The 1,153,433-nt window shown below is 45.5% G+C and overlaps 2 protein-coding genes across 20 annotated transcripts; one reads left to right on the top strand and one right to left on the bottom strand.

The window, feature by feature from the left end:
* The first annotated feature begins 128,784 nt into the window (after positions 1 to 128,784).
* Positions 128,785 to 672,530, top strand: MAP7D3 (MAP7 domain containing 3). 17 transcript variants are annotated; one of them, XM_069212462.1, is made up of 21 exons: positions 128,785 to 128,951; positions 239,730 to 239,825; positions 239,923 to 240,003; positions 261,814 to 261,977; positions 275,102 to 275,216; positions 288,147 to 288,242; positions 290,411 to 290,515; positions 297,558 to 297,656; positions 298,330 to 298,431; positions 299,408 to 299,533; positions 301,007 to 301,164; positions 324,660 to 324,793; positions 341,633 to 341,877; positions 358,886 to 359,021; positions 391,072 to 391,252; positions 452,474 to 452,578; positions 496,704 to 496,757; positions 516,814 to 516,898; positions 572,771 to 572,894; positions 615,883 to 616,172; positions 671,166 to 672,530. In XM_069212462.1, exons 1-21 carry the CDS (start codon positions 128,906 to 128,908, stop codon positions 671,171 to 671,173), a joined length of 2,550 nt encoding a protein of 849 aa, XP_069068563.1. In that variant the 5' UTR covers positions 128,785 to 128,905; the 3' UTR covers positions 671,174 to 672,530. The 17 variants fall into 17 exon arrangements, with proteins under 17 accessions (XP_069068563.1, XP_069068565.1, XP_069068564.1 ...); XM_069212464.1 differs by having other exon boundaries at positions 301,031 to 301,164; XM_069212463.1 differs by having other exon boundaries at positions 298,330 to 298,428.
* Positions 672,531 to 767,234: 94,704 nt separating this feature from the next.
* FHL1 (four and a half LIM domains 1) lies at positions 767,235 to 1,059,802 on the bottom strand. Of its 3 annotated transcripts, XM_069212483.1 has the most exons (8): positions 1,059,481 to 1,059,548; positions 1,024,894 to 1,025,066; positions 1,010,239 to 1,010,307; positions 803,887 to 804,068; positions 797,974 to 798,148; positions 790,940 to 791,109; positions 788,763 to 788,949; positions 767,235 to 769,494 (listed from the first exon to the last, which is right to left on the bottom strand). In XM_069212483.1, exons 4-8 carry the CDS (start codon positions 804,040 to 804,042, stop codon positions 769,340 to 769,342), a joined length of 843 nt encoding a protein of 280 aa, XP_069068584.1. In that variant the 5' UTR covers positions 804,043 to 804,068; positions 1,010,239 to 1,010,307; positions 1,024,894 to 1,025,066; positions 1,059,481 to 1,059,548; the 3' UTR covers positions 767,235 to 769,339. The 3 variants fall into 3 exon arrangements, with proteins under 3 accessions (XP_069068584.1, XP_069068582.1, XP_069068581.1); XM_069212481.1 differs by lacking the exon at positions 1,024,894 to 1,025,066 and having other exon boundaries at positions 1,059,481 to 1,059,802; XM_069212480.1 differs by lacking the exons at positions 1,010,239 to 1,010,307; positions 1,024,894 to 1,025,066; positions 1,059,481 to 1,059,548 and adding an exon at positions 844,823 to 845,210.
* Between the last annotated feature and the right edge of the window lie 93,631 nt (positions 1,059,803 to 1,153,433).

Consider the following 1,153,433-nt stretch of genomic DNA (forward strand, 5'->3'; position numbering starts at 1 on the left):
GGTTTCCTTTATGTCTCTATAACACAGTCTCTGAGTTCAGCAAAATGCACCTTGCTCAAGTGGGACATGAGCCAAACATCCACATTATTTTTCACTTCCAGTACCTGCAGAGGTTCAGAACATTTTGACGGTGTTTCTGTACATGCTTGAGTGATTTCACTCTGACCGATTTTACAATTTTTCAATCTGTTTTCTTCACTCCATACTTTTAATGATACCAGGATTTATATCTGCTCTAATTCTTGTGAATTCTCTGCATCATCTCTACTTTACCGTTACCTCTCCTCATCTCCTTGTCCCACAATCATAAAGATGACAACTTTTCACTAAGACGCCTCACTCGTCATTTCAAATGGAGATACCAAACTCACTGGGTGGAGTGCCAAGCACAATACCTCGAATTGCTCTCTCAGCACCCATTTAACAAATATTCAGCAAGCATCCTCACTGATGTGCACCTGGGAACTGTGCCACAGTATAAAAGGTGCACCCATTTTAGAAAGATCGTCCCAAAGCACATTCTGGTCAGTACTTCAAACATGTAGGTCCACTCCACCCTATCAAACACCATATTGGCATCTTTCAAGAGTACTAGAGTGCTTTCCTGGAGATTATTAGCCTGATTTAGCATGCTATAACGGCACCTCAGATTAAGGGAGGTATTTTGGCAGGGCATAAAGCCTGATTGCTCTGAGTGAACCAGAGTTATGATCACTTTTTTAAAAATGGGAAGCCAACACTTTAGCCAGAATCTTAACTTCTGCATTGAGGAGTGATATTGGTTGCTATGAGGAGCATTCATCAGGGAGTTTGCCCTTCTTATGAATAACCACAACAGAGGCCAACCCTTGGTCTCAAGGAAGCATGCAGAGTGGACTATCACCTTCGTACATGCGAAGGAGCGAGGGTGGAAATTTAGGGACCACCAGCTTATATAATTCAATTGGAAATCCGTTAGGACGAGGGCCTTACCAGATTTTAGAGCATGTATTGCCAGTACTATTTCCTCTTATGTTATATTCTCCTCAAGCAGGGCTCTATCAATTAAGTGAAAGGCTTGGGAGAGGGGTGTCAGCAAGGATTTCCTTAGAGTCCTGTGCTGTGGCAGAAACTGGCAGTGAATAAAGCTGGGAATAATAGATGGCAAAGGCATGCCCTAACCCCTGCTTGTCTCTAATTGGGCACCATTGTTAGCTTCAGTACCCATGACTAGTCTGGTCTCTTTTGTCTTTCCGGCCTTATCTCCCACCTCATAGAGGAGATGCTGGGTGGCTCATTGACTCACTTTGGCTCTACGGCTGCATCTTTGTATTCTTTCTGCTTAGTGTGGAGAGCATGTTTGGTATCGGGCATGGCCACTTCAGTAGCATTTGCTCTAATGCCTGGATTTTTTTCTTTAGGTGTTCCATTTCCTCTCTCTTATCTCATTTATGCCCCACTATCAAGGAGAGATAGTGTCCTTTTATAAGAGTCTTATACGGCTTCCATAATATGGAGTAGAATCAGCTGAGCTGTCATTGTCTGTAAAATATTGCTTTGTCACTGCAAGGAGACTTTTCCTAATATGCGGTATCATGAGGTACCTTGGATTGAGCACTATGTGTCGAGGGGCTGAGCTTCTATGTAAAATAAAGTCCACCCACACGGGGAGTGGTCGGTTATTCCTCGTGCTAAATGTCGGGCTCCTAAATAGAATTGTAGTTGATGTGTGAGGGTGAGGAGATAATCTATACATGAGAGGCTACTATACACTCCTGAGTGGAAGGTGCACTGCTTGGGATTCAGTGCACCCCAGAAGTTGGTCAAGCCTAGGGCAGTCAAAAACTCTGCAAGCGGGCGACGGGTAGAGCCAGCCGGTTTGTGAGGCCACTGATTTTGTTGATCACAGACGGTCGCATTGAAGTCAACCCCCAGTGACAATTTACCATCTGGCATTTGAAGAAGTATGGCACTCAAGTCCAGGAATGTGATACATAAACCCAGAAAATGTTGAGTGTTATTCCCTCACAACTCCCAGTAAGGGCCATATACCTCCCTTGTGTGTCTAACCAAACCTGATGGAATATGAGCGGCAGTGACTTCCGTATTAATATGCCTACACTTCTGGAATCTGTTTTATAACCTGCATGGGCAACTGTTTTATATCCCCATCGATTTAAGGCACAATATGTAGGACCTAAGATATGAGTCTCCTGGAGGAGGACCACATCAGGCGCTAGACATTCGATGTACTGTAGGACTAGCCCCCGTGTTATCTAATCCCGCACATTTGAGGATAACACCTTCACAGTTGAGGTATCATAGTGTGCTTCTATAGCAGCTTGGAGGCCTGGTGGTACAGTAGCTAAGGAACACCGGTACAAGTATAGGTGGCTGTGATAGGTTATCCAGCATATGCATGACTAAGATTGTCATCACGGTAATGTAGTTAACCACTAAATTTTCAAACAAAAAATTAACCGCAGCAAACAAACATTGCCCAAACAGACCCACCCTCCCTACATCCCTACACAGCAGACTCACAACCACCCACCCCCCAAACACTGCAGAGTGTCTGTCACCCCAAATCAATACTAAAACAACAGGAGACAGTGTCCACCACAAACAGTCCCCCCAGAAATGGTCTTTACATAAGCTTTACTGAGTGTCTTCAAGCATGGATTGGCATTATCAGTCATCCCTTGCTGCCCGGGCTGGCTGCTTCAGTCCAAAGGGAACAGTATCAGCGTCATGAGTGCATTCAGGGCTGCTGCGGTTCAAAGAAGTATCAAGGTCATCCATCCCCATCAAACCAGTCTGGGCGGTGGTCCTGTTAAGCTTCTGCCTCCGCAGTTCATTGCTGGAATGGTCTCTGGGATTGCTGTGAACCCCCGTGTCTCCACTTTGTGTCAAAGGATCATCATCGCTTCTTTGACCGGCTGGCCCCCCCCAGCCGGTCTCCATCCCTCCAGCCAGTCTCACATCTAATCCGGAGTCGAAAAATACCAGGTCTTGCACTCTGCTATGCCCGCAGTTGAGATGAGAACATTATTGAGTACTTCAGGTTTTGGTCTTGTAGGGCTTTTTTGACCTCAATAAATCAATAAAGATGCAACACACTCTCTGCACACAAAGCGTGAAATCCAGATAAAAATTGATGATTGCATTGTCATATTTAACTTGAGTGGCAGTGCGTGTCACCTGAAGGATTACATCTTGACCCCTGTAATTAAAAATCCATGTTATGATTGTACGTAGCGGCGCCCCAAGTTTAGGCGGGGTTCTTGGGATTCTGTGGGCACATTCCACAGAAAAGTAATTGGATAGACCTTGAGCTTGCAGTCCCTTAAAGATGAGGTCCTTCACAAAGAGGTCCACTACTGGATCATCTCTGGGACCCTTACTATGTGGCCATTGTTCTTTCTCGACCTTCCTTCATATTCATCCAGCTTTGCTCCCATGGAATCCGCAGCTGGTGCAGTTCCTTCACTTGCTGTTTCAGAGTCGCAATCTCGGATTTGAGGGTCAAGAGGGAGTCTTCTGCATCTTGCAGTCATGTATTCAGGTTTTGAAGGTCTGCTCTGACAAACCTGACTTAGGTGGAGATAGGGTCTATTTTCATTTCCAGGGAACCTTGGACTCCTTCAATCGCTGCCTGTATGTTTGTAAGTGAGAGCATCACTGTCCATCAGAGGCTGGTCCACAAGATTTTGAACTTCCATGACCCTCAATCTGGGTATTTCTTCACCACAGTCCTCAAACACTTCATACACAGGGAATTGTTGCAACGTGCCCTGATTTTGAGAGAAATCTTGATTCAGATTCTGGACCTGATTCAAATTTTGTCCATGATCACACATATTCCACTGTGGCATTGAGGCTTGTGGCACCTGCATCGCTGGAGCTTGGGGCACATTGAAATTTTTGATTCTCTGCCTCTGCATAGTCTGCGACTGTACACGATTATTGTTATGGGGTTCTGCAAATACTGAATTTTGAGGATTAATATGACATTCCTGTGTCGAGTGCCCAAATTTATTGCAATAATGACAAGGATTCATGTTTTTCAAGGTAATCCCATTGATTCACATACTCGGATCAATCGGAGCACCAAGTCCTCTACCCTGCTGTGGTAACCCATTTCCACATTGCATCATCATAGCTCAATGCTAATACACTTGTTGCATCTAACCAACATTCCTTACATAAGATTGACTCTGACTTCCGCTCTGTGCTGCTTTCATCTGTGCCATCATCAACTTTTCCTTCATTCACCTCTATTTCATTTCCATTTCATCACTGCAATATTTTACATACCTCAATGTCTCATCCACTGACTTGTTCTGCCAACAAATCAAATGTTGCTGAGTCATCAGCCTGATATCATGTCTCAGTCTCGTCACAAATCCGGACACAAAATTTCCCATGTCTTTAGGTTCAAGAGTCTACACTCCACTATGCTGCTGAAACACCTGTAACAATCTCTCATAGAAGGTATGCACTTACTCTTTGGGTATCCGGGTTGTACTTTCAATCTTAAGCCAATCCATGTCCTTTGCTGGTATCTTTCCTTTCAGAAAGGTCATCACTTGTTGATACTTTTTCATCATCAATGGTAAAGGGGCATTTGTTATTGCATTTCTATCATGTTTTCCCTCTGGCTACTTTGTAGCCACTTTGATTCTTCCCACAAGTCACTCAGTACCACAATATCACGGAAGTTCAAATCCACACAGAAAACTTGTGATTTCCTCAGAAATCGCTCAACCTGGTTGTACCATTCAACGGGTTTCTCTCTCAATCTGGGAAAATCATTGGTGAATGAAGCAAGATCTCTCTTACTCCAAGGCACATAGCTTCCACCAGGCACTTCCCTCAATGGGAAAGCTGAAGTATCCTCTCCGTCCTTAAGGATGGAGACGGTCCTCTCTTTGGTTTCTTTTTCGTCCATCTACTTTCCCATCTGTCAAACTCACTCCATTTTCGAATGCTCCTAATTAATTCTTTAATTTGGATTTTCATTCCTGCTGTCCTCATGCTGCATTCTCATCAAAATATGCACAAAAACTTTTCTGCAATGACTTAGTTCAGTTTAAAACTCATATGTTTGAGCCAATTCAGACAATTTATCATGAGCTTGTCCTGCATGTCTTTACACATGAATACAGGCTTGTTCTCTTGATAGGTGTTTAATCGGAAAAGATGAAGATTCATTTATATCATCTCATCTAATTCTAGCATTAATTTGACCACATCCATTGCATTTCCCTCACTGGAGTCTGAACTGTTTCTCTGCTTGATCCTGAACCTTCACCTTCTTCTGGGGACCCATTAAGCAATCTAATTAAATTGTCTAGGACTTGAGAATTTGCTCCATTCTGTACAATAGGGATGCTGGGTACAACTCATTCTCCCGGATTACCACTAATGGCACCCAGAAGTGGACTCCAATCAGACATTTATGTTTTGCAATCTTGGGGTGGACTCCTCTCTAGGAATCAATTTTGTCTGATTTACAATTGAGTTCAGAGAGGCACCATGAGGATTACTTATCTGTGTCAAGCATAAAGGATATTCTCCTGTAGGTACTGTCAAACTATGTGTCACAGCTCCTGATGACTCAAGTTTGCATAATGGGACTGCATGACCAATATTGACTGGGACAGTAATTATGTCTGGGGCATTTGGAATAGGAGAGTTCAAAGGGGAATTAATCCATAAACTTACTCCCGTCAAGTTCTGACTCACATTCACCATTGCAGTTAGTGTTCCTGAACTTATGCTAGTAGCTGCACCTTCTACTCCCTCAGTTTGGACCAGAAGAGGTATTTTCACATCTCCCCGCAATAGGTCTCTCAAAGCTTTAAAATACTTTTTTTTTCAACAATATTTCCCAGCAATTGCAATTTGAAAACCATTTCGAATTCAAATTAGTCCTTCACCAACAACTCTCGTCTGACCATAACAGCCAATAGTAGATCGACTCTCTATGATGTAGACAGCCAATACCAGCGGTCAGCCCTAACCAACCAATACCAGTGCAACAGACCATGACATCAGCCTGACTCCTTGCAGCGACTCACCCTCCTTTACAATTTTTCATGAATGCACTCTTCTCACACTAAACATGCATGTTAGAAATGGGGTCTCTAGTTGGTAGTGATTTGCACCCTGTCCAAGTAGGGATCCTCACTCTAGTCAGGATATGGAAGCCACACAGCTAAGATAACCCTTGCTTACCCCCTTGGTAGCTTGGCTCAAGCAGTCAGGCTTATCTCAGAGACAATGTGTAAAGTATCTGTACACACACACACCGAGTAACACAGTGAAAACACTGCAAAAGGACTCCACCCCAGTTTAGAAAAATAGCCAATATTTAGCTGAATAAAACAAGACCAAAACAACAAAAATTCCAACATAAATAAGCAAGGATCTGAAAGATTAAATCTCAGTAAAGCACTTAGAAACTCAATAGCTCCAACTCTAGCTATCACAACGTCATTGACAGAGTCATTCCCAACAGTTCGCTGCCACTCGCAAGGGAGTGTGGGACGGTCAAGGAGTCTCATGTACCTCCAGATACAGTACTTTGGAAAATGATGAGGAAACAAAAACATTGCACAGAGTCGGGGAGGTGAGGCATCGCTGGAGTGTGTAGGGTGTTGGTTCCTTTCTACTACCAGGGAAGTGAGGCATCGGTTCCTTACTGTGAGGCAGGGAAGGTGAGGCATTGGCTCCTTACCATCCAGCAGGGTTACTGAATCCAGAAGGTCAAGGCGTACAGCGTCAACTTCGTGGTGTCGCGATCACACCACGGGGCACAGGTGCTGCGGCAGGGTCAGATTCGGGTGTCCCGGATATCGGTGACACAGCACTCAGAACTCACGCTGTGGCAGGACTTTGGAGGTGCTGCAGCAACATCGGACCTGTGGTGTCAAATGCGGTTGTTGCACTCAGTGGGGAACACGTCTACTGGTGCAGGCAGTGGCACAGAGTCAGAGAGCGGCTCCGGTTCCGAAGTCACTCTGGAGTCAATGCACTTGGTTTCTTCTTGGTTTCACTAGAACTCACTACCAACGGTCCAGGAACTAGATTTGGCACCATTTGGCAAGTCAGGACTGGTAGATGAAGTCTTTGATGTCCCTGAGACTTCTAACAGGAGGCAAGCTCAGTTCAAGCCCTTGGAGAACCTTGGAAAGCAGGATGTAGAAAGCAAAGTCCAGCCCTTTCACTCCTAGGAAAGAAACAGCAAGCAGCAGGCCAGCAAAGCAAAGCAACAGGCAGAGGGGCAGTCGCTCCTACAGCATCTAGCTCTTCTTCCTGGTAGAATGTCCTAAGTCCAGAAGTGTTCTGAAGTTGTGGTCTCAGAGGCCCAATACTTACACTTATTTCTGCCTTTAGAGTAGGCAAACTTCAAAGGAAAGTCTTTGCAGTGCACAAGACCCTACCTTTCCTGCCCTACCGCCACTCGCAAGGGAGTACAGGCAGCTCACGGAGTCACACAGACACCCAGGTACAGTACCTTGGAAACCGTTGAGGAAGCAAAGACATTGTACAGAGTCGGGGAGGTGAAGCGTCGCTGGAGCCGATCCTTCGTCGATTCCTTGCTGTTACCGAGTAGGTGAAGAGTTGGTTCCTCACTGTGAGGCAGGGGAGGTGAGGTGTTGGTTCCTTACGGTTGCAGAGGAGGTGATACAGCATTGGTGGTGAGGCATTGGTTCCTTACGATCCGGCGGGGTCAATAAATCCAGGAGGTTAAGACGTGTGGACTTTGCGGTGTCGCAGTCACACCACAGGGCAACAGGTGCTGCAGCAGGGTCGTACCCTGGACGTTGGGGACACACTACTCAGGACTTGCACTGTAGTGGGGCTTTCGAAGTGCTGCAGCAGCGTCAGGCATGCAGTGTTGGTCGCAGTCATTGCAATGTCCAGTCCTTCCACCCCCAGGACAGAAGCAACAGGCCAGCACAGCAAAGCAACAGGCAGAGTGGCAGTCCCTTCTATGGCATCTAGGTCTTCTTCCTGGCAGAATGTCCTCAGTGCAGAAGTGTTCTGAAGTTGTGGTCTCACAGGCCCAAAACTTATACTCATTTCTACCTTTGAAGTAGGCAAACTTCAAAGGAAAGTCTTTGTAGTGCACAAGGCCCTGTCTTTCCTGCCCTGGCTCCAGACACACCCCAGGGGGGCTAGAGACTGCTTATGTAAGGACAGGAACAGCCCTATTGAGATGCAAGTGACTGCTCCTCCCTCCACTGTAGCCCAGGAAGAGCCATCAGGATATGCAGGGCACACCTCAGCTCCCTTTGTGTGCCTGTCTGCAGTGAATTCACAAACATCCCAACTGTCATCCTGACCCAGGCCTGATTCCACAGCCAGGCAGAGGTACCCAATGGTTAAGCAAGGAAATGCCCACTTTTTAAAAGTGACATTTTAAAACTTGCAGTTCAGTTTTAAAATCAACTTTACCAAAAGATGTATTTTTAAATTGTGAGTTCAGAGACACCAAGCTCCATATCTCAATCTGCTCCCAATGGGAAATTACACTTAATAGATATTTCAAGGCAATCCCCACGTTAACCTATGGGAGAGATAGGCCTTGCAATAGTGAAAAACGAATTTAGCAGTATTTCACTATCAGGACATGTAAAACAAACACACCGGTATGTGTCCTGCCTTTTAATTACAATGCACCCTGCCCATGGGGTTGCCTTGGGCCTACCTCAGGGGTGTCTTACATGTAGTAAAAGGGAAGGATTGGGTGTGACAAGTGAGTGCACTTGCGAGGTCAAACTAGCAGTCAAACACTGCAGTGGAAGGTCTGAAACATGGTTACAGGGCTACTTATGTGGGTGGCACAATCAGTGCTGCATGCCCACTAGTAGTAACCAATTACCACAACCATTTAGACAGAGCGCACTTGTACTTTAGCACTGGTCAGCAGTGGTAAAGTTCCCATAGTCCTAACGCCAACAAAAACAGGACAGAAAAAATAGGAGGAAGGAGGCAAAAGGTTTGGGGATGACCCTGCAAAAAGGGCCAGGTCCAACAAAGCATAACAAAATGCAAAGCAAAGTTCAAGAAACATCTTTGTATGCTCCACTACAAAAATGTAAGTAATCAAACACACAAGAAATGGTTCGGAGTGACACTTTCTGACTCACTCTGATTTACACTTGAATGAAACCTCGACCTGTGGGGAATCACCAAGACTGGCGTAGTTTCTCCATGTGCACTAGAAATTTACCATGTTACTCACACTTTGCTTTCATGCAAAGATAATTGTCCCTATCTCAATTGTGCCGTTGATGACATCTCACGAAAACTAAAAACAAACTGCGGTTAAAAGCATGAGGTCTCAAATAAGCACCTATAACCATAGGTACTGTGAGCCTGTTGAATTTTTCAAAAGTCAATCCACAATTTCGAATACAATGTCGACGTTTCGACCCCAATCAAATAAATTAATTCAGGCGGGTCATCATCAGGACAGAATATTGAAATAGGAAGCACCCCTATTTGATTGTACTCAGACACATCCCAGTCGTGTTAACAATAAAACTATACCAATTTGCCTTCCATCTCATGTAGCCCCAGTGTGTTGTTAATAATACCACTTTTTTACTTTGCCATATAATGGCTTCAGGAAGATCCTAGATCGTTCCATTAAAATGAGCCAAATGTTTAAAGTCCTTTTTAAAACTTGTTGACATGGTCCTATGTTAAAGTTAAGAATCTGCAGCCCTGATTTAATATAGGTTAAATGCTTTGGCTGGTAGTTCAGCAGCACAGTGAATCTATGAAGAGAGCAGACTGAAGAGGCCCCAACATATCGGTGCGAGGCAAGCCCTGGTGAGGCACATAGGAGCTCAAAGTGCCTGAGCAGCAAGAGACCAAAGGAAAAAATAGTACTCACAAGAGAACGCCCCCGTGCCAAGCCAGACTGTCTGGGGGACAGTGCAGTTGAGAGTCCAGTGCGCACGGACAGCCCCAAAGGATTGTGTAAGCACTGGGAACCAGGACTGTTTGTGCATATGCTCAGCAAAGGGCTGACTCACTGCATGAAGTAGCACTACACCCATAGTTGGACAGGAGAGCTACACACACACAGCGGAGCTGCCTGTTGTTGTGGAAGGGAGAGATTGATGATCCCCACATGAAGCACACATCTGCCACAGCCAGGGGAGCTGCCAAGAGCCCTGTGACAACACAATGTGCTCAGCAAGCGCAGCCCCAGTTGTGGTGGACACCACTGTACGCCCGGAGAAAGGACATGCAGAGCGCCAAAGGAGGGCGCCCGGGAAGAAGGGAAAAGCGCAGTGTCAGAGATGCATTGAGGGCCGCACCGTCGAACCTGATGGGGCGGTCAGGAGCCCGAGTGAAAGGGAGAGCCCTTATGGACTGAGACAAAATGTTTAAGAGAACGAGGCCACGCCAACCGGTCACACCCCAGCAGTGACTGCCGCCGTTAGCTGATCAGTGACCTTGTCATGAGAATTTACCAACACTGCCAAGAAAACAGAAGTGAAAGCGAGTGCTGCAACGGCGCAATCGCGAGGCGCAAGTGCTGTGCCCTCGAGTGAGGACAGGAAGAAGGGAACGGTGACCCTCCAGTCACGGAGTGGACTACCCAGAAGATCCCAGAAGGGACCGGACCTGCAAGAGGTCTGCAAGGAGAAGGAATCAAACCCTAATTGGCAGCACTAAGCCTGCAAGAGGTTGGAATGGACGAGGATGCACCGCCCGAGGTGCAGCACACAAGCCAGCGAGAGGTCCATGTGACACAACATGCGACCCGTGGCGCACCGCCACATCAAGAAATGAAATAGAGGGGAGAAGAGCAAGGAATGTGGCACAACGCCACGTCATAAAGGTTTAAGAAAGAAAAGGGTATGTCATCCCTGCTGGTAATTCCACATGCTGAACGAGAACCGCAAGTGGCTACCAAGTCCCTTGAGTCATCCCTTCTCCAAGTGAGGCACCGACACCTGTTGATCTAATTACTATTTGGTAAGATCATCATCCTTACCAGGTGCATCACCTGAACCACCTAAGGAGCAGTACACCAACAGTGTGGTGCCGATGTCAGCGAAAATACCAGAGGTTGACAAGGCATTCCTGGCATCGAGGGAGGCAGACCACCCGGGAACTCTGCTGTGAGTCCCGTGAACATGATACCCGCCGAAGAGAGCATATTCGACCATTGGACCATCCACCCTTGGGGTTGCACGAGGCTTGGATGTGGCCCCGTTGGGAGTTCCACAGCGACCCCCTTGGCATTGCCTACGAGAGACCCTTACAGCCCATGCAGTCCTGTGACGATTTAGGGGCAAGTACCTTAAGATAATTCCAATGAGAGGGGAATCCCAACCAGAGAGATGTGTCAGAGGCAGCTCCACGACAGGCACCAGGAAGGACTGAGGTCACGGACGGAGACTGGTCACCCAAAGAGTATCAGACAAAGGGCAATACAGCCGAGTCCTGATGGCCAGAGCACACAGGCCTGAAACAACCACCCTTTGTGGCTGCACAAGCGACTTGAATGTGGTCCTGTTGACGGTTCCTCAGCGACGCCTTCGCTTGGCCTGCGATAGGCCCTGCACAGTCGACACATTTCCGTGGCAGCCCAGCAAAACAGCCTTGAGGAGACTCCTGTGCATTGGAGTCCAGGCATGAGAGGGAAGCCTGATGCTGCTCTACCAGCGGACGTTAGGAAGCACCAAGGCCTTAAAGGACAATGCCTTTTTCATCCAGGCCATCCATAGTCTTTGGAGCTTCGCTATCCCTGAAGCCTGAATGCCTTCCAAGAGATCCTTGCAGTGGACTCCCCACCACTCCTGATGCACTCGCATTGAACTTTGAACGTAGACTTCACCACTGCTCAGGATGTGACATCCCAGTTAGCTGTGTAAATAGACTACAACACTGTGAGCCCAGGCCGGACAGGACCAACAGGGCCCAAGTGAACTGTCATGTCATGGCCAGGCGATTGTGGGATCTGGACTTCAACACTGCCATTCGTGCCCAGAGTAGTCTGGTTAAACTACGGAGGAGTTCCGTGATGCTGAGTGCCCCAGCTGTACCTGTCCACGCAGCATCTCCACTGGACCACCTCAAGAGACTCAGTGGTGTTTATTTTAGTGTTTATTTCTCTCCCACAGGTTGGACTTGTTTCTTTCTTTGAAATTAAGTTTGGGAGGGCTGTAGAGTCCAGCTGGACTCAGACTAGTGTTCCTAAGTGACGTGTTTCCACCAGCCACTCTTCCAGGACTGGTGTCACACTCACCCCACACCCATCCATCACAGGTGTTACCGGTCAGGTGTCCCTGCAAATAAAAGGGTCGGGCGCATGTGCCCGAGGCCACTTCCTGCTACTATAACGCTGTGTCCGTGTTGTTACTTTCCCTAGCATGAGGGCCCAGGGCCCCCAACCATACAATATCCACACAAAAGTGGAGAGAGAGATCAATCAGTTTCACTATTTTTTTCTCCCAAAGGCACCACACATCACACAAAATAATATAGTGAGACCAAACTAGTGTAATACTTATAAACTGCTTCAACTATAGAGGAGATCTCTCTTTTTGTAGAAGAAGCCCTCACACACATCTTGTTTTTGGAAGGGCACTACCGTGAAGTGAGAGCTAAGGGTTTTAAAATTAGGAAACAGATTTGTTTCCAAAACATAACTGATTAAAAATGAGTAGGGCATAAACCAACTCTGTGTGTTTACTCTTAGCTGCCCTGACAAAATAAAGAGTTATACATTACGAGACGGAAGTGGGGTTTAATTGATCCTCCACCCTCAAGCATGAAACTGTCAGCAGGTGTCGACCGATTGCTTGTGCCCAACCTGAGGCAGCCTCGTTTGTCGGGACTTAAAGATGCCTGCGTGAGGTCAGGTTCACATAATCAGTCAGTCAAACTCGTGGACAGGCGCATAAATCCACAAAAAACACCAATAATGCTCACTTGTAATTTTTTCACAGGATTTTTTGTAAACGAGAGGAAACCAAACATCACAAATTAAAACTTGTCCCACAGTGTTTAGTGGAGTCCTTTCATGCACAATCAAGTTAATCACGCAAACAGTGTGACAGTGCACACATATGTGAAAACGTGGAAGGTAATGTGTGCCCTAGTGAAGGAACTCACCCTGCGTTATTTGGGGAATATTTGAAATAGAGCAAGAAGGGAAACATCTTTCTGTAGTCACACACTGCAAGACTGAAGCATAGTTTTTAGCATAATGCACACACAGTAAATGACAGTGGGCTGGTAATTAAGGTACAGCAGTGACCACAGATACAACAACCCTTTGACTTGTCATTGTGGTTGTTACTCAGGTCATCAAGGGATGGATGTCTCCTGGTCCAGTGTGCCCTTCTTACCCTCCGAGAATAGAGGAGGGGCTGGGCTGCCAGTCTTTTGTGTGTGCGGTGCTCACGCCTCGTGCTTTCGCATCAAACATCAGCGTGTGTTAGCTAAAGCATACCCCTTTGTACACACCGTATCCAATCCCGACATGGGATTTCAGTTGCTAGGCTACGGATGTAAACACCAACTGAGACGTAGTCTTGAAAGATATGTTCGTTTATGTTTGCCGAGCAATTAGATGTTGTTTATTTTATTACGTGGTCTATGTTACCTGGTGGACAGAAAACAAGATGTTCTGATTATGCAAAAACGACTCTCAGTTTATTATGTGACGGAGGTGTAAAATGCAACGATGAGAGCCAGAGAGCGGCTATTGGCCTATGTGTGATTCAGAAAAATAGTTCCTGCAAGACCAAGGGGTCTTCCTGAGTGCACATTTTATGTAACGTTTAACTGTCATATTGACCAACGCTCCTACAACCTTAGTGTTCAGTTGAGAGTTGTTCAGCCAGTCCAGGTGCCCAGCTGGGAATGAGGGATAGCATTATTGCAGCAGTAAGAAAACCTCAGGAGTAGTCAGTGTGAGAAAATGTCCCTTTTTGATTGGCTCTCCCCATTTGTTGATAGGGACTGCACTCTATCCCCTAAAACATGTAGATATTGGCTAATCCTTGTTTGCCATATTTAGCTCTTCTAAAAGGCCACAGTATATGGGATACAAACTGCACCCATGGCACTGAAAGTTAAATGTCATCTGTGGACTGCAGCACTTTTGTGTTGTCCACTAGTGTGCGAAGGAAAATATGGCTTGGCTTCTAGCCTCCCATTTTACCTTGACTGGCAGTTTAAACCTGCAATGCCAACTGTTAAATAACTTCTTTTGACAGGTAAAAAACCTCCCTTTCAAATATAAGTCACCCCTATATAGGCCACGTACCCCTCAAGATAGGGCTCATGGAATTTACATGGGGGACATGTAGAAAATTGATTTTAACTTGTCTTTAAAGTGACAAGGCCCTAAAAGCTATTTTAATGCGGCAAGCCTAACTATTCCCTGTAGAAAAACAGAGTGCAGGTTAAAATAATACTGTATCTCTGGGGAATAGGGGCAGCTTGAAAAATAATTAAACAACTATTTTTAATAATTATTGAAAATCCATTTCCATGATGAAATCATTTTTTTTTTATATATAACTACTTTATTTAGAACTGGCATTAAATATACTTGGAGCATCAAAAACAAAGTTATGGATGAAATGCTTGAATTAATCTCAGCCACTGGCGATCACTAGGTCTAGATCCCATTCCATCATTTTTTGCCCATCATGCCACCTCAATTTGGACCCAGCCATATGGAAATCATCTCAGACCTTGATCCACCTTGACCAGTCGACCCTGAACTGTCAAGCCAGATATTCCCTAAACGGAAACACAAGTAATTCAGAACCAGTTTTGCCCTTATTGTGAGCTCATCAGCCATGTATAGCTTGATTCCAGTAGCACAGTGAGCATGGGACCCACATAGGGGTATACCCATCACACTTGGGCCATCAAAAAACAAAGTGATGGATAGAATGTTTAGTTAATCTCAGTCATTGACGATCGCTCACAGCTGCATCCCAATCGATCGTTTCTTGCCCACCATGACACCTCAGTTTTGACCCAGCCGTATGCAAATCAGATTTGATGGATGGAATGCATGAATTAATCTCAGCCACTGGCGATCGCTTGGGGCAGCATCCCAATCCATAATTTTTTGCCCACAATGCCACATAAGTTTGGACCGAGCCAAATACAAATCACCCTTGACCCTGCTCCAGTGGGAACAGTCCAGCCCAGACTGCCAAGTCAGGTCCTCCCTGAACTAAACACAAGCAACCCAGGGGTGGGTTTGCCCTTAATACAGGCTCATCAGCCAGGAATAGCTTGATTACGCACAGGACCCAAGTGTTCGCATAACCGTACCACTTAGGGCATCAAGAAACCAAGCGATGGATGGAATGCTTGCATTAATCTCAGCCACTGGCACACCCATGTGCAAATCAGCATTGGCCCTGCTCTAATGGGAACAGGCCACCCCAAACTGCCAGGCCAGATCTTCTCTGAACCAAAACATAGTCAACCCAGGACCAGTTTCACCCTGCTTAGGGCTCATCAGCCAGGTATAGCTTGGTTCCAGTAACACAGTGTGTATAAGACCCACGTCTGCGCATACCCGTCCCACTTAGTGTGACACATGAGCGTACACAAAAAAGTGATAGATGGAATGCTTGTATTAGATCCATGAAACACGACTATAGCACACCTCCACACTTCATTCTCAACATTAAACAGTCAACACATAAGCTACAGTACAAACAATACACGCCCAATCATGCTCAATGAACTGAGTATCTACTTCTTCGTCCACCCAAAAAGCGTTTTGGGGCTTTATAAGGAGTAGGAAAGTGTTGTACATGTGCTACAACACCATACAATACAATGAAATACAATTTACAGTGGAAGTATGATAAAATACATCATTATTTATTAATAACATATCAAACTAAAAACAATCCCACCTAAAGAAACTCACCAACTCCTGCATAAATCCAAAAACAATCCCACCCACAACATCCACCTATCCTTCTTGTTAAACCTAAAAAAAAATCCACTCTCACATACCCTTCCCATCGCAAGATCTGACAAGATTCACACCCACAATGCACACACCCTCTCTACAACCTACAATACCACCCACAAGAATCCAAACGTATTTCCTCCTACACACAATAATCACACCACCACTCGCCCTGGACCTAACAACAATCCCACCCACCGCAACAAACATCCACCTGCACCCAAACAATATGTGAAAAAACGTCGGCCTGGTACTTTCACTACTAACGACATTTCAAGAGCAGAATGGATGTATGTCTAGCTAGTATCTGTTGCTGCATTTGATGTTGTGTGTAAACGTGCTTGTGAAACAAGCAGTTGCATGGAATTATGACCTTCATGAAGGCCACACTGTAGAAGGGCTGAGGATTGCTAGTGTTGGTGCCTTTGCTTCAGCAGCAGTCAGTAGTTCCCAGCTGGTTGAGACTTTGTTAGATGGCGCAGTGATTTATGCCATCACAGCAGATTGGTGATTTCACTCCAGATCCACCGCTGCGGGTGACTCTCCCTCCCAGCCTTTCACTAGAATGGACTCTGGTGGTCCCAATGAAGGACGGAAGAAAAGACCCTGTTTAGTAGTACCCACAAAGTAAGCTCATTTATTTCTAATGTTAACAAAGCTACTGGTTCAGTACATTTGCCATACTGGTTCCACACCCCATCCCCTCGTTTATTATACTACCAGTATTTTTTGCATCTTTCTCTGTTGTTCTACTAATTGTATTCCTGGGTTAGGATTAGGTTAACCTTAGGGGTTGGGCTAGTGTTAGGATAAGATTATGAACTTGCCTAAATCCTGGTGTTATCGTTTGTACCACAGCAGTGTTTAGTGGGGGCACAGTTTGGTTTAGTGTTAGAGTAACGAAAGGGGATCAAGTAGCCTAGATTGCCTAGCTTCTCTATGAACTTGCTGCTCACCAATCCACCAAATTGAGCAATCGTAACTAGCTCACCCTAGTGCTCTTCTATCTATAAAAGCGCCTTGAAGTAATTGCGGTTTGCAATATGTATTATACAAACATTATGGTCATGGAAATAAACATGGTCCTGCAGCCTAAACTCGAGCAGCAGGCGATCAGGCTGCAGGAAATCATTGTCCCCGTTGTCACTGAGGGATGCTCTCAGCCCCAAAAGTGGTAAAGAGGAAACACAACTGTCACCACACGTCAACAAGCATGATACCTCCCCATCCCCCTTGACCTTCCTCTGGAATTCCCTCACCAGCATAAGAATTGCGCATGCGCAGCTCATCCGCTGACTATAACAGGGAGATGGTGAGCTGCAGTTGCCAAGCAGCTTTGTACTGCCCTGCTCGGCAGCAGGAAGGCTGACACAGACAGGCAGCCACCTTCTTCTTGCCTCTGTTTCATTATGTAAGACTTCACCAGGGCCACAACTGTGCGAATCTGTCAAAATCTGAAGTAGGGAAGTGTGTCTCTCTTTACATCCAACAAAAAATGGTAGAAGCAAGGGAGGGCTGTGAGAGATCATTCTGCTCATTTACAGGCAGTGAAAATGGTGAGCCGGTATTAAAAAAAGTGGAAAGCTACCGTTTTCACACTGAAGCCTCAGGACTTCTGTGTGCACCTAGTACCCTTCAGTCCCATAGCTCACATGAAGAATGCGTACTTTAGGGAAAAAAGCTGAGTAACATTGCAGAACTCAATTGCTACTCCGGCTATCTCGCTTTGTGGCGCAGTGCTGTTTCCATTTTCTATTTACCCCCGTCTACTCGGGTTCAGGGGCTTCTGTCTTCTGCAGCCGGCCTCCAGTACTGCTTCCTACACCATCATCAGGTACACCAACAAGCTTTAAACCTGATCACAGTGGATTCTATGTGTGGGTCTTGGCAACGTTTCAGGAACTGTTTGCTTTCAAAGTCATGCATTATTTTTTTTAAATGTCTTAGTACTTTCACCCTAAACTCACAGAATTAAATAGTTGCAGTTTACATCGGGAGTGCTTTAATCAGCAGGACGTTGATTTATTGTGGTGCTTTTCATTCTGGCTTCGGTGGTTGCCGTGCCAAGTCAGAGTGCAAGGTGTTGTCTTCTCTTTTACAGATTCTCTCCCCATTTGTCTGTCCAAGGGCCATATTGTCTGTCTCAAGACTGGTCGACGCACACACCTCGACTGGGTAACATCTCAAGGTAAGGATTTGTAATCCATCTAGAGCCACGTTCATACTGCCATCTGCTCGCAGCACCACAATACCGCATCTTGGTATAACATAGGTAACGATAGTGAAAAGGGAAAACAAGTCCAACGTCACAGGGAAGATGGCACCAGTGGGTCTGAGTTTAGTGGAGTTCAGAGAGAAAGAGAGGTTCATAAGTAGGTATTACTAGAGAAAGGGGTGAGAGGCCCTGGGTGTACCCGCATACCAGGCCCACCTCGGGCAAGGCCTTTTCTAATGACATCCGCATTTATTTACTCACTGGTCTGCAGACATATGACTCACCTGCATCATTATCGCCAACAAGACACGTTGAAGATGTATTTTAAGAGGGTGTAAACAAATGTTTTTGGCTGGCACTTTCTAAGCATGTCAGAGTCGAGCTCTTTAACCCTGTTCATGACCATCCACAAAGTTTCACCTGTGCGCAATATCTGTTACATGGGTTGCTACTGTCTGTTACATGGGTAGCTACTACCCGTTACCTGGGTACCTACAATTACAAATACATTTTCATTGCGCACACATTGAACCTTGATTCGTCTCTTGGAAACAGGCAGTTGTTGCAGAGACTAATAGTACCAGACTCGATGCTACTTCTTGTCAGAAAGAGATGAGGTCACGTTGATCCCTTGGGATGATTCGCTTTACACACAGACGCCAGCAGTGGATGTGTAAAACGCACATACAACCTTTTATGGAGAGGCCATTCGATTGAGACCTCTGCGCAGTCGTATTTTCCAGATGTAAATAAGAGGAGAAGCTAAGTAGGCAAAATATATTATGGCTAAGAAGAAATGCTTTCCGAAAGTAAATATCAGTCTGTGTTAATCATATCTCGCAATAAACAAGATCTGATCGGGGTTATGTCACTCCCCGAGAAGTGAAAGATAAAACACAGACGATAGGGCTGACGCTGAAATAAAAAAGTTAGGAGCTTTATAAAAAGTGTTGGTGATGCGGTATTAATTCCCTATTGGCTAATTTGAAGATCTAATTAGAAGAAAAACACACCAGAGAACTTGCTGTGCATGGTCTCCAGGGAGGACATCCGAGACTGTGGATTCAGGAGGCTTGAGTTATGCTTTCAGAAAACAAGAAAAGGAAACAAACAATGTAACATCGGACCGCAGTGAATTCGATCAGCAAGGCCTTGTGAAACCAAAAGGAAGCGAACTCAACGTTTGTTTGTTGAAAAACAATACAGCTGCTGCGGGAAAAGCAATGAACACAAGAAGCAGGTTGATCTGAATTCCTTATGCAACTAATAGCATAAATTGTTGTCAGAGATGGCTCCATTACTAAATACTTTCGTGGCCATCTGTACCTCATGACCTTCCAACGAGAGTCTGGGACGCAGTTCCCTCTCTTCAGCTGGCAGAACCGGGGGAAGCGCAGCCTGAACCAGTGAACCAAAAAGGCTTGTTCCTGAGGCCTGAGCCGTGCGCATCTCACTCGTGTGTTTTATGATGGACGTCCGCTCTCCTGTGTCTCCCAGCACGAAGTACATTACATACTGTTCTTTCACTTCGTTTAAAAGACTAATAGCTTATCATACAGGCAAGAAAGGAACATTTATTGCAGGGAACTGAATGGGACTGCACACCAGGACAGCTTTCTGTTGTTGGAAGTTACCTACAGTACACTACATAGAATAGACTTTGGGGCAACCCCTTGCTCAAGACTGGATGGCTTTCTTGTCTTTCTCAGTTCTTTATGTGACGACTCTCCTCCCTTTTCTTGCAGTTTTCCCGCCCGTGGAGCATTGCTGCTTTACGTTGGTTCTTACTGGATGAGTTGTATCATTCTACTGCTGCCTTGAGGGGACTCTTTTATTTCTTATCTACCATAAAAGTGCATGTTTTCTCCTTCATCCCCTTCTTCTTCCTAGAATCCCTGCCTCCCCAGCAATCTCTTTCTGCTATCCCCACCCCTGCTCGTATGTTGCTCTCCTGGTGTCCAGCTCCCTCTTTGTTTTTTAGTTCCTTTTTTTTCTCTAGACCACCATTTAACCCCTGACGTGTCTGGTGCTCCCCGACCCCTCCTCATCCCGCTATCCATGTTTTGCCTTTTGAAAACATTTTTTCAAGGGCCCAGCACCTGCAATACGCTACTGGAAATTGCTACTGGGGCTCTTGCTTCTCTTTTTGCATGCTGTGATTTGGGGCCAGATGTAGCAACAAACCAAATTGCGAGTTGCAATTTGCGAGTCCATCCGACTCGCAAATTGCAACTCGCAATTTGGTATGCAGTACGGTGTCTCAGACACCGACTGCAAGTCGCTATGGGGTCGCAATGACCCACCTCATGAATATTCATGAGGTGGGTCGCAAATTGCGGCCCCATAGCGAGTCAAGGCACTCGCAAACATGGAGGCCTGCTGTAGTCAGCAGACCTCCGTGTTCGTGACTGCTTTAAATAAAGCAGTTTTTTTTTTTTTAAGTGTAGCCTGTTTTCCTTAAAGGAAAACGAGCTGCACTTAAAAAAAAAACCGAAACCTTTAGTTTCGGTATTTTTTCAGGGCAGGGAGTGGTCCCTTGGACCACTCCCTGCCCTGAAAAAATATTTTTGGGTCCATTCACAAAGTGGAAGGGGTCCCATGGGGACCCCTTCCAATTTGCGAGTGGGTTACCATCCACTTCAAGTGGATGGTAACTGCGACTCCATTTGCGACCGCATACGCGGTCGCAAATGGAATTGCATCCCACTGCGAGTCGCAAATAGGAAGGGAACACCCCTTCCTATTTGCGAGTCGCAAATGCAATTTTTGCCGTTTGCGAGTCGCAAACTGTTTCCTACATCTGGCCCTAGGTTCCTGAAGGTTACTGGACGGAAATGGACGGATACGTCCAATAACCTGTACGAACCAACCCACAGCGGCAGTCCAGGTATCATGAACTCAACACTTACTTATTAATCAAAACAAGGTACATAGGTGCATGCCATAACTTGTGTGTGTGTGTGTGTGTATATATATATATATATATATATATATATATATATATATATATATATATATATATATATGTATTTATATATATCTATTCACTTAAAAAACAAAGGTTACAGGGAGGTTATAGTTAGGATCCCATCTTAAACGTACAAAACCGTAGGCATTCACCTCTTAGGGCTATCTGAAGTAACTATGACTCATGCCCTAAGATAACTATAACTCGCACCCCCACCATGCACATTTTTTCATCAAAATTTTAACTGCAAATGTTACATTGATATTATAAATGATGCTATCAAAGACGTCATGAGTGCCGTAATTTGTGGGGAAATTAGGAGTGCATGGGGAGGGCGCAAGTTATTATTACCTTAGGTCACGAGTTATAGTTACTTTAGATAACTATAACAGGTGAATTTCTATTGTTTTGTAATTTTTTAAGTGAATTTCTATGGGTTTTATTAATTCTATTTCCTAACTATTACATCACTGTAACCTTTGGCCTTTTTAGTGGATTTCGATGGGTTTTTTAACATTTAGAAATTTTCATTACTATACGTTAATCCAACCACCACTGCGCATGGCCTTTCGTCGTGCACAGCAGGGATTGTCCACAGGGCCTGGCCAACTCCTATAACCACCCAGCCCCACATGGCCCCCCTCCCCAGGCTGATATTGGCCCCTGGGACCCCATCCTCCGGGGCCGAGTGTAAGTATATTTGTTTTTGGGTGGGGGCTGCGTTGCCCCTCCCTCCCAGGCCAATCTTGGCTCTGGCAATCCCATCCCCCATGGCCTGGCCTAAACATTTACATTTTATTTTTTGGAGAATGGGGACTGCGTGGCCCCGTTGTACAGGCCAAGTTAAGCACTGGGGACTGCATCCCCTGGGGCCCGGCCATGTGACCTGGGACCCCCAGGGCACCCAGTCACAATGTTGGGGACCGTGGGAGGAGACTAAAGTCCCCCACTGTCCCTCATTGCTGTCACAGAGAGGGAACATCTATAGCAGCTCCCTCTCTGAGAGAGCAGTTTCCTCTGTGTGCCTGTCTGCATCTCCGCGGGCAGGCAGACAGAGGAAAGCTCTGCTCCAGTGAAGGGAGAGCTGTTTGACAGCTCTCCATTCATCGGAGAAGAGTGTTTGCTGTGGCTTGGTGGCAACAGTCAAAGCTGCCACCAAGCCACAGCAAACAGCTGAGTCCCAGGGGTGGGCACACCCGAACATAGCAGGAGCTGGCCCTTGGGGGTGGCGGTCCCCAGGGCCATCAATGGCTCTTTGAGGGGTGCCGTGTGGGCCCCTCCAACACAGAATAGCCCCAGGGAGGTAGTGGCCTTCCCACATAGAATTACATTACAGCCCCGGGGAGGTGGTGGTCCCCGGGGATGTGGGGAGGGCAACAGCCCACCCCCTCCAAATTTACTTTAACAATAGCCCTGGGGAGGTGGTGGTCCGTAGGGGGGGGGGGCAGGAGGCCCACCCGCTTTTAATAAAAACAATGCCCCCAGGACCTGGTCCTCCCAGGAGCTTTTTTAGAAAATAAGCACAATAGAATTTTTTTCCAGCGAATTCGCGATGACGTCTCAAGTTCTCTGTAAAATATATTTTAATAAGAATGCTTTTTAGCTCTGGCGAATCCCTCTGGGACCCCAGCACCAGAGCTAAAGTGTCAGGGTGACGCTACCCTGGCCCCTTGTCTTTATTTTACACTTTTTTGTGACTCGCCTCAAGCCCAGTCCCAAGATGGCTGCCAACACTTCCTGGTTTGAAGTGTTGGCAGCTAATCAGAGCTGTGCATTTGCCATGCACAAGCTCTTAATCTTCAAAAAGTCACCAAAACCCATTACACATTTGTTTTCCCTTTAATATCTCAAAAACGACTAAATGGATTTACACCAAATAAGCAAAAGCACAATCTGTAAACCGAATGCTAGCTTTCTGCCAAATTTTGATCCCTCCTTTTTTGATGGCTTATGGGGGCAGATAGCAGGCCTTGGGTCTTCTTATACACTCTGGAGAGAGCGATTTCAACATGGCTCTCAATGCCACGCTAGATAGGATGAACATCACCGCGGTTCTCACGAAGCCTCGGCCGGTCACCGTCAGGCTGTGTTGACTGAGCATGTCCTGGTTAATGGCTGGCTCTGGCTGCATTCTCAGGACCGAGAGGGAACCTACTACTCAGGGGCCCATGCCAGCTGGACTAGATTAGACTACTGGCTTCTGTCCTGAGCCCTCAGCCTGTGGGTAAGAGATGTCATACACTTGGCGCGCACCTGCTCAGATCACGCCAGTACTTCTGCTATTGACTCTGCCAACTCACACCTCAGCACTGTTTGGTTGGCCACTGTCTCCCACCCTTCTCTTCGATCCCCCTTTTCATAATGGTCTACAACAAGACATCACAGAGTTCTCTGCTGAAAATTGCGGCACAGTGACCAAGAAATGAATGGTTTTGGAGGCTTTCAAAGTCACGATTCACGGCCTGTGCTTGTCCAAAAGTGGCAGTATCCTTCGGGATATTCACAACATATGAAAAAGATGGAAGAGACACTCTGCTCCTTAGAAACTGCTCTCACAAGGCCCCACAATCCCGAGGTCGCTCGGCAGCTGTGATCAACTTTGTCCAACTATCAGGAGACTGCCGAAAGGGAAGTCTTACACCATGGTAAATATGCACAGGCTTGGATCTATTGGGAGGGAGAGCACCCACGGCAGGCTTCGGCCATGGTTATTCATATCCCTCAGTTCACCACCACTATCTTTAAGATTGAAGATAACATAGGGCTGCTCATGCAGGAGTCTTCCGATATACTCAGGGCATTCGAGACATATTATGCACATCTCTACACCTCCACCAGACAACAGTCAGTGAGTGTTGACATCTAATTGGAAGATGTTGCACTGGGCTGGCTTAGTGATGCGTAGCAAGAGTTTTTAGTGGCCGATATCGAAAATGATGAGATACACAAGACCATAATGCAATTACCTCAGACCTCAGAACATTATAGAGTATCTTTACTTGTTTTCTTTCAGTAACATATGATGTTTAAACATGCCCATATGGAAGTCTGTTTTTGTATAACCTTTGCTGTCTTAATGAGCCATATAGAGCGACGCCAGTCCAATGGTCCGTTCTGTCCCAAGGAACTCGATCTCTAATATGGGAGGGTAAGGAGTATTGTAATTATGAATTGGTTCACGCTTTTGCATGGCAGCACAACTTACCAGTGTGTCACTACACTATTTGGTGTTTCTAATACATTTTGGTGTTTTACATTATGTTTTGAAACATACTTTGTATTTTTTCCTGCACAGGGTCACCTATTTAGACTATAAGTAGTGTAGCGTTCCATGCAAGTAGTTTCTTTTCTTTAAACCCAATTAAGGAGTTTTTTCCTTTGTCTTAATGAAGCGCCGCACGATCTTTAGGGACATTGGGGAGTCACAAAACATGTTGACCTTAGAGATTAGCTAAAGGGAGACTGTCCCTATTAGCTTGGTTTTGTATGGAGAGAGGTGGAACTTTATTCCTTTTCCACTCCCGACTGTTTTTAATATTGACCAAGGGCCTCCACACCAATTAAAACTTATTGTTCGTAGGTTCATGAGCCAATTTTACCATCTTTTTTCTCTCCTGCTCTCTCTTGGGGTGAGGTCTAAATTAATTCCTACCTCCACCACGGGACACACTCCTGATAAAGATCTCCGGCAAAGCGTCCCCTTGTGGGGCCCGTCAGATATGCAGCACCGGTCTGATGAGGAGCTGGCCCTTTGATGAAGCATGACATCCGTTGGATGTGTGAGGGCTCTTGCTTATAACTTAAGAAGTTTTTTCTGAAACTGTGCCTACTTTTTCTTTTCCTTTTAGGAACAGTGTACTCTTTTGACTTATTCATAATGCAATTACATTCATGAAAGGCACCAGACAGCCTACTGGCAAATTTTTACAAGGCATAGAAGGGTATCATTGCGCAGATGCTGGGGGAGGTCTACTCCGAGGCTTAAAAGGATGGCATCCCCCCACCATCTATGATAGAGGCCCTGATTATCACACTAAACACACCAAATAAATCAGCTTATAGCTGTGACTCATATAGACCATTGTCCTTCATCATGTCAAAATACTAGCAAAAATATTGGCCAATCGCCTTAGCCCATTGATGACTTTTCTGGTAAGGCCAGACCAGTCAGGGTTCATCCTGGGTTGAGCCATCTCACATAATTTGCAAACACTTTTCGTACTTATGCAGAGTATTGATCCAGACTTCTCAGCGGCGGTGGTATTTTTAGATGCCTCAAAGGCTTTGATTCCCTCAAGTGGGATTACCCAATGGCTGTATTACGCCACATGGGCTTTCCATCAGCGTTTCTGGCCTGGATTGCGCTACTCTACACCAACCCAGTGGCAGCGGTCCAGGTGAACGGTGCCCGATCAGCACCTTTCTGCATTACTTGTGGAATGCGGCAGGGATGATCACTATTGCCGCTGCTGTTTGCTCTTGCGATGGAGCCCTTGTTTGCCAAACTGTGCCAACGCCACAGGCATTATGCGATCAGAATGCCAGACAGGCATATCCTAACATCCCTGTACACAGGTTACATTATACCTCAGGCACCCCGCAGACAGCCTAAATGAGGTTCTGCATGAGATTATTAGATTTGGCAGTCTATCAGACATACAGATAAATTTGGAGAAGTCTCAGATTTTCCCGCGAACTTTCAAAACCCAGACATTCCAACCGGAATTTCCTTTGCGCTGGTGCGACCTGAGTTTGCAATATCTAGGCATAGAGGTGACAAGAGACAGAGAGGAGATACAAAGTGCAAACTATGGCATCGCGTTAGCAAACGTTACAGACAAGATTACTCGCTGGATTTCATTGCCCCTATCACTGGCAGGACGCATCTCCCTCATGAAAATGGTCATCTTGCTGAAAATATTATACTTGTTCCTTAATATTCCGTATTCACCGGGACGCCACTTCCTTAACATGCTTAAGACACAGCTGATCTGTCTGGCTTGGGCGGGGGGACAGCCATGACTGAAGTGGGAGATACTCACTCAACCTTCCAACGAGGAGGTTTTGAAGCTCCTGATACGGAATTATATCAAGCCTGTGCATAAGCCCACTTTGCAATATACTGGTATCATCTTCACCCCTTTATGCCACACTTGGCGGTAGACCAGGGGTATATGGCCCGACCCCTCCTTCGGCATATCTAGGTCCTGTGGCCCGAAGCGCGGCACCCCTGCATCCACAGTAGCCTGTACTCAGTGAGCTGGCCCGTACCACTCACTGTCAGACAATGGCATTACTGCTGCCAACAAACAGGCCGCATTGCCTCGAGCAGCAAATTGTGAATTATTCACTACAAGTTCCTTCATAGAATATATTACACACTGCCACGCCTTCATAAATATGGCCTACGCCTGGATGATCATTGCACAAGGTGCGGATTGGGAGGGGTGGACTTCCTGCATTTGGCCTGGGCTTGCCCCAGGTTCTTAAGTTACTGGGGAGAAGTGGAGCCTGCACTGTCCCAAATGATCTCAACACCACTCACCCTCTCCCCCGTAATGGCAGTGCTGGGATACACTGCACTGCCCCAAATGATCTCAACACCGCTCACCCTCTCCCCCGTAATGGCAGTGCTGGGATACACCGCAGACACAGAGGCAAGATATTGGATATATACATCCCTCAGCCTTTTAATCGCTAAGAGAAGAATAGCTTGCAGATGGGGCAGGCACCCAAATTTAAAAAGTGGCTGTGTTACTTGATATATTGTGAGGATCGACTCAAAGTATATGCTGAGCTACTGCCACCCAGCTCTAGACCCAGAGACATTTGGGAACCACTGGAGACATATTTGCTTGCTCACCTCCCAGATTATATAACTATCATCGACTAACCCCTTAGACACTGGATGGTCGCTTGTGACCCACTTCTGTGAAAATATGTTACACATTACGGTGCCCACATGGGGTACCAGGACTTGTCGCAGACCTGGACACTAGGGCTTAAGAGGGGGATGGAAGGGAAGAGGGGGCTAGACCAGGTGAGGGCTGCTGTGTTTCTACTGGAGGTGAGGGCTGCTGTGTCTCTGCTCAAGGTGGCGGCTCCTTGCCCTCTGCTGTTGGAGTGGGCCTCTTGTCTTTCATTGGTGGTTGAGTGGGAACCTTCACTTTCATTGGTGGTTGAGTGAAACCTTCACTTTCATTGGTGGTTGAGTGGGAACCTTCACTTTCATTAGTGGTTGAGTGGGAACCTTCACTTTCATTGGTGGTTGAGTGGAAACCTTCCTTTTCTTTGCTGGTGGAGGGGGATCCATGTGTCCCCTCTTGTGACGGGTCCCCTTGGCCTTAGAAATGTCACTTGTGTCCTTGCCTCCAGGACTTGGAGGTGCTTCCACTGTCCCCGTCTCACGTCCCTTGCTTTTCACCCCCCTAGTCCTCCTAGTGGCAGCCGTCACATTCTGGGGCCCCTTTGTGCCAGCAGCTGATGATTTGATGGAAACAGTGGCAGACTGTTTGGCTGAGGTGCTGGGCTGGGTCGTGGGACCCTGCTCTTATGGGCTGGACGGGGGCGGAGAGGGGGGGGGAAAGGTCAAGACATGCAAGGAAAAGCTTCTTAGGGGTGTTGAGGCGGGATGTGGGAGGAGGGATGGGAGTGGAAGTTGAGGGAGTGGTTCTCAGAGGTGTAGGTCTGCTGGACTTGGGTGCAGGTGCATGGACAGTGCGTGTGTGAGGTGGATGGCTGTTGGGTGTCTATGTATGTGCGTTTGTGTCTCTTAGGAGGGGGGCAGACAGGGTGGGAGAGGACAAAGGGGACGTGAGGATGGATGATGTGGAAGTGTCTGCAAGTGAGGTGTGGGTGCTGCATGATGTGGTGATGGTGATGGTGGCTGTTGATGCAGTGCATGCAGGTGTGAGTGCGGTTGTGACTGTGAGGGAGTAGGAGGAGGGGAGACAGTGGAGGCAGTGGATGTGGTTGTGTGTGGAACTGTCTGTTGTTTGTGTGAGTGCATGTGGCATGAAGTGTGCTGCCTGTGTTTGACTGTGCTACTCCTGTGTGATGTTTTGTGTGCATGCTTGTCTGTATCTGTGCCTTGGATGGGTTGGGATTGAGGACTGAGAAGTGGTAGTTGGGGGGGGTGGTAGGAACAGGGACACTGGCTGCCATCAGTGAGGAGGCCAGAGCCTGAAACGATCTCTGTTGGGCCGCCAAACCCACCATGGATGCCCTCCAGGTATGCATTGCATTGCTGCATCTGGGATGCCAGCCCTTTTGATGGTATTCACAATGGTTGACTGCCCTACAGAGATGGATCTCAGGAGGTCAATAGCCTCTTCACTGAGGGCAGCAAGGCTAACTAGTGCAGGGCCTGAGGTGCCTGGGGTAAAGGAGATGCCCACCCTCCTGGGTGAGTGGACACAGGCAACTCAGTGGGGTGTTACTAGGATGGAGGTGCTGGTACGGGGGTGGCAGCTGTACCTATAGCTGGGGTAGTTCCAGAGGTGTCTGCCACCACCAGGGAGCTCCCATCAGAGGAGGAATCAGAGTCAGTGTTGTCATCTCCTGTCTCCTCCGTGGTGCTCCCCTTGCCCTCCGTCCCACTGGTCCCTTCAGCGCCGGTGGACTCTGCCTCCTGGCTCCTGTGGGATTCAGCTCCCTCAGTCGCCTGTGCCCCTACTCCTCCACCAGATGTTGCTAATGCACATATGGAAAGGATGACAGAAGATAATGGGGGAGAGAGAGAAAGGGAACACTGGGTCAATTTCAGCAACAACACCGCAGTTGGCATACACATTACCATCACACACAGGGATCAGGATTGAGCACTATACATCGCACTGGCATTACATTGGCTAAGTGCCACAGCAAGATGAGACCCAACCACTGCCAACTGCACCCCTCCAGGGACCCACTAAGCCCTTTCTGACATGGAATGCTACCTATCTAGGTTACCAGATTTACCTTGAGCTGGATCACGCAGCAATGGCTGAGCTGGCATTAAGGGGCGCCCACTAACTGAAACCCACCACCAGAATCCCATGCGACCCAAAAATAATTGTTGTCATGCTCACTGTACTCACCCCCTTGTGGCTGCTGTGCTGTCCTCAAGTGCCCATCCAGCTCTGGGTAGACCACCGCCAGTATGCAGGCCCTCAGGGGGTTCAGGGTCCAACGGGCACCCCACCCTTGTTGGGAGGCCATCCCCAGCTAGGCCTCTGCAGTCTTCCGGGCCCAGCGTCTCAGGTCCTTCCACCTTTTCCTACAGTGGGTGCTCCACCTGCTATAGACCGCCAGGGTCCACACGTACTTGGCAATGACATGCTACAATCCCTTCTTCTGATGGGCGGTGACCTGCAGAGATAATACAGACAGGAGGACACCATTAAGTGTACAATCCAGCCAGTCACACATATGGCCCAAAAATACCATTTCCATCTCCATTGGCACACACATCACCCAGAGAACTGCATGTACCAGACCAACAGACATATGCCCCACCCAAATTACACACATGCTAGCACACACATCTCCATGCAATCTTGTCACATGCATCATGCCCATGGTGTACTGACCTGTTGGTTGGACCCCATTCACCAGGCACTCTAACTCCTCCGAAGTGAAGGCAGGGGCCCTTTCCCCTGTCACACGGGCCATGGCAGGATCTAGCCACAGGTCAGAACAGCACATGCAGTGGATGTGTTGCCCTGTGGAAAATCAGGAATTCAGTGAGGTTTTAGACAGAAAATGGCAGCCACGTCCACGGTGGTGTACACTGTCACCACCACGAGTGATCCCCATTGGACGCTGTACTCCATAGATCCCCATTTTAGTCAATGAGGAATAGCACAGCAGTGCAAGACCGCCTTCTGCTATGTCACCCAACACTGGCGAAGTTACATCACTTCTACCTGTCCATACTTACAGGACAGGCGGTCACCATTTTATGTTGGTGGACAACATTCAGAAATTGGGAACTGCGTCATTGCTATAAATTGCACATACATTGCCATTCACAAATTTCCGATTACATACATGCTTTATATGCAATGAGGTGGTGGTTCCATTGCTCAGATTGTGGCACCCTCCTCACTCTTATGTCCCTTAGATACCTACCACTTTGGAGGAATAGGATGAGGAGACAAGAGCCGGTGTACAGATCCCTTGTGGACTTGGCTACACTGGAGGACAGGCACATAATACTGTCCTATAGACTGGAAAGGGCCACAATCATAGAGCTGTGTACTCATTTGGAGCCTGATCTGAAATCATCTATCCGTCATCCCACTGGGATCGTCCCTCTTGTGCAAGTGCTATCAGTGCTCCATTTCCTGGCAACTGGTTCTTTCCAAGTGCTAGTGGCTTTGGCAGCAGGAATGTAACAGCCAATGTTCTCAATAGTCCTGGCAAGGGTTTTGTCTGCCTTGGTCAAACACATGTGCAGCTACATCGCTAGTCCCCAAGTGGAAGATTTGGCCACTGTGAAAGTTGGATTCTATGCAATTGGACATATACCAAATATTATTGGGGCGATTGACGCAACACATATAGCATTTGTCCTCCCCCAGCACAATGAACATGTATTCAGGAATCAGAAGAGTTTCCACTCACTCAATGTGCAATGTGCAAACGGTGTGCCTGGCTGACCAGTACATCTCCAACATCACTGCCAAGTATCCTGGGTTGGTGCATGACGCCTTCATCCTGAGGAATAGCAGCATCCCAAATGTGATAGCACAACTACAGAGGCACAGGGTGTGGCTAATAGGTGAACCAGAGTCCCCACCCACTGTATGTCAGTGTATGCCTTCAGGAGTCATTCCCCATGCCATTGTGTAAGGCTAATGTTTGTCCCTCAATACTTGCAGGTGACTCTGGCTACCCAAACCTATTGTGGCTTCTGACCCCTGTGAGGAATGCCAGGACAGGGGCTGAGAATCGGTATGATAGAACATACCTTTGGACTCCTGAAGGCCAGGTTCAGATGCCTCCATCTGACAGGTGGATCCGTGTGCTACTCCCCTGAGAAGGTTTGCCAGATAGTTGTTGCATGCTGCATATTTCACAACCTGGCCCTCAGACAACATGTGCCTTATCTGCAGGAGGAGGAGATTGGAAACGTCCCTGTGGCAGCAGTGGACCCTGAAGACAGTGAGGATGAGGAGACAGAGGATGAGGATGTGGTCAACAGAACATCAGTTATACAGCAATACTTCCAATGACACAAAGGTGAGACAGTGGAACTGACTATTCCTCTGATTATATATCCTTTTAGTGTGGCTGTAGCATGATGGCAGTCAATTCCTTTGCATCTCAACTGACTGTCACCTATGACTTCTCATTTTGCAGATGCTGGTGTTATTACTACTGTGTACGGATGTGTTGACTACAGACAGCTACAGGTCATTTTTTTATGCTATCACAGAGTTCTGTTGCGCCGCGGTGCGCGGCGCGAGCCAAACATTGGGCTCGGGCCACAGCGCACGGCACAGAGACACGCCGCTCCCCCCAGCCTCTTGTGCAGCATACGAGGCCCCGATTTGGGCATGGGGCCTCGTTTCTTCCTAGCGCGGCACACATTCAAGCATATTCAACCCTTCCCCACTTACCTGCTATCGTTGGCTTTTTTTTTCTGTCGCCCTCATTTGTGCCTCCCTTTATGTTTTTCCTCCTTTCCCATTATTCCCCTCTCTTCCCAGCATGCTTTGGTTCCCTACTTTCTATGGCTCCTTTTCCATTACTTTCTATGTGTTTTTCCCTATCTAATATGGTGTCCTTGCACTTCCTGTTGGTCGCTTCCTGTTTTTGGGTATTTAAGGGCTGTGATTCTTTCCCTCCTTGCGGTGCAACACTTTCTGTTTGGATGGTGTCTTCGCTCCTTCTTCCTTTCAGATACTGGTTCCCATCAGTTCCAGTGTTTTTCCTGTTCTTTTTGATCTTCTATTTACTTTTTGACTTTTGCTTCTGTTCCAGGAAATTTTCCTTTTTGGAGGTTTTTTCCCCTTTTTAGGTTTTTTTTCCCTCTGGCACTAATTCTGTAGGACACGGCCTGCCCTTGGCGTTCCTATCGCCTGCAGCACCGTGGCTACCAGAAAGAGTCGCCCCTACCTGGCCCAAAGCGGAGCATTCAGGAACAAGAACCTCGCCACTCGTTCAGCGGACTCCAGGTTAAAGCAGCACGTAAGTCGGGACAGATTGCAGCGCCCAATACACCCGACGCCATCTAACACCATGGATGATATAGTGGCGGCTGCTGCAGATCCTGATCAGTCCCTTCTGGCAACCATTCAGCAACAGGCTCAGGAACTGCAACAACTACGGCAATGAGAATGCTGTTTTACGACAGGCTTTGGCTTTCCGCAGTACTGATGTTCCTACTCTCTCCACCTCAACTCCTCGTTACTCCGGTGAACCAACAAAACTGCGAGAGTTCCTAGATGCATTAACTGTTTACTTTGCCTTCTGGCCCACACAAGTTTCCCACGACAAGACAAAGGTGGGTTATCTTATCAGTGCTCTATCCGGTCCTGCCTTGGCCTGGGCAACTCTGATGGTATCATCCAATGACCCTGTATTGGCTGATTATCCAGCTTTCGTGAATCGGTTTAAACAGATGTTTAGTTGTCCAGGATTAGAGGCCTTGGCTGAAGAAGCACTGTGTGACATCCAACAAGGCTCTCAAGATGTCCTCCAGTATATTACACGCTTTCGACAGCTTGCGGCCGAGACAACCTGGGTGGAACGAACTCTGGTTACTCTATTCCATAGAGGGCTAAAGGAGGAGATCAAAGATGAGTTAGTGCACTCCACCAGAGTTGAAGATCTTCACGGTCTGATGGATCTAGCCCTTTCCATTGAATATCGTCTCCAAGAACGATGTTTGGAGAAAAGAAGAAACAGAGGACCATCCCAGCCAAGTACCTCACGTGTCTTTTTGCACCGTCCAGAGGAACCTTGTCCTCCCGTCAGAGAAACTGAAGGTGAACCTATGCAGGTGGATACTACTCGTGGCCCACTTTCCACCAGTGAGCGGGAAGAGAGACGTAAAAAAGGACTATGCCTGTATTGTGGTGCTGCCGGTCATATGCTTCGTACCTGCCCCGTTCATCCTCTAAGGCCATCGGGAAACGCTACTTCCCGTCCTCTGTAAGAAGGGAGGGGACGGGATCATCTGCTATACCTTCCATTAGTTCATTCAAGGACCATGCCACTACTTTGTTTATGCTTCCTGTGGCTTTGCTGTTACCTGACGGTCGCAAAGAAAGAAAAATGGCCTTACTTGATTGTGGTGCTAGTGGCATTTACATGGATAAGTCTTGGGCCACGACACAACAAATACCAACGCGACCCAAGGAAGTCCTGGAACAAGTACACACAGTGGATGGGTCTTTAATCTCCTCTGGTACAGTCGATACTGTACCACTCTGATTCTAAGTTTACAATTTGGGAACCACCAAGAAAACATCTCATTTGATCTAATATCATCTCCCAACCATACTATCATCTTAGGAATTCCGTGGTTCATAAGACATAATCCTTATGTAAATTAGGAAACCAGGACTATTTCCTTGTCCTCACAGTTTTGTCATGACAGTTGTTTTGCATCAGACACATACTGGTCACCCAAGAAGTTGATGCCTACTGAACTTACTACAGGTTGTTCCATCAATGCAGTCCAAGGAGTCCCCGATCACTATCTAGAATTTCAAGATGTATTCCAAAAACCACCCAGACCTGTTTTACCCCAAAATCGAGATTATGACTGTACAATTCCCCTGGAACCTGGGGCGATCGTTCCCTTTGGGAGAATGGATTCTCTCACAGAACCTGAAAAGGAAGTTCTCAAAGATTATCTGCAAGAAAATCTGCACCGTGGTCTTATTGTGCCATCATCCTCTCTGGCGGGGGCTCCTCTCTTCTTTGTACCCAAGAAGACTAAAGATCTTCGTCCCTGTCTGGATTTTCGTGGTTTAAATAAGATCACTATAAAAGACCGTTATCCTTTGCCCCTCATCAAGGATATTCTGGAGGCAGTCAGAGGGGCTCAACGATTTACCAAATTAGATCTACGTGGAGCTTACCACCTTTTGCGCATCAAAAAGGAGACGAGTGGAAGACCGCCTTTCGAACCCCATTTGGTCATTATGAATACAGAGTTATGCCTTTTGGTCTCACTAATGCCCCATCAATTTTCCAAAGATTTATGGACTCTGTGTTTTCTGATCTCTTGAACCAGACTGTAGTAATCTACTCAGACAATATCCTTATATATTCTAGACGTCCTGAACTTCATGCTACACACGTGAAACAGGTCCTCCAAAGACTCAGGTTACATAAACTGTCCTGTAAACTGGAGAAATGTGAGTTTGATAAGACCGAAGTCAAATATTTGGGTTATCACCTTAGTCCCACTGGAATAGCTATGGATCCGGAAAAGGTACAAGCCATCCTAGACTGGCCTTCCCCTTCCTCCATTAAGGAAACTCAATGTTTTCTAGGACTGGACAACTTTTATCGAAAGTTTATTTTTGACTTTGCGGAACAGACCAGCCACATTACGCAAACATTAAAGAAGGAGAATTTAAGTAAAGGATTTGTCTGGACAAGGGCAGCTGAAACAGCTTTTCAAAGTCTAAAAAAGGCTGTCACTCAAGCACCAATACTGAGACATCCAGATACCAACAAACAATTTGTTGTTGTTACTGATGCGTCCGAAAGAGCCATCAGAGCCGTCTTACTCCAACAACAAGATGATGATAGTCTAGAACATCCTGTGTTCTCTTTGTCTCATGTATTCTCTGTGTCGGAACAACATAACTCAGTATTGGAAAGGGAGTTATTAGCCCTGAAGACTGCCTGCCAAGAGTGGAAACAATTCCTAATGGGTTTCAAAGAGCCCTTGGAGGTGAGAACGATCCATCGTAATCTACAATGTTTACGTAACTTTCAATGCCAGAACAGTCGTCAGGCTCGTTGGGCCTATTTCTTCAGTCAGTACAACTTCTATGATACCTACGTTCCTGGATCCCAAAATATAGTGGCTGATGCTCTGTCTCACTATTATCCAGATCGTACTACTACCCCATCACAATATCTACTTGAGCCTAGCAAGATCATCGGTGTTGCTCAATCATTCCTGGATGAGGTACAACTGGAATATTTCAACCTTTCCGCACAAGAGCTAGAGAACTTAAAACCCCTAATACATATACAGCAAGGGTATTATTAGTATAGGAACCTGTTGTTCCTTCCCACTAGCAGAGTAAGAGAAAAGGCGCATCAGATGTGCCATAATTCTCCGGTTGCTGGTCATAGAGGCATCAAGGCCACGCAGGAATTACTCTCGCGATCTTTCTGGTGGCCTACCTGGAAATCGGATGTTGAAAAATACGTTCAGGCCTGTCCTATATGTGCCCAAGTAAAGATACCCCGTACCAGACCTGCAGGATTACTACAACCATTACCTGTTCCACCTGCTCCCTGGAACACCATTTCTACCGATTTCATGTGTTCACTACCTCCATCAGCAGGAAACCGGGTTATCATGGTCACAATAGATTCTTTTACAAAGATGGCTCACTTCACTGCCCTGAAGAAATTACGTACCTCTCAAGAACTAAGTCAGATATTTATCCATCATATTTTTCGTCTCCATGGACTCCCACACAGCATTGTATCAGACACAGGACCTCAGTACATCTCCCGGTTTTGGAAACATTTCTGTAGAACTTTGAACATCAATATAGCATTATCATCTAGTTTCCATCCCCAAACCAATGGGCAGACCGAACGTCTCAACCAAGGACTAGAGCAGTACCTTCGCTGCTTTTGTAATTCTACCCAGAGCAACTGGAACACTTACCTTCCTATCGCTGAATTCTCTTACAATAACACTGTCCATAGTGCCACCAAGGTCACCCCGTTTTTCTGGTCCTATGGCTATCATCCTACCTATTTTCATACTGCTCATCAGTCTACCTCTTGTCTTCCTGCCGTCACCTCATTTTCCAAACGACTTTTGAAAATCCATAGATTGATTCGATCTCACTTGCTGAACACAAAGAGATACATGAAGATAATGGCAGATAAGAAGAGCAGGGATGCTCCAGTATAAAGTCTGGCTTTCTTCCAAATTTCTGCTTTTGCGTCTTTCTCAGAACAAGTTTACACCTCGTTACTACAGTCCTTTCCGTATTCTTCAGCTGATTAATCCTGTCACTGTCCGTCTTCATTTACCTTGTACCTGGAAAATCTATCCAGTCTTTCATGTTTCCCAGCTCAAACCCTATGTGCCTGATCCTTTCTCTCTGCAGTTTCCTTGTCCTACTTCTTTGTTGGTGAATGATGTACCAGAATATGAGGTACAAGAAATGTGTGACTTTCGTATCTTTCGCAACCGTCTTCAGTATCTGATTCATTGGAATGGTTACCCCCTTTGTGAATGCTCTTTGGAAGATGCGTCTTCTGTTCACGCCCCTCTTCTGATTCGTCACTTTCACTGCTTGTTTCCGCACCAACCTGGGACCTCGGCGGACCTACTGTTGCGCTGCGGCGGGCGGCGCGAGCTGAACATTCGGCTCGGGCCGCGGCGCACGGCACAGAGACATGCCGCACCCCCAGCCTCTTGTGCAGCATGCGAGGCCCCAAATTGGGCATCGGGCCTCGTTTCTTCCTAGCGTGACACACATTCAGGCATATTTAACCCTTCCCCACTTACCTGCTATCGTTGGCTTTTTCTTTCTGTCGCCCTCATTTGTGCCTCCCTTTATGTTTTTCCTCTTTTCCTATTATTCCCCTCTCTTCCCAGCATGCTTTGGTTCCCTACTTTCTATGGCTCCTTGTCCATTACTTTCTATGTGTTTTTCCCTATCTAATATGGTGTCCTTGCACTTTTTGTTGGTCGCTTCTTGTTTTTGGGTATTTAAGGGCTGTGATTCTTTCCCTCCTTGCGCTGCAACACTTTCTGTTTGGATGGTGTCTTCGCTCCTTCTTCCTTTGTGTCAGATACTGGTTCCCGTCAGTACCATTTATTTTCCTGTTCTTTTTGATCTTGTATTTACTTTTTGACTTTTGCTCCTGTTCCAGGAAACTTTCCTTTTTGGAGGTTCTTTCCCCTTTTTAGGTTTTTTTTCCCTCTGGCACTAATTCTGTAGGACACGGCATGCCCTTGGCGTTCCTATTGCCTGCAGCACCGTGGCTACCAGAAAGAGTCGCCCCTACCTGGGCCAAGGCCGAACATTCAGGAACAAGAACCTCCCCACTCGTTCAGCGGACTCCAGGTTAAAGCAGCACGTAAGTCATGACAAGTTCAGGTAATTTGCACAATATGTAACTGTTACCATAATTGCACATTTTCTTAACAAAAAGCACTATCACTCAAGTTGTGTTTAAGGGTGTTTATTGTAGTGAAATACAAGGAAGACAGAATAGTGGAATGGAATGGGGTGATGGTAGAGGTAAGTCCAGGGTATTGGTCGAGTCTGTTTGTAGCACAGGTCCGGTATCCAAGGGGCCATAGGAAGGGGAGCATAGGCAGTTCAAAGTGGACAAGGTGACATTCAGGAGGGTCTCATTTCCTGGTGGTGAGCTTGGTCTTGGCAAGTGTCCCTGGCATCTGCCTGGGTTTGCGGGGTGGTTTACCTTCTGCAGGGGGAGGGGTGCTGGTGTCCTGTGGGCCCTGTGGCAGGGGCTCCTGTCTACTAGCTGCAGATGTGGTGGGCTGTTCACTTGACTGGCTAGTGGAAGGGGCCCGCTGATTTGCTGTATATTCCCTCATTATGTTGGTCATGTCAGCCAGCACCCTTGCTATGGAGACCATGGTGGTGCTGATGGCCTGCAAATCTTTCCTGATCTCCCGATGGTGTACCTCCTGCAGCTGCTGGTTCTCCTGCATGATGTCAAGAATCTGGCCCATCTTGTCCTGGGATTGTTGGTAAGCCCCCAGGACATTAGTGAGTGCCTCCAGGACAGTTGGTACCCTGAGCCTGTCCCCCCCTGGTGCACAGCTGTCCTCCCAGTGTTCCTGTCCCCCTGTGCCTGTGTCCCCTGAACTGTTTCCCACTACCACTGACCCCAGGACCCTGACTGTCTTGGCTGTGAGGTGTGGACTCGGGTCCCTGTACAGGGGAGCACAATGCTGATTGACGTGTCCTGGGGACAGAGGTGTGGGGATGTTGGGTGGGTGCTGTGGTTTTGGATACTGAGGGGGGGCTCTGTGGTGGACTGGGAGTGGGCCGGGGTGGGCAACTGACCAGTGGTCCCTGATGGGCCAGGTAGTTCATCCAGATCCAGATGTCCAGAGTTACTGTCATAGCCAGGGGCATTTTCAGTTGGGGGACTGGATAGCCGTGGCACCTCCTCGCCGCTGGGATTGGCTGGGGCACCTGCGGGGATGTAAGTGATGTATTATACTTTATGCTGGGAGGGCTGTACATGCAGTGGGTGTGGGATGCAGGGCTTGGTATTGAGGGTAGTCATGTGTAGGTGCACTGAGTGGGATGGAGTGGAGTGATGGGAGTCAGGGTGAGGGGGTGAGATGGCATGCAGGTATGGGGGGTGATAGGTCGTAAATTTTGACTCACCGGTGTCCAACCCTCTGGCTATTCCAGTGAGTCCCTCAGGATGCAGTATTGCCAAGACTGGCTCCTCCCATGCTGTCAGCTGTGGGGGAGGAGTTGGGGGTCCACCACCAGTTCTCTGGATGGCGTGCTGGTGCCTTGCTGCCATGGAACGTACCTTCCCCCGTAGGTCACTCCACCTCTTCCTGATGTCGTCCCTTGTTCTTGGATGCTGTACCACAGCGTTCACCCGGTCCACAATTCTCAGCCATAGCTCCATCTTCCTTGCAATGGATATTTGCTGTACCTGTCCTCCAAACAGCTGTGGCTCTACCCTGACTATTTCCTCCACCATGACCCCCAACTCGTCATCCGTGAAATAGGGGTGCCTTTGTGGGGACATGGGTGTTGTGTGGTGTGTGTTGTGCAGTGCGTGTTGAATAATGTGGTGCATGACGGAGACTGGGTATTAGTGGGGTGTGTAGTTGTGCCTGTGATTTGCGTGTCTGTCTCGTGGCTATTTTTTGTGTTCATAAAGGGTTGTAGGTAATGTGGGTGTGTGTTTTATAGTGCTGTTGGTGGGTGGGTGTGGTGTGTGTATTGGTGTCAGGTGTGCTTTTTTGGTATTGGCCAATGTTGTGTTGTTTTGTATTTGTATGGCCATTCTGACTGCACCGGTGTGTACCGACTATGGTTTATAGCTGTTGAATGTCTGCCGTGGTGATTCGTGGGTCCTAATGTGGAGGGCTTTGTTTTGTTGGCATGACGGTGTGGGTGTTCATGCCGACAGTTTAACACTTACCTTTGTTCAGGCAGATATGTGTTTGTGGCTATATTCTGTCAGTTTAGTGTGTGTGTGTCTTAATATGGTGGACGGATGTTCGCCTCCACGACGGTATGTTGGCAGCCGTTACTGCGGCGCTAAGTGGAATTTACCGCCAATGTCATAATGACCACCTTAATGTTATTTTGTTTAACTTTCTTGGGGGGCTGCTGTGCCTTTTGTAGCCCCTCACAACAAATATTTAGATAGTTGGTCATGCCCATGCCTCTCCTTGTAGCACCACAAGAACTCTAATATTGAAATCAGTGCTTGTGTAGGGCAATATGGGGCACTCCAAGGCCTGAACAGTGACTATGTAATGAGTGATTTCACTGCTTCCTGAAGCAGCAGCTTGGTCACAATTAGTTTTGGTCCTTTATTTATACATATCTATATTGTGAGTGCCCTAGTACAGCAGCTCTTTTCTGTTTTTTTCCTACTGCCAGTTGCAAAGCCCCAAGCTGTGTTTTTCCTCCTTTAAAAAAAATTATTTTGGCACCACAGGGAGCCCACTTCTGTGCTGCCTCCCCCTTGTTCTTTTGCATTTTGAGTGCCCAAGTCCCAACATCAGCAACAAACACTTTTCTTTAATGCATTGGCAGTACAGGGAGCCTTCTCCTGCACTGCCAAGCTGGCTCCCAGTGCAGCCAGCAAACTCAGTGGTGGCAGCAGGACCTGGCAGCTTCCTGCTCCCTACCCACTCCATGCGGGCAGAGAATGCATCTGTGGTGTGCCATGCTCCCCAGGTCATGATGAGCAGGAGGGCACACTGGAAGTTCAGGGCCCACACATGCCCCTTCCCAAATTGTATTAATATGTGCTTGGGTTTCTGGGTATGAGGTTTTGGGACACCTTCAAACAGAAACACCCCCAGGGTGTATGGGGTCCCCAGTGGGCAGTTACAACTGTGGGGAGGGGGCCCCACACCATTTTTTTCATAAAAATGTGAAAACCTGCTGAACCCCAGGCCCATTCCAAGGGTTAATTCATTCACAAATGTCATCCTGCCTTTTTTCTTCATTTCCATCTGTACCACATGGCGTAGGGGCTAGGGATGCCCTGCCAATATTTTTGGCCCTCCCTGCCAATATTTTTTTTTCATTTTCTTCAGGACTCAGAAACGTAGCCCCCGTATCTTAAAATGGCTGCCAAACAGATCTTCTCTTTTGAACTGCCTGCCCCTAGGTACTATCCCTGCCTGAAACATCTATAACTGTTGAACCTTAATGTCTTGAAAAACTTCTGAATGGATTTACACCAAATCACAAAAAATATGTTTTCTGGATAAAACTTTAGCTTCCTTCAAAGTTTGGTGTAATTCTGTTGAGCAGTTGTGGCTGTAACTGTATCCCTGGGACAGACGTTTTGCCTGTAGCTTTAGCTATGAGTAATTGCATTGGGAAAATGTGTTTTGGGACACCCCCTATTTTGTTCGGCCCCCGCTTGATGGATCACCCTGAAACTTTCCAGGAAGGGGTTGAGGGAGATGAACCTTTATTTTGGAAGGTTTCTTGAAGAGTTATCAAATAACACCAAAGTTATTAGCAAACTAAAATAATAATTTCCAATGATCTTAGCTATAACCACACAGCGCACGCAACTGCAACTGTGTAATGTATATGTGTGTGATGAATGTGTCTGCGTGTGCGCGTCTGTATGTATGTGTGTATGTATATATATATATATATATATTCACTGAAAGAAACAAATATTATAAAGTGGAGTTACATGTAGATAGGTAGGCCTTTTAATAAAATAAAATCTACTGTTTTAAAACCAAAAACACCACTGAAATTTACCAGTTATATTCAAATGACCTAAGTATAATTTGCACTGCCATAGATTACACATTATTGGTCAATAGGGTTGTACTATGTGAGGGTACAGCAGCGCATCACAGAGGTGCCAGTTATACTTAGATCATTTACGTATAACTGGAGGATTGCAGTGTTTTTTTATTTTTAAAACAGTAGTTTGCTTATTATTATCAGAAGCCCTATGCATAACTCCATATTAACCTTTTGTTCTTTAGTGAATGTTGAGGTTTTTCTAACATAAGTTAAAATCTTTCTACCTTATGTACATATAACTCCACTTTAACCTTTGTTTTTTCATTGATTTCAGTGGTTTTTAACATTAAGTAATATCTTATTACAATACGTCTGCACCCAACCCCCGCCAGTGGAGAAGCCGTGCACCCCAATTCCACATGGGCAGTCAACCCTTGCCATGCATGGCACTTGTCTCTGAGCGGCATGGGGTTGGCTGCAGGGTCTGGCCTGTGCCCAAGCACACAGAGGCAGCTAACCCCCTGTGAGCAGTCAACCACCCACAGACTCCAACCCCACATTCCTTTCATTTTTATTTGTTTTTCAGTCCAGTGGGACTCCTCCAGGAGCACATGTGTCCAAGTTGGCTTATGTGGTAGTTTTGCAAGCCCACAAGAAGGCCATGCTGCCTCCAATGGGCGAGTCATGACCCCCCAAAAAAATATTTTTTGTTCATTTTGGCACCTTGGGGGTTTCTCTGGAACACCCTTATAAAGGTTAAGCAGTCGTGTTTCTATGTTTTCTTAATTGATTGCTCCTGACTCAGGTCCCTTGGGGCCTGAGTTCCCGAGTCCGTTAATGACACCTGCAACATTTCTCCACATGTTGCTGATAGCCAATCAGGGCTCTTGGTCCTGGAGGCCTAGTCAATCAGAATAGTTTATTTTGATGGTTTTTTTTTCCGGTCGGACTGCCACAGGAATCCAGTGTCAATAGATATCACACTTTTTAAAGTTTAATTCCTCTAGAAAAGTGAACAGATTTACACAAAATCACAAAAATCAATCTTTCTGAGTAAAGATCTAGCTTCCTGCCAAATTTGATGTAATGCTGTATAACCATTTTCTCTCTTTCGCTGTTCAAAAATCCTTATGGAAATTGCATGGGGGGAAAAAGTGTTTAGGACCAACATTTTTCTCAGCCTCTGCTCCACAGATCACCCCAAAATATTCCAGGAAGGACCTGAGGTTGATGAACTTTTATTTTAGAAACATAAAAACACTCTTCATACACATACACATATGAATATACATATACAAACACAACATTCCGTTTTCGGGAGACCCTGTCCCTCACAGGGCAGCCTTGTTGCGCAGAAACGGACACCAACTGACAATGTACTTTCACCTTTCCCTCCAGTGAAAAAGAAAAGCTCGTACACCCAACTTCAGTGGGTTCTGTCAGATATTTAGGTTTCCTCAGTACAACAGATATGGGATACTTCCACGGGCCCAACATGTTTCTGCTCACACTGATCGACCCTTGCTCACGGATGGGCGTGGCCAGTCTCCTCCTCTATTCTAAAGTGACAGTGCAAAATAAAATAAAAATAAAGAAAAGATGTATTTCATGTCCTAAACTATTTCTTTTAGTTTCCATCCATGAAGGAATTAAATCTTGGTTAAAAATACACTAATACCATGTAATTGTACATATATAACTCATAATAATTTTTATAATTCCTCTAACAGAAAAAAGGGGACTGTAAATGTAACTGTGTGTTCAATTCCAACAATCAAACCTTGATGGGTAGAACTTCCTATCACGGAGTAAACTAAACATTTCTACTACAAACAATCACGCCCATAAATGGGCAGGGACTCTCTCAAAAATAATGGAAGAAAGCATAAACAAAGGCCAGCCGTAGGCTCCAACCGCTGAAAATCCATCTCAGAGACTGTTATTCCAATCATCAACCTCTCGTGACATTGCTAATCATAATTCACATAATTGTTTTACGCGCTAATGTAAATATGAATTAGGACACATGAACAACAAGTACTTTTGAGTCCAATAGTACATCAAAAGTGCATCTTACACGTGAAAAACCCAGTGAGAAAACAGACCAATATACAGACATGAAAAATTAAAACAATTCTAAAAATTCTCTACAGTTGACTGAAGTCATGGAACCTCCACCCTTCAAACATCTATACCACACTTCCCCTATGGTTGTCCCTGGAGGGCAGGATGATAAATAATTAAGAACCTAAAACACTTGAAATGGGGAGCTATATACCCCCACAATCAATCATTCATTCAGATTTACTCTTAATTCCTCATTGATGTTTAATTCATTGGGTTCTACTGTCTCCAAATTAATTGTGTATTTTGACTCCAGTCTCCTCAACATGGAACATGTCGCCCCGTCTGTTTTTTCTTGACCACATCAAGACCAAAAAACGTCATCTGAGGCCAATCATTCTCATGAGCAATCTGGAAGTGGCGTGCTAGTGATTACTTCTGATTCTGGTTCACAATAGCTCTAATGTGCTTCAGGATATGCTTCTGTACAGGAAGGATGGTACTCCCTGCGTATTTCCTGGCACAGGGGCACTCTACACAGTATACCTCATACTCAGTTCTACATATAATGTAACTCCTTATCGTATATGGTTCATTTTGAAAGGGAACCCCATACTTTGTTCTCTATGGACTGTACCTGAATTCTTTGAAGATTTTGCAAGGGAAGAATATTGTGGGTTCTGTGTTGAGCTACATCTTTCCTCTGGGCGGTTGATAGTGACTGTGTAGTAGCATATTACCTGAAGTCTTGCCTCTCCTATAGGTGATCCTAGGTTTCTCACATATGTACTCTCTGATTGATAGTTCGTACAACAGAACATCTGAACAAGTCTGAGGATATCCTGAATCCTCTTGGAATCCCGACTGTTGTTGTTTTGATCCTTACTGTTTTGGAGCTGCTCTTCACCATGTCTCACTGGGGTTCCAAGCAAGAGATTCTCCCAATGTCTGGTTTCCACTATCCTTATCACTGTGCTCAATACCTTCATAGGGTATCCCCTTGCCCTGAATCTGTCAATGATCTCCTCCTCTGCCTCCTTGGATTTCATCACCGTGCTGCATATTCTCTTCGCTCTCATCATTTCCTCATATGGAATGTTCCATTTCATGAAAGCTGGATGGGCATGTGCTTCATGTGGCACTGTATTGCCTGCTGTGTCCTTCCGGAATAGGGAGCTCTGTAACTTCCCATCTCTCACCTCAATATGGATTTCAAGATAGTCAGTCTCACTGTTGCTGCAGGACATAGTAAAATTTAGACTCAATTTGTTTCTATTTAAGTCTTCTACAAATTGCTGTAACTCTTCCTTCATCCCATTCCAGATGAGGAAGAGATCACTGATGTAGCAAAGCCACACCACAATACAGTCATAGAATCTTTCCAAGTCCGGATCCATGGACACATTTTCCTCCCACCAGTCCATCACCAAACTGGCATAGCTGGGGGTGAATCATGTGCCCTTGGCCGTACCTTGTAGTTGTCTGTATAGTCTTCCATCAAATAAGAAAACATTCTCATTCAACCAAAATTGAATCATATCCAGAAGCAAATTGTTGTGTTCAAACAGTTCCAGGGGTCTGGATCTCAAATACTGATGTGTTGCCTTCATCCTGTCACTATGACGGATCCTGGTTTAAAGTGCTTATACTTCTATAGTTACCAGCATATAGGCATCCTCTTAAGGGATGAGACCAATCCTCCTTAGGAAGTCTGTGCTGTCCTTCCAATTTGATGGTAAAGTTTCTACAAATGGAAAAAGAAAATGATCCACATATACTGATGTTTCTCCAACAGACTACCCATAGCTGAGATGATAGGTTCCTGGTGGTCTTTCTCTAATTTGTGGATTTTTGGTAGCAGGTAGAAAGTGGCTGTAAGCGGATTAGTTGTCTTCAAGAATTGGAATTCTTCCAGCGCAAATATTCCTCTTTCAAACCAGACTGACACTTTCTTGTTATAGTCCTGCTCCAATTCCTTATAACAGTCTTTTTCAACTATCTCATAAGATGTTTGATCTTTCAAGTGTTTGTGGACTTCCTCTACATAAAATCCTTTATCCCACAGGACAACATTTCCTCCCTTATCAGATGGTTTAATGACAAAACCCTCTTTCTCCGTAAGCCGTTTTAAGGTGTTATACTGTGTCCAGTTCAAATTTTGATCTTTCTTATATTTTTCTAACACTGTCTCCTTGTGTTATTCAACTTTCTGACTATTGCCTCTTCGAAGGCATCATCCAGTCATATGGTAAATTCAGAACACATTGTGTCCCGGGTTTAAATTGCGTATCTCCACTTCAATTAGTTACTAGTCCCATTTCTTTTACAGTGTTGACCATTGCATCCATATACTTTATAAGTTCCACATCCTCTTTTGAACTCAAGTTCCGGTCTAGACTGTGCACCGCTATTAGTCCTGTGGTGTCTTCTGCAATCTATGGTCCCATCCTCATACTTGGTATATGAGTTTTCATCTCTTTTTCTATCACCCGTAAGGATGTGTGCCTTTAAAAGCTTCAGTTTCTGGATAAACCTCAATAAGTCAATTATTGTCTCTACATAGTAAAACTCCATTGTGGGGAGAAGGATAAACCCAGGCTCCATACTCCTTCCTCCTCCTTTGATAGTGCTTTCTGAGTAAAAGTAATGACTGGGTTCTTATTCGTCATCATTAGATATTGTTTGTTGCTCTGCCCTTGGCCAACCTTCCTCCTCTTCTGGATCCTCTTCCTCTTACTTTGCCTCTTACCGGTTCACCTTCATTCCTGTTTTTGTATACTGGTGTGCTACCATCCTTTCCTAGTACAGCACCCTGTATTTGTTTAAATGCACCCCTCTGTTATCGGGATGTTTTGTTTTGCTGATGTCATTGCTGGTGTCTGAGTAGAGTCCGATTCAATATCAAGGATGGCCACTGAGCTGTCCTCTGAGACATCCTTCGTTTGTTTTTGTGTGGACTGTTCAGTCAAAATGTTTGTTGCCACTTGATCATATCTTTTCACAAATGGTAGGACATGTTCATTCTCATAGTATGCCTGATCCCTAATAAACTTCCACAGCTTCTGTTTCCTGATTTCATCATCATATTTCCTTATCCTTGTTTCCATTTTCTCATTAAAAAAGACTTTAGCCCTCATTATGACCCTGGTGGTGAGTGATAAAGTGGCAGTAATACCGCCAACAGGCTGGTGGTAAATTCCACCAAATGATGACCATGGCAGTGATAACTCCCATAGACAGCCAATGTACCACACCAACCGCCACGGCGGAAACAACATTCACCACGACGGTAGCCAACAACAGCCAGGCGGGAGACAAAGTACTGCCCACCATATTAAGACACACGAAACCTCCACCTTTTCCGTGGTGGTACCAACACCAACAAACGCCTGGCAGAAACAGAGCCCATAAGTGAAAGGACTCACCATTGGAGACACAGGGAAGAAGCACGCTGCCATGGAACCCGAACAGCAAGTTTTCCCAATGATCTTCTATGTCATGCTCCACCTGGAACACCAACGCCGACGAAGACAACGACGATGAGTACAGCCACCTAGCACACAAGGGAGGGAGGGTGGAAAACGAGAGTGACACACACACGCACTGCACACAACCAAAACACACACAACATACACACAACCAACTGCACATGTAAACAAATGGCACACGGCATATTAAAACACGGACCACATTGCTGGAGTACTGACAATGTATTAGCATAGAAAAATCCACCACATGAACCAAATATATTTACAGATGTACATGAAGGGCCAATACCTAGTCCAAAGTCAAAAGGGCACACAAGGCCACAGGGCACAGTCCAAGGCCTAAGCTTTATCCTGACACATCCATAGAGAACACTGCAGGGGCATCATTTTGCAAGTGGGAAGGAACCTCAGGGGGAGGGGGGCACCTCAGCTGAATACGGGAACTTCCGCACTGGTTCTGGTTGGGGCTCCATGCCCATTGCTCTCTCCTGAGGAGTGCAAGGCCACAGTCTCTCAGGTGGGTGACTTTCCCACTGGTTCTGGAGGGGGCTTAAAGAAAACAAAAATAGCCTTCCTTAGCTTCCTGTTTCTGGGAAAAGAATTATCAAGTGAAGGAAAGAGCCTAGAGCCACAATTCTTAGAAAAATGCGCACAGTTACAACCGCCAAATACCATTAAAAAATTCCAATCCCTATTTGTTTTTCTAAATTTTGCCAGAACATACATTCCAGATTATGCATCATGCATCAAACCCTTATATGACTTGATACGTCCTGACTTTTCCAGTAAATTCTGGACAGTCGGACACACATGCATTCTCAGAGCATTACAACAAGACATGCTTGCAGCACAACACCTACACACAAGGGACAATAAAAACATCTGGTCATCATAGTAATTACTGGTGCCATTGGTTTCATCTATGTAACATTCAATGAGGGTGAGACAGTCCCAACTGCATACAAATCACATTTGTACTCAACAGCAGAACAACGCTTTGCTCCCACTGAGAAAATCCTCACTGCTGTTCAGATGGCTGTCATTAAAGAAAGCCCACTGCCCCAGGATAAACACATTATTGTCGTATCTCCAATCCCAGCCCTTGAGGCTGTTACCAAAGCCAGTGTTCCAAACGCTAAAGCATTACATCCACGTTGAATCCAATGGGCAATGTATCTGACAGCCGCTGATGTTGATTATATTTTTGACCCAAAATTACAAACTCAAGAATTTTTGCAATATGAACTAGAATACCCAGTCCTGGCAAATACATTGCCTATTATTCAATATCAAAGAGTCATGTACACCGATGGCTCAGCACAACCTGCAATAGGCACTAAGCATCAATACTCCGCTGCTTGCGCAGTCGTAAACAGCCATGGAGGGTAGTAAATTTTATCCACATCATACCTTTACGCAAACCCTAGGGGTTTGCACTGCAAAACTAACAGAGCTAAAGGCTCTGGTGATGGCACTGGAACACACGGATCCTGACCAGCTAACGCTGATTGTCTGTGATTCATACTATTGTGTCCAGCCTTTATTGAGTATCTGCATTATTGGCGCCAGAATGGGTTCAGAGATTCCAAAGGTAACACCATCAAACACAGACTTCTTTGGGGGAAGTAGCAGATCTGAAGGAAACGCTACCAAATGTCCATGTTGTACATACACTTGGACACCAGCGCATTGGAATACACATTGCTGGAAATACACTGGCTGATGAAGCAGCCAAATCAGCATTAGCTACAGCTTCTGTTGCTGCAGTAACTCTTTCTAGAACCAACTAGACGATGAAATATTGGCTGCCGTGGAAGCCTCGGCTGACGCGGCACACCTTTACCTAAAGGATATCCCATTAAATATTTCTACCGGATGGGAGGTTTCCTAAACGCTGAAGTAAAAATACCAGGCTTGGGGATTCAAGTACTTCCCAATAAAGACCTAAGACCAGAGTTGATCAAAGCAGCACATGAGAAGGTTGCCTCTGCCCATGCTGGTGTGGCAGCTACAATATCATTATTGCAAGCTCGTTATTGGTGGCGAGGTCTATACAAACAGACTAAGCAGTATGTCCTTTGTTGTGATATCTGCCAACAAATTAAGGGGTCCACCGTCAAACGCCCACCGCAGACACCCCTCCTAATTTCTAACAAACCATTACAATGTGTGTACTTGGGCCATTGTGGTCCCTTGACTTCTGACAGTGCATACAAATACATCTTAGTTGCATTTGACGCCTGCTCCAGATTTCTATGGGTGTAGCCACAATGCTCGGCTGACGCTTGGACTGTTATTAAAGATTTGCAAGTCTTTATCGGCACATATGCAGTTGCGGCTTTCCACTCGGACCAGGGTCCTGCTTTTGCCTCAAGGGCATTCAGGGACGCCATGGCTTAGTTAGGGGTTCAACTCCATTACTCGTCTCCATTTCATCCCAAGAGAAATAGTGTTGTGGAGCAACGAAACTGAGATTTAAAGCAATCCTTAACAGCCAGAGTACTAGGTACGGGTCATAGTTGGCCTAATCACCTGTATGGAGTCCAGTGAGCACTTAACAATCTGCCTAAAAGGTCCCTGGGGGGGTCGTACTTCATATGAGTGCCTGTTTGGATCTTGAATGTATGTTCCAGATCTTGATTGCCCTGGTGTGGAGGGAGCAGAAACACCTTTTGACATAAATGAATGTGTCAAAGTCTTGCAGGAATTACAACAGTTCCGTGATGACAACGCTTCTGCCAGTGCTGCCACTGTAGGAATTAAGGATGTACCAATAGCATCTACTGACCGGATTCCAAAGGTTGGGGTTCTAGTACGTGAAAAAGTTGCTGTGAAAAAGGAGTTTGGTCCTTCCTATCGTGCACCAGTTCCAGTCCTGGGACTACAAGGTACCAGAACTGTAATTCTACCACCACTGTCTGGCTCTAAAGAAAACCGCTTTGTCTCTATTGACAATGTCAAGTTACACCATGGGTCCGATCCTGCACAGCAGACCAGGAGGAACAATCAGTAGTACCCAAATCCCTCTCACTACTGGTCATGATGTCCCTCTACAAGTTTTGAGCAGCAACGTTGACTCCGCTCCGAGCTTGGGGAGGGTGGAAAATGATCTTGCATTAGTTTCACTAACATCTATTGCAACAAGCAACACAGAAATTTCTTATCGATTTGACTCGACTTCTACAGAAAAGGATGGCGTCATTTATTGTGAACCACTGCGGGAGCCTTCTACCAGTCCTTCTCCTTCAAATAAGGCTCCAGTTTTGCACAAACTGCTTCTGGATACTTTGCCGACATCACTGACACCTTTTTGGACTCATTTGCCTCTTTTGCATCTGAACTGCCAAAAACATATAAGCTGATAAATTGGCTTAAAACAAAATACTTTATTTTCCCATGGAACTATCTGTGGCTTTCCTTGACTGTATTAGCTTTCCTCTTTTGGATTGGTTTTGTTCTTACTTTGTTTCTATTGATAAATGGTCATTACCTTCCTGAACGATCAACAGTTGAACTGGTGGATGAGGTTCTAAAACCCCATTTTTCTTCTCACAAAGTCCGCAGAGACTTGTCTTTCGTGAACATTTCCGTTATATCAATTCCTGATGGGATTGTTTGGGATAAAGTCACACTTGATATATATGGGCCATCGGAGGTCATTCAAATACCATATGTGTTTAAACTTTCTATGAACTATGTAATAATACCCGGAGTTGTTTGTGATGATTTGGATGTGAAAACAATTGATTCTATGGTGACTGATTTGCAGTATTATACTGTATTCGAAAGTGAGGATGTTTATCAATCCAAAGAAAATTTTGGTGACCTGTTTTGCTATAATTATTATGGGCACCATTTCATTCACAGAGCAAGTACCCCAAAGACTATCTTTAATTACACACAATGGGAACATTGTCCAACTCCACCACAAGGGAGTTCTAAAACATATTCTGAAAAATGTGCATCTTTTTCTGGCAACAATGTTAGAAATGCTGAGTCATATTATTTCAAAGTGCCATTTATGGAAAATGCACACATATTGTTGACAGATACAAAATTCATTTATTCAGATTCCTTTGTTTCCCGGTTGGCTATAGAAGGCTATGAATATTGGTTGAATTCGATTGACTTAAAAAGTGTGTGGGGAACAAAAAATAACCTGTTCAAATTATATTCTTAAATAAAACTGTACAACAACAAGTTGTTTAGGCTTAGCAAAACAAAAGGAGTTGAATGCACCCAGTATTCCTGCCCATGCAAAATTTCACAAATGGCAAAAGTATATTACTGCGACTGAAGATCAGCTCGATGAATGGGTCCAAAATGGCATATTTAATGCTTCCCTTTCACGTCCTGGTGGGTGGTTATTGTGGCCAATAAATACCAATGGATGTCAGAACAAGTAGGCCTGACCCTCACTATGTGCCATCTGAACACGCGGGTATAGTAACAACATATAGTGTAGGGAAACTATGCCAGCAATGTTAGAGAACACCTTAGTCTCCTGTCTAATAATACTGACTTCCAGGATTTCCTGTTAGGCCCCAGAAAACAACACAGAAAGCGCTTCTTATATGCAGTCTATAATGAAATTTGGAAGCTTTCTCAACAAGAAGCTGGTGTCCGGTTAAGGCAAACAGATCAGGGACACTTACAGAAGGCATTAGCTGTTGTAGATAATGGGATTAACACCCTTTCCGACTGAATATACACTTTATACAACATTGTTTCTTCTGCAATATACATAGTACAAAGCAACATGTCCTCTTTACATCATGGATAGAGTCAACTAAGATCCATTATGCAGTTAGGTTGGACACTACAAACACTGAAGGCAGGTCACGTTCCCTGGCAACAAGTCAGTGTGAGGGACATATTTTCCACATTTAATTTAACGCGACAACAACAACTAATGGCTAAAAAAGAAGCGACTTATGTCATGTTAAATATTGAGAAATTCGAAAAACTTCCTTTTACTGTGGCTGTAATAACAACTGCTGAGTGGTTATCAATCCGCCTATTTCAACACTTCACTTCACGTCCTGCTTAAAACACATTCCAGTGGGCAGGTATGAAAGGCTAGGAGATAGTTACATCCATGAGTTGTAGGACCTACCCTTCTCGGGCAAATGTCTCAGTGGCATGAAAGAGGTCTTTCTTAGCGGTAGTGGATGCAAGACTTCTGTCAGCCATTCGATGGTTTGTAAACAGCTGTCCTTGCACGTGGCGTGTAACTCTTCGTCAGCAAACTTGGCTTGTTATCTAAAGGGAGTCCCAGTCCCCTTGATTAGACCTGCGTTCCTGGTGCTCTTGAATGGCAGCTATGTGCTCCTTAAGAGTGATAGCCATTGTGGGATGCAAGCAGGAATAGTTTATGTTGTTTCGGTCTTCAAAATTGTTACATGCTGCTGGAATATACTTTTTCCTCCTACACGACAGAGGGAAGTAGCTGAGATTTGGCCCCATAGCGCTACTTCAAATGTGAATTTTGACAAGTTGAGCAGGCTCAAGGCTTTATTGTTTCAAAAACATGTGGCGCTTCCATCTGCATGCAAGACCTACATGCTTCAGTTTGCGAGGTCATCCGCAGAGATACAGTCCCTTTTAAGTACAAATTTTCTGAGACACTTTTCGGTTTCGGTCACACCTTCTCCTCTATATTTGGCTTAATACCTTCAGCCATCAACTCAATATTCTCCAGTATTTTCTGGGGATTTCTGATAACTTTGGCTAAAATAGGTGGCATCTTGCTATTGCTACATTTTAGGCGCAATGGCTGTCCCGTTGCAAGAAGGAGGACTGATAGCGCTCCCACCAGTGCAGCTGTGTCGTGAACGCATGATGCAGTATTTTGGAGCACCACCCCTGGAGCGATTGGAGTGTAACTGGTCTCTGTTATTCAGACCGGTTTTGCATTGTGTGCAGCCCGTGTTTCGGTGCCTTAGGTGCCCTTCTAAATGTGCACTGAAGGTTTGTCTTTCTACGCAGCGCTTGCTTTCATTGGATGCTCATCTGTTGATGTTCTCGCTGAGGGCCCATTACCAGACATGCGCGTTGAGGGTGCGTTTGCTATGGGAAGCTGTTTATGAGTTGCCCTTTATGTATCATGCAACGCTAAACTCACTGTTGGGCACACCATGGAACGCTGCTACTTCGGCTGGAGCTCAGGCTTTGGAACACAAATGCTCCTTGGTTTTCTTTGGCGATGAACTTCCTATTTTACCACCTGCCGAAGTGGAAGATTTCCTATCTTCAATTATACCGAATTCAATTGGCGACTTTAAAAATGACTTTGACTTTAGAAATTTGGTTTTTCTTGACACCACAATTCACATTTTAAATTGTCCTTTTAAATACATGCTCAAATGTCTTTTAACTTGTCATTATTGACATTCCGATATGTATGCCTTAGGATAGATTTTAGTGACTTTTACATATATAATTAGGCTTTGAACCACCTTTGAACCGGCAAGGGGAGGGTGTAGTGGAGCCATTTTAGCTATAGTTTTACACACAATATTTTAGTATACTAGGCCTGCCGCTGTGCACTTTAACCTAGATATATTTTATTCAGCTTCCTTTTTATTATTCTAACAATGGCCACATTTGCGGTCTTGTTTTATTTTCTCTATCTAGGTGTCCTTCACCTAGGTCAGCACTCTGTGCTTTCTCAAGGCTGCAGCAAGATAGGATGCCGGCAAAAATAGTACGCTTTATCTCCAATGTTCACAGAAACATACACATTCTTATGTGAGGATCCTTTCTTGGAACATCAGCTGTTTTATTATAAAAACACTACTTTGACCCATGTACATTAGGGAGAGATTTCAGACAGATGAACACTACTGTATGCTGATTGCTGAGTGCTTTGTTGAAGTTGCTTATATAGACAATAGGCCTCTTGCTCAGGTATGAGGGATGATGTCTTCCCAGGGGAAACCTAAATGGCAGAATTAGAGCTTAACATGCTGTGTTCTAACATTGCCTGGGTAGGAACTATCCTTAACAATCTTAGTGACACTATGGTAGCGTTATTTTTGTGTTTTACTCTCCTTGTCACAATCTTAATCTTAATGTGCTTCATCGTCCTAGTTATTGCAGTACATGCCTTATTATCTAAGATGCAGTTACTTCAATAAAACCTTATTGAATTATACGCTGCCTCTGATTGTACTTGCATATGTGAGACTAATGTAACTGAGAGAAACAATGAGATCTGAGTGACCACGAGTTCCCTGAGGAGTCATTTATGACATGCGTTCGGTTGCCCAATCATCCCAGCTCTTGGGTGGAGGTCAGGCACTGCTAGTTAGCCGGAACAAAACCCGGATTAGGCCGACAGGTGTCACATGGTGCGGGATCAGACTCAATCCCCGGCAGTACAGGTGATTTTGCCGTCCAAATCCAATAGTCTCATTAGGATAATGAGAACCTACCAACACTTTACCATGCCCAAGAAACTCCGAACCTCTGTCTCGCTCGTGGGCTGGAGAGCGTTATTCATGTTGGCAACTTTATCAGGGTCGGGAGCAACCCCTTCCGACGAGAATACATAGCCAAAAAATTGCAGCTTGTTCTTTAGGAATTTGCATTTCTCCTATGAAGGGTGAGGCCAGAGTCATGCATGCGCTGAAGGACTTTCTTCAGTCATGCGTGATGTTCTTGGATAGTCTTAGCATGGATTGGAATGTCATCTCTTGCATTGTTGACACCAGGGAGGTATCTCAAGAGTTCATGGATAGTGTTCTGAAATACCTCCGCAGCACTGGAGATACCAAAGTTCAACCTCTGATAGCGGCGAAGCCCCATGTGGGTTGAAAATGTGGTGATATATTTAGATTCTTCAGCTAAAAGTAATTTGTAATAGCCAGACTGTAGGTCTAACTTTGAGAACCACCTGGCTTCGCTCAACTCCCAGATTAGGTCATCAATGGTGGGAGTGAGGTGTCACTCCCTCTTTATTGTGGCATTGGGTAGCCTCAAGTCAACACAGATTCTGACTTTACCAGGTTAGTTTATTTATTTGGCTACTACAATTGGTAAATACCCACAGTGTTGAACCTTCTACCTTCTCAATAATACCAGCTGCCTAAAGCTTTTCCAGTTCTCATTCCAAGAGGGGCCTCAGGTGGAAAACCATCCATCGGTGTCTGAGGGCCACTAGTTGAATCGACCGGTATATATGTAGGGTGATTTTTTTGTCTTTCAGGCACCCTATCCCTTCAAACACCTATGGCAAGGCTTCTATAATATCACAGAGAGACGCAAGATATACGTTGAACGAGAAGAACACTATGTCTAGAGCTTCTGCCGTGTGACATCCTAGGAGGGTGCGCTGGCACTTGTCAGCAACGTACACCTGTGCTTTTGTTTCATTTGACCCAGGATGAATTGGAGTCCAGAACTTTTCTTTCATGGAAAGTGACTGGACTTGCCCATGTGTTTGATTTGTGTTGGCGTCAGGGGAGGTAGAGTCTAAAGGTTTTGGTACGTGGCATTTGATGACATTGATGGACTCCCCTGTGTCCTGTATGGCAAGGACTAGACATTGTGCTATTTGTACCTTGCACTTGGGTAATCTTCTACTCCTCTGTGTAGCAGTGCTGACGGTGAAGACTAAGGCCCTCATTACAACTGTGGCGGTAAATGCCGCCTACCGCCATGCTGACGGCTGCCAACATACCATGACCATGACGGTATTCTGCTACGGGTATTATGACCCCACACCAAGAAATCTGCCACTATACAGACACCCACACAAGTCCGCCAGACCAAAGGTCAGTGATAAACTGGTGATAGTAAAACCCACACCGTTACGCCAACAGGTATACACCCGCAGTATCACGAATCACCACCGCGGTAAACCATTGGCGGTACACACCGCTGCGCTCAAAATACACACACACTTACAAAATTACACCACATTGGACAATTCAAACTACACACACCTGACACACATACACACGCCACACCCCTACCACTATAAAACACACACCCACATTACCCACAACCCCTTACAGCAAAAAAAAGATAGCAAGCAGAGAGAGACAAACCAGGAGCACCCACTCAATCAGAGGCACAATACATCATCACCCATACTCCATCCATGCACCTCACAACACAACACCTCACACATCACCACACACATCCTCACACATACCACTCACACCACATCCATGACACCCCAAAGACACCACAGGTTTTCAGAGGAGGAGCTAAGGGTCATGGTGGAGGAAATCATCCGGGTAGAGCCACAGCTATTCGGATCACAGGTGCAGCAGACGTTCATTGCAAGGAAGATGGAGCTATGGTGGAGGATCGTGGACAGGGTCAACGCCGTGTGACAGCACCCAAGAACTAGGGATGACATCAGGAAGAGGTGGAACGACCTACGGGGGAAGGTACGTTCCATGGTTGCAAGACACCAGGTAGCCGTACAAAGCACTGGTGGTGGACCCCCGCCTCCTCCCCTACAATTAAAAACATGGGAGGAGCAAGTATTGGCAAAAATGCATCCTGAGGGCTCGGTGGAGCCTGTGGACAGTGAGGAAGAGGAGGCAGAGGAAGAAGATGTTAACAACAGAAGCAATATAATGCAGCAGTACTTCCAGTGACACACAGGTAAGACACTGTAACTTCACTTAACTTATCAGTTTTCTGTTGGATATTGTACAATGTACATTGTCTTCCACCTGTCTGTCCGACCGCCGCGGTGTTTGTTGCTACTGCCGTGGCGGTCGGAGTGTTAAAGTAGCTGTCTGTGTTGGCGGTTTCCACTGTGGTCGTGATCCCATTTTTTTACCCGTGGCCTGTTGGCGGTATTACCACCACTTTAACACCGACCGCCAGGGTTGTAATGAGGGCCTAAGTATACAGTTTGTGTTTCTTCCGCATTTTTGTCCTTATCACTGCCACGGGTCTCAATCTCAAGGGCAGTGTTTATCATGGTCTGGGTTGTTATGCCCTTTGTCGAATGGCACATTCTTACGTAGTGGTCAAGTTTACCACATCCTGCGCATTTCTTTCCTCTGAAAGAAATTGAGCAAGTTTTGGGGGTACCATTATCTCCATCCAATGGTTTACTTGTTGCCTCATTAAGATTGTCACCTTAGAACAGTTCTCACGTAGTTTATTGGCTTCTGTAATTGACGTCTCCGACGGGTAGAATGTCAGTTACAATTTCATGTTCTCGTAGTCCCCTCACAGTCCCAGTCAGTAGTTCCATTGTCTATACCAGTTCAGGCTACCTTGTACCTGTTGCAAGTTTACACTGTTGCATTTGGCAAGAATGTCTCCTTGAGCAAGTCGAGTCTCATGAGAAAGAATTTACTACGGTTACACACATCTTCTAGCTCCTGGAAAAGTACGGCTACATGCCCTTCAGCAATTGAGCCATTGCACGTTAGAAAAACACATTTAATATGAAACCGGGCAGCTAGGCTCCGACTCATGCTAACTAAGGCCTAGTGATTAATTAGCAAAACCTTAACATATAACTCTTAATACTAATACAAAATCATACATTAGTACATTAATATTTCATTATTAGTCAGTTTCATTTATCATCGTATACATTGGTGGCCACTCCCCGTGGGCACATTTCAAGCACACGTTTAGTAAAAGCACATTAATACATTTTCTATGCGGCATCATTATGCATTAATTCGTAAACATTTCATGTTAATTTTGATTATAAAACTACACTCCAACACTTCCCATAACCAAATGGTAGTGCTCACGGCTCTGTTCCACCACGAGCGTGACACTACAAGGGGGCACATAGCTCCCCTTTTCATGTGTTTTAGGTCCTGAGTTCATCATCAAAATTACTGGAAAAGTTTGAGCGCAGCTCACGGTTAAGCAATTTGTTGGATGTTAAACTAAGCCCGGTTTATTCTCAGCTCAAAGCCATTGAAAGAAGCCTGAGGAAACTGTCCAATATTGGGGAGGCAGTATCGATCAGCTCACAGAAGTTTTCACCACCTCTTCCGCGTTGAAATCTTTTGTCCAAGCCTGCATTACCTGTAACGCAACAACTGGAAAGTAATGAAAGCGTAAGGAACAAGGGTCTTCCCACAACAAATCTGTGATTAATATCTACACCAGCTCAGAGGGATAGGCCTCGAGCAACATTACCTGCCGCTGCCAGTCGGGGAGGATAGAAACATAATTATTCTGGTTTTTAGGGTCAAGCGCAAGCATTCTGATCCTGTTGTAATCTCTCTGTGGGCTTTTAACCGCTCCCATGTCGCGCACATCACTTTCGCTGGTTCGTGGACTTGCCTTGATTCGCTTGTTTTCATTAGTGAAAGGCACGCATACGTCATGCCTTTTCTGGTGTTTAGCTCTCTTTGTGAGCACCAGCCAACTATGAAAACATACGAGGCTCCATGGTTTCTGGACTACTTCTCTTTATTTCATGGGCAGCGAGATCTCGCTGGCCAGTAATCAAAAGCTTTTCACGACTACCAGTTTAATTCTGTTGTTTATCCTAGTGCTCGTTCGTAAATTTAAGGTTTTACACAACGCAATCATGCTCGTTTTTTTTAAATTACTATGCAAAGGCGAAATCGGACTGATTAGTCACCTTCATGCTCATGTTGTTGTGCTCCCTAATGTGAAATTGTATTACTTTTCAGTTTCAGTTTATGTGGCAAGAAAAGTCCGGTTAGGAGTTTACAACACTAATAGCTCTAACTCGAGCAAACGCGAGACCCATTGCATTGCAAATGCTTGTTCTTCCTGTGATTGACCTTCCCCCAGCCTCCTGCCCTTACGTATTAGCCAATGTCCCTACTGTGGCGAACATTTCATCTGAATCAACACAGGCCCTTAAGGATTAAGGGCCAGATGTAGCAAACTTTTGCGAGTCGCAAATGGCCCGAATCGCAATTTGCGACCCCGCAAAATCGGAAATGGGATGCAAAAATCCCATTTCCGACTCGCAAAATGTGACGCGAGACATTACCGACTCGCAAAAATAGCGACCCCATTTTGCGCCCCGCAAATAGTAAGTCGCAATTTGCGAGTCGCAAACCAAATGCAATAGCCACTCGCAAATTGCGACTAGCTGCAAAAAGCCCATTTTGCACTTCCAATTTACCACTAACTCAGAACAGGTGGTAACCAGAACCAAAGTATAAAAGGAGACCCAGAAGGCACCTGGGTTACTCAAGATGGCGGAGATATATGTGATAGCAATAAGGAGGAGAGCCCACGCCGCACAGCAGAGGAGGAGGAGGAGCCAGAGACAGGAGAAGATATAGAGAACCAGGCAGACACTTTTCCAACAAACAGAGGAGGAGATATATGATAAATATAGACTCAGCAGTGCAGCAATACTAGATTTAATAGATTTACTCAATCCGCAGTTTCAACGCCAGACTGTGCGCAGCTGCGCCATCCCTAGGCATGTGCAAGTGCTATGCTCACTGAACCTCTTGGCCTCGGGTAGCTATCAGGGGGTCATTGCTGTGGCAGGTGGGGTATCCCAAAGTTCACTCTCACGGTTCTTTAAAGCATTCCTAGATGCCTTAGTCACACACATGTCCAGATACATATACCTACCCGGGAATGAGGCAGAAATCAACAGCACCAAGTTGGAATTCTACAGGATTGCCAACTTCCCCCATGTCATTATGTGTGTGGACGGGACACATACAAATCTGCCCTCCTGCAAATCTGGAATATCTGTTCCGCAACAGGAAGTGTACCCACTCACTGAACATCCAGGTGGTATGTGCGCCCATTATGTTATCACTGACATGGTTGCCAAATTTCCAGGGAGCACACATGACTCCTACATTTTCAGGCACAGTGGGATACACCAACGCCTAGAACGTGGGGAGTTTGGAGACGGATACCTCCTAGGTATAGCTGAATACACCTTGCAGACATACACACAGGTCAATGTGGAAACCATCTATGCCCAGCTAACATTATACATTTTGTGCCAAACAGGTGACAGTGCATATGCACTACAACCATGGATACTCACCCCGTACCTAACACCCAGCAATGAGAAAGAGAGGCGATACAACAGTGCACATAGGAGGACCAGAAATATCATAGAGAGGACCTTTGGACTGCTGAAGGCACGATTCCGATGCCTCCACAGAAGTGGAGGTGCCCTCCAGTATACCCCAATAACAGCTTTCAAGATCGTTGGCGCATGCGCTATCCTGCACAACATTGCCACCAGACGTGGGCTACCTCTCACCCCAGAAGACCCAGATTCGGAGGATGAAGAGCAAGAGCTACCACAGGGAAAGATCCTGAACAACTAGGTCTAAACCACTACTTGCCTGAACCACTACTACTAAACAACTAAAAAGTCTCTACAACTAAGTACTGAACAACTACTGTCTAAACAACAATTGTGCCTGAATAACAATTGCCTGAACAACTAATTTTAAGGTAAGGTTTTCTTTTTGGTTTTTATGGTTTATTAGTTGTTTAGAATATATCAAAATTAGTTGTTCAGGCAATTGTTATTCAGGCACAATTGTTGTTTAGACAGTAGTTGTTCAGTACTTAGTTGCAGAGACTTTTTAGTTGTTTAGCAGTAGTGGTTTAGGCTGTAGTTGTTTAGGACCTAGTTGTTCTGTCACATATTCGCTACCACATCACCATGATGGGGATAAAACCATTGCAAATCAAGGCAGACTGAGACTGGACCACATTGCAAACCAATACTTTGGAAGGTACGTGCTAACTGTCACCACACTCACTAATGTCACACACAAAGAGTCCAGGTGTGAAGTGGAACTAACAAGGAATTTTAATAATGTGCACCAAAAAAACTATATACATTAACTACAGTTCAGGGGCTGTAAAAGTCCACCTGGCATGAGACACATTGACCTCATGTGCCTCTACTCCAGGACAGTGCAGAGCTCACACTCTACGCCGGCCTCGCCCAGCATGGCTGGTGCCTGGTGTGTCAGCAGTTCCCTGCCTTGCGCTACCACTGCGCAACACCCTGGTGTCACTGGCTGAGACACTGCTGACGGTGGAGCCCTCCTCGCTGTCCTGCGGCGTGTCAGCCGCGCCCCTAGCCACCTGCCGTGCCTCCATGATATCTACGGCGTGGCTGAGATGTCCCAGTCCACATGCCACATCACTGGCAAAGTGGCCCATGTCTACCTGGGGGCTGACCGTGCGCCGTGAAAGGCCAGTGGTATTCACTGCAAGCCTGACGATGGAGGCAGACATTCGGTCCAGCTGGTGCGTTAGCTACCTGTCACGGCGCCTTGCACCCTCTCTCTCTGTTATGAGTTCTGCCACCAGTTGTCTCATTGAGAGTGCAAGGTCGCCGACGTGGGTATTGAGTTGTTGCAGCTCTGTTTGTACCAGCTGCAGGCCACTGTTCTGGTTTTGCTCCATGCGCCGCATGGCCCCTGATATTCTCCTTATCTCCCGTGTCTGACCCCGTAGGAGTGCAGCCTCGGAGGCCGACATGGAGGTGTCCCCTGACTCAGCCTGCGGCACTGGATGGACATTTACACGTCACCTGCAACGCTGTGGAGGCTCTGTGTCATCTACAACGGCACTGTGGCTGGGACCAAGTGCTGGCTCACTCACCAGTATGGCAACTGGTGCATCATGAGGGGACTGTGTGTGGGTGGTGCACGTCCCTGTGGTGGCTTGTCCTGAGTCCTCTGCAGGCTGGTGGCTGACCTGTGGCCCCTGGACGCTTTGGCTGGAGGTGCTGTTGTGTGGGAGACCTGTGGGACATAGGGAACACACTGTCAGTATCTACCATCTGTTATCAACTTCCTAATAAACTGTTGCCTATCAACTGCCTACTTGACTACATTGCCCATAATGCACCATGCAGGTGGTTGCTACTCTGAAATGGAGCTATTTTGGTTGTGCATGCTGCTGTGTACAAGGTGGGTGGGGGTATGGCATATATGGGTGTACATGCATGTCTCATGGCACTCATCGGTTGATGGTCCTGGCTCTGAAGTGTCCAGCTCTCCCATCCCGCACACTGCCTCTGTCTCCAAGGTCTCCTCCACTCTTTCCTCCAGGGGTGTGGGTGGTGGTACAGTGGATGGTCCACCTCCAGTGCCCCTCATCTCCCGGAGCCGCTCTGCCACCCTCTCCTTGGTCCCGGAGCGCAGGTCATACCACAGTTTCTTTAACTCTTCTATACTCCGGTGGCTGACACCCATGGAGTTCACCTTGTCCTGTATTTCGGTCCAGATTCTTTCCTTCTCCACCTCTGGCACACTGAGGGCTGCCCTACCAAACAGTTGTTCATGGTGCTGACAGCATTCCTCAGTCAGCACCTCCAGCTCTTTTTCTGCAAATTTGAATTTGCGCTTTCTTGGTGTCTCTGCCATGGTAGCTGCTGTTCCTCTTGTTTGCAGTGTAGCAGTTGAAAATGGGTGTGGTCCTCCCAGGTGTATTTGTAAACTTCCTGGCTGTGATGTCATCATCAGGAGCCAGGAAGTGTTTTCCAGAGTGTTCTGCTGCACCTGCATTCAATTTCCAGAACAGTCGCAATTTGCGACACCCACTCGCAATTTGCATGTTTGTTTTTAGCGCGGTCGCAAAAAGCGACCTCGCAAACAGCAGACTCGCAATCTGCGGTGCAACTTAATTTGCGAGTCGCAAATTGAAGTCGCTTTTTCTTCTTGGATGCCATTTAGCGAGTCGGAAATTGCGAGTCGCATCGACTCGCAATTTCCGACCTACATTTTTCCTACCTACATCTGGCCCATAGTATCATTGGTTTCGCAGTAATGTGAGTAGCCAATAGATCTTATAATGACATTCTTTTTGTGGGAAGGGTTGGGCTCATTGGTTGAATTGGAAAACAACATTCTGCTGACACGATAATTATTAAAGTCGCACTAGTAACCTCACTTCCCGCTACAAAATAGATTTGCATCTCTCGCAGGGCTGGAGGAGAATGCCTGACGCCATGCAAGGGAGAGTGTTTGCGCATCTGGCGCTGAGGGTGATAGGACAAATTACAGTTGCCCCTATCACCCCTGTTCATGTGACCTCTCTCCCGGTGGAGGCTAATAGCAGCCTTGCTGCGTGCAGGCTCTGGCGTGGATTCTTCTGAGCTGTCATGCGATGCCCATAGAGTGGGGGTGCATGGTGTCACCTCAAACAGGAACAGTTTTAATATGATTCTTCTTAGCTAGAGTATCACTGGCTTGGCCACTAAAATTCAAATTGAGGACTGTCAGTCCTGCATCAAAGACCATGACCTCGTACTTACACAGGAGACAGGGGCTGTACTGGATATCTTTTTTGATGGGTTTGCATTTTTTAATCTTACTTCTTTACTTTTACCGGCGGGTCGTGCTAGACGGGGCCTGCTAGCCTGGTCTAAGGTTAATACCAGCTGCAAATATCTTCCCATTGCAACTCAAATGGACATGGTGCAGGCCTTTAACCTCTGTTTGGGGAGCAAATTTAGCTTTTATGTGGTGAATTTTTACAATAACGACTATACGGCTAAAGGTAATTTGAACTTCCAAGAACTATCTTTATTGACAGGTCCGTTAGCAAAGAAGGAGTTGCAGGCCGGAAGACCCTTTAATCTCCTCTTGGCAGGTGACTTCAACAGCAACTTGGGCTCTTTGCCCACATTGTCTTCATCTATTTTTGACCTGCACCATTTGGACGTGGACCATATTGCCATGGATGCTAGGGGTCGCCATTTGTATTTGCTTTTGGCAGCTTACGATTTAGAAAATGAGGTCCCCCCTTATGATACTTCAATTACACCAACCTTCACCAGGAGGGGACTTGGCTCTACTACTGACTATGTATTCACCTCATGGAGTTTTCACCCTTTAATCGCGGGGAGAGGTGCTCCCCCTGGTCTATAGCAATCATAAACCCCTAGCATTACGGATCGTGGTTCCTTCAAATCCTTGATATGTTAAAGCTGGGAGTAGTAAGGTGTTAAACACTAACAATGCTAGGTGCAGGCCGGTTTGGCGCCATGAAGATATGAAGCTAGTTATGCACAAGGTAGTTGGTACTTGCATGGAGTTGGTGAATTTTTGCTCTTTGGCTGCTCAAGACTCCGCTGCAGTAATAAGGAGTTTTGAAGGACTTCTGTTTCTTGGTTTGACAAAGACTGTAGGGTGGCAAATGAAAGCCTGCGTAGGGCTTTAAAGCAAGGAGTTTAAAGTAAGTTCCTAGAAATTAGAGCTTAATTTCAGCGAGCAGAAAGGCCTATGCTATGGCACTGAGAAAAAGGAAGTCGGCAATTAAGGATGAAAAGTGGGAAGGCAGATCAGACAGGACTATCTTCAGCCCTGCCCAACGATAACGTTACCCTCCATATCTGTCCTGAGGCCTGGATGAGCATTTCTCTGCAGTCTAATATTCTAACACTGTGATCTCAGACAAGGCGCCATCTGAGAGGCCTGCAGGTAGTGCTCTGTCTTTTGAGATAGAGGAGGTTTTCAAAGCCATCCAAGAAAGTCCTTGCAAAAAGGCACTGTGCCTGGACCGGGTCCCTCTGGATTTATTCAAAACAGACCCCTGATTCTGGTCCCCCTTGCTTGTCAATGTATTTAATTCAGCATGTCAAGATGGGATTCCATCTTCATAGGGCATGTCTGTTGTAGTATCTATCTTTTACAAGCATTTGCAATGCAATAGGTCTCACATTTGCTTGAGTTACAGTTATTGGCATTGTAAATGCATAACTGGACTTTTATTGGCACATACATTGGTCAACCCTGCCGCATAATTTGTCCCTGCATATAACTAAAGCACTTCCATTTACCTTCTCCCTCTAACTGCAGCAAACCATGAGAATATTGCCATTATTTATTTTATTTCTTTATATTATTATTTTGGGGTCCCCCCAAACCTAATGTGGGGACCCTGAGATGAACTAAAAAGAAAGGGCACGTTGTGCAGTGAATTATGGGCAAAAATGTTTTGTAAAAGGAATGCCCTGCAAAGCATTATGGGGAGATTTTCAGAGTGCAACAAATATTACAGTATCTTGACTGTAATGTTTAGAACATCCTGTAGAGGGCACCACTATAAAAATAACATTTGTAAGAAACATGGTCATGTAACCATATAATCAGCCCCTAGAGAGCATAACTACTTGAAAACAGAATGGCAGAACGTAATGCAGTGTAACCATATATTTAGCTCCTAGAGGGCATAGTGCATTACACATTTCCAGGCCTACTAAAAAAATATTACAAACAAGACCCTTAAAACAAAAACTACTCCCAGCTGTAAAACAAAAGTTCCAGCCATGAGAAAACTTAAAAAGACACTGACTGTTGAGAAGTATTATTATGTCCACCACCCACAACCTAGTTTGGGGGCCCAGAGATGCCCTAGACAGAAAGAGTGTGCTGGCTGAACATTTTGATGGTGTCCCATTCTCGTAGGACCATCACACGGTGAGTTATGGGTAAACATGTTTTGTAAAGGAATGCTCCAAAAGCATTATGGGGCATGTTTGCGACTACAGTGAATATTGTAGTAGCTTGTTTGTAATGATCAGAAGAGCCCCTAGAGGACACCATAATAAAAATAGCATCTGTATGAAAAATGGTCATGTGACCATATAATCATCCCTTAGAGGGCATTACAACATAAAAACAGAATGGCAGAAAGTAATGCAGTGTAACCATATATGTAACCCCTAGAGGGTGTAGTGTCTTACACTTTTTCAGGCCTACTGCAATACTTTTACAAACTAGGCCCTTAAAACAAAAAGTACTCCAAGCTGTAAAACAAAAGTTTCAGCTAAGACAAAGCTTAAAAAAACATTGAATGGTGGAAGAGGTTACTATTTTAGGATACCGCCAAACTAGTGTGGGGACCCAGTGGTGACCTGGAGAGAATGAGCGTGTCATGCTGAACAGTTTGGTGGTGGTCCTATTGTCGTAGGACCACCACAGGCTGAGTTAGGGGCAGAAATGTTTTGAAAACGAAATGCCCCACAAAGCATTGTGGGCGAGTTTCCAAGTGCAGTGAATATTGTAGTATTGGTTCTCCCGCTATGCCAGGAGAGCCGCTTTGTGGGTCTCTGTGTTTTTTTCTGGGTTAAATGCTCCAGTTTGTATATTTTTCAACTGCTAATCAGATCGAGGTTGCACTATATGAAGCTTCACGTAGTCATGTAAAGCACTTCTCCAGTCATGGTCGCGCCAGATGAAATTTCACGCTCTCATGTAGTATTGCTATATGAAGCTTTTAAAAAAAAAATTAAATCAATGAAAAAGAATCCCCCTCTAGCTGGCAGGCTTTGTGCGCAGACACCACAAAGAAACCGAGGCATGCCCAAAACAAGGAAGAGGAACAAACAACATACGGACACACAACGCGAAGCGGCGAGGCAAAAGAAAAAAGTAGTGCACCACTCTAAGGTATATGGTTGATCGTGCAATAATCTATGTAACAGGGTCAGTCTCCAAGGTAGTAACAAAGCAGCCTCAAGGCAAACGTAAAGCATTTGCCTACGAAATCAAGGTAATTTTGAAAGGCAGGCCAAGGAACAAGTTAAAGTGATGGGCCTAAGATGGGCATGTTGCAAGCTGACAGATGTAGATTACAACATGCTCATCCTAAAAAGCGCAATATTCAAGATCCAAGGTGCTACCGGACGATTTTACTGCTCGATTCCACAGCCAAAATAATTGGCAGAGTTATTCTGGAACGGCTGCATTCCTGGCTAACAGAGAGTAATATTCTATCTCAGGTGCAATTTGGTTTCAGGAAGGGCCTTGGAACAATCGAGCAATGCCTGGATTTACACCTTATTGTGGCGAAATATAAATATGCAAAGGGCACTCCTATCAACCATGCTTTTATGGGCCTATCGAGTAGTTTTGATTGTGCCAATAGGTCAAAGTTTTGGGCAATTCTTGTGTCCTTGGTTCTTGAGGCTCCCGCCTCAAGATCTTTCAGCCACAGTGAGATTTGGGGAGGCTGGAGAGCATACTGCAGCATTTAAAGTCAACCGTGGTATATGCCAAGGCTGTGTTTTAGCTCTATATTAATGAGTTGGAGAGTACCTTGGTGTCTGTTGGGCTGATGTACCGTGTGTTGAGAATAAAGCTATACCTGCATTATTTTATGCGGATGACATAGTGCTTCTTGCCAGAATGGCTAACACCTTAATGGATTTGATAACCAGCTTTGTGGCATTCATGAAGGGGATCGACCTAGAGACAAATTTTTCCAAGATCTTCATAATGGTGTGTGGCCCTAGAAACACCAAAAATCACACCCTTAATACAGGTCGGAAAAAACTGGATAGAGTGATCTCTTTTGCATATCTCGGTTAGGATTTTGATGAGGCCTGCACCTGTTCTGTTTGTCTCAGAAACAGGGTGTCTCACTTTTCATGTGCTGTTGGCTCTACTTTCTTGTTTGTTGCCTCTATTGGCAGAAAAAACAGTTGCCCCGTTTTTTTAAATTTATAAAAGGAAATGCCTCACAATTTTGACATATGGCAAGGTATATGCGGCTACAGTGGTGTTGGGTCTATCCAAAGAGAGGAAAATCGATTTGGAAATCGCCTCTTTTTCGTGCATCAAGAACTAGGTTAGTTTATGTTCAATACCTCTTTAATGCAGCTCCTTTAGTTCTTTGGTGCTCGATTTGATCGAATAAGGAAGCGGAGCTTAATTGGGCCATTATTATAGATTGTCTCTCATGTGAGTGTTTTACTTTATTGCTTGATTAATAAAAACCATTACAATACAATACAAAAAAAAATCAAATTTAGGACATTGCTAAATTTAAACAAATTATCAGATACAGAAGCTAGAATCTTAAAACAGTATAAAAACAATAGGGAAGGTAATTACGGTCATTGGAGGCCAACCTGACCGATTTCAGAGCGAAAACTATTTATCTACAATGTCATAAGAAAGGAGAATTCCTAGGAATACGTTTTCAATCTCTTGGGCATATTAGCTGTCATTTGCTAATTATCAACGTTTGACTTATGAAACAGTTGTCCCTGGTTGGCCTAGGTCAGTTTCTTACGGGACTGTTGTAGGAGCTTCACCCCCTGCAACAGAAAGTAATTGACTCACCATTGAGCCAAGTTATTACAGCCAGTCTGCATCAGCGAATGCTATTGGTTAAGAACTGCTGTTTTAGTAGCTTTCTTCTTTCCAAACCCAGTGTTGGGCAGGTGCAAACGACGTGTAGCAGGGATTGTTCGTTATAGCCACATAGGCGGCAGAGTTGATCAGGAAGCTGATTTTTCCAGGACGGACAAGCGTCTTTTGTGTCGAAGAACCCCATTCTACATAGCAAGAAGTGATGTTTTAGTTGAGTGGAAAAATGTTCGGCTAAGTATCCTTGTGGGGATAGAGCAGTGGTCTTCAAACTTTTTAATGCTGCGCCCCCCAGTTGAAAACTAAAAATCATTGCCCCCCCCCATTGCAGTTAAGTACTGCTACCTTTTTTTAAACTGCAATAACATGCTTCTGCTTAAAACAAAGGCCTGTTATCTGTATAATATTTCTTTTGGTCAGAGTTTGACGCCCCCCATAGGATCACTTGAGGCCCCCCTAGGGGGGCCCGCCCCACATTTTGAAGACCTCTGGGATAGAGTTAAAAAAGACCCCAAAACTGCCCAGGCAGTTCTGGGGACAACAGTTCTGTCTTTTGGACAACAGGGCCTTGTCTGTGATGAGTGATAATAAGTGAACTGAGCTGTTAACCACTCTATTGAATGCAGATTTGTCTATGTCACGCTTACATGCTTCTTCCATGCCCACACATTGGATGACTTGGTTTAAGTAGATGCCCTAAGTTCCTTTTCTGTTATTGTTTTTTTGCTCCTGCATTTCTTTCCAGCAGGAATGAGTTATGGAGGTGTTGTCCACAGATTGTAGTCTCCAGTATGATTTGAGAAAGGCTTCCTTTTGCTGAAAGACCTGATTTTCAGGCCCATCTCTAGTCCGACTTGGGCAGGGGAGGCACTTTTCGGAATATTAAAAACAGTCTTGTATACTTTTGCTTGTCTGGCATTTAAAAGAGCGATCTCCTGGCCCTGCAGGACTTTGGTCCCGTAGAAAATAGCTGGAAGCAACTGGGCTAACATAACTTTTAAGAGATGAGCGAGATTTGGGAAGTCCAAGTTCTTCTTAAGAAACTTAAATCTGTATAGTAGTGGTAAACCTATGCCTTGACCGAGAGCAGGTGGCGCTTCCATTTCAGTCAGGGTTCAAGGTGAACTCCTAAGTATTTGTATGACTGCACCACCTCAATTTTTTTCCCTCCCAGGAAACAGATGAAAGAGTTGTAATTCGCTCCAAGGAGGCGCATCAATTTTGTTATGGCGATGTTTATTTGAGGCCTTGCTGGTCCATAAAGGTTTTAAGGCCCCCATTATGAACTCAGTGGGAAAACCCGCGGAGTTCGGCGCTGGCAGTCTACAAAAGACCACCAGCGCATTGAAGACCCCGCCGGTCACATAACGATCATTCTGCCAGCTGGCCCAGCGGAATGCAGGGCCTGTACTTTGACGCCGGCTCCACATGGAGCCGGCAGCAATGTAGCAGTGCGGCGGGTGCAGCAGCACCTGTCGCGCATAGACATGCGTGATGGGGCTGTCCAGGGGGGCCCCTGCACTGCCCATGCCAAGTCAGGTAAGCAGCACTGCCCTGTCGTATATATACCTCCGCCATCGCCAGGCTGCCTGGCAGAGGAAGCCTGACGGTGGCAGAGTTACGCCTATTATATGCCATGTTCATAATGAGGGCCTAAGTTCTGTAAGACTCTGTTGTAGACCCCTTTGTGTATGACGCAATAATATGATGTCGTCGGCATATTGGAGGCATCTAACTTTCTCTGAGCCTAAGGTTGGCGGAAGGCTGTTTGCTTGTGCTAGCGCACGATTATGATCCGACAGGTATAAATTAAACAATAACTGAGCCAAAACACAGCCTTGTTTTAGGCCGATCCAAGTAGTTATTTTTTTTGTTAGTTTGGTGCCGTCTCCGATTTTAACCTGAACCCAGGTGTTAGTGTAAATGTTGATAATAGCGCTTAGCAGGTTGTCAGGGATCCCACATTTGGCCAGCTTGGACCAGAGCCTTCCCCTCGGGATCTGGTTGAAGGCTGCCTTAGAATCAATGAAGCAAGCATAAAGACTCAACTTCTTGTGTCTGGCCTTTTCCACAATGAGGGAGAGAGCAATTAGATTTGTTAGTGTGCTCATGCCCGCCCTGAAGCTTCTTTGGAATCTTGGGAGTAGATTATTTTCATCTGCCCAGGCTTGAGATGCTGTAACAGGCAAGATGCATACAACTTGGCTTCCACCTCGGTCAGGGCTATTAGCCTGTAATTCGAGGGCAGAGCCGGATTGCTACTTTTAAAGATTGTGTGCATAATGCTGCCTCTTCATGATTCGGGGATCTGTTGGGTTTCAGTAATGGTGTTGAAAAGTGGTGAAAAATACTGCACCCACTATTCAGGGTCACTCTTAAACCCGTTGGGTCCTGCAACCTCTTCTGACTTCATTTTCTTGATCAGAACGACTAGTTGTCCTTGCTCCCAAATTTGATCATGGGCTGCCTCCTCCACAGTGGCCGGAAGCTTCCCCTCTGCTTGTTGATGTGGGGGCTGGTTGTTCCCAATGTATAATTGTACACCCCCCCTCTTTGACTAAAGGCTTACTTGCAGTGTTTCCACCGACTGGTAGGCCGTACAGGCTACAGATATGGCCTTCCCATGAAGCTGAATTGATTCCAGAATTGTGATATCTGTTTTTGCCAAGTGCCAGTTCGTTCACAAGGCTCCATAAGTGCTTGCTGTTTGGCCTTTTGCTTGTCCAGAGTAGTTTTGACTATGCCTTTTCTAGAAAGTTTTTCTTTTGTGTCCAACAGTCAAGGTGATACATTTTTTTCATTGCCCGCAGGGAAAGTTTCTCTCCATGCTTGTCCTGGAGTGTCGCTTTCCCAGTTTCCTGGACTGCTGCACAATTTGTGTTTTCTGAGTACACAGGGCCTTGTTGAACCAGGGCTGCCGGGCTTGGCACTTCTTTGGGACGGATACTTGACGATGCCTGGTTAAGTTGGGAGTAGCTGAGAATTTTGCCAGCAGACCACGTTTTAGCTTCGCGCAATCTTCGCCTCAGTCACCTTTAAATGCTGGCTTCCTTTCTTGCCTGACTGCTAAATTTATTCTCACTTCAAGGGGCCCTGCGATATGACGCACTTCGTTCATCACGGCCCCTATCCCTTGTTGATGCCATTTTATTCTTTTGAGATTGAACGTGACTGGGGGTGTGATTTTATCATTTGAAGTTTGCAGCATTTCTATTTTGAGTGCAAGTTCCATTGTCTGTGGGAAGTTATTGTTCTCTGCTCCACAACTGATTTGGAAATTCCACACCCGGGGCACCACAAGGTTGTTTATACATGTGTAGTCAATTGTTGAGCAAGTTTTTCTGCTTGCGAAGGTTATAAATGCTGGGGTGTCCTTCTCACTGGTTCCATATAACAAAGTTCAACCTACATTTTCCAGATGTTTCCTATGTGCAAAACAGGATTCGGTTCTTTGCAGCTCCCCCTTTTGTGGCCAACAAATTGAGACTGAAATCTCCAGAAAGAATGAATATATTCTCATGGTACTGTCATTGTAAGACCTTAACTAGTTCGATCAAAGCTTCCACTTTGCCCCCCTTGTGTGCTTTTTATGGGTGGATGTACATGCTTGTAAAAACTAGTTCAGTTTGACTGTTGTGTAGGCTGCATAATGTGACCTTGGTTGCCTGGATCCAGTTTGATCCTGTGTTGATTGTAACTATGGCCCTCAGTACAACCCTGGTGGTGGGTGATAAAGTGGCGGTAATACCGCCAACAGGCTGGCGGTAAGTTCCGGCGGTGATAACTCTCATAGACAGCCAATGTACCAAACCAACCGCCAGGGCGGAAACAACAGCCACCACGGCGGTAGCAGCCAACAGCCAGGTGGAAGACGAAGTACCGCCCACCATATTTTGACCCTGCAATCTGCCACCTTTTCTGGGGCGGTACCAATGCCAACAAAAGCCTGGCGGAAACAGAGCTCAGAAGTGAAAGGACTCACCATCGGAGACACAGGGAAGAGCCACACCACTATGGAACCCGAACTGCATGTTTTCCCGATGATCTTTTATGTTATGCTCCACCTGGAACACCAACGCTGATGAAGACGATGACGGTGAGTACAGCCGCCTAGCACACAATGGAGGCTGGGAGGAAAACGAGAGTGACACGCACACGCTCCAAACACACCCGACACACACACACCATACACACAACCAGCTGAACAAGAAAAACAATTTGTCCCTGAAAAATGGCAGAATAATGCAAGGACAACAGGAATTGACTAAAGTGATTGTAATCAGATCAACAGCAAATTAATAATTTGATTTGTCAATGAAACAGATATGTACATATGTACACAAAGGGACACTGCCCAGTTCAATGTTCAAGGGGCCCACATGGCCACAGGGCACAGTCTAAGACCCAACTCGAATCCTGACCATATCCCAATAGTACACTGCAGGGGCATCAGTTTGCAAATAAGCAGGCACCTCGGGGGGCACCTCAGCCGGATGCGGGAACAAGCCCACTGGTTCTGGAGGGGACAACAAACCCATTGCTTTGTCCTGGGGAGTGCAAGGCCACAGTCTCTCGAGTGAGTGTCTTTCCTACTGGTTTTGGAGGGGGCAACATGCCCATTGCTTTGTCCTGGGGAGTGCAAGGCCACAGTCTCTCGAGTGGGTGTCTTTCCCACTGGTTCTGGAGGAGGCAACATGCCCATTGCTTTGTCCTGGGGAGTGCAAGGCCACAGTTTCTCCAGTGGGTGTCTTAACCACTAGTTCTGGATGGGGCAACATGCCCATCACTTTGTCCTGGGGAGTGCAAGGCCACAGTCTCTCGAGTGGGTGTCTTTCCCACTGGTTCTGGAGGGGTCAACATGCCCATCGCTTTGTCCTGGGGAGTGCAAGACCACAGTCTCTCGAGTGGGTGTCTTACCCACTGGTTCTGGATGGGGCAACATGCCCATCGCTTTGTCCTGGGGAGTGCAAGGCCACAGTCTCTCGAGTGGGTGTCTTTCCGAATGGTTCTGGAGGGGGCAACATGCCCATCACTGTGTCCTGGGGAGTGCAAGGCCACAGTCTCTCGAGTGGGTGTCTGTCCCACTGGTTCTGGAGGAGGCAGCATGCCCATTGCTTTGTCCTGGGGAGTGCAAGGCCACAGTCTATCGAGTGGGTGTCTTACCCACTGGTTCTGGAGGGGGCAGCCTGCACAGTAGCCCCTGGAGGGTGGACTACATGGTGTCTGCCGGCGGTGATGGCTGCACTGTGGTGGTGGTTGGAGGAGGCTCCTGGGCAGCCCCTGCACTCACTGATGGCTGTATGGTGGTGGTTGTTGGAGGAGGCTCCTGGGCAGCCCCTGCACTCACTGATGGCTGCATGGTGGTGGTTGTTGCAGGAGTCTCCTGGGCACCCCCTGCACTCACTGATAGCTGGATGGTTGTGATTGTTGAAGGAGTCTCCTTGGCAGCCCCTTCACTCACTGATGGCTGCATGGTGGTGTTTGTTTGACGAGGCTCCTGGGCAGCCCCTGCACTCACTGATGGCTGCACATCCACAGCTGGTGGTGGGGGCCCCGTGACAGCAGGTGGTGGTGTTAGCCTGACAGCTTCCACTGGCGTAGAGTGCCTCGTCTCTTCCTGTTCATGGGTGGGGATCCCTTACCCTTCCTGGCAGGGGTGGAAGGGCTTTTCCCCTCTCTGCCTGGGGGTGCAGGCTCCTTCCCCTTCTTCACAGCTGGTGCAGGCTCCTACCCTTCACAGCTGGTGCCGGCTCCTTCCCCTGCCACACAGCTGGTGCAGGCTCCTTCCCCTTCCTCACAGCTGGTGCAGGACTCTTCCCTTTCATTCCTGGTGGTGCTGGCTCTTTCCCCTTCAGTGTCATAGGTCTGGTATCCTTACCACTGTCCCCGTGAACTGTTTGCCTAAGGTGCTGGGCTGTGTCCTTGGTACCTTGCCCACACGGGCAGGATGGGGGGAGGGGTAGGGAAGAGGTCAAGTTGGGAAAGAAAAAACTTTTTAGGGACGTTGGGGCGGGAGGAGGGAGGAGTGATGGGAGTGGAGGATGAGGGAGTGGTTGTTGGAGGTGTATGTCTGCTGAATTTGGCTGCAGGTGCATGGGCTGTATGTTGATGTTAGGTGAATGGCTTTTGGGTTTCTGAGTGCTTGCGTTTGTGTCCTTTAGGCGGGGGCAGACACGATGGGAGAGGACACAGAGGACATGTGCATGGATGTTGTGGAGGTGTCTGCCAGTGTGGTGTGTGTTCTGCTTGGTGTGATGATGCTGATAGTGGATGTAGATGTAGTGCATGCAGGTGTGAGTGTGGACGTAACTGGGAGGGAGGTGGAAGAGGAGAAGGAGGGGGAGACAGTGGAGTCTGAGGATGTTGTCATGTTTGCAACGGTATGTTGTTTGTGTGAGTGCCTGTGGGATGAAGTGTGGTGCTTGTGTTTGCCTGTGCCACTCTTGTGTGTTGCCTTGTGTGCACGCTCGTCTGTCTGTGTGCCTGGGATGGGTTGGGGTTGAGGAGAATGGGACTGGGAAGTGGAATTTTTTGAGGCTTGAGATAGAAAATGGTGCCATGTCTGCGGCGGTGTACACCGTCACTGCCGGCGTAGATCCCCATTGGCCACTATACACCATAGGGCTCAATATTATCCAATGAGGAAATGCACGGCGGTTCCTGACCGCCTACCGCCACAGCGCACAACGTCGTCGGAATCACTTCACTTCTGCCTGTCCCTCCACACAGGACAGGTGGTCACCATTTCAGGAGGGGGTGAACAGGCCTTTCGATAATTGCTGCACAGGATGAATGGGCACATACTTTTAAATTAGACTGTCCCAAAACATGATTGCACGATATGGACTGCTGTTGTGGTACAGTTGTTCAACTTGTGACAGCCTACTCATTCTTGTGTCCCTACTGCTGTGGATAAATAGGAGATGGAGACATACCCCTGTGTACAGACCCCTGGTGGACTTACCTACACTGGAGGACAGGCACATTATACTCACCTATTGACTGGACAGGGCCACAATCACAGAGCTGTATGACCAGTTGGAGCCTCACCTGATATCAGCTATTCATCATCCCACTGGGATCCCCCCTCTTGTGCAGGTTCTATCAGTGCTCCATTTCCTGGCAACAGGTTCTTTCCAAGTGACAGTGGGCTTGGCAGCAGGTATGTCACAGCCAATGTTCTCAATCGTGCTGGCAAGAGTCTTGTCCACCCTGGTAAAATACATGTGCAACTACATTGCTTTCCCCCAGGTGGAAGATTTGGCCACTGTGAAGGCCGGATTCTATGCAATTGGACATATCCCCAATATTATTGGGGCGCTTGACGGTACACATGTTGGGTTTGTCCCCCCCCTAGCAAAATGAACAGGTGTACAGGAATCGTAAGTGTTTCCACTCCATGAATGTGCAGATGGTGTGCCTTCGGACCAGTACATATCCCACATCAGTGCTAAATATCCAGTGTCGGTGCATGGTGCCTTTGTCCGGAGGAAGAGCAGCATCCCAAATGAGATGGCCCAACTACAGAGGCACAGGTTGTGGCTTATAGGAGAGCCTTGGTCTCCACCCAGTGTATGTTGGTGTATGCCGCTGCTGTTAGCCAAATAGGACAGTGTGTGGCTAAATGTTGTCCCTCAATACTTGCAGGTGACTCTGGCTACCCAAACCTATTGTGGTTGCTGACCCTTGTGAGGAATGCCAGGACTAGGGCTGAAGAACGTTATAATGAGGCACATGGGCGAACCAGAAGGAAAATTGAGTGGCCTTTGGTCTCCTGAAGGCTAGGTTCAGGTGCCTCCATCTGACAGGTGGATCCCTGTGCTACTCACCCAAGAAGGTCTGCCAGATAGCAGTGGCATGCTGTCTGTTGTACAACTTGGCCCTCAGACGCCATACACCTTTGCTGCAGGCGGAGGAGACTGGAGATGCTCCTGTGTCAGCAGTGGACCCTGAGGACAGTGAGGATAAGTAGGCAGAGAATGAGGATGTGGACAACAGAACATTAGTGATCCGTCAGTACTTCCAATGACACACAGGTGAGACAGTGCAACTTCACATTTCTATGACTATTGTATTCTGTGTGGCATTGGCATGCTGGCATTACCCACTTGTTTTCTCTACTTACTGTAGTGCTAATAAATTGAGGGGAAAGTACAATGGAATGGGGTGATGATGGAGGAAAGTCCAGGTTATTGTTCTAGTCTGTTTGTAGAACATGTGCATTGTCCAAGGGGACATAGGAAGGGGAGCAATGGCAGTTCAAGGTGGACAATGTGACAGAGTGGGACACAAGGGAGACAATCAGGAGAGTCTACTTTCCTGGCGGTGGTCTTAGCAAGTGTCTCTGGCTTCCGTCTGGGTCGCAGGGAATGTTTGCAGGTGGTTCACCTTCTGCAGGGGTAGGGATGCTGGTGGCCTTTGGGTCCTGTGGCGGGGCCTCCTGGCCACTAGCGGAAGTGGAGGGATGTTCAGTTGACTGGCTAGTGGTAGAGGCCCGCTGTGGTGCTGTTGCCTCCCTCATGATGTTGGCCATGTCTGCCAGCACCCCTGCTATGGAGATCAGGGTGGTGTTAATGGCCTGAAAGTCCTCCCTGATCCCCTAGTACTGTCCTTCCTGCAGCAGCCTGTTCTCCTGCACATGGTCAAGGATCTGGCCCATCCTACCATGGGAATGTTGGTAGGCTCCCAGGATCATGGAAAGTGCCTCCTGGAGAGTCGGAACACCAGAGATAAAGCGTTACCCCATTTACTGGCAACCTATCTTACTGCAGACTTGAGAAAAGCACAGAGTTAAAGAAATGTCTGGTTTAAGAATGCAGTGCTGGCCTAGGCAATGAACAGCTAGATAGAGAGAAATAAAACAAGACCCCAAATGTGGCTATTGTTAAAATAATAAACGAAGCTGAATAAAATATTTCTAGCTTAAAGTGCACAGCTGCAGGCCTAGTTCGCTAAAATAACGTGTATGAAGCTATAAATAAAATGGCTACACAACAAGGTCACCAAGCAGCACGTAGTGGAGGGAGTTGATGATGAGGGGGGCAATGATGTTGCCAATGGCGTTGCAGAATAATGGCTGAGGTCCTGGTGGTCTGTATGCAAGGGTACCTCTTATGGTTGTCTTGGCGTCGATGTGTAGTAGGAAGTTAGGGTGCATTATAAAAGGTGTTGGGTCATTGTTAGTGGCGGAGCATTGGATGGTTTCCTTGAATTTTATGGCAAATGTTCTGCATGCTTGTTGGGACGGTCCCAGTGTATCATCATGTATCTGTCAGGGGTGGCAGCGGAGTTGAGGAGTGTGTTGGTGATGAAGGCGATGTCTGGCGTGAGGGTGGTGATGGTGTCCCAGATTTCTGTGGCGTGTTTGCTGAGGGAGCGGGTGTTGAGCAGGATGCAGTGTAGTGGTTCCGGGTTGATGGTGGCCTTCTGGGAGGTCGAGGCAGTGGTAAAAGGCGAAAGGTCCTTCAGTGAAGCACAGGGAGGATGTGCAGCAGTGGGAGTCTTGGTTCCGGTGTTGAGGTACAGAAGCTCGTCTGCAGAGTAGCTGCAGATGGTGGGAAGACCAGGGGTCCTGGCGCTGGGTGCGGTCCAAGCACAGATGGGCACAGACGGGCTTGCACTTGGCATGCCGGCGGTGCAGCCATGCTGCAGCCTTCATTAAATAGGCCTCGGGGAGGGGTGCTGTGGAGGTGGGAGCTGGGCAGAGCGGGAAGAGGAGGGAGCGGGAGAATGGGGAGGGGCTTGGGGGCAGGAAGCCTGGGGATTGGATTGGGATAGAGTGGATGGATTGGAGTAGAGTGTGGTGCATTGAAGTGAATGGAGTAGATTGGAATAGGGTGGAATGGATTGAAGTGGGGTGGATTGAAATGGGGGTGGTGTGTTTGATCGGATTGTGGTGGATTGGATTGGATTGGAATGGGGTGGACAATGGGGTGGATTGGATTGGGGTGGGGTAGGCTGTCTGGGTTGGACTAGAGTGTGGTGGACTGAATTTGGATGTGGTGAGCTAGAGTGGGGTGGTGTGGGTGGATTAGATTGAAATGGGGTGAGGTGGACTGGATTGAGGTGGGCGGATTGAATTGGGGTGGGTTGGACTCAGGTGGGGTGGATTGGACCAGGTTGGATTGGTGTAGGGTGTATACAACTGTGGTGGATTGCCCTGAGGTGAGGTGGATTGGTGTGGCATGGGGTGGACTGGATTGGGGTAGATTGGGGTGTATCTGACTGGAGTGATGTGGAGTGGATTAGAGTGAGGTGGATTGGATTGAATGGGTAGATTAGGGTGGGATGGTGTGGATTGGATAAGGGTGTGGTGGATTGAATTGGGGTAAGGTAGGGGGGTTTGGACTTCGCTGGGGTGGGTTGGCTTGGGGTGAATTGAAGTGGGGTGGGGTGGATTGGAGTGGGGTGGATTGCACTGGAGTGGGGTAGATTGGATTGGAGTGGGTTGGAGTGGGGTGGGTTGGATTGGTGTAGAGTGGATTGATTGGATGGGGTGGACTGGATTGAAGTGGGGTAGGTTTAGGTGGTTTGTAGTGTGGGTGGATTGGAGTAAGGTGTATTGGATTGGAGTAGGGTGGGTTTGATTGGAGTTGAGTGGGATAGACTGAGTGGGGTGGGTTGGATTGGAGTAGGGTGGGATGGATTGGAGTAGGGTGGATTGAAGTAGAATGGGTTAGATTGGGGTGGGGTGAGATGGATTTGAGTTGGGTGGGATGGGTTGGAGTGGGGTGGGATGGATTGGACTGGAGTGCATTGGGGTGGATTGGATTGTAGTAGGGTGGATTGGATTAGGATGAGGGGTATTGGATTGGAGTAAGGTAGATTGGACTGGGCCTGGTTGTGGTGGATTGGATTGAAGTGGGTGGACTGGGTTGGTGTGGGTTGGACTGGATTGTAGATGGGTGGATTGGGGTTGAGTGAGTGGATTGGATTATGGGTGAGGTGAGGTAGATTGGACAGTGGGACAGATTGAAATGCATTGGAGTGTGACAGGTTGTTTTGGATTGAAGTGGGGCAGATTGGAGTGCAGCAGATTGTTTTGGATTGGAATGGGGCAGACATCAGGGGGCGGATTGGAGTGGGACAGATTATTTTGGATTGTAGTGGGGCAGATTGGAGTGTGGCTGATTGTTTTGGGTTGGAGTGCAACAGATTGCAGTGGTGAAGACTGTTTTGGAATGAAGCAGATTTGAGTGGGGTACATTGTTCTGAATCTGAGTGGGACATATTGTTTTGTATTGGAGTGGGACAGATTGAAGTGGGGTAAATGGGAGTGGGGCATATTGCTTTGGATTGGAGTGAGACCTATTGTTTTGGATGGGAGTGGGGCAGATTGTTTTGAATTGGAGTGGGGCAGATTGTTTTGGAGTGGGGCACATTGTTTTAGATTAGAGTGGGAACGAACTGGAGTGGAGAAGATTAGAATGGAGTGGGTTTGGAGGGCTGAAGTGGGGTGGGATGGATTGGATTGGGGTGAGTGATTTGGAGTGGGGTTGATTGGTGTGGGGGTAAAGTGGGGTGGATTGGGGTGGTTTGTAGTCGGGCAGATTAGAGTGGAGTGGAGTGGATTGGGGTGTACTGCACAATTATGTGTTAAAACATAATTTCATGAGTTACACATAATAAAGAAACAACATCACATTGGAATATTTCAAACAAGATTATCTTTTGAGAAGAGCGCCCAAGAGCAAAAACAAAATAAAACATCAGTGGAAAGTGAGAAAAGGCGACTTGGCAAAATGAAAGAAAGCTAGCTAAAACAAAGACAACTTTGGAATTTTGTTTGTCCTGCTGGGCATGTTTTTGCCAGTTACAAGCCTGTTTGCAGTGCACTAGAAGTTAAAAATAACAAAATAGTACCTCAATGACTTTGGGAGCAGCGGACAGGCACTGATTAAGTTGAATCAATCAGTGCTTGGCCCCTGAGCCTCAGAGAGGAAATCAGAAATGACGCCAGGCCTGAAATGGATGAATTATGAGGCTGTAAAGAATAGTGCCATGCAAGCCAGCAAATAATGTGCGACAGACGGACTCCAAGCCCTTTACTGTACACAACAGAGTCTCGCAATCAAGACATATGTGCAAGCACATGCACTCGCAGGCTCGACTCTAAAAAAGGAACTTCAGACCCTCTCTTCATTTCATCACTGGACCTGCGGAAGGACTCTCAGAGGACTGCCTTCTGCTGTGACCTGCTGTGGACTCTGCTAGACTGCTGCTGTACCTCGAAGGACTGCTTTGCTGCCTGGAACCAGCCTTGGATCCTCAAAGGCCAGCCCTGCTGTTGAGCCCTGCATCTTCACCTGTACCCAGGACTACCAGAAGTGACTCCAATGGCGAATTTGCTGGCCTCCTGATCAGAGCCACAAGGACATAAGAGGCTCCCACCATTTTGAACCTCCACATGCACCCAGCCTGAGTGAGTCCTGAACCCCCAAGAGGTGTCGGACCATTCCTGTGCCTTTGGTTGTGGTGCTAATTTTGCCCAGATGACCAATTTCCAAAGCTGAGGACTTGGACAAAATTTGGCCAAAAATGTCTCTGAGATTCAGGAGGAGACTTGGATCAATGTGCTAGTCTGTCCGCTTGAGGAGCATCACCAGTCAGATTGACTTCACAGCTTCTCCTGCTACATTATTCTCTGCAGCAGCAAATCTTTTTCAGTTGTGTTACGTCAAAGGGGTATCATACCTCGTGGAACTTCCTTTGGCTACAACCCTCTACCTCGTCCAGCTGGAGTTGTCAGCTTACATTTTGGTGCTTAAGTTCGAAAGCATGAATCTTCAGTGAGACTTCGACCTAAGTCCATCCGATGACAAAGCTCTCTCCTCTGACACTTCCTGCAGCTTTGCCCAGCTTAGCTTTACCTTCTCAGACACTTTTTTTTAGAATTTCTTCTAAGTCTGAAGTTAAGTGCTGACTGGTCCCAATCCACTCCTTGTATCCAAACCACACTCCATTGTGGGCAGCCATATTTTTTTACTTTTACCCGGTCTCAGGCGACTAGATGTCTATAGTTGGTGCGTCAATCTTTTGGATGTTAGTTTTTACTAAAAATTGAACAATTATAAGTGTGGTTCTTCTGGTTGGATTTTCGTCATTTTGGTGTCAAATATTTTATTGAAATTTTGTCTTTACACATTTCCTTTATGTTAAGCATGACTTCTTTTAGTGCAAAGTTACCAAAGGCTAAGCACAGGTTAATTTAGTGACTTTTTGTGGTTCACCCTGCAAGGGATTGTGGCTGTTGCTTGACCCAGGCTTACACCCTGGTCAACGAACAACCCTACTTCTCACAACCTCTTATACTTTTGTGCTTCATGCCACTGTGTAAGGCGTAATGGAGAGCACCAGCAATTTTTCTCCTTGAGTCAATACTGACTTCTCTGCTACATTTATCTCCTCTGTTGCTTTTGGTGCTACGCCCAGTAGAATGTTATTTACTCTTATTCTTCCCTGCCATGGCAGCTGTGAGCACTGCTCAGTACCAAACGGTGCTTCTATAAGTGGAAGTCTTTATCCTGCAGGTATGACTCTCACCGTGGCCTCAAGGAAGGACGAGGCAGTGCCTGTTATTTGTCAAGAAACAGGAATACTTTTCCTAACTCCCTCGCTGACCAGCGCCGGCACAGGCTTAATCCTCTGTAGATCCTTCAATAATGAGGAGCTCCTAGAGTCTGTGTACCACAGCACTGTCACCAGGCACTCAAAGGAGATGTTGCCGGAGCACGCCTTCCTCTCACTCTGTGTGGGGGAGCAGCTATCTCATGTTGCCACAGCAAGTGCATTCCTTTCATCAGAAAGGGTCAATCCACAGGAGCAGTGGGAGGCACACTGGATTCAAAACTTTTCCAAAAATAATTTACCAAAAGGCTCTCCCTTTGTCTTTTTCTTATGAGGATTGCTAATGTAGCCAGAAAAAAATAGAATGAAACAGAAAATCAGTTGTATGTTCTCAGCACATAAATTGTTTAAAGAAACAAATCACGATCCAGATGAAAAAGAAATAACTAAATAATTAGCTCATTTAGAATATGTAACAAACAGTGTTGGCTAGCAAGACTCTAATATTGTGGGGCGTGATGGCACCAGACTCACTATATATACGGCTCCCCTGATGTACACAAGCAGAAATGGAAAAACGTCCTTCCTGCTCAGTGGAACGGGAATCCAACAAATCCTAGAGCTGCTCTCCTGCTGTTTCCAGGAGACTGGGAGCCTGTTCCAGCAATCCCCCAGCTGTATCACAGACCTGGTATTGTTGGGTCTCAGTGCGCATGTTGGGCTGGCTGTTATAAGACAGCAGACTAATCCGACATGCACACTGAAAGGGGCAGAAGTCACACTGAAAGGGGCACGAGTCAACTGCAGAGTCCCCTGAGGATCCTCACTTAGTCCCACACTGTTCAACGTATACATGGCCCCTCTTGCTGGCATCATCAGAAGCCACGGTATGAACTTTGTGTCATATGCTAATGACACACAACTCATCATTTCATTTCATTCACCGAAGACCCGGACACGGCCAAAAGGAACTTTCATGCAGGAATGGAAGCCGTCGTCACCTGGATGAGAGAAAGCTGCCTCAAGCTCTACTCCAACAAGACGGAGCTCATCATCTTCAGAAACGCCACCTCAGATTGGGACACATCCCTCAGCCCTCCTCCTCCATATCAACCGAGCACGCCCACAACTTAGGAACCATCCTCAACTCCAACCTATCCATGACCAGCCAGGTAAACTCTGTCACCACCTCCTGCTGGCACACACTCCGCAAACTCCAGAAGATCTTCAGATGGATCCCAGCAGACTGTTGCAGGACAATCACCCACGCCTTAGTCACGAGCAAGCTCGACTACAGCAACACCCTGTACGCCGGCACCTCAACTAGGAACATCCAAAAAGTAAACTCATCCAGAACTCCGCCACCAGACTCATTCTGGACCTCCCTCGCTGAGAACACATCTCTCAACATCAGAGGACCCTCCAATGGCTACCGTTCGAGAAGCGAATCACCTTCAAGCTTCTCACCCACACATACAAGGCCATACACAATGCAGGACCAGCCTACCTGAACCACGGCGTCTCCTTCCACACCCCGCCAGATCCCTCCACTCCACCCAGATGTCCCTCACATCTGCAAAACCACCGCCGAAGGACGATCTTTCACCTACACTGCAGCAAAGAGTTGGAACAATCTCACCCTGCACCTCAGACAAAGCCCGTCGCTCACCATCTTCAGGAAGAACCTCAAGATGTGGCTCTTCAGATGAGGCCCCTCGCTCAACTCCAGCGCCTTGAGACCCTCACGGGTGAGTAGCCACGCTTTACAAATACTGATTGATTGATTGACCCTGAAATTGCAGGATTCAGCCCCCGCCCGCCCTCTCTCTTGCGCTGTATACACCGTGAGCTGGTAGGCAAAATAAAATGCCATTATTATGGTGTTTTATTTATCTATGTTTGTCTGCTGCACTCGCAGCAGGAGGGGAGATGCTCCTCCGCTCTTTAGGATGAACCGCCCCTGGTAGTAAATACTGAGCACAAAGACAAATAACAATTGCTCAAAGAAAAAAATGTTTCACGTTGAGTGTTTGACATTAAGTTAAACTAAGCAAACAGTACTAAAATTTGAAGTGAGCTTTCAGTAAATAGAGCTCCAAAGCAATAGTAATGCAAATATGCAAAATATGAACAAATGCACCAACATGAAGCGCTGTAGCAAAAATCACTAAGAATGAAAAAATCAGTGCAGACTAACATCGACAGGGCTGGACTGGAAACCCGAAGAAGTCTTGGCAAATTTGTCAAACAAGCCCTAATAGGCACAGTGCATAAACAGCATGCACAGCGAGCAACCCGGACCACTTCGAAGGGGTTTTGTGAGGGTTCTCCTCCCAAGAAACGTTTAAATAAGTGAATAAGTGCCAAAATAGTGCATTCTGCAACACATTTTTTCAATATCTATTCAAATGTATTAAATAATAGTAAATTATCTCACTGTGCACCAGGATACCCAGTCATGACCACAGATATTCTCGCAGAGAACACAAAAAAATCAGAAAGACAAGTCAATAGAGACCACAACGCAGAAGACAGGCAAATCCCAATATGATGTGCAGCAACTGAGCTCAGCGAATGAGCCAAACCACTGAAATGGGGATATGGGGGTTAACCCCCAAAGAAAATTTGAAAGAAATCACACAAATTGTGCATTTTACAACACAATCCGGGCCTGACTCCCACACTAACAGATCTGCTCCTTATAGAGGATCTACATGTGCAGCACGGAGGAGTTAAGAACGTTCTGGCCTAACAGATGGTACAAGGAATGTGAGTCAGTGTTTGAATATGTGAGATATCCTTCTTGATTATAATGCCTTGAAGTAAACAGAAGTAAAGTGAACAATCTATAGGCACTGTATACCTCTCAACCCATTCACTTATCAATCTAGGTTTGAGGGACTGGAGACCATTCTGAAGTCCATGAGACAGATTCATTTTACTGGAAGGGTGAATCTGTACAAGGAGCATCTGTTTAATTTGGTCTTTTCACAGTGCCACTTGAGCAGCTAATCCAGTCCAGGTTTTTACTTTACATTCTTGAACTTGCAGGCCTAATTTTATAACGGTATACATTCCAAAATACCTGGTTCAAGTAGTATTCTTCAGATTTTTAAAGCCAAAAAATACACTTTTTCAGCGTATCCCCTCCCCCTCTTCCACCCAAGATTGCCTCCACCTCAATGCAAGTCAGTGGGCAAATGTAATTCCCATTATTATTTTTGCAAAATCTCTCACTCACAGAACCCAGCTCACCTGGCTCGCTACACACCTGGGGGTGCAATTGTCTTTCCTGCTGCCAGGATTCTGGAGGCTCAGAGGGGCAGAGCCCAGCACCAGAGCCCTGCAGCCAAGGACCCAGTCATTCACATCCCAACCTGCGCCATGTTATACAGCGGTTTGGATCAGCTTAAGCATCTATAATTACAGGCAACGCTAAGCGCTGCCACTCGCTATCACTAGCAAGTGTTTTATTTTTAACAATGCTCTGGGTAGCGCTCAACCCACGTTCCTGAGTGGAAATCGTGTGATCTTCTTTGCTGCACATATAATACAAGTTTAGCATGCCCTTTGGCGGTTTCATCACCCCTGGGGCTTGTTTGGATACCGAGCAGACATTGCCAACTGTCCTATGAATATTAATTGAAGTGCCTCAGAATCGCTTCACTGTGAACGAAAGCAGTTCTGCTTTTACCAGGAATCAAAAAGGTTGGGTTGATGCCTCAAAGCAGAGTTTAATAGTACCTTTAATTCATGACAAGGCTGATAGATTCCAACAGACATGGATTCCAACAATGCTATTGAAGGAGGGACCACCTGCATCGCATCTGCCACCATCTGCATTACATCTACCACAGCATGAGTGGAGATGAGTGCCTTGGCCTGTATTTTATTTATATGGCGGATGTAGTGGAAATGAAAGAGGGACAAGAGTGTTTAGTTCTGTCTGTCCAACTCAGAGTGCTGCGATAAAGCCAGCACCGAAATTTGATGTAGCAGAAATTTTAGTACTGTACCTCATTTCACATTGATCATCTATATGTACCAATTTAATCATTAAGTTAATCAAAGTACTAATCTGTGGTTGTAAAGTGATGCACTGATAATGCCATATTAGTGTGCATACACTCTAGCCTAACTGATGAAACCCATATGGTAGAGCTAGCAAGTTTCATGACTGAAGAATTAGTTCGTCATCATGTTATATTTTAGAGTGGAAGTTAACAGTCTGCATTAAAACGATATTCGATCTTTCATGGAAAATGTATTAAACTCATGTGCAAAAGTAAAGAAATGTAGTTCTGTGCCATATTGACAGAAATGTATTAACAGAGTTATTTTCACTTAAAGTTACTGTAACATGAATACTAATGGAAGTTTATTATTGTTGAATTTCTAATTTGCATATTAAAACAGTGTGTTTTATTTGCATGATTTAATGTGCTGCTTTAATCCTCTTGCATTAGCTTAACTGAGGACTGTTAGGTACTGCGTTCGTGACTGTGCAGAAAATGTTTAGGCATCTTGTTAATCCAGATTTCATTCTCATGAGAATGCTAGTTTGGTAATAGTTGTTTATTGTTTTACCAACACATAGTGAGTCTGGGAAGTTTTCCTTCAGTACATAACAACTAGGACTGTGGACTAGCAACATATACAAATGTTACAATTTCGAACGGAAGAGCACCGTCTCATGATAACCCTGCACAACTTCACAATTGTTGCAGTCTGAATCGCATGATCATTTTCTATTGGATGTTACACTTTCAAAGTCACATGGAACAATGAATTGACAAATCATCTTGCCCTATAACTTTAATATACCGTTCCGCTGCTGGACTTTTTCAGAAGATGAGCTGTCGCTCTCCAGACCCCAATGAAAGCTGTGTGCCCATGCCATTCAGTTTGTAGAACCCTTTGGACTCTGAGAGGTATTGTCCTCTCTACCCTTGCCCTTTTGAAATGTCTTGCTGAGAACTAGTCATTTTTCTCCTAACCCCAAGAAGAAAACTCTTGACGGAGCTTCTGAAAATCTGACACCTTCCTTTTTTATTTACCTTTTGCCCACTTTAGTTACTGACCTATTGCCCAAGATTTCCTTTTTTCAAATTCTTTTTATTCTTTCTGTCCGCATGTGTTCCGCCCAGCACATGTTAATCCCTGATTGGCTAATCTGTAGGGATTTCCCTTACCTAATCTATCTTAATTTAGATGATTTAAATTGCCTTAATGCTTACTGGAACTGAGCGATGCTTGTTTTCTGTACATCAAGTTATTTTACTGATGTTTTGTATTGCATTTTTTGAGTGTCTAGTTCTGTTAATGTTAGTTTGCCTATTTCGCCACATTGGTCAACCCTTGGTGATGCTGTATCTTTATTACTTTGTCTTGAGAGTGTTTGTAATAAAACTCCTTAACTTTCAGGGGTGTGTAATTCCTATATCTCAACACCCAGGACACATTGTATGTGATCAAGGACACTATGTTTTCATGTCTATTTTGTCCTTGCACCAAGTAGGCCCAACCCTCTACAGCACAAACCCTTTGGCTGTCAATTTATAGGAAAGAGAAGTGTCTACAGTTGAGGTAATATCTGTGTCCATGTGACATTGCTGTTCAAACTTGTATTTATGGTTAATTAATGCATGGTTAATTAGGGTGAGCTCTCTAAATAAACACTGTAAGGTCACACTGCACTACTGACAGTGGTTCCAGTACAAAAAAGTTTACACACTTTTGAAATGTTTAACAATACGAGGCTACATATAATGCTCCCAGAATGCTCTCAGATTAGATGCAAATGTTTGCAGAAGCTTGTAAGCAAAATTGGTGATTATTTTCTTTCAAAATAAAATGCTCAGAAAAAAATGGAAGGAGTTAAAAAACGTGTTGCTAAATTACTGTGAAATTGTAGGTACTATTTCTTTGAAGCATTCTTTAGAAAATATGCTGATGCATGCTAGTATTTATGAAAAATATTCATAATGGGAAGTCAGTGTAACCATTTTCAACAAGATAATGAAAACATGAAAATAAACAAGCACTGGCAAAGCCAACCGATCAGACATCGTTTGTCAGCCTTTTGGCTTTGTCGATGCATGTCTTGTTTTGACATGACTTTTCTAACACTTTCTTGTTGTGAAAGCTGCCAGGCCCCCACCATTGTTGCAAACATTGACAAAAACGTTTAAAGTCCCGAAAAGCACACATTGCCACAGTTGTTTCTGGCACTAAACAAAACTGCTTTGTGTGCCAATATGCTCCTTGTAGAAGAGCAGAATGCGATCACTCACAGTAAAGCCAGCCAATAGATAGAGAGAGAAATAGATTTTATATAAAAACAAAATGTCTTGGTTAATGCCAGTACCTAATACCTAATTAGGGGCCAAATTCTTAAAGAAAGTCACAAAAGTGCATCCATGGTATATTTCTTTGAATTAGTGGCTTTCATGAATTTACAGAAATAGAACAGGACATCATACTCCTAGAAAATATTTGTGAACTGTATTTTAGAGTGAGCAAATGTGCATGTGTAGATTTGCTCATGCGAAAATATATTGAGCGTTTATAAGTCTACTTTCCCTCCAACCACTTTTTTCCCAACCCTGGAAAAACAACTTCCTCTGCTCATATCAGGAATACATTTCCAACCTTTCTCAATAAGGTAAAATGTTAGGGAAGAGCTGTTGAAAATCCTTAAAACATGCAAGTTAGTAGGTTTGCACAGACTAAAAGCCATTACAGCCCTGGAACTATTGCTTACTGCTTCCTCCAGCCTCAGTATGTAGATCTGCGGAAAGGTGGCAACATTACTTTACTAGGGCTTGCAATTGCCAGTATTCAAGCCCTATTTTAGTATGAGCCCTGGCATAATCATAGAGGCTATTATCAGAGCTCTTACATAACAAGATTGCTGCTATATTATGTCACCACACTACATGTCACCAAAGGGAGAAGTAGATTTTTTTCAAAGGACAAGTAGCTTTAAGAAGCAACCTGTCCCATGGACAAGTAGAAATTTTATCAAATTCCACACCCCTGCCTTTATTCCCGACGGAAGTTTTCTTTTTGTAGCCACTTTGGTCATACTGCGTAGATGAACTGGTATGTATTGAAATTTAATGACTTCTTCTCCACACCCTTATGCTGGGCCCAGAGATTCATTGACCTTGTCAGGCATGGATTCCTGCGAAGGAAGAAATGTGTTAACAAATCTGATAGCAGAGGCCTGATTCATCCCATGGGGAGGCGGGGGACAATTTAGGCATAGTATTAGGGAGATAGGATTGGTTCCATGTGATTGCCTGTCCAATTTTTGCCCACCCCGAATTCTGACCCATGGTTCGTTGACTGTGCCAATAGTTTCCTTCAATGAGTGTGGGTTTGGTTGGAGTGCACATGAGGATCTGCATCAACTGGAGTGAGAACTGCTGGTCAAGTTTCATTTGTTGTGTAATTGTGAAAGCTATAGTCAGAAAGTGTATCTCAGTACTGCTTTGAAGTGTTTGATTTCCTATCCTGCAGTACGCAGACAGCTTTTTGGTATCTTTTGCTTTAAATATTTTCACATTGTGTGTGTGAGCAATTGGGTGAGAGACAATTGCGAAACGAGTGAGTCACTGAAAGGAGTAAGTTTGACGTAATTGTGTGCTGGCTGATGTAGGTCGGTTAGTGTGAAGCCGCGTTGCGTTGCTATTGATGAGAACATTGAGAGAAACGGATTGTGGGATTGAAGGCATTTCCTGATTCAAATGAAAAGGTATTGTGATTTGTTGAATTTAATTGAAAATGAAATTATTTAAAGCGTTAAAAAGGAGTCATGTTTATTCCAATTAGACAGGGAGTGGAAACCCAACGGAAGGTATTATATAGCATCTGCAAAAGGTTTTCAAGCGTGTGTGGCTTAAACAGTGGTGGAAGATTACTGAGAAGGAAGGTGCATTAGCATTTCCCCATTATGGAACATTTAATTTAAGGATTCTAGATAATCTGAGGCAAGTGCTTTATGAGATGAAACCACCTCTGATACCTGTACAATTTGAAGTGCTCAATATTTGGGAACACATAGCACAACAGAAACTAAAAACCAAGTTTGAAAATAAAGTGCAGAGAGCATTAAAGACAATTGCAGAAGCAAGATGGTTGCAGAGCAGAAAGCTTGGAGAAAAGACATAATCGAAGGATCTAGATTGTATCCATCTATTTCTAAAGATTGAGAAAACACTAAACCCAAGTCTAAGGGAAAAACCAGAAACGCAGAGCAGACAACAGATAGTGAGGATAAAAAGACAGTGACATATGAGAGTGATTCAGATAATGACTTTATAAATCAGATTTCGTTAAATTGTCCGCCTCCATACCATTCTGTTGAGGTAGGAGCCAGAAATGAAGCTGCAGAAAATGTAACCCCCAAATATGCCTTCTGCCCCAGTTGCACAAACCCCGAAGCAGGTAGCACCACGTACGCCTGTTAATTCAGTGACACAAACTCCTGAAGTGAATCAACCGGTTCAGAGCTTTAGCACAGTTCAGCCTGCACCAAGTCCTAGTGTGAATCAGATTGTGCTGAATTCTAATGTGAACCAGATGGTGCAGATCCCTTATGAGAATCCGTCTATGCTAAATTTTATTCCAAATCAACCTATGCAAATGTTCAGTCCAGGTCAGTCCATATCAAATGTTTTGCCAACTCAAACAGGATAGAGTTTTAGTACCATCTAGTCAGGACATTGTGTGGGAATAACAATGCCTCAGAATCCGACAGATCACATTGGTCCAGAATGGGTGATTTAAGAAATGGGGTCTATATTTGGCAGTGGTTTTCACCCTGTCCAAATCAGGACCCTCCTTCTTGTCAGGGTAAAGGAGTCACATAGCTAAGATAACCCCTGACCGCCCCCTTAGTACCTTGGCACGAGCAGTCTGGCTTATCTCAGAGGCAATGTACAAAGTATTTGTACACACAGACACCCACAGTAACACAGTGAAAACACTACAGAAGGACTTCACACCAGTTTAGAAAAATAGACAATATTTTTTAAGTAAAACAAGACCAAACTAACAAAAATCCAACATACACAAGTAACAATACAAATTTTCAAAGATTAAATGTAGTATAGCGCTTAGAAACACAATAGCTCCAACTGGGGCTATCAAAATGGCTTGACAAAGTAGCTTTCAACAATCCAGCACCAACCGTGAGGGAGCGCAGTGCAGCTACTGAGTCGAATGGACTCTGGTTACAGTACTTTGGAAAACAATGAGGAAGCAAAGACAGTGGTGTGGGTTCCTTACTGCTAGGCAGGGAAGGTGAGGCATCGGTTCCTTATGGTTGCAGGGGAGTTGATGCGGTGTTGACAGCGAGGTGTCGGTCCCTTACCACATGGCAGGGTCAATGAATCCAGTAGGCCAAGACGCTGACTTTGCGGTCATCTTTGCGGTCATCTTGCGGTCATCGTTCTTCATCTGTGTTCTTCTCTGCACCCCGTCCTGCGTGTTCTTTCTTCTTCTGTGTTCTTCTTCTATGTTCTTCATTTCTCCTCTTCCTCACCGCGTTCTCTTCCTGCTTTGCTCTTCATCTGTGTTCTTCTTTCTCCTCTGCACCCCGACCTGCGTGTTCTTTCTTCTTTCTTCATCTGTGTTCTTCTCTGCACCCCGTCCTGTGTGTTCTTTCTTCTTTCTTCATCTGTGTTCTTCTTTCTCCTCTGCACCCCGACCTGCGTGTTCTTTCTTCTTTCTTCATCTGTGTTCTTCTCTGCACCCGTCCTGCGTGTTCTTTCTTCTTTCTTCATCTGTGTTCTTCTTTCTCTTCTGCACCCCGACCTGCGTGTTCTTTCTTCTCTTCTGTACTTTTCTCTGCGTGTTCCTTTTCTTCCTCTGTGGCCTCTCCTCATCTTCTGGACGCTTCCCCTCTGCTTCTCAGGTCTCTCCTCTTCTGCCTGACTCTTCTTCTTGACTCTTCTATCTTCTCCCTTAACTCTTCTCTCTTCTCTCTTGACTCTTCCCCTCTTCTTCTTGACTCTTCTCTCTTCTCTCTTGACTCTTCTCTCTTCTCTCTTGACTCTTCTCTCCTCTTCTTCTTTACTCTTCTTCCTGACTCTTCTCTCTTCTCTCTTGACTCTTCTCTCTCCTCCTCTTCTGTTCTTCCTGACTCCCCTCCTCCTCTGTAATCCCCCCTCCCCTATCTTTTGTCCCCTCCCCTCTACCTGACCCCCCACCCTCCGCTTTCCCGCCGCCACCTCCTGCTCGGCCCACCCCCCCTGCTCCCATTCGCCGCCCCCCTCCTGCCCCCAGCTAACCTCTCCTCGCACCCTCCTCCCTCTTATGGCGGCCGCTGCGCAGCAGAGTCAGCGACCCTTGACTCGAGGGTAGGTCGCTCCCCCTGCCGCTGCAGCTCCACCACCCCAGGCTCCTGACACCTCCCAGCAAGACCTGCTAAAACAGTAAGTACTCCTCCCGCCCAGCCCCTCGCTACTCACCTCTCTTTTCCTGTACTTCTGTCTTCTGTCTTCCGCTCTCTCCTCCAACATCTCTCCGCACCTCTGCTGTCCATTTCCCTTCGCTCCCTGCTCCTCTTCTGCAGCCCACATGCTGCGTGTTCTGCTCTTCCTCGGCCCGCTCCTCTTCCTCACCGCGTTTTCTTCCTGCTTTGCTCTTCATCTGTGTTCTTCTTTCTTCTCTTCACCCCGATCTGTGTGTTCCTTCTTCTTTCTTCATCTGTGTTCTTCTTTCTCCTCTGCACCCCGACCTGCTTGTTCTTTCTTCATCTGTGTTCTTCTCTGCAGCCCGTCCTGCATGTTCTTTCTTCTTCTGTGTTCTTCTTCTGTGTTCTTCATTTCTCCTCTTCCTCACCGCGTTCTCTTCCTGCTGTGCTCTTCATCTGTGTTCTTCTTTCTCCTCTGCACCCCGACCTGCGTGTTCTTTCTTCTTTCTTCATCTGTGTTCTTCTCTGCACCACGTCCTGCATGTTATTTCTTCTTTCTTCATCTGTGTTCTTCTTTCTTCTCTGCACCCCGAGCTGCGTGTTCTTTCTTCTTTCTTCATCTGTGTTCTTCTTTCTCCTCTGCACCCCGACCTGCGTGTTCTTCTCCTCTTCTGTACTTTTCTCTGCGTGTTCTCCCTTGACTCTTCTCTCTTCTCTCTTGACTCTTCCCACTCTTCTTCTTGACTCTTCTCTCTTCTCTCTTGACTCTTCTCTCTTCTCTCTTGACTCTTCTCTCCTCTTCTTCTTTACTCTTCTTCTCTCCTCTTCTCTCTTGACTCTTCTCTCTCCTCCTCTTCTGTTCTTCCTGACTGCTTCTCCTCTCTAATCCCCCCTCCCCTATCTTTTCTCCCCTCCCCTATACCTGACCCCCCCACCCTCCACTTTCCCGCCACCACCTCCTGCTCGGCCCTGCCCCCCTGCTCCCATTCGTCGCACCCCTCCCGCCCCCGCCCCCAGCTGAACCCTCCTCTCCACCTCCTTCCTCTTATGGCGGCCGCTGTGCGGCCGCGCTGCTGGCGCGCCAAAGGCAAGCCCGTCTGCGCCTGTCCGCATCCTGGACCGCGCCCAGCGCAACGACCCCTGGCCCCCAGCACTCCCAAACCCCTCAGCACCACTACGACCCCAACACCCTCCACGCCCTCAACCCAGGGCGCTCCAGTACCTGCTTCCAAGCCACCCTAAACGCACCCATGGACCCTTCGCATGCCTCACCTGCAAACTCACCTTCCACCGCGAAACCACCCACCCGCCAGCCCACGCGCCAACAACCACCTCAAATGCATCCTAATCAACGCACGCTCCGTCCACAAGCACGCCATTGAACTATGGGACCTCCTGGACTCCACTGCACCAGACGTTGCCTTCATCACTGAGACCTGGATGAACGCCTCTTCGGCCCCCGACATCGCCATAGCCATCCCTGACAAGATCTCCAGGAGAGACCGCACCAACCAAGTCGGTGGAGGAATCGCCATCGTCTTCAAGGACTCCATCAACGTCACCACCTCCACCGAAGACACCCCCCTCGCCGCCGAACACCTGCACTTCCAGATCCACACCGACCCCAGGACCACCCTCAGAGGAACTCTCATCTACAGACCCCCTGGACCACGCGCCCTCTTCAGCGACTCTATCACTGACTTCATCTCCCCGCACGCCCTTGCCTCGCCGGACTACATCCTCCTCGGTGACCTCAACTTCCACCTGGAACAGAACAACGACCCCAACACCACCGCCCTGCTCGACAACCTCGCCAACCTCGGTCTCAAGCAACTGGTGAACACCCGCACCCACATCGCCGGACACACGCTCGACCCCATCTTCTCCGCCAGCAACCACGTATCCTTCAGCCACTCCGGAGGCAACTCAAGACCTGGCTCTTCGAGCAGCAGTAACCCCCTGCCCCTAGCGCCTTGAGACCCTCACGGGTGAGTAGCGCGCTTTATTAATGTTTTTGGTTTGATTTGATTTGACTTTGCGGTGTCACGATTCCACCACGGGGCCACAGATGCTGTGGCAGAGTTGGAGTTGGGTTTCATGGACTTCGGTAACTTAGCACTCTGGACTCACACTTTGGTGGGACTTCAGAGGCGTGGCGGTGGGGTCGGTGTGACTGGGGTAGGTCAATGACGACACAAAGAGAAAGGTTTTGTGAGTTCATGTATGGTTTATTAGGTTTAGGAATATCTGGCGTGACATATGAGTGCCTTTCCTGTGCTGTTTCCTCTTCGGTTTCCTTCTACTGGGCTTTCACCTCTTCTTTGGTTTTCTCTATTGCAGGGCTCCCAGGAGGCGCATGTGGGAAAAGAACAAGATAAGATATCGGTAAGTTCCTTTCTTTTATCTTTTGGTTCTTTCTTTCCCTACTATGCTCTCTTTCTTCTCTCTGTTCTGAAAGGGTTTTCTCTCTCCTTCTTTTCTAATGCTTTTTTCCGTTACTTATCTTCCACTGGCCCTTTTTCTGTCGTGGGCTATAGACTTCTGTTTCTGTCTTATTTCCTGTATAAACTTCCTGTTGTAGTGTCCTTTTCTTGGTTCTTCTCCTCTATTACTCTTCTTGCATTAGTTTTGTGTCTCTCTGTCTTTGGGGCCTCTGGGTTCTTTTCTCTTTATTTTCTTTATACCCTTCTGTCCTTTATGTCTGGTTTTGTCTTAGTTAGAAGTATTCCAGCGTCTTGTCTACTGTCCTTGGGTTTCTTGCACCTGGTTTTGTATATGAACTCCCTCTTCCCCATCTTCCACGTTGTTGCCTTCCCGCTCCTCCCCTGTTCGTCCTCCCCACTTCCCCTTAGTTTCTAGTTCCCACCCCCCCCAACCGCCCTGGTTCCCATTAACCGGTCCCAGGACGCACCTGAGTCTGTCACACTTTTCCTGAAGCGTGGCTGGTTGTCTCGCGTTGCGCCTCCTGTGCCGCCGATGTTACTGCAACGTTGTTCAAACACTCTCCTCCTGGATTCAGTCTTATTTCGCCGTTCCATCCTCCCGTGCTGCTCCTGGTTAAGCCGCCACCGCAATCCTCTTCTCTGCCATCCGCCTCCTTTTCAGCTGTTCTCGTCCCCGCGCACCAACCTCCCGGCTCCTCCTTTGATGCCGGAAGTCTTTGGGGATTCGCTGTCATCTCTTGTAGATCCGGGTTATCCCTGGCAGCGCCAGCACAAGTTGGAGTTATGGACGGGCCACACCGCGCCGGCCCGTCACAGTCGCGTAGGTCACAGTCATTCCATTGAGCGGGGACCACATCTCAGGTGCAGGCAGCGGCGCTGGGTCGGGTAGCGGCACTGGTTCTGAAGGCGCTTTGGAAGTTGATATACCAGTTTTTTCCTGGTTGCACCAAAACTCACTCCCAAGAGCCCAGAAACTGGATTTGGCACCACTTGGCAAGTCAGGACTCTCAGCAACAGAGCCCAGATGCTGGCAGATAAAGTCTTTGATCACCCTGAGACTTCTTAACAGTAGGCAACCTCAGTTCAAGCCGTTGAAGAAGAAAGCATGATGTAGAAAGCAAAGTCCAGTCCTTTCACTCCCAGGACAGAAGCCACAAGCAGCAGGCCAGTACAACAAAGCAACAGACAGAGAGCAGTCCCTCCTAGAGCATCCAGCTCCTCTTCCTGGGAGAATTTCCTCAGTCCAGAACGATTCTCACTATGTGGTGTCAGAGGTCCTGTACTTGTCTTTGAAGTAGCGAAACTTCAAAGAGGAGTTGTTGTAACGCACAAGACCCTGTCTTTCCTGCCCTGGCCACAGACATACTTCAGGGAGTTGGGGACTGCTTTGTGTGAGGATAGGCACAGCCCTATTCAGGTGCAAGTGTCTGCTCTTACCACAACTCTAGCTCAGGAAGACCCATCAGCCTGGTGCTGGGGTATCAGGATATGCAGGGCACACCTCAGCTCCCTTTGTGTGACCGCCTAGAGTGAATGCACAAACAGCCCAACTGTCATCCTGACCCAGACATCTATAAAGCAATCAGGCAGAGAGACAAACTGGTTAAGAAAATAAATGTATAGTTTCTAAAAGTGGCATTCTCAAACTTACAATTCAAAAACCAACTTCACCAAAAGATGTATTTTTAAATTGTGAGCTCAGAGACCCCAAACTCCATTTCTCTATCTGTTCCCAATGGGAAATTATACTTAAAAGATATTTCAAGGTAATTCCCATGTTACCCTATGGGAGAAATAGTCCTTGCAATAGTTTGAAAACTGAATTTATAAATATTTCACTATCAAGAGATGTAAAACACACCAGTACATGTCCTACTGTTTAAATACACTGCACCGTGACTCTGAATTTATAAATATTTCACTATCAAGAGATGGAAAACACACCAGTACATGTCCTACTGTTTAAATACACTGCACCGTGACTCTGGGGCTGCCTTGGGTCATTCTTTCTGCATCAAAAGTCAGTCTCAAGAGATGTACCCTTCCTAATCCTGCTACTCTTTTACCTACTTCTGTTGAAAATGCTGATTAATGTATGGATGTCACTAAATTGTCTTGATGTCACTAAATTGTGCAGCAAACCAAAACCTGACATTCAAGACATTCCCCTAAATGAAAATGACTATATCATGTTTGTTGATGGCTCAAGTTTAAAAGACAAAGATGGTACATTCAGAGCTGGTTATGCAGTTTGCACAGTCTCAGGTGTGATTGAAGCCTCTTGGCTTCGAGCAGTCTTTTCTGCCCAGGTAGCTGAATTGGTTGGTCTTACTAGAGCATGTTGTGTTTCTGAGCAGATAAAAGTGACAATTTTCATTGATAGTATGGTTTTAGTGTTGTTCACAACTTTGGAGAGTTGTGGTCAAAGAGAGGGTTTATGACCTCCTCTAGATCGCCCATCTGCAACTGCGATAACATTTATAATTTATTGAATGCATTACAGTTGTCTGCAAAAATTAATGTCATAAAGCATGTTGCTCATAAACAATCTACTGACTATGTATCTTTGGGAAACCATATGCAGATGAAGCAGCAAGATATTGCTCCCTAACCTGCACCTCCTTTAATGGAGAGTAGAACAATGATACAAATGATGAGACAAGTCAAAGTTTCTTGTTGACTGCTGTTGATAACTTGGAGGAGGTTCAAAGATTGCAGGAAGAAATGACAGAAGAGGAACAGCAGAGATGGGTTAGAGCAGGATGTGTCAAGAGAAATGAGGATGATATTTGGGTTTCAAGTGATTAAAGAGCTGTGCTGCCAAATAATGTGTTGTCACCCATGGCTAGACACTATCATGGACAGGCACATATAAGTAGAGACCCAATAATCAGAGCCTTCAGACAGACATGGTCTAACCCCAGATTTAGAGTGATAACAGAAGCCGTATTCCACAGGTGAGTCAAGTCAAAATGACAGTGATGCTGAGGATCGAGCAAATAGAAGATCAAAGAGAAAAAGAGTACCAAACCAAAAATACTCAGCACTTGAATGGACATATTTTGCTGCCAATGACTGGGAGAAGAGGTTTGCAACCTTTCGCTTTAACAATTCAAATCCAGTTCAGTATTCTTGAGTTCGAGATTGCATTGGAACTGAACTTTGAAATCTCATTGCCGCTTAATGAACAAAGACATTGGTTCTCATTATTCCGCCGCCCGCCAATGCCATACCGCCATCAGGCCGCCTCTGCGGCCTGAACCTCGTCAACCCTATTATGGCTTCCCCGCTGGGCCGGCGGGCAGAAACAGTGTTTCCGCTCGCTGGCCCAGAGGGGAACAGGGCCTTAACATAGCAGCCGGCTCCTAATGTAGCCGGCTGCAAAGTGACAGTGCAGCGGGTGCAGGAGCACCCGTTGCGCATTCCGCTGCCCATAATTTGGTCAGTGGAATGCGCAATGGGGCTGTGCATGGGGGTTCCTGCACTGCCCATGCCAAGTGCATGGGCAGTGCAGGGGCCCCAGGGCCCCCCGACTCCCCCATTCCACCAACTTTTCCATGGCGGACGGGCTGGCAGATGGGGACTCATAATTCCCAAGGTGGCGCTGCTTGCACCGCTGCCCTGGTGGATTACATCTGCCGGAACCACCAGGCTGCAGGCCTGGTGGTGTCGGCAGTTGGACCGTGGCGGCTCTGCCACAGTCATAATGTCGCGGTTGGACCACCACTTTGGCAGCCGTCCAACCACGACTGTGACCCTGGCGGTCTAGTGACCGTCAGGATCATAATGCCCCCATTATGTTTTGGAAGCGATTATTAGTGATTATGACCTGTGCTTTTATTGGAGACATTTGAACTTTTATTATAAGCCTTTTGAACATTTGCAAGTAGAAACACTTGATGAACATTCTAGAAGATCAAAGAACATTTTGTGAACAATTGAAACTTTTGAAAGGAGACTATTTTTTTTATAGTTGCTTTGCTCATAAATAAAAAAGTATTGAAAGAGATGTCGTGTAGGCTCTCATTATCCTAATGAGACTACTGGATTTTGAGAGTCAAGATCGTTCACAGTGTGGGGGACTAAGTCTGACCCACGGTGAAGGACCCTTGTCACTCTAAATCCAGGTTTTTGCTCTGGCTAACTAGCAGTGCCTTATCTCGCCTGAAGGGAAGAGACAATTAGGCAGCCGAGCGCATGACATCTTAGTACTTCCGAGGGAAGTCGTGGTCACTCAGGTCACAACCGGTTCTCTCATACACAGTGCGGTCTCATATATAAATGACAAAGGCTGTTTAAGTTTTAAAGATTGGTTTAATAAAACGACTGCATTTTAGATAGCAAAGCATGAGCTGCAATAACCAGAACTACACAACACAGTAGGATTAAAATAGTAACAATGAGAGTGAAGCAGAAGAATAAGGCTATTATAGTGCAACTAGATTAGGTTCTCTCTAAGTTATATTCTGAGCACAGCATGTGAAGCTCTAAGCCTGCCTTTCAGGTTCCCCCGGGAGGACATCAACCCTCATGCCTGGACCACCCTGGGCCGTAAGGCTGTGTGCTAACAAGTGTGCTGTGAGCGGTTGTCTCATGTTAAGAGCTATTTGTACAACCTGGGGATTCGCCATTATAAAAGCACCAGGAATTCAGAGAAGGCACACCAAGACGGGTTTTTATCCTTTTAAGGTTCAAGCTTGAACAGCCACTCGCTGCAATTAGGATTACCTATACGGCAGTGGTGGGAATCCTCAGTACCACGGACATCTCTGTATAAGAAACTGAGGGATCATTATATTATATGAGACCGAGATATACCGGTGGACCCGAAAATTAGAACCAGACCAAACGTTGGCGGCGCCATGTCGCGTAGGCTCTCATTATCCTAATGAGACCATTGGATTTTGAGCGGCAAGATCGTTCACAGTGTGGGGGACTAAGTCTGACCCACGGTGAAGGACCCTTGTCACTCTAAATCCGTGTTTTTGTTCCGGCTAACTAGCAGTGCCTCATCTCTCCCGAAGGGAAGAGACAATTGGGCAGCCGAGCGCATGACATCTTAGTACTTCCCAGGGAAGTCGTGGTCACTCAGGTCACAACCAGTTCTCTCATACACAGTGCGGTCTCATATATAAATGACAAAGGCAGTTTAAGTTTTAAAGATTGGTTTAATAAAACTACTGCATTTTAGATAGCAAAGAGTGAGCTGCAATAACCAGAACTACACAACACAGTAGGATTAAAATAGTAACGATGAGAGTGAAGCACAAGAATAAGGCTATCATAGTGCAACTTGATTAGGTTCTCTCTAAGTTATATTCTGAGCACAGCATGTGAAGCTCTAAGCCTGCCTTTCAGGTTCCCCCGGGAGGACATCAACCCTCATACCTGAGCAAAGGTCTGTAATCTGCATCAGCATCTGCAACGGGGCCGTCAGCATCTAGCTGTAGGTTCCTAGTCGGAATCTTCCTCTGACGTTTACTAGGACTAGAAAGTGTTTTATAACTAACATGCAGAGTTTCTAAGAAAATGTCCCTACGTAAGGATACGTATTTTCTACGAACACTAGAGACTAAACTTCTACCATGTTTACCAGCAATGTACCAGACTGCAGCCTTGACTGAAGCACAGGGTGAGCAAGAATGCATTGTTTGAGAACACAGTGGTGAACTAAGCTAAACAGTGTGATAGAAAGAAATAAAACAAGACCGTAAAACTGGTTCTTGTAAAATAACAGTGCGAGGCTAAATAAAATGTATCTAGGGCAAAGTGCACAGCGGCCTAATTTGTTAACCTAACGTGCATGAAGGTATATTAAAAAATGGCTACACTACAGAGACAATGGTATGTTTAAGCTGCTTTGCATTTTTTTTTTATTTGAAGTTTTGGATGAAACTAGGCAACACATGGAGTCAAGCAGAATTAGTGGAAGTAAGTGTAAATACATATGTGAATGTTTAGTGGTTGTGACAGCTATTCTGAGTATATTATTGTTCATTTGATTGAATATACCAACACCAAATGATTCAGAGAAAGTTAAATCTACAAGTGCCTGAGAGTAGCAAATGTATTGCCAGATCAAAATCCCTTATGCAATAAAGAGAACCATTTGCACACTGATGGTTCCAGAGGTGATTTGTCCGTAAATGTATAATATAAGTTGTTATATGAAAATGCAGATATCATGAAAGCTAGAGACTGTTATGTGTGCACACAGGTGTCTTAATCAGGGAGTGAGGGAAATAACCTATCATAGTCTTCCCCTAACCTGCAGAATTTCCTGTAGCCTGTTGCTAACACTTTTGCATCAGGAAGAATATTATCAATATTTTCCCTCCAACTATGACCATGTTTTTTCAAATGTCCCAATCATGAAACATTTGAGCAATATTGCAAAATTGAAAAACACTGAGACAGTGGGAAGTTTCTTTGAGCCTACATTGACATTTGGTACAGTTTATGCCCATTACAGTAATGTGACCGTTATTTTTACCATGGTTGGAGAGGAGTGCATTGAACATGTCAAATAAAGGAAAAGGGCTATGGAGGCTAAAGTAGAAAAGGGAGTAGTTTTACAAAGTTGGGAAAAGAATGAGACACATTAATTAGATGGAAATCAAGGATCCTTTCCTATAGATTGGCAACATGTAGGGAAGTTATGTGTATACAGAGCAAGATCAAAGACTGATACCCATTTTGTAAGGACAAGTCAATGTAGATGTGATTTTGTTCAAGGGTGTTTGGACTTTTATGTTGAATGGACAAGACCTTGCCATACCAGTTGTTTATTTTATTTGTGGAAAGAACACCTATTACAAACTGCTGAAAGGCTTGTATGGTACATGTTACCTGGGAGTAGTTTTTCCAAAGATTTAGCTTGTGGACCATTTTAATGGTCCAATTTCGGATGAGAAATCAAATACCAGAATCAAGAGAGGTGCTAGTGCTCCAGAGATTGTAGGAGATATCTTTGGTGCCATAATTCCATTGGTTGACATTATTGGAATGATTTCAAGATAAGAAAGTTGTCAACCATAATAGATAAGTTATATGCAGACACCACAGGTGCCATCTTCTTAATTGACACAGAAATGGTTGCCGCAAGATCAATGGTTTTACAAAATCACCTTGCGTTAGACATTCTTCTCGCAAAGAAGGGCAGATTTTGTATAATGTTGCAAGCCTAACAGTGCTGCATGTGTACCCCTCACGATAGTAGGTAAATTAGGAAGTACGATGCACATAGACAATTTTGAGATACGACCTGAAGGAGTTAATAGCAGGTGGCTGGGAAGCAGTGGGTAATGGTTTTTCAGCTATTGAAAAGTGGTTTGGAAATCTAGAGAGAGGAATTCTTGGAGCCATTATGAGACCCCTATTGATAATGGCTTTCTGCGCACTAAGTGCAGTTGGTCTTTACAAATTGTTCAAGAAGGTGAAATAAAGAAGAGCAAAGAGTAAAAGGAGACAGGAAGAGATTGCAATTGAGACTAGGAGGAGCATATACTATAGTAACATCAAGCAGTTAGAGGAGTTCAGAGGACCCTTCCTGCAACAATCTCTGAAATGTTTAGCTATCTCATTGAAATTTAGAGTTTGGAGTTTTGTGTAATGACTTGATTTAGCATCAGAGGGGGGGACTGATGTAGCAGAAATTTTAGTACTGTCCTTCATGTTACAGTGATCATCTGTACATGACATTTTATGCATTATGTTAATCATAGAACTAATAGTTTGGTTGTAAAGTGATGCACTGAAAAGCCATATTAGTGGGCATACACTCTAGCCTAACTGATGCAACCCATGTTGTATAGCTATTATGTTTCATGTTTAAAGAATTCATTTGTTATTATGTTATATTTTAGAGTGAAAGCTAACAGTCTGCATTAAAATGTTATTATATTTTTAATGGGAACTTTTTAAATTTGTATGCAAAAGTAGAGAAATGACGTTCTGTACCATATTGACAGAAATGTATTAACAGAGTTATTTTTGCTTACAGTTACTGTAACATGAATGCTAATGGAAGTTTTTTAACAATGAATTTAATAATTTACATATTAAAATGTGTTTTATTTGCATGATTTAACTTGAATTAGCGTAAGTGAGGCCTGTTAGGCTCGGTGTTCGTGACTGTGCAGAAAATGTTTAGTCATCTTCTTAAAGTGGACCTTTCTTCCAGATTTCGTTCTCATGAGAATACTAGCTTGGTAACAGATGGCAAATGTTTTACACATAGTGAGTATGGGAAGTTGTCCTTAAGTATGGAACATCTAGGACTGTGGACTGGCAAGATATACAAATGTTACAACCTTGCATGGAAGAGTACAGATGGACACCGTTCCCGTGACAAACTTGAGAAGCTTCAAAGCTGCAGCCAAGTCACAGCAAACAGCTATGTTTTGGGGGTGTGCAACCCAGGAGGAGCCGCTGATGGCCCTGGGGGGTGGCAGTCCCCAGGACCACCAGTGGCTCCTTGAGGGGGCTGTGCTGCCCCCTCCAACTTAGAAGAAGCCCTGGAGAGGTGGTTATCCCTGGGGCTAAAGGGGGTCGAAACATACTCCCTATAATTATTGGTAATATAGCTCTGGGGAGGTGGAGATCCCATGGGCTGCAGGAGGGGTTGTGTGGACCCCTGCACACTATTAAAATATAGCCCCAGAGAATTGATGGTCCCCAGGGCTTTGGAGGAGGCAGATGTGCCTCAACCACACCAGCTATTAATTTAGCTCCAGGGAGGTGGTGATCCCCCGGGCAACATCTCCCAGCCCCCCACAACATAATTTCGACTTTGCCCTGGGGAGGTGGTGGTCCACAGGGCTGTGGGGGGCCAGGCGGCCCCACTGCACTCCAATAAAACAATGTCTCAGGGACTTGGCACACCCAGGGGCTTAAAAAAGATGAAGCCTGGGATCCTGCCCTTCATTTTTTTTTTTTTTCACTGGATTCATGGATCCACCTTGAATGTGGACGACAATCTAAAAAAAAACAGTTTAATCCTGGAGGGAGTTCCTTTGGGACCCCATCACCAGAACAAAGGGGTCAGGGTGTCTGTACCTTGGCTCCTTTTCTTTTTTCTTTACATTTTGTTTTGGCTCACAATACTTCCTTGTTTGAAGTGTTGGCAGCCAATCTGATTTCAGCACAAGATCCGGAATACTTGTGAATCTTTCATGTCACTATGTATACAAATTTCGGTTTTCTTCAATTTCTCCAAAACAACTGAACAGATTTACTCCAAATAACAAAAGGACTCTTTCTGCACCAAGAGCTACCTTTCTGCCAAATTTGGTGTAATTCCGTCCAGTGGTTTTGGCACTATCACTGTTCAATTTTTCCTATGGAAATTAACATAAGAAACATTCTAATTTTGACCCCCGCTTTATCTCAGCCCCTGCTTGATGTATCACCCCAAAACCTTCCAGACAGCAGCTCACGTGACTGTCAAATGTTTTGGAAAACTTTGTGAAGATTTCTCAAGCGATGCAAAACATATAGGCAAGTAAAAAACATTTATTTACATATTAGATAGATAGATAGAGTAAAAGGATGTCACAGACCACCACCCCTACTCAGAAAACAGTTCAGACTCAAATGCTGATCACCATCTGCCATGTTTATGGGCAGGTAACTATCTTGGCCACACTCCGACATCAAAGGACCTGGTCAAGGTTGTGATGTTGGCAAATAATTTCTATTATTACACTAAAAAATCACTGACACCTCATATTTTTTCAAGCTAGGTAGGTCACAAAAGTTTGTCATTCTAAAAAATGGGTTGTGGCTCTAAAAGATTTGGAAAGCATGGGCTGCACTTTAATTCATTTAGGGTGTTGAGTATAAGATATGTTGTGAGCCTGTGTTTGCCCTATAGCTACTTCCTCCCCGAGAATCCTTGGACTGCTCAACTTGCCCTATCGTTGAGAGTCAAGTGTGGAAAGGGTACTTGGCGGAGTTACTCAGTGCCCTTAGAAGGCAGAGCCCCAGGACATCAGAAGTAAAAGGCTTCAACCACCTTGTTTGGGCCTAGTAGTTCCTGCTTGAATCATGCCCTTCTAAGAGAGGTTCTGACACATAATATTTAAAAGTAGGACATGTAGAAGTTTAATGGTAAACATGTCCTTAAAGTGAAAAAGCCCACAAAGCTATTTCCACTGTAGTTGGGTTAGCTGTTCCATAGCATAGCACTGGGATATAACATTAAAATTAATTTATCTTAAATTAATTTATGTTTGCCTAAGAAACAGCTAGAAAGTTATTTTTACTTTTTAAAATATTTATTACAAGCCCAATTCGTTGGCAAAGCCAGATGTGTAATCAATATTTTAGAACAGGTATTTTTAGAAAATTGCCTGTTATCTGCCTAAAGCCTCAGGATGCCCATTTGCATGAACTTACAGCTGTTTCCAGGAGCTGAACATGAGGTGTGGATTTGCTCTCAGAGCTAAAACAAGGGCCTTGAGTGTGGTGAGGTGTTCTGCTCCTCTGGCAGGTTCAGTATCTGGGTTGTGCCCAGGAACTAAACTTCAAGAGGTCCACCCTGTTACAAGAAGATGTAGCCTACAACAGAGCCTGTCACCATGGTTTGTCACCCTAGCCAGTCAGACACCAGGCCCAGTGAGAAAAGAGGAGCACCTAGAACTAGTCTAGAGTGGCCATAGGGCAGGTGTGGCTAATTTCCCTGGCCACACCTCCAGGGGTGAGCATTGGAGCTCCTTGCAGGGGATGAGTGGTTCTGTAATGTTAATATTGGGCAGATAGGGGCACTGTGGGAGTGTTTACATTAAAACACACAGAAAGTGCTACAAAAGTGTGTAGGGTCACCTGCTGTCCATGAAGACAGCTGAGAAGAGCACTGAAGACTGGAACTCCTCCCCCTCTTGTGCCCAGGACAAACAAGTGGCTTCCAAGGGTCATGGGGTGGACCTCCTTTTTTGGCTACAGAGACACAACAAACTTTCAGAGGCCTTTTTGCTGCATTCCCAGGTGATAGGTTCCAACTGGACCGGCCCTGGACCCTACTGCCAGCCTCTGCTAGAGTGAGTTTTGACCCCCAAGTGCTGTCACAAGGATTCTGGACACTTGGCTGGTGCCAAGGACTACTTCTTCCTAACATATTCTGCAACCTCTGACTTAGAAACTTTTTGCCATCTTTTTGCTCAAAGAACGCTCTAAAAAAGGATGGGGGACAGGGACCGAAGGATCCGAAGGCCCAAGTTGCACCCGCTGTGTTCTTCTCTAAAGCTGTAGACCCAATACAGCAGGCCCTCATGAAGAAGGTGTTTATCTTCATGGAGCCCTCTTCGGCTATGGCCTGCAGCCTTAAAACACTGGAAGAATGCAAGCTCCTTATGACATTGGCGGTAAATCCCACTTACCGCCATGCTGACCGCCGCCAACATACCACCGCCGCTGCGTATCTGTTCACCATATTATGATACACACACACCAATCCGTCACTATTCAGCCACAGATACAAGATGCCAAACCAAAGGTCAGTGATAAACTGGCGGTATCCAAACCCACACCGTTACGCCAACAGAACTACACATATCAAATTATGACCCACGAATCACCACAGCGGACATTCAACCGCGGTAAACCGCCGCGCTCAAAATATACACACATGCAAAACAACATTACATTGGTCAATTTAAATAACACACACCTGACACCCATACAAACACTACACCCACCCACTCACACCACTATAAAACACACACCCACATTACCCACAACCCTTTACATCTACAAATAATTGCAACCAGAGAGAGACAGCAAGATCACTGACACAACCAGAGCCACATACCACTCACACTACACCACACGTGCACCCCACATCACACACCCCAAAACATTACACTTCACACCCTCACCTACACACCATCAGAAGAGGAGCTAAGGGTCATGGTGGAGGAAATCATCAGGGAAGAGCCTCAGCTATTTGGAGCACAGGTGCAGCAGATATCTATAGCTAGGAGGATGGAGCTATGGTGGAGAATCGTGGGCAGGGTAAATGCCGTGGGACAGCACCCAAAAACTAGGGATGACATCAGGAAGAGGTGAAACGACCTATGGGGGAAGGTACGTTCCATTGCTGCAAGACACCCGCTTGCTGTACAGAGGACTGGCAGTGGACCCCCACCTCCTCCCCCACAACTCACAGCATGGGAGAAGCAAGTCTTGGCAATCATGCACCCTGAGGACCTAGCCCGGAGAAGGAGGAGGCCTGGACTCTGGTAAGTCAACTCTATACTACTACTACCCCCCTACCTGAATGCCATCACATACCCTCACTCCCTTCACTCCACCCCCCCCACACACCTCACCATCACATCCTACTCATTTCAATGCCAAGCCCTGCATGCACTACCAATGCATGGATATCACTCACAGCCCTGAATGGACACCTATCACCAAAGCATGCACACTAGAGAGAATCAGCTAGCCCACCATTTACCAACTTACACAAGTGAAAGCTGCCAGGGCAAATACAACCGAATAGGGCAACCCACCGATGCACAATATGTCACACACAGAAACAATAACACATTGTTTACATCCCCACAGGTATCCTAGCCAATGTCACTGGAAAAGAGGTGCCAGCACCATCCAGTCCCCCACCTGAAGAGGCCCACAGTGATGACAGCAACTCTGGTTGCCTGGATCTGGATGACCAACCTGGCCCATCAGGGACCTCTAGACAGTCATTGCCCGGGCCCAGTCACATACCACCACAGAGCCTCCCCCATCTGGAAACATCACCACAGCACCCACCCAGCATACCCACACCTCTGTCCCCAGGACACGTCAATCAGCAGTGTGTCCACCTCTACAGGGACCTCAGGGCACACCTCATACACAAGACAATCAGGGACCTGGGGTCAGTGGCAGTGGGCACAGGGTTCAGGGGACAGAGGCGCAGGACAGCAGGGAAACTGGAAGGAGTGCTGTGCGTCAGGAGGAGGACAGGCCCAGGGAACCGACTCTCCAGGAGACACGCACCAAGATCCTGGGAGCATATCAACATTCCCAGGACACGATGGGCCAGATCCTGGACAATGTGCAGGAGAACAGGCGGCTGCAGGAGGGACAGTACCAGAGGATCAGGGAGGACTTGCAAGCCATCAACACCACCCTGGTCTCCATTGCAGAGGTGCTGGCAGACATGGAAAACATTATGAGGGAGGCAGTCTCACAACAGCGGGCCCCTGCCACTAGCCAGACATCTGAACTGCCTTCCACCTCCGTTGCCGCTAGTGGACAGGAGGCCCCGTCACAGGACTCACAGGCCACCAGCACTCCTCCCCTGCAGAGGGAGAACCACCCCGCAAACGTTCCCTGTGATCCAGGCAGAAGCCAGAGACTATTGCCAAGACCCCGCCAGGAAATGAGACTCTCCTGATTGTCACCCTTGTGTCCCACTCTGTCACCCTGTCCACCTTGAACTGCCATTGCTCCCCTTTCTATGTCCCTATGGACAATGCACCTGTGCTACAAATAGACTGGAACAATACCCTGGACTTTCCTACATCATCAACCCATCCCAATGCACTTGCCCCTCTTCTCCTTAGCACTTCAATAAACAACCTTTGGAAAAAACAAGCATGTAGTATGTTACATTTTTTAAGTATGTGTAGGAAGTTGGCTCTGTATGTACTATTTCAAAGTAAGAAATAGCATGCACAGAGTCTAAGGGTTCGCCTTATAGGTAAGATAGTGGTAAAAAGAGATAATTCTAATGCTCTATTTTGTGCTAGTGTGGTCGAGCAGTAGGCTTATCAGAGGGTAGTGTTAAGCATTTGTTGTGCACACACAGGCAATAAATGAGGAACACACACTCAATTCCAGGCCAGTAGATTTTTATATAGAAAAATATATTTTCTTAGTTAATTTTAAGAACCACAGGTTCAAGATTTACAAACAATACTTTAAATTAAAGGTATTTCACTTAGGAACTTTAGGAACTTTGAATTAGCAAAATAGCATATCCGGTTTTCACACAAATGGCAATAAGCAATTTTAAAACTGGACACAGTGCAATTTTCAACAGTTCCTGGGGGAGGTAAGTGTTTGTTAGTTTTGCAGGTAAGTAAACCACCTACAGGGTTCAAAGTTGGGTCCAAGGTAGCCCACCGATGGGGGTTCAGGACAACCCCAAAGTTACCACACCAGCAACTCAGGGCCGGTCAGGTGCAGAGGTCAAAGTGGTGCTCAAAACGCATAGGCTTCAATGGAGAAGGGGGTGCCCCGGTTCCAGTCTGCCAGCAGGTAAGTACCAGTGTCTTCGGAGGGCAGACCAGGGGGGTTTTGTAGGGCACCGGGGGGGACACAAGTCAGCACAAAATGTACACCCTCAGCGGCACGGGGGCGGCCGGGTGCAGAGTGCAAACAGGCGTCGGGTTTGCAATGGAGTTCAATGGGAGACCCAGGGGTCTCTTCAGCGAAGCAGGCAGGCAAGGGGGGGGGGCTCCTCGGGGTAGCCACCACCTGGGCAAGGGAGAGGGCTACATGGGGGTCGCTTCTGCACTGGAGGTCGGATCCTTCAGGTCCTGGGGGCTGCGGGTGCAGTGTCTTTACCAGGCGTCGGTTTCTTAGAAGCAGGCAGTCGCGGTCAGGGCAGCCTCTGGATTCCCTCTGTAGGCATCTCTGAGGGGATTCAGGGGGGTCAACTCTGGCTACTCACAGGGTCGCAATCGCTGGGGAGTCCTCCCTGTAGTGTTGTTTCTCCGCAGGTCGAGCCGGGGGCGTTGGGTGCAGAGTGGAAAGTCTCACGCTTCCGGCGGGAAACATGCAGTCCTTTAAAGTTTGTTTCTTTGTTGCAAAGTTGTTTTTTCTTTGGAGCAGAGCCGCTGTCCTCAGGAGTTCTTGGTCCTTATAGATGCAGGGTAGTCCTCCGAGGCTTCAGAGGTCGCTGGACCCTGGGGAACGCACCACTGTTGCAGTTTTTCTTGAAGTGGGGAGACAGGCCGGTAGGGCTGGGGCCAAAGCAGTTGGTATCTCCGTCTTCTCTGCAGGGCTTTCAGGTCAACAGTCCTTCTTCGTCTTCAGGTTGCAGGAATCTGTCTTGCTAGGTTGTGGGAGCCCCTAAATACTCAATTTAGGGGTGTGTTTAGGTCTGGGGGGTTAGTAGCCAATGGCTACTAGCCCTGAGGGTGGCTACACCCTCTTTGTGCCTCCTCCCTGAGGGGAGGGGGCACATTCCTAATCCTATTGGGGGAATCCTCCATCTGCAAGATGGAGGATTTCTAAAAGTCAGAGTCACCTCAGCTCAGGACACCTTAGGGGCTGTCCTGACTGGCCAGTGACACGTCCTTGTTTTTCTCATTATCTCCTCCGGCCTTGGCGCCAAAAGTGGGGCCGTGGCCGGAGGGGGCGGGCATCTCCACAAGCTGGAGTGCCCTGGGGTGCTGTAACAAAGGGAGTGAGCCTTTGAGGCTCACCGCCAGGTGTTACAGTTCCTGCAGGGGGAGGTGAGAAGCACCTCCACCCAGTACAGGCTTTGTTACTAGCCACAGAGTGACAAAGGCACTCTCCCCATGTGGCCAGCAACATGTCTGGTGTGTGGCAGGCTGGTAAAACTAGTCAACCCACACTGGAAGTCGGGTATGTTTTCAGGGGGCATCTCTAAGATGCCCTCTGGGGTGTATTTCACGATAAAATGTACGCTGGCATCAGTGTGCATTTATTGTGCTGAGAAGTTTAATACCAAACTTCCCATTTTTCAGTGTAGCCATTATGGTGCTGTGGAGTTCGTGCATGACAGACTCCCACACCATATACTCTTATGGCTACCCTGCACTTACAATGTCTATGGTTTTGCTTAGACACTGTAGGGGCATAGTGATCATGCACCTATGCCCTCACCTATGGTATAGTGCACCCTGCCTTAGGGCTGTAAGACCTGCTAGAGGGGTGACTTATCTATGCCATAGGCAGTGTGAGGTTGGCATGGCACCCTGAGGGGAATGCCATGTCGACTTAGTAATTGTCTCCCCACCTGTGCTGAGTGAGGGGTCTCCAGGGTGGCATAAGACATGCTGCAGCCCTTAGAGACCTTCCCTTGCATCAGGGCCCTTGGTGCCAGGGGTACCAGTTACAAGGGACTTACCTGAATGCCAGGGTGTGCCAATTGTGGAAACAAAGGTACAGGTTAGGGAAAGAACACTGGTGCTGGGGCCTGGTTAGCAGGCCTCAGCACACTTTCAAATCATAACTTGGCATCAGCAAAGGCAAAAAGTCAGGGGGTAACCATGCCAAGGAGGCATTTCCTTACAGTATGTATTCGCTTAACCAGGTTCAAACATTGCAATTCAACTGTACAGTAATTGTGCACATAGGAAAGACATGTAGTTGGCTGCAGTGATCACACCAGGAGCAATAGTGGGGCAGAAATGCCTGTAAAATGGATTGCCAAAGGGTACAGTAAGTGGGCATAGAAGTGGGAAATAACAGCATGCCAGTGCCAAAGATATTCAAAATAATGACAATGAAATATGAAGTAACACTAACTTACCTGTGTGTCATTGGAAGTATTGTTGTATCACTGCTGTTCTGTTGTCCTCATCCTCATCCTCTGCCTCCTCATCCTTACTGTCCACAGGGTCTACTGCTGCCGCATGGGCATCTCCAGCCTCCTCCTCCTGCAGAAAAGGCACATGGCGTCTCAAGGCAAGGCTGTACAACATGCAGCATGCCACGATTATGTGGCAGACCTTCTTGGTTGAGTAGCACAGGGATCCACCTGTTAGATGGAGGCACCTGAATCTGGCCTTCAGGAGGCCAAAGGTTTTTTCGATTATCCTTTTTGTTCACCCATGTGCCTCATTGTAACGTTCTTCTGCCCTTGTCCTGGCATTCCTCACAGGGGTCAGTAGCCATGATAGGTTGGGGTAACCAGCGTCACCTGCAAATATTGAGGGACAACATTTAGCCACATACTATCCCATATGGCTCACAACATACACATATACCAACATCTGCTGGGTGGGAATCAGGGCTCACCTATTAGCCACACCCTGTGCCTCTGTAGTTGGCCCATCACATTTGGGATGCTGCTATTCCTCAGGATAAAGGCATCATGCACCGACCTAGGATACTTAGCATTGACATGGGAGATGTACTTGTCCACCAAGCACACCATCTGTACATTCATGCAGTAGAAACTCTTACGATTTCTGAACACCTGTTCATTGTGACAGGGGGGACAAATGCAATATGAGTTCCATCAGTCACCCCAATTATGTTGGGGATATGTCCCATTGCATAGAAGTCAGCCTTCACTGTGCCCAAATCCTCCACCTGGGGAAAAACAATGTAGCTGCACATGGTTTAATCAGGGCAGACAACACTCTGGTCAGCAATATTGAGAACATTGGCTGTGACATTCCTGCTGCCAAACCCACTGTCACTTGGAAAGAACCAGTTGCCAGGAAAGGGAGCACAGATAGAACTTGCACAAGAGGGGAGATACCAGCGGGGTGACTGATAGCAGATATCAGGTCAGGCTCCAATTGGGCACACAGCTCTGTGATTGTGTCCCTGTCAAGTCTATAGGTGAGGATGATGTGTCTGTCCTCCAGTGTTGCCAAGTCCAACAGGGGCGTGTACACAGGGGTATGTCTCCATCTCCTATTCATCCACAGCAGTAGCAATCTTAGGGACAAATGAGTGAGGAGCCAGTCACAAACTGAACATTGGAGCCACAACAGTACAATGCATGATGTCAATTTGTAATGGGTAAGTGGGATTTGTCCTGCATGTCGAAATTTTAACTGTGACGCAGTTATTATCCGGGGCCGGTTCCCGCCACCCCCCCCCCGAAATGGCATCCGCCTGTCCTGTGTGGAGGGACAGGTGGAAGTCTCCCCCCCTTCTCATCCCCCACCTCCCTCCCAGTTCTGTCTACGCTCACACCTGCATGCACTACATCTTCAGCTGCTACCATCACCACCACACCTAGCAGAACACACACCTCACTGGCAGACACATCCACAACAGCCATGCACACGTCCCCTGTGTCCTCTCCCACTGTGTCTGTCCCCTCCTCCTAAAGTACACAAATTCAAGCACTCAGACACCCAACAGCCATCCACCTCACAACAGCATCCAGCCCATGCATCTGAACCCAAACTCAGCAGACAGACACCTCCTACAATCACTCCCTCTTTCTCCACTTCCAAACCTTCTCCCTCTTCCTGCCCCAATGTCCCTAAGAAGCTATTCCTCTCCACCATTGACCTCTTCCCTTCCCCTACCCCCGTCCTTCATGTCTGTCCAGGGTGGAAAAACCCATTCAAGCACCTCAGCCAACCATTCCATGGGCCCAGTAGTCTCCACACCAACTCGTGGTGGGAAAGGATCCAGGGCACTTGTGCAGAGGTTGAAAGAGCCTGCACCAGGAAGCCTCAAGGAAAGGGTGCCTGCCCCAGCTGCTGCCTGGAAGGGCAAGGAGCCAACCCCAGCTGCTGCCAGGAAGGGCAAGGAGCCAGCACCAGCTGCAGCCAGGAAGGGCAAGGAGCCAGCACCAGCAGGCAGGAAGGACAAGGGGCAGCCGTCTGAGGCTGCAGGGGATGGGCTGGAGCCTCCCCCCACCAGCAGCAGCAGCAGCACCACCACCACCATTACTGGGCACCCGTCTGGGCTGCAGGGGATGGGCTGGAGCCACCCCCCACCAGCAGCAGCAGCACCACTACCACCACTGGGCAGCTGCCACCGGCGTCGGACTGTATGTAATCCTGCGTCCATGGGCTACTGTGCGGCCTGCCCCCTGCAAATCCAGTGGGTATGACACCCACCTGAGAGAATGACCTTGCACTCCCCAGGATCAAGGCAAGGAAGTCAAGAGACATGTACTGATAACATAGCTAGAACATTCAAGCTTCAGGTTATTTAAACACTGAAAGGTGGGTGAGGGAATTTTGAAGCTCGCAGATGGAGTTATGAAACTGTCATCTTCAGACCCAGAGCTGCCTCCCTGTTTTGCTGTTCCAAAACCGTGACGCTCGAGGGGGAAGAGAGGTTCAAGCGGGCGGTAGAGGGCTTCCCAGCACTCGTGGACTAAGTGACTAAGTTAAGTTCCACCCAGGGATGAAAGGCTTTTCGTTTCTCTGCTCTATTATTATGATTGATTATTATATTTGCACTGTGTTTATAATCTGAGAAATTCAGCTTGTTTATAGTTTTTTCCTGTTTTACTGAACATCGTAGTGTAAGTCTGCCACAGTAATTGAAATGTGCATTTTAGTGTGCAGTAAATCAAAGCTATTTCTGAAGTATTCAACTCGTTAATATTCTGCTCCCTGAACATCATAGTGTATCGCATGTTGGTATACAGTTATTCCAAGTTTATATCTGTCAATGAACTTTTTACTCAGATGTATGCATAGATGCTCTTTGTAGTGTACTTATATATAAACATTTATATAGATATTTTTTTTATTTACTATTCTTACTCTGTCAATGAACTCTTTGCTCATTCGTATACATAGATACTATCTGTAGTGTACATATATATGAATAAATGCTTTTCATTGCCATTCTTATTTCACTATTGTTAATGTGCTAAATGCATGCATTTATCTGAAATTATAGTAAAGCTAAATTTATTCATAATTGGCGTGTGGTCCTTCATTGAGCGTCCTTATTGACTTATACAGAACAGGTGTCAACCAGCCACCTGGATAGAACAACCAGTTACATTGCATATTTCATTTTTATACTGTGTTGATCTTATTGCACTCACTTTAGTAAATTCCTGTTGTCCTTGCATTATTCATCCGAGGTACGGGGCATATATGTTTTATTACTGCAGCTGATTGTGTGTATGGTGTTGGGAGTGGGGATATGGGATGGGGGTGTTGTGTGTGTGTGTGTGTGACTCTCTTTTTCCTCCCCCCCTCCCTTGTATGCTAGGCGGCTGTACTCACCGTCGTCGTCTTCACCGTCATTGGTGTTTGTGGTGGAGCAGCACGAAGAAAATCATTGGGAAGACATGCAGCTCGAGCTCCAGAGCGGCGTGGTTGTTCCCTGTGTCTCCAATGGTGAGTCCTTTCACTTCTGTGCAGTGTTTCCACCAGGGTTTTGATGTCGTTGGTACCACCCCAGAAAAGGTGGTGTATTGCAGAGTCTTAATATGGTGGGTGGGACATTGGCTTCCGTCTGGCTGTAGGCGGCTACCGCCGTGGTGGCTGTTGTTTCTGCCCAGGCAGTCGGTGTGGTAAAGTGGCTGTCTATCTGAGTTCTCACCGCCCTGGTCATAATTTGGCGGTAATTACCACCACCCTGATGGCGGTATTACTGCCAGTTTATCACCGACCGCCAGGGTTGTAATGAGGGCCCAAGTCTGAAGATAAAAATCTTCACCAAGTGAAGACACTCGAAAAATATCTGGCTGGCAAGGAACCTTATCTGGTTGTGAAATTCAAATTTCTTCCACTCTGACCTTTTCTGCTAAATGTCACTGGCTTGATTGAGACCCGAGAACAGCTGTCCAACAATGTGCACCTCTCTTCCACTGCAGCCCGCTGCCTTGCCCCGCTAAGGATTTTTGACTTCCATTCCAAAGATTAAATCTGAAGGTAAAACTCCCTACTGGGTCAAACCTGGTTGTTGTATCTGACCTATGCTCTATTGTGGTTGGCCTTAAGTTTTTTCTATATACAGGTCTAACAGAATGAGATGGCCACCGTTCGTGCCCAATGCTTTTTAGAGCTAATTTTAACCTTAAATTGTAAATCATCATAAAACTGGCTCCCCTTGTTGGATTTTTGTCATTGGGTTTGTTAAAATGTATTATATTTTATCTACATTGGTTTGGGATTTTTTCTTGTGTGGTGTTTTTACTTTATTTATGTTTGAGTAATGCATAAATATGTTATACATTTCCTCTAAATTAAACCTGTCTGTTGTGTGCCATAGCTACCAGGAGGTTATACTCAGGTTTAATGAAGTGACTTCAGGGGTTCACTTAAAGCACTGTAGTTATTATTTGAAGTGAGTACTTAATCCCCACAACTAATACCATCAAGTTATTTCACCATGGGACTGACAAGAGCCTGCCTGCTGGAAGGTGCTATTTTGCCTGGTAGAAACTTGCTCTGAGGAGCCTGAGTGCTGAGCAGGCTTGGAGGATCCTGTGATGTGAGCAAGCTTCTCAAAGAAGGTTTTCAAAGAAAAATGCTACTTGCACTGTGGTTTTACATCTTTTTATTAACATTTTAAATACTACTAGCTTCAAATGGTACTGTTCAACCTTGTGCAGCTATATAAACAAAAGTAATGGATAATATCATTTTATTTCTATTTATAGGTGCTCGCCTACATCTGAAACCCAGCAAGGAAAAGATAATATAACCATTATCCAGGTACCAACACCAAAACATAACATCCCCGTTGTCAGATCCTGTTTGGTGGACCAAGTGCAGTGCTTTCCCCTGGTTACTGGTCTTTGTCAGTAACTGTGCTCATTCTCTCACCCTTTTCTGGGGCTGCACTAGCCCTTGTGTTGTCCCCCCTCTTCAGTCTGTTTTCTTTTCTGGTAGGGGAAGTATGTAGACAGTGGTCAGGCTAGGAGGCTGATTTAATCCTAGTGAGCGAGTGCAGGTCTCATGGCAATGCAGTGGAGGCACCAGTGGCCCTCTTCTCTCTTGAATTCACACTTGTATTTTTGTGATTTGTCAATATTCCTCTATAATTACATGATCTTTGGAACACATATAATGGAGGTTCTTTATAAAGTTCACCAAAATCTGGTTCTTTCTGTAACATATGCCATCTTCTGGTGCTAATTCTCTTAATTTTGGAGCTACTTGTGTAAAATGTTGACACAAAAGTGAATCTCAATTTCTCATTACCAATAGACTTCTGCATTAGTTGTGTTCTATTTTTCATAGCCACTCTCTCAATGGAGCTCATTATAATGCTTTCAAGGTAGCCCCTAGTAAAGAACCAATTTAAATATTCTTATTGTATATCAGAATAATCTGCTGGGTCTTCCCAACACCAAATGTGATTTAGTGTCTGAGCCTTTGAGGTTTTATGTTGGGGCTCTGCTTATTTTGGAGTGTACATTTTGCCTCTTCTTCTTTCCACTTGAAATGCTATCTGTCACAGCAGGCAGGACTCTGAAGCTGATTATCACACAACAGACTTCATGGGAGTGACCAGAGTTCACACCTGGATGTCAGCCACAGTGATATGTACACCTAAAGGTCAATCCTGTGCTTCCACCACTACTCTTTATGATTTCCATATCAGTCCCATCTCATCTCCTTTCCTAAAATGTGTCCAGCCCTCTCCTTTTGGACCTATCACCGAATCAAAGAGCCACCTTTTGCAGTGTAAAGGGATAGTCCCTTCCTCCCTTCCACCCAGCTCACAGAAATGCAGCAATACAGAAATCTGCCTGGGGAGATTTCTCTACTCTTCATGTCTTCACCAGGCAGATCTGGTCTTCCCAAAATGGAACCCGGGGTCCTCCATGTAATTGCAGGCACATTCACACTCACCGCACACATGCTTTCCAGTTCTGTAACCTCCATGCATTGTGCAAGTATAGACACACACACATTCATACTGTTCAGTACTGTAACTTTTCTGTATTGTATCAGGGTGTGCTTTGTACAAACATGCACACTGCCAGCACACACACTTCCCATGTGGGCTCTGTAGAACACTTCACCCTTCATGTATTATACCTCACACAAGCACACATACACCCAGCACATTCTTTCATTGTGTACGCTCTGCACAGTACAACATCTCTCACTGAATGTATTCCTCGCAGGCATACAAAAACCCAGTACATGCACTAACCACACATATACTGCAGAGTATTGCTCTATCCCTATATAATACCCTTCCCAGGCACACATAGATTCAGCATAGGTAAGGTCCTCGGTAAGAGAGGACTACTCCTGCTCTGCACAGCACTCCACGTGTACCTTATGCAGGCCAAGGATGAGTTAAATACACAGCAGTGAAATGTTTTAAAAGGTGATGAGCCTTTAGGCCTCATTCCAGTGACACAGGGTAAAAAGATCTGTTTATTACTAATGATCACTTCACAGTGTGCTGCCACTACTGTCCATGTGCTGTTTAATTCTTGGCGAAGGTGACAGCTTTCCACCAATATGAGGGTGCACTTTGGGTGCCCCTCATAGTCCAACAAGACTGCAATATGTGAGGCATGCCAATGCCATGGCACACATGCTGGATCTGTATTTATCTATGACACAAAATCAGCATTAGCAATCAAGACAACACTGCAGTTTGGCAATCGTGGTGGGGGTACACGTCTTTAACCACGTGGAGGACGTTTTCGTCCCAACATTCCTCCGCTACAGCATCCTCAAAGTCTGCATCAAAAGGCAATGAAGAATCAAAATCAAAAAATGATGACAGGCCTGCCCTTCTTAAAAACATTGCTGCTTTCACTCTAGGGGCAGGCCAGCAACATGAAGCAGGACCTTTGATGGGCAATTCCATGCCATGTTATTTTATGAACTGATCTTGTGTTGTTCACTGCTTTCAGGTGTCCGGGCTGAAGCAATTGCCTATAATGGTCGGCCAGGTGTTGGTGTGTATGAGTGTTTGTAGCCTAAATTGTGGTTTTACTGTACGTTGATGATAATAACAATCTGTTGTAAAAAACATGAAGCAGTACTGCTGTAGGTAGCTCTTTCACACTACAAATGATTAACAGCCCTGATTTGAAACAGTGGGCTGCAGATAGCTTCAGATTCTGCATGGAAATTGCAGAGCAACTGAAGATGCCACCGCATTCTATAAATATTGCAACCAAAGGGGAAAATGACGCGCAAATATACTCAACCTGCGAGGGGTGTTTTTTACCGCACAAATGGGAAAAATATCACACATTTGTGCAGGAAATAACCCCATCTGGTAACACAGGCCATCCACCTAACATTTCGATGGAGACCAACCCCCATACCACAATTGTTGATTATTGTTTTAGGTACTGCGGTACTCGATTGGTACCGCAGTTCAAGTGTCACCCCACAGTACTGTGAGTCTGAAAAAGCTCCACTCATTGAAGCTTGTGTAGTCTTATAGTGCCATTCTGCTGCAGGAGTCCTGCAGTACCTCAGGGTGGGCCACGCTGGGTTCCATGTTTCAATTTATTTTTTAATGTTTGGCCCCTGGGAAGATCCCTCTGGATCCCCCCCAGAAGTGCCAGGGTACCCTTACCCTGCCACCTTGTATCTCAAATATTTATAAAATTCAGGACACAGAGATAAGGGCCTGATTTAGAACTTGGCGGACAGGTTACTCCGTCACAACAGTGATGGATATGCCGTCCGCCGAAATCTAAATCCCATTATATCAAATGGGATTTAGAACTCAGCAGATGGCATATCTGTTACTGTTGTGACGGAGTAACCTGTCTGCCCGTCCGCCATGTTCTACATGAAGCCTTGAATCTGCAGTGCCAGCTGTAGCATTTCTTTTCATTTTGTGGATGTAGGAAAGTGAGATCTTTCTGACATAGCTATCCCCGCTTTTTGCCTGGTGTGTTTTGACTGTAGTACACTGGGATCCTGCTAACCAAAACCCCAGTGTCAGTGTTCCCTCCCCTAAATGTAGTTTGCACATAGCTTTTACACCCCACAATTGTTATACTGGTGTATCCCTGTAAGTCCATAGTATATGGTACTTAGGTACCCAGGGCATTGCTGCACCTGGGATCCCCCATGGGCTGCAGCATGTATTAGGCCACCCGTAGGAGCCCATGCAAACTGTGACTACAGGCCTGCCCTTGCAGCCTGTGTGAAACGATGCATGCATCTTTCACCCCAGATATACTGAACCAGCCTCCTACAGTGGACAGCCAATCAGATTGCTCGGTCTTGTGGGACTGAAAGGCGCATATGGAAAAAAGCCCTCTTGACCACTCAGAATGCTCTATTTTGTAAATTTGTGGTATGGCAGAAGTTTTTCCAACTATGCAAATGTGTGTGATAAATTATATGTGCAAATCTCTGATTTTTAGGTTGTATATAGATGTAATACATGAAATGGTAATATTGTGCAGCAAACGACAAAGAGATGCAGTTCAGAAGTGTTTTTTGAAACATAAACTAATCATGTAACAATTTTGAGTGAGGCACCACTTTATTAGAAATGGATGTTGTTTTTTCGATGTATTGCTTACACTGCTCCTGCTCATTCACCCCTCCCAGTCAGAGAGTCGCTGCACACTTTCTCTCCTGGCGGTTTCCGCAGACATAGCAGGTTTGACGTCAGTTGTACTACTGGTTATAAAATGTGTATTGTGATTAAAACTATCTTTGTTTTCCCTGGACTTCCACTGGAAATTGAGATGTAGGCCTGCTGAAGACATTATTTTGTATGAGCGCTTGCCTAGAAATGTTTCACAATGCATTCCCTCATCTCCAGACTACTGTTGCTGAGGGAGCGAGGAGAGATTTACCCATATCTTAAGAAATGGGTTAGTGCTAAGAATTATTATTTGTGACACTGTTTATTCTGATTTCCCCAAAGTGAGCTAACTATGATCATGCCAACCTGAATCTGCAGTTTTGCTAATTGTTTATGCATAAAATGTGTATAAAACCCCTGGTTGTTAAGGATTGGGGATGACTTCTCATTTTACTCCGAAGACTCTGTTTGATTTTATTGGGATGTTCCTTTCATAGAGCACTGTTAGAACCTCTTTATGAGTATCACACGTAGACTTAGAGATTTCACTGCTTAACTAGGAATTAAAATTCTGATGCTCATTTTGTATTCTGTATCTGAGCCTTTATGCCATTTCTTACCATATTTTCTGTAATGCCATATGAGATTACTTTTAATAAATCTTTAAATTTAGAGCTCAATTATTGAATAGTCCCACTCAATATTTCACCATATTTGATTTATACTCCCCTAGATTGATGGGGTTGAGTAAAGAGGGCGGTGTCTCTAACTGATACATCAACTGGGGTCAAGGCACCAGGTTGCCAAGGTAAAACCTGGGTGTCTGAAAATATTGGGGCTCACTTTATTATTGGGGTTTGACCCCCACAGTATCATGGGATCAACAGTCCAGATATCACTATAACTTAAACTCTAATTTCTTGAAAAACCCTGAACAAATGTACACCAAATCACAATAAGCACATTTTTTAGTAAAGATCTGTTTGTCTGCAAACTCTAGTGTGATTCTGTTTAGCCATTTTTTCTGTATTGTTTCCCAAAATTCCTATGGGAAATAACATGGGAAAAAAACACATGGCTCTCTCTTGATGGATCACCCCGAAACAAGCTCTGCCTTGGAATAAGGCAAGCACCACACATGGCTACTCTCAGGTACTGCAAAACACTCCCATAGAAAACAATGGAGGAAGAGAAGTAAAATAACACCCCATAGGAACTGAAGTTAAAATATTTTAATTAGTTTGACATTTACATAATATCCTATTATTTTATTCGTTTTTAAAAATAATTTAAATGAATAAAACATGTAACTTTCCAAAATGCATTACAAATTAAAAATAAAAATGCTAGTGAGGGAGATTTGTTTTTAATTATTTTTTAAAAACCTTAATTAATAAATTACATTAATATATTTAAATTATTTAATAAGCATTTTATTTGACAAGTTAATGTATTGTAACATTATATTTGTTTTGGGTTGAAAATTATTATTTCAAACTAATTTTACACTTATATTTTATATTAAAACATTTTGAATATTTTTAAAAGAATAAGAAACTTTTATATTATTTTCTATACTTCCCATCGGGAGGTCTCCTCCACAGTGGTGGTGATCTTCACCTACATGTGCAAAGTTAGTAACTTTACAGTAGTAAGCCCTGTGGTATGAGGCTCTGCCTCCCCTTACTTGTGGTGGTGGGGGCATGTAAATCTACACATAGTTGAAAATCTGATGCTGAAATAGCAAAATAGCATATGTAGCTTCTTTCTCAGCCTGGGAGCATGCAGATGAATTATGCCACATGGAGCTGCGGTCAAACATTGCGTTATTCTTCAGGAGACACAAACTGTTCATTACATCATACTTTCTGTTAGTGACATCCTAACACCTCCCTGCACATTACATACTTTCTCTTCAGAGTTCACCCAGAACCACGAGGATCCTAGTGTGCATAACATCAATATGTTACATCTCCCCCTTTGTTTAATAAAAAGGAGGCAGACATCAAAATCACATTTCTTGATTAGTCGGTGAGGCGCTCTCACTTGTCTGCCAGCTCGGGTGATCTGAGATGATCGATGTCCACCCTGATCAGGCAATGGTGACATATCCTCAGGCACCAGAGCTGGACCTGTTGGCGGGGTTACCGTCTGTATGGTTTCAGGACTCGACAAGTATTGCAGTAGCTGCTTAAAGTGTAATGTGAGGGATTTCCAGAACAATATGCTGTCACCATATGTCCTGGGTATGGCGATGCTGATCTGCCTATGTTATCATTGTTCTTTTCTGAGCCTTGTAGGTGTCTCAGATCTTGTCAGTATCCACTGATTGATTCGGGGTCTATTGAAGTAGTTTTGTTCTGATGGCTCTAACAAATAGCAAGGTGGCTGGACTCTCACCCATTGTGCAGTGAAGAGTTGATCAATAGGCCAGGAGGGCCTGACACGTGGTTTGGTTCAGATCGATTCGCTCCATGGATGCTCATTGAATAACCCTCTAGAGGGTGCCCATGAATCGTTCAACTACACCATTGGCTTGTGGTTATACTAGTGCACTTCTTTGGTATTTGACATTGTGTTGGATGAGAAATTCTTTGAACTCTTTGCTGTTAAAGGGCAGGCCATTATCAGATTTGAGGGCTTTGGGGATGCTCCATGTTAAACAGATGTCATCAAGTCATTGTATGACTTTGTCATGGATTGTTGAAGATAGGTCTTCCACCAAAGGAAAACTAGAATATTTATCTATAACTGCCATGAGATGGTGTCCATTTCCTAAAGGTCCAAAAACGCCAACTGCAACTCTCTCCCAAGCCTGGGCAGGAAGATCATACATTGTCACTGGGTGCGGTGTCACCTTGGTTGGTCAACCAATTGCAAATGTGGCATGCCTTCAGCTACTTCTTGATTTGCTCATCTAGCCAAGGGAACCACACTTGATTACTTAATGCACTTTTGGTAGCTGCAACAACGCAATGTCATAGATGGGCCAGCTCGATAACCCGCTGTCTTAGACTTCCAGGTATGACAATTCTTGAGGTTCGTAGTGTTATGCCTTCTTGAATGACTGCTAACTAATACTGTAAATTTTTTAGCTTTAGGAATTCTACATCGTCAACAAGCGGATGGGTACTTCTCCTCCATGACTACATAGCAATCAGTTCTTTAATTATGTTCATCTCTTTATCTGCATTGGTGACTGCAGTGATTTGTTCCACAGACAGAGGAGCTGGTGTGCTGGATTTCATAATAAAGTTGAAATATGTTTTAGCTGTCTTGGGTGTCAAAATGTGACGAAGCAGTGGCACTCGTGAAAAGAATCTGCTGTGTCTTGATCCTTCCATGATTTGTGCACAATCTCATAATCATTTTCTTGTAGTCTTAACCACTACCTTTCGATGCGAGGTGGCATCTTAGCCTTTGGGATCCCAAAAATTGTAAGCAACACCTGATGCTTTGTGATGAAGGTGAATCATTTTCCGCAGAGGGATACATGAAAATGTTTGTAGGTCCACATCACAGCCAGATTCTCTTTCTGTGGCTAAGAGAAAGCACAGTCTGTATCAGATACGCTTCAACTGGCATAGGCCACAATGTGTCCCTGAGCATTCGGATGCCCCTTTTGTTGAGCAAAAATTGCCCCTAGCCCTACTGGGCTTGCATCAACCATTATTTCAGTTTGTAATGGGGTCAAAGGAGGCCATTTCTGTTGCATTCACAATCGCATGCTTAATGTCTTTGAAACTCTAGTTGTATGCCAGAGACCACTTGAACAGTACATTTCCCTTTGTCGAGTCTCTCAAAGAGGCAATCCCGGCAGCAAAATTGCATATGTATCTTGAGAAATAACTTGCCATGCCGGCACAAGATCGCAACATGCTAACATCTTGTGGGGGGCAAGTGGATGACTGTGCATGCACCCTGTCTTGGTCTGGAGTCATCTCCGCATCAGAGAATATGTGCTCAAAATAATTGAGTTTGGTTTTGTGAAACTCACACTTTGCAGCACACAGAGTGAGACCTCCATCAGTGCGTAGCTGGCACATTTGGGTAAAGGCTTTGTTGGGTTCTTTTTGTGTTTTCCCAAAAACCAGTATGTGATCCCTGTAATAGAGAGCATGTGTAACAGGATGGGTCAATCTGCAAAAAAAACATCATGAACTATCTCAGGAGCAGAGTATATTTCAGAACTCAGGGCCTGATTACAACTTTGGCGGAGGGGGTTAATCCGTCCCAAATGTGACGGATATCCCGCCCACTGTATTACAAGTTCCATAGGATATAATGGACTCGTAATACGGTGGGCGGGATATCCGTCACATTTGGGACGGATTAACCCCCTCCGCCAAAGTTGTAATCAGGCCCTCAGTCTCTTATATCTGAACAAACCAACATGAGTTGAAAAGGTGGTAATGTAACCGCAGCTCTCCTCCAAACTCGAGTTGATGGTGTCCTTTATTCAGGTCAAGGAGGGAAAACACTTTGGCTCCATTCATTCGCATGATCATGTGTGGGATGTGGGGAGCAGGGTGTCTCTTGTCATGCCATTCACCTGGCTCTTATCTGCAAAGACGATGCAGGACTTCCTATCTCTCCTAGGGTGGCGGGGTAGTGTCTGATCAGGGAAATGTAACTGTGAATCAAATGCCCCCCCCCCACCCAGAAGGGAAAGGGACTTGGGACTACATAACAAACAGAGAGACTAATGTACTTGAGATCAGCCACCGTCTTCTTGGATTTGTATGTATGTCTCTTTTCAGTCTTGGAAAGCATCGCCATGTTATGCGTGTAATGTAGTGCGTGGTAAGCTGTACTGCAAATACAAGGAGAGAGGTTATTCAACAAATGAAGAGTTTCTGAAATATTCCCTCCTTTCTATTGATATGTGTACTAACAGTCACTTACATGATAATGAATCTATTGCTGCATAGGCTTCCAATAATCAGCTTTTACCCTTGGAGTTGCGGCACTCCCGGCAGAAGCTATATTGCGTTTTCACATCACGCACTAAGGTACACCTTGTTGGTTGAACACTATGCACAAGGCGTGCAAGAGTGTGCTTTTGGATTTCACAGACTATATTACAATAAAGGATGGTACATCAAAATGTCACTGGGCGCTAATACCAAGACTTTGGTGTATGTGTTAAATAATACCTACAATGTCTAAATGTTCAAGAGTTGTCCTGTTTTCGGATTTTCAGCATCCTAAAAACAAGTCTTTGTTTGATACGTGTTCTGTTAGTGCACTAACCTTAAGGATGGTACTTAACCATGTTTTCTCCTTTTATTTTGTAGGTACGGCATTGCAGTTCGCTGTGTTGCTGGATTTGCAGGGAAAAAGATGTCTGCAGCGTCGGAGATTCGCAGGAGAGCTATGAGGTGTTGCAGGGATGGTGTTCCCTGCGTCAGTGGATGTGCAAGGGAGATGTACGCAGCATTGGAGAACCACAATGCAGAAGATGATTGGCCGGGTTGTGGAGACATCCAGCTCAGCGGGATCGCTGAAGAGGATACGTCCTCTTTAACCATTGGTTATGCCAAGCACTGCCTCGCAGTTTGAGTGCAGTAAAAATACTGTTCCCAAATCCTGATGAGTCAGCCCAAATATCTCCATAGTCATGTGCCTATGAGTCAGCCCAAATATCTCCATAGTCATGTACCTATGAGTCAACCCAAATATACCCATAGTCTTTGGTGTGTCATGACTTGGTGGCTTAGGGCCCTGGGAGCTAATTACCATGCCAAGAACGCTGTCAAGCCTACAGGGCAATGAGTCCCATGAACAGCCAGGAAGGCATTAAGACCTGTGCTCGATCCCGCAGGTTCCTCACACACAAAGTATGGGAGGAGTTAGAACACAAGGAGGTCAGGGACATGACATCTCTCTCTCTCAATGACTTTGTTTGCCTGGTGCATATCAACGCAAAGGCGCACCACTCCGCTACTGTCCTTTTTAAATACTACTACTATGAGTGAAACCCATGGTGTGAGGCCTGTGGAGAGTTTGATGATGTCATGTTTTAAGAGGGCTTCCAACTGTTTGTCCACAGCTTCTTGTAGATGGGAAGCAACTCTGGGTGTCCCTAAGAAACAGGGCCCAAGTCTTCATTAATATATTAATATGAAGCTATACTTTAATTTTCTTTGGTTTCTCCAGGCCATGGAACAACAGTGGGAATCGGCTTGTGATCTCAGTCTGAGAATAGAGATTATAGTTCAGGGATATCAATCTCATGTCAGCAGCGGCGGCAAAACTGAGTAAACAGGCACTCAATGAAGTCCCTTGTAGAAGATGAATGGTGGCTCGCACTGATGTCTTTCTGTGTTGCATTGTCGCTAAGAACGACCCTTGGCTTTGCAATGGCTCAGAAGATGCACAGGTAGACACATTTGTGCCTGATGAGGTGAGGCAAGGCACAGGGGATAGGCTGTTAAACTTTTCTACTGGCATGATGTTAGTTGATGCACCACTATTAATGCTGAAAGTTATTAGATGATCGTTCACGTTCAACTTGATTCTGGGACAAATTATGTTTGCCACTCTGATTAGTAAGCTTTTTTTTAAATCTGATCTTCTTTACAGCTAGCCAATCCCACATGTGCACGCCGACTTTTGGTAGACATCACCAGTGCACATTCATCTTCTTTGGTGACAATAATAATGACATTGATGAACATTTTTACGATGAGCTTGACGACAATTGAGTTTGCCTGGTTTCTAGTTTCTGGTTTGTAGCTGATGTTGCTTTTTGGTTTTAGAGACGTGGCACAAATGCTTGTGGAATGTTCTTGTGGCCATTTTCTCTTGCCATTGTGACACATTTGAGTTTTCTTTGGCTTGGCACACAGTTATGAAATGGTTCTCTTTCCCACAACCTTTGCAAACTTGTCCTACAGCTGGATATTTACCTTCATGAGGAAAGCAAATCCCATAGTGGAAGCAGTTTTGTTTTCTTTGAAGATTCATGTTTGAACATTATCACTACATGTATCTTGTTTATGCTTGTGCTTGCTTTTCACAGTCAATACCGATTCATGGTGTGCTGTTCCTGCTTCCATGTCAGCAGCTTGTCAATCTGCTCATTCTTCTGCTCTTGCAGCCATCAGCATTTTCTCTAAACTGTGTGCTTCTCTTAGTATGCACCTTTTAAACAGATCTAAAAGTCAGCCATCAATGATTCTGGGGCGCATGGCTTCTTCTTCAGTGAAGTCACAGAACTTTCACTGTTTAATGAGTGCATCAAGTCTTTTTAAAAAACGTATCCACTGTTTCACCCACCTGTTGTTGCACTTGGGTGAAGATATTTCTTTCATAGTCGACATTCGGCATTGGATTGAACTTGGCCTCTAATTCTTCTTTTAGCTTTTGGTATGATTTTGCACCAAGCTGTGAGATTTTCTTTAGCACTTATTTCACTCCATCACCTGCAAGTTTTTTTTTAAAATATTTGATGATCTTCTTATCATCTTCCTCCTCTAGTAAATCTATGCAGCCATCAATTTTTTTGATCCACGCAGCCCACCTGGCACCAATGTTTTGCTTCTTAGAAGTGTGGAAAGGCAGTGGTGACTTCAGGAACACAGCACCATTGTACTTTGCACTACCTTCTGCTGCCATTGAAAGCATGTGTTGTTCAGACAGCTTTCGCCACACAGGATGGCACCAACAACCCCTGCAAACAGAGGTTGCTCCCAAAGTATGTGCCACCATATGCTTTAATTGCTCGTAATGATGAGCAAGTTTTCTGTTTTTCCTACCTTGCTGCTGTGATGGTCACTTCCTGCTTCCTTTAAATAATGGTTTTGTATAAGTTGCACGGTGCAGCATCTCTCAGTCACCTCATCAGCAGTTTTAACTGGCATTTTTAATGTGCTCCTCTGTAGGGTCTTCGATCTTTTCAGCGGCTGTGTACGGGCTGGAGAAGGGCTTTGACTCCACATGTGCCAGTCGCAGATAGCTCATTGTCGATTCTGGGCACACATGGCATGCACAAGCAGTTTGCTATATCACTGCAAACTTTTGGAGAGAGCAGTTTTGTCTTATCAGGCACATATAGCCTATTCATTGGCAGCTGAAGCGTCTTCCCCAGCCCGGGAGCATGCAGATGAATTACGTCACACCAGAGCTACGGTCAGACATTACTTTATTCTTCAGCTTAAACCCACAAACCGCTTACTACATCATTCTTTCTGTTAATCATACCCTAAAACCTCCCAGGACATAATGTACTTCCTGGTCAGAGTCTGCACAGAAACACAAGGATTTTAGTGCGTATAACATAAATACGCTTCAGTATAGACATATATCTAGTAATGCTACCTTATCAAAAGAAAAACACTAGCCATTGTTCTAGTTTTAAAAGTCTTCAAAGGCCCAGACATAATACACATAACTTCTGTTAGAAATGGGGTCTTTGGTTGGCAGTCAGGTTACCCCCTGTCCAAGCAAGGACCCTCACTCTAGTCGGGGTAAAAGAGAATCACCCTCAGCTAACCCCTGCTTACCCCCTTGGTAGCTTGGCACGAGTGTCCAACACACATCAACAACCTGGGAAACAGAGGCAAAAAAGTTAAGGGAGACCACGCCAAGGATGAAAAGTTTAACAACTTCATATAAAATCCTCTGTTTTTACTTGTAACATAACTTTTCCCTTTCTGTTTATTTTGCTTATCAGTAAGGGATTATTAAGGTAGCTCTCTAGAGCATGTGTTTAAGTATTTACTCTTTTATTTGCTGTTTGAAGTACTTAGTGGTAAGTGGGGAAATACGTTCTGTCTGGGGGAAAAGACAGGTGATACCACTACCTACAGGAAAGTATATTAGTAAATATGCATATGTGTAAATATACAGGATCTTAATTTTGCTAATATGCTCTTATAGTTGCGTGGGCATAGCTGTCTCGTATAAGTCTTCTGTAACTCCTCCGTGATCTTACGTGTACCCCATCCCTCGTTTCAACCACGTCCAGTGTTTAGCACCGGTAGCTTAGCCACAGGGTTCCCTGCAAGAACACTTGTGGACAATTCCCAAATTCCATTCCCATGCAAAACTCCGTGGTCATTGCCTCGCTAAGGTGTCACCCCTCGGCTCCTACGGGCAGGCGCGGCAGTAAAACCACGACCTACACGTTGCTTCTAGTGACACTACGACTCGGGCCCGTCTCCGAAGTAACGGTTCTGCGGGTCTGGGGAAGGCGGGGCTGGGCAGCACCTGGCAACAGCCAGCAGCATCCGCCGTCTCCGCGTCCGCTCGCGCCTGCGCGCCGTGACCCGACACTGAAGCGCTGGCGGCAGCGGAGGCGGGGTGAGCGCCTGGCCCAGGCTGACGGAAGATGGCGGACACCAGCACATCCCTGAAGGGGCTGCGGGAGCAGATGGGTAAGAAAACCTCGTTAGGTGCACCCTGCTTGCTGAAACGGGTGTGGGGGGCGGCGGCTCCTCGGGCGGCAAAAGCCCTGCTGTGAGGCACATAGGGGAGGGGCGGGAGGGCTGTCAGGCGGTAGCTGAGGGAGTGACAGGAAGCGGCAGAGCCCGGGAAAAGTGACCGGCACCGGGGTTTTTGGGAGGGGTGTGTACGGACGGGAACTGTCACAACTCCCGATGCAGCTGTTCTTAAGCAGTCTGGGATTGCGAGTGGATTTTCTACTTTGCTGCTCGTCCATTTTGCAGTAGACACGGTTTGTGCAGCGCCCACACCCCAGGCTGCGCTTACTCTGTGGGACCTGACAGAAGCAACACCCCCTTTCCCGGTCCCACTTCCCGGGTCTTTCCCCTTCTTGTTTCTGTGTTACTCTGCCTGCTCGACGCGGGCCCCGTGATTCTCCCCGGATTCTCGGTACGGGGCTGGCCGGGGGAGGCTTCGCCGAGTTTCACTGTATCCTCATCCGACCGATCGCGCGGCTGGGACCCGGGTCTCGCCTCGCAGCAGGCTGTTTGGTTGCTTCAGTCCAGTGCTCGGGGTTTCTGCTCTTATATAGGTCATGCGGCGGCAGTGTGTCCATTAATCTCCGGATGGGGAGGGTGCCGACCCGCAGCAGAGCTCTGCGACCGTCCCTTATCTCTCGGCCGTCCTCAAAATCACGCCGGTGTCGGGCGGAGAGTGGGAAGTTGCAGCGTGTGACTGAACTCGTACCCCTCCCCGCCCAACTGTTGCATCCTACCAATGCTGCTAGAACTGCCTGTCCCCTTACATCCCGGGTTTGGCCTGCATACAGTAGGAGGGTGACAAGAAGGGGCACTTGAAAGAGGCACTGCGCTGATCCCTAGCTGTTGACCTCGTACCACTCACTGCCCTTTTCATGGCCTTCCCTTAATGCACTTTTCAGTGTCATTATAGCGGTCCCCAAAAGCGATGAATCCCGATTCGAAAAAAGTATAACATGTATTGGCATATTTCACCCCAAAAAGCTCTAAATACTGCTAGTCAGAAAATACGTGGCGTTCATCGACGTGGGCAAAACTGTATTTAGGAGACGCATTTGCTGGTAGCGTTTCCGGGAAATATGCACTCTTATTCGCTAAGTATCCAAATGCTTAACAGCTTGAGGTATTTACTTGAGTAACTGCTATGCGTTGTGCTTGGAAAATATTGTTATGAAGAGCAGCACATTGTATACTTTACCTGTGGGTCAACAACACAATGTAAACGAAAAGGTATTTTAAATGTTTTTAATAAAGATCGAAGTTTGCGTTGAGTGGATCAAATCAGTGTCTGTCATGTTCATTTAATGCATATATTACAATTGAAAGCGTTAACTTCATTTGTCTATCTTTTTTAAAAAACCTTTATTTATAAATGCAAGTGAACCAACATTGCAGCAATTAAGTTGTCCAGCTACCGTTGTCTAATTTTTCTACTTTTATTGTATAGCCACAAGACCTTTGAAGATGCCTCAGAAATATAATCTACTACAATTTAATTATACCAGTTTCTGTTGCCCCTGAAACAACGAACGATCTCGTTCGTTGTCTGTGGGTATAATCTTATGAGTGGGTGCGATAAAAAAATCATTTTATGTGTGCTGTTTTCTGGTACGACAGATACAGAGAGACTAATGCCCCTGATTCAGAGTTTGTTGGCATCCAGATATTTTTTTTTTTAATCACACTAGATGAATAAAGATACTATCGGTTAAGCTAGTTATCGGGTATGATAAATAGAACCTATTCTGAGTTTCTGTGTAATAGCATGCGGATTTTGATGCTTTCTGTATCAAAATCCGCATGGTACGGTAAATACCATACACTGTTACCCTGTTAAAGTTCGGCAGGTTTGACCTGTCAAAATGTATTAAAGTGTGAGGTATTTAATGTGCCCAGTAATTACAGGTGCAATAAATACCACCCAAATCGTAATTCCAAACCCTGAGCAAACTAGGGTTGAGCGAGCCTACAGATTAGCAGAGAGAACTGAGACAAGGCTTGGATCTTGAAGCCTGTGCACTGAAAATGTTTGTATAGGATTTGCATAGCAAACATCAGGTCAAATATGACAGTGCCTCTTCAGAATTCAAAAAAGTATTTTGACATGTGGAAGCTTTGGCATTATTATGTCACAATATAGCAGTACACTGAGAAATACTTTTTAAAAGTAAGTTTTTAAACACAAACCATTAGTGAACTAAGAGGCAGGACAGTTGCCATTGAAACCCTGTACATTGCCAGATTATTGTAGAGCAATATTATTAGTCTATTAAATCAAATCCAATAGGTTTTGTACAACTGGTATTCTGAACTCACATATTTGAAAGTGCTTTACTAAGCAATACAATATTTGCCTCAGATCACACAATTTATTCATTAATTTGTGATTTATCGTGGTATCCAGGTTTCACTTTGTACAGATCAACCACTAAGTGGGTGTCAGTTTGTATTTCTATTTTTCTGTAACTGCTTTTTTTCCTATTTGTGTATTTTTCTTCAGTTTTTATAGAGCGCATACTTGTCCCGAAGTTATTGGAGCACTTTGCGTGAGCACCTGTAATGTTACACCAGGTGACATTCCTTTCTCAAAGGCATTGGAGAGATTGTGATTTGCTTAGAATCACAGTATGCTGAGCTGACGTCAGGACTCTAACCTTGTATCCCATTTACAAAGTCGGCAGTTCTGGCTGTAATTCCACATTCTGGGTAGAGGTAGGGTGGCAGGCAGAAGCCTCTTAAAAACTTGGCTCATTATGGGCTCGAGGTTCCAAGAGGACCTTAAGCAAGTCAGACCCAGGCTTCAGGCACTAGATTTCAGTGGCTCGCCCACCACTATAGCAAACAGTGGTTTATGCATGGGTCATAAAATAGTGACTCACTTGTAATTGGGTCCAGTGCTCCTAGGGCTGGATAATGGGAGGTCATGTGTTGGATGAAGGTGTCTCCTGGGAGATCTGACAAAAGGAATCCCAACACTGGTGCTCCTAAGAGTGTCAGTGAGCATCACCAGTGGCCACTTAATGCACAGAGAGAGAGGACAGGGCTGTTGGTTGGACCTCTGAGCAAGGCATCTGTAAGTGAAGAAAACACCTAGCGATCGTAACTGACACAGTATGTAATAATTCACAACACTGCAGAGTAAGACAATCCATGTGACTCATGGGGGTGAAAAAACCTTCCTTGTAGTAAAAAAACGTAGTTTCAAAGGGCCTAATTCATAAAGATTTTGCTTTGATTTACTATTGTAGTATTCTTGTTTTACTGGTGAATTCCGTAAGTAATCAAAGGCTCGTATAAGAGTAAGTCATACCAACTCATAACAATGTTTTTATGACTGTTTCCCTTATATCCTATAGAATTTAAACACATACATTGGATTTAGCATGAAAGTAGCATGCTCCAGAAATCTGCTGCAAAACCTGCATCAACTTAGGTGACCATCTTCCTTCCAGCTTCACTCTGTATGCAGTTGTTTTGCATTCTCTGCTGGCCTTGAGCTCACAGCATGCATGTGCACAGTATGCTGGCAGATAATTATTTTTTCCTACATTTTTTGCAATAACGAAGTCACTTTTGTTTAGGGTTTTTGGATTGGACAGCTCCTGGTATATGTTGACGTTTTGGTTTATGGCTTTGGTTGCAATTGGCAAATTAGCCGTTCCTCTCTCTTGTTGGCTTTATAACACCCTCTCTTAGGCTCAATAACAAATTAGGTGTAGTTGGGTGCAGCTATACCAGGTGGAATAATTGAACAAGTCCAGGTGGTATCAACGCACCTAACTATGCCTATTACGAGCTTATCCTCATGGAATCAGAACTTAGTATTTGGGGGCCATTGTTTTCCAATGCAGAATTCAGCATGGAATTCCCAATTGCTCGTGGATTAATGGTCACGGTTAACACCTGTCCAGAGCAGTCGATAAATGTGAGTAAGTGGTGAGAAGGAGGTTGGAATGAGGTGGAAAGGCCAGATGTGACCTGACAAGGGGAGGATTACGTTTCCCCCCCACCTTTACTTAGGACACAGGGAGTGGACTGGGCAGGTACGCTCAGCCAGTCCTGGAGGGGACGACAAGCTCCAACTACTGTGTATCTTGGGCTCAACTGAGAGCACATCCCACAACCCCACACTATCAATTGGAAGTCAGCCACACCTTTGTCGTTAACTGGAGAACCAGTAGTGGCCTAGTCCTATTCCTCTTTCCATCATCATTGAAGTTACAAAGACTGCATAAGACATACTTCTGGCTTAAGCTAAATGTGCACCATGGTCCAAATTATTTTAGCAGCCAACAATGGAGGTCTTTCTTAGTTGATTGTGAGGTTCACTGTCCTTGGTAGCAACCAGCATTCAGTGCTCACAACTCCCTAATGTGGCGTGTGTTGGAGGATGTACCCTTTACCATATTGCCTGCTGAGGGCTAAAGATGACCTTCCTCTACTAATCTGGGAACAAACACACCCCTGCAGAAGATGGGATTAATTTCACCATCCCTTATAAAATGCACATGGCATATCCGTACTCAAAGTACGGTCTGGGGGCCACGTGTGGCCACCTGATCAACAGCAGCACTGGGAGCCTTTTCACTCAACTCAGCACTAACGTTAAAAAAATAAAATAAACAAACAGGTGTTTATTTAAAGGTTAATTGAAGTTTAAAAAAGGAGGTAACTAAGTTGTCCTGCACTTCATTAAACGTAGGAACATTAATTTCAAAGCCATCTTGCGGTAAAAGTGTAAAAATATGATAAGGTCTCTTTAAAATTAAAAACTGTATTTCCTTAACATACAGAATCAATTCACTTTAGTACATCATATTATGTCAGTGCATTGAACAGTATTTTTTTTTAAAGTGATGGTGTTCAAACATGAATTTCGAAACATTCATTCTTCCCCATACACTGACAATATTGGCAATAGTGAAGAGGCAAGTCAGTTTTTATGTGCACTCATGGGGTGGCCTAGGTTCCTATTATACATGGATGACATCACAGTTTATTAAATCGAACACAGGAGAAGGTTTTGTATAGCACACATCCTGAATTCATGCATTTTCCAGATCTTACGTGATATTTAAAAAAAAAGGAGGGAAATAAAACAATTACCGTGGATTACAGAATTTGGTAAAGTGGGGAAGCTGGGATTAATCCCAGGTTTTCTAGTTTCACATTGTGCAGTTCAGCACTAGATGTATTTGCTTCGCCTATACCCACCTTACCGCCCCTCTGCTGGCATGAATGGGGCCCTTAGTCACATCACAGAACATCCTCTGGGACAATGTTTGTGAGTACCATTGGCATAGCTTTTTGCTGAGAGTGTGGGCTTCACTGATGACCAGGGCCCTTATGGTGCCATTATTTGTGTTTTACCCATTAGTGCCTTTAATCAGGGTGTCACCTGCGGGCGCTGAGGGAAATGGTGGAGGATGGCACTAGCTGTCATATGCTTCTTAGCCTTTGTGCGAATGGCATCCTCCAGCTGCCATATTCTTTTTTTGTCGGTCTCCGCCGCCGTGGTTCCATGGAGTTCTGTACCAGCTTACCTGTGTTGTTTATAATTGGTTCAGAGACATCGTACATCCTAGTTTCTGGTGTCTGTGGTTTTTGCTACATGTTAATAATCAGTAGACTTCAGGTTGTATTTTTATTTCTGTCTTCCTTGCAGTGACAATGATGGGTGCGGCAGCCCACCCCACTAGCAGATACTGTAAGAAATTAGCATAACAAGAGCCTGCGCTTCTGTGCCAACGCCACCTTTGTTGCAGGAAAATTAACACCGACGAGAAGGCGTTAGAATGTGATATGGGTCTGGCAGGCAAACCTTTATACTTGGTTAATAGTAAGAGGTTTTCAGAAGCCCCTGCAGTAACAATTTTCACATGTATAATAGTTATTCTTCTCTTTTGTAAGCAAGAATCGGAATTGTCACATTAAAGCAAACTGATTGCATATTTTGGGACTTTGGGATTCAACAGCCAAAAACAAAACCCATAACTCCTGCCAAAAAAAAAACACCAGTACACTCACACTCTGTTCGTTTCCCATCCAGAATGAACAGTATTTTTTACTAGGAAGACGTTCCTTGGATCATTCAAGTGAAAACGCCACCAGCTTGCAGTTAGGCATTTCAAAGCAGCATATAACCACCACGTGTGCCTCTTCACCACCAAAAGGCCAGTGCGATCACTAGCACTTTGATTTCGCTTTGAAATGTTTTTTTTTTTTTTTTTTTAAATAGATTTGCTCCTCAATTGTCCAAGGCCATTTATTCGGATTCCCTTCTTTCTTGGTGTTTTGCTAACTGGCTTATGTTGAATTGTGCCCTCTTTTAAAAAAAATAATAGTTTTTCAAAGACAAACAAAAACAAAATAAGAGCACGACTCTCCAAATACATAACATGTTTGGTCATGTTCTTCAAACCATTTTATGAAATCCAAGTTTGCTGCCCGTAATGGGTGGTAGACAGAGCAGCAATTTAGTTTCATTTTCTTTTGTAGGTCTTGTGTAAAAACATTTAGCTTTCTTGTTGGATGTTTTATGAATATTCCATAATAATATTAAACAAAATAAGGGATTTGGGACAGTCCCCTTCGGCTATTGATTGCTTGAAATGTCACCTGCATTTTGGTTTTGCCAAGTTAGCATACATGGTGTGGGGCTGTTTGTCAGCCCTTTTCTGCCATTGGCGTTGCTTGTCATTAACAATTTGTATCAACGCATATGACAGCAAATGCTGCTTTAGATTATCAGACCGTGTGAGTAACAGTGTTTTGCCTTCTTAAAGTACCACAGTCTCTTATTGGTCTTCAATTATTGGAGCTCCACTATGCAGTCTGTTTACAGTTCTGAAGTTTCAGAACTTGTTTTCAAGTACATTCCAACTTCATTAAAAAATAATAATAAAATCTTCTCATTATTGTTTCACTGCTTTGTCCATGTTTTGCAATGTAATTTTAACCAGGCATTGGCAAAGCCAGCAGGTTGGGCATTGGCTACCAGATACTTGGCTTTGCCAATGCTTATTTTGTTAAACTGTGGTTTTTGTAAACCTTTTTGCTGGTGGAATCTGTGTGGCCCCCAGCATAAAAAATAAACATCGGCTAAAAGCAACAATATGTTTTGATCTCAAAATGCACGGTGTCATAGTATTTGATGACGCAGGAAAGAGACTTTTTAGGTCTGTTATTAGCCAAGACTTTTTGAATTTACTAAATTTATATCCATAATAATATACTAGCTTGAACAAGCTTTCAACCAGCTCTCTCCATCCATTGGTCTGTTGTCATTCACATTTTGCTTCCATGTACTACAGCAAACAGCATGTGGCAGTGAGTCAGCCCACTTCAAACACTGGTTAACTTCACTTTGAGTGTCTGCATTTTGCTGTTTCACAATAAGCACATTAAATATTCAGGGAACTTATTACCATTACGTAAAAACAATGTTAGTAAATGGAACAATGGTTGAAATGCTAGTTTGCGTATAAAAAATGGCGAAAGTGTACTGAAAACCCATTTTTGAAAGTTTAATTTTTGAAGAGCCTGCTGTTATGTGTTAAAATGCTGTAAGGTTGGACTGTGTAAGAATGTTATTGTGAAAGAACCTTCATTGTGAAGGATTATGGATAGAATGTAGATGGTAAGGGAGTGGGGTTGAGGATCATTACTGTAGTGGACTCGAGTGAGGGAGTATTGTGGTAGAAGAGAATAAAGACATCATTACATTTTACATCTTGCGAGTGGATTGGATCATTACAAGTGGCGACGAGTTGGAGGAACACTTGTCACTCCCTAATTGCTGCAGCACAGCAGAAATGTCACCTCTGTGGAGCCCATATTCAACAAGTATTCAACGAAAACGATGAGTGCAGTAATTGATTTTCAGTGATGCCACGCTGGTAATGTACTTTTGTTTTTAAACTGACATATTTATTATTAGTGAGGAATTGCCGGAATTGTCAACGCCTTTACGCGTTTAGTACTGAGAGTTTAATTGAGGCGTTTCCAAGCCTTTGATGGTCGTGTGCATCAGGGAACAAGTAACGCCACCACACGTTTTTGAAAAGATGCATACGCAGGTGTATGTATGTGAATTCATCCACCCGTGCGCAAGAGAAAGAATTGCTGCCATCGAGCGTCAGTAGTTTAAATAGGCTCACCAGTTATACGTGTGTGGAAGAAGCACTGTGCATGTTGTTTCGTCCTATTACACGCGTGCAAAGGTACTAATACGCGTGTTGTGCACAGGAACAAAAATTACACTTCAGTGCAAGACTGGGAATAAAGGAACAATAAGGAATAGGTTGACTCACCTGTTATCTGGATTTCACGGGCAGACTGAGTCTACCCAGAAGTTGTTTATTGCTCTTCCTGACCGTTTCCTGTTTTTTTTTTTTGGGTAGTAGAAAGTGTAAAGAGACTAGACTGAAGTGAGTTTTACAAGGATTTGACTGTTCAGTAATGGTCAAGCCAATACTCCAGTGGTTTGCACACTTGTAGCAGTAATTACATTGCACACTTGGAGCAGTAATTGCAGATCAGCATCTAGCCTTTGAGAATTTGTGTTTCTAATTTTAATAACATTGGTCCATACATTTTTTATTGCTTCATATATTATATTTTCAAGTTATTCCCATAAATATGCAGTTTAAACCTCCCACTAAGTTCTTTCAAAATAAGGGTGATTTTCCTACACCTTGGTTTAAGTGGAAAGAAGAATTTCTAACTTGTATGAAAGCAATTGATAATGATGATATGTCACAGGAGAAAAAGAAAAGTATTTTATTGCATTGCTATGCTCAGAAGGACAAATGATTTTCAGAACTATACCGCGAGTTGTTATTTAAGGGCAACAAGATGAAGAAATCGACGTATTCAATGAAGCATTATTAAGGCTAGAAAATAGATTTTAAACCTAGAGCAAACATAGCCTTGAATATATTCAAGTTTTATACAAGAGCACAACAGTTGGAGGAAACACTTGATTAATTTCTCACAGCATTACAACGAGTATCTATGTATTGCAACTTTGGAAAGATGACAGATGAGATGATTCGGGATCAAATTATAGTGCATGTTAAAAGTAAATGGATTCAAGAGCAACTGTGGGTGATGGGTGACCCAAAATTACAAGAAGTTATTACTACAGCGAAAGCTCTAGAGCAATCGGAGAAATGGATGAAATCTGTACAGGAATCAGACAAACTTAAAAGTGGGGAATCAGAAGTTGTAGGTGCTATAGGGACCAGTAGTTCTTGTAGTAAGCCAGAGACCAGGAACAGTATGTTCAGTAGAAAATGGGATAGACATGATAAAGCTGTACGATTATCTTGCTATAATTGTGGTAATACTAATCATATTGCAACTTCACCTTTGTGTCCCGCTGTTGGGAAGGAGTGCAAGAAATGTCAGGATTGGTCATTTTGCTCTGTTGTGTAGAGCTATAAAGAAAAGGTAATAGTAGCACTAAAGGAAAAGTATCCTGCAAGAGCAATGGTAGGGAAGAAGGAGTTTGGCATAAGTGTAATTTGAGGGTGGAAGATAAGAGGCATGGTTTTGTTACTCAAAAATAGTGAGCATGTTATAGAAGACTGTGCAGGTATAAGTCAACCCAAGTGTAAGGTACAAGTAATGGGGACAGAATTGGAGCTTATGGCTGATTCAGGGTTCCCTTGGACGATTATTACACTAGATTATTTTGCTAGAGTTAGGTTGTGTTTGGAAAGTGACTGATTTAAAGGCATCAAACATTATAGCTGAAAGTTTTGATGGGACAGAAATTGATGTTGTTGGGTATATTGAGACTGAGATACTATTTAAGGGAAGATCTGCCAGTATAAAGTTGTATGTCGCAAGGAAAGGTGTCAATGTTCTAGGATGGAGAGACCAAGGTAAATTGGGAATTATATTGAACCCTAGAAGTTGTGAACCTGGGTTGGTAATAGAAGGTTGTGAGGAGAGGGAACGGATTATATCCAGATTTCCTGAAGTTTTCACTAATAAGTTAGGGAAACTGGAGGGGTACAGTCAAAAGATTAGGGTTAGGAACAGTGCCAAACCAGTAATACAGAAACTCAGGAATGTGCCAATTAGCGTTAGAGAAGAATTGAAACATATTTTATTGGACATGATTAATGAAGATGTTATAGAAGAGATTAAGTCATCTGAGTGGGTATCTCCAATAGTTTTGGCACGGAAGGCTGATAAATCTTTGAGGTTATGTGTAGACCCGCGGGCTGTGAATTCGAATAACATTGTAAACTGTCATCCTTAACCCAACATAAATGAGGTAATTAGCATGTTGGAAGGTCCTAAACAATTTTCCACACTGGATTTGAGGTCAGCATACCACCAAATTGAGCTAACAGAAGATTCTAGGCATTTTACAGCATTTATCATGCCGCAGGGGTTGTTCCAGTTTAAAAGGATGCCTTTTGGTTTAGCCTCTGCGGCGTCTGTTTTTCAGAGAGCAATGTTTCAATTATTTAAGGACATGGATAGATATGTGAAATGTTTTCAAGATGTTGTATTACTATTTTCAAAAAATTAACGAGCACAGGGAACACGCTAAAAATATCTGTGAAGTGTTAGAGTGGTTTGACATTAAAAGGAGAGAAGTGTCAGTTCTTCTCTAAGTCTGTGGAATATTTGGGACATACTGTATCAGGAGAAGGAGTAATACCAAAATGTTAATTGTTTGAAGCAATTGTTAATGCTCCTACTCCTGACAATAGGGAGAAATTATTGTCATTTGCTGGTCTTTGTGAATATTATAGCAAATTTATTGCGAACTTCGCTACTAAAATGGAACCACTGAGAGAGCTTACACGGAAAGGAGTTGAGTATATAGGGACAGAAAAACAAGAATGCGCTTTTGAGATGATCAAGAGAGAAATTCTTGAGGCTCGTACTCTTAAGCGCTTTTGTGTGGAGCACAATGCTTTGTGACGGTTGATGCTAGTATGTATGGCAAAGGGGCAGTGTTGTCCTAGAGGTGTGGTAAAGAGACATGGAATGTTACTTTTGCTTCACGTACATTAACGGATGGCGAAAGGAAGTATGCTGTTATAGAAAAAGAACTATTAGCCTGTATTGAACATTTTCGGAATTACATTTGGTGATCAAGTTTTATTCTTCAAACTGATCATAAGCCGTTGGTGGGAATCTTTTCTCCTTGAGGGGGATGGAATGCTACTGCTCGTTTTGCAAGATTAATATCAAGAATGCAGGAATATTGTTTTGTGGTTGATTATGTTCCTGGAAAGAGTAATGCAGTGGTAGATTGTTTGTCGCGTCTTCCTCAAGAGGGAGCAGAAAGGGCTGATGTGCAGTGTAATGATTTGGGAATAGATGTTGTGTCTGTTGCACCAGAGTATATGACTAGTGAATTTAAAGGTATAGAAGAGGTGGAATGGATGAAGAAGATTTGGTTCTGCAAGAGGTGAGGAAATGTATGAGGTGTGGTTGGCCTGATTAAAAAAACAAACAAAAAAAAAAGATTTCAGCAGAAATAGCATCATTTTACAAAGTGAAGAATGAATCGGAGGTTGAGAATGAACTTGTGTTTAATAAAGAGAAGTGTATTCCACCACGAGGAATGCAAGAAACTATTTTAAAACTGGCACATGAGGGTCATCCTGGTATGTCTTCCATGAAAAGATGAATACGTACATGTTTCTGGAGGCCAGGACTGGATAAAATGGCAGACAGAGTGGTGAGGGAGTGTGGTGTGTGTGTCAATGTAAAGAAAATGCTGAAGACGGTGCCAGCTCCTCTTATACCAGTGCCTTGGCCGGATTCGCCTTGGCAGAAATTAGGGTCTGATATTTCAGATCCGTATTATTCACTGCCGGCTGAAGCTCAATATGCTTTGGTTCTGATAGATTACCATACTAAAGGGCCAGAAATTAAGTTAGTACCAGAGGTAGCTTGTGAAACTATCATTGAATTTTTCAGGGTAGTGTTTGCCAAAGAAGGGTATCCTGAGGTATTGATATCTGACAATGGTGTACAGTTGATGGCAAAGGAAATGCAACGTTTTTTACTTATATGTGAATATTAAACATGTTACCACTCACCTGTATGAACCGCAAGATAATGGGCAAGTTGAGAGATTCTACCGCATGCTTAAAGAAAGCATTATATGGGCATGTGGATTTGGAGGTCAGTGGAGGGAAAAACGGAGAGAAATTATGGCATTACTGCATCACTCTCCAGAGCACTACAGGAGTTAGTCCTTTCAAGTTATTGAAGGGAAGACATCTGGTGTCCAGACTGGGTCCGTGGTGGTTCAAAAAGGCGTAAGGAAGAGATTGGGATAAAATGTGTATTTAGAATGTTAAGGAAAATGTAAGGAGAAAACAAAAGAAATTTAAGGAAATGTATGATACCAAATAGAAAGTGAAAGAACCCATAATTGTGGTAGGAGATTGTGTTAGGATATGCACACCAGGCTTTGTGAGGAAAGGTTAATCCAGGTTTGGTAGAGCCATGAAAGTAATTAAAGTATATAGCAAGAGTGTAGTTACACAAGATGGAAAAGTGTGGAATGTGAGGAGGGTGGCAAAGGGCAAGGCTGGGTGTGAGCTATCTTCGAATGAGGGTGGTATGAGTTCTGTGATGAAAATAGGATCTTAATGTGATGGGACGGTTCAACCATCATTTGGAAGGATCAGTATAAATCAAAATGAGACCAGGTTAGAGAACAATCTTTTATGTGAGGATGAAATTGCAAGTACACAAAGTAGTGATGGTGACATAGTAATAGAACATGATTCTGTAGCATCACGAGTAAAAACTGGTGCACGTACAAGATGTTTGCCAGCTAAACAGAATGACTTTGTAAGATAATGTATCATTTTAATTATTCTGAGGCATTGTATATATTTTACAGTTTTATTTCTTGTATTGTTTTAATCTTGGTTTAAAGAAGGGAAATATGTTATATGTTAAAATGCTGTAAGGTTGGACCGAGTAGGAATGTTGTAATGATAGGGCCTTCATTGTGAAGGATTTTGGATAGAATTTGAGTTGGGTTGAGGATTATTACTGGAGTGGACTCGAGTGAGGGAAGTACTGTGCTAGAGGAGGATAAAGACATCATTACATTTTGCGAATGGATTGGATCATTACACCTGCTTATGGCAGAGTTGCAGCTTTTCCACATAGGTCATAAAGTGCACATTTCCTTGTAACAGCATTGTACGGCCCATAGGAAAATGAGAATTATGTAATTTTTGAGCCAGTGGTGATGTATGCTATCCTGGTGTATGCACTCCTTTATACACAGACACTCGTACAGTGTGCGAAAATTAGCATATGAAGTCTACGTGAGCCTTGTTATTTGAGGCTTTAAACAGCCATCCATTGTCTATGTTGGACCTCCCTTTCCCACGCAGTGGTCTTACCACACGTCAGGGGTGTCGTGTTCAAACGTCTGTGTATGTCTTCAGACAACAATGTATCTAAATGTGGGCACCCAGTGACTGGAGTCACAGTGAAGAGACTCGCCGCTTTTCAGCCATTGTACCCTCCTCTTTTATCCTTCCGTCTTACTGCTCAAAATTCTTACTCTATACCTTGTTGCTTCCCCCCACCCAACTATCTGTTCCACACTCCCCCTGTGCATCAGTCTTGATTAATAGGCATCAGTAAAGCCATTCGGTCTGGCTTTTAACAGCAGAGCATGCAAACACAGTCCTAGTCAAATTCTGTTTGCATGAGTTAGCACACTTAAGCGCAAGTAAGGCAAAGCTTTTCCAATGCTTTATTTATAATTCAGGTAACATCAGTGATAAGGGTTGACCTCAGATATGCATACATTTTACAAGCAGCCCCAATGTACGTCTTGCTTTTTATAGACCTCAGTTTATAGTTCCCGCTACAGATCTATTTCTTCAGTAGGCTTTGTTTGGACAGGTCATTGCACATACAAACTTGAAAAAAAATTCATGGGCATCTGACGACAGTGGCATTGTGCCCCAGTGTGTCTTGCTCCTCTGTGCCTCACCATGTAGCTAATTAGGTTCTGTTCACCCAGGGCTCTAATTACTTAAGTGTCATTGATTTCCAGCCAGAATAATTTATCCAGTGGTGCTCGCTCCCATAGTGACTGGTAACAATACATTTGTTACTTATCAATCATCAGTGCTCCATATTGATGTGTTAGAAGGCAGGTAAAGTAAAGCAGTCTTTGGAGAAGCACCCTCGTATCTGCCAAATCTTATGGCAATTTTTATCTTTTCTACTATTGACCATGAACAACTACCTTCCAAGCCCCCATTCCTGAATGTCCTTAGTTAAGACTCTACGCTCAGCCTCTGCATCCAATGCATTGTCATTCTTCCTTTTACCAATAACATTCCCATTGTCGCAAATTCATGTCCCGTGCTGTCCACTTTTTGGACCCTAACATCAGGAAGCAGCCTACTGTTCTTTCCAGTTTATCTTCCCATTCCTTCCAGGAAATGAACGATTTTTAACAATCAGCCAACATGTGTTTTACCCTGTTCAATGGCAGGCATGCCTGGGACTTTTTCAAGCTGTAATCATATTGATGTGGTGTAAATGTTACATATATTGAACATTTTCGGGCACTCACTATAAATTAACAAAACGCACAAAATGAAATGAGAAAAACTATAGCGATAAAAGTAAATTACTCAAAGTTATACATAACATTCAACAATAAACAAAATCTTGGTTAAACATAAAAAAGTTGAGTTCAAATTGAATATGGCTAAAAATCGGTGATCACACTTGTATTGCAGTACACTTGTGAAAAAAAAAATGTGTACTGAATTATGATGGTGTGAAGCAACCGTGAGCAAGCCATGGGGACAGGATGGAGAGGGATCCCTCATGGAATTTGTAGAAACCTATCCTATTCAATAACAGGTTCAATATTTTGGATCTACAAAGTAATATGTCGATGGGGTATTATATTCAAATGTTATATAGTACAGGCTTGGGCAGTAAAGGAAAAGAAAGATAATCCCAGTTTATCTGTCAGTGTATAGCGTGTATTATCCTCCGTTTGGAAAAAAAAGGGGTGGCAACTAATCCTCTCAAAATGTTCGTAAATTGCTGATATTCAGTAATCTATAAGCCACAGCATCAAGGATTGGGAAAATATAACATGGTATGGGTTCCCTGTAGGGGATGCAAAACAGGATAAGCAGAGATTTAGTAGACCAGTCATTTCGGCTTACCTTTTGTTCAGTAGAAATGGTGGAATGGTGGTCATGTACCTAAAAGCGAGGGCAACAATCAACTCAGGAGTTGCTCATAGAAGGACATTTTAATTGTGCAATGAAGTGAGGTAGAATAAAGTGGAATAGTTCATTTGTATTTGAAAAATATCTCCTAATAGCTATACAATGTAGTGGGTATTGAGGTTCAGTTTTAACCAGCTCTGGAGAAATAAACATATGCATGTTTCTAGCTGAAATTGGTGTAAGAGAATTGAAGATGTCTGGTACCAACTAATACTTCAAACAAAGATTATACAGAGAATCGGTTGTCCTAAAGTACTTCAAGTTCTTTTGGAGGTACAGAATTAAATGAAGTTGAATCGGCAAGCAATAAGGCACCATGGTTAGAGCTGTTTGTTTGTGCTGTACCAGAGTTATGAATTTTTCTCTTTTTATGTTGAGTAAACCAGAAATATCAAACGTACATCAGAGGGTTGAAGATGTGTAGTGAATGGATGCCATCTTGGAACTTGGAAAATACATATCAGGACACTTTGAAGGTGTATGCAATACTGAAATTAATGTCCAATATGTATTGCTTATTAAAGATAGATTTTTTTTTAAGGTGTAGATCATGTATAACTTAATAACAAAGTTCTCTATAAGGTTGTAAGCACGACAATTATGAGAAAAGTAACATTTGAGTGGATCTAAGTATCTCATAAATGGTGCATAAAATAAACAATATTGTGTGTGTGTGTATATGTGTGTATATATATATATATATATATGAGTAGGTAATACAGTTAAAGTATCTGGCATTGCTCCATTTAAAATGGCACAAGTGTATGTTTGTAGAGCATTGTGGTGACCATAGAGGCAGGTGTCTTGTAGAATGTACTTCATTCCTATTGGTAAGAATTCCCAACTTTTAAGTGTTTGTAAACAATAATCCTTTTTAAATTTGTTACAACCATATAATGATGAATATAATGATGAATCCTCTAGTGTCATATCAAAAAACAAGTTATCACAGATAGTTGTTCCTTCTGAGTATGCTACATTTATGTATCAACAAAGTTATTCAGTTCAGTATAAGAATTATGTAAAGAAAGGGGGGGGGAGGTGTCACACCTGTTCATGAGTCTTCAGGACAAAAGAAGAAAGGGGGTAGTAAATAAATAATATTATGATAAATACAGTAATATAACATTTTGAAGAGAAAAATTAAACAAAGTAGGTGCTAACTGAAACATAAAGAGTATTTCTAATGTCCTAACATGATTATGGTATTGGTAATATAGTATTTTTATATTGTTGATAGTAATGGATTTCATAAACTCCTTGGGTATCATGGCAACTCAGTCCATAGTGTGATGATAAATAGACAAAACCGAGAGTGGTGTGTTTATGGACGTGAAAATGAGGCGATTTCATCAAGGTTAAAGTAACCAGTAGTAACCTGCATCTTGGTTGAGGCCTAGGGTGATTGCAGAGTTCATTTGCTCTCCTTTCTTCTACGGCTAAGTTCTCTATTCCCCCCCACAGGGTTTAGCTTTATTCTGATCAACTCCTGCAAATTCAGATGTCTTTCTCTGAACCCATGGGTTCCGTCAGGAAAGTTTTGGACAGCATCTGGTGCAATAATATGCAGTGAAGATTTCTCTGATTTGGTGGTGATTCCAAAGGGTTTTTACAGTAAATCGACCATTCTTATCTTTCTTAAAGAATGTAGTGACATAATCATATACCTAAGATAGATATTTGTATCGCTATAAGGTAGAAATATTTAATACAGGCTACGCTGTTTGTGTTATAGGAACTTTTATTTATGTCACTACCCGGAGGATATAGCATCTTCTGTATGTGACTACTGGGGAACATGGCATCTTTATATATGTCAATAACGAGGTCATCTTTACACATTAGGGGAAGAAGGATGTGGCACATTTGTGGGTCAAAGGGATGTGACATATGTTTCGCTAGGAAGGTAAAAACCACCATGTTTTAAACCTAAGAAGCAAAAGGTCACCATTTTGCTAGTAGGCCGAAGTCCAAATGGAGTTCCAATCATAGACAAAAGGATTTACATGACAATTGTTTGGTGCTGTCATCTCATCACCAGTGTCAACACTTCACCTAAAAAGTTAGAACATTGAGACGCAGGATCAGGACCATCAGTTTCCCCAGGGCGGCAGGTCATGACAAGAAGAAAACCCTCACAGGACAAAATGTAAAGTCAGAACCATAAAGGTGTATACAAATTTGAGTCATTGCAGAAGGCAAAAATAGTTAATCTGATTCAAATCTGTATTATTAATGCATCAAGTAAAGCCAATTGCGAAGGGTCATAACATAAGGTTGCTCTTCAAAGCCACTAAATAGCCAGAATGAAAATATAGTTGAGCAAAGGACTACTATAAATCTGTTCAGTTCAAAAGTCAAGAGTCTAAGTATAAACCAGTAGCAGAATGACAGAGACTGCTGACATAGTGGCAGAATGACAGAGTTTCTGATGGATACAACTACCTGTGGATTCCTCACCTCATGAATACTCCCATGGCGCCAGCATTCGACGGAAATCTTCTTACTAGTCTCTGCACGTCGACGAGGACGTCACTGTCGCCTACGCGACGCCGTCTGACGTCATACAGGCAATAAGAGGTCCTCGACGACGTGCGGACGTCAGTTCCCTTTTTTCCGTGCATTCGAAACGGTTATCTTCGAGGGAGCAACTGTTACTCTTGCGGTTACAGTGTATATCTTGCTGCGTACTCTTTCTCTGTGGAAATAATGTCGCAGAGAAAGTCTGGATTTAAGCCTTGTCGTGAGTGTGGAGGCAAGATGTCGGTGACGGATCCTCATTCCGATTGCCTTTGGTGTTTGAGCTCCGACCACGACGTCTCGACTTGTGATTCATGTCAGCACATGAATCCGAAGGCCCTTAAAGAACGTGAGGCGAAGCTGTTTATGGCCAAGTCAAAGGAGAAGCATCACAAGAAGTCTTCTCCAAGACATCGGCGTCATCGAGACTCCCGGCGCCGTAGAGAATCTCGGCGTCATTCAAGGGAGGCTCGTTCCAGGTCTCCGGATCGGCGCCGAAAGACATGGGAGGTCAGCCCCACGGTGACGCCGCATCCTTCGACGCCGTTGCCCTCTCCGGCGTCACCAACTTCGCCTGGACAGGCGTCGGTGATTGAGGTATTGGAGCCTCAAGTGTTTTCTCCGGCGCAGACGCCGAGGCCGGCGTCGGGGTCGCCTCCGAGACAGGCACCCCAGTATCCGGCTTTTCCCACCCCTGGAGCCGATAGTTCCGCATTCTTGAATGCGATGTATGCCATCTTCCAACAGATGGCTCCAGGGGGTGCTCCGGCTGGGCCTTTGGCCTTTTCTTTGGGTGATCCTGCGCCTCTTCGGCCGGCACCCTTTATGCCCTTTCTCCCGTTTGGGAACGTGGGCTCGGCGCCAGTGTCGGCGCCGGTGGCCGCTCCGGTGGCTTCGGAGGGATTGGCCCCAGGGATTTCCATCCCGTCGACGTCGAGATTTCGGCCTGTGACTCCGGTGGGTCCATCTGTTTCAGCTGCTCTTCAGTCGGCGCCGAAGTTACCTGTGGCGCCGGATGCGGCGTCGGTGGCTTCGGAAGATCGGTGCCGATCTCCGACTTCGGCGGAGGCATTGTCGACTCCGCGGATTGAGCAACGACTGCATTCAAGGAGGCGTGCTCTCCGGGTACTAGAAGAGCAGGAGTACCAACGAGCCCTAGAGGAAGGAGAGCTAGAGGACTCGGGTGATGGGCTGCGTGGACTGGAGTCGGCCAGTGGGCTGGACACTTCCCCTGAGTGGGACCTTTCGTCCCCGGGGGAATATACTGAGGAAGCTGCTTCCTTTCATACAGTGGTACGGAAGGCAGCTAGTTTTTTGGACCTGCCTTTGCCGGTGGTGGAGGCGAAACAAAACCTTTTGACGGAGGTGTTGCATCCGGCCTCAGCCGCGGCGGAGCCTCTGTTACCTTTTAATGACGCTCTGCTGGATCCGGTTTTAGAGGTGTGGAAGAGGCCGGCATCTTCCCCAGCAGTTCACAGAGCCGTGGCCAGGAGGTATCGGACGGCTCCAACTGATCCTGGTTTCCTATCTAGGCACCCTACGCCGGAGAGCTTGGTAGTGCAGGCCTCCTGTTCATCCAAGTCAGCGCCTGGTTCTTTCCCGACGGTGCCTGGGGACAGAGACTCAAAAAAGCTAGAGGCGCAGTCGAAGAAGATTTTTTCGTCCTGCAGTCTGGCGTTAAAAGCCACTAATGCGACCTGTATCCTGGGGAGGTATATTCATGCTCTGATGGATGACATCTCCTCTTCGTTTACAGAGCTTCCCCAGGGTCTTTTGGATCTTGTCTCTGATGCCCAGGCTGCTGCGACCCAAATTATCCAGACGGGACTGGATACCACCGACTCGGTAGCCAGAGCAATGGGCACAACTGTGGTGGAAAGGAGACAGGCCTGGCTCCGTAACTCGGGCTTTTCGGCAGATGTACAGTCCACATTGTTGGATCTCCCGTTTGATGGGGACAAACTGTTTGGGGCTAAGGCTGATTCGGCCTTGGAACGTTTTAAGGAGAGCAGGGCCACGGCTAAGTCGTTGGGACTCCAAGCTCCTTCTTCCACGGCCTCTTCCAGATTCTTCAGGAGGTTTCGTGGATTTGGGCGTGGCTCTTCCTCCTCTTCCTTTCGGGGAAGATATCAGCAACCTGCCTCTTCCCATCCCTATAGATCTTTTAGGGGGAGGGGTAGGGTCCGCACCAGGGGAGCCTCTCAGCAGCACTCTGCCTCTTCCTCATCCTCTGGCGGGGTGCAGCAGGGGAAGTAGCCTTAGGCTTCCACCATTTCCCACTCACTCCTCTCCTGTAGGGGGAAGATTACAGCATTTTCTCACCAAATGGGAGACTGTTACGTCGGACACTTGGGTTCTCAGTGTTGTGGGAAAAGGCTACACCCTTCCCTTTCGGGAGTTTCCGCCCCTCATCCCGCCCCGCCCTTCGTATTGTTCACAAGAACACCTCCTGTTGCTAGAACAGGAGGTAGAAGTCCTCCTTTTAAAGGGCGCGGTGGAGTTGGTCCCGGAGCAGGAAAGGGGTCAAGGAGTTTACTCAAGGTATTTCCTGATTCCCAAGAAGGATGGTCGTTTGAGACCAATTCTGGACCTGAGGATCTTGAATTGGTTCCTCAAGCAGGAAAAGTTCAAGATGCTGACCCTAGCACAGGTGCTTTTGGCGTTGAACATGGAAGACTGGATGGTGTCTGTCGACTTGCAGGATGCTTACTTTCATATCCCGATACTCAAGTCACACAGGAAGTATCTCCGGTTTGTGGTGGGATCGCAACACTACCAGTTTGCGGTCCTTCCGTTTGGTCTTACTTCAGCACCTCGAGTCTTGACGAAGGTGATGTCGGTGGTTGCGGCAGAGCTCAGAAGGAAGGGGATAGCAGTATTCCCTTACTTGGACGATTGGTTGATCAAAGCCAAGTCCCCGGAGCTTGTGTTGCGTCATCTGCAGTCAACAACCCAGTTGTTGTTCGACCTGGGCTTTTCGGTGAACGAGCCCAAATCTCACCTAGAGCCCTCTCAGCGCCTCCTGTTCATAGGGGCAGTACTGGATACAACATTGGGTCGGGCCTTTCCTCCGCCTCAGCGGATTCAAGATATTCAGGATTTGGTTCCAATGTTTCGAAATGGAGCGGTAGTTCCAGTCCTCAAGGTCCTTCGTCTGCTCGGTCTTTTTGCCTCCTGCATTCTGTTGGTCACGCATGCTCGCTGGCACATGAGGGCTCTTCAGTGGTGCCTCCGAAGGCAGTGGTCTCAACACAGAGGGGATCTAGAGGGTACTGTCAAGATCTCCAGAGATGCTGCTGTGGATTTGAAGTGGTGGATTGCAAGCAACAATCTTTCACAAGGAAAGCCGTTCCAGCAGTCGCCACCAGTGGCCACAGTCATAACGGATGCTTCCACTCTAGGGTGGGGAGCTCATCTGGGGGATCTGGAGATCAAAGGTCTTTGGTCTCCAGAGGAACAGATTTTTCACATCAATCTGTTAGAGTTACGGGCTGTACGTCTGGCTCTCAAGGCCTTCCTCCCTTCCCTTCGTGGTCAGTCGGTACAGGTCCTAACGGACAATACTACCACGATGTGGTACATAAACAAGCAGGGAGGAGTGGGGTCGTACCTTCTCTGCAGAGAAGCTCTTCGACTATGGTCCTGGGCAAAGGACCATCGGATTTGCTTGATAGCAAACCATCTGGCCGGAGTTTTGAACGTGCGTGCGGACAGTCTCAGTCGCCACTTCTCGGCAGACCACGAGTGGCGTCTCCATCCAGATCAAGTCCGGTTAATCTTCCAGAAGTGGGGGTTTCCTCGGGTAGATCTGTTCGCCACTCGAGAGAACGCGCATTGTCCGTTGTTCTGCAGCCTTCAGTATCCGATGCAGGAAGCGTTGGGGGACGCGTTTCAAATGACCTGGTGCGGCCAGTTGCTTTACGCGTTTCCTCCCATACCCTTGATTCCTCGAGTATTGAGGAAGATTCGCCAAGACCGGGCTCTAGTAATCTTAATAGCTCCGGATTGGCCAAGGAGGGTGTGGTACTCCGACCTTCTCCAACTCTCAACGTGCCCGCCGCTCCGTCTCCCTTTCAGGGCAGACCTCCTCTCACAGTCGCAGGGGCAGGTTCTACACCCCAACCTCCAGAGTCTGCACCTACATGCCTGGAGATTGAACGGGGCAACCTGAGTTCCTTCTCTCTCCCGCCTGAGGTAGTGGATGTTATATTAGCGGCCAGGCGACACTCCACTAAATCTATCTACGCTAATAGGTGGTCTAAATTTGTTGCGTGGTGTGGAGAGAGGCAGATTGATCCTTTACATGCTCATCTATCGGACGTTTTGTCTTTTGCTCTATCTCTGGCGCAGAAAGGTTGTGCAGTGGCTACCATTAAAGGTTATTTATCGGCCTTGTCAGCCTTCATATGTCTTCCAGACCAACCATCTTTATTTAAATCCCCTATTGTTATCAGATTCTTGAAAGGTCTTCTAAATCAATATCCTCCAAAGCCATTCGTTATGCCGCAATGGGATTTGTCCTTAGTCCTGACTTTCCTTATGGGGTCCCCTTTTGAACCTATGCATTCTTGCCCCTTGAGGTATTTGGTTTTAAAAACAGTCTTCCTGATAGCTATAACATCAGCAAGGAGAGTGAGTGAGTTGCAGGCCTTATCAGTAAAACCCCCTTATACAACTTTTTATGGGGATAAGGTGGTGTTGAGGACCAAGGCTGCTTTCCTCCCGAAGGTTGTTTCACCCTTCCATTTGGCTCAGGCAATTACTTTGTCCACGTTCTATCCTCCGCCTCATCCTTCCAAAGAGGAAGAAAGACTGCACCGTCTGGACCCAAAGAGAGCGTTGAGCTTCTTTATCGATAGAACAAGGGATTTCAGGCTGGAGGATCAGCTGTTTATTGGATACGTGGGCAAGAGGAGAGGAAAGGCAGTCCACAAGAGAACACTATCCAGGTGGGTTGTTCTTTGCATTAAAATATGTTACTCTTTGGCAAAGAAGGATCCTCCTGAGGGCATTAGAGCTCATTCCACCAGAGCTAAGTCGGCCACTTCGGCCTTAGCCAGAGGTGTTCCTGTGGTCGACATCTGCAAGGCCGCAACTTGGTCGTCCCTTCACACTTTTGCAAAACATTACTGTTTAGATTCTGAGGTTAGAAGGGACGGCCATTTTGCACGGTCAGTGCTGCAGGATTTCTTGGTTTGACCATTTAGGCACCCACCGCCGGGCGTGGTACTGCTTTGGGACTCTATTCATGAGGTGAGGAATCCACAGGTAGTTGTATCCATCAGAAGAACGAGTTACTTACCTTCGGTAACGACTTTTCTGGTGGATACATTAGCTACCTGTGGATTCCTCACGGTCCCACCCGCCTCCCCGTTGCCTTTATGGTCTTGCCAAGTAATCCTTGAGTGCGCTCCTCTTGGTCTTTGAGGGTGCAATAGATGTATATATATAATATATTTATATATATATAGGTATATGTGTATATATCTTTATGTATATACTTGGTGTGTGTATATATTTTAAAAGAGAGAGTTTTATATATATATATATATATGTGTACATAAAAAGATTTACAGTTATTCATACAATGTGGTGTATTTTTACAATATAATGGATGTTGCTTTGTTCTTTCTTTGCATTGCCTGGTTGTTCTCATGCACGTAAAAAATGATTGGTACTGACGTCCGCACGTCGTCGAGGACCTCTTATTGCCTGTATGACGTCAGACGGCGTCGCGTAGGCGACAGTGACGTCCTCGTCGACGTGCAGAGACTAGTAAGAAGATTTCCGTCGAATGCTGGCGCCATGGGAGTATTCATGAGGTGAGGAATCCACAGGTAGCTAATGTATCCACCAGAAAAGTCGTTACCGAAGGTAAGTAACTCGTTCTTCTAAGACAAAAAAATACAGGAACTCTCAGTACATGGCTTACTTCTCAAGTAACACAAATTAATACATTTCATACAATACTAGAAAAACACCACAATGACAATGAAAATGTACTCTGTTTTGCTTAATTTCTGAAATAGAACAAAACAGGTGAGAAAGCATGCATGTAGGTACAGTTGTTCACAAAACAATGAATTTTGCATTCTCTTTGGTATCTTTAAAATTGATGTTAGTGCTAGAAAGCTGAAGCCCCGTAATACTAACTTGAGGCCTAGTTATTTTAATTAAAACTCACTTAAAAACATTATTTTCTGTGTATTATTCTCTAACATTTCCTCTCCGATTTCTGAATCGTCTCCAGGCTACTTGACACTACAACATGTCTTCAGTCATTCTTGATTTACTCAGTTTCATCTTCTCGAAAGTTTCAGCTCATCAAGCAGTTCAATCTCCTCTTTGTTCCTTTTTGAGTATTTGTCTTCTTTCACAACTACATTGCAGAGCTCTTTAAACCAAATAACTCCTAAACTTAGTACTAGAATTAGACCTGTAATTGTCTCTATCATCTAATCTATCTCACGTAAGCTTATTATGTTGTAAAACATTTGTTGTTTGAAGCATATCCAACTGGATAATACAGACTCACTGATATATGTATTAAAACGAATAAAATGAAAATCATGCCAATGTGTTTAAAAATCAGAAACAACTTTTCTTTACACATATCAGAACCCCTTTCAGAGGGCCAGGCGGCACGTGGGGGCTAGTGGGCTCACACGTGGTGGTTGAGGACTTTTACTCTGGATTCCCCGGTTCGTGACCTACTGTGAATTGATGTTTCAAAGCTCCACTTTCAACGCTGCAGTCCTTCTCGACTGTGTTGGTCTGCATGCATCACACACAGCAGCCACATCAGGCGCAGGCTCTCCCTAGGCTGTGCAGCTGGCTCCCACAGTGATCAGTGGTACTCCTAGCTTTCATTGGCGCTGTAATTTCACTGCTTCCCCCAAACGGGTAGGGAGGAGAAGCAGGGGGTTAATCTTGGTGCTCTGATTGGGTCCCAGCAATGAAGCAATGTCCTCTTGACGCCCTCCTGAGTCCACTGGACAGGTCAGGGACAGGTCTTGGTGCTTATTTCTGACCTTGCAGTTCGCAGCTTCTGTTTTCCCCTTGACAGCCCAAACTTCACAGTACTTGGTACTGGAAACCCCTCCTGGCATACAGGGTTGCTGTGGTACCTGCTGGCAAGGTGTCAGTCTTCTCTGTTCAGTACTGTAGCCTTTCTGTGTTGTACTGTGGTGTGCTCCTTGTAAACCCACAAACTGCCAGTACACACATTCATCATGCAAGCACTGCACAACACTTAACCTTTATAGCTTTGTACTTTTTGCAAGCACACATACACCCAGGGCATACTCCCACTGCACACGTCACTGCACAGCACTACATCTCTCATGTAATATAGCCCTCACAGGTATACATACACTCAGTACATGCACTTACTGTGCATGTACTGCACAGCAGTGATCTATTCCTGTCCCTTTTACAGGCACACATACAAACAGCACAGTCTTACCACTCCTGCCCAGTACTTTATATTGCACTGATGTAGGTCATGATTGAGTTAAGAACACAGTAGCTGAACTTCTTAAAAAATGAGTGAGGATGTAGGCTTCACTCCATTGACAGGGGTTAAAAAGGACCTGCTCACTTCTACTGATCATTCACGATATGCTTCTTCCACATGGTGCTTAGCTGCTGCTGAAGGCAGTACCCTTCCCCTACTATAAGGGTTACACTTTCGATGCCCGCTGCCTCTGGTGCAACAAGACTTCAATCTGTGAGATAGGCCTATTTTATGGCGCACATGGATAATCCGTTTTTTGCCTATGGCAGCAAAAATCAGCATTAAGGATCCAGACAGTAGTACGATAGGGCACTCAGGACAGGTGTACACATGAATTACCATGCAGAGGACTTTTCATCCCAATAACACGCAGTCATCTTTTTATAATAATGTCCTCACAATAACAAATCTACATTTCAAAAGCAAAATTCTAATAATTTCAAAATTTTATCACTTAGATGTAAGCAGTTCATCTTATATGAGGGCAATATAAGCAGACTTCAGAGATTATGTAGGCTGAAAGTAAACCATATGCTTGCAGCACAATAAACCATATGCGGGCATGTAATTTCTCAGGTCAAATGCTTCCAAAGGTTATGTGAGCCAGACTAAATTCCTAAGTTGATAAATCAATTTTATTTTAAAGCAGACAGTCGCAGTCTTCAAATGCAGGCAGAAAAACAAACATTACTCTTAAAATGCAGGCATAATATAAAAATCTCTAGCCAAAATCTCTAGTCTCAGTTGTGCAGGCACTCAATGAAAAATTAAAAACATCATAATTTCTCTTCTAAAAATCAATTTCATTTCTCAATCTCAGTGTTATACAATAGTATTCATCTTTATTCTCAGTCCTTTTCAGTTCATGGAAGCCATTCAAACAGAAATTAGTAATTTCTCAGATCAGTGTCTCTTTCTTCTGGTTCAAATATACGCATTTAGGAGCTGTGTATTACTTGTTAGTCACTCTTTTTGTCCTTGTACCTTTAAGCTTTTCAAACACTCTATCATTCATACCTGTTACTGCTGCAGCTAAGTTTTCTCTTTTTTCAGATTGTCAGATCTTTTCAACTTTTTTCCGTATCTCTCGCTTTCAGACCAATCAGCTTGTATTAAGCTGTCATTTTCATCTTTAACTCTTTTTTTGATTTGTGCACCTGGCTCCGTGAACACCTTGTTTTGCTCTTAAATTCTTCAGAATTTGAGTTTTAAAAGCGTATTCATTTTTTTTGGTTTTGATTTTGCTGCTGTTCTGCTTGTTGCTGTGTTCTTTGGTCATCTTTAACAACTTACTGTTTTCCCTCTCTGGTCCCATATAGTGAACTGGGGCTTGACCCTGTGAATTGGTGGTTAGTGCCAACACTTCTACAGTCTTCACTTGTAGTATGAGGTGCATGGATCCACTGTGACAAACCTCCAGATATTACAGCAGTATTCATCAAACAAAATGCAGTTTGTAAGGGCCTTTACCATCAATGCTCTAGATAGTTCCTACAGAACTGTCTCTTCACCACGATTCATTCTCCTGGCACCAGGTTGTGGCAGGCCTCTTCTGTTGCTCAAGGTATTGCAAGCATCACCTGGTGAGGGATTGAGCATACTAAATCAGCCAAGATCTTGCTGTTATTCAGAACTAGGTCATGTGTAATATTAAGTAAGGGTAGCTAAAGAAACACCAGGAATATTCATGGCCCACCCCATTAGTACCTCATGAAGTGAAAGCTCTGTTGATCTTTGCTTTATTGCGAGTTCTTTTCATGCGGAGTAAAACTAAGGGAAGGGCATCTGGCCATTTCAACGCAGGTGTTGCACAGACTTTCCTCAACTTGTCTTAAAGTAGCATTGGCCCTCTCAATGATTCCTGATGCTTCTGGATGGTAACCACAATAGAACACCTGCTCCACCTTCTGTGCCATGACGGCCTCTTAAAATAAATTCCTCTATCTGACTCTAAAGAAGTTAGAAATGCGAATCTAGGCATAATCTCTCGTAATAACAGCTTTGCTACACTCAGTCACACCTCCTTGTTTGAGAAGCTTCTACCCACGTAGAGAAAATGCAAACAACTAAGCCATTTAAGGTTGTTGCTTGAGGTTACATTATTAAACATATATGATGCTTACACAAGACAGGTAACTGTACAGGCTGCATATGATGCTTGGAGGGTTCCATGATGGTGTTTTAGACAAGAACCATCCAAACACTAAGTCAAATAAGCAGGTTTGAGTGGTACATCTTCAATGCCTACTATTGGTAGGGTAGCCAATTCTATCAAATCAATACAAACATGGTCACTTCATTAATTGTATCTTCATCCCTCTCCCTCCTTGGCAAAGAACGAAGTATGGCAAGATTCAGTGTTTGATCAAAACGTTCTCTGCTGCCAGAATAATCTACTTATACTTACTCAACAACTTACAAACAGTAATTTGATTATGTGTACAAGTTAGCAATGTCTCTACTAACTGGAACAAACCTAATAAATGCGTACCCCATCACAATTGCTTCACTTACAGCGATTGCCAAGGATGTTTCTAAAATGCTGTTCATGCGTCAAGGAAGAATGGTGGCCACTGGATCTAATGTAGCAGAAAACTGTAGAATGGGTTGTTTTCCTTCTTCATGTTATCATTCTTGTAATTGAGCATTCCTAGAACTAGGAGTGCTACACAAACTGCTGAGCTCTAGGAAGGCGTACATACATTCATTGTGTTAAGGCACTTGATCCCTCATATCACTGTAAGTTAGCCGCTCTAAAGGCTTTACGTTCAGAAATGTTTGGAATCCACTGGCAACAGTATCAGCCATTACCAAAAACAAAATCAAGAAAAATCTTTAACACACATCGGTTATAGAAAATCCCTTGGTGTCGTAGTTTGGACTCTTGCTCTAGGCAAGACTGCTGGTTTAAGGATGACAGTACTTTTGTTTGTAGGCGACTATGCCTATCCTACAACAAGTCGCAGCTGTCATCCCAACCCTTCCGGCTCATTAGGTGCACCTCACCAAGCACAATAGTAAAAGGTGATTTGTGGCAGCCTTTACGCATGGGCTCAAGAGTAAGACATCTCAGGGAGTGTCGTGGTTAAATGGAGATTACCCCTTTCTCACAGATACATTATGTCTCAACCAAACACAGGCAATAACGAAGATGCAGTAAAGTTTCAATAGTTTTTGTTTAACACAACTGCAAAATGCGATATGTTGCATGGGCTGCAATGATTAGGATAATGAACAGTGCAAGAAACAGAATTGTGAAGACAAGAGTCATTATTACAAAGACCCCCCACCAACTTGCAATAGCATGTAAAAGACATAAGAGATGTAATATGCCCTAATACCCTAATATGATAGGCCTAACCTCCTACCTAAAGGAGAGCTGGGTTTGTTAAACCTAATCTGCCAATGCCATGTCCATGAGAGGAGCCCCCAACCCTTGTTACCTTGGAATGAGGTCTCTATCTCAGACTCCGCAGGGACATGAAGACTGAGTCAGCGTCAAGACGACGTGCAGCATCGATATCCGCGATGGTGGTGATGCCCTCTGGTCGGAATCCCTCTGATTATCTGTCTAAAGTTCGATGTATTTATAGAGATCTACCAGGTCCCCTGACATAGGTGTGTTCCCAAACAATAGATAACAGACATGCTTGGGACTGCAATTATTATAAGCAAATCCCTCGAAAGTATAGAGAGGGAAAATCCCTAAGTGTGAACACCTACTGTTTGTTTGTCTTTGTCGCTTGATCTTAACGCCTTAGCGCGGTGGCACTGATAATGCAAAGCATAACAAGTGGCCTAACTATAAACAAGGCAGCCATCTTAGATGAATTAAATAATTAAATGGGCTAAGACAGAGCAAGCTAAGTAGGTTAAAAGTCACTAGGTGATGGGGGGCACGAGTCTGCAAGCCAAAGGCTAAGCTAACTCCTTTTATCCCATTAAAACAAACTAGGAATCACTACACCCTCCCCATTGCTGTAACAGGTATGACGAAGGTACAGGAACCCAAACGCTAAAACTGCTCTGAACTAAAAAAGCTAAAAACGCAAAAACTAGTAAAAAAACACTTAAAAATATGTTACAAAAAGGATTAAAAAAAGTTCAGCTAAATACATAGAGATGTTAATGTCAACCATGACATGCACAGCGTGCCAAAGCAAAGTGCCAATTTAAATGCATAATTTTAATCGGGAAATGGCAAGCCTATTCATCAAATTATTTGCTGTAAGTGTGATCTCGAAGAGTGTCATCGAAGTCACCAACCAAGGCCCTCAAAAATGAGTCCACATCATCTGATGTTACGTCAAGTGCTGGGCAGACAAACGGGTTCACAGAGCAGTAGTGAGCAGTAGTCTCTAGTGTAAAGTCATCCGTTGCAGTGCTGTCGTCCATGGTAGACCTTAAAACGGAAGGCTCATAGGTGACCTCACGGAGCAACCTCAGTCTCAAGGGGCATGACCGTGTATGAACCCTCATCGGGACATCAGCAGTTCGTGGTCCACAGGAGATGTTGGTGCAACAGCAAGACAGACCATAGGCAGATGTTCAAAGAGGCACCACACGCAGCGGAAAACTGGTTGTACGCACCAGAGAAGGGACCGAAATGACAACGACCAATCATGCTCCAGTTCCACCAGCAAGGGTGCACAGAAGATCCGAACCATGCGTTCACGGCACAGCGGAGTTGGTGGGAGCGGCTCCATTGCTCTGCGTTGCTGGAAAGAAACAACCACTGCGGATCAGAAGAAATAGCAGTAGTAGTCCGCCCATCAAAGCCAAAATTATTGGAAAGCCACCAAACACACTTGAATAGAGCGAATGGATGGCTGACGGGATGACTCCGAAGACAGTCTGGAAGATGGACACGAAACCAGACCCGACAGCCTTAAAGAAGTGTACAATCCCAGTAGTGCTTGAAGCATTGAATATTCTGGATACCAGTTCTCCAAAGTGCTTGGGGAAGTTGGTATTTAATAGGAATTGTATCTCGGCTGATGATGTCGCAATCTGGAGAGCATACGTCTCTCTGGCGGATGTCAAGGTGACCTGTTTTTGAAACAATAGCGCCTTTAGCGTGCTCAGTTTTTCATAGTTCACATTAATAGTATCTATGTGGGGCCACATGTCAGATACTTTTATCTCTCGTGTGGGGGGGGGGGGAATAAAACATGCCCACAACACGTACCGACCTTCAAGACCGAGATTGCGTAGGCAATTCCTGGTTGCATGCCGCAACAACTTTGATCATTCAGTACCACATAACTTCCATTGGAAAGTACGTGAAATATCGGGTGAATCAAAGAATGGGAGTACCCTTCAGAAAACAGGCCAAGTTTGCTACCCCCCCCGCATTGCAAAGACCGTGAAGGGACACCTGCTTACATATAATCGAATGACTAACAGTAGTCTCACATTCGTTCCGCTAAGAAAGACCTCTGTTTCGCCGTTCAGATATTTATTTATTATCAAAGGGCAGCTCTCACTCTTCCTTAAAATAGCTATCGCCTAGTTTCTCGTACCTTCCCACTGCAAGATGTTTCAAGCAGCTTGAGAAACAAAAGGTCGAAATGGGTAAATTAATTATGCCATGTAATAGCCAAATAGTTGAAGGACTCTCTGCTACTGTGAAGGGCAACTTTTCTAACTTTCCTACGTGAAGCATGGTGAAACTAGCTTCTCTTTTATCCATTGTCTGTTGTTCCCTGGAAAAGTTAAAAGCAGTGAATAATTCACTCCCGTTAATATATTTCCATAGAATGCGGCCATTTTTCAGTGTCTGTATTGTCCAACCCAGCTGTATGATGGAACATAGCTGTGTCTGTCCATGATATAACCAGAACAAGTCTGTCTGAGTGATATCAATAGCAGACAACAATATATTTGATAGTGAATAAATCCTGTTGGACAGAGTATTCATGCCGTTGTCGACAACTGCTAAAGCCTTCTCTAAGTTTTCCTTATCTAATTGCCTTAAATGCACAGTAGCCTCACTCTGTGAAAGTTTCCAGATTTCATTATACATGGCAGATAGCAACCTTTTCGAGCGCTGCTTTCTAGGACCCAGCAGAAAATTCGGCAAGTCTACATCTTCAGAAAGAGTATTCAGATGTTTCTTAACTGCGGCTAACGTGTTAGTCTGTACCCATTGTTGGCACAGTTTACCCACACTGTATGTCGTAATTATACCTGTATGTTGACCCGATACAAAGCGAAGGTCTGGCCTGTTAATTGAAAAAACCCCTGAAGAGTTTAAAAAAAAAAAGCGTTTGACACTCATTAGTGTAAGTTGGCCATATTAACCACGCACCGGGACTGGAAAGTGAAGAATTATAGGTACCAGCCCTAATCTTTGCATCTAGTCTTTCCCCGGTGATGTTAAGGAAATATTGCCAATCTTTAAACCCTGCTAACCCTGGACAGGATGTCTGCTGAATGGTGTCATTTAAGAAAATCATTTGCACAGGAATCAGGCATGCCTCCCTACCCCAATCTTGTGTACACTTTTCAAGTCAATAGTGCTCTTCCACTATTTGTAACCTTCAACTGCGAGCCGGGAAACAAAGGGATCTGAATAAATCAGTTTTGTATCAGTTAGCAACATTTTCCTAATTTGTGCTGGAGGTAATTTAAAATAATACGACTGCGTTTTTTGTGTCATGCCGAGAAAAATATGTAAATTTATCCGTATAGTATTTTGGGCTCCCCACTGGTGGTGTTGAACAGTGTTCCCACTGTGTGTAGTTTAATACTGGTCTGTGTCTAGTGGCACGGTGTAGGTAGTAATGTCCCCAATTGTTATCACAGAACATTTCCCCATAATTCATTGTTTGTTCATATACATCATCACTTTCAAAAGCGGAATAGTCCCTCATTTTAGTTAGCATGGAATCAACTGTTTGGACATCCCAATCATCAGAGACAACATCAGGTGTAATTACATCTGTCATAGATATTTTGAACACGTATGGTATTTGAATAATCTATGTAGGCCAGTATATATCAAAGGGAACTTTGTCCCACACAATCCCATCAGAATTCGGTATTGCTGTAATATTTACAAGGGTCAAGTCTCTTTGGACCTTATGCGAGGAATGATATGGGGTTAAAACTTCATCAACAGGCTCTACAGAGGAGCAATCAGGAATACAGTGAATATTTATGAGCAAAAAGAAAACAGCCACAAAACCAACCCCCAAAAATAATGCTGAAAATGTCAGACAGAACCATAAGTAGTTCCACTGGTATATTAAATAGTTCTTTTTAAGCCATTGATGCAGCTTATTTCTTGTTGAAACATTGCCAATCACAGTAGTGGATGAGTCCGAAGAAAAGTCATCAATGTCTATGAAATAGCCAGAGGCAGTCTCTGCAAAAACTGGAGCCGATGCATTACTTGTACTTTGATCCACTTCGCCTGAGGTTCTTGGTAGTCAGTGTCATCAGTCTGTGAAGTGTTCGTGTAAAAAACAGCCAAATCTTGGACAGGAGTTGTCATTGAAGTGGTGACTAGAACTAGCAAAAGTTTGTTTTCCGCCCTCCCCATGGTGGGGAGGTGTATGGAACAGCGGTGGACAGTGTTGCATAGTCCGTAGTAGTGTTGTTCATCCTACTATGTAGATGTATGTCCTGTTGGGTAGTGAGAGGTGATCGGTAACCACCCAAGGGACCTCTTGGTCTACTGTGAAGGATCGGCCACATGGTGTAATTTGATGTCATCAATGGAAATTAATCTGTTCGTTTGAGAACCATACAGTGGTGGTAAGATGACAGTCCTGGTACCTTGAGTTCCCAAGACCGGTACAGGTGCTCTGCATGATGGACCGAATTCCTTCTTCACAGCGATCTTCTCATGAACCAGATCCCCAACTTTAGGAATCCAGCTAGTCGAAGTTTTCGCTAAATCCCTTATTCCTAAGGTGGCAGCACTGGTAGATGATTTATCATCACGAAATTGCTGAAGCATATGTCGCAGCAAAGGACATATTTCTTTGTCCGTCTGCATAGACCAGGCCACCAGAAGCGTTTCTGTAAGAGTGTTATCATGGCCAATATGCCAGCATGTGCAGAAGCGACACCCTCGTGCACTGCTTTTACCAGATCTAATCTCTGCGCTTCGTTGGGGATCACACGATCTCCAACCCCAGGGATTGTTGCGTAGGCATCATTCTGTGCACTGATATGGTAAGAATAGCTTGTAGGGTATCCCTTTGGAAGGGGCTTGCCTGCAGCTGAAGCTTTCACGGCAGTTAGTATGTCATTATCCAAAACCATTTGTGAACTATTCCAGCAGCCACAGAAGCCGTAGCTACTGCTGCTTTGGCCGCTTCATCAGCCAATGTGTTGCTGGTAGCGTGTACTCCTACACATTGGTGGCCCAATGTATTGTAGTGTGGTTAGTTTTAAGTATTAATTGCGCTTTAGCTTCAGGCTTTAGGCCTTTGTGCACTTTGCCCTGAATATATTTTATTCATTTGCTGACAGCTTAGAGCCTCTGTGCACTTTGCTCTAAATGCTTTTTATTAGGCTTCGTACTGTTATTTTTCAAATAGCCAGTTCTACGGTGTTGTTTTTTATTTATATCACACTGTTTTGCCTACTTCAGCACTGGAGTTCTCCATAACATATTTACTCTGTGCTTCAGTCAAGGATACATTCTGATGGATACAACTACCTGTGGATTCCTCACCTCATGAATACTCCCATGGCGCCAGCCTTCGACGGAAATCTTCTTACTAGTCTCTGCACGTCGACGAGGACGTCACTGTCTCGCACGCGACGCCGTCTGACGTCATACAGGCAATAAGAGGTCCTCGACGACGTGCGGACGTCAGTTCCCTTTTTTCCGTGCATTCGAAACGGTTATCTTCGAGGGAGCAACTGTTACTCTTGCGGTTACAGTGTATATCTTGCTGCGTACTCTTTCTCTGTGGAAATAATGTCGCAGAGAAAGTCTGGATTTAAGCCTTGTCGTGAGTGTGGAGGCAAGATGTCGGTGACGGATCCTCATTCCGATTGCCTTTGGTGTTTGAGCTCCGACCACGACGTCTCGACTTGTGATTCGTGTCAGCACATGAATCCGAAGGCCATTAAAGAACGCGAGGCGAAGCTGTTTATGGCCAAGTCAAAGGAGAAGCATCACAAGAAAAAGTCTTCTCCAAGACATCGGCGTCATCGAGACTCCCGGCGCCGTAGAGAATCTCGGCGTCATTCAAGGGAGGCTCGTTCCAGGTCTCCGGATCGGCGCCGGAGGACATGGGAGGTCAGCCCCACGGTGACGCCGCATCCTTCGACGCCGTTGCTCTCTCCGACGTCTCCAACTTCGCCTGGACAGGCGTCGGTGATTGAGGTATTGGAGCCTCAGGTGTTTTCTCCGGCGCAGACGCCGAGGCCGGCGTCGGGGTCGCCTCCGAGTCAGGCACCCCAGTATCCGGCTTTTCCCACCCCTGGAGCCGATAGTTCCGCATTCTTGAATGCGATGTATGCCATCTTCCAACAGATGGCTCCAGGGGGTGCTCCGGCTGGGCCTTTGGCCTTTTCTTTGGGTGATCCTGCGCCTCTTCGGCCGGCACCCTTTATGCCCTTTCTCCCGTTTGGGAACGTGGGCTCGGCGCCAGTGTCGGCGCCGGTGGCCGCTCCGATGGCTTCGGAGGGATTGGCCCCAGGGATTTCCATCCCGTCGACGTCGAGATTTCGGCCTGTGACTCCGGTGGGTCCATCCGTTTCATCTGCTCTTCAGTCGGCGCCGAAGTTACCTGTGGCGCCGGATGCGGCGTCGGTGGCTTCGGAAGATCGGCGCCGATCTCCGACTTCGGCGGAGGTGTTGTCGACTCCGCGGATTGAGCAACGACTGCATTCAAGGAGGCGTGCTCTCCGGGTACTAGAGGAGCAGGAGTACCAACGAGCCCTAGAGGAAGGAGAGCTAGAGGACTCGGGTGATGGGCTGCGTGGACTGGAGTCGGCCAGTGGGCTGGACACTTCCCCTGAGTGGGACCTTTCGTCCCCGGGGGAATATACCGAGGAAGCTGCTTCCTTTCATACAGTGGTACGGAAGGCAGCTAGTTTTTTGGACCTGCCTTTGCCGGTGGTGGAGGCGAAACAAAACCTTTTGACAGAGGTGTTGCATCCGGCCTCAGCCGCGGCGGAGCCTCTATTACCTTTTAATGACGCTCTGCTGGATCCGGTTTTAGAGGTGTGGAAGAAGCCGGCATCTTCCCCAGCAGTTCACAGAGCCGTGGCCAGGAGGTATCGGACGGCTCCAACTGATCCTGGTTTCCTATCTAGGCACCCTACGCCGGAGAGCTTGGTTGTGCAGGCCTCCTGTTCGTCCAAATCAGCGCCTGGTTCTTTCCCGACGGTGCCTGGGGACAGAGACTCAAAAAAGCTAGAGGCGCAGTCGAAGAAGATTTTTTCGTCCTGCAGTCTGGCGTTAAAAGCCACTAATGCGACCTGTATCCTGGGGAGGTATATTCATGCTCTGATGGATGACATCTCCTCTTCGTTTACAGAGCTTCCCCAGGGTCTTTTGGATCTTGTCTCTGATACCCAGGCTGCTGCGACCCAAATTATCCAGACGGGACTGGATACCACCGACTCGGTAGCCAGAGCAATGGGCACAACTGTGGTGGAAAGGAGACAGGCCTGGCTACGTAACTCGGGCTTTTCGGCAGATGTACAGTCCACATTGTTGGATCTCCCGTTTGATGGGGACAAACTGTTTGGGGCTAAGGCTGATTCGGCCTTGGAACGTTTTAAGGAGAGCAGGGCCACGGCTAAGTCGTTGGGACTCCAAGCTCCTTCTTCCACGGCCTCTTCCAGATTCTTCAGGAGGTTTCGTGGATTTGGGCGTGGCTCTTCCTCCTCTTCCTTTCGGGGAAGATATCAGCAACCTGCCTCTTCCCATCCCTATAGATCTTTTAGGGGGAGGGGTAGGGTCCGCACCAGGGGAGCCTCTCAGCAGCACTCTGCCTCTTCCTCATCCTCTGGCGGGGTGCAGCAGGGGAAGCAGCCTTAGGCTTCCACCATTTCCCACTCACTCCTCTCCTGTAGGGGGAAGATTACAGCATTTTCTCACCAAATGGGAGACTGTTACGTCGGACACTTGGGTTCTCAGTGTTGTGGGAAAAGGCTACACCCTTCCCTTTCGGGAGTTTCCGCCCCTCATCCCGCCCCGCCCTTCGTATTGTTCACAAGAACACCTCCTGTTGCTAGAACAGGAGGTAGAAGTCCTCCTTTTAAAGGGCGCGGTGGAGTTGGTCCCGGAGCAGGAAAGGGGTCAAGGAGTTTACTCAAGGTATTTCCTGATTCCCAAGAAGGATGGTCGTTTGAGACCAATTCTGGACCTGAGGATCTTGAATTGGTTCCTCAAGCAGGAAAAGTTCAAGATGCTGACCCTAGCACAGGTGCTTTTGGCGTTGAACATGGAAGACTGGATGGTGTCTGTCGACTTGCAGGATGCTTACTTTCATATCCCGATACTCAAGTCACACAGGAAGTATCTCCGGTTTGTGGTGGGATCGCAACACTACCAGTTTGCGGTCCTTCCGTTTGGTCTTACTTCAGCACCTCGAGTCTTCACGAAGGTGATGTCGGTGGTTGCGGCAGAGCTCAGAAGGAAGGGGATAGCAGTATTCCCTTACTTGGACGATTGGTTGATCAAAGCCAAGTCCCCGGAGCTTGTGTTGCGTCATCTGCAGTCAACAACCCAGTTGTTGTTCGACCTGGGCTTTTCGGTGAACGAGCCCAAATCTCACCTGGAGCCCTCTCAGCGCCTCCTGTTCATAGGGGCAGTACTGGATACGACATTGGGTCGGGCCTTTCCTCCGCCTCAGCGGATTCAAGATATTCAGGATTTGGTTCCAATGTTTCGAAATGGAGCGGTAGTTCCAGTCCTCAAGGTCCTTCGTCTGCTCGGTCTTTTTGCCTCCTGCATTCTGTTGGTCACGCATGCTCGCTGGCACATGAGGGCTCTTCAGTGGTGCCTCCGAAGGCAGTGGTCTCAACACAGAGGGGATCTAGAGGGTACTGTCAAGATCTCCAGAGATGCTGCTGTGGATTTGAAGTGGTGGATTGCAAGCAACAATCTTTCACAAGGAAAACCGTTCCAGCAGTCGCCACCAGTGGCCACAGTCATAACGGATGCTTCCACTCTAGGGTGGGGAGCTCATCTGGGGGATCTGGAGATCAAAGGTCTTTGGTCTCCAGAGGAACAGATTTTTCACATCAATCTGTTAGAGTTACGGGCTGTACGTCTGGCTCTCAAGGCCTTCCTCCCTTCCCTTCGTGGTCAGTCGGTACAGGTCCTAACGGACAATACTACCACGATGTGGTACATAAACAAGCAGGGAGGAGTGGGGTCGTACCTTCTCTGCAGAGAAGCTCTTCGACTATGGTCCTGGGCAAAGGACCATCGGATTTGCTTGATAGCAAACCATCTGGCCGGAGTCTTGAACGTGCGTGCGGACAGTCTCAGTCGCCACTTCTCGGCAGACCACGAGTGGCGTCTCCATCCAGATCAAGTCCGTTTAATCTTCCAGAAGTGGGGGTTTCCTCGGGTAGATCTGTTTGCCACTCGAGAGAACGCGCATTGTCCGTTGTTCTGCAGCCTTCAGTATCCGATGCAGGAAGCGTTGGGGGACGCGTTTCAAATGACCTGGTGCGGCCAGTTGCTTTACGCGTTTCCTCCCATACCCTTGATTCCTCGAGTATTGAGGAAGATTCACCAAGACCGGGCTCTAGTAATCGTAATAGCTCCGGATTGGCCAAGGAGGGTGTGGTACTCCGACCTTCTCCAACTCTCAACGTGCCCGCCGCTCCGTCTCCCTTTCAGGGCAGACCTCCTCTCGCAGTCGCAGGGGCAGGTTCTACACCCCAACCTCCAGAGTCTGCACCTACATGCCTGGAGATTGAACGGGGCAACCTGAGTTCCTTCTCTCTCCCGCCTGAGGTAGTGGATGTTATATTAGCGGCCAGGCGACACTCCACTAAATCTATCTACGCTAATAGGTGGTCTAAATTTGTTGCGTGGTGTGGAGAGAGGCAGATTGATCCTTTACAAGCTCATCTATCGGACGTTTTGTCTTTTGCTCTATCTCTGGCGCAGAAAGGTTGTGCAGTGGCTACCATTAAAGGTTATTTATCGGCCTTGTCAGCCTTCATATGTCTTCCAGACCAACCATCTTTATTTAAATCCCCTATTGTTATCAGATTCTTGAAAGGTCTTCTAAATCAATATCCTCCAAAGCCATTCGTTATGCCGCAATGGGATTTGTCCTTAGTCCTGACTTTCCTTATGGGGTCCCCTTTTGAACCTATGCATTCTTGCCCCTTGAGGTATTTGTTTTTAAAAACAGTCTTCCTGATAGCTATAACATCAGCAAGGAGAGTGAGTGAGTTGCAGGCCTTATCAGTAAAACCCCCTTATACAACTTTTTATGGGGATAAGGTGGTGTTGAGGACCAAGGCTGCTTTCCTCCCGAAGGTTGTTTCACCCTTCCATTTGGCTCAGGCAATTACTTTGTCCACGTTCTATCCTCCGCCTCATCCTTCCAAAGAGGAAGAAAGACTGCACCGTCTGGATCCAAAGAGAGCGTTGAGCTTCTTTATCGATAGAACAAAGGATTTCAGGCTGGAGGATCAGCTGTTTATTGGATACGTGGGCAAGAGGAGAGGAAAGGCAGTCCACAAGAGAACACTATCCAGGTGGGTTGTTCTTTGCATTAAAATATGTTACTCTTTGGCAAAGAAGGATCCTCCTGAGGGCATTAGAGCTCATTCCACCAGAGCTAAGTCGGCCACTTCGGCCTTAGCCAGAGGTGTTCCTGTGGTCGACATCTGCAAGGCCGCAACTTGGTCGTCCCTTCACACTTTTGCAAAACATTACTGTTTAGATTCTGAGGTTAGAAGGGACGGCCATTTTGCACGGTCAGTGCTGCAGGATTTCTTGGTTTGACCATTTAGGCACCCACCGCCGGGCGTGGTACTGCTTTGGGACTCTATTCATGAGGTGAGGAATCCACAGGTAGTTGTATCCATCAGAAGAACGAGTTACTTACCTTCGGTAGCGACTTTTCTGGTGGATACATTAGCTACCTGTGGATTCCTCACGGTCCCACCCGCCTCCCCGTTGCCTTTATGGTCTTGCCAAGTAATCCTTGAGTGCGCTCCTCTTGATCTTTGAGGGTGCAATAGATGTATATATATAATATATTTATATATATATAGGTATAGGTGTATATATCTTTATGTATATACTTGGTGTGTGTATATATTTTAAAAGAAAGAGTTTTATATATATATATATATATATGTACATAAAAAAAAAAAAAAAAAAAAGATTTACAGTTATTCATACAATGTGGTGTATTTTTACAATATAATGGATGTTGCTTTGTTCTTTCATTGCATTGCCTGGTTGTTCTCATGCACGTAAAAAATGATTGGTACTGACGTCCGCACGTCGTCGAGGACCTCTTATTGCCTGTATGACGTCAGACGGCGTCGCGTGCGAGACAGTGACGTCCTCGTCGACGTGCAGAGACTAGTAAGAAGATTTCCGTCGAAGGCTGGCGCCATGGGAGTATTCATGAGGTGAGGAATCCACAGGTAGCTAATGTATCCACCAGAAAAGTCGCTACCGAAGGTAAGTAACTCGTTCGTCTGGTACATTGCCGATAGACGTGGTAGGAGTTTAGACTTGGCATTCCTGCGTAGGGACATTTTGTGATCACGATGACATGTTAGTTATAAAATCACTTCCTTGTCCCAATACACGCAAGAGGGAGATTCCGACCAGGGAACCACAACTAGACGCTGACTGCCTCGTTGCAGATGCTGAACCAAGATCACAGGTCTTTGCTCAGGTATGAGGACTGATGTCTCCACAGTGATTCTAATAGGCAAGCTAGAAGCGTAACATGCTGTGCTCTAAATAGAACAACCAGAGGGAGAGTAAAAACTGTTAGACAATATGATAGCTTTGTTCTTATGTTTTACTCTCCTGGTGACTATTTCAATCCTACTGTGTTGTATGGTTCTGGTTATTGCGGCTCACGCCTTAATATCTAAAATACAGTCGTTTTATTAAAACATTATATAAAACTTATACTGTCTTTGTCATTTGTATATGAGATCATATTGGAAATAAGAGAGTTGGTTTGGATCTGAGTAACCACGACTTCCCTGAGAAGTTCCAAAGATGTCATGCGCTCGGCTGCCGAATCATTCTTTCCACATGGGAGAAATGAGGCACTGCTAGTTAGCCGGAGCAAAAACCGGATTTAGGGTGACAGAGTTCTTTACACGTGGGTCAGACTCAGTCCCCTACACCGTTATCGATCCTGCTGCCTAGAAATCCAGTAGTCTAATTTAGAATAATGAGAGCCCACGCGACATGGCGCCGCCAACCTTTGGTCTGGCTCTAATGATTAGGTCCGACTGACTCTCTTGGTCTCATATATATTTTGACTCCTCGGTTCCGTATACGGAGACGTCCGTGGGGCTGAGGGTTTCCGCTGCCACGGCATAGGTGCTTCCTATTGCTTAGTGGTTGTTCAAGCTTGAACTTTGAAAGGAAAACCCCGATATTGGTGTGCCTTCTCTGACCTGGAGCTATTTTTTTTATAAATGGCGAATCCTAATGTAGTGAATATAGCAATTAATATGCGTCACCCGCTCACAGGACATCTGTTGGCACATGGACTGACGGTCCAGGGGCGTCCAGTCACTTTTGTGGTGGACGCCCATGCAGCCTATAGAACAGAACTTTTTTATTCTTGGGTCGGATTTCCAGCAGTGGATGGGGGAACAGATACTTTTCACGAATACACTGTTGCGAATGTCCCTGGACAATACAGGGTTTACGCTTATTTAGAAATACCTCTATCTTATCAAGAACACCATAATTGGCTTGATGGCGCCCTCTCACACACAGTAGCACAAGTTAGGTTAGGTCCGCTGAGTAATGATGGTCCTACCTGGCCTTTATTGGCTACATATACACCTCATCCTGCGGTTGCTCAATTGGCAGTGGTTGAAGTTTGTCGTTTATATACAGACTTAACGGCTACATATAGACGATTAGTTCAGTTTGTCATGCAGACACTAAATACGAATGCAGCGCGTGCTGCTCCGGCGCACCCACAGGCAGTAGTACCGGGTATTAATCCGGCCACTGTACATTCAGTTATGGGTAAAGTACCGGCTAAACGAGAGGAGACTCCATTTTGGCTGGCGCAAAAAATAAACACGCTGGAAGCAGTATTTCCCCATACGGGACCTCAGGATAAACATAGAATTTTGACGATGTGTTTGCCGTATGGGATGGTTCCTCCGGTGGACCTTTGTAATACCTGGGGCACGGTGTTTGCCGCGCTCTACACTACGGCACACGGTACACCGACATTAGCTAATTTACTGGACGTGCTTAAACAGATTCAGGATGAATATGGGGCTGCCCCTGCCTTAGATTTGGGCATGCAGTTGCTGGGCAATTTTGCCACAGTTTCTTCTATTATTTTGAGTAATCTCAAAGGAGAGGCAGTAGCACTAGCAGTGCGAATGCGTCTTCGGGATGTTCCGCTGCTTAATCAGGAGCGGGAGCTTCCGAGAATAATAGCGGAAACATATTCTAGTATTGGTCGTGATAGCCTAGGGGCTAGACCACAAAAACCCCAGTTACAGGGTAAAAATAATAAAGATAATGCTAAACAACAGCAACCTGAGGGTTCGAAAAAGCGCTGGGAAAAGAAACAGCAAACACCTAAAAAAGATGGTGGGCAGTCTCCGCAACCGGAGACCCCACAGAATAAGTATAATCTCAGGAATAGGGATACTTTGAAGACGCCTGATAGATATCAATATACTGATACACGCCAATCTCGTTCCTTTCAGGACTCCTCGGAAAAGAGAAGTGAGAGAGGTGGGCGGTCAGAGCGGAGGACGGAGTACGTGAAACCGAGACAGGATTCACAACGCTCGGCGGAGGTTTCTATTAAACAAGAAGAGAAACCGCTGCAACAAAAACAGCATTTTAAAAACAAGAAGGTGGCAGCAGTCTCAGTTAGACATGCCGCTCAAGAAGAGAGTTCTCTTGACGAACAAGACATGGGCGTTAGCACTGTTAGACAGCGCGGCAGAGGTCACAATAGTTCGCCGGAGTCTTCTAGAGCATCTGGAGGTGAAAGCAACTGATGACTTCATACAAGTCGAGACGGCGGACATGCGAGTCTCTGATTCTGATAGAGTATATGAAGTGACTCTGCAATTGGAAGGGGACATTGACTGTATTATAAACGCCATTTTTTGGGACCATGTGGTAAAATCATATGATGTTCTGCTGGCCGAACAGGATTCGCCACCTGACTTTGTTCGCAACTGTCCGGTTGGGGAGGAGGTTATCACACCTTCCTTCTCACCACTTGTTCCGAGAGAACTAGCGGAGTCCTATAGTACATCATGGGCTCTGGCACAGGCTCCCGCCCTGTATAGAAATTACGTGGGGTGGGATAGACAATCACCTTATCATGTAATTCCGATAAAGGGCGAACCTCAGCCACAACCGCAGTATCCTATCAAATTTGAAGCAAGGGCATCGGTTAGGAAAATTCTTCCACAATTGGAGTATCAGGGTGTAATTGAGCCCTGTGTCTCGCTGATGAATAATCCCTTATTTCCGGTTGCTAAACCGGACCATTCATATAGGATAGTGGTGGATTACCGACATTTGAATAGTCATACATGCACATATGCAATACAGAATTCACATAGCGCAGCGCTTATGAATAATATCGTACGTAAGAAGTACAAGACAACATTAGATATCTCGAATGGATTTTTCTGCCAGAATATAGTGCCCGAGAGTCGGGACTATACCAGTTTCAGTGCGTTTGGCTCTCAGAAATTTTTTTGTCGTTTGCCTCAGGGGTATAAGAATAGCCCAGGACTGTTTTTGGCTCGTGTAACTGAAATGCTGCATGAGTTCGACCCTGAAGCGTTATCATATGTTGATGACATATATTTGACGGACGATGAGATTCTGCAACATCTAAGGCGTGTATCGCGCATCGTTGTGGGGTTTGCTGATATTGGCTATAAGTTTAATTTTAAGAAATCAAAGATTGCCTTCCTCAGCGTCATTTTCCTGGGATATGAGTTGTCGAGTGAAGGCAAGAGCCTAGCGCCACATTTTTTTGAGAAATGTGCTTTATTGCAGCCTCCTAATACGGTTCGGAAGCTCCAGTCATTGTTGGGGTTTCTGAATTTTGGCAGAACTTACATTCCTGATTACGCGACGCGTATAAAACCCTTATACGAGTTGATTCGCCCGAATTTATCGAGTAGGGTTTGGACAATTGAACATACACACATACTACGAGAGTTACAGAGTGATCTCTTAGCAGTTAAACACTTACACACTCGGGACAATAAGACACATTTAGTCATCAGGGTGATACCTGGGGCTGTTGGGTTTACTTATGTCACCTTTAATGAGGGGGAGACCGTCCCGATTGCATACAAGTCTCACTTGTATTCTGCTGCAGAACAACGATTTGCACAGACTGAGAAAATTCTCACTGCAGTACAGGTGGCTGTTATTAAAGAAAGACCGCTAGCCCAGGGCCAACGCATCGTTGTTGTTTCCCCAATTCCGGCCTTCGAGGCAGTTACAAAAGCGAGTGTTCCAAATTCGAAAGCTTTGCACCCGCGATGGATACAATGGGCTACGTCTTTGACAGCCACTGATGTAGATTATGTATTGACCCTAAACTGCAGACTCAAGAATTTCTTCAATATGAGATGGAATACCCTGTTCCTGCTGGTACATTGCCTATTGACCAATATCAAGTGGTCATGTATACCGATGGCTCTGCGCAACCAGCAGTTGGGACTAAACAACAGTATTCTGCTGTATGTGCGGTGGTGAGCGGCACTATGGAGGGGGAAGTGTTCTGCCCCCGACATACTTATACTAAAACCTTGGGAGATTGCACGGCACAGCTGGCTGAGCTCAAAGCTCTATTGTTAGCGTTGGAGCACGCAGATCCGGCGATTTTAACCTTGCTGGTCTGTGACTCCTACTACTGTGTACAGTCTTTCAACGAATATTTACACTATTGGAAGATGAATGGGTTCAGAGATTCTAAAGGTAACACCATTAAACATAAAATGTTGTGGGGTAAGGTTGCGGATCCGAAGGAAACGCTTCCTAAAGTCCATTTTGTGCATACACTTGGACACCAGCGCGTTGGAATACACGTTGCTGGGAATACTTTGGCTGATGAAGCCGCGAAATCGGCAGTGGCTGTTGCCACTGTGGCCGCAGTGACTCGTTCGAGTTCCAAACCAGACACAGAAATTTCGGCTGCCATAAAGGCTACGGTTGATGGCACGCCCTTTCCTAAAGGATTTCCTTCTAAATATAGTTACTGCTTGAATGGTGTGCTGAATGCTACTGTTACAATTCCAGGCATTGGTGTACGTGAAATTCCCACTAAAATTGAGAGACCTCGATTAATTTCCTGCAGCACATGAGGGGGTGGCTTCTGCACATGCTGGTGTGGCTGCCACAATTTCACTTTTACAGGCTCTTTATTGGTGGCCTGGGCTCTATAAAGAGACGAAGCAATATGTCCTTTGTTGTGACGTTTGTCAACAAATTAAAGCGTCGTCGGCTAGACGCCCGCAGCAGACGCCCCTTCTGATTTCAAATAAACCATTACAGTGTGTATACTTGGATCATTGTGGTCCGCTGACACCAGATAATGCATACAAATTTATATTGGTTGCTGTAGATTCGTGATCCAGATTTGTGTGGGTATGGCCACAACGCTCGGCTGACGCTCGAACTGTTATTAAAGATTTGCGCATCTTTGTCGATACATTTGCAGTTGCGGCTTTTCATTCGGACCAGGGCCCTGCTTTTGCCTCTAAGGCATTCAGGGACACCATGGCTTCGTTGGGGGTCCAACTCCAATTCTCGTCTCCATTTCATCCCGCGGGAAATTCTGTCGTGGAGCGTTTAAATCGTGATTTAAAGCAATCCTTAACGGCCAGAGTTATAGGTACGGGTCGTGGTTGGCTAGCCCACCTATATGGAGTACAGAGAGCACTTAATAACTTGCCTAGAAGGTCACTGGGGGGTCGTACTTCATATGAGTGCCTGTTTGGAACACAAATGTATGTTCCTGATCTAGATGGTCCTGGTGTGGAGGCGGCAGATACGCCCTTTGACATAAATGATCGTGTTGCTGTTTTGCAGGATTTACAACAATTCCGTGAAGATAACTCTTCTGCCAGTGTGCCTCCTCAGGAATTAAGGATGAGCCAGGAACACCTACTGGTTGGATATCCAGGATTGGGGATCTAGTGCGTGAAAAGGTCGCAGTTAAAAAAAAATTTGGTCCTTCTTATCGGGCACCTGTCCCTGTGTTAGGGGTAAGCGGCACGAGAACTGTGATTTTACCGCCGCTGCAAGGGGCTAAAGGAAATCGCTTTGTTTCCATTGATAATGTCAAGTTACAACATGTGGCCGATTCTGCACAGCAGACCAAGAGGGACACCCAGTAGTTCCGGAATCCCTCTCACTACTGGGGAGGAAGTCCCGCTGCAGGTGATTTTCACCGACACTGTTTCCTCTCCGAGCTTGGGGAGGGTGGATGATGATCTTGCGATTGTTCCACCGACGGCAATTAATATGTAATCTTTTGAACAACTTGCTGTACGTTCTACTGATGTTTCTGAACATGTGGTTTATAGCATGCCACGGCGAGAGCCTCCATCTGCTTCTTTGTTCACGGTTGCACCTTTTGCTAGAACTGCTTCTGGCTGCTTCAACGACTCTGATAATGATATGTCCGGCTCCTCGTCCTCGATGTCTTCTGTCCACGGTCCACGACGGCTGCTGGGTTGGCTAAAGCGCACATATTTTGTTTTTCCTTGGAACTATTTTTGGCTGTTTTTGGCCGTGATGACTCTTTTATTATGGTTGGGATTTGTGGTTACTTTTTTTCTGATAATACATGGTCATTTTCTTCCTGATCGATCTGACATTGAGCACGTGGAGACTGTGTTAAAACCGCATTTTTCGTCTCATATGGTTTGAAGAGACTTGTCCAATGTAAACATTTCTGCAATACCAATTCTGGATGGGATTGTGTGGGATAAAGTAATGTTTGATATATATGGTCCCACTGAATTGATTCAAATACCGTATGTCCTCAAATTATCAATGAATGATATTGTTATACCTGGCATTGTTTCTGATGATTGGGATGTGAAGACAGTAGATTCTATGCTAACGGATTTGCAATATTATACTGTCTATGACGATGAAAATGCTTACCAATTTAGAGATAATCATGGTGACATGTTTTGCTACAACTATTATGGACACCACTTTATTCATAAAGCTAGTAGCCCTAAGTCCATGTTTAATTATGTGCAATGGGAACATTGCTCAACTCCTCCACAAGGGAGTTCGAAAACGTATTATGATAAATTTGCATATTTTTCTGGGCATGATCAACGAAATGCTAAGTCTTACTATTTTAAAGTTGCCCCGTATTCTAACAAGCAAATGTTGTTGACCGATACTAAATTACTGTATTCAAATTTGTTTGTATCTAAACTTTCGGTCGAGGGGTATGAATACTGGTTTAAAACTGTTGACTTGAAAAGTGTTTGGGGTTCGAAAAATTGGCAAATGCAAGGCAGGGACACGTTATTTAGAGCATGTATTATCCCTGTGCAGATGATTTTCCTCAATGACCCAGTACAACAGACTAGCTGTTTGGGCTTAGCGACAATTAGGGAGTTTACTTTGCCTAGTATACCTGTCCCTTCTAAATTAAAAAATTGGCAGCACTATGTGAATGCTACTTTTAGTGACTTTACACATTGGGTCCAGAATGGTACGCTTAACACTTCATCGTTACATCCGGGCGGGTGGTTATTATGGCCTGTAGACACTAATGTGTGTCATCAACGTTTTGTCACCTCTTCAGGGGGGTTCAGGACTAGTAGGGCAGACCCTCGTTACGTATCACCAAAACATGCTGATATTATAACTACATACAGTGTGGGGAAGCTTTGTCAGCAATGGTTGAAGTCATCCACGCTGGATGCAGTTAAGTCACATCTCAAGTTACTGTCTAATGATACTGATTTGCAAGATTTTTTGTCAGGTCCCAAAGTACCACGGAAGAAAAGGTTCTTATACGAAGTTTATAATGAGATTTGGAAGCTTTCCCAACAAGAGGCTGCAGCCCGGTTGAGGCAGATTGATCAGGAAAATCTGATGCAGACTTTGTCTATTGTTGATAATGGCATGCATACCCTTTCTGACCGTGTTTACACGATTGACAGCATTGTTTCCTCTGCCATTGACATTTTTAAATCGGACATGTCTTCTTTATATCATGGGCAGAGTCAGACGCGGTCCATCATGCAGCTGGGTTGGACTCTTCAGACCTTGAAGGCGGGTCGCGTTCCATGGCAGCACGTTCGTGCCAGAGAGATCTTTATCTCTTTTAATTTGACTGAATATGTTATGTTAAATATTGAGAAATTAGAGAAACTGCCTTTCACGGTAGCTGAGATTCCGTCAGCTGAGTGGTTGGTTCATGGGGTTATTAATTTGCCTATCTCCACTTTGCAATTTACTTCTTGTTTGAAGCACATTCCGGTGGGTAGATATGAACTATTGGGAGACAGTTACATACACGAGGTGTGGGAGCTTCCCTTTCAGTACAGATGTGTTAATGGTTTGAAGGAGGTTTTTCTTAGCGGCAGCGAATGCGAAGCTTCTGTCAGCCATTCAATGGTTTGTAAACAGCTGTCCTTGCAACAGGGCGTGTAACGCTTCGATTGCTAACTTAGCTTGTTATCTGAAGGGAGTTCCAGTCCCGGTTATTAAAAACACTTTCTAGGTGCTTTCTAACGGCAGTTACATTGTTCTGAACAGCGAACGCTGCTGTGGCATGCGTGCCGGAATAGTTTACATCGTCGTTGTCAAGAAGGCCGTTGCGTGCTGCGGGAATGTGTTGTTTCCCCTAACTCAATTTAGGGAGGTAGCGGACATCTGGCCTCATATTGCTACTTCCAAGGTTGATTTCGACAAGTTGAGTCGGCTAAAAGCTTTATTGTTTCAAAAGCATGTGGCCCTTACATCTGCTAGCGAGACCTACGCACTTCAGGTGGCAAGGTCATCGGCGGAGATACAGTCCCTTTTGAATACTAACTTTCCAAATCACTTCGGTGAACTTGTGGGACGTATATTTAATGCATCCAGCACTGCTGGTATTGCACATTTTTTCAAAGCCGTTGGTGTTGGTTTTGCTCATACCTTCTCTTCCATATTCGGTTTGATACCTTCGGCTATACATTCTATTTTCGGTAGCATTTTTGGGGGTTTCCCGATTACTTTGGCTTTATTGGCTGGAGTCTTGCTGTTGTTGCTATTTTTTCGCAATGGCTGTCCCGTCACGACGAGATCCTGTATTGCTGCTCCCGTCAGCGCAGCTGTGTCGTGAATGCATGACGCAGCATTTTGGAGCAACACTCCTGGGACATTTGGAGTGTGACTGGTCTCTGTCATTCAGACCGGTTTTGGATTGTGTGCAACCCGTGTTTCGATGCCTTTGGTGCTCGTTTGAACATGCACTGCCTCTCTGTCTCTCACTGCAGCGCCCTCCAATGGTCGATACTGATCTGTTGATGTTCCCGATTATGGCTCATTCCCAGACTTGTGCACTACGGATGCGCTTGCTTCATGAGGCGGTTTATGAGATTCCCTTCCTGGAGGAAGATGGTATTGTCTCTTTCATAGGCCCTGCACGGGGTGCCGCCCTGAATGGTTTTGGGGCTTTGGATCACACCTGCTCCATGGTACTTTGTGGCGTGGATCTTCCGATATTGACATATATCGAAGTGGAGGAACTCCTGCGTTCTATCGCTTCTGTCTGACGATTGGATTTTTTACGAAATTGACACTATATTGAATTTGGCTTTATGATCACATGTTACCTAAATTTATGACTTTGTTGTCTTCTCACCTTGTCGAAATAATTGTTTTAGATATTGTTTATATTTGGGGCATCCTTTTATATTATTGGAACCACTTGCTACCGACAAGGGGAGGGTGTGGTGTGGTTAGTTTTACGTATTCATTGCGCTTTAGCTTCAGGCTTTAGGCCTTTGTGCACTTTGCTCCGAATATATTTTATTCATTTGCTGACAGCTTAGAGCCTCTGTGCACTTTGCTCTACATGCTTTTTATTAGGCTTCGTTCTGTTATTTGTCAAAAGCCAGTTCTACGGTGTTGTTTTTTATTCATATCACACTGTTTTGCCTACTTCAGCACTGGAGTTCTCCATAACATATTTACTCTGTGCTTCAGTCAAGGATACAGTCTGGTACATTGCCGATAGACGTGGTAGGAGTTTAGACTTGGCATTCCTGCGTAGGGACATTTTGTGATCACGATGACATGTTAGTTATAAAATCACCTCCTTGTCCCAATACACGCAAGAGGGAGATTCCGACCAGGGAACCACAACTAGACGCTGACTGCCTCGTTGCAGATGTTGAACCAAGATCACAGGTCTTTGCTCACGTATGAGGGCTGATGTCTCCACAGTGATTCTAATAGGCAAGCTAGAAGCTTAACATGCTGTGCTCTAAGTAGAACAAGCAGAGGGAGAGTAGAAACTGTTAGACAATATGATAGCTTTGTTCTTATGTTTTACTCTCCTGGTGACTATTTCAATCCTACTGTGTTGTATGGTTCTGGTTATTGCGGCTCACGCCTTAATATCTAAAATACAGTTGTTTTATTAAAACATTATATAAAACTAATACTGTCTGTCATTTGTATATGAGATCATATTGGAAATAAGAGAGTTGTTTTGGATCTGAGTAACCACGACTTCCCTGAGAAGTTCCAAAGATGTCATGCGCTCGGCTGCCGAATCATTCTTTCCACATGGGAGAAATGAGGCACTGCTAGTTAGCCGGAGCAAAAAACGGATTTAGGGTGACAGAGTTCTTTACACGTGGGTCAGACTCAGTCCCCTACACCGTTATCGATCCTGCTGCCTAGAAATCCAGTAGTCTCATTTAGAATAATGAGAGCCCACGCGACAGTATGTACTACATGGACACACGGTAGCTTATCCTTAAGATCAGCCACCCTCCCCCACAATGTCTTGTGTTTAATGGTGTCCCCTTTAGAATCTCTAAACACGTTCAGCTTCCAATGATTAAGATAATCTTTGTACGACTGAATGCAGTAGTATGAGTCGCAGACTATTAAAGTCAGGCTTCCTGGCTCTGTGTGTTCTAGCGCTAGTATAGGAGCTTTAAGTTCAGCCAACTGAGATGTGCAGCCCCCTAGGGTCTGAGTGTAGGTACTGCGAGGGTGGAAGACGCCATCTTCCATCACTCCGCTCACTGCTGCGCAATCGGCTGAGTATTGATGTTTAGTACCTTTAGTAAAATTGGGCTGAACCAAGTCATAAAGTGGCTTGATAATTTGTGCATAGTCTGGGATATATGTTCTGCCAAAGTTAAAGAAACCCAGTAGTGACTGTAGTTTCTTAAGGGTGTTAGGAGGGTGCAGTTGAGCACATTTCTCTAGAAAGTGCAGGCCAGGCTCTTCTCCTCGTTTGATAGCTCATATCCCAGGAACAATATACTGAGAAAGGCGCTCTTACTTTTCTTAAAGTTGAATTTATAACTGAGGTCTGCAAATCCCCAAATAATCTGATCGACCTTTACAAGATGAATGTCGAGGTCGTCGTCTGTGAGATATATGTCATCCACGTAGGATAACGCCTCGGAATCAATATCGTGTAATATTGATGTTTCAAGGGCTGAGAATAGTCCCAGGCTGTTCTTATAGCCTTGAGGTAAACAACAAAAGCTTTTCTGAGAGCCAAATGAGAACGCACTCAGGTCCCGACAAGATAGGAGAAAGAAGGCAAAATTACATCTTCCCCATGCGGGAGCTTTACGACGTGTTCAGGTGGCTAGTCTCTTTCGGCCAATAGTATGTCACTAGTAAGTTCATCCCAAAATATCACACTAATGGTGCGCTCCATGTCTCCCTCTATCTGAATTTTTAAATCGTAAACCCGGTTGGGTGGGAGAAGGCGGCCGTCCGCAGTTTCAACTTCAATAAAATCGCTAGTTGCTGTCGCATCCAGATGACATATCGCGACCTCTGCTGCGCTGTCTAACAGAGTCACTGCCCACGTCTTGTTCCTCAACATAGTGTACTGGCATTTTTAGCTGTCAGTGCTGCCACCTTTTTCTTTTTAAACTGTTGCTTTTGCTGAGGAGTCTTTTCTTCTTTTTTAATCGTAGACTGCAGCAAGTCTTTCTTTTGTTTCATGTATTCAGCACATCGATCAGGACGGCCCCCTCTCTCGCTACGTCTATCCGGTGCGTCCTGAAAGGAACGACAGGGACGTGAATCAGTATATCTGTCAGGAGTTTTAATATTCTCCCTATTTCTGAGATTGTATCTCCTTTCGGAGTTCTCTGGGTGTGGAGAATTAGCTCTCTTATTCCTTCTTTCCTTGAAATCTTTTTGTTTTTCCCAGCGCTTTTTAGACCCCTCTTGTGCCTGCTTTGTACTCTCCTTAAGGACAGTAGCTTGTAACTCTAATTTCTTTGGTTTTGCCCCCAAACTATCCCGCCCTATACTAGTATAGGTGTTGGAAATTATTTTTGGTAGCTGTCTCTCTTGTTCCAAGTGTGGAGTTTCCCAGAGACGCTGGCGTATTGCCAGTGCTACCGCTTCCCCTTTAATATTACTGAGTATTTTGGAGGAAACCGCGTCAAAGTTACACATTAATTTCATCCCCAAATCCAAGGCTGGTGCAGCCCGTGCTCATTCTGTATTTGTTTTAACACCGCCGGTAAATTGGCAAGTGTCGGGGTACCATGTGTGGTGGTGTAAATAGCAGCGAAGACTGTACCCCATGTGGCGCAGTCATCCACCGAGGGAACCATCCCAAAGGGCAATCACATAGTGAGCAGTCGATGTTTTTCCTGTGGTCCCGTATGAGGCAACACAACTTCCAGCTGATTAGTTTTCTGGGCAATCCAGAACGGTATTTTTTCCCATTCTGTGGGTACTTTACCTATGATAGTATGCACTGTTTGTGGATTAATCCCAGTAGCCAATTGGTAAACACCAGGTGCTGGACGTGCTGGTTTGGTGTTCAAAGTTCGCATTACGAACTGAACTAGTTGTCTATATAATGTCACTAATTCATTATATAAATCTCGCTATTGCCATATTTTGTATGCCTGGGTGAGGTGTGTATTACTTAAGGGACCTAGCCTCACTCTTTGTAATATGTGTTGTAGGGCGCCTTCAAACCAGTTCTGATGCTCTTGGTATGTGAGCGATATTTCATGATACTGGTATGCTCGGTACCGTTGAGGTACGTTCGCAATTTCATATGTGTGGAATGTATGTGTTCTTTGGACTACCTCAGGAAAGGTGACCCAACAATAAAATGTTTGTTTGGTATGCTTCATTAGCATCTATTATAAGAGTAACATCCCGGCCCTCATTTGTCAAGCCATGTGCTAATAAGTGTTGTGTTAGTGCTTGTCTAGCATTTTCAGGAATGTCAAAGGCGTTAGCCATATTTGTTTAGAAAAACGGAACACCAAATGGGGAGCAAAGTCCTTTTATGAGTTCGAGCTCGAACAACCTACAACTTAATCAGGTGTTACCTTTTCAGCTGAGGAGAAATTTCCCCAAAGACCACGGACGTCTCCGTATAATGGTACTTAGGGTACTTGTTGTCTGTGAGACAGTGATAGTCGGGGTATCCGTAAATTAGCGCCTAAACACCATCGTTGGTGGCGCCATGTCGTAGTTTGGACTCTTGCTCTAGGCAAGACTGCTGGTTTAAGGATGACAGTACTTTTGTTTGTAGGTGACTATGCCTATCCTACAACAAGTCGCAGCTGTCGTCCCAACCCTTCCGGCTCACTAGCAGCACCTCACCAAACACAATAGTAAAAAGTGATTTGTGGCAGCCTTTACGCATGGACTCAAGAGTAAGACATCTCAGGGAGTGTCGTGGTTAAATGGAGATTACCCCTTTCTCACAGATACATTATGTCTCAACCAAACACAGGCAATAACGAAGATGCAGAAAAGTTTCAATAGTTTTTTTTTAACACAACTGCAATTTGCGATATGTTGCATGGGCTGCAATGATCAGGATAATGAACAGTGCAAGAAACGGAATTGTGAAGACGAGTCATTATTACAAAGACCCCCACCATCTTGCAATAGCATGTAAAAGACAACAGAGGTGTAATATGCCCTAATACCCTAACATGATAGGCCTAACCTCCTACCTAAAGGAGAGCTGGGTTTGTTAAACCTAATCTGCCAATGCCATGTCCATGAGAGGAGCCCCCAACCCTTGTTACCTTGGAATGAGGTCTCTATCTCAGACTCCGCAGGGACACGAAGACTAGGTCAGTGTCAAGACGACGTGCAGCATCGATATCAGCGATGGTGGTGATGCCCTTTGGTCGGAATCCCTCTGATTATCTGTCTAAAGTTCGATGTATTTATACAGATCTACCAGGACCCCTGACGTAGGTGTGTTCCCAAACAATAGATAACAGACATACTTGGGACGGCAATTATTATAAGCAAATCCCTCGAAAGTATAGAGAGGGAAAATCCCTAAGCATGAACACCTACTGTTTGTTTGTCTTTGTCGCTTGATCTTGACGCCTTAGCGCGGTGGCACTGATAATGCAAAGCATAACAAGTGGCCTAACTATAAACAAGGCAGCCATCTTAGATGAATTAAATAATTAAATGGGCTAAGACAGATCAAGCTAAGTAGGTTAAAAGTCACTAGGTGACGGGGCACGAGTCTGCAAGCCAAAGGCTAAGCTAACTCCTGTTATCCCATTAAAACAAACTAGGATTCACTACATTGGCTTCTGCATGAATCTGAAACAAAGTTTGGTGCCATGGGACAAAAATCATTAATTTTGTGCAGGTTTACACTAAGCACAATTTTCTGCTTGTTTTTATTTTCCCATTTTTTTGGAGAGTTAAATGTGCTCCCTTGTACTTCCATTGAATGCCCTCTTCATTTATTTTTATCCTGTGACTTATCAAGTAGGCTTTCTTGAGTGTGGGAATACACTAACTCTGCACTTTCTATCAACTTAATTTCTGTTCTTGTAAAATCCCAAACCTTCTTAATTACAGTATGTCTCAGTTCTGGAAGTACGTTTTCTGTAGTGAGGACTAGAAGCATGATAGCTCTATTCTCTTGTGAATTTATTTTAGAAATCAAAATCTTCAACTTCTGTTTGAATGCAGAGATCATCTGGTGTACAGTAACTCATCCTATTTAGTTTTTTATTGAGACATGTATATTGAGAACCGCCACTGTGCGAACTGTGGAGCGGCTAGCAACCATTGATTAAAAATTATACTGAATGGCCATTCACTTCTTCCACAAAAGGCCACCTTAGTCTGTCTCTGACTGCACCAAGCATGGAATCCTGTGCTCCCCATCTCAAGCACCGTCATTGTGTTTCACCCGGTCCTGTAGGAACTTCTAAGTGTAGGTACAAACTGTTGAAATCTGTCACTAATCATTGAAGATTTTTGCATGTATCTGTAACTCTGTTTGCAACCCTGCATGTTCTTTTGCATGGGCTATTGCATTACCGAAGCTGAAGGGATATTTCCATTGAACCTACCTTGTATTCTGCATATTTTGCACAGAGGCCAGTAATGCTGGGACCATTGACTGTGCCATCCTATTCTGTGTCATCTGTTTTATATTTTGCTGCGTGGAATCATTTGCGTCTTATTTAAAAATCTGTTTGGATTGAATGTATACTCCTTTTTCCAGTGCTCGATTGTTTTTTTTATTTTTTTACAGCATATGTGGCAAGTGCCACTTTTCATCTGTACATTAATAATACATTTTGAGTAGGTATGTTGTTAGTAAAGACCTTACCTCTGCCACGTGGACCACTATTATCACCTTGCACAAATGGCATTCCATTTCCTTGCATACTGATGCCAGAATCTAAAGCAATACCAGATACTTGAAAATCACCTCAACCACCCCTTTGAAATAACTTTATTTGACCAACCACCAACTTTTCTCATTACTTTGCATTGGCAAGGGTGTCATCTAACACTTTTGCTTGCCAATATGTCACACTTTGAATATCTGCACTAATCTCCAGATGCAAACCTAAGACAAATGCAGCAATAGATCCGGAAATGCCCTCTTTCTTCTTGGGGTCTTCATCTCAGCTATTCTGTCTGTAGATCTTCATCAAACTCTCATAATATTCATGCACTGAGTCATCTTGATTTTACGTCTCTCGCTCATGGTTTTTTACTAGTTAACTTATTTCTGAGGACCTTTGTTTTCAAATGCTCAGTAACCCAATTATATTTCTGCGTCATACTCTGGGTAGGCTTATTAGAAGGATTCTCCCTCTGGGGTTCTTCTGGCCACTGTACTTCAGCTTTTCACTCGCTATACACATCGTGAAGAACAACAGTTCAGAATAAAACATCGACGTTTTTCCAGTGCACCTTTGAAATAGTTTTAGATCTTTCTCCATTCTTAGGTTTCTCTCTGAATTTGGTGATTTTCTTTGTAAATGTACAAAGATCATATCTTGACCGGGGTGCATGCACATATGTCCCTCCTTGCACTTCTTTCAACACTTCACATTCAGAATCACCCACACCTACTTTTTTCCTTCATTTTACTCTTTTTTTTTTTTTCTTCTTTTTTTCTACACTTTAGACTTATCAGAAGTCTCAGTCCACTTGTTGACATGTTGTCACATCCTCCCATTCTCTAATCATTTCTTATAACTCCTAAATATTCTCACAGTGTTTTAGGACTGTCATGAATTCAGTTTCTGCCAACTCTATCTTTAATGAATCACAAATTCTATCTTGTTTCAAATCCACTTTTAATTATTTAGCCAATTCATCAAGTTTCTCAAATGCACAATGAGCAAGGCTTCATGCGTCCAAAATAAAAAATCAAGTTTTTTGCGCTGTAATTTTATCTGTGTAATTTCCTGTTTCTACTATAATTTTCAAATCCCCTTTGAGTTTGAAGGTGTTAATCACTGTTGAGTCACCCTGTGACAGCAAAACAGACTGTGATGTTGTACTAAAGTGGTCTTGCGACAGTCAACACTGTCCATAAAATTGTCCTCTCCCTCAGTCACACTCTTTCTCCTCTGTTTCCTTATTTTTCTAATTCTAATTTTTATTTTTGTCTTCTTTTTTTGTCTGACTCATCAGTAATTGTTGGAAAGGTATCCACAAGTTCTAACACTTGGTTTCACCTGCTTTCTTCTGTAAACCCAATCTCATATCCCACCAATTGTTGACAGCCTTTCTTAACCAGAGTCTTAGACATTGACTTATGTGCTGTCTCAATCCCCACAATCTGATTTATACAGGACTTTGTATTGCACAAGTCTAGGATGCAGCTTTATCTCAAGCAAGACACAACTCCAGTTCTCAATCGTTTTTACAGACCATGTCCCAGGCACAAGAAATTACAACTTTTTATCATTTGTAGGAGTTCTGTCCCATTCTTGCAGCCACAGGCATGCGGGTTCCTGGGTTCACTGACATTTCACGGGCGGGGCTTCCAATTGAGGGGCAAAGTCTCTCCTCCAGTGGTCAGAATAGCGCACTTATTCAAATGCTCCTCCTTTTGTAATTTCCCCATGATTCAAGGCAAACAAGAAAAATGTAATTCAAGACAAACAGGACAGAAAATGAAACTCCCCACAGAAAAGGGATAACACCTTCAGTGCTTCCAATCACCCCATTATAGGCTCTTGACCAGTGGCAACCTACCTTTAGAGTCAGAGTGTTTGTTTATCCTTGTTTCTATAGTAAACAAGACTACCCAGGATCAGTTCTCATACATACCTATATTCACTGAGAAACCAACGGTTAAAGGGACGCCACAGTTAGGAAATAGAATAATAAAAAATAAAAAAACATACAATTTCACTTTAAAAAAAACAAAGATTACAGGGACGTTATAGTTAGGCTCACATTTTAAATGTACAAAACCATGGAAATTCACAAGTTATAGTTAGTTACCTCTAGTAACTATAACTCGTGCCTTAAGGTAACTGTAACTCCCACCCTCGCCAGGCACAGTTTTTTAATCAAAAATGTTATTGCAAATATTACATTAATATTATCAACCATGTTATCAAAGTTGTCATGAGTGCCGTAATTTGTGGGTTAATTAGGAGTGCATGGTGAGGGTGCGAGTTTTAGTTACCTTAGGGCACGAGTTAGAGTTACTTGAGGTAACTCTAACTATACCTGGTGAATTTCTATGGTGGGCACCCTGGGACAAAGCAGGAGCCGGCCCTGAGGGGTGGCGGGCCCCAGGGCCATCAGTGGGTCCTCAAGGGGGTTCATGTGGCCCCCCTCCAACAAGTATAGCCCTGGGGAGGTGGTGGTCCCCGGGGCTAAAGAAGATCGGAAACGTACCCCCTTTACTTTAAAAAAAAAATATATATATATTTGCCTGGGGAGGTGATGGTCACCGGGACAGTGGGGGAGGCCACATGGACACCCTGCACTGGATAGTAAGAAAGCCCCGGGGACGTGGTCGTCCTTGGGGTGGGGGTGCTAATCCCCCCCCCTTATTTAATTCATAAAGTCTTGGGGAGGTCGGTCCCCGGGGCTACGGAGGAGGCGGACTGGCCTCCCTCAAACCGAAATGAATTTAGCCCCTGGGAGGTGGTGGTTTCCCCTCCCCCCCCCTTGACTACCCTCCCCACACCAGGGCAGGGGGAGCCGTGCGTCCCCCTGCACATAATTTCTTCGTTGCCCTGGGGATGTGCCAGTGCCGGGGGGGGGTGAGGGGGTTGGGTGTGTGTCCAATAAAACAATGTTCCCCGGGATATGGCCCACCCAGGGGCTTAAAAAAGACAAAACGCAGGCTCCTGTGCTTCGTTTTTTTAAAAGAATTCGCTGGATATGCAGCTCCACAGTGATTTGCAGTGACAATTTAAAAAAAAGCTTTTTAGGGGGGTGCGGCGGCAGAGCTAAGGGTTCAAGTTGTCTGTAACTTGGCCCCTTTTCTTTCCTTTCCTTTTTTTTTTACATTTTTTTCCGGAACTCGGCTGTCGAGTCCCAAGATGGCTGCCAACACTTCCTAGTTGACGTGTTGACAGTCAAACTGATGTCAGCATGAGATCAGGAGGGATCGCTAATCCTTTGCGTACTTATATGTATACAAATTTGTTTTCCCCTTAATTTCTCAAAAACTACTGAACGGATTTACACCAAAACAAAAACAAAAAAAAGTCGCTTTCTTGACCAGGATCTACCTTTCTGACAAATCTGGTGTAATTACGTCCAGTAGTTTCAGCGCTATCGCTGTTCAATTTTTCCTATGGAAAAATGAATGGGGAAAATGTGTTTTGAAACCCCTGCCCCCACAGTTTTCCCTCTACCCCCCCTCCCCCAAAAAACCCCCCAGGCAGGTCAGCCCAAAACCTTTCAGACGGCAGTGCGCATATTGTTTTCTTGGAAACGTTTGTTAACTTTGGCACCGCTTGACAAATCTTATCAGCAAAACAAAAAACGCTTTTTCAATAGAAACGTGGCTCTAACTATAACTACATAGTGGCGACTGCCACTAGGTAATTATTAAGGGATTCATAGGACTGCAACCTATAACGTGAAATGATGCCACATGCCTTAGTTCACAATGTAAAACATCTCAATATCTTGTATTTACATTAAATCCGTAAACTTTTCCACAAAATATTTCCGTATAATGCACTTTAAACCTTAATATTTCTTCATAAAAATTTGCATTTTCCAAAGCTTCAGATTCGCACAATGCAATGCAATAATATCCATCTTCAACTTTTCGACGCTTGAACAAAACAAAATACCACTGACATAACACTCTAAATAATTTCACTAAAAATATCAGGTCTCAAAACAACACATTTGCAGTTCGTATAAGACAACTCCTCTCTCAAGACAACTCATTACACAAGGCCGTTTTGATTCTCAGGTGTTGCAACTTCCGCTATCATTAACAGGTGCACCAGCATAAATGCAACGGATTCCAGGATTCCCAAACTTCTGATAATTCTTGGGTTTTTGATTTTTGACCCACATATTTTCACTAATTATGTAACCTAATTGTGCAAAAGAATGCAATTTAATTGGCATATTGCCCAAGCATAGGGCTAACAACATAATTCATATAAACTGATGCATGAAACATTTAGGAACATCTACTTTGCATGAATAATTAAACTTAAGAAATCAAAAAATAACGATGTGACATTTATGAAAAAAAGGATAACACTACACAATGAACCGTTTAAAGCAAACCCGGTTAAAGGACTTTGTGTATGTAGAAAATACAAAAACGCTCAGCACATGGCTTCCTCATCGAGAAATACAAATGAGCAAATTTCAGACATTACAACCCTTACTTTTGAAATAACATCTATTTTGCTTGTTTTCTGAAATGAAGGAAAACAGGACTGAAAACATGCATGTTGGAAAACTGTTTCACAAAACCATGAGTTGTGCATTCTCTTCAGCAGCTTTAAAATGGGTGAAGTGCGCGCAGGCTAAGACTTAGACCTGAGACCTAGTTATTTCATTTAAAACACATTTAAGTGAAGCTTTATTTTCTGTTTATTAAAAACGCTCTAACACCGCAAAAGTTCACAAATCCAATGCCCCCATCCTCCACACCTTCACTGCTACCATTTTTGACCAGACCCCTGTGAATGCACAGTGCCCAGATCCCAATTCTTTTTACCTTCTATGTTGGCCACCCTGCAAAACTAGTTTGACACCTTAATGGTATTAAATGCCTCAACTTCCCTTGGTCGGCTTGCCAATATTAACCCGCTGACCTATATGAAGGCCACAGCCTTTGGCTTCCCCAACCAATCCACTCCTATTCAGGTAAGACTTCCATCCTACTCTAGGGCCATAAGATACCTTTATTCTTATTTCTGACTATCATCACACACATAAACCCTTACTATTTAGCCTGCCAGTAATCTTCTGAATTGTGGTTCTCATGTTAATGAATAAGGACGTTTACTATGGAAGCAAAGTAGACTCAAGTGACTCTGTGAATACAAATTTGATGTCAAGAGCTCGATCCTTTACCTCTTTCTTAGAGGCTTAAGCTAATGGGGAACCACTAGCAGTGTCTGACAGCACAAGGTGGGAATAACTAAAGGCACAAAAAGCCTCCAAACTCCTGGGTCCCAGTAGTAGGACAATTCATGTGAGGCTGAAATTTTGAATTTGGCTATGACGAGGACTGTAGGAGAGCTAGTGCTGGCAGCTTTGGAGCACGGTATGAATAAGACCAGTACTGGGGCAGAGCTGGACTAAGACCAGGACTAGAGTAGACCTTGACCATGCAAACCTGGAGTAAAACACGACTTGAACATAGCTGGACTAGACAGGCCTGGAGTAAAGTTGCAGTAAACTAGGACTAAAGAAAAGCTGAAGCTGTAGGCCTGTAGCAGAGCTGGCGTAAGATCTGAACTGGACTAGAACCAGAGCAGTGAATCCAACAGAGTGAGCAAACTGGAAGAGTTGCAGTTCTCTGGGACTCTGACTAAACACTGTTTTTATATTATTTATACAGAGACCACTTAACACAAAGAGGCTAATCTCTTCACAGGTAGTGCCCGAAAAGCAGGGACTGGTCTCAGACAGGAACATACTGGAATAGTGTTGAAGTTTGGTGCCTTATTGGAGCAAATTCTCTGTTGGCCATCTTGGTATGGAGATCCACTAAAGGAGGGTTAGACTATAGCTTCCCTCTAATAGCCATCCTCTTTGCTTGGCTGGAACCATAATATTTGATTTCACTGCTAATTGAATTGCTTCCTTTATTTATCTCTTGATACTGTCCAGGTGAATATTGCTTTCTAGCAAAACAAAACTCCCTTCGTATGCACAATTCCGATCGTCAACAAATTCCACATCTTCTCACAAGTAAACGTGACACTTGTTTGATATCACTTCCTGGGGAATACCTTCCTGACAAAATAATTTAAGAATCTTTACAAATTTATTAACATTTGTAATAACACTTTGTGCCACCTATGACTCTGGAAACTTTTTTTTTTTTTTAACGATTCTTTTTATTGGTTTAATTCCTTGAAAGTAGATATTAACATACAGCATTACATTAATGTTGGAAGCCATAAAGAATAAGGCAAAACATAACAATCATTGTCACCTGTAGCAATCGTCTTGCGAGGTCATCGTATACATGCTCATATTAGTACTAACATCATGCTGTATGAAGTGATGAGTTATATTCCATGTGTTGCATTAGCATTACTCTTTTATGCGTTCAGCCTGAGGAATCGTCAAAAATCTGTACCTCTATAGTGCTACCCGTCTCTCCCTCCAGCCTCATCCTGTCTCTGCCCTCCATCCTCATCCCGTGTCTGCCCTCCAATCCCATCCCATCTCTGCCCTCAAGCTTCGGTAATAAAGCCTCCCATTTTTGAAGGTCCTCAGCTGCCCTACTATCTCGTCTGCATTTCCGCAGGCAGATTTTGTCCGCCACCACGCATTCAGTAACTTCTCTTTTCTATCCATCCTATTGGGGCCCTGCTGGCCTAACCATATGATAGCTACTCTGTGTTTGCCCAGTAAAAGTGTCAATTGAGTGAACTTGTACACCATTTTGCTACCCTTACATGGTTTAATGTCTCACAACAGTGGTTCTACATTTACAGTGTCCGTCGTCAGGAAAGCTGGCAAGTCCCAGAAGTCAAGCTCCCGTGCAAATGGTGCTCTCCCCAATACTACCTTCACTGCTCTTTCCCACATTGATGCCCTGTGGCTGATAATCTATGGGATTCTATTCGGGTCTCAGCCCCCAGATTGTAGGAGTTATGACAGAGTTGTATGTCGTTTTGCATCTGCCAACAAGGCCTTCTCCCAATTCCCCTTCTCTAAAAGCCAGTGAGCTGCATGGTGGAGTTGTGATGCAAGATAGCAGAATTCCATATTTGGAACAGCCAATCCGTCCTCCGCTGTAGGGATATGTAGGTACTTCGTAGGCACTCTGTCTACCTCCCGCCCAAATTGAGGGTTGTGAGCATGGAGTGCAGGTGTCTAAAGGTTGGCTGTGGTAATGTATCAAAGGAGTGTTGTAAGGTGTACAAGCATCGTGGTAGACCATTTTGGCCACAGCCACGCATCCCATCTCTGGGAGAGAGCTCCAAAATTGCATTGACGCCCGAAGTCCTGTCATTATTCTGTCAATACTGTATTATTTCTGTTTCTGTAGGGCTGGGGCAACAAGTATTCCTTAGTATCTGAATCGTCCCAAATGCATTAAGATGATGCAATATTATGGGCAGAGAGAGTCTTGGGGCTGTAAGGTAGAATAATGTATTCTTCCACAAAAAGCGACACAATATGTGTCTTATCACCAACTCGTATATCCCACTCCACCATATCATTTTGTATCTGTATCGCTAGTGGTTCCAGTCTATGGCGAATACCAGGGGAGATAGAGGACACCCCTGTTATGTTCCCCTACTCACCACCCATGAGGTCAAACACATTTGACCGACTCGGAAATTGGCTGTGGGTGAATTGTACAACTTCTTTATCCACGTCCTAAAGTGCTAACCAAATCCCATCGTCCGCAACACAGCCATTAAATATTGCCAATCTATGGCGTCCAATTTCTCAAAGATAACTTTTTTATTACCTCTCGCACAGATATTACACTTCATACAGCCCTATCAACCATCTTTCCAAGCCTTAGCCACAATAAATGTTGACTTATTCTTCGATTGGTCCCAGACATAACCGCATGCCCTTTATGTCTTTTGGCTATATCCATTTTCCTAAATCCAAAAGGAGAAATCACTTTATCCCCACATACCAGGACATTATTTGCCACAGCTAGCTAGACTTTGAACTTCATGAAACGTTCTTACCTTCTGTTTCGTATTCTTTTCACTAGGTCAGCTTCTCTGAATAGGCTTCCTTTCCATAGCCGAACATTAGTCCTTCCCACATTGCTCTTCCTACTTTTGTTCTAGTATTTTGCCATTGTCCCTTGTCATTAAATCCTCTACTAGGGCCATACTGTTAAAAGCAACATCACACCTCGTCGTAAGGAAGTACAGTGCTAAAATGATAAAGCAATAATTTTATTGGGACTACAGACCAATTGGCACCCACAGTACACACCACACGAAAACAGAACACATTGACATTCTAGGACACTTTAAAGGCATAACAAGTCTCCTTCCCTTCTCATAAAACGTAAACAACCACACAGCAATATAAACTCCCAAAAAACCAAGGAGAAACAATTAAGTGCAAACTGTCTTACATGCATCTTCACAAGGAGCGTAGTGTAACACCACACATTATCTCGCCGTGTTGTTAGCACCGTATACTTTGTGAAGGAGAGAAGGTGTAGTGGAGTGGTGAGGTGGGAGACAGGCCACAGGAGATTGTGGGAATGAGGTGAAGTGTGTAGTAGTGAGGAAATCAACACTGTGATGAGTCTTGCAAAGAAATCTTGAGCATAAAGTACAATTTTGAGATTGTGTGCTGTTTCATTTTTGCTTCCTTTTGGTCATACTTTATTGAGAGTTGACCTGCCCCTCCCTACTGTGCTTTACCACACCTTCCTATTTGCCCCCACCTCCTCACCCTGGTGACAAAGTAATATACAGTTAGCTTGAGCATTACGTTTCCTGAGTTCGTGTTCCATTTGAACCCAGAAGAATACACTTTGGTTGCAAGGATAGCTTATTCCCTTCCTGGAAAAAGCATATTTATTACATAATTGTGTTCAATATGAATGCTAAACCTTATGGCCAAAAGAAATATGCTTAAGTGTTGTAAGCCAGAGACCATACTAATTTCCTTTTCACTCATCATGTAATTTATTTCACACACTCTTTAAACCATACTCTGCCACCCACTCTCAACAGCAGGCTTCTGGGATAACATCAACCTAATCTATTATAATTAGTAGGGTTAATAGTTGGAAACATTTCCTACCAACTGCAAAGAACTTTAAGCAAGACTTTTTTTTATTTTTATTGTTTGTAACATTTCTGTTTGCTTAAGTTTCCAACCAAGCTTAGCATTTGTGAGAAATTGGGTTGTTGAGGGGGGTGAGCCTTTCACAATTCTTATCAGGGAAACCACTAAAATCACTAAATTAATCCCTGCTTAACCCTCTGGTAGTTTGACACACAAAGTTTGGCTTAATTTATAGGTGTGGACAATGTGTAATCTATTTATGCAGAACTCAAACAGTATTTAAATGGAAATACAACTGAAAACAAATCCCACACTAATTTAGAAAAATAAAGTAAAATTTAATAAGTTATTTGACACCAAAATGCTAATCAGAGCTGGAGTTATGATGTTTTAAAGTAAAAAATAGTACCTCAATGATCAAAGCCCCAACTGTGGACATCTTGTTGCGCGATACAGGGGTCGAAGGTAATGGCCGACTGCGATGGAGCACAGTTCGGATACACAATGTGGATTGGGCCCAGTCTCCGCTTACCTTTGGACTTAGAAGACATTTTGAGAACATTTGTCTAAGAAGGTAAAGTTCAGCAGAGCAAGGCGTACGATGGTGTCCGAGGAGGAGGCAGCGTTGTTGGGGAGCCATTGGGAATAGTCTTGGTTAAGATTTCTATGTTTAGACTTCGACTGTTTAAGTCAAAAACCTCCAGTGGGACAAGGCTGCAGGCTGTAGCAGACAAGGCTCCACTAGACTGAATACCCTTCTGAAGAGGAGCTGCTGAACAGGATTTGCTGCTGCGGAGAAGAACATAATGGGAGCTGCCGTGAAGTCAGGCCAAATGACGATGCACCTTTGGCAGATCGATGAGCAGGTAGTCCCGGTCTCCTCTCGGTTTTGAGATCACATTTTGGGACGACATTCAAAGTCCCAAGTTTTGGATGTGGGATATCTGAGCATCCTTAGCACCACTTCCAGTGCCTAGGATTGGAGGAGAGACCACTTGGAGAGTCAGAACTCACTTAGGCTGGGTCCAGGTGTGGGTCCAAGAAGGCTGGAGCCTTTTATGATAGAGGCCAGCCAACTAGCCCTCGGAATTACGCTGACAGTCCTGGGTTCAAGCAGGACTCAAACAGCAGGGAAGCTCTGAGGGCACAAGGCAGTCCCCACAATTATTGAACGACCTGAAGCCTGTGGTGAGATCACTCCGAAATAAATACACCATAAGCTAGATTTAATGCAACATTAAAATTGCTGTACTAATAACATTGCCGTATGATACGTCTATTTTTATAATAATAACATGCCACACTAGAAATGTTATACCTTAATTTTGAAAATTGATAAAAATCCTATGTATGGCACTACTTTTGGACAGTGCTCCCAAACCGGTTGGCAGCAAGAAAACATGGATGGATTTCAATTCAATTTATCATTTGAATGTCAGCTGTTAATGGTTTCTCAAGTTAATACTACCACTTGGGAAAATGTACTATATCTTTCCGCTTTCATTTTCAAGCAGAGTTGTCACTGCGTAGGATTTGATTAAAGCTGACATTATCTTTGGCAACTCAAATGTATATTGGGCCTCCTATAAAAACAAAACTTCCCCTGCCTGCAAAACATTACAAATGCTATGGTAAGCGTGCTCTTTAAACTAAAAAGTTTGCTTGTACTTTGGAATACTACTGACAGCTCAGTTCTCTGCCTCTGCTGAAGAGGATCTTGTTTAAATCTGCTTTTATAATGCAGAAGATTTACTACTACAAGGGACATCACTTTTTTCTTACATTAAAGTTTAGATATGTGCCCCCTTGAGCACCCTGAGATCTAGTTACCAGTTTGCATGATTCCTTGAATCAGATATAAGAAGTGGGCCATAGAGCTTTTAAGGTGCACCATCATTTGTCCTATAGCTCATTGCCTTTTGAAACTATGGCATAATCGTCTCTGCTTACATTTACAAAGATTCTTAAGATAGGACAGGTTCTGTACACTGCACAATGTGGTAATCTGGTACTGACTTTAAAGAACATGAGACTCCTTTGAGGTTATTTTTAAAGTGCAGCATCACACTCGCTAATAAAAAATAAATAAAACTGTATTCCTATAATTTTCACATTAAGCTGTTTGAATGTACAAATTATTGTTCCTTACATTGTGACTATTGTTTCTCTAATTTCAGTAGTAATTTATAAATGACTGCCTCACTAAATTAAATGTATACAGTAGGTTGTTTAGTAATATACAAGCTTGAATATAAACAAAATAAAAAACACCATTTATCCAAGTTTGTTCGTATTAAACATAAGATTATGACTTTTTACTAGCATTCTTCTGATGTCTAAAATTAAAACATTAGTGCATTCTCCATAGATGTTTCAACTAATCTACTTATGGCAAATTCTTAATGTTCTCAAAGGAGAGTTTGGGGATTTAAATACCTAAATTAGTATAGATGTAGCCTAAATTAAGCACTACCTCTACCAGTTCAGGCTTCTAAAAATCTCTTCGCCCTGACCGTCACTTCTGGCAAGTTAACAAAGAACAGGTGTTCTGTTCAGTCAGAAAGTGAGGGAGCATAAAGACACCTTTAAATCTTGTCACATTTGCTCTGTGTTCAGAGACAGAGGTCAAAAGTCAGTTTGTCTTAAAATTAATTTTCCTTCTGACTGCAGAGATTTAGGGTTTAGTCAGATTTTTCCTAACACAGCATTTAAATAGCTATGTCAACTGTACAAACATTTCAATATATATTTCAGTAGTTGTGAATGCACATTGTTTGTACTTCTGTGTGATGAAAACATATTTTAATAGGATGAAAACTAATCTGAACACTTTACTTGGTTATGTGCAGAGAATAAATGTTTTCAGCAATCTGATTTTCACGGATTGTTAATACATTATATAGTTTTATCATTAAAGCTGCAAGTTAGTTGGAAGGTTTTTGGACACTTCTTGGAAAGTTCCTCTCTGTAAATAACAGGTGCAACCACATTTTGCTTTGGTAATTTATTTACTAAAAGTGAGTGTTTAAACATAAACTTAGAAGCACTCCTGCCCTGGTAGCAATGGTATTAGTAAACTAAGAGGCAAGTAATGGATCATGTGTCCCCTATATGTGGGCTAGATTCTTTTTTTATATATGGATTAAACGTTTAGTCTTTTTAACCAAACAAAGATGCTTATTTGTACAGCAGATTTATTTCATTTGCCACATCCATCATCTGCAGCATAATCTCCAGCTTTTTAAAAAAATAATGTGTTTCTGATGGATACCATTACACATGGAGAGAGGAAGAGGGAGGAGGGGGGATAAATATGGAGGAACACTCCGTACTTAGCTCCCTATAATTCAAAATACACACGAAAGTACGGGGTTCTCTAAAAGAGGACGTCGCGGATATCAGCGTAGCCCTGGGTTGTATGTATTCCTATTTGGAAGGGTAATGTCAGTGAAATGTCAGTTGGAAACTGCCGAGTACATATACGGAGAGGAACAACGGGGGGGAAAAAGGGATTTCCTTTTACGGACTAGGTGGTCTCACACACTATATAGTGTCATGCTTCATCATTTGACCACCTAGACCCACCCAGGTAGGACAGTGCCACCTGGGCGGACTCAACCTCACTGTTAAAGGAACAGGAGGGAGTGCGTAAATAAACTTGTTTCTGGAAAGATCGGGATCCAGCTAATCTACTGAAAAAACTAAAAACACCTAAGCAGACACCTGTGAAGAGCAACAAATTTAATAGTGGTGTCTGACTGGTCTCAGCGGTCCAAGGAGAGGACGAAATAGGCGCACGGCGAGCGTCCCCTTTGATGTATGTGTGACTATAAGGGGACACTCCCCCTCCTGGATACCAGAGGCTAGCAGCCTCTAAGAAAAGGGCCGCCTCAAGGTAATTCCTTGGGTAAGGTAGATCTTTCATTTTTCATTTTTTCACTCTTTGATTTTCACATAGAGTATTTTCCTCCAACGTGAGACGTAGGGATCCTAGGCCCTGACGAATGCCCCGAGACCTTCATTGGCTCACTTCTGAGGGCAGAAACATGTTGGCTATTAGTTAGGTGACCCTGTGAGTCCTTGTCCTCACAGAGGTGTCCCAACCCCCTTTTTAACTACACCAGTCAGACACCACTATTAAATTTGTTGCTCTTCACAGGTGTCTGCTTAGGTGTTTTTATTTTTTTCAGTAGATTAGCTGGATCCCGATCTTTCCAGAAACAAGTTTATTTACGCACTCCCTCCTGTTCCTTTAACAGTGAGGTTGAGTCCGCCCAGGTGGCACTGTCCTACCTGGGTGGGTCTAGGTGGTCAAATGATGAAGCATGACACTATATAGTGTGTGAGAACACCTAGTCCGTAAAAGGAAATCCCTTCCCCCCCGTTGTTCCTCTCCGTATATGTACTCAGCAGTTTCCAACTGACATTTCACTGACATTACCCTTCCAAATAGGAATACATACAACCCAGGGCTACGCTGATATCCGCGACGTCCTCTTTTAGAGAACCCCGTACTTTTGTGTGTATTTCTGATGGATACACCTACCTGTGGATTCCTCACTAAAAGAATTCTACCCTCGCGCCAGCTTCGATGGAAATTTTCTTCTAGCTCTGCACATCGACGATGACGTCACAATTGCCCGACTCCACGCGACGCCGTATGACGTCATCCAGGCAATGAGAAGCCTTTGTCGACGTGCAGACGTCAGTTCCCTTTTTTCCGTGCCTTCGAATAACGTTTTTTCTTCGAGGCTAACAGGGAGCTACAGTTGCCCTTTGGTAGTTACTATGTCGCAGCCAAGAAAATCTGGATTTAAACCTTGTAACCAGTGTGGGGGTCGGATGTCGGTCACTGACCCCCATGAACATTGTTTATGGTGCCTTAGTTCCGACCATAAGGTCGAGTCATGCGGTTCGTGCCAACGCATGAACCCTAAGGTACTTAAGGAGATCTCGGCACCGATCGAGCAGAGGCCGGTCCAGGTCCAGATCTCCGTCAGCTTGGCGCCGCCCGACATGGGAGATTAGCCCAACCATCACTCCTACGACTCCAGCTTCTCCGACTTCATCGTTGTCGGTGTTTGAAGTCGAGCCTCATCAGGAACCGGCGGCTTCTCCGGAGCAGGAGATGCCTGGTCCATCATCGGCTTCTATGCCGGCGCCGACTCCGTAAGCTTATCCGGCTTTCCCGGCGCCGGGTACGGATCCTGCTGCATTTTTAAATGCAATGTTTAATATCTTTTCCACCATGGCGCCTGGTGGAGGACATGTGGGTCCATCAGGCCCTTTTGGCTTTTAACTTGGGTGCTCCGGCTCCTTACAAGCCAACACCCTTTATGCCATTTCTGCCTTCTGGAGCTGCTTCAGCGCCGATGCCCTTGGCGTCGCCCAGGAGGCCTGTGACGCCTACAATGTCTGCTATTCCGGCGCCAGTGGATTCTCCACGGATCCAGTCTACAGTTAAGTTGCCTGTGGCGCCGGAGGGTCCGGAGCCGGATGGATCCGAGGATCGGCGCCGGTGAAGATCTTCGGTGTCGGCCGATGCCTTATCGGCGCCGGTACTAGAATCCAGGCTCCGTTCCAGGAGATTGGCATTATGCCTCCTGGAGGAAGAGGAATATAGCAGACCGCATCTGGAGGAAGGCGAAATCTTGGAGCCTTCAGGTGATTTCCAAGGCTTGGACACAGCAAGTGGCATTGACACTTCCCCCTGAATGAGATTTGGCTTCCCCAGGGGAGTATACTGAAGAGGCTGCATCTTTTCGTGCTGTAATAAGGAAGGCTGCAGACTTTTTAGATCTTCCTCTTCCGGCTGCTGAGATGAAAAGAAACCTTTTGACTGAAGTGCTGCATCCGGCTTCAGTAGTGGCGGAGCCTCTCTTCCCCTTCAATGAGGCTCTCTTGGACCCCATCAAAGAAATTTGGAGGAAGCCAGTGTCAGTAGTGGCGGAGCCTCTCTTCCCCTTCAATGAGGCTCTCTTGGACCCCATCAAAGAAATTTGGAGGAAGCCAGTGACTTCTACAGCTGTCAACAGGGCGGTAGCGATGCGCTCTCGTGCGGCTCCAGGTGACCTGGACTTCCTCTCCAAACATCCAACTCCGGAGAATTTGGTTGTTCAGGCATCGTGCTCCTCCCGGTCAGCCCCTGGTTCGTTCCCCGGGACCCCTGCGGACAGGGAGTCTAAGAAAATGGACCACACAGCAAAGAAGGCCTCTTCTTCGTGCAGTATGGCCTTGAAGTTGACCAATGCAATTTGCATTTTGGGGCGTTACATTCATGCCATTATGGAGGAGGCGAAAGGTCATCCTGACTTGCCACAAGAGGTGTTGCATCTGTTAACGGACGCTCAGGCGGTGGCGACCCAGGTGATTGTCTGGGTTGGACACCTCAGACTCCGTGGCAAGGGCTATGGGTACATCCATGGTGTTGAGGCGTCAGGCTTGGCTGCGTTCTTCAGGTTTCTCCTCGGATGTGCAAACTACTCTTCTGGACCTGCCTTTTGACGGGGATAACTCTTTGGGACAAAAGCAGATTCTGCCCTTGAGCGTTTCAAAGAGAGCAGAGCCACAGCGAGGTCGTTGGGACTTCAGGCAGCCACTTCCTCTACCTTTAGGTCATATAGGAAGTTTAGAGGTTTTGGATGTAGCTCCTCCTTTCGTGGCAGGTTCCAGACGCCACAACAATCTGCAGGATCCCTGCCTTACAGATCCTTCAGAGGCAGGGGTAGAGTACGTACAAGAGGAGCCACCCAGCAGCACTCTGCCTGTGCCTCTGCCTCAGGAGGGGTGCAGCAGGGAAAGCAGCCTTAGTCCTCCACCACTCCCTGTTCACATGTCTCCGGTAGGGGGGAAGACTTGCCCAATTTCTTCCCATGTGGGAGTTTATAACATCGGACTCCTGGGTCATCGACATTGTGAAGAAGGGGTACAATCTTCCCTTTCGGGAGTTCCCTCCTCCCTACCACCCCATCCTTCTGTTCGGAAGACCATCTTCAGTTACTGCAACAGGAGGTGTTATCCCTATTGTCAAAAGGCGCAGTGGAGCTGGTTCTGGAGCAGGAGAGGGGTCAGGGCTGTTATTCAAGATACTTCCTGATCCCCAAAAAAGATGGTCGGTTGAGACCAATTCTGGACCTGAGGATTTTGATTTGGTTCCTCAAGTAGGAAAAGTTCAACATGCTGACCCTTTCACAGGTTCTTTTGACGTTGAATGAAGGAGATTGGATGGTGTCTGTCGATTTGCAGGATGTGTACTTCCATATTCTGATCCTCAAGTCGCACAGGAAGTATCTCCGGTTTGTAATGGGGTCGCAGCATTATCAGTTTGCGGTCCTCCCATTTGGTCTTACTTCAGCACCTCGAGTCTTCACAAAGGAGATGGCGGTGGTTGCGGCAGAGCTCAGAAGAAGAGGGATAGCAGTGTTTCCCTATCTGGACGATTGGTTGGTCAAAGCCAAGACTCCAGGGCTCGTGCGGCGTCACCTGCAGTCGACAAGTCAGTTATTGTTCGACCTAGGTTTTTCTGTCAGTGTGCCCAAATCTCACCTGGAGCCCTCGCAACACCTCCTGTTCATAGGGGCAGTACAGGACACAACATTGAATCAGGACTTTCCTCCGCCCCAGCGGGTTCAGGACATTCAGGCGTTTATTCCAATGTTTCGAAATGGAGCGGTAGTTCCAGTCCTCAAGGTCCTTCGTCTGCTCGGTCTGTTTGCTTCTTGCATACTGCTGGTCACTCATGCACGCTGGCACATGAGGGCTCTTCAGTGGTGCGTCCGCAGGCAGTGGTTTCAGCACAAAGGGGATCTCGAGGATTCGATCACGATCTTCAGAGACACTGCGGTGGATCTTCAGTGGTGGGCTGCGGTCGGCAACCTGTCGCAAGGAAGGCCGTTCTCGCTGCCTCCGCCAGTGGCCACAGTTGTAACGGATGCTTCCACTCTAGGGTGGGGAGCTCATCTGGGGGACCTGGAGGTCAAAGGCCTTTGGTCTCCAGTGGAACAGAGGTTTCACATCAATCTGTTGGAATTGCGGGCAGTACGTCTGGCTCTCAAGGCCTTCCTCCCTTCCATTCGCGGTCAGTCAATCCAGGTCCTGACGGACAACACTACCGCGATGTGGTATATAAACAAGCAGGGAGGAGTGGGGTCGTACCTTCTTTGCAGAGAAGCTCTTCGACTCTGGTCCTGGCTTCAGGACCACAAGATTTGCTTGGTAGAAAATCATTTGGCCTGGGGTTCTGAATGTACGTGCGGATGTTCTCAGTTGACGCAGCTTTGTCGACCACGAGTGGCGTCTTCATCCGGATCTGGTTCTTTACATCTTCCAGATTTGGGGGTGTCCGCAGATAGGTCTGTTTGCTACTCAGGAGAACGCGCAGTGCCCATTATTTTGCAGCCTCCAGTATCTGGTGCAAGGAGCTTTGGGGGACGCGTTTCAGATGTCCTGGAAGGGTCAGTTGTTTTACGCGTTTCCTCCCATACCCCTGATTCCTCGAGTTCTGAGGAAGAACCTCCAAGACCGGGCCCAGGTCATCTTGATAGCCCCGGATTGGCCAAGAAGGGTGTGGTATTCGGACCTTCTCCAACTCTCTCTGTGCCCTCGGCTCCTTCTCCCTTACAGGGTGGACCTCCTCTCGCAGTCGCAGGGGCAGATTCTACACCCCCACCCCCAGAGTCTGCACCTTCATGCCTGGAGATTGAACGGGGCAATCTGAGTGCTTTTTCTCTCCCGCCGGAAGTGGTGGATGTTATTTTATCGGCCAGGTGACACTCCACCAAATCGATCTATGCAAGTAGGTGGGCTAGATTTGTACGTTGGTGTGGAGAGAACCGAATTGATCCCTTAAAGGCTCACTTGTCTGATATATTATTATTTGCTCTTTCCTTGGCACAGAAGGGCTGTGCAGTTGCCACAGTTAAGGGCTATTTATCAGCACGGTCGGCTTTTCTGTGCCTCCCAGATCAACCCTCCTTGTTTAAATCTCCACTTGTTTTGAGGTTCGTTAAGGGTCTCACTAATAGATTTCCGCCCACACCGTTTGTTATGCCACAGTGGGATCTTAACTTGGTATTAACATTTCTAATGGGATCGCCATTTGAACCAATGCATTCTTGTGCTTTGCGTTTCCTGGTCTTTAAGACTGTATTTCTGGTAGCCATAACATCGGCCAGAAGAGTGAGTGAGCTTCAAGCTCTTAGTGTAGAGTCTCCATACCTTTCCTTCTTTAGAGACAAAGTGGTTTTAAGGACCAAGGCGGCTTTCCTCCCGAAATTTTGTTACACCCTTTCACTTGGGGCAGTCTATTACTCTCTCTTCCTTTTACCCTCCGCCTCATCCATCCAAGGAGGAAGAGAGGCTCCACCGACTGGATCCACGAAGAGCATTGAGCTTCTTTGTCGACAGGACGAGGGAGTTCAGGCAAAACGATCAGCTCTTCGTTGGATATGTGGGGAAGAGGAAAGGCAGCGCAGTCCACAAGAGAACGCTATCCAGGTGGGTCATTCTCTGTATCAAGCTTTGTTATTCCTTAGCGAAGAAAGAGCCACCTGTGGGGCTTTGTGCTCATTCCACCAGAGCTAAAGCTACTTCTTCGGCCTTAGCTAGGGGTGTTCCTGTGGTTGACATCTGCAAGGCGGCAACTTGGGCATCCCTCCATACTTTTGTCAAACATTATTGTTTGGATTCTGATGTTAGGAGGGATGGCCATTTGGCACGCTCAGTGCTGCAGGATTTCTTGGTTTGACCATTCAGGCACCCACCTCCGGAGGTAGTACTGCTTTGGGACTCTATTCTTTTAGTGAGGAATCCACAGGTAGGTGTATCCATCAGAAGAATAAGTTACTTACCTTCGGTAACGCTTTTTCTGGTGGATACATTAACTACCTGTGGATTCCTCTCGGTCCCAACCGCCTCCACGTTGCCTGATTGGTCCTGCCACAAAATCCGTGGGTGAACACCGTTGTCTTTTTTGTGTGTGTGTTTGTGTTTGTGTGTGTGTGTATGTATGTGTGTGTATATATATATATATCTCCTTCGTTCATGTATATAGTTATAGCATCTATATATGTGTTTCTTTCTCTGGTTTTAATAATTCAAGTACACATGATTGAACTTGACTGCCATATTTGGTTCCATATGGAACAGTTATTGCTGTTAGTTTCTTTCCATTTTTATTGTAATAAATGTTGCGTTTTCACTTCATTTGATGTGATTATGTTCTCTTCAAGTTCAATGTTCACCTGTTCGCCTCAAAGGCACGTAAAAAATGGTGATAACTGACGTCTGCACGTCGACAAAGGCTTCTTATTGCCTGGATGGCGTCATACGGCGTCGCATGGAGTCGGGCAATTGTGACGTCATCGTCGACATTCAGAGCTAGAAGAAAATTTCCGTCGAAGATGGCACGAGGGGAGAATTCTTTTAGTGAGGAATCCACAGGAAGTAAATGTATCCACCAGAAAAAGCGTTACTGAATGTAAGTAACTTATTCTTCTAGCTCAAACAATTCAAATGTTACTAAAACTGCAGTGACCCGTTTTGCTGCGCAGTGGAAGGTCCTTTGTAAAAGTGGCCTGGTCACCTTTTTGTTACTTATTGTTACGTTTGGGTATTAAAATGGTACTAACGAGGTGCAGCCAATGCCCAGACAGTGTTCAGTTTTAAAATGTTGAAATAATGCAGTAATATTATTCCGAAATGTGCCGCATTATGCAGCATAATTTACTAAACCCTGCCGCATAATTTGACCCTCTTGTACCACATAATTCCAGTTGCCCTGCATATAAGTGATAAGGAATGTCCACAGGCGCAGGATCTTCTGATCAGTGTAGTTTAATTTATACGTCATTTGCTCCATGGCTATGGTATGCCAGAGCTGCGTGAACTAGGATGTGACCGGTGGAGCTGTGTGTGATTTCCAAGCTCTGGCTATGAGCTGTTTAGCTGCTCCGGGCATGTGGTTTACAAGGTACCAGTCTACATATGTCATGCCCTCTAAAGAGGTTGAGCGGAGTCTCAGTATGATTGTATGACAGTCTGTCAGTATTGGTAGCCCACAGTGCCCTTGATATGACTCGAAATCTCCTTTAAAAAAGAAATGGTGAGGGAGGAGCAAGTCCACCAGATATGTTGAAAGTCACCTTTTTGTGTGCCACAACGCCAGCACAGGGAAGAGGCCGTGGGATAGATAGTATGTACACAAGCAGGAGTTTAATACCATTTCATCATAATCTTCTAGGCTATGTCTTGTTGGGAACAGCTTTTATAGATATGCGGGATGTAGCTCCATAATTAGTCCCATTGCTATTGAGTAATATCTGGCAGAGTGCTACGGACCCTTTTCCACTGATAGGGGTGATAAGGCAGGAGACATGATCGTTAGTGGACTTCTTATGTTTTGGATATTAAGCCCCTTGTACCTTCAAAGCTTCTAACAAGTGTCTCAAAAGGAGTGAGAGGGTGAATGGTGGCTCTCTCGTTGGTGGGTGCAAATCCAAGTGCCTCAGTTTGAAATACTGGTGTCGGACAGAGTCGGGAAGATGGAATTCGGCTTAACACTGGTCTAACAATCTTGCGGTGACACCTTGAAATAGGTCTTGTAGGACCCTGCATTCACCTCAAACCTAATCCAGGAAGGACTCCTGGAGTAGTGCGGGTGTGAAATCAGGATTGCGAGCAATTGGGGTGTGTGGAGATGGATGTAGTCAACCCCTGTGCCGTAGCTAATCTGTCACGTACCTCCAGAACAGTGCATGTGGGGTGGCTGTATATGCGCTATGATGACGATGTTGTTTCAGTAGCCAGGCAAGAGCCCACAGTGAGAAGCAGGCCAAAGTTCTGTCCATGTGAATCCAGTGTTTCTCGCTTTCATGCACCACCTACTATGAGAGATACCGCAGGTGGGATGCCCACTAGTAATCTTCTAAATTAGGGCAGGCGAGGCCGCCCCAGTTTTTGGGAAACATTAGGAGTGTGGTGGATATCCTAGGGTTTTTACCCTTCCAGATAAAGGAGAGTAGGTCGCCATGCAGCCGTTTGATGTCATCAGAGGGGATAGTGGTGGACAGTGATTGGAAGAGGTACAGTAGTCGGGGAAGAGCATTCATTTTTATAATGTTAATGCGTCCCAGCTAGGAGATCTCTCCATCTTTGAAAATCTTCCAATATTGGCTTACTGTAGTGTGACTAGGTGACTTTAGTCCATGTGGTCAGGGAATTTGTAATGGTGAGTCCTAGATATTGTATAGAGTGTGAGGACCATTGACAGAGGGTGAGCACCTGCAAGCGTTGGATATGTTGCGGAGTTAGGGTGAGGTTGAGTGTGTGGGATTTAGCCAGATTAATTTTGTAACCAGAGACCTGCTCGTATGCATGGAGGGCATGGACCACAGGGGAGGAGGGAAGTGCCTGGCTCTGTTAAAGTAAGGAGAAGATCATTGGCATAGGGGACTACTTTGTGTTTTTGTCTGCTGAATAGGATGCCTTTTGAACTCTGGGGATGAACGAAGAAGGAGAGCCAAAGTTTCTACTGCAAGGACAAAAAGCAGGGGGACAAGGGTCATCCCTGCTGGGTGCCTCAGTAAAGCAGGAAAGATCGGGTGGTCAGACCGTTAACTCGAATGGAAGCAGTGGGTGTAGCATATGAAGCCCATGATTCTGCTAATCATAATGGGTCCCAGTCCCGCGTTGTGTAAGACGATCTGTCGAAGGCCTTTTCAGCATCGAGAGATAGGAGGGCAGGGATGGCATGTCTATGCACCTTCTCCACTAAGTGTGCCAATTACCGGGCACAGTTTGACCCCCGTCTGTGGGTTATGAAACCCACCTGATCAGGGTCGACCAGGCCCTTTAGAAGAGGCGCTAGACGGTTAGCCAACATTTTGGTGTAAAGCTTAGCATCTGTATTTAGTAGGGCGATTGGACGGTAGGAGGAATAGAGAGTGAGATCTTTGCCGGGGTTGGGAATAAGCGTAATTTCAGCATTTGACATGGTCAGAGTGAGGCCCATAGAGTGTGTGAAGGAATTGTAAAGTTTAAGCAGTTGGTCTTGGAACTGCAGTAAACAAATCATATAGAAGGATGCTGGGAGGCCAACCGGGCTGGGTGATTTGCCCTTAAGGCGGCCTTTCATGGCCCTGTGGAGCTCTGCTATTTTTTAAAGGGCTCTTCTAGGACCTCGACCAGGGTGGAGGGCAGTGTCTGCCTATGATAGATCTGAAGTTAAGAGTCTATTGTGGCCTGTCTTCCCCTCCCGAGATGTAGAGGCGTTGATAAAAGGGCAGAAAGGCATCTTGTTTGTCTGATTCTTGGATAGCCCATCCAGAATTCTCCATCCGAAGTTTGGCAGTATGGGCGCTGGTTTGTTTTTGGTGAGGCCTGCGTGCTAGGACAGTTCCCACATTATCTCCCCCCTCGTAATATTGTTGTTTAGTACCAGGAGAGAGCGCTCTGCCTTATTGACTCTGTACGCTCGAAGTTGCCCCTGCAGAATGGCGAGTTGGTGCTTCAGATGTCGTGTGGGATGTTGTTTGACGGAGCGCTCTAGGGTGAGTATATCTTCTGTGAGCTTTGCCTCTTAGCGGGTGAGCTTCTCTACTTCTAGCTATGGCGATAAAGGTGATGACTCCTCGGAGAGTGGCTTTGAAGCCATCCCATAGAGTGTATGTGAGGGAGGTGTATCGGGAAGAGCATTAACTGTGAAATATTCAGCGATGGCCTCTCGTATGGTTTCTCTGTCTACTGGGGCACGTAGTAGTTGGGTTGGGGGGGCAGGGGGAAGGCATCAGCGTGGAAGGGTGGGAGCTCTGCTAGTGTAATGTGCCCAAGAAATTTCAACGTGTGTGTGATCCGATACAGAAATATTGGAAATTTGGGCAGATGTTAAAGTGAATAAGAGGGTGGGAGTGACAAAAAGGTATTCAATGCGTATTCAATAAGAAAGGTGAACATGGGAATAGAAAGAGCAATCTTTCATGTCAGAGTAGAGGTAGCGTCAACTAGTCCAGCATCTGAGAGCTCTTTCTTAAGCAATTTACACATAGCCCCTGTGTATGAGCCAGGAGGAAAGAGACCCTTTGCTGGGCCCCGCCAGTTGATTCACCTGTCCCTGCAGGCGTCTGGGCCCCTCTTGTTGGTGTGGGGTCTGAGACACATTAATGGAGCCTTCAGGCCCAGGAGCCCCGGGTCTCAGCCAGGCGCCGCTCAAGAGCCTTGCACTTGTGGGCGCATCCGGTTAAGTGCTGTTACTGGATAATGCTGTGGTGATGGTAGGCGCTGCTTGTTAGTGGGAGTTGATAGTCTGGTTCTCTTAAGTGATAGTGCTTTGATGGGATGTTATAATATGGTGGTGGGAGCTAGTAACACATTGGAATGATTGGCAGTATGGTATTTAGATTGTCGGTGGTAGTACTGCAGTGGCATCACAGTACAGTGAAGGAGTGTGGTTGTGTGGTGATTGAGTAAAGCCATGGTGCTGTGAGGTGGGTTTGTGGTGAGGTGGTAATTGGGTTTTTGGGTTGTACAATTCTGCTGTGGGTTGGTTATGTGGTGGACTGGTTGAGTGGTTTGAATTAGGTAGTAGTTCAGTCCTATGAGGTGGCCATGCAGTGCTTTGGTGATAGTGGTGTAGGGTCAGATGGTACTATTACGTTGTAGTGTTGATGGTGGGAGGACCTAAGGTAATTTCAAATTATAGTGTCAGTGTAGATGGTACTTTCAGGTAGTAGTGCCAGTGTGGTTATGTTGTTGGTGTTTTTGCCTTGCCTTGCCTGGTGTTTTGTTGTGTTATGAAACTCCTTTCATAGTTTATGTAATATTCTGTTTTGTCTTTGGTGCAGTCTATCTTCATTTTAGATTATGGTTTAGTGTGGGAGTTATAATGTTGGTTTAGAGATAGTAGAGCCGAGGTAAGGATAACCTATTGCTATTGCTTGGTAAAATGGTTGCAAATGGTGGTTGAGGGTGCAGCTCTCTTGAGAGGAGTTAATATGTGGCTGTTAGGTGACAGCACCTTGGGGTGGTAATGTAGTGTTTGAAGTGCTATCATATTGTTGGAATTTGGCAGTGTGGTGAGTGCTATGGTGGTTCATTTAGATGATAATACATTGGTGAGTCACAGTGCAGGCGTGGAGTGTGGTAGTAAGAGGTGCATTACAAGTGCTGTGAGGTATGTGTGTGTGTGTGTGTGTGTGTGTGTGTGTGTGTGTGTGTGTGTGTGGTGGGGGTTGGTAGTGTACTGCTATGGGTTGGTTGGTGCTCTGCAGGGGGTAGTGCTTGGGACTGCTTTTTTTGGATGTTCTGTAGTGGTGTTAGGTAGTCTGGTTTAGTGCAGTAGTAGTACAGTAGTAGTAGTACAGTGCTGTTGGTTTGTTAGTAGTGCAAGTGAGGAGGGTAGATCAAGAGTGTCATGTGGCAGTTTCCGGGCGCTGGGTGATGGTATGCTTCTGGGTAGTATTTTTGTAGGTAGCTAATTTGAAGTACAGTGATTGTGGAGTAGTGTTGCGATAATGGACTTGCATTGTGATATAATGGGGTGGTTGTTTCGTGTCAATGGGTCGAATCTGGCTAATATGAAGGACTGATTTTTGCAAACAATGTTGTGATTGTTTGTTTTTGAGATGTACTGAAGTCCCTTATGCGCTGTAAGGGAAGCCCTTCCAGGGAGTCCGAGTGTTACACAAAACAGGCAGTATTATTTTGGGGTGACAGGTTTGAATCCCTTTATTAAAGTCTGTCTCTAATTTCCTTGTAACAGGTGACTTCTATAATAAAGATGTGGTGTAGCTGCTCAACATCACTAATTTATTTCAGTTGACTTCTGCCTGCTGCCAAAGCCAACAGTTGGAGTGAAAGGCAGATCCCATAACTCAATTTTAGCTGCACTTAAAACGAGGAAAGTGGGAACCACCGCTCCCTCCTTTTAGTCTATTTTTCTAAAAAGAAAGCCTAATTCACAGAAAGGAGATATTTATGACAAGTTTATTTTTCATCATGAGGTCCTTATGAAAAAAAAACTGAATTCCCTCCCCCATGTTTGCTCACATTCTGAGGTACAGCGTTTATTAAATCTGATTTACATTAATTTGAATCTAACATCTTTTTCCCAAAACATAACTGCAATTTGGTGTGTTTAATTGAGCAGTACTGGTTCTGTTTATGTTCTTGTTTCGAGCGAACATAAAAAAGCAAGACGCAAAGGATTCAAGTTCATAGAAGAAGGGAAGGGTCATGGTATGACCATGTATATAAGAAACAAAAAGACCCACTACTGTATGTTAGAAGCATATTACAAGTCTTCTAGAGTTTCCTGACCTTCGGCCTTGTTCCTCGTCCTTCAGCCTTTTTTTCCTCTATATGTTCATGGATCCACTTGCTGTCTTGCAGAATCCTTATAATATGTGGCGGTGGCACTTTATTCAATTTATTAGTGATAAAAGCTGGGCCCGACAGCTGCACTGTCAAACCACACCTAAAACGTAGATACTTTTACACCTTCCACATATTATAGCTTTTACCAAATGGCTGTACCTTCAGAGTTCATAACCCAATGGAGCAACCTGAAATGATTCTGTTGATTCAGTGTCCTAATAAATGCTATTTGCATACATTGAAAACTCAGACATTCACCTATTTTTCAGATTACGCACTTTTGTGCAGCTTTCCTACTTTTAGTAACTTATTTAGGTCAGTATGCAGCTGTGCTTCATAATAGTTCGGCTTTAAAAGTCTCCTGAAATGTAGTAGGAAGATCCTTAGAGGAAACATGGCAGTCTTTGAATAATGTTTAGAATAGTGTTCCTTATTTGATTGCAGCTCTTATTTACTAAGTGCTAACCAAAGAAGATTACTGTAGGTTTATCTGTGAACGGGTCCACAATGTACCTGGGGCCTGTAAGCTAGAGTGAAGCTGATTGTCTTTATTAGTTTAGTTTAGTGTATCTGTACACTGGGCCGTGTGCCAAACTTTAAATGAAGTAAAGCAGAAAAGTGTTTGATTTCCTGCTGTTGTTTAAATAGCCATGCTCACTTAAAAGGCTCAACGTCTTTGTTAATAACTGTAGTGTTTGTTGGTATGGCATCACTGATCTTCCCTATTTGTTGTGATGAATGCCACTTGAACGCCGTATGGTTAAGCAGGCTTTATTCCAAATACAACCCCAACCGCAGTACATAAATAGACTCTACATTTCCACACCCGTACCGACCAACTGCCTCCCTCGAATCCTCCCACCACATTCCATTCAAAACATTCCCTAGCTTGCGTTAGTTACACAGAGCGAGCCCAACTATTAACATTCCATCCCCATTATAACACATCTCCCCCTTTACATTTATGCAACCTCTATATATACATATTTACAACAAAAGCCTTTGCATTATAGCACTATAGCCCTAACAAAAAAAACATGATGTAATAATATTATTAAATCTAACATTTTCTAAAACAGTTGATGAGATCAATTTACCCATTAACACACATAATCACTAAGCTTTCCTGGTCTTGAGATTCTCCTACCACATCTACTAAACCTATTTTGTTTTCCGATTGTGCCACCTTCTTGTACCTGAACTCCGTTGGTAGTGCTACCCTCTTGTACCTGAACTCTTATCTCTATCTGCCTGTGCGACACTAATTTGTTGTGTTGGAACATTGAACTCACTCTGCGAATGCATGTTATTCTCCATTACCTCATCCATTAACCATTTGGTTTTAGTCACATCATAAGTTTCTCTACCCCTGTATGGTGAGACTGCTTAAATGCCACACTTTCCCATGCTCAAGCAGTACAGCATTACACAACACTTTAACAACTTTTAAGGGAGGATAGAATTTTCCCTTCCCGTACTTTTTGAAATCAGGAACTTTCACCTTTACCCAATCACCCACCTGTACATTTACAACCTTGCATTTGTGTTTGCTGTCAAAATATTTCTTTGACCGAGTTTGTGCAATTTTAATATTTCCTTTAACATCTTCAATGCTCCAGTTGCTCTTTCTTCCACCCATCATCCATCCTGTGTTGTCTTTTCTGAATGGAATAATTCCTCTCATTATCTCAAAAGGACTATGACCCATAGCGCTGCAAGGTGTTGTCCTATACAACCAAACCGTTCTCCACACCTCCTTTTACCAACACAATTTTGCACTGTCTGCCAACTTTATACTATTCTTTACTACCCTGTTGAAAGTGTTCAACAGCTCCATTACCTGCAGGATGATAAATTGACGTAGTCATATTTTTTATACCACACCTCAACAAAAATGCCTTACATTTATCAGACATGAATTGCGGTCCATTATCTGGAACTATAATCTTAGGAAAACCTTCTCTCAAGAAGACCTTATTCAAAAATTCAACTATTGTCAAGGAATCTATTTTACTTGTAATTTGAATTTCTGGCCATTTAGAGAAATGATCAAATACCACAACAATGTATCTGGACTCTTTATCCGCATGTATTGGTCCCGTGATATCTAGACCTATCTTCTCCCAAGGCATGTCGGACATTTGATAGGAACCAAATGCAGTTTAAATGTAAACAAAGCATTCTCCGATTCATTGCACAGAACACATTCTCTCACTTTCCTCTCTACGGCCACATCTATCCCTGGCCACCAATACAACTGCTTAATTTTGTTTTTAGTCTTAGATATGCCTAAATGACCATTGTGGCAGATATCCAGTACTTTATTCCTGAGCACCTCCGGTGGAATAAGCCTACCATTACGCATTAATCTTCCACACTCTACTGACAATTCCTCTTTTACTTCCCAAAACATCTTTACATTCTCTTCAAGATTTTTTTTTATGTGGCCACCAATTACATAACCACATCTGAACTTTACTCAAAACCACATCTTCATCCAAAGCTTTGTTCCACTTCTCTTCACTGATCCCCTGAACGTCTTCTACAATATCAGCCACACAACAATCCTCCAAATCATTCACTTCTTCCTTGGTTCTAGCCAAAGGCTTTCTACTAAAACAAATCAGCAGTTTTATTTTTGACTCCTGGCATGTAACGTACCTCATACTTATAATCTAAAAGTCTTATGGATAAACGGGCAATACGTGGCGAAGCTTTAAATAAGCCTTTTGTTGTCAACACTTTAATGAGTGGTTTATTGTCGCTTCGCAGGGTGACATTCATACCCCATACGAACGACCGAAAATGCTCCAAACCCCATACTCATGCAAGAGCTTCTCGCTCAATAACAGAATATTTCGCTTCCGTATCTGTTATTGAACAGGAAGCAAACGCAATAACACATTCTTTACCACGATCGTCAGCTTGTGAAAGAACCGCCCCCAACCCTCTACTACTGGCATCTGTAGTAATAATGCATTGCAAATTTGGATCAAAGCCTTGTAGAGCAGGTGCTCTAATAATGTCATCTTTAATGATTTTTAATGCTGCCTCACACTCCTCAGACCACTCAAACACACATTTCAATTTCAATAACTGTCTGATGGGAAAAGTCTTGTGTGAAAAAGTATGCACATATTTAGCATAATTTTCAGCCAGACCTAAAAATGCTCTGACTTCATCTTTATTAGTAGGCGCAGGTGAATCTTTATCGCGGCTACTAAGCTAGCTTTAGGTTCAACACCCTTACCGCTAATCTCACGTCCTAAATAGGTTACAGTCCTTTTAACTATTTTACAGTTGCTGTATTCAGCCGTGAGCCCGTTGTCCCTCAGCACCTGAAGAACCCTCTTAACATTAGCATCATGGTTTGAGCTAGTATCCCCCATAATTAAAATGTCATCTTGAAAAAAAATTACATCATGAAACTTGCTAAATAATTTAAACATTAGTCTTTGAAACATAGCTGTTGCTGATGCTAATCCAAAAGGAACCCTCACGAATTGATAACAGACGAATGGTGTAATAAAAGCGGTCAATCTCCGGCTATCCGGATGTAACGAAATTTGGTGATATGCTGAAGTAAGATCGATTGAGGTAAACCATTCTTTACCTTTAGTCAGAGCCACAATTTCATTGATTCTTGGTAAAGGGAATTGGTCTACCAAAATGTTCTTATTAAGGTCTCTAAGGTCCACGCATAATCTCAATTTACCATTAGAGTGTCTAGTCACTATTAATGGAGAAATCCAATCAGGCGCTTCAACATGCTCGATAATACCAGCCTGTAATAATTTATCTAACTCACAGGAAACTTCACTTCTAATACTTGAAGGTATGTTTCTAGCTTTGTGGACAAAAGATACTGCATCCTCCTTCAGCAAAATCCTGTGTTGAAACCTTTTTAAATTACCAATGGTACCAGAAAACACTTGAGGAAATAGATCTTTTATGGATTTCTCATTTACTACTCCTTCCTGAATCACAGATACCGGTTCTGCGCTATTTGGGTCTAGGATCATACCAAGCACACCCTGGTCCCACCAACCTAGAACTGAAGGTCCAGACTTAGATATGTACATTTTGCATTCAGCTTCACGATCTTTAAATACAAATAGCAATTTCTTGTAACCTAATAAATGGATTGGTTCCCCAGTAAAACTTTTTGGTTAAATATCCAGTGTAACCAGATCTTCAACAACAACATTCCTACATTTTTTTTAACCAAACTATTTCATTCACAATTGTATACGGTGACCCAGAGTCTGCAGTATCCATGATAGTAACTCCTCCCAATGATATCTTGCATTTCGGTTTTTTCCATTGTCCATCAGATACAGAGGACTCAGTATCTTTTATATTAAAAACCCACATATTCCCGTCATCACTGTCCAAGGTTGAAGCTGAATCAGTGGTACTTTCTAACAATTTAATCGCAGACTCTTTTTTTTTTTTTTTTTTTTTTTTTCTTTCTGCAAACTTTCAAAAATGGCCCATAATACCACATCCAGAACATTTTTGATTCTGGGCTGGACAGTTATTATCATTTGTGCAATGTCCCAACATCCCACACCTGAAACACTTAACCTTAGTCTTACGATCCTCTTTCTCCTTCTTGAATTTACTGGGATTATATTTTTTCAGTTTACTGTCTGTCTCACCCGAATACTACTTCGTCTCAGTAACCTTGTTGACAAGAATACCGGACTCAGCTCTGGAATCATGCTCATTTTTGTTTCTCTGCAAGGCAGTTTTTGCACATCTCCCAGTCAATTCTGCTTTTTTGACTACCTCTATTACCTCTTGTAGAGGCGATTTCCCCTTTAGTTCACAAGCAATCCTGTATACTCTGGTTGGCAGCATTCATAACTATTTGATCTCTAATGAGCTCATCATGCAAAGTACCGGATTTACATGTCAATGCCAAATTCTTCAAAGCAGAAACCTATTATTCAATTGTTTCATCTTTCTCCTGCTTTCTGTGAACAAATTTGTAGCGATCAATGCCAATGCAAACAGTGCGAGCATAGTATCTATCCAAATCCTCTAAAGCATGTATGAAAACATCTCCATGCTCTTTGTATTTTTTTCAATTCTGTTGTACGTTTTAAGACCTTGTGGTCTCAAACAATGTAATAAAATCTTCTTCTTTTTCTCCCCTGAGAAGTCATTATCTTCATCACATGCAGAAATATAGTTTAAAAAATATTCACGCCATTCTTGCCATTTTGTAGATATATCACCACTACCAGGTACAAAAGGTTGTGGTGGTGGTAATTTCAAATTATTCAATGCCATTGTATGTATTGTACACTGAATTTGCTTATTAAACACAGTGAATATCTTATAAATATTCCTAATTTGATTTAGTTCCAGTGTTGTCCCAAAATTTGTAACCACCTCCACTTAGGTTAGTGGTCTAGTTGTACTAATACACAATACAGCTTCACCAAGAACGGTCAGCGGTCCATTCGTCAGAATTCCCAGATGTTAAACACGAGGAACAGCTGAAGCACAAAGAACTACACAAACAGGGCACACGGTACACGCTCTGCTGTACGGTTGGCAGTCTAGTTGTCAGACTTTCCGGTCTAACATGACACGGCATAACATTGCAATACGGAGGAGCGATGGCCAGTCGCAGCATGAGGAACAGCAGAAACAGGACACGCGATGCGCGCGTGCACCGTAATAAACAGTATGGCTCCAGAAGGCCGTTGCAATACGGAGGAGCGATGGCCAGCCGCAGCAGAAACAGGACACGCAATGCGCGCGTGCACCGTAATAAACGGTATGTTTCCGGAAGGCCAAAACGTACTCAGGTACTCTTCTCATACCACAGAGTAACTTACTCTGGAAATGATTCTCTCCTAGTAGACCGCTCTCCTGCTGATTCTGTAGATGTAGATTTGTGTAGATCACCAGAAATTCATAGTACGTGTGGTCGTCGGGGCTGAGAGTCACTTGTTGCCAACTTTGTTGTGATAAATGCCACTCAAATGCTGTATGGTTAAGCAGGCTTTATTCCAAATGTAACCCGATCGCATTACATAAATAGACTCTACATTTCTACACCCGTACCGACCATCTGCCTCCCTCGAATCCTCCCACCACATTCCATTCAAAACATTCCCTAGCTCACATTGGTTGCACAGACTGAGCCCAGCTATTCCATCCTCATTATAAGACATATTGCCGCTGTCCTACAGTTTTCATTTAAATAGTATACACATTAATTCTTCTGAAGTTACCACCTGTCTGAGGAAATTTACCCTTCCTTCCTTTTTTAAATAAACACACGCCTTTATTTTATTGGTAGTTAATCAAACCTAAAATATTCAGCTATATTGCCTAGACATCGTATACGTAATATACGAGGGCCACGGGACAACTATCAGGCCGGCGATTTGACGATGCTCCCCAGTTGTACATTGAATTACTTACTTATAACCTTCACTAACATTAACCTCTTGATAGCGGGTTACTGGTCGGGGGAGTTGAAAGTGAGAAACAAAAGAAATAATGCTATTATTCTAAAGAGATATCAAGAACCTAGGTTACTTATTTAAATAATAAATTATTGAATATGGGTATTTGAGATATGAGTTACATAGGTTTACCCGGCACATGTGAAACTGAATTTGCAATTCCTATGCAGAAGGTTTGTCTCTCTGAACAGAACAATGTCCTTTGTATGAAGTCTCCTTTTGAGTCCCCACATCTCCGATATTAAGGGGCAGTATTGTGTCGGAAACTCCATAGCCTTTTGTGTGTTAAGTTAACGTGGTGGAAAAAAATAAATCTGATCAGCTTAAATTGGGGCGACATTGTCTTTTCCATAGGGCCATCTAGACATTGCACCACTGATCCTCTTCAAGTTAAAATGAGCCAATCTTGCCCACCATCAGTTTAGCCTGGAGAGGCTAAAATTCAAGTAAGGTGTAGTTTTCTCTGGTATAGGGAGAGGACGAAGCTGGAAGTATCTGAAAAACCTTATTTATGTAGGACAATCTGCAACTGGATGTCTGTAAACAGGCCAATAGTGTCTTGTGTCACTGCGTATTTAATTTTGGAGATCTCTGTGGATCCCACTCTGAGTCCCTGACTGCGATCTCAGTAATACACCCTTCCACCATGGAGTCTCCCTTGTGAAGCAGGGGTGCCAATTAGTGGTCCTCTGGTTTTCTTTCCATACTCAAGATTGCTGTGGCTGTTGTGGGGAAAATATTGGGGGAACCTTCCTTTCATATAGAAAATATAATGGGTTTTTGTCACCCATGGAACACATATGTGAGTTCGAAGTTAGGGCTGTGGATCAAGTTGATAATTACTGTTACTGAAAAGCACGATAATAGGATGACGTGTTAATCATGTCTAGGCCTCCATCAAATGAGGATTTCTTCATTGCTACTTTGGGGATACCTCCATCTCTTATAAAGAATCCCATCATGGAGTTGTCACCTGAAGTTGTTTAAGGGATTTGGGGAGTAGTTTTAGGATAAGAGAAGTTTTGACATAGAGATACAAATTGAATTATGCCACCTGGCCCTACCAAAGATAGTTGGGACTGTGACTAATATAGAAAGTCTTTCTGGATGCCTTTCAGCAGGAGAGCTATATTTCTCTGCCAGCTCCTGTACTCCTTTCTTAATACGTACATTCCAGGGTATACACAAGCCCTCCACTGGTACTGTGTTCTGAACTCGACACATCTTGGCTGTATCTTCCTTAATCAGTTAGATCAAGGATTTGAACGTATTAACCTTAAAGCTTAAGAATTTGCCGTATATATGTAATATTTGTAGTGCCTGTGGACCTGATCAGGGAAGATCCTAAAGATAGACTAGGAGGTAATCTACGTAGTTTTCTCTTCTCCAGTTGAATGCCTGAATTTGTGTTACTAGCCCATCAGTGCATCTTTGGCTGCAGCAAAAAAAGATTTAGAATAAGGGGAATTTCTCTCTGGTCCTTCATTCGATAGGGAACCGTTTGGACAGTGCTCCATTAACCCTTATCCTGACAATAAGGTGCATATAGAGGAGCTGGACTTATTGGGAAAAACAAAAGCCATAGTTCATCTTGGCAAGTAGAGGAAAAAGAAGCTCAAGCCAGTTGGGTCATACGCCTTTTTTAAATTGATCATGAGTAGGGCCACAGGGCTATTGGAGTGGTGTGCACTGTGGAGTCTGCAGATATTAGTTTCTTTGGACCTGTCTGGCAAGAAGCTTTTTTTTCTGGTCACACAGGCCGGGCTGTTCACAAGGGCCTTAACAAGACATTTGGCTCAACATTTAGGAGGGAGACAGATATTTATTATGAACAGGATTCAGAGGCCTGTCACCTTTCTAGATCACTGCAGTCTCAGCTTTTCATAGGTCATCTCGCAGAGGCAGAGGTCTCAAACATCACATGTATGTGTGGTGGTATTTCACCCCCACACATACATGTGGCATTTGTAAAGGCCGATTCCTGTTTGAAAAGCCATGTCTTGAGGTGTTTTCTGAAGAGCAGGAGGTTCTGAGTCTTGCGGAGGTTGGTGGGGAGGGAATTCCAGGTTTTGGGGGCGAGGTAGGAGAAGGATCTGCCTCTGGTGGTGGCGCGTTGGATGCGGGGGACTGTGGCGAGTGCGAGGTCGGCGGAGCGGAGGTGGCGAGTGGGGGTGTAGAATTTCACTCTTTCGTTGAGGTAGGTTGGTCCAGTGTTGTGGAGGGATTTGTGTGCGTGGATGAGGAGTTTGAAGGTGATCCTCTTGTCGATTGGAAGCCAGTGAAGGGTTCTGAGGTGTGAGGAGATGTGTTCATGGCGTAGGAGGTCCAGGATGAGGCGGGGGCTGCGTTCTGGATCCTGTGGAGTTTTCACTTGAGCTGGAGTGTGGTGCCGGCGTAGAGGGCGTTTCCGTAGTCTAGCCTGCTGCTGATAAGTGCATGGGTGACGGTCTTTCTGGTCTCTATGGGAATCCATTTGAAGGTTTTTTGTAGCATGCGGAGGGTGTTGAAACGGGAGGCGGTGATGGCGTTGATTTGCTGGGTCATGTAGAGGGAAGGGTCTAGGATTATGCTGAGGTTGCGTTCCTGGTTTGCGGGCGTTGGTGGGGATCCTAGGGCGGTGGGCCACCAGGAGTCGTCCCATATAGTTTTGTTGGGGCCGAAGATGATGATTTCGGTTTTATTGGAGTTTATCTTGAGGTGGTTTGCTGTCATCCATTTAGCGGTGTGAAGGAGTCCAGCGTGGAGGTTAGTTTTGGCGGTGGTAGGGTTTCGGGTGAGGGAGATGACGAGCTGGGTGTCATCTGCGTAGGATACAATGGTGATTCCGTGTGGTCGGCGGATTTTGGCGAGCGTGGCCATGTAAATGTTGAAAAGGGTGGGGCTGAGGGAGGACCCTTGGGGGACTCCGCAGGTGATCTTGGTGGCTGTTAAGTGGAAGGGAGGGAGGCGGACTTTCTGGGTTCTTTTGATGAGGAAGGAGGCAAGCCAGTCTAGTGCCTTGTGTCGAATCCCTGCGATGTGGAGGTGTGTACGGAGTATTTGGTGGCAGAAGGTATCGAAGGCAGCGGAGAGGTCCAGGAGGATGAGTGTGACGGTTTCGCCCTTGTCGACTCTGGTTCTGATGTCGTCCGTACAAGCGATGAGAGTGGTCTCAGTGCTGTGGTTCTTGCGGAATCCAGACGGGAGGCGTCAAGTGCGTTGCTTTCCTCTAGGAATTGAGACAGGCGGGTGTTCACTAGTTTTTCAGCGACCTTGGCGGAAAAGCGAAATTGGGCGGTAGTCGGTGAGGTCATCAGGGTCTGCTTTGGGCTTTTTCAGGAGTGCGATGACTACTGCGTGCTTCCAGGAGTCTGGGAAGGTGGCGTCGTCGAAGGAGCTGTTGATTATGGCGCGAAGCTTGGGTGCAATGTTTTGGGCTGGCTTTGTTGAAAATGCAGTGGGGGCAGGGGTCAGAGGGGGAGCCTGAGTGGATGGAATTCATCGTTTTTTTGGTTTCTTCGTCGTTGGTAGGGGCCCAGGTGAGAAGTAGGTTGGAGGGGTGAGTCTTTGCTGATCGTGTCGGTGGTGGGGGGTGTCGAGTGCCTGTGGTGTGAAGCTGTTGTGTATGTCTGAGATTTTGAGGTGGAAGTGGTTGGAGAGGGAGTCGAAGAGGTGTTGTGTGTGAGTGGGGTCGATGTTGCTGGCTTTGGGTTTGGAGAGCTCTTTGATGATGGTAAAGAGTTCCTTGCTGTTGTGTGAGTTACTATCTATTCGTTCCTTGTAGTATGCCCTTTTGGTGGTGCGTATGAGTTGGTGATGTTTGCGTATGGTGGTTTTGAGGGTGGAGAAGTTGGTGGTTGAGGGTTCCTGTCTCCAAGTTTTCTGTGTTTTGCGGCATTCACGTTTGGAGGCTTGGAGTTCAGTGATGAACCAGGGGCCGTTCTTGATATTGAGGGTGGTGATGTTTTTTCTAAGAGGGGTGAGTGAGTCTGCGCAGGTTGTGATCCATTGTGTGAGGTTATGGGCGGCAATGTTGGGGTCGTTGGTGTTTGGGAGGGGGTTCTGTGCAAGTTGGGCATTCAGGTGTTCCGTGGGGATCTTGACCCACATGCGGTAGGGTGTGGGGTGTGGTGGTGGTGTGTGGGGGGTTTGGAGAAGAAGTGGACGCAGTGGTGGTCAGTCCAGTGGAGTTTGGTGGTGAGTGTGTAGGTTATGTGGTTGCTCAAGGTGAAGATTGGGTCTAGTGTGTGTCCTGCTGAGTGGGTGGGTGATGTGACCAGTTGTTTGAGTCCGAGGTTCGTGAGGTTGTCTAGAAGGGATGTGGAGTTGTGGTCTTGGGGGTTCTCGAGGTGGAAGTTAAAGTCGCCAAGGAGGATGTAGTCTGTGGAAGTGAGGGCTGATGGTATCAGCGATGGCGTCACAGAAGGGGGGGCGTGGACCTGGTGGTCTGTAGATGAGGGTTCCTCTGAGGGTGGTGGTGGTGTTTATGTGAATTAGGTATTGCATGTGTTCTGCGCTGTCTAGGGTGTCGTGTGTGTTGGTGGTGACCTTAATGGTGTTTTTGTGTATGATGGCAATGCCACCTCCTGGTTTGTTCAAACGGTCTCTACGATGGAGTTTGTAGCCATCTGGGGTGGCAGTGGCTATGTCTGGCTCAGGTGAAGGGTTCATCCAAGTTTCCGTGAGGAAGGCAATGTCTGGTGTGTTTGATGTGATAAGGTCCCAGAGTTTGATGGCATGTTTGTGTATGGAGCAGGTGTTTAGGAGTATGCAGTTCAAGTGGTTGTGGTGGCTGTTGTTGTGGTGTGTGATAGTGTTGGTGTGGGGGGTGTTAGTAGCATTGTGGGGTGTGTTGGTGTTGGGAGTTTTGGTGGTGTTGTGGAGTGTGTTAGGGTTGTGGGGCTTGTTGGTGTTGGGGTAGGGTCTGTTGGGGTGGGGTGAGGATTTTGTGGTGGTTGGTGTGGGGTGTGTGGTTGTTTCTGGTGTTTGTGGGGGAGCAGGAGAACCGCAAGCGTGGCAGGTAAAAGGTCCCTGCGTGTGTTTGGGGTTGGCTTGGGTGCAGGTGGGGAGTGGCCCTGGGTTGAAGGACTGGAGTGTGATTGTTGAGTAGTGTTGTCGGGGGGGGTTGGGGGTCTGGGTTAGGTGGACCAGGGGGACTGGCGCTGGGCTCTGTCGAGGTGCGGACGGGCGCAGACGGGCTTGCCTCTGGCGCGCCATCCGGGTTCTGGCCAGGAGTCCACTTGGCTCGACCAGCCCGCCTCTCCAACCCCTGATCCTGCCGACTGGACAGCAGTTCGAGGCCCTCCTCAACCTGCAAGCAACCACCTGCGCCTCATCCCTGGTGCCTAGTGGTAGGCATTCCCTGGTTTTGTTGCATAAGTAATCCTTTGGTGTTTTTTACTTTTGTAATTTGTATCGCCGTTGTATTGCCTTTTTGTGCGTCCTTATTGTCATAGCCATACTTTCCTGACCCGTTGTGTTTTCTGCACTGGTTCGCATAGCGCGTTCTGCACCCCCCCCCCCGGTATTTCTTCGTTGACTGTTTTTCCCCGCCCGTTTCTTCCAGCTCCGGCCAGTCACTGTTTCCCCCTGCCACTGCCTCCCCTGCGGGCCCTCCCCCCTCGCACACCCATTGGCCCTTCCTCCCAGCTGCTCCTTCTTAATGTCGGTAATGCATTATCTGGTAGAGAATCTGTCTAGATGCAGGTTCCTTACCTTTAGGATTTCTTGACGTCAGCTGGAATCCTGAACATTAGCATAGCAATACCCTTGCACGTGGCGTCGTTCGGATCCACATGGCTTCACCTGCATTGTTGTAGCCATCTGTGATGTCACTCTCACCTATAAAGGCACCACCCAGGTGCGCGTACGTTGATCTTTTTCCACAAACTTCCACACCAGAAGCGCGGAGCCATGGAAGGAACTAACAGCTTGTCTGACAAAAAACTAGGGCCCTGAAACGGACAATCTCTAGCCCTACCAGAAGTGTCCGCAGGGCAGGGAGGCATTGGTGGGTGTAAGAAATCTGCAGCTAGTTAGAGTCACTACCAGATAATGCATTACAGAAGGTATGTAACTTGTTCATCTGATAGAGACATCTAGCTGCAGACTCCTTATCTTTAGAATAGATACACAAGCCATAACCTCCTAGTGGTGGGCTGAGGACGGATTTTCTCACACAAAGAAGTCCTGCAGGACCGAACGGGCAAAGTGCCCGATTCTGCGGGCCCGATTGTCCAGGCAGTAATGTCTTGCGAACGTGTGCAAGGACGTCCATGTCGCTCACCGGCAAATGTCCAGGACCAGTAGATCTGAATGCAGAGAACGACCCAGCACTAAATGGTTCGCTTCTGCACTGCCAGACCTTTGTACCCCACAAAGAGTTGGTCATCCATCTGGAACTCTTTTGTGCGATAAGGGTAGAACGACAACGCTCTATGTGGGTCCACCTGGTGGAGTTGCTCCTCTCCTTTAGAGGGTTGCAGTGGAGCAAAGAAGTTGGGAAGGGTTATGTTCTGGCCCAAGTGAAATGGGGTCACCACCTTGGGGAGGAAAGAGGCAAAAGTTCGAAGTACCACCTTATCTGGGAACATGGTGAGATACAGTGGCTTGGATGAGAGAGCCTGCATCTCACTCACCCTTCTGGCAGATGTTATTGCCACTAAGTAAGCTGTCTTGGTGGTGAGCAGCCAGAGGGGACAGTTGTGCAAGGGCTCGAAGGGAGCACACTTGAGAAATGTGACAACCAGATTTAAGTCCCTTTGAGGCATAACAAAGGGCGTTGGAGGATACATATGTACAAGCCATTTGAGACATCTATGTACAATAGGTGATTTGAATAACGAAGGCTGTTAGGGCAGGCGAAGGAACGCCAATAAGGCATAAAAGTACCCTTTGAGAGTGCCCAGTGCAGACCACTGTTGGGCAAGGGATAAAACAAAGAAGGTCAGAGAGAGAAGCAGAAAGAGAATCAGTAGTTCTTTCTGTACAATAATTTACAAAGTGTTTCCAACAGCAGGCGTATACCGTGTTAGTGGAAGGACGCCTGGCTTCCAAAATAACTTTACAGACTTCTGGAGGAAGGTCGAAGTCTGTCAACTGTTGCCGCTCAATCTCCACGCATAAAGGTGCAGAGTTGACAGATTAGGGTGGAGAACCTTCCCCTGCTGCTGTACAGAAAATTTTCCTGAAGGGGCAGCCTGATCATAGGATTGATACTCATTTTCAGAAGCTTGGGATACCAGACTCTCCGTGCCCAGTCTGGAGCCACCAGGATTGTTTGGGCCCGGTTGTTTCTGATCTTCTTGAGAACTCTGGGCAGAAGTGGTATGGGCGGAAAGGCGTACAAGGGGCTTGAGCTGCATTCGCGACAAAAAGCGTTGGTGAGCGATTCACCAACATGCAATACTGCTGACGTGCCTTCTCTTCGGAGGCGAACAGCTCTAACCAAGGCTCTCCCCAGTGTTGAGAGTCCTTGTGTCTCCTCTGGATGGAGACACCACTTGTGAACTGCTAGGCATTGACTGCTGAGTTCGTCTGCTCTGGCGTTCAGAGAACCTGCCAGGTGTTGAACCACCAGGGTTATGCCCTGCTGTTTCAGCCATGTCCAGAGATGCAGGGCCTCTTGACAAAGGGTCCACGACCCTGCACCACCCTGCTTTTTGCAGTACAGCATTGCAATGGTGTTGTCCAGAACACCTGCACTATCTTCCCTTTGACAACAGGAAGAAATGCCTTCAGTGCTAGTCAGACCGCCTGGAGCTCTAGTAAGTTAATATGGACTCTAGAGTCCGCCGGACATCAGAGGCCTCTGATCTCCACCTCTCCTAGATGGCAGCCCATCCCAAAAGTGATCTGACATCTGTCACTAATGTGAGATCTGGTTGGGGAAGAGAGAGGAGTCTGCCTCTGAACCTATTGCAGTTCACTAAACACCACTGCAGATCCTTTGCAGATACCTTCGAGATCTGAACCATGTCAGTGTGATTTCCCTGATGCTGTGCCCATTGAAACTTCAGGTCCCACTGCAGAGCTCTCATATGCCATCTGGCAGGTTTTACTAACAGGATGCAGGAGGCACTGAGGCCTAACAGACTCAGGGTCTGTCTCACCGGAATCCAGGATAGAGGCTGAAAAATTTGAATTATTACCTGAATATCCTGGACTCGCTGCTTGGGAGGATAGGCCCGAAACTGCAGTGTCCAGAACAGCTCAGATGAAGGGGAGTGTCTGAGAGGAAGGATGGTGTGACTTCTACACGTTTATAGTGAACCCCAGCAAACACAGGAGGTTCGCTGTAGACTGAAGTTGGGTGACAACAGTCTGGGGCAAAGGAGCCTTCAACAGCCAGTCTTCAAGGTAGGGAAAGACTGAAACCCCTGGCCTGTGCAGATGAGCTGCGACCACCGCTATCACCCTGGTAGACACCTGAGGGGCACTGGTAAGGCTGAAGGGTAGCACAGTAAACTGAAATTGCTCGTGGCCTACCTTGAACCGCAAGTAGCGCATGTGGGCAGGCATGATGAGGATGTGAAAATGCGCATCCTGAAAGTCCGATGCTACCATCCAGTCTCCTTGGTCTAGGGCAGACAAGACCTGAGCCAAAGCGAGCATTTTGAGTTTTTCTCCTTTTTGAGGAAGAGATTGATGTCCCGCAAATCCAGAATAGGGCGAAGACCCTTGTTCTTTTTGGATATCAGAAAGTAGCGGGAATAAGAACCACTTCCTCCTTTTGATATTGGGATCCTTTCTATGGCTCCCTTGACCAAGAGAGCCATAACCTTGCAGGGCAAAACTGAGTGATCCTCCATCAGCTGTTCTTTTGAGGGAGGCCCTGGGTAGGAAAAAAACTGGAAGGTGAGGGAAAAGCCCATTTGTATGATCTGCAAGGCCCATCTGTCCAATGTTATGACCGCCAATCAGGGAGATGAAATTGAATGCTCCCTCCAACTGGACGTACATGGTCTTGCAGAATCATATTAGGAGGGCTTGGTTGCTGTGGAGGTAGGGGGCTGGGTGGTGGATGACTTCTGGCCAGACTCTCTGTGTCTGAGGCACAATGACCTCCTCCCCGCATAGGATGCTGACCTGGCCGAGGACCGTGGCTGGTCTGTGGATGGTGTGGTACCCCGCCCCTTCCAAAGCCTCAAAAGGGCGATAGACAGACTGTTGGCGGGGGTCGCCGAGAGGCTCAAGGACTTGGCCATAGCCCGGGAGTTGCGTTCCAGCACGGAGTCTGTCTTTTTTTGCAAAAAAAAGGCAGGTCCCATCGAAGGGCATGTCCATAAGGTTTGCTGGACATCCCCCGAAAAGCCAGAGGTAAGTAGCCAGACGAGGCATCGAAGGGCCACTGTCAAGGAAATCGACCTGCCCAGTGAGTCCGTTGTGTCCAAACCATACCTGATGGTATACTTGGCTGTATCTCTCCCATCTTTCACTGCATATGAGAGAGTGGCCCGCACGTACCTGAGGCAGCACCTGCACCACCATATCCCATAGTGTATGGGGAAAAACTGCCCAATAGGCATGAGATGTTTACCGACCTCAGTGTCATGCTGGAGGAAGAAAACATCTTCTTTCCCAATTGGTCTAGCGGCTTGGATTCTCTCTCTGGGGGTAACAGCCAGGAAGGCGCCATGTGAGGTGGTAGCCTAGACCCACAAGGTTTCCAGGGCTGGGTGTTGCGTGAGGAAGCTAGGGTCGCCCGGAGCCGGGTGATGGCAGCGGCCAGTTGTCCTGTTTTGGTCCCCTGTGCTGGGTTTGGACCACGTCCCCAGCAGGACATTGGTGAGAGCCTCATTAAAGGACGAAATCCGTTCCCATGACAAAGTCCCGGCTGAAGCACCTCCGTCAAGATGATAGTCTTGAGCTGCACAGATGGAAGCTCAAGGACCAAGACCTCAACTGCCCTGCGTACCACCATTGCATACGATGCACCCTCCTCCATAGCCAAAGATGGTGAGAGCATGCCAGTATCTGGAGATGTGTCCAGTCCACTGGACTCTCCTAGCTTCTCCTACCAGTTCATAGGCTCTAACTGGGGCTCTGGAGAGTTCTGATACCCCACCCATTCCTCACCAGTGCTTGGCTGTTAGTAAAAATGCTCAGGCAGTGATCTGGCACCTATGGGTGCCAGAATCACGGTTGTGCAATGCTGTTCCAGCTCATCGGTTATAGAATGAGACTCGTGCCACCGGTGGGCGCTGGTGGAGCTGGGAGGTTTGACGTCAGAAACAACGCCAGAGGGGGTCGACTGTGCGGACCAGTCATCATTCCGGATCTGATATCAGATCCAAGAGACCACATTGGTGCTGAAGCCGCTGGCGTGGAAACTGGTGTGGCCTCTGCCAGCCCCGCAGGGCCTGAATGCGATCCGGTGGGGCCAGCCCACTGGAATACGAGATGCATGGCCTTGTAAAACTCTTTAAGCTGAGCGGGGGGTCGCTCTGACACGCGGAAAGGGGAGAAGGCTCAGAGTCGACTCTGGCAGTGGTTCCACGGACAGTGCCTGGAACGTCGACGGACAAGGTGAAGTCGCAGTCCTCTTGGACTTCTTTTTGTACCTCTTCCCCGAGTGCCTGGAGGACCTTCAATGGGATAAAGAAGACTTAGGGCTCCTGGAGCGGCACTGCGACCTCCTTCGGGACCATGACCTCAGAGTCGTGCCAGCTGGTGCCGCCATAAGCTTCAGCTTTTGAAGCTATGACCCGGCAGTCAGAACACAACTTTGAGTTATGGTCTCGGTCTAGGCACCAGAGACATGCCTGTCACATGGCTTGAACCCCGTTTACTAGAAGCCAACCTTGCACAGATGCAAAAAAGTCTTGAAAAAAAGGTAGGAAAAGGCCTGTCAAAAAAGGCAGAGGGTAGCTTGATTCTGGATCTGCGTTTTAACTGGCGTGGAAGGAGAAGAACTGACGTACGTGTGCCTGGGTGGTGCCTTTATAAGCAAGCGTAACGTCACAGGCGGCTCCAACGACTCAGACGACGCCACTTGGATCCAAACAACCCACCTGAAGGTGCGTGCATGGCTATTGCTCTGCAAAACGTCTGGATTCCAAGCTGTTGCTAGGAAATTCTAAAGGTAAGAAATCTGCAGCTAGACGCCTCTGTCAGATAACATAATGCAGTGAGCCACAATGTTAAGAAATAAATGTATTAGTTTAATATAACCGAATGAGACAGATCTCAGCATATAATTACATAGTTATTGAATTTTTTTATTTTGTCATATAGGGAATATTTTGATTTTGGGTAACTCTTTATTCTGCTGCTTTGTCTTGAAGATTCAAATAAAATCCCCAAATATGTGTTTGCTTTGACAAGCTGAAGACATATTTTTCAAATAACGAAAGCTATTGAGAAAACCAATGAAAAAGGGTATTGTTGGATTTGAACCATGATATTTGGAGGGTTATTGTTTAGGTCAAGCCTAGGCAGTGCATGCACTGTCTCCTCGAGACATGCTGTATACACTCTGTGGGCTTAGAGCCCGCCTATTGCCTTTTTATTCATTACTTCGATTGCCCATCAAAAAGGCTTGCTTGCTTCTAGGCATTCTTTCCTCTTTCTCCCTTCTTGTGTTAATTTGTTTCCTCTCACGGAGCAGTGCCCAACTACTGGTACTGTTCCACTTTTGTGGTTATCTGTTGGTGTCTGGGACTATTTTTTTCTTTCATTCTTGCATCCAGCCTCTACCCCATATCCTCACAGCACTCACTCCAGTGACGACACAGCACTCACTAATCTCCCTGTGCCGTCCCCCTCCACGTGAAATGTCAGCGGACCTGTTTTTGTGGTGAAATTCACAAAGTTTTAACAGCAGACACACAAAGCTATATTGCTGCCTTATGTTGTTTTTGAATTTAGGTGAAAAAAGATATGTCATGTAGACCCACCTAACTAAATGTTTTTGTTTTGGTGGGGAGCTCAGTTCATTTGCACGGCTCTCTCCTTTCAGCTTGCAGACAGACAGCTTGTTTCGCTCTCTGACCGTCGTCCGCACATCCCCAATTTCCTCTCCAAGCAGCGTGTTCTTAGTGTTTTATTGGTTTAAGTTATCGGCCTTTGTGTAGCATATCTGACACGATTATAAAGTGCCACGAGACAATACAATTAATACGAAGGAACTGGAGTGTGTTTCCTGCAACAAAGCTCACGATTTTCAGGCTGTCCACATCAAGTTATCTTCTTAGCGATCACAGGTTGTCACTTTGGGGACATAATAGCAAAGCATAAGATACTTTTATATTTTAGTAGCATTTTGGGATTTAGGCACAGCAGAGAAGTTCAGTGCATGGCGCCATCTATTTGTAACAGTAGAGCTTCTACACGCTAATAAACGATACTGTGAACAAAATGCACACAAGGGTCGGAGGCATATTTTTGAAATATTTAATCCTGTACGTTTATTTCCTACTGATTACGTTCGACTGCAAGTTGTTTTTATAGGTTTTCTGTGGGGAAAAGGAAGAGGACAGGCACATTTTCTTATAATGCCGCCCTATAGAATTTTGCTCAGAGATACACAGCACATGCTATAAGAACTGTAAGCACTGATTAAAAGCCCTTAGGATGGCTTCCTGTTGGTTTGTTCCCATAGACAACTGACCCCATTGTTAGTACAGCTGTCTAGCCTTCCTTTACAGCAGTGAGGCCGGGTCAAGGGGTGCAGGAGGCAGGGTGTGTCTTTGGGGGTTGGCAACAGTTAGATGAGCTGTCCTCTCCCTACGCAACACACATTTAACACGTGGTCAGATGAAACTGGGTGTATCTATTTATTTACTTTTTTTTTTCTTTTTTAATTACACCAAATGAAATCGACCCACCCAGTACAATATACTGGATCAAGCCCCCCCCCCCTCATTCCTGCTGTACACATCACAAGCACAGGCGAGAACACTGAAATGGAACACTTGTAAAAATATATTTTGCACACATTTACGCCAAAATTGTTTGTTGTTAACAAGCATTGGCAAAGCCAATAGGTCTTGCCTATCCAAGATCTTTTGTTTTTGTTAACAATTTTTTTTAGTTATGTTGGACAGTCTTGGCCTCTCGCATTTTTCATTCTCTCCCTTTTTGCTCCTCTCTGTTCTGCTAGTTAATGCTCGCTCAATTCAACAGTCTCTTTGCTTTCTCAATTCCCCCTCCGAAAATCCTACCACAACCTCTCTTATCAAAAGCCACAAAAACCCAAATATTTTCCCTCATACTATCTGTATTATAAGTCTTACTCTCTTGGAGCATTTCATGTTGCTGAGTTTCATAGAAATATATTCTAATAAGAAGGTTCACTTAGGAATCGTGAGTGTTAGTGGTATTAGTTTGCTATTGCAAGGGCTCATGTATGATCCCTTACCTCTAAATGCCAAGGAGATGTCTGCGATCTCCCGTTTTGTCAGAAGGATTCATCTGCTAGCGTTCGGTAAAGTCTAAGTCCACCCCTCCAAAGGAGCACACTGGGTAGGAGCTTTTGCATAGGAGCTTGAAAAGTATATGATTCAGTGTTATGGGCAGATTTCTCCTCAACTTTTATATGAATTTTGCTTGATTTGCTTTCATGTGACATCCTTTTCCAACACTTGATCTGCTTTGTTCTTATGCCCTTCAATAATGTGTGCCATTTTTCTTTTTAGATATATCTTTCCTTTTCTGCTTTACACAGTAATGCATTTCAATAGTAGCACAACAGACCTTATAAAACAGCACTATCAATACTTCAGAGGTCAGTCGCCTCACATTTAATTTAAATGAAGTCTACATTGCACTCAAAGCTGACGTACATAATCTCAACTGCTGTCTGCTTTTGCAGTGTTCTCACAAGGATATCGAATTTGTGGAGTACATTAAGTCAATGATATATGTCCTTAAATCTGATAGAGGTTATTTTTTTCATCTGCATGAATCCCTTTTGATTTCTTCCACCATTGCTTCAGGTGGTGGAAGGGGCACAGATACCCTGTGGCCTTGCTTCACTGAGAAGAACTTAAACAGAACCCTTGGTTTCTGGGGTCATTGGATCCAGTCCCCCGTTAAGAGCTCAATGGTCTATTGTTCTACTTGATCTGGAAGGCCTATCATCGGGATGTTATTATGTCTTGAAACCTCTCCTCTGGTCTCCAGCACTTTTGTCATTTCACACAGTTATTTCACCTTTTCGCCACTGCCTCTTGGTGTTCTCTCTTCAGTCTTCTCTACCAGTATCACACGTGCTTCCAGCGTACTTGGATCTCTCCAGAGCAGATTGTTTGATTGACACTGTATGTATACTTTTTGGGCCAAAAGGGTGCTGAAGTCATTCATTGCCTGGAGAGCATCTTCAATGGAGTGAGCATAGCATGTACCTCAAACCTGCACCTTATTCCCTCATTCCCCATTTTCCTTCTTCCATACTGACTCTAAAGTCTGAGCCAGTAAAACAGAGCATGTTGCCTTGTCTGGGTTTGGTTCAATCTATTTATCTGCTTTGCTTGCTTCTGTTAGCCTGGGCGCTTTATCCGCAATTACACTGTGATTTTTTTTTTTTCTTCTCCCTGTATCACTTCTCACGGTTGTGCTTTGCTGACACTTGTTCTCACTCCCTGTCTCTTCTATCAGAAAGTCTGTGTATCTGACTTTGAGGTACATGGGGTAGAGCCATATATTAGAATTGTTATTCAGAACACACTATGTAGAAGGTGCAGATTTTCTCTGCTGCCACATATCCCAGCATTACTACTTCCCAGAGGAGGAAGAAGTAATTGCCATTGAAGGCCGAGGTAGCCACTCTAAAATGTGCAGCATTTCCTATATCAACACTACTTGCATTGTTAGAAAACATGCAGTTCTCCTTTAATTTCTCACTCACTTCTATGTGAGATACCTTCAATTATGCAGCTAGTTCATCTGTGCGTTATGTACTGTGCTTGTTGCAAACCCTCACCAGGAATTCAGGGCACCCAGGCTCAGCTTGTTCATGTCTCCATTTCTGTAATGGTCAAAGCTTCAGTTGCAGCCTTCCTTTGGAGGTTCCTTGTCTTTGCAGTGACACCGGTGCAGTGACCTTTCAAATGAGGGGGAGCTATGCATCAGGGCTCACCACCCCAAGGGGCCATCTCTCCATCGGCCCAACACGCTGTGCTGAGATTCACTGGCCTCATTCAGGCCCAGAGACCTCAACCAATCTTTCCTTTTTTTCAGTGACTGTTCTACATTCCACCTTCTTTGGCATACAGGATATTCACTGCAACGTTCCCTGTTGCTCCATTTGTTTCCTCAGGCACTTCTGCTCTTCTTATCAGAATTAGTGTATTCAGCCTTAAGGTCTGTTGGGGTGTTCTGCCAGAAAGCACTTTCACTCCTTCATGTGAGACCACAACCCTCATTGCCTCTGATTTCTGAGAGCCCATAATGGGTGCTACAATCTCATGAGTAGCATAAACAGATTTTTGGAGTGGTGAGTAAATTGAGAAATATATGAAGTTACCTGATTGATCCACTGATCTCATCCAAAGTGTCTACCTATTACCCTGGTCAGTGGAGTTTTTTTTTTTTTTTTATAACATGGGAGGCTTAGCAGATTTAGGCTTCCAGCAGATTCCAATTACTGCTATGTGTTCTTCACGCACCATTGTTTGCTTGTTTCCGCTTTACTACATTCTACTTTTTTCCTTCAGATTCGATGAAAATTAAGTATGCTAGCAAGGCAGACTGCTACTCTGTTTCTTCTTTTTAAATTATTTACAGGCTTCCACCACCCTGGTTATTTCCCCTGCCAAAGAAACTTAGTTATTTTGTTTTACAGTATCTTAAGAGTATCTTTGATGCCCTAACCAGCAAGGACTCCAAGATAAATAGCATCTATGGACAAAGGTTAATTTTAAAAGCTGCTATCCGGTCTCTGCAGGACCCGAGAAGCTTTCCGCCATTTACCCATGTTTCTGTCAAATTTTTCAATAAGCATTTGGTAGTTAACCTTATAAAGAGCTCCATATTTGGCAGTCAGGAAAACTCCACAATTTTCTGCATATATCTGGTGGCTTATCGAAAAGGAAAAATGTCTTCAGACATTAGATTAATGATCTTGTATTTATTCACACTGACCTTTCATCCTGACACTTGATACGACTTAAATTGTTCACTCTGCAATCTATAGGTTGACATCGACAAACTGAAACAGCCCTTCGTAATTTTTAGTTATAATGGCTAGCATACTATCATTTTCTAGTATACCTGGTCTTAATGGTGTCACCTACTCTCATGTTTTAAATTATTGCCCATAAATCCCCAATATAATCTGTTGAGTGCTTTTTAATGCCAATGGAGTGTACTACCACTTGTTTCTGAAATATATGCACATAGTGTATGAAGTTGGCAGCTTTCTCAATATTATATTCTCCCTGTATTATGAAGCCAAATTTGTCTGCTTGGAGCAAATGGGCCACGATCCCCTCAAGGTAAGTAGCAAGCATTCTGGATCAGCTTGTAGTAATTCTAGGAATTTGATGCAAATAGGTTCTTGCCCAGCTTGGGGATAACCCTTGTTATTGACTTTGGCATAATGGAACTGTCAAAGAGGGAACATATCACTTGAAGGACTTTATTGGTATCTGTCACTATAGCTCGTGGATCACCCAGATATCATGTTTTACTGTTTGTTTAAAAACCTGGTGTTGGGGTCAGTAAAAGTCCACTTTGTTGTAGCCCCACACAGCCCTACTTAACAGACTTGCCTATGTGGTGTCTGTGCTTTCTGGGTTACTAACAGTATTTAAACTCAGTTTTGTTCCTTAGATTGTCACACACAAATCATCTGCTAAGAAAAATACACTATATCTAAAAGTATTTATCCAACAGTCTCATCATATTTGCTTTAGTACATGAGTAATAACTGCACACTATATAATTAAAGCAGCACTAATACATATCACTAATAGCAGGAATAATATGAACAATTTTAACATGGTTGGAATGTTCTTGGCAACTTCACACCTTAAAGTCTACTTCAGTGTGCTACACCAGTGGTTCCCAACCTGTGGTCTGGGGACTGCTAGGGGTCCGCGAAGCAGCCTCAGGCGGTCCATGGTTGCTTAGAAAATTAACTAATATTAACTGATTAATAAAGTGCATATATATGATTGCTAAATAGTACAATTGTACATTTGAAAGCAAACTGTAAATATCAAGGAATTTGAAATTGAAGGCTAAAAATTAAATTAGTATCCTCAGATTAAGTTGTGGGACCAGTGAAAGTGCATCAAAGAGAATATAGTATAGACGGTGTGTGGCTTCAATAGAGTTTAGAAAAGCTCCAACCTTCCTATTAAAATGTTCATATTTTTAATCGTATTTGTTTGAAAATTAAATGTGTTATCATTTGCATATGTGTTTGATGGAATTCTTGTTTCTGTATTTTGTGTGTATTGTTTTGTGGCTCAAATCATTATCAATCTTTAAGCCGGTGTCCCCAGCTTCCAGTAATGACTCAGTTGGGGGTCCCTGTGTTTCAATAATGTATCAGTGGGGATCCCTGGGTTTCAGTAATGATAAATTAGGGGTCCACAGAAGTCAAAAGGTTGCTACACTAGGAGTCTACGGAGTAACTAATTTGCCTTTAGAGTTTCTTGGGATACAGCACACTGCATAGTCTTGCAGAAAACTGCTTCAGTTTTGATGGTCACATGATGGTGTTTTTATGGTGTTGACCACTGACCTCTTTCCTACTTTGAGGGCTTTCCACTTGATCCAAGGCTTATACGGTATGAATCAATATGGCGAAAATACTCCTGTTTCAGACTACAAGTTTATTGTGCACATTCATCCTTAGACCTTGAAATGTAGACTTGTGTTGCCATAGGTGTTTATCAAAGTCATTTTTTGGACGGCTTGACACTTTTAGGAGTTCTGTGAAATTATTTTTATAAAAAATTTATTCTATTGAGTTTTAACAACAAAAGTAGAACACGTAATGTCCCATTCTTTTCCTCCATCCCCATGGTCTTTTAAGTGAGTTCTTTGAAACATAATGACAGTCGGCATATGGACCGTTCTCAAAATGGAGTCTGGCTTTGGTATCTTTATGACAATTGAGTACTGTAGTGTGTAGCAGTGTCCCACTCACACTGTTATAAGCATGGATCCTGCATGCCATTATGCCCATCTCAGGAATGTTTGTAATGTATTTTACTAAGCAGTGTCCCATGAGCCTGACATAATCCAGTGGCAAATGCATGCCTGTCAAACTCTCGACTTAGTTCCAGGTCATGCGAAGTCTAGAGGGGTAAACACATTAAGGTAAATAAAAAATAGTGTAGTGGTGTGTGTTGAATTACTTTAAATCCACAAACATTACAGGATAGTGTCACAGTGATGGTATGATGTGATCAGTGATGCCATTTGAGATGTCATCAGTTATGTTAAACAGGTCATGAGTGACGTAAAATGTGATGTTATAAGTAGTGAATGGCTGTGGCACGATTTAGTTTGCTCAGTAAATTATAATTAGTAAATAGAAAAGGTCACTTTTACATTTGATTTTTTTTTTCAGTTCTTGGACATAGTCGTGAGGAGGTTTATTACCATGATAAAAACTTTTCCATGCAAGATGTGCTTCCTGCCTTTTTTCAGTTGAGTTCTCCGAGTGATCCCCGTGTATCTGTTTAATAAACTACTTCATCACGAGATCACCATAAAATTAATATGATTGCTCGTTTAGGGTCTGACAATTTTTTTCTAGATCTCTGTGTGCTCAGGTAATATATAATGTGAGAGGCATTCTCTTGGTGGTGATAGTATATTTTATGCGCAGCAGCGTGTCTCATCAGCCACTGCCTAATTGTAACTGTGACTTTTGACGTATTGAATTTTAACATTACCCACTTTGTAAAAGACATCCCTCAATTTTTTTTTGGTTCAGCAAAGACATGATCACACATATGGAATGGCGACCTCTTTTCCTTGTTTTGTGCAGCTTTTTTATTTTTGTTTCCCACGTTGGAAAAATGTTCGGAGAGATGTTTTTCTTAGGGAAAACAGCCAAACAAAATGTCCTGTTAAAATCTGTTTTTCGCTTTCTTTTAACCCGAAGTCAGAGGATCCAGAACGCAACCTGGTTTAGTTTTAGCAGTGTATGAATCTTTGTGCCTTTCTGAGTAATGCTTTTAAATTAGAATAGCGCTCGGGAGGCAGATGTAGGACTAGCCACTAGAGGAATGGGAGAATTCCTGACAGGCAGGTGCAGCTGAAAAGTTAATCTGTTGAGGGCAGTCACTCAGAAGTGAGTGAGGCTCCAATCCACTAATCTCAACTCACAACCTCCTTGCATGATCCTCATTCTGTTGGAATAGTTCAGTTATCAGACTGAAGTGGGCGTGTTTCTTTCCGCACTCAAATTTGATGCTCGAGCATTCCATAGCATCAGTCCTTTCCCACCTCTCCGTTTCATCTACTTGAAGAATATTAGTGTGTTCAGGTGAGCAGCCGTGGAGAGTTGAGGCTATTTGGCTCTGACTGGTTTGTTGGTTTCTGCAGATATCCTGGCCATTGCATTGTTTTCCAGATTCTATGTATAGTACAAAGAACCGTAAACTTCATCTGTGCCCCAAGCGGGGGCCCTTTGAGCGCTTTTAGGGTAGGGTTTTATGTGGTCATTGCTCTGCAGGTTCAGGTGCATTCTGGCAGCCTGAGTTTGGAGTTTTGGTAGCCTATGGAGGAATTGCTAAGGGAGCCCGATGTAGATGTTGCAATCACCCAAAAATACTGCAACCAAGGACTGTTTCTGAAAGGGATGCTTTAATGGAGTACCAGGTGTAGTTGTCTTTATACAAGTAGGCACTGTTTCTTTAAGTCACTAACGGAATCAGCAGCTGACATATTGATATGCTTCCTTTCCCTTTTCTTTTTATTACATTCAGGTTAGACCAAATCTACATTTTGCGCTAGGTGACATAACCCTTGTTTCCATTGCAACTAATAAACAGAAGTACAAGCATGTACTAATTTGATTGTCTCAAAATGCGATTTTGAACATTTTCCATTTTAATTTGTCCTATAGCCCTCTCCTAGCTTAAGGCCAACATTATTTTTACATCATAAACCCGGGGCGTTTGAGGGCATTTGTTTTTCAGACTTAAATAGAAGCAAGCCGAAAGCATCTGTTTGTGTACGCCACAACTGATTAAACATTTTACCACCAGATACTGATAGGATTTAAATAGGATTTAATCTCCTCCACCTGTAAACGTGAGACACTACATCGAGTTGATTGTTACCCAAAATGTACAACCAGGTTCATGTTATTCACCTCTACATAGTCATCAATTATATTAAACATTTGCAGCACTGATAACGAAATAAGGCACCATCTTCAGCATGTAAAATGTTGCTAATTGGATAAAGTTCAGCATTGGAGGATCATTAGGCCAAGTGGTTCAGATTTTCTAAAAGAAGACAAATAACATCAAAGGAGGCCAGCATTGAATAACCTTGTTTTCCTTTTTTGTGAGTAGGGTAGAACTTGTACCGTGGCGACCATAAAAGAAACGGATGGTGTAGTAGTGCCTTGGTACACAATTTGTGTCAATAATTCTTTCAGCAGCACATTTTTCCTTTGTGTAGTTTAAAGACGTATGCCACATTAAAAAACTTACATATTGTATCTGCTTCGAAGACATAAACAATAGAATATCTGTCTGTTTGGGGGATCCCAGGACATTTGAATATGTATACTGCTGACATGTTTTTAAATACTCTCCAAGCAAATTCCATATCAGAAGGGCCTGGGGAGTCTTTTGTTGTTGAATAGCCATTGCAACTTAACCATTTTGGTGATATAAATGTATTTACCTTGCAAGGCCACTTTCATTCTTCTGTCCCGTAAAAAACCTGCAAAACTGTACAAATTGGCATGGTCTGTTTAAACAAATCATGTGCTCCATTGTGCTTTCTGATGCAGGTGTTCTGAAGACATTGTAACATCAGCAATCCTAATGCACTTTTGTTTGTTGAGAATTGATTGCTTAATTATTTTAGTGAGAACTCCTTTGCGGTTGCAATGCCAACACTGTTCAACAAGGGCCCTTCGGTGATTTAGTCTGGGAAAGGCCGATTCGTACTTTGTAAAGGTTGTCTTCTAACTCTTTCACTGGTCAGTGTATTGTATAGCGAGAGATTCCATTTATGATGTTGAAAGAAAAATGATATCCTTACCACTAAGCTGGGCTTTTAGGAGAAGAGAGAAGATCCATCTCCCTTATGTTTCCATGCTAAAAAACGGCCAGGGAGAAGAGGCAGTTCCTCCACTACAGAACGTGATTGTATTAACTGTGGCATCATGAGAGTTACTTTAAAGAAAACTTTCGATTAAAATGATTTGTGTTCCGATTTGCCATTAATATTCAACATTAAGAATCTTGGTAAAGTTCTGCTCAGTGCTGAGGCACCATTTCCAGTTGAGGTACGTTTTGCAGTTGAGACAGTTTTTGCTCTGGTTATTGATCCATTACCACTGGCTTCACAGCTATTCATTATATTCAGGCAAAAACTGTTGCTGAGTGTAAAGATAAAAGAATGGGTGCCCAAGTATTTCGGACATGGCGAGTCTATAGCAGAGGCCTCAAGTAAACCACTTCTCCTGTCAGAACATCTATACGTAGTACAGGAGCAGCTTGAACAGTAATCCAGAGACTATGCCTAGTGCACTATGTTGATCCAACATAGACTGAATCACAATGATATACATTTCTAAATTATCATTGAAAAGGATGCATGTCCCATACCTATGAAAAGAGAAAGCCCTTTGCTTTCCACAAACCGTTTAATGGTGATCCGCCTACTAACAAGGAGGGTGTCTTAGGACCTGCTGAGTTAGCTACACATACATTTTGTGCTTTGAGCCAAAAGATGTGTACATTATTTATCTAAAAAACGTAATCGGAAGCAATGTGAATTAAGCAATCTTGATGGTTAACAGTAAGGCTGTTTGATCAGTTTGAATGCAAGGCAAATGCTATAGCTCACTGACTTGAAGAGAGTGCACCACCGAAATTATAAACTAACATGTTAGAATCATTTTGTGGCAAATTCGAGAGCCTTAGATCCCATGCAGAAGAGCTGTAATAAATCAAGTTGGAAATTTGACTTTCAAACCCCCCCTGTGCACTCAACACTGGGCATGGTTGAAAGTGGTAAAAGTGGTTGTGAGGGGTTAAGGGTGCATCTTCAAAACTACTGTTTGACCTAATAATAATTATACTGTTGATGGTCAGAGGAAACACTGATTTTGATACGGACAGCTGGAATGCTGAAGTCTTAGTGTAAGGCTGCTGTGAAACGCCTAGCCTCAAGAATACCACGTGGAAGCAGCCTCACACCCGGGAAGCCCCGGTTGCAAACCAGGGTTTATTTATCCATGGTTTTCTTGTGCTTACTAATAGTATTGCTATTGTAGTATGTAAAGAAACTTCATGCTAGTACATACCATGCTGATAAAAATTAAAAAAAACTACATACAGCCAGAAAATGGCAAATCATTTCAGATACTGCAACACATGCTAATGATAATCCAAAATGGAACTGATTTATGAAAGGGAAGCAGCCATTGAAGTGGGTCAATAGGACTAATTGGTCTAATGTCTTACATTATAGACCAGCATTATGTTCTCCGAGGGGCATGAGTTGATCTTGTTGTGCATTTTGAAGCAGTGGTGCATATATATTCTTTAAGAACAGAACAGTAACAAAGTTCTTCTTTGTAATGGGCGATGCCTACATGCATCATGTCTTACCTTTTTTGTATTTTGGGGACAGTTAAAGTGTAAATGTATTTTATAGTGTCCAAATGTAATCGCCTCCATTTAAAAAAAAGTTTCTGTTTATTAGCCCTGTTTCCTTTGAGGTTATTTACATATTGATTTTCCATATCTCTCACACGTACTCAGGCTGGCAGCACCATTGCTAATACCAGCATGCTTGATGCATGTCCATGTCTCATGCAAAATTGAGCACCCTTGCCAGATTTGCTTTTTTTTAGTTAAATAGTGGGTAAATGTGGCCTATAGCAGAGAAATTGTCTCACAAAGAGGATAGCGCTAAGGAGTACAAACGTCACCATGAAGGCAGCTGAAGGATATGGTCATAAGGGATATGCTCGGGAAGAGATTGTGATGCTTAGCAAAGTTGCCTAGAAGCTGTGGTGTTGGTACAGGCAGACACAAGAGGGAGTCTTAGGATTAGGCATGGTAATTAATACATATGCAAGTAGCCTATGCCAAATGTACTACACAAGTGAAACGTCAAAGACAAAAAAGGCCAATATAACAGAAGTTGCTTAAGGTTTCTGTGGAGTGTCTTATAAAGTGATGCTCATGCTTGTACTAAAAAATCTAGTTTCCAGCTAGATTTATTCATTCTAGTGCTCTTGTTCATATGCAGGTGATCACCAGTTTGTTTATTCTCACAGTACTAACTCCTAGGGTTTTTGCCATTTTGTCATAGTTGCTGCAGCCCAAGCAGTAGCTGATGAAAGAAGAAACCAAAGTGGAAATAGCCCAGTACCTTCCTCAGGAAACATAAAGGCAACCACCAAACCCGGTATAACAATTTCCTAAATTGTACATTTTCCCAAATGTTGTAGTTGTAATTGAATGTTATGCTCAACTCGTTTTCTCATCTCTACCTCCTTTTGCAGTGATAGATGGTTCAACTCTCAGAACGGATGAAAGACAACGACTAGCCAGAGAACGGAGAGAAGAGCGGGAAAAGCAAAATGGTAAATTTAAAAGTAATCATTTGCTTTTTATATTGTAACCTTTTTTTGTGTTTACTGTAGGTCTCCGTTACAGGATCTAATCATAAATATTCTTAAACAATGAGTATAGCCACCCTTGTTTGGGGATCCCAAACACAAACATTTGTAGAAAATGTGTGAAGTAGCAGCAGTGAAGTTGCCTTTCTAAGCACAACTCTCTTGATAAATCTTTAATGTGGTATGATAATTGAAGCCGTGCTCATCCTGAAGATTCTGTTATTGGTGCTTGTGTTAGCTACCAACAACAAGCTGTTCCAAATTTCAACTCCTCCTTGGCCCTCTGGGAAGAGAACATTGCATCCTCTGGTACTCATAAAAGAGGTTGCATGGAACCATATAAAAAGAAGGTGGATTCGGCACTAACTGGATTGCCGTTTTCGTTTTCCCAGTAAGTGGAGAATGTTTTTGTAATAGATTCAGTGATAGTGACTGTAATTATTGGTATAAAGAGTTTTTCATTGCTAATAACGTTTCCCTTGTTTAAAGAATCTGTAAAAACCATTTCAGAAAAATTCATGCACACAACTATGTATTTGTGTTGTTTCTTGCAGATTGACGAAAAATGAGGCTGTAAAGTAATTGGGGAGGTCCCAAATGTGCATCATTTAAAACTTCATAGGAGCATGTTGATTAAAGCAGAGATAATTTGTTCTCTGTGCTTGTTGTGATTTGTTTTCATTCGATTGTGATGTTATGGTATGGCTTGACAGCATAGCTATTGCCAGACAATTGTGTGAGAACCACCAGGACAAGGCTTTGGCTCCGCCCACATGTTCGGAGCCAGAGTACATGTTTTGATTGGGCACAAGTGTGCTTCCACAAAAAAAGCTTGCCCTCTTGTGATCATTTGTTTCTCCAACATTGGATCTTTTAAATATTCACATGCTTGAATCATTCCCTGTCATCTGGCTGGGAATCCTTGGTGCATTAAAATAGCAGCATACATTGTAAAAATATATACAGCATACAGTATATAATGTAAATGTACATAGACCTGAAAAACACACTTTGTTTAGTAACACATGTACTTAATTTGAAAGAACCCAAACTTCAGCCAATGAGTTGAAATCTTAAATACTCTTGCTTTCCTTAGAGGCCACCGTCTCCTGTCAGAGCTCTGTTCTAACCTTTCAGTGAATCTCAAATTGTTTCCATTTAGGTCTGTGCTGGACTTGAACTATCTTCAGTGCTACAGTATTGGGAGTTGTTTTTAGGGAAAATTGTTATAATTTGTGAACCAGGGACATCTTTTAGTCTGACAAGCAACTGTCTCCAGCTGTCACCATGGCTGACAAGGAGAAGATATCTCTTTTTAAAACGTTTGTCTTCTGCTAGCAAAAAGATTTACACTGATAAAACACATTCTTAGTTTATTTACTTTCTTTATCCTAAGCACAAGTCGGAGAAATGTAAGATTTGTAAGTCTTTCTCCACTAAGACTCGTAAGGACAGAGAAAGGAGGTTGGCATTATTCCTTATGAAAAAAGAGAATATTCCTCCTTCTAAAGGAGATGCAGTCTCTTCAGGAGAAGATTCTGAGAGAAGTGCCTCACACCCGCATGCACTTCCACTAAGGAAGCGCCAAATAGACGTTTGCAGCCCCTTCCTCTGCTGACTAATCCAGAGTCTAAGTGCTACAGAGACTCGCCTGAGGCAAAAAGAAAAATCTTCAAAGGAAATCTTGTTGACGTGGAGACTGTCCATGTCGAAGTCATTGCTCGTCGAAGAGTTTGTCGATTTCAGTACCGCTGACACCACCATTGACGATACTGTGGACAATGAGCAGGCTGTCGACAGTGAAAACCATACCGTTGATGCCTACTTTGTTGGCAGGGAAGACCTTACCTTCTACTTCGAAGGACATGCCGTTGAAGACCATGCAGTCGACGGCATCACTGTTGGGAACCTTGCAGTCAGTGCAAAATATGGTAGGAGATGTTTTTTTCACCTTTTCAGAGTGATGGATGTGCTTCCAGTGCAGTTATTGTAGTCCGATCAAGGAGAAGAGGCTAGTGATTATGCCTCAGTGACAGTTTATAGTCCAACGCAGTTGAATGTAAGGTAAGTCCCAGATTTGACAAAGGATGTGATGGATGAAGAGTCATATAATGAATACATGTTAGCAGGAATATAAGTCTGGAAGTCCTCAAATGGATTTCAGTCAGAAATCACCTTATTATTATTATTGACAACCAGAGGTGGTCCAAGTGCCAGTGGCCTTTTTCTCTACGTTGCAACAAACGATGACTACTTTTACTAAGTTATTAGTGCAGCCAATTAATAATCTTAACATGGGGTTACCTGCTGTTGCCATTCTCCTGCCCCTTTACCAGCTTCACCTCCTAGACAGCCATCAACGCTCCCTCCTCCAAGAGGGTCGTTCCACCAACAACGCATGGATGAAGCTAGTTCTAATGGTTTTACCTATTCAGCTATAGAAGGAGAGGAAGGTGAGCCCACCCCTAGACGTGATGGAAGAGATGACAGTGGCTGAGATTTTTTTTGGTCCAAGTGGAAACGCTGGACCAGTTTCACAAGATACTACAGATCATGTATTTAAATGTGCCTACCTGCACTGCCTGGACATCACCGAGTGTTCTGGAGACTGTCAGCAGCTTGACAATCAAGACTCCAATTGACTCCAGTGAAGAGTTCTGACGTCACTTAGCCCCTATGCACCTGGGCTCCCTGGTGTAGGTACTTCGGTCTTCTGGGTATTCACGGGTTGGGGTACTATCCAACCTTCTTTCTGACAACTGGTTTCCTCTGTGTCCACTGGGAAGGGTCCTGGATCCATAAAAATCCAACCACGCCGGTTCTTTCTTAGCCTGTGGGACACTTGGCTTGATAACAACTCTGCACCCAGGCGCTTGTGGGATTTCTGGTACTTACCTCTGATAATTTCTTACTCCCCCAGCCCCTGGGATTCTAACACTCTTACCTTGGGTGGGCACCTCCATTCTTAACCCACTTTTTTAGTATATGGTTTGGCCCGCCCATAGGGTCCCATGTGTTTCTGTGCTTTTCCTGCTTGTTGCTTAGTGTATATTTTGTATGTAGATAACTCCAAGTGGAGATATACCAATGTTACTATAGAAATAGTGTTGTAATAAAGAATACTTTATTTTTGTGATACCTGGTATAGTTCTTTCTTGTGTGACAGTCACTGACTATTGTGGTATTGCAAGTGTTTTACACTCCTCCTGGATAAGCTTTAGCTGCTTACCACAGCTACCTCTAGAGAGCTTTTGCTATCTGGACATCTATTCACTATCACTAAGGGTTGCCTAGACTCCGTATAGAGTGCCTCACCATAAGTGTACATCATAAACTGAGCCAGTCTCCTACAAAAGGGCTGCCAAAAAATGTAACTTATCAGTGGGCTCTGTAGTTAAACTATGTTTTCTTAATGATTTTAAGGAACAACCTCAAAAATAAGTTAATCCATTGTCAAAAGGTCTGAAATTAATGAAAACACCTGCTACTGTTCCAGCTGTGATACCTAGTCTGGACAAGAAGTACAAGGCCCCGGTTTCAGCTCTTGCCTGCCTCATTGGTCATACTAGATCAGATTCAGTAATTGCTTCAGAGGCTCAAAGAAGATTCAAGACCCAATAACCTTGTCATCAGTCTGCCAGGCAAAGATACCAAATGTATTGACATTCTTGGCCGGAGAATATCCTCCATGGCAGCAATCTTAATGTGGGCACTAGTGCTGTGGCAATTCTAGGTCGTTATTATAGTCACTTGTGGCATGACATAGCTCCATTGCTGGATCTTGTTCCAGAGGATGAGAGAAACGGCGAGAGCTACCCTAAAGGAAGGGGAATGACCCTCCTTTCATTATTGATGCAGTGATCGAGGCTTCCAATAAAGGCTTTCACCAGTTGCCAGGAGGTACTATGCTAAGGAGTCAAGTCTGGTTGAAATATACAGCCTTCAGTACTGATGTCCACTCTAACATCTTTGATATGCTTTTTGATGGCCCAAACTTCTTTGGAAAACATGATGATGAGACACTGCATGGCCTTAAAACTGACACTGATATTGCAAAGGTGTTAGGACTTTTGCAAAATCGCAGATTTGGGATCTCTAATTTCCATTTCCGACTAGGATCGCAAAATTTCAGAGAAGTCCTTCTGTTGATGCAGGAAGGTTGATCTCTTGACCTCCCTGGATCTTCGAGATGCTTACTTCGACATTCCCATTCATTAAAAAACAGAAAGTACCTTTGATTCTCAATAGTGGGTCAGCACTATCAATTTAAGGCGATCCCTGATGTACTCGTATCAGCTCCAAGAACATTCCTCAAATGTCCTTCTCCAGTTGCTGCTTTTCTCAGGAGAGAAGGTGACCAGGTGTTTCCATATCTGGACAACTGATTAGTCAAAGCGCCATCCAGGGAAGAGCAACAGATTCCATGATTTCTTTCATCAATCTCTTCCAGTGATTAGGTCTCGTTTTGAACAGGGAAAAGTAATCGTTGGAATGCCGAACGAACGTCCAGTTTCTGGGACCAATACTCTACATTCAATTGGGGAAAGTCATTCCATCGGCAGAAAGAGTGAGAAAACTACAGGCTAACAATCAAAGTGAGGCAGTACAAGTCCCTGATAGGCCTGACATCATTATGTATATGCCTCATTACGTTTTGCAGCCTTTATGTGAGACCTGTTCAGCAAGAGCTGGATTTCCAGTGGAAACAGACAGAAGGCTCAAGGGAGGATACGATCAGCATCACAAGGCGCTTGAAACAAGCTGCAATGTGGTGGAGGATTCCAGCGAACCTGAATGCATGTGTCTTTCCTGCAAATAATAGATTATGTAAGGAAATGCCTCCTTGGCATGTTTACCCCCTTACATTTTGCCTTTGTTGATGCTAAGTTATGATTTGAAAGTGTGCTGGGACCCTGCTAACCAGGCCCCAGCACCAGTGTTCTTTCCCTAAACTGTACCTTTGTCACCACAATTGGCACAACCCTGGCACTCAGGTAAGTCCCTTGCAACTGGTACCCCTGGAATCAAGGACCCTGATGCCAGGGAAGGTCTCAAAGGGCTGCAGCATGTCTTATGCCACCCTGGGGACCCCTCACTCAGCACATGCACACTGCCTCTCAGCTTGTGTGTGCTGGTGGGGAGAAAATGACTAAGTCGACATGGCACTCCCCTCAGAGTGCCATGCCAACCTCACACTACCTGTGGCATAGGTAAGTCACCCCTCTAGCAGGACTTACAGCCCTAAGGCAGGGTGCACTATAACACAGGTGAGGGCATATGTGCATGAGCACTATGCCTCTACAGTGTCTAAGCAAAACCTTAGACATTGTAAGTGCAGTGTAGCCATAAGAGTATATGGTCTGGGAGTTGGTCAAACACAAACTCCACAGTTCCATAATGGCTTCCCAAAACTGGGAAGTTTGGTATCAAACTTCTGAGCACAATAAATGCACACTGATGCCAGTGTGCAATTTATTGTAACATACACCCAGAGGGCATCTTAGAGATGCCCCCTGAATACCTACCCGACTTCTAGTGTAGGCTGACCAGTTTCTGCCAGCCTGCCACACACCAGACATGTTGCTGGCCACATGGGGAGAGTGCCTTTGTCACTCTGTGGCCAGGAACAAGGCCTGTACTGGGTGGAGGTGCTTCTCACCTCCCCCTGCAGGAACTGTAACACCTGGTGGTAAGCCTCAAAGGCTCACCCCTTTTTGTTACAGTGTCCCAGGGCATCCCAGCTATTGGAGATGCCTGCCCCTCCGGCCACTGCCCCCACTTTTGGCGGCAAGGCTGGAAGAGATAATGAGAAAAACAAGGAGTCGTCACTGGCCAGTCAGGACAACCCCTAAGCTGAGGTGACTCTGACTTTTAGAAATCCTCCATCTTGCAGATGGAGGATTCCCCCAATAGGATTAGGGATGTGACCCCCCTCCCCACCGGAATGAGGCACAAAGAGGGTGTAGCCACCCTCAGGGTTAGTAGCCATTGGCTACTAACCTCCCAGACCTAAACACACCCTTAAATTTAGTATTTTTGGGGCTCCCAGAACCGAGGAAGATAGATTCCTGCAACCTGAAGACGAAGAAGGACTGCTGACCTGAAGTCCTGCAGAGAAGACGGAGACACCAACTGCTTTGGCCCCAGCCCACAGGCCTGTCTCCCCACTTCAAGAAAAACTGCAACAGCGACGCGTCCCCCAGGGTCCAGCGACCTGGGAAGCCTCAGAGGACTACCCTGCATCTAAAAGGACCAAGAAGCTCCCGAGGACAGCGGCCCTGTTCACCAGAAACTGCAACTTTGCAACAAAGAAGCAACTTTTAAAGATCACACGTTTCCCGCCGGAAGCGTGAGGCTTTCTACTCTGCACCAGACGCCCCCGGCTCGACCTGCGGAAAACAAACACTACAGAGAGGACTCCCCGGCGACTGCGAGCCCGTGAGTAGCCAGAGTTGACCCCCTTGAGTCCCCACAGCGACGCCTGCAGAGGGAATCCAGAGGCTCCCCCTGACTCCGACTGCCTGCTTCAAGGAACCCGACACATGGAAAAGACACTGCACCCGCAGCCCCCAGGACCTGAAGGAACCGAACTCCAATGCAGGAGCGACCCCCAAGCGTCCCTCTTCCTAGCCCAGGTGGTGGTTACCTTGAGGAGCCTCCCCTGTGCCTGCCTGCATCGCTGAAGAGACCCCCGGGTCTCCCCATTGATTCCTATTGGAAACCAGATGCCTGTTTGCACTCTGCACCCGGCCGCCCCTGTGCCGCTGAGGGTGTACTTTCTGTGCCTGCTTGTGTCCCCCCGGTGCCCTACAAAACCCCCCTGGTCTGCCCTCCGAAGTCACGGGTACTTACCCGCTGGCAGACAGGAACCGGGGCACCCCTATTTCCATTGAAGCCTATGTGTTTTGGACACCACTTTGACCTCTGCACCTGACTGGCCCTGCGCTGCTGGTGTGGTAACTTTGGGGTTGTCTTGAACCCCCAACGGTGGGCTACCTTGGACCTAACTTTGAACCCTGTAAGTGTTTTACTTACCTGTGAACTTAACATTTACTTACCTCCCCCAGGAACTGTTGATTTTTGCACTGTCCACTTTTAAAATAGCTTATTGCTATTTTTGCCAAAACTGTACATGCTATTGTGATAATTCAAAGTTCCTAAGATAACTGAGTGAAATACCTTTCATTTAAAGTATTGTTTGTAAAGAAAATATATTTTTCTATATGAAAACCTATTGGCCTAGAATTGTCTTTGAGTGTGTGTTCCTCAATTATTGCCTGTGTGTGTACAACACATGCTTAACACTACCCTCTGATCAGCCTACTGCTCGACCACACTACCTCAAAATAGAGCATTAGAATTATCTCTTTTTGCCACTATCTTACCTCTAAGGGGAACCCTTTGACTCTGTGCATGCTATTTCTTACTTTGAAATAGTACATACAGTGCCAACTTCCTACAGCAGCCCACCACCGAGGATGGCATTGCTTGGGTATCTATTCTAAGGTAAGGAATCTGCAACTAGAAGTCTCTATCAGATGTACAAGTTAGTTACCTTCAGTAACTAATTATCTGGTAGAGACATATTCTAGTTGCAGATTCCTTACAGCCCACCCATCCTCCCCGCTTGCGAACTAATTTCTAGGGACAGGGATCCCCCCTTTCAGGTCCTCAGCTCTGGTGCACCAATATCAGTGTTCTTAGCGGCTCTGCGCTCTGGTGTGGAAAGTCGTTAAAAGAAACTGATGTCACTGTGCGAGGGCGGCGTCTATGTACTACTCCCGATGTCACGATGGCGACCACAACGCCTATGACTCCTGCGGAGTCGACCGACGCCACCTACCGACACGCAAGAGTATTGCTCTAAGAAAAAATCTTTGAATCCATTCTGACGCCTGGGGGAAAATTCTAAGGTAAGTAATCTGAACTAGAATGTCTCTACCAGATATTTCGTTACCGAAGGTAAGTAACTTGTACGTCAAGGACAATCGTCTACGATGATTATTGACGGCGACAGTTGGCTACGACAGCTTCATTTATGATGATCGTCTACAACGGTTGTCTGCGAAAGCCTCATATACGATAGCCTTCTACGATGGTTGCCTATGATGGTCAACTATGACAAGCTATTCTATAATGGTAGCCTACGACAAAGGCCTTGTCTGCAGTAACCTAGTCTGTGATGACCTCGTCTACGATTGCCACATCTACGATGGCCTTGTCTATGATTGTATCCTCTCCGACGGCCTCGTCTAGGACTGCATCCTCTACGACTCGTGGGACTGCATCCTATACGTCAGCCTCGTCTGTGAGTGCATCCTCTACGACGGCCTCTCATACGACAAACTTTGTCAATGTCAGCCTAGTCGTCGACAACAATCTCAATGACAATACAAACAACTACGAAGGCACATAATCGTCAACTAGAACAAAACGCAATCCAGAAAAACTTAATTTCAGTAATTAAGGGGACTAATTTGAGCATGGCTACAGTAGTCAGCAATATATGGAGAGGCGGTATGAGGAGCAATTTCACCACTTCGCCCGCCTTTAACTTCAAAGCATAGGTTAGGTCCATGTTACTGTGTTACTAGACCTACAGGGCATGTTACACCCACAACTGGTGGATCTCCCTCCAGACTTTATTTTGTGTGGTTTCCATACCCTCTGGGAATGAGCAGCTAAACTCTTCCAGCTTCCACCATCAAACAACCAATCACTGTCTTTCTATGTGATTTTAAATAGAAAAGCCGTGAGACCTATTCCAGTTGTTGATATATCCAGGAGGAGTTAGTCATGGAAAACCCTGCCACTCATAATTCTGCCTAACCAGCAAGGAAATGCTCTCCACTATGTCTGGTTCTACTGTACGGACCGCCAGTTCTCTGGCATTATGGGTTAGGTATAACCCACAGATGTGGTCAGACATTGCCACATACATACAGTTTCTGCCGAAAGACTGAAAGGAAGAAGATTAAACATTTTTTTTATATATATGTTCGATGGCATGTGTAGCTGCAGATACACATGCTGTGCACAGTCCGCCATCTGGTGTTGGGCTCGGAGTGTTACAAGTTGTTTTTCTTCGAAGAAGTCTTTTCGAGTCACGAGACCGAGGGACTCCTCCCATTTCGAGTCCATTGCGCATGGGCGTCGACTCCATCTTAGATTGTTTTTTTTCCGCCATCGGGTTCGGACGTGTTCCTTTTCGCTCCGTGTTTCGGGTTGGAAAGTTAGTTAGAATCTCGGAAAAAAACGTCGGTATTGTTTGCGTTCGGTATCGGGTTAGTTAGAACAAATCGACACTGAATTCTGAAGAGCTCCGGTGGCCCTTCGGGGTTTTTTTGATCCCCCGTCGGGGCCTGGTCGGCCCGGCCACGTGCGACTTCAAGGCTCATGGAACGGACCCCATTCCGCTTCTGCCCAAAATGCCATCACAAGTATCCGTATACGGATCACCATCTGGTCTGTAACTTGTGCTTGTCCCCCGAGCACAAGGAGGATACTTGTGAAGCCTGTCGAGCGTTTCGGTCGAGGAAGACGCTGAGAGACCGAAGAGCCAGGAGACTGCAAATGGCGTCCACGCCGACAGGTCAAGAACGCTTCGAGGAGGAAGAAGAAGCTTTCTCCATCCGCGAATCGGATTCTGAAGAACTCAACGCCGAAGAAACACACCAAACCGTGAGTAAGACGTCGAAAATAAAGACTCACGAGAAGTCTACAAAAGCCCAGGGGACGCCACCGCCAACAGTCCATGGCTTAACCCGAAAACTAGGTGACCCATCCAAGGCACCGAAAAAGGGCATGCTAGTGTCGAAGTCATCCGACTCCGGTCGAGATACCGCCACACAGCAACCTCGGAGCCGAGACAGCGGCTCCGAGAAACTTCGGCACAGAGACAGCGGCACCGAAGAATTTCGGCACCGAGACACCACGCCGAAATCAAAGAAGGTTTCTTCGGAGCCTAAAAAGACTTCCGAAAAGGTTTCGGTTCCGAAACAACCAGCCTCGGAGCCGAAAACTAGTTCCTATACAGAGGAACAAGGATTAACCTCCCAATTACACAGATTTGGAGAGGAGCTTCAAGCTGTAGAGCCTGACTACACACAAAGAAGGCTTCATATTCATGAGGACACAGGGAAGATAACCACCCTTCCCCCAATCAAAATAAAAAGGAAACTTGCCTTTCAACAAAAGGACAAGCAACCACAAGCAAAGGTGGCAAGGAAAACAACCCCACCACCGTCTCCACCACCATCAATACATGCATCACCAGCAACAACTCCACCACTGATGCACTCACCAGCTCATACCACAATGAGTCAGGATGATCCCGATGCGTGGGACCTCTACGATGCTCCAGTGTCTGACAATAGCCCAGACTCTTATCCTACAAAACCGTCACCACCTGAGGACAGTACATCCTATACACAGGTGGTCGCAAGGGCAGCTGAGTTTCACAATGTCTCCTTACATTCGGAACCAATTGAGGATGACTTTCTCTTTAACACCCTATCCTCCACCCATAGCCAGTATCAATGCCTTCCCATGCTCCCAGGAATGCTAAGACATTCAAAACAAATTTTTCAGGATCCAGTTAAAGGCAGAGCCATAACTCCAAGGGTGGAGAAAAAATATAAGCCACCGCCCACAGATCCAATATATATCACAACACAACTAACACCGGACTCGGTAGTTGTGGGGGCAGCTCGTAAGAGAGCCAACTCTCATACCTCAAGCGACGCGCCACCTCCAGACAAGGAGAGCCGCAAATTTGATGCTGCGGGAAAAAGGGTTGCTGCACAAGCAGCAAATCAGTGGCGTATTGCCAATTCACAAGCACTTTTGGCAAGATACGACCGGGCTCACTGGGATGAAATGCAACATTTCATCGAACACTTACCCAAGGAGTTCCAAAAAAGAGCGCAACAGGTGGTGGAAGAGGGACAAAGTATCTCAAATAATCAGATACGGTCTTCCATGGATGCAGCAGATACAGCTGCAAGGACAATAAACACGGCAGTCACAATACGAAGGCACGCATGGCTCCGCACTTCTAGGTTCAAACCGGAAATCCAGCAGGCTGTGCTCAATATGCCGTTTAATGAACAGCAATTGTTTGGGCCGGAGGTAGACACTGCCATCGAAAAACTCAAAAAGGACACCGATACAGCCAAAGCCATGGGCGCACTCTACTCCCCGCAGAGCAGAGGCACATTTCGGAAAACACCTTTTAGGGGAGGGTTTCGAGGTCAACCCACAGAAACCACAACCTCGCAAACAAGGCCTACCTACCAGGGTCAATATCAAAGGGGAGGTTTTCGGGGGCAATTTAGAGGGGGCCAATTCCCAAAGAATAGAGGAAAATTCCAAGGCCCCAAAACCCCTCAAAATAAGCAGTGACTCACAAGTCACACACCCCCATCACATAACACCTGTGGGGGGAAGACTAAGCCAATTTTACAAACTTTGGGAGGAAATAACAACAGACACTTGGGTCTTAGCAATTATCCAGCATGGTTATTGCATAGAATTTCGCCAATTCCCTCCAAACGTCCCACCGAAAACACACAATATGTCAAAACAACATATAGATCTTCTAGGACTAGAAGTTCAAGCATTGCTACAAAAAGACGCAATAGAATTAGTTCCAATACAACAGAAAAATACAGGAGTTTACTCACTGTACTTTCTAATACCCAAAAAGGACAAAACTCTGAGACCAATACTAGATCTCAGAACACTAAATACCTACATCAAATCAGACCACTTTCACATGGTCACGTTACAAGACTTAATCCCACTGCTCAAACAGCAAGACTACATGACAACATTAGATCTAAAAGATGCGTATTTCCATATACCAATACATCCTTCACACAGGAAATACCTAAGGTTTGTATTCCAAGGAATACAATACCAATTCAAAGTGTTGCCATTCGGAATAACAACTGCGCCAAGAGTTTTTACAAAATGCCTGGCAGTAGTAGCTGCACATATCAGAAGGCAGCAAATACATGTGTTCCCGTACCTAGACGACTGGTTAATCAAAACCAACACGCTAAAACAATGTTCACAGCACACAAACTACGTCATACAGACCCTTCACAGGCTAGGTTTCTCGATCAACTACGCGAAGTCACACCTTTTGCCGTGTCAAACACAGCAATACTTAGGAGCGACAATCAACACAGCAAAAGGGATTGCCACTCCAAGTCCACAAAGGGTTCAAACATTTCACAAGGTAATACAGGCCATGTATCCAACACAAAAGATACAAGTCAAAATGGTAATGAAACTCCTAGGCATGATGTCTTCATGCATAGCCATTGTCCCAAACACAAGATTGCACATGCGGCCCTTACAACAGTGCCTAGCATCACAATGGTCACAAGCACAGGGTCAACTTCTAGATCTGGTGTTGATAGACCGCCAAACATACATCTCGCTTCTATGGTGGAACAGTACAAATTTAAACCGAGGGCGGCCTTTCCAAGACCCAGTGCCACAATACGTCATAACGACTGATGCTTCCATGACAGGGTGGGGAGCACACCTCAATCAACACAGCATCCAAGGACAATGGGACATACATCAGAGGCAGTTTCACATAAATCACTTAGAACTGTTAGCAGTATTTCTAGCGCTGAAAGCATTTCAACCCATAATAACCCAAAAATACATTCTTGTCAAAACAGACAACATGACAACAATGTATTATCTAAACAAACAGGGAGGGACACACTCAACACAGTTGTGCCTCCTAACACAAAAAATATGGCATTGGGCGATTTACAACCACATTCGCCTAATAGCACAATTTATTCCAGGGATTCAGAACCAGTTGGCAGACAATCTCTCTCGAGATCACCAACAAACCCTCTATTTGCAACAAAGGAAAACTCAAAATGCCAAAACTTTGCATCCAGGTACCCACAAGATCAATCCCAAGGCAATGCTCTATGGATGAACTGGTCAGGGATATTTGCGTACGCTTTTCCCCCTCTCCCTCTCCTTCCATATCTAGTAAACAGGTTGAGTCAAAACAAACTCAAACTAATACTAATAGCACCAACATGGGCAAGGCAACCTTGGTACACGACACTACTAGACCTTTCAGTAGTACCTCATGTCAAACTACCCAGCAGACCAGATCTGTTAACACAACACAAACAACAGATCAGACATCCAAATCCAGCATCATTGAATCTAGCAATTTGGCTCCAGAATTCGGGCACTTAGACCTCACACAAGAATGTATGGAGGTCATAAAACAAGCTAGAAAACCTACCACTAGACACTGCTATGTAAATAAGTGGAAAAGATTTGTTTATTACTGCCATAATAATCAAATTCAACCTTTACACGCATCTGCAAAAGAAATAGTAGGATACTTACTACATTTGCAAAAATCGAACCTAGCTTTCTCTTCCATTAAAATACATCTTACGGCAATTTCGGCTTACCTACAAATTACGCACTCAATTTCATTGTTTAGGATACCAGTCATAAAGGCGTTTATGGAAGGCCTAAAGAGAATTATACCACCAAGAACACCACCAGTTCCTTCATGGAACCTCAACATTGTCCTAACACGACTCATGGGTCCACCTTTTGAGCCCATGCACTCTTGTGAAATGCAATACTTAACGTGGAAAGTTGCATTTTTAATTGCAATCACATCTCTAAGAAGAGGGAGTGAAATTCAAGCATTTACCATTCAAGAACCATTTATTCAAATACACAAAAATAAAGTTGTTCTACGGACCAATCCTAAATTTTTACCAAAAGTAATCTCACTGTTCCACTTAAATCAGACGGTAGAATTACCAGTGTTCTTCCCACAGCCAGATTCAGTAGCCGAAAGAGCACTACATACATTAGACATCAAAAGAGCACTAATGTACTACATTGACAGAACAAAACTAATTCGAAAGACAAAACAATTATTTGTCGCCTTTCAAAAACCTCATACAGGAAATCCAATTTCAAAACAAGGCATTGCTAGATGGATAGTTAGGTGCATTCAAACCTGCTATCTTAAAGCTAAAAGAGAACTGCCTATTACACCAAAGGCACACTCAACCAGAAAGAAAGGTGCTACCATGGCCTTTCTAGGAAATATTCCAATGAACGAAATATGTAAGGCAGCAACATGGTCTACGCCTCATACATTTACCAAGCACTACTGTGTAGATGTGCTAACTGCACAACAAGCAACAGTAAGTCAAGCTGTATTAAGAACATTATTTCAAACTACTTCAACTCCTACAGGCTGAACCACCGCTTTTGGGGAGATAACTGCTTACTAGTCTATGCACAGCATGTGTATCTGCAGCTACACATGCCATCGAACGGAAAATGTCACTTACCCAGTGTACATCTGTTCGTGGCATTAGTCGCTGCAGATTCACATGCGCCCACCCGCCTCCCCGGGAGCCTGTAACCGTTTAGAAGTAGATCTTAAACATTTGTACATTTGTAAATATATTACTTAAAACTTTATTATGTACATACACATTCACTCCATTGCATGGGCACTATTACTAGCATACACAACTCCTACCTCACCCTCTGCGGGCAAAACAATCTAAGATGGAGTCGACGCCCATGCGCAATGGATTCGAAATGGGAGGAGTCCCTCGTCTCGTGACTCGAAAAGACTTCTTCGAAGAAAAACAACTTGTAACACTCCGAGCCCAACACCAGATGGCGGACTGTGCACAGCATGTGAATCTGCAGCGACTAATGCCACGAACAGATGTACACTGGGTAAGTGACATTTTCCATATCTATTCTGCAGAGGGTTTTTTTTGGGGGGGAGGGGGGGGGGGACGTCCTCATCAGACAGCATAGATTGCTCTATAGATATGGCTTCGATAGGATTCCTACAACTGGCAGGGTCAGTGGTACTTAGATGCCAAAGTTGGTTCAAGGCCACAGCATTTAGAATCTGAGGTGCAAATGTATCTAATATTTTAACCTTTCCATGCTGGTGTTTTGTTCAGCAAGCACATTGACACTCCAACATCTTCTGGCACATTGCAATTTCAAAAGAAACAATCTTTAGAGGAACTTACGAATGAGACACTCATCTGAATCTAGGAGAATCCCACAGGTATCAGCCTTCTGAACCCTCTCAGTAGCCTTAGACTAACTTACCTACAGTGACAATGTTCTGGTGCTGTTTACGCCATCCTGTGGGAGAAATAATTCCCAAATGTTGTCATCTCTGGCAGAAAATAGCATCGGACAAATAAGTTTCGAATCTCATCACATAGTCACATGTTAAAGTTCACCCAGATTCTGCAAACTACTCCACCATCTGCTTTGGAAGGGAGTGCTAGCTAAGCTAACCAAAGGATCCATCGAGTAAAGCCCATTTTCTCAACGAGGAACGGGCTACTATTCTCGGTTTTTCCTCATAGACACGATAACATAGGAGTGGATATCCATCATAGACCTACGGAAATTAAACAAGTATTTCCGGAAACAGTCCTTTTACCAGGTCACTCTTTCCAACACCAAGTGATAGCTCTGAACTTGCAGGATTCATACTGTTGCGTTCCCACCCATGCATGAAAGTTCTCCCATTTGGCTTCAAATTATATTTTTTCCAGAAAGGACGTCATCTGGTATTCTCCTATTTCAACATTGTTTGATAAAAGCACCAATGGCATTTTAAGTGTCCAGTGCCATAGAGGCTTGCCTAAAGTTGGTTTACAAACTAGGTCTGCTTGTGAATTATCAAAGATCCTCAACTCCTCCATCCAAGAAGATCCTGTTCCTTTGCTGCAACACTAGGTTCTGTCCAAGACAAGCCTTTCTATCCCAATACAAGCAATGAAGGAGCTAGGATCTGGCTCTAGAACAAGAAAGAAAAAAAACAAATTCAGTGCGTCTGTTTTTATTTACTTTTTTGGCATCATGTCCCTAGCGATCAATATGATCCCTCTTGCATGCCTGAAAATGTGAGCATTACAGGAACAGTTACAAAAGCAAAAGATTCAAACAAAAGAATCATTCAAGGACCTGGTGAATTTCGCACAGGTATGATGGAAGCTCTAGCCTGGCGGTCTAAGAACGCCCACCAGTCAGATAACCTCACGTTCTTACCTCAAATACCTCACTTCATAGTAACTACGAATACCTCCCTGTAGGGCTGGGGCAGTCATCTACAGAACCTGCAACTTCAAGAAAAGTGATCTCCGCTCCAGATGAGCATACGTATCAGTCACCTGGAGCTCAAAGTCATCTACTCAGTCTCCAAGCTTTCCTGCCAATGACAGCAGAGTAGTTTGTGTTAGTTTGCTCGGACAATACCGCCATCATGCAATAGGAGAATTGACAAAGCATCACAATATTACTGGTGCTGTCCAAGGAAGAGGAGCTGGCTAACAACATATAAAATTACTCTTTGGGCTGAACATGTGCCCGGTACTAGAAATCTATAGCAGACATGTTAAGCAGAATTGGATATGAATAGGAGTTTGATCAGTCAGTGCTAAGTATGATGATCTTGTTCTGGGGAAACGAGCTCTAAATTTCTTTGCAACAATTAAAATCCGTAAATGCCAGGAGGAATGCCTTTTGACAGATAGTCTGGGATCTATGCCTACCTTATTTCCCCCCCATGCCTTTAATACCAAAGGTTCACAGCGAGAGGAAAGCAAAGTGGTGTCTTCTCATCCTGATAGCCCCCAGGTATCCCACTCAGCATTGGTTCACTGAGCTTCTCCTGCTATCGGAATACAACCACATTCACCTACTAACATCTTGTGAACTTTTGATAATGAACTAAGGCCAGGTTCTTCATCCTGACCCGACGTCTCTCCTCTTACGCGCACAGCTCCTCAATTCCATGAATTGAAAGATATCAATATTCCTCAGGACTGCATGTGTTTTCTCTCCATGACAAGACGGAAGTCACAATAAAGATAGGTAAATGGTAATGGAAACGTTGCTGCCCATGGTGCTAGAAATCAAACTTACATCCTCTACTAGCTTAATCTGGCAAATAACTATCCTATCTCCTCTCGCTAGCTCAGTCACGGTTGCTACATGCGTCCGTTAAGGTACAGCTTGCAGCCATATCAAGATACCTGCGATCATCAAATTTTCTCTTTCTGCTCTTGCAGAATCATCAAAACAGCTCATAATAGAATTATTCACAGTTTTCTTCCAGTAAGTACTTCTTCCCGAAACTAACACCTTAACATAGTTCTATTTCAAGTCATGAAGAGTTCATTCGAATCCACAGAGCACATCTCATTTCTCACATGGAAGGTCACCTTGTTACTAATGCTCATTCCGACCAGGAGGGTAGAGGAGATACAGGCTTGCAACGCAGGAATCTTTTTAGTCTCAAAGGCAATTTAGTACTTCTCACAACCAATCCAAAGATTTAGTCCCTCGTTTCCTTTGGATTTCGCCTCAATGATCCTATAATATTTTGGATTTTCTTCCTGAATCCAACTTCACCAGCTGAGGGGTCTATTCTTATGGTAGGTATGAAATGATATCTAAAATTCTACTTACATCACACAAAACAACTTGTGAGAACTGACCAACTGTTGGACTCGGATAGACATACTCGTAAGGGTGCTCCAGTCACGATGGTAACCATTGCACAATGAATTTCAGCTGCAATCCAGTACTGCAACTCAAAGGCTAGCAAGCCCCTTACAGAGAAAACCAGGGTGCACTCAACTAGGGCAGTTTCCACCTCAATTACTTTGTTTGCTGAAGTGCCTCTTTTGGTTCCTTGTGTTTATGTATTTATGGAGATGTTAATATATGAGATATATATATATAACGTATTAAATTGCATATGAAGGTTGTGTATATATTTTCTACCCACCATCCAATATCTGCACTAATGCTATAAGATATACATGTACAGTAACTGCTTGCTATTCGGATTCAAACATGTGACTCTATGAAAGATCCAATACTGGATACTAGTTACTTACCTTAAACTGCAGTTCTCTAGTATTGGTATCTTTCATAGATTCACATGCGACTCCCCCTCCTCCCCGGAGAAGCTCCCCTTATATCTCGGGTTTATTTATTCCCACTTGTACATGACAATCTGAGGGACTCTGCCTCTGCTGGGAGTATTCTAGATGGTCGCCTGGTTGGTTATAGTTCACGTTTGGTCCTTTTTAAAAAGTCAAACTGACTTTGTCATTGCTATTATAGCCTATGGGAGTGAGATATACTGCTTTATTATGGTACCGTGGGACTCCAACTTCAACATCGGGGGAATGATTCAAGCATGTGAATGTATGAAAGATACCAATACTGGAGAACTGCAGTTACAGGTAAGTAAATTATTTTTTTCCTGATGCGTCTTTATCCAGAAATGTGTGAGAACATGAATCCTCCTATAGAGGGACCAATGAGACTACAAAGATGTAAATCTCCCACAAACCAGGGTCCTTACTATTATCTCTATAACATAAGTGCTTCTTTGTTTTATGGAAATGTCTTCATATTCCTCGGAATTCGGAACGCACCACGTGAATCGGTGTGAAACACTCAGAGACCCTTTGGTGACTGCCGATCCTCCTGGCAAAAGGGGGAAGACCTTTGCATATTACTAAGGTGGATGGGCTTCCAGGTGGTTTGCATATTTGCATGCTTGTAGCAGTTTAAAGGGAAAACCATAGACTCTGCTCTCACCAGGAGAGGACAAGAAATAATTTATTTGTCACAGTCACAGGTTGCACTCCAGTAGATCAACAATGCATTCATCCCCACAAAGGATATCAGATTATTTTTCAGTATGAAACTGCTGAGAAAACACACTTGCTTTGCCTTCGCCAATCCAGAAGTTAGAATCATTCGTCTTTTACAGAAGTGGAGCTTCAGCTGGGGCACCTGCTATGTTTGCAAAGACAGGAGCATGCACTGGGGCTGGTGGTCCCCGGGGCAGTTATTGACTCCAGGAGAGAGGCCTCTGACACCCCTCCTTTTTTCACGGGTTGACCATGGGGAAGTGGTGGTTCCCGGGGCCATAAATGGCCTGGAATGGGGGCCACGTGGCCCCGCTCTGTCATTTGAAACAAAGCCCAGGGAGGTGGTGGTTCCTGGGGCTTCTTAGAATCCCAGGAGTGAGGTCCAGAAGACCCCCCTCTTATTAAAAACAAAGCACCAGGGAGTTGGTGGTCCGGGGGCTTTATTCAAAACAAGCGTGGAAGCCCATGCACTTTAAGTATATGATGTTGCACATCATAAAATATGGTAATTGTGAAATTGCAATTTGCACTTCTATGTATTACATCTTGAAAATTGAGAGGGAAGAATTTTAAAAATGATATTGTACATTATTAGTCTTGTTGAGATTGTTATCATGAATCAGAACATCTTGATATAGTTTGATGAATTGATTATATCTGAACATGTTTGACATGTATCATATTACTGTATTAAATAACCTCTCCCCTGGTGTTTGCGCTCTGCTCCTCCAGAAATGTTTTTCTAATTTCAATGATGACAGACTTCTATTTATAAATGATTTTTGTTATGATGAAATTTATTGGACTGATTGATATGTAACATAATGGTATAGATCTTTTATATTTTAAAATTGATCAATTACTTTCCAAATAACAAATCAGACATATCTTGCAAATTGGAATATACTAGAGATAGCATCAGACTGCCCCTCAAGTATAAAAAGAAAATGAAGGCTGTAGAGAAAGTCACTGTAACAGATTTCAGTCATGCAGTGGATTGTATTAGAGTGACCATTTAAAAATAAGTATAATGATATAGTATTTTACTGGTATATGAAAAATGTAAAAAGTAAAACAAAGTGAACACATCAATAACTGTATAACTCTCAACAATTCTGTTTGTATATGTTTGCAGTCTAGTTGTTGTTGGTAACAACATGGATGAAGTACTAATTGTTGTTGGACACTTTTTAATGGAAACATTCTATACGGCGGAATTCTATAGTCCTGTGGAAGGCTAACTCTGAAACGTGTTGACTATCCTTTATTTTGCACTGTTGGTGAATAATAAATAGGGCTCCTGGTTTTATGGTACTTATTTTTTTAACATTTGTCTGTATTTATCCATATTTAAGTTTTTGCCCAACTTATTTGTAATTGTCCATATTTATTTTGTATTTGAGAATAAAACGAGTCGGAAAATGCTATATTTCCACACTTATCCAGCATGCACGCCTACTTTGATTCTTGTTGTGTTCAGAAATCTTTTAAAGGAAAACTGAGAGGAAAGCAGAGCACTGCATGCAGCTGAGAGTCTAGAAACCAAACTCTTCTCCCTTAAGGAAACATACTCTTTCAGTTTCCCATCTTACCCCGTCATTGTCAGTGCTCCAGTTCTTTTTGCCAGCTCCGCTCAGCATGGTCCTAAAGTACAGATCTCTGCCTTTTTGGCACTCTTCTATGAAAAGATCTTGAAACAACTTTATTTCTCAGTTTTCAAGATAATAAAGCAAACCAACAATACATTAGCCATACAATTATCAATTGAGACAATGCAAAAGAGAGCAGATGAGCAATATAGAAAACTTTCAGCCATATATGAAAACACTTTGTAAGAGGGGCTGGAGGGTGGTGTGGACCCATCGTCATGGTGACACGGGTAGTCCTTTGATTTAACCCAAAGTTCCCACTAAGGTCATCTCTTTTCCACCTCCAACAACTGAACTCCCAGTGTTCTTCCGACAACCAGACTCAGTAGCAGAAAGAGCACTTCATGTTAGATTTAAAGAGGGCCCTCGTACTACATATAGGACAAAATCATTTTATAAAATGCAACTATTATTTGTCACCTACTCTAAACCACAGTTCTACTTTAAAAGCAGGGGTAGCTCGCTATGCCAAGGGCAAAAAAACATCTCCCTGCTCCACCAAGGCCTAATTTTGCCCATAAAAAACAAGCCTCTATGGCCTTTCTAGGTAATATCCCAAAAGATGATATCGTAAGGCAGCTGTCTGGTCCACACCACACACGTTCACCAAACACTCCTGTGTGAAGGTCCTAACGCGACAACAAGCTCAAGTTAGCCAGGCTTTCTATGTGCACATTTTCAATACTCTGCAACATCCTCTACCTAGCCACCGTTTAGGGATGAACTGCTTTACATTCTATGCAGAGCGTATGTATCTACAGCTACACATGCCGCAACCTGAAAATGTTACTTAACCTGAAACATCTGTTTGTGACATGTAGTGCTGTAGTTTCACAAGCGCTCGCCCTTCTCTCCGGAGGCTTTGTTTGTTGCAGATATCCTTTTTCTTTAATTTTCATTCCTACATGGTCAGCATTGTGCATTTTCATGCTCCATCTCCATCCCACTCTCCTTGCGGGAAATAGAGTCGCTGCCCGTCAGCGTTATCATTCATAGGAGGAGTCTCACTATACCTTGTGACTTGAACGACTTCTTCAAAGAGAAACAAGTTGTGCACGTCAGAGCCCAACACTAGGTGGCAGGAGTATACAGAACATGTGATTCTACTGCACTACATGCCATGAACAGATGCTTACAGGGTAACTAACATTTTCCTTTTAATTTTTTGCCTGCAGGCAAATACTTATAAAATAACACTCACCTCAGTTGAAATGTAATGCAAGGTCAGCTAATCAGTGGTAAATACAATACTTTACATTATGAAACCTCTATTATTTGTGCTGTGCCTACTTGTGTCAATATTTTTTTTATTTTATATGTCAGTAAAGCTCTCCAAGGGAGATAAATCTATTTATTTTGTTTATTTGCAAATATTATCTTTGTAGCTGCCAAAGAATCTCAGATGATCGAAAAGGAGAAAAAAGCAAAACTGCAATATGAAAAGCAAATGGAAGAACGACAGAGGAAAATGGAAGAACAAAAGATGAAAGAAGAGCAGCGAAGAGCAGCAGTAGAGGAGAAAAGGAAATTGAAAACAGAAGAAGAAAGAGTATGATACCTATTAGAACATTTATGAAATCTTGTGTTTAGACTAATATTTATTCAAATTCCCACGTTGAAATAATTTGTTAAATCTGGTATGCAAAGGCTGAAAAAAGAATGTTAGAAAACAAATCCTCCAAGGTTAAATAATTCAAATGATTTTGTGACAAATCATTACTTATATGGCTGGATAAAGGCTATAAGATGTTCCGGCATTACATATAGTCCTTCATTTTCTCTCTTGACATATAGTTAAGACTTTAACATTGTGTAGACTCCTCTAGACAGTATTTTGTTTCCATCATCTGGATAGATTCCCAAGAACAATCTGGGGGCGGGATCCTTATAGAGTCCTGTTCGAATGACATTTCCTTTTTCCAGATGACAGGGCTAGAAATCTTTATATTCCAAGTCATAATTGCTCAGTTCTCCTACCGCCACTACTACTACTACTACTACTACTACTACTACTACTACTACTACTACTACTTTCATCCTCCATTATAAATTCTTAGTGCTCTTATTTAGCTTCCAGCTCTTTACAAAGCCAGCAATACATCAAAAAAGTTGTTGAATGGTGGCATGTACACCACCTAGCATGAGTGCCTTCTTGGATTTAAATTTTTAAACTCCATACATTTCCAATTGCAGTATAACGGTGGTACATTTATTGAAATCATATTCAGAACATTGTATTGTACCACTCATTCATTTAGTCTATATCTATATGCACTTGCGAAGATTCATGCCAGACACAAATCAACAATCCCTTCACTGTCATGACGGCGGAAAAAGATTCTTGTGGTTATACAGTGTTTCATTTTTGTGAAATATGATGTTGTGCTTTACACAGGCAACCTCACTTTGGTCTTATCTGTCCAAAGGACATTGTCTAGAGGTCATGTGGTTCAGTCACATGCAGTTTTTCCATCCTGAGCCTTACAGTGATGTTTCATTTGGAGAGAAGTGTTTTTTTCCTGGTGACCCAACCGAAAAGCTGCATTATTAGGATTTTAGGTCAAGCTACTAGACCTCACATGCTCTGTGTGTTATGATTCATATTGTGGCTTACAAAAAACACTGATGCGCTTGCAGCCCACCCTTTGCTTACCATGGGCTTGACTTCTTTCTCATTCTCGGTTGCCTGCTTATTTGTGTCCCAGTTTGTCAATCTTGTTTGTCCCTTTCATGGACCATTGCCTCTTTACATACTTTTCGATTGCATGGCATCTCTGTTTGCTTTTCAAGCACTATTGTTTTCTTCTGTGTGAAGCACCCCATGAAAGTGCATGTATTCTGGAGTTATCTCCCTTGCATATGTCTCTCCCCATGCACTTGGTGTTACTCTCTGTCACCTAACTGCTTCTATCCTCCCCCTCCCTCTTGTTCTCACCCGTATGATTCTACCCATTGCTACTCCCCACCTGCACCATCCAAATTGCTTCCCTCAGTGCCCTTGTTGCTATTGTGTCCCCTCCCATCCTTCCTTCACTTGATTTCACTTCTGCTCTTGAGTTGCTTCAGAGTCCCTCCCTCTCTGCTGTGTTGCTTCGGGGGCCTGTCTCTCACCTTGCCCCTGTGCCACTCGACGGCAAAGTCTTCCTCTTTTCCAAGTCACCAAAACAGGGTCACCTTTTAGTTTCTTTAAGAAACCTCCTCCTCTGTTTAGCAAAAAGCAATGCACCATTTTTCTGGTTGGTTCCTTTTCTTTACGCTTTGCATTTCCGCCCCCCCCCCCCCCCCCATCCCCCCCCAACAAAAAAAAAAAAAAAAAAAAAAAACGTCCTCTTCTCTAGAGGCCCTCACCTCGGGTAGGATGCTGGTTTGCTGCTGTCAAGCCTCTCCCTGCAGCTCTGAGCCCTCTCAGTCTGTTTCTTTAGCCCAGTGTTTTCTTCACATACCCACTTGCGATCACAGAACGACCACCACTTCCCCTTCAGCTCTCACTGTTTCTGACGCCAGGTGGGGGCCTGTTTTTATGTCTCATGGTCCGGGATAAGTGAATCCCTTGCCTGTGATTTTTTTTTTGGGGTATTTTCCTGCTTGCAGCTTTCTCCTGTGGCTGCCAGTGTTCCGATCAGATCTTGCCTCTTCGCTCGCTGCTGCTATGTATCAGAGCCCTTTACCCAAAGAAACACCTGATACTTCCACACGTGTGCCACTCTACACCCCAGTTGCTTAGGTTTACTACATAGAAGTGCCTTGTTTGCTTATTTTGGATGTTTTGTGTATTTATTTGCATTTCATTCTTCCAGCACCTGCATGGAGTCTCACGCAGTCCTTCCACTATGAATGCACATGGCAATCTCTCTTCAAAGATCAGCCATTCTACCCCTTTTTTGCCAGAATTCCCTTGTCTTATTTGCCATGTTTTTTTTTCTCCATTTGTCTGTTTATAAGCCTGTTCCAGAATACTCACAGCCATGCATTCCTGTATGCCTGCCTGTATGCTACACAGGCACTTAGTCGTTTTTAAAGCCTTCTAGTTTAAACTATGTTTCCTGTTTGATTTTTTTTAAACTTTTTTATTTTTGCTATGAAATATTCATTCCAAACTTATAATCATCTCACTGCCTGATTGTTCCGCAATGCCATGATGCCCTTACTCCTTTGCAGCTCAGAAGTGTGCATTCCTTCATTTTTCTCACTCTTTCCCAGCCACTGGTCGCCTTGGTTCACATTGGCCAGGAAAACTTTTATTTGTGAGGCTGGTGATTTGCCTGGCGCTGTCTGTTACAGGCATCTTGGGACTTAATAAGGATATAGACGGGCTTGAAGCCTGCCATTTGCCAACCATTGGTTGGCTTTACTTGTTACATTAATTTGTCTGCTTCGTATATGTGTCATAGCTTCTCAGTCGTGTTTTGTTGCAGAAGTTGTGCAGTGTGACTAAAACCCATTGACAAAGGCAATAGGTTGCAAAGCACAACCTGCTGGCTTTGCCAATGTGTTTCTTAATAGTAGATTCAGGAACTCTTAACTTGCTATGTATTGACCGTGGCCTGTAGACCACAGCATGTGGTTTTGACTTTCTTTACAATCTTTAGGAACATAATACTGCCAGAGCTTGGTGCCAATTTGCTGGAAAGTGCAAATATGTAGACTAGCATCTGTGTTGAACTTTCTCAATTGAAGATATTTTTTAGTAGCTTTGGATTTTTCAGATATTCACATGCTTGAACCACTCCCTGTCTTTAATCTGGGAATCCGTGTAACTTTAAATAGCAGTAAATGGTGTTAAAATTGCCATAGGCATCAACAACAGTGTTTGTCTAGTAGCATCTCTGCCTCATTTGAAAGAACCCAAACAATGATGCGGAAGTGCTAATCTCTCAAACTCTCCTTAGAGGCGACCAAAGCTCAGATCTTTACCACATGCCATGTGTGAAAGATTACTCCAGTATTCAAACTTTCATAGATTCACTTGCTTGAATCAGTCCCCGCCGTCGAGATGGTAGTCCCCGGTGTAATACAAAAACCATATTCAATTGCATGTAAAGCTCAGAGGCACTAGGCCTCTTAATTTACTAACATCTTATAGTCCTTTTATAAAAAAGGACCAAACCTAAGAGACAACCAATCAGCTCTCACCACCCTTTAGAACCCTCCTGTGAGGAGCTGATTTCCGTCAGATTTTCCACCGCACGTTGTGCTAAGGAGTCTCCTCTGAGCTCTGCTCAGTTTTTTCTCAGAAATCTTTTCTGAGTGGATTTGGATATTTTCTCTCTTCAGGAATAGTTAAAGCTGGTTCAAACTAATTACAATGTCATACACACCTAAAAAAGGGCTTTTTAGAGCCTGTGCTTCCTATGTGAAGAAAAGGCTGCATGTTGATGATAAGCATAAGGACTGTATATATTGTCTCTTTCCTAGCCATAAACCTAGAGACTGCAAGGTATGTAAAACATTTTCTACTAAGACTCTTAAGGATAGAGAGGGTCGTCCTCTCATCTGGCTAAAAAAGTTGAAATCCAGGGACAATCCTGTCTCTGATGAGGGCAGTGCCTCTTTTTCTGTTTCTGTGGTGAAAACGCATGTCAAATGACAATCTGAAGTTTCTTCAGAGGAAAGACCACGGAAATTGTTAAAAAATCTACTGAGGCATCCTCAAAAACTGGTAGCCCTTCAAGGATGACTTTAACACCTCCTCACTCCTCAGACTCCCCCCCTGAGGACATCAGGGGTTTCCACAACTTAATGGACAGGGCTGCAACATGTTTTCATCTGCCAGCGTCTGTTGTAACTCAGACTGCTTTCTTCATGATTTTCAGAGGCATACCAGAAAATCAGTGAGAGCCTCACCCCCATCATTGACTACATCTGGAGCGAGGGGCTTAAAATTATGAAGAATCCAGCTACAGTTCTTCCAGTTCCACCTCGACTGGATAAGTATAAAGGCCATGGAAGATTCCCCAGCTTGTTTAATTGGCCCATCCGAAGCCTGATTCTGTCATCTCCCAAGCTGCTCAAAGATGCTTCAACAACCCTTCCATTTCGATACCTGCTCCACCACATAAGGAAGGCAGACATCTAGATGATGTGGGAAAGAGGTTCTCCAGTACATCTGCAATCACCATCTATGCAGCCAATACCTCGGATGAGATGACCACCAGATGTGGTCAGATGTCAGCAGCTCGATCTACCTCATCTTGGAGGACAAAAGATAAGTGGCGAAAAAGATACTGCAGGAGGACAAGCGTACTTTTTCAGAGATAATCATTTGCGCCCTAGACTAGCTTCCACCAGTTAGCCAGAACAGCGGTCTTACGGCATCAAGGATTCTTGAAAGCCTCAACTTTATCTAAAATCTTGGAAATGGCCTGCGATGGCGAAACCTTATTTGGAAAACACATTGACAACGCCTTACTGCCAATTAAAATGGACATGGACTCTGGCAGCTCTTTCTGCACTTTGCAGTTCACGAAGTTGCCTTTTCAGGGTGCCATAAGAGAGGTTTTTCTTCTTACAGAGGTGGCTACTAGCGACCAACAACAATTTTCTTCCCAATACAGGCCTTCCTACCATCAGGCCTAGCGCCACCCTCCCATGGCAGCCTATATCAGGCAAAGTGCATGACTTATACAACACCCCACAGTTGTGACACAAGCCGTAAACAATTACCTTGACCAGGTACCGGCTACAACCCCTCTTTCCACTCATTCCACCGAACATCTCAAACTGCCTCCATCGATGGAAGGAGATAAGGAACAAATGGGTTTTGTATTTAGTAAGCTATGGTCATACCTTGTAGTTTGTGCAAAGACCACCAAAACATCCCCCGAAAGGAGCACTCCCACCCCATCTTCACTTACTGAAGAAGGACGCATTACTGATGCTTTTCCAGGGTGCAATAGAGAAGGATCCCCCTCATCAACAAGGATTAGGTTTTTACTCCTGGTTCTTCCTTGTAAGAAAGAAATCAGGGTAATGGAGACCCATACCAGACCTCAGAAACTTGAACACATTTCTGCACAAACAATCTCTCCGTATGATTACTCCTTCAGGCATCCTTCACCTTCTGAACAGTGTAGACCACATGACATCATTGGATTTGCAGGATGCCTACTTCCACATTGCCAAGCATCACAAATACCTCCGCTTTACCATAGCAGATACCCATTATCAGTTCACAGTTCTTCCTTTCAGACTAAAGTCAGCCCCTTGAATTTTCATGGAATGTCTCGCCCCAGTGGCTCCTACACTTCGCAAACAAGGTGATCAATTGTTTCCCTACCTAGACAATTGGCTGCTGAAAGCTTCATCACTGCAGCAAGCATCCCAAGACACCAAGGCTTTTTGCAGACATGGCCTCACTGTAAACTACTAAAAATCATTTACCAAGCCAACTCAAAGGATGATTGTAGGAAGTTGGCTCTGTATGCACTATTTCAAAGTAAGGAATAGTATGCACAGAGTCCAAGGGTTCACCTTAGGGGTAAGATAGTGGCAAAAAGAGATAATACTAATGCTCTATTTTGTGGTAGTGTGGTCGAGCAGTAGGCTTATCAAAGGAGTAGTGTTAAGCATTTGTTGTACATACACAAGCAATAAATGAGGAACACACCCTCAAAGACAATTCCAGGCCAATAGGTTTTTGTATCGAAAAATATATTTTCTTAGTTTATTTTAAGAACCACAGGTTCAAGTTTTACATGTAATACTTCAAATGAAAGGTATTGCAGGTAGGTACTTTAGGAACTTTGAATAATCAAAATAGCATATACACTTTTCAAATAAATCACATATAGCTATTTTAAAACTAGACAGTGCAATTTTCACAGTTCCTAGGGGGAGTACGAGTTTGTTAGTTTTTGCAGGTAAGTAAACCACCTACGGGGTTCAAGTTTGGGTCCAAAGTAGCCCACCGTTGGGGGTTCAGAGCAACCCCAAAGTTACCACACCAGCAGCTCAGGGCCAATCCGGTGCAGAGGTCAAAGTGGTGCCCAAAACGCATAGGCTTCAATGGAGAAGGGGGTGCCCCGGTTCCACTCTGCCAGCAGGTAAGTACCCGCGTCTTCGGAGGGCAGACCAGGGGGGTTTTGTAGGGCACCGGGGGGGACACAAGTCAGCACAGAAAGTACACCCTCAGCAGCACGGGGGCGGCCGGGTGCAGTGTGCAAACACGCGTCGGGTTTCCAATAGAAATCAATGGGAGACCAAGGGGTCTCTTCAGCGATGCAGGCAAGGGGGGGGTAGGGGGGGCTCCTCGGGGTAGCCACCACCTGGGCAAGGGAGAGGGCCTCCTGGGGGTCACTCCTGCACTGGGGTTCCGATTTTTCAGGTCCTGGGGGCTGCGGGTGCAGAGTCTTTACCAGTCGTCTGGATCTGGGAAGCAGGCAGTCGCGGTCAGGGGGAGCCTCGGGATTCCCTCTGCAGGCGTCGCTGTGGGTGCTCAGAGGGGGCAACTCTGGCTACTCACGGTCTCGCAGTCGCCTGGGAGTCCTCCCTGAAGTGATTGTTCTCCACAAGTCGAGCCGGGGGCGTCGGGTGCAGAGTAGCAAGTCTCACGCTTCCGGCGGGAAACGCAAGTTGTTTTAAAGTTGCTCCTTCGTTACAAAGTTGCAGTCTTGAGTGAACAGAGCCGCTGTCCTCGGGAGTTTCTTGGTCCTTTTAGAGCAGGGCAGTCCTCTGAGGATTCAGAGGTCGCTCGTCCCTGGGGAAAGCGTTGCTGGAGCAGTGTCTTTAGAAGGGGGGAGACAGGCCGGTAGAGCTGGGGCCAAAGCAGTTGGTGTCTCCTTCTCTGCAGGGTTTTTCAGCTTAGCAGTCCTCTTCTTCTTAGGTTGCTGGAATCTGAGTTCCTAGGTTCTGGGGAGCCCCTAAATACTGAATTTAGGGGTGTGTTTAGGTCTGGGGGGTTAGTAGCCAATGGCTACTAGCCCTGAGGGTGGGTACACTGCAGTGCAGTAACTGCAGTTTTCCAGTATTGGTACTTTTCATAGACTCGCATGGAAGCCACCCTCCTTCCTTGAGAGACTCCCCTTATAATTAAGGATTTTATTGCCAATTGTGCTTGAAAATCTAAGGGAATCAGCCTCTCTTGGGACTAAAGCGCCTGATTGCTCCTTGTTCAAGTTTGATTCTTTAAAAATAAAATAAAAAAATAAAAAAAGATTTGGATAGGCTAGTGAACTGATGGCCTACTGCCTTTATAGCTTGTTATAGTTCTTTTATACTGCTTATAATGGTACCGTGGGAATCCCTCATTGGGGAATGATTCAAGCATGTGAATCTATGAAAGAAATCAGTATTGGATAACTGCAGTTACAGGTAAGTAACCCATTTTCGTTTTGGGCCTTGTCACTGTAGGGACATTTAAATACCATGCATCCTGCCTTGTGGACTCCAAGGTTTACATAGGGGTGATTTTTATTAATATTTAAAAATAAGTTTTTCTCCTGTCAAAAAGAATTATTGTGACAGGTCTCCCTGCAGGGTTTACACTGCAGCAGTCTGGCTACACTGAGTAGGCCTGAAGTCATGTATGTCTTGCCACTGTAGAGGATGGCACAGTTGGTGCAGCAGTCCACTAGTGGCAATTCATATACAGGCCCTGGGTAGGCTTTGTACACCATATACTAGGGATTTAATGGCAAGTTAACTATGCCATTCTGATAGAGACGACTAGATTTCTATATATTTCTCACCTTTTCAGTATTCCCCAGGCATCAGACTGGATTTGAAAACTTTTAAGCAGTACCTCTGTGCGTCAGAAGGTGGTACTGTGCAGGTCCATTTTTTAAATTCTGTGCATATATAGGCACCACTTCTGCGCAGATGTCTGTTCCACCAGACGTGGGTCCGGAGTTCCCTCTCGTCTCTAAGACACACTTGCTGCTATTTTTCACTAATTTTCTCCAGTGTTCAGGCAATGGCACCCCCTAAAACAACTGGTTTCTCTATGGAATGCCGCAGGGAAATCCCCATCAGGTGTGCCTGTGGTCTAGCCACAACTCTAAGGCTTACGGTGACTGTGCGTCGAGCCTGAAGGCTCTTAGAGAATGGAAGATGAAAATTTACATCATAAACCATTAGAGGATTCCCTGCCAGGAATTTTCTGAGACCCACTCTGAGTCCAACGTTTGAGCTCTGTCCCATTCCCTGAGTCAATGGAGCTTCTCCAGAGATCTGTCTTCACAGTGCCCCAGGTGCTTAGGTAAGCAAAAGAAACACAAGAAATTGAAGCAGGATCCCGCTCCCTCGTGCTACTCTCATTCTCCTGAGCAAGTGCAGGGGGCAGCACTACCCTTCTCGATCTCTCTCACAAAGTCATCTGACTTAGGAGCTGATCCCATGGCTGGTTCTTGCACAACCAAAGTTTCTAGGGCCTTCAACCGAATCAGACCGAAAAGTTTAGCTTAGCCTGGCTGTCTGAATCCTTGCTGCCTCCCCCTGGCCTAGCTTTGGGCCCTAAGGAACAGAGGAGCATTTCACCTGGGAATACCGCAGGCGGTTTCACCCTTGGTGCCAGCTGGGTCCTCCAGTTCTTGTTCCAACTACGCTTCTGATGGTGAGACCCACCCTGGCCAATTCTAATGCGGACTTCATTGCATGAGGAGGTGGCCCCAGTTGTTCTTCCAAGTGCTGAGTTGACATTAGTTAAATCTCAACTGATGTGCTCCAGGCTGCCCTTAAGCACCACTTTGATCTGTTAGAACCAGCTGTTTGTCGGGACTCTACTCATACACCATTTGGATTCTGTGGTACTGATCCTCCCTTGTGTGCCTGAAGGCCTCTGGCCTTTGCTTTCTCAGGCAATTCAAGGTGGTTTTGATGCAGCCAAGTTCATGATTCTTTGTGGCTTGTTCATCACAGATTCAGTCAGGGGGAAGCCATAGGCACCATTGTTGACATTCACCTCCATTAATATCTGCGATTGACTGGTTTATGTAGCAATGTCCAGTCCTCCCTGATGGATATGCTCTTTGATGCGATTCGCCTGTTTGGGGGTAAAGCTGATTCCACCTTTCAGCGTTAAGGAAAGCTATGCTTCCGCTCGCTCTGTGGGCTTCCCTCCACCTCACCAGCCATCCTCCTTTTTGCGGTTTTGACTGCCAACCTGTCCAGCTCCCACAGAGAACCCAGCAGTTGTGCGGTAGAGGCCGCATTAGCAACCGCAGTCAAGGTCCGCATGCTGCCCTGCTTATACCAGGCCCCACTCCCACCAAACTTCTTTAGCGTGTCCTTGCTGGGGCACAGCCACCTGATGGAAGGCAGATTCCACTGACACTTTACGGGCTGACAAGCGATCACAATGGAGAAGGGGAGTCCTACAGAGTGTTTGCGGGGGCTATGCTTTACCCTTTCTTTCCTCTCTGCTGCTCATTCCACCATCCCCTCCGTGGCCAAGAATCATCTCTCCATTTTGCTACAGCAATTACAAGCCCATTTGGTCAAAGGGAGGTGCTGAGGGGGTGTCTGAAACAGAAGTATGATGTTTTCTCGCTACTTTCTAGTGCCCAAGAAAGACATAGGATTTTGGCCATTTCTACACCAGCGCTCTCTCTCAATGCCTCCTTCTGTAAGTATAAGTATTAAATGCTCACCCTTACCCACCTCTTGTCTTCCCTTAACCGTGGAGACTAGATGGTGGAGTTGAACTTGCAGGACACCTAGTTCCATATTCCTGTTCTGCTGGCGCATCAGCACTACCTGCGATATGTGGCAGGACAGGAATATTTTCAGTTCGCTGTACGCCCCTTTGGTTTCTCCGGCGCCCCTCAGATGTTCAAGAAAGTGATTTCAGCAGTGCCAGTTGTCCCCTACCTTGACGACCGACTGTTGAAGGCGGGCTTGCCCAGGCATTCATCAACCACCTCCAGACTACGACAACCCTCTTGTAATCTATGGGGTTCGCTACCAGTGTGCCAAAGTCACACCTGTCTCCTTGGACTCTTAGCCTTCATCAGAGCCGTTCTGGACATGGTTCGGTTTTGTGCTTTTCCCTCAGTAAAGAGACGTCAGGACATTCACGGTCTTTCATCTTATGTCTGTGATTTCAATGAGGTCAACTATGAGGCTGCTGGGACTGATGGCCGCCTCCTTTGTGCTGTTTGAGCATGCCAGATTGCATATGAGGGCTCTGAAGTGGGATCTTAAGTCTGAGTGGGCCCAGTGTCAGTGGGACATCTCCCACCACATTTAGATTTCAGTGGCAGTCCCATCTCTCTTTACTATCCAGAACTGACAGTGATGACTGATGCATTGCTTCTAGGTCGAGGAAGCCATCAGGGAGAAATGGAGAGCAGAGGCCTATGGTCTCCAGCGGAGTCCTAGCTCCACATTAAGCTTCTGGAGATGAGAGCAATGTGCTTGGCATTGAAAGACTTCTGCATGTTCATCATGAGGAGGCTGGTACAGGCACTCATGGACAACAACAACGCTGTGTGGTGCACCAACAAACAGGGCAGACCTTGTGCCAGGAGACCTTGCACTTCTAGAAGTAACTGGACTACCAAGGAATTGTCCTGGTGAAGATGCACCTGACAGGATCCTTGAATGCAAGAGAGGACAAGCTCAGCAGTCGACCCCTTGTGGATCATGAACTGGCACTTACACGCAAAAGTGGCCCAATGAATCTTCAACGAATAGGGAGAAGCTTGGCTTGGTCTATTTGCCACTGCTGAGAACACCCAATGTCCGCACTTCTGCGTGCTGGTGTTTATACAGCGTATCTCGCTCAGAGACGCAGTCCACCTCAAGTAGAACTCCTGACTTCTATATGCCTTTCTGCAGGTAACCACTGCTGCCCCAAGTTCTCAAGAAGATTAGGACAGACCCGGTCCAAGCAATCCTAGTGACTCTGGATTAGGCACAGTGTGTGTGGTATCAAGAACTCCTGGGCTTGAGCATATGCCCTCCGATCAGGCTGCCCCTCATGGTGGACTTGCAGTTGCAGCAACAGGGGAGGATTCTGCACCTGGGCTTTTGACTCTCCAATTTAATATCTCAGAGATTGAGCGACGACAGCTGAACACCTTCGACCTACCTCCGGAGGTGGTTAATGTCATCTTGACAGCCAGGTGTCCCTCAACGAAAACTATACATGCTGCTGGTTGTTGGGGTAAATTTGTGACTTGATACAGCCCACTCAAGATTTAATCCCCTTCAGGCTCAGTTATTGAAAGTTCTTTTACTTGTTCTGTCTCTTGCCCAGCAAGACTTTAGGCACAGTTGAGGGTTATCTTTCGGTCCCCTCTGCCTTTTTTACGTTTCTAGATCAGCCCTCATTGTTTTAAGTCATCATTTGTGAAGCAGTTTTTGAAGGGCTACAAAATTTATTTCCTCCTCCTCCCTTTGTCATATCCCAGTTTGAAGTCACTCTGGTAGAGCCACTTCCAGCTGCCCTTTAGGGTTCCTTACTGTCAGAACTGTGTTCCTCATTGCCATCACCTTGGCATGTGAGTGAGCTTCAGGCTCTCTGTGTCAATGCACCATACATGTCCTCCTTCCCAGACAAACTGATGCTGCGGACTTGGGCATCCTTTCTGCTGAACGTTGTAATGCGGTTCAATGTCGGTCAAACCATCACTCTGCCGAAGTTTTCATCTCCACCTCACCCCTTTGAGGAGGAGGACTCCATGCCCCCAAGAAAGTGCTTAGCTTCTACATATATTGTATCAAAGACCACCAGGTGGCCGATCAGCTCTTCATGAGGTTCTCTGGAGTGAAAAATGGCAAGGCAGTGGGGAAGAAAACCATCACCCACTGGATTGTGTTCTGCATTAAGATCTGCTACACGTTAGCGTTGAAGCAGCCTCCGGAAGGACTATGTGCCCATTCCACCAAGACCAAAGCTGCTACCACTATGTTGGCACATGGAGTCCCAGACATTTGCCAGGTGGTTATGTGGGCATTTCTCTATATGTTCATGGAACACTTTTGCCTGGACAATCTAGTTTGTAGAGGGACATTTTGGCTGCTAGGTCCTGCAGGACTTTCTAGTTTGAGTCCATTCAAAGACCCACCTGCGCATAGCTATTTCTTTGGTATCAGTTAGAAAGGTGAGTAATCGAGGCTAGAAGTCTCTATCAGAAGAACAAGTTACTTACCTTCTGTAACACTTTTTCTGGTGGAGACTCTATCGAGCCGGAGATTCCTCACTGACCCTTCCCTCCTCCCCGATCTCTAAAGGAACTCTTCTCAATTAATAGGATCCCAAGTTTAGGAATCTGGACACTGTCTGCCAGTTTGTTTTTGGGGATCTGCCTCTGAAGGTGAAAACAGTATTGAAGGAAACTGGCATCAGCGCACAGGAATGGCACTACGTAGGCCCTGCGTGCCATTTCTAGAGCGGAACGTTGTCAGTGTTGAGCCACCTTACTTCACCTTCTCGCTCGTAGAGGTACTGCTGAAAAAATGCCAAATTCAGTTTGACATGTGGGCAATATTCAAAAGGTGAGGAATCTGCTGCTAGATAGTCTCTCCCAGAAAAGTGGAAACTTTTTCATTAGATACAAGCCAATTCACCCATAATACAGGGAGAGCTCAAGCATTTTACCCGTAGTTAGCAGTAAAGAGTTCTGTTGCCTGCAAAAATATAGGGACCAGTAACATGTGGAACATCTAGGATAACGATAAAGAAAAGGCAGAGTTTCTAGACTATGTTTTAACACAGAGGTTATATTCTAACAGGAACGCAGTGAAGCAGTACTTCGTCGAACTTTGGAGCGCAGCCAACGTCTGGAACAAAGACAGAAGAGGTGGTCTTGGGGAGGGGCTGTGCCATCTGATACGGACAGCCAGACCGGTAATTGTGAACACTTGACCTGTTCAAATACTGTTTTGGAGTGTGGAAATAGCCATTATTTGTGCATGCTCCCTTTTGTGAGGAAGTAGCTTGTATGCTATTGATTATTTCATAAAGCTGATTTGTGAATGACTGCAAATATTAATCTACATTGAACTAATGTGTTATGATGCTCATGGGCTGCATTTTTTTTAAATTTAATTAAATTTACGTGCATGACCTCCAGAAAGCCTTGATAATGCGTAAACAGAGCCCCCAAAGACCACACAGATGTTTAAAAAAAAATTAAAAAACAAAATGTTTCCTTCTAAATACCAAGTTGTTCTCAATTTTTCCTGAGCTTAAAGGGGAGGATATTCCAGAGACTGCCATCTGATAGAAGCCCAAACTGTTCTTGTTCTTTTGATCTGAGAGCTGCACTACAGAGTAATCTCATTAGACCGCAAAGAAAGAGATGGAGTACAAAGACAGAAGGATTTGACAATTCAGTTTGTACACATCATAGAACGGTTGAGATGTCAGACACAGACTCCTTTACAACCGACCAGTGTGATTCTCTCTCTGTGGAGACATGATCATATTGGCTGAGATCACATACTGTCCTGACTTTAAAGTTCTTCACTCTCACAGTATTGTGGCTTTATGGTAAGCCTGCAATCTAAAGGGCAGACTATTACAGTAATCACATCTGAGGATATACCCAAGTTCCATGATGATACTTTTGTCCCGAAGAAAAGGGGAGTTCTTCCTGTGAAGGCAAAGTAGGACTTCATTTTTTAAACCGGTGTCATGGGCTTCTGTGCATTCTGGCCACAGTGCTTCGTCCCAGTGTTCAATGTTTGTCCCAGTGACCACCAGCTCAGTCTTATTGGCATTCAGTTTCAGGAAGTTTTGACCCACCCATGGATGAGTGGCCCTCAAGCATCTCTTTTAACCTCTGTGGCAACATAGCAGTATGTTTTTCCAGCTGGACGGCAAGCTCAGTGGTCATCAGCATAGAACAAGGCCTTGCAGCCAAACGACCTTATCAGGTTTGGAGGTGAATTGGCATGTATATTAGAAAGAGTGGAGCTGTGTAGCAGCCCTCACAACATTTCTGACTTAGTTGACCTGAATGGGGAAAGCCCAAAAGTCTGGGAATGCCTTGCCAGAAAAGAAGCAACAACTTCAGCTCTGTGCATCCACTTCATAGGAGCTGTATCAAAATCACGTTTCAACTATATCAGAAGCAGGAGAAAGATACTAGTTCTTCTGTAGCTACATCATAAAGAATGGACTTGGTGCAATGCAGAGACATGACCAGCACTGCTTCTGTACTATGGCCTGGATGGAAAAGCAGTTGCAGTGGATTGAGAAGCTTGGATTCCTCAATTAAGCCAAGACAGGCACTTACCAAACATCTTTCGCAGATCCTCTAAATGAGTCAAGGAACTGACTGGTGTGTCTGTCTCCTGAAATTAACTTCTCCTATATTTACCTAGCACAGAGGCAAGTAATCAATGTCATCAGGGTCTAGGCTCGTCTCTTTCAATAGCCGGGAAGCCAATTCAGCTCCCAGTGGTGAGGCACCACTCGAAGCCACTTCAGCTCCCAGTGGTGAGGCACCACTCTGAAATACAAAAGGTGGTGATGAGCAGTCAAACCGTTTTGACATTTCTTGTTGCGACAGCCCAGAGGACGGCCACAGGGCAAGGTTCATTTGGGAGCCAGACTTAGGATGAATGATCTACTTTCCTTCTCCATGGTAACAAAGATGGATATCTAAACTGGGCCTGTCCAATCCTTCCCTTTCCCCAGGTTGTTTGGTGTATTTGATACTCACACAAATCCACCCCTTAGAATTGACCAGGAGTAGCAAGCCAATTGTAGAAGGCTTGAGCTAAAGCATCTGCAAGACAGCAAGTTTGTTCACAATTGATTTCGTGTTTGAGAACAGTAACACTAAGAAAGTATAATTTGATGTGCATCATAGCTCTTTTATAGATCTTAGTTTTTTTTAGGGCAGCTTTTGTGCCTCATGATAAGATCTCATCCATTCATGCTTTAAGTGCATGATCTTCAGTTTAATAGACCAGTCAGTCTGTTAGCCAGCTAATCTTAGTCTTCTCTGTTTTCACAGTGTGCTTTTTTGTGGAATTTTGCTCAAGTGGAATACAAGTTGGCAACCATAATATTGCAATTGTCTGGATTATAGTTTGCATTCAAATGATTGTTGAGATACCTGGGGGTGTGTTGAACTTGAATCTTCCCTAATGGTTTAGCTGGTGGGATGTTCACTTCAACTATATTAAATAATTGTTAGTGCGGCCCAAAGAAACAGACGGCTCCAAATTATACATGTTTCAAACTGAACGCCCCCACTGGTGATGATGGCTAGCAGTCAGCTGCAACAAACAATAGGACTTGAATTTCTTCTAGAATTCCTAAGCTCCACCGTACTTGTGGTCAAGGATAAAGGCTCTGCCAAACTGCAACATGGTCATTCCTCATAGCTTGGAGCAATACTCCGATACAAAGCAAGTGTCCTCCCTGGGCATGTAAAAACATCCCTTTAATGTTTGTAGTTAAGCACCTTACCTTAATGGTATGCCCAAAAAAAACAGAACTAGAGCTATGCGTATGTTCTTTTTACCCAGGAGAAGGAGGCAAGTTGTAAATATTCCAAAGATTTTCTGCTATGCAATCACAGTCAGTATTTCAGCAGAAGAAATTTTGGAGGGAGATGAGCCATCCTGCTTAACTGAAGGCTGGATTTACATAGCAGGGAACCGTCCTCCTGTGGATGCAGAATAAATCCTTCAATGATATGTCAGAACCGAAATTTCACATCTTTGGACAAGTGTAAACGAATCAAGATTTCATCATTTAATAGCCACAAATCTTGGACATTGCCACTCATATCTGTAACTCAAAATCTGTTGCTAGGGCTTACATTTTTTGCTCTGAGGAGATTCTACCAACTGAGTTTTTGGCATCCGAAAAAGAGAGAACATGCGAAATTGGTTTTACCCCACTAAAACTCAGTACATTTTTTTGTTAGAATGTGTTTGCTCCTGCACAAATGTATATAAGTGTCCGAAATTACCCTTTAAATCAGAATGAGGGTTAAAGAGTTGAAATGTCACTACTTGCATAACCTTTCTTTTGTTTATTAAATGTTCACTTTGAATATTGTATATTGTTTTTATGCCACCTCCCGTGCATCAATGAATTCTACTAGCAATTGCAAAGTCAAATAGCAATGAGATCACAGACTTGTGTATTTGGTTCATATTTTTCATAGTGTTTCATACGTCCCCGTTTGCCCTCGCTATGGGCTTATTTAGCCCTCTCGGCCTAACATTTGTTCTCTTGTAGTGGATTTCCATGTATAGTCAAAAGCGCTGAATAGTTCTGCCTGCTTTTGGGGACCCCGGAGCACTGTTCTGAAAATGTCTACTTAAGTGTTGATGTTCGCCTTTCTTCAGGAAGGCCTGCAAAGTCACTTAAGAATGTCAATATGCAGCCTAAAGAAGAGGCTGCAAAGGCCAAAATTCTTCATCCTATTTGGTTGGAAAAAAAGGGTACTGTAAAGTAGATATGCATTCAAATTCATGAATATTTTAAAGATTTCGCTGAAAAAATTATTTCACAAACCTTTTTGCAATGTTATATAAGGATGGAGGAATGTAGGTCAGTGTAGCCCATAGGCTGCCATAATACAGAATCAAAATAAAGCTGTGCCTTTAAGAGCAAATGGTCCTCCCATATCCCATCATGCTTAACAAGAGGCAGTTACCTCAGTTCTTTTTTCCGGCTTCTTCTGACAGGACCCTGAAGCATTGAGCTCCACCTATTTATAGGTTTTTTTTTTTTCACAAAAATTTCACATCAAATCATTTTGATTACACTTTTACTTGATGTTTTTCATCTTGCTTGAATATTTTCTGTCTTTTTTTGTAAAATCCTGACAGAAATTTAAGGCATTTTTCCATCCAAAATGCCTATACTTTTTGACAAGTGTCCTCTCTGTAGCAGAAAGGCGGCCAAAACAGACCCACACAAGGTCTGTATTATCTGCCTTCCAGCTTCATATATACCAGATGCCTGTGAGATATGGTAAACCTTCTCCAGACGCACCCTCCGTGACAGGGAGAAAATTCACCTCCAGGCCAAAGAGGACAGCAGACGAAGAAAGCACCCTACTGGTAGTACCTTAGAGTGAGGGGAAGGTCAGTCTTCCACCAGGGCTCTTACTTTGTCGACCATTGCAGGCACAACATCTCAGAAACGCAGGTCCGGTCAAAAACAGCGCAGGTCCCGGACGACGTCTAGAACATCGACGCTGAGGCAAGTAACAGCGCCAACATGTTTGCCGTTGTTTTGCTTTACTTTTCACTGAGCCAAAATATACACACTCAAAGGAGTTGAAAAGATTCTGTGGAATGCACTTCTTAATCTGAAGAAGACAGTCATTATAGCTTTTCGCAAGGTTTGTGAAGGAAGGCTTGAATAGCAAAAAGTGTACTTTGAAAATGTGTAACAATGAAGTAAGACCATAAATAAATAATCTTTAATCTATAAACAGCAAATATATACATGCAAGAATACAAACACTGTTATTGATATCTGTATATATATTCGTACACACTGCGAAGCAAATAATTAATAAAAATGCATCACCGTAGGGCCTGTCAGGTGCTTCATCTTTCTCATGCCAGCAAGCCTATGACCCTGTTCGTCTGCGAGAAAGAGAGGTCTCCGCCCTCTCGGAAAATCTATGTCAGGCATTTGATGTCTGAATCCTGATTGAGGTCCCTCCATCTGCCACTGACGACCAGGGTCATCTTTTATATTTTAAAGAACCGGAGAAGGAGCTTTCTGGAAAACCCCTCCAATTGGAAAAGTATTCAAAATGCTGGCTAGTTTAGGTAAGCTTTGAAAGAAACATGTTGGGAGTTGGCAAAATTCCCATGGCGTCCCTCCCAAAGTCAAACCATTCCCTGCTGTACCATCCTTATCGTGCTGATTGACTAACTCCTTCATATTATGTCCTAACTCTTCAGTGATATGTCCTAGGTCTTCGGTGAGAAAGAGAACACGCAGAAATAGAAAACACGTTGCAAAACATGTTTGTACGGAAAACTACTCCCACCTCTAACGTGGCAATGAGGCTAAGCTGAATACAAATTAGAGTCTATAACTAGTGACCACTAAAGAGATGGTGGGCAGCTAAGCCAAGTGCAAAGTGGTGCGACACGAAGTCAGTGGTCAACACACAAATATCACTAAATCCGCGAAAGCAAGCTCGCCGGTGACGAAGCGACACCGCTTGCCGTCTTGTCGCTCTTCGACATCAAGAGTTTACACGCAGTCGAGACGACATGGACTTCTGACGCCAAGAAGTATCTGTCTGCCGAGGTCACCGTCGATACAGCATGGAAGATAGACGTCGAGGGTCACCCGATGTCACAGACGATCGAATTCTGGAGAGAGCGACATCGAGGAACACGTCGACGTCGTACATCGACATCCAGGAGTTTGTCAACATCGAGGAGGTCACCAAGGAAGAGAAGGAGGATTTACTCTACATCTGAATCCTCTGCCTCTCTTGTGATATTACCATCTTCTCCTCAACCGTCTCCTACTCCACATATGACAATGTCTTTGCCGCTTTCTCCACCTCCACCAGCTCCTCCTGCTCCTGTTGCACCTCCTTCGGTACCGGCTGTTACAACTCCTGTAGGAGCCTTCAGACATTCACGTCATCAGTCTTTTAGACGCTCCTATAGATCTAGACACCACCACCTTCATGATTATAATAACAGATCAACATCTCGCTCCCATAGTCTGCATTCCTCATCATCTACCAGAGACTATTCTCCAACTCTAACTCTCCTTCGCCACAAATCTCTCCCATTGATGATGTAAACACTTTTCAGGAAGTCCTTGTCCGAGGTGCTACTAAACTTAACACCCCTGTGGCAGTACCTACGCTGACAACATCAGATATCTTTGAACCCCTACACCAGCGGTCTTCCGCTGGTCCCAAGTCTTCTAGAGCCAGTGATGGACCAATTCTTGACACCAGCCACAGCCAAAACTGCACCTTCTAGACTCCAGAAGAAATATCGTCCTCCAGAACAGGATCCTTTATTTCTAAGGGCAGACCCAACACCAGATTCTGTAGTTATTGTCGCTGCCAATAAGCTACATTTGACTTCTCCTTCATCCTCTTCTCCCCCAGACAAGGAGAGCAAAAATCTAGATGCAGCAGGCCGCAAAGTTTGTTTAACATTGGCCATTTCTATGAAGACAGCTAGTGCCACGGCCCTTTGGGCAGATATGATCGCTCTCTTTTTGGGACTCCATCATCCAATTTGTTGATCATCTTCCCAAAGATAAGAAAGGAGACTTCCTTGAAATCATTAATGAAGGTGTCATGGTTTCTAACCAGATTATATGTGCAGCAGCGGATTTGTCTATTTTAGTGGTGCATGGATATTGTCATGGAATATCCCTGAGAAGGTGTTCATGGCTACGTCTTACTTCTCTCAAACCAGAAGCACAGCAAAGAATACAGACCCTTACATTTACAGGTTCTACTCTGTTTGGGTCTCACGCGGATGATGAGATGTCTAGAATGAAATCAGAACTAAAGGCACTGAAGGCTGTAGGCATTGAAAAATCGAGAGTGCAGCGGAAGTCTTTCCGTTCCTACCACCTCAGGTTTTTCTCATAGAGAATCCAAACTCTGCAATGGGTGCCAACTAGATCTCGGCAGCAACAGCACTAGAGTCCTATCAAACTCAACGCAAACAGATGCGGGGTCGATCCACTCCACAAACCGCTCAAGGAGGACGTCAAGCATCTGCGTCTAAACCCTGAATCCTTTTCCGCTACCCACTCCGGTAGGGGGAGAAGTATTTCGCATTATCTGAAAGAGTGGCAACGCATAACATCAGACTCCTGGGTTTTGAATGTTGTGCAAATTGGCTAATGTCTCAGGTTCCCCAATCCCCCACCTTCTATTCCAGCTAAGCCATCCAGATCCCATGTTGATGCTCTCAAGGCAGAGGTCAAAATCCTATTACAAAAGAAGGCGATAGAACCAGTCCCCACAGATCAGTGTGGAAAAGGGATTTACTCAAGGTACTCCCTAGTGCCAAAAAAAAGGACAAGCACAAATTCAGACCCATTCTCGATTTAAGAATAGCCAACAAATGCATTTGGAAGGAAAAGTTCAGAATGCTGTCTTTGCATTAGATATACCCCCAGCTTCACCAGGGAGATTCTTTGTTACATAGATCTTCAAGATTTTTACTTCCACATTCCCGCTGCCAGGAGGCATCAGAGGTTCCTAAGATTTCTTGTGGGACAAGACCATTACCAACTTGCAGTGCTCCCTTTCGGCCTCAAGTCAGCACCCAGAACGTCTAAGAAAACATTGAATCTTCGTCTATCCCTATCTAGACGATTGGCTCATAAAGGCATCCACATCTCAAGAGGCCCAACTACATTTCAATTGGACCTACCAACTTCTTTAACAATTGGGCCTTCAGGTCAACCTCACAAGTCAATGCCATCACCTGTCCAGAGGTTGCACTACTTAGGCGCCACCATTGACACCATTCAAGCAAAGGTGTTTCCTTCAGAGGAGCGACGTTCATCGATCCTTCTGAAATGTCAAGCTCTCTCTCCAGAGAGAGAGAGTCTCATTCAACGACAAGAATAGTCTCATCTCTGCTAGGGTCGATGGAGTCCTGCATCTACCTCATTCCCAATGCTTGCCTCCACAAGAAGCCCTTGCAGGAGTGCCTGGAAAACCAATGGAATAAGCTGATTGGCAAATGGGAGGAAAGGATTACTCTGTCTTCACATGCAATGCAATCCCTCAAGTGGTGGTGGTCTCCAAACAATCTTCTGAAAGGGATGCCATTCCACCAACAGGTTCCCACACAGACGATAGTCATGGATGCATTGTTACTCGGATGGGGTGCCCATATGGATCATCTACAGATTCAAGGCTCTTGGAAGTAGGGATTGTATCACATCAATCTCCTAGAGTTATGTGCAGTCCATCTCACACTCAAAGCCTTCTTTCCAGCATTCACCACAAATGCTTCTTCAAACAGACAGTACAGCCACCATGTACTCCTTGAACAAACAGGGGGGCACCAGATCCAGGACTCTATCTCTGAAGGCACAAACAATCTGGAACTGGCTTCTGGCCAGGAACTTATAAAATAACAGTCACTCGCCTCCCTGGCATAGAGAATGTTCAGGCAGACGCTCTCAGCAGAGCGATAGATGAAAACCATGAATGGGTTCTACACGATGACGTCGTACACTGCATCTTTTCCATGTGAGGCACCCCTTCTATAGATCTAGTCACAACAGCAGAAAACAAAAAAAGGCCTAGACTTCGTCTCCGGGTATTACCATCCAGGGACATTGGGGAATGCCCTATGGATAGACTGGTTAGGAAAATGTCTTTACACTTTTCTGCCTCTTCCCCCTGATGCTGGCAGTCCTGATCAAGCTGTCCCACTCCAAAACCAGGATGATACTCATTGCTCCGGAATGGTCACAGCAGTGGTGGTTTCCAGACCTCCTTCATCGGTCACTCCGTCCACATCAGACTGCCATGCAGGCCAGACCTGCTCATGAAATTCAGAGGTCAGATGAGACATCCCAACCTCTTGTCATTGAATTTGGCAGCATGGCTCCTGAGCTAGTGTAGTATGGTCACCTTAACCTTCCTCAAGACTGCATGGACATTCTAAGAGAGGCAAAGCGACCTTCTACCAGATCAGCATATGTCTTAAAACGGAAAAGGTTCTGCATGTGGTCTCTGGACAAGAGCATAGATCCAACAACATGCGGAGAAGATGTTATTCTTCCATATCTATTACAGCTAGCAAAATCTGGCTTGCAAATCTCATTTATTAAAGTACACCTGGCTGCTGTTACTGCATACAGAAACAGTCCTCCACAAACCTTTTTCTTTAAAATTCCAATCATTAAAGACTTCCTACAGGAATATCACTCTATTCTGTCTACTCCACCGATCTCAGGGGATGGGTTTGCTAATCTATTAAGCGCTTATGACTATACATGGAAATCCCCTACGAGAGAAGGAATAGTTTCTTACCTGTAGCTCCAGTTCTCTCGTAGGGGTATTTCCATGGTGGTCATAAGCGACCCTCCTTCGTCCTCGGTGGACTAGACATAATGATAAATCACAGACTCCATCTCAGCTAGTAAAGCTTACAATAAGAACTGAGGTAACTGCCTCTTGCTAAGCATGATGGGATATGGGAGGACCATCTGCTCTTAAAGGCACAGCTTTATTTTGATTCTGTATAATGGCAGTCTATGGGCTACACTGCCCTGCATTCCTTCATCTTATATAAAATTGCAAAAAGGTTTGTGAAAGATTTATTTCTGCTAAATCTTTAAAATAGTCATGCATTTGAATGCATATCTACTTTACAGTACTCTTTTTTCAACCAAGTAGGATGAAGAATTTTGGCCTTTGCAGCCTCTCCTTTAGGCTGCATATTGACATTCTTAATTGACTTTGCAGGCCTTCCTGAAGAAAGGCAAACATCAACACTTAAGACCTTTTCAGAACAGTGCTCCAGAGTCCCCGCAGGCAGGCGAAACTATTCAACACACCCAGAAAGCCTCCGCACGCCTCATCCTGGACATCCCCCACCACTGCCACATCACAGACCACCTGCGAAACCTGCACTGGCTCCCAGTCAGCAAGAGAATCACCTTCAAACTCCTCACCCACGTTCACAAAGCACTGCACAACAGCGGACCAGAATACCTCAACAGACTTCTCCTTTTACACCCCGACCCTGCATCTCCGCTCCGCTGACCTCGCCCTCGCAACCGTCCCACGCGTCTGCAGAAATACAGCCGGCGGTAGATCATTCTCACACCTCGCCGCCTAAATGTGGAACACTCTTCCCACCCACCTGTGCCAGACCAAAGACCTCCTTACCTTCAGGACACTTCTCAAGACCTGGCTGTTCGAGCAGTAGCAGCACCTCCCCTCCCCCCAATAACCTTAGAACACCTAAGTATGTTTTCTAATTTCTTGGTGTCCCGTTTACAATCCTTTGGAATATTTAGTCCATATAGCAAAAGATATGCTTACCAAATGGGACACCAAGGAACAAACAAATCTCTTCTATGCGGAACCTATGGAGCATCACTTTTAACTTTAAGAAAAGTGTGATTTTGCCTTTCAATCGATTTCGAACCGTGTGGATACCTTGAAATAATGGTTTGAGTGAGATGGAGGTATGGAATTTGATCATGACTTTGTAGACATGCAGTTCTAGTGATCCCCTTGGCTTGGAAGATTAGCAAAATCCAGTATGCTCTCTTACCCCTTCTCTAAGAAACGACGGTCACACGGATGCTTAAAAAATTAATTTTCAAGATGGTGGTGGACATTCATGTTACTCGGTCTATTCCACTGCCATCTTTGTGTCATTGTCCTTCACCTTCGGCAGAACGGTCTTTGCACACACTTGACGTCAGGAGTGTGTTTAGTGTATTTGGAAAAAGTTTCTTCTTTTAACAACCACGAAGATGTCCCATCTGCTGTATTACAAGTGCATTAGATAGAATATGACACTTGCAATATGGTAGAACAGATATCCGTCATATTTTGATAGAGAATCCTGTCTGTTAAACTTTAAATAAGGCCCTTAGTGCTTGTTTTCCACATTGTTTCTTGTACAGTATGGTGGTAGAATAAAAACATAAAACATCAATTAGTGGTAACTCTGCAACTACTGCTTTTTTGTGAACATCCTGACATCTCTGAAATTTGCAGTTGCTTGGAGGTAGGTGTGTGTAATCTGCAACATTGCTGTTTGTGAGAGTGAGATGAATTAGGTTGACATTTTTTAAATAGGCAAAGGGTTCAGTCAAATCCCAAAATATTGCCCTGATTAGCTTGAATTACTATTGTTCCATCGCCATAGATGTTTTTAGTAATCTGGGTTTATTAAGAATATAGCAGATATTGTTGGCTTTCACAGCCAGTGCAACAGAGACACCCTTGTGGTTCGAAAATCACATCTGATGGACCATTTCCATGCATTGTGATCACTGTAGAATAAAAGGTCAGTACTAATTGACTTTGCAAGCGTCCCATTCATCAGATTTTAGTTTAATATGATTCCGTAAGTGCAACATGTATGAGCAGATATAGGTTCCATGCTTTATGTCCCATACATAGTATCCAAGCTACACCTCACTGATGCTATGCATCAAATCTGAAATCACTCTGGTTTTGCTTCTTATCACATTCATTGTGGCCGTAAGCAGTTCGTACTGGACTGTTTCTCTTGGAGCAAGTTGCTGCCAGTTCGTACTGGACTGTTTCGCTTGGAGCAAGAAAGTAACTGATTTGCCTAATTTTGCTCCCTGCCTGGAGTGGTGCTTTGGGCGAAAAAACAATGGTGTGGAAAGCAGGCCTCAAAGCTCAGACTTTTATTAGTATTTACCCCTGGTCACCTTGATTTTTGGGTGAAACTACCTCTGTACGAAATATTAAATATACTGTATAATTACCCCTCACACTTGAACTGTGGTAACTTAGAGGTTCAACCATAGTTAGCGGATTATTTTCAGCATTGCCTATAATAGTATAATTATAATAATTCTATATTTACATTCTCCAGTTTACCGACATATCCCAAGGGTGAAATAACTAGTTCTCCCCTCCCACACTGACCAAAGAATAATATACATGCTCTATAGCAGCAGACACAGCAATATGGTAATGGTTACCATGGAGTTCACTCAACTGGGCGACCCATAAAATTACACCTGACACTAGAGATCCTCAACAAAAAGTTGTCAAATGAACAGGAAAAAACCTGTGAAACAGTTCATGGTCTGCCCTATATCAGGAATGTATTTAAAACAAACATTTGCAATGCAACGGGTCTCGCGTTTGCTCGTGTTGGAGCTGATAGCGTTGTAAACTCCTAACCTGACTTTGCACCTATCGGCAAAAGTGTATTTGTTTACGTAACCCGAAAAAGTGCAATTAACTGTGTAAAGCGCTCGACTTCTGCCAAGAGAGATCGCGCTGGGAAAATAGAGAAAAAGTAGTCCAGCGAGCCTCGCATGTTTTCTGTACTGGGGCGATGCGCTCGAGGAGGGCTATCCACCGGAAAAGGCATGACATGTGCATGCCTTCCACTAATGAAATGAAGCAGATTCTAACAGGCACGCCCACAAGCCAATGACAGACACTGATGTGACGTGGACAGGGCTCTGAGCCCTTTTTAATTACTAAAGCGTCTCGCTTAGCGAACACATGCGACGCAGGCTCGACCCTAAAAAGGAAAGATACCCATGGTTAACATTTTGAACCACTGTTACAGACTAGATACTTTTACTTTGTTGGCTCTGCTGAATTGTTTAACCCAATATGTTCTGCGAGCGATGATACTAGGAAGTTTAATTGGTCATGGCAGATATTGCTTTTTCCCTGTGCTTATTCATTGGAAAGATGCAACAGCTTCGTGGTGGCTGTGCTGTCCTATTTAGTTGCAACCTACTGGGGCTGATAAATCTCACATCTCGCTTTTGTTTTTTTCTTATCAGGGATTCACCTTTATTAAGATGACATTCTTATGGTAAAACGTCATTACAATCCATACTTAAAAATGAATACCCTTTAAATTGTTACGACTTGGTACCATGCAGTTCTGTGGTAGACGAGCATATATCCTACGTAATGATTTATCATGCGTCTTTAAATAGAAAAAAAACATTTATGTAACTTAGTTAAACTTTTTGTGATACTCTAGTGAGTACTTATTCCCATGGTTAAAGCTTCTTGTCAACTTTTAATAGAAACACTATACCGTTATGTTCGACATGTCACATTTGTTTTTTCTTTTGATTTAGGTAGTTCAAGACTTAGCCCTTCCAATCCTGTAGATTTATTTGATAACATCCCTTGTACTGCTGGACCACAAACTTCAGATGAAATTGGATCTAGCGGTATTGATTTAAGAAATAACTGCTTGCTTTCTGTTTGTGCCAGTACTAATCATTTTCATCATTTAACAAAATGAAAGCAGTGTGGTATAGAACATACTTTCTTGCATGAAAACTGCGCGCTATTGGCGCTCTTCTTACTGCTGTAACATTAACAAGCATGAGCTTAAAAGCTGTACAGTCATGCACCATAAGCAGCATAAACATCTAACCATTGTTCCTTCTGCATAATGAAGGAGGCAATCAATAAACCAGATTCGGACATGACATATAAGCTTCATCTTGTTCTTGATTTGCTAACTTGTCATTTTATGTTGTATATTTAATTATTACCTGGTTGTCCGATAGGTTGATGAAATGTATTTTTGTGCGAAATACATTTAGCAAGCACACAGACAGCGTACTTGTTAATTTTTAATCCTCAAAAGGAAAGTGTGAAAAGATGAACTATGTGACCCTTTATTTAAAAACGATGATAAATTATGTGTACGATAAGAAATGCAGTAACGTAATAAAATAATCTACCTAGACACTAACAATTAAAAATTAAAATAGCAATGCAAGCTATATGCATTAGAGTGAAGAATGTTAATGAAATTAAATTTTTCTTAATAATGCACAGCTTATAAGCAAATGCAGAAAGTCCATCTCAACAAATGGTTTCCAGAATGAAGTTGCAACGTGGATGCTTAATAGACTTGTGTACCACACTCTGCATCTAGGGATCCACTGACTTTTAATAGAACACATCACCTCATCCCTGCATTCTCCTTTCAGTTATGCTTGGTGACAGCAAGAATTCTGATGACTTAACAATTTCAACATTGGTACAAATCAGCATAGAATCACATACACCTGAATGAAAAATACCTCCAGAAGAGAGAGACAGACGCACAAAACCGCTAAAGGTGTAGAATGTGTGGCAGCTTGTGTGTGGCAACTCATATGATGTTAAAGTTCATGAGTTTTGGCTGTGGAAGTTCAGATTTACAAATTTAACTTTTTTTTTTTTAGGCTTACAAAATCAGCTTACTAGACGTCGGCAAGCATTACACGCAGGGCCTTTCATTGGCATAGACAACTGTTCCTCAGTAAGAAACTGTTTAGAATATTGCCATCAGCATCCGAAAAAAAGATGGTGGTACCTAGAGTCCAACATACTAATTATATTGGGTGATAGATCCTTCTCCCACCTAAAGGCAAAAATGGAACTGGCTTACATTGAATGTTTGCTAAGTGGGAGATCACTAGATAGTGTTTAAAAACAATATTGTTCCTCGAATCACTTTCATTTATGCTATTTTTAACCGTTTTAACATTTGCTTCCATTAGCGCCATTTAATGATTAGATACCTACACACTCTGAAATAACATAAAGTTGGACTTGTTTAACAGATATTTCCTTGAGTAACTGCTATTTTAATTAGCCCCTGAGCCGAATTCATCCAGTTTTCAACAATATTCCATGTCGTTCGACCCATGTTAAAAAGGACACTAAATCCTGACACGTAACCATGTTCTAGTGTGTCCCCGGGCATGTTGTGCCATGCTGCTCAAATCACTTATTAGTATAAAACAAAATACGTAAGTCTTATTTGTCTAGAATTACCTTTTTAACCTGTAGGTACGTATTATTCAAATCTTTAGGCAGTACGTTGTAAACCACATAAAAGGTACTGTAACCAATAAGGTTTTATTTAATTTTCTTGATAAATTGGTTATTTTACTTTACAGTTAACCACACAACCTCTTTTAAAGTTTCCAGGTTCCCAATTAATAATCTCTTTCTGAAGGAAATTGAAAAAGCAGGTGTGGCAGACAGGAAGCAAACGATCTAATACACAGTATAAAAGAAACGTGATGGAGGGGTTTTCTCCTCAGAATCAAGGCACTGACTGCTATTGTGCTGTGGAATGCCGACCTCTCAGCCATAGTGAAGTATAATAATGAGCAAAATGGTCAGAACGTTCTGAGGCAAATACAGTGGCACTTTAAACATGGACTTGTTCCATTTGGTATATAAATTGCGCTAACAGAACATGATATTTTTTTGTTTCGTATAGACGAACTATCTTTTTCAAGTGCTAAAAAAAATGAGTCTTGGATAGTCTATAAAAATATTCTATTCAGTGCACAGCAAATTTCTTTTTGTGTTCCAATTTTACTTGTAGCTACTAAGCGCTCTACATCCTCGTCCAACCTGAAGCAAGCAGAAATAGTAATAAACAAACGATTGTCCTCCTCTTCTGCAACATTGCTGAATGCACCTGACAAAGGTGAGTTAAACATTTTCCTTGTTTTAGTTTCACCTAATCCTTCATCTTTCATGTCTGAAGTGCTTTTCTAAATGTGTTTAATCTGATCATATGAGGTAGAGTTCTATCCTCATTAATTATCTAAGAGAATAACTTGTCTGGTAATCCACATCATTAAGTGTGCCTTTTCTGGACCACAATTAATCTGCTTTACTTTTTGCTTAATATAGCATATTATTCAAAGTGTGCTCACTTGAACTGCTCAACAATTTTGTTTTAATCATGTCATAGTGTGACTGCCTAATCTTGACTGAAATCTGAACGTGAGGAGCATGTTGAGACACTGAAATTTCAGTTAATGCTTAAAATTAGTGTATTGTTTGGTGTGTGTGTTTTACATGAACATCATGTTCTCTGCTATTTTCACTGATTTTGAAATGTATTCCTTCAGTCAGCTCTGTCTGTCATCAATGTTCACAGGTTCTGATTGTTAGTAGTTCTAAATTCACAGGTACAGGTGTAAAATGGACACTGAAAGTAAAACACTTTTTTAAATGCAGAGCTTAATCATTGTCTCTTGCCCTACTAGAATGGCAAGCAAAAGAGGCTCTGGCCCAGAAAGTCCAGACTTTTCCGAGATCATACCTGGAAAGAAGGACTGGCATGTGTGCAAATATCACCCATCGTGGTGCCATGCCTCACAAAGAAATACAGGGCACCTGACTCTGCAGCAGTATGTTTTATCAACCACCCTAAGCCAAACTCTGTATTGTAGCAGCTGCACAGTGGTCTTTACAGAATCTTTTTTTGCTGGCTTAGGCTCCTCCAGATATAGGTGGGAGAAATATGCACAAAAAATTCAATTTATGGCCAAGTCTACTCATCAGACAGGGACCAGACTGTGTAGGCAAAGAAGAGGGGTTCTTCTCATTTCCGCTCCAAAGTTACTGCATAGGGAACCTTACTTGCCAATGCTGCCCCCATGCTAACCCACATACAGGCCTCGGTGAGGGGTGGCTTCCTATTTTTCTTCTACATGGGCACAGATTCGGACTAAACATTGGGTGCTCCAACTGGTGCAGCCAGGGCACACGTTGAAATTCATCTAACAACTTCCCAGTTATCCACCTAGGAAAGAGCACCATCTGCACATGCAGGAACTACACCACAAAATTGTACTTCTCCTTCTCAAAGGAGTGATGGAAAGAGTGCTGAAATCCCAAAGAAATCTGGCCTTCTAAGTTTTTTTTTTTTTCTTTCTATTTTTGGTCAGGAAGAAAACAAAAGAATGGCGACCTATTTAGGACGTCAGAAAAATAAACAAGTTTATGAAGAAGCAATCTTTTCTGATAGTGAAGTTAGATGAAGTTTACCTTTTGCTCAAGGAAGGGGAGTTCTTTACCTCCCTAGACTTACAAGATGCATGCATTAGTGCATGCATCCGTGTCCCTATTTACTCTACATCAGCACCACAGACAATGTGTTTGGTTCTCTTTGACAAGGCAGTTATAAGCTCTTCCTTTTGACTTTCCTTTTGTCCACCCTTCCCTAGATATTCACAAAGTACCTTGCGCTCGTAGCAGGCTTCCTAGGCAGACCGTGCCACCAGATGTACCTGTACTTGGATGACTGGTTTGCCGAGACAACCTTGGAGGAAAATGCTTGTCCTGCCAAGGTCGGGGTGTCCATGTTTCTTCAGCTGGGTCTGACACTAAGTGTAGAGACGTCTTCCATTCATCCATAGATATAACTGGGTTTGTTTGGTCTAGTCTTAAACATGCAACTCAGCAAATCATCCACTCCAGAACTGGGTGAAAAACTCATAGCGCTGGCACCTATCAACTGACCCAGTCAATCGATCCCAGTTGTGTACTTGTAAATCATTACTGGACCTTCTGTCGTCATGCATGGGACTGGTGCTTTTCTGCCAGCTCCAAACTGGGCTGATTCAGGAGTAGCTCAATCAGCAATTGTAGGAGTCAGTGGGATTCTGTAACAACACTGCAATAGTCTCCACACACCTCAGACAGGCTCAGCTGTGGTGAAGCATCCAAGATAACCTGAGGGCAAGCATCCTCTTTTAATCCACCTGCACAGGATTATTATGACACATGTCTCGGTGTAAGAGAGGAGGCACTGGGCCATAGTGAATAGGGTGAACGGTTCCATGGAGCACCTTCCAGTGATGCAGAATGACTAGGCAGATATGCTGAACTGCATACTGTCAGACTTCTGTGAGTGGGACCTTAACCGGGATCAGCTGCAATATATCTACCAGAAATGGTGGCATCACGTTCTACACCTGTTCCGCCATCATGCACAACAAGAAATTCCTGTACTACGCCAGCAGTTGCTGACAACTGGTGTCCAAGGCCAATGACTTACTGATGACATAATCAAACGGTTTTACTTACACCTTTCAGCAATTTCCTCTCATTCCCAGAGTGCTGAGGAAGGGTGAAACAGATCACTGCTCACGAATACTGATTACCCCATCATGGCTGTGCCAATTCTAGGCAGTGTCATATCTGATAGAGATTTCTAGTTGCAGATTTCTTCCCTTAGAATTTTCCCCAGGCGTCAGACTGGATCTGGAGATTATTCTTCAAGCAATACCCTTGGGGTTGGTCGACACCCGCGGGCGTCGTTGATGTCGTAGTCGGTGTGATGACATCAGGAGTAGTATATAGACACCGCCTTTGCATAGTGACGTCAGTTCTTTTCTTTCCACACAATGCGCTGATACGGAGAAGAGCTACCCTGATCTCTTTTTGACCAATTTCCACCGTTTTGGCAAGTTTTTGTGAGAATTTTTGGTGCGTTGAGGATGTCCCCAAAGACAGGTTTCCAGCCCTGCGAGGACTCTCACCGCACGATGTCGGTGACGGATACTCATCGGTTTTGTCTATGGTGTCCCGAGCACGACCTCGACCCGAAGTCGTGCTCCGAGTGCTGGGCCATGCACCTGAAGGCTTTGAGGGAGTGATCTCTAAAGCTAATGGAGGCCCGGGTCTCGACTCTGCTTAAGTCCTGGTCTCGATCGAGAGGAAGGTCTCGAGACCGTTCGCGGAGCCATCACCACTCGTCTTCTTCTAAATCTTTGGGTGCAGCTAAAGTTGTTGTTGAAGAGGTCCCGTCGCTCGGCTAACGCAGCAGAGGGTGACGCTCAAGGCCTCCATCCTCAGAGCCTGCGTTGGAGTTTCCCTAAAGAATCAAAGCATCCATCAACATGATCATGCTATGCCCTCAAGTGGAAATGTGTTTTATATGTGGTGTAAAAACAATGGCCATGATCCTCCTTATGTTCAAGAGAATGTAATCAGAACTTACTTCACTTGGCCAGGTCAGGTTTATAATTCTCTTCCATTAAAGCCCACTTAGCAGTGATTACTGTGTACCGAAAATTTCCAACACAACCCTCTTTCTTCAAGGTTTCTGTGATTAAAGATTTTATTTAGAAGGGATTAAAGATTTTCCTCCAATTAGGAAACCATCTCCTGCTTTTGAATTAAACTTTGTGCAAACAAAGTCAATGGGTCTTCCATTTGAAACCACCACGACATTGCAACACTTGTCATGGAAAACTGCCATATTAATAGCTGCGACCTCTGCATGTAGGGTTAGTGAGCTACAGGTATTGTCATCTTCAGAACCCTTCAGATTTGTTGTCATAATAGAGTAGTTCTGCATACACATTCTTCACTTATACCTAAAGACCCAGATTTTTTTTATATTAATCAATCCACTGCCTACATTTTTTCCTAACCCTACTTCAGCATCAGAAAAATCCTGCACTCTTTGGGTGTGCTACGTTTCTGTTTAGGCAAATAGAAAGGTATAAGAAAGTTGGATCATCTTTTTATAAGTTATGGAGCTTTAAGGTAAGACTTAGCTGCTTCAAAACAGCCTTTAGTAAGATTATTAGTTTCTTTTTTCATTTGTGCTATTAAACTCTCACCAGGCAAACCTAAGGCTCACTGTACAAGAGTTAAAGTGGCAACAACAGCTTCGGTCAGACAGGTTCCAATCCAAGATATTTGTATAGCAACTACTTAGAGATGTATGCACACATTTACAAGACACTATTGTCTAGACACAGTCCCTGAAACAGAAGCAAAGATCGAACATGAAACATTGAGAAATTTGTTTAAATGGTTACAAACCTTTTGGCTTCATGCATTAGTGCAGTGTGGTTGGACTGTTCTAGCCAATGCCAGTAAGATTTTCCTCTCATACTATTACGTATTCTTGAGAGCTGCGACTATGTTTTCTACAACTGGCTACTCTATTCAACGTTTGACTATCATGAAGATCCTATGATGCTGAAGGAAAAGTTATGCACCTGTAGGTCCACTTCTGCAACGTTAGTATCTTCTTTGAAGTCATAAACAACTCTCCCGCCTCCCTGGCTGTCAGGGCATATTTGTTTATAATTCATGTAAAAAAACTGGCACTACAGTGCATTGTGAGATGGGGGCTTCTGTGGTTCTTAAAGGAAAAGGGGTCTTCTTAAACTCTCATTGTTAACCTACTAGACTGCCTTTAGCCTCATGCTTTTGCTATAAAGGTAGCCTTTTCCATAACTGTTGTACAGTCAATGGCTACTTAATAGCTTCAACTGTTTTTCTACAGCATTCAGAAGGAAAATACGTTCTCTGACAAACTACAGTGAGACTATGCAAAATATTTTGAGTGGTGAACATTCTTCATGTACATTTTCCACAGAGTTTAAGTATATTAAAGAGGGTGTTCCTGGGGTCAGTGGAGGTTGCAGGGAAAATATTCAATGTTTATGGCTTCAATTAAGGTGCCTACAATGCAGAACTAGAACTACAGGTATGTAACTTCTCCTTTGGTGTCACCCACCAGTTGGTCACATGTCCACCTCCTCCCCCTGATTCTTTGATGGCCATCGTACATTTTTTTTTTTTTTTTAACCATATAATGATGGCCGACTGTGTGTGCGCATGCCCACACATGCGTGGCGGACATATTTTGAAGTATTATGTTAATGCTTGAACAAAATTCATTAAAATAGTTGGTGCAGAAATGCATGCTTCTGCGCAACTGTCATTAAATGTATTTTGTTTACTGCATTTCCAGATGACCACTGCGGATTCATGTGTATCCTCGGCAACCATCTAAAAGATTAACTCTGTGTTTGTGCTGCTAAAACAAAATGACTAGAAGTGACATATGTCTTATCTGCCTTCTACAGACATTCAGCCGCATTGGAATATTTTTTCTTTTTTTTGTACTGCAGTGGATGGTAACACGGAACATGCAGATAGTGTCAACAAATGTTCTTCATGGAAATAATTTGTTTCCAGTAAAAACGTGTTTCTGTGATTCGATGTGTATTGTTGTGTTTACATTGGATGATGCTATGTTGAATAAACGCTGAAATAATGCAGAAGTCAGGTGTTTGTTCCCCTTTGAGAGAAGGGGTTATCATTGATGTTGATGGTGATGTTAGATGGTCATTGCCTGTAGGCAGGGATGGAGTCGTGTGGTGTGAGGGCAACACAGGTGTTGTTCCACCAGTCAAGCACCGGGCTTCAGCCTCCTGTTAGTAAGCTGGGGCTTGACATGGCAGAGCTGATGCCACTACCACTGTGCCTCAGGAGAAAATAGCAGCCCTTGTTAAAACAAGCCAGTGCGACACCCACGTATAAGCTGCTAATGGCTGTGGCTATTGATCTGTGTGCTGATGTTTCTGTGGTGTGGCTGCCGCAGATGGGTGCCCTCTACTCTGTTCCGTGAGCTGAGCAATGGCCATGGGCAGTGAGGTGAGCCAGGTACACATTTATTTTACCGGACAAGAAAAGTAGAGTTTATGCTGAGCCATCCAAGATTCTCCTCCCCAGTGGGCAGTGGAGGCGGCTGAAGAGGGTTAACAACCTGTTCAAACTGATGCTGGGGGAGTGGAACCGACCGCCCTTTAGGAGGACTGGTAAGCCTATTTTTGCAGCTCTTTCTCCTCCCTATGCACCCCCGCCGGTCACCAACAAAGAGAGACTCCCTTATGCCTTTGCTACTTCTTATTCGTCATTACCCCTCTACATTCCAACTTCCTTCAAATGGATTGAATTTGAAGCAGTCCGAAACAGTCAGCATTTGCTTTCTCTTCTCCAACCCCAATAGTTTTCATGGCCAAGACATATTGGCTTCGCCAGTACTCGTTTTTTTTTATGTTGAGCATGCACTGAAGTGCATTTGTTTACTTGCTTTGTACCGCTTTTTCCACTACATACCACACCTCTGCTTTTTCTTTTCCCTTCCCTACTGCCCATCTTAAATTTTTTATATTTTATTTTTATTTTTTACAAGCGGCATTAGCTGCAGACCAGATTGCTCTTAGGCTGCCAGCGCCCTTTATCACGCACATTTCTTTTAAAGTTTTTTTTTACATTTTACTTTTTTTAATTTACTGTTCTAACATTTCACTTTACTGTGTTAGGAAAGTAAATTAAACATTTCCGCCTACCTCACAGATCATGATGTACATGTGTGTCAAGACGCATGCATGGTTTTCAGGGTGGCCTGTTGGAACGCAAGATTGCCAGCCGTGTGTGCCTGTGTCCTGTTGCTACAAACATTGAAAAGCCAGTCACTTTGCCTTTTACAGCAGAGAACATTTAGCTTTGCCAATGCTTGTATATAAATAGCTTGTAATTATTTTTTTTTAAAACGGTATGCCATAGAAGGAAATCACAGTTATTATACAGCATGGGTATATTTTGTTGAATCAATAGTGATATACTTTTCTTTTGCTTTTGAGGATAAAATATTTAATGATTTACCACTAGTTAACGTAAATAGTACATTTGGTAGGGAGGGTAAAATGTGACGAGTGGGCATTGTTTGAGAAAGTTTAGCAGAAAATAAATAATTTTCTGCTTGGCTTTACACTAAAACAGGTACCCATGCTGAATAACTGTTGCTCCCTTTTAATGCTGCCTAATTGCTTTTAAATGGTATGGTGTTGGGTCCTGACGTTGCCTATCAAAGATTATTCTTACAAACCTTTGTTTAAACACATGATTTGCGCTTTGACTTGCAGGTGTTAAAACGAGAAGTTCCTCCTTAAGCAGACTGAGTAACAAAGTTCCTCTTCAGTCTCAGCAGCCACCAACCAAAGGGTCACAGGTGGAACTGAAAGGTGCAGGAAACAGATCACGTGCAGACATCTTGATTTATTTATTTTTATTTTATTTTGTAAAATTCCAAAACTATGGGAAGTATAGTGACTGTAGGTTATGAAAATGGCTGCGTTTAAAAGGAGCAGTCTACATAAATCCTAGGTTTTTACCAGGTCATGTAATATATGTTTACAATTAAAGCATTTTACCACAAATTGTGTTCATGCCTAGCCGAATTGAAAAAAATCTTACCAGCACGTTGCTCGATAAAAGCCCCAATATGCTTCACAACAGTGAGACATTAATGTACTTGAATTTCAGTTCTCCTTGTCCCACATATGAAGGGCTGCAATATTTGCAACTCATGTCTCATATATTAGATAGTACGATATGTTTACAGAAGAAAGCAAATGAGCCATATTAACAAGGCCTAATTATAGTGTTATCTCACTGTACCCATTTATCTCTTGTGCTGTGGTTATGGATAATCCCCTTCTTTAAAATGTAAGTACTGAAAATGAACAAACAGCATGGCATAAACTATACATGCAGACTTGGAGTGTAATATTCCATTTATTACCACTGTTGAGGTATGGGAGGGACCTCTTGATCCTCTCGAGGCTTTGTATCTTGTGATCCATGGCCTCTCCTTACATAGAACAATGCTAATATGTATTTGTCCTTGATCTCTAGGCGGAGTGCCCAGCAAGCGAAGCTCGTCTTTGAATAGACTGACTAACCAGTCTAATTCTCCTCAACAGTTAGAGAAAGTGAAACTCGAAGAAAAATCAGGTGGTTAGTTATCCGTAAAGTCTAAATAGAAATGTTACCTTGTGTGAAAGAATATCCATTAATAATCAAATATTTTAACATGAAAAGCTCTTGTCTGTTGGGTCTTATTTTTGGCCAAACCTTGACTAGGCTGATTGCTACTACCATGTTTCCTTAAGAACCTGTGTTACACATGGTTGTACCATATACAAATAATGACTGCTAGAGGATTGATGATGGTCCACACCCTGGTGTACCTGAAGCACCTTACAGTGTTTGCTTGTAATACCTAACTTTTACTTCATCGTCCTGAAACTGCACTAAACTGCACGAATCTGTTCTCTTACTGTTTTCAATGTTTCCTGCACCCTTTCGGAAATGTCATGCTGTGACTAGTTGCTTGTGTGTTTTATGTTGCTAGATGAATGACTTGATACCACTAACTGATAGTACTTCTAACATGCTTTAAGATACGGTGGTGCTTGGAAACATTTCTCTTATTTTACTTCTGATAATGCAAGGCACTGCTCTACACCTCAAACACTAATACCGCCACATAACCAAAAGCACTTGAAATCAGTCGGCCAGCATCATTTATTTTCCAGGTGTTTTATTTGAAAACGCATTACTAACCAATGTGGGATGCTTTGCATTGTGTGTCTTTCTTTAGCAAACTTGCCTGGGTATGTTTTTCTTACTTCTTGCTTATATTGCATCATCACGTTTTTAACTAAATTACAATCACATGCGCTGCCTTTAGAGGTTAAACGTTCAAGTGAAAATAAGTTACTCTATATTCAGAAAACGTCACAAAAAGGCTATGATTTAATTTACATAGCTGCTGTAGCTGCAACTTGTTTTTTGTTTCATTACTTTCTTTTCCTCGAGATTCTTGTCAGAATACAAAGGCCCTAGCATGTCACCCCTACCTTTCATACTGTTTCCCCTTTCATTCTGTAGCTTCACGTTGAATCCCTTTTGATTTGTTCCCATCATTCAGCTCGCCGCTCCCAGACCAGTCCTCTGGAGAGTAATATAATCAGTCGCCTCCTCGCCCCCACACAGGCCTCTTTAGCTAGAAGTAAAAGTGCTGCTGCATTACCGGCTGATGGAAAAGATTCACCAGGTAACAGGCGCTATGCACGCCTGAAAATAATAGCAATTTGCTTTGTGCAGTATACAGCGTTGCATCTACTAACTGCGCTGCCTTCAGGCACAACATTGCTTATAACTGCTAAGCCATTCCTCATTGTCGAGTGCGTTCTGTCTTTTATGAGATTCCGAATAAAATAATGCAAACAGTGTTGTGATCAGTAGGGCGGCATTTGTTTGTTGATCTTTACAGTATATTGCTTTAAAAACTGTGGAAATGGTTGCCACTTCTACATTCAGAATTGGCGTAGGGTACGGGTTGGTGCTAATATGAATTCATTCTATGAGTGTCTAGGGAGATTATTGTCTAACTTGGGTAATTTGTGCGTTGTTAGGAATTCATAAAATGTGTTTTAAGATTTCATGAAAAAGCTTTGGATAAGACCATCTGATTTTACATTAAATGAGTTATAATTAAGATGGGAACCTAAATGTGTACTGTTTTTACAGACATTCACTGTTGATGTATGTCATCCTAGCTGTTTGTAAATACACCAGCATTTTATCTATGTGATCAGCCATTACTGCTCTGCATAATTAATCATTTTCAATTGTTATATGTATATATCATTATGTGCATTTTATTCCTTCTTGTTACGTTGTATCTTTTGATATCACTGTCTGTTGACAATTTTGACTGGTCGCTTCTGCAATCCTTTCTGTTTGAGATTCTTAACTCCACAGGCTGACTCCCGAATGTGGGTTTTTTCTGCAGTTGGTGTGTTGTCACGCTTTCATTCCATTTCCCTCTCTTCAAGGAACACCGTTAATTTTTTTGCATGGGTGGGCAGGCCTGTTTTAGAAACGTTCTCCGAGTCAGAGCTGGGAACCTAGAGTTTCTTCATGCTTAATCCACTCAAAGAATCATAATTCTGAAAGTCAGAAATAATCTATAAACCTGTAGAGCACCAATTCCTGAGTGCAGAGTACACCTTCCAGTGAATGATTGCTGTAGATATTAAAGTAAAATATTTGAACTGTAACCGATTTCGAATATCCACTAATGACTTAAATTTTATAACTATTGTCTTCTTGGAAGGAAACAATATATAATTTTTTTGAAGGGGGGGGTTGTTACCGGTTTTTATCACCTAAATCGTAGACCTTGCAACTTTGCACAGGATGTTGCAATGCAAGTTGTACTTTCTGTTAAAGTTTGATAATAGAGAAAACTTACTGAGCTGCAAACCTATTTGCTAATGAACATAATATAATGGACTTTAATGTCTACAGTAGTCGTGCGTCTTTTGTAGCTATCCTTTTTTGCATTCGCTGCTAAAGTACTAATCATGTGGTGATGGATTCTTGTCTCTGATCTGCTGCAATGTGCTCTTGATGTTTATTTCTCTAGAAATCTCTAACCTAGTACATTTCTCTCTTCTTTTTCTGCTTCTGTGCTCTGCACGTGTTTCTTTGTTTTGTTCTTGTTAAATTCCTAACTTTATAGACTCTCACCTCTGTCCTCGTTCAGCTTCAGCCAATTCCATGACCACCCAAGCACATACTCCTAAAGGACCCATGCGCAGCCGTAGCATTGACAGACAGACGTCTGCATCAGTTGCCAGTGCATCTTCAGCTGAGTTCAGCTCCCCAGAATCTACTCAGGTTTGTTGAAAGGTTTCTGGTTAAAAAATGAAGCACGTTTTTCATATACAGATAGCCCTGTGTCAAGTTAGATGTAATTCTAAGTCATAAATGTGTTCTGTCAGTCCTTTCTGTGTATACTACAAAAGGTATCAGTGGGTTATAGATTTGCTGCACATTCTATTTTATTTTTTCAGGTACTCCATGCTTGTTATGCATTGAAAACATGCATGTCCAGGCATATTGTGCATTGAACTAAATGTGACAGATGTTCATACTAGTGCTATTGAGCCAGTGGGCTACCACAGTATCCAATATCCTGCTTCCATGGGTATGTAACTATCATCTACCACAAGGGTTCTGGTGCCTGAATAATGTAACACGATATGTGAGCACACAAAATAGTTTACTATGTGATGCTTGAAGACACAGCTTGTTAATGTGTATTTAGTGAAGATGGTTTTAATCTTTTCTTCAGCAGGTTAGTAGTAGCACTCCTTTCTCAAACATATGTGTAAGTACAATCAACTTCTGACAGCCAACGTGTTTCATCTTACAGACTTTTTCAAGGCTGCCATTATAATAGTGTGCTAATTTAGGGAATTTCAATACGGAGTATGGTTTCATTAACCCTTCAATGGGGCAAGAGAATAGTCTTTAGGGTCCGGAGTCAAACTGAGAGTGTGCCCATAAAACAACGTGCCTGAGATGCCAGCTATGTGTAGAGATAAAGCATACCACCACGTTTAACTATGTAGGTTAGCTAAAACAGAATGTTTTATTAAAAATTGCACAGTGCACCGTAATAGGTCAGGGTGATTCCAAAACGTACACCTGAAGCTGTTTGGTAAGTGGAATCTTGTGTTGAGAATCGTGCGTAGAAAATAAAGTGTTCCAAATAGAGATTCATGCAGGTGCCCAGGAAGCGGCGCTACTTATGTAACATAGCAATGCAGAATGAAAACGTATACCTTGAAAAATGAGTTGGTCATTAGAGATCAGTGATAAAATCTGTAATTCACAGATAAGGATGTGTTAATGAAGAGTGAATTGTTCAGCCATGTAAAGCTTTGGAAGATAAAAACAAGTTTTTTATTATTTCTTTAACATCTATGTTGTTTACTTACTGATGACATTGGTTGAGTAAGAGAGAACAAGTGAATAGTTCCCAAAGTTTTCAAAAGTAGCCTATTTCCATGCCGGCAAGAAAACAGATCAAAAGTAATGTGCTAATATAATTGTATTGGAAAAAAAAAATCAGTAAAGGTAAGGTTAAAGTAAAAGCGGTGAAGTAGAACAGGAACTAGGTCTGTGTGTATTAAAGATGATATATACTGAACCAAGCTTGATAACTTCTCTTTTTTCTGACAGTGAGGGGTTTATCAATAGGGCTCCCAATCAGGGCTGGAACCAAAGTCAGACAACACCCATCTGGATCCAAGTCAGAGTCGGGAATTATGAAGGGGGTGGTGCCGGCAGCCCCAGGGACATTCCCTCTGGAGAGGGCAATGAGTAAGGTCTCAGACTCACTAGCTGCTCTGGATCCAACATGGGGTCTGTGGAACTGGCCTGGTACTAAGGGTGAACCCGCCCGCGGGGATCTAGTGCCTATGGGGCCCAGATGCGCTCCAGGGGATCCAGCCCATCCAAATACGAGGTGCATGGCCTCATAAAATTCCTTAGGTTGGGCAGGAGTCGCTCTGGCTTCAGGAAAGTCAGGGAAGCACAGAGTGAACCCTGACTCGTGCTTCATGGAAGCACGAAGCCTAGAGTGCGGACAATCCTATGCCTTATCCTAGGACTTTAGATGGGAACTGCAAAGTCAAAGACTGCTTCGATGACTTTGATTATTTTGTGCTTGTTTGAATTTCCTGATGACTTTGAATGTGCTGGCAATGGCTGGGTGTGGCTCCACAAACAGTCTTGTGCCCTTCTGTGCAACCAAGATCTTGAGCGTCGCGGAGTCTTACCAGCTTCGCTCCCGCTCGAAGTACCATAGGCACACTAAGGGTGGGTCTGTGACAAGCACCACATGTTTTGAAACCAACCTGTTTCTTAGAGGACATCCAATCTTTCAAAATAAATGTCAACAAAAAATCGAGAAGAAAGCCAGTCAAAAGTCACTGAGATTAGCTCTGTACAGATCAGTGCGCGGATAGGAAAGAACAGAGGCCAGCAAGCTGGGGTTGTGCCTATGTAGGTACTGCACACATAAGTTCTGCCACAGACACTGGCGAAGTAGAGCCAAACAACGCCACCTACTGGCACACATACAGTCTGAGCCTGAGGATTATTCTAAGGGAAGGAATCTGCTGCTAGTAGCCTCTATTAGATTGGTGTGGAAGGCTGGCCTGGCTTATAGTGGGTAGGGTACCCAATGGTACTTACACCTTGTGCCAAGTCCAGTTACCCCTTATTAGTAGAGTGCAGTAGTGTTCTAGCAGCTTAGGCTAATAGAGGTAGCTATAGCAGAGCAGCCAAGGCTGAACTCGGAGACATGCAAAGCTCATGCAATACCACTCAAATCATATAGGTACTATATCATAAGAAAGACAATACTCATAGTTACTAAAAAGAAAGGTACTTTATTTTAGTGACAATGTGCCAAAAATATCTCAGAGGATATACTCCCTTATGAGGTAAGTAACATACACAAAATATACATAACAATCCAAATCAGGTAAGTAAAACAGTCAGAAAATAGTGCAAACACTGTAGAATACAATAGGATGCAGTAGGTCTAGGGGCAACACAAACTATATACTAAGAAAGTGGAATACGAACCACAAATGGACCCCTAGGCTAGTGTAGAGGGTTGCTGGGAGTGTAAGAAAACACTAAGGGTGTAAAAGATACCCCACCCCAAGATCCTGGAAAGTAGGAGTAAAGTACTAATATTTCCCCAGAAATACACCAAAGTTGTGATAAAGGATTTTGCAAAGACCACAGACTGCAAAACACTGAAGACGAATTCCTGGACCTGAAGACCTGCAAAGGAAGGGGACCAAGTCCAAGAGTTGTTAAAGTGTCCCAGGTGGGGTGGGGGGGTGTTGAGGGTGGCAGCGGCAGGAAGGAACCCACTAAACCCCGGTTGAAGGTGCAAAATGGCTGCCTCTGGTTGGAAGAAGCTGCAGGTTTTGCAACAACGGAAGGTGGTAGGAAGTTCCCTTTCGTGCAGAAAATGTCCCACAGCGTGCTAGAGAATGCAGAGTTGTTTCCTTGGCAAAATACTGCAAACAAGCCTTGCTAGCTGCAAGAGTTGCAGTTCGAGGAAAAGGGTGCTGTCCGGGCCCAGGAAGGACCAGGATGTCGCCACTTGGGAGAGGAGACAGAGTGGGCCCTCAGCAATGCAGAGAGCCCACGCACAAGAAGGAAGCACCAGCAGGAGTCCTTGAACACCGGTTCAAGAAGTCTGAACACGGCTGTTGTCTCAACACTGCAAAGGGAGGTCCCATAACACCGGAGATCAACTCAGGGAGCCGAGCATCGCAGGAAGGAGTGCTGGGGATGTATGGTCAGCTGTGCATGCAGGATTTCTAGGAAATGTGCACAGAAGCCCTTGTAGCTGCAGATCACGTGGTGCACAGGATTACTGTCTGGTGAGGGGAGGCAAGGACTTACCTCCTTCAAATTTGGACAGTTGGACCACTGGACAGTCTGGGTCACTTGGGTCCACCACCTGTGTTCCATGGGCCACACTCGGCAGGATGAGAGGGGACCCAAAGTACTGGTGAAGCTGAAGTTTGGTGCCTGCTAGAGCAGGGGGAAGATTCCGTTGACCCACAGGAGATTTCTACGTGGCTTCCAGTGCAGGGTGAAGGCAGACCGCCCCCAGAGCATGCACCACTAGGAAACAGTCGAGAAAGCCAGCAGGATTAGGCGCTACAATGTCACTGGTAGTGTTCTGGCTACTTTATTGCAGTTTCGCAGGTGTCCTGGAGCAGTCAGCGGTCGATCCTTGGCAGAAGTCGAAGAGAGAAGTGCAGAGGAACCCTGATGAATTCTTGCAAGTCGTAATCTGAGGAAAAGCCCACTGGAGAGACACTAAATAGCCCTCAGAGGAGGATTGGCCACCTAGTCAGGTAAGCACCTATCAGGAGGGGTCTCTGACGTCACCTGCTGGCACTGGCCACTCAGAGGCCTCCAGAGTGCCCTCACACCTCTGGAAACAAGATGGCAGAGGTCTGGGACACACTGGAGGAGCTCTGGGCACCACCCCTGCATTGGTGATGGACAGGGGAGTGGTCCCCTTTCCTTTGTCCAGTTTCACACCAGAGCAGGGACTTGGGTGTTCCCTAAACCGGTGTAGACTGACTTATGCAAGGAGGGCACCATCTGTGCCCTTCAAAGCATTTCCAGAGGCTGGGAGAGGCTACTCCTCCCCAGCCTTTAACACCTATTTCCAAAGGGAAAGGGTGTAATACCCTCTCTCAGAGGAAATGCTTTGTTCTGCCTTCCTAGGACTGGGCTGCCCAGACCCCAGGAGGGCAGAACCCTGTCTGTGGAGTGGCAGCAGTGGTAGCTGCAGAGAAAACCTCAGAGAGATGGTTTGGCAGTACTGGGGCCCCATAGTGGAGCCCCCAGGATGCATGGAATTGGCTCCCTGATACCAGATTTGGAATGGGGGGGACACTTCCATGATCTTAGACATGTTAAATGGCCATATTCGTAGTTTCCATTGTGAAGCTACATATAGGTATTGACCTATATGTAGTGCATGCATGTAATAGTGTCCCTGCACTCACAAAGTCCGGGGAAATTGCCCTGATTATGTGGGGGCACCTTTGCTAGTGCAAGGGTACCCTCACACTTAGTAACTTTGCACCTAAACTTCAGCAAGTGAAGGTTAGACTATAGGTGACTTATAAGTTACTTAAGTGCAGTGAAAATGGCTGTGAAATAACGTGTGTGTTATTTCACTCAGGCTGCAGTGGCAGTCCTGTGTAAAGGTTTGTCTGAGCTCCCTATGGGTGGCAAAAGAAATGCTGCAGCCCATAGGGATCTTCTGGAACCCCAATTCCCTGGGTACCTAGGTACCATATACTAGGAAATTATAATGGTGTTCCAGTATGCCAATTGAAATTGGTAAAAGTGGTCACTAGCCTATAGTGACAATTTTAATAGCAGAGAGAGCATGAGCACTGAGGTTCTGATTAGCAGAGCCTCAGTGACACAGTTAGGCACTACACATGTATACACATTCAGGTCACAAACTATGAGCACTGGGGACCTGGCTAGCAGGATTCCAGTGAGACAGTCAAAACATATTGACATACATGTAAAATTGGGGGTAACATGCTTAGAAAGATGGTACTTTCCTACAATTAGTCTGATTAGTTTTGATTAAATTATTTTATATAGATTTTCATGTGCCAGCTTAATGTGACCAAAGTCAGCAGTTTCATCTAAGGGCAGGTATTTACATCAGTGATTACCATAATCACTGTAGGTACTGGCAGAAAGGAGATTATTTATATAAAAGGAGATCAATTACATCAATGTTTGTAATCTATTTTGGTGGTTTCAAGTGATCAATTAGTATCATATTTAGGAAGTGTTCTGGGTACAGTGCAGTTTCAGGCTTTTCCTCCAGAACGACAACTCCAGGATATTCAGGCTATGATACAGATATTTCAGCCTCTATCCTGGATTTCGGTGAGACTGCATCCTGCTAGTAACTCATGCCAGGTAGCATATGCCTGCTATGCAGTGAGACCTGAAATTCCAGTGGGCGCAGCATCAGGGAAATCTCTCCGACATGGTCCAAAGCTCAGAGGGAACTGCACAAGATCTGCAGTGGTGGCTCACAAACTGCAATTGGCTCAGAGGCAGACCTCTCTCCCTTCCCCAACCAGATACAATAGTAGTCACAGATGCATCACTCCTGGGAAGTTACATCAATCTGGGAGAGATGGAGATCAGAGGATTCTGGCGGAATCTGGATTCCACATCAACTTGCAGGAGCTCCGAGCGATCAGACTGGTAATAAAAGCCGTTCTACCCTCCATCAAGGGAAAGATAGTGCAGGTGTTCTCGGACAACACCACTGCCATGTGGTACTTCAACAAACAGGGCGGGGTGGGATCATAGACCCTTTGTCAAGAAGCTCTGCACCTCCGGACATGGCTGGAACAGCAGGGCATATCCCTGATTGTTCAACATTTGACAGGTCCTTGAGCAGCAAAGCAGAGTGGCATCTCCATCCGTCAGTGACATGAGGTCTCTTTTAGCAGTTGGTAGAGCCTTGGTTAGATCTGTTCACCCGCCGAGAATGTAGTTTTGTGTGCTGGAGTTTCCAAGGCAGCTATCGCTCATAGACACTTCATCTTGAGTGGAGCTCAGGCCTCCTGTGCGCCTTTCTGCCCATACCACTCCTGTCCAGAGTTCTCAAGAAAATCAGGAACAACTGGACCCAAGTCATCGTTGTGGCTTCGGCCTGGGCACAGAGGGTCTGGTATCCCAAGCTTCTGAACATGAGTATCAATACGCCAATAAGGTTTCCCCTTCGGAATGATCTTGTGTCACAGCAGCAGGGGAGGGGATCCTCCACCCAAACCTGTCAGCTGTCCACCTTTTTGCATAGAGATTGAGTGGTGACAGTTGACAGCTTTCAAACTTCCTTCTGAAGTCTTATTCTGGTAGCCAGGCGTCCCTCTACCAAGACAGTATGTATCTCTGACATCGTTTTTATTCTTACCGTTGCTCAGCAGGGCTCTGCTTTGGGTACTCTAAAGGGTTGCCTTTCTGCTCTGTTTGCCTTCTTGTGGCTGCCTGACCAACGCTCTTTATTTAAGCTCCCTATTATAAATAGGTTCCTCAAAGGTCTTGTACATGTGCCCCCCTTCCCCTTTTATTATACCTCAGTAGGACATTAATTTGGTTTTTACATTCCTAATGTGTGATCCTTTTAAGCTTCTACACAATTGTCCCCTGCAGCTCCTCACAATTACAGAAGCATTTGTTATGGCAATAGCGTCTGTCCAGAAGGCAGATTAGCTGTAGACTATCATCCATGCCTTCTTTCTTCTCTGTTTTTCCAGACAAACTGGTGCAACACACTAAGGGCCTCTTTCCTGCTGAAAGTGGCAATACCCTTCCATGTGGGTCAGTCTGTCACCTTGCCCGTTTTCTACACTCCTCCACATATCTCTAAAGAAAATGAGCAACTCCACCGTCTGGACCCAAAAAGAGCATTGTTGTTCTACCTTGACTGCATGCAACATTTCTGGGTAGATGACCAACTGTTCCTGGGGTATGTTGAAGCGGAGAATAGTCAGGCGGAGCAGAAACAAACCATCTTGCAGTGGGGTGTTCTTTGCACCAAGATCTGCACATTTGGTGTCCTCCTTGCATAGACCAGTTTGCACCAGTGCAGGAAACCCCAGTTCCCACTCTGGGGCGAAACCACACACAGGACAGGGGAGTGATCACAATGTCCAGCTCCTCCCTTAGGAAGGTGCACAGAGCTCTGTCAGGTGGCTGGTTGATTCTGCCATCTTGGAAACATAGTAGGTAGAGGCCCCTGGTAGCATCAGACTGGTCAGACCAGGAAAATGACATCCCCGACCCCTTTGATAGATAGGTCACTAGAGTGACCAACCCTCTTTTAGGGTTACTTAAGGGCTTCTCTGAGGGTGGGTGCTCAGATTTGTCAAGCAAAACACTACAAGGAACTCTCTGCAAGACATCTTCTGCTCCTGGGTTACAGAACCGCTGCAGGTCTTCTTTTAGTTTTGAAACAAATCTCCAGATCCTGCAAGATTTCTGCAACCTATGTGGCTGTGCATCCTCCAGGGTCACAGGACTCAGTATGCATCCAAGAAGGAATCTCCCTAGGAGTATAGTCACTACCCTGCATCAAGAGGCCCCTCAAGACAACAACGACCGGCTGCTGGATCCTGCCATCCCGTGGATATCGAAAGGCTCTGCAACACAGTTGGTGGTTCTGTGGTCCTCTCTGCATCCCCCTTGTCTTCTGACTAACTTGGGAGACAATGAGCCCTTGCTGCATCCACTGGAACGGAACCCCTGTGCACCACAGCTGTTGCCCTTGCCAAAGCTTGATGCCTCTTCTTTCAGGAGATCTTCAGGCTCCAGGAACCCTCAGCCTCCAGCACTCTGGAACTCCAACATAGGTTCCCCTCTGCAGCTCCTGGACTCCTGTTTTGTTGTGCTGCTAAGGCCTCCCTACATCTCCATGTGCTTGCTGCTAGTGGGTCACTCATGGGAACTCCTCCAACTTCAGCTTTCATCCCTGCTGAAGACCTGCCCTGACTCTCTTTGAAGGGTTGAGTCACTAGGACCTTGCTGGTCCTCAAAAACCTACAATCTTCCTTGCAACAACCATTTGCCAAGGCTTGTTGGTAGTCCTGCTGGCCACTGATCCTCCTTCAGTCCAGCGACTGACGTGGGACAGCTCGTGGGCAACTCCAGGGATCTCCAGCATCCCCTGGACTCCTTCCTTCACCGTTCTGCAGGAACTTCACCTCCAAGAGGGAGGGCATTGCCTACCTGCACAATCTGGACATCTCCGAGTGGTCTGGACACTGTCCCCTTCTTGTTTCTGGTTCTTCATGTCTAGAATCCACCTTTGGGTTCCACCGACCTGGTCCATGGGTCGCGACAGCAGCTGCACAATTGGAGTTCCATCGAATTCAACAAAGGTTTCCGATGTCACTTCACCCCTATGCACCTGGAGTCCCTGGTGTAGGTACTCCAATCTTCTGGGTGTCCACAGGTGCGGGTACTATCCAACCTTCGTTGTGGCAACTGGTTTACTTGGGGTCCACTGGGAAGGGTCCTAAATCCATAAAAATCCAACCACAACGATTCTGTGTTAGCCTAATGGACACCTGGCTCGATGATAACTGCACCAGGGCGCCTGTGGGATTTCTGGTACTTATCTCTTATAATTTCTTACTCCCCCAGCCCCTGGGATTCTAACACACTTAACTTGGTTGGACACCTCCATCCTGATACCACTTTCTTAGTACATGGTTTGGTCCCCCACCCCGTAGGGCCACATGCATTTCTATGTTAATCCTGTTTGGTTCCGAGTATCTATTTTGTGTGCAGGTATCACCAAGTGAAGATATACCAAAGTTAGTAAAGTCTTAGTGTTGCAATAAAAAATACTTTATTTTTTCAACACTTGGTGTGGTTCTTTCTTGTGTAATAGTTACTGACTGACTACTGTGGTATTGTAAGTGCTTTACACTCCTCCAAGATAAGCCTGAGCTGCTCTCCATAACTAGCCCTAGAGAGCTTTGGTTATTTAGATACCAAAACACTGTTACTAAAGGTTGCTGGACTCAGTTTAGGGTGCCACACCATAGGTGTACACCATAAACTGAGACAGCCTCCTACAGCCCCTATATAAGTGACGTGGACGTTAGTTCCAACGCAGACAGCTCGGCGTCGCCGCACGGGGGCTATTGACGCCACCTACCAAGAACGCATGGGTACTGCTTGCAAAAAATCTTCTGGAACCAATCTGATGCATGGGGAAAATTAAAAGGTAAGGAATATGTGGCTAGATATTGGGCCTTATTACAACTTCGGCGGATAGGGTTAATCCGTCCCAAAGGTGACGGATAGCCCGCCCGCCAAATTACGAGTCCATTATATCCTATGGAGCTCGTAATAGAGCGGGCGGGATATCTGTCACATTTGGGACGGATTAACCCTCCCCGCCAAAGTCGTAATCAGGCCCATTGTCTCTACCAGAAAAGATGTTACCGAAGGTAAGTACCTTGTTTGTCTGGAAATTTATATCAGATGAACCAGTCACTTACCTTCGGTAACTCCTTATCTGGTAGAAAGACTATCTAGCTGCAGATTTCTTACTGACCATCTCATCCTCACCGCAAGCTAATTGTAGTGTAAGAGACACCCTTCTCAGGATTTGCAGTGTGTGCCACATGGAACTGGGAATTCCTTTTATCGAAGACACATTGAACTACAAGCCAGTTCAAGTGTGGCATGGTATTTGGTCGAGGCAAGAATTCCCTTTCTCTAGAGGAATCCTGAAGGATTGTTTGTCTCTAGGTAATGCAATGGAAATACCATGGTTGCATCACATTAAAGAAAACTTGGGTGACCACAAATATCCTTCACTTCTCGCAGACTCGGAGTCGTGCTTTGTTTTCAAGTAAGAGTTAAAGATACCTTTGAGAGAAGCAGTGATCCTGAAAGATTACTTGGAGATGTGGCCATTACCTCCAAAACAGATTATCTAATGATACATGAATCTGTGGGCATTCAGCCATATTCTGTCTGCATAGAAAATCAGTATTGTAGATTAATTCTCTTGCGCTTCAGAATTAGAAGAATCCACAGCTGGTCTCTTTTCTGACAAAAATGCCCTAGCTGGTACACCGAAATGCCTGTGTGATAGGTATTCATCCCAGTCAACAATGCACTTTGCTCTGTTTTTGTAAGTTTTACACGAAACCAAGAAAATGCAATTTTAAATTGTTATTTAAAGATGGTAATGTAACTGATTATAAATCTGCCCTTTTCTACTTGCTTGAATTGGAAAACGTCAGTTTGTAACTCTTTACTTCCCTGTGGTTAAGAGCCATTTTGAAAGTCTGCAATGGCAGGCCTGAGACATGTTTGAAGTGCTACTTAAGTGGGTGGCACAATCAGTGCTCCACCCCCACAAGTAGCATTTCATTAACAGGCCCAGGGCACAGGTAGTGCCACCGTACTAGGGACTTATAACTAAATTACATATGCTATTTAGGTGTAAGCCAATCTTACCAGGTTCTAAGGAGTTGAATGCAAGCCATTTAGCCCTGGGAAAGTGTGTGGAATCCTAAGGCTAGCAAAGACAAAGTCGATAAAAAGTTAGGGGGGAACCTCACCAAGGATGCCAGATCTAACAATCTTTATCTGTGAATTAAAAAAATTTGTCATTGATCTTTGACGATTAACTTATTTTTAAAGGTATTTCTTATCATTCTCTCTTCTATTACAAAAATGTCATCTGTTACTGGGCTCCTGCATGAATCACTATTTGGAATACTTTATTTTCTGCCCTCGTTTCTGAACATGAAAATCCACTTACTAAATGGTGTCCGATGTGTTTTGGAATCATCCTGCTTTATTGGGGTGCAATGGACAATTTTTTAATAAAACATTCCGTTTTAGCTAGAATACACATACAAATGTGGTGACATGCTTTGTTTTTAAACATATGTGTCATCCCTGGCACTCTACTTTTTTGTGCACGCTATCAGGGTAACTCAGTACCCTAAAGACTTTTCTTTCAGTTCTAAGCATTGAAAAAGTTCTCAGTATGAAACACGTGTTGGCTGTCAGAAGTTGATTGTGCTTGCACATATGTTTTTGAAAGAAATGACAACACTAACCTGCTGGAAAAAAAAGCTTAAAATAATTTTCAAGAAATACACATTTACGGAATTACCTTTAAGTATCACCTACTAAACTGTCTTTTGTATGCTCCAATAGCATATATTACACCTTTTAGTGTACCTTTCTAATTGAAATGTATCAGTTTGAAGTGAGTGAGAAGTGTGTGTGTGTGTGTGTGTGTGTGTGTACGTGTGTACGTGTGCCTTGTTTCTGTTGCTGCTACCTTCAAGTTGTCTATTGCTCCAAAACTCTGTTCAGTATGAGAGAGTGTAAAAAGATTTCCTGTTTACTTGATTACTTTCTACTGATTTGCTTATCAAACCAAGCATTGGCAATATCAGTAGATCTGGCTTATACTTGAAAGTATCTTTTCAGTACTGGTAAGTTTAAGTACTTAACTCATCATTCATGCTCTGTTTCACTCATATTTGTACTTGTGCATCTATCACTGAAACATCATAGAACCACTGTAAACTCTTGTGAACACACTCAGTCACCTGGGCATCCAGGTAAGTCCTACAGGTGCAAAAAGAGCAAGACATTGAAGAGATCTTCAACTTTGCCCCATCTGTCAGTCATCCAGTGAGACGGAGTAGCGTCCGATCCCGAAGATTGGTTTGGGTGTTAAGTCCCTCCCCGAGTTTCCAGGGCTCAAGCGATCCCTGCCTAATTCTGAGAATTTTTAGGCTGTGCACCTTATATTTGGGTAGTCCATCCCTGTTGGAGCACCTTCGGGCCTTGCTCAGGAGAGGCTTCTACTGGTCTTCCGCCAGCAGGGTCACCCCCAGAGCCTTTCGGTCCCCTTGGATCCCCATACAGATCTGCCCTGGTGCCGGTCGAGCCACCTTGACTTTCTTCTGCACCTACCCACTGCTTATATCCACGACATCGCCACTCCCATACTCATTCCCGACTTCGGCACAGAGCCGGATGGGTGTTATCCAGCCCAAACTAAAGGCATTCCATTGAGGCTGGAGCCTGTGCCTTATTCTGATGGGCTAGGACTTGGGGATGACTGGGAGGGGCCACTGGACCCCGATGGATATCAGCCCCTGCAAACACCTAGTGTGAGGATTTGGCGGATGACAATGAACTGGACACATCCCCAGATAGTGGCTTGATCTCTTCTGCTACTGTGGCTACAGAGGAGGGAGTCTCATTTGTCTATGGTGCTGAGAAAGGCTGCTGAGGTCTTGGATCTTCAGCTGCGCTCCGTGGCTGTCGAAACCAGTGATGTTCCATGAAACAGAATACTTGTCTATAGACTTTACCACAGTGTAATAATCATCCATCATAAAGCCTGTTGGCTTTAACAACAGTGCTTTTAAGAAGAAATAGTTCAGGCTCACTGTTTTTATCTTGACTTTTCTTCATAAACAAATCCAGACTTATGGCATCTACGTATTTTTTCCCTCTGAACCAATTGGGCTTTTAGCCTTTATCATTGGTTTGCCACAGTATTGACTATAAGCCTTTGCATGAGGCAAGCATGGGGCATACAGTCATAAAATTACAAATATTTAACAAAGCATAGTGGGCAAAACAATATATGTGCCTAACAAGGATTGTCACACTGTAGCTCTTGTACTGCCATGGCTTGTCAAAGGAGATAACTAATACTGTAACCGTTGGCTACTATGGTATTCAGTGAGGTTCCATGTAATAATATACCTTCCTACAAGTTCTGACAAAGTGTCATAACAGTACACTGTTAAAGGCCTATTAGCTTTAATATGTTTTTCATAACCGGTTTGATCTGTGGGATCTGGTATATCTCAGGCTTGGCTTATCTCCATAACCAGCTCAGTCTTGCTGTATTGAGTATTAGCTTTGCTAAACAAAAAAAGCAAGAAGCGTAAAACATACACTAATTTTTCAGAGGAAGCATACAACTGCTTCCAAGCTAAGGCTGTAATTAGGAGGAATCAACATGTTGGCAACCAAAACCCCTATCCCAGTGGTGCTTAAAGCTTTTTCTATTGATTACATTAGGGCTAGACAAAGCTGGTCTTTGAATGCATATCTCAAAAACGAGGTAGGAATGACTTATATTAAACTCCCACCTGTGCAGGGCTTTCTGCATACACATACATGCAGGGGGACTCTAATGCACAGTCTCAGTGCATTTAGCTGCTTTGATAAGTAGCAATGGCATACTGCCAGTTTCTCACATGATTTTGAATACAGTTTGCTGCATAACACTGTTAAGATTAATACTAGCTTTCCAAGATTATGACATTGAAAATATCTAGCAATGTGCTCCTTCTACCGAAAAGGATTGCTGCAATTCAGAATTTGGTAAACAGTGCAATTTATAGCACCAACAAAATGGGTGAATTGAAGGCTCGCATTATTAACCTGACAATGGATCCTTTAGATGATTATGTACTCCCATTGTAAATATATTCCCTTTCAAGCGGGTAGTCATATTAACATTTTCTTGCTCTTTTTCTTACTTTAGGCCTTCATCCAAAAAGTCAGATATTGGTAGGCATTTCCTTCAGAAATTTTGTGTTTTAGAAATAATTTTCACTCCTCCATAATGTACACCAGCATTACCACTGCAGTCTTTATCCTTGACAAATAAGAATCTCTTAGTGATGCTTAAGTATGAAACTATTGGACAGAGTGCTACTTACGAAACACCTTATTGATTTCCCCCCACCTGTAAAATGTCATAATCGTATTTGCTGCACCTCTCAGGAACATAAATTGAACCAATGAGTAGAGTATTGGATCATTGCACATGGGTAGTTTCACAAGACAGTCCCTTTACTCACTAGTGCCACTAGCAGCACAAATTTCAGTACCTGTGATTAAGCTTCCCTAAGGAAAGCTTTACTCCTGAAACAGTCAGGGGGAGTTCGTATATATTTATTCTTCTCTATCAATTCTTCCAAATATCATCATCAGTTGAAGTGCTATATGAGATTTTTCTAATTGCAGTAGATATTGTATTCTTTTACAGACAGGATCCTCTATCACTTAGGTTGAAAGTCACATTTCTGCATCATAGGATCTTCACTGATCGTCATAAGCGTTGAATATTCCTGCGCGAGGACCCCAGAATGCTTCATTCCAACATATGTGTAGCCATAGAAGGTATTAAGCTGCCCTTTCTCAAAAGTAGACAAATCCTCCAAAGCCTTAACGTGCTAGATAGTTGTTTAATTCATTCTTTTAATAAAACACAAGGCAGCGTTGCAGCATGAGCCCTCAGATGTGCTTCACGAGTCAAAGATATAAACTTGCGATTGAAAAATAAATCTGATGGGCTTAATGCATAGAAAAATTAAAATATGCACTGTCGTTTAAGGAACTAACAACCCTATATTACTCCAGTATTGGAACTTTAATAGATTCACATGCTTGAATCCTTCCCTGTCGTCAAGATGGGAGCCCCTGGTACAAATTACACAAGTAGAGTTGAAATATAATAACAAAAGGGCCCTATTTATGTCCATCGGAGTCATTTTAGGAAAAGGACCGAACTTGAGCATCCACCAATCAGACGACACCATCCTCTAGAATCCTCCTGAGAGAAGTTCCAGTACCTCAGATTTTCTACCGCACGTCGTGCTAGGGAGTCTCCTTAGAGCTCTGCTCTTTATTCACACCTTTTGGATTAGCTTGAACATATTTTTCTCTGCGAAAAACCTTTTTTTAACTGATTGGAATAACACCTTCAACATGTCTGACAAACAGAAGAAGAGTTCACTCAGAAATTGCAAAACGTGGTAAGAAGAGACTACATTCTGAAGATGCTTATCAGGATTGTATATACTGCCTCTATCCAGACCACTCTGCCAAGGACTGTAAGGTTTGTCGTACCTTTCCATCTAAGACTCTTAAGGATAGAGAAGGCAGATTATTGATTTGGCTGCAAAAACTTAAATACAGAGAGAATCCAGTCTCTGACTCTGATAGTGATGACTCTTCAATATCTAAAAAGTCATCAAAAAGAGCGAGATCAGACACAAGATCTCGCTCCCAACAATCGAGAAAAGCCCACAAAAAGACTGCCTCAGGGACTTACAAGGGACGCAGCCCATCTACTTCACCTCAAAAATCTTCCAGAAAAGGGGAGAGCGGTCATGCCAGCAGTTCTGAGAGGCATAAAAAGTCATCCTCTGTACCTCCATCTGTGCCTCTCAAGAGACCGTCCTCTACTGTCGGTGAGTGCTTTTTCACCGCCAGCGACAACTTGCACCCTTCCACCATTGACGACAGTTCTGACGACGACATAGTCAACGACGAGTGTCCCACCATCGACGAGAGCGGCATCGACGACCTCGTCGACGAACGTCTACACCTCATCATCGTCGACGGCGGTTATGACGGTATCTGCTTTACCATCATCGACGGCCTCGTCGATAGACTCTTTGGTAAGGCTGTCTTCGATCAAAATCTCCATGCGTTCCACATCAACGACACCACCGTTGACGAAGACTATGTCTGCGCTGTCGTCGACGAGGGAAAAACATCATAAAACATATGAACTTACCCCAAAGCACACCTCACCTAGTAAGTTCACCTCTCTCATTCCAGTGCATTTGTTAGAGGGAGATGAAGACTCGGACGACGAGGTACCATTTGGGACAGCCCATAGCTCATCGCAATTAAATGTCAAATATCAGGACGAAGATGAATTTGATGAATCTTATGACCCTTAATGTTATGGAGGAGACCAAAAATATCAAGAAGGGGCGTATATTCCATCCTCCCTACTATCTGACCTCAGAGCAATGCTGGCTGATTACAGCAGGCGTTTTCCTCCTCAAGGGGAGCAACCTCCTCCATTGCCCGTCTCCGGGGTTACCACTCCACGTCAGAGACCGGTTTCTTTACCTCTAACAAATGTGGCTACGCCGGATATAACTCTACCTCAGGACACTGACATGTCAGAAGGTGATCACGAAGAAGGGGAGCTCCTTATGAATACATCCTGCTCCTCCTTCCCAATCAAAGGTGGAGTCCCCTCCAGACGACATCAGAGGATTTCATAATCTCCTTGAAAGAGCAGCTAAGCGTTTTGCTTTGCCAATGCCTTCAAAACAGACAGATTGTTTTCTTTATGATTTTAAAGAGGCGTTTCAAAAATCTGTGTGCTCTATTCCGCTGGTCAGTTACTTATGGGAAGAAGGCCTAAAAGTGATGCACAATCCTGCTACTGTCACAGCAGTGCTGCCTCGTTTAGACAAAAAATGCAAGGCACCAGACGATGCACCGGCATGTCTAATTGGTCATCCTCATCCAGACTCAGTGGTGGCTCAGGTGGCACAGAGGAAGTCCAAGAATCCGTCTGCTCCGATTTCTGAACCCCCAGACAAAGAAAGTAGATGACTAGACAACATTGTGAAGAGGTTTTCCTTGATGGCTAGCCTAGTGGTAAGAGCTGCTAACTCACTAGCGGTGTTAGCCAGGTTCGACACACAGCTATGGGGAGACATCGCCCCACATATTAACCAATTGGCCGAGGATGGAAGATCAGAGGCAAAGAAGACGTTGCAAGGAGGTCAGCGCACGTCAGTGGAACTCATAGACTTTGCAATGGACATAGCCACTACGGCATTTCGGCAGCTCGCAGGTGCGGCTGTTCTTAGGAGACAAGGTTGGCTAAAGGCTACATCATTCCGGCCTGAGGTACCGAATAAGATTTTAGATCTACCTTTCGATGGCCAGGCGTTATTCGGTAAACATATTGACAAGGCTTTACAATCTATCATATCTGACACTGAAATGGCAAGATCATTAGGGACTCTCCAGTTTCGAAAGCTTTCCTATCGAGCTAGAGGACGTAGCCAACTTTCATATAGAGGAGGATATCAGTAGTATAGATATTCCACCTATCCTTCCTCTTCTCAACAGTTCTGTCAATATTACCCACAAAGGCCGCCACCGCAAGCAGCTTATGGTAGATCTCGCACTAGGGGATGCTCAACTCGCCCTGCTAGAGAGACTGCTCATAGAGGCTGATACATCCGAGGCGCTGGCTACACCCAACTCTCCTCCTCTGGTTCTAGGCGGAAGGCTATCCCCCTTCCTCATGCAATGGCAAGTCATCATATCAGACAAGTGGGTCCTCCAATTAGTAAAACAGGGCCACACTCTGAAATGTATCCAACTGCCTCCCCCCAATCCACCTCGCAGGACTCCTTCAAGGAACCCAGGACAACTCAAGAGGGAGATCAACAAGATGCTCCTCAAAGGAGCCATAGAGAAGGTACCTCGGTCACAGCGAGGAAGAGGGTTTTATTCCAGGTTCTTTCTCATTCACAAGAAGTGGAAAGATTGGAGGCCGATCCTCGACCTACGGGAACTAAACATTTACTTAAAAAAGCAATTGTTCCGCATGATCAGCCTGCAGGATGTCCTCCTGCGTCTGAACCAGGGAGATTTCATATCTGCACTAGACCTAAAAGACGCATATTTCCACATTCCCATCCACCCTGACCACAGACAATACCTGAGATTCATGGTAGCCGGAAGCCATTTTCAATTTCGTGTCCTCCCGTTAGGCCCAAAATCAGTTCCCAGGATATTCACCAAATGCCTAGCGCCAATCGCAGCCTTCCTCAGGAGGAGGAAACACCAAATGTTTCCATATCTCGACGATTGGCTGATAAAAGCAAGCACCTACGCAGGAGCGCACAGATCAACAAGAAGGTGCATTTCCTTGCTAAGCAGTTTAGGCCTCACCATCAACTGGGAGAAGTCCAAACCTCTGCCAGCACACAGTATCACCTTTTTAGGGGCAAACCTGGACACGCAATCCACCATGGCATGTCCCACAGTAGAGAGGCAACAAAAGTTACTGACACTAGCAAAGTCAATACAGGGAAGAAGCTGCGTTTCTGTCCGCCTGTTCAAATCTCTGTTGGGCATGATGTCATCATGCATACCTCTGGTTCCTCCCTGGAGACTAAAAGTGCATCCGTTACAGGAGCAACTCAACAGTCAATGGCTCCAGGTTTCGGGAAGCTTTGAAGATCGAATAGACATAACCCCAGCAATAGCCAAAGCCCTGACATGGTGGTCTCAAAAGCATCATCTGTCCATCGGCCTTTCCTTTTTATATCGTCCGGCTCCGTGGACCATCACTATGGATGCATCTCTGGGGGGCTGGGGAGCCGTTTTGCAGGATCTTCAAGTAAGTGGCAAGTGGCCACTAGAGTTGAGATTGATGCACATCAATCTGCTAGAGCTCAGAGCAGTGTATCTCGCTTTGCAGACTTTTCTCCCGAAAATAGCAGGCTCATACGTAGTAATAAGAAAAGACAACACCGCTACGATGCATTACCTCAACAAACAGAGGCAGGAGATCTCTCACCCTCTCCAAGGAAGCCCAAAGAATTTGGAATTGGGCCTCGCAGCAAGGCATCACACTCACAGCTGTGCATTTGCCGAGGATAGAGAACAAGATAGCGGACTCGCTTAGCAGGCAAAGATCTAGCTGCCATGAGTGGGAGCGGGACCAGTACATAGTGGACTACATTTTTTCCCAGTGGGGAATGCCAACAATAGACCTGTTTGCCAACAAGTGGAATGCCAAATGCCAGTACTTCGCAAGCTGGCATCACCAAAAGGGATCTTGGGGGGAATGCGTTTTCCATAGTTTGGTCAGAAGTCTTTGCTTACGCCTTTCCTCCAATTCCATTGATCCCAAGAGTCCTCATGAAGATGAAGACTGAGCCTACACCCTTATATTGATAGCTCAGTACTGGCCTCGTCAATACTGGTTTGCGGAGCTTCTTCTATCAATCAACCGTCACATTCCACTGAAACCGTCTCCACAATTACTAACAATGAGCAAAGGACAAGTATTGCACCCGGATCCTCAGTCAATGCTATTATCAGCATGGCTCCTGGGCAAAGGGAGTTTGCGCATCTGGATATCCCACAGGAATGTAGGGACATTTTGTCCAGAGATAGAGCAGATAGCACTAATAAGGCTTACTCTTGCAAATGGAAACAATTTTGTGTCTGGTGTCATCAGTGGCAAATTGACCCACTATCTTCACTGCCGGAACAAATATTGCCGTATTTATTGCACTTGGCGCAAGCAGGCCTTGCACCTTCCTCCATAAAAGTACATCTGGCGGCAATAGCATCATACAGTCGCTCAGACTCTTCACCCTCGCTGTATTCCTCGTGTTTAATCAAACGGTTTTTGAAAGGACTTTTCAGGGTCTTTCCTCCATTCAGACCTCCCCCTCCCTCGTGGAACCTGAATATTGTTTTAGCACAGTTGATGAAGAATCCGTTTGAAACGATTCATCGTGCCTCTCTGAAATTCCTTTCTTTGAAGGTTGCTTTATTGGTGTCTCTCACTTCAGCCAGACGTGTCAGTGAGGTACAGGCCCTCTCTATACAAGAGCCGTTCTTACAGATTAAACAAGACAGACTACTGCTGCACACAACCCACATTTCATCCCGAAGGTCCCTTTGGACTTCCACATCGAGCCCTTGGTTTTCAAAACCTTTTTTCCAAATCCTTCTACTCCTGCAGAAAGAGTTAGACGTTAAGAGATGTGTTCAATTCTACTTGGACAGAACTAAGTCCTTTCGCCACTCCAATCAATTGTTCGTAGCTTACAGTGCACCTAGACGAGGCCAACCACTCTCCAAGCAGAGTATATCCAGATGGATCGCCTCAGCCATTTGATTCTGCCATCAAGCAGTGGGTAAAACTCTGCATTCATCAGTACACGCTCGTTCTACGTGGGCAGTTTTTTCCTCCACAGCGCTGTTTGCGGGGGTTTCCCTGCAAGACCTTTGCAGAGCAGCAACATGGAAGAGCTGCCATACATTTACAAGGCATTACTGCTTGGAATCACTATCTCAAGGAGAGATAGCAGTGAGCCAAGCAGTCCTCAGGAACCTCTTCAGGTGAAGGTGAGCCATCTCTTTCATCCTTTCATCCCCCCATCTAGATCAGGTATGCTCATTGTTTGTCTCTTATGTTCGGCTACAGAGTTAAAGCTTATCATGTAAAAAAAAAAAAGGGAGAATAGAGAAAAGTGAAGAGAAGTAAGGATGGTATTGGCATACGGTATTTTGTTTGAAGTATTCCTTGATATATTTATGTATGTATATATATATGTGTGTGTATATATATATATATATGTTCGATGGCATGTGTAGCTGCAGATACACATGCTGTGCATTATCCTGCCATCTAATGTTGGGCTCGGAGTGTTACAAGTTGTTTTTCTTCAAAAAAGTATTTTCGAGTCACGGGACCGAGTGACTCCTCCTTTTCGGCTCCATTGCGCATGGGCATCGACTCCATCTTAGATTGTTTTCCCGCAGAGGGAAAGGTAGGAGTGATAGAGTGTCAAGAAAGAGATGTCCATGCAATGGAATAGAGATGTATATACATATGTACAAATGTTAAATGTAACTTAAACGGCTACAGGCTCCCCGGGAGGAGGGAGGGCGCATGTGAATCTGCAGCGGAACATGCCACGAACAGATGTACACTGGGTAAGTGACATTTTCTGTTCGATGGCATGTGTAGCTGCAGATACACATGCTATGCATAGACTACAAAGCAGTAATCCTCCTCTAAGCGGTGGTCAGCCTGTATGAATTGAAGTTGTCTGAAATAATGTTCTTAGTACAGCCTGTCCTATTGTTGCCTGTTGTGTTGCTAACACATCTACACAGTAATGCTTGGTAAATGTATGACGTGTCGACCAAGTGGCTGCTTTACAAATTTCTGTCATTGGTAGGTTTCCTAGAAATGCCATTGCTGCTCCTTTTTTCCTAGTGGAATGTGCCTTTGGCGTAATTAGCAGTTGTCTTTTAGTCTTTAGGTAACAAGTTTGGATACATTTCACTATCCACCTGGCTAGGCCTTGTTTTGATATAGGATTACCAGTATGGGGTTTTTGGAATGCGACGAACAATTGTTTAGTTTTACGAAACGATTTTGTTCTGTCAATGTAATAAATGAAAGCTCTCTTAATATCTAATGTATGTAGTGCTCTTTCTACCACCGAGTCTGGCTGTGGGAAGAAGACTGGGAGTTCCACTGTTTGGTTTAAATGAAACGGTGAGATGACTTTAGGTAGAAATTTAGGGTTTGTGCGAAGTACAACCTTATGTTTGTGTACTTGTATAAAGGGTTGTTCAATAGTAAATGCTTGTATTTCATTAACTCTTCGTAATGAAGTGACTGCCACTAGAAATGCTACTTTCCAAGTTAGGAACAAAATCTGGCAAGAGTGCATAGGTTCAAAGGGTGGACCCATGAGTCATGTAAGTACAATGTTAAGATTCCATGAGGGTACTGGGTGGCGTTCTTGGAGGTATGATTCGTTTTAGACCCTCCATGAAAGCTTTAATGACTGGCACTCTAAATAGAGATTTGGTTTGTTTATTTTGCAAATAAGCAGAAATTGCTGTGATGATAAAGTCACTGTTTGTTATTAGTGGCTTGTTTTGAGGTTGTTTATTAGCTGCAGTATGAAGTGTGGAAAGTGGTTCACATCTGCTAAGCTTCCTGGTGGGCAATATGGGTAAAGTGATGTTAACAGCACAGATTGAAGTCCTGGAATGTGATTTCTTCAGTCCAACCCTTCAGCATTTTTTGTGAGTGAGAATTCCCGGGCTCTCAGGGACAGATTGTGCTGTGGCACGCATCTCCCTCCTCCGTCTTCTGTTGCCATAGTTACTGATGCAGTGGCTGATGTACAGTTTTGGGGCTGCAGCAGGGATACCTAGGTCAGATCATTTGCCAGTAAATGGACCGTGTGTAACCTGAAAGTGTTCCCAAACGCCTAAAATACATATTCCGTACTTCTCCACTCGTGCATTTACTGTGTAATGCATTTTTAAAGAGTCTCCCTTAGCTTGTCTTTCTGGCTGAAACGAGAGCCCACTAGCAGTATTGACAAAGATATTAAACATCAATAAACTTTATAAATATGTATAAATGTCTTACTTCAACAAAGCTCTTCTCTGCAGCAATCCTGCTACCATCCCACTGAAGGTGGTACAACAGCAATATTAACTAATTTCCGTATATTGCTTGGTGGCACTGTTTTACAACTTCAAAACACCTGATGTAACAGATGCTCCTTATACTATAGTATTCTTTTAGTGATTTTAGGAGGCTGATTTTCTCTCCGTAATACATCAACCTATGATCTGGAGGTGGCATACCGATCTCTGCAGTAGGTAGACCAACCAATCAGGCTCTCTGCCATTGACCGATGCCTCAGACCAAGGCATTTCTCCATTATTGCATATTTAGCCCTATGTATAAGGGCGGGTGTTGAGTGAACTGTTGTGTGTGGATACTTGGTGAGAGAGTAAGAGAATGCATGAGTTGCTTTGAGTAGGTGATTGGGGAGAAATCAAGTGCATTGCATGAGTGTGTTGCTGTGTAAGTGAGGGTTTTTAGTGAGCTGATGTGGGTGGGTGTTGGAGTGAGTATTAGATAGTCTTGGGTAAGGTGCAGTAATTGGAAGCTTGGTGAGAAAGGGGCACAAGTGTTGCTGTGTATGAGAGGGCTGTGAGTGCACTGGTTTGAGTCAATTAGTAAGACAGTGAGTGCATCAGTGAGGGTGTTGGGTGAGCTGTTAATGAGTGTTGTTGAGACAGTCAGTGAATGCCTGAATTGGGGTCTTGGGTGAGCTGGTGTAAGTGGATACTTGTGGAGATAGTATGTTCGTGCATTGCTACAAGTGAATGCATGTGGCCTGCAATGCAGCGCCTTTTATTATGTCCTAACACATACTTGTGGCAGCGTAGTTCTTTATTGGCCTAATTATGTTTCACATTGAAATACAATACTGTTACGCCACAGGCATTCTTAGTTCATTTGACATATCAAGTGCATTTTTACCAAGCATTGGTATAGCTAAGCCAGACCTATTGCTTTTGCCAGTGATGGTTTCCAGAATGGTGTCTAGAATACTTGCACAATGTTACTGCAGTCATCAAAACACTGCAAGATTGACACCTTCTTTCTCCAGCATGTGTAACAATTCAACGAACCTTTCAGTCCATTTGAAAAGTAACCAAGTTATTCACTTTGGATGAACTGCAGAGTACTATATAAACCAATCAAGTTGTATACAGTTTCATAAAAGATAACCTATTGTGCTGACATTTTATTTTTGATACAGAAACCTGAGCTTGGAAAACAGTCCCCATCCCTTGTTCAGAAGCGTCCTCCTTCGCCATCTAATGTGACTAATCGGAGAAGATCGCCTTCTCCCGCAAATGTGGCAAAGCGTCCTCCGTCTCCTTCAACAGTGAAGTATGTATAGGTGTGACTCAAATTCTTTCTAAAATGCTTATGAAACAATCACTGTAGTTCACACTATGTACTTAATATGAAATGTATCCAGTATTGAATCTTTCATAGATTCACATGCTTGAACCATTCCCCGTCGTCGAAGTGGGAGTCCCACTGTACCTTTTGAAAGCAGTATGCAGGAATCACCATAGGCTATAATGGCAGAAGCTATTACTCAAATAGCCCATCTATGGTCTTTTGAAAAAAGAACCAATCATGACCTATGACCAAATCAGGAGCCAGCTGTAGGAAAGTACCCTCTTTTTGGCATGATTACCCTACTTTTTGTCTGCTGTCAGTGTGTTTTGACTGTTTTCACTGGGATCCTGCTAGCCAGGACCCCGGTGATTGTGCTCTCTCACTCTAAATTTGGTTGCTTTTGACTTTCCACACCCCACAATTGGCATACTGGTGCCCATATATAAGTTGCTAGTATATGGCACCTAGGTACCCAGGACATTCGGGCACCAGGGATTCCCCATGGCCTGAAGCATGTATTGTGCCACCCATAAGAACCCATGCAAAATGTGTCTGCAGGCCTTCCATTGCAGCCTTCCTGAGAAGGTGCATGCACCCTTTCACTACAGGTCACTGCACCAGGTCACTGTAAGTCAGCCCTATGGTAGGCCCTCGTAGCCCAGAGGGCAGGGTGCAGGTACCTGTGTGTGAGGGCACCCCTGCATGAGCAGAGGTACCCCTGCGAACTCCAGCTCCATTACACTGGACTTCGTAAGTGTGGGGAAGCCATTTTACCAGTGTACTGGACACAGTCACTCACTACCTGTGTTCAGCCACATAATTGTAACTCTGAACCTGGGCATGTTTGGTATCAAACATTTCGGAGTCATACCCCAAAACTGTTGCCAGTATTGGTTATATGATTCCATGTACTCTGGGGGGCTCCTTAGAGGACCCCTTGCATTGTTCCTACCAGTCTTCTGGGGTTTTCCGGGCAGCCACGCTGCTGCCACCCCACCAACAGGTTTCTGCCCTCCTGCTGTTTGACCAGCTAAGGCAGAGGAAGGCAGAACAAAGGATTTCCTGTGTGGAGAGGGAGGTAACATTCCCTCTCCCTTTGGAAATAGATGTGACATGGCTTGTGAGGGATAGCCTCCCCAAGCCACCAGTATGCTTTGAAGGACACATTTGGTGTCCTCCTTGCATAAGCCGGTTGGCACCAGTCCAGAGACCCCTGGTCCCTGCTCAGACATGAAACTGGACAATGGAAAGGGGAGTGATAGGTGGTCACCTTGCTAGGTGACCAGTCCCCCTTTCTTAGCTATTTAGGGTCTCCCTCTTGGGTGAGTCCTCAGAGTCGATGTGCAAGATTCCAGCAGGACCCCTTTTGCATTGTTTACTTCATCTTCTGTCCACTGGGACTACAACTGGACCGTCCAGGAACCGACGATCTGCAACTCCAGCGATGACTCCGCTGTGCTACATTGTTTCTCCGGCTCCTTCCAGCAATTCCAACATTTCCCCGGCTGTGCATCTTCTAAGGGCGACGAGTCTTCATCATGCACAAGAAGTAGGAAGGAATCTCTCTTGGAGTGAAGGAGTCACTCCCCTGCGTCCGCAGGCAACAACTACAACGATGACCGGTTTTGTGGATCTTCTGTCCTCTGGAGCTGGTTGGATCCTGCATCACAGGTGGTAGTCTGAAGTGGTCCCCTTGGTTCTCCTTACCAGCTATCCAACTTGGGAGACAGTAAGCCCTTGCCTCTTCTTGTAGGACAGTACCACTGTGTAAAGCGAATCTTGCAACTACCAAGACTTGTTTGTTCCTCCTCAAAGGTATCTTCAGGCTCCATGTAGCCCAAGCCCCCAGCACTCCTTCCTGCAAAGCACAGTCTCCTGCCTGCTGCTCCAGCAACATGATACTCCTCTTCAGGTGTGCTAAATGGGCCTCACTGCAACTCCTGTGCCTGCTCTTTTTGTGACTCCCAGCTGCTGAGGGTCACCCCGGACTTCCCTCCTTGGGTTGAGTCCCTGGACCTTGCTGGTCCTCTTCCGCCTTGCAAACCTTTTTTCTCCATCTCTTGCATTTGCCAAGGCTTATTGTTGTTCATGCACCACTAACCGCCTGCATCTCGACCGCTGAAGTTGGACATTACCTGCATCGTCTCCTGGACTCCTCTTTGGCTCCTGTGCTGCACTGCTGGCCTTCTTCATCCACCATTGACCTGGTCCTGGATCCACAGAAGGGTGGGTAGTGACACCTGTCACAATCGGGCACACCATCTTGAACTGGACTTGGTCCCCTTCCTTTGCAGGTTCTCTTCTGTCAGGATCCACCTTTGGGTTCTTCCAGTCTTGGTTGGGTCCTGCACAAACGTTGTTGGTTTTGGGGAAAACCAGGAACTTACCTCTGCTCTCCTGGTTGCTGGGGGGCACTCTAGTACTCAACTCTTGGGGTTCCTATTTCCTCCAGCTCCCTTCTACAGACCCCACTTCCTTGGGTGGGGGACTGGCTTTCACATTCTACTTTTTTAGTATGTGGTTTGGCCCTCTCCTAGGACCCTTATTATTTGCTATTGCTTTTACCAATGCCTATTGCTTTCTATGCTATTTACTGATTGCTAATGTGTATATAATAGTGTGTTTACTTACCTCCAGTTGGGGGATTGCCCATTCAGTATTCTAGTATTCGTGTTACTATAATAAAGCTACCTCTATAGAGCCGTGGCTTCCTAGACACTGTCTACACTTCACTAATAGGGGATAACTTTACCTGGTATAAGGTGATAACACCATGGTTGCTCACCACACACCAGGCCAGCTTCCTACACCAGCACTCTCTAGAATACTCCCAAGAGAGGCTCATTGCCTAAGATGTTTTACCACACGTTGTGTGAGGGGAGTCTCCCTGAGCTCTGCTCCGGTTTTTTGCTCTGAAAGCTACTTTCTACAGCCAAAGATGTCATTCTTCTAACAAAAAAAAAAAAAAAAAAGCCTTTTTCGTTCCTGCAAATCCTGTGGCAAGGAAAGGCTGCATATTGATGATCCTCACAAAGACTGCCTGTACCCTAAACATCCAGTGAAGGACTGCAACATTTGTCTCACCTCCTCTAAAACTCTGAGGGGCAGGCAAGCAAGGCTTCTCTTATAGTTACAGACAAAGTCCAACACTTAAAGTGAGGACATTGACACAGCTTCAAAACCCCAGAAAAGGTCAAGATCATCTGCCCGGCGGCTTTCTGAGGTGAGTGGGAAGGATGCTAAAACTCATCATGTGAACCCTTCAAGGGAGAAAATTTATATGTTCTCCGCAGGGTCAGCCTCCTCATAGCCGTGCACTTCATAGTGCAATAAAAAGGTGACTCGTCATCATTCTCCTACCTCTGAACCATGGACATTTAGAAAAGCATCACTAAAGCTCTTGTTGACGACGGCACGACTGTTGACAATGCTGTCGATGACCACAACATCCACCCTCACCACCATCTCGTCGACGAGACCATCATCATCACTAACGCACAACCTTTTATGACCCGGTGGACTTGGCATCGCCACCAGTAACGAAAAACTTCTGTTGAAGATGATACCTTCAGAACCGTCTACGAAGTCTCTTCCACATTTACGTCCCTTTCGTTGACTAAGCCACCTTCGACAGACATCACCATCAACGACAACAGCACTGACGACAACACATCTGCCAGAACAGAGACATTGTTTGCCTAATACACTATTGTTGCCACCGCTTCTGACTCTGATGATCATTACACTACAATCAGAATTTCTGAAGTCACAAAGACCACTTTGCATCCTGACGACACATCGCCTAGCAAGGTTTCAACATTACTACCGAGCCACCTCTTGGACTAGGAAGAGTCTGAGGATGAAGGACGATTCTGGTACTCGAACAGTCTATCAGAGCTGCACGGCAAATCAAGATGATGATGAATATGATCAGCAGGATTATGTGTCGTATTACACCCCTCATGGCAGACAATCAGGCTGTCCCAGTAGTCTCAACCAGGACGCAATACAGTGCAGATGCCTCCATCCCTGATTGAAGTCCTTCAGGCTATGCTTCAGGATGTCAGACATAGGTTCCCGGGTTCTACTCTAGACCAACCACAGCAGACTCCAGTCATTCATATTTCGGCTCTGCCAGACAATGAAGGCAGGTGCCTGGGTAATGTAGGGAAGAGATTCTCCCTGATGTCGGCAATCACTGTCTCTGCAGCCAGTACCCTAGCAGTTTTAGGGTGCTGTGACTACCAGGTGTGGTCCGACGTGAGTAGCTTTATCAACCTCATCCGGAAGGATAACTAACTGGAGGCTAGAAAGTTATTGCAGGAGGGTGAACGCACCTCTGCAGAAACTACTGTCTGCGCCTTGGACATCGCCTTTACAAGCTTCTGAGGTAGCAGTTTTACGCCACCAGGGTTGGTTAAAAGCCACCTCGTTTCTGCTAGAGGTCCAATCCAAGATCCTGGACATGGCCTCTGATGGCGAAACTTGTTCGGCAAGCATATATGCGATGCTTTGTTGGCTATTAAAACAAACACGGACATTGGCCTGTCTCTTGGCAAAAGATTGCCCTTTCATGGAGCCAGAGGCAGACGTTATTCTTTATTCAGAGGTGGTTACCAGAGGGAACACCTGCCTTAATCGTAAACCAGGACTACCATTAGCCACCCGCAGCAGCAGCCGCCTATAGCAAAGAAGGCAGCAGAAGGAAACAGCCCCTCCAAGGTCAGGACACCAGCCACAAGCAATGATTTTTGTTGGGTACCGACGGCAATTCCTCCTTTCTCTCCTAACCAGGTGGGCGTGAACATCTCGAATTACCTACATCATTGGAAGGAGATAACATTGGCCAAATGAGTGTCCATTTAAGCTCCTGTCACACCCTGGAGTTTGTGCACAGACCCCTAAACCCTCCTCCGAAAGGGGCGCATCCACCTCATTTTCACTCGCTAAGACAGGAAGCATCTCAAATGTTCTCCAAGGGTGCAATATGGAATTTTCCCACTCATCAGAGAGGACTAGGTTTCTACTCCCTAGTAAGAAGAATGGAGGTCAGTTTTGGATCTCAGGCAATTAAACACATTTCTGTGCAAACAATCGGTCCGTATGATTACCCTGTTGGACATCCTCCACCTTCTGAACAGCAGAGATTACATGACCTTGTTGGATCTCCAAGATGCCTACTTTCACATACCCATTCATCCCAGGCATCACAAATACCTTTGTTTTAACATAGCCGAGGCGAACTATCAGTTCAGCGTTTTCCCTTTCGGAGTTCAGCTTCCTGAATATTCACAAAGGGTCTCGTGCCAGTGACGGCTGCACTTCACAAACAGGGCTTTCAAGTTTTCCCCTACTTGGGCGACTGGCTGTTAAAAGTGACAATACTGCAGCAGGCTTCCCAAGTCACCAACACCTGTCTTGCAATATTTCACAGTCTAGGACTAAACGTAAATTACCAAAAGGCATCCACCTTTCCAACATGCAAGATTTGTCAGTGCAAAATCGATAGTCGAAAACAAAGCCTCTCTCTTGGACGGAAGACAGCAGAAGTTATCCAATTTAGCTCCAAGGATATCCAGAAAAAAGTCAGTTTCTGTGAGAATCTTCAAGTTGCTTCTAGAGACAATGTCTTCCTGAATAAACCTAGTATCTCTAACGTGGCTGAATATGAGACCATTGCAGGAAGAACTGCAACATTATTGGATCCACTCTCCAGGTTCCTCAGTGTTACACCAAGGATGATAAAGACATTGCAGTGGTAGGCTTGCATCAGTCACATTTCTCCTCCAGAATTGACTTTTCTTACCCCAGTTCCAGACTTTGTCATCACAACGGACGCCTCTCTGGAGGGCTGGGGTGATAAATTTGCCAGACATTTGCATCCAGGAAAAATAGTCAAGCTATCAGAAACTGATGCATATCAATCTTGGAGTTCAAAGCAATATTTCTCATGCTCCAGGCTTTTCTGCCACAAATATCAGACTCATCGATGCTGGTCCGTGCAAACAACGCAATCAGCATGTACTACATAAACCAACAGGAAGGAATGCGGTCTCTCTCCCTTTTCACAAGAACTGCAAGCTCTCTGAGATTGGCTTACGTTACACAAGATTTCTGAGGGCAGAGCACGTGTCTAGCATCAACAGCGTTCTTGCAGACACACTCAGCAGGATATTTGCCACGAATGGGAGCTGGATCAACAAGAGGTGGACAAGTTCTTCTTGTGCTGGGGCCAACCGGTGTTGGATCTCTTTGCTGCAAGCAAGAACGCCAAATGACAGTTCTATGCCAGTCGATATCCAGTCCTCGGATCGTGGGGGAATTACCTTTCGATGCAAGGGTCTGGGATCTTGGCATACGCTTCCCACCCCGTTGCTACGCAAGGTTCTTAGGAAGATGAAAACAACGTTGCTGGCTCATCTTAATAGCTCCCAGGTGGCCCAGGCAACACTGGTTCACAGAGCTAATTCTCTTATCTGCAGCTGAACCCATCCGGCTTCCCAAGAAGCGGGCACTACTGATGAAGATCCAAGGCCAGATATTGCATCCAAAGCCAATCTCTCTCCAGCTGCATGCATGACTCCTGAGTTTAATGGATTCCGAAACATGAATATTGACAGGAATGTAGAGTGATACTGTCCAGAGCACAGGCTGAAAGTACGAACAAGACTTACAAGCTAAAGTAGTGAAGAATCTGCCTTTGGTACAAACAAACCATTTGAGGCTTCTCCTGAACAAATTATACCTTATTTCCTCTCACTAGCCAAATCTGGACTTATCCATGCCTCCGTTAAAGTTCACCTGGCTGCAATCTCTAGATTCAGGCGTGTCACAAACAAGACTTCACTCTGTTCGTCCAGACTCATACAGCAGTTAATGAAGGGAGTGTTTCGCCCCTTCCTTCCTGTGCGACCAGCTCCTCTGAAGTGGCATGTCAACATTGTTCTTACGATACATAAAGCTGAGCTGAAATTTCTCACATGGAAGGTCGCAACTCTTCTTTCTCTTACTTCTACCAGGAGAGTCAGTGACATACAGACCTTTACGAAAAAGAACCGTTCCTGCTTTTCACAGATGACTTGGTCCTTCTCAGAACAAATCCAAGATATATCCCAAAGGTTCTTTCTCATTTCCATTTGATCAAACCAATCCTATTGCAAACACTTTTTGCAGATCTGTGTACCCCAGCTGAAAGAACTCTTCACAGACTGGACATCAAACGATGTTTGAAATGTAATTTTTACTGCACTAAACTGTTCCGCAGAACAGATCAACTGCTGGTCTCTTATAATAGCGTGGTGAATTTCATCAGCCATTCAGTTTTGCCACTCTAAAGCTGGGAAATCACTGACCAGACCGCTTAAAGCACACTTCACAAGAGCAACCTCAGCTGCTTTGTTTTGCAGTCATCTATCTGGACAAGATATGCTGATCTGCAACATGGAAGACTACTCATTCCTTTACATAGCACTACTGTCTTGAGTCAGCACAGCGATTCGGCTGTGGGACTGGCTGTGTTGCACCATCTATTTCATTAAGTTGAGCCTCTTTCTTAATGCAGATTAATTTCATACTGTCTAACGCTTGTTTTCCTTGTGTTGCCTAACCAGGTATTCATGAATGAATGTTTATAATCTCACAAGTTTTTGCTATCAGATTAACTATTATTTTAAACACTGCTTATGCATATCTATTTTATTTCTTATGAGAAACAAAATAGATATGCATAAGGGTTGTGACAGTTGTTTTAAGTACTGCTTTCTATTGTGATTCAAGCATGTGAATCTATGAAAGATCCAATACTGAATAAGAAAACAAGTTCCTTACCTGTAACTACAGTTATCAAGTATCTCTTGTGCTCGAAAACCTGAGGGAAAGAGTCTCTCTTGGGAGTGCTCTAGAGGGTGCTGGCGCCTGATTGGTCATAGGTCAAGTTTTTGGTTCTTTTTCCTAAAGGACATAGGTAGGCTATTTGATTGATGGCTTCTGCCAAAATAAACTCTGGTGATTCCTGCATACTGCTTTCCTAAAGTACCATGGGACTCCCACTTCGATGACCGGTAATGATTGAAGCATGTGAATCTATGAAAGATACTAATACTGGATAACTGTAGTTACAGGTAACTTGTTTTCATATTGTCCAAAACGCATAGTCCAATGCGTGTACTGCAAACTGTGGATATATTTGGCCTTCTGAATATGGACTCGGTGTTTGTTGTCAATACTGAGTAGCAGTTTCATTAAAAGCATATTGGATTATCAACTTCAGAGAAAATCTTAGTGTTTCAAACCTAACTACTACATGTATAATGAGGCACAGCTCAAAAATCTTAAAACAAGGCTGTTCCAAAAATAGACAAAGTATATTGCTTCTGGTGTTGTTAAAGGTAAGCATCAGTTACCAAATTATTTAGAGAATACAAAGAGCAGGCCATAGGTGTAGTTTATAAAATAATGGTGTCTTAAAGGAACACTTGTTCTGTATTGTAGGATCTTCACTGATAGTTATAAACATTAGAGTATTTCTCTGCTGTATAAGTGGACCCTGGAATACTTAATATCCATGTATTTGTTGATATTTCAACAGATAGGATGTGAAGTCCAAAATGTTTTTATGTTATGAAGTACCCTTCAGGAGCCAATCAAAGTCAAGAATTTTACGATATAGGCTGGACTGCGAAATTCTAAAGGGGGTGCCAGAAAGACTGTTTCCATTTTTTTGGGGTGGGGGGATTGTGGACGCATGGCTATGCCCGTGCTTTGCAGCCTCTACCAATACAAATAAAGTAATCCTTGGTGTCTAGTGGACTTTCTGTTTATCTTTTTGGGGGAGAGCGGGGGCATGGCTGTGCTGGGGAGCACCCACCCCTAACAGATAATAAAAAAAAAAAAATAATAAAAAAAAATCCCTGTTATCTAGTGGCCTTTCTGCCTCCATATACCTACCAGAGGGGCAGAAAGACTGTATCATCTTTTGGGGAGGGTGGGGGATTGGCCATGCCTAAGCTGGGGAGCCCCACCCCTACAGATAAAAAAAATAAAAAAATCCTTGTTGTCTAGTGGGCTTCCTGTCCCTCCCCCGGGGTCAGATGGGGTAATTGCCCCCCCCCCCCCTCCAAGTGGCAGAAAGACTATCATTTTTTTGGGGTGGGTGCATGCCTTTGCTGGGCGGCCCCACCACTAAAAATAATAAAAAGTGTAAAAGTGCCTAAAAATAAGACCAATCTGCCCCCTGAGGGGAGGGTGGGCAGAACATGGCTGCTCACCAACATATATAGTTTGTAAAATCTCTCATGTCTAGTGGTATTCTGCCCCCCTGGGAGCAGATTGGCCTAAAAATAAGGCCAGTGTGCCCCCAGGGAGTGGCAGAAAATGGTCAAAAGATAAATCCCTGGTGATCTAGTGGGTGGATCCCTGATTGGGGATTGCCCACCTTGGGTGATCCCCAAGCAGGGATCTACTTGGGAAAGGAACCATTAAATTGGGGAGAGGCTCCCTTTTCCAGCACTGCTGCTCCCATTTGCTTTGGTGCGCTGGTTACTGAGATAGCCGCATAAGCACCAAAGCAGTGAAAGTGAAATGAGCCAATCTTCTCATTTCACTTTCAAAGTAATGAAGTCAGTGCGCCATGCGCACGATTGTCATTACATTGAACACAATAAAATAAATGCTTTGGGCAGCTGGGAAAACTGTTCCCCGGCTCCTGTAGCAGAAAAACAAAAAAACTAAATCCAAGGGATTGGGCTCACCACCAATCACCGAGCCAGGTCTCTGAATTTCAGAGTGGATAGTCTGGGTTAGCATTAAGTTGCCAACCACGAGTGGCATTTTCTACCATAGGTAGTGCAGGGCATCTTCGCCCAGTGGGCACTCCTTAGGTGGATTTGTTTGACTTCTCTGAAAATGCTCAGTGTCGGCTGTCCAGTATCTGTCGACGGGAGCCTTGGAAGATGCGTTTTAGTTGAGGTGAAACTCTTAGCTGCATTACGCATTTCCCCCAATAACCCTGATTCCTCGATTTCACAACCATTGTTGTGTTAAGACACAACCTTAAGGGAATTTTCTGAAATTCTCCCCATGCGAGGTAGTGTGCTACGTTCCCAGAGTCCCCCCTTCTCCTCTAGCCTCCCCTCCTCTTCTGGCACATCAATAAGGTATCTCTCATGTAACAACAAAGGAACAATAGAACATAAACAACTGGGAACCATGTTTCCCAGCATTCGGGTAACAATTGAGTAAATTGTTTTAATGTATTTGTGTCAGACGGCACATGAAACATTTGTGTTACAGTTAGTATTGCTCACGGGATCCAGGTATATATTGAAGCAAAAAAGAAGCATTTGTTAAGTTTTCAGGGTGCAATTAACTTCAAACATTCCCATATTGGGGGTCAGTGCAATACAAATCAGTCAGTAGATTTCCCTTAATTTGGGCCTGCTATACTACTAAACAACAGCCTTCGATAGTCATAGAGGTATAGAAAGTGATGTCATCAGATCATAAGATGTCTTATTGCAGTTAAATGCAGATGTCCGCCTCAAGTAGGTATTCCGCGTTTCCCCTGTTGCTGGGTATGATGTTGTGGGAGCCATTGTCTGCGTTCTGGACCAGTCTTGGAATTTGGGGGAAAGTTCCTCCATATGTCCTTCAGATTGTTTGGAATCTGAGGAATTCACCCCGAGCAAGGTCTCCTGAAGATCAGTGAAGTAGTATGTCTTGTTCTGGTAAGGAAATGCCAAGCCAAACGGATAGGTCCATTTGTACTTAATATTGTCCTGTTGCAGTTTGTCGGTGACTGGTGTGAAGTGTAATCTCTGGGTTAGGGTTGCTGGGGCAATATCCTGGAACATCAAGCATGACATCCTCTGGAAGGTCACCTCCTCCATCCTCCTTGCTGCCTGCAGGATGGCCTCTTTGACTTTGAAGGAGTGCAGTTTTGTTAAAACATCTGTGGGACTTTTTCCCACTTATTTAGTGGGCTGACTGTGGGCTTGATCTAACTTGACGTTAGTGCCACCGTCTCGCAGAAGCTCAGAAAACAGACCCACTACAAAGGCCTGTAGGTCTGGGCCCTCTGCTACTTCCTCCAGACCTCGCAGTCGAATTTTGTCGCGCTGAGAGAGGTTCTCCAGGACTTTGCATTTCAGAATTGTGGCATGCAGTTGCACCTTAAGGCAATCAGAGGAGCTCTCCAGGGTTCTACTTGCTGTGTGAGGGTTTAACAGGTAGTATTGAGATCAGGTGTCCATGTTCCAGTAGAGTCCACATCTTGCTGTTAAGCTGGAAATTTGGAAATGAGATCTGAGCAGTGGACCTCCCAAGTGACGAGGTCAGCTTTGAGTTCTTTTTGTAATTCCTTTTTTAAATCTTGAAGGGAGGTAAGGAGATCTTCCTTAGTTAAAGCCAAATTTCCTTCTGTATTAGTAGATAAATGTGAGTCCTGGGCTCCAGTTGGCTGGAAGTAGCTTGACACTCTGAGATTTTTTGAGAGGTAGAGTGTGGCTATTAGTGTATATCTAAGGTTGTATGGGTAGTGCAGTAAGACATACGGAGATATATTGTACAGGGTCTGTCCATTGGATGTGGCCCATGATAGTGTCACTGTATTTACTTATAAGTAGGTAGGAGATTGTCATGCAGTTACAGGGTTGGTAGCTTGCTCTCTGGAGGTGAACAGTCAAGAAGGGAGAAACCACTCCTCGTCTGTTGCTGTAGCTGCGGGTGCTAGTAATAGGGTAGGGAGGGGTGGGCTCTGCCAAAAATAAGAGGACTAGGAGCTGCCAAGTAGTGTTTTTTGGTTAGGAGTTGTCCGGCACAGTGGGCTGTCAGTGTGTGTTGTATTCCTCACGTGGCAGTGCTCTCATGTCCCAAGCAGTAGAACCAGAGTAGAGTCTTTTTGGAGGTTTGAAAGAGGGACCTTCTGCCCCTTTTCGTGCCCAGTTTCAGCATGTTTTGTTTACTGATCTTTGCAGATGGTTCTGAGGTACTTTTCTCTTCCATTTTGGGACTTTTAATGGTAGATGACATCTACGAAGAATCATCACTCTCTTCCTCACATAAACGTTTTTTTGTTTTTGGAGCCACAGTAACAGCCTGCCTCCCCTGTCCTTTTAAGTTTTTTGAGAAAAGGTGCAACATATTTTAGTCTCTCACCTTATGCTCGAGATAGAGACAATAAATTCATTGCTCGTGTGGGTCCCCTGAATGTAGTCTTTTCTTGCCACAGGTGACAGAGGCTCTGAAAAGTCCTATCTTGGAAATACGGAACATAGTGTCCAGTAAAAAATTAGTAGGCAGAAAAAATGATGGTCTTTCAGAAGTAAATTCCTTTGAAAAAACTGAGGAAACAGGTCGTATGAGCAGAGCTCAAGGAGTCTCCCATCACACGGCATGCGCTACAAAATCTGAGGGAATCAGCCTCTGTTAGGAGTGTTCTAGAAGGTGCTATCATCTGATTGGTTATAGTTCAACACTCATCCTTTTTTAAAAGAGGACAGAGGCTATTAAACTGACTTTTCATTGCCATTATAGCCTATGATAGTGAGATATACTACTTTATTAAGGTACCGTGGGACTCCCACTTCGATTGGGAATGATTCAAACTTGTAAATCTATGGAAGATCCAATACTGGAGAGTTACAGGTAAGTAACTCATTTTCTTACTACAATAATATACTGACTAATAATAACTATGGCACACAGATGAAGCGATAATTTTTCCAGTCCTGAATTGAATACTTGTTATAAGATAGGTAAAGCCGCCTCTGTGACAGTTACTGACATCAGCCAAGCAGTGAACCCCTTCTTAAATTACAGAACTGTGTTGGTGGTTCATGAGGCTTTTGGGGCTATATGCACCCTACACATCCAGTCCATTTGTAAGCAGCAATTTCTGCATTTGTTATGTACATTTTTCAAGTCCACAGTGCCATTTTTGCATGAGACAAGACCAGCATACGTTGTCTCGTCCTCATATTTCTTCTATGGAATGCATAGCTAGCAAGTTTTTTTTAAGTGACATTTTTATGTTTTCTCTGTGTTTGTGTGACATTGCAATCCTATGTGTGACCTCACCTAGAAAGTTGCACAGAGCTCTGCCAGGTAGCCGGTTTATTTTGCCATCTTGGCAATAAAATTATGCAGAAGGCCTCTGGGAGGCCCCTGGATAACATCGGTGAACCCTTCTGATAAGTGGGTCACTACAGAGAGTGACCAACCCCCTTTTAGGGTTACTTAAGGGCTCCCCCGTGGGTGGGTCCTCAGATTCGTCAAGCAAGACCCTACAAAGAACTCTCTGCAAGGAATCTTCTCGTGGCCCACGGAATCGCTGCTGGCCTGCTTTGGAACCGAAACAAGTCTGCTTCTGTTTGAAAGGCTACCATTGCAACATTGTTTCACCGCATCCTGCAAGAATTCTTCAGCATCCAAGGCTATGCATCCTCCAGGGTCACAAGGACTCTGTTTGCACTTGGAAGCATGCAGAAATCTCCATTGCAATGAAGGATTCACTCCCCTGCAACTGCAGGCATCTCAAGGCAACGACGGCCAGCTGGTGGATCCTGCTGCCCCACGGGCACTGTGATTGCTCTGCTCACAGCTGGTGGTTCTGTGGTCTTCTTCGGGTCCCTCCTGTCTTCTGATCCACTTGGGAGACTAGGCCCTTGCTGCAGCCACTGGAGCAGCACCCCTGTGCACTGCGACTGTTGCTCTGGTAAAGGCTTGTTGGATCTTCCTACAAGAGATCTTTGAGCACCGAGAAGCCCCAGCTTCCAGCACACTGCAATTCGAAAATCAACCTGTTACGTGGGCCTTCTGTTTTGTTGTGCTACTAAGGCCTCCTTGTGACTTGGGTCACTCATGGGGGCTTCAACAACTTCTGCTGGCCTCCCTGTGTGCGGAGGGCCAGCCATGACTCCCCCTCAAGGGTAGAGTCTCCTGGACCTTGCTGGTCCTCAACAAATTGCAAATCCATCTTCAGCTTCTGCTTGTATATGCCAGTACTTGTTTGTGGCCTTTCTGGTCCCTGACCCTCCTGCAATCTGGCGGCTGACATGGTACAGTTCGTAGGCGACTCCTAGGATCTTCGGAAGCATCTGGACCATGCAGCAGCATTACTTCTTTCACCAACCTGCAGGAACTTCACCTCTAGGAGGGTGAGCATTGCCACCTGCACCACTTGGACACCTCTGAGGGTGCTGGACTTTGTCCTTTTCCTGTTCAAGTCTTCCACGTCCGGAATCTATCCTTGGGTTCCACCGGCCTGGTCCACGGGTCGTGACAGCAGCTGGACAACCGAGGCCACCACTGACTTCAACAAGAGTTTCCAATGTCCTTTCACCCCTATGCACCCGGGTCCCCTGGTGTAGTTACTCCTGTCTTCTGGGTATCCTTGGGTGGGGACACACTCCAACCTTCCTCCTGTCTTTGGGTTTCCTTGGCGTCCTTTGGTAAGGGTCCTGAAACTCATGAATTCCAGCCGCAACTTCCCTGTGTTAGACTATGGGATGGGCGGGTAGGCAACCTGTCTGCACCCGATTGCTGAGGATACTTGCTGTACTTACCTCTGGTGTTTTCGTCTTCCCCAGCCTCTAGGCATTCGACTTACTAAGTATATGGTTTGGGACCCTCCCAGTATTGGTCATACCAGCCTTTCAGGGTTTGTAGGCAGCCCATGCTGCTGCAGCAGCCCCTCAGGCAGGTTTCTGCCCTCCTGCTGCCTGACCAGCTCAAGCAGGGTAAGGCAGAGCAAAAAATGTCCTGTCAGAGGGAGGCAACACCCTCTCCCTTGGGAATAGGTATTTCAAGACTTGGGAGGGGTACCCTCCCCATGCCACCGGCTTGGTTTGAAGGGCACATTTGGTGCCCTCCTTGCAGAATCTGGTTTGCACCTGTCCAGGGACCCCTGGTCCCTGCTCTGGCACGAAAGCACTCAAAGGAAAGGGAAGTGACCGCTTCCCTGTCCATTTCCCCCAGGGGTGGTGCCCAGAGCTCCTCCAGGTGGCACTTGATTCTGCCATCTTGGAAACAAGGTGTTCAGAGGCCACAAAGTTTTTTGTTTTCAGGGCCCTAGTTCTGGTGCAGCAGAATGAGTGTTCTTCATGGCTTTGGACTTCTGACGTGGAAAGTTGTGAAAATCAAGTGCATCAGCGTGCTGGGGTGGCACCTGTATACAACCATGACATCATAACGGCGATCACAACGACAAATGCTGAGTTGACCAATGCCACCTGAGGGCGCGCAAGGGTACTGCTCGAAAAAAAATCTCTAGATCCTGTCTGACGCCTGAAGGGAATTCTAAGTGCAATAATCTGCAACTAGAATATGTCTGTGCCAGATAATTTGTTACTGAAGATAAGTAATTGTTTTTTTAATATACATCATATCCTGGCATCTGCACAGACAAACACTGCACATGTCAACAATTTAATTGAAGCCTTTAGGACAACATTATGTAGACATGCAATGCCTAAAAAGCAATATGTGCACTTATGCGATATGTTTTTACAAGCATTGCATATTTTTTCCACACTAATCTGTACAAAAGAAAAATTTAAAGCACTAAAAATGATCATATATAACGCCCTACTCTATGGCCTACTTGACTTCACAGTGGTTCTCCTTCAGACTGCACCATGTCTCATCAAGGGATTGAAAAAATATTATAACATCACCTACGGTCCTGATGGACTCCATTGGTTCTCTTTTCCGGCTTGTGCCATCTTAAAAACCAGCTGTGTCATTTGCATAGCCGTCATGACCAGGAACCCCGCTTATCTTGCAAACAATCTTAGGCACATCCGCAGTCAGAACCCCTTCAAAGTCTGAAAAAAGGAAAAAAAGACAACAGGCCTTTTCTGTCTATGCTCCCTGAACCTGGACCAACATCCCTGTATGCAGCAGAACTGCTGCACAATTGCTGTCATTTAGAAATTATTTTAAGACTCACCGCTTTAAAGAACACAACATAACAATGCACTAGCCATCCAAAACCTAGCTCCTTCTCTTATACCTCGTCGACTTTATTTATGTCTTTGTCTCTGTACAGAGCTCATCTTCCCTTTTGGCTTAGTTTCCATTAAAGAAATAAAATATACGGAGATTCCTAAATTCTATCACGAAAATAAGCTTCAAACCTCTGAATAAACATGTATCCCGGTTCTTTTTGCCTTATTGGTATGACCCTTGCTGCTGTATCACCTTCTTTGGTAAGCAATGAGGTTGTTAATTTTTTCAGCTTTTATGAATTTCAATTAATACCAGTTGTGCTTCGTGAAGAATATACATAAACTTAATTGTCCATTTCTACTTGATGGAACCCTAGAAATGGAAATGGGCGGGTGTGGGTACTGGATCCTTGAGTGGATCGTGTAAAATGACTGAAGGCGTATTGGGTCCGTACGGTACGGTTTTATTGTGGAAATCCTTGGTCAGCCTTAGAGTGAGTGCTCTGTTGTTCCACTGTCAGAAAGCATATCTACGGAAATCTTTCTTTCCTTTTTGAATGCGGAAATTGGAAATAGGTTTGGGCAGCTATGAAGCACTGCTTGCCTTAGCCATGTTTAGTCTTCCTCCGAGTTATATCAATTACAAATCTAGTGAAAGAAATAGAAAGCAAATGTTACCTATACATAGGCATTGTTTTTTCCTTTATTTATAGGATTCTTTCTGTTTCACATGTATGTCAACTTCCTGCACACTGGCAGAGATATTTAGTGTTTGCTAATTTATATTGATGCTTGTGACTAAGAACTTTTATAAGTAAAGAATTGTTCTTTGTTAAACATCTTTGCAACATTATTATTTTTTGTTCTTACTTTTTAGACCAATAGCCCAAAGGACTCGCCCTCCTTCACCTAGTTCCTTGAAGCAAAGGCCATCTTCTGCTTCTCTCAAACAACCACCTATTACACGACCACTTCTCACACCAACTGTTACAAATGTTACCAAAAAGAAATCTGATGTAGAAAGTAAACCAAAGGACAAACATGAAGGACTAATACAAGAGAGTGTTTTATCACCAACCTCTGAGAAGGATATGCCAGTAGTTGCATCAAAGTCCAAAGAAGGTAAGTTTCTCATCAAAAAAAGAAAAAAAAAAATCTACATCATACTCAGTAAAGCTAATGGATTAGGACTTGGTGAGCCAGACTCAGCTGGCATATTCATTGTTTGCCATACCACCTTCATTGAGAATATGTGAAACATCATAACGTCTCGAAACATTTGCATGCAGCAACACTTTGGGGCCTATATATAGGCTTTATATTAAAGAATAGTTGTTCCCAGATGCGTTTGTTCTTAGTGATGCAAGTGTGTAAATGTGTTGTAATGCATCTGTGCTATTTTGACATTTTTAATTTACCATTCCCGCAGGGCTGAAATTCGTATTAGAATGATAAATTAAAAGTGAAAAAGAAAGTGTGCAAAAGCATCAAAATGCTAGAGAGCAAGCTGGTAGCACTTTACTGCGCAAAATAAATGAAAGCGAAAAAGATAAAAGTTGGGTGAAATGGCTGATGTCAAGATTGTTGATAGAATAGAGAGCTAACTAATTCTTCAATATATGATCCCAACGAAGAGAGAAATGCTTCCTATCAGTCCTTATTCCCTCTTGTAGAGGCATTTATTGTGGGACGGTGGAGGGGATTTTAGAGCGGTCTTTATGGGACCCTGGACAAATCAGTTCCGGGAAAAGGAATTCACAACTCATCACAGGCCCTTTCGAGGGCATTGAAACTATTGGGGTCTTAAGTGCCTGGTGTTCACAACACTCAAATGAGAGGAAACTATATGTTCCTATGGATGCAGTGAACTCATTCCAGAATCAACTTGTTCCTCACAAATCAAGAAAGAGGCATTGAATTAGTGTTAGACACAGAGATCAAGATTTGCACTTCATGTGTCCTCTCAGCCATGTTGCTGAACCTCAGACTTTTGTTCCCCACTCCTCAAATATTGACAGTGTAGGGTATAAGTGAGATTGCATTTAGGGTCATTTCCATTAGGCTCACAATAGCTGTTACCATTCTTCATTACTTTTAAGAGAAAAACACTGGGATCTCCCACCTGGGGCAGTAAGGATGTAGTAAAGGTGGGTCTGAGAGGTAAACTGATCTTGCACAAGTCTACATTTCAGAGACTTGCAAAGACAGGAGGCGTAAGGTATAATCCCGGAACCTGGCCTTAGAACAACAGCATAAGACTGATTACCATTCCAGAATATTTCTGTTCTTATGCAAGGCACAAGGGGAACTAGAGCACCTCTAGATTGGAGGAACCGCTCAGAAAATGTTAAAAGCTGGCCAGAAATATTATGAAAAGTGTAGGAACTACCCTCTTCTTGGCATTCTTACCCCTACTTTTTGCCTGCTGTCAGTATACTTTGACTGTTTTCCCTGGATCCTGCTAACCAGGACCCCAGGTGTTGTGCTCTCTCCCTCTAAATTTGGTTGCCTAGAACTTTGCACACCCCACAATTGGCATACTGGTGCCCCACATAAGTCCCAGGTATATGGTCCTTAGGTTCCCAGGGCATTGGGGCACCAGTGGCTCCCCATGGAGTGCAGCATGTATTATACCACCCATGGGAGTCCATGCAAAATGTGTCTGCAGGCCTGCCATTGCAGCCTACTTGTAAAGGTGCATGCACCCTTTTACTACAGGTCACTGTCACCCCTATGGTAGGCCCTCCCAGCCCAGAGGGCAGGGTGCAGGTACCTGTGTGTGAGGGAACCCCTGCATGAGTAGAGGTGGCCCTATGAACTCCAGCTCCATTACACTGGACTTCATAAGTGCGGGGAAGCAATTTTACGTGTGTACTGGACACAGGTCACTCACTGCCTGTGTCCAGCCACATAATGATAACTCCATTGGTGTCAAACATGTCGGAATCATACCCCAATACTGTTGTCAGTATTGGAAGTATGATTCCATGCACTCTGGGGGATCCTTAGAGGACCCCCAGCATTACTTCTACCAGCCTTCTAGTCCAAGCTGCTGCCACCCCTCAGACTGTTTTTGCCCACCTGCTGCTTGAGCAGCTCAATCCCAGAACCCCCAAGGAAAACTCCCTTTGGAAAAAGGTGTTACATGGCTTGGGGGTAGGGGGTAGCCTCCCCAAGCCACTGGTATACTTTGTAGGGCACATTTGGTGACTTCTGTGCATAAACCAGTCTACATTGGTTCAGGGAGCCTCAGTCCCTGCTGTGGCACCAAACTGGACACTGGAAAGGGGAGTGACCACTCCCCCTGTCCATCACCACCTAGGGGTGGTGCCCATGGCTCCTCCAGAGGGTCCCTGGGTCTTGCCATCTTGAATCCAAGGTTGGCAGGGACGTCTAGAAGTGTCTGAGTGACCAGGTCAGGCAGGTGACGTCAGAGCCCCCTCCTTGTAGGTGGTCACCTGGCTAGGTGATCAGTTCTCTTTTTAGGGCTATTTAGGGTCTCTCTTTTGGTTGGGTCCTCCGATTCAGCTTGTGAGATTCCAGCAGGACTCCTCTGCAGCCTCAACTTCAACCTCTGGCCACTAGACCCTCCAGGAACCGACAGTCTGCATCCATGACGAAGACTCTGCTTGCAACATTGTTTCCACTGCTCCTGCCCACTTCTGCAACATTCCCCTGGCTGTGCGTCCTCTGAGGGGCGGAAAGTTTTCAGCCTCCTTGAGAAGGAAGAAGGAATCTCCCTTGGAGTGAAGGAGTCACTCGCCCTGCATTCGCAGGCACCAACTGCAGCAAGACTAGCTATATGGATCTCTTCTCATCCGGAGCTGCGTGGGTCCTGCATCACAGGTGGTGGTCTGGAGTAGTCCTCTTGGTCCTCTCTGCCAGCTGTCCAACTTTGGTGGAGGTAAGCCTTTACCTTCCCAAGCAGGACCGTACCCCCAAGCACTGCATCTCTTGTAGCTGGCAAGGCTTGTTTGCCCCTCCTTCAAGGGATCTTCAGGTGATGTGCAGCTTCCTTCTTTCCTTGTGGGTGGTTTGGGGGAAATTCCAGTGATTTACTCCTGCTTGCCTGGTCGCGGGGGGGTAAAGCTCCCCTTAACACATTCCACTTTCCCATGTGGGAGTCCTGTGTTCGCATTCCATTTTTTTAGTATATAGTGAGGGCTCCCCATTGGATCACTATTGGTTATTTACATTTGCGCTATTGTCTAACATTTTCATAGCCTATTACCGTTTACTAGTATATATAATTAGTGTATTACTTACCTCCTATTGGAGGGTTGCCCTTTTAGTATTTTGAGGTATTGTGGCCCAAAAATAAAGTACCTTTATTTTTGTACAACTGAGTGTTTACATTAATGTTTGTAAGTGCTGTGTGACTACAGTGGTACTGCATGAGCTTTGCATGTCTCCTAGATAACCCTTGGCTGCTCATCCACAGCTACCTCTAGAGGGCCTGGCTTCTAGACACTGCCTGCACTACACTAAAATTAGATACCTGGACCTGGTAGAAGGTGTAAGTACCTTAGGTACCCACCACACACCAGGCCAGCTTCCTACATCCTCTCTCCATCCCTCTTATTCTTCTCCTCCCTTGCATAGATTTCACTTCATATTCAGTGTCTGGTTGTTTGATTTGTTCTTTATTTTATTAAAGGAAACAAACAATCAATCCATGTAAGTGTGAAAAAAAAAATTTAAATGAAATCCAAACCAGTTTTTGAACACATTTAAGAACCACCAATACATTAAAAATGAAGAAAAAACGAAAATAAACCTACCCAAAATATTATTGCAGAGTGGGCTTGTGGTGAGTGTTCGCACCCAGAACGTTCTGTACATGGCAAAATATAATTTTTTGTTTGCTCTGTGTGGGAAGACCAGGCGCTGCGTCCAGTGCTGCTTTCCACGAACGGTGCTACTACCAGAGCTTGCTTCACGCAGAAAAGGTTCTGATGCCATAGGGAGTGGAAACCGGTTTGGAACGAAGGCCAAACTCAAGTCCAGTGTTGCTGCGCATGACCAAGTTGTGTGCATATCCGGTTAGTGTAATTGGTAGACCCCTAACCATATCATGTGTGATTGGTGGGAACACAAAATGTCATGCTGAGCAGTGCCTTGTGCGCTACAGTTATTGGGCATTTGACATTGTCAAAGGCCCTTTCCTGACTCCAATGAAGTAGAGCATGTTCCGCAGCATGCTCTGTAGCCCAGGGGTGTGGGTGTTGTGTATGTCTACTGGCATACCAAGAACCTGCTGCTCACTTCCAGAGCCCATGCATAAAGACTGTGTTGTCAAGGGGAGTGAGTTAAAGTTACCTAAACAGAAACTCATCCAGATTGTATTTTGCACATTCTGTCCACAGTATGTGGGTTAAGTTTGAAGATGTCCGTGTAAACTTTGAAAGACAGAGTGAATATCAGGCTGTATGGACCAGTGTAAGCCTGAAGAGTCAGCATTTGCAAAATCTGAGGAATGCAGATAGGGTGCTTGTTCTTCCTCTGCTCCTTCCTCCGTTTCCGTAGACACCATAGACAATGAAAGCTACCACTGGGGCGTCTACCTCGACTACAACAGTGACCACACTATCTACAGTCACATCTTCCTTGATGACGACCTTCTCATTGACGTCTCAAGCTCCAATACTGTCGACACTAAAGATAATTCCTGCCTCCGCCACAGTCCTGTTGATGACGAATCAGCCCCAATGGCTTTCACTGAGAACCTCCATCAAGGACCTCTGCGACGACCTCATCAGCGAGAGTAAAATATAAAGAAAATCTGCAAAGACAAGAGAAATGGAGATGTCTCAGTGAGGATGATGACGATGGTCTCTTTGGCATTGCACATAGACCATCGGAGCTGCACGTCAAATACCAACATGATGATGACGGAAAATATTATGACCAAGGCTATTATCCTCCTCAAGAACAATGTTACCTGCAGTATCAAGATGAAATGGTATCACTCTCTAGATCGCTAGTATCTGACCTACAATTTATGACGGCAGACTACTGAAAGCACTTCCCACCGACGTCACCTTTGCCTAGGCAGACTCCTCCAACTTCAAAGACTCTGCCTTGTTCGGGCTGGACTGTTCCCATGGGGAACAGGGTCAAGGCTGATTTGCATATGGCTGGGTCCAAACTGGAATGGCATGGGCAGCAAAAAAACGATGTTCGGGCTGGACTGTTCCCATGGGGAACATGGTCAAGACTGATTTGCATATGGCTGGGTCCAAACTGGAATGGCATGGGCAGCAAAAAAACGATGGATTTAGGCCCAGATCACTGTACTGGGGATGAATGTTTGACAATGTTCAGCATTCCGTCCATCACTTGTTGTTTTTGCTCTGCCTTTGCAGGTGTCAACCCCTCAAGCACCACAACCATTTCCTCCACCTTCATCTTCTAGGCATACTCCGGAAACCCCTTCCCTTCAAGATTCCTTGTCTTCAGATGATAAAGGAAAGTAGGGTAAGCAACGGGACGCTCATAATGAGTGGAATGACTGCCTTCTGCTAACACCATCATCTTCAACACCGACTCCTGCGGATTCATCTCCCAGGGATATAGAAGGCTTCCATAATCTTCTGGAGAGCAGCAAGGAGATTCACACTCCCCCTGCCTACAAAACAAACAGACTGTTTTTTCTACTCTTGAAAGGAACTCTTCCGAAAGAGTATCAGGGGCATATTAATTTTTGATTACGTCTGGGATTAGTGCATCAAAACGGTGAAAAATCCGACCACAGTAGCTCTTGTATTACCACGCCTGGATAAAATATAAAAAGCCCCAGAAGATTCTCCTCCATGTCTCACTGGGCATCCCTAACCAGATTCATTGATCCCACCAGCGGCCCAGCATCACTCTAAAAACACTTCAGCACCTGTATCAGCATCTCCAGACAGAGTAGATGTCTTGATATCATCGGAAAACGTTTTTCCTCAATGTCAGCACTGGCAGTTAAAGCGGCAAACTCTTTGGCTGTTCTTGGGAGATACGATCACCAGATGTGGTTGAATATTGCCCCATTCATCATAAACTTCTCAATGAAGTAAAGGTTGAAGCAAAAAAGATATTGTAGGCAGGAAAGCACACTTCATCCAAGATCATTGATTGCGCCACGGACATTGCCAATAGTGGTTTTCAGCAATTAGCAGGAGCGACAGTTCTAAGGAGACATGGCTGGCTCAAGGCGCTTTAGGATGGCAAAGCTCTCTTCGGCAAACATGTTGACGGCTGTAGCAGGCTGGCCTGGTGTGTGGTGGACACCTATGGTATTGGCATCTTTTACCAGGTCCAGGCAAACATTATTAGTTAGTATTAGTGTCTAGGAAGCTAGGGCTCTCTAGTGGTAGCTGTGGTGAGCAGCCATGGCTTAGCTAGGAGGAGTGTGAAGCACTTGCAATACCACAGTAGTCACACAGTAGCTTATCACACATAAAAGGAACCACACCGTGCTACAAAAATAAAGGTACTTCATTATAGAACACTGAACTAGAGTACTATTGGCAATACCCCCTTTCTGGAGGTAAGTACACACAAACTATGCACAGGTAAGTACTAGAAATTAGCATTAAAATATTAGAAATAGCAAGGGCCCTATGGTGGGGAGGGGGCAAACCATATTCAAAAATATTGGAATGCAAGATTGGGTCCCCTATCAGAGGATATGTATTAGGTAGCCACGGACTGGTAGAGTACGGAACACCAAGAGGTGAGTATGCAACCAGGCGAGCATAGGTAAGTTACCTGGCAGTCCCGTAAGCTAACATGGGGACTGGGAATTAGAATAGTGCAAGATCAGGACCAGGTCGATGGAACCCAATGGTGGATTCTGGATGAAGAGGACCTGTAAAAGAAGGGGACGGAGTCCAGTCCACACAGGAGTGTACAGGTTGGGCAGGAGGCAATGACCACCCTTCTGTGGGTGAAGATCCATGTCGACGGTGGTGGATGAAGTCCAGCTATGGAGTCCAGGAGCTGCAGAGTAGCCCCTGGAGTCTCCTAGGAGCTGTCCCTCAACGGTTGCCAGATTGCAGACATGTCGGTGGTCAGGAGGACCACCAACAAGCAACTGCAACTGGAGCTGTTGGAGATTTGCAGAGCTGAAGAGGACCAGCAAGGTCCTGGGGGACTCAACCCTTGGAGGGGAGTCTGGGCTGACCGTAAGAAGACAGGCGAGCCAGCAGAAGCATTCAGAGCCCCCACGAGCAACCCACTGGCAGCTGGCACAGTAAGTCACAGTGAGGCCCAGGCAGCACACCTGAAGAGCAGTCCCACATTGCTGGAGTAGCAGAGAGAAGACTGTCCTTGCAAAGGTAGAGTGCTGGGGGTTTGGGCTATTTGGAGCCTGAAGATTCCTCGGAGCAGATGTCAACAAGCCTTGGTTGCTGCTGCAGTCACAGTGCACAGGAATACTGTCCTGGAAGAAGAGAGAAGGGCTCACCGTCTTCCAAGATGGACAGAAGGCAGACATGACCCAGAGGACCCACCTATGGAGAATCTTCGCAACTCCACAGGACAGCAGATCTCAGCAGCCGGACTTTGTTGCCTTAGGTGCCTGCGGGTACAGGGGAGTGACTACTTCACTCCACGGGAGATTCCTTCTTGCTTCTTTGGTGCAACTGAAGTCTTGCTGACCCCAGAGGATGCACAGCTATGGAAATGTTGCAAGTTGCTTACAGGAGCCGCAGAAACAATGTTGCAAGGCGAGGTCATCTCAGTGTTGCAGTTTTATTCGGGGCGGGTGGAGTCGAGCAGCAGTTCCGGTGGCAGGAGCAGAAGAGATCGTTGGAGAGTAGTCCAGGTGGAGTCTTGCATGCCGAAACTGGGGACCCACCTGCAAAGGAGTTCCTAAGTAGCCCAGAGAGGGGCTTGGTTACTCTGCAATGTGGCCACCTATCAGAAGGGGGTCACTGACGTCATCTGTTTAACCTGACCAGTCAAATCCTTGCAGGGGCCTCTTCCCATCGTGATTTCAAGATAACAGAATCAAGTGGCCGCCTGGAGGAGCTCTGGGTACCACCCCTGGGGTGGTGATGGACAAGGGAGTGGTCACTCCCCTTTCCTTTGTGTAGTTTCGCGCCAGAGCAGGGACTGGGTGTCCCTGAACTCGTGCAAACTGGATCATACTCATTCCCGACTCTGACCTGTAGCCGGAATGACATAGATTCTGGCTTCGACAGGGATCCCCTTCCCCAGGTTTGATCCAGACCCTTATGCCTATGTGTACGCTGATAGTATGGAAGGGTCGCTGGACCCTCTAGAATACCAGCATAAAGATCCTTATATAGACTGGACTCAGTAATTGGGTGAAGCCAGTGGTCTAGAAACCTTCCCTGACTACATTGCGTGCTTTATCCTCCCCTACAGTGGCTACAGAGAAGAGCCTCATACTCTATGGTGGTGCAAAGAGCAGCTGAGGTCCTGGGCCTCGAGCTGCCTTCATGACAGTCAGGACTAAGCTCCTGACTGAGGTTTTTCAGCCCAGGGCTTCCACATCTGAACCCCTTTTGCCATTCAATGAATCCCTCACTGATGTCCTGCTGGGAATGTGGTCTGAACCCAGCATACGGGCTCCTGTCAATAGGGAAATCGCCCGCCTAAATCGACCCTAAATCCCTGACCCAACTACCTATGCCTGAGAGTCTAGTCATCCAGCTATCTTCCTCTTATGGCTTACTCCCCTCCGCACCCTGGGGCAGGGAATCAAAAAGACTAGATCAACTTGGGAAGAAAATGTTCTCTTCCTCCAGTCCAGCTCTGTGCTCCATGAACACCACATGCCTTTTGGGCTGCTACTCCCATACTTTATGGGATGCAGTCACGCAGGTGCTGCCACAAGTCCAGGGAGAGACCCTCCATTCTCTTCCAAGCTGGTGCTGACGAGAGGGATGCAGCCAAGTTCACGATTCGTTGTGTGCTGGACACAACCGACTCACTGGGCAGATCTGAGGCATCTGGTGTCCAGCGCAGTCCGTGCTCCACATAAACCTTTGAGAGCGCAGAGCGATCAGGCTTGTATTGAAAGTATTCCTTCCCTCTCTTAAAGGGGAAAGTGGTGCAGTGTTCTCGGACAACACCACTGCCATGTGGTACTGCAACAAGCAAGGACGGGTGGGGTTGTGGACCCTTTGTCAAGAGGTCCTGTGTCACTGGATGTGGCTGGAACACCAGGACATAACCCTGGTGGTTCAACGTCAGACGGGCTCTCTGAATGCCAGAGCAGACGAGCTCAGCCATCAGTGCACGGTCAGTCACGAATGTCATTTCCATCCAGAGGTGGCACAAGGTCTCTTTCAGCACTGGGGAGAGCCTTGGGTATATCTGTCCGCCTTCTCAGAGAATGCGCAATGTCAGCTGTTTTCTGCGTTTTAGTTTCCAAGGTGGCACTCCCTCGGCAGTGCTTTTCGTCTTGAGTGGAACTCAGGCCTCCTGTATGCCTTTACGCCAATACCACTTCTTCCCAGAGTTCTCAAGAAGATCAAGAACTGGGCCCAAGTAATTCTTGTGCCTCTGGACTGGGCACAGGGAGTATGGTATCCAGAGCTTCTGAGCATGGCCATCAATCCTCCACTCAGACTGCCTCTCCGGGACAATCTTCTGTTGCAGCAGAAGGGAAGGGCTCTAAACTTGAACCTGTTCAGTTTCTGCCGTCTTGTCTGAAGATTGAGCGGCGGCAGTTGGTAGCTTTCGACCTTCTGCCCAAAGTCTGTGATGTTACCTTGGCAGCCATGCGTCCCTCCACCACAACGGTATACGGTTGTTGTTGGCATACATTTGTCGCATAGTCTACCAAAAAAAGGGTTGATCCTCTTTTTGCACCTCTGCCTGAGGTTCTTTTCTTTATACTCTCTGACCAGCATGGCTCTGCTTTGGCCACCTTTGAATGTTATCAGTCTGCCATCTCTACTTTCCTCAGACTACCAGACCAACCATCCTTGTTTAAATCTCCCATTGTTGCGGGATTCCTCAAAGGTCTTACGCACATGTTTTCACCTACCCCCTTCATATTGCCCCAATGGGATCTGAGCCTGATACTGACTTTTCTCATGTGTGCTCCTTTTGAGCCTCTTCATAATTATCCTATTCTGCTCCTCACCTCAAAACATCCTTCCTTGTGGCCATCATCTCTGTAGGAAGCTGGTCTGGGGTGTTGTGCGCACCTATGGTGTTATCACCTTATACAAGCTCCAGGTATCCCCTATTAGTGAGGTGTAGACAGTGTCTAGGAAGCCTGGGCTGTCTAGCGGTAGTTGTCGATGAGTAGCCAAAAATGATCTAGGAGATATGCAAAGCGTATGCAATACCAGTATAGTCGCACAGCACTTACACATAAGAAATCACACAGTGTTACAAAAATACTTTATTATGGTAAAACAAATACTAAAATACTGTATAGGTAATACTCTACTAGCAGGTGTGAAAACACACTATTATAAACACATTAGAAGTCAGGGATGGGAAGAGAAATCAACAGAAAACCGTGAAATAACAATAAATAATGGAGACCCTAGGGGGAGACCAAACCACATACTAAGTAAGTGGAATGCGAAAGTCCGTCCCCCACACAATGAGGTGGAATCTGTAGAGGGGAGCTAGAGGAATTAGGAACCCTCAAAAAGTAAGTACCAGGGTGCCCCCCCAGTGACCAGGAGAGAAGAGGTAAGTACCTGTTTTTCCCCCAAACCCACAGGTAAACTTTATAAAAGGACTGTGCAAGACCCAAGCAAGACTGGAAGAAACAGAAGATGGATCTTGACAGAAGAGAACCTACAAATGAAGGGGACCACGTCCAGTTCCGGTCGGGGTGTCCGGGTGGGGCAGGAGCTGCTACCCACCCTTCAAGAGCTGCAGGACCAGGTCGATTGTGAAGAGACCTGGAGTCAGCAATGCAGCACAGGAGCAGGAGAAGAGCTCCAGGAGTGATGCATTCGATGTCCCACATCGGAAGAATGGTTGCAGTATGTCAGTGGTGTGAAAAAACATCAAGCAGCCTTGGCAAAGACAAGAGTTGCCAAGCTGCTGGGGACCAGGAAGGTCAGAGGGGAATCAACCCAAAGAGGGGAGTCCCAGGAGACCCGCAGCTATGAGAAGAGTAGGAAGTCGAGAATGTAGCCCCCCACAGGCAGCAGGCACAGGAGTTTTAGTGAGACCTACTCAGCACGCCTGGAGGGGATTCCCTCGTCACTGGAGCAGCAGGCAAGAGACTGTGCTTTGCAGGGAAGAGTGCTGGCGGGCGGGGCTACACAGCCTGAAGATCTCTTGGAAAAAGCTTACAAGCCTTGGTAGCTGCAATAGTCTGGGTGCACAGGGGTACTGTCCTGCAAGGAGAGGCAAGGACTTGCCGTCCCCCAAGTTGGTAAAGGGGGCCACTCCAGACCATCACCTGTTTTGCAGGATCCACGCAGTTTTGCAGGATAGAAGATCCACGCAGCCGGTCGATGATGCAGTTTGTGCCTGCGGATGCAGAGGAGTGACTCCTTCACTCCAAGGGAGATTCCTTTTTGCTTCTTGTGCAGGCTGAAGACGGATGCCCAGCCAGGGAAATGTTGCAGTTGCTGGAAGGAGCCGGAGAAACAAGTTAGTGACCTGTGTCCAGTACACAGGTTTAATGCCTTTCCAACATTTACGAAGTCCAGGAAAATGGAGCTGGAGTTCGTAGCGGCACCTCTGCACATGGTGGGGTGCCCTCACACACAGGTACTTGCACCCTGCCCTCTGGGCTAGGAGGGCCTGCCATTGAGGTGACTTACAAAGACCTGGTGCAGTGACCAGTAGTGAAAGGGTGCATGCTCCTTTTCACGCTGGTCTCAATGGCAGGCCTGCAGACCCATTTTGCATGGGCTCCCATGGGTGGCATAATACATGCTTCAGCCTAAGGGGAACCCCTGGTGCCCTATGCCCTAGGTGCTTGGTACCATATATTAGAGACTTACATGGGGGCACCATTATTCCAATTGTGGGGTGTACAAAGGCAGGAACAACCAAATTTAGAGGGAGAGAGCACAGTCACTGGTATTCTGGTTAGCAGGATCCCAGTGAACACAGTCAAAACACACTGCCAGCAGGCAGAAAGTGAGGGTAACCATGCCAAAAAGAGGGTACTTTCCTACAGCCTCTGCACAGAGAGCGAGTCAGCTGCAAGCTCTTTCTACGAAACTAGCCTTCATCTCTGTCCATGCTGACAAAGTGGAGCTTCATACTAGTGCCTCTTTTCTCCCTAAAGTGGTCTTTCCCTTTCATGTAGGCCAGTCCATCACCATGCCTACTATTTACACCCCCCCATATTCTTCTTGTGAGGAAGAGATTTTCCACCATCTGGATCCAAAAAGAGTGTGGCGTTCTATCTTAATCATACCAAAGACTTCTGGGTGGATGATCATCTCTTTGTGACTTATAGGAGTGTGAAGAAAGGACAGGCAGTGCAGAAGAGAACCATCTCTGGATGGGTTGTTCTCTGCATCAATATTTGCTATGCTTTGGCTAAGAAGCCACCCCCTGAGGGTCTGGGTGCTTACTCAACCAGGGCAACAGCTATACCACTGTGTTAGCACACAGAGTTCCAGTCCTGGACATCTGCCAGGCAACAATATGGGCGTCCCTGCACACGTTCACTAAACACTGCTGCCTGGACAGTCCGGTCCACAGGGAAGGCTATTTTGGCCGTTCGGTCCTGCAGGACTTCCTAGTATGATCTTAGTATGCAGAACCTCCTCAGGAGATGGTAATGCTTGGGTATCTATCTCATCGTAAGCAATCTACTACTAGAAGTCGCTGTCAGATGTACAAGCTACTTTCTGTAGAGAGTCTAGTTGCAGATTCCTTACCACCGCACTCATCCTCCCCGTTCTGCAAACTGATTTCTAGGGACAGGTACTACTTTTCAGTACCTTACTTCTGGCACACCAGTCTCGGCATTCTTCAAGGCTCCACTCTTCTGGCGTGGAAAGTCGTGAAAAGAAACTGACATCAGTGCACCGGTGTGGCACCTGTATACGACTGTGACGACGATGGACGCAGAGTCGACCAACGACACCTAACTGCATGCATGCAAGGGTATTGCTTGAAGCAAAATCCCTGGATCCAGTCTGATGCCTGGGGAAAAATATGCAAATAGAATGTCTCTACCAGATAATTTGTTACCAAAGGGGAAGTAACCTGTTCTTTTTGACATGCCTATATCTTTGGTTGCGTTTGATGAATCCTCATAACATTTTTCTGAAAGAGTTTCAAGTTGAGTGGCGTTGTACATTGAAAGTTTCAGGACGATCCGTCAAGCGAGAGAGAGAGAGAGAAAAAAAAGAAACAAGAACAAAAACACATTTCCTGCGTTTATTCCAATAGACCGTTTAGACATGCCTGCAGCCCGAACTGTGTAAATCCGTTCAGTAGTTTAAGAGAAATTAAAGGAAATACAAATGTTTAAATATAGGGTCGTGACCACTTCACAAATACTCTTGCGCAGATATCTGATTGTTTGCCAACACTTCAAACAAAAAATTGTAGGCAGCCATTCTGAGACTCAGCTTCAGCCGTCTCAAAAACAAATGTAAAACAAAAAAAGAAAAGGGGGTAGGGTACTTTTATCCTAAGCCCTTAACGTGGGCACCCATAAACATGAGGCCTGGCCCAGGGGTATGGGGCTGGAATCTGTCTAGGCGGGGGGGGGGGCACATGTCCTCCCCCACCCTGTCCTTTATTACAATATTTATTTGGCCCTGGGGAGCTGGTGGTCCCCTGGGCATGCAGTTGAGGTGGGTGCCTACACGGGGTTAGCCGCAGGCCAAGCTCTGAGGCCCCTGTCACGTATGGCCGAAGGTTGGATTAACGTAAGCTAATTAAATATTACCTAATGCAAAAACAAAAAACCTATACATTCAGAGAAAACTAGAGGTTACAGAGATATTATATTTAGGTTCAAATTTTACATGCACAAAAACATACAAATTCAACATTTATAGTTTCTTGAGATAAATATAACTGTAACTCGTGCCCTTATGTAACTTTAACTCGCACCCTCCCCATGCACTGCTACTTACCCACATATTACATCAGTAATGATATCTTGTATGACATCATACATATTATAACTGCAACATTTGGAATAAAATTAGTGATGACAAAGCTGTGCATGGTGGGGGTGCGAGTTATAGTTACCATTGGACACAAATTATAATTTCTTAAGACAAGTATAACTGTTCATTTTCAATGGTTTTGTGCGTGTAAAATTTGAACATAATGATAAAGTCCCTGTAACCTTTGGTTTTATCTGGGGTCCCACATATGGGCAATTCATTGCTTTCAATGATAATTGTAATTCCCTTGGAGGAGAACTAGATTGTAGGTAAAGAGCTATTTCTTCTAAGTGGTGCAGCCATTTTGGAACGTTAAAACAGTGACACACTGCGCCACTACCGTTCCGAGGTATTCGACAAGTGCTACATTTACGTTTTAAGTTATGCTTTGTTACAAGCATATGCCTTTATTTTTTTTTATTCTTTTTTATTTTCTTTTATTTTGCAAATGCTTGCTGGGTTTGTGTATTTTAGAGTAGAATGATGAATAATTGAATAAATGAATAAGTCGATTTGTGAAAAGATGCACCAGTGCAAGATTGCAAGATAGAGTGCATATTTGATGATTTTTGCGAGCGTGTAAATAAACTGTTGACTGAACAGACACTTGCAATTATAAGCCAGCCTTATCGACATTGATGCTGCTTGTTTATTTGTTGCTTGAAAAAGTGTTCCAGGATCCCACACAAGTGTGGGTATATTCTAATGTTTATGAATTTATATATTTATGATGGAGAACCAATGGTATTGCATATACCTATTTCTTATTTTTGCAACAAAGAAATGTAAAAGTACCAGAGCTTACCTAAACAATAGAAGCTACTAGTTTCTGCAGAAGATTGATTTTGATTCCGTGACTGGAAAGACTTCTCTGTGCTTCTCTACTGATTTCATTGATTCTGAGGCTGATCGACATCATGAACAAGCACTGGCAGAACCATTTGGTTTGGCTTTGTCAAGCTGGTGTGATAGTTATGTTTTTGTTTCTTATTCATTGCATGTGTCTGAAAAGTAAAAAGAAGGAATACAGGAAAAATGCCCTCACTAAATGTAGTGGCTGTATGCTTTAATAAAGTCTTTAAATAAAAATGCAACTATTTTTAATAGAATAGCATGGTTCATTCATAGTAGACAGATACAGAAACCCTTTTAATTGTAATTTACACTACAGGAAAGTATTGCGTAGTAGACATCAAGTTGACATCTTGGAATAATGCTAGCCTTCTGGCTTTGTCAGGTAGGAGACTTGCTGACCTTTCCATCGTTGAAGCCTTCACCAGATTTTTTTTTAAATATAGTGGCTTTCGATTTTCCATCTACATTTATTTATACCTAAATTGCCTTTCTGATTCCATGGTAATTTTACACTGTTATTGTCAGCATTTGGTTAGAGCCATGCTACCTCAGCAAAGAGTTTTGCATGGCCCTAATGCAAAAGGTACAGCATATTGCCTTGAGTAAACCAAAGATCTTTGGAAATTTGGCTTTACTATCAAAGGTGGGCTTCCACTCTGTAAAGACTGTGCACATCCTCATGCCATTGAAACTGAGACATATATAAGGAATATTGTCTTTGCACACAAATTCAGTACATGTGTGTTATGCAGTAAACGTGTGAGAAGTAAATCTCACTCCAAACTGCACTGAACTTGAGTTGGTTCTTATTTCTACTGCTCATGTTAGATCAGTGTTCTGTTGCTTTTTTGTGTAAAATCCACACATGATCCTTTTAGCAAAACAGCAGATTAGATGTGTTAAGCATTCCTTTCTTCAACAACCCCCACGGAGACCAACTCTGGCTGTTTTGAAAAAATGAAAACCTCAAAACATTAAAAGTTTAGAACCACATTTAATGGCACTTTTTATCTTGCAACATCCGGACCATTTTACACCATCCTCAAAACTCTACAGTGGCTTTCAGTAAAATAAAGGTTGTATCTTAGAATTGCACTGCATGACCAGACTCGCCAAGAGGATGCATGACTCGCCAAGAGGTATACCAGACATAATAAAGAAGAAGCGAACAATACTGCTTCTACTGATGTATGACTCTTTGAGAGTAGGCAAGGATTTAAGGGAAGCAGTTGTGACAGCAACAACTCATTCACCCCTTGCCAGATGCGTTCCTGAAGAACCGAAGCAAGGCACGGAGCACCTGAAGGAGTTGATTTGCAGTGATAGAAAAGCCTGCATTCATGTTCCCTACTGAGTAAATATTCTCAATGGGTAGACAAACCATCACTGTTCTGGGATGTTGTGAGAGCCCACATGAAATATTGGAAGCTCTGAAACACGAGGCCACGTTAACCTCGAAAGTCCAATAGCTCCCTCTCTGCTGATCCTTTAATGCTTGCCTTAAAAAGAAGTATTATCTCAGAAGATAATATTAGTCTTGCAATTCACATTGAGTTGTAAAGATCTTCCTTAACTGAACATAAAAGAATGCAAAATCATGTACTAACATGGACCTGCCTGGGGACATCAAATCTTTTAACACCATGTTGCAAACCATTTCCTGACACAAGATCACAATCCACATAGTTTTATAGTAACTGCCCTCCTCATGCCCTGTTACATCACACACTCATCTTCTCAATTGTTTTACCCTTTTTCTTCATTTATTTACTCACTGTTTCTTGAGATACACCCTTTATAAGTACCTGGGAGATTCATGTGGAACTCTCCACCTGAGTATTTCCCTTGACCCATACTTAAAGAATATGGGCATCTGATGCACCTGTTTGAACTACTGCAGAAAGTACTTAGACATTCTTGAGTACATTGTTCTCTTTAGGACTCTGATTTAGAGGGCTGCTAATGTGTGTTAAGAAAAATTTAGTAAAAGTGAGAGTTCAGGAGAGACATTTGAGGAAAGGGTGCCAGCTATGATTCAAATAAAAGGTATAAATAGCAATGGAATGTTGGTTAATTTATTTCTCCTTGACTTTTCACTACACTTGCAGATACCAGCAGGTTTTATTGCTTCTTGCGTGGACATTTTACATACTTTTGACACTTTAATTAATATCACAACTTACATTTTACAGAAACGAGTAGTAAAGCGTTTTCTGGGACAATAACTGCTGAAGAAGCTGCCAAAACTTTGGCAGAGAAAAGACGCCTTGCAAGAGAGCAAAGAGAGCGTGATGAGCAAGAAAATATACGGAGAGCTGAGGAAGAAAGGTAAATTTCATTAATATTGTTTTTGTTCCATATTCACATTCAGGTGCTGAATTTACAGTAAAGAAAATGATTTAGATCAATTTTAATCACAAATAATGTAGGTGGAGGCATGCACCTCTCCTTTAAGCAGATTTTTAGTGAAAAAATGTTAATCTCCTTTTCCAGCCTCAATAATCCCCTGAATGATGTAACATACTAATGAATGGTGTTTGAACAGGTGCAGTGGCACACTGTGAAAAGAGGTTAAAAGACTAGGCTACTTGTCTTTGCAGAAATCTTTCTGCTGGATAAGTAGGCCACTGCATAATTCTTGTATGAACCCATCTCAGACATCAGGCTAGGTCCACAAATTGTTCTTAGTCATAGATCACACCACAGTACTTTGTGGATAGTTGCTTGCATTTGAAGACTTTCTTGAAGGTGTGCCTCAGCATTCCTTGGGGATTTGCCTTTGGCCCTTTACACCATAGCTTGATGCCTACTGTCTGGTCTTGGAAGAGGGCCAGGGGTATTGCCTTTTCTCCAGAGCATGTTAATCACTTGGCTGAATGGCATTTACACACCCCTGTTGAAGAAGACAATACACATTTTCCACAGCAGTCAGAATGGCTGTCTTCCCCCAGGCACAGTGGAACATTCAGCTGAGAAGTCTGTATTTGCTCTGCCTATTCCTCCTTGACCTCTTCTTTCCACGATCTAAAGAGATTACAGATCAGAAAATAGTTAATGAAATGACATTCAGAGAAGGTATTGTGTATCTTACAAGACTTTACAAAGAGAACAACAATCTTATGAGAAACCTTGAAAAGATTCCCACTGAGGTAATCTTTAGAAGAACATTGCCCTCCATAATGGTCCAGACAAGTACTTTAAATAGATGATATCCTTCTTGATTCTTCAGCTGAATCTTTGCCATCAAACACACTTAACACCATTGATTAAAAAAAAAAAAAACTGACATTAGATCTTACCTTGCAAGAACTTCGGAAACTCCGGCTTCTCCGATTTTACCTGTAAGTCATGTGCTTACCATCCTCAGTGGCGAAGAAGCACAATGTTCAAGCCCCACCCCCTTGAGTCCTCAGGTTTTGAGACCCTACTTCAAAAGCCTCAAGCAGGACCATTGGTGGCTTTAGTTCCGTGTTTATTGGAGTGAACTATGCATACTCTACTTGCTTCTGTTTTTTTTCTCAAAGATTTTGCAATTAATTCTTCTCAGTCAACTTCCAGGATCCCTGACGCCTACTGTGGAGTAGTCTAATGCAGTAGGTGTGCACCATGCTAGAATTACTGATGACAACTCTGTGCTTTGGGCCCTCAAACTTAGTTGGCTGTGATCCTACTGGAAGCACTCATGTCTTCCATGCTGGCTCTTCACTTCTCCTTCTGTGAAGCCCCCTACAGTCGTAAACAGCAGTCTCAGCAAGTTCTAAGATGCCTGAAACCTCTGTAGCAACTATTCTTCACAAAATGTCCTCTACTAGAAGATGAACAAACTTGAGGCTAATGTGACCAACATCTCTTCCAAACTCCAGTTTGTCCAACAGGATTAGGCCTCTTTCCACCACCGTCTAGACTCTACTTAATGCAGATGTGGAAGCATCTAGGATTGACTCTCTGCAGTTCCTGAATTGCTGGAGCAGGTGGATGTTATAGACTCTCCCTTGGTTATTAGACCTGAAATTCCAGGAACCTCTGGAATTTCAAAGGGTGCATCACATCAGTCTTTGTTCACAGACTCTTGTTCCAAATCAAATCCCATAGTCAGATTACATAGTCAATACAGCTGTCACATCCCATAGTCAAGTTACGTAGTCAATACAGCTGCATGATCCTACAAAGAGCCAGAAAGAAGTAGTAGTTCATTTCATCCTTCAGCTAACTACTCTGCTAACACTACCCAGACTGGAAATTGAATGTTAAATATCTCATGGATCTAGCAATCATGCTTATTACAAACAGCAGCAACAGGTTTGAGTACTCTGACCCAGATGCGCTGCAGTACGTCCTCAACACTATTAATTCAGCACTGATAGAAATTGGTCCGGTGATTCAAGAACACTCCAGTACCTATTTGAAATCCCTTCCCTGTCTCCTTTGTGTCGAATTATTAACAACAAACATTGCTTGTAGAGGCTCATGTAGAGAGGATCTTCATCAAGTTGTTTAAGTACTATCAAAGGGCAAAGATTACTCCTGTCCTCATCTGAAAGCCTGTTTGTGACGTATGATCGGCTCGGCGAGCCCTTTTTGGAAGTGCCACAATATCCTTTTGGCTTGTTGTACAGCTTATTGTTGTTTGGGCAGTGGAGTGTTGTGGCTGTGATTTGCATGGTGGTGTTGCTGTCGTGCTGCTCCAATATTTTCCTGGCCGTGCACAGCAAATAGTTCTAAAATTGTTTCCCAGTGTAACCTCCTCTAATCTTACACCTTTTGCCTATCCCCTGGTACACCCTGCAAATTCTCCTGGGCCGTAACCAGGCATGATTCTTTACCGCTGTTCCCTTCATGGGGGCCTTCTTCTTTCTTCTTTTCATCAACTCTCCCACTATGCTTTCTGGGCACCACCATGGGCCATTGACTTTCCTGTTGTCTCCTCTACAGAGTTGAGCCCAAACTTCTTATTTGTTGGTTCTAAATTTGGCCCACAGGCAGTCGCTTGCTGCTGATGGAGTTTGGCCCGCGGACTACAGTACAGTACACTCTCCAATATGTTTATTACGCCCCACATATTTTCCCTTTTGCCTTTTCTCCCATCTGAACCCCTGTTTTCCCTTCCCTAGGGCTACACTTCAACAACTCCTGCCTCTCAGGCTACCCCTGTTATGATCATATCCCTCAATGTAAATGGCCTTTTACATTATGTAAAAAGAAAAAAACCTTATCTCTGTAGCAGGTGGCCAGATGTTGCTTGTCTCCAAGAGAGTTACCCATCACACCAGAAGTCCGTAAAGTTTAAATCGTATTGGGTGGGTAGAGTGGTTGGCAGTAGTTAGCTGCACCCTTTTTGAAACCCCCTTTGATGGTCCTCTTAGTTTGAAAGAATGTCGGTTAGTAATTCTCTTTCATAAAACATTATGCCAAAAGGTCTTTAAACATGGACAGTTGTGGCAGCAGATATGGTTTTAAAACCCTGGATTCCATACTAATTGTAAGATTGGCCTATGCGCCAGTTACTAACAAGAAGTTTGTTTTGTCTGTGCTTTCATGTCTACTAACTGATTTTGGGAATACTAAGATCATACTGGGAGTGACATGAACTTGGCTCTTGATCCTTGTGCCAAATGAACTGACACTGGATCAGTGTAGTAATGGTTAAAGAGAACTGTCTGGGGATGTTATAGGGAATCTCAGATTTGTGAACATCCAGAGGTTATACCCACCTGGAGAGAAAGTCTATTCTTACTCCTGTGTACATTAAGCCTCACCCCGTATTGACCACTTCCTTGAATGGAGTTCTCTGCTCTCCTGGATTCTGTCTAGTGACATCTAAGAGGGAGATATTTTGGAACACTTCTCTATCCAAATGCACCTTGATCTGGGTTGCATATGTTCACTCCATGGCCTTCTGGTGGGTGCAGGCATACAGGTATAGCTCACTGGAGGATAAGGAAATATTGAATTCTCATGTCCATGTGTACGTATTTGAGAAAAAATCCTCAGCCTCTTATGCTCGAATCTTAAGACTGCTCTTAACCGATGGATATGATGTCAACCTTTGTGGTTCACTCCAGCATTGACAGGAGTTTGCAAAATTATGCCTCATCTCACTCTACATGGCTAAGGCTGAGAATGCATTGGTCAACCTACGTCAGTGCCACTGTGAGCGCAGTGAAAACGCTGTTGTCTTGCTTATCAGTTTCTTGACCATTTGTGGCTCTGTTGTCGGACTTGCAATTCTCCTTCCCTCGAACACCCCCCCTCCAAATTATCCCCAGGGGGTTCATGGTCTGCTAGGGGGAGAGATTTCCATAGAGAACTTTGGGAACCTATAACAGTCTTTATACTATCAAATCTCCATGGGAAGAATTTTTCACCGTGTGATTTTATACAGTATGTAAACCTATGCATGCTCTAATGCTACTTGGTGTTTTGAAGAAAACCAAACAGACTAGCCCTCTGGGCCTCATCTCTGAGAAAGTTGTTGTGTACTGTGTGCCGAAGAACTGCAAGGATTCCCTTGATTGCGCTAGTTACTGCCCTTTCTCCCTGATCAGTTCATACTTGAAGATTCTAGGGATGTACCTAGCCAACAGGCTTTGGAATCTCATCGCTCTCTTAGTGCAAGAGATGCAAGTGGGTTTCTTTCAAGGACAATTGACTTGCAACCATCTCAGACTGCTAGCTCATTTCCTTTCAGACTCCAGGACCCAGAAGGATGAGGTACTAGTAAGTTCCCTGGATGGCAAGAATGTATTCATCTTTGTCAAGTGGGTTATCTTTTTTTGCATGCTTGAGGAGTTAGGCCTGCATAGGAGCTTTAGTTCAAAGGTTTGGTGGTTAAATAACTTGTTCAATGGCATATGTTGCTGCAGATACACATGTTTCGCACAGTCCGCTGCCTGGTGTTGGGCTCGGAGTATTACAAGTTGTTTTTCTTCGAAGAAGTCTTTTTTTGGTCACGGGACCGAAGGACTCCTCCCTCTTCGGCTCCATTGCGCATGGGCGTCGACTCCATCTTAGATTGTTTTTTTCCGCTGTCGGGTTCGGACGTATTCCTTTTCGCTCCGTGTTTCGGTTCGGAAAGTTAGTCAGAATCTCGGAAGAAAGCGTCGGTATTGTTCCGTTCGGTATCGGGATAGTTAGGTACATCGACACCGATCATCGGAAGACTTTGGGGTAGCTTCGGGGCCTGGTCGGCCCGACCGCGTGCGACATCGAAGCCGATGGAACGGACCCCGTTTCGTTTCTGCCCAAAATGTCACAGTAAGTATCCTTATACAGATCAGCACTTGGTCTGTAACTTGTGCTTGTCCCCCGAGCACAAGGAGGATACCTGTGAGGCCTGTCGAGCCTTCCGGTCCAGAAAAACACTCCGGGACCGAAGAGCCAGGCGTCTACAAATGGCGTCCACGCCGACAAAACAACGTTTCGACGACGAAGAGGAAACATTCTCGGTTCCGGAATCAGAATCCGGAGACTCCGACGTCGAACAACAGCAACAAACAGTGAGTAAGACGTCGAAAATTAAAACCATCGAGAAGACAAAAGCCCAGGGGACGCCACTGCCAACAGGCCATGGCTCGACCCATAAAACCGGCGACCCGTCGAAGGCGCCGAAAAAGGGCACGCCCATAGCGAAGACACCCGACTCCGGTCGAGGGACCGCCATGGAGCAACCTCTGAGCCGAGATAGCGGTTCCGAGAGGCAAAAACAAGATGCCGGCACCGAAAAACATCGGCACCGAGACACCCTGCCGAAAGCCACAAAAATTCTGTTGGTGCCGAAGCCGAAAAAAGATGCTCTCTCGGTGCCGAAAAGTTCCACACCTCCATCCTACACAGAGGAACAAGGAATAAGTGGCCAGATGCACAGATTTGGACAAGAGCTCCAAAGTGTAGAATCAGACTACACACAAAAGAGACTGTACATCCAGCAAGACACAGGGAAGATATCAACCCTTCCCCCAATAATGAGAAAAAGAAGGATCGGACTTCTCAAGGATGACGCACAACCACAAGCCAAAGTGGTTAAAAAAGTCACGCCTCCGCCCTCTCCACCACAACAGGCATCGCCGGCACAAACACCGCCACAAATGCACTCACCAGCGCAAACTACCATAAGTCAAGATAATCAGGATCAAGACGCTTGGGACCTATATGACACCCCAGTGCCGGACAATGATCCCGATTCATACCCCACAAAGCCGTCACCGCCAGAGGACAGTACCTCATACTCGCAACTGGTGGCTAGGGCAGCAGAATTCCACAATGTCCAACTGCATTCCGATCCTATAGAGGATGATTTTTTATTTAACACCCTCTCGGCTACACATAGCCAATATCAATGTCTCCCAATGCTACCAGGGATGTTACGGCACGCAAAACAAATTTTTGAAGAGCCCGTAAAATCAAGAGCCATCACCCCAAGGGTGGATAAGAAATACAAACCACCACCCACAGACCCAGTGTTTATTACTTCGCAGTTACCACCTGACTCCGTAGTAGTAGGGGCAGCTCGCAAAAGAGCAAATTCCCATACATCTGGCGACGCCCCACCTCCGGACAAAGAAAGCAGAAAATTTGATGCGGCAGGAAAAAGAGTAGCATCACAGGCAGCCAACCAGTGGCGCATCGCAAATTCTCAAGCGCTGCTGGCCCGATATGACCGCGCACACTGGGATGAGATGCAACTTCTCATAGACCATCTTCCCCAGGAATACCAAAAAAGGGCGCAGCAAATAGTTGAAGAGGGACAAACAATCTCAAACAATCAAATCCGCTCTTCAATGGACGCAGCCGATACTGCAGCGAGAACAGTCAACACTGCTGTCACCATAAGGATACACGCTTGGCTCCGCACTTCAGGCTTCAAACCTGAAATCCAGCAGGCTGTCCTTAATATGCCCTTCAACGAGAAACAACTTTTTGGCCCTGAAGTGGACACAGCCATTGAAAAACTTAAAAAGGACACAGACACGGCCAAAGCCATGGGCGCACTCTACTCCCCGCAGAGCAGAGGCTCTTTTAGAAAAACTCCATTTAGAGGGGGGTTTCGTGGCCAACCCACAGACACCACCAGCCAACAAACAAGAACCACACCATATCAGGGTTCATTCCAAAGGGGAGGTTTCAGGTGATATAGAGGGGGGTCAATTCCCAAGGAGTAGGGGAAGATTCCAGACTCCAAAAACACCTCCACCTAAACAGTGACTTTCAAGTCACACAACCCCTTCACTCAACACCAGTGGGGGGAAGACTAAGCCAATTCTACCAATCTTGGCAGCAGATTACAACAGACAATTGGGTATTAGCAATAATCCAACATGGCTATTGCATAGAATTCCACAAATTCCCACCAAACATCCCTCCAAAAACACGCAAAATGTCACCACAACATTTAGAACTTTTAGGACTAGAAGTTCAAGCACTACTGCAAAAGGATGCAATAGAGTTAGTACCAGTACAACAAAAAAACACAGGAGTTTACTCCCTGTACTTTCTAATTCCAAAAAAAGACAAAACATTAAGACCAATATTAGATCTCAGGACACTAAATACCTACATCATATCGGACCACTTTCACATGGTCACACTACAAGACATCATTCCACTGCTCAAACAGCAAGATTACATGACCACATTAGACCTAAAAGATGCGTACTTTCATATACCGATACACCCTTCTCACAGAAAGTACCTAAGGTTCGTATTCAAAGGAATACATTACCAATTCAAAGTGTTGCCATTCGGAATAACAACTGCACCAAGAGTATTCACAAAATGTCTATCAGTAGTAGCAGCACATATCAGGAGACAACAGATACATGTGTTTCCTTACCTAGACGATTGGCTAATCAAGACCAACACAGTAAAAAAGTGCACAAACGACACCACATATGTCATACAAACCCTTCACAAACTGGGTTTCTCCATCAACTATACAAAATCACACCTCGAACCGTGTCAGACACAACAATATCTAGGAGCAACCATCAACACATCAAAGGGAATTGCCACTCCAAGTCCACAAAGAGTGCAAGCATTCCACAAGGTAATAAGTGCTATGTTTCCAAACTAAAAGATACAAGCAAAATTTGTGCTAAAACTTCTAGGCATGATGTCATCATGCATAGCCATTGTCCCAAACGCAAGACTACACATGCGACCCTTACAACAGTGCCTAGCATCACAATGGTCACAGGCACAGGGTCAACTTCAAGATCTGGTGTTGGTAGACCGCCAAACATACCTCTCGCTTCTATGGTGGAACAGCAACAATTTAAACAAAGGGCGGACATTTCAGGACCCAGTGCCTCAATACGTTATAACAACAGATGCTTCCATGACAGGGTGGGGAGCACACCTCAATCACCACAGCATTCAAGGACAATGGGATGTACACCAAACAAAATTTCATATCAATTACCTAGAACTGTTAGCAGTATTTCTAGCGTTAAAAGCCTTTCAACCCATAATAACACACATATACATTCTTGTCAAAACAGACAACATGACAACAATGTATTATTTAAACAAACAAGGAGGAACACACTCAACACAATTGTGTCTCCTAACACAAAAAATATGGCAGTGGGCGATTCACAACAACATTCGCCTAATAGCACAATTTATTCCAGGGATCCAAAACCAACTAGCAGACAACCTTTCGCGAGACCACCAACAAGTCCACGAATGGGAAATTCACCCCCAAGTTCTGAACAAGTACTTTCAAATTTGGGGAACACCCCAGATAGATTTGTTCGCAACAAAAGAAAACGCAAAATGCCAAAACTTCGCATCCAGGTACCCACACCGCGAATCACAAGGCAATGCTCTATGGATGAGTTGGTCAGGGATATTTGCATACGCTTTTCCCCCTCTCCCTCTCCTTCCATATCTAGTAAACAAGTTGAGTCAAAACCAACTCATACTGATAGCACCCACATGGGCAAGACAACCTTGGTATACAACTCTACTAGACCTTTCACTAGTACCGCATGTCAAACTACCCAACAGACCAGATCTGTTAACACAACACAAACAACAGATCAGGCATCCAAACCCAGCATCATTGAATCTGGCAATTTGGCTCCTGAAATCCTAGAATTCGGACACTTAGACCTCACAAGAATGTATGGAGGTCATAAAACAAGCTAGAAAAGCTTCCACTAGACACTGCTATGCATCTAAGTGGAAAAGATTTGTTTGCTACTGCCATACCAATCAAATCCAACCATTGCATGCCTCTACAAAGGACATAGTTGGATACTTACTACATTTGCAAAAAGCGAATCTCGCTTTTTCATCTATAAAAATACACCTCGCAGCAATATCTGCTTACCTACAAACTACTCATTCATCGTCTCTATTTAGAATACCAGTTATTAAAGCATTCATGGAAGGGCTAAAAAGAATTATACCACCAAGAACACCACCAGTTCCTTCATGGAACCTTAACATCGTCTTAACAAGACTCATGGGTCCACCTTTCGAACCCATGCATTCCTGTGAAATGCAATATCTAACCTGGAAAGTCGCATTTCTCATTGCAATCACATCCCTCAGAAGAGTAAGTGAAATACAGGCATTTACCATACAAGAACCATTTATTCAAATACACAAAAATAAAATAGTTCTAAGAACAAATCCAAAATTTCTACCAAAAGTAATCTCACCATTTCATTTAAATCAAACAGTAGAATTGCCAGTGTTCTTCCCACAACCAGATTCCGTGGCTGAAAGGGCACTACATACATTAGACATCAAAAGAGCACTAATGTACTACATTGACAGAACAAAGCTAATCAGGAAAACAAAACAACTGTTCATAGCTTTTCAAAAACCACACATAGGAAATCCAATCTCTAAACAAGGCATTGCTAGATGGATAGTCAGATGTATTCAAACATGCTATCTTAAAGCCAAAAGAGAATTGCCTATTACACCAAAGGCACACTCAACTAGAAAGAAAGGTGCTACAATGGCCTTTCTAGGAAACATTCCTATGAGCGAAATATGTAAGGCTGCAACCTGGTCTACGCCTCATACATTTACTAAACACTACTGTGTAGACGTACTAAATGCACAACAAGCTACAGTGGGCCAAGCTGTACTAAGAACATTATTCCAAACTACTTCAACTCCTACAGGCTAAACCACCGCTTTTAGGGGAGGTAACTGCTTTATAGTCTATGCGAAACATGTGTATCTGCAGCAACATATGCCATCGAACTGAAAATGTCACTTACCCAGTGTACATCTGTTCGTGGCATTAGTCGCTGCAGATTCACATGTGCCCTCCCGCCTCCCCTGGAAGCCTGTAGCCGTTTAGAAGTAGATCTTAAATCTTAAACATTTGTACATTTGTAAATAATTATTATAAACTTTTTATGTACTTCGTATTCACTCCATTGCATGGGCACTATTTATAGCAAACAACTCCATCCTCACCCTCTGCGGGGAAAACAATCTAAGATGGAGTCGACGCCCATGCGCAATGGAGCCGAAGAGGGAGGAGTCCTTCGGTCCCGTGACCAAAAAAGACTTCTTCGAAGAAAAACAACTTGTAATACTCCGAGCCCAACACCAGGCAGCGGACTGTGCGAAACATGTGAATCTGCAGCGACTAATGCCACGAACAGATGTACACTGGGTAAGTGACATTTTCATTCTGTGGCACACATTAACTGTGGTGGTTTCTTGTTAAGACCGATCTTGGTGGGCAGTGGCAGAGGCATGTCCTCCTCTCCTCTTCTTCCATTTCCTAGAGCCCTGCTTTGCCATAATCAGAGTATTTTTTACTATGCTGGACTGATGAAAGCATTTATGCCCCCCAACTCTTCTCTTCCATGCTCTTGATATACTAGTATGCTTAATTTTTCGGCTGTTAGGTTAAATGGGGATGAGATGCTTACCACGTTGTCCTAGTTCACTGAGGCCAGACTGGGCTCCAGCAACATGTGAGGGGTGGTCAGTGGCCTGGATTACCTTGGTATATACTTGAATAAGGATCTTACCGGTATAGTTGAGGATAGTCTTGCACCGTTGATTGCAAAGACGTAGTGTGACTTCCTTAGCTGTAAGAACTTTAAATTGTCACTATGGGTCAGAGTACAGGTTATGAAGATGGCCATAGCTCAAGGTAAAATTGTCTTCAAGATGATCTTTGCTAGTTCCCATATCCATCTGTGAGAAAACAGGGCTGATTGCGGAGGCTCCCTAAATTTTGCTCCCATTTTTCACTTTTTGCTGGTGGTTTCCTGACTATGATGGTGCCCTGGGTACTTCTGCCCAGTCCCAGGGCTTGCACTCTCGGTAAAATGGGTATGCAAATTAGGCTAATTAAAATTTCCTATGTCAGCCTACCCATAAGTCCGTAGTATATGGTAGGGCATGTAGTTTTAGGGACCCCAGCATTGGTAGTGCTCCCCTAGGTGCACTGCTGAGGTGCCCAGTGTCATTTTAAAGACAGCCTTGCCTTCCTGGCTGCTTTTAAGCTAAAGTTCTATGCAAATTCGACTTTGGAATGAAAAATAATTCCTAAGTCTTAAACTACCTTATTTTTTACATATGTCACCCCTAAGTTGTACCCTATATTCCCCCAGGGTTGGGTGCCAGGTAAATATAAGCAGGGACCTTATAAACATAGTTTTATAAGCCCTGGTGTGGTAAAATAGCCAAATTAGTTTTTCCCTTATTGTAGTGAATGGCCTCCATAGGCTAAAATGGGGGGGACTTTATTTTAATCAATAAAGTCACCTTAAGTGTTAGATACCTTGGGTTTGGTATAAAATTAATTGTTATAATAAATCCCACAATTTACAATTGTTGGATTTAATATACATAGTTCAGGTAAAGAGTTTTAAAACTCTACCTGAAAGTTGTCAACTTCAGCTCTGTAGTGCCCTTCTCTGATTGGCCAGCCTGGCAGAGGCTGCCTTGATGAGGTGTGAAGTGGCCTGGGCTGAACACAAAGGATGTGCCTGGGGGGAAAGATCTGCCTCAGCAGATGGGGAAGCAGAAAGGGGGGAGGGTAGCCAAACTGGTCTTCAAAGGCAGGGAAGGACATTCGGGGCAGCCCAGCACCTCCATCATATCCTGCAACCCCAGACAATTAGGCTCTTGATTAGATTAGGTGAGGGCAGGAGAAGGGTGTGTTCAGGATTTTTAGCCACACCAGTGGGTGGGCTCAGCCAGATCTAGCCTCCAAAAATCCCTTTCAGCCAAGTTGGATTTTTGAGGAATGTTGCTCCCTGGTATTGCTTTTGCCACACTTCCCAGGAAGTGATCATCAAAGGGGGAAGGAGCCTGCCTGTGATTAGATACTCAGGACCCACTCTTTCCCCCCCACCCCCCATTTTTCACCCAGGAGCAAGGATAAATATAGCGGAGCTGTACCCACACCTCAGATCCTTACAAGGAAGAACACCAGAAGAAGGACTGCCCTGCTGGACCCCTGACCTGCACCTGGATACTGCACTTTGAAGGACTGCACCAGCTGCACACTTGGGCTGCACCACAAGAAGGACTTTGCCTGGCTTCAGCCGGTTCAAGTAGGGACTCCCTGTTTGCTACAGGTTGAAAATAGCTAAACAGAATCCCCTGCATCAAATCCTGAAGAAACTGACCAGCTGACCACTGTCCAGTGGCCATTTTTGGGTTTGAGCCATGTGCATTCTGGGAGTTGGAGCCCGCACCGTCAAGGAGCAACTCAGAGCTTCTCGAACCTTGGGGTGAGCTGTGGACTCCTAAAGAACCTTCAAAGACCTTCTGGAAGAAGATCCAGAAGATTGGGGAACTTTTTGGAAAATGCTCCATACTCGCAGCGGTGAGTCTAGCCGGCTTGTCTAAACCGTGATCCGGCGTGACTTGCAGTCCAAACGTAGAAAGATGACCAGGACCTCCTGTGCAGTGTATCCAAAGAGGGCTCCAGGGATGTCACATCAAGATTCAGGCTTGGCCCGGTCGAAGGATTTTCATCTGGAAAAATAGTCTAAGTCTGACCATAGAAATCTTCACCGAGATCTCTTGCAACGCATATCCGAGGAAGGTCTCCAGAGTTTGGATCGGACTGGCGACTTCGTCCCGCTGAAGAAAATCTTCAAGAAAATTACTAAGTCTGAAGGTAAACTTTTGACAGAGTCCTCCTGCTTCCTGTAGCCGAGCAGGGCTCCATCACGCTCGGCCTTAAACATATACTTTGCCCCGGTCGAGGTGCAACCAGATGACCAGATTGGCGCTGTTCGTTTTTTTATGCATTAAAAAAAAAAAAACACACACAAATTTAATAAAAATTCATATCTTGGGTTCCCCTTATCCAATTTGAATCATTTTGGTGTTATTTTAAAGATAAAAATATAATCTATTGTTATAAATTGGTGTTGGATTTTTATTGTGTTTTACTTATTTACTGTTTTGTGATTTTTAAATGCTTTACACACTTGTCTCCTAAGTTAAGCCTTGTCGCTCATTGCCAAGCTACCAAGGGTTGAGCTGGGTTTAATTTAGTAAGACATACCTGGACCTAAATGGAGGTTAGTGTCCTATTGCTAGGTGTAGGTACGTGCCCTTACCAATAATCCACTTTCAAACACCATCCCTTAAAAAACAAATGCAAACATTAAATTGTTTCTTTGAGGAGGGAGTAGACTGTGTCAAAACAGGGGGAGTCATTAACGGCGTAGTGTTTGGACTCTATAGTGTTCTCATTGATCACACTTCTGGAAGCCCTCCATATCTTCTGACAAGACTGCCTTACACATGGATTATAGAAGGGATGATTGAGCATCTTTACTCTTGTCACACAATATTTGTTCTACACGTTAGTCTGAAATTGCTTTATTTCAGCTGTTTCCATAACTTGCATTGGATTACCCTTCGACTGAAAAGGACACCTTATTCTACGCTAAAACTCTTGGTCCTATGGCCGGCCAAATTGTGATCTTCTGCACGTACTTTGCTGGTGCTCATCCTTCTCAGATTACTGTATGAGTGTCAGCTATTTGCAGTCCTGCAACCTCGTGGTTGGGATTCCCTGCTTTCACCTGACCCATTTGCACAATGTATCTGACTTAAGGGACCTTTCCAGCACAGACATAAATGGCTGATGACTGTGAAAATGTTTAGGGTGACATCCTCTAAATATTTCACGTACAGCGCTCAAGAACAGATGCCATATTTTTACAGATTTGTGATGCCTTCATCCAAACCTTGTCTTAGGGATTTAAATTATTTTTATTTAGTTTTTCCTCAGAAGACAATGCGTTGGTTCCTTTCTGGTACTCTGCTTTCTTTGAATGCCCGCAAGGACAGCTGGCGAAATGATCTGAAGTAATGGATGGGCTGGAATGTATTCTTTGGTGTCTGGTGTTTATTGCTCATCCAGTTACTGTGATTCCATGTTACTGTGGCTCCACAGTTTGGGTTTTTCCCTACTTGTTGTGTCTCGGGACTTGTGTGTCATGCCTTTAGTTCTCCCTGGTTTTACTTCTGGGTGTGGGATCAGCTATTATTGCCTGCTTGATTGGAGATTGTTTATCATGTTGACCTATTACCTAGCTGCACTTCCCCAACCCTCCCAGTTTCCATTTCTGTTTTCCCCTCTCCCCATTTTCACCCCATCATTTTTTTCCCCATCACTTCCTGTTGCCATCTCTTCATTTTCCTCCACCCCTCAACCCTGCCCTCCTCCTCTTTCATTTTCTTTCCTCTTCCGCCCGTCTGAGCTATGTCTTCCTACTCCCCTTTTTTTTGCTGGCTCTCTACCTATCCAACTTATATAGTGCGTGACCCAATGAAGAACGTTGTTTTAAAAAAAAAAAAACACACTTTCTTCAAGTTCCATGGCGGTTGTGGTGCATTAAAAAACACTACCACTCTTTTCATTCTATTTTTGCTCCTCCAGAGAAGGAGTGCAGAAACATAGACTGCATGGAATTGTGCCAGGTATCTCGAGAATAATGATTAGCTCCTCCACATCACTTTTGTAGGTATAATAGTCCTTTGGGACCCGATGGGAAACATACCTTAGAATACTAAAGGAATTCTAAAAGAAGACATGATCACTAACTTACAAGTGCTTCAAAGACTTGCCCTTCCAGAAATTCAGGATGCTGGCCTGTCATCTGAATCCCCACATTCTGATGGATACTTCTGTCTGCAGAGTCCTTACCGTTTGAGTATTCCCTAAGCCTCGGTCTGAATCTTAAAAGCACAAAAGCGGAACTCCTGTTTGCTGGCAGATGGCGTTGTGCAGCTCTGTCAGCTGCGTTCCGCTTCAGAAGTTGAGATGGGAGACACATATAGCTGCCACTCGTTCATGCTGATATTAGTTATTTTCTTTCTGCGCCTCCGGATGCTTATCTGGAACACTACTACTTGTGTGACTAGATTTTCCAAAATTTTACTTAGACTTTCCTACATTTTAACAGTGTGCAAGGAAAATGACCTTTTTTTTAAGACGATGTCTGTGAGAGATCCCCACTAAGAAGGTCTCTAGTGCTTGGGTAAGTCAAAGAACAAAACACAAGAAATCCAAACTGGAATTGACCCCTTACCTGCCATTTTCGAGCTCCAAAACAAGCATGAGGGTGCCAATTTGCCACCCGGTTTGGCTCCTGCACTTCGGAGGAGACCATTCAGAGCATGGTCACGATGCACTCCTACTTTTTGGGTCTGTTGGTGACGTCACAGCAAGTTGATGTCTTCAGGAAAGCTGTGCAGTGAATTTTTGGCACCCCTCTGGCTCTCTCTAGTACACCTCTGGACTCCAAGGACCTGCAAGGGCCTCCAGTCGGATTTCTTCTGGTGGGTTTGCCATCTGTACCTCTCAAACCTGCCTCAGGTTCCTCACCGGCATTTGTGCTGACTTCGGTCCTGGCACCACACACTGCACCGCTTCCTTCAATATCAATGCTGTAGCCAGGGGAGGATCTACACTCTAGAGTAGTCTAGGAATCTCAGACACACTACCTTTATCATGCCCCATGAACTTTTACTACATTACCTTTTTGGCCCCAGAGCCAGAATTACAGTGATGATGGGGACAAATTTATCCCACAATTTGATTAAGACAATTGGTGTGAGGAATTGATCATATCAGTGGCTTAGACACCTCCCCAGACAGTGGATTTGTCTCTCCACCAGTCCTGGTGCTCAGGAGATTGCATATTTGGTGTTTGATAATTGGAAGGGTAGCAGATGCCCTTGACCCGCAACTCCTCACTATGGAGGTTAAAACCAACATTCAAGAGGAGATCCTTCATTTTAGCCGGAGCCTGCTGAACCTCTCCTGCCCCTTAATGAGGCCCTTACTGATACTCACTTGGTCAAAACCATCTTTTGATCCTCTGTTTAACAGGCAGGTCGCTCGTCAGCACAGACCAGCTCCAAGTGACCTTGAATCGCTCACTCATCCAACACCAGAGAGCTTGATGGTTCCTGTGTCCACCTGTAAAGTTAACCCTAATGCCTTTCCTATGACTCCACCTGACCATGAATCCAAATGTATATAAAACTTTGGCAAATGCATGTTTTCTTCTGCCCACCTTGCCCTACGTTCAGTAAATGCAAGCTGTCTTCTTGGTCTCTACAGCCATGACAATGTCAGTCAGATCTTACTGGCGGTCCTAGACAAGCTATCGGCACCTTTAGCCAAAACCATTAAGGACAGCAGGAATGGAGCAAAATTTTATAGCTGGGCTGTCCTGGACACAACTGATTTTTGGGTTGGACAATTGCCACCGGTGTGGTGCTTCGGCTTCATGCATGGATGAGGCATACCTCAATGGATATACCATTTGATTGCTCTTGCCTCTTTGGTGAAAAGGTGGTTTCAGCCTTAGAACAATCTAAGTAGACTAGCACTGCAGCTTGCTCTCCCTTTTTTCACACCCACCAGACAGTTTACTCTGATATTTTGCCCATTTCGGAGGTACTCCAGGGGCTTGGCATTCTGTCAGCATCAGATCCCGTCACCAGCTCAGCAAACTTCCCAGCCTTTCAAGGTCAAGGCTGCGGCTACAAGTTAATACTATGCATACAAAGGACAATAATTAATGTGTCCTTTCCGTCAGAGCTGAATACCACCGACCAGCAGGATACTTCTGGATCCTGTCTGATGCCTGGTGCCTACTCATAGGGTGAGGAATGTGGATAGAGTATCCACCATAAAGAGCATTACTGAAGTTAAGTGAAGTCTTTCTCTGTGACATTCTACAAGTGGAAGGCCATGTTAGCAGCCACTCTCCACTGTAAAGAATCATAGTTATACTGGTAGGATAAGGCCTGAAGTAGCAACAAGATCTTTCCAACTTTTTCTGCTACAGGACTTGACTCTTCAGACCCAGGAGAGCACCTGCTGAACCCAAGGGGACCGAAGGCGCTTCAGATGAGTCATTTGCCCAAATATGAGAGAAAGCATGTTGAGAGGGAGAACACATCAGCAGTCATTGACACAGCAACAGAGGGTTTCTGATAGTTGGCCGGTGCAGCTGTCTTAACGCAGACAAGGTAAAAGGTGTTCTTGATCATTTAGGTACAAAGTTTACAGACATACTGACAATGGACATGTGATGCAGTTGTCTCTCTCAATAAGGAGAGCTCGTTTTTTCTTCTCATTGTCTCCCACTATGCAGGCACAACTTTATATTGTACATTTACTCCAAGATACTCTGATTCAAGCATGTGAATCTATGAAAGATCCAATATTGGAGAAGGAAAAAGTACTTACTTGTGACTGTAGTTCTCCAGTATTGTTATCTTCTATAGATTCACATGCGGCTCATCCATGTTATATTTTCTTCTTTAGCACTTAGAGTACTAAATTTGAGAATGATGGTCTGCGTAGAGAAGACTGTGCTGTGTGCTGATTGGTTGAACTTTGGATCTTTAAAAATGATGTGAATAGTCTACTTCTGTGACTATGCCAAGGCGTTTCTACCTATGTTTAGCATAGCTTTCTAGGTGTATCATGGGACTTGCAGCTCATTGACTGGGATGATTCAAGTATGTGAATCTATGAAAGGAACCAGTGTTGGAGAACTACAGTTAAAGGTAAGTAACTTTTTCTTTACATGTTTCACCATTTACTGAAGTCTTTACCTTTGGTGCTTGATATTGCACTTTAACCATATATATAAATTATACCTGTGTCCAAACCTATCTATTACCATTGTGATAAAGGACTATTCCACTTTGTTGAAGGCTTTTTCAGCATCAAATGAATGCAAAATTGGTTTTAATTTATTTTCGACAATGTGAACCTACCTAAGGATGTTATTGAAGGCCTGTCACTTGTGGACAAACACAGGTTGTTGCTGGATAGCCTATTGCTTTCTTACGTAATTTTGAAATTGCATGGCTAGATAAAAAGAAATCAGGTCACTTCTGGAGTAGGTCCAGTGTGTCAGAGAAAGTGTGTAGTCCTTTGCCCCTGTGTGTATTGCTCTCTGTTGTTCTTGCACATTTTCCTTATTGGCTGTCCAGGTGGTGAATCACCTGTCCAAATCCCTTTTCAGTACTGTTAAAGTCTCCCATAACCATAAGGGTTCCTTCTGCAAGTCTTGTGATATTCCTCAAGACGTTCCCCAAACTTTTATGCGTACAAGGCTATGTTTCTTCTCTCACTGCTTATTTCACCATCACATCATCTTCTGGTGATTCCTATTAATGTTTAAATTATGACAAGTCTAGAGAATTTTGAGATCAGGATCGCTGCTCTGATTGTCTTAGAACATTTAGAGTGAAATTACTTGTATACATGCTGGAGCGGGATATGCCTGAATCCCTTTCTGTAAGTGCTTTTCTTGTAAGGTAACTATCTCAGCTTTTTCAGAAGCTAAGAAATTGTGTACATTCTGTCTCTTATATGTGGAACTTAATCCATTCACATTAAGTACTAAAATTCAAAATGTGGCCAAGTGCAAATGTGGGGTTATGTAAGTTGTAAAGACCTTGTTGTCTGTTTGTGTATCTCCCCTTTATCTTGTGTTTCACATTTCCTCCCGCAATAACCACTGGCGACCCAAAATTAAACCCAAAACATTTACAGTTTATTTCTTGGATTTAGCAACCCCTGATCTTGTGGTGAGGTCCTGTAATAGAATAAATTTGTCATCACCAAATAATACTGGAGATATTTTCCAAGCTTCTTGCAGAACTGGTTCCATTTGCATGTTGTATAACAATGTTGCACTCATCTCTCTTGGTCGGACGTCATAGTTTGAACCCTTAAGCCCCATCCTGTGTGCTATTTCTATTCCATTTGTTTCTCCTCTTTTCATGTTTAAGAGTTGCCTAAGTTCTTACCGTCCAAAGATGCAGACACTAGAACAATCCGATTCGTCTTTTGCGTTGTGTATCCTTACTATACCTTCTCTCCCTGTTTTACAAATCTCTTAATTTTCATTGGAGCATGTTGGGTTTGCGAATGTAGTATTTTATTTGTTGACTGTGCTTGCTTTGTCATTGAGTTGTATTGTTGAATTCTCTGTTTCGTCCACACTTGTTCAGATCTGGTTTGAGTCTCTTCTGTTGTTCGTTATTATGTTGTTCAGGCTCTTGCCTCTTCTTCATATTGTTGCCGTAGGTCTTCGTTCTATTTTGTTGCAGCGCTTGTGAGCGTATGTTCCTGTTACCTTCCTATCTTTACTGACTGGGTGACACAGGTTTTGGTCCACAGTTTGTTTTTCCCCATTAGATATTAACGCATTTTCTTCCCCTTTTTTAGCAGCTTACGTTGACATTCGGACACAACTGGGTGTGAGTCACAGTGACTTTTTACCTTTTATTTTGTGCTAAAAGGGCTATCCCAATTGGCAGGTTTATTCCATTATAGATGAGTCACCAGTGATGGGACTATTCACGCCTTATACATTTATTCCCCATTAATATTTCCCATACTCACTGACAGAGTCTATAGCTTTGTGTTAACCTGGAGATAAACCATCCATCTTCAGATGCCTTTCTTGCTGTTCCACTGTTATAGTCCATTTTCTTCTTGCCTTTTGAGCTCTGCCTTAATTGCCATTCTACTAGTTCCAAGAGGCCAGAAACAGTGGGGACTGGAGGTAGGGAAGACAACCCGTCTGCCCCAAATATGATGAGTCCCTGGGTCACCGCATCCTTCAAACCCTACGCCCGCCAAACACAACTACCCCTCTTCCTGACATGGCACTTTTGACTAGTTGCTGAAAGAATTTAATTGCTTTTACAAGAGAGTAGTCACAGTCCTATTCCATATTCATTCTGTTGTTGCAGGGCATACCAGATTTACAGGTAACTGGAAAATTGTATTTTTCCAGTATTGAATCTTTCACAGATTCACATGCTTAAATCTTTCATCGATTCACATTCTTGAATTATTCCCCATTGTCGACATGGGAGTCCCACAGTACCATGACATAGCAGTATGTATCATTACCATAGGTGTTAATGGCAATGAACAGTCTTTTTTAACAACATATCCATATACTTTTTTTTTTTTTTTTTTTTAAAGGACCAAACTTGAACCATGACCAATTAGGTGACAGTACCCTCCAGAACACTCCCCAAAGAGGCAGTTTCCCTCAGAATTTCTACCGCACGGCGTGTGAAGGGAGTCTACCTGAGCTCTGCTCAGTTTTTCTACTTCTGGGGTTTATATGCATCTCTAACATATCTGGCACCTCTAAAATAGGTTTGTTCAGAGCCTGCATGTCCAATGGCAGAAAATGTCTACATCTGGTTGACCCACATAAAGAATGTCTTTCCTGTCTCTACCGAAGTCACCAGGTGAAGAACTGCAAAATTTGTAGAACTTTTCCTGCAAAAACACTGAAGGACAGAGGAGGTAGGCTGCGTCTGTGGCTTCAGAAGTACAAGGGTCAAAAGGCGATCACCTCTGATGACGACAGCACGCTTAAGAAAGGTCAAAGAAAAGGGCGAGGTCCTTGGAAAGGACATCTGAGGAAGTTAAGAAGGCCTTCAAATCACGTCATAAAGACTCTTTGAAAAAGGAGAACAAACCTATCTCCTCAGTGAAAGCGTACTCTCAGCCTGCTACTTCATCTAAAAAAATTGGAGAAACTTCCATCTCCATAACTGTTAACAAACCGAAGTTGATGAGATCATCGTCGACAGCGCTCATGGACTACTGCAACAGCGATGGTTTGTTACTGTCTCACCCATTCCGTTAACAAGGATTTCTCCATAGTCTACCCTACTGTTGACGATGCACAACATCGAAAGCACTATCATTGACGGCACCACAGGCGAAGACACCACCATCTACGAAAGGCAACACCAAAGCCATTGATGACAACAAGACCTGTGCTGCTTGACATACCATTGACGGCGACATTGTCGATTGAAAGTCACAAAGAAGTCTATTACGCCATCTGTTACGTCACCAAGTAAACTCTCTCCCTATCCTCCATCACATCTTTTGGGTTTGGAGGAATCTGACGAAGAAGGACCATTGCGAACTGAGCATAGTCCATCTGAGCTCCTGGTTAAATGCCAGGATGATGATGATCACGTTTATGAGGAAGAGGACCAATATTACCAACATTATTTCACCCCTCAACACAGGTCAGATTATTGACATTATCTTTATCAGAAAAGGCAAGATAGGCATTTGTATGTTATCTCCTTAGTACAGGACTCGCAAACAATACTGCAAAACTATAAGAGAAGATTCCCTGGCATGGCACAAGAGACAGCTCCTCAGACTGCCCCACCATCTATGCCTCCGTCTGTTCCTCCCCCAGTAACCTCAGAAATAATGCCACTTTTCAGCAATGGCAACACCAGCAAGAGAGGACCTTTCTTCCTCTGATAAAGAGAGAGAAGGAGAAATACAATAAAATCTTCAACAGCAGAATGATTGGCATGACTATCTCATTTCCACACCTTCACCACCACATCTATCTGATTTACTGCCTTAAGACATAGGAGGGTTCCATAACTTGATGGATAGAGTATCCAACACATTTCACCCCCCAACTTTGCTCAAACAAGCCGACTGTTTCCTCTACGACTTCAAGGAACAGGCAAGGAATTTGTCAGGGCCAGCCCCATAACAGACTCCATCTTGTAGGAGGGGATACAAACTATGAAAACCCCAGCTACGGTGATAGCAGTGCCATCACGGATAGATAAAAAATATAAAAGAAGCTCTCATCATGCTTACAAAAGGAACAATTGGAAAAGTTCAGTTTTCTCAAAGAGGCATGGGCTTGTATTCAAGATTCCTCCTTATAAGGAAGAAAGCAGGAGAATGTAGACCCATCTTGAACTTAAGAAAATTGAACAAATTCCTTTGCAAACAGTCATTTTAGACGGTCACCCTCACCGACATCCTGAACCTCCTCAACAGCGGGGATTTTATGCCAATTCTCGATTTGCAAGAGTCATACTTCCACATTCACCCCAAACACAGAAAATATCTCTGCTTCACTGTGGCTGGTACCCATTACCAGTTCAAAGTTATCTGATTTGGACTGAAATAGGCACCTTGCATATTCACAAAGTGCCTGGCACCAGTAGCAGCCACTCTCAGGAACCAAGGTCATCAGGTGTTTCCTTACTTGGTCAATTGGCTTCTCAAGGCTTCAACAGCGAAACAAGCAACAAAATCCACAAAAGCCTGTCTCAACCTATTCCTCAGATTAGGTCTCATGGTCAATTCCCAGAAATCAGATACAACCCCAAAACAGAACATACTGTTTCTGGGAGCTCTCTTAGATGCTGTACACAAGGCGTATTTATCCCAGAACTGGCACAAATTAAGGCATCTTGATGTCAAACTTTCAAGAACAAGGTCCCTTTCAGGACATCTGTACAAATCCTTGCTAGAGGCATAGGCTTCTATTCCAGATTCTTCCTCATAAGCATGAAAGCGGGAGACTGGAGACCCATCCTGGACTTAAGCTAGGCATGATGTTGTCTGCAATAAATCTAGTGGCTTTTGCAAGACTGAAGATGAGACTACTTTAGGAAGAATTGCAGAAGCAATGAATACATAAAGAGAAATCGTTCAAAGACATTGTGGCCATCACTCCGAACATGAAGAATGCCCTGGTGTGGTGGTCCCATGCTTCTCATTAATCTCAAGGTCTCACATCTCATTCTCATGTTCTCGACCTCGTGATCACTACAGATGCCTCTCTGCATGACTTGGGTAGCCATCTGCAGGGCTTGCAAATTCAGGGGAAGTGGTCGACGTAACAGAAAGCCTTCCATAGCAACAGTCTGGAGTTGAAGGCCATCTTGGTCACCCTTCAGGCTTTTCTTCCAAGGATAGCAGGCTCATCAGTGCTGGTCCTTACGGACAACACGACCAGCATGCATTGTATATGCAAATAAGGAGGCACACATTCACTAACACTCTTCCTAGAGGCACAGGATCTCTCGAATTGGCTCACTGTTCATAACATATCGCTAAAGGCAGAGCATGTGTCAGGAATCAGCAGCACTCTAGCAGACCCACTCATCAGGACAACAGACAGCTGTTATGAGTGGGAGCTGGATCAAACGCAGACAGACAAAAAATATTCTCGCGCTGGGGCACGCTGGTATTGGACCTCTTTGCGATGGACAGTAATGCCAAATGCCAGTGCTACACCAGTTGCTACTCGCTTCTTGAGTCATGGGGGAATGCCCTTTTGATGAGATGGTCAGTGATTTATGCTAACGCTTTCCCCCCCTTCCCTCTCATACCAACGGTTCTCAGAAAAATGAAAACTGAGCATAGTCGCCTGATCCTCATTGCTCTCAGATGACCTAGGCAACACTGGTATATGGAACTTCCCTTCATATCAGAATGCAAACCCATTCACCTTCTACCACTTCCAACATTACTGACCAGGGACAAGGGCCAGGTTCTCCAACCACACCCCACATCTCTCCACCACATGACTCCTGAGTTCAATGAATTCAGAGATCTAGACCTTCCTCAGGAATGCACAGATATCTTGGCTAAGGCAAGAGCTGACTCCACCAACAAAACTTATAGATTTAAAAGGAAAAGATTCTGCATTTGATGTCATCAATCTAACTTAAATCCTTTACAGGCATCACCTGAGCAGAGTCTGTTGTATCTCCTATCTCTGGTCAAATCTAGATTGGTGCATGCATCGAACAAAGTCCACTTTGCAGCAATAGCGAGATACAGAAGGTCATCTCATTCTCCATTCATCTGCTCAGACAGACTAAACAAACAGTTCATGAAAGGATTATTCGTGGCTTTCCCTCTGGTCAGAGCTCCACCTCTGGCATCCCAGTGTAGTACTTTAACAGTTAATGAAACCACTATTTGAACTCGTTCACAAAGCTGACTTAAAATTTCTCACCTGGAAAGTAGTATTATTGTTAGTGCTCATCTCTGCAAGAAGAGTCTTCGAGATACAAGCCTTCACTACACAAGAACCATTCTTGCATGTCACACAAAAGTACCAACTCACTTCCATCTGAATGAACCAATCATTCAACACACTTTCTTCCTCAATCCAGCGACCCCAGCTGAGCAATTGCTTCATACTCTGAATGTCAAGAGATGAATAAAATTATGTTTGCATAGTACAAAAAACGCACGCCAATCTGATCAACTTTTTTGTGGCATATAGTCAGGCATATCAAGGAAATGCAGTTGCCAAAGCCACGATCGTAAGATGGCTTTCCACTGCAATCCAGTTTTGTCATTCAAAGGCGGGTAAACCGCTTATAGCTGAGCCCAAAGCACACCCAACAAGGGCAGTATCCACCTCAGCTGCTCTTTTTGCGGGTGTGTCATTGGAGAAGATTTGCCGTGCTTCAATGTGAAAGACACTTGCTCACTGTGCTACTGGATTCAAGCTAGCCTGGCTGATGAAGGGTGATACCCTGAAACCGGTCCCAGGATGCTTGTTTCCGGTCCATGGAGGACCTGGCTTGTCAGTTTGGGATGGACTGTTCCCATGAGGAACACGGTCAAGACTGATTTGCACATGGATGGATCCAAACTGGGGTGGCATGCTGAGGAAAAGAACAATGGATTTAACGCAGATCTGTGACTGGGGGTGAGTGTTTGCATGGTTTAGCACTCCGTCCATCATCCTTTTGTGTTGCTAAAGTTGCCCACACATTAATGCAGCACTACTGCCTGCAGCGAGCACTCCGAGAAGATGCAGCTGTAGGACAAACAGTGTTACTGCATTTATTCCAATAAGGTGAGCCTCTTTTTAGAAGGACATTTCTTTACAAAATGAACTGTTTGTTCATTACATGCTATTATTAGAATAACTGTTATTCTATTCATAATGTATTATAATTACAAAAGGATATTATATTGCATTGTTTTATTACCCACCATCAGCAAATATTATTTGAATTGTTTCATAACTCAATGCTGGAAACTGCTGGTAATTCTGATTCAAGCATGTGAATGTATGAAAGATCCATTACTGGATAAGAGAATGAGTTACCTGTAACTGCAGTTATTCAGTATTGGTATCTTTCATAGATTCACATGCGACCCACCGTCCTCCAGTAAGAGGCTCCCCTTACGACTCATACAAATTCTTCACTTGTGCTCGAAAATCTGAATGAAACTTCCTCTCTGGGGAGTGTTGTCACCTGATTGGTCATAGTTCAAGTTTGGTTCCTTTTACAAAAGGACATAGATATGTTGTTAAAGAGACTGTTAAGTGCTATTAAGGTCTATGGTAATGATACATACTGCCTTGTTATGGTACTGTGGGACTCCCAAGTCAATGACGGGGAATGATTCAAGCATGTCAATCTATGAATGATACCAGTACCGGCTAAATGCAGTTACAGGTAAGTAATTCATTTTCTTATCAAATTTGTAGTCCAATTGCAATAGTTTGATGTTTCAGTCCTTATGTGGACCGGTATTTTGCTCTGTCGGCTCAATCCCACCATGTCCCACTCGTAAACCCTTCATTTTTGTACGTTCTTCCAGTTTACCCCCTGCTACTAAAATGGTGTCACCTTAGCACGTCACAGTTCTGACCACAATTCAACAATGCAGTACAGTAGTTTCCGCCATTCTGTTAGGATACTAAACTTTAACGTAGACGATTATTAAATAAACTCAGTCAAGCCAGTGCTCATAATCAAGTCTGATTCACTTGAGCAACTCAAGCCTGATATTAAGCTGAGGCATGCATAAAAGTTAAGGTTGGACATGAGGACTAAAGAATCACCCAATGGGTCAACTATGCACTCCCCCTTAAGCATTTGCTTTCTTGTTTCACAAATATAGTAGTTGGGTTGGGGAGGGGGGGTAGTGAACTTGGATTGGTAGAATTGTGAAACCATTGGTTTAGTGTATATGTGTGTGTGTATATATATATATGTATGTTCGATGGCATGTGTAGCTGCAGATACACATGCTGTGCATATCCCGCCATCCTGTGTTGGGCTCGGAGTGTTACAATTTGTTTTTCTTCGAAGAAGTCTTTTCGAGTCACAAGATCGAGGGACTCCTCCCCTTTCGGCTCCATTGCGCATGGGAGTTGACTCCATCTTAGATTGTTTTCTTTCCGCCATCGGGTTCGGACGTGTTCCTCTTCGCTCCGTGTTTCGGTTCGGAAAGTTCTCGGAAAATTCTACGGTATTGTTTGCGTTCAGTATTGGTTTAGTTATCGCAGATCGACACCAAATTAAAGAAGAGCTCTGGTAGTCCTTCAGGGCTTCTATCCCCCGGCGGGGCCTGGTCGGCCCGACCGCGTGCGTATTCAAGGCTCATGGAACGGACCCCATTCCGCTTCTGCCACGAATGCCACAACAAGTCTCCTTACACAGATCAACATCTGGTCTGTAATTTGTGTTTGGCCCCCGAACACAAAGAGTATACTTGCGAGGCCTGTCTAGCATTTCGGTAGAAGAAAACAATACGGGACTGGAGAGCACGAAGGCTTCAAATGGCATCTGCGCCGTCAGGACACCACGACGTCGAAGAAGAGGAGCCCGAAACAGAGCAGCCGATGAAAACCGTGAGTAAACTAGCCCCGGCCAAAACTCATGCCAAAATCATCAAGGTCCAGGGGACGCCACCGCCGGCAGGCCATGGCTTAACCCATAAAATCGGTGACCAACCATCGGCACCGAAAAAGGGCACACACGTGTCGAAGTCATTCGACTCCGGTCGAGATCGCGGCACAGAGTATACTCGACACCGAGAACCTGGCTCCGACCAAAGTCGGCACCGAGAGATCGGCACCCCAAAACTGAAAAAAGACGGTTGAAAAAGTTTCGGTACAGGAACGCCCAGCTTCGGAACTGAAAACAAGCTCCTACTCCGCAGAACAAGGCCTTTCAGCACAACTACAAGGCCATACATTTGGACAAGAGCTAGAAGCGGGGGAGCCAGATTATACACAAAGGATGCTCCATATTCAAAAGGACACAGGGAAAATAGGAACTCTCCCTCCTATTAAGATGAAAAGGAAACTTGCTTTCCAAGACGCAGAAAAACAACCAAAAGCAAAAGTGGCAAAAGAAGTAACTCCACCTCGTTCTTTGCCACAACCATCACCACACCACTCACCGCAACTGTCACCAATTGCAACCTCCCCTATGATGCAATCTCCAACGCACACAGGGATGAGCCAGGATGACCCAGATGCATGGGATCTATATGATGCACCAGTATCAGACAATAGTCCAGACTGCTACCCAGCAAGGCCATCACCACCTGAAGACAGTACTGCTTACACGCAGGTGGTATCCAGAGCAGCTGCTTTTCACAATGTGGTACTGCACGCTGAACCCATTGAGGATGACTTTTTATTTACTACTTTGTCGTCAAGACACAGTCCGTACCAAAGTCTTCCAATGTTACCAGGGATGTTGAAACACGCGAAACAAGTATTTCAAGAGCCCGTCAAAGGCAGAGCCATCACACCTAGGGTGGAGAAAAAGTACAAGCCTCCCCCTACAGATCTTGTGTACATCACGCAACAACTGACACCTGACTCAGTGGTAGTAGGCGCAGCACGTAAAAGGGCTAATTCACACACCTCTGGAGATGCACCACCACCCGACAAAGAAAGTCGAATGTTTGATTCAGCAGGGAAAAGAGTTGCAGCACAGGCAGCCAATTAGTGGCGCATTGCCAATTCACAAGCTTTATTGTCAAGATATGACAGAGCTCATTGGGATGAAATGCAGCACTTTATAGAACATCTTCCCGAGGAGTTTCAAAAGCGTGCACAACAAGTGGTGGAGGAGGGCCAAAGTAATTCCGACAACCAGATACGATCGGCACAGTCGACGCAGCGGACACAGCCGCAAGAACTGTGAATACAGCGGTCACTGTTCAGAGACACGCATGGCTACGCACCTCCGGATTTAAGCCAGAGATCCAACAGGCTGTGCTTAATATGCCTTTTAATGGACAGCAGTTGTTTGGGCCGGAGGTGGACACAGCTATAGAGAAGCTGAAGAAGGACACTGATACGGCCAAGGCCATGGGGCGCGCTCTACTCCCCACAGAGCAGAGGCACATTTAGGAAGACACAATTTAGAGGGGGGTTTCTGGCTCATAGCACAGAACCCTCAACCTCACAAGCCAGACCCACATACCAGGGCCTGTATCAAAGAGGAGGCTTTCGGGGACAATACAGAGGTGGACAGTTCCCTAAAACTAGAGGAAAGTTCCAAAGCCCAAAGACCCCTCAAACTAAACAGTGACTTCAGTGTCACAAATCCCCAACACATGACGCCAGTGGGGGGGGGAGACACCGATTATTACAAAAATTGGGAGGAAATAAGACTCGTGTGACCTAGCCATTATCCAACATGGTTATTGCATAGAATTCATACAGTTACCACCAAATGTGCCTCCAAGGACACACAGCATGTCCAAACAACACTTGGATCTATTACAACTAGAAGTCCAAGCGTTATTACAAAAAGAGGCAATAGAACTAGTACCCAAACATCAGAAAGGAACAGGTGTCTACTCCCTGTATTTTCTAATACCAAAAAAGGACAAAACTCTGAGGCCCATATTAGATCTCAGAACATTTAATATTTACATCAAATCAGATCACTTTCACATGGTGACACTTCAAGACATAATTCCATTGCTCAAACAACAAAACTACATGTCAACATTAGACCTCAAGGATGCTTACTTCCATATACCTATACATCTTTCCCACAGGAAATACTTAAGGTTTGTAATCCAAGGAGTACATTACCAATTCAAAGTGTTACTATTCGGGATAACAGCACCAAGGGTATTTACAAAATGCCTTGCAGTAGTAGCTGCACATATCAGAAGACAGCACATGCACGTGCCCTTACAACAGTGCCTAGCAACACAGCATCCAGGGACAATGGGACACTCAGCAGAAACAACTTCATATAAATCAGCTAGAACTACTAGCTGTGTTTCTAGCGTTGAAAGCATTTCAACCACTAATAGCCCACAAGCCCATTCTTGTCAAAACAGACAACATGACAACAATGGATTACTTAAACAAACAGGGAGGCACACACACTCATCACAACTGTGTCTCTTAGCACAGAAGATTTGGCATTGGGCGATTCACAATCGCATTCGCCTAATAGCGCAATACATCCCAGGAATTCAAAACCAGTTGGCCGACAATCTCAGTCGAGATCACCAACAAATCCACGAATGGGAAATTCATCCCCAGATACTGCAAACCTACTTCCAAAACTGGGGAACACCGCAAATAGACCTATTCCCAACAAAAGAAAACGCAAAATGCCAAAACTTCGCATCCAGGTACCCACAGCCTCACTCCAAGGGCAAAGCGTTATGGATGAGTTGGTCAGGGATATTTGCTTACGCTTTTCCCCAACTCCCACTCCTTCCGTATCTAGTAAACAAATTGAGTCAAAACAAACTCAAACTAATACTAATAGCACCAACTCGGGCACGACAACCTTGGTACACAACACTACTAGACCTGTCAGTAGTGCCTCATATCAAACTACCAAACAGACCAGATCTGTTAACTCAAAACAAACCGCAGACACCCGAATCCAGCATCGCTCAATCTAGCAATCTGGCTCCTGAAGTCTTAGAACTCAGACATCTAGAACTCACACAAGAATGTATGGAGGTCATCAAACAGGCTAGAAAACCTACTACAAGACCTTGCTAAGCAAATAAATGGAAACGATTTGTTTATTACTGTCATAATAATCAAATTCAACCATTACACGCATCCGCAAAAAAACATTGTAAGCTACTTACTACACTTACAAAAATCTAAGTTAGTTTTTCATCCATTAAAATACATCTCACAGCAATTTCTGCCTATCTGCAAATTACACATTCAACTTCACTATTTAGAATCCTAGTCATAAAAGCATTTATGGAGGGTCTAAAAATGATCATTCCACCAAGAACACCACGAGTTCCTTCGTGGAACCTCAATATTGTATTAACACGACTCATGGGTCCACCATTCGAACCCATGCACTCTTGTGAAATATATACTTAACCTGGAAAGTAGCCTTCCTAATAGCTATCACATCTCTCAGAAGAGTAAGTGAAATACAAGCCTTTACAATACAGGAACCATTAATACAAATACACAAGCATAAAGTGGTTCTACGCACAAATCCCAAATTTTTGCCAAAAGTTATATCACCGTTCCACTTAAACCAAACAGTGGAACTCCCAGTGTTTTTTCCAGAACCAGACTCTGTAGCTGAAAGAGCATTACATACATTAGACATAAAAAGAGCACTAATGTATTACATTAATAGAACCAAACAGTTTCACAAAACAATTGTTTGTAGCTTTCCAAAAACCTCTTGCAGGAAATCCAATATCCAAACAAGGTATTGCCAGATGGATAGTTAAGTGTATTCAAACCTGTTATGTTAAGGCAAAGAGAGAACTGCCTATTACACCAAAGGCACACTCCACTAGAAAGAAAGGCGCCACCATGGCCTTTCTAGGAAATATACCAATGACAGAAATCTGTAAGGCAGCCACATGGTCTACACCTCATACATTCACTAAACATTACTGTGTGGATGTGTTAACAACACAACAAGCCACAGTAGGACAAGCAGTATTAAGAACATTATTTCAAACAACTTCAACTCCTACAGGCTAAACCACCGCTTTTGGGGAGATAACTGCTTATTATTCTATGCACTGCATGTGTATCTGCAGCTACACATGCCATCGAACGGAAAATGTCACTTACCAGTTGACAACTGTTCGTGGCTTGAGACGCTGGAGATTCACATGCGCCCTCCCACCTCCCCGGGAGCCTGTATCCGTTATTAGTTGATAAAAATAAAACTTGTAAATTTGTAAATATATCACTTTTAGTCACATTATGTACATACATACTTACTCCATTGCATGGGCACTATTACTATATACACAACTCCTACCTCACCCTCAATCTAAGATTGAGTCGACGCCCATGCGCAATGGGTCCGAAAGGGGAGGAGTCCCTCGATCTCGTGACTCGAAAAGACTTCTTCGAAGAAAAACAACTTGTAACACTCCGAGCCCAACACTAGATGGATGGCGGGAAATGCACAGCATGTGAATCTGCAGCGTCTCATGCCACGAACAGATGTACACTGGGTAAGTGACATTTTCCATATATAACAGTGGTCTTAAACTTTTTAACACTGTGAAACAAAAAAATCTGGTCCCCCTCCCTCCGCACAAATATTCTCTTAAATGGCAACATTTAAATATGTCTAGACTTATTTAAACCTTGAAGTTATGTTCTGTTACTGCTTTAAAAAATGCAATACATTGTGCCAAACATACTATTCTGGTGCGGCAGGCCTTACTAACATGTAAAAGTATCCGCAGTGTCATTGGGGCTGGTGGTGGGGGTTTTGAAGGGTATTTTGAATCCCTTCCCTTTTGACACACACGACCCACTTGGCTATAAATGACAAAACATGTTAGTGATGGCCCATTGTAGATCGGTTTACTGCTGCTCATTTTTTTCTGCTTAGAACAAAGCCCTGTTGTCAGCATAATGCTTCTTTTGGCCAGAGCCGGGCTCCTCCCCTTATCCCCCACACCTAGGATCATTTGAGGCTACTCTAAGGGGGACTGCCCCCCAGTTTGAATAACCCTGACCTAGAATGTGTGGATGAAAAAACAATAAAAAAAACTGCAGCATACCTAAATTCTGGTCTTGTTTTGTGACACTACCTTTTTCATTTAATCCTTGGTCTCTGCTGACATTTCCCATTCATACCTACAGCTGTAATTCTTAGCACTCCTTCTAACCTGAATTTAGAAGGAGCTTGACAGTAATACATCTTCATTGCTGAACTTAGTTGGTTTAAAACATGTGCCCTTCATACTGTATGGTCAGAAAGGTAAAACATTTTATTTCACCAGTATTGATAGATTGTTTGCTTGGCACATTTTCAGAATACAAAAAGAGGAAAGTGATAAGAGAGCTGCAGAAGAAAAAGTGAAAAGAGAGGAAGAACTTCTCAAACTGGAAAAGAAGAAACAAATGGAAGAAGAGGAAGAGTTAAAAATAATAGAAGAGGAACGAATCCGAAAAGAACTGGAGGACCAAGAGAGACTTGTGGAGCTTCAGCAACAGGTTGTTTTATTCTGAATATGTTTTAAGATTTTTAATTCGACAACATTCAGTCGTTCAGGTAATCCAAAATAGTGTAACATGACCTCTCTGCTATAGATAAATTGTAATTGTAATTGTAATCGTATTTATATAGCGCTTATGCCCTACAAGTATTTCTCATTCACATTTGTAAACGCTGAACGTCTCCCTTACATGCTGCATTCCAACACACTTCTACAACAGAGAAAGAAATTTAAATTACCAAAAACAGGCTATACAGACAGATTTTTACTTTTTTTTTTATATTTCATTCTGTCTCACTGACACATAATTGTTGAAAACCCATTTGATAAATGTTATGGTTGCTACTAAGATCTGTAACTTCTCAGTAATGGTAATAAAAAAGTAGAAATACCATCCAAACCTACATTTGAAAGCATACTAGGATTAAAATGACAACCTTAAAGTAACTGAAGTTCTTCAGTATACTGCTCATGGCAGCAATAATAACATTGAGTGTTGGTTACATCATACATGATGAGGTAAAAAATATCAGTCTTAAATGTAGCAACCCACAGGAGCCGTTATTGCACAGCTAATACAGATAAAACACTGAAGTTACACTGGTTAGTTATTGCCCTTGCTCACACCAAGTGGTCATAAGAAGGTAGTTGTAGTAACCTGGCCTGGTGTGTGGCGGACGCCTATGGTGTTGGCACCTTATACCAGGTCCAGACAACCCTTATTAGTAAGTGTTACAGTGTCTAGGAAGCCAGGGCTCTCTAGTGGTAGCTGTGGTGAGCAGCCCAGACGTATCTAGGAGGAGTGTGAAGCACTTATAAAACCACAGTAGTAACTTATCACACATAAAAGCAACCACCAAGTGTTGCAAAAATAAAGTTACTTTATTTATAGTGACACTGAATTAGAATACTGTTGGCAGTCCCTCTTCCTTGAGGTATGTACACACAAAATATACACAGGTACATACTAGGAATTAGCATAAAACCATTATAAATAACAAAAAGCAAGGGGCAGGGGACCAACCATATACTAAGATAGTGGAATGTGAGAATGGGTCCCCTACCAGAGGATATGGAGTTGTTAGCCAAGGGCTGAGAGAGTATGGAGAGAGAATCTAGAAGACCCCAGCGACCAGGAGAGCAGAGGTAAGCTACCTGGTCGTCTCATAGGCTAACAAGGGGACTTGGAATTGGAACAATGCAATAATAGGACCAGGCCAGTGGAACCCTATGGTGGATTCCTGATGGAGACCTGAAAAAGAAAAGGACAGAGTCCAGTCCACGCAGCTGTGTCCAGGAGGGGGGGAGGCAGGAGGCATTAGCCCGCCCTTCTGTGGGTGAAGATCCGGCTCGACGGTGGAGGATAAAGGCCAGCTTTGCAGTCCAGGAGCTGCAGGGGAGTCCCTGAAGTCGCCTAGGAGCTGTCCCTCGACGGATTGCGGACAAATCAGTGATTATGAGGACCACTAACGAGCACAAGCAAATGCAAGTTGTAGCTGAAGAAGATTTGCAGGTCTGAAGGAGGACCAGCAAGGTCCTGGGCAATCTGTCCTTGGAGGGGAGTCCGGGCTGACCCTAAGACACGAGAGCCAGCAGAAGCAGTCGGAGCCTCTACGAACAACCCACTGGCAGCAGCCACAGTAAGTCGCAGTGAGGACTAGAGAGCGCACCTGAAGAGGAATCCCACGCTGGAGCAGCAGAGAGGAGACTGTCCTTGCAGAGGTAGAGTGCTGGGGTCCAGGGCTACTTGGAGCCTTAAGATCCCTTTGAGCAGGAGTCAACAAGCATTGGTTGCAGCAAAAGTTATGGTACACATACATTCTGTCCTGGAGGAAGAGGCATGGGCTCACAGTCTCCCAAGGTGGACAGAAGGCAAAGAGGAGCCCTCCGAACCACCACCTGTGTTGGAGAATCTGCGCAGATCCAGAGGACAGGAGAACTCAGCAGCCAGACGTTGTTGCCTTAGGTGCCTGCAGATTCAAGGTAGCGACTCATTCACTCCAAGGGAGATTCCTTTTTGCTTCTGTGGTGTAACTGAAGTCTTGCCGACCCCAGGGGATGCACAGCCGTGAAAATGTTGCAAGGTGCTGACAGGAGCCGAGGAAACCGTGTTGCAAGGCGAGGTTGTGGTGTTGCAGTCTTGTATGGTTCCTGTGGAGTCCAGCAGCGGTTCCGGTGGCCAGGAGCAGCAGAGGTTGTTGCATAGGAGTCCTGGTGGAGTCTTGCACGCCGAATCTCGGTACCTACTCGCAAGAGAGTCCCTGAATAGCCCAAAAAGGGGCTTGGTCAGTTGGCAAGGTGACCATCTATTAAAGGGGGTCACTGACGTCATCTGCTTAACCTGACAAGTCATATGCTCCCAAGGGCATTTGCCCATCTTGATTTCAAGATGACAGAAACAAGTGGCCACCTGGAGGAGCTCTGGGCACCACTCCTGGAGTGGTGATTGTAGGAAGTTAGCTGTGTACATACCATCTCAAAGTAAGAGAGTTTGAAGTTCTCCTTAGAGGTAGATAGTGGCATTAATAGATAATACTAATGCTCCATTTTGTGGTAGTGTGGTCGAGCAGTAGGCTTATCAGAGGGTAGTGTTAAGCATTTGTTGTACACACACAGGCAATAAATGAGAACACACACTCAGACTTAACTCAAGGCCAATAGGTTTATATATAGAAAACAGGCACACAAAATACACCCGCAGCGGCACAGGGGTGGCTGGGTGCAGTTTGTGAAGTAGGTGTCTGGTTTTAGGTAGGAATTAATGAAGAGACCCGGGGGTCACTGTGGCGATGCAGGCAGGGCTCAGAGCGGCTTCTGGGGCCAGCCACCGACTGGGCAAGAAGGAGGGCCGTCTGTTGGTCACTCCTGCACCAGTAGTTGGTTTCTCTCGGGCCTGGGGGCTGAAGGTGCAGTGCTTCTTCCAGGTGTCGGATCCTTCGTTACCGGGCAGTCGCGGTCAGGGGAGCCTCTGGATCCTCTCTGCAGGCTTCGCTGTGGGCGTGCAGGGAGGTCGACTCAGGGTGTCCATGTCGTTGTAGTCGCCTGGGGGGGTCCTCTCTGCAGTGTTGGTTCTTGTGGACACGAGCCGAGTCTGGTGCAGTGTGTTGGGGACTCATGCTTTCAGATTGAGGCTGGAGTCCCTTTAAAGATGGTTTTGTCTGTTTCTGTTTGGACAGAGCCGCTGTCCACAGGAGTTTCTTGGTCCTTTGGGTGCAGGTCAGTCCCCTGAGTCCTCAGAGGTCGCTGGTCCCGCTGGATTCGTTGCTGTGCAGGTTCTTTGAGTCTTTAGACAGGCCGGTAGTGCTGGGGCCAAGTCAGTTGTCTTTCAGGTCAGCAGTCCTTGTTGTAGGTCATCAGGAATCTGATTTCCTGGGTTCAGGGTCGCCCCTAAATACTAAATTTAGGGGTGTGTTTAGGTCTGGAGGGCAGTAGCCTAATGGCTCCTGTCCTTGAGGGTGGCTACACCGTCTTTGTGTCTCCTCCCTGTGGGGAGGGGGGAACATCCCTAATCCTATTGGGAGGAATCCTCCAAAGCAAGATGGAGGATTTCCTAAGACAGGGGTCACCTCCGCTCAGGGAACTTTAGGGGCTGCCTTGGCTGGAGGGCGGCGGCTCCTTATTTTTCTCTTTATCTCCTCTGGACTTGCCGCCATTGGGGGCTGTGTCCGAGGAGGCGGGCATCTCCACTAGCTGGAGTGCCCTGGGGCTCTGTAACACCAGGCTTGAGCCTTTGAGGCTCACTGCCAGGTGTTACAGTTCCTGCAGGGTGAGGTGTGAAGCACCTCCACCCAGTACAGGCTTTGTTCCTGGCCACAGAGTGACAAAGGCACTCTCACCCCATGTGGCCAGAAACCTGTCTGGATGTGGCAGGCTGGCAGAAACTGGTCAGCCTAGCACTAGTAGCTGGACTGGTATACAGGGTGCATCTCTAAGATGCCCTCTCTGTGCATTTCTCAATAAATCCCACACTGGCATCAGTGTGGATTTATTGTGCTGAGAAGTTTGATATCAAACGTCCCAGTATTCAGGGTAGCCATTATGGAACTGTGGAGTTTGTGTTTGACAGACTCCCAGACTATATAATCTTTATGGCCACCCTTCACTTACAATGTCTAAGATTTGGCTTAGACACTGTAGGGGCATAGTGCTCATGCAAATTTGCCCTCACCTGTGGTATAGTGCACCCTGCCTTAAGGCTGTAAGGCCTGCTAGAGGGGTGACTGACCTATGCCACAGGCGGTGGGTTGTGGGCATGGCACTCTGAGGGGAGTGCCATGTCGACGTAGTCTTTTTCTCCCCACCAGCACACACAAACTGTGAGGCAGTGTGCATGTGCTGAGTGAGGGGTTCCCATAGTGGCATAATACATTCTGCAGCCCTTAGAGACCTTCCCTGGCCAAAGAGGTTCCATTTACAAGGGACTTATCTGTGTGCCAGGGCTGTGCCAATTGTGGAGACAAAGGTACAGTTTAGGGAAAGAACATTGGTGCTGGGGCCTGATTACCAGGGTCCCAGCACACTTAAAATCATAACTAGCATCAACGGATGGCAAAAAGTTAGGGGGTAACCATGCCAACAGTGGCATTTTCCTACAGGGTTGGACAGGTGAGTGGTCCCTCCCCTTTCCCTTATGCAGTTTCATGCTAGAGCAGGGACCAGGGGACTGGTGCAAATCAGATTATGCAAGGGGGGGGTACCAAATGTACCCTTAAACTTAAAAGTAAGCCGGTGTGTGGGGAGGCTACCCCTCTCCAGCCTTGTAACGCCTGTTTCTAAGGGAGACAAGATTGCATCCCTCTACCACAGGAAATTCTTTGTTCTGCCTTCCCCTGCTTGAGCTGGTCTAGCAGCAGGAGGGCAGAACCCTGCTTGGGAGGCTGCAGCAGCGTGGGCTGCTCTCAGACCCTGGAAGACTGGTAGGAACAATGCTGTGGGGGTCCTCTAAGGAGACCCCAGAGTGCATGGAATCATGCCACCAATACAGGCATTAGTATTAGGGTATGATGTGGACCTGTTTGATACCAAACATGCCTATATTCGGAGTTACCATTATGTAACCGGACCATAGCTAAAATGGCTTCCCTACACTTTCTAAGTCCAGGGAATTGGAAATGGTGTTCGTAGGGGCACCTCTGCTCATGCAGGGGTCCCCACACTCATAGGGACCTGCACGCTGGTCTTCGGGCCCAGAAGGGCCTACCATAGGAGTGACTTAGAGTGACCTTTTGTAGTGACCAGCAGTGAAAGGGTGCATGCACCTTTTCATGCAGGCTGCAAATGACAGGCCTGCAGACACAGTTTGCATGGGGGCCCCATGAGTGGCATAATACATGCTGCAGCCCAAGGTAGACTCCTGGTGAACCAATGCCCTGGGTACCTAAGTACCATATACTAGGGACGTACAGGGGTGCACCAGAATGGCAAATAACAAAACAACCAAATTTAGAGGAGAGTGCACAATCACTGTGGTCCTGGTTAGCGGGATCCCAGTGAAAACAGTCTAAGCACAGTGACAACAGGCAAAAATTGGTGGTGACCATGCCAAAAAGAGTGCCTTTCCTACCCCCCCCCCCCCACCACCACCACACACACACACACACACACACACACACACACACACACACACACCCCTCGAATTTAGGACACTATAACTATCCTTCCCCAGTTGAGTCTTCATTGTCTAGGTGGAAATATCTAGAGTGTCCATCTCCATTGGAGTGGTTACTCCCAGGTCTTTGTTCCACTGTGTAGTCCATTTCCTGTAGGGAGATTGACCACCAACAATTTGGGGTTCTCACCTTTCATTTGCTTAAGCCATAGAAGGGAATTGTGGTCTGTTTGAACAAGGAAGTGAGTCCCAAATAGGTATAGCCTCAGTTTGTTCAAGGTCCAGCCCACAGCAAAGGCCTCCCTCTCAATGGCTTGCTAAAGCTTTTCTCTCGAGGTCAACCTTCTACTGATAAAAGCAACAGGTTGATCCTTGCCCTTCTCATTAAGTTGAGAAAGTACTGCCCCTATCGCTGCTTCAGAAGCATGTCTGGACAATGAATTGTTTTGAATAGTCAGAGCTTCTTAGAATAGGAGCAGAGCACATGGCCTGTTTCAGGTCATCAAAGGCTTTTCTGTCCATAAGACTTTCTTGGGCATCTGTGAAGATGACAGATGACTTGTATTTTCACACAAATCCTTTATTTCTCTTAACGTAAAAACCTCCAGCGTACAGCACAACAACTTCTGCTTCTCCTCAGTAACTGCTCTCGAACCCCCACTTTACATTCTAAAGATGCCAGTAGAATACTAAGGTTGCCTTGGTAACAACTATTGTTCCATCTCCCCCCTGTCAACATTTTTATAATAATTTCCTTTGATAACCAACCATTGTTTTGATAACACTTACATTGTAAATATACATAATACATGCATAGGAACTTGCTGTCAAAAGTACACAGATCTCAAAATACAGATGATCGAATGAATATGTATTACACTGTTATAAAATACAGCAATAAATTATCCTCCTGGTTTGTGAACTTTGCAAACATTGCCTATACTCCACATAGTGCCATTTTCTAGTATTATAATATTTTGTTTAACTTTTTTAACTTGACATGGAGCAGAATATTTGCTATCACCTTTGCGAACAATACCATTCTTTCGTACTACCACTCAATCACTACTTTGGACCCACCACTTCTTTACGCACTTCCCTCTATTATATGTTGTCTCATAATCTCTCCTGTTTATTTCTGACTCCCCTCTTCAATTCACTCCGATCAATCCTAACTCTCTCATTCTCTCTCAACCATACCACACACTCCCTTTTTTCTGGTTCTCTTCCTTTTAGAGCCACAAAAGGTGATACTCCCTTTACAGAATGAGGAGTTATTCTGTGCACCCATATTATTCTCCTCAATTTATTTTTCCAAGACAACCCATTTGCAAGAGAAAGTTGAATATTGTCCCTCACAAGGCAATTAATGCGCTCTACTAACCCATTAGCTTGAGGTCTGAAAAAAATCCACCTTATCATGTTTGATACCCATTTTCATTAAATCATTTATCTCCTTGGATATAAACTGTACATCACTATCAGACACTATGATTTTAGGTATTCCTTTTTCAAGAAAGACTCTTTGCATATATCTAATCACACTGGCAGTACTCATCTCTTCTATAGTGTCCAATGCAAGTGTGAGTATGTATGTATCCCGTCTGTCTAATGTTTCTACTGGTCCTTAAAAACCAAAGCCAGCTTTTCCCATTGTCTATTAGGAAATTCAGTACATGTTAGTGGAGGTTGCCTCAATTGCTTGGATTCATCGCTGTTAGCACACATAAAACACTCCTTCACTAGATTCTCTATCTCACTATCCATCCCAGGCCACCAAAAAGAGTTTCTCACCCTCCTTTTAGTTAAATCACGACCAGGATGCCCTTGATGAGTAATAGATATAATGTGTTTATGAACACCAGAAAGAGGCACTATTTGTCGTCTTCTTTTCACCTTTCCTTCACATATACTCAACTCCCTTTAACCTTTTAAAACTCTTCAATGCCATACTATCTTCAAAACTCCACCCTTGGACATTTTTTTCCCACATTCTTTAATACTGAATCATTTTCACCTGCACACTCCGACTCTTCTCTACTCAACGCTGTCTAGCCTCCTTCGCCATCAACAATATCCAAGCAAATGTCTTCACCATTTTCTGCAATAAGCATCTTAGACAAAGAGACTGCAGCTATAATTTTTTCCTTTTAGATATTGTACCTTAATATTGTAATCCATCCCAGATAACCACTTCAAAAGTTATTCCTTCTCCTAATCCTCTTCCTCCATTATTGAATATGTATGTTAGAGGTTTATGACACATGCGGACTTTAAAAGGCAAACCCCACAAATAAAATCTAAAGTGATTGAATGCCCAACAGCAGGCCAAAGTTTCCCTCTCAATAACAGAATAAGAACATTCTGCCCCCTGCAATCTCCTTGATGCAAATCCAATGATAAGTTCTTGTTCTTTCCCTACTTGCATTAACTCAGCACCAATTCTAACTTCACCTGCATCAATAGTCAAATATGTTTTCCCTGACACCTCAAAGTGCCCCAGTGTTGATGCTTAGATTATACTTTTCTTGATTAGTTCAAAAGTTGCCTGACACACCTCATTCCACACAAACATCACATTTTTTTCAATATTTTTCTCAAAGGTTGTATTACGTCGGAATAATTTCATACATACTTTGCACACTATTCTGAAACCCAGAAAAGATTTGAACTGTTCCTTGTTCGATGGTTCAGGTGCCATCTCTGCAGCCTTTATGATACTTTTCTTTGGTCTTCTACAATTGGATGATATTGCATGTCCCGAATAATTCAGTTTATTTCTGTTCCTAGTGTTTCTCTCTTTTAATCGTCAGCCATACTTTTCTTGACGCAGTATTACCTCATGACAAAATATTGTCATGGTCATGCATATTCTTTCCTATTATTAAAATGTTATCTTGAAAACACAATACCTGTTTCAGGTCTCCAAATATATATTTTTATCACTCTTTGGAACACCGTGGAAGCCGAAACTAATCCAAATGCCATTCTTTAATAGCGAAACACTCCCAGGGGTGTTGCAAAGGAAGTCAAATGCCTGGATTCCTCGTGTAGATTTATTGGATGGTAGGCAGGCAACATATCTAGTACACTAAAAATGTCCCCTCTTCCCATGATAGATAACATTTCAGATATATTGCGGAAGAGGTTGTTTGTCTACCCATAAGTTTTTTCTAAATGATGCAGATCTATGAATAAGCAGATGTTTCCTCCCTCCTTGGGCACTATAACTATAGGTGCCACCACTTTGACGCCTCAATGGGTTCAATGATTTCCTCTTCTAACAATCTTTCTAGCTCACAACGTAATGGTTCCTTCATTAGATTTGGAACATTTCCTACCCTATGGAACACAGGTTTAGCTTAATTCTTCCGAATAATTTTATGTTAAAACCCCTTCAATAACCCCAACACCTCAGTAAATGCCGTTGGACATCTTTTTCCACATTATAATACCAGTCACTGACTATTCCAATATTTATCTTTTTAATTACTGTTACAGGTTCTTTGGCAATCGGATTTATAATGATGTTCAAATCTTTTTTGATGTCTCCATCCCAATCAGTCTGATCCATAGTTGGTAACATATACTCTTCCTTTTACTACTTCATTCTTAAGTTTCAGTATCATCCAGCTCATTCTGATTATCTCTATTATTTTACCTGCATATCCTACTGCCCTGATGTCTGGATCACTCAGCTGAGGATCCTCACCCACCGCCCATGTTTTTTCATGTTTTGTTAGAAATGAGGGTATCCAAATTTCCAGAATCAGCTAACACACTAATGTGCTTACCGTTAAAAGATAAATTACAGTGAGGCCTATCTATATAGAGATATATTCCAATGAGGCTTATCTATCTTATCTGAACTTTCCATTTTTATACATGGTGGCATCATTATCTCTTCTACCTTTTTACTAGTACTTGCGATTACTTCTGCATTTATTGTTACTACAATCTCTTGTACATTCTCATGTATATCATCAACTTCTTGAATCCTTTTTTTCTGGTATCTTAGTTTTACACACTTTCACAAAGTGTCCTCTCTTACCACAGTTTCTACATATAGCATTTATAGCCCCACAATTTAAACTTGAAGCAATGTGTCCTGCAGCACCATATCTGAAACTTTTTATCTCCCTGGAACGAACATTTTATCTCCTTCCAACAGGAAGCAAGTTCAGTTTAAGCCCTTGGGGAACCTTGGAAAGCAGGATGTAGAAAGCTAAATTCTCTCCTTTCACTCCCAGGACAGAAGCAGCAGGACAGCACAGCAAAGAAACAGGCAGAGTGGCAGTCCCACCTATGGCATCCAGCTCTTCTTCCTGGCAGAATGTCCTCAGTCCAGAAGGGTTCTGAAGTTGTGGTCTCAGAAGCACAACACTTATACTCATTTCTGCCTTTAAAGTAGGCAAGCTTCAAAGAAAAGCCATTGCAGTGCACAAGACCCTGCCTTTGCTGCCCTGGCCCCAGACACATGCCAGTGGGTTGGAGACTGCTTTGTGTGAGGGCAGCCACAGCCCTATTCAGGTGCATGTGTCAGCTCCTTCCACCACTCTAGTCCAGGAAGACCCATCAGGACCTTCAGGGCACACCTCAGCTCCTTTTGCGCAACTGTCTAGAGTGAATTCACAAACAGCCCAACTGTCATCCTGACCCAGACTTGTATTCCACAAGCAGGCAGAGGCACAGAATGATTTAGCAAGAGAAAGCCCATTTTCTAAAAGTGGCATTTTTAAACTTACAATCTAAAAAACAACTTCACCAAAACATGTATTTTTAAATTGTGGGGTCAGAGACCCCAAACTCCTTATCTGTATCTGCTCCAAATGGGGTTAATTACACTTAAAAGATAAGATATTTCAAGGCATAACCGTGTTAACCTATGGAGAGGTAGGCCTTACAATAGTGAAAAAGGCCTTACAATAGTGAAAAACAAATTTAGCAGTATTTCACTATCAGAACATGTAATACACACCCGTATATGTCCTACCTTTTAAATACACTGCACCCTATCCATGGGGCTGCATTGGGCCTACTGTAGGAAAGTGCCACTTTTGGCATGGTTAAATTCTCTCTGCCCCTCCCCCGGAAACACTTTTTTGCCCGATATCTAATGCTAACTTGACTGCGTGTGTGCTGGGATCCTGCTAACCAGGCCCCAGCACCTGTGTTCTTTACCTAAACTGTACCATTGCTCCAACAGTTGCCACACCTGGGGCACACAGCTAAGTCCCTTGTAAATGTTTCCTGTGGTACCATGGGCCCTACGGTCGGAGAGGGTCCCCAAGGGCTGCAGCATGTATAATGCCACCCTAGGGAACCCCTCACCAAACGCAAGTACAGTGCCATTGCAGATTGTGTGTGTTGATGGGGAGAAGCAGGTAAAGTCAACATGACATCCCTCTCTGGGTGCCATACCCACAAACCACTGCCTGTGGCATAGTTAAGTCACCCAATTAGCAGGCCTTACAGCCCTAAGACAGGGTGCTCTATATCACAGTTGAGAGCATAGCTGCATGAGCAATATGCCTCCTCAGTGTCTTAAGTGCAGTGTAGCCATATTGAGTACATGGGCTGGGATTTTGTCATTACGAACTCCATAGCTCCGTGATGATTCAATGAATGCTGGGAAGTTTAGTACCAAACTTCTCAGCTCATTAAACTCACACTGATGTCAGTGTTGGATTTATTGTAAAATGCACACCGAGGGCATCTTAGAGATGCCCCTTGAAATTCACCCAACTCTCTAGTTTGTGTGTCTGACCAGTCTATTGCAGCCTGCCACTACCAGACAAGATTCTGATCCTATGGGGTGATAGCCTTTGTGCTTTCAGGAGTCGTGAACAAAGTCCGCTCTTGGTGGAGGTGCTTCACATCTCCCCCTTGCAGGAACAGCAACACTTTGCAGTGAGCCTCAAAGAAAGGCTCCTGCCTTTTGTTCTGCTAACTCCGGGCACTCCAGCGAGTAGAGATTCCCACCCCAACCTCCCCCTTCCCCTTCCCCACCACCACCATCCCCACCCCACAGACCATACTCTACCTTTGGTAGCAGGTCGGGTGGGAAAATTAGTCAATACCAGGGGGGACCCTGGTATGCCCAGAGCTGAGGTGAACCCCTCCGGGTGGGAAAATTAGTCAATACCAGGGGGGGGACCCTGGTATGCCCAGAGCTGAGGTGAACCCCTTCTGGCAGAATCCTCCATCTTGTCTTGGAAGATGATAACCAATAGGGTTAGGAATTTGCCCCCCTCCCCAAAGGGAGTGGGCATAGGAAGGGTGTAGCCACCCTCAGGATGAGTAGCCATTGGCTACTGCCCTCTGACACACGTAACACCCTAAATCTAGTGTTTAGGGGCATCCCTGAACCTTGCTCTTCAGATTCCTGGTGACCTGAAAGAAGGAAGACTGAAGAGCCGCTCCAGCAGTGAAGACTCCAGATGACAACCGACTTGGCCCAAGCCCTACCAACCTGCCTGCAGCTTCAAGACTCCTGCTACAAAAAGGCAATGCATCCTGCAGGACCAGCAACGTCTACAAACTCAGAGGACTGCCTGCCTACTCAAGGAGCAAGATCTCCTAAGGACAGCTGCCCTGACCACAAAGAAACCCCCAAGAAGGACTCTGGAATCTTTGGATCCGTGAGTCCTGCCCACTATGAACCTGACACCCATGGCCCGAATCCAAGTGGCCAACTGGTCCAGAGAAGGTCCCTAGGCGATTCCGATCTCCAGTCCACCCTGGGTTTGACCACTCCTGACCAACATGACACATGTAGACGAGAACCATCCCCCCCCCCCGACTGCAAACGGCTCTGATGAAGATACCAGATGTCTAGAGGTACCCCTGAACCCACAGTCCCCTGGCCTCGAGGAACCCAGCCGACAGTCTTTCTGCTCGAAAAAGACTTTTCAAGATCGAGTGCATCTTCTGGAAAGTTTGCATACTACCATCAACAACACTACAGATATCTTCGGTGAAGAGCACTCCGAGGAAGAAGAAAGCCACTGTCAACTACGGAGGAAGAGGCATGTTCTATTGAGACCAGTTCCCTCTCTGACTTAGAAGTCGACCTGGAAATGGAGCATGTGGTGCCTGCTCAGCATGTTGCGAGTATGTTCTCCCCTGCCCCCATGCATTGCCGAGATGCTACCAGGAGACTCACGGCTCCTCTGGATCCACATTCATAATCCCTCAGTCCACCACTGCCTTCGGGCCATGGTCTGCGCCATGCATCTGGTTCAGGGGCCTGCTCTATCTCTGGCTTGGCGCTGAAACCTCCATTGAAGCAGAAGCCTTTGGCATTGAGTACTTCGGCCCTGCAACATCCCCCGGCAATGACTCGATCATCTGTACTGAGTCGACCGTTGACGTCTGCCAACTCAACGCTGAGCGGAGCTTTGATGCAGAAGCCACGTTCGGAGCAGAAATCTTTTGAACCAAGAACTTCAAAACCAATATCCATGCGCACTAGTAGCATTTAATTTTACAGGTCCTGGGCACACACTGTGCACTGTACTGACTTACTGGTAAATCAAATATGCCAATCAGGGATAAACCAGTTACCATTACAGATCAGACAGAGCACTTTAGCACTGGTCAGCAGTGGTAAAGTGCCCAGAGTCCTAAAGCCAACAGAAACAGGTCAGAGAAAAGTAGGAGTAAGGTGACAACAAGTTTAGGGATGACCCTGAAAAATGGGCCAAGCCTAACAATGACCATTCTTAAAGAAGCTCTTAGACCTACCACTAGAGTTTGCAAAATGGAAAAGATTTGTCAGCTACTGTCGTTCAAAACACATTGACTGTTTCAAAACCAATGTACAAGACATTGTCTGCTATGTGCGCCATTTACAAAAAGCTGGTTTAGCATTCACACCTATAAGATTACATCTTGCTGCAATGGAGGCTTATCTACGAAATAGACAATGTTTCTTTATACAAAATACCAGTCATTAAAGCTTTCATGGAGCTCAGAGTTATTCCACCACAGGTTCCATCCGCACCTTCATGGAATCGTAATGTTTTTACACACCTTATGGGCTCTCTATTCGAACCACTGCATACATGCCCCCCTTCAGTTCCTTTCCTGGAAAGTAGGATTTCTAGTTGCTATCACCTCACTTGAACGTGTTACTGAGCTAAGGTAGACAAGCGCACAAACCCTACATTTTTCACTAAAGTTGCCTCCCATTTTCACTTCACTCGGTTGCTACCAATTTTTTCCCACAGCCAGATTTAGTTGCTGGGGAGCTGTAGCCAAGCACCAGTGTGATTGGACGCATTACAGCTGGTCTCATGGCTGAGCTCCGCCATCTGGGCCCATCCTGGCACAATTTTATGCTTCACGCCCCATGGGAATGTTGGGGAGAACGTAACTCTTCCCCTACACCACACTTCTTCGCAGAGCGGTTCTGCCAACCCAGTAACAAAGGAAGAAAACAGCATAGACTCGACTAGCTGTGCAGCGGCTTAACAAAATAGCGGCGGTCCGCACTCAAGCAACCTGACTTCCGACAGTGGCATCCTTGCTGAGGTCCGGAATGATGCAGCCCCAAATCTGTAACCTGGGCCTATATCTGAGTTCCACTCCTGACCTGTACATTGTAAGAGGGTTTGTGGGAGCAAAACTAAGCAGAACCACGTCACCAGTGCGGCAGATGCATCCCTCCTCTGCACACGGTGGACCTGGGTGTGACAGGGGACCGGGAGGAGGTATAGGAGCTCCTGGGGCATGGGACTTATTGTGTGCCCTACTGTGGGCAAAAGCCCTCCCCTTCACAACATAGAGGCCTGAATGAATTGCTATGTGTGCCAATAGTAGGACCCCCTTGCATGGCGGGGGGGATACAGTGGAGGACAGAGCAAGCTTGGGTACTGAGGCAGCATGCGCCGGGGCCGAATGCCGGTGCATGAGGAGGCACTGAACAATAAAGGCAGTCCGCCAAGCCAGTGCGCGACCCTGGGAGGGGGCAGGCCTGAGTCTCAGAGGCTTTGCCTGAGCACGGCAGTCTCCATGTGAACTGCAGTGGCGCGCTTTGGGGGCATTCGGAAGGGGTGCCCCCTCAGTACCTGACGACCTAGCCCAGACTTCAAAGAGAGTGCACTGTGCTGCCCCCAGAGCGCTGGTCCATGCTCCCACTCCCCCCTGGGGCGGGCGGAGTTGTGAACATCACCCCCCTTTGCTCTGTGATGCCGGACTGAGGGGCTGTCTCCTGCTTCCCGGGGACATAAGAAGGAGGGTGCCCACACTGCACACCTGGAACCTGGTGGGAACTGGACTTAATCACCCACGCTGATCCCTGGTGATGCTGACTCCGCTCTGCGCGCAACTCTGTCTACTGTATCTTGCCATCTATTGACTGAAGCAAGCATTTGGGCCCATGACTTGACACCATGATGGGCAAAAGGGGTAAGAAAAAAGATGCGGGGAACCCACTCAATCCAAAGACACTCCTCTGAAGAATCAGGCACCCCCTTGGAGTCCTACCATCATTACCCAGTCGTGCAAAACAGGGCAACCCTAACGACAATCCTGCAAGCCATAATAGCTTCACAAGAAGTGCTGGTGCTCAAGATCCACACTAAAGTCGCAGACCTGGGCCTACTCCGGGATGATTCTAGACGATTGGCAGAGAGAGTCATTACTACGGAACGAACCCTAAGCACCATGAACTGTGAAATTGATTAATTGGGAGATCACCTAAAGGGTATGGAGAGCGGGGTGAAAATCCTAGAACTATGAGCAGAAGATGCTGAAAATAGAGCGAGAGACAACAATTTGGGTGGTGGGACTTTGGGAACACATTGAGGGCTCAGACATGCTCACTTACCTGGAGACTTGGCTTTGCATTGCTGTCGCCTCAGATGGCCTCTCACCGTTCTATGCAATTGAACGGGTACACAGAGTTCCTGCCAAGCCTCTGTCACCGGGGTCTGGTCCTTGCCCAGTTGACGCCAGTTTACTACATTTCAAAGACAGGGCTCATACCCTGTGTAGGAAAGTGCCCTCTTTCTTGGCATGGTACCCCCATTTTCTGCCTGTTGTCGGTGTGCTTTACTTTGTTCAGTGGGATCCTGCTAACCTGGACCACAGTGATTATACTGTGTCCTCTAAATGTGGTTGCTACTAACCTTTTCTTCCCACAATTGGCATACTGGTCCCCCCGTGTAAGTCCCTAGTATATGGTACCTAGGTACCCTGGGCATTGTGGTTCTAGGGGATCCCTATGGGCTACAGCAGTTATTCTGCCACCCTTAGGGAGCCCATGCAAAGGCTTCTGCAGGCCTGCCATTGCAGCCTCCATGAAACGGGTGCATGCATCAGTTTTTACTACAGGTCACTACACCGGGTCATCAGCAAAGGTTCCCCCCCCTCCCCCCACCCAACTCAAGATTCCTTTTTCCGGGCTTTGTGAGTTCGCGGGATGCCATTTTACGCGTGTACTGGACATAGGTCACTACCTATGTCCAGCTACATAATGGTAACTCCGAACCTGAGCATGTTTGGTTTCAAACATGTCGGAATCATACCCCAATACTGTTGCAAGTATTGGAAGTATGATTCCATGCCCTCTGGGGCCTCCTTAGAGGACCCGCAGCATTGCTGCCATCAGCCTTACAGGGTTTTCCAGGTAGCCCAGCTGCTGCCCGCCCCTCAGACAGGTTCTGCCCTCCTGCTGCTTGATCTGATCAAGCCCAGTAAGGCAGACCGAAGGATTTTCTTTGGGAGAGGGAGATAACACCCTCTCCATTTAGAAATAGGTGTGACTTGCCTGGGAGGGGTAGCCTCCCCAATCCACTGGTTTGCTTTGAAGGGCACATTTTGGTGCCCTCCATGCATACGCCAGTCCACACTGATTCAGGGCCCCACCAGTCCCTTCTCTGGCACAAAACTGGATAGTGGAAAGGGGAGTGACCATTCCCCTGTCCGTCACCACCCCGGGGTGGTGCCCAGAGCTCTTCTAGAGGGTCCCTGGGTTCTGCCATCTTCTTTCCAAGATTGGCAGGGAACTCTGGGAGCATCTGAGTGGCCAGGCAGGTGACGTTCGAGCCCCCTCCTGATAGGTGCTTACCTGGTTTGGTGAACAATCCCCCTTTCAGGGCTATTTAGGGTCTCTCTCTTGGGTGGGGTCCTCAGATTCGGCTTGCAAGATTCCAGAAGGACTCCTCTGCAACTTTCACTTCGATTTCTGGCCTTCGGAACTGCAACTGGAACCTCCAAGACCTGACAAGCTGCTGCCAAGGAGAAAGGACTCTTAAGCAACATTGTTTTCAGGGCTCCTGCCAGCTTTGCAACGATTGCCTCGCTGTGCATCCTCCGAAGACTGCAACTCTTCAGCCTGCGTAAGAAGAAGGAATCTCCCTTGGAGTGAAGGGGTCCCTCCCCTTCCACCGCAGGCACCGACGACAAGTGAGGCTTTTTGGTGGAAACCCTGCACTGACACCCGTCTGCAATCTTCCTTCTGGCGTGGGACATCCTCTGCATCCATCAGGAACTTAACGGCTCCAGGGCTGCACTGTGGAGCTGTTCTTCCTCACCGTCGACCAACTCCTGCATCAACAGCTTGGTTGGTAGTACCTCCTGCTCCTCCAGGACTCCACTGTGACTCTTGGACTTGGTCCCCTCTCTCCACAGGTCTTCTTTCTTAAGGAATCCACCGCTGGTTTTGTTGCAGTCTCCTCTAGATGTCTTCTTTTTCTTCTTTTCCTCCTTTTGGGTGGTTTGGGGGAAAATCCTTCTGCATTTATGGTTTCTGGGGGGGGGTACTGTTACTTACCTCTGTGGTTTTCTAGTAATCCCAGCTCCCCTCTGCACACTTACGTAGGTGGGGAAACCTTGCTTGCATTCCATTTTTTTAAGGATATGGTTTGTCCTCCCCCTAGGATCACTCTTGGTTATTGCTATTTGCACTGTTTTCTAACTTTTTCTGTGCGTATTTCTGATTGCTAGTTTATAGAATATTACTTACCTTCTAAGGCCGGGTTACCTGTCTGATATTTTGTGGGGATTAGTTCCAAAAATAAAGTACCCTTAATTTTGTACAACTGAGTGTTTTCGTTCATGTGTGTAGCCGCTGTGTGACTACAGTGGTATTGCATGAGCTTTGCATGTCTCCTAAATAAGCCTTGGCTCATCCACAGCTACCTCTAGAGAGCCTGTCTTCTAGACACTGCCTACACTTCACTAAGAGGGCGTACCTGGTCCTGGTATAAGGTGTAAGTTCCATAGGTACCCACCACACCCTGGCTAGCTTTCTACACACTGGTACAGTTGCGACTTAAGAGGGAGATTTTAGTCAACAACAAAAAGGTCACGATCTTCCAGGATTTGACAAAAGGTGTCATGCAGCAAGAGGGATCCTTCACTGATGCTAAGAAACACCTAAGGAAACTGAACATTACTTACACCATGATGTTTCCTGCATGTCTCCAGGCCGCACATCATGACATGGTGCAGTTTTTCACAATGCCTCAACAATTATGGGACTGGATCGACCAATTTCCCTACCACGGGGAAAACTCTGTAATGAGTTCCAATCAGGAAATACAACAATCATGCACTACGAAAAAAGAAAATAAAGGAACACACTCCACTAGGACAATCCCATCTCAATTGCAAGCAGCACAAGAACGCCATTGGGTGGTTGAACATGCTGCGGCCTTAAGCAGGAAGGGATGTGTAGAGGCTGGCTCAGTTTATTGTGTGCACCTATGGTGTGGCACCCTATACTGAGTCCAGGCAACCCTTATTGATAGTGTTTAGGTGTCCAGGTAGCCAGAGCCCACTGGAGTAGCTGTGGTGAGCAGCAAAAGCTTATCCTGGAGGAGTGTAAAGCACTTCCAATACCACAATAGTCAGTCAGTAACTGTTCACAAGAAAGAAGTACACCACATGTTGCAAAAATAAAGTATTCTTTATTACAACACTAGGATTATACTAACATTGGTATATCTCCACTGGGAGATACCAGCTCACAAAATACAGTTAGCAACAAGCAGGAAAAGCATAGAAATACATGGGTCCTTATTTTTTTATTTTTTGGGGGTGGAGGAGGGTTAAAACCATATACTAAGAAAGTGGCATAAGAATGGAGGTTCCCAACCAAGGTAAGTGTGTTAGAATCGGAGGGGCTGGGGTAGTACGAAATTACCCAAGGTAAGTACCAGAAATGTCACGGGCGCCCGGGTCAATTATCGAGCACAGTGTCCAGTAGGCTAACAAAGGACCGTCACAGTTGACTTTTTATGGATCCAGGACCCTTCGCAGCGGATCCAGAGGAAATCAGTTGGCACAAAGAAGGTTGGAAAGTGCCCCCACCCATGGATACCCAGCAAACCACAGTGCCTACACCAGGGAGCCCAGGTGCATAGGGGTGAAGTGGCTTCAGAAACCCTAGTTGAACTTAATGGAAGCCTTGACTGTCCAGCTGTTGTTGCGACCCGTATACCAGGTCGGTGGAACCCAAAGGTGGATTCCGGATGAGAAGAACCTGAGGATGTAGGGGACAGTGCCCTGAGCACTGAGAGATGTCCAGGCGGTGCAGGTAGGCAATGCCCACCCTCTTCGAGGTGAAGTTCCTGCAAGACAATGAAGGCAGAAGTCCTGCTGCTGCGGAGTATAGGGGATGAGGAAGATCCTCAGAGTCGCCCACGAGCTGTCCTGCATCGGTTGCCCGATTGCAGGAGAGCCAGTGGCCAGCAGGACCACCAACCAGTCCTGGCAAATGCAAATAGCTGTTGCAAGGAAGATTGTAGGTTTTTGGGGACCAACAAGGTCCTGGTGACTCGACTCTTGGAAGTCAGTCAAGGCAGGCCTTCAGCAATGAGGACAGACAGCCAGAATTGGAGGTGCCCCCTTGAGTTACCTACTGGCAGCAGGCACATGGAGTTGCAGGGAGGCATCAGCAGTACAACAAAACAGGAGTCCCATATTGCAGGAGCTGCAGAGGGAAGAGTGATCTTTGAGTTGCTGAATGCTGGGACTTCATGGAGCCTGAACATCATCTGGAAGAAGTCAACAAGCCTTGGCAAGAGCAACAGTCGCAGTGCACACGGATTCCGTTCCAGTGGCTGCAACAAGGGCCCACCGTCTCTCAAGGTGGTCAGAAGAACAGGGTGGCCCAGAGAGGACCACAGAACCACCACCTGTGAGCACAGCCTTTTCGGTGTCTGTAGGACAGCAAAATCCACCAGCTGACCAGGTGACTGCAGTTGCAAGAAAGTGTCTCCTTTACTGTAAGGGAGATTGCTTTTTGGATGCAGGCAGAGTGCTTGTGACTCTGGAGGATGCACAGCCACAGAGGCTGCAGAAATCTTTCAGGAGCTGGAAAAAAGTCCTCCCAACTAGGTACAGGCCTATTTCAGTTCCAAAAGAAGACCAGCAGCAGTTCTGGAGGCCAGGAGCAGAAGATGTCTTGCAGAGAGTTCCTTCTAGAGTCTTGCTCAGCGAATCTGAAGACCCACCTTCGGGGGAACACTTAAGTAACCCAAAAAGGGGGGTGGTCACTATCTGCAGTGACCCATCTATCAGACAGGGGTCAGGGATGTCACATACCTGGCCTAACGAGTCACATGCTCCCAGGGGCCTCTGCACCTGTTATTTTCAAGTTGGAAGAATCAAGTGGCCACCTGGCAGAGCTCTGTGCACCTCCCTAGGGGGGTGGTCACTCCCCTGTCCTTTATGTGGTTTTGCACCAGAGCAGGAACCTGGGGTTCCTGAAATTTATGCAGACTGGATTATGGAAGCAGGGCACCAAATGTGCCTTTCAAATCATTCTGGTGGTGCTTAGAGGCCACCCCACCCCAGCCCATAGACATCTATTTCAAAGGGTCACACCTCTCCCTTGTAGGAAATCCTTTGTTCTGCCTTCCCCTGCTTGAGAAAGGCTCATCAGCAGGAGGCCAGAATAGTGTCTGAGGATGACAGCAGTGTGGCCTGGCAGCCAGACCCCATAAGGCTGCACAGGCAGAACTGGAGGAAGAAATATCATTGACCTGGTCAGAGCACTGCTCTGCCTCTGACCTGGTCAGTGCACTGCTCTGCCTTCGTGGCTCCACCATGCAAGTAGAGCCCTTTCCCTGGCTCCTCTGAACTCCTGAGCCCTGTCAGGAGTTTGAGGCCCTCCTCCACCCGCAGGCTTCTGCCTGTGCCGCAACCCTGGTGTCTAGTGGGAGAGCTCTGCTTTCCTACTCGGCTACCTTCTGCCTCTCGCCTCCTTTCTCTGCTTTGCTCTCTGCTCTGCTTCACTTCTGTCCCTTTGTGCTCCTTTTGCTTCGTGTTACTCTCTTCCCTGCTCTCTCTCTTTCACTTTTGCTCTCCTCCCTCTCTCCCCGCCGCTGCTACCCCGCGGCCCCACCCCCTTTTTACAGCCTGCCCTTTTTTTGTGCCTTTTTTCGCTCCCGCCTCCCAGCTGTCCCCCCCGCCTTCCTACTTAATGGCAGCTGTTGTGCAGCCGCGCCGCTGGCACACCAAAGGCAAGCCCGCACCCAGCACCCGAACCTGTGGCTCCCACCACCCACCACTGACACGCATGTTTTCACTACAATGCCACCACCTTCTGCTTCCTCAACACTGGCCACTCTCCCGCCTGCCTTCAAGCCTCCCCGCAGCCCACCCACGGACTCTTCTCCTGCTGGCACTGCACCTTCACCAGCCTCCACGCCAACGACCCACCCATCAAGGCAGGACACAGGCATCTCAGATGTATCCCCCTCAACACCCGCTCCGTCCACAAGCACACAGAGCTATGGAATCTAATCGACTCAGCCTCCCCAGACGTTGCCTTCCTGATTGAAGCCTGGATGAACCCCTCTTCAGCGCCTGACATCGCCATAGCCATCCTGGACGGCTACAAGATCACCCGCAGGGACCGCTCCACCAAACCAGGAGGAGGCATTGCCATCATCCACAAGAACACCGTCAGGATCACAAACACCTGCCCTTCCAGATCCACACTGACCCAAACACTACCCTTCGAGAAACCCTCATCTAAAGGCCCCCGACAGCAGTTCACCTACTCCATCATCGACGTCGTTAGTACACGTGCTCTTGCATCCACTGACTACATACTCCTCTGCGGGGACTTAAACTTCCACCTCGAGAACACCAACGACAACAACACCGCCACCTTGCTTGACAACATCTGCAAGCTCTGCCTCAAACAGCTCGTCACAACACCGACCTACTCCGCAGGACACACACTCGACCCTATTTTCTCTGCCAGCAATCACGTCTCCTTCAGCCACACCACCGAACTCCACTAGACAGAGCACCGCTGCATCCACTTCTCCTTCAAGAAACCCACAACACGCCACCACTCATAACGGATCCCTCACCGCAGTTGGAACAAGGTCACCGAAGACCATCTTATTGCGACCCTCTCCCGGAACCCACCCATCGACACTACCAACACTGATGCAGCTGCCCGCAACTTTAGGCAGTGGGTCGACACCTGTGCCAATACTCTCGCCCCAATCAAGAATGAACAGATGCACCAACAGAAAGGCCTTCTGGTTTACTGCCGACCTTCACGAATCTAAGCAAACCTGCTGAAGACTCGAAAGAAAGTGGTGCCAAGATCAGACTATGTACAACCACACAGCCTTCAAAAACGCCATCTGCAGACACCAATAACTCATCCGAGCCGCCAAGAGAACTGCCTGAATCAACAAGCACGCACACAGCCAGAAGGAGCTCTTCAACGTCGTGAAGGAACTCTCCAACCCCAGCTCCAACGCCAACGATATCCGGCCATCCCAAGACCTCTGCGACTCCCTAGCCTCCTACTTCCACCGCAAGATTGCAGACATCCACGACAGCTTCAGCACCCAGACACCCCGGGCAACCACCAACACCACAGATTCACCTCCGACCAACCTCCTGCTCGCCTGGACGCCCGACAACGGCTCCATCGAAATCATGAACACCATCCACTCCGGCTCTCCATCTGACCCCTGCCCTCACCACATCCTCAACAAAGCAAGCTCCGTCATCGCACCCCAACTACGGAAGATCACTAACAGCACCTTCGAGTCCGCCACCTTCCTGGAGAGCTGGAAAGACGCCGAGATCAACGCCCTCCTCAAAAAACCCAAGGTGTACCCAAAGAGACCTCAAGAACTTCCGGCCTATCTCCCTGCTCCCCTTCCCGGCAAAAGTATTCGAGAAGGCTGTCAACAGATAACTAACCTGCTTCCTCAAGGAGAAATGCACCCTGGACCCTTCCTAATCCGGATTCTGCAACGACGACAGTACCGAAACCACCCTCATCGCCGCCCCCGATAACATCAGAACCATACTGATCAACGTCGAAACCGCAGCCCTCATCCTCCTGGACCTCTCGTCCGCGTTCAACACCATCTGCCACCTCATCCTACGCTCATGCCTCATCAACGCAGGAATACGCAACAGAGCCCTGGACTGTCACCTCCTATCTCACGGCAGAACCCAGAGAGTCCGCCTCACCCTCCCCATTCTGCTCGGAGGCCGCAGAAATCATCTGCGGCATACCCCAGGGTTCATCCGTCAGCCCAACCCTCTTCAATGTCTGCGTGGCTCGCTCGCCAACATCGCCCGATCCCACAACCTCAACATCATCTCATACACCGACGACACCCAGCTGATCCTCTCCCTCACCAAGGACTCCGCCAAGACCATCCTCCACAAAGGAATGAAGGCCTTCGCCGAATGGATGAAGAGCAGCTGCCTCAAACTCAATTCCGACAAGACGGAAGTCCTCATCTATGGCTCCCCCCCCTCTGCATGGGATGACCACACACGCAACCTAGGACTCATCTTGGACTCCTCATTATCCATGACCCAGCAAGTCCACCCAATCTCCTCCTCCTGCTTCAACACTCCTGCATGCTATGAAAGATCTACAAATGGATACCCACCGAAACCAGGAGAACAGTCACCCAAGCCCTCGTAAGCTGCAAACTGGACTATGGCAATGCCCTCTACGCAGGAACGATGTGCAAACTCCAGAAGAGGCTGCAGTGCATCCAGAAAGCCTCTGCACGTCTCATCCTGGACATCTCCCGCCACTGCCACATCACAGCCCACATGAGAAACCTGCACTGGCTCACAGTCAACAAGAGAATCACCTTCAAACTCCTCACCCACGCTCACAAAGCACTGTACAACACCAGATCTCAACAGACGGCTCTCCTTCTACACCACAACCCGGCATCTCCGCTCTGCCGACCTTGCCCTCACAACCATCCCACGCGTCCGCAGAACTACAAGCAGTGGTAAATCATTCTCGCACCTCGCTGCCAAAATGTGGAACATGCTTCCCACCCACCTGCGCCAGACCAAAGACCTCCTTACCTTCAGGAAACTTCTCAAGTCCTGGCTGTTCGAGCCCTATCCCCTCTAGCCCCCTTCCTCAGCGCCTTTAGACCCTCATGGGTGAGTAGCGCGCTATACACATCCCTGATTGATTGATTGAATAAGGAACCCCCAGAGTACATGGGATCATGCAGCTAGCACTGGAATTGGTGATTCCAACGTGTTTGATACCAAACTTGCCTAGGTTTGGAGAAGCCATTATGTAGTTGGACCACCCTTACTGACCAGTGTCCACAACATACCTTAAGATGGCTTCCCCACACACAGGGAATGGAGTCTGGGGTTTGGAGGGGTACCATGCTCATGCAAGAGTACCTTTACACTTGGGGACATGCACTCTGTCCTTGGGCAGAAGGGCCTACCAGAGGGGTGACTTAGTGTCTAAATGCAGTTGCCGCGATTTCAGTATGAAAAGGTGCATGCACCATTTTACGCAGGTTGCAATGGCAGGGCTGCAGACACAGTTTGCGTGGGTTCACATGGGGGCATGCAGCCTATGGGAGACCCCTGCTGTACCAATGCCATGGGTACCTAAGTACCATATACCAGGGACTTACATGAGCGCCCCAGTATACAGGTTCTGGGGTGTAAAACTTTAGCAGCAACTAAAGTTAGAGGAGAGAGCACAGGTACTGGGGTCCTGATTAGCAGGACTCCAGTGTACTACAGTCTAAACACACTGACACCAGGCAAGAAGTGGGGGTAACTGTCAGAAAGATGCTACTTTAGTACAGGATCCGTGCCCCACTCCGACCGATACACAAAAAAACCTGAGAACTGTGATATAGACCATGAGTCGGCGAGTTCTCGTACTACGTCACTTCCCTCCCAAACATTACCCCTAGAATAATGGACACTCAGATTCTCTACTGCATGCTATTGGCACTGTTGGTATGTAAAGCAGGAGAGAACTGAAGACGATTCACTGCTACTGGAAGCACTGTTTACAGTACTCTGGCTGCCCCCGCCCTTACTGTCCACATAACTCTACAATTGTTAGTGGTAACATAACACTGATGCACTACAAGGAGCATCCAACTGGGCGGTTCTTGGACTAACACTGGTGGGCAACCTATACAGAGATGGCAAGCTGCTGCCATTTCGTCACTTGGCGGAGGCATCTGACCTGGACCCAGGATAGTTCTTGGTGCATGGGGCAATGGTGCTGGCCCTAAAGGAAAAGAGGCAAGCAGGGGTGACAGAACCCCCAACCCACCAGTGCACAAGGGTACTGTGCACCAAATCCGGTGTAACTAAAGTAATATCAATCATTTTCCAGGCACTCAGGGCTGATATTTCTAAACCACTGAGTGAATTACACAGGAACTGGGAGGAGGATATTGCGCAGCCCATCCCCGATAGTCTCCCCTGTAATCTCTTACCCTTCTTTTATCAGCTATTCCAGCTTAGACCAGTCTGTGCTGTCTTTGCCAGCCTCCCCATATCTTCTCGAATTTCTTCATATACTACTCTTCTCAAGCACCACCCTTTTGATCACCATGCTCCATTCAGTATTTCATGTCCATTCCATAGATATTGGTGGAATTGGGTTCCACCAGTGTCGTGTGATGTTTTGTTTGGCGTCTATCAGTACTAAATCAATAAATATTGTGTTACTGCTTTACTGCCTGTTGCCTCCTTATTCCAAGTACTACTATTACTGTCACCTGTGTCCAATAGTAGCGCCCACGTGCAAAGGAGTTGCCCTGGAACTGTGTGTCTCGAACTATGATGCTTGTTTGCGTGCTGAATGTAGCTGTCCGGAGGGGAATTTCTCCTTACAGACTAGGTCGTCTCGCACATTATATAGTGTCATGCTTCATCATTTGACCACCTAGCCCCATCCAGGTAGAATAGTACCGCCTGGACAGACTCAACCTCACCATTAAAAAACTCTGAGGGAGTGCAGAGATTAAGGTTCTCTGGATAAAAGTGGGATCCAGTTTTACTACAGAAAAAGTAATAAAAATACCTAACCAGTCACCTGTGTTATAATACACCTTTATTTGTGGTGACTGCTGGTGAGATTAAAAACAAGCGGTGGGACACCTATTGAGGGTAATGACTCGAAGGGTCACCTACCATTCACTGGCCAACATTTTTCTGCCCACTACTTAGAGCCAAAGACGGTCTGGGGGCATTTGTCAGGGCCTAGGATCCCTAGGTTCGAGCACTAGCGATTCGAGTGCAGAGGGAAAGAGAGAGCGGCTACCTCAGTAGGAGGTGGCCAAATAGTGGTAATGGGAAAAAGGGCCTACCTGTGGAACTCTTAACCACGGAGGCCTATATATAAAAAGGAGAGAGGTATGTTTAATTAAGACATGCCGACTAGGTGCTACACACCAAACCACAGCGCACTAAGTGAAAAAGCAATGCTCAAACAAGCAAATAGTCATGCAACATCTTCACACTAGGAGCTCCCACCTGTGCCCAAAAGGTGCTCATGCCTGTGTGCAATAGCTCAGCCATGGGCACTCCTATAGTGTCTGCTTTAATGCCCCTTTCTGTTTGCAACTTATCTAGCATGTTTATGTCTGTGAGTATGTGAATCTGTGTAATTCTAGTCTCATAATGTAAGTTTTATGTAGGATTTGTAGTTAAACCCATTGGAAATGAGACCTTACTGGCACATCTTTTGGTTATGTTAATGATTCCAGTCGTTCTATTCTGTGCCCGAGGTGTTTCTCCAACCAGAGTTTAAGGTTAATGAATTCCTTCTGAGTATTTTCAACATATCATTTCTCAGGGAGTTTGCTTTCTTTTGTAATCTGAACTCTAGTAATCTATGTATTTTATACAGACTTCTAACTGCAGATTCCCTACCTTTGAATTCCCTGGTGTCTGCTTCGACTCCCGAATCTTTTTGCTGAGCAATACCCTGCGCGTGCCGTCAGGTGGTGTTGTCTGGTTCTGCGTGCGCTGTACGGCTCCGCATGGCTTCGTTGGAGCAGTCTACGACGTCACAGTCGTCTATACAGATGCCACCTCGGCGTGCGTACGTCAGTTCTTTTCCTTCTGCGCTGGTTAAGCGCAGATACGGGATCGAGCTACCCATTGCCTTTTTTGGCAAGCCTTTTTCAACGTTTTGTCAAGGATTTTTGCCGTCTATGCCAGTATGTCCTCTAGAAGACTGGGGTCAAGCCATGCAGCGCCTGCCATCGCGTGATGTCGGACCCCCATGAAGTATGTCTCTTGTGCCTTGACAGGGACCAGAACTCGAAGTCGTGTTGCAGCTGCCAGGCCATGGCCCCGAAAGCTTTGATGGAGCAGTCCCTAAAGCTCATGGCGGCCCGGCAGTCATTTTCGGTCGGTGTGACTTCTCTGAGGTCACAATCCCACTCAAGGAGGTGGTCGCGGAAAAGCTCCAGGTCCCGAAGTCCTCTTCGACCCATTTGAGGTCCTCTGAGCACTCATGGAAGAGGCACAAAAAGAAGTTGTCCAAGCCGGCTTCGCCGTCGACGTTCTGAGTACGTTTCCGCAGAGCCATTGCCAGGACCGACTCCACGACCTACCAGTCTTCGACGGTGGCAATTAGGCCCAGATCAGTGCCTGAGGCTTATTTTGACGAGCCATGCACAGGTGAGGAGTGGGAGGGGTCTGAGGACCCTTTAGAATACGGATTGGAGCATGAACATGACTGGTATGAAGATCTAGGGAAAGCCATTGGACTGGATACTCCTCCAGATGCTGGCATGCCTTCACCTCCTGCTGTGGCTACGGAGGAGGGGGCATCTTATGCAATGGTGGTGCGTAGGGCAGATGAGGTCTTGGACCTAGACTTGCCTACGGTGTCGGTCAGGACCAATCTCCTCATACAGGTGCTTCATTCAGGGGCTGCTACATCAGAGCCGATGTTACCCTTCAATGGAGCTCACACAGGTGTCTTTCTGGGAACGTGGTCCAAACCCAGCACAGTGGCTCCTGTGAATAGGGCAATCGACCAGCTCCAAGCGACCCTAGTTTCCTCACCCAACACCCCACCCCGGAGAGCTTGGTGGTCCAAACCGCCACTTCCTGTGGTGCCTTCCCTTCCTTTCCCCCGGATAGGGAATCCAAGAGGCTGGACAAGCTTGGGAAGATGTTGTTTTCTTTCTCCAGTCTGGCATTGAGGTCGGGAAACACCTCTTGGCCCGTTTTTCCCATACTTTATGGAATATGGTGGCACAAGTGCTGCCCCAGGTCCCAGAGGGTGTACGGGACACACTCACCCAGGCTGTCGAGGATGGGAGAGATGCAGCCAAGTTTACCATGAGGTGTGGCTTGGACACAACCGACTCACTGGGCAGGGCAATTTCTTAGACAGTTGTCCTCCGACGGCACTCCAGGCTGCATACCACTGGCTTTTCGGGGATGTCCAGTCGAGCTTGATGGACATGCGTGAAAAGGCAGACTCTGTGCTTGAGAGATTCAAGGATTCTCGTGCTATGGCCAGATCCTTGGGTCTCTCAGCACCTGTTGGCCAGCAGTCTATAACCCCTTTTGAGGCTTCGGGAGGGGTGCGGTACCACGCCAACAACAGGTTAGCCACCGTCCTCTGGCATCACAGCATCCAGTGCGAGGATGGGGTCATGGTACCTTCAGACCCAGAGGGTCTAACCAGAGGTCTGGCACCACCCAGCCCTCCGTCTCTTCTGCAAACGCCCAAGCCCTCCTAGTATGGTTCTGCAAGACCATGTCTGTCCAGTTGGAGGGAGGATTCAATTTAATCTCCCTCTGTCAATCCATAACATCGGACAAATGGGTCTTGCAGATCATACAGAAGGGCTATTCCCTCCCCTTCCAGTCTTTCCCTTCCTCTGTCCCTCTGGTAAAAGAACGGCTGATGGAGGATCACTTACTCTGCGAGGAAGTTATGGCTCTCTTGGCCAATGGAGCCATAGGAAGGGTCCCGATACCAGAAGTAGGCAGTGGTTGTTATTCCTGCTACTTTCTAATTCCTAAAAAGAACAAGGGTCTTCGCCCTATTTTGGATTTAAGGGACGTCAGTCTTTTCCTCATGAAGAAGAAATTAAAGATGCTCACTCTTACTCAAGTTTTGTCTGCCTTGAGACCAAGGAGACTGGATGGTAGCGTTGGACATGCAGGATGCGTATTTTCACATCCACATCCTGCCCACCCACAGGTGTTACTTGCGGTTCAAGGTGGGCCACGAGCACTTTCAGTTTACCATGCTCCTCTTCGTTCACACCATTGCCCTTCGGGTGTTCACCAAAGCGATGGCTGTGGTGGCAGCTCATCTGCGCAGGTTAGGGATTTCAGTCTTCCCCTACCTAAGACGACTTGCTGATGAAGGCTCCTACACCCCAGGCTCTCGTCATCCACCTTCAGACTGCGGTGGACCTCCTGCACTCACTGAGGGTTCACTATAGACATGCCAAAGTCACTCCTGACTCCCTCTCAGAAGCTCCCTTTCATCGTAGCTGTTCTGGACACAGTGCAGTTTCGGGCCTATCCTCCCGAGGAGCGAGTCCAGGATATTCATGTTATGATACTGATGTTTCAGCCTCTATCCTGGATCTCGGTGAGAAAGACTCTGAGGCTGTTGGGACTCATGGTTTCCTGCATCCTGTTAGTCAAACATGCCAGATGGCATATGAGGGCTCTGCAGTGGGACCTGATATTCCAGTGGGCTCAACATCAGGGAAATCTTATTGACATGGTTCAGATCTCAGGGGAAACTGCAAAAAACCTGCAGTGGTGGTTAGGGAACTGCAATTGGGTCAGAGGCAGACTCCTCTTCCTTCCCCAACCAGATCTCACAGTAGTGACAGATGCATCACTTCTGGGATGGGGCGGCCATCTGGGAGAGGCGGAGATCAGGGGTGTAGGAAAATGGCTCCCTGTTGCAGTTACCACCCCTCTTTTTGCGTGATTTTGACGCTGACTTGCCTGAGAAGTGTGCACCAGAGTTCTTTCACTTAAAATGTACCATTGTTCCACAATTGGCACATCCTTGGCATACAGATAAGTCCCCTGTAAAAGGTACCAGTGGTACAAAGGGCCCTGTGACCAGGGAAGGTCTCTAAGGGCTGCAGCATGTGTTGTGCCACCCTTAGGGACCCCTCACCTCACACATGCACACTACCATTGCAGATTGTGTATGTTGGTGGGGAGAAAAAAGGCAACGTCGACATGGCATCCCCCTCAGGATGCCATGCACACAAAATACTGCCTGTGGCATAGGTAAGTCATCCCTCTAGCAGGTCTTACAGCCCTAAGGCAGGGTGCACTATACCCCAGGTGGAGGCATAGCTGCATGAGCAATAAGCCCCTACCGTATCTAAGTCCATTCTTAGACATTTTAAGTACAGTGTTGCCATATTAAGTATATGGTCTGGGAATTTGTCAAAAACAAACTCCACAGCTCCATAATGGCTACACTGAATACTGGGAAGTTTGGTATCAAACTTCTCAGAATAATAAACCCACACTGATGCCAGTGTTCGATTTATTACAGAATGCACACAGAGGGCATCTTAGAAGATGCCCCCTGTAATTTACCCAATAGGGGTTATGCCCCCCTGGGGTGAGAGCCTTTGTGCTCTCTGAGGACAAAAACAAAGCCTGCACTTGGTGGAGATGCTTCTCACCTCCCCCTGCAGGAACTGTAACACCTGGCGGTGAGCCTCAAAGGCTCATGCCTTTTGTTACAGCACCCCAGGGCATCCCAGCTAGTGGAGATGCCCACCCCCTGGACACAGCCACCACTTTTGGCGGCAAGTCCAGAGGAGATAATGAGAAAAACAAGGAGGAGTCACCCACCCATCAGGACAGACTCTAAGGTGCCCTGAGCTTAGGTGACCCCTGCCTTTAGAAATCCTCCATCTTGATTTTGGAGGATTCCCCCAATAGGAATAGGGATATGCCCCCTCTCCCCTGAGGGAGGAGGCACAAGGCGGGTGTAGCCACCCTCAAGGACAGTAGCCACTGGCTGCTGCCCCCCAGACCTACACACACCCCTAAATTGAGTATTTAGGGGCGACCCAGAACCCAGGAAATCGGATTCCTGCAACCTGAAGAAATAAGGACTGCTGACCTACAAGCCTGCAGAGAAGACGGAAGACAACAACTACTTTGGCCTCAGCCCTACCAGCCTGTCTCCTGACTCGAAAACCTGCAACCAGCGACGCATCCGACAGGGACCTGCGACCTCTGATGCTTCAGAGGACTTCCCTGGACTAAAGGACCAAGAAACTCCTGTGAGCAGCGGCTCTGCTCAACAACAGTAACTTCTTTGCAACAAAGAAGTAACTTTTAAAGAACTCATGTTTTCCGCCGGAAGCGTGAGACTTGCCACTCTGTAACCAATGCCCCCGGCTCGAGATACAGGGAGGACTCCCCAGCGACTGTGACCCTGTGAGTAGCCCAAGATGAGCCCCCACAGCGACGCCTGCAGAGAGAATCCAGAGGCTCCCCTGAATGCAACTGCCTGTAACAAGGGACCCGACGCCTGGAACCAGCACTGCACCCGCAGTCCCCAGGACCTGAAGGAACCGAACCTCAGTGCAGGAGTGATCCCCAGGCAACCCTCTGCCTAGCCCATGTGGTGGCTGTCCCGAGAAGCCCCCCCCGTGCCTGCCTGCACCGCTAGAGTGACCCCCGGGTCCCTCCATTGTTTCCTATCTGAAACCTGACGCCTGCTTTGCACACTGCACCGGCCTCTGTCCCCCCCCCCCCCCCGGACGCGGGTAGACTGGAACCGGAGCAACCTTGTTCTCCATAGGTGCCTATGTGTTTTGGGCCCCTCTTTGACCTCTACACCTGACTGGCCCTGAGCTGCTGGTGTGGTAACTTTGGGGTTGCCTTGAACCCCCAACGGTGGGCCGCCTATGCCCAAGTGATGAGTCTTGTAAGTGTCTTACTTACCTCACAAACTAACCTTTACTTACGTCCCCCAGGAACTGTTGATTTTTACACTGTGTCCACTTTTAAAATAGCTTATTGCCATTTTAACAAAGGCTGTATATGATATTGCTTTTATTCAAAGTTCCTAGGTTACCTGTGTGAAGTACCTTGCATTTTATGTGTTTACTTCAAATCTTGAACCTGTGGTTCTTAAAATAAACTAAGAAAATATATTTTTCTATATAAAAACATTTTTGTCTGTAGTAAGTCTTTGAGTGTGTGTTCCTCATTTATTGCCTGTGTGTGTACAACACATGCTTAACACTACCCTCCGATAAGCCTTCTGCTCGATCGCACTACCACAAAATAGAGCATTAGAATTATCTAATTTTGCCACTATCTTACCTCTAAGGGGAACCATTGGACTCTGTGCACACCATTTCTTACTTTGAAATAGTATATACAGAGCCAACTTCCTAAAAGGGGCCTCTGGTCTCCAGCGGAGTCCGAGCTCCATATCAACTTATTAGAACTGCGGGCGATCTGGCTAGCATTGAAGGCATTTCTTCCTGTTGTAAAAGGGAAGTTAGTGCAGGTGTACACGGACAAAACGACTGCATTGTGGTACTGCAACAAGCAGGGCGGTTTGGGGTCGTGGACCCTTTGGCAAGAGGCTGTGCGTCTCTGGACTTGGCTGGAGCAGCAGGGTATAACCCTGGTGGTGCAACACCTGGCAGCTTCTCTGAACGCCAGGGCGGACTAACTCCGCCTTCGATGCCTAGCGGATCACGAATGGTATCTCCATCCGAGGTGGCACAAGGACTCTTTCAGCAGTGGGGAGAGCCTTGGTTAGATCTGTTTGCCTCCGCAGAGAACGCGCAATGTCAGCAGTATTGCGCATTGGAGTTTTCAAGGTGGCAATCGCTCGGCGACGCTTTTTATTGCGAGTGGAGTTCAGGCCTCCTATACGCATTTCCGCCCATACCACTTCTGCCCAGAGTTCTCAAGAAGATCAAGAACAACTGGGTCCAAGTCATCTTGGTGCTCCGGATTGGACACAGAGAGTCTGGTATCCCGAGCTACTCAAAATGAGCAACAGTCCTGCGATCAGGCTGCCCCTTCGAGATGATCTTCTGTCGCAGCAGCAGGGGAGTGTTGTCCACCCGAACCTGTCAACTCTGCGCCTTCATGCGTGGAGATTGAGCTGCAGCAGTTGTTTGCTTTTGACCTTCCTCATGAAGTATGTAAAGTTATTTTGGCAGCCAGGCATCCCTCCACTAAAACGGTATATGTCTGCCATTGGAAACACTTTGTATATTATTGTACAGGAAGGTCTATAGACCCAATTTCTGCTTCTCTTTCTGACATTATTCTTTTCAGTCTGTCTTTAGCCCAGCAGAGTTCTTCCTTAGGGACTCAGAAGGGCTATCTTTCTGCCTTATCAGAATTTCTTCGACTGCCCGACCAGCCTTCCTTATTCAAATCTTCCATTGTGAATAGATTCCTCAAAGGGCTTGTACATATGTTGCCCCCTATGCCCTTTGTTATGCCGTCAATCGGACTTCAGTCTTGTCCTCACATTTCTCATGTGTGCTCCCTTCGAGCCTTTACACAACTGTCCCCTCTGGCTGCTCACCGTCAAGACAGCCTTCTTAGTGGCAATAACATCTGCCAGGAGGGTGAGTGAGATGCAAGCCCTGTCATCAAGGCCACCATATCTCACTATCAATCCAGATAGAGTGGTTCTCAGAACTCGTGCCTCTTTCCTCCCCAAGGTGGTGACCCCCATTCCATCTTTGCTCCACCGCATCTCTCTAAGGAAGAGGAGCGACTCCATTGAATGGACCCAAAAAGAGCGTTGTTGTTCTACCTTGACGGCACAAAAGAGTTCCGGGTGGATAACCAAATCTGTGGGGCACGTTGGAGCAAATAAGGGTTGGGCAGTGCAGAAGCGAACCATTTCGCGCTGGGTCTTTCTCTGTATTAAGATATGCTATGCATTGGCCAGGACGCAGCCTCCTGAGGGCTTGTGGGCTCATTCTACCAGGGGCAAAGCTGCTACCACTGTGCTAGCTCAAGGCGTACCAATCCTGGAGATATGTCAGGCGGCAGCGTGGGTGTCCTTGCATATGTTTGCGAAACGTTATTGCCTGGACAGTCCGGTACAAAGGGACGGTAACTTTACCCGTTCAGTCCTGCAGGACTTTCTAGTGTAAGGAGTGGTATCCACAGCCCACCAACAGGGGGTTATGGCTTGGGAATCTATTCAAAGGTAAGGAATCTGCAGCTAGAGGTCTCTACCAGATAATGTGTTTCAGAAGGTAAGTAACTTGTTCATCTGATAGAGACTTTATCTAGCTGCAGATTCCTTACACCCACCCATGTCTCCCCGCTCTTCGGATATGACTAGTAGGGTTAGGGGTTATCCCTTCTCAGGGCCCTAGTTTTGCACAGACAAATGTTGGTTCCATCCATGACTGCGCTTCTGGCGTGGAAGTTTTGTGGATAAAAGAACTGACGAACGTGTGCTGAGGTGTTTTCTCTATAGACGACCGTGACGTCATAGACTGCTCCAACGACGCTGACGAAGCCAGGCAACTCCACCCGATGGTGCAAGCAGGGTATTGCTCTGCAAAAAGATTCCAGATTAGAAGCTGATGCCAGGGAATTCAAAGGTAAGCAATCAGCAGCTAGATAGTCTCTACCAGATAATGCGTTACCAAAGGTAAGTAACTTGTTCTTCACTGGGAAGTCATCAGCAATGACTGTTCCTTTTTTTTAGTATGAGTTTAGAGTGGGCCATATCAGTATGTGTAGGCAAATAGCCCTTTTCTAGGATGGTTACCCCCACTTTTTGCCTGTTTGTCAGTGTGTTTGACTGTGTTTACTGGGATCCTGCTAACCAGGACCCCAGTGTTTATGCTCTCTCCTTTTAAGCATGGTTGCTGGAACCTTTTTCATCCCACATTTGGCATACTGGTACCCCCATGTAAGTCCCTAGTATATGGTACATAGGTACCAGGGCATTGGGGTGCCAGGGGATCCCCATGGGCTGCTGCATGTATTATGGCACCCATAGGGAGCCCATGCAAAGTGTTCTGCAGGCCTGCCATTGCATCCTGCGTGAAGGGTGCATGCACCCTTTTCCACCTTAGGTCACTGACCCTCCTAGCCCAGAGGGCAGGGTGCAAGTACCTGTGTGTGAGGGCACCCCTGCACTAGCAGAGGTACCCCCATTTTCCTGGACTTTGAGTGCATAAATGCCATTTTATGTGTATCGTGGACATAGGTCACTACCTGTGTCTAGCTACTTAATGGTAACTCGAAACCTAGGCATGTTTGGTATCAAACATGTCGGAATCATACCCCAATACTGTTGCTAGTATTGGAAGTATGATCCCATGCACTCTGGGGGCTCTTTAGAGGACCCCCCCCAGAATTGCTCCTACCAGTCTTCTAGGGTTTTCTGGGCAGCTCAAGCTGCTGCCACCCCTCACAGGTTTCTGCCGTCCTGCTGCTTGATCTGATCAAGCCCAGGAAGGCAGAGCAAAGGATTTCCTTTTGGAGAGGGAGGTAACACCCTCTCTTTTTGGAAATAGGTCTGACTGGTTTGGAAGGAGTAGCCTCCCCATGCCACTGGTATGCTTTGAAGGGCACATTTGGTGCCCTTCGTTCATAAACCAGTCGACACAGGTTCAGGGACCACCAGTCCCTGCTCTGGTGCGAAACTGAACAATAGAAAGGGGAATGACCATGCCCCTGTCCGTCAGCACCCCAGTGGTGGTGCCCAGAGCTGCTCCAGAGCGTCCCTGAAGTCTGCCATCTTGTTTCCAAGGTTGGCAGGGAATTCTGGGACCATCTGAGTGGCCAGTCCAGGGAGATGACGTCCGTGCCCCCTCCTGATAGGTGCTTGCCTGGCTAGGTGATCAATACCCCTTTAGGGCTATTTAGGGTCTCTCTTTTGTGTGAGTCCTCTGATTCGGCTTGCAAGATTCCAGCAGGATTCCTCCGCAAACTTCACTTTGACTCTGGCCTCCGGAACTGCAACTGGACCCTCCAGAACCCGACAATCTGCCTCCAAGAAGAAGAACTCTTCTGCAACATTGTTTCCAGGGCTCCTGTCAGCAACTGCAACATTTCCACCGGCCAGTGCATCCACTGAGGGCAGCTTGTCTTCAGTCTGCACTAGAAGAAAGACGGAATCTCCCTTGGAGTGAAGGAGTCACTCCCCTGCATCCACAGGCATCTGCTGCAACGACGACCGGCTGCGTGAATCTCCCCTCATCTTGAGCTGCGTGGATCCTGCATCATGGGTGGTGGTCCGAAGCAGCCTTCTTGGTCCTCTCTGCCAGCTGTCCTACTCTGGTGGCGGTAAGCCCTTGCCTTCCCACATAGGACTGTACCCCAGTGTACCTAGTCTCTTGCAGCTGCCAAGGCTTGTTTACATCTCCTCCAAGGGATCTTCAGGGGACGTGAAGCTCCAGTCCCCAGCACTACTTCCTGCGGACACACCGCCCACTGCGTGGTTCTCCTGTGGCGTGGGATCCTTTTTGTAGTGCTGCGTGGGCTCCTTCTGCGATTTCTGTGTCCCCGCCCTGTGGGGGCTGCCTCCGCTCCTGGGCCTTGCGGGTCCCCGAAGCACCAATTTTCCTCTAACCACGAGTTTGCGTTTGCCAAGGCTTGGTGGAATTCCTGCACTGACACCAGTCTGCAATCTTCACTCCAGCTTGGGACATCTTCTGCATCCTTTGGGAACTCTCCTTTGGCTCCAGAGCTGCAGTGTTGATCTGATTTTCATCACTGTTGACCTACTCCTGCAAGTACAACTGGGTGGGTAGTAGCTCCTACTCCTCCTGGACTCCACTGTGACTCTTGAACTTGGTCCCCTCTCTCCACAGGTCTTCCTCTCCTGGAATCCACCGCTGGTTACTTGCAGTCTTGCCTGGGTGTCTTCTTTTCTTCTTTTTCTTCCTTTTGGGTGGTTTGAGGAAATTCTAGTGATTTACTCCTGCTTTCCTGGTCGCTGGGGGGTACTGTGTCACTTACCTCTGTGGTTTTCTGATACTTCCAGCTGCCCTCTACACATTCCACTTACCTAGGTGGGGGGTCCTGTGTTCGCATTCCATTTTTTAGTATATGGTTTGGGCTTCCTCTAGAGTCACTGTTGCTTATTGGTATTTGCACTGTTTTCTAAAAATGTTTATGCCTATTACTGGTTAGTAGTGTATTTATTTAGTGTATTACTTACCACCTAATGGAGGGTAGCCCTTCTAGCAGTTTGTGGTATTGTGTGACCAAAAATTAATTACCTTTACTTTTGTACAACTGAATATTTACTTTCATGTGTGTACGAGCAGTGTGACTATAGTGGTATTGCATGAGCTTTGCATGTCTCCTAGATAAGTATTGGCTGCTCATCCACAGCTACCCCTAGATAGCCTGGCTTCTAGACACTGCCTACACTTTAGTAGCTTGGGATACCTGGACCTGGTATAAGGTGTAAGTACCTTGGGTACCCACCACACACCATGTAAGTTTTATACAGTATGTATTTATAATTCTTAGTCTTTTCCACTGTATAGTCATCCGGTAGCTGCCAGTAAAGATTTAATCTCTGTCCCTCCCCACATCCTTTTCATGTTTATATAATGGTCATCCAGTTGTTTAGATGCCTCCAACGTATTCAGTCATAGTATTCTCATTTCTACGTATAATGGTTCTTTACATCTGTTTCCCTGATGGTTTTATCGCTACTTCTGTCACTAATGGGAGGTAATTCCGTTCCCTACCACCTTATAATGCATGTAGGTAGCCCTTCTCTCACAGGGCGTTATCATTTCGTACTGCGGGTACCTCCTGTGATGTAAATGCCCATTTGTTCACTGCCAGAAATTGAGACACTAGGTAATGGGTCTCGATATTCAGAAATGCAATGCCCCCTTCATGTGGGTTTCTTTGTAGAGTTGACAGTGTGATCATGTGTATGCCATTATGCCATTTTAGTAACCTAACTAAATAGTCTACTTTCTTTAAAAAAAACATTCTGGTATGGTGTATGGCATCTGTTGCAGGATATACTTGAATCTTTGGAACGCAATCATATTAAAAATAGCATCCCCCATCCACTAATCATCCATTCTGCCAATGGCTCCACTGTGAGTGTGAATAGTAAAAGTGACAGGGTAACCCTGTCTAGTCCTCCTGTGCAGTTGGAATGTTCTGAATTTTGTGCCATTCACTCTTACTTTGGCAAGTGGAGAATCAGAGAGTAGTTCAGTCAAAGACTTTAATTGTGGTCTCAATCTCATTTTTCTAGTATTGGGCTCATAAAGGGCCATTATATGAAATCATATGCTGAAATAGCTTCTAATTATATTGTCAATATTGGCTTTGTCCCTTTCTGTGCATTCCCTTGGTGATTGTGCAGGTTGAGTCTATTTGCTTTCATCAGCATAAAACCTTACAGGTCTTGGTAGATCAGTGCAAAAATGATTAGTAGTATTCTATTCTCTATTACTTTCAGAAATATCTTTCTCTTGTTGTTTGGCTGTGATACTGTTTTATATCTTTAACTTATGTGCAGTCATAACTGTTCTAAGATTTGCTGGATGTCTGTTTTTCCCCTATCCCTAGTAGCCTTGGAGACACTGTTGAGCTACTAGTAAAACACAATGTGGAGAACAACTAGGCACAATTAAAACCCAAATCGCTTGAAGCTCTGTAAATCCAATGAATCACAAGGAAGTAAAAACACATTTTTTGGGGTGCTGCCACAAACATGTACTCTTACAGACAATCCTTATAGTTTTTTCACTCCCATGTGATTTATTGACATGTAATGTTGGAAACTGATTGAATTCACAAAATAGCTTCTCCCTCCCTCTGATCGTGGGGAATTCTAAAGCCGCCAGTAAAACACTAACTGAGCTCCACCCAAGCTCAATAAAAGCCTCTAAAGGCACTGTTATGCCACCAGTAATATTTTAAGAGCATCTCATAATTCAGTCATGGGATAGCCATCGATAGATGTGTTTATTTGCACAGATTCTACCTTTATGATTTAGCTAAGCTCAGTTGTAGGCGGGAGAGGCTAGACCTACACTAACAGAAAAGAGAACTGGGGATTCATGAAGTTAGTGTTCTGGGTAAGTGGTGTGGGTTCTGACCTTAGGCCCTACCTGGTACTAATGTGTCAAAAAGGGAAGGCATCCTTAGCCTCCACAATTAGTCTTCCACCTTTCACCTGGATGCCCTGGGTGGAAGTAGGGCTTGCATGTGAGGAGAGGTCCAGAAAGCCAAAAACGGTGGCACAATCTGCTCAACAGGTTTTCTCCTCAGCTGCCTTGAATCCCCTTGATTCTTCCCCTACACCACCATCCATTTTTCTTTTGCTCTGATCGGCATGTCAAGAATCCCTCCGGATGTACAGTGGATCCTCCTTCGAGCAGTAATTAAGCTGGTGCTGCTCCTTGAAAGGAGCAGCAATTCTAGTCAAATTGTTTAATTGTGAAGGAAAAGGTGGATGTCATCTTGCATCACTTCAGTGTCATAACTATATCTGCTGAAAGTTTGAATTGCTGACTTGGTCTCAGATGCTAGCAGCTGTCCAGAATGCCTGGCTGTGTTCTGTTGAATTCCACAGTGCATTCTCCTGCCATCCCTAAAGCCTTCACCAAGATCCTGGTCTTGTGGTGTCAGTTTTGACAACAATTTCAAGAAGACATGGTATGTGTACCTAAAGCACAATTAAACTTACAATTGATGCTCACAGATTATTATAAGATTTCCTACTACATCGGTCTCACGTGGTCAGGTTACAGTGCCTCCGCAATCTACACAAACATAGCCTTCACCTCCACAAACGCCACGTAATATGCCAACAGCCAACTCTCAAAAGCATATTCCAGAAACTAAAAATATTCCAGTGAATGATCGTATGTCTTCAGAGGAAGAAAGAGAAGAAGGGGAAGTGAGAGACGTGAATATTGAGTGGGATGATTATTTAATTCTGGCTCCATCATCTCCAATACTACACCCAGCAGATTCTCCCCCTGAAGATATAGGAGGATTTCATAATATCCTAGAAAGGACAGTAAAGTAGTTTGACCTTGAAAAGACTACAAACCTATCAGACTGTTTCTTGTATGATTTTAAAGAGCCATCTCTCAGGACCATAGGGGTTATTCTGATTGTGGACTACATATTGAAGGAAGACTATGAAAAATCTGGCAACAGTTACTGCAGTATTACCACATCTAGGTAAAAATATAAATCTCCTAAAAATTACCCAGCTTTCCTAAAAGAACACCAAGGCCTGACTCTTCAGTAATGCAAGCGGCCCAGCGCCATTCCAAAAAACAGTCAGCACAGTTGTCGGCAACAGATGATCGGGAGGGGGAACACTCTTGGAAAACATCGGACAATGTTTTTCCTCAGTATCACCAATAACAGAGTGGGCAGCTAATTCTTTGGCGATACTCCGACATTATAACTTGCAAATGTGGTCAGACATAGCACCATATATAGATCACCTGCCAGATGACGTTAAGTCAGAAGCCAAGAAAATCCTCCAAGAAGGAGAGCAAGCCTCCTCAGAAGTCATTGACTATGCTATGGACATTGGATCCACAGACACCTAGTAGGAGCAGTAGTCCTAAGAAGGCAAAGGTGGTTAAAGGCCACTTCTTTCAGACCTGAAATGCAAAGTGAAATTTTGGATCTACCATATGATGGTGAAGTTGTCTTCGGGAAATATATTGATTAAACTTTACAATAGATAAAAAGGGATACAGACACAGCAAAGTCCTTGTGTATTCTAAAATATAGAAAGCCTCTTGTTCGTGGAGCACGAGGAAGAGGACAGTTCTCTTGTAGGAGAGGTTATCAAACCTACAGTTGTCAACCATACCAACTTGCATCACAGCAATTTAGCCCAGCCTTTCACCAAAGACAATCTCCTTCGCAGCCCATACAAGGCAATACCAGAAAAAGAAACAAGGCCTGTAGGTAAAGGATGCATGAAGGCAACAGTGATGGAAGACAGGCACCAGCTACAGCTACATTTCCCCTTCAGTGTCTTGGAGGAAAAATCACCAATCATCTATCCGAGTGTACAAAATAACAATACACCAATGGGTGTTGAACCTGATTACACTGACATGCATTGGAATTCAATAAAAAAACTTCTGGCCTCCCACCCCCAAAAACACCACCACAAAACACCTGCGTTTTCTGAAGTTAAATGTCCAGACTGTGCTCAGCAATAGGGCTATAAAAGAACTCCCTGGATACCTGGAAGAAAGGGGTTTTTACTCCTGTTTCTTGTTAATCAGAAAGAAGTCAGGGAAATGGAGACCCATCCTGGATTTGAGATACTTTAACAAATATCTAAGAAAGTAGACATTTCTCGTGGTCATGATTCAAGACATCCTTCAACTTCTGAACCCTCTGGATTATATGACTACATTAGATCTCCAAGATGCTTAGTTCCATATTCCAGTTCATCCATGCTATTGGAAATTTTGGGAGTCACAGTAGCCATTATCAGTTCAGAATTCTCCCCCATTCGGCCTCATATCAGCTCATAGTATTTTCACAAAGTGCCTGGCTCCAGTAGCTGCATTCCTGAGACAGGAAGAACACCAAGTCTTCCCATACCTTGACAATTGGTTGGTAAAAGCACCCTGTTGTCAAGCTGAAGAGAAGTCAACCAAGACATATTTACATCTTTTCAACTAATCAGGCCTTAAGTTTAACCCACAGAAGTCAGTCCTTCAACTGTCCACAAAAATAACGTTCTTGGAATCTATTCTGCACACAGTGAAGAACGTGGCATATCCAACAGCAGATAGATGAACAAAATGAATGCACTTGACCAGTCTTGTGCAAGAAAAGTCACTTTCAGTTCACCTATTCAAATCCTTGCTAGTAATGATCTCCTCATGCATCTCTTTGGCACCGTTATGTCGTCTTTGAATGCAACATTTACAAGAAGAGCTAGACAGGCAGTGGATCCAAGTGCAAGGATCCTTCGATGATGCAACTTGTGTCACTTCAGAAATCCGAACAGTGGACTCTAGAAGCAAATCTCTCCACAGGCCTAACCTTCATACTCCAAGTGCCACGCCTGGTGATCACAACAGATGCCTCCTTAGAAGGTTGGGAAGCACAACTTCAAGATTTAAAAGTTAGTGACAAATATGGATCTCAGTTACTTCTGCATATCAACATTCTAGAACTCAAAGCAGTACATCTAGGTTTACGAGCATTCATGCAACGGATACAACAGTCAGCAGTGCTCATCCACACAGACACCACAACTATGCATTTTATCATAAAGCAAGGGGGCACAAGATCCCAAGCACTGTCCCAAGTGGAGAAAAATATATGGGACTGAGTGATCCACAACCAGATAAGCCTGAAAGCAGAACTTTTCCCTGGGAAACAGAATGTCATAACAGACACTCTAAGTGGGATGAAAAACTGCCACAAATGGGAAATCAGTTCTGACGGAAATTTTTCATCAGTGGGGCACACCAAATCTTTACCTGTTTGCAACTTCATGAATGCCAATTCTACCAAGCTGGCACCCACAACCAGGATCGAAGGGGAATGCATTTTTTCGATAGCATGGTCGGGAATCTTTGCCTACGCTTTTCCTACACTTCCTCTCCTAACAAGGCTTCTCAGAAAGATGAAGGCAGAGCTTCGCAGGATAATTCTTATAGCTCTGAGATGGCCAAGAGGCATTGGTTTCACAAAGCTACTTCTATCAGAGAGATGCGGTCTCTCATTCAACTACAGCCATTTCTGTATCTACAGATGATTAATCAAGCCCAAATACTTCATCTGGACCTGACATCCTTACACTTATCAGCTTGGCTGTTGAATGCAACAAGTTTGCACGCTTCAATATCCCAAGAGAATGCAAAGATATTTTAGCTAGAGTAGATAGTACGAGCAAGACTTAAAGTCTTAGATGGAAACAGTTTTGTATCTGGTGTCAACAATCAAAAATACACCCTCTCTCATCCACAATGGAAGGAAATATAAGTATTCACCATTCAGGAGCCTTATATTCAGTTCAGAAGTGATAAGTGATCTACAAAACAAATCCAAAATTAATTCTTATTGTTCCATCTCCATTTAAATGAATCGATAATGTTAGACATTTTTCCGGATGTAGCGGAGCGAACGTTGCATTCTGTAGATATTAGGTGTTTGAAGTTTTACTTTTTCAGAACAAAACAATTTTGTATATCAGATCAATTGCTAGTAGCAGTTAATGCTCCTATGAAAGGTTTTCCTCTCTCCAAAGAAAGTATAGCAAGGCGGATAGCGTCAGCCATACATTTCTGTCATCAAAAAGTTGGCAGATCTTTGCAGACCAAAGTGCAAGCTCATTCTACTAGAAGTGTATCAACTTCTATAGCTTTGTTCGCCTGTGTGTGTATACAAGGATATCTGGAGGGCAGCAACATGGAAGAATAGGCACACTTTTAAGCAGTACTGCTGCTTGGATTTCACAGTGCTCAAAGTTGCTGCAGTGGGTCAGGTGGTGTTAAGTCATCTTTTCAAGTAAAGGTGAGCTGTCATCATAATTTATGCCCGCCATCCGCTGATATATTGTGCATGTTTAACGTTACATATGTTCGTGTGTGTGTGTATATGTATATATTTATATATATATATATATGTGTGTGTGTGTGTATATGTATATATATATATATGTATATGTATATATAATATGTTCGATGGCATGTGTAGCTGCAGATACACATGCTGTGCACATCCCGCCATCTGGTGTTGGGCTCGGAGTGTTACAAGTTGTTTTTCTTCGAAGAAGTCTTTTCGAGTCACAAGACCGAGGGACTCCTCCCATTTCATAGAGCGAGAGAGAGAGATACACTGTGCTATTTAACTGCTACTAATTCTGCATGCATGTGTAGCTATGAAAGCTCCTACACTGGAGAAGAAAATAAGTTACTTACCTGGAATTGTGGTTCTCCAGCATTATCTTTCATAGATTCACATGCTACCCTGAGAGGCTCACCTTGTCCTAGCTACTGTTTCATGCTCACACTTGTGCTCTAAAAAAAAAAAAACCTGAGAGAGACAGCCTCTGAAGGGAGTGTTCTAGAGGGTCATGTGATCTGATTGGTTGGAGTTTGAAAAGATAGGGATATGTTACTAAAGTGAAGCTTTTTATAGCCTTTCAAAGCTATGTTTAACATTACACTGCTTTTCTAGTTGTACAGTGGGACTCCCACAGGGAATGATTTAAGAAGGTGAATCTATGAAAGATACCAATACTGGAGAGCCACAGTTACAAGTAACTTACTTAGTTTCTTGCAATTATTCACAGTGAAGCCAGCTGATAGGGGGATTGGGAGAGAGAGAGAGTTTTAATAAAAAACAAAAGGTCTTGGTTGACACCAGACCTAACTAGGGGCCCAATTCTTAAAACAAAGTCACAAATGTGCACCCATCGGATATGTCTTTGCATTAGTGCAGATTTATTTGGCTCATGAACTCACACAAATTTGCAGAAGTAGACCAGGAAATCGTACTCCTAGAGAATATTTGTGAACTGTATTTTAGCATGAGCAAATAACCATATGTAGATTTTCTCATTGAAAATCTGTTGAGCGTTTACAAGTTCACTTTCCCTCTAACCTTTAACCACTTTTTCCCCAACCCTGGAAGTAGTTTTACTCCTGACCCTTGTTAAAAGTAAATGTCAGTATGGCAAATGATAAGAGAAGAGCTGGTGAAAACTCTTAAACCATGCAAGTTAGTAGGTTTGCATGGACTCAAAAGGGCATTCCAACTGTGGTACTATTGCTTACAGCTACCTCCAGCCCCGGTATGCAAATCTGCAAAAAGGTGGCAAAATAAGGAACTTGCTAGTATTCAAGCCCTACTTCAGTAATAGCCCTGGCATAATCAAAGAAGCTATTATCAGAGCTCTTTTGTAATGAGATTGCTATCATAATTTGTCACCGCACTAGCCGGCACCAAGGCACAAGTAGATTTGTTTTTTTTTACAGGACAAGTACATTTATGAAGCAACCTGTCCCATCTACAAGTAGATGTGTTATTAAATTCGACACCTCTGTTTAGGGTCCTGAGAGTTTCATTAGAGCAGCTACCTCTGCTGCTGAGGGAACCAGTGAGTCTGAGTGCGCAGATCGTAATTTGGTGAGTTTATCTCATTTCTCCTGCTTTGGAGCTGCAGTGCATTTATCCTTTACCATGTTTGGGTACTCACTGCCCTTGTTGAGGTCAATAAGTATGCTTGGGTCCTATGAGGCTGCTTGTAATATTACCTGGAAAATTAATTTTTGTCTCTTTATAGCCTTGGCAAAGTGGTAAAGCCCTATTTGTCTGCCAAGATCCAGTCATTGTCCAGAAGTCAAGGTCCTGCGTTTCGACCCACCAGCCCTTGTACCTACAAGTGGCACAATCACTCGTTGAGGTGTGCACACAAAGTTGATGTGGGCTTCATTTGGATGTATCAACACATCTTACAACTAAACAGCTCCAGTTTAGAACTTTGTATCCACAGTGCATATAAAGCAACACTTTTGAGAGATGTAATAACCTGTGAGCCTTGTGGCTATCCGTTCCCAATAGCAAAGAATGTTAACAAAATATACTTGGTGTGAGCTTCGTCTAGGTACATCTTCAAATAGATTAGTGCTGAAATCAACTCCTTCTTTATCATCTGAGTAGTTTACAGCGCATCATCCCACTTCTCTTCAAATGGCTATGGTGGAGATGGCCTTTATTCAAGTTTTTTGCAATTCTACAGTGCCTTGTATATTTGGTATACAAGCTAACTACATACCCCTCCTGAAGAGAGCGCAAATGCATCTCCCTGGCTTGGTTTGGTGTTCAGAAAGATCACATCATACCAGAAACTATTTACATTGGCTGCTGTTGAAAGAAGGAATCTTGTTTAAAGCTGTGCTACCTGGTTTTCAAGTGTACGCATAGGCCACCCTCACCCTGCCTCATGGAATGCATCCACATTGTTGTGCCTAATTCTAAAAAAAAAAAAAGAAAAAACACTTATCTCCACTTGCTAGCTACACCCTGGATTTAACTTCATTTAGGGGGCTCTCCTTATGAAATGAACTCTGCTAGACTTGCCACAAAATTACTTTTTTTTGGCAGCCTTAGAAAAGTCTTTCCTGTGTGTAGGTTGGATAGTATTTTAGTAAATTAAACTGAGCTGGGGATTCAGGATTTACCTCACTTCCTAGCCTACCGGAATCAGTTGGGAGGGGGGGGGGGCTGGTGAAGGTGGAGAGACATCTTCTCTGTGGAAATTGAGACTCAAAACCAATCTGATGGGCTAAATACACTTGTTTCCTGCAGTACATTATACCACACTCTATTGGTATGGAAACCTGGTACTGGCCAGGCATGTTCACAAACCTTTCTAACCAGTGGCCTCTTCAGTCATGAACTTCTTTGTGAAAGACAACGAACCATGACTTCTATGTCAGGTCCTTTGCACTTAAACGCCCTTCCTGATCTTCCATGTGGACAGAGTGGTTCACTGGACTTTTCCTTCCTTCATATCCAAAGTGCTGTTTAAAATCTCTCTAAATGAAGACTGTGGTCTCCTTAGAATTGTGTTATGAAACTTAAGGGAGGTTGATGAAAGGGGACAAAAATCGTTCAAGAGATCTGCACAGCTTGCACAGCTTGCAACGACTTAGTATTATTTAAAATCAGTTTGTGTGGTGTAATTGATGAGTAGTTCTGGAAGTATAACCATTTAAATGGAGCCCTGTCAGTTCTTGAACCTCGTTTGCAAAGAAATTCGGATGTGCCTACCACTCACTACACATCCCCAGAAAGGACTGTCAACTTCCTTATCCATATACAAAATGGCATTATAATCTGTTTTTTTGAATTGGGGGGAGTAGAAGGGGGCAGGTGGGAGGGGTCCTAGATCAAAAAACAGTTTGTGGGTTGCTTGGCTCAAGAATCACTGTGCATTGTGTAGGCCTGGGTTTTCACTCTTTGAAAATCAAGGCATGAAATATAAACTTAAAAAAAAAAAAATGCAAATAATTTTAAAATGTATATTCTCAGAACCCCGTTTGGGTGAGGGGGGGGGGGGTGGGGTGGGGGGGGGGCACTGAGCACGCAGGAGTTACTAGGCCCATCCGAGGTGGTTGAGGCCTTTTACCCCTGATGTACCTCGGCCTGCCTTACCATGGGGCCTGCCCAACCGTGTCAGGCGCCCCCTTCTATGCCTAACTCTCAACTGGGTAGTGTAGCTCGAGCAGTTATAGCTCTCTCAGGGGAAGCTCCGTTACAGTACAGTGAACACGACTCATAACAACGTGCAGGCAGTGCATGCAATAAATCAGTGTCCAGACAAATACTTATTTTTGTATAAAAAGTAATATTTTGATTTTAACTCTATGCATGCAAAGGGAAACGACATTCAAAAAGCAATAACACATTTTCCTTGAGGTCAGGGCTCTAGTAGTTGTCAAGCCACTCCCTGTCCTCCCACCTCTAGTGCAACGGTTTCACTGTTATTCCCCCTTCGCTGACTGCACCATTGAATGGATGTAAACTAAAAGGTCATGCTTAAGAGTTTCCCCCCCTCTGACTTTGCAAGTAAATTCAGATTTTTTAGAGTCCAGGGATTTGCTTGCAGCACGAATGGTTGTATGTCCCCGGGGTCCGCAAAGGCCCAGTTCCTGGCTTACCCACTCCAGCGGTTAAATAAACTGTAGAGGTGCAGTGCGGCTTTCTCCTGGATCGGCTGAGTAGGGCTGATTGTAGTCAAATGTGACAACACCTGGCAGGCGCAGCTCTCTTACCAGAGCTGCGCTACCTGAAGAATCTGGACTGGAGAGGTGCTCCAGCGGTCATGCTGTAATTATTTCTTTACCTTGGTGGATGGTGAGGGTGGTTTCCTTGCTCTAACGGCATCCGTTAGGGCAGTCCACAAGTTGAGGTTGAGTCTTCTTTGGTTCCAACAGTTTACTGTTCCGGATGTTGACCCGGACCTCTTGGCTTTAGCGTCTTAGGGGGCCCCCATTAGGGCATACTGGATCACTTCTCTGGCTTCACTCTCCGGTCACGCTAACCTCATGCGGCTGGTCATGCGGCCCCTCCTGGCATATGGGGTTGCCTAGCCACTTCAAATATTGCATGCAGTGCTATGGGACCTGGCACACTGTGATGTGTGACTGGTCGAGTTTTCACTTTTGTCTGCACCAAGACACGCATCCTGCGATGGCAGCACTGTGTGCATTTTGTGAGAGGTTCCTGGGGGTGGCACAATTTGTGCTGCAGCCCATAGGGACTTTCTTAGTACCCCTGGCCATAGGTACCAGGGGTACCATTTACTTAGGGACTGACAGAGGGTGCTAGAGGTTTTTACAATTGGGGAAAACAACTGTGCAATTTGTAGGGAAGAGGTCTGGCAGTGGGGCTCTGATTAGCAGGAAGCCTGTGCACTTTCAGTCGAAATCACATCAAATACCGGGCAAAATTTTGAGGCTAACCATGCTAGAAAGAGTGCTTACCTACACCAGGCCTACGTGAGGAGGGCGGCCGAAAGGGGCAACCCATCATTAAAATTAATATTAAATGATTTTTATCATGGGATCTGTAATTCCTGTGTTGTATTTGCCAATCCTAAACTCTCCTGGGATCCTGTAGATCTTAATCGTTTTTCAGCTGTGCTTGGTTAAAACCCCTCTGCACACATACAAAGGCTCTGTGTAGCAGAGGTTATGTGCCTGCAGTGGGTTGTGTGCGGCCCCTGGACTACAAGTCTCGTCGCCCACTGGCACCCCTGTGTCACTGACGGCCTGGTTGCATGGTCACCTGTCATTTCTTTGATGGCTGCCTTCTTGCCGGTTGCCCTCATCTATGGCCATATTCTTGTTGACTTCAGTCTTCTCACCTATAATACAGTAAGTTCACAACCTACCCACAACATCATTCATCTCTAGTGCAGATTTTGCAGATATTAATTTTGCCATCGTTGGCAGTACCCATAAATAAGTCTTACACACCCTTCTGTGAAAGCTGCAGCAAGTTAACCCACCCATATTTTGCACTTTGAGGCAGAGGGAGGCAAATTGGACAAAAGTTTGTTGGAAACAAAGCAGTTTTAGATGACCTACTGTTCACACCAGTTACATTTATTAATACCTACCAGCATATGAAGCCAATCTAACACAAAACTATTTTGTGAATGAAAACTAGAGTTAACAATTTCAGAATGAGAAACCTCTATATTAGAGGTGCTACTAAAAGGGATCCACAAATGTATAAGCTCTTGTGAACTTCTTCAAATCATTTCAGCCACCAGTTGAAAAGGTCTGCTAGAAGCATGCAACACCTCACCCACTCCCACCTTAGTCAATGCAGTCAACCATCAGCTACTCTTATGGTCATACATCTACCCTTCTCATAAGAGACTCCTATTTCACCACGTACGCTGCCTCCTAACGTTTGAATCCCACTGACACTGGATGATATTGGCAAAGCCCGTGGTCAGGGCAATGCAGAGAACCAATGTAAAGATGATGGTTAGATGGAAGGTCTAGGACAATGCCACTGTTGACATGGTTACCCCCTAACTTTGTCCCTTTTGTTGATGCTAGTTATGATTGAAAGTGTGCCAGGACCCTGCTTAACCAGGCCCCAGCCCCAATGTTCTTTCCCTAAACTGTAACTTTGTCTTCACAATTGGCACAGCCCTGGCACACAGATAAGTCCCTTATAAATGGTACCCCTGGTACCGAGGGCCCTGTGGCCAGGGAAGGTCTAGGTCTTATGCCACCCTGGGAACCCCTCACTCAGCACATGCATGCTGCCTCACAGCTTGTGTGTGCTGGTGGGGAGAAAATGACTAAGTCGACATGGCACTCCCCTCAGAGTGCCATGCCCACCTCACACTACCTGTGGCATAGGTAAGTCACCTCTCTAGCAGGCCTTACAGCACTAAGGCAGGGTGCATTATACCACAGGTGAGGGCATAGCTGCATGAGCACTATGCCTCTACATTGTCTAAGCCAGTTCTTAGACATTGTAAGTGTAGGATAGCCATAAAGGGTATATGGTCTTGGAGTTTGTCAAACACGAACACCACAGTTCCATAATGGCTTCACTGAACACTTGGAAGTTTGGTATCAAACTTCCCAGCACAATAAATCCACACTGATGCCAGTGTGGGATTTATTGAGAAATGCACACAGAGGGCATCTTAGAGATGCCCCCTGCATACCAGCCCAACTACTAGTGCTAGGCTGACCAGTTTCTACCTGCATGCCACACCCAGCTGGGTTTCTGGCAACATGGGGTGAGAGTGCCTTTGTGCACTCTGTGGCCAGGAACAAAGCCTGTACTTGGTGGAGGTGCTTCACACCTCCCCCTGTAGGAACTGTAACACCTGGCAGTGAGCCTCAAAGGCTCAAGCCTGGTGTTACAGTGCCCCAGAGCACTCCAGCTAGTGGAGAAAGAAAGAAGAAACCATCTTTAAAGGGGCTCCCATCTCACTCCTGAAGCGTGAGTCCCCAAAACTCTGCACCCAGCGCCCCCGCCCGTGTCCAGAGAAACCAACACTGCAGCGAGGACCCCCAAGTGAATCCCACGGCGTGTCTACCCTGAAACGACCTCCCTGCACCCCCCCGACAAAGCCCGCAGAGAGAATCCAGAGGATCCCCCTGACCGCGACTGCCTGGTAACAAAGAACCTGACGCCTGGTCGAAGTACTGCACTCGCAGCCCTCAGTACTGAGAGGAGCCAACTACAGGTGCAGGAGTGACCAGCAGGCGGTGCTAAGTCGGTGGCTGGCCCAAGAAGCCCCCCTGTGCCCTGTCTGCATTGTCAGAGCGACCCCACCGCCCCCCCCCCCCCTCCCCCCCTCCGCCCCACCCCGACCGGGTCCCTCCATTGATTTCTATTCAAAACCCAATGCCTTGTTTACACACTGCACCTGGCTGCCCCTGAGGGTGTATTTTGTGTGCCTGTTTGGGACCCACCCCCATGCTCTACAAAACCCCCCTGGTCTGCTCCCCGAGGACACAGGTACTTACTTGCTAGCAGACTGGAACCGGAGCACCCCAAGTCTCCTTAGGCGCCTATGCTATTTTGGCTCTACTTTGACCTCTGCAGCTGACCAGCTCTGTGTTGTCGGATTCCCGAACGGTGGGCTGCCTATACCCCGGAGACTGAGGTTGTAAGTGCTTTAACTTACCTGACAAACTAACCTTTACTTACCTTCCCCAGGAACTTGTGATTTTTGCACTGTGTCCACTTTTGAAATAGCTTATTGCCATTTTTGCCAAAACGGTGTACATTATAGTTTTTATTCAAAGTTCCATATTTACCTATGCCAAGTACCTTCCAATGTATGTACTTACTTGAAATAAGAATCTTGTGGTTCTAAAATAGATTAAGAAAATAATATTTTTCTGTATAAAAACCTATTGGCCTGGAGTTAAGTCTTTGCGTGTGTGTTCTCATTTATTGCCTGTGTGTGTACAACAAATGCTTAACACTACCCTCTGATAAGCCTACTGCTCGACCACACTACCACAAATAGAACATTAGTATTACCTAGTTTTGCCACTATCAACCTCTAAGGACTCTGCACACTATCTCTCACTTGGAGTTAGTATATACAGAACCACCTTCCTACACAAGGCAACCCTGTAAACCATGGATTAATGCTTAACAAGGTCTTCTTACCAGATAATGCTGCAGACTTCTAGCTGCAGGTTCCTTACCTTAGAATTCCCTGGCGTCCGCTACGAATCCGGAATTGTTCTGCTGAGCAGTACCCTGCGCGTACCATCGAGTGGAGTAGTTCGAATCCGTGTGCGTCGTCCGGCTCCGCGTGGCGGCATCAGCGTCGTTGGAGCCGTCAGTGACGTCTCGGTCTTCTATATAGGCACCACCCCGGGGCGTGTACGTCAATTATTTTTCTTCTGCGCCGGTTAAGCGCAGATCCGGGAAGAGCTACCCTTTTTCTTCTATTTTGTCGAGGTTTTTTGATTGTTTGAGATGTCTTTGAGAGAGACAGGATTCAAGCCGTGTGGTGCATGTCATCGCACCATGTAGGTCACGGATCCACACTGAGTGTGTCTCTGGTGTCCGAGAAGGACCACGATTTGATGTCGTGTTCCGACTGTCGGACCATGGTTCTGACGGCCTTAAGGGAAAGATCTCTCAAGCTTCTAGCAGCCCGACAGCCGTCTTCGGTCGGTGCGGCTCCAAGGAGGTCACGGTCCCGCAGTAGGAGGTGGTCGCGGCACCGCTCCCAGAACCCTAGTCCTCTTCCTCGCATTCAAGGTCATTGGGGTACTTTGGTAAGAGGCACAAAAAGTAGAAGTCCAAGCAGACTTTGCCCTCGCCATGCTGGTCGTCCGACGAGGCTTCTAGGTAACGTTGACGTTCCGAGCGCTGCTCCGCCGAGCCATTGCCAGGGCAACTCCACGTCTTCCCCCTTTTCCGGGGCCCGGAGCGACCCCCGCTCAAATTAAATAATTTTACGAGGTTATGCGCCTTGTTTTTGAGAGGGCTGCACCCTCAGATGGGTCTTTGGGCCCTGCACAGTCAGCAGGGGCCTCATCTGGTTCGACGTCGGCGGCTTCGGCCTCTGTGCCGTAGGGGTCCCCGGGATCCGATAGCAGATCTGGACCGGTGCCAGTCTCTCACAGTCGACCTCCTGCGCCGGGTCAGACGTCGACGCTTCCTCCACCACCGGCGCCCACCGGTGGTGGTAGCCCCATCATTATTCCAGATGATCCGGAGCCGGAACAGCGCCGTACGACACAGATTCAGTCTTCGACGGCGCCGTCTAGCCCCAGATCAGTGCCTGAGCCTTAGTCAGAACAGCCAGGCACAGGAGAGTAATGGTAGGGGTCTGAGGACGCTTTAGAGTACGGATTGGAGCAAGAACAGGACTGGTATGAGGATCTAGGGTAAGCCAGTGGACTGGATACTTCTCCAGATACTGGCATGCTCTCCTCCCAATGTGACTACAGAAGAAGGGGCTTCTTTTGCCATGGTGGTGCGTAGGGCAGCTGAGGTCTTAGACCTAGACTTCCCTTCGGTGCCAGTCAGGACGAATCTCCTGATGGAAGTGCTTCAGCTGGGGGTGAATACATCGGAGCTGATGTTGCCCTTCAGTGAAGCCCTAACGGATGTCCTTCTGGGAACATGGTCCAAACCCATAACAGTCGGCTGCCGCCATAGACCTGCTTCAAATGACCCTAGTTTCCTCACTCAACACCCCACCCCGGAGAGCTTGGTGGTCCAAGCCTCCACTTCCTGTGGTGCCTTCCCTTCCACCCCTCCGGATTGGGAATCTAAGAGGCTGGACCAACTTGGAAAGAAGTTGTTTTCTTCCACCAGCCTGGAATTGAGGTCAGTAAACACCTCTTGGCTGTTTTTCCCATACTTTATAGGATACGGTGGCGCAGGTGCTGCCCCAGGTCCTGGAGGGCCTACGGGACACTCTCACCCAGGCTGTCAAGGATGAGGGGGATGCAGCCAAGTTTACTATTAGGTGTGGTTTGGACACGACCGACTCGCTGGGTAGAGCGATTGCGTCAACATTGGCCCTTCGTCACCTTGCCTGGCTACGTTCTACTGGCTTTTCAGGGGATGTCCAGTCGAGTTCGATGGACATGCCTTTTGATGGCTCTCGCTTTTTTGGTGAGAAAGCAGACTCTGCGTTAAAGAGGTTCAAGGAGACTCGAGCTACGGCCAGATCCTTGGGCTTTTCTGCGCCAGCTCACAGCAGTCTGTCTTCCGTCCCTTTCGAGGCTTCGGAAGGGGTGCAATGCCACGCCAGCCACAAGTTAGCCACCATTCTCCGGCTTCACAACATACCATGTGAGGACGAGGTCGTGGTACCGTCCGACCCAGAGGGCCTGGCCAGAGGTCGGCCACCACACAGCCCCCCGCCACAGTACCCAAGCCCTCCTAATGTGGTTCTGCAAGACCATGTCCGTCCAGTCAGAGGGAGGATTCAATTTCATCTCCTTCACTGGCAATCCATCACATCGGACTAATGGGTCTTGCAGATCATATGGAAGGGCTAGTCCCTCCCCTTCCAGTCTTTTCCTCCCTCTGTCTCTCCGATAAAAGAACGGCTGATAGAGGATCCCTTGGTTTTGCTCTGCGAGGAAGTTACAGCTCTCTTGGCCAAGGGAGCTATAGAAAGGGTCCTGATGTCAGAAGTAGGCAGTGGTTGTTATTCCGCTACTTTCTGAGCAGGAATAACTTCGCCCTAATCTGGATTTAAGGGACGTCAATCTCTTCCTCAAAAAGGAGAAATTTAAGATTCTCACTCTTGCTCAGGTCTTGTCTGCCCTAGACCAGGAAGACTGGATGGTAGCATTGGACTTGCCGGTTGCGTATTTTCACATCCCCATCCTGCCCGCCCACAGCCGTTACTTGCGGTTCAAGGTGGGCCATGAGCATTTTCAGTTTACCGTGCTCCCTTTCGGTCTCACCAGTGCCCCTCGCGATTCACGAAGGTGATGGCAGTGGTGTCAGCTCAGCTGCGCAGGTTAGGGATTTCAGTCTTCCCCTACCTAGACGACTGGCTGTTGAAGGCTCCGACGCCCCAGGCTCTCGTCACCCACCTCCAGATGACGGCGAACCTCCTGCATTCGCTAGGGTTCACTATAAATGTGCCGAAGTCATACCTGATTCCCTTTCAGAAGCTCACTTTGATCGGAGCTGTTCTGGACACAGTGCAGTATCGGGCCTATCCTCCTGAGCAGCGAGTATAGGATATTCAGGTTATGATACCGATGTTTCGGCCTCTATCCTGGATTTCAGTGAGACAGACTCTGAGGCTGTTGGGACTCATGGCTTCCTGTATCCTATTGGTCAAGCATGCCAGATGGCATTTGAGGGCTCTGCAGTGGGACCTGAAGTTCCAATGGGCACAGCATCAGGGAAATCTTACTGACTTGGTTCAGATCTCGGAGGGAACTGCAAAGGATCTGCAGTGGTGGTTAGTGAACTGCGATTGGGTCAAAGGCAGACTCCTCTCCCTTCTCCAACCAGATCTCACAGTAGTGACAGATGCATCATTTCTGGGATGGGGCGGCCATCTGGGAGAGGTGGAGATCAGAGGTCTCTGGTCTCCGGCAGAATCCGGGCTCCATATCAACTTGTTGGCGCTTCGGGCGATACATCTATCATTAAAATTGTTTCTTCCTGTTGTGAAAAGGAAGGTAGTGCAGGTGTTCACGGACAACACTACTGCAATGTGGTACTGCAACAAGCAGGGCATTGTGGGGTCGTGGACTCTTTGTCAAGAGGCTCTACGTCTCTCGACATGGCTGGAACAGGAAGGCATTACCCTGGTGGTTCAACACCTGCCAGGGTCTCTGAACGCCAGGGCGGACGAACTCAGCCGGCGATGCTTAGCGAATCACAAATTAAATCTCCATCCGGAGGTGGCGCAAGGACTCTTTCAGCAGTGGGAAGAGCCTTGGTTGGATCTGTTCGCCTCCGCAGAGAACGCGCAATGTCAGCAGTATTGCGCGTTGAAGTTTCCAAGGCGGCTATCGCTAGGCAAAGCTTTTTGTTGCGAGTGGAGTTTAGGCCTCCTGTACGCCTTTCTGCCCATACCACTTCTGCCCAGAGTTCTCAAGAAAATCAAGAACGACAGGGCCCAAGTAATCCTAGTGGCTCCGGATTGGGCACGAAGAGTCTGGTATCCAGAGCTTCTCAAAATGAGCATCAGTCCTCCAATCAGGTTGCCTCTTTGGGAGGATCTTGTGTCGCAGCCACAGGGGAAGGTTCTCCACCCAAACCTGGCAACTCTGCGGCTTCATGTGTGGAGATTGAGCGGCGACAGTTGATGGTTTATGACCTCCCTCTGGAGATCTGTGATGTCATTCTGGAAACCAGGCGTCCTTCTCCTAAGTCAATTTACGCCTGCCGTTGGAATCGTTTTGTATCATATTGTATAGAGAGGTCTATTGATCCTCTTTCTTCTTCTCTTTCTAACATCCTTCCGTTCATTCTGACACTCGCCCAACAGGGTTCCTCCTTAGGGACTCTTAAGGGCTATCTTTCTGCCTTATCGGCTTTTCTTCGCTTGCCTGATCAACAATCTTTATTTAAGTCTCCCATTGTACAGTGATTCTTAAAATGGCTTGTACATATATTTTCACCTACGCCTTTTGTTATGCCCCAGTGGGATCTTAATCTAGTGCTCACTTTTCTATTGTGTGCTCCTTTTCAGCCTTTTCATAACTTTTCTCTCCAGCTGCTCACTATCATAACAGCCTTCGTAGTGGCGATCACATCTGGCAGGAGAGTGAGTAAGATGTAGGCTTTATCATCGAAACCGCCATATCTCACGATATATCCTGATAAGGTAGTCCTCAGAACTTGTGCCTCTCTCCTCCCCTTCCATCTGGGCCAAAATATCACCCTGCCCACCTTTGCTCCACTGCATCCCTCTGACGAAGAGGAGCGTCTCCATCGGCTGGACCCAAAAAGACCAACTTTGGTGCAAAGAAGGGTCGGGCAGTCCAGAAACTAGCCATTTCGCCCTGGGTCATTCTCTTTATTAAAATTTGCTACGCTTTGGCTAAAAAGCAGCCTCCTGAGGGCTTAAGAGCTCACTCTACCAGTGGGAAAGCTGCTGCCACTGCGTTAGCTCGAGGCGTACCGGTACTTGATATTTGCCAAGCGGCAACGTGGGCTTCCTTGCACACCTTTGCAAGACACTACTGCCTGGATAGCCAGGTGAGAAGAGAGGGGCATTTTGCTTGCTCGTTCCTACAGGACTTCCTGGTGTGAAGTATATTTTCGCAGCCCACCACCAGGAGTTATATCTTGGGCATCTATTCTAAAGTAAGGAATCTGCAGCTAGAAGTCTGTATCAGATGAACAAGTTATTTACCTTCGGTAACAAATTATCTGGGAGAGAGACTATTTAGCTGCAGATTCTTTATACCCACCCAAGCTTCCCCGCTCTGCGATTATATACATTGTTTTTCATATTTTTTCCCTTTCTCAAGGGCATGTCTTTTTACTCAAAAAGAATAGTAAATAATTGTCAGTTCTCCCATGACTCTGCACTTCTGGCGTGGGAAGTTGTGGAAAAGAACTGACGTACGCGCGCCGGGATGGTGCCTATATAGAAGACCTTGACATCACAGATGGCTCCAACGACGCTGACGACACCATGTGGAGCCGGACAACACACACGGATCCAGACGATGCCACCCGACGGCAAGCGCAGGGTACTGCTCAGCAGAAAAATTCCAGATTGAAAGGTGACGCCAGGGAATTCTAAGGTAAGGAATCTGCAGCTAGATAGTCTCTACCAGATAATTTGTTACCGAAGGTAAGTAACTTGTACTTCTGTACGTGTGACCTCTCCAAATTCCATGCTTTTTTGGAGAGAGCGGCAAAGAAATCCGACCTAGTTAAAGCAATGTTTCCAAGGATAAACTAAAGAATTCCATTAAGTCTTTTCCCATCCTAACCTTTTTTTACTGGCAGGAGGCCGTAAGACTAATTAATTCTTCAGCTACTGCTTCAGCTATGTTTCTTCATCCGGAGAAAAACAATTGGGCTCCGGATTAGTCACCATCTTATTTGTCGGCCATCCTTGTCCTTATTCAGTGCTAATAGCTGCAGCAGTGCAACAAAGATCCCAACAGCAGTCACCTCTATGCTGTCAGATAGGGCAAAAAAGTAAGCTCCATGGCAGCAACAGTAATATAGGTGGCAAACGCCCTCCCGTTCTGGGCTGTCATAGCAACTAGATATGGAGCAACATTGTTCTCTGGTAGGATTTGTTTTCAAAGGACATGATGAGGAAAGTAAGTAAATCAGTAGCCGTCTTTGATACAGTGATGGATGTCTCCACCATGGTATTCAGTTAGCTTGCAGGGTTAGCAGTTCTTCAGAAAAGCATCTCCTTCCTTCTTAAGTGCAACAAAAAGCAATGGACATATCATTTGACAGCTAGACGCTCTTTCGCAAACATGGGGACAAGGTACATAAAGGAAATAAATGTTAACACAGTGGGGTCCTTTGGGGTGCTTCAGTTTTTTAAGCCCCTTGGATTCTTTTGCCACACAGTCTCAATCCTACAGAGGTTGTTTCTCCTATTTGTGTTTCCCAGAATAAGCAGCATGAACAATACTGCCACTTCTTTAATGATCAGTCTTACTCAAGTTCCACATAGCAGTTGTATACCAAAAGCCAACAAAAATAATGAAGAGATTGGCATGTCTGTAGCCAAGACACACAAGCAAGTCTAACTTATCTACACTGCCAGCTTACCCCACTTTTCATTCTGTTGGGAGGATAATATTCAGATTTTGATCCAGAGTGAGACATCACTACTACACATCAATGTGTACTTCAGATTATCCACAACCTTGAGTTTATTTAAAAACAAAGAAGAAAAAAAAGCACCCTACCATCCACTGACCGTGGAACATCGCAACGCTTTAAACTAGTTGCAGCAGGTGATTCTCAAACCGCTTCTCCACGGGACAATAAAAAACTCTCTAAAAAGCCAAATAAATCACGGGTTTACTCATAGTTCTTTTTAGATAAGAAAGCAGCAGGCAATTGGAGCCCTGGACCTTTGAGAATTGAACAAGCTCCATTGGTCGCACTTCTTCAGAATGATCATGCTTGAGGAGGGCCTTCCCTTGTTCCTACAAGAGGAGTTCCTGATGTACCTTGAACATCTGCGCAGCTTTTGACACTGTATCCAACCACACACTCATGAAGACCCTGCACTGCGTAGGGATCTGGGGAGACGCACTCAAGTGGATTGTATCAATCCCCACGGTACGAACGCAGAGAATCCAACTATCAACCTTCATTTCGGAACCCACGAGAACCATCTACGGCATATCTCAGGGTTCATCCCTCAGTTCCACTTCAACACTTACATGATGCCTCTAGCCAACATCATCAGAACCCACGATCTCAACATCATACCCTATGCTGACGATACCTAGCTCATCCTCTCCCTCTCAGCAGAAACCACCACCATTAAGACCAACTTCCATAGCTGCATGAAAGTTGTTGCAGACTGCATGAAGGACAACTGCCCGAAGTTCAACGCTGATAAGTCCAAAAGTGCTGATCTTTGGCAACCATGCCTCCCCCCTGGAACGGCACTTGGTGGCCCGCCAAACTCTGATCCACTCCCACACCAAAAGTCTACACCTGGAACCTCGGCATCACCCAGGACAGCGAACTCACCATGAAATGACAGATCAACAGTGTTGTCCACCTGTTTCCACACACTCAGCCTACCCTGAAGAATCTTCAAATGACTTCCCATCAGCTGAAGAAAAAGTCACACAAGCCTTAATCATCAGTTGACTGAACTAAGGAAATGCACTGTAGGAAGCACCCCCCACCCCCCCCCAAAAAATAATACAAGAAGGGTACATATGCTACAGAACTCAGCAGCCAGATTGATCCTGAACCAGCACAAATGGGCCCACATCACCCAACACCTGAGAAACCTCCACTAGCTCCCCGTCTAGAAAAGATGCTTATTCAAGTTACTGTCACTCCTACAAAGGAATTACCAAGGACCAGCAGACATGAACAACCACCACCTGAACTTCCACCATCCATCCAGAAACCTTTGCACCTCCCTTGCCCTTGCACAGACACCGCACATCCGCCATAACCACAGGGGAGCCCGCTCCTCTCTCCTCGCTGCCAAATCATGGAACGCCCTCTACCTTCGAACATCACCCTTGTTGATTGACTTTAGGAAGAGACTCAAGACCTGGCTGTTCGGCTAAGCCCAACAACCCTGCGCCTAGATACCCTCATGGGTGATAAGCTGTGCTCTATAAGTATTGATTGATTGATTGATCAGGATGCCTATTCTCCTAACCCTAACAGCCAACATCACTGCGGATATCTGAGATTGGCACCCCTATACTAGTATCTGAGGTCCCGGCTCTGTCCAAGATCATCCCCATCAGTCTTCAGAAAGTGCCTATCCCCTAGTAGAATCCTATCTAAACAAGGGTGAATTTCAGGTATTCCTGTGGATAGACAATTGGCTTTTGAATGGTGCAACAGAGTAGGAAACAGAACAAACAACTAATCTGATACTCTTCCATCACTTTAGGTTTAGTGTAAACTAGGTTAATACATTGTTATTCCATGCAAAGACTTACCTTCCTGGGGGCATTTTCCAAAAGGTCTCAGGATGAGGCATTGCCAACCCCTGACAGTAAAGCAAAGTTGAGGAATTTAGCCACATTCACATCAAGCCTCTCCACTATACCAGTCTGACAGTACAAATATCTTCTGATACTCATGTCCTCTTGCATCAAATAGATTCCCTGTTGCAGACTCTGAATGCAGCTAGTTAATTAGAAATTAGATATTTACCAGTGACAGGCAAATGGCTTTTGGGAAGACAAAGCTGAAAAAAATAATTTCTTTGAACATGTCTACGGCATGTTAAATAGAACTTCCTGAACTCAAACATTCACCCACAAAAATTGTGAAAAAGGGCTCACTGCTCCTTTTCTTTCTGCAGATGAAGTTAAAGAATGCTTTGAAAATGAAGGATTGTTGAAAAAAAGATAAAGAAAGGCAGTAGCTCAGCTCCAAAGGTTTTTCTCACCATTGTCATACAGCATAGAATCTGAGCAGTTGAGCCTCTTAGAGGAGTTGTGCTATGATTCTCCCCACTTCCTTACATGGATTTTAGCTCAGATAGGCTGTTTTGTCATTAATTGAGAGTATATGTACCCTATTGTAGAAACACTGACCAAGGAGGATCTCCGGTTTATTAGAACTAATGTATTCATGTCAATCTGTGAAAGATCCAATGCAGCAGAAGTGTTACTATTTTAATGCACAGTCAAGGCTAGACCAAGATCACGAAAATGAGGCAACAGACAACTGAGCTGAGCAGAAGAACCATTTTTTTTTTTAGTGTTTTTGTAAAAAAAAAATGAAAGAAAAGAAAAGTGGCTTAAATGAATTGGTAGACTGTTCCACAGATGAAAGCCCAGTGCACAAAATTATTGAGCTTCTCATCACTTAATTTGATTTTCTGGTTACTCTCATATGAGGGTGGGCTCAAGAACACAAAGGGCGCTCATATTAAGTGATATTGTTTACAAGAACCATACAGGTATGTGTTAGTCTGAACAAGTATTGTAAAGACTGGGGTCTGCAGACTTGCATTACTAGCAATACAGTTGGGAATATTAAATTACACACCTGTTACCATTTTAATAGATGTTTGAACATGCTTAAAATGTATACCACAGAATATATTTCTGATTGATTTTGTGTTCATCTGTGTTCTCTAGATTCGTTTTTGCGTTTTAATGTATTTTAATTAAATTTATTATCTTTGAATTCTAGAAAGAAGAAGCCGAGGCTAAAGCTTTGGAAGAAGCTGAAAAGCAAAAACTAGAGAGGGAAAAAATAATGCTACAAAATATGCAGGAGAGGCTCGAAAGAAAGAAGGTTAACATTAATTCTTTGAATGCTTCAATTAAACTGAATTGAGTCAATACATTTTTGCGTAATATTGCAGTATATGGTGGCCAAAGGTTCCCATAAATGAATAACTGGCTACCACTATTTTTCTGCAGTCTAGCTTTAGCTGTCCATTTAACTGAGGCACCTACTACCTGTGGCATAATAATAATGATGAATTTGTTTAAAGGAGTTAAGGCAGGCGTGGGGCCACCATAAATGTTTGACCCGTTTTGTTATGTTCTATTTTCTGTAATGAGCATCATTCAATCATAGGGAATTCTCTGAAAAATAACCTTTCTGCAGAGTGATTAACCTAATTCCTCATCTTCATAATACTCCCCAGACTGGATCTGCATTTTTGTCCTCAGCAATGACTCTCTAGCACTACCAGCTGTGCCATACAGCTTCACTAGCAGCTTGGTCCAGCCAGGACGTGACAACACCAAACTATATACAGTGCCACCTGGTGCACTAGTGTTGATTCCTTCTTCAGTGTTGGTCAAATTTCTCAAACGTTTCAACAGTGCTTTTACACCACCTCTTACAGTTTTGTGGTTCAACCCCTGTCAGTGCTATTGAAAAAAGCTGTCCCTGTCAAATCCTCATGCCATGTGCCTATAGTGTCTGGGACTTGACCACAACCCCTCGACTTGTGACTCCTGTACCTCCATATATTTGAATTCCATCAGGGAGCAGGAAGCCAAACTATTTCTGTCATGTGCCCTTAAGGGTATCCTCGTTCTGCCCCTTCCTCAGCTGAGGCTCCAAACAGATAGCTATTCTCCAAAGGGTTCTTCTGCCAAAGACACCTATTCTATTCTTCCTCCAGAAAATTGTTCCTCCCATGGTGCTGGTTTGTTTTTCTTTGACACTGTGGTATCTCTTTTCCAAAGCTTTCAAAAGGAATGATACTGTTGTGGGAATTGCTGAACGAGCAGATATTTGTTGGAGGTAAGCAGAAAGATCACCAGGGATTGCAGGCAAGATATCACTTACCATGTCCCACACCGCATGCAAGAAACGCCCCAGGATGCAACTTGAACTGCATTGAATTGCCCAAGGATGCAGCTAGATAGAAGGCTGGCAGACCAGTACATCTGTTTCCCGAAAACCTCCAAACATTTTGAATCTGTCTGGCAGGGTGGTTTGAAACGGATTTGGGTTTAGAAGACTGATGGAAGTCTGAACCACAACTTTCTTTGGGCATGGTTGCTACAGAAGTAAAGGTGGATCCCTCAGTGCTGGACTGTGCCGTTAGGCTATTTGTCTGTTGACAGTTGCAAGATCCTGTCTCCCCTCAGGTGCCCAAGACGGTGTGTGTGTAAGGGCCTCATTAAATGTAAGGAGTGGTATCGAAGAGTTCTGCCATGGCTTCAGAACCTCAGTAAGTACATTGGTTTTAACCTCTACTGAGGGAAGTTGGAGGTCAAGAACTTCTGCTTTCTTTTTAGCATGGCAGTTTGTCTTTAGACTGGCCAGGTGGAAAATTGAAACCAGCGTCAGAAGAGGTGCCAAGGTTCTCTTCCAGGGGATCCTCATCAATAGTCATAAACATTGAATATTCCCGCCCTTGTGCGGGGACCCTGGAGCATATATAAAATACACATATATAAAGTATGAAATATGCACGAAAAATATATATAGCATTTTTAGTAGAAAAATTTTCATACTAAACTCATATAGACATGTGTAAAACAGCAATGCAGATTATAATCATAAACAGGCTAAAATGCTTTATTTCTATGGAGTTTTTTTTTTTTAATTGTTCTCAAAATTACAATAAGAGAAAACATATCTACTAAAACCCCACCACTGGGCCTAAGGAAATCAGTAGTAGTAATCATCAGAGTAAAAAGATAAAAAACTACATTGAAAAACACTAGAGAATTCTTAGCCAATAGGCTGCATGCAGGTTAACACAGGAGAAGCATAAAAACTTTGGCACCGTGCCTTTAAGACCCTGAGCACCTCCAGTATCCCACCATGCCTCAGGGGTGAAGGAGAGGTGACAGTTGGTTCACAGTTAGGTCAGTTATTTTTTCCGGCTTCTTCTGAGAGGATCCTGGAGCATTGAGCTCTCAGTTTTTCTGAGTTTTTCTCCGAAAAATACTTCAGAACAGCGGTTTTTCCATCTTTACTCGATATCTAACATCATTGTCGGAGTCTGGAAGTTTTTTCCTGACTGAAAAATGCCTTCACTTTTTGTGAAATGCCCTTGCTGTGGGAAGAAGGCCCAGTCAGATCCACACACTCTCTGCATGGTGTGCCTGCCTCAGAGTCACTGCCCTGACACTTGCAAACACTGCAAGAAAATGTCAAAGAGGCCTCTGAAGGACAGGGAGAAGATCAGGCTTCATGGGCTTCACTAGAGGCAGAAAACATCATCCTCTTCTCTTCCCAGGCGGCCAACAAGCCATTCTCAGGAGAGATAGGCTAGATCAACGTCAGCAGGTAGGAAGGTACCTGTTTGTTTCCCGTCGACGTCGTCGCTGCCACCATCTCACCATCATAGATCGCTGTCGACGGCGACCCGACCGACGTCGGAGGATACGGCGTCGAGAGAACATGGCCACCGCAGGGGCAGATCTCCGTCGACGGCAACCCACCGATCGACGTCGAGCCATCACCGGCGTGCCCATTCGCCACCGAAGGCCTCGCACCCCTCGACGTCAAGGAAGGCGATGTCGAAATCGCCTCAGCGGCGGGAACGAGGACATCCTCCGTCGGCGGCTCGACGGCGAGGCACACGCCGGTGAGCAGGTCGCGGTCCAGAGATCGCCATTCGACGTCGAGGCACTCAACGTCGAGACAGGAACAACCAGCGGCACTCCCTTCAACGTCATTACAACTGTCGGCACAGGTTTTACCTGTCTTGCAGGGGGCAGAGCATCGGCTTCCGCCAGCGGATAAGACCACTCCATCTCCGGTGGTCTCCATAAGAAGTGGATCATCTCGGTCGAGAGATGCATCATCGGGGCATGTGTCGCCCATCAATTTGTCACCGAGGTGGTTGGAGAGCCTTAATAGACCAACGGCCTCCCCGTACTCTCCTACTGCCTCTCTCCCGAGAACACTGTCACCGACAGCGCGGGCAGAACGGGCTCGTTCTGCTTCTCACCTGCCGACCACGAGGCCTGGGCGCTCTGCTACAGCATCTCGCAGCAGGTCACGCTCCCAGAGACAATCTGGGTCACAATCAAGACACAGAAGATCGCCCTCTTGGTCATCGTCAGGGTCATCCGTCAGACGATACTCCCCCACCTTAACGGATTCTCCACCAGCTAGGATTTCACCGGTGGACGACATCACTACCTTTAATGAGGTGCTTATCAGGGGAGCACAGAAGCTAAACATAGAGGTTCTAGAACCGTCAACCTCCTCATCCGTCATTTTTGAGACTCTGCAGCATAGAGCGGTTTCGAAAAAGCTGCTGCCGCTAGTGCCTGGTCTGTTGCAACCAACCATGGACACCTTTTTAGCGCCAGCCACCCTCAAATCAGCTCCTGTTAGGATCTTGAAAAAATATAAAGTGCCTGAACAAGATCCTTTATTTCTCAGGACGGATCTGCCACCGGACTCAGTCATATTGGCCGCAGCCCGAAAAACTCACTCAGTAGCATCATCCTCCACGGTTCCACCGGACAAGGAGAGCAGACATCTAGACTCTCTGGGGAGAAAAATGTGCGGCACGGTGGCTTCTATGATGAAGGTCTCCAGCGCTTCTGCACTCCTGTGGGACTCTCTGAACAGGTTCGCAGACAAATTACCTAGGGAGGACAGGCAGGACTTCCAGGAGATCCTTCAAGAGGGATGTCTGGTCTCCAACCAGGTCATCAGCGCAGCAGCAGATGGGGCAGACTTAGCTGCACATGGATACGCACATGGGGTTTGTGCAAGAAGGTCTTCAGGCAGGTCTCTCCATCTTTGTCTGCTTCAAGCGTAAGTCTTCAGCCTTCTGGCCAAAGGGGCTATAGAGACAGTTCCTCTGCAACAACGGGGTCTTGGATTCTACTCCCGGTTTTTCCTCATAAGGAAGAAGTCAGGAGAGTGGCGTCCTATACTAGACCTCAGGAAACTCAACAAGTTCCTTCGGAAACAATCCTTCAGAATGATCACACTGTCAGATATCTTGCACCTCTTGAATCCTGGAGATTTTATGATCTAGATCTCCAGAACGCCTACTTCCACATTCCAATACACCAAAAGCATCGCAAATATCTCCGTTTTACAGTAGCCGGTGCCCATTATCAGTTCAGAGTCCTACCATTTGGCCTCAGATCAGCTCCGAGAATTTTCACGAAATGCCTTGCCCTAGTCGCAGCCTCTCTCAGAAGCAAGGGTTTCCAGGTGTTCCCATACCTGGACGACTGGCTCATAAAAGCTCCGTCATCTCTACTAGCCTCCAAAGCCACAAACGCCTGCCTAAAACTATTCAACAGTTTGGGTCTAACAGTGAACCTACAGAAGTCAGTCGTGCTTCGCACACGCAGGAGAGTTTTCCTGGGAGCAGAATTAGACACTATCCAAAACAAGGCATATCTTACCCAAGCAAGGCAGCAGAAGCTGACCCAATTGGCTGTCACAATCTCCACAAGAAAGTTCATTTCAGTACGATTATTCAAATCGCTTCTGGGCATGATTTCCTCAGCCATAGTCCTAGTGCGGCTAGCAAGACTCAAAATGAGGCCGCTGCAAGAAGAACTGCAACTTCAATGGACCCAGTCGCAAGGATCCTTCGACGACTTAATAACTATCACACCAAAGATTCGGCAGGCGTTAGAATGGTGGTCTCACATCAACCACCTCTCCCACAGTCTAACTTTTCTGGCACCAATAACAGATTTTGTCATCACCACGGACGCCTCCTTGGAAGGATGGGGAGGCCACTTACAGGACATGTGCATTCAAGGCAGATGGTCCGAGCTCCAAAAAGAGATGCACATAAACCTGTTGGACCTGAAGTCGATTCATCTCACACTCAAAGCTTTTCTGCCACGCATCGCAGGATCATCAGTGTTAGTCCGAACAGACAACACAACAAGCATGTTCTACATCAACAAGCAGGGAGGAACAAGATCCCTCTCCCTCTCAAGAGCTCAGTCTCTCTGGAACTGGCTCACACTGAACAACGTCTGCCTCAGGGCAGAGCACCTGGCTGGGGTCAACAATGCTCTAGCGGACTCTCTCAGCAGGGCAGACGACAACTGTCACGAGTGGGAACTCAACCAGACCATACTCGAGGACATCTTCCAACGATGGGGTCGGCCGATCCTAGACTTGTTCGCCACCAATCTGAACGCCAAATGCCAGTTTTACGTCAGTCGATACCCGGGGTCGTGGGGAAATGCTCTTTTGATAAGATGGTCCGGGATCTTTGCATATGCTTTTCCCCCCATTCCACTGATTCCCAGGCTCCTCAGGAAAATGAAGACCGAATGCTGCAGGATCATTCTCATAGCCCCCAAGTGGCCGAGGCAGTACTGGTACACGGAGCTCCTACTCCGGTCAGTAGCCAATCCAGTCCGCCTCCCTTGCAACCACAATCTTCTAACGAAGAATCAGGGTCTCATCTTACATCCCGACCCAACTTCACTACACTTGAATGCTTGGCTTCTGAGTACAGAGAGTTCCAAGATATGAACATTGATCAAGAATGTAGGCTCATATTATCTAAGGCACGAGCAGAGAGCACGAACAAGACTTACAAACTCAACTGGAAGAGATTCTGTGTTTGGTGCTCTCAGAACAATTTTCACCCATTTCAGATTAATCCTGAGCAAATTCTTTCTTACCTGCTCTCCCTCTCCAAAGCTGGTCTTTCCCATGCATCAGTCAAGATTCACCTAGCAGCTATAGCCTCTTACAGATGATCGGCTGACATGCCGTCTATCGGTTCAACCAGAGTCATCAAACAGTTTATGAAAGGGCTGTTCCGCACCTTTCCTCCGGTACGCTTACCTCCGCCACAGTGGCACCTTAATATTGTTCTTTCCCAACTCATGAAAGCTCCTTTTGAGCCCATTCATAGGGCGGAACTCAAGTACATCACCTGGAAAGTGTCAACCTTGCTCGCTCTCACCTCTACCAGGAGAGTCAGTGATATACAGGCGTTAACTACTAAAGAACCCTTTTTAGTTTTCTCTGAGGACTTCGTTATGCTCCTAACCAATCCCAAATATATTCCCAAAGTTCCATCTTCGTTCCACCTCAATTAACCCGTTATTCTACAAACCTTTTTTCCAAACCCTACTACGATAGCAGAGAGACCTCTCCACTCTTTGGACATCAAACAATGCCTAAAATGTTACCTGCACAGTACCAAACACATCAGAAAATCAGACCAACTCCTAGTATCTTATTCTCTGGGACGTCAGGGAACAGGAGTAACCAAGGCCACTATAGCCCGATGGATTTCTTCAACAATCCAATTTTGTCACACCAAGGCAGGAAAACCCTTGACTAGGCGCCTGAGAGTCCACTCCACAAGAGCAGTCTCCACATCAGCTGCTTTGTTTCAAGGTATTGCCCTTGATAAAATTTGCCAGGCTGCGACATGGAAAACTACGCACTCCTTTACGCAGCACTATTGTCTGGAGTCATCACAAAGAACAGACTCTCTAGTAGGACAAGCTGTGCTACGCCATCTCTTTCATTAAGGTGAAACCTTTCCTTAGTTATAGTCATGTGGTTTGAGATGCAAATTACCATGTTTCTATTATGCTTCCCTGTGAATATGTAAGGTGAATGTATGTATTTATGGATGTGTATACATATACACATATATATATATATTTTTTTTTATATTGGTATTTACAGCATGAATTTTACTTTATATATACACGTACTTAAAGTATCTGTATTCCTTCGTAACTCACGTTCAGAAATGTATGAGTTTACTATGATTATTATTATTATTTATATTTGAGATAGAGGGTCTTCATGCTCGCACCCTCCACCCACGCTGGATACAGTGTTTATCAACCATACTGCTGTCTATTCAGATTCAAGCATGTGAATTTATGAAAGATCCAATACTGGATAAGAAAACAAGTTACTTACCTGTAACTACAGTTATCCAGTATTAGTATCTTTCATAAATTCACATGCGACCCACCCTCCTTCCCTTTGATGCTCGCATTTCCTCTCAGGTTTTAATTTTTTCACTCTCGTGCTGGAAAATCTGAGGAAGGGAGCTTCTCTGGAGAAGGTTCTAGAGGGTGCTGATGCCTGATTGGACAGCAGGCAGGTTTGGGTCCTTTCACAAAAGGGCATGGATAGGCTATGTGAGCAAGTGCTGGCTCCATTATAGCCTATGGCCAAAACATTTTTTTTATTATTTATTGCTATTTTATGTACAGTGGGACTCCCACTTCGACGACGGGGATGAATCAAGCATGTGAATTTATGAAAGATACCAATACTGGATAACTGTAGTTACAGGTAAGTAACTTGTTTTCTTATATGGGGAAAGAGGTAAGTCTATGGACTCTGGTCTCCAGCCGAGGGCCAGCTCTAAATCAGCCGGTTGGAGTGCAGGCCATTCCTCTGGTCCTGAAGGCTGTCTTGCCATCTATCAAGGGGAAGCTGGTGCAGGTCCTTGCGGACGACACCACCACCGTGTGGTACTGCAGCGAGCAGGATGGAGTGGGGTCCTGGGTCTTCTGCCAGTAGGGTTTGGACCTCTGGGAGTGGTTAGAGCATCAGGGAGTCTTCCGGATTGCCAATCACCTGGTGAGGTCTCTGAATTCCAGAGCTGACTAGCTAAACAAATGACGTCTTACAGAGCATGATTGGCATCTGCATCCCAATGTGGCGCAAAACATTTTCCACCAGTAAGGAAAGCCATGGCTAGATGTTTTTTGCCACAGTCAAGAAATGCATATTGTCATCAATTTTGTGCACTCGAGTTTCTGCAAGAGCACTCATTAGGCAATGCTTTACAACTGAAATGATGAAAAGGCCTCCTTTACACCTTACCACCACCTCATATGCCTCACGTTCTGAAGAAGATCCAGAGCGACCAGCCCACATCATCTTTTAACCCTGAATAGGCCAGGAGACGTGTAGTAGCCAGAACTCGTGGACATGAGCATTTGTCCATTGATTAGGCTACCACTTCTCAAGGACCTCCTGTCTCAGCAAAAGGACCAAGACTTCCACCTGACTATACACCACTGGGGTATATTTGAAGTTGAATAATCTGCGGTTAGAGCAGCCACCTGAAAGAGTGTTACCGAAGGTAAATAACGAGTCCATTTTGCACCAGTTAACATTAGTTCTTGTTTTTCTTCTCAATGGCATGGGTTTGGATCACTCTCTTGGCATCTTAGTGACTACATTTTTCAGTATATGAATAGGAATTACATCAAATTTCTCCTCCAAACGTTTTAGGGTAAATATTGTGGCAAGTACTACAGTAAGATGATTCATAGGACATCTGATTGTAGTCTCTGGAAACAGAACACACAACAGTGGCCTGTGAGTCTTCTTACTCCATCCAACCAAAGGCCACCCGGGAGCAGTGTGTCGAGTTGTATTTGACCAAGGCCCGTCAAAACACACACTTTCATCCACAGGAAAGTCACATAAAAAGGAGTTGTAGGAAAATGGCTCCCTGTTGCAGTTACCCCGTGCTTTTTGCCTGATCTTGATGCTGACTTGACTGAGAAGTGTACTGGGACCCTGCTAACCAGGCCCCAGCACCAGTCTTCTTTCATTTAAAAATGTACCATTGTTCCACAATTGGCACATCCCTGGCACACAGATAAGTCCTTGTAAAATGTACCATTGGTACCAAGGGCCCTGTGATCAGGGAGGGAACCTAAGGGCTGCAGCATGTGTTGTGCCTCCCTAAGGGACACTCACCTAACATTTGCACACTGCCATTGCAGATTGTGTGTGTTGGTGGGGAGAAAAAGGCAAAGTCGACATGGCATCCCCCTCAGGATGCCATGCCCACAAAATGCTGCCTGTGGTATAGGTAAGTCATCCCCCTAGCAGGCTTTACAGCCCTAAGGCAGGGTGCACTATACCACAGGTGAGGGCATAGCTACATGAGCAATATGCCCATACAGTGTCTAATTCGATTCTTAGACATTGTAAGTACAGTGTTGCCATATTAAGTATATGGTCTGGGAGTTTTTCTAAAGGAACTCCACAGCTCCATTATGGCTACACTGAATACTGGAAAGTTTGGTATCAAACTTCTCAGAATAATAAACCCACACTGATGCCAGTGTTGGATGTATTACAAAATGCACACAGAGGGCATCTTAGCAGATGCCCCCTGTATTTTACCTAACCCTTCAGTGCAGGACTGACTGGTCTGTGCCAGCCTGCCACGGAGACCAGTTTCTGCCCCCCTGGGATGAGAGCCTTTGTGCTCTCTAAGGGCAGAAACAAAGCCTGTACTGGGTGGAGGTGCTTCTCAACTCCCCCTGCAGGAACTGTAACACCTGGTGGTGAGCCTCAAAGGCTCATGCCTTTTGTTACAACACCCCAGGGCATCCCAGCTAGTGGCGATGCCAGCCCCTCGGCCACTGCCCCCACTTTTTGCAGCAAGGCTGGAGGAGATAATGAGAAAAACAAGGATTCACCCACCAGTCAGGACAGCCCCTAAGGTGTCCTGAGGTGACCCCTGCCTTGAGAAATCTCCCTCTTGAGATTGGAGGATTCCCACAATAGGATAAGGTATGTGCCCACCCCCCACCCTACAGGACAGGAGCCATTGGCTACTGCCATCCTGACCTAAACACACACCTAAATTTAGTATTTAGGGGCGACCCAGAACCCAGGAAATCAGATTCCTGCAACCTACAACAAGAAGGACTGCTGACCTGAAAGCCCTGCAGAGACGACAGACACGACAACTGACTTGGCCCCAGCCCTACTGGCCTGTCTCCAGACTCAAAGAACCTGCACAGCGACGCATCCGACAGGGACCCTCGACCTCTGAAGCCTCGGAGGACTGCCCTGAACCGCAGGACCAAGAAACTCCAGAGAACAGCAGCACTGTTCACAAACAGCAACAACTTTGCAACTTTTAAAGAACTCACTCTTCCCGCCAGAAGCGTGAGACTTCACACACTGCACCTGACACCCCCAGCTCGACATCCAGAGAACCAACACTACAGGGAGGACTCCCAGGTGACTGCAACCTTGTGAGTAACCTGAGACGACCCCTCTGGTTCCCCACAGCTATGCATGCAGAGAGGAACCAGAGGCTCCCCCGACCGCGACTGCCTGGAACAAATAACCAGACGCCTGGACCAAGCACTGCACCCAGGACCAGAAGGAACCAAACTCCAGTGCATGAGTGACCACCAGGCAACCCTCTGCCTAGCCCAGTCGGTGGCTGGCCCGAGAAGCCCCCCTGTGCCCTGCATGCACCGCTAGAGTGACCCCCCGGGTCCCTCCATTGATTCCTATTGAAAACCCGACGCCTGCTTTGCACACTGCACCTGGCCGCCCTTGTCGCGCTGATGGTGTGTTTTGTGTGCCTACTTGTTCCCCCCAGTGCTCCACAAAACCCCCCTGGTCTGCCCTCCGAAGACAAAGGTACTTACCTGTTGGCAGACTGGAACCGGAGCAACCCTGTTCTCCATAGGCGCTTATGTGTTTTGGGCCCTCCTTTGACCTCTCCACCTGACCGGCCCTGTGTTGCTGGTGCAGTGACTTTGGGGTTGCCTTGAACCCCCAACGGTGGGCTGCCTATGCCCAGGAACTTGAACTTGTAAGTGCCTTACTTACCTGCAAAACTAACCAATACTTACCTCCCCAGGAACTGTTGATTTGTGCACTGTGTCCACTTTTAAGATAGCTTATTGCCATTTTAACTAAAACTGTGTATGTTACTGCTCTAATTCAAAGTTCCTTACTTACCTGTGTGGAGTACCTTGCATTTTATGTATATACTTCAAATCTTGAATCTTGTGGTTCTAAAATAAATTAAGAAAATATATTTTTTTATATAAAAACTATTGGCCTGGAGTTAAGTCTTTGAGTGTGTGTTCCTCATTTATTGACTGTGTGCGTACAACAAATTCTTAACACTACCCTCTGATAAGCCTACTGCTCGACCACCCTACCACAAAATAGAGCATTAGAATTATCTAATTTTGCCACTATCTTACCTCTAAGGGTAACCCTTGGACTCTGTGCACACTATCTCTCACTTTGAGATAGTACAGGGAGTGCAGAATTATTAGGCAAATTAGTATTTTGACCACATCATCCTCTTTATGCATGTTGTCTTACTCCAAGCTGTATAGGCTCGAAAGCCTACTACCAATTAAGCATATTAGGTGATGTGCATCTCTGTAATGAGAAGGGGTGTGGTCTAATGACATCAACACCCTATATCAGGTGTGCATAATTATTAGGCAACTTCCTTTCCTTTGGCAAAATGGGTCAAAAGAAGGACTTGACAGGCTCAGAAAAGTCAAAAATAGTGAGATATCTTGCAGAGGGATGCAGCACTCTTAAAATTGCAAAGCTTCTGAAGCGTGATCATCGAACAATCAAGCGTTTCATTCAAAATAGTCAACAGGGTCGCAAGAAGCGTGTGGAAAAACCAAGGCGCAAAATAACTGCCCATGAACTGAGAAAAGTCAAGCGTGCAGCTGCCACGATGCCACTTGCCACCAGTTTGGCCATATTTCAGAGCTGCAACATCACTGGAGTGCCCAAAAGCACAAGGTGTGCAATACTCAGAGACATGGCCAAGGTAAGAAAGGCTGAAAGACGACCACCACTGAACAAGACACACAAGCTGAAACGTCAAGACTGGGCCAAGAAATATCTCAAGACTGATTTTTCTAAGGTTTTATGGACTGATGAAATGAGAGTGAGTCTTGATGGGCCAGATGGATGGGCCCGTGGCTGGATTGGTAAAGGGCAGAGAGCTCCAGTCTGACTCAGACGCCAGCAAGGTGGAGGTGGAGTACTGGTTTGGGCTGGTATCATCAAAGATGAGCTTGTGGGGCCTTTTCGGGTTGAGGATGGAGTCAAGCTCAACTCCGTCCTACTGCCAGTTCCTGGAAGACACCTTCTTCAAGCAGTGGTACAGGAAGAAGTCTGCATCCTTCAAGAAAAACATGATTTTCATGCAGGACAATGCTCCATCACACGCGTCCAAGTACTCCACAGCGTGGCTGGCAAGAAAGGGTATAAAAGAAGGAAATCTAATGACATGGCCTCCTTGTTCACCTGATCTGAACCCCATTGAGAACCTGTGGTCCATCATCAAATGTGAGATTTACAAGGAGGGAAAACAGTACACCTCTCTGAACAGTGTCTGGGAGGCTGTGGTTGCTGCTGCACGCAATGTTGATGGTGAACAGATCAAAACACTGACAGAATCCATGGATGGCAGGCTTTTGAGTGTCCTTGCAAAGAAAGGTGGCTATATTGGTCACTGATTTGTTTTTGTTTTGTTTTTGAATGTCAGAAATGTATATTTGTGAATGTTGAGATGTTATATTGGTTTCACTGGTAATGATAAATAATTGAAATGGGTATATATTTTTTTTTGTTAAGTTGCCTAATAATTATGCACAGTGATAGTCACCTGCACACACAGATATCCCCCTAACATAGCTAAAACTAAAAACAAACTAAAAACTACTTCCAAAAATATTCAGTTTTGATATTAATGAGTTTTTTGGGTTCATTGAGAACATGGTTGTTGTTCAATAATAAAATTAATCCTCAAAAATACAACTTGCCTAATAATTCTGCACTCCCTGTATATACAGATCCAACTTCCTACATGAGTGATCTCCCACGAGATCTTTCCATTAAAAAAAAAAACATTAACACCATTGCATGGAGAGGTCCTCTTCTTCCTCGGGAAAACCATTCCACTCCTGGGACCTTTCGGATTCTCAGTACCGTTCCTTGACACTAGACTAGTCCTTGTTGCCTTTCTTGTTGTCTAATAAAACCCTAATATTGAAAAAGATGAGACCCCATCGGCCAACCAAACGCAGGTGAGGATTTTTGGATGCTAGATCTATTCAGTACCTTATGTGCCACCCCCACCTAATGGGAAGCACGATCCTTTGGGTGTGGCAAAGCTGGTGGCTCCTATACAGATACCTTCCAGTGCCGTGCCTCCACAAGCTTCTCTCTCCACTGTAATACTGATGCTGGCTTAAAAAATGTGAATGACTGGATACATTCTCACCCCTCTGGGCCTGACTCTAAAAACGTTTTCTCTTTCACAAGTGTGGTACAAAGAGCAGCAGCACCAATCTTGGAATTGACCATGCCCTCTGTGAAGATGAAGGCTAACATCTTGACTGTTATCTTGCAACCCTCCTTGTAAGCACAGGAACTCTTTCCTATTTCTGGTGAGGCCCTCTTGGCTCTTGTCATTGTTGCATGGATAAACTTGTTCCCAGGCCTAATATTCCATAGAAAAATAGCCAGACCCTCGAGGCCTGCTCCAAGTGACCCTCAGATTTTAGTACTGTCACTTGTCTGTGAGAGTGATGGTAGTCCTAATGTCCTCTTCGAAACAAAACCGAAACACGTCTCCCAGAACCCACCTTGCCCCTTGGCACCTCCAAATATAGAGCTAAAGAAGATTGATTCTCTGGGCCTCAACGTTTTTGCTTTTGGCAACCTGGCACTCCTCTCTGAGAATGCCACCTGCATTATCAACTGAAATATGGTAATTCCGTGTAGGGATTGGCAAAACAAAGTTCTTTTACAGTGTGTCTTCATCCTGGTGGATACTTCTACCTGCAGATTCCTCTACCTGAAGATTCCTCACCTGTGGAATAATTCCAGTATCAGACTGGATCTCAAAACGTCAAATATCTCATGTTGCCAGTAGGGGGCTATGGCTTTGTGTCAATGATGAAAGTGGCATCATGTGTTGTCACTGAAGCGATATAGCGCCCACCCCATTGTAACAAGGTAAGTTTGCTTTTTTCCACACATTTGTCTTGGATCTGAAATCCACTTGCTCCTGAAACTTGTATAGAATTTTTAGATGTGGAATTATTTGTAGAGAATAACAAAATAGAGAGCAGATTATATCGAAAGCCAACTTCCTGTAATACTTTATTGCATGCAACGAGTGCACATCCGAAATGTCAGATAGAGGCCATACCGTTAGGAGAAATGGTCAGAGCTAGAAGAAATTGCAGCAGAGATTGTGATTTTCGTAAGGTAATTGAGGATACGGGGCAAAGGTTTACAGTCAGAGGTTACTTAGAGTCAGTTATACGTAAGTCCCAAGATAAGGCTTTGAAGATTTCTAGCCCACAGACATTGGTGTCAATGACACGGAAGGATATTGAAAGAAAGAGGAGTACTCAGAAGTTAAGGATCATATTAGATTACACAGAGATTTCTCAGAGACTGTTGAGAATTATGAAGAAACATTGGCCAATACTCACCCATGATGAGAAATTGAAGAAATTAATTAGTAAACAACCAGAGGTCTCATTCAGGAGAGGTAATACCCTCAATAGCATTTTGAGTCCCAGTTATTTGCCTGATATAAAAAAACAGATTGGCTTAGTGCGCATAATCTGGGTTTCTATAGATGTGGCTCATGTGCAATGTGTAAATGGGCTTGGCGAGCCAAAAAAGACTTTTATGACAGGAGTGGTCATAAAGTGGATATCAAATCACGTATAGACTATAATACTAAATTTGTGGTGTATATGCTTATTTGCAAATGTGAGAGGATCTATGTGGGAAGTACGATACGCCCTCTCAAGGTGAGAATTGGCGAGCATTGGAGAGCAATTAGGCAGGAAGACGAACGATACCCCATAGCTCGACATATGAAAGTATGTGATGCACAAGGAATTCATAAAGAATTTACATTTTTCGGCTTTGACTGTTGTGATCGGAATCCACGAGGGGGTAATAGGGAACTAGTTTTATGGAGAAGAGAGTCGATTTGGATTATTAGGTTAGGAGCTGTGGAGCGAGGTTTGAATACGGACTATGGGATGGAATATTTTCTCGGAGACCAGTAGAATAAGTTCCAAGGATTGGAGACATAACCAATGTACTGTGATAGGGGGTTATCATTGGAAGATGTAAGTATAGTTGAGATCTTACATGTAAAATATAAAATAGGGGCTGAGGATTTCATATTTTAATTCTAGATATGGCTGTAGCTTGTCAGATTGGTTTTACATTCTATTGCATACAGTATATTTGTTGGAAATGTTTGTTTCGGTTTTTGTTTTGTACTGTGGTCTTGAATGTAACCTTATTAGATTACATTGACTTAGGAACTCTTGGTTTATTTTCATTTAATGTTTAATGATTCCACTAGCACTTTTATTTACAGTAACTTGGATGGGGACATTTTATCTGTGAGAAACGCTTTGGGCATGTGTACAAAGTGCCGTGATAATATGATTGTGAGATCAATATAAGAACCCGTATTTGTTTTACTAGAGATGAGACATGGTAATAGAAATAGGACAAAATATAGAGATGTGGTAAAATTAGTGAATGAGCGCTTTTCATTTTGGTTATTATAAAGGTAACTGTAATGGAAAATTGATTGTTTTATTTTTTGTAATTTCATTTACTCTATTAAGGTGTTGACTTAATATATTTTCGGGATGATATACCCGACAGGATAGCAGATGTATATATACTTAACCATTGGAGAAAGACGATCGTAGTGGAAGGATTAGTCCGTCCTCTATGTTTCCCAATATGTACAAGGACATTTCCGGAGTCCGTTTTCTATTATCATTACATGACCGCGGGCTTTAAATATGACGTATTTGGAGGGATTCCGGTTTGAATAACGGTGCGTCGGCGTACTCGCGGTGAGAAGTGAAATTCCAAACTCTAAACTGGAAACCATATACGGGTAAGAGATGAACGAGTTACTTACCTTCGGTAACGACTTTTCTGGTGGATACATTAGCTACCTGAATGTAGATCAATACCTATTAGCGTAGATAGATTTAGTGGAGTGTCGCCTGGCCGCTAAGATAACATCCACTACATCAGGCGGGAGAGAGAAGGAACTCAGGTTGCCCCGTTCAATCTCCAAGCATGTAGGTGCAGACTCTGGAGGTTGGGGTGTAAAACCTGCCCCTGCGACTGCGAGAGGAGGTCTGCCCTGAGAGGGAGACGGAGCGGAGGGCACAGTGAGAGTTGGAGAAGGTCGGAGTACCATACCCTCCTTGGCCAATCCGGAGCTATTAAGATGACTTGGGCCCGGTCTTGGCGAATTTTCCTCAACACTCGAGGAATCAAGGGTATGGGGGGAAACGCGTAAAGCAACTGGTCGCACCAGGTTATCTGAAACGCGTCCCCCAACGCTCCCTGCATCGGATACTGGAGGCTGCAGAATAACGGGCAATGCGCGTTCTCCCGAGTGGCAAACAGATCTATCCGAGGAAACCCCCACATCTGGAAGATTAAACAGACTTGATCTGGATGGAGACGCCACTCGTGGTCTGCCGAGAATTGGCGACTGAGACTGTCCGCACGTACATTCAAGACCCCGGCCAGATGATTTGCCACCAAGCAAATCCGATGGTCCTTTGCCCAGGACCATAGCCGAAGAGCTTCTCTGCAGAGAAGGTACGACCCTACTCCTCCCTGTTTGTTTATGTACCACATCGTGGTAGTATTGTCCGTCAGGACCTGTACCGACTGACCACGAAGGGATGGGAGGAAGGCCTTGAGAGCCAGACGTACAGCCCGTAACTCCAACAGATTGATATGAAACACCTGTTCCTCTGGAGACCAAAGCCCTTTGATCTCCAGATCCCCCAGATGAGCTCCCCATCCTAGGGTGGAAGCATCCGTTATTACCGTGGCCACTGGTGGCGACTGCGCGAACGGCTTTCCCTGTGAAAGATTGTTGCCCGCAATCCACCACTTCAATTCCACAGCAGCATCTCTGGAGATCTTGACAGTACCTTCTAAATCTCCCTTGTGTTGAGACCACTGCCTTCGGAGGCACCACTGAAGAGCCCTCATGTGCCAGCGAGCATGCGTGACCAACAGAATGCTGGAGGCGAACAGACCGAGCAGACGAAGGACCTTGAGGACTGGAACTACCGCTCCATTTCGAAACATTGGAACCAATTCCTGAATATCTTGAATCCGCTGAGGCGGAGGAAAGGCTCGACTCAATGTTGTATCCAGTACTGCCCCTATGAACAGGAGGCGCTGAGAGGGCTCCAGGTGAGATTTGGGCACGTTCACCGAAAAGCCCAGGTCGAATAACAACTGGGTTGTTGACTGCAGATGATGCAACACAAGCTCCGGGGACTTGGCTTTGATCAACCAGTCGTCCAAGTAAGGGAATACTGCTATCCCCTTCCTTCTGAGCTCCGCCGCAACCACTGACATCACCTTTGTGAAGACTCGAGGTGCTGAAGTAAGACCAAACGGGAGGACCGCAAACTGATAGTGCTGCGACCCTACCACAAACCGGAGATACTTCCTGTGCGACTTGAGTATCGGGATATGAAAGTAAGCATCCTGCAAGTCGACAGACACCATCCAATCTTCCTTGTTCAACGCCAAAAGCACCTGTGCTAGGGTCAGCATCTTGAACTTTTCCTGTTTGAGGAACCAATTCAAGATCCTCAGATCCAGGATTGGTCTCAACTGACCATCCTTTTTGGGAATCAGGAAGTATCTTGAGTAACAACCTCGACCCTTTTCCTGCTCTGGGACCAACTCTACCGCGCCCTTTGAAAGGAGGACTTGAACCTCCTGTTCTAGCAACAGGAGGTGTTCTTCTGAACAATAAGATGGGCGGGGCGGGATGAGGGGCGGGAACTCCCGAAAGGGAAGGGCGTAGCCTTTTCCCACAATGCCGAGAACCCAAGTGTCCGTTGTGATAGACTTCCACTTGTGGAGAAAATGCTGTAATCTTCCCCCTACAGGAGAGGAGTGAGTGGGAAACGGTGGAAGCCTAAGGCTGCTTCCCCTGCTGCACCCCTCCAGAGGACGAGGAAGAGGCAGAGTGCTGTTGAGAGGCTCCTCTGGTACGGACCCCACCCCTCCCCCTCCCTCTAAATGACCTATAGGGGAGGGAAGAGGCGGGTTGCTGGAACCTCCCCCGAAAGGAAGAGGAATAAGAGCCACGCCCAAATCCCCGAAACCTCCTGAAAAATCTAGAAGAGGCAGAGGAAGAAGGAGCTTGCAGTCCTAACGATTTGGCTGTGGCTCTGCTCTCCTTAAATCGTTCCAAGGCCGAATCTGCCTTGGCTCCAAACAGTCTGTCCCCATCAAACGGGAGGTCCAGCAGGGTCGACTGCACATCCGCAGAGAACCCTGAGTTTCGGAGCCAGGCCTGTCTTCTTGCCACCACAGCCGTGCCCATCGCCCTGGCCACCGAGTCGGTCGTGTCCAGCCCAGACTGGATAATCTGGGTCGCGGCAGCCTGGGCGTCCGAGACCACATCCAAGAGACCCTGGGGAAGCTCCGTAAATGAAGACGAAATATCATCCATCAGAGCATGGATGTACCTCCCCAGAATGCACGTTGCGTTGGTGGCCTTCAACGCCAAACTGCATGACGAAAATATTTTCTTGGACTGCGCATCCAGTTTCTTGGAGTCTCTGTCTCCAGGCACCGTCGGGAAGGAACCAGGCGCTGACTTTGAGGAACAGGAGGCTTGCACCACCAAGCTCTCCGGCGTAGGGTGTCTAGAGAGAAAGCCAGGGTCAGATGGTGCAGCTCGATACCTCCTGGCCACAGCCCTATGAACGGCCGAGGAAGACACCGGCTTCTTCCACACCTCCAACACCGGATCCAGCAAAGCCTCATTAAATGGCAAGAGAGGCTCAGCTGCAGCAGAGGCCGGATGCAATACCTCTGTCAGCAAATTCTGCTTCGCCTCTGCCACCGGCAAAGGCAGGTCCAAAAAGCTTGCTGCCTTCCTCACCACAGCATGAAAGGAAGCAGCCTCCTCCGTATATTCCCCTGGAGATGAAAGGTCCCACTCAGGGGAAGTGTCCAGCCCACTGGCTGTATCCAGACCATGCAGTCCGTCTCCAGAGTCCTCAATCTCTCCCTCCTCTAGGACTCGCTGGTACTCTTGCTCTTCTAAAAGACGGAGAGCACGCCTCCTCGAATGAAGTCTCTCCTCGATACGCGGAGTCGACATGGCCTCCGCCGACGTCGAAGAACGGCGCCAATCTCCAGAAGCATCTGACGCCGCGTCCGGCGCCACAGGCAGCTTCGGCGCCGAGGCAGGAGCCGGAGGACGAGGTCTTGGAGCCGATGGACCAACCGGAGTCACAGGGCAAAATCCTGACTTCGACGGAAGGGCAACCTCCGGGGCCGAAACATCCGAAGCCACCGGAGCGGCCACCGACGCCGGCACCGGCACCGAGCCCACATTCCCAAAAGGGAGAAAGGGCATAAAGGGTGCCGGCCGAAGAGGCGCAGGATCACCCAACGAAAAGGCCAAGGGCCCCGAAGGACCAGCCGGAGCAGCTCCTGGAGCCATCTGCTGAAAGATGGTATACATCGCATTAAGAAACGCGGTACTATCGGCTCCAGGAGTGGGAAAAGCCGGATACTGGGGTGCCTGGATCGAGGGCGACCCCGACGCCGGCCTCGACGTCTGCGACGCCGGAGAAAACACAAGAGTCTGCACCACCTCAATCACCGACGCCTGACCAGGCGAAGTCGGTGACGCCGGAGAGGGCAACGGCGTCGAAGGATGCGGCGTGACCGTGGGGCTGACCTCCCAAGTCTTCCGACGCCGAGCCGAAGGTGACCTCGAACGAGACTCCTTGCTGGAATGACGTCATGAGTCTCGATGACGCCGGTGAGACCTTGGCGAAGAAGACTTCTTATGATGTTTCTCCTTCTTCTTTGACTTTGCCATGAATAACTTGGCCTCACGCTCTTTGAGGGCCTTCGGATTCATGTGTTGACATGAATCGCAAGTCGAGACGTCGTGGTCGGAGCTCAAACACCATAGACAGTCGGAGTGAGGATCTGTAACTGACATCTTGCCCCCACACTCTCGACAGGGCTTGAAACCTGACTTCCTCTGAGACATTATTACCGCAGAGAAGACTACGCAGCAGACAATACACTGTAACCACGAAGGTAACAGTAGCTCCCTCGAAGATAACCGTTTCGAATGCACGGAAAAAAGGGAACTGTCATCGGCACGTCGGCGAGGACCTCTTATTGCCTGTATGACGTCAGACGGCGTCGCGTGGGCAAGAGTGACGTCCTCGTCGACGTGCAGAGACTAGTAAGAAGATTTCCGTCGAATGCTGGCGCCATGGGAGTATTCATTAGGTGAGGAATCCACAGGTAGTTGTATCCATCAGAAGTATTCAGTTCCAGGTGGCTAGCTTATTTGAATAATGCGATGTTGAAAAGCGCTTTAATTTGGGTTTCTCATGATATTTATTGTAGGAGACGAAGTCCGATATTTGTATGTGCTAGTATAATACACAGTCCACACGGATACTTTTGGAAGAGTGGTGAGCGAAGATTATGAATATCAACATATATTTGTGGAAGAATATTGCGAAATACTGGTTATTGACTTAACCTTTATCTATCTGTTATCTATTTTTAGTTCATATCTAAATACTTTGATACTCTTAAGAAACTACGGGTTTCCAAGGTATTGAATAAGACAACACTATTCAGTTTAAAGGTATATATTATATATTCTATGGATATAAATGGATACAGGAAGTTCCATTTAAATATGTTGCACCTTTGTGGCTGATAATTTGATTTTCTAAGCATGCTTTATACGTGGCACATTGGTTATTTTTATTTTTTTATTGTTTATTTTTTATCTTATTTTATTTATCATTTTATTACATTACTATTCACATGGACAAGATGGTTATATTATGGGATATCACGGAATGGTTAGATAAATAACTTGCACGGTTCCCACTATTGGATAAGGATAGATTGGTGTATTATTATTAACCAGAATAAGAATGTAATATATACATTGAATACTGATTTGTCATTTATGGGTAATATTATTCTAGGAGGTCCTGAAGAAATCCAGGGGCACTCCCCGGATGAAACACGTGTTGACCTTTTTGGATTAGAGAATGCTATTGGAAGAAAGAATTATATTTCATGTGAGAATTCATGGATGGAACGTGTTGATCGGACTGCAGAATTTCAATTTTGTGAATTAAACATTTATTGAACTCTGGAAAGGACTGCATTCTGAACATATCATTATTTCTCTATTGTATTTGTGACATTTCATGTACTGATTTATTCTATTTACACGTGTGCCATTACTTACTGCATAACTTCCTGGAGTACCTGATTCCGGGTATGGACCCTGCAGTATTCCTAACAGCAATATTTGGCATCATTGCTGGGGCCTCAATCCTATTTGGTGCACCATTGAACCTGTAGCATTGTTAGGCCTTCCAGTGTTTTTGCCAATAGCGCCATTTGGCATGTTGGCTGGTGCTTTAGTGCTGGCTCCAGCAAACTGTTCAGTTTTGCCCTGGAATCTGTGGCCAATACTGTTGCTGAAGGCACCTATGCTTCCACCTCGGCCTTCAGCGGAACTGCATTGCATCTTGAGCCATTGGGCCTGCCTCCTCTACCTACGGAACCCATCCTCTAAAAAGAGTTAGAAGAGAGGCTCAGAGACTAATTGAAGAAGAGAAGTCATATCTATGACTTTTTGTTATCAGACTCTGATCCTCATTCCCAAGAGGTTATCAAAGGAGCAAATCCCTATGACGTTTGAGGGTTGTCCTCAGCTTGGGGGCTAGATAGTGGGCTTGAGACTTCTCTGGACATGGAAGTAGAGTTTCAATCAAGACTCTCTACTATGGTTTAGCGTCCTCTACTCAGTGATCAGAAAGGCGACAGGTGCTGGGATTACAAGAGGTGCTGGGATTACAACAGATGTCAGTGGACATTTTGGACATGAAACCAAACATCCTCATTGAGGTGCTGCTCCCCTCGGCCCCAATATGGAAACCCTTCTCTTCAATGAGGCTTTGATGGTGCCAGTCCTCTCAGCCTGTGAAAAGCCTATGCCTAAACTAACAGTTAATAGACTATTGTCCAGAATGCATCACCCTGCTCCAGGTTATTCACATCAACCTGCTGGAACTGCAGATGATTCAGCAGGTGCTCAAGGCCTTCCTCCTCTTCAACCAGAGTTGATCTGTCCAGACCTTGGCAGACGACATGACCGCAGTGTGTACCTCAGCATGCAAGAGAGAGTAAGATATCAGCTTATTTGACTGGCAACGTGAACACTCAGCAGAGGGATCCATTTGGCTCCCTGCCAATCACCTAGTGGGGTCTTTGAATCTCAGAGTAGACAGCCTGAGCAAGTGTTATCTTGCACTCTCCAATGGCGTCTCCTGGATTACAGGTGCACTTGTTCATCTCAGAAAATGCTAAAAAAAACAGCAGCTTTGTGCTCTTTATTATCCATTTAAGAGAGCCTTAAGGGACACTTCTCAGTGGAGATGGAACTTTTGGCTGCATTTAGTTTTTTTCCCTGACACCCTTGATTCTCAGAGTTCTGATGATGTGTCAAAACTGGGCCCAAGTCATTCTCATTGTCCCAGATTGACCAAAAAGGGAGTGGCATGTGGACCTCCTGGGCCTCGCCACAAGTCACCCGCTCAAGCTGCCATTCAGAACTGAACTAGTCTCCCAGTCAGAGGTGATGGTACCGCACTCCAATCTCCAAGGCCTCCACCTATATGGTCTGGACATTTAGCAGGGACATCTGAGTTCCTTTCAGCTGCACAGGAGGTGGTCGATGCTATACATCACCCTTCATGCAGGCTACTTACTTCGGTAGATGAAGCAGCATGGTGGCTTGGTGCGTGAAGTACAGTATAGATCCCTTACAGGCCAAGTTGTTTCTGGTCCTGCAGTCTGCACTTCCTCTTGCAGAGAGGAAATGTGTAATAGGTACTGTTGAGGGATACATAGCTCTGCTATCAGCCTTCTTTGTCTGTCTAGCCTTCGCTGCTCAAATGCCTGATCATATTTTTTTTAAGGGGTTAACTAATCTTTACCGTTGGGACCCCATGTGTTATTACCCAGTGGAACCTTAATTTGATTTTAGGTTTTCTGAATGTGACTCCACTTTACTCCATACATAGTTGTTCCTTAAAGATACTAATCTTAAAAACAGTGTTTCTGATACAGACTTCTAGCTGCAAATTCCTCACCTTTTTAATATTCCCTGGGCTCCGAGTTCAAGACCCATGGATACTGTGTGTCAACAATCCTGAAGGCCATCAGGGAACACAAGGTAAAACTTTTGTTGCCAAGCACAAGAATACACAGTGTCAGGACCACTCTAAGTCCCGCTCGAAATCCAAGCCTTAATCCCGGTCCTGCTCCTGTTCTCCGAATCCTCCTGTGAGCATAAAAAAAACACACAAGAAGTCAAAGCAGAGTTCCATTCCTTTGCACCATTTCTTCTTTCCTGACGAAGTGCCTGAGCGGCACCAACCGTCTTACTCCCGCTCTTGAAGTTGTCAGACTTTTGAGTCATTTCCACAGCTTTTTCTGGCATATCTAGAATTTTTGGGGCCTTCAGTCACAGTGCACCAGATTGAAGAGTTTCGCTCAGCTATGCTGTGGCTCTTTGATTCTCGACTGACTCCCTCTGGCGCGCCTTCTAGCCCCACAGATTCGGGACGCCTTCTTCCTGGACTGGCGCCAGCTGGAACCTCCAAGCCATTTCTGCCCTCTACTCCAGTTCCGATGGCACCCTCAGTACCCTTAGTCATGCCAAGCCAAGGAATGTTGGATGGCAAACTCACCACCCCATTGCTCTCTACAACGCCAACATGTTGCTGGTTCGACAAAATTACGTTTATGCGAAATCTGACTGAGGCACCTGTTTCTGCACTAGCATTACCACAAGGAAATTGCTTCAGCCAGATGGGTGAGTGAGCTACAAGCTTTTAGCTCCCGTTCTCTATTTACAGGTTTTTACCCAAGTTGGTGTTAAGAACTAGGGCTGTGTTTCTGTCTAAAGTGTCAGTGCGTCACTATTTGATCTCTATTTCCCACCCAGTTCCAACAAGGAAGAGTAGATGATGCGTAGGTTGTATCCAGTGAGTGCGGTCAACTGCTACCTGGACCATACTAAGGACTTTCTGACTGGGCAACCACCTATTACTATGGTGCTAAGAAAGGTAAAGTTTTGCAGAAAAGATCTATTTCAAGGTGGATTTTTCTCTGTGTAAAGACCTGCTATGCTTTGGCTAAAAAAGGAACATCTGGAGGAGATATTCCATCATGGCCAAAGCTATCACTTCTGCTCTTTCAAGAGGAGTAGTAAATGCAGATTAACAGAAGAAAGGTAAGTGGGCATCTTTGCACACATTCACCAAGCATTATTGCCTGTATTCTGCGGTGTGCAGAGACAGTCACTTTGCAAGACTTTTACAGGATTTCTTGGTCTAACCATCTATCAACTATCCTCCTAGATGGGCTGTAGCTCTGGAATATATGGTATAAGTGAGAAATTTCTAGCTAGACTTATCCATCAGAAGAAAAAGTAACGTACCTGCTGTAAAGATTGTTCTGGAGGATACTGTATCTACCTGCAGATTCCTCACTGATCTGCCTGCCTCCCCATTTAATAGATTGTTATAAGGAAAATTAATAAGAACTGAAAATGTGTGTTGGCATTACACTACTGTGTCAAGGTTATTCTGTCCACTTGCTTCAAGGAAATAAGTAAAAATGGATGGAAACAGATGTTTTTCCACCGTCACGTGTCCTATATGGATTCAGTGACATCACATGACGCCACAACTGGCGTCGATACAAAGTCATTGCCCTCTACTAGTGGCGTGAGAGCTTTAAAGTTTCCTGATCCAGTATGATGCATGGCATTATGATACAGGTGAAGAATCTGCAGATAGAAAGAGTATCTACCAGAAAGATCATTTTCGCAGAGAAGTAACCTTTTCTTATAAATCATAAGCACTGACTATTTCTGCCCACAGCAGTATCCTGAACACATTTTTAAGCATATATTTGATGCTTTTATTTTTTAAAAGAAATGCCAATTTTCCAGTGAACACAGGTTTTAGAACAGGCTATAATGCCTAATGGTCAAGTTTTTACTTTAAAAAATAGGTAACTATTTAAAAAACAACGCAGTACCTTTAAAAGACACCTAGTGTCCTGAAAAGCGCTTTCGCAAACCCTTTTTGTGTTTTCGAAGAGGAAAGGGTGAGAAAAATAGGAACAATGTAACCGTATAGCTTGAACCTGAAAGCCTGGGAGAAACCTCACTGCTCCTTTAATGCAGGCACCCCCAGTATCATCTCCTGCAACCAGATCCTGAAGCCCTGATATTGCCTTTTTGAGGGTTTTCCCTTTCAAAACCTTTCCAAAGACTTTCACTCGGTGTAAGACTAGAATAGTTTTTTTTTCTGTTTCCTGACAGACCAAATATGTTCACTTCCCAAAATGCCATCCTTTTCTGTGAAGTACCCTAATTGTGGGAGAAACATGGTCTAAACAGACCATCACACTGTCTGTATTGCATACCTCCTGTCCGCTCGTTGTCCTAAATTCTGCAAGATAATGATGTAAAGAACATGGAATGATGGGGAGAAGAGAAATTTGTGGTCTTCAAGAAGAGTTGTCAGATGTGAAGATGCTCCGAGAATGAATGCATGGGTTGCACCCGCTGTTTCATCCATCACTTCAAGTACCCACTGTGAGGAAAGATCCTGCATCAAGAGAGGAAAATTGACCCATTTCACCTTGAGGTATATGATACAGAGGATGGTCTCTGTCACCTCTTGCTCGCCATTTCAGGAGGGGACAGGTCTACATTGAGAATGCATTTAAGGTTGAGGGATTCACCATTCCAGCTTTCTTCTCAGCGGGTCTGATAATTGACAAAAGAAAGGCGTACCTTAATCTCCAGATTCCAGTTCCTCAAGCTCTCCTTTCAGGGAAGTCTGACCATTGGTGACCTTTTCTGCCTCAGAGCACACTCCTGAGGATCTGGCCTCCCAAGAACCTCATCTAGCACCACCAAACCCCACTACTCAGCCAGCGTTATCTCAACATATTCAGCCCATAGCACGCACTCCACCAGTGCTACATACGTTGGCTCTATGTCTTCCGATATTGCCTCCTCCCATTGCTCCTGTGTCTCCTGCTGGGACTCTGGTGACACCAGCTAGGAGACTGCGACCTCTAACACACAATACAGTTCTCATCAACAACATCTAAAAATGTTTCAGCCATCAAACTCTACGAAAGGAACATGCAGCCAGCAAATAGTGTGTGTAGAAAAGCCCTCCAAACGGGAATCCCCTCTTCACTTCTCCACCGTGATGAGGGAGCACATCAGCAATCATCTGGTAGAATGGAAAAGGATTACAACAGTCAAGTGGGTATCGAATATTGTAGAGGATGACTGTTCTCTGTGGTTCAAGTCACCACCGCAGTTTATTCCTTCGAGTGTGTCTTTATAATATCATCTAGAATTGCTTCGTTTTGAAGTCAGCACTGTTTTCATCAAAGATCCTGTAGGGCCTGTCACTATGTACGAGAAAGGGAGGGAGTTTACTCATGCTAGTTTCTGATTCAGTAGAATGGGCTGAAGCAGGAAAATTGTAAAATGTTAGGTCTCAGAACAATGAACCAGTTGAGAGAGATAGCTATAGATATGTGCAATTTGGGATTTCACAAAATATACCTCTAACTCAATTGAGAATTGAGGGATGGGATGCTTGCCATATATCTTCAAGATGCATACTTTACATTCCCATCATTCAAAAGTGTTGCAGATTCTTGATTTTTGTGGTGGGCGGTGCCATTTACCAATGAAAGAACCTGCCTTTTGGCCTCACCTCAGGAAAATGAAATCTGTGTCCATCCTCTACCTAAATGACTGGCTTTAAAAAGGCTTCAACCCTTGAACCCAGCATCACTTCAACAGGACTCTGTATTTATTCATTTGGATTTCAGTATAAATCGCTCCAAGTCTGCAGAAATGCCAGTACAGTCCGTCTACTACTTAGGATCACACATAGACAGAGTAACATCAAGAGTGTATCCTTCAGTGGACATGCTGGGTTTTTTCCATCAGAAGTTTCTGAGTCTTCTAAAGGCTAAACACCCTGCGGCCCATCAGAGCTCTTCACTCCTGGGCTCATTGGCTTCTTTCACTTTTTGGTTCCAAACACCCATTTGTAGAGTAGCTCATTGCAGCAATTCTTAGAAGACCAATGGTGTCAACTCTCAGGCAGTTTGAAGGAAGGGGGTTCACTCCCTCTCGTTGTGCTCATCGTCAAATCTGCCAAAGAATGACCGTTTTCAGCCAAAAGCGCCATCCCAAAACATTGTGACAGATGCGTCTCTCCCAGGCTTGGGATCCCATATGGTGAGGTTTTTGGGTATTGAACGACAAAACCATAACACAAACCTTCTGGAGTTGAGAGCAGTTCCTCTGGGCCTGATTTAGTTTCTGCCCAGCCTCACAATGTCTTCCCAGCTTGTTCAAATAGACAGCATCACAGCCATGTAGTATCTCAGCAACCAGAGGCACGAGATCCAGAGTGCACTTTCTAGATTCCCAAACAAATTGGAGATGGTTAATTGTGAGGAACCAGTAAATCACAACAGTTCACCTACTAGGAGCCTACAACATGCAAGCAGATTCTACAAGCAGGCTAACAAAAAAGAATTATGATTTGGTACTTGAAAAAACCCAGTCCTGCGAGACAGCTTTTGCAAATGTAGTTTTACAGCCATTTACTTAATCACAAACGCAGAAAACAGGAAATGACCAAATTATGCATCCCAATATTACCATCCAAAAACACTCGGGATGCTCTTTTGATCAGTTGGTCAAAGACATTTGTTAACTCATGTCCTTCAGTACTATTGGTCCCAATATTGATCTTCAAACTAGTGAAGGACAGAATGGGAATAATTATGATAGCTCTAGAATAGCCCTGCCAGTGGTGGTACACTGCCTTCTACAGTGGTCAGAATGTCCACAAGAGAGACTGCCATGCAGATCAGATCTCCTATTCAAAATCGAAGGCCATATCCTGCATCCCAGTCTTTCTTCACTGAACTTGTCAGACTGGCTCCTGAACTTTTACAATAATTATGCATATTTGAATCTTCCAGAAGAATGCATGAAGAGGCCAGATATCCTTCACTAGAACTTTATATTCATTTACATATAATAGTTTTGCATTTGGTGTCTGCAAATTATATCCTACCAAATCCCAAGAACAAGCTGTACTACTTTATCTCCTTGATTTCTAGAGATCAAGACTTCAGGTTTCTTCTGGAAAGGTACTCCTTGCTGCTTTAACAACATACAGGAGCAACCCTTCACAACCATTTTTTTCTTCAAAATTACGGCTGTCCAAGGATTTTCTGGAATGGATTAAGAAAGTGTACCCTCCCTTAAGAAGATATTGTCCTCCGTTTGAGTTTAATGTAGTCCTACTGAAGTTAAGGTGCCCCCTATTGCGCCTATTCATAAGACGTGTCTCCAACATATATCCTGGCAGTGTGTTTTTCTGTTGGTATTTATTTCCTCCTGTAATGTTGGTGAATTCCTGGCCCTGTGTTGGAAGGAACCTTCCATGTAATTCATAGACACTAAAAGTAGTTATGGGAACCCACCCTAGTATTCTTTCTAAAGTTGTTTCTGATTTTCATGTATATCAAGCATTCTCCCTTCTGACTTTCTTCCATAATACTTCCACTCCAGCTGAAAGGGCTTTTCATTCCTTTGATTTAGACAAAGGTTCTAAAGTTTTATCTTCATAACATTAAACATAGAAGGTAATCTGACCACCTATTTCTTCTAGTCTTACATGGACTAGTTTGGCTACTTCTAAGCAGTGTGTTTCTCTTTGGATTTTGTCATAGGTATTACAGTAATACCAACAAGACTTTGCCTGGTAGGCCTAAAACTCATTCTACAAGAGATAGGGCCACTACTGAGGCTTTATTACAATAGCAGTTCTTGTAAAGCGTCCTCTTGAAGGCCCGGGGTGGCAAGCATTTCCTCATATTCTAATGTTTGGATAGTGAACTATAGCTCTTCTTTCTTTAGCTCTTCTTTTTCTGCCTTTTATAGAGATGGGATTGCTAATCTACTTAGTGCTGATGGCTTATAATGAAGGACCCCTGGAGGAGAATGAATACTTCTTGCCTGAAATCCTAATTCTCCTCCAGGGGAATCTTCATTATAACCATAAGCAACTCTTCCTCCCCAATCAGAGGCAAATGTACCTGCTCTCAAGTCACTCATACATGCCCTTATTCCCAGGCAAGTTGGCACGCAGGAGTAAAGCAGCATTTCTCCCAAAATGTGTAACTCCTGCCTACATAGGGCAGTCCATTACCCTGCCAGCTTCTTCCACCTGAAGAGAAAAGAGGCTTCATCGCCTACAGCCAAAGAGAGCTCAGCTTTCACATTCATAGTATAGAAGACAATTGGGTGGACAATCGGCTATTTGCGGTGTTGACTGGGGCAAAGAAGAGTAGAACTGTACATAACAGAACTCTCTCTAGTTGGATTGGCCTTTGTATCGAAGTTCAGCTCACTCATTCACAAAGCACTACTCCCTGGATATCCAGATCCGGCGGGAGGTGCATTTTTCCCAGTCTGTTCTGCAGGAATTCCTAGTCTGAGCCTTTACACAGACCCAGCATCTGGAGAGTTACTGCTTTGGTATCTGTTCACAAGATGAAGAATCTGCGGTTAGAAGTATCCATTGGAAGAACAATTTACTTACCTTTGGTAATGCTCTTTCTGGTCGATGTACTTACCTAGCTGCTGGGAAGATTTCCATTGCCAGTGCCTTTGCTGGTTGATCTACCTCCATCATCAACGATGACACCACTTTTGCTGCTACCAGTGCTTCTACCAATTGCCACTGCACTGGCACCCACACAGCCTCCACCTCGTGTGGAACAGCTTGTAGCCAAGTCCATGGCTATATTACAGAGATCCCGGAGGGAAGCCCAGTGGCTTATGAAGTAAGAGAGGTACCAGAAAGAACAACTTTATACTTCCTTCCACCGTTATTGACCGATTATGTATGATCTATCTGGTTCTGACTCCGATCAAGTTCAGACGCCAGATTCAGTTCAGCACAACATGAGGGATAGCAAGGCAGCCAGTCTGCCTCCACCCACATCAAGTGACTCAGAGGGTTACTTGGTCTTTCAGCAGGCTAGTGAATTAAATATTTCCCCCAAGATAGAAATAAACTGACCCCCAGGAACTGTTCCTCCTGAGGTGGCATAATTTAATGCGATGTTAAGGTCTTTGAGCTTTCTTTGCCTTTTACTGGGACAAGGTCAATATTTAACCAGAGGTTCTACAGCAAGCTTCTGCCACCTGGGGCCCTTTTTACCCTTTTAATGAGGCGCTTATGGACACAATCACTTACGGATGGGAAAAACCCAGGAGTCCTGCAGCAGTAAAAAGACCACTTTGCTAAGGTATTTGGGATAGGTATGATACTTCTAGACAGTGCTCAGAGGAGGTCTTGCAAGGGCCGGTTTTGTGCCTAAGGCCATAGGCTCCTCTGTGGTTCTGAGGAGGCAGCCATGGCTGAGGTAGCTGACTTCTCCACGATGGCCAGTTTGCCTTGATGAACATGCCATTTGACACGTTCATTTTTTAGGGACAAGATGCTTTGTTAGAACATTTCAAGGTTGGCAGAGTGACAGTCTGATTTTTGGATGTTCTTTTTCTGTTAAGACTACTACGAGGAAACTGGGTGTATTATATGGTGTGATTGTGTGACTGCACCGTTTAATACACTACCAGCACTTCCAGGACCATTCAAGTTTTGTTTATCAAACTTTAGCTCAACCCTGGGTAGCTTTGGACAAACAAAACTTTGAGGAACTACAGTAAAAGATATTCATGTAAACGGAAATCACACATTTTTTGCTGTAAGTTCAATACTACTATCTTTACTGCCCACAAACACTGACCGTGCATCATGTTAAAAGAAAAATATATTTGTTTAGCTTGACTTGTTCGATCTCATAACTCACAGGGACTAACTACAGGCATCACCATAGACACCCAGACATGCTTCTGACTGATATATTAGTATTATCCAGATAAATACTGATTAAAAGAAAAAGGTGAACTAAATCTCCTTAGAAAGTGTCTTAGAAATCCTGTGCTTCTAGGAATAACTATGTTCAAAGAATAAGTGCATAGAAAGAAGATGCTACATGCTCAGAAGAAAATATTAACCATGCTTATCAACCCAGTAAATGAATATTTAATTGAGGAGGAATTAGTGTTTTGTCTTTTTTTCTTTGTATCAGCGAATGTATAGTAAGTTATAATAAATCTTCATCTGTAAAAACATTCATCGATCTTCACATTTCATAACTGTTCCTAGTACATACAAGGTTTTCTGTTAGATTACTTACTATTATTGATGAGTTTCTTTGTTACAACCCTCAAATATACGTAAAGTCTTGCATATAGAGCCTTGGCATTTTGATAATACTTAAAGGCAAGAGAACAGTAAGGAATTAAAATTCAGGTCCTATAAAAAGTCTATATGCTGTCCTGAAAATCTGATACACCTTAAAGACCTCAGGAATACCTGTACTCCAGTATTACCTGGCGTCATGGTGGGGGTCCCATGGTAACAGTACTAAAAGCAGTGCTAAAGCCTTAGCATTTACCACCATTGTGAAACCTATGCATATTATTTGTCTATTCACATTGTTTTAATACACCTAGACTTCAACCAATCAGAGCTCAGACTCAGAAGCATTGATCCCCTGCAGAGCCACCATATCTCAGATTTGTTACCGCACGTTGAGTTAGGGAGTTTCCCTGAGCTCTGCTCAGTCACATTGTTTCACTAACTTTCGACCTACAGCTCTTCAGTTCATCTTCAGATCTCCAAAGCACATCTGAGTTACAGTCCGGGAGTGTATTTGACAGAATGTCTGAGGCTAAAAAAAAGGCTGTTCAAACCTTGTAAGACTTGTGGAAAGTCCAGGCTCTATTTTCAGGTTCCCCACAAAGAGTGCTTATATTGTCTTCATCCTCAGCATAAGCCTAAAGAACGCAAATACTGCCGTAATGTTTCTGCTAAAACCCTCAAAGATCAGAAGGGGGTAGTTTTCTCCTGTGACTGCAGAAACCGAAGACACACTCTGACTCACATTCTGAAGGTGAGGAGATGGCTCATTCCGCCTCAAACATGAGAAAAGAAGGTGGTTCTTCACCCTCAGACAAAGACTCTAAAAGATCCAGGTCTCGCAGTAGGGTGACCAGTATAGAGAGAAAAAGAAGCAAGGAGTCGGTTGGTCCTTCTTCCTCTCTTGAAAGGTCTGTTTCACCACCCTTATCTGCTCCTGATACTCCATTCAAGAAGCCCTCCACAAAGAAAATTTGTCGACAGAACCGTCAGTGAAGATTCTACCTTCTACGGCTTCCACGTCACCTAGGGTGTCCTCGCCTACTATGGTATCGACAACCAGAATGATGACAAATTCCTCATAGTCTCTGGCGAGCCCATCTCCGACGGCTACGATTTGAACTAAGTTGACAACACCTTCTGTGTTCCGTTGACGAAGTTTACTGTCACATCCATGTCTTTGGTGACAGCGTCCATGATACCGTCAACAGCGGGTGGGAAACACTTTGTATTTTTCTCGTAAGTGCACGACCTTTTCTCTGCCTTAGGATATTTCAAAGATTTCACTGTTGCCTCCAGCACGTTTACTGGATTTTCAGGAATCTAGGGATGAAGGTCATTTTGGTCCTGCATATAGCACCTCCCAATTGAATGTCAGGACACTGAGGATGAGGAAGTGGACCAAAAACATTCAACATATCTTGAGAAGAATATTGCTTCTCCGACAGATGTCATCAATCTACCCAGAAATACAACACTTTCCAAGAACACTATCCATACAAGGAGGAAGAGTTGCATCAGGTGCAAGGGCCTGCTATCACAATTCCTGTAACACTAGTCACAGCCTTGTGCATGATAAGGGACTATTTTAAGAGGTTCCCTGATGGTAATGCTGCTCAACAGTCTACACCTTAGCAGGAAGCCCCCTGGACAACTGCTATCCCACAAAGTGCACCCAAGCCACAAAACAAAGACCATTACCACCACAGATTACTATTTCAGATACTTTTCATGACAGTAATGGTGACCAGCAGCTTGAAGAGGGAGTGATGCAATTGGATCCTAGTGACCATCTTGAGTGGGATGATTATGTGACACAAATGCCAGCATCTTCTACTCCCCTTAAAGTGGGTCTTTTTAATGACCTTCTTAAAAGAGTGTCCAAGCTCTTTGACCTTCCTCTGCCAGCAAAAGACTGATTCATTCCTGTATGATTTTAAGGCAGAAGCGCAGTACACAACTAGTGCTATCCCTATTGTCGACTTTATCTGGCAAGAGGGCTTAAAACTAATGAAGACCTGAGCGTCAGTAGTGGCCACTACCACGAAACTGGATAGAAAATGCAAGACTCTGGTTAATTCACCTTCATGCCTCATTGGTCAACCTAGATAGGACTAAGTCATTATGCAGACCACTCAGAGAAGAGTGAAGAACCATTTCTTGCCCTGCTGCCCTGGATAAAGCAGGCCACAGGCTTGATGATATTGGAAAGAGGTTCTCTGCCATGACGGGTACTTCAACAAGACCCTCCGTGTTTTGGAGATACGACCATCAGATGTGGTCTGATGTTTCATCTCTGAGTTTCTCCCACAGGACAAAAAGAAGGAAGCCCGGGAAATCCTAATGTCTGAAATCATTGATGTGGCCATGGATGTTTCTTCCACAGCCTTTAGGGAAATGGCTGGAGCAGCAATATTGGGGTGCCAAGGATGGCTTAAAGTGACTGCATTTCACCCGGAAGTGCAAGCCAAAATACTCTACATGCCTTTTGACGGGGAGCACCTGTCTGGGAAACATGTTGACGTGGCTTTGCAGTCTATGAAAACTGACACAGAGATTGCTAGATAGCTGAGCACCTTGCAGCAAAGATGTTTCCAGCCCTTTCGGGGCAGGGGTAGAGGCCAGTTTAATACCTGACCACAGTTCCAGCAGAGGTTTTAGTTCTACTCACAGCAGGGCTCTCTTCGAACACTATTCAGCTCAGTCCTACAGACCATCAACATCATCTCCATTTTCTGGACAGCCAGTGTATCGCCGTCCTTCAGCAGGAGGAAAGACAGAGGATACTCCCAGGAGACAATGATGTGAAGCAGGCTCTTTTCACTGTAGTCCTACTTCAATTCCGCAACTTTTTCCAAATCCTTCCCTCACTGGAGAATCATCTCTTCCGACAGATGGGTGTTAGATGTAATCGATCACGGTCACACCCTGGAATTTGTTCAAAAACCTCCCAATCTACCTCCGTGCAGGGCATGTCATCTTAACATTCTGAAGAAAGAAATTTGTTTGCTTATCTTCAAGAAGGCAATAGAGGAGGTTCCATTTAATCAGCACAGCCAAGGTATCTACTCCAGCTTCCTCCTCATCAAGAAATAATCAGGAAAGTCGAGGCAGGTGATGGATCTGAGGCTCTTAAACAAATTAATTAAAAAACAGCCGTTCAGAGTGTTCTCTTCAAGAAATTTTGCAACTGGTGGACTCTGGAGACTATATGTCCACCCATGTTCAAGGTGACAGGTTGCCATTACCAGTTCAAAGTGCTCCGTTTTGGGTTAAGGGCTTCTCCCAGAGTGTTTACCAAATGCATGACGCTGTGCAGCCTTTCTCAGACGTTCAGGTCACTATGTGTTCCCGTACCTGGACTACTGGTTAATAAAGGGTACCACTTTCCATTCAGCAACGAAGCCAGCAGAGGCTTATCTGTGGCTGTTCCAATCCTTAGGCCTGATACTCGGCAAGAAAGAACCCTCACTCATTACATCCTGATAGGTGGTGTTTCTAGGAGCAATACTGGACACAAGACTAGCAAAAGCTTTTCACCCAGAAGAAAGAATTTCTCGCTTACAGGCACTCACATAATCCCTCTCTTCAAAAGAGTTCACCTCTGTAAAAACATACAAGTCCATGTTGGGGATGATGTCATCCTGCATCCCGCATCCCATTGATTTCAAATGGCTGCCTTTGCATGCAGCCTCTTCAGGAATAACTCGATGCACAATGGACTCAGTGCTGCTGATCTTTCAAGGAAAGGATTTCAATCACTCCAAAAATTAGGTTAACGATGTACTAGTGGACAATCGTAAACAACGTCTCACAGGGTCTCTCTCTTTCCTGTGATACCACAGGTGTTGATGATAACAGATGCCTCCCTAGAAGGATGGGGAACTCACCTGAAGGACTTAAAGGTTCATGGGAAGTGCTCCAGCTAGAAAGCATTGTTACACATAAACCTTCTAGAGGTGAAGGCGGTTTCCACTCATTACAAAGGTCTTTCACAAATAGAGCGAACCTTGCCATGTCATTGTCATCGCCCCAGTGTGGCCAAGACAGTATTGGTTCACAAGCTTCTTCACCAATCAGAGTGCTCACACATTAAGTTCCAACCGAAAGCGGATCTCATATCAATGAACCAGGGACAAGTGGTTCACCCGCAGATTCAAACTCAACTTGTCAGCCTGACTCCTCACCACGCTGAATTTGGAGCTGTAGGTCTCTTTGAAGAATGTGCTTCAATTCTTCATAAGGCTTGTGCACCTTCTACAAACAAATCCCACTCTGCAAAGTGGAAAAGGTTTTGCTCGTGGTGTGCTTCATATTTTTACCATTCTTTCATGTCTACACCTGAGCAGATTCTCTACTATCTGCTGCATCTTGCCAAATCAGGTCTCATACATGCATCCATTAGAGTGGATCAAGCTGCAATTTCTAGATTCAGTCGGCGCTCGGAACAGTTAAATTTATGATCCAGTAGACTGTGAAGGAGTTTATGAAAGGTCAATTCTGGGCTTACCCCTCCGGTCATGATCCAGTAGACTGGTGAAGGAGTTTATGAAATGTCAGTTCTGGGCTTACCCCTCCGGTCAAGCCCCCTCCTTTTCTTTGGCAGCTAAACACAGTCTTATCACAACTTACGAGATCTCCTTTTGAACCCCTTTCACAAGTCTGAATTAAAATTTCTCTCTTGAAAAGTGGGTTTTCTGTTGGCTATCATGTCTGCCAGGTGGATAGGTGAAATCCAGGCTTTCACATTTAAAGAGCCTTATCTACAGTTTCAAGAGGACAGTCCTCCTGCCACTAATCAATCATACATCCCAAAAGTGCACACAGTTTCATCTCAATGAACCAAGCATTATGCCTTATTTCTTCTCTAACCCATCCTCACATGCGGAAAGAGCCTTACATTCTCAAAACATTAAACCCTGGTTGATGTTCTAACTAAACAGAACCAAAGCTTTCCGGAAATCAAGTCAACTGCTCATTTCCTACTCATCTTCAAGAAAGTGGGGGGGAAGCCTTACCATGTGTTCGCATTGCTCGCTGCATGTCGTCGAGTATAGCCTTCTGTCATGAAAAGACTGGACGTCCGCTTACTGCTAAAGTGAGGGCTCATTCAACCCGGAAGGTTGCAGCATCTTCAGCCCTGTTTCCAGGAGTCACTACCCAACATCGGCAGGCTAGCAACATGGATTAATGCTCACACCTTCACAAAGCACTACTGCTTAGATTCCTGCAGTAAAGCTGATGTGGCAGTTGGACAGGCTACTCTGTGACACCTATTCTCATAACGTATTCATCTTGATGTATGGCCATATCTGTTATTACATCTGTTTTCTCAAATTTTTAAATTATTAATGTTGCTTGCTTCTGTGCTGCTTCTTCAGTGCCTCTTTACAGTTTGTGTGCTTTGTTGTACTTTTATCATTTAAGTTCTGTTATGGTTGGATGGTTCACCTTGCCCACCACCATGGTTAAATTGATACTGCTAGCTAGTCTGATTCAAGCATGTGAATCTATAAAAGGTACAATACCGGAGAAAAAAACAATACCTACCTGTACACTGTTGTTCTCCTGCATTGATATATTTTATAGATTCACGTGCAACACTCCCTTCTTCCCATTAAGGCTCACCATTTCAGACCTTTTATGCTTGTATTACTCTCGTAATTTAAGGTATGGTGGCTCTGCAGGGGGTGAGTGCTTCTGGGTCTGAGCTTTGGTTGGTTGAAGTTTGGGTATATTCAAACAATGTGAATAGGTTTACAGTGTGCATTGGTTTTAAAATGGATGTAAATGCTAAGCTTTTATGACACTGCTTTTAGTACTGTTACCGTGTGACTCCCACCATGACGACGGGGAAGATTCAAGCATGTGAATCTATAAAAGATACAATACTGGAGAACCACAGAGTTACAAGTAAGCAACTTGTTTTATCTCATGTCACCTTAATCATTTCTCAGTGTAAAGACCCATCGCCTCTACGTAACATTTAAATGCTACACCTTTTTGCACTCCTTGTTTGTGCTAATCCGATAAAATCACTGTGGAACAAGCTCCTCCCTTCATAACTGTATGACTCTTTAGATTCAGAGCTTTCAGTACAATGTGTCCATAAACCAATATCCGTTCTCAATCAGCTGAAAGTTTACTCTCGCCTAGTTTACTTTCTTGCTTGTCCATAAACTGTCCCACGGGGCTAAACCTACCCAGGCTACCTATTCCGTGTTGATTGTACCAAAAGATCGATCAAACCGCTCAACTTTTAATAATTTGGTGTATAAGCCAATACATTACTCCAGAATGGTAAACCTAATGCTGAGCTATGTGTAAATTACCTTAATCCATTTTCACTGTGTTCATCTCGAGCACCATTACATTCTCCAGTCTTGTGTTCATGTCACTGCATGCTAACTGTCTCATGCTCAATAAACAGGACTGTTACTCACTAAAAGTGGCAGGCCTATCCAGGTTCCATTTCCCAATACATATGGTCAAAACCAAGAAGATGATGCCCATTTCGATTAGTTAAAGTCAATGCTTCTCTCAATGGTTTCTCAATGTTTTCTTTAGAAACCTTCAGTGGGTATATATGATATATGGTTAATGATATTACACCCATTTTAATTCTGAATTTCTACTAATTTGCTGTCACTTTCAGAATTAGTGGTTACTTTCTTCCACCCTTACAGAGTACCTGAGGTGTCCTTCATTTAAAAGATCCCCAGAGTTCATCCTTCTGTATCTGAGCACTTTAGAGTTATAACAATAAATAGTGTAGTTCCTCTTATCTATTGAAACCCAGTTAGAAAACCTTTAGCTTGAAAATCCCAAAACGTTCTCACTTGTGATCTCTTGTTTCACTGATTCAATGGCTACAAAGCATATTCCTTCCGGTTTTTATTACCACATTCAGTGTTTTTGAGGTGTATAGACATAGGATAATTGTTATTTGGATTCCTGAAAGCCCTTTGGTGTTCATGTCATCTTTCTTTTACCTGTTTGATGGTTGAGCCCACAAAGATTTTCTGCCATACACAGGTGATTGCTTGGGTAACCTTGCTGTAAAAAGTATTGTCAAATATTGTGTACTTCCTTTTCAAATTCAGAGTCATTACTACACATTCTGCTGCTCTTAGTACTTCACCAAATGGGATATTGTGAATCTGATGTGAAGGGTGGGCCAGACTGAAATGGTTAGCTGTGGTTTCAAGCAGTCAGGATTCAGCAAAGGAACACGTGTAAAGCATTTAAACAGCACCAAAACAATTGATGTCGAAAGAAACACAACTCTCAAGAAATCCGACACCAATTTATAAAAATACTCTATTTTCATAAATGTATGGACACCAGACCAGAACAAAAAAGATCCACTTGAGGGTTCCTGAGAAATATATCTTTAAAGCAACAGTACATCACAACTTCTTACTTAATGGTGAACAAGCAATGGCAAAGTCAACACATTTGCAACTTAGAGACTTTTTCAATAAAACATTTGACAAAATGGAATGCGGTTACTTAAAGTGACTTTGGGAAAACAACTCCGGGAGGGAGCCTGCCAGAGGGAACCAACAAGGTCGTAGGAAACAATTACCTCTGCAAGGAAAGCCGTCTCCAGTCCAGTTCCAATGTTAATGGCCAATTGCCATTCCTCTCATATGGAGTTGTCCTGATGGAAGGGATACAGGATGCTGAAGATGCTCAAGGAGGCTGAATATGCTGTGCAATTGACAGGTATCTTCCTGGGGGCTACTCCTTTTTCCACGGTCTTGGTAACCTGACTTTTGCCACAGGGTTCGGCATTTCTTAAAGTCTCTTAGGTTCAGCAAAAGTCTAGTCGCCCCTGGACTCCTAGTTGCCCTTCACAACAAAGTCAGCAGTTTCCATCTTTTAGTGATAACTCTCCTGCTGGGTGACCAAACTGTACTCTGACAACTCCTCAGGGTCGGGCAGACTCGGGTGCTACTTTTGAATGTTTGGTCCTGGTCTCTTTGGCTGCACAGGGGCAAGGAGCAATGATCCATTAATTGCAGCTACCAACTCGCCTGGCAGGATACTTCAGGTTTTGTGGCCCTGTACAGCAAACAGGAAGTCAGACAACTTCGGTGGAGCCTCTCTGTGCCAGGGTCAGCAGGGCATTCCTTTGGACCTCTTCTCCAGTCCAAGTGAGATCTGAGTTTTGGCTGCCAGAGTTGACTCTTTTTATGTCCAGAAAATGCCCTCAGGAGAGGTTGCTCTCACTAGCCAGTTGGCTACTAGGTCCCCCACGATGTTGACAACTTCCTGTTAAGTGTGGCATTTAGCTATCCCAGAGTGCTCTATCCTGTCCAGTCCCAAGATATCCGGAGCCTTTCCTTGGTGTGTGGAGCTCTGTACCCCACCCTAGTGGTGGGGCTGCCTAAGGGCTACATGCCCATGGATTAGCCACTGTTTTCCCCTCTCTGTCCTCAACGCCAACCTGTCTACCCAACCGAAAAAGCAGCTCCTCTTGAATGTGTTCACCATTTGCCCTTCAAAGTCAGCTTTTCCTCTGAAGCTCGCCTTTAGGGCTAGCACCTTGTGTGACTTCCTTCAAGGAAGAGGAAACCCCTCCTCCAGTAATATACTTTTATTGTTATCTGTCCTGGGAGCTGGTTACATGTCACCCCAAGGAGGCAGAAGGTTGTTTCTTGGCCAGCATCTGTAAATGTCCCGTGGCAAACTTGCATGTGACAACAAGTAAAATTAATTTTGTCTTGGGCATCAAGTGGGGCTTAATGTAACAAGCTGTTTGATACCTTGAATAACCAACTCTGGTAGTCCTTTTCAAAAGTTAGCACAGCTGAGTTGTCAGTGTGGAACTCTGTATTTGCTAATGGGCTGACCAGTCTCTCCCACATAAAAAAAAACACAATTGGGGGATTCTACTGTCAGAACATATAAAACACATGTTCTACTTTTTAATATGCTGCACCGTGCTTTAGGACTCGATAGGCCTGCTGTAGGGATGACTTGCATATATAAACAACCATTTGCAATACAATGGGTCTCATTTGTTCGAGTTAGAGCTACTGGTGTTGTAAACTCATAACCACACTTTTCTTGCCACATAAATTGAAAAAGATAAGTAATAGTTTCACGTAAGCAAGCCAATTCAAAGCGCCTTGCCATGAGCATGAAGGAGACACAAAAAAGGAAAAAAGTTAGCTAGCAGTCAAACATATCAGCATAAGTGCAATTAATCATGTAACAGGGTCGATGTCCAAGGCGGTAACCAAACCGCCTCAAGGAGGGACAACCGTGAAGCATTTACCAGTGATGACAAAGGATTTTTGAAGGCCAAGCCCCCATGAACGGGGGATAGTGATGGGTGTGGCCAAAAGCCCAAATAGATAACAAAACATTGGAAAAGCAGCGATTGCACGCTGCTGTGCTCAACCTAAAAAGGGCTTTGCCATTACTTAAAATGGCAAGGTCCAGTTAGCCGTTTTAAAGTTCTCTACTGGTCTGTAGTGGCAGGCTGGGAGTCATGTTTTACTTTGTCCCACTCAGGGTTGGCAGGGGTCTCTAACTTACAGGCCCTGGATATACCTGGTGACATATACTAGGTGATTAGAAGTAAGTTAGCTTATTACAGTTGGGTTTAGGCCAATCGAACATACACTTTTAAGTGACAGGGCTATGAGGTATGGTTAGCAGACCCCAGTGCACTCTGAGTCTAAAAACAAGCATTGTCAGTCCTTATGTTTGGGGGTGACCATACAAAAAGAGGCCTTTTCCTTACAGCTATGATTAAATTAATGGGTTTTGCTAAGGTCTTAGCTTTCTCAAAGCCATCATTTCCAACCCCCACAGTACTACAACAGCAGTTCAGACAATAGAGAGATTGTTAAAATCAAAAGCCATCAGACCCATCACCCTACCCCCTCTCCTGCACCGCCTGGAAAGTCGCTTATCTTTCCCTTTGAACTCGTGGGAGAATAGGTATCCTCCTTTCTTCAGGCCTGAAAGGCTGTGACATTGGGCCAGTGGTTTCCTTCAGAATGTTGAAAGGGGGTATGCCCTACCCATCCAGCAGACCCCTTACTCGAAGCCCCAAGCAGTTCCTTCAGTCAGAAGACCTCCTTTGATCCTGCAACAGGACATAGCACCCCTGCTGCAGAAAATACCAGTGAATTTGGTGACGAAGCAGGAACCTAAACAGAAATGCTTCACCGTACTTCAGAGTGCCTAAAAATGACCAGCAATCTTATTCTGATTCTAGACCGCAAGCTCTTGACCTTTTACCTCCACAAGAAAAATCTGAAGATGCTGTCACTTTCTCCGGTTCTTCTGGTGGTGGAAGCAGAAGACTGGATGGTGTTCTTCAATGTGCATGGTGTGTAGTTTCACATACATAAATGATTGCACTGGGGGAACATCCATTTCCTAGGAGCATCCATTCACTAGCAGTTTGTGCGCCTCACATTAGGACTAACATCAGCACCTTGAGTCTTCACAATTGATGGAGGTGGTTGTGGCCCATCTCAGAAGAGCTAGCATCTTGGTGCCTGGATTATAAGTTGCTCAAAGCATGTTTGCCACAGATGGTATTGCAGCACTTACAGGCAACAGCCTCCCTGCTGATCAACTTGGGATTTTCCTCCAATTTGCCCAAGACTCACCCAGAGTCCTCGCAGCACCTCTTGTTAATAGGGCTGTACTGGACATGACATAGTAAACTGGCATATGAGGGTTCTCCAGTAATGCCTACACAGGCACTGGTTCCAGCACAATTATGATCTGGGCAGTAGAGAAGCACTTGTTCCAGGGAAAGTCTTTCCTCCAGGGGTGATGGGTGCATCTGCCCTCTGGTGGGTGCTCATCTGGAGGAACTTTGGTCTTTACAAGAGCGAACTAAGTGCTGTCCAGCTGGTGCTCGAGGCCTTTCTCATTCTTAACAGACAACACAACTGTGATGTGGTTCAAGCACAGAGAACTAGGGCCTCGCCTTTTTTGTTGAGACGCTCTGAGGCTCTGAACTTGAGCGCATCAGCATGGGATATGGCTAGTTGCTAAGTATTTGACTGGGCCTCGTACCCCAAGAACCACTGTGATCTTGCCGATCATGAGTGTCATCGGCACCTGGACGTGGTACAGTACATCTTTGCCCTGTGGGGGACCTTTCAGGTGGGCCCGGTGCCCTAGTGTCCATTGTATGCGCTGCAGGGAGCCTCAGGCGATGTGTTTTTTATTGAGGTGGAACTTTCCACTTCACTACGTGTTTCCTCTCATATCCCTGATTCTTTTGGTTCCACTAAAGATTTGTGGTGCTCAAGACACCTTTATCACCACAAACTCGCCACGATCTGAGCAGAAGGAGGACCCCCTACTTCACTCCGTGTCTGACTGCCAGGGCAGACCTCATCTTCCATTTGGAGGGGAGGCTTCTGCAACCCATCTTCCAGAGACTCCATCTTGAAGTATGGACATTGAACAGGAGCAGTTGACCTTCTTTCAGTTACCACCGGAGGTGGTTGGTGTAATCCTTTTAGCTCCGTGCCCTTCCACCAAGATGGTCTATTTTGGAAGGGGAAATTGATTTATTTGCTTGGTGAGCAGGTCCTGGTATGGGCCCCTTGAGAACACCAACTGTGCCTTTTAAAGTAATCTTTTGGTATTCAGAGGCCACCCCACCTCAGCGAAACACCTATTTTGAAGGGAGAGGTGACCACACCTCTCCCTTGCAGGAAATCCTTTGTGCTGCTGTACCTTGCTTTGATATCAGCAGGAGGGCAGAACAGTGTCTGGAGTCTGTGGAAGTGTGGGCTGGCAGTCAGACCACATAAGGCTGCACAGACAGAACTGGGGGATCCTCTGAGGAACCCCCAGAGAACATGGGGTCATGCAACTAGCACTGGAGTCATTGTAGTTGCACGATTCCAACATGTTTTGTAACAAACATGCCTAGGTTTGGAGAAGCCATCGTGTAGTTGCACCAGTGTTCACTACATACCTTAAGACGGCTTCCCCGTACTTACAATCCCAGGGAATGGAGACTGGGGTTTGTAGGGGTACCCTGCTCATGCAGATATACCCTCACACTTAGGGACATGCACCCTGCCCTTGGGCTGAAGGACGTACCAGAGGGGTGACTTATAATGTCCAAGTGCATTGATCACGATATAAGGCAAGCTCTAGATCGATAGTGAAAAGGTGCATGCACCGTTTCACGCAGGCTGCAATGGCAGGCCTGTAGGCACAGTTTGCATGGGCTCTCGTGGGTGGCATAATACATGCTGCTGCCTATGGGAGACTCCTGGTGTACCAATCTCCTGGGTACTGAAGTGCCATATACCAGGGGCTTACATGGGGTGCAGCAGTATGCCAATTGTGGGGTGTAAAAGTTTACCAGCAACCAAATTTAGAGGAGAGAGCACAGGCACTGGGTCCTGATTAGCAGGATCCCAGTGTACTACAGTCTAACACACGGAACCAGGCAAAAAGTGGGGGTAACTATTTCAGGAAGATGCTGCTTTCCTAGAGTGAGCATGTAAATCACTGGGCCAGCTTGCAGTATTCAGGAATGTTATTTAAAGTCATCTAAATCTCAATCTAAACAGGGAAAAAATTAAAGCAAGCTAACTCTAAAACAATTGAGTTTGACGCAAGTGAGGGAAAAGAGAACCAGTTCCAATTGAGCTAACAAGCCCTTTCATCTCTTTCAGCGAATTGAAGAAATAATGAAAAGAACTAGAAAAATGGATCAGACGGATGGAAAAGTAAGTTTATTTTTACAATTATAGATTGGTTTACATATTGAACAGCAATTTACAACATTTTTATTATTGTTATTTTCTGCAGTGTTTTTTCCAAACCCTTTGTTTTTTTTGAGACTACAAATAATATCCTGAACCAAACATGCCCTTTTTGACATGGTGGTTCATAATTACTTAATTGATTTGCTTTATAAATACCTATGCAGCATTGTTACTTGCTGCCTGCAGATTGACCCTCATTTAGTGGAGCGGTTTCCACCCTTCTGCTGTCTAGGTAAGAGCTCATTTTATCAGCTCAGTCAGGTCTCTCCCATTGGGGACTGTTGATTGCTTCTAATGTCATGTAAATTCTTCTGTATTCCTACCATTTTTCCCATATTTTGAAGTGTTTGTTGAGACAGCCTCTTGCTATACAGATTATTCCAGTATCATGCAGTGGTCTAGAGTATGCGTCCAAGTGTCCAAGTCTGGTGATTCTTCCTCTCACTATCACCTAGCTATGTCCTTCTTCGCCACCACCAGGCATAGGCGCAGTAGTACAGATTTGTGTCTCTTAGAGTCCATAGTTATAAAAAGATGAAGATGGGGTAGAATGTTTCCCTTTTTAACTGGCATTCTTGCACATGCATCTGAGTCTGCAGGACCCCTTCCCGAAAGAACCTGATCTTAGAACGATCCCAGTCTGTGTGGAGAAACTCGCCCCTGGAGCTGACACCTTGAACATCCCAGTAATTCCACTGACCCTTGTATGTGTGTGATGTAAATAGGCAAAGGGTATTGAACTTGACCATCTTCTTAAACACCAAACAGTGGAGAGGCAATCTAGGTGTAGGTGAGATGTGATTCATTTTTCTAAGCAGAGGATGAGAGGTATGACTGACTTTGGTCATATTTGTGGCTGTTTTCTTTTGAGAAGGATGCTGTTGCAGTCGTACATGCTTGAAAGTGATACTTCAATGACCAGGGAAAACCAGCTGTGTTTCAGCAGTAGGAGAACAATCCACCTTAGGCACAGAATGTTGTAAAAAAAATGTTATTTGTCATATTAATTATTTTTGAGATAAAGACAACTGAGTTGATGAGGGTTCCCAACTTTGACCTAACTTGAGGGACTTTGCAGTGGAGAGTGGATTGGCTGAAATCAGATAGTGGTTTTTGATGACCCATTTGATGGTGAACCTTGCAGTGACACGTCTTTAAGAATTGAAGTGCAAGCAAATCCAGGTCCCCTGTATGTTCCATCAAAGTGTATGGTATTGGATATGGGATGTGTTGCCTTTATCTTTGGAACTTAGGATGGTTCTGGTTACTAGGAAGTATCTGATAAGTACTGTAAATGGATATTTAAATCATTTCTTTTGTATGATTGGTTATCCAAGGTTAGTCAGTTATTGGATAATACATTTAATTTCATTCAATAAACGTGATGTCCAATCAGAGGAATATCTTTTTAAAATAATAATTGTTAGAAATGGCGTCTCTAGTTGGCAGAGGTATGTATACACCTTTGTCCAAGTAGGGTCTACAATCCTAGTCAGGATAAGTCACACACAATCCAAATTATCCTGTGCCCACCATCTGGAAGCTTGGCACTGAGGAGTCAAGCTTAACTTAGAAGGCAATGTGTAAAGTATTTGTACAATAAATCATACAGTGACACAATGAAAACATCACAAAAATACACCACACGGTTTTAGAAAAATAGGTAATATTTATCTGAAAAACAAAATACGGACAAACAAAGATCCAATAAGCAAAAGTTGAAATAACACTTTTAAAATGTTTAAAAGAGCCTTAATCCTTAAAAATAGACAGTGGTCTTTGTTACACACAGTACCTGGTTTGCGTCAAAAACTAATGACGCACAGAGACTGCAGAGGAGGAGATGCATGGAAAAATATGGTGTGAGTTGGATTTTCCGACGCGGCACAGATAATGCGTTTCTTTCCACGCTGCAAGGAGTTTGCATCGTTGTTTGGCATGCGGTCTTGGTTTCTCACTGCAAGGGTATTTTGACGCCAAGGGACGATGCGGGGAAAAACCTTGATGCACTGGAAGACGACACGAGCGCTAAGTCATCCGGTAGACTATGCGTCAAATTTTCAGCCGCAAGGCAGTTGCTGCGTCCACTCGGGAAGCCAGGCTGCATCATTCCAGTCTGCTGTGTGGCAATTTCTTGGTTACTATGCAGGCTTTGCATTGATTCCAGCAGGTGGTGCGTCGATTTTCGACGCGCAAGGAGTTTCCTGAAGAGATTAACTCTTTTTGGCCCTGAGACTTCAGAAAACAGGAGGCAAGCTGAATTCAAGGCCTTAGAGAACAGTTTTGGGGAAGGCAAAGTCCTTCTCAGCAAAGCAGTAAAGATGAGTCCTTTGGGTATCCAGGCAGTTCCTCTTGATGGGATGCAGGTGTAGGTGGAGATGTGTCGGAGTTGGTGGGGGTCAGAGACCCAGTTTATATACCCTAAAATGCCTTTGAAGTGGGAGAGACTTCAACAAGTGTTTTTGAAGTGTACAAGTTCCCCTTTCAGTACAGTTCTGCCTGCCAGGGTCCCAGTAGGGGGTTTGGCAGTCCATTGTGTGAGGGCAGGTCACTAGCTTTTGAAGTGTAAGTGTCCGGTCCTCCACCCTTCCAGCCCAGGAAGACCCATTCAATATGCATATGAGTACAGGTGTGACTGAGTGTCCTGTGTTTGTGGTTGTCTGGGTAAAATGCAAAAGGACGCTGTCAACCAGCCCAGTTGATTGGAGACAGACTGTAAGGCACAGATGGTTTTTAAGTGGAGAAAAATGCTCACTTTCTAAAAGTGGCATTTCTGAAATAGTAACATAAAATCCAACCTCACCAATAAGCAGGATGTTCTATTACCATTCTTGCCATACTAAATATGACCTGGTTGCCCCTTTCAGATCAGAATCTACCACTAAAAAAGTATATGAGGGCAGTCCTAATGCTATCCTACGGAAGGAGCAGGCCTCACAGTGGTGGAAAACCAATTTAGGAATGTTTCCACTACCAGGACATATAAAGCACATATCCTGCCTTTTACCTACATAGCACCCTGCCCGATGGGTTATCTAGGGCCTATCTTAGAGGTAACTTGTATGTAAAAAAGGGGGAGTTTAAGACTTGGCAAGTACTTTTAAATGCCAAGTCGAAGTGGCAGTGAAACTGCACACACAGGCCTTGCAATGGCAGGCCTCAGACATGGTTAAGGGGCTACGTATGTGGGTGGCACAATCAGTGCTGCAGGCCCACTAGTAGCTTTTAATTTACAGGCCCTGGGCACATGTAGTGCACTTTACAAGGGACTTGGACCAATGTTACCATGTTTAAGGGAGACATCATATGCACTTTAGCACTGGTTAGCAGTAGTAAAGTGCGCAGAGTCCTAAAACTAGCAAAAACAGTGTCAGAAAAGTGGAGGGGGGCAGGCCGGCAAAAGGTTGGGGGATGACCACCTTAAGGCTGTCGGGTCTAATAGTAATTGTAAGTTTTAAAAAATTAGATTAGGAGTAACGCAAAAAAATAGTACAGGTATCTTCTGAGGTCATTGATGTATCCTCCAAAGGCACTCGAAAACAAGTAGTACTGGGCCCTATGGCCAATGCAATTATCTGTGGATACGTGGATCAGGAACCTTAGCCACACATTTCAGCCTGTCACAGCAAGCATTTAACTTTGTAACACCAACCTAAAAGAATTGCTCCTGCAGGTTACTATGTGGTGCCACCAGACTCTGGAACATCGCACCGCTACCAGAAGTGACAGCATGGAGCCACATAAAAGAGCCTCCCCAATGTGGTTCTCTTTTTCTGTGCCGTTGGACACAGATCGTGAGCTCCTGGATTTTAGTAACTCTAAAATTTCACAAATTACAACAATGTGCTAGGGAAATGTCTTCCCCCATCCTCCAGATCACGCTATTGAAGCTGCTTAACGGTTGGAGGAAGTAGATGTCAGTAAGGTATCAACGCAACATTTGCCTGTGGTGTGTAGGTTTTGGTCATGACTCAAAGTTGTGTGGTAAATGCTCCCTGATTCACTCTAGTTGATCATGGAGCAGGAGGCAAAACTCTTCAAGTCGCAGAAAGCAGGGCAGATTGCACTCTGAATAGCAGTCCTGTTTCCACACTAAGTCACGGGGCTCGTCTTGTGTGAAGTTTTTTAGGGCAGCTCTCGTACCATATTGTGGCATACCACAATGTTCCATGGCAGCCATTGATCCCACAGCAAGTAGCAAATTTTCAAAGTTATGCCATCTCTCTATGGAGTGCCGTCAGGTCCCATGCAGTGGTGGAGACTCTGTAGTTCCACTTCTACCAGCGTGTCAGTCTATAGTGCTAACTGACCCTTGGGGCCTCTTACCTGCTTCTTGCATTCACATGCCGCCATTCCAGTTGCAGAGGACCCACTGGTCTCAACTGCTTCAGCACCAGCCCTGTGGCACCCACCTGATCTGGTTCCGATGCCCATTTCTCATCTGGAGTCAACGTCTGTCCATGTCTTGCTATGAGATAACAAAGGCCCATCCTTCCACGTTGGAGGTCCCCAGCCTCTTTCTTGACAACAGTATTACTATTCAGCTCGGGCTCAGTGGTGGTTCAAGGGCTCCAAAATGTTCGGTAAGATGAGGACAACAGTGAGGAGGAGGTGGACAAATTGTTACCCCTCATACTAATGCTGGATCAGAATTCTTCAACGATTAGCTCGTTGGCTATCTTTAAGTGATTGTTAGAAATGGGGTCTCTAGTTGGCAGTCATTTTGCACTCTGTACAAGCAGGGACTCTCACTCTACTTACCCCCTTGGTAGCTTGGCACAAGCAGTCAGGCTTATCTCAGAACGAACATGTAAAGTATTTGTACTAACACACACAGTAATACAATGAAAAATAGGTAATATTTATCTAAATCAAACGCCCAAAACAACAAAAATACAACATACACAAGTCAAATGGAAACGCAGATTTTACACAAAGTACCTGGTTTGTGTAAAAAAATAAAGCAGCACAGGCGAGCATGCGTCGGAGAAGTCAGCGATGCGTCGATTCCCTACTTGCAAGTAAGGCCGTGTGTCGTTTCTTCTCCGGCCGGGTAGGCGATGAATCGTTTTTCTCCCTTGCACGAGAGTGATGCAGCGATTTCTGGGCAGGGCACCTCTGAACAGCGTTGATTCACGATGACTGACGCCCAGGGAAAATACGTGAGAAATCTGGTCGCATGGTGTTAGAAAACCTCACTGTGTGGGGTTTGCATCGTTATCAGCAGCCGCGATGCGTCGAACTCCCAGCCGCGCTGGAGGTGGAGCGTCAATTTTAGCCGTGAAGCGGGTGGCGCTTCGTTTATCAGCGCGTTGCAGATGGTGCACCGAACATTTTCCTGCACGTTGTTCTGTGTGTGGATTTCAGTCCTTCTTCTTCCAACTTCACCTTTCAAAGTCCCTGGTACTAGATAGGGCACCACTTGGCAGGGCAGTAGTCTTAGCAGAGAGTCCAGGTGCTGGCAGAGGAACTCTTTGATGGTCCTGAGACTTCAAAACAGAAGGCAAGTTCAGTCCAGTCCAATTCCTTGGAGATTCTTCTCAAGCAGGAATGCACAGCAAAGTCCACTCTTTGTCCCCTTTCACAGGTGGAAGCAGCAACTGCAGGTTAGCCCAACATAGCACAGTCGCAGGCAGGGGCAGCACTTTTCCTCAGCTCTTCGGCTCTTCTCCTTGGCAGAGGTTCTGTTCCTCTTGGTTCCAGAAGTGATCTAAAGTTTGGGGTTTTAGGTCAAATACTTGTACCCCTTTCTGCCTTTGAAGTAGGCAAACTTCAAAGGGGAGTCTCTGTTGTTTACAGATTCTGCCTTGCCCTAGCCAGGCCCTAGACACACACCAGGGGGTTGGAGACTGCATTATGTGAGGGCAGGCACAGCCCGTTCAGGTGTAAGTGACCACTCCTCCTTCCACTCCAGATCAGATGACTCATCAGGATATGCAGGCTACACACCAGCTCCCTTTGTGTCACTGTCTAAAGGGGATTCACAAACAGCCCAACTGTCAGTCTGACCCAGACAGGGAATCCACAAATAGGCAGTCACAGAATGGTTAAAGCAAGAAAATGTTCATTTTCTAAAAGTGGCATTTTCAAAGTAACAGTCTAAAAACCAACTTCACTAACATGTATTTTTAAATTGTGAGTTCAGAGACCCCAAACTCCAAATTTCTATCTGCTCTCAAAGGGAAACTGCTTTTTAAGGATATTTGAAGGCAGCCCCCATGTTAACCAATGAGAGAGATAGGCCTTGCAACAGTGAAAACCAAATTTGGCAGTATTTCACTGTTAGGACATGTAAACCACATCAGTTCATGTCCTGCCTTTAACATACACTACGCCCTGCCCATTGGCTACCTAGGGCCTGCCTTAGGGGTGCCTTACATGTTTAAAAAAGGAAGGTTTAGGCTTGACAAGTCGAATTGGCAGTTTAAAACTGCACACATAGACACTGCAGTGGCAGGTCTGAGCCATGTTTACAGGCCTACTAATGTGGGTGGCACAACTAGTGCTGTAGGCCCACTAGTAGCATTTGGTTTACAGGCCCTGGGCACCTCTAGTACACTTTACTAGAGACTTACTAGTAAATCAGATATGCCAATCATGGATAAACCAATTACCAGTACAATTTACACAGAGAGCATATGCACTTTAGCACTGGTTAGCCGTGGTAAAGTGCCCAGATTCATAAATACAGAAACTGGTCAGAAAAAATAGGAGGAAGGAGGCAACAAGTTTGGGGATGACCCCAGCAAAAAGGGCCAGCACCTACGTTTGGTTGAATTGATAAGTGTATACCCAAATTGAGTGGTTTTTTTTTAGATGAAACTGTGTTTTCAGAACTCATCAGCTGATGTTTGGAGAAAATGAATTTCCAAAATATATTTAAAGTTTATAAATGGTCGCTCCAGGCAGGCTTATCTGTTAGAGACTTCTAGTTGCAGATTTCTTACCTTAGAATTTCCCCCGGCGTCAGCTTCGAGCAGTACTCTTGAGCGCCGTCAGGTGGCATTGGTCGACTCCACATCAGTCATTGATGTCGTGGTCGTACATAGGCGCCACCCAGGTACACTGACGTGAGTTTTTTTCTTTCAACACCAGCCTACGTGCAGATCCAGAGACGAGCTACCCTCAGTCGCTTTTTGACTGACTTTTTAACCCTTTTGTCGAAGTTTTTGTCCTTCTTGGTGCATCAAGATGTCTTCCTGTAAGACCGGATTCAAGCCGTGTGGCTCCTGTCACCACATGATGTCGCTGACGGATCCATACCTTCTGTGCTTGTGGTACCTGGAGCATGACCACGACCCAAAGTCATGCTCAGGGTGCCGGGCATGAACTTGAAGGCTTTGAGGGAGCGGTCCCTAAAGCTCATAGCGGCCCGCACTCAGCTACACATCACTCCGGTCTTGTTCGAGAGGATGGTCACGAGACCGCTCGCGGATCCATCAACACTTGTCCATGTCCCTCGCGACATTCTGGTCACAAGAAGAAATCAAAGAAGAGCAAATGTTCTTCAACTTTGCACCGTCGCTTGGATGATTTAACATGGGAGGAGCATCATCCTTCTAGGCCTCTGCCCTTGGAGCCTGCTTCTGGGTCAGCTCATCGCCTCTCTGAATTTCCAGGAGCTGGAGACACCCCTGCCCAACTTAGCGAGTTTTATGAGGCCATATGCCTCATCTTGGGCAGACTTACCCTCCTGTGATGCCCTTGGTTCCAGTAGGGCCTGCAGGGGCCCCATCAGGTTCCGCGCTGGTGGCTTCAGAGGGCACCCTAGGATCCGTTACTGCATCCAAGCCAATGCCAGTCGTGCTATTGCGACCTTCTCTGGTACTGAAGTCGACGCTCCCAATGTTGGTCATGCCCACGATCGAGGTCGACCCCATACTCATTCCCGACTCTGACCTGGAGCCAGAACGATGTTGCCGGACATCGATTTTGACTTCAACTGGGATTTCATTCCCCAGGTTGGATCCTGACCCTTATCCCTATGGGTACTGTGAGAGTATGGAGAGGTTGCTGGACCCTTTGGAATACCAGCCAGATGCCCCTGATGTAGACTGGGCTCAGGAGTTTGGTGAAGCCAGTGGTCTTGACATCTCCCCTGACTCTGGTATGCTTTCTCCCCCCTACTGTGGCTACGGAGGAGGGAGCCTCCTACTCTTTGGTGGTGCAAAGAGCGGCTGAGGTCCCGGGCCTTGAGCTGCCTTCCGTGGAGGTCAGAACTAACCTCCTGATTGAGGTGCTTCAGCCCAGGACTTCCACATGTGAACCCCTTTTGCCAGTCTATGAAGGCCACACTGATGTCCTGCTGGGGACAAGGGCTAAACCTAGCACTTGGACTCTTGTCAACAGGATAATCGCCCGCTGCCGTAGGCCTTGACCTAATTACCCTAAATTCCTGACCCAACAGCCTACACCCGAGAGTCTAGTCATCCAAGCTTCCTCTTTTGGCACGTTCCCTTATGCACCCCAGACAGGGAATCAAAAAGACTGGACCAACTTGGGAAGAAAACGTTTTCTTCCTCCAGTCCGGCACTGCGGTTCGTGAACACTGAGTGCCTTTTGGACTGCTACTCCCATACTTTATGGGATATGGTTGCGCAGATGCTGCCACAGGTCCTGGAGGAGGCCTCTGCCCATTCTCTCCCAAGCTGTTGCTGACAGCAGAGATGCACCTAAGTTCACGATTCATTGTGGGCGGGACACGACTGACTCACCAGGTAGCTCGGTTGCGTTGACTGTAGCCTTGAGATGCCACACTTGGTTGAGGACGTCCGACTTTTCAGGGGATGTCAAGCAATTGTTTATGGACATGCCCTTTGATGGCATCGGTCTCTTCGGACGCAAAGCAGACTTAGCGCTCAATCGCTTTAAGTAGTCCCAGGCTAAGACTCAGGCCCTTGGCCTTGCAGCTGCTTCTCGTCCCCTTTTCAGTCTGCTTTCGCCAGTTTTGTGCCTACGGAAGGGGCGTCCAACTGTGTTCATTTCCCGCCAGCCATCTAATGCGCTTGCTGCCGAGCCTCTGTGTGGCCGTGGAATCCAACGTCCTCATGGATCAGTACCCCCTACTACTCAACCCCCACCCCATTCCCCCCACCGCCACCCCCACGCATAATCGCTGGGGTGGCACCTACATACTACTGCGATGTCATCACGGCGTCCACGGCACCACCGATGGATGCGGAGTTGACTGACGCCACCTGACGGAGCGCAAGGGTACTGCTTGAAGAAAAATCTCCAGATCCAGTCTGACACCTGGGGGAATTTCTAAGGTAAGGAATCTGCAACTAGAATGTCCCTACCAGATAATTTGTTACCAAAGGTAAGTAACTTGTTTGACAGCATCACAGGAGCCAGTTTACTGCCTCCTACAAGTACAGGTGGAACTGATTCGGCCTTCCAGAACGTACGCGATCTAGGCACTTCTCTGGAGATTAAATTGAAGTGCCCTTTGGCTGTTGCCTCTGAGCCCTTGCTTCTGTTTGACGTCCTGATGGAGCGTATCAAGACGTTTGACTAAACACCTGTGGGAACATTGGCAATCGCTAATGGTCAGCTCTAGGGGATCCAGCTTTTCTATCATCTTGCCCTCTGCAACTAAGCCTGATGGAGTAGAATCCAAGTTCATTTCCCAGCTCTACTCGCAACTAGGAATAGGAAAAAATAGAGGATGCTGGAAAGATGGTTTTCTCCTCAGGAAATCTGGTGCTCCGCTCAGTTCTGTGAGTGCTACGTGCCTTTTGGCAAGATTTAGGCACTGTGGGAGATGGCATAGATGGTGGTACCAAGTCTTCAAGTCCGCTGCAAAGGCAACTTTGGTGGAGGTATATGGTATAAACAGCATATTCAGGGCTCAGGCAGTTTAAATCAGAAAGGGCTGTGGCTCAGTCCTTATAGCTGTCATGTCCTATCAGTTTTATAGGCAGTGCTGCGAGTTTTGTGGTGACTCAAAATGTATGCTCTTCTGTGAATACTAACTCTCCCACTGCACTTCCTACAGCAGTACAGGGACCGTAGTGGATCCAAGGGCAGGCCACCTCTTCCTCCCTGCACCACCTGGAAAATCGCTTTCGTGTTTTTTTTCTTTCTCTGAGTATCTCTGTCGGGGGAAGGTACTGCATTATTTAAAGGGTTGTCAGGCTATGACGATGGACCAGGGGTCCTGCAACTCATCCAAATGAGCTATGGTCATCTCTTCCAACGGTTCAAATTCTCCCTGTTCCCTCTTTCCCAATCAGGTGAGCATATTAGCATGTGCCAAGAAAAGATTGAGACTTTAAAGCAAAATGGGTCAGTGGAATTATTCCCAGAGCAGGAGGTTAGTCATAGATGTTACTCATGTGACTGCATAGTGCTCCTGAAGGATGGATACTGGATCTCAGTATCTTTAACACGTTTCCCTGCAATGAGAAATTCAAGCTTCTGTCCCTCTCTGTCTCTGAGACCACTTTCTTTCGAATGCAGGACTAATACCTCCATGTACTGAACCTGCAGCAAAAAGGAGGTACTTGCTTTTCAAGGTAACCTCCCAGGTAAGCTCCAAGCAGCGGTTCACATTTCACTTGTTCCAGATAACATCAGAACTCAGGGTCTTCACCAGGGTAATGGCGGTGGTTGCAGCACATCTGAACAGATCAGGGATTGCAGTGTTGGTTTCTCAAAGCAGGCTCTGCAGTTTGGGTCCGGACCACATAAACATCACAGCATCCCTGTTTGTTGCCTTGGTTTTCCCCATCAACTTGTGCTATTCAGACCTGGTGCTCTCTCAGTGCACCCTCTTCACAGGGACTTTGATAAGTTGGGATACAGAGGCCAACTTACTATAACCACTCCAGTAAATACGAAGCACACTTCCTGGGGGTGTTATCTCAGGCTGCATGTTGTATGTCCTTTTACAATTGTAAATCATGTACAGGGTCGAAAATTCAACATTTTAATGGGATTGTCTGGGCTATAGTCAGCTGTGAACAGTAATCAAGGCTTTAGGAAGCTGACCTGGTGTGTGGCGAGCACCTGTGGTGTTATCACCTTATACCAGCTCCAGGTATTCCCTAGTAGTGAAGTGTTGGCAGTGTCTAGGAAGCCAGGGCTCTCTAGAGGTAGCTGTCGAGCAGCCAAGACTTAACTAGAAGACAAGCAAATCAATACCACTACAGTCACACAGCACTTAGACACATGAAAGAACCACACAGTATCAGAAAAATAAAGGTACTTTATTATAGTAACACAAATATTAAAATACTGTCTAGGCAATACCCCAACTAGTGGTAAGTAAACACACTATTATATAAACATTAGCAAACAGTAAATAGCTTAGAAAGCAATAGGCATTGATAAAAGCAATAGCTAACAGTGAGGGCCCTGGGGAGGACCAAACCATATACTAAAAAAGAGGAATGTGAAAGACAGTCCCCCACCCAAGGGAGTGGAATCAGTAGAAGGGAGTTGGAGGAACTAAGAACCCCAAGAGGTTAGTACCAGAGTGACCCCCCCCCCAGCGGCCAGGAGAACAGAGGTAAGTATGTGTTTTTCTCCAAAAACCAACAGGAAGACTTTGGAAAATGACTGTGTAGGACCCAAACAAGACTGGAAGAACCCAAAGGTGGATCCTGACAGAAAAGGACATGCAATGGAAGGGAACCAAGTCCAGTTTGTGATGGAGTGTCCGGTTGTGGTAGGAGCCACTACCCACCCTTCTGTAGATGCAGGACCAGGTCGACGGTGGACAAAGAAGGTCAGCAGTGCAGCACAGGAGCCAAAGAGGAGTCGCAGAAGTGATGCAAGTGATGTCCCACATCGAGAGTCGTGATGCAGTCAGTCAGTGGTACTGGAAAACCTCTAACAAGCCTTGGCAAATGCAAAGGTCGAAGACTTGCAAGGCTGAAGAGGACCAGCAAGGTCCAGGAAACTCAACCCAAGGAGGGGAGTCTGGGGTGACCATCAGCAGCTGGGAGAGTGACTAGAAGAGGAGGCAGCCCCCACAGGCCATCCACAGGCAGCAGGCACAGGAGTCGCAGTGAGGCCCACTGAGCACACCTGAAGAAGTGTCCCATGTCACTGGAGCAGCAGGCAGGAGACTGTGCGTTTCAAGGAGGAGTGCTGGGGGCCAGGCTACATGGAGCCTGAAGTTCCCTTGGAGGAGGAACAAACAAGCCTTGGTAGCTGCAAGAGTCGCATTGCACAGGGGTACTGTCCTGCAAGGAGAGGCAAGGGCTTACCATCTCTCAAATTGAGCAACTGCTAGAGAGGACCAAGGGGACCAGACCAACCAGAGATGCAGGTTCCATGCAGCTTCAAAGGAGAGAAGATCCACGCAGCTGATTGTCATTGCACTTGGTGCCTGCGGATACAGGGGGGTGACTCCTTCACTCCAAGGGGAGATTCATTTTATCTTGTGCAGGCTGAAATCTCGTCGCTCTCAGAGGATGCACAGCTGGGGAAATGTTGCAGTTGGTGGAAGGAGCCGGAGAAAAAATGTTGCAGAGCAGAGTCATTGCTGAAGTTGCAGATTGTCGAGTCCTGGAGGGCAGAAACGCGTGTGGAGGGTGGCAGTGGCGCAGGCTGCTTGGAAAACTGTGGAAGACTGGTAGGAGCAATACTTTGGAGGGGGGTGCGCTCTAAGGATCCCCCAGAGTGCATGGAATCATACAACCAATACTGGCAACAGTATTGGGGTATGGTTACGACATGTTTCATACCAAACATGCCCAGGTTCGGAGTTCCCATTATGTAGCTGGGCACAGGTAAGTGAGCTGTGTCCAGTACATGGGTAAAATGGCTTCCCCGCACTTACGAAGTCCATTGCAATGGAGCTGGAGTCCGTAGGGGTGCCTCTGCTCATGCAAGGGTGCCCTCACACACAGGGACCTGCACCCTTATCTTTGGGTTAGGAGAACCTACCATAGGGGTGACTTACAGTGACATGGTGCAGTGGCCAGTAGTGAAAGGATCATGCAACTTTTCGCGCAGGCTGCAGTGGCAGGCCTGCAGACACATTTTGCATTGTTTGCCCTGAGTACCTAAGTACCATATACTAGGGACTTATCCAGGGGCACCAGTATGCCATTGTGGGGTGTGCAAAGTCCTAGGCAACCAATTTTAAAGGGAGAGAGCACAATCACTGGGGTCCTGGTTAGCAGGATCATAGTGAAAATAGTCAAGCATACTGATAGCAGGCACAAAGTTGGGGTAACCATGCCAAAAAGAGAGTACTTTCCTCCATAACACCACCCCAACCCCTCCACGCCAAACGAAGGACAATAAGACTAACCAGGGCCAGATGAGTCCTCATTGACTAAGTGGAAATATCTGGAGAGTCCATCTACATTGAATTGGGTACTCCCAGTACTATTGTCCACTCTATGTCCCATTCCCTATGGGGAGATGGCCCACCCTATCAGTTTGGGATTTTCTCCTGTAATATGTCTAAACTGCAGGCTCTCTGGTTCTTGAATTGCTGCTTGTGGGTTCAAGTGTATTAGAGCAGGACAGGATTGCTGTCCCTGTGGCTCTGTAGTAGGTTGGGTTGCTGTCCTAAGGCATATACAGCAGGACAGGGCTGCTGTCCTAAAGGCTCTAGTGGAGGACAGGAGTGCGGTCCTACGTTTTCTGGTTTGAAGCAGTGTTGCTGCTCCAAGGTTTCCAGAGAAGAACATGGATGGCTGTGCCAAGTTTTCTAAATGAGGCCATGGTTGATGTTCTACCTTAAGTTCCTTCCAGGTGGATTCTTTAACCCCTAGAAGCTCAGCTGATATAGCCTTAGGCGCCTCAGATGTAGGTTTCACCCAGGGAGTGGGTTCCTCCCTCAGAAGAGTGGGAGCATCAGTGGGTGTTTGTACCAGGGGTACTCTGTATCCTGCCTGCCTCTGTTGTTAGGTGTGTCCTAGGCCAATATTCCAGGTGCCAGGGTTCCTTTCTCTCCTTGCTGTTTAGTTTGTGTTGAGGTTAAAGCAAGGAGGTGTTTAGGGAGGTCCTGCATGGGCTTGAAACTCTACTTCAGCCCAAGCTGAGGTATCCAGGTCATTACCCAAGAGGCACTCTACAGGTAAGTTAGAGGGCACTACAATCTGTTTAGGGACAGTAATCCACCCCAGCTAAGTCTGCCATAGCTATGGGGAGGGCACTGAGTGGAGTTATTCACATCAGTAGCTTGGTACCTGTGACTAAGTAGGTGTTGTTCAGGTGACACCAGTTTTTAGTTACTATGGTGACACTGGCACCTGTGTCCCTGTAGGCCTCATCCTCAGCTCCATTTATCAAATGATGCTGCTTATCCATGGTAAGGGGACAAGCAGCTAGGGTGGTAAGGCCACTGCCACCCTTAGAGACCAGAACTGTCTCAAGGGTTTCTGTGTCTACCTCAGGGCCCACTACAGTCCCAAAAGGTGAACCCAGCTACACCCCGGGGCTGACTACTGTACCACTGTTGTCCATACTGCTAGGGGTACTAGTTGTAGACATAGTAGTAGCAGGCTTGGTGCTACTTTTAGGACAAGTGCTGTCACTGTCACCTGCCCTGTGGCCTAGTTGCCTACAAATGTAGCACCAAGGTTTCTTGTTGGAAGAGGACTTAGACCCACCCCAGAAGAGTTTAGTGGGCCTGATGAAGACTTTTTGTTTGTCTTTGTCCCCACCCTTGTCCTGATACTTACCTGCTTCCTTCTTGTGGTCAGCCTCTGTCTGAGTTTTTCTACTCACCCTGGTGCGGACCCACTTCTCTGCCTTCTTTCCCAATCCTTGGGGATAGGTCAGATCAGAGTCCACCAGGTATTGATGCAGCTGATCAGATATACAGTTATTGAAAATGCGCTCTCTTAGAATCAAATTGTATACGCCCTGGTAGACCGTCACTTTTCTCCCATGCAACCAACCTTCTAGAGCTTTAACTGAGCAGTCCACAAAATCTATCCAATCTTGGGAGGACTCCTTTTTGGTTCCCCTGAACTTAAACCTGTATTGTTCAGTGGTCAAACCAAAACCATCTAACAGTTCATTTGTGAGTGTTGTATAATTGTCAGCTTCTTCCTTTCTGACAGTGAGGAGTTTCTCTGCCTTTGTCACAGAAGGAGAGACCCATGATTTCTGCCCACTGCCTGTGGGGGACCTTCTGAACTTAACAGGCCCGCTCCAAAGCAGAGAACCATTTGTAAATATCACCCCCACCTTATAAGGTGGGACTATCTTGCTCAGGTTCCTAGAATCATGAGTCCTCACTGATTCTGGTGTACCCCAAGCTAAGATCGCTGCCACCATGGGGTGCTAACCCCAAACCCTGTCTCTCTCTTTCCACTGCCAAGGCCTCCCTATCTAGGGCTAACTATTGCTGCTGCAGCCTCAGCTTGGCCTCCTCCAGCCTCAGTTTCCAAAGCTCCCTATCTAAGGAATCCTCCCCTGAGGTGGAGCAGCGGGTTCCCTCAGATACTGACAGAGCTATCCCTCCTCCTGGGGGACACTCTGGACCAACCCTCTAAGAGGAAAGGTGGGCCTATTGACATGACTTCCCTTCTCACTACCTGCAGTGTTCCTAACAGGACTGTGGTGTTCCCCATGTTCTTCCTGATCCTCCCTAGTGTAGCCTAAATCTACCCTGTCTAGGCCTGGAGGGTCAGTTTCTACTTCCTCATTCGCCTGCCTGCACTGTCCTGGTCTGCCTGGTGGAGTAAGCCTAGAAGCAGACTCTTAATGGGATTTCTCCCTGTCTTCAGTTTTCTAGAGGCACACATGTCCCTCAGCTCCTGGAAACTGAGACCCTCATAGTGAGAGTCTGGGACCTGAAAGTTGTGCTGTACTCAAGACTTTCTTGCTAGAGTGGTGTAGGTGTACCTAACTACTCTAACAACTAGGCGTCCTAGGAAAGTTGGGCGGAAGGGCTATAGTAGACCCCTAGTTTACCCAAACTTAGGAGACTAGAAATCCTGACACTAAATGTAGTGTGTACCTAACAGCTAATACTAGCCTTCCCTGTGGAAAGTGACTAGTGACAGAGTAGTAAGGCAATTGCAAGTGTCTTATCCGAATGCTGCACCACCAATGTAGGAAGCTGGTCTGGTGTGTGGTGAGCACCTATGGTGTTTTCACCTTATACCAGCTCCAGGTATCCCCTATTAGTGAAGTTAGGCAGTGTTTAGGAAGCCAGGGCTCTCTGGAGGTAGCAGTGGATGAGCAGCCAACACTTATCTAGCAAACACGCACAGCTTATGCAATACCACTCCAATCACACTGCACTTACAAACATGAAAGAACCACACAGTATTATAAAAATAAAAACACTTTATAATAGTAAGACTAATACTAAAATACTGTATAGGCAATACCCAAACTGGGGGGAAGTAAACACACTTTCTATACATATTAGCAATCAGTAAATAGCATAGAAAGCAATAGGCACTGGTAAAAGCAATAGCAAACAGTGAGGGCTCAGGGCAAACATTATACTAAAAAAGTGGAAAGTGAAAGGCAGCCCCCCACCCAAGGAAGTGGAATCAGTAGAAGGGAGCTGGAGGAACTAGGATCCCCAAAAGGGGAGTACCAGAGTGACTCCTGCGACCAGGGAGAGCAGAGGTAAGTACGTGGTTTTCTCCAAAACCAACAGGAAGACTTGGAAAAGGATTAGGACCCATACAAGACTAGGAGAACCCAAATGTGTGGATCCTGACAGAAGAGGACCTGCAAAGGAAGGAGACCAAGTCCAGTTTGGGATGGAATGTCCGGCTGTGGCAGGAGCTACTACCCACTCTTCTGTGGATGCAGGACCAGGTCGACGGTGGACGAAGAAAGTCAGCAGTGCAGCACAGGAGCCAAGGAGGAGTTCCAGAAGTGATGCAAGTGATCTCCCATGTTGGTGGTCGTGTTGCAGTCAGTCAGTGGGGCTGGAAAATCACCAGCAAGCCTTGGCAAATGCAAGGGTCGGAGAAAAAGGTTTTGCAGGGCTGTAGAGGACCTGCCAGGCCCAGGGGACCCGACCCAATGGGGGGGACTCCGGGGTGACCCTCAGCAGCTGGGAGAGTCAAAAGAAGGGAAGGCAACCCACACAGGCGACCAGGGCAGCAGGCACAGGAGTCACAGTGAGGCCCCCTCAGCACACCTGAAGAAGTGCCCCACGTCACTGGAGCAGTGGACAGGAGACTGCGTGGCAGGCATAAGTGCTGGGGCTTGGGGCTACACCATGCCTGAATCTTCCTTCCAATTGTGGTGTGTACTAAGTCAGGAACAACCAAATTTAGAAGAAGCAAGCACAGTCACTGTGGTCCTGGTTAGCAGGATCCCAGTGAACACAGTCAAAACACACTGACAGCAGGCAAAAACTGGGGGTACCCATGCCAAAAAGAGTGCACTTCTCTACAGCACTCACTGTACCAGAGCAACGGTTTTACCCCCCACTTTAGGCAGGAAAACCGGTGGGAAATCTATCAAGGATGGGAGGTGTGGTAGTCGAGGTGACCACTCCATTTAATTTTCCTCCATGTTGGATGGTAGGAAAATATCTTATCAGGGTTAGGGATGGAGCCCCTTCCTGCAGTAAGTGATCACTTAGTGGGTGTAGACATCCTGAGGTAAGTGGGCCATTGGCCACTACCAGGTACTCCCCATAAATATAGTATTTAGAGGGCATCCCTGGAACACGACCTCTGACTCAACAAACATAAGAAATTCAGGACAAAAGAAGACCCAGGGAACAAGAACTGAAGTCCTGCTGCACAAAGAAAAAGGTGCCAACCCCTGCATGCTGCTCCAACTACTCGACCATCGCTGCTGAAGCCTGGAAACCTGAAGGGCTCTACAAATCCCCAGAGGACCTCCGTCCTTCTGAAAATAGCCAAGAACTTCTCTCTGAGTGAAAGTATCACTCCCTGCATCAGCAGGCAAGAAACCTGTCAAGACCAGTAAAGTGGCCAGCTGCTGACCAAAGAGCCAAACCCAGCAGTCCAGCCAAATTACGGACAACAGCCCATAATGGCAATACTTGCAAGTGTGCCAAGTTTGGTGGCACTAGGACTTTCCAGGTGTGTGGCATACTGCTACCCGGGGTACCGGACCCCCAACGACAGATGCCCAGAAGCAAAGTCCACTTCGGACTCCTAAAAGTCCAGAAGCATGCACTAGTTGACGGACTTCAGGACATCTGAGAATCACCACCCAGAATGGCCCTGCTGCCCTGCAGTCCACCCTCAAGTCGCCTGTTTTTGACTCCCTGGACTCTAAGAAACACAACTCCTGGCTGACCTACCTGTGCTGCACCCGGCTTCCATGGCCCTTGCATCAACCAACCAGCTGTGCTCTAGGGGTCCCTAGCCCTCTACGACCTCCACCCTCCAAGGGAATCCAGCAACCTTCACCCTCCAAGGGGACCCAGCGGACTTACCTTTCCACCCCATTTGTGCAGTGTGTTTCCAAGTGGTCCTGGAACCAGAAACTGCCTGTTATTTTTTGGCTGGCCCATTGGGACATTCCAACGACCTCGACCTAAAAACAGAAGGTGACATTTGTGAGAGCATTACCTAATTTTATATGCATTTTTTAGAAAATCCAATTGATTCCTGTGGTGCTTAATTATGCACAAAAATAGAACATTTTCTAAACTTATATCATAAGAAAAGAAGTACTTACCGTGTATTGATGATCTTGATCTTAAACTTTTTTATAAACATCAGAAGTATTTTTGTAAATTGGTCTAGTTATTCTTGTCCACATTTATTCATACTGTGAGTACAACAAATGCTTAACACATCTCTTGGATTAGCCTAACTGCTGACCCACATTGCCACAAAAACAGAGCATTAGGTGGTCTGCTTTTTACCTCTGGATACCAAAGTGGGGTTGCTTCGACTCTCAGCACAGTGCACATCATTTCGTACACTATATAGAGAGCTAGCCTCCTGCAAGGAGAGCCCACATTGAAAACTAACATTGGAGCAGTGTTTCATTTACACTGAAGGAGTTGGTCAGATGTTTTTCCAGAGGTTAGTACTACCTGCTGCCGCCTATCAAAATTATGGACTCCAGGGAATCATCCCAGAATGCCTCCATTTGGAATGACTACTGTGTTAAATGTCAGGAAGATGATGATGAATCTGTTATGTGTCAATATCATGGTAATGAAGAGGTTTGCTAGGGTGAAGATGTACCCCACTTTCATTACCATGAAGGTATGAACTGGGTGTAGGAACAATAGCACTTTCACACCATCATGACCAGCATTATGAACCACCAATACTCCAAGGTTCTGCTGAATTAAGTGTTTGCACCCCATGATGGATGATTACTATGCTATGTTACTAGTTCTGGCATGATACCAGCTGTACAGCCACTGTCCCAGACTCTTTCGCAACCACCTCCATCAGCTCAACATCAACCTTTTCCTAGTATGGTCCACCAACCTTGGCAAGCCCAGGCAGACACTACTGAAGAGGAGGATGGAAGTAAGGTGAGGTCATGGAACCTCTGGGACATCAGAGCAACAAGTGGGATGATTATGTGGCCTCAACTGGGGGGATTCTGTACTACTTCTTGTGGATGTTCCACCAGATGATATGCTCCCTTGTTTTCCCTTGTAGGGGCATTTGAACTTTTGGTGTCTGCTACAGAAGCAGACTATTTCCAGTATGAGTTTAAGAAGCCAGCTACATGCATTGACAAAAATTATAGAACAATAGATGACTCGCCCATCTGTTTGACTGAATGCCTACAGTAGAGTGGTTTTGTAATCCCTCTTTATTGTGCATTACCCCTCCAAATAGGGAGGGTGAGAAGACTTCCTGGTGAGTGGTCCCTGTGCTTCAGAAGAGGGTTTGCGTTTGAGTTGTTAGAAAAATATTTGTTAGCCATTCAGTACACGGCTACAATGTCTTATGTTTTGGGAGTTCATTAGGACACAAAGATGTCAAGAGAATTTATTTTTTAATATTAAACAATCGTTTCCCCTTTCGGACCCAGGGTTTATAAAATTGTCATTAACAGTTGTTTAGAGCACAATCAGTGGCTCTACTGCTGCTTTACTTATGAGTCACTCATTTATTCACAGAATGAAAATAAGTCTGATGATCAGGAGGCTGAAGAAATTGAAGATGAAGAAGAATTTTTACGCTGTCAGTACGCCAATCAAGAAGGTATGCAACAGTATCTGAATAGAAAGCAATATTCTCTTACATTTCAATTCCTGAAGCTTCAGATCATTCAAAGTCATGTTATGTGAATTAAGAGTGAAACAAAAGATGCCTATGTTTAACTGTTATCACCTTTTATCATCACTGAAATCAGCAACCTTAGAACTAAAATTAACTTGAATCTGTTTATTTATTTTAATTGTTTACCTGACAACAGCGAACTCTCTCTAGGTCTCATTTTTTCCAGTTTCTATGTGTTCATGCCTTCCTGGGACTGCTTAATTGTAGCCGACTATCTGACTGCATGACCTCTACTCAACTGAGTTTTCCTTCTTTGATTGTCAAATTTATGTATGTATCTATGTGGTATTTCTGTATCGCAAGTGAGAGTGTTGTTCCAAATGCTGGGTGCGTAGTGAGGCCGGGACACACTTCTCGGCATGCCCTTCCACTGCCCAGACTTAGGTCCCGCGCGCCCCAGGCCACTGGAGTCAAGCTAGCCTGGCTGACAAAGGGTAATACCCTGAAACCGGTCCTAGGATGCTTGTTTCCAGTCCAGGGAAGCCCTGGCTTGGCAGTTCGGGCTGGACTTTTTCCATGGGGAACAGGGTCAAGATTGATTTGCATATGGCTGGGTCTAAACTGGAACGGCATGGGTAGGAAAAACAATAATGGATTTAGGCCCAAATCTTTGTACTGGGGGTGAATGTTTGACATTGTTCAGCATTCCGTCCATCACTTGTTCTTTTTGCATCTGCCATTGGTATGAGGCCCAACTGAAACGGTCTGGTTTGCATGCTGTTAGGATTCCCAAGTTGAACAAGAGACACAGGATTTGATCATTAGCAAGAAGAAAAAAGATTTATGTATTACAGTGTATTTTACTAGTGAGATAAACAGGCACCCACCCCTTCAGCATGGAGGTGATCTCACCAGACATAGTCAAGTAGTTCAAGTAACCCAGGAAAACACCTGGTCACAAGAATGTTTTTTTCTGGTACCTGCCCACCTGGTTCAGCTAGATCCAGGTGTTATGGTACGGGTGAAGACGCAGCAAACATCCAGAGGCTGAGGACCTTCTGAGGCTAAACCAACTACTGCTTCAGAAACACTATTGTCCCATCAAGTAAAACCCACCTCCTCAACTGGACGTGAGGTCCTAAGCCACATTTAATTGTTGAATAGAGCCTGCCTTCTCTTCTCTGAACAGTCCTGCAGGCATGCTATACTGAGAGGTATATCAAGCCTTCCCTGCCTTAGCATTGGTCAAGGGACAGTTTGCCAGAAAGCTTTAAGATTTGCACAGGGGATTGCAGCCTGAAAAGTTCTATAGATAATCTCTGTCGCTGATCAAACCTGAGTAGGCAGATCCATCTTCTTATATCTGTACTACCTCTGTGAATTCAGCCCAATGTCTGTACTTTCCTGCATCAGCTAGTCATCGTGCTCCAAAGCCTGCCACAAGAAATCAAGAGTGTTCAGATATACTTATTCCAGTTTTGGAACTTTCATAGATTCACATGCTTGAATCATTCCCAGTTGTCGAGATGCGAGTCCCTGGTACCTTAGAAAAAGTAATGTCACAATAGACATAGAGCATATAGGCCCCAGGCCTTTTAGTTTAGTAAAATATCACAGTCCTTATTAAAAAATAAATAAAATAAAGTCCCAAATTTAAGAGTCAACCAATCAGGTCACACCACCCTTTAGAACCTTCCTGGGAGAAGCTGCATTCTTTCACATTTACTACCGCATATCGTGCTAGAAAGTCTCCACTGAGTTCTGCTCAGTTTTTTTTTTCCTTCAGTCACAACTGATTGAAGTAGATTTTCACAGTTTTCTCTTTCTACATTGGAAATATATTCCACAGCTTCGTCTATCTGTTCTTTTGGTGCTTCAAACTGACTTCCATCATGTCAGAGACACCAAAAAAAGGGCTCTTCAGACCTTGTGGCACTTGTAAAAAAGAAGAGGCTACACATAGATGACCCTCATAAAGACTGGATATACTATCTTAATCCCAAGCACAAAACAAGAAACTGCAAGGTATGTCACACATTTTCTACAAAGACTTTGAAAGATCGTGAAGAGCGGCGACTCCTTTAGTTGCAGAGACTCAAATCCAGAGGAAACCTGGTCTCTGATTAGGAAAGTGTAACCTCATCCATGTCCTCTTCTAAAACGCATGTCATAGGAGCTAGAGAGGAACCAGTGCCTCTTACCTCTTGGGAACCTCTAACAAAGACATCTAAAAAGTCTTCTGAGGGCACGCATAAGCACCGCAGCCCCTCCAAATCGCCTCACAAACGTGCCTTTCTTCCACCAAGAAAGGACAAAAAGAAGTCGGATTACCCCTCGAAATCTCATCAGAAATCAAATTCAGAGCTCCCAACACCGCCCCTTCAGGTGAGGCATGTTTTCAAAAAGCCGTCTTCAGCAGTGCCGATGGATGGGTCGTCGACGGCATCTCCGTTGGCAAGGACATTGACGAAGATGCTGTCCACAGTATCTTCTGTGACCTACTGTCACCATTTTAACGGTGTAGATGGCGACATCCTTCTTGTTGACTACGGTTATCATTGATGACTACAGCTCCAGTACCTTTTGACTGTACACATTGCTCCATCGTCGAAACTCTCGCTGATGGCAAATCCTCTATTGACGGTTCGCTCATTGACACCTCCACTGTTGGTGACGAGTCAACAAGCAATGACAGGTGGTCTCCTGTCTATGGACTCTACCCTATTGATGGCGATTCCTGCTTCAACAACGAGGCCCAGACTTACCACGTTGCCTCTGACCTCATAAGCGACCTCATCGATGAACCAAACGATGAAAATACAAAATTAAAACAAAAGCGAATAACACCATCCCTTACTTCTCCGTGCAGATGTCCTCACTCCTGCCATCCCACTTCCTGGATAATGAAGACTGAAGAAGACAGCCTCTGCTGGGCTGCATGGAGCCCTTTACAGCTGCATGTAAAATGTCAGGAATACTTGGATGATTGTGAACACTGTGCTCAAAATTATTATCACTCACAGGATTATTATCAACCTCAACATTACCAACAGGAAATCATATGTCTTCTGTCTATTTTCTTGACGGTTTTGCAGTCTGTTAGCAGACTACATGACATGCTGCCCTCCATTGTCTATTCCTGTTCAGTGCGCTCCATTCTCCACAGACTCTGTGCCCCCTCAAACGCTCACTCCTTAGCCATCAGAACATTTCCCTCCTACTATGCCACCACATTGTTCTCCACTGGTGGTGCCAATACATGATCCAACGTCATGTGAGGAAGAGGGAAGAAGGTGAACTCTGAAATCATCAGGATGAATGGGACGGATATGTCTTGCATCTCCATCACCTCCTCCAGTTGGCTTGCCTCCGGAGGATATAGGAGGTTTCCACAACCTCTTCGAAAGAGCAGCCACGCAAACAGTTTTCGGCCATGTCAGCCCTTACACTAAGCCGCAAATTCCCTGGCGCTCCTTGGCCGCTTTGATCGACAAATGTGGTCCGCTATGACCATATCAAGATGAGCTTCCTGAACACATCAGGGTGGACGAGAAAAAAGTATTGCTGGAACGTCAGAGTTCTTCCTCCGAGATCATAGAATGCACCATGGACATTGCTTCCACCAGGTTCAAGCAGCTTACTGACGCAGCAGTTCTATGCCATCGGGGATGGCTTAAGGTGACCAATTTGAGGTTGAAAGTACAGACAAAAATACTGGATTTGCCAAACGATGGAGAGGCTTTGTTTAGAAAGCACATTGACAAAGCTCTCCAAACGATTAATACTGATACAGGCACTGCCAAATCACTGGGAACTTTGCAATTCACAAAAGTGCCTTTTTGTGGCACTCGAGGAAGAGGGCAACCATCCTTTTGTGGAGGATATCAGCAATACGCTATCCACTGTATTCCTCCAATACTCTGCAGTTCCGGTTGTATACCCTCAGCGACAACTACATCAGCTGCATACAACTGCCCTACTCTGAGGGAAGTCCGGACGATAGGGCAGACACACCTCTCCCAGACAATGACTTCAACCGAGCACTGACAACTACCCTTTCTCTCCCTCGTAGGGTAGCAGGTATAATCACCAACCACCTGCATCATTGGTAATGGATAACAGATCAGTCGGTCCTTGACCTAGTTCAATTTGTACACCTTTTGGAATTCATAGAAATAGCCCCCTTATCGCCGCCTCAAATATGCATACAAAAGCATCTGCGCCTCCTCAAATGGGAGGGCAAAACAATGTTGCAAACATGAGCAATACAAAGAGTTCCCCCCTCCCAAAGAGGAAAAGGTTTCTACTCCTGTTTCTTTTTAATCCGCAAGAAGTCAAGGCAGTGGAGAACAATTCTCGACTTGAGAGAGCTCAACAAATATAAAAAAATATATATATAAAAAAAAAAATCTCACATGGTTGCACTCCAAGACATATTGCAACTCCTCAGCAAGGGAGATTACATGTACCCGTCCATCCAAAACACAGAGAATGACTAAGGTTTACAGTAGCAGGCAACCACTTTCAGTTCCGGGTGTTACCCTTCAGTCTCAAGTCAGCGCCTGCATTTTCATCAAATGCCTGCCACCAGTTGCAGTTTCCCAGACAGCAACAGCATCAAATCTTTCCCTATCTCGACAACTGTTTGGTGAAATCTTCCACCAACCAGTTCGCAAAAGCATCTACCGGAGTTTGCATAGGCCTCTTCAACAAGCTATGGCTTTAATCCGGGCAAGTCAGTGCTTCAACCATCGCGGATTATAACTTGCCTAGGAGACATACTGGATAGAAGCCGCAACATAGCCTCCCCTACATTCGAGAGGCAACAGAAATTGATAACTTTGGCAAGCCTGAGTGCAAAAAAAGAAAGTCACTTTCAGTTCGCTTTTACAAATCTCTCTTAGGTATGATGTCGTCTTGCATTCATCTCATACCGTACTGTCACCTTCATATGCGTTGTCTTCAGGAAATACTGGACATCCAGTGGGTACTTTAATGTGTACCTACAAAAATGCAGAAAGTACCACAATTTTGTTGTGGAAGCCAGCACTTCCAGTACAGGAAGTCGCCATTAGGATTCATTGCTGCACCTGCTTACTTAAAATGCTGCGTTGAGCTTTATGCCGGCAGTAGCCTCTGCTACCCATATGTGGAGAATTGTCTATTGCCAGCAGCAACAAGCAGGGTGGCAAAGACCACTCTATGCCTGACCCATCAAACACTAAATAACCTTGGGTTCTTAATGAATACCTACAAATAGTTTCTGGTGCCTTATAGAACGATCCAGATTATCATGTGAGCTTTGGACTCCAGCATGGCGTGGGCTTCTGCTCCCATATCCCTCAGATGTAATGGCCATCAGACAGTGTACCATTTTGTAAGCGATGATACTGTCACCTTAGACGTTCCAGAAGTTTCTAGAATTGTGGGCCTCCTGCAAAAGGGTTGGTACCCCATTCCAAGCTCCACGTGCTCAAAACTAAAAAAAAAAAAAAAAAAAAAGGATGTACTTGGACATTGCATAAATTAATTGGTAAGTTGAACAGACACATTTATCCTTGATGAAAGTGGAGTCAAACTCAAAAGAGAGCAACAGAATACACAGTCTTTTTTCTTAATTTTATATAGTGAAAAAAACAATGTCAAAATACCACAGAAATACCATATATGTGGCCCTACAGAGAAAGTCAAAGTAACCCAATCATACATTCCTTCTAAGAAACATAGTTCAAATACAAACAGAACATTTTAAAATCCAGATAAAGGAAGTAAGCCCGGGGACTCAAGGGTCCAAGCGTGAAGGAGAAAACACCTTTTGTGTGGTTCAGTGTGATGACCCACTCTACTTCTTGATCGCAGCTCTCTTATGCCTGGCGGAATTTATAACCCGTCAACATTTCGGTCCTGCTCATATCATTTCAGGGGGCCATCCCCAGCACTTGATGAAAGCTATGTAATTATAAGGTACTGAAAAAACATACTAACAAATTAATATCCGCACTCCTTTCGGCCGTCCTCTTACTTCATCATCAAATGTCAGTATTTCAGTTCATTATGCACATATCTACAGTGCACAACAAAATTACATTGACTTCTAGTAAATATACATTTAGAAGTTGAAAACATACTTTCGAGAGAGCTCACATTGCCTATTTCAGGCATCAGTCAACCATTTAAAGAATATTGTCACTGTCATATTACTATTCGGTTATTTTTAAATGGATTAGACACTTTTTATGGAATTCCAGTGGAAATTAATAATTGCAAGACCAAAACAAATGACATGTATTAACATTTTAGAGCCCATTGCCCACTGATTATTTAATCAAAAAACAGTAATCATTTAGCAGCATAATTACTACAGAACTAATCTTTATCACACAGTCATTTATCATGTTATCATGACTTGATTACATGTGAGAAGGTACACATTTCTATATTCTCAGCAAACATTTATAAGTGCAACTTCACAGTTATTGTACCAATTAATGTCAACAAAATGTGTTGCATAATTCAGAAAAAGTAAGCATTTGGCAATCAACAAAGAGTTATAGTCCACACAAATTCTGCAAATAAAGGAAAAAAGGGAAAGAAAGGTAGGTTAAGGAAGAAAGCATAACCTTAACCATTGATTACCTCTCTGATAACTAACTATATAAGAGGTTGCATGATGCGTTTTCCCAGAGACCACTCAGTGGTCAAATGAATTCTTTCAAAGCTCCACCTGAAAACTGATAGAACATACCTGAAATAATAAATAATAATCTGTTCAGAACCCCACAAAGTCGCCTACATGTGGTACCACTCCAGAAACAATCCAACAAAGTCATCAGGGATAGCCATCTGCGTAAAAAAAAAAACAAAAAAAAAAAACAAAAAAAAAAAAACAGACATCTCATTACATATCTACCATTAATCCATGCCCTCGAATTACATAGAACTACATGATCCCAAGGTCACCTGTTCTGTCAGCCATCTTCCGAGCCGAATTCTTATGGCTGGATAAAACAAAACAGTCCCTGAATTCAATAAACAAGGGTCCCGATCAGAAAAATTTGCATCTGTAATAATAAGCAAACCTGAACCAAGACGGGGAAAATAAAATTGTGAGTGAAATGTCAATTAGGTTTGTGAATTTTTTAATAAGCATGATCATGACTGCACAGGAACTCTTAAGCGTACTCGCATAATGTTTTAACCAATTTGCAGGTATCCACAGCACCTTCTGAACGCTTATTAAAGGAAACCATGCCTGACAGAACCCTTATTTCTACATTTCTTCATTGATAGTCAGAAATGTTGAATAATTCCCAGCTGCCAGCGCGGACCCCGGAACTCCTTCTTTAATATATACATGTACTTTAGGAAAAGGAGATTTAAGAATGTTCATCACTGAAATAATTTTCCATAAAATTAGGGTTATCCTTCTTGAAATGTGTGGGAGTTGTTTCACACATCTTTGTCAATGGCATTGTAAGGAAATGCCTCCTTGGCATGGTTACCCCCTAACGTTTTGCTTTTGCTGATGCTAAGTTATGATTTGAAAGTGTGCTTGGACCCTGCTAACCAGGCCCCAGCACCAGTGTTCTTTCCCCAAACTGTACCTTTGTCTGCACAATTGGCACAGCCCTGTCACTCAGGTAAGACCCTTGTAACTGGTACCCCTGGTACCAAGGGCCCTGATGCCAGAGAAGGTCTCTAAGGGCTGCAGCATGTCTTATGCCACCCAGGGGATCCCTCACTCAGCACATGCACACTTCCTCTCAGCTTGTGTGTGCTGGTGGGGAGAAAATGACTAAGTCGACATGGCACTCCCCTCAGAGTGCCATGCCAACCTCACACTGCCCGTGGCATAGGTAAGTCTCTCCTCTAGCAAGCCTTACAGCCCTAAGGCAGGGTGCACTATACTACAGGTGAGGGCATATGTGCATGAGCGCTATGCCCCTACAGTGTCTAAGCAAAACCTTAGACATTGTAAGTGCAGGGTAGCCATAAGAGTATATAGTCTGGGAGTTTGTCAAACACTAACTCCACAGTTCCATAATGGCTACACTGAAAACTGGGAAGTTTGGTATCAAACTTCTCAGCACTATAAATGCACACTGATGCCAGTGTGCAATTTATTGTAACATACACCCAGAGGGCATCTTAGAGATGCCCCCTGAATACCTACCCACCTTCTAGTGTAGGCTGACCAGTTTCTGCCAGCCTGCCACACACCAGACATGTTGCTGGCCACATGGGGAGAGTGTCTTTGTCACTGTGGCCAGGAACAAAGCCTGTACTGGGTAGAGGTGCTTCTCACCTCCCCCTGCAGGAACTGTAACACCTGGCGGTGAGCCTCAAAGGGTCACCCCTTTTGTTAGAGCGCCCCAGGGCATCCAAGCTAGTGGAGATGCCCGCCCCTCTGGCCACTGCCTCCAATCTTGACGGTAAGGCTGGAGGAGATAATGAGAAAAACAAGGAGCTGAGAGAGAAACACTTTGTGTTGAAAGTGTTTCTAGCTACAATCAAAGGGCAGCTGGCGAAGGTGCTCACTGGCAACACCACCGCAGTGTGGTATTACAACAAGCGTGGATAGGTGGAGCCTTGGAACCTATGCTAGATGGTCTTGCACCTCTGGAAGTGGGCTGGACTGCTGAGGGATTTCCCTGGTGGTGAACCACCTGGCGGGTTCTTTAAATGCCAGTGCAAACAAACTCAGCCATAGGTGGCTAGCATATCACAGTTTTGTCACTGCAAGTCACCCCTATGGCAGGCCCTCCTAGCCCAGAGGGCAGGGTGCAAGTACCAGTGTGTGTGTGTGAGAGGGCACCCCTGCACTAGCAGAGGTGCCCCCACGAACGCCAGTTCCATTTTTCTGGACTTCTTGAGTACGTGGACACCATTTTATGCATATACTGGACATAGGTCACTACCTATGTCCAGCTACATAATGGTAACTACGAACCTAGGCATGCTTTTTTATCAAACATGTGAGAATATTACCCCAATACTGTTGCCAGTATTGGAAGTATGATTCAATGCACTCCGGGGGCTCCCAGCATTGCTCCTACCAGCCTTTTGGGGTTTTCCAGACAGCCCAAGCTGCTGCCACCCTCAAACAATTTTCTGCCCTCCTGCTGCTTTAACAGCTCAAGCCCAGAAAGGTAGAGCAAAGGATTTCCATTGGGGGGGGGGGAATGGAAATGGGTGTTAAATTACTTTGGAGGGGTAGCCTCCCCCAAACCATTGGTATGATTTGAAGGCCACATTTGGTGCCCACCGTGCATAAACCAGTCTACACCGGTTCAGGCACCTCCAGTTCCTGCTCTGGCGCGAAACTGGACAATGGAAAGGGGAGTGAACACTCCCCTGTCCATCACCACCCCAGGGATGGTGCCCAGAGCTCCTCCAGAGGGTCCCTGAGTTCTGCCATCTTGAATCCATGCTTGGCAGGGACCTCTGGGAGCATCTGAGTGGCCAGGTCAGGCAGGTGACATCAGAGCCCCTTCCTGATAGGTGGTCACCTGGCTAGGTGACCATTCCCCCTTTGTGGGGCATTTAGGGTCTGTCACTTGGGTGGGTCCTCAGATTGCAAGATTCCAGCAGGACTCCTCTGCAACCTCTACTTTGACTTCTAGCCACTGGAACTGCGACTGGACCCTCCAGGACCCGACAATCTGCATCCACGAGGAAGACTGTGCTTGCAACATTGTTTCCACAGCTCCCTCAAGCTTCTGCAACATTTCACCAGCTGTGCATCCCTTGAGGGCGGCAAGTCTTCAGTCTGCACGAGAAGGAAGAAGGCATCTCCCTTGGAGTGAAGGAGTCACTCCCCTGCATCCGCAGGCACCAACTGCAACAACGACCGGCTGTGTGGATCTGCTCTCATCCTGAACTGCTTGCATCCTGCATCACGAGTGGTGTTCCGGAGTAGTTCTCTTGGTCGTCCAACTTTGGTGGAGGTAAGCCCTTGCCTTCCTACGCAGGACGGTACCCCTGTGCACTGCGTCTCTTGCAGCAGCCAAGGCTTGTTTGCATCTCCTCCAAGGGATCTTCAGGCTCCGTGTAGCCCCCAGCGCTCCTTCCTGCTATGCAATTCCTTCTGCTTGCTTCTCCTGTGGCGTGGGACCCTTCTTCAGTTGTGCTGCATGGGCTCCTCTGTGACTCCTGGTCCCTCGTCCAGGGGGTCCCCTGTGGGGGCTGCCTCTTGTTCTTTGGACTCTCTGCCTTACTGAGGGCCCCCTTAGAACTCCCCCATGGGTTGAGTCCTCCTGGACCTTGCTAGTCCCCAGCAAGTCCACTTTTGCTTCACCGCGACTTCTGACTTTGCCAAGGCTTGTAGGTGACTCTTCCACGCTAATGACCGCCTGCAATCATCCATCTGGCATAGGATGGTGGCTGCATCATCCAGGAACTCTTCAGCTGCTCCAGGGCTGCATTCCTGACAGTCTTCGTCCTACCGTCGACCAACTCCTGCATCCACAGCTGGGTGGGTAGTAGCTCCTGCTCCTCCTGGACTCTTCTGCGACTTATGGACTTGGTCCCCTTTTTCCACATGTCTTCCTCTTCAGGAATCCACTGCTTGTTTCTTGCAGTCTTGTCTAGGTTTCTTCATTTTCTTTCTTTTGGGTGGTTTGGGTAAAATCTAGTAATTTACTCTTTTCCTCCTGGTCGCTAGGTGGCACTGTGGTACTACCCTTCTACACAATCCACTTACCTAGGTGGGGGTCCTGTGTTCGCATTCCTTTTTTTTTTTTAGTATATGGTTTGGGCTCCCCCTAGGGTCACTATTGTCTATTTGCACTGTTTTTTTAATCACTTTCTGTGCCTATTTCTGATAACTAGGGTACATATTTAGTGTGTTTACTTACCTCCTATTGAAGGGTTGCCTATATAGTGTTTTGGTACTGTTACTGTAATAAAGACCCTTTATTTTCGCAACACTGAGTGTTTCTTTCAGGTGTGTAAGTGCTGTGTGAAAACAGTGGTATTGCATGAGCTTTGCATGTCTCCTAGATAAGCCTTGGTTGCTCATTCACAGCTAGCTTCTAGACACTGCCTATACTACACTACTAGGGGATACCTGGACCTGGTTTAAGGTGTAAGTACCTCTGGTACCCACCACACACCAGGCCAGCTTCCTACAGTTATCTTCTCCACTTGCTGAAGTCTGGCCCATCTTACACTTCTAACATGCTTTGTTTGGCTGCTGCTTACCTTCAAAACAGACAACACACTTCCCTTTTCAGGGTTCCTGATATTAAAGCTTTTATTGAGGGACTCAAAAGGATTATCCCACCAACGGTGGCAACTACCCCAGTGTGGAATCTCAGTATTGTTTTTAAACGGCTTATGGGGCCGCCTTTTGAGCAATTTCACTCTTGCACCTTACAGTTTCTTTCCTGGAAGGTAGTTTTTTTTTATAGCTATCACTTCGCTCAGGTAAGTCAGTGAGCTTCAGGCTCTTACTCTGGAAGAATATATTTTTTGAAGTACACAAGAATAGGGTGTCCTAAGGACAAACCCCAGATTCCTTCCTATGGTGGTCTCTAGCTTCCACTTTAAACAAACTTTAGAAGTTCCAATGTTCTTCCCACTCCCAGAATCAGTAGGAGAATGAGCTCTTCACACATTAGATGTCAAAAGATCGCTTATGTATTATGATAACAGGACTAACACTTTCTGTAAAACACAACATGCTTTTTGTCTCTTTCTCCAAACCACACAAAGTCCATGCACTGTCCAAAGTAGCTATACCACACGGGTTGACCTGGTGCATACAGACCTGTTATGCCAAAGCCAAAAGACCTTTGTCTGATCCTCCCAGACCCCACTCAACCTGTAAAAAAAAAAAAAAAAAAAAAAAAAAGAGCCTCTGTGGCTACTCCTATAGCTGGCATCTGCAAAGTGGCTACTTGGTCTACTCCACACACTTTTACGAAGCATTACTGTGAGGATGTTTTAGCTCCGCAACAGGCTAGAGTTGGCCAGATTGTCTTGTGCGGTCTTTTTCAGTCTACTGCAACATCCTTGGCCTAGCCACTGCTTTAAAGGAGGACTGCTTTACAGTTTCTGCCTAGCATGTGTATCTACAGCTACACATGCTACATATGGAAAATGTTCAATTTGTGGCATGTGTAACAGTAGATACTCATGCTGTGCATTAGAGAAACATGCTGTTCATAATCCTACCATCTTGTATTGGGCTCAGATGTGTACAGCTTGTTTTTGCTCAAAGATGTCTTTTTGAGTCACGAGGTACATAGTAAGATTATTTTTTTTTCTACGCCATCTGGTTCGGACATATCTATGTGAGCTTTGGTTTGATGGCACGTGTTTTTTTTCGTTGGGCCCTTGTATCTATTCCTCTCAGGTTGAATCAACAATCCTATACTGCTTCTACTTCACCCCATAGTCAGCGTCTTCTAAGGTGCAGGGCTAAACCCTTTAAACCACCATCACTTCAACCAAGAAAGTTCACGTGACAGAAAGAACTCTGTTCCAATTCAGTCCTACTTGCCACACAAAATATCCAAGGACAGACCTGCACAAAGTTTGTAACCCCTGTTTGTCCCCCTGATCATCGAGAGGACTCCTCTGTGATATGCAAAAAGACGCTTCAAAACAAAAAAGACACTTATGGAATTGATGGATGCAGCACATCGCTTCACCTTCCATGGCACATCATCAGGAGGGCGAAGAAACTGCCATCCTCTTCGGAAAACGGAACGAAGCTCTGCAGCTGCTTTGATTTTCCAGCGTCAAGACAGAGGAGGTGTTCTCACAAGAAATCGCAGGTTCAGATGCTGATACTCCGAGGGGCCGCCACCAGCTCAGCGCCCACCAATAAAGTTTGATGTGGTGAGTACTACTCTCCCGCAGACCACTCGCCGTAGGGAAGCACCAAGTTTGAGCTCCTGTGCCTTATTATAGGCTTCTAGTCCACCACTGCCTTACGGCCATGGTTGACACCAAACATCTGAACCGGGTCCTCCTCAAAGCCACATGCGGAGGGTGCCCTCTCGACTTCCGTTGGAGCCAAGAAACTCAGAGTGAAGACACTCGTATCAAAAGCCTTCGCAGCTGAGACTTACAGAGCCGCTGCACTTGGAGTCGAGACTCACTGACCCAAAGCACTTCTCAACGCAATTAAGCCATTGCCCATCTTCGGCTTCCTCAAGACCGCCGACCACAGCAGCATCCTCCACTGCAACTAAGGATTTTAAACCGCCAATCTTCCAAAGGTTCCAATACCTCAACGGCAGGCAACAACCTATCTGCATACAGCCTGGCATCAATCAATCATTCAAACATGATTTATAGAGCACGGCTAACACCCGGAGGCTCTGAGAGCATAGCTCCCAAGGGCTTCATTTGAACAGCCAGTTCTTGAGTCCTATCCTGAATTCCAGAAGAGAGTTTGAGGTCCATGGGTAACGGGGGGGGTAATTCCTGGATTTTGCTATGAGGTAGGAGAAGGGGCGTCCTCCACTGTTGCTTCGGCGGATGCGGGGGTTGTGTGCAAAGGGTAGGGAAGTGAAGCGCAGGTGTCTGGAGGGCTGGTGAAAGTTCAGGCGGTGTTTGATGTCCTTGATTATGAAGTGGCTTGTAGATGTGGATCACCATCTTAAATTGACATCTCTTCTCAGTCTGGAGCCAGTGGAGCTTCTTGAGGTGGGGGTGTGGTGTGGGTCAGTTTGGGGAGGTCAAGTATGAGTCTGGCTGCTCAATTATGTATGGTCTGTACTCTCTTCAGGAGGTTAATGGTGATTCCTATGTAGAATGCTTTGCCGTAGTCCAGCAGGCTGGTGTCTAGGGCTTGAGTGATGGTTTGTCTGGTGTTGACATGGATCCATTTGAAGATCTTATGGAGCATGAGGAGAGTGAGGAAGCAGGCAGAGAAAATTGTGTTTATCTAGTTTTTCATGGTGAGCTTGCTGTCCGGGATGATGACAAGGTTGCAACCGTGGTTTGTTGGAGTAGTTGTTGATCCTAGTTCGGTAGCCCACCAGGAGTCATTCCAAGGGGAGGTGTTGTTCTAGAAGATCAGCACTTCTGTTTTATCTGTGTTGAGTTTTTGCCAGTTGTTATGCATCCATCTGGCAATGCCTTTCATGCATATGCGAAATTAGCCTTTGTGGTGGAGTGGTCTTCCGATAGTGAGAGGGTGAGCTGGGTGTCGTCTGCATAGGATATGATGTTCACTCTGTAGATTCTGATGTTTGCCAGGGGGGTAATGTTGATGTTGAACAGTGCAGGGCTGAGGGACAAGCATTGGTGGACCCCGCAGATGATGTTCTTTGTTTTCAAGGTGAAAGGTGGTAGGCAGATTCTCAGGGTTCTTCCGGCGAGGAAGAATGCGATCCATTTGAGGGCATCTCCTTGGATTCCAATGTGATGAAGCCTCTTAATAAGGAGTGGTGGGATATGGTTTTAAATACTGCTGAGAGGTTTAGGAGGACCTGCCGTTTCTCCTCGGTCTAGGAGTGTTCTGAAGTAATCAGTGGCAGCGATCAGTGCGGTTTTGGTGCTATGGTTCGTGTGGAATCCAGATTGGGAGTGGTCCAGTGGATTGTTGATCTCCAGGTGCTCTCTTAGTTGGCGTTAATGGTCTTTCCGAGAACTTTGGCAGGAAAGGGTAGCAGAGAAATGGGACAGTAGTTCTTGAGTTCCCTGGGGTCTGCGGGAGGTTTCTTGAGAAGAGATTTGACTTCTGTGTGGTTCCATACTTCAGGGAAGGTGGTCAAGGTTATAGATTAGTTGAGGATGATGGTGTGCTCATTGCTGATCACCTTGCTCCCGAAGTTGTGGTGGAGACGGGGTCACCAGGTGCTCGAGTGGACGGAGTTCATGATGGCTGTGGTATTTTGTGTGGGAAGCTGGTCCCAGGCGGTGAGCAGGTGGTCGGAGATAGCATCAGGTTCGCATTTGTGGGAGTGAGGACGCTGAGGGTGTTGGCGATGAGTTGGGGTTCAAAGTTTTAGCAGATGGCAGAGATCTTGTCGTAGAATAAGTCCACCAGGGAATCACACCGTTCCTGAGAAGGGGCAATAATATTTTCAGTGGCTGGGGGGTTGGAGAACTCTCTGATGATGTTGAACAGTTCTTTGCTGTGGTTGGAGCTAGCTGTGATGCAGTCGGCCAGGGCACTCCTCTTCGTGCCTTTCAGTAGTTGGTGGTATTGGTTGAGAGGCGACTTGAAGGTGGCTTGGTCTGTGGGCTCCTTGCTGGTGCACCATTTCCTTTCTAGTTGCTTGCAGTTGTGTTACACAGTTCTCAGTCCCGTGGTGTACCAACTGTCTCTAGAGGTTGGTGGGTCTCTAGAGGTTGGTGAGTTTGACGGGGGCGACTGCCAGCGTAGTTGGTGATCCAAGCGTAGAAGTTCTGGACCGCCTGTTCTGGGTTGGCTGCAGTGTCAGGGTGGGAGGTGTTGAGGGCGTTTGTCCACTGACTCCCTGATACTTTGTTCAAGCTGCAGTGTGAGGGGCTGGGAGGCTTGGTGGTCCATGCCAAGGGATCCTGTGATAGTGAAGTGGACGATGGTGTGGTCTGTTCACGTGATCTCAGTGACATACTTGATTCTGTCGCTAACCATGAAGGAGGGGTTGAGCGTGTGTCCAAAGCTCCCAGCCCTGAGACTTCCACAGCCTTCTCCAGACAACAGCAGCGGACTCCCTCAGGGGGCTACTGTAGAGGAGGCCATAAAGGAATAATGGCAAGGGTAGGGGTAAGGGCACAGCCCCAAAGAAAAACCTTTCTTCAAGATGCATCAGAATAGGGTAATCCTAAAAACCAACCCAAAATATTCCTACCTAAGGTAGTCTCCAGCTTTCATTTCAGCCAAACCATAGAACGCCCAGTGTTTTTCCTACATCCAGAGTCTGTAGCGGAGCACGCTATGCTTATGTTGGATGTCAAGAGTCCTCATGTACTACAGTGACAGAACAAACTCCTTCAGTAAAACACAACAGCTCTTTGTGTCTTTCTGTAAACCCATACAAGGGACATGCTCTTTCTAAAGTAGGTATTAGACTCTGGATTGTTAGGTGCAAACAGACCTGTTTTGCTAAAGCCATAGAAGCCCTGCCTCTTCCTCCCAGACCCCACCCCACTCTTAAGGGGGGCTCTGTGGCTTTTCTGAGTAATGTTCCTTTAGCTGATAACTGCGAAGCAGATACATGGTCTCTCCCACACACATTTACCAACCATTACTGTGTGGATGTCTTGGCCTGCAAACAGGCTAATGTTGGCCAGCCTGTACTGTGTGCACTTTTCCAATCTTCTACATCCTCAGACTAAGCCACTGCTTTTGGGAGAACTGCTTTACAGTCTGTGCACAGCATATGTATCTACAGCTACACATGCCATGAATGGCAAATGTTACATGCCTTGGAAGCATGTTTGTGGCATGTGATGCTGTAGATTCACATGCGCCCACCCTTCTCCCCGTCGCCAGGGTTGTTGTAGATGGAGTTATCTTTTTCCTTTACTCTGTATGGTCATCTCTTCTCTACCTTTATGCTCCAGCTACATCCTCACCTGCCATGCAAAAACAACAATCCAACAGTGGAGCAAATGCCCATGTACATTAATAGAGATTGGTAGAGTCACTGTACCTTGTGACTCAAAAAGATGCCTTTGAAAAAAAACAAGTTCTACACGTCCAAGCCCAACACTAGATAGCAGGAGTATGCACAGCATGTGAATCTACAGCACCCCATGGCACGAACAGATGCTTTCCGGGTAAGTAGCATTTTCCTTTTGGCAATCCTTATCCAATCACTTTTTTCATTTGCTAATTTCTTACTTCTACATGATGTTGTCTAAAATGAAGAGTTATTTCATTATTTTATTGTAACTATCCATAATAACATAATCTCTTTAACTTCAGAGTCACATATAGCAGTAAATTGTTCTCTCAAATTATACATCAACTGGCTACCTTTCCTTAGGGGGTCTCTAGATGCAATTTCTGGGATGTATACTTTAGAAATTGACTTAAAGTTTATATTGGACACGAACATTAGCAGATCATGGTTGTTCTTCAGGAGTTGGACAACCCTCATATCTATTAGAATACCCAAAGGTTTGATGTTGAGTAGACAGTTTTCATTCAAGCTGGATCATCTACAACATCTGAAGTGGCGCTGCTGGGCTATCAGAGATAGTGTAGCCATTGAGGAAGCTTAATTTGCAGTTGGACAGCAGGTTTGTGAACTCCATATAATAGCTTCACCAAGGCGTGTATAAAGAAACAAAATAAAAATCATCCTGAGACAGTGTAACTTTTTTGCTGATAGTTTTGTGTATACACTGTTTATTTTCACACACTGGAGAGGATATATTGGTAGATGCTTGCCTCAAGGATGGGTGTGCAGGAGCAAACTTGTCAGGAGTGCTGTTTGTGCTGTGAAAGCAGCATTATCATTGAGAAAGGGTATTATTTTTAACCAGTACTTAAAGACAAAATGATATGCTAAGCATCCAGGTAATTGTATTAATTTAGAGAAGCTTCATGTTGACGGCATGTGCGCTGTAGCTACACATGCTCTTACATACTCCTACCATCTAGTGTTGGGTTTGGAGTTGTGAAGGTTGTTTTTCTTCGAAGAAGTCTTTCAAGTCATGAGATCGAGGGACTCCTCCTCTCGATGATAATGGGCATGTGCATCCACTCCATTGTTAGATTGTATTCTCTCTGCAATCGAGTTTGGCCGTGTGTGGCTCCGCTCTGTGTTTCGACTCAGTTTCCCTCTGAGCAGAAACCTACAAAGACGTCCTCTGCCTCTACTTCACCGGTTGAACCCATTTTGGAGAAATTGGACATTAAACAAAAGAAAATCTACATACAAGTGGGGACTGACTGCATACTTGTGAAGGCTTCCTCTCCTCCACCACCAAGAGGTACCTGACTTTTGAGGAAGCACTGGAGCTGCCCCTTCCCCCTAGAGAGAAAACCATGGACAAGGCCACCAGGCCTGCCTTTTCTTCTATGTCCCGTCACCACCCCCTCCGCCACTGCTACCTCCTCCTCCCCCATTATCTCAGCCTCAAGATCCCTTGGACATATCACCTCAGGGGTCGGCACATTCAGACATTGGTGGCCACGGGGAGCCACATGTGGATGATCCATGTGGGCATGTATGATACAGATCCCAATCTAGATAATGATCTTGACATACTGAAGACAATTTTAAGGTCCCTATTACGGCTAGGGTTGTAACATGTAGAGTGAACAAGAAATACAAGCCTGCACCATCGGACCCTATCTTCGTTAGAGGTCAAGTGCCACCTGACTTTAGTAGCCACTACAGCATGCAAAAGGGCCAACTCCCAAGCCACTGGAGACACACTGCCTCCAGATAAGGAGAGCAGGCGGATAGAAGATGCAGGGAGGAGAGTTGTAACACAGACTGCCAACCATTGGTGTATTGCCAATTCCCAGGCTCTTCTGGCACGATATGATAGAGCTTACTGGGAGGAGATGGAGGGATTGCTTCAGTATCTCCCAGAGGAGCACAGAAAAAGGAGTCAGTAGTTGGTAGTGGAGGGACAAACCATAACCAACACCTTCTTGCAGTGTGCACTAGATGCAGCAGACAATGGGGCCAGGGGAATTAGCACCAGCCTTCTCCTAAGGCCTCACACTTGGTTCAGGACTTCTGGTTTCAAACTTGAAGTTCAAAAGGATGTTTTGGACATGTCTTTTGAAAAAGAGCATTTGTCGGGTTGCCAAGTAGATTCTGCTTTGGAGAAAATTAAAAAAGATACATAGACCGCTATGGCTTTGTGAGCGCTACAGACACCTGCTCTCAGGGGAACTTTTAGTCACCCAGCCTCTCGTGGGACCTATACGTTTACCTCTGCAGAAGCATCCACCTCACAACAAAAGTAATCACAAGGCTTCTATACCGAGAGCAGCTACTACCATGGCTCATTAGCTGCCATAACACCAAGGGTGTAGGAAGTTGGCTCTGTATATACTATCTCAAAGTGAGAGATAGTGTGCACAGAGTCCAAGGGTTCTCCTTAGAGGTTGATAGTGGCAACAATAGATAATACTAATACTCTATTGTGGTCGAGCAGTAGGCTTATCAGAGGGTTGTGTTAAGCATTTGTTGTACACACACAGGCAATAAATGAGAACACACACTCAGACTTAACTCCAGGCCAATAGGTTTTTATATAGAAAAATATTATTTTCTTTATTTTAGAAACACAAGATTCAGAATTCAAGTAAGTACATAAATTGTAAGGCACTTGGCATTAAGAAAATATGGATCTTTGAAGTAAAACAGTAAGGTACACAGTTTTGGCAAAAATGGCAAAAAGGTATTTTAAAAGTGGGCACTGCAAAAATCAACAGTTACTGGGGGAGGTAAGTATAAGTTAGTTTAGCAAATAAGTCAAACACTTACTAGTTAAGTCTCCGGGGCATAGGTAGCCCACCGTTGGGAGTTCAAGGCAACCTCAAACACCCAGCACCAGCAACACAGGGCCGGTCAGGTGCAGAGGTCAAAGTAGGGCTCAAATAACATAGGTGCCTATGGAGACTAGGGGTGCTGTGGTTCCAGTTTGCTGTCAGCTAAGTACCTGTTGCCTCGGGGAGCAGACCAGGAGGGTTTTGTAGAGCGCTGGGGTGTGAGAGGGGGCACAACGAGGCACACACAATACTCCCTAAGTGGCGCAGGGGCGGCCGGGTGCATTTTGCAAAAGAAGGTGTCGGGCTTAGTATTGAAATCAGTGGAGGGACCAGGGGGTCACTCTGACGATGCAGGCAGGGCACAGGGGGGCGTCTCAGGCCAGCCACCGACTGGGCAAAGTTGCTGGTCACTCCTGCACCGGTAGCTGGTTTCTCTTGGGCCTGGGGGGTGCAGGTGCAGTGCTTCTTCCAGGCATCAGGTTATTGTTACCGGGCAGTCGCGGTCAGGGGCATTCTCTGGATTCGCTCTGCAGGCGTCGCCGTGGGGGTGCAGGGAGGTCGTCTCAGGGTGGACTTGTCGTGGGAGTCGTCTGGGAGTCCTCTCTGCGGTGTTGGTTTCTCTGGGCACGGGCCAGGGGCATGGGGACTCGTGCTTCAGGAGTGAGGTGTGAGTCCCTTTAAAGATGGTTTCTTACTTGTTGCTTTGGACTGAGCTGCTGTCCACAGGAGTTTCTTGGTACTTTGGGTTTGTAGCGCAGTCCTCCAAGTCAGCAGAGGTCGCTGGTCCCGCTGGATGCGTCACTGTTGCAGGTTCTTTGAGTCTGGAGACAGTCCGGTAGGGCTGGGGCCAAGTCAGTTGTTGTTTGTTGTTTCTGCGGGGCTTTCTGGTCAGCAATCCTCCTTGTTCAGGTCGTCAGGAAATCTGTTTTCCTGGGTTCAGGATCGCCCCTAAATACTAAATTTAGGGGTGTGTTTAGGGCTGGAGGGCAGTAGCCAACGGCTACTGTCCCTGAGGATGGCTACACCCTCCCTGTGCCTCTTCCCTTTGGGGACGGGGCCACATCCCTATTCCTATTGGGCTAAATCCTCCAAACAAGATGGAGGATTTTCTAAGGAGGGGTTCACTTCAGCGCTGGTCACTTTAGGGGTGGACCTGGCTGAGGTGGTGACTCCTTGTTTTTCTCATTATCTCCCCGGACTTGCTGCCAAAAGTGGGGGGCTGTGTCCAGGGGGCGGGCATCTCCACTAGCTGGTGTGCCCTGGGGCATTGTAACACGAAGCCTGAGACTTTGAGGCTCACTGCTAGGTGTTCCAGTTCCTGCAGGGGAGAGGTGTGAAGCAACTCCACCCAGTACAGGCTTTGTTTCTGGCCTGAGAGAGCACAAAGGCTCTCACCCTATGGGGTCAGAAACTCAACTCAGTGTCAGTCTTGCACTGAAGGATAGGGTAAAATACAGGGAGCATCTCTAAGATGTCATCGGTGTGCATTTTTAATAAATCAAACACTGGTATCAGTGTGGGTTTATTATTCTGAGAAGTTTGATACCAAACTTGCCAGTATTCAGTGTAGCCATTATGGAGCTGTGGAGTTTGTTTTGACAAACTCCTAGACTATAATCTTAATATGACCATACTGTACTTACAGTGTAGAAGAATGGACTTAGACACTGTAGGGGCATATTACTCATGCAGCCATGCCCTCACCTGTGATATAGTGCACCGTGCCTTAGGGCTTTAAGGCCTGCTGGAGGGGTGACTTACCTATGCCACAGGCAGTATTTTGTGTATATGGCATCCTGAGTGGGATGCCATTTCGAATTTGCCTTGTTCCCCCCACCAACACACACAATCTGCAATCGCAGTGTGCATGTGTTAGGTGAGGGGTCCCCTAGGGTGGTACAACACATGCTGGAGCCCTTAGGGACCTTCCCTGGTCACAGGGCCCCTGGTACCGTTTACAAGGGACTTATCTGTGTGCCAGGGGTGTGCCAATTGTGGAAACAATGGTACATTTTTAAGTGAAAGAACACTGATGCTGGGGCCTGGTTAGCATTCCACTTCTTCATCAAGGAGACTTAATGGAAATACTAGACCTAAAGGATGCCTGCTTCCACATACCAATTAATCCAGCTCATCAGAAGTTCCTGAGATTTGTCGTAGCCTGCAAACATTACCAGTTCAAAGTTCTTCCATTTGGTGTAAACACTGCACCTCAAGTGTTTACCAAATGCCTAGCAGAGGTCGCAGCAAATCCACGCAGACAAAATTTCCATGTAATCCCTTACCTGGAGGAGTGGCTTATCAAAGTCTCCACTCATCAGTACTAACAACACACTTAGATGACAAAAGATCTTCGCCACACCTTAGGGCCATAGTTCCCCACGCAAGATTACACATGCGTCTGTTACAGGAATATCTAGCTCATCAATGGTCTCAGTCACAAGGTCAGTTGGAGGATCTAGTGTTGATAAACCACCACACTCCCCCAGCTTTTTGAAGGGGCAGCCTTTTCTCGACCCTGTTCCCCCACACCTTTCTCACAGCAGACGCATCACAGGTGGGATGGAGTGCTCACCTATAAGACCTCACAGTGCACGGCCTCTGGGATGCCAATCACCTGTCACTCCACATCAACTACATAGAGCTTCAAGCTGCCTAGCATTGAAAGCATTCCTACCTCACCTTGTTCACAAGGTTGTCCTACTCCGGGCGGACAATATGTATTATCTACAAAAACAAGCAGGTGACACCGTTCTCTACAACTCTCTCATCTGTCTGACTATCTGGAATTGGGCTCTTCATCACAACATTCACCTGTTAGCGGAATACCTTCCGGGAACATGCAACAAGTTTGCAGACATGCTCAGCAGGATGCAGTCCACGAATGGGATCTCCACCCTCAAGTCCTCCTACCGTACTTCCAAAAGAGGGTATTCCCTCAAATAGACCTTGTCACCACAGCAGAAAACCCAAAATGCTCAGAGTTAGTCTTGAGGTTTCCACACCCACTATCCAAGAGCAGCGCACTATAGATGAGTTGGTCAGGAATATTTGCCTACACTTTCCACCACTCCTTCCATTTCTGGCTCAGAAACTCAGGCAGACGACTCTTACAGTGATCCTAGTAGCTCTCACTTGGGCGTGTCAGCCTTGGTTCACAACATTTCTAGACTTCTCTGTACTTTCATACGAGAAGCTCCCCAACAGGCCCGACCTTCTCACTCGGAATCAAGGACAAATCCAACACTTTGATCCCAAAACTCTATACCTAGCAGTTTGGCTTCTGAGGTCATAGAGTTCGAAAACCTTAACTTACCACCTGAATGTATGGACGTTCTTAAGGATGCACAGAGACCCACCTCTAAAGCCTGTTATGCAGCAAAATGGAAACATTTCGCTTGCTGCTACCATTCAAAACAAATTGACCCTTTTAAAGCCACGTTGCAAGACATTGTCTGCTACCTACTCACTTACAAAAAGCTAAATTAGTGTACACTTCTATACGGTTAAATCTTGTTGCAATAGCTGCCTACCTCCAATATAGGCAACACCTTTCTCTCTTCAAAATTCCAGTCATAAAAGCCTTCCTGGAAGAACTCAAACGAGTTATTCCACCAAGGGTCCTCCTGCACCTTCTTGAAACCTTAATATTGTTAGGCCTCAAAAAAATCTACTCGCTATGGTGAGTCTTATTTTATCAGGGTGAGCTATTTTTAGGACCTACTTGCCCCTTCTGGCGAGTTGACAAAGAGCAGGTGTTTGATTCAGTCAGAAAGTGAAGGAGCAATAAAGATGTCTTTAAATCTTGTTCTTGTCACATTTGCTCTGTGTTTAGAGACAGAGGTCAAAAGTCAGTTTGTCTTACAAATCATTTTCCTTCTGACTGCTGAGTTCCAGGATTTGGTCAGATTTTTCTTAACACACAAAATGTAAATAACTAAGTCAACTGTACAAACATTTCAAAACATATTTCATTAGTTGTGAAAGCCCATTGTTTCTACTTCTGTGTGACGAAAAAACATTTTTAATATGATGTAAACAAATCAGAACACTTTACTTGGTTATGTGCAAAGAATAAATGTTTTCTGAAACCCCATTTTTCACAAATTGTTAATACATTATATAGTTTTATCGGTAAAACCTCAAGTTAGTGGGAAGGTTTTTTGACATTTCTCGAAAATGTTCTGTCTGTAAATGTCAGTGTGAATCCACATCATACTTTAGTAATATAGTAATTTAAAATTGAGTATTTAAACATAAACCTAGAAGCACTCTTGCTCTGCTAGCATTATTAGTAAACTAAGAGGCAAGTAATTAATGGTGTCCCCTGTATGTGGGCTAGATTATTTTCATGCTTAGAGCAAATGTTTAGTCTATTTAACCAAACAAAGGCACTTTTTGTACAGCAGAATGCTGCGCTCACATATTTGAAGGTACACTTGTGTGACAATGAAGAAAAAAGCGACTGTAAACTAAAATATATGCCTAGGATCACACAATCTGAGGCCCATTTATGGGTAAAGTACATTACAGTTATAGTTGAATATGTTATTTAAGTTACTCGACCTGCAGGTCTAGAAACAAAAAATGATTTTTCGAGGCCCTGTTGTACTTACAAGACTCATGGGTCCCCCCATTTGAAACTCAACACTCATGCCCTCTTCAGTTTCTTCCTTGGAAGGTGGCATTCCTAGTACCCATCACTTCACTTAGGATTGTTAGTGAACCCCAGGCTTTAACCTTAGAAGAACCCTTCTTCCAAATACACAGGGATAGTGGTTTACCGCACCATCCCAAAATTCCCACCTATGGTAGTGCCTCAATTTAATCTCAACTAATCCATTGAATTGCCAGTTTTTTTCCCCTTAACCGGATTCTGTTGCGGAAGAGCTCTTCATACATTAGATGTTAAGAGAGCATATATGTTCTGCACTGATAGAACTAGAACATTTAGACATTCTAAACACCTTTTTGTCGCCTTTTCACCATCACAAACAAAGGCAACCCTATATCCAAATCAGGCATAGTCAGATGGATAGTAAAATGCATTCAGACTTGATGTGCTAAAGCCAAAAGATCTTTTCCTGATCCTCTCAGAGAACACTCTACTTGCAAAAAGAGAGCAACCATAGCCTTTTAAGGAAATATTCCCATAGCTGACATATGTAAGGCAGCTACATAGTCCACATCACACACTTTCACCTAACAATAATGTGTGATGCCAATGTAGGACAGGCAGTGCTACATGCCCTCTTTCTGACACTGCAACATCCACAGGTGAGCCACCGCTTCTAAGGAGGGACTGTTTTACAGTCTGTGCAGTACATGTCTATCTACAGCCACACATACCATCAAGAAACATGTAAGCATCTGTATGTTGAATGTAGTGCTGTAGATTCACATGCGCCCACTCCGGACACCTGTGGCTGTTTCAGTTCTTTACATTTGCTAGCTTCCACTATTTATACATTAAGCATGGCCATCGCATTACTTACACATACTTTACACTCCTTTCTCACCCGCCTGCACAAAAACAATCTTACAATGAATTTGATGCCCATGCACATTATCACAGACTGGAGGAGTCACTTGACCTCATGACTCGAAAGACTTCTTCAAAGAAAAGCAACTTGCAGAACTCCGGATCCAACACTAGATTGCAGGAGTATGCAGAGCATGTGAATCTACTGCACTACATGCCAGGAACAGATGCTTATAGGGTAAGTTATATATTCCATCCTGCCATGAACTTTGCACTGCGAATGATGGGAAATAATTCACACTCACTAGATTATTTATATGTTATCTGCCTTATAGTTATTAAATTGCCTGAACTATTAGTAATCTCTTTTATGCCAAGCCGTGTAGCTATCCTCGCACACCTCAGAAAGCTGTCTACTCGCAGAGGGATAATGAGGCTCTGGCATGTCCCCTCGAGCAATCAGTCTGCATGTCTACTCCTCCCAAAAGCCTTGGGTCTCTTTATAACTTTCTTGGTAATGATTCTTTGTGGAGAAGGGAGGGAGGCTGCTCTTTCTTTCTTTCTTTAAGACATTGGCGACACTGCACCAAGTCAAACAATTTTGCACAGCTATGCTGCTCCTTTTTTGACACCTTACTGGCTCCCTCTGGCACAGTCCCAAAGGAGCCAAGAGTCCTTCTCTGTGGGTTTCTGTAAGCAGGTTCAACCTCAACACCAGTTGACCCCGCTCGATCTGCTCAGGGCTTTGGACTGACTTTGGTACCGGTTCCCTTCCCAGACCCACAACTCAGTCTGGAATGCAGTCCAATTCCTGTGTGTCCACAGTAGACTGGGACAGCCAACCCACAGTGCTGCCCGATGGCGAGACCGTGCAGCTCCGACCTCTGCTGAGGAGGCATGCTCCTCTATCCGAGCCGCAAACCTTTTACCAACCTTCTGACACTAATACAGTCTCTGTTGCTTCCACTAGGCCTCAGGCACTTCATGACCTTTTCGACACAGACTCAGAAATTGGGGGCAATAATGCTGTAGATGAAATTGCCCAAGCATGCTCAGGGGAAAACTAGTATGAGGGTCTCCAGGATGCCAGTGGGTTGGAGACACTGGTCTACTTACTCCTTGAGGCTCTGCCACAGAAGAAAGTGGCTCCTTTGCTATAGTTATGTGGAGGGAGGCAGAGGTTCTTGGTCGTCACCTTCCCGCTCAGAACATTAAAACTAACCTTCTTACAAAGGTGTTGCAGCTTGACCAGTTGAGCTCTGGGCCTCTGCTTCCATTTAATGAGGTTCTCTCAGATTTGCTCCTGCGTACCTGCTCCAAACCATGCTGTTGCCATCTTGTGCATTGTCAGATTGCCAGATGCCTTCGCCCTACTCCAGGCTACTCTGTGGTGCAGGCTTCGGCCAGCAGAGTGCACTTAAACTTGTCTCGTACTACTCCTCATGACAGGGACTAGAAAAGCATAGAGACCTTTGGCAAGAGGGTTTTCTTTCCTGAAAGCTTAGCTTTTTCTTCTGTCAACTGTGTTTTAGACTTTTATTCTCATACCATGTGGTACTCTGTGGCCTACGTGTTGCCCATGGTTGAGGAGAAGCCTGAACCTTTCTTTTTCAAACCTAGCAAGATGGTCATGATGCATCAAAGTTTATCATCTGCTGCGGACTAGACACTGCTGTCTCCATTAGTAGAAATGGCACTAGTGTGGTGATTTGTAGATGTGCATGGATGTGATCCACTGGCTTTTCGTGAGATGTTCTAGCTAGTCTGATTGACATGCCATTTGGTGGTTCCCGAGTGTTTAGGGATAAAGTTGATTTAGCCCTAGAGGGCTTCAAAGGTAGCGGAGCCACAGTGCTCTCTCTGGGCCTTGGTGCTCCACCAAACCATCCACAACAGCAATTTTGCCCCTCTATGGTTTTGGTAGGGGCAACCAATATTGTTACCAGCCTCCACAGGTACACCAATCTACACAGCCCTCTTGCCACTGCAGAATCCATCAGAGAGGGCAACGGGGACAGCGGGCAGCCCAGTCTTCCACATCCCAAGCTGTCACCCCCTTAAAGCCTCTATTGTGTGCGCTTATCAGTATACAGCCACCCTGTAGGATGCAAGATCCAACACGTCTGTCAGAGTGGCAGGCGATAAATATGGGCATGAGGATCCTGCACATTGTTTAGCTTGGTTACACTATAATTTCTCAAAACTCAACCACATCTACCGCTATCCTTGAAAAGGCTGTTGAGGGCTATTTGTCCCTCTTGCAGCAGCAAGCAGGAAGTCCAGGCCAAAGGAGGCATGGAGAGGTTCCTGGCCCAGAAGTCGATCATAGTTGTTATCCCGGTTACTTCCTGGTGCCGAAAAAGGTCTATGGCCTGTGTCCCATAGTAGATTTTTGCCCTTTCAATGCCTTTATGAAAAATGACAAGTTTAAGATGCTCACCTTGACCCAGGTCGTGTTTGCCTTTGACCCTAGAGACTGGATGGTAGTGCTGACTTACAGGACACTTATTTTCACATCCCCGGCCTGCAGACCCACAGTTGTTATTTGCGGTTCACTGTACGCCACAAGCATTTTCAGTTTACTGTGTTCCCTTTTAGGCTAAACCACTGCCCCTTGGTAGTTCTTGTAAGTGATGATGGAAGTGGTTGAAGGACATCTTTGCAGGTTAAAGTTCCCAACCGTATGCTACCTCAACAACTGGTTGTAGAAGTCCGTTTCACTCCGGGGGGGTCATCTCCCACCTCCAAACTATAGTGAACCTCCTGACATTATTGGGGGTTCATAAATTTGATGAAGTCATACCTTACTCCTTTGCATGCGTTAACTTACATCAGAACCATTCTGGACACAGTGCTGTTTCACACCTACCCACTGGAGCAGAGAGTCCAAGACCTTCAGGCTATGATCCAGATGCTTTCACCTCTCCTGGATTTCGTTGAGACTCTGAAACTGATGGCCTACTACATCCTGCTGGTCAAACATGCCAAGTAGCATATGTGGGCTCTGTTGTGGGATATGGAGTCCCAGTGGGCTCAGCACCAAGGGGTTCTCTCAGACTCCCTCTGGGTTTCGGCAGAGACTGCAAGAGGTCTGATGTGGTGGATACTGGATCGAGATCTGATCAGTGGCTGACCCCTCACCCAGAGCTGCTAGTGGTGACCATTGTATTCCTTCTGCGATAAGGTGGCCATTTGAAGGAGTTAGAGATCAGAGGACTCGGGTCACCGCGGGTGCTTAGTTCCATATCACCCTATTAGAATTGAAAGCCATCCGCTTGACATTGAAAACCTCCCTACCATCCATCAAAGGGTTCAGGTGGTTATGGACAGCACCAAATCTGTGTGGTACTGTAACAAGCAAGGTGGGTGGGATCATGGACCATGTACCAGAAGGCCCTTTGCCTCTGGAAGTAGCTGGAACACCAGTGGATCTTCCTGTTGGTGCCATACCTAGCTGGATCTTGGAACACAAGGGCAGATGGCCCCAGCTGTCAACATCTTGTTGATCACGAATGACGATTGCACCTGGCAGTGGCACAAGATCTCTTCAGCAAATGGGGAGAACCTTGGCTCGATCTATTCGCCACTGCCAAGAACTCGCAATGTCAGCACTTCTCTGCTTTGGAGTTTCCAAGACGACTGTCAATTGGAGATGCATTCCACTTGGAGACGAACCAGGGACTTCTATATGCCCTTCTGCTGATACCTCTCCTGCCCCACATTCTGACACAGATCAGATCCAGCTGGGCATAAGTCATCCTAGTGGCTCCAGATTGGGCATGGAGAGTGAGGTATCCTGAACTCCTGATCATGAGTATTGGTCCTCGGATTTGGCTCCCCTCGGGGAGGATCTCAGTGGCAGCTGCCACACCTAAGTGCCTTTGACCTTCCCCTTGATGTCATGGATGTTATTTTGGCCACCAGGTGTCCCTCCACCAAGTCTGTAAATGCCTGCCTTTGGGACGAGTTTGTGGACTGGTGTTCTGCTAAGCAGACTGACCCACTACAGGCCAAGTTATCTGATGTTCTTTTATTGTGTTGTCCCAGACCCAGCAATATCCTGCCTTGGGCTCCGTTAAGGGGTATCTTTCAGCCCTTTAAGCTTTTTTGCAGTTACCAGATCAGCCCTCACTGTTTAAATCACCAGTCGTGGTGTTATTTTTGAAACATTTGGTTCCCTCTTCTCCTTTCGTTATACCCCAATGGGTTTTAGCATTTCTGATGTGTTCTGTGTTTCAACCGCTGCATAGCTTTCCTCTGCGATTGCTCATCCTGAAGACTGTCCTTCTCTTGGCCATAACATTGGCACAGAGGGTGTGTTTTTTTTCTGGGGATCCTCCTTAGACCTCTTCTATCCTGACAAGTTGGTTCTAAAAATGTGTGCCTCTTTCTTGTCTAAGATTGTGATTCCCTTTCACATCAGTCAAACCATCACTCTCCTAACGTTCTTTTCACTGTCTCACCCCTCTGAGGGAGGGGAAGAGTCTACACTGGCTGGACCCAAAAAGGGTTTTAAGCTTCTATCTTGACCGTACCAGAGAACACTAGGTGGACGACCGGCTCTTTTTTGGGTTCTCAGGAGTAAAGAAGGGGTAAGGCAGTACAGAAACCTAGCATCTTGCACTGAATAGTGCTCTACATAACAATCTGCTATAAACTGGTGAAAAAGCAGCCTCCTGTGAAACTTGAGGGCTCACGCCACAAGGGCCAAGGCTGACACCACCACATTTGTACACAGAGTGCTTGTGCTGAGTGTTTGCCAGCCGGCTACATGAATGTCCCTCCATATGTTCACAAAGCACTACTGTTTCGACTGTCAAGCCCACTTAGATGGACATCATACCCATTCAGTCCTGCAGGACTTTTTGATTTGAACCAGTTCACAGACCCACTTCCTGTAGGGTATTGCTTTTATATTTTTTCTATAGTGAAGAATCTGTGGTTATAAGCCTCTATCAGAACATTGTACGTACATTCGGTTATTTCATAACACCTTTTCTGGTAGAGACTCTAACCACAGATTCTACACCGACCCTCCCTTTCGTCCCATTCTGCAAATTGGTATGTCGATCTAAAAAAAAGGGCCAAGTCTAGGATTCTGTACCATGGTCATAACCAATAGTTTTAGGCTCCACATCTGCAGGCGCCGGAGACTCTGAAAGCAACAGATGTCAGTGTGCATGAGTGGTGCCTAAATAGGCCAGGGCACATCAGATCTGGCACTGCTGAGATTGAACCGTAGGTGCCACCTACCAGTGCACACAGGTTCTGATGGATACTTCCACCTTCAGATTACTCACCTGTAGGACAATCCCAAGACTTAGACTGGATCCGGAAACTTCAGTGCTTCAAAGTCGTCATTAGAGGGTGTTGGACTCTACCCCGGAAGTGACATCAGATGATGCCGCCGAGGCCATATAGTTCCTGTCCAGGTACACCAAGATCAGTTCCCTTTTTTCTGTGCATTCGATGCAGATCCAGAGCGTCATCTCTGAGGGAAATCTTTCCTCATAAATACATTACTTATACTGTACCAAAAATGTCAGAATGTCCACCCAAAGAAGTCGGGGTTTAAGCCTTGCAGCGATTGTGAGGGACAGTTGTCTATCACAGATCCCCTTGCCATCCGCTTGTTATGCTTAGGCTCCAACCACTACATCAAGATGTGTTTATCATGCCTTAACATGATCTCTAAGGCCATTAAAGAGTGCAAGACCCGAACAAAGGATGATCGATGCCTTAGTAACCGATTAATTGCTTCTATTCTCCATTGGCATCGCCAGGTATGAACTAAAGCATAGGAAGAAGTAGTGGTGGTCTCAAGGTAGGGCTGCTCGTCGATCTCCACCAGGACCCTTGTCCTCAGTGCCTGAGCTCTTTCTTATCCCTACAGAAGTTCCTCCATGAAGCCCTGTTTCCTCTGTCGAACCAACTCCAGAACGACCTCCAACTATGATGCCGTCGACTTCTCCTGTGCTAGCTGTGGTGCAGATCCTGCATTATTTCTCAACACCATATTCGCCAGAGCGTCTATCGCATCCGGTGCTCCTTAGGCCCACCAGAACCACGTTCTTTTCCACTCTTCATGCCCTCCTGGGCCATTTCTTTGGAGCGGATGCCATACTGCTTTGGCCCCGCAGTTGATGGCACTGATACTGCCTCCACCGCCACCTACCCCGACATCAAGCCACAGGTTCACTCTCTTAATTAGAGGCCCAGAGAATTCTGGAAGAGGAGAGGTATAGGGCACGCCTCCATGAGATTTTTGGGACTGATTCAGACAAATGGCAGCACTAATGTGAGGACAGCCCAATCCAAGGCCTCCTGGATTTTCAAAGAATATAACCTGCAACTGGGTTGGACACCTGGCCTGAGCTCGCCATGGATTACCCAACTGGCTCACATGCATCAAAGGTTGTATCCCTTCACAAAGTGAGGCTCAAGGCTGCTGAGTTGTTGGACCATAACTTGCCCACCTTTGTCTTTAAAACAAATGGCCTTACTGAGTTTCTTTTTCCTTCGGTCACTTCATCTGAACCACTTCTCCCTTTCGATTGGACACATTGCTAGCATCATGGGAGAAACCTTCATCGCTGACAGTTCATGGCCTACTATCCCGCCGTTATCATTCCTTACCTGACGATCCCTCCGCAGACAGCCTGGTATACAAGCTTCCTGTTCAGGTGTACAGTCCGGTGTTAACTTTCCAACAGTCCCTTCTGACAAGAAATCAAAACGCATGGAGGTTTAGGGAAAGAATATCTTTTCAGCAGGAAGCATGGGCCTGAAATGGCTCAATGCTAATTGTCTGCTCGCTCACTTCAACCATGCGTTATGGGACATGGTGAAAATGTTTTTTCTTCGTGTGCCTCCTGATGTAAAAGAACATGTCCAGGAAGTATTAGCTGATGGCCAGAATGCTTTGTGGCACATAATAAAATGCAGACTAAGTCCAGCAGATTCGATAGCTCAGGCGATGGGCAACTCCATCTCAATGTGACAACATGCTTGGCTCTGGACATCTCCTTTTCTGATGTTCAAGCTAATCTAATGGATCTCCCTTTTGACAGTGTTTGACACTTTGGGAACAAGGCCGACTGCACTGGAGAGGTTTACGACCTGCAGGGCCACCACCAGATTCCTAGGCCTGCCGCCTCTACCTGCTAGAGGTTACAGAAGCTTTTGCCGTTCAGGGCTTTGGAAGAGAGTTCTCCTTTCGTCCTGCCAGTACCCACTGTCACTCCTGCTACAGAGCAGAACCCGCTTGTCGGGCATTACAGAGGCAATGGTAAAGCGAAAGGGCGAGAATCTACTTTTGCAAGCTCCTTGTTCTCTTCAGTGCCTCAGGGAAAGCAGACCTAGTTCACTTCACCAACCCCACACAGCTTGTTGGAGAAAGGCTAGACCATCACTTCGGACCAATGGTTCTTACAAATTGTAGAAAAGCTTTACTCCCTCCCCTTCCTACAGGTCCTGCCTAGCATTCCATGACACCCTATGCTCCCCTTCTCCCCACCACTCTCCCAAATGGTTATTCGGCAACAGGAGGTGGCAGCTCTCCTTCTCAAAGGAACAATGGAGTTAGGGCCATAGGAAAAAAATGGCCAAGGTTGTTACACAGGATATCTCTGGTGCCCAAGAGCGACAGACGTGTGTGCCCTATCCTGGGTCTCGGGAGCCTGAACTTCTTCCTCAAAACAGAAAAGTTAAAGATGCTGGCCCTGGTTCAGAGATAAAGACTGGATGGTGTCCCTAGACTTGCAGGATGTGTACTTCCCTATCTTGCAGGCTCATCAGAGTACTTGCGGTTTGTGATGGGGCCTGTTCACTATCAATTTGCAGTACTACCCTTTGGTTTGACATTGGCATCTTAAAACTACACAAACTTGATGGCGATGGTGCCAGCCCATCTGAGACTGTCCAATGTATAGGGTCAGTACTGGACACCAACCTTCTGCACGCCTTCCCATCTTCACAGAGCGTCCGAGACATCTTCCAATCGGGCGTGTAAATTCCAGTCTAGGGAGTCCTGCAGTGCTTCGGTCTGCTGGCTTCCTGCATTCTCCTAGTTGCACATGCAAGTTGGCACATGAGGACCTTGCATTGGTTCCACCGCAGGCAGTAGCTACAGTATGGAGGAGTTCCAGCAGACTCCATTGTGATCTCCCCCAGCTCTCTTGTGGAAGTGGCTTGGCGGGGAAATGAGGTGAACATGGCAAACAGTGCTCATCTCGAGATCAGGGGCCTCTGGTCTCCAGAGGACCAGGTGCTTCTCAACAACCTGCTAGAATTATGGACGATTCCGCTGGTGCTCAAGGCCTTCCTCCCCTCCATTGTCTGTTGGTCCATCCAGATCATGATGGACAACACAACAGCGATGTGGTATGTCAAAAAGCAAGGACAAGTAGGGTCTCACATCCTTTGCCTGAAAGAGCTGAGACTGTGATCTTGGGCACACCGCGAAGGGTTGTGGCTTGTCTCCAATCACCTAGCATGGTCTCTGAATTTCAGAGCCGATAGCGTGAGCCGGCGACACCTTGCTGATCACAAGTGGTGTCTTCTATCCAAGGTAGTCCAGGACACCCACGCCCAGTGGGGCACTCCTCAGGTGAATTTATTCACTTGAAGTCCTTCTCATAACCCTGGATTGGCCAAGGAGGGTTTGGTACCCAGACCTCGTGCACTTCTCCACACTGCCCTCCATTCTGCTTACCTTTCAGGCTGTATGTTCTCTGCCACTTGGGGTGAATGGTTCTGCATCCCACTCTGAGACCTCCATCTACATGCTTGGAGATTGAGTTTGGAAAACTGAGCTCCTTTCGGGTGTCATTGGATGTGGTAGATGTTAACTTATCGGTACATCTCCCCCTCCACTAAGTCAGCCTATCCCGTCAGATGGAGCAACTTTGTAACATGGTGTGTGGACTATGGTGTTAATCCCTTGCAAGCCAAGTTATCCCACGTGCTACAATTTCCACTTTCCCTGACTTAAAGGGGATGTGCCACTGGCATTGTGAAGAGTTATTCAATCCCCTTGTCTGCTTTCCTCTGTCTACCAGATCAGACGGCCTTGTTTAAGTCCCCCAGTTCTCATGTGTTTCATCAAGAGCCTGATCAACCTTTTTCTTCCCATTCCCTTTGTGGTTCCTCGATGGGACTTAAATCTGGTTCTTACATTTTTTATGTGGACTCCATTGGAACCCCTTCACAGTTGTACCCTTAGTATGTTAACTCTCAAGATTGTGTTTTGGGTTAAAATATCATCTGCCAGAGGAGTTAGGGGGTTACAAGCCCATAGCTGTCATCTTCCCTCAGCTACTTTCTTTCCAGATAAGTTAGTGTTGCAGACCAGGACTGCTCTCCGTCACAGAATAATCACTCCCTTCCATCTTGTCCAGTCCATCATTTTTCCAACCTTATTATCCTCCCCCTCAGCCCTTAACGAGGGGGATGCGGTTGTAGTGGTTAGATCCTAGGCAAGCGTTGAACTATTACCTAGACCGCACCAGGGAACACGAGCTGGGTGATCAGCTCTTCATTGGCTACTGTGGTGCTAAAAAGGAGAAGGCAATTCAGAAAAGGACTATCAAGATGGGTCTTCCTCTGGATGAAAACTTGTTTTAACTTGACCAAAGGAGAGCTTCCTGAGGTCCTCCTTCCTCCTGATCATATCTACCACTTCTGGGGTGCAACAATTGCAGGCATGTGTAAGGCAGCGACTTGGGCCTACCTACACACACTTGCAAAACACTATTGTCTATACTCAGGAGTGAAAAGAGATGATCACGTCACTAGGTTGGTTCTACATGACCTCCTGGTATAATCATTCATCAACCCTCCACCTAGTTAGGGTATTGCAGTGGAACCTGTTCTACAGGTGAGGAATCTGCAGGTAGAAGTAACCATCAGAAGAAAGTTACTTACCTGCAGTATCTGTCTTTCTGGTGAATGCTCCATCTGCCTGCACATTCCTTACAGATGACAGGAAAGTAGCCTCTTTTTAGCATGGTTACCCCCACTTTTTGCCTGTTTGTCAGCGTGTTTGACTGTGTTCACTGGGATCCTTCGAACTAGGACCCCAGTGACTATACTCTCTCCCTTTTAACTTGGTTACTAGAACCACTTACACCCCACATTTGGAATACAGGTGTCCCCATGTAATTCCATAGTATATGGTACCCAGGGCACTGGGTACCAGGGGATCCCCGTGAGCTGCAGCATGTTTTATGCCACCTATGGGGAGTCTATGCAAAGTGCACCTGCAGGCCTGCAATTGCAGCCTGCATGAAAGGGTGCATGCATCCTTTTCACTACAGGTCACTGCACAAGGTCACTAAGTCACCCCTATAGCAGGCCCTCCTAGCCCAGAGGTCAAGGTGCAAGTACCTGCGTGTGAGGGCACCCCTCCACAAACTCCAGTTCCATTTTCTAGACTTTGTGAGTGCAGGATGCCATTTTACTATGTCCAGTTACATAAGGGTAACTCCGAACCTAGGCATGTTTGGTATCAAACATGTTTGAATCATACCCCAATACTGTTGCCAGTATTGGAAGTATGATTCCATGCACTCTGGGGGCTCCAGAGAGGACCCCCAGCATTGCTTCTACCAGCCTTCTTGGGTTTTCCGGGCAGCCCAAGCTGCTACCACCCCTCAGAAGGGTTTTTGCCCTTCTGCTACTTGAACTGCTCAAGCACAGGAACACAGAACAAAGCATTTCCTTTCGGAGAGGAGGGTAAAACCCTCTCCCTTTGGAAATAGGTGTTACATGGCTTGGTAGGAGTAGCCTCCCCAAGCCACTGGTTTGCTTTGGAGGCCACATTTGGTGCCCTCTGTGCAAAAACCAGTCTACACCGGTTCAGGGGGGCCCCATTGCCTGCTCTGGCATGAAACTGGACAATAGAAAGGGGAGTGGCCACTCCCCTGCCCATCACCACCCCAAAGGTGGTGCCCAGAGCTCCTCCAGAGGGTCCCTGGGTTCTGTCATCTTGAATCCAAGGTTGGCAGGAATCTCTAGGAGCATCTGAGTGCCCAGGTCATGCAGGTGATGTCAGAGCCCCCTCCTTATATGTGGTCACCTGGCTAGGTGACCAGTCCCCTTTCAGGGCTATTTAGGGTCTCTCTCTTGGGTGGGGTCCTCAGATTAGTCTTGCAAGATTCCAGCATGACTCCTCTGCAACCTCTACTTCGACTTCTGGCCACTGGAACTTTGACAAGACCCTCCAGGAACCAACAGTCTGCATCCAGGATGAAGACACTGCTTGCAATATTGTTCCCACTGCTCCTTCCAGCTTCTGCAACATTTCCCCAGCTGTGCATCCTCTGAGAGTGGCAAGTCTTCTGCCTGCACGAGAAGGAAGAAGAAATCTCCCTTGGAGTGAAGGAGTGGCTCCCCTGCATCTGCAGGCACCAACTGCAACGACAACCGGCTGCGTGGATCTCATCTCATCCTGAGCTACATGGATCCTGCATCACGGGTGGTGGTCTGAAGTAGTCCTCTCTGCCAGATGTCCAACTTCGATGGAGGTAAGCCCTTGCCTTCTTCCCACCGAAGGACAGTACCCCTGTGCACTGCGGCTCTTACATCTACCAAGGCTTGTTGGCATCTCTTCAAGGGATCTTCAGGCTTTGGGTAGCCCAGCCCCCAGCACTCCTTCCTGCGATGCACCGCCCTCTGTGTGCTTCTCCTGTGGCGTGGGACCCTTCGGCAGTTGTGCTGCATGGGCTCCTCAGCGACTCCTGGTTTCCCCTTCCAGTGGGTCTCCTGTGGGGGCTGCCTCTTCTTCTGTGGACTCTACCTTGCTGCGAATCCTCCTAGGACTCCCCCGTGGGTTGAATCACCACGACTTCTGCCTTTGCCAAGGCTTGCTGGTACTTTTCCATGCCCCTGACCGACTGCAATCTTCTATCCGGAGTGGGACGTCGACTGCATCCTCCAGGAACTCGTCACTTGCTCTAGGGCTGCATTATTGGCCGCCTTCGTCCTACCGTCACCCAATTCCTGCAACCACAGTTGAGTGGGTAGTGGCTCCTGTCTCCACTGGACTCTTCTGTGACTTATGGACTTGGTCCCCTTCTTCCACATGTCTTCCTCTTCAGGAATCCACCACTGGTTTCTTGCAGTCGTGTCTAGGTGTTGCATTTTCTTCTTTTTCTTCCTCTTGGGTGGTTTGTGGAAAAAACAGTAACTTACTCCTTTCTTCCTGGTCTTTAGGGGGCACTGTGGTACTTAACTTTGGGGTTTCCTAGTACCCCCAACTCCCCCCTACACATTCCACTTCCCTAGGTGGGGGTCCTGCATTCGCATCGCACTTTTTTAGTATATGGTTTGGGCTCCCCCTACGGGCACTATTGCCTATTTGCTATTGCACTCTTTTCTATTGCTATTACTGCCCATTTCTGATTATTACTGTACATACTTTATACACTGCCTAAACTAAACTAATAGGGGATACCTGGACCTGGTATAATGTGTAAGTACTTTAGGTACCCACCAGGCCAGCTTCCTACACCGATCCGCCTGCCTCCCCTTTGATGGATGATTTATAGAAAACAATAAGATCCCATTTTGCATTCCTTGGTACTGTGAAAAATGCTCACCGATGTCATTCTGCTCTCTTGCCTCAAATTCTTTGGGAGTAAAAAAAAAGGGAAACTGATTTAACTGATATCGATACACCAGTGTGCAGTTCTTATATGGCTTCATCTGACGTCACTTCCAACGATGACCTGAGTCCAATGCCCTCTACTGATGACCTCAAAGCTTTGAATTTTCCAGATTCAGTCTGACGCCTGGGGTTGGTGTGCAGTTGAGGAATCCGCAGGTAGGTAGAGCATCCTCCAGAAATATTGGTCTGGTAGGTAAGTAACTTTTTTGTACTGCTCAAAAAAGTTTCCAGATCCAGTCTGATGCCTGGGGAGTATTCAAAGGTGAGGAATTTTGGGTTAGAGATTCTTCGTTAAGAGTCTTTTCATAAGTTGAGTAACTCCTATCCGCTACAGGGACCACAAGATTGTTAGGGCTTCATAGGTGGGGGTGCGGCTGATGGGCTAGCGCCCATGCCATTCTCCAAAAAAAAAAAGAAGAAAAAAAACACTCCCTGAGGTCTAGTGTGTGCTCTTTTGACCCGGGTAGGGCCAGCTATGGGTATATCTTGCAACCCATGCAGGCTGAAAACTGTTTGGGCTTCAGGGGTGGGTGGTTGTGTCCTGATACAGCATGGGCCAGACCATATTCTATTCTTTTTCGTTTAATACACTGTCTTGTGCCTGGTGTAGTTTTTGAGCCCTAGGTAGGGCAACTTATGGATAAATGCCCATACGGAGCAGCAAAGACTGTATGGGCTTCACTGATGGTGGTGGTGCCCCAGGTCAGGGCGGGCTAGCCCCACCCATTCTTTTTTATATATAACAAACCCTGCTATTTATTTTCTCTGCCAGGGGTGGGTAGATTGAGGGCAAATCCCCCAATAAGCCCTATTCAGTGGGCAGAAAGACTCCTAGGAACCTTGGTGTTGGGGGAGTGTGGCGCAGCGGGCAGTCGCTTGTGCCTGAGGGTCCTCTCTCTGGTGTCTATTAGCTGAACATCTACAAGGGGATCACTTTCCTGTGGGGATCCCCCAAGCTTGTATCCACTAGGAGATACCACTGCAAAGGGTAGAACCTACCCTTTCAACCAAACTCCTCCTATTGTGATGCTCAGAGGCCTGTGATGTACCCCTTCCATGCACTCTGATCATCAGTCACAAAAATGAAACCTTGTGCTGCTAGGGAAGCTCTTTATCAGCAGTTAGGAGCCAATAAAGGGAAGTCCTCTGGTGTGAGTACCAGAGGGATTCCCACCCCTTTATGGGAAGATGCCATAGTCACATTCTTCATACTGTGAAGGTAGTACATAGGCCATCAAAATTACATCTTCTGCACTAAATGAGTTGATAGAAGCCATTTGGTTTGTATGGAAGAGCATGTACTGCACCAGGAGTGAAGAAGGATCACTTCCTTACCTTACCTAGCAGGTAAGCCTGCAGTTCTCATCTGTAAAAATGCATTCCACAGCTGTTAAATCCTTTAAAAAATTGTCCTTTATAAACATCTCTGCTCCCCAGTCATCAAAGACCTTTTTAGTTATGCTGTGAGGATAAAAGCCAAGGGGCTATGCTCCCTTTAATGGCTGTTACTTAATGGCCCTTTCTAAACCTGTGATGGGCACAAACCCCTAATCCCACTTACGACTACATAAAAAAACATGGTTTCAGTAGACAGTTTGCTGCAAGAAAGTAAGGTAAGGTTAGTCAGCCTTATTGATATTTAAGACGTATTCAGACTCAGTAAACTCTTAGTAGAAAAATGTTGAATATATGCTAGCCAAACGTGTTTCACCCTTTAGTTGGCGCACAGGCTTGGGGCTTTTTTAAGGCTTATAAAGGTAAAGTAAAACATTAAATAGTCACCAACACAACATAGAAAGTGAACAGTACAGGAATGAATAATCATTCCCATACTTGGATCAAAAATGAACATCAACACAAATCACAGTTGTCAATTGGGCGGACACATAATAGATTTAAGCAAAAATGGCGGACAATAGATAGGCAATGTATTAAATAAAATAATGGAGAAAGAATAAAACAGACAAGGGAAAAAGAATACAACATATTCTGTGATTGATGCTTTTTCAATACTTTCGGTATTAACATACATTGTAATTGTCATAATTTGATTAGTCTATCCATATTTCGAATAACGTGGAATTCTAATAAACATTCAATGTGTGCTACATCCATAGGAATTGTTATATGTGAAAGTCAAGGTACCCTTATAGCGTGAAAGGGAAAATACACTTCCTAGTGCATAAAAGAAAAATCTCATTCAAGCATGTGCCTTATGTGAGGCCTAATAATAAGTGCTTAGGGGAAATTGGTAACATACCCACAGATTAATTGTATGCTGTCTGGGTTTTGGAATAAATTAATAGAATCAGTAGAATGAAGTAAATGATTTACAAAGCAGTGTAAAGAGTAATATGATTATAAGGTGCTTGACTCACAAGGGTCTTACCAGATAGGTAAAGGACGCTATTAAGCTGAAAGGAAAGAAGGAAAAGCGTGAGGGGAAGATTAATTTAGAATTAAGGCACAGTTGTAGGAAAGGGCCCCTTTTGGCATGGTCAACCTCCACTTTTTGCCTCATGGTACTGAGGTTTTTCCACGGAGGTGCACTGGTCCCTGCTAACGGGTCCTCCGTGCCAGGGCTCTTTCCCTGAAATCAGGTAGCATTGTGTACAATTGGCACACTTCTCTACCTGTGCAAGCCCCTACTAAGTGGTACCCCTGGTACCTAGGGCCTAGGTAGAGGAGGGAGCCCCTAAGGGCTGTAGCACATATTGTGCCGCCCTCTGGAACCCCCTTAAAAATGCAGTGCAGTCCGTGTCTTGGTGCAAGCCATGTGAAAACATGGCATGGCACAACCATGGTATACTATGTCCCTAAAACTGCACCTGCAAGTATATCTAAGTCACCCCTAAAGCAGGCCTAGGAGCCCTAAGGCAGGGTGCATTATACTCAGTGTGTGGACATATCTGCATGAGGAGATATGCCCTTGTAATGTTCAGCCCAATTGTGTAACATTGCATTCGTCAACATGAGTGACCCCGTCACCTAATGGCTTCACTGATCCCTATGGTGTTTGGTATCAAACACCTTATGTTAATAAATCCAAGATGATGCCAGCCTCAGATTTATTATGTTGTGCACCCAGAAGGCAACTTAGAGTTGCCACATGAACCCCACTAGTTTCTTGGTGTGTTGACTGACTAGTTTCAGCCACTGTGTCACCACCAGTCAGGTTTCTGACCCCACCTAGAGGTGAGAACCCACGCTCTCGGAGGTCAGAAACTAAACCTGCTCTAGAGAGGGGTGTTAACAACCCACTACAGCAGGATGGCTAGCAGATCTGCATTCCAAGCCTAACTTCTCATCCACACTACCATAAAAGAGAGCTTTTGGGATTGTCATTTGTAACCCTGTAATCCAATAAGGGTCGCCTGGACTATCTGCATAGTGCCTCCATACATTGGTGCACTACATAGATAACCAGCTTCCTACTGCGGTTATCTAGGCACTAGCGCAAAAGTTAAGCAAATCGCACTTAACGAAGGAAGAGACGGCTTGTGTATCTGATCATAATTTTGAAAGACATGGTCTCTGCGGTTGAAGAAGGGCGTCAGAATCAGTCCCATAAACCTGTACTGAGAATTCAAAGGTTAAATACCATGGTGCCAAAAGGATTTTGAAAAGGTCATGTGACCACCTAAGAAAAACGTGGCCACCATCTGGGAATATAAAGTGTTACTGTAAAGATAATATATTGGAAAATATTTAAAAAAAAGACGATCATGTCATATTGGTAAAAACATATTTCAAGAAGGTATAATTGGATTGTAATTAAGATGGGTAAATTCATGTTGACAAACCAAGGTAGAGTAAGGAAGAATTTAGCAATCGTTAGAGTTCAAGTGACATCCTAGGCCAGTGGTTCCCAAACATTTTCGACCCACGGCTCCCTTGATCTATTGGCCACTGGCTGCGGCTCCCCATTATGTTACTTTTTGTTGGCGGGTGGGGGATGTAAGACTGGCCTAGGGAGTACATCCATTTTTCTCCCTGAAAAGAATTGGGATGACGCCAATGAAGGTATTGCAATTCTATATATAACTGTAAAAAATAAAAATGTAACAGTAGTTTAATTACAGCATGCATAGGGTTTTTTAGTAAGGGGAAAATATTGGTTGACGGTAACCCTAGTAAAATGGGCAGGTCTCATTTTTATGTAGTTATAACATAACTGTTTAAATATTGTGAAATGTAGAATCCCTTTAGTTGTGTTTAACCACCAGAGGGCGCTCAAGGACAAAATTAAAAAAGAGCTGCTACAACTGAGTAGTTTTATTTTGTACGAACTGGCCCAAGGGCTATAAATAGCTCAGTGGTTCCCAAACTGTGTGCGGCGCCCCTGGCTAGTTTTGATGGCGCACCAGCGAGCCGCGGCGCACAGATTGGGAACCACTGTCCTAGGCAAACCCAGCGGGCATCTTGTAAATGTGTGGTTACAAGAAAACTGAAAATATGTTTATCCACATATTTTTACAATATAGTTAATAAGTGGGTGTTAATTGACAATTTTGTTGAAGTGAAACACTGTAGGTATGGTAACCATAAGGTACGAGAGTACAGCGTGTGGCAAACGCTGAGAATTGTAATGTAAGCTAAACAGAGTAAAATTCTATCTAGAAATGTAGCCACTTAATTTAACAGAGAATTTATCAGGAAAGGTTATGTAACCTTACTGGACCTGTGTGTTATGCAAATATATAATGAGGGGTGCATGCTGAAAAATAATAGCCTGATAGAGGAACGCAGCAGCCATCTTAAAGTGTACAAGACATAAAGTTAAATATTACATAGGAAAGCTAAGTAAACGAGTCATGGTACAGTACTAGATTGAATTGATTGGTTGTAGTAGGAGGCTATATGAATATGTCACTCGAAACATGGTTTGCAGGACTAATATGACTGGTGTTTCTGCCATGTTAGGAAAGTGTTATATGAGTCTACAGTGACTTTCATTATGGGAAGAGTATGAAAAACCTAAAAATGAAAGTCCTGGGTACATTTTTACATAGGATTGTAGTAAGCAATAATGAAAAGGTCTGAGATTATTCTGGAACAAACTAAAAGGACGAGGTAGCCAGAAATGAGAAAGAAAGAAGACGACCTTTAAAGAATATGTAAGTATTTGGCCACCCTATAAAAAGGACAAAATAGAGAAGGCGGAAAATTGTATCAAAGCCAAATAATGATTAATTGGAGAAAAGAAGATGAATATGATGTCAAAGTATCTTTGATTGTGTGTTCTGCCCAAGTTGTGTTCACACAAAACTAAATCATATAGGAATTATCAGGACAGTTACCTAAAGGTCTTATTTTTATGTGTGTGTGTGTGTATGTATGTGTGTTTGTATGTATATATATATATATATATGTTCGATGGCATGTGTAGCTGCAGATACACATGCTGTGCACATCCCGCCATCTGGTGTTGGGCTCGGAGTGTTACAAGTTGTTTTTCTTCGAAGAAGTCTTTTCGAGTCACGAGACCGAGGGACTCCTCCCATTTCGACTCCATTGCGCATGGGCGTCGATTCCATCTTAGATTGTTTTTTTTCCGCCATCGGGTTCGGACGTGTTCCTTTTCGCTCCGGGTTTCGGGTCGGAAAGTTAGTTAGAATCTTGGAAAAATCGTCGGTATTGTTTGCGCTCGGTATCGGGTTAGTTACAACAGATCAACACCGAATTAAGAAGAGCTCCGGTGGCCCTTCGGGGTTTTTTTTTATCCCCGTCGGGGCCTGGTCGGCCCGGCCACGTGTCTCTTCAAGGCTGATGGAACGGACCCCATTCCGCTTCTGTCCAAAATGCCATAACAAGTATCCATATACAGATCAACACCTGGTCTGTAACTTGTGTTTGCCACCAGAACACAAGGAGGATACTTGTGAGGCCTGTCGAGCGTTTCGGTCCAGGAAGACACTCAGGGACCGAAGAGCCTGAAGACTGCAAATGGCGTCGGCGCCGACAGGACAAGGGCGTTTCGAGGAGGAGGAAGAAACATTCTCCACCCAGGAATCGGACTCTAAGGAGATCGATCCCGAAGAAACGCCAAAAACCGTGAGTAAGACGTCGAAACAGAGAACTCACGAGAAGACCGCTAAAGCCCAGGGGACGCCACCGCCAACAGGCCATGGCTTAACCCGAAAAATAGGTGACCGTCCATCAGCACCGAAAAAGGGCGAGCTGGTGTTGAAGTCATCTGACCCCGGTCGAGATACCGGCACACAGCAATCTCGGGCCCGAGATAGTGGCTCCGAGAAGATTCGGCATCGAGACAGCGGCACCAAAATGGGTCGGCATCAAGAGGGCACGACGCCGAAAGTAAAAAAGGTTTCGTCCGAGCCAAAAAAAAGCAGCCGAAAAGGTTTCGGTACCGAAACATCCGGCCTCGGAACCGAAAAGATGTTCCTATTCAGAGGAACAAGGACTGTCCTCACAAATGAAGAGACAGATTTGAACAAGAATTAGAGACAATAGAGCCAGATCACACACAAAGGCGGCTCTTTATTCAAAAAGATACGGGGAAGATCAGCACTCTTCCTCCAATCAAAATGAAACGTAAACTTGCCTTCCAAGACAAGGACAAACAGCCACACGCAAAGGTGGCTAAACAAGTAACACCACCACCATCCCCACATCACTCTCCGCCAACATCACCTGTAGCCACTCCACCAATGATGCAATCCCCAACTCATACAGGAATGAGTCAAAATGACCCTGACGCATGGGACCTTTATGACGCACCAGTGTCAGATAATAGCCCTGAATGTTATCCAGCAAGACCATCGCCACCAGAGGATAGTACAGGCTACGCTCAAGTGGTATAGAGAGCTGCAGCATTTCACAATGTCAGCCTTCATTCAGAACCCATTGAAGACGACTTTCTTTTTAATAAACTGTCGTCTACACACAGTCAATATCAAAGTCTTCCGATGTTAGCCGGAATGCTCAAACACTCCAAACAAGTGTTTGAAGAGCCTGTCAAGGGGAGAGCCATTACTCCAAGAGTAGATAAAAAAATATAAAGCGCCACCAACGGACCCAGTGTACATCACACAACAGCTAACACCAGACTCTGTTGTAGTGGGAGCAGCGCGCAAAAGAGCCAACTCACATTCTTCAGGAGATGCACCACCTCCAGATAAAGAAAGTAGAAAATTCGATGCTGCAGGCAAAAGGGTGGCGGCACAAGCAGCAAACCAGTGGCGCATTGCAAATTCCCAAGCTTTGTTAGCCAGATATGATAGGGCCCATTGGGATGAGATGCAACACTTTATTGAACATTTACCAAAAGAGTTCCAAAAAAGAGCGCAGCAAGTGGTAGAAGAGGGACAGAGTATCTCTAATAATCAGATACGGTCAGCAATGGATGCTGCAGACACAGCTGCTAGAACTGTCAACACAGCAGTAACAATAAGGAGACATGCATGGCTGCGTACATCAGGATTTAAACCAGAGATACAGCAAGCTGTGCTAAATATGCCATTCAGCGGACAGCAGTTGTTTGGGCCGGAGGTGGACACTGCGATAGAAAAACTTAAAAAAGACACTGAGACGGCCAAAGCCATGGGCGCACTCTACTCCCCGCAGAGCAGAGGCACATTTCGAAAGACACAATTTCGAGGGGGGTTTCGAGGGCAGACCACAGAAGCCACAACCTCACAAACAAAGCCCACTTACCAGAGCCAGTATCAGCGGGGAGGTTTTCGGGGACAATATAGAGGGGGACAATTCCAGAAAAATAGAGGAAAGTTCCAAAGCCCCAAAACTCCTCAAAATAAGCAGTGACTTACAAGTCACACATCCCCATCACATAACACCTGTGGGGGGGAGACTAAGCCAATTTTACAAACATTGGGAGGAGATAACAACAGATACTTGGGTACTGGCAATTATCCAGCATGGTTATTGCATAGAATTTCTCAAATTCCCTCCAAACGTCGCACCGAAAACACACAGTATGTCAAAACAACATGTAGATCTTCTAGGACTAGAAGTTCAATCATTGCTACAGAAAGAAGCAATAGAATTAGTACCAAGACTACAATTAAACACAGGAGTTTATTCACTGTACTTTCTGATACCCAAAAAAGACAAAACTCTCAGACCTATACTAGATCTCAGAACATTAAATACCTACATCAAATCAAACCACTTTCACATGGTTACTTTACAAGACGTAATCCCACTGCTCAAACAACAAGACTACATGACAACACTAGACTTAAAGGATGCATATTTCCATATACCAATACATCCTTCACACAGAAAGTACCTAAGGTTTGTATTCCAAGGGATACATTACCAATTCAAAGTGTTGCCATTCGGAATAACAACTGCGCCAAGAGTTTTTACAAAATGCCTGGCAGTAGTAGCTGCACATATCAGAAGGCAGCAAATACATGTGTTCCCGTACCTGGACGATTGGTTAATCAAAACCAACACGCTAAGACGGTGTTCACAACACACAAAATATGTCATAGAAATCCTACACAAACTAGGTTTCTCAGTCAACTACGCAAAGTCACACCTTCTGCTGTGTCAAACACAGCAATACTTGGGAGCAACAGTCAACACAGCAAAAGGGATTGCCACTCCAAGTCCACAAAGAGTTCAAACATTTCACAATGTAATACAGGCCATGTATCCAAAACAAAGGATACAAGTCAAAATAGTAATGAAACTACTAGGCATGATGTCTTCATGCATAGCCATTGTCCCAAATGCAAGGTTGCACATGCGGCCCTTACAACAGTGCCTAGCATCACAATGGTCACAAGCACAGGGTCAGCTTCTAGATCTGGTGTTGATAGACCGCCAAACATACATCTCGCTTCAATGGTGGAACAGTATAAATTTAAACCAAGGGCGGCCTTTCCAAGACCCAGTGCCACAATACGTGATAACGACAGATGCATCCATGACAGGGTGGGGAGCACACCTCAATCAGCACAGCATCCAAGGACAATGGGACATACAGCAAAGACAGTTTCACATAAATCACTTAGAACTGTTAGCGGTATTTCTAGCGCTGAAAGCATTTCAACCCATAATAACCCACAAATACATTCTTGTCAAAACAGACAACATGACAACAATGTATTACCTAAACAAACAGGGCGGGACACACTCGACACAGTTGTGTCTCCTGACACAGAAAATATGGCATTGGGCGATTCACAACCACATTCGCCTAATAGCACAATTTATTCCACGAATTCAGAATCAGTTAGCAGACAATCTCTCTCGGGATCACCAACAGATCCACGAATGGGAGATTCACCCCCAAATACTGAACACTTACTTCCGAATTTGGGGAACACCACAAATAGATCTATTTGCAACAAAGGAAAACTCAAAATGCCGAAACTTCGCATCCAGGTACCCACAACATCAGTCTCAGGGCAATGCGCTATGGATGAACTGGTCAGGGATATTTGCGTACGCTTTTCCCCCTCTCCCACTCCTTCCATATCTAGTAAACAAGTTGAGTCAAAACAAACTCAAACTCATACTAATAGCACCAACATGGGCAAGACAACCTTGGTACACAACACTACTAGACCTTTCAGTAGTACCTCATGTCAAACTACCAAACAGACCAGATCTGTTAACACAACACAAACGACAAATCAGACATCCAAATCCAGCATCGCTGAATCTAGCAATTTGGCTCCTGAAATCCTAGAATTCGGACACTTAGACCTCACACAAGAATGTATGGAGGTCATAAGACAAGCTAGGACGCCTTCCACTAGACACTGCTATGCAAATAAGTGGAAAAGATTTGTTTATTACTGCCATAATAATCAAATTCAACCCTTACACGCATCTGCAAAAGATATAGTAGGATACTTACTACATTTGCAAAAGTCAAAACTAGCTTTCTCTTCCATAAAAATACATCTTACTGCAATTTCAGCTTACCTGCAAATTACACACTCAACTTCATTATTTAGGATACCAGTCATAAAAGCATTTATGGAAGGCCTAAAGAGAATTATACCACCAAGAACACCACCAGTTCCTTCATGGAACCTCAACATTGTCTTAACACGACTCATGGGTCCGCCTTTCGAACCCATGCACTCTTGTGAAATGCAATACTTAACGTGGAAAGTTGCATTTTTGATTGCCATCACATCTCTAAGAAGGGTGAGTGAAATTCAAGCATTTACCATACAAGAACCATTTATTCAAATACACAAGAATAAAATAGTTCTACAGACAAATCCAAAATCTTTACCAAAAGTTATCTCACTGTTCCACTTGAATCAAACGGTAGAATTACCAGTGTTCTTCCCACAGCCAGATTCGGTAGCTGAAAGAGCACTACATACATTAGACATGAAAAGAGCGCTAATGTACTACATTGACAGAACAAAACTAATTTGAAAAACAAAACAACTATTTATTGCCTTTCAAAAGCCTCATACAGGAAATCCAATTTCAAAACAAGGCATTGCTAGATGGATAGTTAAGTGTATTCAAACCTGCTATCTTAAAGCAAAGAGACCTGCCTATTACACCAAATGCACACTCAACCAGAAAGAAAGGTGCTACCATGGCCTTTCTAGGAAATATTCCAATGAACTAAATATGTAAGGCAGCAACATGGTCTATGCCTCATACATTTACCAAACACTACTGTGTAGATGTGTTAACTTCACAACAAGCCACAGTAGGTCAAGCGGTACTACGAACATTGTTTCAAACAACTTCAACTCCTACAGGCTGAACCACCGCTTTTGGGGAGATAACTGCTTACTAGTCTATGCACAGCATGTGTATCTGCAGCTACACATGCCATCGAACGGAAAATGTCACTTACCCAGTGTACATCTGTTCGTGGCATTAGTCGCTGCAGATTCACATGCGCCCACCCACCTCCCCGGGAGCCTGTAGCCGTTTAGAAGTTGATCTTGAACATTTGTAAATTTGTAAATATATTACTTTAAACTTCATTATGTACATACATATTCACTCCATTGCATGGGCACTATTACTAGCATACACAACTCCTACCTCACCCTCTGCGGGGAAAACAATCTAAGATGGAGTCGACGCCCATGCGCAATGGAGTTGAAATGGGAGGAGTCCCTCGGTCTCGTGACTCCAAAAGACTTCTTCGAAGAAAAACAACTTGTAACACTCCGAGCCCAACACCAGATGGCAGGATGTGCACAGCATGTGAATCTGCAGCGACTAATGCCACGAACAGATGTACACTGGGTAAGTGACATTTTCCATATATACACACGCACACCATCCCCCACCCCGGTGGTTGTATGTCACTGAAATCATTTTACTTTCACGTCTTCTCATTTGTACTTCAAGATTACTACAATGTGAATGGCCTTTACATGTTCCAATCCAAAAAATTAAAAGTTCCTGTTGTTGAGATGAAACTGGTTGTGATGTTCTGTAAGTGGTTGACCTGTTTCCAATGTGTTGATATTTCTATAATGTACTTTGATGTGAAACACAAAATACAAGTTCTCCAGTTGAGAGTTCTGTACATACTTCAGTTGTCAGGAGGGTGTTGAAATTCTAAATAGACAAAATCGAAAGGAAAACCAAACTCTTACTGTCAGCTATCGGTCTGGTTGAGCAGGTTAAACTATTTCAAATCAGAGTGTCTCTAGTCAACATTTTGTTGTTTTATTAGAAGTGTAATTAGATTTTGCCTACTTGACCAAAAGCTCAGTCTGATAAAGACTTCTAGTTTCAGATTCCTTACCTTAGAATTTCCCCCAGGTGGGTTTTGCAGATCGCTATTCAGCCGTATACTGGAGGATCATTTGGCACTTCTCCACCAGGACATCACGGCTCTCTTGGCCAAGGAAGCCATAGAGATGGTCCATGCGCCAGAAGTAGGTTGTGGTTGTTGTTACCGCTACTTTCTGTTGCCCAAAAAAGACGAGGGCTTACGTCCTATCCTAGACTTTCGGCCCTCAATCTCTTCCTCAAGAAGGAGAAATTCAAAATGCTCACCCTGGCTCAGGTCCTCTCTACCTTGGACCCAGGAGACTGGTTGGTAGCGTTGGACTTGGAGGACGCTTATTTCCATATTCTCATCCTGCCTGCCCACAGACATTACCTTTGATTCGTGGTAGGTCACAAGCACTTTCAATTTACTGTACTCCCCTTCGACCTTACCAGCACCCTTCGGGTGTTCACAAAAGTGATGGTGGTTGCAGCTCATCTGCGCATGTTGGGAGTTTGTCTTCCCCTAGCTCTACGGCTGGCTGTTAAAGGCAGACTCACCCCAGAAAGTCGTCTCCCACTTTCAGCCTACGACGATCCTCCTGCACACACTGGGGTTCACTATAAACGTGCAGAAGTCACACCTGACTCCCTCTCAGACATTCCCTTTCATCAGAGCTGTTCTAGACACACTGCAGTTTCAGGCCTATCCTCCGGTCCCAAAAAGCGAATCTGGGGTATTCAAGCTATGATTCCGATCTTTCAGCCTCTATCTTGAGTTTCAGTGAGGCTGACTCTGAGGCTGCTTGGCCTCCTGCATCCTGCTAGTGACACATGCCAGATGGCATATTGCGGGCTTTGCAGTGGGACTTGAATTTCCAGTGGGCGCAGCATCAGGGAAATCTCTCCGACATGGTCCAGATCTCGAAGGGGACTGCAAAAGACCTGCAGTGGTGGCTTTCGAATCGGCATTGGGTCAACGGCAGATCCCTCTCCTTTCCCCACCCAGATCTATCCATAGTGACGGATGCATCACTTCTGAAATGGGGCGGCCACATGGGAGAGGCAGAGATCAGAGGCCTCTGGGCTTCATATCAATCTTCTGGAACTCCGGCTGATCAGGCTTGCGTTGAAAGCATTTTTTCCCCCACTCAAAGGGAAAATAGTACAAGTGTTCACAGACAACACTACCTCCATGTGGAACTGTGAACAAACAGGGCGCAGTAGGATCCTGGACCCTTTGTCAGGAGGCGCTGCGCCTCTGGACATGGCTGGCACATCGGGACATCACCCTGGTGGTTGAACATCTGGTGGGCTCTCAACGCCAGAGCAGATGAACTCAGCTGTCGATGCATAGCAGATCACAAATGGCATCTCCATCCAGAGGTGGCACGAGGTCTCTTTCAGCAGTGGGGTGAGCCTTGGGTAGATCTAGTCGCCTCCACAGACAAGGTGCAATGTCAGCTGTTTTGCGCATTGGAGTTTCCAAGACGGCTCTCGCTTGGAGACGCGTTTTGTCTTGAGTGGAACTCCGACCTCCTTTACGCCTTTTGCCTACACCACTTCTGTCCAGAGTTCTCAAGAAGATCAAGAACAACCAAGCCCAAGTAATCTTGGTGGCATTGGACTGGGCACTGAGAGTATGGTATCCAGAGCTACTGCGCATGGCCACCGATCCTCCACTTAGACTGCCCCTTGGGGAGGATCTTCTTTCGCAGCAACAGTGGTCAGTTCTCCACCCGATCCTGTCCAATCTCCACCTTCATGCGTGGAGATTGAGTGGCGCAGTTGACTGCTTTTGACCTTCCAACTGAAGTCTGTGATGTAATCTTGGCAGCCAGGTGACCCTCCACCAAAACGGTATACGCCTGTCGTTGGCTTAAATTTGTGGCATGGTGTACCAACAAATCTGTTGATTCCCTCTCTGCTCCTCTTTCTGAAGATTTTGTTCATTCTTTCTTTGACCCAGCAGGGCTCTGCTTTGGACACACTTAAGGGCTATTTATCTGCTAGCTCAGCCTTTCTTAGGTTGCCTGATCAGCCGTCACTCTTTAACTATCCTATTGTTAGTAGATTCCCTAAGGGCCTCACCCATTTGTTTCCTCCCACTCCATTTATCATGCCTCAGTGGGACCTCAATCTTGTCCTTACTTACTTAATGCCTGCTACTTTTGAGCTGATGCACAGTTGTCCCTTACAGCTCCTTACTTTCCAAACAGTTTTTCTTGTTACCACCACTTCTGCTGAGCTTCGGGCTCTATCTTCTAAGCCTCCATTTTTGTCTGTGCACCCTGACAAAGTGTTGTTACGCACAAAGGCTTCCTTCCTTCCCAAAGTCGTTACACCTTTTCATGTAGACCAGTCCATCACATTGCCTACTTTTTACGCACCTCCACATCCTTATCATGAGGAGGAGAGACTCAACCGCCTGGATCCAAAGAGAGCGTTGGCGTTCTGTCTCAATCGTGCTAAAGATTTCTGCGTGGACAATCAACTCTTTGTTGAATATGTGGGTGCGAAGAAAGAGAAGGCAGTGCAAAAACGTACCATCTCACGATGGGTGCTTCTATGCATCAAAATGTGCTACACTTTGGCAAAGACGCAATCCCCTGAGGGCTTGCGCACTTATTCCACCAAAGCAACTGCTGCTTCCACTGCGTTAGCATGTGGAGTTCTGGTCCTGGATATCTGCCAGGCAGCTACGTGGGCACCCTGTCTCACGTTTACTAAACATTACTGTCTGGACAGTCAGGTCTGTAGAGACTGCTACTTTGGTTGTTCGGTCCTGCAGGATTTTCTAGTATGATCTTGGTTTGCAGCCCACCTCCAAGGATGGCGTTGATTGGGTATCTATTCTAAGATGAGGAATCTGCAACTAGAAGTCTCTATCAGATGTACAAGTTACTTACCTTCAGTAACGATATATCTGGTAGAGACATATTCTAGTTGCAGATTCCTTTCCAACCCGCCCATCCACCCCGCTTGTGAACAGATTTCCAGGGATAGGGCTTCACCATGTAGGGCGTGGCTCTGGCGCACCAATTTCAGTGCTCTTTGCGGTTCTGCGCTTCGGTGTGGAAAGTCGTGAAAGGAAACTGACATCACTGCACTGAGTCGCCAATCTATGTACTACTCCTGACATCATTGCAGTGACTGCAACGCCAGCGACACCCGCAGAGTAGACCGACGCTACCTAACGACGCACAGGGGTGTTGCGAAAATTTCCAGATCCAATCTAACGCCTGGGGGGGAATTCTAAGGTAAGGAATTTGCAACTAGATTATGTCTCTACCAGATATATTGTTACCAAAGGTAAGTAACTTGTACTTCTAGTAGCAAAAAAGCTGCAAATACCTCTTTCTTAAGAAGCATTCCTATTGCATAAATTTGTAGAAGAGCTACCTGGAAATCTGTTCATACCTCACAGGAAAGTAGTTATGACAGATTCTAGGGCAGATGCCCAAGTAGGTCGGGCCTCTGAAAAACCTCTTTGGTGAAAAGCAGTATTGGTATCTTTCATAGATTCACATGTTTGAACTGTTCCCCATTGTTGAAGTGGGAGTCCCTCTGTACCATAACCATAGGCCTTACTGGCAATGAACAGTCTCTTAAATAACATATCCATGTCCTTTTTCAAAAAGGGTTGAAACTTGAACTATGACCAATCAGGTGACCGAACACCCCAGAGAGGCTGTATCCCTCCGATTTTCTACTGCATATCATGTGAAGAGAGTCTTCCTGAGCTCTGCTCAGTTTATTTCTCTTCTTTGGATTAATATTTCAAGCAGAATGTCTGAAACCTCTAAACAAGGGTTATTCAGAGCCTGCAGGTCCTGTGGCAGAAAACGTCTGCATTTGGAAGACACATAAAGAGAAGGCCCTTACTGCCTCTACCCCAGTCACCAGGTGAAGGGCTGAAAAATATGTAGAACCTTTTCTACAAAGTCCTTGAAAGACAAAGTAGGCTGCTTCTGTGGCACAGTAGTCAAAGGCCCAAAAGGCGACCACCTTTGAAGAGAACAGCAATGCTTCAAAAAGGTCTAGGTAGAGGGTGAGGGCCTCCAAAAGACTGAGGAAGGCAAGAAGGACTTTAAATCCCATTATAAATACCCCCTGGGAAAGAAGAAACACCATATCTCCTTAGAGAAGGCCTCCTCTCAGCCTACTACTCCATCTAAAAATAAAACTGGAGAACCTTCTGTGTCTAAAACTATTAAAAAAAACATCATTGCCATCAGCACCGTCGACAGCACTCTTGTTGGCTACAGCAACTACGGTTGTTACTGTGGGTACCTAAGGTACTTACACCCTATACCAGGTCCAGGGAACCCCTGTCAGTGAAATGTAGCTAGAGTCTAGAAGCCAGGCTCTCTGGAGGTAGCTGTGGATGAGCAGCCCAGGCATATCCAGGAGACATGCAAAGCTCATGCAATACCACTGTAGTCACAAGGCACTTACACACATGAAAGAAAACATTCTTTATTACAGTAACACAGTACCAAAAACACTAGATAGGCAAACACTCCAATAGAAGGTAAGTAAACACACCAAATATGTACACTAGTAATCAGTAATAGGCATAAAAAGTTATAGAAAACAGTGCAATAGCAAATAAGCAATAGTGACCCAAGGGGGAGCCCAAACCATATACTAACAAAAATGGAATGTGAATGCAGGACCCCCACCTAGGTAAGTGGAATGTGTAGAGGGGGATGGGGGAACTAGGAAACCACAAAGGTAAATACTACAGTGCCCCCCAGCGACCAGGAAGAAAGGAGTACGTTACTGGATTTTCCCCCAAACCACACAAACGGACTAAAAAGAAGATATTGCAACACCCAGACAAGACTGCAAGAAACCAGCAGTGGATTCCTGAAGAGGAAGGCCTGTGGAAGAAGGGGGCCAAAACCAGAAGTCGCAGGAGTGTCCGGTGGTGGCAGGAGCCACTACCCCGTCTGTAGTTGCAGGAGTTGGTCGACAGTAGGACGAAGACGGTCAGCAATGCAGCCCTGGAGTGGCTGACGGCTCTCTGGAGGATGCAATCGGTGTCCCATGCTGGATGGAAGATTGCTGTTGGTTAGTGGTGTGGAAGAGCTACCAACAAGCCTTGGCAAAGGCAGAAGTCTCAGTGAAGCAAAGGTGGAGCTGCCAGGAGGACTCATCCCATGTGGGAGTCTTGGGGGGGGGGGGGGGGCCCTCTGCAAGGCAGAGAGTTCACGGAAGAAAAGGCAGCCCCCACAGGAGACCCACTGGACGAGGAACCAGGAGTCCCAGAGGAGCCCATGCAGCACAACTGAAGAAGGGTCTCATGCCACAGGAGAAGCAAGTAGAGGGCTATGCGTTGCAGGAAAGAGTGCTGGGGCTACACAGAGCCTGAAGATCCCTTGGAGGAGAGGCCAACAAGCCTTGGTAACTGCAAGATATGTGGTGCACAGGGGTACAGTCCTGAGTGGGAAGGCAAGAACTTACCTCCACCAAAGTGGGACGTCTGGCAGAGAGGACCAAGAGGACTACTCCAGACCACCACCCGTGATGCAGGATCCTTCAGGATGAAAGGAGATCTATGCATCTGGTCATAGTTGCAGTTGGTGCCTGTGGATGCAGGGGAGTGACTCCTTCACTCCAAGGGAGATTCCTTCTTCCTTCTCGTGCAGACTGAAGACTTGCCGCCCTGAGAGGATGCACAACCGGGGAAATGTTGAGAAAGCTGGAAGGAGCTGTGGAAACAATGTTGCAAGCAGAATCTTCGTCGTTGATGTAGATTGTCGCTTCCCGGAGGGTCCAGTTGCAGTTCCAGTGGCTAGAAGTCGAAGTAGAGGTTGCAGAGGAGTCCTGTTGGAGTTGTACAAGCGGAATCTGAGGACCCACCCAAGAGGAAGATCCTAAATAGCCCTGAAAGGGGGATTGGTCACCAAGGCAGATGACCACCTATCCGGAGGGGGCTCCGATGTCCCCTGCCTGACCTGGCCACTTAGCTGCTCCCAGAGGCCTCTCCCCACCTTGGATTCAAGATGGCAGAATCAAGGGACCCACTGGTGGAGCTCTTGGCACTGGACTGGGGAGTGGTTACTCCCTTTTTCATTGTCCAATTTCGCACCAGAGCAGGGACTGGGGGTCCCTGATCCGGTGTAGACTGGTTTACGCACAGAGGGCACCAAATGTGACCTTCAAAGCATACCAGTGGCTTGGGAAGACTACCCCGCCCAAGCCATGTAGCACCTATTTCCAAAGGGTGAGGGTGTTACTCTCCCTTTTCCAAAGGAAATCCTTTATTCTGCCTTCCTTGGGCTTGAGCTATGGAATGATTCAAGCATGTGAATCTACGAAAGATACCAATACTGGAGAACTGCAGTTACAGGTAAGTAACTAATTTTCATATGGAAATCGTTAAAGTATTCTCTTTTCTTGAAGTACTTCACCAAATATTTCTGTGGTTAACTTACTTAGTCTCTTCCTACATTTTGTGTTCACGTTTACAAGGGATGCTATTCTGGAATTATATTTCTTTACAGGGCAAAAATGAAATTAATTTAATTTTGAAATTTGTTTTGCTAAATATGAGTAATTCAGAGGTTCCTTCTTTTGCCTCCATAGAGCTTACTTTACAAGAGGAATCCAAGTCAGAAGAGCAGTTAATATTTTTAAACGGTAAAGAGCTGAACTATGATAAGGAAAATGAGGAAAACCCTGCAAATGAAATACTTCTCCAAAGTTCCAGGTCTGTATATGGCTTTAATGCAAATATCTATAAGTTGAATGTAAAATGAAATTCATCCAATTTGTGCTAATGGATCCCCTGGTAGCCAGCAGACTGAAGGTTGAGAGAGGCACGTAGTTTGTTGCAGTTATAATATTGTTTTTAGTACAAAACTGATTTGATGTTAGGTGCCCAAGCTCCACCATTTGCTTCATAGAAATAACAGTACAAATAACAGTGTGTCTATCACCAGATGCTCATTCTGTCTCACAAGGAACACTCCTTTGTCATCAGCTTGGAAGCTTACAATGAGCGCAAAATAAATTATTCTGACTGTTAGGGGAGGAGTTTTTGTGCAAAGAGGTATGTTTCATGTTTGTTCCGAAGGCCACCTATGTTAGAAGGGATAGGTTAATTGTTTGTGGAGAATTTGCTTGCTTGTTTAAAATATTTGCAGATATTTCAGCTGTCCAAACTTAATTTTGTCTATTGTTTTCAACTGTTCAAGTTTATTTAAATGCATAGTTAATAAAAACCATTACATCATACATTTTTCAAAGATACTGCTCACCCCATGCATATAAAAAAAACAAATCAAAAACCTTCCATTCTAGTCTAAAAATTATTCTTAGATATCTACCATATAAGTTCAATATATCTGACTGTGATTTTCATCTGCGTTCTGCATTTCATAAAAAACTACTGTTCTTAATTGTTTTTTTACTGGCAAATACCTCCTAATTAGAAGTGAGTATGTTGTAATCATACCCACATAGGTTTGCTATAAAGAACGTCAGTTTCCCAAACCCCTCGTCTTTATACATGTGGTTCCAAGTGTACTATGGAGGTATATTATTATAGATTGTAATAATTGATCTTAAAATAAAGTAAAAATGTATTTACAGTACAGTTGCTACTCAGAAGAGCTCAAATACTTTCGTGGATACTGTACCTTATAAGCCAGCAGGTGCATATATTATGTTTATACTAATTATGAACTTGTAATATTTTTTTGGATGACAAACGTAAAAACTTGAGCAATTGTTACAGTGCATTCCCATGGGGCTAGATGGGCACCACCAGGAATAATGCCAAATCGATGTTTTCTTCGCTATTCAGTTTAAGACTTTTATAAAAGCACAGTAGGAGAGATTTGAGTCCCATAGTTCCCGTACTTCCAGTTCTTCTAATGCCTGATCTAAGTACTGTCTAGATTTATTTGGCTGGAGGATTTGAACTGATCTCTTTCCAAAGTGCCTGGCAGAGCTGATTTCCCTTTAACTGTAAGTGTTTCCAGGTTTTGATATAGCTACATTTCCTTGCTATACATTGGTTTAAGTACCCAAACTCCAGCCTAATTTGAGCTTGGGAAGTGTACCCTGGTAGCTTGGATCCTCCAAACTGATTGACACAATATTAACTGCCTATCAGGATTTAGAATCCCTGGAGTTTTTAGTAGCTGGGGACTTCAATATGAAATTATTAAATCCCTTTGAAAGGGAAGCTCAAACCATCTTGTAAGATCAGCTGCGTGCAGTCCCTGGGGTCAATAGAGCCGGGTAAACCTGACACAATGGCACTTTCCTTAGTAAAAGATCTTGAGGCCCTTGTGCTCAGACTCCTAAACGGGAGGTTTCCACAAGATACTCAGCCGGCGACCACCTGCTGTGTCTCTGGAATTCAAGCAACAATTGATTACACTGCGGCCTCCTTATTCCTAATTACGCTAATCACCAAATACCATATTATAAAATCCGACAAGAGTGACCATGGTCAACAATGTCTGGAAATTGGCTGTGGCTTTCCTATATTTGATCCTGCTCCAACTTCAACAAGGGATGTCACTACAACGAACTGTAAAACTTTGATGGAGCGAAAAATCAATGGAGTCCATTGGAGAACAGTCAATGATGATATTTGACCAATGCCATAATGATATATCCTGTGACCCAATAAACATCTGGTCGACATTCCTGGACATATTTGCAGTTGGTCTCCTCATAGATAGATCACAAAAGAACAATAAAAACCAGGGGCGAGCTAAAACAAATATAACAATTTCAGCTCATATGATCAAATTAAGAAGACAACGGAACAGACTCTTAAAGCTATATAAGACAAATCCAACTGACTGTCATATTAAGGCTGACCAAAAAAATATAAATATCATCTATCTAAAACGAATATGGGATTATAAACCACAGAAAAGTCATGACTTTTGGGCAAAGGCTTTATTTCTTGGCAAAAAAACAAATGCACAGTGTTAGAAATGGGGTTTTTGGTTGGCAGTCAGGTTGCCCTCTGTCCAAGCAAGAACCCTCACTCTAGTCAGGGTAAGTCACACACAATCCAAAATCAGCCTGTGCTCACCCTCCGGTAGCTTAGCACGAGCAGTCAGGCTTAACTTAGAAGGCAATGTGTAAAGCATTTGTGCAATAAATCATACAACACCATAGCATAACACCACAAAAATATACCACACAGTGTTTAGAAAAATATATAATATTTATCTGGGTATCTTCAGGTCAAAACGATCAAAGTTGCAATACGAATTTGTAAAGATATCACTGAAAAGTGATAGAAAGTGTCTTAAGTCTTTAGAAAGTAAACAAAGTCTCTTTCAAACACAAAGTACCTGGTTTCTGGTGGAAAATCTCCTCAGAGGGCCACAGGAGAAGAGGTGCGCCTCCTCAGCACACACGGACTTGCGTCGTTATTTTCCACGCGGGGAGTCGGGCGTCGTTTTCCGGCGCGCGGACAGTCTCTTACTGTGGTTTGAGGGGAGTACCAGATGTCCCGGGTCTGTGCGTGGATTTTCCTGCTTGTTTTCCAGCTGCGCGTCGTTCTGCGGGGCTGCGCGTCGAAGTTTCGATCTCACGGCAGGCATCGTGTTGATTTCTCCTGCGGAGTCGGGCGGCATTGTCCTTGCGAGGCCGTGCGGCAAAGTTTTGATCTCACGGCAGGCGTCGCGTCGATTTCTCCTGGGAAGTCGGGCGGCGGTGTCCTTGCGAGGCCATGCGTCAAAGTTTCGATCTCACGACAGGCGTCGCGTCGATTTCTCCTGCGGAGTCGGGCGGCGTTGTCCTTGCGAGGCTGTGCGTCAAAGTTTCGGTCGTCCCGAAAACGTCGCGTCGATCAGCGTCGGTGTGCGGCATTTTTCTTGCCGCGGAACAAGCTGTGCGTCAAAAAGTTCGGCGCACGGCGCGTCCAAGAGGAAGAGAGAAGTCTTTTTGGTCTTTTTGGACATTAATTAATAAGAGTGAGCTGGAATGTTCTTTATTCCATCCATCTAACTGCACTAGCAGAAACACTTCATTTTCCTCATATACCTGTGTGCAAGATAAATGTAGCCCTGCTGAGAAAGATTGCTAATCCACCCCCCCCACCCCCCGGTGGCCTAACCTTTGTTCCCTAATTGCTGGGAAGAAAAAGCCCATAAATCCATCAATTGTGAATGGGTTGGTAGCCCAAGACTCCTGCAGGAAGATAATTTGACTTTTTTGTTTAATAGGCTTGTCAGATCTTTTTGTTGGATGTTTGATCTAATCCCGTTTATATTCAAAGAGCAAACTTGGCGGTGTTTATCTTAGGGAGTTCCCAACCCATAGTGTGGCTGGCTATTCGAAAGTCACTGATAATTTCTAGGCGAAGTACTTCCGACAGCCACCCTAGGACTAGCTGCGATAACGGGTGCGTATTGGAAGCATTATGCTGTGTTTAGTGATCATTAGTACATTTGTTCCCAATTGCAGATCTAAGAACAGAGAAAGGTTTATTTAACTCATTGATTTATTTAAGTTTGGCATATTGCTTTGGGCCTCTAGAGGGTCGGGATAACCTGTTAGGGTATACTGAATTTAATTCCCCATTTTAAGAAGGAAATATTTTCTTTTACAACTGTTCTAACCACTTGTGATGTCTTCCAAGTTACCAGGGTTGATTCATTGAATTTGCCTTCATTATTTTTAACCACTGGTAGGAATTTTATAGAATCAATATCAGTAGACTTTATATCTTTTAGGGCCGGAATAACTTATATCAATTTTAATATGCTTCCTTGATTTAGAATAGCATATGGGCCCCTAGATTGATATTGTGGTTCCAGAATTAATTGTTTACAGTCTTTGGGTGGGACATAGGTGGGACTTCTTATAGAGTTCTCCTGTTCTCCGATTTGGGCTCTCCCTTTATGATTTGTTACCTGTAGCTGTGGCGTAGTCTCTATCTGGCCATCCTGAATTTGATACATTTAGCCTTGCAGCTGATCTATTTGGGGTCCCTCCCACCTAGAGTGGTCTGGGAGATTCCACCATACACTTTTCCCTTTGTCTCACCGTTTCCAACTATTTGATGGCAGACCCTCTTCCTTTTTTACCTGAAGCTGAGCCGTTTGGACCCCTGTTTGAGCCCCTTGAGCACAATCGGGATTGGTTAACTGTGATAGTTGTACCCTCTTCATCAAATGACCTCCTGTGAAATAAAGGAATAGTACTTGATTCAGCTTCCACTTCCCATTGGTGTAGTTTGATATTCTGTGGTTCCTGCTTGATTGGACCTACATCATTTAGGTTTAGCGAACTTCGTTGGTGCTTACTTTTTATATTTTCCTCATTGGAGTTTGATTCTTTCTGCTCCCTATGGTTTTTGTGAAAAGGCCCCCTCATTTGTGTGTTAAATAGTGGGAACAACTTATTGGCCGTTGGGCTGCTCTTTTTGTTTCTATTTAGGTCATAGGACATTAACATTCCATTTCTTATGTCCAGAGTTGAAGAGGAGCTCATCTTTACTTCTGATCTATCCCCGATACTGATTTAGCCATAGCGTTCAGTAAATCTACCTGGATGTCCATTTTTGAAGCCTGATAAGACAGGGCATCAAGTGTTAGTTGCGAGGTCTTAAAAAAGAATATCTTACACAGCATTTTGATCCAGTTGGTTTTGAGTGTTTCGTGAAGGCAATATGTTCTCATTTATGGCCTCCTTACCTTGGAGCTCATTTGTTTGTGCTTTTAATATGGCAGAGGCATTTGGGGATCTATATTCAAAGGCAGAGATGTCCAATTGATTACCTTTTGAGTTCATTTGTTTGTGGTTTTAATATGGCAGAGGCATTTGGGGATCTATATTCAAAAGCAGAGGTATCCAATTGAGTATCTGAGGTTGTAGCTTGCTCTTCTTGTAGGTTGCCCCCCCCCCCTCCCCCCCTCAAAAATATCTTTGATAAAAGGCCCTTTAGGGACGTGTACAGTGGAGCTCAAATCCAAATATAGTCGAGAAGGAGTACTAGGATTTAGTTTTGGTGAGTCTAGATTTTTTATATTGTCCGAAATGTGAGTAATTTTTAGAGTGTGATCCCCTTTCTGCATTTGGCCGGCCTCCTGTGGCCCCAAGGCAGGTAGTCTTAATGTGGAGTCCTTAACTCCTTTAATAATTACATTTACTTCAAAAGTAGGTTGAATACCTATTTGTAGAAAGTCAGTTTGAGTTTCCAGAGATGGAAAATTGAAGGCTACAGGGGACGGCGATGATGACCGGAGGGTCAGTAGTTCTAAGGCACTGATTGAACCCTAAGCATTTTCTTTAGGTTTATCGTCCGTTAGTTTTTTGTTATTACCAAAGGCAGATTTTTCAGACATCCCCTCCTCCTTGAGCACACGTATATCACCTTTCTCGTATAGCAAGCTGCTTTCACTTTTTATAGGGGAAATTGGATGGGGTAGAACCCCGGAGCCCTTAGGCATAGAAAAAATGGCATCCACATTGTCCTTCAAGAAGTCGAATTTGTGGGGGATATTCACCGATTTCTGAAACCTTTGAAAAAAGGGGGATACTGGGGAGATCAAAGACTGATGCTCTGACTTCATTTTTGCTTTCCATTTTGAAGTTGAAGGCGGAGAGGAGGGTTTGTTAAGCTTCTTATTCCTCTTTGCTTGCGGATAAAAAGCCCTTTATTTCCCAGATCGCATCTTCACCGGCCTTAAGTTTTCTTAAGGTTTTTCTTCTTGCTTGTTAAATGAACATGCCGCCACACCGCAGCGTTGAGGGGCAAGCGTAGTCCTCCTCAAGTATTATTCAAACTACTATTGGCTCCTGCTGAAATCACTAGAGAGCTTGGCCGGGTTTGACGGCTAGGGGATCCCACTGAGGCCGTCTGGGGCTTTTTCCGGGGCTTTCATCGGCCTCCAGATAACCCTTAGGCTTTGTGACGCGCCGCCACAACGTGCCTGTTGAGGGGCACAAGCAGGCGCAAGTTTCCTCGATCTCCTCCTGAATCCTGTCGAGCCCAATCGATAATCTGCCGTTAGATCTGAGTGGCCTTTGGGCACTGAGTAGTTTTAATAGTAGTTGAATACTTTGATGTTTTGGTGGCTTTGCGATTTGGCTCACAGTGTTGCGAGCGGTCAGGTACACCCCCACAAGCCACACCCAGACCTGGCTAGGCCACTTCCGTGGAGGCCTGTGCTCACCCTGGCAGTCCCTACAACTGTCGCACTCACGGGCCCTTGACAACACTACCCTACGGTGATGGCAGTGTAGCAGAATAGCAGTATGGCGGGTGGTGTAGCAGAATGGCGATGTAGCAGAGAGCAAGGAGCAACACCGATTTCCTCCAGAAGAAGGATTACAGTTGGGTCTGGGGCTTTTTACATGTTGATTATAGTTCCTAGATGAAAATACATAAATGTCAGTGCATTAGCTGCTCATACCAAGATTGGCCGTGGAGCGCAGGTAAGCAGCAAGTGGAAGCACAATTGCCCGTGCATACGGCACAGGTGTATGTCATTTCATATTGCCAAGGTAGGGTCGCACAAACGTGGATGCCACCTCGTAGACCACTGTTAGAAATGGGGTTTTTGGTTGGCAGTCAGGTTACCCTCTGTCCAAGCAAGAACCCTCACTCTAGTCAGGGTATGTCACACACAATCCAAAATTAGCCTGTGCCCACCCTCTGGTAGCTTGGCACGAGCAGTCAGGCTTAACTTAGAAAGCAATGTGTAAAGCATTTGTGCAATAAATCATACAATACCATAATATAACACCACAAAAATACACCACACAGTGTTTAGAAAAATATATAATATTTATCTGGGTATTTGCAGGTCAAAACGATTAAAGATGCAATATGAATTTGTAAAGATATCACTGAAAAGTGATATAAAGTATCTTAAGTCTTTAAAAAGCAAACAAAGTCTCTTTCAAGCACAAAGGACCTGGTTTCTGGTGGAAAATCTCCACAAAGGGCCGCAGAAGAAGAGATGCGTGGAAAAAGGGTGTGTGCGTCGATTTCTACCCAGCACACACGTACTTGCGTCGTTATTTTTCACGCGGGGAAGTCGGGCATCGTTTTCCGGCACCCGGACAGTCTCTTTCTATGGATCGCGGGGATTACCAGATGTCCCGGGTCTGTGCGTGGATTCTCTGGCTTGTTTTCCGGCTGCGCGTCGTTCTGCGGGGCTGTGCGTCGAAATTTCACTCTCACGGCAGGCGTCGCGTCGATTTCTCCTCGGAAGTCGGGCGGCGTCCTTGTGAGGCGGTGCGTCAAAGTTTCGGTCGTCCCGAAGGCGTCGCGTCGATCAGCATCGGTGTGCGGCGTTTTTCTCGCCGCGGAACAAGCTGTGCGTCCTAAATTTCGGCGCACAAAGCGTCCAAGTGAAAAAAGAGAAGTCTTTTTGGTCCTGAGACTTCAGGGAACAGGAGGCAAGCTCTATCCAAGCCCTTGGAGAGCACTTTTACAACCAGACGAGTTCAGCAAGGCAGCAGGCCAACAGCAAGGCAGCAGTGCTTTGTAGAAAAGCAGACAGGTGAGTCCTTTGAGCAGCCAGGCAGTTCTTCTTGGCAGGATGTAGTTTCTGGTTCAGGTTTCTTCTCCAGCAAGTGTCTGATGAGGTAGGGCAGAGGCCCTGTTTTATTCTAAGCTGTGCCTTTGAAGTGGGGGTTACTTCAAAGAGTGTCTAAGAAATGCACCAAGCCCCCTTTCAGTTCAATCCTGTCTGCCAGAGTCCCAGTAGGGGGTGTGGCAGTCCTTTGTGTGAGGGCAGGGGCAGGCCCTCCACCCTCCCAGCCCAGGAAGACCCATTCAAAATGCAGATGTATGCAAGTGAGGCTGAGTACCCTGTGTTTGGGGTGTGTCTGAGTGAATGCACAAGGAGCTGTCAACTAAACCTAGCCAGACGTGGATTGAAGGGCACAGAAAGATTTAAGTGCAAAGAAATGCTCACTTTCTAAAAGTGGCATTTCTAGAATAGTAATATTAAATCCGACTTCACCAGTCAGCAGGACTTTATATTACCATTCTGGCCATACTAAATATGACCTTCCTGCTCCTTTCAGATCAGCAGCTGCCACTTCAACAATGTATGAGGCAGCCCCAATGTTAGCCTATGAAGGGAGCAGGCCTCCCAGTAGTGTAAAAACGAATTTAGGAGTTTTACACTACCAGGACATATAACTACACAGGTACATGTCCTGCCTTTTACCCACACAGCACCCTGCTCTAGGGGTTACCTAGGGCACACATTAGGGGTGACTTATATGTAGAAAAAGGGGTGTTCTAGGCTTGGCAAGTACTTTTAAATGTCAAGTCGAAGTGGCAGTGAAACTGCACACACAGGCCTTGCAATGGCAGGCCTGAGACAAGGTTAAGGGGCTACTGAAGTGGGTGGCACAACCAATGCTGCAGGCCCACTAGTAGCATTTAATCTACATGCCCTAGGCACATGTAGTGCACTCTACTAGGGACTTACAAGTAAATTAAATAGCCAATCATGGATAAACCAATCAATAGTACAATTTACACAAAGAGCATATGCACTTTAGCACTGGTTAGCAGTGGTAAAGTGCCCACAGGTCAAAAGCCAACAACAACAGGTCAGAAAAAATAGGAGGAAGGAGGCAAAAAGTTTGGGGATGACCCTGTCAAAAAGCCAGGTACAACAACCACAAAGCAATTAAAGGGTAGAAACACTCAACCGTCAAGGCAGCAGCAGCTCTTCACGATGTCCAGGTTACTAAGAGACTTTGAGGCTGGTGGTGTTGTACCTTTTATTGCTGCTCCTCCGCGGCCTGACTCGGTGGCCTCCAATCCAACCTTTGATCCGCTGCTACGGCTACACTGCTTCAACCGTGACCCTCCTATGGTAGATGCGGCCGCTGCCACCGTAGGCACATTCACAAGGAAAGGAAGGCAAAGAAAAAAAATATAACATTTCGTAGCTATCGTGAAGGCAAGTTTAAATTCTATTAAAGACATGGAGAGGATTATACTCCTATATCATTTATTTTACTCAGCAGCCTTAACAATAATGTTCAAATTCGAAGACTACAAATCCCATGAGTCTTTGCAATAACTCAGTACAGCAACCATAGAGTAAGTCCCATTTATGCAACATCAAGAACAGCACTTGGTCTTTCCTCAAGCGCAATGTCATGATCAAAGTATTTCTTTCTGATTTCTTGCTTCTGGTCTGATCCAAAGGAAGATAACTAGACATGGAAGATAAGTTCTGAGATGCTCTAAATCATCCATCATTGTTAACAATACATTGCTAGAAATCAAGGCGTCCATGAAGGTCGACAATAGTTTGCAAGTATAACATTGCAATAATGTACACTCCGCTGTAACAAATAGTTAACCCATGAGAACCTGGTAATATTCATAACCATACTTGTCCAGATGCCGGAGGCTTCATAGGAGACAGGGAGGGTGATAGAGCGAAACAACTCGGGAAGTATAATCCTCGCCTCCAAGTCCTTAATAGTATTGAAACTTTCCTTCACAATAGCTAGAAAATGTAATATTCTGTGTCAGGACCGTTGGCTCACATTATACTAGCTTAAAGCTGGTTGACAAACAGTGATGCCATGCTAGATATTGGTTTAAAGTAAAATGTTTTAAAAGTAGAGTCTAAAGACCAACCCGCTGCTCTGATAATATTCCCTAAGCGCCTACCCCCAGGGAGAAGGACTTCAACGCCATTGCTCCCCTAGTGGAGTGTGCCCCAAAGGTAGATGTATCAACACCCGCTTCCTGTAAAAACCCATCTCACCCACTGGGCGATAATTGTTGCCGAAACCGTTTTGAAAGGTTTTTTGAGCGCGAGAAATAGTTGAGCCACCTCTGACGGACGATCCTTCTCAGTCATAGCGTCATACGCTTTCATACAACGAACCACACACAGCTTGGGGTGACCAGGGAAAGAAGGGTAATGGACCATCCTGGTGCTGGATTTGGTGCGTCTAGATTAGTGAATAACACCCCATCCGGGATAAACACACCATGTAGTATCCAAGGTTCAGATATCAGAGACACACTTACAAGAAATAGGACATAGCAGCATTTCTAACTTACCTGTTAGTTCCTTACGGGATAAATATTGATTATCCTGCTATAAACAAAGCATTCGTAGCACTACTTTAATATCCCACAGGGAGGGATAACTCGGTTTGGGTGGAAAATACCCTTAAAAGTCAACAAACTACAGGGTGTTCCCCCACAGGTATGTCATGAAGAGGGACATGAGCCGCTGATATCGCTGTCCTCCAAATGTTAATTGTGTGATATGCCAGCGCCCTGCCAGCTACGTTGTAGACGAAATTGATACTATACGCTACATCTTTCCTCACAGGATCAAGGACCCTTCTCAGACACCAGCATCTCCATTTACGCCAGGCCGAACTGTAATGCTTGACTGTAGAATTGGCCCATGTTCTTTTGATAAGAGAGAGAGCCTGTGTCGAAAGGCCTGTGACTTCCAAACATCCCCTGAAATCCTGCAAGCCATCAGCAGGAGAGTTCCGTCCTGAACCAGTTGGTGCACGTTTCAATGAGGATCCGTCAGTAGATGAGGACCCTGTGGAATTGGAAAATTCGTAGAAAGTTCCAGAAGAACTGGATACCAAACTCTGGATTTCCAGAGCGGTGTCACAAGGATCACTTCGACCTGCTGTCACCTAACGCCATGAGTCTGGCGATCATCGAGAAGAAAGGAAATGCAAACCCCCGAATCTGACTCCAATTTTGGAGGAAAAAAGTCTGTTGCCTCCGCTAAAGGGTCCGGGCGCTGACTGAAGAAACGTGGAAGTTTATGGTTGAACCTTGAGGCAAAGAGGTCCACTTGGCATGGGCACCACTGATCAACAATCCTCTGAAATGAAAAAAGATCCACTTTCCATGCTCTGTAATCCTTCAGGTGTCTGGACTGCCAGTCTGCAGTCTGGTTGAGTCTCCCTGGCAGATATTCTGCTGTCACAAACAATTTGTGCCCCTAGCAGTAATTCCAGAGCACTCTGGCCAGATCCGCCAGTACCTTCGACTGGGCACCCCCCAACCCCCAAGCAGTTTATATATTGTACTGTGGAGATGTTTCTCAGTCTTTAAGATAATAGAGCAGGGAAACTTATTGGCTGCTAAACTCAGTCCTAGAAAAGATCCTGCCAGAAGTTCCAGACAATGGATATGGAGAGCCTCCTCTTGTTGTGACCAGTGTCCGCCTGTGTTAGTATCACCACAGCGTGCGCCCTATCCCTGGCGACTGGCGTCAGATTTGATCACAAGATCCGGGGTTGATCCAAAGATGTCTCTGCCGTTCCATGCATGCATGTGGTTGAGCAATCATCGAAACTCAGTCTGGGCCTCTTGGGGTGGGGTGGTGGGACGGCCTCCTGAGATGTTGTGCCTTTAGACACTGTAGACCATTGTTGGCTCCACTGAAGGCTGTTTTACCTTCTTACCCTCTACCATGACTTTGAGAGGGTTAGAACTCTCCAAAGTTCTTCTGGTCTTGCTCCTGGATGGAAAAACATGTTTGGAGTTTATGGGGGTTTGAATTATACGATCATCAAGAAGAGCGCCACTTACCTCTTCCAGCAACTCCTGAATTTGTTGGATGAATACCTTTTTGATAAGAGTGCTGTGCGTTGTCCAGGGATGAGAATGTGTTAACAAAGTGTGATAGCTCCTTAATAATGGCTCCTTAAAGAGACGCACATTTGCAACCAGGCTGGTTTCTGTGGTGGCCAACTCACCCAGTCTGCGGTCAGTCATTAAGGCTCAGTTGGCATTGCCTAAGAAAAACAGGGCCCATTGGGCTCAACCCGACAGGAAAGTGGGGTGAATCAAATGGCCAGACTCGGTGTCATATTTGACCATATCTAGAATTTTAGTAAGTGGCCCCAGGACGTCCAGAACCTTTTCCTGGTCTGGACCATTCTTAGGATCTTTGATGAGTTTTGTGGTGAACATCACCATCTTGAGATCAGACTCAGGGGTACATGCCACCTTACTGGCTAAAGAGGGTCTTCGGCACTCAGCCCTCAGATGCCCCCGTACCTCCTAGTCCATGGGCTTCCTAATGCCGCTGGCCACATACAGCACCACCTTCAAGCTAAAAACCCAGTCTGCAGAGCAGGGTGACAAATATCTTCTGGGTTGAGCATACCTGGTACCCCTTCAGAGTCCTGTTCGCCCTTATCGTCCAGCCTAGGTTTCTTGGCCCTGCCCTCCGGGCGCAAGAGATTGCTCAGGCCTGGTTCATCACCTGAGCCCCCATAAGGGGTGCCTGAACCACCTCTAGGCATTATCATCTGTTCCTTGGTGGGAGCAAAATTAGTCATTGGGGGTATAGTCAGGCTGGGAATTGTCTTGTGCCTTTTTCAGGAAGGTTTGGGGAAGCTTTTTATAGGCATCAGAGGAGATAGAGTTCGTAACAACGTTGGTGTCTGGTCTGGCTTTGCCCTTCCCTTACGGACTCCCCGAGTGTCATTAGGAGGCTGAAGCGGCCTTCCCCAGACAGGCATAGTACACTGTGCTGAAGGGAGAGTTCAGTAATTTTCTGACTCAGGGATTTCAAGGCTGAAGAGAATGCCCTCACAAGGGATTGTTCGATGGCATACACCAACTCCTCATGAATGGAAAGGAGCACCTGCTCTTCCTCCATGGACTCCCAGTAATCATTAACAACACCTGCCATGTTTGATCAGGTGGAACTTATGGGAAATTAAACAGGAATATTGGAGGGGACAAGTGAAAATACTCAATAGTAAGCAAGGGTAGAGATTTCCACTAGCCAGTGCTTGTTGGCTCTTCTCATGTAAGATGCATGTAGGTTAGACTGGTCCACTAAATATAATGGGCCGCAAAGGAAAACACTCTTCTGTTAAACCGCTTATCTGGAGTAATCACTACAGTGTACTTAGGCAATTAAACTCAACAGGATTGGACGTGTGCCGTCTTGCATACTTGTCAGAATATCTGCCCGAAGGCAAAGACAGCGAGCCGTCGATAAGCACACGTGGAATGTCAGAAACGTATGGAACAAGTGCGTCCTCCGCTGCGAAGAGATGTGTGCTCTCCATGCCCCCTACTGGAGCTGGCTGCACACCGCACACGAATGCAGGAGAGGGGCACGCCCTCGCTGTTAGGAGACGCGCATCCAGGTATTGCAAGAACGCAGGGAAGCCCTGAAGGCGGCGCATACACTGACATGCTTTCACTAGACCTCTAGGATCACCACAACTGGCTGTATAATAGCGAGTCAACACCGTCGCTTTGGCCCCTAATGGGGAATTTGCCGCACTGCAGGAAGGAAGGAATCCAAACTATAAGGCAAAAGCCAGCGCACGCTGCATTAAATATATCGGGCACCACATGAGCAATGACATACCCACAAAACCATATAGTTTAGCCCTACAAAGGCAGTGAATAATCAAACAGTAAATCCCAGTACCAAGACATTAAGGAAAGAGGAAGTGCTGTTACTCCAGTATTGGAACTTTCATAGGTTCACATGCTTGAATATTTCCCCGTCGTCGAGATGGGAGTCCCCGGTGGAATATACAACCTAGGCCTGAAGATGTACATATACAATACATGGTCTAGGCCTCAATAGAATAACCTGTCATAGTCGTTTTGTAAAATCGACCCAAACTCAAATTTGAACCAATCAGATTGCCTCACCCCTTAGAACATCCTGGAAGGAGCTGCCTTCCCTCAGATTTTCCACGTTCTGCTGAGGACTCACCTTTGAGCTCTGCTCAATATTTTCTCTCAGAGGATGTACTACTTCAGTTCTAGGACATTTCTTTTCTTCCCTGGTGCTTCAAAATGGCTGCCATGTCAGAGACACCAAGGAAAGGCCTTTTTAGATCCTGTGCCTCTTGCTTGAAGAAAAGATTATATGTGGATGATCTACATGAGGAATGCATTTAATGCCTATATCCCAGTCACAAAACAAAGGACTGCAAAATATGTAGAAAATTCTATACAAAGACTTTGAAGGACAGAGAGGGTCGCCTGCTGTTGTGGCTTCAGAGAGGTAGACTGGCCAATCAGCCTCTGACGAGGACAGTGCCTCCTCCTCTATTTCTGCTCCTAAAACACCTGTGAAGAGAAAGCAGGAGGGCTCGGATATTCAAGAGCCACCTAAGAAAATGGCGCACAAGCCAGCAGCGACATCTGCTAAAAGTCATAGCTCTCCACAGAGGAAAAACGCAGGCACAGAAATCCTCAAAACAAATCATTAAAAAAGACTGCTTCTGAACTGGCTACTTCACCTCCCAATGTATTCCACAAGCTCAAGAAGTCCAGTTCAGCACCGTCAACGGCGCCATCGTTAACAGTACTCTCGTCGACGGCTATTTCATCACTGACGCCGGTGGTAGTCACTCTTTCAATGTTGACGGCAGCGGTTGGAAGATCCTCATCAACAACGCTATCATCCTCATTGTCAATGCTATCATCCTCGTTGACGGGACACCCCATTTCATCAATGCTACTCTCGACGACACTCCCGTCAACAATCGATCTCACAACGACACTCCCGTCGAAGATGCACTCGTTAACGGCATCTCTGTCGACGACAACCGGTTACTTCTCGTCGACTATTAATGTTTCCGCGAAGACCATCAACATTGCCATTGTATCACTCTACGGAGTATACTCCTCTCAAGAGGCTTTCCAAGACTCATTTGACACAGTCAGTCACATCACCAAGCAAGGTGTCAAGGCTTTTGCCATCTAGGTTTTTAGATGGTGACGATGATGAGAAATCAGATCAGGACGTATTGTTTGGAGTAGCTAGGAGTCCTTCCCAGTTGCATGTTAAATGTCAAGAGTACTCGGATGATGACTCCTATTATGATCAGCATTATTATGATCCAGTCCCACAAGAAGAACAAGGAATGGTGTGCTTGCCTTCTGGTCTTGTTTCTGACTTACAAGCCATGCTGGCAGATTATAGAGAGCGCTTCCGTCCTTAGTCGGCAAAATATCCAACACCAGTAGTGACTGCACCACGTACTGCAGTACTGCTACCAGTTCTTCCTTCTGCGCCACAAATTCCCCCTCAAGCTCCACAGAGTCCTCAAGTCCAAGCCTCTTCGGAGGAAGCGGCTGAAGAAGAAGTTCTTTCAGACCAGGATGAATGGGATGATTATGTACTCCCAGCACCCCCTTCACCGGAGCCAACAGCAGTTGAATCCTTCCAGAGGATATTGGCTCTTTTCACAACATGTTAGAAAAAGCGGCTGCACGTTTTGACCTCCAAATGCCTTCCACACAGCAGGATTGCTTTTTATGTGAGTTTAAGGAGCTGCATAGGAAATTAGTCAGAGCAATTCCTGTAATAGATCATGTATGGAAACAGGGATTAAAAATTATGCGGAACCCAGCGATGGTGCCAGCGGTATTGCCAAAGCTGGACAAGAAATCTAAAGCTACAGAGGACGCTCCTTTTATCCTGGTGGGTCATCCAAAACCAGATTCAGTGGTTTCTCAGGCTGACCAGCGACGCTCCAGAAACCTTTCAGCACCTCTATCTGCACCTCCAGACAAAGATGGTAGGCACCTCAACAACATTGGTAAAAGATTTTCTTCTGTGTCTGCCATTGTGGTTGGTGCTGCAAACTCCCTGGCGCTCCTGGGCAGATATGACGGGCAGCTTTGGTAGGACATTTCGCACTCTGTTGATGATCTTACAGACTCCAGCAGGTCGGAAGCGAGAAAGATCCTAATGGAGGGTCAACGCACGTCTGCAGAGGTGCTTGACTGTGCTTTGGACATTGCAGCTATGGGGTTTCGGCTACTGGCTGGTTCAGCTGTCCTAAGGCGTCATGGGTGGCTTAAGGTCACAAATTTTAGACCAGATGTCCAAACGAAGATCCTTGACCTCCCTTACGATGGACAAGACCTGTTTGGTAAACGTGTAGACGATGCTCTTCATGCTCTCAAAACAGATACGGATACTGCCTGGTCTTTAGGATCACTGCAGTATAAGTGCACACTCTTTCGAGGAGCCAGGGGTAGAGGACACTCTTCCTTTCGAGGTGGCTACCAATCATTCAGGTACCCAACCTATTCCTCCCAGCACCAATCTTCCAGACCCCAATACCACCAGAGACAACCTCCGGCGGCAGCATACAACAGACCGCCTCCTAGAGGGAAGTCGGTGAGACAATCTAAGGACACCTCCCTCAGGCAGTGACAGCCTCCAGGGGGCTGGCTACCTCTCCTTCTTTGACACATCACCTGCAACGTTGGCGTCAGATCACAAGCGACAAGTGGGTTCTGGGTATAATAACTTATGGGCATCTGCTAGAGTTCACTTGCATGCCCCTCTAGACTCCACCTTCCCAGGAACGTCAACAACATCTGCATCTTCTCCTCTGGAAATAGATGTCATGTTATCTAAAGAGGCAATAGAGATAGTCCCTTCTTCTCAAAAAGGAAGCATTCTCTGTTCTCGCTTCTTCCTCATCAGGAAGAAGTCTCGTTTGTGGAGACCCATCCTGGATCTGAGGCAGCTCAACTAATATCTAAAGAAGCAATCCTTCCGCATGGTAACATTAAAGAATGTTTTGCAACTTCTTAACAGTGGGGATTTCATGGCTTCCCTAGATCTGCCAGATGCATACTTCCACATACCCATTCATCCCAAGCACAGAAAATTCTTAAGATTCATGGTAGCCGGCTGGCACTTTCAATTCAAAGTGCTACCCTTCGGACTCCAATCCACTCCCTGGATTTTCACAAAATGCTCAGCCCCTCTTGCAGCATATCTGAGGCGTTTCAAGCACCAGATATTCCCATATCTGAATGACTGGTTACTGAAGGCTCCAGACATCTACACTCTACGCCACTCTCTCGAGACCACGTTACGCCTATTCCATCAACTAGGTCTCACTCTCAACAGAGACAAGTCCCATCTTCAGCCTACCAGAAGAATAGTTTTCCTGGGAGCTATACTGGACAAGACTCAAGTGAAGGCATTCGCAGTGGAGGAATGACAACTCAAACTTGTTACCCTAGCAGATACAATTTGAAGAAGAAAGTTTCTTTCAGTTCGAAAGTTCAAATTGTTACTGGGGATGATGTCCTCCTTTATCAATCTAGTTTCCCACTGTCGCCATCGGCTGCGCCCTCTTCAAGAAGAGCTCGACAAACGGTGGAAACAGACGCAAGGTTTCTTCGGGGACATTATACAGATAACAGCAAGGATCGTCGACTCCCTCGATTGGTGGTCAACACTGGCAGACATCTCCAAGGATTTAGGATTCTTAGCTCAGGTCCCTCCATTTGCGATAACGGATGCTTCGATGGAGGGATGGGGTGCATGCCTTCAGGATCTTCAAGTGAGTGACAGGTGGCCCCCCCTCTCATTCTACTCTTCACATCAACCTCCTCAAGCTCAGAGCTCTGTACCTGGCATTGCAGGCTTTTCTGCCAAGAACCCAAGGCTCATTGGTGCTTGTCCGAACGGACAATACGACCACCATGCACTACATCAACAAACAAGGAGGAACTCGGTCTTATTTGCTGTCCACAGAAGCTCAAACCATTTGGACCTGGTGCATCCTGTTACTAGACAGACTATTTCTAGATGGATCTCAAGCACAATAGCCTTTTGCCATCAAAGGTGCTGGTTGACCCCTGGACTGTCTGGATGCTGGTGTGCTCCGAGATGCAGTGGTGGGTCAAGCAGTCCTTAGACATTTGTTCCGATAAGGTGAGCTGTTTGTTTTCCCACCATCCGCTTCTGATATAATATCACAATTACTGTTCAGTATTAACGTACCTCTCATGCATATTCATTTATGTTTCAGAAGGTTAACTTTTGGTGCTTTGCATTTACCGGTCTAGTTTTAACGATATTATGTGATGAGATGAACAGTGTTTGTCAGTAGAGAAAATGTGTTGGTTACTGCTTGCTACTCTTATTCAAGCATGTGAATCTATGAAAGTTCCAATACTGGAGTAAGAAATTAGTTACTTACCTGTAACTTGTTCTCCAGTATTACAGGTAAGTAACTTATTTCTTCTTTGATGTAGTATATATGGGACTGGACTCTGTGGTGGTTGTAATGAGTTATTGCAAAGACTCATTGGATTTGTACTCTGAATTTGAATGTTATTGTTAAGGCTGCTGAGTGAAATAAATGAGATATAAGCATAATCTGAGCTTCCAGTCCTGACACAGAATTTAAGTAAAGGAGGGGGTTGACTTTATAGATTATATATACTACACAATCAATCAATCACTGCATTTCTAAAGCACGCTACATACCTGTGAGGGTCTCAATGCGCTGGGGGGGGCGCTACTGATCAAAGAGCCAGGTCTTGAGAAGTTCTCTGCAGGCCAGCAGGTCCTGAGTCTGTCGTTGGTTGGTAGGGAGAGCGTTCCAGGTCTTGGCGGCGAGGTAGGAGAAGGATCTGGCGCCGGTGGTGGTTTTCCGTATACGGGGAATTGTGGCGAGGGCGAGGTTGGCTGAGCGGAGGCTTCGGGTGGGGGTGTGGAAGCTGAGTCGGGTGTTGAGGTATGTAGATCCGGTGTTGTGTAGTGCTTTGTGTGCATGGGTGAGGAGTTTGAAGGTGATCCTCTTGTTGACGGGGAGCCAGTGCAGGCCTCTTAGGTGGGGTGTGATGTGGCTGCGTCGGGGAACGTCGAGGATTAGTCATGCCGAGGCGTTCTGGATTCGTTGTAGCCGTCTCAGGAGCTTGGTTGTTCCTGAGTAGAGGGCGTTCCCATAGTCGAGTCTGCTGGTGATGAGGGCCTGGGTGACGGTTTTCCTCGTGTCAGGGGAAATCCATTTAAAGATCCTGCGGAGAATCCACAGGGTGTTTAAGCAGGGCGCGGAGACGGCGTTGACTTGCCTGGTCATGGAGAGTGTGGAGTTGACGATGACCCCCAGGTTGCGAGCGTGGTCTGTGGGTTCTGGGGCCGTGCCTAGCGATGTGGGCCACTAAGATTCGTCCCAGGCTGATGGGGTGGGTCCGAGAATGAGGACCTCCGTTTTGTCTAAGTTCAGCTTCAGTCTGCTGTCCTTCATCCAGTCGGTTACAGCCTTCATTCCTCTGTGGAGGTTAGCTTTGGCGGTGTGGGGGTCTTCGGTGAGGGATATGATCAGCTGGGTGTCGTCGGCATAGAAGATGATGTTGAGGTTATGTTGTCGTGCGACGTGGGCGAGCGGTGCCATGTAGATATTGAACAGCTGAGGGAGGATCCCTGTGGGACGCCGCAGATGATCTCTGTGGTTTTTGAGCGGAAGGGTGGGAGACGGACGCTCTGGGTTCTGCCGGAGAGGAAGGATGTGGTCCAGGCTAGGGCCTTCTCTTGGATTCCGGCGTCGTGGAGACGTGCTGATAGGGTGCGGTGGCAGACTGTGTCAAAGGCTGCTGATAGCTCCAGGAGGATGAGGGCAGCTGTTTCTCCTTTGTCCATCAGGATCCTGATGTTGTCAGTGGCGGCGATGAGGGCGGTCTTGGTGCTGTGGTTGCTGCGGAAGCTGGATTGGGAAGGGTCCAGGATGTTGTTGTCTTCGAGGCAGCGGGTTAGCTGTTTGTTGACAATCTTCTCTGTCACTTTTGCAGAGAACGGGAGCAGGGAGATGGGCCGGAAGTTCTTGAGGTCTTCGGGGTCCGCCATGGGCTTCTTCAGAAGGGTGTTGATCTTGGCGTGCTTCCAGCTTTCAGGGAAGGTTGCTGTCTCGAAGAAACTGTTGATTGTTTTCCGGAGGTGGGGCGCAATGGTTGTGCTGGCTTTGTTGAAGACGTGGTGAGGGCAGAGGTTGGATGGGGATCCGGAGTGGATGGAGTTCATGGTTTTGATGGTGTCTTCGTCGCTGACGTAGGACCAGGAGGTCAGGCGGCTGGTGCGGGTGGTGGTCGCAGGGGTGGTGGTCTTGGTGGTGCGTGCGGGGGTGTCGGTAGTTGAAGCTGTCGTGGATGTCGGGGATCTTGCGGTAAAAGTAGGTGGCCAGGGAGTCGCACAGGTCTTGTGATGGTGGGATGTTGTTGGTGTTGGAGCTGGGGTTGGAAAGTTCTTTCACGATGCTGAAGAGCTCTTTGGTGTTGTGTGCGTTGTTGTCTAAGCGGTCCTTGAAGGCGGTCCTCTTGGCGGTCCTGATGAGTTGGTGGTGTCTGCGGGTGGCGCTCTTGTGGGCTGTGTGGCTGTCTGGTGTTCGGCCATGGAGCCATTTCTTCTCCAGTTTCCGACAGGTGCACTTGGAGATATGGAGGTCTTTGGTGAACCAGGCGGCTTTCTTGTTGGTGTGGTTAGTTGTGGAGATCTTGAGAGGGGCGAGGGTGTCGGCGCAGTCGTTGATCCACTGTTTGAGGTTAGTCGCGGCGGTGTCTGGGTCGGTGGGGTCGGCGGGTGGTCTCAGGGCAAGGGTGGTAGTCAGTTTGGTGACCTTGCAGCGGCGTGGTAGCTGTTGGGTGCGGTGGTGTGTGGTGGGTTTCCTGAAGGTGAAGTGGACACATCTGTGGTCGGTCCAGTGGGGTTCAGTGGTGTGGCTGAAGGACACGTGGGGGCTTGTGGAGAAGATGGGGTCCAGCGTGTGTCCAGCGGTGTGGGTGGGTGTTGTCACAAGCTGTTTGAGTCCGAGGTTGGCGATCAGGGCGGTGGAATTGGCGTCGTTGTTGTTCTCGAGGTGGAAGCTCAGGTCCCCGTGGAGGTGAGGGCGTGAGTGCTGACGAGGTCGGCGATGGTGTCGCTGAACTGTGGTCATGGTCCGGGTGGTCTGTAGACGAGTGTTCCTCTGAGGGTGGTGTTGGGGTTGGTGTGGATCTGGAAGTGCATGTGCTCGGCGGTGGTGAGGGTGCCGTCGGTGTTGGTCGAGATTCGGAGAGTGTCCTTGTGGATGATGGCGATTCCCACTCCGTTGGTGCGGTCTCTGCGGGAGATCTTGTAGCCCTGTGGGACGGCTATGGCGATGTCTGGTGCTGAGGTGGCGTTCAGCCAGGTCTCCATCAGGAAGGCGACGTCGGGGGTGGTTGTGTCTAGGAGGTCCCAGAGTTCGATGGCGTGCTTACGAGCAGAGCGGGTGTTGAGGATGATGCAGTGGAGGTGGTTGGGTTTTCTGGATGCTGGTGAATCTGCAGTTCCGGCAGGCAAAGTCGTAGTGCAGCCTGGCGTTGTGCGGGGTCCAGGGGTCCTGGCACTGGGCGCAGACGGGGTTAACTTTGGCATGCCTTCAGTGCTTCCGCGCAGCGACCTCCATAAGAGGCGAAGTGGAAGGGAGGAGCAGCTGGGAGGCGGGAGCGGGGCGGCCAATGGGCGAGGGCACAGGAGACAGAAAGTAAAGAGGGCGGGCCGCAGGGGAGCAGCGGGGGGTGGAGGGGGCACAGAGGGCAGTGGCGCAAAAGGGAGCGCCTAGCAGAGAGACAAAAATGAGAGCCAAAAAGCAAAAGCAGAATGCCAAAATATAAACAAGTTACAAGACAATTTGGGAGAAAAAAAGATTAGCAGTACAACCAACAGTCACCAGGGGCGGCGAACCTTCGGCAGCAGCAGGAGTGAGACACGGGCACCCAGGAGGAGTCTTGCGGCGTGGGGAGCGACCTGAGGTCAGGTCGCACTCACTGCCGCACGGTGACCTCCATAAGAGGCGAAGTGGGAGGGAGGAGCAGTTGGGAGGCGGGAGCGGGGCGGCCAATGGGCGAGGGCACGGGAGACAGAAGGTAAAAGGGGGCGGGCCGCAGGGGAGCAGCGGGGGGGCACAGAGGGCAGTGGCTCAAAAGTGAGCGCCTAGCAGAGAGACAAAAATGAGAGACAAAAAGCAGAATGACAAAATATAAACAAAAAGTTACAAGACAATTTGGGAGAAAAAAAGATTAGCAGTACAACCAACAGTCACCAGGGGCGGCGAACCCTCTGCAGCAGCGGGAGTCAGACACTGGCACCCAGGAGGAGCCGTGCGGCATGGGGAGCGACCCGAGGTCGCAGTGGCTACTGTGTTGCTATGATTCAGACACACTTTCCATTGAAAACACGTTTTCTGATGGCTAGGTATAACCACAGATTCCTCACCATGTGAATTTCCCCATGTGCCAGATTGGATCTGGAAACTTAAAAAGCAGAGCTCATGCGCACTTGTAAATGGTGCCTTGCGACTCAGTGTTGACTCCGTAAGTGACAAACGAAGTTGCATATATGCACTACCCTTGTAATTTCCTTTTTTTCTGATGAATACTTCTAACAGGTTTCCTTATGTTGCTAAATATACCCCAGGTGTCCAACTGGATCAAGAAACTTTAAAGCAGTACTCCTTTGCACCAGTAGGTGGAGTTGTGCAGTGTCACACCAATATCATTCCACTCCAGAAGTGACAAATGGAGCCAAATTTAAGTGCTATCCCAGCGTCCTGATGTCAGTTCCTTTCTTTTTGTGCTTTCAGACTTGGATCCAGAGCTTCTCCTTGGTCATAAAGACCACAAATATAAAAATGTACCAGTGTGCACAGGAAAATGTCCCACAAACCCTCAGCTCCTCAAAAAAGGACGACAGGTTTCGAAACATGCAATGAATGTCACAAACAGAGGTCTGTGATGGACTTTCATTAAGTGTCTTTGGTGCCTGGGGTTGGAGCACGACTCCAGGCCCTGTGATGACTGTGTCCAAATGAACCTTAAGGTCATACAGGGCCTCGTGTCATAACTTTGTTACCGAACATATTAAGACACCACGATAGGTCAGATTCAAAAATAAGGTTCCTTTTCTGCTCCCAAGTCTTTCCGGTGGAAGATCGTTATCATAGTTTTAGTCTTCAGTTAAATGGAAGAAAAAGCTTAAGAAGTCAAAGTGGGAATCTGCCCCTTCTCTCTGCTCTTGAACTCCAGAGAGTCGGTGTGCCTCCTCGTTTCGCTTCCAATCTCCATTGCAGTCGAGTCCAAATCTAGTCGAGGCGCACCTGTGTTTGTGTCTGTCTGCGACGTTGCAGCAAGTAGAGGCCTTCAGAGAGACAACACTGCACATTTTTGGCACATTACCTTCTTCCTCAGGTACATTTTAGGGTCCCACGAATCTGCTGGAGCCCTTCCGTTTTACTTCCCACAGCATGTGGCCCCTTCTATGCTCCTTGAACCCGTATAGGGATCAGTACTGCCTCAGATGCTGACTTTGGTTCCAGTGCCACCCGGACTCCAGTTCCCTTAATAATGGTGCTAATGCTGCCAACACTGGAGGAGGATTTACAGCTGATTGTGCCATCCATCTCGAAGCAGAATCCTTCAACTCAACCAACACAATGTCCAGCTCCAACCGGCACGCAGCCAACAGACAATCTCTCCAATCATTACATTTTGCATTTATAAAAGGGTAGGCCCAAAAAAAAGTTGCACAATCTTTTCAGTGCTGACTCAGACAATGACAATTATGAAGAAGGGAAAGATTATAGAACACAATATAATCAGAATAACTGGTGTGAAGAATTCCAAGATGCCAGTGGTCTGCCTACTTCTCCATTTATCATCCTCCTTGTATCCCTCCAGTCCTGTTACTTATGACAGAAAAGTATTCGCTGTTCTACAAAGGGCAGTAGAAGTCTTGGACCTACAGCTTCCACCATGAAGGTCAAGACTAATGTTTTAACTGAGATACTTAAGCCATTTGAGACCCCTACAGAATTTCTGGTGTCATTTAATTAGGCTCTGACAGACACCATTTTGAGCACATTGGCAGAGCCATTTTCGGGCCCACTTATTAATAGGTAGGTTGCTCATTGTCATCATCTTGCACCAGGTGACACAGCCTTTCTTACACAACATCTGACAGAAGAGAATTTGATGGTAAAGGCATCCACCAGAAAAGTAAACCCCAAAGCCTTCCCTACGAGTCCACCTGATCATGAGTAGAAACAAAGACATTTGGAAGTGGATTTTATGCTCTACGAGCCTTTCTCTGAGGTTAGTAAACACCAGCTTTCTTCTCAGCCACTACTCCTGTGCTGTTTGGGACATGGTGACACAAGTTATACCAGCTGTTCTGGACAGCTTTCAGGTGTCCCTTATAAAAGCTATTCAAGATAGTCGTGATGCAGCGGAATTCGTATTATGTTATGACTTGGACACATACGACTTCTTGGGCCTAGTAGTGGGCAGCAGTGTAGCACTTATGTCATGCCTGGATGAGGTTGCCGTCTTCCATGGGGTTGTCCAAGCATCCATAATGCACGTCATTCAATGGCTTTCACCTCTTTGTTGAAAGAGCAGACTCAGCCCTAGAATAATTTAGGGACGATAGGATCACAGCACATTCTTTTTAGGTCTTTGTGCTCCCACCAGACAGTTGTACCAACAATTTTGCCCCCTCCGTGACTATGGTCTGGGTTTTCAGTTTTGCGAACCTCAGTTGCTTCCTAGTACAGCAGGCCTTATAGCCCTTTAATGGCCAAGTCTGCGGTTCTCAGAGACAAGGCCCAGGACAGCAAGAATAGGATGCAGCTCAGGCCCGACTCCTCCAGCATCTGCAGCCACTAAACTGCTTTAGTGTGTCCTTGCAGACACACAGCCAATCTGTTGGATGCAGTGTACAAGACTTCCTCCAGAGATGGTAGGCCATCACTTCAGACAAGTGGATCCTTCAAATTGTCCGTCTGGAGTGTGCTCTCCCATTTCGAGGGTACCCCTCTGCACCTTCTGTTACCATCAGGTTGGCTGATGGAGGACCTCTTGTCCGTTTTGCAGTAGGAAGTGCAAACTCCTTTGGCTATAGGATTCATATAGAAGGTTCTGGCCTAAGATCTTCGTCCTATTTTGAACCTTCATCCACTCAATACCTTCCTGTGAAAGGATGCTCATGTTAGACCAGGTCCTGACTGCCCCAGCCCATGGAAAGTGGATGGTATAATTGGCCCTCCAAGGCACTTATTTCTACATTCTTGTACTTTAGGCTCACTGCTGCAACCTGTGGGCCAGAAGCATTTTTAATTGCCAGTGCCCTTTTTTCCCTCGCCATTGTCCCTCATTTGTTCATAAAAGTGATGCTGGTGGTCGCAGCACACCTTTGAAGGTCTGGAGTACCAGTCTTAACCTACATCAATGGCTTGCTGCTAAAGGCAGCCTTTTCCCGGGCAGTCATCAGCCACCTCTGGACTAACGTCGTTGGAGTTAATAATCCACATGCTGAAGTCACTTATTACTCCTTCGCCGAGCCTCCCCTTCATTGGAGCCATCCTGACTGCGTCAAGCCTCTCCTCCAGACCGAGCCCAGGACATTCAGGCTATAATCCCAATGTTTCAGCTTCTATTCTGTGTCTTAGTGTGGATGGCTCTGAGGCTTCCTGTATCCTGCTGCCTGACCATGCCAGAGGGCCCATGCAAGCTTTGCAGTGGGACCTGAAGACTCGGTGGTCCCAGCACTAAAGGAACATGGCAGATTCCATCCAGGTATCAGAGGAGGCTGCAAAAATAACTATAGTGGTGGCTTCTCGACTGAAATTGGACCAGCAGCAGACCCCTCTCCCTGCTACACCAAGAGTGACAAATGAGTCGCTATTGTATTTGAGAGGTCGTTCTGGGAGCAGTGGAGATCAGAGCACCCTGGTCTCCAGCAGAGATCTGCCTCCACATCAATTGGCTGGATTTGCGGGCGATTCACTTGGTGTTACAGGCCTTACTGTCTTCCATTAGTGGACAGCTAGTGAAAGTTCATATGGACAGCACCACCACCATGTAGTAATGCAACAAGCATGGTAGAGTGAGATCTTGGGTCCTGTTCCAAGAGGCTCTACTCCTCTAGAGCTGGTTGAGTCGTCAGGATATTTATCTGGTAGTTCACCACCTGGCAGGATCTTTAAATGCCGGAGTGGACAAACTCATCTGGTACTATCCAGCAGATCGCAAATGGCAGTTACACGTAGAGGTGGCAACAATGAGGAGAGCTTTGGCTCGATCTGTTTGCTACGACCAAGAACGTGCAGTGTCATGATTTTTGCGAGTTGCAGCTTCCGTGGGAGACGCCTTTCGTCTAAAATTGGGACTCCTGTTTGATTTTGTGCTCCACCCCCTCCTGCCACAAAATGGGCCAGGAGAGAGTGGTGTTCAGTACTTCTGGCCATAAGTACATGGACTCCAATCTGGCTGCTTCTTCGGGTAAACTTCTGTTGTGGCAGTAGGGCCAAGTCTTACACCGAGCCTTAAAAACCTACACCTCCATGCATGGGAAGTGAGCGACCACATTTAATTACATTCAACCTTTCTGAGGTGGCTGGTGTTATAAGCCAGGCTGCCTTCAGCAAAGTCTGTCTATGCCAGACACTAAGAGAAGTTTGTTTGTGGTGGTGTTCCCGTTATATCCAACCTTAACAAACTTCATGTGAATTTTTTTTTTTTTTTTTTATCATTGGCGTAGGAACACCTTTCTGTGGCCACAGTTAAAGGTTGCTTATCCACTGTTGCAGCTTTTTTTTGCATTTACCTGATCAGCTGTCCCTCTTGAAATCGCCTGTTGAGATATGTTTTATAAAGGGACTGACCCATGTATTTCCTCCTCCTTTTATAAATCTGTAGTTTGATGTAAATCTTATCTTGACCCACGTGAGGTTCTTACCTTTTGAGCCTTTGCACAGTTGTCTTTTACTCCTACTTACGCCTAAAATAGTGTTCCTCATCACCATAACATCTGCCAGGAGAGTGAGTGAACTTGAGACCTGGTCTTGTGTTCCACCATTTGTCTTCTTTTTTCTGGACAAATTAGTCCTTGTACAAAAGCAGCATTCTTGCCAAGCGTAGTCATGCCCTTTCACTTCTTTCATTCGGGGCAATCCATCATCTTCTCAACATTCTAGGCACCACCTCATCCATCAAATGAAGATGAACGACTACATTGCCTCAATCCTTACAGGCCTTTAGTTTTTACGTTGAGAGGACCAGGGGATTTTGACAGAATGACCAACTCTTTGTTGATTTCCTGCAACAATGAACGGCAAAACGGTACTGCAAATAACCACCTCTAGATGACTTCTCTTATGTCTTAAGATCTGCTGTGGTCTAACCAGGTGTGGCCCCCAGAAGGCTTGCTTGCTCACTCCACTAGAGCAGAAACTGCACTAGCGCTCGGTGTGCCCGTCTTGGACATCTTCCAGTCTACTACATTGGCATCTCTCCATGTGTTCACTAAGCTTTACTGCCTGGACAGCCAGGTCTGGCACCCTGGCATTTTGCCTATTTTGTCTTGCAGGATTTCCTGGTCATTCCACAGACCCCCCACCTGGGAGAAACTGCTTTGTTATGCATGCAAAATGTGAGGAGTCTGTGGTTAGAAGTCTATCAGAGAACAAGTTACTTACTTTTGGTAATGCCTTTTCTGGTAGTGACCCCATCTGACAAAAGAACAGGGGTCTTCATACTGAGAGGCAGGCCCCCCTAGCGGGGTCCCAAGTGATCCCTTAGGGGAGGAGGCCTGTGCAGACCCTGGCCAATAGAAGAATTATGCAGATAACAGTGCTTTGTTTCAAGCAGAAAACAGGTTTTTGCATTTTTGAAACGGTAACATAACTTAACTGCAATGTTTAAATAAGTCTAGACATGTTTAAACATTGCCATCCCAAAAAAATGGGGTGGGGCGATGATTTCCCCCCCCCCCACTGATGGGGGCGCGACATTAAAGAGTTTGAAAACCACTGCCTTAGAATCTGATAGAGACTTCAACCTGTAGATTCCTCACCTTAGAATAATCCTCTGGAGCAGTACCGCAGCATGCCAGGAGGTGGCATAGTTCAGCTCTGTCTCAGCGGTGTCTCTACCGGAAGTGACATGCGCTTTACCTATATAACCACCACCCCAGACGTGCTGACATCAGTTCTTTCCTTTCTGTGCTAGATAGCACTGATTCGGAGATACCCTCAGTCATTTTTGACTGGCCTTTTTTGCTGACTTTTGTTGACTCTTTTGAGAGATTCCTCTCCTGGTGTGAGGCTGTCACCCAAGAAACCGGCTGGTTTCAAGTCATGTGGTGCCTGACACAGACGGATATCTGTGACAGACCCCCACTTTGTAGTGCTTGGAGCGTGGCCACGATTCCAAGACCTGTGTTGACTGCCATGCCATGCATCTGAAGGCGCTGAGGGGACTGATCCCTCAAGCTCCGTGCTACCAAATGTCAGACGATCCTGCAACGCTCCATAGCCACAGAAATTCTCTGGACTGTTTGTGGAATCCCACCCAGCGATTGTTGTCACAGTCCAAGCTGTTGGGGATGTCCCACAGACGCACAAAGTTCAAGAAGTCAACGAGGTCTTCAACTTAAGCATGCCCTTTGTAGCTGTCTGACGAGGCGCTGGAGGTTCGGCACTTCAGGCTTTGAAATTTGGCAGTGTCTGAGTCAGGGTTTGCTCCGTGCTTCCCTGATATTCCGGGAGCCAGAGCAACCCCTGTCCAGTTCATGGAATTTTTTGAGGTCATGCTCCTCATATTTGAGTGGCCCAGCCTCTCTGGAGCACCTTTGGGCCTCATGTGTTCGGGAGGGGCCCCCCACTGGGTCCCAGCAGACAGGTTCTCCCTCTGCACCGGTCGGGCCCCCTGGATCTCTCCAGAGCGGAGTAACTGGCACCTGCTTCAGTGCTGGCACAATCTGCATCCTCATTCCCAACTCAACGCAGAGCTGGATGGGCATCACTCGACTCCAGTTCCGGCGCCGACCAGGACCACGCTCTCCGGAGCGGAGCCAGTGTCTTTTACTTTTGATAGGCCTGGAGAGGGAAGACGAATGGCAGTGGTCTGAGGACTTTTGTGGTTGCCAGCATGCCTTAAATGAGGAGGACAGGAGGCGCTCCTCCTCTCCATAGACGCAGAGAAAACATTCAGTCGGCTGCATTGGCCTTATCTTCTCCGGGTGCTGGAGCGCTTTGGGGTTGGACCGGCGTTTCGGACTGGATTCAGTGTATTTATAGTGCGCCTACGGCTGCAGTCCGTGTGAATGGGGCTCTGTTGCTTCCGTTTCCGATAGGGTTGGGGACGAGGCAGGGGTGTCCGCTCTCCCCACTACTGTTTGCGCTTTACATGGAGCCCCTCGCTCAGCGTCTCCGTGATGATACTCATATCTCCGGCATCAAGTTTGGGGGAGACCACCACCTCATTAGTCTCAATGCTGATGATGTGATTCTCACGCTGGCGGATCCCATGGTCTCACTGCCTGCGCACATGGAGGCCCTTAGCGCATTTAGCTGGGTATCTGGGTTTAAAATGAATACACAGAAATCCCAAGTCTTAAGTTTGTCAATTCTGCCAGTGCATGAAGAGGCCTTACGGGCTCGATACCCCTTTATATGGTCAACGTCTCATGTGCCTTACCTGGGCATTGCCCTGGCAATATGGGCGACAAGAACGTCTAGCATGAACTATACCTCCCTATCCCGGGAAATACTGAGGGACCTGGAGAAGTGGGGGAAACACGGACTCTCCTGGTTCGGCAGGGTCTCCGTGATCAAGATGACAGTCGTGCCGCGCATACTCTATCTGTTTCAGCCACTCCCTTTGACCCCGCCGCTGCGCACCATAGCGACACTCCAGTCAGCGATCTTGAAATTCGTATGGGGGGGGGGCACGCTCGGATGCTGCGCCGTGTCTTGTACCGTCCTAAGGAGGAGGGGGGCCTAGCTGTTCCTTGTCTGCTGAGGTATTTTCAAGCCGCCCAGCTGTGCTACTTGCTGGAGTGGAGTCGACCGCTCACCGAAAAGCACTGGTGTTTTATTGACCAGGCGGTGGCCGGGTCTCCTATCTGGAAGGAGCCCTGGCTCCGGCTTAGGCATAGAGCGTTGGGGCTTTATTGGTCTCCAATTACGGGTGCGACATTCTGGGTGTGGGATGCTGTGGCGGTGAAGCAGGTTTGCCAACCTTCCCCTCCCCGATTTGCAAGAACCCCGACATGGCCCCAGGTCTTCAGGCGGAGCGCTTTCAGCGCTGGTATGAAGGGGGCTGCGAAAGGGTTGGCAGCATATTTGATGCGGATGGAGTAATTGCCTTTGATCAGATGAGGGAGACTTATGGGCTCACGGAAGCAGACAGGCTGACCTACTACCAAGTTCTGCACTGGGCCCTCCAGCCGGCGATCAGGCCGTTGGTAGCTAGACCGCTGACTCGGTTTGAGCAATGGCTTATGGGAAAGAAAGATGACAAACGGATGATTTCGGAATTGTACAAACTCTTACAGGCGGAGATGCAGCCTGCTTAAACCAAGGGGCAGAGGAGATGGGAGGAAGAGTTGGGGAGGGAGCTAACAGAGGAAGAGTGGGAGAGTGTTCACTATAGAGCGCATCACACAGCCTACAACACGTCCGGGACAGAGACTGCCTACAAGCTCGCCATTTATTGGTACTATACCCCGGCTAGGGTGAATGCATGGGACTCTGCTAAGTCTGACCTCTGCTGGAGGGGTTGTGGCAGCACTGGCACACTTCTACACCTACTATGGCACTGTCCCAAGTTAAACAGATACTGGAAAGGTATTCTTGATGATATAGACAGAGTATTTCAGACAGAGATTCGTAGATTCCCGTCATATGTTATCCTGGGCCTACCCAACCCTCTTACCTTTCCTCTTCGCTCACAGAAGGGACAGCAGATGGCTCTGGCTCTTAACGCAGCGTTACTGGCGATACTAGCTCTTTGGGGTTCGCACAGGGTCCTGACTTACACCTCCTGGCTATATAAGCTCTGGTTCATCTTGGCAATGGAGAAACTAACATTGGTGTTTAGGCAGAGGGTGGGAGAAGTATGCGACATTTGGAGGCCGTTCATCCAGATTCTCTCTGCAGAATTCAACAAATTAACTTGCCCTGCATACCTAAGGGTGTTGGAGCTGCTGGGGGATGCCTCATGAGAGGAGGCTAACTGGCGCAGAGGAGAGGAGATGGGACCCGGGCCGCTCCTGGGGGGGGGGGGGGGGGGGGGGGGGGAAGCGAGGCACTGCTGGGGTTTGCAGGGGTAAGCAGCACAGTTTAGACATTTTGTATTGTGTGTTGTGGTTTGTTTTTGAGTTTATAATCTCCTCATAGACTGGCTGTCTGGACATCTGGGTTATGGGCGATGCCCTCCAAGAGACGGGCTCTGGAGATAAGGGAACGTGCTTCAATATGTCTGTTGCCTTTCGTTACAGGCCCGTCTGTTAGCATGTGTGGCAGAATTTCCTGTGAAACTTGATTGCCGGCCGATTCGGATGTAGGCAAAGAGCTCTGTATTTGGTCTGTCTATGTTATGTACCAATAAACAGATTTGATCCATAAATGAAGAGGGCAACTGGTATGAGAAACTGGCAAAGGCCAGTGGACTAGACACCTCACCTGATACTGACTTGGTCTCTCCTCCTACCATGTTTATGGAGGAGCAGAGCCTTTTTTGCTAGGGTGGTGTGTAGGGCGGCTGAAATCTTGGACCTTCAGCTACCCTCAGTGGGCAGTCAAGACAATGACTTGAGAAGAGTACTTCAACCGTTAGTCACCCTCTCCAAATTCTCACTCCCATTTAATGAAGCTCTTACTGACATCCTATTTCGGGGCCTGATCTAAGCTCTGCACTCAGGCTCCTGTGCATAGGACAATTGCATTCCGCCATCGCCCAGTTCCTAGGTACCCCAGTTTCCTTACCCAGCACCCCATCCCGGAAAGCTTGTTGGTCCAATACTGCACTTCCGTGATCAAACCCTGAGCATTCCCCCCTCACTGGATAGGGATTTCGAAAGGCTGGATACCTTTGGAAAGAAAAGTTCTCTTATGCCAACCTTTCACTGCGGTTAGTGAACACTGCGTGCCTTTTTGTCTGATATTTCCATAAGATTTGGCATTCAGTTGTGCAAGTACTGCCCATGAACTTGAAGGAGGCCTGAACCATACACTCGCAAACTATTGCTGATGTGAGAGATGCAGCAAATTTGACCATACTATGTGGACTCGACACAAACAATTTAATTGTTTGTGGCCCTGGCTGAGAACGACTGATGTCCAAGCCATGCTTATGGTCATGCCCTTGGAGGACTCTCTTTTCTTTGGAGAAAAGGTGGACTCAGCACTGGAGCTCCTAAGGACAGAAAAGCTACGGCCAGGTCCTTGGACTTGTCTTTTGCCCCTTGTCATCCCCAGTCCGCCTTCTGCCCCTTCCATGGTCATGGAATGGATCTCCAACTGCGTTTGTGCCCTTCCAGCCACCATGGCCAACAGGCTTCCCAGCCTTTTTTGTGGCCGAAGACTCCGGTCCCATAAACCACGTGAGATACATAGCCAAGAGGTTGGGTCATACTCCTCTCCTGTCCCCTCCAGAACTGACATTAGTGACCAATGCCTTGCGTCTGGGATTGGGGGAGGGTGGGGTGCACCTGGGGGTGGGGCAAATCACAGAACTGTGGTCTGCGGCAGAAACCTGGATCCACATCAATCTGTTGTGGGTCATCCACTTAGTGTTGAAAGCCTTCATACCAGCCATCAGAGGAACGCAGATGCATGTGTTCATGGACAACACCACTGCAATGTGGTACCTCAACAAGGTCATATTCTCTGTGGCAAGAAACTGTGCACCTCTGCACATGGCTGGCACATTAGGGCCGCTCCCTGGTCGTACAACAGCTGGCAGGATCTCTAGACCCCATAGCAGACAAACTCAGCCATTGATGTCTTGCGGACAGCAAATGCCATCTACACCAGGTGGTGGTGCAGGGTCTATTCAGTGAATAGGGGGAGAACCCTGGCGTGATCTGTTCGCCACTACTGTGGACTCGCAATGTCAGCACTTTTGTACCTTTGAGTTTCCAAAGCAGCTCTTGCTCAGGGATACGTTCTGCTTGGAGTGGGATTCGGATTTCACCAGTACACCTTTTCACCAATACCACCTGCCCCATGGCCTCAAAAATATAAGGCCCAACGGGGCCCAGTTCCTGTTAGTGGATCTGGTTTGGGCACAGAGTGTATTGTATCCTAAACTCCTGGGCGTAAGCATCCAATTGGCTACCCTTTCAAGACTATCTCCAGTCACAGAAGCAGGGATGGGTTCTGCATCACATCCTGCCTCCATATTTTCATGCTTGGAGATTCTGCTGCAAAAGCAGAGTATTTTCGATCTTCTAAGATTGTTGATGTTATTCTGACAGCCAGACATCCTTCGATGAAATCTGTATACACCTGTCGCTGGGACAGGTTTATGGCTTGGGTATAGGTAAGCATGTTGACACACATCATGCCAAATTGTTTGAGGTATTACTGTTTGTGTTATCGTTGGTCGAGTATGGCCTTGCTCTGGATACTGCTAAGGGTTACTTGTCAACCATATCAGCATTTCTGCATTTTTTGGATCTGCTCTCCCTATTTAGGTCACCGGTTTGTTCTCATTTCTTGAAAGGTTTGCAACACATGTTTTCCGCCTTCTCTGGCTTTTAACTCTCATCACTGTCTTGACACTCTTTTTGAATGCCAATATATCGGCCCAAAGCGTGAGTGGGCTTCAGACCCACTCAGTTCACCCTCCCTATACTGCCTTCCACCAGGACAAGCTAGTTCTCTGAATTCTTGCCTCATTTCTACCTAAGGTAGTGACCCCATTTCACCTCGGTCAGACAATCACAATCACTCTTCCGACTTTCTTTGCTCCCCCTAACTCCTTTGATGAGGAGGAGAGGCTGCGTCGTTTGGAACCATAGGGGGCTCTTAGTTTTTATATAGATTGCACTGAGAATATACACCTGGATGATCAGCTTTTCATTGGATTTACCAGAACAAAGAAGGGAAAGGCTGTGCAGAAGAGTACAATCTCTCGATGGATTGTACTCTGCAATAACATCTGTCGCACATTGGTGAAAAAGCAGTCTCCAAAAGGCTTATGGGCTCACTCCACCAGTGCCAAGGCTGCGGTTACTGCATTATCACACAGGGTGCATGTCCTCTACATCTGTCAGGTGGATATGTGGGTGCCGCTCCACAGGTTCACAAAGTACTACGGTCTCGCCATTCGGGTCCATCAAGAGGAGGCTTGCTTGGTCCTGGAGGACTTTGTGGTTTAAGTCAGCTTGTATTCCCTCCTCTGGGGAGGTTGTAGTTGTGGTGTAGTAGTATTACCAAAAGTGATGCAGTAGTTGTATTATAGCCGTGTTTAAGCCTTTCACACAATACACCCTTTTCAGTCCTCTTATTTTGGATAATATTTCATTATTTTATTTTTATACTTATACATTTGTTTTAATAAATACATATGTACTTAAATAAAACAATCCCTAAATATTATTTCATCCTCCAATCTCTCGTATAATAAAATATATTTTATTATATGAGAGATTATAGCTTTTATTATATCTAAGTGTTGTTCATATGGTTTTATGACCAATTTTAGAAACAAATCAATCTTCACTTGCACCCAGGACTAACAGAAGTAACTCCAAGGGATAGTTTGCTAGCCTCCTGTTCAGAACCATAGGCATGTAAAAGGCTCTTACTGTCTTGGACCCACACCTGAACCCAGCCTGAGTGAGTGAGTCCTAAGCCCCCAAGAGTTGTTCCACCAGTCCCATACCCTTGGGTGTGGTGCTGACAGTGCCCAGATGGCCATTTTCCAAAACTGAGGACTTAGACAAAAAGTGCTCTGCGAACCAGGAGGCGACCAGGACCAACCTGCTGACTCATCCTCTTGAGGTGTATGACTGGTCTTATTAACTTTGCAGCTTCACCTATGTTCAATTAAATAATCGTTTTGAGCTACGAGCCTCAAACACGGTAATGTTATCCTATGGAAGACAGATACACTGCATAGATATACCCACAGACATCTTTGGGGGAGGTGCCTTCTAGGGCTTAAGGTGCTTAGGAGCCAAGGTCCATGAAACCACCAGCAGTTCAATTTTACCTGCCCTGGTGTGTACGATTGCAGTACCTGCAAAAGAAAGGCTACACGTGGGGACTTGGAGACAAGTCCTGCAGAACCTGAAGGGGTGGCTCCGGTTTTGAGGGTGTCTGGAGCACAGGGACACAGTCAGTTTACGTGAACCCAGGATGGGGGGGGGGGGCTCAAGTGCAGAGGTGTTTTGTCCGGCAGATCGCTATAGTTAGAGGTTGTCATTTGGGTTTGGTGACTGGAGATGGGGGGAGAAAACTGGACAGCAGGGCAACTCTTTGTGTCGGTGGTGTCTTACCTGGACACGCAACAAGCTTTTGTAGATGCAGGGGCTCCAATAACCATGTTATCTGTGCTGAGAGGTTCATGGAGGGGTCAGCATCTCAAGGCTTGGTGAAAGCAATGGAACTAACCTCCTGGACTAAAGACAACCTCTTGCTGGCGAGCGGCTCCCTCGGTGAGCCCGATGGCCAGCGAGAAGTAGTATTGGGTCGGTGCTGTTGTTTCCTGCTGATGGAGGAGGATGACTCCTCTACCCAAAGGGAAATGCTGCTTGGTTGTTGAAGGGTAGAACAGTCCTCGAAGGGTTTGGTGAGACTGCTCAACTTCTGAATGAGTTGGTCTTCGTGATTGTCATGGTGCAAGCAGCCAGGTGGACTTTGGTTCCAGTTTCCAGCAGGACTTTTGTTTATCACTACTTCAGGTCTTCTTTGTCCTTCCTTCGTTTCCAATAGATGGATCTGTCTTGCTGGTGCCAGGGAGACCCCCTAAATATGAATTTAGGGGTGTTTAAGGGAGTGTAGGATAGTAGCCAGTGGGTTACTTACCCCTGGGGTGACTACACCCCGTAAATGACCACTTCCTTTGGAGAGTGGGTATATTCCTGACTCAGAGTTCCTAGTTTCACATAAAAAAAGATGCTGAAACCATTCCTTGGTTGTGCACTTCAGGTATCCCACCTTAGGGGTGTGACTAGCCTAAAACTGCAGCAAACCCCCTTAATATCTAATTTTCTGCCTGCTCTGGTGCCAGCTGAACTTCTGTGCAGGGGGTGGTGTTTCCCAGCTCTTGCCTTGATGTGCTAATTCACTAGCCATCCTGCTGGAGGAGGTGTGATCACCTTCCTCCAGAGCAGGCATTCTTTCTTGCCTCAGAGTGCAGTCTGTCACCTGCAGGGGATAAAGACACTCATCTGTGGTGGCAGACTGGTGGATACCAGTCAGCCAGCACACTAAGAGACTAGTTAGTTTTCAGGGGGGACCTCTGATGTGCCTTCTAGGTGCATGTCATAATAAATCTGATACTGGTACTGGAATCAGTACCTATTTGTTAAAACGAGGTGCTTGATTCCAAAGGCCAGTATTTTCAGTGAAGCCGTCGTGTAGCTCAATAACTCGTGAATGACCAGTACATGCCTTTAGAAATGGCATACTGAACACTTGCAGTGTCTAGCAATTGAACAGTCATCCATCACAGGCGTACATCTGCTCAAGCACATGTGCCCTCACATCTAATATAATGGACCCTGCCTTAGGGCTCTTAAGGCCTGCTGTAGGAATGACTCACGTATATGACATGCAGTGGGTATGGGCACTGCACACAGGATGTGTGCAGTGTTGGGAAAAGAAAAGAAAAGTGGGTTGCACCATTTCATACATTCTGCAATGGCAGTCTGCATGTGTTTGAGTGTCGGTCCCTTAGGGTGGCATAATACATGTTGCAGTGTATAGGGAGTCTCTTTAGTACCCATGCCCTTGGTACCAGGGGTACAGTTTACTAAGGACTTACAGGGGTGCTAAGGTCCTTGCCATTGTTACAATTAGACATGTACCATGTTTAAAGGAAAGAGTGTTGGCACTGGGGGCCAAAGTGGGGGTGACCGTGACCGTGTCAAAAAGGGCACTTTCTACAATGCCCAAGGCAAGTTTAATGTAACTTTTATGTAAAAGCAACTTGTCTGAAGTTTCCACTCTGTTGCCCACGTTTCCCATTGGCCATTTGCAGATACTGGCCACAAGACACCCTTCCGCCTTCCTGTTTGGAAGTGTGAACAACTCACAGGAAAGGACACCATAAAGGCCTGCTGTTGTAAAATGTGTTACCTCTCCCTGGTAGGAAGCCACATTGGGCGTGAGCCCAGAAGATGAATTTTAAAGAGGAAACCACCTTTGAAGGATGAATGGTGAACACACAACGGGGGAGCTGTCCTGGTAAACAGGTTGGTGTCAGGGACATAGAGGGGGAAACCAGTTGGCAAACCGGTTTAAGTGTTCGTGTGTTGCTCCTAGGTAGTCACACCTCTATGGTGGGCTGCCAAGCTCCATACACTGAGAGAAGGGTTCCTCCATCTTTGTAGTGGGCGAACCACAGCATTCTGGGTTAGCTAGATGCCCCACTTTTCAGAAAGTTGTCATGTGGGGGTATCTAAGTAGCCCATTGGCTAGTGACTGCCACATCCCCTAAGGTCACTATCTGGACATGAAGGAGGCACCCTTGACTCCCAGATTTCAAATCTCATCTGTACCGGAGAAGAGGACCGAACAAGGACTTCCCTTCTAACCTTAGGCCTGGTAAAGAGAGGCTGCACCAAACGTTTGGACTGCACCTGCCAAACCTTGGGCTATCAAAGAGAGGACTGTTGTGTCCTGCTTGAGGAGAGGTCATCCCCAAGCCCCGGACAACATCAGGGACTCGGCAAGAGTCAGTTTACTGTCTACCTGTTCCAGCTCCCCAGCCACATAAACTAAAGAAGCCTGTCTTGGTGAGTTGGTAGCCCAGATCACCAGATTGTTGCTCACCACCTGGGAGACCAAGTCCAGATGCTCAAAGGTTGCACCTGAGTCTGCTGGACCCAGGAGAGCCATTGGAGTGCAGTTTGATTGCATAGAAATAGTTATCTCCTGGAGAAGGGAACCGCTGGTTTCATTGTGACCGGAGACCAGTGGCAGCTGTACTTTTGCTGGACCCATCGGGACTTAAAGGGACAACTGTGGACCGAGGAGTAGCCCCAGGAAGCCCCCTGTCGACCGCACAGCATCTTCAGCATCCTGTATCCCTTGCATCAGAACCACTCCATAGAAGTCAATGGCATGTTGCCATTAAAGCTAGAACTGGACTGGAGACTGCTTTTTCTTCTAGGTAGCTGTTCCTTGGGACTTTGTGATCCCCCTGAGCTTGCCCCTTGCCAGAGTTGGATGGAAGTGACTGCACTCAACTTTGATAAGTTTCCCCCAAATCAATTTCTGAGTCAGATTTGCAGTATTTAATAGCTTGTTTGCATTGAGTGACAAGCTGTGATTTATTGTTTCTTCAAGTACTTACATCTCCAGAACCCTCAGATGGATTTTGGCTTGCTGCCTAAAATTAATAACAATAAGATCTATTTTTTCTAAATAAGCGTTGAATTTCTTTCCTGTTATGTTACTTCTTTATCTAGTTAATATGATACTTCTAAATGCCTTATACTTGTTCTTTTGTTAAACCCGACTGTTTGAAGCCACAGCTACTTGGGTTTGATCTAAAGGTTTTTAGAAGCGAGTCTGACTGGGCCCTAGACGTTAATGTGAATGTATTACACTGTGAGGTCACTTAAACATACCGTATAATACACTCACTTTTGCACCCTTCTAGTGAGCTCAAGTCTTAAAAGTTCTACTGTGACTTGACGAAAGTGAAAGTGTCCCCACTCTGTAGTGTGTCACTCATAGCTAGTTCCCCCAGAGACTTGGCACCCTGATATTCATTCTTACCCTCTGGCTAATCGGGATGCTGCATTAGAGGCGGCAGGTGTTGTTGGTGCTCCTCCAGTCGTGCAGTAGGTCTCTCTCTGTGTCCGGTGGGAGGTCTTGGGTGCACCAGGATTCGGATCACTGAATCCTTACTGCATCTCCACAGGTCACAGCCTGCTCCTTATTCACGGCTGCAGGCTGGTTCAAGGCTATGGCTTTTTCACTTAACCACACAACTGCCTCCAGACATTTGGGTGGGGGAAAATGTGCACATTCCCCCGAACCACCACCCCCAATCAAGAATCATAAGCAACATAAACAGGGCGACAGCCATCTTCAGGTCACAGCTCTCTGCAAAGCAATGGCCCTTCTCTTGTGTGGTGCAACACCATGGGTGATGACTCTTATTCTTCACCTCGGCCCCCACCTGGTGTACAGACGTCGTGGACTACGCACACAGGCACAAGGCTGATTGGTGCAGTTGTGTGCACAGGCAGACAGCCCGATCGGTGCGGCGGTCTTGATGGACCAGAATCTAACCTTCTGCTTCTGGGATCCTCTCCGCAGGATCCCCACTGGACCTCTCTCCCTCCAAGCAGGCGAACTCCTTCTCCTCACAGGGTCCTCTTTCCTTGGGTCAGGCAGAAGCTGGTGCTCCAGGTGAGTGCTCTTGATTCACTTGAGTAATGTCTCCTACTCAGCATGAGAAACTGGCAAACACTTAGCCCCCAGTGCTGGTCACTGCTGGCAGAACTTGTGCTGAGCTTCTCCACACTCATATACAACTTCAGTTTGAAGTGCCTGTTCCTCTGCCTTGCTTTTCCTCCAGAGAGTAGTTTATCCCACCAGGATTGTCTCCAAATCTTAACGGCCCAAACACAGACCATGGGCTAACTAGAAGATCTCACCTGGATATCAGCTTCAGTGATGTGTATCATAACGTTACAAGGTCTCATCCCTACTCTTTGAGTCCCTTATCATCCCCATCCCCTTCCTGAGATGTGCCCAGGCTCCTTTAACTAGTAACCTCTTTCAGATTCAAAGAACCCTTTAGAAGAGTATTGAAGAACCGGACTCTTCCTGCTTTTAGTGTGTGTCCCACCCAGCTTTTAGGAATGCAGCAATCCACAACTCTGTCTTGGGTGCTTCTCTACCACCATATGTTTCTCCAGCAAGCCTTTGGTTCCCAATATAGGAATCACAGGTTCTCATGCCCTATACCGTTCACAGAGAATCATGCACCCTTAGCGCTGCACGCATGAAACATGCGTACAAGCGGAATGCAAATTCACAACCTGCCTCCATGTATACACTGTCTCCCCACATCCATACTGATGTAGGCCAAGGTTCAGCAGTGCACACAGCCTCGAAACTTACTGTAAGTGGGCTGGTGGGCCCCAGTGCCATGACAGGTCAGATGGCCTGGTCCATATTACTTGATTACATACTATAAAGTCAGTATGCTGCCACTACCGCAGTCATGCTACTCAGCTCCCGGCAAGGGCAGTAGCCCTCTAACACTATTAGGGTAGAGTGAGCTGGAGCCTTCCCAATCTAACCAGACTGCAGTCCTTGATGCAGTTCTTGGTAAGGGTGTGCACACATGATCGATATTCGCCCATTACTAAAAATAATTTGGTACCAGGGATCTAGACATCACTGCACTCAGGGTCAGGGGTTCACGTCTGCTACCATGCAAGGGACTTTACCATAACAGCAACTATAATAGTTTATGTAAGCATGAGAGTGGCAGAACAGATAAGGGTTGATAATGGTCTTTAAGATCGGGCAGACAGTGTGGTAGAGGAGTAAATCTTTAAGGATATGTACACAAGAACAGGGGACACCTGCTGTCCTAGCTTAAAGCTCAGAATGTGCCTAGTTTGGAAGGAGGAAAGATGGGAGAGCAGAGTCTTAGATCTCTTTTGCAGGAAACTAGATTTTTGTGGTCTACAGTGCCTGGTTATGCACTGAGATCTAGGACTTGCAGAACTCTTCTCAAATGGCGTTGTCTGTGTTTGTAGTTTGGGGCGGAGCAGATACAATCTGAACTGTGGAACAGATGCAGGACATTTTCCAAAATAACTAGCAATTCTTTTTTGCCTTCTTGAAAATCTGATGAACCAAACTCCAACACCGTGTTTTGAATGCCTTATTTTCAAACCCCGGAACACACCCAACTCAGGTTTTAGACCGTTATTACAAACTGCATCTTGGTTACCATGCCCAAATAAACTTATCATATCCCTGGTTGTTCAATACCTGGCTGGCTCTCTGAACACCATGAACATGCATGATACTAAAATAGTGCAGTGTGAGAATGGGGCCCCCCCCACCAAAGGATATGGAGTGGTTAGCCGAGGGCTGGGAAAGTTTGAAACCCCAAGAAGTAAGTAACTAGAAGTCCCCCAGCAACCACGAGAGCAGAGGGCAAGTTACCTGGTCGTCCCTTAGGCTAACATGGGGACTTGGAATTGGAAAAATGCAAGAACAGGACCAGGCCGGTGGAACCCAATGGTGGATTCTGGATGAAGAGAACCTGTAAAAGAGGGGGACAGAGTCCAGTCCACGCAGGAGTTTCCAGCTGTGGCAGGAGGCAATACCCACCCTTCTGTGGGTGAAGATCCAGGTCGACAGTGGTGAATTAAGTCCAGCCGTAGAGGAGTCCCTGAAGTTGCCTAGGTTCTGTCCCTTGAAGGGTTGCCGGATTGCAGATGGGTCAGTGGTCAGGACGACCACCAACAAGCAAATACAACTGGAGCTGTTGAAGATTTGGTGAGCAGAAGAGCAAGGTCCTTGTGACTCGACTGTTGGAAGGGAGTCCAGGGTGACCCAAAGAAGACTGGAAAGCCAGTAGAAGCAGTTGAAGCCCACACAAGCAACCCACTGGCAGCAGGCACAGTATGTCGCAGTGAGGCTCGGGCAGCACACCTAAAGAGGAGTCCCATGTCACTGGAGCAGTTGACCACAGAAGAAAACAGGATAAAATTCAGAGAAACCAGGAAGGAGTCCTCCCTGGATTGGGTAGATTTTGTGGACAGCTCTGTCAAGGCACTGGAAGGCTGGTTACAGGGCAGTAATATGTATGTTTACCAGGGCTTGTACTGTATTTTTCTGAGAGAACACATTCTTAGCAAATATTTATCTGATAAAGTGCATCAGCATCTGGTGGACTCAGATCCGACCACTCCCCAAGAATTGGGTAAGATGACAGACAAATAGGTTTGCACCAGAGTGGGTAGAAAAACTCATACTGGGGGTGACCAGAAGAAGGAGGATCCTTCCAAGAATCAGGACAAGGGTGGGGATAAATCTAAAGACAAGAAAGAGTATTCATCAGGCCCACAAAACTCTTCTGGGGGTAGGTCTAAATCCTCTTCATCCTCCCATAAGAACCCTATAATATACCCTATATATTGTGGACTTCTAGGACACTCTTTGGGATGTATTATTAAATGTAATACAGTAGATTTCCTACGTGGCAAAGCCCTTTTCCTTCCCATTTGTCACTGCAGTTGTAGGATGCACCTCTGTGAAGATGTTAGTCTTGACTGCCAATGAGGGCAACTCAAGGTCAAGTACCTTATCCGCCCTCTTCACCACCGTAGTGAAGCTCTAGTTGGGAAAGAATGCATGCGGGTATCTGGAGGCGTGTCCAGTCTGCTGTAATCACTCAGTTCCTCACACGAGTCGATATTGCAACCTAGCCATGGCACATGGGTATTCTTGGACCATATATTTAGTCATCTATGTGGACAGTGATAGAATGCACTGCATAATGCATTTTAACTTATATTTCACAGGTACATTACCTGCATGCTTCTATCATGGCCTTACCGGAGAGTTTTCAGTTGTGTATAATCAATTTCACCTTTCACAATTATGTATTTTACATCCTTCAAAATAAAAAGCCTATAGTCCTCAAAAGCCGGCAATGTAATTTCATGTAATTTCATAATCTAAATTATTCGTGGATGACAGATATATTATCACAGAGCAAATTATTCTAGTTCAGAGAGCAGGAGAGCAACGTTTTTCTCCTTGATGGAAGAAGTAAAACTTGTGCTTCTAGTATATTTTCATAATTCATTTGACTGCTAATTGTTTTTGTCACCTAAAAACTATTGTCCCATTTTATGTATTAAGATATTTATAATTTGTGTATGTCATACTGTCAAAACATGTTTCTTTTTATTTTGTTTGCCTAGTTCGACGACAAATGAAAACATCCAGAGTTCAGATGTCTTACTTGGCAATCAAGGTGAAAGGATTGATGTTGTGCAGAACATTAATGGAAAGCCTAGTTCATGGACGTTTGAAGAATATATTGATCTTGGAGTTCATTCAAAATCAACTATATTGGCTCCAGACAGCATAACAATCAATAGCTGTAATCAAAACTTAATAGATACTGCTTTTATTCCTGGTATTCCCAAGTTGGCTTTTGAGGAAGACGGAGCTGTAAGTTTATTGACCAAATCTATTGATGCTGCATCCGGTGAGTAAAGCTTATTTCATCTCACTTTATCATTTGAAGAATAAGTGAAGACATTTCCATAATATGTGAGCAACTAGGTTAAATTAACCCGTTAACACGCTCCTCATTTTGAAGCGAACCATGCAGTCAGATTGTTGCTATTTGGTGCATGCAAAATTCAACTGTTCTCTCATAGGGATGTGATTTCAATGTATAGTCATAAGCGTTGAATAGTTCTGCCCGCCTGTGGGGACCCCGGAGCACTTTTTCCAAAAATAACTTCTTAAGTGTTCATGTTCACCTTACTTCAAGAAGGCCTGCAAAGTCACTTAAGAGTGTCCATATGCAGCTTAAAGGATAGGCTATAGTTTCCAAAATTCTTCATCCAGTTTGCTTTAAAAAGGACAAAGTTAAGGCACATGCATTCAAATGCATGAATGAGTTGAAAATATAGCAGCAAAAATCCTTCACAAACCTTTTTATATTGCAAAACAATGATGGAGTGCAGGGCAGTGTAGCCCATCTGCTACCATTGTCAATGAAGTAAAAGGAGACTGTGACGTTAGGAACAGCCAGTCCTCCAGTATACCATCATGCCTAGAGAGAGGCAGTTACCTCAGTTATTTTTTCCGGCTCCTGCTGACAGGACCCTAGAGCATTGAGCTCAGCCGTTTTAGGTTTTTTTCACAAAAAATTAGTGCAAATCTCAGTAACAACTGTTTCACCGGGGAAAGGTATTTTTCCCTGGAAAATGCCTTCGCTTTTTGACAAATGCCCATGTTGTGGCAGAACAAAGGCCAAAACAGACTCTCAAGATGTCTGTATCATCTGCCTACCTTCTTCACACCTTCCTGCCTCATGTAATATATGCAGGACATTTTCCAGATTCGCCTTTGATGGAAAGCAGAGAGATGACACCAGCAAGAAGCCAGTGGGATCTCTGAGCAAGGGGGTCAGTCTTCCACCAGAGCTCTTCCCTCAGCCTCCAGTGGACGTGGAAGGTCTGAGAGGCATTTTTCTGGGAGAAAATGCTTTTGGTCCCCATCGACGTCGAGGAGATCGACATCGAGAGAAGGTACGGCACCAACATGTTCGCCGTCGAAGTCTGGCTCGACGTCGCACAAACATCACATGACGTCAAGAGACCGCACAACATCAGGAGGCCGCAAGATGTCGATAAACTGCATGACGTCGAGGACTCTGGATGCTCGACGCACGACGTTGAGGAGTGTGTCTTCGTCTGTGAAATCGATGTCGAGATGAAGGAAATGTCGCCGTCACAGTCAGACATCGAGGTCTAGGTTGCCCTTGGTACATTGAGGACGGAGAGAGAGGTCAAGGAGTCCCTTGACGACACAGAAAACTTGTAAAAGGAGAAGGATCTATTCCTCATCGTAGTCACAGCGTTCCAGAGACATTTCTCCTTCCTTCATCGCCGTCTCCTCCTCCGGCTGCAACTCTTCCACTGCATCCTCCACCTCAAGGTCTTCCTATCCCATTGCCAGGTTCTCCGGTGCTCCCGGCACCTACATCACTTCTGCTACTAAAGCTTCTAGACCACACAAGATCACGCTACCATTCACATCATAGCCGTCATACATCTGGCTGTTCTACAACGAGATCAAGACACTCCTGTCACAAATCACAACAAAGATCAAGGTCACGTTCTTTCCGACGCTACCACAGAGACTCCTCATCGTCTACCAGAGGGTCTGCCTACCCTATCTGACTCGCATCAACCTCGTACTTCACCAGTGGATGATGTTAACACCTTTCAGGAAGTTCTGGTTCAAGGCGCAACAAAACTAAACATTCCTATGGCTGTCCCAACACCAACTACTTCAGTCATTTTTGAAACACTATAAAAATGTACGGCCTCAAGACCTTTGATGCCCGTCCTCTAGAACTCATCATGAAAGTCTTCCTTACACCGGCTACAACAAAGTCTGCTCCTTCCAGACTATAAAAAAAGTATCGTCCTCCGGAGCAGGACTCTTTGTTTCTGTGCTCCGACCCTCCACCAGTAGTAATCCTGGCGGCCCACAAATCTCACGCCACTTCTCCGTCTGCTACCACTCCTCCTGACAAAGAGAGTAGAAAGGAGGATTTGGCAGGTCGTAAAGTATGTAGTTGGGCAGCAACATCCATAAAAGCAAGCGCAACAGCCCTCTTGGGAAGATGCAATAAGGCCTTGTGGGACTCCCTACTCCAATTCGCGGACCATCTCCCTAGGGATCAGAAAGAGGATTCTTTAGAAATTGTAAAAGAAGCCGCCAGGGTCCCGAACCAGATCATTAGCGCACAGGCAGACTCATCCTTGCTATCGGCACATTCACACTGCCATGGAATATCCTTAAGGAGGAATTCCTGGCTGCGCCTAATGTCCCTGAGACTAGACGCTCAGCAACACATTCAGAATTTGCCTTTTTTAGGATCCACCCTGTTCGGCTGTCATGCCGACGATGAAATGGCAAGGATGATGGCAAAACTGGACACTTTGAAAGCTGTAGGTCTTGAAAAATCTAAAGACCTAAGATCCTTCCGTCCCTTCCAGCACCGCTACCCTCCTCAGTGGCTGTCTAATAGATCTCAGCAGCAGTTCCAACGAGCCTATCAGCTTCAACGGAAGCACACCAGCCTAATCAGGATACTCGACAACAACCAGCCACAAAACCCTGAAAGTTTTCTTCCTCCGAGTCTGTTAACCACTCCGGTGGGGGGAAGCCTCAACAGTTACTTGACAGAGTGGCAACGGATTACAAGAGACACTTGGATCTTAAACATTGTGCAGAAATGGGTATTGTCTCAGATTTTCCACTCCACCGCCAAGTATACCGTCAAGGGCAACCACTTCTCATCTCGACCTCCTAAAGGTGGAGGTTTCCATATTGCTAGAAAAGAAAGTGATAGAACCGGTTCCCCTCACCTAGAGGGGAAAAAACATTTATTCAAGATACTTCCTCGTCTCAAAAAAGGATAAAAAGGAATTCAGACCCATTCTAGACCTGAAGGTTGCCAACAAATGGATCAAAAAGGAAAAGTTCTGGATGCTGGCCTTACACCAAATATATCCTCAGGTTCACCAAGGGCACTGGCTTTGCTCACTCAACCTACACAACGCCTACTTTCATATCCCCATTGCGAAAAAACATTGGAAGTTCCTCTTTTTTTTGGTGGGGAAACACTTCCAAAACACTGTCCTTCCCTTTTGTCTCAAGTCAGCACCCAGAACTTTCTGCAAGTGCATGGCTGTCGTGGCAGCACATCTTCGAAAGCACTGAATATTTGTCTACTCATATCTGGACGACTGGCTTATCAAGGCAACCACCTTTCCAGAAGCCCAACAGCACTTCAAATGGACATGCAATCTTTTTTATCACCTAGTACTTCATGTCAAATTTCCCAAGTCTACGGCAACACCTGTCCAGAAACTGCATTACTTAGGAGCTACCATAGACACGCTGCAGGGAAAAGTGTATCCTTCGGAGGAATGATGTTTATCAATACTACAGAAGTGAACAGTGCGCACAGTTTCCTCACTTCAAGGCTCTATGGCCTTCTGCATCTTCCTAACTCCCAATGCTCACCTCCACATGCAACCACTCCAGGAGTGTCTGGTGGACCAATGAAACCTACTGGGAAGACAAGATAATTCTTTCCACCCCTGCAATCAAATCCCTCAATTGGTGGTGCTCTCCAACCAATCTGCAACAAGGAATGCCTTTTCGTCCACATGTGCCTTTGCAGGCTATTGTGACGGATGCTTCTCTCCTCGGCTGGGGAGCTCATATGGATCACATACAAATACAAGGTCTCTGGTCTCCCAGGGAGAAGTCTTATCACATAAAGCTCCTCGCGCTACGTGCGGTTCACCTAGCTTTCAAGGCTTTTCTCCCTTCGTTCAACACCGACACCTTCCTTGTCCAGTCGGACAATACAACCACCATTTATTACCTGGATAAGCAAGGGGGACCAAATCCAGAGTCTTGTCTCAAGAGGCCAAGACGATTTGGCACGGCCTCCTGGCCAGGAATGTGAAGATAATAGCAACTCGCCTTCCAGGCGTTCGGAATATACAAACAGATGCCCTCAGCAGGGTTCTAGATGAGAACCATGAGTGGGTACTGAACAAAGACATCGTTCAAGATATATTCCGTTTGTGGGGCACACCTTCTATCAACCATTTCGCCACAGCGGACAATAGAAAATGCTGCAGCTTCGCTACCAGGTTTTACCATCCAGAATCATTGGGGAATGCTCTGTGGATAGACTGGTCCAACAAATTTCTGTACACCTTTCCACCAATTCCCCTTAATCCAGCAGTCCTAATCAAACTCTCAATGACCTTAACCAGAATGATCCTCATTGCACCAGGATGGCCGATACAGTGGTGGTTCCCAGACCTCCTTCACCGATCGCTGCGACTACATCTCAGGCTTCCATGCAGGCCAGTCCTCCTGACGAAATTCGAAGGTCAGATGAGTCACCCAACCTCTCCTCCTTGAGATGGCAGCGTGGCTCCTGAGCTAGTACAGTATGGGCACTTACATCTTCCACAGGACTGTATGGAAATTCTAAAAGAGGCAAAACGGTCTTCCACCCGAGCAGCATATGCCTCCATATGGAAGAGATTTTGCATATTGTGTTCCTCCAAGAAGGTAGACCCTACATCTTGCCAAGAGGATGTCATCCTACAATATTTGTTATACTTAGCAAAATCTGGTCTGCATTTCTTTTCTATTAAAGTCCATCTGGCAGCTCTGATTGCATGCAGAAAAGGTCCTTCACAAACCTGTTTCTTTAAGCTACCAGTCATAAGAGATTTCCTAGAGGGACTAAAGAACGTTTTTCCACCACTTAGGCATTCTTCTCCACCATGGGAGCTGAATGTGGTTCTTTCACGCCTCATGCAACATCCATTTGAGCCTATACACAAAGCATCTCACTTGGAAAACCGCTTTCCTTATGGCAGTGACATCAACACGCATGGTTAGTGAGATTCAGGCTCTCTCTGCTCATGAGCCCTACACAGTGTTCCACTCCTCTAAAGTAGTGATGGGAATGCATTCAAAATTCTTACCCAAAGTTATTTCTGACTTCCATGTCAACCAGACAATTTCCTTGCCAACTTTCTTTCAGAACCCATCCACTCCTGCTGAGAGGGCACTCCACTTTCTAGCCGTAAAGAGGGTTTTAAAATCATATCTATAAAACCAAATCTATTAGAAAATCACAACACTTTATTAATTATGGACTGGTTCGTACTGGGCTGGCCACCTCTAAACAATCAATATCTCGGTGGCTTGTCTCTTGTATTCTTTATTGCTACCAGCTAGCTAACAAAAGCTGGCAGACCAAGAGTGCATTCTACCAGAGGCAAGTCTGCCACGACTGCCTTGTTGAGGAATGTTCCCCTGGCAGATATCTGCAGGGCTGCGACCTTGAAGTCTGTCCACACGTTCACTAAAACATTACTGTCTTGACTGATGCCAGGGCAGATGCTCAAGTAGGACAAGCTTCTCTCAGAAACCTTTTTGCGGAATAGTGCATTGCAGTATTGTTCTGTATCCTCCCCCGCTGTTTCTGGGATGGGCTTGTTGTTGTATTCAACGCTTATGACTGTACATGGCAATCCCCTGCAAGAGAAGGAATAGTTTCTTACCTGTAACTCTAGTTCTCTCGTAGGGGTGTTTTCATGATAGTCAAAAGCAACCTTCCCTCCTCCCCAGTGGAGTAGACAAAATAATATCTCAGGTATATTGTTGCTTTCAGCTAGGACTGCCTACAAATATAACTGAGGTAACTGCCTCTCTCTGGGCACAATGGGATACTAGAGGACTGGCTGTTCTTAAAGTCACAGTCTTCTTTTTCTTCATTGATAATGGTAGCCTATGGGCTACACTGCCCTGCACTCCATCATTGTTTTGCAATATAAAAAGGTTTGTTAAGGACTTTTTGAGCTAAATTGTCAACTCATTCATGCATTTGAATGCATGTACCTTAACATTGTCCTTTTTAAAGCAAACTGGATGAAGAATTTTGGACACTGTAGCCTTTCCTTTAGGCTGCATATGGACATTCTTAAGTGACTTTGCAGGCCTTCCTGATGTAAGGCGAACATGGACACTTAAGAAGTTATTATTGGAAAAAGTGCTCCAGAGTCCCCACAGGCGGGCGGAACTATTCAAAGTTTATGACTATCATGGAAATACCCCTAGAAGAGAACTGGAGTTACAGGTAAGACACTATTCCTTTTAATTTAACATCTCTCAAGATGGTAGTCGTTGGATAAAGTGGTATGCAGAGAAGGAGTTTTCCATATTATTGATTTGATGTCTCTGAGAACTCTAAAGTGAAAATGGTTGACTCCGATTTGGTGCCCAGAAATTAAAGGAAACACCGCATACAAAGATGCCTCACTATTGAGCTGTTGTCAGTGCCATTTGGAGAGAAAAGTCACTTAATATCATTTCCTTCACTTGATAATACATTGACTAATTATCTTTTCCATATTGCCAGGATCCTTTCTTATTGAACTTTAGTGTGTTTCCATTGACAGCAAATCTGAATTGGATGTATATCTAGCTCCTTCATTTAATCCTCTTTATTGTCTCTGCTAGTGACCAATATAAGTAGCATTGGTTACATTGGAGTTACTACAGAATTTATAATAATGTAGCACACTATGTATTTTAATACAAAAATAATGTATTCCTTTAGGAGCTTGTGGGGTATGAGTAAAGTATGTTACTTGTATACTTGCAGCTTAATTAAGGTCATTGATGTTGATTTGCGATATCTTTGGTTATGTCAAGTTATATTTGTATAAGTACTTTAATGATTATCAATCGTTTAGGCTTTTGTCATAGACCTTGCATCACAACTCAAGTCTAATTGCTTCCAACATCCTTAACTCAATCTTAAATTGGTGTTTTTACTTGAATTTGCATATGCTTTTAAATTTGTATTCCCTGACTTAGCTCCCCGGGATTTAAATGTGCATGCCCCTCAGCCTTGCGCAGCAGATTCTGACTCCAGGCTATGGCATTCAGTTACACCTACATCCGATCCTTGTGATCTCCAGCGACACTGCAGACTTTAGGCAGTGCTCATTTCCACGAAGTGCAGGACATGGCCTCTGCCTACACCTTGCTTCTGTGTCCTATGCCCGAAACCCACTGTGTTTAGCATATGGCCATAGCCTGTGCCCACTCCTTCTCCAGTTAAACACTGGCACCTCCTTCCTGTTGCATAGTGGCACCTTGGTGGAGGACTTGGCCATGCCCTGTGTCCAGTTCTTGTGTCCCAAAGTCTAATGTGCATGGCCTTTCGCCATTTGTCAACATTGATCACTCAGGACCTGATGGATATCCCATCTGCCATATTATGATCCATTATATCCTATGTACATCGTAATACGGCAGATGGAATTTTCATCACGTTTGTGACGGAGTGTTCCATTCGCCGAGATCTAAATCAGTCCCTTGGTCTTTGGCCATGCCCTGTACCCAATTCTCAGGGCCTCACTGCACTGTGGAAACCAAGCTTGATCTTCAGCCACACCCTGTAGCCTGCACTGTGTTCTGGTGAAACTTGGCTCATTGTGTGGCCTATATCCAGGCCCTAAGGACAATTTGCATGCCTGATTACAGTGCACACAACCTAAAAGGCTGGGGGAAATCACTGGCCCCGCCATCACCTCACATCTCCTGCCCCACAAACCCACTGCACAGCTACTTTGGCGATGCTCATTGGCCACTGAGTACCGGATATGGCATTTATCTAAGCCCTGTGATCCTGAGTCTGCTGTACAGGGCCTTTGGCTTTCTGCATTCCCCACTGGGTGCAGGGTGTGGTCTTTTTTCATGTGTAGTCATCATACACTCCAGCCACTGGACATAGCCTATGGTAATGTGTAATACTCAGCTGATGCATAACGTAGCCTTCAGCCATGATCTGCATTTGCCCCTCCTTTTCCCTGTTCCTATTTTGCTACAGAGGTTTAATTTGTTTTTCAGTTTGTCAAAATTGTGAGTCTAGTACTGCAATGAAGTTTAAAAACCATTACATTTAAATGATCACCTAAAAATTGCCGTGGTCATTGACCTGATATGAGAAATTCTCCAATTTTAATGTGTGGCAGAGCATCTTTATGAGGTGCAATTCTCAAACCACATTGCGATGGGAGAACCACACCATCCCTGGTGGCATAGTAGCTTATTTTGACATTTGAACTCTAATATATTCTCTTCTAGTAGTCGCTGTCATCTGGGGTGTTTTTAAGGAGAAAAACATGCTTGTGGTTTGTTTTCAGTTTTGTGTAGCAAAGTAAGCCCCACAGAGCATTTATTTTATTTTTATTTTTTATTGGATTATTTTTAACTTTTAGAGACAGTGTGTTTATTCACGATGCCATGACCAAATTAAAAAAATAAATAACTGCTGATGATACAAAGGTGCCCAGCATTGTTGACCCTGGAAGTATTCAACTGCTCGTGTTCTCCTTCAACAAATATATTTGGGCGATCGTAGCAGACAGCTATTCTGGAGTCCCATTTGCAACTAAAATCTGCACAGCTATTTAGCCATAATGTGAGCCAGACCCCCACTTCTGGCAAGTGAATGCAGGAGGAGATGGGCCAGACAGCTGTCCCCGTGACCTGACCACAGAGATAAATGGGAAAGCTGTTGCAGTATCTTGTACGCAATTATGAAGAGTCAATAACTCAGGAGCCGACTAGCTGCTATTCAGTCACCCCTATCCATATGCTAGCAGTGTACTACCTTTGCACCTGAGAGCTTGATTAGCAGATTGGGGGCAGGGAAGGTAAGAAAGGAAAACAGCTGCTGGTCACTCCCCAGCTCTTGTCACAGACTGAAGTGGAAGGTTCCCGCTCATGCAAGTTACAAAGAACAGAGGGGCAGACTGGGGCAGAATAGCATCACACTTACCTACTAGATTCCCAGTTTTGCATAATAACAGCAAGAAAGGGTGTGTGCTGCCAAGAGAGGTGGTGCTAAACTGTCACGGCTGTTGCAGAAGGCTGAGGCAGTTTGCCTTTTTGGGATAGGCGTTTCATGAACACTCCCTAGCATTTATAAATGGCTGGATAGGGAAGTGAGAAAGAAGCCTTCATATTCGACACAGACCCTTAGACAAGACTGGAGAGGATTTTTTTTTTTTTCTTTTTTTGTTTTTAGCATGCTGGGAAAGGCCGGCGTGTATTTTCAAACCCATTGAAAATTCTTGTTCTATACACTTCAGGGAGGTTCCAGTCCATTAACCCAGCTACTCTGCCTACTCCCCAAATTGGCAAAACATTCTGGAACAGTTTGTTTAGAGGCACTACCTTCAGGATTGGATGTATAGACCACAGTTTAATCACTGTTTGGCAGCACTACTCACAGGTGATAAGTCATAATTCACGCACATCAGAATCTGGTTGTAGGTAAATGCCACTCTTGGCATGGTTACACCCTATCATTTTGCCTTTTGTTGATGCTAGTTATGATTGAAAGTGTGCTGGGACCCTGCTAACCAGGCCCCAGCACCAGTGTTCTTTTTCTAAACTGTGCCTTTGTCTCCAAAATTGGCACAGCCCTGGCACACAGATAAGCTCCTTGTAAATGGTACCCCTCGTACCAAGGGCCCTGTGGCCAGGGAAGGTCTTTAAGGGCTGCAGCATGTATTATGCTACCCCGGGGGGTCCCTCACTCAGCACATGCACACTGCCTCACAGCTTGTGTGTGCTGATGGGGAGAAAAAGACTAAGTCGACATGGCACTCCCCTCAGAGAGCCATGCCCACACCCCACTGCCTGTGGCATAGGTAAGTCACCCCTCTAGCAGGCCTTACAGCCCAAAAGCAGGGTCTTCACTGAAGACTGGGAAGTTTGGTATCCAACTTGTCGGCTCACTAAACCCACAATGATGCCAGTGTTGGACTTATGGAAAAATGCACACAGAGGGCATCTTAGAGATGCCCCCTGTATTTCACCCAACCCTCTAGTGTAAGGCTGATCTGTCTGTGCCAGCCTGCCATTAGACAAGTTTCTGATCCCATGGGGTGAGAGCCTTTGTGCTCTCTGGAGTCGGGAACAAAGCCTGCTCTGGGTGGAGGTGCTTCACACCTTTCGCTGCAGGAACTGAAACACTGCCTCAAAGACTCCTGCCACGTGTTGCACTGTCCCAGGGCACTCCAGCTACTGAAAGATGCCCGAACCCCTCCCCTTCCCCCTACCCACTGGACCAAGCCTCACTTTTGGCAGCAGATCTGGCAGAGAAATTAGTAAACACCAAGAAGTGTGCCCAGAGCTGTGGTGACCCCCTCCTGGCAGAATCCTTTTTCTTGCTTTGGAGGCTATTAGCCATTAGGGTTAGGAATGTGCCCCCCTCTCCAAAGGGAGTCTGCACAGGAAGGGTGTTTCCACCCTCTGGGACAGGAGCCATTGGCTACTGCACTGTGGCCCCAGTAACACCCCCAAATCTAGTATTTAGGGGCACCCCTGAACCTTGCTCTTCAGATTCCTGGCGACCTGATAAGAAGGACTGAAGAGCCGAACCAGCAGAGAAGGCTCCAGACGACAACTGATTTGGCCCAAACATTACTGGCCTGTCTACAGCTTCAAGACTTCTGCTACAAGAAGACTACTCATTCTGCAGGACCCGCGACCTCTACAAACCCCTGCTTACACAATCAATCAATCAATCAAGAAATTTGTATAGCGCGCTACTCACCCGGAGGGTCTCAAGGCGCTGGGGGAGGAGGGACCGCTACTGCTCGAACAGCCAGGTCTTGAGTTGCTTCCTGAAGGAGAGGTGGTCTTGGGTCAGACGGAGGTGGATGGGGAGGGAGTTCCAAGTCTTGGCTGCCAGGTAGGAAAAGGATCTTCCTCCCATGGTGGCTTTTTTAATGCGTGGCACGGCGGTGAGGGTGTGGCTGGTCGATCGTAGCTGGCGGGTGGGAGTGTAGAAGGTCAGGCGGTTGTTGAGGTACCTGGGGCCCAGGTCGTGGAGGGCCTTGTGTGCATGGGTGAGGAGACGGAACGTGATTCTCTTGCTGACGGGGAGCCAGTGCAAGTCTCTCAGGTGTCCGGAGATGTGGCTGTGACGGGGGATGTCAAGGATGAGGCGTGCGGAGGCGTTCTGGATGCGTTGGAGTCTTTTCTGTAGTTTGGCCGTGGTTCCGGTGTAGAGGGTGTTACCGTAGTCCAGTCGGCTGGTGACGAGTGCCTGGGTGACCGTCTTCCTGGTTTCGGTGGGGATCCATCTGAAGATCTTTCGGAGCATGCGTAGGATGTTGAAGCATGATGATGAGACGGCGTTGACTTGTCTGGTCATCGAGAGGGAGGAGTCCAGGATGAAGCCCAGGTTGCGTGCGTGGTCCGTTGGTTTGGGTGCGCTGCCCAGGGCAGGGGGCCACCAGGAGCCGTCCCAGGCAGAGGGTGATGATCCAAGGATGAGGACTTCCGTCTTGTCTGAGTTCAGTTACAGGACCACGATCTCCCAAGCACAGCGGCCCTGTCCCAAAGAAACCTCCAAGAAGGACTCCAGAACCACCCCGGATCGCAAGTCCTGCCCACTCTGCACCTGACGCCCTCGGCCTGTGTCCAGATGGTCCACCGGTCCAGAGAAGGTTCCCAGGCGATTCCCACCTCAAGTCCATCTTGGGTTGACTCGTGCTGACCAACACGACAATGCCTGCAGCCTCAATCCAGAGGAAAACCACCACCACCACCCACCCCCAAACACCCCCCACTCCCCTGACCGCAGCCGGCTCCTGTAAGGATTTCCCAATGCCTAAAGGTACCCCCAGCGCCCGCAGCGCCCTGGCCTCGGGAGACCCAACCGATGGTCCAGCAACCTCCAGTGGGCGCTCTACTTACCTGTCCAGCAGTTGGTTTTCTTCCGTTGACTCCATGGAGCACGCCTGCAGCAGCTTTGTGACCCCTGGGGTTCCCTCATTGAAAAGACATGGGTGCCTGACGCTGTTTGCACCCTGCACCCAGCCACCCCTGTGCCGCTGAAGGTGTATGTGTTTGGTGCTGACCTGTTCCCCCATAATCTCCCTCCCAAGTGCTAATCGAAACCACCCAGGTCTGTGCCCTGAAGTCGCTAGTACTTACCTGCAAGCTGGTTTTTTTCTATGCGCCCCCAATCTCCATAGGATTTCATTGGGTGTCTGACACCAACGTTGACCTCTGTTCCAGGGCGGCCCGTGTTGCTGGTGGTGCAGTCCACTCTTTGCTGGTGGTGCGGTCCACTCTTTGCTGGTGGTGCAGTGCGTCTTCCTAAACTTTGCCTTGTTTACTCCTTACGATCCTGAAGACTGGGATCGTAAGTCGAGTACTTATCTGCAAATTGTATTGTTACTTTTCTTTCCCTAGGATTGCATTGCTCTCTATGAGAAATTGCACTGTGTCCACTTTTTAAACTGAAAAGCATTATTTACCTTTAAACTGTTTTACTTGTGAATTCTAAACAAAGTGCATGTGATACTTAAAAGTGATATATTCTTGAAACAACCTGCAACAAAGATCCTTTTAGTTCTAGAAATAACGTAACAAAATATATTTTTTGATACATACAACATTGGCCTGGAGTTAGTCATTGAGAGTGTGTTTCATTTCTTGACTGTGTGTACAACTACTGCTTAGCACTACCCTCTGATAAGCCTTACTGCTCGACCACTCTGCCACAAAAGAGAGCATTAGTATTATCTACTTCAGCCTCTGTAAAGCCTCTGGGGATCCACTGGACCTGGTGCACACTACACCTTACTTTGGTGTAGTGAATATACAGAGCCAGCTTCCTACAAGTGCGAAGAAAGGTCAGGCAGTGCAGAAGCAGACCATCTCCAGATGAGTCTCTGCACTAAGATCTCTTACGCAGTGACCAAAAAGCAACCCTCCAAGGGTGTGAGCGCTGTGAGAAGCTGGCCATCTATGTAGTGCATCAATGTATGGTGGCCCTATGGAAATAGTCCAGGCGACCCTGATTGGTTTACAGGGTTACAAACAGTTAGGCTTATCAGAGGGTCGTGCCAAGCGTTTTTTTGTGCTCAGAGGCAATAAATGTGACACACGATCAAAAACGGAACTTGAGACCATTTGTTAGAAAAATAGTTACTATCTGATAGAGACTTCTAGTTGCAGATTCCTTACCTTTGAATTTACCCAGGTGCCAGACTGGATCTGGAGATTTTTCTTCGAGCCGTACCTCTGTGTGCCGTCAGGTGTCGTCCGTCAACTCCGCGGATGTCACGCAAACAAAGATCACAGCACACAGTATGCAAAGTAAGACAAAAAAGGATCAGAGCATCTACAGGGAGTGCAGAATTATTAGGCAAGTTGTATTTTTGAGGATTAATTTTATTATTGAACAACAACCATGTTCACAATGAACCCAAAAAACTCATTAATATCAAAGCTGAATATTTTTGGAAGTAGTTTTTAGTTTGTTTTTAGTTTTAGCTATGTTAGGGGGATATCTGTGTGTGCAGGTGACTATTACTGTGCATAATTATTAGGCAACTCAACAAAAAAAAAATATATACCCATTTCAATTATTTATTATTACCAGTGAAACCAATATAACATCTCAACATTCACAAATATACATTTCTGACATTCAAAAACAAAACAAAAACAAATCAGTGACCAATATAGCCACCTTTCTTTGCAAGGACACTCAAAAGCCTGCCATCCATGGATTCTGTCAGTGTTTTGATCTGTTCACCATCAACATTGCGTGCAGCAGCAACCACAGCCTCCCAGACACTGTTCAGAGAGGTGTACTGTTTTCCCTCCTTGTAAATCTCACATTTGATGATGGACCACAGGTTCTTAATGGGGTTCAGATCAGGTGAACAAGGAGGCCATGTCATTAGATTTCCTTCTTTTATACCCTTTCTTGCCAGCCACGCTGTGGAGTACTTGGACGCGTGTGATGGAGCATTGTCCTGCATGAAAACCATGTTTTTCTTGAAGGATGCAGACTTCTTCCTGTACCACTGCTTGAAGAAGGTGTCTTCCAGGAACTGGCAGTAGGACTGGGAGTTGAGCTTGACTCCATCCTCAACCCGAAAAGGCCCCACAAGCTCATCTTTGATGATACCAGCCCAAACCAGTACTCCACCTCCACCTTGCTGGCGTCTGAGTCAGACTGGAGCTCTCTGCCCTTTACCAATCCAGCCACGGGCCCATCCATCTGGCCCATCAAGACTCACTCATTTCATCAGTCCATAAAACCTTAGAAAAATCAGTCTTGAGATATTTCTTGGCCCAGTCTTGACGTTTCAGCTTGTGTGTCTTGTTCAGTGGTGGTCGTCTTTCAGCCTTTCTTACCTTGGCCATGTCTCTGAGTATTGCACACCTTGTGCTTTTGGGCACTCCAGTGATGTTGCAGCTCTGAAATATGGCCAAACTGGTGGCAAGTGGCATCGTGGCAGCTGCACGCTTGACTTTTCTCAGTTCATGGGCAGTTATTTTGCGCCTTGGTTTTTCCACACGCTTCTTGCGACCCTGTTGACTATTTTGAATGAAACGCTTGATTGTTCGATGATCACGCTTCAGAAGCTTTGCAATTTTAAGAGTGCTGCATCCCTCTGCAAGATATATCACTATTTTTGACTTTTCTGAGCCTGTCAAGTCCTTCTTTTGACCCATTTTGCCAAAGGAAAGGAAGTTGCCTAATAATTATGCACACCTGATATAGGGTGTTGATGTCATTAGACCACACCCCTTCTCTTTACAGAGATGCACATCACCTAATATGCTTAATTGGTAGTAGGCTTTCGAGCCTATACAGCTTGGAGTAAGACAACATGCATAAAGAGGATGATGTGGTCAAAATACTCATTTGCCTAATAATTCTGCACTCCCTGTAGTCATTGTGAGGTAGAAATGAATGAAGAAATCGAGCACATGGGTGTTCAAATCTTGTCTCCAGAGAAGAGTTCATTTATTCTGAACGAAGTAATATTCCATAGAACAGAGAACAATTTTTCCAAAGCAAACAGCTAACACGTGTTTCGTCACACCAGTGACTTTTTCAAGGCTGTAAGTAAACATATACATATGTATCTGATTTAAGCGTAACAGATCATCACATTACATGATTGTGTGTGACAAACAAGTGATATGGTATAGAACAATCTGTGCATAAAGGGTGACAAGATCAAGGAAGCTCGGAAAAGCAAGTACATGTACCTAAGGACATGGCTGGGAAATTTCAAAGGAAACATAAACAACAGTGTATGCCAAGGTGCCCAAAAGACTAAAGACGTGCTAGGAAACAGTAGAAACAGTTACTTCACATCTCTTTTCTGTAAGTTTGGAACTTTGGTTTATCTAACATGACTCACCTAGGTATATTTTTATCCTTACCCCCCTTTCTCTAGATTACTAAGTATTGTTTAGACTGTTTATTATCTCTGAGACGTATCTGACTTTACTTGCTTGGAACCTTTCCGTCAATCTCGGGTAGGTTTAGAGACCTGATCTTTCCTCACACTCGTCTTGACTTTTAAGCCTCTATCTCTTTAGCAACCCCCTCTTTACTACCACATTTGGGTATCTCTCTCTCACACATCTTCCTACTTAGGGTTAATGGGACAGTTTTTACTGTTTCCTAGCACGTCTTTAGTCTTTTGGGCACCTTGGCATACACTGTTGTTTATGTTTCCTTTGAAATTTCCCAGCCCTGTCCTTAGGTACATGTACTTGCTTTTCCGAGCTTCCTTGATCTTGTCACCCTTTATGCACAGATTATTCTATACCATATCACTTGTTTGTCACACACAATCATGTAATGTGATGATCTGTTACGCTTAAATCAGATACATATGTATATGTTTACTTACAGCCTTGAAAAAGTCACTGGTGTGACGAAACACGTGTTAGCTGTTTACTTTGGAATAATTGTTCTCTGTTCTATGAAATATTACTTCGTTCAGAATAAATGAACTCTTCTCTGGAGACAAGATTTGAACACCGATGTGCTCGATTTCTTCATTCATTTCTACCTCACAATGACTAGATGCTCTGATCCTTTTTTGTCTTACTTTGCATACTGTGTACTGTGATCTTTGTTTGCGTAATACTATTTGTGTATTGATATTACACATTACTGTTGCCTAAGGGTAGTAGGGCATATGATCACGTGCACCTCTTCTTGCTCATCAGATTATACAACATTTATGTACTAATCCCTTTGAGTGCGGCCAACTCTCACCCTTACTACCCGCTACAGCTACTAACTCCGCGGATGTCGTTGGCGTCGTGGTCGCCATGATGACGTTGCGGTTGTATCTAAGTGCCACCCGGCGCGCTGACATCAGTTCTTTTCTTTCCGCACTAGCCTGCGTTCAGATCCGGAGAGGGCTACCTCAGTAATTTTTTTACTACGTTGACAATTTTGTCAAATTCTTTTGACGAGTTTGTGGATGCGTCGAGGGATGTCCAGCAAGACCGTTTTCAAGCCCTGCGACTCCTGTAATCAAACAATGGCAGTGACGGATCCGCATCTCGTGTGTCTTTGGTGCCTGGAGCCCGATCATGACCCGAAGTTGTGCTCTGAGTGTCGGACCATGAGCCCGAAAGCTTTGATGGAGCGGTCCCTAAAGCTCATGGCGGCCTGACACTCCACTCTGCAGCGCTCACGGTCTGGTTTGAGAGGAAGGTTTCGAGACTGGCCACGGAGTCACCACCACTCTTTGTCATCGGGACATTCGGGTCACAAAAAGACGTCGACGAAGGACAAGCGTTCTTTGACTTCACCCCGTCGCTAGGACGATGCAGCGCGGGAAGAGCGTCAACACTCTAGGCCTCCGTCCTCAGAGCCTTCATCAGGGTCGGCTCCGCTCTTCCCCGACTTCCCGAGAGCCAGAGCCACCCCTGCCCAGATCAAAGAATTTTAGGAAGCAATGCGCCTCATTTTTGGGCAGACCAACCCACCTTCGCACCCTCGGGCATAGGTGATTGGTGGGGGCCCCCTCAGGATCAAAGTCATCAGCTTTGGCCAGGGCTACGGAGGGCTCCTCCGGATCCAATAGCGGATCCATCCCGATGCCGGTCCTGCCATAGTGACCTTCCCCGGCGTCTGGTCTGACGTCAACGCTCCCAACGTCGGTTGGGCCCACAATCAACATCGATCCCATCCATATACTGGGTGCCGGAACAACGTCACTCGAAGCCGATTATGTTCTCTATGGGCTCTCATGGGCCCAGGGTTGATCCAGACCCTTATGCTTATAGGTATGGATACGGAGAGAGTTTGGAGGGGACGCTGGACCCTTTAGAATACCAGCTTGACCCCCAAATGGACTAGGTGTAGGATTTGGGTGATGCCAGTGGTCTAGACACCTCCCCTGACACTGGTATGCTCTCTCCTCCTACCGTGGCTACGGAGGAGGGTGCCTCATATTCATGGTGGTGAGAAGGGCGACTGAGGTCTTGGACCTCAAGCTACCTTCTGTGGAGACTAGGCCTAATATCCTAACCCACGTGCTTCAGCTGGGGTCTTCCTCTTCCGAAGCCCTTCTTCCCTTTAATGAGGCACTGACAGATGTCCTTTTGAGTACTTGGTCCAGACCCATCACCGGGTCTCCTGTGAATAGGATGATTGCCCACTGCCATCGCCCTGCACTGACAGACCCAAAATTCCTCAGCCAACATCCCACGTCTGAGAGCCTTGTCATCCAGGCTTCTTCCTCTGGCGCATTCCCTGCCGCACCCCCAGATAGGGAATCAAAAAGACTGGACAATTTGGGGAAGATGTTTTCTTCCAACAGTCAAGCGCTGTGGTCCTTGAACACCGCATACCTTTTGGGCCGCTGTTCCCATACTCTCTGGGATACAGTTGCGCAAGTGCTGCCTAGAGTTCCAGAGAAAGCCCGGACTATCCTTTCCCAAGCCGTAACAGATGGAAGGGATGCAGCAAAGTTCATGATTCGTTGTGGACTGGATACGACCAACTCTCTGGGCAGATCGGTGTCGTTGAGACGCCACATCTGGCTTTTCAGGGGATGTCCAGCAATCCTTGATGGACATGCCCTTTGATGGCACATGTCTCTTTGGATACAAGGCTGACTTGGTGCTTGAGCACTTTACGGATTCCGGAGCCACGGCCCGGTCCCTTGGTTTCGCGCCCGGTTCTAGACCCCAGCAGTCTGCTTTCCGTGAAGGAAGCACTTTTCGGGAAGGGGCACCCAACCACGTCCTTTTCCACCTGGCCATCGACCCGCGCATGCTGTACAGTCCCTGCGCGGCCGCAGGATCTCACGTTCCAAGGGATCAGGGAGCCAGCGGATCGCTCAGTGTACCCCAGCCCCTGCTTCTGCCTCCAAACCTTCCTCGTCTGCAGGTACACCAGGAACCAGTTGGCAACAGGATTCGCCATCACCTGCCCCAATGACAATCCATTACCTCGGACAGGTGGGTCCTCCAGATTGTCCAAGGGGGCTACTCCCTCTTCTTCAAGACACCTCCTCCATCCATGCCACCTTCATATAATCGAATATCGGAAGATCATACGGCGCTTCTCTGTGAGAAAGTCCAAGCCCTTTTGGACAAAGGAGCTATAGAGAGGGTTCCATTGCCAGAAGTAGGTCATGGTTGCTATTCCCGCTCCTTTCTGGTGCCAAAAAATGACAAGGGTCTTCATCTTATATTAGATCTTCGGTCCCTCAACCTCTTCCTCAAAAAGGAGAAGTTCAAAATGTTGACATTGGCTCAGGTCCTATCTGCCCTGGATCCTGGAGACTGGATAGTAGCATTGGCCTTGCAAGACGCATACTTCCACATTCCCGTCTTGCAGGCCCACAGACGTTACCCAAGATTCGTCGTGGGTCACGAGCACTTTCAGTTTACCGTGCTCCCCTTTGGTCTTACCATTGCCTGTCAGGTGGTCATGAAAGTGATGGTAGTGGTGGCAGCTCATCTGCTCAGGTTAAGGGTCCCAGTCTTCCCCTACCTCAACAATTGGCTGTTGAAGGCGAACTCACCTCCAGACTACGGCAAACCTTTTGCATTCTTTGGGGTTCACTATCAACGTGCCAAAGTCACACCTGACTCCTTCTCAGATGCTCCCTTTCATCAGAGCTGTTCTGGATACAGTGCAGTTTCTGGCATATCCTCGAGAAAAGCGAGTCCAGGATATTTGTGCTAGGATATCGATGCTTTAGCCTCTGTCCTGGATTTCGGTGAGAATGACTGAAGCTGCTGGGCCTCATGGTCTCCTGCATCCTGCTAGTTCAAAAGGCCAGATGGCATATGCGGGCTCTACAGTGGGACCTGAAGTTCCAGTGTGCGCAGCATCAGGGGAATCTCTCCGACAAGATCCAGATGTCTGCAGGAACTGCAAGAGACCTGCAGTTGTGGTTAACGAATCAGGATTGGGTCAAGGGCAGATCCCTCTCCTTTCCCCAACCAGATCTTACAGTCGTGACAGATGCGTCACTCCTGGGATGGGGCGGCCACATGGGAGAGGCAGAGATCAGAGGCTTCTGGTCTCTGGTGAAAACCGGGCTCCATATCCATTATCTGGAGCTCCGGGCGATTCGACTATCATTGAAAGCATTCCTTCCCTCTCCCACGGGGAAAGCAGTGCAAGTGTTCACAGACAACACCACCGCCATGTAGTACTGCAACAAACAAGGTGGAGTGGGGTCGTGGTCCCTTTGTCAAGAGGCTCTTCGCCTCTGGACTTGGCTGGATCATCAGAGTATTTCCCTGGTAATTCAACACCTAGCGGGCTCCTTGAATGCCAGAGCAGACTAACTCAGCCGACGAAGCGTGGTCGATCACAAATGGCTTCTCCATCCGAAGGTGGCGCAAGGTCTTTTTCTTCATTGGGGAGAACCTTGGTTAGACTTGTTCTCTTCCGTAGCGAGCGTGCAATGTCAGCTGTTTTGTGTGTTGGAGTTTCCAAGGTGGCACTCGCTCGGTGATGCCTTTCGTCACGAGTGGAATTCAGGCCTCCTGTACGCCTTTATGCCCATACTACTTCTGCCCAGAGTTCTGAAGAAGATCAGGCAAGACCGGGGCCAAGTTATACTGGTGGCTCCAGACTGGGCACGAAGAGTCTGGTATCCTGAGCTGTTGAGCATGGCCATAGCTCGTCCGATCTGACTGCCTCTTTGGGATGATCTTCTGTTGCAGCAGCAGGGGAGGGTCCTCCATCCGAACCTGTCTACCCTCCGCCTCCTTGCGTGGAGATTGAGCAGTGACAGTTGACGTCTTTTGTCCTGCCACCTGAAGTCTGTAATGTTATCTTGGCAGTCAGGCGTCCCTCAACCAAAACCGTATACGCCTGTCGTTGGAAGGAATTTGTGGCATAGTGCTTCGACAAATCTGTCGATCCTATATCTGCTCATCTTTCTCAAGTCCTCCTCTTTCCCTTACCCAGCAGGGTTCCACCCTGGTCACTCTTAAGGGATATCTTTCTGCTATCTCTGCTTTCTTGAGGTTACCAGATCAGCCTTCCTTATTTAAATCTCCTATAGTTGGGAGGTTTCTTAAAGGCTTCAAACATCTCTTTTCTCTTATCCCATTCATCATGCCCTAATGGGATCTAAACCTGGTATTTACATACCTTATGTGTGCTCCGTTTGAGCCGCTTCACAACTGCTCTTTACAGCTCTTAACCATCAAAACTGTCTTTTTATTTGCCATTACCTCTTTCCCCAGAGTAAGTGAGCTCCAGGCTCTGTCATCTAAGCCATCTTTCATGGCCATGCATCCTGACAAAGTGGTACTTCGCACAAGGGCTTCTTTCCTACCTTAAGTAGTGACACCCTTCAATGTCGGACAGTCCATCACCATGCCTACCTTTTATGTACCCCCACATCCCTCTCATGAAGAGGAGAGACTCCACCGTCTGGACCCAAAAAGAACATTGGCGTTCTGCCTTGATCGTACCAAAGACTTCCTGGTGGACGATCAACTCTTTGTGGGATAGGTAGGTGCAAAGAAGGGGAAGGCATGCAGGAGAGGACCATTTCACGATGGGTGCTCTTATGCATCAAAATGTGCTACGCTCTGGCTAAGAAGCAACCTCCTGAAGGTTAGCGTGCTCACTCCACCAGAGCTACTGCTGTTACCAAGGCGCTAGTACGGGGCGTTCCAGTCATGGACATCTGTCAGGCAGCGACGTGGGCATCTCTGCACACTTTTACCAAACACTACTGCCTGGACAGTCAGGTCCGAAGGGATGGCTACTTTGCCCGTTAAGTCCTGCAGGACTTCTTACTATGATCTTGGTTCGCAGCCCACCACCGGGGATGGTATTGCTCGGGTATCTATTCAAAGGTAAGTAATCTGCAACTAGAAGTCTCCATCAAATGTACAAGTTACTTACCTTTGGTAACAATATATCTGGTAGAGACATATTCTAGTTGCAGATTCCTTACTGACCCGCCCATCCTTCCCGCACTGCGAACTGATTTCTAGGGACAGGAACTTCCCCTTGAGGGCCTTAGTTTTGGCGCACCACTCTGTGTTCTCCATGGCTCCACGCTACTGGCGTGGACAGTCGTGAATAGACACTGACGTCAGCGTGCCGGGGTGGTGCCTATATAAGACTGTGACGTCATCACAGCGAATACAATGCCCGCGGAGTCGACAGACTGCACCTGACAACGCACAGAGGTACTGCTCGAAGAAAAATCTCCAGATCCAGTCTGACGCCTGGGGAAATTCAAAGGTAAGGAATCTGCAACTACACTATGTCTCTACCAGACATAGCGTTACTGAAGGTAAGTAACTTGTACTTTGTTTATATTATGTTTCATCACCAGAATACTGTTACAAGAATAAATACTGAGGCAGTTTGAAGAAAAGAAAAAAAAAGAAAAATACTTGGAAGTGTTTTTACGGCACTAATGCAGTCCTATAGGAAAAAAAAAAACATGTATTGCATACAGGTCCTCAACAGTTACTTACAGGACCAGTCTTCAGGAGTTAATGTAAGTACAGAGCACTGTCAAAGGCAGTGTCCACAGGTCACCTCGGGGAGTCTGGGTTCAGATGTGCTTTACGACATTGGGTGCCCCGATGGTTTTCATGGAAAACTGTCCTGGGGAAAAGAAGCAGCATGTGAGGAGTTTTTTCTCCCTCTGGGGTGGTCTAAAGGGTTTCCAGGAGGAGTAGATCCTCCTCATCTAACCTTGCTTTAGCATCTTTGCTGGGTCCATTCACTCTATTTCAGAAGAGAAATCGTTAGTCAGAGGGTTCAGCTTGCTGAGACTTGAAAAAGCAAACTCAAGTTGAAAAAGCAGCAGCTAGCCCTTGAGAGAGAGGCCCTATAAACTGAAAGGGAAACAAATATTATGAGGTTAGAACCCCATAGTGGCAGCATTAGAGGATCAAGACCACTTTGATTCTAGGATTATCAGCAGGATAGTTCCCCCTTACAAATCTAGGGATGACATCCACAAATGGGTAGCTGCATTGAAGAGGGCCTATAAAGTCCAGAAGGTCCCCCAGAGGCAGTGGACAGCTATGCTTTGGCTCTCCTTTGCAGACAAAGGCAGAGACAACGTTTTGGCAGTTAGGGAAGAGGATGCAGACAACTACCAAGTCTTGAAAGAGGCTCTGATTGATGGGTCTGGGCTTACTACTGAGGAGTACAGGATTAAGTTCAGGGTAACTCCGAAGAAGTCCTCTCAAGACTGGGTAGATTTTGTGGACTGTGCAGTTAAGGCTCTGGAAGGCTGGTTACATGATAGTAATGTACATGACTATGAAGGGTTGTACAATCTGATCATGAGAGAGCACATCCTTAATAACTGTGTGTCTGAGAACCTGCACCTGGTGGACTCTAAGCTGACCTCTCCTCAAGAATTAGGAAATAAGGCGGACAAATGGGTTCTCACCAGTGTGTGTAAGAAAACTCATAATGGGGGTAATAAGTCCCAGGATGGGGACAAAAATAAAGAAAAGAAGAAAGTCTTTAACAGGTCCACAACATTCTTCTGGGGAGTGGGGTTTAAATCCTTCTCTTCCTCTAATAAGAAATATTGGTGCTTTCTGTGTAGGGAAAAGGGGCATAGGGCAGGCGATTCCAACTGTCCTAAGAAAAGCACTAAGAATACGACTACCACTCCCCGTAGTGCCCCTAGCAATAGCACTGGCAGTAGTACAACTACCAAGGGTGTAGCTGGGTTCACCTTGGGAACTACATTGGGCTCCGGCCTAGTCCGAGAGGCCACTGAAGGTGTTGTAATATCAGAGGGTGGCATTGACCTTGCCACTTTAGCTGCCTGGCCTTCTGATAAGAGGAAATGCAGGCAGCATCCCCTCATTAATGGTCTAGAGGCAGAGGCTTATAGGGACACAGTTGCAAGTGTCACTATGGTGACTGAAAAACTGGTGTCCTCTGAGCAGATCCTACTTGGACAAATGTACCAAGTGACCAATGCTGACAACATGACCAACAGCCACACCATGCCAACAGTTGTCAATTTCAGCTGTTGGGGGATGTAGGGGGGTTGAACTGGCCCTAAAAAAGTGGTGTTATCCTCATTTATTAGTGTCTAATGGGCAATGGTGTGAAGATTTCATCATGGGCTGAGGTGGAGTTGAAGGCCCATGCAGCCATTCTGGGCATCCCTGAGAGTGTCTTTGTCGCTACAAGAGCACAGGTCAGGAAGCAGGGAGAGCACAGAGCAACGGAGCTTGGAACAATGGCCCAGGCGGCTCCCAAGAAGAGAAACAGGAAGGATAAATAGTTGCGCTCCTGTGTAGTCGGCTGGCTCAGTTTATAGTGTACACCTGAAACTGTACCCTGTACTGAGTCCAGGAAACCATTAGTGATAGTGTTTAGGTGTCCAGATAGCAAATGCTCTCTAGGGATTGCTGTGGTGAGCAGCTAAAGCTTATTCAGGAGGAGTGTAAAGCATTTGCAATACCACAATAGTCGGTCAGTAATTGTTCACAAGAAAGAACCACACCAGGTGCTGCAAAAATAAAGTATTCTTTATTACACTGCTACTATACTAAGGTTGGTATATCTCCACTTGGAGATATCTATACACAAATGTACACTTGGCAAGAAGCAGTAACAGCATAGCAATACATGGGACTCTATTGGTGGGGGGTGCAAACCATATACTAAGAAAGTGGTATAAAAATTGAGGTGCCCAACCAAGGTAGGTGTGTTAGAATCCCAGGACGTAGGGGAGTAAGGAATTACCAGCGGTAAGTATCAGAAATCCCACACGTGCCCGGTTATCGAGACAGATTTTCCGTGGGCTAACACAGGACCGCTGCAGTTGGGGACCCCGAGGAAACCAATTGGCACAAAGAAGGTTGGTTAGTACCCCAGCATGTGGTATACCCAGAAGATTGGAGTACCTACGCCAGGGAGCCTAGTGTGTAGGGGTGAAATGACGTCAGAAACCTTAGTTGGAGTCAATGGAGGCCTCGGTTCTCCAGTTTCTGTTGCGACCCGTGGATCAGGTTTACATGGTCTTCCATGGGAGGCATAATACATGCTGTATCCCAAGGGCGACCCCTGGTGTACCAGTGCTCTCTGGGTACAATTTCACACAGGCTGCAATGGCAGGCATACAGACACAGTTTGCATGGGATTCCATGGGTGGCATAATACATGCTGCAGCCAATGGGAGACCCCTAGTGTCGCAATGCCCTGGGTACCTAAGTACCATATACTAGGGACTTCCATAGATGCACCAGTATGTCAGTTGTGGTGTGATAGAGTTATACCCTGCCCATGTACACTTTGTCTGCAGGCCTGCCATTGCAGCCTGTGTGAAATGGTGCATGCATCTTTCATTTTAGATATAAGCCTTGCCTTATATCGCGGTCACTGCACTTGAACACTATAAGTCATCCCTATGTTAGGCCCTTGAGCCCAAGAGCAGGGTGCAATGTCCTGAGTGTGAGTGCACCCCTGCATGAGCGGAGATGCCCCTACAAAACCCAGATTCCATTCCCTGGGCTTTGTAAGTGCGGGTAAGCCATTTTAAGGTAGGTAGTGGACACTGGTCAACACGACTAGTGCAACTACATAATAGCTTCTCCAAACCTATGCATGTTTGGTATCAAACATGTTGGAATCATGCGACTACACCGATTCCACTATTAGTTGCATGATGCCATGTACACTGGGGATTCCTTAGAGGATCCCTCAGATCTGCCTATACAGCCTTTCAGGGTCTGGTGGCCAGTCTGAGCTGCCTCCGAACCTAGACATTGTTCTGCCCTCCTGCTGATGAGCCTAACTTGAGCAGGGGAAGACAGAACAAAGGATTTCCTGTAGGGTAAAGTGCGACCACCTCTTCCTTTAAAAATGAGTGCCTCTGGCTGGTGTGGGGTGGCCTCTCAGCGCCACTGGACTGCTTTGAAGGGCACATTTGGTGCCTGACTTGCATAAACCCATTTGCACCTGTACAGGAACCCCCGCTCTGGCACAAAACCACACAAAGGACACGGAAGTGACCATCCCCCCTCTCTAGCTCCTCCCCCAGAGAGGTGCATGGAGCTCTGCAAGATGGCCACTTGATTCTGCCATCTTGGAAATAGGATGTGCAGAGGCCCCTGGGAGCATCTGACTGAAGAGGCCAGGTGTTTGACGTCAGTGACCCCCTTTGGTAGGTGGGTCACTGCAGATAGTGTCCAACCCCACTATTAGGGTTACTTAAGGCCTCCTCTGAGGGTGGGTCCCCACATTCGTCAGCAAGACTCTACAAAGGAACTCTGTGCAAGACTCTTCTTCTCCTGGCCTTCGGAACTGCTGCTGGTCTGCCTTAGAAACCAAAACAAGACTGTATCCAGTTGGGAGGGCTCCCACTCCAACATTGTTTCTCCAGCTTTTGTAAGGATTCTGCAACATCTGTGACTGTGCATCCTCTAGGATCATAAGGACTCTGTGCATCAGGAAAGCAAGAAGGAATCTCCCTTGGAGCAAAGGAGTCACTCCGCCTGCATCTGCAGGCACCTCAAGATGACAATGACTGGCTGGTGAATCCTGCTGTTCCACGGACATTGAAAGGCTCTGCTCACAAGTGGTTGTTATGTGGTCCTCTCTGGGGCACCCTGATCTTCTGACCAACTTGGTAGACGGTGGGCACTTGCTGCAGCCACTGAAACAGAACCCATGTGCACCCTGACTGTTGCTCTTAGCAAGGCTTGTTTACTCTTCTGCCAAGAGATTTTCCAGCTCCAAGAAGCCCAAGCCTCCAGCATTCTGCAACTCCAAAAACAGCATCCACACTGCAACTCCTGCACCATGGGACTCCTTTTTTGTTGTACTGCCGAGGCCTCCCTGTGACTACCTGTGCCTGCTGCCAGTGGGTCACTTCTAGGGCCTACTGCTGGCTCTCCTCCGTGCTGAGGATAATCCCTGACTCCCTTCCAAAGGTTTAGTCTCTTGAACCTTGCTGTTCCCCAAATAACTGCAAACTTCTCTGCAACTTCTTTTGCATTTGCCAGTGCTTGTTGGTGCTCCTCCTGCATCTCCTGTACTCCGCAGCTAGAATTCTTCCTTCACCGACGTGCAGGAACTTCACCTTTAGAAGGGTCGGTATTGCCTACCTGCACCGTCTGGATATCTTTAAGTGAACTGGACTCTGTCCCCTCCTTTTTCAGGTTCTCCCTGTCCGTAGTCCGTCCTTGGTTGCCACTGACCTGGCCTACGGCCGGCAACAGCAGCTGGACAAAGGAGGCTCCCCTTGAGTCCAACACAGGTTTCTAAAGTCACTTCACTCCTATGCATCTGGTTTCCCTGGTGTAGGTGCTCCACTCTTCTGGGTATCCTTTGGTGGTGGAATTATCCAACCTTCCTTGTGCCAACTGGTTTCCTCTGGGAGGTTTTCTGAATCCTAATATTTCCAACCTCGACTTTCCTATGTTAGCCAATGAGATGACCGGGTAGATAACCCCTCCGCACCTTGGTGCTGTGGACACTTATGGTACTTACCTTTGGTGTTTTCATACTTCCTCAGCCCTTAGCCTCCTAACATATTCACTTTGGTTGGATACTTCATTCACAGTTATATGGTGGCAGGCTGGTTGCGACCAGTCAGCCAACACACTTAGAGATTAGTGGGGTACAGGGAACACCTCTAAAGTGCCCTTTGGGTGCATGTCTTAATAAATTAGAGGCCTACATCAGTCTGGATTTATTAAGACAAGGTGTTTGATGCCAAGCACCGTAAGGTTCAGTGAAGCCATTATGTGACTGGGTCACTTGTGTTGAGTGTCCAGCACATACCTTAAAAATGGCTTCCCTATTCACTTGCAGTGCTCAACAGTGGGGCTGTGCATCACAGGGGCATATCTGCTCATGCAGCTATGACCCCACATCAAATATAATGCACCCTACCTTAGGGCTCCAAAGCCTGCTGTATGGGTGCCTTACATATACATAGATGCAGTGATGTAATATGACACAAGAGGGGTGTGTCATGTTGCGTTTTCACCTGGCTTGCACTAGGGCATGCAGACTGCAATGGCAGCTGTGTATATCATTTTTAAGGGGGTCCCTGAGATTGGCACAATACGTGCTGCAGCCCTTAGGTAACTGCATGCTCTACTCATGCCTTAGAAACCGGGGTTACCACTTACTAGGGACTTAAACAGGTAGATGTGTGTAAATTGTATGTTACCTGTTTTTAGGGAATGAGCACCAGCACTGGGGACCTGTTTAGCTGGGACCCAGTGCACCTCAGCTGAAAAACCTCAGTACCAGTGAGCAAAATGGGGGTAACCATGTCAAAAAGGGCATTTTCTTACACACATTCACTCTACTCGAGCTAAAGCTGTGACTACTGCACTTACTCGCAGAGTTTGAGTCCTGGACATCTGCCAAGGAGCAATGTGGGCGTCTCTTCGCATGTTTACCACACACTAATGCCTGGACAGTCAGGTTCATAGGGATGGGCACTTTGCCCGTTCGGTCCTGCACGCTCTAGTTTGACCTAGGTTTGCAGGTCCACCTTCAGGGATGGTATTGCTGGGGTATCTATTCAAAGGTAAGGATTCTGCAACTAGAAGTCTCTTATCATATGGACAAGTTACTTACCTTTGGTAACGCCTTACCTGGTAGAGACTGTAGCTAGCTGAAGATTCCTTACCAATCCACCCATCCTCCCTGCTCTGAGAACTGATTTCTAGAGGCAGGGACTCCCATCTTAGGGTCTTATTTTTGACACAACAGTAGTCGGTGTTCTTCATGGCTCTGCACTTCTGGCCTGGAAAGTGGTGAAAAGAAACTGACGTTGGCGTGACTGGGTGGCTTCTATATTGGACCCATGATGGATTTCCTGCACAGACGATGCCAGCGGCAGATGCAGAGCCAATCGACACCACCTACCGACGCACAGGGGTACTGCTCATGAAAATCTTCCGGATCCAGTCTGACGCCTGGGGAGAATTCAAAGGAAAGGAATCTTCAGCTAGATACAGGCTTTACCCCAGATAAAGTATTACCAAAGGTAAGTAACTTGTCCTTTCTGTTCTTTTTACTGTATTTCACAACTTGTCACTGCCGAATTGCTAACAGTGACCCTTGCGCATGTGTTTGGAGTATGAATAGTGAGCATGACACTGCTAATTCATGCATCCAAAGACGACTAGGAAAGAGGCAACCAAGCTTTTAATGCAGTAATAAGGAAATATCTCAAAATCCTTCCAGGTCCAGAACGAACCTTCCAGGTTCCCATATTCAAAATGGAGGCTCAAGAAACACAAAAGAGGAGACCATGCCTTTCACCACAGCAAAAACGGAAAGAGAAGGAACACTTGCTGTCCTCTTATTCTTAGATGAATTGTGTCTTTTAGCATTTTCCTGACCCAGGGTTAGTTTATCCCTTGCCAGGGACCTGTTCTGAAAAAAATTAGGCATTCAAAAGATAACAATCGCTGTTAATATTCCTTCTCTCTCTGCCTTCATTGGCCCACCAGGAGGTGCAACTCACATTGGCTTTGACAATAGGTATACCGGAATAAGCAATCCACTCTCATCTGTGGCACATTTCGGCTGCAGTGCCCTTGACCTTATCCATTTTGAAGTCTTTATTAATACCCACTTTGAAAGCTGGTACAGACAACTAGAAAATTACTTAGGAGAGGGCCTCCATTGGCATTGTTCAGGACTACTCCAAGGTTACTGTGAAATGAAGGAACACATTCCTGGACAAAATGGGAGTGCTCAAAGACCTTGCAGTACAAAACTCTCTCATGGATGTGCTTGTATGAAATTCTGTCAGTGGCAAACAAATGGTGTTTGACAACCCTAAAGGCTTGGGCCCATTCATTGCTGACACACGGGGTTTGAGCATGGTTACTTTATTATACCTTGTTATTGTCAACAGTCTCCTTTTCACCAACACATTTGCTTGCTTTACCTAATTGCATGAGATTTTAATCAGACACCCACGTACAATCAACCCTTGATCTCATTTTATCTGCTCAAATCACATGTAGGGACATAACCACATAACAAACCAGACTTGGTTACCCCTCTCACCTTTCACTGGAGTGTGAACACAGTGTGGCTCTCCCATACTTAAGAACTCTTTCTTTCTCCTCCGCAAACAAATACTATGTAAGGTAAAATAAAGAGTATTCTACTCAGAACGTCTTATGCCATACTACCATCACAATGCCTAAATAATATTGCGCTAACACTAACTAATCACCCTGCCTCCTCCACTATCTCTAAGGCTTTCACACCTCTTTTAATCATGTTACACACTCCTTCCACGATACACTCCTACCCTCCGGTTAATGACACAATTACCAGTAATGGTGCCAACATACTAATTTCTCCATCTGCAAGATACCACCCTTTTCTGTGACCATCATTATTTCTTCTGGAAAACCTTCTGTTCGATGGCATCTGTCGCTGTAGATACGCATGTTCAGCAATAGCTCGCCATCTGGTGTTGGGCCGGAGTGTTACAAGTTGTTTTTCTTCGAAGAAGTCTTTCGAGTCACGGGACCGAGTGACTCCTCCTTTTGTCTCCATTGCGCATGGGCGTCGACTCCATCTTCGATTGTTTTTTTTCCGCCATCGGGTTCGGACGTGTTCCTGTCGCTCCGAGTTTCGGAACGGAAAATTAGCTAATTTCGGAAGATTTTCGTCGGTATTGTTGCGTTCGGGATCGGCGTACTTAGATTCCACACCGCATCGAAGATCGAAGAGCTCCGGTGCCCTTCGGGGTAGTTTTTCGATCCTCCGTCGGGGCCTGGTCGGCCCGACCGCGTGCTGAAGAACGCCGATGGAACGGACCCCGTTCCGTTTCTGCCCCAAATGCCACAATAAATACCCTTACACAGACCAACACTTGGTCTGCAACCTGTGCCTGTCACCTGAGCACAGCGAAGACACCTGCGAGGCCTGTCGTGCGTTCCGGTCCCGAAAAACACTCCGAGACCGTCGAGCCAGAAGACTTCAGATGGCGTCCGCACCGACAGCCCAACGGGAGTTCGAGGAACAGGAAGAAGAAGGTACCTTCTCGATCCAAGACTCAGACTCCGAAGGATTCGACGATACACAAACCGTGAGTAAGACGTCGAAATCCACTCAGAAGAACATTTACAAGGCCCAGGGGACGCCACTGCCACCAGGCCATGGCTCGACCCATAAATTCGGTGACCGCCCGTCGGCACCGAAAAAGGCCCAAACAGTGCCGAGATCGTCCGACTCCGGTCGAGACGCCGGCATGCAGCCTTCTCGGGACCGAGAAAGTGCTGGACACAAGCCTCGACACCGAGATGCCGGTGCCGACACGGCTCGACGCCGAGACAGCGGCACCGAAACAGATCGACGCCGAGAGGTTTCGGCCCCGAAAAAGAAAAGAGTCACCTCGGAGCCGAAAAAACACGCAGACAGGGTTTCGATGCCGAAACAAACTGCAAGCGACCCAGCTTCAGGCTCTTATACAGAAGAGCACTCGCTAACCTCCCAAATGCAGAAGCATAGGTTTGAGGAAGAGCTGCAAGCAACTGATGTGGACCATACGCAAAAGCGTATCTTCATACAGCAGGGGACAGGAAAAATAAGCACCCTTCCCCCCATTAGGAGAAAGAGAAGGTTGGAGTTCCAGACGGAACAGACACCACAACCAAAAGTGGTGAAAAGAGTTACCCCACCACCCTCTCCTCCGCCTGTGATTAACGTCTCACCAGCACAAACTCCATCACACTCCCCAGCTCACACCACCATGAGCCAGGGTGACCAAGATCAGGACGCATGGGACCTATACGACGCCCCAGTGTCAGATAACAGTCCGGAGGCATACCCTACAAAGCCATCTCCACCAGAAGACAGCACCGCGTATTCTCAAGTGGTGGCTAGAGCAGCACAATTTCACAACGTAAGCCTCCACTCAGAACAGGTCGAGGATGATTTCTTATTCAACACACTCTCCTCCACTCACAGCTCCTACCAAAGCCTGCCTATGCTCCCTGGTATGCTCCGGCACGCAAAAGACATCTTTAAGGAGCCGGTCAAAAGTAGGGCAATCACACCAAGGGTGGAAAAAAAGTATAAGGCGCCTCCTACAGACCCGGCTTTCATCACTACACAGCTGCCACCAGACTCTGTCGTTGTAGGAGCAGCTAGGAAAAGGGCCAACTCTCACACATCTGGAGATGCACCACCCCCAGATAAAGAAAGCCGCAAGTTCGATGCAGCTGGTAAAAGAGTCGCAGCACAAGCTGCAAACCAGTGGCGCATCGCGAACTCACAGGCACTACTTGCGCGCTATGACAGAGCCCACTGGGACGAGATGCAACATCTCATTGAACATCTGCCCAAGGACTTACAAAATAGGGCAAAACAAGTGGTTGAGGAGGGACAGACCATTTCCAACAACCAGATCCGCTCCTCCATGGACGCTGCAGATACAGCTGCACGGACAATTAATACATCTGTAACTATCAGAAGGCATGCATGGCTCCGAACGTCTGGATTTAAACCAGAGATTCAACAAGCAGTTCTCAATATGCCTTTTAATGAAAAAGAACTGTTCGGTCCAGAAGTGGACACAGCAATTGAGAAACTCAAAAAAGATACGGACACTGACAAAGCCATGGGCGCACTCTACTCCCCGCAGAGCAGAGGGAATTACAGCACATTCCGTAAAACGCCCTTTCGAGGGGGGTTTCGAGGTCAAAGCACACAAGCCAGCACCTCACAAGCCACACCGTCCAGTTACCAGGGACAGTATAGAGGAGGTTTTCGGTGACAATATAGAGGAGGGCAATTCCCTAGAAATAGAGGAAGATTTCAAAGCCCCAAAGCCCCTACTACTAAACAGTGACTCACAGGTCACTCACCCCCTCCACACAACACCAGTGGGGGGAAGAATAGGTCATTATTACAAAGCATGGGAGGAAATCACTACAGACACTTGGGTTCTAGCAATTATCCAACATGGTTATTGCATAGAATTTCTACAATTCCCTCCAAACATACCACCAAAAGCACAAAATTTAACAACACACCATTCCAATCTCCTGGAGATAGAAGTGCAGGCACTATTGCAAAAGAATGCAATCGAATTAGTGCCAAACACACAAATAAACACAGGAGTTTACTCACTGTACTTTCTGATACCAAAGAAGGACAAAACACTGAGACCAATCCTAGACCTCAGAGTAGTGAACACTTTCATCAAATCAGACCACTTCCACATGGTCACACTACAAGAAGTATTGCCATTGCTAAAACTACACGACTACATGGCAACTTTAGACCTCAAGGATGCTTATTTCCATATACCAATACACCCATCGCACAGGAAATACCTAAGGTTTGTATTCAAAGGAATACATTACCAATTCAAGGTACTGCCTTTCGGATTAACAACCGCACCAAGAGTCTTTACCAAATGTCTAGCGGTAGTCGCTGCACACATAAGAAGGCAGCAAATACATGTGTTCCCATATTTGGACGACTGGCTAATCAAGGCCCATTCGTTCATACAGTGCTCAAATCACACAAATCAGATCATACAAACCCTCTTCAAACTCGGGTTCACCGTCAACTTTACAAAATCCAACATTCTGCCGCGCAAGGTACAACAATACCTAGGAGCCATAATAGACACATCAAAGGGAGTAGCCACTCCAAGTCCACAAAGAATTCTAAATGTCAACACCATCATACAACGCATGTATCCAACACAAAAGATACAGGCAAAGATGGTATTACAACTCCTAGGCATGATGTCATCATGCATAGCCATTGTCCCGAACGCAAGACTGCACATGAGGCCCTTACAACAATGCCTAGCATCACAGTGGTCTCAAGCACAGGGTCACCTTCTAGATCTGGTGTTAATAGACCGCCAAACTTACCTCTCGCTTCTGTGGTGGAACAACATAAATTTTAACAAGGGGCGGCCTTTCCAAGACCCAGTGCCACAATACGTAATAACAACAGATGCTTCCATGACAGGGTGGGGAGCACACCTCCATCAACACAGCATACAAGGACAATGGAACGTACATCAAACAAAACTGCATATCAATCACCTAGAACTTCTAGCAGTTTTTCAAGCACTAAAAGCTTTCCAACCAATAATAGTTCACAAATACATTCTCGTCAAAACAGACAACATGACAACAATGTATTATCTAAACAAGCAGGGGGGGACGCACTCCACGCAGTTAAGCCTGCTAGCACAAAAAATTTGGCATTGGGCAATTCACAACCAAATTCGCCTAATTGCACAGTTTATACCAGGGATACAAAATCAACTCGCAGACAATCTCTCTCGAGATCACCAACAGGTCCACGAATGGGAAATTCACCCCCAAATTCTGAACACTTATTTCAAACTCTGGGGAACACCTCACATAGACTTGTTTGCGACAAGGGAGAACGCAAAATGCCAAAACTTCGCATCCAGATACCCACACAAACAATCCCAAGGCAATGCCCTATGGATGAACTGGTCAGGGATATTTGCTTACGCTTTTCCTCCTCTCCCTCTCCTTCCTTACCTGGTAAACAAACTCAGTCAAAGCAAACTCAAACTCATATTAATAGCACCAACTTGGGCAAGGCAACCCTGGTACACAACGCTGCTAGACCTATCAGTGGTACCCTGCATCAAATTGCCCAACAGGCCAAATCTGTTGACACAGCACAACCAAAAGATCAGACACCCAGATCCAGCATCGCTGAATCTAGCAATCTGGCTCCTGAAATCCTAGAATTCGGGCACTTACAACTTACCCAAGAATGTATGGAAGTCATAAAACAAGCAAGAAGGCCATCCACCAGGCACTGCTATGCAAGTAAATGGAAGAGGTTTGTTTGCTACTGCCATATTAATCAAATACAACCATTACACACAACTCCAGAACATGTAGTGGGTTACTTGCTTCACTTACAAAAATCTAACCTAGCTTTCTCTTCCATTAAGATTCACCTTGCAGCAATATCTGCATACCTGCAGACTACCTATTCAACTTCCCTATATAAAATACCAGTCATTAAAGCATTCATGGAGGGCCTTAGGAGAATTATACCACCAAGAACACTACCTGTTCCTTCATGGAACCTAAATGTTGTCCTAACTAGACTTATGGGTCCACCTTTTGAACCCATGCACTCCTGCGACATACAGTTCCTAACCTGGAAGGTGGCATTTCTCATAGCCATTACTTCCCTGAGAAGAGTAAGCGAGATTCAGGCGTTTACTATACAGGAACCTTTTATACAACTACACAAAAATAAAGTCGTCCTAAGGACCAATCCTAAATTTTTGCCAAAGGTTATTTCACCGTTCCATCTAAATCAAACAGTGGAACTTCCAGTGTTCTTTCCACAGCCAGATACCGTAGCTGAAAGGGCACTACATACATTAGATGTCAAAAGAGCATTAATGTATTACATTGACAGAACAAAAAACATCAGAAAGACTAAACAACTCTTTATTGCATTTCAAAAACCTCATGCAGGAAACCCAATTTCAAAACAAGGTATAGCCAGATGGATAGTTAAATGCATCCAAATCTGCTACCTTAAAGCTAAACGACAGCTGCCCATTACACCAAGGGCACACTCAACCAGAAAGAAAGGTGCTACCATGGCCTTTCTAGGAAACATCCCAATGCAAGAAATATGTAAGGCAGCCACATGGTCTACGCCTCACACATTCACCAAGCACTACTGTGTAGACGTGTTATCCGCACAACAAGCCACAGTAGGTCAAGCCGTATTAAGGACATTATTTCAGACTACTTCCACTCCTACAGGCTGATCCACCGCTTTTGGGGAAATAACTGCTTACTAGTCTATGCAGAACATGCGTATCTACAGCGACAGATGCCATCGAACTGAAAATGTCACTTACCCAGTGTACATCTGTTCGTGGCATCAGTCGCAGTAGATTCGCATGTGCCCACCCGCCTCCCCGGGAGCCTGTAGCAGTTTGGAAGTTACCTTCAATTATTTATATATGTATCATCTCAACCTTAAATAGGTGCATACTTAGTCACTCCATTGCATGGGCACTATTACTACAATTCAACTCCTACCTCACCCTCTGCGGGGAAAAACAATCGAAGATGGAGTCGACGCCCATGCGCAATGGAGACAAAAGGAGGAGTCACTCGGTCCCGTGACTCGAAAGACTTCTTCGAAGAAAAACAACTTGTAACACTCCGGCCCAACACCAGATGGCGAGCTATTGCTGAACATGCGAATCTACTGCGACTGATGCCACGAACAGATGTACACTGGGTAAGTGACATTTTCATTTCCTGTTCTACAATGTGTAGGCACTCACCTCCTGCACTCCGACATTAGCTGATTGGAAATGGCACTTGACTTAGGTAACCTCCACATTTAAAGTAATGTACTCTTGTTATAATGAGCAAAGATATATTCTCCATTTTATATACAGTTGACAATGATTGCATCTGGTTTGATGACTGAGTACTCCCATGTTCAGATTTAACACTGATATTTTATCATACCATCTAGAATCTGATAAACATGACACATCCACATCTCTTATACAGTATATTGTTATAGATACCTTGATCATCCATTCATAATGTTCATCGGGGTAATCTCCTATTGTTACTATTTGTATACATTGCTGTTATCTATTAAGGCATACCTCTCTACTAAGTTAGCTTCTAGGTCCGGCTGCTCGTGACCTCCATTACCTATCCAATGTCTCTGTATGGGTGGGATGGACTAGGGTGGGTTTTGACTTTTCCTTTGGCCTGCTATTTTCATCTTTCTCAAGTATTGGATCTTTCATAGATTCACATGCTCAAATCATTCTCCATCGTTGAAGTTGGATTCCCACAGTACCGTAACATAGTAGTATATATCATTCCCATAGGCTCTAATGGCAGTGAACAGTCTCTTTATTAACATATCATTGTCCTTTTTTTAATAATAAAAAAAGGACCAAACTTGAACTATGACAACTCCGGCAACAGCACCCTCCAGAACTCTCCCAAGAGGGATTGCATCCTTCAGGTTTTCTGCCATGTGTTGTGTGAAGAGTCTCCCTGAGCTCTGCTCAGTTTTGTCCTTACTCCAACCTACAATTCAGCTGAAAATGTCTGAAGCTTCCAAGAAAGGACTCTTCAAAAGTCCTGTGGGGGAAAAAAATGTCTTCATGTGGAGGGCTCACATAAGGAATGTCTTTACTGCCTCTGCCCCAGCCACCAGGTAAAGGGGTGTAAGATATGTAGAACCTTCTCTACAAAGACTAGGAGGAGAATAGAATAGGGAGGAGGTGCTACTTCTGTGGTTACAGAAGTCTAAGAGCCAAAAGACTACACTTCTGATGAGGACAGTGACACTTCAGAGAGGTCATGAAAAAGGGCGAGATCTTCTGAGGGAGCATCTGAGGATAGTAGAAAGGCTTTAAAATCTCTCCATAACGATGCTCTGAAAAAGGAGAAAAACACCATAACTACACAGAGACGGCCTTCTCTCAACCCTCTACTCCATATCAGAAATATGGAGAATCGTCTAAGGCTGCTACAAAAACATAATCAACATCATCACCGTCAATAGCTGTCTCATCGATGCTCCCATATAGTTAATGAGGATTCACCCACCGTCAACACTCTAGTCTATGACTACTCCGTCGACAGCATCACCGTTAACAGCAACACCAAGAAAGACACCGTCGACAGCGAAACCTTCATTGCCGACATTGACAACCCCACTTCCAGACATTGTGTCGATGGGATCATCGACGATGATTATAAAAATGGTCACCAGGACAATAACTCCAACACTAATGTCTCTTAGTACGGGCCCACCTTTTCCTCCATCGCATCTGTTAGATACAGAGGAGTCAGATGATGAAGGACCTTTTGGGCATGTGCACAGTCCTGAACTTTGGGTTAAATGTCAGAAAGATGATGGCAGATATGGTTATCATCAATATTATGCTACTCTGCCAAAGCTGCATTACGAACAACATCATCATAATCAACAACGACAGGAGGAAGTACAATTACCTGTCTCTTTGGTCTAGGATTTGTAAGCTATGTTGCAAGATTAGACAGAGATTTCCTGAAACAAATGAACATCAGGTACTACCACCTCAACTAGCTGTACCTACCATGCCTCAGTATATTCCACCACCTTTAACTGCCGGAATTACACCAGGACGACCCATAGCAGCACCACCTAGAGAGGACCCCTCCTCATTGGATGATGAAAGAGAAGGAGAGATACAGGAGAATGTTCCTCCACTGAATGAGTGGGATGACTATCTCATTCCAACACCCATCAGACTCTTCCCCAGAGTTGGGGGTTCATAACTTGATGGACCGAGCAGCGACAAACCAGATCGCAATGTTCCTAGGCTCTCTTCTGGATATGTTATTGTAGGAATCTGGCCTGGTGTAGGCTGTCTCTAAAAGCCAGGCTTTCTAGAGGTAGCTGTGAATGAGCAGCCAAGGCTTTTCTCGGAGACATACAAAGCTCATGCAATACCACTGTAGTCACACAGCACTTACACACATGAAAGAAAACACTTAGTGTTACAAAAATAAAGGTACTTTATTTTAGTGACACAATTACCAAAAAGTACAAGAGAGTCACACCGCCAATAGGAGGTAAAAAACACACTAGATATGTACACTAGTAATCAGTAATAGGCAGTGATAGAAGTCTGTTTAAATAACAACAAACAATAGAGACTCTGGGGGAGCCCAAACCTTATACTAAAAAAATTGAATGGGAATGCAGGACCCCCCACCTAAGTTAGTGGAATCTGTAGAGGTGAGCTGGGGGAACTGTGAAACCCCTAAAGGTAAGTACCACAGTGCCTCCTCCACCACTCCCTCCAACCAGAAGGAAAGGAGTAGGTTACTGGATTTTCCCCCAAACCACCCAGAAGGACTAAAAAGAAGATAATGCAACACCCAGTCAAGACTGCAAGAAACCAGCGGTGGATTCCTAAAGAGGAGAACCTGTGGAAGAAGGGGACCAAGTCCAGAAGTCACAGGAGTGTCGGGTGGTGGCAAGAGTCACTACCCACCCGTCTGTGGATGCAGGAGTTGGTCGACGGTAGGACGAAGGCAGTCAGCAATGCAGCCCCGTAGCAGGAGCAGAGTTACTGGAGGATGCAGTCGACGTCCTACACGGGATGGAACATTGCAGTTGGTCAGTGGCGTGGAAAAGCTACCAACAAGCCTTGGCAAAGGCAGAGGTCATGGTGAAGCAAAAGTGGAGCTGCTGGGCACCAGCAGGGTCCAGGAGGGCTCAACCCATGGGGGGGGGGGGAATATTGGGGGACCCTCAGCAAGGAAGAAAGACCACCGAAGAAAAGGCAGTTCCTACAGGAGACCCACTGGAAGAGGAACCAGGAGTCGCAGAGGAGCCCACAAGGCACAACTGGAGTAAGGGTCCCACGCCACAGGAGAAGCGCGGAGAGTGCTGTGCGTCGCAGGAAGGAGTGCTGGGGGCCAGGGCTGCACCGAACCTGAAGATCCCATGAAGGGTATGCCAACAAGCTTTGGTAGCTGCAAGAGACCTAGTGCACCGGAGTACTGTCCTGCATAGGAAGGCAAGGGCTTACCTCCACCAAAGTTGGACAGCTGGTGGAGAGGACCAAGGGGACCACTGCAGACCACCTGGATCCACACAGCAGAGTCTTCATCGTGGATGCAGATTGTTGGTTCCTGGAGGGTCCAGTCACAGTTCCAGTGGCCAGAAGTCGAAGTAGAGGTTGCAGAGGAGTCCCTCTGGAATCTTGCAAACCGAATCTGAGGACCCACCCAAGAGGGAGATACTAAATAGCCCTGAAAGGGGGTGTTGGTCATCTAGCCTGATGGCCACCTATCAGGAGGGGGATGTGACGACACCCGCCTGACCTGGCCACTCAGATGTTCCCAGAGGCCTCTGCCCACCTTGGATTCAAGATGGCAGAATCAAGGGACCCTCTGGAGGAGCTCTGTGCACCACCGCTTGGTGATGGACAGAGGAGTGGTCACTCCCCTTTCCATTGTCCAGTTTCGCGCCAGAGCAGGGACTGGGGGGTCCCTGAACTGGCCTACAGTCACATTTTACATGGGCTCCCTATGGGTGGCATAATACATGCTGGGGCCCATGGGGAATCCCTGGTACCCCAGTGCCCTTGGTACCATATACTTTGGGGTACCAGTATGCCAGATGTGGGGTGTGTGTTGTTCAAGCAATCAAATTTAAAGGGAGAGATCATAGTCACTGGGGTCCTGGTCAGCAGAAACCCAGTGAATACAGTCAACCACACTGACAACAGGCAGAAAATGGGGGGTGGGGGAGGGAGAATAGCCATACCAAGAAATTAGGTAACTACCTACACAATACCCCCACCCTCAAACGAAGGACAATAAGACTAACCTTGTCTACTTGAGTCTTCATTGTTTAAGTGGAAATATCTGGAGAGTCTATCTTCATTGTAGTGGTTACTCCCAGGTCTATGTTCCACTGTATAGTCCATTCCCTGTAGGTATATGGACCACCTTAACAGTTGGGGATTTTCACCTTTCATTTGTTTGAGCCAAAGAGGGGGCTTGTGGTCTGTCCGAACAAGGAAGGGAGTGCCAAACAAATATGGCCTCAGCTTCTTCATGGTCCAGGCCACAGCAAAGATCTCCCTTTCTGTGGCTGACCAACGCTTTTCCCTGGGTCGGTCAACCTTCTGCTTATAAAAGCTACAGGTTGGTCCTGGCCCCCATTGGTAAGTTGTGATAACACTGCTCCATCCCCTACATCAGAAGCATCTGTCTGAACTGCGAACTGCTTGGAGTAGTCAGGGCTTCCTAAAATAGGTGCCGAGCACATTGTCTGTTTGAGATCTTCAAACGCTTTTTGACAGCTAGCTGTCCATTAAACTTTCTTGGTCATTTTCTTTGAGGTGAAGTCATTAAGAGGAGCTACAATGGAGCCATAGTTCTTTATGGGCCTTCCTGCAACATCAGTGAGTCCAAATGATTTGCTTCTTCCCCTGCACTGGTTGAATCTGGCCTCCACCTACCAGGTGGCCCAGAAATACAACCTTCCCCTGCCCTGTCTGGCACTTAGAGACATTGATAATGAGGCTTGCATTCTGCACAGCCTCCAAACCATTCCACAGGTGGACCAAGTGATCCTCCCAGGTGGATCTAAAGAGAGCTATATCATCCACATAAGCTGCACTATAGGCTATCAATCATTCACCAGGCTCTGAAATGTGGCAGGTGCATTTTTTAGACCAAAGGGCATTGCAGTACAGTGAAAATGCCCTCCAATGGATATAAATGCTGTCTTAGGTTTAGTATCATTTGATAACTTAATTTGCCAATAGCCAGCAGTTAAATCAAATGTGCTCAGATACTTGACAGATGCCAGTGTATCTATTAGCTCATCTGCCCCAGGGATAGTCTTTGTGTCAGTATTGAGCCCTCTTTAGTAAACACAAAACCTCATTTCTCTCTTCCCATTCTGGGAGAGAGGTTTTGGGCCCAGGAGCTGTCTGTGTGCTAAATTACTCCTAGGTCCACCATCTTTTTCACTTCTGCTTTGATGCAGTCTATAACATAGAGGACAGTTTGCCCATAAAAAGTAACATCAATAAGCAATCTGACTGTGTATCAATGTATCAATGGTGTGTTCACACCTTGTGGTTTGTCCAGGTGTTAGAATGGTTCTAAGAACTGTCCCAGGAGATTCCTGCAGTCTTCTTTCGGTGACTCACAAAGGTAGTTAGCAAGGACTACCCCACCAACTAAGCCATCAGCTGTAGTGTGGGAGAAGAGGTCAGGGAGAGGTTCACATTCTTCTTCCTGTCCCTCATCAGTGGCCATGAGCAGGGTCATATCAGCCCTGTCATAGTAGGGCTTTTGGCGGTTCACATGAAGCATCCTGAGGGGGCTTCTGGGAGTGCCCAGGTCTGCTAAGTAGGTGACCTCACCCTTCTTTTCCACTACTGTGTGGGGACCATTCCACTTATCCTGGAGTGCCCTCGGAGCCACAGGCTCCAGGTCCCACACTTTCTGCCCTGGCTAGTAAACAGACAGTACAACCTTCTGGTCACGCCACTGCTTCTGCAGTTCCTGGCTGGCCTGAAGGTTTTTAGTGGCCTTTTTTATGTACTCAGCCATCCTTGATCTGAGCCCAATTACATAGTCCCCTATGTCTTGTTTAGGGGGCTTGAGAGGTTGCTTCCAGCCTTCCCTCACAAGAGCAGGAGGACAACTAACAGGGTGCCCAAATAGAAGTTCAAAAGGGTGGTAGCCCACTCCTTCTGAGGGACCTCCCTGTAGGCAAAAAGGAGGCATGGCAGTAGGACATTCCATCTCCTCCTGAGTTTTTCAGAGACTCCCATGATCATGCCTGTGAGACCTAGCAGCTTTTTGGCATGTCTCCCCTGTCTTTTTGCCTTTTGAACTCTTGGTTTTATGGTGTACCGGACTCTGTTTTTGCTGGTGTATTGTCTCTGCGCACTTTACCACTGCTAATCAGTGCTAAAGTGCACCCTATATAAAATGTACTGTTTATTAGTTTATCCATGATTGGCATATTTGATTTACTGGTAAGTCCCTAGTAAAGTGCACTAGAGATGCCTGTTGTGGCACGGCCACTCACCTGAAAACCAGGCTGTCTGCAGGGGCGATGGCTGTTCTCCCGGCCTTCTCTCGGTGCTGCTGATTGCACCAGGAGCCCCGACAGATGCCCCAAAAGAAAGGGGATTTGGAAAAAGAGAAAGAAGCACTGCACTCTTTTCCACCAGGTCCAGCCGGGTGTGGTTCTTTGGGTTATGGAGGACTCTCAGTGGAGTCCCTGGACATTGCATTTCTATGATGAACATACGGTATTGGTAAAGCTATGTGCTATTAAGAGACTGTTTCATACCATTCAAGAAAACATGCACTGGTCTCATTAAACAGCATTCAAAAAGGCATGCACTGATCTCATTAAATTTGTCTAATTTGGTTATCACAGCACATTCACCTGGTAATATCAGCAACTTGGCCCTCTCTCTCTTCTCACGGATGAATATATACAAACAGTGACGAAATCTGAATGTCTTAAACAAACTAGGAAGTTCTGCAAGTCTATTTCATGGATCTGCACTTTCACATTAGGTTTTCTATGATAAAACTACAACATAAAGCAAGTTGCTTTACCTCTAGCAAGAAAACTCATACATAAAGTAATCCTAGCACTGAATTGCGTAATCACTATTAACATAAAATGAATTGCAGTGCCAAAAGCAAGTAAACTCACACATAAAGTAATCCTAGCACTGAATTGTGTAATCATGATTAGTACAAAAAAAATAAACAAGTGGAGGATAGTGAAATTCTGTCACAGTTTTCAGTTACAAAACAAAAGTTGTCAAGGCCCCCACGCTAAATCTATTATTCAACTCTCATCAAGGCCCCACTCATAAATCATGTCTCTGTCCTTAGAAGAGGCTTTTCAAAGTCTCAAGAAGGCGAGAGTGCAATCAGTCTCAGTTTTCAGCTTTCCCCAAAAAACAAAGCAACCATAATAAAATTCTACACAACAGATTCCAGACAGCATGCTCCACTTAGCTGACAGAAGTGTATTCTTTCCAGAAGATCTCTGCTGAGGCTCTTTGCTGCCAGCCAAGTCAAGAGGGCAGCCAGTGAGTCCTGGAGGAAATTCCAGAGAGCAGAAGGCTTTCCTTGCCAGATAGGAAGAAAGCCAAGCAGTCATGTGCGCACAGCAAGAGTATTTATAGCCAGCATGACTCATGTTTTTGAAAACAGGAGGCAGCTGCTCCCTGGAGTCCTTGGGGGCGTGGTGGTTGCCTGGCAACCAATAAACAAGTGAACCTGACACATTCAGAAGCACAAGGACTTGACACAGTCACATGTGTTCAACAAGCATTGTGAAAACAGCTTATATTGTGTGACAAGCATTGGTAACATCAAGTACATATCAAACATTGGCAATATCTATCCTGAAATGAAGACAGTACAATGACGTTTCAAGCAACCCAGTGGTGCTGCACACAAGATTAAAACAACGCCCGTGAGGATGTTGACAAATTAGGCAGAGTTGTTGTGTCTTGACAATGCCCAGGGACTGTAAACAAATGCTATTAGTGGGCCTGCGGGACTGATTGTGCCACCCACATGAGAAGCCCTTTAAACATGGCTCAGTCTGCCACTGCAGTGTCTGTATGTGCCGTTCTAAACTGCCACTTGCCAGGCCTAAACCTTCCCTTTTACTACATGTAAGGCACCCCTAGGGTAGGCCCTAGGTAGTTAATGGGCAGGATGCAGTGTATGTTAAAGGTGGGACATGTACTGATGTGGGTCACATGTCCTAACAGTGAACTACTGCTAAATTCAGTCTTTACTGTTGCAAGGCCTGTCTCTCAAATAGGTTAACATGGGGGCTGCCCTCAAATAACTTTAAAGTGCAGATTCCCTTTGAGAGCTTATAGAAATGTGGAGTTTGGGGTCTCCAAACTCACAATTTAAAAATGCATATTTTATTGTATTTGGTTTTTAGAGTGTTAGTTTGAAAATTGCACTTTTAGGAAGTAGGAATTTTCTTGCTTAAACCATTCTGTGACTCTGCCTGTTTGTGGATTCCCTGTCTGGGTCAGTATGATAGTTGGGCTGTTTACACCTCTCCTTTAGACAGTGACACAAAGGGAGCAGGGGTGCAGCCTGCATATCCTGATGAGCCATCTGAGCTAGAGTGGAGGGAGGCGTGGTCACTTACACCTGAAAGGACTGTGCCTGCCCTCAACCATGCAGTCCCCAGCCCCCTGGTGTGTGTCTGGGGCCTGGCCTGGACAAGGAAGGATCTTGTAAACAACTGAGACTTTCCTTTGAAGTTGCCAAATTAAAGGCAGAAAGGAGTATAAGTATTGGACCCAGGACTTTTAGAATCTTTCTGGAATCAAGAGGGACCTCTGCCAAGGAGAAGAGCTGGAGGAGGAGTACTGTCTCTTTGCTGTTTTGCTTTGCTGGATTGGCCTGCAGTTGCTGTGTCTCCCTTAAAAGAGAGCAAAGTGTGAACTTTGCTGTGTATCCTGCTTGACAAAGATCTCCATGGGCTTGGAGTGGAGCTTGCCTCCTGTTGGAAGTCTCAGGGATATCAAAGACTTCAGTTTCATCTTCCTACAGCACCAGAGGCCTTTGATAACCTAAAAAAGGCTATGTGCTCCACTCCAATTCTTAAAATCCCAGGCTATTCCAGACAATTCATTGTCCGGACTGATCCTTCTAAAATAGGAATAGGAGCAGTGCTTTTGCAACTTAACTCAGAGGGCCAGGATCAACCTGTAGTTTTTATCAGGAAAAAAGGTTGACCCCCCGGAGAAAAGTGTTGATCAGCCATTGAGAGGAAGGCCTTTGCTGCAGTCTGAGCCTTGAAGTTGAGGCCATACCTGTTTGCTTCTCACTTCATTGTTCAAACAGACCACCAGCCCCTCCTCTGGCTTAAACAGATGAAAGGTGAGAACCTTAAACTTTTGAGGTGGTCCATTTCCCTACAGGGGATGGACTTTTCAGTGGAAATTAGACCTGGAAGTAACCATGCCAATGCAGATGGACTCTCAGGATATTTCCGCTTAGATAATGAAGACTCAACTGGGCAAGATTAGTCTCATTACCTTTAATTTGGGAGGGGGTTATGTGGGAAAGTACTGTCTTTCTAGCATGGTTACCCTTGCTTTTTGGCTGATGTCAGTGTGTTTCGACTGTGGTTCACTGGGATCCTGCTCTACATTTGGTTGCTGTTAAACTTTTTACACCCACAGTTGGCACACTGATATATGGCACTTAGGTACCCAAGTCATTGGTACACCAGGGAACCCCCAACGGCTGCAGCATGTAGTGTGCCACCCATGGGAGCTCATGCAAACTGTCTGAAGGCCTGCCATTGCAGCTTGCGTGAAATGGTGCATGCCACCTCTCACTTAAGATATAAGACTTGCCTTATATCCTGGTCACTGAGCTTAGCCTTTGTAAGTCACCCCTCTGGAAGGCCCTTCACCCAAGGGCAGGCTGCATGTCCCTAACTGAGGGTACCCTTGCATGAGCAGGGTACTTCTACAAACCCCTGTCTACATTCCCTGGACTTTGTAAGTGCGGGGAAGCCATCTTAAGGTATGTAGTGTACACTGGTCAAACAGAGTGGTCCAACTACATAATGGCTTCTCCAAATCAAGGCACGTTTGGTATCAAACATGTTGGAATCATGCAACTACACCGATTCCAATGTTAGTTGCATGATCCCCTATACTCTGGTGGTTCCTCAGAGGATCCCCCAGTTCTGCCGGTACAGCCTTACGGGGTCTGGCTGCCAGCCCACTCTACTGCCGACCCCAGACACTGTTCTGTCCTCCTCCTGTTGAGCCTGGCTCGGGCAGAGGAAGGCAGAACAAAGGATTTCCTGAAAGGGAGAGGTGTGGCCACCTCCCCCTGTGTATTGGGTGTCTAAGGGCTGGGATGAGGTGGCTTCTGAGCACCACCAGACTGCTTTGAAGGGCACATTTGGTGCCCTCCTTGCATAATCCGGTTTGCACCCATTCAGGAACCCCCGATTCCCGCTCTGGTGGGAAACTGCACAAAGGACATGGGATTGACCACCCCCCACCCCCCGTCCAACTCCTCCCCTAGGGAGGTGCACAGAGCTCTGCCACTTGGCCACGTGATTCTGACATCTTGAAAATTGGATGTTCAGAAGCCCCTGGGAGAATCTGACTGGTTAGACCAGGTAGATGACGTCCCTTACCCCCTCTGATAGGTGGTTCACTGCAGAGAGTGACCAACCCCCTTTTAGGGTTACTTAAGGTCTGCTTCACCGGTGGTGGGTTTGTGGCCTCCTCTGGGTTCGGCCCGTCTTCTGACCAACTAGGGAGACTGAGGTCCCCTGCTCCTACTACTGGACTGGAACCCTTGTGTACTGCAACTGTTGCTCTTCCAAAGGCTTGTTGTCTCTTTCTCCACGAGATGTTCAGGTGCCTAGAAGCCCCGACCTTTAGCACTCGAAGATCAACTCCTGCAACGTGGGACCTCTGTTTTCTTTTGCTGTTGAGGCCTCCTTGTGACTTCTTGTGTCCATCACTTGTGGGTCACTCGTGGGGGCTCCAGCGACTTCTGGTCTTCCCGTGTGCTGATAGCCAGCCCTGACTCCCCTCAAAGGAAGCGTCCTCTGGACCATGCTGGTCCCCAAAACTTTGCAAATACATCTTCAGCTCCCGCTTGCATTTGCCAGTGCTTGTTGGGGGCCTCGCTGGTCACTGACCCTACTGCAATCCAGCAGCCATTGAGGGATAGCTTGAGGTGACTCCTGGGATCTTCTGCAGCTCCTGGACCCTGAAGCTGGACTTCTACCTCCGCCGACTTGCAGGAACTTCACCTCTAGGAGGGTGGGCATTGCCACCTGCACAACCTGGGCGCCTCCAAGTGTGCTAGACTCTGTCCCCCTTCCTTTTCAGGTCCTCCACGTCCGTAAGCTGTCCCTGGGTTCCCTCGGCCTGGTCCACGGGTCGCAACAGCAGCTGGACAATCTGAGGCTTCCATTGACTTAAGTGAAAGTCCCTTCTCCCCTTCCTATCTGGGTCCCCTGGTGTAGGTACTCCTGTCTTCTGGGTATTCTGGGGTGGGGGATGTTTTCTTCTTTCCGCAGCTCCTGGCTAACTACCATAATCACCTTGGTTGGGTTCACTATTTCGCATTCCATTTACTTAGTGTATGGTTTGGCCTTCCCATAGGGCCCTGTACATTTTATGCTATTTCTGCTTGTTATTTTGTGTATATATATATATATGGTGTGTACACATCTTCAAAGGGAGATATACCAATGCTAGTCTAGTAGTAGTGCTGTGATAAAGAATACTTTTTTTTAAAAAATTTTTTTTAGGACTTGTGGTATTACAAGTGCTTTACATTCCTCCTGGATAAGCTTAAGCTGCTCTCCTCAGCTAACCGTAGAGCACTTTTGCTACTGGGCACCTATTCACAATCACTAAGGGTTGCCTGGACTCAGTATAGGGTGCCACACCATAGGTGTACATCATAAACTGAGCCTGCCTCCTACAGGCGCGGCAAAGCTTAACATAGAGATGTTGGTTCCTACACCTACCAAATCTGTTATCCTTGAGATGCTTCACCAACGATCGGTGTCAAGCCCCCTACTTCCATTGGTGCCAGGATTGTTGGGAGCCCACAATGAAGGTTTTTCTCACCCTAGCAACCACCAAAATGGCTCCTTCAAGGCTACAGAAGTAATTAGACTCTGTGGGTCACAAAGGTTTGTGACATGGCTGCAACCACCATGAAAGCGAGCAGTACCACCGCCCTCCTGGGTAGATATGATAGAGCGCTGTGGACAATTTGCTGATGATCTTCCCTGGATAAGAGAGGGGATTTCCTGGCGATAGTAAACAAAGGGCTCATGGTATGAAACCAAATCATCGGCACCGTAGCAAATTCCTCGATGTTAGCAGCTCATGAATATTGTCATGGCATAGCTTTGAGATGACATTCTTGACTATGGCTCACATCATTAAAATCGGAGTCACAGCAAAAGACTGAAACTTCCATTTTCTTGATCTACCCTCTTCGGCAGCCACACGGATGACGAGATGGCTTGCATGAAGTCGTAAATGGAAACCCTAAAGGCTGACTGCCTTGAAAGAACAAAGGCATGCCTTCAGGCCTTTCCAACGTCTGTTTTACCCTCAAAGTGTTCAAACCCATTATTGGTGCCAGAGTCGCCACTGCAATAGCGACCTTACCAGCAGCACCAACAACTAAGACAATCTTGAGGGCAAGCTTCCCAGCAAATCACTCAAGGAGGTAAACCAGCAACAGGTGCCAATGAATCTTCCCTTCCCCCTCTTCCATTACCCCCTCCGGTAGGGGGACACATGACATACTACTGGCAGAGTGGCAAAAGATCACAAAAGACTCCTGGGTGCTGAATATTGTTCAAAGTTTGTGTTGTCTCAGATTCACCAGCTCTCCACCAACTATACTACCAAAACCATCTAACCATCATTTACACATGCTTCGGAAAGAAGTCTACATCTTGCTGCAGAAGCATGCAGTGGAGTTTGTCCCCTACAAACAGTGGGGAACAGGCATCAACTCTAGATACTTTCTGGGGAAGAAAAAAGACAAGAACGAGTTCAGACCCATTCTCGACTTAAAAACAGTCAACAGATAGATTCGGAGAGAGAAATTTCGGATGCTGGCATTACATCAGAACTATCACCAACTAAGCCAGGGAGATTGGCGCCAAGATTCGTATTTTCATATACCTATTACAAAGAAACATCGCAAATTCTTGAGGTATGTAGTGGGACAGGACCACTATCAATACCAGATCCTTCTATTTAACCTCAGTCAGCTTAAAGAACTTTCTCCAAGTGCATGGCAATATTGGCTGTGCATCTTAGAAGGAACCTAATCTTAGTCTGTCCCTATCTAGATGATTGGCTCATCAAAGCATCACCTTTACAAGAAGCCCACCGACATTATAACTGGATTTGCGAGGTCCTTTAATGGTGCTCTACTCTGGTTCAGACTCTGCAAATTTAGGAGCCAACATTGACACTATGCAGGCAAGAGTGTCTCCTTCGGAGGAGAGATTTTCATTGATCAGTTGGAAATGCACTCTAATAAAAGCCTCTTATTCCACAGTGAGGTGAGTTGCCTCCCTTCTTGGCTTCATGGCCTCATTTATCTTCCTTATTCTGAATGCATGCCTTCACATGCGTCTCCTTCAGGAATGTCTCAAGGACCAAGAAGATCAAGCGACAAGCAACTGGGAAGACCAGATCATCCTCCCACCTCATGTGAATCAGTCTCTGACAGGGTGGTGCTCTCCGACCAACCTTCTTTACGGGGTGCCTTTCCATCAACAGGCTCCTTCTCAAACCATGGTAACCAATGCATAGTTGCTGGGTGCTGGGGTGAGGAGTCCACATGGATCATTTCCAGATTCAAGGCAAATGGTCTCCGAAGCAAATGACCTATCACATCAACGCCTCGAGCTCCAGGCAGTCCGTCTAGCTCTCAAAGCTTTTTGCCCGTCCTGCAAGATCCAATCCCTGCCTGTTCAGACAGACAATACAACCACCATGTACTACCTCACCAACTGGGGGGGGGGGGGGGGCAAGGGTTGGTGGACACGGGCCAACCCGCAGAATACGGCAACTCTCCTCCCAGGTGTGCAAAATGTGAAGGGAGATGCCCTCAGCAAGTCCCTGCAAGAAAACCATGAATGGGTCCTTCACAACGATATTGTGGGGCTCTCAGCAGGTCCACTTGTTCACCACCACAGAAAAAAAAAAATGCCAAGACTTCACCTCGAGGTACTTCCAACCAGGAACCCTGGGGGAATGCCCTGTTGAACTGGTCAGGCAAATTTCTCTATGCCTTTCCTCCAATCCCTCTGATCCCGGCAGTCTTTCTCAAGCTGTCCCACTTCAGAGCCAGACTCGTCCTGATAGCCCCGGAGTGGCCACAGCAGTGGTGGTTCATGGACCTCCTTCACCAGTCGCAGCTTCCACATCTCAAGCTGCCATGCCGTCCAGACCTACTAACAAAGTTCGGAGGCCAGATTGTTCACCAGATTCTCTGGTCTTTGTATTTAGCAGCATGACGTCTGAGGTAGTGCAATATTGACACCTGAACCTGCTGCAAGACTGCGTTAACATTGTTAAAGAAGCTAAACGGCAGTCAACCCACACAGCTTATGCCTCCCGGTGGAAGAGATTCTGCATTTGGTGTTCTTCTAAGAATGTAGACTCTACATCTTGCTAGGAATACGCCATCCTTCCCTACCTTCTCTATTTGGCTAAATCTGGCTTACAATTCTTTTCCGGACACGTTCTCTTGGCAGCACTTACTGTCTACATAAAATGTCCTTCACATACCTCTTTTTTTCAAAATCCCAGTAATTAAAGATTTCCATGAGGGATTCAAAAATGTCTTCCCTCCCATTAGACGTTGTCCTCCTCCCTGGAAACTTAACATAGTCCTTTCACGTTTAAAGCAAAATCCTTTTGAACCTATACATAAGGCATCCCTACAGTATCTCTCTTGGAAAGCAGCTTTCCTTGTAGCGATCACATCAGCTCGTACGGTTAGCGAAATCCAAGCGTTATATGCTAATGATCCTCATATCCTTTTCCACTCTAATTAGGTAGTTCTCAGAACCCACCTGAAATTTCTTCCCAAAGTTATTTTGGATTTTCATGTCAATCAGATGATTTCTTTGCCAACCTTCTTTCAGAATCCTTCTACACCAGAAGAGAGAGTCCTTCATTCCCTAGGTGTAAGGAGTCCTTTGTAAATTTATCTAGACAAGATGCACAACTTGCGCAGATCGGACCAACTTTTCATCCGTTATGGCTCGGTCTGTACAGGTTTGGCCACTTCCAAACTATCCATCGCCATCTGGATAGTATCCCGCATATTTTTGTGATATGAGAAGGCCAAAAACCATTTGTTGGTAAGATCTAAGGAACATTCCTACAGCTGCTTTGATTAAAAATGTCCCTATTGCCGAAATTTGTAAAGAAGCTACATGGAAGTCTCTTCGTACATTCACCAAACACTACTGTTTGAATTCAGATGCTAGAGCAGATGCTCCAGTAGGACAAGCCTCCATCAGAAATGTATTTGCCTAATCCAGTCTTAACTTCTCTCCTCTGTTCTTTCCACTGTTATTATTAGGGGTGGGCTTGCTATTCCATTCAAATGCTTAAGACTATCAATGAAGATCCCCTGCGAGAGAGAGAATAGTTCCTTACCTGTAACTCCAGATGTCTCTTATTTGAATCTCTATTGAAGGTATAAGCAACCCTCCTTCCTCCCCGGGGGACAGAGCAAAGGAAGGTATTGGAGTTTCCTATCACTGTCACTTATCAAAAAGAACTGAAGCAACTACCACCTGGTGAGCATGATGGGATACAGGTAGTCTCTGAAGTCTCAAAGGCACAGTCACTGTTTTACGCTCACATAATAGCAGCCTCTGGGGCTACACTGTCCTTATATTCCTCCTCTTACTTTTTCAGAAAAGGGTTTGTGAAGGAGATTTGAGCTGTTTTGTAAAACATTCACCTCAAATTAGACATTTATGTGGGTTTTATGACCCTTTTCTAAGTACAATCTAAAGAATTGCACAACTGTAGCCTTTTTGCCTAGGCTGCATAGTATGTTCTTCCTTAAATGTTTCTACAGGCCTTCCTGAATTAGGGTGAATGTCTACACTTGAGGTATTATATAAAGAAGTGCTCCAGGGATACCTGCATGTGGATGGAACCATTCAAATGCTTATGACTTTAATGGGGATTCCCCTACGAGAGAAATGGAGTTACAGGTAAGAAACTATTCCTTCACAGTGCTTCCCTTTGGCCTTACCAGTGCCCCTCGAGTGTTCACAAAGGTGATGGTGATGGTTGCAGCTCACCTGTGGAGATAAGGGTGCCAGTGTTCTTCTATCGGGACAGCTGGCTGTTGAAGGTGGGCTCACCCCAGGATGTTGCCTCCCACCTCCAGACTGTGGCAGATCTCCTGCACTATACGTGTGCCGAAGTCACACCTGATTCCCCCCTCAAACACCCCTGTTCATCAGAGCTGTTTTGGACACTGTGTAGCTTTGGGCTTATACTCCCGAATGGAGAGCCCAGGATATTCAGGCTATGATACCAGTGTTTCAACTTCTAACCTTAGTTTTGGTGAGGGTGACTCTGAGGCTGCTGGTCCTCATGGCCTCTTGCTCCTGACACATGCCCTCTGGCATATGCAGGCTCTGCAGTGAAACCTGAAGATCCAGTTGTGCAACATCAGGGGAATCTCTTGAACATGGTCCAGATCTTGGAAGCAACTCCAAAAGATCTGTAGAGCTGGTTAACTACCAGCGATTGGGTCAGCAGCAGACCCCTCTCCCTTCCCCAGCCTGATCTTGTAGTGGTGACAGATGCATCACTTCTCGAGTGGGGTGGCCATCTTGGAGAGGTGGAGATCAGAGGCCTGGGCTCCACATCAACCTACTGGTGCTCTGAGCAATCCGTCTGGCCTTAAAAGCGTATCTGCCCTCCATCAAGGGAAGGCTAGTGCAGGTGTTCACAGACAACACCACCGGCATGTGGTACTACAACCAACAGGGTGGGGCGGTGGACCCTTTGTGAAGAGGCCCTGCATCTCTGGGCATGGCTGGAATGTCACAGTATATTCCTGGTGGTTCAATTCATGGAGGGCTCTCAACGCCAGAGCAGACAAACGCAGCCGAAGATGCCTATCGGATCACAAATGGTGTTTCCATCTGTAGGTGGTGCAAGAACTCCTTAAGAAGTGGTGAGAGCATTGGTTAAATTTGTTCACTGCCACTGAGAACGTGCAATGCCAACAGTTCTGCAAGCTGGAGTTTCCAAGGCACCTCTCGCTCGGAGATAACTTTTTGTCTCAAGTGAAGCTCAGGCCTCCTTTATGCCCATACCACTCCTGCCCAGAGTTCTAAAGAAGATCAGGAACAACCATGCCCAAGTCCTCCTTGAGGCTGCAGATTGGGCTTGAAAAGTGAGAGCTGTTGAACATGGCCATTGGTCCTTCGATCAGGCTGACACTGCAAGAGGATCTTCTGTCACAGCAGCAGGGGGAGAGTTCTCCACCCAAGCCTGTCAATGTTCTGCCTTCATGCGTGAAGATTGAGTGGCGACAGTTGACAGAATTTGACCTTCCGCCCCAAGTGTCCAGTGTTATTTTGGCAGACAAGTGTCCCTCTCCCAAGACTGTATATGCCTCCAGATGGTAGAAATTTGTGATATATTGTACAGAAAAGTCCATTGCCCAGCTTTCCGCTTCCCTTACTGATGTTCTTCTTTTTATTCTCACCTTTCGCCCAGCAGGGCTCTACTTGAGGCACTGTAAAGGGTTACCTTTCAGCTCTGTCTGCCTTCTTGCGGGTGCCTGACCAACACTCTTTATTTAAGTCACCTATTGAAATAGCTTTCTAAAGAGTCTTGTACATATGTTCCCCCCATCTTTAATTTTGTTTCAGTGGGACCTAATTTGGTCCTCACATTCTTGATGTGTGCTCCTTTCAAGCATCTTAATTGTTCCCTCTGGCTGCTCACAATCAAAACAGCATTTCTCATGGCACTTACATCTGCCCAGAGGGTGAGTGAGCTGCAGGATTTCTTGATCATCCAAGCCACCCTACTTGTCTGTTTTTCAAGACAAACAGATGCTTCACACTAGGGCTTCTTTCCTCCCGAAAGTGTTGACACCATTTCATGTGGAACAACTGTCACATTTCTAACTTCAACACACCTCCTCATCCCTCTAAGGAAGAGGAGAGACCCCACTGTCTGGACCCAAAAAGAGTGTTGCCGTTCTACCTTGATTGCACGTGGATGACCAACTAGATATGTTGGTATGAAGAAAGGTCAGACAGTGCAAAAACTGACTATCTCCTGATGGGTTGTTCTTTGCATCAAAATCTGCTATACATTAGCCAAGAAGCAACCCCCTGAGCTCTTGCTGGCTCATTCCACCATAGCCAAAAATGCAACCACATGTCTGCAGAAATTAGCATTTTGCCCATTCGGTCCTGCAGGACTTTGTTTAAATTTGTCAGCAGGCCAACCACAGGGGTTGGTGTTGCTTGGGTATTTTTTTTCCAAGGTAAGGAGTCTGCGGATAGAAGTCTCTGTCAGATGAACAAGTTACCTTCGGCCTTACCTGATACGCCTTATGTGGTGGAGACAGTATCTAGTTGCATATTCCTTACCGACGTGCCATCCTACCCGCACTGCAGACAGATTTCTAGAGTTAGGAATGATCACTTTCAGGGCCCTAGTTTGGACACACCAGTGTCAATGCACTTCATGGCTCCTTGCTCCTCGTGTGGAAAGTTGTGAAAAGTAACTGACTCTAGTGTGCTGAGTTGGCACATATATAGGTGATGCAGACGTCACTTCTGGCGCTGACCCGATTGATGCCACCGACCAGCGTGCAAGGGTACTGCACAAGAAAAGATTCCAGCTCCAGTCTGACACCTGGGGAAATTCAAAGGTAAGGAATCTGCAGCGAGATATTGTCTCTACCAGATAAGGCATTTCCGAAGTTAACTTATTTGTGTCTGTGGTAGGTTGGCACCCATTTAGACACTGCGTGCGTCACTTTCGATGTGGTTGATGCGCCACACAAAGCCAATTAACGCCACCGACTGGTCCGTGGGTATACTGCTCAAGAAAATTTTTCGGATCCAGTCTGACTCCTGGCGAAGTGTCAAAGATAAGGAATTTAAGGCTAGATAAAATCTCATCTAAGGTGTTACCGAAGGTAAGTAACTTATTCCCTATGTATATCTCAAACTCTTTATAACCAATATTTTAATATCTGGTAGAATGCCTACCTATACGCTTATATGTACTCTACTCCTCTAATTTGACATACCATTATTCTTGGTTGTTTTGTTCTGCAAAAATCATTAAAGTTGTTCTGAAATTTAAAAATATTTCACTTCACAAACATGACTCTGCTATTGACTTTTTTCTAACTGCATGTTCTCTTTTAACAGATATTTGACGAAAAAGAGCTGATGCAAATCTGTGATTGCACTTTCATTACTCGTGCTCCAAACAAAGTGCTAAACGCCGTGTTTTGAGATGCTGCTTAACTTTGTCCAGAATCCACTTACAAGAAAAAAATGGGGGGAAAAGAAATGTCTGACTGTTTTTGCCATGTGATCAAGAGGAAATTATCAGTTTGTGCGTTTCTTTTCTTTAACAACATTTCCTATTTAATTATCACTTTAACCATATATAAAGGTTTCCAGTAAAACTTTAGACAATTGTTTTCTTATTGGGGAAATGTGCAAGTTGGCAGTGGGAGACTTAAACTGTTGAAATACGGCCAAAGGAGGCCATTGTTTGTTTGTTCTGTTTCATTACAAACAGGAGAATCTTGTTTATAGATGCTTAACTGCAACATTCGAAGCAAACACACTTTTCAAGGACTTATTTTTGATATGTTGCATTTTACATTGTGATCTGAATGCATCAGCGACGATATTGGTAGTTTCATATTTCATGTTATTTACCATGATTGTTTGTAAATATGTTTATAAGTGTTCCGACCACATCCATTAAATGGTTTTACAATATATGTCAGTACATATGCACTAAAATGCTGAGATAGTTATGCTCTTTTTATGTGTTTGTCACGATGCTGTTCTCCAATGCGTTTTGTGAAATGTTCTTTTGGCTTTCATGTATTTAAGTTACCCACATGTAAGTATTATTTTAATGTGTATAAACAGTATTAGGCCACTGTCTACTTGTTTTGTTCTTCTGGTCTAAGGTTTTTGGTAACTGCAGTTTTGCATCTGTACTGTATTCCCGTGCCTGCTAAAATAAACTAAAAGTCTTTATTAAGTGACACGTTTAGAAATACATAAACTTGCTTTTTATAGCATGAAGTCAATATCATTAAAATGGACGCTTACTAGCAAATCTTTGATTGCTCTAATACTTTAGCTTGAATTGTATTGAAGAGACCATTTTATTCAATAAATAGTTTCTAAATACCCTTTCCGATACTCACTAGGCCTCTCCCTTCGATGACATGAATAGCTGATGAATTTGTCATACTTTGATGCAGCAATTAGAATGAGACTAAAGCTGTCGATCTCAACATGTCTGTTACAAAGCGTATGTTTTTTCTAGTTACTGATACCTCGCCATTCTAAACTTGGCATCGTTGTTTTAGACTAGTTCAGTGCCTTAGATAAAATGTTTTTTATGAAAGCAATGTAATTCTGGCAAAGACAATCAATCTAACAAAGAAATGCTACATTTTCTGTGCAAATGTTATTGTTGAATGCTTGACTTACGTCTGTTTATGTAAATATGTCTGCACTGTTAAATAAACTTTGCAACTAAAACTTATTTATTTATTTTAGCAGAAGATTAATAGTTCTTAGCTAAACATTCCCATTTTGCCTGGAACTCTGTTCATTTGTAAATTTCCCAAAGTGAATGGCCGAAAAGAAGTCAAGTAAATGAGTAAACACAATTGCATTAAAACTTGATGACCAATACTAATACATATTTTACCACACGTTGTCATGTTATTAATTTGTACAGCTTGCATTCTGCCATTCAGCTGGCCCTGTATCACAGAATGAGTCTGGATACTTCTCAACCTTTAGAGGATTCCATCGCAGATGCTTTGTCTAAATTGGCTTAAGCAACAGAGCTGTATCATAAGGGGGTCTATTGGCTTACTGTATTTTATTGAGGTTGTATACATAGCAATAGTATTGCATACACAGCAGATGAGCATAAAGAGGCGTGGAATTGCATTTACAATGCTGATTTAGTACAGTACTTGCAACACATACATCAATCACCCTGCAGGGAGCCTGTTTTGGTAGGATGATTGTGAAGAGCTGAAATGTACCAGTGGTGGACCAAATGTGAGGTTAATAAAGATACTATTGTAGCATCATTGTCCCTGTGTAAAAAAAAAAAAAAGATGCTAGCATGTATATTCTTTCAGTTTTTCATTTCCAATCTAGCTAGGAATGACAATCTGATTTTTTGCACACTACCAGACATGTTAAGCTTAGCCGCAAGGTGGGTGAGTTCACTCAGTTGGATTTGCCTGTAGATCACAATGTCACAGCACAAACTTTAAGGTATATCCTGAATGGGTGAGGGAGGAAGCCAGTGCATTTCTTTCAAGATAAGGATAGATGTGCTCAGAATTTCTTTGAATAGGGATGCGTTGAGCTGAAGAACGACATTAACTGGTGTGAATGAGGGCTCTGAGAGATCAGTGAGTAATGCTTTGCCCAGTCAATGTGTAGTAAGTTGAAGGTTTGAACTTCTGACCAGAAGTTCATAGGAAGGGAGGGAGTACTTGATTTTCTGCAGTAGTGTAAGCTGGAACTGTGCTTTTTTGTTTGTAGTGTTCATATGGGTTTTGAAGGAGTTCAAAGAGTCATTGAGAAGTCAAGGGAAAAGCAGGAAGGAGACACCATCTATATTTATAGTGTTGAGCCATGCCTGGATGAGGGGCTCTGGGATTATATTCATGGAAATGAACGGTGTTTGTTAGATTGAGTTTCAGATATGCTGTAGACATCCATGCTTGAATGAGATCTCTGCATCTTCTGAATCTAAAGATGCTCCTTGAGGATGACATTTAAAAAAATGTAGATGACTGTATTAAGCATGTTGTTGGATAGCAGTGTCTTGGTTGCTGAGTAGAAGCCCCAGACACTCTACTGATTGAAGATCATGGCAGCAAATATAGATATCTGTAGAACCCTGCAGTAGACAGGAATTTGTGGAGAGGTGAAGAATTCCTTTTGTACAACTTGACTTTGGCTAAGTAGGAAATAAGTGAAACACTTTCTGAGGCTGTCTGATACCCATCCATACGTGGAGGCTGAGTAAAGGATTTTAGTCGACATTATCAACAACTGCTTTCTGAGGGATACTTTTGATTGCAGATTTCTCATCTTTGAATACTCCCTGGATGATAAGCTGGATCAGGAGAATTTGTAACAATGCTCCCTCGTGCCTTGAAGCGGCATTGTGTGGCTTTGTGTTGGCTGCATCCTGCTAGGGTGGTGGGTGAGCCTCATCTCAAGATCTTAAAATAGCCAGTAGATTATTTTTCTGATAGACTTCTAACCATAGATTCCTCACTTTGTGAATTTCTCCATGCGCCAGACTGGATATGGAGAATGTTGATAACAATTTCCTTGTATGTCGATAGGTGGTGGTGTGCTGCTCCGTGTCAGATATGATGTTGAGCCACTATATCTGCGCTACTTTTGCATGCTGATGTCAGTTCCTACATTCTTTGCTGATCCGCCGCTCCTTCAAATCCTGTCAGTTTGACGGTTTTTCTTTCCTTCAAACTTTTACCAGTGTGCAAGGGACTTGTACCTCCCAAAAACAGGGTTCAAACCTTGTAAGACAGCAACTGGCACCTGTTGGTAACAGACAACGATAATGTCGGACTCTGGTGCTTTAGCTCGAGGCATGACTTGGCACTTTGTGAATACTGCACAAAGATAAACAAGGTGATCGGCGACACAAAGCCAAACTTGCTATCGCCAAACTTCAGAAGAAGTCCAAGAAGGCCAGTAGAGTCAAAGACATGGACACATTCTCATTCCCAGAGCTGTTCATCCTGAAAGTGCAGGAGTTCAGGTAAGTCAAAGAAATGAAAATCATAAGAATCTGAAGCATGGGTCCCTTTCTTTCTGCCACTCCTACCGTTCGGAGTCGCACAATGCCCCAAGTACCTCCAGGCCACAGAATATTTCTTCCAAATTGCAATCTGCAAGGACAGTTTCCTCTCTGCTGCTCAATCGACGTGGGACTTCTTTTCAGGTGTGCTGCCTGGGCCTCACTGTGACTTGATGTGCCTGCTGCCAGTGGGTTGCTCGTAGGGGTCACCCCAGACTCCCATCCAAGGGTCAAGTCAACAGGAACTTGCTGGTCCTCTTCAGCTCTGCAAATCGTCTTCAGCTCCAGTTTGCATTTGCTTGTTGGTGGCCCTCCTTACCACTGACCCATCTGCAATCCGGTGACCATTGAGGGACAGATCCTAGGTGACTTCAGGGACTCCTCTGCAGCTACTGGACTTGATCCACCACCGTCAACCCAGATCTTCACCCACAGAAGTTTGGGCATTGCCTCCTGCCCCACCTGGTTACTCCTGCGTGGACTAGACTCTGTCCCCTTCTTATACCAATCCTCTTCATCCGGAATCCACCTTTGGGTTCCACGGTGTGGTCCTGTTCTTGCATTATTCCAATTCCAAGTCCCCATGTTAGGCTATGGGATGACCAGGTAACTTACCTCTGCTCTCCTGGTCGCTCAGTGTCTTCTAGATACTCACCTCTTGGGGTTCCATATTCTCCCAGCCCTTGGATAACTACTCCATATCCTCTGGTGGCGAACCCATGCTCAGATTTCACTATTTTAGTGTATGGTTTGGCCCACCCATAGGGCTCTTTCTATTTCTAATGTTTTAGAATACCTGTGCATATTTTCTGTGTACTTAACTCCAGAGAGGGGGGATTGCCTATAGTAATCTAGTTCAGTGTGCCTGCAATAAAGTACCTTTATTTTTGCAACACTGTGTGGTTACTTTCATGCGTGATAAATTACTATGTGACTATTATGGTATTGCAAGTGCTTCACACTCCTCCTCCTAGATATGTCTTGGTTGCTCACCACAGCTACCACTAGAGAGCTCTGGCTTCCTAGACACTAACACTGACTAATGAGGGTTGACTGGACCTGCTATAAGATGCCAACACCATAGGTGTCCACCACACACCAGGCCAGCCTCCTACATTGGTAGTGCAGCTGTGGGATAAGACACTTGCAATTGCCTTACCACTTTGTCACTAATGACTTTCCACAGGAAAGGTCACTACTAGTCTTTAGGACATACTACAGTTGATAGTATGGATTTCTAGACTTCAAGCTTAGGCAAGCTGAGTGTCTAAAATAGCCTTTTCTGTAAACTTTTAGAAAGTCTAGCACCTTAGAGTAGGTAGGTGCACCCACACTACTTAAGGTAACATGTCTACAGCAGGATACACAGCTCAGGCCTCAGAATCACTGTATGAGGGCTGTACCTTTCAGCAATTGGGGAGATATGTGCTTCTAGGAAGCTGAAGACCGGGAGAAATTCCAACAAATCTCTCCTCTTGGGATTGCTCCTCCAGGCTGATAGCCAGAGCAATACAGGTCTGGAAGAGTAAGTGGTAGAGACTGACCCTCCAGTGATACATAGGGTAGACCTAGATCCCACTGTAGAGGATCAGGAAAAAACTACACCAGTCTTGTAGGAGTCATTCATGGAAGTGAAATCGGGGGACACACCAGCAGGTCCACTTTTACTCCCAGGTGGTTGGGACAAAGGGTCTCCGCGAGGAGGGGAATATCCTCATCTGTCCACATCCATGTCTCATCAGTATCTGATTAGATTAACCACTCTAGCACAGAGGGGGAATCCCTAGATAGGGAATTCAACAAATTGAGCCTAGAAGAGGCCAGACTGAGGCTACAGCATCAACACGTAGCCCCAGATAGGGAGGCATTGGCAGTGGAGAGGGAGAGACAAAGTTTGGTCTTTATATCCCATGGTGGCACCAACAACTTTATGGAAGCCAGAGTCAGGGATGACTCCTATGTCTCCAGGAATATCAGCAAAATAGTCCCACCTTACAAGACTGGGGATGATATCCACAAGCGGATCACTGCCTTGGAGTGTGCCTGTAGATTAGAGAATGTCTCTCAAAAGCAGAGGGCAGCCATCTTGTGGTTTTCTTTTACTGCCAAGGGTAGGGACAAACTCCTCACTGTCAGGGAGGAAGATGCAGACAACTATTAGACACTTATAGATGATCTCATTGAAGGGTTTGGATTGACCACAGAATAATACAGGATAAAATTCAGGGAAACCAGGAAGGCTGGTCACATGGCAGTAATGTGCAAGATTATCAGGGCTTGTACAATCTTTTTATGAGGGAGCACATCCTTAACAATTGCTTATCTGACAAACTGTATCAGCATCTGGTGGACTCCAATCTGACCACTCCCCAAGAATTGGATAAGATGGCAGGCAAATGGGTTTGCACCAGATTGGATAGAAAAATTCACACTGGGGGTGACCAAAAGAAGAAGTATTCTTCCAAGAATCAGGATAAAGATGGGAACACATCTAAAGAGTATTCATCAGGCCCACACAAATTCTTCTGAGTGGATCTAAATCCTCTTCATCCTCCCATAAGAAACCTTGGTGCTACATCTGACAGCACCTAAAAAGAGCACCAACCATGCTAATACCACTCCTACCCCTAGTGCCCCTAGCAATAGCACTGGTAGTAGTAATCAGTCCAAGGGTGTGGCTGGGTTCACCTTGGGAACTAAAATGGGCTCTGGGATAGTCTGAGAGACCACTGAGGCAGTGTTGGTCTCTGAATGTCTTGCCACCCTAGCTGCTTGTCCCCTTAATATGGCTAAGTACAGACAGCATCCCCTTATCAATTGTGTTGAGGCTGAAGCCTGCAGGGACACAGGTGCCAGTGTCACAATGGTGAATAAGAAACTGGTATCTCCTGAACAACACCTACTTGGTCACGCTTACCAAGTTACTGATGTTCACAACAAACCTCAGTGCCACCCCATGGCTGTTGACTTTAGCTGGGGGGTTACTGGCCCAAACAAAGAAAGTTGTAGTAGCCTCCGATCTGCCTGTAGAGTGTTTACTGGGCAATTAATTGGAGACTTCAGCCTGGGCTGAAGTGGATTTGGAAGCCCATACAGCAATGCTGGGCATCCCTGGGCATATCTTTGCTCTGACAAGAGCACAGGCCAGATGGGAGAACAAGGAGCACTGGAGCATCTGGAAAAATAGCCAGGGGAGACTCCTAAAAAGAAAGGCAGGCAGGGTAATAAACTACTCCCCGTCCAGGCTTCAGGTGAGGATCCCACTCCTCAGGGAGAGGAATCTGGCCCCTGGGTCGAACCTACACCAGAGGAGCTGGAAGCTGATACAGCTGAGCTCTTAGGTGCAGGAGGACCCAGTAGGGAGGAACTCAGCCTGGGGCAATAGTCCTGTCCTTCTGGCAAGCCTGAGACAGTAGGCTGCTGCTCAAGAAGCAGGGGATCTCAGTGGGACCCATAAGGTCTACTGGGACAATGGCCTCTTATTCTGAGGAAAGGGACCCCAGACCTGGTGCAACCAGGAGGTTGGTCATTCCTCAAAAGTTTGGGGAGTTCTTGCTAAGTTACCTTAGCACATGATATTCCCCTTGCAGGGCACTTGGGGCAAAGAAAGACTTGTGACAGACTTGTCTCACTTTCACTGGCCTCATATATCTGAGAACACAATGGAGTTTTGTCGCTCTTGTGTTTCCTGTCAAGACAGGAGGCACCCCAAAGTCCCCCCCTAATTCAACTGCCAGCGGTTAGGGAACCCTTTGAGAGGGTGGGGGTAATCATTGTTGACCCCTTAGTCCCCCACCAACTGCGTCTGGGAACAGATTTATACTGCTAGTGGTGGGCCATGCCACCTGGTACCCAAAAGCAATTCCCCTTAAGACCACTACAGCCCCTGCTGTGGCCAAGGCCCTCCTGGGAATTTTCTCCAGAGTGGGTTTTCCAGAGGAGGTGGTGTCAGACAGGGGCACAGACTTCATGTCTGCATACCTGAAGGCTACGTGGGAACAGTGTGGTGTGACATACACATTCACCACCGATCACCATCCACAAACAAATGGTTACTTGAAAGATTCCACAAAACCTTAAAAGGCATGATAATGGGACTTTCTGAAAAACCCAGGAGGAGATAGGATGTCCTTTAGCCTTGCCTCCTCTTCGCCTACAGGGCAGTCCCACAGAAGGGAGTGGGCTACAGTCCATTTGACCTTTGTTTGGGCACCCAGCTAAGGGTCCACTTGCTCTTGTGAAAGAGGGTTCGAAGCAGCCTCTCAAACCTTCCAAGCAAGACATAGTAGATTATGTACTAGGCCTAAGATCTAGAATGGTGGAGTACATGAAAAGGGCAACCAAAAACCTTGAGGCCAGCCAAAAACTGAACAAGCAGTGGCATGACCAAAAGGCTGTGCTGACTACTTACCAGCCAGTTCATAAAGTGTGGGTCCTGGAGCCTGTATCTCCCAGTGCACTCCAAGATAAGTGGAGTGGTCCCCACACTATTGTGGAGAAGAAAGGTGAGGTCACCTACTTTGTTGACCTGGGCTCTGCTAGAAGCCCCCACAGGGTGCTTCATGTGAATCGCCTGGAGCCTTATTATGACAGGGCTGACATGACTTCACTTGTGGTCACTGATGAACGTCAGGAAGACGAGAGTGACCCTCTCCCTGAGCTCTTCTCCCACAACCCAGTTTGACAGTTCATTGGAGGGAGTAGTTCTTGCTGAGTACCTCTCTAACCAACAACAATCTGAGTGCAGAAATCTCAGTCAGTTCTCCCAACTCTTCTCTTTGACACCTGGACAAACTACCTGGTGTGAACATGATATTGACACAGGTGACAGTCTGCCTGTAAAAAGGAAAATATATAGGCAGCCTGATCATGTCAGAGAATGCATCAAAGCATAAGTGCAAAAGATGCTTGAGTTGAGTTATTCAGCCTTCAGACAGCCGTTGGGCTAGTCTTGTAGTCTTGGTACCCAAACCTCACTCCCAAAATGGAAAGAGAGAAATGAGGTTTTATGTTGATTACAGAGGCCTCAATGCAGTCACCAGGACTGATGCCCATCCAATTCCAAGGGCAGCTGAACTGATAGATACTTTGGCTGCAGCCAAAGAACAAATTACTTACCTTCAGTAATGATTTATCTGGTAGAGACATATGCTAGTTGCAGAATCCTTACCTTAGAATTTCTTCCAGGCATCAGACTGGATCCGGAGACTTTTCTTCAAGCAGTACCCTTGCGCGCCGTTAGATGGCGTTGGTCGACTCCGCGTCTGTCATTGGCATCATGGTCGCCGTGATGATGTCTGGGTCGAACATCGGCGCCGCCTCAGTGCAATGATGTTAGTTTCTTTTCATGACTTTCCAGCCCAGAGCATGGAGTCATGAAGAACACTGAAGTGATGCGCCAGAGCTAAGGCCCCAAAAGGGTAATCCCTGTCCTTAGAAATCAATTCACAAGTGGGGAGGATGGGTGGGTCGGTAAGGAATCTGCAACTAGAATGTCTCTACCAGATAAATCGTTACCAAAGGTAAGTAACTTGTTCATCTGATAGAAACTTCTAGTTACAGATTCTTTACCTTAGAATAGATAATCAAGCAATACCATCCTCAGAGGAGGGCTGCAAACCAATATCATACTAGAAAGTAGCCATCTCTGCGGCCTGACTGTCCAGGCAGTAATGTTTAGTAAACTTGTGCAAAGATGCCCACGTTGCACTGCCTTCCCTTTCTTCACACCCACATACCCAACAAAGAGTTAATAGTTCACCCAGAAATCTTTAGTGCGATAAAGATAGAACACCAACACTCTTTTTGGATCCAGACAGTGGCCTGTCCTCCTCATGAGAAGGATATGGGTATGCATAAAAAGTAGGCAAAGTGATGGGATTGGCCCATGTGAAAAGGTGTGACAACCTTGGGAAGAAAGGCGGCCCTGGTGGTTAGCACAGGATGTACAGATAAAAATGAAGGCTTCGAAGAAAGAGCCTGAAGATCACTCACTCTGCGAACAGAGGTGATAGCCACCAGAAAGACAGTCTGGAGGGTAAGGAGCCGCAGAGGACAATTGTTTAACGGCTCAAATGGTGCACACATTAGATAAGTGAGGACAAGATTGAGGTCCCACTGAGGCATAATAAATGGAGTGGCAGGATACAGATGAGTAAGACCTTTCAGGAATCTCCCAACAATAGGGGATTTAATAAAAGATGGTTGATCTGGCAATTAAAGCAATGCTAAGATAGCCGATGAGTAGCCTTTAAGAGTGCTCAAGGCAGAACCCTGACATGCAAAGGAAAGAATGGATAAAAGGACCTCAGAAAGCGTCTAAGAAAGTGGGTAGTAGGTTTTTGGATCTTGCAATCCAAGGCAGAAAGGACCTGAGCCAAGGTGAGCATTTTAAACTTCTACTTCTTGAGGAAGACATTGAGGGTCCTGAGGTCGAGGATAGGACGTAAGTCCTTGTCCTTTTTGGAATTAAGAGGGAGCAAATTTGTAGAATGTATCAAATTGTTTTTATTTCACAATTTTATGCAATATAAATGTCTTAGAGCACCAATACTGTTCTGTAATTTTATGTTGAAGGAATATTTTTATTGTTTTAATTAACTAATAAAATAAACATTCATTCAGTATGGATGAAGACCTGTGCACTAGGGAGCAGTTGATTCTGGGATTTTTTTCCAGCCCGTGCGGACAGGATGCGTGAGCACTGAGCTTGGCCTTTTTAAATATTTCTTTCCTCAAAAGCACTTTAGAGCCTTTTTCAGATCGGTTCATATTGACACTTTTTAGGACTGAGTATTTTTATATATTTTTGTGTCCGGAAATCATTAGAAATTGGGTCTTTAGTTGACAGAGGTATACACCTTTGTCCAAGTAGGGACCACAATCCTAGTCAGGGTAAGTCACAACACGATCCAAATTTTCCTGTGCTCACCCTCTGGAAGCTTGGCACAGAGCAGGCAGGCTTATCTTAGAAGGCAATGTGTAAAGTATTTGTGCAATAACTCATACAGTAACACAGTGAAAACACCACATAAATTACTCCACACCAGTTTAGAAAAATAGATAATATTTATCTGAATAAAATAAGATAAAAATGACAAAAATCCAATATCTGCAAGTCAAGATATTACTTTTTAAAGGTTTGAGTCTTAGTCTTTAAGAATCACTGGTTGTATCCTTGTAACACACAGTTCCCGGGATGCGTCAAAAATAACGCAGTAGAGGGGATGCGTTGGATTTTCCGGCCTGGCGCAGAAGAAGATGATGCATCGATTTCCAGGAGCTTAGCCTTGGCTCCTCACTGTAATGCAGGAATATTTTGATGCCCGAGGACGATGCATTGAAAATCCTTGATGCACTGGTAAGAAGGAGCAGGCACTGCATCGATTCTTTAGGCGATGCGGCTACTTTTCAACACAAGGGAGGGGCCACGTCGATTTCTGCAGGTTTTACAACAATTTTCTGACACACGGATATTTTTTTCTCTAGGGTGAAGTCTTTGTGGCCCTGAGATTTCAGAACAGGAGGGAAGCTCAATCAAAGCCCTTGGAGAGCACTTGTGGGGAAGGCAGAGTCCATCCAGCAGAGTCCGAGGCTAACAGGCAGCAGTCCTTCTCAGCAGAGTCATCCAGATGAGTCCTTTGGGCAGTCAGGCAGTCCCTCTGACAGAGTCAAGGTGTAGATCCAGAAGTGTCTGATTTAGTGGGGTGAAAGACCCAATATATATAGCCAAAAATGCCTTTGAAGTGGGGGAAACTTCAAAGAGTGGTTTTGAAGTGCACAAGTTCCCCTTTCAGCCCAGTCCTGTCTGCCAGGATCCCTGGGGGGGAGGTTTTTATCAGTCCTTTGTGTGAGGGCATGCCACTGGCCTTCAAAGTGTAAGAGAGAGCCCTTCCACCCTTCCTGCCCAGGGAGAACCATTCAGTATGCAGATGGATGCAGATGTGACTGAGTGTCCTGTGTATATAGCTGTCTGGGTGGAATGCACAAGGGGCACTGTCAACCAGTACAGACCAGATGAGGATTGGAGACAGGCTGTAAGGCACAGATGGCAGTAAGTGCAGAGAAATACCCACTTTCTAAAAGTGGCATTTCTAAAATAGTAATTTTAAATCCAACTTCACCATTAAGCAGGATTTTCTATTACCATTCTGGCCATACTAAACATGACAGGGCTACTCCTTCCAGATCAGAATATACCACTTAAAAGTATGAGGGCTGTTCTAATGCTGATCTATGAGAGGCTCCTGGTAGTTTTTCACTACCAGGAAATTTTAAACACATAAGTACATGGCCTGCTTTTTATTTACATAGCACCCTGCCCTATGGGTTGCATAGGACCTACCTTATGGGGGGACTTATATGTAGAAAAAGGGGAGTTTAAGGCTTGGCAAGTAGTTTTAAATGCCAAGTCGAAGTGGCAGTGAAACTGCCCGCACAGGCCTTGCAATGGCAGGCCTGAGGCATAGTTAAGGGGCTACTTAAGTGGGTGGCACAACAGTGCCGCAGACCCACTGGTAGCATTTTATTGATAGGCCCTGGGCACCTCTAGTGCACTTTACTAGGGACTTACAAGTAAATTAAATATGCCAAGTGGGTAGGAACCGATGTTACCATGTTAAGGGGAGAGAGCACATGCACTTTAGCACTGGTCAGAAGTGGTAAAGTGCTCAGGGTCTTAAAACCAGCATGCAAAAAGAGGGTCAGAAAAATGGAAAAAGGTTGGGGGATGACCACCCTAAGGCTGTCCGGTATAACAGAAATATTTTTCTTCTTTTGCAAAATGCCATCTCTTTATGCAAACTGCCCAGATTGTCGCAGAAAAATGGATGAAACAGGCCGCCATCAGATCTGTATCCTATGTCTTTTAGATTCTCATGCCCTCAAAGGTGCCGTCCTCGCAGCACCCTCTGTAAGTGCACCCTTAAAGGATATGAAGGTATTTGCTTACATTGACAATAAAAAAGGCAGGAATCCTTTGTGGGAGATAAATCTGAGGGGCGAGTAGAGGCCGCTCCCTCCGCCAGTACCCCTACCTCACTCTCTGAAGACTCACAAGTAGACCCATAAAGAGAAGGCAAATTGAGAAAACAATGAGCCTGGACCAGTCGACGTCAAGAACAAGGAGAAGAGATACAGCATCTACATGGTTGCGTTTGAAGGCTGGGTCAACACCTAAGAGAAGGAAACCAAGGACATCAACACATTCCTAAGCTCTGGGAAAAAAAGATAGCGGAGTCACTTTTGAGACTGAAAGCAGGCAGTATTTTAGGGTGTCCTGACCTCAACTGGCTTCTCCAGTCATCATTCTGAACTCACCTTCACTATTCCTCACCACCTTCTTAGCCGCCAACAAATTCTCCTGCTCCTCAGCCTTTACCACCTAATATTTCCTGCAGAAATGTCTTCATCCATGCCTCCTACGCCTCTTCCACAACTACCGGCTCCAGTTGCAACCCCAGTATAGTGTTCCATGTCTCGATCTGGACATACCAGACCTCGCAACAAGTCTAGGTCACAGTTGAGGTCTCGTTGGCATTACCATTCCAGGTCACACAGATGTCCTCAATCAAGATGTAGACAGGATCCCACATCCCGATTGAAGTCTTTAAGGTACTGCCACACGACCATGTCAACTGGACGATAACAGACTCTCATCCAGCAAGGATATCTGATGTGAATGACATCAGCACCTTCAAGGAGGTCCTTAGAAAAGGTGCCAACAAATTAAATATCCATGTTTCTAGCTACAACAATCTGAACTTCTTTAATATTTGAGACATTGCATCAACAATCTGTCCCAGGACCAGCCATCACTACCTTTTGTCCCAGGTCTCATTTAACCTTTCATGGACCTGCTTCTGTCAAGGCAGCTCCTTCTTGTCTACAGCAGAAATGCAGACTTCCTTACCAGGATACGTAGTTCCTCTGCTCAGATTCTCCACCTAACTCCATTATTATCTCAGCGGCTCACAAGCTTCATGTTACTTTCCTCGACAGTTCCTCCAGGTAAGGAAAGCAAAAACTGTATTAGGTGGTAAGGAAGGTATGTGGCTTATCCGCCATCACTGCGTAAGAAGCATGCGCTTCTGTACACCTAGGGAGTACGATAGGTTGCTGTGGGATTCACTGCAGCAATTCATAGACAAGTTGCAAAGAGACAGACACAAGTTCAAATATATCATAAACAAAGGTATTATGGTTACCACTCAATTCAACAGTACTGCAGTGGATTCATCCTTTTTAGCAGCTGATGGAGTCTGTTATGGCCTGGCTTACTTCCCTCCTCTTGGCTCAGACTCACAACAATAAAAACCTGGAGCACAACACAGGAATTTAAACCTGCCATTACCATGGACATATTTTTTTGACTGCCGTCCTACAGACCTTGTGACCGCCGCTATTTCCTTCAGATGGTCAAACACCTCTCTGGCCTCAAGGTCAACAGCATAGTGTATCGAGAGGTAGAGTTGATCATCAGTAATCCGCTCTAACCAGTAAACCTGCCATCCCTGGCAAGCAGTGAGTTACCCTTCCAATACCCACTCAAGAACGGGGAAACATTGCATCTTAACCTAGTGGATAACTATACCAGCAACAAATGGGTTCTGAATATTGTATAAAACGGATACTGTCTCAAATCTAACTATCTTCCACCACCAATTTCATCAAAGAAGTCATCTTCCCTTTATGTCAGAAAGAACGTCAGCAAAAAAGTCTCCATCTTCTTGTCAAGCTGCCATTAGAAAGGTACCTCACCAAAGAAAGGGAATTTATTCTGGTTACTTTCAAGGGAAGAAAAACGTACCAATGAGCAAGTTCAGACCCATTCTAAATATGAAGAAAGCGAACTAGTGGATTCACAAAGAAACGTTCAGAATTTTGGCTTCAGTCTGAAGTCTGCACCCAAGACCTTTTTCAAAATACATGGCGATCGCTGCAGCACGCAAGGAAGTTGAAGACATTTGTCTACCCCTACCTAGACAATTGGCTTAGCAAAGCTTCAATGTATCAGTAAGCATGTCAACATTACCAGATTGTGATTGTCATCCTCATCTCTTGGGCCCTTTATGTATATCACGAAAAATTCATTTCCATCCCAGTACGTTCTCTTCATTATCTGGGAGACATCTGTAGACATGAACATGTTTCCTTCAGAAGACAAAAAAATGTTTACAATCTGAAGAAAACATCCCATCCCACAACAAGGCCTAGGCTCAATGGCATTCTGCATCTTTTTCGTGCCAATGCATGCTTGAACATGAGACGTGCAGCAATGTCTGGAGGATCAGTGGGACCAGTTCTCAGGCAAATGGGAAGACAAAGTGACTACAACGGCACATGGAGAGTGACCTTTCCATTGAGTTGGTGGTGTCTTCTAGAAAATCTACTCAAGGGAATGAGTTTTCATCAAAACACCTGAACACAGATGATAGCTGATGCTTTCCTATCAGGTTTGGGTGCTCACATAAATCACCTTCAGATTCAAGACTCTTGGTCTCCGAACCTCTTAGGAATGAGAATGGTGCATCTAGCTCAGAAGGCTTCTCATCTGATACAGACTTTAACAGCAGATTAGAATATTGGAATATTCCCCGGGCATCAGACTGGATCCTGAAAATGTTGCTTAGAACCCCTGTGCGCTAGGAGGTGGCATTGATCGGCTCTGCTTCAGCATCGGAAGTGCCCATGTAAGTGCCACGATGGTGCTCTGACATCAATTCATTTCTTTCTGTGCCAAAAGCACAGATCGGAGTGCAACCCCATCCACTTTTTAGCTAACTTTTTTTGGACTTTTGTTTGAAGTTTCTATTTTGAGCATGCTCCAGTGTGATAGGGACATGCCCCCTGTGAAACCTTCTGGTTTCAAGCATTGTGGGGATTGTCACTGTCAAATGTTGGTGTTGGATCCCCACCTGGTTTGTCTCTGATGCTTGTGGTCGGGACATGACCCAAAGTCCTGCACTGAGTGCAAGTCCCTGCACCCGAAGGCGATCCATGAGCGGACTCTGAACCTCGTGGCGGTACAGCAGAAGCCAGCTCTGCTTCATTTCAGTAGTCTTTCTTCAAGCCATTCCAGGACTTGTTCCTGTGGACAGTTGCCTTCAAAGTGCACAACCTTGTTGTCAAAGTCTGGTAAACCCAAGAAGCATAAAAAGAAGTTGTAGAGACGTTCCTCACTTCACCCTCTAAACCTTGTGCTGCTAGGTCCTGCTCCTGCACTCCACCTGCGGAGTCGGCATCTGGGCACGCTTCGTGGTACCCAGAGTTTCCTGGCAATGCCTGCCCAGTTTCGGGAATTCTATGATGTTATGTAAGCCATATTTGGGACCTGACTCCCTCTGGTCTGCTTCCGGGCACCACAGAGCCAAGAGGTGCTCAGTTGAGTTACCACTGGCAGGTTCACCCTGGATGCCAGCCAAGCTGTCAGGATCCATCCCTGCCTACGGTACCACCACCACCACCTACCCCAGCTCTGTCCTGTTGGGCACCTTTAGCACCACATGACAAGCCCATAGTTATTCCTGATGTTGACCCGGCACCACCCCAGAGCAGCTCAGCACCAAGCCCAGCACCATCCAGGCCCTACCAACCCATTAGAGTTACCCTATGACTTCCAAGCTGGTGATGAGAAGGAGGTGTATGATCCTTTGGAGGTGGACCGTGGTGATGAGGAAAGCTGGTACAAGGAGCTCGGAGATGCCTATTGACTAGAAACTTTGCCAGACACTGGAATGCTTTCCACTCTGGGCCATATGTAGGAGGCTGGCCTGGCTTGTAGTGGGTACCCGAGGTACTTACACCTTGTGCCAGGTCCAGTTATCCCTTATTAGTGTAGAAGAGGTGTTTCTAGCAGCTTAGGCTGATAGAAGGTAGCTATGGCAAAGCAGCTTAGGCTGAACTAGGAGACATGTAAAGCTCCTACTATACCACTGGTGTCATATGCAGAATATCATACGAAAACACAATACACAGAAGTAGTAAAAATAAAGGTACTTTATTTTTATGACAATATGCCAAAAGTATCTCAGTGAGTACCCTCAGTAGGAGGATAAGATATATACACAAGGTATATGTACACAAACCAAAATTATGCAGGTAATAGCAAGAAATGTAATGCAAGCAGTGTAAAATTACAATAGATTGCAATAGGAGCACAAACCATATACTCCAAAAGTGGAATGCGAACCACGAATGGACCCCAAACCTATGTGAGCTTGTAGAGGGTCGCTGGGACTGTAAGAAAACAGTGAGGGTTAGAAAAATAGCCCACCCCAAGACCCTGAAAGGTAGGTGTAAAGTGCACCTACTACCCCCAGAGAGCACAGACGTCGTGATAGGGGGATTCTGCAGGAAGAACCAGCAATGCAACAACAGTGGATTTCCGGACCTGAGTACCTGTAAGACAAGGGGACCAAGTCCAATAGTCGCGACAGTGTCGAGAGTGGGCAGGAGCCCAGGAAATGCCAGCTGAGGGTGCAAGGAAGCTGCCACCTGTTGGAAGAAGCTTGGAGTTCTGCAAGAAAGAAGAGGACTAGGAGCTTCCCCTTTGGAGGATGGATGTCCCACGTCACGATGAAGCTTGCAGAGGTGTTCCCACGCAGAAAGACCGCAAGCAAGCCTTGCTAGCTGCAAGGGTCGTGGTTAGGGTTTTTGGGTTCTGCTGTGTCCCAGGAGGGACCAGGATGTCGCCACTTGGAAGGGGAGACGGAGGGGGCGCCCAGCAACGTAGGGAGCCCTCACAGAAGCAGGCAGCACCCGCAGAAGTACCTGAACAGGCACTTAGAAGAAAAGTGAACCGGAGTCCACCCAAAGTCACAAAAGGGAGTCCCACTACGCCGGAGGACAACTCGGAAGGTTGTGCACTGCAGGAAGGAGTGTCGGGGACCCAGGCTTGGCTGTGCACAAAGGAAATCCTGGAAGAGTGCACAGGAGCCGGAGCAGCTGCAAATCACGTGGTACCCAGCAATGCAGTCTAGCGTGGGAAGGCAAGGACTTACCTCCACCAAACTTGGACTGAAGAGTCACTTGACTGTGGGAGTCACTTGGACAGAGTTGCTGAGTTCCAGGGACCACGCTCGTCGTGCTGAGAGGGGACCCAGAGGACCAGTGATGCAGTCTTTTGGTGCCTGCTGTTGCAGGGGGAAGATTTCGTTGACTCACAGGAGATTTCTTCAGAGCTCCTGGTGCAGAGAGGAGGCAGACTACCCCCAGAGCATGCACCACCTGGAAACAGTCAAGAAAGCCGGCAGGATGCAGCGATACAAGGTTGCTAGTAGTCGTCTTGCTACTTTGTTGCGGTTTTGCAGGCATCCTGATAAGTCAGTGGTTGATCCTTTGGCAGACGGTGAAGAGGGAGATGCAGAGGAACTCTGATGAGCTCTTGCATTCGTTATCTGGTGAGATTCCCCAAAGCAGAGACCCTAAATAGCCAGAAAAGGAGGTTTGGCTACCTAAGAAGGAGGATTGCCTACCAAGAGAGGTAAGAGCCTATCAGAAGGAGCCTCTGACGTCACCTGCTGGCACTGGCAACTCAGAACAGTCCAGTGTGCCACAGACACCTCTGTTTCCAAGATGGCAGAGGTCTGGGACACACTGGAGGAGCTCTGGGCACCTCCCCTGGGAGGTGCAGGTCAGGGGGGTGGTCACTCCCATTTCCTTTGTCCAGTTTCGCACCAGAGCAGGGCTGGGGGAATCCCTGAACCGGTGTAGACTGGCTTATGCAAAGATGGGCACCATCTGTGCCCATCAAAGCATTTCCAGAGGCTGGGGGAGGCTACTCCTCCCCAGCCTTCACACCTATTTCGAAAGGGAGAGGGTGTTACACCCTCTCTCAGAGGAAATTCTTTGTTCTGCTTTCCTGGGCCAGGGCTGCCTGGACCCCAGGAGGGCAGAAACCTGTCTGAGGGGTTGGCAGCAGCAGCTGCAGTGGAGACCCCGGAAAGGCAGTTTGGCAGTACCCGGGTTCTGTGCTAGAGACCCGGGGGATCATGGAATTGTCCCCCCCCTGATCTTAGACATGTTACATGGCCATGTTCAGAGTTACCATTGTGACGCTGTATGTAGGTAGTGACCTATGTACAGTGCACGCGTGTAATGGTGCCCCCGCACTCACAAAGTCCGGGGAATTTGCCCTGAACGATGTGGGGGCACCTTGGCTAGTGCCAGAGTGCCCACACACTAAGTAACTTTGCACCCAACCTTCACCAGGTGAAGGTTAGACATATAGGTGACTTATAAGTTACTTAAGTGCAGTGGTAAATGGCTGTGAAATAACGTGGACGTTATTTTACTCAGGCTGCACTGGCAGGCCTGTGTAAGAATTGTCAGAGCTCCCTATGGTTGGCAAAAGAAATGCTGCAGCCCATAGGGATCTCCTGGAACCCCAATACCCTGGGTACCTCAGTACTATATACTAGGGAATTATATGGGTGTACCAGTATGCCAATGTGAATTGGTAAATTTAGTCACTAGCTTGTAAGAGACAAATTTGGAAAGCAGAGCATAACCACTGAGGTTCTGGTTAGCAGAGCCTCAGTTAGGCATCACACAGGGAACACATACAGGGCACATACTTGTGAGCACTGGGGCCCTGCCTGGCAGGGTCCTAGTGACACATAGACTAAAACAACATATATACAGTGAAATATGGGGGTGACATGCCAGGCAAGATGGTACTCTCCTACACCATACTTTGGAGGAAGGGCAACATTTGCTACAGTGATGCGCAAGGCTGCATAGGTCCTTGACCTTCAGCTTCCCACTGTCGTGGTCAAGTCAAATGTCTTGACCGAGGTGCTTCAAGCAGGGGCTAGTGCCCCAGAACCATTATTGCCCTTTAATGAAGCCCTCACACTGTCCTGGCAGCCTGGCTTAGACCCTGCTCCTGTGCACCACATGAGTGCCTGACAGCATTATCCCGTTCCTGGGGCCCATCCTTCCTTTCACTGGAACCCTCCATGCTGACCCTGGTGGTCCAGGACTCCACAGCCAAAATCAATGCAAGCATGCTCTCTGCTATTCCACCGGATAGGGAATCCAACAGGCTGGATATCTTTGGGTGCTGTATCATTCTGTCCACCAGCCTTTCATTGCAGTCAGTGAACACTGCATGACTCTTTCGTTGTGGATTCGGTTGTGCAGCTGCTTCCCTTGCTGCTTGAGGAGGGCCATGCTATTCTCAACCAGGCTTTACTGGATGGCAAGAATGCAGCTAAGTTCACCATGTGGTGTGGCCTGCACACAATGGACTCCCTTAGTAGGGCAATGGGTTCTTCATTGGTGCTTCACTGCCACGTGTGTTTACGGTCCACTGGGTTCTCGGGGGGATGTTCATTCATCCCTGATTGACATGTCCTTTGATATGTCCTGTCTGTCCAGCGAGGAGGCTGATGTGGTGCTAGAGTGCTTCCATGAGGACAGGGTCACCGCTCAATCTTTGGGCCTTTCCCTTTTGCCCTGGCCGCAACAACAGTCCATTTGTCCCTACCTCGGCTGGTGAAGAGCCAATTTTGGTTTCCACTGTACCAGCCTTACCTAGTACAACAGCGAGTACAGTCCTTTTAGAGAAGGGCAAACAGAGCCCAAAGAGGGTGTGAGAACCATTCCCGTTGTGCTGCCCGGGTCCCCCAGCTGGTGCAGCCCCAAAGCCTCTTTAGTGCGCACTCCAACCGGTGCACACACCCTCCCGGGGGCAGGTTCAAACATCACCTGTCCCAATGATCCACTAGTACATTGATTGATGGGTGATCCAAATCATGCAGGAGGGGTCCACCCTACAATTTTGTGGACATCCTCCAACCTTTGCCATCAACTCAAAAAACGGTTGGCGTAGGTCAATCTTGCTTTGCTGTACCATAAATGGCAGCCTCCCTTGGCCAAGAGGGCTATCAAGAGGGTGTGCGTGCCAGAGAAAGGGTGTGATTGCTACTCCAGCTACCTTCTGGTACCAAAGAAGGATGGCGGCCTCTGCCCTATCTTACACCTGCGCCCTCTCAATCCCCTCCTGAGGAAAGAAGTTCAAAATGCTCATGTTGGCTCAGGTTCTGTCTTCCTTTGATCTAGAAAACTGGTTGGTAGCAATGGACTTGCAAGATGCTTGTTTTCATATCATCCTACCTGCCCACAGACATGCCCTACGTTTCACGGTGAGCCACTAGTACTTCCAATTTGATGGAGATTTCTAGTTTCAGATTCCTTACCTTAGGATTTCCCCCAGGCGTCACTCTGAATCCGAAGATTGTTCTCGAACAGTACCCCTGCACGCCCTTAGGTAGTGTCGGTCTACTCTGCGTTCATCGTTGGCGTCGTGTTCGCCAAGTATGATGTTGTGGTTTGTATATAGGTGCCACCCCGGCGCGCTGACGTTGGTTCTTTTCTTTCCGAGCCAGCCTACGAGCAGATCCGAAGAAGAGCTACCCCACAGTCACTTTTTGACTGGCCTTTCGACTTTCGTCAAAGATTTTTTTACTTTCTGGTGCATAGAGATGTCATCACAGAAAACAAGGTGAAAGCCCAGCGACTTCTCTCATCGGATGATGTCCGTGATGGATCCTCACCGCGTGTGTCTTTGGTGTTTGGAGCGTAACCATGACCCGAAGTCCTGCTCTGAGTGTTGGGCCATGAACCTGAAGGCTTTGAGGGAGTAGTCCTTAAAGCTTCTTGTGTGCCAGTGCTCAGCTCTGTGTCACTCCCGGTCTTGGTCGAGAGGAAGGTCCTGAGACCACTCGCGGAGTCCACAATCTGTCGTCCCATTTGAAATCTATGGGACGGTTGGGTGAGAATAACAAGAAGTCAAAGAAGAACAAAAGTTTTTCACCCCGTCGGTCAGCTGACACGATGCAGGAAAAGAAGCGTTGTTGCTCTAAGCCTCCATCCTCGGAGCCTACTTCTGTGATGGTTCAACGCCTCCCTGAGTTTCTGTGAGCTGGAACCACCCCTGCCCAACTCCGCAACTTCTCTTAGGCCCTGCGCCTCATTTTTGGGCGTTACAACCCTGCTGGTGTGCTTTCGGGCCCTGCGCACTCGGAATGGGCCCCGTCAGGTTCTGCTTCGGCTTTGACCTTGGCTCTGGAGGGCACCCAGGGATCCGTTTCTGATCTGCACCAGCGTCGTTCGTGCCACTGCAAACTTCTGCGACAATGGTGGAGACGTTGATGCTCCCAACGCTTCCCAGGCCTGCTGTCGGCATTAATAACATACTGCTGACTCCCACACAGAGCCGGACCGGCATCAGTTGACACCAATTCCAACTTCGACAGCGACCTTGCTTCCTAGTTTGGATCCTGACCCTTATTCTTATGAGTACCGGTACGGTGAAAGTATGGAGGGGTCTCTGGACCCTTTAGAATACTTTGCTTGATGACCCCATGGACTGGGCTCAGGACCTGGCTGAAGCCAGTGGTCTAGACACTTCTCTTAATAGTGGCATGTTTTCTCCCCCTACCGTGGCTACGGAGGAGGGAGTGTTGTATTCATTGGTGGTGAGGAGAGTGGCAGAGGATCTCGAGATGCCTTCTGTGGGCATGAGGACCAACCTCCTAACAATGAGGCCTCACCGATATCTTGCTCAGTATTTGTTCCAAGCCCAGAGCAGGGGCTCCTGTTAATAGGACAGTTGCCCACCGTCATAAACCTGTGCCTAATGACCCAGACCTCTACATCCCTAGGTGCATTCCCTTCCACACCCCCAGATAGGGAATCCAAAAGACTGGATCAGCTTGGGAAGAAAATGTTCTCTTCCTCCAGTCTGGCACTGAAGTGTAGGAAGCTGACCTGGGGTGTGGTAAGCACCTATGGTGTTATCATCTTATACCAGGTCCAGGTATCCCCTATTAGTGAACTACAGTCAATGTCTAGGAAGCCAGGGCTCTCTAGAGGTAGCTGTGGATGAGCAGCCAAGACTTATCTAGGAGACATGCAAAGCTTATGCAATACCACTAAAGTCACTCAGCACTATCACACATGAAAGAACCACACAGTGTTACAAAAATAAAGGTACTTTATTATAGTAAAACAAATACTAGAATACTGAATAGGCAATCCCCCCCAACTGAAGGTAAGTAAACACATCATTATATACACATTAGCAATCATAAAGAGCATAGAAAGCAATAAGCATTGGCAAAAGTATAAGTAAACATTGACGGCCCTAGGGCATGGCTAAACCATATACTAAAAAAGTGGAATGTGAAAGGTAGTCCCCCACCCAAGGAAATGGAATCAATAGAGGGGAGCTGGAGGAACTAGGAACCCCAGGAGGTGAGTACCATAGTGACACCCCAGCGGCCAAGAGAGTAGAGGTAAGTACCGGGTGAAGAGGACCAGCAAGGTCCAGGGGACTCGATCCAAGGAGGGGAGTCCCGGGTGAACCTCAGCAGCTGGGAGAGTCACAAGAAGAGGAGGCAGCTCCCACAGGCAACCCACTGGCAGCAGGCACAGGAGTCGCAGTGAGACCCACTCAGCACACCTGAAGAGAAGTCCCACGTCGCTGGAGCAGCAGGCAGGAGACTGTGCTTTGCAGGAGGGAGTGCTGGGGGCCGGGGCTACACAAAGCATGAAGATCACTAGGAGTAGGAGCAAACACGCCTTGGTAGCTGCAAGAGTCGTGGTGCACAAGGGTATTGTACTGCAAGGAGAGGTAAGGGCTTACCATCTCCTAAGTCAGTCAGCTGGTAGAGGGGACCGAGGGGCTGCTCCAGACCACAACCTGTGATGCAGGATCCAGGCAGTTCCGGAGGAGAGCAGATCCACACAGCTGGTCTTCGTTGCAGTAGGTGCCTGCAGATGCAGGTGAGTGACTCCTTCACTCCAAGGGAGATTCTTTCTTACTTCTTGTGCAGGTTGATGACTCGCCACCCTCAGAGGATGCACAGCCAGGAAAATGTTGCAGTTGCTGGAAGGAGCCAGAGAAACAATGTTGCAGAGCTGAGTGGTCTCTGTAGTTGCAGATGGTTGGTTCCTGAAGGGTCCAGTTCCAGTCCCAGTGGCCTGAAGATGAAGTAAGCAATGCAGAGGAGTCCTGCACGTCGAATCTGAGGACCCACCCAACAGGGAGGACCTAAATAGCCCAGGAAGGGAGATTGGTCACCTAGCATGGTGACCACCTATCATGAGGGGGCTGTGACATCACCTACCCAACCTGGCCACTCAGATGCTCCCAGGGACCTCTGCCCACCCTGGGTTCAAGATGGCAAAATCAAGTGGCCCTCTGGAGAAGCTCTGGGCACCACTTCTAGGTGGTGATGGACAGGGGTGTGGTCACTCCTCTTTTCTTTGTCCAGTTTCGCGCCAAAGCAGGGACCAAGGATCCCTAGACTGGTGCAAACCAGTTTATGCAAGGAGGGTACCAAATGTGCCCTTCAAAGCATACCGGTGGCTTGGGGAGGCTACCCTTCCTGAGCCATGTAACACTGATTTCCAAGGGAGAGGGTGTTACCTCCCTCTCCCACAGGAAATCCTTTGTTCTGCTCTCCTCTGCTTGAGCTGGTCAAGCAGCAGGTGGGCAGAAACCTGCCTGAGGGGTGTCCGCAGCGTAGGCTGCCCAGAAAACCCCAGAAGACTGGTAGGAGCAATGCTGGGGGTCCTCTAAGGAGCCCCCAGAGTGCATGGAATCGTACAACCAATACTGGCAACAGTATTGGGGTATGATTCTGACATGGGTCATACCAAACATTCCCAGGTTCGGAGTTACCATTATGTAGCTGGATACCTGTGTCCAGTTCACGAGTAAAATGGCTTCCCCATACTTACAAAGTCCTGTGCAATGGAGCTGGAGTTCATAGAGGCACTTGTGCTCATGCAGAAGTGCCTCACACACAGGTACCTGCATCATGCTCTTTGGGCTAGGAGGGCCAACAATAGGGGTGAATTGCAGTGACCGGTACTGAAAGAGTGCATGCATCTTTTCATGCAGGTTGCAATGGCAGGCCTGCAAACACATTTTGCATGGGCTCCCATGGGTAGCACAATACATTCTGCATCCCTTGGGGAACCCCTGGTGCCCCAATGCCCTAGGTACCTGAGTACCATATACTAGGGACTTACAAGGGAGCAACAATATTCCAATTGAGGGGTGTGCAAAGTCCTAGGCAACCATATATAGAGGGAGAGAGCACAATCACTGGGGCCCTGATTAGCAGGATCTCAGTAAAAATAGTCAAAGCATACTGACAGACAAAAAGTGGGGGGAACCATGCCAAAAATAGGGTGCTTCCCTACATGCAGTCCTTGAACACCGCACGCCTTTTGGCCTGTTACTCCCATACCTTATGGGACACAGTTGCCTGGCTGTTTCTGACAGGAGAGACACATCTGAGTTCACCATACAATGGTAAATCGGTTGCATTGATAGTAGCCTTGAGGTGCCACACTTGGTTGAGGAAGTCTGACTTTTCTGGGGATGTCCAAGCTGCACTTATAGACATGCTGTCAGAGTCCCCATATCCTTGGGGTCTGTGCACGTTCCCAACACGTCCACCACTGAACAGCTCCAAGACTCTGATAGATAAATCAAAGAGGCTAAGAGAGTTCAAGTGGGGAAGAGGGGATTAGGAAGGCAAACAGCTGGGAAGGAGACCTGTTGTAAGAAAAGGGTTAGAACACACAATATGAAAATTATATCTCCTGAAATCAATACTAGACTATGATTCTAAGCATAGTCATTCTGAAAACATGAACGATCTAAGAATTAAGTTGAAAATGACTACGTTTCAAGATGGCCGAATACCTATAAGGGAATCAAGATGGATTAAATGAAAACTTTCTTATTCAAGTACTTTCCTTTACATGAGAATCAGAAAAACATTCTGACTAAATTTTAAACCAGTCATATAAATCCTTTTTTGAGAATGCATACTAGGACCATACAATATTGCATCTAGAAACTCTGATCTTCTGTGTACTCTTAAAATGTTTCAACACAAATTACGCATATTGTAGATTACTATATATATATATATATATATATAAAACACCATAAAAGGATTGTGCACCATGAATAACACAATATGGATTCAGGAAAAACAAATCACATAACTTGTCAACTCGAATATCACATGATAAATATCTTAGAATAGTGGCATACAATAAACAACATGAATTAAACTCGAGGAGAAAATCGTGCGTCTTGCCGATTCGAGTGTCACCATGTAAAAAGCCAAGAAATGGTAATACGCAATGAATATCAAAGTCAAATCATCATTAAACGAATCACGCGTCTTGTTGATTCGTAAACCACGATGTAAATGCCTAGAAATAACAGCTCACAATGAATAACAAGATCAAAGTACAATGAAACGAATCGCGCATCTTTTGCCGATTCTTAAGCCACCATGTAAATGTCAAGAAATGGTAGCGCGCAATGAACAACAAAGTTAAAACACCATAAAATGAATTGCGCGTCTTGCCGATTCTTAAGCCACCATGTAAATGTCAAGAAATGGTAGCGCGCAATGAATAACAAAGTTAAAACACCATAAAACGAATCGCGCGTCTTGCCGATTCTTAAGCCACCATGCAACTGTCAAGAAATGGTAGCGTGCAATGAATAACAAGATTAAATTATCATGAAACGAATTGCGCGTCTTGCCAATTCGCAAGTCACCCTGCAAATGTCACCAACACTCAAGCGCATATTTCACACGCGCAAAGTACTCTGTCAAATCATAAAAGAATTCGGCCCAAGAACGTGAGAGTTCTCGATAACGGTGTCGGGAGCCCAGCCCAACCACCGTCTTACCGCCCAGAACAAGGATCTCCAAATGAAGAATGAAAGTCAGATGTCTGGAAGATCAAATAGGCCACCGGGACAGGAGCTCAGGAAGTAGCTGCTGCTCTGCACCGGGACCTCTGAATAGTGAGCACTTGGAGCTGGGCTGGCTCCTTTTTATAGAGTCTTGGCCCAGCCCACAACCACACCCAGGCATGTTGCAGGGAAAGTTGCTGGAAGGCCCTGGAAAGGGACCACACCCTAACACACTCTGAAAGCCTTCAGCAATACATTGCAAATGAACAGCATTTGTAAGCACATTAAAAATAAGTCTTCAGAATTGAACTCTGCAATGCAAAAGGTTAAACAACAAAATATCAGCACAATGCATAAATTACATTGTTTTGAGAGTGCTGGGTTTTTGCATTCTAGTCGCCAATAGAGCGCGCACTGCCCTGGTGTTGACACATGCCCTTTGATGGCACCCGTCTCTTCGGAGACAAAGCAAACGTAGCCCTCGAGCACTTTGAGGAGTCCCGGGCTATGGCTCGGTCCTTGGGCCTCGCAATTTCCCCTCATCCCCCTTAGTCTGCTTTTCGACACTTTCATGATTATGGAAGGGGCCCCCAACCATGTCCCTTTCCCTCCCTCTGAGTGGCCGGAGACGTGGAATCCACTGTCCTCGTGGATCAGGGAACCAGCGCTCGACCCAGTCCACAACCCCTCCTGCTACAGCCTCCAAACCTTCCTAGTCTGATGCTTACCCATCAGAGACCATTTGGAGGCAGGATTCACCATCACCTGCCTTGCTGGTAATTCATCACCTCAGACAAGTGGGTACTGCAAATAGTCCAAAGGGGCTACTCCCTCGCCTTTGAGGCTACGCTCGATCCATGCTACCATCCTACGATCGCATGCCAGAGGATCACCTGGCACTTCTCCGCGAGGAGGTTATAGCTCTCTTGCCCAAGGGAGCCAAAGAGAAGGTGTAGGAAAATGGCTCCTTGTTGCAGTTCCCCCCCACTTTTTGCCTGATATTGATGCTGACTTGACTGAGAAGTGTGCTGGGACCCTGCTAACCAGGCCCCAACACCAGTGTTCTTTCAGTAAAAATGTACCATTGTTTCCACAAATGGCACACCCCTGGCACACAGATAAGTCCCTTGTACAAGGTACCAAGGGCCCTGTGATCAGGAAAGGTCCCTAAGGGCAGCAGCATATGTTGTGCCACCCTAAGGGACCCCTATCCTAACACATGCACACTGCCATTGCAGATTGTGTGTGTTGGGGAGAAAAAGGAAAAGTCAACATGGCATCACACATGGGATGCACACAAAATAATGCCTGTGGCATAGGTAAGTCACCCCTCTAGCAGGCCTTACAGCCCTAAAGCAGGGTGCACTATACCACAGGTAAGGGCATAGCTGCATGAGCATATACCCCTACAGTGTCTAAGTCTATTCTTAGACATTGTAAGTACAGTGTGGCCATATTAAGTATATAGTCTGGTAGTTTGTCAAAACGAACTCCACAGCTCCATAATGGGTACACTGAATACTGGGAGGTTTGGTATCAAATTTCTCAGAATAATAAACCCACAATGATGCCAGTGCTGTATTTAACAAAACATGCACACAGAGGGCATCTTAGAAGATGCCCCCGGTATTTTACCCAATCCTTCAGTGCACGGCTGACTGGTCTGTGCCAGCCTGCCACTGAATCAAGTTTCTGACCCACTGGGGTGAGAGGCTTTGTGCTCCCGGAGGCCAGAAACAAAGCCTGCACTGGGTGGAGATGCTTAACACCTCCCCCCCTGCAGTAACTGTAACACCTAGCAGTGAGCCTCAAAGGCTCAGGCTTCGTGTTAGAATGCTCCAGGGCACTCCAGCTAGTGGAGATGCCCGCCCCCTGGGCACAGCCCCCACTTTTGGCGGCAAGTCCAGAGGAGATAATGAGAAAAACAAGGATGAGTCACCTACCAGTCAGGATAGACCCTAAGGTGCCCTGAGCGGAGGTGACCCCTGCCTTTAGAAATCCTCCATCTTGATTTTGGAGGATTCCCCCAATAGGAATAGGGATGTACCCCCCTCCCCTCAGGGAGGAGGCACAAGGAGGGTGTAGCCACCCTCAAGGACAGTAGCCTTTGGCTACTGCCCCCCAGACCTAAACACACCCTTAAATTCAGTATTTAGGGGAGACCCTGAACCCAGAAAATCAGATTCCTGCAACCTACAATAAGAAGAAGGGCTGCTGACCTGAAAGCCCCCACAGAGACGACTGAGACAACAACTGACATGGCCCCAGCCCTACCGGCCTGTCTCCAGACTCAAAGAACCTGCACAGCAATGCATCCAGTGGGACCAGCGACCTCTGAGGACTTAGAGGACTGCCCTGCACCGAAAGTACCAACAACCTCCCAACAACAGCAGCACTGTTCAGAAACTGCAACAACTTTGCAACTTTGAAACAACTTTAAAGAGACTCTCTGTTTCCTCCAGAAACTTGAGTCTTCACACTCTGCACCCGACGCCCCCGCCTCGAGTTCAGGACAACAAACACTGCAGAGATGACTCCCAGGCAACTGCAACGATCTGGACACCCTAAGTCGACCCCCCTGCACCCTCACAGCGACGCCTGCAGAGAGGATCCAGAGGCTCCCCTTGACCGCGACTGCCTGGTAACAAAGGAACCTGACTCCTGGACCAAGCTCTGCACCCGCAGCCCCCAGGACCGAGAGGAACCACCTACCAGTGCAGGAGTGTCCAGCAGGCGGCCCTCATCCTAGCCCAGTTGGTGGCTGGCCAGAGAAGCCCCCCCCGTGCCCTGCCTTCATCGCCAGAGTGACCCCCGGGTCCCTCCATTGCTTTCTGTAGCAAACCCGACACTTGCTTTGCACACTGCACCCGGCAGTCCGTGTGCCACTGAGGGTCTGTTTTGTGTGCCTGTGTGTGTGTGTCCCAGTGCTCTCCAAAGCCCCCCTGGTCTGCTGCCGGAGGACACAGGTACTTACCTGCTAGCAGACTGGAACCGGAGCACCCCTGTTCTTCATAGACGCCTATGTGTTTTTTGCACCCTCCTTTGACCTGTGCACCTGGCCGGCCCTGTGTTGCTGGTGCGGTGGCTTTGGGGTTGCCTTGAACCCCCACCGGTGGGCTGCCTATGCCCAGGAGACTGACTGTGTAAGTGCTTTACTTACCTGCAAAAACTAACCAAACTTACCTCCCCAGGAACTGTTGATTTTTGCACTGTGTCCACTTCTAAAATGGCTTATTGCCATTTTAACTAAAACTGTGTGTACTACTGTTTTAAATCAAAGTTCTATACTTACCTGTGGGAAGTACCTTGTATTTTATGTACTTCAAATCTTGCATCTTTTGGGTCTGAAATAAATTAAGAAAATATATTTTTCTATATAAAAACTATTGGCCTGGAGTTAAGTCTTTGAGTGTGTGTTCCTCATTTATTACCTGTGTGTGTACAACAAATGCTTAACACTACCCTCTGATAAGCCTACTGCTCGGTTACACTACCACAAAATAGAGCATTAGTATTATCTAATTTTGCCACTATCAACCTCTAAGGGGAACCCCTGGACTCCGTGCACACTATCTCTCACTTTGAAATAGTATATACAGAGCCAACTTCCTACATTGGTGGATCAGTGGTGAGGTCTAAGACTGCATTTGCTGGACTACTCAGTCAATACCTGATCACATGACTAAATTCCAAAAATGTTCATTTGAAATTGATTTTTGCAATTTGACTATTTTTCTAAATTTTTAAAAGTCCTGATAGGGCCTTGTGTAAGTCCCTGTTAGCATTTCTTTTAGATATTGAAAGTTTGTAAAGGTTGGATTTAAGTTCTAGAAGTAGTTTATAGATTCTTAAAAAGTAATCCCAACCTTTAGAGCAGGGGTCTCCAAACATTTTTATGCCGCGCCCCCCACCCCAGGTGAAAAATAAAACTTATTGGGGCCCCCCTCAGAATTTTTCACAATTATTTTATAAAGATGGCAATGTTTAAATATGTCTAAACGTATTTAAACATTGGAGTAAAGTACTGTTACCTTTTTAAAAGTGCAATAACATGTTTCTTCTTAAAACAAAACACTGTTATCTGTGTAATTATTCTTTTGGGCAGAGCCTGGCGCCCCCCTGGGATCAGTTCAGGCCCCCCAAGGGGGGCCCACCACCCAGTTTGAAGACAACTGCTTTAGAGTGATAATGAGTCACACAGATGAGACAGTGATGGAACTCAACCTCACACCTTACCTGCATCTAGGGATGTCAGAGTTAAGGTCTCTCTGTAAGATAAAAAAGATAAAAACTGGGTCCAACCCTACCAAGGCAAAGCTTGAGGAGCTCTTGGCACAGTTCACAAAGGTCCACCCCTCTGATGTGGAGGATGCTCCTTCAGATGGGTAAATAGTGAACAGGAAGAAGAACTCCCCCCTCCTGCCCTAAATAGGGAAAACTGGGTTCCCAGAACCCTGACTCCAAAAATCATACTCAGAGAGCCAGGTCCTTCCACAGGGGAGTCTAGTGCCTATGTGGGCATTGAGGACAGCCTCAATGAAGAGGACATCCCGTTAACTAGGATGGCCAAGAGATTGGCTTTGGAGAAGCAGCTACTAGCCATAGAAAGGGAAAGAAAAGAGATGGGTTTAAGTCCCATCAATGGTGGCAGCAACTTAAATAGGGTCAGAGAGAATACAGACATCCTAAAAATTCCTAAGGGGATTGTAACTAAATATGAAGATGGTGATGACATCACCAAGTGGTTCACAGCTTTTGAGAGGGCATGTGCAACCAGAAAAGTAAGCAGATCTCACTGGGGAGCTCTCCTTTGAGAAATGTTCACTGGAAAGTGTAGGGTTAGACTCCTCACACCCTCTGGTAAAGATGCAGAATCTTATGACCTCATGAAGGCTACCCTGATTGAGGGCTTTAGGTTCTCAACTGAGGAGTACAGGATTAGGTTCAAGGGGGCTCAGAAAACCTCGAGCCAGACCTGGGTTGATTTTGTAGACTAATCAGTGAAAACACTGGATGGTTGGGTAACTGGAAACGAAGTGCATGACTATAATGGGCTTTATACTTTGTTTATGATGGAACACATTTTAAGAAACTGCTTCAATGAAAAGTTGCATCAATATCTGATAGACCTAGGTCCAATTTCTCCCCAAGAATTGGGAAAGAAGGCAGACCACTGGGTCAAGGCTAGGGTAACCAAAACTTCCACTGGGGGTGGCCAAAAGAAAGGGGCTCCAAAGCCTCCCCTGGAGAAAGTGGGTGACACTAGAAATAAAGAGAAAGAGTCTTCCGTAGGCCCCCAAAAACCTGTCCAGGTGGGTGGGGGCCCAGGATACAACCCAAAGCAAAGGTTGGTACCAGGGTAGGAACTGAGATGCCACTAAGGCATGGTTCCAAAACTGTAGACAGACAGGGCACCACACCAAGGACACTTCTTGTCCCAAAAACAAACCCCCTAGCAAAATCCCAGGGGTGACCAGTGTAGCCATTGGGAATGACTCCTCAGATGAGGAGGTCTTCATAGCCTCCATCTGGAAAAAGGGCCCAACAGGTGAGTTGGAGATTCCAGGGGGGAGTAGACACTTCCACCACCTACTGGTGAATGGAATCCCAGCCACTGCCCTGAGAGACACTTGTGCCAGTCACACTATTGTGCATGACAGGCTGGTGTTCTCAAACCAGTACATCACAGGTGAGACTGCCAGAATAAGAGTTAGCCCAGACAAGGTCACTGATAGGCCTGTGGCTTTTGTGCCCCTAGACGTGGGTGGGACTTTCAGCTGGAGAAGGGTGGTAGTCAGTACAGACCTCCCCCTTGATTGTCTCCTTGGAAATGACTACCCAGAGGTTAGTTAGAGCCCAAGAGAGGAACTGGTCCAGTGCCAGCCCTCTCCCAAGGATTCTGGAGTGGCTGTCTCCGCAGTAACTGCAAGTAGGCCCCAGAAGAAAAAGGAAAGAAAACAGTGCAGAAAAGGTGGTCAGCCTTTAGCCAAGCAAGCCCAGGAGATTCTGCTCCAGTGGGGGAGAACTCCAAAAGTGGCACTGATAAAGTCCAACCTGACCCAAAAGAAGTCCTGGCTAGTTAGGAAACTGTTAAGCCTGAGTGGGTGGTTTCTCAGCTAACAGAAGAAAGAGTGGAAGAAGGGTGTTTACTACAAGATGTACTAACCCCCCACTCTACCACAGCAGACAGGCACCCTGAACCCAAAGAAGCCTGTAACTTAGCCCCTTCTCTTGGTGGTGAAGAGCTAAAGGTGTGGTTCTGGGCACTGACAGCTGTCAGTGGCCTCTGCTGGTGTTAGCCTTTATTGCTGCACTGTCCTTGGCATGGTGGTCTGACCCCATGCCAAATAGCAAGTTAGGCCCCCTAACCCTGTTGGTCATGATGGGGTTACTCCAGCTATGGATAACCTCTTTGGGTAAGCTAGGGGTGACCCTGGCTAAGATAAGATTAGCAGAGGTGGATACCTCTAACCCGAAAATAGAGAGAATGGGTAAAGACAGTACAAACATGGACAAGAGGCAATTCAGACTAGGTCCTATCACTGTGGAAGTGGGTAAGTTCCCTGGAGGGAATGACCTGAACAGGAGGATGTAAGGCAGGGTAGGCCCTGCAGCAAACCAGCCTTTTTTCCCTACTCTTCCTCGCCTGACAGACTAAGAAGACTCTCCCTAGACTAGGAAGGTCTCCTGGCCTGTGGGGGGCTTGTGTAGGAAAATGACTCCCTGTTGCAGTTACCCCCCACTTGTTGCCTGATATTGATGCTGACATGACTGAGAAGTGTGCTGGGACCCTGCTTACCAGGTCCCAGCACCAGTGTTCTTTCACTAAAAATTTACCATTGTTTCCACAATTCGTACACACCTTTCACACAGATAAGTCACTTGTAAAAGGTACCAGTGGTACCAAGGGCCCTGTGACCAGGAATGGTCCCTAAGGGCTGCAGCATGTGTTGTGCCACTCTAAGGGACCCCTCACCTAACACATGCACACTGCCAGTGCAGATTGTGTGTGTTGGTGGGGAGAAAAAGGCAAAGTCGACATGGCATCCCCCTCAGGATGCCATGCACACAAAATACTGCCTGTGGCATAGGTAAGTCACCCCTCTAGCAGGCCTTACAGCCCTAAGGCAGGGTGCACTATACCACAGGTGAGGGCATAGCTGCATGAGCAATATGCCCCTACAGTGTCTAAGTCTATTCTTAGACATTGTAAGTACAGTGTGGCCATATTAAGTATATGGTCTGGGAGTTTGTCAAAACAAACTCTACAGCTCCATAATGGCTACACTGAATACTGGGAGGTTTGGTATCAAACTTCTCAGAATAATAAACCCACACTGATGTCAGTGCTGGATTTAGTAAAAAGTGCACACAGAGGGCAGCTTAGAAGATGCTCCCTGTATTCTACCCAATCCTTCAGTGCAGGACTGACTAGTCTGTGCGAGCCTGCCACTGGGACAAGTTTCTGATCCCCTGGGGTGAGAGCCCTTGTGCTCTCTGAGGTCAGAAACAAAGCCTGCAATGGGTGGAGGTGCTTGACACCTCCCCCTGCAGGAACTTTAACACCTATCAGTGAGCCTCAAAGGCTCAGGCTTCGTGTTACAATGCCCCAGGGCACTCCAGCTAGTGGAGATGCCCGCCCCCTGGACACAGCCCCCATTTCTGGCAGCAAGTCCAGAGGAGATAATGAGAAAATCAAGGAGGAGTCACCTACCAGTAAGGACAGCCTGGGCTGAGCTGACCCCTGCCTTTAGAAATCCTCCATCTTGGTTTTGGAGGATTCCCCCAATAGGAATAGGGATGTGCCCCCTCCCCTCAGGGAGGAGGCACAAGGAGGGTGTAGCCTCCCTCAAGGACAGTAGCCATTGGCTACTGCCTCCCAGACCTAAATACACCCCCTAATTTCAATATTTAGGGGCAACCCTGAACTCAGGGAATCAGATTCCTGCAACCTACAACAACAAGAAGGACTGCTGACCGGAAAGCCCTGTGTAGATGACGGAGACAACAACTGACTTGGCCCCAGCCCTACCGGCCTGTTTCCAGACTCAAAGAACCTGCACAGCGATGCATCCAGTGTGACCAGCGACTTCTGAGGACTTAGAGGACTGCTCTGCACCCAAAGGACCAAGAACCTCCAGAGAACAGTGGCTCTGTTCAGAAACTGCAACAACTTTGCAACTTTGAAACAACTTTAAAGAGACTCTCACTTCCCACCAGAAGCGTGAGTCTTCACACTCTGTACCCGATGCCCCCGGCTCGAGTTCAGGACAACAAACACTACAGAGAGGACTCCCAGGTGACTCCAACTACGTGGACACCCTGAGTCGACCCCCCCTGCACCCCCACAGCGACACCTGCAGAGAGGGTCCAGAGGCTTCCCCTGACCATGACTGCCTGGTAACAAAGGAACCCAACGTCTGGACCAAGCACTGCACCCGCAGCCCCCTGAACCAAGAGGAACCACCTACCAGTGCAGGAGTGACCAGCAGGTGGCCCTCATCCTAGCCAAGCCCAGTTGGTGGCTGTCCCGAGAAGCCCCCCCTGTGCCCTGCCTGCAGCTCCAGAGTGACCCCCGGGTCCCTCCATTGCTTTCTGTAGCAAACCCAATGCCTACTTTGCACACTGCACCCGGCTGCCCCTGTGCCGCTGAGGGTGTGTTTTGTGTGCCTGTGTGTGTGTCCCCCCAGTGCTCTACAAACCCCCCTGGTCTGCTCCCCGAGGACGCAGGTACTTACCTGCTAGCGGACTGGAACCGGAGCACCCTTGTTCTTCATAGGCCCCTATGTGTTTTGGGCCCTCCTTTGACCTCTGCACCTGACCGTACCCGCGTTGCTGGTGTGGTGGCTTTGGAGTTGCCTTGAACCCCCAACGGTGGGCTGCCTATGCCTAGGAGGCTGACTGTGTAAGTGCTTTACTTACCTGCAAAAACTAACCAAACTTATCTCCCCAGGAACTGTTGATTTTTGCAGTGTCCACTTTTAAAATAGCTTATTGCCATTTTAAATAAAACTGTGTGTACTACTGTTTTAAATCAAAGTTCTATACTCACCTGTGTAAAGTACCTTGTATTTTATGTACTTACCTCAAATCTTGAATCTCGTGGTTCTAAAATAAATTAAGAAAATAATATTTTTCTATATAAGAACCTATTGACCTGGAGTTAAGTCTTTGAGTGTGTGTTCCTCATTTATTACCTGTGTGTGTACAACAAATGCTTAACACTACCCTCTGATAAACCTACTGCTCGACCACACTACCACAAAATAGAGCATTAGTATTATCTAATGTTGCCACTATCAACCTCTAAGGGGAACCCCTGGACTCTGTGCACACTATCTCTCACTTTGAGATAGTATAATACAGAGCCAACTTCCTACAGAAGGTCTTTGTGCTAGAAGTAGGTCATGTTTGTTATTCTCCCCCTCTTTCTGGTGCCCAAAAAGGACAAGGGCCTACGCCCTATCCTAGTCCTCTGGTCCCTCAATCTGTTCCTCAAAAAGGAGTTCAAAATGCCCACTCAGACTCATGTCTTACCTGCCCTGGACCCAGGAGACTGGACGGTAGTGTTGGACTTGAAGGACGCATACTTCCATATCCCTGTCCTGCCTACCCATAGGCATTTCTTGCGGTTCACAATAGGCTGCCAGCATTTTCAGTTTACGTGCTCCCATTTGACCTTACCAGTGCACCTTGGGTGTTCACCAAAGTGATGGCGGTGGTCACAGCAAAACTGTGCAGGTTAGGGATCTGGCTGTTGAAGGCGGTTCGCTCCAGGCTGTCATCTCCCACCTCAAGACTATGGTGGACCTCCTGCATTTGCTTGGGAGTATCTCTCAGGCGCTCCCTTTAATCTGAGCTGTTCTGGACACAGTGCAGTTTTGGGCCTATCCTCCCGAACTGCGAGTCCAGGATATTCAGATTATGATACCGATGATTCAGCCTCTATACTGGTTTTCGGTGAGAATGACTCTGTGGCTGCTGGGCTCCATGGCCTCTTACATCCTGCTGGTGACACATGCCATATGGCATATGTGGGCTCTGCAGTGGGACCTGGCTTTCCAGTGGGTGCAGCATCAGGGGAATCTCCCCGACATGGTCCCGATCTCAGAGGGCACTGTGCAAGATCTGCAGTGTGGCTTTTGAACTTCGATTGGATCAGAGGCAGATCGCTTTCCCTTCCTCAACCAGATCTGACAGTAGTGGCAGATGCATCACTCCTGGGATTGAGCGGCCACATGAGAGAGTAGGAGATCAGAGATATCTGCTGTCTGGTGGAGTTGGGGTATCAAGCTCAGGACGATCAGTCTAGCATTAAAAGCATTTCTTTCCTCTCTCAAAGGGAAAGTGGTGCAGGTGTTCACAGACAACACCACCGCCATGTGGTACTGCAATAAGCAGGGTGGGGTCATGGACCCCTTGTCAAGAGGCTCTGTGCCTCTGGACATGGCTGGAACATCAGGGCGTATCCCTTCTGGTTCAACATCTGGTGGGCTCTCTGAACGCCTGAGCGTACAAACTCAGCCATCAATACCTGGTCAATCATGAATGGCATCTCCATCCAAAGGTGGTGCAAGGTCTCTTTCAGCAGTGGGAAGAGCTTTTGTTCGATCTGTTCACCTCCATAGAGAACGCACAGTGTCAGCTGTTTTGTGTGTTGGAGTTTCCAAGGCGGCACTTGCACGGCAGCACTTTTCATTTTGAGTGGAACTCAGGCCTCCTTTCTGCCAATACCACTACAGCCCAGAGTTCTCAAAAAGATCACAAACGACCGGGCCCAAGTAATTCTCCTGGCTCTGGCCTGGGCAGGAAGAATCTGGTATCCAGAGCTCTTGAGCATGACCATCGCTCCTCCACTCAGACTGCCCCTTCAGGAGGATCGTCTGTTGCAGCAGCAGGGGATGGTTCTCCACCCGAACCTGTCCAGTCTCTGCCTTCTTGCGTGGAAATTGAGTGGCGGCAGGTCGCAGCTTTTGACCTTCTGTCCAAACTCTATAACTTTATCTTGGCAGCCAGGTATCTCTCCACCAAAACCTGTCATTGGAACAAATTTGTGGCATGGTTACAGACAAGTCGGTTGACCCCCGCTCTGCACCTCTGTCAGAGGTCCTTTTGTTTGTTCTCTCTCTCTAGCCCAGCAGGCCACCCTCAATGATTACTTATCTGTCATCTCGGCTTTCCTGAGATTACCTGACCAACCCTCTTTGTTTAAATCTCCTATTTTTAATAGATTCCTCAAGGGTCTCACCGATATGTTTCCTCCTTTTCCGTTCATTATGCCCTATTGAGATTTGAACTTGGTTCTTACTTTCCTGATGTGTGCTCTTTTCGAGCCACTTCATTACTGTCCACTTTGGCTTCTTACTCTAAAGACAGCTTTCCTTGTAGCCATCACTTATGCCCGCAGAGCAAGTGAGCTACAGGCCCTTTCCTCAAAGCCACCTTTCATTTCCATCCATTTTGACTAAGTGGTGCTTCGTACCAGGACTTCCTTTTTACCTAAAGTTGTCACGCCCTTTCATGTAGACCAATCCATCACCTTGCGTACTTTTCACGTGCCCTCACATCCTTCTAAGGAAGAGGGTAGACTCCACCACCTGGACCCAAAAAGAGCATTGAGATTCTATACAGATTGTACCATAGTGTTCAGGATGGTTGATCAACTCTTTATGGGTTGTGTGGGGGTGAAAAAATGTCGAGCAGTGCAGAAGAGAACCATCTCCAGATGGGTTGTTCTCTGCATTAAAATGTGCTAGGCATTTGCTAAGAAGCAAGCCCCGGAGGGTTTGCCTGCTCACTCCACCAGAGCAATAGCTGCAACCTCTGCGTTAGCACGCGGAGTTGCAGGCCTGGACATCTGCCAGGCAGAAACATGGCATCATTGCACACCTTCACCAGACACTTCTGTAGGAAGCTGGCCTGGTGTATGGTGGGCAGCTATGGTGTTTGCACCTTATACCAGGTCCAGCCAATCCCTATTAGTTAGTAAGCTAGTGTCTAGGAAGCCAGGGCTCTCTAGTGGTAGCTGTGGTGAGCAGCCAAGGATTATCTAGGAGGAGTGTAAAGCACTTGCAATACCACAGACGTCACACAGTAACTTATCACACATGAAAGGAACCACACAGTGTTACAAAAATAAAGGTACTTAATTACAGTAACACTGAACTAGATTACCTATGGGCAGTACCCCCAACTAGATATATATATATAAATATTCGGTAAATATTAGGAGTTAGCATACAGAAACAACAAGCATTGGAAAATAATGGTAGAAAATAGCTAGGGCCCTATTGGGGGGGGGGGAACCATATGTTAAAATAGTGGAATGCGAGTTAGGTCCCCTACCCTAGGATGTGGACTAGTTAGAATGGAGCTGGGAGAACTCGGACCCCAAGAGTTGAGTATCTAGGTGACCCCCAGCAACCATGAGAGCAGAGGTAAGTTACCTGGTCTTCCCAAAGACAAACAAGAGGACTTGGAAAAGGAAGATTGCAAGGCCAGGGCCAGTCCGGTGGAACACAATGGTGGATTCCAGAAGAAGAGGGCCTGCAAAAGAAGGGGACAGAGTCCAGACCAAGCAGGAATGTCCAGATGAGGCAGAAGCTACTACCCATCCTTCTGTGGATGAAGATTCGGGTCGACAGGGGAAGATGACAATCAGCTGTGGAGCCCAGGAGCTGCAGAGAGGTCCTTGGAGTCATGCAGATGATGTCCCACGTTGGTCGCCGGGTCGCAGATGGACAGTGGTCAGGAGGACCATCAACAAGCCTTGGAAAATGCAAATCTGGGCAGAAGAGGATTTGCAGAGAAGAGGGCCAGCAAGGTCCAGGGGACTCAACCCTTGGAGAGGAGTCTTGGCTGACCCTCAGGATTCAGAAGAGCCAACAGAAGCAGTTGCAGCCCCCACAGGCAACCTACTGGCAGCAGTAAGTTGCAGTGAGGTCCAGTCAGCACACCTGGAGAGGAGTCCCACGTCGCTGGAGCAGCAGAGGGGAGACTGTCCTTGCAAGGATGAAGTGCTAGAGGCCACGGCTACTTGTAGCCTGAAGATCCCTTGGAGCAGGAGACAATAAGCCTTGGTTGCTGCAAGAGCCGCAGTATACAGGGGCACAGTCCTGCATGGAGAGGCAAGAGCTCAGTGTCTCCTAAGGTGGACAGCAGATAGAGAGGACCTAGAGGACCACTCAGAACCACCACTTGTGTTGGAGATTCTTCCTAGAGCCAGATGGCAGAAGATCCCAGCAGCTGGTCGTCGTTGCCTTAGGTGCCTGTGGATGCAGGGGAGTGACTCCTTCACTCCAAAGGAGATTCCTTCTTGCTTCTTTGGTGCAGTTGACATCTTGGCGACCCCAGAGGATGCACAGCCGTGCAAATGTTGCAGTTGCTGGAAGGAGCCTGTGACAGACTGGCTCCTTGTTGCAGCACCGCCCCCCCACACCTTTTGCCTGGTTTCTGAATGCAACTTGGACTGGAGTGCTCTGGGATCCTACTAACCAGGTTCCCAGTGCCAGTGTTCTTTCCCTAAGACATAGTAAAAGTAATTGGATACACCTTTAGCTACCACTTCAAGTCCCTAGTAAAAGGTACTTAGGTACCCAGGGCATGGGGTACTATGGGTAAGCCCCTGAGGGCAGCAGCACTGATTGTGCCACCCTCAAGGGTTATGCATCCAGATGCACCCAGCACTGCCATAGCAGGCTCAGTGTCCTGGTGCAAACCTAAAATACAAATTCAACATGGCACACTCTCTGTATGCCCTGTCCACCCTACACTGCATATTCTATGGGTAAGTCACCCATCTAGCAGGACTTCCAACCCTAAGGCAGGGTGCCCCATACCATATGTGAGGGCATAATTGCATGAGCAATATGTCCTAACCATGTCCTTGCCAAACCTGGGACATAGTGAGTGAACAGAGCAGACATTTTAATATATGTGCTGGACACTGGTCAATACGAGTTTCCTAGCTACATAATGGCTACTCTGAACCCTGGGTTGTTTGTTGTTATCAAACAACTCAGAATAATAAATCCAGACTAGTCCCAGTACTGGTTTTATTATAAAAAGTACCCAGGGGTCATCTTAGAGGTATCCCCTGAAAAAGCTAACTATCCTGGCATGGTTGCTGACTGGTCCCATCCAGCCTGCTGCCTCCAAACAGCCAATCCCCAAACCTTGGGGGAGAGCCCTGCCTATCTGGTTTGTGAAACAAACCCTTCCTGGGTGGAGAAGCTAACTCCTCCTCCCTCAGGAATGTGCACTGCCCTGGCAGTGAGCTTCAAAGGGCTACCACCCTTAAAACTCAACCCCCAGGCCTGCTGCTAGCAGCAGATGGCCTCCCCTTTGGAAACCCCCACTCTTGGAGGGAGCAAAGGCGGGAAACCAGACAAACGGCAGGAGGAGTGGCCTCACTGAGCCTGCACCACCCCTATGGGCTTGCATGCGAAGTGGAACCTCTGATTCAATTGGAATGGAGGAAGACAGCCAATGAGTTTTAGGTAAGTGACCATTCCCAAGGAAGTAGTCACTAGAGTGGGTGTAACCACTCAAGGGTAAGTGTCCCATTGGACACTACCAGGTTCCCCCTAAAATGCCCACTAAATTCAATATTTAGTGGGCTCCCCTAGACCAAGACTTTAGATTTGAAAAGGATTCGAGGAAGAAAAGAAGACCAGCACCAAAAGAAGACCACAGCAAGAGAAGTGAGGACCTTCTGCACAAGAAAAGACGCCAAACCCTGCCTGCTGCACCCAGGACCCGAAAATCACTTCTGTGGAGGAGCTGGACACTGGACTGACCCCAAGAGACCCAGGGGACCTCTAGGCTTCAAGGATCACCCCAGATCTTCCTCCTGAGTGGAGACTCCACTCAAGACAAATAAGAAAACTGCAAAGGACCAAGAAACCAGTGAAGTTCACTTCACTAAACTGCTGATATATCTGCAACCGGAAGTCACAGCCGGACCCAAAGACACACCAACAACTACCCAGGTGTGACCTACAACTGTGCCAAGGTTGGTGGCACTGCGTCCTCTAGTGGCCGAGATACAGCAGTACCCTGGGTACTTGTCAACTGATATTGGACAACCAGAAAGCCAGCTCCCCCCCCAACTCAAAACAGATCAGGGGGAAGCCCGCCGTTGAGGGACTTCAGGAACACCCTGGACCTCTGGCCATAGTGCCCCCGTTGTCCTGTAAGCAGCCCTCAAAGTGACTCACCTCCAGCTCCGAAGGACTCCGTTGCGCACAGCTCCTGGACCTCCAACTCCCTGCACCTGGCCGCCCTGGACCTTGCATCGCGGGTTCTGCTGTGTGCCAACCTCTTGTGACCTCGACAGCCAAAGGGAACCCCCAGGCACCACTTTGAATTAGCAAACAAGCTCCTTTTCAAAGTGGCCCTGTGCCTGTGCCAAGAACTTTGCTAATGCTGCTCCCCCCAGAGCCGGGAGCTGCCCAAAGCTCTCCAGCTGGCAAAACGTGCCCACCGACCTCTGCGACCATCCTGCAAAAGAAGAGACTGTTGACTCAACTGTACAATTTTTAATGCATTTTTAAAAGTGACTGCCCATTGATTCCAATGGTGCGTAATTACACACAGAAAGACTAACTTTGCTAAAACTTTAAAAAGTCATAAAATGAAAAGTACTTAACCTATTCTAAAGATTTTGGTCCTAAAACTTATATAAAAATCTGAAGTATTTTTATAAATTCTGGTCTTGAGTTATTCATTGAGTGTGTGTGGTGCATGATTGGATTTGTGAGTACAGCAAATACTTAGCACATCTCCTGGATTAGCCTAACTGCTCGACCATCTACCTCAAAAATTAGAGCATTAGATGGTCTGATTTTTACCCCTGAAAACTAATATGTGGTTGTTCGGACCCTCTGCATAGTGTACCTGTTTTTTGTGCACTACATAGAGGGCCAGCCCCCAACAGAGCCGGAGAAACATTGTTGCAAGGCGAGGTCATCTTGGAAGTTGCAGGCTTGTTTGGTTCCTGTGGAGTCCAACAGCGGTTCCGATGGCAGGGAGCAGAAGTCATTGATGCAGATGAGTCCTGTGGAGTTTTGTACACTGAATCTGGGGACCCTCCTGCAAGGGAGTCCCTAGATAGCCCTAACAGGGGGCTTGGTCACTCTGCAGGGTGACCACCTATCAGAGGGGGTCACTGATGTCAGTCACCTGTCCTGACCAACCTGATGCTCCCAGGGGCCTCTGCATGCCTTGTTTCCAGGATGGCTAAATCAAGAGGCCACCTGGAGGAGCTCTGGGCATCACCCCTGGGGCAATGATGGACAGGGTAGTGGTCACTTCAGTTTACTTTGGGTGCTTTTGTGCCAGAGCAGGGAATGGGGGGGTCCCTGAACTGGTGCAAACTGGATTATACTAGCAGAGTACCTATTGTACTGTTCAAAGCAAGCCAGGGGCGTGGGTAGGCTGCCCCTCCCAGCCCTGTAACACCTATTTCCAAGGGTGTTGCCTCCCTCTCCCACAGGAAATCCTTTGTTCTGCCTTTCCCCGCTTGAGCTGGTCAAGCAGGAGGAGGGCAGAAACCTGTCTCAGGGGCTACAGCAGCATGGGCTGCTCACAAACTGTGAAAGACTGGTAGGTTCAATACTGGAGGGGTCCTCTAAGGAGCTCCCACAGTGCATGGAATCATGCCACCAATACTGGCATTAGTATTGAGGGATGTGTCTGACATGTTTAATACCAAACATGCCTAGGTATGGAGCTACCATTATGTAGCCTGACCACTGGTAGTATCCTGTGGCCAGTACACAGGTAAAACTTCTTCCCCACACTTATGAAGTCTAGTGCATTGGAACTGGAGTTCTTAGGGGCACCTCTGCTCAAGCAGGGGTGCCCTCACTCACAGGAACCTGCACCCTTTTCTCTGGGCTAAGAGGGCATACTATAGGGGTGACTTACAGTGACCTGGTGCAGTGACCAGCAGTGACAGGCTGCAATGGCAGGCCTGCAGACACAGATTGCAGGGGCTCCCTTGGGTGGCATAATACATGCTGCAGCCCATGGGGGACCCCTGGTGCACCAAAGCCCTGGGTACTTAAGTCCCATTTATTATGGACTTATAGGGGTACACGAGTATGCCAATTGTGGAGTGTAAAGTGTACCAAAGCAACCATGTTTAGAGGAGAGAGTACAATCATTGGGGTCCTGGTTAGCAGGATCCCAGTGAAAACACACTGATAAACAGGCAAGAAGTGAGTGTAACCATGCCAAAAAGAGTGACTTTCCTACAACTACTGCCTGGACAGTCAGGTCAGAAGGGACGGGTATTTTGCCTGTTCGGTCCTGCAGGACGTCCTCGTATGATCTTGGTTTTCAGACCCTTCGGGGATGGTATTGCTTGGGTATCTATTCTCAGGTAAGGAAACTGCAACTGCAAGTCTCTATCAGATAAACAAGTTACTTACCTTTGGTAAGAAATTATCTGGTAGAGACATGCTAATTGCACATTTGTTACCGACTCACCCGTCCTCCCCATTCTGAAAACTGATTTCTAAGGACAGGGACTTCCAGGATCAGTGTTCTTCATGGCTCTGCTCTTCTGGTGTGGAAAGTCGTGAAAAGAATCTGATGTCAGTGCGCTGGGGTGGCGCCTATATATAACCCACAATGTCATATCCGGCGAACACGATACCAACGACAGACACCAAGTCGACCGACGCCACCTATCGTTTGCAGGGGTACTGCTCAAGAAAAATCTCTGCATCCAGACTGATGCCTGGCGGAAATTCTAAGGTAAGGCATCTGTAACTAGAATATGTCTCTACCAGATAATTAGTTACCGAAGGTAAGTAACTTGTTAATTCGCTGTGCTCCCTTTTGGCCTCACCAGTGCCCCTCATTTGTTGCCCAAGGTGATGGCGGTGGTTGCAGCTCATCTATTGAGGTTAGGTGTTCCAGTCTTCCTCCACTATGCTGAATGGCTGTTGAAGGCGGGCTCGCCACAGGCAGTCATCTCCCACCTGCCAGTACAGCGGAACCCCTGCATTCACTGGGGTTTTCCATCAACGTGCCGACCTCACACCAGACTCCCTCTCAGACACTCCCTTTCATCTAAGCCATTCTCGACACAGTGTGGTTTCAGGGCTATCCTCTGGTTTAGCGAATTCAGGATATGATACTGATGTTTCAGCATCTATCCTAGATTTCAGTGAAACCGACTCTGAACCTACTGAGCCTTAAGGTCTCCTAGATCCTGCTAGTAAAACATGCACACTGGTATTTGCAGGCTCTGCAGTGGGTGCAGCATCAAGGGTAATCTTTCTGACTTGGTCTAGATATTGGAGGGAACAACAAAAGATCTGCAGGGGGGTTGACGGACCGCAATTGAGTCAGCAGCAGATCCCTCTTCCTTACACACCCAAATATCGCAGTGGTGACAGATGCATCGCTGCTGGGTTGGAGCAGCCATCTGGGAGGGGTGGAGATCAAAGGACTGTGGTCTCCAGCAGAGTCTTGATTCCATATCAGTTTGTTGGAGTTGAAAGCGATCCACCTGGCTCCGAAAGCCTTCCTGCTCTCCATTCAGGGGAGGTTGGTTCAGGTTTTCATGAACAACACCACCCCTATGTGATATTGTAACAGACAGGATGGGGTGGGATCGTGGACCCTGTGCCAAAGGCTCTGGACCTGACTGGAGCGCCAGGTCACCTTTCTGGTGTTCAGCATGTGAATGCCAGGGCAGATTAACTCAGCCGACAATGTCTGGCGGACCACGAAGGGTATCTGCTCCGGTATGTGGTATGGAATCCTTTTCTAGAATAGGGCAGGCGTTGGCTCCAAGAATGTGCCATATCTTTGCTTCTGCATGTTTAAGTATCCAAGGCTGCTCTCTCAGAGACCCCTGTGCGCCTTTTCGCCGATAATATCAGATTTCTCAAGAAGATTAGGACTAACCGGGCTCAAGTCATCCTAGTGGCCCATACTGCGCTCGGAATGTGTGGTATCCAGATCTCCTAAGTGTTGCTTCTTCAATGAAGCTGCCCCTTTGGGAGGACCTCCTGTTGCAGCAACAGGGCAGGCTGCTACATCCAAACCTGTGCCTTCATCTTCATGCATGGAGAGAAATCTGTGACAGTTGAAAGTGTTCCATCTTCCTCCTGAAGGCTGTGATGTTATTCTTGCAGCCAGGCATCCATCTACCAACTCTTATCTATTCCTGCTGATGGGAGACGTTTGTGGTATGGTGTTCCATGTGCCAGGTGGATCCCCTTTCTGTAGCTCTGTCAGAGATTTTGTTGTTTGTCTTTCCATTGCCCAACAAGGCCTTGCCTTGGGGACCGTTAACGGTTGTTTGTGGTCCATCCTGGCATGCCTGTGACTACCGCATCAACTTTCCCTTTTGTAAGTCTCTGGTCGTGACTCGTTTCCTTAAGGGCTTACAGCATCTTTTTCCTTGTGCCCCATTTGTCATGCCAAAATGGGATCTGAATCTCATCTGTACTCCTTTTGAGTCACTCCATTCTTGTCCTTTACGACTCCTCATGATCAAGACCACTTTGCTTGTGGCCATCGCATCAGCCAGGAGGATCAACTTCAAGCTCCATACACCCTTTTTACTTCCAAAAGTGGTCTCCCCCTTCCATTGTTAGACAGACTATCACTCTGCCTTCTCTCTTTGCTCCACCTCACCCTGGCGAGATCCAGAACTTTGGCCGCTCAAATAATATGGAAATGGTTAGTTTCTAGAAACCTAAGGATTACAGCTGTCTAGCTGGCAGGTATCTAGAATGTTCAAGTGGACATTGAACAGATGCTTTCAAGAGAACCACAAATAAGTCTTCATTCAGTTTCCCAAGACATTTTTTGTGATTGGGGTTTCCCTGAAATAGACCTCTCAGTAAACTGAGAAAACAAGGAATGTCTAAACTTTGTCTCTTGCTTTTACCAACCAGGTACATTGGGGAATGTCCTATGGATCAACTGGTCAGGCAACTTTCTTTCATCTTGATTCCCATTCCCTTATTGTCTAGTTATTACAGAGTTTACTCACTCGAGAGACAGAATTATTCTTATCTGCTCAGAGTGGCCCAGCAGTGGTAGTGATGATGATTTCATTATTTGTAAAGCGCTATCAGCTACCTTCAAAAGTAAGTTTCCCCGGTGCTAGAATTTTTTTTTAGGCAAAGTAAGGCAAAGACCTGTCATTCCCAAGTGGAGATGTGAAATTTATGAAGAACGTAAAAAAAAAAAAAAACATTTTTAATTACAGTCTAAAAAGCGGTCAAGTCTCCCTGAGCTCATAAGGTAACGGGTAATGTGTTCCAAGCTCTAGTTGTAATTAGTGCTAAGGAGCCGGCTACAATTCTAAATTTCCTGAAGGTGGGTACCTGACCCGACACATTGACTGCAATGTGAGAGAGTGGAAAGGCCTATACTAAGAACAGTGAGGTCATATACGAGCTCTGCTCCCCATTATAGATGGTTTTATGGCAGAGACATGGAGCAGGACAGGCTGTTGTTTGTGTACCGGGAGCTAATAAAGTGTCCTAAGCTCATTGGATATTGAGGTGGCCTTCTTTAGGCCCACAATCATTCTGGCTGGCATATTTTGTGGTACCGGAACTTTTTGTATATTCAGATAGTCCCACAAGGAGGTAATTACGGTAATCCATCCAGGAAAGGTATCACATGGTGGTTTAAAGATCATCTCCTCCTCTCAGAACAACCACACAGCAGACTGTCATGCAGACCAGATCTTCTCCATTCATTCTGAAGTCAGATACTGCCCCTCAATCTTAAATCCTTGAGTATGCCTCCTGAACTCAAACTGTACAGGCATTTGAATCTTCCTCAGGAGTGTATGGATGTGTTGAGAGAAGCCAGAAGACCATCTGCAAGAGCTTCCTACTCTTAAGTGGAAGAAGTTCTTCATTTGGTCTGCTCAGAGCCATTTTGAACCTAGAGGTAGTGCTTCCATAATATACTTCATTAGGCTAAGACAATGCTGCAATTTTCGCTATTAAAATCTGTAGGAAAGTGCCTCTTTTGACATGATCATCCCCCCACGTTTTTCCTGGTTTCTGGTGTGATTATGACTGTTCCCTACTCCCTACTAACCAGGACCCAAGTGCCAGATCACTTTCCCCCAAACTGCACAGTCAGTTTAGACAATTGGCAAAACCTTTGGATGCCACTGTAAGTCCATAGTAAGTGGAAGCCCTGGTACCTAGGGCTTGGGGTACTAAGGAAAAGTCCCTGATGCCTGCAGCATGAATTGTGCCACCCTCAGGGACCCTCTCACTAAGAGCACACTTTGCTGCTTTCACAGGCTGCTTGTCTTGGTGCAGAAATAAACTGAAAACAACATGGCACACAGCTTGTGTGCCATGCCCCCCACACACTGCATGCAATATATGTAAGTCACCCCTCTACCAGGCCATACAGCCCTGAGGCCGGGTGCATTATATTACATAAGGGCATATCTGCATTAGTAGATATGGCCCTGCTATGTCTGTCCATTCTCAGCCATTCTCAGCCATAGTAGGTGTCCAGGGAAGGCATTTTAAATATATGTGCTGGACACTGGCCATTATGAGTTCCCCAGCTACATGAAGGCTTCTCTGGGATGTTTGGTATCAAATATCTCAGAACAATAAGCCCTTTCTGACCCCAGAGATGGATTTATTAAAAACTGCACACAGAGGGTACCTTAGAGGTGACCTGTGAAAACTTACCAACTCCTAACATGGATACTGACTAGTCAAAACCAGTGCAGCCACCTTAGACAGAGTTCTGCCACCCCTGAGGTGAGAGCCAATGCTTTCGAGGGCTTGGAACAAAGGCCTACTCTGGGCAGGGGTGCTAATACATCATCCAGGCTTGATGGACATTCCAGGGCAAGGAGCTTCAAAGGCCTTGCCGCCTTTGTAATGCAACTCAGGCCTCTCCAAACGGTAGAGAAAGCCGACCCCCAGTTCCTGACCCCACTTTTGGTGGCAGAAATGGCAGGAATATTAGGTAGTAATCATGAAGTGTGCCCACTTCATGCCAGTCCCACCCCTAAGGTGGGCGAACTGAAGTGGACATTACCTTTTAAATTCCTCCAACTTGTATGGATGGAATTCAGGCCACTAGGGTTAGGGCTATGCCCACTTCTCAACGGAAGGGGTCATAAAAAGGGTGTAGTCACCCTAAAAGTGAGTAGCCCATTAGCAACCAACTGTCACTGCCTGTCACACCCCTAAATTCAGTATTTAGATAGCACCCCTAAACCGTAGTACTCAGATTCCTGATGACATAAGAAGAGCCTAACACTACAGAGTAGCATCAGCAGAGAAGACCGCAGACCCCAACTGACTTGGCCCCAGCCCTACCAGCCTGTCTGCAGCCCTTGACGATCCTGCACCAAAAAATAACCTGTCCTGCAGCCCAGAGACCTCTAAGCGTTTTGGAGGACTGCCTGCTTTTGACAAAGACCAAGATTTCCTGAGAACAGCTGACCTGTTCAAGAAGAAACCAACTTTAAAATAAAAAGAACTGAGGAACCACAAAACTGCCTCCAGACCCACCTCTGCACCCGACGCCCACTGCCTGAGTCCAAGTGACCCACAGGTCCAGTGGAGGTTCCCCATTGAAGTCCGAGTCCACAGTGGGCTGACCCTTGCTGGACTCTCAAAGCCTGCAGCTGCAAACCGAAGGCTCCCCTTGACTGAAACCTCCCTGGTAAGCTATTACCAACGCCAAAGGACACCTCTGGGCCCTGAGCACTGGACCGTTGGTGTCACTACATCCCCTAGCGTCAGAACTTACCTGGGCAGCTGTGGGTTTTCTTCGTTCAACATCCTGGCCCGAGCCTGCAGCCTGTTGTCAAAACTGATCTCCCCCATTGGTTTGCATTTGGTGCCCGACACTGTGAAGGCAGTCTGTACCCCTCCGCCCCTGTGCTTGTCTCACCTCCAAGAGATCGACCCCTGAGACCTGTGAGCAGCACATCTTTGGTTACCCCAGTCTCCATTGGTTAACATTGGGCGCATGACGTGGTATTGGCACTCTGCATCTGGCCGCCCTTGTGCTGCTGATGGTGTACATTTGGTGCTGTTTACTTCAACCTCAGGAGATCAACCCCTGACACCTCTTTACTCACCTATGAGCAGCACATCTGTGTTCACCCCCAGTCTCCATTGGTTAACATTGGGCACCAGCCACCCTTGTGCAGCTGTGGGTGTACTCTAGGTACTGATTTGAACTTTGCCTTGTTTTGACCTAAAACCCGATAGACTGGATTTGTAAGTTGTGTACTTACCTGCAAAACTGCATTTTTGTTTTCCTCCCATAGGTTAACATTGCTGAACTGAAAACTAGCGGTGTTGATTTTTTAAACTGCAAATTATTCATGCTTGTAAATCTACTTACCTGATTACGAAGTTCTTGGGTTTGAAACATATTTAAAAAGGAATGTTATTTTTCTAAATTGGCCTCTGATTTATTCTTTGGGTGTGTGTCTCATTTATTGCCTCTGTGAGTACAACAAATATTTAGTGCTACCCTCTGGTAAGCCTAACCGCTCACCCACCTTACCACAAATAGCTCTTTACTCCTATCTACTTTTGCCTCTGCAGTACTAATCGGGGATCCACTGGACTCTCTGCGCAGTGTACTTCATTTTAGTACACTATAGAGAGAGCCAGCTTCCTACATTGGTGGAACAGCGGTGGGGACTGCAACTTTGCATTTGCTGATACCACTTGGTCAATAAGTGACTACACAAGTAAATCAAAAAATTGCCTTTTTTGAAATTGCATTTTTTGAGCTAAGTATTTTGTTAAGGCCCTAGTTAGGTCCCTGTAGCTTAACAGTAAAAACTTTTAAAACTTACACTAGTTAGGACTATAAAAACGGTTAGGATTTTATCTCTAGCCCAAAAAGGTCACCACTTTAGGAAATTCACCAGTACCTCAGAGGACAGGGTTGTGGAGTTCAATGTCCCCCCTTACCTTAAGCTTTCTCACAAGCAGTTAATGCCCCTCTGTAAAGGGTACCACTTTTTATCTGTGTGCTTCACTGAGGAGGCTGCTTTTATTTTGGGTCTATTTTTTTGTCCCAGTCCAACCCCACCTTTAGAATATCCCCAGAGGCCAGATAGGATCGGTATAATTCTCCAGTGTGCCAGCAGATGGCACCATGTGGTTCCGGGGGGTCCACACCACCCAGAAATGATGGTGTGGAGCCACATATAAGCACCACTCCTGCGTGCTAGTGTTAGTTCCTTTCTTTCCGCTTCCTCTAAAGTGGATCCATTACCACACTCTTTGGTTTTCTAACAGCTGTAAAACTGCAATAGTATTCTAGGAACTTATGTTCCATCTGCTGGACATGGCCCTTTCTGCAAGGTTTCTCCCTGTCTTTTTGCTTCTGACCTCCTGTTTTTGATCCTGTGTTGAGTTTCATTCTTGCTGGCTGACCAGTGCTAAAATGCAAGTGTCTAAATTGTACTGGTGATTGGTTTCTCCATGACTGGCATATTTGGTTTACTAGTAAGTCCCTAGTATAGTGCACCATTTGTGCCCAGGGCCTGTAAATCAAATGCTACTAGTGGGCCTGCAGCACTGGTTGTGCCATCCACGTGGGTAGCCCTGGAAACATGTCTCAGACCTGCCCTTGCAGTGTCCAGATGGGCAGTTTAAAGCTGCCAGTTCGACCTGGCAAGTGCACCCACTTTCCAGGCCCAAAACCTTTCCTTTTACTACATGTAAGTCACCTCTAAGGTAGGCCCAAGGGAGTCCCATGGGCAGGTGGTAGTATATGTAAACGGTAGGAGATGTACTGGTGTGTTTTACATGTCCTGGTAGTAAAATACTGCTAAATTCATTTCCACTATTGCAAGAACTATAGGGTAACATGGGGAATCCCTTGAAATATCTTTTAAGTGTGATTTCCCATTGGGAATATGTATAGAAATGGAGTTTGGGGTCTCCGAACTCACAATTTAAAAATACATTTTTGGTGAAGTTGTTTTTTAAATTGTCAGTTTGAAAATGCCACATTTAGAAAGTGGGCATTTCTTGCTTAACCATTCTGTGCCTCTGCCTGGCTGTGGAATACATGTCTGGGTCAGGATGACAGTTGGGCTGTTTGTGAGTTCACTCTAAACAGTCACACAAATAGAGCTGAGGTGTGTCCTGGTTTCCTGATGGGTCTTCGTGGGCTATAGTGGTGAGAGGAGCTGTCACTTGCACCTGAATAGGGCTGTGCCTGTCCTTACACAAAGCAGTCTGCAACCCACTGGAGTGTGTCTGGGGCTAGGGTTGAAAAGGTAGGGTCTTGTGCACTACAAAGACTTTCCTTTGAAGTTTGCCTACTTCAAAGACTGAAATGTGTATAAGTATTGAACCTCTAAGACCACAGCTTTAGAATCCTTCTGGACTGCAGATGTTCTGCTAGGAAGGAGAGTTAGATGTTGTAGGAGAGATTGCCAAGTCTGCCTGTTGTTTTGCTATGATGGCCTGGTATATGGTGCTTCTCTCCTTGGAGTGAAAGGACAGGACTTTGCTTTCTACTTCTTGCTTCCAAAGGTTCTCCAAGGGCTTGGACTGAGCTTGCCTGTGGTTAGAAGTCTCAGGGACATCAAAGATATCATCTGCCAGCACCTGGGCTTGTAGTGAATCCTAGTTTGTTTTAATGGGATAACAGGAGTTAGCTTAGCCGTAGGCTTGTAAACTTGTGCCCCCGTCACCTAGTGACTTTTAACCTACTTAGCTTGCTCTGTCTTAGTCCATTTAATTATTTATTTCCTTTAAAATGGTGGCCTTGTTTATAGTTAGGCCACTTGTTATGAGTTTTATTATCAGTGTCACTGCGCCAAGGCGTCAAGATCAAGCACGAAAGACAAACAAACAATATGTGTTCACACTTAGGGATTTTCCCTCTCTATATTTTCGAGGGATTGTTGATATTAATTGCCGTCCCAAGCATGCCTGCTATCTATTGTTTTGGAATACACCTACGTCAGGGGACCTTGTAGATCTGTATAAATACATCACACATCAGACAGATAATCAGAGGGATTCCGACCAGAGGGCATCGCCACCATCGCTGATATCGATGCTGCAGTTGTCTTGACGCTGACCCAGTCTTCGTGTCCCTACGGAGTCTGAGATAGAGACCTCATTCCAAGGTAACGAGGGTTGGGGGCTCCTCTCATGGACCTTGCTTTGGCGGATTACAGATTAGGTTTAGCAAACCCAGCTCTCCTTTAGGTAGGAGGTTAGGCCTATTCTCATTAGGGTATTAGGGCATATTCCATCTCGTATATATATATATATATATATATATATATATATATATATATATATATATATATATATATGTTTCTTTCGTATATTGCAAAAATGGTGGGGGTCTTTATAACCATGACTCTCTTCTTCACAATACTGTTTCTTGGTATATTCATTATCCTAATCATTGCAGTTCATGCAACTTATCGCAAATTGCAGTTATGTTAAATAAAAAACTATTATAACTTTACTGCATCAGTGTCATTGCCTTTGTTTGTATGAGACATAGGCCCTCATTCTGACCTTGGCGGTCGGCGGAGAGGCGGCGGTCGGACCGCGAACAGACCGGCGGTATTAAAAATGGCATTCTGACCCTGGCGGGAACCGCCAACACAGCCCGCCAACTTAACACTCCGACCGCCACAGCGGTACAAACAAACAGCGCGGCGGTTCCCGCCAACAGCCCGGCGGCAGACAAAGTACCGCCCACCCTATTACGACCCACCAATCTGCCACCTTTTCCGGGGCGGGAGCACCGCCGATAAGAACACGGCGGAAACAGACTACGAACGGGAAAACGCTCACCTCTACGCACTCCACGCGAGATTCCGGCAGTATGGAGCCAGAGTTACAGGTCATCCCCGCACTCCTATTCCTCCTCATATACCAGGAGCACGCCCGGCGGCGCGGAAGACATCGGTGAGTACTGCACCTACGACACAGGGGAGGGAAAAGATTACCGGCACACACCCACCCACCCACACCCACTACAACACACACATCAATGCATTCCCACAGATCACTGTCACAACCCACAAACCACCCCCCTCCGAAATAATGCAAAGACCAAAAGAAGAGATCATAAACGGGCAGATATATTGAAATATGGACACCAGTAATCCCAATAAATAAATAAACTATGTACAAAATATATACAGCTACTAAATGTAGTCCAACCACTGTCCGTGGATCACAGGGGTCCTGTGCAAAGGGGCAAGGCCCAGTCCCACGACAAGAACTCCACGGAGAGAACACTGCAGGGGCATCAGAAAGAAAATAGGACAGGCACCTCAGGGGGAAGGGAAGGGGGGGCACCTCAGCCACTTGAGTACACGACGCCAGATCCACGAGGGGACTCCATGACCACTGGGCCATCCTGGGGAGAGCAAAGCCACAGTCCATACAGTCCATACAGTGGGTGGCCTGCCCACTGGGCCATCCTGGGGAGAGCAAAGCCACAGTCCATACAGTCCATACAGTGGGTGGCCTGCCCACTGGGCCATCCTGGGGAGAGCAAAGCCACAGTCCATACAGTCCATAACAGACCCCACTGCCACTGGAGGAGGCAAGTTGGCCAGAGGACATCCTGCAGCCCTGCCCGAGATAGATCCTGCCCTGCCACGTCTGCCAAAGGGCCAGCGGTTCTTGCCTTGAAGGGCCCAGTTCAGCGGGTCTTGCCTTGAAGGGCCCAGTTCAGCGGTTCTTGAGACGGCGGGGCCCACTTCAGCGGTTCTTGCCTTGAAGGGCCCAGTTCAGCGGTTCTTGCCTTGAAGGGCCCAGTTCAGCGGTTCTTGAGACGGCAGGGCCCAGTTCAGCGGTTCTTGCCTTGAAGGGCCCAGTTCAGCGGTTCTTGCCTTGAAGGGCCCAGTTCAGCGGTTCTTGCCTTGAAGGGCCCAGTTCAGCGGTTCTTGCCTTGAAGGGCCCAGTTCAGCAGTTCTTGAGACGGCGGGGCCCACTTCAGCGGTTCTTGCCTTGAAGGGCCCAGTTCAGCGGGTCTTGCCTTGAAGGGCCCAGTTCAGCGGTTCTTGAGACGGCGGGGCCCACTTCAGCGGTTCTTGCCTTGAAGGGCCCAGTTCAGCGGTTCTTGAGACGGCGGGGCCCAGTTCAGCGGTTCTTGCCTTGAAGGGCCCAGTTCAGCGGGTCTTGCCTTGAAGGGCCCAGTTCAGCGGTTCTTGCCTTGAAGGGCCCAGTTCAGCGGTTCTTGAGACGGCGGGGCCCACTTCAGCGGTTCTTGCCTTGAAGGGCCCAGTTCAGCGGGTCTTGCCTTGAAGGGCCCAGTTCAGCGGTTCTTGAGACGGCGGGGCCCACTTCAGCGGTTCTTGCCTTGAAGGGCCCAGTTCAGCGGTTCTTGAGACGGCGGGGCCCACTTCAGCGGTTCTTGCCTTGAAGGGCCCAGTTCAGCGGGTCTTGCCTTGAAGGGCCCAGTTCAGCGGTTCTTGAGACGGCGGGGCCCACTTCAGCGGTTCTTGCCTTGAAGGGCCCAGTTCAGCGGTTCTTGCCTTGAAGGGCCCAGTTCGGCGGGTCTTGCCTTGAAGGGCCCAGTTCAGCGGTTCTTGAGACGGCGGGGCCCACTTCAGCGGTTCTTGCCTTGAAGGGCCCAGTTCAGCGGTTCTTGCCTTGAAGGGCCCAGTTCAGCGGTTCTTGAGACGGCGGGGCCCAGTTCAGCAGTTCTTGCCTTGAAGGGCCCAGTTCAGCGGGTCTTGCCTTGAAGGGCCCAGTTCAGCGGTTCTTGCCTTGAAGGGCCCAGTTCAGCGGTTCTTGAGACGGCGGGGCCCAGTTCAGCGGTTCTTGCCTTGAAGGGCCCAGTTCAGCGGTTCTTGAGACGGCGGGGCCCAGTTCAGCGGTTCTTGAGACGGCGGGGCCCAGTTCAGCGGTTCTTGCCTTGAAGGGCCCAGTTCAGCGGGTCTTGCCTTGAAGGGCCCAGTTCAGCGGTTCTTGCCTTGAAGGGCCCAGTTCAGCGGTTCTTGAGACGGCGGGGCCCAGTTCAGCGGTTCTTGCCTTGAAGGGCCCAGTTCAGTGGTTCTTGAGACGGCGGACGGTCTATGGCCAACTGCTAAATGCCTGGTGGTGCCCTCCTGGGCAGCGGGGATGGTGCTCCTTCACTGCCCACCTGGGCTGTGGGTGGTGGGGCCCTCCTGGCCAGCTGGGCTGGGTCCTCCCTGGGCAGCGGTTATGGGGCTGGTGGGCTCTCCCGGGGCAGCTGTGCCGGTTCCTCCCGGGGCAGCGGCTATGGGGGTTGTGGGCTCCTCCTGGGCAGCAGGCCTGCTGCCTGACCTCTCCAACTTGCTGCCCTTGCCCTCCTTAGTCGTCGGCCTGTGGCCCTTTCCTCCCTTTGGAGCTGTGGCTGGTGACTGTCTCTGGGTGGTGTCCGGGGGGGATGTAGAAGGCGGGCTCCTGCGGCGCCCCTTCCGCCTTCTGCTCCTCTTCCCAGGGGGTGGGCTGGCTGGCCCCTTGCTGCTGGGCGAAGATCCAGACATGCGGGCTGGCGGGCTCCAATACCCCTGCACCCTTGTCAAGGGGGCTGCAGGGCTGGTGGTGGCTGAGGTGCTCTTCTTACCCCGACGAGAAGGAGGGGGGGGCTCAGGGTCAGGAAAGAAGTTAGTAGTGGCGAGGAAGAGCTTCTTGGGACAATGGAGAGTGGTAGGTACAGTGGGAATGGGAGTGGAGGGAGAGGATGTGGTTGTAGGTGAGTCACGTTTGCTGTCTTTGGGTGCAGGTGCAGGAGGGATAGGCTGTCGTGAGGTGGATGGCTGTTGGGTGGGTGGGTGGCTGCGTTTGTGTGGTGTGGAAGAGGGGGTGACAGACACAGTGGGAGAGGACACAGGGGACGTGTAAATGGCAGTGGGGGTGGTGACTGCACGTGTGCGGACTGGAGTGGAGGGTGTGCTGGTGATGGAAACACTGGCTGATGGTGAGGTGAATGGAGGTGTGAGTGTAGACGTCACAGGGAGGGAGGAGGGAGACGAGGAGGTGGGGGTCACAGAGGTGGTAGTGACTGTTGGCATGTCTGCATCGGAATGTTGCATGTGTGAATGTCTGCGTGATCTGTGGTGCTTATGTTTGGATGAGCTTCTCTTGGGTGTTGAGGTGTGTGCAGGCTGGTCTGATGGTGTGGGTGGGACAGGCAGAGGAACAGGAGACTGGGAGGAGGGAGTTAGTAGAGGCAGGCAGGAGACAGGGACAATGGCTGCCGTCAGTGCTGAGGCCAGAGCCTGGAACGATCGCTGATGGGCAGCCTGACCCGAATGAATGCCCTCCAGGTACGCATTGCTGCGATGAACCTCCCTCTCCACCCCCTGGATGGCATTCAAAAGGGTAGTCTGCCCAACAATGAGCGTTCGGAGGAGGTCAATGACCTCCTCACTGAGGGCAGCGGGGGTAACAGGGGCAGGGCCTGAGGTGCCTGGGGCGAAGGAGATGCCCGGCTTCCTGGCAGAGCGGGCACGGGGCGAATGCTGAGGGGCTGCTGGGAGGGCGGAGATGGTGCGCTGGGTGGCGGCTGTACCTGTAATGGCGGGGGGCACGGATGGTGCCACCCCCGCAAGGGAGCCCCCTTCCGAGGACGTGTCCGTGTCGCTGCAGGGTCCAGTCGTCCCCGTCGTGGAGCTCCCCTCGCCCTCCGTCTCACTGGTCCAGTCTGACTCTGTGGCATGGCCCTCCTGGGCCATGTGAGATGCAGCTCCCTCCTGCCCCGATGCCACTTCTCCTCCGCCTGATGATGCTGATGCACACAAGCACAGAAAGACAAACAAAAAGGGGGGGGGAGAGAGAAATAAAGGGATATTGAGTACATGGATCTCCGGTACAGTTAGCGGACATGACAGACACAGATGCCCCCTGCACTAAGTTGCGCACTTGGGGTACGCTACGCATTCCGTGGAACATGCCCTACACGCCTAGAGTTGACAACTGCACCCATGGATGACACGGCCCAGGGATGGCTGTACTGACAAACTACTGAGGGTGGTGGCTGGGGACACAGGGGCTTACGGGGGTGCCCAGCCTACAGATATCGCCCTGGCCTAGGGGGACCCCCAGCCCTCCTCCCCCACCCAGACACCTCCACTGCGCGACAACAGAGTAGATAATGCTTGGACTCACCCCCTTGTGTCTGCTGTGCTGCCCTCACGCGCCCATCCAAATCAGGGTAGGCCACCGCCAGGATCCGGAACATCAGGGGGCTCAGTTGACGGCAGGCACCCCGCCTACGTTGGGAGGCCATCCCCAGCAGAGACTCGGCGGTCTTCTTGGTCCCGCGGCGGATGTCCTCCCACCTCTTGCGGCAGTGGGTGCCCCGTCGATGGTGGACCCCCAGGGCCCGGACTTCCTTGGCGATGGCACGCCAAATCCCGATCTTCTCATGGGCGCGGACCTATGTGACACGTACAGGGAGGGAGAAATACCACGTTCAAGTTACTCAGCATTTTCCTTTCCAGTGGCCCAACGCCCCCCATCCCCGCCAGGCCCCCCGCCAGGCCCAACATGCCCCCCATCCCCGCCAGGCCCCCCGCCAGGCCCAACATGCCCCCCATCCCCGCCAGGCCTCCCGCCAGGCCCAACATGCCCCCCATCCCCGCCAGGCCCACCGCCAGGCCCCCCGCCATGCCCAACATGCCCCCCATCCCCGCCAGGCCCCCCGCCAGGCCCAACATGCCCCCCATCCCCGCCAGGCCCCCCGCCAGGCCCCCCGCCAGGCCCAACATGCCCCCCATCCCCGCCAGGCCCCCCGCCAGGCCCAACATGCCCCCCATCCCCGCCAGGCCCCCCGCCAGGCCCCCCGCCATGCCCAACATGCCCCCCATCCCCGCCAGGCCCCCCGCCAGGCCCAACATGCCCCCCATCCCAGCCAGGCCCCCCGCCAGGCCCCCCGCCATGCCCAACATGCCCCCCATCCCCGCCAGGCCCCCCGCCAGGCCCCCCGCCAGGCCCAACATGCCCCCCATCCCCGCCAGGCCTCCCGCCAGGCCCAACATGCCCCCCATCCCCGCCAGGCCCCCCGCCAGGCCCAACATGCCCCCCATCCCCGCCAGGCCCCCCGCCATGCCCAACATGGCCCCCATCCCCACCAGGCCCCCCGCCAGGCCCCCCGCCAGGCCCAACATGCCCCCCATCCCCGCCAGGCCCCCCGCCAGGCCCAACATGCCCCCCATCCCCGCCAGGCCCCCCGCCAGGCCCCCCGCCATGCCCAACATGCCCCCCATCCCCGCCAGGCCCCCAAGCCAGCCAGTGGCCCCAAATCCAGATAGAATTAAACTCACTTGTTGGTCTGGAGGACCGTAGAGTAGCGCATACTGGGGGAGGACCCCATCCACAAGTTTCTCCAACTCCTCTCCAGTGAAGGCAGGGGCCCTTTCCCCAGTCGCAGCAGCCATTGTCCCTTCCAGACCGAGGTCACAGCAACACTTGCAGTATAGGTCCTCTCCTGTGAAAGTTCAAGTCGCAAGTGGATAAGTAGATAGAAAATGGCGGTCACGTCCGCGGCGGTGCGTACCGCGGCGGTGCGTCCCGCCACCGCCGGCGCCCTTCGCCATTGGCTCCTGAAACCCATAGGCTTCAATGTTAACCAATGCGGCTTCGCGCCGCGGTCTTCGCCCGCCGCCCGCCGCGGTGTGCCACGCCAGCGCATTGACCTCACATCCCATTGTCACACTTCACAGGTCAGGCAGCCGCCATTTCAAGGGCCCACATGGCTCAATTTCAACTGCGTCACACAGGCCTAGGCCTTGCATAGCCACTCAGACACGCCATTCACTGCATAGAGAATCGTATACTGTGCTAGCTGTGAGTACGTACCTGTGGGTTGCCTGACTGTGTGCTCCATGTTGTCCTTCCTAGGCACCGTCCGCTGGGTTGGGCGAGGAGACGGATGAATCCTCCCGTGTACCGACCGCTGGTGGACCTGTCGACAATGGAAGAACGCCACATTATCCTGACCTACCGTCTTAACCGTGCCACTATCCATGAACTGTGTGCCCGGCTGGAGCCCGACCTGATGTCCCCCATCCGCCAACCCACAGGGATTCCCCCTCTGGTGCAGGTCATGTCAGTACTCCATTTCTTGGCAAGTGGGTCATTTCAGACAACCGTGGGAATTGCTTCTGGGATGTCTCAGCCCATGTTTTCAAAGGTGTTATCCAGAGTGTTGTCTGCCCTGATGAAATCCGTGAGGAACTACATCATTTTCCCTGAGGTGGGCGAACTGGCTACAGTGAAGGGTGATTTCTACGCCCTTGGACATATTCCCAACGTAATTGGTGCCATTGATGGGACCCATGTGGCTTTGGTTCCCCCAAGAGACAGGGAGCAGGTGTACAGGAACAGAAAAAGTTACCATTCAATGAACATCCAGGTGGTGTGTTTGGCTGACCAGTACATCTCGCATGTAAATGCCAAATTCCCAGGGTCAGTGCATGACGCCTACATCCTGAGGAATAGCAGCATCCCTTACGTGATGGAACAGCTACAGAGACACCGTGTATGGCTAGTGGGGGACTCTGGGTACCCCAACCTGTCGTGGCTACTGACCCCAGTAAGGAATCCCCGGACCAGGGCAGAGGAACGGTACAATGAGGCCCATGGGTGTACTAGGAGGGTGATCGAACGCACCTTTGGCCTCCTAAAGGCCAGGTTTCGCTGCCTGCATATGACCGGTGGATCCCTAATGTACTCACCTAAGAAGGTGTGTCACATCATCGTGGCCTGCTGCATGCTTCACAACCTGGCTTTGCGCCGCCAGGTGCCTTTCCTGCAGGAGGATGGTCGAGACGGTGGTGTTGTGGCAGCGGTGGAACCTGAGGAGAGTGACGAGGAGGAAGACGACGGGGCTGAAACAGACAACAGGGACAGAATCATTGAACAGTACTTCCAATAGGACACAGGTAACATTTCAAAGATAATTTAGTAAATGTTAACTACTCTGCAGCATCTCTGCTGCCTGTCTATTTGCCCCAGTGTATGATGACTGAGTTTTGGCTTTTCCCTCCCTATTTCAGATCTGGGGTCCCCACTACGAGTCCTGTGCTTCGTTTCCCCATGGACTACAGCTTTGTGCCAGCTGTTTGTTGACTTCACCATGTACAAGGACATATTTGCACTGTCATGTCAATTACAATCTATTGAAATCACAGCCAGACTCCTGATATTTTGGTGCAAAATAGGTGTTTATTGAAGTGCTCAAAATGGGATGGGTGGTTTCAAGTGGGTGGGGGCTATGGTGAAGGAATGTCCATGGCAGAGTCCAGAGTAACAGTCACACAGGTGCATTGTCCAGAGGCCTGTGGAGAGATGGAGCATGGGCAGTTCGAGGATGGACAGGGTGACAATGTGGGACAGTGGGATGACATCAGGTGGTATCCATTGCTGGCGGGGGTCTTGACATCCTACTCTGTCTTGCGAGATCTCAGGGCCCTCTTGCGGGGTGGTTCTTCTCCTGCAGGAGGTGGGGGTCTGGTGGGCTGCTGCTGTGCGGGGGCCTCCTGTCCACTAGCGCCGGCGGAGGTGGATGGCTGTTCTTGGTCCCGGCTAGTGGCAGGGGCCCTTGGGTGTTGTTCAGTGTGCGCCCTGCTGTTTACGAGGTCCTGCAGCAGCCCTACCATGGTAACCAGGGTGGTGTTGATGGCTCGGATGTCCTCCCTGTACCCCCGATAGTGTTCCTCCTGCAGCACCTGGATCTCCTGGAACCGGGCCAGTACCGTCGCCATCGTCTCCTGGGAGCGGTTGTATGCTCCCATGATGGTGGTGAGGACCTCGTGGAGAGTGGGTTCCCTGGGCCTCTCCTCCCCCCCCTGTCGCACAGCTGCCCGCCGAGTTGCCCTGTTTCCCTGGGCCTCTGCCCCCTGGCCGGTGTGCCCACTACCACTGCCCCCAGGTCCCTGTTGTTGTTGGGGTGGTGGGTTATCCTGGGTGCCCTGTAGTGGTAGACACACCGCAGATTGACGCGCCCTGGAGACAGAGGCATGGGCCCGCTGGGTGGGAGCTGTGCTGGTGTTCCCAGAGGGGTTAGGGTCTATAGTGGCCTGTGCCTGTGTGAGGGGAACCGACTGTCCAGAGGTCCCCGATGGTCCGGGCTGGTCATCGGTGTCCAGATCGACAGAGCTGCTGTCATCGCTGACGGCCTCTTGGGTGGGGGGTGTGGATAATTCTGGCCCCTCCGCCGCGGTGTGTTGACGGTCGGGTCCTGCAGGGGTATAGAGGTATGGTTATAGTTTCAATGTGTGGCATATGGGTGTATCTGTGGGTTCCCGTGTCCCCAAGTGCTGGCATTCGTGTGTGGGGGCTTTGGTGAGGGTGGCTTGTGGGGGGGATGTGTATATGCATTGGGCATGCTTTGGTGATGGGTGTCCATGCTTAGTGGACGCATGCAGGCCTAGGTTTTGGGATGTGTGGGTTGTGATGGTGAGACATTGGCGGGGAATAGGTGTGCTGGGGGTGGGGGTGAGGATGGTGGTGGGGGTGAGGATGGTGGTGGGGGTGAGGATGGGGGTGGGGGTGAGGGTGGGGTTCGAGGATGGGGGTGAGGGTTGGGGTCTGATTTGGCATGCAGGTGGGGGGGAAGCAGTATTGAAGCTTCAACTTACCAGTATCCATTCCTCCGCCGACTCCTGCGAGGCCGTCAGGATGCAGGATGTTCAAGACTTCCTCCTCCCATGATGTGAATTGTGGGGGTTGAGGTGGGGGTCCTCCGCCAGTCTTCTGCACGGCGATGTTGTGCCTGGATACCATGGAACGCACCTTCCCCCGTAGGTTGTTCCATCGCTTCCTGATGTCTTCCCGATTTCTGGGGTGCTGTCCCACTGCGTTCACCCTGTCGACAATCCTCTGCCATAGCTTCGTCCTCCGGGCAATGCTGGTGTATTGTATCTGTGTGCAGAACAGCTGGGGCTCTACACGAACGATTTCCTCCACCATAACCCTGAGTTCTTCGTCTGTGAAGCGGGGTTGTCTTTGGGGTGCCATGGGGTGGTGTGTATGATGTGTGGGGTGGAGTATGTGTATTTAAGTGAGTTGAGTGTGGTGGTGTGTGTTGTTTTGTGTGTGGATAGTGTGTGGGTGATGGTGTTGAGTGGCTGTGGCTGTTATGTTTTGGATGCTGGTGTCTCGCTCTTGCCTTCTTTACGAATTTGTAAGCGTAGGGGTTTGTGGGTGATGTGGGTGGGTGTTTTATATTGTATTGTGTGTGTGGGAGTGGTGTGTGTATGTGTATCAGGTGTGTGGGATTCAAATCGTCCAATGTGGCTGAGTTTTGTTCGTTTGTGTGTATTCTGACCGCGCCGGTGTGTCCCGCCAATGGAATACCGCGTTTGAATGACCGCCGCGTGGATTCGTGGGTCGTAATGGGATGGGCGTATTTCTGTTGGCGTGGCGGTGGAGGTTTGGTCACCTCCACCTTTCCGCCGACCGCTGGTCTGGCGGTCTGTTGTGGCGGTCGGATTTTCGGAGGTTTGCCTTCTGCGGGTCAGAATGACCGTGGCGGGTTTCCGCGACCGCGGCGGGATTATGGAGGATTTCTGACCGGCGGTAGGCGCCTTTTACCGCCGAGGTCAGAATGACCACCATAATAGATCTGTGAGAAAAGGGTAATTTCCGTTTAACTACGACAACCCTGAGATATCTTACTTTGAGTCCATGCGTAAGCGACTGCTACAAATCACTTTTACTATTGTGTTTCTGGTGAGGTATTGCTAGTGAGCCGGTAAGGTTTGGACAAGAGTTACAACTAGTTGAAGGAAGAGACTTAGGGCCTGATTCCAACTTTGGAGGACGGTGTTAAACCGGCCCAAAAGTGGCGGATATACCACCTACCGTATTACGAGTCCATTATATCCTATGGAACTCGTAATACGGTAGGTGGTATATCCGTCACTTTTGGGACGGTTTAACACCGTCCTCCAAAGTTGGAATCAGGCCCTTAGTCACCTACAAACGAAAGTACTGTCATCCTGAGACCAGCAGTTTTGCTCAGAGCAAGAGTCCAAACTACGACAGGCTCTCATGCTGAGAGTCCTAACTCACTGGATTATGCTAGATCCAGTTCCTGGGCCTTTAGGAGAGTAACCAAGAAGAAACTAAGGCCCATATATTTATATGCGTCGTTTTTTTATGCAAAAGCAGCGCAAATGTACAATTGTATTTTGTAAGTTTGCGCCGCTTTTGCGTCAAAAAGCGGAGCTAAAAAAGTATAAATATGGGCCTAAGTACATTGATTTTAGAGTGGCTTCGGAACAGGCGCCGCTGTTTGACTCCACGCCGCTGCCTGCACCAGAGCTGTGGTCCCCGCTGAGTGCAACGACTGCGACTGATGTTGCAGGCCTGACGCCGCAGCACTGCCTCCAGAGTACTGCCACAGAATGAGTCTTGAGTGCTGTGTCGCCAACGTCCATGATAGTCAACTCCACCGAAGCACCTGTGGCCCTGTGGTGTGATTGCGACCCAGCAAAGCGACACCTAGGGTCTTGACCTGCTGGATTCATCAACCCTGCCGTATCGTAAGGAACCGACGATTCGTCTCCGACCCTGCGTTACCTCCCCTGCAACCATAAAGAACCAACGCCTCACCACCCTGGTAGCAGTAAGGAACTGACACCGCAGAGGCTCCTTCAACGCCTCACCTCCCCGACTCCATGCAACATCTTTTTTTTCTCATCGTTTTCATAGTTACTGTGCCTGGGGTCCGCGCGACTCCGTGACCAGTCCCCACTCCCTCACGTGTGGTGTCGGACTGTGTGTACACAAATACGTTACACATTGCCTCTGAGATAAGCCTGACTGCTAGTGCCAAGCTACCAAGGGGATGAGCAGGGGTTATCTTAGCTGTGTGACTCCCTTACCCTGACTAGAGTGAGGCTCCTTACTTGGACAGGGTGCAAACCACTGCAGATGTTAGTCACAGACGCACTCAGTGTGTTTGTAGTGCATGGCCTCTGGGCAGGACTCGAAGTTGTGCAATAAGTGTGCCTTAATGCCCCTCAAGTCATTTGGGTACTGGGAGGTAAAATGTAGAAGAAAAGCTTTTCATTTAAGCATGAGTCGCACATCCAGTCGTGAGGCTCCCTCTGCACAAACCCCCTGTTAAAGTCTTCCTGTACTTCCAAGTAGAAGCCTAGACTTAAGGGTAAGAAAGCTATGAATGGACCCTACCCCATCCTGGCACTTGAAGTCAAGTGTGAACACGATACAGAAGTCACTTCTCCAATGTCCTCAAAATCTGAACCAATGCCCTAGTTGGTCCAGGCCTCCTTCGAATTTCCTCAGTTGTTGCCAACCACACTGCAAAAAGCAGTATTTAAGGAGGTCATGCTGCAGATTTTTGATGCCCTTCCATTTCCCTCTGGCGAGCCTTATATGTCAACAGAGCCACAGGTGTCTCCAGTGAGACTTCTGCTGATGGGTTCCCCTCCTCCTGACACAGGTTGCTGCTGTTGGCCTTGTTACCATGCCCTGACTTTGACTCTGGCACCAAGGTCAATGCCCCTGGCTGCCACTACATAACCTCAGACAGGTAGGTCTTGAAACTTGTTCAAAGAGGCTGCACCCTGCCATTCATTTTATTCCTACCCTATCTTCCCCCACAAGAATCCTTCAGAGGCTTGCACCACCATTCTGATCCAGGAAGTCATTCTTCTGCTGTCCAAGGGTGCCAGTAGGCTTGTACCAGACTTGAATAATGGAGAGGGAAACTATTCACATTACTTCCTCATCCTGAAGAAGGACAGAGACAACAGGACTGTTCTGGACCTCTTTCCCTGGCTTATTGAGGAAGCATATGGTCAAAATGTTCACTCTGGCACAGATCCTGTCAGCTTTGTGGCCAGAAGACTCAATGGTGTCCTAGGACTTGCAGGACATATATTTCAATTAACTCATCCTGCTGTCCCATAGGTCTTATCTGCAGTTTGAGGTAGATAAGAATTCAATGTAAAGTGCTTCACTTCTACCTATTCAGCTGTTCACAAAGTGATGGTGGTGATCACTGCCCATCTTCAGAGGTCGGAGGTTCATGCATTCCTGTGACTTGATGACAGGCTGTATGTGAGTTCATCTCAGTCACTCATAAACCCCCTCAAGATCATCCTGACATTGTTGGATTGTACATTCAATGAGCTGAAGTCCTGTTTTAGCCACAGCAGAGCATTCCATTCATTGGGGCAATTCAGGACATAGGAGCATTTAAAACCTTACTTCAGCCACAAGCCTTAGATATTTAAGATATGATTCAGATTGTTCAGTATCAGTCCTGGGTCTTGGTGAGGATAGCTCTAGGGTTTCTCAGTCTATCCTTCTTGTTGCAAATACCAAGTGGTCCATGTGGGCCATGGTGTGGACCCTTAGGTCTCAGTGGATCCAGCATCAGGTCTGCCTCTCTAACTCCATTAAGATCGCAGACAAGATGGTGCAGGATGTGTAGTGGTGGCTGGGAGATGCCAACTTGGACAGTGGCAGGCCACTCTCCCTCCGCCACCCAAAGTTTACGATGGTGACAAATGCATGACTGCTGGATGGGAGGCATCTAGGGGAGTTGGACATCAGAAGCCTCTCATCTCTGGCAGAGTGCCAACTGCTTATCAAATGTTTGGAGCTTCTGGTGACCTGTCTGGCGCTGAAAGCCTTGCTACCATCCATCCGTCCTCAAGGCAACACAACCATCAGGTAGGACCACAACAATCAGGAGGTATGGTCCTGTGCCTGGAAGTGAGAGGATCAGCAAAACATCTCTCTAGTCACCAACCACTTGGTGGAATCCCTGAATGCCAGTGCAGATGAGTAGACTTTGTCTGACAGACCACAAGGTGGCATCTCCACCCTGAGGTAGTGTGGGGTGTCTTTAATCAATGGAGTATGCCCTCGCTACATCTATTTGCCACTGTCAGAACATTCAGGGTGTCACGTAGGGGACTTATCCCAAACTGCAACAGAGACTAAGGGCCTCATTATGATCCTGGCGGCTGGCGGAACACTGGCGGTAACACCACCAACAGGCTGGCAGTGTTCCGCCAGTGTATTATGACCGTGGCTCATTAGTCACGGCTATACCACCGGCCCCTCCACTTGACCGCCAGGCTTTCGTCAGGCGGTCATAATCCCCAACTGTCAGCCTGTCCATGGCGGTGTAAGGGGGATTCGGGGTGCCCCTGATGGCCCCTGCACTGCCCATGCGCTTGGCCTGGGCAGTGCAGTGGCCCCAGACACAGCCCCATCACGCATTTCACTGCCGCATTTCGGGCAGCGAAATGTGTGACGGGTGCAGCAGCACCCTCTGCGCATCAACATTCCCGCCGGCTCTATTATGAGCCAGCGGCAATGTTGATGTGACTTTTCTGCTGGGCCAGCGGACGGAAATGGTGTTTCCATCCACTGGCGCAGTGGAAATATCATAATAGGGAGCCACCAATACAGCCAGCACCTGCGGTATAGTGGCGCCCGCGGCACCTGCGGTCTTTTTGAAAGACCGCCGAAGTCGTAATGAGGGCCTAAATGGCAAATTGTAAAACAGATGGTGCTATGTTGAGAAAAATATGTATTTAAAAAAAGAACAACCAGGGTCAACAATTCAATGCATTGAGTTTTCCTCCAAGGGGATTGTTGGGTGACATGTTCCAGTTGAAGTGGAAAGACTGACTCATTTACTTCTTTCCTCTGCCACCTCTCAAGCTTTGGGTTTTGAGACTGATCAAGGCAGACAGAGTCCTAGTAATTATCATCATCTATGCTGGGCCAAGAAAGTGTGGTACTTGATGCTCCTGGGCTTGAGCCTTTGTCCTCCAATCAGGCTTCCACTTGACTGAACTTCCTATCCCAGCAACAGGGCAGGGCCCTGCATCCGAGTCTCCACAACCCAAGTATCTATGCCTAGAGATTAAGAAGTGGCAGCTACAGGTGTTTACCTTAACAGTCAACAAGGTCAATGTCATTCTTGCGGCCAGACGCCATTTCACAAAGTAAACCTATGCTTGACCCTGGGATAACTTTGTAGCTCGGTGTGGTGCCCCTTACACATACACAAGCTAAAGATTTTGATGTATTTTTGTTCAGTCTTTTGTTAGCCCAGCAAGACTTTGCAATAGGCACAATCCAATGTTCTTTCTCAGCCCTTTTAGCTTTTCTGTGTTTACCTGACCAACTGTATTTGTTCAAGCCATTGGCAGTGATTCATTGTATAAAAGGTTTGACTCTCATGTTTCCTCCCAAACCGTTCATTGTGCTGCAATGGGACCTGAACTTGGTCATGACATTTCTTATGGTCACCCCTATTCGAGCCGATGCACAGCTGCTCCTTGAAACATTTGTCACCTAAAACTGTCTTCCTTATTGCCATAATGTCAGCATGCTGCATGAGTGAACTGCAGGTGCTGTTGGTGCATTCACCCTACACCACTTTCTTTGTCGACATATTAGTTCTGAGAACCTGGTGACTTTCCTAATAAAGGTTGTGACTTCCTTAAAGTCAGCCTATGATGAGAGCTTGGCAGTCCTTGCTTTTACAAGTTAAGACTTATCTTGCATAGGCATTCCTGCCCATTTTCTCTTGACATGTCTAGACTGCCCTAGTAGAAATGCCAATTGGTGGGAGACTCTTTCATGAGATAGCAGAAACTGACTTTTAGAGCTTCAAAAACAGCCATGCTGTGACACACTTCCTGGCACGAGCCTCCTTGGCTAAAAGTTAATAGTCACATTTGTGGCCTTTCAAGCTATCTCCTTCCAGGCGGTGACAGCTTTTCTGCCAGTTTAAAGTACACAGCAAATAGTTTGAGGGAGAAGTGGATCTTAGGGACAACAAAAACAGCAGCAGCAACTTCAGTCTCCTACTTCTTTTGCTGGTCCTGCCTTCCCCAAAGCTGCTTTGATGTGCCCTCCCTTCACTATCAACTTCCAGCCTGTTGGAGATTCTACATTTTTTTTGTTAAATATTAGTCCATCGCCATGAATCACTTGGTGCTCCAATTAATCTGCAGGGGCTATGTCCTTCGCCATTTTACATCTCTTCTCCATCATCTGCAAACTATTAGGAAGTGCCTTGGGAGGACGAAGTGCTGGTTTTCCTACAGCAAAGCATCATGCAAGTGGTGTCCTCAGAGGCAGCAGGCACTAGATTCCTTTTCTTGTACTTCCTGGCCCCCAAGAAAGATTATGCCTTATGCCCATTTTGGACATGAGGATCTTGAACTTGCCCATCAGGAAAAATTAAGGATATTGTTTCTGCATCACATTCTCTTTGCTGAATTGAGGGTTGGCCTGAAAATATTCAGAATGCCTAGTTTCATCTGCAGATCCTCCCAGCACACAGGTGCTACCGCTATGTCATGGTGGGATCCCTACTCTATGAATTTGTGGTGTTGCATTTGGGTCTGCTAGCTGCTCCACAGATTTTCACCAATGTGGTGACTGTAGTGATAGAATCTTCAGTCAGGAATCCAGACATTTACATACTTGGACAATTAGCAGGTAAACGCGGGTTCCACTACAACCGGTAGACATCTCACCTTTCCCTGACTCGGAGGCTGGCCCCCATCAGTGATTCCTGAACACAATCTACAAAAAGGCTTTTCATCCCCGTCAGTGGAACTTTGGCTTTTGGTGTTTGATCTGAATGTTTTGGAATACAGTATAGATTCTGGGTCTGAAAGGTTGCACATCTATCAAGTGGTTGTCTGTAGGGGATTGTTTCTGCTGGAGCTACTTTATGTATTCCCTCTTATAATTCCCCTAAGCTCAAGAATTCTGCAGAAAGTGTGAGCGGGTGGTACAAAGATGATTCTCATCACTCCAGACTGATTCAGGAGAATTTGATATGCCTACATCCCAACCTTTGGATGCCTATCTGCATGTGTGGATATTGAGCAGAGCCAGAGGCTTTCAGTTTCCTGCTAGTGGTAGCAAAATTCATCTTTCCTTTGTTGCCCCTGTAATTAACAGGAAAGGGCCACCTTCCTGTCCCTGGTCCACAAAGAGGCCCTGCGAGGCAATCCCTCTTAACACCCCAGACAGGAAGTTCATATTTGTGTTCCTGTAAACTTCTGTTCTAGTCCGAAAAAAAAGCAGGAGATTGTGCCTTCCCAACAAGCTGCCTACAGGCAAGTGCCAGGCCAACTGACAAAACAGACAACTGCATAGCTCACGAGCCTGGTGTACGGTCCACTTGTGAAGTACGCAGGTGCCCAGAAAGGCAAGGGCACCTACGAGAAGAAACCCAAAAGGACAGATGGACCATTGAAAATAAGAAAATCCTTGTCAACACTGGCAGCTTCAAAAGAGAGCGCTTCACAGGGGTATGTAAAATTTGCATATTTGTTTCTGAGTGCTCCTTGAGAGACAGGGGATCCCACAGGACAAGTGTTGATGTTTTAGAGACTGCAGGTAGAGTGGAAGACTCCCACCAAGAGTCAACCATTGTTTCTGGTATTCTCATCAAAAGGCACCCAGATTTTCCTTTGGAATTAAGCACACCCAGAGTTGGAGATTTTGACCAGAGACTCAGGTGTGTGAGTACTTTTGCCATTAGTCCTAGGGTCTATGTGGTTGCTATGCAAACTTAGCAAAGTGGAAATAAGTCTGGCATTTTATCTCTATTTACTCTAGGAATTCCATACTAACATTGAAAGTTAAAATAAATGTATATTCCCAGTCATTTCTGAAACGGTTTCTAATGTGAAAAGGTTTGGGGGGGTGTAGCCAAGCAAGATGGCTGGTGGGATGTGCTTCTAGGAAGCTCCTCGACACCCTGGCCTGATCCTGCATTTATCCTGCCATACCTGGTGATTTGAAGACCCCCCGGGATGGGGTTTGAGGCCCAATCCTGGCAGCAGCTTGACTTCCCTGAATGGGGAGCTGAGGGCGGAGCGGCCCGGCGGTGAGTGGAATCCGGTCCTAGGCCGTGTTGTGCTCGGCAGGCGGAGAGGTCCGGGGGATTGCTGTGCGGCCTCTCCCGGCCGATCTGCTTTTCTGGGAGCCACGGACAGGTAGGGTATCCCCCAGGTTGAGGAGGATGTATTTGCAGCAGTAAGGTAGGGCTGGGAGGGCCCCAGCCTGGAGGCCCGAGAGGCCTGCTACGGATTGGTCTCGCGTAGAAGCCCAGAAGAAGTCCACAGGGCCCTGGTGGGGGAGGGGCTTGCTCTCACTCCCTCCCTCCTTGGTGGGCCCTCATGTTGAAGGGACTGGGGGTCTGTCCATGGGGCTTTGAAGAGGAGGCTGGTGTCATGGCACGGTACAGCTCAGAGGTTGCAAACGGAAGAGGAGCCTGGGCTGGCACTTGGGCCACTTAGAGGTCTGTGGCTTCGTGCCTGCTATGGTGTGGCTCTGTGGGGTGAGCTGTGGCTCTGTCGGGCAGTGGGGAGAGTGCTGTGACTCGCTGTACAGGTTGGAAAGTGCTGGACCCGGGATGGCGTGACTGGGAGGCTGAAGAAAGAATAGACCAGCGGTGGTATGTCTACTTTTGGAGATCGGGCGGACATTGGTAGCCACTACCTGGACCACTCCTGTACATGAGGAGGGCAGAGGTGCTGGTAATATCTATCTGACATTGAATGATCGTGAACTGTGATACCCTGGTGAGTGGAGAGCGGGCCACACACTATATTGGCGCAGAGTTCCATTATAATGTTGGTAGTTGAGGGGAGCGATGTGACGTTTTGGACCTTTGGCGTCTACATCGGAATTGGCTGTGGGTGCTGCCCTCCCTGCCCACTGTTGGGGTCTCTATGGGGCACTGATCCTGGATCTACATTGACTATGAGGAAAAGTTTTGTAAGAGAACACTGAGCTTGGTGCAGCAAACCGGGCATGGTGGCAGGGGTGGAACCTCACCTGCCTATCTTCCTCTGATGTGTGCCGAGATGGGACGACACAGGCAGGTGGCTCCCTCGCAGGGAAACACTATTGAGCAGTGGTCTCCAAACTTTTTAATGCCGCGCCCCCTCAGTTGAAAAATAAAACTAATTGGGCCCCCCTTCTGAATTTTTCACAAATATTTTTATAAAAATGGCAATGTTTAAATATATCTAGATGTATTTAAACATTACAGTTAAGTACTGTTGCCATTTAAGAAATGAAATAACATGTTTCTGCTTACAACAAAACCCTGTTATCTATGAAATGCTTCTTTTGGCCAGAACCTGCCCCCCCCCCCACTGGGACCACTCAAGGCCCCCCTGGGGGGACCTGCCCCCCAGTTTGAAGACCCCTTCTATTCCACTCCTTTCCCTCTGCCACAGCGCCTGACGCGATGGGGGGTCAAGGGAAGACCCAGTTATGCCTGTAACCACAGAGGAGCCATTCAGTGCGGAACTTCATGCGGCATTTTAGGGCCCGAGGGGTTGTCCTCAAGGGGAAAATGGAGACAGTGCCTATGGAGGTGAACCCTCTCCGGACGTATCTGAGGTGGCGGAGGGGTCCATTGTGGAGTTGCAGACGGAGGTTGACACTCTATGAAAACAGATGACACAGGTCACCTCTAAGCTGGGAGCTCTGGAGATGAGGCTGGAGGGCTTTGAGAGTAGGTTGCGGCGTAACAATGTCTGCCTTCTTGGGTTCCCAGAGTGTGCGGAGGGCTCCAGTGTGGAGGTCTTTTTGGAGAGCTGGATTAGGGATGTGCTGCAGCCTGTGGGTTATCCGGCATGTTTGTGGTGGAGCGTGCTCACAGGGCACCGGTTGCTACCCCTCGACCTGGTGCCCTTCTGCGGGCCATAATTGTTTACATTCTGAACTATAGGGATCGAGATTGTATCCTGCGGGTAGCTCGGGAAACTGGCAATGCTGTTTTTGAAAACCATGGAATCTCCATTTATCCAGACTACATGTACAAGGTGCAGACATCGAGGAAGGACTATATGGAGGCGAAGGCCAAGCTTCGTGCCATGAATGTACGTTATCTGTTATTGTATCCGGCACGCCTGAAGGTAATCTCAGGGGGAAGCTCCTTCATGTGGATTGGGCCCACTCTTCTGCTGGACCTATGGGTGGCTTGGGTGGCTCCAACTGGAGAAAACGTAATGAGGACTGGATGGACAACTCGCCAGGGCAGGGGGAAGTGACCGTAACAAAATTGAAATTCAACAAGACAGCACAATGGCAGTGGCTACCACCGGCCTGTCTGCTGTGCTCGATGGTCCTATGCAGGCACCTGACTTGGGAGTGGAGTTGGTGTAAGATGTCAGTTAACTTTGTCCTTCTAAAGAGAACTGCATTCTAACTTTTTCCTACATAGACTATGTTGTTTCGTTGGATGCTCCTTGCCCATTTAGTAAGAGATGGAGGATTCGTAATGGTTCTGGAAAAGCTATGGTAGCCTTTGTGCCCTTACATAATGGAAGAAGGTGGTACTGCCTTTCTCTGGGGCATGCTGGATTAGAGATACAGGCGATATATTTAGAATGCGGGGTAGGGGGGTTCCTCCATTGTTGTGGTAGGATTCAGTGATTGGGGTTTTAGGCTGTTTGTCCTGGCAGCATATACACATATGGATCTACAGTATGTTTTGGTTTATTTGTTTTACTGTTTATCCAGGGTGGGAAGGGGGGGTTGGGTTTTGTTCAGTATGTGCATGTTTGTATATGTCCAATGGTTATATCTGCAGTGCACACTTGTATGTGAGACATGGGGAAGTTAGTCAGCACACTTTCCTTAAACATGGGGGTGTGGAGGTGGGGAGTGGTAGGCAGCAGATGGGGAGTACACAGTATTATTATGTGTTGGCAGGTAAATATATTGTCATGGAATATCATGGGGCTGAAAGAATACACCACGCGATACAGAATGCATTCCTTTCTGCGGCGGCATAAGATTCAAATAGCCTGTCTACAGGAAACATATATAATGGTGGAGTAATCTCAGAAGCTCACTAAGAAATGGCTGGGTGAGCTGTTAGCCGCATCTTTTTCGTCTTATGCCAGGGGAGTGGCGATCTGGGTTGCCCCAGGGGTTCCATTTAAGCATACTTATAGCAAGGCTGATGTTGAAGGAGGGTATATACTACTGCAGGGTACATTTGATGGCATGCCCCTTACTCAATACTTATGCACCTAACACAGATGATACTCCTTTTATGACAATGTATCTGGGGTGCTAGAGGTTGAGGTATGTTCCCCCATTGTATGGGCTAGGGACTACAATTCTGTATTGGATGGTGAGAAAGACCGTCAGCCCTCCAAACAGGGCACTAAGCCGTTGATGATGAGACTGCGGTGATGCACAATCTAGGATTATGAGATGGATGGATGGAGGGGGGTTATACCCGGAGAGTCAGGAATACTCAAAGGCACATATCATGTATAGCCGCTTAGATCGATTTCCACTGGGTGGCCTGGATTGTGTGCAAGTGTCAGGCATACACACTTGGGGAGCTTTTATCTGATCATGCCCCAATATTGATGCAGCTGGGATGGGGATCGGATGGCTAGGGGACACGTAGCTAGCTAGCATGCTTCCTGACATTCTGACAAACGCTGCATGTCACAAGACAATGGCAAATGTGATAACAAATTACATGGATATAAATTGGGGTACCACGCTAACCAGAGTGACTGAATGCGAGGCAATTAACCCCTTCGCTGCCAGGCCTTTCCCCCTCCTGTGCCAAGCCTTTTTTTGGCTATTTGGGGCAGTTGGCGCTTAGGCCCTCATAACTTTTTGTTCACATAAGCTACCCACGCCATATTTGTGTCCTTTTTTTCCAACATCCTAGGGATTCCAGAGATACCTAGACATTGTGGGTAACCCTGAAGGAGACCAAGAAATTAGCCAAAATACAGCAAAAGTTTCGTTTTTTTTACCCAGAAAAATGGGAAAAAAGGGCTGCAGATGAAGGCTTGTGGTTTTTCCCCTGAAAATGGCATCAACAAAGGGTTTGCGGTGGTAAAATCACCATCTTCTCAGCTTTCCGAATCAGGCAGACTTGAATTAGAAAACCCCATTTTTCAACACAATTTTGACATTTTACTGGGACATACCCCATTTTTACTATTTTTTGTGCTTTCAGCGTCCTTCCATTTAGTGACAGAAATGGGTAAGAAACCAATGCTGGATCCTAGAAAGACAAACATTTCTGCAACGTAGACAAAATTGTGAATTCAGCAAGGGGTCAATTGTGTAGATCCTACAAGTGTTTCCTATGGAAAAGAACAGCTGAAATAAAAGACTATTGAAATTGAGGTAAAAAAACAGCCATTTGTCTCCATGTTTTACTCTGTAACTTTTTCCTGAGATGTCAGATTTTTTAAAGCAATATACTGTTACGTCAGCTGGACTCTTCTAGTTGCGGGGATATATAGGGCTTGTAGGTTCATCAAGAACACTAGGTACCCAGATCCAATAAATGAGCTGCACCTTGCAATGGGTTTTCATTCAATACTGGGTAAACAGCAATTCATTTGCTGAAATATAAAAAATTAAAAATAGGTATCAAGAAAACCTTAGTATTTCCAAAATGGCCACAAGATAAGAAGTTGAGAAGCAGTGGTTATTTGCACATCTCTGAATTCCGGGGTGCCCATACTAGCACGTGAATCACAGGGCATTTCTCAAATAGACGTCTTTTTTACACACTGTCTTACATTTGAAGGAAAAAATGTAGAGAAAGACAAGGGGCAATAACACTTGTTTTGCTATTCTGTGTCCCTCATGTCTGCCGATATAAATGGTACCTCACTTGCATGGGTAGGCCTAGCGCCCGCAACAGGACGTGCCCTAAAACCCAACATGGACACATCACATTTTCACAAAGACAACAGAGCTGTTTTTTGCAAAGTGGCTAGCTATGGATTTTGGCCTCTAGCTCAGCCGGCACCTAGGGAAACCTACCAAACCTGCAAGTTTTGAAAACTAGACACCTAGGGGAATCCAAGATGGGGTGACTTGTGGGGCTCTGACCAGGTTCTGTTACCCAGAATCCTTTGCAAACCTCAAAATGTTGCCAAAAACACTTTTACCTCTAATTTCGGTGACAGAAAGTTCTGTAATCAGAGAGGAGCCACAAATTTCTTTCCCCCCAGCGTTCTCCCAAGTCTATCAATAAAAATGGTACCTCACTTGTGGGGGTAGGCCTAGCGCCCACAACAGGAAAAGCCCCAAAACACAACGTGGACACATCACATTTTCACAAAGAAAACAGAGCTGTTTTTTGCAAAGTGCCTAGCTGTGGATTTTGGCCTTTAGCTCAGCCGGCACCTAGGGAAACCCAGCACACCTGTGCAGTTTTGAAAACTAGCCACCAAGGGGAATCCAGGATGGGGTGACTTGTGGGGTTCTGACCAGGTTCTGTTACCCAGCACCTTTGCAAACCTCAAAATTTGCCCAAAAAACACCTTTTCCTCTCATTTCGGTGACAGAAAGTTCTGGAATCAGAGAACAGCCACAAATTTCCTTCCACCCAGCATTCCTCCATGTCTCCCGATAAAAATGGCACCTCACTTTTGTGGGTGGGCCTACAGCCCGTGAAAGGAAATGCCCCAAAACATTATCTGGACACATCAAAATTATCAAATACAAAACTACCTGTTTTTGCGGGGGGCACCTGCGTTTTGGGTCCTGGGCTCAGCAGCCTTCTAGGGAAACCTACCAAACCCAGACATTTCTGAAAACTAGACACCTGAGGGAGTCCAGTGAGGTGTGACTTGCATGGATCCCCCAATGTTTTCTTGCCCAGAATCCTTAGCAAACCTCAAATTTAGCTAAACAAATCACATTTTTCCCACATTTCTGTGTGGGATCACCTCACTGGGACACATTTCATACCACCCAATGTTCCCCTCAGTCTCCAGGTAAAAATGATACCTCATTTGTGTAGGTGGGCCAAGTGCTTATGAAAGGGAAGAGCCAAAAACATGTCGATATTGAGTGGGAACCAAAGGGGGGTCCAAAAGGGCAGTTTGCAAAAACACATTTTTAGGCTGACAAGTGCAGCAAAATTTTTATCGGCATAGATGAGACAATGCTGGCTGGTAGGAATTTTGTGGATTCCTGCAGATTCCCGAAGGTTCCATCACAAAAACGTGGGAAAAATGTGTGATTTCCAGCAAAGTTGGAGGTGTGCAGGGGATTGTGGGTACAAAAATGGTGCGGGTGCATGTGAAACAACCCACCCTGGAATCACCCAGATGTTTAGTTTTCAAATGTGTCTAGGTCTTGAGGATTTTTCTACATGGCAGCGTCCCAAAGTCCATAAAGTACAGCCCTCACCATTCCAAGTGGGACGATTTTGAGAGTAAGCCAAGCTCTCATGGCCCAAATGTAAAACTAAAACCCAAAATAATCAAATGTCTTCTTGCTTGCTGTGGGATAAGATGTTTTAGAGTGCGGGGGAGAGCTGAAAGACTGTTACCCCTTCAGTTGAGGTGGGGGCGTAACCAGGCCCATACTGGTTACTAGCCACCACCCCAATATTATTTTTTTTTTTTTAATTCCAATACCTCTAAAAAAAATTAAAAAAAATGTGTCCCTGGCGCCTAGAGGCTTTGCCCCCTCCTGGGGGCAGATCGTCCTTGTAACAATAGGCCGATCTGACCCCAGGGAGGGCGGAAACAGCCTAAAATAAATTTGCCCCCCATCCCCTCCAGGAGCGACCCTTGCCTAAGGGGTCGCTCCCCTTGCGTGACATTGGCGCATTAAAAAAATAGTCCCCGGTGCCTAGTGGTTTCTGCCCCTCTTGGGGGCATATTGACCAAACAAAACTCATCCGATCTGCCCGCAAGGGGGGCAGAAATAGTCTAAATACAATGTGCCCCCCAGGGGAGCGGCCCTTGGCTAAGGGGTCGCTCCCCACTTCTAAAAAACAAAATAAAAAAATAATATCCCTGGTGCCTAGAGGCTTCTGCCCCCCAGGGGCAAATCGGCCTAATAACAATAAGCAGATCTGCCCTGGGGGGGGGGGGGGGGCAGAAATGGCCTAAAATAAATTTGCCCCAATACCCCCCTCCCCAGGGGCGACCCTCAGCTAAGGGGTCGCTCCCCACCTCTAAAAAACAAAACAAAATAAAAACCCAATTTTTGTTATCCCTGGCTCCGAAAGGCTTCTGCCTGATCAGCCTAGTAACAATAGGCCAATCTGCCATATGGCCTAAAATAAATTTGCCCCCCCCACTCCCCTGGGGAGCGAACTTTGCCTAAGGGGTTGCTCCCCTTGCGTGCATTGGCGCCAAAAAAAAAGATCCCCGGTGCCTAGTGGTTTCTGCCCCCCTTGGGTGCAGATTGACCTAACAAAAATACAATTTGCCCCCCAGGGGAGCGACCCTTGCCTAAGGGGTCGCTCCTCATCTCAAAAAATAAAAACACAAAAAACAGCCCTGGCGCCTAGAGGTTTCTGCCCCCCCCGGGTGCAGATTGACCTAACAAAAATCGGCCTATCTGCCCCCAAGGGGGGCAGAAATGGTCTAAATACAATTTGCCCCCCAGGGGAGCGACCCTTGCCTAAGGGGTCGCTCCTCATCTAAAAAAAAAAAAAAAAAAAAATAGCCCTGGCGCCTAGAGGTTTCTGCCCCCCCTGGGGGCAGATCGGCCTTGTAACAATAGGCCGATCTGACCCCAGGGAGGTCGGAAACGGCCTAAAATAAATTTCCCCCCCATCTACCCCGGGAGCGACCCTTGCCTAAGGGGTCGCTCCCATTGCGTGACATTGGCGCATAAAAAAATAGTCCCCGGTGCCTAGTGGTTTCTGCACCTCTTGGGGGCATATTGACCAAACAAAACTCGGCCGTTCTGCCTCCATGGGGGGCAGAAATAGTCTAAATACAATGTGCCCCCCAGGGGAGCGACCCTTGGCTAAGGGGTCGCTCCCCACCTCTAAAAAAACAAAACAAAAAAAATAATATCCCTGGTGCCTAGAGGCTTTTGCCCCCCGGGGGCAGATCGGCCTAATAACAATAAGCCGATCTGCCCTGGGGAGGGCAGAAATGGCCTAAAATAAATTTGCTCCCCCACTCCCCTGGGGAGCGACCGTTGCCTAAGGGGTCGCTGCCCTTGCGTGACATTGGCGCAAAACAAAAAAGATCCCCGGTGCCTAGTGGTTTCTGCCCCCCTGGGTGCAGATTGACCTAACAAAAGTCAGCCAATGTGCCCCCAAAGGGGGCGGAAATGGTCTAAAATAAATTTGCCCCCCACTCCCCTGGGGAGCGACCCTTGCCTAAGGGGTCACTCCCCTTGCGTGACATTGGCGCAAAAAAAAGATCCCTGGTGCCTAGTGGTTTCTGCCCCCCTTGGGGGTAGATTGACCTAACAAAAATCAGCTGATATGCCCCCAAGGGGGGCAGAAATGGTCTAAATCCAATTTGCCCCCCATGGGAGCGCCCCTTGCCTAATGGGTCGCTCCACATCTCTAAAAAAAAAAAAAAAAGAAAAAAAAATAGCCCTGGCGCCGGCCTAATAACAATAGGCCGATCCGCCCCGGGGGGCAGAAACGGCCTAAAATAAATCCCCCCCCCCCCCGGGGAGCGACCCTTGCCTAAGGGGTCGCTCCCCTTCCGTGAATTTGGCGTAAAAAAAAAACTTTCCTGGTGTAGACTGGTTTCTGCCCCCATTGGGGCAGACTTGCCTCATAAAAATAGGCCAGAAATGGCCTAAATATAATTTGCCCCTCAGAGAGCGACCCTTGCCTAAGTGGTCGCTCACCAACTAAAAACAAAAACAAAAGAAACACAAAAAAAAAAAAAAGATCCCCGGGGGGGCAGAAATGGCCTAAAATAAATTTTCTCCCCCGGGGAGCAACCCTTGCCTAAGGGGTTTCTCCCCAACTAAAAAAAAAACAAAACAAAAACAACAAAAAAATTATCCCTGCCGCCTAGTGGATTCTGCCCCCCATGGGGGAAGATCGGCCTAACAATAGGCGATCTGCCCCCAGGGTGGGCAGAAAAGGCCTTGAAGAAAAGGCCTTGAAAAATATTGCCCCCCCCCCGGAGAGCAACCCTTGCCCAAGGGGTCGCTCCCCTCATGCCAGTTTCCCTTGAAAAATACATCCCTGGTGTCTAGTGGGCATTTCAAAAGCCGGATTGCTTTACAATCCGGCTTTTGAAATGCTCTGAGAGACTTCAAAGGGAAGGAAATTCCTTTCCTTCCCTTTGAAGCCTCTCAGGCCCCCATCACATGATCGGAAGAGAAATGCTCTTCCGATTCCAGCACGATGGGGAAGTGGCCTCTGATGAGGTCAGCGCGCATTTGCGCGCTGACGTCATCAGACGTCACTGGAGGCGTCAGGAGGGGTCGGGGGTGAAAGGGCTTCCCCTTCCATCCCTGCCTTGGGGGGGTGGGAGGTAAGCCCAAAGAGGGAGCGCTAGCGCTCCCTCTGAGCTCAGTGCCGAGGACGTAATGGTTACGTCTTCTGCACATGAGCACTGTGCCACAGAACGTAACCATAACGTCCGCGGCACAGAACCGGTTAATGTTGTTCTGAGAGGAGTTTGTATAGGCACCATCTGTGGGGTATGCAGACAATTGAAACAAGATCTCAAGAAATGTAATGGATTTGCTTTATGGCGGTACTGTGGAGAATGGAGTTTGGCCCCAAATTCTGTGCTCTGGTTTGATTGCTATATACAGAACCTATAGTGTGAGTCCGGGTGGGAGGGGAGCTCTTGAAATCGTGGGTGGGCAGCAGGGGATCCAGACAGGGTGTCTTCTTTCACTGCTCATCTTTGCCCTAGCAGAGGAGCCATTGGCAGTGTTCTTATGTGGGGAGCTGGCCACGTGGGGGAATTCAGATGGGACTTGCCACTCACATCATCTCTTTATACACAGACAATGCGCTGGTGTACCTTTGATCGCCGGGTGTCTCGGTTCCTCTGTTGTTGCAGCTGTTGCGGGAGTTTGGGGCTGTGTCGGGACTCAGTGTAAATATGCATAAGTGGCTCCTGTTCCCGCTGGGTTTCCTTTATGGCAGACAGCTGGATGACTTACCGGTGGTGGGTCTTCGTTGGGAGTTGGAGAGTTTCAGGTACTTGGGCCTATGAGCTTCTCATACTGCAGCGGCCCATGAGACATGTAATGTGGAAAGAGTGGTAACAGGCTTGGAGCACCCGGTTTTGTTTTGGAATAGGCTGCCACTATCTGTGATGGGAAGAGCGTCTATTGTAAAGATGGTGTTTCTTCCACATTGTCAGTACCTGGTACAAAATTCATTGTTTCCGTTGTCCCCCCGGTTCTTCACTCGGTTAGATAGCTTGTTGGTCTCACTAGTTTTGGCCGGACGTTGCAGTAGAGTATACCTGTCCACACTGCAAAGGGACATGGAGGACAGGGGGTAGGCTATCCCTAATATTAGGCTATATTACTATGCTGTGCACTTGCAGCATGCTGCGAAGTGGCTGACTGAGTCAGATGGCTTGGAAGAGTGACTTTTTGAGGGCATGCTGGGCACTGATACGTTAGAGCAAGTACTTATGAAACGTGGACGGTCAGAGACAACTGTCCTTTACCTGGCTAAAAATACTGCACCAATCTAGGAGTAGGTCATTAAGGGGGTGCTATGCAGTGGCCCGTTTGACAGGGAATTTAAGATGTGTGACCTGGCTCCGTTCCGTGATATTGCTAATTACATGTCTATGGACAGCTGAAGAGTGAGGGGATGTCTTTTTGCAGGAGACTTATTCCCCAATGAGGAGTTTATATCCTTCCAGGAGGCACAGAATATGTTTGGTTTGGGCCCGGCTCAATTCATGCAATGTGCTAAGATGGAAGGTGTTGCTCTGGAGATCTGGCACGATTTTCTGGCTTCCCCGACGTCTGCTAAGGTATTGAAGGGGCTAATAAATTGGGGGGATGAGAGACACTTAATCACTGTATTTGATAGAGCCCTTCGGGAGGATATGACACGTGCAATCTATGTGGCGCGTAGATCCTGGGAGCAGGAGTTGGGGGAACCAGTGGAGGATGCTGAATGGGCCAAGGCCTTGTCGCTGGTGCGCATGGTCTCATGTAATAATAGATTTAAGCTCCTACATTTAAATTTTTTACACTGTACTTATGTCACGCCTTCTCTTCTTAACAAGATTGACCAGGCCAGAGGAGCTGGGTGCCCCCGATGTGGAGAGGTAAATACTTCCTTCCTACACCTGGCTTGGTCCTGTAGGGAGGTGCAGCAGTTCTAGCGGGAGGTAGTTGAAAAGGTTGCAGAGGTCACGCGACTGGATATAGCATTGACATGTTTGCTCGGGGTGGTGGCACAGCCAAGGGGGTGGAAAGTCCCATACAAACTGGCACAACTAGCCCTAGTGCTGGCTAAGCGTAGGGTGGCCATACGCTGGATGAGCTCTAGGAGCGCACTTGTTGAATAATGGATGCGGGATATCCTGGAGTGGGGAGCGGCAGAGGAACCACATTTGCATATGGCGCATAGGGATGAGGGTGCACCTACCGATCTAATAGCATGGGGAAGCTTACTGGAGCGCTTCAATGCAACTTATGAGTCACGTTCTGGGATGAGTACTGACGCTGATGATTAACCAATGGGGTTTATACACAAATATAATGATAACAACAAACTGTGGTTATATTGAAACTCTGGAATGCATAGATTGTATATGGATTGGTTTCATTATGGTACTACCATGTGCGGGGGGCTGATGGAAGGCTCTACTGGTTCAATTAATGTTGATATATGTTTCTGACTATGTAAGCAATTTTTCATGAAAGAAGGATACCTGTGGGGTCTCATATGCTATGCACTGTATTATGTTTGTTTGGTTTTGAATATATAAACTTAATAAAAAGAGTTCATAAGAAAAGGTTTAGGGACATATGTTTTGCTGTTGTATTGTATTGACAGCCTGACTTTTTATTAATGCATCCCCCATGTTTGTGTTAGGCACATGGTGGGCGCATGGTGATTCAGAGGATTAAGCATGCGGGTGCAAACTGTTAGAGGTGCCCCCGACTACCAGTCACCCTTTAGGCAACTACTAGACCTGTGTGAGGTTTCTTGGTTGGACAAACCTTTAAGAGGCATTCCCTATAGGCATTTCCACTTGCCACTTTGTTCAAATTTGTTAATTTTAACATAGTGTGTAGCTCTGTATGTAAAATAGTACTTTTTTCTTTTTAAAAATAAAATCAGTGGACGGCAGTTTATAAAGTGTTGTTGGCTTTTTGTGAGTCCTGAATCTCCAGCCCACAGCCACTTCCTTGAGTAATCCTCGATTGCTCTGACTCAATAGCCTACAGTCCAGTGCTAAATAGGGTACTTTGTTCTCAGTTTTGAGATTCCCCAGCAAGGGCTCCCCAGAATACCAGGAAACTAAAACCGTTGGTGGTTCAGTTGGGCCCAGCACTTTCTGACTGCTCGACCCATATTTCTTACATGAATACACCAGAAAGGTTGTCATCGCAGTGGTAAACACCAGTAAGTAAGGGCATTGTGCAGTAATGGCTAGCCGCAGCCGGCCCAGAAGAAAATGGATAACAACCTCTATGCTCCTGATTTATGTTTATTTATTTACAAGCATTTTAACTAAAGCATTTTCCGTAATGAAATCAGCTACATAAAGCAAAGACAAAACTGTTACACTCAAACCTGAGGAAAAAGTCAAATTTGCCAGAACAAGGTCGCAGGATGATTTATCATCATAAGGCAGTAAGGCCCATATTTATACTTTTTTAGCGCTGCATTTGCGTCATTTTTGACGCAAAAGCTGCACAAACTTACAAAATAAGGGGCATATTTCTACTCCGTTTGCGCCGAATGTGTGTCAAACATTTTGGCACACATTCGGCGCAAAACGTGCACCATATTCATACTATGACACCCGACCCCGCGGACATAAAAATTCCTCTGTGTGCGTCATTTTTTGGATGCGGGAAACTGCCTTGCATTAATGACATGCAAGGTAGGCGTTCCCGCCCAAAAAATGACTTTAACGCCTGTGCGCCTTATTTCTACTCCTGCGTAATTTTGACGCACAGGAGGAGGCGGGCCTTAAAAAACGGCGCCGAGCCTGATATGCGCCGTTTTTTAACGCCTGGGTGAGGGCAGGCATTAAGGGACCTGTGGGTTCACTTCCATGGTCTCTGACCATGAAAGCAGTCCAGAGGTGCCCTTCCCTGCCCCCAGGGACACCCCCTGCCACCCTCGCCCACCCCTGTAGGACACCCATGGATGGGGGCACCCATCCAAGGTAAGTACAGGAAAGACAGGAAAGTTGAGGTAAGTCTTTTTTTTTTTTTCTTAAAGTGGCATGGGGGCTTAATTTGGGCCCCCCCTACATGCCACTGTGCCCAATGGCCATGCCCAGGGGACAGTAGTCCCCTGGGCATGGCCATTGGGCAAGGGGGCATGACTTCTGTCTTTGCTAAAACAGGAGTCATTTCAATGAGGGTTGTGCGCCAAAAAATGGTACAAGTCCAGTTTGAGCCATGATTTTTGCCTCACACCTGACTTGCACCATTTTTTGACGCACAACCCCCATTTTCCCCTAGGCCGGCACTGCCTGGTTTGAGTCATTTTTTTTTTACTCTGACCAGCCCGCAGGGCTGGCTAAAGTCAATCCTTAAATATGGCGCCCGCCTGGCGCGTAGGAATGACGTTAGCCGGCAGTACATTTTTTTACACAAACCAGCGCCAGCACTGGTTTGCGGGAACAAGTATAAATATGGCCCTAAGTATTGTATTTTGTAAGTTCACGTCGCTTTTGCGTCACAAAAATTACGCAAATGCAGCGCAAAAAAAACTATAAATATGGGCCTAAGAGTAGCCTAGATTTCCAGGGTGAGGAACTAGGAATTTAACCCAGCTACTATTAATGCCTTGTGACGATAAATCATCCTGCAACCTTTTTCTGGCAAATTTCCATCAGTTTTATTTTTACTGTTTTTCCGCAGGTTTGAGTGTAACAGTTTTGTCTTTGCTTTATTGAAGTTAGAAAGTTGAAATTGGCAGGCCCAAGTAACTGAAGATTGGGGACGAGTGGGGGACTTCAGATAAACTGAAAATAAGCCTAATTTACTGACTGGAATATAAAGAGATACCTTTAATGGAGAAACGAAAATGGATGAAAGAGATCAGGCAATTGTGAGTCAATGCTAAACAGTAGAACGATAAGAGCATGTCTCAAAGATTGTTGCCAAGGGAGAAGTATAGAAGTATTTGTGGTGAAGTATTGACTTTGAAATGATGGAAAAGAGCAAGGGCCAGATGTACAAGCATTTCATTTTGCAAATCTCTAATTGTGATTCATTGCGGATCGTAATTAGAGACTCTCAAAATGAAATTAACAAATATGTCTGAGACACATTTAGCTATTCCCAATAGGGTCGCAAATTACCTACCTCATTAATATTCATATGGTAGGTTGCAATTTGTGACTTTATTGGGAATGGTCGCACTCACAGGGATGGTGGCCTGCTGGGCACAGCAGACCACCGTGTCTGTGACCATGTGGTGTTTTATGTTAAAGAAAACTATTTCAGATTCAGAAATAGGGATACATGAGTAGGATGAATACATAGAGATTTAAGGTTGGGAGTATGCGAGTTACAAGATTTGTAGATAAATGAGAATGAGAGCAAAGACTTGGGCCCAGATTTACTAAGCCCTTGCACTTGCGTCAAGCAAGGCTATGCAGGGCAACACAAACGCTTAAGTGAAATTCACTAACCCAAAGCCACGTTGCATGGCTATGGATGGCTTAGTAAATCCAGAGTAACACAAGGTAGTTCAAGTCACTACCATGCAATGTGAAGGCATTCCATGGGTTTTGGCGCATTCCCAGATTTACCAAGGGTGGTAAACCTGTGAATGAGTCAAAATGCTATGCCATCCCAACAGAGGTGTAACAGCAGAAATATGTTTAATGTGAAATATGTTTTGCACCATAGCACAAGTGTGCCTGCATTGGCGCCAGGCTGCACACACTTCACCAGCGCAGAGAGAGCAGGAATGCACCATAGCTTTGTAAATATGACACATTCTTCTTTCTCAGTTTGATGCAGCCCAGCAAGTTGTCTTTCTGTGTTGTGTTGCTTCAAATGCTGGCAAATCTAGCTATTGATTTATAATTAGTGGCATAGTCCAGCAGGTTCCCTAAATGAACCCTTTACCCACGACTCCGGACTGGATCTGCAAAGTTTGAAGCACTGTTGTGTTACCAGCACTAGGTGTCACTGTCCAGTGTCTCAACTGGCATCACAGCTCCATATGAAGTGATCTATGGGATGCAAACATGGTACAAAAGCAAAGGTGATGTTTGTTCTATATTTTGCTATTACTCCACAGATGCAGGATCTGGGCCGGTCTGGGATTTCCTCTGCCTTTTTTAAATATTTCAATATTTAGTCTTTGCTTTAAATCTTTTTTGGGACTGTCACCTCCAAGTCGTTGGTATTTCATCCCTGCATGGACTGTCACCACCCAATATCTGACCAACATGTGGTGGACCTGAGGTAGCTTGGCTATTTTCACAGCTCCTTATCTGGTAGCCTTTGAACCCGGATATATTCTAAGAGAATCTGTGAAAGGAGAGCCAAGATCATGGTTCTAACTCTCAAGGCAAGTCCTAGAACCCTCTTCAAACGTATGACACGCACCGGCTTCGTCCCATGAGGTACTATCTGTCCAAAGAGTACAAGACTGTAGTGATGTCATATTTCAATATTCCAATGTGGAATGTGATGAGGTAATGAAGGGATGAAGGATGGAATGGTGAGGGAGAAACGGTCGTGGAATACGAGTGGTGAAGAGGCTGGTTTATCTCCTATGCTGAAGGTGTCTATATTCGTTATATTACTTTTAAGAAAATAAAAGGAAATTAAGACCAATTTTTGAAGGAGAATTCTTACATTGGCGACGAGGGGCAACCTGTGCAGGAGACGGGTAAAGGACACCTTCACTCCTGGATTTATTGTCGGAGTATGGATATTTGAAGGTAACAATTCATTTCAAGTGATACGGTACTGAATTCAAAGCAAGTTGTTATTTAATGGAAATCTTCGAACGGAATATGTGCAGCATGGAAACATAATCGTTTTAAACAGCGCTTAATCGCGTACACTGCAATCGCACCAAGCTTGATATTTTCTTGTGTAAACAACCGCGGTGTATGAAGTGTAAGAAGTGGATAAAGAATAAGTTATACGCGAGAGAAAATCGAGTGAACAACATTGATTTTAATTGCGTGTAACTTTGACTAAACCAACGGTCATTAATCGCGTGCACTGTTCGCGCGCGCTGCATGTGTGGTTAAAGCAGGCGTACTGACCTTCGGAACTTTATGGAGTCGACTGAATCCAGCCTTGGATATTAATCCAAGGCTGAACAAGTAAAAACGAGTGGAAGATACGCGTGTATCCTAAATTGAATAAACGGTCCTGATCGCGTGCTGCATTGTGGTTAGAGCAGTGCGTATATAACTTTACAAATTCTGAACTTAAAACAAATAAACGAGTTACCTTAACACCACGTATATCTCGATGTTCCTGAAATGAGAACTCCAGTGAAAACCGGATCTAGCCGAATTGAAAACACTGAAGAAGGTCTACATTGAAAACATAGGAAACTAAGAAAGGACTTTAGATCAAGGAACAATAGAAAGGTTATGAAGCTACAGTAAAAAGAAAATTGGTAGAACGAAATAAATAATAGTATTGAAGTATAAATAAAAAAAATAAAAAAAATAAAAATATATATATATATTGTAGTAATAATATATATATATATTAGTAAAGTGATGAGTGACCAAGGGATATCTGCACCTCCACCATTCTTGGCAACTCCTGGGGACCCGCCAATTCCTTGGAAACATTGGAAAAAGATTTTTAATACCTATATGTTGGCCATAGGTAGTGACCGGTATGCTCCTCCAAGGCGACAAGCTATTTTGCTACATCATCTTGGCATTGAGGGAAGAAGGATATACGAAACCCTACCAGAGGTATCTCTAGGAATGGGTGATGGACAACCAACCAACATTTTTGATATGTCTATGCAAATGATTGATGAACAATTCATACCAAAAACGAATCTTGTGTTACAACGACATAAGTTCTTTTCTAGGGTACAACAAGAAGATGAAGATATAGCATCATATGTAGCAAGTTTGAGAGGTTTGGCATTATCTTGTGAGTTTCATAAGTTGTTAGATTCTCTTATACGGGATCAAATTGTAAGGTGCGCACATGATAGGAGAATACGAGAGAAATTATTAGTAAAAGACCCGAACTTGGAGGAGGCTATACGAATTGCTAAAGGGATGGAACATGCGGCTGTGTGGTTAAGAGAAATGGAGAAAGTTCCTAATGAAGGAGAACCAGGAATTATAACAGAAGTCAGAAAGAAGCATGATCCACATATCAAAGTAGAGTGGGGCAAGACAACCAAGAATTTTGAGGCAACAAAAGTAGATGCAGAAGAAAAGCGTAAAGCACAAGAATGGAGGGTGATAAAGTGTTACCGTTGTGATGCACCTGGGCACATAGCATCAAGTAAAACATGTGCGGCCAGAAATGCTATTTGTCGTTCCTGTGGTAAGAGGGGACATTTTGCTAAGGTTTGTAAATTAAGGAGTAATGTAGGAAATAAAATCATACAGGAAGTTCAAGATGTGTGTGAGGCGATGGAAGACATAATTTTGACTATAAATGAGGAAGTGTGTCTTGATGACCATAACGAAATGTCAGTTAAAATGATAAAAAAAGAAAGTACAGGTGTACTAGAAAAACCTCATGCTAAAATATTGTTGGACAATGTATGGGTCAAACTTCTAGTGGATTCGGGAAGTTTGTTTACCCTTATATCTAGAGAAGTATATGATTCCAAATGGATGGACTCAGCACATAAAAATCTATTGGTTCCTGATATAAAAGCTGTGGGATATGCAGGAAAGAGAATAGAGATTGTCGGAATGCGCTGGATGTCAATCTCTTTCAAGGGAAGGATCATTAGTGGTAAAGTGTATGTCACAGACTATGGAACGAATCTCAAACGTATGACACGCACCGGCTTCGTCCCATGAGGTACTATCTGTCCAAAGAGTACAAGACGCACAGAAAGGACACGGTCCCTCACCTGATGATTAAAAAAAAAGAAAGCTGGCCTTTCTGAAGGTGAAATCCACACGCTGGGAGGAAGCTGTATTTAAAGAAGACAAGCTTGCCATCTTCAAGGCATCCTCTAACACCTTCAACATCCATTGTGGCATGTAAGATATCCACTTCACCCGACCCTGACTCTGCACTGGCAGCTCTGTCCTGGCAGCACAACCCACACCAGCCCTTCATCCCTGTGAGCCGTCTGGGTCTGTTTCAGCACGATGTTGAAGGTGCTGTTCCATTGCAGATTAGGTAGGCGGTCATCGCTTAACAAATTTTGGAGTCAGCCAATGAGAAATCAGTCTTACTTGGCCTATGACAATGAGCTTATGTTTCCTTTCTACTTAGGGAAATAATCTTCCCCAAAATGCTATTCTTTTGAGGCAGAACCCCTTTCAGCAGATCCAACACTTCTTTGGCTTCGACTGTAAAACAAATCCCAATGCTATCGCGTACCTTCTGACAGAAGACCATGCAAGTAAGGCAGATGATCTCCTTCCTGCCCTGGACATGATTTGCAGGTTGCTGGACGACCTCTAGTATGCTAGCAGTCTTTACAGTGCCCTGGAGGCTGACTTTTCCTCGTTGGATGTGTCCAGCCTTCGCAGAGCAGGAGCAGTTTTCTTCTGTCATTATGAAGGTCACTTAAACACCATGTATACCTATGCACTCTGTTGAACACAATATGTTTCTGTTCAAAGATTCTTGCTGGGAACCAAGGATTCGAAGGTATTTTGCTTTTTGATGAGGCAGAGATTGACAATGTGGTTCAGGTCTTGAACAAGCCACAAACCTCACTGCAATCAGCAGTTTCCCACAGTCTATCACGGAAGTACAGGCTTAAACCCACTGTATGTGTCCTCCCATCTCTTGCCTGAGAATGCGGTAGTGCAGACTTGTTGCAATAGACAAATGACCGAAGAGTCCAGCTAGCACTTGCTTTGAAGAATTCTAAAAGGCTGGAGCAGCAATGCAAAAAGGTATTTGCGACTGGCAGTTAAGTCGAGCCATCCAGAACAAATGATTAGGGTTTAACTGATTGTGTAATGATGGCACGGATGCCGTCAAACAGTCATATGCAATTGGGCACTGTGGACTCCATATCTTGTCCAATTAGTTCAGCAGTAGTCCTCCATCATCACACGTAGATGATAACAGATTTGTTTACTGAACGGGGGGGGGGCTTCCTCTAACATCTTTATGCAACAGGATGGAAGACATTGGCTGATAGGTTTAGAGAATTAGTTGAATCCATTACAAATTAAAGTGAAAACATTCTTGCATATGGTTTTGTGATATAACATTTGGAGAGCAAAGAGAGTAAAAGACTGGTTGTCAATAATTCCCTCTTTTCTGCATCTTCCAGCTCAGCTGTCATTTTTCAAAGTATGCTTAGAGACTCAGGGGCATATTTATGAGAGGCTTGCGCTGCTATTGCCCAAAACGTTTTGACGTATTGGTGGCGCAAGCACTACTCCAAATCTATGAGACAACGCATTTGGGCAAATGCGTCTTTTTTTTTAGATGTGTGTTGTCTAAAAGCTGCGCCTCAACCAGCTGTGCCTCGCAGAAACTAATGAATGCAAGGTAGGCGTTCCCCCCACAAAAAGTCATGGAAAACTAGTGCAGTGATATCTAAGGCTTTGCTATGGATGCGGCACGCAAAACCAGAAATGTACCAACATTTCTGCACATTGGTATCCGAGGTGTATGAAATGACACAGTGGTTGTGCAATATAAACCTGAACATCCAAAAACACTTTGGCAAGGTGAACTATGCCATCGGGGTCGCCATACTGCAAATAGGAATAGTGAGGAGACAACCACCATGTAGACAGCAAAGGAAGAGTGTGTGTTCTGCCAAGAAATCTCCCTCATCAACCTCAGGAAGGATTAGGTGATAACATTCTATAGGCTCAGGAGGGAGTCCATTAGAGAACTGCTGCAGAAGATTGGGGCAAGACTGCTGCCACCAATTGCCAGGCCCACCAACATTCTTCCACAGATCAAACTGATGGCTGTGCTACACATGCTGGTCTCTGGTCCATTCCAGGTAACAACAGCAAGAGGTGAAGGAATATCACAGGCATCTTTTTCTGCCTTCTTACTCACTGTCCTGGATGCCATCATTCACCTCACACCACAGTACCTCCCCTTCCCCAAGACACAACAACAGTGCAGACCAAGCAAGGCTTCTATGCCATTGCAGGCAGTGCTTAATTTGTGCTTGTTGTTTCTGGTGCTGAGCACCAGCACTTATTTGTGAGGGCCGGGGCTTATACTTATGCCTCAAGCATTTGCTGCAAGCAAAAGACACATATGGTAAAGACGGAAGAAGACAAAACTAAAAAGCGTCATAAAGGGAGAAAGTAGAAAGTTGCAGGATGAGCTGAAGGGGCAGGGGTGGCCGTATATGGATTGAAGAGGCCCGAGATGGCTTCAGGATTATGCTGCCTCAGTATTCAGTGCTGGCAGATTTAACTACAGCAGTCTCGTGTTTAAGAGAAGGGGTTTCAGCCTCGACACCTCTTTATTTACAAATTAAGCACTGATTGCAGGGTTTTCCCATGTCTTGGGGTCTATGGACTGCACACGTGTGATTGGTTCCCCCAGCAGAAACACCACACCTGTTCCGTAATTGGAAACACACATATTCCATCAACATTAAGGCATTGTGGATCATCTGGGGAGGTTCACCAATGTGCTAGCAAAATATCCAGGGAGCATACATGATAAATTCATCTTCACCCACAGCATCTCAAATGAATGCCTACAGCTTCTTGGCTGGTTCTCCGTGGTCCTGGGCTTATAAACGTGCCATCTTTTTTTCAGACACAGTCCTTTTTGTTTGGCCAACACTGTTAATCTTATCCACTGTGGACTTGCCTACTAGCTTGCTCCTTCCCTAATGGCAATTTGGAGGTGACAAAGAGAAGATGTTCATTTTTGTCACCTCAACTATCAGTTTTTGGTTTTCCTTCTCACTGAATTTGCTCTTCCTCTTCCCCTGGACTTTTGTCTGGACATCTTGGCTGGAGTTGAGGTTGTTGCCCTCACTGCATGTGCTTGTTGCTCCCTACATTTCTTGCATTAGTTGTTTGCAGAACTTCTGTTTTTTAAATGTGTAATTCTTTTAGGCATTTCGGACACATGACACACTCAAATGTGATGCAAAAATGAGCTTTGTATCACATTTGGTGCAGATACATTACAACACGGTGCGGCATCCTTTCCACCGATACGTCAAAAATGTTGATGCACCCTGGACCCTTACGACAAGGTGCACCATATGCAAAATAAGATACATCCACATTGCTTGAAAGTGTTGCATTGCGGCACATGTTTTTCTGACACATCCACTGCATTTCCACAGTGATGAGTCAAATCTCATAAATCTGGTTCTAAATTCTTGAAAAGATTGAGCAATACATTTCCTCCATCTCCTCGTTGTATACTTTTTTGGAATTTAGACTTATCAATGACTTTCCTAATGGGATCTCTATTTGATCCAGTACAATGTTGCTCCTTAAGGATTTCTGCACATTATTGTTTTTCTTGCAGCTTTAACATCTGCTTGAAATCTGAGTGAACCCAAGTCATATCAGTAAAACATGTCTATACTTTGTTTTTTTCTGACAAACCGGTTTTTACAACTCACCTATTTTTTCCTATTACAACTACAGTTACTGTTCCATATTTCAACAAAATTACGCTTTTGTTATTATTTCCTCATACACATCCATCCAAAGATGAAGATCAAGTTCACAGACTTAATCCAAACTAAAATCCCAGCTTCTACAGTGAGATAACAAGAGACATTGTGAATGGTCACCAACTGTTTATTGGTTTCTCTGATGTGAAAAAGGAAGAACAGTTTTGAGGAATAGCATTCCTCAATGAGTCATGCTCTGCTTCGAAACTTGTTTTTCTTTAGCTAAAAGTGACCCCCCTGGAAGACTTGAGGGCTATTTCCACCGGGGTACAGCTGCTACTTCTGCTAACAGCATTAGATATTTGTCATGTAGCTGCATGGGCATCACTATATACTTTGAAGAAACACTGATGAGGAATCTGTAGGAAACATAGGGGGTTATTCTAACTTTGGAGGAGGTGTTAATCCGTCCCAAAAGTGACGGAAAAGTGACGGATTTACCACCAGCCGTATTACGAGTCCATTATATCCTATGGAACTCGTAATACGGCTGGTGGTATATCCGTCACTTTACCGTCACTTTTGGGACGGATTAACACTCCTCCAAAGTTAGAATAACCCCCATAATTCCTATAACAAATTGTTCCTTATCTTCTGTAATATGTTTCTGACTAGATACTACAGCTCTCTGCAAATTAATCCTACCTCCCTAATCCGAGAAAATCTCAAATTCAAGAATTAATCTATGTGTGAAGTAGTATGTAGCCTTTATGAAGCACAAACGACCAGGATAAATGAATGTGATGGTGAACTTTCTAGACTAGCTTTGTCATATTTAATGGAGCTGAGAGTTTAAGAAATGGTGTTGAAGACTGTTGAAGAAATGGTGGAATCACCTGTTTTCTTATATTGAATTGTATAGCACACTAATCTCCAGACAGGATATCCTGACGCTTGGGCAGGTGTGTAGTTCTGCGATCCCCAAGGTGCTCATATGAAGAGCCGAGCCTCAGTTTCTTGCGGAACTCAAGAAGTGAGGAAGAGGCTCTGATGTTCAGAGGGAGGTCATTCCATGTCTGGGGTGCGATAGAGGAGCTATTGTTGTAAATTTGTTTCCCAATCAAGCCTGACACCTGTCAAAGATACAAAAATGAGCAATCTGTGAAAATATATAATATCCACTAGAAAAACATGTTACCACATGTAGGTACCTTGCTTTTTTGACACACGAATACCAGCTGAAGAGCTCTTTCCATGATTAAATATAGCAGAACCTCATTCAAGCATTAGACAAGACCTAATCTACCAGAGATTCTGCCCAAGCTCCCCGTCAGCCTAACCATCAGGACCTGTTAGGTTTCAAATCTTAGGCACTGAACCAAGTGTGATCTAGTTTGACCAATTCGCTCTCTTAATTAGCTACTGATTCCTCTGAGGGAAAGATAGTCTACTTTACGTTTGAACCCAAGAAAAGAGATATGTGCTTGCCAGTACTGTGGGGCTGCCCAAACACTAGAAAACCAATCAAGCTTTTAAATATGAATTAGAATACATTGGCACAAATACATATTCATGTCCTTAGAACCTTCACAACTAGGACACCCTACCTCTAGATTATTCTGATCTAAAGAAAAGCAGGGGTGCTTGTAACTCGCTATGCTCTGGTTAAAAAACCCTTTAGGAATAGATGTACTCCATGCAATGATGGAGGGAAAAATCATTGGAGTTTACTAGCCTGTTTTCAGGCTCTTCATTTTGTTGTTTCTTCTGGGGTTGGCTCTTCAGCTATTCTCCCGAATTGGGATCTCCTATTGGCTCACTTTTAAGAATGTTTCAATTCTTACAGGTCACATGCTTCACTGAGGTTTTCATATTGTTCATGCTGTAACATGCTTCATAGGTTTAGGAGTGATCCTGTTCAGGCATGCCTGGATGCATTGCGCAGGTTTCTTCTCATACATACAATTCAAATGAATCAGTGCTGCACCATGGGTAGTGCTTACATTTATCTGGTAATTTCTGGTGCTCAGCACCAACACTCAATTCTCAACACCAGCACTAATAAGGATATGACAAAGGATGGCACTGTCTGCCTAATTTAGAGATGGGCACAACAACAGTGCTTAGTGATTCAATATACATTAAAAAGTAATAGTGCCTGTCACCCACGCCATTCTTATAGCTTTGGGTGGCCTGGAATACTTGGCACTGTCACACTTACAGGAGTGTGATAGTAGTTGTGTTGGTGCTATTATCGGCAGTGCTGTGGGTGCTGCAGGCTGCATTGGCATCCTGAGAACGGCACAGGCACTTAATCTGTAAAAAAAAAAAAAAAAAAAAAAGTAAATTCTGCCTATGAGAAGTGTATTTTGGAGTTAAAGATAATGGATCATTCAAAGTTTAAACAGTAAAAGAACCTTCTTAAGATGTTATGATTGCCTTATGCGATTATTGTGCATTAAATTAGTAATTTCAGGTCTTTTTAGTGAGCCTCAGTACCACTAATTTGTTATCTGCAGCAGAGATTTAATGTACCCCAAAAAAAGAATCATCTGAAGGACAGTGGCGGCCGCCTCAAATCTCAAGAGGGGGAGCGGGGGTATTAGGAAAGGAGGGAGAGCACTCCTCTTCTTCCCTCCAGATGGTGTTGGTGTTCCAGCACTCTCTGGGACACCAGCACAGGCTCCCCATGCACGCCTGGTGCTGCTCTCATGTTATACCTAACGTGAGAGCAGCGCCAGGATTGGTCTGAGCGACTTGTCCTGCCGCTCAGACACTGTGTGGGAGTCGGTGCAGTTTCTCCAACCTGGCTGCGCAACACAGCTGGGTTGGAGAAACCTAAGTGCGCATGTATGTTTGGCTGGCCTAAGACGGCCGGCCCTACAGACATGAACTTAGTGCATTCCACTCATCCTCCCCCCTCCCATGGCCCAGCCCCCTCTCTCTTCTCATGCTGGCTGTGCCGGCAGCTGAAAAATAAAATGATAGTAAACTGTCTGACAGTCTCTTGGACCCACAGTCCTCGAGATCTCAACTCTAGCTGCCCCACAATGTGAGATGTTAATGCTATCTGTTTAACTTCTCATTTATAGCTCAGTAGGTAAGTTGAAAAGTCGAAGATGTGGGGTTGGGGTAGTGCAATGCTGCAGTGGTCCCAGCCGCAGCCCATCTGCCAATCTACACTATGCCGCTGGCATTGGCATCTCATCGTTTTCCAAAACTGTTCCTACCACCATGGTGGGTGCAGATTTGGGAAAAACAATCAATACTACCTCGTCCTCAATGCCATGGTGGCAAGGTAGCTGGTCAGCATCTTTTGCTGTTCCAAAGAGAAACCCAAAGCTGGGGCTTGTTTTTGTAACACAACAATCAATGCTCCCGGCCCTCTGGAAGTTTTCTCCACCTGTTGGGGGCATTTTGTCTGTCTGGTACCTATATGCTGCTCACACCGTTTGGGGACAGGAAAAAACAGCTGATCTGGCATTGGAAGGTCACACTAACTACTAAACGGAACAGGCCTTCTAATGCCATTTCAGTCCGTTGTGATAGGTCTGTGTGCTGCACCTCCAGTAGGGCTCTGCTCGCGGAAATGCAGCACTTTCCAACCTCTAAATGAGGCTGTGGAACAGGGAGGTGCATGGACGGGGCATCTGGCAATTTTTGGCGGTTGACTGGTTGCCAAACACCTCTAAATAATCCCCTCAGTAATAACCATATTCATCTCAGAAAAGTATGAAAATCTTTTATGTTCGATAAATAGTAATCTGCCGTAGTAAAACAGAGTTACTAAAGTGCCTTTGCACTAACGGTGCCATTTGGTCTCGAAATGCACTGTAATGCTGGTGACCTGTCTGTGCTACTGGGCATAATGGGTCATATTATCATCTGTGCAGAGTGACTGTCAAACATTCTTATTTTTGTTTAGAAAATGAGAAAAAAACTGTTATATATTTGAAAATATTAACAAAAGCCGTTTGGGTTACAATTTTTATTAGATATGATTTTAAAGGCACGAATCTGGCAAAGCTCCAACTGTGTTACATACATTTTGTGGAGAGCAAAAAGAAACAGAAGATGCAAACATGGATAGAAAGGCACATTCGTTTTACATAGTCTAATATATACCGAACTATATAGGTGCTGAACTTTAGACATCTGCTGTCACTGATTCCCAAATACAGCCACATGTAGAGAGGAGTGTAGGTACTTACAGATAACTGTACTGTGATCCAATAATGCGATGAGGGTTTTAGTGACATAGCAAACTATGAGACCAAGGGGCGAGTGATTTGTACAGTCACATGGAGCCTAGGATAGCTTGCTTGGAACATAACACACACATTATCCATTCTGCAGATTTTCATATTACAGTACATTTTATATAGTTACCAAGAATGGAAGATGCATGTTTCAAGCACTATAATTGGCAATGATTGATTGCACAAATGTTCATTTTTAAAAGAAACCTCATGGAGATACATAATTAAACAAATGGACATTTCGAAACAGGTAAGCGTGATTTGAAGTTTTCATCATCCGAATGAGTTAGGGTGATTATAAAGTAGTTAGTTGGTGAGAATGATACTAGTGTGGCAAACTAATGTCAAAGGCCTGCTACTGGATATAATCCATAGTACACTAGAATTATACAATTACAGGATATGACAGAAAATAATGAGCTGCAAAATTTCCCTAAAATCTGGGGTTGAAAACACTACTTTTCCTCAAATAACAGTAGCCAACTTCGTTCGACCTCTGAGTCTCAAACACACACACACACACGCACACATACATACATACACACATATTCTCTGTACAATCCTCATATATGATGTAGGCCATGCTGTTTTTAATGTGTAGTAGTTGTACAGAATGTTATTTAAAACCAAAATAGAAGGACTGAACGGGTTAAATCTGGGCAGTGAGATAAATAAAAACACATACATTAGGTGGTTGAGTCTGGCCCCCAATTGATTTCCCCAGTAGCCTGATTGTAACATGGTATGTGCGAGGAATACAACGTGATTTCTCAATTAAGTTAAAAAAGTATGTTAGAATACAGAATTTGTCCTCTGCCTTGTAGTAATAAATGTATGATTCTGTGTTCATTGGTACACCAAATAACGTTATATTGAGCCACGTGTATTTTCAGAGGCATGTCACTAATACAATCACATTCATTCATACACACCACACTATTTAACTGCTCCACTAATCTTAAAGTAAATCCTCAATTTACAATAAAGTACATGTATATTGAAGAAAAGGTCATTCTGTGATGAAAAACTGTAAATGTATGACTTAATTACATTTGCATAAAAACATAGTTTAAAGTAAATCTTTCAGCACGAAGCCAATAACTATTGGAAAGGCAAGTTAAAATGAGAAGGAAAGATAGTGATATTTATATTATGGCCAATTACTCATTTCAGTGTCAATAACTCAGGAACAGAAAATGATTCAAATCCTTTTCAAGATCCATCAGAGAGAACAATTCTATGCAAGTAGCAGCGCCCAGCAGGATTCTGCATGTTTCATGTATGTTGGCACGCTGAGTAAATAAGCCGTACTCGGTACTAAACAAAATACACCTATGTTTACCGGTTAAATATTAAAATCCTTACTTTAAACGCGTTAGAAACTATGTGATGTGTATAATTTGTCCGCAAGTTGAGAATGTGTTAGCTGTGTTTTAGTATGTACTGGTTAATGAAAGTAGGAGAGCTAATTATTTCTCATAAAGCTTAATTTTGCACTCGTCATGCAGAAAACACAATACATAGTTAGATGTTTTAAAATTAAGCGCATTCCATTACTTTCTACCTTGATACTTTGATATTAATGCTTACATAAAAGTGTAATTTTCTTTAGATAATTTCAGCTTGACAATGGCAAAGCTTTAATACTACTGCATAAAATGACATGCAGGTTCCTTCGGAGCTGTGGCGTGTCATGGAAACATGACAGGGAGGCGCTTGTGCAGGCGTGTGCACTGACATGCAGCATAAGGTGCGATGGTGCGGTCGTATGCGTGAGACGCATACAGCTCCAATAGACAGTGCACAGTCTCCCTCCGCTTTAGACTTTCTTGGCACAGTCAGGGCAGTAGATGTGATCAGTGACGCACACAAAGCGCTTGTTAGCCAGAGAAAGGGAGCATCGTTTGCAGTTGAAACAGTAGTCGTGCCAAGACTTTTCTTCATAGGAAACGACGTTAGATCCTTTGCCGAACCCTGTTTGGAAATACAGCAAAAAAGAAAATATTAAATGAGACACAAGGATCAGGTTTGAAATATCGGCAATTTATTTAAAATGATTCCTTCCTATATTTGAAATAGGTTTCTCTAAATTTATGATGGTCATAAATTTCTACTACTCTAAATTCCTAAATGAATTTAATTCCCAACGTTGACTGGAGTAAATATGTACGTCTTCCCATGGTGGGAAACTATCTGCAAAAGCGTTTTGGCTTCCCAAAAACTTGCACATTTGTAAGTGTGTTCACTGTTTTTTCGTAGGCCCTGTAACATGGAAGGCAACCTGCCTCATCCTTGATCCTGCAATTTACACGTTTAGAAAATCTTCCTTATTCGTAAATGCAATTTAAAATTGCAAAGTTCCACAAATTCCTATTCTGTGAATTAAGATATGGAATTTATCACAGTCCGCATTGTATTGTAGAATTTGTATGGTGCTTCAAGCCTCTGATGAGACTGCAAAGCATTCCAATTTTCATCTGTACCATGCAGTGTCGTTCAGAGTAAATGGGTAAAAAGGATGTTGGTTTTGTTGGATCTACATAAGATATGTTTTGTTAGGTGTGTAAGCTTCGGAGGCATGCTCTAAACATAAAGCAGAGGCACTATTTCCCGTAGGCATGTATTATGACTACTGGCACTGTTGCACATGATGATATACTAGGAGTATTAAGCAAGCAGTGGATAAACAATATGGAGTCACCCAAAGGTGACAGGTAGGTGCCTAGCCACTGGAGGCACTGTTAACCAACCAGTGAATACCATATTGAGTTGCACGTGCGAGAAAAGCCCAGCCCCCATAAGCACTGTATAGTAGACAGTGAACACTATATGGTGCCAATGTGGGGCGATAATAGACCATTTACAGGAAGCACTGTTAAGCAACCAGTGAATAAAATGTAGAGTGACTCATGAGTAACCGAAGGCCACTGTTTAGCAACAAGTGGAAGTTGCCGTTGAGAGACCACAGCCCAATGCCTGTAGACTATTTTATGCAAACAGTGGAAATGTGAGCAAAAGAGGCCCATTCCCTGGGAGACTGTTGAGCAATCTATTTCGGAATCATAAAACAGTTATAGAAGTACAGGCTCTAAGAACACTATTAGGCAATGTAAGAAACTGCTTTATTGATAGAGGTGGGCGTACACCCTTCTCAAGCAACAATCACAATCCTTATCAGGGACTAGAACAGCCACCAAATTAGCCTTCTCTTAACCCTCTGGTAGCTTGGCACAAAAACAGTCAGGCTTAACTTAGAGGCACTGTATTAAGTATTTATGCTGCACACAAACAGTAACAAAGTGAAAACAGAACACGAGAAAAATCCCAAACCAATTTAGAAAAATAGAGAAAACATTAATGAGACCAAATTGGTAAACCTCCAATTAGCAGCACTGGAAATACGCAAATTTAAAGTTTTAGGTAGGTATTGTGCCTAATAGCACAAATTGCCACTTGCAGAAATCTCGTCATGCTAGACTGGGGACAAGCTACAAGTTCAGGTCAACCACGATGGAAAGCAGGACAGGTACAGGGACGAGGTTAGTCCCACTGAAAAAGTTACCATCACAAAGTCCAGCATGAACAGTTCGAAACTTCAGGATTTTACAGGAGAAGTTCAAATTATGCCAGCCAGAGGTACAGGACCTGGGAAGGTACCTGGAGAACAGGAACCAGGAGATCCAGCAGAGGCCAACAGGGCTCAGGTAGGTCCAGTTAAGTCCAGTTGTAGGTCTAGGCAGGTTCAGCTGCAGGTCCAGGCAAAACCAGTTGCAGCAGATCAGCTGGGTATATGCAGGGAGGACTCTGGACGTTGTTGTGTCCTTGTAGCTCAGAACAGGAGATCAGCCAACTGACCCTTGGAGTCACTCAGGTTAGTCTGGGATGAAAGGAGCAGGTCCAGTCTTCCTTCTTACAGAGCAGGACAGGCCTCAAGCAGCAGGGCAATCATATGGGGAATAAGGTAGGCCTCAAGCAGCACGGCAGTAGTGAAAAATGTAATGGAGTTTTTCACTGCCAGGAAATGTAAAGCCTAAAAACAGATGTCCTACTTTTTAGATAAAATGTACCCTGCCCTATTGGCTGTTTAGGTCCTACCTTGTGGGGTGGCTTATATGTATTAAAATGGGAAGTTTACACCTGGCACAAGGTTTGTTTTGTCAGGTAAAAATGGAAGTTTAGAATTGCACTACTGGTTGCAGTGACATGCCGAGACATGTTTTAAAAGACTACTTTAGTGGGTGGTACAATGAGGGCTGCAGGCCCACTAGTAGCATTTAACTTACAGGCCCTGGGTACATATAGTACCATTTACTAGGGATGTACAAGTAAATTAAATATCGCAATCAGGTGTAAGCCAAATATTCCTTGTTTTAGGTAGAGGGCACAAGCACTTTAGTACTGGTTAGTACTAAAGCCAACATAAATTCACAGGAGGAGTAAGGAGGAGTAAGGTTTAGGGGTGACACTGCTGAGATGGCCAAGTACAACAGGCAAGCAGTAGAAATATTATATAGAGTCACCATGGAATGACAGCAGAGCAAATCATGGAAGCTATTTGAAGCAATCACTCGACATATTGAATGGAATAAAGACCTAGCCTCTGGTGGATATCTTAAGTGGTAAGGGAGAATTAGAAGGATTCTCCAAAAGTGAAGGAGGCCAGCTCCTGAACCAGTGGCAATGCTATACAGAGTTATCATTAGTGGTAGTAGTCTAAATACTGGTGGAATTAAAAGAATGGAGTACCCAGGAATGCTACAGGTCATATAGTAGTGGGTATGTGGAAGATATGGAATCCATCCTGGTTTGCTAAAGGCAGGAATATTAAAAAGAAATACCACAAACATCTCAGTAAAAGATCTTTGGAGTTAAACCAAAAGCAGTGGAGGTGCAACCTATATAAATAAGCAAACATCTGAGTCAATAAATTATGGAGTACCAACCAGAAGAAATAGAAAGCAAAAAAGAAAATCCTAGAAACAAAATGAAAAGCAGTGAAAATTGCACTATGCAATCTAGTTGGAGAAAACTTGGCCCACTTTGGACTTTGTTGTTGAGATGACATCAATGCAGTAATGCATTAAGGCAGGCAATTTGCCTTTTAAGCTTATTTTGGTAACTTTTTGGTGCGCAAAAACTTTTGTTGATCAGGCCTTGGTGCTTACAAACACACTATGAGGCGTATACAAATTTATTTGACAATGGACAAAAATGGAGGCTATAGATTTAACAGCATTAGTTGGCTACCAATTAGACAATGACATTTTGCTTACATTTTGCTTACATTTAGTTTAGAAAGCGCCATAGCTGAATATAATGAAAAAGCCACAATGAGGGCATGGCCTGGAAGCAGGTCCAGATGGCGTCATACCTCTGAACTGCGAGAAGCGAATCCCTGGGACTGGCGGCACACTGATACCCCAGATGCAGAAGAAGCTGAAAACCACCCTTGGTGTAGTTCAGGGTTAGTATTGTGTGTTTGAGGGATGTGGCTGCTTTTACACACCCTCTTTCTTGAAGGCCTTGCCAGATTAAAGTACCTTGCCCTGTGTCCTGCATGCTATATCCTACCACTTGCAGCTTATCTCTGCTCTTCTGACTGGTGACCACAGTTGGGGTTCTGGAACTTGGGAAAAGGTCAGCACCCTGGTGTGATGAGAGTTACTGGCTGCAAGATACATCCTAGCCTGTTGGAAATATTGGTTTTCCAGCACACATTGCACTTATGGAGTTGCAGTACTTATTTTTACACCAATAGTGGAGTTTTGTTGTTGGAGAAGCCTCTAGCCCTGGTGCTGTATGCCCCAGAAGGTTGTTTTTTGTTTTTTCCTGGGAAGGACAGAGTAAAGAAATTGAATGTGTAAATTGCAAGACACACAGTGATGCCCTTGCTTCAAAGAATCATAGCATGGGCCTAGTAGGAAAGATACCTTAACACTTAAACAGCCAGACTTTGGGGTCCAGACAGGAAAAGGCATGGTCCCAATCTTTGGCTCAATGGTTGTGGGTGAAGTGGGCGAGGAGGAGATAAGCCAAGCAGAGGTATCAGGCCGGTGTGTGGAACATGATGCAGCTATTGAGGTGTGCTGGGCCTTGTAAAAGTGTGTGAGGAACTTGAAGTGGATGCATTTGTGAACCGAGAGCAAGTGGAGTTACTTCAGGTGGTCGGTCAGTCAGTTCTTGATGAGTTTGTCTAGTATTTTGGCCAGGGAGGAGAAAGGTGAATGAGTAGTTAGTTACTGTCTTCATGTCCACTGACAGTTTTTTCAGAGGCAGCAAGATGTGGTGTATTTCTAGGATTCCAGAAAGGTGGTGGTGGAGGTAGAATCAATGAGGACTGATGTCAAGTGGCTTGGTGAAAATGAAGTGATGGCAAGGATTCAAAAGGGCTTCTGAGTGAATGGTGCACCCAGTTTCCAGCAGGGTGATGGCTGGCCAGCAGGTCAGGGCAGTTTCCAGTGTGCTCTTGTCATCGGACTGGAGGATAGCGAGGGTGCAGAGGTTCACCTGGGGTGCAAAGTTGTTGTATATGGTGTTTATTCTGTTGGTGAAGTAGTGTGGTACTGAAAATTCTGGACCCGTGTTATAAACGTCGTCGTATCACAACGATTTTGGTATCAGCAGACCGGGAATGATTAGAATAGTATGCAAAAGCATTGTATTCATATTCGGGTAACAAAATCACCCGAATATCAGAGTTTCCGTCCTGAACCCTCGTGTTCCATTTAAACGACAGCCATTTTATGATTGCCCTCACATAGGCCAATGTCTAATGCTGAAAACGAGTCTGAAGTACACGTACATCTTTGCTGACTCCTCTGTGACCTGGGCAAGCTGACTCCACTGCCTGAAGCCAAACCTGTTCGGCCAGTTTCTTTCCCAGTGGCCGAATGAGATTAGTATCAAGGCACAACACATCATAAACCTTTCATCACACACAAACCATGCCTAATCTTACACACACCTGTCTCTGTATCTTTCTTTATGACTTGCTTTACAAGGAGGTGGTGCCCGTATATATTGGGGGACCGTCGATATCTGATGGAAGTACTAAGCCTTGCCGGGTAATTGATTGAGGGCTGGACAAACTGGAATATGGGCTTGTCATCATAAACCTGATATTACTTTGTAGTGAAAATATGTGAATGGTCAACTGTAAAATAAGGAATGTTTGCCTAAAGCATCATATTTTGTATAAAAGAGAAGGTTAGCTTTGCAAGAGGGACAGTCTCCTGAGAATATACACTGTGTTGTACTTCTAGGATACCTGTTGCTGGCTGCAGCCAATAAACAAGATCTTTGACTTCACCAAGAAGACTCTGTGTTTCTGTAGTCTGAAACAGGAAGGACTCGAAGTCTTAGGGTGTGTTCCCTGGCACCACTGGGTTCTGAAAAACCCAGTATTTCAGTTGGCGCCCAACGTGGGGCGATTTCAGCGGTACCAGTCCAAGCCAGAGGTTTGTGAGAAGCTTCGTGTGAAAATTCTGGAGGAAGGCCGCCACTTCATCGACCCCTGTATGTCGACGTGGTCCGAAAGTCTTTGCTGCGAGGTTCCCCACTTCCCGACGGCTACGAAGGACTGCTGCCCTGACTATCGCCCTGTTTTGGACCCTTGATGATTTGGTAGAGCGAAACGATAAACGAGTCTTCTGGTGACGTCATCGATACCTCAGTTAAGTATAAGTGGAGCGTCTCCCAGTCCTTAGTTTGGTTCTTAGTTTGGTATCCCCTTGGGATCTTTGATTTGGAACTTGCAAGTACCAAAGCCGAGGGATTCGTGTATTCACAAGACTATCGTATTCGATAATCCTTTGAAGTTTGAAGCTAGACTAGAGAGCGAAGATGCCTGGTCTTAGCAGATATGGAAATTTGTTTTGTCTTGGTTATAATAGGGATTCCCGATTGGAGGACTCGTGTCCGGTTCCTCCGATTGGAACTCCAACCTATGAACTATATGTGAAACATGGCATAGGCCCCATCATATATAATGAAGTATGGATCCGATACACCAGGAAAGATGGTGTTTTAAAATGGCCCCAATATGGTAGTTTTGACACAGAGATTCTGGATAATCTGGAGGTTAAACTTTTTAAGAAGAAAGCCCGGCCGGCGATGTTTGACTCTTTCCGCCTGTGGCGTAAGGAAGCCAAACAGAAGGAAATTAAATTAGCAAAGAGAAATAAGAGGGAAGAGGGTATCTCGATAATGCAAGCTGCCATAGAGTTTAAAGATGATGAAGAAGAACAGATAAATGAGCAGTTGCACAGGCAACGTAAAATGGTGACCGATAAATGTTATCCAGTTTTTCCGCTTCTTCAGCAAGATGTAGAAAAAGAACTTGAGAAAGATCCTTTAATGTCACACTTGTTGAGGTCGCCACCCCCTTATGCGCAGAATGCTACAGCACCTCCGCAACCTTTAGCTGTGCAACCTCTGGTTATTGTGCCTCAGGTTCTTCCACAGCCGCCAGCTCCTTTTCAGTTGGCTCCTACTACTATGGCGCAGCCCCTTCAAGGGCCGCCGACTTCGCTACCTGCTCCATCTGTATCTCCTGCGACTTTATGTACTACATCGACTGCCTCTTCTGGTGTTCTTCCTGATACTGCCTCTGCGTCTGCCTTGCCTCCCTCTGTTTTTCCTCCTGTTCTTTCATCAACTTCTCCTTCTGTCCGACAGAGAATGACAGATACTGTTGCCAGCCTTATATTTCCTCTCTTTGGGTCGTCTGGTGTGACCCCAGATTCGGACCGTAAGCAGTCGCGTAGTCAACTGCCTAATTCTCAAGAGAGAGAAATGTTTGACCGTATGGCACGTAAATGGGTTGTTTACCCTTTAAGATACGATGTAGAGTCTGTTATGGATGTCTTCCGCCAATGGGAAGCACCGAAACAAAGATACGTTTTTGAGAAAATGTGTGCTTTCCTTTGTGAGGAATTGGAAGATAATGATTTGGAAACAAATCCGCCTGATTTGTGCCGTGTACGGTTTGAGTTTGCAAAGGGCACGATTGTGGGTCCCGATGTTGAGAAAGCAGTTGCGACGTTGTTGTCCTTTAGGAATAAGGATCCTTCTCAGTCATTGTTCCAACATGACTCCTCTGTTAAAAAAAAGGTGCAACAGTACCCAATGAGAGAAGTCCCTCCGGTATGGAAGGACGCCGTTGCGGCTGATGTTGCTAATCAAATTGATGCTGTCCCAGCTCATTTTCAGCTTGTTTGGGTACATGTTCCGTGGAAGCGAGCTGAGGTTTTAGCCCTTAAGCAGACTTTGCCTGATCCCCGTAATAACCCTGCAGGGTATTATAAGGAATTATCACAGACTGCAGACTCATGCATTATGAATTTAGCCGACATAGACATGTTATTTGGGAATGTTGTTCCACAGCCTTTGTGGGGATTGATTTGCCATACAGATCATGCACAAGAGTTAGGTGACTCATGGGCTAATATTAGTGCTGCAAATGATAGACAAGTTGGTGGTGCCAAGCCTGAGCCTTTGGTAGCAGAACTGCCTGCTAGGATCATTACTTACATGAAGACTTTAATGCCTGCGATGCGTGTGAATTGGGATAAACTATCTGCGTGTAAGCAGAAGAAAGATGAAACAGTGTCTGATTTCTTCACCAGGTTTGAGGAAACGTTTATGGACCACAGTGGTCAAGATATGAGTACAGAAGGTGGTCAACGGTTGTTCGTCGACAAGTTTGTGCACAATTTGCTTGCCGAGCTGTGTAAGAAATTGAAGGATTCAGAGAGTTCTTGGGCCGTTTCCTCTTCAGCACAAATATTGGCTACTGCACAGTACTACGAAAATAGGGATAAAGATGAGAAGGATAGAGCAGAAAAGAAAACTAAAGAATTAAAGACGAAGGTTCTTTTACAACAGGCGTATCCGCCACGTGGTGGTCAGAGTAACTATCAGGAACCTCAACAGTTCCAGAGAAACTCACAAAGGTTCGAGTTTTCTCAACCACGTGTTCCTGTAGGTCCCAATCAGTGTTCATATTGTAAAGAAGAGGGTCATTTCAAGTATAGTTGTCCTATTTTGTTACAGCGTACAAATGGTGCTTCTGGTTCAAGAGGTCGAGGTGTTCAACAAGCTCCTAGAGGTAGAGGACGTGGAAGTTTCCCCCAGAACACGCGTTCCTTTACGTCTCAAAACTCAATGAATAGTTTTGACCAGCAACATAACGCGTCTGGTAGGACGGCTCAGTACTATGCTGACGACTACTATGCAGAAGATGAGAACTTGGAAGGTAATAATTGCTAGGACAGCCATAGACGAAGAGAGGGAGTTTTTTTAGTTCCAGTAGATCAGAATGGACCTTATGTTAAGGTGATTACCTCAGGTGTGTCGGAGCCTTTTCTGTTGGATACTGGTGCTACAAAGAGTTCTATTATGCACTCAAAACTCCCTGGCGCACCTTTGTCTGGCGAGATGAATGTTTCAGTAGGTTTTTCTGGCGCCCCGGTTAGAAACCCAATTTCTAGTTCTATGTCCCTTTCTGTTGGACCTTGTGAATTGGAAGCACCCCTTTTTCTGATGACAGGTTGTGGTGAAAACTTGTTAGGATTGGATTTGTTGAAAAGATTGTATGCAACATTATATTGTTCTCCTTCGGGAGTACAACTTACACTGGGTAGGAAAATGGTCTCTCCAATGTATTTGTCGAAGGATAAACTTCCGACCGAATTGTCGTTTCTTCCTGATACCATTTGGGCTACTGGTCCTAATGACGTGGGTCTGTTGGAAATACCACCTTATGTTGTGACATTGAAAGCCAATGTTAAATTACCACGCATTCAACAATACAAGATCTCTAGTGAAGGTGAAAAGGCGTTGCTAGCAATCATTTATGATTTAATTGAAAAAGATGTAATTGAAGAGACAAGAGGCATCGTTTGTAATAGTCCTGTTTTGCCTGTTTTGAAACGTACTGACCCCTCTAAGCCACCTGTTTACAGGCTCGTGATTGATCTTAGAGAGGTAAATAAAATAGTTGTGCCACAGTTTCCAGTTGTTCCTGATATCACTGCCATATTGACTATGATTCCAGCTTCCGCCACCTGGTTCTCAGTGATTGACTTAAAGAATGCTTTTTTCAGCATCCCGATTGCAGAGGAGAGCAGGGATATTTTTGGATTCAGTTTAGGAGGCCGAAGTTTCCGCTTCAAACGCGCTCCTCAAGGCTACTGTGAAAGTCCATCAATATATAGTCAGGCTTTAAAAACACAGCTTGATGCAATTGTTTTACCTGACGGCGCTACCCTTATTCAGTACATTGATGATTTGCTAGTTGCTACAGATACTGAAGAGATTTGTAAAGAAGCCACCTTGTTGTTGTTGCGTCATTTGTCTGATTTACATCACAAAGTGTCCCTTTCAAAACTGCAATATTGTCGACAAGAAGTGACCTACTTAGGTCATCTCTTATCGAAGGAGGGAAGGAAACTGACCTCAGAAAGAATTCAGGCAATTGCAAAATTGAGTGTGCCAAGGACACAGAGAGAAGTACGTGCTTTCTTGGGCATTACATCATACTGCAGACAATGGATACCGAATTTTTCTTTGCTGGCCAAACCTTTGGTAGCATTGACCTATAAAGATACACACAATCCCGTTCCGTGGTCTGAAGATTGTCAGAAAAGTTTTTCCGAATTGCGTAATGCATTATGTTCGGCTCCTGTGTTGGGTACCCCCGACTACAGTAAGCCCTTTACACTGTATGTCCATGAGAGAGAGGGTTGTGCATTGTCAGTGCTGACACAGTCTTTTGGAGACAAGCAGCGCCCATGCGCATATTTTTCGTCAACTTTGGATCCGGTAGCTAAAGCATTGCCGAGTTGCTTGAGAGCCACAGCGGCAGCAGCTGTTTCTATTCAACAGTCTGCTGGGTTAGTGATGAATAATATGTTGATTGTGATGGTTCCACATGCAGTGGACACGTTGTTAAACAGGACCAAGACACAGCATTTAACTAGTGCTCGATTGTCAGGTTACGAGTTGACACTGTTAGCGAGTCATGTGCACATAAAGAGGTGCAATACGTTGAATCCAGCCACGTTATTGCCAATTTCAGTAGAAACAGATGATGTTGAACAACATGATTGTTTTCTTAGGACAGAAGAAGAAACGAAAGGGAGAGTAGATCTTAAAGATACTCCTCTTGTAAAGTGTGATGGTACCTTATGGGTAGATGGTTCATGCTTCAAGCTTCCGAATGGTGATACGACTGCAGCATATGCTGTCACAACTTTGCATACGATTGTTGAAGCTGCACGTATACCACATAATTCAGCTCAAGCAGCAGAGCTGATTGCACTTACGAGAGCGTGTGTGTTATCGAAAGGAATGAAAGTGACCATATATACCGACAGCCAGTATGCGTTTGGTGTGGCCCATAGTTTTGGACGATTGTGGAAAGAACGTGGGTTCCTGACTTCGCATGGAGCTAAAATTCAGCATGGTCAGTTGGTGAATGAGCTTCTTGAGTCACTGACCTTGCCATTACAAGTTGCGATTGTGAAATGCAGTGCACACAAGAAGGTTACTGATGATGTCGGTCGTGGCAATGCATTTGCTGACAAAATCGCAAAAGAAACAGCAAAAGATGTGATGAATCGAATGTATGTTGCAGGCCCCGCAAGATGGGTTGGTGATGTTGGAATATGTGAAGATACGATAGAGGGTGTGAAGTCTATTCAAGCTGAAGCTTCAGAGAAAGAGTTGAATGTGTGGAAAGAAAGTACGGGTAAATTGGATGAAAATGGTTGTTGGGTTGACTTGTCAGAACATCAGCGATGGTTGTTACCCGATGCGTACGTGCTTGCAGTGGTGACAATGGCTCATGGAATGGCCCATATCAGTGTGAAAGGGATTTGTAAGTTGTTGGCTCCAGTATGGCAAAATGCTGGAATTCCTAAATGTGCAGACAATGTGGTCAAGAATTGCATGGTGTGTCTGAAATGCAATCCTGGTAGGGGAACCCCAACTCCAGCTGGTCATTTTGCGCCTCCAACGTATCCGTTCGAGGTTTTGCAGCTAGATTTCATCCACATGGAAAGGTGCAACAATCTGAAATACGTACTCGTTGTTGTTTGTGCCTTTTCAAGATGGGTAGAAGCATATCCCTTAAAAGACAACACTGCCTTATCCACAGCTAAAGCCCTTGCCAAAGAATTCTTCCCTAGGTTTGGAATGCAGAGAATGGTCTGGAGTGATAATGGGAGCGAATTTGTGGGTCGAGTGATGAAAAAAGTATGTGAAGGGCTAGGTATCCAGCAAAAATTCCACGCTGCAAATCACCCCCAATCAGCTGGACTAGTAGAGTGCTATAATGGCACGCTAAAACTGAAGTTGGCAAAGATACAAGCAAGCTCTGGTCTTAAATGGCCTGACTCTCTGCCTCTAGCACTCCTATCAACAAGAATGACTGTGCATTCGCGAGTGGGACTTAGTCCCTATGAAATTGCGTTCGGCCGCCCGGCCAACATATGGGGAGTGCCAAGACCAACAAAATTCAGTGAGATCGAACACCCTGTACTGCTTGATTATTTGTATGAATTGACGGCTAAATTGCGTGTTCTACACCAACAGGTTCACGATACTCTGCCTCAGGTCTCTGAAGCTCCAGGACATCTTATCGATCCTGGATCATGGGTACTGGTCAAGAACTTCCAGCGGACAAAGAATGACCAGCCCCGTTGGACCGGCCCCACCTCATCCTTCTCTCAACAAGATCAGCTGTTCGAGTGGAAGGGAAAAAGAACTGGATCCACGGCGTACACTGCAAGAAGGTCCCTTTTCCTCTACCGTACGACCGGTGGGTCCAGGAGGGGATCACTGACTCTGAGACTGAGACTGTGCCTCGTTTTTTGACATTTAGCGATGCACGTGTAAAAGGAACAATTTCTGAACAAGAAAGTGACAATAATTTGCAAGAAGCTGTGCCACCGTCAATTCGATTGAACACTACAGAGCCAGAACTCTTGTTCCAGAACCAGACAGTACCTGGAAAAAGTAGTTATAATTTGAGACCAAGAACTAAGGACAAATAATTTTTTTCCCGTTCCTTTGCTATTTTTTGAAAGTAAAGCTCTCTCATCTGAGAAACGTTCTTATTTTTGTTTTGTTTTTCTTTTCGAACCGCCATCCGGGTTCAGCTGTAGGGTCGTGGTTGCCCAAGTCTTTGGAGTGCAGCTGAAGACGTTAGGTCGACAGTTCTGGTCGGTCTAAGGGAGTTGCCCTAGACTGACAGAAGCATTCCCTAGCATAGAACACCCTACCACCACGAGCAGCAATTAGAGAGGATGGAGTTTTTCAAGAATGAGAGACCTGCCAGACAGATGGACTTTAAAGCCAGAATGGGTATAATAATGACAAAGAAACGATTTTTGATATTATGTATTTTCATGTTGCTTAGTGTAATGACGTTTTTAATAGGATATGTTTTATTCTCTTTTCAAGTGACATTTGCACCCATTACACCGCCCATACCTCCTTCTACTGTTTCCTCGCATTCTTTTCACCCCCTGCCTGAACACGAGTCTGCCAGAAGATTAGAATTTGTCAACAATTCATTCATTCAGCTTCTACACCAACACCAATTAGTAGTGAACACAACTAACTGTTGGGTGTGTGGTCTTATGCCTCATACTACTGATAAAGTTATCCCTTATCTGGTCCTGCCTTTCAGCCATAATGGTTCAGTATGGGCATATAGAACGGTGTTCATATACGCGTATGAAGCCAACCCCCTACGTTCTGTGAAAGATAATCCTAAGAATAGTGCTCTAGCTAAGGGTATAGTAGATATGATTAGGGAAGATATTTCCTATGAGACTATCCCGAGAGATGAGACACTAGCATATATTGGATGGAACATAACAGAATATGGAGTTACTCTGAGTGGGAACCAGCGAGCAAAGAGATCCTCCCCGATTTGGATTGTACCCCATCAGGGTCACCTATGTCTGCAAGGTAATGGCAAGAATCCCAGAGCTCAGTTAGGGAAAAGTATCTGCACTGAAACATATGTTTTTGCGTCTCAGACTTCTCCTTCGTTCTTAGCAGCTAAGGGTACCTATTTCATCTGCCATAATAGAGCCTATACATGGTTGCCTCCTGACTTCTCAGGCACATGTTTTGTTTCGTTCCTGTTACCTCCCACCTACACGGCCGCAGCAGATTACCATAAGACAAGGATAGTTAGAGGTGTCATAAGTAAAGAAGACACTACAGGACAAGAATTTGGAGATTTCATAAAGGGTTTTCTGCCGTTTTGGGGCCCTATGGTTAACAGCAGGAACATAAGGCAATTGACAATGGTGGTTGAATCCACGGTAGTTGAAACCGCCGGTGCCCTTGGTAATTTGACTGCTGAGCTCCAGTCGGATCGCCTTATGACTCTTCAGAACAGGGTCGCATTAGACGTCATACTTGCAGACCGAGGTGGGGTATGTAAAGTGATCCAATCAAGTTGCTGTGTTTTCATCCCAGATAACGCTCCGACAGTCTACCAGGCCATTTCCAAACTGCATAAGATCTCCGAATCTATTCACGTGGATAAAGGAGATTGGTCATTGATGGGGTGGTTCTGGGAGCTGATATCCGCCTGGGGATGGAAGACTCTGGTAGTCATTGGGATGATCTTAGCCATTCTTTTCCTGTCCTGTCTGTGTGTACAGTGTGCTCCTGCAATATGTGGCCTCTGTGCTACATTGTGTGTAAGGAAACCTGTATCAAGGGACGAGCTAAGTAATAGGATGATGCTACAGCAACATCTCAACGACTTTATGAATATAGACCTGGACTCAGATTAGCGTGAGTATAGGTTATTGCCTATGTAAGGGCAAAAGGAGGGTCTGTGGTACTGACAATTCTGGACCCGTGTTATAAACGTCGTCGTATCACAACGATTTTGGTATCAGCAGACCGGGAATGATTAGAATAGTATGCACAAGCATTGTATTCATATTCGGGTAACAAAATCACCCGAATATCAGAGTTTCTGTCCTGAACCCTTGTGTTCCATTTAAACGACAGCCATTTTATGATTGCCCTCACATAGGCCAATGTCTAATGCTGAAAACGAGTCTGAAGGACACGTACATCTTTGCTGACTCCTCTGTGACCTGGGCAAGCTGACTCCACTGCCTGAAGCCAAACCTGTTCGGCTAGTTTCTTTGACTTCACCAAGAAGACTCTGTGTTTCTGTAGTCTGAAACAGGAAGGACTCGAAGTCTTAGGGTGTGTTCCCTGGCACCACTGGGTTCTGAAAAACCCAGTACTTCAGTAGTGGGAGAGCTGGTTGTAGAGATCCTTCAAGGGGAATTATGTAATTCAGCCGATGGCTGGGGACATGAATTCTATCACTATGGCAAAGAATTCTTGTGTAGAGTTGGCCCTATTTTGAATCCATTCAGTGAGTGCTCAGCACTTAGTGATTGGTGGCAGATTTCTAAGACTGATTTGTAGGTGTCACTGTCATGGGTGTAGTGCCACTGGCATTTCAGCTGTTTGCCGTGGCATTTGGTGAGTTAGAGGTCTTCTGTCTACTGGCTTTCCTGTGACTTTGACTGAGAAGAGGAGGGGGTTTTAGTGACACTATGGAGTCATTTGAGGAGGCGATTCATTTGCTGAAGTGCATGATGGCATTTGATAAGTCATCATCGTGGGGCTGGTGAAACTGAATTGAAATTCTGTGGTCTAGATTTCTTCAGGGATCTTGTTCTGGTTTCACCAGGTGGTCTTGGTATGTTCAGTTCTGTGTTAGTCTGGTAGGTTCTGGCTGAAGCGGATGATGAGGTGGTGGTCCTGGTGAGGGGAGGGGAATTTGTCCACCATGATATTGTAGAAGTTGGTGAATACAGGGTCAAGAATACATGGTCCAGCTACATGGGTGGGGCTGTTCACTCAGTGGGTGAGTTGTAATAAGCTTAGGTCTTCCAGGAGGTTGATAGTGTTAAGGCAGGTATGAACTCTTCGTGAAAGTTGAAGTTGCTGAATAGAATGAAGGAATTCGAGGCGAGCTCTAGCAGGATGAGGAGGTAAGCAAGAGTGAGGCAAAATTGTACATTTTATACAGCAGTCCATACAATTCCTCACAGATTGGACATTAGAAAGAAGTCAAAATAGCCCACAATACATTAAAAAAGGGTAATTTGCACAAGTCTACAATGACTAATCAACAGTATAGCAATCATTATTGATGTTGTCTTGTTGCCTTAAGCATGCACTCAGCAGGCCTCAGAAATCTCTAGGGCATGCCTTTGGATGTAGGCCTGCAGCATATGTCTCAGCTTGGTCTCACACTAATCATGCGAAGTCATACTATTCTGCACTCACAACATAGCAACCCTCCATTTTGTCAGCCGCAGTGCCATAGATGTTAACCACCACGTTGTTTTAGACAGATCGATGGTGAAACCCAGCAGCACCTTAGACAGCGAGAGGTTTCAAGGGGGTCACTATCATGCCACTCAACAACTCAAACACTTTGTTTCAGTACTTAACAATGTTAGGCTAGGACCATGCCACATGGAGAAACCCAGCATTTGGCATACTACATCTTTTACATTTCATTTTATTGTCCTGCCTTAACTTTACTATGTGTTAAAGTGTAAGGTTGAAGTGATGCAAAAACTCAAATTATGTAAATTTTTGCAATACATGAGTGAAGAATCCTTTACCTGCGCACAGCAGTAGCACCATCATTTATCTGACAGCTGGCACCCCAACTCAATTTCCCATTCCAGTTTAGGCCCCGATAGAGAAATGGCCATGTCTGCTTTTTTGTTTTTTTCGTTTTAGAGTATAACAAACATTGTCAAGGGCAATACGTTTTGCCTTATCCAAGACCTATTGGTGTTTTCAATGTTTTTTAGACATGTTGTACAGCAGCACAGATGCCGCTTAGCATGGCTTAAAGTAAATAAAAGATGACTTAGAGTAAATAAAAGCAAAGTGCTATGGCGTGACCAGCGTTGATGTGTCACAGCACTTTTTTGTTTACTTTAAGCCATGTTGTACAGCAGCCATGCTACTGTGCAAAATCCTTAAAAAAACATTAACAAGGCAAAATGGATCTGCAAAGCCGAATAGCTCTACAGGACATATTTGGCTTTGTTAATGTTTTTAAATATGTTGCACAGCAGGGCGGGTCCCTGCAGAACAAAACACTCCTGTATCATTGCCTGAGTGTTCAGTCTCCTTGCCCTTTATGACTTTGTTCTCCTTGAGCAGTGAGAGCCCACTTGGACCACTGACTTCATCATTGTTGCTGTGGACACTTCTCCTGTGTGCAAGAACCATGAGACTCTTGGTCCCTTCCCTGCAGCTGCTGTAATTGCCATTAATCCCACACAAGCCTGCACTTGAGCCTTATGATCCCCTGCTGCACACATCCCTGAAAGCCCCATGTTCAGAAACATTAAAACAGAGTAAGACTGTTTTGCCAATAACTTTGGCGCCGCTTGGAGAATCTTCACAACATTTTCAAAACTAATTTTCCATTCACTTCAGTTGCTGTCCTTAAAGTTTTGGGGTGATTCGTCAAGAAGAGGCCGAGAAAAAGAGGGGTCCCCATAAAGCTTTTTCCCCATGCAATTTCCATTGTGATGTTTAGACATGACAACAGCCCAAACCGCTGGATGGAATTACACCAAATTAGGAAGAAAGCTAGATCTTGGTCCAGAAATCACCCTTTGTTATTTGGGGTAAATCTATTTAGTAGTTTCGGAGATATTTAAGGTAAAATAAATAGATATCTAGGAATGCAGATCCAACAGTCCCTGTGCTGATATCTGATTGGCTGCCAACACTTCAACCAAGAAGATTTGGCAGCCATTTTGGAAATCAGACTCAGTCAAGTCCAAAAAATAAAGATACAAAAAGAAAAAGGGGGAGAGTAGGAATACCCGGATCTCCTAATTCTGGTGATGAGGCCCCCCAGGGACCCTGCCAGGGCTAAAAAGCATTTTTTTCATTTTTTCCTGTGAAACCACAGAGGATCCAGGATTTTTCTTTGGAAAAATAGCAGTCTTGTTTAAAGTTACACCCAAGGGTGGGTCAGGTACCGGGGGCATTGCAATGTACAATTTCAGTGAAAGAGGGCACATCCGCCACGCCCTCCTAAAGCTCCAAAGTGCCCCAGGGACCACCACCTCTCCAGGGCTTTATTTATAAATTGGAGGGGGGCCATGTGGACACCCCTCCAGAAGCTCTAAACAGGCCAGAGGACCACTGCCGACCCAGGGTTTAATATATTGGAGGGGGACAGCGTAGATCCCCCTCCTAAAGCTCTTAAGGATGAATTTGTTTGTGCCTTCTCACCCCACCACTCCAGCCATTAGTGGCCTCGGCAAGCCCATCCTGGGGCCAAATTTATTATGAATGGGGAGAGGGGATGCATGGCTCCCCTCCCCAAGTCATCTGAGGCCTCGGGTTGAAATCATTAAAGAAAGAAAAGGGGGCCACACGGCCCCCCTCACCATTTGATAAAAATGGGGAGGGGGGCCGTGTGGCCCCCTCCTTGAGCATTTGAAGGCCCCAGGAGCTCACCCCTGGGGCTGATTACTTGACCATTAATGTCCCCAGGGACCCCATCCCCCAGGGGACGGTTCGGATGCTATGTCCTGGGGAGCCCACCCCCGGGACATAACGGTTTCCTTGCCCGCATCGACACAGGCAAGAAAACCGGTACTTGTTCTTTCTTATTTGACTTGAGCATTTTCAAAACTCCTGCCAAATGGGAGCAAACACAAAGTCTGCTCCCAGCTGGGGGAAGCTTTGAAAATACTCCTGTCCACTGGGGGTGGACTTTTGATCTGTTTCCCTGCTTGCATTGATGCAGCCTTAGCAGCTACTCCCTGCAAGTGCAAAGCAATGTTGCTTTCTGCTATATGCAGGGGGCCGGCTGGGGCCGTGGGGGCGTTGGGGGTACCCTGAGGACCCCAATAAAGGTTTGTGCCCTGGTGGGCACCAGGGCATACACCTTTCACAGTATCAGGCCCCAGTGGATGGGGACCCTAGGACCAAAATAGACCCATAGAAGGGGGCCGCATGCCCTCCCCCCTCACAATTACACCAGGCCCCAGGGAATCGGGTACCCGGGCTGAAATCCACTCAGGGAGAGGGCCCTGTGTGCCCTTCCTCCCTCTCATAATCAAGCTGGCCCTGGGGAATGGGGTCCCCGAGGCCAAAATGAGCCCAAGGAGCCATGTGCTCCTCCCTCTAAAATCACACAGGGCCCCAGGGGCTGGGGTCCCTGGGGCTGATAATGGACACGAGAGGGGGCCAACATGCCCTGTTACCATAAAAACCATGCAAAGGCCCTGGGGGATGGGGGTCCCTAGAGCATAATAAGTCTCAGAGTGGGGAGGGCCTCCCTTCAATGAAAACAACACAATGCAAACATTTATAACATGTTCAATACCTGTACACAGCTGTGATGTATTAGGAGCACATGCATTTTGTAAACAGTTACATCCATAGCTGGGAAAAGGCTGTACAAAATTAGATAAAGAAGTATTATGGTAGTTATGTGCCACTATGTAAACTATAAAACAAACAAATGCACTTGTTGAATTATGTCATCAGTGATGTCATCAATGATGTAATGTTGTTAGTGATGTTATAAATTATATCATAGAACATGTCATGAGTATTGTAATATGCGAGGTCATAAGCAGTGCATGGTGGGGTGCAGGTTATAGTTAGAGCTGTTAACTTTAACTGGTGAACTTCTGTTTTTTATTTAGTTCAAAACGTTAATGTCATTGACAATTTCACCTAACCATAAAATTACTTCAACCTTTGTTTTTTTCCAGTGAATATATGTATAAATACACATGCATGATACATGAGAAACTGATCTGATATACAATTTGAATGGAACAATTAAATATAAATAAATGAAAATAAAATGAGACATAGGTATATATATATCCACGACAAATGAGAAGGGTATACAAATTGAGTGGAGCAATTGCTGAAATGTTAAGAGAAATAATAAAATAATGTGTCTTTAGTCTGTTTGATGCTAGAGAAGTTGTTTCATGCATCACTAACTCAAAACTTACCCTAGAGAAACTATTCTGCATAAGCAGCAACCTCTACACATACTCCAGATGAATAACTCATACTAAAATGTTGCCCGATTTTTACTAAACTATTGGTGTGGCATGAACAGTGCTCTATAAGTCTCCGTCTAGTTGTGGAGAACATAATAATGACTGGACTACCTGTGATAGGGTTGTTGCATCCAGAACACTTCTTTGCTACACAGGTTTTGTAGCAATCCACGCAGTAAAATAGGTCTTCCACGGCAGTGAAGCGCTGCCCAGCAAGTTTCTTCTGGCAAGTGGCACACACGAAGCACTCAGAGTGCCATGGCCTGTCCTGGTAATTGATCCCTCCAGATGTGATAGCCTATTGACAAAGTAACTGACGTGAACACAATGCACAATGCACAATTTACAAGATATGTTTCGCTCGCGTGTACGATTACTGTTTACCCTTTATTATTATTAATATATTAATATAACTGGAATGAAATTGAGTCATAAATACTTACGCCACTGGGATTACCAGTGTCACTGAGAACCTGAGATTTAACATACCTTACTCACAAAAAACGAACACATTCTCAATTACTCTGTTTGACGCACCCATTGCTTTAACAGGAGCTATTACGTCACCTGACTCACTGGCCTGTTTACCTTTATGGTAACACAGTGTTTAGCTATCACCACTCGGTGGAGCGATCCACTGCAGCAAAGTGTGTAAAAACTCAAAAGGGGTATCCAGGGGGACAACCCTTTTCCTGCTCACACACGTGAGAAGGGTTTTCGTCTTTCTATCTGAACAGTCTCGTTGTTGCTAATTTAACTCTAATATGCTCCTTTACATTTCGTTTTGAATCTGCTGCATTTGTGTAATTTCTTTCCATGGAAATAATGTTGGGGTATTTTCTCAGAGACGTTGTAGGAACTCGACGTGAAAACGTGGCCAGAGGGTGCTTACCACCTGGCTAATTTAGAGCATTTGATATATGCACATTTGTTTCACTAGTACAAACTATTCTCCTTTTGAGCTGTAATATTTATTAAATGTAATCTCATTTTGGAATCTTAATAGAGGGATGAACTAACAACTGCCATCATCAGGACTCTGACAAGATAAGCTTATGGTGGCACCATCAAAAACTATTATGGACAGAACTAAGCCTTGATATTTATAAAGCTATCACAGTGGGCAGACTAAGGGGCATATTTATACTCTGTCAGCGCTGAATTAGCGTCATTATTTTACGCTAATTCAGCGCAATCCTAACTCCATATTAATACTTTGGCACTAGACATGTCTAGCACCAAAGTTATGGAGTTAACATCATTTTCTGGACGTGGAAACCTACCTTGCGTCAATGAGATGCAAGGAAGGCATTCCTGTGCAGAAAACAACATTATGGCCCTTGCACCATATTTATCCCCTGTGCTAAATTCATGCATGGGGGAAGGGAGGCCTTAAATAATAGCGCTAAGCTTGCTTAGTGCCATTATATAACGCCTGGGTATGGGCAGGCGTTAGGGGACCTGTGGGCCTATTTCCATGGTCTGAGACCATGGAAAGAGCCCACAGGTGCCCTTCCCTCGTCCCAGTGAAATCCCCACCCACCCCCACCCACACCCACACCAGGAAGAACCTAAGGATGGGGGCACCCCATCCCACGTAAGTAGAGGTAAGTAAAGATGAGTATTTTGTATTATTTTTGTAGTGTTATGGGGGGGCCTAACTTGGGCCCCTCTACATAGCACTGGGCCCAATGGCCATGCCCAGGGAACATAAGTCCCCTGGGCATGGCCATTGGGCTGGGGGCATGACTCCTGTCCTTACTTAGGCAGGAGTCATGTCCAAGGGGGTTGTGTGCCGTAAAATGGGGCTAATCAGGTTAGAGTCATTTTCTTGACTCTAATCTGGCTAGTGCCATTCTTTGATGCCCAACCTTGAGTTTTCCTTACGCCTCCACCACCTGGTTAGTGTCAACTATTTTAGCGCTAACCGGGCTTTACCGCCGGCTAACATCATCCCATAAATATGACTCCCGGCTGTTGTCTTGGGATGGCGCTAGCCGGCTGTATACTTTTTGACGCTAAACTGTGTTAGCGCAGTTTGGCGTCAAAAAGTATAAATCAGGGCCTTGGAATGTGGCCCTTAGCGGCATATGTCACTGTAAGAAAAATAAAAAATGAAGTCAAGCTGTAAAAACTACCAAAGTCAAATAAAATAGTTGGACAAGCAACATTCACATCCATTTATCTGTGATACAAAACATGAAGCCTGATTTCCATCTTCAACACGCTTTCCCAGTAGAATGCGGCATGGCCATTCAAAAACTTATAATTTGAACAGTACTACTCACATTCTTGCACTTGACACACAGCTTGGCAAATTTGTGCTCATGGCAGGAGACACAGTAAATATCTTCTCCTTTTGGGAAGAAACTCCCCGATCCTATTGCTTGCTTGCACTGGCTGCAGGTGAAGCATTCCTCATGCCAGACATTTTTCTTGTACTCAACATTTTTGCTTCCTGAAATGGAATAAAGCATTGTGTAAAGAACCAAAACAAATCTCTTCTTATTGTTTGCATTATCGGTGTCAAGTGAATGTCATACATTATTAAAACATTACACTGAAAATTGGAAAAAAAAAAATTAATTTAGAAGTGAAAGACACCAAAGAAAGAGCATCAAATTAATCTTAGCAGGATCGAAGTCATTGTAGCAGTGCTTATCTTGAGCCAAGAACACTATTCCATAAAACATACATCATCCAATTGTATCGTACAACAAATAAAACAAAGATTCAATACATTTTTTACATTCTGCCAAAAAGCAATGTGAGCATTTTAAAGCAATTCTAAAAAAAACACCATTTGTATATGCAACAGTTATCTATTGAAAACTAAACCTCTGCACTTATTGATAATTTTAACACTTACTCTGCACTTATTTTAAAGTAACCAGAAACTTAATTTGCTCTTAATAAAGGAATAATTACTGGAATACCAGATAACAAGTTAACTAGGGGGAGAGGCAAAAGAGTAATATAATGGGCTTCATCTAATATTTATAATTGATTTCCAAATAAACATTACAGATTATTAACAAGTTTCAGAAATCCTCTGCGCTGGGAAAGCAGTCACTTTCTCATCTCCCTGGTTTTATTTGAAACATAGTCCTTGTCAAATGAATGTGAAGAGTGGCCTGAGCAAGTGAACAGGTCACAAAATTAGTCAAAATGGAATTGTGCCGTGGTCTGATATATAAGGGACAGAATAACCAGTTGGCTAGAGTCTATGAGTTCTATTTGGAAGAAATGTTCTAATTGAAGATCTTCCGGTTTAATAGACATTCTTGGATCCCATAACTTAATCCTGTCGAACTCTAAGATACAAATTATAAATATAACGTGGGAATTTTTAGGGCTATTCAAAAAGATAACTTACACTTGTGAGTAATTTACCCCCACACATTTACTCTTACACTTTTAGAGTAACTTTGCTACTTTTGGTTAGTCACAAAGGTGTAAAGGTACTTAAAATTGTAGACTTACACTACTCTGCACCCTGAAATGTGTGGAGGAGCCAAATGTACAAGTGTAAGCTGCTACTGCCCAAAAGAAACAGTAGTAAGTCCAAAACTATACATGGCCAATCACTGATACTGCAACACCATCCCATAAGAAATAATGGAGGTAGGAACATAAAATAAAATGTCATAGGAAGCAACGTTAGATTTTAACTCGTGCAACATTACATTTAATACATTATATATTTTTTTAAATCTATGCATCACTTTTCATAATTATTAAAGCACAATAAAACATTTATATTACCTTAGATGAGAATATTTTTTACAAACCAGCAAAATAAATGTAATTTAATGAATTTAAATGAATTTAAATGAATTAAAAACGTAATTAAAAATTAAGTTAATAGTAGCATTTCTTTCTTTTGATCCGAATTTAAAATAAATATATACAATTTACTGACATTAGTATTAAACATAAAAATATTTTTACTAACTTTTTCCAAGTTTAATAAACCTTTCCCTATCCTTCTCTGCCCTGACTGCAGTCTTCCTATGGTAAAGTGAAGAGAAAAATAAAAAAATGTATTTAATTATTTTTATGTTAAATACTATTATTTTATTTGTGCTGCTTTTATTTTAATTTGCTATTTATTCATATTATTATGTTATTGATGTTATGTTAAAAACTAATGCAGATTAATTTTATACATTTATTTCAAATTGTCGTAGCGACAAGAGTCATGTGGAGGTCAGGCCAAACTCCACCAAACACCATGTGGCAGATTATTTTTTTTTGCACAAGGCTCCAGAACGGTAAGTGGGTGAGTGCAAACGAGATTTGGCGTCCTCTAGTGCGCTTTCCAGGACATCCAGTGAGATTTTTGTAACTCTAGCTAGCACAGGCAGGCCGTTGTGAGTGTTCGCTATCAGAAGGCTGCTGCTCGAGTAGAACATCTCCAGTAGCAGCAAAATCAACTTGAGTAGCTGCACCCTCTGGTGCAAGGCATGGTACCATTTGCGCTGACTTTTCAGTGCAGAATGCGCTACCGCCACTAAATCACAGCACAAGCTGCCTGTGGCGGGGAATCCTGCAGAATGTCCCAAAGTTTTTATGTAACTCTGCGTGTTACACCCACACTACAGAGTAGGCCTTGGACTTCTCAACTTCACTACCTTGAGATTCAAGTGCTAAAGCGGTGCACTTGGTGATCAGCTTTGAGTCCAAAAGTAAGGATGAGTGAACACCATTGGTAAATGGCCCTGATTGATACATTGTGAGCTGAGTAACCCCTGACTGCCTAGGGGATCCTGAAAAAGTTCCCACCCCATATTTCTTACACATGCCATTTTTTGATGAAGTGATATCTTCAAGACCTAACTCACACTTCGCAGTGGTTTATTTATATTACTAAATTATTTATGGATAGGTGATGATATGGTTACTCTCCAAGGATTGGCCTACTGAAGGAACGGTCTCTGAGCCTTGTTACCCAAGAGCATTGAGTTACAGCATGGCATCAGGCACCGCTGTGAAGGGCAATTAGCTGCCTTATTCCACAACATGAAGAACCCAGAGGGATTTACTTTGCACTGATGATCTTTACAAATGTCAGGCATGTCACTCACTGATACTTTGCAGTTAGGTTTCTGTGGGTCTCAATTCTTGTCTGAGGGTTATGAGAGATACTTGCCAATTATACTGCCAGGCAAAGAAACAGTTACACATCCAATCAGTACACGTCTGATTTTGCATTACTAAAGATGTGTTGACAAGCTTTACTAACGCACACAGCACAGGTACAAGCATATCATTTACAGAAGCAAGGTAAAACGCCCCTCATACAAAGAGAACAGGTATAGCATGATTACACACACGCTTACAACCTGGGGAATGGCACCTTAAAGCTTCCTTCCCATACAGAGGAGGTAGCAGCAAAGCACTCTCCTTGGATACCTACAGGATACATGGCAGGGCGGGTTTCCCACACACAAATCTGATGTCGGATGTGCATCAACTGTGTAGATTTTGGTACACACAAAGAATAAAGAAAAAGGCAATCAGGCACACCTCTGTAAAACTAAACGTCCACTTCTGACTGTAACCGCCATGTTTTCCTGCCCATGCTAACTCTGCACTACGGACGTTGTCCATTTCCGAAACGAGACACGTTGAGACTTGGCACATCCCAGGTGTGAATTTCTACAATCTAGCTTGCTCACCCAAAACAATGTACAATGTTGATACTTATACTGTTCGCTTAACAGCACTACCACAAGCTCATCTATGTAGCTGCCCGCATTCCAGGTGAGAACTTAACCACGCGACCCACACAGGTCACTTCTGTGGCAGAGTACCTATCTGCATCTAGCCCGGGGATGACATGGGCTTCACACACACACACACACACACACACACACACACACACACAAACACCCCCCCCAAAAAAAAAGTCTCCATTAACTCTGCATTCAGCAGCATCTGGGACAGGACATTTTTTCACTTACCACCTCTAGGTGCGACAAATGTTGAGGAGCAGGTGGAGAATGGCACTGTGTGGTACAGAGGTGCAGATTGAAGAGCACTGATACCATTTACAGGATGAGGGGGCAAAGCTACATGCCGTTCCACCCATTGCCCCGTGCCTCACCAGAGTCTCATGGGTACAGTCCTGCAGGAGAGGAGCCCCCGGCCGACCGCACTGAATTAGGAGGAGCCAGATGCCACAGAGCTTGACACAGAGGTGCCACCCGTGGCAAGTGCTAGCAGTGTGAGCAAAAGGCGCAAGAGAAGGGTAGAGGGAACAGCTGGTAAAAGTAATGGCAAAGGACCGCCCCGCAGGGGGCATCAGGGGCCGGCGCATTAACCGCTGCCGGGGACCCGGAAATTATATGTCAAAGCCGCCTCAGCGGCAAAACCAACGAAGGACGAAGGTCATCTGGCATTCCCCCTCAAGGGAAAGGGAGGAGCCCCTCTCCTTTGAGGAACAAAGAAAAGTTTCAAACCCCCCAATGGGATGGGGAGACACCGCCCGCCCTCATTTTGGAGGACAGACGAAAAGGATTCTGCTGCCCAGGCAGAAACCACTTTGTGGGCAACAAGGGACAGCGTGGGGGATCGCGAAACCCACCCACCCACACCGGTATAACAGCATTGTCGCAGGGCTGAGAGGACAAGCGGACGGCTGCGGCAGTAAAAGGGGCACATTGGTTGGTAAAGGAGGCACACCGGTGGGCGGTGTGCCGGAGAAAGGCTACTTACCTTGGGATGCCTTACGGCAGGGTAAGGAGGCGGATGGGGGAGTAAGCGGAACACGGCACTCGCGGCCCAGACCCGCCGGTTGGCAGGGCACAAAATGGACAGACAAGGTAGCGAGTTGAGCCTAACAGCACTAAGAGGCTACCCCCCTCACGATCAGAGAAAAGAACCAACAAAAATGGATGACCCCAAAAAGCAGCATGAAGGACGACCTCAACAACAATAGGGGTCAGAATTATGACAAGCAAATGACAAGGACTTGATTGATTTATAGCAGAGATGATGTCATGCAGCAAAGTTATGATCCTGGAGAAATGATTTATGTATGGCATATCAACTGTGATTTATGACCCATCTCCAAATTACGATTTACAATCATAACAAATGCAATGGGCGGCACTCAAAATGATTTATGACATTATAATAATGTATGGCCTTGTCATTGTGATTGATGGCTGAACCTAATGAGTGATGAGGTCAAAGATTGTCGCAAGAATCTATGCTTGTAATAAAACTGCGGCCCAGTATTCCCACAAGAGATTGCAAACACACTTGGTTGTTGTGAATTTGTTTTTAAATGTTTATGGGGAATTACACTCATTGGAGTGGGCCAAGTGCGGGGGTTATGGAAAATACCAGTCCTGGAGGAAGGGCAAAGGAAAGCCACAGAAACGCAGGTGGTGGGCAGCACAGGAAATCCGAAGAGATAGATCAAGATGGAACTGGTAGTTAGTTTCAGCTTTCCTCGAAAAAAATCTCAAAGGGCATGGAAGCTAATAGATCATGCTTACACCAATGGGCCTTGTGCAGGTACACTGGCTAGTCGGCATTAGTACTGGGAAGCAGGTACAGGGAAGCGGATTTTCAGTTCAGTCCTACTTGTTTCCTCCTCTAGAAACAGCTCTTTACCTGCTGACCCCACCCGTGCACCAACAACCTCCAAAGCCTAAAGAGAAGGTCATTCCGGAAGAACAGAGGGCGCAAGGGTTCTACACTGCACAAGGGGAGGGGCGGGGAGGGCGGTGCCCAGTGACTGTAACTAATAAATGACAATATACACGTGTACTTTTCTCCCTCTGCCAACCACTAACGCTATCTGGTCTGTTTTTAACAGCATATGTAGTTTAATGAACGTGGAGAGTAGATTCATATTTAGTTTGGGAAGCGCTCTTGTCCGTGAGAGTTTGTATGTTTTAGGGGGTATAATCTCTGCATGTGTTGGTCAATGAATTGATGTGCATGTGGTACCTAGTACACTTTGCAATATATGGAAACAAGCAAAGTGACCAAGCACGAAGTGTAAAACGTCCAAAGGAGTTCTCCCACACAAAATACATTTGAAAAACATCTGGCCTCATACTTCATTTAATTAAGAGCAGCCTTTGAATGGTATTTGTTAAAGCCGCATGGTTTTAATGCAACTTTAAAGGATTATTGATAAGTATTATCATAGTTCATGGTCTGTGTAACCCGCCTAACTGTCTTAAGTGATGTGGTTTTTGTGAAGGTGATTTCACCTTTGAAAGGCATATTTTTGGGAATAAAATCAACCAGTGTGTTTTACAGCATAATTCCTCACAAACAATTGGTTTGACATCTACTTCTTTTTTCCCGAAGGTTTTTTCAGAAAGTGGTTAGAGAGATTTATTTGACTAACTCAGATTACACCGATATGACACCGATCATAGAGACTCAGGCTTCAGCAAGAGTGTGTGAATTGATAATAAGCTTGCAATATAGATCATGAAAAGCCTTCACAATAGCTATGAAAGAACGATCATGGCAGCTAGTGCCCTACATGACCAGGGTAAATGATGCCACAACCTCAGCAATACATGCTCCCTAAACAAACCGTGTCACTCATGTGTCACCCTGAAACATAGCATACACACTGTGGGTTGGACCTAACATTTCAGTTTTAATTTTTAAATAAAACACTAGGGGGTTTACTTAGAGTTTGACAGGCAGGGTACTTTGCAACAAACTCTGGAACTAAAGAAGAGATATTGGGAACTATTCAAAAAGACGTTCTCAAGCAAGTAAATTAGTAGTACTTTTATACATACTCTTACATACCTTTGTAACTTGGTCCCAAAACATCCAAAACGAAAACGAAATGGCAATATTCATACACAATTAGTTCACATAGAAAGTACTGTGCCATCTTTGCACTTTTATTAGTAGGTGGTTGGATATTTCAGTCTGTTCACAAAAGGTGAGAGTACTTAAAATAGTACTCCGGTAGAACTACTTTCCCTGCTTATAAATGCTTTTTTGAATTAAACACTGTATAGGAAGCAATTATTGACGACTACCTCTCAGAAAAGATAGAATGTCTATCCAAATTAAAGGCAAGAAACCCATTCTAGAAAGAGCGTGAAGATTAGGGAACTCGTCTACAACTGTTTCAAAGGACAGTTATTTTCGCATTCCATAATTCCGATGCTGCACGCGTGATAATATGACTAAGGTACCGATAACAGACACTATACGATATTTAAGCTGTCAACTGATTAAAACTATAATTGGTCCAAAATTCAAAAAAAAATTGTGGCCATGATGTAAAGGTAAATTTTACACTGAAATACGCAGTACAGTTCATTACCTGGCAAGATATGCTTGTGACATCCACTGCACCTGGGAGAGTCCTCACGGGTGGAACATTTTGTACACAAAATCTTATTCTCTTTCATCATGAACTGCTCTGAAGCCAGAGGGTGGAAACACTTGGAGCACCGGAAACAGTCATCGTGCCAGTAGCGATTCTTGTAATGAAGTTCCTAAAGAAAAGAAAAAAAGACTAAGTATTCAGTAGTCACTTTTCTTTTTCTTATCGATTTTGCATACACTTAGCAGTGCATTATTAATATGATGCTACTTCCACGAATTAACACACACACACATCATCCTAGTTAAATAAAGTACAGAAAAAACTATCCCGCAGACAGAGCGCCCATGGCCTCTTCTGAACGCAGATGTCGTTTGGTGCTCACTGGGGAACCCAAATTGTACCTTCTCCGTTAATAGGGTGACCACCTGGCATTGAGGCAAATTCTGGACAGGACTGTTGAAAATTCAGGACAAAGGGTCAAAATTCAGGACAAAAATTCAGGACAAAGGGTTAAAATTCAGGACAAAAATTCAAGAACAAACGTCAGTTCTATACACACATGCCAGAGAGGCCATGCCTCACTAAGTTGTCTGTGCATTTATTTACTCTTTTTTAACATAGCACTATTTATTTATTGTGGTCTTTTTGTAATTGCCTCCTGGTATGCTACATTCAGGTATCACATTATGTCCTTGTTCAGTTGTAAATTAATGCCCTTCAGTTCTGCGACAAAGCCATCACCCCTACCCAAATCTACCCAATCTTTCTTGAGGAGAAAGTAACAGCAACATTTTGATTATGTTTCTGAATATTTTAAAACCCCTGGCAAATAGGTTGGGACCCTTACGGTAATTAGCCTTATGCTAGTTTAAACAAATTGAACAAAAACATATGGCTTACCCCAATCACCCATGGACTTTCACCCTAAATAAAAATTAAAGAGGCAGGGCAGATGGTGTGGGCGACAGTCTCACACCTAATGTCAGGATGTGAGGTACCCACAACATGTCTGTAGTCTCACAGCACTAAAGTGTATGTCTGGGACTCTACATTTATCTCAGAAATGGGAGCCCAGACTACCAATCGAAGATAATAAAATAGGAGGATGAAATCGAGATCAAATGGGAGATCCACGGCAAGTGATTCAAAGGATAAATAAGGAAGAGAAGAACAAGGTGGGACAATTCCTAAAATCAGACAACATGGGTCCACCAAGACTAACGGAAGGTATTGGGTACCTGGGGAGTTGTCTCTGCACACAGGAGAGAAACAGAAGAGGCACTGTCAAGTGGTTGACCAAGCAACACCCATCCACTTTGGCAAACTCTTCTGGTGCAATGGTCTGCTGTTCGTGCTTGTGAAGGGTGAGCAGGGGCCAGACCCCTTGCAAGGTTGCGCAAGGCAATTGCCTGCTCTGTCCATGTCTTTAAATGGTTTTGAAATTGAGCAAAAGCCAAACTAGTGATCTAGGTTATCCCTAAGTGTCAAGTATACATAGAATCTTCAAAATAATTGGGATGTAAATTGCACGTACAAAATGTAGGAATTTTAAAATGTAATTAGTGTTTCTTTAACATATGGCACTGTTTTCCCCTTTATATACAATTAGATCTCAGATTAAACTGGGAACCAGTTACCTTTTGATACCTAGTGATTAATATCTACCATTCTCCCACTGATTTGCAGGATGGAAATCTCGGCAGAGCGTCACTGTCCCTCCAAGCCCAGTTTGCTTTTTGGGCTTCTCTGTAGTGGGACACATGGCACTAGTGAAGATGGTGTGCTACCCCAATAATAGTATTATTTTGCAAACCATCCCCTGCACATCCTTCATTCCTTCTTCAGACATGTCACACATCTGATTTGGTCGCTGCAGCACCATTGTGTAGCTCTTTCCACTCTAAAACTATCCGTGACTGAGGGTGGATTAGGTCTTCTGGACTTAGAATGCTATTATTCAGCTGCACATGTCCAATGGGTGGGTCGCCGGCTTTCTGCCCACCTCCCTGCATGAGATGGGGTTTACTAGTAAAGACTTTTAAGAAAGTAAGTAAGTAAGTATTGACCATTCTACGAATCACCATCCAGGGTTATCATGCACAGCTTTCTCTTGCCTTGCTAGAACCTGTAAACTCACTGACACGAAGAAACCCTATTCTCCTGCACTACCTTTGCTAAGCCTTCCCACTCGCACAGGACGGCTGTGCTCAGAGCAACTCCATCAGTGGCATGCTGCAGGTATCTTAAAATTGGGGGATTTGTTTCTGGACGGCGAGCTACTAAATTTCCAAACCCCTGTGGCAGACTACAATCTTCATCCCCAAACTCCTTATTTACAACCACCTCAAATAATCACTAAATGCCCTATTTCATGTCTGCCACCTAGCACTAACCCTACAAGGGGTGTGCCAGAAGCTCCACACCATAGGAACTGGTGGCAAACTGATAGAATGGGTGTACAGATCTTTCTTGCAACATGGAAACCACTCCAGGTCTTCTCATCATACTACCTGGGTGATTGATGCGGCCAAACCTCTGCAAGATATGGACTGGACTAAAATACTGGACTTTCCCCACAAAGTTTCCCACGGCTGTCACTTTAAGTACATTCATAGTGCTTTCTTGTGAATGCATTCCACCCTTTGCTTGCCATTGGCCTTGTGGTTTGTCACTCACATTTTGTTGCTTTCAATTTGCTGGCTTTATTTTTTTTAAGCTACGCAGCTTGAGTTCATCCCTTCCCTTGCTAAAACCTTATTTACAGTACCCTTCCGAGTGCTGCCTTTCTGTAAACAGGCCTGTAAATCTTGTTCTTATCTCATCACATTTGCTGTGCATTAAAAGAACAAAGTCAAATCTCAGGCTCTGTCTTCGGTGGGAACCTTTCTTTCTCTGACTTCAAAGTGAGAGGATCTATTGGACAATCTTGATGGACACCGGGGTTAGGGAAGAGTTTTTTCTATCACATGACAACATTTGAATAAACTTCAGAATATAGCAGAATTAGGAGTACAAATGAAGCACATTTTGTTAATTCTGAACTGTGCAGGAAACAAATACCTTTATATGATATAAACAAATCATTGCATTAGGTGATGCAATTTCCACACATCATCGTCTGTGCACTTTATAGTTTGATTTGGAAAACTGTATATCTATGCAAATCTAATGGTCATTTCCATCAAAAATGTGTTGTCTGTAATGGCAGTGTGTTTCCACACCATGCATACTCCACTCCACTCTGCTCTGCACCACACCACTGCATCCTACTCTGTATCACTCCACTTTATGCCACTCCATGCTACTGCACTGCACTCTTCTCCATTCTGAACCACTCCACATTATGCCAATGCACTCTATGCTACTTCACGCTATGCCTCTCCACTGCACTCTGTACCACTCTACTCTATGCTAATGCACTTAACACCTCTCTACACCTCTGCGCCCTTCTCCTCTGCTCGCTATACCACTCCAGTCTAGGCAACACCAATCTAGTCTGCACAAGTCCACTCTATGCCACTTGGCAACACTGCACTGTCGCCACTGCACTCTAAGCTAATACACTCTGCTAGTGCACTTTACTCTGTAACACTCAACTCTATGCCCCTGCACTCTACATCAATACACTGTTAGTCACTCTAGTCTACTCTGCACCTCTGCACTCTATGCAACGGCACTCTACACCACTTTACTCTATGCCATCACACTCTATGCAACTCTATGGAACTCCACTCTACCCTGCACCTCTCTACTCTAAGCCACTTCACTCTACTGTGAAACAATCTACTTTATGCCACTGCACTCTGTGCCACTGCATTATATGCCACTGCACTCTACCCTGCACCTCTCCACTCTATGCAACTGCACTCTATCTATTCTACGCCACTGCACTCTATGCCACTCTGATCACTGCACTCTAATTCAATGCACTTTACACCACTGCACGCTGACACTCTACTTTGCAACACTGCACTGGCCACCACTGTACTCTACACCACTGTACTCTGTACTACTACACTCTGCACCAGTACACTCTATCCACTCTACTCTGCCCCATGCCACTGTACTCTACACCAGTGTACTCTAAACAACTGCACTGTATGCCACTGCCCTTTACTCCTCACCACAGTACCATATGCCACTGTTCTCTGTACCACTCTACACCGACACTCTACTCTGCAACACTGCACTCTACACCACTCTACTCTGTACTACTGCATTCTATGCCACTGCACTCTAGGCACTATACTCTACTCTGCACTGCACCACTCTACAATACTCCACTCTGCACCACTCTATGCCACTGCACTCTATGCCACATGAGTCTACCCTGCACTCTATGATACTGCGCCACTCTGCATTACTGGACTCTCTGCCACTCTATTGTATGCCACTCTACTCCACTGCACTCTATGCTACTCTACCCATGCCACTCTAAGGCACTGCATTCTAAACAACTGCACTGTACGCCACTGCCCTCTACTCTGCATCACTCGACTCTAAGTCACTGCTCTCTGTGCCACTCTACTCCACATCACTGCACTGACACTCTACTCAGCAATATTGCACTCTCCGCCACTATACTGTACACCAATCTACTCTGTGCTACTGCATTCTACGCCATTGAAATCTATGCCACTGCACTCTGCATCACTCCACTCTACGCAACTGCACTTTACAGCACTACACTATATTCTGCACTGCACCACTCTACACTACGCCACTGCACTTTCTGCCACACGAGTCTCCTCTGCACTCTATGCCACTGCACCACTCTACACTATTGCACTCTCTTCCACTCTATTGTATGTCACTCTACTCCACTGCACTCTATGCCACTCTACTCTGCCCCACGTCACTCCATGGCACAGCACTCTAAACCACTGCACTCTACGCCAATGCACTCCAAACAACTTCACTGTACCCCACTGCACTATACTCTGCACCACTGGGATCTACGCCACTGCTCCTATGCCACTCTACTCCACTCCACACCAGTATGTCACTAACTTTTAGCCATGCTGTGCAGCAGCCACTCTGGTGTATAACATGGCTAAAACACATTGGCAAAGCCAATAACTGTTGCGGAGACAAGACCTATTGGCTTTGCTAATGTTTGTTAGTACTGTGAGGTACTGAGGTCCCTGAAAGAACTGTGAATATGTAAGTCCCTATTTTAAACATGCATTCAATGTCTCGTCAGGGGTAGTAAGCGCCATATAATTACAATTTCATCATAATATAGGCTGCTACAAAATGCACAAATACATTTTGGTTAAATAAAAAAAAGTGCTTCTCAAATTCAGATTTGAATAATATACAGTTTATACCTAGTACTAACAATTTTTATAACACTCCATTAAAACCACACACTCCACAGCTCACCTTGGAACACCATTACAGTATCTCTCTAAAAGAAAATATCTTTGCCATCAGAAAGTTTCAAGTGACTCCTTTGGTTGAAGTCAATGCACGTTTTCAAGCCCCTTTGCATTTGCAGATTTACTAGTTGCCCACATTTGCATTTCTTTAGGGAAGGAGACACCCTGGCAAGAAGGTCTGTTTCTTATCTGTCTGCCCCTCCCTCCTTCAGAGCACAAGAGACTCCCTGCCTTTGAATCCAGCTGGATTTTGCCCTGCCGTCCGTTGTCCTCTTGGTGAAAGGCTAAAATTACGGACAAATGCCGTCCGTTAAGCCTTTCATCACGGACAACGGACGACAGGGTGAAATTACGTGCAGTCTATGAAATTTACGGACGAGTGGTCACCCTATATGTTAAAGATGAGAAAACCAGCCACTGCAGACATTCTATAAACGGGATAGAAAGTTGTCCTGCTTGTCCCTTTCATGTTTTCCTGTTCTCTTCAAGACTTATACCGGAAAGAAGCTGTCTTATTCAGTCTTACCTTAGCATCAGCACCAATGGGCTTTCTGCACTCGGCACAGGTGTTGGCGCAGATTTTTTCGAAGCACCGGACGCAGCAGTGGTAGCCCTCCTTCTCCACATACTTCTTGCCGTGCAGCGGGTCTCTGCAGTAGTGGCAGTTGAACTTTTCAGTCATTGTGCCTGTGGTGTACCTACGGGGCCCTGGAGAGAGGTGAGGGGAGAGTTAGAACCCTTGGCGCAATTCAACAATCAGTTCAGAGCTCAAAATGATCACTGCATGTATTCTGTTATAAAAAATCGCATCCTCTTTCTTATCACAGACATTGTGTCACTAACAACAATCGTGCCTATTTGTTTCTAACATAGATGTGGAATTTTAGTTCATTGCAAAATACACCAATTCTTTTTTACTTCATCTCTTCATGAACTGGTGTGTTCAGCTTTACCACCTTATAAACCTAAACACACTTCAAGCAAAACAGTAATAGTGGTTGCAAAGCCTCCCACATTACCAACAGCTTGGGTGCTAATGGTCAAGATGGCAGTAATCACCCTCAGCAATAATTTATAACACTGGTAGATGGTCATACTACAGTGATACAAGATCATGTGAGAGCTGTCAAGTTGGGAGCAAAGACCTTAGTTGGTAGCTCCTCATTCAATAAAGGATTAGTAGAAGACAAGCTTTTAGTGTCAACACTAGGATATCACAGTTTCATCTACATTCTTGTGGCTTAAGATGTCCAAGTGTTATGTTATGATTGCCTGTGGTTACGTGAATAGGAAGAGCATAAATTGATAGATTGGACACTTCACAGACCCCAGAGATCATGGTAAAGGTGTGCATATATTATTTCTTGTATTCGCGCCATGTAATAATTTTTTTATCTGAATCCAGAATGACCAGTCAAAAGTCCTGCCCAAAAAAGCCCACATGCATTTGAAAGATGCTGATGCTTAACTACTGTAAATCACATCTAATGCGATACAAACAGATTACCAGATAAGAGTCACTGTTGCCTACATAGAGAGAGTATCATCAGTCGTTGTCAGTCTTACACCCTATCCTCATGAGGGGCCTGCATGAAACTACCATCCTAGGACCGCTCTCCCCTGGATCTGCTTCTTCTTAATTGGTAGAATACAAGATGTCAGCCTTGCATCTTATTCTTCTGAAGTCAGCAAACTCATCTGTGGAGTGCCTCTAGATTAATTGCTCAGCCCCACCCTCTTCAACAGATACAAGATCCCTGTGGCCAACGTCATCTGTGAACACTACATCAACATCCTCTCCTAAGCAGATGACACACAACTTATACTCTCCCTCTTGGACAAGACTCCAAAAACAAGTAAAAAGGTTCACCTCCAGCAGGCCCGAAGTCGCTAACTGGATGAAAGCCAACTGTTTCAAGCTCAACATGGACAAGACAGGAGCCACCCTTTGGCAAGAACCTCTCACTATGGGACTCCAACTGGTGGCTGTCTTAACTTGGACCCACACCTAGAACCCATGCCAGGAACTTCAGAATAATCATCCCCAGCAAACTGGACATGACCACACAAGTCAACACTGTCACTGAATCCGGCTTCCACACCCTCAAGATGCTGAGGAAGATCCTCAAATGGCTCCCAAGCAACACTAGACAAACTATCACTTAGGATCTAGTCACCAATAATTTGGTCTATGGGAACACCCTCTATGCTGGGATCATCAAGCAGCTCACTAGAAGACTACAAACCATTCCAGAACTCTGCAGCCAGACTCATCCTCAACCTCCCACACAGGACTCACATCTCCGCACACCTCATGGAACTACACTGGTTTCCCCTACACAAACACACTCAATTAAAACTTCCCACAGACACATTCAAACACTACACAAGTCAGGCCCCCACCAACCTGAACAGTCGTATCTCCTTCCACAAATCACTCAGGCACCTCTGCTTCTCAGGACTCCCACTTGCACACATCCCACTCATTAACAGAACCAGATTAGGAGGAGAGGCATTTTCTGACATCGCTCCTAAAGTGTGGAAAGTCTTCCCAGTCTACATCAGAGCCTCTTACTCCTTTCTTGAATTCAGCAATACCTGGCTTTTCAATTAACCAACCTACCATAGGCAAGGCTAGGGACACACACCACGTTAGCGCCAGGATACCCTCGCGGGGGATAGTGCGGTTTACACCTAATATAATAGTATTTGACTGTTTGTGGTCATTCCGCAGTCTGTACAGAAATTAGATTAATATGAGGTTCAAATCTGAGAGACAACACACTTTTCCATATAGTAAGGTCCTATGGGACAATAATTATTATTTAAAAAAACAACATTTTATTAGCATTTTCTATATACCCTTAGAGACCAGAACTTAGCAGCAATTCAATGACTTTAGCATCTGATCTAACATCCCATTATGGCAGGAGTTTAGGTTTAGACCCTTTCTCTATCAGGATTCCCTCCTTCTGATAATAGAATTCAGAGTTATCAACTGGTCCTATTTTTATGCTTACAGTCAGTACCCCCTACTTATGAGTGGTGAGACGATTTTTGGAGGGTTGCGAAAGTCCAACCGATAAATAAAGATACCTTTAAATTCTGCATTTATTTTGTCACATTTACTGTGCATCAGTGACAGAGGTCAAATGTCAGGCTGCCTTCTAACAAATTGCTGTTTATTTATTTTTATACGGGGATTGGGGTTTACAAACTCCTCCCACTTTTGCAAAGAAAGGTGAAGTGAATTATTTGACAATCTTGTTGGTGTACAGGGGAGTGTGAAAGGAAAGGCTGTGGGGTGTCATTTATTTTGTAACACAGGACACAATTTAAATAGCTGTAAATGAACTGTACTCATTCAGCAGCTAGGAAAGCAATAATGAAGCACATATTTTTGTAATTCTGAACTGTGATGGAAACAAAGTAAAAAAAAAAAAAAGATTAATAGGGTCAAAACAAATCAAGACAATTTACCTGGTGATACACAAATAATAAATATTCACTGAAACCTGAATTCCACACATTATCATTTGTGTGCAATATAGAGGCCATTTCAGTGGAAAATGTGCTGCCAGCCTCGTGTTCATTAAAGCTTGGTGGGTCGTGAAAGTTTGTTGTTCTAAAAAGTGGGCCCTGGATCTAAAAAATTTGTGAGGCACTAATATAGATATTTTCCCACATTCAGTCAATGCCTATTCTTCAGCTCATCTTTTTGTGGCAACCCCTTCCTTTAAATACAGCCTTCTTGGTAACCATGCACCAATCCATACTGCGTTTTTATTAGGCTACCGTTGGCAATATGGTGCTTCCCCATCTTCTTGCAATATCTTGCTTAGCAACTAAGAATCCATGTTTTACTAATATCTTGTGGTTTTACATACCTTGGTTGTCTCCCAAGCCCCCAAGACTATGTTCTGTGCTGTTGCATCAATCTTCTATCCCACTGTCCCGTCACCTTTTGTTTGTCACAGATTTCTCACTAATAGTCCTTTATTGCAGTGCATTGGCAAAATAAGTGTAGAAAGTGCACATTTAGCCAAAGCTCCTTAAGCAGAGATCACCCCCTTCACACCCTAAAGTATACAAAAATGTTCTGGTGTAGTTAATCCTGTGAAGGAAATTTAAATAAACCAGCCTAAATCTTGTTCTTATGAGATCTCCCTGGGAAATCCAAGAGCCTCGACCCATACTTTGTCCTCTGTCTCCTCTACCTCTCGTTTCAAACTCACCTTAACATTTGGCAGGTCACACTGAGTGCGAAAATAAGAATTTAAACACTCTGAATAGAACAATTTTGTTCATTTATTTTTCAGCAAGGTCGTCACCTGCACTGTGATACCCTAGTAAAAATATTATTTTACAATCAGTAGCATGAAGGGCATACGGCATCAAAGAATGAATCATACCTGGGTGCACTTGTTTATAGAAGTACACAATTGGTCTCACATATCATCTAAAACCGATACCTTTACCAGGTCAATACAGATGTTTGAGTCTGCGTCCTTAAAGAGGTAAAGCCGAAGTTCTATTTTATACCATTTTTTCTGCAGCATTTGATACAGTATGTCTTACATGTAACATTTTGTATCCGAAAAAAAGTTATTTTACTAGTCTAACTCAGTGGAAGTGTATTTCAGTATGACACCAAACGAAGGTCCTCATTGCATGTCTGAAAAATGGACTCGGATTGTCACATCCCCAGGGTTACCAATACCATGGGTACTGCTAAATTCAGAGACGTGGAAAATCCAGACCATAGTACATTGGACCCTAAAGGTCTACAAAGTTGTGAGGAATTACCCAAAGACTTGATAATTGTATTATCTGATGCCCATGGTAATTCCTCCTTTTGGCCTAACCCAGCAGCTGAAATATCCATGTGAAAGTAACAGTTCTGTGGTGTTCCTGTGGATCTCATATTTCTGATAGGGCAGGTAACTACCGGACCCCTCAGAATTAAGAGGCCATTCTTAGTGAGAGCCCAAGTGCCCTACGTGAATGTTCTTCACTGGGCATTCAGGTTGTTTTTGCTGAGATGTGTTCTCATAAATTCCTGCAGACTACAGCCCTGCCAACTTTAAAAGGTTGTTCATTGTGCGAGAGATGAGGTGAAACCTACTTAGGGACAGGACCCTGACAGAAGCAGGTTTTGAACCTGCAGCCATGGGTGGGGAGGATGCTATGAATGGGTGGACTAGAGCTCAAGAGTGGACTAGTAACCACATGAAACTCAGACAAAAAGGTTCAAACCAATTGCCACCTCCTTCCTGTCTCTTTCCAATTTTATTCTCTTTGCTTCTCTCTCTTTCTCGACTTTTTTATTTCAAGCTTATTATTAGACATTGCATACACACTATATTGTGAGGTATATTATGGATTACCAAGATCACAGAAAGGCTTGGAGCCCCCCCATTGCTTACCACTGGTTGGCTTTCACGCACTCTTATTTGTCTGCTTCTTAATAATGCACCAGCTTGTCAATCTTGTGGTTGTCCCTCCCATAGAACATTGCCTCTTTACCATTTTTGTTTCCACTGCTTGTATTCCAAGCACTATATTTTTCTGTTGTGGTAAGCACTCCAGAAGACTGTACATATTTTCAATTTGTCTCCCTCCGGTGCTTCTCTCCTCCTGCCCTTCGCATTGCTCTGTTGCCTAAGTGCTTCTTCCCACCACCCTCCTTGTTCGCCATCTCTTGTTTCTCCCCATTGCCTCCATGCGCCCGCCATGTTGCTTTCCACCAATCAATGTTGCTTCTTTGTCCCTCCTGCCCTCCCCTGTGTTGCTTTGACATCCCCCACCCTCCTCTGTGTTGCTTCCATGTTCCCCATCCTCCCCTGCGTTGCTTTCCCCTGTTACTTCCACTTCCCCACAATGTTCACTTAAAAAAAAAACTAAACTCTTATGCATGTTTTATTTTCCTTTTAGGTACTAATTCAACTTGGATAGGTAAGTAAAAAGAAAAAAATGCTTGAGTCGTTTTGTAGGCAAGCACATATGTGGTGTGTGCACCTACAAAGTGACGCGGGCATCTACGTCATAGGCTTTTTAAAAAACTTTAGCCAGATTGCACAGCATCTGTGATGCTGTGCAGCATGGCTAAAAACCATTGGCATAGCAAATAGGTCACAGAGGCAAGAACTATTGTCTTTGCCAGTGCTCTTTGCCAGTGCTTGCTGTCTGCTGTGCCTGCTACCATAAACCGTCGAGAGTTAGAGACAGAGGCAGCGACTTTCAGCTGTTAAAACTGACTTTCGGTGGCTCCAGTCACATGGGGAAATGTCTGATAAACCAATGGGCAATTTAGCCCTCGTGGGGCTTAGAGTCCATCAGGGGCTTGGCAGTGTCTCCTATCCCCTCCAAATTCCCAAATGTGTCTGAATGCCACTTCCTATCTTCTGGGAAGGTTGCTTTAAAGGTCCTGATCAACTTGAAAGAGTAATAGCAATGTGAATGGTGCCGATATCGGGTGACACATGGTGGTACCATGGGAGTTGGTAGGTTCTGCGCCTGTTTTACTCACTGGTGATAATCTATGTAAATACTGCATGTTTCCTTAGAATACAGTTGTGAGGATTCCTAACGAATACCACATCCTTGGTTCCGCCTATGGAGTAGCCAAACAAAACACTTTTAGTTTATCCTTTAGCAATAGATGACAGCCAAAAGCCGTGGATAACATGAAAAGGAAACATTAAATATTTCCAAAAAACAAGAGATGGCTGAAAACATTTGTCTTAGATTTTTATCGCTTGGAATGAAAAACATCTAACACTGCTTACAAGGGATGAAATCAGACCAAACTATGTAGAAGGGAAGACTAAATATTATGCTGAAACATAATATTCAAGGCTTGTTCCCGCCAAGAAAACACAGCAAAATACAAAAGTCACATTTCTTTGTGGTGTCACTTGGCACAATATTTTTGGAAATGTCCGTCACGTCTTCTTCCTGCTTCTAAATGGTTTGTGCCCTTTGTGTTCACCATCCCTATTGTTTTTGTTGACTGATATCACTAGTTAATATGGATATGATTGCACAGTCTTCTTTTGTCTTCTTTCCCCGACGCAAAGTGTGAAGATCGACTCAATTCCCTACAATTTTGCTGGGCTACTCATATTTATGTGAAGATCTTGAAACCCCAGATTGTATTTCTGGCATACCACGTATGACTTTGCTGGAGGAGAAGATATCCTTCCATAAGCATGTTGGGCATAAACATCGTCTAAGGCTGTGGTTTCCAAACTTTTTAGAGCAACAAACTTTTGCAACCCTTCTACCTTTAATAAACATTATAGGCAATTTATGTAGGTTATTAATGCATCGTGTGGTAGCGAACTGTCATTTACAGACACCACATTGTCCATCGAAATGACCACTAACGTTTCACAGACATACAGTTTTACTGATAAGACTATATAGCACAAAAATAATAGTGTTTGGAAATGGGATTTCTGTGCATATTCTTCATCTATGGATCACAAAGTAACATGTCTTGATTTGTTTATCCTATTAAAATCTCTGTTTCCAGCACACTTCAGAATTACAAAGTTCATTTTCAGGTATTTATACTGTGTTGTGTGTTGCAAAAAAAAAAACAGCATCCTACAGCCTTTCCTTTCACCCTCCCTGTACTCCAGCAAGATTTCTATAACTAGTCTCTCATTGGCATGGCCTATTCTAGTAAACCTCTAGACCAGTGGTTCACAAACTGATTAGAACCACAAAACACTTTTTAGAACATCAAACTTTCATGTCCCACTGACCTTCAATGGACATGAGGGGTGATTTATGAATGTTACTAAAGCATTGTGTGGTAGCGCATTGTCATTTATAGCACCTTTCTCATTGAAATGGCCACTAATTTTGCAAAACATACAGATTTACTGATAAAACTATATAGCACTCAAATTATAATGTGTGGAAATCAAGTGTACATTATTTGTGCATCACCAAGTAAAGTATCTTGGTTTGTTGTGATCCCATTAAAATTCACTTGAAAAAAACTCCAATACAGTGGAATAAGCAGAATAATGTAACAATTTGACATAAGACATAGCCTGACATTTCACCTCTGACTCTGAAGCACAGCAATATGTACAAGATAAACAAATCGGCTTGTGATCCACCAGTGGGTCGCGACCCACAGTTTGGGAAACACTGCTTTAGACATAATTCATGGGATCACGTTGAGTACATGTCCATCAGTATGTTCTATTCTCCCAGCACAGTGATACACATCAGCACTGCAAGGCCCATTTATCCTCAATGGTACTCTGTCTGTGTAAACACTGTATTCTCCACTTAATCTAAAATACTGCCATTACTCTATTTTTGCTTATACTTATTGAAGTCTCTTCTGTGTCTTCCGGAATTTGGTTGCCCATTTCTCTAGCTGGGAGATGGTTCTGTACATTTACCACCCTCTCTATAAAGATTATCTTTATATCACTTTGAGGTTCCTCCCTTATAAATACATACATGCCAACAGTTTAGAAGCTGAAAGGGGGAGATTTAAAAAAAACAATCAGGAGAACAAATTTCTCTTATTCGCGTCTATTGAAGGACAAGCAATTTCAGTCGGGGGCAGCCAAAATGAAGATATTTCTGGCTTAAAAAACGGGAGTCTCCCACCTGAATCGGGTCTATTGGCATGTATGTAAGTATTACTTTGTTCTAGAGACATATCTTTACGTTAATATGGTCACTTCCACTGCTGCATTTATATCAGGGAGGAATTTAAAATTCCCTCTCTGGAAACCCTGGAAAGGCAGCACCCATTCAGATTCCACAAAAGAGTGACAGTCAATAAAGACTTTCTCAGAAGGAAGTTGCTAGCAAAGAGGCTAAAAAAAATAAACATCAAGGGAAGAGGCAACAGAGGTGCTGCAGTGTATTTAAGTGTAAGTGAGGTTGGAGAGAGAATCTTTATTTGCTTCCTCTGTTAAGCCTCACTTCTTTTCTGGCTGATATATGAGCCTGGAAACAGTTGGATCTGCAATATTGTATTGGTATCCTTCCTTTATGCTTCTTGGCTCTATATATGATAGCTGAAAAGTGTGGAGTACGCATAAAGAGTGCATGCTTATCACAAAAGGAAAATCTTCTACACTGGTGATTCTCTATCTTTCCTTCTCCATAGAACAGTCTTCATCCGCCACTGCTTTAAATACTCACTGGATCAATCACTTCCAAGTAACAACCAGGCTTTCTGTCTCGTTTAGCTTCCCAATCATAACCTCACTGAACTTGTGGGACTCTTCCTGGAAAGTGAGGCTTTCTGACCAGCAAGTAAAGGTTTAGCAGGTATTGTTTGAGAATTTTCAGTACAATCTAACTTTTAGGATGCCTTCCAGGCTCTAAGAGCTATTAAGCGTTACTAAATACAACCCTCTAAACTACTCTTTGGTAGCCAACCAAATTGCATAACTGTAAACATCTCCATCTGGAATCCAAGAGATCATGCTTTCAAGTTCATGATCAGTTTCACTTGAACTTGAGTCAGTGTAGAAACAAGACAATTACATTTTAGTACAAGCATGCTTAAGAAATGACAGAATGAAGTACTGGATAAATATTAAAGCGTCATGACAATATAAGCTTCCCTCCTGGATTAGGGAGATTTAGTACTGGATATGGACCAATGAAATGTGACTTAATGACAAGAGACATGCCTAAAAACAAGGGATATCTCACACTTCCAAGGGTGCAGGACTGGGGTGGCACCACTTTGCAGGGTAGGCTCGCAGATGGCAGAGTTTGGGTGCTGGGGTCAAGGATGTTGGTGTCTTCAGTCCCTGAGGCTCAAGTCAGAAGGCCAGCAAACTATGGCGTCCTGGCTTCAACAGATGCAGGTTCAGTCCATCTAACCCAGGCAAGAAGGCAGCAGGCAGCAGGTCAGCACAGATGAGCAGCAGTCCTTCAGAGCAACAATCCAGCAGAGTGACAGCCCTTTCATCAACACAGCAGTCCTTCTTCTTGGCAAGGTATCCACAGGCCCCACAGTGTACTCAAGTGTTGGTGTCTGAGGTCCAATATTAATATCCAGTTGTGACTCTGAAGTGCAGAGAAGCTTCCAGGGGCTTCTCGTTGAGGTCCCCAGGCACCCTGCCTTCCCTGTCCTGGCTTCAGACTAACTACAGGGGGTATGCAGCCCTTTGTGTGGAGGCAGGACACAGCCTGTTGAAGTGTAGGCAGGGTTGTGCCCAGGTCCGCGCTCCCATTCTGCAAGTGGTGGCCCATTCAGGCACACGTAAGCTCTCGCTTGGGTGTGGCTGTCTAGGAGAAATACACAAAAGCCCAGCTGTCAGCTGTACTTAGTCATGTGACCCAGAGACAGACTACAGGCACTAAATGGATGAGACAGAAAAATGGCAACTTTCCAAAAGTGACATTTTCAAAACTGAAATTTAAAATCCGACTTCACCATAAGTAAGGTTTTTTCACTACAATTCCAAAGACACCAGAGATTAACTGGGTACATGCTTCCATTTGGAAATTACAACGTATTAAAGGTAATAAGGTAACTCCAATGTTGTGCAAGGGAGAGGTAGGCCTTGCGGTACTGAAAACATAATTTAACAGTTGTTCACTGCCAGGACATGCAAGACTTAAAAGTAAATGTCCAATATTTTAAATACACTGCATCCTGCCCTCTGGGATGTCTATGGCCTAACCTAGGGGGGACTTACATGTATTAAAAAGGAAGGTTTGGGCCTGGGAAAAATTGTATTTTGCCATGTCAAAAAATAACAGTCCAAAACTGCACACAGGTTGCAATGGTGGGCCTGAGACATGTTTAAAGTGCTACCGAAGTAGGTGGCACAATCAGTGCTGCAGGCCCACCAATAGCATTTAATTTTCAGGCCCTAGGCACAGGTAATACCACTTCACTAGGGACTTACAAGTTTTTTCAATATGTCAATTGAGTATAAGCCAATTCTACCATGTTTTAACAAGAGAGCTCATGCACTTTAACACTGGTTAACAGCGGTAAAATGTGCAGAGTCCTAAAGGCAGCCAAAACAATGTCAGCAAAACAGGGTTCCTGAATGCAAAATGTTAGGGGGAAAACCAAACCAATGATGCAGGTCTAATTACCACACCTCTTTGGGGTTCTCTTCATTAAGGCGGAAAAACCTGAAGAAACTATTAGCATTATTGTGATCTGTTCCAGGACAGTATTCCACCGTAAAGTCGACTCCCTGTAGGAAGATGGACCACCTCAACAGTTTGGAATTCTCACCTCTCCTTTGCATTAGCTGTCTGAGGGTTCTGTGGTCTGTCTGAACCTGGAAGTGAGCACCAAATAGGTTTAGACTCAGCTTCTTCAGTGCCCAGACCACTGCAAAGGCTTCCTTTTCTATTGCACTCCCTCTCTGTTCTATGGGAAGTAACCTTCTACTGAAGAAGGCTACAGGTTCATCCAGGCCCTCTTTGTTCTGCTGTGAGACCCTGGCTCTGATTCCATGTTCTGAGGCATCTGTCTGTACAATGAAGTCTTTGGAGAAGTCATGGGTCTTCAGTTTTAGTTCTGTGTACATATCCTCCTTCAGGGTATCAAAAGCGTTCTGGCATGCCTCCATCCAGATCACCTGTCTGGGCTGTTCCTTAGAAGTCAGCTCTCTCAAAGGTGCAATAATGACGCCATACCCCTTCAAAAATCTCCTGTAATAACCAGTGAGGCCTAAAAAGGCTCTCACATCTGTCTGGATCTCGGGGGTTCCCAAGTCAGGATAGTCTGGATTGTGGCCTGGAGGGGCTGCATCTTGCCTCCTACCACTTGGTGACCCAAGTAGACCACTGAACTCTGACATAACTGGCACTTATTGGCCTTGATATTCAGAGCTGCACTCTGCAGAGCCTGAAGCACATCCCTAAGGTGACACAGGCGGCCATGGACTGTGTGGTCAGGCACACCCACTCAGGCAACCCTAACATTTCTAAGTACTACCTGAGCTCCACCTTCGTTCAAATGGTTCCAAGCACACAATCCACAGGCATGAATGGACTCACAGCTATCCTCAAGGAATCTGAGACCCCCCCCACATAAAGGAAACCAGAGCCACTGGTTAGCAACTGTCATGGTTGTTGGCTGCAATATCCTGGTGGAATGCATTAGGCACTTCCTGCTCTGAGTTCAACAGATGACATATGACAGTGTCATGCTGGCTCCAGTGTCTCTCAGAGCCTGCACTCTCTTCTCATTGATGGTGACTCACTACCTGTAATTTCTAGTGTAACTAGTCCTGTGAGTTCTCTGCACCATCACTCTGTCACCCAAGAATACTAGAATAACCTCAATGCTGTCACCCCACATTATCGAGGTCAATCTCCTCCCCAAGTGCTACGCTAACCAACCACGGTGTTTACCCACCAATGGGAGGGGGGCTGTGCCTGCTTTGGACCCTTGGCATTCCCTTTGAAGTGCCCAACCTGTTGACACTCATAGCACTTAGGAGTTGCCTTCTCTGAGGACTTACTATCAGGGAACTATTTCTTCTTCTGTTCAGGTGGGGATTGAAACTCCCTCTTTTTGGTTTGTCCCCTTCTCTTTCTTCCGCCCACCCTTATGGTGCTCCCCCAGATACGGTCTTATTAACCCTGGTGCTCTGTTTAGCCTCCTTGACAAGCTCCCTGGTGGTCAGTGAGCTTGCTATCAATAAGGTGTTGACACAGATCTTTAAAACAAAGACTGAATATGTGCTCTCTTGCAATCAAATTGTATAGCCACTGATAATCTTTCACTTCACTAGAGTCAACACAATCCACCCAGGACTGCTGGTCCAGCTTACAGCTGTCCCTAAACTTCTGCTTGTACTTCTTAGAGGCGAGACACATTGTTTGACAAGGGTGTCCTTTATGGGGGGGGGGATACCTCATCCTGTCTCCCTTATCTAGGGTCAGTAGGGTGTCCCGCCCCTCACTAGAGATGTGCTTCCTGATGCTAGCCCCCAGTTCTCTTCAGGGATCCTTTGCATCCGTAAAACCACTTCATAAACTTAAAACCACTTGTCTATGTCGTCCCCCACAGCAAAGTCAGACACCAGACCTTTGAGAATATGGACCCTCCTGTCTACAGAGGGCACTGTAGGTGTGCTGCCAGCATCGCTGCTCAACCCTGATTGTCTGGCGTTGATGTTCAGCTCTTTCAGGCACTTCTCATGAGTCAACCACTCTCCTCCCTGGTCAATTTCTTTTGTTCTGCTTCCATGGCCAGTTTCTTTTCCTACATTCTGATTTTGGCCATCTCCAGCTCAAACTCCCTTTCTGCCTTTCTGTCTGGCAGCTCCCCTGGTGAGCAGGCCTTGGAAATACACACTACTCTCTGCTTTGGCAGGGAGCTCCAATTCAGGAGGTACAGCATCCTCCTCAGCAGACTTCTGCCTTTCAGGACTTGGATCCACATTTTCTCTTTGCCTGTCTGCATCATCATCTCTTTCAACAGCTGTAACCAGTGACTGGTGGACTTCCACCCACGCTTTCAGCACATTTTGAAGCTCCACCTTACTGGTGTTGCTTTTGGCTGAAAGTCCCCTTTCTGTGCAGAACTCAATGAGGTAGGCCTCAGAGTAGGCATCCATGTTGGCCAGCTCAAGCTCCATCTTTGCAGGTGTGGATTCAGGCACAAAAGCCAGAGAGAGAGAATTTAGAAGAAGCAAACAGGCCAAAGAGGGAGAATTTAGAACTCAAATTAGTCTCTGTTATGAGATGGTACATGAAACCACTGTATGGCACTGCGCAAACACAAGTCCCAGTCCTCAATGCTGATCACCAATATAAGAAATTGGGTTTCTGGTTGATGAGGTGTTAGCCTTGGTCAACCAACAAACACAATCCTTGTCAGGGTGGGGCAAAAGCCAACCCTAAATTAACCTGTGCTCAACCTTCTGGAAGCTTGCACAAAACCGTCAGACTTAACTTAGAGGCAATGTGTAAAGCACTGGTGCAACAATTCAAACAGTAATAAAGAGAAAACACCACACACAAACTATCCCACACCAAGTTAGAAAAATTAAGAAATGTTTAGTAAATGAAACAAGACCATAACAACAAACATCCAATCAGAAATATGCAATTTTAAAGATTTCAGAAAAAATAGCATCAAAAAGTACAAAACGCCAACTGGTGATATCTGGTCGTGCCGGACCAGGTCAAAGTCACAAGTTCAGACTAATCGCGATGGAGCGTGAGCCGGCTAGTGAGATCCAGCTATAACCGCTGAACAGAGTACATTAAATCCTGTATATACATCCCACAGTTGAAGCAATGTGACGGTTCTGAGATGCAATGAGGCTATGACTTGAGGTCCTGTGTCATCATCGAGGATCCCATTGATGAGAGTTTGCGATGCTAAGTCTGGCATCAGGGATGTGTTGTGCAGTCGGGGCAATGCATTGGTTCCGAGGAACTGCGATGCTGCGATGCAGAGTCCAGCATTGTGCTTCAAGTTGCTGACAATGAGGATATGAGGACCTGTGCCGCGGATGCCGCACGTATCAGTGGTTCCAATGAGGCAAAGCGATGTGGATTGTTACAACAGGTCCGATACATGCAGCAGCAGCAATGCATTGGTTCTGCTCGGGGTTCCACCATGCAGCAGAGGAGATGTATCTGTTCCTCTGAGTCCACAGTTCCAGAGGCTGGCAGAGCACCTTAGGTCCACTTCTAACACTCCGGCACTGGGGTGGAGCAACTTGGCTGGGTAGACTCACAGAAGACTAAGGGGGTCATTCTGACCCTGGCGGTCATGGACCGCCAGGGCCGGGGACGGAGGAAGCACCGCCAACAGGCTGGCGGTGCTTCAGGGGCATTCTGACTGCGGCGGTACAGCCGCGGTCAGAAACGGAAAACCGGCGGTGTCCCGCCGGTTTCCCGCTGCCCTACGAAATCCTCCATGGCGGCGCTGCAGGCAGCGCCGCCATGGGGATTCTGACCCCCTTACCACCAGCCTGGTTCTGGCGGTTTTGACCGCCAGAACCTGGCTGGCGGTAACGGGTGTCGTAGGGCCCCTGGGGGCCCCTGCAGTGCCCATGCCAATGGCATAGGCACTGCAGGGGCCCCCTAACAGGGCCCCACCACGATTTTCAGTGTCTGCCAAGCAGACACTGAAAATCGCGACGGGTGCAACTGCACCCGTCGCACCCCTTCCACTCCGCCGGCTCCATTCGGAGCCGGCATCCTCATGGAAGGGGGTTTCCCGCTGGGCTGGCGGGCGGCCTTCTGGCAGTCGCCCGCCAGCCCAGCGGGAAACTCAGGATTACTGCGGCGGTCTTTTGACCGCACAGCGGTATTCTGACGGCGGGACTTTGGCGGGCGGCCTCCGCCGCCCGCCAAAGTCAGAATGACCCCCTAAGTCCAGATGCTGGGGTCGAGATTGTTGCAGCCTCTGTCCCTGAGGTTCATGTCAGGAGGCCAGCCAACTTGCCCTTGTAGTCACTCTGGAGTCCTGGGTTCAACAGATGAAGGTCCAGTCCTTCTCACTCAGGCAAGAGGGCAGCAGACTCAGCAGAGGAGGGCAACAGTCCTTCAGAGCAGCAGTACAGCAGAGTGGCAGTTCTTGTAGCAGCACAGCAATCCTTCTTCTTTGCAGAATATCCACAGTTCCAGAACTATACTGAAAAGTTGGTATCTGAGGTCCAGTATTTGAATCTAGTTGTGCCTTTCAAGTGGGGAGAAGGTTCTAGGGGTTTTCCTTTAAAGTCTCACGGAATCCTGCCTTCCCTGTCTTGGCTTCAGACTAACTACATAGGGCATGCAGTCCTTCATGTGGAGGCAGAACACACCCTACTGAAGTGTAAGTATGACTGTGCCCATCTCCTATTTCCCATCCTGCCAGTGGTGGCCATATCCAGGCACACCTAAGCTCTCTATTGTGTGTGGCTATCTAGGAGGAATACACAAAGATCAACTGTCAGCTAAAGTCATGTGACACAGAGGCAAGCTACAGGCAGTAAATGGCTAAGGAAAGAAAATTCCAGATTTTTAAAAGTGGCGTTTTCAAAACTGTAATTGAAAATCCGACTTCACCATAATTTGGGATTTTTCATTACAATTCCAAAGACACCAAACATGAACTGCGTACCAGCTCCCATTTGGAAATTACAGCTTATTAAATGCAATAAGGTAACGCCGATATTGCTCTACAGTAGAGGTAGGCCTTGCGGTAGTGAAAAACGAATGTAAGAGTTTTTTACTGCCAGGACATGTAAGGCTTAAGAGTATATGACCTACTTTTTAACTACGTGGCACCCTGTTCTCTGGGCTGCCCAGGGCCAACCAAAGGGATGACTTACATTTATTAAAAAGGAAGGCGTGGTCCTCGCAAAAGGTTTATTTTACATTGTCAAAATGGTAATCTAAAACTGCACACTCAGGCTGCAGTGGCAATCCTGGGACATGTTTAAAGTGCTACTTAAGTGGGTGGCACAATCAGTGCTGCAGGCCCACTAGTAGCATTTAATTTCCAGGCACTGGGCACAGGTAGTACCAATTTACTAGGGACTTAAAAGTAAATTAAATATGCCAATTGGATATGAGCCGATTCTGCCATGTTTTAAGGAGAGAGCACAAGCACTTTAGCACTGGTTAGTAGTGGTAAAGTGTGCAGAGTCCTGAGGCCAGCAAAAATGAAGTCAGCAAAACAGGGAGCGTGAAGAGAAAAAGGTGGGGGGGGGGGGAAATCCCCCCAAAGATGCCAGGTCTAAAAAAAACTAAAAAACATCTCCCAAATAGTCCATATCTTCCAAGGCTTTGAGAAAGGTAGAACGAAGGGGCAGTTACCAATTGTCATAGGTACCCCTCTGCGAACAGATTGTTAGAACAACGGTTAGTTCTGGCATTTTAATGGGCAAGAAACTTGCATATTAACATGTATGGTAAAAAATCAGAGACATCTTTATACATGAATGCCAAGTATTACTTTAGGCAAATTCAGATAAAGGCAGAGCATGTATTCGGTTATTTTAATGTTAAGATATCAAACCCACAAATGTTGGTTAGTATGTTTTTTCTGAACATCAGTTTGTTAATGGTGCCTGGTCGAGAAAAACAGACCCACATAAGGTTAAGCATGAAATGATTTCCAAAAAAAAGAAGGAACGAACATCCATGTTTCATATTTAAGCCATAAGGTGAGATATGTTATTCACATAAGCTTTGCAAAACGCAATTGCTGTAGGCTACGTATGAAACACAATATATGGATAATTTTGTGAGTAGATCCACCATCGACCCTATGATTGTAAATCCTTGAGGCAACTGTGCATCATTTGTCAAATCCAGGAAATTCATAACCACAGATTTGGCAGTCCAAGGAGCAGAAAGGGTAATTAAGTGGGTGCGTAATCGTTCATGTTATTTTTTAGAACAGATTTCACGAACACGGATGTTATTCCCTCCCTCCGCGCACATCTGAGGGCACTACGCCAGAGTGACCTGAAACTGGCTGATGATGGCACCACTACAACAGCAGATGCTGCTGCAAAACATCAAGAATCTATAGCACATCTTGATAAAACGCCATTCAATATTTCCTTGCCTAAATGCTGATCCTTCAAAAAACCTTTCTGTAATGTGAACAAAATAACATTTCTAAATGTGTTTCAGATATTCGTTGGTAGTGCTATCCAAAACAGACACTAGTTTATCTACCAGATCCCACTCATCCACCTTGGGAAATATCATGGACAAATGTTGGCTTTCGCATTATAATGAACAGATTAGAATGAATAATGAAATAACATCTTGCAAAGAGAGCTATGCGAATGTATCTTTGAATAGTGTACCTGGCGGATTTGAGGACTCCAGCATGTTTTAGATTTGACATAGCAATTATAAATTGTCTTGCACCCTCAATATAATGTTGCCAGACAGTGAAAACATCACAAAGGGCCCCTAACTCTTTCTCACATAGAGTATAATTGACTTTAGAGGCTGTCCACTTCGGAGAATGATAGGGCACTGGATAAAACAGTCTGATGGCTGGCTCTGCTCGAGAAAGCACTACTCCTAGTGAAATGGTGCGACTCAGTGGCGTGGCACCTGGTGAGTGCCCGCGTTGCTGTTTGTTTCACTACAAGGATAGCCTGCGAATTTGTGAAGTCCAAAGTTGAAGGTGCAAAAACAGTTAATGTATTAAAAATAACACTCTGTGATAGGGAAAACGTTTTGAAGCAGAGTATTAAATAATCTCCATGATGTTATGAGAGCAAGAACATCCGAAGAATACTTGGATGTTGTGGGGATCGGGCACTTGAATTACTGTCCTATCTGGCATCTGTCTTATTTAAGCAGTTCAATATCACATTGAAATGTGTGATCATCGATAAGACTTGATACTCTAAAGCCAGCCGTAAATAGTTCTAATGTGCTTTATGGCTTTGGTACTGTAAGGGATTGAATTTATTTGGCACACAATGTCTTCGTGCTGGGGTTACCGCTTATACTAAACGCATTATGTTACGTCACCAGTATTTCTGTCGCACAATGCTGGTATTTGTAGTGCCTTGTACCACCTAAAGCCTGAAAGCGTTTTTCATTGTACAGAGGGTTGAATCTAATGTGTCCAATCCTGCTAGAGATCTCTGTAGTATACTTCTCCTACTGCTGATTGTGTTTTGTTTCTTCCCACAAGTAGACACGGGCGTCCATTGCCTGGCATATGTGAAATGCATGTGCTGTTAGCCAGCTCTGTAGCATCAGTGCTGTGTTGCACGCATGCGGCTGCTGCATGGTTTAACTAATGTCTTCTCTTGGTTATGGGAGGCGTGGTTCTGTGAAGATTTGGGAAAATAAGATTTTCTTTAAGTAACACTGGTGTGAAAGTCTGGGGTTGGATTCAGATCCTCTGTTTCCGTTTTGGGAGAGAAAGTTGTAAATTTCCTTGCAAATATGTTTGGAAGTCAGTTCAATTTTTTGTACGTCTACTTACTTTAATGGTCCAAGGGCTGGAGTAAATAAAGCACTTGACAAAAAATGGAAATCCCTAGTTAGGTGAGGTGCCATGTGCAAAAAGAACAGCATTGCAGGCAATGGGTGAGAGGAATCAAGCCGGAGAGCGACAGAACTGCGGTAAATCAGGTCCACAACCAATTTAATAACACCTCTGAGAGTGTAACTCTGGCAGTCATATTTAAAGAGCTCAGTCTAGGAAAGACTGACATCCTGGTTAATATTTTGCCTTTTGGTGGACTTATTAAAGTCTACAAGGGCTTACCAAGACTGTTGCTTTGCCTAAGTTGGGTTCTAGATGTTGCTTACCTATCAAATACGAAGTTATTTTATCAGAACTGTAGAAAGGCTTAGCCTTTTGGGATAATATTAAATTAGGGCCTGCATTCACATGTAGATTGAAATACAAGAACAATCACGGTGCAGCGTGATTAGAAGCTTGTTCTTCCTTGGCCTCGAGCTAAATATCAGTGGCTTACATTGGCCAAGAGCCTGGCTCGAATAATATTTCTTTGCGCTTGTAAAATGCCCTGGCTTCTGTTTGCAATTTTCTTCTAGGCCACAAGAAATATCCCACTGCCTTCAGTGGCGTAGCCAGTGTGTCAGGGACCCTAGTGCAAGGAAGAAAATTAATTTAGCAATAATCCGTTTTTGGTGAGCCCTCAGTCCTCTGGTCATCCGTGCCACTGCACTTGCTGCTCCAATTGAAGCTACGGCTCTGACTGTGTTCCATATGATCAACTGAAGGCGCCTAGACATAAAAAGCGTCACTTCTAATCGCACAGCCTGTATTTGAACACCTAGTCACCGGCGCTCTGCTTCTTTTATAGACTCGCATTCTTCGGGCTTTCATCTCGCACTGTGTGCAGCTGTGATGGATGAAACATGATTATTGGCACCCAAGGCCCCTCCCAACAAACCCTCCAATTATGTTAACCTTGACCTTTCGCTTTGGCACACAATTACCTCTATACTGTCAGTCAGTGCGTGAGTGTGTGTGTGTTACATGAGGCACATACCAGCAGCCAGTCTGTGTGCTTGTGTGTACCTTTGTGTGTGCGTTGTGCTTTTTGTTTCATTCTTATCCAATTAACCTGATCTAAATAACACTAACTGAAGTGATGTTTTCAGACCCTCCCCTTGTTTCGAGCAAATAGCGTTATGCTGCCTGTAGCCTCATCAAGCCCTCTCCTCCTTGGGCTCAGACTGTTCTGTGCCACAGATGCTTGGCTTGGGTTTTAGAAGGAGCTCAAAATTCATGGTCGTAAGTGGTGATGAGGTCTCTTCATAGGCTGGCGTTAGCTGGGACATTTCAATTTTAATAAAGTTATTTTTGTATAATACCTACTTCCAGCCACTTTCTTTCAGTCCTCCTCATCCATTGTTCTATTATTATGTTGAGAGAGCATAGATTTATATAACCTATATTAGAGCAGAATATCTATATTAACCCCTTCGCTGCCAGGCCTTTTCCCCCTCCTGTGCCAGGCCTTTTTTTGCCTATTTGGGGCAGTTCGCGCTTAGGCCCTCATAACTTTTTATCCACATAAGCTAACCAAACCAAATTTGCGTCCTTTTTTTCCAACATCCTAGGGATTCTAGAGGTACCCAGACTTTGTGGGTTCCCCTGAAGGAGGCCAAGAAATTGGCCAAAATACAGGGAAAATTTCGTTTTTTAAATTTTTTTTGGAAAAAGTGGCTGCAGAAGAAGGCTTGTGGTTTTTCCCCTGAAAATGGCATCAACAAAGGGTTTGCGGTGCTAAACTCAGCAGCTTCCCAGATTTCAGGAACAGGAAGACTTGAATCAGAAAACCCAATTTTTCAACACAATTTTGGCATTTTACTGGGACATACCCCATTTTTGCAATTTTTTGTGCTTTCAGCCTCCTTCCAGTCAGTGACAGAAATGGGCACGAAACCAATGCTGGATCCCAGAAACCTAAACATTTCTGAAAAGTAGACAAAATTCTGAATTCAGCAAGGGGTCATTTGTGTAGATCCTACAAGGGTTTCCTACAGAAAATAACAACTGAAAAAGAAAAATATTGAAATTGAGGTGAAAAAAACATAAATGTTTCTCTACGTTTTACTCTGTAACTTTTCCCTGCAATGTCAGATTATCGAAAGCAATATACCGTTACGTCTGCTGGACTCCTCTGGTTGCGGGGATATATAGGGCTTGTAGGTTCATCAAGAACCCCAGGAACCCAGAGCCAATAAATGAGCTGCACCCTGCAGTGCGTTTTCATTCTATACCGGGTATACAGCAATTCATTTGCTGAAATATAAAGAGTAAAAAATTGCTATCAAGACAACCTTTGTATTTCCAAAAAGGGCACAAGATAAGGTGTTGAGGAGCAGTGGTTATTTGAACATCTCTGAATTCCGGGGTGACCACACTAGCATGTGAATTACAGGGCATTTCTCAAATAGATGTCTTTTTTACACACTCTCCTATATTTGGAAGAAAAAATGTAGAGAAAGACAAGGGGCAATAACACTTGTTTTGCTAATCTATGTTCCCCCAAGTCTCCCGATGAAAATTATACCTCACTTGTGTGGGTAGGCCTAGCGCCCGCGACAGGAAACGCCCCAAAGCACAACGTGGACACATCCAAATTTTTGGAAGAAAACAGAGGTGTTTTTTGCGAAGTGCCTACCTGTAGGTTTTGGCCTCTAGCTCAGCCGGCACCTAGGGAAACCTACCAAACCTGTGCATTTCTGAAAACTAGAGACCTAGGGGAATCCAAGGAGGGGTGACTTGCGGGGCTCGGACCAGGTTCTGTTACCCAGAATCCTTTGCAAACCTCAAAATTTGGCTAAAAAAACACATGTTCCTCAAATTTATTTGGCAGAAAGTTCTGGAATCTGAGAGGAGCCACAAATATCCTTCCACCCAGCGTTCCCCCAAGTCTCCCGATAAAAATGATACCTCACTTGTGTGGGTAGGCCTAGCGCCCGCGACAGGAAACACCCCAAAGCGCAACGCGGACACATCCAAATTTTTGAAAGAAAACAGAGGTGTTTTTTGCGAAGTGCCTACCTGTAGATTTTGGCCTCTAGCTCAGCCGGCACCTAGGGAAACCTACCAAACCTGTGCATTTCTGAAAACTAGAGACCTAGGGGAATCTAAGGAGGGGTGACTTGCGGGGCTCGGACCAGGTTCAGTTACCCAGAATCCTTTGCAAACCTCAAAATTTGGCTAAAAAAACACATGTTCCTCACATTTCTGTGGCAGAAAGTTCTGGAATCTGAGAGGAGCCACAAATTTCCTTCCGCCCAGCGTTCCCCCAAGTCTCCCGATAAAAATTATACCTCACTTGTGTGGGTAGGCCTAGCGCCCGCGACAGGAAACGCCCCAAAGCGCAACGTGGACACATCCAAATTTTTGGAAGAAAACAGAGGTGTTTTTTGCGAAGTGCCTACCTGTAGATTTGGGCCTCTAGCTCAGCCGGCACCTAGGGAAACCTACCAAACCTGTGCATTTCTGAAAACTAGAGACCTAGGGGAATCCAAGATGGGGTGACTTGCGGGGCTCGGACCAGGTTCTGTTACCCAGAATCCTTTGCAAACCTCAAAATTTGGCTAAAAAAACACATGTTCCTCACATTTCTGTGGCAGAAAGTTCTGGAATCTGAGAGGAGCCACCAATTTCCTTCCACCCAGCGTTCCCCCAAGTCTCCCGATAAAAATGATACCTCACTTGTGTGAGTAGGCCTAGCGCCCGCGACAGGAAACGCCCCAAAGCGCAACGTGGAGACATCCAAATTTTTGGAAGAAAACAGAGGTGTTTTTTGCAAAGTGCCTACCTGTAGATTTTGGCCTCTAGCTCAGCCGGCACCTAGGGAAACCTACCAAACCTGTGCATTTCTGAAAACTAGAGACCTAGGGGAATCCAAGATGGAGTGACTTGCGGGGCTCGGACCAGGTTCTGTTACCCAGAATCCTTTGCAAACCTCAAAATTTGGCTAAAAAAACACATGTTCCTCACATTTCTGTGGCAGAAAGTTCTGGAATCTGAGAGGAGCCACAAATATCCTTCCACCCAGCGTTCCCCCAAGTCTCCCGATAAAAATGATACCTCACTTGTGTGGGTAGGCCTAGCGCCAGCGACAGGAAACGCCCCAAAGCGCAACGTGGACACATCCAAATTTTTGGAAGAAAACAGAGGTGTTTTTTGCAAAGTGCCTACCTGTAGATTTTGGCCTCTAGCTCAGCCGGCACCTAGGGAAACCTACCAAACCTGTGCATTTCTGAAAACTAGAGACCTAGGGGAATCCAAGACGGGGTGACTTGCGGGGCTCGGACCAGGTTCTGTTACCCAGAATCCTTTGCAAACCTCAAAATTTGGCTAAAAAAACACATGTTCCTCACATTTCTGTGGCAGAAAGTTCTGGAATCTGAGAGGAGCCACAAATTTCCTTCCACCCAGCGTTCCCCCAAGTCTCCCGATAAAAATTATACCTAACTTGTGTGTGTAGGCCTAGCGCCCTCAACAGGAAACGCCCCAAAGCGCAACGTGGACACATCCAAATTTTTGGAAGAAAACAGAGGTGTTTTTTGCGAAGTGCCTACCTGTAGATTTTGGCCTCTAGCTCAGCCGGCACCTAGGGAAACCTACCAAACCTGTGCCTTTCTGAAAACTAGAGACCTAGGGGAATCCAAGATGGGGTGACTTGCGGGGCTCGGACCAGGTTCTGTTACCCAGAATCCTTTGCAAACCTCAAAATTTTGCTAAAAAAACACATGTTGCTCACATTTCTGTGGCAGAAAGTTCTGGAATCTGAGAGGAGCCACAAATGTCCTTCCACCCAGCGTTCCCCCAAGTCTCCCGATAAAAATGGTACCTCACTTGTGTGAGTAGGCCTAGCGCCCGCAACAGGAAACGCCCCAAAGCGCAACGTGGACACATCCACATTTTTGGAAGAAAACAGAGGTGTTTTTTGCGAAGTGCCTACGTGTAGATTTTGGCCTCTAGCTCAGCCGGCACCTAGGGAAACCTACCAAACCTGTGCATTTCTGAAAACTAGAGACCTAGGGGAATCCAAGATGGGGTGCCTTGCGGGCTCGGACCAGGTTCTGTTACCCAGAATCCTTTGCAAACCTCAAAATTTGGCTAAAAACCTCAAATTTCTGTGGCAGAAAGTTCTGGAATCTGAGAGGAGACACAAATTTCCTTCCACCCAGCGTTCCCCCAAGTCTCCCGATAAAAATGATACCTCACTTGTGTGGGTAGGACTAGCGCCCACGAAAGGAAAGGGCCCAAAACACAACGTGGACACATCACATTTTTTTATAAAAAGCAGTGCCTACCTGTGGATTTTGGCCTGTAGCTCAGCCGGCACTTGGGGAAACCTAGCAAACCAGCGCATTTTTTAAAACTAGAAACCCAGGGGAATCCAAGATGGGGTGACTTGCGGGGCTCTGACCAGGTTATGTTACCCAGAATCCTTTGCAAACATCAAAATTTGGCCCAAAAAACACTTTTTCCTCTCATTTCGGTGACAGAAAGTTCTGGAATCTGAGAGGAGCCACAAATTTCCTTCCACCCAGCGTTCCCCTAAGTCTCTCGATACAAATGGTACCTCACTTCTGTGGGTAGGCCTAGCGCCCACAAAAGGAAATGGCCCAAAACACAACGTGGACACAACATATTTTTTCACAGAAAACAGAGGTGTTTTTTGCAAGGTGCCTACCTGTGGAGTTTGGCCTGTAGCTCAGCCGGCCCCAGGGTGGGGGCAGAAATGCCCTAAAATAAATTTGCCCTCCCAACCCCCACCTCCCCCCAGAGCGACCCTTGCCTACGGGGTCGCTCCCCCTGCGTGACATTGGCGCCAGAAAACAAATCCCAGGTGCCTAGTGGTTTCTGCCCCCTTGGGGGCAGATTGACCTAAAATCGCCCAATCTGCCCCCAAGGGGGGCAGAAATGGCCTAAATACAATTTGCCCCCCAGGGCAGCGACCCTTGCCTGATGGGTCGCTCCCCATCTCTAAAAAAACAAACAAACAAAAAAAATAAACCACCAAAAAAAAATTTGCCCTGGCGCCTACAGGTTTCTGCCCCCAGGGGGGGCAGAAATGGCCTAAAATAAATTTCTACCCCCCAACCCCCATCCCCCCCCCCCCCCCGGGAGCGACCCTTGCCTACGGGGTCGCTCCCCCTGCGTGACATTGGCACCAAAAAACAAATCCCCGGTGCCTAGTAGCCAACTGCTCATTTTGTTAGAGACCATAGTTAGATGTTTTCCAAATTGGTGTTCTAAATTGTTTTGCAGGAAGCCCAACATGCTAATGCTAATCAGTGGTTAGGACAGAGTTCACTTAAACTGACGCAAATAGACAAACGACTGACATTATGCTATGCTGAATTGACGTGTGTTCAAAATTCTGTTATCTTGATCTATGTTTTCGCCGTATTATGTTCTAATATTTGTGATTCTCGCTTTAATGAAATCTTATCACAGTTACCATGTCGTGACTATGCTATTATGCTTCTTGGTATTGAGATTAACCCTTTTGCTCGTAGATTGTAATTAAAAGGGAATAAAATTCATAAAATTCTATTAAAGGTGTGGTTATTCATGGCTATCCATGGTTGCGTCGCTAATTTTGATACAAGGCCTTGAACATACCCCATACAGATGGCCGGGTGAACCCCAGTACTGCAGGTGCTGGGTGGCCTAGGCACACCCCTAGAGACACCTTTGCCTCGAGCAAAACTATGACTTTAAGCACTACCCTCGGGAAAGTGAGAGGACTTGTGCATCCCTGCGCAGAAGACACAGTGATGTTACTATCAATGCTGTGGTAACAAGTTCCATGTAAAAAACTACAAATGTGTAGGCACTCAATCCATCACAAATATGTCCATACACAAAGAGATTGTGCAGTTTTTTGCACATGCGCCTTGTCATAGTTTTACAGTTTAGTAGCAGCATTACTTCTGCACAGCCCATGTGTTACCCTGGGTATGTTAGGTTCAAATCTTAGTTGTATATCTTCCTGGGTAACTTGCAGCTCACACGTTAAGATCCTCAATAGCTTTTAAATGAGAAATGCGCATATTGCAAAGAGGTGCCTGTGAACTTCTAGGCATGGTTAGTTCTTATGACATTGACAAATGACTGCCTTAGACTTAGAGTTTTAGTAGCCAAAAATAACTAACCTTGTTTTGTGCACTAGGAAACGAGTAGCTGTAAGGTTGAATATCTCTGTACATCAGCCTATGAGATACATATGGCATTACCTCCCGTCCCTCCCTCGCCTTCCTTTTAAACCAATGAGGCCTCCCGCCTCCCCCTAGACCCTCCCTTTCCCTTTTAAAACCCCCCCCACCCTTATCTCCTCCTGTTTCTTTTGTCTAGCCCACGCTAGACGTTTTCTTTTTCCCTTACCTGCATGGCGGGGCCTGGAGGTCTACGATGGAGGCACTCCTCGGGACGCGGAGCTCCGCGAGGAGTGCTGCAGCTGGTCGCGTCCTGTGACGAGCAGCCGGGCTGCTCAGGAAAACGCGGACTGAGGGCCGGCTGACGGGGTCAGCCGGCCCTCTGTGGCTGGGGCGTCGATTTCCGGGTTTCCGCGCTGCAGAGCGGCGGGGAGCTGCGGAACGGCGATTTTTGGAAGGTTCAGGTAGGACGGGCGTTCTGCCCGCTGTTTTATGATGGGGGCAGTTATGTTTGACCTTTTAAAGGATTGGTGGATTCCTAGGACGTTCTCTATATAGGGAGAATGCATTTTAGGGGTTGATCAGTGTATTTTTGGATAGTGACATGCCTAAGGTTCCGGCAAAGAGACGGAGGATTGTCTCCTCTTCCTCCTCGGAGGAGGAGGGTGCTGCTGGACTTTCCACTCCTGGGGGCTCACAATTACCGGATAGGGGTACTCCCCTCATGTCTAGAGATGAAGTGCAGGAGATGATTGAGGTGGCTGTTACCAGGGCTCTTCAAGCAGGGGTGGCCAGGACTGGTCAGTCTTAAAATTCTCATACGTCGGCTGCTGCACGGAAGTCCTCATCAGATAGTGAGGGTGATGAGGCCCCTTCTACGTCATCTGGGGGTAAATATGTATCCAGAGAAGAAATGTGGGAGGTGATGGCACATGTTCGGGACAATTTGGGTTTCCCAGTGTTTCAACCTTCAAACTCTGATTCTCACTTATTTCCACAATATCAGACGCCTGCCAAGTTTGCCATGCCTTTTCAGGGACCTGTGAAGGATATGGTATTTCATGAATGGAAGGATGTGGATAAAGCTCAGGTTCCACGCTTCCTGAAGAAACTATATTTGCTTGAGGGGGAGGAGGTGTTACCTCCTTCGGTCAGCCTGGATTCAATTCTGGCTACCCTGATTGGCAAAACGGCAGTGAATCCGGAGGACTGTGTGCCAACGGATACCACGGACCGTAAAGTGGATTCAGGTCTTAAAAGGGCGTTTGCCGCTGAGAATCTGGCACTAAGGGCTGGTATATATTCGGCTTATGCGGCCCAGTCGTTGGTGCAAGACTTTGATAAGCTGGCGGTGGCTGTTCAGGAAGGGGCAGAATGTTCAGAGCTCCTGGCTGGTATGGTACAGCAGGCCAGATTGTTGGCGGATGTGTCATCGGATGTGGTCCGTACTTCGGCTCTGGCCTCGGGTGCTTTGATTGGGGCTCGTAGGTCCCTCTGGTTGCGTTCATGGAAAGCTGACCCAGGGGAAAAGGCGGCCTTGCTGAGACTGCCGTTTGAAGGTCGTAGCCTGTTTGGGGAGCAGTTGCCATCTATGCTTTCCAAGGCATTTAAAGAAAGGAAGCATGCCTTGCCTTATAAAGGGCTTTCTACTTCCAATAAGGGGTGGAAGAAGCATTCCCGTTCTTCTCCGAATAGGGATTCCAAATCCTTTTAATTTAGAAAACGGCGTTTTCAACCACGTTTTTCTCCTAAGAAGTCAGCTCCTACGAACTGGGGTGGGTTCAAGAAGGGGTCCTGACAATCACTGTGGCCTGGCATAGGGCCGGTTGGGGGAAGGCTGAGTCACTTTCTTTCAGCTTGGGAGGAGAGTGTCAACGATCGTTGGGTACTAGACATTGTGGCCAATGGTTATGTCATCGATTTTGGGGTAGTACCTCCAGATTCAGGGGTACGTCCCTCCCCTCTGTCTTCAGGGGGGTCACGGAGAAGAGCGTTATTGGACGGAGTTCGGGACTTGCTAGTCAAAGGGGCCATTTCCCGCGTTCCGCTGGAGGAACGAGGTTAGGGCACTTATTCGGTCTTGTTTCTTGTACAGAAAGTTTCAGGGGGGTTTCGCCCAGTGCTCAATCTGAAGGATGTGAATGCTTGGATCAGGACGGTGCATTTCCGCATGCTGTCTATTCAGACTATATTTCCATTGGTCAGGCAAGGGGACTTTCTAGTGTCGCTGGATCTGCAGGATGCTTACCTGCACGTGCCTGTGGCGAGGTATTCTCAGAGGTTCCTGAGGTTTGCTGTGGATCAGGAACACTACCAGTTTTGCGTTCTTCCTTTCGGTCTAAAATCTTCTCCTCGAATTTTCACGAAGGTGCTGGCCCCCCTGGTGGCTTTGCTACATTCAGAGGGGGTGTTTATTCATCCATATCTGGACGACATCTTGATTCATGCTCAGTCACGGGTCCTGTTGCAGAAACAGGTGGCCCGAGTTCTGGGGGTCCTGCAAAACCACGGGTTTTTAATCAACTGGGAGAAATCAGATTTAGTTCCGTCCCAGGATCTGGGTTTTCTGGGGGCTCGATTTCAGACTCTTCTAGGCTTAGTGACGGTGTCAGAGAAGAGGTTGGGTGTTCTCCAGTCCTTGGTAAAGAAGGTGGTATTAATGACCGCACCACGAGCTCTTCTATGGTTACGTCTGCAGGGTCATTTGGCGTCGGTGATATTTCTGGTTCCTTGGGCGCGTTTCCATCTCCTGTGCTTGATGACGTGGTTCTTGAGAAGGTGGGCGCCGGGGTCCGGTTCTCTGAAGGACAGGGTTCAGGGGACCGGGGTGATTCACAGGGAATTGCAATGGTGGTTGGATGCAGATCATCTTCGGGTAGGGGTTTCTTTGTCACCTCTGAGACCCGTGGTGGTGACTACGGATGCCAGCCTCTCCGGTTGGGGGGCGTGGATGGGATCGGCTCAGGTTCAGGGGTTTTGGTCACCTCGGGAGGCGAGTCGGTCGTCGAATTGGCGCGAATTGAGAGCGGTCTTTCTGGCTCTGGTCCATTTCCAGGGGTCCCTGAGGAGGGAGGCGGTTCTTATTCGGACAGACAACTTAGTGGCCAAAGCTTATGTCAACCGTCAAGGAGGGACCAGGTCAAGGGCTCTGTTCAGTCTAGCCAGGGAGATTTTTGTGTGGGCTCAGGAGTGGGTTCCTTCTCTCAGGGCTACGTACATTCGGGGGGTGGTCAATGTTCGGGCGGATCTACTGAGCAGGGTGATTCCTTCCTTTCAACTTTTCTCCCTCCGGAAGTCTCTGTTTCTGCATCTGGTTCTGCTTTGGGGGCTTCCAGTGCTGGATGTGTTTGCGTCCGCAGAGAATGCGAAGTTGGATCGCTTCTGCTCCCGGTTTCGGTGTCCCCAGGCCTGGGAGGTGGACGGGATGTCATGTCTTTGGCCGAGGGGTCTTTTGTATGCATTCCCTCCGTTTCAACTTCTCAGGGCGTTTCTGTTGAGGGTGAGGGATCTGGGATCCAGGGTTATCCTGATTGCGCCACTTTGGCCGCGGGCGAATTGGTTCCCGTTGTTAAGGCTGATGGCAGACGGGAGGATGTGGTCTCTTCCTCTTTGTCCGTCTCCCCTGGAGTTTCCCTGCTTCCCAGTGGTGTCGTTGAGGAGGTTGCACTTGACGGCCTGGAAGTTGAACGACGAGGCTTGACGGGTCTGGGGGTACCGGTTGCTTTGAGTTCAACATTACTGGCTTCCAGGCGACGTTCCACTTTACTTTCCTATGGTAGACAGTGGCGGGTTTTTTCTTCTTGGTGTTTGAATCATGAGTTGGATCCTACCTGCGCGTCTATCTTTGAAGTGATGCAGTTCCTGCAGGACGGTGCACAATTGGGTTTGTCGGTAGCATCTCTGAGGGTACAGTGGGCGGCGATTCAGGCATTCAGAGGTCCATGGCGTAATCTTAAGGATGAAGGGCACCTGATGCCTAGATTTTTTCAAGGTCTGGGTAATTTATTTCCTCGCCCGGTTCGTTCTTTTCCTTCATGGGATCTTTCTTTGGTTTTGGATGTTTTGACGGAGGCCCCATTTGAACCATTGGGGGACTGTGATTTGCGCCATCTGTCTTTGAAGACGTTCTTTTTGGTAGCCATTACTTCGGCTCGTCGGTTGTGGGAATTAGGGGCCTTGGCCTGTTCATTTCCTTTTTGTAAGGTTTTTCCCGATAGGGTAGTTCTGGTACCAGTGCCTTCCTTTATTTCAAAGATCAATTCTTCGTTCCATTCCCGTCAGGAGGTTATTCTTCCTTCATTTTGTCCAGAGCCCTCCTCTAGGGAGGAGGTCCATTTGCAATCGTTGGATGTAAGCAGGGCTTTCTTGGAGTACCTGCGGGTGGTGGCTCCTTTTCGTAAGGGGGATTCACTTTTTGTTAATTTCGGTCTGGCACGTAAAGGTGAGAAACCTTCCACAGCTTTCTTGAGTCGGTGGGTGAGATCTTTGATTTTGTTGGCCTATTCCTTGAAAGGGGTGGTTCCTCCTCAAGGGATTCAGGGTCGGTCTACCAGAGGTATGGCGGCTACGGTGGCCGAACTTCAGGGGACTTCCGTGGTGGAAATTTGCAGGGCCGCCACTTGGGCTTCACCTTTGACGTTTGTGCGTCATTATAGGCTTTCGGACTTGGGTAATTTGGAGTCGGTTTTAGGGCACCGAGTCTTATCCTCTATGAGATAATAGGGGTAGGGTGTTTTGGTGTCCTTGGTGCAGGATATGAATAAAAGTTCTTGCAACTCTGTGTCCGTCTCCTGTGTTTTTCTTGCTACGTCTCATTGGTTTAAAAGGAAGGCGAGGGAGGGACGGGAGGTAATGCTTCCATTTTCTTACGATAATGGCATTACTCCTAGTCCTACTCCCTCGCCTTCCTTTTCCGTTCCCTCCCACCCTCCCGGTACGGACTGTCCGAGTTGCTGCTTGGGCTTGGTTTTTGTACAGGAGGAGATAAGGGTGGGGGGGGGGTTTAAAAGGGAAAGGGAGAGTCTAGGGGGAGGCGGGAGGCCTCATTGGTTTAAAAGGAAGGCGAGGGAGTAGGATTAGGAGTAATGCCATTATCGTAAGAAAATGGAAGCATTATTGAACGGACAGGCTTTTTCCTTGCCTCTAACGAAGGCAGGATATCTACTCTGTCGTCTTGTATTTTTGGCATTATCACAGTTATTTTTATCATTTAGTTTATCTCTTTGCTTGCTTGTTTGCTACGTGTAGGTATGTAGAAATGAGTAACACTTCTTACATTTACTTCACTGCTACTTAGACAAGCAAAAGGCAGCCAAACAGTCCAATGATAGAGTGGAGTTAAGGGCTCTCTCTCTTTCCGTTCACTGATCACTGCTGCCTGACTTCACAGCGTGAAGCCTGACACTCAGCTGGAGCAGCATTGAGCTCGGGCTTACTGCTGTCCCTCGAGCCCCCCTCTCCTTCGAAGAGCAGGTGAACCCCCAGTCCTCCACGAGCATGGGCACAAGTGCATATCCCACAGAACGAAGAACAATCACTAGGCAGACAAAGTGCAGTGACACACGACGAGCAGCACGAAGCGGCCATTTTATAGTCGAGGCACTGGGCCCAGAACCTTGGCCAATGGTAGTTGGTCGTGCACCAGCACTGGTTTAGCTGAGACCCAAGCTACACGTCACAAAATTATCCGAGGAGTATAGAGTAATGTGAAGGGATTAGCACAAACATGTGACTTTTAAACTCTGTCTTTTTTGGCTTGCCAGGAATGTTCCAATGAGCCTGAAGTACCCAAAGCAATGCCAATGGAAATCTCAAGTATCACAGTGGGCAGAGGTACCTCGGTGCTATGAATCTCCCTGCAGTGGCACTCCCCTCCGGATCCCTGACATTCAAAGGGCTCCTAAAGCTGTGACCGCTAAAAAGGGCACATCCTGGCACACTCGAGTTTACACCTGCATACCACAAAACTGTTTACCAATGTTATTCACACTGAGTACCAAGGAAAATGGTGTCGCATCCAACAACAGATTATATTACATATCGTGAATCACCAAAAATCCTGCTGTAGTTTGGATGTACCCGAGGTGTGCGGGACATCACCCTAGCACGAATCACTATTTTAAAAGTCACATTTACCCCATATATAATGAGTGATATTCTTCATAAATGGTAGGTAAAAGATCACCGTGCATCGTTACACACATGCAGTATATGTTATGTTATTTCATATGTATTTATATGACATGCAATCTGCCACTCGTATGGTTTTTCAGCACCAAGGGTTCAGTCCATTCTCATCTTGAATTCAAGAATTCCATCGCGGACAGGAGCCTGGTATTGTTTTGTAGAGAATAATTCATGTTTTGTTGTTGATAATTACACATGTCGTTTTGTTGGGTGTGACTGAAGGTCTAACCAAGATGCTGACGTACGAACCAGGTTATCTTACTTTTGCATTGTCCTTTGTATGTGTTTTATTAACTATGGTATTGGGTGATGTTGGAGAGCTATGATATCTGTCTGTAGGCATATCTGCTCATTGTTGAAGGCTTTATGAGTTCTACTTAGGTATGTTCTGTAGCGGGTTAATGTTGACTGATGACTTGTGTGGGTGGTGGTGTAGGCATGCTGACCCCCATCTAGGACTCTGAGTATGACTGTTAATTACATTTTCACTGGTTAGCTGCGAGCAATTTATGATCAGTCATCAAGGTACATCTTGGGGAGGGTGGGATGAGGGAGGGTTCTGGTACCACCCCAAATCGAATACGTGCTTTAATAGGTTGTTAGTTGCGTGTGGCAGTATGTGCCTCATTTCACCTAGATTCGGAGGCGGTCACAGCCTACTCCCCCAAACCTCTAAAGCAGTGGTTTGCAACCTTTTGACTTCTGTGGACCCCTACTCTATCAATTCTGGAACCCGGGGACCTCCACTGAATTTTTACTACCTAGTCTGCGAATATTATATAATATTCTAAGCAGTCACAGACGTCCTGAGGGGTCCCCGGACCACAGGTTGGGAACCACTAGATTGACCCTTCCTTTCTGTCCACCACAAAGGGCAGATAAAGGCAGTGATTGACACATACTGAAATCTGATCTGATGACCGTATAAGGACCTGCTGCAGGAACTTTTCACAGTGTAAAAGTCTGCTCTTCATCTGCCATGAGGTAAGTTTTATCTTGTCTACTTTGCAGAAACACACAGAGACAAATTCAAAATATCATTGCTGTGAAGGGAAGGGGGTAAGGAGGGTAAACACCAATGTTGTCCAGTTCTTCTGTTTTTAGGAGGGAGACAGCAGTTCAGTCGGAGTGAATGAGTAAAGCACATGGCACCCCTCCATGCATGTTGATGCTTTCATAAGGGGAAGCAGGTAATGTGCTTTGAGTCCTCAATGTATCTGTTCTACCTTCCCTTAACATGTTTGGACAATATTATTTTTTATACATTTCTTCTTCCTAATAATTCTGGCAGTGTTGGAAGTCACCTTTTTCTATTGCTGGGGGGGCAACAGGTGAACAGTTGAGATGTTAATTGCTCACAAACTCTTGCATTCTACCTCACAATCTGAGGAGAAACTTCCAATGTAAAAACATTTTGCCGTTGGAGCCTGCAGACCAGGTATTTTCTCGGTTTCAGCACAAAAATGGTGTAATTGTGTTAGGATAACCAGATTTTAAAAACCAAAAACTAGGACATTTCATAAACATAGAAGTAGGACTATGACTTTTGGTTTGACTGAGGGCCACAGAATGACTTAAGAAAGAGCTCGCCAACAGAAAAAGAGACACTAAGGAGTATAAATGAAATGCAATTTTTACACAGCGAGTCATATGAGTTGATTAAATTAAGGCTTGACCCTAATTGTGTATTGGAACACATAAAAGCATGCCTGCATCTATTTACTTGACACCCCTCAATAACCGGGACGTGAATTGAAATCAGTTAAATTTGCAGGGACAGATGATGGAAGAACGGGACGCCTGGTCACGCCTGGTCACCCTAAACTGTGGTCAAATCACTGTACTTTCCTGTACTTCTGATTTAAACATGTGCGATGTGAAACATATGCACTGTAAAACGTATATGTGCACTACCCTCCAGTAATGGTCCACTTATAAATTGGTAACCTCTATCTTTTTTAACACATTCTTAGTTTTGTAATGTTGTAATAACCGGACCTGAGGTACATAATACTGTTCTCTGTACAGTCCCACAGGTATGAAATGTCCCTTCCGACATTAAAATCTTCTTTGTAAAGTTCACATTATCAAACACAAAAAATAGATTAGAACATATGTTGTGGTCTCTCTCTTACACCCACACATGCTCTCTTTCCCTCTCTCACCTTTACTTCCTTCTCTCTTTCTGCAGCAGGTTCATTGACCAGCCGAACTATTTTTGGCAATGTGCCATGTGACCTGCAGGTTATACACAGACCACTTCAGAAGACATTCAGCCTCTCCAGTTACCCCGTGTGTATTGGAACCTCTAGCCTACACGTGTCCCAGTTGCCATCGCATGTGCTCCACTCGCCAATCTATTTACATCTATTTATTGACAGTTTCTATCAAATCTTTTTCATAAAACGCATGGAGAGGTGGATGGAGTTCAAGGTTATTAAAGAAAGGAGTTTGCTTTTCAATGTATCTACTTCCACACAGACTGGCAGCCTTAATATCCACCAAAAGTTTAGTACCCGTCTCCACAGCAGGCCTTACTCAAGCCTCCGTCAGTCAATTCATCTTATGTAGTTCACCACACTGTACTGATTACCAGCAAATCTAGGACTCGTCCCCCCAGCCACAATGATTCTGATAAGCTCATGTCAATTAACTACCTTTATAAACTCAAATCCCACCCCTTCCTAACATCTGTGGGACACCCACTACTGTGTGCTGTTTACCTTGGTGGATGTCAGGAATATATATCCTTCAGCCTAATCTCGTTCTCTATAGCTATTTTTAGCATCTTCCCTTTTATTTGAGTAGACGTTATTGTGTAGATAAAAACTCCAGTTTAAAACTAGGCAAGTAATATCAATGCTACAAAACCACAGCATGATTGTTACCCACCCTTAGTGCTGCCCGGACCATAAACAGCACAGCAGCACAGCACTTCGATTACTAAAACTCCGGTTCTGAATTATTTTTGCAAAACGTACCTGCACCCTGAGTGACCCCAGTATACTGGCCTGCCAGGGATGCTAACAGGGCGGCTCATCACACAAAGTCAGAGCAGCAGAAGCTAGACAGTGCACAGAGGGGCTTGGTGGGCAGGAGAACAAAGCTGCCAGGGCAGTGCCATTTGACGCTGTTTTGCACTATATGGCAAATTTAGGTGGATGGGAAATGTACATTATTGTTCATATTATATCTACGTAGGTTGTTGGTACTGAAAAATAGTACCAATCAGCACTACAAAAAAAAATAGATAAGATAGCACCCTCATGCAGTATGTGCTATGACACTTGGGCCCAGATTTATACTTTTTTGGCGCCGCATTTGCGGCATTTTTTGACGCAAAAGCGGCGCAAACTTGCAAAATACCATTGTATTTTGTAAGTTTGCACCGTTTTTGCGTCAAAAAGCGGCACAAATGCAGTGCTAAAAAAGTATAAATATGGGCCTAAGTAACATTTTGGGGAATTTAGCATCACACAGGTAGCTGTTTGGCAAAACCCTGTTCCATACCCTCCCACAATCAGTGGCTCCCCTTAAGTATATCCTACATGCTTCAGCATGTCTCATCTAGTTCCTGAAGATGTATGTTCACACCACATCCATGCTGAAGGAACTTCACAATCTTAGTGATAGGAATAAATCATAAATGTTACTATTTTTGTATATAAGCTTTGTTCAAGATGGTGTGTGCAAACAGTGTTTTTTCTGGCTGAACTGGAGGGGGCAAGTAACAACGTGGGGGGAGCAAGCCACAAAGCGCCAGGGTGGGAGTGGGCAAACAACAATGCAGGACAGGGCGGCCGAGTGGGAATGGGGAAAGCAACAACATGGGAGGCGCCAAACAACAACGCAGGATGGGACAGTGGAAGGGGAAAGCAACAACAGGGGCAAGCATCATTGTGGGATGGGAGGTGGTAAGCAACAGCACAAGACATTAGGGTGGGAAAGGGTACACAGACTGCTGCAGCTGATGGTAAAAAAATGAAAGTTAGAAAAAAAAGTGCTATGATGCAGCCAGAGCTGAGGGCATAATTGCTATTTTTTGCTTACCGCAGGTGGGGCCAACACGAACAGCAGGATAAGGGAAGCAACATGACAGACAGCAGGAGGAGGGTGAGAAGGGGAAGGGCAAGCAATATGACAGACAGCAGGAGGAGGGCGCAAGGGGCAAGAAACATGTCAGAGAGTGGGAGGTGGGCAGGAGGGGGCAAGCGACATGTCTGAAAATGCAAACACACACAGTCATATGGAGTGATTCCACAACAAGAAAAAAACAGCTCTACAAAGGAGAGCAGTGGAAGGACACTGGCCAAAGAAGCAGTACTTAAGCCGTACTCCAACGAAGGGCCAAACACAAGAAGAGAAAAATGAAGTTGGCATGCGTTAACAAAAGAGAAGCAATAAAATGAGAGTGATGATGAAGCCAACCAATGGTAAGCAATGGGTGGGCTTTAAGCGAGCTTTAGGTAAACATATCTTGCAAAGTGACAGCTCATGCTTTAACTCAAGCGAGATCTAACAAGCTATTAATCTATACCCAGGATGTGGAACACAATTCCTTTATATATCACGTTATTGTTATCTCTACTCCAGTTTAGGGAAACTTTTGAGGCAAAACTCGTTAAACCCCTACATCACAACACAACAACAGTCCACATCTGCTCCCAGAAAACAACCACTATGTTCACTTGCTCACTGTACACTGTTCTGCCCCAATATGTGCAATATTGCTCCAAACCACATCCATAGTCCACCCTCAAGGGTGTCTCCTGAAACCCACAGGGCCCAACCTAAATGTCAAGTCTACAAGGATCTTTAATTTCTTCCCCTAATGAATTGTTGGGTCAGTGTGGCCATCTTTGATCTATAGGGCTCTTTATAGTCCAAGAGCTTAGAAGCACATACGACCCTCAAGCCATGACTGTCCTCCTGTGCAAGCGACTCTTTCTGGGACACATGCTTGTGTATAATGTCTGCGGAACTAGGAAGAGATGGCATCCAAGCCGTACACAACAACAAATCTTTAACACTATTGTACTGCATTGGTAATGGCATTGTATGAATGGGCCCTACCTCGTGCAAATGAAGTTATTACATTTATCTAATGGTCAATCTGGTTACTGGTGTGTGCTTACAATCAGCAGCACATGCATGTGAATGAATATTGTGGCACCAGATTAGGAATGTAGCCAGACAAATCAGCATCCTAAAAACCCACTTGGATTCGACAGCATTGTGCTGCATTAGTAATTGAATTGGCAGCACAATGGGAATGTAGCCAGACCATATATCATCATATCGACTCCACTTGGCTTTCACAACATTGATACTGGCACTGTTTCCAGTGGCCGCGGCCCTTGCAAATCACATTATTGTATTCATCTGGTGGTCACAGCTGTTTACTGCTGTGGGATTGCAGTCAGTAGACTGCTGTACCAGGATGTACAACATCATGAAATGTCAGCTGGACTCAGCAGCACTGTGCTGCATTGGAGACGGTACTGTATGCATGGGCCCCGTGCCATGCAAGTTGGGTTACTGACCTTCATTTTGTGGAACGTGAGTCGCGGTAAACAGGTCAGGGCACTGCCCGGGTCTCTGCTCCGATGCACACTCTAGCATCCGCTATTAGGAGTAACTTGGACTTTTGTGAGAGCTTGACATTTGATTGAATTTTCACTGCAGAAAGATTTTCGATCGAAATGTAGCAGTTTAAGTGCACACTGAGAAGCAGGATGCTCCATTTTCATTATAGCCATGCAGCCCTTATGCGCTTTAATCTCTCGTGCTAAGGATGGTGGGTTTCATAGAAGCGCCCTTCGATATGTAATGTATGATTTTAAAGTATTGATACCAGCTGTTTGAGGGATGCTGACGGAGAACTATGTGATCCCTTCTTTTAGGTCTGTCTTGACAGTGCAGCTCCCTGCCTGACTTGTTATCATTTATTTAAACGATGCATAGAGTGGGGTTTGGCTCACCCAGAGGAGTATTATCAGTCTTTTGGTTCTTGTTATTTGCTGTTTGGTGTATCATTACACCTCCTATGGAATTAACGCAATGCCATAGGTGACTGACTATTTTACATCTGGAGAGAACAAAAAAATCAGTAAACATTAAGGGCTACGTGTACTAACATTTGTGTTTACAATTACCAAATAGCGAACTTTTGTGATTCATTATTTTGTAGTCACAAACACTAATGTACTAAATAATGCTTAACACTCTTTGGGATTCCCAGTGGGTCACACATAGACTTATCTCATTAATATGAATGAGGTACGTCTGAGTTTGCGACCCACTGGGAATCGCAAACATCAGAGGAATAGTGGCCTCCTGGGGTCAGCAGACCACCATGTCTGTGACTGCTTTTAAACAAAGTTTTCTTTTCATTTTTTATTTGTGGTCGGTAGCCCGTGGGGCCACTTTTATTCTTAAACAATGTTTTACAATCATTCTCAAAGGGGAAGGTGCCCCTTGGCGGCGCCTTACCAACTTTGAGTTGGTGGTAAAATGCGAATGTTTTGTGACTGCATTTTGGTCGCAAAACATTTGTACATACCAATGTGAATTAGGATTAGGAAGAGATGCCTTAATCACGCCCCTTCCAAATATCAATCCCAAATTGTGATTTGGTAACAGGTTACCGAATCACAATTTGGGCTTGGTCCATACAAAAATGCCTTTTTGAGTTTGCAAAAAGCCTGATTTTGCAAATCAGGCCATTTGCAAACAAAAAAAAGATTTGCACAAGTGGTCCTATATTTTTTCATAAGTGCACAGTATACAACAAAGAATAATAGCTTTTTCTTTTTTTGTTTCAGTTTTTTGTTTAATGTTTTCAGCCAGAACTTAAAATGAAAGCCAGAGCTATTGATATTGCTGATGGCTGTTTCTAAATTATCCTCAAGGGTCTCTCCCCAGACAGACTGTCGCCCGTGGTGTGCACAGAGCCCACCCCTGCACTGTGGAATTTCATTTCTAATCATGACATTAGCCAGTTGAGTCACAATTGCTGACAAAGACGAACAGGCTTTTTGATATCAACTGATATTTAGTGCGCTTGCCACAGGATGTGGACTTTCACCCCATGGAGTTTCTGCAAAGACTATGTTACAGAGCAGAGGAAGTCCAACTTCCTATGTGGAAAACGTAATTTCTAAAGTATGTATTCACTTTATGATCATGTTTGCTCAGCGTTTCCACATCAGGTTCCGCAGGGTACACCCAAGTCAAGTGCATGGACAAGAAACAAAGGGGCATGTTTACACGCTCTTCGCGCCAACGAAGAATCACTTTTTTTTACACTCCGGGGGCGCTGTGTGCCAGCCCAATTTTATGAGGCCACAGCAAAGCCACCTCGTGTGGCTTTTCATGGCCTTGTAAATATGCCCCCCTCTCATGCATTACTCTGAGTGAAAGGGGCATTCTATGGGTGTGGCTGTAGGTGTTCCCACACAACACCCATGGAATCTGATGCATTCCCAGCTTGTAGTGCTGGTGTCTGTCATTATTATAAATATGCCCCAAACTTTCCACATGTGAGTATGAGCTGTGTCCAGATCTTACTGGCTTGCGCCAAGCACTGTATCGAGTGCTATACACCGTCCTTCAATACAAATCCTGACAGTTTATCAGTATGTCCTTTTAATGTAATCTTTTGAACTATACATTCATGCGTTATAGAATAATATTTAAAACCCGACACACAGCTCCTATCCTCACCCCGACGACCAGAAATGGTAACATCTTGCGGATAATCATTGAGCCTTGAGTGATGATGCCAATGAGTCTTCTAATTCGATCAAATATTAATGGTTTCAATTCACCAGAAGCAGAAACAACATAACCAGATTTAAGATAACCTGGTCCTGTCACATGGAGATTTTTGCAATATCCATCATGCAGTGCATTAGGAGCCAGTAAGCTCATGATGTTCCTTTGCAATCTCAATGACGAATCCAGTGTTCTTGCATGTTCTCAAGAAAAACTGGAGATTACTTGTGTGCCCTAATTCTGGCTAAAACAAAGAACTTTGGAACTAGAGAAAAGAGGTTACTCATAAGAAAGATCAGAAGGAAGTAGGTGTGCTTAGGTGACCTGCTCACGTGCCATGGCCATCAAGTTCTTTGGAAGTGCTGTACTGGTGGCATCCTACCCCTCCTTGCTTGCGCATACTACTGTTATGAAGAACCAGTTATACCATGCTAATCGCCTCGCCGTAGACCTGTCGTCAAGCACAGATGTGGTCCTTCCGCTCTGGATGTGACTGTTTGAGCTGCTTCTTTGTACCACATGTTGGAGGCACCTTGGCATTGTGCCTGGAGGAGTGCTGCTCCTGATAACTTGAGTGCTTGCAAGCAGGGGGGTCCCTGTGCAAACGTGTGGTGTTTAAGAAGCTACAAACGTCCAAAAGTGCATTCCGTAAATCAGCAGTGAATGTAAAACAAGCAAAGATGGGAAAAGGGCTTTTGTTTGTCAAGTGGTTTGTGGAAGATGAGGAGCCATTAGTGAATTAAAGTTAGGCTTTGTCTCCTTCCAGGGAGGTGATCTCTAAAGGACGAGATACAAAGCGGGCCGCTTTCAAATATTTGTATTTTCAAATACAACCAAATGGGTGTCCCCACTCTGCATCACTTAACATGTAAAATACTACCTCACACTGGTTAGGATAGCTACAGACTACATACACTTTGCATATGTGCATTGCCATTTTGCACCAACATTTGTTTCAACCAACAGTTTCAAAAGATTTACACTCACCGACTGGTGCAAAGAGGTTTTTTTGCACCAGTTAATCTGGTCTCAGGTTGCGAACAATTAAAATTGATTTATGAACAATCAAAAGCCTCGTGTTGAGTCTATCGCATATTATTAATCGATAAAACACATTTCTCCTAAACTACATAAAAAAATGCGTTCCTTGTATTTTCATTTAAAGGCTTGCTCTCTGTCCCTGGAATCACAAACTATTAAACTTTTGCTTCCTCGGCTTTCAGTTTATGAGGTTCTTTCAGCAAGACATCTAGTAAGCTGTTTACATATTTTCATGTAAGCAGTTCAGTTTCTCTGTTGCGCTGTACTCAAAACAGAAACCCTTTCAAGAACAAGTTGATTAATGTCAATAAAAAGTGTTTTATTTAGTAATCAGTTACCTGTATGTCTTTGGTAAGCCATGGCTGGTGAGGAGGGAAGGCACGCGCAGCTGGTCCCACTCTCTTTCCGCTGACAATAACAGGCAGCAATGGGTGTCACACATTTACGTGAGTTATAAATAGAGCGATAGAGGCAGCCGTCCACACCCCTCCCCGGGGATCACTACTGTAATCCCACTTGGAAAGCCATACCATGTTTGGATATCTAGCAGAAGAATGGGATCCAACAGGCCACCCCGAGCCCAGCGCAGACGTGCCCTTTCGACTACTTCAACGTCAAAAATTAGTCCGGAGCAGAGGAGCCGGACCCAGCGCCCACGCACTGCCGGCCCATCCATCCACCCATCTGTGATGCGTGACTCCCAAGGCCAGAGTGCCTCTAGAATTCATGATCACACTTCAACGGCGCATTCACATCACATGCAGATGAGCCGGCGTGGGGGAGTGTAGAGCACCCCATTTGTTCTTTCAGTGAAGTCTCTTTTGAAAAACATACTGAGAAGGTGTCTGTTTACAATGCATCGGGTTTACCTGGCTCCTATATAGGATATATCGCTTTCAAACCACGATGGCATCTTCCACCTTTTTGAAAGCAGTGCCAAACTCATGACACTCCAAGCACACCCTGCCCACCGCATCTCCTTCACACACACCGGGTCACTAGTCGTGACTGTTACTGCATGATTGGTTTATTGGCATATACAGTGGAGCGGGCATCAGACGTGTTACATACATTTTTCCTAGTGCAAACGATTGCACCAGCAGTCAGACACAGACACATACGATACCATACAATCACACCTACTTTTACAAAATTGCTCCTTGTGCAATGCCAGAACACTTCATTCTGATTGGCTGATGAGCTACTCAATCTGCACAATGAAAGGTACAGGATCTGGTGGCAGTGAAATTCCAAGGCAGATATTAGTGGGAGCACAAGGATACATACCTCTACCTCAGAGGTCTTCAAACTGGGGGGCGGGCCCCCCTAGGGGGGCCTGAAGTGATCCCAAGGGGGGCCCCAGACTCTGGCCAAAATAAATATTATACAGATAACAGGCTTTTGTTTTAAGCAGAAGCATGTTATTGCAGTTTTAAAAAGGTAACAGTACTTAACTGCAATGTTTAAATAGGTTTAGACATATTTAAACATTGCCATGTTTATAGAATAATTGTGAAAAATTCTGAGGGGGGCCCAATGATTTTTATTTTTCAACTGGGGGGCGCGGCATTAAAAAGTTTGGAGACCTCTGCTCTACCTTACAGCACATCAGTGCTTAATTTGTGCTTGTTGTTTCCGGTGCAGAGCACAGGCACTTATTTTTTAGGGCGGTGCTTATTCTTCTGCCCCAAGCATTTGCTGCGAGCAAAACAAAAACACATGGGAAAGAGGGAGGAAGAGAAAAATGAAAAAGCGCCACGATAGGAGAAAGCAGAACGCTGCAATAGTGAGCTGAAGGGGCAGGGACCAGCTCTAAATTCATTAAAGAGGCCCGAGATGGCTTCAGGATTACGCTGACTCAGTATTCCGTGTTCGCACATTTAATTGCAGCAGCCACGTGTTTAAGAGGAGGGCTTTGAGCACCGGCACCTTTTTATTTACAAATAAAGCACTGCAGCACATTCTCTTTTCAGTGAAAAAGCTGCATTACCTGCCGTGATTTGGAGAGGCCCATGGTCCTCCAGGGAGCCCAATCACAACCAATTTCTCCTATTGTAAGAAGATATATGCACAATACTTCCTTATGGACCATTTTACATAAGCGCGCCAGACCACATGAGCCTTAAGGTGCGCCCGACTAACAACTGATTTCCAGTTTCAATATTGCTGCTGGGAAAATGTACAGTAGGTAACAGAATAAGGAAAGGTAGGGTCATCCTATCACCGTGGTATGCTCTGATCCCCCTTTCATGGTCAATAAATGCCTGGCGTATAGCTCTTATACTGGCTTCAGCCTGCCACCCTCCCGTTACCCAGAATGTAGTGTTACAGCCAGAGCTGGTTACTCTGGAACTCGGGAACCAGGTTCAATTCTCTGTGTTGGCTGAGCATCCTATGATTCAGGAAAAATCACTTAATCTCCTATGTGTCTATAAAAAATTAATGGTGTGTAGTGTAATCAGTGCTCATGTAAAGTGCCTCAATACCTTATGGTCGAGTTTGCACTACATAAAAGGTGCATACTGAGGTTAAAAACAAAGCTTTAGCATGATGAAAGACAGATAGATACCCATTTAGTGGCAGATTTGTACAAAATGAAACCAAAATTCGGTATAAATCATGGCTTGGCCACTTAAATTGTGTGATCTTAGGCAACTATTTTATTGCACCAAAACTATTTTCTAAAAGCACTTTAAAATATGCGAGCTCAGAATACTAGTTGTACAAACACCTATTGGGTTTGGTTTGTTAGACTACTTGTCACTGTTTGTTGAGAGCTTCGGAGTTCAGGCTGCGGGCAGTGCATATTTTTCACAGTGCCCGTCAGTAGGTCAAAAAGCTGTTTGAATCCATTGTCATTGAATCCTTGGCCTCTCCTCTCCCTACAGTGCACAGAGCACAGAGCAGTGATCATGTTAGCTGGCAGAAACAGTGAAACAACTACGATTTATGCTCCTGTTCCAGCACATTTTACGCTCTTTAACGAGAAAGCAAGTTGCTTAATTAAATTAGAAAATCAGGGCCATATTTACAAGGGCTTCTGCTGCTGGTGTATTACTTTTTTGCCTCACTGGCTGGATGCCCATATCTTCAAGGCCATGCAAATCCACTTTGCATGGATTTTCATGGCCCTGTAGAAATGGAATAAGGCAATGCAGCGCAAGTTGCTGTGTTGCCTTAATCTGCATCAAACAGGCATTCCAGAGGTGTTGCAGTAGATGATTCCATACAACACCCATGGACATTTCTAGATTTACAAGGATTTGTAAACTTGTGAATGGGCCAAAAGCCTACGCCTCCCCAGTGGAGGCGTAAGGGAGGCGCAGTAAGGAGAAATACCTTTATTTCTCTTTGTGTTTTCCTTTCCCTATGTGTGCAGCCTCTCGTTATTGTTTTTGTGCAGGAATGTATTCCTTCCTACACAAAGACAATCATCCCTGCAAATCAGGCAACCTTGCACCATGCTGCAAGGGTGCCTGCGATAGCGCCTGCCAGCCCATTGTGCACTAGTGCAGGGGAAAAGGGCAGATTTGCACGGTATCTTATAGATAAGGCACATTCCTGCCCTTTTCTTTTGATGCAGGGCAGCGCAGCAAGAAGGCTCGCGGCACTGCCCTGCGTCAAAAGATTGTAAATATGCCCCCTGCTTTCTAAATATAAGACATATAAATGAGCAAGAGAATAGGTACGTTCTATGTCTAGAAAGCAAGTTGCCTAATTCAATTTAATTAGGTAACTTGCTTCGTAGACGCAGAATGCACATTGGGACAAATGAGCTTAACAAACATTCTCAGCGACTGGAAAAGCAAGGACAGTGGGGCAAATGAAAGAGAAAGGAGAGGGAAAGACCTTGAAGGAGCGACAAGAGAATTCAAGATCACTTATCCAAACAGTCTTAGGAGGTCATTACGAGTTTGTGGACGGAAAAGGCCGTCCACCAAACTCCTGCGGTCAGGTTGACGCCAGTGCAGCCGCCTTCCCGTGGGCCCCATTAAGAGTTTTCCGCTGGGTCAGCAAGAGGAAACATTGTTTCTGCCTGCTGGCCCAGCGGGAAACAGCCCACAACATTGCCGCCAGCTCATAAATGAGCTGGCTGCAATGCTGAGGTGCGCAGGGTGCACCAGCACCCGTTCCGCTGTTCACTGTCTGCAAAGCAGACAGTGAACAGCATGATGGGGCTGGCCACAGTGGGCCCTGCACTGCCCATGCCAAGTGCTTGGGCCCTCATGGGGCCCCCTGCACCCCACCTCCACCAGCATTTACATGGCAGTGAGCTACTGCCATGCAAAAGCTGGTGGAGAGAAGGGTCAAAATCCCCAGGGCTGCACTGCTTGTAGTGCTTCCCTAGAGGATTGAGACCGCCAGCACCGCCAGTCCCTCATGTGGAGGGAAACTGGTGGTGCTGGCGGTCTGACTGTGATGCAACTGCCACAGTCTTAATGTGGTGGTCAGACCGCCACCAAAACTGTCGGACCTAATTTGGGGGCAGTCAGATTGCCACTGCGATCCTGGTGGTCTGAAGACTGCCAGGGTTGCAATGAGGCCCTTAATGTCCGGTTGGTGTCGAACTGCACTGGAAGTACTGTACACCATAACCAACAGTTAGCTGTGCTTCCTCTCCATGATGTCAGGCCCTCTTGCACATGCTGCAACCCCTCCCTTCCCAACTCATCACCCTGTGATAACTTGGAAAGGGATGGGTGGTGAGAGGCAGATGAAAATTGACAAGCAACCCCAGGAGTACAGGATTGATGGTGAACACGCCCGGGCCTGCTTGAGAAGGTAATGCTTTAGGGCATCATTTGAGGGTGGTCTAAAAGGACCCCCAAGTATTGCAGAACTGGACTTGCAGAATGTCAGTCTGAACCCTGCTTTAACATTGACTGCTGCCAACTGGCACCTGAGCACTAGTGTATGTGCCTATTTTAAAGTTCCTGACATCCCTTTTGGAAAAGGACTGGGCAAGCCATTAAAGTGAATGGTTTAAGCATACTGTAAATTAGATGGTAATTTCTTTTTTCAATTACCATGCATTTCACAAATAATTGGAAGGGCGTGGCCCCTCCGCCCATCCCCAGAAACTGTTACTGGTGTAGATAAGACTGAGGCCCATATTTATACTTTTTTAGCGCAGCATTTGCGTCATTTTTGACGCAAAAGCGGCGCAAACTTGCAAAATACAATTGTATTTTGTAAGTTTGCGCCGTTTTTGCATCAAAAAGCGGCGCAAATGCGGCACTAAAAAAGTATAAATATGGGCCTGAATGTCATAAAGACCTGGATCTTAGGGACTGACATCTGATTTCTTCTGTACACCTAACTCATCAGTTTCATGAACTGCGGTCTCGGTCCTCAAGATCAATGCGCTTTATCTCTAATCAAACAGTAACCAGCACCGTTCAGCTGGTCAAAACCCCTGGATACTACACCCATCTGAGGGGACCCAACAGCAACCCTGCTTGGTACATCAACTCGTCTGCTCCACCCACTCCTCCCCACATTACTTTTGAAATCCCACAGTGTAGAGCTGTGGGCAGATTTATCAATATTTCATTATATGCAGCAAGAAACATTGCTGCGCTGGAGAAAGGGAGAAGGTATACACCATATTTGACATCATATGGCACATTCCTGTCCTCTCCTTCTGATGGTGCACTTATGTCTATCTAGTGGCAATGCAGGCACTGTTGCAACATGGTCCAAGGGTGCCTGCATTGCAGGCAGGATTGTTTTTGTGCAAGAAGGGACACCTTCCTACACAAAAACAATCCTCTAAGTATGTTTCCCCTTTCTACATGTGCTGAAGAATGCAGAACCCCTGACAAAATGCAGCACAAGTAGAAAGAGGAAAAAGGTGGAGAAATAAAGCTCTTTCTCCTTTTACACCTCACCTGGGAAGGGGTAGCATTTTAATCCCTTTTCCAGTTCTACTACTTATGGTAAATCTGGGAATGAGCCAAAATTAATGGGTGGATGAGTGGGAAGACCCATGCTCCACCAATGGATCACCTCCCTGTGGCAGAGTAATGCAAGGCAGGAACTTGTGATGCCTTGATGTACTTCAGCTTTACCAAGCATCGCAGAACCACACTAGGTGATCTTGCGTGGCTTGGTAAGTCTGACTTTAGTGTTGCATTGCCCATGATTCACCTATTGTGACACAAAGGCAACACAACACTTTGAGAAATCTGGACCCAGGTGTCTAAATTGCAATTTCTGCTCCTGCTTTCCTCCCCATTCCATGGATGACTCTGTACTCCTCATTTGCATGATTTAATACCTTTTATCAGTATTAATGCCCACAATTCCAACAATGAATATGAAAACAATGCACCCTCTATCTTCCCAACTCCCTGCTCTCCATGATTCCTCCCCCTCCCCTGATCAATGTAGAAAACACAAGCAAAAGCCTTCCGAACCAAAACAGATTACTAATGAAACACATACCCATGTATGCCATCTTTCCACATCTGAGGAGATGATCTGGACCGTCCTCAAGGTTCACGGAAATGTAAGCTGTTTGGCATTATTTGCCTTCTTAATAACCTTCAATGTGCACTTTCATTCACCATTGTTCCCTGCTCTCTAACACTGTACACCTCTCTGCTCCTGCGCCCTATACAGACTCCTTCCTTGCAAAGCCTCTGTTTAGTATGGTGTTCTATTGCATTGTAGCTACCCTTGTAAACTCTTTGGGGTCCATACTTGGAACTCAAAGGTTCTGGTTCCAGCTGATGTGGGTGATAGCTGTAATGTTGCAGTTTGGATTTTAGAATCCTTATGTACAGTTCACTTACAGGAGGTCAATGTTTGAGAAAACATACCTAAAAACAATGGCTCCCCAGAAGCACACAGTTTAAAATATATGTGGAAACAGGCAGAAAAGCATAAACTACTCTCGGAAGAGTGAACCTGAATTTCAAGACCAGATTTTTAGAATATGAAATACACATTATTTGTAGACTAGACAAAGGTTGGATGGGTAAGGTTTTTTTTAATTGTCTTTGATTTTTCAGTCTTGCCCAGTTGGCAACTCAGGACTTTTATCATACTATCTATCTGCAACATTTTATAACTATGGGCTTTTCAAGAGCATTGTCTACCAACTGTAGAGCCACAAAAATCAATGACAAATTTAAATCAGATTGACATTTCCAGATACAAATACGTTTAGTACTAATAACAGGAAAGGCGCAAATAAAACATTTTTATTAAATTCCATAGGACAGACACATGAGAGAAATACTAGATAAGCAGTCTAAATTTAGACACTATGTAAAGTTTGCATGATCTTTTATGCACAAATATCAGCAAGGATGTTAGGCATTTTTACCAAATATTATTAACAACAGAGTCTTCTTATTAACCATTATGCTAATAAATAACAAATTAACATTGGTGAATAGGCATGACCCTAAGGGTAGCTGCTGAGCACTTGGTGTATTTACATATTAAAACAATGTATTTGCGACAAGGATTAAGGATTCTTGGTAAAGTTAAAACAACTTTCCCTGTTCTTAGGACAGTAGATGTTGTTGCTGATAAAAAGAACAGGACCAGACTGGAACCCCAAATCATCCGAGGTAAAAATGTTCAAACCAGTCCCACTTCGAAGGAGGCCATCGGTATACCTTGCCCTTGGGGAGTCCTACTCTGAATGCAGCATTTATTTAATAGCATATTGCTAATGATGATTGGTAAGAATTTTGCAGCCCACCAGGACACTGTCAGAGCAGCACAATGACCAGTTCGGCCCTGGAGGGGAGATTTGTTCCTTGAAAATGAGCAAGAGGTCAAAATTATAATTGAGAGGATTATAAGAGGGCGAGAAGGCATTTTTCATTACCACTCTGCAAAAAGACGTGCCAAGGATGCATTTCCTTGCCATAAGGATGTGATATGACTTCTGCGACTCCCTTGAGTGAATCAGTGATGTGAAGGTGCGTCTGATCAAATGCAAAATATTTTGCAGTAACCGAGAAATGGAACCATAAAGAAAGTCTCTCGATTTTTTCCCTAATTTCTATTCTTGGCTACAGAACAAGATGGGCATAGGAGAGACTGTTTTGGAACCCGGATATATTCATGGAATTGTACGTCAGAGTATTGTCTACAGAGATGTAGTCTGGCATAATATTTGTGTCCTAAATATTGTTTTCAAAATTATCATCTCATTAGGTATAGAGTTTTCTACTATTACTTCCAATGGGGTGATAATTTCCTAAACGATAATCAGGACACAGTATTTATGGCAGGCAATATTCTGCATATGACATTCTGGTACAATACCTTCTTAGAATGATATTATCTTTATCGAAAAAATAAAGGATGACTAAGGCCATAGTACAACGACGAATGATTTGAAAGCCGAGTGTGCGCCATATGTAGATTGGTTTCGTGTTGAAGGGGACCTCAGAAGGGGCGCCTAGATAACAAAACAACATAAGGGCTTTGGAAAGCTAACTGGGTTCCTTGTGAGCCATCGTCATGTTTACTCACTGTGGTGACAATAGTCCTCGTGTTCTTCGGCTGGATACTTACATCCCCGAAACTCCTTCTGCTTTCTAACTTCTGCCACTTTTTCCTCAGTTTGCTTGATAATCTTTGAACTCATCTGTGCACGCTGCATTTTGTTTTTTTGCTCCTTAAACTGAGCATAAGGTTCAGTATGACATACAGGAACTCCAGTAGAATGCACCAGCCCATAGTGGAGGGCAACGATCATTCTCTCGTTAGGCGACGGGAAAACTGACAGCAGCTAACACTTGAATCTTTAGTGAAGGGACATAAACCTCATAGGCCGGAACCGTGGGAGAGGGTCTTCTCACCGTGTAATCAAAAATCTACTTGGTTCTTCATAACCATTATTTTTCAATTCTTCAGTGAGCAATTTGTCTGTCTTGTAATTTGCGTGTAGTGTGTGTTACATTCTTGGGTCCATATTTATACTTTTACATCAAAACTGCATTAGCCCAGTTTTGTGTGTAAAAGTATAGCGCCGGCTAGCGCCATTCCTGGATGCTGGCCGGGTGCCATATTTACAGAATGGCGCTAATGCCCTGCTAGCGTCCTTATAAGGGACGCTAACCAGGTGGGGGAGGCATAAGGGAAACCGGAATTGTGCGTCAAATAATGGTGCAACACTGTTTAGAGGCAAAACAATGCCTATAACCTGTGTAACGCCATTTCCTGGTGCACAACCCCATGGACATGGCTTCTGTCTTAGTAAAGCCAGGAGCCATGCCCACCACCCCAATGGCCATGCCCAGGGAATGGGGCTCATCCTTTTCTATTAGATGAAGTACTCTCTTAATATTATCAGCTCCCTATCTTTAGGAGATAAAACCCAATTAATCCAGATATTTGGGGTACAGCATATGAGGCAGTAATCTATTGGCCAGCGTTAGAAATGGGGTCTCCAGTTGGCAGAGGTATGCACCCTTGTCCAAATAGGGACCACAATCCTCATCAGGGTAAGTCACATACAATCCAAATTATCCTGTGCCCACCCTCTTGTACATTGGCACTGAGCAGTCAGGCTTATCTCAGAAGGCAAAGTGTAAAGTATTTGGGCAATAAATCATGCAATAACACAGTGAGAACACTACAAAAAGACACCACACAGGTTTAAAAAAATATAAGATATTTATCTGATTAAATTAAGATCAATCAAGATTTGATAATCACAAGTTGAAATATCACTTTTTGTAATGATAAGAGAGTCTTTAGTTCTTGAAAGCAACAATTGTCTCTTGCAAGCACAAAGTATCTGGTTTGCGTCAAAATTATACGCACGAAGACCGCAGAGGAGGAGTTGCGTGGAAAAAGTTAGGGGTGCGTTGGATTTCTGGGTGCACACAGACGATGCAATAATTCTTTTCCAGGCGGCAAGAGCTTTGTGTCGAATTCTGGCATGCAGGCTTGAATCCTGTTTGCGATGCAGGGTCTTTTGACGCCCAGGGACGATGCGTGGAAATCCTGGGCTTGTGGGACAAAGTCACAGCTGTTGCGTCGATCCGGTGGGTGATGCAGCCGACCTTCTGCCACACGGCTGACACTTTGTCAATTCCTCTCACAGGAAGTCAGGCTGCGTCATGCCGGCTTGGCGATGCATCGATCCAGTGGGCTGTGTGTCGAAGTTCCAGTCGCAACGTTGGCGCTGTGTCAATTGCCACTTGGGGAGCCGGGCTGCGTCGTTCCGGGTCAGTGATTTTCTCACCGCTGGACAGGCTGTGCGTAGATTCTGGCAGGTTGTGCAGTGATTTTCACCGCACAAGAAGTTTCTTTGCAGAGATGAAGTCTTTTTGGCCCTGAGACTTCAGGAAACAGGAGGCAAGCTCAATCCAAGCCCTTGGAGAGCACTTCTCAGCAGAGCCAGAGGCCAACAAGGCAGCAGGGCAACTGCAAGGCATCAGTCCTTTACAGCAAAGCAGTCCAGGTGAGTCCTTTGGGCAGCCAGGTAGCTTCTCTTGGTAGGTTGCAGGTTCTGGTGCAGAGTGTCTGTCCCAAGAAGTGTCTAGTTTGGTAGGGTCAGGGACCCAGTTTATATATCCAAAAGTGCCTTTGAAATGGGGGAGACTTCAAAGAGTGGTTTTGAATTTTCCCCTTTCAGTACAACCCTGTCTGACAGGGTCCCAGTAGGGGGTTTGGCAGTCCTTTGTGTGGGGGCAGGCCACTGTCCTTTGAAATGTAAGTGTCAGGCCCCCCACCCTTCCAGCCCAGGAAGACCCATTCAGTATGCAGATGTGTGCAGGTGTGACTGAGCATACTGTGTTTGTGTTTGAGGGTGAAATGCACAAGGGAGCTGTCAACCAGCCCAGCCCAGACGTGGATTGGAGACAGGCTGTAAGGCACAGAAGGGTTTAAGTGCAGAGAAATGCTCACTTTCTAAAAGTAGCATTTCTAAAATAGTAATATAAAATCCAACCTCACCAGTCAGCAAGATTTTGTATTACCATTCTGGCCATACTAAATATGACTTTTATACTCCTTTCTAATCATAATCTACCACTCAAACAGTTTATGAGGATAGCCTTAATGCTAGTCTATGAAAGGAGCAGGCCTCACAGCAATGGAAAACTAATTTAGGAGTTTTCAACTACCAGGACATATAAAACACACAGATATATGTCCTGCCTTTTACCCACACAGCACTCTGGCCTCTAGGTAACCGTGGGGTGACATATGGAGAAAAAGGGAGTTTTAAGGCTTGGCAAGGACTTTTAAATGTCAAGTCGAAGTGGCAGTGAAATTGCACACACAGGCCTTGCAATTGTCTACTTATGTGGGTTAAGGGGCTACTTATGTGGGTGGCACAATCAGTACTGCAGGCCCACTAGTGGCATTTAATTTATAGACCCTGAGCACATGTAGTGCACTTTACTAGGGACCTACAAGTAAATTAAATATGCCAATTGGGTATGAGCCAATGTCACCATGTTTTAAGGGAGAGAGCGTATGCACTTTACCACTGGTTAGCAGTGGTAAAGTGCGCAGAGTCCTAAATCCAGCAAAAACAGTGTCAAAAATTGGAGGGAGGCAGGCAAAAAGCTGTGGGTGACCACCCTAAGGCTGTCTGGTCTAACAGCCAGCATTTTCATAAAGATTTTGACATGGTGTTTAACACGGTCTCTGCCAGTAGGCCTGACATGGGTCAGAATGTTTATGCGGTTCATGTATAAGTATAGTTTGCCTCTGCCATCGACCAGGACAACGTGTGGGATTGTAGGAAAGCATTGAACAGTGCAACTAGGTGTGGGCGTAATCCTGGTTTGAAGTGTTTATAAAAGCAATTTCTTAACACGTCCAGGCATTTGAAAATATTGGGAAGTAGATCTTGAATCGCTTTAGAGACCACCTTTTCAGTGTAAGCTCCTCCAACTTGTCCCTGTTAGCTTTAGTTAAAACCTGTAGATCGGCCGCCGAAATAAAGGCTTCCACATCCGTCCAAGATACCTTGTTGGCCTGGTAGATGGAAGTATAACAATTCTAGAAGGTCCTTATCTTATCTGAATTCTTATCCAAACCATTACCCCCATCTTTCTGGATAGTGGGTATCCACCTATGAAACACTTGTGTCCGTATCCAACAGGCAAGGATCCAGCCCGTCTTGTTGGCTTGCTCATAAAACAACTGCAGAAAGCACAGCAATGCTTTTTTGGAATTTTCAGTAGACAGGAGGTCAATCTTCCCTTTCAATGAAATAGCCACCTGCAAATCCTTTAGTGGTGGCAGTCTTGGGAGTCACGTACAACTCAAGTCTTCTTAGAGCATGTCCACCCTGGGTCCTCTATCACTCGTAGTGTCCGAGCACTACTGTGAAGGTGCTCCTGGCATTCCTAGCCTGCTTCCGGCCTGATGTAGACACTTGTCGCAGCATTTGTAGCTGAACCAGACTGATACACAACTGAAGCAGTTTCAGCCCATCCCAAACCGGTAAATACCCAGTCAGGCATTTGCAGTAGAACATGAACCAGTACTCACAGCACAGCAACTGTATCCATGACCTGGGCCCATATACATGGAAAGGTAGATGAAGCCCCACCCTAGGCAGATACACACAGCAAGAAAGACACAGCCCTGAGCTGGGACAAAACACATGACAAGATAGATGCAGCCTGCGGGGCCAATCTACGTAGACTTTTATGGTTCTCACCTAGAACCAAAGAGAGACCAGAAGAATGTCCTTCTCAAACTTCTCTCCAAACTCAGCTGTTGTGTAAAGTGACACTTCTTACAGAAGGTAGCAATGGGGCTGTCTCCAAAGTGGATTACACAAAAACTTGTGAACAGAGAAGTGTGCGAGTTCTGTACCTATTTATCATCAGCCTCTTTGCAGTCGTAATCAGCAGCAGACAAAGGATCGGGCCTCATGTAGAAACATCCTCACCTTGCACAACAAAAACTGCAGCTCCACCCTTCACCTTACCATCTACCAAGTGGCAGAGCTCAGGAAGAACTAATCAGCAGCCATTTGCTAACAAAGTCTCCATGAAGTGCCTAAAGGGAGCCATGTGTCCATCTTCCTCACAGCAGGGCCAAAAGTAAAAGTCAGGATACCAGATACATGTGCAGTCTGGTGCTCAGGGCAGAGGTACATGCCCATATAACATGCAACAATCACGCAGGAAAGTCAATACTTATTGCATAATTAACACTGACTTTCTCAATAAACTGGCCTGGCATTGCTTGTATTGCTGTTTAGAATGGACCTCTCCTGGCAGTTACAGCTGAACTGTTCCCACTGGAGCAGGACCAAAGCTGATTTGCATGTCGTTGGTTTCTGTCTGAGGTGACATGGTGGGCAAAAACTGATGAACTGGAATTCTGCCTGAGTAATTACCAGTGCTTGAAATTAATGTAAGCATTTCCAGAAACAAATTCAATGTCTAGGTAGATTCTGAATTGCTTAGACACTGAAATGCCCCCACAGATTATAAAATGCACAGATGTAACTTCCAGGTGCAAAAGTATATTTCCATGTATCCAATACAGCCTATGATGCACTGTGTCGATTTATATACATTGTAGCTTGTATGTGTAGTGCTGATGTGTATGTGCACTACAGCCCTATATGTGCAGTGCAACCTATGTGCAGCGGTCCTTCTTTCCAGGAACTTTTTAGACATGGCCTTAGGTATGAGTTGTGGTTGAAGTGCTGTAAAGGAGATGCAATTCCATGCCTCCTCCTAACATCATCCTACTAGCCCAAATCTGTTTCAGGGGACACTGGATAAAACTCTGGGTCTACCGGGCTTGCATCCAGGCAGCCCAATGTGGAAAAGCAAACGGTTCTCTTCTAGGGGCGGTGGAGCTCTCCTAGGGATCCGCTGCATCCCTGGTGCTACCCGTGGAAGTGAAAGCTGCTGTGGAGATCTGCCCTGCAGCACGTAGCAATGGCAGCAATGTTCTCCCCTTCCTGAGATTTGTGTTTACGTTTTCTGTCTCAGTAATGTACTGGGGCACTGGTGAGGGTGGGAAGGGCTCACTATGTAGCCACCAGTAGCCCCTTGACACCAATTAAGAGGACACTAATGGACCTGAGGAGGGAAAATGCAAGGAGACCTCACACACTGTAGCACCCTTAGCCTTTCAGCAACCTCGCATTTGCTGCTGACTCATCAAGGCTGGAAAAGTGGTGTTAATTACAAAATGTAAGCAGAGATCTTAAGAAGCCCTGTTCCCCTTCTCTTTCTGACGTTCCCTTCCCAATGTCTAAGGCTGCAAGGATGCTGTAACTGTTTACCAAACGCCAAGCCTAACGTGTTCCCGGGCAGGGGATGTGGTTTATCAGCTACAGCTGTCGAGTTTGGAAGTCGGGGAACCAGGTTTTTTTTTTCAATTATCTCAGCCAGGTCTCAACTTCCTGTGATTTTGGGAAATGTCGGTGCCTGAAAAGGAAATTCTGGTTCTGTTATAAAGCGCGATTAAATAAAAAAAAACTGCACAAAACACTCAATTGACGCCTTTAAAGTATTGTTTGTTCATTGTGTTTAATGAAAATTCAGACATTTCCGCACTTCAGTGAGAAATCTGCATTTTACAACAAACCATGAAGACAAAAAATACTCGGTCTTACAACTTTTAATGCTTAAAGTTGGATTCCTGAGATTAATTGGCAGACCTCACCACGGTGTGCGAGCCGTCACGTGCTGACTGGGCTTTTTATGCCGAGATCCTCGACTGAGTATCAAGCTCCTTAATGCCCGGAGGCATAAAAGAAGGTATGTATGTCTCAACATTTCAATGGGCCCGTGACACATGAATGTGTGGTCATCTGTGGTGTGTCCAGAGTCAATCATGGATGATTGTACTTCAATCTTTCCTTTAAGCAGTCGCAGCTCACTGACCTCTAATTGGGTGGGGTGGGTGCGGCGCAGGGGGGTGTGGGGGGAACATTTAATCTTTAAAAAAAAAAAAACCTTACCTCCTCCGTTGCCGCTGCGCTGCTTCTCTGTCCCTCGTCGCTTCAGGATGCAGGCACAGGCTCCCAGCCTGCCCTGCGGCCAACCTTGATGCTGCTCAAAGCAGCGGTAGGATTGGCTGAGAGTGCCCAGCCAGAGTGCTCCCAGGCAGACTGGGAGCCTATGCAGGCTCTCTCCAGCCTGGCAGCACAGTGCTGGGCTGGAGAGAGCCTACTGCGCATGTGTGTTTGGCCGGCACGAAACGGCCAGCCAAACACACATGCGCTCTGAGGGGAGTGATCTGTGCACTTCCCTCAAGTTCTCATCACCTCTAATGCCTGCACCTTTTCAAGAAAACCATAATAAACAGAGTTTATTATGGTTTTCTTGAAAAGGTTTTGCAGCTGATGCTGCTGGCGGGGGGGGATGCTCCTCCGCCCTAATGGAAGAGCCGCTGCTGCTTTTAAGTGTACATTTTAGTTTGGTGATCACACTTGCCCCTCTACATGTCAAAGGTTGAGGTGAAAGGGACATGACTATGTATGTCTGAGGCTGGCAAGAAGGTCAATCTCTCAAGCTCACATGTAGGCCTACTATATTTTCACACACTGCAAAGCCATGTTTAAATATACCTCTCTCCGGGGCTTTCAAAAGAAGCAGAAACATACAATATGCTCACAGCAGACGTGAGGCACATCATGCTTTTATTCATAAATATATTTTTTCAAATATGGGGCCATATTTATGAGGCCCTAGCGCCACATTATTGTCATTTTTTAAAAAGTAATATGGTGTTAAGTTGGCAAAAACACTGAGCCATATTTACAAAGTGGAGCAATGCATGCATTGCGTCACTTTGTAAACCCTTGCGCCACATTATGGCTGCACCAGGCATAATGTATGCAAGGGGGGCGTTCCAGCGTTAGGAGGCCCAGAGAAATGCCGCAGCAGAATCTATGAGACTCCACTGCACCATTTTAACTGTCATTTTTAATGCCTGCCTAAGGCAGGAGTTAAAATGAGGCTCCCATTGTTTTCAATAGGCCTCCTTTCACTCTGCAGGATTAGTGTCAACATTTTTGGCGCTGATCCTGCAAAGCACCAAACTTGCGTCAAAATTCATGATGCTAGTTCCCTAACATGCGCCACGGTGCTCGTATCATAAATTCGGCACACACATGGTGTTGTTAGGTGCTGGTAGGGGGGTGAAGAAAAAGTGGCGTATCAGCTCTGGGGCGCCACTTCTTCATAAATATGCCCCTTCGTTTTAAGAGTTTGGTTGCCCTGAACTTCGGCCAAAACAGCTTTAAGCTAAGGATCCTTGACTGACCTATTTCTATACTGACTGTGGTTTCTACAGACTCTTTTAAAGTTATCACCATATTCTGATTATAATTTTCTATTCAATGAACGCTCTCCCAAGTAGACAATTACACACATTTCCGGCGATACAGGGAAAGAACACTATAGCCAGCGTGAGATAGTATCGAAAAAACATCATTGCTTCCCACTTCCTAATTCAGTCCAGATTCAGATCATTTTAAGGCTGCTGGTTTGTTTCGGTATTTGGGTTATGGGCGCGCTGCTGACAGCCGCGTGCCCTCCAATGACTGACGATCATATAAGAAGGATTAAGTAGGTTAGTGCAGAGGAGGGATGCTATGTTGTTCCCTGCCACACCCTTGGTTTATGAACAAGCTAATTTAGGCTTCATACATGCAGCTTCAACCACGCTCGATATATTTAGCTAAAACAAAGGTCAGACGCACATTAATAAGTTCAGTATGTCCTACAAGATCAAAGTCATCAATTCAAAGAATCATTTGAAAGCAGCAGGACGGCAATACATTTTACAATAGAGGATAAAACTACTTCAAAGGAATCAGCTACAATCAAAATTATATGATCTTTCGTGAGCAGATGGAATCTTTTGAGAGGCCCACAAGGAGAGGAGGACAGGAAGCATGTTGTACTCCTCCCAGTATATCACGAGAACATTAAAGCACGCACAGGGCTTTGCATATAGAAGGAGCTGGATCGCGACATGTTAAGTTTGTGAATTTGTGAGTGCTCTCGCATCGACATGACATGGTCTGTAGCATACAAAACTTCAAATTAATTAAAATATGAAACTAAATGTTGGGCAATCTAAACCACAGTCATGCACAGCAGCACAAGCGCTGCCCTGGTACACAACTCTCACATTGCTAAGGAAGGAGAAATTCTAGAAACAAAGCACATTCTGTTCTTGACTTTTCCAATCAGCCGAGGAAGAACAGGGTCTATCAAGAAAGAACTAGAGTAAGGCCATCATTGGCTCATGCCATACAGAATAACTATGTAGCATGGTTGGGGGTCAGAGCATGCAAGTGATATGGAGACTGAATACAACAGCTCCACTTTAGACAGAGGTCGACTGCGGCAGGTGCAAGATCATTCTTTCATTCTGAGTCAAAGACGTTATGAATGCCAATCATGCTTTAACAGAGGTCAGCCGGTTTGATACTAGTTTCACTTATTGGTGATGCAACACTTGTAAGAAAGGTAGAAGACAATATGTCTGCCTTCAATATTTTTGGTGGGGAGCTAGATGTTCAAAATGGCATCAGGTTGACTACACACAATACGGATCATCTTAAAAGGGCCCAGGTTTGGGCTGTTGGATGAGGTCCACCAGGCAGAGAAAGAGGCCCAATCACAAGAGAGAATAATAAAAGAATGTGTGTGTTACAGAAAGGCTATATCACATCAAAACGGCACGATGGCAGCCAAAATAGCTACTTCAACACCATCTACTTATAGGTGTGTGCCACAGTCCTACTTGGGTAATATGATCTTTCCCCGTCGCGTGAAACAAAGGAGAATCCCTTTGGAAGAGGAAGCCTCACACTAATTGTGTCATGCTTCATCATTGGCAACCCCTCCCCACCCTGGTAGGACAATGCCACTAGGGCAGAATCGACCTCCTGTAGAGTGAAAAATGGAGGAAGTTCTTGAATAAATTCTACCGGACAGTGACGGGAGCTAGAAAAAACTAAAAATACCTTATGGTACCCAGGTTATCCCCTTTATTTATTTGGGACCATATGTATGACTAAAACCATCTTTGGATGGTTTATAAAAATAATGACTCACACGGTCACCTAGGCCAACATGTTTCTGCCCCTAAGGTAGCATAACTGGTCTTGGGCATTCATTAGGGCCACAGGATCCCCAATGGATTGGCCAAATTACCAAACAATATAGGCATAAAACAGCCGGGTAAATCCTACCTCAATCAATCAATCAATGTATTTGTAGAGCATGGCTATTCCCCCATTAGGGTCTCAAGGCACAGAGGGGGGCAGTAAGTGAAGATCAGAGGGGATCAGGTGAAGAGCCAAGTTTTGAGGTCCTTTCTGAATTTTCATAGAATGAGAGATCTTATGAGGTGGATAGGAATGGAGTTCAAGGGTCTTGGCGGTGTGGTGGGAGAAGGACTTTCCTCTGGGTGGGGCCTTCCGGACATGTGGGATGGCGGCGAGGTCAGCAGAGCAGAGTTGCCTGGTGGGCGTGTAGAAGTGGAGTCTTTGGTTGAGGTATTCTGGTCCGGCGTTGTGGAGGGCTTTGTATGCGTGCGTGAGAAGTTTGAATGTGATTCTTTTGTCTATTCGGAGCCAGAGCAGGTCTCTCAGTAGGGCGGAGGTGTGGCTGTGTTTGGGGGTGTTCTTGAAGAGACGGGTGGAGGCGCTCTGGGTGCGCTGTAGTCTTTTCTGTACCTTGGTGGTGGTTCGTCGTAGAGTGCGTTGCCGTAGTCCAGGCGGCTGCTGACGAGGGCCTGGGTGACTGTTCTTTTGGATTCGTCTGGGATCCATTTCAAGATCTTCCGGAGCATGCGCATGGTGTTGAAACAGGCGGAGGAGACTGTGCTGACTTGACGGTTCATTGAGAGTGCTGAGTCCAGGATGAAACCGAGGTTGTGGGCGTGGTCGGTGGGGGCCGGATTGCTTCCAAGGGCAGTGGGCCACCAGAAGATGTCGCAGGCTGAGGGTTTGTTGCCGATGACGAGGACTACCTGGAACTCCAAGGTAAAGTATTTTATTAATTAAGGCAACTCGCCCACTGGTCTAGGAGGGGACGATATCCTTTGTAGTCACACTTTCATCAAGAGGGCACTGTGCTGGTGTACCTAAGGTGATCACACCGGCTGCTAGCTGCAACTGACAGAGGCTGTTGAAGTAGCTAATCTGGTTGCCACCATACCATTTTGTGGTGATAAAGTTTCTTTAGGATGGACCTACAGTGGCTCCTCTCACCTCACCCTCTCCAATTGTGTTCTTGTGGCATGTCCATGTTTACACATCTTTCTGTAACTCAAGCCATTTTGAAGAGCTTACAAGAGATTGTGTGGGCGTGAGTTTGTGTTTGCAGTTGGGTGATCATGTTAATAGGATTTGCAGCACTGCAGAGACATTTGCAATGCATTTATATTTGCCAATGGCTTTAGGGTTGAAGGTGAAAAAATAAGAATGATGATGGTTTGTTTGAGAGGGGGTAAACCAATGCTTCTTGGAATGACCTGTTTATAAAGTGTTCGATGGAAGGGGTTGAGATTTATGTGCGTTTCTTCAGCAGTTTGAAGGGGGTGAGGTTTATAGATGAAGTGCAATCACTGATGCCTTGGAGGACAGCTAGAGTGGTGGTGGAGAAGGCAGTGTGGCAGAAAACTAGGCTTGGTGGTTGGTAGTTGATGAGGAATTTTCCAGAGTAGAGGTTTCTGGATATCTTTATAGAATATGGAAACGTTGGTGATACAGATGCTTGACAGCTTGTTATAAGATACCAGAGGTTTTCTCAATGGATGGTCAAGGAAGGAAGGCTTCTTAATTTGACAAACAACAGTTCCTTGAGGCAATTTTTATTTTTGGGTTTCTTAAATGGAAGATTTCCAGATCACCCATGATATTCTGTAGAAGTGGTTTGAAGGATTTGAAACTTGGATTAGCGAAGGGCCTATTTTAGAACACTGAAAGGCTACCGGATTCATGATGATATGGTGTGCATATTCATGATGATATGGTGTGCATATAGAAGACAATTCATCTTGCAAAGGATGTTATAAGAGAAACAATCAGCAGTCTCAAAGCCAGCAGCTTTGACTTTCATAGATTGATGAAATTTGAATGTGTGAAAAGGACAGAATGCACAGTCTCCTCTTTGCACATTCATTGTTTTATCATCGTACACTTGAAGGGGGAAGTCAATGAAACCAAGCGAAAGTATTGGAATGAAACCGTGAGCATTTGTTTTTGTTACAAATCAGTTTAGGTTGATGGAGGTGGTAAGGTTGGTGGATAGTGCCAAAATGCATTCTTTGCACTTGTCAGTTTCTGTAAATCTTATGAATGCTTTGATTTTCCCACTGTATACCGGTCCTGTAGTAAAATCGGAGCACCATGAAAGAAGATACCTCAATGTGTGGTCCCACATAAAAGGATGCTTTCATTTACCCATAAAATCACATGTGGCTTTGTAAATATATGCATTAAAGCCATCTTGAGCTCTGCGTGGCCTCATAGATATGATTTTGTAGTATGCGCAGGAGGGGTCACGAAAGTGACGCTCTGGCAGTGCAACGGGCTCATGCACATGCCTCTAAGTTAATAAATGGCCTCTGCATATGAAAAGGATAGAATACAAAGGGCATATTTCAGGTTCTGAGAAACCCCCTCCCTGAGTTTCTCTTCTCATGTACTCTGATTTTGGAACTCTGTTGAGAGCAGATGCCTGTAAATCAATCTCAGCTGCATGTGATTTGTATAAAACTCATAAGTTCCCCCTCCACGGCACTCCACTACTCACAAAGGTTTGCCCTGGCATATACAAGTCTTGTGGATGCCATCATCTAAAAGATACAGGCATGCAAAACTGAAAAACAGTATTTACTTTTTAAACTGAAATAATAACTTCCTGCCCTTTGGTCTTCTAGTGATCTTTTTAATTTGATACGTTGAGTCAGATAAAATAAAAATGGTAGACACTTGGTTCCTACCTCCTAAATCGGAGAGTGAAAAAGAATCTCTTGGGATTCCTGTTTCATTAGTCTTGCTACAAACAATCTCCGTGAGCATAAATAAAGGCTTGCTCTGATGTGTAGAAGCTGCCTCGGGCTCTGGATAATTTATTTTCGGATTACCCCTCCTCAAGACCTGAAGTGAGTTATTGGAAGTAAAGAACTTTACAGTCTTGGCCAGTGTCATAATTGCAGAATTTGTGCCAAAGTGTGATGCCCACCTTTCCAGAGAATATTCTCTCTCTTTTATAGACTCAGCAGGCTTTAATATACCGGGCTCTGTTGTGTAACAGTTTCTATTGTGAGAGATTTATCAACTTCCAGTTATCTGTCTTTGTTTTATCAAGTGTTCAGTCAAAACTTGGGTAGAGGCCTTACAGCCATTTTGGTGCATCAATTGCTGTAGCCGGTCACCAGTGAAGATACTTGCTCGGTAGCCTCGGTGGCAGCGAGGCCGAGCTTGTTAGTCGGCGCAAGAGCTTCTTTTGTATTCTCACATCGGCCCCTTCACGCAGCGAGGCTTCTTCCAGGATTACAACAACGTTTAGTTGCATCTGGAGTGCCGGTTTTGAAGTGATTTGTTCTGTCGAACAATTGTGAGCTCAGCAGTGGGTATCTGAGGCAGCAATGCCAATCCCAAGCACCCACCACCAAGAAATCCATTACTGTCTCGCTCACTGCAGGAAAAGGATGGTAAGTCTGTTCCTTCGATTCAAGGGCTCAGGTTATAGTTGGGCCAGTCGAGCCGGAAGTGCTGAATCCACTTGTCCGCCGTGTTGTTCACGATTCGGCGGGTGCGAGTCTCTGCCTCCAGCAACAATTAGGAAGAATAGTCAGAACCAGCAAGCACAGCCAACTGCTCCTCCAGAGGTTCCAATCAACAGCGACAGCGACAGCCCATCCACTCCAGGAGAGCAGCAGGTTCTCCCAAGCAGATTAGTGGAGAGCTGGCAGGGCTCAGGTGCATTTACGGGGGAAATACTCTAACCGCACAGTATTAACTTTTCTCGCCTGATCGCAGAAAGCAAGGCCGGTTAGAGTTCCTCTTGAAACATCTTGCTAGACAAGTAATCCAGCGAGTACACTGAGGCCTAGGCCTGTCCATGGAATAGCCAAGGTCCAGAACTGTTTCTGTGACTCTGAAGGGGCACCCTGAGCGTGCTCTCTTGGTTTACTTGGACTACTGCCCATGTTTTGGGTTATTGACATGATGTGGTGGTACACTGAGTTTTTCTGTATCAGATGAGAGTGTGACCTACCTGCGCCACTTGGGTATAAGTTCCACTTTAAGGTGACGTGCAGACCCTTGTGCTGACTTTCTGTGTGCACACATGATCGCACGACTCTATGTGCAATGTGTGTTTATTTGCTGGAACCGGGGAATCCATTTTGGAAGGCCCCTAATTTAGCATGGCAGAAAATAGAGGGTGTTTTCAGCTTCCCTACACTGTGATAGTGTATAGCTTATATGGCTGTGGCTGGAGTGTGGAGGCCCAAACACTGAAGTGAGAGAGGATGGAGACAGGGCTACCCTTAGAAATTCTATTAAGACTGTTGGAAATGGTCCTCTCTGCAGGGTCACCCCCAAACCTTTTGTCTTTTCCCTCCACTGAATTCCTTTTTCTTGGCTTTATGACTGTGCACTTTACTGCTAACCAGTGCTAAAGTGCTTGTGCTCCCTCCTAAAATCATGACTTGATTGGAATATACTCAATTGGCATGTTTAATTTACCTATAAGTTCCTACTAAAGTGCACTACATGTGCCCAGGGCCTGTAAGTTAGATGCTACTAGCGGACCTGCACCACTGATTGTGCCACTCACTTAAGTAGACCTTTAAACATGTCTCAGGCCCGCCATTGTAGGGCCTGTGTGTGCAGTTTAAACTGCTATGTCGACCTGTCAAAATAATCCTTTTGCCAGGCCCAAGTCTTTCTTTTTAAAACATACAAGTCACCCCTAAGATAGGCCCTAGGCAGCAACAGCTCCAAGGGCAGGGTACAGTGTATTCAAAAAGTTGGACATGTACTTTTAAGTTTTACAACTCCTGGCACTGAAGAACCCTTAAATGTGTTTTTCACTACTGCAAGGCCTCTCCCATAGGTTAACTTTGGGATTACCTTATAACATCTTATATGTGTAATTCACAATCTGGAAGCAAGAAGTTTTTCGAGTTTGGTGTCTCTGGAATCACAATTTAGAATTGCAGTTCATTCAAAGTTGGATTTTAAATTGTAATTCTGAAAATTCCACTTTTAGAAACTTGGCATTTTCTTATTTTAGCCATTTGGTGCCTACTGCCTGTCTCTGATCACTTGTCTGTGGTGGGTGACAGCTGGACTTTGTGTATTCCCTCTAGACAACCACACACAATGGTAACTTAGGTGTGACTCGATCGGCCCTGATGGGCCATCCTGACAGGATGGGCAGAAGGAGCTGGCCACAGCCTCACTCTTACACCTGAATTTGCTGTGTCCTGTCCCCACACATAAGGTTGCATTACCCCCTGTAGTGAGTCTGGAGGCAGGGCAGGAAGGAAGGACCTCAGTGCACTTAAAATGAAGGTTTTGATTTATTAACGCTTAAACGTAGTGCTGAAATAATCATGTGTGACATTAACCGAACTAATAAAGATTGTAAGGGGACAAAATGTGCCCTCAGAGTAGTTTGCCATCATTTATACGCGTGCTTTATATAACGTGGTGAATTAGAATTGCACTAATCCGACATAATCATAAACGTGTGCTACGATTTGCTTGTTTGACATGTTTTAGCTTAACATTACTTTAGCGGAGGCTTCGGCCTAGTTGCCTGGTCTCACGGTTTAGATGCTCGTATTTTTCCACTGTGCTAATAAACGTGTATTCTTGCTTGAAGCTGTACTTTTCCACAGAAACTGTTCACATGCTTATCTTAAAGTTAGTGCCAGCCTGGCATATTTTCTCTTTAATTCAAGGTCGACTTGCAGGTGCGGACAATGGAGGCTCTGAGAGTGAGCTAATTGAGAGACAATGTTGCGATTTGCGTACCCATCTCCAAGGATAATGTATGCTTAAGTAAAAGCTTGAGAACTGTCGTTTTTGATTGGTCAATTTGAAGCTAACCTATGAACCCTCCAATGGAGACCCTACAGGACTTGAACTGTTGTCTATAAAACCCAGGTGCACGAGGAGAAAGTAGCCATTACCAGCTCGATACCCGCCATTTTGCAGACTTCGTAGCTATTATGGCCCACTTTGCTGCGACGCCATTTTGAGAGACTTTGATTCTTTCTCTAATCGAGAGAAAGAGACTTTAAATGATTCTTGCCCTAGAGACTGTAACTTTGATTTGATCCCTTTGCATGAAGTAATAGTTCTACCTTGCCGCCGTGAGGCAATTGCCCCGTTCACCCCTGCCCCTTTGTCCCGTCCCATGCTGATCGAGAAACGGTACCCACGATGACCGAAGAACGGTACCTGTGAGACGAAGACTTCCTTGTATGCTGATCGTAATTGGTAAATATGAAAAGAAATTGTAAAATTGCATTGTGTTTCTTTTAGGTAACCAACTGCTGATTTTTGGTAAGATCCCTAGTTAGGAGTTTTCTAAATTAATGTTGCTAAATTGTTTTTGCATGAAGTCCCACATGCCGATGCTAATTTGAGGTTAGACGAGGTTTCCATATGTCTCACGATGCAATTTGAGATCTTGTTATGCTGACTAAATGTACGCAATTAGTTCATTACAGATTATCGTATTAGTGCTTTGCATTGCCATTATCGAATGCCTGGTGATTCAAATGCTACATAGATTACATTTGTTTCGACGTTATGGACAGCTATTAATGTTAATTTATGTTTATCATTTGGTGTTGAGACACATTTATATTGTGCTAGCTTTGTTAATATAGGGAAATAAATTCACTAACCTTGCAATAAACTGGTGTGGTTATTCCTGACTGAAAGGTCAGGGTTCGCCGAAATGTATTCTGGATTAATTGTAAAGTGTTATGTCGTTCAAGGTGTTGCTTATGTTCGTTATTGATTATTGATTTGATGAGATTGATCGAATTAAGAGTACAGAGAGTTCCCACTAAGTCAAAAGATTAATCGGCCTAAAGAGCGTCCAAACGCAGGTAAAATTATTACTGTTTTCCGCTCTATCAGTAGATGGTAGCAGAGGACGGTTACGTCTTTTGGGACCCTGTACTATTAAAGTACATGGTGTCGAATTAACGGTTACGCATTTTGAGACCCCATTCGAGAAGTTGAATTAGATTTTCTTGGGTAGAACGGATTGACAAGATGATGATGGGCTAGGTCCACCGCGACTTTCCCGGGATCTCGGAGCTTGCGAATGGAGAGAACGGAGGTGTGGAATCAGCGCTGGCGGTACTAGTGATGGTATGAGTGAAGTTAGGGTTTTGCGCTTGCACAGCTTATTGCCGCAGGGTGTGTGAAAAGGTTGCGAGTGTTTTTTTTTTTTTTTTAAGGATAGCAGAGGTGCGACTCCGAGTGTAGAAGTAGAGAAGTCGTCGAACTTCATAGAAACAACGGAGGTGCGGCTCCGAGTGTGAGAGTAGGGAAGTCGTCGAACTTCATGTGCGTGTGGCGCTTTGTGCATAAAAAGGCCCACGTGGTTGTTGTTGTTGAGACGGGCCCTGCGAGGTCAAGAAACTCCGGAGTATGTTGATCCATGTTGTGGTCTGGGCGGTTTAGTAGGTTGATCGGGCGTGGTCAACAAGTCGGTACGTGTGTTAGGGTGTGAAAGAAACTTCGACTTCGGGCTTTGACAAGATTCTAAGTGCACTAGAACAGATCATTGACAAGTTGAAAGTAGGTCTGCGGGTCAGATTTGCTTGCGAATGTGAGGACTGAGAAAGACGGAATAGCGGCCAGAGGCTAGGGAAAAGTCCCCAGGCTAGTGAAAGGTCCCTAAGGTCCTGAAGCGACTGTGTTACCCTTCCTGTAGTAAACCGACAGATCTGTTTTAGTTTTTGGTAGCTCGCGATACATGCAAGAAGTTGTTACGAAAAGAGGTGAGTGAAGGAAGACTAGCCGCGAGGCTTTGTCAGCCGCAGTGTGTGTGAGTGTGACGTCACTAAGAGCCGCGCTGGGATAGGTTGGTTGAAGAGAAGGGTCGCGCACGGATTGGACGCAGTCCGTGGGGCTCGATTGGAAGGGGAAAGGCAGGTGAAGAGTATTCCGGGAATTAAAGTCACCTATTGATTACAAACTTTGTGGAATAAAAGTGACCTATTGACTATAAACTTGGTGAAATAAAAGACGATAAAATGAAATTCCTTAAAGCGTTTAGGAGTGCGATGAAGGGGGAGTCTTACATTAAAGCGAACGTAGGAGAGGAGACGCCGCCCGAAGGTACACCAGCTTATATTGTAATGGAAGAAAAGGGGGTAGCTCCGTGCCTTTGGCTAAAGCAATGGCACAAGTTGACAGAGAAACATGGGAGCGTAGCGTTCCCGATATATGGGACATTCAATATAAAGATTTTAGAGAATTTGAGATTCACGATGTACGACATGAAGGTGCCTCCAAGACCAGCACAGTTTGAGGCTCTAGCAATTTGGGAACTAATGGCCAGACAGCAACAGCAGAAGAAGTTTGAGACCAGAATGAGGAAGGTAGAAAAGACACTAGCGGATGCTAGGTGGGATAATGCACAGAAGGTGTGGAGGTCAGATGTATTGCAGGGGATAAAATTGTTTCCAGCAATTACTAAGGAAGGAGAGGAGACAGGTAAGAAAGCTACCTGTAAGACAGACAGAAAGTGTTCCAAGGATAGAGAGGACGAGGAAAAGTTGAGAAGGGAAGAGGAGTTAGAGGATGAGGAGTTGATAATGCAATTGCTGAACGACCGTCCACCGCCTTATGCAGAGAATGGACAAGGTCCGAGTACCAGTTCTGCCCCTCCAGCACCGGTACAGAACAGTGAAACCCAGAGTTCAGGAGCGTCATCGGGATCTAAGGACCCGAGTTTGCTGTTCACCCCGCAGATACCGCAGGTTAGGAGAATATATCCAGACGTGCCCGTGTTGAAACCAGCAGAAAATTATCAGCCGCAGATGCCAGGGTACTACAGTAGTGAAAATAGTGGAGGAATGATCCTAGATCCAACCGTAAGGGGCATACAGAATGGTTACAACCCAACAATGGCACAAGCTGAATCAACCAGATGGGCATGCCGGCAATGATGACCCATGGTGTGGGAATGAACATGCCACAGAACATGGGGAATGGACAGAACCCAGACGCGATATCCTTACCCATTACCGTAGGTCCAGCGGTACCTCTGTATAGTCAGCCTAATTCGGGTCTGAGCAGTCAGGGATCAATGTTGCAGAATGGGACAGAAAGAAGGTGCATAGAAAACACTCCAGGGATAACTCCGATAGCGGCTCAGCCAACTGGGTCTGGGTCCTTGATGGAGTTTAGTCCCATATGTGCCCAGTCAACACTGGTGAGGTCGAGCCCCCCACTGATAATACCTCTCACATCGAACACTGAAAAGCTGCCGCAGCCATCGATGGCAGTCGATGTGAACGCTACCCTGATGGGGGTGAATGCGCAACAGTTAACCCAGTGGTTCAACAGTCTGAATTCCACACAAAGTTCAGATAGTGGGAAAGGAGAAGATTACCTGAATAGGATGAGGCTGAACATGGAAGCACAAGAATTGGTGGAAGGGAATATGGGTGTGAACAGGTTAGAGTCCTACACGGAAGAAGAGCTGAGGTATCTATGTCCAAAGATCACGAAAGAAGTAAACAAGGTACATAAAAGTTTGCAGGAAGTAGCGGACAGAAATGGGATTGACATAGGCAAGACGAAACACTTGAGCAGGAGCTATAGGTTGGATTTTGGGACCACAGATTTTGAACACATGAGATCAGCAGGCATGAAGGCACACCTTAGAGAATTGTTGCAGAGTGCACAAGTGTGGAGGTGCTTAGACAAGTGGGAAAGCAGGTGGGTAAAGAGGAAGGATAAGAGGAGGGACAGTGCTACAGAACACAATGAGAAGAGACCACAGAGTAGTGATACAGTAACCATGTTACCAATGAGGGAGACAGCAGGGGGAAAATTAGTACATGTACCATGGCACAGAAGCGACATTCAGTCCTTTACGGACGATTTTCCCAAACTAAGAGAGAAACCGATTGAATGGTATCAGCAGACTGATAGGTTTGTGAAGCTTGCAAAGTGTCTCTGGGAAGACCTGAACACTCTGTTTGAGATTGTGGTTCCGGCAGATTTGTGGGAGGATTGCAAAAGGGCTGTAGGTTGGCCGGCAAGTAAACCTGAGAGGGACAGGGAGACAGGTGCACCATCACCTTTGGTGATGAGCTTGTACTATAAGGTGATTGAGCATTTGAAAACAAAGGTACCCGCGAAGAATGTGGATTGGCAGAAGATTGATCGAACTGCCCAAGAGACTAAGGAATCGATTCATAGTTACTATGAGAGGTTGTTGAAGGCGTTCAAGAATTACAGTGGCACGGAAACAATAGAAGCGAAGGACATGCTCCATTTTGTATTCAGATTTGTGGAAGGGCTGAGACCAGAAATAAGCCAAATGATAAAGTCGCATTTGATTTGTTGGCAGTCGAAACCGATTGATGAGGTTTTGACTTATGCGAAATACTGTAGCGACGAAATTGAAGTAAAACAGAAAAAGCTGAAAGAGAAGGTGATGATGATGCAGCTTAAGGCAGCTCAAACAGGTTTGCAAGGTCTGCAAGGTTTACAAGGGATGCAAGGGTTCCAACAGCAGGTATCGCAACCGCAGCCACAGTTGCAGGGAAACATGGCGTTTCAACCACAGGCCAGAGGCAGAGGCAGAGGAGGTTTTGTGAATAACGGTCCGGATTTGAACACTGTTGTGACGGGTGTGCAGGCAATGAAGAAGGTGATGCCGTGTCACGTGTGCGGAATTGTAGGTCATTGGAAACGCGAGTGCCCGATGGTGGTGCAGGAAGGTGCAGGTGCAGGTGCAGGTGTAGGTGTTGGTCAGCAAAACAATGATGTCAATGCATTACAGACAATGAGAGGACCGAAAATGAGAGGTCCAAACTCAAATTTTCAGACCATAAATCAATTGCAGGGATTACAACCTATGCAGCCGCAGCAGATGCAGATGCCCCGTATGCAGATGACGCAGATGCAGCCGATGCAACAGCAGTTACCTATGGTACCTAATCAGCAAATGCAAATACCCTTGGCACCAATGAGTCAGCAGCAAGCGATGGTTCCTCCACAGGTATCGGGTCAGGTAATGAGCACAAATGGCACCGTACAACAGTTTCCATTACATAGTGAGAGTGGAATAAACAACGTATGGGAGAGCGAAAGTTCAGGAGAAGAAGGAGATTGTGTGCTTGCGGCATCCTTGGAAGTTGATCAAAGGGGTCCGTACGTAGAGGGAAGAGTAATGGGTCATCGTGTCTCATTCTTGGTTGACACGGGAGCCACACGTTCAACTGTTAAGAGCAGTGAAGTACCAAATTTGCCACTCTCAGGGAGGATAGTTCAAGTGGTGGGAGTAGCAAACAGACATCTGACGAACCCAATTACAGATCCGGTACCAGTCAACATTGGTAACTATCAAGGGGTACATCAGTTTGTGGTGTGTGACTCAAGCCCGATAGCACTGTTAGGAAGAGACCTATTGTGTAAATTGGGTTGTTCGATAATGTGTTCAAACGAAGGAATAACAATACAAACGAGCAATTATGGGGAAGACGAGGACAGTGTAGAGGGGGATGAGATGGAAACAGTCGACGAAGAGTATCCTCTGATTTGTCTTTTCCCGATGATAACTGAAGAAGATATCCCAGCAGAATTACGGGAAACAGTCGGAAAGGAAGTGTGGGACATGACAGGGAAAGAGGTGGGATTGATGAAAGGAGTGGAACCAGTAAAAGTGATGGTAAAGCCCAATGCGATCTTTCCCCAGACCCCACAATACCACATGCCACAAGATACTCTCATGAAAGTTGCCCAACTTATTGACGAATTTGTAAAGCAGGGGGTACTGAAAGAAGTGTTAAGCAGCCCATGTAATTCACCGATAATGGGACTAATAAAGCCAAGTGGGAAAGTCCGACTCGTGCAGGATTTGAGGAAAATAAATGACATCATAATAAAGTGCTGCCCAGTAGTACCGAATCCAGCTGTGATAATGTTTCAAGTCCCTTGCGATGCTGAATGGTTCTCAGTCATCGATTTGTCACAGGCATTCTTTTCTGTGCCTCTTCATGAGGACAGCCAATTCCTCTTTTGTTTCAAATTCCTAGACAGAGTGTACAGTTGGTGTCGAATCCCTCAAGGGTTTTCTGAGTCACCGTCAATATTCAATCAAGTTCTAAAGAAAGATTTGGAAGAATTAGAATTGCCATTCGAGTCAACCCTAGTACAGTACATTGATGACTTACTGGTTGCATCAAAGACAGAAAATGGCTGCACAGCCGATACCATTGCTCTGTTGAATCATTTGGGAAGGAATGGACATAAAGTGTCCCCTTCCAAATTACAGTTCTGTCAGAAGAAAGTGAAATACTTGGGTCACCAAATAGAGAAAGGGTCACGGAGAATAATGAAGGAAAGAGTTACAAGTATACTCCAAATGAGTCCACCAAAGACAAGGAAGGAGGTGAGGAAGTTTTTGGGAATGGTGGGATATTGTCACCAGTGGATTCCCAACTTTTCGTCTCTAGCGAAGCCCCTACTGAAATTGACCCAAAAGGATGCCTTGGATGAAATTGAGCTGAAAGGAGACGAGATGGATGCTTTTGTTGAACTGAAAGAATGCATGTGCAGGGCTCCAGCTTTAGGTATGCCTGACTACACGAAGCCTTTCACATTGTTTTGTCATGAACGTGATGCATGTTCTTTGTCTGTCTTGACCCAAGCCCATGGTGGCGTAAACAGACCAGTAGCGTATTTTTCAGCTACTTTGGATCCGGTCGCAGCAGCACTCCCAGGGTGTTTGCGCGCCGTAGCAGCAGTTGGTATCAGCCTCACTCAGAGTGAAGGAATAGTGATGGGACACCCAGTAACAGTCATGGTCCCTCACTCAGTTGAGATACTTTTGACCCGCTCCCGAACGCAGCACATGACTGGAGCAAGACTCACAAGGTATGAAACGATTATTCTGGGCTCACCGAATGTGCAGCTGAAAAGGTGCACTACGTTGAATCCAGCTACCTTGCTTCCTGGAGAAAATGCTGAAATTGAGAACGCTGAAGACGTCGAGCATGACTGCCTTCAGGTGACTGAATTTTGTACAAAACCTCGACCGGACATCAAGGATACCAAGCTTGATGAAAATGACCAAATTCTCTTTGTTGATGGTTCATGTCTAAGAGATGGGATGGGGATTTTGAAAGCAGGATATGCTGTATGTACTGTAACAGGGGTCTTGGAAGCGGGATGGCTTCAAGGAGTCTATTCTGCACAAGTAGCAGAACTTGTAGCCCTTACTAGAGCATGTCAATTGTCTGCATTGATGAAAGTCACCATTTACACTGATAGTCAATACGGGTTTGGGATTGTGCATGACTTTGTACAACTATGGTCACAGAGAGGTTTCCTGACTTCTTCAGGATCCCCAGTGAAGAACGGGGAAAGAATAAGGGAATTGTTACATGCCATTCAAGTACCAGCTGAAGTTGCAGTGGTAAAGTGTAGTGCTCATACGAAAGGACAAGACTATGTGTCTCTGGGAAATGCATATGCAGATCAAGTCGCAAGATTTTGTGCTTTGAACTGTATATTGCTAAGGGATGATTGGAATACAATAAGTGAACCAGAACTCGAACCAGCTGAAGCATTTGCCTTGAAGGTCGTAGACACAATAGAGGAACTAAAAGCACTACAGAATAATGTCAGGGAGGATGAAAGAGATTCCTGGATTAAATCACAATGTATAAAGAGACAAGACGAGTTATGGGTCTCACATGAGGGAAAGTATGTTTTGCCAAATAGTCTCTTATCACAGCTTGCGCGGTTCTATCATGGGCAGGCTCATCTAGGGAGAGATGCCATGGTAAGATTGTTCAAAACTGATTGGTTTAACCCCAGATTTCGCCAAGCTGCAGAAGCAGTTTGCCATCGATGTGTCACTTGCCAGCAGATGAACCCAGGAAAGGGAACAGTTGTGAACGCGAGTCACATTGGTAGGGCAAGCGGGCCTTTTAGCCGTATGCAGATGGACTTCATTGAGATGCCTGTGCATGGGGGTCTGAAATATGTGTTGGTGATTGTGTGCATTTTTAGTCACTGGATTGAGGCATACCCTACACGTAGAAACGACAGTCTTACAGTTGCCAAGCTATTGTTGAGGGAGTTGATACCACGTTTCGGATGCCCGATCTCTTTAGAATCAGATAGGGGAAGTCACTTCAATAACAAGGTGATAAAGTTACTTTGCGAAGCACTGAACATTGAGCAAAAGCTGCACTGTAGCTATCGCCCTGAAGCATCAGGACTGGTGGAGCAGATGAATGGTACGCTGAAATCGAGAATGGCAAAAATATGTGCATCGACAAATCTGAAATGGCCTGACGCATTGCCCTTAGTGCTAATGTCAATGAGAAACACTCCTGATAGAAAAACTGGATTGTCTCCGCATGAAATTCTCATGGGCAGAGCTATGAGACTTCCTGCAGTTCCCGCAAACATGCTTTTGAATATTACAGATGATATGGTGTTAGACTACTGCAAAGGACTGGCTGACGTGGTTCGCTCTTTCTCTCACCAGGTGGAAGCGACCACCTTGCCACCGATCCAAGGTCCAGGACACGCACTGAAAGCAGGTGACTGGGTCGTGGTAAAGAAGCACGTGAGAAAATCGTGTCTGGAACCCCGTTGGAAAGGCCCTTTCCAAGTGATCCTGACGACAACTACCTCTGTGAAGTGTGCGGGGGTTCCCAACTGGATTCACGCCAGTCACACAAAGAAGGTGTTGTGTCCCACAGATGAGGAAGTTGAAGCGCTGAAACTACCAGTGCCTGATAAAGCAGTGCCGAGTGCTGAGACAGAACAAAAGCGAACTGAAAGCGAACAGGCAGAAACAGGAGAGAAAGAGATATTCTCCGACGACGAGGACACCAACTCACTTGGGGGAGACCAAGGGGATAGTTCAGACAGCGACGAAGAAGCTGCAGGCGACAAAGAACCTGAAGCAGCTGAGGGTAGCAAAAAGCCTGAAGCAGCTGAAGGTGACAGGGAGCCTGAAGCAGCTGAAAGTGATAAAGAGCCTGAAGAAAGTAACGGTGACGAAGGGCTCGAAAAGGGTGAAAAAGCAGGAGAGCCTGATCAGAGGAGGGCTTTCCCAGAAACAGACGATACAGAAAAAGGAAAAGAAAACGTGACCGATTCCCCTGAAGGTGGGGACAAGGAAGGCAAGAACGAAAGAGTTCAAACCTCTGCAGAGAAGATCGCAGGTCCATCAAACGGACACGGTGCAAAAAGAAGCCTGAGTATCTCACCTATAAAAGAAAAGGGTAAAGAAGGTTTGAACGAGGGAGGGAGAACAAAAGTGAAAGAGAAAAGAAAAGAAGTGACTGTCGTGGAACAATCGTCAAGTGAGGAAAAAGACTTGACAAAAGAGGAAAGTACCAGCGAAGCAGAATCGAAAAGAGAAGCAAAATTGAAGAGGAAAAGGATACCAAACAGGAGGTATTCCGGTCCTGAATGGGCGTATGCAGTAAATGATGATTGGACTGACGAGTTTGTATCCCTAAGCATCGAGAACGAAGAAGAAGAGATACCAATAGAAAAGAAAAGTTTCATAGACTCTGTCGATTGAAAGAGTAAATGATATTGCTTGCTACAATCTAACGTGAAAGAAAACAACCAGCTGAGACATTGTTAAACCGGATGAGACATTTGCTAAACTGATAAAGATTGAGTTATTGCCGAATTGAGACAAATGCTGCTAACCGATAAGTGACTGGCCTTTTGAAGAAGACGGTGTGAACCTTGCGCTCGTTCAGCTTTGTAACTGAATTGCTAAATAGTTTCATTTATAAGTGCTTCTAGCTCTCTGATTCTATACAGATCATGACGCAAAACAATAGAAAGAAATATTGTAAATATGTGTGTATAGGCTTGGTAATTACATGTGTAATAATAATAATGGCAATTGTGTTTGGGATGCATGGAAAGGGTGAGAATGAGACTATTGCTGCTTCTACTATTGCTCCTGTTACTGTCACTGAACTAACACCATTGAAAAGACTGGCATTGGATGAGAGGCTCTTGCACGATAAGAAAGAGCTTTCGTATAACGTTTTCTATCGCTTACTAACAGAGTATGTTGAAACTATGGATGCGAAAGATTGTTATGTGTGTACACAGATACCAACATCAGTAAAGGAAGGGGTGACTTATCACCACATGCCTCTTACATATGGGATTACATGTAGTATAGTAATGTCTAGGTTTTATGGTCAATCTAACATACAGTATTTTTACTCGAATTATGATGTTACCTTTGCTTATGTTCCTATAATAGCGCAGCTAAGCCAGACTGCAAAATATTGGGATTATAAAATGATGGGGGAATTTTTCGAGCCAATGCAACCTTTTGAAACGGCTCATGCTCATAGGGAGAACCTTACTTGCTCAGTCTCTGCTGTAGAAATAAGCTTTTTAGATCGCACAGATGATAGAAGGGCTCAAATGAAAGCGAAATTAGAAAAGGAGCTACATAAGAGGACTTCAGTAGATAATTATGATTTTGCTGCTATAAAAACACAAGGGAAAATAGCTTTAGATGCTTGGCATGTAGGGAAGTTTTGTATATATCGAGGTGAATCTTATTATGACAATATTTTTGTAGGAGCGAGTGAATGCAAACATACGTTTATTTTTAAGGCCAAATGGACATTCATGATGAACGGACTTGACCCTGTCATTCCAGGGGTGTATTACATTTGTGGACATAATGCTTATTATCGTCTTCCAAAGGGATGGTGGGGGAGATGTTATTTGGGTATAGTGTTCCCAAAGGTTTATCAACTGGATGACGTATCGATGATTCAAAAGACATCTGGATCCCATCGTATCCAGCAGCTGCTGTGGTAGGTGATATATTTGGAGCCATGATTCCTTCATTGGGAGTTGTGCTGAATTCCATCAAGATACGAAAGTTGTCTACTATAGTGGATAACATGTTGACAAAGTTTTCAGGTGCTATAATCCTGATAGATGCTGAGCTTGCAGCGGAAAGAGCTATGACTCTTCAAAATAGGCTTGCTTTAGACATTCTTTTAGCAAAGGATGGAGGCGTTTGCAAAATGATTGGTGCACGTCACTGTTGCACCTATATACCGGATAATAGTGTGAAGATTAAAACTATGCTTGCTAATCTAACAAAAGAAAGTGCAGATTTGAAAGAACTGAAAGAACCAGGAGTGTGGGAGAAGGTTGGAAAGGGAATAGCTTCAGTGGGACATTGGATTGGGGGAATTTGGAATGGAATATTATTGAAAATAATAGAAGGAATATTAATAGTGATAATTTGTGTATTTGGAATTTGGGGAATAAAAAGGGGAATAATAATGATTATGGAAAGAATTAAAAGAAGAAAGGAGGAGAAAATTATGAAAAGAATGGCGGAAGAATACAAAGCGCAAACTAGGGGAATTAAAAGGAAAAGGGAACTGACAGAATTTTAATGGAATAAAATTTGTGGGCGTGGTTTGGTGTGATGACAAGTAGTCATCAGAGGAGGGATTGATGAAGCAGAAAATGAAGGTTTTGATTTATTAACGCTTAAACGTAGTGCTGAAATAATCATGTGTGACATTAACCGAACTAATAAAGATTGTACGGGGACAAAATGTGCCCTCAGAGTAGTTTGCCATCATTTATACGCGTGCTTTATATAACGTGGTGAATTAGAATTGCACTAATCCGACATAATCATAAACGTGTGCTACGATTTGCTTGTTTGACATGTTTTAGCTTAACATTACTTTAGCGGAGGCTTCGGCCTAGTTGCCTGGTCTCACGGTTTAGATGCTCGTATTTTTCCACTGTGCTAATAAACGTGTATTCTTGCTTGAAGCTGTACTTTTCCACAGAAACTGTTCACATGCTTATCTTAAAGTTAGTGCCAGCCTGGCATATTTTCTCTTTAATTCAAGGTCGACTTGCAGGTGCGGACAATGGAGGCTCTGAGAGTGAGCTAATTGGGAGACAATGTTGCGATTTGCGTACCCATCTCCAAGGATAATGTATGCTTAAGTAAAAGCTTGAGAACTGTCGTTTTTGATTGGTCAATTTGAAGCTAACCTATGAACCCTCCAATGGAGACCCTACAGGACTTGAACTGTTGTCTATAAAACCCAGGTGCACGAGGAGAAAGTAGCCATTACCAGCTCGATACCCGCCATTTTGCAGACTTCGTAGCTATTATGGCCCACTTTGCTGCGACGCCATTTTGAGAGACTTTGATTCTTTCTCTAATCGAGAGAAAGAGACTTTAAATGATTCTTGCCCTAGAGACTGTAACTTTGATTTGATCCCTTTGCATGAAGTAATAGTTCTACCTTGCCGCCGTGAGGCAATTGCCCCGTTCACCCCTGCCCCTTTGTCCCGTCCCATGCTGATCGAGAAACGGTACCCACGATGACCGAAGAACGGTACCTGTGAGACGAAGACTTCCTTGTATGCTGATCGTAATTGGTAAATATGAAAAGAAATTGTAAAATTGCATTGTGTTTCTTTTAGGTAACCAACTGCTGATTTTTGGTAAGATCCCTAGTTAGGAGTTTTCTAAATTAATGTTGCTAAATTGTTTTTGCATGAAGTCCCACATGCCGATGCTAATTTGAGGTTAGACGAGGTTTCCATATGTCGCACGATGCAATTTGAGATCTTGTTATGCTGACTAAATGTACGCAATTAGTTCATTACAGATTATCGTATTAGTGCTTTGCATTGCCATTATCGAATGCCTGGTGATTCAAATGCTACATAGATTACATTTGTTTCGACGTTATGGACAGCTATTAATGTTCATTTATGTTTATCATTTGGTGTTGAGACACATTTATATTGTGCTAGCTTTGTTAATATAGGGAAATAAATTCACTAACCTTGCAATAAACTGGTGTGGTTATTCCTGACTGAAAGGTCAGGGTTCGCCGAAATGTATTCTGGATTAATTGTAAAGTGTTATGTCGTTCAAGGTGTTGCTTATGTTCGTTATTGATTATTGATTTGATGAGATTGATCGAATTAAGAGTACAGAGAGTTCCCACTAAGTCAAAAGATTCATCGGCCTAAAGAGCGTCCAAACGCAGGTAAAATTATTACTGTGTTCCGCTCTATCAGGTGCGAGTCTCTGCCTCCAGCAACAATTAGGAAGAATAGTCAGAACCAGCAAGCACATCCAACTGCTCCTCCAGAGGTTCCAATCAACAGCGACAGCCCATCCACTCCAGGAGAGCAGCAGGTTCTCCCAAGCAGATTAGTGGAGAGCTGGCAGGGCTCAGGTGCATTTACGGGGGAAATACTCTAACCGCACAGTATTAACTTTTCTCGCCTGATCGCAGAAAGCAAGGCCGGTTAGAGTTCCTCTTGAAACATCTTGCTAGACAAGTAATCCAGCGAGTACACTGAGGCCTAGGCCTGTCCATGGAATAGCCAAGGTCCAGAACTGTTTCTGTGACTCTGAAGGGGCACCCTGAGCATGCTCTCTTATGCCAACATGGGACTACTGCCCATGTTTTGGGTTATTGACATGATGTGGTGGTACACTGAGTTTTTCTGTATCAGATGAGAGTGTGACCTACCTGCGCCACTTGAGTATAAGTTCCACTTTAAGGTGACGTGCAGACCCTTGTGCTGACTTTCTGTGTGCACACATGATCGCACGACTCTATGTGCAATGTGTGTTTATTTGCTGGAACCGGGGAATCCATTTTGGAAGGCCCCTAATTTAGCATGGCAGAAAATAGAGGGTGTTTTCAGCTTCCCTACACTGTGATAGTGTATAGCTTATATGGCTGTGGCTGGAGTGTGGAGGCCCAAACACTGAAGTGAGAGAGGATGGAGACAGGGCTACCCTTAGAAATTCTATTAAGACTGTTGGAAATGGTCCTCTCTGCAGGGTCACCCCCAAACCTTTTGTCTTTTCCCTCCACTGAATTCCTTTTTCTTGGCTTTATGACTGTGCACTTTACTGCTAGTGCTAAAGTGCTTGTGCTCCCTCCTAAAATCATGACTTGATTGGAATATACTCAATTGGCATGTTTAATTTACCTATAAGTTCCTAGTAAAGTGCACTACATGTGCCCAGGGCCTGTAAGTTAGATGCTACTAGCGGACCTGCACCACTGATTGTGCCACTCACTTAAGTAGACCTTTAAACATGTCTCAGGCCCGCCATTGTAGGGCCTGTGTGTGCAGTTTAAACTGCTATGTCGACCTGGCAAAATAATCCTTTTGCCAGGCCCAAGTCTTTCTTTTTAAAACATACAAGTCACCCCTAAGATAGGCCCTAGGCAGCAACAGCTCCAAGGGCAGGGTACAGTGTATTCAAAAAGTTGGACATGTACTTTTAAGTTTTACAACTCCTGGCACTGAAGAACCCTTAAATGTGTTTTTCACTACTGCAAGGCCTCTCCCATAGGTTAACTTTGGGATTACCTTATAACATCTTATATGTGTAATTCACAATCTGGAAGCAAGAAGTTTTTCGAGTTTGGTGTCTCTGGAATCACAATTTAGAATTGCAGTTCATTCAAATTTGGATTTTAAATTGTAATTCTGAAAATTCCACTTTTAGAAACTTGGCATTTTCTTATTTTAGCCATTTGGTGCCTACTGCCTGTCTCTGATCACTTGTCTGTGGTGGGTGACAGCTGGACTTTGTGTATTCCCTCTAGACAACCACACACAATGGTAACTTAGGTGTGACTCGATCGGCCCTGATGGGCCATCCTGACAGGATGGGCAGAAGGAGCTGGCCACAGCCTCACTCTTACACCTGAATTTGCTGTGTCCTGTCCCCACACAAAAGGTTGCATTACCCCCTGTAGTGAGTCTGGAGGCAGGGCAGGAAGGAAGGACCTCAGTGCACTTCAAAGACTTCTTTGAAGCCTGCCCTACTTGAAATGCACCTCTGGGTATAAGAACTGGACATCAGTCCCTACCACTTGAGTACACTTCTGGACCTGTGGATACCCTGCCACGCAGAAAGACTGCTGTGATGCTGCAAGGGCTGCCACTCTGCTGGACAGCTACTCTGGAAGAACTGCTGCCTGGCTGTGCTGACCTGCTGCCTTATCTGGGTTAGAAGGGCTGGACCTGTATCTCTCCAACTCAGAACCCAAAGTTACTCCAAGGGCCAGCCTACTGGTCTCCTGATCTGAAGTCTCAGGGACATAAAAGACTTCCAACCAAAACCAACACTGCAAATGGACTCTGCTAGCAGTGAGCCTGACCTGCCAAGTTATGCCATCCCAGTCCTGGGCCCTTGGATGTAGATCTTCATGTGCTTCTCCATCAGAACCACTGCATCTCCGCAGTTGCGTGGACAGAACCACTGCATCTCTGCCACTGCATTGATAAAGCTGGCGCTTTGCTTTCAGAACCAGCACTGCGGTGTTTCCTTCGGTGCAAGGTCCCTGCATCCTCATCAGCGACAGCTGACATCGAACTCCGCATTGTAGCCATTGGGGTCATCGGAATCAGCAGATCAGCACATCGCCTAGACGTTGAAGTGGCCGGCACCAGCAGTCATACTCCAGTGCATCTTGGCTCCGTCACATCACTAACACTGTGTGGGAATCTTTGATGCCTCTCCTTGAACGGGGGTGAATGGGGGAATCAACTCATCTCCTTGATGGCGTGGCTCGGAACCAGCAAAACACTCCTGCACAAGGATTTTAAGGTACTTCAGTTCAGTGAGCCCAACAGGGTCTCTGTAGCCTGCCCGTGCTAACCTTTCAATTGTACCCCATGACTAATTGTGTAATAATGCATTTTTTACTAAAAGACAAGTGCTGGGCTGGACAGTGATTTACTATGCCTGCTATTTCACTGTTCATGTTCTAAATCTCTACTCCCCCACACTTCCTCAAGAGAAGCATTTAACTGCTTGCCCTTGCTACCCTGAGATTCAAGCACGGAAGAGATGTAGTTGGTCCAATTTGCATATCCATAGTAGCAGTGACATCAGTGGCAAACAACCCCCACCGCACCACTGTTGTGGCTCAGTATTCTTTGTCTTCCCTGAAGGCAGTCTGACAGGTGGACTTTATTTTACCTTATTTGGCAGAATGATCCCTCATTGCTTAAAAGGATGCATCTTTTACTGATCCCACAAACGAGTGGAACATGCCATAAAATGAGAACATTCAGCTGCCACTTTCACTCTTTGATTCCAGATCTATTTGGTTTACTATGCCCAGTCACTTATGAAGGCATTTCAGAGGCTTTTGTCTGCCCTAAGGAACTCCCCTTTCCTTGTTCCTGCCCTCTTTTTATTATAGCAATAGTGAATAATAACTGTAGGAAGTTGGCTCTGTATGTGCTATTTCAAAGTAAGGAATAGCATGCACAGAGTCCAAGGGTTCCCCTTAGAGGTAAAATAGTGGTAAAAAGAGATAATACTAATGCTCTATTTTGTGGTAGTGTGGTCGAGCAGTAGGCTTATCCAAGGAGTAGTGTTAAGCATTTGTTGTACATACACATAGACAATAAATGAGGTACACACACTCAGAGACAAATCCAGCCAATAGGTTTTGTATAGAAAAATATCTTTTCTTAGTTTATTTTAAGAACCACAGGTTCAAATTTAACATGTAATATCTTGTTTGAAAGGTATTGCAGGTAAGTACATTAGGAACTTTGAATCATTTCAATTGCATGTATACTTTTCAAGTTATTCACAAATAGCTATTTCAAAAGTGGACACAGTGCAATTTTCACAGTTCCTGGGGGAGGTAAGTTTTTGTTAGTTTTACCAGGTAAGTAAGACACTTACAGGGTTCAGTTCTTGGTCCAAGGTAGCCCACCGTTGGGGGTTCAGAGCAACCCCAAAGTTACCACACCAGCAGCTCAGGGCCGGTCAGGTGCAGAGTTCAAAGTGGTGCCCAAAACGCATAGGCTTCAATGGAGAGAAGGGGGTGCCCCGGTTCCAGTCTGCCAGCAGGTAAGTACCCGTGTCTTCGGAGGGCAGACCAGGGGGGTTTTGTAGGGCACCGGGGGGGGACACAAGCCCACACAGAAATTTCACCCTCAGCGGCGCGGGGGCGGCCGGGTGCAGTGTTAGAACAAGCATCGGGTTCGCAATGGAAGTCAATGAGAGATCAAGGGATCTCTTCAGCGCTGCAGGCAGGCAAGGGGGGGCTTCCTCGGGGAAACCTCCACTTGGGCAAGGGAGAGGGACTCCTGGGGGTCACTTCTGCAGTGAAAGTCCGGTCCTTTAGGTCCTGGGGGCTGCGGGTGCAGGGTCTTTTCCAGGCGTCGGGACTTAGGTTTCAGAGAGTCGCGGTCAGGGGAAGCCTCGGGATTCCCTCTGCAGGCGGCGCTGTGGGGGCTCAGGGGGGACAGGTTTTGGTACTCACAGTCGTAGAGTAGTCCGGGGGTCCTCCCTGAGGTGTTGGTTCTCCACCAGCCGAGTCGGGATCGCCGGGTGCAGTGTTGCAAGTCTCACGCTTCTTGCGGGGAGATTGCAGGGTTCTTTAAAGCTGCTCCTTTGGATAAAGTTGCAGTCTTTTTGGAGCAGGTCCGCTGTCCTCGGGAGTTTCTTGTCGTCGTCGAAGCAGGGCAGTCCTCAGAGGATTCAGAGGTCGCTGGTCCCTTTGGAAGGCGTCGCTGGAGCAGAGTTCTTTGGAAGGCAGGAGACAGGCCGGTGAGTTTCTGGAGCCAAGGCAGTTGTTGTCTTCTGGTCTTCCTCTGCAGGGGTTTTCAGCTAGGCAGTCCTTCTTCTTGTAGTTGCAGGAATCTAATTTTCTAGGGTTCAGGGTAGCCCTTAAATACTAAATTTAAGGGCGTGTTTAGGTCTGGGGGGTCAGTAGCCAATGGCCTCTAGCCCTGAGGGTGGGTACACCCTCTTTGTGCCTCCTCCCAAGGGGAGGGGGTCACAATCCTAACCCTATTGGGGGAATCCTCCATCTGCAAGATGGAGGATTTCTAAAAGTTAGAGTCACCTCAGCTCAGGACACCTTAGGGGCTGTCCTGACTGGCCAGTGACTCCTCCTTGTTATTCTCATTATTTTCTCCGGCCTTGCCGCCAAAAGTGGGGGCCGGGGCCGGAGGGGGCGGGCAACTCCACTAGCTGGAGTGTCCTGCGGTGCTGTGACAAAGGGGTGAGCCTTTGAGGCTCACCGCCAGGTGTTACAGCTCCTGCCTGGGGGAGGTGTTAGCATCTCCACCCAGTGCAGGCTTTGTTACTGGCCTCAGAGTGACAAAGGCACTCTCCCCATGGGGCCAGCAACATGTCTCTAGTGTGGCAGGCTGCTGGAACTAGTCAGCCTACACAGACAGTCGGTTAAGTTTCAGGGGGCACCTCTAAGGTGCCCTCTGGGGTGTATTTTGCAATAAAATGTACACTGGCATCAGTGTGCATTTATTGTGCTGAGAAGTTTGATACCAAACTTCCCAGTTTTCAGTGTAGCCATTATGGTGCTGTGGAGTTCGTGTTTGACAAACTCCCAGACCATATACTCTTATGGCTACCCTGCACTTACAATGTCTAAAGTTTTGTTTAGACACTGTAGGGGTACCATGCTCATGCACTGGTACCCTCACCTATGGTATAGTGCACCCTGCCTTAGGGCTGTAAGGCCTGCTAGAGGGGTGACTGACCTATACTTGCATAGGCAGTGAGAGGCTGGCATGGCACCCTGAGGGGAGTGCCATGTCGACTTACTCGTTTTGTTCTCACTAGCACACACAAGCTGGCAAGCAGGGTGTCTGTGCTGAGTGAGAGGTCTCCAGGGTGGCATAAGACATGCTGCAGCCCTTAGAGACCTTCCTTGGCATCAGGGCCCTTGGTACTAGAAGTACCAGTTACAAGGGACTTATCTGGATGCCAGGGTCTGACAATTGTGGATACAAAAGTACAGGTTAGGGAAAGAACACTGGTGCTGGGGCCTGGTTAGCAGGCCTCAGCACACTTTCAATTGTAAACATAGCATCAGCAAAGGCAAAAAGTCAGGGGGCAACCATGCCAAGGAGGCATTTCCTTACACAACCCCCCCCCAAACGAAAGAGGATGAGACTAACCTTTCCCAAGAGAGTCTTCATTTTCTAAGTGGAAGAACCTGGAAAGGCCATCTGCATTGGCATGGGCAGTCCCAGGTCTGTGTTCCACTATAAAGTCCATTCCCTGTAGGGAGATGGACCACCTCAACAGTTTAGGATTTTCACCTTTCATTTGCATCAGCCATTTGAGAGGTCTGTGGTCAGTTTGAACTAGGAAGTGAGTCCCAAAGAGGTATGGTCTCAGCTTCTTCAGGGACCAAACCACAGCAAAGGCCTCCCTCTCAATGGCACTCCAACGCTTCTCCCTGGGGAGTAACCTCCTGCTAATGAAAGCAACAGGCTGGTCAAGGCCATCATCATTTGTTTGGGACAAAACTGCCCCTATCCCATGTTCAGAGGCATCTGTCTGCACAATGAACTGCTTAGAATAATCTGGAGCTTTTAGAACTGGTGCTGAGCACATTGCTTGTTTCAGGGTGTCAAAGGCCTGTTGGCATTCCACAGTCCAGTTCACTTTCTTGGGCATTTTCTTGGAGGTGAGTTCAGTGAGGGCTGTCACAATGGATCCATATCCCTTCACAAACCTCCTGTAGTACCCAGTCAAGCCAAGGAATGCCCTGACTTGAGTCTGGGTTTTTGGAGCTACCCAGTCCAGAATAGTCTGGATCTTGGGTTGGAGTGGCTGAACTTGGCCTCCACCTACAAGGTGGCCCAAGTAAACCACAGTTCCCTGCCCTATCTGGCATTTGGATGCCTTGATAGAGAGGCCTGCAGATTGCAGAGCCTTCAAAACCTTCTTCAGGTGGACCAGGTGATCCTGCCAGGTGGAGCTAAAGACAGCAATATCATCAAGATAAGCTGTGCTAAAGGACTCCAAACCAGCAAGGACTTGATTCACCAACCTTTGGAAGGTGGCAGGGGCATTCTTTAAACCAAAGGGCATAACAGTAAACTGATAATGCCCATCAGGTGTGGAGAATGCTGTTTTCTCTTTTGCTCCAGGTGCCATTTTTATTTGCCAGTACCCTGCTGTCAAGTCAAAGGTACTTAAGAATTTGGCAGCACCTAATTTGTCTATGAGCTCATCAGCTCTAGGAATTGGATGGGCGTCTGTCTTGGTGACAGAGTTGAGCCCTCTGTAGTCCACACAAAACCTCATCTCTTTCTTTCCATCTTTGGTGTGAGGTTTGGGGACTAAGACCACTGGGCTAGCCCAGGGGCTGTCAGAGCGCTCAATTACTCCCAATTCCAGCATCTTGTGGACTTCCACCTTGATGCTTTCCTTAACATGGTCAGACTGTCTAAAAATTTTGTTTTTGACAGGCATGCTGTCTCCTGTGTCCACATCATGGGTACACAGGTGTGTCTGACCAGGGGTTAGGGAGAAGAGTTCAGGAAACTGTTGTAGGACTCTCCTACAATCAGCTTGCTGTTGGCCAGAGAGGGTGTCTGAGTAGATCACTCCATCTACTGAGCCATCTTTTGGGTCTGATGACAGAAGATCAGGGAGAGGTTCACTCTCTGCCTCCTGATCCTCATCTGTTACCATCAACAGATTTACATCAGCCCTGTCATGGAAGAGCTTAAGGCGGTTCACATGGATCACCCTCTTGGGGCTCCTGCTTGTGCCCAGGTCCACCAGGTAGGTGACCTGACTCTTCCTTTCCAGCACTGGGTAAGGGCCACTCCATTTGTCCTGAAGTGCCCTGGGAGCCACAGGCTCCAGAACCCAGACTTTCTGCCCTGGTTGGAACTCAACCATTGCAGCCTTTTGGTCATACCAAAACTTCTGGAGCTGTTGGCTGGCCTCAAGGTTTTTGCTTGCCTTTTCCATGTACTCTGCCATTCTAGAGCGAAGGCCAAGTACATAGTCCACTATGTCCTGTTTAGGCTCATGAAGAGGTCTCTCCCAGCCTTCTTTAACAAGAGCAAGTGGTCCCCTTACAGGGTGGCCAAACAGAAGTTCAAAGGGTGAGAATCCTACTCCCTTCTGTGGCACCTCTCTGTAAGCGAAAAGCAGACATGGCAAGAGGACATCCCATCTCCTCTTGAGCTTTTCTGGGAGCCCCATGATCATGCCTTTTAATGTCTTGTTGAATCTCTCAACTAAGCCATTAGTTTGTGGATGGTATGGTGTAGTGAATTTGTAAGTCACCCCACACTCATTCCACATGTGTTTTAGGTATGCTGACATGAAGTTGGTACCTCTGTCAGACACCACCTCCTTAGGGAAACCCACTCTGGTAAAGATACCAATGAGGGCCTTGGCTACTGCAGGGGCAGTAGTCGACCTAAGGGGAATAGCTTCAGGATACCTAGTAGCATGATCCACTACTACTAGGATATACATATTTCCTGAGGCTGTGGGAGGTTCTAGTGGACCAACTATGTCCACACCCACTCTTTCAAAGGGGACCCCCACCACTGGAAGTGGAATGAGGGGGGCCTTTGGATGCCCACCTGTCTTACCACTGGCTTGACGGGTGGGGCAGGAGAGGCAAAACTCCTTAACCTTGTGGGACATATTGGGCCAGTAGAAGTGGTTGACTAACCTCTCCCACGTCTTGGTTTGTCCCAAATGCCCAGCAAGGGGAATATCATGGGCTAAGGTCAGAATAAACTCTCTGAACGACTGAGGCACTACCACTCTCCTAGTGGCACCAGGTTTGGGGTCTCTGGCCTCAGTGTACAGGAGTCCATCTTCCCAATAGACCCTATGTGTTCCATTTTTCTTGCCCTTGGACTCTTCAGCAGCTTGATGCCTAAGGCCTTCAAGAGATGGACAGGTTTCTTGTCCCTTACACAGCTCCTCCCTTGAGGGTCCCCCTGGGCCTAAGAACTCAACCTGATAAGGTTCAAGTTCCAAAGGCTCAGTTCCCTCAGAGGGCAGAACTTCTTCCTGAGAAGAGAGGTTCTCTTTTTCTGACTGTGTTGCAGTTGGTTTCCCAACTGACTTTCCTTTTCTCTTGGTAGGCTGGGCCATTTTTCCAGACTCCAGCTCTACTTTTTCACCCTGTGCCTTGCATTGTGCTCTTGTTTTTACACACACCAGTTCAGGGATACCCAGCATGGCTGCATGGGTTTTTAGTTCTACCTCAGCCCATGCTGAGGACTCCAGGTCATTTCCAAGCAGACAGTCTACTGGGATGTTTGAGGAGACCACCACCTGTTTCAGGCCATTGACCCCTCCCCATTCTAAAGTTACCATTGCCATGGGATGTGCTTTAGTCTGATTGTCAGCGTTGGTGACTGTATAGGTTTTTCCAGTCAGGTATTGGCCAGGGGAAACCAGTTTCTCTGTCACCATGGTGACACTGGCACCTGTATCCCTCAGGCCCTCTACACTTGTCCCATTAATAAAGAGCTGCTGCCTGTATTTTTGCATGTTAGGCGGCCAGGCAGCTAGTGTGGCTAAATCCACCCCACCCTCAGAGACTAGAGTAGCTTCAGTGTGGACCCTGATTTGCTCTGGGCACACTGTTGATCCCACTTGGAGACTAGCCATTCCAGTGTTACCTGGATTGGAGTTTGGAGTGGAACCTTTCTTGGGACAGGCCTTGTCTACAGTTTGGTGTCCAGGCTGATTACAGCTACGACACCAGGCCTTTTTGGGATCAAAGTTTTTACCCTTGTACCCAGGATTGTTTTGTGAAGAGGCTCTGGGCCCACCCTCCTGTGCAGGTTTTTGGGGGCCTGTAGAAGACTCTTTACTATTTTTATTTTTGGCTGTCTCACCACCTTTCCCCTGGGGAGGTTTTGTGACCCCTTTCTTTTGGTCACCCCCTGTGGAAGTTTTGGACACCCTAGTCTTGACCCAATGGTCCGCCTTCTTTCCCAATTCTTGGGGAGAAATTGGTCCTAGGTCTACCAGATGCTGATGCAGTTTATCATTGAAACAATTACTTAACAGGTGTTCTTTCACAAATAAATTGTACAGCCCATCATAATTACTTACACCACTGCCTTGAATCCAACCATCTAGTGTTTTTACTGAGTAGTCTAAAAAGTCAACCCAGGTCTGGCTCGAGGATTTTTGAGCCCCCCTGAATCTAATCCTATACTCCTCAGTGGAGAATCCAAAGCCCTCAATCAGGGTACCCTTCATGAGGTCATAAGATTCTGCATCTTTTCCAGAGAGTGTGAGGAGTCTATCCCTACACTTTCCTGTGAACATTTCCCAAAGGAGAGCACCCCAGTGAGATCTGTTCACTTTTCTGGTTACACAAGCCCTCTCAAAAGCTGTGAACCATTTGGTGATGTCATCACCATCTTCATATTTAGTTACAATCCCTTTAGGGATTTTCAACATGTCAGGAGAATCTCTGACCCTATTTATGTTGCTGCCACCATTGATGGGTCCTAGGCCCATCTCTTGTCTTTCCCTTTCTATGGCTAGGATCTGTCTTTCCAAAGCCAATCTTTTGGCCATCCTGGCTAACTGGATGTCCTCTTCACTGGAGTTATCCTCAGTGATTTCAGAGTTGTTGGTCCCTCCTGTGAGGGAACCAGCATCTCTGACTATTATTTGTGGAGTCAGGGCTTGAAAAGCCCTGTTCTCCCTAAGTAGGACTGGTAGGGGGGAATTTTCCTCCAAGTCACTATCTTCATCCTCTGTGTTGCCATCCTCAGAGGGGTTGGCCTTTTCAAACTCTGCCAACAGCTCCTGGAGCTGTAGTTTGGAAGGTCTGGGGCCCATTACTATTTTCTTTATTTTACAGAGTGACCTTAGCTCCCTCATCTTAAGATGGAGGTAAGGTGTGGTGTCGAGTTCCACCACATTCACATCTGTGCTAGACATTATGCTTCTAAAAGTTGGAATACTTTTTAAGAAACTAAAACTGGTTCTAGAATCTAATTCAAACTTTTAACAAACTTTTAAACTCTAAAAGAAATGCTAACAGGGACTAACACAAGGCCCTAGCAGGACTTTAAAGAATTTAGAAAACTTTTCAAATTGCAAAAATCTATTTCTAATGACAATTTTGGAATTTGTCGTGTGATCAGGTATTGGCTGAGTAGTCCAGCAAATGCAAAGTCTTGTATCCCACCGCTGCTACCAATGTAGGAAGTTGGCTCTGAATGTGCTATTTCAAAGTAAGGAATAGCATGCACAGAGTCCAAGGGTGGTAGTGTGGTCGAGCAGTAAGCTTATTCAAGGAGTAGTGTTAAGCATTTGTTGTACATACACATAGACAATAAATGAGGTACACACACTCAGAGACAAATCCAGCCAATAGGTTTTGTATAGAAAAATATCTTTTCTTAGTTTATTTTAAGAACCACAGGTTCAAATTTAACATGTAATATCTTGTTTGAAAGGTATTGCAGGTAAGTACATTAGGAACTTTGAATCATTTCAATTGCATGTATACTTTTCAAGTTATTCACAAATAGCTATTTCAAAAGTGGACACAGTGCAATTTTCACAGTTCCTGGGGGAGGTAAGTTTTTGTTGGTTTTACCAGGTAAGTAAGACACTTACAGGGTTCAGTTCTTGGTCCAAGGTAGCCCACCGTTGGGGGTTCAGAGCAACCCCAAAGTTACCACACCAGCAGCTCAGGGCCGGTCAGGTGCAGAGTTCAAAGTGGTGCCCAAAACGCATAGGCTTCAATGGAGAGAAGGGGGTGCCCCGGTTCCAGTCTGCCAGCAGGTAAGTACCCGTGTCTTCGGAGGGCAGACCAGGGGGGTTTTGTAGGGCACCGGGGGGGGACACAAGCCCACACAGAAATTTCACCCTCAGCGGCGCGGGGGCGGCCGGGTGCAGTGTTAGAACAAGCGTCGGGTTCGCAATGGAAGTCAATGAGAGATCAAGGGATCTCTTCAGCGCTGCAGGCAGGCAAGGGGGGGCTTCCTCGGGGAAACCTCCACTTGGGCAAGGGAGAGGGACTCCTGGGGGTCACTTCTGCAGTGAAAGTCCGGTCCTTTAGGTCCTGGGGGCTGCGGGTGCAGGGTCTTTTCCAGGCGTCGGGACTTAGGTTTCAGAGAGTCGCGGTCAGGGGAAGCCTCGGGATTCCCTCTGCAGGCGGCGCTGTGGGGGCTCAGGGGGGACAGGTTTTGGTACTCACAGTCGTAGAGTAGTCCGGGGGTCCTCCCTGAGGTGTTGGTTCTCCACCAGCCGAGTCGGGGTCGCCGGGTGCAGTGTTGCAAGTCTCACGCTTCTTGCGGGGAGATTGCAGGGTTCTTTAAAGCTGCTCCTTTGGATAAAGTTGCAGTCTTTTTGGAGCAGGTCCGCTGTCCTCAGGAGTTTCTTGTCGTCGTCGAAGCAGGGCAGTCCTCAGAGGATTCAGAGGTCGCTGGTCCCTTTGGAAGGCGTCGCTGGAGCAGAGTTCTTTGGAAGGCAGGAGACAGGCCGGTGAGTTTCTGGAGCCAAGGCAGTTGTTGTCTTCTGGTCTTCCTCTGCAGGGGTTTTCAGCTAGGCAGTCATTCTTCTTGTAGTTGCAGGAATCTAATTTTCTAGGGTTCAGGGTAGCCCTTAAATACTAAATTTAAGGGCGTGTTTAGGTCTGGGGGGTCAGTAGCCAATGGCTACTAGCCCTGAGGGTGGGTACACCCTCTTTGTGCCTCCTCCCAAGGGGAGGGGGTCACAATCCTAACCCTATTGGGGGAATCCTCCATCTGCAAGATGGAGGATTTCTAAAAGTTAGAGTCACCTCAGCTCAGGACACCTTAGGGGCTGTCCGGACTGGCCAGTGACTCCTCCTTGTTATTCTCATTATTTTCTCCGGCCTTGCCGGCAAAAGTGGGGGCCGGGGCCGGAGGGGGCGGGCAACTCCACTAGCTGGAGTGTCCTGCGGTGCTGTGACAAAGGGGTGTTACAGCTCCTGCCTGGGGGAGGTGTTAGCATCTCCACCCAGTGCAGGCTTTGTTACTGGCCTCAGAGTGACAAAGGCACTCTCCCCATGGGGCCAGCAACATGTCTCTAGTGTGGCAGGCTGCTGGAACTAGTCAGCCTACACAGACAGTCGGTTAAGTTTCAGGGGGCACCTCTAAGGTGCCCTCTGGGGTGTATTTTGCAATAAAATGTACACTGGCATCAGTGTGCATTTATTGTGCTGAGAAGTTTGATACCAAACTTCCCAGTTTTCAGTGTAGCCATTATGGTGCTGTGGAGTTCGTGTTTGACAAACTCCCAGACCATATACTTTTATGGCTACCCTGCACTTACAATGTCTAAGGTTTTGTTTAGACACTGTAGGGGTACCATGCTCATGCACTGGTACCCTCACCTATGGTATAGTGCACCCTGCCTTAGGGCTGTAAGGCCTGCTAGAGGGGTGACTGACCTATACTTGCATAGGCAGTGAGAGGCTGGCATGGCACCCTGAGGGGAGTGCCATGTCGACTTACTCGTTTTGTTCTCACTAGCACACACAAGCTGGCAAGCAGGGTGTCTGTGCTGAGTGAGAGGTCTCCAGGGTGGCATAAGACATGCTGCAGCCCTTAGAGACCTTCCTTGGCATCAGGGCCCTTGGTACTAGAAGTACCAGTTACAAGGGACTTATCTGGATGCCAGGGTCTGCCAATTGTGGATACAAAAGTACAGGTTAGGGAAAGAACACTGGTGCTGGGGCCTGGTTAGCAGGCCTCAGCACACTTTCAATTGTAAACATAGCATCAGCAAAGGCAAAAAGTCAGGGGGCAACCATGCCAAGGAGGCATTTCCTTACAATAACCCTGTTATTATTTTATAATTACCCTACTGGTATATTAGATAGTACAGATGCATTATTATTATTTTTTAATTACCCTACTGGTATAATAAAAAAATGCAGACACTCGCTGCAGCCTAAGACAAAAAATCTATCTGATACGTGGCGTCTGCACCAGCCACCAGAGAAATTGTCCAGAGCTGCCGAAGTCTCAGTTATGGCCTCAAGGGTCAATCATGCCTTGGAGTCTCCCCATTAGTTATGTGCTGTAGCATTACTCGTACGTGTGGGCCTGGATGATTACATTTTAAGCCTGGCAGTGCCAGGGTCTGTCAATCTGACTGTCACCTTATCCCATCTTCACAGGGTGGGGTGGAGTGTAGTCAGGAGCTTGACAGTCCCCATCCCATGAAGAGATGAGAGAGGGTGAGGTGAAGCAGTAAGAAACTGGCAGCTGGAGCCTATGCATCACTGCACAGACTCAAGCTTTCATCTGACTCCTTTGGTGCTTAAGGCTGGAAGAAACTGTTGCCTGACTTGGAGGTAATTCTTGGGATAGCTGGACAAAATGCTGGCACTGGAACATCAGATGTAATTCTTGGCATATGGGCATATGGGACACCAGTAGCACAATGCCGGTTCCGGCATAATGGACATAGTTCTTGCCATAATGGGAGCTCATGGCAACATAGTGGCTTTGGCAAATTGGAGGTATGTCTTGATATAAAGGGTACCAATGTCAAACTAGTGGTAATTACTTAAATATGGACACCTGTGTCAAAATGCTGGCACTGACAAATTGGACATATTCTAGGAATATGGGGAACTCATGACAAAATGCTGGCATACAGGATATAATTCTTGCACTAGAAGGGAGGGTGTGGCTACAATGGCTAAGATGGCAAATGCCTAGCATCCCAGCTCTGTGCCAATTCTCAATTATCCAGCTTTCATCAGCCCTACTAGGAGCCATACGAATTAGACAACGGCCCGCAGCATAGGCTATTGCAGTGGGGTCATTCCTGGCCCTGGATGATGGGTCCAAGTGAGCTTGAGCAATGAGGCCTCGTGTCATCTAAAGGCCTTGGACTGTGATGTGGTCACAGGCTGAACCGCCACCTTCCTGTCTCTGCACCTGCTGCTGGGCCTGGACATTGGGTCCCACGGAAGCCGAGCACCGTGTGCAGCGGACACCAACAAACACTGCATTGGGTTGCAGCTAGCCGTGTACTGCTGCAGCCCTGTTCCCTACCTTTTAACAGTCCACTGGGGACCTGCACCCTAATGGCCCCTTTGGGGAGAGGGGATTGCACACCTGCAAGATCGTTCAGCACTGAGGGCAGAACGTACAAATTAGAACCCTACTGGCTGAATGTCACCACAAGCAGTGGTGCATTGCTACTGGACCCTGACCCATCGTGGCCCTGTTGGGCACCTTTGAGACCCAGTGCTTCTGACAGCCCTCTTGGAAGTCGGAGGCTGCCCTGCACAACGCAGCTGCCCCAGCTCATGTAATTGGGGTGGGGGTTAGTCATAAACTCTGAGCACTACGTAGATCATGCATGCCTGCTGTAGTTTCTGAGGCCCGGGATCCCCCTCCTGATGCACATTTTGCCTGTTACACCATTGCTGGGACCACAGATGCCTATCTGCGACATGCTCCTCCTTCACTCATACTGTGACACATAGCCAGTGAGTGGTGCTCCTGGTGCTTGCAGTGGCAAAGTTCCATAGGGTTTCACACCTAACCCAGAGACTCAGCTGCTATAGCAGCTGGGTGGGGAGTTATCTGCCTCCATCCACCCACTTGCCCTGGCTCTCCCTCGCAGTGCCACCTGCTCACCAGACGTCCGCTACCTGACACCTGTCTTGAGATGACCTTGGAGGTCACTGGCCTCCTGGGCTTGCTCCTTCTCTTGCAGCCCTGGCCACTACTATCAAAGCCCATTGTCTACAACACCAAGGCATAGGACATCTTCTGTGCACTTGTGCTGAGACCGTCACCTGCTGTAAGCAGGTCCACATGCGGCGCTGCACCCTCACTGCCTGCTCCTCCTTCTGTAATGGGACAGCTCCGCTCTGCGATGGTGGCACAGATGCCCAGGTGTGTCGAGCAGGTCCACCGCAACAGACCTCACTAGAATGGACAGCTCAGAGAAACGTGACTCCATCTTGGCTACCATAGAACTCACCTGGATGTCACTGGAGCACAACATTAATGTCAATAATTTGGACCTTGGTCTGCTCTTCAATGATCATAGGAAGCTTGCTGACAGAGTCGCACACACAGAGAAAAAGCTTGCAGAGCTGTAGCTGGAGCCAGCAGACATACAATGACTAGTCGCAGACCTGCGCAACAGATTGGGCAGAGAGAGCATGGAGGTTGCGGAAGGGCGATAGTGCAGAAACAAAATCTGCATGTTGGGTTTGGCGGAAGGAGTGGAGGGGCAAAATGCAGTATCCTTCCTATTAAACCATAAAAAAACTTTATGTTGATGAACAAACACTCCCCTTTTTTTTCCATAGAACGTGCTCACAGAATCTATGTGCGGAAACCTCTCCCGAGGTCTATGCCCTGACTGCTGAGAGCTCGGATTCTACAGTACCAGGGGGAGGTGTTGAAGGAAGTTCGCAAATTAACCCCACTGTGGATCGATAACACCCATGTGATGCTATTTCTAGACTACACCACTGGTGTCCAGTGTCAACTGGCATCATACACAGGAGTGAAACGCAAGCTTCACAACTTAAATCTCACCTACTCTTTACTATTCCCTACCCAGCTTCAAGTGGTGTATGACAACGGATCAAATTTTTTTGATAACCCTGTAGCTGCCTGGGACTAGAGAGACCAGTTTCAAGACTCCACTCTAGCACCTCCATCAGCACCCACCTCCCTCTGCAAATGGCATGAGAGGCGGGACCCCTCTTCAAGGTACCCCAGCAAATGCACAAATGGGTGGAGCCTGAGCCCCTCGGGATCACAGGAGGATCAGGACTGGTGGTCTGCACCGGAAGCCACATGCGCTGTCACGGCATGATTCTGTCAGCGACACCGATTCTCCCATCTCTTGCACTCTAATGGTACGGTCGCCAGTGCCTCCAAATGTCACTCCACAAATCGCAGATGACTTGATATGATCCCTAAAATGTGACTGGGGAGGGATGTGGGGCCCTGCCCCTTGCCTCTGGTGCCAGCTCTTCCTTCCCTCCCATTCATCCCTCACACTGCTTACTAATATTACCAGCATTTCACCTCTGTCTGGGCACTAAGCAGGGATGTCCACTGTCCCCGCTCCTCTTTGCCCTTTGGGTGGAACCTGTGGCCATCAGACTTCATGTCATGGGGGTGTGGCCTGGGGAATCTAGCTTGGTGATTGCACTCATGCAGTTTCTTTTTACGTGAAAGACATCCTGCTCTAAGTCCAGGATGCGGGAGCAAAACTATCTACCAACGCAGACACGCTTGCCGAGTTTGCCCACGTCTGGCCTTTAGATTAACTGGCAGAAGTACTGTCTATTCCCTATGCACCCCACCATGGATGATCCAGGTGTGAAACTGGATGGTGGGTGGCTGCTCTGGCAGCTGCAAAGGTTTCGCTAATTAGGAATTCAGAACTAACATGAGGAGGAAGCAGGCATTACCGGAAGGTAACCTTGGCAAGGCAGTGGCTGACAATTGCAGCCAAACTGCCACCTGGCACACACTCCCCCAGTCCCAGTGTAGCTCTCCCCAAAATTATAGTTTTTTCAGGCTTGCTGTAATAATTGGCCAACCTTCCTCATCACCTGCCTCCTTCTTCCATTTGTTAAACTCTATTTGTGGTGATCTTATCTGAAGGGAGGGCCGCTGCAGGTTGGCCCTAATGAAACTGTTTTGATTCACAATACAAATAAGACTTGATGTCCCCAACTATGAAAACTATTATTTAGCATGCCAACTTCAATGGATGTGCCGGTGGTTCACCGAGCACCACCTAGATGACACTGCCTTGACCTCTCCTTCTTGGTGCTTGGACAATTTCACATTTTCCACTCTGCCCAAACTAAACCTCTCACCGACAAAAAATACTGGCCCTGGCATCATGTTCTTATGCTGCAGGAAAGGTCTGTGGATCACCAAAATGACGCCAATATATGCCTTGGCCATCCCCCTCAGGGGATCCCCCATCAATGCTTTTCGACTGACAGACAGGGGGCATCACAACCTTGGACAAACCCTTCTCCCAAACCCTCCTTCATTATCTTCACACATTAGGGACCGTTAATGGCCTTATCCCCTGGCTATCTCGAGCGCTGCAAGATCACAGTCAGGTGACCCTCACAGACCTTCATGTTAGGATGGAGGCAGACCTCGACAGACCACTTCCTTACAAAGATACAAAGATTGGGATAGAATACTAGCCTATCCAGCAATAGTATTGAGAAACACCACATTTAAGCTTTTGCAATTCTTCACACTCCACAGGGTCAACCTAACTGACAGAGAGAATTAATCAATACTTTTCTGGTGTGAATACAACCTGCCTCTAACATTTAAAGCTGCCCAGTGCTTGATGCTGTCTTGCGCCGTATAGTCTGGGTGTGTGCCTTGTTCACACATTACTGGTTGATGATCACCTCACACCTCGTGCAACTAACTGACTTGCGCCACTCTATACTTTGGAAGTCTGCGCCCTGAGTAGCTTCTCACAACCTCCTGGGCGGCGGATCAAGGCATGCTTCCTGGACCTGGCCATATAACTGGTGAAATGCGCCACACCACACAGCTGGTGGGCTGACAAGCCCCAGACTCCGGTGGAGTGGAGAATCAAATCTGGCCTGGGCTGAGAGCACTGCACGCTGCAGCGATGAGGCCAGAGGACTTTGTCTATACCCCACTGCAATGGAGTGGGACGCCCTGCTCCGGTGGTTCCGGAAGCAAGAAATAAGTACCCCAGACTCACCTTAACCCAAACCCTTGCCTCCCACTGACACCACATTATGCACTTTTGGCTTCTACTGGTGCCTGTTCTGCACCATTGAGGCTCATACTTAGGGCGAATGATGCCCCTTACCCTATCCACCACCTGTGCACCATACTACATCCTCTGTGACTGCAATACATCTTGCCTTCCTAGTGAGGTCCTACTTAGGATTTTTTTCATCTTCTCTCTCTTTCTCAACATAGTTGCCTAGCTTCTCCAGCCATCCCCCTCCCTGTTCTTTTCCTCTTTCCCTATGATTCTGTCTGCATAGACTACTCTGCTACTACCTGTTCCTCTCCCCTCATCCATGCTCTGAAAGGAATTATGATTCTGATACCCCTACAGTCAATTCACTACCTTTCAGAATTGTAATTGTTTGTATATCTTTCATTGTTGTTATTACCACTTAAAAATCAATAAAGGGCATAAGCGTTACTGTGGCAATTTGCTGCTGGCACACCATAGGTAATCCTTGGCATGTTGGACACTTGTGGCAAAAGGCTTGTGCTAACATACATGAGATAGGTATTTGGTAGGCCAACAATGGCATGTAGGTGGAGGGACAGGGACTAACAAAATTCATGACACAGTTCTGGCCATACTAGTGGTAATTTTTGAAGGATTGTATATAAATGCAGTCAATGACATAATTCTAGCATTGGCTTATTGTATATAATTATTGGCATAAGGAGCATATGAGGAGAGTCATGACAAAAAATGCTGGCCCTGGCATAATGGAGGTATGAATTAATATATGGGGCCACCCACTGCACGCTTTGAAAAAAGAGGTCGATTCCAGATACAGACTGTTTTCAGTGACTTGGCACACCATGAAATACTTCAGTATTTAATGGATACCATTTCAGAACCTGTGGTTTATGAGCAAATGTATGTAAAATCTGTGCTTTTAAATCCGACTTTTTGACACCATTGTTTTTCAAAATGTTCCCATGAGGTAAAACCTCCCACCAAATCCTCCTAGAAGAAGTTAAGCTTGCTCGCTTCAGTCACTCACTGGAATTCAGGGCAAGTATGACACTCTGACACTTTTAAAAATCCCCTGCCACTGTTTCGGAAATTGCCTTCAATAATCAGCAGTAGCAGCAAGACACAACTTTCAGCTTTGTATCTGGAAGGGAGAGCCTGCTCAGAATACTCTACTGCTCAAGTGTCTCATTCTTAGGGGGAATGCCGTTTTGGAACCCGTCTGTAGGAATTATTCAAGCACATGGCTGAGGACAGCAAGCTGGCAATATTATTAGTCCATGTACTCCTCCTATTACCTAGTGCAGACCTGCAACTATCTGCCCTACTCCTCAACCCTTGAATTCATGTGGGCAATCTTTTAAGTAGAAACCTTGAAACATGGGTACTTACTCTTCTAGGTGTTGTTCTCCATCTTCTTTCGACACACAGATTTTATGACTCTACTGCCCTTCTGGTTAGCCAATCTGTCCGAAAGAAGCTCTCCAGGTATGGGTGCAGCACCTGGTCAAGAAGGGTGTGGTGGCTGCTGTCCCTTCTTCACAGTAGGGGACAGGGGCTTACTTGAATCAATTCCTGATCCGAAAAAACTTTGACAAGTTTCTTCCAGTTATCTGTCTTATGGAGGTGAAAATGTGGGTCCAATCTATGACTTTCTGGATGGACACTTTTTAGCTGATCATATATGTGTCTCCCTGGGGGTATTTTCCGACATCCGTATGTATCCGGATGTCTTTTTCACATTCTTCATTGTCAGCAACAGCAGCAGTGCTTGAGACTTGCCCTGTCAGTAGGGCATTTTCAATTTCAAGTCCTTCCATTTGGGCTACAAATTGCCCGTCCCCGCTATTCACCAAAGTCTTGGCATCAGTAGTTATCATTCTTCATGGGGAGTCAAATTAATGTTTGACCCTCTCCAGATGATTGGTTGGTTCATGCCCCTTCTCCACACATGGCGATAACCTACTCCAAAGATGATGTGACTTTCTGCAGTCTCATTGAATGTTTCTCAGTCTGGAATATTTACATCTGTAAACAAGTCAATAGCCTGGATTGATAGGAGTCTGCTTTGCCACTTCAGTTGGAAGATTGTTTCTTACTCCTATATAATCAATCAATCAATCATAGAATTTATAAAGCGCAGCACTATCACCCCAAGGGATATCTGGGTGCTGGGGGTGCTGTGCCTCCATCGAAAACCCATGTCTTGAGCCTCCTTCTGAAGACTGCCAGTGAGGCAGGTGTTCAGAGGTGGAGGGACAGGCTGTCCCAGGACTTGGCTGCTGTGTAGGAGAAGAAGCAGCCTCCGCTGCAGCTGCGATGGATGTGCGGTGTGTGTGCGAGGTTTAGTGAAGTAGAGTGTAGTTGTCTTGCTGGGATGTAGAAGCTTAGTCAATGGCTGATGTAGGACAGCTCTAGGTTGTGGAGAGCCTTGTATGCGAGTGTGAGGATTTTGAACTGGCATCTTTTGTGGATGGGGAGGCAGTGGCGGTTCCTGAGGTGTGGGGTGATGCTTGAGCGCTTGCGGAGGTTGAAGATGAGTCTGGCTGCAGTGTTCTGTAGAGTCCGGAGTCTTTTAAGTAGCTGGGAGGACACTCCAGCATAGAGAGTTTTGCCATAGTCGAGGCAGTTGGGGACCCGGGCATGCGTGACTGTCTTTCTGGTGTCAGTAGGGCTCCATTTGAAAATTCAGTGGACCATACGGAGGGTGTAAAAGCAGGAGGAGACTGAGTTTAGTTGTCAATTCATGGATAGTTGACAGTCGAGGATGATGCCAAGGTTTTGTGCGTGGTCTGATGGAGAGGGCGTTGGTCCGAGTTCTGCTGACTACTAGCTGTGGTCCCATAAGGAGGTGACCAGGACTCCTGTTTTGTCGCTGTTTAGTTTGAGGCAGCTGTTTTTCAACCATGTTGTTATGTTGGTCATGGCGTTGAAGAAGTTGGCTTTGGTGTTGTGGGGGTCTTTGGTGTGTGAGAGGACTACTGAAGTGTCATTGGCGTATGAGACTATATTGAGTCTGTATGATCTGATGATGTCTGCGTGGGGTGACATGTAGATATTGAACAGGGTTGGGCTCAGGGAGAATCCTTGGTGTATACCTCAGGTGATGCTCTTTGGTGTAGTAGTGAAGGGAGGAAGGTGGATGCTCTGCGTGTGGCCTGAGAGGAATGAGAAGACCCACTTGAGGGCGTTTTGTTGAATGCCTATGTTTTAAAGTCTGTTGAGGAGAGTGTGGTGGGAGACTGTATTGAACACTGTGAAGAGGTCCAGAAGGATCAGAGCTGTCAACTCTCCTTGGTCAAGGAGGGTCCTGATGTTGTCCGTGGCGGTGATCAGTGCAGTCTCTGTGCTGTGGTTGACCCAGAATCCTGATTGCGAGGTGTCGAGAATGTGGTTTCATTCAGGGTATTCGATGAGCTGTGGGTTGATGGCTTTCTTGAGCACTTTAGTCAAAAAGGGGAGCAGGGAGATGGGTCTGTAGTTTTTGGGGTCGGCGGAGGGTTTCTTAAGGAAGGGATCTGACTTCATCCAGGAAGGTTACTGTGGAGATGGAGGCGTTGAGGATGCCGGTTAGTTCTATGCTAACAGTGTTATGGATGGATAACATGATGGCTGCGGTGGTCTGTGTGGTAATTGGGAACCAGGATGTTATTGTGTGGCTGGTGTTTGCTGCTTTAGAGATATTGTCTAGGCTGGAGGTAGAGGGTTAGGGGTCGAAATTGTTGTATATGGAGATGATCTTGCAGTGAAAGTAGTGTGAGAGGGAGTCGCAGAGTTCTTGGGATGGGTGGATGGTGGTCTCTGTGGCTATCAGATTAGAGTTTTCCTTGATGATTCCGAAAAGTTCTTTCATGTGGTTGGCTGCAGTGTCAATGTGGGCAGTGATTGCTGCTCTTTTTGCTGCGTTGATGTGGTAGTGGTAGTTGTTGAGCGCTGCCTTGTAAGTGGCTCTGTCGAGGGGTCCTTGGTCATGTGCCATTGTTTCTCAAGTTGTTGGCAGTCGCATTTGGAGATACTGAGCTTCGGAGTGCACCATCTTGCTGTCTTGGAGGTGTTGTTGGTTTTAGCTGGTTTCACCGGGGCGACCCTGTTGGCGGATTTGTGATCCAAGTGATGACATTTTGGGCAGTCTGGTTATGGTCTGCCGTGGGGTCAGGTTGTGTAGTTCCTAGGCCTTGTGCCCATAGGGTCTCTGTTACCTTGCCTCAGCTTCATTGGGGGGTGCTGAGGTTCTTGGACGTGGTGTGCTGGGAATTGGAGAGGGTAAAGTGGATCATGATGTGGTCGGTCCAGGTGAGTTCAGTTACGTGGGGGAAATTGATTCTGTCACTAGAAGTGAAGATGGCGTCCAGTCTTTGTCTGGCTTTGGGCATGGGTTTGGTGACGAGTTGGGTGAGGCCGATATTGCTGAGGTTCCCTATGAGGGAAGTGGAGTTGGTGTTGTTGGGCTCATAAAGGTGGAAATTGAGATTGCAGAGTAGGAAGTAGTGGAGGGAGTCAATGGCGAAGGGGAAATGAGGTTGGCAATGAAGTCACTGGGTGTGGTCCCAGGGTTCTGCATGCAAGGGTGCCTCGCATAGTGGTGTTGGCATCGGTCTGGGGCACTGGGTCATCGTCATTGATTGTGCACTGGATGGTTTCCTTTAAGATGAGGGCGAGGCACCAACCATGTTTGTTGGGGCTGTCTTGGTGTATCTTCTTGTAGCTGTTGGGTGGCCATGGTGATGTCGAGGTTTGGGGAGGGTGTTAGCTATGTTTCAGTGATGAAGGCGACGTCTGGGTCGTGAGTGGTGATGGTGTCCCAGATTTCTGTGGTGTGTTTGCATAAGGAGCGGGAGTTTAGCAGGATGCACTAGAGTGGTGCTTGGTTGTTCGTAGTCTGTGTGGGTGAAATGTGGGCGTTAGTGTGTGCAGGTCAGCCTGCATTGCAGGAGAAGTGGCAGTTTAGGCAGAAGAAGGGTCCTTTGGTTGAGCGTGAAGAGGTTGTGAAGCTACTGTTAATGGGGTGTTCGACATTCAAGGCCTGGAGCTCCTTCATGTAGCTTAAAACGTGACTCTCAACGTTTCTAGAAAGATTAACAGCATGAGCCTGTCAAATGATTTACCCTATTGAGGTTGACACAACAGCTCTCCCTATTTTCAGTGTAGGAGGGCCAATACAGATTTATCTAGACCGCACTTCTTCTTTCCATGTGACTGATTCTGCTTTTGTCACTTTCGGTTTAGGTCACCGGGGTCATAGGCCTGCTGTTTCTACTCTCAGCAGATGGTTACATTCTACATTTTTCATGACTTATGTCCATTCTAATGTTCCCTTTTCCATTTTCATTCAGGGTTCTTCCACAAGGAAACAGCAGTTTCCTGGACTGAAGCTAGGGACACTTCTGTTCTGAAAGTTTGTCACCTGTGTTTGACTTGGAACGTTTGTTAAACAGTTCAAACTTCAAGTTCTTCCTTCTGTTCCTGATTTTGGTGCCACAGTACTAAGTTCTATGGTCATGTAATGTAGCCGTATTTATTAAATGTATTTCATATGTGGAGCATTACTTATTTGAGACTGATTTCCCTTGGCTTACTGCTCGCTACTGCTTCTTAGATAAGGACTGGGATGAGGAAGAGGGAAGGAGCAATATTGATCTGCTTACTTACCGGTAATAGTCATTACACTGAGTCCTACTCTTCCTCACCCCCGTCCTGCAAGCACTTCATCCACTTTGGAAGCAATGAGCATAGTTTCTTTGCTTGTTATTTATTAGACCATTCACACCTTCCTTCCTGGGCAAGAGTTTTAAAAAGAGAGCGTACAAGGGGTTTTGGGTGTTTATTTTGATAGATAAGGACTGTGACAAGGAAAGGTAGGATTCAATGTAATGAGGATTACTGGTTAGTAATCAGCACATTGCATCTGGTGGGAGTCATGCTGCCAACTCTTGATTGACAGGCCTGCAATCGGCTACCTATTAGTTGGTTAGCTGGTGCACTAGCCGTGGGTTCCAGAAGTGGAAGAGGGGCCTAGCCTGCCCTGTACCAGCTCCAATTGATTACAGGTCACCTGCTCCAAATGATCTCAACACTAAGACTACCAGGAGCATGCTACTGTGTTTACTCTTGAGGAAGGGCCACCGGGTGGAGGAACTAGAGAAGAAAGGATAGGATAGGTGATAAGAAAGGAATGACAAAGAGAGAATAAAGGATTTAGAGAAGGGGGAATGGTTGGAGATCGAAAGGAACTGAAAAAGTAATGGAAAGGGAGAAGGAGATAAGGATAAGTAAAAAATATAGGAACATGAAGAGAGAGTGGCCTGAAATAAGGATGACAGAGAGAAAACAGGAGGAAGAAGGTGGAAGCTAAAGTTGTGAGAGATAGAGCAGAAGGAGATAAAGAGAAAGCAAGAAGAGGGTTTAACAAGAGAAGATAAAAACATGGGAAAGAAACCAAACAGGTGAAGCAGAGGCAGAAGGAAAAGAATTATAGAGGAAGGGCTTGGGAGGACAGATGTTATGATAGAGGGAGTTCAGAGGTGGGAGAAGTGACTGCTCCATACTCTAATTAGGGCTGTCTTTTATTACTAATTGGGGTGTAGGGGCTCATTTCCCTTTCTTGTATTAGAGCCCTTGGTTTCCATGCTACACCATTACAGGTCCACTAGAAGTGAAAGAAGAAGCATTAATTTGAAATCTCCACTTCAGTTATTAGGGACCAGCCTCTGAGTGCATGCGCTAGCAAATGCATCTCCCTCGCAAGACTCTGTTGTGTACAGTAAAGGGTATGGAGCCCGCTTATCGCTTACCATATTTTGGCTTGTGTGGCACTCTTCTTTACAGCCTCATAATTCGTCATTGCAGGCCAAGCATCGTTTCAGTTCCTGTCTGTGGAGCAAGGACCAAGCAGTGGTTGATTCAACTTAATTAGTGCCTTCTGCTGCTCCCAATGTGATTGAGGTACTATTTTGTTCTTTTTAACTTGTAGTGCCCTACAAACAGAAGGCTGGTGACTGGCAAAAACGTGCCCAGCAGGACAAACAAAATTGAAATGTTTTCTTTTGTATGGCTAACTTTTATTTTGCAAGTAGCCTTTTCTCCCTTTGCACTCATATTTTCTTTGTTTTTGTTTGTGGGCACTTTTCTCAAAAGATGCTGATCATCTTGTTCTAAATATTGCAAATCAACAGTGTTTCTTTCTTATGTGTAATTTCTGAAATGATGCTTTAACACATAACTGTGCAGTCCATCCCAATCCACCCCACTTGCCCAACTACAACCCACACCAATCCACCCCACCCCCCCACCCCACTCCAATCCAAGCCACCCACCCCAATCCAATCCACCCACTCCAGTCTGCCCTACTCCAATTTGCACCTTTCCAATCCAAAACAATCTGCCCCATTCCAATCCCAAACAGTATGCCCCACTCCAAAGCAAATCAATATCCCCTGCTCCCATCTACCATACTCCAATCTGTTCCACTCCAATCTCAAACAATCTATCTCACTCCAATCTAAAACAACCTGGCCCAATCTAATCTGCCCCAATCCAAAACAATCTGCCCTACTACAATCTGCAGTACTTCAACCCAAAACAATCTGACTCACTGCAATACAAAACAATCTACCCCACTCCAATTTGCCTTGCTCCAATCTCCCCCGCTTTAATCCCAAATAACATGCCCCACTCAAATCCACCTCACTACAATCTACTCCCTCCATGCCAAAACAATTGTCAAACTCAAATCTGCCCCACTCCAATCCAAAACAATCTGCCCCACTCCAGTCTGTCCCGCTCCAATCCAAAACAATCTGTCCCACTCTAATCTGCTCCACTCCAATCCAAATCCACCCCACTCTATCCCAATTTACCCTACTCCAATGCACCCTACTCCCATCCAATCCACACCCCTCCAATCAACCCTAATACAATCTGCCCCACTTCAATCCAAAACAATCTGCTCCACTCCAAAGCAATATGGCTCACTTCAGTCCAAAACAATCTGCTCCACTCCAAACTGGATCGTTCCTATCAAAACAATCTGCCCCACTCCAATTTAAAACAACCTGCCCCACTCCAACCCATTTCAATCTGCCCTACTCCAATCTGTCCCACTTGAATCCAAAACAATCTGTCCCACTCTGACCTGCCCCACTCCAATCAAAAAAATTTGCCCCACTTCAATTTGTCCCACACCAATCCAATCCACCTCACCCCAATCCAAATCGCTCCATCCCAATTCACCCCACTCAAATCCACCACAATCCACTCACTCCAATCCACCACAATCCACCCCACGCCAATGCAATCCACCCCAATCCAGTCCAATCTACCCAACTTCAATAGAATACACATCACCCAAATCCAATCGACCTCACCCTGCCCCAATCACCTCCACTCCAGTCTAATCCAACCCACTCGAATACATCCCACTGCACCCCACTCCAATCCATCCCACTCAACTCCAATCCATCCCACCCTACTCTAATCCAACCCATCCCACTCCAATCCAACCCACCCCAATCCAACCCAATCCACCTCACTCCAATCCAGTCCACACACAGCACCCCAATCCATCCCACTCCAATACAATACATGTAAATCCACCCCACTCCAGTCCAATCCACCCACTTCAAACCACCTTAATCTATCCCACTCAAATCCAGTGCACCCCTCTTTAATAAATCAACCCCACCCAATCCAATCCCCTCACCCCTATCCAATCCATCCCAATCCCGTCCACCACTCTCACTTCAATCCACCTCACCCCACCCAATTCACCTCACTCCAGTCCACCTGAATCCAGTCCACCACACTCAGTCCAATTCACCCCACCCCAATCCAATCCACCCCAATCCAAACCACCCTATTCCAGTCCACCCCACTCAGTCCATCTCACTCCAATCCACATCACTCCAACCCATCCCACTCCAATCCAATTCACCCCATCTACACCAATCCACTTCACCTCAATGCAATCCAACCCACTCCAATCCATGCCACTCCAGTCAAATCCAATCCACCCCATCCCACCCCAAACCAATCCATCCCAATCCAGTCCACCACACTCAATCCAGTCCACCCACCCCACCCTAATCCACCCCACTCAATTCAATTCACCCCACTCAGTCCGATGTACCTCACTCAGTCCCATCCACCTCAATCTGATCCACCCCAATCTGATCCACCCCACTCTAGTCCACCCCACTCCAATCTAGTCCAACTCACCCCAAGCAAACCAATCCATCTCACTCCAGTCGAACCCACCCCACCTCAATCCAATCCACCCGGCCCAATCCAATCCACCCACGCCATTTTCACCCCATCCCACCCCAATCCACCCCACCCCAATCCATTTCAATCCACTCTACTCAAATCCACCCCACTCTACTCTAAACCACCCCACTCTACCCCAATCCAATTCACCCCATCCCAGTTCAGTCCACCGAACTCCAATCCATCCAGCCCACCCAATCCACCCATCCCAATCCAATTCACACCACTCCAGTCCATCCCATTGACCCTGGGGTCAAACTTTTAGACCCCAGAACTCACAGCCAAAGCTGCCTCCCCACCCCCCATCATCTCCCAGGTGGTCAAACCTGTTTAACGCAGTAATTACAAATGTTGTCAGTAAGATACTCAAAGTGGTGTTATCAGGATTCAGAGATGTGATAACAGCTTGTCGGCATGTGCAGACTCCCAGCTTGCTCCACTCTCCCCATAGCCTAGATCTGCATTCCTTCAGTAATGCTAGACACAAACACATGTTCAAGGGATTCTTCACAGCAAACACAGCCCCTATAGAATGATCCAGCAAAGGGCTGTTGCCAACTGGGTTGATGTTTCCAAAATACCCAGTCTTCTAGCCTAGGAGCCATGAATCTAGCCTTCAAGTGGATAGTGTAAGTACACATGAGGTAACTTGCTGAGTAGGCTGGCTGGTAGATGTTGAGGACTACCCATACATGCTTACACTTAGAGAGGAGAGCTCTATCTGAGTGACATGACCACAGTTGAACATATTTTCTAATGTCTGCTTTAAATGTTGGACTGCTGAGGTTGTTGACCCAGAGCTCTTTCACATTCAGTAACGGCTGGTAGTTCTCAAGGAACCAATGGTGTGATCGCTTCGACCTACTAGAGGTGATTTTGGTCCATAACAAACCCTTCAGACAGCCTGTTTGGGTCCTCTGTAGCTTGAGGCACCAGCTGCATACTGATTGAGGAGGCCAACTTCCAGCCTGATCTGGGTGGGAGATAAAGGTTTCGGCAACTGGAAGACGTGACTAGTTTATTCAACATGCAGCTGTCCCTGCTCAGTTGAATTTCTCAGCCATAGGTCAATGATGGAGCATACTTAGCTCTCATAACTTTCTCCAGAGGGGAGGCTTGGCCACAGTAGTGATTTAGACAATTTCTATAGGGTCACCTGAATGTTCAACGCTTCAATCTCTTTTCGCTGCTTCATAAAACAACCCCTGACATCAATATGCACCCCAAGGTACTTATAGGTTTGATCTGAAGTGATTGTATTGCTATTATAACACCAGCCACCTCCCAGATGTTTTTTCCTGCCAAAATTGAGGATCTTTGTTTACTTCAAGTTCACCTCCAGATTGTTGTAGACCATATAGGCCTGTGTTTAGTTAAGTAGCAGTTGAAGACCTACCCTTGTGAGGCTAAACAGTGCCAGGCCGTCGGCGTACAGCAGGTTGCCAATCTGTGAACCTCCAATCTTTGTGGGGGTAACAGTTAGTGGCATTGAGCAACAGTGATAGGTACGCAATGAACAGGTTGAAGAGCTGAGAAGCCAACACACATCCCTGTTTCACACCCCGGGATGTGGGAATTTTCCATGAGAAGGAGATGCTGTCTCCCAACTTCATGTGGATCCGGTATCAGTGTACAGCTGAATTATGGCCTCCAGAAGATTAGAGGGAATCCCCATTTTTGTAGTTTGGCCCACAAAGCGCCACTTGGGACCTGGTCGAACTCTGCCTTGAAGTCCACAAAGCAGCAGTGCAACACGAACGTGATGTTGTTACCTTATCCATCAGGATTGGTAATGCAATTAGGTTGGTTAGCATGCCAGACTTGACTATAAACCCAATCTGGTGCATTGGTATTGGCCTCTTTAGCTCAACCCACAGCCGCAGGTCCTCTAGAACCAAGGTGGTAAAATATTTGACTTCACTGTCAAGGAACGCTATAAACCTGTAGTTGCTCAGGTCAGATCTTAAGACTCCTTCATAGTTCGAGTGGATTATGGCCCCGTGCCGTGATTCTAGTATTCCTGAACATCCTAGACAGTAATCAAAGAGTTTAGTGAGCTGTCCCATCCAGAAGGTTGCATTCTGTTTAAACAGTGCCTGGGGCAATCCGTTGGGCCCTGGAGCCCCGTCTAATCTTGCATTGGATGTTATACGCGCTAATAGGTCAGAGGGGGGGGGGGACCCTTAATGGGGGAATGCAAATATTCTGAATCTTGGGATAGGGGATTGGTTAGTACTGCAGCAAAGCTTTACGCACCCTTGTCTGCTGGGCAATATTCCTCCTCACTGGAGAAGAAGTGTCCTTCAAGAAAGGATGCCCATTCGGCTTCTGAGCCCAGCCCCCTTTACCCGTTCATTTGTTTATTCACTAGCGCTCACAAATGTCATGAGTTGGGAACTTTGGTGGCACAGAGAAGTTTTGTCAAAAATGATCTGAGTGCTTGTGTTTTTTCTCAAAGATAGCCTGCCTATAGGCTTTCTGTGCCTGTTTGAGTGGGTTGAGTGGATGCCTTGATCCCGGGTTCTTTTGGTCTTTCCTCATAGCCTTATTGCAGGATTTCTTTAGATCCCTGATCACAGCTGAAGTGATAATTTGTTTAAGAGAGCCATGCCGACAAGTTGCCTGTTGGAATTTCATCAGCATTTAAGCAACAAGGCATGCCCACACCATGATCGTGGACTCAGCTTTGTCTAGATACGCCGCACATTCTGCCATTACAATGTCACTGGTGGAGCCACTCCATTTGAGGCACCTAAGATGCTCAGTGCATGCTCCTCTACATGTGACTCTTGCCGCAGTATGGCAGCACTATAGTTAGGTAAGTTAGACGTTAAAACAGTGATCTGTGGGTGGTGATCGCTCTCTGCCTGTGGGAAGATGTAGTATTTTTCAGTAAAGGGGAACATTCCTGTGTTGCAAATGGTGTATTTGAGAAAAAAACTGATTTTCCCATTAGTTCTTGTCCAATTTGGAGGTTTATATTGCGGGAGACAACTATTCAGTTCTTTGGGGCCAATGCTACTAACCTGTGAAACCAGATATTCACGCAACAGACTATGTGGACAGCCTCTTGGCTTAGATTGTTTGATGAAATACAAGGCACTCCATAAGTGGGGCCCCTCGTAATCCTCAGGAAGATCTTGAAAGAGGTCGGTATTAAAGTCCCCCTGTAATTAAACAGTCTGCCTGGAGATGATAGCAAGGTAAATCACACATAATTTGTATTAAGCAATTGAACTTTGCCCTCTTTTCCTTTGCACCTGGTTTGTGGTAAACATTTATCAGCAGAAGAGCATGTTGCTGTCTCCAGTTACTTATCTTTATTCCTTGCAGCCAATTCTCCATAACTATTATTGGATCGATGCTCCCTTCTAGCTTGCCTGCTTCATATATATAGAGCCCACCTTTTGGTTTACCATTTCTGTATTCTCTAAAGGTCGGCTTCCAGAACTCAATGTAGCCTTTTATTGCACAGCTCGACTCGGCCCAAGTTTCCTGTAGTGCTATAATTTTGTGGATAAGTAATTTAGGGCCAGATGTAGCAAACATTTTGCATGGTGCAAACTGCGAAAATTGCAGTTTGCGCCATGCAAAATGCCGTTTGCGATGCACATTCACAATTTGCGAGTTGGTACCGACTCACAAATTGTGAATGCGACTCGCAAATAGGAAGGGGTGCCCTCTTCCTATTTGCGACTCGCATCGCTATGCTAACTTGCTTTGTGACCGCGAATGCGGTCGCAAAGCAATTCGCAGTTACCACCAGTGTCACACTGGTGGTAACCCATTCGCAAAAGGGAAGGGGTCCCCACGGGACCCCTTACCCTTTGTGAATGTTGCCAAAAAGGGTTTTTCAATGGACCACTGCCTACTCTGAAAAACCGAAACCAAATGGTTTCGTTATTTTTTTTATTTTGCAACTCGTTTTCCTTTAAGGAAAATGGGCTGCAAAATAAAAAATGCTTTATTTAAAAAGCAGTCACAGACATAGAGGTCTGCTGACTTCAGCAGGCCACCATCCCTGTTAGTGCAGGGACTCGCTATGGGGTCGCAAAATGCGACCCACCTCATTAATATTAATGAGGTGGGTCTTTGTGACCCCATAGCGACTCGCAGTCGGTGTCTGAGACACCGTACTGCATCCGATTTTGCAAATCGGAAATTGCGAGTCGCACCGACTCGCAATTTCCGATTCGCAAAATCGGAAAATGCTACATCTGGCCCTAAGTCAGGAGATTGTAATTTCTGAGCCATACCATTGATGTTCTAGGAGCACAGGGATATTGGTGGATGATTAGACTGCTGCGGGGCCCTGGCACGATCCAGTCGCAGCACCGATGTAATATGGCTTAAGGCAGCCAATTTCAGTTTGCCCCAGTGGGCTCAGTTGTTTCGACCCTCTGTGTTTTGTAATGTTACAGCCCTGAGCATTTTTCAAGACTGAATATTATTTCTCCCCTGAGGATCTGGCGGGGTTTGTGATTGTGCCAACAAAGTCGGATATCCAGTCTTCTTGGGGTGACTGATCTTGATGCCCCATGAATAGAACATTTCCGATTTGGACAATATTATCTGCGCTAAAGTTGAGAAGGCAAATGTTGCCAATGTAGATTCCGCAATTTAGGCACCATTGGGGAGGAGAATTCAATTGAGGCAATATCTCCTGCCACCCAACTCGGGTATTGCCTTCAGCAGTCTTAAATTATCCTGTGTTTACGATGTCATGGGGGAATTGTGAGTGATACTCTGGGCAGAACAGCAGACTTGTATTAAAACTTTGCAGGGCTATATCTAACTGAGGGCCCCGAGATCTGGAGGGTTCTGGTCTATCTTCAGTGACTCCTTTATAGACCTTTGTCAATACTGCTCCTGGCGGTCATTGTGTGAGCTCTCGCTGTGTGAGTTCTTGCTGAGGCCCTGATTATTTGCTATCACCTGGACAGTGTCTGACCAAGTTCTTACTAGGTTGTTGTTGGCTGTATTGAGAAGGTCAATTTGTTTGGCTGAGGTGCTTCGAACGGTTGCTTTCCTATCTTCTTGTAGGCTTGCAGTGGCTATCATTACGGTTTCTTCTTTGTAGCTTTTGTTTTGGTGTCTGGGCGATTGATCCAGCGATTGGCCACTTGGATCTGTGGGAGTGGGCCTTGATGTTAGGGCTCCTTCATTTGCATCTGGATGGCCAGGCGATAGGCTCTAATCCAATCCACCCTACATCAATCCAATCCACCCCACCCCACCCCAATCCAATCCAGTTCACCCAACTCCAATCCACTCCATCCTAATCAAATCTACCACAATGCACACCACTCCAATCCACCCTACCCCAATCAATCCACCCCACCCAATCAATACATCCCAATCCAATGCAATCCACACACTTCAATCCAATCCACCCCACTCCCTTAACCACTCCAGTCCAGTCCAATCCAATCCCCCACAATGCACTGCACTCCAATCCACCCTACCCCAATCCAATCCACCCACTCCATCCCAATTCACCCCAATTCAATGCACTCACTCCAATCCAAACCACCCCACCCCTATCCAATCCACCCCAATCCAGTCCGCCACACTCAATCTGATCCACCCCACTCACTCCAATATACTCCAACCCAATCCAATCCACCACCCCACCTGCATCCAGTCCACCTCACTCCAATCCAATTGACCCTGTGCAGTGCAATCCACCTCACCTCAATGCACTCTACTCCACCCCACTCCAATCCATCACACCCCAATCCACCCCACCCCACTTCAGTTCATGCCTCCAGCCTACCCCACCCCAATCCACCCACCCCATTTCAATCCACCTCACCCCACTTCAATCCACCCCACTCTACTCCAATCCCCCCCACTGTACCCTAATCCAATCCACCTCACCCCATCCCAGTTCAGTCCACTGAACTCCAAACCAATCCATCCAGCCTAACCACTCCAATCCACCCCACCCCATACCAATCCATTCCACTATAATCCACCAACCACAATCCACCCCAATGCAATCCACCCAACCCCAGTTCAGTCCACCCTACACCAATCCAGTCCATTCACCCCACCTCGATCCAATCCACCTCACCTCAATGGAATCCACCCACTCCAATCCACCGCACAACAATCCACCCCACCCCAATCAAATCAACCCAAATCCAATCCACCCATCCTACTCCATTCCCCATCCATCCCACTGCAATCCACCCCATCCCATTTCAATCCACCCCACTCCAATCCAATCCACCCACCCCAATCAAATCCACCCCATTCCACTCCAATCCACCACACTCTACTCCAATCCACCCCACTCTATCCAAACCCAATCCATCCCATCCCAGCTCAGTCCACCCCACCCCACTCCAATCCTATCCATCCCACTCAAATCCAGTGAATCCAATCCACCCCAGTCCAATCTAATCCTCCCCAGTCCAATCCAATCCAACCCAGTCCAGTCCATTCTAACCAATCCACCCCACCCAAATCCAATCCACCCCATCTCAGCCATATCACTCCAATCCAAACCACTCACTCCAGTCCAATCTAATCCAACCCAATCTAATTCAACCCACCTCACCCCATTTCAATCTACCCCACCCCTTTCCAATCCACCCCTCCACTCAATTTACCCCTTTACCCTAATCCACTCCACTCTACTCCAGTCCAGTCTACCCCACCCACTTAATCCACTTCAACCCACTCCACCCCACTCCATGGTACTTTCTCCCACTGAACTCTATTCCTCTCTACGACACTCTACTCCCCATTCTTCACTTTATGACACTTCAACAAATCCACTCTTTGGCACTCTACTCTCCCACTCTACTCTGGCACTCCACACCACTAAATTTTAAGCCACACTGAACAGCAGCCACTAGGACGCACAGCATGGCAAAATACATTGCCAAATCCAATAGCTCTTGTATAGGCGAGACTTACTGACTTTACCAATCCTTGTTTACTGTTGTATTTTTTTCCCAGCACAAACCCAAAGTCAGGAATTCTCACCGAAGCTGGGGGCAGCACCTCTGTGGCAACCCTGTTGTTGAATTTACTATGCTTATTTGCTTATATACCATTTCTGGGAGAGCTAACAATTCAATAGCATGTTTGCTTTCGTACAACTGTGTGCATGTATGTAATTGTTTTATTTCTGTTATTTATTGTATATGTTTATTAATAGCTGCACCTGTTTTGTTTATCCATTTAGGCCTCGCTTAGAGGCAGCTTTAGCTTTCTTGATGATATATATATATATATATATATATATATATATATATATATATAAATATATATAGGCTTTGGACCAGCCCACTGTTTCCACTGTTTTTTCAACAGTCTTTTACATTTTGCAGCAGGAGCGAAGGGTCAGCCATTGGCAGTCTTACACATCCGCCGAAAAAAGAAGTGTGAATATTTTTCTTTGCCAGTTCCTTTTTCTTTCTATTCTTTTATCCTTTGTTTTCGTCATCCTTGTATATTTCAACTGAGTTATCCCATTACAGTAATTCAAGCTCAATAATTACTTTACATTGTTCCATAAATAATCAATAAAAAAATGTCTATATATGTTCTGAAGACTCTACTAGGAGGGCGTTCAATTAACATTTTATCCAATGGTTATTTATTTTATTTTTTAAAGCAAATTTTACTGCAGGCATAGAGTTACTCGTGAAGCGGTGACGTGATTCATTTTTATTTTTGGTTTCGTACCATCCGCTTGCAATATGAAAATAACCATAGCACCTGCATGTCAAGATTAGACCTAAATTGGCTTTGCCAAGGATCGTTGGAGATGAAGTTGCTTGCAGCATATAATAACTACTTTACGGGATTTAAGGTCTGCTTGGTCGGAGTCCAAGAGTTCACTGAGGAAATGTTGCAGGAGATGTGGTGTAATGCCAATCTTAACCACCTCTATGTGGCTATGAAAAAGCAACTACTGTACGCGTGGTGTGGTGTAGACCGCTTTATGCCGCAAGGCATGTAGAATGCAGCAGCAAGGTTCAAACAGATTTACAACGGGATATATAGGAAGGAACCGATCATTGCATGATGAATGTATTGCGTTACGTGGCAACATGTTGTAATGATCTTGAGGAGGAATTAGGATTCTATAATTATATTCACTCCAGATAGAATGCAGCATGCAACAACGCTCGTGCCACCAGATACAGAATATAGACAACGATGCAGCATAGGTCAGTGCATGTCAAACGAAGCATGTAGCAACCAACCCACACCACAATCCATGTATAGAGTAGCAGGGCAGAGTTCACTTCGTGGAGAATGGAGCATGCGACTTCACACAGACTGCTTTGTGAATTGTCCATTGAATTATCACATAATTATGGAGGAGTAGGAGACGGAATCAATCAGGTTCACTTTCATCTAAACACAGGAAATGTAGCAGGATCCTGAGAAGATGCTTTTTTGTCAAAGAACACTCCTCAAGTTCTAGTTCTTACGTCATATTTCAGTCCTTGCCCTAGAACAGTAAAAGCCTAAAGCCCTCACGTCCCCATCTACAATGTGTGTAGATACGTCATTCTCAACTACAGTTGAAACCTCACAGGAATACCCAGAGGGTGCAGCTTTCTGCTGCGGGAGAAAGATGGGAAGATGGGACAATGTCCTGTACGCTATTTCCTACTACTTGTCCTACCTATCCAGTTACAGGTTGTATACAGTCACTGACCTCCTGGTCAGCGTCTGTTGCCCTCCCCAGCTCTTCCAGCTGCTGCTGCCTCTGCCTTGCCTGGGAACGAACTGAGAGCCTGTCTGACTCTCAGCTCGAGGCCCTCCTCCACCGAAGGCTCCTGCCCGTGCCTCATCCCTGGTGGACTAGTGGCCATCACAAGTATCTCTCTCTCTCTCTCCTTTACTCCTGCTTCTTTACTTCTGCCTTTTGTTTCTCTTGTTTTTACTTTCGGCTTCTTCCATCTCTTTTCTCTTTTCTGTCCTTTCCTTGACCCTTTCCCTCCCGCACCGCTTCTACCCCCTCCTGACGTGAAGCGCCTTTCCCGCCTCACAGCTGACTGGACCCCTGCCCCTCTCCACTTCTTAATGGCGGCCGCACCGCTGGCGCGCCAAAGGCAAGCCAGTCTGCGCCCGTCTGTGCCTGAACTGCACACAGTGCCAGGAACCCAGGATCTCCATCAAGCCATCCCCTGGCAAGCATCCATTATGACGCTGTGACCCTCCACCGCCTCAACACCAGATGCCTAAGTGACTGCTGCACCACATCTCCCAAGGACACCCACGGACCTTTTTCATGCAGGAACTGCAACTTCAGTGCCGGTCACAACCAAGCAAAAGGCACTCCCCACACCCAGAGACACCAGCACCCACTATAACACCATCAACTGCCTCCTTCTGATCATCCGCTCCCTACACAAGCACGCCACTGAACTCTGGGATTTGACTGACACCGCCCGACCGGACATTGCCTTCCTTTCTGAAACCTGGACCAACCCCAACTCGGGACCAGACTTCGCCATCCCGGATGGATACAGCAACCTAAGGAGGGACTTCCCTCCTGCCCGGACGGAGGACTCGCCATTGTACACAAGCCCTTACTACATATAAATGCCAACTCAGAAAAACAGTGCACCACCATGGAACACCTTCACTTCCTGGTCCACACTGATCACAACTCCTCCATCCGTGGCACCCTGGTCTACAGACCACCCGGCCCCTGTCCAGCATTCATCAATGACATTGTAGACATAGCCACCCCCTAGTCGTAGGCCCCGGCGTCCGATGACTACCTCCTCCTCGTCGACCTGATTTTACACCTCGAGGACCGCAACGATCCAAACATCACCGCTCTACTCGACAACCTTGCCACTCTCAGCCTCAGACAGATGATCACCGCACCCATGCACATCGCAGGACACACACTGGACCCCATCTTCACCTCAAGCAACGGGGTTACCATCAAGACCATCACCATCCAAGACTGGACCAACCACTGCTGCCTACACTTCACCATCACCGCACCCAGTAGCCGCATCCAGGCTCCCAGGACCCACCACAGGAAATGGAATGAAATAACCAACGAGCAACATACCACAACTCTCGCCAAATCCCTCCCGCCTCCCAATGACACCAACACTGCTGCGTGAAATCTCAATGCATGGATCACAGAATGCACCAACACTCTAGCCCCCCTCTGTCTGATACTGGCCAAGCGCATACCAAAGAAAGCCAGCTGGTTCACCACCAAACTCCAAGGATCTAAATGCACCCGCAGGCGCCTAGAGAAAAAATTGAGAAATAGCCAAACCAGCAAAGACCTCCCCTCCTTCAGAGTCACAACCCTCATCCACAGCCGACACATCAAAAACGCAAGAAAAAAAGCACTCCGAGAACGCATCAACTCCTCCATACACAACACAAAGGGACTTTTCTCAGTCATCAATGAGTTCACAAAATGCCCCTCCGAAGCCACCAGCATCCCCCGTCGCAAGACCTCTGCAACAAACTTGCCACCTTCTTCCACCGCAAGATCTGAGACAACTATGACAGATTCCTCCTGGAAAACCAACCTAGCACCAGAACCTACGACTGACCCATCCCCCCAGAACCCACCCAGACCATCCACAGCGGGTCCATGCTCATGACAGAGAAAACAGAAAGAATCATGAACAGCACCAACTCTGGAGCCCCCACAGACCCTTTCCCACACTACATCTAAGTCAGAGCCAGCACATTCATTGCCCCCAAGCCCTGGAACACAATAAACGTTCCATCAACACTGGCACCTTCCCCGAGGACTGGAAACACGACAAAATTGATTGCCCGCTCCTGAAGAAACCCTTGGCTGACCCATCAGAACCAAAGAACTTCCGGCCCATCTTGCTGCTACCCTACCCGGCCAAAGTACTGGAGAAAGCCATCAACACACAACTATGACATTTCATCAGGGCCAACAACTCTCTGGACAGCTCCCAGTGTGGGTTCCGCAGCAACCACAGCACGGACACAGCTCTTCTTGCAGCCACCGATGACATCCGATCACTTCTAGACTGCGGCCACACCGCAGCACTCATACTCCTCGACCTCTCAGCGGCCTTCAACACTGTCTCCCACAGCACACTATGCACCAGACTCCATGACATAGGAATTCACGGAACAGCCCTGAAATGGATCCACTCCTTCCTCTCCAGAAAGACTCAGAGGGTCAGGCTCCCTCCCTACACATCTAAACCCACAGGAGTTAGCTGCGGAGTTCCCCAAGGATCCTCTCTGAGTCCAACTCTTTACAACATATATATGACCCTACTCGCAGCCATCTTCAGAAGCCACGGAATGAACATCGTGTCATACGCCGATGACACACAACTCATCATTTCCCTCACCGAAGACCCGAACAAGGACAAAAGGAATTTCCACTCTGGAATTAAAGTGGTTGCCACCTGGATGAGAAAAAGCTGCCTCAAGCTCAACTCTGACAAGACAGAGCTCATCATTTTCAGAAACGCCACCTCAGCATGGGATGACTCCAGGTGGATCACATCTTTCAGCATCCCGCCTTTACCGACTGAGCAGGCCTGCAACCTAAGCATCATCCTCGACTCCTCCCTATCTATGACCCGGCAGGTAAACTCAGTCACCTCCTCCTGTTGGCACACCCTCCGCCAACTCCGGAAAATTTTCAAAAGGATTCCAGCAGACTGCCGCAGGATAGTCACCCACGCCTTAGTCACAAGCAAGCTTGACTACAGCAATGCTCTCTAGGCCGGCACAACGACAAGAAACATCAAAAAGCTGCAACTCATCCAGAACGCCGCAGCCAGACTTGTCCTTAACCTCCCACACCAAGAACATATCTCCCAGCACCTGAGGACCCTCCACTGGCTCCCGATAGAAAAACGAAATACCTTCAAGCTACTCACCCACATGTACAAAGCCATACACAACATTGGACCAGCGTACCTGAAACACTAGGTCTCCTTCTACACCCCTGCCAGATCTCTCTGCCCCACTCAACTGGCTCTGGCCACTATCCCTTGCATTCGAAAGACCTCTGCCCGAGGATGATCTTTCACCTACCTTGCAGCAAAGAGCTGGAACAACCTCCCCCTATACCTCAGACAAAGATCATTGCTCACCATCTTCAGGAAGAACCTCAAGATGTGGCTCTTTGGATGAGGCTCCACCCTATCTACCCCTCACCCATAGTGCCTTGAGACCCTCACGGGTGAGTAGCGGCGCTTTACAAAAACTGATTGAAACTGACTGATTGGTTCTACTGGCAATAATATATTCAGGTCGCATCACAGATGATGCAAAAATCTGTGACATAGCCCATGGTTACTATGGTAGCAATGATTCAGTGGGCTCTAGTACAAATAAAATGAGCAGCATGTGCGCCAGTTGGGCAGTAAGACAGCCATAACTTGGGTGTAGTGTGCCTCTTACACTCCTGGGCCCTAGTTCCACTGCACCAGCTGCACTAATAATATCTACGCCCCTAGAAGAATGAGCGAAAACTTGCACAGTCAAGGAATAACAGGCATAGTTTACTTATCAAACCAGGAGTTCCAATAAACTCACGCCCTCCAGCTGCCACTCTGAAGGAGTCGAATCTAAGGGCGTGACTGCTGGGCAACTAATTGAATAAGGCAAAGTCACTGGAAGGAAACGAAGGAAACGAAGGAAAACGAGTTTTACCAACTGCCTGTGGCGGGGTAGTCAGTGTGTAAGAATATGATAAATCAGGATGCCTACATTGACAAAACCTAGAGGACAGGCATTGTCAGTGGGACAAAAATGTACAACTCCAACATTCAAACTGCCCATCTGTCACCTTCTGGAAGCAGATCCAACGTGGCTGACTTTGCCATTTGACACAACAACGTATAAATAGGCCCGGATAATCCCCGCTTTTGCAGCTGGCAGTGCGGACCGTGAAGTGATAGGGAGGTCGTTGCCAGACACCTCTCGTTACTAAATGTCAGGTCCTAGAGCAGGACTCTGACTCAGGCCTCGGACACGGAGAACAAGCTTTGGAAAAACACACAATTATCGGGTATCATTTCTAAGCCTGCCAACTTCTATTTTTTTCACAGTCTGAGGAGGGGGCGTGACCTTGGAGAGGATTGGTTGCAAGGCACTTTTACCCTCCCCCTTCCTGAAAACACAAAAAATATAACAACAGGTCATTTAAACGTAAGCCGGAAACCCACTCAGTGCAGGGGTTTCCCCCACATCTTGTGTGCCACTCAGTGCTTTAGACGGGAATAAACAAGTGCAGATACTCACTAGGTGAGCGATGGCACCCGAGTCCCACTCCTAGCCACACCCCCTTGGGTATGATAATGGAGTCAATTTTGCAATCTATACAGTATTCCTGTTGTCATTGTACATGTAAAATGATTACTTTAGTCTCTTTCACATTTCAGATAAATGCAGTTTGCCCCTGCACATATGACACATGAGGTGCTTCATTTGTAAATAAAAACGTGCCGGTGCCGAGAGCTCTCCTCTGAAGCAAGCGGCTGTTGCAATTAAAGGTGCGAGCACAGAATACTGAGACAGCGTAATCCGGAAGCAATCTCGGGCCTCTTTACGGCCACTACCTACCCGTGAAGGTCATTCTTCCTGCTTTCCCCTTTCTCCCTTTGTGGTGCTTTTTCGTTTTTCTCTTCCTCCTTTTTTCCATATGAGTCTTTTGCTCGCAGTACATACTGGAGGCAGAAAAATAAGTGCCGGCCCTCAAAAATAAGTGCCGGTGCTCTGCACCGGAACCAACAAGCACAAATTAAGCACTGGACACATGAAATACATTGATGTAGTGCCTGACACTGTAAACACTACACTACTAAGGCAATCAAGTGAAGTCACAGGTAATGCCGGGCACCACATCACCTGACAACGTGTCTAATCAGATAAACCAAGAAAAGGGAGACCCCATTCAACGACCATAAACACACCACCCTGTCTAGAACCACGTTGGCACTCTGACACCGCAACCTATCCAAAGGTACGTGAACGCCAGTGCGCACAAAACAAATACATCAATCATGCCACCATGATCTGGTGTGAAGTCACAAGACAGAACTCAGTATGGAAACATTCACGGAGGCAATCTACAACTAGCAAACAGTACCAATTAGATATTGTACAAAAGGAGAATGACTTTGGAAACACACCCCTCCCCCCTCAAATGGATGTGGAGGAGCAAGTAAACACTTTCGGGATTAACAGTGGAGTAAGCAGCATACCGATTTTCCTTCGGTCCTTGGTACAAACCATCATTTCCAATAACAAAAATCAGGTCAATAGAAGGCAGAATCATTGCTAGACATATACAACACGTGGTCCTAGCAAATTATTTGATGTAGGTAGTGGAACAAACACTGTGTGCCTTAAACCTAGCCCCAACGATAATGGTCACGAAGTGAAAAAGTCTTGTTTTATCTGGATTGAAAATCACAGATTTAGTGAGATAGAACCCCTTGGTTGTGGGGCAGACAGATGTCGAGGCTCTGTGACACCTTGGTGTGGGGCTGGATGGGTCTTGGGTTAACTGACAGCATGTGGTGGAGGCCAGAGCAAGCTATGCAGGTGATGCACTGGGCGAGGTGGTAGAGACAGAGTGCATGATTCAGAGATGACCAGGTGGTGGGTTACAGATAGTATAGGTATGATAATAAGAAAAGCCCTGGTACTCGTTGAGTGTACACTAAGGACCTCTGGTATGAGGTGATAGTTGTGGGTTTATGCAGAAACTGACAGTAAGTGATGGAGGAAGAAGTAAAGTGCCCTGTAGAGCTATAGGCCCATGGTTGGCTAAGTAAGGAAAAGAGCAAGCATGGAGGTGAGCCATGTGAGAAAAGGAAGGCATCATGAGACCACTTACGCAAGAAGAAGTGTGACAGCTGGATGTCAAGATGAGACACCCAGACCCTTGGTGAGACATAGTCAGTAGAAAGAAACTGCGGGACTCAGCAATCGAGTTTGTAAGACAGATGGGAAGATGTGGGATGAGGCACACAGATCGTTATGGAAAGGCACCTGCAAGGTCATGGTAATCTTCAGGTCGTTTTTAACTCACACTATCCTGCCTTGGTCCTGTAATATAACTTTCCCTCTGTGCATAAGTGCATATGGAATATATCCTTCTGTCCTTAAGATTTCTCTCTTTGAGCTCCTGCCATTAGTCCTTTGAAGCACTCCGGGAAGTATGCTTTGGCCTCCCAACAATACCGCAATCTCAACATGGGCCTTTCACCAGCAGCACCCCATCTTGTGCTCTGCCCAGTAAAATGACTTCCTTGGAGCATCTTGACATGCCCTCTGATCTCCCAGACTTGCATTGTGACCGTTTGTAGCTCTAAACTCTGATCCACTGTATCTCCGTGGTCTCTCGAGTTCTGCCCAGAGGCCAATCTGTGATAGCCGGACCTGCTCTTTAAACTATGTACTTACACACTCAGTGCTTAATTTGTAAACAATAAGTGCAGGTCCTAAAGTCCCCCCACCCCCAGTAACATTGCCACTGCCCTGCTGAATGGCAAGGGTGTTAAATATTGGACTGCCTAGTTTTCATTCCAGGCCACACCGTATATAACACCCTTTGCTTTCTGTCTCTTTCTTCCCTAATTTCTCCTTTGCCACTGTTTTCCTATCTTTTTCGTCCCCCTCCTTTTCTGCCTTTCTTTCTCTAGCTGATGATGAAAAACATGTCCTGGTCCCAATAAAAAGAGTGCTGGTGCCCACCACCTGAAACCACCGGGACAAGCTAAGCACTGGGAGCTCCTATCACCCTCAAGCACCCAGTTTACTGATCTCACTGAAGCGACTTACTCTTATGTGACACAGTGTCTAGATCTTCTTGCACCTTACTGAGGACCTAAAGACGGGCGCCTCATCAAGAACTATTACCCCCAAGAACTCTGGCACTCTACGTCCTGGCTGGCATTGTGTGTCTGGAGGGCCACATTGGTGGTACAATTCAGTCCTCCCTTGCTCTGAAGGCCTGAGCTGTGCACGATAGGGTCAATTGCTGTAGAAATCTGCCCCCCGGTTAGCCCTGATAGCTCCCACAGGATCGCAGCGCTGGAAGACTCCGGCCCTCCTGGATGGATCTTGGCCTTGTCCTGGCTGGTGCTGGGGGTTGATGAAGAGTCGCACCATCGTACACTGAAAGGATTTGGTCCTCCGTACTGACCGGCTCGTCGTCCTGGCTGGTGCTGGGGGTTGACGAGGAGTCGCACCATCGTACACTGAAAGGATTTGGTCCTCCGTACTGACCGGCTGTCGTCCTGGCTGGTGCTGAAAGGTTGCTTCTGGGCCGCACGGTCGCATAGTTGAAGTGTGTAACTAAGCGCCCCCAGACTTCCTGGCTGGCTGGAGAGTGCTCACGCTGCCGTCTGGGGATGTGGGCTCTGCTTTGCCAGGGAAGAAAGGGAAAGCTAATGGAAACAACTGCTTTTAAAGAGACAGCCTTTCCTTCCCGCCACACAGCACATTTAAGGGTGATGTTAGGTGTCATTCTGACACTATGGCTTATCACTGCCCGAGTACGAACTGAGGACGTGTAGCGTTTCTGCACTGCTGAGTTTTTACATGAGTAAATGACCGATGTAATGACACCTTTGACAGGCCCCAGTGAGTGCTGGTACTCTCTCATGGTCATGGAAACAAGGATCATAAAATCAAAGGTGCCGGCACTCACTACCTGTGAGTACCGTCCTATTTAAAGCACAGCTTTCACCGAGACGTCGTCTCCTCACCGTACAACCGTATGACTGGAACCGAAATCGTATCACAAAAAGTGGTACCATGTGTGTGACATGTCTGCATTTCCTAAAGTAATGACTACATTTAGGGCACACAGTTTACACACCATCAGCAGGGTGCGCCTTTCCTTGTCTGAGTTTTCATGTAATTCATTCTTCTATTCATCCTTATCTCTCTGCTCTCCAAATTACAGTTTGGAAAGCGGGATACTTAAAAATCTACAGCTCATGCCCTCAGCTACTCATCTTTTACTGCCCTATGAGATTCACATATGTTTCTACGAATTTGCAACCCGCTGTGTTTCTTCGAAATAATGAATCTATAGAGTGGGGCAAAATATATGTGCCTGTGGTGGTTTCATACAACGTGAGCGAACGCATGCTAAATCCAGATGGATTAGCCTCTTATGTTTGAACTCATACATTAAAGGGGTGATAGCAAATGGTAACCACTCATGGGTCTTTATTTTGTGGCTTAAGTGGGACATGATATGAAATAATGATATTTAGAACGTATGCCTCAGTATGTTAATGGGCAGAGTTACTAACGATTTCAACCTGGTTTGTGTCAATTAGTGCAAAATATTGATCTGGGTTTTACGTCTGAGAGCAAAACTTTGCACTGGAAAATATCCTTAAAGTAGCTCAACTTAATGCTAGCACTGCTTTAGGATATTTTGCACCAAACAGGCATACCAGGGGTGGTAAATAGGCATTTCCATGCAACCACCCTTGGTCTTGGACACAGGGCTTATCCACTAACATTGGTGGACAGGGATTTGTGCCAAAAACTGAAAGCCTCTTTTGAGCTTGAGATAACTTGGAGAAATGTTTTTATGTCTCGAAACTTTTCCAGGTTTGAATGTGTGCTGCTCTGTACGGCACACATTCAAAGTGGCAAAAGTGTTAAACTATGTCTCGGCGTAGTATTTGAAATGGAAGGCTGCCTTTCTAGGACAAAACCTATGCTTCAAAGCACACTCACACACTTGCACTATTGCAACCAAGTGGGTGGTCTTCATGGAGGTGGCAGTTTTGACTGTACTGATGGCAGGCCACAATGTCTGGGTTCGATCTTCGGCTGTTATGGAAAGTTCAGTTGCAATGGTGACAGGTCCAGTTGAGGGTCGTTGTTGCTGTATGAGGAGTTGATTTTGTTACAGGAGAATTCCAAGAGTGCGTTGCATCTTGCAAGAGGGTGATGATAATGAAAGGGACAAGAGGTGAGGTGACATCTTTGATGATGACTAGTGGTAGAGTCTTAGGGCAGATTTGGAGATGTTTTTGTCTGAGTTGTCTAGATCTGTTTTCCACTTGTGCTTCAGTTGCTCGTAGTGTTGTTTCATCAGCCTGAGTTCCTCTATGTACTGGCCTGTGGTCTGGCTCTTGCCTTTGGGTTGCGCTTGAGGGGAGCCAGGATATCGGTGCACGCAGTGATCTAGTTGTTGAGGTTCTTGATGTCTTTCGGGACATTGCTAGTGTACTAATCCTGGTGTATAGAGAAGGCGGAAACCCTGACCTTTTCTGTAATGCTTTTCGAGCTGGGATGGATGGGTCCAGAGGTGGTAATCTACTGTGGTACAGGATGTGTATGCTGAAACTGGCGCGAGCGTGGCTCGTCGACTGTGATATAGGCGATTGAGGAGATAGTTAAGTTCTATAAGTGTCTGTCTGTGTGGGTGGGTTCAGTAACATTCTTGATGAGACCGAAGTTTTAGAGGTTTTCTAGACGGGCCATGGAGTTTGATTCATTGCGATCTTCTAGGTGAAAGTTAACGAAGTGACTGTGAAGTCACTGGAACAGACTCCATGTGAAACTCTTTGGAGAGAGCAAGCATCATGCCTCAGAAAAAGCTAAACATCTCTGCTAAATTCTCAAAGCTTCCCCTTTTCCAAGCCAGAACAAATTGGGTGGATTTCTTCACAGTGCTGTTCTATATAAGTAATTGATTCATGTGCTAGGTTTTATGGCAAATTAATTAATTATTGACCGGCGAAGTGGAAATGGATTGACAAAAGACAATGAATCAAAGGAGAGTGACGAGGAGTGGGAGATGGTTGCTGGGGGAGCACAGATGAAAGTTCAGAAACAGAAATAGAATCTCATGGACATTACAAAGCATGAAGGAAAAAGTAAAACACTTTGTAGACTTATGTTGCTTCATAGAAAACCCATCAAGGCTTTTCCTCTGGCAGACCAAATGCCAGAGGAATCCATCGTCCATCCCATCACCACCTTTACGTTTCACACTTGCTCATCATGATTACAGATAAGTGAACAGCTAATAGACTAAGCAGAGTACAACCAACTCCCAAACCTAAAATGGAAATGAAGCAAGTTACATGAGTAAAGTCATGAATTAAGTAGTTAATCTTAACAGAAACATGGCTGGAAGATATCTCTACGGTAATTCAGAATAAGGGGTTGAATCAGTTTACAAAGGACTCAAATACTTCACTTTTACAGACCTGCCAACTCAAATGGCGCCACTGTGTGTCACATAGTATGGGCTTCTTTCACACAGTCACCTGGTGAGAAGCCAGCATCACGCGATGTGCATGGAGTGAGCTGGAAGCTCCTGCAGAGAGCAGGTTTCCAGTTCATAGTGTGGAGGCTCTGTCCAGCCAAACACCATGAGATGTATTACAACCTCCTCAGGACGTCAGCAGAAGCATCAAAAGCCTTTATTATATGCTTTTTGGGGAAGAGTTGGTCAATGCTGGACTCTAAGCCCCATCCCATTCCTTGGCACTTCTCCACCCACTCCATGGTTGTTAAGGTAAGGATGGACTCAAACCTGTGCCCCGCCCCAGACCTCACCCTTTCAGGGCCCTCCCCCTCCTTTCACATGGTACAACTAATTTCAAAGTGAGAAGGTCTGCTCTTCAATCTCCCGTTGACTTTCAACTAAATAATGTTTTTTAGATTTTAATTATGCAATATGTGTCTTCCCATGAATTTAATCATGCATACACTAATTCGGATTAAATGCAAGAAAATGTGTTAATTTTTTTGCATAAGATCCATTGTGTAAAGTAGTCCTGGGCAATCCCGTTATCTGCATGAATTCAAATCAACTCAAATGTCAACCATGTTTGGTCTGCGCATATGGAGCATTTCTAGATCCGGGACGGACCGCATGGACACAATGTGATACATTTGGCAGAGTTTTTTTACCAGTTCCAAAAATAGTCTTAATTTGCCAAAAGTCGACAAGGAGCAATAGAATAAAGCCACTTTCAATGGAAGAAATGCAGCTGAGACTTTGTTTTGTTCAATCACGTTACTAAACTATTCTTTGGTTTATATACCGAATTGGGATATATGCTAATATCATGAGCTACCTCCTGAGTTGTATCTAGAATTAAGTACATTATTGAGAAGTGAAAAAATGTAATGACAGGTTCCTTAACACTACCTGTATACTGTTTGATATTGAGATATGCGACATCCCTTCAGAGTTTACAGTTGAATTAAATTATTAGCAACAACGGCAATTACTGTGTAGCTTTGGAGAACTTTGCTTGTCTGTAATTGAACTTTACAGTCTGGAGTTACATGTTGTTTGGGGCAGAATTCATATAATATTCCTGTTATAAATATGTTTATTCATAAACCATTTTTTCCCCTTATCTGCTGAGGGTGCCCCAATTTTTTTTACTATTTGGGGTAGTTTGCTCTTAAGCTAACATAACGTTTTCCCAAAAAAGATTATCAGCCACATGTGCTTCCTTTTTTCACCACCTGTTTGTGGTTCATTAAGGCTCCTATGACCCGTGGTTGTAGTGTCTTGCAGCTGCGAACTCGCACTACCCTGGGGGTAGCGTATTCAAGTGAAAAATCTAGTAGTTTTGAAGCTGCAGCTCCATGTTTCACTGTGCAAGCGGCACCTGTCCGCACTTTTAAGGGGGATTAGAGATCCCCTTGCAGGCGGGTGCAGTGAGTGATTGCACCTGCCAGCAAGGGGATTCCTAGAAGGTCCATGGGACTCCCTTTCTGCCCCCCAGAGGGCTTTGCATCAGGGGGTGCACTGACAGTGCGCCACGTTTTAGGTGGCTCACTCTTAGTGCACCTCCTGACAGCTTCTTTGCCTCTGTGCCCACATCTATAGTACAGTGTGGGCACAGAGGCAAAGGGATTCCCTCATTTGCATGGGGCCATGCCCCCATACATATGGGGAAAGATCCCCTGATGATAGCGCAGGTGCTATATGAGCACTAATGCTATCTATATTACAGAAAGGGCTGCACAAGAGTCTGAGGTCCTTTTTGTAATATCAAAGTGCCCTGGGGGCCCGCAAAGTGAGTGCACACGCCCATTGCGCCACAAGCACTTTTCATATTACAGCCCCAGGTATGGAAAATACAATGAGCAGTGACAGCCAGGAGCATGAGAATGTTGTGAAAAGACGCAGATAAATACAGAGAAACATTAGAGATGGTGATAATCAGGTACGTAAAGAATACGATCAGGCTTACAGAACAAACCTGAGGAAAGCGAGCCATACGGCCTCATCACCAGATGCTGCAACCCAAGATGAAGCACGGGGTGGTGCTTTCGAGGCTAGTGAATCCCTTCGATACTGCCAAAAAGCAAAATATTGGTGACAAATGAACTGCTTGGATAGAAAACTTTGGATGCACTGAAAGAAACAGGCAGCAAAAAAGATTGTCACATACCTCCAAAATCTTATACGTGAAGGAGTAAAAGAGGTAATAAAGAAACTGCTGTGAACTGAAGTCACATACCATCAAATCAAAGAAGCTTTAAATCTTAAATTCAATCCAATACCGAATGTCGATTGTGAAAGATATATTTTTAGTCAGGAACGAAAGAAAGTTGATGAAACACTTGACAAATTTGTTGAGAGACTTGATAGCTCATTCAACACTGTAAGTTCAATGAATTCGATGATGCAAAAGTCATATGTCTTCGAATTATTGATGGATGTTGGTCAGATTCATTCAGACAATGAATGCAGAGAAACCCTTATTCTGGAGCGAGTTCTCATGGCTACCAGAGCTAAGGAACGTGGTGATCAACAACCTGCTGACAGGGAGGCCGGAGGTGTCCAGAAGGAATCAGTCATGAACATCAAAAGTAAGCAGAAACACAAAGCTGAAGGACACAAAAAATTATATTTCCAAAGAAAAAAAAAACTGTGCTTTAGATGTGGAATTTTGTTTCCACACAAAGGTAAATGGCTCACCATTGGATAAGTATGCAAAGGCTGTGAGATGGAGAAACATTTTGTAACAGTTTGCAAAGCGAGCGAAGGAAAAGCTAAGTGTGTCACAATGAGAAAACAAAATTGTTGAACGTCCAGACGAGACGTTCTACCTATGCCCACAAGGCCAAGTGGCAACATCATTTGGAGAAAATCAACACTAAATGAAGACGATCATCATCTAAATCTTTGCTCAGGAGTTCTTCAATTTCATTGTCAAGTGACAATGAGGACAACGGATTTGCTATGTTGATGTTTACCTCAGAAAAACATGCGCTGCTTACAAAGAAGAATTTTAGTAAAAGAAAAGCTGATGGGTAAAGTCACAACATCCAGTCAAACATTGTCTGAAGATTACACTGAAAGTAAATGGTTGCTCCATAACTTTTATTATTGACAGTTGTGCATCGAAAAACATATGCCTGAGGAGAAATGCATTGTCAAGTGACAGTGAGGACAACGGATTTGCTATGTTGATGTTTACCTCAGAAAAACATGCGCTGCTTACAAAGAAGAATTTTAGTAAAAGAAAAGCTGATGGGTAAAGTCACAACAGCCAGTCAAACATTGTCTGAAGATTACACTGAAAGTAAATGGTTGCTCCATAACTTTTATTATTGACAGTTGTGCATCGAAAAACATATGCCTGAGGAGAAATGCAATGAACTGTCTCTATTGCCCTGTCCCACACCATCGAAGACTAAAATGTATACTTAGGCTGCATCAACGCCATTAAAGAGTCAAGATTTATTCTTAGGATCATGAAACACAAAAAGACAAAAGTACAAGCACCCATTTACATACTTTAAGGTATTGCGTCGAGTGCCTGTTTACTCCATTTCAAAACTGCTGCTGATATGAGACTTACATCTGTGAAATACAACATGAATGCTCATCATGAAATAGTAAGTCAGTTCCCGTCGTTATTTCATGGATTGGGAAAACTTAAGACCAGGAAAGTGAAACTGCATATCAATGAGGGCATTCGTCCTGTTGCTCAAAGATATAGACAAATTGCATTTCTTTCTACAAGAAGATGTTGAGAATGAGCTTCAGACATTACTCAAGCATGATATCATTGATATCTACTGGTCCAAATCCATGGGTTTCGTCCATAGTGGTAGTTCTTAAAAAGGACAGTAAATGAGCTGTACGCATCTGCGTTGATATGTATCAAGCTAACAAGGCCATTGAAAGAGAACGACATCCTGATCTGCACATTGCTGAACTGATCACATAGCTACATAGCTACATAGGTAAATTGTGCCAAAATCTTCTCTCGTCTTGATCTGAACAAAGGATATCATCAATTGGAACTCTTAGAAAGTTGCAGGTACACTATCACCTTTTTTGCCCATGTAGCTTGTTCAAATATAAATGCTGGAATTTCGGTGTGTCATCAGCTGCAGAATGTTTTCAAGATGTCATTCGACGTGTCACACAAGTTGTCATGAATGCTTTCAATTACAGTGATGACATATTGGTTTTCAGAGCTACTCAAAAGCAACATGATAAAGCTCTTACATAAGTGTGTCACTTAGTTGCTGATGCAGGTTTAACAATGCTGAGAAATGTGAGTCTAACAAAACAAAACTCAAATTCTGTGGCTATATCTTTTCTGATAGAGGTATGATTCCAGATCCAGTTAAAGTACAAGCTTTGTCAGCCATCAGTCCCCCAAAAGAAGTTGGCACCTTACGTTCATTCCTTGGCATGGTCATTTATTGTCCCAGATACATTTGTGACTTTGCCACAGTATGTGCTTCCTTAAGAGACCTAACAAAAATAAATGGTTCATTTTACTGGTCACACAAATGTGAACAAAGTTTTAAGAAATTCAAGCATGCAATTGAGAATGCCACCAAAATGGCCTACTTTGATCCAAAGTTTTATACAGAGGTTGTTGCTTGACGCAAGCCCAGTCGGGTTAGAGGTGTGATCCTTGCCCAAAACAGTAGACACCCAAATGCTCAAAAGCATATTGTGGCATATGCAAGCATAAGTTTATCACAATCTGAACGTGCCTCTTCACAACCTGAGAAAGAAAGCTTAGCCGTGGTGGGGGCTTGTGAACATTACCACTGTGGACCAAAAACAAATCTACAACAGATGGTGAACTTCATTGTATAGACTTGTGTTGTAAAGAAAAGATGAAAGTATGTGCCGACAAGCGTTAATGTGAAAATGTGCCAAGAACATTGTTTTTAAAGAAGGAGATTGAGTATTGGTGCAACAACAGAGAAAACACAAATCTGATACTTCCTTTGATGCAGAACCTCTTGAAGTCGCAACTAGCAAAGGACATATGGTGACTGCTCACTGTTCTTGCAAATATGTTACACAAGATCCTTTGCACTTCAGGCATCTGCCTCATTATTTGCTAGTTCCTAATGTCAAAGATGAGACTGGTTTGATTGAGAATGTTGAGACCATTGACTGTGGCTGTCCCTAATTCACTGGTGCCAGTCAAGTAATGGACGCTTCTCTTCTCAGAGGACACTATCTGGGCGTGTGGCCAGAGCTCCACAATGACTTATGGAGAAGTTGTAATAAATATATATATATATATATATTTCATCCCAAATTCTTCATTTTTGTTTACACAAAGGCTCTGACGCCTTTTTGCTCAGAAATGTTTATTCCGTGTCTACTGCTGACAGTAAAGTGTCGGAGCAGCCTTTGTGTAAACAAAAACAAAGGATTTGGGACGATATTATGAAGTACGCTGACTTCGTTTCATTCTGACACGCACTCCGGTTTGGAGCACGGCGGCTGTCAACGAATTGGAAACAAGAATATATATATATATATATATATATAGAGAGAGAGAGAGAGAGAGAGAGAGGGAGAGAGAGTTTAATATGGGAGGAATGCAGTGTCTTGTGAGTTAGCGATGGCTTGAGCCTTTTGGTTCCTAATGGACTCCATAGAACTGTAAAGTGTCATGTGTGGTGAATAGATTTCATGTTAAAATGTGGAGTTTGTGGTTACAAACAGAGCACTAAAGACGTGTAAGAACAAGCTCCATGTGTGGCAAAGTCATTTATAAGAACCCAGGCTGGGGAGGATGCCACAGTGGTCTTCCTGAAGGGACCTGTGAAAATAGACAAAATATTGCAAGTTTAAAAAAATTAAAAAATGATGTGTAACAAAGTGTGTGATTTAAATGGCATTATCAAAAGGTTTGGTGTGCTAAGATCATCCTCTTCCGACCTTTCGGAAACAAGTTAATCATTTTTTTAATCACTGTTTTTGAAAATTTGTAATTGAGGTCAGTAGTTCCTATGGTTGTGGTTTCTATCTACTGTAAGGTTGTAGGGGGAAGAGGTCTATAACCCATTGACAAATTCAAAAATTCATATATTTCTATAAACATAACATTCTGAATTCAGCAAGGGATTTTTGTGTAGATCACTCATGGTTTTCCTAAAGAAACTAATCCCTGAAATAAAAAACAAATCTGTATTTTGTTGCATAGAAGGCTGATCTACAAAATGTATGTATTGTTATGTCCGTCAAATACTCATCATGGAGATATACAGTGTTTATTGATTGCCCAAAACATGCAATATCCATACCAATCAATCAATATGTGTTTTATAATGTTTTTTTAATTTTGTTTCAACGATGTCTAAAATTCATAAGGGAAAATCTAACAATTTTGAATGAAGGGGAGCTTTGCATTTTTTTAAATGTGCCCCAGAATCCTTAGTTTAGGATTAAGACTTATGTATACCACTCTAAATTTGGGGTTACTGATTACATGGGTGTTTGGGAGGGCATTTAGGATTTAAGATAATATATTCCTTTGTTCACAATGACATATTTACAAGCCAAAAATGTAGAGACATTCAGTAAATAACAAATGTCCTATTATCATGCATTTCCATACTTCTCCTAATAAAACAGTACCCCACGTGTTCAAGTAGACTTATTGTACCAAAATGAAAACAGATGTCCAAAAATGCACCCTGCAACTAGCCAAAATTTTGATTTGAATTTCATACATTGTTGGGATAGTAATAACTGTGGTAATTGGGTTTTGTTTTGGCAGGCATCCAAGACCTAACCATGCCTAGGAACATACCAGGGAAAATCCTTGGATTTCACTTTGAACTTACATCAATTCTTGGGATATGGAAGCTGTAGTACTTGGGAATGAGGCTGAGGACCCGGTGTAACATAACAACCCATGCATTTGTGAAAAGCAGACATCTTTGAGCCCTAGCTTCCAGATCTTTCACACTGTTCTCAATGCAAAAGGTACCTCACTTGTATTGATGAGTCTATTGCCGGTGACAACAAAGGCACCAAAATGCAGCATGGAAACATCAGGATTTTTCCTTTAAATTTCAAACATTCTGGGATTGAGGGGAGTTGGGTTATTTGGGCCAGGGGTTGGCCAGCACCTAAGGAAACCTTCTGACCTCAGACATTTCGTCTGCATCTATGGGAGTCAACAATATTCCTACTAGCCAGCATTCCTACACTCCTTCTGATCAAAACAGTGCCCAAATTGTCTTGGCAGGCCTATTGTTCATGACAGGAAATCCCCAAAGTACAACATGGGAACATCAAGATGTTTCCTTTGATTTTCAATCATTCCAGGGATGTCGGTAGCTGTGGAACCTAGGAAAACCTGCCAACACCCGACATTTCTGAAATGTAGACACCCATGGAGTCCATGGTGGTGTAGCTTGCACTGATTCTTCTACGATTTCATAACCAGGATGTCTGGTAAACATCATATCTATGACTAAAAAATTCAACTTCCTCGCATTGTCAATGTGGGATGACTGCAGTATTGGTGTCGGGGTCAGCCAACAGATAAGACCCCTATCATCCAAGGGCTATTCTGAAAACTAGAGACTAACGGTAATCTAGGTGGCGTGGCTTACAAGGATCCTAATAGTATTTATTGCCCACAATGCCCTGCAAAAATTGTAACTATGCCTAAAAAATCCAATTTCCTCACACTTTCTATCACCGGTGGCTTCAATGTTGGCTTTTGTGTCAGTTTGTACCCAGGGAAACCTACCAAAATGAGACATCTCTCAAAACAAGGTATCCGGGTGAATCCTGGATGGTGTGGCTTATTGGATCCCTTCACTTTTTTTTTACCTCAAACTATCTCTTATTTCAAAGTATGCCTATCCCCGTCCCACAGACCTATAGGTCAAAACAATAGACAAAGACATCCACATTTCCTTATTCATGAGAAATCAAGTAGTGTTCAGGCCTTAGGCTCATGGAAGCAGAAAGACTGTCTTGGGCCATGAAGTGGAAGGAGCATGATGCTAGGACAGTACAGCTCCCCACACCAAACACATTTTTAAACTCCTTTCCAGGTGTCTAGAAGACATTTTGCCCCATGGTGTAGGCAGGTTGGTGGTAAACCCTCAATCTACCCTCCAGGGAGGCAAACAGACTGTCAGGTACCAGGGGTAAGGGAGGTCATCCGAATGCCAGGATGGGTTGATCTATCCAAATATGTTTTCTGGTCACAATCCATGAGTTCTAGAAGGTGTTCTGCCCAAACCTATCCCCTAGAAGGGGCATAAAACCTGTTGGGAACCCAGGAATACAAGGGTTGAGTCCGATGCACGGATGGACAGCCGCTCCTTCACCAATACTTTAAAAATATATATTTTGTCTAGTGGACTTCCTGCCTCTTAGTGGGGGCATATTGGGGTAAACACCCCAGTCTGAACACAAGTAGGGGAGGGGAGGTGGCAGCAAGAATGGCTATGAATAGATGTGGGGGAAATGGCTCAGTGCCAGAATTGGCCACCTCATACCTATTGTTTTTCATAAATGATTTTCCCTGGGATTTAGGCGGTCATTCTGACCCTGGCGGTTGACTACCGCCAGGGCCGGGGACCGCGGATGCACCGCCAACAGGCTGGCGGTGCATCCATGGGCATTCTGACCGCGGCGGTACAGCTGCGGTCAGAAACGGGAAACCGGCGGTGTCCCGCCGGTTTCCCGCTGCCCTAGGGAATCCTCCATGGCGGCGCTGCAGGCAGCGCCGCCATGGGGATTCCGACCCCCTTACCGCCAGCCTGGTTCTGGCGGTTTTGACCGCCAGAACCTGGCTGGCGGTAACGGGTGCCGTGGGGCCCCCTAACAGGGCCCCACCAAGACTTTCAGTGTTTGCCAAGCAGACACTGAAAATCGCGACGGGTGCAACTGCACCCGTCGCACCCCTTCCACTCCGCCGGCTCCATTCGGAGCCGGCATCCTCATGGAAGGCGGTTTCCCGCTGGGCTGGCGGGCGGCCTTCTGGCGGTCGCCCGCCAGCCCAGCGGGAAACTCAGAATTACCGCGGCGGTCTTTTGACCGCGCAGGGGTATTCTGACGGCGGGACTTTGGCGGGCGGCCTACGCCGCCCGCCAAAGTCAGAATGACCGCCTTAGTGTACTTTCCATCCATCTAGCTGGGCTGATTTGGGATAAGCCTGCTAATCTGCCCCTCCGAGGTGTGGCAGAATGGCAGGATGAGACAAGTTCCCTTTCATTCCTTTTTGTTTTACAAAATATTTTCCCTGGTGTGTAATGTGCAATATGGCCCCACAGGATCAGAAGGTTAGGGGTAAACCGTCAGAAAGACTGTCTAGGCATGGGGTCGAAGAAAGAGCTTGATGCTAGGATGGGCCAGCGCAATCATCCATTCCCGTTTTTAAAGAAAAATCATCCATGGCATCTAGTGTGCTTTCTGCTCTGCTCCCTCCCCTCACCACCCCTAGAGTGGGTAGATTGGGATAAACACTCCAATATGCCTCCTGGTGGCAGATAGAATGTTGGGTTCTATGGTGGGAAGAGCAACTCACCATCACTGGGAGGGAGGTACTCCCCTCTTACAGAACTCTCTGTTAATGACTTCAGTGCACAACGCCCGCTGATCATCATTCACAAAACAATAAAGCCTCAGACTGCTGGGACAGCTCTTCCCCAGCAGCATCAGGTGATGGCCTATGATGGGAAGCTCTCTTGTACAAGCAAAATAGTCTTTCCCAGCCCTTGGTGCGAGGATGTGCCGTTTACATTCTCCAAACTATAAAGGTACTGCAGAGATTTCGATTATCACGCCGCCTGCTCTTAATGGGTTATGTACGGTGTTCTCTGTATATTAAGAGACATTTGTCATTTGAGTTGTCATTAACGAGAATAACGAGAATAAAATCACTCAGGATTTGCTTGTGAAAGAAACATGAGAGGTGACATCAATAAGCAATGTGATCAAGTTCTACTCAACAGTCTCCTCTCTCTCTTAATCGGAGTGATCCAGATAGGACAAATATTCAGGTTGTATGTCAGAATATGTGCCTTGACATAAATATTGTGTACTAATTACCAATAGCAAAAATATCATCCCATTCGGCATGGATTTCCTACTAATGATTTCAAAGGGATGATATTTTTGTATACGATATTTAAGACACAATATTTATGGCATACGGTTTCTGACAGTGATGTTTTGTTACCAAACCTATATTAATTATAATGAAATGAATCACATTTACTCAAATGTTTAATTTATGTTTTTGTTGGCAATCTTTCACAATATGCGATGCACTGGTAATTTATGTTTGTGATGTTTGTGTCTTTCCTTGACATTCCAGCACTTGAAGACGTGTTTGTGCCGCAAAACAAATGGTAGCTGATTACAAGAAACATTTTGCACAAAGATCTCCCCACGTAAAAGGAGCAATAATCAGTGACTGACCCTGCACGATGCAGAGACAAGAATGAATATCCTGGGAAGCGACAATAGCGGAGCAATTGACAGCTGGAAAGAGAAGCCACCTCGTGCTTTGAAAAAATGGACTAAAGAGTTAATTTCCAGCTGACTCCAGGACTATAAGGGTCTCTCCAGACCCAATGGTGCTGGCCCATTATGCCCATGAAGAGCAACTGGTGGAAGACCTGGGCTCCACTGCCACTCTTCAGCCCTGTAAGACAGCCGGGTGGCAGCAAAGGGGCTGCCCAAGATGCCTACACCAGTACGAGAGAAGCACCAGGAGCCAGGAGAGGAGAAGACTGGCGCTAGAGAGCCAGTAAACCCATCTCCCTGCAAACTAGACCGTTTTAAAGCAGAAAGTCTGTTGATCATGCTCCCTCCCAGACCCTCCTGTGGCTGGAGCTCACCACCAGGAGCAAAAAGAGCCAAACAGCAACTACATCAGCCCAAGAGAGCCCGAGTTATACTCCGTAAACAATTGGACCATTGACCTGAAATTGGGCAACTGAGCTCAGGGTGCTCTGTCCAATTCCTTTAAATTACCCAGAAGGAGGGTCAGGGTCAGTTGGACGGTCAATCAATCAATCATTCGCATTTATAAAGCGCGCTACTCACCCATAAAGGGTCTCAAGGTGCTGCGGGGGGGGGGGGTCAGTGCTCGAAGAGCCAGATCTTGAGCTGCCTTCTGAAGGAGAGGTGTTCAGGTATGGCGCGAAGGTGGCTGGGCAGAGAGTTCCAGGTCTTCGCTGCCAGGAAAGAGAAGGATCTTCCTCCGGCGGTGGCTTTGCGGATGCGGGGTACGGCTGCTAAGGCCTGTCCGGCGGATCGTAGAGTGCGCGGAGGAGTGTAGAAGGAGACGCGGTTGTTGATGAGTTTGGGTCCGAGGTTGTGAAGGGCTTTGTGTACGTGGGTGAGGAGTCGGAAGGTGATCCTCTTGTTGACGGGGAGCCAATGGAGTTTTTTCAGGTGTCCTGAGATGTGGTGGTGGCGAGGGATGTCCAGGATGAGTCTTGCGGCAGCGTTCTGGATCCGTTGGAGTTTCCTCAGTAGCTTGGTGGTGATGCCCGCGTACAGGGTGTTCACGTAGTCGAAGCGACTGGTGACGAGGGCGTGGGTGACGGTCTTCCTGGTGTCGGTGGGGATCCAGCGGAAGATCTTGCGGAGCATTCGTAGGGTGTTGAAGCATGCCGAGGTCACCGAGTTCACCTGTCTGGTCATGGTGAGGGATGAGTCCAGGATGAAGCCGAGGTTGCGCACGTGGTCGGTGGGTTGGGGAGTGCTGCCTAGGGCGGGGGGCCACCAGGAGTCGTCCCATGCGGTGGGAGTGGGGCCGAGGATGAGGACCTCCGTCTTGTCGGCGTTCAGTTTCAGGCGGCTGTCTGTCATCCAGTTCGCCACTTCCTTCATTCCTTCATGTAATCTGGTCCTGGCTGAGGTGGGGGTGTTTGTGAGGGATAAGACGAGCTGGGTGTTGTCGGCGTATGATATTAGGTCCGTGTTTGCGCGCGATGTTCGCCAGGGGGTCATGTAGATGTTGAAGAGAGTGGGGCTGAGGGAGGATCCTTGAGGTACGCCGCAGATGATCTCCGTGGCTGTGGATCTGAAGGGGGGCAGGCGGACTCTCTGAGTCCCTCCGGAGAGGAAGGAGATGATCCATTCGAGGGCCTTGCCTCTGATGCCGGCGTTGCTGAGGCGTCGTATCAGGGTGCGGTGGCAGACCGTGTCGAAGGCTGCGGAGAGGTCCAGGAGTATGAGGGCCACGGTCTCACCCTTGTCGGTCAGGGCTCTGATGTCGTCCGTGGCTGCGATGAGGGCGGTTTCGGTGCTGTGGTTGGTCCTGAAACTGAACTGTGTGGGGTCGAGGGAGTCGTTGGTTTCCAGGGCGTTGGTGAGTTGAGTGTTGACAATTTTCTCAATCACTTTGTCGGGGAACGGCAGGAGAGAGATGGGCCGGAAGTTTTTGAGTTCGGTGGGGTCTGCTGTGGGTTTCTTTAAGAGGGCGTTGAGCTCTGCGTGTTTCCAGCTCTCCGGGAAGGTGGCGGTGGTGAGGGAGGCGTTGATGACATCTCGGAGGTGCGGTGCGATGATGTCGTCGGCTTTGTTGAAGATGTGGTGCGGGCGGGGGTCCGATGGGGATCCGGAGTGGATCGAGTTCATGACGTGGGTGGTCTCCTCGGTGGTGGTTGGGCTCCAGGTGAGGATGGTGGTGATGTCGGTAGCGGGTTCCGGGGGGGGGTTCGCGTCGGTGATCTGGAAGCTGTTGTATATGTCGGTGATCTTGTGGTGTAAGAAGGTCGCGAGGGAGTCGCAGAGGTCCTGTGATGGAGGGATGGAGTTGTTCTCTGCGTCCGGGTTGGAGAGCTCTTTGACGATGCCAAATAGTTCCTTGCTGTTGTGGGCGTTGTTGTCAAGTATGTTCCGGTAGGCTGTTTTTCGTGCGGCGCGGAGGTGTTGGTGGTGTTGGCGGGTGGCGTCCTTGAGAGCTGACATGTTCTCTTCGGTCTGGTTGAGGCGCCACGTCTTCTCGCGGGCGCGGCATTCTTTCTTGGAGTCCTTGAGGTCGGGGGTGAACCAGGAGTTTTTCTTGTGGTTGTTGGTGCTGGCTTGAGTTTTCAGGGGGGCCAGGAGGTTGGAGCAGTCGGAGATCCAGTTGGTGAGGTTGTTGGCGGCTTCGTTTGGGTCGGTGGTGCTGGTGGGTCGGTTCTGGGAGAGGGTTGATGCGAGCTGATCCGTGGTGATACGATTCCAGTGTCTTCTTGGTGGTTGCTGGGTGTGGTGGTGCACAGTGGTCTTTTTGAAGATGAAGTGGACGCAGCTGTGGTCCGACCAGGTGAGTTCGGTGGTGTGGCTGAAGGTGATGTGTTTGCTGGAGGAGAAGATGGGGTCGAGCGTGTGTCCGGCGTAGTGGGTGGGGGTGCTGACTAGCTGATTCAGTCCCAGGTTGGCGAGGTTGTCCAGTAAGGCGGTGGTGTTGTTGTCGGTGAGGTTCTCCAGGTGAAAGTTGAGGTCTCCTAGGAGGATGTAGTCGGTGGACGAGAGTGCGTGAGGGTTGACGAAATCTGCGATGTCTTCGCTGAACTTGGTGCGGGGTCCTGGTGGTCTGTACATGAGGGTGCCTCTGAGGGTGGTCTTGGGGTCGCTGTGGATCGTGAAGTGGAGATGTTCGGCGTCGGGGAGTGAGTTGTCGGTGTCGGTTGAGATGCGGATGGAGTTTTTGTGTGCGATGGCGATGCCTCCTCCGATGCGGTTGGTGCGGTCTTTCCGGATGATTTTGTAGCCATCGGGGATGGCTATGGCGATGTCGGGTGCCGAGGAGGGATTCATCCAGGTCTCGGTGAGGAAGGCGATGTCCGGGTTCGTAGAGTTGAGGAGGTTCCACAGTTCGATGGCGTGCCTGTGGACGGATCGGGTGTTGACCAGGATGCAGTGGAGATAGCTTCCGGGGGGGTCGTTCTTGGCGGGAGCGGTGCTGGTCCGTAGGCAGGTGAAGTGACAGTTGCTGCAGGTGAAGCATCCGTGGGTCCGTTTGGGGTGGGCGCGGTAGCAGCCCGGAGTGCGGCCGGGGTTGAGGTTGACGAGGGTGGCGGAGTCGTAGGTCAGGCGGGGGGCGCGGGGGCCAGGGGTTCGGGCGCTGTGCGCGGTCCAGGCGCGGACGGGCTTGCCTTAGGCGCGCCCGCTGCGCGGCCTCGCAGTGGCCGCCATTTAAGGGGTAGCCGGGGAGGCGGGGTCAGCTAGGAGGCGGGAGGAGGGCGGGTAGGGGGAAAAAAGCGGCAAAAAGCGGCGGGAAAAAGGCTCCGAAGGCGAGGAGGCCTAGAAAAATGACAAAGTGCCGAAAAGGCGCAGAAAGCAGGAAAAACGAGGGGGAGACGGCGGGAGGGCAAGGGGGGCGGCACTCAGAAGATGCAGGCACTCGGGGATACAGAAGGAAAAAAGGGGAGCGCGATCACACAGCACAGGCACTCAGGGATACAGAAGGAAAAAAGGGGAGCGCGATCACACAGCACAGGCACTCGGGGATACAGAAGGAAAAAAAGGGGAGCGCGAACGCAGACAAACGGCAACACAGACACTCGGGGCACAGTCAGCGATGCAGGCAAAAGAGAAGGCAGAACAGGGGATCTGGTGGCGCTGTGAGGACAGGGGAGCGACCCACCCTGGGGTCGAGGGTCGCTACCACTGCCTCGCAGCGGCCGCCATTTAAGGGGTAGCCGGGGAGGCGGGGTCAGCTGGGAGGCGGGAGGAGGGCGGGTAGGGGGAAAAAAGCGGCAAAAAGCGGCGGGAAAAAGGCTCCGAAGGCGAGGAGGCCTAGAAAAATGACAAAGTGCCGAAAAGGCGCAGAAAGCAGGAGAAACGAGGGGGAGACGGCGGGAGGGCAAGGGGGGCGGCACTCAGAAGATGCAGGCACTCGGGGATACAGAAGGAAAAAAGGGGAGCGCGATCACACAGCACAGGCACTCGGGGATACAGAAGGAAAAAAGGGGAGCGCGATCACACAGCACAGGCACTCTGGGATACAGAAGGAAAAAAAGGGGAGCGCGAACGCAGACAAACGGCAACACAGACACTCGGGGCACAGTCAGCGATGCAGGCAAAAGAGAAGGCAGAACAGGGGATCTGGATCTGGTGGCGCTGTGAGGACAGGGGAGCGACCTACCCTGGGGTCGAGGGTCGCTACCACTGCTTCGCAGCGGCCGCCATTTAAGGGGTAGCCGGGGAGGCGGGGTCAGCTGGGAGGCGGGAGGAGGGCGGGTAGGGGGAAAAAAGCGGCAAAAAGCGGCGGGAAAAAGGCTCCGAAGGCGAGGAGGCCTAGAAAAATGACAAAGTGCCGAAAAGGCGCAGAAAGCAGGAAAAACGAGGGGGAGATGGCGGGAGGGCAAGGGGGGCGGCACTCAGAAGATGCAGGCACTCGGGGATACAGAAGGAAAAAAGGGGAGCGCGATCACACAGCACAGGCACTCGGGGATACAGAAGGAAAAAAGGGGAGCGCGATCACACAGCACAGGCACTCGGGGATACAGAAGGAAAAAAAGGGGAGCGCGAACGCAGACAAACGGCAACACAGACACTCGGGCACAGTCAGCGATGCAGGCAAAAGAGAAGGCAGAACAGGGGATCTGGATCTGGTGGCGCTGTGAGGACAGGGGAGCGACCTACCCTGGGGTCGAGGGTCGCTACCACTGCCTCGCAGCGGCCGCCATTTAAGGGGTAGCCGGGGAGGCGGGGTCAGCTGGGAGGCGGGAGGAGGGCGGGTAGGGGGAAAAAAGCGGGAAAAAGCGGCGGGAAAAAGGCTCAGAAGGCGAGGAGGCCTAGAAAAATGACAAAGTGCCGAAAAGGCGCAGAAAGCAGGAAAAACGAGGGGGAGACGGCGGGAGGGCAAGGGGGGCGGCACTCAGAAGATGCAGGCACTCGGGGATACAGAAGGAAAAAAGGGGAGCGCGATCACACAGCACAGGCACTCGGGGATACAGAAGGAAAAAAGGAGAGCGCGATCACACAGCACAGGCACTCGGGGATAGAGAAGGAAAAAAAGGGGAGCGCGAACGCAGACAAACGGCAACACAGACACTCGGGGCACAGTCAGCGATGCAGGCAAAAGAGAAGGCAGAACAGGGGATCTGGATCTGGTGGCGCTGTGAGGACAGGGGAGCGACCTACCCTGGGGTCGAGGGTCGAGGGGACGGTGCAACACTCCTTGTTTATTTAACTTAATTTACCATGGGTTGTGCATGGGGTCACTCTTCCCTGATTCACATTCAACCCGAGGACCCCATCCCAAGGGCCCAGCATGAGTGTTGTTGTGCCAGGGTCCCCATTCCCAGGACAAAGAAGGCCCACTTCTGGAGCACCGTTGTGCCTTTCATTCTGCCCCTGGGGTGGCCAGAGCACTGGCAGTGATGCATGGACCTCCTCTGTATACGTTGTCTTGAGGGTGGCGAAATTCTGGCTGCACATCAATGATACACAGGAAAACAAATAACAATTTCCCTAAACACGCCCATTCCAAATTGCGACTCTGATTTGATTTCTAACCTTATTTGGAAACTCAGAAAATATTTTCAGAATCACTAAATGGGCTCAGTAAATTAGAAAAAGGGTTTTTTATAATTCGCAAACCCACTAATTTATTGAATCGAATGACCTGCAAACTCTAAAATCATTCGTACATCTGGCTCAAATTTATTTATAAACATGTAAATGGATGTTACATGGGTTGCTGGTTGAAACATTATCTATGCAGTCGTAAACCCTGCTTTATAATATAAGCATGTACATGTATTTGTATATTTTTGTAAACAGATTTTATTGATTTTAGTAAACACTCAGCTACATACAGTACAGGTCATGTAAGTATCAAATATCCAGTCTACACTTTATGCACTTTTTTCCAATTGATGAGCAACATTGATCTGTTCCTTACTCAGTGTTCCTGTAACAGCATCCTAGGATAATCAACCATGTAACCTGTACTGCTTTGAACAAAGCATTAAAAAGTTCTCCCCCCCCACCACATTCAGCCTCCGCCCCCCACATGCCACAGTGTACACTCCATACACTTAGAAACAGGAAACAATTACAATTGTAGGGTCCCCCTAAGGGTCCAGCTCGGCATATAGTTTATTCTCACCCTTCGTGGCATTTTGGAATACGAGGGGACCATCAGGAGAATCGAGTTTGGGCTCCTTAAGACATTCAAGCAAGTTATCCCATGCTCTAGCCCTGTCCAGGGTGCACTGGCCTTTCGCTGCCTCCCAAACAGTACCTGCCCCTCTAGGTCTGCCCATAAGGTCAAGTTTCCTTTCCATTTAACCAGGAGGGGACCTCTTGGTGCCTTCCAATGTGACGCAATCTCTCACTTTGTCAATAAGAAGGCTAGATCTATGAATTTTGCAGTAAGTTTGTTTGCCAGGGCAATGGAACACGCCCAGGAGACACATGCATGCATCTATGCGGACATATTGTTCAAGTGGTCAGCTGTCCAGCAAATATATCTTGTGAAAGCCTGTGCTTGGTATACACATCGGTATCTAATTTTAGACACTCTGGGGATTAGCAGCCTCGATATTTTTACATTGACTTCATTTTGATATATGAGCCCCTGACAGTGCCAATTGATGAACATCCAGTTACCTAATAAACCCCTCATGATCTAGCTGTGACTTTCCCAGTTACACCTAGGTGAGACACAGATATATTGTAATTACACCTCATGTATTAAAATAGTTCAGAAATGTTCCTTTATTATGTTGTAATCCGTGCAGCTGCAATGACATTTATATTCACATGAGGTAAACACAAGAAGCGCTCAGGTCCACATACCTTTCCCTCATGTGTGTATGATTGGACCTTCGTTACTTCTTTCACTTTACAAGTATTCTCTATGGTCCTGTCAACATTTAGGTTTTGGACACAGTCTGAGATGTAGAAAAGGGTTAGTAATGCACCAGAGGTAGAGAAATTGTGTTCTGGAGTCATATTTTTCAGAATTTAATTGCAAAAATTCCCCTTGTTGACAAATCACAACTCTGTGGGTGTTATGTTATTTTACAGTAATATGCCTGAGTGTCGAAGCTACTGAGAACTTGAAGAGTAAAACGATCTTTAGCTGTATATCCTCCTCTCCTAGCTCTTCACTAGAATATTCAGGTAGGGCAGTGATAATGATCATTGGCAGTCAACCTTTGCATGGGGCTGTATGACATTACAACATATTTATTTACTGCGCATACTTTTACCAAGCATCCTTTATCATGCAATGCAGTTACCACAGAAGTATTTACCGTCTATATGCTTTTAACACACTTGCCTTTACAATGAAATAGTAAGTATATATCAGGTAAGTGAAACCCTTATATGTGTGTGTGTACATATATATACATCAAACCAAAACCCTTTTAGGGATAGAGCGACGTATAAATTATGCAAAAGACAAAGGAGAACTCTGGGAACTTCCCAGAGTTCTCCTTTGTCTTTTACATATATATACATATATAAATATAAATGTATATATCCCCTTATCAACCTCTAACCCTGAAACTCACCCACCTCTAAACCTTAATAACACCCTTAGCACTCAATACTCTTACCTACCCCTAACCCCTAAAACCACCCTTACCACACAATACCCTTACCCTCCTCCTAAACCTGAAAACAATCTTACAACTCAATACCCTTAACCACCCCTAAACATTAAAAACACTCTTAGCATCCAATAGCCTTACCCACCCCTAAACCCTAAAAGCACCCTTACACTCCAATACCCTTACCCATCCCTAATCCCTAAAAACACCCTTTACTACCCAATACACTTGCCCACCCCTAAACCCTAAAAATACCCTTACCACCCAATGCCCTTACCCTCCCCTAAATCCTAAAAATGTCCCTTACACCCATTACCCTTACCCACCCAATAACCCTAAAACACCCTTACCACCCAATACCCTTAGCCACCCCTAAACCCTATAAACATTCTTACCACCCAATACCGTTACCAACCCCTAAACCCTAAAACACCCTACCACCCAATACCCTTAACCACACCTTAACCCTAAACCACTCAATACCCTTACAAACCCCTAAACACTAAAACAACCTTACCACCTAATACCTTTTCCCAGTACTAAACCCTAAAAACACCATTACCGCCATATACCCTTACCCCCCAAAAAACTCCCATACCACCCAATACACTTACCTACTCCTAAATCCTACAAACTAAACTAAAAACTAAAATGAGGAAATATTTTCTGAGTTCTCAAATAGCGACAACACACTTCTAAATTATTTGCTATCTTTCTATACCAAAAGGAATGTGTCCTTGTGTAATGTAACTGATTCTCATGTGGAGCACTACAAGACCTTCGGGTCAAGTCTGCGCTATGTAAAACTGCAGAAAAACTAAAAAATTAAGTGGTTTCCACACTTCTGTCACACTTCTGTCATTGGGCTGTACTTGGGCTACATTTGGGTGATGTGTGTGTGAGTGTGTGTGTGTGTGTTACATTTGGGCTCTTTTTTCTCTGGTGACCATATTGGGAGAGTCGTTTGTTACCAAACTCCCTAATTTCCTTATTAACTGCAGTATTCTCAATTGAAAAGAAAATGGTTTCAGTTTTCCACTTCGATTCCATCAAGGCAGCATTCAGATGTGCCACATTTTGGCATAAATTCAGAATGTTAGAACTCTGTTTGCTCATTAGAACATTGTAAGCTGGTGATCACTAGGGAGTTAACTGTCAGTTTGCTGCTGGTGTTGAAAGTGCATGTTTCAGTTTGCATGTCAATGAAAAAGAAGTATAAGATATTTGAGAACTCACATAAAACATGTCCTAATTTTTCTTTCCACAGCACTAACCATAATTTCTATGACAAAATGAACCCCCTCATTTTGTTTCTTTTTAAATTAAATGTTTTACGTTTTACCAGTTAAATTCAATCAAAATGGCTTCAGAAAAACAGACATTTGAGGTGAGCAAATCTAGAGTGTTGCTGGTGTTGCAGGGTGCTCCTTACTGGAGCTACTCTCCGCCTACACTTGAAAACTACCCAGAGTTCTCTCTTCTGTTTTGCATAATTTATGTGTCACTCTAACCCTGAAAGAGTGTTGTTTTGACTTAAACTGGGTGCTCCCTTGTGTCTGGACAAAGCAAAACCTCTCCGATGAGATGTAATGACATTAAAACACGTGTCAGGGGTTGCTTTAGCTGATTTCAGGTTGGCCTGGATGGTATTTTACCAGTCCAAAGCTGTAATACTGTGCCTGGAGTGGTGAAAGGCTTTTGTCATTTTACAGCTCGGCAAGGATGTCACTGGGCCAATCCTATGCTTAAAGATTTGTTGTACAAATGGCAAAATACTCTGTCACTTTCTAGCTTGGCGTGGATGGCACTGTGCCAATCCTATGCTTAAAAACTTTGCTAGAAAAACAGACATTTGAGCTGAGCAAATCTACAGTGCGGCTGGTGTTGCAGGGTGCTCCTTATTGGAACTACTCTCCACCTAAACCTGAGAACTACGCAGAGTTCCCTCTTTTGTTTTGCATAATTTATGCGTCACTCTAATCCTGAAAGGGTGTTGTTTTGATATATACACACACACACACTCAGAAATACTTATATGCTTACTTGATATATACTTACCATTTAATAGTAAAGGTATGCTTGATAAAGGCATATGCATGGTAAAGACCTACGTGGTAAAGGCAATGCATGGTAAAGGCTTTGGATGGTTAAGGCACTGCGTGGTAAATGCTGCATTATGAAGGCTTCTCACGCTATTTTCCAGAGCTGTGGCAAGTGTTGGGTTTAGAGATTAGGAGGCAGAATTACTAAGGACCTGCATTGTCCATGCGTGACACAAGGCAGAGGGAGTCCTTAAATGGGATTTACAAAGCCAACCAAGGTGCTAGTTGCGGCGCCTTATGTGATTTGGGTAAGGAAGGTGACACACTGCAGCAGCTTACATTCTATGGGTGGTCTGTGTGAATTCCGATGCATCAACTCATGGGATGGGATGTAATTCTAGATTTACTAAAGGAAGTAAACCTGGGACTGTGCCAAAATAGTGCGCCTGTCTTGGATTTATATGTTTTTCTTATATTTCTTTACCGTTTTATGAACCGCACATGCACCATAACACCACAATTTACAACGAACAAAATCGGGACTGTAGAATATGCTTTGAATTCCACAGTAGTAGTAGTTCTAAGGCAAGTTACTCCACTAACAATGACAGACAACGGAGATGTAGATGAGCCATTAACGTCTGGTACAGAAATGACGGGTTAATCCTGGTAGATGAGGCGGAGGTATGGATTCTGTGTTTCTTAAACAAGGCTCAGAGAGGGCATTTATCGAAGAATAAGGAGGAGTTAATTCCAGGCCAGGGTAGTAGAACTAGAGATGGGAAAGCAAGCGCTAGAGAGTTTTTGGTGAGTACTCAAGAGTGTAGAGAGAATGCTCAGTCGGATGACTTATTTCCTTGTCCTCTTGACAGCAAATGTGACTAGCTGTGAGATTTTGAGTGACTGAATCTACTAATGAAATCAGACTCTGCTCTCGTCGGCTATTCTGTAAATTGATAAATACAAACTTTGTTTTATATTTGGTTTATTACAAATCCGTGTTAAATCAATGAAACAGAAAACAACTCTTGTACTTCTCAGATAAGTGTAAATTTGCCTTTTGTCTTGAGATTACGGTATATAGGTTTTAGAAAACGACCCAAAGCTTAACTAGCTTTGGCATCAAGTCATGTAAAATAGCTGAAACTCAGTCCACCAAAAATCTATCAATGTATTTCTGATCGGTTGGCTCAACTTCTGAAGAGTGATAGGGACAGACAAGCCAACGCATGAACATAGGGGTAGCTTTAGCATTGGTCAGTAGAATCACTGATACCACCCAGTGGGCTAAATGGGCACATGTAAAAGACTGAATTGCCCACGCCTGACAAATATGGACTACTGCCAGTTGTAGGCGATAGTTAGCAGTGCAAGGTAAGGTGGTTCGTTTAAAGCCATGTGTGTGTGTAAGTTCTACTTGCAAATGCAAATGGCTTCCTTCATGAGTGCAAATTCTGATATGATAGAAAACTACAGGGATATTCACATGCATAATATTACCCCACAATGGTTTGTTATGAATATATAAATCCTACTCCTGGAGCGAAGAGTGGGTCTTTAAGGGCAGGGATGGCCTAAAGTTTACGGACACCTACAAATTCACAACTTGTGGGTATTCACAAACAAGCTTGAAAACCATTCTCATGCTTAAACATTTGGTAGGTGTAGGTAGGGAAAGAGATTTACCCACGGGGTATAAATAAGAAAACAAATGTGCAACTGTATTCTTGCCAAGGCATTTTTGCATGCCCAATTGTATCCTGTGCACAAGGTTGAGTGAAAAACATTTGCGCAAATGTAACTCAGAATTCAGATTTCAAAACTCTGCAACCACAAAGGCGGTTGTTGAGATGGAAAAGTCCTCTTCATGGTAATAGGCATGCACACCTGCCCAGAGTGCCCAATTGTATTGATATCTAGATCCCCAAAGCTGATTTTTGTTGTCATACACAAACACAGATCATGCTTTGCACCATGATATATGCCTGTCTCAGAGATTGTAGTCTTGTTGAACTGGAAGGGGCTCTCAAAGCGCTACCCTCATAGTGTTGAAGGTTACTGCCTTCACCAGGAGTTAAGCAGCACAAGCTCAGTGGTAGCAGCATACCATGTAGGAGTGAACAGGTTCTTTTAACCTGTATAACTGGAGTGAGGCCTACAGGCTCACTCACTTTTTAAAGGTTCTGCTGCTGTGTGCTTAAATCACCCCTTGGCCTACATCAGAATGATGTGAAATGCTGCGCAGCACAGAAGTGGTGTACCTGCGCTGGGCGTATGTGTACCTGGGGGTGCCACACAGGGATAATGCAATACTGAGTAGTGTGTGTATGGTGTATGCATGTGCTAGAGGTGCATGTGCCTATGAGTAGTACAGTACCTGAAGTATGTAGTGGTGTGCTGTGCCTGCAGGATAAGTGCATGTGTTTGTTCTATGTATACCTGTGAGTCGTACAATACATAAAGAATACAGTGCATGTATATTAGATGTATTTGTGCTTGTGAGTGGTACAGCACATAAAGAATACAGTGCTGAGCAGCGCATGCATGTAAAATGGATATGCTGGATGTATGTGTGCTAGTTGTACGGTACATAGAGGATACAGTACTGTGCAGTGATTGTATGCAGGCACTGGGTGAATATGTGCCTGTAGATGGTAGAATACATAGAGTGTTTTGGGCTCCGTTTTGGGAGACCCAGACCTGCATGGTGAAACATGAAGTGGAGGTAGAAAGATCCCCCAGACTGATTTGTGGATTGCTGCATTCTTGTAATCTGGATGGGACACACACTGGGGAGAGGAGGACCTGGCCTTCCCTGTACACTTCAAAGGGTGATCTTTGATTCACTGAGAGGTCACAAGGAAGTATCCTGGTCACATCTCAGGACCGAGACTGGGTCGACAAAATAATTGTAAATAGTAGGGCTAGGAACCCTGAGCCAACCTTTTGATGCACATGTCACTGTGACTGATATTCAGAAGTGAACTCCAGTCACTCCCATGGCCTGTGCTGTGGGACTATCAGATTCCACAGAAGGCTACTGCCCTTACCGCATGAAAGTCTTTACCATGTAGCCCTTCCTGGCATGAGGGGTTGCCACAACGTCACCTGGAAGGCTTCATCCCTTACCACAGGGCAGTTGTTCCCACAGCAGCACCTCCTGACATATTGGATTGCCACAAAGGTAATGCGCAAGGCATCTGCCCTTACTACAGGGCAGTCTTTTAACCTCTCCTGTTATAAAGGGGCCTGCCAACTCAATCCTGCACATGGGCAAAAAGCCGATTGGTGCAACAGCCGTTACCTCATGCCTCACCCTTGGAGTCAACTTGACAGGGGAAGGAGTGAGATCCATAAATACAGTCAAAGAAATGGCCCAAAACAGGGGGCACTATGTGGGGGCTCATGTTTTGTTTACAAATGAACAGAGACAGCTTCCTTAGGGAGATGCTCCAAGAGAAGGGGATGACATATGGGGGCTTCTTTTTTTTCTTTTTCAAAGAGTCATCACTTCCAATTGTGCATCAGGTGCTGGAGCCAGGGGTGTAAGTGGAGACTGCACCCCAATTATGGGTGTCTTACTGTGAAAAAGCAGAGTGGGGGACCAATTCCTTGCTAGAATCAGAGCCCAGGTTACTTTTGCTTCTGTTTTTTCACACAAAGGGCGAGAAAGTCTCTTAGGGCTCCATGCATAGACGTGATAACCCAGTGGAGTAGGCAGAGCAGACAGCATGCTTCCCAGGTCTGTAGTTATAATTGCTGCTTTGCTGGGGGAGCCGCTGCTAAGCTGCTGGGGACTATGTGTCCCATACCACCACCTTGCTTGGAGACCCGCATCCGGATTGTGCTGTATAGCGCTGACACTGTCCCTCTGTGCTGTGGACCTGCTGCTTCGCTGTGGAAGCCCCTGCTAAGCTGCTGGGGACTACGAATCTCATACCACCATCTTGCTTGGAGACCCATCTCCTGATCGTGCTTTGTAGTGCTGACGCTATCCCACTGTGCTGGGGACCTGCTGCTTCACCGGGGGAGCCACTGAAACTGCTGGGAACTACTTGTCCCATACCACCACCTCGCTTGGAGACCCGCATCCTGATTGCGGTATATAGCGCTGACGTTGTCCCTCTGTGCTGAGGATCTGCTGCTTCACTGGGGGAGCCTCTGCTAAGCTGCTGGGGCCAATGTGACCCATACCACCACCTTGCTTGGAGACCCGCCTCTTGATTGCACTATATAGTGCCAACGTGGTCCCTCTGTGCTGAGGACATGCTGCTTCGCTGGGGAAGACGCTGCTAAGCTCCTGGGGACTGCGTGTCCCATACCACCCTCGGTCAGGGATGTAATCGATCAACTTGACAAATTTCTAGAGTATTTTTAGTATACAACTAAAGATATTGTTTATATTATTTGGGATGGAGATTGTAATATAACTGCATGTAAGTTTTCTGATACACAAGTATGTGGCTTTAGCAATGTTAGTAATAAAAGTGCTACTCATTTTTCTCATTCAGTGTATGGTGAGGCGTAAAATGAACTAATGTTGAAGTACAACCTAACTTTTCCAACTGATATTTGTGGCACGCTGAATGTGTATGTACCAACTTTTGTGGGAAATTAAGCTAGAAGTACCACAGATTATATTCTTTTATCTGCTGAGTCATTTCCTTTTAATTGATTTCATGGTATCTGCTAGTTGTGTAAGTGATCGTAACCAGCTTTTTATTAAAATGGACTCATTTATTAAGATGCCAAAATCCAATAAGTGGAGTAGCTTAGAATGTTCCAAGAACAAGAGATTAAAACTAAAATTGGAAAATGTTGATACAGTTGTTTTTAACCAAACTGTTGCTGCAGGCTCTGCGGACTTCATTATAACTTGTTATCTGATGACCTAGGCCACGCTGAGATATAATCCAAATTGGCTAATATTTTCAGATTTGTTTCAAATAATCTCACAGCCCCTGATTTTCCGCGTGAGACGCCTCCTTTACGATGGGTTGATGCAGCGTGCTCTGCTGCTCAGAAGCAATTGATGGTTCTGCTGAAAAGCTGCCCAAGGGTAGCTTGCTATGTTAAGGATGCCAGAAAGAAATATAAACAGGCCCTTGAGGAGAGGAAATCGGAGATCAGGATCAAGGAGTGGGAAGACCTTCTAATGATTGGGAATCTAAGGGACAGCTACACAATTTTGGGAAGTGTGACTAGGCCTTTTTTCGCTGAGTTAGATGCCCCTAAAATCGATAATGGAATTACTGTGGATGCCTGGGTGTCTCATTTTACAAAAATCTTTTCACTTACAGATTTGTCCACGCCACAAGGGCTCAATTATATTTTGGATACTGAGCCCCCTCAAAATCTTCAAAATCCGATTGAAGTTCATGAGGTGATCTCAGTCATTAACAAATGCATGTCAGGGAAAGCTCCGGGCCCAGATGGTTTCCCATCAGATATTTTTCATATGCAGGCCCCTTTACTCACAAACATGTTTAGATCGATAGTACAGGGCCCTGTCCCTGATTCCTGGAAGTCTGCCATCTATTTCCAAAAAGGGGACAGGTCCAAGCTGACATGTTACCAGCCGATTTTCTTAATGGATTCTATTGCCAAGATATAGGGCAGAGTACTACTGTTTCGTCTCGAAGACTGAGCTGCAGCCAGTAATGTCCTGTCAGGTGTTCAATTTGGTTTTAGACCAGGGATAGGAACAGTTGAACAATATTTAATTAATTGTGAGGAAGTATGTCAAGACAAAAAATGACTCTGTGTATTTGACCTTTATTGACCTATCAAGTGTCTTCGATCCAAGTTATGGGACTTGGGGCCAGATGTAGCAAAGGTTTTTCCCCATTCTGTGTCTATGGGAAAACGTGTTCGTACACATGGCCCTTGATGGGTAGGACGGGAGTCGAAACTGAACTTCTAATTCTTATTAGGCGCCTACACCAAGATCTTACAGTTAGGGTGCACTATGGCCCCTCAGGCGAACGTTCCCCTCATATTAGTTCGGCCCAGGGCATCAGGCAGGGGTTCATACTGGCCCTCTTCCATTTTTGCTTTAAATAAATGGAATAAACAATTATTTGGTGGAAAACGGAAGGGATGTACTATACATGGGAAATACATCTATATCAATTCTATTATACACAGATGATGCAGTCCTGATCACCCACATACCAAATGGCCTACAGACTCTTTTAGATTTGTTTTTAACATACATGAATGAGCTGGACCTTCAGGTTAACTATTCAAAGTCTAATTTAATGATTTGGGGTTGCCTTAAATGTTTTATTATGGGGGTGTTAGACCTGGCATTCTTAGTGTGGTTTCCCCTGGCTTTTTGCCTCTGCTTCCTGTGTTTTTGACTGTGTGCTGGATTTGTTTTGCTGGTTTTGGTAATCTGGGCACTTTACCACTGCTGACCAGTGCTAACATGCAAACAAGTGCTCTCTGTGTAAAGTGTATGTGTAATTGGCTTTTCCATGATTGGCATATTAGATTTACTAGTAAGTCCCTAGTCAAGTGCACCAGAGGTGCCCAGGGCCTGTAAATTAAATGCTACTAGTGGGCCTGTAGCACGGATTGTGCCACCCACATGAGTAGCCCTGTAACCATGGCTCAGACCTGCCACTGCAGTGTCTGTGTGTGCAGTTTTAAACTGCCAATTCGACCTGGCAAGTGTACCCACATGCCAGGCCCAAATCTTCTCTTTTTGTACATGTAAGGCACCTCTAAGGTAGGCCCTAGGTAGCCCCATGGGCAGAGTGCAGTGTATTTTAAAGGTAGGACATGTACTGGTGTGTTTTACATGTCCTGACAGTGAAATACTGCCAAATTTGGTTTTCAATGTTGCAAGACTTATCTCTCTCATAGGTTAACATTGGGACTGCCTTTAAGTATCTTTTAAGTACAGTTTCCCATTGGGAGCAGATAGAGATATAGAGTTTGGGGTCTCTGAACTCACAATTTTAAAATACATATTTTGGTAAAGTTGGCTTTTAGATTGTCAATTTGAAAATGACACTTTTAGAAAATGTGCATTTTCTTGCTTAACCATTCCGTGCCTCTGCCTGCTTGTGTGTTCCACGTCTGGGTCAGACTGACAGTTGGGCTGTTGTGAATTCCCTCTATACAGTGACACATAGGCAGCTGGGGTGTAGCCTGCATATCCTGATGAGTCTCCTGGGCTAGAGTTGGTAGGGAGGAGCTGACACTTACACCTAAAAGGGCTGTGCCTGTCCTCACACAATGCAGCCTCCAAACCCCTGGTGTGTGTCTGGGGCTAGGTCTAGGCTAGGCAGGATCTTGTGAACAACAGAAAATTTCCTTTAAAGTTTGCCTTCTTCAAAGGCAGAAAGAAGTACATGTAGTGGACCCAAAACCCCAGACCTTTAGATTACTTCTGGACTCAAGAGGAACCTATGCCAAAGAGAAGAGCTGGAGGAGGAGTACTGCCCCTTTGCTTGTGAGTGTGCTTTGCTGGGTTGGCCTGCAGTTGCTGCTTCTGCCTGAGACAGGACAAAGGCTGGACGCTATGGTATTTTCCTACTTGTGAAGTGTCTCCAAGGGTTTGGACTGAACTTGCCCCTTGGTTTGAAGTCTCAGGGCCATCAAAGACTTCCTCTGCCAGCACCTGGACTCTATTGCTGAGTCCCTGAGCCCTTGAAAGGGGAACCTGGTGGAGCCAAGGCTGAAATCCACGCAAAGGAACCGTGTGGGAGAAAAATCGATGCATCACCTGCAACATGGCTGTAAAACTGGCGTATCACCTGCATCACGGCTGGAAAATCAATTCACCACCTGCATCACGGCTAGGGAATCGCCGCACCACCTGCACTGCGGCTAGAGAAATGACTCAATACCTGCTTGCGGCTGCTAAAATCAACGCATCCCCCACGCAGCACGGTTCTGTCGCTGGATTTCGCAGGCATCGTCGCTGGCCGTCAATGTCATTGTGAACCTGCGTGGATCCGAGGTTGCCCATCCTGAAATTGACATATTGCTCCTCTGCATGGGAAAAAAAGCCGACATATCGCCTACCTGACCGGCAAAGAAATGACGCATGACCTCACTTGCGAGTAAGGAATCGACACATCGCTGACTTTTCCGATGCACACTAGCCCTTGCGGCTTTCGATTTGGTACAAACCAGGTACTTTGTGTAATATCAACACATCCATTGTTTCCTATATAGTAAGACTCTTTAATTTAAAAATTCATAAATTTACTTGTTTATGTTGGATTTTTGTTGTTTTGTTTGTTTTAGATAAATATTGGCTATTTTTCTAAAGCTGTGTTGTGTCCTTTTTGCAGTGTTTTCACTGTATTACTGTGTGAGTTGGTACAAATACTTTATACATTGCCTTTGAGATAACTTGACTGCTTGTGCCAAACTACCAAGGGGGTGAGCAGGGGTTGTCTTAGGAGTGTAACTCCCTTATCCTGAATAGAGTGAGGGTCCCTGCTTGGACAGAGTGCAAACTGCCTGCCATCCAGAGACCCCATTTCTAACAGGGGGATTTTAATTTAGCAAAGGTAAAACTTTTAAATAATTAGGGGTTCTTTTTATTTCTAATCAATCACTCAGTTGAACCTCACTTTTATGATCAAGACTGCCGCACTTCAGCAGGGATCTTGTGGCCATATTTAGATTTGCCAACAGGTTAAAAAATAAACAAGGCACAGAAATGTTGAGCCCCTATAGAAGCAAATGTATTTCAGTTGGGGCATATGGCATTGGCTTATGGGGCTACTGCAGAACTGAAATCCTCCAAAGAGCTGAGACTACAAATTTAGTGTTCCTCGAATACTGTATGAATTCACATTTACAAAAGCCCCAGGCCAAAGAAACTATAGTTACATATTTCTTAGTTTCAACAACATGAGGCATAGAGCCCTATCTAGGTTGGATTGTAAATCCCACATACCGTTACTGGCTCACGCTTTTTAGGCTCTTCGCGTTGCCCTTTCAACTTGCTTTCCCCATGCCAGGGGTTTGGCAACTGAATTTACCTCCATGTGGCTGTGACAATTCTTACTAGTAAAGCACTAGTCAATTTATCCTGTTTTGCACTTTATATTCCGGACCGAGGCATTCCTTTCTGGTTCCGATATTGCATAAGTCCATATTGAGACACCATCAGGAGGGATTAATATTTCTACAGTGCCTAGGATCCCCGGAAATTTGCCATGAATTGTTACATTTTATTTTAACAAAAATAGCCTTTAATATTAGGAAAATGTATGAATCCCAATAAATAAAATCAATGGCTGTGTATCGACTTGTATTAGATCCTTTTACATGTAACAACTGAATTTGTTTCTCACTTTAAATACAATATTAGGGCCAAGGAAGAAAGCTTGCGATTTTTTACATTTCTGTGAAATTAATGCTTTGTAATTGTTTCTGAGTCTATTATACTCATATTGTTTGGATATTATTGAAGATTTGTATTTATTGTCTCCTTTCATTGTAAATGTTTTATTTTTTTGGCCTGGACAAATAAAGATTTGTTTTGACTTTGAATTTGTGCTGCAGGTACAGAGGCACCTGGGCCCAGCAGTATTAGGGGGTCAGCTAAACTCCAATCTTTGCTTGCAATATGGCACAATTCACACTTGCTCTTCCAATGTTGCTTTGTTCCTCACAGCAATGGTCCAAGCGAGGGGAAAAACTGACGCAAAACAGGCCCCTTAGTTTGGCCCTAGAGAGAAGGGCTGTGGATGGTAGACCATGTTTTAAACAAAGGGCAAGCAGTAGCTATCATTTGTTAAACAGGTGCAGTGGCACTAGGGCCAAGGAGGCTGGGGGATCCCTTGCCTTACAATTATGACTATCTTACTTTAAAAAAGGAGCATTAGGCCCTTTTTTATTTCTCGTATTAGGATTCAGGGCAAACTTGCTGCAAAAAGGGAGCTAAAATGTGTGAGCTCATTTTTTTCTGAAGGGGACAGAGAGCCTGTTTCAAGATTGTAGTGATGGTCAGGCATGATGGGGAACGGAAGAAGGAGGCAGAGCAGACAGCCTCCTACTCAGGACCAAGTTATCATTAGTGCAAAGGGTGCATTTGCACTGGGGCATAAGAGTAGCAGGGGCTCACAGCACATTAAGTATTGGTAACAGTATTTTAGGCAAATTACTGTTTTTGTTTGCTACATAAGCTCATTCACAAGTCTCTAATTAAGTGTGGATTATGAACTACAGAAAAATAACTTGTCAAAATGCTGTCATAAACCACGCCCCCTGTGCTCAGCCATGACCTTCTCACGCCCCCAAACCTCGCCATAAAGTTTTGGAAGTGGGGGGCAGCTTCAGAACATTTTGCTTAGTGGGGCACAGAGGGAAACAGTTTGAAGACCTACCTTTTTCCTACTCACAGTTGAAACATGGAACTATTGCAGAACATGCAGAATATGGTGCATACCTCACCAAATTCAAAATGTCCTGCTAATAACCAGGCACATTTTCCCTGGTAAATTTCAGCAGCTTTCAGCTACTGAAATTGAACTTGGAAGAAGTGCTGGAGTGAAATGTTTACTGCACTCAACAATTGCCATGTGCAGTAAACTTCAAATTACTTGGAATTCAGATCCCATTGCAAACAAGGTTTTTGACAGTCCTCTGAATTTTATGTCCACGTTTGAATGGGGCCTAAGTGTGTAGCCACCACATCTTCTACATGCAAATTACACTCAGGTGGAAAAGGTTTATGTGACTCAGAACCATCATTTATAGCAAATGAATAGACATCTTTTTATATTTAGGCCCTCATTATAAATTGAGGGATTAGGGTTGGGTATTTACTGTACCTGCCAAATTCCTTTATCACTCAGACAGATATTTAGCAGGTGTGGTAAGTTCCTCCTACTCTGCGTTTTTAACTTGATAATGAAGCATGCCATGCAGAATCGGTATTTAACATGAGCGGCCCAGAAGTGAAAATTAGCTGCTAAAAATCCAATAGCATATTCAATTTTGGCCCGAACTATCTCAGGCATGGCTCCTCTGCTATGGTGGAGGAGCATCACATCCCCTTCCCCTGTCCGCCAGCGGCAGTGGCTGCAAAACTTTTACAATAAAATAATAATAAACGTTGTTTATTATTATTTTATTGTAAAATGGGTGTGGCCACGGGTTATGATGAGCACTGAGGGGGAGTGCGTAGCACTACCTTCTGTTTGCATGCATGTGTGGCCAGCCGTCTCGGGTGGCTAAACACACATGCGCACTGGGCTCTCTCCAACCCGACACTGTGTTGCCGGTTTGGAGACAGCAGGCATAAACTCACAGTCAGCCTCAGACCACCAAGCCAGGACACTCCAGCCACAGGCTGTGCCTGGAGCTGTAGTGGAAGCAGAGGAGCGGCACGTAGTGGCAGAGGGAATCAGGTAAGTGTTTTTTTATTCATTATTCTCCCCCCACCATGCGCCGCTATTCCCCTTCAACGAGCTGCGAGGCGCTCCTGCTCAGGCCAGTAGTGTCACTTTATATTCCTAATCGGTCTTTGCCCTCAAGCAATCTGGACCACGCTTTAGTTCCTAGAAACAAGAAGGCCACGCGGGGAGGCAGATCATTCTTCTTTGTAGGCCCAAAGCTTTGGAATTCACCCTCAACCCCTGATTTGAGAGCCTTTGGTTTCCTTCTGACATTTCGGAAAAGGTTAACAAGTTGGTTGTTTTGAACCTCTTTGAATAATAGCATCTCAATTATGACATCGATCCCGTCAGGTCGCGTAGCTCTGGGAAACCATGTTTGTGTAGCAATGCGCTCTACAAATGACAAGACAATGCAACACTAGAATTTCAGTTATGATAATTGCCTATACATCCCTGCAAAAAGGCATAAGAGAGGCAGATTTTGGTGCTTACTGCACCGACGTCCACATGTCCTGGTAGTTTCTAGGCATTTTTCCTCTCTAAGTTTAGTCAGGTTTGACCTGCAGAAATTTAGCTGGTGAAAGCTGCAGGGTGTGTGTTAGTCACAAAACTCAGAATTCCGGTATGCATGGAACAGGAGTTACCCCACATGCCAGAATTTCATTGGCCGCTCATACTGACATTCCAAATTCTGCATGTATTACCTTTTGCCCGGTCCCCCCCATCCCCTCAATAATTTTCAGGAGGTTTAAGCAGCTGGAATATATCACAGAGTAACTCATGAACGTCAATTCACCAAAAGTCCAGGGGTAGGACATCACACGCCATTTGACCTTTACATTCCCTCACACTCTCATGCTTACACACACACACACACCTGCACGCATGCACACAACATGCATTTAAAGCTTACCTCAATTGCTAGGGAAGGTAATGTTCCAGATAATTGCACTCCATTTTCATTACACTAATAGTGAAAATGTTCTTATTCACTATTACTGTGATGAAAATGGACAAAAAGCAAGGAGATTGTAGCCCCAGCCGATATCCAGTAGGACTAGCTGCTTCTGTGTTTCCTGCAATGACTTTGCACCTCTGAGGCCAGGGGTTGAAAATGCAGTGCCAGGGGTCGCAATGGGCAAGCCAGGGGTCGAACTGCGATCCGTGGCGACCCCGAAATGACGCCCATTGGAAAACTGAGCGGGTTTCGGATTGCTGTAGGAATTCTTGTTTGCGCCGGAAACGTAATCTAGCTCTACACTTTTAATAAGGGCCTAGACAGCTTCCTTATCATACATCAACACACAAGCGTCAACACTGTAACTAAGGCCCTTGTAACTGTACTTGGCAAAACATTGCAGTGAACATATTTGCCTACTAAAAGCCATTCAATTGAAGTTACTGTTATGTCTACATTAACTACAAGGTTTATTCTACAACATCCCTCCACTGGTGTTACTGTTCATGTGGCTAAAACTGGAAATATTTGCTTCCGTGCGAAGGGGCGCTTTTTTGTTCTGGCAGAATGACTCGTTCTTAATATCAACTTGGAGACATGACTAAACCTCTGTCACACAGCCAAGCAAGAGTTTATTTTCATAGTGTTATGATGGTAACTTGGTGCACACAGGATATCAAGCTCAAATGTCAGTCGGTTCTGAAATGACAACTATCCAAGCACTCTCTGTAACGCATTCATTACAGACGCTTAAAGGAGACGTGCATCGCCCGTGCTCACGCTTGAAACAAACGCGAGGGATTTCATGTAACAAACAGGACAGGCATCTGTTACTGCACTATTACTGTTTTGGGGCTTGTCAGACCACAAATTGGCTTCTACTTGCAGATGTCTGGTGATATTAAGGGCAGATGAGGAACGTAGGGATTACTTAACCTCATCCTTTCAATACTTGCTGTAATTTCCCACTTATGTGTAGTGTGATGCTAGCGTAAAGAGTCCTTACTATATGAGCTGATTCCACCGCCTAGAAGGACTTATTGGAGTATTACAAAGGAGGCCGAGTTCCAGAGGGGGAGCACAGGGTTTTCCAACTAGAGGCTCTCCTACCCAGGAGGCCTGAGAACACTTTTGGTTGTGCCTTTACCTAGGGGTAGATGGATCATAGTAGGAAGGTCACCTCTCATGTGATTCATCTGTTGATTTTCCAATGTTTAGCTGAGTGTAAGCTTGTGCACCCACAGACCCCATTCTTCTACAGCCATACAGGTTGTGTTCAGGGATGTTGATGACACTTGTGGGTTCACACACTTGGTCAGAATGCTTCAGACTCCGGACAACTATTGCAAGCTTGCTTTAGGTTCTGGGGTTAGGTTTCTGTTCCATCATTAGGTCTTTGTAAGCTTAGATGATTTTTTTTGGCATCAACAAATAATATGATATGTAAGTAGTGGGTATGATTATCATACATATACAGGGCACAGGGCTCTCAACCTGACCCCATCGACTTTGGATTTTTTTGGAGCTGCAACAGGAATATGGAACATTATTTCCTTATCATAGGAAACGTTTATGCAGTAATGATCATGGAAGGTCTGCAGTCTTCCAGGTTTTGCGGTAGGGCTTCCCAGATTCCTTAATACTTCATTGTGTGTCTTCTTCTGGGCAGGTTTTGCTCTTGAGGCTGAGGCCATGACCCAATAGGGATGTGTTCTTGACATCATTATGTACCTGTAAACATGACTTTGGATGTCAGCATTTATGGGTATGTGATCGTGGGCTCTGGCCTCTCCTAAGCTGCCTATCTGCAAGACGTGTACGTTTTTCGATTTTCAGTGTTGGCAATGATCTTTTAAGCTTTGGGGAGAGTTAAACAAATCCCAGACAAGTGTTCTGAATGGTGCACAACACCAACTTGTTTTCGTGGGCACCTAATATGAACAATACTGGGTTTAGTAACATTCCAGATTTTTTTTATGTACTGACTCTTTCCCTTTTTGGCTGGTGGGCTAGTCAGCTGAAGGCTTCCTGAACAGGAACAGGAACAGGATGGTAGTCATTGCTGATTTTCTTGATCTTCGGCTGGAGAGGGGGAGTATGTAAATTGACCATTTGAGAACTTACCCACACTCGTTTTCCACTTTTTCTTTTTTGTTATTTCTTCTGCACACTAGAATGGCCTATGAAAGTCACAGATATGAGATCCTAGCCCTTGCGGATATCAGTTTTCAGTGGATGACACTACCAAAAAAGGGCGCAAATGAACCAGACGTCAGGATAGAACATTTTATTATTTTCATCCTTTTTTAAACACGTTTCTTTATTGAGTTTTCCACAACGTGTACAGAGTATAGATACATGGAACAAATGAAAAGACAACTTTATTTTCATAATGTGTGCATTCCGTTCTTGTCTGGTTATTCTCCAGGGAAAGGATCTCGTCTGGTTATTCTCCAGGGAATGGAGCCACAAATATTCAAGAAAAGGTATATATTTATATCTATATGTATATCTATATCTATATATCCATATGATACCCAGAGCAAAAATACATTTTCAATATATTAGTACAATCAAATAATGTTCCCAATTAGTATACAGTGCCAGAATAATTCAGATGAATTGTTTTTATTCCATGATAAGCTGGCAGCCGTCACGTGTTTTGTCTTTGATGACTTTCTCAAGGGTGAAAAAAACACATACCATGAAAATACATTGGTTACGGTACAGTCAAACTACCAAAGGTGAGTTTGGAAACATTATTTGATTGTACCAATGTACTGAATTTTTATTTTTTTTGCTCTGGGTATCAGATTGTAATGAAACAATTGTTGATTGGGCTGCTCACAAGTTTCAGACACAGTTTAGGTAGCACAGTGTCTTTACCTGTTAAGCAGAGTGTTCAGGCTCACTGGTACATTGTACACGGTCGGGAGGTGCAGTGATTTCTATACCACTGCTACCCCTCCATAAATAGTATTGTCTATTGTGGTTTTCATCTGCACTAAAAGTGAAGGTTTAAAACAAAAACTTATTAAATTAGAAAGATTGAAGAAACAAAAACTCTCACGTTGGAGGGCTACCACTATACTTGAAAAAATATATTGAGATCAAACAGATACCCAATGGTTTGAGGATTATTATTTTCCCAACTTTTGATGATTTTGGGGAGGATCTCTTATTAGAGTGGGAACATCTATTAATGCAATCTTCTTATAGCAGGGTGACAATCCTCATCCAGCATGCTAAAAGGAAGAGGGACTCCATTTTACTGGAATTTTCAAAATTAGAGGAGGAGATTAAAGGTCTAAATTTGGTTGAAGCTACACAAACAAATTATAACATAGTAGAGGATGTTTTGACCAAACATCAATTATATCTGAAAGATAATATATCTTGCAAACCCATTAGAGATGCTAATGACTATAGAAATAGCAGGGTGTTCACATTTGCCTGCAAATTTTACAACATACCACTAAACCAGGGCATGATCAAACCCAACATTGGGGAAACATCTAGCATGACTTCTAATAGTGAGTCAGATGTCTCCAGCCTTAGGAGTGATCAGGGAGAAACTCCTAGCACTAGTTCCTGTAATTTGGAGCCATTGGATCATTCCACCTCATCTACTTTTTTAAAGGAGGTAGAAAGATACTGCAGGGGCACCAGAGCCAATCGCAACAAACTATTTGCCGCAATAGGAAAACAAGAAGGGGTAAGAGGAGAAAAAGGCCTGTCAAGAAGAGAAGGTATGACGATTCGAACAGGGGCCGGTGTCCAGAAGAGTTAGTCAATTCCACACACCTATCATCTACAATAAAGGGACTGGGTCAGATGGCATTCCTGTAGTTAACTTGTCAGAGTATGATTTAAGCCCTGCCCATGATAGATATTTATCCAGGGGGCTTGTTTTTTGTCCCACCTCTCAACCTAACTTTACACAGATGCACATAGACCTGTTTCAATTTATATATAAATTAAGACTCACATTTTTTTTCTCAACTAAGAAGCAACACTCATTAACTCTTTGGCGGTACGAGGAGGCCCCTGTCATAAGACCATTAGGGATATTGAGGACCTTCAGACACTATTATCTTCAGATACAATGTATTCCTTGATGCCTTCTCTGACTGAGATCCTTACAGATTTAAGAATTTCCCCTGACTTGAGTTCCGACAGTGGCCTCAGATCTAAATCCATGTTTCTTCCACCAACACAGGGTGATAGCTCCATTGAAACCTTTTATAAATTGATTATCAATGAGCTATATGTGTGGGAAGATTCTGCTAGGCCCTATACTAGGTTCCCACAAGACAACCTGTTGTTAGATGAAAGGAAGGCCCTTAAACAACTGTCCTCTGTTCCGAACACAGTAATCAAAGAAGCGGATAAGGGGGGAATATTGTAATTATAAGGGGGGAATATTGTAATTATGGATAAGTCAGACTATATCAGGGAAATTGACAGACAACTTTCTGATGCCACAGCCTATGTTAAACTCACAGGCAACCCCCTGAAAAAAAATTTACCATGCTACTTGAGACGCAATTGAAGGGTTGGCGTGACTTATGCATCATTACTGACTTGGAATTTAGATATATGTTAAACCCACGCCTAAGGCTCCCTGTATATATTTCTTTCCTAAAATCCACAAATCAGGGTCTTTTCCTCCTGGTATACCCTTCATTTTGGGCATTGATTCACCCACTGAACATATATCCAAATACATTGATATCTTCCTACAACTATATATATTTAATTTGCCTTCCTTTTTCCGGGATATTACTGATATCCTCAATAAACTTATGGATTTTACCTGGACAGATAGTTGCTGCTTTGTTACATTGGATATTGTGTCTCTTTACACCTCTATTCCACAAACCATGGGTTTGCAAACAGTACAATACTTACTTTTGTCTAGGGATTCAACTTTACTTGAACACACTAACATGTTGATGGATATGATTGCCCTTGTTTTGGAGAATAATGTGTTTATACACAATGGCTTGTGGTTTCGGCAATGTCAAGGTGTGGCAATGGGTTCCAGATTTTCTCCCTCATTTGCTAATCTGTACATGGTGTGGATAGAAAAAACATATATTTGGTCAGAGTGACCACCCAACCTCATTGAGCATGTGGTATGTTGGGGCAGATATATAGATGATGTTCTCGCGATTTGAACAGGAGGTATGGATTTATTGTTGGACTTTGTTCATTTTCGGAATGCCAGCCTATACAATATTACCTTTACACATCAATCTCATCATAAAAATATATCATAACTGGATTTTACATTGTACAATGACGAGACCAGGATCTTATCTACACTGTTTAGGAAATCTACAGCATGTAATGCTATTCTGCACACTGAGAGTTCGCACCCTCACACACAGGTCTACTTTATCCTGTATCGAGAAATTATTAGACTGAGGCGAAACTGTCAAGAGGACACCAATTTCCACACTAAACTTAAGCAGCTTGAGTGCAGGTTTTAATGAAGGGGTTATCCAATGTCTGTTATTAAGAAAGTGAGACAAAGGATTCTCAAAGTAGATCGCCAGCAATAGATTTGACAAGATCATTTATCAACACTGGCATGTATTAGATTTAGACACATCACTTAGGAATTTTGGTCTCTAACAAACCGAGAATCACCGACAGTAGAGGCAAGACCTTATGCAACATTCCTTGCCCCAGCTATTTGGGCCAGGGGCCAATGCATAATATGGGTGCATGGTTAATGACACAACCAGAGGGCTTCTTCAAATGTGGGCACTGTAATATGTGTCCTTTTGCTATGGACAGACTCAAACACTTTCAATATAATAAATCCGTTAAATACAACATTAATGTGTTCATGAACTGTAATACAAAGTTTGTGGTTTACTGTATCATATGTGTATGTAAATATATCTATTTGGCGAGTACCATAAGACCATTGAAGGAGAGATTAAAGGAACACATCCGCACTATCAGGAACGCGATTGTGAACTATCCACTGGCTTCTCACTTCAATGACCAACATAAGACTGTAGAACTGTCCAAATTGAGATTTCACACTATATACATGGCTATATCCATGGCACAGAAACATCAAAGAGAAGGTAACTGAGTTCGGCCACTTCACAAATTGGAAACCAACTGGATTACTAGACTCGAGCGGTGGACCAAGGACTCAATGTTGTTCGGGAGTTATATGTCTTCCTGGATGACTCTTAATCTTGCATATTCTGCCTTCAAGTTTTATGTTTGGTACCTATGTGTTGAATGTTGGATTGACCCTTACAAATAGATTAGCACATTTCACCTTGCTGTATGTAAACCCTCTTCATGACATGGTTGTATGTATTTAACATATATACCACCTTACGACTATGGGTTTATTGGTTTCTTAATCTGGCTCTTTTCTGTCCACACTGGATTTGGCAGACCTCCCTTTTCTGGCTTTTTCTGCACGCACACACGGATCTATGTATCCTTTCCATACATCCCCCTCTATATCATGCTTTTACTTTTTTCGTAGGGGCACTTATATATCTACATGTTACTCATGCCGATGTTTGAGGGGACTACGGGTCCTCTATGTATGGGTTGTGAGGTTATTGACACACCCAGGCCCGACATTTTAGGGCGAGGCAAACTTAGTGCCACTCTTTGGTTCGATATGTCTACATACCTTGGTTGGCGTATTATTGGACACATGTTTCTTTTAATAATAACCCACAATGTGTATTGCAGGCTACTTTCGTGATGTACTGTTGCAGCACTAAAAGTACTGGACCTTATTATATTCATTGATCAATATGATGACTGACTTGCGATCAAGACTTTCCCTCAGGCTGATGCCCCACAGGAGATTACTACACGGGGAGCAGAGATAGCACAGAGGCGTGTCTCTGAGTATTGACTCCAGTTCAATATGGCGCCCATGGTTTCTACTCCAGAGTGTTGCATTTGATGACCTCTTTCTAGGTCTATGGTGCCGGGTTTAAATAACAAATGGAGGCAGACAGCCCGTGTTATTGTGTGCCACTACGATCGGGCCTCACCACAGGTAAGGCCTCTATACTAATGGAGATTTACTGACCTTTGTTTTTCTAAAAGTGTGCACTACTGATGTAGTGTTTGGGTTTCAGAGGTTCACGGGGACTTATCACGGTCACCCCTTATACAGCTCTCACTACAGTGGTTTTGGAGCGGTCTACCATGCTGAATCAGGTTTTTATATACTGCAATATATTGGGACACTGCTTACATATCAAGTGAACACGATTCACTCATGTGGAGACCACGCCCTAAAGAAATTATAACTTGTGCCTTTGCCATGCATAGTTGTCTCATCAATAACTTTATTGCAAATGTTGCAGTGAGAATATGAAAGATGGCATAGAATATGTCATCAATGATTTACTATGTAGATTAATTAGCTGTGCATGGCAAAGGTGCGAGTTATAGTTACCTTAGGACGCAAGTTTTGGTTACTTGAAAGAACTCTAATTATAACAGCTGAGTTTCTATGGTTTTGTAAGAGTGAATTCAGAACCTAGCTATAAAGTCCCTGTAACCTTTGTTTTTTCAGTGAATTTCTATGCTTTTTAACGTATAATAAATTTAATTGCTTTATGTGAATCCAACCACCACCTGCGGCAAGGTACTGAGGTCAACCCCCTTTAAACAACCAACTTTGCACCATGCACCACCTTCTCCTGTCCGCAGTATGGGTTGCCCACAAGGGCTGGCCTGCAGCCAGGCCCTGGGGCCAACCCCCCCTAACCACCCAACCTGATGCTGTGTGTGGCCCTTTGCGCATACACAGGGATGTGTATTTTTTAAATTAATAAATTGACTTGTGTATGTTGGATGTTTGTCGTTTTGGTCTTGTTTTGTTTAGCTAAATATTTCCTAATTTTCTAAACCTGTCTTGTGTCATTTTGTAGTGTTTTCACTGAGTTACTGTGTGTGTTGGTACAAACAATTTACACCTAGATCTCTGAAGTTAAGCCCGCCTGCTCGTGCAAAGCTACCAAAGGGGTGAGTGGGGGTTAGCTGAGGGTGATTCTTCTTTACCCTGACTAGAGTGAGAGTCCTTGCTTGGACAGGGGGTAACCTGACTGCCAACCAAAGACCCCATTTCTAACATGTATGCACTCTTACACCCAGACAGACACTCTGATAGCCACTCTTACCCCCAGATACAGACTCTCACACTTATTCTCACAACCAAAAGCAAAAGCAGCAACTGCAGGATAGCTCCACAAAGCACAGTCTCAGGCAGGGCAGCACTTCTCCTCAGCTCTTCTCCAGGCAGAGGTTCCTCTTGATGCCCAAAAGTGATCTAAAGTCTGTGGTTTTGGGTGCCCTTCTTATACCCATTTTGGCCTTTGAAGTAGGCTTACTTGAAAGGAAAGTCTCTCTTGTTTGTGAAATCCTGCCTTGCCCAGGCCAGGCCCTAGACACACACCACAGGGTTGGGACCGCATTGTGTGAGGGTAGGCACAGCCCTTTCAGGTGTAAGTGACCACTCCTCCCCTACATCCTAGCACAGATGGCTCATCAGGATATGCAGGCTACACCCCAGCTCCCTTTGTGCCACTGTCTAGAGAGAGGTGCAAACAGCCCAACTGTCAAACTGAACCAGACAGGGAATCCACAAACAGGCGGAGTCACAAAATGGTTTAAGCAAGAAAATGCCCACTTTCTGAAAGTGGCATTTTCAAACACACAATCTTAAAACCAACTTTACTAAAAGATGTCTTTTGTAAATTGTGAACTCAGAGACCCCAAACTCCACATGTCCATCTGCTCCCAAAGAGAATCTACGCTTTAATCATTTATAAAAGTAGCCCCCATGTTAACGTATGAGAGAGATAGGCCTTGCAACAGTGAAAACCGAATTTGGCAGTATTACACTGTCAGGACATATAAAACACATTAGTACATGTCCAAACTTAAACATACACTGCACCCTGCCCATGGGGTTACCTAGGGCCTCCCTTAGGGGTGTCTTACATGTAAAGAAAGGGAAGGTTTAGGCCTGGCAAGTGGGTACACTTGCCAAGTCGAATTGGCAGTTAATACTGCACACACAGACACTGCAGTGGCAGGTCCAAGCCATGTTTACAGATCTACTATTGTGGGTGGCACAACCAGTGCTGCAGGCCCACTAGTACACTGTACTAAGGACTTTCCAGTAAATCAAATATGCCAATCATGGAAATCCAATTACACATACATTTTACATAGAAGCACTTGCACTTTAGCACTGGATAGAAGTGGTAAAGTGCACAGAGTAAAAAAAGCAGCAAAAACAGAGTCCAGCACACATCTACAACCTGGGAAACAGAGACAAAACGTTAGGGGAGACCACGGCAAGGATGAAAAGTCTAACAATACATCAGTGTTTTAGTGGGTGCGTCAGTATGTGCACGGGTCTGTGATTTGGTGCATCAGGGTGTCAGTGGGTCTGTGAGTGGGTGCGTAACTGTCTGAGTGGGTCTGAGTGGGTGTTTGAAAGTCTGACTGGAGGTGTGTGTGAGTGCATGAGTGTCTGAGTGGCTCTGCGGGTGGGTTCGTGAGTGTCTCAGTGGGTCTGTGAGTGGGTGTGTAAGTGTCTAAAAGGGTCTGTGAGTGGGATCGTAAATGTCAGAGTGGGTGTGTGAGTGGGAGACAGAGAGAGTGAAAGAAAGCGAGAGGGAGAGAGATAGAGTTTTTAGGGTCGAGCCTGCGTTGCATGCGCTCGCGCATACGTTTCGCAGCGAGACGCTTTAGGGTTTAGAAAAGGGCACGGAGCCCTGTCGACGTCACGTCAGTGTTTTTCATTGTTTCGTGGGCTTGCCTAATAAAATCTGCTTGCTTTCATTAGTCGAAGGCATGCATACGTCATGCCTTTTCTGGTGGCTAGCCCTCCTCGAGCGCATCGACCAAGTACAGAAAACATGCGAGGCACGCTGTTTTCTGTCTGGCTCGTGGACTACTTTTTCTCAAATTTACTAGCACGATTTCGCTTGGCAGAAGTCGAGCGCTTTACATAGTTAAGTGCACTTTTTCGGGTTACGTACATCAATGCACTTTTGCTGATAGGTGAAAAGTTGGGTTAGGAGTTTATAACGCTATCAGCTCTAACATGAGCAAACGCGAGACCCGTTGCATTGCAAATGCTTGTTTAGACTTTGATGTCCGGTATACTTATAATGAGTTATTAGTGTCAAATGTGAAATAGTTTTATTTTTTTAAATATAATATATATATTTTTTTAAATAGAAATGAATCCAGCTGGACTCAAACCCTCAAAACTCAGTGTGAAGGTCTGGTTTGCAACCTTCACACTGAGTTATACGTTATTATTATTATTTTTTAAAATTTCAGCCCTTTATGGGCTATCTGGGACAGCGAGGGAGCCCTCCTTATTTTTTTATTTTTTTATTTACTTGTTTTTTTTTTTAATAAAATGCACTTTACGGTCTACCTGATAAAGCAGGGGAAGTCTTAAAGCTTCCCCTGAGTGCCACTGCTTCAGCTCAGTGCTTGCTGAAGCATTTCATCTCTGTCTCCTGCACGTGTGCAGGGGACAGAGATGAAAGCTCTGCTGTTTGACAGCAGAACCTGGTTTAAAGGTCCTGCTGTCAAACAGCAAAGTGCTTGCTGCAGCCTGGCTGCAACACTGCAGCCAAGTCACAGCAAACAGCGGGAGCCAGGAGTCAGAGACTCCTGGGGGGGGCCGTGCTGCCCGCCTCCAACATGGAAATGATCTCAGAGACGTGGTGGTCCCCAGGGCTAAGGGTTGCCCAAAACGGACCCCCTTTCCATTGTTCCATTGTTTGCTTTCTGTCCTGGGGGTGGTGGCTCCCATGGCGTGGGGGCGCGGAACCCCCGCTTACATTATATTCGAGGCCCCGGCGAGGTGGTGGTCCGTAGGGTGGTGGGGGCTGTCGGCCCCCTGAATATATTGAAATACAAGCTCTGGGGAGGTGTTTGTCCCCCCCACCAGTGCTAAGGGCCCCCTTTTTCTCAGCCCCCACTTGACGTATCACCCCGAAACATTACATGCACAGCAAGAATCGCCGTAACACTTTTCTTGGACAATTTTGTGAACATTCATCAAATGACTCCAAAGATATAGGCAAGTCAAAAAACGCTTTTCCTATGGAAAAATGGTCCTCACTATAACTACCGACTGGCGACTGCCAGTAGGTAATATATATAGATATATATATCTACCTATATATATATATATATACACCTATATATATATATGTATATCTATCTATTTATATATATAATGGGTGGGGTAGAGGCAGAGGGAGGAGGGTATATTATGAGAGGTTGCTGAGGTCTCCATAATATTGGGGAGGCCCAATCTACCTCTGAAGCTCCACACATGGGTTGAGCAAAGATGTGTGAAAGCAAGCGGTGGAGTGAGAGGTGTGGGGTGACCTGGAGTGGCAGGTGATCCATAACAGGGTCTAGATTGCAGTTAAAGTCCTCCTCTCCCCACATCCATGGGATATGTGTCCATTTGGCTAGACTAAGGGATAGTCACTGTAGAAACCCAGCTTGTCTGTGTTCGGGGCATATATGCTGCTTGTAAAGACGGGGTCTCAAGGACAACTCTGCCTTCCGAGTCTGCCTAATGCAATAGGATCCTGACGGGAGTTACAGCTCCAGATGAGTGCGGCTCTGCCATATGCGGAGTAGTTAGTACCGTAAACCTGGCCCCTTCGCCATTTTTGGAGGTGGACTCTCTCCATCAAGTTTGGCATTAAGGCTTCCAATCAGTTCCATACCTCTAATGGTCCCTTGAAAAAAATGATTTTTTATCTCGGGTGACTTTCAATCTGGAGGGAAAAAGGAGAGCATATTTGAGTCCTGGGTCTCTAAGCTTGTGTTTGACCCCATGGAAGGAGGCACATTGGCACTGGACTGCCAGGATGTAGTCTGGCAAAACAGGAAGAATTCAGTGATTGTCCAACAGAAGTGGGTTCGGTTGGAGGGCCTCCTTAACGATTGTACTGCAGTCTTTAAAGTGTAGGAGCTTGGCAACAATCAGGCATAGGGGAGCCCCTGGGATAAATAGGGTGGTGCTTTGCATGGACACGGTGGGCCCTTTCGATGGAGAACAATGGGGTAAGATCCACCACTGGCACTAGGTCTAGGCCACCATGTTGGGGCCTCCACTACCCTACAGGAGGTCGATCTCAAAGATATTGCTACATTGGACTCCATTGGGTATACTCATCTTGTACCCACTCCTTCAGGTCCCACAGCTGCTTTTGAAGATTGGATGCCTGAGTTTGGAGGTCAGCTAATGACCTCTCCATAAGAGTAACTCTATCAGACAGATTTGTATGGTCCTGATGGAGTAGACTAAAATATTTTGCCACTGCATCTACCTCAGAGGTCTCAATTGCTGACAATATGGCATTAAATTTACCTTGGTATGGTAAGTCTTCTGCTGTCTCCAGGATTCAGCCTGATACTTTGTGGATTGTGCCATTGTCTTAGCAGGTCTTGTGCACCACATCTCCTAGTGTTGGGCTGTGGGATGGCACTGCTGGGGCCCTTCAGTCATGCTGCTAGCTGGGTTTGGGGGAGGAGGCAGCACAAACTCCTGGTTCTGCCAATGTCTCAGGGGGCTCCTGAGAAGAAACAAAGGGGGAACGTTCTCCGCTCCTTAGCCACCCAAGTGTATCATCTGGCCAACGGTCCATGCCCCTATTGGAGTCGGAGCTATACTACCTGAGGGAAAAAAATTTCCTCCCACATTTCAGGACCCGCTTGCCCTGTTCCGGGTGCTTTCCTGCAAATGTGAGGCAACATGTGGAGCCCTGGTAGCTCCAGGTGAGGTTTGCCCTGATATGGGCAGTAAAGGTCAGTCTCTCTCTCTCTCCCCCACAGAAGCACCCCCACATCCCTCCACCTCCCACATGGGGACTTCTTACAATATGGGTCCCCTAGGGGGCCAAATCGAAGTTCCTCTTGGTGGGGCAGGGGGGTGCTGTCCTCCCGGTCATAGCAGGTCCTGTCTACTTTGGCAATGGTACAGACCTGTGGGGGCAGGGTAGCATGAGCAGTCCTGTGGGTGCCCTGGTATGGGTGTCTGGTGCCTTCACTGGGCCTGAAGAGGACCTCCGGCTAAGTGCAAGTTCCCAAGGGGGAGGCCCCTCCATGGGGGGCTCCCAGCTCTTCCCGAGTCACCAACGGGGCTGGCATCCCCATGGTGCCACATTTCTCTCTGCAGCTTTGTGTCTGGGCACCGAGTCACAAGCTGCCCTTCCTCCACCTGGGCTCTTGGGGGACGTCAACAGTTGTCTCTCACCATCCTGGGTGCCTGGTAGAATGCTTAAGTCTAGAACATGCTATGCCCCCCCTCAGGTGCTTGCCCAACCTGCAGCACCCAGCCTTGGGCCGTGTAAGGTTTTCAACCTGCAGTGGGGTCCTCCTTGAGAACTGGGGCTCTCTGCGGAGCCCCCAGCTTAGCTCTCCATGCTCTGGGTTCACAGGTGAGGGCCATCTGTCTCTGAAGGATGGCAATGGAATGCAGGACCTAAGTGGCCACCATGTTGCTCAACTCGGCCATGCCATGTCATTCTTTTCATCTTTTTCCGAGGTCTCCTGAGACCTTGAGCAGTGAGATCTGTTATTAGGAGGTAGTAGAGCTGTCAGTAGAAGACATTTTGATGTTTGGACCTATGAGGTACTGAATCTGGGGATCTCTCCACTCATTTTTTCCAGTTAGGACTGGCTCCCCATTCCCTGTCCTGCATCTGAAATCATGGGTAGAACTTAACTGTGTGAAGAGTGCGACCAATTATGAGAAATTTCTGGGGCAGGATAGCTGTCCATATTTTCCACAATACTGTCCATTTGTGTGGGGTTCTCTTTCCTTGTGCAGAGGAGATAGAATACAGACAGTTTCCTTCTGAAACTGCTGTGTGTGTGCCTTGTCACTTTGGTTGTTATTTGTATGCATCTGCTTGTGCAGACAGATTTCATACATGTACCAGGTTGGAATAGCACAATACCTGTTATTTGTGCAAGTCATACAAGAAAGAGTTGTGTAGTTGACCATCATTTTGATTAAGAGGTATCAAATTTCACTAATAAATTAGTGACACAGAAGCTAGCATATGGTGATGAATGAACCTGCCTTTAAATGCCGAACAGAGAAAATAACATGAGTTGTGAAATATGCACATTTGAATTTTTGTGAGCAGTGTGGCCACCATTCGTATTGCACACCACGTTTTAACAAGAGAGTTTTGCAATCATATTAAACAAAAGTACTAAAATGAGTTAACAATAAAAGTGTTTTTAATAAAATATTGATTATTAAATGAAGTGTTAAAAAATGAATATGAATTCATCATACTTATATTTGAATGAATGAATTTATTATTGCAAATTACACACTTGCACAAAAATAATTGCACATTTAAATTAGACCTAATATGTCATAAATAATGTTTGCAATTAAATAATTTGCTTTCAAATATGAATTGTAAGGTGCGCAATAGATTTATTGATGTATCAACTGTATTATTATGTATTAAAGGCTTCCTTAATTTTGATTAGACCTGAAGAAGAAATTCATTTTGCTGTAGTAATGGAGAATCACTTGTTTATTCTGTCCCCTCTGACCTGAATTCTTTCCCTAGGTTGCTAATGTGATTGTTGGATGTCCTATTGTATTGTAGGCACAAGACATGTTTCATATGCAATAATATAACACTATTTGTTCTAGCTATTGAACTGAACAGGAAATCTGCGGTTCTCATGTGAAATGAATTTGTTTAGTTTATTGTGGGTCGTGAGAAAGGAACTGCAAGTAACAAATTATTAGAAAATGTAATATTTTGGCGGAATTACATGTAGCCACAGTTTAAATAATGGACTATTGTTGAGAAGATTCTTAAAAATTCAGAATTCGGTGGTGCCATCTGCAGTGATTGGATGCTCAATTTGACGTACTAAATGTGCCCACATGAAGGACCAATCGAATGGATTTTGACTATTTCAGTTAGTGAGAAACTTTGTCTTCACGTGGATTCCCTCATGCCTTGAAGCTGTCTAGAACTCTGTCCACTTCCGTCTTGAGTCTGCTCCCTTTCACTCCTATTCTCGGAGTTCCCTGATGAGTTTTTTCATCATAGTCTTCACTGCCCTATTCTCTCATGTGATTCAGTACTAATATGGCCACCTGATTACAAACTGCTGGATAGTCCTATGTGCACCTCGTGTTCTACACTGTCCTGATGCTGCTATCAACTGATGCCGGAAGAAGGTGACCATTCCTGTGGCATGATCCTGTATGCTGTCCCATGAGGAGACTGCTAAATGTGGTTTCTTGTTTCCTTTTTAGCATAGTCATTTACACCAGCATATTTTATAGTGAGTTGCCCTAGTTAGATGTTTTCCAAATTATTTTTGTGTTTCTTTTATTTCTGTTTTTGCCCGCATGTGTTAGCCCGTTCCCACACATGCAAGTCCCAATCCTGTTTAGTGTTAGGAATGGCCCAGCTCTGAAACCTGAATTTGAATGTGAAAACTGCATTATGATGTTTTACTGATGTCGCCATCATCTGCTTTGAATGTTAATAATCATATGCATATTGTGTTGTTGCTGATTTATATTATTATTTCAGAGTGTCTAACAGTATTGATGTTTAGTAGGTTGAATCTTTTCAAACATTTCGGTCAGCCTATGTTTTTCATGTATGTTTAAAAACCTAGTTTTGCACACCATTTACGTAACATTGATTTTGGGATTGTAATAAAGCCTTGAAATTTACTCGGTTTGGAGTTTGATTAAGTGTTTAAATTGTTGTGGTGTTTAGTATTATTTGTGATATAATGTAATTGATTTGTTATTGAATGATTCTGACTACTACACTCTTCGCCAAGTCCAAAGAATCAGTCAACTTCAATAGTTGAGATGAAGTGATGGTGTGTCACCCGAGCGCTGGTAGTTGTTGAACCTGGAACTGAAGAGTAGAATTTTCCGGGGCCTCAGCTCTTCAGCATGATCGAGATGAAAGACTGTGATCATTGAGAATGAAAAGGAAACATCTGATGATTGGGACAGACGTGAAATCATGCATCCTGATAGAGTAAGGATTAGAACCTGGAAGGTGATGAGGAGGTAATGCTTTGACTGGCTACTGGTTAACTCTATAACTCTGATTCTCCATTCTCAATCTAATCCTTATGAACCACTCTCCCACACATTCTAGGTTGAAAATATTGGAAGGATTTGGGGAGGTTGCTTGTTGTGCCAGGTAGTCACAGTGTATGTAGTAAGAAATCAGACAATGAAGGCTGATTCTCAGTAAGGTGCATTCTAGCATTAAATAGAAAGTTCGTTATTTCGGGTGTTGGGTATGCCAATGTAGAGTGGCAAATAGTGGATGTTAAAGAGCTAGAGGTAAAGGTAACACTTTTTTGTAACCAATTCCTATATTCATTTTCAACATATAGATGGTGCTTGGCTTTCACCATGGCCACTTATAAAAACCACAGTGACAATTTCCACGAACAGCAAATCATTAAGGGCCTACACTATACACTCTTACTAATAAGAGCCAAAGATAATATTTAATATGAATTAGAATTAAAAAGACAAATTGCACTTAAAGTGTATCATTTGGTTTGCTATAGTGGGTAGAAGGACTGAGTCATAGAGATCAAGTGGTGCCTTAATACACCAGTTAGGCATGTTTTTTTTCTAATAAGCTGAGGTGGAGATCTGTTGGAAAGTTGACAGTGGTATAAATCATCAGGTAAGTCATCAGAATGTTGATAGAGTATAGCTTGAAGCTGACCAAGTGATCCTACAGCATCGGATCAGGAGCTAGAAATGCACAGAATGGTCTTAATTTGCATCTCAATGGCCCACACATAAACAAGGAAGAAAAAAACATTTGGGAGCATTTGGAGTTAGGGGATTGTGACCTTATCCTCAAGCATTAGACTTCTATCTCTTTAGTAAAAACAGAATTTCCTAACATTTAGCCTAATTCGGTATAAAACGTTTTCCTATCAGCCCTACACCAATTAGCTATTCTAGCAAGTAAAAACGTAGACACATTTCGAATCCATTATAGACACTGGGAAAAGGTGGGGATGGGGGGCAAATGTTCACTTTAATCCCTCTGCATGGAAACGTGTATGAAATTAAATGTTTTGGAGAGTTGTTGCTCCACACATCATTGAAGTAGTTTTTAATGTGCTATTAGACTCGTGGATAGGCAAAATCGTCAAAGATAGTTTTTTTGATGGATCGAAGACAAGTTATGAATTGTCTGTTTCAAGATTTTAGGCTTAGTGGTGTGTGCCAGAATTACCTTTAGGAACAGATGCTCTACAATTTATAACCAGGGAAACAGGGCCATCTTTCCTGCTTATTTTTGGTGAATAGGTCTGGTCAAGCTAATTATTACATATTGACCAATTGCAAAACGTTTTTAAGAGCATGTCAGGGAGCACAGCAGCAGCCCCAATCCCGCCGACCTGACCCTGGAGACAACCAGGAGAGAAGCTGTGGCACCAGGTACTTGCTGTGCCAGATGCTACTCCCAACCTGATGGAGAAACAAACTTTTCTGGATCCACATATGACTCTGTGGATTCTGTGGAAGAAGAGTGGGAAGGGGAGCCCCCCTTGTGGGGCCCCAAAGGTGTAGGTAACCTAAGTCAGATTAGCAGGGAAATTGTGCACCCCCATGCATAGAGACATTGTCCGCTACAAAATGAGAGGGGGAAACGCATGATAGAGGATTTTTTCCACCTGTGCAGTAAGCATAACTTGACTATTACTCATTAACAGGGTCACTGGAATTATGCAGCAGGGTTGAGAAAATTATGCAGCAAGAAAGGGCAAATTATGCAGCATAATGAGATATTTTGTGATAGTATTATTTTATTATTTTTACACTTGTTAACACTTTCTGGGCATACGTTGCACCTCATTAGTGCCAGTTTAACACCTCAATATAGCAATAAACAACAGAATGGTGACCAGTCAACGTTTGCAAAGGCCGTGCCACTGTGCTGTAGCACGTTACTGCATTTTTAGTAACGTTTGAACTGTTTGAACCTGAAACATTTTTTTTGTTAATATTTGCAGATTATGCAGCAGATGATGGTTTATGAGGCAAATACAAAATGATGGCAGTAGCCCTGCTCGTGGCTCTCCTAGCTAGGAGCCAAGGAGTTAAACTTGCTGTTCCAGTGAATGTCCAAATCTGAATCACATCTCCAAGTTTGTGATGATAAATGTTCTGTGGTGATAAATGGTTTTAGCTTCTACCTTCCTCTTTAGTGGAATCGATTCATCAAGATGTTTGGAGTAATCGACATGGTATCAATAACCTTTTGCCCACCCCATGACACCGCAGGACTGATCCACTCTCCTCACGCCCATAGACCTTCAAAAGTCCCAGACTTTTACTCTGAGATTAATCCCAAAGTGATTAATTGTCCCGCAATTAAGCAATGTAACCAAAACATTTTTAAAGACTTTATTCGGTTGTATAATAGTATTTATACATTGGAGTATCTAGGGGCCAGATGTAGGTAGCCTTTTGCGCCTCGCAAACGGCGAAAAACGCCGTTTGTGAGGCACAAAAGGCCTCACACGATGCAGAAACACGTTTTGCGAGTCGGTACCGACTCGCAAAATGTGTTTCCGACTCGCAAATAGGAAGGGGTGTTCCCTTCCTATTTGCGATTCGCACCGCGATGTAGAGTTGATTTGTGACTGCGAAAGCGGTCGCAAATCAACTCGCAGTTACCATCCACTTGAAGTGGATGGTAACTCATTCGCAAACGGGAAGGGGTCCCCATGGGACCCCTTCCCCTTTGTGAATGCTCACAAAATTATTTTTTCAGAGCAGGCAGTGGTCCTATGGACCACTGCCTGCTCTGAAAAAAACCGAAACAAAAAGGTTTCGGTATTTTTTCTATTTGCAGCTCATTTTCCTTTAAGGAAAACGGGCTGCAAAGAGAAAAAAAAAACTGCTTTATTGAAAAGCAGTCACGGACATGGTGGTCTGTTGTCTCCAGCAGGTCACCATCCCCGTGAGTGGCTAGACTCGCTATGGGGTCGCAAACTGCGACCCACCTCATAAATATTTATGAGGTGGGTATTTGCGACCCCATAGCGAGTCGCAGAAGGTGTCTGAGACACCTTTCTGCATCGCGAATTGCGAGTTGCAATTTGCGAGTCGCTATGACTCGCAAATTGCAAGTCGCAATTTGTAACTTACCTACATCTGGCCCCAAATGCGTACCTTTACAATATATTTTCTGTTAACAAATGTTTTTACTGACATTTATGCAGTATTATTTTCAACACTGAATCAACATGCGTGTAATGGTTTCTTTTTTCTACTTCAATAAGTTGCACTCGCATTGAACCTTCATACAGTATCTGGTAGTTGTTTGTTTCTAAGCCAAGTAAGCTATTCTCTTATGTTCAGGTTAGTGCATGTATATGGGTAAAGTAAGCAAAGATTATTCTTTAGTGAATAAAACCATAACGAAATGCAGACCAGAGCAATAAGATAAAATAATAGTAATAAAATGGCAAGAAATTTCATTTACTGCTAAAAGACATTAATAGAATATGCTTTCAAGTATATTGTTGAAATTCGTACTGCCTCTAACCTCCAGTTCGCAGCTGTTTGGCTGAAAGAAAGCCCAATTTAATGACATCTGAGCCCCACAGCCATCTCGGTGTAAAAGTAGAACAGTGAGAATAGAAAGCCTAGCTTAATGCACATTGATTTTCCTATGCAAGGGACTCTAACATGTGACATCAGAGTGCGTTCTTAAAATACAGGTCTTAGCAGACCATGCTTGGGTTGATAGACCCTATGTCCACTTCGCAGACCCTTCTTGGGTCTAGTAAATCTTTTCAGCACAAACTAATAAAGTGTGTTCGCTGTTGACAAGGTGTGGAAACTACAGGAAGTAAACAGGGCTATGAAAGTGCTTTATACTTTATGTTCCCGCTGTTGCCTTTATAACCCCTAGGACAAGCAGGAGCCAGGGCAGTGCTAAGGGTGGCAGAGAGATAGTAAGGGTAGCGGTTGCTGCTCCCGGATGCCCATCACTGGAGCCAGTCTGCCCAGAGCCCTGGGCGGCTTACCAACAGCAGTGTGCCTTTATGTTCCTCCCGTTATAGCAGGGCACTAAAGGGCAGGAAGTATGCAGTGGGTGACTAAATCATTCCATCTCGCTGAGGCTTATGTTTTGATTCTGTTATCAGGCATCGTAGCTTTCCACTCGCAGTCTCTGAAATAGAAGAGCAGGTGCCCGGCCCCTTGACACCAATGCACACTGTAGGTCCACTGTGCCCGACTCAATGCCCACGCTTCCTTATTTTTATTCTGCACACTACCCTTGTTCGCCTCAACAAATGCATTTAACAATTGCGGTTGTCAGTAAGCAAGCAAGTTACAGTATCTTGCAATATCGACCTAATTTTCAACAATTCACACATATCAAACAGCCAATCATTCACTTCACTTTTGTAAAGCTGACTCTGGGGTTGAAAGGATATAACTACAGTACTGGAATGCTTTGCACAGAAAAATTGCACTGTGTCGTCTTCAGCTCAACGCACTGTTAAGTGTGACAACAACCACCTGGGATCAATAACCGTGGCACAAGCCACCTGGGATCTATAACAGTGGCACAAACCACCTGGGATCAATAACAGTGGCACAAACCACCTGGGATCAATAACAGTGGCACAAACCACCTGGGATCAATAACAGTGGCACAAACCTCCTGGGATCAGTAACAGTGGCACAAACCACCTGGGATCAATAACAGTGGCACAAACCACCTGAGATCAATAACAGTGGCACAAACCTCCTGGGATCAGTAACAGTGGCACAAACCACCTGGGATCAGTAACAGTGGCACAAACCACCTGGGATCAATAACAGTGGCACAAACCACCTGGGATCAATTCAGAAGCATTCCGGGGCCCACGACGAAATCCTGACAATAACAGCTTGCCTTATATAGAGACTCCAATTGAAGAGCGACTGGTTCGGCTCTGTTATCTCTCTTTTTCTATCACGAAGCCACCCCGTGCCTGCTGCAGCTAATCTCTGTGAGCTGGGGAAGGCGACAGCGGCGCCAAGAGACCCCCCTGCCCTAAAAATAGTCCTCCTGGGGCTTCAGCCCACCAGGGAAATGCCCGGTGGAATAAAAGGCCTGTCCCACCCTGGAAACTGGGATTTCGCTACGTCTGGAATGGGAAGACTTGTGATGTCTGTCAACATCCGGCTCAGGCTACAACTCATTACCAGAAATACCAAGGGATCAAAACATCTTCCGCCCACTGGGGATGTCAACGTTAGTACCAAGGGATACTTACTAAGTGCAAACGTTCGTCTTCGGAGTGGCCTCAGTGTTACGAATGTAAAAGAACATGTTCATTTCAGAACAAAAGCCTTGATGGTCATAAAATCTGGGAATAAGTGGATATGGTAAAAACACTGGACTACAAACATCGGAAGGGAAGAATTAAGTAAGACAGGGAGGAAGTAAAAGAGAGGTATGAGAAAGGTTTCGATTGCAAACAAAAAACAAGCATTTGCAATGCAATGGGTCTTGTGTTTGCTCAAGTTAGAGGTATTAGCATTGTAAATTCCTAACTGGACTTTTATTGCCACATAAATTGAAAACGAAAGTGAAACAATTGATTTAAATGGGTAGATTTAAAGCACCACGGCTACCATGAGCATGAGTGCAAAGGAGAGACACAAAAGGAAAAATAATTTTGCTTGCAGTCAAACGTATCGGCAATCGTGCATTAATCCATGTAACAGGGTCGGTGTCCAAGGTGGTAACAAAACCGCCTCAAAGAGGGACAATAGTAAAGCATTTACCAATGATAACAAAGGATTTTTTAAATGAACAAGTGATGGGCGTGCGGTAGGCATGGTCAAAAGCCCACAGTTAGATTACAACAGGACAGAGCGCTTGCACGCTCGACCTCAAGAAGGGGTATAAAGAGGGCAAATGCAGGGATTTCAGTAAAGAAAAAAGGGAGCGAAGGGAAAAAACTAAATTACCATTGGGATTTAAACAATGTTTAAAAAGAGGCCTTGGGAGCCAGATTAGGGGAGGGGGAGTACTTTCATACTAGACAGAGATATGCCACCCATTACAGATGATGGTAATGTTTTCTAGAATACTATGTTCCCTTTCAAGGAATGAATTGCAGGGCTAAACATTCCCATCTTTATGTCTGTCAAAATACTACATTTATACTACCAGATACCCAAAGGTTTGTTTTGGGATGGAAAAGTCCTCTGCATGGTAATGGATGTGCACCCCTGACCTGAGTGCCTCAACTGAACTGATGTCTGGATCCCTAATGCTGATTTTTGTTGTCATAGGCAAACACAGATCATGCATATGCACCATGACATAGGTCTGTCTCATGCTTTGTGGTCTTATAGGACTATAAGAGGTTAAGCGCTAACCTGAAAGTTGTGAAAGGCTACTGCCTTTAACGAGAAATTAAGCAGTATGAACGCGGTGGTGGCAGCCTGTCAGTAAAAGTGAGCAGGCCTTTTTTACGTGTGTCCTTGGAGTAAGGCCCACAGGCTCACTAATTTGAAGTTCTGCTGCTGTGTGCTCAACTCAACCTTTGGCCTACATCCATTTGGTGTATAGTGCTTCGCAGTGCATGTATGGAGTACATGCACTGGATGTAGGTATGCCTGTGAGTAGTATATCAACCATATAGTGCTGTGCAGGACATGCATGTTAAAAGTCTGTGCTAAGCATATGTGAGCCTTTTAGTGGTACAATACATGAAAGACAGGGTGCTCCGCATGTTGAATAAATGTGCTGGGTGTATGTGTGCCTGTAAAAGGTATAATACATGGATGACCTTGGACTTCATTTTAGGAGGCCGAGGGGTGCATGGTGAGACATGAGGAGAGGAGCTAAAGTAATCCAGCAGACAGATTTTTGTATAACTGCACTCCTGTAAGGTGGGATTCACTGGAGAAGGGAGAGTCAGGCTTTCCCAGTACACTTCAAAGAGGGCTCTTTGATTTAATGACAGGTCGCAAGGAAGGGGCAGGGGCACATCTCAGGAATGAGATGGGGCTGATATGAGAAGCGTAAAGAGTAGGGCAGAGGCCCTGGGCTACCCTTTTGACACACATCACTGTGGCTGACATTCAGGTGTGAACATTAGTCACTCCCATGACATGTTTTGGGGCTATCAGCTTTGGAGTCCCTCCTGCTGTGATAGACAGCCTTTCAACAGGAAGAGAGGGCAGTGGAGGGGGCACTTCAAAAGAAGCAGACCCCCAACATAAACTTCAAGGACTAAGGCCCTCATTACAACATCGGCGGTATTGATTACTTACCGCCATGGTGACGCCCGCCAACATACCCTCGCCGTGGCTACCAGCCGCCCACCCAAATTATGACCATCGATGGAATACGGTCGATGGTCATGGCGGCGGACGGCGGTAAGGTGGTGCTGCTGCTGACAACAACGCCACGCCAGCAAAACACCGTCTACCATATCATGAGCCATGATACGGCCTGGCGGTGTTCTGCTGGTGGACGCTGCTGCTAGCAGCAGCGCTGCATCCAGTCTCCTGCCAGAGGACCCCCTGCAAGCAGGTAAGTCAGGTTCTCCGACAGGAGAGAGGGGTGGGGGGTGGTGTGTGTGGGTGTTGTGTGTGTGGGGGGTTGTGTGTCTGTTAATGTATGCGTGCATGCGGCTGTGAGTGGCTGGAATGCGTGCGTGAATGACTGAATGTGAGTGTACATGTATGTTGTGTGTTGTGAATGCATGTGTGTAACAATGTATGTTAGTGAGTGTTGCGGTGTGTGGGTATGTATGTGTGCATGCGTGGGTGAATGTGTGTATGCGTGGGTGTATGTGTGTGTATGTGTAGGTGTGTGTAGGTGTGCGCGTGTGGGTGTGTATTTGTGCAGGGGGTCGGGAGAGTGTGGGGGAGGGTGGAGGAGGACTCTGATGAGGGGGAGACCCCTATCAATGCCAGGGAAGGAATTCCCTGGCACTGATAGTGCCTACCGCCATGGTTTTCGTGGTGGTACGCATGCCATGAAAACCATGGCGGTAGGCGGGGTCATAATCCCGAGGGTTGGATTGTGACGGCCGTCTGGCTGGAGACTAAAGTCTCCAGCCGGGCGGCTGTTGCCACCCTGGCGGGCGGATTGGTACACTGGTGGTTTGGCTTGAGCCAAACCGCCATGCCAGGGTCGTAATGAGGGCCTAAGACTCTAAATCACATTTGGTGTTTGGAAATGGAAGCCTGAGATCCCCAAAACAGTCAACTCTTAAGCAGTCAGGTAGGCTGCATGTGGAGGAAAAGCCATGCAAGACCTTTGACCAGGTCTGGGGGCCAAGGTCTCCCAACTGAGTGACGGGACATCAACCAGAGAATCCAAGACCACCTGCCTGGGAGCCTGATCACCAGCACCTGCAAGCCAAGATCAGTGGTCTCTGAGAGGAAGAGGAGAGCATTGGAGGGAGTGAGGTCCAGTGGGGAATCCTGTCAAGTAGACTTCATTTGCAAGGTTTGAGGAGACAGCTGTTGCACCAATTGCACCAATCATGGCATTGCCATTGTGCAAGAAAAATTCGGCGACCCTCATATGCCAGAGTGGGACTGCCGTGAGGTGAGCTGTGAACATCATTTTGCACGTGGGCAGTATCTGATCCATGGCCGCGTGTGCCAGGAGGGGCCGCCATGGACAGATTGCCATGTGGAGTGGGCCGTAGCCGTTGGGCGGTGAAGACTTGGTGACCCCGTATGGGAGGAGAGGTCGCTGTGACAGAATCTGCTGTGCTGATCGGAACAAGCCTGTGTGGATTAGAGATAAGGAGACCCCGTATTGCAGAGGGACTTACAAGGACCAGCCAGAAGTGTGACCTGAGCGGGATTGTCAAAGAAGGAGGGACACCTCTGTGGGGACCCCTACACACCTATACTGGGTTAGCATCAGGACCTTCGAACTACTTTCTCCCACCCCAGGACAGACCAAAAACTTCCCCTGCCACAATGAGCTGCAAAGAACCTTTGGTCGCTGCCGTTGCATGACCGCATGTGAGGAACTCGAACACTGACAAGCACATCCCTCCTGGGCCATATGCAGTGAACTCACCTGAACCAGCAGCATCAATGCCCACGGAGGGAGTGTGCTCAGGCACTCTGGTTGCTCGGGCCCTGCAGGTGCAGATAAGACTGATTTCAGGCCAGGCAGCCCAGCTGGAACTTGCTTGCTAGATAGCACTTTGGAGCTGGACCACTTTTGACCTTTATACAAAGTCAGAGTGGACTCTTGAGACTCGGACCACTAGTGGAGCTTCCCCTGGATGTTTCCTATAGTGAATGGGGAATAACCATTATTGCTGGAGTGAGGAGACAATTGGACACAGGGAACTGCATACAAAACACTTGATCCCCGACCTCAGGGGGTCTGTGTAGTTGTTTGTGAATGTCGTATTTCTCTTTGCTTTTATAGTGGTAAGATAAAATACTTCTTTTTTTTCACAAAAGTAAGTATTTGGCTGGACAATAATTTATTGGTGATGCGTGTTTTTTTAGTTGTGAGCCTATGTTTACACCCTCTATCTACCTTCTGTACCTACCTCCCACCTGAGGGAGCCTTGGATTGCTTGACCCACGCTACTATTGAGACTCAAGTGCTGAAGAGGTACTTGGCCCAGTTGCTCTGAATCCACAGCAGACCAGACCCTGTGACATCAGCAGCAAAAGGCATTAGCCCTCACGACTGGACCCAATAACTGCTGCTTGCCCCGTGGTCCTCTGAAAGGGGTTCTGGCAGTGTGCGATTTCCAGGTTACCTCTGAGTAAAAGGAATGGTGACAGAAGTTATGTGTATTAGGTCTAACCTGGAATGTGCAATTTTTAGCGAAACGTACTTTTAGAGCAGATACCTGGCTATCCATATAACGGAATATTCAAACAGGTGCAGAGCTACAAGATAAACAGAAGGGCTTTGATTTTCTTTTTTTTCCAGATATTTTTATTGAATGTTGTTTTACGTATCAGCAGCATTCCACATCTCACACATGTAAACACATTGGTGCTTTAGAAGAGAGAGTAGGTATAATCACAACATTTTCCACATAACAATATGATGAAGAGAAAAAGTTGAACTGTAATTCCTTTGGGAGAAGGGGACGTTGGCTGTATCAACAGGCAGTCAGTCGGAGATTTAGTCCGGACGTGTGTGATAGGACATCATCATCTGGACTTAGCCTCTACATCAGTACCATCCACTGTACCCATACCCTGTCATGTTTCCCTTGGCATCCCCAGGCTGTGTATACTCTTTGTTTCAGCATGCAGCAGTCATCCATATCTGTGCACCACTCATCAAATGATGGGGGTTTGGGTCCCTCCAACACAGAGCTTCTCATTTGGCTATTCCTTAGCCAAACCCCACAAATGTAATTTGGGTGCACATTCCCTCTATTTCCTCCATTTTCCCAGTAAGAGCAGCCTGAGGACAAGTCAGTTGGAAACTCCACTACTTCCAGGCTTTGATTTTCTTATTTTCTTTTTGAACTTGCAATGGTCAATGTTGGCCAAGGTACAACAGGTCAGATTACGTAACAGAGAACAGAAGGAATGTAAGACTTGTACGGCATAAGAGGACAGGGTATCATAACAGTGACTTCCATACATACTTAATGTGTAAGTGCATCAGATGCCAAGAGGCCTTTCATCACACTCTTAGGCTTAGTTTTTAAAAAGTCATAGCTCTGCTCTTTGAGAATAGTTCTACATTATTACATTTTTACATTAATATAGATTTCCAACAGTTTACTGTTTACTGATTACTAAGAATCCCAGGAGTACACCAGAAGCTGTATTAGAGAAGTGCACCAGGGGCGCACCGGGCATATGCGCCCACTTTGTTCGCCCCAGGGCACATGTTATGACAGAAGGTCCCGCAGACATTTGTACAGCCCCTTCTGTAATACTTACAGCACTGGCTCACATGTTGCACCAGTGCTATTTTCCTAGAGCTTTCCATCATTGGTCGCATGCAAATGAGGGAATCACTTTGCCTCTGTGCTCGTGCCCTATTAAAGATGCAGTGGCTGAGGCAAACAGGCCCTTAGGAGGTACACTGACAGTGTGCCACAAAGACGTGGCACACAAGTCATTGGGCCCCTTGAAGATACCCTCTGGAGAGGGGAAAGTAAGTCCTATTGACCACCAAGACATACCCCTGAAGGTATGTGCAGTTACTCACTGTAACCATCAGTATGCGGATCCCTGCCCCCTCCTTTAAAGTGCAGGAGGGTGGCACCTGCACTGTTAAATATGGAGCAGGTTGTAAGCAGCCGCTCCGTCTTTCACTGAATGCACTGCCTGATGGCAGGCACAACTTTGTGGCTGCACTGGGGGCAGTGCATTCATGATAATAGGGCACACTATCCCGGTCTGTGCCAGGCACACCATTTGAAAAGTGCACTGTGGTGTAAACTGCTACAGTGTACCCTATGTATAATATGAGCCCAGAAATTGCACGGCAGTCATAGATTGGCTGGAGGACTCCCATGATAATATTTCCTTATGTAGATTTGCAATCACGTGAAAAAAATCTGCATGTAAAAGTAGGATGCAAATGTGCCTTTAATACATTTATCTTTTTCTCCTTGGGGTAAATCTTACTTCTCTTGAAGAAGTTTTTCCCCCTACGCCAACATTAACTTGGCACTGTGCCCTTACTATTTCCACTATGCTAAAACTTTTTAGATCATTTAGGATCAAAATGGTGATCATAAACCATTGCTATATTACTTAACCCCAAGTTGGGGTAGTACACCTTCTCCTTTGTAAATGCTAAAAAAAAGTTTGGGAGTAGGCAGTGGTCCATAGGGCCACTGAAAACTCTCAGACAAACACAACAAAACAAAAAAGTAAACGTTTTTTTTAACGTAGCCTGGTTTCATCAAACTGCATTTAAAACAAAAAGTTTACAGTGTTGAAAGGTAATCACAGACATAGTGGTCTGCTGACCCGGGAAGTCCACCATCCCTGTGATGGTCTCCAATTGAAATGACTTGCACTATAGGACCTACCACATCAGGTAGGTTAGATTGAGACCCACTAGGAGTCTGAATTTTCTGAGCTGACCTACTTCACATAGGTCGGTTCAGATGGTAACCAGTATTTTGCAACCAGTAGATAGTACATCTAGTGCTCAATTTTTAATTTTTGCCATGTGTTTCAAAAGGGAAATACTAACTGTAAGAAGTATAAGAATGCACGCAACTCCACGAGGTTTGGGATTCACCTCCTTTAGTAGTGTGCAAAACCCAAAAATGACCAAAACCCACCTGCTTACCGTAAATGTACACGTGACAATTTAATTATACTAGCAGAATCTCTAGCATTTATAAATTTATGTTACAAAAGCAAATCCTATTGGGAATTTACATGTGGAAGGTACTGTTTTTCACGGTTTATCTATTTTGAAGCAGAAAACATTTTTGATTTGGGCCAAAAGTCAATGAAGAGCAATTATATAATGAAGAGCCCTGCTTGAAGTGAAATGGTATTGCCGTCCCAAGTAGTACGCACGGATTGTATGTCAGAATATTAAATATAAAAATATTGCACTTCAAGCTAGGGATTTAAAGGTAAATATAGATATTCTTGACTCCATATCAATGTAACTTGAAGATATATATTTGTTGCCACAGTTTGTGTGTGGAATATAGCACAGTAAATCTATACCTATCCTTACATTTACAATGTTTTTGTACCTAATCCTCTGGCTGCCATATTTTTGTAGTATGATATTTGAAAGTTGATATTCTGGCCGTAGACCTTCAGTTGCTTCTATAACAGGGCAATCAGTTAAATGTTACTGATAATTTCTAAGAAGGAGAGACAAAGTTTTGCTCAAGACCTGGGTAGATAATCAGAGGCTCTTAGAAGGAAGTCTCTGACTGAAAACAGACACGACTGTTTGATGGAAACGGCTAGAGTACTGCCTGCGACCACAATGCACAAACACTTCAAATGCTGGTTCAACGTATACTGTTGCACTGCAGATGTGGGGTTTCAAGTTTTTTTATGGACCACAAAACTTTCCCTGCTACAAGCATGTGGGCATTTTTTATTGTTTATGAACCATAAACACCTTGCAAGGTCCCATCATCTTTGGAGATGCGTTATCGTTCTGTGCAGTCAATGACAGAACAACTGGCCTTCCCCACACAGACTGCTTTTATTTCCTCAGGAGTGCGAATTTGTCCCTAGTAAATTGTGTGCAAAAGTGTTGCTGACCCTATTGTCGTTCCTAAATGTTAAATAGCGCGCTAACTACCAAGGGTATGGCGTATCGGTGCTTTTGGTAGTCCTGGGATGATGTCACAAACAGAGCCGTCGCAGATTAAACTCTGATTCTGAAGCTGTGTGGTCAGTCCTGGAGTGGGAATGCACCCCTGTTAGGTGAACTGGGCAGCTTTCGCTGGTTCTATGTTATCTAGTTGAGACCATGGGCCAGTCCCAGCAAGTTTATAAGTCTCCTCAGTCCGTGCTCGTGACCATTTGCTTGGCAGGCATGTTTTGTGGTAGACATTTCGGGGAAGAGGTATGTGCTCTACTGTAAAGTAGTATGTGGCATGTGATGGTAAAATGTGTTGTTGAGAGCAGAGTGTTGCCACTTTATATGGTATGTCTGTGCCCTGGTGCATGTGTATGTAATGCTCCATCACTGCTGTGAAATGTCCTAAGGGGAGCGTGCCAGCCTGTGAAGCAGGAATTTCACACATTACCATGCACCCACAGCATATCTGTTAAAATCATCAGCTCCTTTCTTCTATGTAACCTACCAGAATGCTGGGAATTGAAAAAAAAACCTCTGTATTTGGGCATTTTACACAACTGTCAAAATTATTTTTGGAGATTTGTACACGGTGCCGCACCATACGGCGGATTAGCAGCGCTGTGCAAGAAAAAACTATCAAACCAAACGTGCAAGCATAAATGTAATGTACGCATACACACTCCTGCAGCGATTGCAGTTAATGAGAAGAGTGAGCCAGGTGCCAGACTGCATGGTAGATACACCAGAAGAGGGCGCTGCTGTGCAAGCCTTTCTCATCGACAGCACGTCGTCTGTGCTGCAGTGCACATTACCAGCATCAATGTAATTAAATATGCGTTTTCGACTTGTCCTGAACTTCAGTCTCTCCTTAAAAAATACGTTTCACAGAAACACCGTGCTCAGCTTTAAGTTAAAATATTCACAGGTTAAATGATCACACCTTTGATACTTTGTCAATACATCTAAAGCCCTTTTAGAATCCAAAAAATGTATCTGGATCTCAACGATGTCATATACGGAGAGCATATTCTGGTACAGTTCTGAGGTAAAATGTTACCGAAAGTTAGCAGCAGGCACCCAAATGCAAAGAGCAAATAGTGAATAAAAATGGTCCCTGACCTAAGATCATGACAGCAAAAATGACTCCAGAAAGAGAATTCAAAGTCATTTTTTTTTATCATCATGCCTCTCAATTTAGTAAATTGTAATTGAGGACACGCGTATGTTTTTCAATCCCATAAAATGCTAGCCAAATAAGATGCTAATGTCTGCATCTTGATGGAAAAATAGTGTCACAATTACTGCAATAAATATCAGTAGCTGTAATGTCGCTCCCGTGATGCAACAGCCGTGCGCCACGGGAGGCGTGATGTGGAGTGACCTGCCAGGGGTGTGAGAGGAACACCCCTGTACTGCTGACCGGGGTCTGTCCAAGTCTTGACTTTGGGTGCCGGTGCGCACAGCTGAAGTCCATATCGGAGTGAGCTCTTATTTCTTTTGCCGCGCGGCTCGTGCCCCGACAATAAATCACGCGGCCGTTGCACTCATAAACACAGGGAACTCTGCAAGACGAGTTAGCCCTGACAACACTACAGTAGCCAATCTTCAGTGCTCTCCGTGGGTGAGATCCTGGGCTCTCTACTAGTCCAAGTCCCTCGAAAGGCTGCAAACCACTGCTTTACAGAGCTTACTCACGATGGCATTCCATGACTCAATACTGCCTCAAGCTAATCCATAAACGGATATTAAGTGCCTACTTGAAGCTCAGCCGACAAGGACAACATTCCGTGTGTTCTCCAAATAAACAGTCACAAATTCAAGCCTGGCTCTCCAACGTGAACGTCGCTGGTTTGATCACATGCTGATAGATAAAGTAAAACCCCATGGATTTACCCGTGACACAGACCTCACTTTGAAAGAACACGTCAGCAGGTAGACTAGGACACACTGCTAACAAGGTAAAAGCCAAACGCTTTCTCTCGGAAACAGATTTCAGAGCGACGGTGCAAGCCCTGGTCCTGTCACAAGTGGATGGAGGCACCACTCTGCTCAACAAGCTTCCAAATGCTGCCCTTGCACCACTGAAAGGCATTCTTCATACTGAACACATCTCATCTAGAGGCTGTGAGCCTTCACTCACATTATACTATCTAGGAGCTGCACCGGCTCCATGAATGCCAATTCATCAAAATGCCAGGGGTGGTGGAAGTGACATCACACACCATTTGACTTTTACTTTCGCTCACACCTACATGCTTACACATTCACACATTCACACATACACAATCTCTCACACACTGACTCACCCACAAGAATGCACACAACACACATTTAACAGCACTTTATACGCACCTTCGCTGCCAGGGAGAGCTATATTCCAACTAAATGTACTCAATTCTTTATTACACTAATACTGAATAATATATAATATTATTCAGTATTAGTGTAATAAAAAATTGCAAGAAAACAAGTGAACTGGAGCCCCAACGTCCATAAGTATGTGTTGTCTCCTGTCTTCCCGACACTAATTTTGCGACCTCTGAGACCAGGGGTAGTAAAGGCAGTGCCAGGGGTCGCAAGGAGCAAGCCAGGGGTCATAACTACAACCCCTGACAACCCCTAAATTACATCCATGGCCGGCTCACTCTTAAGCCTGTATCATCTTCCAAACCAGCTGCATCACCTAGAAGATCATCAGAAACAACACCTCAACACACCTGGACTTTGCCAGAATGGAGACCAAAAGACGTAATAAATACAAAAACAGAAGGCAGCTTCTCTATCTATAAACACAGGATAAAAACATCAGAAGGTATTCCTTCTTGATCTGTGCACCCAGGATCTGGATCAGCACCCCTACTAGCCAAAGAACTTCTCCTACCCACCTACAATTCAGGAAGAAACTCAAGAGGCATCCAGTCAAGAAGCATCACATCATCATATACTAGAACTTATCTGCCTACCCCATAAAGATATTATCATCCGCTGGCCTCTCCTTGGTATTCAGTGCTATGGTTCTTCCCTCCTATGTTTCAGCTATACATATATCAGTACGTTCAAATAAACACATACATTTGCATTTAAAAATAAACCTTACGACCAATGTAACCTTTGGCTCCCCATGTTTTGATCAAAGAAGTAGCACGGTAAAAGCACTACCAGCACATGATTCTGGACCAGAGTGCTTCTGGTGCTGCCACCAACAGCTTGAAGGCTTTTTTTTAGGTTTCACTTCCAGTGCATGCACTGTCTTGAAAAGAGATCTGTTGTATGTACTTTGTGGGTTTCAGCCCTCCCATGGGCTTCTCATTTGCTAGCACCGTTATCGCTTTTCAATTGTTTATCCCCATTTGTCCATTGCATACATACCTCTTCATCTGTTTAGACAGCCCCGGGAGCTGGGACCAATTACTACTATTCATGCACAGGTCCCATTGAAGGAATTGTTTATGGGACTACTTTTTAAATTGATTTTTAGCACTTTATATGGGCATCTGCTTCTAGCGCTGTTTCTCTGTGCATTTAAAAAATGAGGTAAAATATCAGAAGCTGTTACTGAGGGACCTTTACTTTTCTCTCTCTGAAGTGAGGACTAGTCCGACTTTTACTCCACAACCATTTAGTGTTTCCACGTTATTAAAATATTCTACAGTGAAGTGGAAAAGTACGATGAGATGTCTAGAGATTAACGTGCACTTTTCAGTAGCCATCTTGAAATGGTTTTCTCTCCCCTCAGATTTCATGTACAAAGGAAGGATAGCCCCAGTAAGACAATGCATGCCTTTTAAAGACACTCAGGCTAAAAGACAGCGACTGTTCTGTTCACCAAAATCTTCTCCTTGCACTGCTTGTTTTTTTTTGGTGGAGGGAGCTGTATTTCTCACCTATATCTGCTCTGCATCTGCGATGCCTCTTCATTTATTACTCAGGGTTCCTCCTGGTCGTCCCTCCATCACTTTGGATTCACTGATGTGCTCCCTTTCCCAGCATGCCTCAGGCACCCCCTCCCCCGCTGTGTGTGATGGCATTCTGCCAGACACAGACGCCTGCCTCTATTTCCTCCCATCGGCCCCCCTCTCTCTGCTCCTACCGAGGTCTGGTGCATGACAATCCCTGTCCCCGCCATGAACGACAAGCCACAGCAGCAGGGGCAGGAACAGCAGTATGGAGGGGTGAAGCCCTAGGAGGTCTCTCAGGAGATCTGGGAGTGTCCTATTCGTTAAACTCAAAGAGGGAGTCAGGCAATAAATCACAACTCATTGGTGGTGGTGAGGTATTTTTCGAGCTTAACTATTAAAACACCTTGGCCTTGCTCAACACCACCTTTAAGGTAAACATTTATCCCGCCTCAGCAGGGTAATGACTGAGTCAGCCAGAGTAGATTAAAACCTACGACTGAGCGGCTCCACAGAATCCAAAGAACTCTCCAAGTCATCTAAACAGACGCTGGGCACTCTTTGCTATTTCCAGTACTCTCATACTTTTTAATAATATTAAAAACCAGAAGCATGTTTTAACAGTGAAAAGGCTTGTTAAAACACACACAAAGCACTCACCCTTTACCCATCCTTGAGAGACAGAGAGAGCCCTGATCAGCAGAAATCGTATTCTGGGGGAGGGAGAAGTGAATCCCTTATCAGGTAAATGCAAATACAGGGGGGGGGCTCTTCTTTAAATAGACCCTCTTTCCCAGTCACTTTCTTGAGAAAGAGTCACTTGTTGAAACCAGAGCCTGTTTGGAAAGGGCCTCCTCCCTCATGTGCCCCATTCTATTACCCCCACCAGCACACTGACACCATATGTGGCTTTGTGTCACTTGAAAAACAGTTTGGACACAGCAGCAGCTTTTCTCTCTGTGCAGCAAGGCACCCCATAAAGTGTTCCCCTGTATTGCCTCTCCTGCTGTCTATGAGGATACTTCGCTTTCACACCCTTTTAATCACTAATGACCCTCAATCTCTCACTCTCTTTGTTTTGATTACCTTCAACCTCCAAACTCCTCTGTCTCTCTCTGTTTATCCTAACAGGTATTTGCCTTCACAGTCACTAATCTCTCTAAATATATTTCCCCTGTTATTCTTCATAAATATCTGTGTTTCGAGTCTCTCCATTTTCCATAGGTTTATCACCATTCCTTAAACCTTTTTTTCTCTGCCCTCTCTTGTCTGTTTCCACTATTTCTCCCCTCCCCCAATGGCCACCCTTCCTCGCTCCTTCCATCTCTATTATTTTGTTTCTCTGTATTGCACTCTACCTCTCCCCCAGCAGCGTCTGGCAAGGGGTTTGAGTGCTGGGGCAGGCAGATAGGTGGTGGGTGGGTACATGCAGGGTGGGTGGTGACTAAGTAAAAAGAAATAACCACTTACATTGCTGCTGCACGACATCCTCGCTCAAGTCTGTGTTCTGCTCTGTCTCCTCCAGGATCCGCGGGCCCCAGCAAATTCCCCTAACCAGTTCTGGATCTCCTCTCATGCTGGCAACCAGCATGAGAGCATCACAAGGATTGAAGGGAGCGACCTCTCTCGGAGCTCTCAAGAGCACTGGATGCCTGTGCTTTCTCTAATGCAGATGTCTAACGCAGCTGTGTTAGAGACGTTTGAAATGCACATGTCTGGCTGGCCGTTGCAAGATGGCTGGTCAAAGAGACATGCACTTTTTTAAACTAGTGCACAGGCAGCCCACCACTTACCCCTGCTGCTGCTGCCACTCTGCAGATCCCTGTCCCGTCCTGACACTCTGTTCGGGACAGGTTGACAAATATTAAAATGGTAACGTATTAACTTCATTACCATTTTTTTTTCCTCTGGGGCTTTTCTGAGGGCATTTCAGTGGGGCGGTGCTCCTCTGCTCTAATGGAGGAACTGCCCCTGCTTCCCCTAACCCTTCCACTCTCTCTCTGTGATACAGACACAAATGTACACGCAATCCCTCTCTTTCTCTCTCTATTGCACCCACAGCTTCTGAGATAGCACAACATCTCTCTTTAAAGCATACATATGCATCGCATGGTTTGTTTCAAACAATTACAAACATTTACATCAAGTGGGTTACAACTTAGAAACTACTACACTTTACTTGTAAGCATGAATTTTACAGAGTTCACGAGCACATGTGACTACGTGTTGCACATTTTTATAGTCACAAATCATCAGCGATTCCAAATGGCAAGAGGGTAGAAGTGCTTGAAAATTTGCAGATTACGCACTGGTCAAACATTTTAGCTTACTAAAAGCTCAGTGATCTGGATAACGCTATTGGTCTCAAGGATCTAGTGCAGCAAATATTTGGAGGGGTGGGGAGAGAGGAGTGGGTGTGTGTGGGTGGGGGGGTTGTGTGTGAGACTCTGTGCATCAGCCTTTTTTGGTGCCCCCCCATGACCTGCTTCTCCCTAAATTCTCCCACTACCACTCTCCAACAGCCCATCTTATCTCGGAACTAACAAGTCATTAGGAATTACCGACTGAAACAAGTCTTTGTTGTTCACTTTAGTTTTCCATGTTTATGTAAAGGTGTCACCCAACAGTGTATCTTTCCCTTTACCTGCCTTCACAGATCGTCTTAATGTAGATCTTTCTATTGTTCGAGCGGGTGCTCACTAGCACATTGAATATAGCCATGCTATTCTTAGAATCTGAACATACACTTCTTGACAAAACATATCTCAACATGAGGTATTATTTTGACATTTGGATTGCATGGCATTCCGTTTCATATGACACCCTACCTACCTACCTCTGTGACAATATGCAGCTTTATGCCATAGTGTCCAGAGAGTGTAAATACACACAAGGCACCATATGTTTTGATATTCGTGTTTTTTGCTTTTTCACTTTTATGTGAAGAAGAACGACGGTAGAGAATGCCAGATGAGGACTGTTTCTCTTTCCCACTAGTACATTTTATTTCCCACTCCACTTCCTATTTGCATTTACTTTGTGCACAAATAACCCCCGAGATATATTCCAAGACAAGTTTGTAGCACACATTTGAAAACAGGAGCCAGTAAAAAACCCTTAGCCAAAAGACATTCACACTGACAATGCATATAGCTCTCGAATTGCCAAGACCTATGGGCTTTGCCAATGCTTGTCTCTTTTCTGCCCTGTGAAGTGTCAGTTACAACTCAAGCCCCTACCCTAGCCCAGCAGCATACATCCCCCAACGTTTGAAAGCAGGAAAGAGGGGAAATTTGAAAAATAGATCAGAAGATTTCAGGCAGGCGAAAGCTAAAATTAAGCCATTTTTATTTAAAAATTCTAAAGTCTCCGTCTGAATCAGGTATACTACCATGTATGCAGAAGCAATAAATAGAACAGAAGAGAGTTCTGTTTAATGGTCGAAATGTCAAGCTGTCAGTCGTGTGACTTCACCAGAACAGTAATGCTATAAGGCCATCATTAATTTGTAGAGAAGTAAAAATGCATAAACTATTGACTTGTGATTATGATTTTACGATTGTACTTTTTGTGGCAGTATGACACTACACAGAAACAATCATAGATGCTTCCAGTTGCACCATAGTCTAGATATTTTGGAAATATTAATGATATCATAATTAAAATCTGCTGCATCAATCGATAGCTGAATGAGTTCGTGTCTGAGTGCCTAAATATTCATGAAACTGAAGCCCGTCATTGGACTCCACTTTTAGCAGACTGTAGCTCTTCACGTGATTTCAGCATAAAATCAGCAGTTGTGAAACCGTCCCTTTTTGTGTTTTGAATTAAAAAGCAAAGGCTCGACCATGAGCTCCAAGAATCTTTCAAACAAACTTTGGAACAAGGTTTGTGAAAAGGCAGATACAGCGGTGAAATGAAACTTGAGAGAGCCCCACTGAAAAGTACATGGAAAGACCCCCTGACCCAGGCATGAGCTCTAAGGTCATGGGCATAGTGTACACCTGTGCACAGTGCCGGCTGTGCTGAAGGGGTCCCCTGCAAATAGGGGGGCCCCCGCACCATGGGGGCCGCGGTGAAATAATGTTAGGCCACCGAGCACAGATGGGCAATGAGTATCAAACATTTTTAAAACTCTGAGTATCAGCTGAGCTGTATACTTTTGAGCCAAGGCTATCCTAAGTATTAATCTAGCATCAATATTGCTTATGTGCAGGGCCACTGAAATTACGCAGTCGAGGAGGAGCAAATTATGTGTCAGGGATTACTAAATTATGCAGCAAGAAAAGGTAAATTATTCAGTATAATGGGGCACATTTTGTCAGATTTTTACATACGTTAACACTATGTTGGCAAAGGTTACACGTCGTTAGTAACACGAAAATACAGCAATAAGCAGCTGAAAGTTGACCAGTCAACGTTTAGTTGGACCTTCCACTGTGTGGCCACTGTGTTTCAGTAACGTTTGATCCATCTGAGCTAGAATCATTTTTTTTTTGTTAAATCTGCAAATTATAGAGCAGATAATGTAGTAAGGAGCAAATAGGCCAATTTCATAATCACATAAAAAAACTCTGTGGCTGCAGAATCCCATAATTCCAGTGGCTCAATTTTTATGCCACGTGGAGTATGTTTTAGGTTTCACAAAACTAAAATTGACCTTTTTAGCCTAAAAAGAAAGTCTTACGTTTAGGGAAACTAAACAAAGGAGACAACACAATCAACACCACTCTTATTCTGGAGGGAAGTGGTGGTAACAGCATACTATTGCGATGTTTCTCAAATGGTAGGGGTAGGGGATTTTATCAGAACGGAATCACATGCAAATGAAGACGAGCACAGTAAGGTAATTGCTGAAATCCTTCTGCCCTCTCCAAGTAGAAACTATAATGGAAGTTCACTTTTCCTCAGGCCAAAGATCTAAAGCACACAACCAAGGCCACACTGAGGTGGGGGGGGGAGGGGGGATGAGGCTAAAGAAATAAGGATCCTTGTTGCCTCCTCAGTAAGAACCTACTGTATCAATATCTGTGACAAGACCTGAAGATCACAGTTTTGAAAAGAAGAAATGTCGAATACTGCCACATCTAGGTTTGCAATTTTGGTAGTGATAATCCCAGCAGACTTGCATCTGTAATTGCTATGAAAAGGGCATCTACAAAGAATTACATTGGGTTGCGATCTCACCCAACGAAGTTCTGAATCTTTATGACATTAATTCGGATTACAATCAAAACACTGTTTCCCTTAAAGGTGTGATGCATGGGCCTTGATCAATTGGAAAAAACTAATTCCCATCCTTGAGGTATAAACACAAACCAATGTGAAAAAGTTCAAGTAGATAATGTGAGGCCAAGAACATTGTCCGGATTATTCCCACCAGACTACCCCCATGCACAGCACCAGGATATGCTACATGATTGCCTCCCCCCACAATGCTGGCTACATCCCTGCCTATAGTCTGGTCTACCAGGATTGATGACCTAAACAGAAGAAACAAATGTCGCTTGAGCTCAATAAATGCTTTTCAATGCTATACAATATACACTTTTGCTCATCTGAATCCGATTGGAACTGTTTTGAGACCCTTTCACCTTTGCCAGCCAACAGCTACAATAGAGTGTGGTAGGAGGCACATTTGGAGTCTGTCATACAACCAAGGAAACCAGGATATTTTAACAAACTGACAAGTATCATTAGCAAACACCTGACATGGCTGGCCACCTACTTCTTAAAATAATATAGCCATCCAGTGAACAAAGTCCATACTGTAGGGCTGTAACTATCTGGGTCTAACAAAAGTGACAGAGATTGATTATATTACACAGACCAGTTTCCCTCACCAGGCTAGTGCAATGATGGTCGGTATTCCCGGCAAAACAAGGTTTTTCCTGCTGAAGTGTTCTCCTTTCACTAAGAGAACAATTTTTTTGTTTTTTTCTGCTTATTTGGTGCCACATGTTATTTGTCCTAAAGCTCAAGCTTTGATAAAATGTGTCAATGTACAAGATCTGAACTTGGCATTTTACATAATCTGCACTACAGCTATGTTTCCTTGCACTACTTAATTTTATCCAGCTAGCAACTGCCCTTTAAGGTGCTACAATCCACTTTTGAAATGTGTTTAATGTCATAATCAAGATTAAATGCATTCATATTGAAATCAGGTGACGTTAAGTAACATTACCACTTTGTCCAATTATAAGAAATAACAAAGGAGTAACCGCTGCAGAAAAAAACAGAACATATTGGCATGAAGAATGGCTCTCCTAATTCCACGAACACTACTGTAGCCACTTTAGAAGTAGAATTCTTTTGCTCAGTATACACATGGCAGCTGACAAAAACTCGCAAGCAAGGCAAAGCACAGAAACCAAAACAAACTCACATATCTTCAGGTGTGAGACAAGGCTGCAGAGATAATCCTGCATAGACATGTCACATACCATATCAGTTAACATGCATTAAAGGGCTTATATTTTATCTTTAACATTGTGGTGAAAGGAGTTGTCTCCCTCCCCTTTACCTCCTTTTAACACACCTGCTTCAGACACCCTCTGTTGGGCCATACAATCTGCTTGCCTCCACATAGAGATATATAAAGACTAGCATCTGGTTGTCAGTCATGTCCAGACAGGTAGAGAACCAGATCCAGGAACTAAGCCATCTTACCACTGACAACCCTTAATTATCTATTAGACACATCTAACTGGGCCTTCAACATCCCATGGCGCTTTCAACAGAGGCCCTTGGAATGTAGACTGAGGCTCCCAGAAGATCTTCATAGTTCCTTCATTTGCACCACTGAGACCCTTTATCTGCCTTTACACACCCCTAGACAATTCTCAAACGCTCCAGGCCTATTTTGAGACATGCTGGAGGGGCTCTGAGAAATGCTTAGAATGCCCTCAGAGACATAAAGGCTCAGGTTACCTCCAAACATCACCATTTGGTGAATAGATATCCCAAGCAGCCCTCAGTTCACATTCAAACACACTCAGCTAATCATTAGACATCACCGGATGTCCCTCAGAAACTCTCAGAGTACCTTTAGACACTGCCAGTGGCTCTCAAATACCACCAACCAACAATCTAGGTAATAAATATATACCTCCAACCAACCAGCCAGCCTTCAATCCACATAAAAAAAAAAACAACTAATCATTACATACCAAAAAACGGCACTTAGTGGCTTTGATGCAGATAAGCTGCCAAGAGTGTCATATCACCCTTGATGGCCCATAACCTTGTATCGTACACCCCTAGCTGGCCTTACAACACTCTATGATGGCCCCAAAATACTTATATTAAGCCTTCAAACACCACAAGCATGCCCCCGTAGACCCTCAGCCAGGGCATGGAAATCTGTTTGCTTTAGCACACCGCAACCCACTCTCACACACCGCTGACCCACCCTCAAATTCTTCAAAGTAGCAATCAGTGATTGTCAGGATGCCCTCAGAGACCTGAAAAGCTCAGCCGGCCTTCAGACAACCTTAGCTAGTCATTAGCTACCTCTGCCAGCCAAAGGGCCACAATCCAACACCATGGCTGATCATTAGATTCCATCAGATGTACCTCAGTGACCCCAGCGTGCCTTAAGACCATCTGATCATGCCTTTGGAGATGGTCAGCAAGCCACTAGACACCCTCAACTCTCCCTTAAGATAGCAATATACCACTCTCAGAAACTCTCACTCTGTCAGGTTGCCCCTTAGACTGCTCAGTTTGGCCATCAGACACCCCGAACAGCAGTACCTCAGTCAACCTTCAAAGACAAACATCAGGTATTTAAACTACTCACATGTGCTCTCAACGAAGTTTTGAATGCCCTAATACATTCCCAGCATGCCCATAGGATCTATAAGCATAACCTCTGAGACCTTAAGATCCCACCTATTCTCACCTGGTCTTTACACACTCCAATCACCCTCAGAGACCATTGGTGTGCCCTTAAGAGACCCTGAAACTATCTTCAGTAACCCCTAGCTAGTTGACAACTTCCCAGCCAGATCTTTGAGACCCTTACTATGCCCTCAGACACCTCCAGCAGGACTTATTTCATCCTCATAGACCTTCAGCCATACCTCAAAGCTCACTTTCATGCAAAACCAGAGGCCCTTCTAAGAATCTCCTTCAGAAACTCTAGTTTAGCCTGTAGACCCCAGTTTGTTTGCACTTATACACACTCAGACAACTGGTCTTCAGGTATCCAAAAATGTCCTAGTCATCACTGACTGGGAGGTAGACTCCCCTGACTACGGCTACCATTTACAAAGACCAGAATACATCATGTCTCTTTCATTTCCTGTTCCAGGTGCTTGGAGATCTAACACATGTATGATCTCATAAAAATGCACATCTCCTCTGTGGCCTGGAGTTGTGCAAAAAGTAACCAGAAATAAAGTGCCTATTGTTACCGAATGGCCTCCTATCTTAGCATGCCCCTAGGTGTTTGCTGTTTTGGATGCCTTTTGTATTGATGGAAAGAGTCCTAGTTTTAGTCAACTGGCATCAAAAGCTATTTAAACCACTGTAACCCATTTTTAATTGAACATCTACCTTGTCTTCCTTCAGTGTGCCCTTTCTTGCCCTGCAAATTGATTCCTATGAAGGACTGAGTAGTCCTTGGTCAAATAACAGCGACACAAGGAAAGCTGAAGCAGCAAAAGTCTAAAGGGAATGCAGATATCTGACACTGTGTCTGGTAGTGAAACTCCTGTTCTTATCCCAGCTTGTCTTTATCTTTTGGACTCCCACTTATTGAGCGTCCCATTGAAGGTGAGCTAGGTATTTTTCTTCAGCAATCATATCCCAAGTCAAGCCACCTCCCTTTAGTGTAAGTAGCATCAAGAGGAACCACCTTCAACAGCAAGCGCTCTTGAATGCTGATTCTGACCAATACAAGAACATCAGCTAATTCCACTTTTGCACGTTTTTAATACTACCTCTATTAATCCTGAAACGTCCCACACCTCATAACTCTCAACAGAAGATGCTCACCATGTCCAGGGTGGGGTGGGGGACAGTGAGCTAACTCAGCTGTTTATGACTCTTGCCAAAATATTTTCATTAGTCACATCCAGAGCTTCATCTCAACACAATTGATGGATAAGAGACAGAGGGACCACAAGTACATCCTCAAGAGCAAGAACGTGAAACCTACAAGTCACATGTTTTGCTAAATCCTATGCCCTGCAGTACTCAAAAGGTCTGGCCACCTAGTGGTTCCTCCTCAAAGCCCAGAATTGTATTTCAACATTTGACTTCATTCTTATGCATTGTCACTTGGTCAGACAAGCAGTTTCAGATACTGAGAAAACATGTTTACATTTCATAGTTGATTACCAAAACAGGAGGAACAAACCAGTCCCTATTTTCTATACACTGATCGCCCCCTCACAATACAACCTAGTCAACACCTGTCTTAGCCAAGAGCTCTAAATTAACTGGAAATGGTGAAGTTTGCATGGGTGCTATTTCACTGAATGGAGCTGTTAGTCTGTGGCTCCAGGCAGAGGGAATTTTTTTAGTGACCTAGTAGGCCTACCCAGCCCTGTAGCTGTCAGCACTGGAAGATTACTGCAATATGCATGCCAAGGACAGTAGATGGTACTGCTGCATTCACCTTCTCTAAAACTGACTACTGGAGGGCCACATTTTGACCCTGCTGCATTTGGCATGCACTAGTGTTTCAGGCGGTGACTGTAGTGTTACAAAGTACCTTGTTCTTTCTATCTTCTACATAGTAACAGAATTAACAAGCTGTGACTAAGGGCCAGATTACAATCTAGGAATGCTCCGTCACAAAGATAACAGATATTCCATTTGCCATTTTACAATTTCCATTGGATATAATGGAATTGTAATACGGCGGACGGGATATCCGTCATGTGTGTGATGAAGTAACCCCTTCCACCAAGATCGTAATCAGGCCCAAAGTCATTATGGCTTAAACGTAGTAACGCATGCAGACAAATGGCATGCACATGCACTGTTTGCATGCATAGCACATTAAAGTTAGAGCTTTGGCTTTGCCAATGCTAGGTGTCCTGAGAGTGAGCAGCACAAGTCTACAGTACCACAGGGTGTTGCTTGGTGTCACAAGAATGAGTAGAATAGGTCTGCATTACCAAAGGCTGCTATTAGGTGTTCTTAGATTAAAAAAAACTGGCTGTAATTTATTACAATGACAATACAAAGCAACTCAGATGTTATTCTAAAAATATTTAAAATCAATGAGGCACTGCTTACATTAATGCATTAATTAAACAATTAATTTAATGAAAAGTATTATATTTTAAAAGGACTGCAATTGCACTTACAAACAGGTGCATGGAATGACTGCAGTAGGACATACAGCCAACAGAAGGACCATACTGAGTGTGAGTATGAATTTATTTAGTGCAACAGCAACAGTGAGGGGCACCCCAGCACTGATGAGACAGTAGAGATAAGGGAGAGGCCCCATATCTTCTAGTTCCTTACCACCGACAGTGTCCATGGCCCATGGTTTAGGTGTATTACTAAAAAAGAGAAAGAACCATAACCTACTAGAGGGTGGTGTGAGAAAATAAAAGGAACAGGAATTAAGAGTTTACTAAATAACCACGTTTTCAAAATCTTTCTAAATTCTAAGTGAAGGCTCTGCTTCCTTAATATTTTGAGGAAGACGGTTTCAATATTGGTTGTAAAGACAGAGAATGCCTCATCATTGGCTCATATAGTCATCAAAATGTATAAGGAGCACAGTGGCACACACAACCAGCGACGCTGAAGAAGGGCCACAAAGGGCTACAAGAAGTGAAGTAGAAAATGTACTATAGTTGTGAGAAATTGGGATGTTGGTTGAGGGGGAAGTGAGCCCTTCTCAAGAAACAGCCACAATTCTTGTCAGGGTGAACTAGAACAGTCACTAAATTAACCTTCTGGTAGCTTGCCACCAAGTAAAAGCCACAATCCTTGTCAGGGTGAACCACAACAGGCACTAAAATAACCTAACCCTCTGGTAGCGTGGCACAAAAGCAACCAGGCTTTACTTAAAGGGAATGTGTAAAGTTTAATAAATTATTTGATACCAAAATGATAAAACGTAGAACTGGAGATATGCAATTTCATATATTTAAGGTAAGTACAGTGCCTAAAAGCTCAAAAGCGCCACTTGCAGTTATTTGATCATGAAAGACCGGGTGAAAGTCACAAATTCAGGCTGACCAAAATGAAGTGCAGGCTGGATAGAGGGACCAGGTAAGTCCTGCTGAGAAAGTTACTTTCTCAATGTCCAGTACGAAGAGTGCCGTTCGTGGTGGTGGAGGCCATGAAGAGCAGCAACAGCATTGCAGATGAATGGCGCTGTAGCGCGAAGAGCAGGCTAGGGGTCAGTGTAGTGCCAAGACCCTGTTGGACTTCATGGATGATTGTCACTGGGGGCTCTAGTGCCAAGTGAAGATCTCGCATTGCTGGCTGTTTTTGGTAATCACTGTACCACAAAGAGTCAGGTTCACAGGAGCAGCTGGTGCAAGTGGCAAGACCTTGGCATGAATGGGCTCATTTGTGGTCGTGAAGAGCCAAAAACTTCATAATTTCTCCTTTTTTTCCAGGAGAAGCTCAACCGACAACACACCAGAGGTCCAGGACCTGTGAGGGACCTCTTGGGTATCAGGAACTCACTCTAGCGGAGAACAGCAGTGCTCAGTCAGGTCCAGTGCAGGAGGTCAGCTGGACAGTTGCAGAGAGGCCTGTAAATCTTATTGTGTCCCTGTAGCTTAAAACAGGCGGTCAGCTAACTAGCCCTTGGAGTGACTCAAGTAGCCAGGGATGAAGTCCATTCTCAGACAACAGGACAGGCCTGAAGCAGCAGGGCAGTCCTTCTGTAGGGTCCACAAGTCCAGGAGTGTACGGATGAGTGTGTCTGAGGCTCCTAATTTTATACCTGGTGTCAGCTTTGAAGCAGAAGAAGCTTCTGAAGTATTCTGCGTCCCTGCCCTGGTTCCAGGAGATCTGAGGTCACAAAAGACTGGTGTGAAGTTCTTTGTGTGAGAGCTGAGGCGGTGTCTTTTAAGTGCAAGTGTGATAGGTGACAGCTCTGCCCCTCTAATCAAATAAGGATTGCTCATCCTGCCAACACACAGTCCCCCTTTTGTGATACTGCTTGGAATGGCTAAACAAGGACAACTGCCAACTACACCTAGTCATGTGATCCAGGGACAGGCTGCAGGCACTTTATGGTTAGGACAAGAAAATCACAACTTTCTAAAAGGGGCATTTTCATAGATGTGAGTTAAAATCTAACTTTACCATTAAATAAGAATTAAATGACAATTCCCCAGACTGCAAACATGACATTCTTACCTGCTCCCAAACAAACATTCTCACTGATTAAATGTAATAAGGTAACCCAATGTTATTCTATGGAAGGGGTAAGCCTCACAGTAGTGAAAGATTAACCTGTGAGTTCTTCATTACCAAGGCATGTAAAACTAAAACGTACATGACCCACGTTTAATTATATTGCATTCTGCCCTATGAGCTGTAGGGGCCCTAACCTAGGGGTGACATATATATTAAAAAGCGAGTTTTACGCCTGGCAAGGTTTTTTTTTAACCATTTTGAAATGGTAGTTTAAAACTGCCCACAGGCTGTAATGGCAGGCCTGAGGCATGTTTATAGGGGCTACTTAAATGGGTGGCACAAAAATTGTTGCATGCCTACTAGTAGCATTTAATGTACGGGTACTTTACTAGGTACTCATAAGTAAAGGAAATGTGTAAATTGAGCGTAAGCCATTTTTACCATGTTTAAGGGAGAGAGCACAAGTATGTTAACACTGGTTAGCAGTGGTAAAGTGCAAGGAATCCTAAAAGCAACTAAAATGTGTTCAGAAAATAGGAGGGGTTAAGGCAAAATGTTTTGGGGTGACCCTGCAGAGAGGGCCAGGTCCAACAACTGTGCTCATACAACTGGTGATTTTGAAGAAAGACCACAATGGTATGTACCAATGCTTCCCAAACTTTTCAAAATGCCAACCACATTTTTAGAAAGACAAATTTTCACAACCCACCTAGCTTTAACTGACAAGAGGCAGGGAGTATTTTTAATGTAATAGTAGACATGTTTTGGAATTGCTGAGATTTGTCAAATTAACATATTCTTAGCTTTTTTTTAGTTCCCCTCTAACAGCAATTGTTTAAATGTCACAAACGCCTTTTGATATGTCTTTATCTGACTGCAGCCAAGACATTGATCTGCCCATAAAAGCAGTAGACTGTGAACTGCACTAGAGCTCGAACAGTTTTCAGAGTGGGGTGAAAAATCTTGGTGTTGACAACAATGATTTTAGCACATTTGAGAAAACCCCTTCTGCAGCAGGCTATGGGGAAAAGCTCCTATTATGTTTTGTGTTCACTCAGTGTCTTGCTTGGAAACACTTGCAAGGGTTTCTTTTAAAACTGGATTTAGGGATTAATTTGACCATCTTTGCACCAGTGGAGCAGGAACAATTTTCAGAGTGGGGGTGCTGATATCATTGTTACATCACTGAAGTCAAAGGGGTTGTGAAAAATCATAACTTCATACAAAGAACAAGTGTAGTAAAGGTATTCAGCAGGGAGTGGTAAGTGTGTAGTATGTAGCTGATGGTGCATTTGGGAGCACACTGTCACAAATATAGTACTGAAGTACTGTGTGGTAGCACATTGTAACTTACAGACAGCACATTTTTCCTTGAAATGGCCACTACACATGCCCAGATATTTATTGTTACTGCAAAAACTATGTGACACACAGCTGATAGTGTTTGTAATCGGGTTTCATTGAATATTTAAAATCTGTGCGTTACTCAGTTAAGTATCTTGATTTGTTTTGATCCTATTAAAATCTCTGTTTCCATCACACCTCAGAAGTAAAAAAAAATATGCTTAGTGTTTGTTTTCCTACCTTCTGGTATATTCTAAAATGTCTACAGTTCATTTACAGGTATTTAAGTGTTGTTGTGTATTACAAAAAATAACAGTACAGTCTTTCGTTTCACACTCATTGTACCCAGCAAGTTTGTCTTACAGTTCACATTAAAAACACTTCTCAATTTACAGTCAGAAAAGGAAAAGTAAACACCAATCCCCATGTTAAAAGGATAAACAACAATTTGCCAGTGATGTAGACCGACATTTGACCTCTGTCTTTGAAGCACAGCAAATGTGACAAAATAAATGCAATATTTACAGGCATCTTTATTTATTGTTGGCTCACCTTCTGAAGACCAGGACCTTTGCGACCTACCTGAAAAATCAGCTTACGACTCACCAGTGGGTTGTGAAACACAGTTTGAAAAACGCTGACATATACAATGCTGGTGAGGAGCATGCATACAGTGAAAAGAAAACTGCCAGGAGCTTATAGAAGAAATGACTGCTCATCAATAAATGTATTCAAACACTGCTTAATATTTGTCACATGCTAGTTTAAAAAAAAAACATTTTCAGGTAGTATTTTATTAACCACAAAAATGTATTTAATATGCGACATATACTATAGAGTATTCATATCTTTAATTTTCTGACTATACTTTGAGTAATTGTTTGAGTATTAAGCAGAATGTGTTGCTTCCAGAGGGAGGAACCTTCTTTTCAATATGGTTTCTGCGATCGCCAAATTGCCCCTTCCACGTACTGAAAACAATGCACCTCATGCATGCAATAAAAACATTTCTTTGGAGGTGGAATGGCCCACCAAATAGCCAATATCATGATGTGAGAGGCGTTTAGTTTTGTGAAGCCCAAAAGTAGTAACAGTTCTCTGAAAGACAGCTGCACTGTTACGCCAAACCTAAAAAGAAAGCAACTGCCTGGGCAAAGAGACAAATGAGATAAGGTGGGTAGGGTACAAAAAATCATCCAAATAAAAGACAACTATTGAACCAATCAAAGACATTTATGACACAAATAATGTGTCCATCGTTTTATGCTATCTCTTGCCATGTCCTCTCTCCTGTTCTTCCTTACTGACTCCTTGTTTTCTTCCTGCTTTTTGAACCACGCCTACCATACCCAGCTGTTGCCATCTTCTCTGCACTACACCCTCCAGGTATTTATTGCAGAGTGAAACTGAAAAGTAAAAAGTCAAAGGAATGCACTCGAATTTTTCTGCAAGTACATACATTTTTATTGTAGGACGTGCTGCCTTGGTGTGTTTAGTGCAGAGCGAACCTAGATCACTTAATAACACTGATTTAAATGGCCATTCAGAATCTGTAAGGATGCTATCAAACTCACCTCTAGCATAGGCTGTACTTTTGGATGTGGACGACAACTGCGCTGCTCTGGGACAGTATTCAGGAATCCCTGGACAAAACAAAAAAGGCACAGCTCAGTTCACATGCCAGGATAACGGTTTAAACACTCGTGATCCCTGAATATATTCACTTTAAAAGCTCTATAAAGTGTTCTAACAAAGTAAGTTGGAGGCACACTGCATTCTTCTGCTAATCTCTGTTTGTGCAAACACCTCTCCCGGGAACAGGCTGCCCTTCTTTGCGGCTGCACTGGGCCAGGAGCGCCGCATTGTTCAAGCTCTGAGCTCAGAGGCTATTTTTGGACTCGGACTGTCACTAAGTACAGTTACGAAAACAAAAGGCTTACTGGTTGAACTTAACATCGTTGGTTATTAACTCCGGCGAAAAGCATGTGGAGTATTCCATCCACCCGGGCATTGTGACAGCTCAGCCGACTGCAGCAGGAGCCAGCGAATGGGTGCGCGCATCGCTAGATCCAACTGGCCGCATTGGTATTTGCAACATGAAATAGCTTCATATTAGACTTTTGCGTAGTTTTTTTTTAAACGCCAGCCTAATTTGTTGTCTCTTTAGCAACGAGGGCGGTTAATTTCATGGAGGGCCTCTGATGATAGCCACATGCCTCCCTCTCATCGATGAATTCTTGAACCTTGGGAGGGAGAGCGAGAGATCTTCATTGGTTAGTACAAGGATGGTGATGGGCGTTGTCAGTTACTAAGCATTGCCCCCTAAGTCTGGGCCAGAACCATGGGTATTGTAAATTGACTCCAGTAATTGTACATATATCACAGCTAATTTCTTATCCTTTCGGAAAGCATGAATGTGGCTAATTCAACAGTAAAAAAATAATATCTCTTTGACTTGTTCCTCTTTACTCACATATAAAGCATAAACAATAAACTCAATTAGAGATATGCACACCTAGAAGATTTTATAATTACACAATGAACAAACATTCATATTTTATTTTACAGAAACACAGTTGCAGTCAATTACTCCGCTAAGAAGACATGAAAAAATAGCATGCATATAGCAATGACTACATAAAACAGTACAAAAACAACATCGTCAAATACATGACTCAAACACTATAGCAAGTATAAACTGCATATGCGACTAAAACATGAATGCCAACTATTAGTTGCATAGATCTTTTAAAAAGCTTGGTGTTCAATAGTTTTCGGAATCTTTTTAAGTAAAGGGCTTGAGGTATATGCAAGGAGATCTAGAGCTGGGTCCCAAGCACTGCTTAATTTGTGGCAGTGACTTTAGGTGGTGGCCATCAGCGCTCATTTTCGGAGACGGAGATGCCTTCATCAGCCTTTGAGGCATTGCAAGAAAGACGGGCAGAATAGGGAAAATTGTGACAAAGGGAGGAAGCTGGAATGTAAAAGAATATACAAGAGTGAGATAAAGGGACAAGAAGTGGAGGTGGGCGGAAGAAAGAGGGAGTAGATAGAATCATTCCTTGCAACACAGTACGCTTGCACTATGGTGCAAGGATGCCTGCGTTGGCGCTAAGCAGCTGAATTTAGCACCAGCGCTAGGGGAAACACAGGGGTGCACTGTATTTTCGTAAATACTGCGCATCCCTGCTTTTCTCAAGTGACGCAGAGCGGAGATACCAATTTCGGCACAGCACATGGCTGCGCCACTGTCTTGTAAATCTGGCCCTCAGTTCTTCATCTTCATTGTAAAGTTTTGTAGAAGGGCAGGGTTCTGATTGATGGTGGTAGGGAGGTCCAGACCCTATGGCAGCTTCCTAAAGGATTATTTTATGTTTTTTCTTTCTTGAAGGCTAGGGTTTCTAGTAAGAGAGTATCTGAGCTGCTGAGTAGCTACTGGCAGAATGGGATGCACAGTTTGCAGGAGTTGTGTGATCGTCTCCGCCACCCCAACACCCAAGCCACTTAATAAAGAGTGGCTCTGTCTAATAAAAGGGAACCTTCAGTTGGTTGCAGTGGCGCCCCACGCTGGCTGCTGTGTTCGACAGGTCCCGTTTCCACATACTGTTTATTTATTGAGATCTTTTCTGAAGTCCTTGTTCTATTAAGTGGGACTTTGAGGGTGCTGGTGGTTTCCGCTCGCCTTTGATCATTGCGTGATGTATGTTGGAAACTGTTTCACACTTACATCTACTTACTAACTGGTAGTTCATTTATATATGTGTTTTCCAGTTATGGCCCAGGTGGGATTTTTTCTCTACCATTTTTCCATAGTCTTGACTACACGTAGCACCTCTAAATGCTATCCCTGAATGTAAGAGTCTCTGTTGGTGGCTGCCCAGCGAGTATTTTTCTAATTTTATAAATTGTACGCAGCAGGCGCTTGCAAGCCGAGTTTACTATCCAAGCGAGATCTGCAATGGAGCACGGCTCGGCACAAGCTTTTTTCAAATGCTTTATATTCTTATTTTTCCTAGGGAATGCAACAGAAAATCTGGAAGGAATAAACACAAATGTCCTTGCTTTGGTTTGGGCTGCCCATTACCGTAGCAAACGCAAACGTTTTAGTAGTGTTGCTGTTTTCAGTTACTGATATACCTAGTTTTTTTAGTTGACAAGAACATCCCCTGACTGCTTCTGAAGTCCTCTTAAAGGTAGTAAATATGCGTCTGACAAAAGCCCAGTTTCTTGAATGAGCTGGTGGTTTTATCTATCCTTCTGCAGTGACGGCCCAAGTCTGTCTACAGTGGTGTGGTTTCCCATTGTTTAAGAATGACTTGCCTGCCTTCCTCATGGCAGATGTAAAGCTCTCCCCGTTCTTGGAAGGGACTGCGATCTCTGGTCCGTGGAGGATGCGTCCAACTACCTGGAAGTCTCCTGGCTTCTCCAGTGCAAGCTGTGGAGCAGAGAGCCTCACATGGGTAGCAGAACCCATAATCAACTTAAGCCACTGCTAAATATAAGTTTATAAACAAGCTAAGTGCAGGGTCCCAAGTACTTCTTAGGAGCCCGCTCACTGCTGGTGTGGATGAATGCAATATTACCAAGTACCAAGGTTTCTTATGTTGATTCTAACCAAGTGTCTTTCTTCTACCACCCTCCAAAGCCTGCCTCTTTTTTAGGTCTGGCGTTAGCCAAGGCCTTTTGATTTTACTAAAATAATATGTATAATATACTTACCTAAAGGAGCTTTCAGCCACTACACTTCACCCATTGGTCCCTGGTTGTGTCATTCCCATTTTGCTTCTACAGACCACAACAAAGAGCACGGGGCAATTGGTCAGCCTACTTAAGCCTCTGTTTAACATCACTGAGTGACCGCATTTTGCTCTTTTCCAAAGTGTACATCCCCAAACAAGGTAGTTCATGTTAGTACCAGTGTTGCCTGATGTGATAGTAGAATGCATTTGAAGTGTGCACAGAGCACATTTCAGCCTTCTCAGTTCCTGTCTCCTTTCAATGTTGTTACAATTCCTTTTCTAAGAGGACTGCTGCTGTTGCACAGTATACCATATTATGTTCCTGTACTCAGATTCATCAATGCTTCTTTCATAAACTGTGCCCAGGAAGAAAACCCATTCTTTGAGTTTAATTTGCAGCACACAGTAATAGTTTTATTTAACTATAGGTGGGATGTAATTTGGGTTTCAGTATCCTCATTTGTTTTTACTGTAAACCCACTTTCCTTCCTTTGTGCCATCTTCTTTCTTCCCTTTGTTCTTTCCTGTTTTCTTTTTGACTTAGCTTCTCTTTTTACCCTTGTTCCTTCTTTCGTTCCTTTTTCCTTCTGCCTTTTTTCCTTCTTTCCTTTCATTTGTTTTTTGCCTCTATTTTCTTCCCTTTCTTTTTTGCCTTCTTTCTTACGTTTCTTCTTTTTTCTTTTGCCATCTTCCTTCTTTCATTCTTTTTTTTTTCCTGACTTTCCTTTTCGTTCATTTTTTCTTTCTTGCCTTTTTCTTTTCTCTTTTGCCTTCTTTCATCCTTTCTTTCTTTCCTTTGTTCTTTTTTTTTACCAACTTTCCTTTTTTCTTTCCTTTATTGCTTTCTTTATGTTTTGCCTTCTTTCCTTTTTCTTTCCTCTATTTTGTCTGGTTTCCTTTTTCCTGTCTTGTTTGCCTTTTTTATTTTTTTATTTTCTTCCTTCTGTATTGCCTTCTTTTTTCATTCTATCCTTCTTTATGTTTTCTTATTTCCTTCCTTCTGTTCTCCTTTCCTACTTTTGTTTTCTTTCTTTCTCTTTTTGCCTTCAAATTTCCCTTCTTTCCTACTTTCTTTTTTCTTGTCTTTCTCTTGTTTCTTCTTTCTTTCCTACCTTATCTCCTTTCTTTCCTTCTTTCCTCCTTTCTTCCTTTTTGCATCTCTCTTTCCCATCCTTCCATTTTGCCTTTGTTCCACTTTTGCCCTTCTTTTTTAGTCTGCATTCCTTCCTTCTTTGCCTCTCTTCCTTCTCTTCTTTCTTCTTTTCTTTCTCAAAGGTGAGGCTAGCGGTCAGTGCCAGACCAATGGCTTTTTAGGCCTGTGTTAGCCAAAACCTTTTGATTTTACTAAAAGTATGTATAACATAGTTACTTACAGGGAGGTTTCAGCCTGGCTTCATCCATTAGTCTGTGATTATGTCATTCACATGTGACACATCCCTATCCAAGTCAGTTCCCTTCAGTGCCGGCTGTACCATGGTAATGTGTACTTTTTTGAGACCAGAATAACAAGAATTGTCAAAAGGCTGGTGGTCAATGCTAGACCTACTGATTTTGACGAAGCTTGGTATACTCTTGCAGGTTCTTTTTCACTTGCATTCTCCTTTGGTCACTATTGCTTCATGTTTCTCTTCTTCCTCACTTTTCCGCCTAAATCAACGTGCTATGATGAATAATAAGACGCGGTTCTGAGAAATGATTGCTAGAGACCATGACCTGCAACTGACTGCACAAATAAAGCAGAGTTCGCAACTAATAACTGTAACCCAAAGATAATTGAGCAGCTCATAGGCTGATAGGAGAGGACCAGAGGGAGGTTAGGAAGGGTGGTTGCTGCCCGTCACGCATCATTGCCTAAAATGCCTTTTAGGAAGCCAATTATATTTCTGCCATTTCCCAAGACGTTTGGCAGACATGTGAAAGGAGAAACTGACCGTTTCGAAGGAGGTACTTTATGAAATAATTATGTTAGCCTCTACTTGACCTCGTTCAGTTAAGTCCCTTTTTAGGATGCTTGATTGGTGATTTGAGTAACCTCAAGCCTGAGTAGAGCTATCTATAGATGTGTCCACTGTGGATCCCTAACTTCAAATCACCTGGGGCATTTCGAAGACATTAGCACAGTCTTGTGCCCAGGGTCTCTGTAAGAATTTAAAAAAGTAAATTACAAGGTTGTCTTATCCCCAGAATTGGTCAACAGTGTGCCCTACTTGCAATGGCCCTGGAGCCCTGTATAGACTAGTCCATTAGATCTCCTAGGTCATGGCTGTAGAAAAAGTACCTGGTACCTGTGTGGAATTTCACACCTCTGTCCAATCAATTTCACCAGCCAACAATCCCATGAATAATCGTTGGGAAAGAGAGAAGGCACAAGTAGCATACACCATCCTTGAAACTACTCAACTCCAGTTAGGGACTTGGCATCTGGGGCGATGAAGTATTTGCTTCTAAGGACCAAGTGAGCACTGATGCTAGGTTTAGAAACATGTATCCCCAGTGTATGGAGGCAGTGATGTTATCCTACTGTTTCAAACATGCATCTACGAAGAAATCTGAGCATGAAGAAAAGATTCCAAAAGAACCATGAGCATAGACTGAGAGCACCTTGGCAACCCTGCTGAGAATATACCTATACCTACAACCAAAACGGTGACTTTAGTGCTCATTAAAAGTGGCAGAAGAGCAACCATGTGTAGCTGATCACTTTGCATCCGTTTTTGGCATATGACACCTGCTCCTGCCTAGATCATTTTCTTTATGTCAAATATTATTATCCACAAACTAAGCAGGAGCAACCATCAATTACAGAGGTAGCTTTAGCAGCTCCAGTCCCTATGGCATGCTGTCAGATACCCACCAAGCCTGGCTTGGCTGCGTCCCGATAAAAATGTAGATGTTAACATGAAAATCATTTCTTGAACCTCTTTTCTGACACAGATGTCAAAATGATACTATAATAAACATTTACTCTAGGACCCTGTTCCTTAAAAATCGAAAACAGAAGAGTACTATGATCTCTCCCAGTGCGCTTGGGCTCCTAAGAGTAACTGGTATTTCAGTGGGGATGTAACTATACTGACTAGGCATTCCTTAAAAGGGTGGCAGACCCCCCACCATACTAGGCGGCGTGCTTCATCATCAGGGTCACTCCTCACTTGCAAACCGACCTTGCCTAGTTCAAAACGATGAAATGAAGCAAGTGGTGATCCTCACCGACCCCTAAGGTGGACTCAAAGCTAAAATTGTGGAGTGGATGGCAAAAAAAGTCAATTGTTGCCTTCCAAACACAAGAAGAAGAAAAAAGCACTGGGCTAATAAGACTGCATGGTAGTAGTGAATATCATCTGCAGGTTTCTCTCTTACTGTATTGCCTGGTTAGGCCGGGGACATTCCTCAACACTGTTTTAATCGCAAACTACCTTTTCTACTCCCATGCGACCTTAACCAAAGGTGTGTAATGTCCAGTGAGAGGGAAAATAAAAGCGTCATCTGTTCCTACCTTGAACAGGCTAATACTGCGGCTTGGATGGTTTTACTGCAGGAAAAATGAAGGTGGCGTTAACTAGTTTCACCTTCAGCTGAGGTTCCAGACTCCGGTTAACAGAAGTAAGCATCATGCTTTGATAATGGTTTATTCTGTGGCGCGCATTTCTCCATGTGAATGGTGCCCTTTTACTCGGAAGCATCCTTTGTGCTCACCAAGCGTGCTTGCAGGTGCAAAGCTTCACACAGCACTGCGTCTGCTTAAAAGCCCCACGGACGCAGCTTAACATCAACATTCCTAGATCCAAACCTAGGTGTTTTGATAAATACTCCGCGCGACGGGGTTCAGGGGGCAGGAAGCGGTGGTCAGCTTGCTCTGCCGCCCTTTGTTTGCCTGACCTTAACTTCACGGTCTGCAAGGTGCGGTGCTCCTGTACGATCTCTGGCTGTGACTCTGGTGCCCAACGCGTCCAGGCTTGTCCTGCCACACTGCGCCATTGCAGCGCTGGCGTCCACGAATGCCACGGCCTCATTACATGCGACGGAATTTATCAGACATTCTCAGCAAGGGCTGCAGGTCCTAGCGTGCCACGTGACCGCTTAATGACAAAGTTAGAGGCTCCTGGTACATGTAGTTTGTAGCCGGGACACTGATTCAATGTCCGTATTTCTATGTTTTTCAAATTAAAAAATAACAAGTCATCAAAACTCGTGTCTTCCCTTCTATTTATCATCAACCGGAATGTAAATTCTTACATGTAACGTAGAATAATCAAACATTATGTGGAATCCTCTTATGCACTGCCCACATTAAGCTGCAGTTACTTTCTGATGGTATCTTGGCTGTTCATATTAGCAGTGTGCGGCGTCCCCTCAAAACCTTAAAAGGGTTCCTCTTTTTACGCAATTATAGTATTGTTGCCAATGTTTCAGCCAAATCATATGTTAACTAAGCACTTTATTGTTTTTGCTATTTTTGGTCTGACCATAGCATTATTTATCTATGGGAATTGTTGTGAAATGTGTATGCTGGTCACTGCATCCCAGGCTGGCGCGTGCAGGGTTCAGGTTTGAGCTCAGCCATCTGACTGGCAGGGGAGCCAGAGGTGCCATGGAGAGGGTCCAGTCTATGGTATTCCTAAGAGAAGCAGTGGCGAGCGGCGAGAGATTAACCTGCTGGCAGAACTTTTTCATAATAGGAAGAACACAAGGCAAGTAACATACAGCAGACAAGGCATCTCCGATGTACCTAGTACCATAAACAGCGCCACAGGATATGACAAACACACACACTGCCTGCAAGCGAACACTCCTGGAAGCAAGTTACGGATCACCTTTTATTACTGTACTCAGAAAGGACACATGGGTTATGCAAATACATATACAACAGTAATGGCCTGATGTGGTAATGAGTAAGAAACTTGCTCTAAAGATCACAGCCATTGCAAAGTATCTTCCAGGTCCACTCACAAAGTAAACTCTAAAAAAGTTTGAAAAAGGCCAAAGCCTCTTTGAGCGCTTGGCCTGTTTCTGAAACAAGGGGCGCAGGAGCTGTTGAAGCTTATCAAGAAGATGGCAGGGTGGAATGGGCTGAACCAACAGGGCTAGGTACTGGTACACGTCCCAGATGTAGAGGTGTCAACCAGTCCTCTGCACTGATGACAGTGCCCTACAACAGAAGAGGGAGAAGTCAAACTTTTGTGCGATATTTAGAAATAGGTTGGGACAGGTCGGGGTAAAATGTAAACTGCGCAAGTTTAAAAACAGCATTTCTGAAATATCAGCAATGCTCAAAGCCGGAAACTTGTGGCCAAACACCACAACACGCGTCCAGTGATCTGGGCAAAAATACAGCAAGTCCAGACTTACTTATTCTCAACAAAGTAGCAGTGGACAGTGATTGCACTGCGCCTCCTGGACTGGGGTAGAACATGTGTGCAATATGCTTGCTCTGGCTATCTGTCCAGCGGCTGTGGGGCACCTGGATGATGGTGAGTCAGCATACACACAGGCTGCTAACAACCTCGGATGCCTCCTAGCTGTGTCAAGTGGCTGAAGCCGCACTGCAGGCTGAGAAGGGCCTCTCTCTTCTGTGACACAATTCAGGAGTGTGGCGTCTGACTACGAGAAATTTGAGGCCTAAAGAAAAAATCCCAGCACAAACGTATTTTGTGGTAATCTGAGTATATGACAAGATGAGTGTGTGTCTGCCTGTGTGTGTGTGTGTCAGTGGGACTACAGGTGACTTGTAGACATGTATGATGGTGCTCAGGTGTCTATGAAGAAGTAAATGCAGGGGATGGCAAGCAGAACGGCAAAATGAGCAGGAACGAGGCCCTCCTACTCCTGGTGTTACCTGTAACTACAGGCACCTAATAAAGAAGACCCTGACAAAGTTCATCTTACTTTGTGTGAGGATCTGCTGGGGTCCCTTCATGTCATCGATGGCACACTCCTATCTATGACACAGCTAAACAAAACACATACTTGTCTACTTCAAAATATAAAGTATATAATGCCTTCAGCTTGCTTACATTTTGTTTGTGATTCAAAACGTGTTAACACCTAGTCTGGACACTTGGGATCAAGACATGATGCACATATTCTGGACTCCATTAGAGTTTTTACAACAATGCAATGATACACATAACACAAGTGTGCCCTGCTAGGAGAGCAGAACACACACACAACCCACACGGCACCCGTAGATGATACTCAAATATTTGATAATGGTATCTGTCTCTATGTCATCGCTAGTGTTTTTTGGAGAGATTTGTAGACAATGTTCTTATGATCTAGTGTGGCTCTGAAAAAGATCTACAAAACTCCATATTGTGGTCATCCTCTCAGTAAGTGAAACCTGAGTCTGCTTGGAGATGAAGTAAAGAATCAATAACATGTATTGATACTGAATTCTACACATGAAGGAGATAAACTTAAACCTTACATTTTCAGGAAGCCTGTAGCCATTAATTACATTCTGCATGCCACCAGTAATCTCAGTCTTCTCAAATCAAAAGCATGCCCATTTACGGATATCAGAATTTGGTGCAATTGTAGCAATGCCACAATACAGCACAAAAATGGAGCAGAAATGTACAAAATTGGAAGCAAGAGGCTTCAGCAAGAACACATTTATTGAAGCAAAGGAAACATGTAGTGAGATCCCAAGGGAAAATATATTACATCAGACCAACCAAGAAATAAAAGAAAACATATGAAGCAAGACTTGGAGAAACCAAAGGTACTTTTCATCATGTAATACACAAGAGCAAGCAATAAGATTCAGATCATAATACAACAAGCTAGCAATTGCTACTTTCAGAAAGATAGAGCACCTCCAAATGTGGCTTTATATCCTAAGCAAGGATTACTATCTCTTCTTTGGTGAAGTTTAACACCTATCCCATTCTAGTGTGGTTTGAGGGTGCAATTACTTATTGGTCCCTTCTCTAGTAAGGGTAGTAATGTACCATTCTGGTATCTTTTTCAAGGGCTCTGTGTTGAGGAATCAAAGCTACCACTATGAAAAGTTTGACAGTGAGCCACACTTTAAATGTTCTGGTAGGTGGAGGTTACCGCCTGGTAACAAATGTAAAAGTATATTTCAGCACTAGGGCTTCACAGTCCCTGAAGTGTTTGACTTTTCACTTTTTGCCAGATCTCTCCGTTGCACAGGTACATATAGTATGAGGGTGGACTTTAGATGTGGGGTCATCAAGTTTATTCATGCTGGAATTTGGGTCAGATGCAACTTCCACTGTTTTTGCTTCTCTGGATCTTCCTTCAATGGTGCTTGTGCTCTCTTGTATACATGGAAGAATATTTTCCACCTAGTGTGTGCTTTGTCAGAGTGGCAGTGTGTGTGTCCATCCCTATGCTATTTGGGTGTGCATAATGCACTGAGTCCAGCTGACCTTATGTAATTGTGCGAGAACTGTTTTCAGAATGGCACCATCCAGGTGTGGTAAAGTGAGAGCATAGGTACGTCCAAATGATGGTTACAGATGCATTTGTACAACATCCTCCTAAATTTGGGCCTGGGTTTCGTGTTCCAGTATTCTACAATGCCTACTTTCCTCCACTGAGCATGGGTAATATAGCAAATGGGTTCTGCCTATTTAGTCCCTCTGGATTTTTTGCATTTGACTACCATGTTTTGTACTTTTACTGTAAGCGAGTCTCACTACCCGAGTCTCACTCAACATAAAATTCACAGTAGTTGGACAGAGAGTTCTAACCGCCAGAGTCTGCCTTTTAAGGGTAAAGTCATTGCTTACTATTATGGTAGGAGGCTCTGGGCTGGTAACATGTGCTCAGGTTGCGTGTGTGATACTGCCGTCTTGTGTGGCCCAGTATTTATGCACAGGTAGCCTGTCACAGAAGGGAATCTTCAGGGATTTGTCCTGACATGGGGTAGGCTTTGTAATATGAGTTGGCATTCATAGTGTAAGTCTGTAGTGCTTACTTACTATCTGTAGTTCTCACATTGTGTCACACATTCTAAGCAAAATATGCCCTAACATACAGTTTTGCTTCACTTAGGTCAACGGGGTCCAGCAAGGTATCAATTTGGAGATAAAAATGCATCCTGAATGAGAATTTACAGTCCTGAACATCCCACTTACACACCTACTGCATTTTAAGATTTGTCATATTTGCCAAGCTCAGCTCAGATTCTAGGCCTTTGTCACCCTGGGCCAAGTTAATTAATCTGCTCTTCAGTGGAGCAATCAAAGGCTTCCTCACACAATAGTGCAAGTAAAAGTGCTTAAACTAGTTCCTGGAAAAGGAAGGGATAGGGAGGAAATCTGCATTTAATAATTAGTTTGTCACTCTGCACCTGAGCTGGGACAGCCCTAGTCCACTGGAACAATGGAAGAGGGCAACCTCTGGAGCCAACCCAGGAGGGATTTACCTTTGCATTTTGATGGGAAGGGATCAGGCAGCTATGTGATCTACGGGAAGAGCTAAGGCTTTCAAGGGAGCTCTTTCCTCAGACAACTTGAAGACACTACATTGGATTGTCCCAGAATGCTGTGCAGGAGGGTTGGGACGGGGGAAGAGTGGTGATGCAGCACCCTAGGATTGGCAAGAGGTGTCTGGCTTCTAATACGTCCACCCCCATTTAAAAGCCCCTGCACAAGGAAGAGACACATGAGAAGGAAATGGACCTGGAAGTGACTATGGAGAATGAATGCCCAGCTGATGTCCTGCAAAAGTGAAATTTGAAACTTTGACTTCAGCTGAGGAAGGAAGAGAGGCACTGGCCTTCTTTATGTCCCCTGGGGAGCAGTTGGATGAATGGACTTGCTGAGGGGCCCTTAATGGTTCACCTGAACCCTCTGTGGACATATCCTCAACTCTGCTGACACACAGGTAGCCTTCAAGAAGACAGAGTTCTCTGGGACCTGCAGAGTGTGACAGGGAGAGCATTTGCTGGCTGTCTGAGGAGGGGACTGCACAAGATGCATCTTCAAGTAGGCGAGAGCAGCAGGAACCAGGCAGAGGACAGGCCTGCCACAGAGAGACAGAAAACCCAGCTCCCTGTAAAAAAGTGTCCTTTTAGAGGCCAGGAAACATGACAAAATTCTCCTGGTGCACATGGCTTGCCACCTGGAGCCCAGATCTGTAAAAATTTGCTCTGCAGATATCAAAATTTCACCACTTAAAGCGTGGTTCAGGGAGACAGAGCAGAGATCACAAAGCACAGTGCTCAGCTGTATCTCAAATAATTTTTCACGGAGAGGACCAGGAGCCCGGGGTCAGTGCATCAAAATTCCTTTTTTTCCTTGGTGAGGAGGCATGCATGCCCCGCCCCCCCATATTTAGTGCACCCTGGAGGCCCCATCTTCCTGAAGGCTGACACATATCGTCAAGGTACCAGGGACCCTATGTCCGAGAAAGACCCTGGTTGGTCGTATTGCATGTCTTCTGTGTCGGGGGCACTTTGGCCTTTGGTGCTGAGGGTGGCCAGGGAAGAGTGCACAGTTCCCAGCCATGGAGCAGAAGAAGAGCTTAAGAAAGAAAGATGCCAATCCCATACACCACAAAGGAGGTGCACGTATGTGGGGAGTGACCTAGGGCCACAGGTGCATTCAGACTCCCCTCGGAGCCCCTAAAGAGCCAAAGGGCTTGTTGTCCGGGAGGCCATTAAACCACGGAGGAGAAAAGGCTGCTCATAAAATATGCATTGCTGCGGGTCTGGAGCGCACCACAATACCCTGCAAGAGGGCTAGAATTTAAACAGTGCTGCTTATAGTACCCCACAAAATGGCTGTGACACCCCAAACGATCATATAATGTGTTGTGAGGCACTGTATGAGGTGTAGGAACCCCTCCAGAATGTTTTTAGGAAAGTCACCTTACTTGTCACAGGGGACTGAATCCCTGACCCAGAAACAGGTTTGCTTACAGAGTGAAATCCTCCTGCACTTGGAACTTTTGTTCTTGGGCTCTACAGTGTGGAAGACATGTTTTGATTTTTTTTTTCATAAAGCAATTTTGTTGCTTTTGTACAAACCAAGTACAAGTATATCACAACCAAACATCTATTGACAATCTTATTGAAACTACTGTCCCAGACCCATCCATTCCTCTTCGGGATTTCTGGGAGAGGAAAGTTAGGCATTAAGTTAATTGCTTTCTCCAACAACCTGGTGAGTACTGTCACATACGTCCGCCAAAAATGAATAATTTTGGGGCCCGTCTAGAGCATATGTAAATTATCAGCATCTAGACCAGCACAGTGAAAGAAAAAGGGAGGCAACAATTTATTAGAGCACCATAATGGTATGGAGGTAGTTCAGCTGTATCTAAATGGGATGAAATAGTTTCTCTCACATGTTTGATTTATAATAATGTATTGATAATGTTGATATTGACAAAGCAAAGTGTTACACTATAATCATTCTTATGGACTAGTTTTGCAATATTACATTATAATATGTGTACATTTACTGAGATGGTAACACCCTGACAAAGCCAGTAGGCCTTCTTTATGTGTAATGACACCCTCTTATATTGTGATGTTGAATCTGGTATGGGTGGCGGTACTGTGAGTGTAGGGTTCTGGACCCTCTCATAGGGGTGTAATGTGATATGAGGGTGTCACCAAAAGTATTGCCATGTACCAGATGTACATATTTGTAATGTAATGCATGGGAGCTAGTAGTGTGTGTATAATAAAAGTAATTTTCCTTTTAAAATAAAAAGGATTGACTGAACAACAATGTATTTAGTGAGTGGTATTGTTGCGTAACAGAGAGTTGGGGTTACCAGCCACACCACCTTCCCTTTGTAGGTCTTGGATGCTGTGCTTTGCTACCCTGAGCAAGTCAAATGCTTCAATAAGGTACATGGGGGCACATTTAAGAAAGTGGCGCTGCACTTAGTGCAGCGCCTCTTTCCTTAAGCCCCTTAGCGCCCCCCTACTGCCACCATGTGTGCACCATATCTAAGATACAACGCACCACGGCCAGGGTAGGGGGCAATAGCATCATTTTTCTTGACACTATTGATGTATTCTGCAGGAGTAGTACCAAAATATTGGCACTAGTCCTGCAGAGTACATAGGGGCCCATTATAAAAAATGAAAGCCCCCTTTTAACGCCTGCTCTGAGCAGGCGTTAAAAGTGTCGTATAAGATAATGCAAAGAAATCAGTTAGTTTTCCTTGCGCCATTTTTTTGGCCCCCTTAATGGGGGAATGCCCCCTTTGCATAGATTATGCTAGGCGCAGGCATAATGTAGCGCAAAGGGTTACAAAGTGGCGTAATGCATGCATTACGCCACTTTGTAAATATGGCACGAGGATTTTGGCCTTGTTGGGCCATATTAGCGTCAATATAATGACACTAATGTGGCGCAAGGTGGCGCTAGGGGCTTATAAATATGCCCCATGGGTCCCAGTAAAAAGACAAGAGTGTGAGCGTATGTGTGTGTGTCAGTCATAGTTGGGAGGAATGTTCTGTGTTGTCCTGAAAATTGTTACTCACATAGGACCCATTACCTCGAACTGGCCATTTTTATCCACTCTCAGAACTAGAGTCTGCAGGGTTCTCATCCATTTTCAGTTGTGTTTGGAGCAGTTGACGATGACCACAACGCCTTCCTCACCCAGTACTGGGCACCAGCACTAATGTTTTGGGGACAGGAACATATTTTTAATCATCAGACTTTGACCTAGAACAAGAAAAAGAAAGGCAGAAAAAGGAGAAAGAAGTACGAAGACAAAGATACAAACTCAATGACAAAGAGAGTAACCATGGATGAAAAACATAATTTGAGAGACAGGAAGTGTGGAGAACTGAAAGAAAGCGGGATGAGGTGCAACTAAGGTGACATTGGCCTTTGGCAACTCCAACATTATTCCGTGCTTGCGGCGGACTTCTAAGGACAACTTTGGGCCCAGCACTTTTCTTTATGGATGAAGTGCTACTTTTCGATTCTATGTTCTAATTCACCGTCAAATCAAAGCATTTTGCATTTGATTTGAAGAAGAATTTTCTTTTCCTCTCCTGTGCAGAAAGACTTAGATATCCCAAGTGCTCTGCCTTACCAGGTGACTACAACTTGCAGGTTCCTGCTTGCTTCACAATATGTTTGAAAATGTTGATCTATTGGTCGGTTGCTCTTGCTTTCCAGACACACCAAAAAAGCCGTCTGTTCAGGATTATGCCCTAGACGTCTGAGTGAGATCTTACCAGGCCACTCCCTCTCCTTTAGCCTCAGGACCCTCTGTTTGACAAGTCCCTGGGCCAGCTGCGCCCCGTCCTATGGGGCAGAGTGGCCACGCCCTCCACCTTTTGCCCCTCATGAAGAGTGCCTGTCAGACTGAGCAAAGGTCAGCCTGACAGACACTCTTCATGTTCAGCTCAGACAACCAGGATCGAGACATGCGTGATTTGTGCAGACTCCTGGCTACCTGAGCTGAACTTTACTGGGCTGAAGAGGTCACAGCTCCTAGGGGCGTGACCTCCTTGGCTCAGCAAAGGTGCCTCGAGGCCTTCCCCCTCAGTGATGAGGGGCAGCATTACCTATTGACTGCGACCTGGCCGCTTCAGGTTTAAACCCTGAAGTGCCCAGGGCGAGTGTCAATCAGTGACACCTGGTCACAGAGTGGGGCGGGGTAAGAAGTCTCACTGACCCCATCCCACTCTGTGACGATGTTAGGACTGCTGCCTTCCCTCATTGGCTGACCTAAGGCAGCAGTCCCGCACCTCCTGGGACCTCCGAGCTGAAGGTTAGTGTGTCTGTGTTTTTTAAATGAATGTTTGGTGCGCGTGTATATGTTTGAATGTTGATGAGTGTTATAAATGGATGTGCGTGCGTATGTGAATGAATGCCTGTGAGAGTGCTAAAATTACCGGCCGCCACTGCCCTGGGCACAAGCAGGATTTTTTATTTAGGTATCCTACTTTGGTAAAGGCACTTCTGTGCATCTCATTTGAAAAACACTGTCTGAAAAAGTTGTGTTTTTGCACACGCAATGAGCTAATGCTGTGGTTAACTACTACAGAAGCTGATGGTAAAAATGTTCTGATCTGAAAAATGACATCATTTTGTGGCATTTATTCAGTTTTTTCTCTGGCGCCAATGTTGAAGGAAGTGCATCAACATAAAATGTGTTTCCTACAAATATAAATTCGTTATCTGCCTTTTGAAAAGCAGCTGCCTGAAATGTCTTTTCAGATGAGGGCAATCGAGAAGAAACATGTGGGTTTCCTTCCAGCCACGATCCTGCGCCCATCAACAAAATACTTGCATTCCAGACGTTTTGTTTTGCAGACTTTAACAAATGCATTGTAATGACTTGATTCAATTATATGTACAGCCGAAATATTATCCAAAGTAATGCCAAAACAAGCAAAGAATTGTTCGCTATTTGTGACTCGTTTTGCAGTGGGGAATGATATTTTGCGACCTTCTGTCTCACCCAAGTCAGCAGGGAAAGTGTGATCTAGTGATAAATGAGCCTGGTCATGCCTCAGTTAAGTCAACTGGGCTTTTGGAGTTCCATCTGATCTAGGTGGATGTGTCTTAGAAGTATTGCTTGTGTACAAACCAAGTACCAGCAGTATCGCAACCGAACACCTGTTGACAATCTTATTCAAGCTACTGTCCCAGACCCACCCATACCTCTTCAGGATTCCTGGGAGAGCACAGTTAGGCATGAGGTTCATTGCTTTCTCCACCAACGTGGTGAGTACTGTCACATACTTCTGCCAAAAATCAATAATTTGGGGGGGCGTGCCAGACCATATGTAAATAATCAGCATCTAGACCAGCGCAGCAAAAGGGAGGCAACGATTTATTAGCGCACCACAACTGTCTGGGAGCGTAGAAAGCGGTATGGAGGTAGTTCAGTGGTATATAAGTGGGATGATATAGCTATTTCTCTCACATGTTTGATTTATAATGATTTATTAATAATGTTGATATTGACAAAACAAAGTGTTACACTATAATCATTGTTATGGACTAGTTTTGCAATATTACATTGTAATATGTGTACATTCACTGAGATGGTAACACCCTGACAAAGCCAGTAGGCCTTCTTTATGTGTAATGACACCCTCTTATATTGTAATGTTGCAGCTTGTATAGGTGGAGGTACTGTGCGTGTACGGTTCTGGACCCTCTCGTAGCTGTGTAATGTGATATGAGGGTGTCACCATAAGTATTGCCATGTACCAGACGTAGATATGTGTAATGTAATGCATAGTAGCATGTGTGAATAATAAAAGTACTCTTCTTTTTAAAGGAAAAGGGATTTACTGGACAACAATGAATTTATTGAGTGGTTTTGTTGCGTGCCAGCGAGTTGGAGTTACCAACCACACCACCTTCCCGTAGAAGGTCTTGCATGTTGTGCTTTGCTACCCTGACCACGTTAAGTGCTACAATAAGATATATGGTTCACAGTAAAAAGACAAGTGTGTGTGTGTGTGTGTGTGTGTGAGTATGTGTGTGTGTCAGTCATGGTTGGGAAGCATGTTCTGTATTGTCCTGAACACTGTTACTCACATAGGACCCATTACCTTGAACAGACCCATTTTTATCCACTCTCAGAACTACAGTCTGCAGGGTTCCCATCAATTTTCAGTTGTGCTTGGAGCAGTTTAAGCAAAGACAGAAACCTGCACGCCACTTGGAATATGGTGATCAGTTTTCTCTCACTCTTTGTAACAGAGGACGATGACCACAAAACCTTCCTCTGCCAGTACTGGGCACCAGCACTACTTTTGGGGGGACTGGAACTTATTTTTTAATTATCACACTTTGATCTAGAACAAGAGAAAGAAAGGCAGAAAATGCAGAAAGAAGGAGGAAGACAAAGATACAAACTCAATGACAAAGAGAGTAAGCATGGATAAAAAATAACATTTGAGAGTCAGGACGTGTGTAGCACTGAAAGGAAGAGAGGTGAGGGGGAACTAAGGTAACGTTGGCATTTGTCAAATCCAGCATTCCTCCGTGCTTGCGGCGGACCTCTAAGAACAGCTTTGAGCCCCAACACTTTTTTTTGACAGATTAAGTGTTACTCGAATTTTCTATTCTCTGTTCTATTTCATCGTCAAATCAAAGCATTTTCTATTTGATGTGAAGAAGAATTGTCCTTTCCTCTCCTCTCCAGAAAGACTCAGATATCCAAGTGCTCTGAGTCACCAGGTGGTTTCAACTTGCAGGTTCCTGCTTGCTGCACAATATGTTTGAAAATGTTGGTTTCTTAGTCGGTTGCTCTTGCTTTCCAGACTCACCAAAAAAGCCTTCTGTTGAGTATCATGCCCTAGAGGTCTGAGTGAGATTATACCAGGCCACCCCCTCTCCTTTGGCCTCAAGACCCTCTGTTTGACAAGCTCCTGGACACAAGCAGGAATTCCTATTTAGAAATCCTACTTTGGTAAAGGTACTTCTGTGCAGCTCATTTGAAAAACACTGTCTGGCAAAGCTGTATCTTTGCACTCGCAATGAGCTAATGCACTGGTTAACTACTGCAGAAGCTGATGGCAAAAATGTCCTGATCTGGAAAATGACATAGTTTTGTGGCATTTATCCAGCTTTTCCTCTGGCGCCATTATTAAAGGAAGTGCATCAACATAAAAATGTGTTTCCTGCAAATATAAATTTGTTACCTTCCTTTTGAAAAGCAGCTGCCTGAAATGTCTTTCCAGATGAGGGCAATCGAGAAGAAACAAGCGGGTTTCCTTCTAGCCACGATCATTCTACTGCGCCCATCAACAAAATACTTGAATTCCAGACGTTTTGTTTTGGGTTATTTTCAACAGACTTTAAAGAATGCATTGTAATGACTTGATTCAGTTAGAAGTACAGCCGAAATATTATCCAAAGTAATGCCAAAACAAGCAAAGGAATGTTCGTTGTTTATTTGAAAGATAAATTATTGAATGAAAGATTATTCAGAAACATTCAGAGAAAATCCTTCAAAATGTAGTCAGATTGCTTACATTTGCATTGATGCAGGGGAAGATTGCTCTGCCATTTTAACCAAATGACCAGTCATGGTATGTTGTGTTTTATGTATCATAGTATTAATTAATTACTTGATGTCGTAGTGCTTCATATGTTGACAGATGTCTGATATTGTCAGTTTCCCTATTTATCTCTTGAAAGTCCTTTCGACTTGCCCCGGGTCTGAAGGTGTGCTGCTATATTGTTCGGAGGGTATAGGTTGTTTCCAAGGTGGTGTTTTCGGAAACTTGACATCTTCTTACTCAACGTGAGTCTGGCGGATACACGTCCAGGGTGCTGCCACTGTGACTTGTTTCGCAGTGGGACTGAGATTTTGCGACCTTCTGCTTCACCCGAGTCAGCTGGGATAGTGCGATCCATTGATAAATGAGCCTGGTCATGCCTCAGTAAAATCAAATGGGCCTTTGGAGTTCTGATCGAGGCGGATGTGTCTTAGAAGTATTTGTAGTGGATTAGTTGAAGCTGTTCCTTGTATATTATCCGCAATACTTAAGGGCATAATTGACCAGATTCAAATGGTAGAGAATTCCAGATTGTTGATCATGGCCTGTGCTGAGCTCAGTACATAAGCCTTGCCTGCTTCTTCCTTGGAATTGTTCTTGGCAAGTTGGCACTAGCTTTTGCTGCCGCTCAGTGGTATGTGAGGACAGGGGAGGGAAAGATGAGGATGGTATGGTAAAATATAATGTGGTGCGGTGTCTTGAAGGAAGTGGCAGGAGGTAGCATGGCGCAGTTGGAGTGTTGCGTAATAGCAGTCAGCTATCATGCGTGGTGTGCATGTGGTGACAGGTGGTACAATGAGTGATATGGGAGTGCTGTATAGTGAAATCTGTATGATGTGCTACACTGTTTGACTATCTCACGTTTCTCTTTGCATCGCCTCTCAAACTTGGAAAAAGTGCTGCCATTTTAAAAGAAAAAAGTTTGTTTTGATAAATTTACACCCACAAAAGATGAGAGTTAACTGATTTTCACAAGTGCACAAAAGAGGATCTTATTGCTGCAAGTGCACAAAAGATAACCTGCCTTAGTCATTAAGGCACTTACCTTATTCATCGAGGCATACACTGCAATCTTGAACTCCAACCATATGTCTGTGATGGCTCACAGGACAACTACTTGTTTTGGTGTGCTGCCCTTCTGTTGATCTGCTGTCCTAGATAGCGTCAGTACGATTGTATTTATTTGAAATCGGTTCCACGACAGTAGTTGTTGGCTTCCCGAGAAAAAAAAATACGAAAATAGACCCTTTACTGCTTGTTTTCAAGATTTCAGCCTTTGTGCCCCCAGGAGAGAAGCCTGCTGTCTCATGAGGGTAACTAATCCTGATCGACGCAATGCAGGCAAGCCAAAGAGCACGCAGAAGAAATGCAAGCAAATTGTGCGCTAATTGTATACTAAAATCATGTGTACTCACTTCAAGTTTTATGATAATACCAATACTGAATGATGCCTGCCTCTTGCACTGAACGTTCTCAGTGTATGCCATGTTTAATGTGTCACCTTCCCCTCCCTTCTTCCCATGCACACGTGTTTAGTTTGTATATATCTACACGTTTGATCATCTTCATTTAAGAGAGCAGATCTGGCATCATCACATTTCCCTAGATGTCTCCCAAAATATCTCATGCTCCTGGGTGCCCACATTCATGGACTAATAGAACAACAGATTTTCTTTATGTTCAGATTCTACGTAATTTATAATGGGGGAGTAAATGGAGCTCTCGGTATACCCCGTAGTCCGCAGGACAAAAGAAAGTAAAAGGACGAAAATAAAATATTACCTTTAGCTGGTAAATATTCTATTCTGGCTGCCCCAGAAAGCAAACTAAAAAGAGTGTGGTTTCCAATGTGCAGTACATGCTCTAAATGCGGACACTGATAATTGAAGACTACTCATTTTTTTAAACAGAAATCAAACAAAGATGCACATAGATTGGAGGATGAAGCAGTGGCAGATATGCCTCGCTAGGGGGAGATATCTGGAAACTTAAAAAGTGGAGCGAGCAGACAGCGTGGTTAGTAGACAAGGATGCAGCTATGAGACCATGTGGTGCTCTAGACTAGTGGTTCTTAACCTTTTGACTTCTGTGGACCACCACTTAATAATTATTAGAAACTGTCCCCAAATTAATCATTATTGGGATCTGGGGACCACCATTGAGTAATTACTGGAAAATTCATCAAACAAATATACAAATAAACAAATGATGACATGTTTTATTTCATTAACAAACATAAAAATATTAAAAAATCTAAAGTTTAATTTTAGTTGAAAGTTTGGAGGTTTTTTAAACTTAATTGAGGCATCTCATCATCATCCAATCTAAATACTGTATGTACTGTATAAACTTGCACAACTACCATGAATCAATCTGAGAGTACGACCTTCATTTTCAACTGTACGTATTACCTCTTTATTTATATAGAATTTATTAATCTGTTATTATTATTTCATTTTGTAATCAGACATGGTACCCGTGATTAGGCTTTCGGGACTTCGGGGGATACCTGGACCACACGTTAAGAACCACTGCTCTAGACTATAAAATGACAGCAGACTGCAGAAGAATCATCTTATACAATCAGGGCTGGTGCAAGGATTTCATGTATACTGGGCAAAGTGACATTTCCTGGATTATTCCCTGAAAGGGTCCTTTTAAATGTCTCTAAAAACAATCGTGCACACCAACTGGGGCACTGAATGCAACTTTGCCTTAAAACTGGCTCTAACACAGTAAACTAAGTATATGGCAAGCAGGAGGCATGCCTTGGGAATTTTTGGGGGGATCCCAGAGCAAGGAGTGGTTACTGGGCTTAGACTGCAAACATCAAAACCTTTTACCACAGCTATCTTGAAGTTTAATCCTACTATTAATCCCAAAATGGAACAGCAAGTAAACCCCTTTAGCACTCAGTGCTTAATTTAAGTCAATGGTTTCTGGTGCTTGGCATTGGCACCTAATTGTCAACACCAGCACTTATGGAAGTCTGCTGCATGGTGGCACTGCTTGCCTAATTTACATATGAGCACAAGAACAGCTGTTTATTAACTGAATATACATTAAAATAATAATATCTGCCACCTTAGCCATTCTTATTTCTTTGGGGGCCTGGAATAGTACAAATTGTCACACTTGTAGAAGTGTCAGTAGTTGTGTTTGTACTGTCGCTGGCATGGGCAATGGGTGATGCAAGCTGCAGTGGCCTCCTGACAAGCACCCGGGCACTTATTGTTTTACAAATTAATCACTGTTAGCACTAACCCTCCAGGTAGTTGCAGTTCAGGCTCTGTGAGATGGTTTAAGGTTAGAAACTCAGAACTCAATGAAATATTCTCTAACCTAAATCAAGGTGTAGCTAGTGTTTTCTCTTCAAAAGGAAACAGTAATTTACTTCAGCACACAATGATCAGTGGGTATTTCAGTTGGTATAGTTATCAGATAGCAACACAAAAGGATGATGGACAGAGTGCTGAACAACGCAAACACTCACCCCCAGTCACAGATCTGGGTTTAATCCAACGTTCTTTTGTTCACTATGCCACCCCAGTTTGGACCCAGTCATATACAAATCAGTCTTGACCCTGTTCCTCATGGGAACAGTCCAGCCCAAACTGCCAAGCCAGGTCCTTCACTGTGGTTTGGATGCAGCCAAGACTGCAAGTCAGTGTTTAATTTGTAAATACAAAAAGGACCCAAAGTTCTCAGCTGAAACATGCGGCCCTTGCAATTAAATTTGCGATCACGGAATACTGAGGCAGCGTGATCCTGAAGCCATCTCGGGCCTCTTTCATCTATTTACAGCCACTCCCTGCCCCTTCAGCTCACTCTTGCAGCTTTCTGCTTTCTCCCTTGGTGACGCTTTTTCAAATTTCTCTTCCTCCGTCTTTCCCATATGTGTCTTTTGCTTGCAGTAAATGCGTAAGGCAGAAAAACAGTGCCGTCCCTCAAAAATAAGTGCCAGTGCCCAGCACCGGAAACTCAAATTAAGCACTGCTGCAAGTACAGGTATCGGACGGTTGCACGCTGCAAGTTAGACTTTTGGTGTATTGGGGAATTTAGTGACTATTCATGAAGGGTTGCTGCTTACCCTTTTCCAGAGTTGAGGTTAGCTAAGTCCTGGTATAATGTTTCCCATCCCAGCCAGGTGTCTCAATATTTCATAGTACCCTTATGCCCTTGGTTATCTTTATCTGCAGGTAGAGTCTACAAAAGCAAATAGGAAGCAGGGGAGTGCCACTCTCGGCGGTGTGTCTCTTCGCACAGCCCATCCAGTGGAATTGCATGGACTCTGCTGTGTTTAGTGTGTAATCTTCAATGGGCCCAACTACAATCTCACAACCCAGACCAAGTGAAGAGCCTGCCCTCTGTCCAAGCATTGATGAAGATGTGCATATTGATCCACATACTGACTGTGAGGAACAATCTTGACCTGGTGCAACACACCTCCCGGTACTTCAGTACTTCGGGTGAGACCGTTGAATGTACATATTGATGCACATATTGACTGTGATGAGCATTCCTGACCTGTGCAACACCCCTCCTGTTACTTCAGTACTTCAGGTGACACTGCTGAATGTGGGAAAACCTTGCAGGCACTATGTCTTCGTTTGCTGGGAAACGTATAAGGTACATTTGTGGTTTCCTTGGGACATCGGCTTTCAAACACACTGCAAGAATATTCAGGTCTCAGGACATCACCCGATGGCCTAGCAATGCTGATCTTTTACAGTGCCATAGGTGGCAGCTTCAGTTCACCCTGCCTCAATTCCTGAGAGTTCCCTTCTTCTAAGCAGTATCATGCTCATGCAAAGGCACCTCCAATGCCCCTCTGATGCATTCGGTCACCTCTTTTCTTGAAGGCAGACATAAGGTTGTTCCTCCTGGCAGGCTACCAAACTCTTGAGGTTTCTGGTCCTGAACTTAGAAAGGTGCGTTGGTAGTCAATACCCTATCTGTGGCACATGAAAGAGTTGCTCTGTTACTACTGCTGTGGGGTCCTCAATTCTTTTAAAGAAATATTGGCCCCTAGCTGGTAGTTTCTACCCAATACTTATAATAACACAGACACAGTTTTTGTAGTCCACAAGTTCACTCAGGCGTTCCTACCTCCTGTTACTTACAGAATAGTCCAGCAAGTTTTGTTTTACAGTGAAAGAAGGAAGGTCAGGGGCAGTGCTTAATTTGTGCTTGTTGTTTCCGGTGCAGAGCACCGGCACTTATTTGTGAGGGTCGGGGCTTATTCTTATGCCTCAAGCATTTGCTGCGAGCAAAAGGCACATATGGGAAAGACGGAAGAAGGAAAAACTGAAAAGCGTCAGAAAGGGAGAAAGTAGAAAGTTGCAGGATGAGCTGAAGGGGCAGGGGTGGCCGTAAATGGATTGAAGTGGCCCGAGATGGCTTCAGGATTACGCTGCCTCAGAATGTAGTGCTGGTAGATTTAATTACAGCAGCCTCGTGTTTAAGAGAAGGGCTTTGAGCACCGGCACCTCTTTATTTACAAATTAAGCACTGGTCAGGGGAGATCCAAAACAAAGATACAAAAGAGAGTGGATTCAACCACTTATCTACCACCGAGTCTATTGGTGGTAACACTTTTCAGAAACAATGGAGCATAAAAGGGAAATTAAATTTCCCTGCAAATCAAAAGGACTTTTCTGTCTCCACTCCTCCACACCTTAGAGTCAGGACTATTATTCAGGTAAGCTTTGGAGAAGCAATGCAATTCATATCAGGTCTGGGTCTCCCTAACCTCCATCTTATATACCACTTTGGTTCAGGAATTCAGGAATTCAAAATGGATAGCTGGGTTACCACAGTCACATGTAGAATGCTTGCTCCGTGCACATTCTGATGTATATGTGTACTACACTCATTCGTCATTTATGTCCCACTGGATGGAGTGAAGGACCCGGTTGAAGGGCATTGACAGACACATTTAAAACAGGAAAGAGGCCAGTGGGCATCTCTCCAATGTAGAGAACAGGTATGCAGGGCTATCCTGTCATTTGAATCTGTTGCTGCCATCGCTCTCAGTCTTCTATAGCCCTTCGAGCTGACTGTGGTCATGCATGGACAAATGATAGAGCACTTGGGGTGCCCCACCAGACCACACAGCTCAGATCTAGATTGAATTCCATTTCACAAGAAACCCTCAAGGCACACCCATGATTTTCAAGGGTGCTGAGGTGAAAATCATAAAATCAACTCTCTAGCGCCAGACCTTTTTTGCTGTAACACATACTGATCCACATTTGTGCCGTCAGCAGGAAGTCAATGCCAACTATAGAAGGACTGAAACAAAAAAGAAAATTGTAAATTGATGTAGTGATATCCAGGCATTTTAATAACAAGAAAACGCATGGACACAATTGAAGCAAAACACTTCTGTATACTATATAATTGTAAAAGCATCGGTCTTAAAATAGTTGTCTGTAGAACGTTTGGGTCATGGACAAAAGTGCTTTCCAATTACAGTGAAGAACACCCTCGCTATTTAACTCCTTGAACACTCTTTCAAGCCATGAAGGCAGTATTGTACACAATCCAAAATACACATCCTTTACCATCCTGTCTTGTCATTTAGTACTGTGTGAGACTATAGTGTGCAAAAAGCTGTGTGAACATATATTATACCAAAACATATTTGGCAAAAACACAGGCCCCAAAGCACATACTACCAAAATCTCTCCCTTACATAATATCTCCATGCACAAATTCGATTTGCACCTAATCCTATTATCAAATAGGTACAAGAAGCAATTGGTCCGTAGAAGGGTTTAGAACAGTTCCCCACCAGTCCTAGAGATGCAGCAGGGAAAGGACTGACAGACTAGTCTGCTGCATTCCTTTTTCCAAGCTCGAAGCAGAAACACAGCAGAGTAGTGAGTCTACAAATATCCACTGAGCACGCAAATACCCTGAATTTTGCCCCAATCAAGCATGTCCAGCGGGTGTCTGAGAGGCAGTGATGAAGGCGCGGGGTGGGGTCTGCGAAAAGGAGCAGTTTATCCAGGACGGTGGCTGCAGGCTCAAGATGAACCCTGACATGAATTAAGACCACCCGTACCAGATCCCCGCCTCCTACTTTCATTTCAGAAATGTCACATGCTCAACCAATGAGAAAAGCAGGTAGGATCTGGCATGGACACAGTTCACAAAGAAACCATTACTGACCCCATGGAGTTCCTGCCCATGCTGCTCTTGTGTGCTATCTCCCACTGAGCCTAGTTTGACCTAGAGCCCACTGCCAGACCTTTCCTCCCACAGCCCTGGTCTTCTAAACAATAAGTCTCGGCCTCTTTGGGGCTTCTGAAGAAAAGACCTGCAGCCAGCAGCCCCCAGTCTCCTGATGCCTAAGGAGGTCTAGCATCATGTGGGTGGTACGTCCTGGGCCAGCAGCTCTCTTATCCCATTGCAGTGGAGCACACTCACTTCTCCCAGCCTATGACCAAAGCTCCATTCTCCTGCGGCCAGCATCAACCTCCTCTCAACTTGGCAGCTGTAAAACACTTTCTGCGCTAACTACGGCAAAGTATTTTAAGTTGAAGACACTGACTTAGGAGTATAGCTCGCACCATCCATATGTGATTCTAACACTGATTAGAGTACGTGAAGTAGATGATTGGTAGATCCTAGGCCCTGATGAGAGCATGAATGATATTCAATAATTGTTTAGAAAACTCAGGCCACACTGTACAGTGTGAGACTCGTCGCCTGTGCAAGAGTCCAGAACTGACTTCACTTCATAAGTCACACAAGGTACATGGCTGTCTCACTGACTTAAGCATGTTACATCCATGAACTGTGCAACAATCAGAATACTGAACAGTGGGTGAGATATCCCTCATCAGTATGCATGTCTAGTGACAGACTGCAGTATGTAGGAGTGGTATTAGCTATATCATAAAGCTATAGGATATTCGTGGCCCTAGACCGCAACGGCAATTTGCCAAGTCAGTAAGAAGTATGCATGTCTAGGAATGCACTGCACTGTGTGAGATTGGTCGGCTGCAAGCGCTTCTGGCACTGAATGCAGTTTGTCAGCCTCATCAGTATAGTAGAAGATTTGATGCATCTACTGCAGTTTGTCAGACCCATAACCTGTAGGGGATTGTAGACACTAACTGTAGTGTTTGGATCCTATAGTATATATAGGATTCCAGGCACTGAACATGTTTGTGCTAGCCGGACAGCTGTAGGAGGCTCACAACCCTGGCTTGAGTGTGTGAGACTCATCTGCTGAATGAGACTATGAGTACTTTCTGCCATATGTCAGACTCATTAGTTATACAATATTTTTTCCACTAGTTCCATCTATATGAGATTCATTAGTGCCACTTTGGAACCAACAAGCTTTAGTTCATTTATGAGAAAATTGTGCAGGAAAATGTACCATGTGTGCTGTTTGTTTTTTAAATGTTATCAGGGAGCGAGGCCCTCTTCAATACAACAAAGAAAGTCTCTCTCGTTTACTGGCATGATTATTTTAGAACAACACAAAAGGGCGATGGAAGGAGTGTTGAAACTTTTCAAACATTCACCCCCCCAGTCACAGATCTGGGTTTAATCCATCATTCTTTTGCTCACCATGCCACCCCAGTTTGGACCCAGCCATATGCAAATCAGTCTTGACCCTGTTCCCCAGGGGAACAGTCCAGCCCGAACTGCCAGGCTCCAGCTCACTGTGCCACTGGATTCAAGCTAGCCTGACTGATGAAGGGTGATACCCTGAAACCGGTCCCAGGATGCTTGTTTCCAGTCCAGAGAGGACCTCGCCTTGGGTGAGTGTTTGCTTTGTTCAGCACTCGTCCATCATCCTTTTGTGTTACTATGGTTATTTTAGAGGAAGGTATTTATGGGCCATCACTTTTAAATTTCACCAAAGAATACTTACTCCCAATTTACAGCTTTGCCGTTGCTCTGTTGCGCCCTTTGGCACTTTATCTCTGATCTTCAGCACAATAGAGACCAGAATAACAACAACGACTAATCTAGCAGGAGCACCGACCTCCCTCGGAGCCGAGCCACGACATCGCTTCTCCGGCTGGCACTGTTGCTGCGGCGTCTGGCTGGACCGCTGCCAAACACACACTGACGGGGCCTATGCTGCTCTGGGGAGCAGAATATCAGAACTCAGGGTGATCAGTGCTGGCAGCCTGCTTCAGGAATATTCATTCTACAAACTGCCGAGGGTGGCGGAAGTTACATCACCCACTCTTTGACACCCGATGCTATCACAGAGTGGGGAACTTGTCGCCTTTATCCGCGGATTATCTCCAAGGATGAATCCTGAGGCTCGGGTTAAAAGATTAGTGCCAGGAATAACACTAACAAAGGGAAGGTAAAGGGTAGCGCCCCGCGCCCCACTACTCCTAACAAACGCCCATTGTGTGGTTCAGAGTTGGGTAGTAGCAGAAAATACTGCTTTTGTTCCAGGAGGTGCGCATTACTGGTGTCCATGACAGAGCGCCGAAGTAGAGGCCTTCTTGTTTGCCGAGCCTTCTTGTTTGCCTTCTTGTTTGCTGAGCCAGCGAGTGTGCAAACCCCCTGACGCGCTGTCTTCCTGGGCTTTCTGTGCAGGAGGGCAGCTTGCACACATCTCCTGATGCCCACCCTACAGCAGGTATTTCATGGACCGCTAGGGGTATTGAAGGGCGGCAGAGTTGCTCACGAGCATCCCTGTGACGAAGAACACACTGGCGTGCGCTGTCCCAGGCGTCTGTCCTCCTGGCTGGGAGGGACGCTGGTAACCCCAGTGCAGCATGGTGGGCTCAGCCGAACACCAGCCATCCGGGTCCTCATCCTTCCCGGTGTGAGGGAGCTGCCCCACTGATCCCACACCCGGAATTACCCATGCTGTGGGGATCGGTAGTTCGGGTGCGGGATTCCAAGCAGTCCCCTGAGAAACGTGGAATGATCGTGGAATGATCATGGAAAGCGGAGCTTGCACGCCTGGTTTCTGTGAAAACTCCTTAAATCTGGGCGGAAGCTAACAGTGGGTACGTGGATTTAATGTTTTACATGTAATCTTGATTCGGCCGGTAAATGGCGGCTTTAGCCTTGTCCTTCTTCCTGCGGACAAACACAAGATGTTGCGAAGAAACGTGCACTGCACGGCTGCTGTCTGAGAAATGCCTCTGGTGTGTGCTAGGAAACTGAACTATCAAAGTGCGCAAACTCCATGTCGTCTAAGCGCTGGAGTCATCATTCGTGCTCAGGCATACAACTTTACCATCACCATGTGCAGCATTTAATCAGACACCCTTCTGGATGCAGAGCGCTGCCCTCGGAGCTGTCTTATTCAGAGGGCAGAGTGTTTCACTGCCGCTGGACTCAGAAATTAGAGATGCCTGAAGTAACCCGTACAGGAAAAGGCAGTAAACTAATCTGAGCTCATGCTGAATGTTTCTCTTTGGGGTGTTGAAGGCTGCATTTCAGGCACTGATAATTAGAGTGACTCATTAAACCGGCAATCTTTGAGTGATCAGACTTCATGGGTTCTTTAATATTGGCACAATATATCCTCGTCTCTGATTCAGTGTCCTTCCAAAAAAAACTCTAGAGCCAGCCTTGGTTTTCTGTTTCTGAAAGAGGTTTCTGCCTAACATTCTGAGTCACTGGGGCAAAGCGCCGTGAAGCGTGGAACGGATTCTCAAGGTCGTTGAAGGCTGTCACAGGCTGAAGCCAGCTAAAGAAGAGCCAGGGCTAGGCTACATACATATCGAAGCACAGTCATTTTACCCTAGGTCCTGGCAATTTTCCCCGGTAGTGGGAAATTTGTCAGTGGAATTTGCGCCACGGAACAATTAAAAATGACATTTGCACCAACTAGTATCCTCGTTCATGCAAATCTTTGCTAGAGTGGTAGAGAACTGAAGTGGACACCACGTGTATCAGGCGCACAAGCAACCATTTTACTCCAGCACCTCAAACACATCCTAATTGTGAACCAAGGAAGGAATTGTGCTAATCCCTATTTGAGAATATGAATTGAGTGGTCCTCGATATGACACAGAATAGCTGATTGTCTTATGCATCACCACAGGACAGGCGGAAGACAAGGCTTTTTTCCCTGAAAACAGTGAGCAAATGGATTACGTGTTTCACTCCAACCCCTTATTGTCAATGATTTCTTAGACGCTCCAATCCCCTTTCATGGTGAAAATATTCTAGTTGAATTGTTCAGGGCAGTGACATTTTTTTAATGTAATGTATTACGAAGATTTGGTGGATCTAATCTTAAACTTGTAGTTCTAGTTTTGTTGTTGCCATGGTATTTTGAGAGATGAACTGTAATCATTGTCCCAGTGACGTTGAAGGATGCCGCAGTTTCTTCATCTTGCTACATTATTGAATAGGTCACAGATTATCCCTCTTTTTTCACACCTAATCAAGCCTGTTGTAGAGGAGTAATTATATCAAGAATATCCTTCAAATGCCCAATACAGTTCTTTAACAATAAGTGTGGATCCCTACTTGAGGAGCAAAATTTATTGGGGGAAACAAATTTACTCTACAGAGCTGATGATAAAGCCTCTATATGCTTAGCGAGCCCATGGCAATTTTAGACTGGCCAACCCTATATATGTACTCAGTGAACCTATGGCAATTTAGGTCTGGTGATCTCCATATTAGTTGAAATTGGGATCAAACCAATGCACCACTTAAGGTCACACAAATGTGTTCTTGGCAGGGCACTGGTTAGTGCTAGGACATGTTCTTGAGTAAAATTGTGCCATGGCCAAGGCAGTATTGTTGATCTAAAGTTTGGCACAGCTGAAGGAGTGTCTCCGGTCCAATCCTAAAGGCTGTAGTCCTTAAATTTAGAGCGATCCTCCTGGCATATTGAAATGCATCTTTTTCTGGTCTTTTCCCAAAGGAAAATGAGAGGGGAGTGCTTCTGCCCCAAACGATCAAATGTGTATTTAACCTATACATCCATTCACTCACTGACAAGCTATTGTATAGAAACGATCTTCCTTCATCCAGGCCATTGGCCAGAGAGGGAGGCAAAAAGGGCTGTTGCAGCTGTTTGGCTATCTTGCAAGAACCTACACTAAAAAGTCTAACCCTGGAGAAAGAATACTCAACAAAAATATGAAGCACCCGTAGGGGAATTAGTGTTGTGACCTCGGGGCATGAAAGAGTTACAGCTGACTCCGAATCTACACAAAACAGAGGAAGGAAAGTGCAATGGGTCCATGCTGGAGGCACATTCGACCCCGCAGCCTATACGTCAGTTCTCGCTCCGTCCCCTCTATTCATTATGCACTTGCTTAGTGGCTGCTGATAACACGTACCCACTAGAGCTACTGCTCTCGGTTATCATGAAAAGAAGATTTAAGCCATTTCAGAAGCCGAGAGCCTTGAGATGACATCAGATTTAGGAATGTGGGGTTTGGAAAGCAGCAGTCACATTTATTTGTTTCTTTATTTTTTGTCTCATAAGTGAACGATGTGGAATTTCTGCTGGGAAAGCTAAGTATTTTAAAAGCCTTATTTGGTAAAAGTTTATACTAACCACATGTGCAGTACTAAGCTTTCACAATTGTTGTACATGAGTCAAAGTTGGAAAATGTTGACAATAGTGTTCGAGTAAGAAATATGTGCTGTTGGAATAAGCCGTAAATAGTTTGAGATTATGAAACTTGGATCGCTGCAAGTGGCGTACTGTGATTAAATGGTTGGACATTATTTGATGTCCTTATGTGCCTCTTTGCCACTAAGTGTGAGAATGCACTTATATACGTCTTTCTCATCAGGTCCGTGCTGGCCATACTGCCCCTATGGTATTTTCCCAGTGAGCTACATGTTAAGGGGCTGTTTTCGGAGTAGGATGGGATACCATGACCCATCCAAGGCGCTATGGTGCCATTCGAGTTGTGGCACTGTGGAAGTTGTTTGAACATTTTGCCAAGGGTGATTTTGGTTTCCAGACCAGTCCTTCTCATAATGCCATTTAGGATAATCAAGAAAAAAGTGCACCATTCTTTGATCTAGCAACCCATAACCTCACCTTAACATGGGTCCGTTTTAAATGTGGGTTTATTTCTATCACAGGCATTTTGTACTCTATTAAGCTATTAACATATCCAAGTAAAACAAATGACATGAAAAACGCAACCCCTCGCAACCATTCACATTGTCCTCAGCTCTCCCATCCATTCCGGACAGCTGCTCACACAGCCTCAGCCAACCAACCAAAAAACTCAAAATATCTACATCTACAATCACTAACCCCCAGCCTTGGCATTTCATAGCACTCTTCATATCCGCAGCCCACGGACTACACTTATCACATTAATGTCACACCATCCACTTGGCTGTCATTCATGCCCTCAGCCACCCTCATGCACCTAGCACCCCCACCACTCGACCATCAGCCTCCCAGGTCCAAAATATGGAGAACATTTCAAACTCCAGTCTCTGACGGTTCCTACTTGGGAAAACACAAAGCTGAGAACATGGCCCACTGACCACAAGTGTTTGGGAAGGTACGAAGATAAATCTCTTCATGGAATTTCCATCGTAAGAAAAGCCACAACTAGCAGTCTTCATTCTCAGCCTCAAACTAAACACACTGACAAACCACACACTGATGTTGGTGAACATCGCAAGACCTAATCAGCTACAGGGCAATAACCACATGACACAGGCGACTAGCAAACAAACGTGTGCTAACAAATGACCCACTGACCAGTCAAAGACAATAATTAGGGAAGATCGCAAGCTCCAACCCCCCTACGGACTTAATATGTAGAATTCGACAACTGGTAGACAACTCTCTGCAAAGCAAGGCAGCTGTCACATCCAACAGGGTGTGTGTATGTAGCAAATATGTTCCTTTGTAAATGACTCATAACAAATAGGAGTAAAATAAGATTTGGTCATTAATGCAAGATTAGCTACCACTTCATTGTTCTCTTCTGTTCTCTCCGTTTTACTTTTCATGCAACTCCCTCTTTTGGGTCAATATAATAAAACATTTCCGAGAAAGAGCAAATTTCTAGAAAGACTTTCAATAAATTAATTGGCCTATATCAACTATTGTGCAGAGCAAAAATAGGGTTCACAGTGGCACTGATTTCCATAACTCTGGCTATAAATGTTGTCGAAAAAAATGTACATTAATATCTACAGTTCAGAAAGAGTGGCCTATTTTAGGTTGTCCCTATTGAGTACCTGAACCCGATACCTGCATGCAAACTTAATACCTTAATCAATATTACGAATATTATTGTATTTAGTTATTTTAGTGCCTCCCAGACTGGTTAATTCCGTAGACGACCAGCACAGTTCTTCATAATGGTGTCATTCTCATCTCCCAGCAGAGATGATATAACAGTGAGTAGGGTTGCACATTTTCAGATGCATGGTCTGTTCCTCACTGTAGGCCCAAGCAGTCCAAATGCAATCGGTAGTGGGAATGCATACCGTGAACGGGCGATGGAAGACCTGTGAATTCGGTATACCAACACTGCTTTCTTTTTAGTGGAAGAACAGAGGGCCATCTTAGCAGAATTGCAGTGTGTTTTATGGCCTACATTTCTGAACACCTAAGATGGAATAGCTAAATTGTGTCTATGTTCTGTATAACTGACTGCTTTGCATTAATATTTTATGTTTTATATTGGATAAAGTACACGTCAAAGAGCTGAATTTTTTATCCCTAATTTATCTCCAAAGGTCACTTGAGTCCAGAAAAGCAAGGTGTATGCCAGTGTCTCCCTCAGTCTTTTGGATAATGATGTCAAATGCTGGTGCATATTGCTTAACACAGCTGTAGCTGTCAGTAGTGCAGCAAGCACAGTGGCACTGGGGCAGAGAGCTGTGAGTAGAACACTGTATCGCAATTACGGCTTTCTTATAATAATTTTTGGGAAAAGAGAGGCCATTGTTCCCTCTTTGCATTAGGTCTCTTTGCACCTCTGCAACATGGAAAATGCAACATGGGATCCCTAGCGTAGAGGCCTCTAGAAACGACCATGGAATAGCAGCGGTCAGATGCTGCAGTACCCAACGGTGGGGACTTTTAATACACCTACAGTTTCAGATTGTCAGGAATGATCAGACAAATAGTACTGTAATGTATATACTGTAGATATACAGAAGCAATGGAAATAGAGATGCAGGAGGTGCTGCAGCACTCCCAAGATGACCTCACAAGAAGTCCAGTAGAGGAAAGGGCAATTAGGAGGCCTTTGCGTTTAGGGTTTTTTAAATAATCTTTTTACATTTGCTAGGAACAATGTCTTCTGGCAGACTACTGCTTATTTAACCCCTTGGCCGCCAAGGATGCAATGTTTATATCCAGAGGCGCGGTGTTGAGGTGCCACGGATGTAACCATTATGTCCTGGGATCGACCCTCCGGGGAAGCGCTAGTGCTCGCTTCCCCTTCCACCCCACCCCCACCCAATGACATTAGCTCGCAATCGCACGCTGACATCATCAGAGGGTGCCAGACGCGCTGGAAGCTATTTGCTTCCAGCACGCTGAGGGAAGAGAAGGTGAGTTTCTTCTCCAGCGGGGGGTTGTTAAAAAAAGGCATCGGGGGAAAGGAAAGGGTTTTCCTTTCCCTCAATCTCTCTTTCAGCATTGATCGGGAAAGCAAGAATGCCCATTAGACACCAGGGATTATTGTTGCGGGGAGTGGCACTTTAGGCAAGGGTCGCTCCCCTAAGGGGCATAATGTTTTGCACCATTTCTGGCCGTGTTGGGGGCAGATTGGCCTCTTATTTTTAGGATGAAGCCACCGAGACGCCACGGATTCTTTTCTCCTTTGTTTTTTTCTGTGTTGTGGGGGGCACCCCTTTGGCAAGGGTCACCCCCCCCAAAGGGGGAAAAGCACTGCTGAGCAGTTCAGCCCCCCTTGGGGGCAGATCAGCCTATTTGTTTTAGGCCCATCTGCCCCCAAGGGGGGCAGAATCCACTTAGCACCAGGCATTGTGTGTGTGTGTGTGTGCTTTGTGTTGGGGGGTGGCCCCTTGGGCAAGGGTTTCTCCCCAAGGGGAGGCAATATTTTATTTACACCATTTCTGCCCACCTTGGGGGCAGACTGGCCTATTATTTTTCAGCCCATCTGCCCCCAAGAGCAGAAGCCACTAAGGCACCAGGGATTTTATTTTTTTGTGGGGGGGCAGTCCCTTGGGCAAAGCATTCAGCATAGTACTGGTGGCCATTTCTGCACCCCCTGGGGGCAGATCAGCCTAGTTGTTTAGGCCCATCTGCCCTCAAGGGGGACAGAGATCTCTAGACACCAGGGAAAAGTTCAAAATGTTTGGAGGCGGGGTGTTTGTCAACTGGGGAAGTATTTGCATTTGTGATTATAACAGTTTATTTCTCCTTTTCTTCTTGTTCAAAGCTTTTGGTTCCTTTGCTGTGGCTCGTTGCGGTTTTGGCAGTGGTTGACTTGCGGTTTGCATGGTTGCATGTTTTAGGTAAGTAAAAACAATTTACTCCAAATTACTATTTTTGCCATGCATGAATGACATTTTGTAAGTGGTGTACTAAATGCAGGATTGTATGTGAAATTGTCTTTAGATTAGTGCACAATGATATTTGTGTTGTCTTATGTGAAATGTTCTTTTTTTTTCTTTTTAGCTGGATATCATTGGTGATTGCTGTGGCTTTGCAGAGTAGTTGCTGGTGATTCTAGTTTTTTCAGGCAAGTGAGTGGTATTGTCTTTGAGTTTGTAACTCTTAGTGATAAAGCCACACTTTGTTAATTACTTATCTTACACAGTGCTGGTTGTTGGTGGTGCCTTTGTCCAGGTACTTTTCGTAGGAAGGATCATGGCTAGCCGTAGGATGACCGCTCAGCAGGTTGTTAGTGTGCTTTTTGAGTTGTCTTCTCACCATGATTATGAGACTGACTCTGCATCTGAGGCAGAGGAGGAAGTGCAACATTCTGGAAGTGAATTTTCTGTCAGAGTGGAATCGTCTGATGATGAAGCCACTCTCAGTGCTAATGAAGTGCCTGTTTTAGAGAAGGACACTGATGTGCCAATGATGCAGCAGCCAGCGGCTGAAAGGCTTCCCATTGGAAGACCTGACACCTGGGTTGCCCCAAACATGGAACAGCCACAGTTGCCTGCCTTTACTGGTCTCCCAGGGTGTAGAGTGAATACGAAAAACTTTTTGCCTGTCGATTTCTTTCAGTTGTTTATGGAGGATGTATTTTTGGGAGAGATTGCTGAGTAGGCTAATTTGTTGGCAGAGCAGTATTTGAGGGACAACGCTGTCAGACTTAGGCCACAGTCTAAAGCTAGCCAGTTGATTCTCACAAATCTGGAAGAGTTGAAAAAGTTATTGGGTTTAACTTTTTTGATGGGGCTGATAAGGAAGCCATCACTGTTGCATATTGGTCTACTAGTCCCTTGATGGCAACTGCTATATTGCCTGCAACCATGAGTCATAACCGGTATTAGCTTCTTCTTTGGATGCTGCATTTTGTTGATAATGCTTTAGCCTTGCCACGATATCACCCTGATTCTGACTGTCTTTTTAAGATTAGACCTGTTCTTGATCATTTTGTAGATCCGTTTTCAGAGGTCTATGTTCCAGGCAAATAAATATCTGTAGATGAGTCTTTGGTCCTGTTCAAGGGTCATTTGGTTTTTAGGCAGTACATTCCTAGGAAGAGGGCACGGTATGCTGTTGAAAGTAGTACAGGATATGTTTATAATTTCCAGGTCCACATTGGTAGGGATTCCAGTATTGACCCCACCTGCTTGTCCGCACACTTTTGGGGTTAGCGAGAAAATTGTGTTGGAACTTGGTAGATGACTGTTTAACAAAGGTCACCATTTGTACGTAGATAATTTCTTCACTGGCGTGCAGTTGTTCAAGGAATTATTCAGAGTGGACACTGTTGCTTGTGGCACAATCCGCTCTAACTGGAAAGGCTATCCAAGAGAGCTTGTTTGTAAAAAACTTGAGAAGGGGCAGTGCAGTGCCTCAGGGAATGATGAGCTGCTAGCTCTGAAATTTGCAGACAGGAGGGATGTCTACATGCTAACTACCATCCATGATGAGAGTACTTCACCTGTGGCTGTTTGGGGTCAAGTTGCTGAAATGTGCATACCTGTGTGCATTTTAGACTACAATAAGCACATGGGTGGTGTTGATAGAGTAGATCAGAGGTTGGAACCTTACAGTGCTGCTCGTAAGGCTTATGTTTGGTATAAGAAATTAGTGGTTCACCTGTTCCACTTGGCAACTTTTAATGCTTTTATTGTGTTCAAGAATAGTTCTCTAGAGTCAAGGATGACATTTGTGAAATTTCAGGAGTCTATCATAGCGAGCCTTGTTGTGCTGAAACATGAAAGAGTTCCTAGAGAAGCAGTGGTGGAGGATGTGGCTAGATTGAAAGATCGTCACTTTGCTGAGCACATTCCGCCCACGACCAAAAAAGACTTTCCTGCTAAGAGATGTAGAGTCTGTGGTCGAAGAGGTATCCGGAAGGAGACTAGGACATACTGCCCTGATTCTCCTTCAAAGCCTGGGGTGTTTCAGGAGTTACCACACTCAAAAGGATTATTGGGAACTACAGTGAGCATAAACTGCCTGTTTTATATTTTCATATGTTCAGTTTCACGGTTGGCATTACTGTCATGTATTTAGTTAGAGCTTTTATGTTTGTAGTTTTGTACTTATTTCTAATTAGTTAGTGGTTTCTTTGGTGTTTAAAAAAAAAGTGATGAAGGTGTGCATTGAGTGGCACTTGGTTGGCGGTGTGCGTGGAGTAGCGCTTGGCTGGCAGTGTGCGTGGAGTGGCGCTTGGCTGATGGTGTAAATAGTGACTTGCTGTTGGCCAGTGCAACACACTGCTAACCAAACGCCAGTCCACACACTCCCAACAGCTGGTGTGATTGCTGTGTCAGGCATGTGGTAGCATAAAAATGATGGGCCCTTGAATGGCGCTGTCTGTTGATGCGAGTGCTGTAATGTGCTGGGCCCGCGGCTGGCAGCGTGAATAGTCTTGTGCATGTCATGTATGAATGGACTATAAAGCGGTTGGTGCCTTGCTGCGGCTTTACAGCTCATGAGCTGTGAGTCATTGGTTCAGTTTTTTGGCCTTTCAGTTATAAACAGTGCATTTCATTTTTGTGAAATCTCTTTTTAATAAAATTTGATCTACTGAACCACCACTCGTGCCAAATCCAACCAGTATGTGTGGTAAAAATTAAAAAATCTGCTCTGCTGTAATCAGGGGTCGCAGCACACTCGTGACTTGCTAGGTGTCTCGGGTGGGACCCCGATGATGAAGCACCAACTTGTTTGGTGGGTGAGGGGTCTTTTTAACATAACCTAAGTGCATTTCTTTTCACAATTTTAGAGTTTGGAACATCACAGAAGGATGTGGATACATCAAAACGATCTATTACAAAACTACCTCTTTTTCCGGGGGAGGGGGACACCCACGTTTTTGGTCCTGGGTGTAGCCTTCATCTAAGGAAACGGACCAAGCCCAGACATTTTTTAAAACTAGACACCCAGAGGAGTCCAGGGAGGGGTGGCTTGTGTGGATCCCTCAACATTTTCTTACCCAGACTCGTACGCAAACCTCAAAATTTGCTCAAAAAAGCATATTTCCCTCACTTTTCTTTGTAGGATCACCGCGCCAGCACAAATTTCCTACCACCCAGCATTCCCCTCAGTCTCCCAAGTAAAATTATTCTTCACTTGTGTGGGTCCCCAAAGCAGAGTCAGCCTGTATAAAATAAAAAATTGTCTAATCAACTCGCTGTGCTATCCCCTCAATCTCTACATGTTTTTGGCCTTTTCCTGTTGCAGGCACCGGGGCCACCCACACAAGTGAGGTACCATTTTTATCGGTAGACTTGGGAGAACGCTGGCTGGAAGGAACTTTGTGGCTCCTCTCAAATTCCAAAACTTTCTATCGCCGAAATGTGAGGAAAAGGTGTTTTGTTTGCCAAATTTTGAGGTTTGCAAAGGATTCTCGGTAACAGAACCTGGCGAGAGCCCTACAAGTCACCCCATTCTGAATTCACCTGGGTGTCTACTTTTCAAAAACAAATAGGTTTGCTAGGTTTCCCTCGGTGCCAGCTGAGCTAGAGGCCCAAATCCCAGCTAGGCACTTTGCAAAAAACAGGTCAATTTTCTTTGGGAAAATGTAATGTGTCCACGTTGTGTTTTGGGGCATTTCTTGTCGCGTGCACCAGGCCTACCCAAACAAGTGAGGTACCATTTTTATCGGGAGACTTGGAGAGATGCTAGATGGAAGGAAATTTGTGGCTCTTTTTAGATTCCAGAACTTTCTATTGCCGAAATGTGAGGAAAAAGGTGTTTTTGTTTGCCAAATGTTGAGGTGTGCAAAGGATTCTGGGTCACAGACCCTGGCGAGAGCCCCACAAGTCACCCCATCAAGGATTCCCCTAGGTGTCTAGTATTGAAAAATGCACAGGTTTGTTACGTTTCACTTGGTGCCGGCTGAGTTAGAGACCAAAATCCACAACTAGGCACTTTGCAAAAAACAGGTCAATTTTCTTTGGGAAAATGTAATGTGTCCACATTGTGTTTTGGGGCATTTCTTGTCACGGGCACTAGGCCTACCCACACAATAAATGTACCATTATTATCAGGAGACTTAGGGGGACGCTAGGTGGAAGGAAATCTGTGGCTCCTCTCAGATTCCAGAAGTTTTTATCACCAAAATGTGAGGAAAACATGTTTTTTGCCAAATTTTGAGGTTGCAAAGGATTCTTGGTAACAGAACCTGGTGAGAGCCTCCCAAGTCACTCCATCAAGGATTCCCCTATGTGTCTAGTATTGAAAAATGCACAGGTTTGTTACGTTTCACTTGGTGCCGGCTAAGTTAGAAACCAAAATCCACAACTAGGCACTTGTAAAAATGTGAAGTGTCCATATTGCGTTTCCTGTCGCGGGCGTTAGGCCTACCCACGCAAGTGATGTACCATTTTTATCTGGAGACTTGGGGGAACACAGAATAGAGGAACAAGTGTTATTGCCTCTTGTCTTTCCCTACATTTTTTCCTTCCACATGTAAGACAGTGTGTAAAAAAGACATCTATTTGAGAAATGCCCTGTAATTCACATGCTAGGATTGGGACCCTGGAATTCAGAGATGTACAAATAACGACTACTTCTCAACACTTTATCTTGTGCCCATCTTGGAAATACAAAGGTTTCCTTGATCCCTATTTTTCAATCTTTATATTTCACCAAATGAATTGATGTATACCCGGTATACAATGAAAACCCATTGCAAGGTGCAGCTCATTTATTGGCTCTGGGTACCAAGGGTTCTTGATGAACCTACAGGCCACAACCAGAAGAGTCCAGCAGACGTAACTGTATATTGCTTTTGAAAATCTGACATCACAGGAAAAAGTTACAGAGTAAAACGTTGAGAAAAAAGCTGTTTTATTCACCTAAATTCAAATTATTTTTATTTCAACTGTTATTTTCTATAGGAACACCTTATAGAATCTACACAAATGACCCCTTTCTGAATTCAGACTTTTGTCTAATTTTCAGAAATGTTTAGCTGTCTGGGATCCAGCATTGGTTTCACACCCATTTCTGTCTGTCACTAACTAACTGGAAGGAGGCTAAAAGCACAAAAAAATAGTTTAAAAAGGGGTATGTCCCAGTAAAATGCCAAAACTGTGTTAAAAAATGTTGTTTTCTGCCTGTTCCTGTAAGCTGGGAAGATGGAGATTTTAGAACCACAAACCCGTTGTTGATACCATTTTCAGGAAAAAAAAACACAGGACGTCTTCTGAAGCCCTTTTTTCCCCCATGTAATTTTTTTAATGAACTTTTTGCTGTATTTTGGCTCATTTCTTGGTCTCCTTCAGGTGAACCCACAAACTCTGGGTCCCTCTAGAATCCCTAGGATGTTGGAAAAAAGGACTCAAATTTGGTGTGGGTAACTTATGTGGACAAAAAGTTATGAGGGCCTTAGTGCGGAATCTTGCTGGATTACAGAAATATGAAGGGACAAGTTGGAGTATATCAAATGTTTTGTAACACACAGCAACAGATGAATACTGGAAAAATAGCTTTACAAATTTTTCAAACTGTATTAGAAGTCAAAAAAAATCTTTAAAGGAAACACACAGTTTTTTGTAATTCTCAGGAGAAGGAAATCAATATTTTAATCAGATCAAAGCAAGTCAAGACACTTTAGTTGTGTAATAACAAATGATAAATATGCACTGACTCGACTTCAGCACTACTAATGTAAATTTAGTGGCCATTTCAAGAGGGCGTTTATTTTAAACAAAAATGTGCTCTTTGTAAGAGGCAGAACCACAGCACGCCATGCTTTATTCTATTATTTAGGGCAATGTGCTCTAAAACGCACCACTGCGGATGCAGAATTTGTTCCCCATTTATTTGGATGAACGGGCGTATCTCATTTGCAACACTGTGTGTGACACCTGGATTTTCCACAATTGCTATGGCCTCACTGCATCACAATGACGGAATGAACGTTGTTCCAGTACCACTGCAGATACAGTGTCCTAAGAGCAAAGCAGTGTTTCATAATTAATATGACAAGTTTCAGAAGCAACAAGAGGTACTTAGAAACTCAGAATCCGGAAATAAGAAGACAGAACCCAGAAAGGAGTTTTTCCCCAAAAGACAACTTGAAAAGGTCAGTCTTGAGAATTCCTTCAGTCCCATCTCCGAATTATTCTGATTATTACAAAACATCATAATAGTTTGTCGAACAAGTTCCTTGTTGTGAAAACTATTAAAACATAAAACCATTCTATGCCATCTTAAATTTCTTGAACATGCATTCAGTGAGGACTGCTTAGAATGGATGTTTTAATACTAAAGATACTAAAGCTGGAAATGTATATATATATATATATATATATATATATATATATATATATATATATATACATATATATTCACTTAAAAAAACAACAGTTACAGGGACATTATAGGTTTAGAATTTACTTGTACAAAACCTTAGAAATTCAATGACCTAAGAATACTAGAACTTGAACCCCCGCCATGCACAGTTTTTGTATGAAGAATTTTACAACAAATGTTACAGTGATATTATCAAAGAAGTCATATGTGCTGTAATATCTGGGGTAATTGGCAGTGCATGGCGAGGGCACAAGTTATAGTTACCTTAGGGCACAAGTCATAAAAACTTGAAATAACTATAGATATAACTGGTGAATTTCTAAGGTTTTGTATGAGTACATTCAGAATCTAACTTTAGAGATAGAATTAGGCTTTGATTAATGATATACTTCGAATGAGATATTTCAGGACAAATTGAAAAGAAAAATGTTTTTGTCAATTAAAATTTATAGCTGAAAAGAAACTAAAGCAGGCAATGACCACAGACGCGCCTGGATCAGAACCCTTCACTGTTAGTGTGCATGTCTGAGACCTTAACCACTAGGCCAGAGATGACTCCTTGCTGCGCAGTGTCCAGACTTAGTTATACCATTCAACCCACAGATTTTGAGGGGAAAAATACCTCAATGTACCATCACTAGGAATGTTTAACAGTGAAAACACTAGAAAATACACATGCTGCGAAGCGATACTAGGATTTGAACCTTCAGTCTGCTGAGTGACAGCATAAGACCTTGACTATTAGCATAGAAATGACTCTGTTCTGCTATGCATCCAAACATAACTATAACATTCTAACCAAACATCTTGCTAGCCTGACTCTTTGAAGTCACTGTACGGCAAGGCCATTGTCATAACTTTTCTCTCTCTTCCATCCATTTATGGGATGGAAGCAGGAGAGAGACAGGACCGTGTGGGGAACCTGAAGGCCCCCACAGCCCTAGCATGATCCCCACATCCTCAGGAAGCTGGCATTGCTCCCATAGGCAGGGAAGTACTTTCAAAAGCAGCTCTCTGCTTAATGGAGCAATGTTTTCATCTGTTCCCTGCACACATATTTATGTGCAGGGAGACAGATGAAAACTTCACTTTCTGCGAGTGAGAGCTGTTTGACAGCTTTCACTTGTAGAAAGTGAAGTGTTTGTTCTGACTTGGCAGGAACTGTCAAAGCTTCTACCAAGTGAGAGCAAATAGCTACGTCTCGGGGATTCATTGAAGCCCCAGGGACGTGGCGATCCCCGAGGCTGCCTGAGGCTGCACGGGGGCCATGCATCCTCCACTCATAATTTCACTACCCTGGGGAGGTTGAGGTCCCCGGAGCTGTGTGTGTGTGTGTGTGTGTGTGGGGTGTGGTGGTCCCCCCGCATTGAATTCTTTAAAACCTCAGGGAGGTGGGGGTCTCTGTTGCTACAGGAAGGTAGGGAGGCCACCCGCATTGTATTTGTTATTAGCCCTCAGGAGGTGGCAGTCCCTGGGGCTGCAGGGAGGGGGGGTGCGCCACCCCATTTAATTTGTTATTAGCCTTGCGGAGGTGGCGGTCCCCTGGACTGCTGGGAGGCTGGGAAACCGCCCCCCCCATTGTATTTGTTATTAGCCCCAGTGAGGTGGCAATCCCAGGACTTCAGGGAGGGCCAGGAGGCCCTCTGCATTTAATTTATTAGTCCTGTGGAGGTGGCAGTCCCCGCGGCTGCAGTTGGGCCACCCACCCCCCCACATCCATTTTAAATAGACCCCGGGAGGTGGCAGTCCCTAGGGCATCAAACTGCCCAGGAGAAGGGCCCCGTGCACCTGCCTCCTTCATGTTCATGTGCTCCTGGGACCTGGCCCACCAGGGCGCTTCTTAAAACAAGTGCTGGAGCCTGCACTGTTTTTTCTTTTTTTTTTTTTTTGAATTGCTAAAAATTTGCAGATCCACCATGGATTTGTGGCAAAAATGATTTAAAAAATGCTTTTTTGCCCTGGGTTGGTTACCTCTGGGACCCCAGCACCAGAGCTAAGGGGTCAGGGTGTCCCTACCCTGGCCCCTTTTTTTTTTTTTTTTTTTAATTCTCTTTGTGGGACTTGGCTGAAATCAAAACCCAAGATGGCTGCAAACACCTCCTGGTTGAAGTCTTGGCAGCCAATCAGAGCTCTGCATTTCCCTGCACGAGCTTGTTATTATTCCTCAGCCCTTCACGCTTCTAGATATCTTTATTTTGTTTTCTTTTAATATTTCCAAAGTACTGAATGGATATACACCAAATAACACTCTTTCTGGACCAAGAGCTACCTTTCTGCCTAATTTGGTGTAACTCCTTCCAGCGGTTCGGGCTGTAGTCGTATCTAAAATCCCTATGGTAATTATAATGGGAAACTTTTTTTTTCACCCCACCTTTTTCTCAGCCCCCGCTTGATGGATCACCCTCAAACTTGCCATGTACAACAAGAATCACAGGAACACCTTTTCGGAAAAATGTAATGAAGATTCGACAAACTGCACCAAAGATGTAGGCAAATCAAAAAACTATTTTTCAATGGAAACATGGTCCTAACTATAATTACCTACTGGCACCCACCAGTAGGAAATATATATATGTATATATATATATATATATATATATATATTAAATGTTCTTGTTATCTAGGTGTGCCTGACAAGACGCTGTACTGCTGGGGTCTTCAAACAAGTTGACCTATAAACCAAAGCTGCAAATAACGATTTTCGTAGGTCCCAACCAGGTAAGTCAAGTTGTAGCAGGTCCAGGTCATCAGACTCGGCGCTTAACAAAGGACCTGTTTTCAAGCTTTCAAGCTTAAGAATGTCTTGTAAGAGACAACACTGCAGATCCAGTACCTGCTACTATCTAATATTATAACCAATGGCAGTTTGTTGATAAAAGCACATAAATGAAAGGTGAAGTGTTGAAAATGCAAATGCCCTGTGGTATAATGACTAACCCTGCCCCTCCCATCCTTCTGACGGGCCTAGTCACATGATATATGCAATCTTATTAAAGTTCCAGCCTACTTTTCTACTTTTTCCCAAAAACAGGCTCTTTGCAGTTTTGCGTGATTTGTTTGATGCGTTTACATGTTATTTGTGACAGTCATTGCCTTCTATTTTCCTCCTGATTTCGTGGAGGGGTCCGAAAACACAGTGGATCGTTTTCATGGATGTGATTTTTTGGATATCTAAAGATCTGCTATGAAGAAATTTTCATCTAAATGTATTTGCTTGCATTTGAATCTGTTTTTCTGTGCCTGTACCTTTTTATTTATTTGTTTTTTTTTTATTGGGCATACAGTACGTCATGTTTAAAAACCCATTGCTGCAAATGAAACTAGCAAAACTTCTATTCACAGATGACTGAAGGGAATTTTTATCAGTGAAATTAAAACAAAATATGTGAAGCTATCTGGTGAGGCATGGAATTTGTGTTGTGTTAGTAAATATTGTGGTGCACCACAAAGCACATTCCTGAAGCCCACATTCTCAGACAAGGGTAAACAATTTTCTTGAGTGCGGACCACCTGGCACAGAATGGTTTGATGCCCGCTTGTTTATTTGCCCGAGGCAGAAGCTCCTGAGCATGGAACACTTCTTAGAAACATGTTGAGACAGATGTATTATTGACTGGGTCAGTAGCGTAGCAAGGATGCCACGGACCCTGGTGCAGGCAAGGAAAATAGTCACTTTGACTCCTGTTGGATAGTAAAATACAGCAATTATCAGGGTTCATTGGGCCCCTCAGGAATTTGGGCCTCGGTGCCACTGCCCCTTCTGCACCAATAACAGCTACACCCTTGGGCTGGTTGGTATCACGGCGTTGCGCGATTGGACACCATTCCTGATGTGAGCAGCCAATTATTTGGTTTTACAGGTTGTACCAATCCGGCACAGAGTATGTTTGCAAGCACTGCTTAATTTCAGCTGGTGTTTGCAAGTGCCCAAATGCTTGCTGGGAGCAAACTTCCATCTCTATATTGGCAAGGACGGAGATGGCAATTGTAGAAAAAAAAGGCTCTACGTGGTGAAATGGGCGTCAGGGGGAGCATACAGCATCCCAAGTGGGCATTGCCTGCTTCACCGGTGTCTGCTTCCCCACTGCCCACAACTATACGTCATACAGTAAAAGGTGCCCCTTACAGACAGCCTCCCCTGTGAGGACGGTTACCGACTTACAAGGCAGCCAGGTGCCCACTGGATTAGTCGGCACATTTCTTTCAGATACATTTCTTTCAGATTTCAAGGATGATGTAAAGCGTCCTTGCCACCCCTATTTCCTTGTAATTCCTAAGTAATCACAAGGCTGACATCGCAAAGACAGATACATCTTGCAATGTCACTCACCATACTACACTGCAGTTTTGCACGGCACAAGTTTTGCAAGTCTCATTCAAGACTGCCAAACAATATTACATATTGCACTACTGACACTCATGAAATATGTCTGCGTGCATGGCCATGGGAACAACGCTGCTCTCTTTGACTGTCCAGTCACCACAGCGTTAGATGGCGAAATGTAAAAAAAAATACATTTTGCCATTTCCGGATATGAAATAAACCATAAATATGCCTTAAGAAACATTCAAATATGAAGATGTTAAAATAAATGTGGCACACCTGCTGCGGCATCCTCAATGAGGAAATAATGCTCTGGCCCTTAGGACACGCTATTCTAATTCAAAGGAATAACATCCACAGCTTTGTGTTATTATCTCCATCATTTAATAAAACTAACTGTGCTGTCACGTGGTTTAAATGTGATACTTGTGGCTAATAAGGATCAAAGACTCAGTCAGGAGGCCACAGTGAGTTAAACACTCGCCACTGACAAATCTAGTAATTTGCAGGTTGTGAATTCAAACTTGAGCTAAGTCGACTCAGCCTTCCAGCCGGCCGAGGTCAATAAAGTGAGTACCATTTAACTGAGTAACAGTAAAGCCTATTATTTACTACACTTAGAAACGAGGTATGAAGCGCTATATGAAGTTACTTGTGATACTACCCACAATATGATTCTCACCTTCATTTTGAAATGTAATGGCCAAACAATCTGTTACCCATATCAGGCATTTCTTTTCCATGGCAAGGCATATATTTACAGGCAGCAAATTATGGGGTGGCATGATCCCACAATGTGAAAAGTAGTCAATTTACACTTGAAATAACCTTCATTGAAATAAATAGCAAACCGATATTGCATACGTAGTACAAACCAATTTTGCATACGTAGTACAAACCAATTTTCCCCTAACCCAAGTTCCATCTTTCACATTTGAAAACTCGAGTAGCAAGTATTTGTGCAGTCTTTCCTGTTGTGAAAATACAACAAAAATGTGTGAAATTTGTTTGTTCTTGTGCAGATCACCAGCAGCGAACATCGACTTTTGTGCACTATGCTGCAAGGGTGTCTGCACTGACGCATGCGAGCATATAATGCATCACGGACGGAGAGAGCAGAACAGCGCCACATCTTAGTAGATATGGTGTCAGACTTGTTTTAAGGCATGGGCAAAGTGGCTCTGGCCAAGGGACCCAGCCTTTCCTGGGGCCCCTGGGAGAGTCAGTTCCCTTGTGCAGAGTTTTGTCCTGATGACCTTGAAAAATTCTTAAACACATTGCTTTAAATACTGCTTTGCTTTAATTTATTTTAAACGTGGGTGATGTGTGAGTCTACTACAGATATTTTGCCAAGAAATGTTATGTTTCATGCAACATCCATTAAAAAAAGTTTCTTTCAGATCAAAACAGTACCTCATATATGAAAAATGGGAGGGTGTCACATAGATTATTTGTCGTAATATTAGCGAGCTGCTGCTGTGTTAAAATATTGAAAATACACGTCACTATCCCTGAATAGTAGACGTAAACACATTTAAAATTTGGAAGACTGCATCTGCGCCCTGTCAGTGACCTGGCCGTTGAGAGCATGAAAGAGCTGAAACTAGATTATAAATTCAAAACTGTTTTGAACACAGGCCCGCAAAATACATTTGGACCAGGGCCCCAAACATCCTTAAGCAGTCACTGTAGGGCACTGCTTTGCTCTCACCTGTTCACACAATGCAGCAAAGCAACTTTACTTGCTAACTGTGTTGTTGGATTTCTTAGTAAATCAGGGCATCTGTGATCAACAACGCGAAACCTAACATCAGCTAAAAAAAATACCAGGTCTTGCACAGTTTTGTCTTCCTCCTTCCTCCTGTGGTCCAGATGTTGAAATACCTCACTTGGGCACAGTAATATTTGTAAGTGTTCCTTAGCTACTCACACAAGACCTGTTAGCGTGCAGCCGTCTCTTAGGGAACTCCCAACAACACTCCTTTCATTTTATCCAAAGCACCAGTGTCATGAAAAGTTTGTTGTGTTTGTCAGCCACAGTATACCGGAAGAAAATTCGGGTTAATATTTAACACGATAAACTTCATCATGCTTGAAAATAAGGCAGCAGCTCTGGAAAAAAAAGTTAGAATCATATGACAAAGGTGTGCCATTGCTACGGTTACTTTTGTGCGCTGGAGAGGTGTGGGGAGTGATCTGCTCTAGTCAGAGAAGAAAACAGCCTTCGACGTTTGGCGACAAGTGCTGTAATGTACATCTCCGACTGCGAAGGAGTGTCTCTGCGCCCAGCCCCTAGCACAGACAGGTTCTGTCCTCTTCTACCAAACAAAAAAACATGCACTAGTGCTAAAAACCCTCAACTTAAAAAAATGCACACACACAGAACAGTCTCCTGACATTGGCCGGCATTGGCAGAAGGAACACATTGAAAGGACACAGTTTGAAACGCACTATTTTCAACTGAAAATAGTAGTAACAAGTTATTTACAGCTCCTAGAAAGACCAACGTGCGGATTGACGCGCTGCAGAAAACGCCTGTTTATTATTGGTATTATTATTAAATTATGGAATGAACCTCGGACTCGGCACATACTTTACCTAACCACAACGAGCCTTTCACTTTACAGCTGAGGGATAGACCAGTAGATGAGTCTGTCACCTCTGATACCTGTCACTCTCGCCAAAAACAAAAAATGCCGCTAAAAATGCAGCGCGCACCAGAGAAGGGGCGTGTGGTGTGCCCACATACCGAAAACAAGCAACATCTCGCTGCAGAAACCAGGAGCCCTAAGTTTCATTATCTTCTTCAAAGTTTCCAGAGGGTCAGCGGAGCCCCCGGGGATGGCGGAGGAGGTCTGCCGCTACCTCTCGCCGGCAGGGGAAGGAGAAGCATCTTACCTGAGGCTGCAGCCCGAGGAGCGGGCTCTGGCGCTGGAGTTCGGCTGCCGCTGCCCAGGAGGGAGATGCACTGTGCGCGACCCTGAACTGCAGGGAAGACTAGGTGGACCGCGTGCGCGCACCCGGATACACTGCGGGTGCCCGCGGACGCCGAGGCTGGTCTGAGGCTGTAGAAAGAAAACGTTCCACTGCGTGCTGGGCGCGCGCTTCCCCACACCTGCGCAGAGAGGAGCGCGCGCTAACCTCCCACCCTCTGCCTCTCTTCAGAAGTGGCCCAATGAAGGCATCTTGCTGGTCCAGGCTCAGCTCTCCTTTACAGTGCAGTGGGCAAGACGAATGGTTTTGACATGGCAACATCTGGAAGCAGAAAAGATGGGCATGTCGAAAAATGTATTTTCCTCATTGACTTGCATTGAAAGAAGGGGGTAATTTCAGGTGGGAGAAATGTACAATTAAAACATTATTTTGCTTTAATAAATCGGGAGTCTACCGTCTGAACCAGGTGTGTTGGCATCTATGTCTCAATCTGGCATCTATCATTTAATTGCAAGAGAGCAAGCCTGCATTTCTCATCATTATATTTTTCAACATACTCATTTCCTTCTAGTACTTCAGAGGATAAATAATGTAGTGGCTGTTAGGTATAAAATGGTCAATATGAAAAACAATCTACTCTAAACCATTGGGATGGAGTAACCAGAATATTTTGTGGACTCATAGGTCACCAACCTTTTCTCAGCAGTTATAGCCTCTCACATCTCTGGGGTACACTGAACTTAGATGTGACTCCGACAGAAAATGACTAGTCGTAGATCGAATGTTGTATCCTTTATCTGCAATGACCCAAGGTAGTTTTAGTTAAATGTTTCTAATATCACACATTTACACAGAGCTTGAGGCATTTTCTCATCTTTGGATCTCAGATACCAGGAAATCATCAAGTTATATGAAGGAGGTTTTGATCCCCTACTGCGCCTCTTTTAATCTCAGCTAGCTGAACCCCAAAATTGTTGCTAGTTTAGATGAGATAGGCCAAACTATGTAGGTAGAATAGTGACTGCAAGTCTGCAGGAATGCTTTTTTTGTAATATTAATATATTGAGCACTTAAAGACTTAAAAACAGTACAACAACAAGGTATAGCTGCATCTCCAAAGATAATACAATCAATAACATGAAATGAATTGGATAGTGCATCAGGGCAGTCAGAAGGCATATATGGTATATTTCATACATTGCAGAATGGGTAATTGTTCACAGTTTGTTTACAGTGGAAGTGCAAGACCCTATAAACTACTCTTTGATAGAAGTGGATTCATAAGTTCATTAACAAGCGCCAGGGATATCTGTCGGAGTAGGAGATGAGGGCTGTGTCTGCATCAATATATACAGCTGGAAAGGCTCACAAATGTCTCGAGGTCTACTAGCAGACGGACGCATAGTGTGGTATTAAGTTAATTGCTCTTGACAATAGGCCACATCTAATAACCGTCCTGGGGAAGTGGGGACTCTCCCTAGACCTTATGTCCAGGCCACTCTACACTTGTCAAGTAGCAAAGTTAAGACCATAAATTTCTTGTGGCCATCTGGAATTTCCGTCGGGAGACATAACAGTGCCAGGGCAGACGAGGAGTAGAGCGGTATATGCTAGATGTCAAAGAAGGAAGTGAAAACTGCAGCCCAGTAGGAAGAGTTTGGGAGCAGTACCAGGCCAGGTGCTTGAAGTCTGCTCCACTCCCATGGAATTGAGCACATTCATCTGTAGCTCATAATTTGTATTGGTGCAATTTAGTGGGAGTGTAGTATGCCTGGTGAAGATATTAAAAATGGAAAAGACAAAGCCTACTACTGGGGGAAATATATTGTGTCAACCCACAGACAGAGGCCCAGTCCTTATCAGAAAAAGGCTTGTCCAAGGCAAGCTCCCAATGAATCTTGACTTGTTGTGGATCCAAAGGCATCTTAGACTGCGCAGATGCATAGAGGCAAGATGGAATGTGCTGAGTAGACAGCGCCGTTAAAAGAACGGTGAGGGGTATGGTCTGGTCACAAACAAAGATGGTTGCTTAATTGAAAAGCCCTGTGCGCTAGGGTGGTGCAGCAGAAGTCGATGGGGTGATCCCGGCCATGGGAGCATCGGCGAACATTGCCTCTTCCTCCCACAGTGCAGCAGAAGGGCCAGGATCATGGCGCAGAGCACGGTGCTCTGCCACATGCCCATTTGCCAACAATGACGCAGGAGTGGCAGCTGCAAACAGCGTGGCCCAGGCCCAAATAAGTGGCCCACAGTAACGCCACTGCCCACCTGCCTCTCGCTTGACAGAGGCACTGGCTTCCAGCCCTGTGCGCCTACCGGGGGCAGTGCCTCTCCACCCATTGGCTCTTCTGCCTTAATTTATGCGTGCCTGGGCACAAAGTTAGTTGCAAGACTTTTCTACATCTTTCCCTGCCCTGCACGCATTAACTGTAACAGGTGGAAATTCCATATACCCAGCCGCCTGCCTCTCAGTTCAGCTCACTGCGAGCTGCTCCACTGCCCCCCCACTCACTTCTCATCAAGGTGGCACGGTGAGTAGAGGGGGGCAGAGAGGAGACACAGAAGCCAAATGAGACCAAAAAGGCCCTCCAGATCTGCTGCCATTCTACTGCACCCCCTGAGACAGTATGGAGAGCCGCAGATGGAGGAGTCTGAAGTGAAGTGTAAACCTTCAAATCTCACAACATCCCACCCAGGCTATTGCCTCATCACAGTCCTGCCAGGTGAGTGTCCTGGCTCCTGAGGTCCCCCCCCCCTGCTTGCAGCTCTAAACACCCTGCTAGCCTGCTGAGCTTAAGGGCAGACCCACGTGCAGTCTCTTTGTCTCTCACCACCCAAATCAGGTGAACAGTCCATCCTTCTCAACGCCACCATCGTAGGTGGCCTCGCTTTACCCTAAGCCACCGGACTGCAGGCTGCAGGGGCCCACCATTGGCCCCATGTCCAGGGCTGATTCCCTCATTGGATCCTTCCTTGCTGGCTCCACTCTGAGACATTGAGGCCCCTTCTGTGCTGCCACCAGCCCCACCTACCATATCTGGCTGTTCTCCTTGATGCCCTTCCTCGAGGGGACAGAGTGATCTCCATGAACAATCCGACCCTCCCTCCTGACAACCTTGGGGAGGGTGAAGCAAACCCAGAACTCCCCTGCCTGGAATGCCCATCAACTACTGGACGGACCCTCCTCCACCCAGAGGAGCCTGCCGCTGCCAGACCCTCGACACTTAGGATACTCTGGGTGCTCACCTGTGACCCTGCAGGACCCTACACAGGATCTCTTGGACTTCAGCTTTCCCACCGACTGCTTTTCTCGAAAGCCATTTCTCAGCACTGCACCATAACCGCTCCAGCATCCACTGCTGACCAAGGGTGACACGGCCCCCTTCTGCAACCCGCAGGAATCATCTATGGACCACACCCTACAGGAGGATAGGGTGGTCAGCCGATGTCTGGAAGGCATGGACTCCAAGATCACAGAGCTAGCGATCGAAATCAAATCCATCTGCTTAGTGATCGTGGTCTTTCAGGACAGGGTGGAGGGGGTGGAGCGACGCCCAGGGGCCATAGAAGACTGCCTCAACATTGTGCCAGATAGGAATCAGGAACATATCATCCTGGGGAACAAACATACGGACCTAGAGGACAGGAGTTGGAGAGACAATGTTCGCTTTTTCAGCTTCCCAGAATACGCAGAGGGGCAAATGTCAAGGACTTCCTCAAGAGTGCACAGCCCATGCTCATGGACCTTACATTCCCCTCCCCCTGGAGATTCAACGTGCACACTGCATGGGCCTGGCGAGACAAGAAACCTCAGTTAATAGCCTGCTTCCTCCGCCATGATCAAGCATGACAGCTACTCACTGCGGCCCGATCCTACAGCTCATACGACTACAAGGGCCACGAGATTCACATCACCGCAGACTTCTCGCGAGAGACCAATGATAAGAGGAAGGCATTCTTGGCCCTCTGGCCCCAAGTTTGGAAACTTTACATCAAATTTGGCCTATTCAAACCTCTAGATTTGAGCCAATAATGAGGGATGGAAGCCTGAGCACAAAGATAATAAAGCCCAAAATCAGAGGCTGCAAGGCCGCCCCGGTCATAAGACAGAGTTAGGGTTTCCCAGCTAAGGCGAGGTTGGCCACTCGCCCACCGTTAAAGTTTGAAAGGTATGAAAAAAATGACAAGGTGGATGAATGGGTATGTTTGGGAAAAGGTAAAGATTAGGTTGTACAAACATTTTTTATTAGGTGAAATGTCACATTAATGAAAGGGGCAATTTAATCTATCCTCAGATCTGGTCCTCCAGCTTAGATAGTGCAACACCATAATTTTCAAGGACAACTGCCAGCTTACTAGCACCGACATGAATTCCCAAATATTTTAAGGAGTCAGTGATCCAGTGGAGCACGAATTAGAGTGGACAAATGATAGTGGCTGGGGTAAGAGGAAATATAAAGGGTTTGGACCAATAGACACCACTCTAAATAATGAGGATTCTCGTAAGAAAGGGTCAGAAATCCCAAGACGTCACAGCATTGCAAATAGATTTGGTCACTCAAGGGAATCAAGGGCCACACTTACGTATATTTGGAATTGCGATTCCCTAATTGCGATTCCATGCGAATCGCAATTAGGGAATCACAATTCCAAATGTAAGAAACTCCACTGAGTTGCTTTATTAATATTAATGAGGTAGGTCGCAATTTGCGACCTACCGGAATTGCAAAAATCACAGCTATGGTGGCCTGCTGGTATCAGCAGACCACCATGTCTATGATTGCTTTAAAAAAAAAGCATCTTTTTTTTTTAAACACAGCCCGTTTTCCTTAAAGGAAAACAAGCTGCGTTTAAAAAGAAAAAAATGAAACTTTTAGTTTCATTTTTTAAGAGTCCGTGAGACCACTGCCTGCTCTTAAAAAACATTTTTGCATGCATTCAAGAATGGGTTAGCATTGAAATTGGTGCTAATTGCGATTGTTTTGCAACAGCTTTCACGGTCACAAGACAATCATACATACCAGTTAGATTCAGTATTAGGAAGGGACACGACCCTTTCTAATACCGAATTGCAAAACCCAAATTGCGATTCGGTAACAAGTTACCGAATCGCAGTTTGGGCCTTCTATATCCAAAAAGCATTTTTCTAGTCGCAAACGGGCCGATTCATGCGAATCGGCTCGTTTATATCTAGAAAAATGCTTTGTACATGTGGCCCCAAAAGCTTTAGTGGTGTCAAGGAAGACAGTCACTGTTTCCGCCTCTGGATGCAGCTGGTGTAGCAAAGCAAACAAAGTCGGAAGATTATGGGAGGGAGGGCGGCTGGGAACAAGGCCGGACTGATCAGGCTGGATGAGGTTTGGGAGCAAAAGAGTTAGCCTATATGTCACCACTTTAGCAAGGATTTTGGCATCAGTATTTATTAAAGAGAGGGGTCAATAGGAGTCAAGGCGCTCAGGGGATAGGTCTGGCTTTAGGAGCATTATGAGGACACTCTGATGAAGAGAGGGCAGTAGGATGCTAGTGCGCAGGGGTTTGTCTTAAACCTGCAAAAGGCAGGGGCGAGGAGAAGCAAGAAAGCTTTGTAGAATCAGGGGGGAGACTATCACTCTCTGAGGATTTACAGGTCAGTAGTACCCCTATTGCAGCAAAATCTCCTCCTTGGTTCTGGGCACTGCCAGGAACGCTCTACGAGGGCCCTCTAGCTGGTCAAAGCAAGGCAGTTGAGATAGATAGCATAATCCACTGTATCATAGAAATGTCGCGGGGGGCAGAGTAGATCTGTGCATAATAATCTGCAAACTCCTGCATGATATCATCAGCCTCGAAAACAGTAATGCCATCGTCATGAGTCAGGTGAGTGACAAGAGAAGGTCATCCCTTGTGCTTTAATATTTGTGCAAGTGTTGAACCACCCTCCCCTTGAGTGCACATAACAGCATGTTTATGAGAATGCAGGTGTTTGTGGTCCACAAATTCAGCATATTCCGTTAATGCCGCTTGAATCTCCGCAGCTTCCAAGTCATGCTCTAGCTGATGAAAATAGATCCCCAACGGTTCCAACTGCCACCGCAGATCCTTCAAACCAAGAACTACTAAAATATCCATACTCCCCTAAGGTTAACTTTCATTATTCCCCCTGTACTGTGTCCACAGAGTCCACTTAGCCCTCATTCATCTTGAAGAAGTTAGTAATGTCGCGTTAAATATCAGTCTTAAAAACCGGGTCTAATAAGGCCTGGAGGGAGAGTGACCACGCAAAGGCAGCGTCTGGAGAGGCCGGGAAGGCAAGGGCAAGGGTAAGAATAACAGAGGGATGATCAGAAAAAATCTAAGGCAAGTTTTAGTCCTAGCAACCCATCCGTAGGCATCAGTGGTGACCAGCCAGTAATCGAGCCTGCCCACAGGAACGTTATGCTACAGAGATTTGTATAGCACCGTATTACCATTAGTGTGCCCTAGAAGCAGTTTCGGAGTACAGGTACCTACACATTCTGGTCTCGAGGATTAAGTAACAGAGTCTGATTTCTGGCTGTCAGATAATCAGAGCTGTAGTTAACATGCTACTTTTGTGTACTTGTTTGTTTGCATGTGGGTGTGTGTGTTACAGTATTTAGTGGATGGGGTGTGTAGACTATAGTCATTAGCAGCTCATGTACATGCCACCTGGACGGATTTATGTGCATTATTTGCTTCGAAGTAAATGGTAATGGAAAGTATGGTGTCTTGTTAGGGGTCAGTTTTAGCGTTTTAAACCAGAGTATCTGTGCAGTGTTGGGTGGGTGTTGGTTTTCTTTATTATGTGATGCCTTGAAGTGGTATTTTGTTTCATCAAGTGTGTGTGACTGCCTTCTGTTGAAGGTTGTGACTGGTATGTCTTGCTGTAGACACCTTAGGTTCTATGCATAACCTATTGCCAACTACAATAAATGACAGAGCGATTTGGATCAGCCCCCTTCAATCATTGTCTTTCATGTGTTTTTCTTGGTTTGCCATTGTGTTGATGGACTGCCCACTGGGGCCATGGCATTTTGTGAATAGTTATCTTGGCCCATTTGTGTTCGCATTAGGTTTCTAAGATGGGGAATCAAGAAGTCCTTTTGTTAGATTACAGCCAGCATGGGCTCTTTGATGTATTTACTTTGCTGAAACAACAACATTTTAGTTCCTGGGTTTTGGCTTTATTTCTGCTGTTTGGATTCTCAAACCTGTCATAAGGACAGTCTTATGAACTAATCGCTGCACATGTTTATTTGCACTACTTTGCTTTCATGATCCCATTATGTTGTAGTTACAGTTTTTTGTTCATGCAAAAAGATTTTCTTAAAGCTGCAGTGAAAATACCACTCTTTAGTAAAAAAAAATGTAATATTTTACTGTGTTTGATTTTTATGTTCACCACTGACTATGCAGTTGCCTTAGGAGCTTCTACTATATAGGCAACATAAGGTCCACCGAGTCCAGGTTCTAGTATGCTTGCCATCAGAACATAATTGTCATCAAACATTCAAAGTCTCTTCACAGCTATCCTGGGCTATGCCCATAACTCACTTGCAAGTTCTCAGGTCTTTTCAACTACCAAATATCTTGCCCACCTAGAGTCCTAGACTAAACCGCTGGGGTTCATTTCATTACGCCATATTACTAGGAGCCTCTGTGATTCTGCTTTCAAGACTTTCAGACTATGTGGAAATTGAGGCAATAACCCAGATGCTAATCCACCAAACCCCAGTACTGTCGGATTGGCACTGACCATGAAGTAGCTACATGGGGCTGTGCAACTCCACCAGGGGAAATTGAGGAAAGGGGTAGGAGAGAAAGACTGAGGCAAATACAGGAGTCAATAGGATCTTTGCTGCAGCAGATCTCTCGGGAGAGCTGTCAGAGTTTTTTGTTTGGACCACTTTTTATTGATTTTGCAAGTACGGTGGTACATTTACAAGTTACAGGTAGCCATATTTAGGATTACTTGAAATAGCATAAGGGGTTATTTCCCCTATGGGTCGACGAAGTGTAAAGTTCGACAGGAGTTCTTTGTCCTAAAATATCTACTAACAAATCAGAATTGATAACAAATAAGGTCAATACAGACACAGGTACATTTCTAAAGATATAAAAAAGGAAATGGAAGACAGGGTAGACACATACTAACTCTTAATGTACTCCCCACCCCTCATGTGCCCATAGGTACCTACCAAAGGAACGCTAAGCGCAGTGGACAGGAGAGCTGTCAGACGATGCAGAAGAATGATGGTATTGTCTATGGTCAGCTGCAGGTGTGCTGGATCTACAGTGGGCGACGCACGTTCAGGTGATGGTGATGGTAAATATAGTCTGCACGATGTTAACTGCAATGCACATAAGCAAAAGTATAAGTATACAGAAATGTGAAAGGAGCGGAGAGTCTGAGAAAAGGACAGAACCTTTTTAGAAAAACTTTCATCCAATAATCCACGTTACTGGCCATCGCGGAATCTTAGAATATACCAAGAATCCCACCCTGGGACCGTAGGGCATTAATTGCAACCAGCAGGTCTGACCAACAGAGAAGAAATGCCTTGCCGAGAAGAAAATTTGATAGGAGATATCAGCATCATAGAAGGTAAACGTGAACCAGGGGAAGAAAAAAAAACAAAAAAGTGCAGGGTCGCCAATAGTATTCGCGACCTATCAGCAGCGGGAAACATACAACCATTGAAAGTTGTGCAGCATCTGTCTCTTCCTGCAGCCTCCACTTAATCTGTCCTGGAAGTGCCAACCTCATATCTGGTTTATCCAACTGCTGATGACCCTCTCGGCGAGTGCATAGAAAGATCCACCTCTTCTTATGACACCTCAGCAGACCTGTTCTTTCTATCTTCGAATCTACCCATCTTGTTTCCATATTCTTCTGATCCTTGTCAGTGCTCTGACCCCTACACTCCAGACCACTAGGGTCTGAGCTTTGGATAGAGCTAATTGTCCTATCAGTGGGCCCCCATAATGAATAATAAATCACACTCTCCCCTAAAAACCCTGCATCCTAGATGTCTATTGATTTCTCTAAAGCTTTCCTCACTCCTTTTCGATGTGGATGACTAGTGCATGAAAACCAGTCTCCTCTTGTAACATTCAGAAAGAGCATTCGTAAGATCAGCATGCTGCTTCTAATACCTTCAAAACTCCCAGAAGCCAAAAACGCTTTGGATGGCATTATCCAGCCTCCATCACCAGCTTGTCAAATGGGTCCCAAAAAGAAGAAACATCTATTTCTACTTCAGTCATTAACCACATGACTCATCTCAGAGGGACCTAAGAAAGGATCAAATGGCATGTTGAATTACACCATTAACAGCCTTGAAGCAGAAGGGTTGTCTGAAAACAGCAGTCAGTGTTTTATAACATCTGAGTCATTTAGCTACAGATAACTTGGCACACGCAGAAGTGGATATAAAATAGCAAACGAGGGCCACTTTATATGTTTGCTAATGTAAAAAAAAAACCTTGCACAGGGAAAGATCTATTATCAACATCTAAAATGTAAACAAATGAAACATAAAAGCATAGCCAATTTAGTAGAGAACTGTTCCAACTAAAGATCTTCATATTTGGGCCTATTTCAAAATGAAATTCAATGCTATTGTAACATCCCAGGGAGATGAAGACATCGATCTAGGAGGAACCTTCACATACACTGAATGTAACACTCTCATCGACAGTAAATGTCCACCAACTAGCTCTGCCTTGATCAATATATCATCAGCTGAAATGTCAGGTCTATATGTACTAATTGTCCTATCAGCTTTACCACCAGCAAAAAGGGAAACTTAGGCATTCACTACTGGAGAAGGAGAAACAGGATAAATGGGGTATCTCATGCAGCAGCCATCCCAGAAAGAAGAGACATATTAGTAATTCACCTCAAGTTACAGATCCCTCAAATCCTCCATGACATTAACTGAAGATAACCCTTGAGTCCAATTGGAATGAGAAGTAGGTTAAACAAGCATTTGCAATGCAATGGGTCTCGCATTTGCTCATGTTAGAGCTATTAGCGCTGTAAACTCCTAACTGGACTTTTCTTGCCACATAACTTGAAAATCAATAGTAAAACAGTTTCACACAAGTGAGCCAATTCACAGTGCCACAGCCACCATGAGCATCAGTGATAAGGAGAGACACAAAAGGAAAAAGTTCGCTCACAGTCAAACTTATTGTCAAAAGTGCAATTAGCCGCGTAACAGGGGCGACAGCCAAGGGTGAAACAAAACCTCCCCAAGGAGGCACAAAAGTAAACCATTTACCAATGTCATCAAAGGATTTTTGAAGGGCAAGCCCATCAACGACTGATAGTGATGGGCGAGAGGTGGGCGTTGGTAAAAGCCCAGATACATACAAACACGTTGGAAAAGCAGCACATGCGCACTGCCATGCTCGACCTAAAAAGGAAGGTAGTAACCTAGGAAAATGAATCAATTACAGAGCCTGAGGATAAAGCAGGCCAGTATGATGTTTTCAGGACCAGAATCAATCGCCTTGTCCCTCCAAAGTGAACTTATGTCCTGGGGATTATTGAGAAGGGAGGACATGCAACCCCCTGAAGTGTTGCTGAGGGTTAGAAAAAGGTGTTTACAGCTTCAACTTCTGGATTGTCAGAGTTGAGTAATTGGAATGTTATCTGATCTAATGCTAAATTGATTCTGTCTTGGAAATAGCTGGAGCTCAAATACATTGCTGCATTGGACAGGCCTGAACAATACCCTGTCTCTGCCAATATCTCATTGTCAAGGCATAAGTGGCAAATGTCTTTGGCCACCTACACATGGCCTTTTGAACAAGCCCCACATGACCTGCTTATGTGAGTGCAGACACATTGCTCATCCTTAGCACAACATAGCAGTTAGCCCTCCCTTGCATCAAATGTTTTGCTGCAAAAGAACCTGCAAGCAGCACTAATTAAATTGTATGCCATTATGTTTTGTTCAAAGAACAGTTTCCTACTGTTACCAGCTTTCCCCTCCTTGTTTCCAGACCCAGCTTGCTGGCTTCGGACTCTAATGTGAATAGTGAAATGAACCAAAAGAAAAAGGCCCTGAGCTATAGCACTGTCGAATAGGTAGATGAACCTTTTGACTCACAATTAGGATGTTCCTACCATAGCTCCAGTACATGATCAATAATCAATACACAATAATCAATAATCATTAGTCATCAACAACATCAATAATCAATGGAGTCAGGAATTGTCAAGCACTATGACCTTTCAGTCATGAATAACCACACCTTTTAGTAAAAGTTTAGAAATGTATTTCCCTATATTAACAATGCTAAAGTCATGTAAATTAATCTCAGTATCAAATGAAACACATACAGAAACAACACTGGCTGTCCAAAGCGGCAGAAGAAACATAATCTAATCAAAGCTTGAATAACAACACATTCTAAGGTTATGGTGCAAATCAGTAGCAAATTCAACTGTGTCAATGTAATTATGTTCATGAAGTTTAGCAGAGAAATTCACCAAGTATTAGTCACTGTTATCATAATTCATTAGTGAGAATCCTTAACTAACATCAGATTAGCATCAGCATGTTGGGCTTCATGCAAAACAATTTAGTAACACAAATGTGGAAAAACATCTAACTATGGCTCTATCAAAACAGCACAGTTGGTACCTAGAAAGAAAAAGCAAATATGCATAATAATCACAGTTTTGTTTATACCTATCCTCAGTATGGATCAGCAAAGCAGAATCAGTCTTGTCCTCAGGACACAAAGGAACAAAGAGGAGGGACCGGGAGGTTAATGGTCAAGTGTACAGTCTCCCAATATGAATTCTAAAGAAAAAGAGGTACACTGTTCCAATCAAGAAGAAGAGGAGGGAGACCTAATTCGACAGGAGCGAGAACCCTCAAGCATCTCACTGGATGACTAGCTTCATCATTGGGAAAGCTCCTCGTTAGGCCGGTGCTGCAATGCCTAACGGGCTCCCCGAGGGGGGCTCTTAACCGTATTGCTCTAATAGATGGAATTAGATCATATAAATGGAGTAACGAAATTCAGGTACTCAAGCAACAGTGGAGAGAATGAAATAATAAAATTGGTTATCCATCATATAGTGTTAATCATACATTTTAAATAATGTTGACCCTACTCGGGGGAGGAATACAAAAACAGTCACTTACTTTTATCTACTCCCCGAGTAGGGTCAACATTATTTCATTTTGGAGAAGTTGTAAAAGTATTTTTGGTCCTGATGAAGCGTCAATGGATCCAGCTGGACCACCAGACGTGAAACATGTAGACCTGATGACTAGAGGCGCCATAATTGGTTTAATCCTCTTGCGTAATTGTTGAGAGCACGTGAGCATTACCACTCACCCTTTGACTCTCACTTTGTTTTTAATCTTGGTCTCCATCTTATTAGCACTGATTAAAATGTATGATTAACACTATATGATGGATAACCAATTTTATTATTTCATTCTCTCCACTGTTGCTTGAGTACCTGAATTTCGTTACTCCATTTATATGATCTAATTCCATCTATTAGAGCAATACGGTTAAGAGCCCCCCTCGGGGAGCCAGTTAGGCATTGCAGCACCGGCCTAACGAGGAGCTTTCCCAATGATGAAGCTAGTCATCCAGTGAGATGCTTGAGGGTTCTCGCTCCTGTCGAATTAGGTCTGCCTCCTCTTCTTTTTCTTTAGAATTCGTCCTCAGGACATCAGTCGATCAGCAAGGCATCAGTATTCAGAGTCAGAGTTCAGGAAAGGCAAAGTATTTAAGCATTTGAAGTTAAGCACGTCTCTTGTCAAGACACAATATGGGCAATAGTAAGGGCACAATGTCTGTCTTCTCTCTGTGTACTCTTGTTAAATCAAAACTGTTAAAAGTATCCCCCAAATCCCTATTGGTCAATTAATTGTATGTTCACACTCTGTCCAATAAAACTAAAACGCCAAATCTATGAATTCCAATATTACTCTGTTCGCATGTTGTTGATTGGTTTGTCTTGCAATGTCCTCATCATCTGGTTTGTCAGGTAACAATATTGTTGCAGCTTCTGCTCTAGTCAGTATCTTCATTGTTCTTGTCCTGGGAAAGTCAGCCTCACACACATTACACATAAAATGTTGCATTAGCAGGAACATCATCTCCTAGCAGTCGGTTCACACAAGAAGCTTCCGTTATGAGCACACTTAAACAATTCAATAGAAATTCACAGTTTAACTTTCTAGACCATCCATTTTTATTAAATGCTAAAGAAATACAGCTTTTACATGAGGCCTGGCAAGGAGGCCAAGACACTTGCTAAGTTAAGGCCTACAATTAATAAAGCTAAAGCTTAATTCATAACCCTTAATATGACGTATTACTGCATTAGTCTAACATATAGTCAACATTTCATAAGTATTAAATCATTGATTAGTACATTTTGTTAACATTGGTGGCCATTCTTCGTGATCACATTTTCAAATGCGTGCATTATTTTTCTACGTTATTTTATTTTCTACATGAAATTATTATTCAAAATACATAAACACTCATTAATAATTTTTATTATAACACCTGCTCTAGCAATCCCTCCTCTGATGACTAAATATGTAATCACACTAGCTGTTACCCACACATTTTTGCATCGGCTAAAATTCTGCCCATACAATCTCTTCCTAATTTTGTTTCCCCTTTGAATTTTCCCTGTAAAATGTTTCCCTTTTCTTTTCTTCCCTCCTCTAATTATTCTTTGACTTTTTCAAATGATTTTTTTTGCATAATTTACACAATCCTCTCATCCCCAATAGACAACCCATAACAATTAATATTCCCTGTAATATTTTCAATAGAATCCCATTCCAAATGTTGCTGAGCCAATTTCCCACTGAAGCAAAGCCCTTGCCAACCTTTTCCCAAACACCTGGTTCTTTCAATTCTTTCAAATCAACACTTGCATTAGTTAGATTAGTAAGTAAGTCTTGTATCTCTTTACTGTTATATGGTATATACGAACAACAATGCCTAGAATGAATCATTCTACAGACTTCACTAAAAGAATTTCTAACGCAAGACGATTTTGAAGAGCCATAGCTCTATCAGCAGCTAATTCAGTATCTATCAGGAGTATGGCTCCTGAACAATTTGCCAGCATGTTATCCACAATAGTAGACAACTTTTGAATCTTTATCAAGTTCAGAATGACTCCCACTAAAGGAATCACTGCTCCGAATATATCTCCCCCTATAGCAGAAGAGGACTCCCTCCTCTGTCTCTTATGATGTAATTCAGTCACTTTCGGAAACTTTTTCAGATACTCCATTTGATAAAGACTATCCCCAAATAACATGTCCCATACCATCCTCTTGGAAGACGGTAACAGGCATTAAGACCACAGATGTAATAAATCCCTGGAACTGCAGGGTCCTGTCCATTCAACATAAACGTCCATTTACTCTGAAACAAAAAGACATGCCTACATTCAATCGTTCCCACAAATAAAGTGTCAGTGCACAATTTAGGCCTAAGTATACAAAGTTTCCCTACATGTTGTGCATCTAAAGCTAATTTCCCTTGCGTTTTAATTGCACTATAAGCATAATCATTTTGTAAGTCCTTTTCTCTAAGCCTTTTTCTAATTTCTCTTTCAGTGCTTTTCTCCTGTCATCTGTGTGATCTAAGAAGCTTTTCTCTAAAGGTGTAAGCAAGCATGTCAAATTATTTCTATGCACAAAAGCCGCGCCAAACGTCAATGTAGGTTGAAAGAAACCTCCAACTATTACTATGTCATTATCCTTAGCTACTCTACTCCAATACCTAATTTTAGAAATAAATGAAAACACAACATCATAATTCGAATAAAAGTATTGAATGTACTCCTCGTTCTAAAATCTTGTTAGTAAAAGACTACAACTTATCCCCTAGGTTAATGGCAGGCTATGATAGGTGACTCCTTCCTCGACTGATGAAGGAGTCTGCGTACACACAAAACAATTCTTTGCATCTATTCTCTCAACATACTCACTCAATAAGCGATAGAAAACATTAGAAGAAAGCTCTCCTTGCGCATTAGTATCCTCATGCAAATATTTCTCATCGAACCTAAACTTCTTTAATGCTGTTAGTGCAGTAGTTGTCTCAAAAGTAGAAGTATGGTTCGCTTCCCTCTTAGCAAGAACAGACATAACCACAATCAACACCACAAACAATATCCCACACATAACCCCCAAACCAGTGCTCATGTATTTACAGCGCCTAGCATTTCTTCCTTGTTGACTAATGTTACTCAGGATCTGTAAAGAATCAGAAAGCAGAAGGAATTTAGAAAAACGTGCAGCAAAAATAAAAAATAGGTAACTCTTCTTTCAGCAGTTCAGTTTCACTTCCAGGAACCCTTGTCAAAATTGGTTAGTAGCGTTGTCAAAATCAGGTTTCAAAAGTCAAATCAGATTATCAATGTCTCTTCCAGTTATTTTCAACAGTCTCTTTCTCCAAAATTTCTCTCAGATTGTTTCAACAGTTCAGTTCAGTAGCTTCCTTCGTGTGCCAAAATACTGACCCGGAACTTCTGTATCAAAACAAAAAAAACAAAAACTCTTGCTGCCATTCGTTCGTACTCGCATACGCCCATTCAGGTTCTGTGTATCTTCGACTTGCTATTCTGTTTCTTTTCAATTTTTGATCACCACTCAGCACTCCTTCACTTAGATCTTCTCTCCTTGTGGTATCTACTTCTTCTTCGATTGTTGGTTCAACAACCACTTCTTTCCCTTTTTCTATCTGTGACTCCAGCCACTTATCTCCTTTCAGAATCAAACTTGAACCTTCTCCTTGTTCTGTGGTGTTTTCTTTTGACGGACCTGCAACCGGTTCAGGAGGAGTCAGATCTCATTGACTTTGATCCACCTCAACTCCTTCCCCTTCAGGGTCTGGCAATTGCTCTGTTAATCTCTCAAGATAGTCTGCTTCTCGGAAAGCCCTCCTCTGACTAGGCTTTCCTTTTGCCTCAATTGAGACAGGCTCTCCGTTGCCCTCCCTGAGGTCTCCTCCCTCGTCTCTCACAGGAGTGACTGAACCGTCCTCAATGGGCTCAGATTCGGTCTCAGTTCCCCTTTGTTCTCCTTCCGGCCCTGAGACTTGTCTCACTGTTGTTGGTACTCTCAACAATGCTTCTTCATAATCCAGTGGACATGCCACTTTCTTTGTATGGCTTGCATGAATCCAGTTCGGAATTCCAACACACTGTACAGCTGTGGTAGTTGTCAACACTACCTGATAAGGTCCCTTCCAACGAGGCTCCAAATACGTCTTTCGCATGTGTTTTCGGACTACAACCCAGTTTCCCACTCTTAGGTTGTGCCCTGGGTCATGGATTGGTGGCAGTGTGGTGGTATCCACCTGCTGAGAAAAAGAGCAAACCACATCCCAATGAGGATCTCATGCGGCAACAATCCTGTCTTCCTGTCAGGTGTGTTTCTCATTGACATCAACACTAAAGGCAATGCGTCAGGCCATTTCAAATTTGTGGACGCACACATCTTTGCCACTCTTGACTTCAATGTACCATTCATCTGTTCCACTAGTCCTGATGCTTCAGGGCGCTAACTACAATGCAACTTCTGCTCAATGTTCCATGCTGCACACAGTAATTTGATTACTTCATTGTTCAAGTGACTTCCCCTATCTGATTCTAAAGAGATCGGAAACCCGAAACGCAGAATCAGTTCCCTAAGCAGTAGTTTTGCTACTGTGAGACTATCATTTCTCTATGTAGTTTGAGCTGCAATCCAGTGACTAAAGATGCAAACAATCACCAAAACATTTTCAAACCTCCTCACACAGGCATCTCAATAAAATCCATTTCAATTCTGACGAATGGACCTCCCGCTCTTCCAATGTGGCTCAAATGAACCACTGTCCCTTTCCCTGCATTTAGTTGTTGGCAAATGACACATCAATGGCAACTGCTTCAGCAATTTGTCTAAACTTTGGGTTAAACTAATTATGTTTTCCCAATGACACAAAGTCCTGTGACTTTAGATGTGCACTGCATTTTATCACGGCAATCTTTTCAGGCATTTGAATAGCATGTAACAATTCTTGAATTCTCTCACCATTTCTTACTGGTGAACCAGAAGAGGTCAGGAAACCTCTCTGTGACCACAACTGACCAAAATCATGGACTATTCCGAATCCATACTGGCTATCCGTATAAATTGTAACTTTTAGCTGAGCAGAGACAAGGCAAGCTCTAGTAAGGGCTACCAGTTCTGCTAATTGTGCAGAATACACTCCTCGAAGCCAAGAAGCTTCCAAGGTACCTGTAATTGTGCACACAGCATATCCTGCTCTCAGTGTCCCTGTATTGTCTCTTAGACAAGAACCATCGACAAAGATAATTTGGTCATTTTCTTCCAATCTCTAATGTCAGGTCTCGGTTTTGTGCACAAATCAGTTACTTTAAGACAATCATGCTCAACATCTTCTTCCTTTTCAATTTTAGCATTTTCACTTGGAAGTAAGGTTTACGGGTTCAGCACTGTACATCTTTGCAATGACACATTTGGTGAGCCTAATTTGTTTTTACTCGTTTCATATCTAGCAAACTTGCACCTGTCAAATATTGGGTTTTCGTCCTTGTGAGTAGAATCTCAAAAGAGTGAGGAACCATTACAGTCAGGGGATGTTCCATCACAAAGCCCTCCCACTGTGTAAGGTTCTGACCAACTGCTGCACTGTGCGCAAACATCCCAGTAAGGCTGCTGCGACTGGTTCCAAAGTAGCTGAAAAATCTGCTACTGGGCGGTTTACACCTCCATGGAACTGTGTCAAGACAGACAAAGAACATGCTAACGCTCATGACAAAACAATGTGAAATGTTTCGTGTAGTCAGGCATACCCAACTCTGGAGCCCTATACAGACTCTCTCTCAGTTCAGTTACCGTTTTCATTTCATCCTGGTCTAACACCATAGGATCAGTGACTTCCTTATGAGTCGGCTTCTGCAATGGTCCTGAAATGACTGAAAAATTTGGAATCCATTGGCGACAACAGCCTACTGTGCCCAAAGATATCCTGACATCTCTCTGTGAAGTTGGGGGATTTATCTGCAATATGGTTATAATCCTTTCTCTGGATATTTTCCTTGAACCCTTCTCAATCTGGTGACCCAAATATTTCGCTACTTTCTAACAGTACTGCAATTTCAGTGGAGACACTTTGTGACCATTCTTTCCTAAATGGTTTAACAGGGCAATCGTATCATACTTGCACTCGTCCCTTGTTTTGAATGCAATCAGTAAGTCATCAATGTACTGCAACAAGGTCGATTGGAAAGGCAATTCCAACGACTCCAAATTATTTTTCAAGATCTGATTGAATATGGAAGGTGACTCTGAAAACACTTAAGGAATTCTGCACCAGCAATAAACTCGATCCAGGAATTTGAAACAAAAGAGAAATTGATTATCCTCATGGAGAGGCACAGAAAAGAATGCTTGTGACAGATCGATGACAGTGAACCACTCAGCATCACATGGAATCTGGAACATTATTACAGCTGGATTTGGCACCATGGGACAACATTTGACTACAATCTCATGTACTTTTCTCAAATCCTGAACAACCCGAACTTTCCCACACTGCTTTTGCAAACCCATTATTGGTGATTTACATGGACTGCTCAATACTTCTTACAGAACCGCTTGCTTTACAAAGTCTGCAATTATCTGGGTTATTTTCATAAGGACATCTTGTGGCATATGGTACTGCGGAAGTTGAGGAAAAACTGCATTCATCTTCACAGTAACTTTGACTGGCTCTACTCACTTTATCAAACCTACTTCTTTTCCTGTCAAATCACACACTTTTTCCTTAACCGTTCCCTGCAAATCAGGATAGAGCTCTTTCACTGTGAACGTCGGGAAAAATTCAATCAAAGGGTACTCCTCATTTGTAGCTTCATATTCTGTTTCTGGGGCTTGGTCCTCTTCATCATCACTATTCGCCTGAATCTCTATTCCATCATTTGAACAAGTAATCAAACACCTCGTCTTACACAACAAGTCTCTTCCCAGTAGGGATACCGGACTTGAATCGCAGACTACAAATTTATGCAATCCCTGAAAATTGCCAATCTCCACTTGAATTGGATCTGTAATCAGGTTTGTCAAATACTGGTTTGCTACTCCCACAACCTGTACTGTTCTACCTGAAAGGGGCAAATTTGGATCTTCTGCACTTCTCACTGTAGAGCGTGTAGCTCCTGTGTCTACCAAGAATGAAACCTTGTGACCCATAACCTTTCCCTTTACACAGGGTCCTCTTTGATCTACTTCTAGGGAAGTTGCAAGCACACACGGCTCCTCATCTGAACTGTCACTCGTCCATTCATCATTTATTCCATTCTCACTGTGTAATGGGAATTGGTGCACTGTGTTACTATTTCTGTTATGCCTCTGACCTGTGACCTGTGACCTGCTGAGAAAGCATGATCTGTTGCTGTTCCATCGGGGCTTGTGGTATTTGAATTTGCTGTCTAGGTACCATGGGAACTTGCTGTTGCATGGGCTGCAACTGTGACATTTGTTCATGGGGCATTTGCACCTGCTGCATGGGCTGAAAATTCGGCATTTGATTCACATTATTCTGAAAAATTGGATTAGTACCTCTCACTCTCGGTCCTCTCACATTCTGGAATGAATTGATGTCATTACTCTGATGAACTACACCTTTCTGCACCATCATTGGACACTCCCATTTCCAATGTCCAACGGCTCCACAAATGTGACATGGCAATAGCTTCTTCATTCCCTGCACATCATTCTGAACCAGTACAGTATTCAAGTCTGGATCAGGATTCATATTGCCTCCACGACCTCTACCTCTCATCTGGGGCTGAAACATCATGTTTCCCTGCTGCTGCTGTGGCAACTGCTGCAAAAAATTCCCTTGCACTCCTGTTTAAGCTGCTTTAATCTGCATTACCATCGCATTCTCTTTCAACTTTTTCTGCTTCAACTCAGTCTCATCACTACAGTATTTTGCATACTGCAACACCTCATCAACTGGCTTGGCTTGCCAGCAAATCAAATGACTCTTAATCATCTGGCTAATTTCAGGTCTCAATCCTTCCACAAATCTGAACACAAAATGAAGCATGTCTTTCACCTCAATTGTCTCCGTACCACTGTAATGCTTGAATGCCTGCGACAATCTCTCATAATATGCATATATCGGCTCCTTTGCATCCTGAGCTGTCCTGTCAATCCTCTGCCAATCAATAATCTTGGGCGAAATTCTTTATTTCAGAAACTCAATTACCTTATAGCAATATTTCATTACCTCAGGAGACGGTGCACCTGTATTCTTGTCTCTCTCTGGTTCACTTGTTGGCCAATCTACGCTCCTCTTACACTCAATCCACAAATCATCTGGAACCACAATTTCTAATAATGTGTTCAAGTCTCCCCACAAACACTTCCCAAGTTTCACAAATCTGTCTGTCTGATGATACCACTCTACTGGCTTCTCTCTCAATTCTAGACAATCATTTGTAAATGACAGAATGTCACTTCCGCTCCACAGAACATGAACAAATTCTTTACTGGCTCTTTATCCTGCCGCACATTTTCAGTCAGCTCCAAAGAATCCCCTTTTCTCTTTTTCTTTCCTTTACCCATCTGCCTTCCCATTTGTCTAATGATCCCCAGGTCTGAGCACTTTGAAGCAATTCCTTAAGGTGTGCCTTCATTCTGGCAGACCTCGTGTTCAAAACCTTTAGCCTCAAAATCTAATCTGTAACTCCTTTTCAAATGCTTTGCTCTCTCTATTTCTATGCCGTACTTCTCCGCCAAGTCTGCTAGTCTCTGATGCACATTGCTCACTTCTCTCGTAATCTTTGGGCACAAATATCTCAGTTCTGCCTCTGTGTAGGATTCTAACCTATTCACTCCTATCGTTCCCTCAATAAGTTCACCCGCTTCCATGCTTAGCCTAGTATGATTCAAATGCTCCTCTCCTCTATGGGCACTCTGTGGGGTATTCAGCTTGTCTAACCTTTCAGTTAATTGCTGAGCTGTCAGTCCTTGTAACAAAATGTTACTTGCTTGGACCGGTGGCACCTGCTGTGCAACTGCATTCGGAGTCTGCGGTGTCAATAATTTCAAGCTCTGGCTAACGTTTGGCCCTGTCACCACATCTGGAAGTGCAACAAATGGACTAAGGTCTAGCAATGATCCTGATCCGTCGAACGTCTGTCCCACAGGAGAGACTATGTAAGCATTTTCATTATGTCCTCCCCTCATTAGGTTCTGGGACATTGTTCCCTGTTCACCTAAAGTCAGCTTCTTCTGTGCAAATAATGATACCACTGGACCAACAGTAATAGGTAGCGATATAGCATCTGGGGCTGCTCTGGCTCCTACGCTCTGTGGGAGAGTAACTCCCATATTCTGATTCATCATCAGAGTCATATCTGACTGCGTCCCTGCCACTAGAGTAAATCTTGGCATTACCTGTGGCTGTACTTGGGGCAATAAAATCGGAGTTGGCTCAGTTTGAACCAATATCGGTCTCGGGAAGACCTGTTCCCTTGGCACTTCGAAGCATTTCTATGATGGGCACATCAGGATAAATTCTCAGAACCTGTGGCGGTTGCACCTGGGTCTGTACTACAGGAGTGGTAGGCACATTAAGATCACTTTGCACCGCATTCTGTGTCAGGTTAGCATTAACCTACACTGGACTTACTGTCCCATTAATCTGTGTCGGAGCTGTCAGATCAACACTGGTACTTGGACCACTCTCATGTACTGTATATGGTGGTGGTCGATCTCTCAGTAACTGTGTAATAAACTCATCATGGTCCAAGTCCTCCTCACCGTTTGAAGATTTTTTAGCCTCCTTACTCTTAGACGGAATTTTATTAGTTTTCCTAGTAGCTTTCTTTCCTACCTTCTCATTCTCCTGCATAATTGCCAGAAACAACTTAGGGGGTCATTCTGTCAACGACCGCGGGAGCACCGCCAACAGGCTGGCGGTGCTCCCAAGGGCATTCTGACCGCGGCGGTATGGCTGCGGTCAGAAACGGAAAACCGGCAGTCTCCCGCCGGTTTTCCGCTGCCCTGAGGAATCCTCCATGGCCATGGGGATTCCGACCCCCTCACCGCCATCCTGTTCCTGGCGGGTGTGACCGCCAGGAACAGGATGGCGGTGAGGGGTGTCGTGGGGCCCCTGGGGGCCCCTGCAGTGCCCATGCCAATGGCATGGACACTGCAGGGGCCCCCGTAAGAGGGCCCCTAAAAGATTTTCAGTGTCTGCCATGCAGACACTGAAAATCGCGACGGGTGCTACTGCACCCGTCGCACCCTTCCCACTCCGCCGGCTCCATTCGGAGCCGGCTTCCTCGTGGGAAGGGGTTTCCCGCTGGGCTGGCGGGCGGCCTTCTGGCGGTCACCCGCCAGCCCAGCGGGAAACACAGAATAACCGCGGCGGTCTTCTGACCGCGTAGCGGTATTCTGTTGGGGGAACTTTGGCGGACGGCCTCCGCCGCCCGCCAAGGTTAGAATCACCCCCAAAGTCCCTTGCAAAGCCCCAATTCTCCAAGCTTTCTGGACACAGTCTCATCTAGCCTCCACTAGAGTGTTTTTCAGCCTTTCTCATCCTCCTCTCAAATTTCAGTTGCTGTTGCTGTCTGTCTATTACCTCCCAAATCGCTAATGCCTCAAACTGTGCTGGTCTCGGAAGGGGCTTCGATTCATATAGCACCATCCGTAAATGCTCCAAAACCCTCAAATTGAACGTCCCATTTGTAGGAAATGCTATGTTCCCATCTTTCTTTGTCAATTTGCAACATTGCTTCAGCCAAAGACATGGCGCTACACCCTTCTCTTCCATTACAATGTAAGCCAGTGTACCTTCTGGCGGAGTAGCCTCGCCTACACTCATAATATACGTATCTCCCCATAGGGCACTTTTTGAACGATTTGAAAAATGTCATCTTTTCGACCTTTTTGTTATTCAAAATCAAACCAGGAAGTGACTTTTAATCCCAAGATTCCTTTCACCTACGTTCTCAACCAATTGCCTCTCACGGACGGCTGCCAATCCGTGCGCCACACTTCTCACTAACCGACCTATCCCAGAGCGGCTCCAATGGCGTCACACTCACACGTACTGCGGCTGATTGTATTGCAGCTTGTGCTCCCAAACTCTCAGATTCACACAAAACTAATGCAAAAATTAGGAGCACTACTCAAAAAACAAAAAAATATCTGCTGGTTTACTACAGGAAAGGTAACACAATCGCTTCAGAAACCTTACGAAGTTTTCACTGATGGCTCTTCCCGCACTTACAGCTACTCTTTCTTTCTTGGTCTCCCAGATAAAATTCAACTCGCAAATTTTACTCTCAACTGATCAATGGGTCTGTCCTGGTGCACATAGGACTCGCCAAATCTCTTTCACTCACTTGAACTCACACTCTGACTTGTTGACCACACCCGATCAACCTACTAAACCAGACATATTACAACATAAAACCAAGTGTCTCATACACTTTTCAATATACTCCGGAGTCTTAGACCACGCAGGGTCTGTACATCAACAACCACGTGGATAATTTTTTAGCACAAAGCGCCACACACATGTGAAGTTCGACGACTTCCCTACTCTCACACTTTGGAGTCCTACTGCAACTGCATTTGGAGTGCGCAACCTCCTTAAAACCCTCACAGACCTCACAATTCACCTGCGATTTGCATAAGCTGTGCAAGTGCAACCTATTTCATTCACACTCACTAAAACGCCGGGAACATCCTCAAACAACCATTAGCAGGATACAGGATCTCGGAAAGCCATTTCTGTACTTAAGGCGACATTTCTCTCCAATCATCATCTTTGAAAAACAAAATCCAAATCTCAATAATAATGAATTCTGCTACCACCTCTGGGACATTCAATCCTGGTACTATCTCTGTTAACACCTGACACTCTGTACCAGTCGTGTTTGGCAAGCTCTTAAGGAGACTAACCATCAGTCTCTCTTACCGTCTCTGTTCACTATTATTCTATAGCGGACGTCTATGATAAGCTCTTAAGGAGATGAACCATCAGTCTGCTACCATGTCTGTTAGGGCGTCTGACCTTAATAAGTAAACTTACAAGGGGACGCCAATAGGTTGATGAACCTTTTGACTCGCAATTAAAATGTTCTTACCATAGCTCCAGTACATAATCAATAACCAATACACAATAATCAATAATCATTAGTCATCAACAACATCAATAATCAATGGAGTCAGGAATTGTCACGCACCATGACCTTTCAGTCATGAATAAACACACCTTTTAGTAAAAGTTTAGAATGTTTATTTTCCTATATTACCAATGCTAAGGCAATGTAAATTAATCTCAATATCAAATGAAAACACACACAGAAACAACACTGGCTGTCCAAAGCGGCAGAAGAACTGTAATCTAATCAAAGCTTGAATAACAACACATTCTAAGGTTATGGTGCAAATCAGTTGCAAAGTCAACTGTGTCAATGTAATTATGTACATGAAGTTTAGCAGAGAAATTCACCAAGCATTAGTCACTGTTATCATAATTCATTAGTGAGAATCCTTAACTAACATCAGATTAGCATCAGTTTGTTGGGCTTCATACAAAACAATTTAGTAACACAAATTTGGAAAAACATCCGACGATGGCTTTATCAAAACAGTGCAGTTGGTACCTAGAAAGAAAAAAACAAATATGCATAATAATCACAGTTTTGGTTATACCTATCCTCAGTATAGATCAGCAAAGCAGAATCAGTCTTCATTCTCAGGATCAGTCGATCAGCAAGGCATCAGGATTCAGAGTCAGAGTTCAGGAAAGGCAAAGACTTTGAGCATTTGAAGTTAAGCATGTTTCTTGTCAAGACACAATATGGGCAATAGTAAGGGCAGAATCTCTATCTTCTCTCTGTGTGCTCTTGTTAAGTCAAAACTGTTAAAAGTACCCCCCAAATCCCTATTGGTCAGTTAATCGTATGTTCACACCCTGTCCAATAAAACTAAAATCCCAAATCTATGAATTCTAATATTGCTCCGTTCACATGTGGTTGATTGGTTTGTCTTGCAATGCTCTCATCATCCGGCTTGTGAGGTAACAATATTATTGAAGATTCTACTCTAGTCAGTATCTTCATTGTTCTTGTCCTGGGAAAGTCAATCTCACACACATTACACATAAAATGTTGCATTATCAGGAACATCATCTCCTAGCAGTCGGTTCACACGAGAAGCTTCCATTATGAGCAAATTTAAACAATACAATAGAAATTCACAGTTTAACTTTCAAGAACATCCATTTTTATTAAACACTAAGAAATACAGCTTTTACATAAGTTAAGGCCAACAATTAATAAAGCTAAAGCTTAATTCATAACCCTTAATTTGACGTATTACTGCATTAGTCAAACATATATTCAACATTTCATAAGTATTAAATCATTGATTAGTACATTTCGTTAACATTGGTGGCCATTCTCCGTGATCACATTTTCAAATGCGTGCATTATTTTTCTACTTTCTTTTCTTTTCTACATAAACATATTATTCAAAATACATAAACACTCATTAATAATTTTTATTAAAACACCTGCTCTAGCAGCAGTTTATATCTTTCTGAAATAAGATTTTCTAGCTTTTTTGAGTGTTTGTGGTATTTGGAGGTCTTTACAGACCGGGACCGGGGCATTTGATGTTAAAGTGCAGCAGGCATTGAGTAAACATTTTTGTAAATTTGATGATGGCTGTACATCTCTGAGACAAATTCTCATAATGAATTTACAACACTATTGCTCACTTAGGGACAGTGAGCCTATACTTGAAGATAGTCTATAAGTTTGGTTCTTAATACTTGGTCCTGTTGTGAAACATGTTGACCTTCAGATACAAAAAGTCAGTACTTGTAAACACAGTGTGCATACCACTTGTTTTATTCCAGACGCTATGCTGTATGTATTTCCCTATATTCCATATAGACAGTGGTTGTGGTGACACACCAGTTTTACATTGTTGTCGATAGAGTGAGTAGTATGACGTAGCATTTATGGTCAGCTCCTCTTCAAATTCTACACATACAAGCTTGTTTTGTGAAAACAAGAATGATGAGAAGCTCAAAGGGGTTTCAACAGTGGTTCTTGGACCCCTTCCATCTGTTGTTTTTGTGGGGTGATACTCATATTTTTCTACCACTGGGTTAAGCAACTTTTTGCTGGTTCACACATTTGATTAAATGATTGGTTTGGTGCACTGATGCCAGTATTTTACAAGGAAATTTCCCTCTAGTTCTGATTTCACAGGTAAGGTTTATGGGAATGTATCCACTAGAATGCTTACGGACATAGGATCCTTTAGTTGAGATTCTTTTTTGTTGCTGGTTTGTCTATTGGAAAGTGAATCTGTCCTTCATCTCTCTCCAACCTTGATTTTAGGGATATCTGACACACAGCCTTAAATGGATCTTTCATTCCTATTCCTAGTCTTCAGCTGCCTTGCATGGCAAACTCAGGCTGAAGCGAGAGAGATCCTTTATCAAATGAAATGGCTTCCAACCACTGGAGGGCCACATAATAAGCTGACCAGAAAAAATATCATAAAAGGATGCTAAAAGTAGACCAACAATTTTGTCTGGCCTCCACAATGCAATATGCAGCCTAACAAAGGCAGTGTAGCACCACCATGGGAAACACACAGTGAGTTCCTCGAAAGACCACCCCCAGCACCAGAAATCCCTGAAGCAGAAGATATATTTATTGTAAATATAGAACAAAAGAAAACAATTCTACTGCACTATTAACTCTGAATAAAATCTTCAATTATTTTAAATATACTAAATTGAATGAAAAATATTTTTCTGTAGTTTAAATTAAAAAAATATATCCCCACTTAAAGTTAAAAACATACCTTTTATTATGCAGTAATAATTAATAAAACTGCTGTATATGATTAATTAAAAGCAATTTAATTATAGTTTAATAACATTTAATGGTATTTGATTGTTCAATTAAAAAAGGCTGTTAAAATATTTCATAATTAAATAATACATGTTTTCTTTTTATATACGTTTTAAAAATGGAGCTACATATTTATATTTTCAACTACTTTAAATAATTTAATTCAACATTATTTCTTATGGGGTTTTATTTTAAGTCTGTACTTCCATTACTTTTTATGGGAGCGTGTAGCAGTATCAGTGGCTGGCCTGTGTGGTGCTGGACTTACTACTGTTTCTTTTTGGCACCAGTAGCTTACACCCATAAATTTGTCTCCACCTCCTGTTTCAAGTGGTGGAGACATGTAAGTCTACATGTTTGAGTAACTTTACACTCAGATTTTGTGAATACTCAAAAATAGCAAACATTAAACATTATAAGAGTAAATAACACATGCAAATTACTCACAATGTAAGTTACCTTCGTGAATTGCTATTTCAGTGTGTTGTAATGAGCCCCAGGACCACTTTGTGGACTGTGGTCCATTGGTGGCCCCAAAACCCTTTTACCATTAACGGCCAGGTGGGAAATTAGTAGAAAAAGCAGCAGAAAAAAGCAAAGAAAGTGCAGCTTCAAGGGAACAGCCAGGGCGACTCGTGGGGCAAAATGATCTATGGATGGATTCCTAAATTGATTTCTTCACCAACTGTCATAAATAGCGAATACCCAGCCCGTACTCGGATTTGTGACTGATCCATGGCCCATGCAATCAGCCACGCTCTCTTCAATACTGGGCCCTGATGCAGAAGATCCTCTCAATGCCTTGCCTAATGTAGTGCAGTGGTGGTGTAATGTAGACAAGGACCAGAGTTTTACCTGGGAGTAACATGCAAACTTGTTACTTATTTTCATTTTTCTTTTGGTGTGGACTTAAATTCCTTTGGATCAACGGCAAACACCTCAGTGATCCATAGGATGTGGTACAGTCATTGAGAGCTTGCACTGACGTCCTCTTTCTCTGTGCCATGTATCAAAACTCTCTAGCTGGGGCAGCATAGAGTGTGGTGTGATTGAGTGCCAACTAACTTAATCCTGGCCTGTATTATGCACATTCACAGACTGGAGCTGAATTCGGATACGTTTTCAGGAGGAATAGGCAAAGTAGGAAATTGCCCAGGGCCCTCACCTTCCAGGGGACCCCTGGGAAAGTAACTAACTTTTTAACTCCACTCTGTCTATTTCTAAATCTCAACCTTGAACGTATTATTTGATATCGTTTGGCATCATAAGATTTACGTTAGCATAAAATAGGCAAAAAAACGGAAAGAAGGGCCCTTAAAGTGTGTCTTACCCAGGGCCCCCAAAATCCTTAAAAATACATTGACTGAATACTAATTCAACCCAGGAGCAGTTATTTCACCAAGCTCTGGAAAAAACTCCTGTTAAACCCACCTCTGCACTGCATGTCAACAAAGAGGGCTGCATTCAGTGGCTTGGAAAATAAGTGGAGCAAAAGGAAAAAGGAGGAAACAAAATGTTCATGTATTTCTTCTATGAACAGCAAACCTAAAAGGAAGAAAGGTGATGTTAAAAATTATGTTATGGACTGTTTTGGGATATTTGATCTATATATCTATATCTATCTATATACCTATATCTATCAATCTAACTATATATCTACACACATATCTATTTCTCTCTCTCTTCTCTCTCTCTCTCTACATACACACACACACACATATATATATATATATATATATATATATATATATATATATATATATATATATATATATATATATTATTCCACACGCTCGTAAAAGTCCTCCCATGAGGGGTGGAGTGTATACCAGACGAGCAATTGGCAAATATAATATAATCATAGTCCCAAAACAGCCATATAACACTCACTCAGGCAAGGAGCAGATCACATAAATTTAATCACCTTCCATGACGCGTTTCGGCTGAAATTATAGTTAGAGTTATTTCAAGTAACTATAACTCGCGCACTAAGGTAACTATACCTCGTTGCCCCACCATGCACAGTTATCTGATCAATAATTTTACTGTATATGTTTCATTGACATTATCAATGATGTTATCAAAGATGTCATGAGTGCTGTAATTTGTAGGGTAATTACCAGTACAAGGCAAGGGCTCAGGGTTACCCTACCCTGACCCCTTTTTTATTAGCTTTTTTTATTCTCGTTTTTTTGTGATGGCTGCCAACACTTTCTTGTTGAAGTGTTGGCAGCCAATCAGATATCAACATGGCAACAGTTGGATCCATGGGTGATCCGCATCCCTAGATATCTATATTTTTAAACTCTAAATATCTCCAAAACTACTAAAAGGATTTATGCTGAATCACAAAAAGTATGCTTTCTGGACCAAGAGCTAGCTTTCTGCCAAATTTGGTGTAATTCAGTTCAGCGGGTCGGGCTGTAGTTCAAATATTCGAAAAACCCCATTGACGTAGAATGGGGAAAAGGTGTTTTGAGATCCCCCCTTTTTGTCGCCCCTGCTTGATGGATCACCTACAAAACTTTCAAGACAGCAGCTGAACTGACCAAAGTATACGTTTTGAAAAACTTTTGAAGATTTGTTAAACAGCACCAAAGTTATTTGCAAAACAAAAATTGCTCTGTCTACCGCCATTAGGTAATATATTGTATTGTATTGTATTGTAATAGTATTTATTTAGCGCTTACTACCCCTGACGAGGCGTATATATATATATATGTGTGTGTGTGTGTGTGTATATATATACGCACACACACATAAATACATACACAGATATATATCTAGATATGTATATATTTATGTATACATGTATATTGCATTGTATAGCAGAAACCTATCCAAAAGGCAGCAAAGCACTGTACAGGGTCAAAGAAAAGCAGAAACGTTGAGTGGATATGAGGGGTAGATGGATTGTAGACAGTTAATATATTTTGATGTAGTGTTCTTTAAAGATGGGAGCCTTCAACTCTTTTCTAAATTGGAGCAGCATTGAGGCAATCTTGAGATATACAGCTATGTTGTTCCAAATCATGATGGCATAGATGGAGTAGGAATGCTGCCTATGCGCAGGTGTTGGTTGTGAAGGCTTTGTAGATGATGCAGCTGGTTTTGTACATGGCATGGGCCTGCAAGGGGAGCCAATGGAGTTATAGCAGGAAGAGGAGGATGTGATCATGTTTGTACAGGCTCTGGCTCAGATATGCTGTGGCACATAGGATGCTCTTAGAGGGTGCCAATGTTGAGTCTGAGACGCCGTAAATCAGGGTGTTACCACCATCCAGATCCAAGGGTAAAAGGGCATGCACAGCAATCCTGAAGTTGCTTTCTGGAAGAAATGGTTTCACTTCTTCCTCAAAAAGAGAGAGCTGGTGCCATGGTGTTTTTGATTTTTTAGCAACGTTCTTCTTGAGGCTGAGGTTGGTCTCCAGATATTCCAAGATACTTATGTAGAATTCACATTTACGATAGGAGAAATACGTGCAATAGCTGTCCTCTAAAGAAGATTCAGCGGTTCTGCCATACACAATCCTAAGTGCTAGGATTAAGGAAGAAGTGCTGTAGACATACCCTGATTAACGAGATGAGGAGCACATATTTGAAGTAGTTGAACCTCCAAGAACCAATTAAACAAACTTCCCTTCTTTTTTATTTGTATAACTCTCTTTATTTATTTTATTATTGCCATAACATAAAACATACGCAACACACAGGGGCATAGCTTCATTTGATACATCGGGTTCACTGTGCTTACAGGAAAATGAAAAATGGTTTCAGATTACATCAGATAATTAGCTCTCCCTGCCAAGATCTTGGTATTGTAAGAGAGATAAGCGGTGAAAACGGTCCCATCAATGTGCCTAAACCTTTTCTGTTTCTTTGGGGCATCTCCTTGGTTTGTATACTGCTTCCTCGGATATGGCACAGTGATCCATACCTCTAGGCCTTTCAGCAATTGCACTGGGAGGAGCGTTATCAGAACGCCAGCGCGACGCACCGCCTCCCTTCACTGTTACTAACCCTATTGGTTTCAGCAATCAGCCATCGCTGGATGACTGCCACGGAATCCACGACTGCTTATATCACAGTTTTGAGGTTTTCGGCAAACTGTTATTCTAAATACTTGTCCTAGAGTGTTGTGGATATAGGTAAAGTAGCTCTGATTAATTGAACATTCCCATTTAATATGGAGGAAGGCTCATGTGACTGTTTTGCTTCTAAAACAGGTAGAGCCCAATCCATTAACCATCTCCCATTGCATCTCAGGCGTCTACTACATCCTTATAAAGTATTTAAGCTGTATAAAATGCAGTCTGCATGATATTACCCGTTGTCTGGCTGTCAGTTTTGCCTCTATCCAGTCCTCGTCCTAAAGTACACCCAGATCTTGCTCCTGCTGGGCCTAGACCTCTGTACAGCCTCGAGATGCTTTTCTTTTACAGCCATTCTTTGGTTAATTTAGAGTCCAGCAGATTAAATTCTGGAATAGGGTACAATCCATTTTTGTAATCTTCCAGTGTGTGTCGCAGCACTAAGTAGTATCATCATTGTGTGTTATGAAGTGAAATGCAGCTGTTAGTTTTCCAAAGGATTTAATGTGATTGGACACCCAAATACCACTGCGCTATGAAATGTCAATCAGGTCCCAGTCTCGAAAGCCCACTAATCGAGCAATCGTAGAGATCCAAGTTGTATGCCACAATGGTGTCTCACTTGTTAATTTATCCTCGTGTTTGATCAATTTCAATGCTTGATGTCAGAGAACAAGAGGTATTTTGGAGATTGAGGGCAGTGCTTAATAAGCTTTATTTGCTATTTTTGTCATACAGTTAGTCCAATAATCCATATTTATCACACTTTACAATTTCAAAGGTCTTAACTAAGGCAACAACAGGAAACAGCAATGTCCTAGGTTATGGGGTCCCTGAGACACTGCATGGATCATGTTCAGGAGATGAGTCCCCAGAACCGGTCTAAGTCTTAGAGCAGAGGCCCAACTCCTCCCTCTCCAAAAAAACTGGCCCAATGAGATGGGGTCCCCAGGGCTTCTGTGAGGCTTCGAAAAAGGAGGCCACATGCCCTTTCCCCAAAAGTTAAAATTTTGCCTCTGGGTATTGTATTCCAGGGGCCTTTCAAGGTCCAGAGAGGGTGCGCACTGCACCCTCCCCATCGTAAAAAATACTTCAGCTCCAGGGGATGGAGTTCCAAGGGCCTACAATGATGCAGGGATGGGGGCTGTGCCTTACCCACAGTAAATGTACCAGCTCAGGGGGATGAGGTCTCTGCTGCCTCCGAGAAGCCTCATGCGCCCTAGCCACAATTATTCAATCAGCCCCAGGGGAAGGATTTTTTTTATGCCTCTAAAAAGGCTCATGAAGGGGAGCCACACGCCCCTTTGCCTAAAAAATAAAACTACCACGACCCCCTGAACCAGGCCTACCCCTGCTACTCTCAGAAGCTCAGCTGGCCCTCTATGGATCAGAGATTAAGTGACTGGGTCCCCAAGTCCTAAAATGGCTGCTGCCACATCTTTGTTGATGTGGTGGCAGCCAATCAGATCAAATCTTTCAATCTTTTGGATCCGGATATCTTCCGCGGTGTGCTATGCATATACATTTTAAACATGAATTCCTCAAACACTACTGGACAGATTTACAGTTAATCACAAAAATCAGTCTAACTTTCTGCCAAATTTGGTGTAGTTCCATTCAGCATGTTTTGCACTATCGCTGTTCAATTTTCATGAAAAATTGCATGGGAAAACACATTATGGTACCCCTTCTTTTTCTCTGTCCCCACTTGATGTGTTACCCTAAAACCTTCCAGGATGAAGCTGATGTGGATGGACATTTTTTGGGAACGTTTTGTGAAGATTCATCAAACAGTGCCAAAGTTATAAGCAAAACAAAAACATATGTTTCTTATGGAAATGTGATCCTTCCATAACTACCCAGTAGCGACCACCACTGGTTAATATAGATGCAGACAGTGCATGTATATTTAGACATGACAAAATATATATGTCAAAGTATGGAGATGTGTCCTTGTACATGGAACTATGCTTCCATTTATAAGTAGATTCATTAATATAAAGGGGGGTGTATACTTAGCCACAACATACATGTATATATTCATCATATAAATATTACTGTTTCTATGTACATATGGTTATGTATATATAGAGGGACTCCTGCCTGGTATTAAAACTTTACTAAATGGCATGTGCCTGTAGGCATGTGTCTGCAACACAAGCTTAGGTGTGTGCGTATGTCTACGTGTATGTGTTAGTTTCATTTATTTGTTAAAAAACATTGGGGGTTATTACAACTTTGGAGGAGGTGTTAATCCGTCCCAAAAGTGACGGATATACCACCAGCCTTATTACGAGTTCCATAGGATATAATGGACTCGTAATACGGCTGGTGGTATATCCATCACTTTACCGTCACTTTTGGGACGGATTAACACCTCCTCCAAAGTTGTAATAACCCCCATTATCTTCAACTTTTACCCCATTTTTCTTCTCTCCAGCTCATCCCAAATCTTCTGACTACCAGGAAATTCGAATTTCCCTTTGCAAACATCCAGCTCCTTTTTATCTAATTTACCCAACTGACAGGCACACATGTCCACGTCTCCCAATAACTCACAACCTCCATTATCTAATTCACTTTCATTATCCTATCCCCAATCAAAACACTACTACATGCATAACAACTCAAGATCACACTTAACAAACTTACCACAACTAATCCACAAGAGAAAAATAGGAAGAACATGCTATTAATCATGGGTAACTAGAGCTATATAAATACATTTGCCCATTAATGGTTCACAACTCCAATTGAAGTCACAAGTCATTGATTCATATCTTTTCAAATCTCAAATAGGTGCTGGATACAACTTTTATCCACTGCCCTTTCTATTTACAAATCAGAAAGTCCTAAAAGCCCTCTTATGGGTCTGAAAGACTTATTTGACAGTTTAAAGAACTTTACTACATGGTAAAATGCCCTTTTATGTCTGCAAACCCTGTGATTATGAATCACAGGATTGTCAACCACAAAAGGGATTTGTACAAAAGACTGTAAGTCCTGACAGCTGTTTTCGAAATTAGGTGATTTCTGAACATTTATCTTTCTTAACGTTGCTAAGCATGAGCAAACTATGGAAATGGCAAATGTGGCACGTGCAAATACAATGAGCAATTTGTTTTCACTGTTATTTGCTCGGTAGCCAGGCAGCCAAACACAGAGAAAGTGTCTTAGCTTCTTTGCTTGGCAACTGGATAAATAAAAACTTTCATTGCTAGAAGCCGGTAAAATTCAAACTTTTTAAAAAAGTGTATGTAGCACTCATAACAGCTGAAATTTCACTTGACTTTGGCAAGGTGTACATGCCTCTGAAGGAGGTGCTGTTTCTTTGCTAGTATGACAGATATGTGTATGTGATCAGAAGGTTGCACCTTTCTTTGCAGGTCACAAGAGTAGCTTCTGCAGGTTCTAAGATGGCATTTCTGGCTAGGACAGATGTATTCAACCTGGTCTACAAAGACCGGAGCCAAGAAAGATTTTCAGGATTAACCACTGACTATGTAAATGCTTTAAATTTAGAATCGCTGTAGACAGTTATCCTACATAGATATCCTTAAAACCAGACATGGATCCAACACTGATTTCAAGAACTTTAAAACTCACCATCCGAAGAACAAAGAGTGGCCCAGATTTACCTGATCATGCAATACAATGCAACAAGGAAATCTGCAGATGTGTCATACTACACACTGTTGGAGTCATCACTATTGTTGCACATGTGCTGCACTGAAGGTGGAACACTGTGCGGTGTCCTTGTTGCTGATTTCTCATATGACATGTTGCGTTGGTGAAATTAAAGAGGCTGCACCACACATGCTGAACACTTGTCACATGGAGACCAAGCCAACATAGTGCCCCTGTGTTATTCATTCATGATGTAACACATGTCCTTACTGGGGATCACAGTACTGCCAACATGCCCCACTGCTATGCCTCATTCCACTGTCTTCTTTGAGCTGGAAGGTGACATGTTCTGTTGCTGAGCTGTTCATCTTCACTGGGGGCTCCTGAGTGTCCTCAATGAAGAAGACTTAGAGAGGCAGCACTGCATCGAATCAAAGATCTAAGAGAGGTCATGATCTATGGAGTACTGAAGTGCACATAGGCAGCTTTGAGGCAGTATGCATCAGCCGGTCTTGTTGCCATTTGACTGTTACATTCACCCACCAACCAATGCTGCACACCTATACCTGGTATGCAGGCTGTAAACCCTAAAAATCAGTTGGGGGTGCCATCATCTAAAGCTCTGTAATAGTGCCTATGGGTAGCTTGCCTAGAATAGAATTTTCAAGCCCTGAATGTTAAAACATGAAGAAAAGACCTCAGCTACTATTTCATCTAGCAGGTAAAGCTATCATAAACACTACTGAAAACTGACCCAATTAGCTTGTACAATACAGTAATTTCTCCTCTGAGCACCCACTTTGCACCATTAGCCAACACAGACAAAACATGGTTCAGAATCAACTGACAACATTCATGCATGCCTCAAAGACTTGGTGAGCACCGGTATTCTAGATAATAAAGCCAAAGACCTTTGAGCACCGATCATCCAAGGATGTGAATCAGCCAAACGTAGACACCTCATCCTCAAAGAACAAGAGATGTCACTGTCCAACTCCTCACTCTTGATTGCTAACTTAAACTCTGGAGTACCAGGGACTCACACATCAAAGCCATGTTCGAAGTTCCTACAATAAAAACGGAACCTGTGATTGAAACTCAGGACTGACCAACTGACCTACCACTCTATCCACCAAAAGGTCTACATGCATCTATTCTACAGGTACTTTCCCTTAATCCGAAGGGTTGCCACCACACAGTGAGACACACTGAGGCGGTCATTCTGACCTTGGCGGACGGTGGAGGCCGTCCGCCAAGGTACCGCCGTCAGAACACCGCACCGCGGTCGAAAGACCGCGGCGGTGATTCTGACATTTGCCCTGGGCTGGCGGGCGGCCGCCAAAAGGCCGCCCGCCAGCCCAGGGCAAATCAACCTTCCCACTAGGATGCCGGCTCAGAATTGAGCCGGCGGAGTGGGAAGGTGCGACGGGTGCAGTTGCACCCGTCGTGTATTTCAGTGTCTGCTGGGCAGACACTGAAATACTTTTTGGGGCCCTCTTACGGGGGCCCCTGCCGTGCCCATGCCATTGGCATGGGCACGGCAGGGGCCCCCAGGGGCCCCGCGGCACCCCCTACCGCCATCCTGTTCATGGCGGGAGAGCCGCCATGAACAGGATGGCGGTAGGGGGTGTCAGAATCCCCATGGCGGCGGAGCGTGCTCCGCCGCCATGGAGGATTCTCAAGGGCAGCGGAAAGTCGGCGGTACACCGCCGACTTTCCGTTTCTGGCCGCGGCTGAACCGCCGCGGTCAGAATGCCCAGCGGTGCACCGCCAGCCTGTTGGCGGTGCGACCGCCGACCTCCGCCATGGCGGTAATTACCGCCAGGGTCAGAATGACCCCCTGAGTCTGTTGGACCAGTGTCCACAGGCCTTCTTGATCACAGACTACCTCTCAAACTCAGAAGATTCAATCTGTCGATTCTACACCCTTTCTACCTGAACTGCAAGACCTGGATGAGGTGTTGAGAGAAGACATTGTGCAAGTGGTGCATGCAATCAGCATGTGTGAAACTCATCAGAGGAACCAGCTGAAATGCGTGGTATAGATCTGCGCCCAGCCTGTCTCTATCCACCACCATTCAATCGCAGTTAGCACCTTAGTGTATGGGAACACTGCACTCCTACCATTCTGAGGAGTCTGTGTTGTTTATGTTGGTCACTTAGATCACACTCTTCATGCCAAAATGTTCATCACCAAATTTGCGTATCGTACCTTGAGGAGGAGTTGTCCTGCAGAGAAGCTTTGGCCTTGATCAATTTGCTCAATGTGTCAACACCCGGGAGTTGGGCAACATTTTCAATGACTTCAGAACACTTTTCAATGGCATAGGATGTCTTATGGAAACATGGTGCGGCAATTAGATCTCCTCATTGACACATCACATTCCACATGCAGCCGCCAGTGAAATCAAATTGGCTTAACTCAGAAATGCTGGCACAGCAGAAATTTCTGAAGCATCAACCCTACTGGTCTCCCCAATTACAATGACCTGTAAGACCAAGCATGAACATTTGCCTTCCCACCACCACCATCAAGCATGAAGGCCACTAAACACCCACAGTTTATGGTGTTGATGCAGAGGTAATTAGAACTATCTCATTTTTTTTAAATGTACCTCAACTCAAGGCATCATCAGCTGCTTATGACCCCGAGTCAAAATGCTTCAACTTTGTAACACACATTGGACTTAAAAAGAGCCCTTGTTGAACTTTGAGGTTTACCAAAACCATATCAGAGATGTCCTCTCATGGTGTGGCAAAGGAGGCCAAGATGGCAAATGTGAGCTAAACGAGCTCAGCACCGCACCCCCATCATCCTGAAACCTACACATCAGTGGATGGTCATTGGTCCCCCTAACTCGCCAGTCATGCTGGGAATGTCACTGACAACCTGCCTACCAAAAAACAGCTTCCACCCACTCTGAAGGACACTGTACCGCTGCCTGTTCTGAACGCGAGGCCTTGCAGCCTACTGACGAGCCTGCAGCATCCAATATGCGCAGTCCATGAACGATTGTAAGCAACACACCTATCGGAGGAGGTAAGTCATCAGCGCTGTCTGATTGGCCCTTACGCTGTTACACCCTCAAGGCTTCTGAGGGGCATAGATTCACATAATCTGCAGCTTTTTTGGGAAACCCTGCCTGCAGGACACCATTAGCTGTGCCTCGCGGACAGCTGACTAGAGGCTGTGGGCCCCACTGTGATCTCTGGTGTGCTACTTGGTAATTGACTTACACACTGTCTGGGCTCCCTGAAATACAGAGATGATACCTACTCCATTACTCATGCTCGGTGTGAGATAGCCCCCTGTGCACGCACTAGGCCTGCCGCTTCCCTCATGCGGTACTGGTGGGCCCTGCTGTGGTTCTTCATTAAACATGCAGTGGCGGGTGTGCAAGCCAAACATCCCTCTACCTACGGCCTGTGGGGCCCTGGAGGGGCTCTTGAAGTGTATTGCCCTACCTGTGCCCGGGGGCCCGCTTCACTGGACTCTGCACTGACTTTGGTCCATCGACCAACAGTGGCACACGCAACCTGATAACCCTGCTGATACCTGGAGTGGAGTGGGCCTGAGGAGCTGCCCAGAATTATCTTCACACATTGCTAGGCCCCAGGAACTGCTACAACATAGAAACAACGTTCCAGGCATCATGCAGGATGCAACCTGTTAATAGTGCAAGTTATTTACACCAGCCAGCCCCATTGCCAATTAATATACTTTGTGGCCTCCACCAGTGAAATATTACAACTCAGGCCAGGTATGCAGCCACAGTGAAACCTCACACAAATGCAGAAACACTCATGCACCACCAACCCTTGCCTGTTGTGGGTTCCTACTTCAATGCCTTCACCCCAGGACACACTATACGAGACGCTGCATCACCATAAATTTCCTGGCACCACATGTGACAAACTCAATCTTGAGTGCCTGAACCCTCAGAACTAATCGTGCACCGCCTGTTGCCGCATGCAGTAAATTGATACCCCTGCATTTCTCCCTGCCTCGCAGTTGATCACCTATGCAGATATTCCACACCATATCAACTGCTGTGTCTGACGTAATCCTGGATTGTGCATCTCTCTGGTGTCTCTCTGGCCATGTGACATTACTTACTGACTTATCGGGCAACATGAAATCCTTCATAACACCTTACTCCTGACTCTCCATATTGGGCTGCTCATGCTGTGAGGTGTTGTAGTTCATACTGACATGAGTTGGCACAAGTTTGCTCCACAACCTTATCCTTGCCTTGCACCTATTCCGAAGATTCCTCAACATAGTGCACCCCCACCCTTTGACACCACCACCTAGTGCCCAACAAATTACTTAACTTGCGGGTCACCCGTCAGGCACAGAAACAAACACTGATAAGCTGGATGCCATACTCAAAGCAATTGAAAGTTCCCGCACTTGCTTGGAGTCAAAGAGTGACCCTGTAGCCACAGACCTTACCCTGCTGCATGACGACCATCGGAAACTTATAGAAAGGGTGTGACCTGCAGAACAAAAAGAAGCAATACTCCAACCACAGATCTCAGAATTTCAATTCCAACTCAACACCTTGCAGCAGAAAGGGCGCATCCTGGGGGAATCCACTGAAGACGCCAAAGGGAGATTGTGATGAAATATCAGAGTGGTGGGCCTTCCTGAAGGGAAAGATGAGGTACACATAGACACTTGGATATGCAGTTTTACCCCTGTGGAACTATTGTCACCATTCTTCTCCGTGGAATGTACCCACAGGGTTGCCATGCGATACTTCCTCCTGGTGCTCCATCCCACCCGTTGGTGGCACTCCTCATGCACTAATCGAACAGAGATGTGGTCTTGAACGAGGCACGCAAACAGGGCGACCTGACAGTGGACAATGCCAAGATAATGGTGTTTCCGGATTATACATTTGCGGTGCAACAGAAATGACACACATTCTTCGAGGTTAAGCGCAAACTGCGAGAACACCACATCCAGTATGCATTTGTCTTCTCAGCACACCTACACATCCCAAAAAATTGGACAAACCTCATTCTTTACTGACCCAGCAGAAATGTGGTCCTGGATGGAGCAAAACAGAATAACTGACACTAGCATCATTCTAGCCTAACGCAGGCAGCTGCCACCAGTAAGACAGAAACACAGAAAACATATGTGACGACCGGATTTGATGGCCTCATGGGCACACGGTTCCCCAAATCTATAGAAAGTCACCCAGGAATGCTGTAGGGCACTACAGATGGCAGTGGACATCTGTGACCATGTGCCACACTACAGTGAGGAGAAAGGCGGCTCTGGATCATCTGGCAACAATAACTCTCTCACATCCAACATCATCCCTGAGCACTGATGGGATGCCCGCAGTGACTCCTCAAACCTCCAATGATCTTCTTTGTAAATAGTGTGCTTGTACATCCACATTTACTCTCCCCTTGCCTTCCCCCCGGCTGTGTGCGATTTGTGAAATGTTTTGTTTCAACTGTATGGGTGGGATAAGACTACATGATGGTTATTTGATCTCCTCTGGTGTGCTCCTATGCCACCCTGAACACATTTAGAGTTGACTGCTCTTACACTGTGAGGATTTGGATGGTCAATAGGACTGTTTTCCATCTCTGTCTATGCAACATGGGAGGCAGCAATTGTTCAACATCTTGTCTCCCAACTTACATCCTAGACCGGCTCCTTCTTACAAACCTCTTCAGTGGTTTGGGTGGGTACACGGTCATTATGGTATCAACTGTTCATTGTTATGTTATTACATTTTGTTTTTCTTATTGTTACAAACTACGTTTGTTCTTGCTCGATATGCTAAATCAAACATAGGAATTCATGCCTAGGGCCACTGATGGATCCACACTCCCAAATACCACAACTTGGCCACCACAAACATCATCACCTGGAATGTGAGAGCGATCCTTCTTGTAGATACGCGATGTACTCTTACCTGTGCCGCAGACACACACATCGCCTTATTGCAAGAGTCACACATTACAAGTCTGGAGGCATCCTGGCTACAGAAAAGATGGTGAGGCCAAGTGATCCCCACAAACTATTCTACTTATGCCAGAGGGGTTTTGATTTGGATCAGGGCGGGAGTCCCCTTCACTGCCACACAAACGATTGTGGATCTGGAGCGCCAGTATGTGTTCATAGAGGGCTGTTTAGATGGTGAACGACTGGTCATTGTGTAGACCAGGCTCCATTCCTTCACTCCCTCTCTGCCAGTCATGCCGGTTTGAACGATATCCCCTGGGTTTTGGGAGGATATTTCAAGTGTCCTAGATGTTGGTTTGGATTGCTTCATCCCACATCTCCCTCACACTGTTGCTACAACCAACGCACATGCACTTAACACACGCCTAAATCATTGGAGGTTGATAGACATGTGGCGCAACCATAATCCCAATACCAAAGTTTACTCCCACTACTCCCTTCCACACATCCTTCACGTCCTTATCAATAGATTTACTTTCACATACAACATCATTCCGCATATTACACACACAGACTACCTTTGTGGCCTACACTCTGACCACAGCCTACTCCAACTACTACTCTGCTAGAAACATGTCCCTCCATCTACACCCCTCTTGCGACTCCAAGCATCCACACTAGACGGACCCCACCATTTAGGCCCATATTTATACTTTTTGACGCTAAACTGCGCTAACGCAGTTTAGCGTCAAAATATTTAGCGCCGTCTAACGCCATTCTGAAGCGCCATGCGGGCGCCGTATTTATGGAATGGCGTTAGCCGGCGCTAGCAGACCGGCGCTGCCTGGTGTGCGTGGAAAAAAACCACGTAGACCAGGCAGCGCCGGCGTAGGGGGAAAATGGCGTTAGGGCGTCTTAAAATGGGGCAAGTCAGGTTGAGGCAAAAAAATCGCCTCAACCCGATTTGCGCCATTTTTTCGACGCCCAGACGCCATTTAAATGACTCCTGTCTTAGTAAAGACAGGAGTCATGCCCCCTTGCCCAATGGCCATGCCCAGGGGACTTATGTCCCCTGGGCATGGTCATTGGGCATAGTGGCATGTAGGGGGGCACAAATAAGGCCCCCCTATGCCACCAAAAGAAATAAAAAAAAATAAAAAATTATACTTACCTGAACTTACCTGAATGTCCCTGGGATGGGTCCCTCCATCCTTGGGTGTCCTCCTGGGGTGGGCAAGGGTGGCAGGGGGGGTCCCTGGGGGCATGGGAGGGCACCTGTGGGCTCATTTTGAGCCCACAGCCCCCTTAACGCCTACCCTGACCCAGGCGTTAAAAAGTGGCGCAAATGCGGGGTTTTTTGCCCCGCCCACTCCCGGGCGTGATTTTTGCCCGGGAGTATAAATACGACGCATTTGCGTCGCCGTCATTTTTTTAGACGGGAACGCCTTCCTTGCATCTCATTAACGCAAGGAAGGCGTTCACGCAAAAAAATGACGCTATTTGCCCATACTTTGGCGCTAGACGCGTCTAACGCCAAAGTATAAATATGGCGTTAGTTTTGCGCCGAATTTGCGTCGAAAAAAACGACGCTAATTCGGCGCAAACGGAGTATAAATACGGGCCTTAGTGTTTCTATTTGAGACAATATCACTGAATATTCTCATGCGAACACATGCTCGGCCTCCTCTCTCTTAGTAAAGTGGAATGCCTTTAAGTTATGCATTCGGGGACACTGTATGGACAACTCACTCAACACGCGCCATCACCTCACCACAAACATCTTTCAATTGGAGGGTAGAATTTTAGGCATTGAGGAACTAGCCCAGACTTCCAGCATCGGTCGGGGACACCTGCAACAAAAGGAATCTGTAAATATCCAATCTCGTAAACATAGGATGTGCTTTTGTAAAAACTTTGTTTAGGTGCACCAACAGTTCCACTCCCCACTTGATGACTCCGGCAGCACACACTTCCCTCCCCTTGTGTATCTACTACGACATCTGGGTCTTACACACCACTTGATACTACTATCTACAGCCCCATTGTTCCCCTTTGGATTCACAACCACTGTGCTATTTTACACTGTCATTACAAGCAAGTGTAGCTCTTATTTGGTTCTCTAGTATGCTTTTTTGTTTGCTTATTTATCCTACTTTTTCTTTGAATTGGTTTCATTACAAATACTGATCCCAATTTCATAATTTTGACATATTTGCCTTCTAGCAGGCCCCGTTTATATGAACTTTGAACTACTGTCTGAAAATTAATAGTTGCTATTTCTATAGCCCTAACCAGGGGCCTACATGTGGATAACTGATCTGTATTAGTACTACTTCAGATTGTCGTTCTATGTGTACCTGCTCTTTGGACACGTCACTCTCCTAAACAGCTTAACGTAACATGACAAATGTCCTATATTGGAATTGCACTTGTATGCAAATAAGAAAAATGGCAATAAAAAACATTCAACAAACAAATCAGAGATGTCCTCTCACACTATGAGGAGCCATCAGTGTCAGTGATGATATCCTTATTCACATCAGGGCCACTGTGGGACACAGATCCCATTTCAGGGTCGCTGTGCAACGCCTCTAGAACTATGGGCACTATCCTTGGTAGTAGAAGTACACAACATTCTGGACCTGGTCACATATGTTGATTTATCCTAAATCTCACCTGTCGTACCTAACCATTCAGAGAACTTCTCAAACTCATAATAGCCTGGGAGTAGATGGGTGAGCATCAGAAAGCTTTTCATGCTCCAATACTTTGATACTAGCAAACTGTCCATAGATGGCAAAATGACATGACTAGGGTCTGTTTTCCTACAAAAGTAAACATCTAGAGAATGCTCCACAGTAGTCTATGCCAGCCATGCACTCATTTACACTGACAGAGGTACTCACAAATCAAGGAAGAAGGCATTGCCTTCCACTAGTGATGAAGACACTTCCACACTCCCACCTGTACCTGTACCGGTATGGTCATATCTTCCAAGAATCAACTGACAACAAACAGCTGTTGCCCCTCTTTCAAGGGTTGTCATCAAAGCCACCGCTAAAAATCAAAAAATGGATTCTGCAGCTCTAGGTGATTTTCATCAGCGCTACCTATCAATCAAGGTTCCAAAACACAATAGATTATTTCAACACCCTTGATCTACTACCAATACCAAAACTGAAACTGCTGAAAAATAGAGGAAATGGTACACTTGATGGCAGAGGAACTGCAATCACTAACAATGGGATTACATTATCTGGCATCCAATCATCTATTGCAGCAGATGGCTGCATTCAGGTTATGTTTCAAGCAACCCGCCAAATCATCTGGAAAGCTGTAGCATTGCCAACCATGCCACACTACTGAAGTTTGGTAGACTGCGACAACTTTACACCTTATCCAAAATGATCTAGCAGGCACTCATGATGGGCTACTCTTGAAGAGCAATCATACTGCCATTCTGTCCAACCTGTATCCCAGACCAAGATTTTTACCTAGCCCACGCTGATCATCAGGGCACCGTGAACACCAAAGCAAGATTGAGAAAAAAGATAACGTTTCCTCATCTCGATACCATGATTAATGCCATGGTTAGAGAGTGCATGGGGTGTCATGATCAAAGAGAGCATGGTGTGCCTGACCCACCAGCCACACCAGCTCGCATCATCACTGAATATATCGCATGTCATACCTAGATTCCTGGTAGTGTAGATTTTTCTGTATGGGAAGCGTTTCCTAGTTACCAATGACAACTATTACAAGTATCCAGCAGTAGGAGTGACATCAACTAAGTCTGCAGATGAAAAGTTCCTATTGTTGAAATAACTATCCACCAAAAATGGGCCATCATTTCAGAGCAAAGAATTAAAAATATACCTCCGATCACTCAAGATAAAACAAATCAGTATCATGCCTTGTTGACCAGACGCCAATGGCAAAGCTGAATGATTCATGTGCACTCCAAAAAATTCTGGATGGGATCAGGATATGTTCTTGAGGACGTAACAAAATACTTCTCACTTAACTACAGTTAACCCTCCTGTTCAACTCTGCATCAAAACAGTTGCCAATACTATACCACACCACCTAACTGAGGTTTCCAATCCTCCTGACAACAAAGCCATCCTGGCACATCTTTACGGTGACAATATCACACCAGTGTTAGCTATCATGTCCGCGCCTCTGACATTAATCTTGAATATCAAGTGCTTGTGAAAAACAGAAACCAAGGGAACAAGTTCAGACTCCCATGTCAACCTAACCTATAAACAGTGTCAGACATTAAAATGAACTCACCTCAAAGAGGTGAGAACATTGTCACCTGGAACATTTCATTCGTCAAAAGTTTCCATGGGTCTAGTGGACTTGACTTGAAAATCTATCTGGCTGAGCATGCTTGTAACGGGAAAATCTCCCTGAGACCTAGGGATCCATCCTCATTATCGGCCTTTCCTGAGGGTCCTGATGTGAACATGCCTCAGCTGGTTCTCCTGTCTAGATTAACTCCTGCTGAAAAACCCTTTGCTCCTGACTCTGAAAGTCCTCAGAGGACATGTGAAGCTCAAGACCATCTCTTGCATCCATCATTATTGTTCAGAGGTACAATGTAAGATCTCACCCTATGTTTTATCAAAAATATCATGTCTTTGTATGCTGACCCAAGAAGGCCTAGGCTGTGGATGAACTTGTATGTGTGTTTGTTTTTCTTTGTCTACATGTGTTGATGAATCTCTCTATATATATTTAATTTGGGGAATAATGTATTGTTACACATGCTCTACACTGAAGACTGGATACACCTGCGGTGAACCCTATTGTTGGTTTCAACTATAGCCTTAAAGCCTGATATACCAGTTGTTCAAGGTTCTGAATCCAAGGCGAGGGCCTATAACAAGGAGGAGGCCCTTTAACAACCGGTATAGCTTGATCAGAAGGATTATAAGTGTATTATAACATTCTGCCCACTGAGGGTACAATGTTCTAAATTACAAATGGAGAAACAGAAAGACAGCCATTAGGATGTTGAAGCAGAAGGCTTCTACCAGCCATTATTAGTCCTGAGTCGCTCTAGTGCATTCAGTGAAGCTCCCAACATTCAAATATCTTAATATGATGTGTTTTCTTGATTAAATAAAAAAAGCTCTGCTGCACATGCCGAGGACTTGGCAAACAACACTGTGAATCTCTGTGTTCTTGCTTCACACTGAAACACATGCCCACACTAGAGAATACAGCATTACACAGAAATATCAAGCAATTTACCTTTTGCCCATCATTCGCGCCTGTTTTCCTTTGGTGCTAGGATTTCATGCAAATCCAAGTTGCTCTTCTTTGCGTGACACTAGTTGATTTGTCCCTTTGGCAAACTCTAGTGGAGTTTGAAGTTTTCAATTTCAGCACGATCGCGCTGCATTTTACATAGTGTGATTGCGCTGCGTTTTTTTTTCTTTTAATTTGTGTGACAAGAAAAGTCCGGTTAGGAGTTTACAACGCTTATAGCTCTAACTCAAGCAAATGCGAGACCCGTTGCATTGAAAACGTTTGTTTCGTTCTGCTCTGAAGATGTGGGAAAGGCCGGTAGGGCTGGGAAAGAGTCAGACAGAGTATGGCACTGGAGTCCACGCCAAGCCCAATCTACAGTTGTTCGATGATCTGAAGATGCACGCCCCCCCCCCCCCCCCCCCGCCTCTTGTTATCAGAAGCTACTCAGAGCTGTATCTGCTGGTTTCAGCGTTCCCACATCCTGACACTGACAATTTCCAGTTTGGGGACAACCTGTGTGTCCACAAGGGACCTGCTAAGCATGCACCACAGTGCACCAAGCTGTGCACTATAATGAGGAGAAAAAACGGGGCAAAGCGTCTGCACTACCAGGCTGAACAGGTTCTAGAAAACAAAAGCTAAAACGTTTCTTTTCAACCAACACCTAAATGCACTCCAACTCCATCCCGTGGGCATGTGCATGTTGTGCTTATACTGCTCATCGAGATGCAAAAGTCCAGTTGCATATAGGTCCTATAATATCACCCTGAAGCTGGTTTTAGGCCTCACCATTTTAAATACATATTTTGAAATAAGGAAGAAGATGGTGAAGCAATTTGTTCCGGATCACACGAGATGCACGCTGAAGCTGGTATACCAGATAGAACATACATCTAATTGTGCACTTGTTCATAAATTTAACTTACAGAATGCCTCCGGTTCTCACTAGGCATTTACAATGTTTTGTGACTTTTGACAGAAGTCTATCCTAAATTTATGAATTAGTGGGGAAAACAGCTTCGTATAGGCAAGCTATTGATGTTATCACTACAATAGCAACACATTTATATTTAAAATGTGTTTCCTATCCCACTATTACACACACTTCAGTCCCCCACTCTCTCTCAAACACATACATCCACGCACACCCAAATACACCCCACACCTAAACACACACACACACACCTAAACACACACACTCAGAAACACACACACAGACACACAGACACACACACTCTCTCAGACAAACACACACCCAGACACACGCACACTCACACACACACGCGCGCGCGCGCACAGAGCAGGGAAGGGCAGGCAACAAAGAGCTAACCGCATCTTACAATAGTGAAAAGCTCTATCTGAAAGCACAAGGACGCTTTGCACATAAAAGCTGCTGGATGCCTGCAGTTCTTCCCAGAAACCTCTCCAGGTCACGATTTACCAAACTGAGCCAGGCAACGTTTAGTACGTTCCCAAAGTGAGTGAGTGATTCAGGAAGAGTGCGGCTCTGCCCTCTTTCCACTTTGTCGAGCAATCAGCCCTGCAAGCAATACGCACCTCATCTTACTATTTGGAATGAAAGAATACACTATTCAAGGAGGTGCTTCTGCTTCCATTAAAAACACAGGCACAGCTAAAATTGGTGCAGCAAGTGCAGTGACACCTGGACCCACACCCTTCAGGTAATTACGGTAGTTTACTGTTCCAAGATGTGTCAAATGAGCCATTTTCTTGTGTGCACCAGGGCCCATTACCACCCCCACACCACTCAGATTATTTCTCTTTAAAGGGCATAATTTCCTTGCGAGTAGAGCAGCTCTACTTAATAAATTACAATCTAATGTATTTCCATGATGAGGCCGGGGAAGGACTTAACCTGAACAGATCCTCCCTGGAATGGAAAGGTCAGACGCTTTCAACTGAGGGCATATAATGGGAGAAATCCCTGTATGGGACTGGACAGCAAATAGAATTAATGTAATACTACATTTCTGCATTGGCGACTGCTTTTCAGAATAAAATCTAGCCGGAAAACTTACGTTGCATTTCAAGATTTGTTATATGACAATGGGCATAATACTATAATTAGGAACAGCTCGAACGAGCCATTATTAATGTAGATTTCCCTAATAATTTATGACGGAAAGTCTTAATTTTGTTAAAGACACAGAGGCGTGTATTATGCATTTTCTTTTCTTGTTTATTCAATAGCAGCAGTCAAGAAAAAAACAACAACTCCCATAAGGCTAAACGAAAGGTGGCCAATGGGAGCAAAACAGTAGTTTCAAGTGTCAACCAATGAGAGGACTCCCAACCCCTAAATACGTATCTTAACTGTGAACAGCCCTCTTTTCTTGTTCGAGGGTCAAACTGTATGAAACAAAGGTAAAATAGAACAAATGATGCAAAAAGCCATTACGAAAGCCAGAAAGACTTGACAAAAGTTCAATAACTGGATCTCAGAAGGGGAAAGGATGACATCCGAATGGAGCCGATGTAGATGAGGCAGAGAAATCCAAGGAGCTAAACAATGGTGGTCCGCTGACGAACGACAGTTGCAATGAAATCTATGACAGAATAGTTGAAGCTGGAAGGGCGAGAAAAACAATGAAAGCATTAATTGTTGGACAGGATAAAACTTGCCTCCGTGTCTTTAATCAAATTAAGACTTTCCGTATAAATTATTAGGAAAATCTACATTTTATGGCAAGACCAGAGGCTCATATTATGCAAGTTTAAAGCAATTAACAACATCCAACGCAACATGATGAACAGGCTTGCAATAAGATACTTTAAACACAGTATCATTAGACCAATCAGCCGATTTGAGAATATCCTCCAGACGAGATCCACCCCAAAAAGCCTTAGATGCCATAGCACCTCAGAGGAATGGGCACCAAAAACGGAAGTGTCAATACCAGCTAAGGACATGACCCATTTGACCCAAAGAGCTAGGGTTGGAGAAGAGACGGGTTTGAAGGGTTTTTTGAAAGAAATAAGTAGTTGGGAAGCAGAAGATGATCTCAAATCGACTGTTTGATGTTCATATGATTATAAACATTGACCCACACAGAGTTTAGGATGATCAGGAAAGTAAGGATAAAACACAGATGACAAATTAGTCTTAGTGTTTCTGTGAACATTGAATAAAACGCCATGCGGGGTAAATTGACGAGCAGTGATATCAAGAGCTCTAACTTCGGAAAGACGTTTAAATGAAACCAAGCATAGTAACATAGCTAATTTTGCAGACAGTTGTTTCAAAGAAAGCATATCATTGTCAGGCCAGGATAAAAACAGGTTAAACACAGCATTGACGTCCCATAGAGAACTGTAATATGAGCCTCCGGTCTTGCCATAAAATTTAGGGTCACCACTCTGCAGATGTAATCTCCCCGAGCCAGGTATCCGACCACTGTCATCCTGCAGGCGGGCCCATTATCATCAAGCCAGTCCCCGGAGCTCCGTTACCGCGAGGTATTATTTAGTACTAGGGTGGCTTCCTGCCTGGCTGGTTTTGACAGCAAATTTTCAGAACAGAATTTGAAAACTAATGGAATTTGGAAACTACTATCCTGTTTCCCAAGATGGCACAATTCTTACCCTATCGATTTGCTAACTCGTGAGCAGCCTCTGGGTGCGTCATGCATAGGTTATGGCAGTTGTGACCATGCTTTGTTTGTCTCAGCCCTTTGGTCTTACTCCTGCCTCTCCTGAGCCAATCTACACGCTGCTCTCTTGCTGTTTATTTTAGTTATTAGCATAAGAGCAGCGTGAGGATTGGCTTTGGCAGACAAACCCAGCGCTCCTTAGGAGACCTGTGGGCTCTGGATGTAATCCCCCAGGCTCCTAACATTGCGCAGGTATGAGAGGAGTCAAGTGCGCATGTCGGGCTGGGCACAGTCAGGCACCTGTCCAACCCAACATGCGCACTTCACTCTAAGGGCCAGCTGAACATGTGCGTGTCTATCCATCATTTAGCCCCATCCCACATGCCCGCCCTAACTCTGCAGAAACTGACAAGCTCGACTCAGGTGTGCTGTAATGAAAGCAGCACACTGTCTGCAGCCACGCTAAATTGAATAAAAACATGATGGGGCCCGGACCTGGAAGCAACAAAACAGACAAGGGGGCCAACGCCCCCACGCCCCAGTGAAGAAACCGCCACTGGGCTCCACTTTCCTGGTTTTCTGTCAATTGTTTTTTTACGCAGACAGTGAATAATATTATTCACTATTTGTGTGATAAAAATGGAGTACAATTTGCTGAAATATGACACTATCTGGCAGCTAAGGTAAGTAAACAATGCTTTGAAATGTATGTGGCATGCATGCTTGTGGGTGAGAGTGTGTTTATGAGAACGAGAATACATACACATTCTTGTTCACATAAACACATCGACTTCACCTAATCTCCTATCACCCTGTACAAGCAATAAATACCCAAATAAAATCCACAGTTTGTGAATTTCATAGTGCAGACTGTGGTTTTATTCCACTTCTCTCCATTGCATAATATAACTACTGTTTGGGTTGCTTCTGTAGCCTGCTATTCTAAAAATAGACGTAGATATCTTATTGGAAGGCATGGCAGGAGTGGGCAGACCCCCAGTGTGTTCTGAATGTTTCCAGATGTCACTTGCACAGACCACAGTACCTGTTTTCGCTCACAATGTCCTTTCATTCACCTTCAAATTGAAGTAGGGGTATGGTGGAACCCTAAGGATTGTTTCTAGGAATTCGCATTCGAGTTGGTGTCTGAGTAAACGTGCCTCTGATAAATGTGTTCAGGGGCGTAGCTTGGTGAGTAAGATTGGGGGGTTGTGAGCTGCAGCTTTTTCAACAAATATGAGAAGTAGGGCACATGAGAAAGGCAAAGTGAGCAGTGGAAAGGGAGACGAATGTGGATTGTCAGGGGTAGTAAGGGAGAGAAAGCACACGATTCTGTGAATTAAGCAACATTTTTGAAGCAGAAAGGGAGAGAGTGTGTGCACGTTTTTGTTTGTGTTTATGTCAAAATTCCTGGATAAATCGAACAGACATCTCACAATCAGTAGTATAACAAAGGCACGTGCAGTCCTGCAGCAGTGTGGTGTGTGTGGGGGGGGGAACTCCAGGAGGCCCCCATAGCACAGCACCTGGCCTGAGTGAATTCGCATGGGGGTCCCTTCCATGTTCTTTGCAGGAGGGCCCTCCAGTTTCGTTACCCCACTGCTCACCATACCTGACTGAAAACATCTGTACCCAACTATTTGCTAGAAAATACATTTACTGGAGGGTGTAACATTCCAAACAAACCCTCTAAAGGTACGCCCCTGACCTTCACGACCCCAGCTCCTTGAGACCCTCACAGGTGAGTACCCGCACTTTACAAATACTGATTGATTGATTGACTGTATCTATCCATTGGGCATTGAGAGTACAGATAATTTCCGTGCAAAAAGGATCATGAAAAAGAGAACATTCCATAACAGTGGACTTAAGTTACGATTTAGTCAGGGGCGGATCCTCCTTAAGTGCCAAGGAGCATTACCCCGCCTGCTGCAAGTGCAGCAGGCAAACACAAATATATAAAATGCCATAATAATGCTGTTTTATTTTGCCACAAGCTTGCGCTGTTAACAGCACGGGCGTGAGAGCATGGAGCGGGGCTGAATCCTGCAATTGCAGGATGACTGCTGCCTCTTTCAGTGCACCTGTCGGGCTAGCCAGCCTGACGTGCACACTGTAGACCCTGCAATGGCAGGGCTGTCAAACATTCAGAGGATTGCTGGCACAGGCCCCCAGCCTCAAAATGAGAACTGGGTTAGCCAGCTCCCTCCAATAACAGAGCTGCTCCCATGCTGAAAACAGCATGAAAGCAGCTCTAGGATTGGTTGGATTTGCATTACCACTGAGCAGGAAGGAAGTCCTTCCATTCCTGCTCGTGGACACCAGGGGGAAGTGCTGCACCGATTAATTTGGTGCCATCGCGGCCCACCATATATTTGTCCTACAGGCCACCACTGGATTTAGTTTGAGGTTTTGTTATTTGTCACAGTTTAAGCCAGGTTTGCAGTTGGTAGGATGTAAGTATCTCGAGTACTAAAAAATATGATGCAGGAATTATACTTTGCACCAGAGAAAATTCAGAGTGCATACATCTAAACAACTCTGCTTCTGCTCTAAGGCAAGACATAATATATTAGAAATAGTGTGAATAATCAAGTTCGAACTGTGTACAACTGTAAGGAGCTCAGGACCTTAAACAATTTATGAACACAATTTATGTCTACAGGTCCAAGGGTTTGATGCGCAGAGCGTTATGCTTCGGTGGGATACTGCTTTGTCTGATCACAAGAGGCCTGGCGTTTCCTCAGCTGGAGTGTCGGGGTGCCTGAACACACTAACAGATTTTACCGGCTGGATAATGCAACCAGTACAATCATGTGTGAATCACGCGCGGACCCCAGCCCGTGTCTGACCCCTTCCTCTGACATGAGTGGAGCACAGCACATTTGCTCCTGCCAACCCACAGATTATCCTGTCCCCTGACCTTTTCTCTGTTAACCCAGTTTTCCTTCCCTCACAATTCCATCGCTCCCAGCAGATGGTAATTGGAAGCGAATTTTTCTCTAGAATGGGGACCCCGCAAGCCTATTTGGACCTGGCAATTCGTGGTATTTATGTTATACCCCATTCAGGGGACAAAAGCTCCGAATATCTGGACATAGGTGCAGGAATACCAGCCCGAATCGTTACGTCCGGCCGTAGGGTATCACCGCACCGAAGTCCCGCTCACTCATAATCGTCTTCCTTTAGATGACCCTGAATGCACCGGACCCAAATGCTGTCACGGGTTAATTTAACATTTTAAGACAGTCAACAGTTTGCCAGCAGCATTTGCCAACATCCTTTTTATCTCGTTCATAGTGCTGTAACGCGAACATTCCAGTTTAATTTACTGTTAATGCTCACTTTCAAATCAGGGCACTCCTTTGAATGTTCAATGTTTTCATGCTGACATGTAAATTTTAACCTTAATTTTGGAAAAAATGACATAATTTTAGTTTTTTGTAAAATAAAATGACTTTTAAATGGTTATATTTGTTAAAACACAGTAGGGGTATTGATAGCACAGTGTGAGTTCTAGATCCCATAAGCAAGTCACCTGCTGCCCCAGATGTGCTGCTCTGTCAGTCCCACCGCAGGAGAAAGGCTCGAGAGCAACTTCAGCACTGCTGGTGGTGGGTCCCATGCAGCAAAGAAAGCAAGGGTGCAAAGATGGACCCGTGTCTTTTTGTGACCCTCGTCTACACTTGTAATTCTACTATGAGGAATAACAAAGAGGTATCAATGCCCCAAGACTTTAACATCGTCCAGTTGTCCCCGTTGCCTCTATCAATAATCAAAGTAACACGCGCACAACTGCGAAACTTGTTCAATTGTAACCTTGTTTACAAGCAGGGGTAGCACCTCCAGGTCATCTTCTGTGGAGCAACTTTTTTTTAAAAATCATGCCTAAGGGAATTTTTTAAGCTGTTTATCATTGGACCAGAGCAATAGTTTCCTTAGGAGAAATTTAGAGAACAGATTCCCATCGAGTGCAACAAAGCGATCAGTGGCAACTGTTTGATTGAGAAATAGGTCGTTGGCTGTAAATGGCTTGTATTATTGATTGCCTCCAAAATAGAAGGATATTCCAAAGATTCAGTACATTTGTATATAGAGCGTATAAGACTGAGCCCCCAGCTCCATCCTCAGCTGGATTGAACCCTATGGTGATACCGTTGGGACCCGGAGGCCACAATGCATGACATTTTATTACTGTTACTTGGTATTACAGGCCACATCTGCCTGTGGCCTCGATTACAGATCTGGGGTCTAAGGGTTCTGTACACAGGGTTTGTTCTCTACTCGTTCATGTGCATCTGTGAGTCAGGAATTTAGACATCTGCAGTGACTTCTCCCTGAATAACTTGCCTGTTGCATCATTATATATTTTTACTAGCCATACATGTTTGTACAATAGACAAAGCCATAATTGGTCGTGCACGCCAACCCCCCCCCCACCCCCTCGCACTAATGTCTTTCGGGTGAGTTTCTTGGCTTCATTAGTGCATTGGTCATGCTCAGTGTTCATTTCCAACCTTGTGAATCATTTCATACACATGAGTCTGGGGAATGGAAATGCTCTGCATCCTACTTGCCTCTGCCTGAATCCTACACTGGATTCCAGCTAGCCTGAACAATAACTGTTGCAGCTTGCCTGCACACCTGGCCTCCTATTCTGATCCCTGGCACCATATTTTGTTTTCTTTTTGCTCTTTTCAGAACTCAGGGGTTAAGATGATACATTTCAAATGCTGTGGGATAATGCATTTGAGGCCAGTTTACAGAAAGAGTAGAATGCTACGGGGGGAAGCACTGATAGCAGCCAGGAAAGCCAGGGAGGGAGTTCAGTCTGGGGAAACATTCTGTCTGAGGGGCAGGCATATAGCCAAGGGCAGGTGTTCTGTGGGCCTTGTCCCCAAAGGCTAACCACAGCTTAAAAGAGATCTCAGGGTGGTCATGGATGTGACCTCCCACCTTATCTTTGGAACGAAATGAACAATATAGTGAGATTATAAAGTCCCTAAGGCATTCAGCTTATGTTTTTTTTAAAGTCTCTACCTTGGCAGCTATTTCTGATAAGTTGCATTAAACGGTGCCATTAAAAGCACAGTGAAGAAGGAACACTGGGATTTCATTTTTTAAAGAAAAGTGGGTTAAATGCTGTTTTAAATGCACTTCAGGTCAATAAAAGTTATGAAAACTGAAAAGAATATAAATGTAATTATACTAGGAGTTGTATATTCTCGATTATGACACCTGTGGAAAAATGTATGGCAAATGCTATATTTCTAGGCACATTTTAATAACAACCATCGATAATAATTGATTAGGTTTGAAAGGCAGTTGTAATACATTATCACCGTTATGAGTACAAGACGTGGTGCATTCAAAACGTTTGTCCCACAGTCAGTCAAAAGGATCTAGAAGTAGCCAAGCAGTTACCCATCCATAATTTCAGAGCCTTAGTGCTCAACCGATGCAGCAGGCACAAACATTCATTTTTGGAGACCCAGACATGATTTTCATAATCAGACTTTGATCCGGACCAAAGGAGAGGAAGGAATACCAAATACAGAAGAAAAAAACAGGGAAACAGTAACAGGTTTGTGTAGCAGTGATGAAAATGCACCTCCAAGAGCAGGAAAGAGATACTGGACATGTAGGGTGGTGGGCAAAAGAGGCAAAAGGTGGTATTCAGCAGGCCTGGCATCAGTAACACTGTGAGGGCTTCCTATGAAACACCTTTAGCCCCGTGCTCTAACATCTTTACAAAGTAGGCACTGTTTAGACCTCAACCCACTGACAGTATATGGCAGTGATAGATTTTGGGTCCAGATCCTGACTCTGTTCTGCTCTCTTTCTCTTGGGTGGCTGCCTGGAGAGTGTTTCCATATTGTCTAGGGATGTGGTATCAAGTTGGTTTCTATGGCGGCTGGTGAATAAAGCATTGCTGTATTTAGGTCTTCATATGGCCATGGTTCGAATTAAATTGTTTATATCAGATTGGAGAAGAAAATATCTCATCTTTTGAATTATTTGTAGATGATAACTGACGCTCTGCTATTGCCTTGATGTGTGTGTCCAGGTTGACATTCAAGTTAAGGTTGACACAAAAGGACTTTGCCTTTAAGGTGGTTTTCGATGCCGGCCCACTTTGCTCCTTTCTTTGAAACAGCCATTTGTTAGTGTTCAGTTTTTAGTGTGGTTTGATCGAAAGAGCGAGGAACTCATGATTTTGGGAAATTGAGCTTAGTTTTCATAGTTTTCATCTAGGTCTGTAATGCGGATATACAAGTGCTTAGTGTCAGAAGTCTATTTGCAGGTAAACGGAGAGTTAAAAAAGGGAGAGGTGAGCTTTTCTTATGAGCTGCCAATTAACACTGTCTTCAAATCCTATCTGTCCAAACAGAATAGTGAGGAGGATGTCTTGATCAATCATATGAGCCTAATCCTGTTGATTGTGTCAGGATTGATAGAAGTTTTGACCTTCTAGGGACACTAAACAGGAGCTCATACTTTCTTTTGGAAGACTCTTCAGTTCTGTTCGAGCAGGGCCGCAGTGGGGAACCTAAACAACCTCAAACCAGACCCCCTATCTTCCTCTCATTGCTCTATCTTTCCATTTATGTTCATCCATTCTCTCTCTCTTTACTCTCTGATCATTCTCTACTTCATTCTTTATCTCGCTTTCTTGAATCCACCCCGTGTTTGCCCCAATTAACCTCAAGGAACTAGGGGAAACAAAAGAGGCACCAACAGAGACCCAGGGCTTTCAAACCCAGCCTCAAGTATTCCAGTCCACTGGGGAAATGCTGGTAGAATAAATGGTCAATCCAGCCCTGTCTTTCACTCTTTCACCAGAGATCCTTTAAGGGGATGTAAAACTCCTCCAGTATATATAAAGAGAGGAGTGGTGTAACAAGGCCTCTGCAGCTCCCGTGGTGTGGGGGACCCCCGAGCTCCAGGGGCCCCCTCAGCACAATACCCTGGCATGAGAGCTCCTGAGGGAGTTCGGAGGGGGGCACAGGGGCCCATCAGTGTACTTTGCAGGAGGGCCCCCTCAAGTTTTGTTACTCCACTGATATAAATAAGAGATTGGAGGAATTCCTGCCCTCAACCTACCTAGGCCACCAAGAAGGAATTTACCTTTCTCTTGGGACTGAGAAATCTATGCAAGGTGTAAAGAGTGGAAAATCTCTGTGCAGGGTCTCATGTGATTTATCGCAGAACAACCGTCACCCTTAATGCTGGAAAGGTACACCTGGGCCAATGAGCATAAAGTTAATCTAGAACGCTCCCCTCGGACCATGCACAAAGTATTTGGGAAACTGGGTAAAAAGCGAACCAGGGTCTTCTACCGCTGCAATCTAATCTCAACAGGCTCATGTGTAGCAGAGGAATTCAATATGTAGAGGAGAGGCTTAAATAGTAGAGCGCGTCTGTTATCTCCTGAGGTTACCATAAACTCAAGACAGAAGGGTTCTGGAAAGCATAGAGAAGGCAAGAGGATGGATATAGGAGGGAGTACTCTCTGATTGCCTGAGAATCCCCTTTTCTTTCCTATTTGATTTAGTTTTGTTTTATTGCCGACATTTGCAACAGTGTGGACCCAGTTCAAGGAACAGTGGGGTGCTGTGCTTTGAACACTGCTGTGTGTTTGTGTGTGGGGGTAGAATCCATTGAGAACAGGTTACAAGAACCAGAGTGTGATGAAATGTAAACATCTCATATTCTTAAATTTATCACAAACATGTACATGCATGTATACACACACAAACACACATGCACACACACAGGCACACACACGCAGTCCTATCCCCTAAACATAAGATGTGTCATGAAATCAAGAAAGGGATCCGTGCTCAAATTCACAACTACCAGGGCAATTGATACACAATATCAGTACAAAAAGCTAAAATTGAGAAACAGATAAAGCCTCCCACCACATCAAGATCCTTGACCCCTTGGTCAAGAGTCAAGAGCTGTAATTCAGATAAAGTAACATGTTGAAATATAGGAACATCCTGTAAAAGTACCTAATTTATATTTGGCAGAGAGTGCTCTATACCAGCTGTAAGCGGTTGTACGACGGAACACCGATTTCCTAAACAACTAGTGCCTTAACAATGAGGTCGGAACATCGACCTCGTTGCTACTACTAATGATTTTACCACGAATGCCTTAACAACGATTTTCGTTGTAAAGGTATTCCTGATAAAAGCATTACGCCCCCAACCCCACCCCAAAACCTAAACCCCCCTGACCCCTCACCCCCTCCCCAAACCCAAAAACGCCCCACCCCCCAACCCCACCCCAAAACCTAAAACCCCCTGACCCCCCACCCCCTCCCCAAAACCAAAAACGCCCCACCCCCCCAACCTCACCCCAAAACCTAAAACCCCCTGGCCCCCCACCCCCTCCCCAAAACCAAAAACGCCCCACCCCCCCAACCCCACCCCAAAACCTAAAACCCCCTGACCCCCCACCCCTCCCCAAAACCAAAAATGCCGAACCCCCCCAACCTCGCCCCAAAATCTAAAACCCCCTGATCCCCACCCCCTCCCCAAAACCAAAAACACCCCACCCCCCCAACCCCGCCCCAAAACCTAAAACCCCCTGACCCCTCACCCCCTCCCCAAAACCAAAAACACCCCATCCCCCCAACCCCGCCCCAAGACCTAAAACCCCCTGACCCCTCACCCCCTCCCCAAAACCAAAAACGCCCCATCCCCCCAACCCCGCCCCAAGACCTAAAACCCCCTGACCCCCCACCCCCTCCCCAAAACCAAAAACGCCCCACTCCCCCAACCCCACCCCAAAACCTAAAACCACCTCACCCCCACCCCTTCCCCAAAACCAAAAACCCCCCACTTACCTTAGTCGACCCCTTGTCACCTGCGTCCTCCTCCTTCGCCAAGTCCCTTCTTTGTACCTTAACCACGCATGTTCGTAGTTCAGAACATACGTAGTTATGGCACAAAATAACGGAGTCGTGGTTCAAAAAAGCGTTGTTGCGCTTTCGTTAACCACGACTTCGTTAAAAAGACTTTGTTGAAAAGGATGTTTCCCGCTGTAAGCTGTTGACTTTAGTAGTAGCATGTAAGTGCTGAAATTCGCAGTTCAAGATGACTGACTGGTTCTGTAGCAAGAAAACAGCACATAAAGTGTTCACTAGCAGTATGGCATAGCAGGTAGAAAATCATGTGGTGCCCACTCTAGTTGTTCTCTTCGCAGGTTGTTATAGAGGCCTAGTAGAAATGCAACAACATTTTCCAACTGTGACTATGTGTCAAGCATTGTGTGTGGTGGGTCCATACATAACTCTGCTGAAAAGTGTAGAAATGCTTGACAACCATGTTACCCATTGCGTTCAGCCTCCTGTTTCTCCCCCTGTTGTTACTGCTGGTGCATTCCACAGTTACCTTCCAAACCCTCCTGCTGGGATCTTCAACTCGGTCGCCCCTCTCGTCTTCTGGTAAAGGACTCTGGTCTTCGGCTGAGGCTGCAATTGGTCACTTGCTCCACACTGGAGTTACTACCCCCCCCGCCTATGTTGGATGAGTGTTCAGATTTGTGTTGCTTACTGTAATTGAACAAATGTTCTGCATACTGCTCAGACAAATCATTGCATCAAGCCAGTGCATTAGCTTTAGTGACAGTAGTGCCTTAATGATTATCAAGATTACAAACTACTGGCACATGTTGAGGCTTTGTTAGGGATGTGCATGGTGCCTAATGCTCCATTACTGTACACCTGCAGGGTTCGGTCACTATTTGCACAGCTTTTTTTAGTTTAGTTTTATGCCTGCTAATGTGCCCTAAGATCCAAATCTGGAGGTGTGGTTGTGTCAACCTCCTACCTGTGTATTGGGTATTTTGTATGGTGTGCTTTCAACAGTGTTGTCTTAGTTTTCTGCCTAGTCTACTGCGACACACGATCCTCAAAACATCTCTTAGGAGCCTTTTCAGGCTCGTTCCGTTGCATAATCGAAAGGTTGTTTCTTTTGCAGGAGAGGACTGGAACCTTTGAAGAGCGTGTGTACTATATTGCATCCTGCTTGGCATAATATATACATTTTCTTTATAGGCTCTGACTTTGCTGGTACTGTGTCTTTTAGGATGTACTCTCTGCAGCCTGCAAGTACCCATCCTGACAGATTGGGAAGCCCATGCCCATTGCTCCCCCAGGTAGCAAGAATTCTGACAGTACACCATTGGCCTCCAGAGCTAAGGCTGTCAGTCATCTCAACCACTCAAATATCCGGACAATTTCGTGATGGACAATTTGCAGGAACTTGTTCAAGGCCTCACCTTGAGCGCTAGCGTTGCAGCCTGTAGTGGTTTATCTATCCTTGGGTGCCTCTCTGGCACCACTTGATACATACAGATGGAAACACCAGAGTTCCCGCTTATGTGACACAATTGCAGCTGTCATTTTTTGTGTGTTGTCTGGCGGCCTTCCCAAATGCAGAATCAATGGTATCATTTGCCATTTCCTATCTAAAGAGGTGCTGTACCCCCGTCAAACCCTTTAGTGCAAGGTGATAACATTTTATTGTACAATTGGGATCTCCCCCAAATCTCCCTGCGGTAGGGTATAGGGCAATGTTAAAAAAAAAATAGCAACAATATTTTTATGTTAAATATTAAGGTAAGTGACAATACGATATCTGTTTTAGAAATAGAACAAAATAATGAGCGTCGCAGCACTATTAACTCCATTTTGAATTAAATTAATTATAATATATTAAAATCATGTAAAAGTATTTTAAGCTGTATTTAAAAAAAAACCAGCTAAAGTAAAATGTTTATATTTATTATGTATTAAAAGTTATAAAAATACGTGTAAAACTCATTCACATTAATTACATTTCTTCAAATAAAAGTTGTATTTAATTAGAAACAAAACAGTTCTTGAAACATTTTTTCATAAAATAAGATCTGTTATTATATGTGCATTTTAAACGTTAAGGTAATTATACACAGACAGACGCAGAGACACAGAAACACAGACTCTCACACACATACATGTATATATAGTCTATAGGGTTCTATTTTAAGTCCTTGCCTCCATTATTTTCTATCGGTGGATTGTGGAGTATCAGCGGTTGCCCAGGTGTGGTACTGGAATTACTAATGTTCCTTTTTTGGCTGTAGTAACTTACACCCGTAAATTTGGCCACATCAACTGTCTCAGGGGGCGGAGACAAATACGTCTACAACTATAAGTAACTTTACATTTTTAAATGGTAAATAGCTAAACATAGTAGAGTTACTCAAAATTATAAGAGTACATTTATTTGTGTAACTTACTCAAAGTGTAAGTTGCCTTTGTGAATAACCCTGGCTATAGACAGGGTTTTGCGTCAAAAACCCATTGACATATAGTAGGGCAAAGTAGCGCAAATCTCTATTTGCATTACTTTTAGGGATATGCTTCAGCATGGTGAAAAGTACATGTGTTTTGTTGTTACGTCATGTGTATTTGTAAAGTGTGAATTCACCTGGAAGGGCATCCTGGATCTGATGCAGAGAAGTGTGGGCCAAGCCTTGGCCTGGCCTAGGTGAAGAGGCATGTCTCCAGCTTCTCCAGCAGAACTCCAGAACTGAGGAGGCAGCCATGATGTGTGGAGCAGGTTATTCCTGGCTTTGGAAATGAGCTAGGAGAAAGCATGACTGCTAGTTCTGGTTCTGTGTATGCTGGGGATGTGTGCAAGTAGGAGTCTCGATGAACGGCTGTGTCTTATAAGTGTTTGGAAGTTGATGAGATTGATTAGGTACGTGGGACCTATGTTGTGTAAAGCCTTGAATTTGTGCATGATGAGTTTGAAGATAACTAATTTGTGGATGAGGAGCCAGTGAAAATCTTTCAGGTGTGGGGTAACGTGCGTTGTGGGTGGTAGTTTAAGGGTTAGTCTGGCTACAGAGTTCTGTATGGTTTAGAGTCTCCTAGTTGCATTTGAGTGTTGATAACAGTGTAGAGAGGGCGTTTCCCAAGACATTGCACCGGTTTGCATCATTTTGTATAATTTTGCACTGGTGCAAACACTTGATATATCTGGCCACAGGTCTTTTGCATGGGAATGTGAAATGAATGAATAAAAAAAAAAACACTCATCCCTGCCCAGAGTCATTTGCCAACCACTTGACTTCTGCCACCTAGGCAACTATGGCTTACAGTTCATGCATATACTCCAACTGCTTCAAAATATAGCAACCAGACATCTCTCCATCACTTCAACGACTGTACTCGCTGGTACTTGACAGTCAGGTAAAATGCAGATACCTACCTTCAATTATTTAAATCCCTACACACATAAATACTGCACCGGAAAAAAAACTAATCTTATAGGGTAAGCCCTCTACCAGTATTAAGGTTTACATTGTGGCAACGGCTTCTGAGCAAAGTTTAACTTTCTTTGGTGGTCACATATCGAGAGTAGTGGCCTTAGGCTTCTGGAAATTCACTCCATTATGTTTCAGTACAGTAGCTCCTTACAGGTTTGGTTTAGTTTGATTTGTTTTTCTTCTGTGTCACAGTAGAACAAAATTATAGCAAGGTAGTGCCCCAAATGGGATAGCGGTAAAGGTCCAAAGAGATTAAACTTTATCTTTAATAGTGTGAGCTGAAGACCATCAGTCGACTTCTTTGTCAGGCGTATCTGACTGCACCACTGGTTCCCCTCAGGGTGGGTTGCAGCCTCCGGCCACACCCTAAGCCACTTCAGGCTCATTCAGTGCCAAGTGCTGGCACAGGGCAGCTGCAGGAATTGACTAGCTCGCACCTCCACTGGGCCGGGACCCACCATACCAGGCAATAGAGTAAGTGTGTGCATGGTCCAGAAACTCTCTGCTAGGTTCCATGATGTGAATGATGGCCACAATGAGGCCGAGAGGCTGCAGTGGCTACCCTTCTCTGCCATCAGCACTCCCATTTCATGCCAGCTCCTGCTCCAGGAGTCAGGACAGAGGTAGACCAATGCATAATGGTAGGCAGGTTAGATCTGGTGACGCCACCACCCCATGACCACCTCCTCGGATTCCTTCATTACCACCTGGCAAATGTGCCTCTCATCTCTCCATATCCCCCCTTTCACATACATTCATTTGTTTTAAAGCCGCTTGTAAAGGCTGGCTTCACCAATCCACTCAGCTATATACATAAAATATATTTATTTTCTTTACTGCAGGCATATTAACCCTCTGCGCTACTTTATGGCGAATCAAAGCTGCCGCTAGACAAAACTCCCATTTCTCTCCTTAGCAGGAACATTAATCACAAGAGTTATCTTCACATTTTGACCCTCATAATGACATTGGCGGTAAGTGCTGCTTACCTCCATGCTGACTGCCGCCAACATACTGTGACCGTGGCGGTATACTGCTACCCGTATTATGACACACACATAGAAATCCGCCACTATACAGACACACACACAAGTCCGCCAGCCCAAAGGTCAGTGATAAACTGGCGGTACCAAAACCCACACCGTTTCGCCAACAGAACTACGCCCACAACATTTTGACCCACAAATCACTGTGGCGGACATTCAACCGCGGTAAACCATTGGCGGTACATACCACTGCGCTCAAAATACACACACCCTAACAAAACTATACCACATTGGACAAATCAAACTACACACACCTGACACACATACACACGCCACACCCACACACCTACAACACTATAAAACACACACACACACATTACCCACAACCCTTTACCACTACTAACAATTTACAACTGAGAGAGAGACACACCAGGAGCACCCACAGAACCAGAACCACAGAACACCATCACCCATACACCATCCACGCACCTCACAGCACACACCCCAACATATCACCCCACACACACCACTCACACCACACCAATGGCACCACAAAGACACCCCAGGTTCTCAGAGGAGGAGCTAAAGGTCATGGTGGAGGAAATCATCCGGATAGAGCCATAGCTATTCGGATCACAGGTGCAGCAGACATCCATTGCAAGGAAGATGGAACAATGGTGGAGGATCGCGGACAGGGTCAACGCCGTGGGACAGCACTCCAGAACAAGGGTTGACATCAGGAAGAGGTGGAACGACCTACGGGGGAAGGTGCGTTCCGTGGTTGCAAGACACCAGATAGCTGTACAGAGGAATGGTGGTGGACCCACACCTCCTCCCCCACAACTAACAACATGGGAGGAGCAATCATGCATCCTGAGGGCCTGGCAGGAGTAGCAGGAGGACTGGGCTCTGGTAAGTCAAATCTTTACTACTTTTACCGCCCTACCTGCATGACATCAAATACCCCCACCCTCACCCTCAATCCTATCACTCCACCACCTCCCACACACCCCACCATCACAACCCACCCCTCCCACTACTAAGCCCTACATGCAACACCAATGCATGAACATCACTCACAGCCCTGCATGGACACCCATCACTACAGCATGCACACTAGAGAGAATCTCCTAGCCCACAAAATAACTACTGACACAAGTCAAAGCTGACAGGGCACTCACAACCATAGAGGGAAACATACCCATGCACAAGATGTCACACGCAGAAACAATAACACTGCATTTACATCCCCACAAGACCCCTACACAACGTCACCGGAGAGGAGGTGCCAGCAACATTCAGTCCCCCCACAGAAGAGGCCCACAGTGATGACAGCAGCTCTGCACGTCTGGATCAGGATGACCAACCTGCCCCATCAGGGACCTCTGGACAGTCGGTTACCCAGGCACAGTCCCATCCCACCACAGAGCCTCCCCACTCAGGAAACACCACCACAACACCCACCCACCGGGCCCATACCACTGTCCCCAAGACACGTCAATCAGCAGTGTGTCCACCACTACAGGGACCCCAGGCAACCCCACAAACACAGGACGATCAGGGACCTGGAGTCAGTGGCAGTGGGCACACGGTTCAGGGGACAGAGGCACAGGACAAAAGGGAGGACTGCTGTGCGACAGGGGGAGGACAGGCCCAGGGAACCGACTCTCCACGAGGCACTCAACAACATCCTGGGAGCATACCACCATTCCCAGGAGACCATGGGCCAGATACTGGCCAAGTTGCAGGAGACCCAGCGGCTGCAGGAGGGACAGTACCTGGGGACCAGGGAGGACCTGAGGGACAAACACACCACCCTGGTCACCATTGCAGGGGTGCTGACAGACATGGCCAACACCATGAGGGAGGCAGTGGCACACCAACGGGCCCTTGACACTAGCCACACCGATGAACAGAACTCCACCTTCGCTGACGCTAGTGGACAGGAGGCCCCGCCACAAGAACAACAGGCCACCAGCACCCCACCCCCTGCAGAAGGAGAACCCCCCGCAAACGGTCCCTGCAATCCAGGCAGAAGCCAGAGAACATTGCCAAGACCCCCTCCAGGAAATAAGACTCTCCTGATTGTCACCCTGGTGTCCCACTCTGTCACCCTGTCCACCTTGAACTGGCATTGCTCCCCTTCCTATGCCCCCTTGGACAATGCACCTGTGATACCAATAGACTGGATTCTATCCTGAACTTTCCTCCACCATCACCCAAGCCCATTGCACAATCTCATTTACTTCTCAGCATTGAAATAAACACCCTTGGAAAAAATAAGTATGGAGTAGGTCAAATGGTTTAAGGATGTAGTTGTGTAACAATCTGTAGACATTGCAAATAGACAGTACAGTGATGTATACATAGTTATGACCTATAATGTGCTGCAGTCAATACACCAGGAGCCACAGGAGTGCACAAATATCTGCAAATAGACATGTTAAAGGATACAATAAGTGGCCTTTGTAGTGGGAACAGCAGGAAGCCAGAGAAAATTCACTTCACAAAACAGCAATGGAAGGTGAGCTTACAGTGTCTTACCTGTGTGTCACTGGAAGTACTGTTGTATTATAGTTGTTCTGTTGTCCACATCCTCTTCCTCTGCCTCCTCTTCGTCACTGTCCACAGGCTCCACCGGTGCCACACAACCATCTCCAGCCTCATCCTCCTGCAGAAAAGGCGCCTGGCGTCTCAAGGCTAGATTGTGCAACATGTAACATGCAATGATGATCTGGCAGACCTTCTTGGGTGAGTAGCACAGGGATCCACCTGTCAGATGGAGGCACCTGAACCTGGCCTTCAGTAGGCCAAAGGTGTGCTCAATTATCCTCCTTGTTCACCCATGTGCCTCATTGTAACGTTCCCCTGCCCTTGTCCTGGCATTCCTCACTGGGGTCAGTAGCCATGAGAGGTTAGGATAACCAGAGTCACCTGCAAATATAGAGGGATGCCTGTTAGCCAGACACTCACCCTCAGGGCCAACCCCACACCCATATACCAACATACCTGGGTGGGGACCATGGGCTCACCTATTAGACACACCCGGTGCCTCTGGAGTTGAGCCATCACATATGGGATGCTGCTATTCCTCAGGATATAGGCATCATGCACAGAACCAGGATACTTACATTCACATGGGAGATGTACTGGTCTGCTAGGCACACTACTGTATCTGCACATTCATAGAGTGAAAGGTCTTTCGATTTCTGTACACCTGTTCATTTCTCCGGGGGGGGGGGAGACAAAGGCAATATGTGTACCATCAATAGCACCAATGATGTTGGGGATATGTCCCATTGCATAGAAACCACCTGGGGGAAACAGATGTAGCTGTACGTGTGTTTCATCAGGGCAGACAGCACTCTGGTCAGCAAGTTTCAGAACATAGGCTGTGACATCCCTGCTGCAATGGACATTGTCGCTTGGAAGGAGCCACTTGACAAGAAATGGAGCACTGATAGGACTTGCACAAGAGGGGGGATCCCAGTGGGGTGACGGATAGCTGAGATCAGGTCTGGCTCTAATTGGGCACACAGCTCTTGGATTGTGGCCCTATCAAGTCTGTAGGTGAGGATAATGTGCCTGTCCTCCATTGTTGCCAGGTCCACCAGGGGTCTGTACACGGGGGTATGTCTCCATCTCCTAATCATCCTCAGCGGTTGAACTCTAGGGTGAAAAATGGTGAGCAGATAGTCATATTCAAACGTATCCTCAGAGTTAACTGCCTTGCATGTAGTGACAGAAACAGTATGTCAACTTGTAGTCCCGTAAATGTGCCTATGTCTGCTGTGACGCAGTTGGTGCCATTGCCTGATCCCCCCTGAAATGGCAGCCGCCTGACCTGTGTGGAGGGACAAGTGGAAATGAGGTGATTCCGCTGATGTTGTGCGCTGTTGGGGGAGGCGGTCAAGGACCGCCGTGCAATACCTCATTGGTTATCATTGGGCCCTATGGGTTCCAGTAGCCAATGGTGATGTACGCCGGCGGTGACGGTACGCACCGCTGCGGATGTGACCGTCATTTTCTATCTGTTCACTCACTTGCTACCTGACCTTCAACAGGAGAGGACCTACACTGCAAGTGCTGCTGTGACCTGTGTCTGGAAGCGACCATGGCTCGAATGTCTGGGTAAAGGGCCCCTGCCTTCACGTCGGAGGAGTTGGAGAGACTAGTGGATGGGGTCCTACCCCAGTACCGTATACTTTATGGTCCTCCAGACCAACAGGTGAGTACACTGTGAGCACGATGCATAGGGCATGAATGCATGGAGTGCTGTGTGTGTAAGCCTCGTGTAAGGGAGGGTGTCTGAGGGGTCCTGGGCAGAGTGCTGCATGTATGGTGGTCAATGTCTGTGCGTAAGGGGATGGGAGGGATATGGTGGGCCATGAGTGTAACAGGCCGGACGGTATGGCTGATCCCATTTCCTATGTATCTTTCTCTGCAGGTCAGTGCCCATCAGAAAAAGGGTATTTGCCGTGCCATCGCCAAGGACATACGGACCCTGGGGTCTTTGACAGGCAGAGCACCCACTGTCCTGTCGCAAACGGTGGGAGGACCTGCGCCGCTGGGCAAGGAAGACTGCAGATGCTCAGCTGGGGATGGCCTCCCAACAAGGAAGGGGTGCCCATCAAACCCTGACCCCCCTGATGTTCCGCATCCTGGCGGTGGCCTATCCGGAGTTGGATGGGCGCTTGAGGGCATCACAGCAGCCTCAAGGGGGTGAGTACAGTTTCAGAACCTGAAATTTGCACGTGGTGAGGTGTTATCTGGGTCGGGGATGTGGGCCTGTGGGTGCCCCTATGCCAGGACGAACATGGCAGGGTAGGTCCCATGTTGGGCAGGCTCTGATGCATTCCAGGCCAAACTATGCTAGTGGGCATCTACTACTGGGCAGGGTCCTGTGGGTTTCAGGTGTGCTGCTATTGGCGTTCGGCATAGTACTCCATGGCCTAGTGACTAGCATTGTAACTGGTAGTGCATGGCCTAGGGCATAGGGCTGGTCCCTGTGTGTTGTGTATGCGAACGGTGGTGTTGTTGCTTGCATTGACCAAGTGTATCTTCTGTCTCTTCCCCCCACTTTTTTTTTGTCACCCTGCCCTTGTGTGCATTAGCATCATCTGGTGGAGGAGCAGAGGCACTGGTAACGGAGGGAGCTGCATCCCACATGGCCCATGAGGCCGAATCCACCAACGGTGAGGGCACCAGTGGGACAGAGGGTGAGGGGAGCACCACGGTGGAGACTGGAGGGGACAGTGCACAAGGACCCCTCCGGAACCAGGGGAAGAAGTCATCCACTCACCCCCTCCTTGCCAGGATGAAGCACACTGGGCACAGTGCCCCCTCCACAACCAGTGGAAGAAGGCATCCACTCACCCTCTCCTTGCCAGGATGAAGCACACTGGGCACAAGGCCCCCTCCAGGACCAGTGGAAGAAGGCATCCACTTGAGAGACCGTGGCTTTGCACTCCCCAGGACCAAGCAGTGGGCAAACCACCCACTAAAGAGACTGTGGCTTTGCACTCGCCAAGACCAAGCAGTGGGCAGACCACCCACTAGAGATGCCTGTGTATTTTCGACCTGATGCCCCAGCAGTGTTCTCTCCGTATTGAGGCAGAAGTCAAGTGAGGCCTTGGCCTCTGTGAAATGGCCCTGTGGCCCACTGACATTATGGACTGGGCAGTGTCCCTCCATTTGTGAATCTGTAAATACTGTATATAATTTGAGGACGTTTTTCAGGATTTTGATCTTATTACATTTACTTCAATCAATTCCTTTTGTCCTTTCATTATTCCTGAGGGGTAGGGGTGAATATGTAATGTTACTGCATCTGTTTGTGTGTATGGTGGTGGGGGTTGGGGTGTTGCGTGTTGTGTGTGTGTGTCACTCTCTTTTTCCTCCCCTTACCTTGTGTGCTAGGTGCGGTACTCACCATGGTCGTCTTCGCCGCCGTTGGTATTCCTGGTATAGGAGGAGGTAAACCAGCATGGGGAAGATCTGCAGTTCGGGCTCCATGGCGTCCATGTTATATTATAGTGTTATTAATACATGTAAACCTTTAATTACAATAATTGCATACATAATAATCACACAATTTTAAGTTTTACATTTGTCTTTATTTGGACATTTATGATGTGTATGCTTATATTTATATATATATACATATATATTTTTTTATTTGTTCACATAAAAATATTCTTAATTTTTTTCAAACAATGTTTATAGTATGTTTTCCTCACAGAAAATATTTCATATATTTTTTATAATAATATTGTTTCACATATTGGTATTTTTTAGATTGTACAAAAATACAAAACGTATTACATATTTCATGTTCCTTTGTGTATTTTGGTATTTTTATCTTTTTTGTAAGCAAAACATGTTATATGTTTTAAATTTTTCAAATATTTGCATTTTCCATCTTTTTCTTTCTTTGTCACATTTGTAATTCATTTTTTTAAAAATTTTAGAACCAGTTTCATATACTATAATACTATAAATAGTATTATATAATATTATTTGTTGCTTTTATAGAACTATTTTGTTATACTTTGTATATTTATTCTTATTCTCATAATACATTTAGTGAAATTGTTTGTGTACTTTATTACATTGTAATATATGTATTAAGCATTGTTTTATAATTTTTAGTTAAAGTCCTGTTGTTTTCAGTATGGAGATAGGGCCTCATTACGAGTTTGGCAGTCTGATGATAAGACCGCTGCAGTGACAGCTGCCAAAAGCTGCTTTTCGTCATACACACTGCCGTATTATTAGTTGCACAGGCAGGACCGCCTAAACCCAGCTAAAATTCCGACAACGCCAGGACTCTGGAGGGTGGGAATGAGGCGGTTCCATCACCAGCACTGCCAACCCGTCAAAAATCCCTCAAACCAATTACGACCCACAAATCGAACTGCGGCAGTCGGCGTTCTACACAGTAATACACTACACCACATTGGATAGTTTGAATTCCACACACCTGACACCCATCCACTTAACTGCACTATTAAAGACACCCCTTCACACCCCACCATCCTTTGCATCAAAAACACCATACACAGCAAGATAAAGCCCGCACACAGAAATTAGGAACCATAGAATAGGCACCGCTCAGCACTCCAAATACCACTCATCCCACACCTGCACATCATACATATCAAACAATTTTTTCGCCACACACCAGAAACCACCCGTCACCCACTCACAATACAGCACCCACACCTCATCACCCATTTCTTTTTACCTTTTTGGGTCATCCACCACTACCATGTTCCCACAAAAACATCCCCCCTTCACAGACGATGAGTTGAGGGTCGTGGTGGGTGAAATCATCAGAGAAGAGCCACACCTATCTGGAGACCGAGTCCAGCAAACCTCTATTGCCAGGAAAATGGAGATGTGGCAAAAAGTAGTTGACAGGGTAAATTCTGTAGGCAGCCATTCACGTACAAGGGAGGAAATCAGGAAGAGGTGGAATGATTTCAGGTGAAAGGTACCTTCCATGGCCACCAGGCACAAGCTGGGGGTTCCCAAGACTGGCGGTGGGCCCCCACATCTTCCCCCAATGTTCACATCATGGGAGGAGAAAGTTTTGGTCATCCTGCATCCTGAGGGTTTGACAGGAATACCTGGGGGAGTGGAGTCTAGTGAGTCACAACACTGAAAATCTCACCCTAAAGTTCTGTCTTGCATGCTCATCAATCAACTTTTGACATCTTAACAGCCAACACACTCACCACCCCTGTGTTCAACTGTCCAAATACCCCTTTCTGGCATACCACATGTCAACTAAACTCACCTGGGGGCACAGTGTCTGTGTATGGCATGGTAGTACAGGGACTGACAGCACTACAACTCCTAGCAGGCACTGTTCTACCATTAAGAAAACCAGAACAGTGCACCAAAATGAAAATAGCCTTGTACGTCAACTAACCAATCAACTATACCTACCTGAATGCTCCACAATTGTACAGTCTAGGGCAATGACACCAATTCTATGGGCAACTGCCAGTACAATACAACCAACACACAGCTACAGCTGTGTCCTCGGCTAAACTGGTCCTTCTAACTGCCATCACCAATTGATATATACTCACCTGGTGGGAACACACATATATGCAGTTTGCTGTACTTGGTGTAACCTCACACATATGGCCAAGTACAATGGTTACTCCTAATTTGATGAACAGGTCAGTTTTCACTTTACATTGTGCAGCTGTCTAGTGGCTTAATAACGAACTACTGCTAACTGGGAGGTAACATGAACAATAAAAAACTACGCAGCAGACAAGATATGAGACTATCAGCAGACATCTAACTGCCAAGATACTCTGACATACTGTAGCAAGGTGCATGACATAAGAATTATCTGTATCCCATATAGCAGTTCCCCTGAATGGATAGCAGGTGTAACTGTCATATCAGGGGATTGAGCAAAGCCTTCCTATATATGGCTTAAAGCATATCTACCTGTCAAAGTTTGTAACCACATGTTGCATTACAATCTGTAACAGTCTATTCCACTACTTCAACAGGTCACCTAGCCACTGGGACCATGGAGAGGACACCTGAGACAGCTACTTCCCCCCTGGATGAAGAGGAGAACAGTCCTGGATGTGAGGACAGTGAGACCCATCTGGGATACCTGGTCAGTCTAAAACTGTCAGCCTAACCCTGCCTACATCGACTCCTCCCAGCCCTGTTGCTTCTACATTCCAGGCAACCATTCACCCCTAAACCCGTTAATTGTTTTACAACACTCTCCATTTCCCAATGGCACAAGGACACTGGACTTGATACTACCCTGATGATTATATCCACCGTGACTGAACCCTTCACTATTTGCACTTTATGATTTGATCCCATTCCTTTTATTTTCCCATGCACTTGTAAATAAACACAACTAAACCACATATCATGTTTGAGAGTCATTTTCAGCTATATTGAACAGTTAACTGGGAAATCTGTTGCTTACACATGATATTCACATATGTACCAAATCTGTTAAGTCCCATCTCACATGTACTGTTGAATCTGGGTCAGATATATGTACAATTATATAAATGGACACACTCCTATTCCCATTTATTGCACTTTCCTCCACATAGGTTTACAACATGCCAAATGTCACACAGTGCAGTACAGCTTCACAATTTAATGCTTCAGCATACGTGTAAATAACAAGCACCCCACAGACTAATGACATGACAGACGTCAGTCTTTGCCTTTTTGTCTATCCAAATAGGCAAACAGATTGGTTTAATGTGTCATCAGCCAAAGCCTTATCACATACCAAATGACTATACTCCATAATACAGACAGAGGTCAGTACAAATGTCCCCAGCCATGGAACCTTCCACTTACCATGGTCAGGTATCTGTAGCCATGCTACTTACCTATGTCAGTCTTGACACACATGCACAGTGGCCTGCAATGAGGAAACACAGTGACAGCTACATACAAGTTAAATAGTGTCACGATCAAACCAATGAGAAGGTTGAGGTGATGGAGTTCACAGGATGACATGTGTCGGAGACACAAGACCACACACATGACACAATTGACAGAGAACATGGCACACAGGCCTATTGTGTGGAACAGTACACTACCATCCCGCTGTCCTGACAGTCTGGGCATGGAACTCAGACACCACCAATATGATGCCAAACAGTACCTCGATCTATCCATGTTCACTTCACATGTCAGACCTCCAAATCCCACCTTCCTGTGGCACAGTTCAGAATTGACCACATGAGGATGACCTTGTGAAGAAATCTGCAAAGTAAAAATGTAATATCAAAGGTATAGGCAGGTAATGGTAATGAAGACCTATAAAGACATGTACTAAATACAATAGTAACACTAACTGTGCAGTGTAATAAACATTAGCAAAGGAGATCATCACTATAGTCACAACTCCATGTACAATCTTACATGCACACCTGAGCTATGTACTGCTAAGCAATGAATGAGCTGTCTGATGGCCATACAAACACCCTTCTCAAACATCTATAAGTCCCCCAATAACCCACTGAATCAAGTATTTTACAGAACAACACATTCCTACAGTCAGTTGAAGTACTGATTTTTGAGATCTGCCCTTCTGTCTTCACCTTCATCCTCATCACAGTCATCCTCACTTGGCATTTCTGCATTCTCAACCGCTGGAACTGCTGGCTCCTCCTCATCTGGTATATATGGGATCTGATGTTTCAGGGCAAGGTTGTGGAGCAGGCAACAATGATTTGACACACTTTGGCAGGTGAGTAGAGGAGGGCTCCACCAGATTTCTCAATGTAATGAAATCTAGCCTTTAGGAGCCCAAAAGTCCGCCCCACGACATGCCTTGTCCTTCCATGGTCCTCATTGAAGCGAACATCTCCTGGCGTGTTTGGGTACCTCACTGGTGTCAACAACCAGGGATGTTTTGGGTAGCCAGAATCCCCTTTAAGGAATAATTACATGTGTGCAAACATAAATCTTGGGCATCCTTACATTTGGCAGCTGACATAAGATACTGACACACTTTCACATATATGTCTTATCAACCAGCCAGGCCCTCTCTGTGTACTGTCATGTCACCAGCAGTGGGATATTGCTGTTCTGCATGATGAAGGTTTCATGAACTGAACCCGGGTACTTTGCACATACTTGGGAAATGTAGAGGTTCGCCACGGCTACATGGGTACCATCAGTGGCTCTCACCACATGTGGGATGTGTGCCAAAGCATAAACATCAGCTTTCACATGGGCTAAAGCCTCACGTTGTGGAAATCAAATGTAGCTGTCGAGGTGTTTCAATAGTGCTGAGAGGACATCCTTCAAGACCAAACTGAACATGGGCTGTGACATCCCTGCAGTTATGGTCACAGTATTTTGAAAGGAGCCTGTTGTCAGGACGTGCAGCACTGACATGACTTGTGCAATGGGTGGAATGCTATTGGGATGTAGAATGGCAGGCATCAGATCTGGCTCCAACTGATGACAGAGATCCATGATTGTCTGCCTATCCAGATGGTAGATCTGGATGACATGTTGATCCTCCATGGTCGGCTAGTGGATGGTACACTGGAGGTGTCTGACCCTTCTCATTCCAGGGTAGCTAGATGAAAGAATATAAGAAGGTGTGTCTATCAGTCATTGTGTCTGTTGTAATTGTGAAAATACTTATGTCACACATGATGCTTGGACATGTCATATGAAATAGTAAAAACATGGTACACAGGACATACCTAGGGAAATAATGGCTTATTGCTGCAATGTCATCCCCTTACCTCAACTGTGACTTGGAAATGGATACGCATGTCACTGAAAGTCTTAGTGATAATGACATTCTTACCATGTTTCACATATAATAGACACAAATACCATCTATCAATTGCCATGAGGGTGCAGACTATGTCACTAATGAGACATTACTCACATATCATGAATATTACAGCATGTCTATTAATTTGGATTTTAAATACATGGTTGCTCAAAGCCAGCACTGAAAACTATGGCGTAGATATGTTTTTGACCCCATGACACATCCTTAATCTTACTTTCCTGACCATCTAAGGAACTTCAAAAGGCAGCTGTCTAACCTACTGTACCGGACATCAGGAAATGACCAGCGGACGTCGTCATGGTGGCAGGCAGATACTACCGCAGTGGATATTGCCATTGGAACATATAGCTGTCTTTGGAGGTCTTGGGCCAATGGTGATGTCTGCCGCAAATGACGGCCTCTTACGTGATGTACATGACTGCCATTTCATACTTCATCTCTCACTTGACTCCGGATACTGCTGCCAGTAAGACCTCCACAACTTGAGCTGCTATGTACTGCCTCTTGGAGCAATCATGCCACTTCCTACAGGTGATAGGGCCTCTGCCTTCTCACCTGAGGAGCTGGAGAAGCTGGTGGAGGAAGTCCTACTCCTGTATGTACATTTCTATGGTGCACCAGAGGAACAGGTGAGTGCACCATGTGCACAAATATTTCATTAGCTCAACTATACTATGTTATACTGTACTAAGCAAAGGCTGATGGGAAATGTTTCAGATTGTTTCCTTAAAGTCTGTAGGGTACCAACGTTGTGATAGAATGGGCTAAGATCCTGGTCATGTACTTATGTTTGATGAGAGATTTTGAGTCCTGAGTGTTTGATGTATGGTCCCTGACCCACCTTGTGACTGTTGCACAAGGTTAGTGGAGTTGGTATACCAGACTCCTCCTGGAATACCAGATTTGAAAATGTGCTTGCTGTCTGGTCATATGTGATAACATGACAGCTGGTGCTGGAGATGCATAGTGTCTGCCTGTTTCCACCTCACATCTGGCCTGACTGCATATGCTCATCATCAGTGGAAGGGGATGTTAAAGTCTGGGTTTGGCTTGTTGCACTAGCTAGTTAGTAACCCTGCCTGTTTTAGTATGATACATGTGGACATGACATACTTTTTTATCTATGTCATTGATGCAGGTCAACTACCATAGAAGAAAGGGATTTGGGTGTGCGATCACCAAGAAAGTGCGGACCCTGGGGGCCCACAGCAGGCAGAGCGCCCACTGTAGGAAGAGATGGGAGGACCTGAGAAGCTGGGCCCAGAAGACTGCAGAGGCCCAGCGGGGGATGCCCTCCCAATGAGGAAGGGGTGCCTATCAGACCATGATTCCCCTAATGGCCCACATTTTGGTGGTGGCCTACCCTGAGTTGGATACGCGTTTGAGGGCGGCACAGCAGTCACAAGGGGGTAAGTACAGACCTAACTCATGTTTGTCTCTTTATCAGGTGATTGAGTGAGGGAACCGAATGTTGTCACAGATCTCCTATGTACACATTAATGTACCACAGCCATCTATAGCACACAGGTGTGCACATGCAAATATATTTAGAGGCATGTTACTCTACTATGCTTTCCCCTTAGTACAATAGCATATTATGGTGCACATATGATTGTGACATATGCGTACCACTATACAGCATTTTCTACTCTGGTGATTGTTAATACCCACCAACATGCCAATCCTCCCAATGCCACCTGTTACAAGGTACTCCCCCTTGGTAAGTGAGGGATGTACATAGACAATTGTGAAGTCTCATTAAAGTAGACAACATGCATGTTGCTTACCATTGAGGTGTTGCAACATTTCTATGGGCACACATATATTGGTATCATAGGGTAGGAATGTTACTACCTTGCTAATGTTCTGTTAGTGGAAAGGGCCACACAGCATTGTCATTGGGCATACTGTTAAATGCATGACACATAGGCAATATTAGCCTGTTCACAGTTACATTCTTGACAGATTTGTATCAACATAATGTATCAATTGAACTGTTTGGGAACCTAATGTTGGCAATGATACCTATGTGGTCCAGGTGTGGTAGCTCACATACACATGTGTGTGGTATTGCAAGTGTATCTAGGATTATGGCTTGCCCCATGGTAGGTGTACTTGTCATGTTAGCAACACATGTGCTTTGGTCTTGAGAATCCTCCACAGACAGATGTAAGGCTTGACATGTCCGATGTCTGTGTAGTGATGTACCCAATCAGTCAGTGGCCCATTGATCGGCTAATTGCATAATTAGATAGGTTTGGTTGTGATCTTTCTACACAGTATAGTAGCCCATATGTAAGGTACAACCTTTTTTGACATCTTGTGGTTGTGTGTGGGACATAGGTCTGAGCTTACTCGGCCCTTATTTGACTGATGAAGCTTTTTTTCAGAAGACCAATGACCTAGTTTACTTGGTCTACATTGTATTTTAAATTCTTGTTACATCACTATTGGTACATGTGTGTGTGTGACATGTGTTCTGACTCCTTAACCTAAACTTGAAAAGTATGACAAACTGAGTTGTTACAGGTTTGCATATGTCCATTGTGTATGGTTGTAAGTATGTGAAATGAGGAAGGTATGGCTTGTCTACCCTAGGCTTGCTCACATTTACTTTACAACATGTGTCATAGCCTAGCACATGACATCAGAGTAAAATATTTGTATGTGTTGAGTATGTGTTTTTGATTAGTGATAAGCAATTTCACATTCCTAAACTACTGCTTGATTGGTGCTTGACTATGTTGTTGTGGATAGGGAACCTGTATCATGTGGCAAAGTCACCTTGTCATGGTATAGTCAGTGTGATTGGTCAACTTCATTCATGGTATGGTAGGTGTCAGTTAGATAGCTTAGCTGGTGTTTAACAATGTTCATTGTGAGGGACTGGGGGTGTTGGTGAACAGGATGTAATGAGACTTATGTGTGCTGTATGATGGAAGTTTTATCTTGTGAATGTGATGACCATACCTGACTTTCTGTTTTTCAGCATCAGCACCGGCAGGCGAAGAAACGGGGCACAGCTGAGTGGGGAAGCTTCTGGCCACGGGACCTCCAGTCACCAGAACACCAACAGCGAGGGACCCAGTGGCCCAAAAGGTGAGGGGAGTACCACGGGGGGAGAACAGAGCCACTACAACTTCTTCGGAATCCTCCTTCAGTGGCCAGTCCCTAAGGGTGGAAGACCCATCTGGGACCACCCCAGTATCATCCCTGTCCACCTCCCCCATTCTATCACCGCCCTCCGTGTAGTTCCACACCCAGTTGGCTGTGCTTGCCCATCCAATAGGGTGGGTATCTCCTTCAAGGCAGGCACCTCTGCGCCAGCCCCTATTAGACCTGCTGCCCTCAGTGAGGAGGCTATTGAACTCCTGAGGTTGATCTCTGTGGGTCATTCAACAATTGAGAATGTCATCCAGGGACTGGCAAATCAAATCCAACAGAGCAATACGTTTCTTGATGGCATTCTCTGTGCACTGGCTGGCCTACAGAGATCATTTCAGGCTCTGGCCTCCACACTTACGGCGGCCAGTCACCCCTTGTCTACCGTCCCCTCTCCACCTTCCTTTTCCCAGTCCGCATCACCCCTTCCCCGACCCAGCCAAAGCACACAAACAGACAGGCATTCATTTACCTCAACATACAAGGGTAGCTCAAACAAACATAAGCACCACAAGACACACCACTGGCACGCACACACACCACCTGCCGACACAGCAACAGTCATGACCTGCCCTGCCACCTCCACCACCCCCAGCAATACAGACACAACACCTGACACACCTGCAGACACCACACCAACATTCAGTGATCCAGCCACCACACCTATCCTATGCACAGAGAGCACCCCAGCAGACCCTCAGACATCCACCCCAGTCACCACACCCACACCCACAGACACCACAACCACTGACATGCCTACATGTAGCACATCTACCATACCTGCAGTCACCACCCCAACAGACAACCAGCCACCCACCACTGCATCCCACTGCACCTCCACCCTCTCAGCCTAAGAAACATAAACACTCTCACTCATCCACCCAACAGACACCCACCACAAGCACACCTCCCACAAACAAGACATCCACACCTAAATATCAGACAACCACTCCCTCATCTCCACACCCAAACCCCCTTCTGATGACCATCCCTGTGTGTCAAAACCAGTTGTTGGTTTTCTTGTTACATCTTTGTACTGCATTTCCTTTCCTAGGTTTGAGATGTTCCTGGCTGACATTAGTTGCGTGCCAGTATTTGTGTGTGTGTGCTGCTTGATGCTTGCGTATTGTCTGACCAGTCTGCAAGGTTGTGTGCAGTGGTTTTATCCCTCAGTGATAGGGTGTGTTTTGTGTGATGGGTATGTGTATGAAGCTGAAATGTTGTTGTCATGGTGGTGTGTTGTGTTAGTGTTAATATGCATCTGTTTTAGTGCTGTGTGGCTTTGTGTGTTTAGACTGCTTGAGACTGACATCTAGTTATGGTTCCATGACAGCTCCGACGAGTCTGGCTCCTTGGAGGTTCGTTTCCGCCTGGTGTTCTGTGGTGGTCCAAATGCAGTGGAAATCTTAGCAGTGTGCAACCTCATAATGAGGTCGGTGGTAACATGGTCTATGCCGGACTGGTGGTGGCTCCAATCAACCACGGCAGTCTGACTGCTCTGGCGGTGTCTGTAGTGCTTTAGCAGATTATGTATGCATCTCCGCCAATTACATAATTTGGCGGTCTTCTCTGCCAGCCTGTTGGCAGTCAGACGGCCACTGCCAACATGGCGGTCCTCGGACTGCCAAACCTGTAATGAGGCCCATAGTCTTTTGTTTTGTTTTCTGTCAGTGAGCATTTCATTACACTGTCTCTACTTTTGTGCTCTATTTGAGTCATTTTATGTTGGATTTGTTGGGAGCAAGTCTCTGTTACCAGCTGCTGATCATTGGATAAGTTAAGGCCTTTTTAAAGTTTTCAAAAAGTATGTTGGGGGTGGGGCTGTTGTAAGAGTTAGCCAAAGTAAATTATAGTGTTAGTTTTGATTTTGAAGGTTAGTTAGTTGTAATTTGTGTTCTGTTGTTTAATTATACTGTGTGTTAGATCTACCTAAAGTATGGTATTAGTGTACTGTTATTTTAGTTATTGTAAAGTTTTAATTTGTGCTTATTACGTTTGTAATGTTATGGTTATGCAGTTTTTGAATATAGTAGTTTGTGTTTGTGGGTATTCTATTTTTTTTTCAGGTTTATGGATCTGATACTATCAGTGGACCTGTGGCTTTCCATGTTTTTATAGGACTTTTATTTGGTGGTCTCAGGAGCCAATATTTTCATTTCTAATATCCTTTAATTTGTCAGGTTTCCTGGAGCGTTTATTTTTTTCTTCTGTTTTCTTTGTTTTCTATGGTCCCTTATGGTTTTGGATTACATCAATGGATTTACGTTGTCCTTTTAAAATTTTGCTTTTTTGGGCTTTTTAGGACTACAATTTATCTTTTTCGGTGAATTATATTTTGGGAACATGGGCATGTAGGGAGATCTACAGCTACAGAACAGTAAGTTTTTTAAATTATTTTATTTATGGGTGGGAAATGTTATATTTTTATATCTAGCAGTTTTTGCTGTAATGTATCACTTTACATTTGTATGTGCTGGATTTAGTTAGTTTTATTTTGTGTACATTTCTAGTATTATGCTTTGTGATTCTTGATGTGTTGATTTTGAATTAATTATTAAACTCATTATTTTTACCAGTCTCATTAATATCCAATTTCTATTTTTTGACTGATGAATAAAAATATATTACTTAATATTTATTTAGAGATCCTTAAATTGTGGTGGTTTGTGCCTTTGTGGAGGTTCATTGGTTAGTGTGAAGGTAGCTAGGCATTTTGTAGTAGGGATTTTGTGATTGATTCTAAGTAGTGTACTTCATCCTTGTTGATAATGTGTTTAACTTTACATTGTAACATGTCACACATTCTACTGGGCTGTTCACTTACTTAAGGTTTACTTTGGGTTACTTGATTGCTCCAAGTTGCTGGTAGTTTTGTTATTTTCATAGGGCTTCTATGAATTTTTAGAGTCTAGGTTGGGTTCACCCTAGTGTGAATTGACAGGTGTAGTGCCATCCTTCTACTGTGTTGCTGGTTTTGGCTTCTTGAGCTACGGTGCTGTTATAGACATTCTAGTAGAGTATTTGGAATGTGGGTTGGCATCTGTGACTGCTGTGGCGCAGTCTGCCAATCCAAGCGCCTGCAAAATAGTCCATTAGAGGACCTAGGGACTCATTTAGACTTTGGAGGTCCCACCATGGGACCACCAAAGCCGCAGGGAGGACACCACCGCCATGGTGGTGGCACCTCACACCCTATTACAATTGCAATAGAGTGTTCCCGCAGGTTAGACCAGCAGGAACAGTGCTACAAAATAGCACTCGATGCCCTTAAAGGGATTTGTTTCCCCCAGACTAGGGCAGATGGGCCTGCTTGAGAAGTTTAATTCTGCACAGTTCTGAATTCTGATCTCCCTAGGTTGCATATGATAATGAAATTTTCCATTGCTCTCTCACCTTTTCTACAGGTTCCTTATATGGATTGCCCATTCCCATTCCGAATATGTTATCACCACTGTCTGCGGTCTGGGAGTGCCTTGCAGTTGCGCTGCCATGCTACCATGGGTGATACCAAGATATTTGTTCTGTTGGAAATGTCCCTGTTGGGGGTTACATGGGATTCGCTTGGCAGTTATGGGCCAGGTGTGGGAGTTTGGTGGATTATTTTATTTCAATGGGTTTTATGTTTGTACGTTATACTTTTCTCTCTTACGAATGACCACAAGCTCCCCTCAAGTGGCGACTAACGGTGCAGTGGTGAAACAGTCCCTGGATCTAACCCTTATGTCCTGGAACATACGTGGTCCCAAAAATCTTGAGATTTCACTTGTAAACATTTATGCACCAAATGTTTACACACCTGAATTTTTCCACGATCTCCACTCCCACATCAATCGCTTTGAGGTAGACCACATTCTGCTGGGAGGTAATCCTAATATGGCAATGGACCTGCACTAGACACCACCTCTCTCGCCCCAGCCTCTAAACCCCGATCCCGCCAAGCCTTAAATGACATCTGTGAAGCCTTTGCCCTACATGACCCCTGGAGATTGTATGGTACTGATGCCCTGGCCTGCACTTTTCATTCAGCGCCCCATGGCACCTGGTCGCGCATTGACTATTAGCTTCTTACTAGTACTGTCACTCAGTGGGTCACAGCTGTCAAGCATCTATCCCGCACACTGTCAGATCACTCACCAGTACAAATCACACTTGCTATCCCTGTGACCAGGGGCACTAGAAAACTCTGGGGGTTCCCTGCCATGGCACTTTAGGACGCACTGTTCTGCGCAAACCGGAGGGAAGCAATGATTGAATTTTTCAAGTTAAATGAAGGTTCAGAGGGTGCTTGGGCGGTGCTGTGGGATGCTTTTAAGGTGTACCTCAGGGGTATTTGCATATCTACACATTTGGGGATCCTGCGCGACGTACGTCCCAGTCTAGCCCGAGTGGAGATGCAGCTCACATATGTTGATCGGCAGCCTGGGATGACTGACGTTATATCCCAACTCTGCCATCATAGACTGTTGCCTGATGACTTTAATGAACGGGCAGAAAAAGAGGCGAATTACATTGGCAGGTATACTAGGGCATGTAAATATGGTGATGGCAATAGAACTGGGAAGACGCTGCCAGACTACTACGTCCCTTGTACCCCATGTCACACATACTTGAAATTAAGAGGCCTCAGGGTAGCCCAGCCATTGGCACTGCAGCGGTCCAATCTAAGCTCTTTACCGACTACTCCCGCCTGTACACGGCCCAGCCCACACCACCACGCCTCGCACTGCAAAAATACTTAGACGACATCACAATGGTGTGGTTAATCACTGCCCAACAGCAGTTCCTCAGAGAGCCTTTCTCTATTGAGGAGGTTACACAGGCATTAGATTCATTGGAAGGGGCACGCCCGGGACTTGATGGGTTTACTGGGGCATTCTATAAGAGGTATTCTATAAGAGGTATAAAAACATACTGAGTCCCCGCCTCATCTCAGTGTACACAGAGGCATTGGAAGCTGGGGTTCTCCCCGAGACAATGCGTGAGGTGGTTATCACCCTTTTGCCAAAACCCGGTAAAGACCCTCTCTTTTGTGAGTCATATAGACCTCTTTCCCTGTTAAATTTTGACAATTAGATTTTGGCCAAGATGATCGCCACACGCCTCTCCCTTTTATTAGACAAGATTATCTCTCCTGCTCAGTCTGGCTTTGTTCCACACCGCTCTACAGCCCTCAATCTTCGCACTGTTTTGTGGTGCTCAATAGAGTGTCCCCAGTGACACCGGCAGCTATTGCCTTACTGGATGCCAAAAAGGCATTTTTCACTCTCTTGAGTGGCCCTTTTTACATGCCGTCCTACGTCAGCTTGGGATTCCACAAGGTTACACTGATTTGATCTCCCTGCTGTACCCGCAACCCACAGCTGCCATACGGCTGAACGGGGCACTCTCCCATTTTTCCCTATAACGTCCGGTACCTGGCAGTGGTGCTCTCTTCCCCTTGCTTTTCATAATAGCGATGGACCCTCCGGTATGCCACTTGTGGGAGGGGCACATACAGAGAGGACTACAGTTTACCAGCGGGCCGCTCTTGGGCTCGGTGTATGCAGATGATAGTCTATTATTTATCCACCACCCTGCCCTTAATCTCAAACCCATATGAAGTAGTCCACTTTGGTGATTTCTCAGCCTGCATATTAACTGGAGCAAATCAGAGCTTTTTCCACTGAACGATAGCACCCATCTGTCCACAGTTGAGTTTCCCCCTGCGATAGTGTGCTGATTCTGCAAAGTACTTCAGTATTCATATTCACAGAGACGAGGACCAGGTTGTTTGTTTAAATTATGAGCCTCGCGTTGAGAGACTCACTGCCCGCTGTCTATGGTGGGACGCATTTCACTTATTAAAATGGTGGTTCTCCCACAATTCTTATATCTCTGTTTGAACACCCCTGTTCCGCTCACAAACTTATTTTTCGCAACACTCCGAGGTTTGCTTATTTGGCTGGTTTGGGTGGACAGGCATCCTCATATTTGCAACATACTCACAGTCCTCTATTGAAGCATGATGCACCTGTGGTCCTGTCTTTTCCCCTTTGTTTCAGCACCCTTGTTCCGAACATTCTGGCTCTATCTTTCTCTATGACACTGATTATGTTCCTGTTCTGAGCAGTCATTTCAAATGCCACGAACCCGTTCACCCTGTACTTGTCATAAACAGTAATGCCTATGCTCTGAAATAATGACTTGCCATTTGCGTGCGGAATGGGTTTTCACTTGACCTGCATTGCCATGTGTTTGGTTTTTGTTACATCTGAAAAAGATAAATAAAGTGTTAAAAAAAAGTATTGTTTGTATCATGACTTGTTCAAAGTCGATTTTTAGTTTATGTGGGGAGTAGTTTTTTGTTTTTAATTTTAATGTGGTTCATATTCAATATGTCTGCTGTATATCTGAGTAAATGGTTTAGGCCATATTTTGAATTGTCTGCGTCCTAATAAATTATCTGTTATAGCAAATGTAAAAACGTGTTTCCCATTATTTAGGTTGTCATGTAGAAGGAAAGAATCCTCATTATGCGAGGTGGATGAGTACTCAGGCATTTGGATGTCTTTGTATCTTCTAGGGGCAGGAGGAGTGTCACTGGTAGCTTTTTCAGTTTGTGCTATTAGTTTTAAAGTGGTATAGGTGGTAGCTGTCCTGTCATGTATTCAGGTCCTTGAGTGGGCTCTTGGGAACTAGTGCTTGCCTCTTTTAAATCTTGAAGAACATGCCTTACTTCGATTTCAGTGACATCTGGGGAGTGATTGACATGTGAATAACAACTTCATTGTTCATAGTAGCCCTCAAATAACATGACTTAGAGTAGTATTTTGTACATTTCCATTTAAGATTCTCTGTGCTTGTGATTTCTTGGCTGTGCATGTAGGCTATGTGACAGTAATTGGTTCCCTGTATTGGAGGTGATACATCTTGCTCTTTCTATCATTCCGTCTGGAAATATTTAATGCACTTAAATTGTTAATATTTTACTTCTGTATTTATAATGTACATTATATATTACTAAAATGTGTTTGCATTTTATACTTACATATTTGTTGTTGATTGTAATAACAGTTTTTTTCTGATTTCATCAAAGGTGTTCAAATTCGAATCAGGTGCTTTCTTTTCTTACATATTTGTTGTTGATTGTAATCACAGTTTTTTTCTGTTTTCATTGAAGGTATTCTAGTGTGCTTTATTTTCTGTTGGGGGAAACTGTTGTGTTAGTTATATTTTAAACACGTATTTATGGATAGTTTGTAGGGGTTAAGGGTGCTTAGTTTTATTATATACTTTTAAGGTTTAACTTATAATTAGAAGTGGTTTGATTGTACTTACTTTTTATGTGCATTTTTCTAGGTGGCTCTGTAGGTTCTAGATGGTTTCTGCTTCCCAAGTACTTAATGTTTGGTAGAGAAGTAAAAATAGAAAGTTGGGTTACTTATTTGATTTTTAAATCAATTACTATTAACCATTTAATTACAAATTTTTACTTACTTGTGAAAGCAGTTTTTCTTTGTTAACCTGGCAGAGTGTTGTCCTTTTGCAGTTTTTGGGCCATATTTACAAACTTTTGATGCAGGGAAGCCCCAAGCTTTCTTGCTGTGCTGCCCTGCATCAAAATAAAAGGGCTGGAATGCGCCGTAGCTACAAGAAATGAGCTAAAGCAGGCACCCTTGCACCATGGTGCAAGGGTGCCTGCATTGCATTGCAGGGATGATTCTTTTTGTGCACAAAGGGCACTTCCTGCACAAAAACAATCACAAGAGTCATATTCCTATTTTTATTTTATAAAATGCAGCAACATAGAAAAAGGAAAAAACAAGGAGAAATATAGCTATTTCTCCTCAGTGCGCCCCCTATGACTCCCCTAGGGAGGTGTAGGCTTTTTATGCATTCCCAGGTTTACAAAGTCTTGTAAATCTGGGAATGGTCAAAATCCATGGATGCTGTGTGGGAACACCCACTGCAACACCCATAGAAAGCCTCTATGACGCAAAATATGGCAACTCAGTGACTTGCGCTGCATTGCCTTACTCCATATCTTTAATACATATAAAGCCACGCAAAGTGGCTTTGCGTGGCCTTGTAGATAAGGCCCTGCAGCCTGCCTCGCTGGTGCGTCACAAAAAGTGAGGCACCAGCGGCGCAGGCCGCTTGTAAATATGATCCTTAGACTTTTTCTTGTAGTAAGTGTAGCCATTTTCTGTTCCTTTTATATTGCATGTGTAAATAAAAATTATTTTTTGCTTAGTTTATTTTATGGTTGTTTTTTTTGGTCAATGTTTGTATAGTCTGATTTTTTTCAGCCATTACCTTTTATGGAGGACAATAATTAGTGTTTCTATTTCATTGTTAAATATATATTTCTGTTTTTTGTGTTATTTTCAATGAATTCTTTATATTTAACTTTAATTTAAATGTTTACTTTTTTGATATTTCAGGAATAGCTGTATGTATTATTTAAAGTATAGAAAAGTATTTAGATTTTTTAAGTGTTCACGGTTTATTTTGGTGTTATAAAGATTTAATAATGTAGTTTGATGACATTGATTTATGTGGATTTAAATAAATAAAACATGCATTCAATAATATTTGGCTGTTTTAGTGATATTAATGCATTCAATATTATTGTGGTCATTACAACCCTGGCGGACGGTGTTAAAGATGCGGTTATACCGCAAACAGTCAGACAGACAAAAAAAGGGAATAATGACCCTGGCGGAAACCGCCAACAAAGACAGCCACTTTAACACTTCGCCCGCCATGGCGGTACAGACAAGCAGCGCGGCGGACACCGCCAACAGACAGGCGGGAGACAATGTACCGCCCACAGTATCACAACAGACCAATCCGCCACCTTTTCCGGGGCGGATTCACCGTGGATAAAAACACGGCGGAAACAGCTTTTGCTATGGGAAAACGCTCACCTTAACATATCCCACGAGGAACGACGACTCCATGGACCCCGAACTCCATATACTACCTGCCCTTTTCTATCTGCTCCTTCACGACCAACAGCGACGTAGGCGCAGAAGATACCGGTGAGTACAGCACCTACGACACGGGGGAGGCAAAAGTTAGGGGGACACCCACCAAACACCCCCACCCTCGCATATTACAACATACACACCAATGCAGTCACAAACATCACAGTAACAACCCCACAATTCCCCCGGAAGAATGCAAAGAAAATGCGAATTTCGGTCAAACTTTGTAATGTGCCAATATACATGTCATACAAAAATAAACAAATATATGTATACTAAAATCACTCTTATTTACATATATACAATCCGAGAAGTAGTGCAGATATGTACACAACAATGTCCGTGCACAAACAATGCATGGGCGAGGCCCACAATAGATACCTGACCAAAATCGGAGAGAACACTGCAAAGCCAGATCCACGACGGGGCTCCATACCCATTGATGTATCCTGGGGAGTGCAAAGCCACAGTCTCTCAAGTCTATACAGTGGGTTGGTTGTCCACTGTTACATCCTGGGGAGTGCAAAGCCATAGTCTCTCAAGTCCATACAGTGGGTGGGTTGGCCACTGTTACATCCTGGGGAGTGCAAAGCCACAGTCTCTCAAGTTGATGCAGATCCATACTGATACTGGGGGGTGACTGGTGCCCAGACTGGATGAGTCTCCCCGTGAATGGTAGTGTGCTGTCACTGTCCCAGCTGCACATGGGATAAGGATGCCTGATGTGGTGGGCCATCCATTCCTACCCGGTGCACTGCCCTCTTCAGCGGTGCTTTGACATGGCGGTCTTTGCCCTCTTCAGCGGTGCTATGACATGGCGGTCTTTGCCCTCTTCAGCGGTGCTATGACATGGCGGTCTTTGCCCTCTTCAGCGGTGCTATGACATGGCGTTTCAGGACTGTTCAGCGGTGCTTTGACATGGCGGTCTTTGCCCTCTTCAGCGGTGCTTTGACATGGCGGTCTTTGCCCTCTTCAGTGGTGCTATGACATGGCGGTCTTTGCCCTCTTCAGCGGTGCTATGACATGGCGTTTCAGGACTGTTCAGCGGTGCTTTGACATGGCGGTCTTTGCCCTCTTCAGCGGTGCTTTGACATGGCGGTCTTTGCCCTCTTCAGTGGTGCTATGACATGGTGTTTCAGGACTGTTCAGCAGTGCTTTGACATGGCGGTCTTTGCCCTCTTCAGCGGTGCTATGACATGGCGGTCTTTGCCCTCTTCAGCGGTGCTATGACATGGCGTTTCAGGACTGTTCAGCGGTGCTTTGACATGGCGGTCTTTGCCCTCTTCAGCGGTGCCTTGACATGGCGGTCTTTGCCCTCTTCAGCGGTGCTATGACATGGCGGTCTTTGCCCGCTTCAGCGGTGCTATGACATGGCGTTTCAGGACTGTTCAGCGGTGCTTTGACATGGCGGTCTTTGCCCTCTTCAGCGGTGCTTTGACATGGTGGTCTTTGCCCTCTTCAGTGGTGCTATGACATGGCGTTTCAGGACTGTTCAGCAGTGCTTTGACATGGCGGTCTTTGCCCTCTTCAGCGGTGCTTTGACATGGCGGTCTTTGCCCTCTTCAGCGGTGCTATGACATGGCGGTTCTGATACGGACATTGGTGTGTGGCATGACGATTTCCACACTGGACATTGGTGTGTGGCATGACGATTTCCACACTGGACATTGGTGTGTGGCATGACGTTCCATCATTGCCCAGCGGGGCTGTGGCATCCTGGCCCGCCTGGGCTGTGACTCTGGCGGTGGTCTCTGGACCAGTGTCGATACTTGAGCCCTCCTGGGCTGTGACTCTGGCGGTGGTCTCTGGTCCAGTGTCGATACCTGAGCCCTCCTGGGCTGTGACTCCGGCGGTGGTCTCTGGACCAGTGTCGATACCTGAGCCCTCCTGGGCTGTGACTCCGGCGGTGGTCTCTGGACCAGTTACGATACTTGAGCCCTCCTGGGCTGTGACTCCGGCGGTGGTCTCTGGACCAGTGACGATACTTGAGCACTCCTGGGCTGTGACTCCGGCGGTGGTCTCTGGACCAGTGACGATACTTGAGCCCTCCTGGGCTGTGACTCCGGCGGTGGTCTCTGGACCAGTTCCGATACTTGAGCCCTCCTGGGCTGTGACTCCGGCGGTGGTCTCTGGACCAGTTACGATACTTGAGCCCTCCTGGGCTGTGACTCCGGCGGTGGTCTCTGGACCAGTGACGATACTTGAGCCCTCCTGGGCTGTGACTCTGGCGGTGGTCTCTGGACCAGTGGCGACGGTGCTGGTGGTTGTGTCTGGACCGCCGGAAATGATGGCGCAATTCTCCGCCGTGACACTCACAACAGGCTGGGCAGACTTCCTCTGGACCTTCCCCACCTTTTTTGGAGTTACAGCTGACTCACCAATCGCCTTCGATCCCATTTCACTTGTTGTCCCACCAGGAGTCTTGCCACGGTCCCGTCGTCCACTCTCCAATTTTGGAGCCTTTACAGGGGGTGGGCTGCCTGTGCCTTGGCTCCGGGTCCTACTGCTTGCCCTGGTGGACGGTGCACTCCAAAAACCTTGAACAGGCACCACTGGTCCTGGAGGCTTTTTGGCTGAGGCGCTATGACAGGACTGATGAATTGGAGGGGGGGTGGGGGCAAAAAGGTCAATTTGACAGAGGGACAGTTTCTGACGAACACTGGGATGGGTAGCTGGAGGGGGTCTGGGAGTGGAGGAAGAGGAGGTGGTTGTAGGAGGTGTCACTTTAGCTGTTTTGGGTGCGGGTGCAGGTACTGGAGGCTGTCGTGAGGTGGATGGATGTTGGGTGAGGGATTGCCGGCGTTTGGGTACTTTGGGAGGTGGCATCACAGACACACTGGTAGAGGACACAGGGTACGTGTAAATGGCAGTGGAGGTGGTGAGTGCAGGTGAGTGGCGTGTTGTGCTGGGTGTCCTGGTGTGAGACCTAGTGCCTGTAGATGTGGTGCATGCAGATGTGTGTGTAGACGAGACTGGGAGGGAGGACGGAGAAGAGGAGGAGGGGGACACAGTGGAGACAGTGGATGTTGCAGTGTCTGTATGGGTGTGATGCTTGTGTGAGTGCTTGTGGTGTGTGTGGTGCCTATGTTTGCTTGAGCTACTTGGGTGTGTTGACTTGTCTGCATGCTGGTCTGTAGGTGTGCTTGGGATGGGCTGGGATACAGGGCATTGGGTCTGGGTGGAGGAAGTTGGAGGGGGGAGGCTGGACACAGGGACAATTGCTGCCATCAGTGCTGAGGCCAGAGATTGCAGGGTTCGCTGAAGGACAGCCTGATCAGAATGAATGCCCTCCAGGAATGCATTACCGTGTTGCAACTCCCTTTCTACACCCTGGATGGCATTCACAATGGTAGACTGCCCAACAGTGAGTGACCTGAGGAGGTCAATGGCCTCCTCACTGAGGGCAGCAGTGGTGACTGGGGCAGGGCCTGAGGTGCCAGAGGTGAAGGTGATGCCCACCCTCCTGGGTGAGCGGGCACGGGGCGAACGGTGAGGGGCTGCTGGGAGGGCGGTGCTGGTAGGGGGGTGGCGGCTGTACCTGTAGAAGTGGGGCGCACAGATGGTGCCACCACCACAGGGGACCTCACATCGGCGGACGAGTCTGTGTCGCTGGTTGGTGATCCGGTGGCCGACGTGAAGCTCCCCTCGCCCTCCGTCCCACTGGTGTATTCAGAGTCTGTGGTGTGGCCCTCCATGGCCATGTGGGATGCAGCTCCCTCGTGCTCCGGTGCCACTGTACCTCCGCCTGTTGATGCTGATGTACAAACGGACAGGGAGAGCAGGAAAAGGGGGGGAGACAGAAGAAAGAGAATTTTAGTACATGGCATACCGCTACCGTTGGTGGACAAGACAGACGCAGCAGCTCCATGCACAACGCCACGCTCCTGCCCTCTGCACATGCAATTTCATGGATATGGGCTACATGGCAATGCTGGAAATCTGCGCACATGGATGCCACAGGGGCAACTATACCTCAACTTGCTAGTTTTCTGAGGTGGGGTAGAGTGCCACATGGCCTACATTACGGAGGGGCCTTGCCTAACTAACTCGCCCTGGCCTATGGACACCCACAGCCCACCTCCCCCACCCACACACCGCCACTGCACGCAAAGTCCGCAGAATGAGTTTGTACTCACCCCCTTGTGTCTGCTGTGATGACCTTCAGCGCCCATCCAACTCTGGTTAGGCCACCGCCAGGATCCGGAACATCAGGGGGATCATGTTACGATGGGCACCCCTCCCACGTTGGGAGGCCATCCCCAGCTGAGCCTCCGCCGTCTTCTTGCTGCAGCGGCGAATGTCCTCCCATCTCTTACGGCAGTGGGTGCCCCGTCTCTGGTGGGCCCCCAGGGTCCGGACCTCCTTGGCGATGGCATGCCAAATGTCCCACTTCTGGTGGGTGGTGACCTACATGACATGCACAAGGGAAGAGGAACAGTCATTACCAATTGCACCATCAATGTGTGTGGCCCCCTCCATACTCTGACCATGTGGCCCATTTATTCCCATGCTTTACTGTAGTATGACTTCTACCCCCTTCCCTCTTCCACCCAGCCCTCTCCACCCAGGCCTAGCCCCTACAACGTGCTGCCTGTGTACTAACCTGTTGGTCTGGAGGACCGTAGAGTAGCGTGTACTGGGGGAGGACCTCATCCACAAGTTTCTCCAACTCCTCCGATGTGAAGGCAGGGGCCCTTTCCCCAGACGCAGCAGCCATTGTCGCTTCCAGACCGAGGTCACAGCAGCACTAGCAGTGTAGGTCCTCTCCTGTCGAAGGTCAGGTATCTAGTGATTGAAGAGATAGAAAATGGCGGTGACGACCACAGCGGTGACGTCCGCGGCGGGGCGCATCATCACCGCCGGCACACCTGTTCATTGGCTCCTGGGACCCATAGGGTCCATTGTTAACCAATGCAGCATTGCGCCGCGCTCTACGACCGCCTACCGCAACGGTGTGCAACGCCAGCGCTGTTACCCCACAATCCCATTGTCCCAGTTTAGAGGTCAGGCAGCCGCCATTTCAGGGGCCCACATGGATTCATTTTCAAATGTGTCACACATACTGAGGCCTACACTCAACACACATACAGGAAGGGTTTATTGTCTGGGGTAGTCTTGTGTGTGACTGTGGGTACATACCTGGAAGAATAGTGACTGTTTCTTTGCTGTTGTCCTTCGTAGGCACCGTCAGCTGGGACATATGAGAAGATGGCGGAATCCGCCAGTGTACCGACCGCTGGTGGACCTGTTGACAATGGAGGAACGACATTTAATCGTGACCTACAGGTTTGACCGTGCCACAATCCAGGAACTGTGTACCCAGTTGGAGCCAGAGCTGATGTCACCAATCCGCCATCCGACTGGAATCCCCACTGACGTGCAGATGCTGTCAGTGCTCCATTTCCTTGCAAGTGGGTCATTTCAAACAACAGTGGCCATGGCATCAGGGATGTCCCAGCCTATGTTTTCAAACGTGCTGTCCAGAGTGTTGTCTGCCCTGCTGAATTACGTAAGGAGATACATCATTTTCCCTGAGGTGGAGGATTTGGCTACAGTTAAAGGTGACTTCTATGCCCTTGGACATATCCCGAACGTCATAGGTGCCATTGATGGGACCCATGTAGCTCTGGTCCCCCCCGCAGGAGTGAACAGGTGTACAGGAACAGGAAGAGTTATCATTCGATGAATGTCCAGATGGTCTGTTTGGCAGACCAGTACATCTCACAGGTAAATGCTATGTTCCCTAGCTCTGTGCATGACGCATACATCCTGCGCAATAGCAGCATCCCTGATATGATGGGTCAACTTCAGAGGCACCGTGTATGGCTATTGGGGGACTCTGGTTACCCCAACATGTCATGGCTCTTGACCCCAGTGAGGAATCCCAGGACCAGGGCAGAGGAACGCTACAATGAGGCCCATGGGCGGACTAGGAGGGTTATCGAGCGCACCTTCGGCCTTCTTAAGGCCAGCTTCAGGTGCCTCCATATGACAGGTGGATCCCTATTCTACTCACCGAAGAAGGTGTGCGACATCATCATCGCCTGCTCCATAACTTGGCATTGCGACGCCAGGTGCCTTTTCTGCAGGAGGATGATCCAGATGACGGTGTTGTAGCAGCTGTGGAGCCTGTGGAGCCTGTGGACAGTGATGAGGATGAAGCTGAGGAAGACGAAAACGACAACAGGGAGTCAGTCATACAGCAATATTTCCAGTGACACACAGGTGAGAACTTTTTATTTTTTACCATTACATTGACTTTCATACATCTACCTCTATCCTGTACCTCCATTTCACTCACTATTTGTTAACTGAGTTGTCCCCTTCCATTTCAGTTTCACAAATGTGGTAACCTACGTGTCAACTGTTTGCATCCTTGAAGGACTGGTGATGTGTGACATAGGTATGTTAGCCTTCCAATGGGTAACCCATTATGAAACTGTAATTGATAATACAGATTTACAAATCATAGACTGACTCCATTTTTTTGGGGTGTTTCAAGGGTGTTTATTTAAGTGCAAACAAATTGTTGTTGGGGGTTGTAAAATGGTGATGGGTGATGGTGGAGGAATGTCCATGGCAGAGTCCAGTCTATTAGTCTCACAGGTACATTGCACATCTGGGCATTGGAAGTGGAGCTGGGGTAGTTCCGATTTGGGCAGGGTAACAAAGTGGGACAGTGGGAGGACAATCAGGGTGGTCTTATTTCCTGGTGGGGGTCTTGCCATCTTGCTCTGTCCTGTTCCTGGATCTCAGGGCCCGCTTGCGTGGTGGTTGTCCGTCTGCAGGGGGTGGGGTGCTGGTGTGGTGGTCCTGTGGCGGGGCGTCCTGCCCACTAGCGCCGGCGGAGGTGGTGGGCAGTTCGTCGTCCTGGCTAGTGTCAGGGGCCCCTTGGAGTGCCACGGTGTCCCTCAAGGTCTTTTGAATGTCCGTCAGTACCCCTACGATGGTGCCCAGGGTGGAGCCGATGGTCCTCAGCTCCTCTCTGAAACCCAAATATTGTTCCTCCTGCAGACGCAGGGTCTCCTGCAACTTGTCCAGGACCATGGCCATCGTCTCCTGGGAGTGGTGGTATGCTCCCATGATGGAGGAGAGGGCCTCGTTGAGTGGGAGTGCTGTTTGTATGTGTATCAGGTGTGTGTATTTTGAATTGTCCAATGTGGCGGTGTTTTGGAGATGTGTGTGTATTTTGAGCGCGGCGGTGTGTACCGCCAATGGAATACCGCAGTTGAAAGACCGGCGCGTGGATTCGTGGGTCATAATAGCATGGGCGTGTTTCTGTTGGCATGGAGGATTTGTTTCTGCATGTTTATCGCTGACCTTTGGTGTGGCGGCATTGTGTGGGTGTCTGAATTTCGGCGGATTCCGTGATGTGTGTCATAATAGCTGTGGCGGTCTACCGCGGCCGCGGTGGTGTATTGGCGGTCTTCTGCACGGTGGTAAGCACCTTATACCGCCAGGGTCGTAATGACCCCCTATGTGTTTCAATATTGCTGACTTTTTAAATATGTATTTACAGCTAACAGTTTTTTCAATATTAGTAAAAATAGATATTTTTAGCAGTGATATTTTGGTCATCGATATTTAATTGTTTGTTAATCAAGTATAGATTGGAAATATTTTAAGAAATGA

Source organism: Pleurodeles waltl, chromosome 2_1 (genome assembly GCF_031143425.1).
Source record: "Pleurodeles waltl isolate 20211129_DDA chromosome 2_1, aPleWal1.hap1.20221129, whole genome shotgun sequence".
NCBI classification, from domain to species: domain Eukaryota; kingdom Metazoa; phylum Chordata; class Amphibia; order Caudata; family Salamandridae; genus Pleurodeles; species Pleurodeles waltl.

Bases quoted from the DNA above. Each gene is read 5' to 3' on its own strand.
- MAP7D3 (XM_069212462.1), top strand. From the start codon at position 128,906: ATGGCGGACACCAGCACATCCCTGAAGGGGCTGCGGGAGCAGATGG. The intron at 324,794-341,632 runs GTATGTATAGGT...CTTACTTTTTAG, and splicing joins CCGTCTCCTTCAACAGTGAA to ACCAATAGCCCAAAGGACTC. The intron at 496,758-516,813 runs GTAAGTTTATTT...ATTTATTCACAG, and splicing joins TGGATCAGACGGATGGAAAA to AATGAAAATAAGTCTGATGA.
- FHL1 (XM_069212480.1), bottom strand. From the start codon at position 844,844: ATGGCTTACCAAAGACATACAG. The intron at 791,110-797,973 runs GTAATGAACTGT...ATTCCATTTCAG, and splicing joins TCACAAGCATATCTTGCCAG to GAAGCAAAAATGTTGAGTAC. The intron at 788,950-790,939 runs GTGAGTAGTACT...CTTTGTCAATAG, and splicing joins TGTGTGTCAAGTGCAAGAAT to GCTATCACATCTGGAGGGAT.